General features: G+C 45.2%; 2 protein-coding genes and 1 long non-coding RNA gene across 5 annotated transcripts; all 3 read left to right on the forward strand.

Moving 5' to 3' along the window:
- The first annotated feature begins 54845 nt into the window (after positions 1-54845).
- CNKSR3 (CNKSR family member 3) lies at positions 54846-245654 on the forward strand. Of its 2 annotated transcripts, none has more exons than XM_069769415.1 (13): positions 54846-55259; positions 124820-124983; positions 167665-167867; positions 180227-180314; positions 192086-192127; positions 201547-201666; positions 208455-208514; positions 215563-215631; positions 222365-222511; positions 224195-224319; positions 226907-227103; positions 239059-239148; positions 244999-245654. In XM_069769415.1, exons 1-13 carry the CDS (start codon positions 55094-55096, stop codon positions 245292-245294), a joined length of 1767 nt encoding a protein of 588 aa, XP_069625516.1. In that variant the 5' UTR covers positions 54846-55093; the 3' UTR covers positions 245295-245654. The 2 variants fall into 2 exon arrangements, with proteins under 2 accessions (XP_069625516.1, XP_069625517.1); XM_069769416.1 differs by having other exon boundaries at positions 54948-55259; positions 239059-239146; positions 244996-245132.
- Positions 145192-147100, forward strand: LOC138681675 (uncharacterized). Its single transcript, XR_011321961.1, has 2 exons — positions 145192-146036; positions 146126-147100. It is a non-coding gene; the product is annotated as an uncharacterized lncRNA (long non-coding RNA).
- Positions 245655-455857: 210203 nt separating the features above from the next.
- On the forward strand, positions 455858-946955 carry IPCEF1 (interaction protein for cytohesin exchange factors 1). Of its 2 annotated transcripts, XM_069769417.1 has the most exons (11): positions 455858-455959; positions 517305-517336; positions 566095-566131; positions 566602-566771; positions 660064-660137; positions 700478-700549; positions 709455-709516; positions 734740-734792; positions 745130-745442; positions 820543-820724; positions 946497-946955. In XM_069769417.1, exons 2-11 carry the CDS (start codon positions 517310-517312, stop codon positions 946668-946670), a joined length of 1164 nt encoding a protein of 387 aa, XP_069625518.1. In that variant the 5' UTR covers positions 455858-455959; positions 517305-517309; the 3' UTR covers positions 946671-946955. The 2 variants fall into 2 exon arrangements, with proteins under 2 accessions (XP_069625518.1, XP_069625519.1); XM_069769418.1 differs by lacking the exon at positions 517305-517336 and having other exon boundaries at positions 455912-455959; positions 946497-946799.
- Positions 946956-963984: the final 17029 nt, after the last annotated feature.

Consider the following 963984-nt stretch of genomic DNA (forward strand, 5'->3'; position numbering starts at 1 on the left):
CGATTTCTGAGGCTGGTGACTCAGATAAACTTATTCTCAGAAGCAGAGGTGACTCTTGGTCTTCCTTTCCTGGGGCGGTCCTCATGTGAGCCAGTTTCTTTGTAGCGCTTGATGGTTTTTGCAACTGCACTTGGGGACACTTTCAAAGTTTTCCCAATTTTGCGGACTGACTAGTGATGGCTACTTGTTTTTCTTTACTTAGCTGCTTTATTCTTGCCATAATACAAATTCTAACAGTCTATTCAGTAGGACTATCAGCTGTGTATCCACCAGACTTCTGGTCAACACAACTGATGGTCCCAACCCCATTTATAAGACAAGAAATCCCACTTATTAAACCTGACAGGGCACAACTGTGAAGTGAAAACCATTCCCGATTGTTCTAAGACCATTCCCGGTGACTACCTCTTGAACTCATCAAGAGAATGCAAAGAGTGTGCAAAGCAGTCATCAAAGCAAAAGGTAGCTACTTTGAAGAACCTAGAATATAAGACATGATTTCAGTTGTTTCACACTTTTTTGTTAAGTATATAATTCCACATGTGTTAATTCATAGTTTTGATGCCTTTAGTGTGAATTTACAATTTTCATAGTCATGAAAATACAGAAAAATCTTTAAATGAGAAGGTGTGTCCAAACGTTTGGTCTGTACTGTATACGCGTGTCTGCATGTGCGTGTCTGTGTTTACGTGTGTGTATCTGTGTGTCTAAGTATTTGAGTGCCTTCATGTGCATGTCTGTGTGTGTACGTGTCTCCCTGGGTATGATTGTATGTGTCTATGTGTGCATTTCTGTGTATATGTGTCTTCACATGTGTGTGCGTGCTTCCCTGCATGTGTGAGCGTGTCCGCATTTCTGTGTGTGTTGGTCTGAGTGTGAATTTCTGTGTGCGTTTGTGCACCACTGTCTGTGCGCTTGTCTGGTTGTTTACGTGTGCATTTCTGTGTGCTTATCTGCATGTGTCAGTACATGACTGCATGTGCATTACTGTGTGTGTGCTTGCCTGTGTGTGTATGTGTGCATGTCCCCATTTCTCAATGTTTGCATGTCGACGGGTGTGTGTTTCTGTGTCTGCATGCACGTGTGTATGCGTGCTTCTACATGCCTGTGTGTATGTGTGTGCCTTTGAGCTCTTCCCAAGATTTATTATAATTGGGGAGAGATGGTGAAAAATGTTAGGAGACAGTATGGGGGAGAATGTGTGAAGAAACACAGGTAAACGAAGGGAGGGGGGCAATGGGTGCGGGAACAGAATGGTGAAGGGAGATGTATGAGGAGACAGTATGAAAAGTGGGAGGGATGTGTGAGGAGACTGTTGAGGGCAATGATGTGAGGAGACAGTATGGGAGGATAAAAGTGTGAGGGGACACAGAACTGAAATTAGCTAGTGTGGAGGGAGGTCTATAGATGCGGCAGTATGGGGGACAGTGTGAGGACACTGCAAGGAGGGAGCAGTATGCTGAGGAGATCTACTGTGATGAAGGGGCACAGTTTAGAAACTGGGAAGTATAGGGGGGAAACTGTGTGAGAGGACAGTCTGAAGAGGAGACCAGTATTCAAAAGAGGACAGTGGGGATGACATGTACCCTAAGAGGGGTAGAGAGTGGATCATATTTTGTGCAGAGAGCATTGTGAGATGTAATAGTTTATACAAGGGGCTCAGCGTAGGACAGATGTTTTTATTCAGGAGCATTACAACGACACTATTAATTTTAAAGGCATTGTGTTGGAATGTGCTGCAGAAGACTGGAGAAGATGGGAGTCTGCAGAGAAGAGCTGTGGGTTTGGAAAGTCATCATGGCGTCTGGACAAGATGCAGATGAAAATAAAATAACTCTAATCAGAGAAAATGTCAAAGTTAAGACACAGTGGGGGGAAAACAGTATTTAGTCAGAAAATCAGACAAGGTGATTTTCTGGATTTGTTTTTTCAATTTTGACTCTCATAGTTGTGGTCTACCTATGATGTCAATTACAGGCCTTGCTCATATTTTTGAGTGGGAGAACTTGCACAATTGGTGGCTGACTAAATACTTTTTTTCCCCACTGTACCTGGATGTAAACATTTATTTGTGATACTGCCTGCATCTCATTATTACTGTGGTTCCTGTATGGTCCGTAGTCTGATGATAATGACGACAACTCCCAGTATCTCCATTGTTAGGGCAAAGACACTCATCACTTGCTGTCATGAATCGCAGGGGGGATATTTTTGTATATCCCACTGCTGCCACCAATATGACATGAACCGGGGGTATTTGGTTGCCCGGGTTCTTTCTTCAGGGATTTTTATCCCACTTCCCAGTTCCGGCTTGGAACTTGCAGCTCTCTGGCACGTCACCCCCTTACCCTCAGGTCAGTCAGGGAACTGCACCTAGGATATTTAGTCACCAAAAAGCCTGCCCGGTCATGTGCTTGCTATTGGGCACGCTGCAGTGATGGGGATATAACTATTCCCAGCAGCAGATGGGCAATACACTTATAAACCCCTTTCCGTCACTGCCAGCTTTACCCAACAAGCTCAGTATGCTCCGCTGCCACCACTATGATTAATAGCGGGTCAGGAGCAAACCCAATCAGTAGCAATGGCTTAGGTCGGAGGACTTAGGGTATGTTTAGAGCAAGGAAAATGACACTAAGTAAATATTATAGGAGACTCTCCTTCAGGCCCTGGGATCCATATTCATGTAAAAAAAAAAAATGAATAAAAATAGGGATATACTTACCCTCCGATAGCCCCCGGCTCTCAGCGGTGCAAGCGGCGGCCTCCGTTCCCAAGGATGCATTGCTTGAAGGCCGGAAACGACATCGCAGTCATGTGACCGAACACGCCATATAAGACGACTGGGCGTATGAGATGACCCCCGTCTTATATGGCGAGTATATCCCAAACTCCAGTTGGGGGGTCGTCTCATATGCCCAGTCGTCTTATACACCAGAAAATACGGTTCCTAAAAAGAGAAAAATCAGACAAACTGAACATTTTGCAGTGGTCTCTTAATTTTTGCCAGAGCTGTATATAGTATGATGGTCCCCACTGCCCCTACATATAGTATGAAGGTCCCCACTGCCCCCTATATATATATATATATATATTATGATTGTCCCACTGTCCCATATATAATATGGTGGTCCCCACTGCCCCTATATATAGAATGAAGGTTCCCACTCCGCCATCTCCTGGTGACACGTCTACTATCAGGCCGGTTTCAGATGTCAGTGTCTCCGGTACGTGTAGTGACCATTTTCTCACGTACCGGAGACACTGACACACATAGACCCATTCAAATGAATGGGTCTATGCACATGTCAGCGTGTTTTGTCGGACCGTGTGTCCATGTACAAAGCACGCAGACATGTCCTTTTTACACGGACACACAGGCCGCCAAACGTGCCACTCATGTGCACACGGAGAACAGTGTACACTGTCCTCCGTGTGCACGGCAGGCCGCGGGGGAAGCAGCGCTACTGTAAGCCGCTTGTGAGGATTCACTAGGGGAAGATGGAAAGTGGACCCACTGGACCGTGATGACGATGCCCTCATGGATGAGCTGACCAGGTGGACCTCCCCCTATACAGGGAGAGTTAGGGGCAGGCCCGCGAGGGACTATCACCACGGAAGCTGGGAAGCAAGATGGAACAGACAAAAGGAAAAACGTGGGACCGGAGGAAACACAAGAGGTACCAGACTGAAGGGAGCGGGAAAGACACAGGACTGCAATGATACCGAAATGAAGAGATTGGGAAAGAAGACACACAGAAACGCAGGAACTAGGAATGGCGAAAGAATAACCGAGACAAAGGACTGCTATGGATCAGGACTGCGGTGATACAGGGCTGGCAAGACAGGGACAGCAGGAGGACTGCGGAGATGCAGGTCAGGCGAGACAGGAAACAGCAGGAATACTGGAGTGCGGGGACCAGGGCAGCAGAGACACAGGGACAGGGACTGGAAGAGGCAAAGGGAGAACCAGAATCTGAGGGCACACAGCACAGACGAGAGGCCAAGAGCGCTAGCAGAACACAAGCGATCTTCAGGCACAGAGAGGCGGACGGAAGCAGCTTACATACCAATGCAGCACAGCACTTCCGGGTGAAGATCCTCCAAGACGATAGAGAGGACGGAAGGAGCGCCAGCAGGAAGGTTAGAAGTGCGAGTGCGCAGTGCTCAATCTGGCATGCGCGCGCGCCCGACGAGCATCAGAGGCCGGGAGCGAGCGCAGAGAGGAAGACACCGCAGGAGAGGAGGCGTGCCAGGACGCCGAAGACAGGTGAGTATGAGTGGGCGGAGGAGGCGGCAATGGCGTAACAGTACCCCCGTCCTTACATCCCCCCTTACCCTTAAGGCTGGAGAGAAACCTAGCTAAAATACGAGGAGCCTGAATGTTTTCCCGAGGCTCCCAGGACCTATCCTCAGGCCCGAAACCCTTCCAGTCCACCAAAAACAAAGTTCTACCCCTACGCTTTTTCATGGCCAAAATATCCTTTATCTCAAAGATATTATCCGCAGAAACAGGCGACAGTGAAGACAAGGTCGAGGCATGAAACTGATTAAAAACTACAGGTTTAAGGAGAGAAGCATGAAAATAATTGGGAATATGAAGAGAGGCAGGTAGCTTAAGTTTGTAAGAAACATTGTTAAAACATGCCAAGACCTCGAAAGGGCCAATGAAGCGAGGACCCAGTTTGTGCGAAGGGATTTTAAGGCAAATAAATTAAGACGAAAGCCAGACCTTATCTCCAGGATGGAATACAGGAGAATCGAGATGCCTTTTATCCGCATGTCTCCTCATCCTAAGCTGAGCAAGTTCGAGAGCAGACTTGGTCTCCTGCCAGACCCTGGAGAATTCCCTAGACAGAAGATCTGCTGCTGGCACAGAAGAGACAGGAGGAACTGGTAGAGGAAAACCAGGATGTTGACCATAAATGACAAAAAATGGAGACTTGGTAGAGGCTTCACTGGTATGATTATTATAAGAAAATTCGGCCCATGGTAGTAAGTCGGACCAATCATTTTGATGAGCGTTGGAGAAATGCTGGAGATAAGTCACCAGAATTTGGTTAGTATGCTCCACTTGGCCGTTGGATGATAGGCCGAAGAAAAGTCAAGCGAGATGTTCATCGACTTACAGAGAGACCTCCAGAATCGAGCGGTGAATTGGACTCCTCGATCAGAAACGATATGCTGTGGTAGACCATGAATGCGAAAAATATGTTGAACAAATATCTTCGCCAACACAGGAGCAAACCTGAGAGAGGAATGAAATGAGCGATTTTAGAGAAACGGTCCACTACCACGAGGATGATGGTGCAACCAGAAGAACGAGGCAGATCAGTAATAAAATCTAATGCAATATGTTGCCACGGAGCAGTAGGCACAGGAAGAGGATGCAGAAGACCTGATGGCAACTGTCTTGGAACCTTGTTCTTAGCACAGGATGGACAAGACTCGACAAAACCTCGGACATCCTTCAAAAGACATGACCACCAGTAGTAGCGGGATATGAGGTTGAAGGTTTTCTTCAAACCGACATGGCCCGCCAGCTTGGAGGCATGTTCCCAAAGTAAAACACGTCTCCTGTCCTTCTCAGAAACAAAGGTCTTACCCAGAGGTAAAGAGGTCAGGGAGACTGGAGCTACCGTGATAACTCTGGTTGGATCAATGATGTTCGTGGTCTCCTCCTCAGCGTCCACCGGTGACAAAGATCTGGACAAGGCGTCAGCCTTGAAGTTTTTTCACCAGGCATAAAGCGTTCAATGCAGGGGCGGACACAGACAGCTTGGGGCCCCTGTGCAGGAAATGTGTTTGGGCCCCCCTTCTTTAAAGACGACAAAGCTACATTATATATATATATATATATATATATATATATATATATATATATACACTGTAGAATATGCCCATCTATATATATAATTGCCTAAGGGTTTTTCCGTCTGTCTGTCTGTCTGTCTGTCCTGGAAATCCCGCGTCTCTGATTGGTCGAGGCCGCCAGGCCTCGACCAATCAGAGACCGGCACAGCATCGATGTAGAAATCCCGCGTCTCTGATTGGTCGAGACCGGCACAGCATCGACGTAGAAATCCCGCGTCTCTGATTGGTCGAGACCGGCACAGCATCGACGTAGAAATCCCGCGTCTCTGATTGGTCGAGGCCGCCAGGCCTCGACCAATCAGCAACGGCCACAGCGACGATGATGTCATAAAGGACGTAGACATCTCACATTTCTGATTCACCGACGGGCACAGTATCGACGTAGATGTCATAATGGTTGCCATGACGACGATGATGTCATAAAGGTTGCCTCGACCAATCAGCGACGGGCACAGTCTGCCGCGAATTCTGGAATCATCATTGTCCATATACTACGGGACATGCATATTCTAGAATACCCGATGCGTTAGAATCGGGCCACAATCTAGTGTATAATAAACACCTGTGTCTACTGCATATGTGACATAGTATACATTAATGTATAAATGTATGGTTCCACGGTCAGGAATCGGCAGCGCTTTGGACGCAGCACATGTCCGCTCGGTCCAAAGCGCTGCCGGCTTTTGTACGAGTGATGCTTCCGCATGTGTTCATTGAACACATACGGAATCACCGCATCCTATACATTGGACTGTGATATTTATCTTGTGGAGACTGAGCGTCTCTGCAAGATAAATAGACATGCTACGGTCTAGAAAGATGTGCCGCATGTCCGTCTCTGCAGGGAAGCTGCGGGTGCCGCTGCATACATAGTGGACATTGGATTCCTTGAAATCTCATGCACTATGCTGTAACATCAGGAGCTGCGGACTGGATGCTGCGGATGTACACAGCGTCCAATCCGCAGAGTTTACTGACAGTGGAAACATACCCTTATATGTGTGTTTAATGCAACAGATACAGTATATGTGAAAAAGTCTTCAGTGGGGGATGGGCTCAGGGGGTCAGTCCCAGCCTTGATCTGATACTGCAGTGATGACTGGAGTCCCATCAGAGAATAGACCCAGTGATTTAGTGACTGTGTTCCTGAGCTCTCTGGTCCCTGCTGTGTGTGGATGAAAATCCTGCACTGACCAGAGAACACAAAGCTCCGGGGGTCACAGTCAGTAAATCACTGCTCTAGTCTCTGACTGCAGCCCCTGTCTCCTCTCTTTACTCTGCAAACAACCCGTCACATTCAGACCGTTCTTTACCTCCTGTTCAGGGGGTGATTGAGGTCCTGCACAGCTGCAGCTTCCTTCCAGGCATGAGTGTGCAGACGCCGTTCTGCACAGGCTGGAAGTGTGTGCAGGGAAAAGGTGCCAGACAGGACGAGCCGGGAGGAGGAGCAGCCGTGAAGAAGATCTCTGCGCACGGATCCTATCCTGAAGCTGCACGCCGACAGCTTCCTGTCTCGCACAGCCGCAGCTGTGAGAGAGGAAGCAGGAAGCATCCATTCCCTGCAGATCCGTTGCCATTTTCTCTTGCAGGCAGCGGAGCTGCGGGGATTGCTCCATGCCTGCCGCACATGAGGGCAATCTGGCCAGGGGGCCCCCGGAGCCTCGGGGCCGGATAGACTGGCCAGATTGCCCTCTATATTAGCTGCCCTCGGGGGTGAACCTAGCCTCTCTGCTGCCTGAGGCGAACGGAAAAATGGCGCCCCCCCCACCCCCACAGTCCCTGCCTCACGGCCTGTGCACACACATCCCTCCACCGTACCCGGTAATCGCCGCTCGCAGTAGCATACCAGCAGAGGTGTATCTAGGGTTTCTGGCACCAGGGACAAGAATTCATTTCCTCCGCCAAGGACATATGCGATTTGCACACTCAGTCATGTACCCACGAGCTTCTCTCCCTAATGCTCTCAATGTTCAGTGAAAAACTGAGAGAAGCAGAAGAGAAGCTCGATGTCACAGGACCATAAGTATGAAAGTCGCATATGAGTGAAGTGTCCATGTGACGACTACTGGAACCTGCAGAGCTGAATCCTGAGATCGCAGCTTCTGAATTATCACAACCAATGCACTGCACACTACTAGGATTCTCCCTTGCCTGTGGACGGTCATGTCAGCACAAGCATTTTCACTGACGGAGGCTACACATGTCTAGTCAGCACATGACCGCACGTATGTAAATCGCCAGCACGACAGAATCCTGACAGCGTGCAGTGCGCACTGTGAGAAGTCAGAAGTCTGCAGTCACAAAGAATGACTGCAGACTCATTACAAACCTGGACAACCCCTTTAAAGCTCCTAACATAAATAAAAACATGAGAGTTAGTCAGTATCACAAATAACATTTACATCCATGTACCTTATAGATGATGTCGTCTCTGGAGCCGTTCTTCTTTTCTTCATCTTGTCCAGACCCCATGATGAGTTTTCTCAGCCACAGCCGTCTCTGCAGACTTCCATCTTTTCCGCTCTTTTGCAGAAAGTCTCCACAAGATGCCCTTAAAGATACAAGTGTCATTATAATGCTCCGGAATAAAAAATTGCCCCTCACTATATTGTCTGCACAAAATATGACCCCCACACTGTCCCTCTTATGGTACATGCTCTTCACACTGACCTCTCCTTTCTATACCGGCCCCCTCTTCACACTGTCTACTCACACTGTGTGCCCCCTATAGGGCCCAGTATTTATACTCCATATTTATACTCCATCCTCCCACCCTGTGTGCATGGCTCCCCCATCCTTCTCCCCTGCGTTCACGGCTCCTGTAATTCCTTCTCCCCTGCGTTCACGGCTCCCCCATCCTTCTCCCCTGCGTGCTGGGCTCCCCCATCCTTCTCCCCTGCGTTCACGGCTCCGCCATCCTTCTCCCCTGCGTTCACGGCTCCCCCATCCTTCTCCCCTGCGTTCACGGCTCCCCCATCCTTCTCCCCTGCGTTCACGGCTCCCCATCCTTCTCCCCTGCGTTCACGGCTCCCCCATCCTTCTCCCCTGCGTGCTGGGCTCCCCCATCCTTCTCCCCTGCGTTCACGGCTCCCCCATCCTTCTCTCCTGCGTTCACGGCTCCCCATCCTTCTCCCCTGCGTGCTGGGCTCCCCCATCCTTCTCCCCTGCGTTCACGGCTCCCCCATCCTTCTCCCCTGCGTTCACGGCTCCCCCATTCTTCTTCCCTGCATTCACGGCTCCCCCATTCTTCTTCCCTGTGTTCACGGCTCCCCCATTCTTCTCCCCTGTGTTCACGGCTCCCCCATTCTTCTCCCCTGCGTTCACGGCTCCCCCATTCTTCTTCCCTGTGTTCACGGCTCCCCCATCCTTCTCCCCTGCATGCATGGCTCCCCTATCCTCCCACCCTGCGTGCATGGCTCCCCATTCTTTTTCCTTGTGTGCATGGCTCCCCATCCTTTTTCCCTGTCATACTTACCTCTCACCGCGCAGCACAGAATAGAACTTCCTTCCTGGCATCTCTTCTTCAGCGTCTTCGTCCTGTCTTCAGCGGTCACATGATAGCGCTAATTAAGGTCATGAATATGCGCATATTCCGGGCACTTGACCCCGGAGTTTTATAAAAAAAAAAAAAAACTAGCAGCGCAAATCCAGTTCTGCCGCCCTCTCTTCTGCCGCTAGTAGCGTCCCTGGCCGCCCTGCAGGGGCCCCCCAGAGCCTCCGGGCCCCGATGCAGCTGCACCGGTTGAACCGGCGGTATGTCCGCCCATGGTTCAATGTCAAATTGGGTGAAGAATAAAGCCCACCTGGCTTGTCGAGGGTTTAGTCGGTGCGCAGAACAAATGTACGCCAAATTCTTATGGTCCGTATAGATCACAAAGGGATGAAGAGCTCCCTCCAGTAGATACCTCCATTCCTCCAGTGCCAATTTGATGGCTAAAAGTTCTTTATCGCCAATGGAATCATTTCTTTCTGAAGACGAGAAGATCCTGGAGAAGAAGCCACAAGGCGACCAGAAGAGGACCTCAGAGAGCACAGCTCCAGCTCCGATAGCAGAGGCATCAACCTCTAGGAAGAAGGGTTTATTTGCTTCATGGCGATGGAGTACAGAAGCTGAGGCGAAAGCCTCCTTGAGAGACAGGAAAGCCTCTTCGGCCTCTGCTGGCCAAAGATGAGGGTTGGCACCTTTTCTTGTCAGAGAGGAGATGGGAACCGACAAGGAGGAAAAGTGAGGAATAAACTGCCGATAATAATTTGCGAATCCTAGAAAACGCTAGATTGCCTTCACTCCGAGTGGACGAGGCCAATTGAGTACGGCAGAAACTTTACCCGGATCCATACGCAGACCAGAATCGGAGATGATGAAACACAAGAACGGCAGTGACGACTGTTCAAAGGCACATTTTTCAAGTTTTGCATAAAGCCTATTCTCAAACGAAGAAGAACTTGACGGACATCTCTTTGATGAGAAAGTAGATCCGGTGAAAACACAAGGATATCGTCCAAATATACCACAACACAGATGTAAAGTAGGTCCCGAAAAACGTCATTCACCAACTCTTGAAAGACTGCAGGAGCGTTACATAAGCCAAAGGGCATCACCAAATACTCATAATGACCATCACGGGTGTTAAACGCAGTCTTCCATTCGTCTCCTGAGCGAATACGGATCAAATTATAAGCTCCTCTGAGATCCAGTTTAGTGAAGATGTGTGCTCCTCGTAACCCATCGCAGAGTTCCGGGATGAGAGGAAGTGGATACTTATTTTTAGTCGTGATATTATTGAAGCCACGATAATCTATGCAGGGTCGAAGGGAGCCATCCTTCTTCTTAACCAAAAAAAAAACAGCCCCTGCAGGTGAAGAAGATTTCCAGATAAAGCCTCTGGCCAAGTTCTCTTGGACATATTCAGACATGGCTTGAGTCTCGGAGGGAGACAGAGGATATATACGACCTCTGGGAGGAGTAGAATCGGGAAAAAGATCAATCGGACAATCGTAAGGACGATGCGGTGGTAAAACCTCTGCTTCTTTCTTGTTGAAGACGTCCAAAAATGAAGAATAAACCGAGGGCAAATTCTCTAGTCCAGGAACAGATGGAGAGGAACAAGTAGGCTTGACGGAAAGTCTATTCAGACAAGACTGTCCCCAGATTAAAACGTCTCCAGTTCGCCAATTTAGGGTAGGTTCATGATTAGAGTTGAGCGACTTTTACTTTTTTAGGATCGAGTCGGGTTTCGCGAAACCCGACTTTCTCAAAAGTCGGGTCGGGTGAAATCGGCCGATTATTGCGAAAAGTCGGGGGCCGACCAAAACGCGAAACCCAATGCAAGTCAATGCGGAATCAAAGTCGGCAGTGAGTGGAGGACAGGAAAACGCCTACAGTGCCCATTTTAATGCCAAAAACCTCAATTCTTATTTCTTAAGCTTGTCAATCTTAATTTACTTTATAATAATAATTAGGCATTGAAAACAGGGGCTCATTTGGCTAAAGTTGTGGGAGAGTAGGGCTGGCTCAAGATTTTCGTGGGCCCAGGAAACGCGGAATACGTCACGGCGGTGGAACAGGGAGAGGTAAGTATTTCAATTTTGCAAGTGCTGTGATCCTGAGCAAGCAGGGGGGCCCACTAGTTAGCACTGGCACAGGCGGTGGAGCAGGGAGAGGTAAGTATTTAAATTTTGCAAGTGCTGTGATCCTGAGCAAGCAGGGGGGGCCCACTAGTTGGCACTGGCACAGGGCCCCTCATAGTACGGCGGTGTGTTTGACGGCGGGCGGCGCCTCCCACTGCCAGAGACACTTTTGCGTATTATGAGGGGCCCTGTGCCAGTGCCAACGAGTATGCCCCTCCACCTGATGAAGGAACCTGCACTTTCATCTGCACCTTCCTCTTTGTCCCCATATAATGTGGTATAGTATGCGGGAAAAGGAACCTGACTTTCATCAGGGTCTGATTCTGGCTGTGTAGAGTGCAAGGGGAATGTAGTGGTCTGGATCAATGTACCAGCAGACTCATCTAGCAGTGGCTGGCCAATTGGCAGGATGAGGAGGAAACACAGATATAGGTCCAAATAAGAAAGTAGGCTAAATGCAGTTCAAAATTGCTAACAGGACTAAACTGGCGGCATTGCTTTGTTCAGCGGAGGACAACTGTAATGATGGGCAGACACAGTTAGTAGGCCCAAAAAAGAAAGTAGGCTAAATGCAGTTCAAAATTGGTAACAGGACTAAACAGGCAGTATTGCTTTGTTCAGTGGAGGACAACTGTAATGAGGGGCAGACACAGTTAGTAGGCCCAAATAAGAAAGTAGGCTAAATGCAGTTCAAAATTGGTAACAGGACTAAACTGGCGGCATTGCTTTGTTCAGCGGAGGACAACTGTAAGGAGTGGCTGACACTGTTATTAGGCCTAGAAAAAAAGTAGGCTAAATGCAGTTCAAAATTGCTAACAGGAGTACACAGGCGGCATAGCTTTTTTCAGAGGAGGACAACTGTTATGAGAGGCTCACACAGTAACTAGGCCCAAGTAAGTAAGTAGGCTAAATGCAGTTTAAAATTGGTAAGAGGAGTACACAGGCGGCATAGCTTTGTTCAGTGGAGGAGGACAACTGTTATGAGAGGCTCACACAGTTACTAGGCCCAAGTAAGTAATTACGCTAAATGCAGTTCAAAATTGGTAAGAAGAGTACACAGGTGGCATAACTTTTTTCAGCGGAGGAGGACAACTGTTATGAGAGGCTCACACAGACTTAGTAAGCCTAAAATAAAAAAGTAGGCTAAATGCAGTTCAAAATTGGTAACAGGAGTACACAGGCAGCATTGCTTTGTTCAGTGGAGGACAACTGTAATAAGTGGCTCAGACAGCCTTAGTAGGCCTAAAATAAAAAAAGAAGGCTAAATGCAGTTCAAAATAGGTAAGAGGAGTACACAGGCGGCATTGTGGCTGACACACTTAGTAGGCCAAAATAATAAAGTGGGCTAAATGTCAGCCCAAAAAATGTTCATAAATAAACTGGTGGCATAGCTAGGTACAGGGGTGGGCTCCTCTGCTGAGTAGTAGACAGTGGTAGTTGGCGCAAAGTATTAACTGCTCTAAATGGAGGCCAGTGCCCCTATATATTTTTACTATCATCTATCATTTCAACAAATTTGTATTGGCAGTGCCAGTGAAGGATTTAACAGCACAGACTACACAGTGAGGGAGCAGGGAGAGGTAAGTTTTGCAAGTGGTAGAGCACTGTTCGAGCTGGGGGGGAACACTCTCTCGTGGGCGGCGGTACTGGCACAGGGCCCCTCATATTACGACGGTGTGTCTGTCGTTGGTTGTGCACCACCACCAACAGAGACACTTCATTGTACTATGAGGGACCCTGTGCCACTGCCGTCGTCCAAGAGTGGACACACCCACCTGTCCCGGCAAACGGCACTCGCACAGGTGCTTGCGCCAAGTGGTGACCTTGGCCCTGTGGGGGGAGTCAGCCCATTTAGGGAGGTATAAAAATGGCCTATGGTGGACATTCAGCAGCTGCAAATGGAGGAATTGGAGCAGTCAGTAAGTAGAGGCCAAAAGCAAGACATATTGAAGGCAATCTATGTGTCAGCAGGGGAAGGTGAGGCAAAATAATTTGAAATCCATGATTGGTTCATTTTAATGAAGGTTAGATCATCAACATTTCGGGTAGCCAGACGTGTCCTTTTTTCGGTCAGTATTGAACCAGCAGCACTGAAGACTCTTTCTGATAGCACACTAGCAGCTGGGCAAGCGAGCTCCTGTAATGCATATTCTGCCAATTCAGGCCAGGTGTCTATTTTAGATGCCCAGTAATCAAAGGGGAATGACCTGTGAGGGAGAACATCGATAAGGGAGGAAAAATAGTTTGTAACCATACTGGACAAATGCTGTCTCCTGTCACTTTGAATTGATGCAGCAGTACCTATTGTGTCTGCGGTCATTGCAAAATCACTCCACAACCTGGTCATAAAACCCCTCTGTCCAACGCCACTTCGGATTTGTGCACCTCTAACACCTCTGCCATGTTGACCCCTACAGCTCGTGTGAGAACCATCACCGCCTCTGTGTGCTGGGAATGCCTGAACCAAACGGTCTACAAGAGTTGCTTGTTTGGTAGCCAATATTTGCTCAAGGTTCTCATGTGGCATGATATTTTGTAATTTTCCTTTGTATCGTGGATCCAGAAGGCAGGCCAACCAGTAATCGTCATCAGTCATCATTTTGATAATGCGGGGGTCCCATTTTAGGATATGCAAGGCATACTCTGCCATGTGGGCCAATGTTCCAGGTGTCAATTCACTGCTTGTGCTGGGTTGAGGAGCACTTTCTTGCAAATCAACATCACTTGTGGCCCGCAAAAACCCTGTACCTGACCTTGCAACGCCACCAGTTTCTATTGTCCCCTGAGAAGCATCCTCCCATAAATATTCATCTCCATCATCCTCCTCCTCTTCATCTGCCACCTAGTCCAGGAGAGTTCCCTGACCAGACAATGGCTGACTGTCATCAAGGCTTCCCTCCTCCTCGGCTGCAGACGCCTGCTCCTTTATGTGCATCAAACTTTGCATCGGCAGACGCATTAGTGGGATACTCATGCTTATGATGGCGTCGTCTGCACTTACCAGCCGTGTGCATTCCTCAAAACACTGATGGACTTGACAGAGGTCTTGGAGCTTCGACCACTGCACACCAGAAAACTCCATGTCTGCCATCTAACTGCCTGCCCGTGTATGTGTATCCTCCCACAAATAAATGACAGCACGCCTCTGTTCAGACAGCCTCTGAAGCATGTGCAGTGTGGAGTTCCACCTTGTTGCAACGTCGATTATTGGGCGGTGCTGGGGAAGATTCAGCGATCGCTGATGGTTCTGCATACGGCTGGAGTGTATGGGCGACCGGCGGATGTGCGAGCAAAGTCTTCGCACCTTCAGGAGCAGGGCTGGTAACTCCGGATAATTTTTCAGGAAGCACTGCACCACCAGGTTCAAGGTGTGAGTCAGGCAAGGTATGTGTTTCAGTTCTGAAAGGGATATGGCAGCCATAAAATTCCTTCCGTTATCACTGACTACCTTGCCTGCCTCAAGATGTACACTGCCCAGCCATGACTGAGTTTCTTGCTGCAAGTACTCGGCCAGTACTTCCGCAGTGTGTCTGTTGTCGCCCAAACACTTCATTTGTAGCACAGCCTGCTGACGCTTACCACTAGCTGTTCCATAATGGGACACCTCGTGTGCAATACTGGCAGCTGCGGATGGAGTGGTCGTGCGACTGCGCTCTGTGGATGTGCTTTCACTTCTGGAGGAGGAGGAGGAGGGGTGGCGAACGCCTACAGCCAACTGTTTCCTAGACCGTGGGCTAGGCAGAACAGTCCTACTATGGCTGTCCCCTGTGGACCCTGCATCCACCACAATCACCCAGTGCGCCGTGATGGACACGTAACGTCCCTGGCCATGCCTACTGGTCCATGCATCTGTTGTGAGGTGCACCTTTCTACTGACTGATTGCCTCAGTGCATAGACAATGCGGTCTTTGACATGCTGGTGGAGGGCTGGGATAGCTTTTCTCGCAAAGAAGTGTCAACTGGGTAGGTCATAGCGTGGTACTGCGTAGGCCATCAGGGCTTTGAAAGCTTCACTTTCAACCAACCAGTAGAGCATCATCTCTAACGAGATTAGTCTAGCAATGTGGGCGTTCAAACCCTGTGTACGCGGATGACAGGATGAGTACTTTCTTTTCCTAACGAGAGTCTCTTGTAGGGTGAGCTGGACTGGAGAGCTGCATGTGGTGGAACTAGCGGGGGTGGTGGTGGACATGGCAGATTGAGAGAGGGTTGGTGATGGTATTCTTGATGTTGGCCTACCTACAGTGTTTCCTACCAAGAACCTTGTGGTTCCCTGACTGCTTTGGCCTTGCGACGATACCTCCACATTTGCTGCTGGTGGTGTCCTAACTGGTGGACTTACTGTGAGGGAAGCAATGTAGCGTTGCTGACTACCTTCATTCTTAGCAGGTGCACCAACGGTACTGGATGTTTGGTAGTTAGTCCAGGCAAGTGCATGCTGGTTAAATGTCTATGCATGCACGTTGTATTTAAATTTAGGAGATTCTTCCCTCTGCTAAAGGTCTTTGAGCACTTCTTACAGATAACTTTGCAGTGATCATTCGGATCTTGGTTAAAAAATTCCCACACTGCACACTTCCTACTATGGATTACCATTTCAGGCATTGCATGCTGTGCTACTTTCACCGGATGGCCACGCTGTCCTAAAACTGTTTTTGGTTTTGACAAACATTTATGGCCAGATACGGGCCCGCCAGATGAAAGCTGTTGCGATGTAGATGGCTTCTGCGGATCACCCTCCTCCGCTTCTGAGCTACTGGCAGCGGCATCCTCTTCCCCCAATGGCTGCCAATCTGGGTCAACAACTGGGTCATCTATCACCTCCTTTTCAATGTCATGTGCACTTTCCTCTGTGTCACCGTGTAAGGTGCTATAGCGTTTGTGACGGGGCATCATAGTCTCATCAGGGTCAGATTCTGGCTCAGTACACTGCGAGGGCAATGTAGTGATCTGAGTCAATGGAACAGCATAATAATCTAGTTGTGGCTGTGCATCTGTGCACTCCATGTCCGATTCATCTTGTAATGGGCTTTTAACAATTTCCCTCTCTAACCCAGGCACGGTATGTGTAAAGAGCTACATGGAGTAAACTGTAGTTTCGCCTGCCGCATTCTTCACTTTTGGTTTGGGTGAAGGACACAAGGAAGCGACTTGTTCCTGACCGGGAGCATCCACTGACGACTCGCTGCTTTTAGATTTCGAACCTTCTGAAGAGGAGGCGAAAGAGCTAGAGGCTGAGTCAGCAAGGAAAGCCAAAACTTTTTCCTGCTGCTCCGGCTTTAAAACCTGTTTTCCTACTCCCAGATAAGGGAGTCTCTGAGGCCTTGTGTAGCCAGACGATGAAGCTGGCTCAACACCTCGAGCCTTTGGTGCTATTTTGCTTTTCCCACTACCACCAGATGCTCCACCACCACCACCACCATCAGTACCAGCTGGCAACGTCCGCCCACGGCCTCTTCCACCAGACTTCCTCATTTTTGGAAAAATCTAACCAAAATAACAACGGTTACATGGTACTGTGAAACAAGGTAGAAGGTGTATATAAACTTGTGGAGAATTTAAATCTCCCTTTTTTGGGGGGGAGACTGCAACAAAACTCAGGCGTAGTGTATTACACTACACAATGTATGTGGCAGAACGTGGCTGGAAGATGTACGACAAGCTAACACAACTGTGACGTAGATCCACTTAGTGCCAATTTAAATCTCCCTTTTTTCGGGGGGAGACTGCAACAAAACTCAGGCCCAGTGTATTACACTACACAATGTAAGTGGCAGAACGTGGCTGGAAGATGTACGACAAACTAACAGAACTGTGACGTAGATCCACTTAGTGCCAATTTAAATCTCCCTTTTTGGGGGGGGGGAGACTGCAACAAAACTCAGGCCCAGTGTATTACACTACACAATGTAAGTGGCAGAACGTGGCTGGAAGATATACGACAAACTAAAAGAACTGACGTAGATCCACTTAGTGCCAATTTAAATCTCCCTTTTTGGGGGGGAGACTGCAACAAAACTCAGGCCCAGTGTATTACACTGCACAATGTAAGTGGCAGAACGTGGCTGGAAGATGTACGACAAACTAACAGAACTGTGACGTAGATCCACTTAGTGCCAATTTAAATCTCCCTTTTTTTGGGGGGGGGGAGATTGCAACAAAACTCAGGCTCAGTGTATTACACTACACAATGTAAGTGGCAGAATGTGGCTGGAAGATATATAAAAAAATACAAGGGCTGTAGTACAATTTCAATCTCCCTACAATGATCTCAGGACAAGTATGGCAGCAATAAAAAGAACTGCTGCACACAAAAGAGCGGACAAATAAACAAGAGAACTGTGCAGAAAGGAGCAAAAGGATTTTTGCTTTAAAAAAAGCAGTTGGTTTGCACAGCGGCATACAAACAGCAATGCAGCTATCAGGGAGCCTTATAGGGCAGCCTAATAAGCTACAGCGCTGATGCACAAAAAAAAAACCTCCACTGTGCCTGCAAACAAAAGGAGGTGTCGGACAGTGGAAATCGCTACAGCACAAGCAGTTTCGGGGTTAATCTTCCCTCCCTAACTATATCCCTTCTTCTGATGAAGCTGCAGCAACCTTTCCCTATGCTAAGATTGGCAAAAGTAAGATGGCGGTCGGCGTGCACGCCCCTTTATAGCCCCTGTGACGCCACAGAAAGCAAGCCAATCACTGTAATGCCCTTCTCTAAGATGATGGGGACTGAGACCTATGTCATCACGCTGCCCACACTCTGCGTCCGCCTTCATTGGATGAGAAATGGCGCTGAAAGAGTCATACGAAACGCGACTTTGGCGCGAAGATCGCCGACCTCATGGCCGATCCCACACTAGGGTCGGGTTTCACGGAACCTGACTTTGCCAAAAGTCTGCGATTTTTGAAATTGTCCGATCCGTTTCGCTTAACCCTAATAATCACATGACAAGCACAGATTTCTATTCCTTGAATATTTCCATTCTGAGGGTATTCTGGATACACCTTGCTGCCAACACTATGTCACGGATCCCAGCAATGTGTCAGGGATCCCGGGTGTCGACCTGCTCGCCACATTCTGCTCCAGATTCAGCGAGAGTAGGGAGAGCTGCTGCCGAGATAGGGTCAGAATCGTGGTTTTAGAGTTAGTGTAGGTCTGCAACTCTTAAATCCACATCTCCTGAGAAACCAACAGTCCTTTTTAGGGCTAATTCGTGGGTCCCGATATTGCAGCGCTAGGCAGGCAGGGTACAGCATATCCACATCAGTGCAAGGCCTACAGGCACTGTATGTGCGTCCATTGCTCCCACTGCATTGCTCCCAAAACTCCATAACTGTCTGCTGCTGCAGCTTCTTTACTATATACCTAGTTGTTGTTTTTTTTCCAAAAAATTCACCCCCCCCCCAAAAAAAAAAAAAAATATATATATATACAGTGTGTTCTATCAGACTGAGGCCTGTTTAAAAATCATAGTTTGTCAGGCATACGTAGCATAGTTGCGTGTGCTAGCCTTTTTTTGGGGTGTTTTAAATTCACCAAAAAGGCCTCATATGTCTGCTCCAAGTTTTTGCATTTTAGGACATTTTGCCACTGTTTTTGCTGTCTGTTCCTCTAATTGTATACAGCACTATTTGGCATTTCTAAAAAATACAGGCCACATATTTGCCAGTGTGGTATTTCTGTGTCACCCCTCATATGTCTGTGTGCTCCAAGTTTGGTCATTGTAGGCCGGAGTACCACTTTTCTTGCTGTCTGTTACTGTAATTATATACAGCACTATTTAGCATAAAAAATATAAAAAGGCAACATATTTGCCAGTGTGGTATTTCCGTGACAGCCCTCATATATCTGCGTGCTCCAAGTTTGGTCATTGTAGACCGGTGGACCACTTTATTTGCTGTCTGCTACTGTAATTATATACAGCACTATTTAGCATAAATAAAATATAAAAAGGCCACATATTTGCCAGTGTGGTATTTCCGTGACAGCGCTCATATATCTGCATGTTCGAAGTTTGGGCATTGTAGGCCTGTGTACCACTTTGTTTTGCTCTCTGTGGCTGTAATTATATACAGCACTATTTAGCACAAAAAATATATAAAAAGGCCACATACAGTGGGGCAAAAAAGTATTTAGTCAGTCAGCAATAGTGCCAGTTCCACCACTTAAAAAGATGAGAGGCGTCTGTAATTTACATCATAGGTAGACCTCAACTATGGGAGACAAACTGAGAAAAAAAAATCCAGAAAATCACATTGTCTGTTTTTTTAACATTTTATTTTCATATTATGGTGGAAAATAAGTATTTGGTCAGAAACAAACAATCAAGATTTCTGGCTCTCACAGACCTGTAACTTCTTCTTTAAGAGTCTCCTCTTTCCTCCACTCATTACCTGTAGTAATGGCACCTGTTTAAACTTGTTATCAGTATAAAAAGACACATGTGCACACCCTCAAACAGTCTGACTCCAAACTCCACTATGGTGAAGACCAAAGAGCTGTCAAAGGACACCAGAAACAAAATTGTAGCCCTGCACCAGGCTGGGAAGACTGAATCTGCAATAGCCAACCAGCTTGGAGTGAAGAAATCAACAGTGGGAGCAATAATTAGAAAATGGAAGACATACAAGACCACTGATAATCTCCCTCGATCTGGGGCTCCACGCAAAATCCCACCCCGTGGGGTCAGAATGATCACAAGAACGGTGAGCAAAAATCCCAGAACCACGCGGGGGGACCTAGTGAATGAACTGCAGAGAGCTGGGACCAATGTAACAAGGCCTACCATAAGTAACACACTACGCCACCATGGACTCAGATCCTGCAGTGCCAGACGTGTCCCACTGCTTAAGCCAGTACATGTCCGGGCCCGTCTGAAGTTTGCTAGAGAGCATTTGGATGATCCAGAGGAGTTTTGGGAGAATGTCCTATGGTCTGATGAAACCAAACTGGAACTGTTTGGTAGAAACACAACTTGTCGTGTTTGGAGGAAAAAGAATACTGAGTTGCATCCATCAAACACCATACCTACTGTAAAGCATGGTGGTGGAAACATCATGCTTTGGGGCTGTTTCTCTGCAAAGGGGCCAGGACGACTGATCCGGGTACATGAAAGAATGAATGGGGCCATGTATCGTGAGATTTTGAGTGCAAACCTCCTTCCATCAGCAAGGGCATTGAAGATGAAACGTGGCTGGGTCTTTCAACATGACAATGATCCAAAGCACACCGCCAGGGCAACGAAGGAGTGGCTTCGTAAGAAGCATTTCAAGGTCCTGGAGTGGCCTAGCCAGTCTCCAGATCTCAACCCTATAGAAAACCTTTGGAGGGAGTTGAAAGTCCGTGTTGCCAAGCGAAAAGCCAAAAACATCACTGCTCTAGAGGAGATCTGCATGGAGGAATGGGCCAACATACCAACAACAGTGTGTGGCAACCTTGTGAAGACTTACAGAAAACGTTTGACCTCTGTCATTGCCAACAAAGGATATATTACAAAGTATTGAGATGAAATTTTGTTTCTGACCAAATACTTATTTTCCACCATAATATGCAAATAAAATGTTAAAAAAACAGACAATGTGATTTTCTGGATTTATTTTTCTCAGTTTGTCTCCCATAGTTGAGGTCTACCTATGATGTAAATTACAGACGCCTCTCATCTTTTTAAGTGGTGGAACTTGCACTATTGCTGACTGACTAAATACTTTTTTGCCCCACTGTATTTACCAGTATGATATTTCCGTGACAGCCCTCATATATCTGCATGCTTCAAGTTTGGTCATTGTAGACCGGATGACCACTTTTTTGCTGTCTGTTACTGTAATTATATACAGCACTATTTAGCATAAAAAATATTAAAAGGCCTCATATTTGCCAGTGTGGTATTTCCATGACAGCCCTCATATATCTGCGTGCTCCAGGTTTGGGCATTGTAGGCCGGTGGACCACTTTTCTTGCTGTCTGTTACTATACTTATATACAGCACTATTTTGCATAAATTAACTTCACAAAAAAGCCCTCAAAAATTTAATACAGTCTGTTATGTCAGGCTGAGGCCTGCCTGGTGTTTGGGTTTGAAAAATTGTAGATTTGCAGGCATACTGATCAGATATTATTTTGCTACTAATAAATATAGTTGTGTTGAGCATTTGAAATAGTGCAGTAGTTCATTTAAAATGGGCAAGGCAAGGGACGGGAAAGTGGGCGTGATGATGGTGTATGCAGAGGACAAGGCCGTGGCCAAGGTAAAAGTGGGCAACAACAAAGACCCGCATCTTCTCGCTCGACCATACTGTCCCATTTTCTAGTGGACCGCAGCACACCACTATTGAAGCCAGAGCAGTGTGAAACGGTTGTTGGTTGGATAGCGGATAATGCTTCCAGTCACTTAGCCACCACCACCACTACCATGTCTTCCACACGGTCAAGTCTGAGTAACCGTGAATATGGCCCAGATATTCCTCACCCTGATCCTCCTTCCTCTGACCATGCCGAGTGCCCTGAGACAACTGATCCCACACTTGAACACTCTGAAGAGCTGTTCAGTTTTTCATTTCAAGATTCAGAACTCTCGGACGGTCAACTTGAAATGGGTACAGATGAGATCTCATGTAGAGATGCCCAAAGCTTTGACCAGCCCCAGTCACACGAAGGCGATAGTGGGAAAGTGTCAGAAGAGGTGGACAATGATGAGACACAATTGCCAGAAAGTAAGGAGGAGGAGCAGGGGGCGGATGTGGAAGACAAGGTGGTGGATGACTGTGTGACTGAACCAAGCTGGACATGCAGAGCGAGGGCAGCATGGGGAAGGAGGCATATCACTCCAACAGGCAGGAAGAAGCAATGTGGTGGCCACAGACAGAAGGCGTGTATCCGTTCCCCGTAACACCAACATGAGGGAAGTTGCCATTCCAACTGTTAGTTCTTGCCGAGTCTGGTTATTTTTTTTGCCGATAACCCCAAACAGGCCATTTGCAGCACCTACCATGCCCGCATCAGCAGGGGTAGCAAAACTACAAGTCTGACCAGCACCAGCATGATCAGGCTCATGGCAGTAAAGCATCTGACTTTGTGGGCCGAACCCAAGGATTCAGAACCCCTGTCTGCAGGTCACACCACTGCTTCTTCTATTTTGCATAGAAGCCAATCCCCAGTATACCGTGCATGTGAAGATGCCTCTAGCCCTGCTCTTTTTTTGTGGCCCACAGTCAAGTAGCACCATCATCAAGCCCGTCCACGTCCTTGTACCAGCACAGCCTTCAGTTGTCTATAACCCAGTCTTTGGAACGCAAGCATAAATACCCAGCCAACGCCCCAAAGGCCACAGTCCTAAATTCTAATATTTCTCTTCTTCTTACGCTAGAAATGCTGCCTTTTAGGCTCGTTGAGACTGAAGCTTTCTGCAACCTGATGGCGGTGGCCATCCCAAGGTACTTAGTCCCCAGTCGCCACTATTCCACTATTTCTCCAGGTGTGCCGTACCAGCATTACACCAGCATGTGTCCCACAACATTACCCGTGAACTCAACAATGCTGTTACAGGGAAAGTCCACCTAACCACGGACACATGGACAAGTGCTTTTGGACAGGGATGTTATATCTCACTGACGGCACCCTGGGTTAACATAGTGGAAGCCGGGACACAGTTGGATCTTGGGATGGAACACATCCTCCCCAGGCCAAGGATTTCTGACCCTACGTCAATCAGGGTTGCCCCCACAGTCTACAGCTCCTGCACCTCCTCCTCCTCATTCATCCTCCATCTGAAATCAACACATCAGTCAGAAACTGGAAGCACTGCAGCAGTGCCTCAGCCAAGCGGCAACAGGCTGTGCTGAAGCTAAACTGCACAGGTGACAAACCGCACAATGCAGAAGAGTTGTGGACAGCGCTGAAAGAGCAGTCAGATGTTTGGATGACACCGCTGAACCTACAGCCAAGCATGGTCGTGTGTGTGACAATGTCCATAACCTGCTGGCGGCTCTGAGGCAAGGTGAGCTCACACAGGTACCTTACTTGGCCCATGTGCTTAACCTCGTGGTTCAACGTTTTCTGAAAAGCTACCTGGAGCTGCCGGATGTGCTAGTGAAAGTATGCCGTCAGTCTGCCCATTTTAAAAAGTCAGCTACAGCTTAAGCCCCCCTTGCTGTGCTTCAGCAGCGTTTGCAGCTTCCAGCTCACCGGCTGGTATGTGATGTCCCCACGCGCTGGAACTCTACGCTTCATATGTTGGAAAGGATTTGTAAGCAGAAGAGGGCATTTGTTAACTACCAACATCAACAAGGCTATCGATATTCAGTTCAGACTCCACACATAAGACTTCAGGAGTGGACATGGATGTCCGACATATGTACCATCCTCCAAAACTTTGAGGACTGCACCAAGATGGTGAGCGGCGATGACGCCATAAGTAGCGTCACCATCCCTCTTCTCAGCATTCTGAAAAACTCTCTGCTCACAATTAAAGAGGATGCATTGCAGGCAGAGCACGAGGACATGGAGCAAGGAACCATACAGGGGGATTACACTCAGCCCAGCCTCATGTCTTCTCAATGTAGATTGGTAGGCAATGAGGAGGAGGAGGAAGAACAATAGCTACTTTCATGCGCTATAGACGGCACTACAATCACAGCTGTCATACCGTCTGTTCAGTGGGGATGGCCTGACGACAGGGAAGAGTAGGATAAGGAGGAGGAGGAGGACAGCATGGTCAGTCGTCCTGTTGGTGAGCACACAGAAATATTGCCTGTTAGTAGTCTGGCACGCATGGCTGACTTTATGTTGCGCTGCGTTTAACGTGACCCTCACATTATAAAAATTTTGGGTGACACTCATTACTGGTTGGTGACACTTCTAGACCCACGCTACAAGGAGCTTTCAATCTCTTCTACCAGAGGCAGAGAGGTGTACTAAAATGTTGCAGTACCAGAGGGTCCTTGTAGTGGAATTACTTAGAAAATTCCCATGTGAGAACACTGGCAGCAGACGTCAGAGTTTGTTGTAGAATCAAGGAGTCCAAGCGAGAGAGACAGAAGTACAATCCAGCTCAGGCAAGGGAACAATGGCAAGGTTCTGGGACAGTTCTCTCAGACCCTCCCATCGTGGTGGCACAGAGGCAAGGGGTGCTGTTGCAAGAAGTGGAATGTTTGGGAAGATGGTGAGGGAGTACCTTGCAGATCGTACAAATGTCCTCCGTGATTCCTCTGTGCCTTTTAATTATTGGGTATCCAAGCTGGACATGTGGCATGAACTGGCTCTCTACGCCTTGGAGGTCCTGGCCTGCCCTGCTGCAAGCGTTCTGTCGGAGCAGGTTTTTAGTGCCGCTCGTGCAATTATAACAGATAAGCGCATCCGCCTGTCAACTGAAAATGCTGATAGGCTGACTCTTATAAAAATGAACAAGGGCTGGATTGGGAAAGACTTCTGTACACCACCAAGTGAAAACAGCAAAACTTTACCTCAAATACATTCTCTCTTTTGGGGAGGTGTATTCTCATGCACCTCTTCACAACCACACATGGGTATACGCTTCCAGATTTGGTCTGTTTGTTGTTATCCTCCTCCTTATCCTCATCATCCAGAACCACTAAATGACCAGGGTGAACGTGCTCTGTACTGTTGTAGGCCGGTGCTTTTTGGGGAAGGGGGCTGTGATGGCACTATTTTATTTAGTAAAAAAAAGGACCCCACATTAGGGAATTGGGCATTACATTACATTGGGCCTACTTCTTAACTTTGTCTCCTGCAATGTCTCTTCTTTGCATGCCACTAGATCACCAGGGTAAATGTGCTCTGCAATGTTATAGGCCGGTGCATTTTGGGGAAGGGGGCTGTGATGGCACTATTTTATTTAGTAAAAAAATGACCCCACATTGGGGAATTGGGCATTACATTACATTGGCCTACTTCTTAGCTCTGTCTCCTGCAATGTGTCCTTTTACTGCCACTAGATCACCAGGGTAAACGTGCTCTGTACGATGCATTTTGGGCAAGGGGGCTGTGATGGCACTATTTTATTTAGTAAAGAAAGGACCCCATATTGCGGAATTGTGCATGACATTACATTGGGCCTACTTCTTAACTCTGTCTCCTGCAATGTCTCTTCTTTAGCTGCCACTAGATCACCAGGGTGAACGTGCTCTGTACGGTGAATTTTGGGCAAGGGGGCTGTGATTGCACTATTTTATTTGGTAAAGAAAGGACCCCACATTGGGGAATTAGGCATTACATTACATTGGGTCTACTTCTTAACTCTCATATAGTTAGTAAATAACTTGGCACTCAACTTAGTGGATCGTGATAATAAAGAAAAATAATTTTATTACTTGAATAGCAGCCCAGCATAAACGTTTCAGTCAAACATTTAGACCTTTTTCAGTAAACCGACTGCTGGTATAATGGAGAGTATAGGGCACTGATATATGTAGATAGGGTCCTATGGTGGAGTTTTTGCAGGACCTCTAAGATTGAAGCAATTATCCAAGTAAATAGAACGTGTGCGTATTTCCGTTCCAAATAGGCTTGAAAGATAATAAGCTAGTATAAATAACTTAAGAGGTACTGGAATACTGCCAAGAAGCACGGGATATGGAGAAATGTCCAACTGAATGGCCTGGAGTTATATAATCCTGGCCAAAAGGGTGGTACATATAGGCACAGAGTACCGGAGACGCGGTGAAAATCTAATGCACAGGGCTTTGTAAGAAGGCTTCAAAAGGCAAGTCTCATAGGGAAGGTGCGCTGAGGATCTGTTCTGGTATAAGATAGGTAGGAGGTGAACATCAACGCGGTGTCCGCTGCCGGCGGTGTCCTACCTATCTTATACCGGAACAGATCCTCAGCGCACCTTCCCTATGAGACTTGCCTTTTGAAGCCTTCTTGCACGATCCACTAAGTTGAGTGCCAAGTTATTTACTAACTATATGATTGCTGGTGTGGGAAACCTTTCTTGAGCACCGACACAGCTGTGCCACGATATACTTCACTACTTCTTAACTCTGTCTCCTTCAATGTGTCCTTTAACTGCCACTAGATCACCAGGGTGAACGTGCTCTGTACGGTGCATTTTGGGCAAGGGGGCTGTGATGGCACTATTTTATTTAGTAAAGAAAGGACCTCACATTGGGGAATTGGGCATTACATTACATTGGGCCTACTTCTTAAAGGGAACCTGCCACCCCCCTCAGGCATTTGTAACTAAAAGAGCCAGCTTGTGCAGCACTAATGCTGCATTCTGACAAGGTGGCTATTTTAGTTATGATGCCTGCACACGCTGAAATAAACGTTTAGAAAATGTGCCCCCTCTTACCCTGAAATGTTCCCAGGCGCGTCTTTCCCTCCTAATCAGATGCAGCACAGCCGTCACTCCGGGCCTGTGTGCGCCGCCTCCTCTTGCTTCATTAGTGTTCCCGGCACCTGCGTCCTTCGTACTTACAGCGCAGGTGCCAGGGACGATAATGAAGCAAGAGGAGGCGGCGCCCGGCGCGCACAGGTCCGGAGTGACAGCTGTGCTGCGTCTGATTAGGAGGGAAAGACCCACCTCCGTGAACATTTTAGGATAAGAGGGGGCACATTTCATAAACGTTTATTTCAGCATGTGCAGGCATCATAACTAAAAGAGCCACCTTGTCAGAATGCAGCATTAGTGCTGTACAAGGTGGCTCTTTCAGTTACAAACGCCTGAGGGGGGTGACAGGTTCCCTTTAACTCTGTCTGTTGCAATGTATCCTTTAACTGCCACTAGCTCACCAGGGTGAATGTGGTCTGTACGGTGCATTTTGGGCAAGGGGGCTGTGATGGCACTATTTTATTTAGTAAAGAAAGGACCCCATATTGGGGAATTGTTTTTCAGCTCATGCCCTCCATTACAAGTCTCACAGACCCACACCCCTACATTGGGCCTACTTCTTAACTCTGTTTCCTGCAACGTCTCTTCCTTATCTCCGACGACATGACCTGGGTGAACGTATTCTGTACTTTTATAAGCACCAGAATTTTGAGCAAGGGGAGCTGTGATGGCAATAGTATGTTTTTTAAAAAGGCACCCCCTATTGGTGAAACCACATCCTTGTTGGCAAAGACTTCATAACATTTGTGTACATTAAAGAGCTCACTTGAAAAGCTCCTTTTTTGTTGCCTGGTTGCTCACATTGGACACAATACACGTCATATAAATTTGATAAAGCAATGCTGTTAGTTTGGCTCAGTAGTTCATTACAAATATTTCTTTGTCGACTATATGAGTTTCTCTCCTTGAGAGCCATAACTTTGGCCGCCTCAAATGTACAAATGGAGAATATACAAATGGCGATTTGGAATCCAGATTAAAATACTGTATACTGAGGGGCGTGGCCAGCAGCCAAAGGAGCAGGACGTGCCTTTCTGAGCTCCCTGGGCTGCGGTGGCAATCCGCCGGTTTATTGGCACTTTAGAGGCCCATCCAAACTGCAAAAAGCAGCAGTTCATAGCCCCTGGGCCACAGAAGCAAAACTGGGCTGCGGCGGTGAGAGAGGAAGGGACGCCTCCCCGCCTTGTGGGAGCTGCCCGGACTGTGCTTCCCTGAGAGATCCACCCCGGCCGACTGCATCGGAGGGACCCCCGCCACCGAGGCCTGGTCAGTGCCGGAGACCGCCGCTCTGTGAGTCGCGGCGGCGCCACGAGACTGTGCCCTGCTTGGCCTCCTCCCGCTCCCTGGAGGCGATGTTGCTGACCCCCGGCTCGCGCTGCTGGAACACAGGTGACGCATACCTCCGGTTCCAGATCCCTTGCTGGACTGAGCCGCTCGCTCCCCCACGTGCTCTCCTCTGTGGTGTGGGCCCTGCGGTGATCGCTGCTGCCGCTGGGAGGCAGGTGGCCCACGCTGGAGGCCGGATCCCCAGGAGGCACACAGCCATCAGTTACGGATCTGCAGACACAGCACACCGGATCCCTGGGGCTGCTACGCTGAACAACTCTGCCAAGGAAGACCCAGCACCCCCCGGTGGATGGCAGACCTATCAGCACCTGATAGTAAAGGTGAGAGACAGTGGCTATACCTCTCCCCCCTGCTTGAGCTACCTGTGAGGGGAGTGGGATCTGGAGGCAAAAGAGCTGTCATCCCCCAAGTCTAGGGGCACACAGCTCGTGAGAACCAGGAATCTATGCAGTGCTCTGGCTCCCACTGTAAGCACCCCACGCCACCAATCTCACGACCTATTAACCCTTTACCATTGGCTCTAATGCAACACCTGCCTACAAAATACTCTGTAATTGTTGCAATGCCCTAACCTCCCCCTCATACAATTGCTAGGGGATTAAGCGCAGTATGCCATGTCCTAGACCTCACTCTCTTTAATACAGAATATTCATCACGGGGATCTACCTCCATCTAAATTCTAAACGCCCTCATGCCTAAAGCGCGTAGAGCCAATTCAAAACAACCTAGTAACAGGTTTGCCGCATTAACAGACTTGGACGCTGACATGTTTTGTGGACCATTTTCCCAGTCGGAGTCCTCCAACTCCTCCATGCCTGACGGAGCAGACTCTGAGATGATTCCGGCCTCCACTACTAAAACCCCAAACACCCCTACTCCGGACCAAACGGCTCTACTGTCGCAATTCCAATCTATCTTGCATTCTGAATTGCTCAAGATGTCGGACAAGTTGACTAAGGACTTAACAAAAGAGATCAGGGAACTTGGTTCCCGCACCTCCGACCTTGAAGATAAAATGGACTCGACCCTTGTAAATATTGCAACCCATGAAAAGGATATCGAAATGTTGCAGGATGAGATCCTCACCCTAAACAGCAAGCTAGAAGACTCTGAAAACCGTGACCGAAGGAGCAATATTAGGATTAGTGGAATACCAGAAACGGTCACCGACCTCCAGTCCACAGCGACAGCTCTGTTTCAAGAACTACTACCGGGGATCTCCATCGAGCGCTTAGAAATGGACCGCATCCACAGAGCCTTGAGTAGACGCAAGGTAGATGGTCTGCCGCGAGACATCATCCTTAAAATGCACTTTTACAAAACTAAAGAGCAGCTCCTACAAGCGGCAAGAAAATCTTCGCCGCTATCATTCCAAGGTCACCCATACGAGCTGTTCTGAGACCTGGCCCCAACCACTATCGCCAAGCGATGAGCTATGAAACCATATCTGGAGATTCTACGTTCTAATAACATTAAATACCGCTGGGGATTCCCCTTTAAAATGATATTCTCCCACCTTGATATGACCCACACGGTTCTCTCACCTGAAGGAGCGAGCCGTTGCTTGACCAAACTACAACTCATGGACCCCTCTTCACCTCCCCCGCTTGCCTCCTCACAGCCTCGGCAAAAGAGTCGCCGATCTCAACCACGAGCTCCACCTGATCCCCCGTGATGAACATTGCAACCGCTGGCTCCGTACTGGGCCTTTGATATCTTACAGGCAACTCTGCCTGATACTCCTACAGTTCCAGAATGACATGGTTATATATGCTTTTCAGTTTATTTTCGCAGACGTTCTTGAACTGCACAACTCTAACACTCCCTCACCGGACACCACTGCGCCTTTTACGTCTAGTGAAACCCTGGACTGGAGTGATCCTGCCTTCTGACTTGATCTTCACTGCAAACATGTGAATATGTTCAACCCATAAGCCAATATAGTGTGTGTTTGTTGTTGTGTTTTTTTTTTCTTTTTCTCTCTTTTTCGCCTATTGATTGTTAAACCCTAGCGACAGGTTACATACATTCTATTATATCACAATGTTTCAAACGCAACACATAGTTATATAACGGCTTCAGTTAGTTATACTAGTGGGCGCAGTTGTTATCCTGTGTAACCCGTCTTATGCCCTCTAGTTACCAGCCGCTACAATAGGTTGATAAGATACAACTTCGTTGAACATCCCACCGAAAGTTGAGTCAGACCCCCCAGTTCGACCCTATCACATACTTGACTACATTCCCGTATTCCGTTATGACCATATAAAGTTTTTTTTTTCCTGCACTACCCCTAGCAGACCTTAATGACCCCACAGTGTCCTCACACGCTGTCGCTCAGCACATAGTGCTTAGGCAACACTACAGTCACCCCTCCCCCCTCAATAAGCTTTCTCACCCTACTCAAACTATAAACACCTTTCAATCTACCCTATTTCCCAACCCAATCACTCACCCGGGCCCACACTACTTGCTCAGTTCATTCTGTAATACCTCCGGTAATCCAACTGATAAATCACATTCAGTGAGACCCACAAGCAAATTACACAACCTTCTAATATGCCACTCAAAATCATATCGCACAATGTGAAGGGACTTAACTCCCCACATAAGCGCACCAAAGCCTTCCGCTACTATAGATCCCAACAGGCAGATGTGGTATGCCTTCAAGAAACGCACTTCTCAACTAATTCTTGCCCTAGATTTTTGTCCGCTTCTTACCCACTTTTCTATACAGCAAATGCCCTAAACAAAACTAAAGGTGTAGCTATCTGTTTCAAAAAATCTGTCCGGTTTGTTTTTAAGTCCTTAGTGGCTGATAAAGAGGGTCGATATATCATGGTGACGGGCACAATAACCGACGAACTGGTGACCTTTGTTTCCTACTACGCCCCTAATACCCACCAAGCCGCCTTCTTTTCTCAGCTACTAGAATTGATTTCAGAGCACGCCCAAGGCGCCACAATCTTATGCGGAGATTCCAATTGTGTACTTAAAGCTAGCCTAGACAAATCCCTAAGCCCACACTCATCTATTCCTCCACCACCATACCCGTCTGCGGACTCAACCGCCCTCAACAAACTCCTTTCCCAGTACCATTGGATAGACCTATGGAGAGAACTTCACCCCACAGAAAAAGACTTCACCTTTTTCTCTGCAAGCCACTTAGTTTACACCAGAATTGATCACATTCTGGTTCATCCTTCCTTTATCCCAAATGTATCAAATATCACAATCCAATCTACTCCCTGGTCGGATCATTCCCCAAATCTAATAACATGCTCAACACTCCACCTGCGGCCCCGCTCATTCAACTGGACCCTTAATGATTCACTGCTCTCCTACCCTGAAATCGCCCAAAAACTGAAAAATCATACCAACGAATATTTTTCTTTGAATGAACAATCAGCCTATTTGCCGATTTCCTTGTGGGAGGCACACAAAGCAGTGCTTAGAGGTCTCTGCATCCAGGAAGCCTCTCGCAGGAAAAAAGATAGAAATGCAAAAATAATCGATTTGGAGAGCAGGGTGTCAGTTTTAGAGTCTCAGATGAAAACCACACCTTCACCCACCACGTATCGAGACCTCCTCTACACTCGGACAGAATTAGACCTACACCTCTCCGAGAACGCCGACCGTGCTATACGTTGGTCACAGCAACGCTTCTACACCCTTAATAACAAAAATAACTCTAGCCTCGCTCGCCGCCTAAAATGCAATCCTCTACCTAGACCCCCCATCTGTTTGCGCACCTCCACAGGTGTTACAACTAACCCGCAGCAAATTATTCATGTTTTCCAACAAAAACTAAAACTGTTGTATAACGCCCCATCTACCACAAATATAGATGCCGTGGAGAACTTTTTAGACTCTGTCCCCCTTCCAGCCCTTAGCTCAGATATGGTCGAACTTCTTGACCAAGTCATAACCCCTAACGAAATAGAAACAGCCATTAAAAATTTGAAGATTAACAAAAAACCAGGCCCCGACGGGTTTACAGCCCTTTACTAAAAAAAAATGGGCCCCGGCACTGACTCCAGACCTCACTAATTACTTCAATTCCCTGAGAGATGGTAATAAACCAGGCACAGCCTCATTAATGGCTGCAATATCTATGATCCCTAAGCCCAATTCAGACTAATCGCTTTGGTCCAATTATAGACCAATATCTCTAGTTAATCTAGACCTAAAAATTCTGGCTAAAATCCTACCTCAAAGGTTGAATTTGGGCTTAGGTGCATTAATACACAAAGATCAAGTTGGCTTTGTTCCGCGCCGACAGGCCTCAGACAACATGCGAAGGGTATCTCACTTGCTACACCTCTGTAAGTGCCGCAGCATATCAAGCATGTTACTGTCATTAGACATCAAAAAAGCCTTTGACTCTGTGTCATGGCCTTACTTGTTTGCGGTGCTGCAGAGATGGAAGTTCTCCTTCCGCCTACGTGCGTTACAGCGGCTTCTCCTCTACACTCCTCTACACTCTTCCCAATAAGCAGAGGTACCCGGCAGGGTTGTCCCCTCTCGCCCCTATTGTTGCTCCTAGCGTTCGAACCACTGGCTATCCAGCTGCGCCTCAACTCCCAAATACAAGGCGTAGAGGTGGCAACAATTCCACACAAGCTATTTATGTTTGCAGACGATATTTTACTCCTTTTATCGTCCCCTCAGACGTCCTTACCGGCCCTTCTCCAAACCTTACAAGATTTCGAATCTATATCTGGTCTGCAAATAAACGCTGCCAAATCTTACGCAATGAACGTATCCCTCCCGCAATCAACTATAACACAGCTCCAAAAAGATTTTCCGTACCAGTGGGTTACTAAGCATTTGGATTATTTAGGAGTAAAACTGACGGCTAATCTAGACTCCCTCTACACAGCCAATTATCCGCCTATGCTTCGTAAACTTCGCCTTTTGCTCCAATCTTGGGAGAAGTTACACCTCTCATGGCTAGGCCGAGTGCGTGCCTTGAAAATGTCGATTCTCCCCAAGCTACTTTACCTTTTCCACGTCCTGCCAATCCCTATCCCCTCGCACTTCCTTAAAATGGCCTAAAGATCAATAGACACTTTCGTTTGGAGAGGAGGTCTCCCCAGAGTAAATAAAACCACCCTCTACCGCCATCACTTGAAAGGGGGCTTGGGAGTTCCCAACCTTTCTAAGTATTACCGCGCCGCCCAGCTGGGCCAACTGACCCTATACCACGCCTACACTGAACCTCCATTATGGTTATCCTTAGAGGCATCCTTGCTACAACCCGACACCATAGATACAATTCTATGGATTCTCCCAACCCAACGCAAACATATCTCGAACCCTATTATACGACACTCTCTAGCAATCTGGTACTCACATAAATATTCCTCAAAGCTAATTTCACCCTTTTTGCCCCTCGCACCACTATGGAACAACATCCTATTCTCCCCAGGCATGGGACCCCTTAAATACTTCCAAAAGTGGGTTGAAGCGGGGATAACTAGAGTTCATCATCTCTTCAATGTGGACGGGATTATCCCGTTCCCGGCCCTTCAAGAAAAACATGGTTTCTCCCCTGGAGAGATATTTAGATACTTACAACGAAAAAACTTTGTCAGCTCTTTGTTAAAAAACTCAACCCCTCCATACTCCTTTACCTCATTCGAACAAAGGTGTCGTCAAAGCCCCCACGCCTCGGGAACTATATCCCTCCTTTACTCACTATTAAACTCACCCTCACATAGAAACTGCTTGAAATACACCTCTCGCTGGGAGTCCGATATTGGCTCCACCCTGTCCGACTCGGAGTGGTCCCAAATTTGGTCCTCCTCCACTGGAGGAATACTAAACACCCTCATGTTGGAAACCAACTATAAAGTGCTGACCCGTTGGTATCTGACCCCAGCTAGAGTGGCCAAGGCAGTTGCCAACTACTCCCCAAATTGTTTTAGAGGTTGCAACTCTATTGGAGACATGTTCCATATCTGGTGGCTATGCCCAACTGTCAGGAGACTATGGATCAGAATCTACCACTTGGTGTTTTCTGTCACAAACATAAATCTCAGAAAAAATCCTTGGGAAGCCCTACTCAATAAACGAATCCCCAACATTTCAAAACACACTCATGCTCTAATATCATTTATATTTTTAGCAACCAAGCAAACGATAGCTCTGGCCTGGAAAAAATCAACCATAGACTTTTCCGTAGTTAAATCATGCCTCTCCTGGTATATGGTTAATGAAAAGCTGTCTGCTATTCTAATGGACAAAGTGGGCAAGTTCGAGAAAGTATGGCTCCCCTGGGCGGAATATACTAGCCACATTCCCTTTGCCGTACTTGCATTTTATTTAACTAACGCTGAACCTTCGGACTCAGAATGACTTTCCGCAATTATTGCGTATATAGTGATTTTACCCCCGGGCCCCCCTTTTCCCCCTTCCTCCCCCAACCCCCCCCCCCCTACTTTTCTCTTTTCCCCCCTGCCTTCCTTACTCCCTCCTCCCCTTACCCCCCATTGTTGATAGTATATAGGAACGCATATTACTCATTTACAAGCATTTGTGCATATGTTATGTTCACAGCTTTGTAATGTTACTTACTAATGCACCATATGTAAATCATAAAATTTCAATAAAAATTTATTGTTGAAAAAATACTGTATACCGAATGCATTCAGACAGTCACATAGCTGCATTTCTTGTAAAACATTTACAGATGTGACAGACAATGCTCATAGTGACACAATCTTGAGAAATGTTTGTTTATTCACATCACAAACAGTTCTAAGCCTCTATATGTGTGCTGTTTTTCATTGTAAAACATTAAGGTTTACTGAAACTCTGCTTGTGGTGGTTTGATCTAATCCTGGTGGTTTGATGTTTAAAAGCCTCTTGTGGATGATGTAAGTATACTGTATGTAGTTAATCTTTGTATATACGTAATCACCATATTTTTTTTAATCCTTATATGTACTTATTAACCTTTGTATGTTAACATATACAAAGGTGTACGCACTCACACTATTCAATCATACTACTCCTTGAATTTTGTAGTTTGCAATAAAATTGCGTTGTATTGCAAGTATTAGCCTTATTTAAGGCCGTATCTGAAACTTAGTGTTAAAAACATTGCAAATAAAATTGCCAAATTCTCCTGTAAATAATTCGGCAAAGAGGGAACCATCATACCTTTCAAAAATAAGAGTGGATTTTCATGGGCTCATCTAGTATATGGGTTCCAAGGTGTAATGGGGTGCATATGACTATGCAGCAGGGCTGGCCTTGCTGCCATTGTGTAAAACAAAGGAGTACAGAGTACAAAATGCATATTGTGAAGTGGATTTTCATGGGCCCATCCAGTATGTGGGTTCCAAGGCCTAATGTGGTGAATGTGACTGACTATGCTGCAGGGCTGGCCTTGCTGCCAATGTGTAAAACACAGGAGTACGAGAGTACAAAATGCATATTATGAAGTGAATTTTCAAGGGCCCATCCAGTACGTGGGTTCCAAGGCGTAATGGGGTGCATATGATTGACTATGCTGCAGGGCTGGCCTTGCTGCCAATGTGTAAAACAAAGGAGTACAAAATGCATATTGTGAAGTGGATTTTGAGGGGCCCATCCAGTATGTGGGTTCAAAGGCATATTGGGGTGCATTTGAACTGGTAGCAGGGCAGGCCTTGAATTCAATGCAACACTTTTTCAGGAGTCCCTCCTGGACATCTTGTGAAAAGGGTTTTGTGGTGCGTCGTAATTCTTGGAAGCCCATCCACTCACAGCATAGGCTACAACAGCTTAGGAGATCCACTGTTTAATAATGGCCCTTTAAGAAGATTAATGCCCCCTGATGCACCAGTAAAAATAGGCTCTGTGACTTTAAGAGTCCCTCCTTCATAAATGAAACAAGATGGGTCTGCTTATGGGTCACACACCACATGGCCAGCTAGGGTTGTTAAATGTTAGAATGACATTTCCCAGTGAATGCATTTGTAGTGGTTGAAAGCAATGTTAAAGTTGAAAAACGCTACAAACACGCAACGTCTGAACTAGGCCTAAGTGGGAGAGGAAATTTTCGGTCTGGGGTTAAATATTTGGCCTTACAGGCAAGTCATTAACTTGCAAAGGATGTACCTTGACATATTTGACCAAACCGCTGCACGGCCAGCTCTACACTCACCTACTGTATCCTCACCCATCCCTTGTAGATTGTGAGCCCTCGCGGGCAGGGTCCTCTCTCCTCCTGTACCAGTTGTGACTTGTATTTTTCAAGATTATTGTACTTGTTTTATTATGTATACCCCTCCTCACATGTAAAGCGCCATGGAATAAATGGCGCTATAATAATAAATAATAATAATAATAATATTTCCCAGCAAAATCCGTTTTGGTTTCGATTTTGTGTGTTTTTTGTGACACCAGGAAAAATGGCATGAATCTCGGAAAAAAAGTTTACAGCCGTGAACTAGGAGTCAGGAATGCTTCCAGGGGCGATCCCCATGATGTCCCTGTATCATTTGAGCAGTGTTCCTATCATTTTCAAACGTTTTTAGACCTTAGGACCTCCGGGGGGGATCGCAGTAAAAATACTCGGGTCTTCCACAGAATTAAATTGGGCTCCCGAGTATTCCAATCTGCTCGACCCGAGCAACAAACACCCAAGCATTTTAGTGCTCGCTCATCACTAGTTAGGAACCAAGTTATCTGTATTGTTGCGCTCTGTAGAGGTATTGTCGATGGCATCAAGTAGACTTCCCTTAGGACCACAAACACATTATAAATAACATTCCTTATGGAGAATTAACTAGAACTAAACAAAATTGTTCCATAGAACAAACATTTAACATAGAATCAGATAAAACTTGCTCTAGACTGAAAATAGAGGTTATCCCACATGGTCACTGAACAAAGCCAAAAAACTTATTTCTGATATGGATAGAAGGGATTTATTGACTGATAAAAAAAAGAAAATTAACACAAAATAATAATAATATTACATTACCGAGCTGGATCCTTTTGCATGGTGTACTTTATTCTGTGTTTATATTTACTTCAACATGACTTGGACACAACTTCAATCACGTCTTTTTTTTTTTTGGCTATGACACATAATTGTCTTTTTTTGTGAGATCTTTTTCAATTCAGTATGGCTGTTTACAGTTGCACTATGCACTTTATGATTTATCTATACATAAATTGATATGAATTAGTGTCACTTCATGTGCACATATATGTACAGGTCCTTCTCAAAAAATTAGCATATAGTGTTAAATTTCATTATTTACCATAATGTAATGATTACAATTAAACTTTCATATATTATAGATTCATTATCCACCAACTGAAATTTGTCAGGTCTTTTATTGTTTTAATACTGATGATTTTGGCATACAACTCCTGATAACCCAAAAAACCTGTCTCAATAAATTAGCATATCAAGAAAAGGTTCTCTAAACGACCTATTACCCTAATCTTCTGAATCAACTAATTAACTCTAAACACATGCAAAAGATACCTGAGGCTTTTATAAACTCCCTGCCTGGTTCATTACTCAAAACCCCCATCATGGGTAAGACTAGCGACCTGACAGATGTCAAGAAGGCCATCATTGACACCCTCAAGCAAGAGGGTAAGACCCAGAAAGAAATTTCTCAACAAATAGGCTGTTCCCAGAGTGCTGTATCAAGGCACCTCAATGGTAAGTCTGTTGGAAGGAAACAATGTGGCAGAAAACGCTGTACAACGAGAAGAGGAGACCGGACCCTGAGGAAGATTGTGGAGAAGGACCGATTCCAGACCTTGGGGAACCTGAGGAAGCAGTGGACTGAGTCTGGTGTGGAAACATCCAGAGCCACCGTGCACAGGCGTGTGCAGGAAATGGGCTACAGGTGCCGCATTCCCCAGGTAAAGCCACTTTTGAGCTACAGAGAAGCAGCACTGGACTGTTGCTAAGTGGTCCCAAGTACTTTTTTTCTGATGAAAGCAAATTTTGCATGTCATTCGGAAATCAAGGTGCCAGAGTCTGGAGGAAGACTGGGGAGAAGGAAATGCCAAAATGCCTGAAGTCCAGTGTCAAGTACCCACAGTCAGTGATGGTGTGGGGTGCCATGTCAGCTGCTGGTGTTGGTCCACTGTGTTTCATCAAGGGCAGGGTCAATGCAGCTAGCTATCAGGAGATTTTGGAGCACTTCATGCTTCCATCGGCTGAAATGCTTTATGGAGATGAAGATTTCATTTTTCAGCACGACCTGGCACCTGCTCACAGTGCCAAAACCACTGGTAAATGGTTTACTGACCATGGTATTACTGTGCTCAATTGGCCTGCCAACTCTCCTGACCTGAACCCCATAGAGAATCTGTGGGATATTGTGAAGAGAAAGTTGAGAGACGCAAGACCCAACACTCTGGATGAGCTTAAGGCCGCTATTGAAGCATCCTGGGCCTCCATAACATCTCAGCAGTGTCACAGGCTGATTGCCTCCATGCCACGCCGCATTGAAGCAGTCATTTCTGCCAAAGGATTCCCGACCAAGTATTGAGTGCATAACTGAACATTATTATTTGATGGTTTTTTTGTTTGTCATTAAAAAACACTTTTATTTGATTGGATGGGTGAAATATGCTAATTTATTGAGACAGGTTTTTTGGGTTATCAGGAGTTGTATGCCAAAATCATCAGTATTGAAACAATAAAAGACCTGACAAATTTCAGTTGGTGGATAATGAATCTATAATATATGAAAGTTTAATTGTAATCATTACATTATGGTAAATAATGAAATTTAACACTATATGCTAATTTTTTGAGAAGGACCTGTATATATAGAATTTTTCTCTGAGAGTCACTTTTCCTCCATGTTTTCACTATAAGGCCAGTCTCACACGTCCAGATAATTCCGGTACCGGAAAAATCGGTACCGGAATTATCAGTGTCCGTATGCCGGTGCGTTTCTGTGGCACATCAGTGTGGCACACGTGCGGCACACGTGAGCCGCCTGTGTGCCCACTGGGTACCACACGCACCGTGCCGGAGACAGCGTTAAAGTTTAGCGCTGTCCCCTGCATCTGGTGCTGAAGCCCCATTCATATCTTCCCTGCAGCAGCGTTTGCTGTAGAGAAGAGATGAATAATTGTGTGTAAAATAAAGATCCAGGTCCAGGTCTGCAAAACAAAAAGTGGAATAACACGCGATCAAAAATACAGATATAAATAACCATGGTACCGCTGAAAACAATCTTGTCCCGCAAAAAACAAGCCGCTATACAGCATCCTCAGCAAAAAAAAAAGTTATAGTCCTCAGAATAAAGCGATGCAAAAATAATTATTTTTTATATAAAATAGTTTTTATCGTATAAAAGTGCCAAAACATAAAAAAATGATATAAATGAGGTATCGCTGTAATCGTACTGACCCGAAGAATAAAACGGCTTTATCAATTTTATGAAACGCGGATCGGTATCAATTCCCTCCCCCCCCCCCAAAAAAAAAAAAAAAATTCTTGAATAGCTGGTTTTTGGTAATTCTGCCTCACTAAAATCGGAATAAAAAGCGATCAAAAAATTTCACATGCCCAAAAATGGTACCAATAAAAATGTCAACTCGTCCCGCAAAAAACAAGACCTCACATGACTCTGTGGACCAAAGTACGGAAAAGATCAACTAGAGTTCTTAGATGTTAAAATAGATATTAAAGATGAGAAAATATTTACGAGTGTTCACAGAAAATTAACAGCTACTAATAATATTTTGCATTTTCAAAGTGCTCATCCCATACACACCAAACAGAGCATCCCTTATAGCCAGATGGTAAGTCTCAGAAAAATTAACAACAATGAGGTCAGCTACAAAAAACAAATCACGGAACTAAAAACACGGTTTATTGATCGGGGATACTCTCAATATTTACTGCAATAAGCAGAATTACGAGCGGATAATTGTCCCAAATTAATCTCCTGGAAAAGGGGAAAAAAGGTAAAAACAAAAAGTTAAAAATTGGGGTTAATAGCTCGAATATTAATCACAGATTCACTTTTGCCTTTAAACACAGCACAATGGATCGTGAAATCCATGCGGCTATACGAAAAAACTGGCATGTCTTACAAAGGGATGCGGACTTATGCAGTTTAGCTGCTCAAGCTCCGCAATTCGCCTATAAAAGATCAAAAAACATAGGCGATCTGTTGGTCAGAAATCGTCTACAGCCGGCAGAAAATAATTGGATTAAAAAAAACTATTCCACAGGGAAATTACAAATGCGGCAATTGCAGTTTCTGCTACCTACATATAACGGATAATCCTCTTAAAATTGGCACTATAGAGCACCACGTAAATGATTTTATGACGTGCAAAAGTAGATTCATAGTTTATGTAATATTTTGTCCATGCAATCGTTTTTATATTGGTAAAACAATAAGACCATTGATGGTCAGATTTCGTGAACACTACAATTCAGTGTAATCAGGCAAGGGGTGCGTGCGGTTTGTCAAACATATGCAGGAGAAGCACAGTAGCGATCCCAACCTGTTACGATTTGCAGGCTTAGAAATGGTTAATTTTCCACCATATGGTGGTAATCACACTAAACTACTTCTACAACGTGAAGCCAAGTGGATTTTAAAAACCTGTGCCCAAGGTCCGATAGGCTTGAATGATAAGCTGGATATGGCAGTGCTTATCTAGTTCGCTTGTATTTTGCAGCTAATTGATTAGATAGAAACTGTTTGTTTCTATGGTGATTTTAACCCTTTATAAGGAAATGACATCACTATAGTTGTTCACATGGACCCGTGGAAGCACTAGTGCGCGAAACGGCCATCGTCCAGTCTCTTCACGCTCCCTCACTTACTCCTGTCAAAGCCGAAGAATGTCATTTTTCATTTAAGTGTTAAATAAAGGACACGTTTCTGGCTGAAGAAATCGGGTGAGTGCCACATTTCTTTTCTTCGTTTTGTGTGCTATATGGATTGTAGATTTCCTATGTGGAGCACCACCCTTTTCAGCAGTGAGCCCAGAGTGTCTGATCCGTAGAAGATCGAATTGCTATAGACAGGGGAATTTAACAGCATTCAGTGCCGGTAATACCCTCTGTTCTTTGGAATATGGAAAAAATATAGCTCTCAAAATGTGGAGACGCAAAAACTATTTTTTGCAATAAAAACCGTCTTTTAGTGTGTGACAGCTGCCAATCATAAAAATCCGCTAGAAAACCCGCTATAAAAGTAAATCAAACCCCCCTCATCACCCCCTTAGTTAGGGAAAAATAATAAAATACATTTTTTTTAATATATTTCCATTTTCCCATTAGGGTTAGGGTTGGGGCTAAAGTTAGGGTTGGGGCTAGGGCTACAGTTAGGGTTGGGGCTAAAGTTAGGGTTAGGGTTGGGGCTAAATTTAGGGTTAGCGTTGGGGCTAAAGTTAGGGTTTGGATTACATTACGGTTGGGATTAGGGTTAGGGGTGTGTCAGAGTTAGGGGTGTGGTTAGGGTTATGGTTGGGATTTGTGTTAGGGGTGTGTTGGATTTAGGGGTGTGGTTAGGGTTAGGGGTGTGTTGGAGTTAGGGGTGTGTTGGAGTTAGGGGCAAGTTCGGGTTAGGGGTGTGGTTAGGGTTATAGTTAGAGTTGGGATCAGGGTTAGGGGTGTGTTTGGGTAAGGGGTGTATTTAGGTTAGGGTTTCAGTTAAAATTGGGGGTTTCCACTGTTTAGGCACATCAAAGGCTCTCCAAATGCGACATGGCATCCGATCTCAATTCCAGACAATTCTGCGTTGAAAAAGTACAACAGTGCGCCTTCCCTTCCGAGCTCTCCCAATGCGCCTAAACAGGGGTTTACCCCAACATATGGGGTATCAGTGTACTCAGGACAAATTGGACAACAACTTATGGAGTCCAATTTCTCTTGTTACCCTGGGAAAATAAAAATTTGAGGGACTAAAAAACCCTTTTGTGGAAAAAAAATATTTTTTTCACAGCTCTGCGTTATAAACTGTAGTGAAACACTTAGGGGTTCAAAGTTCTCACAACACATCTAGATAAGTTCCTTGGGGGTCTAGTTTCCAATATGGGGTCTCTTGTGGGGGTTTCTACTATTTAGGTATATCAGGGGCTCTGCAAATGCAATGTGAGGCCTGCAGACCATTCCGTCTAAGTCTGCATTCCAAGCGGCGCTCCTTCCCTTCCAAGCTTTGCCATGCACCCAAACGGTTGTACCCCCCACATATGGGGTGTCAGCGTACTCAGGACAAATTGGACAACAACTTTTGGGGTCCAATTTCTCCTGTTACTTGGGAAAATACAAAACTGGGGGCTAAAAATAATTTTGTGAAAAAAAAAGAAATTTCATTTTCACGGCTCTGCGTTATAAACTGTAGTGAAACACTTGGGGGTTCAAAGCACTCACAACACAACTAGATAAGTTCCTTAGGGGGTTTACTTTCCAAAATGGTGTCACTTGGGGGTTTCAATGTTTAGGCACATCCGGGGCTTTCCAAACGCAACATGGCATCCCATCTCAATTTCAGTCAATTTTGCATTGAAAAGTCAAACGGCGCTCCTTCCCTTCCGAGCTCTGCCATGCGCCCAAACAGTAGTTTACCCCCACATATGGGGTATCGGCGTACTCAGGACAAATTGTACAACAACTTTTGGGGTCCATTTTCTCCTGTTACCCTTGGTAGAATAAAACAAATTGGAGCTGAAGTAAATTTTTTGTGAAAAAAAGTTAAATGTTCATTTTTTTTTCAACATTCCAAAAATTCCTGTGAAACACCCGAAGGGTTAATAAACTTGTTGAATGTTATTTTGAGCACCTTGAGTGGTGCAGTTTTTAGAATGGTGTTACACTTGGTTATTTTTTATAATAAAGAACCCTAAAAATGACTTCAAATGTGATGTGGTCCCTAAAAAAAAATGGTTTTGTAAAAGCGAGAAATTGCTGGTCAAATTTTAACCCTTATAACTCCCTAAGAAAAAAAAAATTTGGTTCCAAAATTGTGCTGATGTAAAGTAGACATGTGGGAAATGTTACTTATTAAGTATTTTCTGTGACATATCTCAGTGATTTAAGGGCATAAAAATTCAAAGTTGGAAAATTGCAAAATTTTGTAAATTTCCACCAAATTTCCATTTTTTTCACAAATAAACGCAGGTAATATCAAAGAAATTTTTACCACTATCATGAAGTACAATATGTCGTGGGAAAACATTGTCAGAATCATCAGGATCTGGCTGGTGAGAGATCTGCCAGCAGCCATACAGTGTTGGGTGGAGCAAGAGGACCCAGGCACTCTAGACCAGGTGATTGGACTAATCGAGCAGTACACAGCCACTCTGGACTTTATATGGGACTCTGCCCCATTGCGGCTGTCATGCCGGACCCTGCAAGCCCAGGAGTCGGGGAAAGGGTCGCATTCCCTTGCTAGGGACAATCAGACCCGAGTCCATACTGAGGGGGTACCCCGGAGTGAGAGTAGCAAGTGACCAGTTTTCCCCCCAAACGATCTCAAAGACAAAAGGTGCCTCCACTATCAGGTGCTGGTAATGCCAAGTGCCAGGACACGTGGCTGCCAACTGCCCCCCCGGCAGCTGAACCAATGGACTGCGGGTTTGTTTGCATGGTCTCTATTTACACCCAGTCAGTCTGCACAGCATCTACAGGCACTGCATGCGGTGAACCCCAATTGTGCCAGGTACTCATCAATGGGTACCAGATGGAAGCTCTCTTGGACTCAGGGAACTTAGTGACTCTGGTCCATGGGTCACTTGTCACCGAGGACACCGGGGACAACACCAATAGTTGCAAAATGAGGGTAGTGTGTATACATGGGGAACTCTGAGAGTACCCGAATGCTGAGCTTACTTTTTGCACACCGTGTGGAGAAATAAAATATGTGGTGAGAGTGGTGAAGATCCTTCCATATTGGACTGTGTTGGCAAGAGACATGCCCCTATTCTGGTTCCTATGGGAAACCAAGGTTAACCCTCCAAGGGTAAATGTTATTCCGGGTGCAGAACCCGAAGATCCCAAATCAGGGATACCTGCTGTATGGGTTGCCAACCAAGGGACAGAGTGTAACCCCGATAGGTTTCCCCTAGAGGTATTGGCAGGGTAGGTTGAGGAGACCCCACCTATCCTCGAGCTGGTAGTGTCCCCTGGTAAGTTCTAGACGGCTCAGCTCCAGGATCCCACTCTGGCCCGGGCACGAGAAAGGGTGTTAAAAGTAAATGGAGTGGCTCAGCAACCAGGTGCCTAGGCAGTTTTTCCTGCATGGCTATCCACCAGGATTTGTTATACAAGGTGGATAAAATCTGATATGAAGTGGTGGAACAACTGTCTCATGCCCAAATGCTGGGAGGGCACTTTGGGGCCAAAAAAGACGAAGGAGCACATACTGCAGCTGTTCTTTTGGCCCTGAAATTTTTCTGAGGTCCAGAGGTATTGTTAGTTCTGTCTTGAGTGCCAACTTACCATACCCACTGTGAATATCCGGAGTCCTTTGGTGCCTCTACCCATTATAGAGGTACCATTTGAGTGGATAGCAATGGATCTGGTGGGGCCTATAGTGAAGTCTGCCCGCGGCCATCAACATATTATGGTCGTAGTGGACTACACCACGTGGTACCGACAAAAACGGAGTACAAGTCCATACTAAAATAACAATTTTATTGAATACAAATAGATAAAAATCCAATATCAATTATATTTAGACAAATGAGTATACAAAAAGTAGCAAGCAAAAGAAACAGTGAAGGTAGCACAGATGGAAAACCAGCGCGGAGAAAAACTGATGCCACATGTATTGATAAAGTGCCTAGTGCAACACATAAAGCCAGGTGACTACCTCTTGAAGCTCATCAAGAGAATGCCAAGACTGTGCAAAGCAGTCATCAAAGCAAAAGGTGGCTACTTTGAAGAACCTAGAATATAAGACATAATTTCAGTTGTTTCACGCTTTTTTTGTTAAGTATATAATTCCACATGTGTTAATTCATAGTTTTGATGCCTTCAGTGTAAATGTACAATTTTCATAGTCATGAAAATACAGAAAAATCTTTAAATGAGAAGGTGTGTCAAAACTTTTGGTCTGAACTGTACATTTACAAAATCTTGATATTCTTCTGGTAGTTTTAAATCAACTGTGCCTACTGACCCGACTGAAGCTAGTTCTCCTGATGGTATATGCTTATTTGGAAATTGTAATTCCCTCGTCTCCCAATTGATATTAGGATTTTGCAGTTGTAGCGACGGTAATCCTAGGATTATGGGGAAGTGAGGGGAAGAAATTAACAAAACCGATAGTCTTTCTGAATGAGCCACCCCCATACGGAGTTTCAATGGTGTTGTTTCAAGATCTACCAGCTCTGATACCGACGAGCACCCATCCACGGTCTCCTTTAACACCAGTGAAATTCTCTTCTGCGAATGTATACCGTGTTTTCTAGCGAATGTAATGTCCATGAAATTGCCGCTGGCTCCAGAGTCAACCATAGCGGAACTAGTAATCAAACAGGATTGAACCCATATCTTGATGGGGATATAACAGTGTGAATCCTTCCTCGACCTGCCCGAGGCCGAAGTAGTAGAACTTACTGAAAACACAACTGCATTCACAGGTGACGAAGCTTCTGAAGCACAGTCGGAGAAGTTGTGATTTCCGTCGGACATTTCTTTCCTGCAGGAAAATAAATAAGAAGTTACTGAAGGTACATCTGAAAAGTCACATTCGATTACCGCAGCCGTGGTCTTGCGATTTTTTTTTTTTCTGGGACAAGCCGATATATAGTGTCCCAATTTTCCATGGTAGAAGCATAAATTTTCTCTGAAACGATCTTTTTTGCGTGCCTCGAGGGATCTTCTCCGAATTGCATCAAACTGCATAGGTTCTATCTCTGCCTGGGGCAAAGCCTTGTTCTGAGCTTCCCTGGAGGGAGACGGAAAGGATATAGGGTTTTTATGGTTGGCATCTGCCCACCTCTCTTGCCAGCATTCTGTGAGAGGAATGTTTATCCGAATACAATGATTTATGAAGTCTGCCAGGTTAGTAGTTGATTTGCCTCAAGCCAGTTCAACCTTAATTGTAGCAGATAAACCCCTCCTGAACATTGTGTTTTTTGCCGAGTTGCACCAAATAGTATCCAGCACCCACCTCCGAAATTCCATTGCATATTCTACAACAGGACGTTTTCCTTGACGGAGCGTCAGTAATGCGGATTCTGCCGTAACGTTTCAGTTGGGATCATCGAACATATGTGACACATTGCGGCAACAAAGTCATTTAGAGAATTTAAAGATGCATCATTGGTTTCAATCAAAGGGTTTGCCCAGGCTAGAGCTTTGTTTGTTAACAGCATTATCATGGTTAACACTTTGTCCGTTCAGTTGGAAACTGGGCCGCACGTGCTGTAAAGTATAGCTGGCACTGAATTAAGAACCCACAGAATTTTTCTCTTTCACCACTAAACCTGAATGGCGAGAGCTTGGGAAAGGCCGGACCCTGAGCTGGTGTTGAAGCTGGGGCCGTAATCGGAACTGGAACTGGGGCTGAAGCTGTGGCTGTAGTCTCTACATTTGAGAGGCGTGTAGCTATGGCCTGAATGGATGTATCAGCCACATTCGCATTATGGTTAGTTTGAGTCTCCAATGCCCCCAACTTTGTTTTTATCGCCTGAAGCTCCCCGTGAAGTCCTGTGATGTATGAGCATAGCTTTTTCATATGCACCGACATAGAATCTGACCCATTGATCTCCATTTTTGAGGCTTGCATATCCTGTCATAAGATTATTCTGATATTCTATGGAGACCGGTGATGTGGATTAGAGTGAAGACAAAAACACGGTATATCAAGACTCAATAGAGTATATTGCAGGAAATCAGGCTTCAGTTAACAGGTGGAAAGCAAACAGAGGCTCTAAGAATCAAGCAGCAGACAAATGCAGACTCAGAAATATAAGGGTATTGTCAGTACAGACCGATGATGAGAGTTCAAGCCCGGGAATGCAAGATCCAGAGGTCCGGAGCCTGGACTGGGCTCCTAACGGAGAGCAGGCCGCAGCGGAGGTGGGTGCAGAGCAGATCCGGAGAAGTAGAGTATTTCAGATGGGAGGCAGACCGGTAGCAAACGGGGTATCCCGATGAACAGAAGAGACAGGCAAGGTACAAGTCCTTCTAGCTTGGCAGCAGGTGAAGTACGAGATACACAAGCAAGGTATAATGTGCAGTGTCCCTTCATATATGCAGCAGACAGGAAACAAGGAATATCAGACAGGAAACAAGATGGCCCCCATGAAGCCACTAACTCCATCTTAGATAAGCGCAAGACCAGGCAAAACAGGTACACAATTCAGATCCTTACACCAGGTGAGGGCGTTCCTCGGCATCAATGGGTACTACCGCCGGTTTATACCCAATTTTGCTGGGAGATTGGCACCTCTAACCGACCTGCTAAAAGGTAAGAAGTCGGTAATGGTTCGGTGGAATCCTCAAGAGGAGGAAGCATTCCACTCCCGGAAGTCAGGGGAGGTATGTGATGCCCTGTGACACGGCCCCTGTATGGTGACAAGTGTTCAACCCCATAAGTTTGAACAGGGGGAGTATGTGAGGCTGTGAGGGGAGATACGTATCTCCCAGGATGTGCACAGAAGTGTATTGAGGCCGCTGGAGTGCATTTCAGTCACAAGTATAGCTGTGATTGCAGTGCAAAATAAAAGTAAGTTTGGTCTTGGACAAGCTATTTGTCAAAGGCAGATTTAAGAAAACCCGGAATGGGCTTTTATTTTTGGAGCGAACTACAGGAAGGTAGTGCGGCAGTTCGCTCCCTCCAGGACGGGTCTTACAAGTGACCCATGGCCACAGATTCCAGTTAAAAACCCTGAAGTAAAGAGTCTGGGTGTGTCAGTGTTTGTTTGCAAGCGCAGAGCAGGGGTCCCTGCAACAGCCGGCTTGTGTGAGGCAACACAGAGCCAAGAGCAGTGAATGACTGGCACCCCTCAGTGTGACACAGTGGTGCAGTCACCCTCGGCAATGGGTCTCGGATATGGACTGTTGTGACACCCGGCTGCGATCAGGAGGATACTGTGTGCCATTTATTTTGTGAGGTTTGGACATTAAATATGTTTGCTTTGTACTTTTCCTAGGTCACATCCGCATGCGTCGTGTTTTCCTATCTTTAATGTTGTGGATGCAGGTGCATGCATTTGTATGCTTTTGGCCGCGTTTGACTACGCATGCATTGTTTCGGCTTGTGCGGCTGGACGCGGATAACACAACATGTTTCAATTTTGGTAGCGGCAATTTGCCTCCGCCAAACGCATGCAGACGCTTGCGGAAGGAATGCGTTGAAACAATGCATTACAGTCTATGGGAAAGCAGGGGTAAGCAAGTACATGCGTTCGCTAGCATTTTCATACGCATGTGTTTTTCCAGAGTAAACTTGTCTAGACACTGATTAGCCACCCCCCACAAGTGTGGGCACTGGCAGTACACTATTCTACAGACCCCTGGAAACAGACAGACTTTGAAGCAGGCACTTGGAAGCAGACTGGAACCTCTCCAGAAGAATCACAGCTTTGGCTAATGTGAGTATAAAAGTGAATTATTATTATTATTATTATTATTATTTATTGTTATAGCGCCATTTATTCCATGGCGCTTTACATGTGAGGAGGGGTATACATAATAAAAACAAGTACAATAATCTTAAACAATACAAGTCATAACTGGTACAGGAGGAATGAGGACCCTGCCCGCGAAGGCTCACAATCTACAAGGGATGGGTGAGAATACAGTAGGTGAGGGATGTCTGTCTGTCCTTCTTTCTATCTTTAGTATGTACTCATTTCTTGCAGCATTCATAATGTCTTCTTCCTCGTCTTCTGAGGAGCGCCCTGGCCCTGAACGTGCTGGACGGGAAAGTGAAGTGAGTACATTCCCTACTGATTGGTAAGTATTCTCTGTCACATATACACATGTGGTCATTTTTTTTTATTATCAGACCAGTTCTTCCACTGCAGTGGAGGCAGACCAGGAGCAGCCAGCACACGTTCGGGTGGCAAGATGGCGTGTAAGTATACTTGACGGATTTCTTTTTTCATGACTATACTATTCTTGCCTGCTTTTTATTTCTTCACTTTGCTTCTATCTTCCCTTTTTTGTCTTGACTACTATTTTTTTTCTTGACTTTAACTTATTCTTTCCTGTTTTCTGTATCTCTTGTTTTCTTTCTTTTTCTTATCTTTATAACATTAATGTCTTTCTTTCTTTTCTAGGTTCCATAATGGGATGAAGACCTCCTTGACAATGACCTCATTTCCATGGTCCAAGAGCGAGTCCCGTTGTGGGACACCCGGATTCAGCAGCACTCAGACAACGTGGTCATCTGGCAGCTGTGGAAAGAGGTGGCCCGAGCGATGATGGATGGCTAGGACAAAGCCACGCCACGGGTTAACAAGGAATTTTGTAAGTATTTAAATGTTGTGTGATGCGCCGTTCACCTTGGCCGGGATCACACAACTGTGTGTGATGCGATAAACTCCTCCGAGTTTCTCGCATCACACTCAGTTGTGTGATCCCGACTGAAAGTGGATTGACTAAAATTTTTTTATTTTTTTCACAGTGAACAAAGTCAGAACCCGTTGGTGTTCGATGAAGGATCGCTTCAACAAGGACCTTCATCGGGAGAGCCAGGTTCCCAGTGGTGCTGCAGCAAGGATCAGAAAGTACAAATATCATCGCATGCTGGCATTTTTGAGACCAGTCCTTGCCCAGAGAACGTAAGTATTTTTGTGTTGTATTGTATTGTGTTGTATTCCCTAAACTGTTTTTTTCTAGTCCACAGGAGATGGTGCTTTTACTAATGTAAATTTTTGGTACTGTTTTTCTTTTATTTTCACAGAACCTAGAGCAGCACCCTCGAACCTGGATCTGGAGCGGTCCTTCATCGAACAGCCACAGACCCATCCCAGCCATCCACTAGCAAAGCAGCAAGTGGGCCTGCATCACAGACTGGAGACCAGGAAGCTGGTCCATCAGGTGTCCCCCTGTGCCTCTTTTTTTGGGTTCTTCCCGCCAGCGGCAGAAGGCCTCGGACAGGTCACTCATGCCCGAGTTTCTTCACTTGAGCTCGGTCTTCCAGAATGGCTTAAAGGCGCTGGGAGATAGACTGGAAAGTGGTCTGACTCATATTAACACACTTTTCCACGATGATAACCAGCGCCTTAACCGTCTGAAAGCCGACCTCCAGAGACCAGCACATCATTTCTTTAATTAAATTGAACACCTTAATCCTGATCTCGAGCTCAATGTCATGCAGGCCTGCAATGCTGCTTACATGAAGGCTATTGAGCAGACTCGGTACTTGCAGCAGTCAGTGGGGGTATTTCCACCTCTGCCATCATTGACACGCTTGACCTCAATACCGAGTTCTGCTGCATACCACTGCACGGCCATCACCATTCCAAGCCCTGCTGGACACCACTACAGTGCCCCCGCTATGCCGAGTGCTGCTGTACAGTCCACCGCCACCACCATACCGAGTGCTGATCCAAGGTCCAAGCGGACCTTGCTAGGCCGTCCACCAGCACCATGCCACAGCAGCAGCACCATCAACCGTATCCTGCCAGGCCGTCCACCCACACCAAACCACAGCAGCAGCAACCGGATACTGCCAGGCTGTCCATCCGCACCATGCCACAGCAGCACCAACCGGATCATGCCAGGCCATCCACCCGCACAATCCCGCCTGAAGACACAACGCCTACACTCTCCAGAAGACAGCAGTGCAAAACACTGGGGAGGAAGAAAAAAATAGCGGACTCTCGCACTCCCTCTCTCTCACCTCAAAATGTGTCTGTGATGTCCGGTTTGTCTCTCCCTTCCAGTGTGTCTGTCCCATCCCATGCCTTCAATACCATCTTTGACCTCTCTGACCCCACTACTTTAGCCGCCCCTTCCCCTGCAACCTCTTCATCGTCTTTACCCAGTTAAACGTCTCAACTCAACACACCCCAGTTCCGTCACTTTTTCCCAAGTCGCTGTAGTTAATGTAAATTTTTTTTTTGTAAATTTGTATTTTTTGCCCCCTTCTACTGTTTGGTTCTTTGTGTTCCGCCGCCGGCAACACACACCGTGCACCAACTAAACACATTGTGCTGTACACTTTGTGTTTTTGCCACCTCATATCTCCAGGACTGACACAACTTGAACACTGCACTGCAGCTTTGTTGCTTGTGTCTGTCATGGAGCTATGAGTTGTCAAAAACAAATATGACTTTCATTTTCTCCAGCATCTCTTCAGTCTGTGTAATCTATTGGACACAGAATGAAGAGACGATGGTGGTAATACAAAGCATATCTATACTCACCTGGCCAGGTGTCAGAAACAGTGAATTCAGGATGAACAAAACCCAGCATCCTGAATTAACTATTTCTGATAGCTGGCCTGGAGATTATAGATATGCCTTGTATTACCTCCATCGTCTCTTCATTCTGCGTCCAATAGATACTGCAGACTTAAGAGACGCTGGATCGAATCAGAAGTCGCCTACCATAGCACTGACATCATAAGTGGATTTGAGTTGATTAAAGACAGAGGGCACTCGGTACAGGTTTCAAAACAGGTTTTTTAGTTACACAAAACATTACAGAAACATTTTAACATTACAGGTACATAGACAATATTTTATTAAACCATTCCATCTTGCCATCCTACACGTCCGATATCAGAAACCAAGTAGGCAGCAAATTGGTCCCTCATTTGGGCAACTTCTCCTGTTGACCGCAGAGGGTGATGATTGTAATCTGGCAAGGGGTTTGAAACTGGTTCATCAAGTTTAATGTTGGGTCGCTCTTTAGCCATTATGTAGTTATGCAGACCCACAGAGGCTTTGACCACCTCATCGACTGTCTCCATTTTAAGATTAATGGCTGTTCTAAGAATGCGCCATTTTGAGACAAGAATCCCAAAGGTACACTCAACAGTTCTTCGTACCCTGCTCAGTCTGTAGTTACATTTTTTTATGGTGTGGTTCAAGTCCCGACTGGAGTATGGTTTCAGTAGGTTTTCACACATCTGAAAGGCCTCATCCCCAACCACAACAAATAGCATTGGTGGGCCTTCAGTGTTGGGAAGAGGTCATGGCAGGGGGAAATTAAAATGTTTTCCATGCAAGCGTTGGCCCATGACAGAGTTTTTAAAAGTCTGGGAGTCATTGCGACGGCCAAAAGCTCCAATGTCCACGGCGACAAAGCGACAGTCAGCATCTGCAATTGCCATGAGCACTACAGAAAAATATGTTTTGTAGTTGAAGTACTCAGATCCAGTTCTGGCGGGTTTGGTAATCCGAATGTGTTTTCCATCCACTGCTCCCAAATAGTTGGGGAAACTACAGTCTTGCCAGAATTTTTCAGAACTTTCCTGCCACATTTCTGCGCTGGGTAGGGGGATAAATTCTTCCCGGAGAACATTCCACAAAGCACGGTAGGTGTCCGCAGCTATTCCAGACAAGGTGGAAATTCATAGCCGATACTGAAAATGGAGCACTGATAAGCTCTCTCCGGTAGCCAGGAATCTGCCAAAAAAAAAAAAAAAAAAAAAAATTAGGAACAATAATATTTATGATAGGGTTTTGCTAAACACATAAAGGAAAAAACAAATAATACATGGCAGAACAATAATAATTATGACAGGCGTTTGTTTTGAAATATTACGTACCTTAAAGGGAATCTGTCACCCCAAAAATGGCCTATAAACTAAGGCCACCGGCATCAAGGGCTTATCTACAGCATTCTGAAAAAAATGCAGACGCCGTGATCTTCTCTGTCTTTCTTTGTGGCTCACAAGCAAACACAAAGGCAAGAAACAGCTTTAGGCCAGTTTCACACGTCAGTGGCTCCGGTACGTGAGGTGACAGTTTCCTCACGTACCGGAGCCACTGACACACGTAGACACATAAAAATCAATGCATCTTTTCAGATGTCATTGATTTTTTTGCGGACCGTGTCTCCGTGTGCCAAACACGGAGACATGTCAGTGTTCGTGGGAGCGCACGGATTACACGGACCCATTAAAGTCAATGGGTCCGTGTAAAACACGTACCGCACACGGACATTGTCCGTGTGCAGTCCGTGTGCCGTGCAGGAGACAGCGCTACATTAAGCGCTGTTCCCCCCACTGGTGCTGAAGCCGCGATTCATATGTTCCCTGCAGCAGCTTCTCCTGTATGCGGTCACGTGGGGCCGCCGATTACAATCATGAATATGCGGCTCCGCCTCCCAAAGGGGCGGAGCCGCATATTCAGTACTGTAGTCGGCGGCCCCACGTGACCGCATACAGGAGGCGATGCGGCCAGAAGAGGACGCTGCGGCGAGGGATCCGGAAGCTAGGTGAGTATGTTAATCACAGCGGGGGGGTGGGGGGGGGTTGGGGGGCGCACAGGGGGTTGGAGGGGGGGGGGGACCTGGATCTGCATTTTACACACTAATATTCATATGTTCCCTGCAGCAAACACTGCTGCAGGGAACATATGAATGGGGCTTCAGCACGATGCTGGGGACAGCGCTAAATTTTTAGCGGTGTCTCCGGCACGCTCCGTGTGGTACCCAGTGGGCACACGGGCGGCACACGTGTGCCACACTGATGTACCACAGAAACGTAGGGCACATGGACACGGATAATTCCGGTACCGATTTTTTCCGGTACCGGAATTATCTGGACGTGTGGGACTGCCCTTAGATCCAAATCCAGGTTGAAATAAAAGCTCTCCTTGCGAAGATACATCGTAAAGCAGGATACAGGAGCAAAATCTGAATATTTCAGCTGTACAAAGTGTCTATATAAAGAATTCCCATGAGACATGCCCATTGGTATTACATTGGTTGTTATCTAGATTTTTCTCCTGGTACATTTTTCACCTTTACAACTCATGTGCATAAAAAGCGCATATGCATGCAAAACACATGCAAACTTTTTTTTTTTTACAGCATGCGTAAGCTGAAGCGGATAAAAAACGCTGCGTTTGCATGCGTTTTTCTGTGCATTTGAGGTTGCTGACGATACGCTGCGGACACAACCGCAAATGTGAAACCAGCCTAAGATGCCATACGTTGGTGTTGATATATGATCTTAGTTTCTGGTATAAAGATACTTTTATTGTGAGACTCTACAATGAATATGGCCTCCGCTGTTTTCTTTTTTTTGCAAAGCGGAGACCCAAAAGTGTTTAGGGTAGTTGCAAGAAACAGAGCATAGTCTGGGGAGCACAACTGCTATGGCGCAATGCCAGGAGAGGAGGAGGGTCACAATCCTGAATCCTGCCTGCTATATTTCAGGTCCAATATTCATGGGTTTGGGCATTGCCAGCTGGCACAGGATGTCAGAGAGGTCCTGGCTGGCCATATTTTTTATTTTGACTAGTAATGGTTTTTGAAGAGACACCAGGCAAAGCATGGCGTGTGTCTGCAGCCTGGTGACACCACAGAACTGTTTTCTTGGTTCGTGTGCACCTTCAGCTCTGTGCAGTACTGTATCCTCCTCGTCTGCCAGGCCATTGTGCACAGTGACCGAACAATGGCAGACATGGCATCGCACAGGGGCTGAGGTACGAGCTATGAGCTCTCAGTTCAGTGTTTGCAGTGTGGGAGGGCCGGCGTGTGAAAGAAAGGACAATGAGCCTCCGGAGGGAGGGGCCGGTGACAAAGGGGCGACCAGAGGCCCGGGCACGGGAAGTTTGGGAAGGTTCGCCTAATATGGGGAGGAGGCACAGCAGGATGGAGGAGGACGGGCTGGGGATGGAGGAGGACGGGCTGGGAGGGGAGTGAGCGGGGAGCCTAGCACTGAGCGCTGCCTCCTCTGCGCAGTCACAGTATACAGGGGCCGTGTGACCAGCTGGAGCCATGTCTGTCACCGCCGACGTCCGGCTATGAGCTGAGGCCCGGGGGAATGAGCGATGGGAACGTGAGGCACGACGTGGATGTGCTACACCGGAGGAGCGCTGCCGTCACCGGTCATCTGGGGGAGACACCATTACTGGCGCTGGAGGCTCGCGGCCACATCATGGAACCTGTCACCAAGTGGACGCCGGGGCAAGTGGTGGACTGGATGAGAGGTCGGTATTGTGTGGGGGTAGTGAGGAGATGTAATGGTGAGGGCAGTAGTAGTGAGGAGGTGTAATGGTGGGGGCAGTAGTAGTGAGGAGATGTAATGGTGGGGGCAGTAGTAGTGAGGAGGTGTAATGGTGGGGGCAGTAGTAGTGAGGAGGTGTAATGGTGGGGGCAGTAGTAGTGAGGAGGTGTAATGGTGGGGGCAGTAGTAGTGAGGAGATGTAATGGTGGGGGCAGTAGTAGTGAGGAGGTGTAATGGTGGGGGCAGTAGTAGTGAGGAGGTGTAATGGTGGGGGCAGTAGTAGTGAGGAGGTGTAATGGTGGGGGCAGTAGTAGTGAGGAGGTGTAATGGTGGGGGCAGTAGTAGTGAGGAGGTGTAATGGTGGGGGCAGTAGTAGTGAGGAGGTGTAATGGTGGGGGCAGTAGTAGTGAGGAGGTGTAATGGTGAGGGCAGTAGTAGTGAGGAGGTGGAATGGTGGGGGCAGTAGTAGTGAGGAGGTGTAATGGTGGGGGCAGTAGTAGTGAGGAGGTGTAATGGTGAGGGCAGTAGTAGTGAGGAGGTGTAATGGTGAGGGCAGTAGTAGTGAGGAGGTGTAATGGTGAGGACAGTAGTAGTGAGGAGGTGTAATGGTGGGGGCAGTAGTAGTGAGGAGGTGTAATGGTGAGGGCAGTAGTAGTGAGGAGGTGTAATGGTGAGGGCAGTAGTAGTGAGGAGGTGGAATGGTGGGGGCAGTAGTAGTGAGGAGGTGGAATGGTGGGGGCAGTAGTAGTGAGGAGGTGGAATGGTGGGGGCAGTAGTAGTGAGGAGGTGGAATGGTGGGGGCAGTAGTAGTGAGGAGGTGGAATGGTGGGGGCAGTAGTAGTGAGGAGGTGGAATGGTGGGGGCAGTAGTAGTGAGGAGGTGGAATGGTGGGGGCAGTAGTAGTGAGGAGGTGGAATGGTGAGGGCAGTAGTAGTGAGGAGGTGGAATGGTGGGGGCAGTAGTAGTGAGGAGGTGGAATGGTGGGGGCAGTAGTAGTGAGGAGGTGTAATGGTGAGGGCAGTAGTAGTGAGGAGGTGGAATGGTGGGGGCAGTAGTAGTGAGGAGGTGGAATGGTGGGGGCAGTAGTAGTGAGGAGGTGGAATGGTGGGGGCAGTAGTAGTGAGGAGGTGTTAGGCCATGTTCACACCATCCTTTTTTTAATGCGGAACCGCCGCGATTTTCCCGCTGCGGGTCCGCAGCTGTTTTCCATGCAGGGTACATTACAATGTACCCTATGGAAAACAGGAACTGCTGTGCCCACATTGCGGAAAATCCCGAAAAAAGCCGCGCTGAATAGCTGCGGTAAAAAAGAAGTACCATGTCACTTCTTTTTGCGGAACTGCAGCGGTTCTGCACCCATTGACCTCCATTGTGAGGTCAAACCCGCAGTAAAACCCGCAGACGAAAAAAATATCTGCGGGTTTTCTGCGGTTTGTGGTGCAGAACCGCTGCAGTGTGGCTGCCCCCCCGTGCTCCAATCCCACCCCCCCCATGCTCCGATGCCACCCCCCGTGCTCCGACGCCCCCCCGTGCCCTAATCTCCCCCCCTTATACTTACCGGGCCTCCCAGTGTCCGTCCGGCCGTCTTCTCCCTGGGCGCCGCCATCTTCCAAAATGGCGGGCGCATTCGCAGTGCGCCCGCCGAATCTGCCGTCTGGCAGATTCGTTCCAGGCACATTTTGATCACTGTGATAACCTCACAGTGATCAAAATAAAAAAAAAAGGTAAATGCCCCCCCCCCCCTTTATCACGCCCCATTGCTCCTGCAACCCTCAACCTACTGTCTCCTTCCCCATAATCCTGTAGAATGTAAGCCCGCAAGGGAAGGGTCCTCGCCCCTCTGTATCAGTCCGTCATTGTTAGTTTGTTTACTGTATGTGATATTTGTAACTTGTATGTAACCCCTTCTCATGTACAGCACCATGGAATCAATGGTGCTATATAAGTAAATAATAATAATAATAATAGTAACAATAATAAAATAAAAATAATTTTTCCCCCCCCCACTACAGTTAGAACTAGGGGTAGGGTTAGGGGTAGTGTTAGGGGTAGGGTATTTTCAGCCATTTTAACCCTAAAAAAACTTCCTAGAAAACACACAGAAACTGCACTAAAAACCGCATCAAAAAACGCACCAAAAAGCACCAAAAAACGCATCTGCGTTTTCTGCCAAGAGCTGCGGTTTTTAGTGCAGAAAAAACAGCAGGGAAATCAGGAACGTGTGAACATGGCCTAAGGGTATGTGTACACGTTGCGGATTTGGCCCTGTGGATTTGCAGCTGTTTTCCATGCATTGTACAGTACCATGTAAACCTATGGAAAACCAAATCCGCAGTGCACATGCTGCGGAATATTTTGCGGTTTATTTTATGCAGCATGTCAATTCTTTGTGCGGATTCCGCAGCATTTTACACATGTTCCTTAATTGGAATCCAAAGGTGTAAAAACGTAGGTGAAATCCGCAGGTAAAACGCAGGGCTTTTTACCTGCTGATTTTCAGAATCCGTGTGGAAAAATCCGCAATGGAATCTGCAACGTGTGCACATACCCTAATGGTGAGGGCAGTAATTGGCACAGTGATAGTGAGGGTTGGTAGTAATGACTGGCAGCGGTGCAGAGGGCTGTGATGCTAATGGGCAGTAGTGTGATGTGCAGTAATGTGGGGGACAGTGAGAAGGGGCAATGATAATAGGGGCAGTAGTTGCGGCCTCCTAGAATGGCTGAGCTTCCTGCTATTTGTCTGGAGCAGTCACTTGTTCCCAGCTCCTTGTATCTGCCCCCACTAATCTTCTTCATGTCTCAGTGAACTCTTTTAACTTCCTTCCCACTGTTACTCCCTCCTCCAGAGACCTAACTTGCCCCCTATTAAAGTCATCTCAATCCTCCTTCCCAAAAATGAGACTGGAACATGAGAAAGAGCCCAGGCCGGGTGACCTATTGACAGAGGATTAGCTATTCCCCAGCCCAGTGACCAGTTGTAAGCAGGTCCGGGCCCGGCATGCAACAGGTTATGGCCCAACTGGAGTAAAATCTGGAACAGATGTGACGATAGCTGCTCACTTCCCGGACTGGAATATTAGAAATATGCTGACAAATCTGGACTTATCGTCTAATATCTTGCCTGGGAGATATTGTGGCATGCCAACTCCTCCTATGCCAGCTGCTAAGATGTCCCTGTGTGACATGTACCAGCTTGCAGTTTGTTTCTCAGTGATAGTGTTGTTTCTTTGCTTGTTTCGTGTATTGGGTGGGTCCGATGAATTCAATGGGAATAATGGCAGCCAGGGTACCACGATCAAAACAGCCTGCTGCTATTGTGTGAAACTTTGGATAGTTATTGGCCTTGTAAAATCTTGCATTATGGTTGATCGTGTAACAGTGATACTCTTTTAGCAATCTATGAGGCTGTGAGTGATGATTTACGAGGCACGGCCAGTAGACGTAGATTTGGAGTTGGTTACCTGTATGGTGAGGTCGGCCGCTGTCAAAGGTTCACTACCATGTTCCCACATTATAATGCAACGGACTAGTTTATTAGATGCTGCGTGGCTGTGGAACGGAAGACACTATGGTTTGTGTGAAGAGCAGCATATAAACGTGTGACATGTGATGTTGGTATGGCGGTATGTATACAGAATACAACAATGCCATGTGCGGAGTGTGATAAGGCCCTTACCGCTGGGGTCATGAGTCCCTTCTGCTTCCATTTCCTATGTGCCATTCTGTCCAGTGAAGAAAAAATAAGCAAATGTCTGATGGACTGTTACCGTGGACAGACATGGCGCTGTCTATAGCCGGCCAAGCATGTATTTAGTAATAGACCGTCAAATTTCTTCTTCTCAATCAATAACTGTATTGCCATTTTAGTCAATTGCATTCAAGTCTAATAAAGGCTATAAAATACCCGACATATCATCATCATTTCAGATTGTATTCTGTTATATACCTGTCCTACTGCACCATGCAAAAGAGAAAACATGAGCAGCTTCCACTTTTCTAAACTAAATATAGTGGGATTTGTATTATTACAGATTTTCTGTTTTTGTGCATCTAAAACAATCGCTAATACAGTAGCTTGATTTGTGGCATCGTCTTCATGTTCCTGTTGTAAGACGTCTGTTATTCTAGCTTTGTGCCATTCTCATGGGTATCATGATCTCTTCACAGGGACAAGGCAGTGAACACTTGGGAAATAACACATTACCGTATATACTCGAGTATAAGTCGAGACCCCTAACTTTGCCACAAAAAACTGGTAAAACTTAATGACTCGAGTATAAGCTTAGGGTGGAAAATGCAGCAGCTACCAGTAAATTTAAAAAAAAAAAAATAGGTACCAATAAAAATAAATTAATCGAGATATCAGTAGGTTAAGTGTTTTTGAATATCAATATTGAATCAGGAGCCCCATATAATGCTGCATACAGTTCATGATGGGCCCCCTAAGATGCTCCATACAAAATATGCCCCATATAATGCTCCATAAAGTTTATGATGGGCCCCATAAGATGCTCCATATTAAAATATGCCCCATATAATGCTGCGCAAAGGTTTACAAGGGCCCCATAAGATGCTCCATAGAGACATTTGCCCCATACAAACCTGCATAAAGGTTGATTATGGCCCATAAGATTCTCCATAGAGATATTTGCCCCATATAGTGCTGCACAAACATTGATTATGGCCCCATAAAATGCTCCATAGAGACATTTGCCCCATATTGTGCTGCACAAATGCTGATTATGGCCCCATAAGATGCTCCATAGAGATATTTGCCCCATATGCTGTTGCTGCGATTAAAAAAAAAAAAAATTACATACTCGCCTCTCGTCGCTCAGGCTCCCAGCACTTGCAATATTAACCTGCCGTTGTTCCACCGCTGGGCGCCGCTGTGTCTTCCGCGTCCCCTGCACTGACGTTCAGGCAGAGGGCGCGCGCTAACCACGTCATCACGCCCTCTGACCTGAGTGTCACAGCAGAGGATGCGGAAGATGGAGCCCGGCGGTGGAACGAGGACAGGTGAATATTGCGCAGTGCTGCTCACCCTCCCCATTATACTCACCTGATCCCGACGCGGTCCCTGGCAGCTTCCCTGATGGTCTTCCCCGGGCGCTGACAGCTTCTTCAAGCGTTGAGCGGTCACCGGTACCGCTCATTGCTGTAATGAATATGCGACTCCACCCCTATGGTAGTGGAGTCGCGTCCATATTCATTACTGTAATGAGCGGTACCATGTGACCGCTCAACGCTGGAACAAGCTGTCAGCGCCCGGAGATGCAGGGACCACGCCAGGAGCAGGTATGTCACAGCCGCCGCTCTCCCTCCCCCGCCGACCCCCCTGTGACAATGACTCGAGTATAAGCCGAGAGGGGCATTTTTTAGCCTAAAAAAATGGACTGAAAATCTCGCCTTATACTCGAGTATATACGGTATATTGTATTGCAATATGATGTTGTAAAATATTATTTGCCTAAATATTTTTGATACCTATTTTGTATGTAAAATAGAGTAGGTGGCTTTTCATCATTTCAGTGGACCTGTGTAATATTAATCTGGTTGGATAATTAAGACATCTTTGAATGATATATGTGAAGCATAATTTGATTCTGGTGTGTTATGTTACATTGTGCAATTCTTTATAGTGACAGGTACATCCCCCTTGGCTGAGATGTGTCATGGTGAAGGTAGCCGGAGTACGTAGGACTTTTCAAGTCTGGACTGGCAGAATAAAACAGAGTCTAAAAGAGTTCAGGCAGCTACAGTATGTTCACACTAGTTAGTCCTCAGATGACTAGATTACAGACTAATCCTCTGCAGACTGTTTATTCTCCCACTTATTGGCCTGACATGACAGCTGTCAGTGCACAGTGGCATTTATGTGGGCAGCTGTACTTAGGCTACGTTCATATTTGCGTTGTGCGGGGCTGCATCGGCGACGCAACACACAACGCAAACAAGAACGCATGCAGAATGCATAGTTTTGCGACGCATGCGTCCTTTTTTTGCTGGATTTTGGACGCAAAAAAAATGCATCTTGCTGCGTCCTCTGCGCCCTAACGCTTGCGGCAAAAAAGACGCATGCATCGCAAAACGCATGCAAATGCATGTCCATGCGCCCCCATGTTAAATATAGGGGCGCATGGCACATGCGTCGCCGCGGCTGCGCTCGACGCAGCCCGGCAGAACGCAAATGTGAACGTAGCCTAAGGCTATATTCACACTTTGCGGATTTTGCTGCGGATCCGCAGCGGATTTGACCGCTGCGGATCTGCAGCAGTTTCCCATGAGTTTACAGTCCAATGTAAACCTATGGGAAACAAAAAACGCAGTGCACATGCTGCGGAAAAAACCGAGCGGAAACGCTGCGGATTACATTCCGCAGCATGTCACTTCTTTTCTGCGGATTTTCACCTGCTCCAATAGAAAACTGCAGATGAAAATCCGCAGAAGAAAACGCAGTAAAAACCGTGATAAATCCGCAGTAAAAACCGCGACGGGTTTTCACTGCGGATTTTGGAATTCTGCTGCGGAAAAATCCGCAGTGGAATCTGCAAAGTGTAAACATAGCCTCAGAGCACAGAAGCTTAGGGTTCAAACTAATGCATGCACATGAGTATAGATAGTCTGCTAAAAACAAGGCGTGCTACTTTTTGTCTGACAAGGCCCAAAGCACAAAGGCTTCTTCAACATCTGATTTTACAAGAAGGAAGGCACAGGATTGTTCTTGGGATACACAGAATTGCATACTCTTTGTTGCTAGCCATACTACTTGTGTGCGGATTACAAATGTTCAAAGCAAGAATACAGGGAGCATGGAAAGCCTCCGGGGCGTATTGCAGACCCATAGTGCACTCTGACTGCTATACGGGTGTGTACATGGGTAATTGCTGTGTGTCTGAGGCCTGAGACATAGATAACATTTTTCTGAAATCTCGGCACATCGAGTAACCATTTTTATTCTTAATCACTTTTTCTTATATATTTGTTTATACATTCTGTTGATTTGAAGAGTTTCTAATTTTAGCAAAAAAAAGTGTTTTTTTTTTCTGTGTTCTCGCTGCTTTTTTGGCTGTATTTTTCAGGTGGCTTACATGGGTAGAAAACTAAAAATAAGCCAATAATAGCCCCCCAAAAGGACCTTTATTGGACAGTGTGACTACACAAAAAACGAGAAACGTGAACGAATCAAGTTAAAGCACTACTCCAGCGTTATTTTTTTTTTATTATTTTTTTTTGTCCACATAGACATATGAGGGCTTGTATTTTTACAGGACTAGTTATATTTTTGAGTGACACCACTCTTTTTACCAGATAATTTACTGAAAAACAGGAAAAAAATTCAAAGTGAAGAGAAACTGTAACCCCCCCGCCCATAATTCTGATATTATTTTTTGGGAATGGTTTTTACAGTGTTATCGCTGTAATTGTATTGATGAGGAGAATCATATTGCGAGGTAATTTTTACCACAAAATGTACACCGTAAAAACAATTCCCCCCAAAAAAATTGAATTGTGTTTTCTTTCCACAATTTCACCAAACTTGGAATTTTTGTTTTCCATTTTCAAGTGCACTATATGGTTTAATCAATGGTGTCATTCAAAAGTACAACTTATCCTGCAAAAAGTAAGCCCTATTGGCCATATTGATGGAAAAGTAAGAGTTATGGCTCTGGGAAGGAGGGGAGCAAAAAACGGAAATGCAGAAACAGAAAATAGTCGCAGCGTGAAGGGGTGAAAGTGGTGGTGCCTGAAATGCAGACATATTGCATCATCACACAGAAACATGGATGCATTTCTTCAAGAATTGTAGACCTTTAGGGTATGTGCACACGTCCGGATTTTTAGCGTTTTTTTTGCGGAATTTCGCTATAAAAACGTTATAATTCCGCATCAAAAACGCTAAAAATATGCATCCTATCATTTAGAATGCATTCCGGATTTTTTGTTCAGATGGATGCGTTTTTTACCGCAAAAAAACGCATTCCGCAAAAAAAATGGACATGCTCATTCTTTTTGTGGATTTTTTGCGGATTTCTAAGCCAAAATGACTTTCAGGAAAAAAAAAAACCGCAAAAAATCCGCGCCAAAAACCGCGATAAATCCGCGCGGAAAAAGACGCGATTTTCTGCCAGAATTCTCCGGATTATATCAGGAAAAAAACCTGACGTGTGCACGTACCCTTAAGGCTATGTGTACACGTTGCGGATTCTCTGCGGATCCGCAGCGTTTTTTGCGGTGCAGAAACGCTGCAGATCCGCAATTGATTTACAGTACAATGTAAATCAATGACAAAAAAAAAATGCTGCAGTTTAAAAGAAGTAGCATGTCACTTCTTTTTTTGTGAATCCGCAGCGTTTTTGTACCCATTCCATTATAGAAATCCGCAGGGGTAAAAACCGCAGCAAATCCGCAAGAAAACCGCAGCAAAAACGCACAAAATACGCAACAAATTCGCAGGAGCGTTTTCTGCCAGGAGAGACAGAATCCGCACCAGAAATTCCTAAGCCTAATCCGCAACGTGTGCACATAGCCTAAAGAAGTGTCGATCGACTATATACTAGTCGATCGGCATTTGTGTACTGGCTTCTTTACATGGACACACATGTTGTTAGCAGCCCATGTCCTTTTTACATTGGGCGATGTGCTGATGAAAATGATTTTTGTTCCAACCAATATAGATCACATCAATCCACAAATTAGTGTTTTGCTTGTCTATTTAGTGATTGCCGTCATATTTACATCTCTGAATGCGTGTCTGTGCTGGCAGTAATTTTAAATGTAGATGCTAGTCTGTATGTTATACACTATATACACACACAATTCATGCCACACACACACTGTATTATAACCGCACACTGTATGTTACACGCGCAAACAAAGTTTACAGCAAGGACCTCACAACACTTGGCCACGTGTGGCCTGCCCTGCTCTTATTTGTTGCCTGCGTGGTACTGACCAGAAAAAACTGATGGCAATCCTGTGCAATCAGCTATTTGTGTGTCACTGCCTGAAGAACGCCACTCCTAAGCTGCTCAGAAGCCAATGAGCATTTTCCTTCACTGCGGAGTGCTCATTGGTTATTACAAGCTCCTATGAGTGGCTTACATTGTATGACAGGAGTCTGCATTAACCAATGAGCACTCTCCCTGTTAGTAACACAAATAGCTGATTGGTTACTGAAATGCTTCTATCACAGTCACATCCCTGCGTGTGTTGTGAGGATTCTCCGGCAGTCAGACCAGGTGGTCATGTGACCACAAGTAGGTAATATGTATACTCCCCACCACATACCGTTTAGACTTGCACGGCTTTGCTCAATTTCAGTTGTATTGAGCGAGACTGCACACTTCTAGTTGGAATGTGGCCGGATGTATGCATATTGCGCATACTTGTGGTCACATGACCGCCTGGTCTTACTGCCCGCATAGGTCATCGTGATATGAGGATTCACATGTCTGCGGTCACATAGTGACTTTTGTGAAAAACCTGGATAACCCCTTTAAAGTAGAAACAATATCCCTATGACTAAGGGTACCGTCACACTGACCAACTTCACAACGATGTCGCTAGCGATCCGTGACGTTGCAGCGTCCTGGATAGCGATATCGTTGTGTTTGACACGCAGCAGCGATCTGGATCCTGCTGTGACATCGTTGGTCGGAGCAGAAATTCCAGAACTTTATTTCGTCACTGTACCTCCCGCAGACATCGCTGAATAGGCGTGTGTGACGCCGATTCAGCGATGTCTTCACTGGTAACCATACTGGCATTAGTGGATCTATTTGGAGCCTTTGCCACAGATACATCATTTGACTGTAAAAAATGCACTGCCTCACTTTTTTAATGGACAGAAACCAATTACGGTATACGTCACATGTGAACAGAGCCCAAATATGCCTTTTTAACAAAGGTATTGGCTTTCGACATGCTATCCTTATCCATTAACATCAACTCACTCTATTTTTGTACCATTCACAGCTGACCACAACTTTAGAAACAGAAAGGTTATTGTTCTCTTTTCAGCCAGAAGACTTGCTAAATGTCATCCAAGGAATACTATCACTAAGATTTTTCTAAATCTCTTTTATGTTGCATGAAATGTAAATTTCTCTGACTGTTAAAAATGCAAACAAAAGCATACATTTGTTTAAGCAGGTTTTCCAGGACTTTTATTATTTTTGTGTATGGGGCTAAGGCTAGGTTCACATTGCGTTAGTGGGTATCCGCTAACGGAATCCGTTACATAGCGCCACTAACGCAATGTAATGAATCCGTTAGTGCACTCATTGACCGCAATGTATGTAACGCATCCCTAACGCATGCCATTTTTGGCATGCATTAGCGATGTGTCGTTATTTTGTGACGGACCTCGAACGCTGTCTGCAGCGTTTTTAGGTACCTTTTCGCTAGCGCAGATCGGGCATCTGCACTAGCATGATCGCTAAACGTGATCCCCTTTTAGACATTGCGTTAACGCAGTCTGTTAGCGTATGCGCTAAACGGACGGACTGCACTAATGCAATGTGAACCTAGCCTACTGTCCAGATGACTGATAAAGGTCTTGTATTGACCGAAATGTCTCTTCTTTTGGTCTTGCCATTATTAATAAATTTTCCTGCAGAATGCCACAAAACGAGTGCCAAGTGTTTGTTGCAGTGTAACTGACGGATTGGGTATCCTACTTGTGCACCACTCTCTCCAGAAGTTCCTTGTGTTTTTTTCACAGATCATGGGTTGCAGTTCCTGCTTGGACATAGTTCCACAGATGTCTTCATGGCCCCAAAGGTGGTTCAGGTGTACTGCTATTTTGGGAGGTAGAGAGCTCTACAAATCGCATCCTCGATCTATTCCACCAAAATCTGTGCTCCAAAAGCCAGATAGTGCTCATTCCCTGCCAAGCCCTGCAGTGTGGCTAAGGCTACGTTCACACTAGCGTTGTGCGCCGCTGCGTCGGCACAACGCACGCAAAAACGCAGCAAAACGCACGCAAAAACGCTGCGTTTTGCGACGCATGCGTTGGTTTTTGCCAAAATTTGGACGCAAGAAAAATGCAACTTGTTGCGTTTTCTTGGTCCGACGCTAGCGGCAAAAAAGACGCATGCGTCGCACAACGCAACAAAAAAAAACGCATGCGTCCCCCATGTTAAATATAGGGGCGCATGACGCATGCGTCGCCCGACGCAAACTAGCATGACGCTAGTGTGAACGTTACCTAATCCGCAGTTTCCAACCACGTATGAGTTATCACTGCATTCAGGAGAACGTGCATAAAAATGATGTGATTTATTTTTACCCTTAACCCTCATGTAAGCGAAACATTTGCAGCAAACTTAAAATTTTAGTGGTACAAATGTAATTTTTTCTTTTCACGGCCCAATGTTATAATATTCTGTGAAGCTCTTTTGGGTTCAAATTGAACTCACTATAATTCTAAATGAACTCCTTGGTTGGTATAGTTTCCAAAATGAGGTCACTTATGTTTTTTGCTGTTCTGACACCTCAGGGGTCCGCCTAATGCGACATGGCAATCTATCTCAGCCAATGCAGAATTATTAAGCCGTGAGTATTTTGCCCATATCGTCATTTTATGCAGGTTTTCCAACTCTGCGCTGTATAAACCTGAATGCATATTGGATGAGGCAGATCAGGTGATGTATAATGAGGGAGGATGTGGCCTAAGGATATCGACAGCCTTTATCACGGTGTGCAGAATTATTAGGCAGATTGTTTTCCAAAAGCAAAATGGGCTAAAAGAGAAATATAACTGTGGCCAAAGCTGCAACAGACATGTCTCATATTTGCATCAAAATGTTTTACCACTACCATATGTAACTAATTGACCTTTTTAGAGTCAAAGTGAACTTTCTGTTATTTTTCCAACACATGTAAAGATTTGGTACCAACTAGATCTTTGGAGACATTTATATGTTGCTTGGCCTGACTTCAAGGTTCCAAAAATAAGACTTTAGCTAAGGCTCTTGGAATTTGTGAAGCTTATCTTTGCAGGCAGTCTACTCTATATATTTACTACATTGTGAATAGTGTCAGTAACCTTTTCTTTAACCTTTCTGCTCTCTGCTTACAGAATACACATGTAAATGATATGTATTCCTTAGCTAGCATAGTTATGTTAATCATGCTGACAACAAGTTCAGATCAGAGTTGACCATCCAGTCTTGTAAACAGAGTAATTAGCATATGTTAAATTCTCCCTTCTCATGCCAATAGGTTCACATTACACTGCACACTTTCGGCCTTGTCATGCTTTCTGCAGTGAAGGCTCCATGTGCATCTTTTAGGATTGAAAAAACTTTTTTCTTGGCAACGTTTGATACATTTTGTTTTAGACAATAGGATTCAATAGGAATGAGATATAGTACAATTTGATTTATTGACACTGGTGCTGTTTTAAGAGCTTGTTAACGATCTTCACTGATTCATTATTATTGCTTTAGACATCCTGACAGAAACCAAAAGAAAATAGCAGTCTGTTGGATGCTGTTTGTGTGCATCTCTAGTCGGGTCCGGCACCACATTAGTCAGAGCATATAAGTAAACCAGGATAATACACAATTTTTCTTTAAATAAATATATACTAACTCAGAAATAGCATATACAATAGGAGATTTTGAGTTTTTTTTGTATATAAAAATATATTTTATTAAATATAAAACATCAGACAAAACAAAGACATTATTATTTAAAAAATATTTAGAACAATTTTTCATTTGTATGGAAAGTTGTGTGATCCCAATAGGTAAAAGCGCAACGTGATCGCTAATCAGGGCTGATAGTATAGCAGCTTTCAAAAGGTTACCGCCAAATAGGCATGTGTATAAGCATGAGGCCAAAACCACTCTTACTTCATGCATGTGCTGAAGGTTAAAGACGTTTTTTTTCCTCTCTCAAGGATAGTATATCAAAGATACATATCACACATAAAATGCATTGAAGCGCTACACTAAAAAGTATTATAGTAAACGGTTAATTACCAATTATCATACGATTCAGTCCTGAAGGCGATCACTCTCCCCGACGCGCGTTTCGTGAGACTGATTCTCGCTTCCTCAAGGGGGCGTGGTCTTAAGCATTCAGACGTCGGTATTAAATTAGTCAGAGCATGCTGTATTTTTACCAAAGCCGCAAACTTCCAAAACACAAGACCTACAAACACTCTACATGTGAACTATTCAATAATATGCTAAGAACTTTAAAGGGAACCTGTCACCCCCCTCAGGCGTTTGTAACTAAAAGAGCCACCTTGTGCAGCACAAATGCTGCATTCTGACAAGGTGGCTCTTTTAGTTATGCTCCCTGCACCCGCTGAAATAAACGTTTGTAAAATGTGCCCTGTTATGTTTGCTAATGACAGGTGTTATGAAGGCAATCCAGAAACACAGTGTGCTTAGCGATCAGAGCGCACACAGTGATCTGACAAATACCCAAAAATACAAGAACGAGCTCTGAGACGTGGAAACTCTGTAGACTGCACACCTGATCCTATCCTAAACACAACTAAAAGCGGCTGTGGATTGCGCCTAACAACTACCTAGGCAACTCGGCACAGCCTAAGAAACTAGCTAGCCTGAAGATAGAAAAATAGGCCTGACTTGCCCCAGAGAAATTCCCCAAAGGAAAAGGCAGCCCCCCACATATAATGACTGTGAGTAAGATGAAAAGACAAAACGTAGGGATGAAATAGATTCAGCAAAGTGGGGCCCGATATTCTAGGACAGAGCGAGGACAGTAAAGCGAACTTTGCAGTCTACAAAAAACCCTAAAGCAAAACCACGCAAAGGGGGCAAAAAAAACCAACCGTGCCGAACTAACGGCACGGCGGTACACCCTTTGCGTCTCAGAGCTTCCAGCAAAACAAAAGACAAGCTGGACAGAAAAAAAGCAACAAAAAAGCAAAAGGCACTTAGCTATACAGAGCAGCAGGTCACAGGAACAATCAGGAGAAGCTCAGATCCAACACTGAAACATTGACAAGGAGCAAGGATAGCAGCATCAGGCGGAGTTAAGTAATGAAGCAGTTAACGAGCTCACCAGAACACCTGAGGGAGGAAGCTCAGAAGCTGCAGTACCACTTGTGACCACAGGAGTGAATTCAGCCACAGAATTCACAACAGTACCCCCCCCTTGAGGAGGGGTCACCGAACCCTCACCAGAGCCCCCAGGCCGACCAGGATGAGCCGCATGAAAGGCACGAACAAGATCGGAAGCATGAACATCAGAGGCAAAAACCCAGGAATTATCTTCCTGAGCATAACCCTTCCATTTAACCAGATACTGGAGTTTCCGTCTAGAAACACGAGAATCCAAAATCTTCTCCACAATATACTCCAATTCCCCCTCCATCAAAACCGGGGCAGGAGGCTCAACAGATGGAACCATAGGTGCCACGTATCTCCGCAACAACGACCTATGGAATACATTATGTATGGAAAAGGAGTCTGGGAGGGTCAAACGAAAAGACACAGGATTGAGAACCTCAGAAATCCTATACGGACCAATAAAACGAGGTTTAAATTTAGGAGAGGAAACCTTCATAGGAATATGACGAGAAGATAACCAAACCAGATCCCCAACACGAAGTCGGGGACCCACACGGCGTCTGCGATTAGCGAAAAGTTGAGCTTTCTCCTGGGACAAGATCAAATTGTCCACTACCTGAGTCCAGATCTGCTGCAACCTATCCACCACAGAATCCACACCAGGACAGTCCGAAGACTCAACCTGTCCTGAAGAGAAACGAGGATGGAACCCAGAATTGCAAAAAAATGGAGAAACCAAGGTAGCCGAGCTGGCCCGATTATTAAGGGCGAACTCAGCCAACGGCAAAAAGGACACCCAATCATCCTGGTCTGCAGAAACAAAACATCTCAGATATGTTTCCAAGGTCTGATTGGTTCGTTCGGTCTGGCCATTAGTCTGAGGATGGAAAGCCGAGGAAAAGGATAGGTCAATGCCCATCCTACCACAAAAGGCTTGCCAAAACCTTGAAACAAACTGGGAACCTCTGTCAGAAACAATATTTTCAGGAATGCCATGCAACCGAACCACATGCTGAAAGAACAAAGGTACCAAATCAGAGGAGGAAGGCAATTTAGCCAAGGGCACCAGATGGACCATTTTAGAAAAGCGATCACAGACCACCCAAATGACTGACATCTTTTGAGAAACGGGAAGGTCAGAAATGAAATCCATCGAAATATGTGTCCAAGGCCTCTTTGGGACCGGCAAGGGCAAAAGCAACCCACTGGCACGAGAACAGCAGGGCTTAGCCATAGCACAAATCCCACAGGACTGCACAAAAGTACGTACATCCCGTGACAGAGATGGCCACCAGAAGGATCTAGCCACTAACTCTCTGGTACCAAAGATTCCAGGATGACCAGCCAACACCGAACAATGAAGTTCAGAGATAAGTTTATTAGCCCACCTATCAGGGACGAACAGTTTCTCTGCTGGACAACGATCAGGTTTATTCGCCTGAAATTTTTGCAGCACCCGCCGCAAATCAGGGGAGATGGCAGACACAATGACTCCTTCCTTGAGGATACCCGCTGGCTCAGATAAACCCGGAGAGTCGGGCACAAAACTCCTAGACAGAGCATCCGCCTTCACATTTTTAGAGCCCGGAAGGTACGAAATCACAAAGTCGAAGCGGGCAAAAAATAACGACCAACGGGCCTGTCTAGGATTCAAGCGCTTGGCAGACTCGAGATAAGTCAAGTTCTTATGATCAGTCAATACCACCACGCGATGCTTAGCTCCTTCAAGCCAATGACGCCACTCCTCGAATGCCCACTTCATGGCCAGCAACTCTCGATTGCCCACATCATAATTACGCTCAGCGGGCGAAAACTTCCTGGAAAAGAAAGCACATGGTTTCATCACTGAGCAATCAGAACCTCTCTGTGACAAAACCGCCCCTGCTCCAATCTCAGAAGCATCAACCTCGACCTGGAACGGAAGAGAAACATCTGGCTGACACAACACAGGGGCAGAACAAAAACGACGCTTCAACTCCTGAAAAGCTTCCACAGCAGCAGAAGACCAATTAACCAAAGATTCTCACCAGATTATACGCACCACGAAGATCTAGCTTAGTGAACCAACTAGCCCCCTTAATCCGAGCAAACAAGTCAGATAACAATGGCAAGGGATACTGAAATTTAACAGTGATCTTATTAAGAAGCCGGTAATCAATACACTGTCTCAGCGAACCATCCTTCTTGGCTACAAAGAAGAACCCTGCTCCCAGTGGTGATGACGATGGGCGAATATGTCCCTTCTCCAGGGATTCCTTCACATAACTGCGCATAGCGGCGTGTTCGGGCACGGATAAATTAAATAATCGACCTTTAGGGAATTTACTACCAGGAATCAAATTGATAGCACAATCACAATCCCTATGCGGAGGTAGAGCATCGGACTTGGGCTCTTCAAATACATCCTGATAATCAGACAAGAACTCTGGGACCTCAGAAGGGGTGGATGACGAAATCGACAAAAATGGAACATCACCATGTACCCCCTGACAACCCCAGCTGGATACCGACATGGAATTCCAATCCAATACTGGATTATGGGTTTGTAGCCATGGCAACCCCAACACGACCACATCATGTAGATTATGCAACACCAGAAAGCGAATAACTTCCTGATGTGCAGGAGCCATGCACATAGTCAGCTGGGCCCAGTATTGAGGTTTATTATTGGCCAAAGGTGTAGCATCAATTCCTCTCAATGGAATAGGACACCGCAAAGGCTCCAAGAAAAACCCACAACGTTTAGCATAATCCAAATCCATCAGATTCAGGGCAGCGCCCGAATCCACAAACGCCATGACAGAAAACGACGACAAAGAGCATATCAAGGTAATGGACAGAAGGAATTTGGACTGTACAGTACCAATGACGGCAGACCTAGCGGACCGCTTAGTGCGCTTAGGACAATCAGAAATAGCATGAGTGGAATCACCACAGTAGAAACACAGACCATTCAGACGTCTGTATTCCTGCCGTTCAACTCTAGTCATAGTCCTATCGCACTGCATAGGCTCAGGTTTAACCTCAGGCAGTACCGCCAAATGGTGCACAGATTTACGCTCGCGCAAGCGTCGACCGATCTGAATGGCCAAAGACAAAGACTCATTCAAACCAGCAGGCATAGGAAATCCCACCATGACATCCTTAAGAGCCTCAGAGAGACCCTTTCTGAACAAAGCTGCCAGCGCAGATTCATTCCACTGAGTGAGTACTGACCATTTCCTAAATTTCTGACAATATACTTCTATATCATCCTGACCCTGGCACAAAGCCAGCAAATTTTTCTCAGCCTGATCCACTGAATTAGGCTCATCGTACAGCAATCCGAGCGCCAGGAAAAACGCATCGACACTACTCAATGCAGGGTCTCCTGGCGCAAGAGAAAATGCCCAGTCTTGAGGGTCGCCGCGCAAAAAAGAAATAATAATCAAAACCTGTTGAATAGGATTACCAGAAGAATGAGGTTTCAAGGCCAGAAATAGCTTACAATTATTTTTGAAACTTAGAAACTTAGTTCTATCTCCAAAAAACAAATCAGGAATAGGAATTCTTGGTTCTAACATAGATTTCTGATCAATAGTATCTTGAATTTTTTGTACATTTATAACGAGATTATCCATTGAAGAGCACAGACCCTGAAAATCCATGTCCACACCTGTGTCCAGAATCACCCAAATGTCTAGGGGAAAAAAAAAAAGTGAACACGGAGCAGAAAAAAATAAAATAAATAATGATGTCAGAACTTTTTCTTTCCCTCTATTGAGAATCATTAGTTCGGCTCCTTGTACTGTTATGTTTGCTAATGACAGGTGTTATGAAGGCAATCCAGAAACACAGTGTGCTTAGCGATCAGAGCGCACACAGTGATCTGACAAATACCCAAAAATACAAGAACGAGCTCTGAGACGTGGAAACTCTGTAGACTGCACACCTGATCCTATCCTAAACACAACTAAAAGCGGCTGTGGATTGCGCCTAACAACTACCTAGGCAACTCGGCACAGCCTAAGAAACTAGCCTGAAGATAGAAAAATAGGCCTGACTTGCCCCAGAGAAATTCCCCAAAGGAAAAGGCAGCCCCCCACATATAATGACTGTGAGTAAGATGAAAAGACAAAACGTAGGGATGAAATAGATTCAGCAAAGTGGGGCCCGATATTCTAGGACAGAGCGAGGACAGTAAAGCGAACTTTGCAGTCTACAAAAAACCCTAAAGCAAAACCACGCAAAGGGGGCAAAAAAAAACCCCACCGTGCCGAACTAACGGCACGGCGGTACACCCTTTGCGTCTCAGAGCTTCCAGCAAAACAAAAGACAAACTGGACAGAAAAAAAGCAACAAAAAAGCAAAAGGCACTTAGCTATACAGAGCAGCAGGTCACAGGAACAATCAGGAGAAGCTCAGATCCAACACTGAAACATTGACAAGGAGCAAGGATAGCAGCATCAGGCGGAGTCAAGTAATGAAGCAGTTAACGAGCTCACCAGAACACCTGAGGGAGGAAGCTCAGAAGCTGCAGTACCACTTGTGACCACAGGAGTGAATTCAGCCACAGAATTCACAACAGTGCCCCCTCATACCCTGAAATCGCCAGGGAGGTAGGTCTTTCCTTCCTAATTAGATGCAGAACAGCCATCACTCCAGGCCTGTGCACGCCGGGCGCCGCCTCCTCTTCCTGCATTATCGTCCCCGGCGCCTGCGCATTGTTTTTTTTTCGGGCATGCGTAGTTGCTCTGCCCTTTGTACTTAGGCTGGTTTCACATTTGCGTTTAAAAACGCAGCGTTTTAAACGCAAATGCGTTTGGTGAAAAAACGTGTTTAGACGCATGCGTTTTTGCATGTGTTAAAGCAAATGCGGCGTTTTGACCCGTTTTTATGCGTTTTTTTTCCTGCGTTTGCGTTTTTGAAACGCATGATGAGAAGTGTGTGACAGCTGCCAATCATCAAAATCAACTAGAAAACCCACTATAAATAGAAATAGCTAGGGTTAGGATCCCTAGTAACCCTAGGGATCCTAACCCTAACCCTAGGGATCCTAACCCCAAACCTAACCCTAACCCTAGGGATCCTAACCCTAACCCCAAACCTAACCCTAGGGATCCTAACCCTAACCCCAAACCTAACCCTAGGGATCCTAACCCTAACCGTTAGGGTTAGGATCCCTAGTAACCCTACGGATCCTAACCCTAACCCTAGGAATCCTAACCCCAAACCTAACCCTAACCCTAGGGATCCTAACCCCAAACCTAACCCTAGGGATCCTAACCCTAGGGATCCTAACCCTAACCCTAGGGATCCTAACCCTAACCCTAGGGATCCTAACCCTAGGGATCCTAACCCTAACCCTAGGGATCCTAACCCTAACCCTAGGGATCCTAACCCTAACCCTAGGGATCCTAACCCTAGGGATCCTAACCCTAGGGATCCTAACCCTAGGGATCCTAACCCTAACCCTAGGGATCCTAACCCTAGGGATCCTAACCCTAGGGATCGTAACCCTAGGGATCCTAACCCTAGGGATCCTAACCCTAGGGATCCTAACCCTAACCCTAGGGATCCTAACCCTAACCCTAGGGATCCTAACCCCAAACCTAACCCTAACCCTAGGGATCCTAACACTAACCCTCACCCTAACCCCAAACCTAACCCTAACCCTAGGGATCCTAACCCTAACCCTTAGGGTTAGGGTTAGGATCCCTAGTAACCCTAGGGATCCTAACCGTTAGGGTTAGGATCCCTTAGGGTTAGGATCCCTTAGGGTTAGGGTTAGGATCCCTTAGGGTTGGGGGGTGGCTTATCAGTGTGTATTCTTGTGTTTTTCTATTAAAACGCATGCAAACGCATGTGCTTAAAAACGCATGCGTTTACATAAACATCAATACGTTTTTTTGCCGCGAAAAAACGCATGCTTTTTTGCTCGGCAAAAAAACGGCGCTAGAAATTACTGCATGTTGCATTTCTGCAACAAAACGCATGCATAGAAACGACGCATGCGTCGTCAAAATGCGGCAAAATGCCCGCAAAAAAGCATGCGTTTTTAATGTTAACCCCTTAGTGACAGAGCCAATTTGGTACTTAATGACCGAGCCAATTTTTGCAATTCTGACCACTGTCACTTTATGAGGTTATATCTCTGGAACGCTTCAACGGATCCCGCTGATTCTGAGATTGTTTTTTCGTGACATATTGCACTTCATGTTAGTGGTAACATTTCTTCGATATTACTTGCGATTATTTATGAAAAAAACGGAAATATGGCGAAAATTTTTAAAATTTTGCAATTTTCAAACTTTGTATTTTTATGCCCTTAAATCAGAGAGATATGTCACGAAAAATAGTTAATAAATAACATTTCCCACATGTCTACTTTACATCAGCACAATTTTGGAAACAAAATTTTTTTTTGTTAGGGAGTTATAAGGGTTAAAAGTTGACCAGCAATTTCTCATTTTTACAACACCATTTTTTTTTAGGGACCACATCACATTTGAAGTCATTTTGAGGGGTCTATATGATAGAAAATAATGAAGTGTGACACCATTCTAAAAACTACACCCCTCAAGGTTCTCAAAACCACATTCAAGAAGTTTATTAACCCTTTACGTGCTTCACAGGAACTGAAACAATGTGGAAGGAAAAAATGAACATTTAACTTTTTTTTGCAAACATCTTAATTCAGAACCATTTTTTTTATTTTCACAAGTGTAAAAACAGAAATGTAACCATAAATTTTGTTATGCAATTTCTCCTGAATACGCCAATACCCCATATGTGGGGGTAAACCACTGTTAGGGCGCACCGCAGAACTTAGAAGTGAAGGAGCGCCGTTTGACTTTTTCAATGCAGAATTGGCTGGAATTGAGATCGGACGCCATGTCACGTTTAGAGAGCCCCTGATGTGCCTAAACAGTGGAAACCCCCCACAAGTGACACCATTTTGGAAACTAGACCCCTTAAGGAACTTATCTAGATGTGTGGCGAGCACTTTGAACCCCCAAGTGCTTCACAGAAGTTTATAACGTAGAGCCGTGAAAATAAAAAAATCGCTTTTGTTTACACAAAAATGATCTTTTTGCCCACAAATTCTTATTTTCACAAGGGTAACAGGAGAAATTAGACCACAAAAGTTGTTGTGCGATTTCTCCTGAATACGTCGATACCCCATATGTGAGGGTAAACCACTGTTTGGGCGCACCGCAGAGCTTGGAAGTGAAGGAGCGCCGTTTTACTTTTTCAATGTAGAATTGGCTGGAATTGAGATTGGACGCCATGTCGCGTTTGGAGAGCCCCTGATGTGCCTAAACAGTGGAAACCCCCCACAAGTGACACCATTTTGGAAACTAGACCCCTTAAGGAACTTATCTAGATGTGTGGCGAGCACTTTGAACCCCCATGTGCTTCACAGAAGTTTATAACGTAGAGCCGTGAAAAAAAAAAAATCGCATTTTTTCTACAAAAATGATCTTTTTGCCCACAAATTTTTATTTTCACAAGGGTAACAGGAGAAATTAGACCACAAAAGTTGTTGTGCAATTTCTCCTGAGTACGCTGCTACCCAATATGTGGGGGTAAACCACTGTTAGGGCGCACCGCAGAGCTTGGAAGAGAAGGAGTGCCGTTTTACTTTTTCAATGTAGAATTGGCTGGAATTGAGATCGGACGCCATGTCGCGTTTGGAGAGCCCCTGATGTGCCTAAACAGTAGAAATCCCCCACAAGTGACCCCATTTTGGAAACTAGACCCCCCAAGGAACTTATCTAGATGTGTGGTGAGAACTTTGAATGCCCAAGTGCTTCACAGAAGTTTAGAATGCAGAGTCGTGAAAATAAAAAATATTTTTTTTTTTCACAAAAAAGATTTTGTAGCCCCCAAGTTTTTATTTTCACAAGGGTAACAAGAGAAATTGGACCCCAGAAGTTGTTGTCCAATTTATCCCGAGTACGCTGATGCCCCATATGTGGGGGTAACCCACTGTTTGGGCGCACGGCAGAGCTCAGAAGGGAGGGAGCACCATTTGACTTTTTGAGCGCAAAATTGGCTGTCGTGTTTGGAGACCCCCTGATGTACCTAAACAGTGGAAACCCCCCAATTCTAGCTCCAACCCCTAACCCTAATCCCAACCTGATCCATAATCCTAATCACTAACCCTAACCATAATCACAACCCTTACCCCAAAACAACCCTAATGTCAACCCTAACCATAACCCTAATCAAAACCCTAAATCCAACACACCCCTAATCCTAATCTCAACCCTAACCTCAAACCTAACCCTAATCCCAATACACCCCTAATCACAACCCTAACCTTAACCCTAATCCCAAACCTAACCCTAATCCCAAGCGTAACCCTAATGCCAACCCTAACCCTAATACCAACCCTAATCCAAACCCTAAACCTAATCCCAGCTCTAACCCTAACTTTAGCCCCAACCCTAGCCCTAACTTTAGCCCCAACCCTAACCCTAGCCCTAAGGCTACTTTCACACTTGCGTTGTTTGGCATTCCGTCGCAATCCGTCGTTTTGGACAAGAAACGGATCCTGCAAATGTGCCCGCAGGATGCGTTTTTTGCCCATAGTATTGCCGACGGATCGTGACGGATGGCCACACGTCGCGTCCGTCGTGCACTGGATCAGTTGTGTTTTGGCGGAGCGTCGGCACAAAAAAAGTTCAATGAAACGTTTTTTTGTACGTCGCATCCGCCATTTCTGACCGCGCATGCGTGGCCGTAACTCCGCCCCCTCCTCCCCAGGACATAGATTGGGCAGCGGATGCGTTGAAAAACTACAGCTGCTGCCCACGTTGTGCACAATTTTCACAACGTGCGTCGGTATGTCGGGCCGACGCATTGCGACGGCCCCGTACCGACGTAAGTGTGAAAGAAGCCTAACCCTAAATTTAGCCCCAACCCTAACCCTAAATTTAGCCCTAACCCTAAATTTAGCCCTAACCCTACCCCTAACCTAACCCTACCCCTAACCCTAACCTAACCCTACCCCTAACCTAACCCTAGCCGTAACCCTAACCCTACCCCTAACCTAACCCTAGCCGTAACCCTACCCCTAACCTAACCCTAGCCCTACCCCTACCCCTACCCTAACCCTACCCCTAACCCTAACCCTAGCCCTAACCCTACCCCTAACCCTACCCCTAACCCTAACCCTACCCTACCCCTACCCCTAACCCTACCCCTAACCCTACCCCTAACCCTAACCCTACCCCTAACCCTAATTTTAGCCCTAACCGCTGTTCTCCTGCCGGCCGGCAGATGGAGACAGATGGCGGGCGCACTGGGCATGCGTCCGCCATGTTCTTCTGCCGGCGGCCAGGAGGAGCAGCAAGAGGATCCAGGGACCTAGGTGAGTATGCTAGGGTCCCCGAATCCCCCTATTTCTCTGTCCTCTGATGTGCGATCACATCAGAGGACAGAGAATTACACTTTACTTTTTTTTTTTTTTTTTGCGGTCGCCGGTAAACAGTTAATTACCGGCGATCGCAAAACAGGGGTCGCTAAAACCGACCCCCGATCATGCTCTTTGGGGTCTCGGCTACCCCAGGCAGCCGAGACCCCAAAGATTCTCCCGGTGCCGGCCGGCGGGCGCACTGCGCATGCGCCCGCCATTTTGAAGATGGCGGCGCCCACCGGGAGACACGAGGAGCATCGGGGGAGCTAGGTGAGTATTGGGGGGCCACCTGGGACCCCTTTTCTCTGTCCTCCGATGTGCGATCACATCGGAGGACAGAGAAATTAAAAAGAGATCGCTTTTTTTTTTTTTTTTTTTGCGATCGCCGGTAAACGGTTAATTACCGGCGATCGCAAATGCGGGGAGGGTTAAAAACCCCCCGAATCATGTTCTCTGGGGTCTCGGCTACCCTCGGCAGCCGAGACCCCGGAGAAAATCGGCCTGTGGGGGCGCTATACACTTTTTCCACAGCGCCGTTAATTAACGGCGCTGTGGTTTAAGTACCCTTAGCGGCCGCCGTTAAAAGGCGTATCGGCGGTCGCTAAGGGGTTAAGTATAGGGAAAAAAATACATGTGTTTTTTTGTGCAAAAACGCAAAAAAAAAACGCAAATGTGAAACCAGCCTTACAGCGCAGGCGCTGGGGATGATAATGCTGGAAGAGGAGGCGGCCCCCGGCGCGCACAGGCCCGGATCGACGGATGTGCTGCATCTGATTAGGGGGGAAAGACCCGCCTCCCTGGCGATTTCAGGGTATGAGGGGGCACATTTTATAAACGTTTATTTCAGCGTGTACAGGCATTATAACTAAAAGAGCCACCTTGTCAGAATGCAGCATTTGTACTGCACAAGGTGGCTCTTTTAGTTACGAACGCCTGAGGGGGGTGACAGGTTCCCTTTAAAGTAATATTTTAAAAAATGATACAAAATGTCAACAAAAATGAAGCGATAAACCCTGAAAAAATGCTTTGAATACACCTTTTCCAGTGATGCTACCACAGTGTATTGGTTGTGTTTGTATTCCATGGGACTTACCGCTATTCAAATGGCCATTACATAGCTTTGGGCCTAATTGAAAACTGTATGTTCTGCTTTTACATATGTTGTGCAGTTGTCTTCAGACAAGTTTCTCACAGGGGCAATAAATGTGCAGGCCATGACCCCTTGTTTTTTTATCTCCATCACATACCATACTCTGAGACTCCTAAGTGCTGCCGCATTTTCAATAAATCTTGAGTCTGTGTTATGCTGGGCAGGCCAGTCACCAGTTGTACATGTGTGCTGTAAGTATGAGTTCACATGCTGTGAAAAAAAATCAGATGTTTTCTATTACAGCATAAGTGTGGTAATTAACAGTAATCAGACAAAGTACATTGAATTTTTAATACTCCTGTGAAAAGGCGCTGAATTTCATGACATGGCTGCATTGCAGCTGCTTGCAACCACTAAGTGAAACTTTAAAGGGAACCTGTCACCCGTTTTTTAAGTATGAGATAAAAATACTGTTAAATAGGGCCTGAGCTGTGCGTTACTATAGTGTATTTTGTGTCCCCTGATTCCCCACCTATGCTGCCGAAATACCTTACCAAAGTCGCCGTTTTCACCTGTTAATCAGGCTGGTCTGGTCATATGGGCGTGGTTACAGCGCTGTTTCTTCCCCCAGATCTTGCATATCTCTCCGTTGGTGGCGTAGTGGTTTGCGCATGCCCAACTGCTGCAGCTGAATCCACTGCGCAGGTGAAGAAAAAACGCGCGGTCGGCGCTATTTCCCTGGTGATCGGTGGGGGCGGCCATCTTCCTGAGGCCGCCGCAATCTCCATCTGCCCACGCGCGGCATCCCGCAGCCATTTTCCTGAAGCCCTGGGCAGCAGATGACTCCATTTGCGCACACGCGGCCTCAGAAAGATGGCCACCCCCACCGATCACCAGGGAAATAGCTGAACTATATGACTGAAAATAAAAAACAATAAGTTAAAATCAACACACATAACAAAGACATAGTTAAAATTCGCGCTAGCCAATTTAGATAAAGGACTTGAAGCTTAATGCCTCGTTGAGGCCCTTAGGGGCAACAGTATCGAGGCAGGCCATCCATTTTGTTTCCCTTTTCAAGAGTTCCTTTTTATAATTCCCTCCTCAAATACCTAATTGGACCCTATCAATGCCCCTAACCTTAAACGCTTTAGGGTTGCTGTTGTGGTGGGTACGGAAATGTTTAGGTATGGTTTTGAGGATAGAAAGGTCGTGGGCCGTTGCCGCATTTCTTATATCCCTGTAGGGAGATTATACAGGCACATGGAGGCCACACACACTACTGAGCATCATTTCCTTGTCTTGGGGCATTTCCACTGAAGTTGGATCAGCCTGTAACTTCATTTTCCACTTTGATTTTGAGCATCATTCCAGCTCCAGACCTCCGTGGGATATTAGTTGTGATTTACGTTGATAATTTTTAGGTTTTATTGTTCTCAACACATTCCACTATGTAACGAATAAAGATTTACAACTGGAATATTTCATTCAGTGATATCTAGGATGTGGGATTTTAGTGTTCCCTTTATATTTTTGAGCAGTGTATACAGCTTGCTTCACAAGAAACCAAAGGAGCAGAATATTGGGGGAGCTCTATAGCCACACCCAGCCAGATGAAAGGGATCCTAATCCTCCATAAAAGGAAAAAAAAATACATTAAAATAATATTTAAATTAAAGGGCCACTGTCACCCCCCTGCAGCCGTTATAAACTAAGAGCCACCTTGTGCAGCAGTAATGCTGCATTCTAACAAGGTGGCTCTTTTAGTTTTGTGTTCATGTATTACTAAAATAAAGCGCTTTGAAACTTTGCAAAATACCTATCTTTGTCCACGGAGGCGGGTCCTCAATCCCCAGCTTGAACGGTACTCTGCCGTCACTCACATCTTCAGGGGCTTTCGGCGCCGCCCCCTCCGCGCTGTGTTCTCTTCAAATCCGGCGCCTGCGCTGTGTAAATCTTTGTGGGGCAGGCGCAGTAGGCTCTGGCGGGCTGACATCCCAGCCAGGCTTGGAGACTGCGCCTGTGCGGGCAGTGTGGCCGCCCACCTCGGTAATCCCTGCCCCGCACTGTTATGCATTATGCACAGTGCGGGGCTAGGATTCCTGGGCATGCGCACTGCGTGTGTCAGACTGTCACCCACGTCCCCGCCTTACAGCCTCTGGCTATTCAGCTGATCATTCCGGCGATTGCTATGAGGAGGAGGCACGATTTATATATACTGTATATACTTGAGTATAAGCCGAGATTTTCAGGGGTGGAGCCGCATATTCATTACTGTAATGAGCGGTAACGGTGACCGCTCAGTACAGCAAGAAGCTGCCAGAAGCTGCGCGATATTCAGCTGCTCCTCGTTCCGGCAGTGACGCTCAGGTCAGAGGGCGCGATGACGTAGTTCGTGCGCACCCCCTGTCTGAATGTCAGTGCTGAAGACGCTGAAGATGGAGCGGCGCCGGTATGAAGTCAGGTGATTATTGAAAGTGCCGGGGGCCTGAGCGACGTTGAGGTGAGTATGTGATTTTTTTTTTTTTTTTTTTTTTTTATCGCAGCAGCAAATGGGGCAAGTGTTTGTATGGAGCATCTTATGGGGCCATAACATTTATGCAGCTTTATATGGGGCAAGTGTCTGTATGGGGCCATAATCAACGTATGTGCAGCAATGTATGGGGCAAGTGTCTGTATGGGGCCATAATCAATGTTTGTGCAGCACTATATGGGGCATGTGTCTGTATGGGGCCATAATCAACGTTTGTGCAGCACTATATGGGGCAACTGTCTATATGGGGCCATAACGTTTGTGCAGCACTATATCGGGCAAGTGTCTGTATGGAGTATCTTATCGGGCCATAATGTTTGTGCAGCACTATATGGGGCAAATATCTTTATGGAGCATCTTATGGGGCCATAATTAACGTTTGTGGAGCATTATATGGGGCAAGTGTCTGTATGGAGCATCTTATGAGGCAATAATCAAGGTTTGTGCAGCACTATATGGGGCAAATATCTTTATGGAGCATCTTATGGGGCTATAATCAACATTAGTGCAGCATTCTATTGGGCAAATGTGTCTATGGAGCATCTTATGGGGCCATTATTAACCTTTATGCAGGATTATATGGGGCATATTTTAATATGGAGCATCTTACGGGGCCCATCATAAACCTTATGGAGCATTATATGTGGCTCCTGATTCAATATGGATATTCAAAAACACTTAACCTGCTGATGTCTCAATTAATTTTACTTTTATTGGTATCTATTTTTACTCTTGACATTTACTGGTAGCTGCTGCATTTCCCACCCTAGGCTTATACTCGAGTCATTAAGTTTTTCCTGTTTTTTTGTGGCAAAATTAGTGGGGTCGGCTTATACTCGAGTATATACGGTAGTTTCAATAAATACATTTACCAGAAGGCATTTCTATATTGTTGAGAACCTAATTACGTAATAGGTGCGGAAATGCTGCAGAAAATCGGCAACATCAAGAACTCATCAAATGCTCATAGTTGTCTTACATTGCCTGCTCAAATTTAACCGTGTCCCGGTAAACCCCTTTAACTGTATTAATCATTTTTCATAAATATCTGTTCTACCTATGCAAAATCAATGAAACTGTGAGAAGACTTTTCATATTGTAACTGCAATCGATGTATAAGCATCCATAAATCAGCAGAAATGACTGGATATATTCCACCTTATAAATCTAGATGATTCACCTTTCATTTATTGATGTGTAAAATCTAGTAATAGGAGAATACATGAACAGTACTATTGTTAGCTAATTATCTGAAGTGAATTATACAGACTTGTGTGAACTAGTTAGAGAGCTGCAGAGTCGCTGCTGGTTGTCTGTCACATAAAAACAAATTACTTTTAGGCTATGTGCACACGTCAGGATTTCTTGCAGAAGTTTCCTGAATAAAACCGGACATTTTCTGCAAGAAATCCGCATGCGTTTTTGGCGCGTTTTTCTCGTTTTTTTGTGTTTTTTTTTTTTGCTGATTTTCTGGAGGTTCCAATGCAATAATATAGTGGGAAATCCGCAAAAAATCTGCAAAATTAATGAACATGCTCCGTGTTTTTACCGCAATGCGTTTTTTCACGGAAAAAAACGCAACATATGCACAGGAATTGCGGAATGCATTCTAAATGATGGGAGGCATATGAATTCATTTTTTATGCATTTTTATCGCGTTTTTATAGCGAAAAATGTGGAAAAAAAGCGAAAAATCCGGAACGTGTGCACAGAGCCTTAATTAATTTGAATAAATGCAAAGTTAAGAACATCTGTTAAAGTTATCATCTATAGTCTGTTCTCAGTCCTGGAAATCTCCCATGTGACCAACTTCCTCTTTGTACAGTTTGCCTGATGGTGCTAGTACTACAGATAAAAGCCTGCTTAGGCTACGTTCACACTAGCGTTGCGCCGCCCTGCGTCGGCGACGCAACGCGCGACGCACGGAAAAACGCGCGCAAACGCGCGCGTTTTGCGACGCGTGCGTCGTTTTTTGACGAAATCGGACGCAAGAAAAATGCAACTTGTAGCGTTTTCTTGCGTCCGACGCTAGCGTCTAAAACGACGCACGTGTCGGAAAACGCGTGCAAAAAGACGCACGCGTCCCCTATGTTAAACATAGGGGCGCGTCGCCGCTGCGTCGCCGACGCAACAGCGACGCGACGCTAATGTGAACGTAGCCTATGTTAGACGCCCAAGCAAATCGTAAAAAAGGTCCCCAAACATTTCTTCTTTCGGATCCATATTCACGTTCAGGAGCCATACTCAACTATGAAACGATGGTGTATTAGATATGGAGAAACAAGAAATTATGAATTTTTTAATATATATCCCAATGTAAAATTTGACTATTATAATGGTTAAAATGCCAATTGTCAAAGCAATACAGTGGGGAAGAAAAGTATTTGATAAACTGATTTTGTAAGTTTTCCCATCTTCAAAGAATGGAGAAGTCTGTAATTTTTATCGTAGGTACACTTCACCTGTCAGAGACAGAATCTAAAAATAAAAAGCAGAAAATCACCTTGTATGATTTTTACATAATTTGCATTTTATTGTATGAAATGAGTATTTGATGACCTACCAACCAGCAAGAATTCTGGCTCTCACTGACCTGTTTTTCATCAAGAAACCCTCCTACTCTGCACTCATTTACCTGTATTAATTGTACCTGTTTGAACTTGTTACCTGTATAGAAAAAATACCTGTCCACACATTCAATCACACTCCAACTTCTTCACTGTGGCAAAGACCAAACAGCTCTCTAAGGACACCAGAGGAAATAGACCTGCACAAGGCAGGGATGGGCTCCAGGACAATAGGCAAGCAGCTTGGTGAGAGGGCAACTGTTGGCACAATTATTAGAAATTAGAAGAAATACAAAATGACTGTCAGTCTTCGGTCTGGGGCTCAATGCAAGATTCAGACAAAGGTCAGAAATCCGCCCTGAGCTCCACGAGAGAACCTGATCAATGACCTGAAGAGATCTGGGACCACAATCTCAAACATTACTGTTATTAACACACTACGCCATCATAGATTAAAATACTGCACGGCACGCAAGATCCCCGTGCTCACACCAGCACAAGTGCAGACCCCTTTGAAGTTCACCAGTGACTATCTGGATCAGAGGTGTCAAACTGCATTCCTCAAGGGCTGCAAACATGTCATGTTTTCAGGATTTTCTTGTACTGCACAGGTGATAATTTAATCACCTACACACATAATGATTACAGCACCTTGTGCAAAGCTAAGGAAATCTTGAAAACACGCATGGTTTGCGGCCCTCGAGGAATGCAGTTTGACACCCCTGATCTGGATAATCCAAAGGACGCATGGGGGTAGCTCATGTGGTCAGATGAGACCAAAATATAACCTTTTAGGATCAACTCCTCTTGCTGTGTTTGGAGGAAGAAGAATGAGTACAACCCCAAGAACATCATCCCAACTTTGGGAGAGGTATTTTTTGGTAAAGTGTGTAGGACGACTGCACCATATTGAAGGGTGGATGCATGGGATCATATATTGCAAGATTTTGTCCAACAACCTCCTTCCCTCAGTAAGGCCGGTTTCATGCGTCAGTGGCTCTGGTACGTGAGGTGACAGTTTCCTCACGTACCGGAGCCACTGACACACGTAGACACATTGAAATCCATGCATCTGTGGAGATGTCATTGATTTTTTGCGGACCGTGTCTCTGTGTGCCAAACACGGAGACATGTCAGTGTTCGTGGGAGCACACGGATTACACGGATCCATTAAAGTCAATGGGACCGTGTAAAACACGTACCGCACATGGACGTTGTCCGTGTGCAGTCCGTGTGCCGTGCAGGAGACAGCGCTACAGTAAGCACTGTCCCCCCCCCATGTGGTGCTGAAGCCGCCATTCATATCTTCTCTGCAGCAGCGTTTGCTGTAGAGAAGATATGAATATTACTTTTTTTTCGTGTTTAAAATAAAGATCCATGTCCCCACCCCCTGTGCGCCCACCCGCTGTTATTAAAATACTCACCCGGCTCCCTCGCTGGAGCTGCTTCCTGTCCTGGCTGCACCTTGTACTGTATGAGCGGTCACGTGGGGCCGCCGATTACAGTAATGAATATGCGGCTCCACCTCGCATATTCATTACTGTAAATGAGCGGCCCCACGTGACCGCTCATACAGTAGAAGGTGCGGCCAGGACAGGAAGCAGCGCCAGCTAAATTTTAGCTCTGTCTCCTGCACGGTGCGTGTGGTACCCAGTCGGCACACGTGTGCCACAGAAACGCACGGGCACACGGACACGGATAATTCAGGTACCGGAAAAAATCTGGACGTGTGAGACTGGCCTAAGAGCATTGAAGATGGCTCATGGCTAGGTCTTCCAACATAACAATGACCCGAAACACACAGCCAGGGCAACTAAGGAGTGAAGGAGTGGCTCTGTAAGAATCATATCAATGTCCTGGAGTGGCCTAGACAGTCTCCAGATATGAACCCAATACAAACTATTTGGAGGGACTTGAAACTCAGTGTTGCCCAGAGACAGCCCCGAAACCTGAAAGATCTGGAGAAGATGGGGGAGTGTGCCAAAATCCCTGCTTGGTCAAGAAATACAGGAAACGTTTGACCTCTATAATTGCAAAGGCTCTTGTACCAAATATTAAGATCTGTTTTTCTATATGAAATACTTATTTCATGCAAAGAAAAGGCAATTAATTTAAAACTCATACAATGTGCTTTTCTGGTTTTATTTTTAGATTCTGCCTCTCACAGTTGAATTTTACCTACGATAGAAATTGCAGACCTCCATTATTTATTGGTGGAAAACTATCAAAATCGGCAGTGTATCTAATACTTTTTTCCCTACTGTATATATTTCCTACTTTTGCAGAATCCCCCAGTCCTTTGAGAGGGTGAGTATAGACCCTGCAGATTAGTCAGTGCAACAGATGGCAAATTAGTAACAGCTGATTTACAGTCTTACCCAGTTGTTAAAACTAGGATGTGTGAACTCGGCTAACTCTTAATCCTGGAACAATTCCGCTGGAAAACCATCACTTGTGAGAATGTATCCCTTCACATGCCAAAAGATTTACAGCAGATTTCAGGTCACACTTTTTTTTTTTTTTTTTTTTTCCCTGACATCTTTGTTGGATAGAAGGCATTAGCACAGTGCCATGTTAAAGGACGTTGTCATCCAACATTGCTCAAAGTAACTAGACGTTTGGATGCTGTACAAATTCCATTGTTCCATGGGCCAACTCCAAAAGTTCCTGTGTCCTGGGAAGAGCGCTCTGTTTTGTGATGCTGAGACTTTGGGTATGTTCACACTATGCGATTTTAACTGCGGAACCGCCGCGATTTTGCCGCTGCGGGTCCGCAGCTGTTTTCCATGCAGGGTACAGTACAATGTTACCCTATGGAAAACAAAAACCGCTGTGCCCACATTGCGGAAAATCCCGAAAAAAACCGCGCTGAATTGCTGCGGAAAAAAAGGACCATGTCACTTCTTTGTGCAGAATCGCAGCGATTCTGCACCCATAGAAATGCATTGATCCGCTTACTTCCCGCATTGGGCTGTGCACACCATGTGGGAAATAAGCGGATAATGTGCGGGGTGGAGGAGAGGAGACTCTCTTCCAGGCCCCAGGAACCATATTTGAGAAAAAAAAATAATTAAAATAAAAAAATCATGATATACTCACCTCTGAAGTCTCAGCGCTGCACGCGACCGTCCGGTCTCAGGTTTGCTATGCGACCAGGACCTGCGGTGACGTTTTCTAATGCAGCTGAAAGTTTGCAATAAAAACCGCCCATTGTGTACTTAGTCGTAATGTAATTATACTCCTGATGCTAGCTTCCATGGTGTAATGTTCTTTATTATGTACTCTAGCTGGTATAATGTTTTCACTGATAGAATCGGTGCTAAAATTATGTGGATATATAAATGTCTATTAGAGGAATCAGTAATTTGTGTTAGTTATTACAAAATCATTTAGTTTTCGGAGTGATGGCAGATGCCACGTTACATAGTAATTTGGATACTAACGATTGACAATGAAATGTAATTCTATGATAAATCTCCTCTAAGAGGATCTCTGACAAGGATGAGGGCCAAGATGTTGCTGAGAAATGTCAGAGTTCGTTTTGATGGCTTTAGGGAAACCATTTTATCTCTTTTACAAATGTTAGATCTGTTCTAAGAAATCAGTGTCTATTCATTCACCAATGTGGTAACTTCCACTCAATTCATGTATTACGGTAATTAAATGATAAAAATGGAAAAACCAGAGGTGGAAGTGAAAGATTGCTTCTAGCAAAATGTGGATCTGATATTACTATTGTATTTTCTGTGCTTATTCGGTAAAGTATTTTATCCTTGCATTCATATTTGTACAGTAGTGATAAAAAATTACATTCTGACTGGTATAAGTGGCATTTGAGAGAGAAAAATGGTAAAGAGAGAACAGTAGGCATTAGTCATGAGATTATGATTGAGTGTGAAAATCGAGGATGCTGTATTTTTAGATAAATACTCCTTATAAATACATCTTATTTAACAAAGCACAATTTTTCTTTGTCATATTCATATTAATTTTGGGGTCAAAATTGGCGTAAAAGCTTTGAAAAGTCGCAGAAATGTTGCTACTTTTGTCGTTTTGACACCACTGTGGACCGAAATGGGCAGAACTGGGGAGGAGTCATGGTTACGCCTCCCATCGAATTAATCAAATCTGCCAGCGTTTTCTACATCAGAAATGCTAGTCTAGTCTCTGACTGGGTCCGCATTTCTGGCGCTGGGCAAGGAGTCGCACGCCACTTACTAGAGTGTGCCTTTCAATGAATTGTGCATTCCATCAAGACTGGCATAGCTCAAGCTTGATGAATCTGATGCTATATCTTCATTTGAAATCGGGGTCATAAAGAGTTTTTCTAGGGCTTCATTGAAGTGTTTGGTCCTGATTCATCAAGACCAGCATTCACGCCAGTCTTGATGAGGGGGGTATGGTGGCGTCAGAGATGTTCTTTAATGAATCGGCTGCCTTTGTGCGTCTCACCATGAATCTTACTCCAATCTGAGACTGGAGTAAGATTTGTGGCGTAAGGTACAACACAACTCTTCAGTGATGAATGGGCATCACTATGCTCTGTCCTGCTCTAGCACATCCCACTTTGGCAGAGTGGACATAAACTGGCGCAAAAACTTGAAAAGTCACAATTTTTGACGAACCTTGTGTTGTACAAACATTTTATGACTTCTCTGTTATCATCTGCCCTTAGTACAATATTTACCAATGGATTGGTTTTTAGTAAATTCTCAGAACAGAATCTCAGAATTTGGTAGTCAGGGGTGTTTTTTTGTTGTTTTACACCTGTGCATATATTTGATTACCGTATATAGTCTGAGTATAAGCCGACCCGAATTTAAGCAGAGACGCCTAATTTTACCACAAAAAACTGGGAAAACGTATTGACTTGAGTATGAGCCTGGTATGCATGCCTCCCTCATCGCTTTCCTGGTATTTCTCTTCATCCCTATCCTCATCCTCATCCTATCCTCATCCCTATCCTGATATACATTCCCCTTCGTCCCTTTACTAGTATGCATGGTCTCCTCATCCCTATCCTGGCATACATGGCGCCCTCATGCTTATCCTGGTATGCATGGCCTCCCCATCAGAACAACATTTAAAAAAATAAACCGTTCTATTTACCTTCCCTACTTACTCTCCCTTGCAGCATGGTGTCCTGAGGCCAGCAACTGATTTATGCTTGTAACACTAGCGTTTTGCTGAACTGCGAAGGGCTGCGGGCTTCCTCCGTGAAGCCCCGCCCATGGCCGCACCTCCGCCGCTCAGCTCCACCTACGTCCGCATGCGGCCTGCGTACCTATCTTTAACATTACATAGAAAAAGTATTAGAGCAGCACAAAAAACACAAAAGCGAAAATAGAAAAATAGAGCCGGGTGCAGAGCCCCCTAGGCATAGAGCAAACCTCAAATGTAGGAATCCAAAAAACGGAGGCAGCACACCATTAGTAGTGGAAAAAGCAAGAGCTACTTTTATTAGCCCAATAAAAGTAGCTCTTGCTTTTTCCACTACTAATGGTGTGCTGCCTCCGTTTTTTGGATTCCTATCTTTAACATTAGGTAAGCAGGTCGTGCGGATGTATGCGGATGCCTCCGCATGCATCGTTTTGACGATGCAGAGAAAAAAAAATTACAACCAGCTGCGTTCGACGCGGGTCGCCGCATCGTCAAACCAACGCATGCGGAGGCATCTGCATACATCTGCACCTCCTGCGTACCTAATGTTAAAGATAGGTACACAGGCTGCATGCGGACGTAGGTGGAGCTGAGCGGCGGAGGTGCGACCATGGGCGGAGCTTCACGGAGGAAGTCTGCAGCCCCCGGCAGCTCAGCAAAACGCTAGTGTTGAAAACTAGCCTAAGCAGAGCATGACCATGTCATGCGCTGCTTACAAGCAGAGGACAGAATGATCACTTCTCTCCACGCTGGGACTATGTGCATGGAGAGCAGTGAATATTCATTGGTCTTTAATAGCAGGCACAGTAACCTCAGCCGCTGGCTTCCTGCAGCGGCCGGTCGATCATATGTGCCCACTACTAAAGGGAATGAATATTTACTGCTGTTCAAGCCCATGGGCGTGGAGTGCAGTGAATATTCAATCCCTTAAGTGGCAGGCACACTTCACACAGCTGCAGGAAGCCGGCTGCTGCGGCTAACAGCATGTCCACTATTAAAGGGAACCTGTCTGCAAGATTGTGCACAGTAACCTACACACAGTGTCAGGTTGGCGCCATTATACTGATTAAAATGATACCCTGGCTGATGAAATCCATCTTGTGACTGTTTAATCTTTATTTTCAGTTTTGAGTTAGGCTAGGGTCACATTGCGTTAGTGCAACCCGTTTAGCGCTAGCGCTAGCGGGTTGCGCTAACGCAATGTTTTTAATGTGGCCGCGTCCCGGGGTCGCGGTAACGTCCCCGCTCTCGCAGATCAGGGAACGGACCGCGGGCGCGCCTTGGACGCTGCGAGCAGCGTCCGCGGCGCACCAGGAAACACCGGCGCGTCGCTAGCGCGTGCCGAACATGGCACGCGCTAGTGCTACGCGTTCCCATTGCCGTGAATGGGCGCGCTAACGGACGCGTTGCACGGCGTTAATTTCGCCGTGCAACGCTGTCCGTTAGCGCTTTCCCATTAATGCAATGGGAACCCAGCCTTAATTATATGCTCTCGCTTCGGGGCGGCCTGGAGGGAACAGGTTTCCTTTAAAGAGAAATTAATATTCACTGCTCTCCAGTCCCATATTCATTCCCTTTAGTAGCCGGCACACGTGATCGTTCGGCTGCTTGCAGCGAGCCATTGGCTGAGGTTACTGTGCCCGCAATTAACGAGAGAGGAATATTCACTGCTCTCCATTCTAAAGAGCAGAGAATATTCATTTCTCTTTAGCAGCAGGCACAGGTGTTAGCCGCAGCAGTTGGCTCCTGCTTCCTGTGACCCGCTGCTCCGCCGCTGCCGCTCCCCCTGTCTTGTAGTCCAAAAAATACTTTGTGGGACACTTACTCTAGTATATGCCAAGTAAGGCTTTTTCAGCATAAAAAATGTGCTCGAAAACTTGGCTTAAACATGAGTAAATGTATATTTTGTTGTTGATGTATAATAATAATAATAATCTTTATTTTTATATAGCGCTAACATATTACGCAGCGCTTTACAGTTTGCACACATTATCATCGCTGTCCCTGATGGGGCTCACAATCTAAGTTCCCTATCAGTATGTCTTTGGAATGTGGGAGGAAACCGGAGTGCCCGGAGGAAACCCACGCAAACACGGAGAGAACATACAAACTCTTTGCAGATGTTGTCCAAGGTGGGATTAGAACCCAGGACCCCAGCGCTGTGTATTTATCATTTTATTATGGTTTTACAAAATATATATAGAGTATAAAGTTTACTAAAAGTACATATCTATTTGCCTGAATTGCACATTAGAATAATTCTTAAAATTGCCTTGTGCTTTTGGAATGTATTATGTGTGGTAAAAAGTCAATTAGAAATGTTGCTAAAAATGTGATGCAGTTAGGCAGAACTATAAAGGGACCACTGCTGTGACTATGTCTATTTGTAATGCTTTAAGTTTAAGGCAATAGCTCACACAGGTTAAAAAAGTACATTTTATTCACTGTGTAAAAATAGCTTGGCATGCCAATAAGTAACTGCAGAAATTCCATGGCCGTCCCAACCATTTTATCCAGTGTGATTCATGCCTCGTGCTTCTAGTTACACCAAAAGGGTGAGGGGTGTCACGTTTACGAACAAGCAGGGCATTGTGAGAAAACATTGCTTGAAAACAATGTTTGGTGCGATTCTGAAAGCAGCTGCCTAGACTTGTCCAGCAGTGCAGGTGTTCCTTTCTGCACAGTGGTTATCACATGGATTTGTAAAATAGGGATGTTTTTACCAGGGTTGTGTTAGAACAAGAAGAGCCAGGTGTCAGCTGATCACCACTTCTGTATGACATTACATAGGCTGTTTACTACTCCACCTACCAACATTATGTACAGCGCAGGAAAAGATTCTTTTCATTTCTTGCTTAGTTTTATTCTTAATCCTTTAGTGACGAATCTAAGCTACCGTAATTTTATTGACCTTAATGAAAAAGCCATATTTTAGAAATCTGATCAGTGTCACTTTACGTGGTAATAACTCTGGAACGCTTCAACGGATCCCACTGATTCTGAGATTGTTTTTTTCATGACATATTGTACTTCATGATAGTGGTAATATTTGTTCCATATGACTTGCATTTATTTGTGAAAATAGTGCTATTTTTGAAAATTTTGAAAAAAATATTGACATTTTCAAACTTTCAACTCTTTATATCCTTAAACCAGTTAGTCATGCTGTTCAAAATAACTAATAAATTACATTTCGCATATGCCTACATTACATCTGCATCATTTTCCAAACGTTATTTTATTTTGGTAAGAGTGATAAAAAGTTTAGCAGCTATTTCTCATTTTATCAACAAATGTACAAAACCTGTTTATTTAGCGACCTATTCAGATTTCATTTTACCTTAAAGGGCAGGTACTGCGTTTGTAGATCATTAATAAATCGGTGTAATGTGGCATAACATGCTGCTATAACCAAGTTTTAAATGCATGTGAAACAAATTTCGTGTGTCATATGAGTTTAAAGAAGGCACTGGGGGCTGACATCTTGGTTTCACAGCAGTAGCAGGGCACTATCAGTGTCAGATTATGGCACCCCATGGACATAGGGTCAGAGCTGGTCTATTATCTCCTATCTGTAACATTGCAGCAGCATTAGCAGTGAGCTGGGCACGCCTCTGTGGGCTGCACAACTCACTGCTGTAGGTGTGACTGGCCACCATTTTATTATAGCCCTGTGCTATCTGCCGAGCTCCACTTACTCTCTATCACAGGACAGAAGCGCTCACTGGAGCCGGAGGATGGAGAGTGGAGAGTGCGGGTGATTTACCCCGTGCCAGAGACGTAGCTAGGGTTTTGGTCCAGGGGGGGCCAAGCTTCTGAGTGGGCCCCTAACCAGGTAACCTTGATTACAACTCGATGACGCCCCCCTAATAGTGGAGGAGAACCTCAGCAGATGACCGCGCTGTTACTGAAAATAATCTCTATATAACGACCAACATGGATATTACCGCCATATGGTCAGTGGTAGATACCAGCCCTACAGAACATGTAATGATCACTGCACAGTTACAGATAATGACTTACCATTGACGTTCTTTATAATGGAATCGTCCCTTTTCCCGTCTTTTCCATCTGGCCCAGACCGACATGACAACTTCCAGCTACAACTCGTCTGCAGAGAAAACAACAAAGACACATTTCACTTCTCACATTCCAGCCATCACCAACTATTCCCAACCTGCACAAACTCCTCATCCTGCTGATACCCCAATACTGAGCCCCTGCTGCCTTATGTGTCCCTATTACTACACCTGATACCCCAATACTGAGCCCCTGGTGCCGTATGTGTCCCTATTACTTCACCTGATATCCCAATACTGAGCCCCTGCTGCCGTATGTGTCCCTATTACTATACCTGATACCCCAATACTGAGCTGCTGCTGACGTATGCGACACTATTACTGCACCTGATACCCCAATACTGAACTCCTGCTGCCGTATGTGTCCTTATTATTGCCCCTGATATCCCAATACTCAGCCGCTGCTGCCATATGTGTCCCTATTACGGCACCTGATATCCCAATACTGAGCCCCTGCTGCCGTATGTGTCCCTGTTACTGCCCCTGACACCCCAATACTGAGCCGCTGCTGCCGTATGTGTCCTTATTATTGCCCCTGATATCCCAATACTCAGCCGCTGCTGCCATATGTGTCCCTATTACGGCACCTGATATCCCAATACTGAGCCCCTGCTGCCGTATGTGTCCCTATTACTGCCCCTGATACCCCAATACTGAGCCGCTGCTGCCGTATGTGTCCCTATTATTGCCCCTGATATCCCAATACTCAGCCGCTGCTGCCATATGTGTCCCTATTGCGGCACCTGATATCCCAATACTGAGCCCCTGCTGCCGTATGTGTCCCTATTACTACACCTGATATCCCAATAATGAGCCGTTGCTGCCGTATGTGACACTATTACTACACCTACTGTGTGGTTCTCTGTACCCTCTAAATTCTAAAACACCTCTCTATAATATAGTAATGCCGGGTGCAAGTGCCCTAGAAAACCGAGCCCACATTTTGCCTCCTAGAAAGTAATAATGCCCTCTGTGTGCCCCTTTGATAGTCACAGTAACCGGAGTTCCCCTATTACAATAAGTGCCCACTTTACATTTAATAATGTCCCGAGTCTCCCCCCGTACAGCTCCCCTATACACAGTATAATGCCCCCTAACTGCATAGTACCACCCACACAGTATACTGACCCCTTAGTAGCCTTCAAACTGTTTGATGGCTCCAACACTGTAATCCCCACACTGTATGATGGCCCCATAGATAACCGCCATATAGTATAATGTGCCAGATAGTCCTCAATATAGCACAAGGCAGCACCCCCATAGGCAGACCCTGTAGTATAAGGCAGCACCCCCATAGGCAGATCTTGCAGAATAAGGCAGCACTCCCCCCTATAGGCAGATTCTGTGTATAAGGCAGTACTCCCCCCATAGGCAGATCCTGTAGAATAAGGCAGCACTCCCCCCCCCCTCCCCCAAATAGGCAAATCCTGTATATAAGGCAGCACTCCCCCCGATAGGCAGATCCTCTGTAAGAGGCAGCACTCCCCCCATAGGCAGACCCTGTAGTATACGGCAAAACAGGAGAGAAGAAGCATGCACACAACAGGGATCACATACCCTTCCCCCATATATCTCTTCTGTGATCTCCCATAGGCCAGCACACTGCTCTCCTGAAATACTCTGTGCTGCAGTCACCCTGTTCCTTCCCCCATATATCTCCCTCTGTGACCATGGAGGTGACTGTCTCCCCCCATGGGTGCTGTCTCTCTCCCCATGTGTGCTCTCCATCCCACTGTGCCTGTTCGCTCTCTCCCCCTGCATGTCTCTCTTCCCATGGGTCTCTCTTGCTCCTATGAACTTCTCTCCCCCTGCATGTCTCTATCTCCATTGGTCGCTCTCCCTCCTCTTCCCCCTGCATGTCTCACTCCCCATGGGTCGCTCTCCCCCTGCATGTCTCACTCCCCATGGGTTGCTCCCCATGGATCGCTCTCCCTCCTCTCCCCCTGCATGTCTCACTCCCCATGGGTCGCTCTCCCCCTGCATGTCTCACTCCCCATGGGTCGCTCTCCTTCCTCTCCCCCTGCATGTCTCACTCCCCATGGGTCGCTCTCCCTCCTCTCACCCCTGCATGTCTCAGTCCCCATAGGTCACTCTCCTCCTGCATGTCTCACTCCCCCTGCGTCTCCCCCCTCCCATAGGTCGCTCTCCCTCCTCTCCCCCTGCATGTCTCACTCCCCATGGGTCGCTCTCCCCCTGCATGTCTCACTCCCCATGGGTCGCTCTCCCCCTGCATGTCTCACTCCCCATGGGTCGCTCTCCCCCTGCAAGTCTCACTCCCCATGGGTCGCTCTCCCCCTGCATGTCTCACTCCCCATGGGTCGCTCTCCCCCTGCATGTCTCACTCCCCATGGGTCGCTCTCCCCCTGCATGTCTCACGTCCCATGGGTCGCTCTCCCCCTGCATGTCTCACTCCCCATGGGTCGCTCTCCACCCTGCATGTCTCACTCCCTATGGGTCGCTCTCCTTCCTCTTCCCCCTGCATGTCTCTCCCCATGGATCGCTCTCCCTCCTCTTCCCTCTGCATGTCTCACTCCCCATGGGTCGCTCTCCCTCCTCTTCCCCCTGCATGTCTCTCCCCATGGATCGCTCTCCCTCCTCTTCCCCCTGCATGTCTCACTCCCCATGGGTTGCTCTCCCTCCTCTCCCCCTGCATGTCTCACTCCCCATGGGTCGCTCTCCCTCCTATGCACTCTCTCCCCCTGCACGTCTTTTCCCATTGCACACGCAGCTCAGTGCTTGCGATAACATGAGCTGCGGGGGTCATGCTGTCACGTCAGCGTGACCTCCACAGCTGTGACTGTCACCTGCGGTAACGCTACCGCCGGTATTGTCGGTCACAGCGCTGCGAGATCATGCTGGCAATGTAAAAAAGCAGGCGCGGACCGATGAGACTACTGCTCCTATTGGGCTATGTCTGATGGGAGAGTAGTATCATCTGCCGCTACGTGTGCTCACAGTTTTTTTTAAAAAAAGTTACATTACATACACATTCACATAAAAATGAAAAAAAAAAAATTATACTCACGGCGGCGCAGTGATCCACTGCAGGGGGCGATCTCATCCTGTCAGTATATCGCCGTCTGTCTTTGAGAGCAGTCATATCACTGATGTGACTGCTCTTAAAGTGATCAGGATCGTCGTGGGACATTATGGATTATCTTCTCGGCGGGCAGGTGAGGAATATTTGTGGTTTATTTTTTTTTTTGTTGCAGGAGACGAGGGATTCGGGGATTATGCGTTCAGTAAGTATAGTTTAATTAAGATTAAGAAATAACTTTATTCTGGCTGTGTCTTTATTTACAATACAACTATAGGATTAGTAATGGATAGGTGTCTTATATACGCCTCTCCATTACTAAGCTGTGGGTTTGATGTCACCTGACAATAGAATGGTGACATCAACCCCACAAATATGAAACCAACTTGCCACCGCTACAGGGCAAGTGGGAAGAGCCAGGCAAAGTGCCAGAAAAGACGCATCTAATAGATGTGCCATTTCTGGGGCTGCTGAGAGCTGATGGTTTTTAGCCTGGGGGTGCAATATCCATGGCCCCTTCCTAGGCTATTAATATCCCGCAGCTGTTTGCATAACCTTTGCTGGTTATTATAGAGGGACCCCATTTAATTTTTTTTTGTTTGGGGTCCCCCATTTTAATAGCCAGTAAAGGCTAAGTATATTCAGTTGTGTGCGTGTGTGTCAGCGTGTGAGCGTCAGCGTGCGCACACTCCCCCCCCCCCCCCATAGACCAGCACATTGATCTCCTGAAATACTCTGCTCCCTCCACCGTATATCTCTCTGTGACCCCCCCATAGACCAGCACACTGCCATATGGATCACGCATAATGCTGCCATATCTATTTATCACATAATACTCCCATAAAGACCACACATTATACCGCCATATATATTTATTACATAATACTGTCATATAGATCACACATGATGCCACCATATATATTTTTTTACATAGTACTGTCATATAGACTACACTTGATGCGGACAAGTATTATGTGTGATCTGTATTATGGCATTATGTGTGATCTATATGACGGTATTATATGTGATCTGTATGGTGGTATTATGTTTGATCAGTATGGTGGAATAATGTAAAAAATATATGACTATTATATGATAACTATATTGTGAGATTATGTGTGATCTATGTGGCATTATTATGTGACCATTATATGGTGGTTTTATGTGTGATCTACATGGTGTTGTGTATGATCTATATAACTGTATTATGTGTGGTCTATATGGCGGTATTATGAGAACACTATGGCGGTATGTGTGATCTATATGATGGTATTATATGAGAACTATATGGCGCCATTATGTGTGATCTATATGGTGGTATTATGTGAGAACTGTATGTTTATAGCCTAGGAAGGGGTTAATACCCATGGATCTTCCCAGGCTATGAATATCAGCCCGCAGCTGTATATTTAGCCTTTTCTGACATGCTACTTCTTTTAAACATTGGATTTTCCGCAAAGTGTGCACAGCATTTTTTTTTTCTCATTGATTTACATTGTACTGTAAATCAATTGCGGATCTGCAGCGTTTCTGCACCTCAAAAAATACTGCGGATCCGCAGAGAATCCGCAACGTGTGCACATACCCTTAGGGGCCTATATATTAGAAATTCATCAAAAGTGATACCATTTTAAAAACTGCACCCCTCAAATACTTCAAAGTTGTTGTCAGGAAAATTTTTTAACCCTTCGCGTACTGCACAAGAATTAATACAAAGTGGAATGAAAAAAAAACATTTTACCTCTAAAATGCTGCTTTAGCCCCAGTTTTTTACTTTTGCAACAGGTAACACCAAAAAGTGGACCACACAGTTTGTCAACCACTTTCTCTTCAGCACGGCGATACCCCACATGTAGTAAAAAATGTTCTGTTTGGAAAAACTGCAGGGTTCGGAACGGAAGGAGCAATATTTTAATTTTTGGAACACAAATTGGCTGAAATGCGTACGAAATGTCACATTTGCAGGGCCCCTAAGGTGCGTAAACAGCAGAATCCCCCCACAACTGACCCCGTTTTGGACTACAACCCTCAAGAATTTAATTCAGGGGTATAGTGAGCATTTTGAACCCACAGGTACTGCACAGAATTCCCTGTTGCTGCTGGCTCGCATGTGGATCTCAGCGAGCACACCATTTTTTTCAGGAAGAGGACCGGAGGGGGGATGGTGGAGGGTGGGCTTGGTGACATATTTTCTCTCTCCTCTGGCATGTTATGTCAGAGAAGAGAGAAATTATTTTAATAGTTGGCACACTTTTTTATGTTATCGACGTTATTCATTGAATAGCGATGATCACATGATCGGGGACTGGAAAATCATGTTCTGATCGTGTTCTCTAGGGTTTCAGCTACCCCTTGCATAAACAATATGCAACATCATTTGTAACTTATTAACACGAGAACACTGGCTAAAAATCCTTGATAAATTCCATGCATGAAAGCCTGTTATGTCCAAGTGAGACAGGTTCACTCATCAAGCAATGTGCCTTTTCCTATTACTTGATCAGCTGAGCCGTTTGATGGAGTATTTATGACAAGACCATATAATGTGCCCCCACCTGGGAGTCAGAACACTGTGTAGATAATAAATATATTTTCCATAATTATATTGTAACGTGACCACGCTGACGCCTCCTCCCTCCCTGGGAAATGAGGGAGGCAGCAGCATACTTACCCGTGGCAGTACTGCCACCTTCAGTCTCCTGCTCCTCACTCTACCTGCAGTGCGTTAATAGCAGAAGGTGCCCGGAGGGAGACTTTTGTCAGCGGGTCACGTAAGACTGTTAGTCGTGAGTGATCACGCTTGTACACTTCTCAACTTCCCTATGGGTGTTTCGTTTTGGTCAGTAACAGTAAGCATCTAGTTTTTCCTACTTATGATGCAGCCTTTTTATTGTATAGGTCATAGTGGAATGAAAGTACAAACCACAGAGCTAAAGGACCTGAACTGTCCAAGTGAATGATTGAAATTACTGCTGCCGAATATGTTAATTCTGTGTCCTGTATCTTCACAACTGAGTGGGAGAAAAACAAAGAACTTTTTGTATTTAGATTCCTGCAATTATGTGCAGGAATATGGGTCATTCCATGTCAAGTGGACCAGTGGTCCCCACTCGACCTTCTCCGATTTTGCTGTAAATTTATAAGGATGTACATGTATGTTTGAAAAGAGGTTCTGTAAATTTTTAGGGCCAGATCTCAAATACATTGGGCACTGTTGACCTTTCACTGGAGGTTCCACCAAGCCTGCGGCTTCAGCTAAAGGCCCCTTCACATTAAGCGACGCTGCAGCGATACCGACAACGATCCGGATCGCTGCAGCGTCGCTGTTTGGTCACTGGAGAGCTGTCACACAGACCGCTCTCCAGCGACCAACGATGCCGGTAACCAGGGTAAACATCGGGTAACTAAGCGCAGGGCCGCGCTTAGTAACCCGATGTTTACCCTGGTTACCATCCTAAAAGTAAAAAAACAAACACTACATACTTACCTAACGCTGTCTGTCCTCCAGCGCTGTGCTCTGCACTCCTCCTGTACTGTCTGTGTGAGCACAGCGGCCGGAAAGCAGAGCGGTGACGTCACCGCTCTGCTTTCCGGCTGACCGACGCTCACAGCCAGTGCAGGAGGAGAGCAGAGCACAGCGCTGGAGGACAGACAGCGATAGGTAAGTATGTAGTGTTTGTTTTTTTACTTTTAGGATGGCAACCAGGGTAAACATCGGGTTACTAAGCGCGGCCCTGCGCTTAGTTACCCGATGTTTACCCTGGTTACCAGTGAAGACATCGCTGGATCGGTGTCACACACGCCGATCCAGCGATGTCAGCAGGGAGTCCAGCGACGAAATAAAGTTCTGGACTTTGTTCAGCGACCAACGATCTCCCAGCAGGGGCCTGATCATTGGTCGCTGTCACACATAACGATTTCATTAACGATATCGTTGCTACGTCACAAAATGCAACGATATCGTTAACAATATCGTTGTGTGTGAAGGTACCTTAAGAGGATTTTGCAAACATTGGCACATAGCCATTAGAGTTCTATACTGGCTATGATGCTGAAATTTGGCATACTAGCTCAAGTTTTGCTGCTAAACACGATAAAATTATTACCGGCTATGACAAAACAATTTTTCGGCCGCAATTTTGTGTCAAAGTAGCTTGAAAAACGCGTTGCATAAAATTTATGCCAAACTTTGCCCATATATAACTCAAGACCAAAAAACAATAGTAACTGGTGCTTTGCCCTGTACACCAAACATCTACATGACTTTGCATTGCTGCAATATCACGGTCAAAGCATATGTATTTGTGGAAATATTCACACCCACATATGATGAAAAACTTAAAAAAACGAATTTTACCTATTTTTAGGTCAAATTTCTCAAAAAGGGTACCCCTAAAATATATTAATTCTGATATCATTTGAAAGAGCACATTTTTCTCTACAAGGATCATTGTTTTTTTTTTTTTTTTTGGAGTCTCTCAGTTTAAGAAATGAAAAATGCCACTGAACATGGTGTAATTTATTAATACGCAATGAATGGTAACTGCACTATTCAAACCCTTGCGTTGGTCCATGGTGGTTATACCACAACCAATTCCCTAAGAATTGGTATTATAATCCTATTAAGAATTGTAATAATGCTGTCTTTTGAGAATTGGCAGCCCCATCGCCTAGGAGCCATGGCCGATAGCCGTGCAAGGTGAGCCTCGGGCGGTCTCTTTATCGCAGGTTCCCAAGCCTGAGGGTGGGTGTCTTTGCCTAGGATCCCAAGCCTAATATTGGGTATCTTTTGTTGGTTCCCAAGCCATAATGTTCAGTCTAAGTGGTCTGGAATTGTTGCTGAATTTGCAACATAATCGGTTCAGAGAAGCTGTATTGTCGGCCCATTGCTGTTGCAGCTGGTGCTGGAATCATTGCAGTGATTGACTGCTCGGGAATCCAGCATGTATCATTTCTCACAGGCCAGTGAAAGAAGCTAGCTGGTCCATGAGGATGCATAAAATTTATTAATGCATCATGCTCGTCGACTGAAATTTCAGAAATATTTCCAATCCACCAGTTCCTATCGTAAATGCAAGCAATGTATTGCCCTGGCTGGAGGTTTGCAATTGACACAAAAGGCTTTTCTGATCTGACAGATCTATCTACATGGGCAATGAAAGATGATGGGTCATTTGACACCCTTGAAAAGAACATCCTAAATAGGCACTGTAAGTGGTTTATACCTTGTGGGAATAAAAGGACTAGAAATAGGAAAAACCCAATGTGGCTAAACAAAGAAGTAAGACAGGCAATTAACAGTAAAAAGAAAGCATTTGCACTACTAAAGCAGGATGGCACCATTGAAGCTCTAAAAAACTATAGGGAGAAAAATACTTTATCTAAAAAACTAATTAAAGCTGCCAAAAAGGAAACAGAAGCACATTGCTAAGGAGAGTAAAACTAATCCCAAACTGTTCTTCAACTATATCAATAGTAAAAGAATAAAAACTGAAAATGTAGGCCCCTTAAAAAATAGTGAGGAAAGTATGGTTGTAGATGACGAGGAAAAAGCTAACATATTAAACACCTTCTTCTCCACGGTATTCACGGTGGAAAATGAAAAGCTAGGTGAAATCCCAAGAAACAATGAAAACCCTATATTAAGGGTCACCAATCTAACCCAAGAAGAGGTGCGGAACCGGCTAAATAAGATTAAAATAGATAAATCTCCGGGTCCGGATGGCATACACCCACGAGTACTAAGAGAACTAAGTAATGTAATAGATAAACCATTATTTCTTATTTTTAGGGACTCTATAGCGACGGGGTCTGTTCCGCAGGGCTGGCGCATAGCAAATGTGGTGCCAATATTCAAAAAGGGCTCTAAAAATGAACCTGGAAATTATAGGCCAGCAAGTCTAACCTCTATTGTTGGTAAAATATTTGAAGGGTTTCTGAAGGATGTTATTCTGGATTATCTCAATGAGAATAACTGTTTAACTCCATATCAGCATGGGTTTATGAGAAATCGCTTCTGTCAAACCAATCTAATCAGTTTTTATGAAGAGGTAAGCTATAGGCTGGACCAGGGTGAGTCATTGGACGTGGTATATCTCGATTTTTCCAAAGCGTTTGATACTGTGCCGCACAAGAGGTTGGTACACAAAATGAGAATACTTGGTCTGGGGGAAAATGTGTGTAAATGGGTTAGTAACTGGCTTAGTGATAGAAAGCAGAGGGTGGTTATAAATGGTATTGTCTCTAACTGGGTCGCTGTGACCAGTGGGGTACCGCAGGGTCGGTATTGGGACCTGTTCTCTTCAACATATTCATTAATGATCTGGTAGAAGGTTTACACAGTAAAATATTGATATTTGCAGATGATACAAAACTATGTAAAGCAGTTAATACAAGAGAAGATAGTATTCTGCTACAGATAGATCTGGATAAGTTGGAAACTTGGGCTGAAAGGTGGCAGATGAGGTTTAACAATGATAAATGTAAGGTTATACACATGGGAAGAAGGAATCAATATCACCATTACACACTGAACGGGAAACCACTGGGTAAATCTGACAGGGAGAAGGACTTGGGGTTCCTAGTTAATGATAAACTTACCTGGAGCAGCCAGTGCCAGGCAGCAGCTGCTAAGTGAAACAGGATCATGGGGTGCATTAAGAGAAGTCTGGATACACATGAGAGCATTATACTGCCTCTGTACAAATGCCTAGTTAGACCGCACATGGAGTACTGTGTCCAGTTTTGGGCACCGGTGCTCAGGAAGGATATAATGGAACTAGAGAGAGTACAAAGGAGGGCAACAAAATTAATAAAGGGGATGGGAGAACTACAATACCCAGATAGATTAGCGAAATTAGGATTATTTAGTCTAGAAAAAAGACGACTGAGGGGCGATCTAATAGCCATGTATAAGTATATAAGGGGACAATACAAATATCTCGCTGAGGATCTGTTTATACCAAGGAAGGTGACGGGCACAAGGGGGCATTTTTTGCGTCTGGAGGAGAGAAGGTTTTTCCACCAACATAGAAGAGGATTCTTTACTGTTACGGCGGTGAGAATCTGGAATTGCTTGCCTGAGGAGGTGGTGATGGTGAACTCAGTCGAGGGGTTCAAGAGAGGCCTGGATGTCTTCCTGGAGCAGAACAATATTGTATCATACAATTATTAGGTTCTGTAGAAGGACGTAGATCTGGGGATTTATTATGATGGAACATAGGCTGAACTGGATGGACAAATGTCTTTTTTCAGCCTTACTAACTATGTTACTATGTTACTATTGGCCATGGCTCCTAGGCGATGGGGCTGCCAATTCTCGAAAGACAGCGTTATTACAATTCTTAATAGGATTATAATACCAATTCTTAGGGAATTGGTTGTGGTATAACCACCATGGACCTACGCAAGGGTTTGAATAGTGCAGTTACCATTCATTGCGTATTAATAAATTACACCATGTTCAGTGGCATCTTTCATTTCTTAAACTGAGAGACTCCCACCCCCCCCCCCCCCCCCCAAAAAAAAAAAAGATCCTTGTAGAGAAAAATGTGCTCTTTCTAATGATATCAGAATTAATATATTTTAGGGGTACCCTTTTTGAGAAATTTGACCTAAAAATAGGTAAAATTCGTTTTTTTAAGTTTTTCATCATATGTGGGTGTGAATATTTCCACAAATACATATGCTTTGACCGTGATATTGCAGCAATGCAAAGTCATGTAGATGTTTGGTGTACAGGGCAAAGCACCAGTTACTATTGGTTTTTGGTCTTGAGTTATATATGGGCAAAGTTTATGCAACGCGTTTTACAAGCTACTTTGACACAAAATTGTGGCCGAAATATTGTTTTGTCATAGCCGGTAATAATTTTATCGTGTTTAGCAGCAAAACTTGAGCTAGTATGCCAAATTTCAGCATCATAGCCAGTATAGAACTCCAATGGCTATGTGCCAAAGTTTGCAAAATCCTCTTAACTGAAGCCGCAGGCTTTGTGGAACCTCCAGTGAAAGGTCAATGGTGCCCAATGTATTTGAGATCTGGCCCCAAACATACATGTACATCCTTATAAATTTTCAGCAAAATCGGAGAAGGTCGAGTGGGGACGATTTTTAAAACTGGTCCACTTGATGTGGAATGACCCATATATCATTTACAAAGTTATAATTTGCTGAAAGTCCTCTTTAAGTCACTATGTATTCTAAAAGTGTCTAGAAATTTAGGACTACAAGACCTTGGTTGTTAGGGGGTTAAGTAGAGGATGGCAAAGGTATACAGACAATGAAGATTTTATTGTGAATTTGAGTTTTCCTACTTTTTGATAACACTTTGTTGTACTAGTCCACGGAAGAACAGGGTGATTGCACTGACAGTCAATCATTTATTCAGAAATAAAAATCAGTTGTCTTCTTGTCGCTTGTGTGGCCATATGGCTTCAAAGCCTGACGGACATCTTCATGCTTCTTTCTCTTTGTGCTGGACTTCCACTCCACTGACTGCAAAATTTGTGAAGGAAACAGAGTTGTTGGACACGTTTCAACACGTTCCTGGGAAGTTCTAAGAAAAGAGTTACTCAGAAAAACATAAGGGTAATACAGTTAGGTCCATATATATTTGGACAGAGACAACATTTTTATAATTTTGGTTATAGACATTACCACAATGAATTTTAAACAAAACAATTCAGATGCAGTTGAAGTTCAGCCTTTTGTCTCTGTCCAAATATATACTGACCTAACTGTATGTCATGTTTTATGCTGGTGAAGAATGTTCTTTTAAAATGCAAATAATCAGCATTTTATAGTATACGTAATATCTTGTGACCACAAGTTTCTGTTTGTATAAGTAAAATGTGTCAAAACGTTAAATGAATACCGTATATAATATCTCATGTTGTACAAGTAAATTGGTTAAAATGTAACCAGCTCCAGCATAAATGATCCCACTCTGCCAGGGTGGTGGGGCTTGAATGTTGCATGGTGAGGCCAGTCTAGAAAATTCTTTAAAATTTACGCCACTTTTATGGTATAATTTACATCAGAGTTGTACTCCAGTCAGTAACATTTCTGGTGGAGGTGCACGGCATTTCTAGATGGACCTGTATTAAAATTCATTAAGAGGCATGTGTCCTGTCAAAGATTTAGGCGCATCTTTGACAGACTGAGGTAGCGGTCCTGCTGCTGGGTTGTTGCCCTCCTACGGCCCCCTCCACATCTCATGATGTACTGGCCTGTCTCCTGGTAGCGTATCCAGCCTTGACACTACGGTGGCAGACACAACAAACCTTCTTGCCACAGCTCGCATAGATGTGCCATCCTGGATGAGCTGCACTACCTGAGCCACTTGTGTGGGTTGTAGAGTCCGTCTCATGCTATATTATATATATACATGCATGGTGGCGCAGTGGATATCACAGCAGCCTTGCAGCGCTGGAGTCCTGGGTTCAAACACCACTAAGGACAACATCTGCAAAGAGCTTGTATGTTCTCTACATGTTTGTGGTGGTTTCCTCCAGGCACTCCGGTTTCCTCCCACATTCCAAAGACATACTGATAGGGAATTTAGATGATAGCGATGATAATGTGTGCAACCTGTAAAGCGCTGCGGAATATGTTATCGCTGTATAAAAATAAAGATTATTATATATATATGTGTGTGTGTATATGTGTGTATGTATGTATGTGTATATATACATATATATATATATTCTATAATATAACGATAGGAGTGTCACTCTGTCCGAAGCCTTTATAGAGTGCGCAAGCGCGACGCTCCTAGCGTTAGATTATAGACATTGTCCATATTCAAGAAAAAATGGCGCAGGAAAACGCAGACTGCGCTGGCGCTGAAATCTGTGTCACAATCCTGCCCATATCACTTAGTTTCCACCCCCACAGCGTCCCCACGTCCCCTGATTCCGGCGCATGAATGTCCCCCTGCTCCCGGAATCGGCGTCTGCGCTTTCCGGTGCCATTTTCTTGAATACATACTACAGTGTGTCTTCAAGAAAATGGCACCGGAAAGCGCGGACTGCGCAGGCACCGATTCAGGGAGCAGGGGGACATTTATGGGCTGGAATCAGAGGCCGTGGGGACTCAGTGGACACGATCCCGCCCTCATGACGTTACTTACATTTATCTGAAGAGACACTGCTGCGCGGACTGTGCAGGCACCGATTACTGCGTCACAATCCCGCCCTCTCATGATGTCGTGGCATTTCTGCCCACATTAATGATTTTGTTACAGATATCAGGAGCATGTGTAAGAATATCTACACTATACAATACATCAGCAAAGCTACCAAGTAACTTTCTAAAGAATATATAACACACATCTGTGGAGCAAGGCAGCCACTTTTGATTCAATACCAACACAGTGTCTGTTGCCATCACTGCTTAAAACGGGGGTGCAGGATGGGAGCAGCACATGACAGGATGGGGACCATATACCAATATAAATGCTTGCCACCTGGGCATAGAACGGGTTCAATAGCTAAAAAAAAAAAAAAAAAAAAAAAATATATATATATATATATATATATATATATATATATATAAAAAGCCGGCTGTGTTTGTAAAATCACTGTAGGAGCCGACAGGATAGAAGAGATAGATTGCATACATCCTTTTCTAACCTGTCACGGTGGTTGGTGCTCATAGCAAGTGAGCATTTCTGCTACATACAGGCAAACTGATCATCACCTGTATGTAGCAGAGCCGATCGGACAACTGCGGCTTCTAGTCTCCCATGGAGACTATTGAAGCATGCGAAAAGTTAAAAAAAAAAAAGTTCAAATATACACATATTTGGCATTGCTGCTTTCAAAATCGCCCAATTTATCACTAAAAAAAATTTAACTCTACCGTCAAACGACATAACGAGAAAAAAACTAGTCAAAACGCCAGAATTACGCTTTTTTGACACCACAAAATTGCAAAATTGAATGCAATAAAGGGTGAGCAAAAGATTGCATCTGCACCAAAATGGTATCATTAAAAACGTCAGCTTGGTACACAAAAAATAAACCCTCACCCAACCAGAGATCACGAAAAGTGGAGTCCTTACATGGCCATTTTGACCCAAAAAAATAGTTATGGTTCTGGCAAGAAGGAGAGCAAGAACGGAAAATGGCTCTGGGGTAAAAGGGTTAAAATATAAAAAGGGAAAAATAAAAAGTCTTACTGAATCATGGCCTTATGTTTGCTATTGTCGCAATTCTACTGACCTGAAGAATCATGTTGCCAGGTTATTTTTACTGCATCGTGAAACTTGCATTTTTCCCACATTTCACCTCACCTGGAATTTTTTTTTTCAGTATATTATATAGTAAAGTGTATCATGTCATACCAAATGACAACTTCTGCAAAAAAGTCCTCATACTGCAAAGGAAAAATAACAGTATGGTTCTTGGAATAAAGTGAGGAAAAATGTGAAAACACAAAAAATCCTGGTCTTAAAGATTTGAGCTCATATATATTAAAAATTCTACATTTTTTATCATTTTGACTTGGTTTGAGATCCCTAATCTAATAAAGGTGTGTGTGTGTGAGAGTGTGTGTCCGGGATTGGCATCTGTGCCATCGCAGCTACAGCCACAAAATTTTGCACAGTCACACGTCTGGATACCAAGAGCGTCATAGGCTATTTTGTGAGGTGAAATTTCAACCCCGCACTTTCCAATTCACCAAACAATTTTGCCCCTATCTAGAGAATGGGGAAACGGTGAAAGGAAAAGTGTTGGAGGCAAATTGACTGCTGCCAGATGTGAACAAAGGGGACTTAAAGAATGAGAGTGATGGCGCCAAAGAGTATATACCGTACAGTTGCTAAGGTGGGACCCCGATATGGGATACTCGCCACACACGGGGATATGAACACACACACAAAATGCGCCACACACCAACACGTGCTTGAACACATATACCACCCTCAGCACATATTTCACCACACATACACCAACCTTGCCACATAAAAGTCGAAACACAAGTTGCCACTCAAAACTCGCCATGCACAAAATTCGTCACATGCAAAACTAGGCCCACGCAAAACTCGTCACACATGCAAAACTCCCCTCATGAAAAACTTGACTCAAGCAAAACTTGCACACGCAGAAAAATTGCCACATGCACAAAAGTTGCAACACATGCAAAAGTTGCCTCACACAAAACTTGCACATAATCAAAACACACCACACATAAAATTCGCCACGCACAAAACTCGCCATGTGCAAAACTTGCTGCACACAACTTGCTACACTAACCTGTCACATGCAACTCAACACAAAAAGTTGCTACACGCATGTCGCCACACAAGTTGCTACATGCATGTCGCCACATGCAACTCAACACACACAACTTGATACATGAAACTCGCCCTAAAACACACACAAGTCTGGTATTATCCTTCAAAAATAAATAAAAATCTGATTAATAAGCAGACAAACTACAAGAGCAAATGTACGATATAGGAAATACGGCAGCTGTCTGTCACGTGACCTGTCTATTATGTGTATGTGTGAGCTAATATATACTGCCAGGGGGAGGGCTTCCTGTTGGCTGGACATTTATCAGGCTGCCAATAGCAACCAATCACAGCTCCGCTTCTATCTTCCTACAGTTAATTAATCTGAGCTCTGATTGGTTAATATAGGCAACAAAGGAATTCTCAGTATTACAAAGCTTGTGTGAGGTAATAGCATGTCAGTTAGGGTGTGTTGATGGAAAGGCTGATGTCAGTCACATTACCTCTTTGTGAGAGGATATAGAAACTGCCAGTTACAGACTATTTTTACCACAATAATGCCTCATAAGAAACGGAATTCCACGGCACGAATGTCAGCTGATGCGAAAAGAAAAGCTGGCCTTATTGGCCAATGAAAAATGTTAAGACCGAGAAACAAGGCTGACAAACATGAGAACAGCAACTGTTCCTCAAGAGCCAATGAACTTTCTGAGCAGAGGGAAGCGAGGCTTGCAGACAAGAGAACAAGAGCTGCTTCCTCAAGGGCCAATGAACTTTCTGAGCAGAGGGAAGCGAGGCTTACAGACAAGAGAACAAGAGCTGCTTCCTCAAGAGCCAATGAACTTTCTGAGCAGAGGGAAGCGAGGCTTGCAGACATGAAAACGAGCTGTTTCCTCAAGAGCCAATGAACTTAGTTTTTGACTTTTAATAATTACATTTCTATCTATTCGTTTTGTGGTTTTAGTGTGCAGAATAAATTTTTGCTCACACATTCTATTTTGCGAACAGCAGTTATTAACCTGGGCAAAGCCGGGTAGTACAGCTAGTTTTTTATATTTTTCTCCTGTTTTCTGATAATGACCTACAGATAATATAACTGTCTGCATGATAAATGGCAAACAATTTTTAGGTAATCATAAAAGATTCAATTGATGTCAATTGTTCAGTCTCAAATTAAAAAAACAAAACTATTTTTTAACTTTTTGTGACATGCATTTTTTAAACATTTTTTTTGCAATTTTTTTATTATCACAATCTTTATTAAAAAAACAAATCAAATTTACTAATCTTGCAGTTTTCACACGATGTTGGGTCAGGTATGACATTGCTTTTTGTCATTGGTGTTTCCTGTGTAATTGTGTATAGAGATAGTACCTGTCATTGTATTTCTTATTCTGCTGATAAGAAGCCTTAAGGTACCTTCACACATAACGATATCGTTAATGATATCGTTGCTTTTTGTGACGTAGCAACGATATCGTTAAGGAAATCGTTCTGTGTGACAGCGACCAACGATCAGGCCCCTGCTGGGAGATCGTTGGTCGCTGAGGAAAGTCCAGAACTTTATTTCATCGCTGGACTCCCTGCAGACATCGCTGGATCGGCGTGTGTGACACCGATTCAGCGATGTCTTCACTGGTAACCAGGGTAAACATCGGGTTACTAAGCGCAGGGCCGTGCTTAGTAACCCGATGTTTACCCTGGTTACCAGCGCAAAAGTAAAAAAAAACAAACAGTACATACTTACCTACCGCTGTCTGTCCCCGGCGCTGTGCTTCTCTGCACTCCTCCTGCACTGGCTGTGAGCGTCGGTCAGCCGGAAAGCAGAGCGGTGACGTCACCGCTCTGCTTTCCGGCCGCTGTGCTCAGTCAGTGCAGGAGGAGTACAGAGAAGCAGAGCGCCGGGGACAGACAGCGTTAGGTAAGTATGTAGTGGTTTTTTTTTTTTTTTACTTTTACGCTGGTAACCAGGGTAAACATCGAGTTACTAAGCGCGGCCTTGCGCTTAGTAACCCGATGTTTACCCTGGTTACCCGGGGACCTCGGGATCGTTGGTCGCTGGAGAGCTGTCTGTGTGACAGCTCTCCAGCGACCAAACAGCGACGCTGCAGCGATCGACATCGTTGTCGGTATCGCTGCAGCGTCACTGAGTGTGAAGGTACCTTTAGGCTAGGTTCACATTGCGTTAGTGCAACCCGTTTTTAGCGGATACCCTAACGGATTGCGCTAACGCAATGTTCAAAAAGGGATTGCGTTTGGCAATCCCGCTAGCGCAGATGCCCGATCTGCGCTAGCGAAGAACGGACCCTGAACGCTGCAAGCAGCGTTCGAGGTCCGTCCGAAAATAACGGCACATCTCTGATGCATGCCAAAATGGCATACGTTAGCGATGCGTTAGCGATCCGTTAGCACATTGCGGTCAATGGGTGCGCTAACGGATCCGTTACATAGCGTTAATTGCGCCAATTTCGCCATGTAACGGATTCCGTTAGCGGACACTCACTAACGCAATGTGAACCCAGCATTATTGAAAACTTAATGAAAGGACAGGAGGTATGATTCTAATTAAAGGGAATCTGTCAGCAGTTTTTTTTTTTCTATGTAATCTGAAGACAGCGGGAGATAGAGGTTGAAACCCAGATTGCAACGATGTGTCACTTTTTTTGGGCCGTGTGCTGTTATTTGCAATGAAGCTTTTATCATCAGGACATTATCACTGGAAGGATTTGTGCTGCATGAGCAGATGTCTGACTCTTCTCCCTCCTCTCATAAACAGCTCACTGTCCATATACAATGTACATAGCAGTCTGTGGTGTGGGCTGGGGCAGCTTCCTCAGCTCTGCTACATTCTGTATCTAAAATCCCGTGTGTCTCAATTGCTGCACTCAGTAAACTAAGTGACACAGCGTTAGAATGAGGGTCTCTTCCTACTGCTGCTTTCATATTCCATAGCCCTTGTGGCCACTGTAAAAATTGCAAGTTTATTATTTTTTTTTTTAAAAAATACGTGTAATACAGTAAGCCTGATTAAAACAATAGGTATTTTTTTGTTTATACCTTCCATTTATATTACATAGTGGCTCAGTGGTCAACATTCTTGAGTTTACTCCGGGTTCTCCGATTTCCCCCCACACCCGAAGGACACAATGTTAGGGAATGTAGATCGCAAGGCCCATTGAGGAAAATGGCGATAACGTCTAAGGCTCAGTGTAAATTAATCTCGCTTCGTAATGGAGTAAAGTAAATGAAAGTCATAATAACACAACTGGAGCATTGACTAATATGTTACAGTAAGTGGAGTGTCTCATCTAAGTTGTACTTCTCCATGTTCTTTAGATGTGAATACATCTTCACGTTTCAGTAAAATGCCAACTGTTTCAATAGACCCCAATCACCCAGTGTATTAGAAATGGGTGTCCTTTTGGCGCACCCTGAGCCAGTATGTGTTTGAATAATATTTTACTTTACTGTGTAAAAAACGCATTGTAGCCTACACTTTGCTATACAGAGGAACCTTCCCCTCCCCCAAATCTAGCATGTAGCGTGCTATACAGCGGCATTTATCACAGGCGTTCTTGAAGGTGTACAGCAGGGAACGCTCCATAGACCATAGAAGTTACTTCTCCCTGTGTCAATAGACAGCACAACTACTTCTAATTGGTTGTGTAAAGGTACCGTCACACTTAGCGACGCTGCAGAGATACCGACAACGATCCGGATCGCTGCAGCGTCGCTGTTTGGTCGCTGGAGAGCTGTCACACAGACAGCTCTCCAGCGACCAACGATCCCGAGGTCCCCGGTAACCAGGGTAAACATCGGGTAACTAAGCGCAGGGCCGCGCTTAGTAACCCGATGTTTACCCTGGTTACCAGCGTAAAAAAACAAACAGTACATACTTACATTCAGCTGTCTGTCCCTTGCCGTCTGGTTCCTGCACTGACTGCTGGCCGTAAAGTGAAAGTGAAAGCACAGCACAGCGGTGAGTCACACAGCGGTGACTCACCGCTGTGGCTGTGCTCTGCTTTCACTTTACGGCCAGCAGTCAGTGCAGGAACCAGACGGCAAGGGACAGACAGCTGAATGTAAGTATGTACTGTTTGTTTTTTTACGCTGGTAACCAGGGTAAACATCGGGTTACTAAGCGCGGCCCTGCGCTTAGTTACCCGATGTTTACCCTGGTTACCAGTGAAGACATCGCTGAATCGGTGTCACACACGCCGATTCAGCGATGTCTACGGGGAGTCCAGCGACGAAATAAAGTTCTGGACTTTCTTCCCCGACCAGCGATCTCCCAGCAGGGGCCTGATCGCTGCTGCCTGTCACACTGGACGATATCGCTAGCGAGGACGCTGCAACGTCACGGATCGCTAGCGATATCGTCTAGTGTGACAGTACCTTTAGTAAGGGAAGCCTACAATAAAGTGTGGTTCTGGTGGGAGTTTAGGGAAAAATGTGTTTTGTTAAGCATGGTTAATGAATTAGAGACTGTGTATCCAGCTGGTCTTGAAACTCAACTCTCCAGGATCATTTTCCTGTGTGCTAAGAGCAACCTAGAGACTCAGCTGAACAAGCATCCATCCCTAAATACTGGAACTATAATCGCTCTGCGTTGGGAATCCAAAGGTGGCCGACATTCCTCAAGCCTAATGAGATTATTCAGTACTGTGAGCAAATGTGTGTTCTCCCTGTGTTTTTCTGGGTTTTCTCCAGGTACTCTGGTGTCCTCCCATCTTCCCTTTCTGAATGAGTACTGTGCAGTCAGCATGAGCACACGTGGACTGATGTGTTTCTGTATCACGCTTTTACAGCACTGAAGAGTATGCTGATGCTATCAGAACAGCAAGAAATAATCCATGGGCAGATACTAAAACTTTTGCACAGTACTGTTCAAAAGTCTTAGGCAGGTGTTGAAAAAATGCTGCAATGAAAGAATGCTTTAACAAATAGAAATGTTAATAGTTAATCAATTAAGAAAATGCAAAGTGAATGAATGAAAGAGAAATTGAAATCATATCAATAATCCTAAACAGACTCCATGATGTTTAGATAAAGCCTCTGTGAGGGCCATATCAACAGTTCCACGACTCCTTGTTATTCTTTATGCTGAAGATGGTTCTGAAAGGAAATCTGTCAGCAGATTTTTACTACCTCCTCTGAGATCAGCATAATGTAGGAAAAGAGAAGCTGTTTACTGTGTAAAGGTACCTTCACACTAAACGATATCGCTAGCGATCCGTGACGTTGCAGCTTCCTCGCTAGCGATCTCGTTCAGTTTGACACGCAGCAGCAATCAGAATCCTGCTGTGATGTCGTTGGTCGGGGCTAGAAGGCCAGAACTTTATTTGGTCGCTGGCTCTCCCGCTGACATCGCTGAATCGGCGTGTGTGACACCGATTCAGCGATGTCTTAGCTGGTAACCAGGGTAAACATCGGGTTACTAAGCGCAGGGCCGCGCTTAGTAACCCGATGTTTACCCTGGTTACCAGCGTAAACGTAAAAAAAACAAACGCTTCATACTTACCTTCGCTGTCTGTCCCCGGCGCTGTGCTTTCCTGCACTCACTGTGAGCATAGCGGCCGGAAAGCAGAGCGGTGACGTCACCGCTCTGCTTTCCGGCCGCTGTGCTCACAGCCAGTACAGGAAAGCAGAGCGCCGGGGACAGACAGCGGAAGGTAAGTATGAAGCGTTTGTGTTTTTTTACTTTTAGGATGGTAACCAGGGTAAACATCGGGATACTAAGCGCGGCCCTGCGCTTAGTAACCCGATGTTTACCCTGGTTACCGGCATCGTTGGTCGCTGGAGAGCTGTCTGTGTGACAGCTCTCCAGCGACCAAACAGCGACGCTGCAGCGATCCGGATCGTTGTCGGTATCGCTGCAGCGTCGTTTAGTGTGAAGGTACCTTAAAACTATTCTGACACAATCTAGTCTTTTAGATAAAGAATGAAGCAGAGCTGAGAAAGCTAACCCCGCCCACAGCAGGCTCTCTGTGTACAAAGTCCATACACAACCAAAAACACATGGGCTACTTGCACAGTGAACAAGTCTGTTGAAACCTGTTCACACCACCAAAGAACTTGAAGACACAAAAGCGCACAGAGAGGTAAAAAAATACTCTGTTGTAAAAAAGTCACAGCAAATAAGCAAGTGCTAGTCAAAAAATGAAAAAATACAGGGTATTTAGTTAATACGTTTTTTTGCACAAAAAGTATGTTAAGCTGCTCCACCAATCGCCAAGGTATACCCATAATAGAGCAGTCCTATCTAATGTATATAATCCCTATCTGATGTATTTAAAAACCTGATCATCTGTATAGTACCTTGTTATGAGCAGGGTTCAGAGAGAAAATATCCATGTAGAACATGCAGGATGGAACAGCTACAATGCAAATGACCCACAGAGGAGTGGTGGACTCCCCAGTCTTGTAGAAACAAGAGAACAATTATAGAACCAAAAACACATGGGCTACTTGCACAGTGAACAAGTCTGTAGAAACCTGTTCACACCACCAAAGAACTTGAAGACACAAAAGCGCACAGAGAGGTAAAAAAATACTCTTGTAAAAAAGTCACAGCAAATAAGCAAGTGCTAGTCAAAAAATGAAAAAATACAGGGTATTTAGTTAATACGTTTTTTTGCAAAAAAAGTCCATACACAGTGAGTAGTCCAGCAATGCTAATGTCTTAGGCCGGCGTCACACTAGCGAGTTCTACGGAGGTATGAGAGGTGCAGAAAATACGGATTGCACATGACACAATGATTCTCTGTGGCCCAGCTCCTATCTGCCGTTTTTTACTGATCCGTATTATACGCATGCTGCGTTTGTCAGCGTCTTGCGCAAAAAAATCACCAATGAAAGTCTATGGGGGCGAGAAAAATACGGATTACACACGGACCAACAGTGTGACTTGCGAGAAATACGCAGCGTTGTTCTTTAGAAAAGCCGGTAATTCAGTGCAGTGTACAGTAAAATCACACTGACAGGTTAGAATAGAATAGCTAAAATAAATGTCTACACATAGTATAGGGGTGTGTGTATGTATATGTACTGTATGTGTGTGTGTGTGTGTGTATATATATATATATATATATATATATATATATATATATATATATATATATATATATATATATATATATATATATATATAATATAATATATATATATAATATAATATAATATATATATATATATATATATATATATATATATATATATATATATATATATATATAATATATATATATAATATATATTTATTTAATATTTCATACAGCGCTAGATAGCAGAAAGGCGGTAATTCAATTGCCTGCTTTGCCTATCTTCTTCTCAAACCTGACATGATATGAGACATGGTTTACATACAGTAAACCATCTCATATCCCTTTCTTTTGTCTTGGTGTAAAAAATGGGGGCTCTAGCTATTAAATTAAAGGGTTAAATCGTGGAAAACATTGGTGTGGGCTCCCGCGCAATTTTCTCCGCCAGAGTGGGAAAGTGACTGAGGGCAGATATTAATAGCCTGGAGAGGGTTATTGCCCCCCCCCCCCCTCCCCGCTTAAAACATCTGCCCCCAACCACCCCAGAAAAGGCACATCTGGAAGATGCGCCTATTCTGGCACTTAGCCTCTCTCTTCCCATTCCCGTGTAGTGGTGGGATATGGGGTAATGAAGGGTTAATGTCACCTTGCTATTGTAAGATGACATTAAGCCAGATTAATAATGGAAAGGCATCAATTATGACACCTATCTATTAATCCAATAGTACGAAATGATTAATAAAACACACACACATTATTACAAAGTATTTTTATTGAAATAAAGACACAGGGTGTTCTAATATTTTATTATACTCTTAATCCACCTGAAGACCCTTGTCACCTGGAACAAAGTTAAAAAACAGCAATATTCCATACCTTCCGTCGTTCAGTCTTGTCCCACGCTGTAAATCCATCTGAAGGGGTTAAATCATTTTACACCCAGGAGCTCTGCTAATGCAGCTGTACTGGTAAAAACCCGGGGAATTAATGGAATGCAGGGGAATGACCTGTAGTTACCTCGAGTCGCTGTGATGCGCCCTCTGCTGGATGTCCTCATATGAACTCGAGCCTGGGAAAATATTCTGAAAAGTTCCCAGGCTTGAGTTCATAGGAGTTAATATTGCGGAATAGCAATTCTCATATCTGCGCCGGAAAAGCTCAGGCGACGCATCCGTCATAACACTGGATGCGTTGCCTCCGTTTTAAAACTATTTTCTCGACATCTGTCGGCACGTCTTCCCGATGCATTAGGACGGGACACTGCTGACAGAAGTGTGAAAGAGGCCTTAGAGATCAATCCTTCACAGTTTGTAAACAGCATGCACTTTGACAAGTGACACATCCTTGAATTCTGTGTTTCAGCCTCTATCGCTTGATATCTTCAGATTACAGAGCAAAAGCCTGCTGACAGATTCATTTTAAAGGGAACCTGTCACCAGGGCACCACCTATCATTGCTGATTCTATAATAAGTATATCTGCCCCCAACCTAACTTGTAAGAGAAGAAAAATAACTTATTTTACTCACCTGCAGGGCGGTCCGGGGGGTGTCACTCTTCTTGGTCTGGCGCCTCCCATCTTCTTGCGATGCTATCCTCCTGCTTGCTTCATGTGGATGACGCGTCTGTGCATCATCCACACAAGCTCTCCGGCATCACGCTTCGGCGCAGGCGTACTTTTTTGTCCTGTTGAGGGCAGAGCAAATTACTGCAATGTGCAGGCGCCGGGCCTCTATGACCTAGCCCAGCACCTGCACCTTTCAGTACTTTGCTCTGCCCTCAACAGTTTATTCTGCTGTAGTACATTGACCTCAAACATAAAGCCAATGTGATTAAAAATGATATTCCTTGTAAAGAAGAACAAGAAGTCCTAAAAGTGATGATATTTCACATGTTAAGCGCCATGTAATACATGGTGCTATAATAATAATATTGCCCCAACAGAGACCTGAGCTCCATATCATTGGGTTTGTGTGGGATTACATAAAGAGACAGAAGGATTTGTGCAATCCTACATCCACAGAAGATCTGTGGTTAGTTCTCCAAGATGTTTTAGAACAACCTACCTATTTTTTTCAAAAGCTGAATACAGCTGTACCTAGAAGAACTGATATTTTTTTTAAAGGCAAAGTTGATCACACCAAATATTGATTTTATTTAGATTTCTCTTTTGTTTATTCATTTTGCAGTTTGATAATTAATGAAAATAAATAACACTATTATTTTTAAAGCATTCTTGCTTTGCAGTATGTTTTCCACACCCACTTAAAACTTTTTCACTCTGTGTATATACACTGTGTGCAGAATTATTAGGCAAGATGTATTTGGATCACATGATACCTTTTATACATGTTGTCCTACTCCAAGCTGTTCAGGCTTGAGAGCCAACTACCAATTAAGTAAATCAGGTGATGTGCATCTCTGTAATGAGGAGGGGTGTTGTCTATTGACATCAAATCCCTATATAAGGTGTTCTTAATTATTAGGCAACTTCCTTTCCTTTGGCAAAATGGGTCAGAAGAGAGATTTGAAGGGCTCTGAAAAGTCCAAAATTGTGAGATGTCTTGCAGAGGGATGCAACAGTCTTGCAATTGCCAAACTTTTGAAGCGTGATCACCAAACAATCAAGTGTTTCATGGCAAATAGCCAACAGGGTCGCAAGAAGCGTGTTGGGCAAAAAAGGCGCAAAATAACTGCCCATGAATTGAGGAAAATCAAGCGTGAAGCTGCCAAGATGCCATTTGCCACCAGTTTTGCCATATTTCAGAGCTGCAACGTTACTGGAGTAACAAAAAGCACAAGGTGTGCGATACTCAGAGACATGGCCAAGGTAAGAAAGGCTGAAAAACGACCACCTTTGAACAAGAAACATAAGATAAAACGTCAAGACTGGGCCAAGAAATATCTTAAGACTGACTTTTCAAAGGTTTTATGAACTGATGAAATGAGTGACTCTTGATGGGCCAGAGGCTGGATCACTAATTGGCAGAGAGCTCCACTCCGACTCAGACGCCAGCAAGGTGGAGGTGGGGTACTGGTATGGGCTGGTATCATCAAAGATGAACATGTGGGACCTTTTCGGGTTGAGGATGGAGTGAAGCTCAACTCCCAGACCTACTGCCAGTTTCTGGAAGACAACTTCTTCAAACAGTGGTACAGGAAGAAGTCGGTATCGTTCAAGAAAAACATGATTTTCATGCAGGACAATGCTCCATCACATGCCTCCAACTACTCCACAGCATGGCCGGCCAGGAAAGGTCTCAAAGAAGAAAAAATGACATGGCCACCTTGTTCACCTGATCTGAACCCCATAGAGAACCTGTGGTCCCTCATAAAATGTGAGATCTACAGGGAGGGAAAACAGTACCCCTCTCGGAACAGTGTCTGGGAGGCTGTGGTGGCTGCTGCACGCAATGTTGATCGTAAACAGATCAAGCAACTGACAGAATCTATGGATGGAAGGCTGTTGAGTGTCATCATAAAGAAAGGTGGCTATATTGGTCACTAATTTTTTTGGATTTTGTTTTTGCATATCAGAAATGTTTATTTCTAAATTTTTTGCAGTTATATTGGTTTACTTGGTGAAAATAAACAAGTGAGATGGGAATATATTTGGTTTTTATTAAGATGCCTGCTAATTCTGCACAGTAATAGTTACCTGCACAAACAGATATCCTCCTAAGGCCGGTTTCACACGTCAGTGGCTCCGGTACGTGAGGAAACTGACACCTCACGTACCGGAGCCACTGACACACGTAGACACATTAAAATCAATTAGGGGGGTGGGGACCTGGATCTTGATTTTACACACAATTATTCATATCTTCTCTACAGCAAACGCTGCTGCAGGGAAGATATGAATGGGGCTTCAGCACCAGATGCAGGGGACAGCGCTAAACTTAAGCGCTGTCTCTGGCACGGTGCATGTGGTACCCAGTGGGCACACGGGCGGCACACGTGTGCCACACTGATGTGCCACAGAAACGCACCGGCACATGGACACGGATAATTTCGGTACCGATTTTTCCGGTACCGGAATTATCTGGACGTGTGAGACTGCCCTAAGATAGCCAAATCTAAAAAAACCCACTCCAACTTCCAAAAAATATTAAGCTTTGATAGTTGAGTCTTTTGGGTTGATTGAGAACATAGCTGTTGATCAATAATAAAAATAATCCTCTAAAATACAACTTGCCTAATATTTCTGCACACAGTGTATTCACTGTAAGTATCAAAGCTTAATATTTTTGGAAGTTGGAGTGTTTTTTTTCTTTCTTAGATTTGGCTATCTTAGGAGGTTATCTGTTTGTGCAGGTAATTATTAAGAATTATTAGGCAACTTAATAAAAACCAAATATATTCCCATCTCACTTGTTTATTTTCACCAGGAAAACCAATATCACTGCACAAAATTTAGAAATAAACATTTCTGACATGCAAAAACAAAACCCCCCAATTAGTGACCAATATAGCCACCTTTCTTTATGATGACACTCAACAGCCTTCCATCCATAGATTCTGTCAGTTGCTTGATCTGTTTACGACCAACATTGTGTGCAGCAGCCACCACAGCCTCTCAGACACTGGTCCGAGAGGTGTACTGTTTTCCCTCCCTGTAGATCTCACATTTTATGAGGGACCACAGGTTCTCTATGGGGTTCAGATCAGGTGAACAAGGGGGCCATGTCATTATTTTTTCTTCCTTCAGACCTTTACTGGCCAGCCACGCTGTGGAGTAGTTAGAGGCATGTGATGGAGCATTGTCCTGCATGAAAATCATGTTTTTCTTGAACGATACCGACTTCTTCCTGTACCACTGCTTGAAGAAGTTGTCTTCCAGAATCTGGCAGTAGGTCTGGGAGTTGAGCTTCACTCCATCCTCAACCCGAAAAGGTCCCACAAGTTCATCTTTGATGATACCAGCCCATACCAGTACCCCACCTCCACCTTGCTGGCGTCTGAGTCGGAGTGGAGCTCTCTGCCCTTTACTGATCCAGCCTCTGGCCCATCCATCTGGCCCATCAATAGTCACTCTCATTTCATCAGTCCATAAAACCTTTGAAAAGTCAGTCTTAAGATATTTCTTGGCCCAGTCTTGACGTTTTATCTTATGTTTCTTGTTCAAAGGTGGTCGTTTTTCAGCCTTCCTTACCTTGGCCATGTCCCTGAGTATCGCACACCTTGTGCTTTTTGTTACTCCAGTAACGTTGCAGCTCTGAAATATGGCAAAACTGGTGGCAAATGGCATCTTGGCAGCTTCACGCTTGATTTTTCTCAATTCATGGGCAGTTATTTTGTGCCTTTTTTGCCCAACACGCTTCTTGCGACCTTGTTGGCTATTTGCCATGAAACGCTTGATTGTTCGGTGATCACGCTTCAAAAGTTTGGCAATTGCAAGACTGCTGCATCCCTCTGCAAGACATCTCACAATTTTGGACTTACCAGAGCCCGTCAAATCTCTCTTCTGACCCATTTTGCCAAAGGAAAGGAAGTTGCCTAAATAATTAAGCACACCTTATATAGGGTTTTGATGTCATTAGACAACACCCCTCCTCATTACAGAGATGCACATCACCTGATTTACTTAATTGGTAGTTGGCTCTCAAGCCTGAACAGCTTGGAGTAGGACAACATGTATAAAAAGTATCATGTGTTCAAAATACAACTTGCCTAATAATTCTGCATACAGTGTATATACTGTATAACTAGTGATATGTGGCAACTTGGAATTGTGTTTCCCTATCGTTATCTATATATGTATATATACATACTGACCAGTTGTGATGCTGATTAACAGATCAGTCAAATTGAACAGTAACTTTCTATACTATCAAGACGCACCAGACCATAAGATGCACCCCAAATTTTGGGTAGGAAAACAAAATAAAAAATAAAATAAAATGGTGGTGCGTCTTATAGTCTGATTTTACAGTAGCTTACCTGGGAGGGGCATCGGTGGTGGAGTCGTGTCACAGAAGGCAGGGCTCCTGCTGAAGGATGCCCATGGTGGCAGGAGTGCGACGTTCCAGATCTCAATCTGCACATGCAGAGCCTCAAGTGATCATTTTCCTGAAGCCCACCACAGGGAAATCAATGGGAAGGGGACTTCGCTCACTGCTCCTGCAGCAGCGATCCTGCATGACAACAGCCGCCCTTCCTCCCCCCCGGTATGCTACCTTCGGATTATAAAACACATCTCTATTTTTCTCCAAAATTTTGGAGAAGAATAGTGCGTCTTTTAATCCGAAAATAGGGTAATTGAATATTATCCTTGTTGCACAATATCTTACTAAACTAGTGGCATCATAAGCCATCTGAACTTTAGCTACTGAAACTGGATTAGCTCTTTTGCTTACTGACGGTAATAGTTTTAACATTTAAGTCACTTAGCTAAATGTTCAGTGTGTTAATAATGGCATTGTCGGTTCTTATGTATTGTTTCTTTATTTTAATGGATTGTATTTAGTTCAAGAACACCCTATGAATGCATAAACACTTTCCATGCCTGTTTAGATGGCCACATTGACTTATTGACCTGGTGGCAGATTAAGTAAGAATAGGGTAAAGTTGTATAAAGGGAATCTGTCAGTAGGATCACCCCTCCTAAGTTGTCTTATGGGCACGTAGGTCATTGGAAGCTGAAAAAAAATATTTTGATATCTGTGATCCCGTATCTTATTTCCAGAGAAACCCCCATGTTTTAATATATGTAAATGAGCTGTTAAGATCTACGGGCGGAAACAGATCTACCGTACTTGAGAATCTGCCTCCAGAGTTTATTTTAAATGAAAAAGCGCATTACCAATGTGAGACAAATAATAACTAACAGCTATAATCGTACTCTACAGAACTTATCTTTGTCTTATTACATACACGTAGTGTTGACATCTCTGCTTCTGTGTTATGCCTGATTTCTTCTTACATTTCTACAGCCTCCATTTCTACCAGGCAGCCAGCCAGGAATGGGGGTACAGCAGAACAATGCAAAAACATCTGCGGTGATCCTCTTATAAGGCTGTTAGATTTGAATTATTGTCTTCCACACTTCATCACACTGGCTGTGTGAGATGAAAACTGAAGAAGACTTAGTTAAAGCAGGGACACAGCTCTGGAGCTGAGATGACAGCAAATGAGGAGCGATGCAACTTCAAATGTATTTGTAATGAGACAAGGCTCGGCTCTGCTGTACTGTATTAGTTCTAATCATACACGGCTCTACGGTGAGATCAGGAGAGCAGACTGACAGTCTTTACATGTCTCACACTGATAGGCTATGTGCACATGTTCAGGATTTCTTGCAGGAATTTCCTGAGCAAAACAGGAAATTTTTTGCAAGAAATCTGCATGCGTTTTTTTGCGCGTTTTTACCGCGTTTTTTCCGCGTTTTGGTGCGGTTTTGTTGCAGATTTTCCAGAAGTTTCCCAATGCAATAATATAGTGGGAAATCCGAAAAAAATCCACAAAATTAATGAACATGCTGCGTTTTTTACCGCAATGCGTTTTTTTCACGGGAAAAAACGCATCATGTGCACAACAATTGCGGAATGCATTCTAAATGATGGGATGCATAATGTATGTGTTTTTTTCACGTTTTTATAGCGAAAAAAAGCAAAAAAGCGTAAAAAATCTGCAAGGTGTGCACACAGCCTAAAAGTAAGCTCTGAAGACAGATTCTCGGGGCGATCTGTCCAGTCCATAGCTCTGAACACTTCATTTTAGAAAAACGTAGATTTCTTTTGAATAAGACTTTGGATTGCAAATATCAAGGTATCATTTTATTCAACTTCCTATGACCCGCATGCCCATATAGACAGCTTAGGAGGGTTGATCCTACTGTCAGATACCCTTTAAGCTGTATTCACATTCTTCAGTCAAGAATTAGCCTCCTTGTGCCTTCAAGAAAAGCCTGAATAAATTGAAATGAAAAACAAAAACAAATTGTTAATTTGTCTCTCCGTTAGTTACAATGGGATTAGATACTTGGAACAGAAAAACATTACCTGCAATAAGAGATGTCCACATAATGACTGACTCAAAACGTTTCTCAGATATAGAGGAACAACTGTTCCTAAAGAGAAGTTTTATTTTCCCATAGAAAGAACCCTTCTAGGTCTGCTGACTTGTGTTTTAAGTAATGCTTGCATTCCTTAGGAGGCATTTTCTGTTATTCTTCCCGGGAATGTATGAATAATTGAAAATTTGGCTTCACCATTCCTCCTGTTAATAGGATGTGTTTTACTAAACGTAAAAGCCAGTTTTATGATTAAACTGCTTTGGTTATAAATTTTTACATTTTGTTTTGTTACACTTTGTGTAAATGATACAATTTTTGTTTTTAGGACTAGATGACTCTTTGCAGCTGTATGTGTCCAGTGTAGAGAAGGAGAAGATTGATGGTGAGCAGCTTCTAAAGATATCTCATCAGGATCTGGAAGAACTTGGAGTGACACGAATTGGTCATCAGGAACTTGTTCTTGAGGCTGTTGATCTTCTCTGTGCCTTGGTGAGTAATTAAATGCTCAAATGACCTCTACATGACCGCATTTGATTTAATTGTTTTCGCGTTTTAATTGATTTATTTTTTTCACATGGGTCTTAGATGAGGGAGCATGGTGGAGTGCATGGTCCCCACTTCATTAAGAGGAACATGCCTCTTAATGAATCAGTCACTTCTGCGTGGTGGTATGCGCCTCAGTACTTACTCTAGTCACGACTGGAATAAGATTTGTGTTGCTCATCATGAATTTGACAAGTGGAGGTCTCTGTGCCCACTTTCTCCCCCAACTCTATTCACTTTGTCAGAGCTGTGCGAAAATAGCATGAAAACGCCAAAAGATACACAATCTTTGGGCAACCTCATGTTTGCAACAAAATTGTGACTTATCAAAGGTTTTTACATCAGTGGTAGTGTACATGCCCAACTACAGCTTCATTCCCTCTCTATTGGGCTGCTGGAAAAAATTCAGATAGCAGCCCCATAGGGAGTGAATGGAGTGATGGCCAGGCATGTGCACTCCATTCTAACTGGAATATTAGTGCCCCTTTCTGTCTGTCCGTTACTTCAAGATAGCTATTCCTGTGGATATTATTATTATTTGTTATAGCGCCATTTATTCCATGGCGCTTTACATGCGAGGAGGGGTATACATAGTGAAAACAAGTACAATAATCTTAAACAATACAAGTCCTAACTGGTACAGGAGGAGTGAGGACCCTGCCCGCGAAGGCCACAATCTACAAGGGATGGGTGAGAATACAGTAGGCGAGGATAGAGCTGGTCATGCAGCGGTTTGGTCGATCGGTGGTTACTGCAAGTTGTAGGCTTGTCGGAAGAGGTGGGTCTTCAGGTTCTTTTTGAAGGTTTCGATGGTAGGCGAGAGTCTGATATGTTGTGGTAGAGAGTTCCAGAGTAGAGGGGATACGCGAGAGAAATCTTGTATACGATTGTGGGAAGAGGAGATAAGAGGGGAGTAGAGAAGGAGATCTTGTGAGGATCGGAGGTTGCGTGCAGGAGAGTACCGGGAGAAGAGGTCACAGATGTATGGAGGAGACAGGTTGTGGATGGCTTTGTATGTCATGGTTAGGGTTTTGTACTGGAGTCTCTGGGCAATGGGGAGCCAGTGAAGGGAATGACAGAGGGGAGAGGCCGGGGAATAGCGGGGGGACAGGTGGATTAGTCGGGCAGCAGAGTTTAGAATAGATTGGAGGGGTGCGAGAGTGTTAGAGGGGAGGCCACAGAGCAGGAGGTTGCAGTAGTCAAGGCGAGAGATGATGAGGGCATGGACTAGGGTTTTTGCAGATTCATGGTTGAGGAATGAACGGATTCGTGAAATATTTTTGAGTTGAAGTCGGCAGGAAGTGGAAAGGGCTTGGATATGTGGTTTGAAGGAGAGATCAGCATCAAGGATTACCCCGAGGCAGCGAGCTTGTGGGACTGGGGAGAGTGGGCAGCCATTTACTGTAATGGATAAGTTCGTTGGGGGGGTCGCGTGAGATGGGGGAAAGATGATGCATTCTGTTTTGTCCATGTTAAGCTTCAGAAATCTAGCGGAGAAGAAGGATGAAATAGTGGACAGACATTGAGGGATTCTGGTTAGTAGGGAGGTGATATCTGGCCCAGAGATGTAGATCTGTGTGTCATCAGCATAGAGGTGATACTGAAAGCCATGAGATACATGATAACTTGTCTTTACTGAATTATCCTTTTAACTGTTACAAATAATCTAAAAGTAACATTATTTCTAAATCTCTTTTATGAAGTTTTTCCACTGTGAAAGGGGTTTTCCAACATCTACAAACAACATTGGGATAAATTGATGATTAGTTGGGGCCCACACTGATCCTGAGAATCAGTTCTGTAGTTGTTAACATGATCACTGCTGTAATAGAGAAATAAAGTAGTGGTCATGCATGTGCACTACCTCACCATGCGCACCAAAGGTACTAATTTTCACACTTTTTCATTCATAATTTTCTGGCTAAGTCTAGTTCTATATCCTCTATAATCAACATGTTTTCTCTTTATATTGTAATCTACGATTTCAAGTTAAAATCATAAACTGTAAAATTGCTGTGAGTTTATGATGCAGATTCAGCAATTAACCCCTTTACGACCAGTGACTGACATAGCACGTCATGAGGGATGTCAGTTCTCGAACCATGATGTGCTATGCCCTGTCATGATTTTGAACTTTCACTGAGTGTACTCACAATGACAAGTCTGTGCTGACAGCTGTCACTGACAGCTGAACTGCACATGAAGAATAGAGATGGGTGAACCCGAACAGTACTGCGTCTGTACCGAACACCTACTGTTCAGGCACGGACACCGAACATGGACTTCACCAGGACCAGGTTCGGCTGCCCAAACACCATCCGCTCCTGCGCTGTAGATAAATAAAAAGACCTGGTGTGGGTCCCCCTGTATTTTTGTTAACTAGTCAGGCAAAACTCACAGCTGGGGGCTGCAACCCTCAGCTGTAAGCTGCAGCAAGGTTGGTTATCAAGAAAAGAGGGGTCCTCACGCGGTTTGTTCTTTAAATTATAGTGGGGTTTGAAGTGTAACTGTTTGAGGTTGTGGACAGGTGTCTTTTATACTGATAACAAGTTCAAACCGGTGCCAATACTAAAGGTGATGAGTGGAGGACAGAGGAGACTCTTAAAGAAGAAGTTACAGGTATGTGAGAGTCAGAAATCTTGCATGTTTTTAGGTGAGCAAATGCTTATTGTCCACCATAATTTGCTAAGTAAATGTTGCCAAATCAGACAAGGTGATTTTCTGGATTTGTTTTCTGAATTTTGACTCTCATAGTTGTGGTCTACCTATGCTGTCAATTACAGGTCTCTCTCATCTTTTTAAGTAGGAGAACTTGTACATAACAGGAGGCGCTGGGGCATATAAATCACAAGAGACACAAGTGCACATATATCACAGGAGTGGCAGCTGCTGCTGTGGTTGTTGTCGGTGGGACTGGAGTGCAGAGCACGCTGACTCCATCCACAAAGTACGTCCTGATGCTGGCACTGGTCAACGTTCGTCAGTTCGTAATCCATCATTGCACGCCCCACAGCGTTCATTAGTGAGCGCTGCATTTGTGTGCTGGAAATATTAGGAGTAATTAAGGGGCCTGCGTTTAGCTGGCTGGCGGTCTTGGCACTGCGATCACTGGCCTAAGCACTGTGATCACAGGGAATCTGCCCAGGGGCTATAGAAAAGGACATTGTGGAACATTGTGGGCCGCTGGTCCCTGACCCCTGCTGTAGACCTAAAAGAGATTCCATACATTTTCTTATGATGACTTTACAAGTCTAAGCCTATGTGTCATTATGACACTGACTTAATCCATGGACTTGTGTTCTGATGTAATCATGAAATGAATCACAGTGCCAGACATTTACAATGATCTCTCAGTATGTGATAGGAAAGAATGTCCATCAATTCCATTATCATTGCAAAAACACATTCCCGTCTTCTTGTCACACTCCCTTTTTAATGTCTGCTCAGTTTTCCTTAAAATGGAAACAACTTTTATCTTGTAGTATATGAAACCTCATTTTTATTTAGTCAAAAGTAATGTTCTGCTTGTGAAACCATTCTGCTCCCCCCAGTTACAAGTTAGGCAGTGTTCACATTTTGTTTTCTTCAACGTGATCCATATGTGGCAATATCTGGGAAAGCTGTTGAACATGTTCCCCATTAATAGACATGCAATCTTACACCTGTGAGATGAGCAGATTTGCACAATGTGATATTGTAACCTACACTAGAGTAAAGGCACATCCTAAAGCTTTCAATTCTTCTTTGGTCCATTGTGCCCTGCGTTTTACCAGAAAATGAAACCGGTTCAGTGGCGCATCCTTAGGCTGTAGTATGGCTTATACCGTCTTTTACTCATTTCGCTTATCAAGCAGCTGTTTTCATCCCAACCGTGCTGACTACCATTGTACATGTTGCAGAACACCTTGGATAAAAAAATAACATTTTATTCTATGTTGCTCCTCCGTGATGCTGTACCATATCGCTCATATAACAAGATATTTATTTTATTTATGTTGCTTTAATGGTTCCGGTCTATTTTGCAGTGCTGTACATCGTACGTTAATCACTATCCTCATTAGGGCTCACAATGTAGGATAAATTGCCTGTATCTGGAAGCCAAATAACTTACTAGTATATTTTGTCTAAAGTGTTTGAGAAAACCAAGGAAAATCCAAGCAGTGACGGGGAGAATACACAAAGTTCATGCAGGCGTAGCCCGTGGTCAGTTTTGAGGACTCCAATGCTTCAAGGCAACCAAGACCACAATGTTGCCCATCAGGTTCAACCTTTCCTAACCAGCTATGCTTTAGATTATATATAACCCACATTGCCACTTGTTGTGAGGAAATTACCCTGTCCTTTCCACAGTCTGACTGCTCTAACTGTAAAGAACCCTTTCCTATTGAATTGCTAGAATCGCTTTGTCTCCACCCGTATTGAGTGCCCCCTGTTCCTTTGGAAGGAGTAAGTCATGCGCCAGTCCTTTTATATTGACCACGCATGTATTTAAACGTATAAATGAGAGCCCCTCTGAGGCATCTTTTTTTCTAAAAAGCCCAACTTTTCTAACAACTTTTTTTAACAGCACGGTGGCTCAGTGGGTAGCACTGCAGCCTTGCAAACCTGGGATACTGGGTTCAAATCCCACCAAGGACAACATCTGCAAGAAGTTTGTATGCTCTACCCATGTTTGCATAGGATTCCCCCTATACTCCAAAGACGTTGTTCCTGCCTTCGGACTAATTCTAACGTCTCTATCTTTTTAAAAATAAGGAGCCCAAAACTGGATCCCTTACACTAGATGTGGCCTTATAAGTGATTTTGAGGGGTAATAATATATTTGGATCACAGGATGTTATTTATTTTTTACTTTCTAAAATCTTGTTTGCTTTTACGGCTGCTGCTTTGCATTGAGTACTGCTGCTCAGGTTACTTGTAACCCGAATACCCAAGTCGTTCTCCTGTTCTGTAGACCCAAATATAGTTCCATTGAATGTATATGAAGCAATAGGAATACTCTGTCCGAGGTGCATTACTCTACCAACTCTACTCTCCACAATAACCCCTTTACCACCTTGAGTTTTTGTGTTTTTGTTTTTTTGCTCCCCTTCTTCCCAGAGCTATAACTTTATATTTCTGTCAACATGGCCATGTGAGGGCTTCCACAATTCCACAATTGTGTTTTTGTTTTTGTTTTTTTACCATGTTCATTAAAAGGCTAAAGTTGACCTGCCATTATGATTCTTCAGGTCATTATGAGTTCACAGACACCAAACAATGTATAGGTTCTTTTTATTTAAGTGGTAAAAAAAAATCCAAATCCAAAGTTTGTATTTATTTTTTTACAATTTCCGAGACCCATAGCGTCTTCATTTTTCAGGATCTGGGACCGTGTGAAGGCTTATTTTTTGCACGCTGAGCAATTTTTTTTTTTTACTGAACACATTGTGGGATGGATACAATGTTTTGACCGCCTGTTATTTCATTTTATTGCAATGTTGCAGCGACCAAAAAATTCTAAATTCTGTAAAAAAAAAAAAAAAAAAAATTTCTTCTCATTATGCCGTTTACTGATTGGAATTATTCTTTTTATATATTGACAAGAAAAATAAATTGTCGCTTTTGAACATGGCAACGCTCCCGCTCTAGTACACGGAATACAACCCGTACCATTTTGTTAGAGCAATTTTTTTAACACAATATTAACCCCATAACGACTGCCGATACGACTTTTAACGGTGGCAGTTAAGGGGCGTTATTGCTCCTGCACCTCAGGCTCCTTCTTTTTACACAGCCTCCTCCTGCACCTTACGCTCCTCCTTTATACACAGCATTTTTCTGCAGCACAGCCTTTCTCCATTGTAGTCGCCTCCTCTGGCAGCACCTCATACTCCTCTTCCATACAATTGGAAACACTTGATGCCGAGAGAAATTGCACTAATTGCAATAAAGCGTATCGTATACAAAGCCTACTTCTTCTGCAGCACCACACTTTTCTCCTTTAGACCTCATTCACACGTTATTTGGTCAGTATTTTTACCTCTGTTTTAGTCCAAGTTTTAGCTTACAAATACTATCAGAGGAAAACATGTCACCACTTCTGTATTTTTCTCCCACTTGTGGTTTTGGCTTATAAATACTGAGGTAAAAATCTGACCAAACACTGAACGTGTGAATGTGGCCTTATGCACAGCCTCCACCTGCAGCACCTCACTGTTCTCTATGGACAGCCTCGTACTGCAGCAGCAACTCACTTCCCTCATTTTCCCGTCACGCCTCTCATTTTCATTTTCACCCTCACATTTCTCATTTTCACCCTCACTCCTTTCATTTTCCCATCACTCTTCTCATTTTCCCCTCACACCTCTCATTTTCTCACTCACATCTCTCATTTTCCCCCCTCACTCCAATATTTTCCCCTCAGTCCTTCCATTTTCCACCTCACACCTCTCATTTTCCCCTCACTTCTCTCAGCGGTGGACTGAAGAAGCCAGGGTTTCTGGTGACACGCGTTGGGCATTCTAGTGCCCTTGCCTCCCCCATTTTTCTTATATCTTGTTGCACCAATGTTCCATACAGCCATCCTTCCGTGGAAGCTCTATCCACAGGCTCAGGTTGTATAGGTCTTTTCTGCCTCCTCATACAAGGGGATTATTTTACTATTATGGCGGCAAAAGCCTGCACTCATCTTTAAATGAAATCCTGTCCACCTTATATACTTCAATAGCGGGCCATGTTTATATTTACCTCCTCTTAGGCATTGCTCTATGTGGGTTCTATGAGCAGTAGGCTTAGGCTATATTTTGACTTCTTTTACACCTCTATATTGGGAAATTGGAATACATCTCTTGTTGGCAATAACATCTAATGTCTCCTCATTGGAAACCTGCATCTATTACCGTATGTAACTGTAGGGTAAACTACTTCTCATTTCTCATACTTACTCACCTGCTGTTTGTTCATAGAGCAGTGCCTGGTATATATTTATAGCCACACTATTTAGATAGGAGGCTTTTATCGTATCTTTATATGCCTTTTCATGATTATTGGGCAAAGGCATCAACATAGAGTTTACAGGAGAAAAAAGAGGCATTCAAAGTAAAGAACACGGTCCCTACAGTCAAACATGGCAGAGGTTCCCTGATGTTTTGGGGTTGTTTTGCTGCCTCTGGGACTGGACTGCTTGACCGTGTGCATGGCATTATGAAGTCTGAAGACTACCAACAAATTTTGCAGCATAATGTAGGGCCCAGTGTGAGAAAGCTGGGTCTCCCTCAGAGGTCATGGGTCTTCTAGCAGGACAATGACCCAAAACACACTTCAAAGAGCACTAGAAAATGGTTTGAGAGAGAGCACTGGAGACTTCTAAGGTGGCCAGCAATGAGTCCAGACCTGAATCTCATAGAACACCTGTGGAGAGATCTAAAAATGGCAGTTTGGAGAAGGCACCCTTCAAATATCAGGGACCTGGAGCAGTTTGCCAAAGAAGAATGGTCTAAAATTCCAGTAGAGCATTGTAAGAAACTCATTGATGGTTACCGGAAGCGGTTGGTCGCAGTTATTTTGGCTAAAGGTTGTGCAACCAAGTATTAGGCTGAGGGTGCCAATACAATTAACACATCTGGAATTATACACTTAACAAAAAAGTGTGAAACAACTGATGTTTATTAATTATTTCTTATATTCTAGGTTCTTCAAAGTAGCCACCTTTTGCTTTGATGACTTCTTTGCACATTCTTGGCATTCTCTAGATGAGCTTCAAGAGGTAGTCACCGGAAATGATTTTCACTTCACAGGTGTGACCTGTCAGGTTTAATAAATGGGATTTCTTGCCTTATAAATGGTGTTGGGACCATTAGTGGTGTTGTGCAGAAGTCTGGTGGATAAACAGCTGACAGTCCTACTGAATAGACTGAATTTGTATTATGGCAAGAAAAAAAGCAGCTAAGTAAAGAAAAACGAGTTGCCATCATTACTTTAAGGATTGAAGGCCAGTCAGTCTGAAAAATTGGGAAAACTTTGAAAGTATCCCCAATGGTAAAAACCATCAAGCGCTACAAAGAAACTGGCTGACATGAGGACCGCCCCAGGAAAGGAAGAGCACATTATATTCTGGGGAGGGGTGTCACGGTGAGCCTAGGTAGGCAAAGCTAATAGCCCCTGCGATATCCCTCAGACTAGGGAAACCCTGTCTGTCCCTCTCCCAGTGATTACATTGATGGTGTGCTTGTCTGGGCCGCCAGGCCTGACCCTAACTCCTGTTTCAGTACTAATCTGAAACCTCCACCCTCCACCCAGTGATAATACCTTACACCAACCCCTACAGAAAGCACAAACAGGGAAAACCAAAAACGCACCACGCCGCAAACACACTCAGGAAACCACTATAATGTGCATAGGGCAAAACAAAACACAAATAGGAAGGAGAAATATGACAAAGGATCATACACCACCAGATATGATATTTCCACTCCAAGACCACCACTCCGAACCGAGATCACCAGGTACAAGACACAAGCTGTAATTGGCGACGCCCAAAGTTCAGAAGAACTATTTAAAGGCCGTGGGCATGACCCAGCCTCCAATCCGAGTACTAGCTAGATTAACCCCGGACAACCTAGATAAAATCTAGCCGGCGCCACTGAGCGCATAGTGGACGAATGAAGAATTACTGCTGTCTGTCGGACGCCCTGGTGTGAATAGCGTCTGACATGACAGTACCCCGCCTTCTACGAGCGACCCCCAGGGCCCTCACGACTGATAGGACCCGGCTTGTCCGGATGGCGGCGGTGAAACATACTGACCAGCCGGTCCGCATGAATGCCCGAGGCTGGTACCCAAGACCTCTCCTCAGGCCCATAACCCCGCCAGTGTACCAGGTATTGTAAAGTGCGGCGCACTATTCGAGAGTCAACCACCTTGGAAACTTCAAACTCTAAATTGCCATCCACCAAAACTGGAGATGGCATCGGCATCCACGGAACCCACCACCTTTTGTAATAAAGAACTGTGGAACACATTGTGAATCTTATATACCGTAGGGAGCTCCAAACGGTAGGCTACCGGGTTAATGATGGCAGTGACCTTAAACGGACCAATAAACCTTGGACCCAATTTAAGGGATGGTATTTTGAGTCTTATGTTTTTTGTGGACAACCACACCCAGTCACCCACACCCAGGTCCGCACCTGGCACACGTCTACTGTCAGCCACACGTTTGTACCTTGCCCCCACGCTCAACAGGCGCTGTTTCACTCTCCTCCAGATTGATGACAGTTGTGCTCCTAACAGGTCCTCCTCCGGGATACCGGAAGAGCCCCCCTGACTCAAAGTACAAAATTGAGGATGGTGCCCGTAAACACACAAAAACGGAGACTCCCCAGAAGATTCCTGGCGGTGATTATTTATGGCAAACTCAGCCAAAGGAAGGAACGTCGACCACTCCTCCTGGTTGTCAGAAACAAAGCAGCGTAAGTACTGCTCCAAATTTTGGTTCATCCGCTCGGTCTGACCATTTGACTGAGGATGAAACGCTGAAGAATGTGACAACTTGATCCCCAGCCGTGAGCAAAATGCTTTCCAAAACTTTGCCACAAACTGAGAACCCCTATCAGACATGAAGTCAGACAGGACCCCATGAAGTCTGGCCACCTCCTGCACAAATACCTGAGCCAGAGTCTTAGCGTTAGGCAACGAAGGTAAGGACACAAAGTGCGACATCTTTGAGAACCGATCAACAATCACCAAGATGACCGTGTTCTCAGCTGAGGAGAGCAAGTCTGTGATATAATCCATGGAGATCTCCGTCCATGGCCTACTGGGTACCTCGAGAGGAAGTAGTGTGCCAACAGGACGGGAGCAAGGCGTCTTAGCCCTAGCGCACGTGGTGCATGCTGACACGTACGAGACCACGTCCTGTCAGATTTTGGGCCACTAAAACCGACGTGACACCAACTCCAAAGTACCCCTAACCCCTGGTGGCCAGCCAGGACAGCATCATGATGCTCCGCCAATACCTTTAGGCGAAGATGGAGCGGTACAAACGATTTGTTAATGGGAAGCTCAGGTGGTACCTCCTCCTGAGCCTCGGCAATCTCCGCCTCAACCTCGGTTGTGAGAGCCGAGACCACTACACCCTTTTGGAGGATGGGTACGGGTTCTTCCCGAGGTTCTCCCCCCGGAAAACACCTGGACAAAGCATCCGCTTTAGTGTTCTTAGACCCAGGTCGGTAAGTAACAAAAAAGTTGAACCGCGAGAAAAACAATGCCCAGCGAGCCTGCCTGGAGGACAGATGCTTAGCAGACTCCAAATGAAGCAAATTCTTATGGTCGGTAATAACAGTAACTTGGTGAACCGACCCCTCCAAAAAGTGTCGCCATTGCTCAAAGGCCAACTTGATAGCCAACAACTCCCTGTTGCCGACATCGTAGTTACGTTCGGCGGGCGACAGTTTCTTGGAGAAATAAGCGCAAGGACGCAACTCGCTCAAGGATGAGCCTTGTGACAGCACCGCCCCCACACCAACCTCAGACGCATCGACTTCCACGGTAAATGGTTTCGATACGTCCGGCTGCACCAGAATGGGGGCCGAAGCAAAACTGTTCTTAAGAAATTCAAATGCGCGCACTGCAGCCTCAGGCCAGGCGGAGAAATTGGTGCCCTTTTTCGTCATGTCAGTAAGCGGTTTAGCAATGGTAGAAAAATCCTTGATAAACTTCCTATAGTAGTTAGAAAACCCAAGGAACCGCTGAAGCGCTTTTAGGTTATCAGGCTGTTCCCAACGCAGCACCGCTTGCACCTTAGCTGCGTCCATTTTAAACCCAGAAGCGGACACAATATAACCCAAGAAAGGCAACTCCTGAACCGAAAATACACATTTCTCAAGTTTTGCATAAAGCTTATTCTCTCTGAGAAGCTGTAACACCTGCCTGACATGCTCTAAATGAGTATCACGGTCGCAAGAATATATGAGAATATCATCAAGGTACACAATAACGAATTTCCCCAAAATATGCGAGAACACATCATTTATGAAATGTTGAAATACTGCAGGCGCGTTTGTCAACCCAAATGGCATCACCAAATTTTCAAAATGACCCTCTGGAGTATTAAAAGCCGTCTTCCACTCATCACCTTGACGGACTCTTATGAGGTTGTACGCCCCCCTGAGGTCAAGCTTGGTAAACCACTTAGCACCTGCCACCTGGTTGAACAAATCAGGTATCAGTGGCATAGGGTATGGATCACGAACCGTAATCTGGTTTAACTCCCTGAATTCCAGACACGGGCGTAGTCCGCCATCTTTCTTAAGTAGTAACTGGCTTAGTGATAGAAAGCAGAGGGTGGTTATAAATGGTATAGTCTCTAACTGGGTCGCTGTGACCAGTGGGGTACCGCAGGGTCGGTATTGGGACCTGTTCTCTTCAACATATTCATTAATGATCTGGTAGAAGGTTTACACAGTAAAATATCGATATTTGCAGATGATACAAAACTATGTAAAGCAGATAATACAAGAGAAAATAGTATTCTGCTACAGATGGATCTGGATAAGTTGGAAACTTTTGCTGAAAGGTGGCAGATGAGGTTTAACAATGATAAATGTAAGGTTATACACACTGAACGGGAAACCACTGGGTAAATCTGACAGGGAGAAGGACTTGGGGATCCTAGTTAATGATAAACTTACCTGGAGCAGCCAGTGCCAGGCAGCAGCTGCCAAGGCAAACCGGATCATGGGGTGCATTAAAAGAGGTCTGGATACACATGATGAGAGCATTATACTGCCTCTGTACAAATCCCTAGTTAGACCGCACATGGAGTACTGTGTCCAGTTTTGGGCACCGGTGCTCAGGAAGGATATAATGGAACTAGAGAGAGTACAAAGGAGGGCAACAAAATTAATAAAGGGGATGGGAGAACTACAATACCCAGATAGATTAGCGAAATTAGGATTATTTAGTCTAGAAAAAAGACGACTGAGGGGCGATCTAATAACCATGTATAAGTATATAAGGGGACAATACAAATATCTCGCTGAGGATCTGTTTATACCAAGGAAGGTGACGGGCACAAGGGGGCATTCTTCGCGTCTGGAGGAGAGAAGGTTTTTCCACCAACATAGAAGAGGATTCTTTACTGTTAGGGCAGTGAGAATCTGGAATTGCTTGCCTGAGGAGGTGGTGATGGCGAACTCAGTCGAGGGGTTCAAGAGAGGCCTGGATGTCTTCCTGGAGCAGAACAATATTGTATCATACAATTATTAGGTTCTGTAGAAGGACGTAGGTCTGGGGATTTATTATGATGGAATATAGGCTGAAATGGATGGACAAATGTCTTTTTTCGGCCTTACTAACTATGGGCCTGATGTGCCCTTTGCTCAAACTTTTAGCAATGTAGTCCTTTAATGCTTGCATCTCAGGACCAGAGATGTTAAACATCCTTGCTTTCGGCAATTTGGCCCCTGGTTTAAACCTGATAGTACAGTCATAGGGGCGATGAGGTGGCAATTCAGAGCAACCCTTCTCTGAAAACACATCTGCGAAATCCAGCAGTGACTCAGGAATGCTAGGAGTCACAGCGGACACGCACGTGGCCAGGCAATTCTCCTGGCAGAACTCGCTCCACTGAATTATGTCCTGAGTTTTCCAATCAATCACCGGGTTGTGCATAGATAACCATGGAAAACCCAAAACCTTTTGTGCAGGAAGATTCCTGAGTACCCTACATGTAACCTGCTCGAAATGTAGAACCCCAATGTGGAGTTTCACCTCAGCCACAAACTCAGTAATCTCCCCCTGTGGGAGAGGAGCAGCATTGATGGTAACCACCCGGATAGGATGAGGCAGTTTTTTGACCCTGAAACCGGCCGTGCGCGGAAACTCCTCATTAATGAGATTAGTGGCAGAACCACTATCCACAAAAACAGTGATTGGCAGCTCTCTGCCAGCGACCATAACTTTGGCAGGGAGCATGCATTGAGAAACCACCATGGAGGATATGCATAAGCTCAGATTGGCCTCCTCCACACCCTCTGAGCTTAGTAGTTTTCCGCTGTTGCGCTTTTCTTAGATAGCAGAGGACAAGTATTTACATAATGACCAGTTTTATCACAGCAAAAACAGGCTCTTTGCTTCCTGAGCAGAGAGGCTTGATGTTTAACATGTGACACCCCTGCGATTTGCATAGGCTCCGTGGGTTCACATGCAGCAACCTCATGTGTACCTACGCCCTCCCCCATAGGCGGCGTCTCTTGCTCCCCCTGACGCAAACGGCGATCAATGCGGACATCAAGACTCATAGCGGACTCTAGAGAAGCAGGAGTCTCGTACATCAGAAGGGCTTTTTTAACCCTTCCTGAAACCCCATGAATAAACTGACTCCGCAGCGCGGGATCATTCCATTGTGTGTCAACCGTCCAGCGGCGAAATTCAGAAAAGTAATCCTCCGCCATACGCTCCCCCTGGCGGATAGCGTGAATTTTAGATTCTGCTAGAGTCATTCTGTCAGGATCATCATAAATGAGTCCAAGAGCAAAAAAAACAAAACTCTCCACTGAGTTAAATGCAGCTGAACCAGATAGTAACGAAAACGCCCATGCTTGGGGGTCCCCGTTGAGTAATGACAACACCAGGCCCACACGCTGAGCCTCATTACCTGAGGAGATCGGGCGCATACGAAAATAAAGTTCGCAAGCTTCACGAAAAGTAACAAATTTACTGCGTTCCCCAGCAAACCTTTCAGATAAAGGAAACTTAGGCTCAGCAACTCTACCTGCAGATTTAGCTTGCACATTAGCTACTACTAGACCCTGTTGTTTAACTGTCCCCTTCAACTCAGTGACCTGTAGGGACAGCGCCTCCAACTGGCGGGTTATCGAAGTCATGGGATCCATGGAATACAAAAATATGGGCCGATTATAATGTCACGGGGAGCCTAGGTAGGCAAAGCTAATAACCCGGGCCCCTGCGATATCCCTCAGACTAGGGAAACCCTGTCTGTCCCTCTCCCAGAGATTACACTGATGGTGTGCTTGTCTGGGCCGCCAGGCCTGACCCTAACTCCTGTTTCAGTACTAATCTGAAACCTCCACCCTCCACCCAGTGATAATACCTCACACCAACCCCTACAGAAAGCACAGACAGGGAAAACCAAAAACGCACCACGCCGCAAACGCACTCAGGAAACCACTATAATGTGCATAGGGCAAAACAAAACACAAATAGGAAGGAGAAATATGACAAAGGATCATACACCACCAGATATGATATTTCCACTCCAAGACCACCACTCCGAACCGAGATCACCAGGTACAAGACACAAGCTGTAATTGGCGACACCCAAAGTTCAGAAGAACTATTTAAAGGCCGTGGGCGTGACCCAGCCTCCAATCCGAGTACCAGCTAGATTAACCCCGGACAACCTAGATAAAATCTAGCCGGCGCCACTGAGCGCATAGTGGACGAATGAAGAATTACCGCTCTGTCGGACGCCCTAGTGTGAATAGCGTCCGACATGACAAGGGGCTGTATTATACTATATGAAGTTGGCTTTATTATACCCTATGAGGTGGCTACATTATATTCTATTGGAAGGCTGCATTATACCTTATGAGGAGGTTTCATTATACTCTTGAGGCTGGCATTATAATATATGGAGTGGCTACATTATATTCTTTGAGGGGGCTACATTATACTATATGAGGGGGCTACTTTATATACTAGGAGAGGGCTGCATTGTACCCTATGAACGGGCTACTTTATATTCTATGAGGGAGCTACTTTATATTCTATGAAGGGGGCTGCCCAAACACCTGCTACATGATTTAAACGTGTACTACCTTATAGTATACCCTGATATTGGCGCGTTTTACCGCATTGGTGGTCTTGTATTTATTTCTATGTAGCTACATAGTAAGCCCCAAGAATGATTTTCTCTGGTGGGTCCAAGGTGCTCCAGTCCAAATTTGGGCGCAGAGCACGGTCTAAGTGGCTTGTGTCTGTGCAGCACCGACAGTTATAATAATAATCTTTATTTAGTGCTAACATATTCCGCAGCGCTTTACAGGTTGCACACATTATCGTCGCTGTCCCCGTTGGGGCTCACAATCTAAATTCCCTATCAGTATGTCTTTGGAATGTGGGAGGAAACCGAAGTACCCGGAGGAAACTCGTGCAAACGCAGAGAGAACATACAAACGCTTTGCAGATTTTGTCCTTAGTGGGGCTTGAACCCAGGACTCCAGCACAAGGCTGCTGTGCTATCCACTGCGCCACCGTTGCAATGGATTAAAGCAATGATTAAGCTGCTGAAATTGAAAGTTCCATAGTTGGACAAAGTAAAAAAAAAACTACAATCTAAAAAAATATTTAAGAGTACACCTTTGGTTCGCCGCGTCTGGGACGACCTGCCCCATAAAAATGTACTACCAGTTAACCCCTTCAGTAAACACCGTAAAAAAAATAATGAAAAAGCATCTTTTTTGCCCAGTTATTTTATCATATTGCCGAACAAAAAGTGGAATAAAACCTGATAAAAAGACAAATGTAAATAAAAATGGGATCACTGAAAACATAATCTTGTCCCGTAAAAAAGTCCATCATCTGCTTCTCTGCACTGTGTGAGCGCCGGCTGGCCGTAAAGCACAGCGGTGATGTCACCGCTGTGCTTTATGGCTGGCCGGCGCTGACAGTGCAGAGAAGCAGAGCGCCGGGGGACAGACACCGGCATGTAAGTATGTAGTGTTTTTTTTTTTTTTACGTTTACGCTGGTAACCAGGGTAAACATCGGGTTACGAAGCGCGGCCCTGCGCTTAGTAACCCGATGTTTACCCTGGTTACCAGTGAAGACATCGCTGAATCGGCGTCACACACGCCGATTCAGCGATGTCTGCGGGAGATCCAGCGACGAAATAAAGTTCTGGCCTTTCTGCTCCGACCAACGATGTCACAGCAGGATCCAGATCGCTGCTGCGTTTCCAGGACGCTGCAACGTCACGGATCGCTAGCTATATTGTTGTGAAGTTGGTCAGTGTGAAGGTACCTTTAGAGTTAGAGCTCTCAAAAATTAAGCAATACAAAAAGTTTTTTATATAAAATAGTTTTTACTGTGTGAATGCAGCAAAACATGAAGAAATTCTATAAATGTGGTATCGCTGTAATCACTCACCCGAAGAATAAAGCTGCAATATCAATTTTACCACACGCGTAACAGCATAACCCTCCCCCCCCCCCCAAGAAAAAAACAATTCCTGAATTGCTAGTTTCTGTTCATTCTGCCTCACAAAAATCAGAATAGAAAGCGATCAAAAAATGTTGAGACCGAAAGCAATACCAATAAAACTCCTCCCGACATGACTGTCGGCAGAAATGTGGAAAAAATTATAGCTCTCAAAATATGGCAATGCAAAAGCTAGTTTTGCAATAAAAAGCATATTTTAGTGTGTTACAACAGCCAAACATAAAAACCCAATATAAACCTGGTAACGCTGAAATCGCACCTTACCGAATAATAAAGTCACTTATACTGCACGAGGAATGGCGTAAAAAATAAATAACACCAATTCTTCACCGGCTATTAATTTGTTCATTCTGCCTCCCATAGATCAAAGTAAAGCTTAGTTCACATTTATCCTGCGCTCTGTGCTGAACGCTTACACTGGGTAGAGATGTAGATTTCTGAAATACGTGATTCAGATGGAACCCCCGGTGGAAGATTACCGTATATACTCGAGTATAAGCCGACCCGAGTATAAGCCGACCCCCCTAATTTTGCCACAAAAAACTGGGAAAACTTATTGACTCGAGTATAAGCCTAGGGTGGAAATGCAGCATTTACCGGTGAATTTCAAAAATAAAAATAGATCATTATTTCCCCATAGCTGTGCCATATAGTGCTCTGCACCGTTCATATTTCCCCATAGGTGTGAACCATATAGTGCTCTGCACCGTTCATTGTGCCCCCTAGCTGTGCCATATACGGTGCTCTGCACCGTTCACTGTGCCCCATAGCTGTGCCATATACGGTGCTCTGCACCGTTCACTGTGCCCCATACATAGCTGTGCTGTGCCATATACGGTGCTCTGCACCGTTCACTGTGCCCCATAGCTGTGCTGTGCCATATACGGTGCTCTGCACCGTTCACTGTGCCCCATAGCTGTGCTGTGCCATATACGGTGCTCTGCACCGTTCACTGTGCCCCATAGCTGTGCTGTGCCATATACGGTGCTCTGCACCGTTCACTGTGCCCCATAGCTGTGCTGTGCCATATACGGTGCTCTGCACCGTTCACTGTGCCCCATACATAGCTGTGCTGTGCCATATACGGTGCTCTGCACCGTTCACTGTGCCCCATAGCTGTGCTGTGCCATATACGGTGCTCTGCACCGTTCACTGTGCCCCATAGCTGTGCTGTGCCATATACGGTGCTCTGCACCGTTCACTGTGCCCCATAGCTGTGCTGTGCCATATACGGTGCTCTGCACCGTTCACTGTGCCCCATAGATGTGCTGTGCCATATACGGTGCTCTGCACCGTTCACTGTGCCCCATAGCTGTGCTGTGCCATATACGGTGCTCTACACCCTTCATTGTGCCCCATAGATGTTCCACATAAATTTGTGCCGCCGCTGCCGCAATAAAGAAAAAAAACCACATACTCACCTCCCTTGATTGCAGCTCCCGGCGTCTCGTTCCGGCGCCTCCATCTTCCCGGCGTCTCTGCTCTGACTGATCAGGCAGAGGGCGCCGCGCACACTATATGCGTCATCGCGCCCTCTGCCTGAACAGTCAGAGAGCAGAGACGCCGGGAAGATGGAGGCGCCGGCCGGGAAGATGGATCGGCGCCCGGCGGCTGGAACGAGGACAGGTGAATATGCTATACTCACCTAGTCCTGGCGATCCTCGCGCTGTCCCCTCCTGTCTTCGGTGCCGCAGCTTCTTTCTCTATCAGCGGTCACCGGCACCGCTGATTAGAGAAATGAATAAGCGGCTCCGCCCCTATGGGAGGTGGAGCCGCTTATTCATTTCTGTAATGAGCGGTCCCACGTGACCGCTGAAGAGAGGAAGAAACTGCAGCGCCGAAGCCCGTGGGACGGCAGGGACAGCGCGAGGATCGCTGGGACTAGGTAAGTATGCCTCAGCGCCCTCTCCCCCTCACCCGCCGACCCCACCGCTACCGTGACTCGAGTATAAGCCGAGGGGGGCACTTTCAGCCCAAAAATTTGGGCTGAAAATCTCGGCTTATACTCGAGTATATACGGTAACTAAAATGAGGCAGATGGAGGCACTCTGGACGCTATCTAACGTGTGATCTAGCGGTGTCCGTCTTTTTAGCCGTTCATAAAAGCCTTGTCCGCCACTGTTTTGTGCACTTCTGAAAAGAAGGAAACAGCTGAACAGAGGCTAGAAGGAGTCCAGAGCAACTCTGTTAACTCATTATAGTAAATGGATCTCAGGGTTTCATCTCGATCACGTCATTCGGAGATTTAGATGGAAACCCCAAAGTAAGTGCACAATGTAGTGCGCCGGATAAATGTGATCCCAAACATTGTGTAAAATATTCCCAATAAAAGCTTCAACTCAATCCATAAAAATAGCAAGTCTCCACTCAGGTCCGTCATAAGTCAATGGAAATATAGGGGTAGTACAAAGGCTCTGGAAAAGTGAAATGGCTCCTCATCCGCTAAAATAAATTTTAGCAAATTCTGCACTCCCAAATCCAAATAGACTGAATGATCCACCGTGTGTAACTGCATCAGAATATAGATAGCCGAATTGTAAAATGTATCAATGCAACAAAAAAAATAAATATAAAAAATACAATAAATAAATATACAGTGGGTGCAAAAAGTATTCAGTCCCCTTTAAATTTTTCACTCTTTGTTTCATTGCAGCCATTTGGTAAATTCAAAAAAGTTAATTTTTTCTCATTAATGTACGCTATGCACCCCAATTTGACTGAGAAAATGTAGGAATTTTTGCTAATTTATTAAAAAAGAAAAACTGAAATATCACATTGAAAATAAAACCATAAAGAATACACATATTTGGTATCGCTGCTCTATCCGAATATAAAATAAATGTATCCAATCTGTAAACAGCGCAACAAGAAAAAAATCGAAATGCTTTTTTTTTTTTTGGCGCCACAGCATTGCGATGAAATGTAATAAGAGGCGATCAAACCATCGTATGTGCTCCAAAATGGTGCAAGCTGAGGGTGCAAAAAATGAGTTTTCACCCAGCCCCAGATCCCGAAAATTGAAAATACTAGGGGTCCTGGAAAATGATGACTAACACAAACTTTTTTTTCATACAAATTTCAGATTTTTTTCACCATTTAAATATAAAATGACCTAGACATGTTTTGTCCCTGTGTGCGCGTGCCGACCTGGGGTATCGTACTGCCAGGTCAGTTTTACCATGCAGTGAACGTGGTAAATAAAAATCCCAGAAAACAATTGTGGAATTGAGCTTTTTTGATTAAGCCTGTACTGTTGTGAAGCTGGAATTTATTCTTCCAGAGTTTTTATATAAAGGTAAAACGTCTAACCGTTGCTTTGGAGAGGATAGGGGGGTAATGTATTACTAGAATGGAGTGTTGTTCTAGTGATTTTAAAGATGCAAGTTATGTAATATGCCATTTTTATAGACTGTTATTAAATGAAATAGACGATATATAAAACAAGTATAGACTTTGATTATGAGAGTTAATGGAGACAATTTTTCCGCACCGACCCTGGTGATTTTCTCAGATACATACCGGATGCATGGGATCAGCTTTGTACAGGGAACATTCAGTCATTACTATATACAAACCCTTTGTTAAACTAAACAGAAAGCTTCCCATATTTTCCACTTCTCGGGAAATCCTCTGCTTGTGGTGTTCACAGATTTACAGCCTCAAAGTCTATGGTGACATGACACATTACATGAAACAGAATGTCAACCGAGATGGGATTGGTCAGGCATTGTGCCAGCCTAATTCTGGAATGTATTTTGAGTTCTCGTGTCGGCATTGTGCGGAGTCGTTTCGGATGTTCTCATAGTCCTCACACTGTCGGAGCAGCATTGCTAAGTGGATAATGGAAACAGGGCCGTTCACTACATGCTAACTTGTCACGTGGGTATGCTTTCTAGAAGAAATCCTTATTTAGCTGCCTGACATACACCATTGTGTAATGTTTGTCCATTATTCAAGGTTGCAGCTCTTCCACTGAGATGATGACAGTCACTTAGGCTAAGTTCACATTAGCGTTTCTGTGCACACAGCATATCATCTGCATGGGCAAACGCATGCCAAAACACATGCAAATGCATGTTTACACAGCGTTTTTTTATCCTCATGATCATACGCATGACGGCGTTTTTGCATGGGTTTGCATTGTTTATGCGCTTGCGTAAAGTATTTCCCAATGGGAATTTCTATATATATAGAGACACTGAACAGTTGAAATCCTCTTCTTTTCATGCCGTATCCTGCTTCAAGATGGATCTTACGTGGAGAGCTTCAATCTGAATCTGGATTTATCATTGAAATTTTGCTTCTGCTGTGGCTTGTGAGGAAGAAAGGAGAAGAGAAAGACTGAGAAGACGTCGTCGTCACTATTGGCAACACCCCATTCTTGAAGTCTGAGAGAGCCATGGAGCCTACCACTCATTGTTCACCGAGCTTCGTGAAAACCCACAAAAGTTTTTCAAGTACACAAGAATGTCTGAACAGAGCTTCCAAGAATTGCTGCTATGTGTTAGAGCAGGGGTGTCAAACTGCATTCCTCGAGGGCCGCACACCATGCGTGTTTTCAAGATTTCCTTAGCTTTGCACAAGGTGCTGCAATCATTATGTGTGTAGGTGATTAAATTATCACCTGTGCAGTACAAGGAAATCCTGAAAACATGACCTGTTTGCAGCCCTCTAAGAATGCAGTTTGACACCCCTGTGTTAGAGGATCCATCACCAGGCGAGACACACAGCTACGCAGAGCAATTCCTGCTGAGGAACGTCTGTTGGTGACCCTAAGGTACGTCATTTTGAAAAAGAAACCTGTCATGAATATTCTTGTTATAAAAGCCATGTACTGATTTTGTTTTTCCATTTTCTTTTCCACAGATTTCTGACTACCGGAGAGACCTTAAGATCTCTACATTTTCAATTTCGGATTTTACTGTCCACCTTTCTGGGATTGTTGGAGACACCTGCCGTGCATTGTGTGACATCCTGCGTGCAGAATTCCTCCCCCAACCCACAACTGAACTCTGGCTGAAAAATTCAATGAAATTTGTAATTTTCCAAACTGTGTGGGGGCTGTGGACGGCAAACACATTTGGATTCTTAAACCTGCTGGAAGTGGATCCAAGTACTTTAATTATAAAAAAAATACTTTTCCATTGTTCTGATGGCAATTGCGGATGCTGAATGTTGATTTGTCGCCGTTGACGTTGTCTCATTAGGATGAAGAAATGACTCAGACTTTCAAAAACTCTGACATGGGACAATGTTTGTATGGTAATAATTTTAATTTTTCACCTCCACAACCTCTTCCGAACACTGAAGGACTGCCAATGCAATTTGTTGTTATTGTTGGGGATGAGGAGTTTCATATGTGTGCCAACCTCATAAAACTATACTCGAGTCAGGACTTGATTCACACAAAAAGGATTTTCAACTACAGACTGACAAGGGCATGAAGAACTGTGGAGTGTGTATTTGGTTTGCTGGCAGCTAAATGGCGCATTTTGGGAACATCAATCTTAAAATAGAGACAATTGATGAGGTTGTGAAAGCGTGTGTTGTACTGCATAATTACATCCTGTCAAAAGAGCAACCCAACATTGAACTTGAGGAACCTGTTAATACCACATTGCTAGATTACCATGCTCACCCTCTGAGGACTACAGTGGAAGTTGCCCAAATGAGGATAAAATGGTTGCCTACTTTGTCTCTGATATTGGACGTGTGGCATGGCAAGATGAAATAGTTTAAGCTGTATTAGTCAAATGTACCTGTAATTTTATGTACCTGTACTTTTTCCTGATTGTAATATTAACACCTTGACTGTAACTTTAATAAACACCTTAAATGTAACACCCGTTAATACTTCACTCAACAATACTCAACAATACACACATCTATATACATAATTGTCTAAGGGTCACTTCTGTCTGTCTGTCTGTCCTTCTGTCACGGTTATTAATTCGCTGATTGGTCGCAGCAGCCATGACAGGCAGCTGCAGAGACCAATCAGCGACGGCCACAGTCCGATTAGTCCCTCCCCTACTCCCCTGCACTCACTGCCCGGCGCCCGCTCCATAATCCCCTCCGCTCAACGCTCACACAGGGTTAATGGCAGTGGTAACGGCCCGCGGTGTAACGCACTCCGTTACCGCTGCTATTAACCCTGTGTGTCCCCAACTATTTACTATTGATGCTGCCTATGCAGCATCAATAGTAAAAATATGTCATGTTAAAAATAATAATAATAAAAAAAAAATCCTGCTATACTCACCATCCGCCGCCTTTCCCGCTAGTCGCCACGCTCCCGAGACCGCTCCATTGCAAGCGGCAGCTTCCGGTCCCGTCCCAGGGCTGGTGTGCAACAAGGACCTGCCGTGATGTCACGATCATGTGACATCGACGTCATCATAGGTCCTACTCACACCAGCCCTGGGACCACTGGAAGCTGCCGCTTGCAATGGAGCGGTCCCGGGAGCGTGGCGAGGAGTGGCAAAGGCGGCGGATGGTGAGTATAGCAGGACTTCCAACGGGCCTTCGAAAGGTGAGTATATGTTTATTTTTTTTTTTAAAGTCTCTATACTACGTGGCTCTGTGCTGGGCAATATACTACGTGCCTGGGCAATATACTACGTGGCTCTTCTATATACTATGTGGCTGGGCAATATACTACGTCACTGGGCAATATACTGTACTACGTGGCTCTGCTATATACTACGTGGCTGGGCAATATACTACGTCACTGGGCAATATACTACATGGCTGGGCAATATACTATGTGACTGGGCAACATACTACGTGACTGGGCAACATACTCCGTGACTGGGCAATATACTACGTGACTGGGCAATATACTACGTGACTGGGCAATATACTATGTGACTGCAACATACTATGTGGCTGGGCAATATACCACGTTACTGGGCAATATACCACGTGGCTGGGCAATATACTACGTGGCTGGGCAATATACTACGTGTATGTGCTGTATACTACGTGACTGGGCAATATACTACGTGACTGGGCAATATACTACGTCGCTGGGCAATATACTACGTGGACATGCATATTCTAGAATACCCGAGCGTTAGAATCGGGCCACCATCTAGTGTTTAAATAAAGAGAGAAAGACTTCACTCAAATATACACATATATTTAAATAAAGAGCTAAAGAAAACACAGTGAGACAGTTATTGTGAATCAAAATAATTTGTACTAACAAAAATAAAAACAATTTTAAATAAAAAAAAAAATAAAAAAAATGAAAATGTGATTTACTTTCGGGGTCTGCGGGAGGGAGTTACATGGTGGACCTGAGGGATGTCGGGCTGAGATGATAGGTTGGGGAAGTAGTGGAAGTGGCAGTCAATTGGAGGATTGGGTCAGAAACATTGGCAGAGGACACATTGGGGGAAGAGGACACATTAGGACTGAAAAACAAGTTGGAAGGGATTGACACATTAAATGGGAAAGAACCAAGGGATTGTGTGGACAGACCTGAAAAAAGACACATTCGGAGGTGAGGGTGGAGGGGGGTTGGTTAATGTCTCTTAGCAGCTTTTCATTTCCTGGACTTTGTTTTGCTGGCTCCTCTGCCTTTTGGTTCCTGTTGCTGCATGGTTGAAGTGGGAGGCTGGGCTGCTGCACTCGGCTGCATGGTGTAGCTGGGTCCTGTTGGAACAGTCCTAATGTCCAGCGGTGGTTGTGGTGGTAGTGGATAGTGCCACTGATGCTGTCCTGCAGCTTGTTGCCCTGTAGGCAGAGGCGTAGCTAGGGTTTTGGTTTGGGGGGGGCAAAGCTTCTGAGTGGGTCCCTAACCAGGTAACCTTGATTACAACTCGGTGACGCATCCTAATAGTGGAGGAGAACCTGAGCAGATGACAGCGATGTTGCTGAAAATAATCTCTATACAAAGACCAACATGGATATTACTGCCATATGCCATACCAGTCCCACAGAACATAAGACATTACAGCACAGTTACAGATAATGACTTACTGCTGACGTTCTTTCTGATGGAATCATTCATTTTTCCCATCTCTTCCATCTGGCCCAGACCGACATGACTACTTCTTCCAGCCACGACTCAGCTGCAGAGGTTACAACAAAGACACATTTAACTTCTCATATTTCAGCACCATCACTATCTATTCCCAACCTGCACAAACTACCCCAATTCTGAGCCGCTGCTGCCGTATGTGCCCCTATTATTGCACCTACTGTGCCTTCTAAATTCTAAAGCAACACTCTAGAACAGTGTTTCTCAACTCCAGTCCTCAAGACCCACCAACAGGTCATATTTTCAGGATATTCTTTCTACTGCATAGGTGATGGAATTAATGCTTGAGCATGTGATGAAATTATCACCTGCACAATACTAAGGAAATCCTGAAAACATGACCTGTTGGTGGGTCTTGAGGACTGGAGTTGAGAAACACTGCTCTAGAGTATAGTAATGCCGGGTGCAAGTGTCCTGAGTCTCACCTGTACAGTTCCCCTATACACAGTAAGATGCTCTTATACACCGTATAATGCCCCCCTCACTGTATAGTACCACCCACATGCTCCAACAATTAAGATGACCCCCTCATTGTAATCTCCACACTGTATGATGGCCCCCTAGATAGCCTCAATATAGTATAATGCACAAGATACTGCAGGGTGGATTTGATTTAAATCTAACTGATTTAAATCACGATTTAAATCACTAGTCAGTAAGGCTTGATTTAAATCAGTGATTTAAATCAAAGTTTCTACCTAAACTAGTTCTTGCTACTTTAACATGCAAGTAGATGAAGATTTTTAAAATCACTTTTTATATTACTTTTTTTCTCCCCAGTTTAATGGGTTAATCATTCATATTTGGACACCACTGTTCTGTTGTACTTAGGAAGGAGAAAAATAATCCTGACCTTAATAACAATTTAAATAGATTTATTCAACTGAAACAATAACAACAAACAGCATAAGTTATTTGCTTAAACAAACATCCATGTTTGTTAACTAATTCGGCTAAACAAAATATATATATATTATAAGAAACTTAGACTGTCAGCCCAGCCGACACATGAAAAACTTAAATACTACTGTCCCTGCTGTCCTCTGTAGCTCACTTGTCGTCATCTTCATCATCATCATCATCTTCTTTGTTCCTATTCATAATCTGGAAAAGAAAAACAAGCTTTCCTGCTTTATTGGGTCCCAACCGATTTCTCAATTTAGAATGAATGACTCCAAAGGAAGAGAATATTCTTTCAACGCCTGCAGAAGAAGCTACTGCTGTTGAAAGTGAAATCATTACTTGAACAGTCTCTAAATCCAAGCGCTTAAGTGACTTCCACCAGTTTACTGGTGTGACTTACCTTAAAATATCTGCAGCAAACATATATTTCTTGAATGGTTCCCCCTTAGCTCTGAAGTTTATTACAGTTGGCATTAAAGATGGATGATTGCTGGATACCCATGTCATAGCTAACTCCTCTTCCTCAGCACTTAGGTTTTGACCCTGATATTGGATATTGACAATATTTGCCAAAAAATGAGCTGGAGTCAGTGCTTGTCCCATTCGTTTGTTTACTGCTTGTAATTTAATTCTGTCCATGTGTAGTTCTGTTTTTAAGTGTTCACTCAGTTCCTTCCAAATTTCAACAGCATCCGCAATAAAACAGCTATTTTTCTGTATTTTGTTTAAAGCTTGAGAGATGGGTTTCAGGAAGCTCAGCAAATGTTCAACATTTCTCTTAAGCCCAATGTTGAGAATTTTGGCCGTGACAGTGCCATCTATTTTATCTCGATTTTCTTCACAAAGTGTCATCAGAATAGGCCAGTTTTTGATATACTGCTCAAAACAGTCCACCACAGAGTTCTTGTAGGAGCGTTGGCTTGGTTCCACCCATCCTTTTCAGAGCTGCTGCAGCAAAATGATTATTACGGAAGTATTTAGCAATTTCAACAACATTAGCCTTTATTTCTGGAACACTTAAGTCTTTGGCTAAGAGGTGCAGCAAATGAGCACTGCAACCATGTTATTAGCAGCTTTGTATTTCCTCCCTGCTCTTCTAAATCTCTTCTCATCTTGGATACGTTTGCAGCATTGTCAGTGACCAAACTGCGTACTAGACATTTTAATTTTTGTTCACACGTCGTTATAGCTTTTACTGCCACTTCTTGTAAGTATTCTGCTGTGTATCCTGACGTATCAGTTGTTTGTGCAAGGAAGACTTTACCATCTTCTGTTGTTATACAAGCACATACAATATGATCATTGTGGACATTACTCCACCCATTAATACTTAGGTTAACAATTTTACCCTCCAGAGCTGTTGCACATTGCTCCATTTCTCTGTCATACACTTGATCCAGCAGTTCCCCTGCAACATCAGCTCTGCTGGGTGGACTGTATCCTGGTCTCAGTGACTGAACCATATTAATGAAATGTGGGTTCTCAGTCAGATGGAAAGAAGAGTCCGTTGCATAAATAAACTGGGCAATTTTTTCATCAATCATCTCTTTTTCTAATCTGCTAGTTCTTATCACAAACCTATCTATGGTGGTTCCAGGAGGTAAAGGTTTTTTCTTCCTTTTGGGTGATGGTGATATGTGGCTGTGGGTGTCTGATGATGATGCTGCTGCTAATGAAGCACTATCCTGGATGGATAACTCTGAAACTGTAGAACAGGATGATGGTGATCTTGGAGGTGGATAGTTTCCAGAATCCATGAATTCCCCTAAACAAAAAAAGTCAATGCTGTTATTTTATTGTTTATACAATTTTTGCTTATTGTACACAACACATCACTGCCCCTGCCCCAAAAGGAATATTTGTTTTTCTTCATAACTGTACCAAATGACAGTAACATGCAGTAATAATAAGAAATATAATTTTTCTCACACATGATAGTTCAGTCTTTAGAAATGGGATTCAATAAAAATGTTTACCAACCTGAAGATCCTGCCTGTTCAGAAGTGTTTCTTTGGTCATCTTCATCACCGCACTTCTCATGATGTTGCCTCATTCGCACCACCAGGCCTTGCATCTCTTTGTTGCATCGTTTGCATTTTGCACGCATACCTGCCTTACCGATAGGCGAAGGAGCTTCATTAAAATATTTCCAAACTGGGTCTCTTTTACGGCCTGCTGCCATTATAAGGAAAGAATGTAATAAATCTCAGATCGTACACACAAACAGATGCAGACTTGTCTGTCTGTGGCTATGCTGCAGTATTGCGCTCAAAGTTTCACTTTCATTTTCTTGTCTGCTTGCCCTTCCTCCTCCTCACACTTAGATTCACATTCTTCTTGTGTTGTGCAGATCTATTCCACTCCAAACAATCAGAAACATATTGTCTAACTTCTTGGACTTGGCACTGAAGGGGTTGATTCTGTATTCATAGGTTTGTAGAACAATAGGATTAAGGTCTTTTTCTCAACTCTGTTCATGTTGTAACATTTTAGCCGTGAAGAAGAGGCTGGGACCTCTGCGGAGTCAAATTCAGTTTTGAGAACTGCGTAAGTAAAGCGAGCGTCTGTGATAATATAGGAGAGAAACTGCCCACTAATCCTACAGAAACCTCTGGAAGAGCATGGCATTGTGAATGTTACACATATACAGCCTTTATTCTACTGAGTTAAACAACTCGGCTTTATCTCATGATGGAAGAACCTTTCGATGGTAAAATATTTTCCTCAAAAAGCAGTTTATTGAAAAAAATCCGATTTAAATAAAAAAAATCCGATTTTTTTTTTTTTTTTTTTTTTAATTTAACCCTTATCCGGCTGAATAGGTACAATTGTAACTATTCCGTTTTAAAATTGCAATAACTTTTTTTTGAAAAGACGTAGAGGGCTGAAATTTCGTGACATCTCTACATTTTTGGTCCAGAATATATTGGCCAAATTTCAATAAAATATCTCCACCCGCTTCCGAGATAAGGGGTCGAGATCTTTTTGCATCCATAACAAGCTGCATAGGTACAAATGTACCTCATATATTTTGAATGAAGATAATGCAAGGGAAAAAGCATAAATTTTTTTTTAATGATAATGCTATTTAACTATTATAAACAAGTAAAAAACTGTTCATTTACATTATAAAAGAAAATGTAAGAAACTTTTTTTTATTGATTTTCTTTGCAAGTAATGCATGTTGGCTTTGCTACAGAGTGTTCATCGCAAATGGGTTTCACACAAACCACACAAGACTTTCTAGTCTTGCGTTGTTTTCGCCTCAGGTCTCTGCAGACATAGCAACTACCAACAACAGGGGAGGGTCCACGACTACCATGAGGTATTTTGGGGCCAGCTGCTGGCTGCGATGCTACCACAATGCATCGTCCAAGCACCATTTCTACTGCACCTCGAAGAAAATGGTTTCTCATTATCATTTTGTTTGTACTACGATCTTCAATTGCAATCATACACAGCTGATTTGCGAGATCTTTCAGGAACTTTCTTCGTTGATCCTTTGCCCTGAAGCTTGGATTGTGTTCTCTGTAGATGATGTAGGATGCTAACCCACTGACATCAATCATATTGTAGAAAAATGCCAAAGTCCAACGTGATGTTCGTCGTTTCACAGTGTACTCTCCCAACATTTTATCCATAACATCAACGCCACCTTTTGTTATGTTGTAGTATTTTATTATCTCTGGCTTGGCTGCTAGTGTCTCTTCAACTTCTCCCGTCATGTGCATAGATGATAGAAGCACGACTGATTTGTTCTTCTTTGGTACATATGAACAGACTGTTGCATCATGATTGTAGGCAAAATTTGTCGAGTATACAGGCCTTTCTTTGGCAGGCTGCATGTTGTTAGGTAGGAACCTTTTGTTTTTTCTCACTGTACCAACTAGTGTCATGTTCCAGGAGTTCAATACCTTAGCTAGTTCCATGGTTGTAAAGAAGTTATCGGTGGTGACATTTCTTCCAGAGCCTTTATACGAGCTCACTAGGTCCAATACTGTTCGTTCTCCAATGTTTACTTGTCGAGGACCATCAGTTGGTTTCCCAGTGTAGAGCTGACCTTGTAAAGGGTAGGCATTTGATGAGTCACAAGCCCAGAAAATCTTTATGCCATATTTAGCTGGTTTTGAAGGTATATACTGGGTAAATTTAGTATGACCTCTAAATGGAAATAATTGCTCGTCGACGGTGATACAATGATATGGCTTGTAGGCTCTCTCCAGATTACTGTTCAGCATTGTCCAGATGTCCCGTATTGGTGCAGCTTTATCTGTTTGCACACGTTCTGCACGTGTATTTTCGTTGTCAAACCTGATAAATCTGAGTATCATCTTGAAGCGGTCACGAGACATGGCTGCACGTATAAGAGGCAGAGCAGCAACATTCCACATTTCCTCCAGATTCTCTTTGTTGGCTCTGTGCACACCAGCAGCAATCAGTATGCCCAAAAATGCATGAAGTTCAGTTTCAGTAAATTGCTTGAATGTTTTTTGTGGTGGCCGTTTGGAAGAATCAGGAAAACGTTGTACCAGTTCGTTGTTGTAAGCATCACAAACTCTCTTGGCCTTTCGATTCGTTTCCCGTAATATGATGTCACACATCTCGGGAGTCATGATGGACTTGAATAGCTCTTTTGCTGTATATAGGTTGCTGATTGCTGCAGGGCCACCTCTTTGTCGTAGGACATTACGAGATTTTGTTTGTGCATTTGGCAGTGGATTACTGCACCATTGAGTTTCATCCTTAGCAGTCCAAATGTCGCCTGCACTTTGAGGCACAGAATCATCCTCAACACTTTCGTCTGATTCGTATTCATTTTCATGCTCTATGACCATTTCTTGTTCAATGTCTGAATCTTCTTCAGTAACATCCACTTGTGGTACATAGTTTTCATCATCAGATGGAACATATGGTTCATCCTCATGCTCAGAATCAGATTCTTCTAGCATTCGCATTATTTCGTCAGACGTAAATCTGTAAATATGAAAAAATGTAAAATAAATAATTTTCCGAAATACTACATTATTGGCTTTTCACAAAATTATACTAACCTGCAAACACGTTTTCTTGGATTATGGCGGAAACTAGATCCAGCATTACTATCACTCATGATGACTTGCTAGATGAATTTTGGCTTCGTATTTTGTGCTGAATATAAATAAAACATCGTAAAACAATATGTAGATACTAATTATTATCCATTTTTCGTATAAAAATTATACCTATAGTGATAAGTTTCATACAAAATATATGTAAGCCAAGTCCAGGCTGAAAGACAATTTGACTGTTCTGTCCCCACATAATGAGAATAAAGGTATAACTGGCTGTTAGATGCTGTGAGACTTTCCTACCTTCGTTTCCAAGAAATTGAAGACTTCACAAGCCTAGAAATGTGTGCTCACAGCAATGAGATGAACAGCAAAATGGCTAATGAGAGGAGGGAGGCAGGAAGACAAGTAGAAGCCACTCCCAGTTTGAATTAACTTAATTGACAGCAACATAAGTGACCAGTAACAACACTGAACAATAGATATCAGCATAACATTTGTAGCTGAATGAACTTTAGTTTCTGAAACCAAGTAAAGTCTTCCCACAGTGGAGGTATATGTGAAGGTACAATTGTACCTATGCAGCCTGTTAAGGTTGTAAAATTATGCAGCCTGACAAGGGTTAAAAAAAAAAAAACATTGATTTTTATCCACCCTGCAAGATAGTCCTCCATATAGTATAATAAACTCCCCATAGGCCTCCATGTAGTATAATGCAGCAGATAGTCCTCAATATAGTATAATGCACTCCCCATATGCCTACTCTATATTGTATTATGCACCCCCATAGGCAGACTCCATATGCAGATTCTATAGCACAAGGCAGCCCCATAGGCAGACTCTATAGCACAAAGCAGCCCCCATAGGCAGACTCTATAGCACAAGGCAACCCTCTAGAATACAGTAATGCCGGGTGCAAGTGCCCTAGAAAACAGTGCCCATATTTTGCCCCTAGAAAGTAATAATGCCCTCTGTGTGTCCCTTTGATAGTCACAGTAACCTGAGTTCCCCTATAACAGTAAAGTGCCCACTTTAAATTTAATAATGTTCCGAGTCTATTTAGCACAAGGCAGCCCCCATAGACAGACTCTGTAGCATAAGGAACCCCCCCTTAAGCAGACTCTGTAGCATAAGGAACCCCGCAAAGGCAGACTCTGTAGTATAAGGCAGCCCCCATAGGCAGACTCTATAGCGCAAGGCAGCCCCCATAGGCAGACTCTAGTGCAAGGCAGCCCCAATAGGCAGACTCTATAGCACAAGGCAGCACCCTTAGGCAGACTCTGTAGTATAAGGTAGCCCACATAGGCTGATTGTAGTATAAGGAAGCCCCAATAAGACTAGCATAAGGCAGCTCCCATAAACAGACTATAGTATAAGGCACCCCCCATAGGCAGACTCTAGTATAAGGAAGCCCCCCATATGCAGTCTCTAGTATAAGGCAGCCCCATAGGCAGACTCTAGTATAAGGAAGCCCCCCGTAGGCAAACTCTAGTATAAGGCAGCCCCCCATAGGCAGACTCCGTAGTATAAGGTAGACCTCCCCATAGAAATATACATAATCCTCCACGAGGTATATCGAGAGGACAAGAAGTGAACTGAACGATATTTAGAGATTAAAAAAATATTAACTGTTTATTAATACAATTGTTAAAAACAGGGGGTGGGGGGATGGGGAATATATGAGACAAAATAGGGACCTCCAAATGGTAGCGGGAGAGATGAGCCAACAATCATCTAATAACAATATACAGTATAATGAGGTAGATTATTTGTTACATGAGTGGAGTCCTCTCCAAAACAGAGCATATAAAATCTAAAACGTGCACAAGTGTGGCTGCCAATTATTGTGGCTGTTTAGAAAAGATGCAGGCAAAAAATGCTTTTTTACTCATTCCTTACTTAAAGTTAATCTCTGTTGCCAAAAAATGATCATAAATATGAAGGGTGCGTACACAGAGGAAATTTCCTAAATGTCCCAAATAACTGGTGCTATATACTTGTAGCTACTCAGAAGCTGGTAATAATTCCCGCCCCCGGAAGAAGCATTTTTGCGAAACGGCGCTCGTCGGGCGTCGGGAGAGCACAGCCACACGTCCCCTCGCTGTTACATGATCCCAGGGCACTGGCCTCTAACTCCTCTACAGAACCATCCAGGTAATACAACTTTTATTACATTCCCTCTGTGCTTATCTCTACTATAGCCTGCACATGAAGATCCTTATTACCAGCTTCTGAGTAGCTACAAGTATATAGCACCAGTTATTTGGGACATTTAGGAAATTTCCTCTGTGTACGCACCCTTCATATTTATGATCATTTTTTGGCAACAGAGATTAACTTTAAGTAAGGAATGAGTAAAAAAGCATTTTTTGCCTGCATCTTTTCTAAACAGCCACAATAATTGGCAGCCACACTTGTGCACGTTTTAGATTTTATATGCTCTGTTTTGGAGAGGACTCCACTCATGTAACAAAAAATCTACCTGATTATACTGTATATTGTTATTAGATGATTGTTGGCTCATCTCTCCCGCTACCATTTGGAGGTCCCTATTTTGTCTCATATATTCCCCATCCCCCCGCCCCCTGTTTTTAACAATTGTATTAATAAACAGTTAATATTTTTTAATCTCTAAATATCGTTCAGTTCACTTCTTGTCCTCTCGATATACCTCGTGGAGGATTATGTATATTTCTATGTATCGTGTGGAGTGACCCTTTGAACCACAAAAAACTAACTAGGACTTTAGATAATGGAGACCTCCCCATAGGCAGACTCTGTAATATGGCAGCCCAACATAGGCAGACTCTGTATTAAGGCAGCCCCCCCCCATAGACAGACTCTAGTATAAGGCAACCCCCCATAGGCAGACTGTAGTATAAGCAGCCCTCATAGGCAGACTCTGTAGTATAAAGAAGCCTCCTATAGGCAGACTCTGTAGTATAAGGCAGCACCCATAGGCAGACTCTGTAGTATAAGGAAGCCCCCCATAGGCAGACTCTAGTATAAGGCAGCACCCATAGGCCGACTCTGTAGTGTAAGGCAGCCCCCCATAGACACTCTGTAGTATAAGGCAGACCTCACCATAGGCAGACTCTAATAATGCATCCCCCCATAGGCAGACTCTGTAGTATAAGGCAAGCCCCCATAGGCAGACTCTGTAGTATAAGGCAGCTGCCATAAAAATAAATACTCACCTCTCTTGTTCCTGGCTGCTCTGCTGCTCCGAGTGCTCACACCTCCCGACAGCGTGACGTCATCGCTCCCACTGTCAGTGTCAGTGACTTCAGACGTTGGCAGGGGGTTGATGGGAGAGGAGGGAGCGTAACGCTCCTTCTCTCATCAATGCGGTCAGCTGTATCGGCATCTAGCCGTTACAGCTGATCCTGCGATGACAGACGGGGGCCCACTGCTGGCAGCGGGCCCCCCGCCTTCTCAGGGGCCCCATAGTGGCCAGGTGGCAGAGCAGGGAAATCGATTCTCCCTGCTCTGCCGCAGAATGTAACTATCAGCTCGCAGTGCAAACTCCGATACAGTTACAGTAGCATAGCTCCGGGTGGGCCCCATCAGAGCGTCGGGCCCGGGGGCCATGGCCCCCCGATAGCTACGCTACTGCCTGTAGGAAATGAAGTTTGTGCCTGTTGCTGATATTGGGACCACTGCATGGCCTTGGTATAAGCAGCCTGACAGGCCTTCATCACATAGAGCAGGAGATCAGGACTAAGGTTTTCCGTCATGCCCCGTTCTATAGCGGAAAAATAATGTTGCGCCGATCTATTAAGGTCAACTTCTAAGCGGTCAACCCACCATCCAGTCTTTCTACAACCACCTTCATCCCAGCCGGGAAGACCAAGCTTAAGTGAATAAACTTGGGCATGACTGACCTTTCCCAGGCCCTTTGCAGCTGTCGAGCAGACCCAAATAAAGTAGTGGCAGAGGGCTGGGAGAGGGGAAAACAAGATGGACCGGCTTCCTGTTCCCTAGCCTGTGAAGCCTGCCTGGTTGCTCCATCTCTGGTGGATGATTGGGACTGGGCCTATTTGTTGGCTGGTCGATGAGGGGCTGCTCCAACAGAGGACCATCCAGGTTGCGAGGTGCTGCATCAGGTTCTGTGGAAAATAAATGAAAAACATTAGTAAAAAAATTTAAAGTTAAAATAATAGTAAAACAACACAAAAGATACGTTCGCTGAGCAAGTGCAGGCTTCAGAAAAGAAAGCCGATTATGGTACTTATATTTTCTGACTTTTGTAGCTGCACCACCTCGAACCCGAATCTCCTGTCTCATGTCCTTATTGAAGCGATCCTTCATAGAATGCAAACAAACTTTTAATCTCTTCACTGTGAAGGGGGAAGAAAAATGTTTAATTAACAACAACATTTACAGCAAAATTGACGCGTAAGACCACATTGCAATACTTACGAAAATCCTTTCTGACTTGTGGCCTTGCATGGTCCCAATCATCCAACAGCAATCTGGCCACTTCTTCCCAGAGTCGTCGGATCAAGGCTGAGTCGGAATGATTTCAATCACAAGGGTCACACAACGTTGCTCGCTCTTGCACAGCTTGAATAAGTACATCATTATCGATATCACGCTGTCCTTTCTCACATTGTGGAACCTATATATGAAATGCAAAAAAAGAATTTGTAAGTAAAACGGAAAACAAATTCAATTACAACTCTGATAAAGGCTACTTACACCCCGTCTTTCCTCCTAAGCAACTTGAGGCCGACGACCCTGGGAAGAATCATTTCCTCTCGACTGCTCCTGCTGTTCCACACTGGAAGGTACCTGTAAAGAAAATACAGGATTTACCACGTGTATAATATTGACAGTCAATACATACCAATCAGTAAATCAAATGTGATTACATAATCAGTGTCATGTCCACTTTCGGAAGCTTCAGTGGAGGACATGTTGGAAGAGCAGGAAGCAGTCAAGTGAAACACTAGAGAACACATAAGAAAAATTTAACTTAAGAGCCAAACACCATGTAGCTCAAAAAAAAAAAAAAAGTAGACTCCAATACTTATATTACAGGCAGTAGTCCAACAGCACAGCAGTCGGGTAGCACCAGGAAGACTACAGGACCAGGAAGGCGGCAGCACCAGGACCAGAGCAGCAAACAGTCTACAAGGAACAGAAAAAAATCAGTACAGAGTACAGACTGCAAAGACTAACAGACATTTTCAAAGATTGTGTAATTCCAAAGTCTTGTAGTCTTGAGAGTAATGGACTACCTGTCTCCAGACCCCCATTTATACATCTGGGATTTTGCAGGTGGTAACATCATTTCCTGGACATGATTAGTGTGAAGTACGCATGCGTATCGAACACATGCGTATGCATGTCCTTGAGTAGACAGTAATTTTTTTTTTACGCAATCATCCACCTGCGGACGATTGCGCAATATTTGACACCTCAAGAAATGCAACCTGTTGCGTTCGCTGGACACCGCCGCACACAGCGAAACGACGCATGCGTACGCATCCATATGCGAACGCATGCGTACGCATCCATATGCGAACGCATGCAAACGCATGTCCCTGCATACACCATGTTAAAGATCTGTACGCATGTCACATGCTGATGTATGCGGATCATATTCTGCACACAGAAACGCTAATGTGAACCCGGCCTTACTATAACTGTATTGAGCCATCCAGCACTTGTAGATAGGCCTGGCTACTGAATTCTTCTGGTTACAGTACATTGTAGTTAGTGAGGGGGTCCGCTCATACAATGTGAGCTTTGTTACTCCTGTATCAGGGAGAATGCTCAAGCCTGTGTGAGCAGAGGACTATTCATACATTGTATTAGAAACTGATTAGAGATGACATTGCACAAAAAACCCTATATGTTAATGGTAAAGTTAGAATAAATGGGAATTAAAGGGGTTATACACCTGTATTCTTATTTTTATTAACTTGCATGTCTATATTTGGGGCTAAAATGCTAAAATAATTTTTGCAGTTCAGTGTCATGGCAAATGTAGCACTTTGAGTTTCACAGGCTCTTTGCTGTCCTGTACATTCAAGTTTTCATGTGGTCTGTGGTCCTAAGTCAGCTAAAAGAAACTCCAAAAAAGACAGATGGGAATTAAAAACTGCTATTGGTCCATCAGAACAGACTCGCTGACGACTCTCATTTAACCCATTCTGCAACCAGGTAACACAGATGCTATAGAATGCAAAATATTGAGTCAAATGGCTCTGTACCTCTCAAGCCCTACATCCACATTAAACTAATGCTGGCTGAATCCGCCAATATCAATGGAAATATTGATCTGGCATGTCTGATTTCAGACTGCCCACATATTGTCTCCCTGAGATAAGCCTGAATTAAAAGAGGAGTGGCACAACGCAGGATCAAGAATTTACTAAAAGGCTATGTCAGGACACCTATAGTCAACCATACACTTTAGATGGTTCAGCTAAACAATGTCATTTGGCTGGCGCTCTTCAATTTCGCACTGACTATCGTATTGTCACCATTAGATAAGCCACTGACAATTGCTACCTCATAGAGAAGGCAGGAGCACTTTTGTTCCTTTTAGACATCTACAGTGGGGAAAATGTTATTTTTGCTAATGACAGGTGTTATGAAGGCAATCCAGAAACACAGTGTGCTTAGCGATCAGAGCGCACACAGTGATCTGACAAATACCCAAAAATACAAGAACGAGCTCTGAGACGTGGAAACTCTGTAGACTGCACACCTGATCCTATCCTAAACACAACTAAAAGCGGCTGTGGATTGCGCCTAACAACTACCTAGGCAACTCGGCACAGCCTAAGAAACTAGCTAGCCTGAAGATAGAAAAATAGGCCTGACTTGCCCCAGAGAAATTCCCCAAAGGAAAAGGCAGCCCCCCACATATAATGACTGTGAGTAAGATGAAAAGACAAAACGTAGGGATGAAATAGATTCAGCAAAGTGGGGCCCGATATTCTAGGACAGAGCGAGGACAGTAAAGCGAACTTTGCAGTCTACAAAAAACCCTAAAGCAAAACCACGCAAAGGGGGCAAAAAAAAACCCACCGTGCCGAACTAACGGCACGGCGGTACACCCTTTGCGTCTCAGAGCTTCCAGCAAAACAAAAGACAAGCTGGACAGAAAAAAAAGCAACAAAAAAGCAAAAAGCACTTAGCTATACAGAGCAGCAGGTCACAGGAACAATCAGGAGAAGCTCAGATCCAACACTGAAACATTGACAAGGAGCAAGGATAGCAGCATCAGGCGGAGTTAAGTAATGAAGCAGTTAACGAGCTCACCAGAACACCTGAGGGAGGAAGCTCAGAAGCTGCAGTACCACTTGTGACCACAGGAGTGAATTCAGCCACAGAATTCACAACAGGAAAATAAGTATTTGATAAACTGCGAATTTTGCAACTTTTCGCACCTACAAAGAATGGAGAAGTCTGTAATTTTCATTGTAGGTACACTTCAGCTGCAAGAAAATCTAAAAATAAAAACCACAACATCACATTGTATGATTTTTAAATAATTAATTTGCATTTTATTGCATGAAATAAGTATTTAATCACCAACCAGCAAGAATTCTGGCTCACAGACCTGTTAGTTTTTCTTTAAGAAGCCCACCTACTTTGCACACTTTATCTGTATTATTTTCACCTGTTTGAACTCGTTACCTGTATAAAAGACACCTGTCCAGACACTCAATCAATCAACCTGTCCACCATGGCCAAGGCCAAAGAGCTGTCTGAGGACACTAGGGACAAAATTATAGACCTGCACAAGGTTGGGATGGGCTACAGGACAAAAGGCAAGCAGCTTTATGAGAAGGCAACAACAACTGTTGGCACAATTATTACAAAATGGAAGAAACACAATATAACTGTCAATCATCCTATATCTGGGGCTCGCCTAATGTGGTGAGGATGATTCAGAGAGCGGTCAGGAATTAACCCAGAACTATAAGGAAGGACCTGGTCAATGAAGAGAGCTGTAACCACAGTCTCAAACATTACCGTTAGTAACACACTACACCGTCATGAATTAAAATCCTGCAGGGCATGCAAGGTACCCCTGCTCATGCCAGCACATGTCTAGGCCAGTTTGCAGTTCGCCAATGACCATTTGGGTGATCCAGAAGAGTCATGGGAGAAGCTCATGTGGTCAGATGAGACCAAAATATAACTTTTTGGTATCGACTCTACTCGCCATGTATGGAGGAAGAAGGATGAGTACAACCCAAAGAACATCATTGCAACCATGAACCATGATGTGGGAAATATCATAGTTTGGGGGTGCTTTTCTGCAAAGGAGGCAGGATGACTGCACCGTATTGAAGGGAGAATGGATGGGGTCATATATTGCAAGATTTTTGCCAGCAACCTCCTTCCTTCAGAAAGAGCATTGAAGATGGGTTGTGGCTGGGTCTTCCTGCAGGACAATGACCCGAAAAACACAGCCAGTGCATAAGGAGGAGTGGCTTCATAAGAAGCATTTCAAAGTCTCAGAATGGCCTAGCCAGTCTCCAGACCTAAACCAATAGAAAATCTTTGGAAGGAGCTGAAACTCAGTGTTGCCCAGCAACAGCCCTGAAACGTGAAAGATCTGAATAAGATCTGTATGGAGGAGTGGGCCAAAATCCCTGCTGCAGTGTGTGCCAACTTAGTCAAGAAATATAGGAAACATCTGACCAATGTAGTTGCAAACAAATGTTTCTCTACCAAATATTAAGTTCTGTTTTTTATTGTATCAAATACTTATTTCATGCAATAACATTCTAATTAGCTTTGTAAAAGTCATGCAGTGTGAATTTCTGGATTGTTTTTTGTAATGTGATTTTCTGGATTCTTTTTGTAAGATTCTGTCTCTCACAGTTGAAGTGTAACGCAATAAACATTACAGACCTCTTCATTCTTCATAGGTGGGAAAACTTTCAAAATCGGCAGTGTATCAAATACTTATTGTCCCCGCTTGTATGTATAAATTAGCAGTGTTATTAGTGTTACTAGTTGGGTGGTGAGTCCGTGCACACTTTGACATTGTCAATCATTGTCAGACCTTGTAAAGACACTCTCTGCTGACAGTAGGAGTTGTCACACCCTGTTCTCTGTTTATTAATATATATATTCTGGGATATTAACAGAGGAATGGACAACACAGAATTTAAAAAAAATAAGAATACTGAGAATCCTCATAAATCATAGTGGAGTAGACATCATTATTGTTCATATCTATATATAATTGTCTATGGGGTACTTCCGTCTGTCTTTCTGTCGGCAATTCCGTCATGTAAATCCCGCATCGCTGATTGGTCTCGCCAGCTGCCTGTCATGACTGCCGCGACCAATCAGCGACGGGCACAGTCCGATTAGTCCCTCCCTACTCCCCTGCAGTCAGTGCCCGGTGCCCGCATACTCCCCTCCAGTCACCGCTCACACAGGGCTAATGCCAGCAGTAACAGACCGCGTTATGCTGCAGGTAACGCACTCCATAACCGCTGCTATTAACTCTGTGTGACCAAGTTTTTACTATTGATGCTGCCTAAGCAGCATCAATAGTAAAAAGATCTAATGTTAAAAATAATTTAAAAAAAATAAATAAAAAAACCTTCTATTCTCACCTTCCTTAGTCTGACGATGCGCTCGCGCCTGCCGCCAGCTTCCGTTCCCAGAGATGCATTGCATCTAAGTCATCTGGGTAAGTTCGCAATGCATCCCGGGAACAAAAGATGGCTGCAGCCGCGCACTTCGCCAGAGCTTCGCCAGAGCTTTGCTGGATCCCACCGGCAGGTGAGTATATAACTATTTTTTATTTTAATTATTTTTTTAACAGGGATATGGTGCCCACACTGCTATATACTACGTGGGCTGTGTTAGATACCGCATGGCTGCTATATACTACCTGGCCAGTGTTAGATACTATGTGGGCTGTGTTCTATACTCTGTGGGCTGCGTTATATACTACATGGCTGCTATATACTACGTGGCTGTGTTATATACTACGTGGCTGTGCTATATACGTGGGCTGTGTTCTATACTGTGTGCTATATACTACGTGGCCACTGTTAGATACTACATGGGCTGTGTTATATACTGTGTGGGCTGTGTTATATACTACGTGGGCAGTGTTAGTTACTGCGTGGCCTATATTCACGCATCGGGTATTCTACAGTATGTATGTATATAGCAGCCACATGGTATATACCACAGGCCACATAGTACTCCTATATACTACGTGGCCTGTGCTATATACTATGTGGCTGCTATATACATATATACGTACATATTCTAGAATACCCGATGTGTTAGATTCGGACCATCATCTCGTATGATAATAAGGCTCATATATCACAGGCTTCATTGGTGATAAGTATGCGCCGTACATATACTACAGTGCGGAAGCTGCGCTCCCATTAACCGCAGTATATGTATGGTGCAGCCTCACACTGAGCGCCGCATCGATCGGGTGCCGGTATCAGCTCTATGTGAGAGCTGACACCCTACTACAACGCTCACGATTGGTGCTACAGCGATCGTGAGCATTTAACCCTGCTGATGCCCGCTGTCAATAGTGACAGCGACATAGAGGAGCATCGCGCAGGGAGAGTGGTTTCCCTGCACACTTCCATCAGGACAATGGAAGCTTGGGCGATCAACGTGTGCCTGCTACTAAAGGAAATGAATATTCACTGCTCCGCACGTCCATAGTCCCCTCCTGCTTCCGATTTCATGTTGGCCACTATGACTAAGGGTATGTTCACACGTTCAGGATTTCCATCCTTTTTTTTTCCTGACTGTTTTTTAAAAAACTGCAGCTCTTGGCAGAAAACGCAGGTCCTTTTTTTGGTCCTTTTTTGGTCCGTTTTTGATGCGTTTTTTGATGCGTTTTTTGATGCGTTTTTTTTATGCAGTTTTCTAGCCAGAGTCTGTGTGTTTTCTAGGAATTTTTTTAGGGTTAAAATGGCTGAAAATACCCTAACCCTACCCCTAACCCTAACCCTACCCCTACCCCTACCCCTACCCCTAACCCTAACCCTACCCCTAACCCTAACCCTACCCCTAACCCTACCCCTAACCCTACCCCTACCCCTATTCTAACCTTAGTGAAAAAAAAAAAATTCTTTATTTTTTTTATTGTCCCTACCTATGGGGGTGACAAAGGGGGGGGGGTGTCATTTACTATTTTTTTATTTTGATCACTGAGATAGGTTATATCTCAGTGATCAAAATGCACTTTGGAACGAATCTGCCGGCCGGCAGATTCGGCGGGCGCACTGCGCATGCGCCCGCCATTTTGCAAGATGGCGGCGCCCAGGGAGAAGACGGCCGGACGGACACCGGGACGCCGGGTGAGTATAAGGGGGGGAGATTAGGGCACGGGGGGGCATCAGAGCACTGGGGGGGGGCATCGGAGCACTGGGGGGGGGCATCGGAGCACGGGGGGGCGGGATCGGAACACGGGGGGGGCAGCCACACTCCGCCCACGCACTTCCGCCCGCTCCCCGCACTTCCTGCTGCAGCGGTTCTGCACATCAAATCGCAGTAAAACCCGCAGATATATTTTTGATCTGCGGGTTTTACTGCGGTTTGGACCTCACAATGGAGGTCTATGGGTGCAGAACCGCTGCGGCTCCGGAAAAAGAATTGACATGCTCCTTCTTTTTTCCGGGAGCTATTCAGCGCGTCTTTTTTTTTACAATTTCCGGACCATGTGCACAGTGTGTCCTGTTTTCCATAGGGTACAGTGTACTGTACCCTGCATGGAAAACAGCTGCGGAACCGCAGCGGCAAAACCGCCGCGGTTCCGCGGTAAAAAACGCACTGTGTGAACATGGCCTTAGACTATGTTCACACGTTGCATTTTTGCTATTTTTTTTTAATGCAAATTAAAAACTGTGTTTTACAGTACCAGTGAAAGCTGAGATTTCAGAAATCTCATGCAAACACATTGTTTTTTTCTCTCTCTCTGAATTGGAAAACTGCTGATTTTTCTCATTTTTACTGCCAAGAGAGCAAGTTTTACCCACAGCAAAAACACATGTGAAAATAGCCTAATGGGAAGATTTACTTGGTGTGCCCAAGTTACAATTAAGTGAGGCTCCATCCTTTTGATGTGAGTTGTAGAAGTGCCTTCATATAGCTGTCGTTACTACAGTATTATAAAGCATCTTCAAACAGTACATTTGATTACAATAGATTTATTTTAAGATGTTTAATGATTTGCCGCTAAACCCCCCACAAATAGTGTACACACATTTTTCATGGCTGTATATAAAGATATTTTCTCCTGTAAAACTCATGTTTTTGTTTCTTCTTCTTAGTATTATAATATTTATTTTTTTCATATCTATTAATAATAAAACCGTTATTCTGACAATTCCTGGAATAACGTAAAATATTCATTTAATCAAATTTTTATGTATTTTCAGAATTATGGTTTGGAAACTGACAACATGAAAAACTTGGTGCTAAAACTCAGATCAGCTTCCAACAACCTTCAAAATTATATTGACAACCGGAGGAAAAGTGCATCTTATGATGGGTCTACTTCTTATAAACCTCCCAATGAGTTCCTTACATCAGTGGTTGACCTGATAGGCTCAGCCAAAGCCCTGTTAGCCTGGCTGGACAGGTAAGCCTTATCATGCAAGTCATTACTTTCACTTTTGTGCCTGTTGTCTGATTCCATTCTAATCTTTCTAGCAGAATAAAAATCTGTAAGACTGATTTATGATATGAATTGTTCTGCCATGATTGAAAATGTTACCGTTAGGGTATATTTCCACGTTTAGGAAACGCTGCGTGTTTGACGCTGCGTAGAGCCGCAGCGTCCAGATGTTACAGCATAGTGGAGGGGATTTCATGAAATGCAGGCAGCAGACCCGCGAAAACGGACATGCGGCGAGTCATTTCAGAACGCAGCATGTCTGCTTACAATGTGGCGACGCTCCGTTGCCGCGCCGTAAATTTACCATAGACTATCATTAGATGCGATAAAACCGCATCTAATGATTAGTCACATGTGTAGAAACTTCGTAAACGCAGCTTACTACGCATGTCTGCTGGCTCACCTGTCCCGCCCCTGGAAGTCCCTCGTCCACTGCAGTTCTTGTGATATCTTATCGCGAGAACTGCCGTGCACGTGACCGGGAGTTATCTCCGGTCACTAGTCTGGATCTCACAAACAGCTGATTGTGAGAACGCTGCAGTGTAGGTGATCGCTGGAGAGTTATCTCCGGCGATCATCTACCGGCTCTGCTATATCTGGATGTCAGGCATTCAGATGTAGCAAAGCTAGACTCGTCTAGACTGTGTGCACATACAACTCACAACATACAACATACACCATGCAACATACGACATGCAACATACGACATGTGACATGCAATATGTGACATGCAACATACAATATGTGACATGCAACATACAATATGTGACATGCAACATACAACATGCGACGTGCAACATACAACATGTGACATGTGACATGCGACATGCAACATGTGACGTGCAACATGCAACACACAACATGTGACGTGCAACATACGACATGCAACATGTCACATGCAACATGTTGCATACATCGTGCGACATGCAACATGCTGCATGCAACATATGACATGCAACATACTGTACAGAACATGCAACATTCATAACATACATACAGTACATACAATACATAAATATAGACATACAGTACATTAAACATAGAGTACATACTCACCATCACCTTGTCACCTTGATCCCCGAAGCCATTGTCACCTGTAACAAGCAATAAAATAATAAACAAACAATATACTCCCTGATCCGCATATATCCAATTAAAACAAGTGTCCGACGACGATCTCCCGTGGAGAGCAGCCACATCAGCTGATGTGACCACTCTCCAGGGGCTCCAGGAGTACAATGATGGAATCCTTCCGCAATGTATTCCCCACAATGTATTCCTCTGGCCCTGTGAGAAAATAGTCCCTAGTCGCACTTGAGTCACTGCTGTGTGGGAAAATTCCCACACAGCTTTGCCATAAAGTGAGACTGTGAACTAAGGTAACCTCAGTGATACACTGTAGGAGCCATAGTCTCCTGTCAGTGTGTCACTGGAGGGCCTATAGAGTGGTGACATCACCCGATGTCACTGTTCTATAGGGGAGATCGTCGTGGCACATCCGTTATTAATTGGACTGCGGCGGAAGTAAGTATACGGTTGGTTTATTATTTTTACTTTTTTTGCAGGTGCTCAAGTATGGTAAGTATGGTGAAATTAAGAATAATAAAATACTTTTTTCTGGCTGTGTCTTTATTTTTTTTTACACTTTCACTACAATAGGATTAGTAATGGATAGGCGTCTTATTGACGCCTCTCCATTATTAACCGGGCTTAATGTCACCTTATATTAGCAAGGTGACATTAACCCCTTATTACCCCATATCCCACTGCTACAGGGGAGTGGGCAGAGAGGGGCTAAGTGCCGGAATTGGCGCATCTGACAGATGTGCCATTTTTGGGGCAGCTGCGGGCTGGTATTTGTAGCTGGCTTTCCCTCTCTGGCACAGAAAATTGCGCGGGAGCCCACACCATTTTTTTTTTTTTCAATTTTTTTTTTTTTTTAAATTAAACATATTGCGTTTAAGGCCAGTGTCAATACCGGCACTGCCGCGGGCACTCTGGGCCAGAGCGTTCAGCTGCATAGAAATACATGCAGCCGCACGCTCCGCTCCCGATGCCCGTGGCAGTGCCTGGTATTGAAGCGAGAGACTTTTGTGAGTTTCTCGCGAGTGTGACCCCGGCCTAACGCAGATTTCGTGTTGTGTGTCTTTAAGGCCGGGATCACACATGCGAGAAACTCTGACGAGTCTCGCATCTTAATACCCGACACTGGCGCCGGCACTCGGGAGTGGAGCGTGCTGCTGCATAGAAATGCATGCAGCTGCACGCTCCGCTCCCGAATGCCAGCGGCAGTGCTGGGTATTAAGATGCGAGACTCGTCCGAGTTTCTCGCTTGTGTGATCCATCTATCGTATCCATCTATCGTATCTATCAATCATCTGTTTATCTATTATCTATTGTATCTATCTATTTATCTATTATCTATCCATTATCTATCAATATATCTATCGATATATCTATATATAGATAGATATATAGATACCATAGATATATTGATAGATAGATATGATAAATGGATACAATAGATGGATACAATAGATAGATATGGTAGATACTAGGTGTTTCCAGCCAGCTAACGCTCCGCACGATAATTGCTATCTAATTAACGGTGTTGGTGATTAAACTAAAGTAAATAATGACAACATTCAATAGCAATTACGCAGGTGGTAAATTAACGTGCGGTAATGTGTGAGGACGGAGCCTCGTGTGGTAATGTGGGGGGACGGAGCCTCATGTGGTAAAGTGTGGGGATGGAACCTCGTGTGTTAATGTGTGGGGACGGAGCCTCGTGTGGTAATGTGGAAGGGCGGGATTATGTGTGATGTGGGGGGCGGGATTATGTGTGGTGATGTGTTGGGGGGCGGGATTATGGGTGGTGATGTGGTGGGGGGCGGGATTGTGTGGTGATTTGGTGGGGGGCAGGATTGTGTGGGGATGTGGTGGGGGGCGGGGTTATGTATGATGTGGTGGGATTATATATGTATATGGGTGGGATTATGTGTGGTAATGTGGGGGCGGGATTATGTGTGGTGATGTGGTGGGGGGCGGGATTATGTGGTAATGGGGTGGGATTATGTGTGGTAATGGGATGGGGGTGGTATTATGTGTGGTAATTGGGTGGGGAGGGTATTGTGTGGTAATGGGGTGGGGGGCGGTATTATATGTGGTAATGGGGTGGGGGGCGGGATTATGTGTGGTAATGGGGTGGGGGTGGGATTATGTGTGGTGATGTGGGGGGCAAGATTATGTGTGGTAATGTGGTGGGCGGGCGGGATTGTGTGTGGTGATGTGCGGATTGTGTGTGGTAATAAGGTGGGGGGCGGGATTGTGTGTGATAATTTGGTGGGGGCGGGATTGTGTGGTCATGTGGTGGGGGTGGGATTGTGTGTGGTAATGGGGTGGGGGTGGAGATACTGTGCAGGGGCGGTATTAGCGAGTAATCACGATGCCTCTTATATATATAGATCTATCGTATCCATCTATCTTATCTATTTATCTATTATCTATCTATCAATATATCTATCTATCGATATATCTAAATATAAATATATATACAGATATATATATCTATATATATCTATATAGATATATATAGATCTATATACATCTATATATATATATATATACAGTGGGGCAAAAAAGTATTTAGTCAGTCAGCAATAATGCAAGTTCCACCACTTAAAAAGATGAGAGGCGTCTGTAATTTACATCATAGGTAGACCTCAACTATGGGAGACAAACTGAGAAAAAAAAATCCAGAAAATCACATTGTCTGTTTTTTTAACATTTTATTTGCATATTATGGTGGAAAATAAGTATTTGGTCAGAAACAAAATTTCATCTCAATACTTTGTAATATATCCTTTGTTGGCAATGACAGAGGTCAAACGTTTTCTGTAAGTCTTCACAAGGTTGCCACACACTGTTGTTGGTATGTTGGCCCATTCCTCCATGCAGATCTCCTCTAGAGCAGTGATGTTTTTGGCTTTTTGCTTGGCAACACGGACTTTCAACTCCCTCCAAAGGTTTTCTATAGGGTTGAGATCTGGAGACTGGCTAGGCCACTCCAGGACCTTGAAATGCTTCTTACGAAGCCACTCCTTCGTTGCCCTGGCGGTGTGCTTTGGATCATTGTCATGTTGAAAGACCCAGCCACGTTTCATCTTCAATGCCCTTGCTGATGGAAGGAGGTTTGCACTCAAAATCTCACGATACATGGCCCCATTCATTCTTTCATGTACCCGGATCAGTCGTCCTGGCCCCTTTGCAGAGAAACAGCCCCAAAGCATGATGTTTCCACCACCATGTTTTACAGTAGGTATGGTGTTTGATGGATGCAACTCAGTATTCTTTTTCCTCCAAACACGACAAGTTGTGTTTCTACCAAACAGTTCCAGTTTGGTTTCATCAGACCATAGGACATTCTCCCAAAACTCCTCTGGATCATCCAAATGCTCTCTAGCAAACTTCAGACGGGCCCGGACATGTACTGGCTTAAGCAGTGGGACACGTCTGGCACTGCAGGATCTGAGTCCATGGTGGCCTAGTGTGTTACTTATGGTAGGCCTTGTTACATTGGTCCCAGCTCTCTGCAGTTCATTCACTAGGTCCCCCCGCGTGGTTCTGGGATTTTTGCTCACCGTTCTTGTGATCATTCTGACCCCACGGGGTGGGATTTTGCGTGGAGCCCCAGATCGAGGGAGATTATCAGTGGTCTTGTATGTCTTCCATTTTCTAATTATTGCTCCCACTGTTGATTTCTTCACTCCAAGCTGGTTGGCTATTGCAGATTCAGTCTTCCCAGCCTGGTGCAGGGCTACAATTTTGTTTCTGGTGTCCTTTGACAGCTCTTTGGTCTTCACCATAGTGGAGTTTGGAGTCAGACTGTTTGAGGGTGTGCACAGGTGTCTTTTTATACTGATAACAAGTTTAAACAGGTGCCATTACTACAGGTAATGAGTGGAGGAAAGAGGAGACTCTTAAAGAAGAAGTTACAGGTCTGTGAGAGCCAGAAATCTTGATTGTTTGTTTCTGACCAAATACTTATTTTCCACCATAATATGCAAATAAAATGTTAAAAAAACAGACAATGTGATTTTCTGGATTTTTTTTCTCAGTTTGTCTCCCATAGTTGAGGTCTACCTATGATGTAAATTACAGACGCCTCTCATCTTTTTAAGTGATGGAACTTGCACTATTGCTGACTGACTAAATACTTTTTTGCCCCACTGTATATAGATAGATATAGATGTATTTATAGATAAGGAAAAAGAGAATTAGAGCAGCACAAAGAAAAAGTCCGGGTGCAGATTTCCCCAGGCAAGTACCAAACCTCAATTATAAGGCTGGGTTCACATTGCGCTAGTGGGTGTCCGCTGACGAAATCCGTTACATGGCGCAATTAATGCTATGTAACGGATCCGTTAGCGCACCCATTGACCGCAATGTATCTAACACATCGCTAACGTATGCCATTTTTGGCATGCGTTAGCGATGTTCTGTTACTTTCTGACAGACCTCGAACGCTGCTTGCAGGTCCGTTTCTCGCTAGCGCAGATCGGGCATCTGCGCTAGCGGGATCGCTAAACGCAATCCCTTTTTATACATTGCGTTAGCGCATTCCAATAGCGTATGCCCTAAACGGATTGCACTAACGCAATGTGAACCTAGCCTAAAAAAGAAAAGATGGAGTCAGCACACCGTTTGTAGTGAAAAAGAGCTTATTTAATCAGCCCAGAAAGCGACGTTTCGGTCCCAACAGGCTTGAGAAAGGTTCCTGTTGGGACCGAAACGTCGCTTTCTGGGCTGATTAAATAAGCTCTTTTTCACTACAAACGGTGTGCTGACTCCATCTTTTCTTTTTTATATTTATAGATAGATATATCGGTAGATAATGGATATATTGATAGATAGATACCATAGATAAATACGATAGATCCATAGATAGATATGATAGATAGACAGATATGACAGATAGGTATCGTATCTATCTATCTATCTATCTATCTATCTATCTATCTATCTATCTATCTAGCGGTGTGTGTATATTCTTCAATGTAGTATGTAAATGAAGAGGTTGGACAAGAAATTACATCACAATTCTTTTTTTTTTTGTATATCTTTACTGAGCTTAAAAAACACACACAAATCCGCATGAAAAAAAAAAACGTGCAGATTTGGTGCAGATTTTTCCTGCATCAAATCCTGATCAAATCCTGATGCAATCCTGAACGTGGAAACATACCCTTAAGGTACCGTCACATTTAGCGACGCTGCAGCGATCTAGACAACAATCCCGATCGCTGCAGCGTCGCTGTTTGGTCGCTGGAGAGCTGTCACACAGCTCTCCAGCGACCAACGATTCCGAAGTCCCCGGGTAATCAGGGTAAACATCGGGTTACTAAGCGCAGGGCCGCGCTTAGTAACCCGATGTTTACCCTGGTTACCAGCATAAACGTAAAAAAAAAAAAAACACTACATACTTACATTCCAGTGTCTGTCCCCCGGCGCTCTGCTTCTCTGCACTGACTGAGCGCCGGCCAGAAAGCACAGCGGTGACGTCACCACTGTAATCTGTTTTACGGCTGGCCGGTGCTCACCGTGCAGGGAAGCAGAACGCCTGGGGACAGACACCGGAATGTAAGTATGTAGTGTGTTTTTTTTTTTTTTACGTTTACGCTGGTAACCAGGGTAAACATCGGGTTACTAAGCGCGGCCCTGCGCTTAGTAACCCGATGTTTACCCTGGTTACCAGTGAAGACATCGCTGAATCGGCGTCACACACGCCGATTCAGCGATGTCTGCGGGAGATCCAGTGACGAAATAAAGTTCTGGACTTTCTGCTCCGACCAACGATGTCACAGCAGGATCCAGATCGCTGCTGCGTGTCAAACACAACGATATCGCTATCCAGGATGCTGCAACGTCACGGATCGCTAGCGATATCGTTGTTTAGTTGGTCAGTGTGAAGGTACCTTTACTCTGATACTTGTCTCTACAAAGCATAATAATCAGAACCAAAGAGTGAACCTCAGTAGAAAACTACCAAGAGTTGTGTGTCAGCATTCATACTTAATGCTGTCTCTATGCATACATTAATCAATAGGTTATGTCCCATTTTAACCCTTATAAATAGCCGTTCAGCTCTGATTTATTTCTGAGTAATTCTAAGGCTATGTTCACATGTTGCTTTTTTTGCCTTTTTTTTCTGCAACGAAAACCTGATCTGTTGGCATTAAAAGCTGCAAACAAAACATAGGTTTTGCTGTTTTTTTGGCTTCTTTTCTTGCTGCTTTTTTGCTGCATTTATAGGTATACCAAAGTTCAGCTTTTCTTCCACCTTGCATGCATGAACAATACACCATAAAACATTTTTTGAAAAAAAAAAAGATAATTTGATTAACTTATTTAGGGGAAAAGTTTGTTGTCTGAAGAAATAGTTACTATTCTGAACAAAAAATGTGTATGTATGTATGAAGTTCAGCTTTAAGCTAATTTTGTATGAGTTCATGAAAAAGCACATACCGTATATACTCGAGTATAAGCCGAGATTTTCAGCCCAAATTTTTGGGCTGAAAGTGCCCCCCTCGGCTTATACTCGAGTCACGGTAGCGGTGGGGTCGGCGGGTGAGGGGGTGAGGGCGCTGAGGTATACTTACCTAGTCCCAGCGATCCTCGCGCTGTCCCTGCCGTCCCACGGGCTTCGGCGCTGCAGTTTCTTCCTCTCTTCAGCGGTCACGTGGGACCGCTCATTACAGAAATGAATAAGCGGCTCCACCTCCCATAGGGGCGGAGCCGCTTATTCATTTCTCTAATCAGCGGTGCCGGTGACCGCTGATAGAGAAAGAAGCTGCGGCACCGAAGACAGGAGGGGACAGCGCGAGGATCGCCAGGACTAGGTGAGTATGTTATATTCACCTGTCCTCGTTCCAGCCGCCGGGCGCCGATCCATCTTCCCGGCCGGCGCCTCCATCTTCCCGGCGTCTCTGCTCTCTGACTGATCAGGCAGAGGGCGCGATGACGCATACAGTGTGCGCGGCGCCCTCTGCCTGATCAGTCAGAGCAGAGACGCCGGGAAGATGGAGGCGCCGGAACGAGACGCCGGGAGCTGCAATCAAGGGAGGTGAGTATGTGTTTTTTTTTCTTTATTGCGGCAGCGGCGGCACAAATTTATGTGGAACATCTATGGGGCACAGTGAACGGTGCAGAGCACCGTATATGGCACAGCACAGCTATGGGGCACAGTGAACGGTGCAGGGCACCGTATATGGCACAGCACAGCTATGGGGCACAGTGAACGGTGCAGAGCACCGTATATGGCACATCTATGGGGCACAGTGAACGGTGCAGAGCACCGTATATGGCACAGCACAGCTATGGGGCACAGTGAACGGTGCAGAGCACCGTATATGGCACAGCACAGCTATGGGGCACAATGAACGGTGCAGGGCACCGTATATGGCACAGCACAGCTATGGGGCACAGTGAACGGTGCAGGGCACCGTATATGGCACAGCACAGCTATGGGGCACAGTGAACGGTGCAGAGCACCGTATATGGCACATCTATGGGGCACAGTGAACGGTGCAGAGCACCGTATATGGCACAGCACAGCTATGTATGGGGCACAATGAACGGTGCAGAGCACCGTATATGGCACAGCACAGCTATGGGGCACAATGAACGGTGCAGGGCACCGTATATGGCACAGCACAGCTATGGGGCACAGTGAACGGTGCAGAGCACCGTATATGGCACATCTATGGGGCACAGTGAACGGTGCAGAGCACCGTATATGGCACAGCACAGCTATGTATGGGGCACAATGAACGGTGCAGAGCACCGTATATGGCACAGCACAGCTATGGGGCACAATGAACGGTGCAGGGCACCGTATATGGCACAGCACAGCTATGGGGCACAGTGAACGGTGCAGAGCACCGTATATGGCACAGCACAGCTATGGGGCACAGTGAACGGTGCAGAGCACCGTATATGGCACAGCACAGCTATGGGGCACAATGAACGGTGCAGAGCACCGTATATGGCACAGCACAGCTATGGGGCACAATGAACGGTGCAGGGCACCGTATATGGCACAGCACAGCTATGTATGGGGCACAGTGAACGGTGCAGAGCACCGTATATGGCACATCTATGGGGCACAGTGAACGGTGCAGAGCACCGTATATGGCACAGCACAGCTATGGGGCACAGTGAACGGTGCAGAGCACCGTATATGGCACAGCACAGCTATGGGGCACAGTGAACGGTGCAGAGCACCGTATATGGCACAGCTAGGGGGCACAATGAACGGTGCAGAGCACTATATGGTTCACACCTATGGGGAAATATGAACGGTGCAGAGCACTATATGGCACAGCTATGGGGAAATATGAACGGTGCAGAGCACTATATGGCACAGCTATGGGGAAATAATGATCTATTTTTATTTTTGAAATTCACCGGTAAATGCTGCATTTCCACCCTAGGCTTATACTCGAGTCAATAAGTTTTCCCAGTTTTTTGTGGCAAAATTAGGGGGGTCGGCTTATACTCGGGTCGGCTTATACTCGAGTATATACGGTAATTGCAAATGTTAAAACAGATGGGAAACTTGATATGGTAGGTCATCATTTACCGTACTTATTGGTAGGGCATTTAGTCAGTAGAACTTTGTTTACTTTCAGAAATTGGTAGGGCATTGAGTTGGTAGGGCATTGTTCACTTTCACATATTGATAGGGAACTTAGTTGGTAGGACACTACAGTTACACATTGATAGGGATTCACTTGGTAGGGCTTTGTTTACTCTCTGGTAGGGCATTGAGCTCGTCAGGCTTGGTTTACTTTCAGACATATCACTAATTTAATTCAACTTTACTAATACTAACATCCCTGCTCATTTGAGGCTACCAAGATATTATGGTTGAAACTTGGGAAAATCAGAAAATTAAATGCATTTCACATCCTGCTGCACTGAGTTGTTTTCACCAAAAACACTGCAAAAACTGAGCAGTTTTTTGCTGCTTTTTTTTGCATTTACTCATTACTTTCTGTGGGTGAAAAAATGTTGAAACAAGTGACACACCTAACAATATTTCTGAAATGATCAACAAAAATCTTAATACCCTTAGCCTGCATCGTTAGTTTTCTGAGTCATAAGGGTTTTTGCAAAACTCATGAAAATATAGCTAAGAGCAGGGACTGGGAATGAAAGAAACAGTATGTTTCCATCTCCAGTGGTCTTTGCCAGTCTCAGGCTACTTCCTGCAATGATCAGGAGATGTTGTGGCAGATGTTGGCATGTGACCACAAAGGCCAGTGACTGGTTGTAGTGATTTCATGAATAATGTACAGCACCTGATTGCTGATAAAGTAGGCAGAAATCGTGGAAGGATTGAAGAGATGAGGATAGGTATTTTTTGCTTACTGATGATTGTCCTGATAGTTACCTTCAGATCCTGAGAAATGTCATAGTAAGCCACGATTGTACTCCTTGGTAGTTTGATATGTTGTACTGTTTAAAGAGCAACTAATACTTTATCATTCTCTCATTCACTTTTAAATGCAAGCAGATCCGTGGGTGTATAGATCCTGAGCCCCCCACTGATTGCTCAGAACTTACCCCTGAGCCTCGAGAGGTGTGTACCGCCGTCAACAGTAGTGTACCACTCATGCCTGAGCATGCACGCGGAGCTGAGTACGATTTCTAGAGAACGTATATTTTATTTTTATTGAATCCATACCCAACTGTGTCCGTGCTTAGGCATGAGCTGTCACCTGACCTGCTCACCTCGTGGGACTTTATGATCGGTGTGATATTATGCTATCTTGCCCTGTCTCCCACTGATCCTCTTGCAATTAAAAGGGCACTGAAATATAAACATGATATAATTTTAATTACTCTTTAGGTTATGTGCCCATGTTGCAAAAATGCTTCGGAAATGTCCGCAGCATTTCCGCAACTCCCTGCCACGGGTAAAACGCACGCGGAATTTGCATGCGTTTTCCCGCAAAACACAAGCGTTTTTAGCTTGCAGACTGCTTGTGCTTTACAAGCGATTTGAAGCATCGCTTGGAAAAGTGATTGACAGGTTGGTCACACAAGCATAGTGCTTGACAAGTGTGACCAACGTTTTACTATTGATGCTGCCTATGCAGCATCAATAGTAAAAGATAAAATGTTAAAAATAATAATAAAAAAAATAGGGTATTCTCACCTTCCGACGGCCCTCGATCTCCTCATCGGCGTTTCCGGTACGTTCCGTTCCCAGGGATGCTTTGCACGAAGGATCTTTGTGACGTCACGGTCGCATGACCGCGACGTCATCCCAGGTGATTCGCGCAATGCATGCCTGGGAATGGAAGTCGCTGCGTGCACCGCTTAGAGGTGGGAGGACTCCGGGGCCATCAGATGGTAAGTATGTCCCTATTTTTTATTTTAATTCTTTTTTTTGCAGAAATATGGTTCCCAAGGGCCTGGAGGAGAGTCTCCTCTCCTCCAGACCCTGGTACGGTCAGCACATGAAGCGTTCACTTTACGCATGGTGGGCATAGCCACATGCGTAAAGTGAGCGTTTCAATGCAATTCTATGGCTGCGGAATTGCCATGATTCCGCAGAAATAATGAACATGCTGCACATTTTACCGCTATGCGATTTCACAGCGGGAAAATCCGCAGCATGGGTACAGCAACTGCAGAATCCCATAGGATTGCATGGGAATGCGGTTTTTATGCTTTTCTGCTGAGGCAAAAAACGCGGCAGAAACACGTAAAAAACGCAACGTGGGCACAGCCTTAAATAGGCCATCATTAGTGTTCCTTGTCTTGAAATACCTTTTGTTCTGTATTTCTTGTGTTTCTGATTTTTTACAGATCAGTATCTGTCTGGTCTTTATAGTTGTATACTCCTTGCAAGAATTTCCTATTCTAAGCCCAATGAATTCTCATTTTGTAAACCGCTATGATTATGTTCTTTCCCATAAGAAATGACAAAAGTAGAAGAACTCCACACGTACTCTTCCCATGTCATTGAGTAGAAACCTAATTTATACTTCCTGTGGTATTTTGATAAAAGACAGACTGCTATCAAGTGAAGGAATGTAGGAATTGGCTGTCCTCAGAACATTTATTTCTGTGCTTTCTAGATGGCTCCTAGAGCTTATGTGAGAGAGGAAACGGTTTTGTTGCTTAACAGTGAAAGATGTTCCCTGGCCCGCAGACCCATATTTACAATGTATGTCTAGCTTGCCAGTAATGTTCTCTTCAAAGAGTCTTTAGCAGTCTTTGTTCAGACTGGATTTCTTTCTGTTTGGTTACAGGACACCATTTACTGGGATCACTGACTTCTCTTCAACAAAGAACAAAATCATTCAGCTTTGTCTGGACTTGACAACCACCGTTCAACAGGTCATTATGATGTAGAAACAGTTTGGAATCATCTCATGACATCTATGAAATCACACTTACACCCTCAGTATCAAAGTTAGGCTACGGATATCGTGAAGCATGATGTCAGTAGCACTTAATGCGCAGCACCTATAGGGGTATGTGCAGAAGATCAGTTAACGATGCGGGATGGATGCTGCGTACTTGTGCAGTGTCCAACCTGCAGTGTCCATCTGTTAAAGCATAGTGTATGGGAGTTCAAGAAATACCATCTCCCCTATGCATCCAGAGACGCCCGCGGCTCACATGCAGAGACGGACATGCGCTGCGTCTCACCAGACCACAGCATGTCAATTTCTCTTTCAGAGACTCGAGTCTCCGCAAGAGAAATTTCACCCATAGAATGTATTGGTCTCAGTGAATCTGCACTGTTCAGTGAACACATGCGGATTCACCTGCGTTCAATAGACGGCAGCACTTTGGACGTGGGCAAACATGCGCTGCTTCCAAAGCGCTGCCAGTTCTGGATTGTCTGCACATACCCATGATTAAAGGGACTCTGTCACCTGAATTTGGAGGGAACAATTTTCAGCCATAGGGGCGGGGTTTTCGGGTGTTTGATTCACCCTTTCATTACCTGCTGGCTGCATGCTGGCTGCAATATTGGATTGAAGTTTATTCTCTGTCCTCCATAGTGCACGCCTGCGCAAGGCAAGATTGCCTTGTGCAGGCATGTACTACGGAGGACAGAGAATGAACTTCAATCCAATATTGCAGCCAGCGGGTAAGGAAAGGGTGAATCAAACACCCGAAAACCCCGCCCCTATGGCTGAAAATTGTTCCCTCCAAATTCAGGTGACAGAGTCCCTTTAAGGAATCATGTAGGAAACCCATATGGAGTCGGTTTGTGTAGATCTTGGTACATTAATCCAGATTTGTTTACTGGGTACTGGATCAATGAAACAAATACTGACAAACTTTTCATTTCAGAATTAATTACCACCCGTTTACTCTATCTGTATTTTGTGTGTTCAGTATATAGTACAACTGATGGCAAAATAACTGTAAGATGGAGATCGATCACCTCTTTTGTTGGTGCAGCTTCCTCACAATCTGACCGGCACATCAGCCTACTCCATTAGAAAAGCAGCTTTCCCATGTGATGATGTTTTATATTCGAGGCAGCTGACAGATCTGATCATGTGACCTTACAGCTGGAGCTGCAGATTTCTAAAGTTCAAGTTCCCAGAAACATGACAGAGACGTCATACAGTTACAGTGGCATGTAAAAGTTTGGGCACCCCTTGTCAAAATTACTGTTTTTTTTGAAGAGTTAAGCAAGCTGAAGATGAAATGATCTTTAAAAGACCTAAAGTTAAAGATGACACATTTCATTTGAATTTTAGGCAAAAAAAATAATATACATTATCATCTTTTACATTTTAAAAGTTACAAAAAAGAAAATGGGCTGATGCAAAAGTTTGGGCACCCTGGGAGATGTGTGCTCAGATAATTTGAACCAAGGTTTCAAACCTTAAGTAGCCTTTTAGGGTCATGGGTTGGTCACTATCATCGTTCGGAAACGCCTGGTAATTCAAATTTCCCAGCTTTATAAAATCCAGTCTCCTTTAGCCTTTTGCCAAAAATGAGCATGGGTTCTTCTAAGCAGCTGTTTAGCACTCTGAAAATGGTGGATTCCCACAAAGCAGGAGAAGGCTATAAGAAGATTGCAAAGTGTTTTCAAGTTGCCCTTTCCTCAGTTCGAAATCTAATTAAAGGGAACCTGTCACCCCGAAAATCGCGGGTGAGGTAAGCCCACCGGCATCAGGGGCTTATCTACAGCATTCTGTAATGCTGTGGATAAGCCCCGATGTTACCTGAAAGAGGAGAAAAAGACGTTATATTATACTCACCCAGGGGCGGTCCCGCTGCTGGGGCGGTCCCGCTGCTGGTCCGGTCAAACGGGTGTCTCTGGTCCGCTCCGGCGCCTCCCATCTTCATTACAAGACGTCCTCTTCTGATCTTCAGCCACGGCTCCGGCGCAGGCGTACTTTGCTCTGCCCTGTTGATGGCAGAGGATAGTACTGCAGTGCGCAGGCGCCGGAAAGGTCAGAGAGGGCCGACGCCTGCGCACTACAGTACTTTACTCTGCCCTCAACAGGGCAGAGCAAAGTACGCCTGCGCCGGAGCCGTGGCTGAAGATCAGAAGAGGACGTCTTGTAATGAAGATGGGAGGCGCCGGAGTGGACCAGAGACACCCGCTTGACCGGACCAGCAGCGGGACCGCCCCTGGGTGAGTATAATATAACGTCTTTTTCTCCTCTTTCAGGTAACATCTGGGGCTTAAATACAGCATTACAGAATGCTGTAGATAAGCCCCTGATGCCGGTGGGCTTACCTCACCCGCGATTTTCGGGGTGACAGGTTCCCTTTAAGAAATGGCAGTTAACAGGAACAGTGGAGGTTAAGGTAAGGCCTTGACACCCAAGCTAAATTTCAGTGAGAGCTGCTTATAGGATTGCTAGAAAGGCAAATCAGAATCTCCTCTTGACTGTAAAAGACCTTCAGAAAGATTTAGCAGACTCGAGTTGTGGTACCCCTGCACAAATATGGCCTTCATGGAAGAGTCATCAGAAGAAAACTTCTCCCACATCCTCACTGTAAACTTCAGCCTCAGAAGTATGCTAAAGAACATATAAACAACCCTGATGCATTTTGGAAACAAGTCCTGTGGACCAGTGAGATTCAGATTGAACTATTTGGCCACAATGATCAAAGGTATGTGTGGAGACAAAAAGGGCTCAGGATTTCAGGAAAAGAACATCTTGCCAATCATTAAAGGGACTCTGTCACCTGAATTTGGCGGGACTGGTTTTGGGTCATATGGGCGGAGTTTTCGGGTGTTTGATTCACCCTTTCCTTACCTGCTGGCTGCATGCTGGCTGCAATATTGGAATGAAGTTCATTCTCTGTCCTCCATAGTACACGCCTGCACAAAGCAAGATTGCTTTGCGCAGGCGTTTACTATGGAGGACAGAAAATGAACTTCAATCCAATATTGCAGCCAGCATGCAGCCAGCAGGTAAGGAAAGGGTGAATCAAACACCCGAAAACTCCGCCCATATGACCCAAAACCAGTCCCGCCAAATTCAGGTGACAGGTTCCCTTTAAGCATGGGGGTCAGTCAATCATGTTTTGGGGTTGTTATGCAGCCAAGGGCACGGGGAACATTTCACAAATAGAGGGAAAGCTGTATTTTAATATTTCACATAAATATTGTATTTTATGAGACTTCATAGCATCATATTTTATGTTGGTATTCATCTTTACAGACTTGCCAGAGGAAAAGACAAACTTACACGAAAATATATGGCTGAATGAAAATAGAAGAACGCGAGAAACTGTCTTCAAACTAAAACGTGTCTATACAAATGTACAGAGCATGGGAAACAAACATAGGAAACATCTTGGAGCTGCTAACACAGGAAGAGAGATATGATGTAAAAGGCATATCTTGGTGGGATACTATACTTGGTGGGATAATACACATGATTATAATACAAACCTAGAGGCTACAATTTATTTATTAGAAACAGGATTAAGTAGAGGGGAGGAGGTATTGCATTGTATATTAGGAAAACATATCTCCACAGAGATCCTTTCTTCCAAGACTGGTTGCTCTGTAGAAACTGGGTTAGAATACATGGAGAGAAGACCAGAAAGTACACCATTGTAGGTGTTCACTATAGGTCACCTGAACAAACTGAAGATATGGATGAAATCTTTAGAAAAGAAGTCTCTGTTCTCAAAAAAGGCCGGCCTATTGATCATGGGAGCTTTCAACTATCCATATGTTGGTTGGGAATCTCTCTCAGGAAAAAGTAATGGGCCAAGAAAATTCTTATCTTCTCTTGTTGACAACTATATTTTTCAAAAGGTAGAAGAGAGAGCAAAAGGATCTGCAATCTTGGACCTAATTCTTACCAATAGGGAGGAAATGGTTGAGGAAGTAAAAGTGGCTGGGAATTTAGGAGGCTGCGATCATGTGATCATCACATTTTGGATTACAAGAGGAGAAAGACCAGCAAGGACTCAGACTTTAAAGGGAACCTGTCACCCCTAAACTCGAAGATGAGCTAAGCCCACCGTCATCAGGGGCTTATCCATAGCATTCTGTAATGCCATAGCATGGCATAGCATTCTGTAATGTCATCAGGGGCTTATCCATAGCATTCTGTAATGCTGTAAATAAGCCCCCCAATGTATCCTGAAAGATGAGAAAAAGAGGTTAGGTTATACTCAGACAAGAAGAGGACATCATCCTATGAAGATAGGAGGCCCCGGACCGCGATGCCCATCGGACCGGACCGCCCCCACAGGTGAGTATAATCTAACCTCTTTTTCTCATCTTTCAGGATGCATCGGGGGCTTATTTACAGCATTACAGAATGCTGTAGATAAGCCCTTGATTCTGGTGGGTTTAGCTCATCTTCGATTTTGTGGGGTGACCGGTTCCCTTTAAGGTTGGACTTCAAAAAGGCAAGTTTTAATGGACTCCGAAAGAGGGCAGGAAAAGTCCAATGCTTAGATGTTCTAAAGGACAGAAATGTTCAAGAAGGATGGGAGATTTTGCTAAATGAAATTCTCATTGCACAATTGGTAACAATCTCAAAAAGAAGGAAGAATTGGAAGCATTTAAAGAGACCAGGATGGATGAACACAGAACTTAATCACTTGTTAAAAAGGAAAAAAAATAAATGATATTACATGGAAAAAGGAGGGCATATCTAAAGAAGAATATAATGCTGTTTGCACGGTATGCAGGGCAAGCATTAGAAGAGCTAAAACCAACAATGAAGTGAGGCTTGCAAGGGAGGGCAAAAGCAGTAAAAAGGATTTTGGGGATATGTCAAAAGAAAAGTCAAAGATGGTATTGGATTTTTGCAAGATGTAAAGGGTAAAGTGGTCCAACATAATGTTGAAGGCCAAACTTTTAAATTCCTATTTTGCATCTTTGTTCTCTAAGAAAGCAATTGTAACATCAATTGATCTTCACTGTGCCATTAAAGGAATAAAAAATCCACGCTATCTATAAACAGATTGATGCTGGGGGAAAACTTGGCTAATTTAAATTAATTTAAATCTCCTGGTCCAGGTGAATTACATCCTAGGGTTATGAAAAAAAATGAATCACTAGCCAGAATCTTTCAAAAATCCTCTAGAACAGGAGACATCCCAGAAGATTGGAGAAGGTCAAATGTTGTCCCTATCTTCAAAAACGGTATGAAAATCGAGGCAGGAATTTGCAGGCCAGTGAGCCTTACTTCTACTCCAGGAAAGATCTTTGAACAAATTATTAAACCACATGTTTGTAAGTACTTGGATAAGAATACAGTAATTAACCAGATCCAGCATGGCTTTGTAGCAAATAAGTCATGCTAGACTAATCTAATTTCCCTCTGTGATGGATCAGGGAAATTCGGTAGATGTAGTATGTCTCGACTTCAGCAAAGCATTTGATAAAGTATCTCATACTAGCCTTATTGAAAAAATGACTAAGTATGGGATTGACAAGGCTATGGTTAGGTTAATTCATAACTGGCTCAGTGATCGTACTCAAAGAGTTGTAATAAATGGTTACACATCTAATTGGAAGAGTGTTTCAAATGAGATACCACAACGCTCTGTCTTGTCTCCAGTGTTGTTCAACATTTTCATAACTGATCTAGATAAGGGAAATGAAGGTAAACTAATCAAATTTGCAGACGATGCAAAGCTAGGAAGGATAGCTAACACTAGAGCAGAAGGAGAGGATTCAGAAGAATGTAGATAAGCTTGAACAATGGGCAGCGACTAATAGAATGGTATTTAACGTGGAGAAATAGAAGATTCTACATCTTGGCACGAAAAATGAAAATTACTTCTACTGGATGGGAGGAATAAAACTAAGCAACAGCATGTGTGAAAAAGATATAATCTATACTAATGTACACTAATAGATGACATGCTGCACATGAGTCAAAAGTATGATGAAATATAAGCCAGCTCACCCGTGATGCATAAATAAAGCTTCAGGAGCACAGACCCGCTGTGTCCGGGCGTATAAAGTCCCCCCAAAAAAGAAGAGAATGTCCAGCTTCACCAAATCCGTAAAAAAGAGTTTTCTTTATTCACAAACTTTAAGCATAGAGGATACAGGCTTCAGCACGAACCATATGGGTAAGAATCTCAACGCATTTCGGGAGACTAAGCTTCCTTAATCATGTCATCATTAAGGGAGCTTAGTCTCCAGAAATGCGTATTGCCCAGCCACGTAGTGTATTGCACAGCGACGGAGTATGCAGCACAGAGGCACGTAGTATATTGCCCAGCCACGTAGTATATTGCCCAGCCACGTAGTATATTGCCCAGTCACGTAGTATATTGCCCAGTCATGTAGTATATTGCCCAGCCACGTAGTGTATTGCCCAGCCACGTAGTGTATTGCCCAGCCACGTAGTGTATTGCCCAGCCACGTAGTGTATTGCCCAGCCACGTAGTATATTGCACAGCGACGGAGTATACAGCACAGAGGCACGTAGTATATTGCCCATTCACGTAGTATATTGCCCAGTCATGTAGTATATTGCCCAGCCACGTAGTATATTGCCCAGTCACGTAGTATATTGCCCAGTCACGTAGTATATTGCCCAGCCACGTAGTATATTGCCCAGTCACGTAGTATATTGCCCAGCCACGTAGTATATTGCCCAGTCACGTAGTATATTGCACAGTGACGGAGTAAACAGCACAGAGCCACGTAGTATAGAGACTTAAAATAAAAAATAAACATATACTCACCTTCCGAAAGCCCGTTAAAGTCCAGCTATACTCACCATTCGCCGCCTTTCCCGCTCCTCGGAACGCTCCGGTGACCGCTCCATTGCAAGCGGCAGCTTCCGGTCCCAGGGCTGGTATGAACGCAGGACCTGTGATGACATCGCGGTCACATGACCGTGATATCATGGCAGGTCCTTGTTGCATACAATCCTTGCCACCGGAACCTGCCGCTTGCATGGAGCGGTCACCGGAGCGTCCCGAGGAGCGGGAAAAGCGGCGGATGGTGAGTATAGCAGGTTTTTTGTTTTTTTTAAATTATTTTTAACATGACATATTTTTACTATTGATGCTGCATAGGCAGCACCGCGTTACACCGCGGCCCGTTACCGCTGCCATTAACCCTGTGTGAGTGGTGACTGGAGGGGATTCTGGAGTGGGCGCCGGGCACTGACTGCAGGGGAGTAGGAGAGGGATTAATCGGACTGCCCGTTGCTGACTGGTCGCGGCAGCTATGACAGGCAGCTGCCGAGACCAATCAGCAACGCGGGATTTCCGGGACAGAAAGACGGAAGTACCCCTTAGACAATTATATATATATATATATATAAATATATATATATATATATATATATATATATATATATATATATATATATATATATATATATATAGTAAGGATTTCACTCACTCAGCTGCGACGGCTGACACTCAGGATACGTGTTCCTTTAAAGTTCACTGGGTTTATTGCTTCATAAACCATGTGGCAAATAACAGAAAGCAAAATGGGCCTTTGGTTCAGGCAAAGAAAAGCAAGTGTCCAGTTCATCCGGCTCAGTCCTGAAGCCGTAACACACTCAGGAGGGTTTCACCTCCACACATATCTGCTGTGTAAAGGATTAGCCAGTCTTATAAAGAGCTAACCCCACCCAGTAACCCATCACATGATTAGCCATGTGGTCTGACATTACCACAGGTCCTGAAACACATATACAAGATTATGTGCAAGAAAGGAATACTCCGGGCTACATTACAGCAACCAGGCACTTATGTGGCACATACCTCCCATCGACTACAAACCCTTTAGCCATGCTAATATATATATATATATATATATATATATATATATATATATATATATATATATATATATATATATATATACACACACACACACACACACACACACACACACACACACACACACACACACACACACACACACACACACACACACACACACACGTGTATAAGCCGAGGCACCTAATTTTGCCACGGAAAACGGGGTAAGCTTATTGGCTCGAGTATAAGCCATGTTTGCATTGTCCCCTCATCCCTGTCCTGCTATGCGTGGCTCACCCCATCGCTGTCCTGATATGTATTGCTCCCCCCCTTCGCTGTCCTGGTATGTGGCTCCTCCGTCCTGTCCTGGTATGTGTGGCTCCCCCTATTGTATGCATGGCTCCCCTGGTCCCGTGTGGCTCACGCCCAGTCCCATCGTTGTATGCATGGCTCACTTCCCCCTGTCCTACTCACCCCCCTCGCGCCGTCACTGCATCTCCGTTGTCCCAGCGCGGCAGCTCTCCTGTGCTGAGCGGTCATGTGGTACTGCTCATTAAGGTAATGAATATGCACTCCATGCCTATGGGAGTGGAGACACGTGCATATTCATTACCTTAATGAGCAGTACTACGTGACCGCTCAGCACAGGAAGAGGCATCGGGACGGAGATGCAGCGACCGCACCAGGAGAGTGAGTATGATGTCTTCTGTTACCAGCTCCTGCCGCTGCTCCGCCGCTCTCCCTCCCCCGCCGGCTTTCTGGACAATAACTCGCATATAAGCAAGGGGGCGTTTTCAGCACACAAAAAAGTGCTGAAAATCTCGGCTTATGCACGTGCATATACACACAAACACACACACACACACACACACACACATACACACATATATATATAGATATAAATATCTTTTTTTTTTTTTTCAACTTGCTTAACTGTTCACAATAACAGTATTTTTAATCAAGGGTGCCCAAACTTCTTTTACATGCCAATTTAGGTCTAGAAATATTTGGACATTAGCCAATTCTTCGTGATTTAAGCTCTTCATGTCACTATTTTTGATTTAAAATGAAACAGCTGAGATGCAGTTGAAGTGTAGGCTTTCAGGTTTAATTAAATGGGTTGGACCAAAAAATTCTGCAACACGTTTATTAATTGCAACCATTTTTCTACAAATCCTCCTCATTTCAGGGGCTAAAAAGTAATTGGACCAATTAACTTTACCATAAATAAAATGTTAATTTTTAATACATTGTAGAGAATCCTTTGCAAGCAGTGGCTGAATTTTGGAAGCCAAGGATGTCACCAAACACTGTGTTTCTTCCATTGTGATGCTCTAACAGGCCTTTATTGCAGCTCACTTTAGTTATTGATTGTTTGTGGATTTTTCTGCCTTCAATTTTGTCTTAAGCATGTGAAATGCATGCTCGATGGGGGTTGAGATTGGTGATTGACTTGGCCATTGCAGATTTTTTACTTCTTTGCCTTAAATAAAATCCTGTGTTGGTTTTGCAGTATGCTTTTAGGTTATTGTTATTCTGTCCTGTGAATCTGTCCAATCAACCTAGCTGCATTTGGTTAATCTGAGAAGAAAGTATAGCCCTGCACACTTTAGAATTCATTTGGCTGGTCCTGTCTTCAGTCACATCATCAATAAACACTAGTGATCCAGTATCATTACATGCCCATGCTTTCACACTGCCTCCACCATGTTTTACACATGATGTGGTGTTCTTTAGATCATGAGCGGTTCCAAGTTTTCTCTATACTTTTTCATTTCATCATTCTTGTACAGGTTGATCTTTGTTTCATCTGTCCAAAAAATGCTTTTCCATTACTGGGCTGGCTGTTTTAAATGTTTTTTTGGCAAAGTCTAATCTGGCCTTTTTATTTTTAAGGTGTATTAATGGGTTACATCTTGTGGTAACCCCTCTGCATTTGCTCTCATGAAGTCATCTGTTTATGGTAGACTTAAATACTGGGACACCTACTTCCTGGACCGTGTTCTTCACTTGGTTGGATGTTGTGAAGGTGTTTTTCTTAACCGTGAAAAGGATTTTGTGATAATCTACCCCTGTTGTCTTCTGTGGACATTCAGGCCATTTTGAGTTCCCAAGCTCACCAATGTGCTCATATATTTGTAGAATAACGTTTGATTTGGCCACTCATAACACTTTTATCTCTGATGGATTTCTTCTTTTTTCAGCCTAATGATGGTCTGTTTCTCTTCAATTGAGAGCTCCTTTGACTGAATGTTGTGGGTTCACAGCAACAACTTCCAAATGCAATTGCCACACCTGGAATCATCTCCAGATCTTTTACCTGCTTAATTGATGACGGCTTAACAGGGAAAAGCCCATTAAAGAGATTTTGAAATAATTGTCCAAGTACGTTTGGTCTCTTTAAAAAAAAAAAAAAAAAAAAAAAAGGCGTCTGCATATTAAATAGCTGTAATTCCTAAACCCCTCAAATTAAAGCAGAGAGTCTGCACTTTAAGTCCATATATAACTGTATCTTGAATATGTTTTGGCAAACACCTAAATTGCCAAAACTAGTGTCACTGTCTAAATATTTTTGGACCTAAGTGTATATGTTGATATTTTTACCTTCTTGGCTGTACAGACAAAGATACAATGTATTTAAACAAACGGATAGCAGGGAGGGATAGGGTCAGCCACGGACAACGATCGTTTCGTGCTCTACGGCACTTCAACGGGTCCTAATGCTGAGTGGAACAGGAAGGAGTTTTATAGACCCATCTGGATCCCAGACTCCTCCCCCTGGACTCCAAACATAAACAGTGTTACATTTAAAACAAAATGGTATTAAAAACAACAATAATAAAATAGCACATGCTGAGAACTACAAATAAACCGAATACAGCTTTTAGAAACCAAGATTGAGACACTTTTATAAGAAAACCGACATGTCGACTTTGTCATTTAAACCAGATGGTCCTGCTGCGTCTGCGCGCAGGATCCATCTGGCTTCTCTGCGCAGCAGGAGGCGGCGCAAATCCCCTCCTCCCTCAGGCAACGAGACCCGCTCCAAACCCGCAAATCTTAGTACTTGGGCATCTCCTGCATGGCAAGTGTGTAGATGGTCTATTAACCTTGGAGCTCCTTTCCCTGTTCTAATGGAGTCTCAATCTTGGTTTCTAAAAGCTGTATTCGGTTTATTTGTAGTTCTCAGCATGTGTTATTTTATTATTGTTGTTTTTAATACCATTTTGTTTTAAATGTAACACTGTTTATGTTTGGAGTCCAGGGGGAGGAGTCTGGGATCCAGATGGGTCTATAAAACTCCTTCCTGTTCCACTCAGCATTAGGACCCGTTGAAGTGCCGTAGAGCACGAAACGATCGTTGTCCGTGGCTGACCCTATCCCTCCCTGCTATCCGTTTGTTTATATGTCCTAATAAAGTGATATTCACCGCAACAGGGTAAGTGCGCGCCTACTTTTTCTTTTTTGCCATTTGGATTCTGCACACATTTTTCCTGGCAGCAGCACCCCGTTGATTCAGGTGTAAAGGATTCATACAGCCAGTATCACTTTCTGTGGTGCTAGACCGATATTATAATACGGTCACTGAGTTGGACCTTTGAGCAGTGCGGATGTATGTTTTCTCTACTATTGAAAGATACAATGTATTTTTATACAGAAGAAACAGGAGCTAGCGCCGGTTTCATGATGCCCGAAAATAAAAGAACAGTCCAGTGTCAAACAACCTTAAATATTCTTCCAGTTCCACTTCTGATGAGTGGTTTTATTGTACATATAATTAATACTCATTAAAATATTTATCAGAAATGATGTGACATATTAACCTAACGTAGGGCAAAATAATGTAAATTATTATAAGCCTATTAGTTTCTGCGCTTTTATTTCTAATGGGCTTTGTTTTCTTGTCGTTGCAGGAATCCACAGTTGCTGAAATGGAAGATTCAGTTCTAAACGTTGTAAGCTTATATTATATATCTTATAAAAAAATAGAAGATGGATAGGTAGGAAGATATCTACATGGGTGGATAGTTATATGTTACCAGTATGTACAGAAGAATGAATTAAATGTGCTGTCCAGTACTTTGATATTAATGGCATATTTTCAGTATAAGATTATTGGGGGCCAGCTTTCCCACCGATCAGCTGTTAACAGCTCCAGCAGCTACACTGCACCGAGCAGCTCCATACACTGCTTAGTGGCCAAAGCTGAGAACTGTAGCTCCTCTTGAAGGAACAGGTTATCAATAGCAAAGTAGTGGCTTGCTTATTTACTGATAGGATATATTCTAGATTCCTGTACGCTGATACTCTTGTCAGTGATCAGAAATGTCAGTCATGTTTCCCCTGGATCAAACTATTTGGGAACATCTCTCTGCTGCATCTCTTGTGTGTACAATAAAGCATCGCTCTGCACTTTTCTGACAGATTGTCTTCCAGCGTAACCATTGTTTAGAAAATGAATTCCTAAAAATGCCCAAATCTGCTTTGCCCCATTAAACAAGACATTCAGTGAGATTTATTCATTCTGCAAAGGTTCGATCAGTGGACGTGATTCCTATGTACTCTATTTATAGACTTAATTTGACTGCGGAAACAGGACAAGGTGATCTTCTCATCTTTGCTGACATGCAGTCATCATTTCCATCTCGCTTGGCTGTAGATAGCCTTGTGATGGATGGGAAGTTCACCAGTGAAGTCCAATTAGCAAAATGATTCATGACTGAAAAGCCAGTATACAGAGAAAAAGTTTTGTCTTTAAAGTTTCTCTGGATTTTGTAATTGATTGTGATATTAGTTTCATATAATTTTTTTCTTTCATATCTGCTGTGTAAAGAAACATCATAAATACATATTGGCAAATTCAGATTTGGTTTTTCTCACACTACTCCAAAAAATGAGAGCTTGTTAGAGTAAATTGTACCAGTGTTGAAATGTGTGAGTCTCTTAACCCCTTCACGACATCCTCCGTACATGTACATGCAAGTCAGAAGCAGGTGTGTGGAGCTGGCTAATGGGGTGAATCGGCAGGAAATGGCTGTGTTACTACCATGACCTACCTCCAACAATTGCAGGTGGCGTGAAGCGCTGGCAGGGATTGATAACCTATTAAATGTTAGTGTGAAACTCTGACAGCGGCATTAACAGCGCACAGGCATGGGGGGCGTGTCATTTGAAGCACCCATCGGTGCGCCTGTCACCTGATCGCGGGTCGCTGATGAGTTGCAGTGACAGCCGGGGGTATGTTGAGGACCTCCGTGCTTGTCATTATGGAGCTCCATTGAAACCCTCCCTGTTGCCGGGCTTTAACCCCTTTCTGACATTAGACGTACTATCCCGTCGAGGTGGGGTGGGTCCCTATGACCACCGACGGGAAAGTACGTCATATGCGATTGGCAGCTCTCACGGGGGGAGCGCCGCTGATCGCAGCCGGGTGTCAGCTGCCTATCGCAGCTGACATCCGGCACTATGTGCCAGGAGCGGTCACGGACCGCCCCCGGCACACCGCGATCAAACATGATCGCGATGTGCCGGCGGTACAGGGAAGCATCGCGCAGGGAGGGGGCTCCCTACCTCCCTCCCTGTAGCAGGCCCGAATCCAAGATGGCCGCGGCATCCGGGTCCTGCAGGGAGGGAGGTGGCTTCACAGAGCCTGCTCAGAGCAGGAACTGTGAAGCCTGCAGTGCTCTGAGACAGATTGGTGATCTGACAGTTTGCACAGCACTCTGTCAGATCACCGATCTGTGATGTCCCCCCCCCGGGACAAAGTAAAAAAAAAATTTTTCCAAATGTGTAAAAAAAAAAAATACAAAAAAATATTCCTAAAGTATAATAAAAAAAAATATTATTCCCATCAATACATTTCTTTATCTAAATAAAAAAAAAAACAATAAAAGTACACATATTTAGTATCGCCGCGTCCATAACGACCCCACCTATAAAACTGGCCCACTAGTTAACCCCTTCAGTAAACACCGTAAGAAAAAAAAAAAACGAGGCAAAAAACAACACTTTATTATCATACCGCCGAACAAAAAGTGGAATAACACGCGATCAAAAAGACAGATCTAAATAACCATGGTACCGCTGACAACGTCATCTTGTCCCGCAAAAAACGAGCCGCCATACAGCATCATCAGCAAAAAAATTAAAAAAGTTATAGTCCTGAGAATAAAGCGATGCAAAAATAATTATTTTTTCTATAAAATAGTTTTTATCGTATAAAAGCGCCAAAACATAAAAAAATGATATAAATGAGGCGTCGCTGTAATCGTACTGACCCGAAGAATAAAACTGCTTTATCAATTTTACCAAACGCGGAACGGTATAAACGCCTCCCCCAAAAGAAATTCATGAATAGCTGGTTTTTGGTCATTCTGCCTCACAAAAATCGGAATAAAAAGCGATCAAAAAATGTCACGTGCCCGAAAATGTTACCAATAAAAACGTCAACTCGTCCCGCAAAAAACAAGACCTCACATGACTCTGTGGACCAAAACATGGAAAAATTATAGCTCTCAAAATGTGGTAACGCAAAAAATATTTTTTGCAATAAAAAGCGTCTTTCAGTGTGTGACGGCTGCCAATCATAAAAATCCGCTAAAAAAAACGCTATAAAAGTAAATCAAACCCCCTTCATCACCCCCTTAGTTAGGGAAAAATTTAAAAAATGTATTTATTTCCATCTTCCCATTAGGGTTAGGGCTAGGGTTAGGGCTAGGGTTGGGGCTAGGGTTAGGGTTGGGGCTACAGTTAGGGTTGGGGCTAAAGTTAGGGTTAGGGTTGGGGCTAAAGTTACGGTTAGGGTTTAGATTACATTTACAGTTGGGAATAGGGTTGGGATTAGGGTTAGGGGTGTGTCAGGGTTAGAGGTGTGGTTAGGGTTACGGTTGGGATTAGGGTAAGGGGTGTGTTTGGATTAGGGTTTCAGTTATAATTGGGGGGTTTCCACTGTTTAGGCACATCAGGGGCTCTCCAAACGCGACATGGCGTCCGATCTCAATTCCAGCCAATTCTGCGTTGAAAAAGTAAAACAGTGCTCCTTCCCTTCCGAGCTCTCCCGTGTGCCCAAACAGGGGTGTACCCCAACATATGGGGTATCAGCATACTCAGGACAAATAGGACAACAAATTTTTGGGTCCAGTTTCTCCTGTTACCCTTGGGAAAATACAAAACTGGGGGCTAAAAATAATTTTTTTGTGGGAAAAAAAAAGATTTTTTATTTTTACGGCTCTGCGTTATAAACTGTAGTGAAACACTTGGGGGTTCAAAATTCTCACAACACATCTAGATAAGTTCCTTAGGGGGTCTACTTTCCAAAATGGTGTCACTTGTCACTTGTTTCTACTGTTTAGGTACACTAGGGGCTCTGCAAACGCAATGTGACACCTGCAGACCATTCCATCTAAGTCTGCATTCCAAATGGCGCTCCTTCCCTTCCGAGCCCTCCCATGCGCCCAAACAGTGGTTCTCCCCCACATATGGGGTATCAGCGTACTCAGGACAAATTGGACAACAAATTTCGGGGTCCAATTTCTCCTGTTACCCTCGGGGAAATACAAAACTGGGGGCTAAAAAATAATTTTTGTGGGAAAAAATTTTTGTTTTATTTTCACGGCTCTGCATTATAAACTTCTGTGAAGCCCTTGGTGGGCCAACGCACTCAAAACACATCTAGATAAGTTCCTTAGGGGGTCTACTTTCCAAAATGGTGTCACTTGTTGGGGGTTTCAATGTTTAGGCACATCAGTGGCTCTCCAAACGCAACATGGCGTCCCATCTCAATTCCTGTCAATTTTGCATTGAAAAGTCAAACGGCGCTCCTTCCCTTCCGAGCTCTCCCATGCGCCCAAACAGTGGTTTACCCCCACATGTGGGGTATCGGCGTACTCGGGACAAATTGTACAACAACTTTTGGGGTCTAATTTCTTCTCTTACCCTTGGTAAAATAAAAAATTGGGGGCAAAAAGATAATTTTTGTGAAAAAATATGATTTTTTTATTTTTACGGTTCTGCATTATAAACTTCTGTGAAGCACTTGGTGGGTCAAAGTGCTCACCACACCTCTAGATAAGTTCCTTAGGGGGTCTGCTTTCCAAAATGGTGTCACTTGTGGGGGGTTTCAATGTTTAGGCACATCAGGGGCTCTCCAAACGCAACATGGTGTCCCATCTCGATTCCAGTCAATTTTGCATTGAAAAGTCAAATGGCGCTCCTTCGCTTCCGAGCTCTGTCATGCACCCAAACAGTGGTTTACCCCCACATATGGGGTATCAGTGTACTCAGGACAAATTGTACAACAACTTTTGGGGTCCATTTTCTCCTGTTACCCTTGGTAAAAATAAAACAAATTGGAGCTGAAGTAAATTTTTTGTGAAAAAAGTTAAATGTTCATTTTTATTTAAACATTCCAAAAATTCCTGTGAAGCACCAGAAGGGTTAATAAACTTCTTGAATATGGTTTTGAGCACCTTGAGGGGTGCAGTTTTTAGAATGGTGTCACACTTGGGTATTTTCTATCATATAGACCCCTCAAAATGACTTCAAATGAGATGTGGTCCCTAAAAAAATGAGAAATTGCTGGTCAACTTTTAACTCTTATAACTCCCTAACAAAAAAAATTTTGGTTCCAAAATTGTGCTGATGTAAAGTAGACATGTGAGAAATTATACTTATTAAGTATTTTGTGTGACATATCTCTGTGATTTAATTGCATAAAAAAATCAAAGTTGGAAAATTGTGAAATTTTCATAATTTTCGCCTAATTTCCGTTTTTTCACAAATAAACGCAGGTACTATCAAAGAATTTTTACCACTATCATGAAGTACAATATGTCACGAGAAAACAATGTCAGAATCACTGGGATCCGTTGAAGCGTTCCAGAGTTATAACCTCATAAAGGGACAGTGGTCAGAATTGTAAAAATTGGCCCGGTCATTAACATGCAAACCACCCTTGGGGGTAAAGGGGTTAAAGGAGACCGTGATTTTTACTATATGCAGTAATGCTGTGGTATTGCTGTATTTAGCAAAAGAGATCAGACGTTCACAGCTTCAAGTCCCCTATGGGGGCTAATAAGATTAGTGACAAGTAAAAAAAAAAAAAAAAAAGTTTAGAAAATATTTAAAAAATAAAAAACAAATAAGTTCAAATCACCCCTCCTTTTACCCATTAGAAAGAGAATATAAAAATACAAGCATGTGGTATCATTGCATTCAGAGGAGTCCCAGCTTTCAAAATATAAAAATAATTAAAAAATTCAAAACCGCCAAAAATTAAGTTTGTTTGATCACCGCAATACCACAAAAACAAGCAATCAAATCTTCATCTCCACCCCAAAATGGTATGAATAAAAACGTTGTCCTACCCTGCAAAAAATAAGCTGTCACACAGCTCCATCAATCGAAAAATTAAAACGTTAGGCTGGCTTCATACTTGCGTACGGGAGGGCTGCGGATGGCAATGTACTTCCTCACTTCTTCCTCCATGAAACCACGCCTACGCTATGCCTACTTCTCCTTGCTTCCTGCCTTGCCCTGCGTACCGATCTTTATCATTGGGTACGCAGGCCATGCGAATGTATGCGGATTCCTCCGCATGCGTCATTTTGACGCTGTACCAAATGCAACATGTTGCATTTTGTTGCGGTCGGCACAGCGTCAAAACAGCGCATGCTGGAGGAAGTAGGCAACCATCCACAGTCCTCCCGAAAGCAAGTATGAAGCCAGCCTTACGAGTCATCACAACGTTCTAATATGTTTTTTTCTATCTCCTGATTTTTTTTGTTATGTATCACCGTAATCAGACTGATGAGCGGAATCATATTGTGATGTCATTCTGACCACACAGTGTACAACATAAAATCAGTTCCTAAAGAGCAATGTCAGAATTGCGGGGTATTTTTTACAATTTCTCCTCATTTGCAATTTTTTTCCAGTTTTTCAGTACACTATTTGGTAAAATGCATGGTGTCATTCAAGAGTACAACTTGCTCTACAAAAAAATAAGCCCTCATACATCTATGTGGAAAGAAAAATAAAAAGTTTGTGTTTCTTGTGTTTTCAAGGAAAAGATGTCTGAGGACGGCTTTTTCCCAAATGCAAATTTAGAGGAAGTCAGGAAAGAGTGCAAGAATGAGCTGTATTTCATGTGTTCTGCAAGTTGTAGGCTTAAAGGAACCTGTCAGCAGGTTTTTATACCCCAAATTCGATTAAATCCATTGGCAAATGTTTTATGCAAATGAGCTGGAAGTGCAGGTGATGTGACCGTGTCCTTGCAGAACTCCGATCCCTCTTCCTCTTTCCCTGCCCACCACCAGCATCCTGGTGACAGGACACTCGTCTCTGACCGGCTCCCCAACCTGAGATCTCATGTTATAATTGCCACACAAATCTCCTTTGTACATGCGTCTCATCTGCATACAAATATTCCAATGGCTTTCTATAAAATGGAGACTCATGAATAAAAGTTATTTCCATAACATTACAACGTTCTAAATAAATGACGTTAGTTTGCGATCTACGTTCTCTTGAATAAATGTTTATAAGTTGTTGACCATGCTTCTTCTGGAAGCCATGCTTTTTATCAACTTCTGACAAGTAGTGTATTACAGTTCAGAGCTGCATTCATGACTAGTAATGCAAAAAATGCACAGAGTGATCAACTGTAAAATAGTGCTCGAGGAAGGATGTGATACAGAAAACTTTAATCTTTTCTGTAGCTGTTCTCCCTGACTACAAAGTTAGACCATCCTGTAACTTTCAGCCTATTTCCAGTAAGTAGAGGGCCCTAAAATGCAGTCTGTGCTCTGTGAACAAAAATGAATAGGCACAATTTTGCTGGATTAAAATTTTGATAAAACAATATGCTGCAAGATTTTTTTTTTACATGGTAAATTGTATTGTGTACAGACTGCCATGCTATGCCGTACATCAGGGGTGTCAAACTGCTTTCCTCGAGGGCCGCAAACCATGCGTGTTTTCAAGATTTCCTTGGCTTTGCACAAGGTGCTGTAATCATTATGTGTGTAGGTGATTAAATTATCACCTGTGCAGTACAAGGAAATCCTGAAAACATGACCTGTTTGCAGCCCTTGAGGATTGCAGTTTGACACCCCTGCCGTACATACCGGTACTTCTTCACTGAGCCACACTCGTACACTGGATTTAGTTATCCTTAGTGTCCTGATTCCAGTACTTCAGCTTAAATCCTACAAACTTGACCTAGATCGCAGTCAGGACATTCAGCAACAATGACAATACTAATATAAAAATAGCCAGCGTAAAAAACCGCAAAGTGACGGAATCAGCCAAAAACACATGAAACGGAGGTGTGAAACAGTAATCCGGCGTCCGGATCAGATTTCACAGCATTTTCCATGCAAATCATGGAGATACTCTCTCTCTGTCTCTCCCTCTCCCCCTCCCTCTCCCCCAGGAATCAGGAAGTCACACAAAAAAAAATCCATGCGCGTCAAAGACAACCGGATCAAGCTAAAAAACGGATCCGGTGCATCAGTTTTTCGCAATTTACGTCGGAGCCGTTTTTTTAAACATTAGCCGGATTTAGCCTGAAACAAAAAGTCTGATGTGTGAAAGTAGCCTAAGGCTAGGTTCAGATTGCGTTAGAGCAATCCGTTTAGCGCCTAGCGCTAGCGGATTGCGCTAACGCAATGTTTTATAAGGGGTCGCGTTAAACGTCCCCGCTCTCGCAGATCTCCGATCTACGAGAGCGGGGAACGGACCTCGGGCGCGCCTCGGACGCTGCAAGCAGCGTCCGCGGCGCGCCACAAAACTCCGGTACATCGCTAGTGATGCGCGTCCCCATTGCTGTTAATGGGTGCACTAACGGACGCGTTATATACAGTAATTAGATGCTTAACTCACCCCTTAATGACCAAAGGTATTTTAGGTTTTGCATTTTCATTTTTTGCTCCCCTTCTTCCCAGAGCCATAACTTTTTTATTTTTTGGTGAAAATGGCCTGAGGGCTTGTTTTTTTAGAGGGACGAGTTGTACTTTTGAACGACATCATTGGTTTTACCATGTTGTGTACTCGAAAAAGGGATACAAAATTCCAAGTGCAGTGAAATTGCAAAAAAAAAAAGTGCAATCCCACACTTGCTTTTTGTTTGGCCTTTTTACTAGTTTCACTAAATGCTAAAACTGACCTGCCATTATGATTCTCCAGGTCATTATGAGTTCATAGACTCCAAACATGTCTAGGTTCTTTTTTATCTAAGTGGTGAAAAAAAATTTCAAACCTTGTTAAAAAAAAAAAAAAATTGTGCCTTTTTCCGATACTCGTAGCGTCTCCATTTTTCATGTTCTCGGGTTGAGTGAGGGCTTATTTTTTGCACACCGAGCTGTCGTTTTTAATGATACAATTTTGGTGCAGATACAATTTTGGTGCAGATACAATCTTTTAACGACCTGTTATTGCATTTTAATGCAATGCCACGGCGATCAAAAAATTCTGGTGTTTTGACTTTTTTTTTCTTACTACGCCATTTAACGATCAGGTTAATCCTTTTTTATTGATAGATCGGGCAATTCTGAACGCGGCGATACCAAACGTGTATGTTTGATTTGTTTTTTAATTTGTTTAATTTTGAATGGGGGGAAAGGGAGGTGATTTGAACGTCATGTCAACCCATCAGTGACCCGCGATCACGTCAACCGGGTCACCGATGTGCAGATTTCCGGCACAATTGCATGTTAAATGCCGCTGTCAGCGTTTGATAGCGGCATTTACAGGTTAATATCCACGGGTGGATCGTGATACCACCCGTGGCTGTTCCAGGCAAATGTCAGCTGTTCAAAACAGCTGACATGTATGGGAAAGATGTGGGCCCACCGCCGGAGCCCACATCAAAAGGAAGGAGTCCGAGATCAACGTAAATGTACTCCCGATGTTGGAAAGGGGTTAATGTCAGCTCCACACTAAGCCTCTGTAATTAGTCCTGCTAAATCACCATCTCCTGGCCACAGCCCCAAGATTTCCAAAGCTGTTCTCCTATTCATTGCTCAGTTAAGTGTTGTGCTTGTTCAAGCTCCCCTTAAATTCAATGTGTGCGGTATTTATAGTGCTAGCAGTATAGACTCCAGAACAAGCACTGATATAGTAGAATGTGTATCTCAGCACAAAAACAATGCTGCAGAGCCAAAACTGTCACTCAAGGAGGAGTTCCCCTCCCCAGCAACAAGGAAGTGAAAAACTGTTCAGCAGTGAAATGCTAAAGACACAAGTTAATATTAACCCTTTACTGCTTTTTTTTACATGGACCATTGATCCCAAAACAATGTTCTGGATAAACTGATACTGAGAAGCAGATAATGACATACTAGAAATCTGAAATAATTTACCTTTTTTCTTGTAGTCTAAAGTTCTGAATGGAATATGTGACAAAACATACAAATTTACCACAGACCCCTTAACAAGTCAAAGTGCCTGCCTGGAGGAAGTCATCCTAACTAATATAAGACCCGGGGAAGGGTTGGTAAGTAGATAGAATTGCTTTTCTGCAATCTAATTACAATATTTTAGAAAATGACTAAATGTTATACTCACTGTATTGCCACACAGATGAGACTGTTTGTGCCTGGTAAGAGAGGTGAAAGGACCTCTTGGTGCTGGTATCTCTGACAGAACTTGAGACATGTGGGCATTTATCTGAATGGGTGAGCCTGCATGTGCCCTGTATATGGACTGTTTTTGTTCCTTTATGCTGAAGAAAGGCTGTTTGTTTTCCATTCTGCACTTCAATAAATCTCCCTGTGTGACCCAGAAACTACTGTATGTGTCCGTGTGAATGCTACCAATTGTCTAAAAACGAGTAAATCCCTATAACAGATATTAAAATTGTAACTAAAATTCTTCCTTTAAGATTGAGTTGAGTACTGTCATCATTAATACATCCTGACCAAACTGGATTCATTCCAGGTAAAGCGACAGACATTAACATTCAGTGGCTATTCTTAAATACAGTATATCAACTGCACGCAGTGATACCTCTCCTGGTTTTGTTAGGTCTTTTGATGTATGTAAAGCCTTTAACTCTGTCGAATGGCAGTATTCACATTCACTACTACTGCGCCTCAAGTTTGATCCCAATTATGGTACGTGGGTTAAGCTACTATGTGATTTTCCTAGTGTAAGAATACAAAGTAACTTCTATATGTTGCAACCTTTTTCCCTTGCAAAGAGGGAATAGACCGGGTTCCCCCTGTCCCAATGCTTTTCACTGCGACTGTTAATCTATTGGCTATTTGCGGGTGTAGTGTGGCTAATGGTCGCATAGTCGATAGGGGGTATGTGTCGCAGAGATGGCTTGTCTCTGTGATGTAACCCAGAGTATTTTTCTCTAGTGCATGAAAGCACTAAGAGGTTCATTTGTTGCACCTGGGTCCGGGTTGCGGGTAGCTACGAGAGATGGGCGGGTCTGGCTACCCACATACCTCACCTCTGGGTGTGGTTACAGCCTGTTTAATGGAGGCTGTAGTTTCACATGGTCTGTGACAGGAGGCATTGAGGCTTCAGTGTGTGTTTTGCTGAGACACTGACCTGAACAGACGGACCCTCTGTGCTATATGAACTGTTTGTTTTTCTGTTTGTTTCCCTTTTTGTGCCGCAGAAGGCCATCTTTTGTTTGCTGAAACTTAAGCAGGTTTATGGAGCAAATAAGCCTGGCCGACATTTTTATGAAAACCTCTTCCTGTACTTACCTCAACCCACAGCCAAGTGAGTAAAACCTTACAGCAGGCTCGAATGTAATCCAAGGGTCTTAACCAGAAAAAGTATTTTTATACCTTAGTGTATGTAGTGGACATCAGCTCTTCCCTTATTTCTCTCCTGAGGTTGGTGGATGACTTTGGGTCATATTCTGGTTTTGAAGGTTAATTGTCAGAAAACAAATGGTTCTTTTCTCTCTGTCGCCTTCATATAGTCTTACCCAGATTCTAAATGTTTGTGTACTAGTTGCTAATAATTTTAAAGATAATCTGTCACTTTTTTGTTCTTTTTTGAGTTAATAATATGGACATACATCTTAAAGGGAACCTGTCACCTGAATTTGGCGGGACTGGTTTTGGGTCATATGGGCGGAGTTTTCGGGTGTTTGATTCACCCTTTCCTTACCCGCTGGCTGCATGCTGACTGCAATATTGGATTGAAGTTCATTCTCTGTCCTCCATAGTACACGCCTGCACAAGGCAAGATTGCTTTGCGCAGGCGTGTACTATGGAGGACAGAGAATGAACTTCAATCCAATATTGCAGCCAGCATGCAGCCAGCGGGTAAGGAAAGGGTGAATCAAACACCCGAAAACTCCGCCCATATGACCCAAAACCAGTCCCGCCAAATTCAGGTGACAGAGTCCCTTTAAATTGATGGTGCCTTGTTTAGTAAAAATCATCTTTTATAGCTTCGATCTTACAGGCTGTGGGGCATAGGCTGTCCGGAAGGTAAGATTGCCTCCAGTCTTCATTATACAAGATTTTTCTTCAAGTTCCCCTTTGACTTTGTGTGCACGGGAGGATAACCCGCGCCTGCCCATTTTGCCTGCCGTCGCTCCTCTGCTTTGTTCCGCTCTTCTGTGGGCACTGTCTTCAATTTTGATGTGATCAGACACTGAAGAGATCCTGTAATAGTAAAGATAGGTAGGCAACTTAAATCCAAACAACATCTCCCTCTATCCTTTATAGGGTGCATAAATCTCTTTGAAATTATATTTTATACATCTTTTTATATTTGCCCAAATTCTTGTATTTATTTAATTCCTCCCCTGTTATGATTGCTAGAAGAACAAGCTTGGTACGGACCTTCTACTGCCAAGGGCGTCCCTTAGAATCAGCATATTTAATTTGTAAGCACCTAGACATCATAAAGGCTTGGTGGCTCTTATCCATTTACTTCCAGGACACTCAGTTAGTGTACGTTGGTGGATAATAATTGACATGAGCAATGCCGCTACTGCACTAGCATGAGTTGAGTTGATGGATTTTTATAAGTGGTTAATCAATCTACTCTATAGATATAATGCAGGCCTCATCAGCTCCAGTACTTTAGACAGTAGCTAGAGTGTTGGCAATAGTACAGTATATATTGAGGGGACTAGCTAAACCACTAGTGTCACCTAGGGTGCTTCTCTGATTTAATCCTCACCTTCCATATTCATATCCTCTGGACAAGGTACTGTCAAATTCGCCTTTCATATTTACTCAGGTCAGAATTGCTTACCTCTCAGGATTTCCAAGTCAGATATGGGGCTTCTTATATTGCCAAGTTCCTATACATACAACTCCATGACACAGTGTGCTCACAGTTTGAAGCAGCGCCTGTGTCCCTGGGCTTTTCAAAATTGGAGGGGCTCTTTGGAACCTGAGTTTTACCTAAACTCCTCACACAACTTCACACTCTTGTCCAGTCATTTATTGTCAAGTCTTTTGATAAGGCTTATGTAAAATTGGTGGTGGGATATACCAGAATTGACGGTGGATGAATGGGGAGAGATGGAAGATACATTTTATTCCTCAGTGGTGAGTGCTAGGGAGAGCATGCAGACAGAATTTTTAAATAGACACACCAATCGAGAACTTATGAAGACACTGGACAAGAGTGTGAACTTGTGTGAGGAGTTTGTCTTTTATATTTACATTTCTGATCCAGTGTCTTCATAAGTTCTCGATTGGTGTGCCTATATTTGTTCATGAAGGGATCTTATTGGATATGAGGGTGTGCTGTTTTGCAGAATTTTTAAATAGAGTTTATTATACTTTAGAAAGGTTGAGGAGGTTTGGGACGGCTTTGGATTATTTGTGTTTTCATTGTGAAGTGGAGATGGACTATAGAGTCTGCACATACTTTAAAGAAAAGTCTGCACTTAATTTGATCTTGTCTGAACATTCTTCCATTCTGGTATAAGCGACTTCTGTTTCTTCATGAACACTTTGAATTCCCGATGGCAATAATGGTGAATCTTTTAGAGACTGAGTGCCCAAACTTCAATCTAAAATCCACCTAATTATCACAAAGTGCCAAAACGGCAATTTAACCGGAATACAGGTATTAGATTAGAAAAACAACTTGTATACTAGCGAGCTTTATAGTCTATAGCATAGAGCTTGTAAGCACTGTACTCCAAGCCTAAGATATTAGCCACCTATTATTGAAGTGGAGGTCTGTTCTTGAGAATGTAGAGGATTTATAATCAAAAGTAGAATTGCATAGTTGTTTGTTTTACAACCTGTTTGCTATTGTAAAGGTACCTTCACACATAACGATTTCGTTAACGATATCGTTGCAACGTCACCCTTTTTGTGACGTAGCAACGATCCCGCTAACGATCTCCTTATGTGTGACAGCGACCAACGATCAGGCCCCTGCTGGGAGATCGTTGGTCGTTGGGGAATGATCAGGACCTTTTTTTTGGTCGCTGATCACCCGCTGTCATCGCTGGATCGGCGTGTGTGACGGCGATCCAGCGATGTGTTCACTTGTAACCAGGGTAAATATCGGGTTACTAAGCGCAGGGCCACGCTTAGTAATCCAATATTTACCCTGGTTACCATTGTAAAAGTTAATAAAAAAAAAAACAAAAAAAAACACTACATACTCACATTCTGATGTCTGTCACGTCCCCCGGCGTCCACAGGGTTAAAACTGCTTTCGGCAGGAGCGCTGCTAATGCTGGCGCTGACAGTCAGTGCGGGAAGCTGACGACGGGGGACGTGACAGACATCAGAATGTGAGTATGTAGTGTTTTTTTTTTTACTTTTACAATGGTAACCAGGATAAATATCGGGTTACTAAGCGCGGCCCTGCACTTAGTAACCCGATGTTTACCCTGGTTACCCGGGGACTTCGGCATCGTTGAAGACAGTTTCAACGATGCCGAAGTCGTTCCCCTGATCGATGGTGGCTGGAGAGAGCTGTCTGTGTGACAGCTCCCCAGCGACCACACAACGACTTACCAACGATCACGGCCAGGTCGTATCGCTGGTCGTGATCGTTGGTAAGTCGTTTAGTGTAACGTTACCGTAACTCTTTAAGCCAAGGATGTCAAACTCAAATACACAGAAGGCCAAAGTTAAAAGCTTGGACAAAGTCACTGGCCAAGCATGATATTTAAAAAAAAAAAAATTCCTCAATTGAGTAAGTTTTTCCTTTTCAAATAAAACGATTAACGTTTGGAATTATAGTGGAATAATGTTATGTAAGAACAGTAAAAAAGCATATGGCCCAGTTTAAATATGTAATGACAAAGGATAAAAACCTTGAATAAAACAGATAAAGTATGATGCAAACAAAAGTGCTCCAAAACAAAGGATGATACCCTCACAGTGAATTTTTACACATGCACAGTATGATGACCCTACTGTACCCCCCCTCCCTCAATTCACCTGAATGGTGACCCAATCACAGTGTGTTTCTCCAACTATAATCCCCACATAACTCTCCAAACAGTATAATGGGCACAAAAAGTCCTCCATACAGTACAATGGTGCCACATAGTATTCCATACAGTGTAATGGGCCCCACATAGTCCTGAATTAAGTGTAATGGGCAACATATTCTGTATTGAGCACTAACTGGGCCCTGCATTGCCTTCCATACAGTATAATGGCCCTACATAGTGCTCCATATAGTATAATATGCCCCACACAGTGCTCCATACAGTATAATAGCCCAACAGGGTGCTCCATACTGTATAAGGGCCCCAAGTAGCGCTTCATACTGAATAATGGCCCTATATATTGCTCCGTACTGTATAATGGCCTCACATAGTTCTCCATACCGTATTATGGCCTCACAAAAAAAAAAAAAACTCTCACCTACGCCCGATTCAGCACTGATCTGGTCTCTTCATATATCACAGTCCTACCTGTGGGCACACGCACCAGCTACGCAGCAGTATTGCCGCCGCCATTCTGCTCAGCCCGCGAGCCATCCCCCTCATCACTAGCGCCGCCACCCTCACCCTCCTCAGCACGCGCACAGACTGATGGGAGGGTGCATGGCCGGATGGGAGAGAGTACGTGTGCCGTCCCATCAGGCTGTGCAGAGAAGAGTGGCCCAGGTGCTAGTGATGAGGGAGATGGCAAACGGACGAAGGAGAGTGATAACAGCGCTAGAGCTGAGGAGATGGCATGCGTGTCCACCGGGAGGGCTCTGCGTGCTCCCTCTGGCCCGTGTGCCATAGGATCGCCACCACTGCCCTATGGTATTGTCCTCTACATTGTGTCGGCTAGGTGTTATACATGAGCTTATTGTATTATTATAATTATAATGGCATGAAAATTTACGGAAATCCCCTGTATGCTCCATTAGCTGCAATTATATGAAATCTTCTACATGCATAGGAGATGTGCTTATACGATCGATAAGTGGTTAGCATAGCAGACACTGCCTACTAGGATACCCAGCGGCACTTGCTATATATTTAGTTCTATCATATGTCTGCCTAAGCTGTTGGTTAATGATATTTTGAAGAGGGATGATGGGTTTGGGGAGCGAAATGATTGGGTGTTGTGTATGAGGTTGTATGTATTAAATGTATGGATATGATTCTTTAGTTGTTAATGTTTCTTATGCAAGACATAATATTGATCTAGTCAGATATTGAACTGGCTTCAGTGGACATTGATGTTACTTATTGATTCTAATGGTTGCTAAAGTTAATATTTTCATAGTGTTAAAAAATTGAAAATAAAGCCTTTAAAAAAAAACAGTTACGGTACTCAAGGTTGTTTTTAAATAAAATATTATATATACAAAGTATTACTTACATTCTTTTAAAATGAAGCCCAGATGCTGAATCTTTGCAGCCCAGAATCCTTTATTCAAATGTTTCCATGACCATAGTCATGAGTCCCTGTTCTCAGAAGAATCCAATTTAGGCTTTGTGCACATGTACAGGATTTTTCGCAATAAAAACGCATGAAAAAACGCATACATATGCATCCTATCATTTAGAATGCATTCCGCAATTTTTGTGCACATGATGCGTTTTTTTCCATGGAAAAACACATCGCGGTAAAAAAAAAAGCAGCATGTTCATTAATTTTGCAGATTTTTCACGTTTTTCCCGCTATTTAATGCATTAGGAAAGCTCCGGAAAAAAAACGTGCAAAAAAGCGTGAAAAAAAAAACGCATGCGGATTTCTGGCAGAAATGTCCGGTTTTTGTCAGGAAATTTCTGCAAGAAATCCTGAATGTGTGGACATACCCTTAATCTTTACATATGTTCACAAGAATACATGTGACCATTTGCCATTTTCCTCTCCCTAGGGAATGTATATCAAGTCCACATATGACGGGCTCCATGTCATTACAGGAACTACAGAAAACGTAAGTGAAATCAGTCTCCCAATTTAGTCCCCCATGGCTTTGTTGCTCTGAGATTTATTACAAATGATTTGCAGTTAGTTAGCATTATATTAAAGGGAACCTCTGCAGGTTAACAGCGTCCTCAACCTGCCCGTCGCCGGAACTTAGAGCCCCACTGCCTGGAGGAAGATAACTTTATTCCCTCTGGCAGCATTCGGCGTTCAGTCATAGGGGCGGTTGATAGCGTTTTTCACGTGACAAGTTCCCTTTAAGTATAGATAACTTTGGCAAATGTTGAATGATAGGAGCCGAATAAAAAACATTACACAATATGTATGATGCATTGTAAATCCGTAACATGTGGGGTTATGAGCATTTTTCAAGCTGTTTCAAACATTTGTAATTGATCTTGGATCCTCACTCAACATTTCTTGGCATTGTATAAGACCAAAAAAGCAGACCGCATCCTATAACAATGTAGACTGAAAATGTACTTGCAGTGCAACGACAAGGGATAAAAATGGAAAACTGCGTATGGGCCTAAAATATAAAATGTATGATTAACTTGCTGAGCACAACAGTTTTTTTGCATATATTACCCTGCTAGAAATCTACATGCTGATTAACTGCAGTGTAATTCTAAAATGTTGGGTAGTGTTCACACACTGTTAGGGTATATGTCCACCTTCAGGATGGCCGGTGGTTTGGTCGGAGCGGCAAACCCGCTCTGCGCTAAGCTCCGCCCCCTTCTGTGACGCGATGATACCGGATGTGTTCATAGCACACATCCGGGATTATCGCACCACACCATAGGGCCCTGTGTTATACCTTGCGGCGACGCAGAGTCGCCGCAAGGTATACGGACATGCTGCGATCTTAAAAGACGCGCCGCATGTCCGGAGTCGCAGGGCCGCCGGGTGCGTATTACCACGCATAGTGGAGACGGGATTTAATTAAATCCCCTCCACTATGCTGTAACATCTGGACGCTGCATGTTTGACGCTGCGTCTCTATGCAGCGTCAAACACGCAGCGTTTCCTGAACGTGGACACATACCCTTACTTTGCTGCTTTTTTTGCAGTAATTTTCCAAATTTGATTGCAGAATTGTGCATGCTCATATATCGCATATACAGCACACAGTGGGTATTCCCCCCACAGTCGTGATAGTAAGTTTGCGATTTGCATACTCCCAGCCACATTCATTCAATTCGCTTGCATTGAGCGAGACTGCTCCCATCGGACTGTGGCCTGGTACAGTGGGGCAAAAAAGTATTTAGTCAGTCAGCAATAGTGCAAGTTCCACCACTTAAAAAGATGAGAGGCGTCTGTAATTTACATCATAGGTAGACCTCAACTATGAGAGACAAACTGAGAAAAAAAAATCCAGAAAATCACATTGTCTGTTTTTTTAACATTTTATTTGCATATTATGGTGGAAAATAAGTATTTGGTCAGAAACAAAATTTCATCTCAATACTTTGTAATATATCCTTTGTTGGCAATGACAGAGGTCAAACGTTTTCTGTAAGTCTTCACAAGGTTGCCACACACTGTTATTGGTATGTTGGCCCATTCCTCCATGCAGATCTCCTCTAAAGCAGTGATGTTTTTGGCTTTTCGCTTGGCAACACGGACTTTCAACTCCCTCCAAAGGTTTTCTATAGGGTTGAGATCTGGAGACTGTCTAGGCCACTCCAGGACCTTGAAATGCTTCTTACGAAGCCACTCCTTCGTTGCCCTGGCGGTGTGCTTTGGATCATTGTCATGTTGAAAGACCCAGCCACGTTTCATCTTCAATGCCCTTGCTGATGGAAGGAGGTTTGCACTCAAAATCTCACGATACATGGCCCCATTCATTCTTTCATGTACCCGGATCAGTCGTCCTGGCCCCTTTGCAGAGAAACAGCCCCAAAGCATGATGTTTCCACCACCATGCTTTACAGTAGGTATGGTGTTTGATGGATGCAACTCAGTATTCTTTTTCCTCCAAACACGACAAGTTGTGTTTCTACCAAACAGTTCCAGTTTGGTTTCATCAGACCATAGGACATTCTCCCAAAACTCCTCTGGATCATCCAAATGCTCTCTAGCAAACTTCAGACGGGCCCGGACATATACTGGCTTAAGCAGTGGGACACGTCTGGCACTGCAGGATCTGAGTCCATGGTGGCGTAGTGTGTTGCTTATGGTAGGCCTTGTTACATTGGTCCCAGCTCTCTGCAGTTCATTCACTAGGTCCCCCCGCGTGGTTCTGGGATTTTTGCTCACCGTTCTTGTGATCATTCTGACCCCACGGGGTGGGATTTTGTGTGGAGCCCCAGATCGAAGGAGATTATCAGTGGTCTTGTATGTCTTCCATTTTCTAATTATTGCTCCCACTGTTGATTTCTTCACTCCAAGCTGGTTGGCTATTGCAGATTCAGTCTTCCCAGCCTGGTGCAGGGCTACAATTTTGTTTCTGGTGTCCTTTGACAGCTCTTTGGTCTTCACCATAGTGGAGTTTGGAGTCAGACTGTTTGAGGGTGTGCACAGGTGTCTTTTTATACTGATAACAAGTTTAAACAGGTGCCTTTACTACAGGTAATGAGTGGAGGAAAGAGGAGACTCTTAAAGAAGAAGTTACAGGTCTGTGAGAGCCAGAAATCTTGATTGTTTGTTTCTGACCAAATACTTATTTTCCACCATAATATGCAAATAAAATGTTAAAAAAACAGACAATGTGATTTTCTGGATTTTTTTTTCTCAGTTTGTCTCCCATAGTTGAGGTCTACCTATGATGTAAATTACAGACGCCTCTCATCTTTTTAAGTGGTGGAACTTGCACTATTGCTGACTGACTAAATACTTTTTTGCCCCACTGTATATGCATGTTGCATATTTACGGTCGCATTACCACCATCGCCGGATCAGTGAATCTTCACAACGTGCAGTGCGTGCAATGTGAGGATGCATGAGTCTGCAGTCACACAGAATGATAGCAGACTGAATGACAGACAAGGGTTGAAGCTCTGTAGTTAATGGTGAATTATATGTACAATGCACCCTAGCAATCAGTGGCCCCATTCTAACTTTACGTGGTCTACTACGTCATGACTTATTTGCTGTGGTTCCTAAGTGTTTCCACTGCACAACTCCTAGTTGATGGTGGAACATTTAACAAGAAGAAATTTCACAATCTGACGTGTTACTATGGTGGTATATTATTACAGTATCACTCTGGGATCAGGGAGCTCTTCCTTTCACGTCCAGGCCCTCGCCTTTCCTTGGCAAGAGGCTGGATGTTATACATTGTGCTTATGACACTGAATGAAAAACCTGATTTCAGTGACTGAGAGGTGCATCTTAGTACTTTCATAAATAAAGAATTACATCTATACAAGTGGAGGAATAGAACTAAGCAGCTTCACGTGAGAAAAAGTTGGGTATAGTAATAGATCAAAGTCTGCATATGAGTCAACAGTGTGATTCAGCATTAAAAAAGGCAATCACAGTTCCAGGTGTGTATTAAGAGAAGCAGAGTCTAGAAAACGTGAAGTAATTATCGCCCCTGTACTCCTCCTTAGTAAAGCTGGTCAACTGGAATAATGTGTCCAGTTCTGGGCACCACATTTAAAAAAAAAAAAAAAATACATTAGAAAATTGGAGTAAGTTCAGAGAAGAGCTTCCAGAATGGTAAGCGGACTGCAAAGTATGTCCTACGAGGAACGGTTAAAGGATCTGGGAATGTTTAGCTTGCAAAAAAAAAAAAAAAGGCTAAGAGGAGACTTAATAGCTATGTACAAATATCTAAAGGGATGTCCCAGTGTAGAGGGATCATCATTTATTCTCATTTGCACATGGAAACACGAACAATGGAATAAAACTAATAAAAGAACCTGAAGACCCACCTCTTCAGACAAGCCTACAACCTGCAGCTACCACCGATCGACCAAACCGCTGCATGACCATCTCTACCCTCACCTACTGTATTCTCACCCATCCCTTGTAGATTGTGAGCCCTCGCGGGCAGGGTCCTCATTCCTCCTGTACCAGTTATGACTTGTATTGTTTAAGATTATTGTACTTGTTTTCATTATGTATACCCCTCCTCACATGTAAAGCGCCATGGAATAAATGGCGCTATAACAATAAATAATAATAATAATAATAACTGAAAGGGAGAAGATACAGATTAAATATTAGAAAAAACTTCTTGACAGTGAGGGTGATCAATGAGTGGAACAGGCTGCCACGAGAGGTAGTGAGTTCTCCTTCAATGGAAGTTTTCAAACACACTATGAACAATACCCACTGATACATGTTCAATACCAATAAAGGTTCAATGCCTTTATAACAAGGACATGATCAAATTGATCACGGACACTCCAAAATAGCTCCTACACAGACTCACGGAGTAGTGTCCAAATTTTTGAATAATAAGAATAAATTTTATTAATGAATAATATCAAGACCATCAATAATGAAAACAAATGAAACAAAAGTCACATTAATTTCTTTAAAAACAGCTCATCATAGACAAGGCACAAAGGAAGGCCTTTGTGTAATACACCACAAGGATACCTGGTCACTGAGAATCTATATAGGCTGACTAGCAGGCAGGAAGGGCTTTGTCTAATGTCACAAAGTGCATAGTGCATAAGGCAAGGTGCAAATGTTAGGTTAGATGGAGAGTCTGACACACCAAGAAATATATACCAGGGCAGAAGGCAAAATTGGGAAAGGTATGTGCTATTCCAAAAAAGCCCACTTGTCAATTACATTGCCCAGGAACTAATAGATAACAAGTACCATCCTGCTTACCCATGTGGCCTGTCAGTGTGTCCTAGCAGTCCTGACGCGCGTTTCGCGTGGACTTCCTCGGGGGATTGTGGCTGTGTGTGTCTCAAATCACTCGACCCTTATAAATGTGTTCCCCAGGTGTCCGGTATAAGCGGCGCCATTAGTGGCGCATGCGCACTGGATCCCGGGCCAAGTGTGGACGACACTCCCCCAGCCTCTCATGTGACACGGCAGATCAGAGGGAAATCCCTCATGTGGTCAAAAACCTGCCGCGTCACGAACGGAAGCCGGAGACATGCGTCCTGGACCCGGACACAGCGGGCATGCGTGCACGCCCGAAGATGCCATAATGGAAAAGGGAAGGTAGAAAGGGAAACAGGTATAGTACATAGAAGAAGAAGAAAAGTGTGTTCCAGTATTGCAAGTGCAGAGAAATACATTTATAAATACAGCGCCAGGTAATTGTACTTTACAGATATCCAGTTTAACCAGTCCATCTTTTTTATCAAAAAAACAAAACAAACAAAAGTAAAAAATAAGTATAATAAGCACAAAAATATATCCAGACATATACATCTGTGTAGCTACTGGTGATGTAAATTGACAGGCTCCCAGGTCGCATTCAGGGGTGATTAGTTCTGGCATCTGATTGGAAAACGCGCTTCTTAATGGCAGAACCATTGATTCGACTTTTCAAGGACCAGAGAGTGAGAAACTTGATGGCATAAATTGATAAGACATATACTGAAAAAATATAAAAACACACACAAATTAAAATCCAAAAAGGGATATCACCAAGAGCTTATAAAAACGAGGAGAAGCTTTAGCTGCTCATTCAGACCCATAGGGGTGATGGTATCTAGAGTGGTTATCCACCGACATTCTATCTGTGCCAGTGTACGATTCCAATCGCCACCCCTAATGCCACATCTAACTTGGTCAATACCATGTATCTTCAAATCCTTTGGGTTTCAATGGAAGTCTTCAAACAGAGGCTGGACAGACACATGTCTGAGATGGTTTACTGAATCCTGCATTATTATATAATTATTTAATAATTATTATTTAATTATTATTATATATATATATATTATAATATAATATATTATTTCATTATTATTATTTTATAATTATTATATAGTTATTATCCTGCATTATTATTATATTGATCAGGGGGTTGGACACGATGACCCTGGAGTTACCTTCTAACTGAACATTCTATGATGTTATGATCCTATTCTATGAAATATTACCAATTTACTACCAACCTGTCAAGGAACCCATCCAAACATCATTGTAATGGGAAACTATCATATGAATATTTATTTACAGTGTCATACAATTGTATGTGTTTGATATAACAACAGCTATAGAGTTTAGTAGTTATATAAAAATAACCTCAAACACTGTAGGAAACGTAAAGTATGCAAAACAAGAATTTGTCAAATGTATCCATTCATGTACAGTTCTTCATTTATCTGCTGGGCCAAGTCAAGTTTATGATTCATTATTTCCTATGGAACATTCCTCTGCTGACAAGTTTTCCACCTTAGTCGCCATTGCCCATGTCTGCAGCTTACCAAGACGACCAGCAGCAATTAAAAGCACAGTTGTGTGTGAAGAAAGAGAGCTTGTGTTCCTCTTTTCTTGCAGATTCAAAGTCTCCTGAAGGTGTTTTTGGTAAATCCCATTTTTAATTAGGCGGCTGAATAAAAGGCTTAATTAATTTACTTCCAACAGAGCACATGCGTTTTTATCCGATTATTAGATTCTTTTTTTTCTAGCATCTTACTGCGTGGCTTAATGAGGAGACTGGTACCATTTTGTTATGCACTTGTTGCTATGGAATTTCGTGTACCATTTTGAAGAATGTTTTACTTTTTCGGTTTCAATGACCAGCAGAACATTCACTACTAAGGCTATTCAGAGACAAATTAGAAGTAAACATTTGCCGTAGAGTCTTAGAGCTCTAAATAAATGAGAATGATGGTTCCCTTTATCCTTCAGGCTATTCTCTGGTGTTACCTGGATTGAAAAAGTCAGACAAATTGTTGTATGATTTACCCACAAAATGGAACACTCAAAAATGGCAAACATAATGGAAAGATACAAAACTTTTGTTATGACATTGTATGATAAGACATGGCATCATCCAGGCTTGCTCCATAGAAACAGTTCCACAGATCTTCTCTCAAACTGTTTTAATTACGTGTAACAAAACAATCTCCACTGAAAACAGGTCTGGGCATCTTGGTTGATTTTGTTTTTCCTTTTTTCCATCTCCCCAGTCACCAGCCGATTTCTCCCGAAAGATTCATGCAGGTGATGAAGTGATACAAGTTAGCCACCAGACTGTGGTAAGCTGTGTTGTATTATTGTAGCATTTTTTGCAGAGTTATATGGAACCTATCATTTCAGAAAACGCTATTTACCTGCAGAGGTAGGGTCAATCAGATGTGAGTGATAACTTTATTTGCTCTGCACTCCTGGCGGCTCCTGGGAGGAAATGACTTTATTTTCTCCCAGGACCAAACTTTCATTAAGCTGGCCAGAACGCATTGTAATGCTATTTACCTAATACTAACCCTATATCTGCAGGCAAATAGTGTTTTTTGAGGTGACAGGTACCCTTTAAAATGTATGTGCTGTTTCAGCAGGGTGTCTGTTTGTACCTCTGGTTTGCTCTCTAAGGCTACTTTCACACATCAGGTTTTCGCCGTCAGGCTCAATCCGGCTAAATTTAAACAAAAAAACTGATTCGGCGAATGTTGCAGCCGGATCTGTTTTTTTCCCATAGAATTGTATTTAGTGCCGGATTGCGCCAGATGACATTGCGTTTCGTCTGGTTTTCGCCAGATCCGGCAAATCTGACGTTTCCGGTTTCTGGAAAAAACATCCATAGCAACGTTTTTTTGTCTCCGGCGAAAAAGCCGGAAGCGCCGGTTCCGGCACTTCTGGCTGTTTGCTAGAATGGGAGCCTGAAGGTGCCGGATACGGAAAATGCCGGATTCTTAAAACTGAGCATGCTCTAAATTTTTTTTTTATCAAATTATCTAGATATGCTAGTCGGATCCGTCGAATCAGTTTTTCACAATCTGCGTCGGATCCATTTTTTCCAACATTCGCCGGATTGTGCCTGATGCAAAAAACCTGATGTGTGAAAGTAGCCTAAGCCAACCCTCCTCTACATATAACTTTATGAGCAGCAATTGGCATCTCATCTCTGTGAGCTGAAAATCTGTATTAACAGAAGACAAATTTTACCAACTGACCTGTGAATGGTTGATGACATAGAGAAAGGCATTTTTCACTTGTACTATTCATGTATGTCAAAAATCAAATGACTTAAATACTCAACAGGGTTAGCTCAAGAAAAATCATGTAAATACCCAAATAATCTTTATTATTAAAACCAAGGCACACAATGCCACCAACAGTGACCAAACTAAAACAACAAAACACAGTGTCCAACCCAATAAAAACTATGGGATTCTACTAGAAATCCCTAACTAGGACCCTAGATACACCCTACCTGCCAGCGTATTGGCGCCCCTGCTCCACGATGGCTGACCCTGGGGGCCCTATTACAACCTGCAGCCGCTAATGAACCCTTCTACCCGCAGGCTACAGGACCTCTATTGCTAGACAGGCAAGTACTGTCCTAAGGGGAAGACTAGAACCCAAAAAGCATAAAAACAATATGAACACAAGCAGGGCAAGACAGGTGTAATATATAGCAGATATGAGCAGATGCTGGTAACCACTCTGGTGGCTGGTGTTAGATATCCACCTCCACCATATCCCAGATTTATGTATAGCTAGAGAGGTTTCCTTAGACCTTAACCCCTTTCTGCCATTAGACGTACTATTCCGTCCATGTGGGGTGGGCTTTACTTCCCAAGGACGGAATAGTACGTCATAGGCGATCGGCCGCGCTCACGGGGGGAGCGCGGCCGGGTGTCAGCTGCTTATCGCAGCTGACATCCGGCACTATGTGCCAGGAGCGGTCACGGACCGCCCCCGGCACATTAACCCCTGGCACACCGCGATCAAACATGATCGCGGTGTGCCGGCGGTGCAGGGAAGCATCGCGCAGGGAGGGGGCTCCCTGCGGGCTTCCCTGAGACCCCCGCAGCAACGCGATGTGATCGCGTTGCTCCGGGGGTCTCCCACCTCCTTCCTGCAGCAAGTCCCGGATCCAAAATGGCCGCGGATCCGGGTCCTGCAGGGAGGGAGGTGGCTTACCAAGTGCCTGCTCAGAGCAGGCACTTGGTAACGCTGCACTGCTCTCAGACAGATCGGTGATCTGCCAGAGTGCTGTGCAAACTGGCAGATCACCGATCTGTATTGTCCCCCCCTGGGACAAAGTAAAAAAGTAAAAAAAAAAAATTTACAAATGTGTAAAAAAAAAAATATATATATTATTCCCATAAATACATTTCTTTATCTAAATAATAAAAAAAAAAACAATAAAAGTACACATATTTAGTATCGCCGCGTCCGTAACGACCCGACCTATAAAACTGTCCCACTAGTTAACCCCTTCAGTAAACACCGTAAGAAAAAAAAAAAAAAAGAGACAAAAAACAACGCTTTATTATCATACCGCCGAACAAAAAGTGGAATAACACGCGATCAAAAAGACGGATATAAATATCCATGGTACCGCTAAAAGCGTCATCTTGTCCCGCAAAAAACGAGCCGCCATACAGCATCATCAGCGAAAAAATAAAAAAGTTATAGTCCTGAGAATAAAGCGATGCAAAAATAATTATTTTTTCTATAAAATAGTTTTTATCGTATAAAAGCGCCAAAACATAAAAAAATGATATAAATGAGGTATTGCTGTAATCGTACTGACCCGAAGAATAAAACTGCTTTATCAATTTTACCAAACGCGGAACGGTATAAACGCCTTCCCCAAAAGAAATTAATGAATACCTGGCTTTTGGTAATTCTGCCTCACAAAAATCGGAATAAAAAGCGATAAAAAAATGTCACGTGCCCGAAAATGTTACCAATAAAAACGTCAACTCGTCCCGCAAAAAACAAGACCTCAGATGACTTTGTGGACCAAAATATGGAAAAATTATAGCTCTCAAAATGTGGTAACGCAAAAAATATTTTTTGCAATAAAAAGCGTCTTTCAGTGTGTGACGGCTGCCAATCATAAAAATCTGCTAAAAAACCCGCTATAAAAGTAAATCAAACCCCCCTTCATCACCCCTTTAGTTAGAGAAAAATAAAAAAATTAAAAAAATGTATTTATTTCCATTTTCCCATTAGAGTTAGGGCTAGGGTTAGGGTTAGGGCTAGGGTTAGGGTTAGGGCTAGGGTTAGGGCTAGGGTTAGGGCTAGGGTTAGGGTTATGGTTAGGGCCAGGGTTAGGGCTACAGTTAGGGTTAAGGCTACAGTTAGGGTTGGGGCTAAAGTTAGGGGTAGGGTTTGGATTACATTTGCGGTTGGGATTAGGGTTAGGGGTGTGTCTGGGTTAGAGGTGTGGTTAGGGTTACCGTTGGGATTAGGGTTAGGGGTGTGTTTGGATTAGGGTTTCAGTTATAATTGGGAGGTTTCCACTGTTTAGACACATCAGGGGCTCTCCAAACGCGACATGGCGTCCGATCTCAATTCCAGCCAATTCTGCGTTGAAAAAGTAAAACAGTGCTCCTTCCCTTCCGAGCTCTCCCGTGTGTCCAAACAGGAGTTTACCCCAACATATGGGGTATCAGCGTACTCAGGACAAATTGGACAACAACTTTTGGGGACCAATTTCTCCTGTTACCCTTGGGAAAATACAAAACTGGAGGCTAAAAAATAATTTTTGTGGGAAAAAAAAAGATTTTTTATTTTCACGGCTCTGCGTTAGAAACTGTAGTGAAACACTTGGGAGCTCAAAGTTCTCACAACACATCTAGATAAGTTCCTTGGGGGGTCTAGTTTCCAATATGGGGTCACTTGTGGGGGGTTTCTACTGTTTAGGTACATTAGGGGCTCTGCAAACGCAATGTGACGCCTGCAGACCATTCCATCTAAGTCTGTATTCCAAATGGCGCTCCTTCCCTTCCGAGCCCTCCCATGCGCCCAAACGGTGGTTTCCCCCCCACATATGGGGTATTAGCGCACTCAGGACAAATTGCACAACAACTTTTGGGGTCCAATTTCTCCTGTTACCCTCGGGAAAATACAAAACTGGGGACTAAAAAATAATTTTTGTGGGAAAAAATTTTTGTTTTATTTTTACGGCTCTGCATTATAAACTTCTGTGAAGCTCTTGGTGGGTCTAAGTGCTCACCACACATCTAGATAAGTTCCTTAGGGGGTCTACTTTCCAAAATGGTGTCACTTGTGGGGGGTTTCAATGTTTAGGCACATCAGTGGCTCTCCAAACGCAACATGGCGTCTCATCTCAAATCCTGTGAATTTTGCATTGAAAAGTCAAACGGCGCTCCTTCCCTTCCGAGCTCTCCCATGCGCCCAAACAGTGGTTTACCCCCACAAATGGGGTATCAGCGTACTCAGGACAAATTGTACAACAACTTTTTGGTTCCAATTTCTTCTCTTACCATTGGGAAAATAAAAAATTGGGGGCGAAAAGATAATTTTTGTGAAAAAAAAATGATTTTTTATGTTTACGATTCTGCATTATAAACTTCTGTGAAGCACTTGGTGGGTCAAAGTGCTCACCACACCTCTAGATAAGTTCCTTAGGGGGTCTACTTTCCAAAATGGTGTCACTTCTGGGGGGATTCAATGTTTAGGCACATCAGTGGCTCTCCAAACGCAACATGGCGTCCCATCTCAATTCCAGTCAATTTTGCATTGAGAAGTCAAATGGCGCTCCTTCGCTTCCAAGCTCTGTCATGCGCCCAAACAGTGGTTTACCTCCACTTATGGGGTATCGGCGTACTCAGGACAAATTGTACAACAAGGTTTGGGGTCCATTTTCTCCTGTAACCCTTGGTAAAATAAAACAAATTGGAGCTGAAGTAAATTTTTTGTGAAAAAAAGTTAAATGTTAATTTTTATTTAAACATTCTAAAAATTCCTGTGAAACACCTGAAGGGTTAATAAACTTCTTGAATGTGGTTTTGAGAACCTTGAGGGGTGCAGTTTTTAGAATGGTGTCACACTTGGGTATTTTCTATCATATAGACCCCTCAAAATGACTTCAAATGAGATGTGGTCCCTAAAATAAAATGGTGTTGTAAAAACGAGAAATTGCTGGTCAACTTTTAACCCTTATAACTCCCTAACAAATAAAAATTTTGGTTCCAAAATTGTGCTGATGTAAAGTAGACATGTGGGAAATGTTACTTATTAAGTATTTTGTGTGACATATCTCTGTGATTTAATTGCATAAAAATTCAAAGTTGGAAAATTGCGACATTTTCAAAATTTTCGCCATATTTTCGTTTTTTTCACAAATAAACGCAGGTAATATCAAAGAAATTTTACCACTATCATGAAGTACAATATGTCAGGATCACCGGGATCCGTTGAAGCGTTCCAGAGTTATAACCTCATAAAGGGACAGTGGTCAGAATTGTAAAAATTGGCCCGGTCCATAACGTGCAAACCACCCTTGGGGGTAAAGGGGTTAATGATCAGAGGTCTGTTTTCTAGTGGAATCCCATAGTTTTTATTGGGTTGGACACTGTGTTTTGTTGTTTTAGTTTGGTCACTGTTGGTGGCATTGTGTGCCTTGGTTTTAATAATAAAGATTATTTGGGTATTTACATGATTTTACTATTCATGTATGGAAAAATAATTAAAACAGTTAATCTTTTGCAGAAAGTATGGATGGTTACACTTATTACACACCTAGAAATATTGCCACCATCCTGTTGACATGTGGTATGAAACCATACACCCTTTAGGGCCAGTAGTAACATAGAAAAACAAATAGAATACATAAGAGTAGATTTAATGCAGATGACAGCTGGAGGTTGAAATTAGTGTTAAAAACACAGGAGTGTAGGAGAAATGGAAGAAAATAGTTGCACAGAACTCTGTAGAGGAATATGAATGGTGTTTCTCCATCATCATGGTGCCAAGGGCTTCCCAGACTGGCAATGACATTGCATCTGTATCCAAATGCCACTGCTCTTCCTAAACCAAGGCTGTGTGCACACGTTGCTGATTTTTTTGCGTTTTTTTAGCGTTTTTCGCATCCCATCATTTAGAATGAATTCCGCATGTTTTGTGTACATGATGCGGGTTTTTTTCTGTGAAAAAAACGCATCGCGGTAAAAAACGCAGCGCGTTCATTAATTTTGCGGGTTTTTTGCGGATTTCCCACTATAAAATGCATTGGGAAATGTCCAGAAAAAAACGCACCAAAAACGCGCAAAAAACACATGCAGATTTCTTGCAGAAAATTTCAGGTTTTTCTCAGGAATTTTTTGCAAGAAATCCTGAACGTGTGTACATGGCCTAATAGGTAGGCAGACACAATATGGCTGTCATTCTGGCACCAGGCTGGGCACTGGCCTATCCATGCAAGTTTTTTGGTAAGGCGCCCAACCTTCAGCCTGAAGCTCCATAAGATATCATCCGATCATGCCCAACAGCTTCCCACAATAAGCGACTAACTGGAAAATCTGGCTAAACCTACTGTGACCCCTCAAGGTTCTTTTCTTGGTAACTTAAAATATACCAAAGGGCCTTATTCTCGCCACTAAAAGGAGCTAACATCTGGTTCTCTGACCAAGATAAATCTGTCCGGCTCCTACTGAACTGATGACGTAGAATTAGAGAGTTGGAACTGGCTAACCGATGATCCAGGAAGATTGTCAATTTTATGGCATATGGCTAATGGAAAAGCACCATTTAACTTAACTTAGGAAGTTGCATTGTCGTAGTGAGAGGGCAGTGAAGAATTTTACACTCATTAGCAGAAGAATTTGTTTATTAATATCACATTTATTTAAACAACGTATTTCTTTATTTCTTATTCTCTTTCAAAGGAAAAAATGTGATACTCATTAGGAAATTTGAACATTTTCTTTTCTTTGTTTGGTTAAATTCAAAACTGTATTCTATATCACATTAAGCTTGTAGTAAAACATGTTTCATTTTGTTCTTTTCAAGGTTGGATGGCAGCTAAGAAATCTAGTAGCAAGACTGAGGGAGAATTCTGGTGAAGTTACTTTGCTATTGAAAAAGAGACCAACAGGAACTTTCAATTTCACTCCTGCCCCTTTGAAAAACCTGAGATGGAGACCACCTCTTGTGCAGGTGCGCAGTATAAACTAATTACTACTTGTAGAGTGTGTGCAAATCGATTCACGGGACCCAGTCTATTGATCACATCTGTAATCTGTACCACTTACAAGCGAACCAAAAAACGGACCTCAGATGTCATGTAAAAGGTGGTTCTCAAGGCTCCTACATTATGGACATGGTCAATACACTGGTCCCTGCAAATCAATTTCCACTGACTCTAATTGATCTTTTTATAAAATAACTTATTTGGTGTTTCAAATAGTTAAAGCAAACCTGCAAGCAGGATTTTGCTAAGTAAACTGCATGCATTGTCATGTTGGCAGTGTTAAACTGATTAAAATGTTACCTGGGGTGAAGAAATCCATCTTGTGGTTCTCTTGTAATCAGTGTTAGAACTTTTCAGATAATGAGATACCCGTGCTCTGGGGTGGGACTGTAGGCAGAGTCGTATCTTCCTGTGCTAAGCCAGAGAAACCAAGGAAATCCCTGTCCACAGGTCCTCTCCGAAGCACGAGAATGTTTATCATAGAGACTGTTTGTGCTTCTGGGCTGCCTGTGGGCAGGTCTTTCCTTGGTTTCTCTGGCTTAGAGCAGGAAGATAAGACTGCCTACAGTTCCACCCCAGAGTATGAGTATCTCACTAACTGATTACACAAGAACCACAAGACAGATTTCTTCACCCAGGTATCATATTAATCAGTTTAACATTGCCAACCTGACATTGTCTGTAGTTTACTTAGCAGAATCCTGCTGCCTGGGTTACTTTAAGTAAATCAGGTTTTGTGACGTTAGAAAAAAGCATCCATTTTAGAAATAAAGGAAAATGGATTATCTAACAGCAAGTAACTGGACTAGAGGTGGTCAATAAACACTCACTGATGCCGATAACGGCTGGATTGGCTGACCACCTTTGGCACAGCTCACGCAGCATATGAACCACACATATTAACTTATGTGCGGAGAAAAGTTTCTAGTGTCGTCGTGAAATATATCCAGAGGACTTCATTTAGGAGTCCACTAACAGGGTGAAATGAGTTTAGTTTTACAGCTGCTTTTTCATATGCAAAAGACCACTTTGCAGTGCAGGTTGGGAGTGCATAAGTCTGCAGAGGGCTCTCACATTGTGTGCACAGAACCTAATGCGTATGGGGGTGTCCCAACAACAGATGCCAGGTGAAAGAAGGAGCGTGCATGTTTGATTTGAACCTACTTATTTATTTCCACATGCACATTCAGCAAGATTCAGAATGCATGTGTTTGGAGGGGGTCTGGAGGAATAGCTGCTGGCTGAACAACTGTCTAAGGTGTATGACTAGCTGCAATACAAGATATGACAGTACCAAGGTTTAATCTCTTTAATAATTTAGATACTGTATAATATTAGCACCTTTGACAAGATTTTATTTCACTAGACCTGCACAATTTTAATAACAATAAAATAAAAGGCAATCATAATAATAAAGAAATTACTATACACTTTGACAAATTGTTGCACAATGGAGTCCAGTGGAAACGAGTTAACCATTGCATTGAGCTTGATGTCACAAGTATTGGCCACTGGAATATTTGCATCTCATAATCGTACGATCAAACAAAAGCTTAAGATCTTCATTGCAGTTCTCTTTCATACACTACCTGTCATCTCTAACACACTTATTGAGAATTCCGGTATGTATTTCTGTCTTGTACTTGTAGACAAGCCCACCACCCACTACAACACAGTCTCCAGAAAGCACATTGGATAACTCATTGAAGAAAGAGAAGCCAGCAATTCTTGATCTTTACATTCCTCCACCACCAAGAGTTCCTTACTCCCCAAGGTAAGTATACAGTAATAATTCATAAGGTTAATATGACTTTTACATGTACACTGTATTGGATGGTATTTAAATTTGTGTTTTTATGCCTTTTAAACCTGGGACCTGGTGATTTTACATTGTATTTCTGCTGTCAACATGATTATTGTCAAATCGGCATTCATTACTATTTTTTTTAGATCCCAAGGATGACAGACTTGCTGTATTACTGATGTAGTTAGTGTTGACCTAAATTCCCTTCAACAAAACAAATATTAAATTATGTTGCGTTTGATGGAAAATAGCATGATTTGTTTTTTCATTGTTTTATGACCCAAGTTTTCACATGAAACTGTAGAAATACTCTTTAAGACTCAGAAAACATGAAGTAACGTTTTTTCAGGGGTCTTATTCCACAGCGCCATGTTTTGCCGGTGCTGTGGAATAAACCCTGCACAAGTGATCTGCAGTGTGAACCAGGTGTCCAGTTGTTTAAAGGGACACTGTCACCTGAATTTGGAGGGAACAATTTTCAGCCATGGAGGCGGGGTTTTGGGGTGTTTGATTCACCCTTTCCTTACCCGCTGGCTGCATGCTGGCTGCAATATTGGATTGAAGTTCATTCTCTGTCCTCCATAGGACACGCCTGTGCAAGGCAAGATTGCCATTAGGGAGGACAGAGAATGAACTTCAATCCAATATTGCAGCCAGCGGGTAAGGAAAGGGTGAATCAAACACCCAAAAACCCCGCCTCCATGGCTGAAGATTGTTCCCTCCAAATTCAGGTGACAGTGTCCCTTTAATGACCGCTCCAAATCTAAATCTGTGGTTGGAAGAATTTATCCGAGGCTTACAAAGGCAGGGGAAATTGGCTTCATACAGTCATGGCCAAAAGTATTAACACCCCTGTAATTCTGTCAGATAATACTCAGTTTCTTCCTGAAAATGATTGCAAACACAAATTCTTTGGTATTATTATCTTCATTTAATTTGTCTTAAATGAAAAAACACAAAAAAGAATTGTCCTAAAGCCAACTTGGATATAATTCCACACCAAATATAAAAAGGGGGTGGACAAAAGTATTGGCACCGTTCGAAAAATCATGTGATGCTTCTCTTATTTGTGTAATTAACAGCACCTGTAACTTACCTGTGGCACCTAACAGGTGTTGGTAATAACTAAATCACACTTGCGGCCAGTTGACATGGATTAAAGTTGACTCAACCTCTGTCCTATGTCCTTGTGTGTACCACTTTGAGCATGGAGAAAAGAAAGAAGACCAAAGAACTGTCTGAGGACTTGAGAAACCAAATTGTGAGGAAGCATGAGCAATCTCAAGGCTACAAGTCCATCTCCAAAGACCTGAATGTTCCTGTGTCTACCGTGCGCTGTGCTATCAAGAAGTTTAAAGCCCATGGCACTGTGGCTAACCTCCCTAGATGTGGATGGAAAAGAAAAATTGACAAGAGATTTCACCGCAAGATTGTGCGGATGTTGGATAAAGAACCTCGATTAACATCCAAACAAGTTCAAGCTGTCCTGCAGTCCGAGGGTACAACAGTGTCAACCCGTACTATCCGTTGGCATCTGAATGAAAAGGGACTGCATGGTAGGAGACCCAGGAAGACTCCACTTCTTACCCCGAGACATAAAAAAGCCAGGCTGGAGTTTTCCAAAACTTACCTGGAAAAAAGCCTAAAACATTTTGGAAGAATGTTCTCTGGTCAGATGAGACAAAAGTAGAGCTTTTTGGGCAAAGGCATCAACATAGAGTTTACAGGAGAAAAAAAGAGGCATTCAATGAAAAGAACATGGTCCCTACAGTCAAACATGGCGGAGGTTCACTGATGTTTTGGGGTTGCTTTGCTGCCTCTGGCACTGGACTGCTTGACCGTGTGCATGGCGTTATCAAGTCTGAAGACTACCAACAAATTTTGCAGCATAATGTAGGGCCCAGTGTGAGAAAGCTGGGTCTCCCTCAGAGGTCATGGGTCTTCCAGCAGGACAATGACCCAAAACACACTTCAAAAAGCACTAGAAAATGGTTTGAGAGAAAGCACTGGAGACTTCTAAGGTGGCCAGCAATGAGTCCAGACCTGAATTCCATAGAACACCTGTGGAGAGATCTAAAAATGGCAGTTTGGAGAAGGCACCCTTCAAATATCAGGGACCTGGAGCAGTTTGCCAAAGAAGAACGGTCTAAAATTCCAGCAGAGCATTGTAAGAAACTCATTGATGGTTACCAGAGGCGGTTGGACGCTGTTATTTTGGCTAAAGGTTGTGCAACCAAGTATTAGGCTGAGGGTGCCAATACTTTTGTCTGGCCCATTTTTGGAGTTGTGTGAAATGATCAATGTTTTGTTTTTTGCTTCATTCTCTTTTGTGTTTTTTCATTTAAGACAAATTAAATGAAGATAATAATACCAAAGAATTTGTGATTGCAATCATTTTCAGGAAGAAACTGAGTATTATCTAACAGAATTGCAGGGGTGTCAATACTTTTGGCCATGACTGTACAATAAACGGTGTATACGTTATACTCTTAATACAAATAGATTAAGCAATATCATTTGTGTCTTATATAATAAATCATGTTTTCTTCTGTTTTAGAGATGAGAAAATGAGTTTTAGTTACAGTGGTTACAGAGATTCACATCCACGATCAAAAGGTTCTGAATCTCCAAACTCTTTCCTTGATCAGGAAAGCCGAAGGAGGTTTACTATTGCAGACTCAGATCAGCTGCCCACATATCCTATTGAAGTGCACGTCCAACCTGCTAAACTAAGAGACAAAACTCCGATGTATGGTGAGCTTGAATTGTACAATGCTCATTAATTCTACTGCTCTTTTCTATTACGTGGGAATATTAAGGGCTCATACTCATCTGCATTTAAAACCGACAAGTGCAATCCGATAAAAAAAAAAAAAAAAAAAAGCACAGCACACAGACGATGCTTGTACAATGCAATTTTTACTCAAGACAGCTGGGCAATGATGTCTGGGAAGAGGGTAATAAACATGGAGCTTCTCAGGCTATTAATATCAGCTCACAGCTGTCTACTTAGCCTTTACTGGTTAATAACAAGGAGTAACCCCCTCAAAAAAATGATGTGGGGGGCCCCCCTATTATTAACCCCTTGATGACCTGAGCTTTTTTTGGTTTTTCGTTTTTCGCTCCCCTCCTTCCCACATCCATAACTTTTTTTTATTTTTCCATCAATATGGCCACGTTTGGGCTTATTTTTTGTGGTTCAAATTGTACTTTTGAACGACAACATTAGTTTTACCATTTCGTGTACTACAAAACGGGAATAAAATTCCAAGTGCTGTGAAATTGCAAAAAAAGTGCAATCCAACATTAGTTTTTTGTTTGGCTTTTTTGTTAGGTTCACTAAATGTTTTATTAAACCTACAACATAATGCACATCTCAGATAATTATAATAAACATAATTTTATTAATCATAAAAGTATAAAATAACATATGTAGAAGGGAAAACAAAAACAGGTGGAAAAAAGTACGGGGTATCACAATATGTGTTACCACAAAAAACCTAATGTGCAAAATTTGTCATTTTATATAAATCAATAGTAGCATAGTAATATTAATTACATATAATAAAGATAAGATTTATAAAAGTCAAAGTGTCGAAGTGCAAAAAAAAAGGTGCATAATAAGTTATATAGCAGCACAATATGGTTGTTTATGTCCAATGCATCTAGAGCCCGTAAGACAGAAAGGAAAACAAACTACATAATGTAGTGGGATACTTAACAGTATGAGTGGTCCTGTGGTAGCCCGCACCTGCCCGACGCTCGTTTCGCCTGAGCTTTGACGAGGGGTTCCTAAATGCTAAAACTGACCTGCCATTAGGATTCTCCAGGTCATTACGAGTTGATAATCTCTAGGTTCTTTTTTATCTAAGTGGTGAAAAAATTTTTGCTTGTGTAGGTTTGATTTTTTTTTTTTTAATGTTTTATTTTGAATGGAGCGAAAGGGGGGGTGATTTAAACTTTTATATATTTTTTTTTTTTTATATATTATTAAAAACATTTTTTTTAATTTTTGACATGCTTCAATATCCTCCATGGGAAGCTAGAAGCTGCCATAACTCGATTGCCTCTGCTACATAGAGGCGATGCTCAGATCACCTCTATGTAGTAGAATTACAGCATTGCTGTGAGCACTGCCCACAGGGTGGCGCTCATAGCAATCCAGCATCAACAACCATAGAGGTCTGCAGGAGACCTCTGGTTGTTGTTCCGACGCACCGATGACCCCCGATCATGTGATGGGGGTCTCCGGTGGGCACATTTCCGGCCGCATGGCCGGAAGTGCTTGTTAAATGCCGCTGTCAGTTTGACAGCAGCATTAAACTAGTAAATAGGCGCGAGCGGAAACAGGCACATGTTGTTCAAAACATGTCCCGGCTTTGATGCGGGCTCACTGCCGGAGCCCGCATGAAAGCGGGGGGTTCTGTCATTGGACATACTATTCCGTCCGATGGCAGAAAGGGGTTAATAACCAGCAAAGGCTATGCAGACAGCTGTAGACTGATTTTAAAACCCTGGCAAGGGGCCATGTATATTGGCCCCATCCCAGACGAAGGACATATGCCCTCAGCCACCCCAGAAATCGCACATCCATTAAATGCGCCAATTCTTAGCGCATAGCCTCCGCTCTTCCCACTTGCCCTGGTGCGGTGGCAAATGTTGTAATAGTATTGGGGTTGATGTTAGATTTGTAATGTCAGCTGACATCAATCATAGGGGTTAGTAACGGAGAGGCATCTATAAGACACCCCTATTATCATCCCCATAGTGAAATGTAATAAAGACAAACACAAAGTTAAGTCCTGTATTTGAAATTAAAACTCCCCGACCTTCTTTTACCCATTTATTTACATATAAATAAACCATGGTCCCTCTCTAGGCTATTAATATCTGCCCTCAGTCACTGGCTTTCCCACTCTGGCGGAGAAAAATGCGTGGGAGCCCACGCCAGTTTTTTTTAACCCTTTATTTTAACACCTAGAGCTCCAAAATTTTACACACGCACACTACTAACATTATCAGTGAGGAATATGAAAAAATATAAGGAATATGACATGGTTTACTGTATGTAAACCATGTCTCATATCCTGTCGGGTTTAATAAGGAGATAGCAAAAGCCGGCAATTGAACTGCCGGCTTTTCTGCTATCTAGCTCTGTATGAAGTATAAATTAATATATATGTGTCTCACTGATATATATATATATATATATATATATATATATATATATATATATATATATATATATATATATATATATATATATATATATATATATATATATATATATACAGTGGGGCAAAAAAGTATTTAGTCAGTCAGCAATAGTGCAAGTTCCACCACTTAAAAAGATGAGAGGCATCTGTAATTTACATCATAGGTAGACCTCAACTATGGGAGACAAACTGAGAAAAAAAATCCAGAAAATCACATTGTCTGTTTTTTTATCATTTTATTTGCATATTATGGTGGAAAATAAGTATTTGGTCAGAAACAAAATTTCATCTCAATACTTTGTAATATATCCTTTGTTGGCAATGACAGAGGTCAAACGTTTTCTGTAAGTCTTCACAAGGTTGCCACACACTGTTGTTGGTATGTTGGCCCATTCCTCCATGCAGATCTCCTCTAGAGCAGTGATGTTTTTGGCTTTTCGCTTGGCAACACGGACTTTCAACTCCCTCCAAAGGTTTTCTATAGGGTTGAGATCTGGAGACTGGCTAGGCCACTCCAGGACCTTGAAATGCTTCTTTCGAAGCCACTCCTTCGTTGCCCTGGCGGTGTGCTTTGAATCATTGTCATGTTGAAAGACCCAGCCACGTTACATCTTCAATGCCCTTGCTGATGGAAGGAGGTTTGCACTCAAAATCTCACGATACATGGCCCCATTCATTCTTTCATGTACCCGGATCAGTCGTCCTGGCCCCTTTGCAGAGAAACAGCCCCAAAGCATGATGTTTCCACCACCATGCTTTACAGTAGGTATGGTGTTTGATGGATGCAACTCAGTATTCTTTTTCCTCCAAACACGACAAGTTGTGTTTCTACCAAACAGTTCCAGTTTGGTTTCATCAGACCATAGGACATTCTCCCAAAACTCCTCTGGATCATCCAAATGCTCTCTAGCAAACTTCAGACGGGCCCGGACATGTACTGGCTTAAGCAGTGGAACACGTCTGGCACTGCAGGATCTGAGTCCATGGTGGCGTAGTGTGTTACTTATGGTAGGCCTTGTTACATTGGTCCCAGCTCTCTGCAGTTCATTCACTAGGTCCCCACGCGTGGTTCTGGGATTTTTGCTTACCATTCTTGTGATCATTCTGACCCCACGGGGTGGGATTTTGCGTGGAGCCCCAGATCGAGGGAGATTATCAGTGGTCTTGTATGTCTTCCATTTTCTAATTATTGCTCCCACTGTTGATTTCTTCACTCCAAGCTGGTTGGCTATTGCAGATTCAGTCTTCCCAGCCTGGTGCAGGGCTACAATTTTGTTTCTGGTGTCCTTTGACAGCTCTTTGGTCTTCACCATAGTGGAGTTTGGAGTCAGACTGTTTGAGGGTGTGCACAGGTGTCTTTTTATACTGATAACAAGTTTAAACAGGTGCCATTACTACAGGTAATGAGTGGAGGAAAGAGGAGACTCTTAAAGAAGAAGTTACAGGTCTGTGAGAGCCAGAAATCTTGATTGTTTGTTTCTGACCAAATACTTATTTTCCACCATAATATGCAAATAAAATGATAAAAAAACAGACAATGTGATTTTCTGGATTTTTTTTTCTCAGTTTGTCTCCCATAGTTGAGGTCTACCTATGATGTAAATTACAGACGCCTCTCATCTTTTTAAGTGGTGGAACTTGCACTATTGCTGACTGACTAAATACTTTTTTGCCCCACTGACAAAAAAGTGTGAAACAGCTAAAATTATGTCTTATATTCTAGGTTCTTCAAAGTAGCCACCTTTTGCTTTGATGACTGCTTTGTACACTCTTGGCATTCTCTTGATGAGCTTCAAGAGGTAGTCACCGGTAATGGTCTCCCAACAATTTTGAAGGAGTTCCCAGAGATGCTTAGCACTCACCCCAAACCATCTCGATTGGGTTCAGGTCTGATGACTGTCGAGGCCAGGTCATCTGGCGTAGCACCCCATCACTCTCCTTCTTGGTCAAATAGTCCTTACACAGCCTGGAGGTGTGTTTGGGGTCATTGTCCTGTTGAAAAATAAATGATGGTCCAACCAAACACAAACCGGATGGAATAGCATGCCGCTGCAAGATGCTGTGGTAGCCATGCTTGTTCAGTATGCCTTCAATTTTGAATAAATCCCCAACAGTGTCACCAGCAAAGCACCCCCACCATCACACCTCCTCCTCCATGCTTCACGGTGGGAACCAGGCATGTAGAGTCCATCCGTTCACCTTTTCTGCGTCACACAAAGACACGGTGATTGGAAACAAAGATCTCAAATTTTGACTCATCAGACCAAAGCACAGATTTCCACTGGTCTAATGTCCATTCCTTGTGTTCTGTAGCCCAAATAAGTCTCTTCTGCTTGTTGACTGTCCTTAGCAGTGGTTTCCTAGCAGCTATTTACACTGCATTAGTATTTCATTTTTAACCTTATATTTATTTTAATTATGCCTGGCATACTGTACATAAAGCTTCTAAATATCCATACTGGTAAGGAGCATTTTAACCAGCCATAGAATCAGAATATTGGTATAACTGGTAACCCTTTAGCCACTGTCCAGATTCCTAGGCTGCTGTAGCACTGCAGCTCCTGCAATCAAGCAAGAGCAGGTTGGGTCCATAGCTCGATCCCTAAAAGACCCAGAGGGTGAACAGTGTAAACAGCACCACAAAGCAAATAAACAGGAATAAACAATATGAGTGAGGGGAACACGATACCAAAAGGTGTATACACAAACTGCAAAATAACAAAGCTTGTGCACGCCGCTGCAGACTCCACAACAGGAAGCCTGCGGGTGCAGATCTTTCCGGCTTGGAAAGTTACGGGGTCATTTAAAAAGGTCTGGGAGACAGGGCTTTTGCAGTGTTCAGGGATCCTGATGGACATGCTCATTGAACATGATCAAATGCTCCTAATAAAAATAAAAGAGGATATTAAAATTAATGAAGGCAAATTGGAGGCGTTTGATAAAGAAACGTTGGTTAACCCTTTTCTTACAAAATTAAAGAAGACGCTTGATGAATTTGAGAAAAATATAATCAGTGGAAAGAGGAATAAATTCTACAGGGATAAAATGGACTTTGGTAAAGATCAAGTGTTCAAATGGGTACATCATGGTAACAGACGATATACTGCCAGAACCCAAGTAGGCCCGAGTGGCAATGGATCTGTACAGTTGCCAAGAGGTGAACTTTCCTCCAGTGATTTTTTGTCTTCGGACATGAGCGACCTGGAGGGAGCCGTAGGAGGAGGAGGGGGAGACGTAAGTCACGGACCCACACGACAAAAAGGCAAGAATCGTCACAATTGGTCTCCGATACACAAGAGAGAGACAAGATTCAATCGGAGGCGATAGCCGTGGAGAGTATATCAACACACTCCAAGATTGAAGAATTACAAATTATTAATCTCTCCGCTCATGTTTTGTCAGACTTAGAAAGATCTGTTCTGACGAAGGGACTTTCGTTCTCACCTACGAACCACTTAGATAAATTTACGTTGGTCAAAGACCTGTACCTGTTTTGCCGGAAGATGACGTTTAAAATTTTGTACCACAAACCCTCTCTGGTGGACTCACTTCCTGAGGATGAGAGACAAACATTCAGGGATCTCCTGGAACTGCTACAGGTAAGTGATAGTACACCAGACCGGACTAGGTTCACTAGAAGGTCTCCATCACAGGCGACACCATCATTCTCATTCTGTCCAGCTGTACAGATTTTTTTCGAGAGTGTCTGCAGAGACATCAAAGCTTTAAAACTGGACAACCTAAAACATAACAATTTGAGTATTGGAGAAAGGAGAGCCTTGAAGGAGCTGAGTAATAACACAGAATTCCTAGTCCGTGAGGCAGACAAAGGAGGGAATGTTGTTCTTTGGCCTCATGAAATGTATTTGACTGAAGTGCTGCGACAATTGAACAATACGAACAACTATCATGCTCTTCCCTCGGACCCTACTTGGGTATTTAAGGGTAAACTGGATCATCTTATAAGAGAGGCTACGAGAGAGGGGATTCTGAATAAGAGGGAAGCGGAGTTTCTGGTTACTCACCATCCGGTGGTTCCCACGTTCTATATATTGCCGAAAGTCCACAAGTCACTTGACAGGCCTCCGGGGAGGCCGATAGTGTCCGGTATTGGTGGCATTATGGAAAGACCATGTATTTATTTAGACCATTTTTTGCAACCCCTGGCCCTTTCCTTGGACTCCTACATAAGGGACTCAGCACATCTAATGATGCATCTTGAAGACTTGACGGTACGGGAGGGTACCCTGCTGGTTGGTTTGGATGTTGAATCCTTGTACACAAGCATAGCCCACGACCTTGGCATTCGAGCGGTCTCCTTCCACCTGAACAAACAACATGGGAATGGTGAGCATGATCTTTTCCTACTGGAATTGTTGCATTTTGTCTTGGATAAAAATTATTTTGTCTTCGATAGAAAGTACTATAGACAAATCTCCGGGACTGCGATGGGGGCGCGGTGTGCGCCCTCATACGCAAACCTCGTTTTGGGAGGAGACCGTGGTGTATAAACATGTAATGTTTTCAAGTAATGTTGCCACTTGGCGACGATATATAGATGACGTGGTGTTCTTGTGGACGGGGTCACAATCTGCTTGTGAGGAATTTATTGAGGACTTGAACTCTAACATGCTCAACATTAAACTGACCTCTGTTATCTCCTCACAAACCATAGACTTCTTGGACATCAAGCTCACAATAGAAGAAAATCGTGTCTCTTCCAGCTTATATCGGAAATTGACTGCTACAAATAACCTTCTTCATTATTCCAGTTTTCATCCGGTGCATCTGAAGAAAGGTATACCTAAAGGTCAGTTTTTGAGACTTCGCAGGAATTGTAGTTCCACTGATGACTTTTTAAGACTGGCGGGAGATCTTACTACACGTTTCACCAGTAGGCAATACCCGCGGAAAATCGTTTCTCGGGGGTTTCAGGCTGCGAAGCAAAAGGATAGATCTAGCCTTTTTTGTCGACAGGAGCGTGAATCAACTCAACCGCTTTGTTTGATTACGACCTATAATAATCAGTGGTCTGAGATTTACAGAGTTTTGAATAAGAACTGGAACATTCTTCTCAGTGAACCCAAATTGGCACTACACATTACACCATCTCCTAAAGTGGTAGCAAGAAGGGCCACTAATTTGAAAGATCAATTGTGTCATAGTCACTATCAACGCCCCAAAAATAAACTAAGGACAGGTCAGAAAATTAGGGGCACTTTTCCCTGTGGGGGGTGCAATGTGTGCCAATTTATGACTGCACGAGAGGAAATTTTGATTGATATATTACCATTTCCGCTTAAATGCAATTGTTATTTCAACTGCAGGTCGACAAATCTTGTGTACGTGCTAATATGTGATTGCCCTAAACTATATGTGGGCCAGACATCCCAACAACTGAGGAGGAGATGTCAGCAGCACATTTCGAATATCAACATGGCTGGACGGGACCTCTCAAGGGGGAAGAAATTGACATCAGTGGCGAGACATTTTCTGGAAGCGCATAGTGGTAACCCTGGAGGCCTGAAAGTGATGGGACTTGAGAACGTGAATGCCACCATCAGAAGAGGCAATCTGACTAATCAACTGTTACGTTGTGAATCCAAATGGATCTACAGATTGAAAAGTCTCGCACCGAGGGGACTGAATGAAGAACTGTTATTTACGGGGTTTTATAAACAACTTTGAGAGGCATTTGTTTTCTTGTGTACTCCTTTCCATTTAGCCTCGTTATTTCTGGATCTTTCAGTGGTGCGGCCAAATAAGTGTCAAGTTATATTGGTCTTTGGTTGTCTTCTGGGGTACGGGATTTATATGTATTTTATATATAATTAAAAACAACTAAAACTTTACAAGATAAATGGTATAGATCTTATGCCGGTCTGTATTTACCCTTTAGGGCTCCTCCATTTATGCTTCTGTTTACACCTTGCGGTAGTCAGGGTTTGTGGCATGATAGGCTCTATTGAGACAAGTGGATACAAAACAATGGGTCTTTGAATATCACCCTATGTATAATTTTTGGGCTATGGGTTGTATACTAAATAGAGGGGTTTTAGTGGCTATGATTTAATGTTTGACCCACTTTTTCCATCAGTATTGTGTATGTGGGTCTATACCTGCCTCTGTTTGGGGACTTAGGAGTCCACTGGGAGGAGCCTATGATAAGGGGTTGTCCTGGTGTTTCGAGCGATGAGTACTTAGGTAGTACCTTTGAGGTTGGGCCAATTGTGGGCGGTGCGCATGCGCGATGGGGCCCCGTCGTAGCGGCGCACCGTCCCGGTGTTTGTCCCTTCTTCAATATACCAGAGAGTGGGGCGCGCGTGCGTTGGATGTGCGGCGATGGTTTGGAGTTTGCGCACAAAAGGTTTGTTTGGTGCGGTACCATGGAAACTATTCCCCCGCCTTGCGGGGATATGGTCACTTCCGGACTTACGTCAGGATATAGTGGATACGGGGGCCCTTGATTGGGAATATTTTGAGATCATTTACCTCCAGTGATGCGGGGGATTGGGCAGACTCTGCTAGTTACGGTGGATGATTGTTCTCATCACGCCTTTGTATGTGCGCGATGTATGGTGGAGTCATGTTGTCTAGGTGACCACCGTGCATGCGCAGTTAGGACTTCCGGGACGCCGGCATTCGGGGATCGTGCTGGAGTGACTGGCTCCTTGCGGATACCCTACACAGCTGTATGTGATCGTTAAGTAAGTGATGACTATATAATTCAGTGTTTGTTAGCCACAGTATCCTTGTTACCCCTGATGAAGTCACTATTGTGACGACACGCGTCGGGTTTTGACCACATGGGAACCGGCTGCCTCCTCGCAAAATGTTCTCCGGAGCGGTATGATTGTACCTTGATCATGTAATATGAGCCTGTCCAGTTGGGGTGTATTATGATTGTAATTATTGTGGGTTCTTTATAGGATTATATATACCTCCCTTTGGGCTCGACAATAGCTTTGTTTGTTCCTGCAGTACCCCCTTAATAATATCTTTCTCTTTGGATTGGGGATCTTTGCTCATGCATCTGCAGGTATATTAGAGCAAGTTATTGTTTGATAATATTTGTTGCCAGATTAATAATAGGAAAGGTTCAGCTCTAATGAGGAGTGAGGTGGGGCTTGGGAACTCTGTGTGGTTTCTTTTGGGTTAACTTGTATTATTTTCGTTTGTGTTGTTTTTTAAGTGTTTTTAAATTTGTATATGTGGCTTGAAATATGTTATTAATAAACTTTGTGATATTTTTGTGATCCCTGCGTTATTGCATGTTCCTTTGCTCTTTTTGTTCTATGCTCCACAACAAAGATAGTACAGCAACTGAGCTCCAAACACCAAACTTGGCTGACACCAGGGAGCTGCTACTGCGAGGTTGGTCTCCTGAAAGGATTTGTTTAACCAACAGTCAGCTGAAGCACCAGGTGACCTTATAAAGGATGGTGGGAGTGGTCATAAACATCAGCTGACCCAGCAGCAATGCATTGCGCAGGCGCCGGGCCTCTCTGACCTTTCCGGCGCCTGCGCACTGCAGTACTTTGCTCTGCCCTCAACAGGGCAAACAAAGTACGCCTGCGCCGGAGCCGTGGCTGAAGATCAGAAGAGGACGTCTTGTAATGAAGATGGGAGGCGCCGGAGCGGACCAGAGACACCCATCCGACCGGACCAGCAGCGGGACCGCCCCTGGGTGAGTATAATATAACGTTTTTTTCTCCCCTTTCAGGTAACATCGGGGGCTTATCTACGGCATTACAGAATGCTGCAGATAAGCGCCTGATGCCGGTGGGCTTACCTCACCCGCGATTTTCGGGGTGACAGGTTCCCTTTAAATATGAGGGAAATCAGATCTGCCACAGATCCAAACATGGATCGTGACAACTTAACTGCTTTTTTCTTGCCGTAATACAAATTCTAACAGTCTATTCAGTAGGACTGTCAGCTGTGTATCCACCAGACTTCTGCACAACAAAACTGATGGTCCCAACACCATTTATAAGGCAAGAAATCCCACTTATTAAACCTGACAGGGCACACCTGTGGAGTGAAAACCATTCCCGTGACTACCTCTTGAAGCTCATCAAGAGAATGCCAAGAGTGTGCAAAGCAGTCAAAGCAAAAGGTGGCTACTTTGAAGAACCTAGAATATAAGACATATTTTCAGTTGTTTCACGCTTTTTTGTTAAGTCTATAATTCCACATGTGTTAATTCATAGTTTGATGCCTTTAGTGTGAATGTACAATTTTCATAGTCATGAAAATACAGAAAAATCTTTACATGAGAAAGTGTGTCTAAACTTTTGGTCTGTACTGTATATCAGTGGTCTTTTTTTTTGTCCTGAACCCAAAATAACATTACAAAATAAGTTAAGTATGTGTTTAAACTAAATATTGCTGCAGGCATAAGAACGGGGTATGCAGAATATTATTGCTTGTATGAAAATTGTCTCTCTAGCCAGATCTCGCCTACATTTAAGGTACCTTCACACTGAACGATATTGCTAGCGATCCGTGACGTTGCAGCGTCCTGGCTAGCGATATCGTTCAGTGTGACAGCGACCAATGATCAGGCCCCTGCTGGGAGATCGTTGGTCGCTGCAGAAAGTCCAGGACTTTATATCGTCGCTGGATCTCCCGCTGACATCGCTGAATCGGTGTGTGTGACGCCGATTCAGCGATGTCTTCACTGGTAACCAGGGTAAACATCGGGTTACTAAGCGCAGGGCCGCGCTTAGTAACCCGATGTTTACCCTGGTTACCATCGTAAAAGTAAAAAAAACAAACACTACATACTTACATTCCGTGTCTGTCCCCCGGCGCTCTGCTTCCTGCACTGGCTGTGAGCGCCAGTCAGCTGGAAATCAGAGCGGTGATGTCACCGCTGTGCTTTCCGGCCGCTGTGCTCACAGTCAGTGCGGGAAGCAGAGCGCCGGGGACAGACAGCTGAAGGTAAGTATGTAGTGTTTTTTTTTTTTACTTTTACGATGGTAACCAGGGTAAACATCGGGTTACTAAGCGCGTCCCTGCGCTTAGTAACCCGATGTTTACCCTGGTTACCGGCATCGTTGGTCGCTGGAGAGCTGTCTGTGTGACAGCTCTCCAGCGACCAAACAGCGACGCTGCAGCGATCAACATCGTTGTCGGTATCGCTGCAGCGTCGCTGAGTGTGAAGGTACCTTTAGAGGTGGTTTCACTGCTTCAGAGTTTCAGAAGTTTTAGGCCACATTCACACGGTCAGTATTTGGTCAGTATTTTACATCCGTATCTGTAAGCCAAAATCAGGAGAGTATCAATGAGCGGAAAAGTATAATAGAAACACGTCACCACTTGTGTATTATCACCCACTCCTGGTTGTGGCTTACACATACCGATGTAAGATACTGACCAAATACTGAACATGTGAACATGTCCTTAAACTACAGAAATGTAGTTGTCTATTTTAGTGTGTTGATATATTCTGTTTCTTTAATTAGTTATTTTCTATCCATGTGATTAGGTAAGCCTCGCCCTCTTTCTATGCCTGCAGAAGCAAGCTGGATTGTGTCTACAGAATCATACTCAAGACATAGACTGACAGGAAAAAAAGGTGAAATAATGAATATCTGCTTTACAACAGAAAATAATTAATGTTAATAGTTCATGCATTAATATTTTATATATAATACAGTATTGTATTCTACTTTTCAGATGCACCCTTGCTGTACAGCATTTTTTCCCACCTCCCTAGAACTTTTGCACAGTGATATATATATATATATATATATATATATATATATATATATATACATATATATATATATATATATATATATATATATACATATATATATATATATATATATATATATATATATATATATATATATATATACATATATACATATATATATATACACAGTATATTTAACACCTTACAATTGTGAGATGCAGGTATGCTAGCTAGTAACAAACACTTGTGATATCAAGCTCAAATATATATAAACTTCCTTCTCACCCCCAATGGGGGTGGTCTTTGTTGTCCTTTCTCATTCTCGGGTCCTCTACCAGAGGCTTGAGGGTTCTGAGCAGGATCCTACTTGTTTCAAGCATTTCTGGACAGGGAGCTCAGATGTTGCTTTTGGGATCTGTTGTAGCTATTTTCCCAACTTAGGGGTCACTGCTCCCAGTGATCCATCCTATCACCACTGGAATCGCTGTTGCCTTCACCTTCCACATCTTCTCCTGTTCTCCTTTGAGGCCCTGGTATTTCTCCAGCTTCTCATATTCCTTCTTTCTGATGTTGCTGTCGCTTGGCACTGCCACATCTATTATTATTGCGGTCTTTAAAAGAGCTTGAATAGCACATTTTGAATCCCCAGTCTGCTGTAAAATATTTGCCCGCGAGAGACACCTTGCCGATGCAGTGTAACTACTTTGTGTCTTGTTATTGTGCTCAGTATTGCCATGGAGGTATCCACATGATTGTGATGGCCTGAAGAATTATTCAAACAGGTTCATTAGTGTGAAATGTAACCAGCATGAAACAGCCTGACATATGCTCGCCTCCCCAGTCACCACTGCAGTGTTCAGAACGCTGCTTAGTGTAAAGCTTTATCCACATGTCCATAGTGCAGAGATGCTTGAATGAGGCTTTACTGCTGCGTGTGGAAGGCCGCACCAGCGCTGCAGTGGCGACTTCATCCAGCGGTTAGGAAACCTCACTGGACAAAATCACCACAGCAGTGCTGATGCCCGGAGGACCTGTGTTCACCTCTCCTTACTGTGTTTTGAGTACATCTGCTGCAATGGCATGACGGTTCTAATCAAATAACAGTAATTGTCAGCTGAGCTGTGTATCTAATCCAGTCACGTGGGATGTAGTCCACTAGGCCATGTACCTAATTCTATCATGTGATAGAATATCATGTGAAATACAGTCCGCTGATACATGTAGTTAACCTGTCGTATGATTAAGTTCACTGAGTTGTGTGATTCAATCTGTTGAGCTGTATATGTAATCATGTATGATAGAGACTGCAGAGCCTGTATCAAATCTTATCAAGTGATATACAGTCTGCAAAGCCCTGTCTGTAATCCTATCATGAGTGATATATAAGCCTATCATATGTGATACAATGAGCAGTGCAGCTCAAACTAACAGACTTGGCGCTGCCAGCTGTGATCGCTAAGACCCCCTTCACGCATCTATTTTTATGTGTTCGTATGCGGTCCCTTTTTTAAGTACCGCAAATGTGGAAACACGCACACCCATTAGATTCAGTAGTGGTGCGCACATGTCAGGTTTTTCACACTGACAATTTGTCCGTGTAAAAAACCCTCAAGACATGTCAGTTTTTTTATCAGCATCACGTGCCACTCAAGTGCACACTGATGACATCTGTATGTCATCAGCGTGACACATTCGGGCACTTGGGGAAAAGGCGGCACAGTTTGCGCTGTTCTCAGTCCCCAGGTGCTGTAGACAGCTCTGATCATTGTCACCTTGTCGGCGACAATGATGGGAGTTGTATTCAGTACCCGCTGTTCACCTTGTGTGTAAAGTGAAGAATTTAATTAAAAAGCTGGTGTGGGGTAGTGCATAATTTTGATAACCAGCAGAGGAAAAGCTGACCTCTGGGGGCTGATATTAATAATCTGGGGTTAGTAATGAGGGAGTCTAATAGAATCCTCTCCATTAATAACTTCTGGGCTGGATGTCAGTAGCCATAAAACATCAACCCAACCCTATTACCCCACTTGCCTCCGCACCAGGGCAAGTGGGTAGAGCAAGGCTAAGCGCCATATTTGGCTTCTCTTTTTGATACTCCATTTCTGGGGCCGCTGAGGGCTAATGTTATCCATAGTGCTTTCCCTGCCTACTAACATCAGCCTACAGCTGTCTGTTTAGCCTTTGCTTGTTAGAATTTATAGGGGGATCCTACATTATTTTTTTCTGAGGTACCCCTTTAAAGGGCCACTGTCACCCCCCTCGAGCCGTTATAAACTAAAAGAGCCACCTTGTGCAGCAGTAATGCCGCATTCTAACAAGGTGGCTCTTTTAGTTTTGTGTTCATGTATTACTAAAATAAAGCGCTTTGAAACTTTTAAAAAATACCTATCTTTGTCTACGGAGGCGGGTCTGAAGCCTCCTCTGTGAAGCGCCCAACTGCCGTCACTCATCTCTTCTGGGGCGATGGTCGCCGCCCCCTGCGCGCTGTTCTTAAATCCGGCGCCTGCGCTGTGCGTGCCTGCCTGGGGCAGGCACATTGAGAATTGGCAGTCATAGGTCAGATGCTGGGTTCCTGACTGCGCCTGTGCGGGCAGTGCGGCCACCCTGTTACTGAATCCCCGCACTGTGTTATGCATTATGCACAGTGCGGGGCTGGGATTCCTGGGCAGATTCCTGCACAGACCGACGCTGGAAGGCGGGGAACCTGGGGGAGCGTCTGACAAGCGCAGTGTTATTTACATGAACACAAAACTAAAAGAGCCACCATTACTGCTGCACAAGGTGGCTCTTTTAGTTTATAACGGCTGGAGGGGGTGACAGTGGCCCTTTAAGCTAAGAAAAAGCAACCACAGCCAATATAGAAAAGTCAAAGAAGATCTCCCAAACAGGAATAAGATTAAAATGCCTTTATTATATATACTTGGCAAATATTAAAATAGAAAATACAGATAAAATAAATACACGTGCGCACAGTGGGAAAATATTTTTTGTATAATAAAACCAATATCAACAATGGTACAGGCTGACCCTTTAAAAAAATATATTATATTTAAATAACAGGTTCAAACATCACCCCAAGATGACATATATTGTTAACTGGATTTGCATGTAGCCAAAAAAATCGGATAAAAAAAAAAATTATAGCAAATAACAACTTATATGTGCAATATAGCAACTATCCCCTGACGAAGGATAGTAATCCGAAACGCGCGTCGGGGTGCGTTTCTTTGGGATTCGGCAGACCCCACTTTCACAGGTATATTGGAGATTCAATACATCCCCCTGTATTGTACCATATTGGCTGGATTAGTATCCGGTCCTCTGGTCTCTTGGATCTAGAGTGTATTTGGACCGGAGAGTGGCTATACCGATCTATATCTGGCTCCATGTAGTGGCAGATTAGAACCACTATTCATATACATTATTGGAGCCATATGGTGGCAATTTAGCTGCTTTATATCCGGCTCTTATGGTGATAGATTGGAATAATTATTATTGGCACATAAATGTGTATTGTGTAACTTCCCAAATTATTAGTAACTTCCTTATAGGCCTTTTTGCATACTGTGGTTCAGTTTATACTCCACCTATAGCAGTTAAACCTGCATGTTTTTTGCACTTTGCGGTTTTTATAGTTCCCATATTTTTACAATTTTTGCACATAGCGCTTTCTGGCACAATTCAGTATACTTCATGGTTATACTCAACCTTTCCCCTTTTTTTGCACTTTATATTGCACATATAAGTTGTTATTTGCTATAATTTTGCACATATTGCATTAAGGAGTGTGTATTTGGAGTATATGCCGATTTTTTTGGCTACATGCAAATCCAGTTAACAATATATGTCATCTTGGGGTGATGTTTGAACCTGTTATTTAAATATAATATATTTTTTTAAAGGGTCAGCCTGTACCATTGTTGATATTGATTTTATTATACAAAAAATATTTTCCCATTGTGCGCACATGTGTCTTTATTTTATCTGTATTTTCTATTTTAATATTTGCCAAGTATATATAATAAAGGCATTTTAATCTTATTCCTGTTTGGGAGATCTTCTTTGACTTTTCTATATTGGCTGTGGTTGCTTTTTCTTAGTACGGTGGTGGTTTCCACATTTCTCTCCACAGGACACTAGTCACTGGCATTTGAATTAAGATTTTATTATTTTTATTGATTTTATTATTTGGCATATAGCAATTAGTGTACCTGTGGTTGTTACTTAATCTTTAAGCTAACTAGTAAAGGGTAAGCAAACAGCTGTGGGTGGTTATTAAAAGCCTGGGAACATTCATGGATAATTGCCCCTTTCTTAGATAACTAATATCTGCCTCCAGCGGTTGGCTTTCCCTCTGCTGGTTATCAAAATTATGCCGAGGCCCACATAATTTTTGTCTTTTTTTTTCTTTTTAAATAAATAAAATGACCGAAAAAAAAGGAACACACAAACCACTGATTATATTGCACACTGACTTGTTTCTATCTATCTATCTATCTATCTATCTATCTATCTATCTATCTATCTATCTATCTATCTATCTATCTATCATGTCTCTCATCACTAACTCTATCTTTGAACATATTTAATACATAACACTCTTTAATTTCTTTTCTGCATTTCATTCCATACTTGTCACACTGACTGCACACTGATATACGGACAACATACGGATGTAACACGGATGTCACACAGATGTCACATACATACACACGGATGGATCACGGATCACATTAGAACTGGTTTTTACAGTACCAAAATCACCAGGGTGTGTGAAGGGGGCTTAACACAGTGTACAACTCAGTATCACATTGCAGCCACCAACAAAAGGATCCCAAACTTCCTTCTTCCTTATCTTTTTCCAAACTCCCAGAATGTGCAGGGAGGAGGGACATCACACATATGTGAGCAGATCCTGCCCACATTCACTGCAGCCGTAATTTGAGCTTGCTGTACCCAATATTTTTATGGCAAATTTCAGTAGCTGTTCATGTTTAAAATATCAAAACTTTTAAAATATTTTTTCATGTTTTATACTATCAAAAAGGGTAAAACAAATTTTTTTTAAATTAATGGTTTACATTTTGTTCAATTGTTGTAAAAAACAATCACACATTTCCTTTAGAGAGAACCTACCTGTTAAAGTAAATGTATGGCCATAATGGCCCTGCTATATTGATTTAATAGTTACCTGTAGTGAAAAAATACGTAGCCTAGTTGTTGTTTAATTCACCTTAGAAGTTTTTGTGCAATATCCTCTTTGTATGTTGGGGCAGGACTGTGGGGCGTTACTATGTGTAGGGTCTTCGGCTCTGTCGTGGCCCTTCCACATTTGTTCGAGCCTCCGCTTTTAAATTTCACGCCAGCACCGCCCTTGACGTGGACAGCGCTTGCACACATCTCGGCTTGTCATTGAGCTGAGATCCCAATCCGCGCAAGTACAGCCATTTTGCTGGAGACCACCGGAGATTAATCTGGGCATGCAGCGCCTCTACCATTTTGCCGCAGAACGCTGGTACATGAATGTCCCCTCAAAATTTAAAAAAGACTGAGCCGAAGACCTAGCCTACAGTCCCGCCGCTGTGCACCTTTAACAGGTTAAATCGCAATGACAGGTTCTCTTTAAGGACATTTCTTGATTGGTCACTAAGGACTTAATATGCTTGATGTTTTTTCATATATATTTACCTATGTGTTAAAGGTACTTGCATTATCTCTCTTTTTAAGGTGATGAAGCACTATCCAGATATTTCAGTAATGAAAGGATAGCACCAATCACAGAAGAAAATGTATCATCTAGAAATTTTTTTACAAGATCAACTGATAGGCATTTAATCAGAGGAACAGACTATATAAGGGGCAGTCGTGGTCTTCTAAATATGGACTTACACAATAGTGCAACAATGCCATACCAGGAGGAAAGTTCCAAGAAACCAACTACCACTAACTCTTCAAAAAATACCACAACGGAGCCCTCGCTGTTGGTCAGTTGGTTTACCAAGCTAAAACTCTTGAGTCGCTGAGTTTCAATAGACATTTACCTTACAGTGCCTTTGCCCTTATAATGGCAGTATTATGCGAAGCTAGTTCCACAGAAATGAGTGGGATTCGCCTTCCAAAGCTTTCTGACTTTTGCAGACTGGTATCAGGATATGCCAGTTCCACAAATAATTTATCAAGCAATAAAAATAATTACTTTGATATCATGTTTATTCTACCTAGAAAATTATTTTTGCCTTTTTGGATGTTCTTTTTTGTACTTTTTATCACACGACTGTTAAAGAAATGCAATATGTGCATGTAAGTTTTACTCACATTTTTGCGCAACTTTTTAAGAACTGTAAAAGGATGAAGTAATTTATTAAAATAGCAGTTAATTTTTCCTTTTGCTGTTTACCAAAGGATCATTTATTTACTACAAATTTTAGGACATATTTTTTACATTCTGTATGAAATGTGTGAAATGTATGCTTTTCTAAAATATCTAAGCAATTTGAAAGCAAAAGACATGTCACATTTACTCTTGTCTTATATGTAAAAGTACAGGTTGGATTTCTGTACATATCTTCAAGGCACTTAACTGATACCAAGAGCATGAAAGTGCAGAGTTTTATTTATTGTCACTTTAATGACATAAAGGGGTTCACCAAGAATGTGATAAAATGATCCTCATCGCGTAATTTAAATGGCAGCCTGTCCTTGTCACTTTTTAAGATGGACTGCAGACTGAAGAAACCATGCTCCCGAGACCTGTGTCTCAATAACAGAGCCAATGAAAGGGATGTGACATTGGAGGAAATAATTCTCTGCTGACTGGGAACAAATCTTTTTTCTCTCTAGCTTCATCTTTGTCAGTGTTCAGTCAGCCAAGGAAAAGGTATGTCTGCTTTCGATACATCTATTTTATCTGTTGAGAAACAAGTCTGGTGAGCTGTGTTTTTGCAGATTGCAACTAGTACTAGGATGGGCTGCAGTTTGAATTATGTGATCGGGTAATTTTATCAGATTCTTGGAGAATTCCTTTAAGCTCTCCTGACATGTGTTTGTTTTAGTAAATAAATGTGTTCCCCATAAAATAACAAACCTGGAGCATCTTTTGTTAGAACTCTGCAGTGCACTATTCCTCTGTTAATCCTCCTAGAATTTTATGAATAATTTTACTACAGAGTGTTCCTATATAAGACTAAATCACAGAAAAAAAGACTACTTCTAAACTCACATTTTTTATTAGAAATTGTTAAATAGGTTGTCCATGAAAACATTCGGCATTGAATGATATACAGCAAGTAGAAATACATATTTTTTTTACAGCATCAAAATACAGTGGGATTAGATGGCCACTTATGGCCCGCCCCAATATCCTCTATAAAGTCCCTCAAAGAAAAATGCCTGCCTGACCACGTAGGTTGGCACCCTCTTAAAATGATTAGTGCCCCTGCTTAATGTCAGCTCACCCTTATTTGTACCCTAGTAGACCCTAATCTATAAGGAAAAAAGTGACAGTGGAAGGACCAAAATATTGCTGCCTCATAGGTAGATCTAATAATGAAGACTGGCCAATTGCCCTGGTGGCAGACACAGCCTAAGTATTACATAGTTAGTAAGGCCGAAAAAAGACATTTGTCCATCCAGTTCAGCCTATATTCCATCATAATAAATCCCCAGATCTACGTTCTTCTACAGAACCTAATTGTATGATACAATATTGTTCTGCTCCAGGAAGACATCCAGGCCTCTCTTGAACCCCTCGACTGAGTTCGCCATCACCACCTCCTCAGGCAAGCAATTCCAGATTCTCACTGCCCTAACAGTAAAGAATCCTCTTCTATGTTGGTGGAAAAACCTTCTCTCCTCCAGACGCAAAGAATGCCCCCTTGTGCCCGTCACCTTCCTTGGTATAAACAGATCCTCAGCGAGATATTTGTATTGTCCCCTTATATACTTATACATGGTTATTAGATCGCCCCTCAGTCGTCTTTTTTCTAGACTAAATAATCCTAATTTCGCTAATCTATCTGGGTATTGTAGTTCTCCCATCCCCTTTATTAATTTTGTTGCCCTCCTTTGTACTCTCTCTAGTTCCATTATATTACTATGTGGTATATAACCAATAATAAATTGTGGGCAGTCTACTAAATCCAAGAATTCGATAAATACACATCTCATGTATGTAGCTACGTATCCACAAGTATAACCCACACCAAAGTGACTTGTGCATGTTTTGTAAAGCCTAGTACTGATGTGAGGTAGCATAAAGCAGTATCAAACTATAGATAGTTCCAGCCATAAGGTATACCTTCTTGTATTTTGTTACAGATTATTATCATTCAATGCTGAATGTTTGTATGGACATCCTTTTTTTAAAAATTTTTTTGTAATTTCTAATAAAAATGTTGATTTTAGAAGTTTTTCTGTGGTAGTCATTTCCCCTAGAGAAGTCCTTTTCAAAACTTCTGTAAAACTCCTTCAAATAATAGCACTACGTACAATTTTAAGAACTGATTTTATTAAGGAGTACGACTATTTACTAAACCAGACATGTCTGGAGAGGATACAGATCCTCTTTAAAGTGTTTTTTTTTTTATATTTAATACATCGATATTTCTCGAAATAGGCCAATGTCCAGTTATTGGGATCTGAATGCTGTGACATTGACCTCTACAATGAAATCACATCCTACAAAAAATTGCAGAGCCCCCTTGGTTTCGGTCATCTTCAACCCTTTCCCACAAAGAACCTTGTATTCAGGTCCTGGAAAGAGGTCCTCAGGTGTGCAGGGGGCTCTTGAGCTGTGCTCCCTTCACTACAGAAGATACCGGCTATATTATTTAGCCAGCATATGTTTTTAACAGCCGTTTTTGTTAACAAGTTTTGACAGTGCTGGTAACCATTTAAATGTCACTGTCAGTCCTGACAGCAGCATTTAAAGGGAATGCGTCGGTGCACCTTTGCACTAGTTCCCATTTGTCTCCTCACAGAGGAGTAATGGATTACTTCGACAGCCGGGTGTTTGCTGAAGACCCTCTTTACTGTCATCTTAGTCATCCTGTGAAGCTCAACCGTAAGGTGGGCTCCATAGGAGACTGAGATTTTCGCAATATCCTGTAATACCATGGTAGGGCAATAAATCTTATCGCAGGTTCAAGTCGCCTAAGGGGACTAAACAGTAATATAAATAATAATGAAAAAAGTTTTTAACAATCTATATAAAAAATGGGAGGCAGCTTTTATTTTGGTCAAAACAGGTTAGAGGCACTAGTGGTGACCACAGGCCTGAAAACAAAAAAAATATGCTCTGAGCAAAGGAAAGCCGCCTTATCAAGTGTCGTAAGAACATTTAACTTTGAATGGATTGTACAGGAGTTTTGAATGAGGCCTGTCACATGAGCAAACTGTGTACATGTACTGAAATTGTTAGACCCCATTCATAATTTCTGGGCTATTGTAAGTTCTTATTCTAAAGGCGCCTTTTAAATAAGCTAGAAGGGAAAAAAAGTAGAAACTTAAATGTCCGATCATATCATCTGCACACTTGAATCACAGCTGCTGTGTCGTAGACTCACTTACTTGCCAGGCAGTAGTGATGAGCGAGTATACTCGTTGCTCAGGTTTTCCCGAGCACGCTCGGGTGACCTCCGGGTATTTGTTAGGGTTCGGAGATTTAGTTTTCATAACCTCAGCTGAATGATTTACAGCTACTAGCCAGCCTGAGTACATGTGGGGGTTGCCTGGTTGCTAGGGAATCCCCACATGTAATCAAGCTGTCTAACAGTCGCAAATCTCTGAGCAAAGTAAATAAGGCAGCACACTGCAGCGCTAGAACATACAAACTTGAAAAACGAAATTTGAACTGCATTGCTGCACTAGAAATATGAAAAATGAGAGCTTTTAGCGCATAAAAATGGCCAATTTTAAGTGTACTTGGTAGCCCCGTTACAGCATCTCTCTTATACCAGGTCCTAAACTTGCCTTACCTCGCTGAGAATAAACGTCTCCATCTGAATGGGTACATGTGAAAACCTCTTACTAGACTAAAACTCTCTCTCTCTGTGGAGGGGTATTGGACCTGCTGTAATTAAAACACCTGAAGCTAGGAGGCGGAGTGCACGATCAGAAGGCTAAAGAATACATTTCAAAAACCTGACCGGCACATCCAAACATAGACTCAGTGTGAACAGGTGCTGAACCCAGAGTCGCCAACTCATATATAGTTAAGTAAATAAGGCAGCACACTGCAGCGCTAGAACATACAAACTTGAAAAACGAAATTTGAACTGCATTACTGCACTAGAAATATGAAAAATGAGAGCTTTTAGCGCATAAAAATGGCCAATTTTATGTGTACCTGGTAGCCCCGTTACGGCATCTCTCTTATACCAGGTCCTAAACTTGCCTTACCTCGCTGAGAATAAACGTCTCCATCTGAATGGGTACATGTGAAAACCTCTTACTAGACTAAAACTCTCTCTCTCTGTGGAGGGGTATTGGACCTGCTGTAATTAAAACACTTGAAGCTAGGAGGCGGAGTGCACGATCAGAAGGCTAAAGAATACATTTCAAAAACCTGACCGGCACATCCAAACATAGACTCAGTGTGAACAGGTGCTGAACCTAGAGTCGCCAACTCGTATATAGTTAAGTAAATAAGGCAGCACACTGCAGCGCTAGAACATACAAACTTGAAAAACGAAATTTGAACTGCCATAAAATTGGCCATTTTTATGCGCTAAAAGCTCTCATTTTTCATATTTCTAGTGCAGTAATGCAGTTCAAATTTCGTTTTTCAAGTTTGTATGTTCTAGCGCTGCAGTGTGCTGCCTTATTTACTTAACTATATACGAGTTGGCGACTCTAGGTTCAGCACCTGTTCACACTGAGTCTATGTTTGGATGTGCCGGTCAGGTTTTTGAAATGCAAATCTCTGAGCAGTCATAAATACTTGGAGACCACCCGAGCATGCTTGGGAAACCCCGATCAACGAGTACACTCGCTCATCACTACAAGGCAGATGTTTAAAGATGTAAAGTAAACCAAGAGGATATGACCTACTTCTGCTTGCCTGTTTAGTTCAAAGAAATGCTCCAACCTATGCAAGATGCCATCATCTAGAAATCATACAAAAGAATAGTAAAGTTTTCACACCCTCATATACTGACTATTAATGAAGACCAGTTTAGAGCGCCTTCACCCATCATAATTTGGCATGTTAGCCATATGCGTGCTGAGACATACAGTACATAGATATCTGCACACATATGAGTCTGAATGAGCTGTTAGCAGTGATAAAGCAAATCTCTCCTATAACAGAATGTACATAATATTTTAGAAGTTCTATGTTGTATGTATTATAGTTTAGTATAGCTATTCATATGTACATGGTATGCTATATACACTTAATCTTGGCTACAAGAGCTTGCCTTTAGCACTGAGCACTATTCATCCAGGGAGTAAAACAGATTTATTCTATAATCACTGACATGTCAGTCAGGTTTTGAAAGCCATGTGTTGCACTAGCAGGGATATTTGTAATGTGTAAAGAGAAAAAAACTTTTTCTTGTTATGTTTGCTTGCCGTAAACTATAGGAATATATTGATAGGGCTTCAACTGTTGGCGCCACACCGATCAGCTGTTTGAAAGGGCTGTAACCTCTTAATGCTACACAGAGCAATGTAACATACAATGTAATATACCGTACATTGCTCTGTCTAGCTGCAAGACTTGTGCTTAGCAGTGGCTGTGCTCTGATTTGCATTACTGTCCTAAAACTTCAATACCCAGTGCAGCCGCTATTGGGTGGATGGTGTGCAATGAGATGGAGCAGTGTGATCATTGACGAGGCCTCAGTGTTCGCACAAATGCTGTAGGTTTTTCAAACAGCTTTATGGTGGACGTGTAAGGGTATGACAATCTCTGATTTGATATTGATGGCCTAACCCAAGAAAAGGCCATCAATAATGTGATTCAGGAAAGTCGTTTTAACTATGAAAATACTTCCTTGTGTCAGTCTTCCATCAAGATTCACTCTTAAAGAGGACATTTTACCAAATTGTTTAAATGAACACATAATGGAATAGTAGCTGCAGAGTGGAATAAAAAAAGTTTTTTTTTTTGTTTTTTTAAATTTCATCCCACTGTTGCGAATATATTGCTTATTAGATATTTGGTACATAATGAGTTAATTTTAGCCAAGTCCAAGTGGGTGTTATTAGATAGTTTTCACTTCTGCCTCCTGTATGACGCTGATCAATAAGCCGGTAGCAATATAAAAGTGCAGAAGGACCTGGGATGATGTCAACAGGATCACATAAAATCATAGAATGTTAGAATTGGAAGAGCCCTCAAGCGTCATCCAACCCCCTGCTCAATGCAGGATTCACTAAACCATCTCAGACAGATGTCTCTGTTTGAAGACTTCCATTGAAGGAGAACTCGCCACCTATCATTGCAGTCTGTTACACTCATTGATCACCCTCACTGTCAAAAAGTTTTTTCTAATATCTAATCTGCATCTTCATTCCATTACTTCTCTTGGTTCCATGTGCAAATTAGAAAAATGATCCCTCTACACTGTGACATCCCTTCATATATTTGTAGACAGCTATTAAGTCTTTTTTGCACGCCAAACATTCCCAGATTCTTTAAAGTAGCACAGTTTACAGTCTGCTCACCATCCTGGTAGCGCTTCTCTGAACTTGCTCCATTTTTTCAATGTTGTTTTTTAAATGTGGTGCCCAGAACTGGACACAGTATGGAATACAGTGTGGCCTGACCAAGGAGGAATAGAGGGGGATAGTTTTTTCATGCGACGTCTTTTTCACATGTGCTGTTGCTTAGTTCCATTCTTCCTATTCTATAGATGAAATTTTCATTTTTCTTGCCCCAGATGAAGAATCTTGCATTTATCCCTGTTAAATACCATTCTATTAGTCACTGCCCATTGTTCATGCTTGTTTAGATACTTCTGAATCCTGTCTTCTCTAGTGTTAGGGTACCGTCACACAGTGGCACTTTGATCGCTAGGACGGCACGATCTGTGACGTTCCAGCGATATCCTTACGATCTCGCTGTGTCTGACGCGCTACTGCGATCAGGGACCCCGCTGAGAATCGTATGTCGTAGCAGATCGTTTGAAACTTTCTTTCGTCGCTGGATCTCCCGCTGACATCGCTGGATCGGCGTGTGTGACGCCGATTCAGCGATGTCTTCACTGGTAACCAGGGTAAACATCGGGTTACTAAGCGCAGGGCCGCGCTTAGTAACCCGATGTTTACCCTGGTTACCAGCGTAAACGTAAAAAAACAAGCACTACATACTTACATTCTGCTGTCTGTCCCGGCGCTCTGCTTCTCTGCACTCCTCCTGTATCCTGTGTCAGCGCCGGCCAGCCGGAAAGCATAGCGGTGACGTCACCGCTCTGCTTTCCGGCTGGCCGCTCACTATCAGTGCAGGAAAGCACAGCGCCGGAGGACAGACACCAGGAATGTAAGTATGTAGTGTTTGTTTTTTTTATGTTTACGCTGGTAACCAGGGTAAACATCGGGTTACTAAGCGCGGCCCTGCGCTTAGTAACCCGATGTTTACCCTGGTTACCTGGGGACTTCGGGATCGTTGGTCGCTGGAGAGCTGTCTGTGTGACAGCTCTCCAGCGACCAAACAGCGACGCTGCAGTGATCGATATCGTTGTCGTATCGCTGCAGCGTCGTTTCAGTGTGACGGTACCCTTAGCTATCCCTCCCAGCTTTGCATTGTCTGCAAATTTGATTAGTTTACCTTCAGTTCCCTTATCTAGATTATTTTTAAAAATGTTGAACACTGGAGCCAGACCAGAGCCTTGTGGTACCCCACTTGAAATAATTTTACAATTGTATGTGCAAGCATTTATTACCATTGCTTGAGTACGATCACTAAGCCAGATATGAATCCACCTAACCGTAGCCTTTTCAATCCCATAATTTTTTCAATAAGGATAGTATTACACACTTTATCAAATGCTCTGCTGAAGCTGAGATATACAGTTGTGGCCAAAAGTATTGACACCCCTGCAATTCTGTCAGATAATACTCAGTTTCTTCCTGAAAATGATTGCAAACACAAATTCTTTATTATCTTCATTTAATCTGTCTTAAATGAAAAAACACAAAAAGAATTGTCCTAAAGCCAAATTGGATATAATTCCACACCAAACATAAAAAAGGGGTGGACAAAAGTATTGGCACTGTTCGACAAATCATGTGATGCTTCTCTAATTTGTGTAATTAACAGCACCTGTAACTTACCTGTGGCACCTAACAGGTGTTGGCAATAACTAAATCACACTTGCAGCCAGTTGACATGGATTAAAGTTGACATAACCTCTGTCCTGTGTCCTTGTGTGTACCACATTGAGCATGGAGAAAAGAAAGAAGACCAAAGAACTGTCTGAGGACTTGAGAAACCAAATTGTGAGGAAGCATGAGCAATCTCAAGGCTACAAGTCCATCTTCAAATACCTGAATGTTCCTGTGTCTCCTGTGCGCAGTGTCATCAAGAAGTTTAAAGCCCATGGCACTGTGGCTAACCTCCCTATATGTGGACGGAAAATAAAAATTGACAAGAGATTTCAACGCAAGATTGTGCGGATGTTGGGTAAAGAACCTCGACTAACATCCAAACAAGTTCAAGCTGCCCTGCAGTCCGAGGGTACAACAGTGTCAACCCGTACTATCCGTTGGCGTCTGATTGAAAAGGGACTCTATGGTAGGAGACCCAGGAAGATCCCACTTCTTACCCCGAGACATAAAAAAAGCCAGACTGGAGTTTGCCAAAGCTTACCGGAAAAAGCCTAAAATGTTTTGGAAGAATGTTCTCTGGTCAGATGAGACAAAAGTAGAGCTTTTTGGGCAAAGGCATCAACATAGAGTTTACAGGAGAAAAAAAGAGGCATTCAAAGAAAAAAACACGGTCCCTACAGTCAAACATGGCGGAGGTTGATGTTTTGGGGTTGCTTTGCTGCCTCTGGGACTGAACTGCTTGACCGTGTGCATGGCATTATGAAGTCTGAAGACTACCAACAAATTTTGCAGCATAATGTAGGGCCCAGTGTGAGAAAGCTGGGTCTCCCTCAGAGGTCATGGGTCTTCCAGCAGGACAATGACCCAAAACACACTTCAAAAAGCACTAGAAAATGGTTTGCGAGAGAGCACTGGAGATTTCTAAGGTGGCCAGCAATAAGTCCAGACCTGAATCCCATAGAACACTTGTGGAGAGTTCTAAAAATGGCAGTTTGGAGAAGGCACCCTTCAAATATCAGGGACCTGGAGCAGTTTGCCAAAGAAGAATGGTCTAAAATTCCAGCAGAGCATTGTAAGAAACTCATTGATGGTTACCGGAAGTGGTTGGTCGCAGTTATTTTGGCTAAAAGTTGTGCAACCAAGTATTAGGCTGAGGGTGCCAATACTTTTGTCTGGCCCATTTTTGGAGTTTTGTGTGAAACGATCAATGTTTTGCTTTTTGCTTCATTCTCTTTTGTGTTTTTTCATTTAAGACAAATTAAATGAAGATAATACCAAAGAATTTGTGATTGCAATCATTTTCAGGAAGAAATATCTGACAGAATTGCAGGGGTGTCAATACTTTTGACCACAACTTTACTATATCTGCCGCATTTTGCTGATCCACCCAGTCAGTGATTCCACCATCGAATGAAATTTGATTAGTCTGGAATGAGTTATTTGCTACAAACCCATGTTGGCTCCGGTTAATTACTGTATTCTTCTTCAAGTGCTTACATACATGCTGTTTAATAATTTCTTCAAATATCTTTCCTGGTATAGAAGTAAGGCTCACTGACCTGTAATTTCCTGGTTCTGTCTTCTTTAGTTTTTTTGATCATATGGACATCATTTGCCCTTCTCCAATCTTCTGGGACTTTTTCAAAGATTCTGGCTAGTGGTTCTGCAATTTCGTCTGCTATTTCAGTACCCTAGGATGTAATTAATTTGGACCACGAGATCTAAATTAATTCAAATTAGCTAAGTTTTCTCTCACCATCTCTCTGTTTATGGATAGAGTGGATTATTTTATTCCTTTGATGGTACCGTGAAAATCAGTTGATGTTGCATTTGGTTTCTTAAAGAACACAGATGCAAACTAGGAATTTAAAAGTTCTGCCTTCTCATCATCATTTTTGACCACTTCACCCTTTTCATCCTGTAAAAATCCTATAGCATCTTTTACTTTTCATTGCTTTTGACATACCCCCCAAATCCTTTTTGGCTGCTGTTTGTCTCCCTTGCAAGCCTTACTTCATTACTGGCATTAGCTTGTGTAACTCTTGCCCTGCATTCCCTGCAGACAGCATTATCTTCTTTCGATATGCCCCCTCTTTCCATTTGATACACATTCCGCAGTGAGCACAGTGTGCAGCCTAAATAAACGCTGAAGATATATTACATAATGCTGAATTGTGGACCCTTATACACTTTTTTGCTGTGTAATATATCATCAGTGGTCATTTTGGCTGCACACTCCAGCTGGCAGGACTCAGGTCATATGACCCCCATTACATCATCACTGGTCCTTCAACACTTCAATGTTACTGCCAGCTTATCATTGGTCAGTGTCATGCAGGAGGCAAAAGTACACACCCTCAGAGAAAATTGTCTAACACCTATTTGGTCTTAACTAAAGTTAACTTTAACTGCAAATTCTTGATTGCTAATATCTCCACAATGGAGAGGCGAAATTAAAAAAAACACTTTTTTTTAATTCCGCTCTACATCTACTCAGCCACTATTACATCGTTTGTTCAATTCAACGTGACAAATTTGGTAAATACAAACAGTATTGTGTAAATGTTTATGTCCTGAGACCTTGGAAACGCTCCCTCCTTTGTGTTGAGGCAACAGTCACCTGAGCATCCTATGTGTCTGCAAGATTACTGTACCAGTTCCAAAGTTATATACGTATATTATCCAGTTACATACCTTGATGACAGATCAGTGCTATTTGTGGACAGATCTATATGCCCCATTTACAGAGTCGTCTGCTTATGGACTCATTTTACAAAACCACCCATATCACTTGGTTACAATATGACGTAATGTGATACTCTGTTCAGACACACTCTGTATTTGCCTATTTGCTGGCAGTTTAGGCTAAGTTCACATTAGCATTCGGAGGGCTGCGTACTTCCTCCATTAAGTTCCGCCTGCTTCCACATACTTCTGCATGTGTCCTGCGTACCTATCTTTAACACTGGTAGGGTATGCAGGACATGCGGATGTATGTGGATGCATCATTTTGACGCGCCTGCCGTCCGTACAAAACGCAACTTGTTGCGTTTCAGCGCGGTCGGTGGGCACGTCAAAACAATGCATCCGCGTACATCTGCATGTCCTGTGTGCCCAATGTTAAAGATAGGTACCCATGACTCATGCAGAAGTATGCAGAACATAACTGAGGAAGTACGCAGCCCTTCCCAAAGCCCCCAAACGCTAATGTGAACTTGGCCTAAGAGAGTATATAAGGTTTGGATAATATTGAGACAATATGCTCAGGACTATGCCAAAACTTTTAAAATGATACTATTGCTCAGAGATCTGTGCCTGAACAAACATTAAAAGACTTTTATGGCCAGCACTAATATTTGTCAGGTATTGTGCCACGATAACTCCTAACACTGAACTGAATGATGTTCACACTGTTAGGACTCCACTCTGCTTGCTGATTTGATCAGTCGTCACATACTTCAAGAGTAGTTGGCACATGACTACAAGAAGACCGTGAACTCAGAAGCAGGGAGAGAAGGTAGTCAGCTTGCAATCACAAATGAGTGTTCGTGCACGAACCGGCAAGAAACGTTCAATGCTAAGGCCGAGGTCACACGAGCGATGATTCTCAACTGCGAGAGAATCAGCTTCAATATGGTAATGACACTGCTCAAACTCTGTCACAGTTTGATCACAGTGTCATCTTACTGTGATCTGATTCTCTTCGAAAATCGGAACGTTTTGATGCGGTGAAAACGGAGAACATAATTTCTCCATCTTCTTCATTGTTTGAGTCTGCGGATGTTGGTCTGCACTCGGATGACATCTGCATGCAGTCCGATGTTTCACATGCACCCATAGACTTGAATGGGTGCTCCAGATTCAAATTCAGGATTCTAATTTGAATTTTTTGCTTATACTGAATCGGAATGAGGAAAAATAGTATATCTCTACTACTCCAGAGTATAACATTGTACAGGAAAAATTCCTCCAGCGATGGAAAGTAGGTATACAACTTAATGTTTATTAGTTTCTTTTTTAAAAATTATAAAGACTACAAACTACAGATCATCCAGGAAAACTGAATGGGTTTACCATTGCTAAATACATATATGCCAAGGTTACATGTAGACTGGTAGCCAATCCCACTGGCTTGTTGATTGCCACATATACTGTTAACATCAGGTGTAAGTTAAAAACTGATAAGACATGAAACCATGAAGCAGATTATGTCCTATAAAATGAGGTCCTGTCTTGTGTTGAGACCTGACAGGGTTCTTGTTTGCAATTTGAAAATCTAGTTTGATTCTCTATGCAGAATCTTCCTTCTAAGATCTCCCCTGTAACCAGTCTATATACTTTTTCAATGCCCGCAAGTTTTAATGTTGAAACTTATCCTTTAAGAATGTGGGAAAAGTGCTTGGAAACCCCTGAAGTGTTTATGGCTGCTGGATTAGCCGTATCGGCGATGTCTCCTTCTTTTTTTTTTTTTTTACAAATGTGGCTATTCGCAATGCATCTCTTGTGACCATGTCCAGAATTGAACCAATTTTTCCCTCATAAAACATCACAGTTTTCCAATAAAAACAGTTTATTAATTGTAATACACCTGGAGTTACAGTATGTCGCATAGAGTGCACTGCTTACAAAGTCCAATATTGGCCCCATGAAAAACTCATAAGGAGACACATCTCTGATGTGGATAATCCACAAGCCCTAAACTCTTCAGTGGTTTCCAAGCACTTTTCCCGCATACATGATTAAGGCTTATCGCCAAACGCGCTTTTTTGTCTGGATGAAGGCACAAAAGAGCAAGGTACCTGTTCACACAGGTAATATACAGATGATCAGGTTTTTAAATACATCAGATAGGGATTGCATACATCAGTTAGGACTGCTCTGATATGGGTATACCGTGGCGTTTGGTGGAGCAGCTTAGATTTTTTGCAAAAAATATCAACCAAATACCCTGTTTTTTACATCTTTTTGGTTCTACTATGCTCTTTTGTGTCTTCCAGTTTCTTGGTGGTGTGTGAGCATGTTCCTACAGACTTTTTCACTGTGCAAGTAGCCCATGTGTTCCTGTTTCCATTTTTTTCTGGATGATCCTGATCTGTGGTTTTCCATCTTTACCATTTTTAAAAAGCTATGAATAAATATCAAGTTTTATACCTACTTTCCATTGCTGGAAGATTCAGCTTTTTCCTGCACATCGTTTCCAGCCCTGACCTGGGCGTCTCTGCACAGTGGTTCCATACTGTTGATTCAAATCCAGCCAAATTTAGAAAGCCGACTCTCCTTTCCCCTCCCCTCGTTTCAATAGTATAACATTGGGCCGAGTGCTATCTGATAAAACATCCGCTGTGTTATATGCTCATGTGAGCGAACCCTTATACGCTGTTCAGATCTTGCCTGGTACAGTGCCTGCTGAAAATTAGCCCTAGCCCGAAAAAACTATTTAAGGTGTTTAAGTAGTTATGTCATTTTATTAACAATTCCTTGAAGGTACAATCAACAAATACATTTACTCTTATCAAGTACACATTAGCCTTTTCTTCTATGATGTACACATATACATTTTTGAGTGTTCATACTATTTATTTGCATTTAAAATAACCTTAGTTTCATCTACTGTACCTTTACAATGCCTTGCTATGGTTTTATGTCAAAGGAGTGTTCTCAGCACGAGTTTATTTGACCAATTGATAACAGACCTGCGCAAAACTAAAGGTACCGTCACACTAAGCGACGCTGCAGCGATACCGACAACGATGTCGATCGCTGCAGCGTCACTGTTTGGTCGCTGGAGAGCTGTCACACAGACAGCTCTCCAGCGACCAACGATCCCGAAGTCCCCTGGTAACCAGGGTAAACATCGGGTTACTAAGCGCAGGGCCGCGCTTAGTAACCCGATGTTTACCCTGGTTACCAAGCGTAAACGTAAAAAAAAAAAACACTACATACTTACATTCCGTGTCTGTCCTCCGGCGCTGTGCTTTCCTCTACACTGTGAGCTCCGGCCAGCCGGAAAGCAGAGTGGTGACGTCACCGCTGTGCTTTCCGGCTGGCCAGCGCTCACAGCCAGTGCAGAGAAGCACAGCGCCGGGGGACAGACACGGAATGTAAGTATGTAGTGTTTGTTTTTTTTTACGTTTACGCTGGTAACCAGGATAAACATCGGGTTACTAAGCGCAGCCCTGCGCTTAGTAACCCGATGTTTACCCTGGTTACCAGTGAAGACATCGCTGAATCGGCGTCACACACGCCGATTCAGCGATGTCTGCGGGAGATCCAGCGACGAAATAAAGTTCTGGACTTTCTGCACCGACCAACGATGGCACAGCAGGATCCTGATCGCTGCTGCCTGTCAAACTGAACGATATCGCTAGCGAGGAAGCTGCAACGTCACGGATCGCTAGCGACATCGTTCAGTGACGGTACCTTATGGGACCCCATACACAATAGATAGCTGTTGGCTGAATGTGGATCGTTTAGCCGGCAACTGTCCATCCCAACACTGCCAAGCGCTTTTCTGGTTTCTTTCAGAGAGCCACTGCCAGACTCCTCTGGTGGAGGCTTATCTTGCCAATACCAAAGGTCCGAAATTGGAGATGCCAGATCATTATATCCTCTGAGACCTTCTGTTGGGGTAGTATCAAGAACATCCCATACAAATCAAACTGTTAGCTGAGCACCCCTAAGGTTCGGCCTAATTAAGTCTAATGTGTTTAGTGGCCTTTAAGAAGTGGCCACGTATGTTATGTGTTTTATGCCTATTATAGGAACTTCCAACTGCATTTGGTTCCTCCATTTTATTAGTGATAGACTGCTCATATCTCCTGTGGTTTAAGCTGATTGCACATAGCTGTAAGATGGCCACAATTTAGCATAATGACCATAAGACCCAACCTCTACTTAACCACATGGGGTCCAGGTTGCTGCAATATAGAAGCTAAAATGTGGCCATACTATAGATGCTCCTTATGAAAAGTTAAAATTACTGTATGGGAAATTTTCCAATTTCATTATAGAAACACAAAATCTAGTTTTGGGAATGTCAGTATATGTCCGCCCTTGTGTTTCATTACATTTTTGCTGCACGTGTTTTCATTGGTAGGTATTTTTGGGAAGGGCAAAATAAGATAATGTCTATTTTTATTCAATTCAATCAGATTAGACATATATTTATAAGATTTCCTGTTTTATGTTTATGATTTCTTTGCAATGCTATTATATTCAATTCTTAATACATATTTCTTGCCTGTATTACATACCAGAACTGCCTTTAATAAAACCTGATATTTCAAGTTTTAAATAATTGTTTTAGAAATGCAAAATATAAAGATTAAATGGATTTTTACAGAAGACTTGTGTGCCTTGTTCCATTTTTATTATTATTATTATTTATTTATATAGCACCATTAAATCCATGGTGCTGTACATGAGAAGGGGTTACATCAAAATACAAATATCACTTACAGTAAACAAAACTAACAATGACAGACTGGTACAGAGGGAAGGGGACCCTGCCCTTGCGGGCTTAGATTCTACAGGATTATAGGGAAGAAGACAGTAGGTCAAGGGTTGCAGTAGCTCCAATGGTGTTGAGGTGGCCGTGTGGTCTTTACAAGGCTGTAAGCTTCCTTGAAGAGGTGGGTTTTCAGGTTTCTTTTGAAAGATCCAAAAGTAGTGGATAACCGGATGTGTTGGGGCTCTGAATTCCAGAGGATGAGTGATATTCGGGAGAAGTCTTGGAGGAGATTGAGTGAGGAGCGAATAAGCGTGGAGGAGAGGAGGAGGTCTTGGGAGGCCCGGAGATTACGTGAGGGAAGATATTGAGAGATTAGTGTGGAAATATACGGAGGAGAAAGGTTATGGATGGCTTTGTAGGTCAGTGTTTGTAATTTAAACTGGATACACTGGGAAATTGGGAGCCAGTGAAGGGATTTGCAAAGAGGTGAAGCAGGAGTGTAGCGAGGAGAGAGATTAATTAGTCGGGCAGCAGAGTTAAGGACGGACTGGAAGGGTACGAGAGTGTTAGAATGTAGGCCACAGAGGAGTATGTTGCAGTAGTCGAGGTGGGAGATGATTAGGGCATGCACGAGCATTTTGGTAGAGTGTGGGTTGAGGAAAGGACGGATTCTGGAAATATTTTTGAGCTGGTGGTGAGAGCTTGGATGTGCGGTTTGAAGGACAGGGCAGAGTCAAGGGTTACTCCGAGGCAGCGGATTTTGGGGACAGGGGAAAGTGTGATTTCATTTATTTTGATTGATAGATCAGGTAGGGAAGATATGCGTGATGGAGGAAATAGGAGTTCAGATTTGTCCACATTAGGCTTGAGGAAGCAAGAGGAGAAGGAGGATATGGCTGATAGACACTCTGGGATTCTGGAGAGCAGAGAGGTGACATCTGGGCCTGAGAGGTAGATCTGAGTGTCATCGGCATATAGATGGTACTGGAAGCCATAGGACCTTATGAGTTGTCCCAGGCCGAGTATATAGATTGAGAAGAGTAAGGGTCCTAGGACAGAGCCCTGGGAGACTCCCAACAGAGAGGGGGCGAGATGAAGAGGTAGTATAGGAGTAGGAAACGCTAAATGTGCGGTTGGCAAGGTATGGGGAGATCCAAGATAGGGCAAGGTCTTTGACCCCAAAGGAAGAGATGATCTATAGTAGGAGGCAGTGGTAAACTGTGTTGAAGGCAGAGGACAGGTCTAGGAGGAGGAGTATAGAGAATTGTCTGTTAACTTTGGCTGTAAGTAGTTAGTAATTTTGGTCAGGGCAGTCTCAGTGGAATGGTGGGGACGGAAGCCAGATTGTAGGTTGTCGAAGAGAGAGTTAGATGCAAAGTGAGAGTAAAGGTCAGCATGGACTTGTGCTGCTCAAGGAGTTTGGAAGCAAATGGGAGCAAAGATATTGGGCGATAGCTGGACATACCGCTCGGGTCACGGGATGGCTTTTTGAGGATAGGTGTGATTGTGGCAGAGGGGAAGGTACCAGAAGTTAGTGAAAGGTTGAAGAGATGGGTTAGGGATGGGATTAGTGTGGTGAGGTTGGGGAGGAGATGGGATGGGGTCAAGTGCACAAGAGGTGAGGTGTGATTTGGAGAGAAGATGATCAAGCTCCCCTTCAGAGATTTTGGAGAGTGAAGTTATGGGGTTTGGGCATTGGTCTCTCATACAAAGGGGTTGTGGTGGTGGGACAACAAAGACTTGCCTTGTTTGATCTATCTTATTTTTGAAGTGCGTGGCAAAGTCCTCGGCAACGATTACGGAACTCGGAGGGGGCAGTGGTGGGTGGAGGAGAGGGGTTAAAAGTGTTGAACAACTGGGGTTGTGGGATAAGGAAGATACGAGGGTTGTGAAGTAGGCCTGTTTAGCAGAGAGGAGAGCTGATTTGAATGCCAGTGTTGCTTGTTTGAGTGCAGTGAAATCATCTTGTGAATGCGTTTTCTTCCAATGCCGTTCTGCAATTCTGGATACTTGCCGAAGCTTTTTAGTGATGTTATTGTGCCAGGGTTGTCTATTGGTTCGTCGCACTCTGCTATGCATGAAAGGGGCGACCGTGTCAATAGCTGATGCAAGAGTGGCATTGTAGAAAGCAGTGGCAGTGTCGTGGAGTGAGGATATAGAGGACAGTGGTAGGCAGTGGCGTAAGAAGGGTGGTGCGGGGGGGGGCGGTCCGCCCCGGGCGGCACAATGCGGGGGGCGGCCGGCGCTGCAGGAGAAGAAGAAAAAAGAAAAAAAAAGACGCCCCTTTAAATCTTCGGGCGGCGCCGTCCGCCGCCACGACCAGGGCCAGCTCCCCCCACCCCCGGGCCCCGCCCCCGCCCCCTGCTCTAATACTTACCTCTCCTGGGTCCTGCGGCTTCAGCGTCCTCTGACTCTGCGACGTCTCAGAGCAGAGGGCGCCATGACGTCACTACTGTGCGCGCCGCTCTGCCTCTCTGTCCTGAGCGTCGCAGAGCCGGAGAGACGCTGACTGGCTGCACCGGACCAGCGCTAGGAACGGGAGAGGTGAGGATTTTACTTCTTTTTTTTTTTTCTTACTGTCTGGGGGCAATGCTGGACACACTGGGGCAATACTGGAGACCATGGGGCAGATTGCTGGACACACTGGGGCAATACTGGAGACCATGGGGCAGAATGCTGGACACACTGGGGCAATACTGGAGACCATGGGGCAGATTGCTGGACACACTGGGGCAATACGGGAGACCATGGGGCAGATTGCTGGACACACTGGGGCAATACAGGAGACTATGGGGCAGATTGCTGGACACACTGGGGCAATACTGGAGACCATGGGGCAGATTGCTGGACACACTGGGCAATACTGGAGACCATGGGGCAGAATGCTGGACACACTGGGGCAATACAGGAGACCATGGGGCAGAATGCTGGACACACTGGGGCAATACAGGAGACCATGGGGCAGATTGCTGGACACACTGGGGCAATACAGGAGACTATGGGGCAGATTGCTGGACACACTGGGGCAATACAGGAGACCATGTGGCAGAATGCTGGACACACTGGGGCAATACAGGAGACCATGGGGCAGATTGCTGGACACACTGGGGCAATACAGGAGACTATGGGGCAGATTGCTGGACACTGGGGCAATACAGGAGACCATGTGGCAGAATGCTGGACACACTGGGGCAATACAGGAGACCATGGGGCAGATTGCTGGACACACTGGGGCAATACTGGAGACCATGGGGCAGAATGCTGGACACACTGGGGCAATACTGGAGACCATGGGTCAGAATGCTGGACACACTGGGGCAATACAGGAGACTATGGGGCAGATTGCTGGACACACTGAATACTGGAGACCATGGGGCAGATTTCAGGACACATTGAGGCAATGCTGCAGACCCTGGGGCAGACTTCTGGACATACTGGGGCAATACTGGAGACCATGGGGCAGATTGCTGGACACACTGGGGCAATACTGGAGACCATGGGGCAGAATGCTGGACACACTGGGGCAATACTGGAGACCATGGGGCAGAATGCTGGACACACTGGGGCAATACAGGAGACTATGGGGCAGATTGCTGGACACACTGAATACTGGAGACCATGGGGCAGATTGCTGGACACACTGGGGCAATACTGGAGACCATGGGGCAGAATGCTGGACACACTGGGGCAATACTGGAGACCATGGGGCAGAATGCTGAACACACTGGGGCAATACAGGAGACTATGGGGCAGATTGCTGGACACACTGAATACTGGAGACCATGGGGCAGATTTCAGGACACATTGAGGCAATGCTGGAGACCCTGGGGCAGACTTCTGGACATACTGGGGCAATACTGGAGACCATGGGGCAGATTGCTGGACACACTGGGGCAATACTGGAGACCATGGGGCAGAATGCTGGACACACTGGGGCAATACTGGAGACCATAGGGCAGAATGCTGGACACACTGGGGCAATACAGGAGACTATGGGGCAGATTGCTGGACACACTGAATACTGGAGACCATGGGGCAGATTGCTGGACACACTGGGGCAATACTGGAGACCATGGGGCAGAATGCTGGACACACTGGGGCAATACTGGAGACCATGGGGCAGAATGCTGAACACACTGGGGCAATACAGGAGACTATGGGGCAGATTGCTGGACACACTGAATACTGGAGACCATGGGGCAGATTTCAGGACACATTGAGGCAATGCTGGAGACCCTGGGGCAGACTTCTGGACATACTGGGGCAATACTGGAGACCATGGGGCAGATTGCTGGACACACTGGGGCAATACTGGAGACCATGGGGCAGAATGCTGGACACACTGGGGCAATACTGGAGACCATAGGGCAGAATGCTGGACACACTGGGGCAATACAGGAGACTATGGGGCAGATTGCTGGACACACTGAATACTGGAGACCATGGGGCAGATTGCTGGACACACTGGGGCAATACTGGAGACCATGGGGCAGAATGCTGGACACACTGGGGCAATACTGGAGACCATGGGGCAGAATGCTGAACACACTGGGGCAATACAGGAGACTATGGGGCAGATTGCTGGACACACTGAATACTGGAGACCATGGGGCAGATTTCAGGACACATTGAGGCAATGCTGGAGACCCTGGGGCAGACTTCTGGACATACTGGGGCAATACTGGAGACCATGGGGCAGATTGCTGGACACACCGGGGCAATACTGGAGACCATGGGGCAGATTGCTGGACACACCGGGGCAATACTGGAGACCATGGGGCAGAATGATGGACACACTGGGGCAATACTGGAGACCCTGGGGCAGATTTCTGGACACATTGAGGCAATGCTGGAGACCCTGGGGCAGACTTCTGGACACACTGGGGCAATGCTGGACACTGGGGCAGATTGCTGGACACACTGGGGGTAATATGCTGGACACACTGGGGCAATGCTGGACACTGGGGGTAATATGCTGGACACACTGGGGCAGACTGCTGGACACACTGGGGAAAGGCTGGACACTGGGGCAGATTGCTGGACACACTGGGGGCAGTGCTGGACATACTGGGGCAGATTGCTGGACACACTGGGGGTAATATGCTGGACACACTGGGGCAGATTGCTGGACAACATAGGGGTAATATGCTGGACACACTGGGGGCAGGACTTGAGGCAGGATTGGATCATGGGGCAGGACGGATACGATGGAGGCTGGTGGGGCAGGATGGGGAGATCATATGGGGTAGAATGGATACTCATGAGGGCAGGATGCGAGAACATATGGCTGGAGCCAGGAATGAGATAAACGGGGCCAGGGTGGGGAATAGTGTTACCATAGGGGATAATTAAGGGATATTATTACTGCAGTGATGTATTTATTTTATTTTTTGAGTATACTGTTTTAAATGGGGGGGCGGTCCTGTTACTGTGCAGAGTGACACTATATCACCTTTTTTTCTTCATGTGATGTAATGTAGAAGTTGTGAAAAATTAAGTAATGTGTTCTGCAAGCGGAGCTCGAGATAACTGTGTTATTTCCTGCAGAAACGAGTCCTGGCTGGAAGGAATGATGGCGGTCTGTGCTGGATGAAAGATGAAGGACTTCACCTAGAGACGTCACTGGTGAGTCAGTGTTACCTATACACTGACACTATACACTGTATACTATATAGAGGTCCTGTGTATAATGTCACCAGTGATCTCTGTATTACCTCTACACAGACACTGCATACTAAGTACAGATCTCCTGTGAATACTGGCACTTATGGTGATAGTATTGTGGGGGGTTTTTTATTACTGATCAGTATTGTAGTATTCAGTCACTATGTGGTGGTAATATGTGGTCTGGAAATGGTGTTGTGGTATTTGTCCCTTGTATTGTAGTATTATTCGGTCACTATGTGGCCTGGTCATGGTGTGGTGGTATTAAGTCACAGGTGTGGCATGTGGGGGTGACACCATTAGGCCCAGTTTAAGTTCTAGTTCTACAAAACAGGAAAACCATTTTTGGTAACCTTTGTGTGTATTGAGCGGGGGGGGGGAGGACGCCAAACTCGGGAACAGCCCCGGGCGGCAAAAGCTCTAGCTACGCCTCTGGTGGTAGGATAGAGTCAGAGAGTGTGTTGGTGTCTAGGTGTGTGAGGATCCGGCGTGGGTGCGCATGGTGCTGGACATGGGTGACAGGTGAGGAGGACAAGGGATGAGAAAGTGAGTAGATGGTGGTCCCATAGAGGGAGAGGGGAGGTTGTGAAGTTGGATAGGGAGCATAAACGGGTGAAGACCAGGTCTAATGTGTGTCCGTCTGTGTGGGTGGCTGAGGAGGACCACTGAGTAAGTCCAAAGGATGAAGTAAGGGACAGGAGTTTGGAGGCTGCTGACTGGTGGGTGTCAATGGGGATGTTGAAGTCACCCATGATGATGGTGGGAATGTCAGCAGACAGAAAGTGAAGGAGCCAGGTGGAGAATTGGTCAATAAAGGCAGTGGTCGGGCCTGGAGGTCGGTATATGATGGCCATTTGTAGGTTGTAGGGGGAGTAGATGCGAACAGAGTGGACTTCAAAAGAGGGGAGGATAAGGGAGGGTAGAGGTGGGATTGGGTTAAAGGTACAGTTGGAAGAAAGGAGAAGGCCCACCTCCACCGTGTTTGTTGCCAGGGCGAGGAGTGTTGGTGAAGTGGAGGCCACCGTAACATAGTGCAGCAGGGGAGGCTGCGTCAGAGGGTGTCAGCCATGTTTCGGTGATGTCCAGAAAGAAAAGATTACGAGAGGTAAAGAGGTCGTGAATCACATGGAGTTTATTGCAGATGGAGCGGGCATTCCATAGTGATCTAGAGACAGGGTGCAGGGAGCTGGGCGTCATGGACACAAATTTGAGGTGGGCAAGATTTCAGGTGTTGGGTTGGGAGCGATAGGAGGGGGTAGTAATAGGAGGTATGAGCTGTGGGGGCCCAGGGTTGGGAGATATGTCTCCAGCAGTGAGGAGAAGCAGAGAGATCTGATCACTTGTTATTTTTCCTGATTGTAATTTAGAATGAAATGTGTGCTTACTAGTGATGAGCGAATATACTCGTTACTCGAGATTTCTCGAGCACGCTCGGGTGTCCTCCGAGTATTTTTTAGTGCTCGGAGATTTAGGTTTTTATTGCAACAGCTGAATGATTTATATCTGTTAGCCAGCTTGATTACATGTGAGGATTCCCTAGCAACCAGGCAACCCCCACATGTACTTATGCTGACTAACAGATGTAAATCATTCAGCTGCGGCAATAAAAACTAAATCTCCGAGCACTAAAAAATACTTGGAGGACACCTGACATTGCTCGAGAAATCTCGAGTAACGAGTATATTCGCTCATCACTAGCGCTTACCAATTTGTATATTGTCAATAACAAATTTATTTTATAATGTAGGAACATTTATTTTTTAGTTTATAATCAAAATATAAAGGCCATATTCCCACATATCCTAAATGTTTTTTTTCTTCCTGCATTTATCAATGCCCACTTTGCGTTTAGAGATGTTATTGAACTGTGCATTTTTGCTTTGTTAGGATTCTATGGCGATCCTTAATGCAGTGGCATTTTTAAGTGTAGAATCTTAGCTTTTCTGCATTACAAATTAATTTCAAAAAACGCAGCTTCAATTCTGCACCAAAACCACATGCAAAACTGAAAATCATAATGCACAAAAAAACACAATAATCAGAGAAGGTTGCTAGTGCATATTTTGGTGTGAACATGTACAGAAAAAAATGCATTTACGCTATGTGGGAACATGTCCTTCCAGTTTACAGATCTACTATATAATTGTCTAATGGTCACTTCCGTCTGTCTGTCTTTCTGTCACCGTTATTCATTCACTGATTGGTCTCGCCAGCTGCCTGTCATGGCTGCCGCGACCAATCAGCGACGGGCACAGTCCGGAAGAAAATGGACGCTCCTTACTCCCCGCAGTCAGTGCCTGTCGCCCGCATACTCCCCTCCGGTCACCGCTAACAGGGTTAATGCCGGCGGCAACGGACCGCGTTATGCTGCGGGTAACGCACTCCGTTACCGCCGCTATTAACCCTGTGTGTCCCCAACTTTTTACTATTGATGCTGCCTATACGGCATCAATAGTAAAAAATGTAATGTTAAAAATAATTAAAAAAAAAAACCTGCTATACTCACCCTCCGTAGTCGCTCGCGCCGGCCGCCTTCTTCCGTTGCAGGTTCCGGTGGCAAAGATGGTATGGCAGAAGGACCTGCCATGACATCACGGTCATGTGACCGCGACGTCATCACAGGCCCTGCGCTAGACAGACCTGCCATGACGTCACGGTCATGTGACCGCGACGTCATCACAGGTCCTGCGCTCATACCAACCTTGGGACCGGAAGCTGCCGTGGACTACAAGGGGCCCTCGGAAAGGTGAGTATATGTTTATTTTTTAACCTGTGACAAACCTGGCTGGGCAATATACTACGTGACTGGCCAATATACTACGTGGCTTTGTGCTGTATACTACTTCGCTGTGCAATATACTACGTGGCTCTGTGCTGTATACTACGTCACTGGGCAATATACTACGTGACTGGCCAATATACTACGTGGCTCTGTGCTGTATACTACGTCACTGAGCAATATACTACGTAACTGGGCAATATACTACGTGACTGGCCAATATACTACGTGGCTGGGCAATATACTACGTGGCTCAGTGCTGTATACTACGTCACTGGGCAATATACTACGTGGCTGCGCTATATACATCACTAGGCATTATAGTACATAACTGGGCAATATACTACGTGGCTGGGCAATATACTACGTGACTGGGCAATATACTACGTGGCTGGGCTCAAGAAAGGCGCTGATGTGACGAATTGGTCCTCCACGGCTGTTTCTGCCTTTCAGGAGCTTAAACGCCGATTTACTTCTGCCCCTGTGTTACGTCAGCCGGATGTTTCTCTTCCATTTCAGGTTGAGGTTGACGCGTCTGAGATTGGGGCAGGGGCCATTTTGTCTGAGGAATTCTGATGGTTCCTTGATGAAACCGTGTGCCTTCTTTTCTCGGAAGTTTTCGCCTGCGGAACGCAATTATGATGTCGGCAATCGGGAGTTGTTGGCTATGAAGTGGGCATTTGAGGAGTGGCGACATTGGCTTGAGGGGGCCAAGCACCGTATTGTGGTCCTGACCGATCATAAGAAACTGATTTACCTAGAGTCTGCCAAACGGCTGAATCCTAGACAGGCTCGATGGTCCCTGTTTTTCTCCCGTTTTGATTTTGTGGTCTCATACATTCCTGGTACTAAGAATGTTAAGGCGGATGCCCTCTCTAGGAGTTTTTTTCCTGATTCCCCTGGGGTTCTTGAGCCGGTCGGCATTTTGAAGGAAGGGGTTATTCTTTCTGCCATCTCCCCTGATTTACGACGGGTTCTTCAGGAATTTCAGGCTAATAAACTTGACCGCTGTCCAGTGGGGAAACTGTTTGTTCCTGATAGATGGACTAGTAAAGTTATTTCTGAGGTTCATTGTTCTGTGTTGGCTGGCCATCCTGGGATTTTTGGTACCAGAGATTTGGTTGGTAGGTCCTTTTGGTGGCCTTCTTTTGTGCAGTCCTGTGGAATTTGTGCGCGGGCTAAGCCTTGCTGTTCCCGCGCTAGTGGGTTGCTTCTGCCTTTGCCGGTCCCTGAGAGACCTTGGACGCATATTTCTATGGATTTTATTTCAGAGCTTCCGGTTTCCCAGAGGATGTCTGTTATCTGGGTGGTTTGTGACCGGTTTTCTAAGATGGTTCATTTGGTACCTTTGCCTAAATTGCCTTCCTCTTCTGATTTGGTTCCGTTGTTTTTTCAGCATGTGGTTCGTTTGCATGGCATTCCGGAGAATATTGTGTCTGATAGAGGTTCCCAGTTTGTTTCTAGGTTTTGGCGGGCCTTTTGTGCTAAGCTGGGCATTGATTTGTCTTTTTCTTCCGCATTTCATCCTCAGACAAATGGCCAAACTGAGCGAACTAATCAGACTTTGGAAACCTATTTGAGATGCTTTGTGTCTGCTGATCAGGATGATTGGGTAGCTTTCTTGCCATTGGCCGAGTTTGCCCTTAATAATCGGGCTAGTTCTGCTACCTTGGTTTCGCCTTTTTTTGTAATTTTGGTTTTCATCCTCATTTTTCTTCAGGGCAGGTTGAGCCTTCTGATTGTCCTGGTGTGGATTCGGTGGTTGACAGGCTGCAGCAGATTTGGGCTCATGTGGTGGACAATTTGGTGTTGTCTCAGGAGGAGGCTCAGCGTTTTGCTAACCGTCGTCGGTGTGTTGGTTCCCGGTTTCGGGTTGGGGATTTGGTCTGGTTGTCTTCCCGTCATGTACCTATGAAGGTTTCTTCCCCTAAGTTCAAGCCTCGGTTTATTGGTCCTTATAAGATTTCTGAGATTATCAATCCAGTGTCTTTTCGTTTGGCCCTTCCAGCCTCTTTTTCCATCCATAATGTTTTCCATAGATCTTTGTTGCGGAAGTATGTGGTGCCCGTTGTTCCCTCTGTTGATCCTCCGGCTCCGGTGTTGATTGATGGAGAGTTGGAGTATGTGGTTGAGAAGATTTGGGATTCTCGTTTTTCGAGGCGGAAGCTTCAGTATCTGGTCAAGTGGAAGGGTTATGGCCAGGAGGATAATTCTTGGGTTGTTGCCTCCGATGTTCATGCTGACGATTTGGTTCGTTCCTTTCATTTGGCTCGTCCTGATCGGCCTGGGGGCTCTGGTGAGGGTTCGGTGACCCCTTTTCAAGGGGGGGGTACTGTTGTGAATTCTGCTCTTGGGCTCCCTCCGGTGGTTATGAGTGGTAGTGCGGCTGTCTGTGGATCGCTGCACTCATCAGGTGTGTTCAATTTGGACTCAGCTCTTTAGTCCTGCTTGATCCTTTAGTCAGTGCCAGTTGTCCATTGTTTTTGGAGGATTCACTTCCCTTCTGGTCTCTCCTGTTTGCTGTGCTTTTCTACAAAGATAAGTCCTGGCTTTGTTTTTGCTGTCCACCTGCTGTGGACCTTATAGTTCTGTGCATTTTCATGTTTTGTCTTGTCCAGCTTTGTCTGTGAAGGATTTGTTGCAGCCAAACTGTGTCTCTGGAGATGCAGATATACCCTCCATGTCTTTAGTCAGATGTGGTGATTTGTATTTTCTGTGGTGGATATTTTCTAGCGTTTTTATACTGACCGCATAGTACTCTGTTCTATTCTTTCTTTTTAGCTAGTATGGCCTCCTATGCTAAATTCTGATTTCATGTCTGCATATGTTATTTCCCTCTCCTCTCACAGTCTATATTTGTGGGGGGCTATCTATCCTTTGGGGATTTTCTCTGAGGCAAGATAGGTTTCCTGTTTCTGTCTTTAGGGGAAGTTAGTCCTTAGGCTGTGTCGAGGGGTCTAGGGAGTGTTAGGTACCCCCCACGGCTACTTCTAGTTGCGCTGCTAGGTTCAGGGTTTGCGGTCAGTACAAGGACCACCTTCTCCAGAGTCCGTCTCATGCTGCTCCTAGGCCACCAGATCATAACAGGCAATATACTACGCGGCTGGGCAATATACTACGCGGCTGGGCAATATACTACGCGGCTGGGCAATATACTACGCGGCTGGGCAATATACTACGCGGCTGGGCAATATACTACGCGGCTGGGCAATATACTACGCGGCTGGGCAATATACTACGCGGCTGGGCAATATACTACGCGGCTGGGCAATATACTACGCGGCTGGGCAATATACTACGCGGCTGGGCAATATACTACGCGGCTGGGCAATATACTACGCGGCTGGGCAATATACTACGCGGCTGGGCAATATACTACGCGGCTGGGCAATATACTATGCGGCTGGGCAATATACTATGCGGCTGGGCACTATACTATGCGGCTGGGCAATATACTACGCGGCTGGGCAATATACTACGCAATATACTACGCGACTGGGCAATATACTACGCGACTGGGCAATATACTACGTGACTGGGCAATATACTACGTGGCTGGGCAATATACTACGTGGCTGGGCAATATACTACGTGGACATGCATATTCTAGAATACCCGATGCGTTAGAATCGGTCCACCATCTAGTATGTAATAATTAGCAGTAGACTAGCTAATAAAAAGTATGGCAATTATGTTCCGTCACAGTGTTGCCTGTTCACATCCTAATGAAGGTGTCACTTTCTAGTGGGATGTAAAAAGCCATCAGCTGGTTTCCCATATTAGCGATTCTACCACAAGTGCAGACGCAATAATGGTGCATCATATTAGGGGAAACCTGTTATTAGATTCATGCTGCCCAACCCACGAGCAGCATGAATCACAGCCTGGCTGAGAGATTGAAGCCAGGCACAGTGCCTTGAAAAATTATTGATACACCGTGAACTTTTCCACATTTTGACGTTACCCTCGCAAACCTGAATGTATTTTATGCAATACACTGACACAAAGTAGCAAGTAATTGTGAAGTGTAATGGAAGTGATACATGGTTTTCTAAATATTTTTTTTTTAAAAATCTAAAAATGGTGCATTTGCATGCAGATCCCCCCCAGTCAATACTTTGTAGGGCCTCCTTTCGCTGCAATAACTGCTGCAAGTCTTTGGGGCATTGTCTCCACCCGGTTTGCACATCTGGAGGCTGAAATTTTTGTTCATTCATCTTTGCAAACTACTGTAAGCAGGTATTTTCAAATCAGTGGGATTTAGGTCTGAACTGTGACTGGGTCATTCACACATATGAATATGCTTTGATCTAAACCATTGCATTGTAGCTCTGGCAGTATGTTTAGGGTCATGTTGCTGGAAGATAAACCTATGCCCCAGTCTTAAAGGGAACCTGTCACCTGAATTTGGCGGGACTGGTTTTGGGTCATATGGGCGGAGTTTTCGGGTGTTTGATTTACCCTTTCCTTACCCGCTGGCTGCATGCTGGCTGCAATATTGGATTGAAGTTCATTCTCTGTCCTCCATAGTACACGCCTGCACAAGGCAAGATTGCTTTGCGCAGGCGTGTACTATGGAGGACAGAGAATGAACTTCAATCCAATATTGCAGCCATCGGGTAAGGAAAGGGTGAATCAAACACCTGAAAACTCCGCCAATATGACCCAAAACCAGTCCCGCCAAATTCAGGTGACAGAGTCCCTTTAAGTCTTTTGCAGCCTCTAAGTAACCGCAACAGGTTATCCTTGAAGAGTCCCATCCATCTGTTCCAGCAACTCTGACCAGCTTCCCTGTCCCAACATGATACTGCCACCACCATGTTTCATGGGGATGGTGTTTTCAGGATGATGTGCAGTTAGTTTTCTGCCACACATAGCATTTTGCATTTAGCCCAAAAACTTCTACTTTGGTCTCATCTGACCAGAGTACCTTCTTCCACATGCTAGCTGTGTCCCCTGCATTGTTTTTGTAAATTGCAAATGGGACTTGTTATCGCTTGCTTTAAAAAATGGCTTTCTTCTTGCCACCCTTCCATAAAGGCCAGATTTGTAGAGGGATATGATTAAGGCCTCATTCCCATTTACATATAAATAATTTGTCCTATTATCATCCAGTAGAGTGGGATGTCATACCAATGGTCCATATGGCATGTTTATTTTCTCACACCCATCCAATTTTGATGAGATATCGCAGCATGCTGCAATTTTTTTTCTCCTGCTGAATATAGCTGAGAAAAAAATACGAAGATCTGCACCACTTCTATGAATAACATTGGTGCGAGTGTAATGTGAATTTTTTTTTCTCTCATTGCACTCGCCGAGTTTACATGAAAGTAGGTATGAGGCCTAATAGTAATAGCTGTCCTGTGGACAGATCCTCCCACTTTAACTGTGGATCTCTGCAGCTCCTCCAGAGTGACCAGGGGCCTCTTGGCTGCTTCTCTAAATAGTTCTTTCCTTTTTTTGGTATGTCAGTTTAGGTAGAAGCCATGTCTTGGTAGCTTTGCAGTTGTGCCATAACTCCTTCCATTTTTGGATTATGGATCGAGCAGTGCTCCATGAGATATTCAGAGCTTGGGCTTTTTTTATAACCTAACCCTGCTTTATTCTTCACAACTTTATCCCTGACCTGCCTGTTGAGTGCCTTAGTTTTCATAATGCTGTGTGATCCATAATGTTTGCAACCAAACTTGAGGCCTTCAGAAAGCAGCTGTAGTTATACTGAGATTAAATTACACATAGGTGGACTCAATTTCCTAATTATGTGACTTCTGAAGGCAATTGGTCACTCAGAATTTTATTTATTGATATCAGACAACAGAAAACCAGGTATTATTTCTTTTACATTTCACAATGGTCGCGGCCGCACAAGAGGTTGGTACACAAAATGAGAATGCTTGGTCTGGGGGAAAATGTGTGTAAATGGGTAACTGGCTTAGTGATAGAAAGCAGAGGGTGGTTATAAATGGTATAGTCTCTAACTGGGTCGTTGTGACCAGTGGTGTACCGCAGGGGTCGGTATTGGGACCTGTTCTCTTCAACATATTCACTAATGATCTGGTGGAAGGTTTACACAGTAAAATATCGATATTTGCAGATGATACAAAACTATGTAAAGCAGTTAATACAAGAGAAGATAGTATTCTGCTACAGATGGATCTGGATAATTTGGAAACTTGGGCTGAAAGGTGGCAGATGAGGTTTAACAATGATAAATGTAAGGTTATACACATGGGAAGAAGGAATCAATATCACCATTACACACTGAACGGGAAACCACTGGGTAAATCTGACAGGGAGAAGGACTTGGGGATCCAAGTTAATGATAAACTTACCTGGAGCAGCCAGTGCCAGGCAGCAGGTGCCAAGGCAAACAGGATCATGGGGTGCATTAACCCCTTAGTGACAGAGCCAATTTGCTACTTAATGACCGAGCCAATTTTTACAATTCTGACCACTGTCACTTTATGAGGTTATAACTCTGGAACGCTTCAACGGATCCCGCTGATTCTGAGATTGTTTTTTCGTGACATATTGTACTTCAGGTTAGTGGTAACATTTCTTCAATATTACTTGCGATTATTTATGAAAAAAATGGAAATATGGCGAAAATTTTTAAAATTTTGCAATTTTCAAACTTTGTATTTTTATGCCCTTAAATCAGAGAGATATGTCACGAAAAATAGTTAATAAATAACATTTCCCACATGTCTACTTTACATCAGCACAATTTTGGAAACAAAAGTTTTTTTGTTAGGGAGTTATAAGGCTTAAAAGTTGACCAGCAATTTCTCATTTTTACAACACCTTTTTTTTAGGGACCACATCACATTTGAAGTCATTTTGAGGGGTCTATATGATAGAAAATACCCAAGTGTGACACCATTCTAAAAACTGCACCCCTCAAGGTTCTCAAAACCACATTCAAGAAGTTTATTAACCCTTTACGTGCTTCACAGGAACTGAAACAATGTGGAAGGAAAAAATGAACATTTAACTTTTTTTTGCAAACATCTTAATTCAGAACCATTTTTTTTATTTTCACATGTGTAAAAACAGAAATGTAAACATAAATTTTGTTATGCAATTTCTCCTGAATACGCCAATACCCCATATGTGGGGGTAAACCACTGTTTGGGCGCACCGCAGAACTTGGAAGTGAAGGAGCGCCGTTTGACTTTTTCAATGCAGAATTGGCTGGAATTGAGATCGGACGCCATGTCACGTTTAGAGAGCCCCTGATGTGCCTAAACAGTGGAAACCCCCCCACAAGTGACACCATTTTGGAAACTAGACCCCTTAAGGAACTTATCTAGATGTGTGGTGAGCACTTTGAACCCCCATGTGCTTTTTGCCCCCAAATTTTTATTTTCTCAAGGGTAACAGGAGAAATTAGACCACAAAAGTTGTTGTGCGATTTCTCCTGAGTACGTTGATACCCCATATGTGAGGGTAAATCACTGTTTGGGCGCACCGCAGAGCTTGGAAGAGAATGAGTGCCGTTTTACTTTTTCAATGTAGAATTGTCTGGAATTGAGATCGGACGCCATGTCGTGTTTGGAGAGCCCTTGATGTGCCTAAACAGTAGAAATCCCCCACAAGTGACCCCATTTTGGAAACTAGACCCCCCATGGAACTTACCTAGATGTGTGGTGAGAACTTTGAATGCCCAAGTCGTGAAAATAAAAAATATTTTTTTTTCCACAAAAAAGATTTTTTAGCCCCCAAGTTTTTATTTTCACAAGGGTAACAAGAGAAATTGGACCCCAAAAGTTGTTGTCCAATTTGTCCTGAGTATGCTGGTACCCCATATGTGGGGGTAAACCACTGTTTGGGCGCACGGCAGAGCTCGGAAGGAAAGAGCGCCGTTTTGGAATGCAGACTTTGATAGAATGGTCTGCGGGCGTTATGTTGCGTTTGCAGAGCCCTTGATGTACCTAACCAGTAGAAACCCTCCACAAGTGACCCCATTTTGGAAACTAGACCCCCCAAGGAACGTATCTAGATGTGTGGTGAGAACTTTGAATGCCCAAGTGCTTCACAGAAGTTTAGAATGCAGAGTCGTGAAAATAAAAAATATTTTTTTTTCCACAAAAAAGATATTGTAGCCCCCAAGTTTTTATTTTCACAAGGGTAACAGGAGAAATTGGACCCCAGAAGTTGTTGTCCAATTTATCCCGAGTGCGCTGATGCCCCATATGTGGGGATAACCCACTGTTTGGGCGCACTACAGAGCTCAGAAGGGAGGGAGCACCATTTGACTTTTTGAGCGCAAAATTGGCTGTCGTGTTTGGAGACCCCCTGTTGTACCTAAACAGTGGAAACCCCCCAATTCTAGCTCCAACCCTAACCCCAACACACCCCTAACCCTAATCCCAACCTGATCCATAATCCTAATCACTAACCCTAATGATAATCACAACCCTTACCCCAAAACAACCCTAATGTCAACCCTAACCATAACCCAAATCAAAACTCTAAATCCAACACATCCCTAATCCTAATCTCAACCCTAACCTCAAACCTAACCCTAATCCCAATACACCCCTAATCACAACCCTAACCTTAACCCTAATCCCAAACCTAACCCTAATCCCAAGCGTAACCCTAATGCCAACCCTAATCCAAACCCTAACCCTAATCTCAACTCTAACCCTAACTTTAGCCCCAACCCTAGCCCTAACTTTAGCCCCAACCCTAACCCTAAGGCTACTTTCACACTTGCGTCGTTTGGCATCCGTCGCAATCCGTCGTTTTGGACAAGAAACGGATCCTGCAAAAGTGCCCGCAGGATGCGTTTTTTGCCCATAGAATTGTATTGCCGACGGATCGTGGCCACACGTCGCGTCCGTCGTGCACTGGATCAGTTGTGTTTTGGCGGACTGTCTGCACAAAAAACGTTCAATGTAACGTTTTTTTGTACGTCGCATCCGCCATTTCTGACCACGCATGCGTGGCCGTAACTCCGCCCCCTCCAACCCAGGACATAGATTGGGCAGCGGATGCGTTGAAAAACCACATCCGCTGCCCACGTTGTGCACAATTTTCACAACGTGCGTCGGTATGTCGGGCCGACACATTGCGACGGCCCTGTACCAACGTAAGTGTGAAAGAAGCCTAACCCTAAATTTAGCACCAACCCTAACCCTAAATTTAGCCCCAACCCTAACCCTAAATTTAGCCCTAACCCTAAATTTATCCCCAACCGTAACTCTAAATTTAACCCTAGCCCTAACCCTAACCCTAATTTTAGCCCCAACTGCTGTTCTCCTGCCGGCTGGAGACAGATGGCGGGCGCATTGCGCATGCGTCCACCATTTTCTTTTCCCCGGTGGCCAGGAGGAGCAGCAGGAGGATCCAAGGACACTGGTGAGTATGATAGGGTCCCTGAATCCCCCTATTTCTCTGTCCTCTGATGTGCGATCACATCAGAGGACAGAGAATTACACTTTGCTTTTTTTTTTTTTTTGCGGTCGCCGGTAAACAGTTAATTACCGGCGATCGCAAAACAGGGGTCGGTTAAACCGACCCCGATCATGCTCTTTTGGGTCTCGGCTACCCCCGGCAGCCGAGACCCCAAAGATTCTCCCGGGGCTGGCCGGCAGGCGCACTGCGCATGCGCCCGCCATTTTGAAGATGGCGGCGCCCATCGGGAGCCACGAGGAGCACCGGGGGAGATAGATAAGTATTGGGGGGCTACCTGGGACCCCTTTTGTCTGTCCTCTGATGTGCGATCACATCGGAGGACAGAGAAATTAAAAAGAAATCACTTTTTTTTTTTTGCGATCGCCGGTAAATGGTTAATTACCAGCGATCGCAAAAGCGGGATCGGTAAATAAAACCCCGAATCATGTTCTCTGGGGTCTCGGCTACCCCCGGCAGCCGAGACCCCGGAGAAAATCCGACTCTGGGGGGCGCTATTTACTTTTTCCACAGCGCCGTTAATTAACGGCGCTGTGGTTTAAGTACCCTTAGCAGCCGCCGTTAAAAGGCGTATCGGCGGTCGCTAAGGTGTTAAAAGAGGTCTGGATACACTAGTTAGACCGCATATGGAGTACTGTGTCCAGTTTTGGGCACCGGTGCTCAGGAAGGATATAATGGAACTAGAGAGAGTACAAAGGAGGGCAACAAAATTAATAAAGGGGATGGGAGAACTACAATACCCAGATAGATTAGCGAAATTAGGATTATTTAGTCTAGAAAAAAGACGACTGAGGGGCGATCTAATAACCATGTATAAGTATATAAGGGGACAATACAAATATCTCGCTGAGGATCTGTTTATACCAAGGAAGGTGACGGGCACAAGGGGGCATTCTTTGCGTCTGGAGGAGAGAAGGTTTTTCCACCAACATAGAAGAGGATTCTTTACTGTTACGGCAGTGAGAATCTGGAATTGCTTGCCTGAGGAGGTGGTGATGGCGAACTCAGTCGAGGGGTTCAAGAGAGGCCTGGATGTCTTCCTGGAGCAGAACAATATTGTATCATACAATTATTAGGTTCTGTAGAAGGACGTAGATCTGGGGATTTATTATGATGGAATATAGGCTGAACTGGATGGACAAATGTCTTTTTTCGGCCTTACTAACTATGTTACTATGTTATGTTACAAATAATTGCTACTTAGTGTTTGTACAATATAGCACAATATATCCCAATAAAATACGCATTTACGTTTGTGGTTGTAACCTGACAATTGTGGAAAAGTTCACGTTGTATGAATACTTTTTCAAGGCACTGTATGTCCCGCCAGCTTTTTATCCTGACTGCAATCATCCAGCTAGGCTCTGACTCATGCAGTCCATAGTTTGGGCACCATAAATCTAACGACAGGTTCCCAGGACTTTCTTTCTGTTTAGCTATCACCACCCCAGACACAATTGTGGGATGAGAGGCTGTATGAATTGCAGTCGTGTCTGGGTATGGCCTCAAGGTCTGCCAAAGGCATGACCCAATAGTATTCCTATGACTTTTACATAATGCTCTGTTTTCCAAAACATTATGTTCGCTATAGGATCTAAAGAAAAATGTTAAGTAAAGTTCAACAATTTTTTTTTTTTTTTAAAAAGCAATCCCCCAAAACATGAAAAAAAATCATAGATTTGGTAACATTGTAATCCTACTCATAGAATTGAAGTTAACATACTATACAGACAATAAAAAAATATTTAGAATTGAGAGTAGGGTTGAGCGACTTTTACTTTTATTGGATCGGGTCGGGTTTCACGAAACCCGACTTTCTCAAAAGTCGGGTCGAGTGAAATCGGCTGATCCTATAGAAAAGTCGGGGTCGGCCGAAACACGAAACCCAATGCAATGCATTGGGTTTCTAATGGTTCCCAGGGTCTGAAGGAGAGGAAACTCTCCTTCAGGCCCTCGGATCCATATTTAAGTGTAAAATAAAGAATTTAAATAAAAAATATCGCTATACTCACCCTCTGACGCGCCCTGGTACTAACCGGCAGTCTTCCTTCCTTAGAATCAGCGTGTGAAAGACCTTAAATGACGTCGCGGCTTATTGGTCGCGCGACCGCCCATGTGACCGCTCACGCGACCAATCACAAGCCACGACGTCACCGAAGGTCCTTCAAGCGCTGATTCTTAGGAAGGAAGGCTGCCAGAAAGAAGCAGGGCGCGTCCGAGGGTGAGTATATTCCTATTAGTTATATACTCACCCTCGGAAGCGCCCTGCTTCTTTCCGGCAGCCTTCCTTCCTAAGAATCAGCGCTTGAAGGACCTTCGGTGACGTCGAGGTTTGTGATTGGTCGCGTGAGCGGTCACATGGGCGGTCGCGCGACCAATCACAAGCCGCGACGTCATCTAAGGTCTTTCACGCGCTGATTCTAAGGAAAGAAGGCTGCCGGTTAGTACCAGGGTGCGTCAGAGGGTAAGTATAGCAATATTTTTTATTTTAATTCTTTATTTTACACTTAAATATGGATTCCGATACCGATTTCCGATATTGCAAACATATCGGAACTCGGTATCGGAATTCCGATACCAGATTCAGAAGATCGCCGACCTCATGGCCGACCCCACACAGGGGTCGGGTTGGGTTTCACGAAACCCGACTTTGCCAAAAGTCGGCGACTTCTGAAAATGGCCGACCCGTTTCGCTCAACCCTAATTGAGAGTCCTCAGTGGTTGATACCTTTTAATGGCTAACTGAAAAGATGGTAACAAATTGCAAGCTTTCGAGACTACACAGGTCTCTTCATCAGGCAAAGACTAAAAGAAATTCTGAAGAATCACATATTTATGCACAACATAGCACAGAAAAAAAAAGGAAAAACCATGGATAAGACAGGTGACAAGAAGCAGAATTACCATGAGTGATAAACAGTTATGTCCATAAATATTGGGCCAGTTCTTAGATAAGGATTGTTTTATTGTCCTCTGATTAGGGTCTCTGTTGTGATGACCCCTCATAGTCTGAGGGGCAAGTTCCTTAGTTGATGTAAAAAGACATAAATCCGTGTGACACATTCATTCCTGCATTAAGACTGTCAAAGGTCGTCATCAGTTTATATTCCCAGACTCTTCTGTCTCTCTGAGATTTGAAGCTACCTTTTAACACAAGTAATTTCATGTCCATAATGTTATGATTTGGGAGACAAAAAAGTATTGCTACAGGTAGATCCATTCTTTTTTCTCTTATTGTGTGGTGGTGAGAATTCATTCTTGTTCTAAGCTTTTGCCCTGTCTCCCCCACATACAGACCCCCAGTTGGACATTTAGTACAAATAATTAGGTACACCACATTAGAAGTGACGCATCTGAAAGTACGCGGTATCTCACCGCCACACAATAAGAGACCTGTGTAGTCTCGAAAGCTTGCAATTTGTTACCATCTTTTCAGTTAGCCATTAAAAGGTATCAACCACTGAGGACTCTCAATTCTAAATATTTTTCTATCTACTGTGTTATGATCCGGTGACTTTGGAGCTGCATGAGAACTTTCACTGGAGATTGTGGCCACTGTACTGACCGCAATCCTGAACTTAACACTGCAACTAGAAGTAGCCGTGGAGTGTACCTAACACACCTAGACACCTCGTCACAGCCGGAGGACTAATTACCCCTAAAGATGGAAAGAGGAATACTATCTTGCCTCAGAGAAAATCCCCAAAGGATAGACAGCCCCCCACAAATATTGGCGGTGAATCGGAGAGGAAAAAACATACACAGGCAGAAAACAGAATTTAGCACAGGAGGCCACACTAGCTAAATAGGACAGAATAGGACAGAGTTCTGTGCGGTCAGTAAAAAACCCTTCAAAAACATCCACAACAGAAATATCAAAAACTTCCTACATCTAACTAATAGATGTAGGAGCGTAAATCTGCAACTCCAGTGAATCCTACAATCAGAGCAGGAATAAAACTGAAACCAGCACACAGCAGTGTGCCACAGATACAAAGAACCAAACACTAATCTTTGCTGAATTTGGCAGCAGGCAGGAGAAGCCAGAAAGTGATCCAACACTTCACACGGAACATTGACAACTGGCAAGGGCTAAAGGATCCTGCACACCTAAATATCCCAGTCCGAATTGTAATTATCAGATACACCTGGCCAGGACTGTGACTCAGAGACAACTGCATTCCCACCTTCAACCACCAGAGGGAACCCAAGAGCAGAATTCACAACACTACTGGCTAACACGGTACCAAGATATATTATTATTATTATTATTTATTTATATAGCACCATTGATTCCATGGTGCTGTACATGAGAAGGGGTTACATACAAGTTACAAATATCACATACAGTAAACAAACTAACAATGACGGACTGATACAGAGGGGCGAGGACCCTGCCCTTGCGGGCTTACATTCTACAGGTATATATATATCTTTCTTGTATACAGACAATGGCATGAAAAATAAAGGAAAAACAAATGAGATATTAAACTACTTATTAAGGGGGTTGTGGTTGCGCTCTTTGAAGGTGGATTGGAATGGTAGTGTTCTGAGCAGGGCAGTGTGAAGGCATACTCATCTTGGTAGATGGACTCCTTTTCAGTCCACTGATCGGGTTTAGTAAATGGATTGCTTGTATGTTGGGATGAGACTTCACTGCCTATTTTACAGAACAAACTAATAGCTGGATGATTTCTTAAAATCTTGTTTTATTGTATATGCAATGGACACAAATCGGTTTTCTGCTCCAGGCTGGAACCTTTGTCAGGTAAAAATATAATGCATGTGTTGAGTGAGGGTTAAATTGCCATTTTGGCAGTAAATTTCATAGTTCAAAACTTTGCAATAGTTACATGGTGTTGCTGACTTGCTCAAGGTATGTTGTAATAAAGTTAAGATTCGGTGTTAAAAATTTTATACAGCATATGAAATAAGTATTGAACACGTCACCAATTTTGTAAGTAAATATATTTCTAGATTTCTATGGTGCTTTTGACATGAAATTATCACCAGATGTCGGTAACAACCTATCCAATCTACACAGGCAAATAAATCAAACCAAACCACAGATGTTTATAAATTAAGTTATGTGAAATAATGACAAATGACACAAGAAAAAGCATTGAACTCGCTTACTGAAATGTATTTAATACTTCGTACAAAAGCCTTTGTTGGTGATGACCGCTTCAAGATGCCTCCTGTATGGGGAAACTAATCACATGCATTACTCAAATGCAGGGGTGGATTAAGGGTAGCCAGGGCCCTGGGCTGTTCAGACACTGTGGGCCCCCCCCCCGGTCATGTGACGGGGGTCATGTGACGGGGGTCATGATATACCCGAACCAGATTATTCCAGAAAAATGGCCGGGCCCTACTCTACTGTAACCTATTAAATATTTGTTAGAATCTGCAATACAATTTAGGTATATTTTGACCAATAATATCACATACAAGGAACAAATACCACCGCACCATGACCAGACCACAAATTACAACCACAGTGATCGAATAATATCACATACAAGGAACAAATACCACCGCGCCATGACCAGACCACAAATTACAACCACAGTGATCGAATAATATCACATACAAGGAACAAATACCACCGCACCATGTCAAGACCACATATTACCACCACTTGGTGACCAAATATCACATACAAGGGACAAATACCACAACACCATTTCCAGACCACATATTACCACCACATAGTGACTGAATACTACAATACTGATCAGTAAAAAACAAAAACACAATACTATCACTTAGTATGCAGTGTCTGTGTAGAGGTAATACAGAGATCACTGGTGGTATTATACACAGGAGCTCTATATAGTATACAGTGTATAGTGTCAGTGTATAGGTAACACTGACTCACCAGTGACGTCTCTAGGTGAAGTCCTTCATCTTTCAGCCAGCACAGACCGCCATCATTTCTTCCAGCCAGGACTCGTTTCTGCAGGAAATAGCACAGTTATCTCGAGCTCCGCTTGCAGAACACATTACTTAATTTTTCACAACTTCTACATTACACCACATGAAGAAAAAAAGGCGATATAGTGTCACTCTGCACAGTAACAGGACCGACCCCCATTTAAAACAGTATACTCAAAAAATAAAATAAATACATCACTGCAGTAATAATATCCCTTAATTAGCCCCTATGGTAATAATATTCCACATCCTGGCCCCGTGTGTCTCATTCCTGGCTCCAGCCATATGTTCTCGCATCCTGCCCTCATGAGTATCCATTCTACCCCATATGATCTCCACATCCTGCCCCATATGTCTCCATCATATCCATCCTGCCCCATGATCCAATCCTGCCCCATGTCTTTAATTCTGCCCCGTGTCTCCAATCATGCCCCGTGTCTACATTCTGCCCAAGCCTCCAGTCCTGCCCCCATTGTGTCCAGCAATCTGCCCCAGTATGTTCTGCATATTGCCCCAGTGTCCAGCAATCTGCCCCAGTGTCTCCAGCATATTGCCCCCAGTGTGTCCAGCATTGCCCCCAGACAGTGTGTCCAGCAATCTGCCCCAGTGTGTCCAGCAATCTGCCCCAGTGTGTCCAGCATATTACCCCCAGTGTGTCCAGCATATTTCCCCCAGACAGTGTGTCCAGCAATCTGCCCCAGTGCGTCCAGCATTGCCCCCAGACAGTGTGTCTAGAATATTACCACCAGTGTGTCCAGCAATCTGCCCCAGTATGTCCAGCATTTCCCCCAGTATGTCCAGCATTTCCCCCAGTGTCTCCAGCATTGCCCCAGTGTCCTCCAGCAATCTGCCCCAGTGTCCTCCAGCAATCTGCCCCAGTGTCCTCCAGCATTGCCCGTGTCCTCCAGCATTGCCCCAGTGTCCTCCAGCAATCTGCCCCAGTGTCCTCCAGCATTGCCCCAGTGTCCTCCAGCATTGCCCGTGTCCTCCAGCATTGCCCCAGTGTCCTCCAGCAATCTGCCCCAGTGTCCTCCAGCAATCTGCCACAGTGTCCTCCAGCAATCTGCCCCAGTGTCCTCCAGCAATCTGCCCCAGTGTCCTCCAGCCATCTGCCCCAGTGTCCTCCAGCCATCTGCCCCAGTGTCCTCCAGCATTGCCCTCAGTGTGTCCACCGTTATAAAAAAAACAAAAAAACAAAGTCTCCTCACCTGTCCTCGCTCCAGCGACGAGCTCCCTCCAACAGAGCACACTCGCCGGCGACTGACAATGACGTCAGACGCCGGCGACGTGTGCGCCTGCGGCCGACAACAGCCGCCAGCCTCCAATTGGCTGGCGGCTGTTGTTAACTATTGACGTGCGGGCGCGTGCCCGCACATCAATAGGAAACCGCCGCAGCGCCGGAAGGGGTCCGGTGAGCAGATGAGAAGGGGCCCGATGCGGGCCCCCTCTCTCTGCCCACCGGTTACGGCAGGGGCACATAAATGCCGGCGGCGGCATTCACAGATGATCATCAGAGGGTCAATCTGTGCGGTAGCCCAGGGCCCCCCAGACCACTGGGCCCTGGGCTACCGCCCATATTGACCCTCTGATAATCCGCCCCTGCTCAAATGGGACTTTGGCCCATTCTTCCACAAACACTTTAAATCTTGAAGATTCCTTGGGCTTCTTCTATGAATTCTAAGCTTTATTTTTTTCCATAAATTTTCTATTGGATTCAGGTCAGATGCTTGGCTGGGTCATGGTGTATATTATGGTGTACAAATAGTCAAATTTTGTTGTCATCTGACCAGACTATATTCTCCAAGTGTTTCCCAGGCTTGTCTAAATGTTGTTGAGCAAACTTTAAACACGCTTGAACTTACTATTTGTTCAGCAATGGCGTCTTGCATAGGGAGCTTGCATACAGGCCATGGAGGTTGAGTACATTACTTATAATTTTCTTTGAAACAATTGTTCCTGCTGATTCCAGGTCTTTCTGTAGCTCTACACAGGTGGCCCTAGGCTCTTGGACAACTCTGCTGATAATTCTTTTCACTCCTCTTTCTGAAATCTGGTCATAGCCAGTTTATGGTGAAATTGTTATTTCCACTTCTGGATTATGAACCCAATTGTGCTCACTGGAACCTTTAGAAGTTTAGAAAGTCTTCTGCAGCTAATGCCATCAGTATGTTTTGCAAAAATAAAGTTGCAAAGGTCTTTAGACAGCTCACTGATTTTACCCATCATGAGATGTTTGGTGATGAGACACCTTTTTATAGGCTATCAGTTGAACCAACTGATATTATTTTTCCCTAAGTGGCAGAATTACTATCTAATTACTGATATACAGTATTTCAGCTGGTGTCATGACTTTCCTTGACTTTTTGCACCTCCCTTCATGTGTTCAATACTTTTCTCATTATTAAACATGATGTAATTTATGTACATCTAGGGGTTGATTTGTTTGAGTGTATGGATTAGACGGATTGTTAACCCCTTTCTGACATTAGACATACTATCCCGTCGAGGTGGGGTGGACCCCTATGACCACCGACGAGATAGTACGTCATACGCAATCGGCCGCGCTCACGGGGGAAGCACGGCCGATCGCGGCCGGGTGTCACGGACCGCTCCCGACACATTAACCCTCGGCACGCTGCGATCAAACATGATCGCAATGTGCCGGCGGTACAGGGAAGCATCGCATAGGGAGGGGGCTTCCCTGAACCCCCCACAGCAACGCGATGTGATCGTGTTGCCTCGAGGGTCTCCCTACCTCCCTCCCTGTAGCAGGCCTGGATCCAAGATGGCCGCGGCATCCGGGTCCTGCAGGGAGGGAGGTGGCTTCACAGAGCCTGCTCAGAGCAGGCACTGTGAAGCCTGCAGTGCTCTGAGACAGATCGGTGATCTGACAGAGTGCTGTGCAAACTGTCAGATCACCAATCTTTGATGTCCCCCCCGGGACAAAGTAAAAAAGTAAAAAAAAACATTTTCCAAATGTGTAAAAAAAAAATAAAATAAAAAATTCCTAAATAATGAAAAAAAATATATATATTATTCCCATAAATACATTTCTTTATCTAAACATAAAAAAATGATATAAATGAGATATCGCTGTAATCGTACTGACCCGAAGAATGAAACTGCTTTATCAATTTTACCAAACGCGGAACGGTATAAACGCCTCCTCCAAAAGAAATTCATGAATAGCTGGTTTTTGGTCATTCTACCTCCAGGGCCGCCATCAGGGCATTACAGCCGTGACTGGCGTATGGGGCCCGGTGAGCAGAGGGGGCCCCTCTTACCTGCTCACCGGGCCCCTACCGGCAGCCGCAGGCTGAACCGGGCCCTTAGTGGCGGCCGGCGCTACAGCTGTACGCTATTGACGTGCGGGCCCGCACGTCAATAGTTAGCAGCCGCCAGACGCAGCGTGCAGGTCGCCGGCGTCTGACGTCATTGTCAGTCGCCGGCGAGTGCACGGTGCAGCTGCGTGGAGAGAGGAGCGCGGCAGGTAAGTAGGACTTTTTTTTTTTTTTGAGAGCGGCGGGGGGGGGGGTTAGTAAAGCTGGACACAGGGTGGGGGTCGGGGGGCAGTAAAGCTGGACACTGGGTGGGGGCCCGGGGGCAGTAAAGCTGGACAGAGGGTGGGGGCCCGGGGGCAGTAAAGCTGGACACAGGGTGGGGGTCGGGGGGCAGTAAAGCTGGACACTGGGTGGGGGCCCGGGGGCAGTAAAGCTGGACAGAGGGTGGGGGCCCGGGGGCAGTAAAGCTGGACACAGGGTGGGGGCCGGGGGGCAGTAAAGCTGGACACAGGGTGGGGGCCGGGGGGCAATAAAGCTGGACACAGGGTGGGGGCCCGGGGGCAGTAAAGCTGGACACAGGGTGGGGGCCGGGGGGGCAGTAAAGCTGGACACAGGGTGGGGGCCGGGGGGGCAGTAAAGCTGGACACAGGGTGGGGGCCGGGGGGGCAGTAAAGCTGGACACAGGGTGGGGGCCGGGGGGCAGTAAAGCTGGACACAGGGTGGGGGCCGGGGGGCAGTAAAGCTGGACACAGGGGGGCAGAGTGCTGGGCAGAGTGCTGGACAGAGATGGGGCAGAGTGCTGGACAGAGATGGGGCAGAGTGCTGAACAGAGATGGGGCAGAGTGCTGAACAGAGATGGGGCAGAGTGCTGGACAGAGATGGGGCAGAGTGCTGGACAGAGATTTGACAGAGTGCTGAACAGAGATGGGGCAGAGTGCTGGACAGAGATGGGGCAGAGTGCTGGACAGAGATGGGGCAGAGTGCTGGACAGAGATGGGGCAGAGTGCTGGACACTGATGGGGCAGAGTGCTGGACACTGATGGGGCAGAGTGCTGGACACTGATGGGGCAGAGTGCTGGACAGAGATGGGGCAGAGTGCTGGACAGAGATGGGGCAGAGTGCTGGACAGAGATGGGGCAGAGTGCTGGACAGAGATGGGGCAGAGTGCTGGACAGAGATGGGGCAGAGTGCTGGACAGAGATGGGGCAGAGTGCTGGACAGAGATGGGGCAGAGTGCTGGACAGAGATGGGGCAGAGTGCTGGACAGAGATGGGGCAGAGTGCTGGACAGAGATGGGGCAGAGTGCTGGACACTGATGGGGCAGAGTGCTGGACACTGATGGGGCAGAGTGCTGGACACTGATGGGGCAGAGTGCTGGACAGAGATGGGGCAGAGTGCTGGACAGAGATGGGGCAGAGTGCTGGACAGAGATGGGGCAGAGTGCTGGACAGAGATGGGGCAGAGTGCTGGACAGAGATGGGGCAGAGTGCTGGACAGAGATGGGGCAGAGTGCTGGACAGAGATGGGGCAGAGTGCTGGACAGAGATGGGGCAGAGTGCTGGACAGAGATGGGGCAGAGTGCTGGACAGAGATGGGGCAGAGTGCTGGACAGAGATGGGGCAGAGTGCTGGACAGAGATGGGGCAGAGTGCTGGACAGAGATGGGGCAGAGTGCTGGACAGAGATGGGGCAGAGTGCTGGACAGAGATGGGGCAGAGTGCTGGGCAGAGATGGGGCAGAGTGCTGGGCAGAGATGGGGCAGAGTGCTGGGCAGAGATGGGGCAGAGTGCTGGGCAGAGTGCTGGACAGAGATGGGGCAGAGTGCTGGACAGAGATGGGGCAGAGTGCTGGACAGAGATGGGGCAGAGTGCTGGACAGAGATGGGGCAGAGTGCTGGACAGAGATGGGGCAGAGTGCTGGACAGAGATGGGGCAGAGTGCTGGACAGAGATGGGGCAGAGTGCTGGACACTGATGGGGCAGAGTGCTGGACAGAGATGGGGCAGAGTGCTGGACAGAGATGGGGCAGAGTGCTGGACAGAGATGGGGCAGAGTGCTGGACAGAGATGGGGCAGAGTGCTGGACAGAGATGGGGCAGAGTGCTGGACAGAGATGGGGCAGAGTGCTGGACACTGATGGGGCAGAGTGCTGGACACTGATGGGGCAGAGTGCTGGACAGAGATGGGGCAGAGTGCTGGACAGAGATGGGGCAGAGTGCTGGACAGAGATGGGGCAGAGTGCTGGACAGAGATGGGGCAGAGTGCTGGACAGAGATGGGGCAGAGTGCTGGACAGAGATGGGGCAGAGTGCTGGACAGAGATGGGGCAGAGTGCTGGACAGAGATGGGGCAGAGTGCTGGACAGAGATGGGGCAGAGTGCTGGACAGAGATGGGGCAGAGTGCTGGACAGAGATGGGGCAGAGTGCTGGACAGAGATGAGGCAGGATTGGAAACAGATGGGGCAGAGTGCTGGACACAGATGGGGCAGGATTGCACACAGACTGGGCAGAGTGCTGGACACAGATGGGGCAGGATTGGACACAGACGGGGCAGAGTGCTGGACACAGATGGGGCAGGATTGGAAACAGATGGGGCAGAATGGAGACAGATGGGCCAGGATGGATACGATGGAGACAGATGGGGCAGGATGGGGAGATCATATGGGGCAGAATGGATACCCATGAGGGCAGGATGGAAGAACATATGGCTGGAGCCTGGAATGAGACACACGGGGGCTAGGATGGCGAATATTACCATAGGGGCTAATTAAGGGATATTATTATTGCAGTGATGTATTTATTTTATTTTTTGAGTATACTGTTTTAAATGGGGGGAGGTCCTGTTACTGTGTAGAGTGATACTATGTTGCCTTCTTCATGTGGTGTAATGTAGAAGTTGGGAAAATTAAGTAATGTGTTCTATAAGCGGAACTCGAGATAACTGTTTTATTTCCTGCAGAGACGAGTCCTGGCTGGATGAAGTGATGGCGGTCTGTGCTGGATGAAAGATGAAGGACTTCACCTAGAGACGTCACTGGTGAGTCAGTGTTACCTATACACTGACACTATACACTGTATACTATATACAGAGGTCCTGTGTACAATGTCACCAGTGATCACTGTATTACCTATACATTATATACAGAGCTCTTGTGTATAATGTCACCGGTGATCACTGTATTACCTGTACACAGACACTGCTTACTAATTACAGATTTCCTGAGTATAATGGCACTGATGGTGATAGTATTGTGGGTTTTTTTTTATTACTGATCAGTATTGTAGTATTCAGTCATTTGTGGTTATATGCGGTCTGGTCATGGTGTAGCGGTATTTGTTCCTTGTATTTTATATTATTCGATCACTGTGGTGGTAATATGGCATCTGGTCATAGTGCGGTGGTATTTGTTCCTTGTATGTAGTATTATAGGTCATTTTAAAAATTGAAAAATAAATAAAAATATACCTAAATTGTATTGCATATTTTAACAAATATTTAGTAGGTTACAGTAGAGTAGGGCCCGGCCAAAAGTGTCTACCGTGTTATGGTGGCGGCTTAAAAAATCTTTTGGCCAAAACAAAAGCTGCCGGCTATATGTGTGATCTGGTGATGGGAACTGTCAATGTGTGATAGGTGAGAAGTGGAGATTTTCCAAGAGAGAGCGGTGGGACTGTGGACAGTTAGTGGGGTGGAGCCTGGAGGCGGGGCTGGGGTGGAGCCTGGGTGGAGTTTCAAGGAGGCCCCGAAAATTTTGCCAGTATGGGGCCCCAAAATTTCTAGTGGCAGCCCTGTCTACCTCACAAAAATCGGAATAAAAAGCGATCAAAAAATGTCACGTGCCCGAAAATGTTACCTATAAAAACATCAACTCATCCCACAAAAAACAAGACTTCACATGACTCTGTGGACCAAAATATGGAAAAATTATAGCTCTCAAAATGTGGTAACGCAAAAACTATTTTTTGCAATAAAAAGCGTCTTTCAGTGTGTGACGGCTGCCAATCATAAAAACCGCTATAAAAGGAAATCAAACCCCCCTTCATCACCCAATTAGGGAAAAATTAAAAAAATGTATTTATTTCCATTTTCGGGTTGGGGCTAGGGTTAAAGCTACAGTTAGGGTTGGGGCTAAAGTTACGGTTGGGGCTAAAGTTACGGTTAGGGTTTAGATTACATTTACAGTTGGGAATAGGGTTGGGATTAGGGTTAGGGGTGTGTCGGGGTTAGAGGTGTGGTTAGGGTTACTGTTGGGATTAGGGTTAGGGATGTGTTTGGATTAGGGTTTCAGTTATAATTGGGGGGGTTTCCACTGTTTAGGCACATCAGGGGCTCTCCAAACGCGACATGGCGTCCAATCTCAATTCCAGCCAATTCTGCGTTGAAAAAGTAAAACAGTGCTCCTTCCCTTCCGAGCTCTCTCGTGTGCCCAAACAGGGGTTTACTCCAACATATGGGGTATCAGCGTACTCAGGACAAATTGGACAACTTTTGGGGTCCATTTTCTCCTGTTACCCTTGGGAAAATACAAAACTGGGGGCTAAAAAATAATTTTTGTGGGAAAAAAAAGATTTTTTATTTTCACGGCTCTGTGTTATAAACTGTAGTGAAACACTTGGGGGTTCCAAGTTCTCACAACACATCTAGATGAGTTCCTTAGGGGGTCTAGTTTCCAAAATGGTGTCACTTGTGGGAGGTTTCTACTGTTTAGGTACATTAGGGGCTCTGCTAACGCAATGTGACACCTGCAGACCATTCCATCTAAGTCTGCATTCCAAATGGCGCTCCTTCCCTTCCAAGCCCTCCCATGCGCCCAAACAGTGGTTCCCCCCCACACACTCAGGACAAATTGAACAACCAATTTGGGGGTCCAATTTCTTCTGTTACCCTCGGGAAAATACAAAACTGGGAGCTAAAAAATAATTTTTGTGGGAAAAATTTTTTGTTTTACTTTTACGGCTCTGCATTATAAACTTCTGTGAAGCCCTTGGTGGGTCAAAGCGCTCACCACACATCTAGATAAGTTCCTTAGGGGGTCTAGTTTCCAAAATTGTGTCACTTGTGGGGGGTTTCTACTGTCTAGGTACATTAGGGGCTCTGCAAACGCAATGTGACACCTGCAGACCATTCCATCTAAGTCTGCATTCCAAATGGTGCTCCTTCCCTTCCAAGCCCTCCCATGCCCCCAAACAGTGGTTCCCCCCACATATGGTATATCCTCACACTCAGGACAAATTGGACAACAAATTTTGGGGTCCAATTTCTCCTGTTACCCTCGGGAAAATACAAAACTGGGCTAAAAAAATAATTTTTGTGGGAAAAAATTTTTGTTTTATTTTTATGGCTCTGCATTATAAACTTCTGTGAAGCTATTGGTGGGTCAAAGCGCTCACCACACATCTAGATAAGTTCCTTAGGGGGTCTAGTTTCCAAAATGGTGTCACTTGTGGGGGGTTTCAATGTTTAGGCACATCAGTGGCTCTCCAAACACAACATGGCGTCCCATCTCAATTCCTGTCAATTTTGCATTGAAAAGTCAAATGGCGCTACTTCCCTTCCGAGCTCTCCCATGCGCCCAAACAGTGGTTTACCCCCACATATGGGGTATCAGCGTACTCAGGACAAATTGTACAACTTTTGGGGTCCAATTTCTTCTCTTACCCCTGGGAAAATAAAAAATTGGGGGTGAAAAGATAATTTTTGTGAAAAAATATTATTTTTTATTTTTACGGTTCAGCATTATAAACTTTTGTGAAGCAATTGGTGGGTCAAAGTGCTCACCACACCTCTAGATAAGTTCCTTAGGGGGTCTACTTACCAAAATGGTGTCACTTGTGGGGGGTTTCAATGTTTAGGCACATCAGGGGCTCTCCAAACGCAACATGGTGTCCCATCTCGATTCCAGTCAATTTTGCATTGAAAAATCAAATGGCGCTCCTTCGCTTCCGAGCTCTGTCATGCGCCCAAGCAGTGGTTTACCCCCACATATGGGGTATCAGTGTACTCAGGACAAATTGTAAAACAACTTTTGGGGTCCATTTTCTCCTGTTACCCTTGGTAAAATAAAACAAATTGGAGCTGAAGTAAATTTTTTGTGAAAAAAAGTTAAATGTTCATTTTTATTTAAACATTCCAAAAATTCCTGTGAAGCACCAGAAGGGTTAATAAACTTCTTGAATATGGTTTTGTGCAGTTTTTAGAATGGTGTCACACTTGGGTATTTTCTGTCATATAGACCCCTCAAAATGACTTCAAATGAGATGTGGTCCCTAAAAAAAATGGTGTTGTAAAAATGAGAAATTGCTGGTCAACTTTTAACCCTTATAACTCCCTAACAAAAAAAAATTTTGGTTCCAAAATTGTGCTGATGTAAAGTAGACATGTGGGAAATGTTACTTATTAAGTATTTTGTGTGACATATCTCTGTGATTTAATTGCATAAAAATTCAAAGTTTGAAAATTGCGAAATTTTCATAATTTTCGCCAAATTTCCGTTTTTTTCATAAATAAACGCAGGTACTTTCAAAGAATTTTTACCACTATCATGAAGTGCAATATGTCACGAGAAAACAATGTCAGAATCACTGGGATCTGTTGAAGCGTTCCAGAGTTATAACCTCATAAAGGGACAGTGGTCAGAATTGTAAAAATTGGCCCGGTCATTATAACGTGCAAATCACCCTTGGGGATAAAGGGGTTAATGACATCTGGTGAGAATTTCATGTCAATAGCACCTTTATAAATATATTTACTTCGAAAATTGTTGAAATACTTTTGTTCAATACCAGGATGGGGGTGGGGTGCATATACCATGATGAGGGTGCATATACCAGGATGCGGAGAGCATATACCATGATAGGAAGCATATTGCTTTATATATGGTATCTGGTACCAATGCTCCTGTTTGTGGCTGCTCTCTGTTGCACCTGCCTGCTCTCTGCTCGTTGCCTGCTCTCTGCATGAGTTTTTTTTTTCTAAACTAAAACTTCAGTATTCATATTAAATTGCAGTGTTGCCAATTAGCAATAAATAAATGGGTTTTGGTTTGCAGTGTGGGTATTTGGTCTCTACAAGGTTCACCATCACTGGGCCTAGGCCATCTTTATGTAGAGCAATAATCTTTTTTTTCAGATCCTCAGAGAGTTCTTTGCCATAAGGTGCCATGTTGAACTTCCAGTTACCAGTATGAGAGTGTGAGGGCCATGATACCAAATTTAACACACCTGTCCCCATTCACACGAGATCTTGTAACACTAATGAGTCACATGACACGGGAGGGAAAATGGCTAATTGGACAAAATTTGTCCATTTTCACTTAGTGGTGTACTCACTTTCGTTCACAGCAGTTTAGAGATTAATGGATATGTGTTGTTATTTAGAGGACACACCAAATTTACACTGTTATACAAGCTGGACACTGATTACATTGTATCATATCTTCAGTGTTGTCCCATGAAAAGATATAATAAATTATGTACAAGAATGTGAGGGGTGTACTCACTTTTGTAATATATATACATTATATATATATATATATATATATATATATACATATATATATATATATATATATATATATATATATATATATATATATATATATATATATATATATATATATACAGTCATGGCCAAAAGTATTGACACCCCTGCAATTCTGTCAGATAATCAGATAATACTCAGTTTCTTCCTGAAAATGATTGCAAACACAAATTATTTGGTATTATTATCTTCATTTAGTTTGTCTTAAATGAAAAAACACAAAAAAGAATTGTCCTAAAGCCAAATTGGATATAATTCCACACCAAACATAAAAAAGGGGGTGGACAAAAGTATTGGCACTGTTCGAAAAATCATGTGATGCTTCTCTAATTTGTGTAATTAACAGCACCTGTAACTTACCTGTGGCACCTAACAGGTGTTGGCAATAACTAAATCACACTTGCAGCCAGTTGACATGGATTAAAGTTGACTCAACCTCTGTCCTGTGTGCTTGTGTGTACCACATTGAGCATGGAGAAAAGAAAGAAGACCAATGAACTGTCTGAGGACTTGAGAAACCAAATTGTGAGGAAGCATGAGCAATCTCAAGGCTACAAGTCCTTCTTCAAAGACCTGAATGTTCCTGTGTCTACCGTGCGCAGAGTCATCAAGAAGTTTAAAGCCCATGGTACTGTGGCTAACCTCCCTAGATATGGACGGAAAAGAAAAATTGACAAGAGATTTCAACGCAAGATTGTGCAGATGTGGGATAAAGAACCTCGACTAACATCCAAACAAGTTCAAGCTGCCCTGCAGTCCGAGGGTACAACAGTGTGAACCCGTACTATCCATCGGCGTCTGAATGAAAAGGGACTGTATGGTAGGAGACACAGGAAGACCCCACCACTTACCCCGAGACATAAAAAAGCCAGGCTGGAGTTTGCCAAAACTTACCTGAAAAAGCCTAAAACGTTTAGGACGAATGATCTCTGGTCAGATGAGACAAAAGTAGAGCTTTTTGGCCAAAGGCATCAACATAGACTTTACAGGAGAAAAAAAGAGGCATTCAAAGAAAAGAACACGGTCCCTACTGTCAAACATGGCGGAGATTCCCTGATATTTTGAGGTTGCTTTGCTGCTTCTGGCACTGGACTGCTTGACCGTGTGCATGACATTATGAAGTCTGAAGACTACCAACAAATTTTGCAGCATAATGTAGGGCCCAGTGTGAGAAAGATGGGTCTCCCTCAGAGGTCATGGGTCTTCCAGCAGGACAATGACCCAAAACACACTTCAAAAAGCACTAGAAAATGGTTTGAGAGAAAGCACTGGATACTTCTAAGGTGGCCAGCAATTGAGTCCAGACCTGAATCCCATAGAACACATGTGGAGAGATCTAAAAATGGCAGTTTGGAGTAGGCACCCTCCAAATATCAGGGACCTGGAGCAGTTTGCCAAAGAAGAATGGTCTAAAATTCCAGCAGAGCATTGTAAGAAAATCATTGATGGTTGGTCGCAGTTATTTTGGCTAAAGGTTGTGCAACCAAGTATTAGGCTGAGGGTGCCAATACTTTTGTCTGGCCCATTTTTGGAGTTTTGTGTGAAATGATCAATATTTTGCTTTTTGCTTCATTCTCTTTTGTGTTTTTTCATTTAAGACAAATTAAATGAAGATAATAATACCAAATAATTAATTATTTGTGTTTGCTATCATTTTCAGGAAGAAAATGAGTATTATCTGACAGAATTGCAGGGGTGTCAATACTTTTGGCCATGACTGTATATATATATATATATATATATATATATATATATATATATATATATATATATATATATATATATATATAATGTATATATACACACACACACACACAGTGAAGGAAATAATTATTTGATCCCTTGCTGATTTTATAAGTTTGCCATGTGACAAATACATGGACATTATTTTATGGGTACCGTATATACTCGAGTATAAGCCAACCCGAGTATAAGCCGACCCCCTAATTTTGCCACAAAAAACTGGGAAAACCTATTGACTCGAGGATAAGCCTAGGGTGGAAATGCAGCAGCTACCGGTGAATTTCAAAAATAAAAATAGATAATTATTTCCCCATAGCTGTGCCATATAGTGCTCTGCGCCGTTCATATCTCCCCATAGCTGTGCCCCATATAGTGCTCTGCACTGTTCATATTCCCCATTGGCTGTGCCATATAGTGCTCTGCAGCGTTCATATCTCCCCATAGCTGTGCCCCATACAGTGCTCTGCAGCGTTCATATCTCCCCATAGCTGTGCCCCATACAGTGCTCTGCAGCGTTCATATCTCCCCATAGCTGTGCCCCATACAGTGCTCTGCAGCGTTCATATCTCCCCATAGCTGTGCCCCATACAGTGCTCTGCAGCGCTCATACAGTATCTCCCCATAGCTGTGCCCCATACAGTGCTCTGCAGCGTTCATATATCCCCATAGATGCTCCACATAAATCTGTGCCATGGCCGCTGCTGCTGCAATAAAAAAAAAAAAAAGCCATACTCACCTCTCTTGCTTGCAGCTCCCCAGCGTCCGGTCCCGGCGTCTCTGCACTGACTGATCAGGCAGAGGGCGCCGCGCACACGATATGCGTCATCGCGCCCTCTGACCTGAACAGTCAGAGCGCAGATAGAGGCCGGGAAGATGGAACGACGCCCGGCGGCTGGAAAGCGGACAGGTGAATATGACATACTTACCTAGTCCCAGCGATCCTGGCGCTCCCTCTGCCTGTCACACGGTCTTCGGTGCCGCAGCTTCTTTCTCAATCAGCGGTCACCGTTACCGCTGATTAGAGAAATGAATAGGCGGCTCCACCCCTATGGGAGGTGGAGCCGCCTATTCATTTCTCTAATGAGCGGTCCCACGTGACCGCTGAAGAGGGGAAGAAGCTGCAGCACAGAAGACCGTGGGACGGCAGGGACAGCGCGAGGATCGCTGGGACTAGGTAAGTATACCTCAGCGCCCTCACCCCCTCACCCACCGACCCCACCGCTACCGTGACTCGAGTATAAGCCGAGAGGGGCACTTTCAGCCCAAAAATTTGGGCTGAAAATCTCGGCTTATACTCGAGTATATACGGTAGTTTAATTTTAACATTGAGAGATAGAATATCGAAAATAAAATCCAAAAAATCACATTATATAAGTTATATAAATTTATTTGCATTTGTAGTGACAAATAAGTATTTGATCCCTCTGGCAAAGAAGACTTAATACTTGGTGACCAAACCCTTGTTGGCAAGCACAGCAGTCAGACGTTTTTTGTAGTTGACTATGATGTTTGCGCACATGTCATGTGGAGTTGTGGTCCACTTCTTTTTGCAGATCATCTCTAAATCATTAACATTTCATGGCAACTTGGAGCTTCAACTCCCTCCATAAGTTTTCTATGGGATTAAGGTCTGGAGACTGGCTAGATCACTCCATGACCTTAACGTGACTCTTTTTGAGCCACTCCTTTGTTGCCTTGGATGTATGTTTTGTGTCATTGTCTTGCTGAAAGATCCAGCAATGACCCATTTTTTACATCCTGGCGAAGGGAAGGAGGTTGTCACTCAAGATTTTATGGTACATGGTGTTAGGGGTCGAGTTACTGCCTCTGCACAGGGGGAATCTCGGGCCATCTCCGCTGTGGTCTCCCATTCTTCTCCTGCCGCAGTGGAGCCTGCTCAGCAGAGACGTCAATCCCAGCGTCTCGCTCAGTCTGACTCTGTGCTAAGAGTTACTGCTGCATTTCCTGCTTCTGCCATTGAAGTCAGTGCTGGGCAGCGGCGAGCAGACACTTCTGGGACTAAGTCCTGCTTTTCACGTTCTGAGCATGCCCAGAGTAAGATCTCTCAGTGGAGATCGAGGGTCACATGATCAGATACTGCAGCTAAGGTTATTGGTCCTTCTTGGAAGGTCCTTGTAGGTGCTAGGAATAAGTCCTGCTTTGCACTCTGAGCATGCCCAGGGCAAGATCTCTCAGTGAAGATCTAGGGTCACATGCTCAGGTACTGCAGCAACTCCATTGGTCCTTCTTTGAAGGTCCTGAATGTGCTGCAACTATTTAAGGCTCGCATGGCCGCAAGGCTAGTATTGTCTTTTGTTATGTGCTTTGCGCCAGTGTGGTCACGTGAGAGTGTGTTCAGGGACCCGGCTGAAATAAGCCCCTAGAATGCTGGCACCTCCGGCGAGGAGTTTGTGTACATGCGTGACCACTGACTGCTCTCTGTTTGGGCAGTTAGCCTGTGCCTCTGTGGAGTCTAACTGGGCACAGTGCTTTTCTTTCACGGCTACTCGGTGAATTAACTGTGTTAGTCCATACCGCCATATAGTACCACCGTTTGCTAGCAGCAGGTACTCCAGGCTGCGAACGCACCAATATCAATAAAAACTTCTCTATTTACTCGGTGCGTTCCGCTTGCCCCAACAGAATACTAGCGCCAGGGTCTGGCTAGTAAATGGCAGACATTCAGCAATTTTTGCGGTATATTCAGCAGCTGGAGGGTAGGTTGGCGGCTCTCGAGAGCTCAACCTCAGCTGTGGATGTTACCGCAGTTGCTGTACAGGCTGCTAGCATGGCTGCAACAACTTTGTCCACTGCCACCCCTGTTCTGACATTATATCGCCTCCCGCTGCCAGAAAAATTTTCTGGAGATAGCATATCTTGTAGGGGATTCATGAGTCAGTGTTCTATTCACCTCGAGCTCCTGGCTGCACGTTTTCCTACAGAGCAGGCTAAGGTGGGATTTATTGTGTCTCTCTTGTCGGACAGGGCGTTGGAATGGGCTACGCCGCTGTGGGAGCATGGTGATCATGTGGTGCAGAGTGCTCCGCTGTTCCTGAGCACTCTAAAAAAAGTATTTTTAGGACCTCAAGTCACCCATGACACAGCGCTCCAAATGCTGGCACTAACTCAGGGTGAGTCCTTGGTCAGCCATTTTTCCGTCCGCTTTCGTACTTTAGCTTCTGAGCTGGAGTGGTCGGATAAAGCCCTTATCCCCATATTTTGGAGGGGCCTGGCTGATCACGTTAAGGACGCTCTGGCCACTAGGGAGATTCCTGCCACACTGGAGGAGTTAATAACTGTCTCTACTCGAATTGACCTCCGTTTTAACGAGCAGAGGTTAGAGCGAGCCCAGTGTAGGCAGAGGTTTCGGCTGGCTCCCACCTTCGCCAAAACTCTGGAATCTCCGGTCCAGGTTCCTGAGCCACATGAGGCCATGGAAGTGTCACGAGCGGGATCTAAGTCCTGGACCGTTTGTGCACTCAAGGTCTGTCATGTTTGCCAGCAGTCAGGACATCTTGCCACCAGATGTCCCCAGCGGTCGAGGAAATGTCAGCGTCTAGTGGTAGTAGGTGGAGGTACACTAGACACGGCGACGTTTGCCTCCAAATTGTCCTTTAAGGAAACAATTATTATAGGCTCATCCTCCCACTCGGTAGAGCTCTGCGTGGATTCTGGGGTGGAGGGCAATTTTATGTCTTCTGCCTTCGCCCAACGGCACGCAATACCCCTGGTTATGCTAGCTCAACCAGTAACAGTTCGAGTGGTGAATGGGTCGACACTGCCCTCACAGATAACACACCAGACCATCCCTTTTACTCTGTCCATGTCGCCATCTCATCAGGAGATTATATCTCTGCTCGTCATTCCTGAAGGAATTGATGAGGTCCTGTTGGGGATACCTTGGCTACGGTACCACTCTCCTCATATCGAGTGGTCCTCAGGCAGAATTCTGGGATGGGGTGAATCTTGTGGGGGTAGGTGTCAGAGGGAGTGCGTTCAGGTTGCTACTACAGAGGTACACGCAGATCTATCCTCTCTCCCCAAGCAATATTGGTCTTATGCAGACATGTTCTCCAAAAAGGCGGCGGAGACCGTTCCGCTCCATCGCCCCTATGACTGTACTATTGATCTCTTGCCTGGTGCTGAGCCTCCCCGGGGTTGAGTTTATCTGTTATCTCTCCCGGAGATGGAGGCAATGTCTCAGTACATTCAAGAGAATCTGGCAAGAGGGTTCATCAGGAAGTCAGTGTCACCTGCTGGGGCTGGGTTCTTCTTCGTGCAGAAGAAGAATGGAGAACTGCGTCCATTCATAGACTACAGGGGTCTTAACGCCATCACCGTTAAGAATAAGTATCCTTTGCCCTTGATATCTGAGCTCTTCGATCAGCTTCAGGGAGCAAGGGTATTTACTAAACTAGATCTGCCGGGTGCTTACAACCTGATTCGCATCCGTTAGGGAGACGAATGGAAGATGGCTTTTAACACCAGGGATGGGCACCATGAATATCTGGTAATGCCCTTCGGGCTCTGTAATGCCCCAGCCGTTTTCCAAGACTTTGTGAACGACATCTTCCGGGATATGCTTTCCACCTCGGTCGCAGTCTATCTGGATGATATTCTCATCTACTCTCCAGATATTGACTCCCACCAGAGAGATGTTTGCAAAGTCTTCGACCTCCAACGGGCAAACTCCCTCTATGCCAAGTTAGAAAAGTGTATGTTTGAGCAGGAGTCCTTACCTTTCCTCGGCTATATCATCTCCGCCCAGGGATTGGCTATGGATCCTGCCAAACTACAGGCTGTGATGGACTGGCAGGAACCCCATTCTCTTAAAGCGGTGCAGCGCTTTATGGGGTTCATAAATTATTATCGCCAGTTCATTCCGCACTTCTTAACTTTGGTAGCTCCCTTGGTTGCTCTCATGAAGAAGGGGGCAAATCCCAAATTGTGGTCTGAGGAGGTCTCCAAGGCCTTTGTCTCCATAAAGTCACACTTCGCTAGCGCTCCCATCCTACATCGCCCCGATGTAGATAAGCCATTTATCATGGAGGTGGATGCCTCATCTGTTGGTGCTGGAGCAGTCCTCTTCCAAAAAAGGATGCTCAAGGTCGGAAGCATCCCTGCTTCTTCTTTTCTAAGACCTACTCACCAGCAGAGAGGAATTATTCCATCGGGGACAGGGAGTTGCTAGCCAAGAAGTTGGCTTTCTCGGAGTGGAGACATCTCTTGGAGGGAGCTCGTTTTCCCTTCCAAGTCTTCACAGATCATAAAAATTAGGTGTACCTGCAGACAGCCCAGCGGTTAATTTCTCGCCAGGCTAGATGGTGCTTGTTCTTCTCCCGGTGTCATTTCACCCTCCATTTTCTTTCTGGGGAGAAGAACATTCGTGCCGATGCTCTCTCTCGCTCCGTTGTGTCATCTGTGGAGGAGGAAGAGGAGCCTCGGCTTATTGTCCCCACCAAGACCCTGAGATCTGTGGCCCCGGTTTTGCTAGAGTCTGTGCCTCTGGGCAAGACTTTTGTACCACCCAGTTTGCGACCGGAGGTTCTCTCTTGGGCACACTCGTCCAGGGTGGGTGGACATTTTGGTTCCAAAAGGACATCTGAGTTACTGGCGACGACATACTGGTGGCCGCATATGGCTCGTGATGTCGCAGACTATGTTCGGACGTGTGTCTCTTGCGCCAAGAACAAGTCCCCTCGGCAACGGCCAGCTGGTTTGCTTTACCCTCTGCCGGTGGCGGACAGGCCCTGGGAGATGGTCGAGATGGACTTTGTGGTGGGCTTACCCAAGTCTCGTAGTTGCACCATTATCTGGGTGATCACTGACCATTTTTCCAAAATGGTTCATTTGGTGCCTCTTCCACGGCTACCTTCTGCACGGGCTCTGGCAGCCTTGTTCATTTTGCTTACACGGTATGCCGGACAACATTGTTAGTGATCGGGGTCCCCAGTTTGCGTCTCGATTCTGGAGGGAGCTTTGTCGTCTACTCAGTATTGAGATAAATCTCTCTTCGGCTTATCATCCCGAGACGAATGGGTTGGCTGAGAGAGCCAATCATACTCTGATCATTTTGTTTCTGCCAGGCAGGATGACTGGGCATCCTTGTTACCGTGGGCAGAGTTTGCCCTTAACAATGTTGTAGCCGACTCCACCAGTCAGACTCCATTCCTCCTTAGTTACGGCCAGCATCCGCGGGTTCCTGTGCCTATGCCCGTGTCCTCTGCTGACTCCAGGGTGGCAGACTGGGCAGTGGAGGCACGAGACATTTGGGACAGCACTCGTGATGCCATCCGGGTCTCCAAGGAGAGAATGAGGTCCTCCGCCGATGCACATCGGCGCCCTGCCCCGACCTTTGCTCCTGGCGACTTAGTGTGGCTCTCCGCTCGTAACATCAGGCTGCGTGTTGAGTCCACTAAGTTTGCTCCTCACTACTTGGGTCCCTTCAAGGTCCTCGAACAGGTTAATCCTGTGGTCTATCGCCTAGCCCTTCCTCCACGCCTAGGTATCACCGACACCTTTCATGTGTCCCTCCTTAAGCCCGTATACATGTCCCGGTTTTCTGAGTCATCTGCTGGGACATCGGGTTCGTCTATGGACAATTACGAGGTGAACGCTATTTTGGGGTGCAAGGTGGTTCGTGGCAAAAAATTTTATTTGGTGGAATGGAGGGGTTACGGTCCTGAGGATAGATCCTGGGAGCCTGCTGAGCACATTCGGGCTCTGCAGCTCATTGCTGCCTTCGAATGTAGCGAGGCCCATGGAGGGGGGTAATGTTAAGGGGTCGAGTTCCTGCCTCTGCACAGGGGGAATCTCGAGCCATCTCCGCTGCAGTCTCCCATTCTTCTCCTGCCGCAGTGGAGCCTGCTCAGCAGAGACGTCGAGCCCAGGGTCTCGCTCAGTCTGACTCTGTGCTAAGAGTTGCTGCTGCATTTCCTGCTTCTGCCATTGAAGTCAGTGCTGGGCAGCGGCGAGCAGACGCTTCTGGGACCAAGTCCTGCTTTTCACGTTCTGAGCATGCCCAGAGTAAGATCTCTCAGTGGAGATCGAGGGTCACATGATCAGATACTGCAGCTAAGGTTATTGGTCCTTCTTGGAAGGTCTTTGTAGGTGCTAGGACTAAGTCCTGCTTTGCACTCTGAGCATGCCCAGAGTAAGATCTCTCAGTGGAGATCTAGGGTCACATGCTCAGGTACTGCAGCAACTCCATTGGTCCTTCTTTGAAGGACCTGAACATGCTGCAACTATTTAAGGCTCGCATGGCCGCACGGCCATGCGCTAGTATTGTCTTTTGTTATGTGCTTTGCGCCAGTGTGGTCACGTGAGAGTGTGTTCAGGGTCCCTGCTGAAATAAGCCAGTAGAATGCTGGCACCTCCGGCAAGGAGTTTGTTTTTGAATGTATTCAGGGACCTGGCTGAAATAAGCCCCTAGAATGCTGGCTCCTCCGGCGAGGAGATTTGTGTACATGCGAGACACTGATTGCTCTCTGTTTGGGCAGTTAGCCTGTGCCTCTGTGGAGTCTAACTGGGCACAGTGCTTTTCTTTCACGACTACTCGGTGAATTAACTGAGTTAGTCCATACCGCCATATAGTACCGCCGTTTGCTAGCAGCAGGTACTCCTGCACGGTGGACCCTGGGCTGTGAACGCACCAATATCAATAAAAACTTCTCTATTTACTCGGTGCGTTCCGCTAGCCCTAACACATGGCTCCATCCATTCTCCCATTGATGCAGTGAAGTAGTCCTGTGCCCTTAGCAAAGAAACATCCCCAAAACATAATGTTTCCACCTCGATGCTTGACAGTGGGGACCGGTGTTCTTTGGGTCATAGGCAGCATTTCTCTTCCACCAAACATGGTGAGTAGGGTTGAGCGACTTTGACTTTTTTAGGGTCGAGTCAGGTTTCGCGAAACCCGACTATCTCAAAAGTCGAGTCGAGTGGAATCGGCCGATTATCGCAAAAAGTCGGGGATCGACCGAAACACGAAACCCAATGCAAAGTCAGTGGGATTTTTTTTTCTCTCTCTCTCTATCTATCTCTATCTCTCCTCCGTCCCTGCACAGAAATGCTGGTGTTACACATTGCAAATCGCTACAGCGCGCAAGTGAGAAGATGGCTATAGGCGTGCACTCCCCTAAGACCTATGTCATCACGCTGCCCACGCTCCTTCATTGGCTGAAAAAATGGCGCCAAACGCGTCATACGAAACACGACTTTGGCGCCAAGATCGCCGACTGCATGGCCGATCCCACACTAGGATCGGGTCGGGTTTCATGAATGCTCCTCTTATCATGAAAAGATTCCTTTCTAGCCTTAAAAAAAGGGGGACTAAGGAGGGGGGTACTGTCACGTCCGCACATACTTACCGGCCTTCTCCCATCCCTCGGCGCACTCACGATCCTGTCCCTCGCCGCTCTGCCTCTTCTTTCGCTGGCTCTCGGCGTCCGGTGTCCTCCGTCGCTGAGCCCTCTGGGAGGTCGCGACCCGATGGCTCCGCCCCAACATGGCGGTGCCCATCGGGTATTTCTTCCCGGCGTCTTTCCAGGTAAGACGCCTTTGCTTTGTAGGTGCTCTGTCTTCTGTCAGCGTTCCTATGCCCTAGGCTCCCTAGTCTTAGTATCTCTTCCCTGCTTGGTTCTTTCTGTGTCTCTGCTCAGTGTTCCTGCCGTGTCCTGCTTAGTTCCGTGTTCCTGCCGTGTCCTGCCAAGTCGTGTGTTCCTGCCGTGTCCTGCCTAGTTCCGTGTTCCTGCCGTGTCTTGCCAAGTCCTGTGTTCCTGCCGTGTCCTGCCAAGTCCTGTGTTCCTGCCGTGTCCTGCCTAGTACTGAGCTCCTGCCATGTCCTGCTTCGTCTCGTGTTCCTGCAGTGTCCTGCCCAGTCCTGTGTTCCTGCAGTGTCCTGCCCAGTTCCGTGTCCCTGCCGTGTCCTGCCAAGTTCCGTGTTCCTGCCGTGTCCTGCCAAGTCCTGTGTTCCTGCCGTGTCCTGCCTAGTCCTGAGCTCCTGCCGTGTCCTGCTTTGTCTCGTGTTCCTGTCGTATTCAGCTAAGTCCTGTTTTCCTATTGTTCCCCGCCATTTCTATAGCTCTGTGGTCTTTCTTTCTCTCGGGTCGTCCCTTTGGCTCTAGCTGTTGTGTCTCCATTCCCCCGAGGTCCTGCTCCTAACACTCCCTGTATAGGGGGTGGTTCTAGCTGGTCCGCTCGACCCCGGGGGCTCTAGAGTCACGACCAGGCTCATATCCTCAGTTATATGTCTTCGATAGACGATTGGCTGCTTTCTATTCAAACAGCCGCTTCTACCTCTGCTTCTGCTTCCCACCCTCCACCCCGCTTGGCTAAACCACCTCGGTACAATGGGGATCCTAAATTGTGCCGAGGTTTTTTAAACCAATGCCGTCTTCACTTTGAGCTTCAGCCCCAGCATTACCCAACTGATCGGGCCAAGATAGCTTTTTTGATTTCCCATCTGGAGGGTGATGCCTTGGCATGGGTAAATCCTCTCTGGGAGCGAGACGATCCTCTAGTCTCCCGGTTATCCGAATTTCTGGAGACTTTTCGTCTTGTTTTTGACGAACCTGGTCGTCTGGCTTCTACGACTGAGGCTCTATTGTCTCTCCATCAGGGATCTTTATCCGTGGGCCAATACGCTATTCAGTTCCGCACCCTCTCCTCCGACTTAGGCTGGAACAATGAGGCGTTAGTGGGTGCTTTCTGGCGGGGCCTCTCTGGGCGCATAAAAGACGAGTTGGCTGGTCAGGACACCCCTACGGTTTTGGAGGATTTAATTTCCTTAGCTACCCATATTGACCTTCGGTTCCAAGAACGCGCCCGGGAGCGGAGATCTCTTCGTCCTTCCCCTGCCACCCGTAAGCCACTCAGCCCGCAGCCTAGAACTTCCTCTCTGGCGTCCGCACCTGAGCCTATGCAAGTGGACCATCTAAAAATGTCCGAACAGCGACGTAAAGAGAGGTGTACTCAAGGTTTATGTTTCTACTGCGGGAGTGCTTCTCATCTATTGTGGTCTTGCCCTGAACGTCCGGAAAACTTCTCCGCCTAGGTCAGGTAAGAGAGGCCTCCCTAGGTGTGTGTGATTCTTCTCAACCCCTCACTTTGTCTGTCCTTTTGCATATTTCTGGCAAGGGCATTTCTTTGGATGCCTATGTGGATTCTCGCGCAGCAGGAAATTTTATCAGGTTGGAAGAAGTTTTGAAATTTTCCGTTCCAGTCAAAACCTTAGAGACTCCTGTAATTCTTGCATCTGTGGATGGTAAACCTTTACAGGAGACCATTACTCAAGTAACACTTAAGGTGGAACTTCAAGTTGGGGCTCTGCATAGGGAGAAAATTGCATTTTATGTTTTAGCTGGTCTGTCTCATCCTATGCTTTTAGGTCTCCCTTGGTTACGGAGTCACGAGCCCACTTTAGATTGGCGCAATGGCAATATCTTGCGCTGGGGAGAGCTTTGTCGGGAACGTTGTCTGCTGCCGGTGCGTCCTGTGGGTTCTTCTTCTTCTTTTCCTGCCTTACCCTGTGTCTACAGTTCTTTCTCTGATGTCTTCAACAAGAAGGAGGCTGAGGGTCTACCTCCCCACCGTCCCTATGATTGTCCCATAGATCTCGTGCCTGGAACTACCCCGCCTAGGGGAAGAATCTACCCTCTCTCTCCTGCTGAGACACAAGCTATGTCTGAGTATATTCAAGAAAATCTTGCTAAGGGATTCATTCGCAAGTCTTCTTCTCCTGCCGGAGCAGGCTTCTTTTTCGTGAAGAAGAAAGATGGCTCACTTCGTCCCTGCATTGATTATCGAGGCCTAAACAACATCACGGTGAAGAACAAATATCCTCTGCCACTCATTCCGGAACTCTTCGATCATCTCAGAGGAGCACAAATTTTTACCAAATTGGATTTGCGTGGCGCGTACAATCTGGTTCGAATTCGTGCAGGCGATGAGTGGAAGACCGCCTTCAATACTCGTGACGGTCACTATGAGTATTTGGTTATGCCGTTTGGTCTCTGCAACGCTCCAGCGGTTTTCCAGGAATTTGTGAACGATGTATTTCGGGATCTTCTCTACTCATCTGTCGTAGTCTATCTTGACGACATTCTCATCTTTTCTCCGGATCTTTCCACTCATAGACGAGATGTCCGCCGTGTTCTGCAACGGCTAAGGGAGAATCATCTGTTCGCTAAGATTGAGCAATGCGTCTTCGAGCAATCCTCACTGCCCTTCCTTGGATATATTGTCTCAAAGTCTGGCCTGGAGATGGACCCAGAGAAGGTTTCTGCTGTCCTGGATTGGCCTCGTCCTCTTGGAACAAAAGCAATCCAACGTTTTCTTGGCTTTGCCAACTACTATAGACAATTTATTCCTCATTTCTCTTCAATTACCAAGCCTATCTCTGCCCTAGTTCACAAAGGAGTCAACTCCAGTCTTTGGACCCCTGAGGCTGAAGAGGCTTTTCAGTCCCTTAAACAAATATTCGCTACAGCCCCTGTGCTTCACCGTCCTGATGCAAATAGACCGTTTGTCCTTGAAGTCGAAGCATCTTCTGTCGGAGCCGGAGCTGTACTTTTGCAAAGATCTTCTTCCGGACATTTGGTGACCTGTGGTTTTTTCTCTAAAGCCTTTTCTGCTCCAGAGCGGAACTACTCCATTGGAGATAAGAAACTATTGGCTATCAAGTTAGCCTAAAGGTACTGTCACACTAAGCGACGCTGCAGCGATACCGACAACGATCCGGATCGCTGCAGCGTCGCTGTGTGGTCGCTGGAGAGCTGTCACACAGACAGCTCTCCAGCGACCAACGATCCCGAGGTCCCCGGTAACCAGGGTAAACATCGGGTTACTAAGCGCAGGGCCGCGCTTAGTAACCTGATGTTTACCCTGGTTACCATCCTAAAAGTAAAAAAACAAACGCTACATACTTACCTACCGCTGTCTGTCCTCGGCGCTCTGCTTCTCTGGTCTGGCTGTGAGCGCCGGGCACCCGGAAAGCAGAGCGGTGGCGTCACCGCTCTGCTTTCCGGCCGCTGTGCTCACAGCCAGACCAGAGAAGCAGAGCGCCGAGGACAGACAGCGGTAGGTAAGTATGTAGCGGTTGTTTTTTTTACGCCGATTCAGCGATGTCTGCGGGGAGTCCAGCGACGAAACAAAGTTCTGGACTTTCTTCCCCGACCAGCGACAGCACAGCAGGGGCCTGATCGCTGCTGCCTGTCACACTGGACGATATCGCTAGCCAGGACGCTGCAACGTCCCGGATCGCTAGCGATATCGTCTAGTGTGACGGTACCTTTAGAGGAGTGGCGTTATCTCCTTGAGGGGTCTCTTCATCCATTCACCATTTACACAGACCACAAGAATTTGGCCTATGTTCAGTCTGCTCAAAGACTAAATCCACGACAAGCCAGATGGTCTTTATTCTTTGGACGATTTGAATTCGAACTTCATTTCCGACCCGGAAATAAGAACGTCAGAGCGGATGCTCTTTCAAGATCCTTTCAGCCTCAGGACATAGAGGACTCTCCGGCTCACATCATTGATCCAGCGAAGATCGTCACTCTTGCTCCTCTAAGAGTGATTTCAGCTCCTCCTGGCAAGACTCTTGTGTCTAATCAAGACAAGGAGAGAGTTTTACGTTGGGGTCACTCCTCCAAGATTGCGGGACATGTAGGAGTCAAGAAGACACTTTCCCTTATCTCTCGGCACTACTGGTGGCCATCTCTCCGACAAGACGTCACCGAATTCATTGCTTCTTGTTCTTCTTGTGCCAAAAATAAAGTTCCTAGGCAGCTTCCTTCCGGTCTCCTGCATCCTCTGCCTGTGCCTTCCGTCCCTTGGAGCCATATCGCTATGGACTTCATCACTGATCTACCTTGTTCCTCGGATTGCTCTGTCATCCTAGTTGTTGTGGATCGGTTCTCTAAGATGGCTCACTTCATCGCGTTGCCTAGTCTGCCTTCCGCTCCTGAGTTGGCAAAAATCTTTTTACACCAAGTCTTCCGTCTTCATGGTTTTCCACATCATATTGTCTCAGACCGTGGAGTACAATTTACCTCACGTTTTTGGAGAGCTCTCTGCAGTCTATTGAAGATTAACCTGGACTTCTCTTCCCCTTATCACCCTCAATCCAACGGTCAAGTGGAGCGAGTTAATCAGGTTCTGTCCAGCGTGTCCACATGGACATTCCTTTTCTGAATCCTGCTCATACAGGTATTGTACATATGACCAGGTTTTAAATACATCAGATAGGGATTACATACATTAGTTAGGACTGCTCTGATATGGGTATACCTTGACGTTTGGTAGAGCGGCTTAATATACATTTATTGCAAAAAACGTATCAACCAAATACCCTGTTTTTTCCATCTTTTTACTAGCACTTGCTGTCCACTGTGATTTTTTTGCAACAGTGTGTTTTTGGTTTTACTGTGCTTTTTTGTGTTTTCAAGTCTCTTGGTGGTGTGAACATGTCTCTATGGGCTTGTTCACTGTGCGCGCAGCTCATGTGTTCTGGTTTCATCTGACTACATACCTGTGACATTTTTCCAATGCACACCAAGATGACTGGGTCTCCCTTCTCCCCTGGGCTGAGTTCTCATATAACAATCTTCCCAGTGAGTCTTCCTCCAAATCTCCTTTTTTTGTGGTCTATGGTCAACATCCGAGCATTCCCCTTCCTGTTTCTCTCTCCTCGGGGGTACCGGCAGCGGATTTCTTGTCCCGGGAATTCTCTAAGATTTGGAATGAGACCAGAGAGGCTCTTGAGAGAGCTAGCCATAATATGAAAAGGTTTGCTGATAAGAAGCGTTTGGATGCTCCTCCATATTCTCCGGGTGATAGAGTTTGGCTCTCCTCTCGCTATATCAAGCTTAAAATTCCCTCTTACAAACTGGGTCCTCGCTATATTGGTCCTTTTCCTATCTTAGGTCGCATTAATGATGTTTCCTACAAATTGAAGCTACCTGCCTCTTTACGCATTCCCAATGCTTTCCATGTATCTCTTCTCAAGCCCGCAGTGTTTAATCATTTTCACTCCGCTACCTCTCTCTCTCCTCAGCTCTGTACTTCTGATGGAATCTTTAATGTTAAAGATATTCTTGCCAAAAAGGTAGTTAGGGGTAAAACCTATTTTTTGATTGATTGGGAGGGTGTTGTGAATTCTGTGGCAGAGCTCCCTCCTGTGGTCACAAGTGGTACTTCGGCTGATTCTCTCTATGAGCTTCCGTTGGTGGAGGAAAGTGGTACTGCGGCTTCTGAGTTTCCTTCCTCAGGTGATGTGGTGAAGTCGTTAGGTGCTGCTCTATTTAACTCCACCTAGTGCTTTGATCCTGGCCTCCAGTCAATGTTCTAGTATTGGACTAGCTTCCTCCTGGATCGTTCCTGTGGCCTGCTGCTCTGCATAGCTAAGTTGCTCTTGTGTTATTTTTGTTTGCTGTTTTTTCTGTCCAGCTTGTTTATTTGGTTTTTCTTGCTTGCTGGAAGCTCTGGGACGCAGAGGGTGTACCTCCGTGCCGTTAGTCGGTACGGAGGGTCTTTTTGCCCCCTTTGCGTGGTTGTTTGTAGGGTTTTGTGTTGACCGCAAAGTTACCTTTCCTATCCTCGCTCTGTTCAGAAAGTCGGGCCTCACTTTGCTAAATCTATTTCATCTCTACGTTTGTCTTTTCATCTTAACTCACAGTCATTATATGTGGGGGGCTGCCTTTTCCTTTGGGGTATTTCTCTGAGGCAAGGTAGGCTTATTTTCTATCTTCAGGCTAGCTAGTTTCTCAGGCTGTGCCGAGTTGCATAGGGAGCATTAGGCGCAATCCACGGCTGCCTCTAGTGTGGTTGGAGAGGATTAGGGATTGCGGTCAGCAGAGTTCCCACGTCTCAGAGCTCGTTCTATGTTTTTGGGTTATTGTCAGGTCACTGTATGTGCTCTGACTTCTATGTCCATTGTGGTACTGAATTACCAAATCATAACAGGAGGGATTTGGTCCTGAGGAGAGGTCCTGGGAGCCCCGAGAGAACATCAATGCTCCTCTTATCATGAAAAGATTCCTTTCTAGCCTTAAAAAAAGGGGGACTAAGGAGGGGGGTGCTGTCACGTCCGCACATACTTACCGGCCTTCTCCCATCCCTCGGCGCACTCACGATCCTGTCCCTCGCCACTCTGCCTCTTCTTTCGCAGGCTCTAGGCGTCCGGTGTCTTTGCGCATGCGCGGTCGTGTCTCCTCCGTCGATGAGCCCTCTGGGAGGTCGCGACCCGATGGCTCCGCCCCAACATGGGGGCACCCATCGGGTATTTCTTCCCGGCGTCTTTCCAGGTAAGATGCCTTTGCTTTGTAGGTGCTCTGTCTTCTGTCACCGTTCCTATGCCCTTAGGCTCCCTAGTCTTAGTATCTCTTCCCTGCTTGGTTCTTTCTGTGTCTCTGCTCAGTGTTCCTGCCGTGTCCTGCTTAGTTCCGTGTTCCTGCCGTGTCCTGCCAAGTCCTGTGTTCCTGCCGTGTCCTGCCTAGTTCCGTATTCCTGCCGTGTCCTGCCTAGTTCCGTGTTCCTGCCGTGTCCTGCCAAGTCCTGTGTTCCTGCCGTGTCCTGCCAAGTTCCGTGTTCCTGCCGTGTCCTGCCAAGTTCCGTGTTCCTGCCGTGTCCTGCCAAGTTCCGTGTTCCTGCCGTGTCCTCCCAAGTCCTGTGTTCCTGCCGTGTCCTGCCCAGTTCCGTGTTCCTGCCATGTCCTGCCAAGTTCCGTGTTCCTGCCGTGTCCTGCCAAGTCCTGTGTTCCTGCCGTGTCCTGCCTAGTCCTGAGTTCCTGCTGTGTCCTGCTTCGTCTCGTGTTCCTGTCGTATTCAGCTAAGTCCTGTTTTCCTATTGTTCCCCACCATTCCTATAGCTATGTGGTCTCTTTCTTTCTCTCGGGTCGTCCCTTTGGCTCTAGCTGTTTCATGTGACCACAGCACCTTCTCTCAATCACAGAATCATCGAGGTGTTCTGAACTTTGCCAATTCAGATGGGCCTGCATATGTGTCTTTTTGAGCAAGAGTATCTTGCGGGCACTGCAGGACGTTAAAGCTTTATGGCGTAATGTATTACCAATGGTTTTCTTGGTGACTGTGGTCCCAGCTGCCTTGAGATCATTAACAACTTCCCCCCTGTGTAGTTTTAGGTTGATTTCTCACCTTCCTCATGATCAAGGATACCCCAGGAGGTGAGATTTTGCATGGTGCCCTAATCGATGTCATTTTGTATTTCTTACATTTTCTTACTATTACAGCAACAGTTGTCTCCTCACCCAGCGTCTTACGTATGGTTTTGTAGCCCATTCCAGCTTTGTGCAGGTGTATGATCTTGTCGCTGACATCCTTAGGCTGGTTTCACATTGGCGTTTTTTGGGGTGCGTTTTTGCTGTAAAAAACGCAAAAAAACGCATGGTGAAAAAACGCATGTAAACGCTGCGTTTTTTTGACGCATGCGTTTTTGCATGTGGTAAAAAAAGCGGCGTTTTGACGCGTTTACATGCGTTTTTACATGCGTTTGCGTTTTTTAAATACATGCTGAGAAATGTGTGACAGCTGCCAATCATCAAAAAAAAATAAAAAACCCACTATAAACAGAAACAGTTAGGGTTAGGGGTAGGGATCATAACCCTAACCCTAAAGGGATCCTACCCCTAACCCTACCCCTAACCCTAAGGGATCCTAACCCTAACCCTACCCCTAACCCTAAGGGATCCTAACCCTAACCCTACCCCTAACCCTACCCCTAAGGGATCCTAACCCTACCCCTAACCCTAACCCTACCCCTAACCCTAAGGGATCCTAACCCTAACCCTACCCCTAACCCTACCCCTAACCGTAAAGGGATTAGGGTTAGGGTTAGGATCCCTTAGGGTTAGGGTTAGGGGTAGGGTTTAGGGGTAGGGTTAGGTTCCCTTTATCACCTTTATGTTGGGGGGTGGCATATCAGTGTGTTTTCTGGTTTTTTAATAAAAAAACGCATGCGTCCCCATTGACTCCAATGTATTTTTTGACCCCAAAAAAACGCATGAAAACGCATGCGTTTTTTTTTGGTCCAAAAAACGCTTCTAAAAATACTACAAGTAGCATTTCAGAAAATGAACGCATGCAGTAAAAAAACGCATGCGTCAAAAAACGCGACCAAACGCGTACACAAAAAAACGCATGCGTTTTCAATGTTAAAGATAGGAAAAAAAACGCATGCGTTTTTTTAAAAAAAAACGCTGCAGACAAAAACGCAAGTGTGAAACCACCCTTAGAAAGCTATTTGGTCTTGCCCATGTTGTAGAGGTTATGGTCTGACTGATGAATTGAGTCTGTGGACAGGAGTCTTTGATAAAGACGACTATGTAAGATAGCTGTATTTAATGCAGGTATGAGTTGATTAGGAGCGTCTGTTATGTAGGAACCAGAATACGTATTTCTCACTGCAAAATGCAAATACATGTATATTTAATGACCAGGCCGAACATTCTCTGCTATCCACCCCCACACAGTGTCCCCAGCCGAAGGAATTATGACACGCACCAGTCTCTGGGATAACAGTTGCTTTTACTTCAGCAGGAATGGGAATTATAACTTGGAACAAATAAGCAACAGTCTCTCATGGATAGTCCATGGCAATTACAGTTCACACTTAGATACTGAGATGTGATTGGGGTCTGGAGCTTTAAGAGCATTTGACAGTTTCTTTTGACAGCTTACAGAAGGAGGTAGACGCAACAATTGGAGGTTACAGACTTGTACTCCGAGTTAACTCCACAGTGTGTCGCGGCACATGCACAAGTACTTATAGGTGAATGTAAAAACTGAGGTGATTCCAGTCAGAAAGACTTTAGAATGATGTCTGTACAGCTTAGAGAGGGAACCCCGGCTCTTAGGCCAGCAGGAGATCTCGTAGTGAAAACAGCCTCCACTTGTGTTCTGCTCTCCCTGAGGGCATCCCTCAGACTAAAGAACTTTCTAGACTTGCCTGGAAAAAAGCTCCTCCTATTGACCATGTGACTAGGAGCTGGCCAATAGGACAACGAATTCACATCTCAGATCCTTACAAATCAATAATTATAAGTCATTGTACACTTTCACCATTAGATGACACCAGAACACAGCAAATGAGAAATCCATTGCATCTAAAATGGAGGTGAATAGAAATGGAGAATTACAGCTCACAAATGCAGGGAATAAAGTAGAGGGGCAGTTAGAGAGTGAGCTGTAGTGTACAGAAGCTACTCACAGTCCAGGATTACTTAAAGGGAAGGACACACTCTCAACTGGATCACTACATATACAGTACAGACCAAACGTTTGGACACACCTCATTTAAAGATTTTTCTGTATTTTCATGACTATGAAAATTGTAAATTCACACTGAAGGCATCAAAACTATGAATTAACACATGTGGAATTATATACTTAACAAAAAAGTGTGAAACAACTGAAAATATGTCTTATATTGTAGGTTCTTCAAAGTAGCCACTTTTTGCTTTGATGACTGCTTTGCACACTCTTGGCATTCTCTTGAAGAGCTTCAAGAGGTAGTCACCGTGAATGGTCTTCCAACAATCTTGAAGGAGTTCCCAGAGATGCTTAGCACTAGTTGGCCCTTTTGCCTTCACTCTGCGGTCGAGCTCACACCAAACCATCTCGATCGGGTTCAGGTCTGGTGACTGTGGAGGCCAGGTCATCTGGCGTAGCACCCCATCACTCTCTTTCTTGGTCAAATAGCCCTTACACAGCCTGGAGGTGTGTTTGGGGTCATTGTCCTGTTGAAAAATAAATGATGGTCCAACTAAACGCAAACTGGTTGGAATAGCATGCCGCTGCAAGATGCTGTGGTAGCCATGCTTGTTCAGTATGCCTTCAGTTTTGAATAAATCCCCAACAGTGTCACCAGCAAAGCACCACCACACCATCACACCTCCTCCTCCATGCTTCACGGTGGGAACCAGGCATGTAGAGTCCATCCGTTCACCTTTTCTGCGTTGCACAAAGACACGGTGGTTGGAACCAAAGATCTCAAATTTGGACTCATCAGACCAAAGCACAGATTTCCACTGGTCTAATGTCCATTCCTTGTGTTCTTTAGCCCTAACAAGTCTCTTATGCTTGTTGCCTGTCCTTAGCAGTGGTTTCCTAGCAGCTATTTTACCATGAAGGCCTGCTGCACAAAGTCTCCTCTTAACAGTTGTTGTAGAGATGTGTCTGCTGCTAGAACTCTGTGTGGCATTGACCTGGTCTCTAATCTCAGCTGCTGTTAACCTGCGATTTCTGAGGCTGGTGACTCGGAAAAGCTTATCCTCAGAAGCAGAGGTGACTCTTGGTCTTCCTTTCCGTTGGCAGTCCTAATGTGAGCTAGTTTTTTTGTACCGCTTGATGGTCCCAACACCATTTATAAGGCAAAAAATCCCACTTATTAAACCTGACAGGGCACACCTGTGAAGTGAAAACCATTTCCGGTGACTACCTCTTGAAGCTCATCAAGAGAATGCCAAGAGTGTGCAAAGCAGTCATCAAAGCAAAAGGTGGCTACTTTGAAGAACCTAGAAAATAAGACATAATTTCAGTTGTTTCACACTTTTTTGTTAAGTATATAATTCCACATGTGTTAATTCATAGTTTTGATGCTTTCAGTGTGAATGTAAAACCCTAAAAGCATTTTTTATTCATAAATATTTAAAAAGACCAAATGATCAACACTAGGGTTGAGCGAAACGGATTGGACAAATTCAAAAATCGCCGACTTTCGGCAAAGTCGGGTTTCATGAAACCCGACCCGATCCTAGTGTGGGATCTGCCATCAGGTTGCCGATCTGCGCGCAAAAGTCGCGTTTCATATGACGCTTTCAGCGCCATTTTTCAGCCAATGAAGGAGGATGCAGAGTGTGGGCAGCGTGATGACATAGGTCACGTCCCCCACCATCTTAGAGAAGGGCATGACAGTGATTAGCTTGCTTTCTGCGGCGTCACAGGGGCTATAAAGGGGCGTGCACGCTGACCGCCATCTTACTTCTGCCGATCTTAGCATAGAGAGAGGTTGCTGCAGCTTCATCAGAAGAAGGGATATAGTTAGGGAGGGAAGATTAACCCCCAAACTGCTTGTGCTGTAGCGATTTCCACTGTCCAACACCACCATTTTTTTTGCAGGGACAGTGGAGGCTATATTTTTGTGCATCAGCTCTGTAGCTTATTAGGCTGCCTTATAAGGCTCCCTGATAGCTGCATTGCTGTTTGCACGCTGCTGTGCAAACCAACTGCTTTTTTAAAAGCAAAAATCCTGTTGCTCCTTTCTGCACAGTTATCTTGTTTATTTGTCCACACTTTTGTGTGTAGCAGTCCTTTTTATTGCTGCCATACTTGTCCTGAGATCATTGTAGGGAGATTGAAATTGTACTACAGTACTTGTATTTTTTATATATCTTCCAGCCACTTTCTGCCACTTACATTGTGTTGTTTAATACACTGGGCCTGAGGTTTGGTTCAGTCTCCCCCCCAAAAAAGTGAGATTCAAATTCTCACAAAGTGGATATACTTCAGTCCTGTTAGTTTGTCGTATGTCAGCCAGCCACTTTCTGCCACTTAGATTGTGTTGTTTTATGCACAGGGCCTGAGTTTTGGTTCAGTCTCCCCCCCAAAAAAAAGTGAGATTCAAATTCTCACAAAGTGGATATACTTCAGTTGTTTTAGTTTGTCGTATATCAGCCAGCCACTTTCTGCCACTTACATTGTGTTGTTTTATGCACAGGGCCTGAGTTTTGGTTCAGTCTCCCAAAAAAAGGGAGATTTAAATTCTCAACAAGTTTATATACACCTTCTACCTTGTTTTACAGTACCATATAACGGTTGTTATTTTGGTTAGATTTTCCAAAAAATGAGGAAGTCTGGTGGAAGAGCCCATGGGCGGTGGTTGCCAGCTGGTACTGATGGTGGTGGTGCTGCATCTAGTGGTAGTGGCAAAAGCACAATAGCACAATAGAGGTGCACAAATCCAAAGTGGCGTTGTACTGAGACGTTTTATGACCAGGTTGTGGAGTGATTTCGCAATGACCGCTGACATGACCGGTACTGCTGCATCGATTCAAAGTGACAGGAGACTGCATTTGTCCAGTATGGTTACAAACTACTTTTCCTCCCTTATCAATGTTCTCCCTCACACGTCATTCCCCTTTGATTACTGGGCATCTAAAATAGACACCTGGCCTGAATTGGCAGGAAATGCATTACAGGAGATCGCTTGCCCTGCTGCTAGTGTGCTATCAGAAAGAGTATTCAGTGCTGCTGGTTCAATACTGACCGAAAAAAGGACACGTCTGGCTACCCAGAATGTTGATGATCTAACCTTCATTAAAATGAACCAATCATGGATTTCAAATTATTTTGCCCCACCTTCTCCTGCTGACACGTAGCTTGCCTGAAAAATGTCTTGCTTTTGGCCTCCTCTTACTGACTTCTCCAATTCCTCCATTTGCAGCTGCTGAATGTCCACCATAAGCCATTTCTATACCTCTCTAAATGGGTTGACTCCCCCCACAGGGCCGTGGTCACCACCTGGCGCAAGCACCCGTGCGAGTGCCGTTTGCCTGGACAGGTGGGTGGGCCCATTCTTGGGTGATGGCACTAGCACAGGGTCCCTCATAGTACAATGAAGTATCTCTGATGATGGTGGTGCACAACCAACGTCAGACACACCATCATATCATGAGGGGGCCTGTGCCAGTACCGCCGCCCACGAGAGAGTGTTCCCCCCCTCGAACAGTGCTCTACCACTTGCAATACTTACCTCTCCCTGCTCCACCACTGTGTAGTCTGTGCTGTTTAATCCTTCAATGGCACTGCCAATACAAATTTGTTGAAATGATAGATGATAGTTAAAATATACAGGGGCCCTGGCCTCCATTTAGACCAGTTAATACTTTGCACCTACTACCACTGTCTGCTACTCAGCAGAGGAGCCCACCCCTGTAACTAGCTATGCCACCTTTTTATTTATGAACAATTTTTTGGCAGACATTTAACCCACTTTATTATTTGGGCCTACTAACTGTGTCAGCCACTTATTACAGTTGTCCTCCACTGAACACAGGAATGCCGCCTGTTTAGTCCTGTTACCAATTTTGAACTGCATGTAGCCTACTTTATTATTTGGGCCTATATCTGTGTTTCCTCCTCATCCTGCCCATTGCCCAGCCACTGCTAGATGAGTCTGCTGGTACATTGACCCAGACCACTACATTCCCCTTGCACTCTACACAGCCAGAATCTGACCCTGCTGAAAGTCAGGTTCCCCTTCCCGCATACTGTACCACCTTACACGGGGAAAAGAGGAAGGTGCAGATGAAAGTGCAAGTTCCATCATCAGGTGGGGGCATACTCGTTGGCGACGTCACTGGCACAGGGCCCCTCATAGTACGCAAAGGTGTCTCTGCCAGTGGGAGGCGCCACCCGCCGTCAAACACACCGCCGTACTATGAGGGGCCCTGTGCCAGTGCCAACGAGTGGGCCCCCCCTGCTTGCTCAGAATCACAGCACTTGCAAAGTTGAAATACTTACCTCTCCCTGCTCCACCGCCGTGACGTATTCCACGTTTCCTGGGCCCACGAAAATCTTGAGCCAGCCCTACCCACCCACAACTTTAGCCAAATGACTCCCAGTTTTCAATGCCTAACTACTATTATAAACTAAATTAAGATTGACAAGCTTAAGTAATAAGAATTTATATTTTTGGCATTAAAATGGGCACTGTAGGTGTTTTCCTGTCCTCCACTCACTGACGACTTTGATTCCCCTTTGACTTGCATTGGGTTTCGTGTTTCAGTCGACCCCCGACTTTTCGGAATAATCTGCCGATTTCACCCGACCCGACTTTTGACAAAGTCGCGAAACCCGACTCGATCCAAAAAAGGTAAAAGTCCTCAACACTAGACAAATACATAAATTACCATCACCAAACTGAAATTGCGTATTGGTACAAGGGTACTAATCTGGAAAGTGCCAGATTAAAGATAATGGTACACAAACCTAATGTGGCCCTAATAAAATCCTCCACACGCTGTACCTTCCTGACAGTGGAGGTTGGCACCCTAAGTTTGACACGGTGCCCCCACTCCACGACGGCTGTCCCTTCTATCCCTGAAGGCCCTGTCAGCTACCCAACCCAAAACCCACCACCATGCACACAAATAGCTAATTCCTTTGGCTATAAAAATGTATAAAATAGCCTCTCCTAAGATAGAAGTAAAAATAAACCCTCTAGTATTTACTAGAGTTTATTGGGAGTTGCCAAACAGTGTCCATTCAAAGGACTACAAATTGCCCTCATATTAAATGCTCATGCTGTAACTGTCATTAGCATGACTAAAAAACAAAACAAAACAAAAAAAAAACGGCAAATCCAAAATGACTATTTATATACTAGATGGTGGCCCGATTCTAACGCATCTGGTATTCTAGAATATGCATGTCCAGGTAGTATATTGCCCAGCCACGTAGTATATTGTCCAGCCACATAGTATATTGCCCAGCCACGCAGTATATTGCCCAGTTATGTAGTATATTGCCCAGTTACGTAGTATATTGCCCAGCCAGGTAGTATATTGCCCAGCCACGTAGTATATTGCTAAGAGACGTAGTATATTGCCCAGCCACGTAGTATATTGCCCAGCCATGTAGTATATTGCCCAGTCACGTAGTATATTGCCCAGCCACGTAGTATATTGCACAGTCACGTAGTATATTGTCCAGCCACGTAGTATATTGCCCAGTGACGTAGTATATTGCCCAGATACTTAGTATATTGCCCAGCCACGTAGTATATGGCCCAGTGACGTAGTATATTGCCCAGTGACGTAGTATACAGCACAGAGCCACGTAGTATATTGGCCAGTCACGTAGTATATTGCCCAGTGACGTAGTATACAGCACAGAGCCACGTAATATATTGCACAGCGAAGTAGTATACAGCACAGAGCCACGTAGTATATTGCCAAGCTACGTAGTATATTGCCCAGCCAGGTTTGTCACAGGTTAAAAAATAAACATATACTCACCTTTCCGAGGGCCCCTTGTAGTCCACGGCAGCTTCCGGTCTTAGGGTTGGTATGAGCGCAGGACCTGTGATGACGTCGCGGTCACATGACCATGACGTCATGGCAGGTCTTTCTAGCGCAGGGCCTGTGATGACGTTGCGGTCACATGACCGTGACGTCTTGGCAGGTCCTTCTCGCGCAGGCGCGCAGTGCCTGTGGTGACATCGTGGTCACATGACCGCATGACCGTGACGTCATGGCAGGTCCTTTTCCCATACCATCTTTGCCACCGGAACCTGCAACGGAAGATGACAGCCGGCAAGAGCGACTACGGAGGGTGAGTATAGCCGGTTTCTTTATTATTATTTTTAACATTACATTTTTTACTATTGATGCCGCATAGGCAGTGTCAATAGTAAAAAGTTGGGGACACACAGGGTTAAAGCGGCGGTAACGGAGTGTGCGTTACCCGCGGCATAACACTGTCCGTTACCGCCAGCATTAACCCTGTGTTAGCGGTGACCGGAGGGGAGTATGCGGGCAACAGACACTGACTGCGGGGAGTAAGGAGCGGCCATTTTCTTCCGGACTGTGCCCGTCGCTGATTGGTCACGGCAGCCATGACAGGCAGCTGGCGAGACCAATCAGCGAATGAATAACCGTGACAGAAGGACAGACAGACAGACGGAAATGACTCTTAGACAATTATATATATAGACTGTCCTCTAATTTCAAATTAACACCCAGATCTACTCTTTAGTAATTTGTGAGCCAAAGGAATAGAAATAGTTTCATAGCAAGCTCTGGTACAATCCAATAGATATATGCATTCACCAAATTCTCCTAGTACCGCTGTGCCACATATAGTATCAAATCTATTGCCATAAATGTTTGTGGCCAGCAAGCTATAGAAACTAAACCAAGTTACTTATCTGAGTAACGTAGATTGTTTCATAGTCCACGTTCCTACGCATTTCACCCCTTCCTGATATAGGGGCTCATCATGGGACCATCAATAGAGGCAAAGCCATAGTGGCCTAAAGTGCATGCACCAGACAAGGTAGATCTAACCATAGTTTCAGAGATCATGTGAAAATCCTCTCTTAAAATTATGGCTGCAGGTCACCTTTGTTGGGCATGTTCTTGACAAAAGGATGGCTACACCAGCCTTTTTCCTATCTTGTGTGGCAGAGAAAATAGTGGGGAAAAGACTGCGAGCATAGTTAAAAGAACCTAATTTATTAAAGTGAGTTTCCTGAAGGAACACTACATTTGCTTTTAAGGCTCTAATTTCATTAAGGTTAAATGTTGCTTAACATTTGAGTTAAGCCCTTTGATGTTGAGTGAGATGCATTTAATCATGGTGGATATAAAAGGAGTAAGTATGCCAATGTAGACTCACCAAGGCTGGAGAGAGGAGGTAATGTCTTGAGATGCATTAGGTCGCCTTTAGGATCAAAAGGTCTGAAAATATCAAGAGGGAAGATAAAAACACGTAGGAAGGGGAAATATACCTTGTCAAGTCACTATGAGCTTTCAAGGATGCTGATCGCCCCTCCACCCTAGCTGTCAAGCGGGGTTCATGCCAAACCACCGCACTACCGACCACATCTACACCCTGCACAGCCTCATTCAGAGCCACTTCCACAACACAAAGCACAGGAAGATGTACGCTTGTTTTGTTGATTTTAGAAAGGCTTTTGACTCAGTGTAGCACCCGGGCCTATTACTGAAACTGCTGGAGAGCGGAATAGGAGGAAAGACCTATGATGTCATCAAAAACTCCTACACCGAGAATCGCTGCAGCATGAGCGTGAACAGTAGAAGAACGGCTGATTTCCAGCAGAGCACTGGAGTCAGAAAGGGCTGCACCCTAAGCCCAACGCTCTTCAATATCTACATCAATGAGTTGGCCACTGCTCTGGAATCTTTCACGGCACCAGGTCTCACACTCCATGACGAGCAGGTGAAATTCCTGCTGTATGCAGATGACCTACAGCTGTTGTCACCAACTGAGAAAGGTCTCCAAAAAAACCTGAAAATCTTGGAGAAATTCAGCTCCACATGGGTACTACTGATCAATGCAACGAAAACCAACATCATGGTGAACCAGAAGAGAAAGCCTAGACCGAACCAGCACCTAAACAACTACACTCTTACAGAAACGGACAAATATACCTACCTGGGCCTGGAAATTCACCAGTCTGGGAGCTTCAAACAAGCCATAGAGACCCTGAAGGAGAAGGCTTGCAAAACCTTCTACGCCATCAGAAGGAAACTCTACCATCTGAAGCCACCAGTGAGGGTCTAGCTAAAAAGCTTTGTTGCCATAATCACTCCAATCCTCCTGTACAGCAGTGAAGTCTGGGGCCCTCACACATACCCAGACTGGTCAAAGTGGGATTCCAGTCCAACAGAAATTCCACCTGGAATTCTGTAAACACCTTCTCCAGGTCCATCAGAGTACCACCAACAGTGCCTGTCGGGCTGAGCTGGGCAGATTCCCACTGCACCTAGCAGTCCTGAGGAGGGCGTTGTCCTTCCAGGTTCACCTACAGAGTAGCAACCCAAGCTCCCATCACCATAAAGCCATGCCACATACAGGTGGCCCCCACAAACTAGGACCCCCAAAACAACTCACCCAAACCCAACCTGACCGAACCGACCAAACAAAACAACCAGACAAAAGCCACAATCAGGAATATGGTAGAGGAGGGGGGAGGAGAGGTACGTCAGTGTCTGGAGGAATGAGATCAGCAGCTCACAGAGTCTACAGCGAGACTACAGACTGGCTCCATATCTGGAGAAACTCTCGGACCCCAGAGACCGACAGATCCTGAGCCAGTATAGATTCAGTGCCCACAATCTGGTCATCGAGGTCGGCTGGCACAGACAGAGCTACAAGCCCAGGGAAGACAGACTGTGCCTACACTGTGACCTGGAGGCCCTGGAGGCCCTGGAGGATGAGACCCACTTCCTGCTACACTGCCCAAAATACTCAGCAGTGAGGGACATTCACTTCAGGAGACTCTCCAATCTCTTCCTGGATTTCAGCTCCATGAAGGAGGAAGAGAAAACATATATCCTGCTGGGGGAAGAAGAGACTGCAGTGGAGATAGCTGCGCAGTATATGAGCACGTGCCATAGACTGCGAGAGACAGCCATGATATTCCATGGACTTCCTTAGCCCCCACCCTGTACCCCATCCATCGTTCCCACAGTCCCCACCCATTATCCCCATAGTCCCAACTTCCTAATGCACACGTGCTTTGGCAAAACTAATGTTTACTTGGTCCTGCCAATAAAGCTTCTTTGAATTGAATGGGAATACTCATCAATAGATGATGTGACGCTCCTGTAGAGTGGAGAGAAGGGAGTGATTATGTCGCCTTTTTTGCAATGCTATCCACGATAGATCTGGGAATATCTGGAAAGTGAATCCTTTATAGTCCAGGTTTTGCACTGAACGTGCCTTGGAGACAATAATTTCTTTAATAGCAAAGTCGTGAACACAGCATAATAATGTCACGTGGTAACGCTGAAGATCCCTTTGACCTTAGAGCACGGTGAGCTCTATCTAGCTTACTTTTGTTGGTGTTTTGAAGGTTTAGGATTCTATTGAAGATGAATTTCAAAATTTTTGGGGGGTCCTCATTTCCCCCTTGTTCGGGAAGGCCCCTTAATCAGATATTATTATGTCATCCTCTATTATCGAGGTCCACTAAATGCCAATTAGCAGCCCTAAGAGCATCTGCCCGGGTGGACATGGATTTCTAGAGCTGAGTCAAATATTTACGTGTGTCGTTGTGGGCTCCTTCTAATGACTCTACACGTTCTGCAATAAATTTACCGTATATACTTGAGTATAAGCCGACCCGAGTATAAGCCGACCCCCCTAATTTTGCCACAAAAAAACTGGGAAAACTTATTGACTCGAGTATAAGCCTAGGGTGGAAAATGCAGCAGCTACCGGTGAATTTCAAAAATAAAAATAGATGCTCCATACCGTTCATTATGGCCCCATAGATGCTCCATATAAAACTGTGCCACATATAATGCTCCATACATTTCATTATTGCCCCATAGATGCTCCACATAAAGCTGTGCCATATATAATGCTCTGCACCGTTCATTATGGCCCCATAGATGCTCCACATAAAGCTGTGCCATATATAATGCTCTGCACCATTGATTATGGCCCCATAGATGCTCCAAAGAAAGCTGTGCCATATAGAATGCTCTGCACCATTGATTATGGCCCCATAGATGCTCCATAGAAAGCTGTGCCATATATAATGCTCTGCACCATTGATTATGGCCCCATAGGCGCTCCATATAAAGCTGTGCCATATAGAATGCTCTGCACCGTTCATTATGGCCCCATAGATGCTCCATGTAAAGCTGTGCCATATAGAATGCTCTGCACCGTTGATTATGGCCCCATAGATGCTCCATAGAAAGCTGTGCCACATATAATGCTCTGCACCGTTCATTATGGCCCCATAGATGCTCCATAGAAAGCTGTGCCATATATAATGCTTTACACCGTTGATTATGGCCCCATAGAAGCTCCATAGAAAGCTGTGCCATATAGAATGCTCTGCACCGTTGATTATGGCCCCATAGATGCTCCATAGAAAGCTGTGCGATATATAATGCTCTGCACCATTGATTATGGCCCCATAGATGCTCCATGTAAAGCTTTGCCATATAGAATGCTCTGCACCATTGATTATGGCCCCATAGATGCTCCATAGAAAGCTGTGCCACATATAATGCTCTGCACCGTTCATTATGGCCCCATAGATGCTCCATAGAAGGCTGTGCCATATATAATGCTTTACATCGTTGATTATGGCCCCATAGATGCTCCATAGAAAGCTGTGCCATATAGAATGCTCTGCACCGTTGATTATGGCCCCATAGATGCTCCATAGAAAGCTGTGCCATATATAATGCTCTGCACCATTGATTATGGCCCCATAGATGCTCCATAGAAAGCTGTGCCATATAGAATGCTCTGCACCGTTGATTATGGCCCCATAGATGCTCCATAGAAAGCTGTGCCATATATAATGCTCTGCACCATTGATTATGGCCCCATAGATGCTCCATAGAAAGCTGTGCCATATAGAATGCTCTGCACCGTTGATTATGGCCCCATAGATGCTCCATAGAAAGCTGTGCCACATATAATGCTCTGCACCGTTCATTATGGCCCCATAGATGCTCCATAGAAAGCTGTGCCATATATAATGCTTTACATCGTTGATTATGGCCCCATAGATGCTCCATAGAAAGCTGTGCCATATAGAATGCTCTGCACCGTTGATTATGGCCCCATAGATGCTCCATAGAAAGCTGTGCCATATAGAATGCTCTGCACCATTCATTATGGCCCCATAGAAAGCTGTGCAATATAGAATGCTGCTGCTGCTGCAAAAAAAATGACATACTCACCTCTCTTGCTGCCCGAAGCTCCTCAGCGTCCCGTCTCGGCGTCTCTCTGCACTGACTGTTCAGGCAGAGGGCGGCGCGCACACTAGTACATCATCGCGCCCTCTGACCTGAACAGTCACTGCAAGAGGACGCGGAAGACGGAGCGGCGCCCGGCGTGTGGAACGGGGACAGGTAAATATGACATACTTACCTGCTCCCGGTGTCCCTGGCTCCTTCTCCTGGACAGATGGTCTCCGGGTACCGCAGCCTCTTCCTCTGTCAGCGGTCACCGTTAACACTCATTAGAGAAATGAATATGCGGCTCCACCCCTATGGGAGTGGAGTCCATATTCATAACTTTAATGAGCGGTACCATGTGACCGCTGAACAGAGGAAGAGCTGCGGCACCCAAAGACACTGGGACAGGCAGGGGGAGCGCCAGGAGCGCCGGGAATAGGTGAGTATATGACAGTCCTCTCTCCCCCTCACCCGCCGACCGTGACTCGAGTATAAGCCAAGAGGGGCACTTTCAGCCCAAAAGTTTGGGTTGAAAATCTCAGCTTATACTCGAGTATATACGGTAATATCCTGACGCAACACAGCGATATCAGATCTGCATGTAGATTTCACTTCTGAGATGAAGGCCCAAAAGTCCTCCTTAATGGGAATTTGTTGTAAGTAGGCATGTTTTTCCTCAGGAATAGAGGAACTTAAAGAAGAATTGGTAATGGAAGAAGCCTCTATGAGGCCAAAGAGGGATGGGGGTAGCCCCTAGGTCTCCTGGAGAGTCAGTTCAGTTTGCACAGATAAGAGTGTCTTTGTTTACTACCTTTGATGGGGTCTTTGTGGTTTAGTATGTAGAAAACCCGCGGAGACACCATCGCGTGTTTCTCAACGCAAGCAATAAATAGCCAGGTCTTTCACCAGGAAGGAACAACTACGGGAAGGGCAGCATCCAAAAAGGAAAACCACCTATGCCAAAACATGGTATCCATCCACAGACAGCTGTTTCGGGGTATTTGCCCCTCATCAGTGTGGAGTAAGAAACTGGCTATTAGGAGCAGTGCCTAGTAAAAGGACTTTTTTGGAAGTGCATTTGAACAGCAAGGTGGATTGCTGTTAAGGGAACTAGAGAAAAAAAAATCTATAAATCTTCAGCATAGCGAGTGTGAGCGAGCTGAGTGTGAGCTGAGCGTAAGTGTGAACGGCGGTAAGTGTGACTTGTGATTCAGTGACTTTGGATTTAGTGAGTTTCCAAGGGAGGAATTACTGAATTGCTGCCTGTTTTTTATTAATACTTTGTATTTATTTTTTATTTTTTTTATTTAACTTTTCTGTCTGGTGCAATCCCCATCAGGAAATGTGCTCCACTCTTGTTAATGCCATCCTGTGCGCATCTTGCCACATGTATGCAGTCCTTGAACAGCCTGTCGAGGGTGCATACTGCTGTGCGAGATGTGAGCACGTTGTGTGTTTGGAAACCCGGATTCTGAATCTAAATGTGCAGCTGGCAACACTGAGATCCATAGACAATATGGAGAGGAGTCTTCTGCTCACGGAGCAGACGCTCAATGGGATAGAGGAGGTGGGGGATGGTAGGATGGAGCTGCAGGACAGTGAAGTAGCAAGCTGGGTGACAGAAGGCCGGGTAGAGGGAAGAGTGCCAGGGAGGCTAGTCCTGATATGGCACACCCCAATAAGTTTGCTAAGCTGGCATATGAGGGGGGTACCAGTACAGGGGTAGCACTGCTGCAGCCAGGCATGATCTCTGAAAGCCGGAGGAGTGACTGCTCCAGTAAGGAGGGAAATAGGAGAGCAGGTAAGGCCAGACAGGTGCTGGTAGACTCAATTATTAGGGGAACAGCTAGGGCAATCTGTCACAAAGACAGGGATCGTCGAACGGTGTGCTGCCTACCTGGCGCTCGAGTCCGACACATCGCTGATCGGGTGGACAGATTACTGGGAGGGGCTGGTGAGGACCCAGCGGTCATGGTGCACATTGGCACAAATGACAAAGTCAGAGGTAGGTGGAAGGTCCTTAAAGATGATTTCAGGGAATTAGGCTGCAAGCTGAAAGCAAGGACCTCCAACGTGGTATTTTCTGAAATACTGCCTATACCACGTGTCACGCCAGAGAGGCAACGGGAGATTAGGGAGGTTAATAAGTGGCTCAAGAATTGGTGTAGGAAGGAGGGGTTTGGGTTCTTGCAGAACTGGGCTGACTTCTCAGTTGGCTACAGGCTCTACGCTAGGGACGGGCTGCATCTCAATGGGGAAGGTGCAGCTGTGCTGGGGGAGAAAATGGCTAGTAGGTTGAAGGAGTGTTTAAACTAGGAATTGGGGGGAGGGTATTCATTTTTTAGGAGGGGAAGATAGTGCAGATAGAGACCTGGGCACAAATAAGGAAGTTGGGGGTGGCGGTGGCATGGGGGGTGGGGTTAGAACAGTTAATAATTTAAAAAATAGAGGTACAGAGAGGAACATCAAGTGCATGTATACCAATGCCAGAAGCCTCACCAACAAAATGGACGAATTAGAACTAATGTTGTTGGAGCATAATTATGACATGGTGGGGATATCTGAAACATGGCTGGATGAGAGCCATGACTGGGCTGTTAACTTGCAGGGCTATAGCCTGTTCAGAAATGACGGTACAGATAAGCAAGGGGGTGGGGTGTGTCTATATGTAAAATCGTCCTAAACCCCTTCCCGACCTGTGACACAGCGTATGCGTCATGAAAGTCGGTGCCAATCCGACCTGTGACGCATATGCTGTGTCACAGAATGATCGCGTCCCTGCAGATCCGGTGAAAGGGTTAACCCCCATTTCACCCGATCTGCAGGGACAGGGGGAGTGGTAGTTTAGCCAATCAGTGGCTACGATCGCTCTGATTGGCTGTTGAAAGTGAAACTGCCAATCAGAGCGATTTGTAATATTTCACCTATTATAACTGGTGAAATATTACAATCCAGCCATGGCCGATGCTGCAATATCATCGGCCATGGCTGGAAACATTGATGTGCCCCCACCCCACCCCACCGATCGTCCCCCCAGCCCTCCGATCTGTCCTTTACACTGCTCCGGCTCCCCTCCGCCCTGTGCTTCACTCCCCCCGTGCTCTTGTCCGCTCACCCCCGTGCTCCAATCACCCCCCTGTGCTCCAACCACCCCCCCATGCACTCCGATCCACCCCCCTGCAGTCCGATCCACCCCCCCTGCAGTCCGATCCACCCCCCGATGCTCCAATGCATCCCCCCCGTACTCCGATCCACCCCCCGTGCTCCCCCCCACCCCATCATACTTACCGAGCCTCCCGTGGTCCGTGGTCTTCTTTCCTGGGCGCCGCCATCTTCCAAAATGGTGGGCGCATGCGCAGTGCGCCCGCCGAATCTGCCAGCCGGCAGATTCGTTTCAAGTGCATTTTGATCACTGCGATAAAACCTATCACAGTGATCAAAATAAAAAAAATACTGAATGACCCCCCCCCCCCTTTGTCACCCCCATAGGTAGGGACAATTATAAAATAAAGATTTTTTTCTTCTTCCACTAAGGTTGGGGTAAGAATTAGGGTTAGGGTTAGGGGTAGGGTTAGGGTTTCGGTATGTGCACACGTATTCTGGTCCTCTGCGGATTTTTCTCCTGCGGATTTGATAAATCCGCAGTGCTAAACCACTGCGGATTTATGGCAGATTTACCGCGGTTTTTCTGCGCATTTCACTGCGGTTTTACAGCTGCGATTTTCTATTGTAGCAGTTGTAAAACCGCTGTGGAATCCGCAGAAAGAAGCGACATGCTGCGGAATGTAAACCGCTGCGTTTCCGTGCAGTTTTTCTGCAGCATGTGTACAGCGATTTTTGTTTTCCATAGGTTTACATTGAACTGTAAACTCATGGGAAACTGCTGCGGATCCGCAGCGTTTTCCGCAGCGTGTGCACATACCTTTAGAATTAGGCCATGTGCACACGGTGCGGATTTGGCTGCGGATCTGCAGCAGTGTTCCATCAGGTTTACAGTACCAAGTATACTTATGGAAAACCAAATCCGCTGTGCCCATGGTGCGGAAAATACCACGCGGAAACGCTGCGTTGTATTTTCCGCAGCATGTCAATTCTTTGTGCGGATTCCGCGGCGTTTTACACCTGTTCCTCAATAGGAATCCGCAGGTGAAATCCGCACAAAAACACTGGAAATCCGTGGTAAATCCGTAGGTAAAACGCAGTGCCTTTTACCCGCGGATTTTTCAAAAATGATGCTGAAAAATCTCACACGAATCCGCAATGTGGGCACATAGCCTTAGGGTTGGGTTGGAATTAGGGTTGTGGTTAGGGTTAGGGGTGTGTTGGGGTTAGGGGTGTGTTGCGGTTAGGGTTGTGATTAGGGTTATGGCTACAGTTGGGATAAGGGTTAGGGGTGTGTTGGGGTTAGTGTTGGAGGTAGAATTGAGGGGTTTCCACTGTTTAGGCACATCAGGAGTCTCCAAACACAACATGGCGCCACCATTGATTCCAGCCAATCTTGTATTCAAAAAGTCAAATGGTGCTCCCTCACTTCCGAGCCCCGACGTGTGCCCAAACAGTGGTTGTGAAAATAAAAAAATGCTTGCTAAAACATCATTTTTGAGGAAAGAAAAATGATTTTTTATTTTCACGGCTCTGCGTTGTAAACGTCTGTGAAGCACTTGGGGGTTCAAAGTGCTCACCACATATCTAGATAAGTTCATTGGGGGGTCTAGTTTCTAAAATGGGTCACTTGTGGGGAGTTTCTACTGTTTAGGCACACCAGGGGCTCTGCAAACGCAACGTGACGCCCGCAGACCATTCCATCAAAGTCTGCATTTCAAAAGTCACTACTTCACTTCTGAGCCCCGACGTGTGCCCAAACAGTGGTTTACCCCCACACATGGGGTATCAGCGTACTCAGGAGAAACTGGACAACAACTTTTGGGGTCCAATTTCTCCTGTAACCCTTGGGAAAATAAAAAATTCTGGGCTAAATAATTATTTTTGAGGAAAGAAAACGTATTTATTATTTTCACGGCTCTGCGTTATAAACTTCTGTGAAGCACTTGGGGGTTCAAAGTGCTCACCACACATCTAGATAAGTTCCTTTCGGGGTCTAGTTTCCAAAATGGGGTCACTTGTGGGGGGTTTCCACTGTTTAGCCACATCAGGGGCTCTGCAAACGCAACGTGACGCCCGCAGAGCATTCCATCAAAGTCTGCATTTCAAAACATCACTACTTCAATTCCGAGCCCCGGCATGTGCCCAAACAGTAGTTTACCCCCACATATGGGGTATCACCGTACTCAGGAGAAACTGGACAACAAATATTGGGATCAAATTTCTCCTGTTACCCTTGGGAAAATTAAAAAATTCTGGGCTAAATAATTATTTTTGAGGAAAGAAAACATATTTATTATTTTCACGGCTCTGCGTTACAAACTTCTGTGAAGCACTTGGGGGTTCAAAGTGCTCACCACACATCTAGATAAGTTCCTTTCGGGGTCTAGTTTCCAAAATGGGGTCACTTGTGGGGGGTTTCTACTGTTTAGCCACATCAAGGGCTCTGCAAATGCAACGTGACGCCCGCAGAGCATTCCATTAAAGTCTGCATTTCAAAACGTCACTACTTCACTTCCGAGCCCCGGCATGTGCCCAAACATTAGTTTACCCCCCACATATGGGGTATCACCGTACTCAGGAGAAACTGGACAACAACTTTTGGGGTCAAATTTCTCCTGTTACCCTTGGGAAAATTAAAAATTGCAGGCTAAAAGATCATTTTTGAGAAAATAATTTTTTATTTTATTTTCATGGCTCTGCGTTATAAACTTCTGTGAAGCACTTGGGGGTTCAAAGTCCTCACCACACATCTAGATTAGTTTCTTTGGGGGTCTAGTTTCCAAAATGAGGTCATTTGTGGGGGATCTCCAATGTTTAGGCACACAGGGGCTCTCCAAACGCGACATGGTGTCCGCTAACAATTGGAGCTAATTTTCCATTCAAAAAGTCAAATGGCGCACCTTCCCTTCCGAGCCCTGCCGTATGCCCAAACAGTGGTTTACCCCCACATATAAAGTATCGGCGTACTCGGGAGAAATTGCCCAACAAACTTAAGGATCCATTTTATCCTATTGCCCATGTGAAAATGAAAAAATTGAGGCAAAAAGAAATTTTTTGTGAAAAAAAAAGTACTTTTTCATTTTTACAGATCAATTTGTGAAGCACCTGAGGGTTTAAAGTGCTGACTAGGCATCTAGATAAGTTCCTTGGGGGGTCTAGTTTCCAAAATGGGGTCACTTGTGGGGGAGCTCCAATGTTTAGGCACACAGGGGCTCTCCAAACGCGACATGGTGTCCGCTAACGATGGAGATAATTTTTCATTCAAAAAGTCAAATGGCGCTCCTTCCCTTCCGAGCATTACCATGTGCCCAAACAGTGGGTTACCCCCACATGTGAGGTATCAGTGTACTCAGGAGAAATTGCCCAACAAATTTTAGGATCCATTTTATCCTGTTGCCCATGTGAAAATGAAAAAAATGAGGCTAAAAGAATTTTTTTGTGAAAAAAAAGTACTTTTTCATTTTTACGGATCAATTTGTGAACCACCTGGGGGTTCAAAGTGCTCACTATGCATCTAGATAAGTTCCTTGGGGTGTCTAGTTTCCAAAATGGGGTCACTTGTGGGGGAGCTCCAATTTTTAGGCACACAGGGGCTCTCCAAACGTGACATGGTGTCCGCTAAAGAGTGGAGCCAATTTTTCATTCAAAAAGTCAAATGGCGCTCCTTCCCTTCCAAGCCCTGCCGTGCGCCCAAAAAGTGGTTTACCCCTACATATGAGGTATCATCGTACTCAGGACAAATTGGACAACAACTTTCGTGGTTCAGTTTCTCCTTTTACCATTGTGAAATCAAAAAAATTGTTGCTAAAAGATAATTTTTGTGACTAAAAAGTTAAATGTTCATTTTTTCCTTCCATGTTGCTTCTGCTGCTGTGAAGCACCTGAAGGGTTAATAAACTTCTTGAATGTGGTTTTGAGCACCTTGAGGGGTGCAGTTTTTAGAATGTGTCACTTTTGGGTATTTTCAGCCATATAGACCCCGTAAACTGACTTCAAATGCGAGGTGGTCCCTAAAAAAAATGGTTTTGTAAATTTCGTTGTAAAAATGAGAAATCGCTGGTCAAATTTTAACCCTTATAACTTCCTAGCAAAAAAAAATTTTGTTTCCAAAATTGTGCTGATGTAAAGTATACATGTGGGAAATGTTATTTATTAACTATTTTGTGTCACATAACTCTCTGGTTTAACAGAATAAAAATTCAAATTGTGAAATTTGCGAAATTTTCAAAATTTTCGCCAAATTTCCGTTTTTATCACAAATAAACGCATAATTTATTTACCTAAATTTACCACTAACATGAAGCCCAATATGTCACGAAAAAACAGTCTCAGAACCGCTAGGATCCGTTGAAGCGTTCCTGAGTTATTACCTCATAAAGGGACACTGGTCAGAATTGCAAAAAACGGCAAGGTCTTTAAGGTCAAAATAGGCTGGGTCATGAAGGGGTTAAAACCCATCCTGCGTGATAATATAGGTGAATTTAATGAAAATGTAGAATCCCTGTGGGTGGAGATAAGGGGAGGGGGAAAAAATAAATTACTGATAGGTGTTTGTTATAAATCTCCAAAAATAATGGAAGCAATGGAGAATATCCTCGTAAAGCAAATAGATGAAGCTGCGACTCAAGGAGAAGTCATTATTATGGGGGACTTCAACTACCCTGAAATAGATTGGTGAACAGAAACCTGCAGTTCCAGCAAAGGTAATCGGTTTTTGACAACTATGAGAGACAATTACCTTTCACAACTGGTTCAGGACCCAACAAGAAGGGGGGCACTGCTAGACCTAATATTAACCAACAGGCCAGGCCGCATAGCAAATATAAGGGTTGGGGGTCACTTGGGAAATAGTGATCACAAAATAATAAGTTTTCATGAATCCTTTAAAAAGATGTGTAACAGAGGGGTTACAAGGACACTAAACTTCAGGAGGGCAAATTCCCAATGGATGAGAGAGGATCTTGGTGCAATTAACTAGGACGATATCCTGAGACACAAAAATACACAAAGAAAATGGGAGACATTTATTAGCATCCTGGATAGGACCTGTGCACAGTATATACCGTATGGGAATAAACATATTAGAAATAGGAGGAAACCAATATGGCTAAATAGAGCTGTAAGGGGCGCAATAAGTGACAAAAAGAAAGCATTTAGAGAATTAAAGGAAGTAGGTAGTGAGGAGGCATTAAATAAATACAAAAAATGAAATAAATTCTGTAAAAAGCAAATCAAGGCAGCAAAGATTGAGACAGAGAGACTCATTGCCAGAGAGAGTAAAAATAATCCCCAAATATTCTTTACCTACATAAATAGTAAGAAACTAAAAAATGATAGTGTTGGCCCCCTTAAAAATAGTCTGGGTGAAATGGTGGATGAGGATGAGGGAAAAGCCAATATGCTAAATGACTTTTTTTCATCAGTATTTACACAAGAAAAGTCCATGGCAGACAATATGATCAGTATACGCGGGGCTCTGCGCCTTCTGCCATATACGCGGGGCTCTGCGCCTTCTGCCATATACGCGGGGCTCTGCACCTTCTGCCGTATACACTGGGCTGGCTCTGCACCTTCTGCCGTATACACTGGGCTCTGCACCTTCTGCCGTATTCAGTTCCCAATTAAATGTCACCTGCTTAACCCAGCAGGAAGTGCGGTGGCGTCTAAACATCACTAAAATTGACAAATCTCCGGGCCCGGATGGGATACACCCCCGAGTACTGCACCGGGAAGGAACAACCACGGGAAGGGCAGCATCCAAAAAGGAAAACCACCTATGCCAAAACATGGTATCCATCCACAGACAGCTGTTTCGGGGTATTTGCCCCTCATCAGTGTGGAGTAGGAAACTGGCTATTAGGAGCAGTGCCTAGTAAAAGGACTATAAACATAAGGATGAATGACCTCGGGGAGATCAAAACATCCAACACCACGAAGACACCATCACGTGTTTCTCAACGCAGTGATCCAGAACACTGCTCCCATCCCTTATGGGAAATATGCAAATGCATGTTTCTCAACACAAGCAATAAATAGCCAGGTCTTTCACCTCAGGCTGTACGGCCCTCACCCGTCCTTCTGCCTCAGACTGCTGTCCGGCACCAACTGTCTAAATCTTCCTAACTGCCTAGCAACTAACTTCTCCTCCCAACCAGAGAGAGCAGCTCCCCTGAAGTCGGGTGTAGAGCTCCCCCCTCTGGCCTGGAGTCAGAACAGTGTTGTATGTGCTAATTACCTGTTAAGAAGAATCTTCCATCACTTGTAAGTGTGACATTACTCTCACCATGAGGAAAGCAATGCCACTATGACAACCTGGGCCCGGAGGCATCACACAAACCTCCTTCCATCAGCAAGGGCATTGAAGCTGAAGCATGGATGGGTCTTTCAGCATGATAATAGAAAACTTTTAGAGGGAGTTGAAAGTCCATGCTGCCCAGTGACAGGCCCAAAACATCACTTCTCTTGAGGAGATCTGCATGGAGGAATGGGTCAACAGACCACCAACAGTGTGTGCCAACCTTGGGAAGACTTACAGAAAACCTTTGACCTTTGTCATTGCCAACAAAGGATATACCAAAATATTGACATGAACTTTTGTCAATGACCAAATAATTATTTTCCTCCATATTTTGCAAAATAAATCTTGCCAAACCAGACAAGGTGATTTTCTGGATTTGTTTTCTCATTTTGACTCTCATAGTTGTGGTCTACATATGATGTCAATTACAGGCCTCTCTCATCTTTTTAAGTGGGAGAACTTGTACAATTGGTGGCTGACTAAATACTTTTCCCCCCACTGTAGGTGAAGACCATTAAAGTGTTGTCACAGTTTGTGTAAATATAATCACTTATACTTGGAAATAAGGATGTGGTTACACGAATAGGTCACTTGATGTCAGCAGAGAGCTATAGAAGAGCCCTTTATATTACTGACAAGTTCTTAGGGCTTTTTAACAATATAAGTAATATGCACTGCTCAAAAATAAAGGGAACACTAAAATTCCACATCCTAGATATCACTGAATGAAATATTCCAGTTGTAAATCTTTATTCATTACATAGTGGAATGTGTTGAGCAGTGGCGTAACTAGAAACTTATGGGCCCCGATGCAAACTTTCAAATGGGGCCCCCCAACCATGCAAAAATATTTTCCACCCAAATTCAGATTTTCCCTATTCATTTCGCACACTATAGCTTTATTGCAAAGTTGTATAGGGTGACCTCAGTGGCGTAATTATCCGGTGCCCCATCCTGGTATATATCTGTCCCCCGTACTGCCATTGTAATGTAATTTATAAAAGAAAATAAATCATTATAATCATCAGGGGCATACATAGAAGTCATGTGGATCCATATAGGAAGTATAATGCACCCCCATAGTACTCCTTATAATATAATGCACCCCCATAGTCCTCTATATAATATACTGCACAGTTCATAGTCATCCATATAGTATAATACACGCTCCATAGTCATCCATATAGTATAATACACTCTCCATAGTCACGCATATAGTATAATACACTCCCCATAGTCCTCCATATAGTACAATAGTATAATACACTCCCTATAGTCCTCCATATAGTATTATACACTCCTCAGTCCTCCATATAGTATAATACACTCCTCATAGTCCTCCATATATTAAAATACACTCCTCATAGTGCTCCATATAGTGTAATACACTGCTCAGTCCTCCATATAGTATACTACACTCCTCAGTCCTCCATATAGTATAATACACTGCTCATAGTGCTCCATATAGTATAATGCACCCCTCATAGTCCTCAACATAGTATAATACACTCCACAGTCCTCCATATAGTATTATACACTCCACAAAGTCCTCCATATATTAAAATACACTGCTCAGTCCTCCATATAGTATAATACACTCCTCATAGTGCTCCATATAGTATAATGCACCGCCATGGTCATCCATGTCGTACAATTCACTTCTGATAGTATAATGCACCCTATAGTTCTTCATATAGTATAATGTATTCCCCATAGTCCTCGATACAGTATAACGCAGCTCACATATAGTATAATGCAGCCACCCCAGAGAGTATAATGCAGCCACCCCACAAAAGTATAATGCAGCCCCACCATACAATATAATGTAACCCCCATAGAATATAATGCAGCCCCCCTCATAGTATAATGCAGCCCCTCCATACAGGTGCAGTGAGAAAGACACAGGCAAATGGTGACTATGGGGCAGGAGAGAAGGACACAAGGGGGCTAGGGGAGACAGGCACAATGGTGACACAGGGGGGCCAGGGAGCAAGGAAGACAGGCACAAGGGTACACATGCGGGCTAGGAGGCAGGGGAGAAGGGCACAAGGGGACTAGTGGGCAAGGGAGACTGACACAAGGGGACACACGGGGACAAGGGACACAAGCACAAGGAGACAAAGGAGACAGGCACAAGGGGACACACAGGGACTAGTGGGCAAGGGAGACTGACACAAGGCTACACACGGGAACAAGGGACACAAGCACAAGGGGACTCATGGGGACCAGGAAGAAGAGGAGAAGGGCACAAGGGGACACACGGGGACTAGGGGGCAAGGGAGACAGGCACAAGAGGACACAAGGGGTCTCCAAGGGCAGAGTAGATAGGGACGCAAGTAGACGGAGTTGCAAGGGGACAGGGGAAGACGGGGAGACTTGGGAGCAGGGAAGAAGGGGGCACCGGGATTACGAGGACAGGGTAGATGGGGAACACATGGGGAGAAAGGAGACAGGGGACACTTGAGAGCAGGGCAGACGGGTCACATGGGGACAAGGGGCTGGGAATGCATGGGGGGAGCAGGAGGACTCAGGGCATGGGAGATGGGGAGCATTGGGGGATGAGGGGAGGAGTGACAAGGCGCATACAGGGGCCTGGAGGAGCACAATGACCTGAACCTGGGGACCTATGAGGACATGGGGCACGGGAGAGCAGGGAGGAAACGGGGCTGGTGTCACAGGGGGCTGGGGACGCTGGGGGCCAAAGACGGCGACACACGGGCAGCAGACACACCTCACTGCCGCTGGTCACATACACCTCCATGTTCATCCCTGGAGCCTCTACATGGCTGAGCGGCTGCGGCATGCCCCTCCTAGGCAGATCGGTCCATGTGCCCCCCGCCAGATCCAGAGCCGAATGTTCATCAGACCCAGCAGCCACCACAGGCTCTGCCAATATGGCGGCCGCCATCACCTGTGCAGATGCTGCACTGCCTGGGTCCTGCAGAGAGCGGGTGCGCGATGAAGTGATGTCATCACGCACCCGCAGTGTCAGAGGCAGAGGGGAATGATGGGAGAGGGATCGTCAGCGGACGCTCTCTCCTCCATCATTGCTTTGAATTGTACTGGCATCATAGATGCCAGTATAGTTCAATGCGGTGGCGGGGGTAGTCGGATGCCTTTGACCTGCCAGGCCCCTGACCTGCCAGGCCCAGTCGCAGCGGCAACCACTGCGACCGTGGTAGTTATGCCCCTGCCTCACGCACACACACACACACTACAGATCACAAACACACTACAGATCACACACATACACACTACAGATCACACACACACACTACAGATCACACACGCACGATACCAGCTCATACACACATCTCACACTCTCCTCTCTGGTACAGGGGAGGCTGATATAAATGTGCAGCTCCTCAGCTTCTCCTGACTACAACAGCTCTGTCCTGTCCCGCACCTCCCCCCCTGCTCTTGCCTTCTGTCCCGGGGCTGCAGAGCAGGAGAAGCTGTCTCACCATGCTGACTGGAGCTGCTTCCTATCTCTCACATGCCCTGGCTGCCCCCTCCCCCTAGATACACCTCTGACTGTTGCCGTGAAGGAGAAATCTGCACTGCAACATGGTGTCGGGTGCCTCAGACCTTTCGGGCCCCTGACCCGCCAGGCCCGGTTACAGTGGCGACTAGGGTTGAGCGAAATGGATCCGGCAAAGTCAGGTTTCGTGAAACCCGAACCGATCCTAGTGTGGGATCAGCCATGATGTTGGCGATCAGCGTGCCAAAGTCGTGTTTCGTATGATGCTTTCAGCGCCATTTCTCATCCAATGAAGGAGAACGCAGAGTGTGGGCAGCGTGATGACATAGGTCTCGGTCCCCACCATCTTAGAGAAGGGCATTACAGTGATTGGCTTGCTGTCGCCAGCGTCACAGGGGCTACAAAAAAGCGTGCACGCCGACCGCCATCTTACTTCTGCCGATCTTAGCATAGCGAGAGGTTGCTGCAGCTGCATCAGAAGAAGGGATATAGTTAGGGAGGGAAGATTATCCCTGAAACTGCTTGTGCTGTAGCGATTTCCACTGTCCAACACCACCTTTTCTTTGCAGGGACATTGGAGTTTATTTTTTTGTGCATCAGCGCGGTAGCTTATTAGGCTGCCCTATAAGGCTCCCTGCATTGCTGTTTGTACGCCGCTGTGCAAACCAACTGCTTTTTTAAAAGCAAAAATCCTGTTGCTCCTTTCTGCACAGTTCTCTTGTTTGTCCACACTTTTTATTGCTGCCATACTTGTCCTGAGATCATTGTAGAGAGATTGAAATTGTACTACAGTCCTTGTATTTTTTTTATATATCTTCCAGCCATGTTCTGCCACTTACATTGTGTAGTGTAATACACTGGGCCTGAGTTTTGTTGTAGTCTTCCCCCAAAAAAAGGTAGATTGAAATTGGCACTAAGTGGATCTACGTCACAGTTCTGTTAGTTTGTCGTACATCTTCCAGCCACGTTCTGCCACTTACATTGTGTAGTGTAATACACTGGGCCTGAGTTTTGTTGCAGTCTCCCCCAAATAAATGGGAGATTTAAATTGGCACTAAGTGGAACTACGTCACAGTTCTGTTAGTTTGTCGTACATCTTCCAGCCACGTTCTGCCACTTACATTGTGTAGTGTAATACACTGGGCCTGAGTTTTTTTGCAGTCTCCCCCCCAAGAAAGGGAGATTTAAATTGGCACTAAGTGGATCTACGTCACAGTTCTGTTAGTTTGTCGTACATGTTCCAGCCACATTCTGCCACTTACATTGTGTAGTGTAATATACTACGCCTGAGTTTTGTTGCAGTCTCCCCTCCCCCCAAAAAAGGGAGATTAAAATTCTACACAAGTTTATATACACCTTCTACCTTTTTTCACAGTACCATACAATGGTTGTTATTTTGGTTAGATTTTTCCAAAAATGAGGAAGTCTGGTGGAATAGGCCGTGGGCGGGTGTTGCCAGCTCATACTGATGGTGGCATTGGTGGTGGTGGAGCATCTAATGATAGTGGGAAAATCAAAATAGCACCAAAGCTCGAAGGCTCCCTTATCTGGGAGTAGGAAAACAGGTTTTAAAGCCGGAGCAGCAGGAAAAAGTTTTGGCTTTCCTTGCTGACTCAGCCTCTAGCTCTTTTACCTCCTCTTCAGAAGGTTCGAAATCTAAAAGCAGCGAGTCGTCAGTGGATGCTCCTGGTCAGGAACAAGTGGCTTCCTTGTGTCCTTCACCCAAACCAAAAGTGAAGGATGCGGCACGCAAAACTACAGTTTACTCCATGGAGCTCTTTACACATACCGTGCCTGGGTTAGAGAGGGAAATTGTTAAAAGCCCATTACAAGATGAATCGGACATGGAGGGCGCAGATGCACAGCCACAGCTAGATTATTATGCTGTTCCATTGACTCAGATCACTACATTGCCCTCGCAGTGTACTGGGCCAGAATCTGACCCTGATGAGACTATGGTGCCCCGTCACAAAGGCTATAGCACCTTATATGGTGACACAGAGGAAGGTGCACATGAAATTGAAGAGGAGGTGATAGATGACCCAGTTGTTGACCCAGATCGGCAGCCATTGGGGGAGAGGATGCCGCTGCCAGTAGCTCAGAAGCGGGGGAGGATGATCCGCAGCAGCCATCTACATCGCAACAGCTTTCATCTGGCAGGCCCATATCTGGCCAAAAATGTTTGTCAAATCCAAAAACAGTTTTAGGCCATGTGCACACGTTCAGGATTTTTTGCGTTTTTTTCGCGTTTTTTCACTATAAAAACGCGAAAAAAACGCTTACATATGCCTCCTATTAATTACAGTGTATTCCGCATTTCTAGTGCAAATGTTGCTTTTTTTTCCGCGAAAAAATCGAATTGCGGAAAAAAAAGCAACATGTTCATTAAAAATGCGGAATTGCGGGGATTCCGCACACCTAGGAGTGCATTGATCTGCTTACTTTCCGCATGGGGCTGTGCACACCATGCGGGAAGTAAGCAGATTATGTGCGGTTGGTACCCAGGGTGGAAGAGAGGAGACTCTCCTCCACGGACTGGGCACCATATAATTAGTAAAAAAAAGCCCATTACAAGATGAATCGGACATGGAGGGCGCAGATGCACAGCCACAGCTAGATTATTATGCTGTTCCATTGACCCAGATCACTACATTGCCCTCGCAGTGTACTGAGCCAGAATCTGACCCTGATGAGACTATGGTGCCCCGTCACAAAGGCTATAGCACCTTACACGGTGACACAGAGGAAGGTGCACATGAAATTGAAGAGGAGGTGATAGATGACCCAGTTGTTGACCCAGATCGGCAGCCATTGGGGGAGAGGGTGCCGCTGCCAGTAGCTCAGAAGCGGAGAAGGATGATCCGCAGCAGCCATCTACATCGCAACAGCTTTCATCTGGCAGGCCCATATCTGGCCAAAAATGTTTGTCAAATCCAAAAACAGTTTTAGGCCATGTGCACACGTTCAGGATTTTTCACGTTTTTTTCGCTATAAAAACGTGATAAAAACGCGAAAAAAACGCTTACATATGCCTCCTATTAATTACAGTGTATTCCGCATTTCTAGTGCAAATGTTGCTTTTTTTTCCGCGAAAAAAATCGAATTGCGGAAAAAAAAGCAACATGTTCATTAAAATTGCGGGGATTCCGCACACCTAGGAGTGCATTGATCTGCTTACTTTCCGCATGGGGCTGTGCACACCATGCGGGAAGTAAGCAGATTATGTGCGGTTGGTACCCAGGGTGGAGGAGAGGACACTCTCCTCCACGGACTGGGCACCCTATAATTAGTAAAAAAAAAATGAATTAAAATAAAAAATAGTGATATACTCACCCTCTGATGGCCCCGGTGTCTTCCCACCTCTCTGCGCTGCATGCTGCCGCTTCTGTTCCTATAGATGGTGTGTGAAGGACCTACGATGACGTCGCGGTCCTGTGATTGGTCGCGCGACCGCTCACGTGACCGCTCACGTGACCGCGACGTCATCGAACGTCCTGCGCGCACCATCTATCTATAGGAATGGACGCCGCTGAGGAGATCGGCCGTCTGCAGGGTAAGTATAACCATTTTTTTTATTTTTTTTATTATTTTTAAACATTCTATTTTTTACTATAGATGCGGCATCTATAGTAAAAAGTTGGTCACACTTGTCAAACACTATGTTTGACAAGTGTGACCAACCTGTCAGTCAGTTTTCCAAGCGATGCTACAGATCGCTTGGAAATCTTTAGCATTCTGCAAGCTAATTACGCTTGCAAAATGCTAAGAAAAACGCAAAAAAAAAACGCAAAAAAAAAATGCGGATTTCTTGCAGAAAATTTCCGGTTTTCTTCAGGAAATTTCTGCAAGAAATCCGGACGTGTGCACATACCCTTAGGACACCGTGGCCATCCGGTGAAAGTAGCACAGCGTGCAATGCCTAAAAAGGTAATCCATAGTAGGAAGAGTGCAGTGTGGGCATTTTTTAATAAAGATCCGAATAATCAGTGCAAAGTTATCTGTAAGAAGTGCTCAAAAACCTTTAGCAGTGGGAAGAATCTTCTAAGTTTAAATACAACGTGCATGCGTAGACATTTAACCAGCATGCACTTGCAAGCCTGGACTAACTACCAAATGTCCATTACCGTTGGTGCACCTGCTCAGAATGAAGGTAGTCAGCAACGCTACATTGCTTCCCTCACAGTAAGTCCACCGGTTAGGACACCACCAGCAGCAAATGTGGAACCGGTTAGGACACCACCAGCAGCAAATGTGGAGGTATTTGCAAGGCCAAAGCAGTCAGGGAACCACAAGGTTCTTGGTAGGAAACACTATAGGTAGGCCAACATCAAGAATACCATCACCAACCCTCTCTCAATCTGCCATGTCCACTACCACCCCCGCTAGTTCCACCTTATGCTGCTCTCCAGTCCAGCTCACCCTACAAGAGACTCTCGTTAGGAAAAGAAAGTACTCATCCTGTCATCCGCGTACACAGGGTTTGAATGCCCACATTGCTAGACTAATCTCTTTAGAGATGATGCCCTACCGGTTGGTTGAAAGCTAAGCTTTCAAAGCCCTGATGGCCTATGCAGTACCACGCTATGACCTACCCAGTCGACACTTCTTTGCGAGAAAAGCCATCCCAGCCCTCCACCAGCATGTCAAAGACCGCATTGTCCATGCACTGAGGCAATCAGTCAGTAGAAAGGTGCACCTCACAACAGATGCATGGACCAGTAGGCATGGCCAGGGACGTTACGTGTCCATCACGGCGCACTGGGTTAATGTGGTGGATGCAGGGTCCACAGGGGACAGCCATAGTGGGACAGTTCTGCCTAGCCCACGGTCTAGGAAACAGTTGGCTGTAGGCGTTCGCCACCCCTCCTCCTCCTCCTCCAGAAGTGAAAGCTGGTCCACAGAGCGCAGTCGCACCATCACTCCATCCGCAGCTGCAAGTGTTGCACACGAGGTGTCCCATTATGGAACAGCTAGTGGTAAGCGTCAGCAGGCTGTGCTACAAATGAAGTGTTTGGGCGACAACAGACACACCGCGGAAGTACTGGCCGAGTATTTGCAGCAAGAAACTCAGTCATGGCTGGGCAGTGTACATCTTGAGGCAGGCAAGGTAGTCAGTGATAACGGATGGAATTTTATGGAACTGAAACACATTCCTTGCCTGGCTCACACCTTGAACCTGGTGGTGCAGTGCTTCCTGAAAAATTATCCGGAGTTACCAGCCCTGCTCGTGAAGGTGCGAAGACTTTGCTCGCACACCTGCCGGTTGCTTGTAAACTCTAGCCGTATGCTGAACCATCAGCGATCGCTGAATCTTCCCCAGCACCGCCTAATAATCGACATTGCACCAAGGTGGAACACCACACTACATATGCTTCAGAGGCTGTGCGAACAGAGGCGTGCTGTCATTTATTTGTGGGAGGATACACATACACGGGCAGGCAGTTGGATGGCAGACATGGAGTTGTCTGGTGTGCAGTGGTCGAAGCTCCAAGACCTCTGTCAAGTCCTTCAATGTTTTGAGGAATGCACACGGCTGGTAAGTGCAGACGACGCCATCATAAGCATGAGCATCCCACTAATGCGTCTGCTGATGCAAAGTTTGACGCACATTAAGGAGCAGGCGTCTGCAGCGGAGGAGGAGGGAAGCCTTGATGACAGTCAGCCATTGTCTGGTCAGGGAACTCTCCTGGACGAGGTGGCAGACAAAGAGGAGGAGGAGGAGGATGATGGGGATGAATATTTATGGGAGGAGGATGCTTCTCAGGGGGCAATAGAAACTGGTGGCGTTGCAAGGTCAGGTACAGGGTTTTTGCGGGACACAAGTGATGTTGATTTGCAAGAAAGTGCTCCTCAACCCAGCACAAGCAGTGAATTAACACCTCGAACATTGGCCCACATAGCTGAGTATGCCTTACGTATCCTAAAAAGGGACCCCGCATTATCAAAATGATGACCGATGATGATTACTGGTTGGCCTGCCTCCTGGATCCACGATATAAAGGAAAATTAAAAAATATCATGCCACATGAGAACCTTGAGCAAATATTGGCTACCAAACAAGCAACTCTTGTAGACCGTTTGGTTCAGGCATTCCCAGCACACAGCGGCGGTGATGGTTCTCACATGAGCTGTAGAAGGCAACATGGCAGAGGTGTAAGAGGTGCACAAATCCGAAGTGGCGTTGGACAGAGGGGTTTTGTGACCAGGTTGTGTAGTGATTTCCCAATGACCGCAGACACGACAGGTACTGCAGCATCAATTCAAAGTGACAGGAGACAGCATTTGTCCAGTATGGTTATGAACTATTTTCTCTCCCTTATCGATGTTCTCCCTCACAGGTCATTCCCCTTTGATTATTGGGCATCTAAAATAGACACCTGGCCTGAATTGGCAGAATATGCATTACAGGAGCTCGCTTGCCCCGCTTCTAGTGTGCTATCGGAAAGTCTTCAGTGCTGCTGGTTCAATACTGACTGACAAAAGGACACGTTTGGCTACCCAGAATGTTGATGATCTAACCTTCATTAAAATGAACCAATCATGGATTTCAAATTATTTTGCCCCACCTTCCCCTGCTGACAGGTAGCTTGCCTGAAAAATGTCTTGCTTTTGGCGTCCTCTTACTGACTGCTCCAATTCCGCCATTTGCAGCTGCTGAATGTCCACCATAAGCCATTTTTATACCTCCCTAAATGGGCTGACTCCCCCCACAGGGCCGTGGTCACCACTTGGCGCAAGCACCCGTGCGAGTGTTATTTGCCTGGACAGGTGGGTGTGCCCACTCTTGGGCGACGGCACTGTCACAGGGTCCCTCATAGTACAATGAAGTGTCTCTGATGGTGGTGGTGCACAGCCAATGTAATGACCAGAGGTCCGAATAAGATCCAGTGAGTCACAAACCAAGACCAAGGCAGAAATCTCCAACGGTATTTACTCAAAGGCAAATTAATCAAGGTAATATGGAGAATATTAAGGCAGATGCACCCCAAAGATACACTAATTCAGCAGCAGCTGAAATCACTGTGCCACTCAAAGGTCTCCTGAGAACTGTGTACTACAACAGACTAGTAAGAAATTTACCTAACAGGCAACTAAAAACAGGAACAAGTGTAAATTGAATGTAGTCTTATTAAGGGAGCCCCTGGAATGGCACATTGAGTATAACTTACACAACTCTAATATAAGATACACCTCTAAAGTAACAATTTAACACTCTGAGCAGAGATACCCGGGTATCTATAACTATGGTACCGTATCCTGAGATGGATTTCCTCTCAGGCAGGAATCCGCAGAGGCTGTAGCCAGTTCATATCTTCAGCGCCAATAAGTTACAGCAAGCTCCTCTTGTCTTGTCGGCCGATGCCGAGCCCAAACACCGGGGACTTAGTGGTCTCACGATGTAGTCTCTGCTTCTGTAGCTCCTAGGAATGGTTCCACGACAATCCGTCCGTCTCTGTATCAGCAGTCTGTCCAGACTTGTTCCTCCACTCAATGCACAGGGAATCCACAGACTTCCAAATTCGTACTGGGTTCTTAGCAAAGTCTCCGTCTTTTCTTAGATAAAGGGTTAGCTCCTCTCCAGGAAACGTTAGCAACACAAGTCTCTCACAGAGTTAAACAAAAGGTTAGCTCTTCTCCAGGGGAACGTTGGCAACAAAAAGTCTCTCAAAAGCTTCTTTTCCTCCAAAAACACTTGCAGTAAATCCACACAGTCTCTTTTTAAGATCTCACAGCAGCTTCTCCTTTTCTTCCCGCCTTTTCTCTCTCAGCTCTCACTTCCTACTTTCACTTTACACTCGAGACACTAGACCCCACCCCGCAGCACACATTGTCTCTGGGAGGTCTGTCCTCTGCTGCAACAGGCAAAAACCACAGGGTCCTAGTGCCCTCTCAGTGGGACTACAGTTCACCCTCTTACATGCCACCCCACTAGAGGTTGGCGTCCTCGACATACCTTCCCACTCAAATTCATCTTGAGCATATCGCTGAGGCGGTATTCCTGCCGTAGATCGTGTAGTTCTCCTGAGTCCTACATCAACAGGTGCGACCTTAGAGGGAGCTAGAGTCTCTTCCGTGGTCGTGTTAGTGGGCGTAAGTGGAGTTGTCTCCTCCTGCGGCTCGATGTCCTGTGATACAGCGTCAGGACCAAGCAGTTGACCTGATGCACTCTCCTCAACAACATCCTCCATATCCCCAACATTCTCATCACCCGAGGCCAGATCGGTCACAGGGGGCAAATAAGCAGGCGCAGGAGTAAGCACACCATCAAACTCAAGATCATTCAGAGCTTCCGCCCCTTGGAACATGGCCTCTGGCTCTAGGGGGGTAGGCGCCGAATCTTCAAACCAGCACCGTTGTAACATGTTACGATGCAAATTACGGGTTGGCCCCCCTGTCCCCACCGGTTCGACCTCGTACACTGGAATCTCAGGGTTCACCTGTTTTTTTATCAGATACGGTATCGCCTCCCATCGGTCACTCAGCTTTCCTGACCGTCGTTTTGTCCTCACCAACACTCTGTCCCCCAGAGAGAACAGCTCTGTTTGTACAGGTCGCGTGTCCTTATGGACCACCTGTCGAAGGCGGTCGCCCACCACCTGATGCACCACCCTCAACCGCCGCCGATGCTCTCGTACCCACTCGGATGCAGTCCGAAGGGGGGCGGAGGAGGGATCTGGCATGTTCAAATCCTCAATGTCTCGGCCAGGTCTACCAAACATCAACATGTGTGGTGAGTAACCAGTAGTACTGTGCACCCTGTTATTGTAAGCCCACATCAATTCGGGGAGATACTCAGGCCAGCATGTCTGTTGCTGACTCTCTAAGGACCTCAACATTTGCAACAGGGTCCGATTAAAACGCTCACACGCCCCGTTACCCTGAGGGTGGTAAGGCGTTGTTCTCGACTGCTCGATACCATAGAGCTGGTGCAACTCTTTCATCAGCGTCCCCTGAAAGCAGGCCCCTTGATCTGAATGTATTCTCTGCGGACACCCGAACACTTGGAAGAAATGTCGGCACACTGCCTCAGCCGCCGACTTGGCCGTCTGATCTCTTGTCGGCACCGCTACAGCATACTTGGTAAAGTGATCTGTCATCACCAGGCAATAGGAGTACCCTGACGTAGAGTACCCTATCAACACGTAGTCAATCATGAGTAGCTCCAGTGGAGCTGAAGTCTTAATAGACTGTGTGGGAGCCCGCTGCTCAGGGCTTTTGTAGAGCCCACAAATTCGGCACTGCCGACACGCGTCGGCCACCATCCCTCCCAACTCAGGGCAGTAGAGGACTCGCTGCAACCAATGAAGTGTCTTTTCACTTCCAAAATGGGCCCCCTTCTCATGCGCCTCACGAGCGACCACTGGCCCCATCCCCACAGGAATTATCAGTTGGTACCGATGCTGCAGCTCCGATGGCAGGTACACCTTACGATACAAAAGACCTTGCTCCACACACAATTTATCCCATTGTCGAAGGAGTTTCATTCCTTCCATGGACAACTGAGCCTTGTCCTCTGCACTGGGCCAGGCCTTGTTTTGTACCCAACGGCGCACAAGTGCAATGTCCGGACACTCATCCTGGACTCTTGTCCAATCTGAGGGTGTTTTACCCAGTACACCCCACCCCACTTGTACACCCCACTTGAGTGTACCACACTTTGGAAGATAGGTATCTGCCCCAAAGCTGGAGTTTCAGTATCCTCAAGTTGTTCGTCAACATCTTCCTCGGATGACCCAAGGGGCACCCTTGACAATGCATCTGCATTGCCGTTCTCTCGACCAGAGCGAAATTTAATGCTGTAATTGAACTTGGCCAGTCTGGTGACCCACCGCTGCTCCAACGCCCCCAGTTTTGCATTCTCTAAGTGAGCTAGCGGGTTGTTATCTGTCATGACTAGCACCTCAGCCCCTGTTAGATACTCGGCGAAGCGTTCTGTCATTGCCCACACCAGGGCCAGCAATTCCAGCCGGAATGAGCTGTAGTTAGCCGGATTTCGCTCGGAGTCTCTTAAAGATCTGCTGCCATAAGAAATCACTCGTTCTCGGCCGTCCTGCACCTGTGCTAGTACTGCCCCCAACCCATGAAGACTACCATCGGTATACAACAAAAAAGGGGTGTCAAACCGGGCGTAGGCCAGCAATGGGGCACTCGTTAGGGCGGTTTTCACTCCATCAAATGCCTTTTTCTGTAGGGGCCCCCATGGAATGGGGCGATTTCGAGGACCCAGCGCTGTCCCTCTCAAAAGTTCATTCAAGGGACTCACCACTTGTGAGAATTTAGGCACAAACCGCCGATAGTATCCTGCTAGGCCCAGGAAGGCCCGCACTTCTCGCAGGTGACAAGGAGGTGGCCACTCTTGTACCGCCTTAATCTTACTGTCTAAAGTTAGTACCCCGTCCGGGGTCACCAGATGCCCCAAATATTCAATCTGGTTTCGTAACAGTTGACATTTTTTTGGCTTTATTTTCAGGCCGTAGCTCTTGAGCCGCCGGAGAACTTGACGCAGCTTCTCCAGATGATCTTCAAATGAGGTTCCGAACACCACAATGTCGTCTAGATATATCAGGACTGATTCAAAATTTAGATCGCCCAAGCAATGTTCCATCAGGCGTTGGAAGGTTCCTGGGGCGGTAGCGAGGCCAAAGGGCATCCGGTTGAACTCAAAGAGCCCCATTGGCAAGACAAACGCCGTCTTGGCCCGATCTTTTTCAGCCATTGGGACCTGCCAGTACCCGCTTGCCAAATCCAACGTTGAGAAATACTTGGCCCGACCCAGGGCCGACAGGGATTCTTCAATACGGGGTAAAGGATATGCGTCCCGTACGGTGTGGGCATTCAATTTCCGATAGTCCACACAAAATCGGAGTGTCCCATCCTTCTTGCGGACCAAGACTACAGGGGCCGCCCAGGGACTCCGGCTCTCTCGGATCACTTGGTTGTCCAGCATACTGGCCACCATGCTCTTCACCTCTTGATAGAGCGCCGGAGGAATTTGACGATATCTTTCTCTAATGGGTGGAGTATCCCCCGTTGGAATCTCATGCTCAATCGTCTGGGTACACCCGAAGTCCTCTCCATGTCGGGAAAAGGTCTCTTGATGTTCCCACAAAACTCTCTCCAACTGCTCCAACTGCACGGGGGTCAGCTTCTCCCGATCCACTCCCATCTGCTCCATGATCACATGAACATTCCATTCCTCCGTAGGAGGTTCAGTCCGGCCTACCTCGACCGCGAATGTCCAGGATGACTGTTGGTCTGGTCGCAATTCGAACCCTGCATTTTCCGGCACCTTCTCTGCCGGCACGAACAGTTCAGCCAGTATGGTCCCAGCGGGAATTGCAACAGCTTCATCTAAAACATTGATGCATCGGACCGGCACTCGTCCATTCTTCACAATCGCCAAAGACCGGGCCACATGTACCTTGGCAAATGAGGAAACCTCTCGGGCGGGCTCAAGTAGCACTTCAAGCCCATTCAATCTCTGTGCAGCTCCCACAGGCAGCATTAAGAGTTCCTCTTGTCTGGGTCCCAGCAGGATCGGGGCCCTCGAAGTCACTCGGACCCGGCCCACCCGGCCACCTGGGACCGCACTTTTCAGCAAGTCGCAACTCAGCACTAGACGGTGTAGAATTCTCTGTGTGGGTCGGTGTCTTGTCGCACGGGCCCAGTATCGGGGTCCTTCACTGGCATACATCTGGTGATTCAAATCTCGCAGCACGTTCATTCCGAGCGTCACTTCCATCCCTCTTCTAGGGGGGTGATCCACCAGTACTACCCCTTTCTGCCCCAGCTCTTGACCAAACATTTTTAGTTGCATCCACACGATCCCTTTGACTGACAATTGACCATTATTTGCGGCGGTCAGTTGTATCACTCGGCCATCCTCTGGAATCACTAGTCGACTGAAGTATCTCTCATATACTTCTAGAGGCATTATAGTACATTCGGATCCCGTGTCAACCAAGCACCTCATCTTCCGCCCTTCAAACTCTGCTTCTATCACTGGACTACATGCAAACAAATCTTGTTCATTCCGTCGAGGGCTTTGTGTGGGTGGGGCCGCTGCTGCTTGCCCTCTCATGGCAGCGGCCGGAAGTTTAAAGCCGGCGACGGGGTTTCTGGGGCTGTAAGCGCCCGGCAGTAACGCGAGATGTGTCCCTGGCAGCCACACTTCCAGCAGGTGATTGTTCCTCGTGGGCGAGGGCTTGACTCATTCTGATAGGACGACCTGGCCATTTGCGGGGTCACCGTTCCAGGGGGTGGGGCAGGAGGTTCCCGTGAGGGGGTAGAGGCGGGATCAACTGTCAGTTGAGACAATTTCAGCTTCAACTCCTTCACCTCAGCACGCAAAGCTTGTACCACGCTTACAAGCCCCTCTCCCCCCGACCCTGATGACACACCTTCCTCCAGCTGGGCACTGTTCACTGACCCCTCGGGAACATAGGCTGATTTCTCTTCCCTTTCCACTGCAGCTCGGTAAATCTGCCAGAAAGATAACTCTGGTGCAACCCGGGCCATTTCCAACAGCTTGTCCCGGAGAAGTCTATGGGCTAAACCGGTGATGAATTGGTCCCGGAGCAAGCGGTCTACCTCCCGGAACGCCCCCATGGCCCCCGGGTCTAGTCGCTGCATCTCATTCAACATCTCTTGTAAAATATTAGAGTACTGCATCAGGGACTCACACTCTCTCTGGGGACGATTAAAGAATAGGGACCGAAGCTGGGCCACACGCGCTCGGCCCCCCAAACTCCCCTCTAACAGTTCCAAAATCTTTTCTAATGTATCCCTCTCTGATTCTGGGCGCACCATCACCATACGCCTAATATCACCCTCCAGTGCATTTAATGCCAGCTCAGCGCGTAACGCGGGGGTCAAATTACACATGCGCAGAATACTCCGGATTCTCTCAGCCCAATCTTGCAACGCCATATTGCGCCCATCGTATTTCGGCATGTGCTGAAGTAAAGCTCCTACAGGGACATACCCTCCCGGAGTCGCAGCGGCTGCCAGGGGAACCCCAACCCCCGAGGAGGATGCGGATACAGCGGGGTCATTTCCACCCTCGCCCTCATCCATGACAAACACTGGATCCTGCCGACTACGCCAAAAATGTAATGACCAGAGGTTCGAATAAGATCCAGTGAGTCACAAACCAAGACCAAGGCAGAAATCTCCAACGGTATTTACTCAAAGGCAAATTAATCAAGGTAATATGGAGAATATTAAGGCAGATGCACCCCAAAGATACACTAATTCAGCAGCAGCTGAAATCACTGTGCCACTCAAAGGTCTCCTGAGAACTGTGTACTACAACAGACTAGTAAGAAATTTACCTAACAGGCAACTAAAAACAGGAACAAGTGTAAATTGAATGTAGTGTTATTAAGGGAGCCCCTGGAATGGCACATTGAGTATAACTTACACAACTCTAATATAAGATACACCTCTAAAGTAACAATTTAACACTCTGAGCAGAGATACCCGGGTATCTATAACTATGGTACCGTATCCGGAGATGGATTTCCTCTCAGGCAGGAATCCGCAGAGGCTGTAGCCAGTTCATATCTTCAGCGCCAATAAGTTACAGCAAGCTCCTCTTGTCTTGTCGGCCGATGCCGAGCCCAAACACCGGGGACTTAGTTAGTGGTCTCACGATGTAGTCTCTGCTTCTGTAGCTCCTAGGAATGGTTCCACGACAATCCGTTCGTCTCTGTATCAGCAGTCTGTCCAGACTTGTTCCTCCACTCAATGCACAGGGAATCCACAGACTTCCAAATTCGTACTGGGTTCTTAGCAAAGTCTCCGTCTTTTCTTAGATAAAGGGTTAGCTCCTCTCCAGGAAACGTTAGCAACACAAGTCTCTCACAGAGTTAAACAAAAGGTTAGCTCTTCTCCAGGGGAACGTTAGCAACAAAAAGTCTCTCAAAAGCTTCTTTTCCTCCAAAAACACTTGCAGTAAATCCACACAGTCTCTTTTTAAGATCTCACAGCAGCTTCTCCTTTTCTTCCCGCCTTTTCTCTCTCAGCTCTCACTTCCTACTTTCACTTTACACTCGAGACACTAGACCCCACCCCGCAGCACACATTGTCTCTGGGAGGTCTGTCCTCTGCTGCAACAGGCAAAAACCACAGGGTCCCCTAGTGCCCTCTCAGTGGGACTACAGTTCACCCTCTTACAGCCAACATCAGATACACCGTCGTAATATGAGGGGCCCTGTGCCAGTACCGCCGCCCACGAGAGAGTGTTCCCCCCCTAGCTCGAACAGTGCTCTACCACTTGCAAAACTTACCTCTCCCTGTTCCACCACTGTGTAGTCTGTGCTGTTAAATCCTTCAATGGCACTGCCAATACAAATTTGTTGAAATGATAGATGATAGTAAAAATATACAGGGGCCCTGGCCTCCATTTAGACCAGTTAATACTTTGCGCCAACTACCACTGTCTGCTACTCAGTAGAGGAGCCCACCCTTGTACCTAGCTATGCCACCAGTTTATTTATGAACATTTTTTTGGCTGACATTTAGCCCACTTTATTATTTTGGCCTACTAACTGTGTCAGTCACTTATTACAGTTGTCCTCCACTGAACAAAGCAATGCCACCTGTGTACTCTTGTTACCAGGGGCGGATTATCAGAGGGTCTGTGGGGGCCCTGGGCTACCGCACAGATTGACCCTCCACTAATTGTCTGAATGCCCGCCGGCATTTGTGTGCCCCCGGACCCGGTGGGCAGAGAGAGGGGGCCCGCATTGGTTGGGAGGTGCGTGTATCAGCCGGTCAGCTGAGAGCTCCGAGTCCCTGCACCAGGCCTGCACAGCAGCACACCACATAATGGCTGCTCTGTGCACAGGACCTGTGATGAGGTCACAGGATGGGAGGAGTCAGGGGTCACATGATCGGGAGGAGGACCTCCGTGTACAGGACTTTGCTGGTTGCCATGGCGCCGGAGGAGGGTAAGGCAGCGTATGTGTGAGGTCAGGAGGTGTTTACAGGGTGGATGTAGCAGAGCCGTGTGTGTACGAGGTGTATGGATCAGAGCAGCGTGTGAAAGGTCTATGGAGCGGAGTCGTGTGTGTACGATGTGTACGGAGCCGTGTGCATGAGGTGTACGGAGCGCAGCCGCGTGTGTACGAGGTGTACGGAGCAGAGCAGCGTGTGTATGAGGTGTACGGAGCGGAGTCGTGTGTACAAGGTGTACGGGGCACAGCCGCGTGTGTTAGAGGTGTATGGAGCACAGCCGCGTGTGTACGAGGTGTACGGAGCGCAGCCGCGTGTGTACGAGGTGTACGGAGCGGAGTCGTGTGTAAGAGGTGTACGGAGCCATGTGTACAAGGTGTACGGAGCACAGCCGCATGTGTACAAGGTGTACGGAGCGGAGTCGTGTGTAAGAGGTGTACGGAGCCATGTGTACAAGGTGTACGGAGCACAGCCGCATGTGTACAAGGTGTATGGAGCGGAGTCGTGTGTAAGAGGTGTACGGAGCACAGCCGCGTGTGTACGAGGTGTACGGAGCGGAGTCGTGTGTAAGAGGTGTACGGAGCCATGTGTACGAGGTGTACGGAGCACAGCCGCGTGTGTACGAGGTGTACAGCGCGGAGCCGTGTGTACGGAGCACAGCCGCGTGTGTATGAGGTGTACGGAGTAGGGCCGTGTGTGTACGAGATGTATGGAGAGGAGCCGTATGTGTACGAGTTGTACGCAGCGGAGCTGTGTGTGTGCAAGGTATGCGGAGCAGTGTGTGCAATGTGTATGGAGTGGAGCGGTGTGTGTATGAGGTGTACGGAGTAGTGCCGTGTGTACGAGATGTATGGAGCGGAGCCGTGTGTGTATGAGGTGTATGGAGCGGAGCCGTGTATGAGGCGTATGGAGCGGAGCTGAATGTGTACGGAGCGGAGCCGTGTGTGTATGAGATGTATGGAGTGGAGCCGTGTGTACGGAGTGGAGCTGTGTATGCAAAGTTTACGGACAGCAGCCGCGTGTGTAGGAGTAGCTATGTGTGGCCATTATCATGTGCGGCCAATATACTGTATAGAGCATCATGTGTGGCCATTATACAGTATGGAGCATCATGTGCGGTCATTTTACAGTATTGAGCATCATGTGCAGTCATTATACAGTATGGAGAATCATGTGTGGCCATTATACAGTATGGAGCATCATGTGCGGTCATTATACAGTATGGAGCATCATGTGCGGTCATTATACACTATGGAGCATCATGTGTGGTCATTATACAGTATGGAGCATCATGTGCTGTCATTATACAGTATGGAGCATCATGTGCAGTCATTATACAGTATGGAGCATCATGTGCTGTCATACAGTATGGAGCATCATGTGCAGTCATTATACAGTATGGAGCATCATGTGCGGCTATTATACAGTATGGAACATCATGTGTGGCCATTATGGAGCATCATGTGCGGTCATTATACAATATGGAGCATCATGTGTGGTCATTATACAGTATAGAGCATCATGTGCGGTCATTATACAGTATGGATCATCATGTGTGGCCATTATACAGTATGGAGCATCATGTGTGGCCATTATACAGTATTGAGCATCATGTGCGGTCATTATACAGTGTGGAGCATCATGTGCAGTCACTATACAGTATGGAGCATCATGTGTGGCCATTATACAGTATTGAGCATCATGTGGGGTCATTATACAGTATTGAGCATCATGTGGGGCCATTATACAGTATTGAGCATCATGTGGGGTCATTATACAGTATTGAGCATCATGTGGGGCCATTATACAGTATTGAGCATCATGTGGGGTCATCATACAGTATTGAGCATCATGTGGGGCCATTATACAGTATTGAGCATCATGTGGGGTCATTATACAGTATTGAGCATCATGTGTGGCCATTATACAGTATTGAGCATCACGTGGGGTCATTATACAGTATTGAGCATCATGTGGGGTCATTATACAGTATTGAGCATCATGTGGGGCCATTATACAGTATTGAGCATCACGTGGGGTCATTATACAGTATTGAGCATCATGTGGGGCCATTATACAGTATGGAGCATCATGTGTGGCCATTATACAGTATGGAGCATCATGTGGGGTCATTATACAGTATTGAGCATCATGTGGGGTCATTATACAGTATTGAACATCATGTGTGGGCATTATACAGTATGGAGCATCATGTGTGGCCATTATACAGTATGGAGCATCATGTGTGGCCATTATACAGTATTGAGCATCATGTGTGGCCATTATACAGTATGGAGCATCATGTGGGGCCATTATACAGTATGGAGCATCATGTGTGGCCATTATACAGTATGGAGCATCATGTGTGGTCATTATACAGTATTGAGCATCATGTGGGGTCATTATACAGTATTGAACATCATGTGTGGCCATTATACAGTATTGAGCATCATGTGGTCATGTGGGGTCATTATAAGGTATGGAGCACTGTGTGGCCATTATACAGTATCGAGCACTGTGTGGCCATATTTTTTTTTTATAATTATTCTTTATGAACAGTGTGATCAGCAGTGCTAAATGGGTGTGGTTGAGACATGGATATGGGTGTGACTAGTGAATGGGTGTGGTCAGAGGCGTGGCCTAAAATTCGCTGCGGCGCGCAACGCGCGCCGCAAACTTTGTCCCTCTTTCCCAACTTCAAAAGTTGGTAGGTATGGTAATATGTGGTCTGGAAATGGTGCGGTGGTATTTGTCCCTTGTATGTGCTATTATTTGATCACTGTGGTTGTAATTTGTGGTCTGGTCATGGTGCGGTGGTATTTGTTCCTTGTATGTGATATTATTGGTCAAGATATACCTAAATTGTATTGCAGATTTTAACAAATATTTCCTAGGTTACAGTAGAGTAGGGCCCCGCCCTTTTTCTGGAATAATCTGGTTCGGGTATATCATGACCCCCGTCACGTGACCCCCCGTCACATGACCCCCGTCACATGACCCCCCGTCACATGACCCCCCGTCACATGACCCCCGTCACATGACCGGGGGGGTCCACAGTGTGTGAACAGCCCGGGGCCCTGGCTACCCTTAATCCACCCCTGCTTGTTACCAATTGTGAACTGCATTTAGCCTACTTTTTTATTTTAGGCCTACTAAGTCTGTCTGAGCCACTTATTACAGTTGTGCTCCATTGAACAAAGCAATGCTGCCTGTGTACCCCTGTTACCAATTTTGAACTGCATTTAGCCTACTTTTTTATCTTAGACCTACTCAGTCTGTCTGAGCCACTTATTACAGTTGTCCTCCACTGAACAAAGCAATGCCGCCTGTGTACTCCTGTTACCAATTTTGAACTGCATTTAGCCTACTTTTTTATTTTAGGCCTACTCAGTCTGTGTGAGCCACTTATTACAGTTGTCCTCCATTGAACAAAGCAATGCCGCCTGTGTACACCTGTTACCAATTGTGAACTGTATTTAGCCTTCTTTTTTATTTTAGGCCTACTAAGTCTGTCTGAGCCACTTATTACAGTTGTCCTCCACTGAACAAAGCAATGCCGCCTGTGTACTCATGTTACCAATTGTGAACTGCATTTAGCCTACTTTTTTATTTTAGGCCTACTAAGTCTTTCTGAGCCGCTTATTACAGTTGTCCTCCACTGAACAATGCAATGTCACCTGTGTACTCCTGTTACCAATTTTGAACTGCATTTAGCCTACTTTTTTATTTTAGGCCTACTAAGTCTGTGTGAGCCTCTCATAACAGTTGTCCTCCTCCTCCATGTGACCGTGGCTGTTCAAAGCTTTGGGCATCTCTATAAGCAATCTCATCTGGCACCACTTCAAGTTGGCCGGCCGAGAGTCCAGAATATTTAAAGGGAAAACTGAACAGCTTTTCAGAGTGTCCAAGTGTGGGATCAGTTGTCTCAGGCCACTTGGCATGGTGGGAGGAAGGAGGATTAGGGTGAGGAATATTCGGTCCACACTCATGGCTACTCAGACTTGACCGTGTGGATGACATGGTGGTGGTGGTGCTGGCTAAGTGACTAGAAGCATTATCCACTATCCAACCAACAGCCATTTCACACTGCTCTGGCTTCAATAGTGGTGTGCTGTGGTCCCCTAGAAACTGGGAGAGAAAGATCGAGTGAGAAGATGTGGGTCTTTGTTGTGGCCCACTTTCAGCTTGGCCACAGCCTCGTCATCTGCATGCACCATCAGCATCACGTCCACTTCCCCAGCCCTTGCACTTTGCCTTGCCCCTTTTAAAGGGAACCTGTCACCTGAATTTAGCGGGACCATTTTTTGGTCATATGGGTGGAGGTTTCAGGTGTTTGATTCACCCTTTCCCAATCTTGCCTTGCGCAGGCGTGTACTACGGAGGACAGAGAATGAACTTCAATCCAATATTGCGGCCAGCATGCCGCCACCGGGTAAGGAAAGGGTGAATCAAACACCTGAAAACTCCGCCCATATGACCGAAAACCGGTCCCGCCAAATTCAGGTGACAGGTTCCCTTTAAATGGACTGCTGAACTATTTCAAAAGCTCAAAACAATTGTATTTATTTGGAGAAAAATTATATGTGATCAGTATGCCTGCAAAGCTACGATTTTTCCACCAAAGATACACCAGGCCTCAGCCTCAGAAAACAGACAGTATAATTTTTTTTTCTGTTTGTGAAATTTTGAAAAAAATAAAAAATGTGTAGAAAAAGGCTAACAGACAGAACTATGCTACGTATGCCTGCGAAGCTATGATTTTTTCACCACAGATACACGAGGCCTCAGCCTGACATAACAGACTATGTAAATAATTTTTTAGCTTTTTTTGAATTTTTGAAAAAAAAGTGTAGGATAAAGGCTAGCATACAGAACTATGCTACATATGCCTGGAGAGCTACAATTTTTTCACTACAGATACAGATATACCAGGACTCAGCCTGACATAACAGACTGTATAATTTTTTTTAGTTTTTTGTGAATTTTTTTTAAAAAATGATGGGAACAAGGCTAGCAGATAGAACAATGCAACTTATGCCTGTGAAGCTACGATTTTTCCACCACAGATACACCAGGCCTCAGCCTGACATAACAGACTGTATAAATATTTTTTTGTTTTTTTTGTGAATTTTGGAAAAAAAAAAAGAGTGGAACAAGGCTAGCAGACGGAACTATGCAACTTATGCCTGCGAAGCTATGACTTTTCCACCACAGATACACCAGCCGTCAAGCCTGAGATAACAGACTGATCTAGTAGGATTAAAAAAAAAAAAAAGAGTATGATAACACTAGCAGACAGAACTATGCTACGTATGCCTGCAAATCTACGATTTTTCCACCACATATATAGCAGGCCTCAGCCTGATATAACTGACTGTATACTTTTTTTTGGGTTTTGGGGAATTCTTGAAGAAAAAAAACGAGTGGAACAAGGCTAGCAGATGGAACTATGCAACTTATGCCTGCAAAGCTACGATTTTTCCACCACAGATACACCAGCCGTCAGCCTGAGACAACAGACTGATCTAAATGTGGCCTTGATTTTTTGAGGCACAAATTGTGTCAACAAGATTGCTATGACACACACACAAAAAAAATTCTTAGATTTGCATGCTCTTCTATTACAATGACCTGGCTGTAGTCTGCAGCGTGACCAAGCAAATAAATGTAGAAATAAGGGAGCTATGGATTGCTTTACAATAAAGGCAGCAGGTATAAGGTGAAAAAATTGCCACAGATAACTGCAGCTAGGTATATATTAAATAAGCAGCAGCAGACAGTAATGGAGCTTTTGGAGGTATGCAGTGAGAGCTATGTACTCACATACAGTGCCTGCAGGCCTTGCACTGATGTGGATATGTGCACAGGCAGCGGGAAAGGTCAGAGAGGCCCGGCGCCTGCGCACTGCAGTACTTTGCTCTGCCCTCAACAGGGCAGACAAAGTACGCCTGTGCAGGAGCCGCGCAGGAAAAAAAGAAGAGGATATCATCGTATGAAGATGGGAGGCGCTGGACCCAGACCGTGATGCCCATCGGACTGGACCGCAGCGGGACCGCCCCTGAGTGAGTATAATATAACTTGTTTTTCTTATCTTTCAGGATACATTGGGGGTTTATCTACAACATTACAGAATGCTGTAGATAAGCCCCTGCTGTTAACGGTGGCCTTAAGGTACCGTCATATTTAGCGACTTCAGAGCGATAACGATAGCGATCCGTGACGTTGCAGCGTCCTGGATAGCGATATCGTTGTGTTTGACACACAGCAGCGATCAGGATCCTGCTGTGACATCGCTGGTAGTTGCTGAAAGTCCAGAACTTTATTTCGTCGCTGGATCACCCGCTGACATCGCTGAATACTGAATCGGGTTACCAAGCGCAGGGCCGCGCTTAGTAACCCGATGTTTACCCTGGTTACCATTGTAAAAGTAAAAAAAAAAACACTACATACTTACATTCCTGTCACGTCCCTCGTTATCCGGGGACTTCGGCATCGTTGGTCGCTGGAGAGCTGTCTGTGTGACAGCTCTCCAGCGACTAAACAGCGACGCTGCAGCGATCGGCATCGTTGTCTATATCGCTGCAGCGTCGCTAAATGTGACGGTACCTTTAGCTTATAGGCCAAAAATGGGGTGACAGATTCCCTTTAATGTCCTGCCAGTTTTTTTTCTAGGTCTATGTGTGTGGAGGAAAACAAGCCTCTAGATTGCTAGTTCCTGTGAGAGCTGCCATGTGTGTTATCCCAGAGGACCTGGGCAGGACGGGGTATGAACTGTATATTTTAATTTCAGCCTCACAGGCTGTTTTTCTGTTACCATTTTGTTTTTTAGTTTATGAGGCAATAAACCACCAAGAGACTTTAACCACCCATGTACCTGAATCTACCTTGAGGAGCAGCTAAGGCTGGGTTCACATTAACATTTCAGTCCACAGCGTGGTGCTGTGGACTTCATTCCTTAAGCTCTGCCTACATGCGTAATAAGCGGATGCATCTGCGTGCGTCATTTTTTTAAGTGCCCTCCGAACGCAACATGTTGCAATTTCTTGCGTACGGCGGGCACGTCAAAACAACGCTCGCAGATCCATCCGCATACATTGCATGTCCCTGCGCCCACAATGTTAAAGATAGGTACGCAGGATGTATGCGGAAGTAGGCTGAGCTTAAGACGTCCGCAGCACCACGCTGCGGACTAAAACGCTAATGTGAACCTAGCCTAAGGCTGTCAACCGTCACACGTGGTGGAGAATGTGGGCAATGGTCCAGGAACATGTGTAGCACCGGTGGATAAACCATATGTCCTGTGTGAAGGCGGCTACAGGGATGGAACAGGACAAAATGGAGGAGCTACTCAAGCATCTGATCCTGAGCGAGCAGCAACAGCACCAGGTACAGCAGACTAATAAGCTCCTCATACAGCAGCTGCAACAACAGTAAAGACAGATGGAACTCCTGATGTCCACAGCAGAGATACCGCTCCTCCCCCACATCTAGGTGATGACCCGTGCATCCGAAAAGCGGTAAGATGAGCCATGCAAAAGATGACCCCAGGAGATGATATAGAGGCGTTTTTGACTGTTTTTGAATGGGTGGCAGAGTGGGAGAGGATGCCTCAGAAGCAGGGAGCCGAGGTGTTGGCCCCTATCTGACAGGTGAACCCCAGAAAGCTTATTTTGACTTGACCTTGCAGGATGCCCAGGAATATGCCAAGTTGAAAACCGAGATATTGACACGCTCAGTGGTCACTATGTCTGTCAGAGCCCAAAGGGTTCATCACTGGGCGTATCGTGGTGACAAACCTCCCTGCTCACAAATGTTTGACTTGTTGCGTTTGGTCTAGAAATGGTTGTAGCCGAAGTCCTCGACTCCAGCCCAGATGGTCGAGTGGGTTGTCATAGACAGATTTGTTCACTAGCTTTCCAGGTCAGTGCAGACTTGGGTTGCTGTTATGGACCTGGTGGTTAGGAGCACCCGGAATGACCTGATGGTTAAACTAACACAGGACAAGCTCTGGGAAGTGGGAGCTCTGCTGACCGCAACCCCTAATCCTATCACACACACTAGAAATAGCCGTGGAGCGTACCTAACTCGGCCTAGACGCCTCTTCACAGCCTAAGAGCTAACTAGCCATAGAGATAGAAAATAAAGCCTACCTTGCCTCAGAGAAATTCCCCAAAGAAAAAGGCAGCCCCCCACAAATATTGACTGTGAGTTAAGATGAAAGTCACAAACACAGGAATGAAACAAGTTTCAGCAAAGGGAGGCCAGGCTTACTAAACAGACAGAGGATAGAAAAGGTAACTTTGCGGTCAGCACAAAAAACTACAAAAAGACCACGCAGAGTGTGCAAAAAGACCCCCGCACCGACTCACGGTGCGGAGGTGCCACTCCGCATCCCAGAGCTTCCAGCTAGCAAGGCAAAATCATGATAGCAAGCTGGACAAGAAAACAAAGAACAATAAATAAACTAGCAGGGACTTAGCTTCTGCTGGAGTAGACAGGTCACCAGAAAGATCCAAGAACGAACTGAACCAGTACTAGAACATTGACAGCTGGCATGGAGTTAAAAAGAGCAGCCAGCCAAAGAATAAACTAGGTCACCTGTGGAAGGAACCTTCAGTCCAGTGAATTGCCATGGACCTAATAGGGCCTTTAGTTAAGTCTACATCAAAGCACCGATATATCCTAGTGGTAACAGACTATGAGACCAAGTACCCTGAAGCAGTACCCCTAAGGAACTCTTCAGGTAAGAGTATTGTCCGGGAGTTGCCCATATTTTTGCTAAGACAGGCCTGCCAAAGGAGATTTTGACAGACCAAGGAACCCCCTTCATGAACAAGGTAATGAAAGAACTATGTAGGGTCCTCCAGTTTGCCCTGCTGAGAACCTCAGTGTACCATCCACAGACCGACAGCCTAGTAGAACGCTTCAATAAAATATTGAAAGCCATGCTCAAAAAGGTCATTGAAAAGGATGGTCAAGACTGGGACTACCGGCTTCCATTTTTGCTCTTTTTCATCAGGGAAGTGCACCAGGCCTCTACTGGCTTCTCGAAGTTCGAGCTCCTGTATGGTCAACATTCGTGAGGGCTCCTGGACATCGCCAAGGAAACATGGGAAGCTGAGGCCACACCACACAGGAGCATCATAGAGCATGCTGAATGGCAAAAGTGATGCCTATCGTGAAGGAGCATATTCTCCAGGCACAGGAGGCACAGGCGAGAGTGTATAACTGATCAGTGAGGCTGAGGCAGTTCCAGCCCGGGGACCATGTGCTAGTGCTGATCCCTATGGTGGAGAGCAAGTTCTTAGCCAAGTGCGAAGGCCCATAAAAGGTGGCGGAAAAACTGAGCAAAGTTAATTACAAAGTACACCAGCCAGAGTGAAGGAAACCACACTACTTCTATCACATGAACTTGCTCAAACCCTGGCGAGAAGGAAAATCGATAGACACCCCTTGCCTGAGAGCCAGTCCCAAAGTCACCGTGGATGATTTCACCATTGCAGAGACCCTGAAGCCAGCCCAGAGTTGCTGGGGAAAACACAGGAGGTCAAACATGACGAGTTGACGGAACCACATGTAAGGGTGAACCTCAACCCCTATAGAATACCGGAAGCCCGAAGAGAGGTGATATCCAATGAGTTGAAGAGGATGTTAGACCTCGGGGTGATAGAGGAGTGGATGGTCAAGTCCCATCGTCCTCATACCAAAGCCTGAAGGCGAGTGGCGGTTTTGCAATGACTACCGCAAGCTGAATGAAGTCTCTAGTTTTGATACTTACTCGATACCTCGTATGGACGAACTCATTGAGAGACTTGAACCCATGAGATACATTACAATCCTGGACCTGATGAAGGGTTATTGGTAGATCCCCATGTCCCAGAGTGCCAAGGAGAAGACAGCCTTCTAAACGTCTGATGGGAGTTTTCAACACACCAGGATGTGTGCAGGGCGCCCCGGCTACCTTCCAGAGGGTGATGGATCGGATCCTGGCTCCGCATAAGAAGTATGCCGCAGTCTACGTTGATGACATAGTGGCCTTTAGCCCTTACTGAGCTGGTCATCTAGCAAAGGCACAGTTGGTTCTGGATGCTTTAAGAAGTGCGGGGTTCACAATAAATCTGAAGAAGTGTGCCATAGGGAAGAACAGACCAAGTACCTGGGTTATGTTGTTGGAGGGGGCGAAATTAAACAGCAGATTAATAAGATCGAGGTGATTCAGAAGTAGCCGCAACCACTTACCAAGAAGAAAATGAGGGCGTTTCTTGGAATTGTGGGCTATTACCGGCAGTTCATCCCAAGTTTTGCTTTGATCGGCGCACCATTGGTGGGTATTCTTAAAGGTACCAAGTCATCCATAGTTAAATGGACTAATGACACAGAGATGGCGTTCCAGGAGCTAAAGCAGGTGCTGTGTAAACATCCGCTTCTGGGTGCACCAGACTTCAGGAAGGAGTTTGTGATCCAGACAGATGCCTCAGAAGTTGGGTTGGGAGCCGTGCTGTCTTAGGAGATAAATGGGGAAGAGCATCCCATCTTGTATCTGAGCCAGAAGCTCTCGTCATGCGAGAATAATTACGTCATTGTGGAGAAGGAGTGTCTGGCCATAAAATGGGCAGTGGCTACATTGAGATATTATTTACTAGGCCAGAAGTTCAAACTCATGTCCGATCATGCCCTTCTGAGATGGTTAAGGGAGAAACAGGGTAAGAATGCCCAGTTGACGAGATGGTTCTTAGGCCTCCAGAAATTCAGGTTCCTTGTGGAACACAAGCCCGGGTAGCTACACGTGAATGCAGATGCCTTCTCCCGAATTCCCTGTTTGGTGTCCGAAGGTGCCAAAGCCCCCGGCTTTTTGCAGAGAGGGAATATGTGACAGGGTCACTGGGGTTGTACATGAGGAGAGATATGTGTCACGAAGATTGCTTTCCTGTGTGATGTGAAAACCATAAGTGTTTTCTCCAGCATGATATATGCTGAGAGCAATCCAGTTGCTGGATGTCAGGCAGTGACCGGTGTCACAGGTAGGAGTTGCTGTGTCTTCTCCCCAGGATGCGCACAGAGGCGGATTGAGGTCATGGGGGTGCATTGCAGTCACAGGTGTAGCTGTGATTGCAATTGTGATTCAGTGACCGATGTCACAAATATGGGTCACTGTGCGTTCTTCCCCAGGATGCGCACAGAGTTGTATGGAGGCCATGAGACTGCATTGCAGTCACAGTTGTAGCTGCGATTGCAATGCAGAATAAAAATAAGTGTTAGTCTTGGGCATGCTAGTGTCCAGGGCAGAGTTGGGAAAACCTGCTCTGGGGTTTTTGTGTTTGAAACAGACTGCAGTATGGTAGTCGTGCAGTCTATTTCATTCCAGACCCGTGTTTCCCATGTGGCTGAAGGCCACAAATCCCAGTTAAAATCCCTGCAGTAAAAGGTTTATGTGTGTCAGGGTCAGAGTCAGTATCAGCCTGGTGTATGCCAGAGGGCAGAGCAGTCGGCTCTGCAGAGCTCCTGTGTGAGGCAACACAGGCAAGCAGAGCCAAGCAGCCAGGGGAGCTGAGACATGCCTGACATCCACATCATGCACAGCGGTGCAGTTGCCCACTGTAACTGGTTAGAGGAGGACTGGTGTGTTTATTGACTGTAAACTGAAGGATATCATATACTGTATAAAGCTGTGAGTAAAGAGACATTATGTTAGGACTGGCGGAACGCACCAAGTTTAAGATGGAATAGTATTAGGTGCGTTTGCAGTCCGAGGTCCACCGTGCAGGTGAAAACCCTGCTGCTACTAGAGACAGACGATATGGGGGTACAATGTGAATACACACATGGGTTAACTTCACCCTGTGTGAAGGATGTGAACCCTGTTGCGTCACAGGGCCGCTGTACCGCACCAAGAGCGCAAGCAAGGAGTCTCAGAACTCAATCCCAAGACTCAGGATTTGAGTTCATAAAGACCTCATGCGCTCAACACCGCTACTGGGGTGTCAGAGAGACAGAAATAATAATATTTAAGAAGCACGAGAGTGCGTGTGGTGCCGCACTGACGGACGCCACTAACCACCCAGGCTTGAGTCAGGAAAGCGCAGAGAAAGCGCACGACGCCGCACTGGCGGTCACAGCAATTAGACGCTGTAATGTGTGTAACGTGCTGATGGCTTGGACGGGCGCTAGATAGCTTCCATCATTCGTGAACAGTCAACAACACTAGGAATCGGAATGATTTAGGAGCTTTCATCCATCGACATACATCCATCTACACACACACATTATCAAGTCAATACTAGTGCATGGCCGTGCGGCCATGCAAACCTTAAATAGTTGCAGTACGTTTAGGACCTTCAAAGAAGGACCAATGGAGTTGCTGCAGTACCTGAGCATGTGACCCCAGATCTCCACTGAGAGATCTTGCCCTGGGCATGCTCAGAGTGCAAAACAGGACTTAGTCCTAGCACCTACAAGGACCTTCCAAGAAGGACCAATGACCTAGCTGCAGTATCTGATCATGTGACCCTCGATCTCCACTGAGAGATCTTACTCTGGGCATGCTCAGAACGTGAAAAGCAGGACTTAGTCCCAGAAGCGTCTGCTCGCCGCTGCCCAGCATTGACTTCAATGGCAGAAGCAGGAAATGCAGCAGTAACTCTTAGCACAGAGTCAGACTGAGCGAGACGCTGGGATCGACGTCTCCGCTGAGCAGGTTCCACTGCAGCAGGAGAAGAATGGGAGACCGCAGCGGAGATGGCCCGAGATTCCCCCTGTGCAGAGGCAGGAACTCGACCCCTAACACATTAACACTGTGGTGCAGTCACCCACAGTAGTAAGTCCGAGGTGGACTGGTGTGTTTAGTGACTGTAATCCAGAGGATATGTGCCCAGCTGCGATCCGGAGGATATCATGTGCTGTGCTTTGCTGAGTTGAACATTAAAGAGACTTTGATTTGGAACTCAGTTGGGTCCCTGCCTCCTCACTGCATAAGTGTGCTATGGCTGCACTACATATAGCAGGAGAATGCGGAACAGTGTGAATTGAGGCCTACCCCAACGTGTGCTCCATATCTGTAAGCAAGCAGGCATTGCTAGAGTTCAAGTCTGCTGGAAAAATGGAGGAGATTTTGAAGCAGGTGATCATCTTCCAGCCGCAGCAGCAAGAGGCACTGCAGTTCCAGCGGTAGCAGCAAGAGGCGCTGCAGTTCCAGCAGTAACAGGAGCTATGGGACCAGCAGCAGCAAGAGGCACTGCAGCAGTGGCAACCGGAGCTTCAGCGGTGGAAAAAGGAGACCCCTAAGGTAAGAGGCGATCAGAGGGTGTGCCAGTGGTGGTTCCACCAGGTCTCAGGCGAATTACTTATTGCAGTTGGTGGAGGAATGGCTCCAGCTTGAGACTTTAACCCCTGGTCCAGATGGTAGAGAGGGTGGTGGTCGACCGGCTGTTGAGTGCTCTGCCTGCCACCATGCAGCATTGGGTGGGGCAAGGGGACCTGGGCATTCTGGTCCAGCTGATAAGATGGATTGAGCAGTATACAGCAAATCAGGACTTTGTGTCGAAGCATGGGAAAAGTCCATAATCCACTCGTGCGGCAAACCAAGACCAAGCACGTGATGTGGGGGTAACCCGAAGTGAGGGTGACAAAACTACCTTTTCCCCCAAGGTGGCTCTATGGTCTAATCGTGCTGCTGTTGTTAAGTGTTGGTGGTGTCAAGGGCCCAGACATGTGGCTGTCAACTGCTCCCTGAAATCTGAGCCCATGGACTGCAGGTATGCTCGTCGGTTGACTAGGTATGCCCAGCCAGTCTGTACCGCCACTACGGGCACTGCTGACAGCGATGCCCATCTGTGCCAGGTACTCATTAACGGGTGCCAAACAGAGGCTCTCCTGGACTCGGGGACTTTGGTCCATGGGTCCCTTGTTACCAGGGACAATCCCAAAGGACGGAAAGTGGAAGTGATGGGTATCCATGGGGAAATTTGGGAGTATCCAACTACGAAGGTTAATTTTTCCACACCATGTGGGGACTTTAAACATGTGGTGGGAGTGGTGAAGACCCTTCCATACAGGACTGTGTTGGGCAGAGACTTGCCTCTGTTCTGGTCTCTGTGGGAGACCTGGGTCAACCCTCCCCAGGTAAATGTTGTATTGGGCATAGAACCCGAGGATCCCAAGTCAGGGATACATAGAGGTCACCAACCTAGGGACAGAGTGTAACCCTGATAGGTTCCCCTTAGAGGTATTGGCAGGAGAGGCTGAGGATGTTGTACCATGCACAGAACCCAAAGATCCCAAGGCAGGGATACCTGCCATAGGGGTCGCCAACCTAGGGACATAGTGTAACCCCAATAGGTTCCCCCTAGAGGTTGCGGCACGAGAGGTCGAAGAGACCCTACTGAACCCCAAGCTGGAAATGTCCCCTGGTAAGTTTGGACAGCTTAGTTCCAGACTCCCACGCAGAGACGCAGGTATAAGAAACGTCCAAATAAAAAGAGAGCCCGGAAGAACCGGGACTGTGTGGTCACGGAGGTGACTAGGGTTGTACCCACGAGTAACCCTCTGGCATTGCCAAGGATGTGGCCAGGGGTCAGAGTAAAATGGGTAGAATCCTCACTAGCCAGCAGCATCATGTTCGGGTGTGATGTAAATGGATGTATGCCCGGAGACCGCGGCGTTTCAGCATGACATAGTCACCCAGGCTTGGGTAGGGGTCCAGAGGAAACGGTACCAAGGGCAAAGGCAAGTACTTAGGTGACAGGATGAGCTGTGGGGTTAGTGAACCAAAAATAAACAAGGGCGAGACTATCCAAATCTGGCCCAAATCTACTGTTAATCAGGAATGTGGGCGTGTCGTCTGCAACAGACAATGGCTTGGTGGCTCGTCCCATAATGAAGTATGTAGGAGAAACACAAAGGGGAGGGATGCTTGCATCTACCAATGGTTCCGGTCCCTACTATGGTCTCAGTACAGTGTCGGCTGGGAATGTCACAGGGTCATGCGGATGCCCTGTCACGCACCCATGTGGTGGTCAAGGACGATGCCGTTTGTGGTGGCCCCATGTTAGTGGCCACATTTGTTTTGATTTCCCCTCCTCCCAGTTTTCATCAAGATCCCACGGGGGTTAATAACAGTGGAGTCCGGATGTGGCTGCAGGACTGCCTGTTCCTGAACTTCAAACCTCGGACTAGCCCCATGTTTCTAAAAGCAGCCCACCACTGCTAAAAGGGCCTGTGATCTGCTGAAAGGAGGGAAGGGGAGGCTGTCCTCAGAAGGACCAGGGTCACGTGGACCCCTATACAGGAGAAGAATTGTCGGGTCTGAGTGAGGCCCACTTCAAGGATTGTGGCCACCCATGTTAAATGGATAACCGGCCGTTAAAGAACTGAGTGTGTTTTGCTATAGCCAGGGATGGCCATGTTTAAGGAGATGGGGAGTGTAAGGAGGTGGCCGGTCCCCTCAGTAGTGCCCTCTCCTCCTCTCTTGTGACTCCCTGTGCACTTCTTATGTACATATGTTATGTACCTGTAATGTTATATATGTGTTTCATGCTCTGTAGTGTACTGTAATACAATGTGGATGTTTCCCCTTTAATGGTTGTCTAGTTAGGGACAGAAGTAGTTAAACAAGGGGGCTGTAACATGATATAAGAAGTAAAATGACAAAAATACATCACTGGATTCCTGATCTCTCCCTGACGCTTGCTACAGCCGTACCCACAACGGTTACAGAAGCAGGAAATCACAAAAGTCCACATGCTGGAATCTGGGCGCTTGTAACCCCTTCAGTGCGGGCCCCCCCCCCCCAAAGTCTTGGAGACCCATGGCGCAGTCCTTTAGTACTTATTTCATAGTCCTCCAGAGTCCAGGGCAACAGTTCCCTCCTTTCCGGAGGCCTGGCAGTGCCCTGTGTATAATGTCCCTGTGACTTCTGTCCCTAACTAGACAGGCATTAAAGGGGAAACATCCACATTGTATTACAGTACACTACAGAGCATAAAACACATATATAATACTAGCTATTGAACCCGTTCTACGCCCGGGTGGCGAGCATCTATATTGGTATATGGTCTCCATCCTGGTATGTGCTGCTCCATCCTGCGTCCCCATCCTGTCATGAGCTGCTCCATCCTGCGTCCCCATCCTGACATGTGCTGCACCCATCTTGCGCCCCCATTCTGTCATGTGCTGCACCCATCCTGCGCCCCCATTGTGACATGTGCTGCTCCCATCCTGCGCCCCCATTGTGACATGTGCTGCTCCCATCCTGCGCCTCCATTCTGACATGTTCTGCACCCATCCTGCGCCTCCATTCTGTCATTTGCTGCTCCCATCCTGTCATGTGCTGCTCCCATCCTGGGCCCCCGTTCTTTCATGTGCTGCTCCCATCCTGTGCCCCCGTTCTTTCATGTGCTGCTCCCATCCTGCGCCCCCGTTCTGTCATGTGCTGCTGCCATCCTGCGCCCGTTCTGTCATGTGCTGCTGCCATCCTGCGCCTGTTCTGTCATGTGCTGCTGCCATCCTGCGCCCGTTCTGTCATGTGCTGCTGCCATCCTGCCCCAGTTCTGTCATGTGCTGCTGCCATCCTGCGCCCGTTTTGTCATGTGCTGCTGCCATCCTGCGCCCATTCTGTCATGTGCTGCTGCCATCCTGCGCCCGTTCTGTCATGTGCTGCTGCCATCCTGCACCCCCGTTCTGTCATGTGCTGCTGCCATCCTGCGCCTGTTCTGTCATGTGCTGCTGCCATCCTGCGCCCGTTCTGTCATGTGCTGCTGCCATCCTGCCCCCGTTCTGTCATGTGCTGCTGCCATCCTGCGCCCGTTTTGTCATGTGCTGCTGCCATCCTGCGCCCATTCTGTCATGTGCTGCTGCCATCCTGCGCCCGTTCTGTCATGTGCTGCTGCCATCCTGCGCCCGTTCTGTCATGTGCTGCTGCCATCCTGCGCCCGTTCTGTCATGTACTGCTCCCATCCTGTGCCCCCGTTCTTTCATGTGCTGCTCCCATCCTGCGCCCCCGTTCTGTCATATGCTGCTGCCATCCTGCGCCCGTTCTGTCATGTGCTGCTGCCATCCTGCGCCCGTTCTGTCATGTGCTGCTGCCATCCTGCGCCCGTTCTGTCATGTGCTGCTGCCATCCTGCGCCCGTTCTGTCATGTGCTGCTGCCATCCTGCGCCCGTTCTGTCATGTGCTGCTGCCATCCTGCACCCCCGTTCTGTCATGTGCTGCTGCCATCCTGCGCCTGTTCTGTCATGTGCTGCTGCCATCCTGCGCCCGTTCTGTCATGTGCTGCTGCCATCCTGCCCCCGTTCTGTCATGTGCTGCTCCCATCCTGTGCCATGTGCCACCATTGTATTATATGCCCCCCATAAGATGCTCCATTGTACATGCCCCGTATGCTGCTGCCATATAAAAAAAAAAATACCATACTCACCTATCGTCGCTGGGCGCCGAGTGCTGGGGGCCTGAGCAGGCGGTGACACCGGCGCGCTGTGGGGGTCAGGTGCCGGTATCGCCGCTAGCTCAGGCCCCCGACACTTGCTATACTCACCTGTCTGTCCCGTTCCAGCGCTGCGCGCCGCCATCTTCCGGCTCCTCTAGCTGTGACTGTTCAGTCAGAGGGCGGCGCCGGCTCGCATTAAGCGCGTCATCGCGCCCTCTGAACTGTGAAAGTCACAGCAGAGGACCCGAGAGATGGAGCCGCACGCAGCGCTGGAACGGAGGACAGGTGAATATAGCCGATACTCACCCTTCTGGCGCGTCCACGGTCCCTGACTCTCCAGTGGAGATCGCGGTGTGCGTTCAGTGTTTACGCATACCGCGATCTCCTGGGAGCGTCACTCTGTGAGGGCCAGACTGCGTCGGCGCTTGCGCAGTCTATAAAGGCTTCGGACAGAGTGACGCTCCCAGCGTTATATTATAGATTACAGGTACACAACATATGTATATAAGAAGTGCACAGGGAGTCACAAGAGAGGAGAGGGCAGAACTGAGGGAACCGGCCACCTACTTACATGTGTGTAGATATATCTGTAGCATGGCACTGGGCAGTAGCTGTGGGTGAGGCGCTCTTGTCATGCCCCAGCACTCTACAGGAAAAATGGGTCCTGGCTGGGTGCTGGTGTTGGTGCTGTGCTCTTTGGAAGACACAGGCAAACCTATGCTTGTTGAGGTCCCAGTGAGGGAACAGAATTGGGATCACCTGCTCATTTTTGTTTGTACTGTGGTCATTCTGGTCACGTTATTACACAGTGTAGTGCTTCCAATATACAGAGGGGGAAATAAGTATTTGATCCTTTACTGATTTTGTAAGTTTGCCCACCGACAAATACATGAATAGTCTTTAATTTTAAGGGTAGGTTAATTTTAACATTGAGAGAATATCAAACATAAAATCAAGAAAATCACATTATATAAATTATATAAATGTATTTGCATTTTGCAGTGAGAAATAGATATTTGATCCCCTACCAACCATTAAGAGTTCTGGCTCCTACAGAACAGCTAGACGGTCCTAATCAACTCGTTACCTGCATTAAAGACAGCTGTCTTACATAGTCAACTTTATAAAAGACTCCTGTCCACAGTCTCAATTAATGTCAGACTCTAATCTCTATAACATGGACAAGACCAAAGAGCTTTATAAGGATGTCAGGGACATGATCATAGACCTGCACAAAGCTTGAATGGGCTACAAAACCATAAGTAAGACGCTGGGTGAGAAGGAGACAACTGTTGGTGCAATAGTAAGAAAATGGAAGAAATACAAAATGACTGTCAATCGACATCGATCTGGGGCGCCATACAAAATCTCACCTCGTGGGCTATCCTTGATCGTGAGGAAGGTGAGAGATCAGCCTAAAATTACACGGGGGGAACTTGTTAATGATCTGAAGGCAGCTAGGACCACAGTCATCAAGAAAACCATTGGTAACACATTGCGCCATAAAGGTTTAAAATCTTGCAGTGCCCACAAGGTCCCCCTGCTCAAATAGGCTCATTTGCAGGCCCATCTGAAGTTTGCCATTGAACACCTGGATGATTCTGTGAGTGATTGGAGAAGGTGCTGTGGTCAGATGAGACAAAAATTGAGCTCTTTGGCATTAACGCAACTTGTCATGTTTGGAGGAAGAGAAATGCTGCCCACGACCCAAAGAACACCGTCCCCACTGTCAAGCATGGAGGCGGAAACATTATGTCTTGGGGGTGTTTCTCTGCTAAGGGCACATGACTACTTCACCGCATGAATGGGAGAACGTATGGAGCCATATGCTGTAAAATCCAGAGTGACAACCTCTTTCCCTCCGCCAGGACATTAAAGATGGGTCGTGGCTGGGTCTTCCAGCAAGACAATGACCAAAAATATACTGCCAAGGCAACAAAGGAGTGTCTCAAAAAGAAGCAGATTAAGGTCATGGAGTGGCATAGCCAGTCTCCAGACCTTAATCCCATAGTATACTTATGGAGGGAGTTGAAACTCTGAGTTGCCAAGCGACAGCCTCAAAATCTTAATGATTTAGAGATTATCTGCAAAGAGGAGTGGACCAAAATTCCTCCTGACTAGTGTTGAGCGATACGTTCCGATATTGGGAAATATCGGATTGGATCTGACTGATACCCAAAAAATATCGGGTATCGCCGATACCGATACAGGAAACCAATGCAAGTCAATGAGACACAAATATCGGAATGAAAATAAGCCCTTTCTTCCCTTTGCACATCCATTTCCGGAGGGGGGAAGAGTGTGGACGGTGAGTGGGCGGAGACTGCGTGTATGTGTGTGCGGACAGGGTCTGTGTGGGACCATGGGGGGTCTGTGCGGCCTGAGGGGGGTCTGTACGGGCCTCTCGGGGGTCTGTGTGGGCTGCCTGGGGACTGTGCAGGCCTGCCGGGGGTCTGTACGGGCCTCTCGGGGGTCTGTGCGGGCTGCCGGGGGTCTGTGCGGGCCTGCCGGGGGTCTGTGCAGGCTGCCGGGTGTCTGTGCGGGCCTCTCGGGGGTCTGTGCGGGTTGCTAGGGAGCTGTGCGGGCCTGCCGGGGGTCTGTACATGTCTCTCGGGGGTCTTTGTGTCTGTGTGCAGGCATCGTCCGATGGGACTACAAGTCCCATCAGGCTATGCCTGCTACAATGACAGTGATTGACACATTAGCCAATGATGGGAAAGTAGTTGTCCCATCATCTGGCTAATGTGCTGAATGTAAAAAAAAACACAAACATACATACTACATACATACAACATACATACAACATACTATATAATTCATACATACATACATACATACAACATACTACATACATACTACATACATACATACATACAACATACATACTACATACATGCATACAACATACATACAACGTACTACATACATACTACATACATACAACATACATACAACATACTACATACATAATACATACATGCATACAACATACATACAACATACCACATTCATACAACATACATACTACATACATACAACATACATACAACATACATGCTTCATATATACATACAACATACTACATACATACTACATACATACAACATACTACATACATACATACATACAACATACCACATACATACAACATACATACAACATACTACCTACATATTGTACATACAACATACCACATACATACAACATACATACTACATACATACTACATACATACATACAACATACTACATACATACAACATACATACTACATAAATACATACTACATACATACTACATACAATACATTCATACATTACCTACAATACCTACATATAGACATACAGTACATATAACATAGATTACATACTCACCATCACTTGTCACTTTGTTCCCCGAAGCCATTGTCATCTGTAAAAAATATTAAAATAATAAACAAACAATATACTCCCTGGTCTTCAGAAATCCACGAGTGTCCCACGACGATCTCCCGTGGAGAACGGCAGCATCAGCTGATGCGACCTCTCTCTAGTGGCTCCAGGAATACAATGACGGGAGGAAGGTATCCTTCCGCACAGTATTTCTCTGCCACTGTAATAAAATAGTGTTATGCTCCCTCCTGCCTCGCCGCATGTGCCTCATACTTACCACGCTGCGGCGTCCTGGCATGTCCCTGCTCACTTCTGGTCTTCTGCTCTTCCTGCGCGCTCGGCTCCTGCTCCTCCTCGGGTGCGTGTGCCCTCTGGGTTCCACGGCGCACGCGCACACATCTCTCATTGATCCTGGCTATGCCTTCTGCGCCGCTCTGTGCACTCTGACCCGAAAGGTATGCCTTCGCTCTCTTTATCAGGTCGCCTTTTCCCCTCGGTGGTGCCTGATTGTCATTTGTGATCTGCAAGGGTATCTGGCTCAATGTCTCTCCTGCGTTCCCTCCTGCCTTCTTGTTCGCCGCTTACTTCCCGTTGCTTTATCCTTTAGCTAATCCTGGTCTTCTTCTTTGCTCCCTCCTAGTGCTTGCCCTCCGGTGTTCTCCATCCTGTCCGTGTTCCAGTGTCCTTGCCTGCCTGTCTGCCTCCGTCCTCCACCTAGTCCGTGTTCCAGTCTCCAGCCTGTCTGCCTGTGTCCTCCCTCCGGTCCCTGCTCCCGCGTCTTGCCTTCCTGCTCGTCCTCTCCGTCCAGTCCGTATTCCCACGCTCTCCCTGTTTCTGTCTCCTCATTAGTCCTTACTGATCCCTACTAGTTGCCTTCTTGTCCGTCCTTCCTTACCAGCTGCTGTGGCGATAGTCTCCCTTGGGTCTGCCCCTAATGCTCCCTGTATAGGGGGTGGTGCACTTGGTCAGCTCACCCGTAAGAGGTTCTTTGTCACGGTCCAGTGGGTCCACCCTATAGTCTCCACTAGGGTTGAGCGAAACGGGTCGGCCATTTTCAGAAGTCGCCGACTTTTGGCAAAGTTGGGTTTCATGAAACCCGACCCGACCCCTGTGTGGGGTCGGCCATGAAATCGGCGATCTTCTGAATCTGGTATCAGAATTCCGATCCCGAGTTCCGATATGTTTGCAATATCGTAAATCGGTATCGGAATCCATATTTAAGTGTAAAATAAAGAATTAAAATAAAAACTATCGCTATACTCACCCTCTGACGCTCCCTGGTACTAACCGGGAACCTTCCTTCCTTCGAATCAGCGCTTGCAGGACTTTGCGGTGACCTAATAGGAATATACTCACTCTCGGACGCGCCCTGCTTCTTTCCGGCAGCCTTCCTTCCTAAGAATCAGCGCTTGCAGGACCTTGCGGTGACGTCGCGGCTTGTGATTGGTCGCGCGAGCGGTCACATGGGCGGTCGCGCGACCAATCACAAGCCGCGACGTCACCGCAAGGTCCTGCAAGCGCTGATTCGGAGGAAGGAAGGTTCCCGGTTAGTACCAGGGCGCGTCCGAGGGTGAGTATAGCGATATTTTTTATTTTAATTCTTTATTTTACACTTAAATATGGATCGCAGGGCCTGAAGGAGCGTTTCCTCTCCTTCAGACCCTGGGAACCATTGGAAACCCAATGCACTGCATTGGGTTTCGAGTTTCGGCCAACCCCGTCCCCGACTTTTTTATAGGATCGGCCAATTTTACTCGACCCGACTTTTGAAAAAGTCGGGTTTCGTGAAACCCGACCCGATCCTATAAAAGTAAAAGTCGCTTAACCCTACTCTCCACAGTTAATCCTCTTGAGTCTCAAGCTATGACTGAGTATGTCCAGGAGAATCTAGCCAGAGGTTTTATCCGGAAGTCATCTTCACCCGCTGGCGCGGGTTTCTTTTTTGTCAAGAAGAAGGATGGGTCTCTTCGTCCCTGCATCGATTACCGGGGCCTCAATAATATCATAATTAAGAACAAGTACCCACTTCCTCTTATTCCGAAATATTCGACTGACTACGAGGAGCACGCATTTTTACTAAACTAGATCTCCGTGGGGCCTACAATTTAGTCCGTATTCGATCTGAAGACGAATGGAAGACTGCCTTTAACACCAGGGATGGGCACTATGAGTATTTAGTCATGCCCTTTGGTTTATGCAATGCTCCTGCTGTATTCCAGGAATTCGTGAATGAAATTTTTCGAGATCTTCTGTACACCTATGTGGTGGTTTACTTGGATGATATCCTTATTTTCTCTCCGGATCTGGTCACCCACAGAAAGCATGTTCGTCTTGTTCTACTGCGCCTGAGAGAGAATTACCTTTATACCAAGCTTGAAAAATGCACTTTTGAACAGCAGTCTCTTCCCTTCTTGGGTTATATTATCTCTGACTCAGGTCTACGCATGAATCCGGAGAAGGTGTCTGCCGTGCTCACGTGGCCACGTCCTAATGGTGTGAAAGCTATCCAGCAATTCCTTGGTTTCGCAAATTACTATCGGCAGTTTATCCCTCATTTCTCCTCTTTGTCCGGACCTATCACCGCTCTGATACGTGAGGGGTCCAAACCTCACATCTGGTCGTCTGAAGCCTTAGATGCTTTCTCCTCTCTGAAACAAGCCTTCGCCTCTGCTCCAGTACTACATCGTCTGGAGGTGAATAAACCTTTTGTTCTGGAGGTTGATGCGTCTGCTGCTGGTGCTGGTGCTGGAGCTGTACTTTCTCAAACGTTATCTCCTGGGAAGCTGGTGCCCTGCAGTTTCTTCTCCAAGACATTCTCTTCCTCTGAACGGAAGTACTCCATCGGCAACAGGGAGTTCTTAGCCATCAAGCTGGCATTTGAGGAGTGGAGATACCTTTTGGAGGGAGCTGTTCACCCATTTAAAGTCTTCACGGATCACAAGAACCTGGCATATGTATCTGTTCTTAATCAAGCTGGATGGTCTTTTTTTTGCCTGTTTTTATTTTGAGTAGCTTTTTTGTCCGGGTAATAAAAATCTCAGGGCTGACACTTTGTCCAGGTCCTTCTTATCTTCTGACCCAGAGGAGGAGCCCTCACATATCGTGGATCCGTCTAAGGTCATCATGGTGGCACCTGTTAGTTTGTCTTCTCTACCTCCTGGTAAAACTTTCGTTCCTGTGTGCAACAGAAGACAAGTCCTTCGCTGGGGACATACTTCCAAATTGGCAGGTCATGTCAGCTTCAAGAAAACACTCTAGTTTGTGTCCCGCTTTTATTGGTGGCCGAATCTTCTTCAGGAAATCCGAAGCTTTATTGCCTCCTGTCCGTCTTGTGCCAAGAACAAGACTCCTAGGCATTTAACTTCCGGTTTGCTTCATCCGCTCCCTATTCCATTTGCTCCTTGGCAGCACATTGCAATGGACTTTATCACCGATCTGCCTCAATCTTCCAGTTGCACTGTCATTCTGGTTGTTGTAGATAGGTTCTCCAAGATGGCTCACTTTATATTTCTTCCGGGTTTACCTTCAGCACCTGAGTTGGCGAGAGCTTTTATCCATCATATTTTTCGCATTCACGGTCTTCCTCAACATATTGTTTCGGATAGAGGGGTGCAGTTCACCTCTCGCTTTTGGAAGTCTCTCTTCAAGTTTATGGACATCACGCTTGATTTCTCATCTGCCTACCACCCACAAATCAATGGTCAAGTGGAACGCACCAATCAAACTTTGGTGAGTTATCTTCGTCACTTCTCTAACTCTCATCAGAACAACTGGGTAGATTTGCTTCCGTGGGCCAACTTTGCTTATAACAATCATACCAGCGAATCTACTTCCAAGTCTCCTTTCTTCATCGTCTACGGGCAACATCCTGGTGTACCACTTCCGATTCCTCCTGTCTCAGGTGTCCAGCGGCCAATCTTCTGTCCGGGGAGTTCTCTAGGATTTGGCAGGAGACCAGGACCGCTCTTGAACTGGCCTGCGCCAAAATGAAGAGACATGCGGACAAGAGGCTCTTGGACTTTCCTCTTTTCAGCCCGGTGATAAGGTGTGGTTATCTTCCAAGTTTATCCGCTTAAAAGTGCCTTTGCACAACCTGGGTCCTCGCTATATTGGGCCCTTCGAGGTCTTGTCCCGTATCAATAATGTCTCTTATAAATTTAAACTTCCTGCTTCACTCCACATCCCCAATTCTTTAAATGTTTCCCTCCTGAAGCCTGTGGTCCTCAATCGGTTCCATTCCACTTTCAATCGTTCTCAGCCTAATTTTTGTAGTGATATCTTTGAAGTTAAAGACATTCTTGCTATGAAAAAGATTAGAGGGAGGACCTTTTTCCTGGTTGATTTGTGGGGTTTTGGTCCCGAGGAGAGACCTTGGGAGCCTCGGGAGAACATCCAGGCTCCTCGAATCCTGGCAAAATTTCTTTCGGGTCTTAGGAGGGGAATAAGGGGGGTACTGTTATGCTCCTGCCTGCCTCGCCACATGTGTCTCATACTTACTATGCTGCGGCGTCCCGGCGCATCCCTGCTCACTTCCGGTCTTCTGCTCTTTCTGCGCGCTTGGCTCCTGCTCCTCCTCGGGTGCGCGCACGCTCTGGGTTCCACGGCACGCCCACACATATCTCTCATTGATCCTGTCTGTGCCTTCTGCGCCGCTCTGTGTATTCTGACCCGGAAGGTATGCCTTCGCTCTCTTTATCAGGCCACCTCTAACCCTCGGCGGTGCCTGATTGTCATGATCTACAAGTGTATCTGGCTCCACGTCTCTCCTGCGTTCCCTCCTGCCTTCTTGTTCGCCACTCACTTCCCGTTGCTGTATTCTTTAGCTAATCCTGGTCTTCTTCTTTGCTTCCTCCTAGTGCTTGCCCTCCGGTGTCCTCCATCCTGTCCTTTTTCCAGTGTCCTTGCCTGCCTGCCTCCGTCCTCCACCTAGTCCATGTTCCAGTCTCCAGCTTGTCTGCCCGTGTCCTCCCTCCGGTCCCTGCTCCTGCATCTTGCCTTCCTGCTCGTCCTCCGTCCAGTCCGTATTCCCATGCTCTCCCTGTTTCTATCTCATTAGTCCTTACTGATCCCTATTAGTTGCCTTCTTGTCCGTCCTTCCTTACCAGCTGCCATGGTGATAGTCTCCCTCGGGTCTGCCTCTAACGCTCCCTGTATAGGGGGTGGTGTACTTGGCCAGCTCGCCCGTAGGAGGTTCATTGTCATGGTCCAGTGGGTCCACCCTATAGTCTCCACAGTTAATCCTCACAAATAGTTCCTAGTCTCACTTTTGGCATTGCTGTGTGAGAAATTTCCCACGCAGCAAATGCCATAAAGTGAGACTCTGAACTATAGTAACCTCTCAGTGAGGCACTGCAGGAGCCATTGTCTCCTGTCAGTGTGTCACTGAAGGTCCTATAGAGCAGTGACATCACTCGATGTCACTGTTCTATAGGGGAGATCGTTGTGGGACACTCGTTATTAATTGGACTACGGTGAACAGGTAGCATACACTTTATTATTTTATGTTTTTTGCAGGCGCAAAAAGAATATTAAAATACTTTTTTCTGGCTGTCTTTATTTTTGTACCAGTCCGCAGCCGCCCCAGAAATGGCGCATCTCTAAGATGCGCCAATTCCGGCACTTAGCCCCTCTCTTCCCACTCCCGTGTAGCAGTGGGATATGGGGTGATAAGGGGTTAATGTCACCTTGCTAATGTAAGGTGACATGAAGCCGAGTTAATAATGGAGAGGCATCAATAAGACGCCTATCCATTATTAATCCTAGTGTAGTGAAAGAGTTAAAAAAGAAAATAAAGACAAAGCCAGAAAAAAGTAATTTAATATTCTTCATTTAACCATACTTACCATACTTCAGCACCTGCAAAAAACTTAAAATAATAAACCGTATACTACCTGTCCGCCGTAGTTCAATTAATAACTACTGTCCCACGAAGATCTCCACTATAGAACAGTGACATCGGGTGATGTCACTGCTCTATCTATAGACAATGGCTCCTGCAGTACATCACTGAGAGGTTACCTTAGTTCAGAGTCTCACTTTATGGCATTTGCTACGTGGGAAATTTCTCACACAGCAATGCCAAAAGTGAGACTAGGGCCTATATTTTTTACAGCGGAAGGATACCTTGCTCCCATCATTGTATTCCTGGAGCCCCTAGAGAGCGGTCGCATCAGCTGATGCTGCCGTTCTCCACGGGAGATCGTCGTGGGACACTCGTGGATTTCTGCGGATCAGGGAGTATATTGTTTGTTTGTTATTTTAATATTTTTTAAAGATGACACTGGCTTCGGGGAACAAAGTGACAAGTGATGGTGAGTATGTAATCTATGTTATATGTACTGTATGTCTATATGTAGGTATTGTATGTAATGTATGAATGTATTGTATGTAGTATGTATGTGGTATAAATGTAGTATGTTGTATGTATGTAGGATGTATGTAGTATGTATGTAGTATGTGTTAGGCCCGGCGGAACGCACCGAGTAAATAGTGAGATGATATTTGGTGCGTTCGCAGCCAGGGGTCAACCGTGCAGGAGAGAACCTGCTGCTGGCAAATGGCGGCACTATATGGCGGTGGAAGCGAACTCTGTTACGTCACAGGATCGCGGTGCCACACAAAGAGCGCAAGCAAGGAGTCACAGAACTCAATCCCAAGACTCGGGAATAGAGTTCATCTAGACCACTTGCATTCAACACTGCTACTGGGTGTCAGACTATAACTAATAATAGTAAAATTAAACAAAAGAGTGCGAGCAGTGCCGCACTGGCGGACGCCACCAACCACCCAGACTTGGGTTAGAGAAGCACTCTAATAGCGCACGGCGCCGCACTGGCGGTCACAGCAATAGACACTGTATGGTATGTTTAATGTTGATAGCTTAGTCGGGTGCTAGACAGCAGACATCCACCTTATGCGAGCAGTCATACACAAGGGAGGGGATGTTTAAAGAACGACTTGCACTCAACACACAAACGTGACCGTGCGGTCATGCAAACCTTTTATAGCTGCAGCAAATACAGGACCTTCTCAGAAGGACCAATGCAAGGCTGCCACAGAAGTTGAGCACCTTCAGGACCTTCCTAGAGCAGTGGTCCCCAACTCCAGGCCTCGAGGGCCGCCAACAGGGCACGTTTTCAGGATTTCCTTAGTATTGCACAGGGATTCCAACCCCTGTGCAATGCTAAGGAAATCCTGAAAACCTGCCCTGTTGGCGGCCCTCGAGGCTTGGAGTTGGGGACCACTGTCCTAGAGGATCAATGGGATTTGCTGCAGTATCTGAGCATGTGACCCTTGATCTCCAATGAGAGATCTTACCCTGGGCATGCTCAGAAGAGGAAAAGTAGGACCTAGCCCCAAAAACGTCTGCTCGCCGCTGCTCAGTACTGGCTACAATGGCAGAAACTGGAAAGGCAGTCCCATTGAACGATGCCTACACACACACACATACAACCCCCGAGAGGCCCGCACAGACCCCCAGCAGTCCACACAGACCCCCGGAGGCCCGCACAGACCCCCGGCAGGCCCATACAGACTTATGGCAGGCCTGCACAGACCCCCGGCAGGCCCGTACAGACCCCCGGCAGGCCCGCACAGACCCCCACGGTCACGCACAGATCCCGTCCGCACACACAGACATGCAGTCTCCACCCACGCACCGCCCACACTGCATTATAATGCATCATTGCACTATGGGAACTTCCGATTCCGGTATTCCATATTGTAAAATTATCAGAACTCAGTATCGGAACTCCGATACAGCAAATATTGGCCGATACCCGATATGTGCCGCATCGGAAAGCTCAACACTACTCCTGACATGTGCACAAACCTTATCATCAACTACAAAAAACGGCGGACTGCTGTACTTGCCAACAAGGGTTTTGCCACCAAGTATTAAGTCTTGTTTGGCAGAGGGATCAAATACTTATTTGTCACTGCAACATGCAAATACATTTATATAATTTATACAATATGATTTTCTAGATTTTATTTTTGATATTCTGTCTCTCAATGTTAAAATTAACCTACCCTTAAAATTGAAGACTGTTAATGTCTTTGTCCGTGGGCAAACTTACAAAAATCAGCAAGGGATCAAATACTTATTTCACTCACTGTACCTATGATTTATACCTAGGTGGAGTTTCATTTCAGGCTGCACTTTTAGTTTATTACATAAACGATTAAAAGTTAACTATTAATGTAACTCCAACATTTGCTATATCTGATCTAACACAGTGAGGTTTTTATATTTGGCAAGTGGGCAACATAGTCCCACTATTTTTGCTTTTTCTAATAGAAATAAATAATTGACATCAGCTGTCCAGTTGCCATTTGTAGACACAATAAATGTTTTTTTGTGGAATAGTGTGGGTTTTGTAGTATTCTTGGAAATAAATAAATGGTGCCAACCATCTCGTTGCCATTTCTAGACCCCCAAAATAATTTTTCTGGACTGGTGTGTGTTTTTAGTAGTCTAGGAAATAAATAATTGGCATCATATGTCTCATTGCCATTTAAATGCAATGGACAAGTGCAAGACATGTCAGATTATGAAACTTGGTTGCCAACTGCAGCGTCTTATTGCAGTGTGCAAACGGACAAGGACAGCAGGGTTGAGGGGTCAGTGGAAGATGATGAAAGGGATGTTGAGGTCCTAGACTCCACACAGAGCGGATGCCATCCTAGTGGCATGCACAATTTGGAGGAAGAGAAGGTGGCTATGCTGCCAAATCGGCATAGAAAAGAGGGACAAGGGTGAAAAGGTACCTGAAGTCAGCACAACAAAGACCGCTCAAAAGAGCTCCCTGGTGTGGCATTTCTTCAGGGTATGTGCTGCCGACAAGTGACAGGTGGTTTGCACTCTGTGCCATCAGACCCTGAAGCAAGGCATAAATGTTCTGTACCTGAACACGATCTGTATAACGAGGCATCTGAATTCCAAGCACACCTTTTAGAAAGCATAATAGATCTGAGCCTCCTCCTACTCCCCCTTCTGCTGCAGTCTCAGCCTCTTCCTCCTGCTCACAATCAATGTGAAAGTGACAGCGTTTTCACCACCACCAGTATCACCCAACATCTCCACACTATCCCATGGAAGTGTTTAGCTTAACATCCCCCAAATACTTGATAGAAAGAGAAGATACCCCCTAGCCATCCATGAGCCATGGTACTGAATGACAACATTTCTAAGTTACTAGCCTTTGAAATGTTATCATTCCCGCTGGTGGAGATGGACGTTGGCTGTCCTGCAGTACATTGTTCCCAGCCGCCACTACTTTTCCAGGTGGGCCATAACTGCTCTGCACAAACATGTTGGAGACCAAATCAGTAGTACACTGCGCAATGCCATCAGTGGCAAGGTCAACATAGCCACCCATACATGGACCAGTAAGCACGACAAGGAAAGTTACATCCCTAAATGCCCACTGGGTAAATGAAGTGTCAGCTAGAACAGAGGTGGAAGGTTTTCTAGCTCTTGTCCTACCACCACCTATGATTGCTAGATGTTTGTCAATGGGCGTAGGAAAGCCTGGCACCAGGACGCTAGTATTAGTATTGGTGTACTTTGTTAATCAGCTCCATGTAAATCTGGAGTTAAAGGGAACTTGGGTGCTGCCAAAGAATGCAGTGCAGCAAAATGTCCATGGAAAAAAAATGGGCTGCACTCATCGTTCCTGATGCAATCCTTTATTCACAGCGTTTAAAACATAGCGGTGGGAGAATTGTGCGGGGACAACTATTGGACTACAGCCATTTTACACTGCGTGCTCTTCAGCGTGTCCCAGGTAAGTGGGTCCACTTACCTTAGACCTGTAGAAGCGCACACAGCTTTGAATCTTTATTTATTCTGTTATATAGCATAATTAATTTGACAGTGCTCTACAGACTTTATCTGTACTGTCTCCATTGGGATCACAATCTAATTTCCCTATCAGTTTGGCTTTCGAGAGTGAGTGGAAACCGAATTACCAGGAGGAAACCAATGCACACATGGGGAGAAGAAATGGAGCACCCGCTAGGGCTGTGGTGTACTCGGGCCAGGTCCGACGGTTGTCACGGTCCGTGTCCCTGGGAGTCCAATGAAAATTATGAAATAAAGGGGAAATAAAGTCTATAGGGAGTTAGTTCGTGATGCCACCTGTGGTGTTTGGCAATGGATGGCCAACGCTGCTTAAGGGGGCCACTGGGGCCTATGGTGATGCAGCTGGGATGGTTCTGCTCCCCACAGGTGGAGCAGGGTCCCAGAGATACCGGTATAGTTGGTAAGGGATCATAGACAATGGAGTGCAGGACTGAGAGTGCAGGAAATGACTGGAGGACACAAGGATTACAGTTTACTTTACCTTTACTTGTTAGTTGCAGGTGCTATCGGGGCACAGGTAACCGGTGATCATGGGGTTCAGGCAGCCTGGAAGCAACGTAGGATCCACCTAGCCAGGTGGGTTTGGAGGCCTTCCTTCTGCATTATTCTCTAAGGTCCTTGCTGCTTTAAGCTCTGCTCAAGTTCCTCTCTTGAGTATTGCTTCTAATCTGTATGGCAGACAGCATGGGCCTATCATGGGCACTGCCTTTTCACTGGCTCTTGTTCTGCTGTGGTGCCTCCGGGTGTTCAGTGTCGCCAGGGAGCTTGCAGTTCCCTGTCCTCCAGATTTGGCTGTTGGGGCGTACAGCACCCACACAGCAGAGGACTCTGGCGTCCTCTTTGTCAGCGCTCTTTACTGGGGTGAGCTCCACTCCTCAGTTTCTCCTTGATTTGCCTCCTCTCCTATCACTCTCATTCTACTCTCACTCACTCTGCCTCCAGGCAAGAACTTATAGGAAAGCGCCCCTGAAACCGGGTTTTAGAGCTCCCCCTTCTGGTCTGGAGTAGGAAAGGTGTTGGATGCTGGCATTACCTGGTAAGGGGTCCCTTTCTTGCTTCCAGGAATGACATCATCCCCTGTGAGGGAGGCAATGCCACTGTGGCAACCGGACTCCTGGGATGCCACATTCCCTTAGTGCAATTCAGTTCTCCCGGACTGAGAAAACATAAAGCATTAATAAATGAACAATTATAACTAGTGTTCAGCATTCCGATACTGCAAATATCGGGTATCGGCCGATATTCGCTGTATCGGAATTCCGAAACCGAGTTCCGATACTTTTGCGATATCGGATACTGGAATCGAAAGTTCCCATAGTGCAATGATGCACTATAATGGAGTGTGGGCGGTGTGTGGGCAGAGACTGCGTGTGTGTGTGTGGGCGGGGTCTGTGTGTGACGGTGGGGGGTCTGTGTGTGCCTGACGGGGGTCTTAGCAGGCCTGCCGGGGCTCTGTGCGGGCTGCTGGGGGTCTGTGCGTGCCTGCCGGGGCTCTGTGCGGCCTGCCGGGGCTCTGTGCGAGGCTCTGTGTGGGCTGCCGGGCTCTGTGCGGGCTCTGTGCGGGCTGCTGGGGCTCTGTGCGGGCTTGCCGGGGCTCTGTGCGGGCTGCCCGGGCTCTGTGCTTGCCTGCCGGGGCTCTGTGGCTGCTGGGACTCTGTGTGTGCCTGCTGGGGCTCTGTGCAGGCAGCCAGGGCTCTGTGCGGGTGGCCAGGGCTCTGTGCGTGCCTGCTGGGGGCTCTGTGTCAGCTGCCGGGGCTCTGTGCGGGCTGCTGGGGCTCTGTGCATGACTGCCGGGGCTCTGTGCTGGCTGCCTGGGCTCTGTGCGGGCTGCCCGGGCTCTGTGCTTGCCTGCCGGGGCTCTGTGGCTGCTGGGACTCTGTGTGTGCCTGCTGGGGCTCTGTGCGGGCGGCCGGGGCTCTGTGCGGGCCAGCCGGGGCTTTGTGCAGGCTGACGGGGCTCTGTGTGGGCCTGCCGGGGGTTTGTGCGGACCTGCCGGGGCTCTGTGTGTGCCTGCTGGGGCTCTGTGCGGCCTGCCGGGGCTCTGTGCGGGCTTCCGGGGCTCTGTACGGGCTGCTGGGGCTGTGTGCAGGCCTGCCAGGGCTTTGTGCGGGCTGCCGGGGCTCTGTGTGTGCCTGCCGGGGCTCTGTGAGGGCTGCCGGGGCTCAGTGCGGGCTGCCGGGGCTCTGTGTGTGCCTGCCGGGGCTCTGTGAGTGCCTGCCGGGGCTCTGTGCGTGCCTGCCGGGGCTCTGTGCGTGCCTGCTGAGGCTCTGTGCTGGCTGCCGGGGCTCTGTGCTGGCTGCCGGGGCTCTGTGCGGGCTGCCGGGGCTCTGTGCGGGCTGCCGGGGGTCTGTGCTTGTGTGCAGGCATCGTCCGATGGGACTACAAGTCCCATCGGACAATGCTTGCTACAGTGACAGTGATTGAGACATTAGCCAATGATGGGACAGTAGTAGTCCCATCATTCGGCTAATGTGTTGAATGTAAAAAAAAAAATACTACATACATACTACATGCATACATACTACATACATACTACATACATACATACAACATACTACATACATACTACATACATCATACATACTACATACATATTACATACATACGACTTACATACTACATACATACTACATACATACTGCATGCATACTACATACATACTACATACATACATACAACATACTACATACATACAACATACTACATACATACTACATACATACTACATACACTCTCCCCAGTCCCACAAGCTCACTGCCTCGGGGTAATCCTTGATGCTGATCTCTCCTTCAAGCCACATATCCAAGCCCTTTCCACTTCCTGCCGACTTCAACTCAAAAATATTTCACGAATCCGTTCATTCCTCAACCAAGAATCTGCAAAAACCCTAGTCCATGCCCTCATCATCTCTTGCCTTGACTACTGCAACCTCCTGCTCTGTGGCCTCCCCTCTAACACTCTCGCACCCCTCCAATCTATTCTAAACTCTACTGCCCGACTAATCCACCTGTCGCCCCGCTATTCCCCAGCTTCTCCCCTCTGTCATTCCCTTCACTGGCTCCCCATTGCCCCAGTACAAAATCCTAACCATGATGTACAAAGCCATCCACAACTTGTCTCCTCCATACATCTGTGACCTCGTCTCCGGATACTTACCTACACGCAACCTCCGATCCTCACAAGACTTCCTTCTCTACTCCCTTCTTATCTCCTCTTCCCACAATCATATACAAGATTTCTCTCGCGTATCACTCCTACTCTGGAACCCTCTACCCCAACATATCAGACTCTCACCTACCATCGAAACCTTCAAAAAGAACCTGAAGACCTACCTCTTCCGGCAAGTAAATAAAGGGGAAATATAGTCTATAGGGAGTTAGTTCGTGACGACACATGTGGTGTTCAGCAATGGATGGCCGACGCTGCTTAAGGAGGCCGCTGGGGCCAATGGTGATGCAGCTGGGATGGTTCTACTCCCCACAGGTGGAGCAGAGCCCCAGAGATACTGGCATAGTTGGTAAGGGATCATAGATGATGGGGTGCAGGACTGAGAGTGCGGGAAATTACTGGAGGACACAAGGATTGCAGTTTCTTTTATCTTTACTTGTTAGTTGCAGGTGCACTCCGGGGCATAGGTAACAGATGATGATGGGGTCTGGGCAGCCTGAAGCAACTTAGAATCCACCTAGCCAGGTGGGTTTGGAGGCCTTCCTTCTGCGCTATTCTCTTAGATCCTTGCTGCTTTAAGCTCTGCTCAAGTTCCTCTCTTGAGTGTTGCTTCTAACATGTATGGCAGACAGCACGAGCCTATGACAGGCACTGCCTTTTCACTGGCAGCCCCAGCTCTTAGAGTGTTAAGGTGCCTTCAAGTATTCAGTGTGGCCAGGAGCTTGCAGTTTCCAGCCATCCAGATTCGGCTGTCGGGGCGTAAAGCACCCATACAGCCAAGGACTCTGGTGTCCTCTTTGTCAGAGCTCTCTTCTGGGGTGAGCTTGGTTACAGCTCCACTCCCCAGGTTCTCCTTGACTTGCCTCCTCTCCTCTTACTCTCAGACTACTCTCACTCACTCCGCCTCGAGGCCAGAACTTATAGGGAAGCTCCCCTGAAACCGGGTCTGGAGTATGAAAGGTGTTGGATGCTGAAATTACCTGGTAAGGGGTCCCCTCCTTGCTTTGAGGCATGACATTGAGTCGCCCACTAGGGCAGTGGGGATACTCGGTACCGGGTCCGGTTGCAATTAAAGGGGTGGTCACGTTGTCAGCAACCCGGTCCGTGGCCCTGGGCACTCAGGTAAAAGGGACAGGTCTTTTAAGGGAGTTGTAATAAAGTTTGTGATCATGACACCACCTGTGGTTCTTGGTTGAGGGAACCCACACTGCCTAAAGGCGTCCTCTTTGGCGATGTTACTGCAGCAAAGATGGTGACGCTTCGAACAGGTGAAGCGAAGTCCCCAGGGCTCCCGGTGTGTTTGGCAGGTATGGTGAATGCCGGCAAATAAATGGAGGACACAAGGTTGCAATCTTTACCTGGTTTACTGATGCTGTAGTCAGCCTCAGTCCAGGGTATCAGCAACAGGTGTCCATGGGGTCCAGGCAGCCTGAAGTCAAGAGGAAATCCCTTTGCCAGGTCAGTTTGGGAACCTTCCACTTTGCGCTAATTGCTAGTCCCTTGCTGCCTGTAGTGTCCTGACAAGGTCCTCGGTTACTCTCTGTTCTGGGTCACTGTATGGTAGACAACTTGAGCCATTCCCTTTGGGTCTCTGTACATGGTGACTCCGGGCTCTAATTGTTGCTGTACCTCAGGTATTATGCGGGCAAGTCACTTTTAGCTTCCTGCCCTCCGGTTCTGCTGTGGGACTTGCAGTTCCATACTGCCTTGGGCTCCCGATGCCAGGTTTCTGCGCTCAGCTAAGAGGGGCCCAATTGCAGCCCTCCTCTAGCTCTTAGGTCCTTCTGTGCTCCTCCACTGTCTGCTACCAACTGTCTAACTCCTCCTCCAGACCAGGATGTATATAGGGAAGATCCCCTTAAACCGGGTTTAGAGCTCCCCTTCTGGCCTGGAGTCAGAAAGTGTTGCATGTAAGATTACCTGCCAAAGGGATCCCTCCTGTCTCCAGGTATGGCATTACCCTCCCCAAGAGGAAGGGGGCAACACAGTGGTACCCAAACTCCTGGTGTGCCACATCCCCCCCCCCACATTAAATCCAGTACTCTCCGACTGGGGAAAGAAAAAAGAAAAAAAACAGGTTGAAAAACCTGCAAAACATTTTGAAAAGGCATTTAACAGGTTTAAACTTTTTCTTCCCTTACGGGAGGCACTTTCTTTAAACGTTGCAAAACAGATTTTATATAAGTACGATTGGTCTTATACCAGGTTGTCCTTGTTCCTAAATAGCATAAACCCCCAACATAGCACTTGGGCGGGCTACAAGGCGTATATCCAGACCCGGTGTTCAGCCACGCCAAACGGTTTTGCTTCAGGTCTGTGAACAAACAAGGCCCTACCCACGCTGGCAATATGGGTAGAACCAAAGGTGCACCTTGTAGTTGTCAAATATTTACAGTGACAGTGTTTTGGTAATTCAACGTCCATTACCCTGTTGTCCACATAAAATTGTCATAATCAAAGGCAAACATTTTTAAATCAGGTAACAATTATTGGCATCTTACAATTTTAGCCCTGTAACGGGCTGGTATTTGACCTCTGGTACTATGGGTAGACTTATGCAGTACAGAGATTGATAGTGAACTGATAGGATTCACTATTCTTGCTACCACTGGTGTTGTGCACTTTTTTATGGCTACACTTCTAGTGATTCTATGTAGCACAGGTATTCTGGATCTTCTGGGACTACTTCTGCTCACTGTGGGCATGACAGATTCACTGATAGCAGGGGGTGGATTCTATGGTTCCACTGCTGGTGTGACGTCTGTTGTTTGAGCCCGCTGGTGTAGAGTCTCTTCTGTGTCAGGACGGTTTTGAGTCACATCTGCTTCTGATATTTCTAACTAGGGAAAAGTCAAAACAGGCACCACTATGGCTTGATGTACTTGAGTCCACGACTGAAGATAAACAATTTGCCCATTTCCTTCCACAGCTGTTGAGTCTCTAGTGGGACATCTGGACCAGGGTGTGAATCTGCTTGTGTTAGCAGCCCTGATAAAGATCTGTATAGATCGAAACGCGTTGCTCGTTTCTCGCTGTGCTCTGGAGAGCTTTACAGCCTGCGCTTTTTAACTTATGGATTAATAAAGTACCTATTTTATTGAAGCATTTCTGGAGCTGGAACCAAGTCCTTTTTTCCTCTTTCCTGTTGTTACTACGTGGATCAGCGTGGAGGTTCCGTGCACCTGCGGCTGCCTGGTGAGCTGGCTGTTATCGCTTTTCTTTTGTTTAGCAGCTCTTTTACCAGATGGACTGCTGGGTCACTATCCTGCATCTCTGCCCATCCATGGTGGGGCAATGGGTTTAGCGTGGCTTCTCGCTTGTTATTGCGCTTGTTCCTCACATGATGAGAATATCAAGTCGCCCAGGGGCAAGGGAAAGCTAGTAACTCAATTTCTTCTGGATGTTTTTTCTTTTTGAATCCAACAGTTTTTTTAATTTACTGGGGGCCACCAAATTTTTCAAAGTTTTCCCCCTTCTATATGTAATCCCTGGTTTATCAGGGAGATGTTTTCCCAAGACAGGGTCATAAGTCATAAGAACTGTGCTTTCTAAATATTGGTATATCTTGAAGTGTGACCCTGTCTTGGGAAAACATCTCCCTGATAAACCAGGGATTACATATAGAAGGGGGAAAACTTTGAAAAATTTGGTGGCCCCCAGTAAATTAAAAAAAACTGTTGGATTCAAAAAGAAAAAACATTTATAAAAATAAGGATCAAACTTTATGTGGAGTTCTTCAAGGCACCGGAGTTTTTAAATGTAACTCCAAAAAATGTTGTACCTGTGGGATCCTAGATCATGGGGCTAAAACTGTCAAATGCAATAATACTGGTGATGTCTTTGAAATCTCACAAAGACTCACCTGTAGTAGTGATCATTTTGTATATGTCATCACATGCAGTTGTGGTTTGCAATATGTGGGACGCACTGTACAGACACTGCGGTCCCGCATTAATGGCCACAGAAATAGAGCAAAAACGGCTTTTTAAAACATAGTCTCTAAGGCCATGTTCACACAATCCTTTTTTTAATGCGGAACCGCCGCGATTTTGCCGCTGCGGGTCCGCAGCTGTTTTCCATGCAGGGTACATTACAATGTACCCTATGGAAAACAGGAACTGCTGTGCCCACATTGCGGAAAATCGCGAAAAAAGCCGCGCTGAATAGCTGCGGTAAAAAAGAAGTACCATGTCACTTCTTTTTGCGGAACTGCAGCGGTTCTGCACCCATTGACCTCCATTGTGAGGTCAAACCCGCAGTAAAACCCGCAGACGAAAAAAATATCTGCGGGTTTTCTGCGGTTTGTGGTGCAGAACCGCTGCAGCAGGAAGTGTGTGGGCGGAGTGTGGCTGCCCCCCCGTGCCCCAATCCCACCCCCCCATGCTCCGATGCCACCCCCCCGTGCCCTAATCTCCCCCCCTTATACTTACCGGGCCTCCCAGTGTCCGTCCGGCCGTCTTCTCCCTGGACGCTGCCATCTTCCAAAAAGGCGGGCGCATGCGAAGTGCGCCCGCCGAATCTGCCGGCCGGCAGATTCGTTCCAGGCACATTTTGATCACTGTGATATCCTCACAGTGATCAAAATAAAAAAAAGGTAAATGCCCCCCCCTCTTTATCACCCCCATAGGTAGTAACAATAATAAAATAAAGAATTTTTTTTTCCCCACTACAGTTAGGGGTAGGGGTAGGGTTAGGGTTAGGGGTAGGGTTAGGGTTAGGGGTAGGGTTAGGGTATTTTCAGCCATTTTAACCCTAAAAAAACTTCCTAGAAAACACACAGAAACTGCACTAAAAACCGCATCAAATAACGCATCAAAAAACGCATCAAAAAACGCACCAAAAAGCACCAAAAAACGCACCTGCGTTTTCTGCCAAGAGCTGCGGTTTTTAGTGCAGAAAAAACAGCAGGGAAATCAGGAACGTGTGAACATGGCCTAAAGGCATCTGCTACTTAAACATAATAAAATTTTTAACATAAAAGTAACTCCAGTGGAGCAGATACCCTCTGGATTTGCAAACAGGAATTCTCTTTTAAACAGGAAAGAAACGTTTTGGATATATCGTTTGGGAACATTATTTCCAAATGGATTGAATGATATCATAGAGAGAGTTTAAAGCATTTTTTTTTCTCTTGTTTTCTTTTGTTTTGTTTTTTTAATATATTTTTTTAATATTATTTTTTTTGTTTGTTTTTTTTTCTCTCTCTTTCTTGCATCAATGTTAACAAGGCTGTATCAATCAGTGGGTGTTTTCCTGAACTTGGTCCACACCCCAAATCAAGTTTCTGAGGCTGGGATAAAAAGGTTTGATACTATATATAAATGTAATTGAATTTTATACTAGTAGGATTTGTACTGTGTTTTTATGATACCTGAAGAAGGATATATACAGTATCCCAAACACGTTGTATCTCTTCTATTTTAAGTTATGAAATAAAAAAATATGAAATATCATCTTTGAATGTGAGTCCTGGGAAGCGCTGCCATTCATGGGCTGGATGTGCTTTTCTTGAATGAATTCATAGTTGGACATCCGGGCCATCCATCGCTGCTCCAATGCACCCAGTTTTGCAGTTTCCAGGTGGCTCAGTGGATTATTGTCTGTGAAAACAGTGAATTTTGCTGGGGCCAGGTAGTGTTTGAACCGTTCTGTTGCTGCCCAGACTATGGCAAGGAACTCCAGCTTGAAGGAATTGTAGTTTCTGGGGTTCCTTTCAGTGGGATGAAGCTTCCTGCTGGCATAGGCAATTACTCTTTCTTTGCCTTTCTGCACCTGGGACAACACTGCTCCCAATCCCACAAACGGTTGGTCATAGTTAGGGTAGGCCAGTACCTCATCTCCTGTGAGAGCCAACTTCAACTGAGTGAAGGATCCTTCCAGCCTGTCATTCCACTCAAACGGAGGGCCCTTGCTCTTGGTCTTCTTGGATTGGCCCACTAGCAGGTCTTGCAGGGGTGCAGCTATCTTAGTGAAGTCCTTAATGAACCTTTGGTAGTAGCCTACCAACCCAAGGAACTACCAGACTTCATGGATGTTGGTTCCCGAGAGGAAGGCAGCAACACTGTGGTACCCAAACTCCTGGGGTGCCACAACATCACCCCCTGTGAGGGAGGCAATGCCACTGTGGCAACCAGACTCCTGGGGTGCCACAGACACACACTCCTTGCAGGTGTGGTCCTTGGTTGGATTTGAACCATAGGACCCCAGCGCTGCCAAGTAATTTTTTTAAGGGTAGGAGAATTTGTGTGGTTATCCTCAAAAAGTTTATTTCTCTAAGTACACCATCTATTTTTGGTCTGTATATGGTTGTTCAAATCTTTAATTCTGTGATGGGCAAACTCCAACTCCCGATGGGGAGGAGGATGAATAATTCCTTTATTTTCTGTCTGCTTAAAATGTTTGAGGGGATGTGTAGTCTTAAGGACACTATTGAGATTGATTTAGAAGGTGATCAGGAGTTTGAAGTAGAGCGAGTTTTGTGTTCCAGATGTGTCACATGCCAGCTGCAGTACTCGATCAAGTGGAAGGGTTAGTGCCTGGAGGAAAAGTCCTTGATTAACGTGGAAGATCTGTATGTGGATCGTCTGATAAAAGTGTTCTGGCAGCAATGTTGGCGATTGGGCATCTCGGCAGGTCCAGCAGCCCCTCGGAGGGCCTGAATTAACCATTTGTCTGCCATAAGCATAACAAACTCTTCTCTATTTTATTGATGCTGTTCACTCAACAGTGTGTAATTGTCATGCCTCAGGATTAGATGTGGTGGTCCAGTGCTCTTCTATCCGAGTCTCTGCTGAACCACAGCAGGCTCTGTCACTATCTGGCTGCTGATTTACCTTTTAGAGTTTTAGGGTATGTGTCCACGTTCAGGATTGCATCAGGATTTGGTCAGGATTTTATGTCAGTATTTGTAAGCCAAAACCAGGAGTGGAACAATCAGAGGAAAAGTATAATAGAAACACATGCACCACTTCTGCATTTATCACCCACTCCTGGTTTTGGCTTACAAATACTGACATAAAATCCTGACTAGGGTTGAGCGACCTTTACTTTTATAGGATCGGGTCGGGTTTCACGAAACCCGACTTTTTCAAAAGTCGGGTCGAGTGAAATCGGCCGATCCTATAAAAAAGTCGGGGTCGGCCGAAACTCGAAACCCAATGCAGTGCATTGGGTTTCCAATGGTTCCCAGGGTCTGAAGGAGCGGAAACTCTCCTTCAGGCCTTGGGATCCATATTTAAGTGTAAAATAAAGAATTAAAATAAAAAATATCGCCATACTTACCCTCTGACGCGCCCTGGTACTAACCGGGAACCTTCCTTCCTTAGAATCAGCCTTCCAGGACCTTGCGGTGACGTCGCGGCTTGTGATTGGTCGCGCGGCCGCCCATGTGACCGCTCGCGCGACCAATCACAAGCCGCGACGTCACCGAAGGTCCTGGAAGGGCTGATTCTTAGGAAGGAAGGCTGCCGGAAAGAAGCAGGGCGCGTCCGAGGGTGAGTATATACCTAATAGGAATATACTCACCCTCGGACGCGCCCTGCTTCTTTCCGGCAGCCTTCCATCCTAAGAATCAGCCCTTCCAGGACCTTCGGTGACGTCGCGGTGTCGTCGCGGCTTGTGATTGGTCGCGCGAGCGGTCACATGGGTGGCCGCGCGACCAATCACAAGCCGCGACGTCACCGCGACGTCACCGCAAGGTCCTGGAAGGCTGATTCTAAGGAAGGAAGGTTCCCGGTTAGTACCAGGGCGCGTCAGAGGGTAAGTATGGCGATATTTTTTATTTTAATTCTTTATTTTACACTTAAATCTGAATTCAGATACCAATTCCCGATATCTTAAACATATCGGGAATCGGTATCGGAATTCTGATTCCAGATTCAGAAGATCGCCGACTTCATGGCCGACCCCACACAGGGGTCGGGTCGGGTTTCATGAAACCCGACTTTGCCAAAAGTCGGCGACTTCTGAAAATTGCCAACCCGTTTTGCTCAACCCTAATCCTGACCAAATCCTGATGCAATCCTGAACGTGGACACATACCCTTACATTCCTTTCAGACAGCAGGTGTTTTTCATTTGTTATCTACTCCTCCCCATTGATGGTCTCCTCTGCTGGTGCTAGTCTTTAGTGGATTCTGCTCGGAGTTCTGTTCCTACTTCTGGGTATCTAGGCCAGTCAGATAAGTTTACTACTGGGGTTTCTTTCTTATGCTGCATTCTTCCTCGGTTCTTTAGGAGGTATGAGATACACTCAGCAACCTTTCAGGGAGTCAGGTCTGAGTGGTCATCTATAGTTTTACCTGCAGGAGTTCTCCAGGTTGCGCTGAAGCCGCTAGTCCTTCTCGCTGTTCCATCGCCTTCTGTCCTTGTTGCTCACTCTGACCTGCTAATTAGAGAATCCACCGCATCAGGTGAGAACATAATATATTGATTACATGAATTTGAATAGCTGTCAAATAAGTTTGCATTTCTTCTGTGACAGTTGTTCAATTAATGAGAACCTAAATTTCGGGGGACTGTAATAAATATGTATTGTTTATGATGGTACAGTAGCTATTTCAACTGTTCATATCTTGTAATATGCCCATTTACATGAATCAAATTAAATGTATCTTTTACATTCTAAAATAAAATCAATATAGCAACAAAATGAAGTTGTTTTTGACAACCACAAACAATGTTGATCTGTTAAATAAAAAGAAGGAAGTGAAGCTGTGAAATATATGGTGAAAAGGGCCAACAGGAAATGTTAGTACCATTAACTTCAGTAAATGTCATAACAGAAAAAACAATGTAATGTTAAAGCATACTACAGATATTGAAAATTCAGTTTATTTTCTGAGTTGCTCATCCTGAAACATAATTGTAGTGAAACCTTTACTCATACAGGTGGCCCACTTATCATTGCAGGCTTAGCGGTAAACATATCATTAGAAAGATCTGTGTAGTGTCCATTCATATATTTGTACACTGTTATTAGAGCACCCCTAAGCTGTCTTGTTTTAACTGAATATCAAGTTTAATTACATGCCTTGGTAATGCAATCTAACCATTCCTTTAATTACCTTTGGTGTCCTGCTCTTCACCTGCTCTTGTTTTGTTATGACATTATTGCTGGTGCCCCAAATTGTAGTGTACCAAGTATGCTTTGAATAGTGATTTGTAGGAAAAACTATGTTCTATTTTTTTTTTATTTGTCCCATGGATTTGAATTTGGCAGCAGGAGCCTGGGACTGGTCACTAAAGTTGAGTTTACTGTTCACTACTATCCCCAAGTGTTGTCCAAGGACAGTTTTCCCTGTTTTACTATTTAAATGGGAGCCTGTACGTTGATTTACTGTTACCAAACCGCCAGCAGTATGAATCAGAACCTGGCTTCACAATTGCAGCCAGGTATGTCTACGTCCCGATATTTATCGAACATACCCGAACTCCATTTAATTCAATGAGAGGCAAAACCAAACACATAGACAACACCTTCAGGGGGCTAAAAAGCTGTTAAAACAGCTCAAATTGGGGGCACACACCGGGAAAAGTGGCATTGATGCATGGGACAGTGCCTGAGATAGGGCTTGAACCAGCAGTTCTAGCTGAAACATTGATCAATAACAGGTGAATGCGTGATAGGTGTAGGCCTGGTGCTCTTAGAGGCCTGCCAAATTCAGGCAACACACATGAAGGAGACCCAACTTGGAATCCAAACATTTCCAAAAATTAGGGGCAGATACCGGGAAAAATGGCATCAATTGACCACAGTAGAAATTTGACTGGGCCAGCATTTACAACTTTTAATTTAAGTTCAAATTAGGAGGTGGGTGAGAGATCAGTGTAAGCCTGCTTTGCTGGCAGCTCAGATACCTCATGCAACAGCTGAAACTGTTTTTTTGCTCAGCTAAACTCAGGTGGCACAAATAACAGCTTGGTAGACCACTAATGTTAGAAAATTTTAAGGATAGTAACACAGGTAGTTGACAGAAATTCACCCACAGTAGAAATTTTAAAATGGCACAGCAGCAGTCAGACATGGCCCATGCATGAGGTATCAGGGTCCGGGCTAGAATCTATAACTTTGAATTTAAGTTTAAATTAGGATGAGGTGGGTGAGGGACTGGAGTAAGCCTGCTTTTCTGGGTGCCCTGATACCTCATGCAACAGCTCAAATAACTTTTCTGCTCAGCCACACTAATGTATCACAAATATCAGCTTTGTAGACTGCTATTGTTAGAAACATTTAAGGATAGTAACACAGGTTGTTGAGTGAATGTATGTGCAGGTTTGCTGGTCTGGGAATCCAACTGCTACAGGCAGCACACATAAAGGAGACCCAACTTGGAGTGCAAACATTTCCAATAATTAGGGACAGACACCACTAAAGTGGCATCTATTTCAACAGAGTAAATATAGTATAACTAGATGGTGGCCCGATTCTAACGCATCGGGTATTCTAGAATATGCATGTCCACGTAGTATATTGCCCAGTCACGTGGTATATTGCCCAGTCACGTGGTATTTTTCCCAGTCAAGTAGTATAATGCTCCATGCAGTTATGGCCCCATAGATGCTCCATATAATGCTCCATGCAGTTATGGCCCCATAGATGCTCCATATAATGCTCCATGCAGTTATGGCCCCATAGATGCTCCATGGAGTTATGGCCCCATAGATGCCCCATATAATGCTCCATGCAGTTATGGCCCCATAGATGTCCCATATAATGCTCCATGCAGTTCATTATGGCCCCATAGATGCCCCATATGATGCTCCATGCAGTTATGGCCCCATAGATATCCCATATAATGCTCCATTCAGTTCATTATGGCCCCATAGATGCCCCATATAATGCTCCATGCAGTTATGGCCCCATAGATGCCCCATATAATGCTCCATGCAGTTATGGCCCCATAGATGCCCCATATAATGCTCCATGCAGTTATGGCCCTATATACACTCCATACAGCATTGTGCCACATGTAAGGCTGCTGCTGCAATAAAAAAAAAAATCACATACTCACCTCTCGTCGCTGCTCCTCAGGGTCCCGTCTCTCCACACTGACTGTTCAGGCAGAGGGCGGCGCGCACACTAATACATCATCGCGCCCTCTGACCTGCACAGTCACTGCAAGAGAACGGGAAGACGGAGCGGTGTCCGGCGGATAGAACGCGGACAGGTGAATATTAAATACTCACCTGCTCCTGACGCTGTCCCTGCCTGTTCCATGGTACCGCAGCTTCTTCGCGCCTGCGTAAGAAGGACCTGCCATGATGTAACGGTCACATGACCTTGATGTCATGGCAGGTCTTTCTCCCACAGGCGCGCAGGGCCTGTGATGACGTCGCGGTCACATGATCGTGACGTCATGGAAGGTCCTTGTCGCATACCATCCTTAGCCCCGGAACGTCGCGAAGAGCGGTAAAAGCGTCGGAGGGTGAGTATATGATGATTTTTATTTTTTTTATTATTTTTAACATTAGATCTTTTTACTATTGATGCTGCATAGGCAGCATCAATAGTAAAAACTTGGTCACACTGGGTTAATAGCGGCAGTAACAGAGTTACCCGCGGCATAACGCGGTCTGTTACCACCGGCATTAACTCTATGTGAGCGGTGACTGGAGGGGAGTATGCGGGCGCCGGGCAGTGACTGTGGGGAGGAAGGAGTGGCCATTTTCTTCCAGACTGTTCCCGTCGCTGATTGGTCGTGGCTGTTTTGCCATGACCAATCAGCGACTTGGATTCCATGACAGACAGAGGCCGCGACCAATGAATATCCGCGACAGACAGAAGGACAGACGGAAGTGACCCTTAGACAATTATATAGTAGATAGGGCTCTGACACCCCTTCCCCTACAGGCAATCAACCAAATGGAGACACAATTTGGAGTCTCCGCATTTGACAAAATTGTTTGTAACATCAGCAGCAGTGTAAGCATCAGGCACAGAAGCAACAACAAAGAGTCACAGGCTGCAATAATGCAAGATCAATGCAGCACACAAAAAAAACTACACTATTGCCTAGTCTGCCCAGTCTACGACTGGGGTACAAAAGTCATTGGAGATCTTTGACTTGTTCATCTTGATAAGAGTTAGGTGGTCTACACTTTTAGGGGACATCCGGATGCGCTTATCTGTCAGGACACCACCAGCAGCGCTGAATAGATGTTCTGAGAGAACGCTGGATGCCGGGCATGACAAAACCTCCAAGGTGTGACAGGTGAGCTCAGGCCACTCTTCCATTTTTGAAGACCAAAATACAAAAGGGTCCAAGTCACCCCCCTGATGGGCTTGATATTGAGCTCGAGATATGCCTGCACCATCCTCTCTATTCGTTCACAACGTGTCAGACTTGTACTCTGTTCATCTAAGGCATGGGCTGGACTAAAAAATGTGTGAAACAACTCACTGCTGCTGCTGTTAATGTTTTTGCATTGACAACTCAATTTTCCCAGTGTGGAAGCCTATAACTGCGATGCACACTGTGTTCCTCACTGCTGTCTTGGCGAAAAACACTGTTAAGCTTGTCTACAAGCATGTTTCGAAAATCCAGCATGCAAGCATCCCTTTCCAGGCGAGAAGCATCTAGCAAAATTTACTCTTGTACTGTGGATCTAACAGAGTGGCAACCCAGTAGTCAGCATTATTTCTAATCCTAACAAAACAGACATCATGTGGCAGATGTGCAGCAAGAAAGTGCTCATGTGTCGGGTGCTTCTATGAGGTCTAAGTCCATGGTGTGTTGGTGGCTGGGTAACACTCAAGCTTGCTTCCTCCATCTCCTCCCACCAACCATGGACAACAGATAGGTGAACATTATCATCTTCAGCTCCTGACTGTTGCATGCCTATCACCTCTTCAGCCTCGTCCTCCTCAATTTGTTCCTTGGCTCCTGCACCTTCAGTAACAGTTTGTCTGGTACCTTGAGACCACCTTGATCACTGTAATCCACCCTACCATGGCATCCGACTGTGCGACAGTTCGGAACTTAGAGATATTGGTATCCCTTCCGCATCCTCCTCTGCTTCCACCTCTTCCTCTGGGACCACCTCCTCCTGCAGACAATTCAAGTGTGCTCCAGCATGTAGATGACTGGAGTAGTGATGCGGACGACAGCATTGTCTGTGCTAACCATCTTAGTAGCCATTTTGAAATTGTGCAGAAGGGTGGTGCAGAGGTTCTTTATCTGTGCACACTCCGCAAGCATGATTTGCACCATATCCGTACTGCGTTGACCCAGGCTATGAAAAAAGACAAACTGCACCTGGGCTTATTGTTGCTGCAACATGTGCAGAGTGGAATTCAAACCTTGTCAGCACATTGCATATAAAACAATTAACCGGTAAGCCGAAAGACCTCTTTAGTGATGCAAGTTGATTACCCGCATGGTGCAAATGGCCGAACTGAGCATACAGCTTTCTTCAGCAGCACATCCAGGCTGGTATTGTGGCGGAGAAATTGCTGTATCACCAGGTTGAGCCATGGAAAGCACGTGTGTGAAGTTGCCCATAGGCCCGCCATCAGGTTTGCACCATTATCGCACACGACCTTCCCTGGTTCCAGGTTCAGTGGAGACAGCCATTTCTCAAACTCGACCTGGATAGCTGTCAACAACGCTTGAGCTGTGTGACTGCGCTTTCCAAGACATATTATTTTAAACACAACCTGATTACGGTGAGCCCTGCCTGCACAGTATGGAGGAGTGGGCATTCTTAATGCACTCTGGAAATGCATGTCTCATTGAAAGGAGACAATATTAGTACAAACAATTTAAATTAGGACATATGCCCTCCTGCCTGCACCACTATATAAGCACAAATGATTTAGATTAGGAAATGTGGCCTCCTGCCTGCATCACAGTATTAGCTTTTGTGAATTCCGCTCTTGGGCTCCCTCCGGTGGTTGTAAGTGGCACTTTTGTGAGTTCTGTTCTTGGGCTCCCTCTCGTGGTTTCTAGTGGTATGGCTGCTCCTTGGAGTTAGCTGTCATCAGCTGCCTCCACTTATCGTCTCTTCTGCTCGGCTATTTAGGTCTGGCTCTTTCTTCAGCCAGTGCCACTTGTAAATGGTTCCTGGTTGGATTCACATCTCTTTGGAGTTCCCTGTTATCCTGACCAGTTCAGCTAAGCTAAGTTTTTGCTTGCTCTTTTCTGTCCATAGATTGTGGACTTATCCATTCTGTGCTTTCTATGTTTGTCCAGCTTATCAGTGTGAATTAATTCTGTCTTGCTGGAAGCTCTGGGAGGCAGATTTGCCCTCCACACCTTTGGTGTGGAGATTTTTTGTAAACTCTGCGTGAATTTTTGTAGTGTTTTATACTGACCGCACAGTATTCCATCCTGTCCTATCTATTTAGCTAGACTGGCCTCCTGTGCTCATCATGGTTTCATTCTGTGTATGTCTTTTCCCTCTCCACTCACAGTCATTATTTGTGGGGGGCTAATCTATCCTTTGGGGATTTTCTCTGAGGCAAGATAGTTTTCCTGCTTCTTTCTTTAGGGGTAGTTAGCTCTTAGGCTGTGACGAGATGCCTAGGGAGAGTTAGGAGCATTCCACGGCTACTTCTAGTGTTGTGTTGAGCTTAGGGACTGCGGTCAGTACAGTTACCACTTCCTTCAGAGCTCGTTCCATGTTGCTCCTAGACCACCGTATCATAACAGTACAAGTGGCCAAAAATGAATTAAATGCATCTCAAAAGAAGGAAAAGAAAGTTCTGAACCATTTTTTTTTCTGTGCTCTGGTTTGTCGTTTTTTTCCTCTTGATATCTGGGTGGTTCAGGATATATGCTTTGGCATGGATGTTCAGGGTTTGTTTTCTCATGTGGATCAACTTGCTGCAAGAGTACAGAGTATCCAGGACTATGTTGTCCAGACTCCGGCTTTAGAGCCCAGAATTCCTACTCCTGATTTGTTTTTTGGGGACAGATCCAAGTTTTTGAACTTTAAAAATAACTGCAAATTGTTTTTTGCTTTGAAACCCCGTTCTTCTGGTGATCCCATTCAGCAAGTAAAAATCCTCATATCCTTGCTGCGTGGTGACCCTCAAGACTGGGCTTTTTCTCTTGAAACAGGGGATTCGGCATTATTGAATGTAGATGCATTTTTTCAAGCGCTCGGATTATTGTATGACGAACCTAATTCTGTGGATGATGCAGAAAAAACCCTGTTGGTCTTGTGTCAAGGTCAGGAAGCGGCAGAGTTATACTGCGAGAAATTTAGAAAATGGTCTGTGCTCACTAAATGGAATGAAGAGGCTCTGGCTGCTATTTTCAGAAAAGGTCTTTCTGAAACCCTTAAAGATGTTATGGTGGGCTTTCCTACGCCTGCCGGTTTGAGCGAATCTATGTCTCTAGCCATTCAGATTGATCGGCGTCTGCGCGAGCGCAAAGCTGTGTACCATATGGCAGTGTCCTCTGAGCAAAGTCCTGAACCTATGCAATGTGATAGGATTTTGACTAGAATAGAAAGGTAGGAATTCAGACGTCAGAATAGACAGCCTATTCTGACGTCTGAATTCCTACCGTGATTCGGCTCATGTTATCTCTGATTGCCCTAAGCGTACTAAGAGAGTCGGTAGGTCTGTTACCATTAGTACTATACAGCCTAAATTTCTCTTATCTGTGACCCTGATTTGCTCATTGTCGTCCTTTTCTGTCATGGCATTTGTGGATTCAGGCGCTGCCCTGAACTTAATGGACTTAGAATTCGCCAGGCGCTGTGGTTTTTCCTTGCAGCCTTTGCAGAGCCCTATTCCTTTGAGGGGCATTGATGCTACACCCTTGGCCAAGGATAAACCTCAGTACTCGACACAGATGACTATGTACATGGCTCCTGCACATCAGGAAGATTGCCGTTTTCTGGTGTTGCATAACCTGCATGATGTTGTTGTACTGGGATTTCCATGGTTACAGGAACATAATCCGGTGCTGGATTGGAAAACTATGTCGGTGACTAGTTGGGGTTGTCGAGGAGTACATAGTGACGTTCCTTTGATGTCAATTTCCTCTTCCCCCTCTTCTGATTTCCCTGAGTTTTTGTCGGATTTCCAGGATGTATTTGATGAGCCCAAGTCCAGTTCCCTTCCTCCACATAGGGACTGTGATTGTGCTATTAACTTGATTCCTGGTTGTAAGTTCCCTAAGGGCCGACTTTTCAATCTGTCTGTGCCAGAGCATGCCGCCATGCAGAGCTATGTTAAGGAATCTTTGGAGAAAGGGCATATTCGGCCCTCTTCATCACCATTGGGAGCGGGTTTCTTTTTTGTTGCTAAGAAGGATGGCTCCTTGAGACCCTGTATTGATTATCGTCTTCTTAATAAGATCACGGTCAAATTCCAATACCCCTTGCCTTTGCTTACTGATTTGTTTGCTCAGATTAAGGGGGCTAGTTGGTTTACTAAGATTGACATCCGAGGGGCATATAATCTTGTTCGTATTAAACAGGGTGACGAATGGAAAACTGCATTTAATACGCCCGAAGGCCATTTTGAATACCTTGTGATGCCATTTGGGCTCTCTAATGCTCCATCTGTGTTCCAGTCTTTCGTGCATGATATTTTCCGCAATTATCTTGATAAATTCATGGTTGTATATTTGGATGATATTTTGATTTTTTCCGATGATTGGGAGTCTCATGTGAAGCAGGTCAGGATGGTGTTCCAGATCCTTCGTGATAATGCTTTATTTGTGAAGGGGTCTAAGTGCCTATTAGGAGTTCAGAAGGTCTCTTTTTTGGGTTTTATTTTTTCTCCCTCGTCTATAGAAATGGATCCTGTTAAGGTCCAAGCTATTCATGACTGGATCCAACCCACATCTGTGAAGGGTCTTCAAAAATTTTTGGGCTTTGCTAATTTCTATCGCCGTTTCATTGCCAACTTTTCCAGTGTGGTTAAGCCCCTTACTGATTTGACAAAGAAAGGCGCTGAAGTGACGATTTGGTCCTCTGAGGCTGTTGAGGCCTTTCAGGAGCTTAAACACCGATTTACTTCTGCCCCTATGTTGCGTCAACCGGATGTTTCTCTTCCTTTTCAGGTTGAGGTCGACGCTTCTGAGATTGGGGCAGGGGCCGTTTTGTCTCAGAGGGAGTCTGATGGTTCTTTGATGAAACCGTGTGCTTTTTTTTCCAGAAAGTTTTCACCTGCGGAACGCAATTATGATGATGTCGGCAATCGGGAGTTGTTGGCTATGAAGTGGGCGTTTGAGGAGTGGCGACATTGGCTTGAGGGAGCTAAACACCGTGTTGTGGTCCTGACCGATCATAAGAATCTGATTTACCTCGAGTCGGCCAAGCGGCTGAATCCTAGACAGGCTCGATGGTCCCTGTTTTTCTCCCGCTTTGATTTTGTGGTCTCGTATCTTCCGGGATCTAAGAATGTTAAGGCTGATGCCCTCTCTAGGAGTTTTTCACCTGATTCTCCTGGAGTCCTTGAGCCGGTTGGCATTCTTAAGGAGGGGGTGATTCTTTCTGCTATCTCCCCTGATTTGAGGCGGGTGCTTCAGGAATTTCAGGCTGATAGGTCTGACCGCTATCCAGTGGGGAAGCTGTTTGTTCCTGATAGATGGACAAGTAAGGTAATTTCTGAGGTTCATTGTTCAGTGTTGGCTGGTCATCCTGGGATTTTTGGTACCAGAGATTTGGTTGCTAGGTCCTTTTGGTGGCCTTCCTTGTCGCGCGATGTGCGTGCTTTTGTGCAGTCCTGTGGGATTTGCGCCCGGGCCAATCCTTGCTGTTCCCGCACTAGTGGGTTGCTTTTGCCTTTGCCGGTCCCTGAGAGGCCCTGGACGCATATTTCCATGGATTTTATTTCGGATCTTCCTGTTTCCCGGGAGATGTCTGTTATCTGGGTTGTTTGTGACCGGTTCTCTAAAATGGTCCATCTGGTACCTTTGCCTAAGTTGCCTTCCTCCTCAGATCTGGTTCCATTATTTTTTCAGCATGTGGTTCGTTTGCATGGCATTCCGGAGAATATTGTGTCTGACAGAGGTTCTCAGTTTGTCTCTAGATTTTGGCGGCCCTTTTGTGCTAGGATGGGCATTGATTTGTCTTTTTCTTCGGCATTTCATCCTCAGACTAATGGCCAAACTGAGCGAACTAATCAGACCTTGGAGACCTATTTGAGATGCTTTTTGTCTGCTGATCAGGATGATTGGGTGTCTTTCTTGCCGTTGGCCGAGTTTGCCCTTAATAATCGGGCTAGTTCGGCTACTTTGGTTTCACCTTTCTTTTGTAATTTTGGTTTTCATCCTCGTTTTTCTTCTGGGCAGGTTGAGCCTTCTGATTGTCCTGATGTTGATTCTGTGGTGGACAGGCTGCAGCAGATTTGGACTCATGTGGTGGACAATTTGACGTTGTCTCAGGAAAGGGCTCAACGTTTTGCTAACCGCCGTCGGTGTGCTGGTCCCCGGCTTCGTGTGGGGGATTTGGTTTGGTTGTCTTCTCGTCATGTTCCTATGAAGGTTTCTTCTCCTAAGTTTAAGCCTCGGTTTTTTGGTCCTTATAAAATTTCTGAAATTATTAATCCGGTGTCTTTTCGTTTGGCTCTTCCTGCCTCTTTTGCCATTCATAATGTTTTCCATAGATCTTTGTTGCGGAGATATGTAGTGCCCGTTGTTCCCTCGGTTGACCCTCCTGCCCCGGTGGTGATTGATGGGGAGTTGGAGTATGTGGTTGAGAAGATTTTGGATTCTCGTTTTTCGAGGCGGAAGCTTCAGTATCTGGTCAAATGGAAGGGTTATGGCCAGGAGGATAATTCTTGGGTTGTTGCCTCCGATGTTCATGCTGACGATTTGATTCGTGCCTTTCATTTGGCTCGTCCTGATCAGCCTGGGGGCTCTGGTGAGGGTTCGGTGACCCCTCCTCAAGGGGGGGGTACTGTTGTGAATTCTGCTCTTGGGCTCCCTCCGGTGGTTATGAGTGGTAGTGCTGCGGTAGTTGGATCGCAGCATTTATCAGGTGTATCCATTTTTTGCAATCTGGGCTGGGCTATTTAAGTCCTGCTTTATCTTTTAGTCAGTGCCAGTTGTCCATTGTTTTTGGAGGATTCACATCCATACCTGGTCTCTCCTGGTCTGCTGTTCATTTCTTCAAAGATAAGTTCTGGCCTTGTTTTTGCTGTCCACCTGCTGTGGACTAGAGTTGAGCGACCTTGACCTTTTTAGAGTCGAGCCGGGTTTTGCGAAACCCGACTATGTCCAAAGTCGGGTCGAGTGAAATCGGCCGATTATGACGTAAAGTCGGGATCGACCGAAACACGAAACCCAATGCAAGTCAATGGGGCAGCATAGTCGGCAGTGAGTGGGGGCCAGGAAAACACCTAGAGTGCCCATTTTAATGTCAAAACCATCCATTCTTCTTAATGAAGCTTGTCAAGCGTAATTTACCTTAAAATAATTGGAAGGCATTTGAAATTGGGGGTCATTTGGCTAAAGTTGTGGGGGGTAGGGCTGGTTCAAGTAATTAGTGGGCCCAGTAAATCTGGACCACGTCACGGCAGTGGAGCAGGGAGAGGTAAGTATTTCAACTTTGCAAGTGCTGTGATCCTGAGCAAGCAGGGGGGGCCCACTCGTTGGCATTGGCACTGGCACAGGGCCCCTCAAAGTACAGCGGTGTGTTTGCACGGCGGGGGCGCCTCCCACCGGCAGCAACACTTTTGCGTACTATGAGAGGCCCTGTGCCAGTGACGTCGCCAACTAGTATTCCTCCCCCCACCTGATGAAGGAACCTGCACTTTCATCTGCACCTTCCTCTTTGTCCCCGTGTAAGGTGGTATGGTATGCGGGAAGAGCAACCTGACTTTCAGCAGGGTCACAATGTTGTTGTGTAGCGTGCACGGGGAATGTTGCGTTATGGGTCAATGTACCAGCAGACTCATCTATCACTGGCTGGGCAATGGGCACGATGAAGTGGAAACACAGATATAGGCCCAAAGAAGAAAGTGGGCTAAATGCAGTTCAACATTGGTAACACAGGAATAACCAGGGGGCATTGCAGTGGAGGACAACTGGAATGAGAGGCTGACACAGAGAGTAGGGCCAAATCAGTAAGTAGTCGAAATGCAGTTCAAAATTGGCAACCGTAGTAAACAGGCGGCACAGCTTTGTTCAGTGGAGGAGAACAGCAAGGAGTGGCAGACACCGATAGTAGGCCCCAACCCAACTAGTAGGCCAAATGCAGTCTAACATTAACAACTACTTAACGAGAGGCTGAAAATGGAATTTCAGGACAGGAAACCAGGAGAACAGCAAGGAGTGGCAGACACCGATAGTAGGCCCCAAACCAACTAGTACGCCAAATGCAGTTGTTCCATTTAACCACAATTTAATGAGAGCCTGAAGATAGAAGCTCAGGAAAGGCAACCTGGGGAACACCTTGGAGTGTAACACACCATCTCTCTCCACCCCATACCCATTTTGTAGGCCTAATGCTGTGTACTTTTCTACAACTACTAAACGAGAGTCGGAAGACCGAAGCAATGGCAAGGAAACCTGGGGAACACCTTGGAGTGTAACACACCATCTCTCTCCACCCCATACCCAATTTGTAGGCCTAATGCAGCCTACTTTCCGACACCTACTAAACGAGAGCATGAAGATCGAAGCTCAGGAAAGGCAACCTGGGGAACACCTTGGAGTGTAACACACCATCTCTCTCCACCCCATACCCATTTTTTAGGCCTAATGCAGTGTACTTTTCTACAACTACTAAACGAGAGTCGGAAGACCGAAGCAATGGCAAGGAAACCTGGGGAACACCTTGGAGTGTAACACACCATCTCTCTCCACCCCATACCCAATTTGTAGGCCTAATGCAGCCTACTTTCCGACACCTACTAAACGAGAGCATGAAGATCGAAGCTCAGGAAAGGCAACCTGGTGAAAACCTTGGAGTGTAACACAACCTGTCTCTACACCCCATACACAATTAGTAGGCCTAATGCAGCGTAGTTTCCAACAGCTACTAAACGAGAGCCGGAAGATCGAAGCTCAGGAAAGGCAACCTGGGGAACACCTTGGAGTGTAACACAACCTCTCTCTACACCACGGAAGGGCTGATTCTTAGGAAGGAAGGCTGTTGTAAATAAGCATTGCGCGTCCGAGGGTGATTATATTCTTATTCGGTATCTACTCACCCTCGGACGCGCCATGCTTCTTGATTTGTAATTAATGTTTATTTGCAATGTGCTTTTGACTTACTCAATTATTTTTTTAATTATTGATTTTATTAAATTAATAGTTTAACATCTTATTGGAAATAATTTAAAGGAGACGCGACAGGACAACACTCGGTGGATGCCATATCTGTGTTAACAACTCCAAAAAACTTTCAGTTAACTTCTTGCAGGAGAAAGAAATTGTAGCTGTTGGACCTTTGTAGTACAGTTCCAGATATTTGTTGTGTGTTTGTTTTGATTGTTAAAATGTCTGCATTTGAGATCTCAACACGATCTTATTTTTTATAATCAAATTAATTTTTTAAATATTTTATTAGGTTGGTTCAAGGGGTACACGGGCCGCAGTAGACAGGTCAGTGGAGGCCTAGTGGAAGGAGGGACCGCAGATGCGCCACTGTTTCACCCATACACAATTAGTAGGCCTAATGCAGCGTAGTTTCCAACAGCTACTAAACGAGAGCCGGAAGATCGAAGCTCAGGAAAGGCAACCTGGGGAACACCTTGGAGTGTAACAACAACCTCTCTCTACACCACGGAAGGGCTGATTCTTAGGAAGGAAGGCTGTTGTAAATAAGCATTGCGCGTCCGAGGGTGATTATATTCTTATTCGGTATCTACTCACCCTCGGACGCGCCATGCTTCTTGATTTGTAATTAATGTTTATTTGCAATGTGCTTTTGACTTACTCAATTATTTTTTTAATTATTGATTTTATTAAATTAATAGTTTAACATCTTATTGGAAATAATTTAAAGGAGACGCGACAGGACAACACTCGGTGGATGCCATATCTGTGTTAACAACTCCAAAAAACTTTCAGTTAACTTCTTGCAGGAGAAAGAAATTGTAGCTGTTGGACCTTTGTAGTACAGTTCCAGATATTTGTTGTGTGTTTGTTTTGATTGTTAAAATGTCTGCATTTGAGATCTCAACACGATCTTATTTTTTATAATCAAATTAATTTTTTAAATATTTTATTAGGTTGGTTCAAGGGGTACACGGGCCGCAGTAGACAGGTCAGTGGAGGCCTAGTGGAAGGAGGGACCACAGACAGGCATCGAAGGCCTAAAATAATAACACATGGCTGTAGGCAATTTTAAATTGGTTCCAGGGGTACACGGGCAGCAGTGGTGTGGTCAGTGGAGGCCTAGTGGAAGGAGTGACCGCAGACAGGCATCGAAGGCCTAAAATAATAACACATGGCTGTAGGCAATTTTAAATTGGTTCCAGGGTTACACGGGCAGCAGTGGTGTGGTCAGTGGAGGCCTAGTGGAAGGAGTGACCGCAGACAGGCATCGAAGGCCTAAAATAATCACACATGGCTGTAGGCAATTTTAAATTGGTTCCAGGGGTACACGGGCAGCAGTGGTGTGGTCAGTGGAGGCCTAGTGGAAGGAGTGACCACAGACAGGCATCGAAGGCCTAAAATATTAACACATGGCTGTAGGCAATTTTAAATTGGTTCCAGGGGTACTTGGGCAGCAGTGCCCTGGTCAGTGTAGTAGTAGTTGAAAGAATGGACCGCAGACAGGCATCGAAGGCCTAAAATAAAAAAATTGGGCTGGCTGTAGGCAATTTTAAATTGGTTCCAGGGGTACACGGGCAGCAGTGGTGTGGTCAGTGGAGGCCTAGTGGAAGGAGTGACCGCAGACAGGCATCGAAGGCCTAAAATAATAACACATGGCTGTAGGCAATTTTAAATTGGTTCCAGGGTTACACGGGCAGCAGTGGTGTGGTCAGTGGAGGCCTAGTGGAAGGAGTGACCGCAGACAGGCATCGAAGGCCTAAAATAATCACACATGGCTGTAGGCAATTTTAAATTGGTTCCAGGGGTACACGGGCAGCAGTGGTGTGGTCAGTGGAGGCCTAGTGGAAGGAGTGACCACAGACAGGCATCGAAGGCCTAAAATATTAACACATGGCTGTAGTCAATTTTAAATTGGTTCCAGGGGTACTTGGGCAGCAGTGCCCTGGTCAGTGTAGTAGTAGTTGAAAGAATGGACCGCAGACAGGCATCGAAGGCCTAAAATAAAAAAATTGGGCTGGCTGTAGGCAATTTTAAATTGGTTCCAGGGGTACATGGGCAGCAGTGTATGGTCAGTGGAAGTCTAGTGGAAGGAGTGACGGCAGACAGTCTTCGAAGGCCTAACATAACAAAATTGGGCTGACTGTAGGCACTTTTAAATTGGTTCCAGGGTAACACGGCCAGCAGTGGCCTGGTCAGTGTAGTAGTTGTAGAAAGAAGGGACCGCAGACAGGCTTCGAAGGCCTAACATAACAAAAATGTCAAAACAATGGTATTGTCAGTGCCAGGCATTGAAGGATGTCAGCGCCTAGACTACACATTGGTGAAGCTGTGAGAGATAATTTTGCTAGTGGTAGAGCACTGTTTGAGCTGGGGGGGGGAACTGGCTTGTGGCCGGCGGTACAGGCACAGGGCCCCTCATATTACAACGGTGTGTCTGACGTTGGGTGCGCACCACCACCGCCAGAGACACTTTATTGTACTATGAGGGACCCAGTGGCAGTGCCGTCGACCAAAAGCGGCCACACCCACCTCTTCAGACAAACAGCACTCTCAAGGGTCCAAGCGCAAAGTGGCGATAGCACGGCCCCGTGTGGGGAGTTTGGCCATTTCGTGAGGTGGAAACATGTCGTATGCTGGACAATCAGGTGAAGAAAATTACGAGATTGGAAAAGTCATTCAGAATAGTCCACAGGCAAGACCTTTTCATAGGAAAGCTAGGTGTCAGCCGGGCAGGGTGGGGCAAAAGATTTTGAAATCCAGTTGTGGTTCATTTTAATGAAGGTTAGATCATCTACATTTTGGGTAGCCAGACGAGTCCTTTTTTCTGTTAGTATTGAACCTGCAGCACTGAATACTCTTTCTGATAGGACACTAGCTGCCGGGCAAGCAAGCTCCTGCAATGCATATTCTGCCAATTCTGGCCAGGTGTCTAATTTGGATGCCCAGTAATCAAATGGGAATGACGGTTGAGGGAGAACGTCGATAAGGGATGAAAAATAGTTTGTAACCATACTGGACAAATGTTGTCTCCTGTCACTTTGAATTGATGCTGCAGTACCTGTCCTGTCTGCGGTCATAGAAAAATCACTCCACAACCTGGTCAGAAAACCCCTCTGGCCAACGCCACTTCTGATTTCTGCCCCTCTAACACCTCTGGTCTGCTGGCCCCTGGAGCTCGTGTGAGAACGATCACGGGCGCTGTGTGCAGGGAATGCCAGAAGCAAACGGTCAACAAGAGTTGATTGTTTTGTTGCTAATATTAGTTCCAAGTTCTCATGTGGCATAATATTTTGCAATTTGCCTTTATAGCGAGGATCAAGGAGGCAGGCCAACCAGTAATCGTCATCGTTCATCATTTTTGTAATGCGTGTGTCCCTTTTGAGGATACGCAAGGCATAATCCGCCATGTGGGCCAAAGTTCCCGTTGTCAAATCTGCGGTTGTGCTTGGTTGAGGGGCAGTTGCAGGCAAATCTACGTCACTTGTGTCCCTCAAAAAACCAGAACCCGGCCTTGCCACGCCACCAATTTCCCGTGCCCCCGGGAAAGCTTCCTCATTAAAAATATACTCATCCCCATCATCCTCCTCATCCTCCACCTCCTCTTCGCCCGGTACCTCGTCATGTACACTGCCCTGACCAGACAATCGCTGACTGTCATCAAGGCTTTCCTCTTCCTCTGGTGCAGACGCCTGATCCTTTATGTGCGTCAAACTTTGCATCAGCAGACGCATTAGGGGGATGCTCATGCTTATTATGGCGTTGTCTGCACTAACCAGCCGTGTGCATTCCTCAAAACACTGAAGGACTTGACACATGTCTTGAATCTTCGACCACTGCACACCTGACAACTCCATGTCTGCCATCCTACTGCCTGCCCGTGTATGTGTATCCTCCCACAAAAACATAACAGCCCGCCTCTGTTCGCACAGTCTCTGAAGCATGTGCAGTGTTGAGTTCCACCTTGTTGCAACGTCTATGATTAGGCGATGCTGGGGAAGGTTCAAAGAACGCTGATAGGTCTGCATACGGCTGGAGTGTACAGGCGAACGGCGGATATGTGCGCAAAGTCCACGCACTTTGAGGAGCAGGTCGGATAACCCCGGATAACTTTTCAGGAAGCACTGCACCACCAGGTTTAAGGTGTGAGCCAGGCAAGGAATGTGTTTCAGTTGGGAAAGGGAGATGGCAGCCATGAAATTCCTTCCGTTATCACTCACTACCTTGCCTGCCTCAAGATCTACAGTGCCCAGCCACGACTGCGTTTCTTGCTGCAAGAACTCGGACAGAACTTCCGCGGTGTGTCTATTGTCGCCCAAACACTTCATAGCCAATACAGCCTGCTGACGTATGCCAGTAGCTGCCCCATAATGGGAGACCTGGTGTGCAACAGTGGCAGGTGCGGATGGAGTGTTTGTGCGACTGCGGTCTGTGGACGAGCTCTTGCTTCTGCAGGAGGACGAGGAGGAGGAGGAGGAGGAGGGGGTGCGAACGGCTACAGACAACTGTTTACTAGACCGTGGGCTAGGCAGAACTGTCCCAAACTTGCTGTCCCCTGTGGACCCTGAATCCACCACATTTACCCAGTGTGCCGTGATGGACACGTAACGTCCCTGGCCATGCCTACTGGTCCATGCATCTGTTGTCAGGTGCACCTTTGTGCTCACAGATTGCCTGAGTGCATGGACGATGCGCTCTTTAACATGCTGGTGGAGGGCTGGGATGGCTTTTCTGGAAAAAAAGTGTCGACTGGGTAGCTCGTAGCGTGGTACAGCGTAGTCCATCAGGTCTTTGAAAGCTTCGCTTTCAACTAACCGGTAGGGCATCATCTCTAACGAGATTAGTCTAGCTATGTGGGCGTTCAAACCCTGTATACGCGGATGCGAGGCTAAGTACTTCCTTTTTCTAACCATAGTCTCATGTAGGGTGAGCTGGACTGGAGAGATGGAGATCGTGGAACTAGCGGGGGTGCCGGTGGACATGGCAGACTGAGAGACGGTGGGAGATGGTATTGTTGCCGCCGGTGCCCTAGATGCAGTGTTTCCTACTACGAAACTGGTGATTCCCTGACCCTGACTGCTTTGGCCTGGCAAAGATACCTGCACAGATACAGCAGGTGGTGCGCTAAATGGTGGTCCTACACTGCCGGAAGGGATGTTGCGTTGATGACTAGCTTCATTGGCCGAGGGTGCAACAACCTTAAGGGACGTTTGGTAGTTAGTCCAAGCTTTCAAATGCATGGTGGTTAAATGTCTATGCATGCAACTAGTATTGAGACTTTTCAGATTCTGACCTCTGCTTAAGGAAGTAGAACATTTTTGACAGATGACTTTGCGCTGATCAATTGGATGTTGTTTAAAAAAATGCCAGACTGCACTCTTTCTAGCATCGGATACCTTTTCAGGCATTGCAGACTGAGCTTTAACCGGATGGCCACGCTGTCCTCCACCAGGTTTTGGCTTTGCCACGCGTTTTGGGCAAGATACGGGCCCGGCAGATGGAACCTGTGGCGATGTTGATGCCTGCTGCGGCCCCTCCTCCTCCTCTGCTTCAGAACTGCTGCCGCCTGCACCCTGTTCCCCCAATGGCTGCCAATCGGGGTCAAGAACTGGGTCATCTAATAACTCTTCTTGTACCTCCTGCGCAACTTCGTCTGTGTCACCGTGTCGTTCGGTGGTATAGCGTTCGTGATGGGGCAACATAGTCTCATCAGGGTCTGATTCTTGATCAGCACCCTGCGAGGGCAATGTTGTGGTCTGAGTCAAAGGACCAGCATAGTAGTCTGGCTGTGGCTGTGCGTCAGTGCACTCCATGTCAGATTCAATTTGTAATGGGCATGGACTGTTAACTGCTTCACTTTCTAAGACAGGGACGGTATGTGTAAAGAGCTCCATGGAGTAACCCGTTGTGTCGCCTGCTGCATTCTTCTCTGTTGTTGTTTTTGCTGAAGAGGACAAGGAAGTGACTTGTCCCTGACCGTGAACATCCACTAACGACGCGCTGCTTTTACTTTTACCAGTTTCACGAGAGGAGGCAAAAGAGCTAGAGGCTGAGTCAGCAAGATAAGCCAAAACTTGCTCTTGCTGCTCCGGCTTTAAAAGCGGTTTTCCTAATCCCAGAAAAGGGAGCGTTCGAGGCCTTGTGTAGCCGGACGACGAACCTGGCTCCACAGCTCCAGACTTAGGTGCAATATTTTTTTCCCCACGACCACCTGATGCTCCACCACTACCACTACCCTCATTACCAGCTGACAATGAACGCCCCCGGCCACGACCTCTTCCACTAGACTTCCTCATTGTTTTAAAAACGTAACCAAACTAACGTTATTTGTTGCAGTCACACAACTTACACGGTGAGCTATAACTTCAGTATGATTTAGCTACCCCTTTACAGGTTGGTGAGACCACAGCGAAAATCAGGCCCAATGTTACACACTCTTTTTTTGGTGGCTGCAAATTAGAGAGATGCCCCACACGCAGGACTGTCACTGAAGCACAAATGTTAATATTAATGTCACACTATTATTTTTTTTTTATTTTTATTTTTTTCAGGAACACTTTAGAAACCCCCCCCCAAAAAAAAAATTGATTTTTGCAGGGAGAATTTAGAAAACAAATGTAACAAACTATATGCTTTCTATGGGCCACTGAGTGAGAGATGACGCACACAGGAATCAGGAGTGGCACACAAGCCCAGAGGCCAATATTTTTCTACCAATGATTGATGGAGTTATTTTCTCTGGTAGATTTTGGAACCCAAATCAAGGAAAAAAAATATAGGCTTTCTATGGACCACAATTGGAGAGAGAGAGAGAGAGAGAGAGAGAGATGGCACACCCAGGAGTCAAGACTGGCACACAAGCAGAAAGGCCAATATTAATCTCCCACTGTTTTTTTTGGTTGTTTTTTTTTTTTTTTTCAGGGAGACTTTAGAAAAAAAAATAATAAAAAAAATATGATTTTATCAGGAAGAATTTAGAAACCAAATAAAATAAAATGATTTTTTCAGGGAGAATTTATAAAACAAATAAAACCAAAAATAGGCGTTCTATGGCCCACTGACTGAGAGATGACGCACACAGGAATCAGGAGTGGCACACAAGCCCAGAGGCCAATATTTTTCTACCAATGATTGATGGAGTTATTTTCTCTGGTAGATTTTGGAACCCAAATCAAGGAAAAAAAATATAGGCTTTCTATGGACCACAATTGGAGAGAGAGAGAGAGAGAGAGAGAGAGAGAGAGAGAGAGAGAGAGAGATGGCACACCCAGGAGTCAAGACTGGCACACAAGCAGAAAGGCCAATATTAATCTCCCACTGTTTTTTTTGGTTGTTTTTTTTTTTTTTTTTTCAGGGAGACTTTAGAAAAAAAAATAATAAAAAAAATATGATTTTATCAGGAAGAATTTAGAAACCAAATAAAATAAAATGATTTTTTCAGGGAGAATTTAGAAAACAAATAAAACCAAAAATAGGCGTTCTATGGCCCACTGACTAAGAGAGAGAGAGAGAGAGATGGAACGCTTAGTACTGGCACACAAGCCCAAAGGGCAATATTAATCTCCCTTTTTTTTTCCAGGGAGAATTTCTAAAACCCCCCCCCAAAAAAAAATAGGCTTTCTATGGCCCACTATTTGTGAGAGAGATGGGACGCTCAGGACTGGCACAGATGGCACGCTCAGGACTGGCACAGAAGCCCAGAGGCCAATATTAATCTCCCTTTTTTTCTGGGAGAATTTATAAAACCAAAAAAATATTTAAATAGGCTTTCTATGGCCCACTATTTGTGAGAGAGATGGCACGCTCAGGACTGGCACAGATGGCACGCTCACAACTGGCACACAAGGCCAGAGGCCAATATTAATCTCCCTTTTTTCAGGGAAAATTTATAAAACCAAAAAAAAAATTAAATAGGCTTTCTATGGCCCACTATTTGTGAGAGAGATGGCACGCTCAGGACTGGCACAGATGGCACGCTCACAACTGGCACACAAGCCCAGAGGCCAATATTAATCTCCCTTTTTTCAGGGAAAATTTATAAAACCAAAAAAAAAATTAAATAGGCTTTCTATGGCCCACTATTTGTGAGAGAGATGGGACGCTCAGGACTGGCACAGATGGCACGCTCAGGACTGGCACAGAAGCCCAGAGGCCAATATTAATCTCCCTTTTTTTCTGGGAGAATTTATAAAACCAAAAAAATATTTAAATAGGCTTTCTATGGCCCACTATTTGTGAGAGAGATGGCACGCTCAGGACTGGCACAGATGGCACGCTCACAACTGGCACACAAGCCCAGAGGCCAATATTAATCTCCCTTTTTTCAGGGAAAATTTATAAAACCAAAAAAAAAATTAAATAGGCTTTCTATGGCCCACTATTTGTGAGAGAGATGGCACGCTCAGGACTGGCACAGATGGCACGCTCACAACTGGCACACAAGCCCAGAGGCCAATATTAATCTCCCTTTTTTCAGGGAAAATTTATAAAACCAAAAAAAAAATTAAATAGGCTTTCTATGGCCCACTATTTGTGAGAGAGATGGGACGCTCAGGACTGGCACAGATGGCACGCTCAGGACTGGCACAGAAGCCCAGAGGCCAATATTAATCTCCCTTTTTTTCTGGGAGAATTTATAAAACCAAAAAAATATTTAAATAGGCTTTCTATGGCCCACTATTTGTGAGAGAGATGGCACGCTCAGGACTGGCACAGATGGCACGCTCACAACTGGCACACAAGCCCAGAGGCCAATATTAATCTCCCTTTTTTCAGGGAAAATTTATAAAACCAAAAAAAAAATTAAATAGGCTTTCTATGGCCCACTATTTGTGAGAGAGATGGGACGCTCAGGACTGGCACAGATGGCACGCTCAGGACTGGCACAGAAGCCCAGAGGCCAATATTAATCTCCCTTTTTTTCTGGGAGAATTTATAAAACCAAAAAAATATTTAAATAGGCTTTCTATGGCCCACTATTTGTGAGAGAGATGGCACGCTCAGGACTGGCACAGATGGCACGCTCACAACTGGCACACAAGCCCAGAGGCCAATATTAATCTCCCTTTTTTCAGGGAAAATTTATAAAACCAAAAAAAAAATTAAATAGGCTTTCTATGGCCCACTATTTGTGAGAGAGATGGCACGCTCAGGACTGGCACAGATGGCACGCTCACAACTGGCACACAAGCCCAGAGGCCAATATTAATCTCCCTTTTTTTCAGGGAGAATTTATAAAACCAAAAAAAAAATTAAATAGGCTTTCTATGGCCCACTATTTGTGAGAGAGATGGCACGCTCAGGGCTGGCACAGATGGCACGCTCAGGACTGGCACACAAGCCCAGAGGCCAATATTAATCTCCCTTTTTTTCAGGGAGAATTTATAAAACCCAAAAAAAAATAAAATAGGCTTTCTATGGCCCACTATTTGTGAGAGAGATGGCACACTCAGGACTGGCACACAAGCCCAAAGGCCAATATTAATCTCCCACTGTATTTTTATCAGGGAGAATTTATACACCCCACAAAAAAAAATACAGAAAAATGAAAAGGCTTTCTATGGCCCACTATGTGAGAGAGATGGCACACACAGGGATGGCACTCTAGCAGAAATGCCAAATTGCCAATCTTAATCTCCCACCAAAAAAAAAAAAAAAAAAAAAAAACAGGGAATGTCCTACAATTACTATCTCCCTGCCTGCAGTAATCTCAGCCAGGTATGGCAGGCAGCTACTATCTCCCTGCCTGCAGTAATCTCAGCCAGGTATGGCAGGCAGCAATAAGGAGTGGACTGATGCACAAATGAAATAAAAAGTGTGGACAAACAAAAAAGATAGCTGTGCAGAAAGGAAGGAACAAGAGGATTTGTGCTTTGAAAAAAGCAGTTGGTTTGCACAGCGGCGTACACACAGCAATGCAGCTATCAGGGAGCCTTCTAGGGCAGCCCAATGAGCTACAGCGCTGAGGGGAAAAAAAAAAAAAAAAAACTTCCACTGTCCCTGCACACCGAGGGTGGTGTTGGACAGTGCAAATCGCTGCAGCACAAGCGGTTTTGTGGTTAATGGACCCTGCCTAACGCTATCCCTGCTTCTGACAAAGCGGCAGCAACCTCTCCCTAAGCTCAGATCAGCAGCAGTAAGATGGCGGTCGGCGGGAACGCCTCTTTATAGCCCCTGTGACGTTGCAGACAGCAAGCCAATCACTGCAATGCCCTTCTCTAAGATGGTGGGGACCAGGACCTATGTCATCACGCTGCCCACACTCTGCGTTTACCTTCATTGGCTGAGAAATGGCGCTTTTCGCGTCATTGAAACGCGACTTTGGCGCGAAAGTCGCGTACCGCATGGCCGACCCCGCACAGGGGTCGGATCGGGTTTCATGAAACCCCGACTTAGCCAAAAGTCGGCGACTTTTGAAAATGTTCGACCCGTTTCGCTCAACCCTACTGTGGACCATATAGTTCTGTGCATTTTCATGTTTTGTTTTGTCCAGCTTTGTCTGTGAAGGATTTTTTGCAGCCAAGCTGTGTCTCTGGAGATGCAGATATACCCTCCATGTCTTTAGTCAGATGTGGTAATTTGTATTTTCTGTGGTGATTTGTATTTTCTGTGGTGGATATTTTCTAGTGTTTTAATACTGACCGCATAGTACTCTGTTCTATTCTTTCTTTTTAGCTAGTATGGCCTCCTATGCTAAATTCTGATTTCATGTCTGCGTATGTTATTTCCCTCTCCTCTCACAGTCAATATTTGTGGGGGGCTATCTATCCTTTGGGGATTTTCTCTGAGGCAAGATAGGTTTCCTGTTTCTGTCATTAGGGGAAGTTAGTTCTTAGGCTGTGTTGAGGGGTCTAGGGAGTGTTAGGTACCCCCCACGGCTACTTCTAGTTGCGCTGCTAGGTTCAGGGTTTGTGGTCAGTACAGGGACTACCTTCTTCAGAGTCCGTTTCATGCTGCTCCTAGGCCACTAGATCATAACACTACTCATTCCACTGGTTCAAGAGCATGTCGCATCATGGGACTCTGTGATCGTAATCATTTCGACTCAGTATTGATTCGACGACTCTGGGAAGAAGTGGCCAGATCGCTGTTGGATGATTGAGACCATGCAAGGCCACAAGTCAGAAAGGATTTTCATAAGTATTGCAATGTGGTCTTTGCTGTAAATGTTGGTGTTTTTTTTTCACAATTAATTTTTTTTCTTCCCCCTTCACAATGAAGAGAGAAAAAGTTTATTGGCGTTCAATGAAGGATTGCTTCAATAAGGATATCAAACAGGAGATTCGGATTAAAAGTGGTGCTGCTCCAAAGCTCTCGAAATATACATACAACCATATGCTTTCTTTTCTGAGGCCTGCCATTGCTCAGCGAACGTGAGTATCTTTTCTGTTGTCTTATATAAACTGTAAAAAAAATTTAGTAATGTTTTTCTTTTATTTTCCACACAGAACCTGGATCTTCTTTGTTGGAGCGGCCCCTCATCGACCAGCCAGCGAACTGTCCCAATCATCCCCCAGCGATATAGCAACCAGGCAGGCTTCACAGGCTGTGGAACAGGCAGCCGATCCATCAGGTATTCCTCTCTCCCAGCCCTCTGCCACTGCTTTTGGTGGGACTTTTCGTCAGCAACAGAGGGCCTGGGAGAGGTCAGTCATGCCCGAGTATATTCACTTAAGCTCCAGGATGGGATGAAGGTGATTGGAGATAGACTGGACAGTGGGTTCACTCAGGTGAACACTTTTCCAGGATGTCCACAGTCGCCTTGACCGCCTGGAAGCTAAGGACCAATAAACCGAGGCTTGAACTTAGGGGAAGAAACCTTCATAGGAACATAACGGGAAGACAACCAGACCAAATCCCCAACCCGAAGCCGGGAACCAACACACCGACGACGGTTAGCAAAACGCTGAGCCTCCTCCTGAGACAATACCAAATTGTCCACCACATGAGTCCAAATCTGCTGCAGCCTGTCAACCACCGAATCCACACCAGGACAATCAGAAGGCTCAACCTGCCCTGAAGAAAAACGAGGATGAAAACCAAAATTACAAAAAAAAGGTGAAACCAAGGTAGCAGAACTAGCCCGATTATTAAGGGCACACTCGACCAATAGTAAGAAAGCCACCCAATCATCCTGATCAGCAGACACAAAGCATCTCAAATAGGTTTCCAAAGTCTGATTAGTTCGCTCGGTTTGGCCATTTGTCTGAGGATGAAATGCGGAAGAAAAAGACAAATCAATGCCCAGCTTAGCACAAAAGGCCCGCCAAAACCTAGAAACAAACAAACTGGGAACCTCTATCAGACACAATATTCTCCGGAATGCCATGCAAACGAACCACATGCTGAAAAAACAACGAAACCAAATCAGAAGAGGAAGGCAATTTAGGCAAAGGTACCAAATGAACCATCTTAGAAAACCGGTCACAAACCACCCAGATAACAGACATCCTCTGGGAAACCGGAAGCTCTGAAATAAAATCCATAGAAACATGCGTCCAAGGTCTCTCAGGGACCGGCAAAGGCAGAAGCAAGGCTTAGCCCGCGCACAAATCCCACAGGACTTCACAAAAGAACGCACATTCCGCAACAAAGAAGGCCACTAAAAGGACCTACCAACCAAATCTCTGGTACCAAAAATCCCAGGATGGCCAGCCAACACAGAACAATGAACCTCAGAAATCACTCCACTAGTCCATCTATCAGGAACAAACAGTTTCCCCACTGGACAGCGGTCAGGTTTATCAGCCTGAAATTCCTGAAGAACCCGTCGCAAATCAGGGGAGATGGCAGAAAGAACAACCCCTTCCTTCAAAATGCTGACCTGCTCAAGAACCCCAGGGGAATCAGGAAAAAAACTCCTAGAGAGGGCATTCGCCTTAACATTCTTAGTACCAGGAATGTATGAGACCACAAAATCAAAACGGGAGAAAAACAGGGACCATCGAGCCTGTCTAGGATTCAGCCGTTTGGCAGACTCGAGGTAAATCAGATTCTTATGATCGGTCAGGACCACAATACGGTGCTTGGCCCCCTCAAGCCAATGACGCCACTCCTCAAATGCCCACTTCATAGCCAACAACTCCCGATTGCCGACATCATAATTGCGTTCCGCAGGCGAAAACTTCCGAGAAAAGAAGGCACACGATTTCATCAAGGAACTATCAGAATTCCTCTGAGACAAAACGGCCCCTGCCCCAATCTCAGACGCGTCAACCTCAACCTGAAATGGAAGAGAAACATCCGGCTGACGTAACACAGGGGCAGAAGTAAATCGGCGTTTAAGCTCCTGAAAGGCAGAAACAGCCGCAGAGGACCAATTCGTCACATCAGCGCCTTTCTTCGTCAAATCGGTCAGAGGTTTAACCACACTGGAGAAGTTGGCAATGAAACGACGATAAAAATTAGCAAAGCCCAAGAATTTTTGAAGGCTCTTCACAGATGTGGGCTGAATCCAATCATGAATGGCCTGAACCTTAACCGTATCCATTTCTATAGATGAGGGAGAAAAAATGAAGCTCAAAAAAGAAACCTTCTGCACTCCAAAGAGGCACTTCGACACCTTCACAAATAAAGCATTATCACGGAGGATCTGAAATACCATCCTGACCTGTTTCACATGAGACTCCCAATCATCGGAAAAAATCAAAATATCATCCAAATATGCAACCATGAATTTATCAAGATAACTCCGAAAGATATCATGCATGAAGGACTGGAACACAGATGGGGCATTAGAGAGTCTGAATGGCATCACTAGGTATTCAAAATGGCCTTCAGGCGTATTAAATGCAGTTTTCCATTCGTCACCCTGTTTAATACGAATAAGATTATATGCCTCTCGAAGGTCAATCTTAGTAAACCAGCTAGCCCCCTTAATCCTAGCAAACAAATCAGTAAGCAAAGGCAAAGGGTATTGAAATTTGACCGTGATCTTATTCAAGAGGCGATAATCAATACACGGTCTCAAGGAGCCATCCTTCTTGGCAACAAAAAAAAAACCTGCTCCCAATGGTGAAGAAGATGGCCAAATATGCCCCTTCTCCAAAGACTCCTTAATATAGCTCCGCATGGCGGCATGTTCTGGCACAGACAGGTTGAAAAGTCGACCCTTAGGGAACTTACAACCTGGAATCAAGTCAATAGCACAATCATAGTCCCTATGTGGTGGAAGGGAACTAGATTTAGGCTCATCGAATACATCCTGGAAATCTGACAAAAACTCAGGAATTTCAGAAGAGGGAAAAGAGGAAATTGACATCAAAGGAACGTGATCATGAATCCCCTGACAACCCCAACTAGTCACAGACATGGATTTCCAATCTAACACCGGATTATGTAGCTGTAACCATGGAAAACCCAGCACAATATCATCACGCAAATTATGCAACACCAGAAAACGACAATCTTCCTGATGGGCTGGTGCCATGCGCATGGTCAGCTGTGTCCAAAACTGAGGTTTATTTTTAGCCAACGGTGTAGCATCAATCCCCCTTAAAGGAATAGGGTTCTGCAAAGGCTGCAAGGGGAAACCACAACGTCTGGCAAATTCTAAGTCCATTAAATTCAGAGCGGCGCCTGAATCCACAAATGCCATGACAGAAAATGACGATAATGAGCAGATCAAGGTCACAGATAACAGAAATTTTGGTTGTACAGTACTGATGGTAACAGAACTAGCAATTCTCTTGCTACGCTTAGGGCAATCAGAAATAACATGAGCAGAATCGCCGCAGTAAAAACACAACCTATTCTGACGCCTAAATCCTTGTCGTTCAGCTCTTGACAAAATCCTATCACACTGCATAGGCTCAGGGCTCCTCTCGGAGGACAACGTCACAGTGTGCACAACTCTGCGCTCGCGCAAGTGCCGATCAATCTGAATGGCCAGAGACATAGAATTACTCAGACCAGCAGGCGTGGGGAACCCCACCATAACATCTTTAACGGATTCAGAAAGACCCTTTCTGAAAATTGCCGCCAAGGCATCCTCATTCCATTTAGTCAGTACAGACCATTTTCTAAATTTCTGGCAATACGATTCTGCCGCTTCTTGACCCTGACACAGGGCCAACAAGATCTTCTCAGATTGATCCACAGAATTAGGCTCATCATACAATAACCCCAATGCTTGAAAGAAAGAATCAACATTAAGCAAAGCAGGATTGCCAGATTCCAGGGAAAATGCCAAATCCTGTGGGTCACCACGCAGCAAGGATATGATGATTTTAACCTGCTGAATGGGATCACCAGAAGAACGGGGTCTCAATGCAAAAAACAGTTTACAATTATTTTTGAAACTCAAAAATTTGGATCTGTCACTAAAAAACAAATCAGTAGTGGGAATCTTAGGTTCTATGGCAGGAGTCTGAATAATAAAATCTGAAATACCCTGTACCCTAGCAGCAAGCTGATCCACCCGAGAAACTAACTCCTGAACATTCATGTTATTACTAGGTTCCGTAGCCACCCAGAGATTAAGAGGGAAGAGAACACAAAATAGACTGGAGAAAAAAAAATGGCTCAAGAGCTTCCTTCCCTTCTTCTGAGATGCATTTAACTCATTGTTGGCCAGTTGTACTGTTATGATCTGGTGGTCTAGGAGCAGCATGAGACGGACTCTGGAGAAGGTGGTCCCTGTACTGACTGCAAACCCTGAACCTAGCAGCTCAACTAGAAATAGCCATGGGGGGTACCTAACACTCCCTTGACCCCTCGACACAGCCTAAGATCTAACTTCCCCTAAAGACAGAAACAGGAAACCTATCTTGCCTCAGAGAAAATCCCCAAAGGATAGATAGCCCCCCACAAATATTGACTGTGAGAGGAGAGGGAAATAACATACGCAGGCATGAAATCAGAATTTAGCATAGGAGGCCATACTAGCTAAAAAGAAAGAATAGAACAGAGTACTATGCGGTCAGTATTAAAACACTAGAAAATATCCACCACAGAAAATACAAATCACCACATCTGACTAAAGACATGGAGGGTATATCTGCATCTCCAGAGACACAGCTTGGCTGCAAAAAATCCTTCACAGACAAAGCTGGACAAAACAAAACATGAAAATGCACAGAACTATATGGTCCACAGCAGGTGGACAGCAAAAACAAGGCCAGAACTTATCTTTGAAGAAATGAACAGCAGACCAGGAGAGACCAGGTATGGATGTGAATCCTCCAAAAACAATGGACAACTGGCACTGACTAAAGGATAAAGCAGGACTTAAATAGCCCAGCCCAGATTGCAAAAAATGGATACACCTGATAAATGCTGCGATCCAACTACCGCAGCACTACCACTCATAACCACCGGAGGGAGCCCAAGAGCAGAATTCACAACAGAGTAGGTCATTGTCAATGACATGTTGACCTTCCTCACGTTGCCGAACCTATAGATCAAATAAAACAAGAAAAAAAATTAATAAGTCATACAGTTTTAAATACACAAAACTGAAAAAAAATCCAATTACATGTCTGATAATGAAAAGAATACACCCCATCTTTCCTCCTCAGGAATTTGAACCTGGTGACCCTGGGAAGATTAATGTCCACTTGACTTCTCCTGCTCTTCCACACTGGAAGGTTTCTGTAAAGAAAATACATGATTTACCACATGTGTAGTATTGCAGTCAATACATACCAATCAGTATATCAAATGTGATTACATAATCAGTGTCATGTCCACCCTGGGAAGCAGTCGGTTCTTCACTGGAGGACATGATTGAAGAGCAGGCAGCAGTCAAGTGAAACACACAGAAAAAAACAGATAAGAAAAATTGAACTTGTTTAAAGAGCCAACACAATGTAGCCAAAGCCCCCCCCAAAAAACAAAAAATTTTTTTAAGGCCAATACTTACATTACAGGCAGTAGTCCAACAGCACACCAGGCAGCACAGCACTGGAACAGCAGCACAACATGGGGACAGCAGCACCACACTGGAAAAGCAGCACTACATGGGGAAAGCAGCACCGCACAATCTACAAGGGTAAAAAAGGAAAACATAAGACACAAAGTAACAAAGGGTGTGATACTGGGCAGAGTGTGAGACTGGGCAGAGCAACATAGTAATTGAAAAGTACACATAGTCATACTTACACAGAGCCACAGGAGCAATCCACGACAGGTAATCCTGGACAGGAAGGAACAATCCAGGCAAGGAGTCCAGGACAGGAAAACCACACTGTCTAGAAGGAACAGAAAACAAAACGTAAGAACAGAGTACAGAATGCACTGAGAGACAGACATACATTTTCAAAGCTTCTATACTTACATCCAGAGTCTTGTGTTCGCATCCAGAGTCTTGAGACTAATGGACTTCCTGTCTCCAGACCCCCTTTTATACAGCAGGCAGGGCTGGCTCCAGGTTTTTGAGGGCCCAGGGTTAAAGAGTCTCAGTGGCCCCCCCTTTAACACATACCATGATTCATGATGCACCAGAGGCGTAGCTAGAGCTTTTGCCGCCCGGGGCTGTTCCCGAGTTTAGCGCCCCCACCCCCCCTCCCCCGGCTCAATACACACAAAGGTTACCAAAAATGGTTTTCCTGTTTTGTAGAACTTAAACTGGGCCTAATGGTGTCACCCCCACATGCCAAACCTGTGACTTAATACCACCACACCATGACCAGGCCACATAGTGACCGAATAATACTACATACAAGGGACAAATACCACAACACCATTTCCAGATCACATATTACCACCACATAGTGACTGAATACTACAATACTGATCAGTAATAAAAAAAAAAAAACACAATACTATCACCATAAGTGCCAGTATTCACAGGAGATCTGTACTTAGTATGCAGTGTCTGTGTAGAGGTAATACAGAGATCACTGGTGACATTATACACAGGACCTCTATATAGTATACAGTGTATAGTGTCAGTGTATAGGTAACACTGACTCACCAGTGACGTCTCTAGGTGAAGTCCTTCATCTTTCATCCAGCACAGACCGCCATCATTCCTTCCAGCCAGGACTCGTTTCTGCAGGAAATAACACAGTTATCTCGAGCTCCGCTTGCAGAACACATTACTTAATTTTTCACAACTTCTACATTACATCACATGAAGAAAAAAAGGTGATATAGTATCACTCTGCAAAGTAACAGGACCGCCCCCCCATTTAAAACAGTATACTCAAAAAATAAAATAAATACATCATTGCAGTAATAATATCCCTTAATTAGCCCCTATGGTAACACTATTCCCCACCCTGGCCCCGTTTATCTCATTCCTGGCTCCAGCCATATGTTCTCGCATCCTGCCCTCATGAGTATCCATTCTACCCCATATGATCTCCCCATCCTGCCCCACCAGCCTCCATCGTATCCGTCCTGCCCCATGATCCAATCCTGCCCCGTGTCTCCAATCATGCCCCATATCTACATTCTGCCCATGCCTCAAGTCCTGCCCCCAGTGTGTCCAGCAATCTGCCCCAGTGTGTCCAGCATATTACCCCCATGCTGTCCAGCAATCTGCCCCAGTGTGTCCAGCATATTACCCCCAGTGTGTCCAGCAATCTGCCCCAGTATGTCCAGCACTGCCCCCAATGTGTCCAGCATATTACCCCCAGTGTGTCCAGCAATCTGCCCCAGTGTCCAGCATTGCCTCAATGTGTCCAGTAATCTGCCCCAGGGTCTCCAGTATTGCCCCAGTGTGTCCAGCAGTCTGCCCCAGTGTATCCAGCATATTACCCCCAGTGTGTCCAGCATTGCCCCAGTGTGTCCAGCATATTACCCCCAGTGTGTCCAGCAATCTGCCCCAGTGTCCAGCATTGCCCCAGTGTGTCCAGAAGTCTGCCCCAGGGTCTCCAGCATTGCCTGAATGTGTCCAGAAATCTGCCCCAGGGTCTCCAGTATTGCCCCAGTGTGTCCAGCAGTCTGCCCCAGTGTGTCCAGCATATTACCCCCAGTGTGTCCAGCATATTACCCCCAGTGTCCAGCAATCTGCCCCAGTGTGTCCAGCATATTACCCCCATGCTGTCCAGCAATCTGCCCCAGTGTGTCCAGCATATTACCCCCAGTGTGTCCAGCAATCTGCCCCAGTATGTCCAGCACTGCCCCCAGTGTGTCCAGCAGTCTGCCCCAGTGTGTCCAGCATATTACCCCCAGTGTGTCCAGCATATTACCCCCAGTGTGTCCAGCAATCTGCCCCAGTGTCCAGCATTGCCTCAATGTGTCCAGAAATCTGCTCCAGGGTCTCCAGTATTGCCCCAGTGTGTCCAGCAGTCTGCCCCAGTGTGTCCAGCATATTACCCCCAGTGTGTCCAGCATTGCCCCAGTGTGTCCAGCATATTACCCCCAGTGTGTCCAGCAATCTGCCCCAGTGTCCAGCATTGCCCCAGTGTGTCCAGAAGTCTGCCCCAGGGTCTCCAGCATTGCCTCAATGTGTCCAGAAATCTGCCCCAGGGTCTCCAGTATTGCCCCAGTGTGTCCAGCAGTCTGCCCCAGTGTGTCCAGCATATTACCCCCAGTGTGTCCAGCATATTACCCCCAGTGTCCAGCATTGCCCCAGTGTGTCCAGCATATTACCCCCAGTGTGTCCAGCAATCTGCCCCAGTGTCCAGCATTGCCCCAGTGTGTCCAGAAGTCTGCCCCAGGGTCTCCAGCATTGCCTCAATGTGTCCAGAAATCTGCCCCAGGGTCTCCAGTATTTCCCCAGTGTGTCCAGCAATCTGCCCCATGGTCTCCTGTATTGCCCCAGTGTGTCCAGCATTCTGCCCCATGGTCTCCAGTATTGCCCCAGTGTGTCCAGCATTCTGCCCCATGGTCTCCAGTATTAACATAGTAACATAGTAACATAGTTAGTAAGGCCGAAAAAAGACATTTGTCCATTCAGTTCAGCCTATATTCCATCATAATAAATCCCCAGATCTACGTATTGCCCCAGTGTGTCCAGCATTCTGCCCCATGGTCTCCAGTATTGCCCCAGTGTGTCCAGCATTCTGCCCCATGGTCTCCAGTATTGCCCCAGTGTGTCCAGCAATCTGCCCCATGGTCTCCAGTATTGCCCCAGTGTGTCCAGCATTCTGCCCCATGGTCTCCAGTATTGCCCCAGTGTGTCCAGCAATCTGCCCCATGGTCTCCAGTATTGCCCCAGTGTGTCCAGCAATCTGCCCCATGGTCTCCAGTATTGCCCCAGTGTGTCCAGCATTCTGCCCCATGGTCTCCAGTATTGCCCGTGTGTCCAGCAATCTCCCCATGGTCTCCAGTTTTGCCCCAGTGTGTCCAGTATTGCCCCAGTGTATCCAGCATTCTGCCCCATGGTCTCCAGTATTGCCCCAGTGTGTCCAGCAATCTGCCCCATGGTCTCCAGTATTGCCCCAGTGTGTCCAGCAATCTGCCCCATGGTCTCCAGTATTGCCCCAGTATGTCCAGAAGTCTGCCCCAGGGTCTCCAGCATTGCCTCAATGTGTCCTGAAATCTGCCCCATGGTCTCCAGTATTCAGTGTGTCCAGCATTCTGCCCCATAGTCTCCTGTATTGCCCCAGTGTGTCCAGCATTCTGCCCCATGGTCTCCAGTATTGCCCCAGTGTGTCCAGCAATCTGCCCCATAGTCTCCTGTATTGCCCCAGTGTGTCCAGCATTCTGCCCCATGGTCTCCAGTATTGCCCCAGTGTGTCCAGCATTGCCCCCAGACAGTCAGACATAAAGAAAAAAAAAAAAAAGTAAAATCCTCACCTCTCCCGTTCCTAGCGCAGGTCCGGTGCAGCCAGTCAGCGTCTCTCCGGCTCTGCGACGCTCAGGACAGAGAGGCAGAGCGGCGCCCACAGTAGTGACGTCATCGCGCCCTCTGCTCTGAGACGTCGCAGAGTCAGAGGACGCTGAAGCCGCAGGAACCAGGAGAGGTGAGTATTAGAGCGGGGGGCGGGGTCCGGGGGAGGGGGGAGCTGGCCCTGGTCGTGGCGGCGCCGCCCGAAGATTTAAAGGGGCGTCTTTTTTTTTTTTTTTTTTCTTCTCCTGCAGCGCCGGCCGCCCCTCGCATTGTGCCGCCCGGGGCGGACCGACCCCCCGCACACTCCTTCCTACGCCACTGTGATGCACAGATACAGCAGAGAAATATAGGTATAGTACAATGTCAGATTTCACTTCTTACATGAGTGATAGCTCATACAGTACATCAGGATGTGGAGGGGGCTGTAGGAGGGCAACAACCCAGCAGCAGGACCCCTACCTTAGCCTTTGTGCAAGGAGGAACAGGAGGAGCACTGCCAGAGCCCTCCAGCAGGCCACAAATGTGCACGTGTCTGCAAAAACGGTTAGAAACTGACTCCATGAGGATGGTCTGAGTGCCCGACATCCACAGATGGGGGTTGTGCTCACAGCCCAACACCATGCAGGATGCTTAGCATTTGCCACAGAACACCAGGATTGGTAAATTCGCCACTGGCACCCTGAGCACATGTGACAGACATGACAGAGTCTGGAGAAGCCGTGGAGAGCAATCTGCTGCCTGCAACATCCTTTAGCATGACTGGTTTGGCAGTTGGTCAGTAATGGTGTGGGGTGGCATTTCTTTGGAGGGCCACACAACCCTCCATATGCTCGCCAGAGGAAGCCTGACTGCCATTGCAGCGCCCCAGAGACCTGGTCATTGCAGTAATGTCGCTCTGCCACTAACGGGAGTGATGCTACGTCTGATGGCACTAAAGGAGTTCATCTGACCAGGTATCACCAGCACACATTACACTTCACACTCCGGCCACTAGGGGGAGCAAAAGGTTTTATTAATTAGACCACTCCTCACACTGGTAAAACTAGTGGTTGCATAGGAAGTTAGATCAGAAGCTGACTGGGTTTTGTCCAGGCAACATCCCGTGGCAAGGGGTGTTGCGGGGAAGATTCAGGAGGGTCCCTGTCAGGCGTGGGAACCTGGCAGGTACCTAGTGACAAGAATAGAATGTTACGGAACCGCACCTGCACTACCTTGCGGCGGTATCCTAAGAAAGGACACGAAGCGAAGGATATTGTGGACAGTGAGGAACGAGATCAAGCACAAAGGAGAGCCAGTAGGAGTCATGCCCGGAACTACTGAGGCGCGTAGCCGGTGCCCGGAACACCGAGGAAGTAACTGACTTTAGGCCTTACTTCAAATACCGCAGGACAGTTAATTATAGGTTGGCTGTCTACCTCACATCACCTAAGCAGACATAGGGGTAACGCGTGGAGAGGGGCGTCTCTAGGGTCCCGGAAGAGCTCCGAGCCTACCCGTCAAACGGGTGCATCCTAGCCATAACATACCTGGGGGACGAAGAATAGAATGAACTAGAAAGAACTGGAACAAATGAGAATAGAAGTTGTAAGGACTATCCCGAATGCTCAGCAGGGGAGCACTAAAACACACAGGCGCTAATGGTAGGCAACGATTTCCACCTGCAAAGGGAACTCTGGATGTGCCTTCGGACCGGCCGGTCTCAGACAGCCCTGTTAACTGTGCTCTGGATTGAGGATCCTGAAGTCATCAGTAAAGAGGTAAAGAGACTGCAACCCTGTGTCCTCGTTATTGTCTGCACCTCACACCATCACCATCCACCTTACTGGGAAGCCCTGGGGACATACTTCACCTGTGGGAAGGTTTACCATCACATCACCCCAGTGGGCCCCAAGCAGCGTCGGTCACCCTGACCGAATACCACAGGTGGCGTCACAAAACCTTGACAGACTCGTATCACCTTTCATTGGACGCCCCTTAGCAGGGTAACGGACCGGGTCCAGCCACCGTGACATCCCCAGATCTGAGCCAGGAGAGGACCGGTACCGAGTGACCCGCGGCCCTGCATCTGGGGGCGCTCCACCATTAGGTGCCGAGATGAGATCCTCAGACCCCTTGTGAGACCATATGCTGGTGCGGTTGGCCCTGGATTTCTCCTAATGCAGGGCAATGCCAGACCCCATGTGGCTCGAGTGTGCCAGCAGTTCCTGCAAGATGAAGGCACTGAAGCTATGGACTGGCCTGCCCGTTCCCCAGGCCTGAATCCGATTGAACACATCTGGGACATCATGTCTCGCACCATCCACCAACGTCACGTTGCACCACAGACTGTCCAGGATTTGGCGGATGCTTTAGTCCAGGTCTGGGAGGAGATCCCTCCACCGCCTCATCAGGAGCATGCCCAGGCATTGTAGGGAGATCGTACAGGCACGTGGAGGCCACACACACTACTAAGCATAATTTCCTTGTCTTTAGGCATTTCCACTGAAGTTGGATCAGCCTGTAACTTTAATTTTCCACTTTGATTTTGAGCATCAATCCAACTCCAGACCACCATGGGATTTTAGTTGTGATTTACGTTGATCATTTTTAGGTTTTATTGTTCTCAACACATTCCACTATGTAATGAATAACGATTTACAACTGGAATATTTCATTCAGTGATATCTAGAATGTTGGATTTTAGTGTTCCCTTTATTTTTTTGAGCAGTGTATATGTACACAAAACGCATGCGGATCGGTATACAGGTATACGCTGCGCATACATATGCTAATGTGAAACCGGCCTTACAGTGGAAATCTATAATTGGAAGATTGCTACATGTTCTGTGTTTTGCAGACACTCCTGGTTTTGGCATACAAATACTGATAAAATACTTATCGAAAATACTGTGTGAATAAAGCCTTAAAGATGATTTAAGTTAGTCTCTTTGATATTTTGGGTCTACACCATGGTGAATCTGTTAGTGAACTACTGCTAGTTTTTTTATTATACTTTTTGAGGTGCATTCTCTGTGTGAATACTGCCGCATGAAGATTTTCTGTTTGCACTGGTGTGCCAAACGGCCAATCCCTGATTGTAGGCTCGCTTTTTCATTTGGTATTACCGCACCTGTGTGCGTGCCACCATGATAGTGCATTTGAGTGGAGGGCTAGACAGGTAAGCATCTTTGCCTGGTTTTTGGTGTTTTCTCTAGAATAGTGGATTTGTTTCCTCTTTTTTTCTCCTTTTGTGGTTTTTGCTGTTAGAATAGGACTGGCAAGTGTGAGGACCTTGACGTGGGTTGCCAGCTTATGTATTGTGGCCATAATATTAACTAGTACCTTACATATTTTGATATGTTCTTGTGCACTTTACTCATTTTTACTTTTTGATGTGCAATTGGGCCCAGATGGCTTTGTAAGTTGTGGCCTCTGTTCGCACAGGATGCAGTACAGTAAGCATTCGCCAGCCTGCCACAGGGAGATTATTAATAGGCTGTGATCCAGATGCTTTGCATTCTCTGCGTGAACACTGTCACATGCAGATTATCTGTTTGCACTGGTGTGCCAAACGGCCAATCCCTGATTGTAGGCTGGCTGTTTCATTTGGTATTACCGCATCTGTGTAGTCGCCATCTTTACTTGGGTGCGTGGCACCATGGTAGTGCATTTGATTTGAGGCATTTTTGCCTTGTTTTGGTGTTTTCTCTAGTATTTTTTATTTGTAATGTCCAGGTTCTACAACTAGTTATAGCATAATGATACCGTACTAGTTTTATTGTAAGGTTATTTTATCACACTTACAGTATTGGACTATAGAATCTTCTTCTAACTTGGCCACTAAACAATGTAAGGAGATGCAGAGTTACACACCATAAATTGCTTATCTCCACCTGTTTCTGGAGCAAAAAATGATTTCATTCGTGGGGTTACTGGATGTTGGCCACCCACTGATGTCATGTTGATGATCTATTCCGTGGGTGGCTCTTCAATATGTTAGTCACAGAGAGTCCTTTAACCCCTTAGTGACAGAGCCAATTTGGTACTTAATGACCAGGCCAATTTTTGCAATTCTGACCACTGTCACTTTATGAGGTTATAACTCTGGAATGCTTCAACGGATCCCGCTGATTCTGAGATTGTTTTTTCGTGACATATTGTACTTCATGTTAGTGGTAACATTTCTTCGATATTACTTGCGATTATTTATGAAAAAAACAGAAATATGGCGAAAATTTTAAAAATTTTGCAATTTTCAAACTTTGTATTTTTATGCCCTTAAATCAGAGAGATATGTCACGAAAAATAGTTAATAAATAACATTTCCCACATGTCTACTTTACATCAGCACAATTTTGGAAACAAAATTTTTTTTTGTTAGGGAGTTATAAGGGTTAAAAGTTGACCAGCAATTTCTCATTTTTACAACACCATTTTTTTTTAGGGACCACATCACATTTGAAGTCATTTTGAGGGGTCTATATGATAGAAAATAATGAAGTGTGACACCATTCTAAAAACTACACCCCTCAAGGTTCTCAAAACCACATTCAAGAAGTTTATTAACCCTTTACGTGCTTCACAGGAACTGAAAAAATGTGGAAGGAAAAAATGAACATTTAACTTTTTTTTGCAAACATCTTAATTCAGAACCATTTTTTTTATTTTCACAAGTGTAAAAACAGAAATGTAACCATAAATTTTGTTATGCAATTTCTCCTGAATACGCCAATACCCTATATGTGGGGGTAAACCACTGTTAGGGCGCACCGCAGAACTTAGAAGTGAAGGAGCGCCGTTTGACTTTTTCAATGCAGAATTGGCTGGAATTGAGATCGGACGCCATGTCACGTTTAGAGAGCCCCTGATGTGCCTAAACAGTGGAAACTCCCCACAAGTGACACCATTTTGGAAACTAGACCCCTTAAGGAACTTATCTAGATGTGTGGTGAGCACTTTGAACCCCCAAGTGCTTCACAGAAGTTTATAACGTAGAGCCGTGAAAATAAAAAATCGCTTTTGTTTACACAAAAATGATCTTTTCGCCCACAAATTCTTATTTTCACAAGGGTAACAGGAGAAATTAGACCACAAAAGTTGTTGTGCGATTTCTCCTGAATACGTCGATACCCCATATGTGAGGGTAAACCACTGTTTGGGCGCACCGCAAAGCTTGGAAGTGAAGGAGCGCCGTTTTACTTTTTCAATGTTGAATTGGCTGGAATTGAGATTGGACGCCATGTCGCGTTTGGAGAGCCCCTGATGTGCCTAAACAGTGGAAACCCCCCACAAGTGACACCATTTTGGAAACTAGACCCCTTAAGGAACTTATCTAGATGTGTGGCGAGCACTTTGAACCCCCATGTGCTTCACAGAAGTTTATAACGTAGAGCCGTGAAAAAAAAAAAATCGCATTTTTTCTACAAAAATGATCTTTTTGCCCACAAATTTTTATTTTCACAAGAGTAACAGGAGAAATTAGACCACAAAAGTTGTTGTGCAATTTCTCCTGAGTACGCTGATACCCAATATGTGGGGGTAAACAACTGTTAGGGCGCACCGCAGAGCTTGGAAGAGAAGGAGTGCCGTTTTACTTTTTCAATGTAGAATTGGCTGGAATTGAGATTGGACGCCATGTCGCGTTTGGAGAGCCCCTGATGTGCCTAAACAGTAGAAATCCCCCACAAGTGACCCCATTTTGGAAACTAGACCCCCCATGGAACTTATCTAGATGTGTGGTGAGAACCTTGAATGCCCAAGTGCTTCACAGAAGTTTATAATGCAGAGCCGTGAAAATAAAAAATATTTTTTTTTTCCACAAAAAAGATTTTTTAGCCCCCAAGTTTTTATTTTCACAAGGGTAACAAGAGAAATTGGACCCCAACAGTTGTTGTCCAATTTGTCCTGAGTATGCTGGTACCCCATATGTGGGGGTAAACCACTGTTTGGGCGCACGGCAGAGCTCGGAAGGAAGGAGCGCCGTTTTGGAATGCAGACTTTGATTGAATGGTCTGCGGGTATTATGTTGCGTTTGCAGAGCCCCTGATGTACCTAACCAGTAGAAACCCTCCACAAGTGACCCCATTTTGGAAACTAGACCCCCCAAGGAACTTATCTAGATGTGTGGTGAGAACTTTGAATGCCCAAGTGCTTCACAGAAGTTTAGAATGCAGATTCCTGAAAATAAAAAATATTTTTTTTTTCCACAAAAAAGATAATGTAGCCCCCAAGTTTTTATTTTCACAAGGGTAACAGGAGAAATTGGACTGCAATAGTTGTTGTCCAATTTATCCCGAGTACGCTGATGCACCAAATGTGGGGGTAAACCACTGTTTGGGCGCACGGCAGAGCTCGGAAGGGAAAGAGCGCCTTTTTGGAATGCAGACTTTGATAGAATGGTCTGTGGGCATTATGTTGCGATTGCAGAGCCCCTGATGTACCTAAACTGTAGTAACCCCCCACAAGTGACCCCATTTTGGAAACTAGACCCCCCCAAGGAACTTATCTAGATGTGTGGTGAGAACTTTGAATGCCCAAGTGCTTCACAGAAGTTTAGAATGCAGAGTCGTGAAAATAAATTTTTTTTTTTCCACAAAAAAGAAGATATTGTAGCCCCCAAGTTTTTATTTTCACAAGGGTAACAGGAGAAATTGGACTGCAATAGTTGTTGTCCAATTTATCCCGAGTACGCTGATGCGCCATATGTGGGGGTAAACCACTGTTTGGGCGCACGGCAGAGCTCAGAAGGGAAGGAGCGCCTTTTTGGAATGCAGACTTTGATAGAATGGTCTGTGGGCATTATGTTGCGATTGCAGAGCCCCTGATGTACCTAAACTGTAGTAACCCCCCACAAGTGACCCCATTTTGGAAACTAGACCCCCCAAGGAACTTATCTAGATGTGTGGTGAGAACTTTGAATGCCCAAGTGCTTCACAGAAGTTTAGAATGCAGAGTCGTGAAAATAAAAAATATATTTTTTTTTACAAAAAAGATTTTGTAGCCCCCAAGTTTTTATTTTCACAAGGGTAACAAGAGAAATTGGACCCCAGAAGTTGTTGTCCAATTTATCCCGAGTACGCTGATGCCCCATATGTGGGGGTAACCCACTGTTTGGGCGCACGGCAGAGCTCAGAAGGGAGGGAGCACCATTTGACTTTTTGAGCGCAAAATTGGCTGTCGTGTTTGGAGACCCGCTGATGTACCTAAACAGTGGAAACCCCCCAATTCTAGCTCCAACCCTAACCCCAACACACCCCTAACCCTAATCCCAACCTGATCCATAATCCTAATCACTAACCCTAACCATAATCACAACCCTTACCCCAAAACAACCCTAATGTCAACCCTAACCATAACCCTAATCAAAACCCTAAATCCAACACACCCCTAATCCTAATCTCAACCCTAACCTCAAACCTAACCCTAATCCCAATACACCCCTAATCACAACCCTAACCTTAACCCTAATCCCAAACCTAACCCTAATCCCAAGCGTAACCCTAATGCCAACCCTAACCCTAATACCAACCCTAATCCAAACCCTAACCCTAATCCCAGCTCTAACCCTAACTTTAGCCCCAACCCTAGCCCTAACTTTAGCCCCAACCCTAACCCTAGCCCTAAGGCTACTTTCACACTTGCGTCATTTGGCATTCCGTCGCAATCCGTCGTTTTGGACAAGAAACGGATCCTGCAAATGTGCCCGCAGGATGCGTTTTTTGCCCATAGACTTGTATTGCCGACGGATCGTGACGGATGGCCACATGTCGCGTCCGTCGTGCACTGGATCAGTTGTGTTTTGGCGGAGCGTCGGCACAAAAAAACGTTCAATGAAACTTTTTTTGTACGTCGCATCCGCCATTTCTGACCGCGCATGCGTGGCCGTAACTCCGCCCCCTCCTCCCCAGGACATAAATTGGGCAGCGGATGCGTTGAAAAACTACAGCTGCTGCCCACGTTGTGCACAATTTTCACAACGTGCGTCGGTATGTCGGGCCGACGCATTGCGACGGCCCCGTACCGACGTAAGTGTGAAAGAAGCCTAACCCTAAGTTTAGCCCCAACCCTAACCCTAAATTTAGCCCCAACCCTAACCCTAAATTTAGCCCCAACCCTACTCCTAACCCTAGCCCTAACCCTACCCCTAACTCTACCCCTAACCCTAACCCTACCCCTAACCTTACCCCTAACCCTACCCCTAACCCTACCCCTAACCCTACCCCTAACCCTACCCCTAACCCTACCCCTAACCCTACCCCTAACCCTAATTTTAGCCCCAACTGCTGTTCTCCTGCCGGCCGGCAGATGGAGACAGATGGCGGGCGCACTGGGCATGCGTCCGCCATGTTCTTCTGCCGGCGGCCAGGAGGAGCAGCAAGAGGATCCAGGGACCTAGGTGAGTATGCTAGGGTCCCCGAATCCCCCTATTTCTCTGTCCTCTGATGTGCGATCACATCAGAGGACAGAGAATTACACTTTACTTTTTTTTTTTTTTTGCGGTCGCCGGTAAACAGTTAATTGCCGGCGATCGCAAAACAGGGGTCGGTAATACCGACCCCGATCATGCTCTTTGGGGTCTCGGCTACCCCCGGCAGCCGAGACCCCAAAGATTCTCCCGGTGCCGGCCGGCGGGCGCACTACGCATGCGCCCGCCATTTTGAAGATGGCGGCGCCCACCGGGAGACACGAGGAGCATCGGGGGAGCTAGGTGAGTATTGGGGGGCCACCTGGGACCCCTTTTCTCTGTCCTCCGATGTGCGATCACATCGGAGGGCAGAGAAATTAAAAAGAGATCGCTTTTTTTTTTTGCGATCGCCGGTAAACGGTTAATTACCGGCGATCGCAAATGCGGGGTGGGTTAAAAACCCCCCGAATCATGTTCTCTGGGGTCTCGGCTACCCTCGGCAGCCGAGACCCCGGAGAAAATCGGCCTCTGGGGGGCGCTATGGACTTTTTCCACAGCGCCGTTAATTAACGGCGCTGTGGTTTAAGTACCCTTAGCGGCCGCCGTTAAAAGGCGTATCGGCGGTCGCTAAGGGGTTAAGCCATTCTTCCATGGGTAGCACTAGCAATTACCTGCCATTTATTTGTTTCAGCTGCTTGGTTTCTTTCATTTTACATTGCAAAAATATAGTCATGGTCAGCTAGTCAGGAAATCTAATGTAGCCTGGAACATTTTCCTTCTCATCAGTGGTCTGACTGCTGTTCTACACTGTGTGCAGAATTATTAGGCAAGTTGTATTTTGATCACATGATACTTTTTATACATGTTGTCCTACTCCAAGCTGTTCAGGCTTAAGAGCCAACTACTAATTTAGTAAATCAGGTGATGTGCATCTCTGTAATGAGGAAGGGTGTTGTCTAATTACATGAAAACACTATATAAGGTGTGCTTAATTATTAGGCAACTTCCTTTCCTTTGGCAAAATGGGTCAGAAGAGAGATTTTACGGGCTCTGAAAAGTCCAAAATTGTGAGATGTCTTGCAGAGGGATGCAGCAGTCTTGAAATTGCCAAACTTTTGAAGCGTGATCATCGAACAATCAAGTGTTTCATGGCAAATAGCCAACAGGGTCGCAAGAAGCGTGTTGGGCAAAAAAGGCGCAAAATAACTGCCCATGAATTGAGGAAAATCAAGCGTGAAGCTGCCAAGATGCCATTTGCCACCAGTTTTGCCATATTTCAGAGCTGCAACGTTACTGGAGTAACAAAAAGCAGAAGGTGTGCGATACTTCCATGGCCAAGGAAGGCTGAAAAATGACCGCCTTTGAACAAACATAAGATAAAGCATCAAGACTGGGCCAAGAAATATCTTAAGACTGACTTTTCAAAGGTTTTATGGACTGATGAAATGAGAGTGACTCTTGATGGGCCAGATGGATGGGCTAGAGGCTGGATCAGTAAAGGGCAGAGAGCTCCACTCCGACTCAGACGCCAGCAAGGTGGAGGTGGGGTACTGGTATGGGCTGGTATCATCAAAGATGAACTTGTGGGACCTTTTCAAGTTGAGGATGGAGTGAAGCTCAACTCTCAGACCTACTGCCAGTTTGTGGAAGACAACTTCTTCCAGCAGTGGTACAGGAAGAAGTCGGTATTCTTCAAGAAAAACATGATTTTCATACACGACAATGCTCCATCACATGCCTCCAACTACTCCACAGCGTGGCTGGTCAATAAAGGTCTCAAAGAAGAAAAAATAATGACATGGCCCCCTTGTTCCCCTGATCTGAACCCCATAGAGAACCTGTGGTCCCTCATAAAATGTGAGATCAACAGGGAGGAAAAACAATACACCTCTTGGAACAGTGTCTGGGAGGCTGTGGTGGCTGCTGCACGCAATGTTGATCGTAAACAGATCAAGCAACTGACAGAATCTATGGATGGAAGGCTGTTGAGTGTCATCATAAAGAAAGGTGGGTTTTGTTTTTGCATGTCCGAAATGTTTATTTCTCTAGTAACCCCCCACGACAGCACATCTGGAGGATGTTACCCCTTTCCTAATAGGGACAGGAAATGACCAAGAGATTAAATAACTCCTCCCTCATCCTCCCCCTCAGTGTTCTTTCCTGTCCCTACTAGGGATGAAGAGGTCATCCCAGGTGTACAGTGCCGGCAGCGGTCGCCGGGGGGATATGAATATTATTGCCGGGCAGCTGGGATCGGACTTACATCTATTCCCCGTCGCTGCTCCCGTCTCCTCCGACTCGTGACTCTTGGCCACCATACCGCACCTTCGGGCAAGGTCTGGGGCATTCTTTGGCTGGAGGCCTCTCTGAGCTCTCCAGCCCTTCTCCTCCTCTGTATGCGTGCGTGGGGACTTCCGGTCTGAAGCCGGCGGCAGGATATGACGTCAGACGCCGGCCGGCTTCAGGGAATTGGAAGGTCCTTTGCGTTCCAGGCCGGAACGCAAGGTGAACGGCGTGGGGTACGTCAGCGGTCTCCCTCCCAGGTACTTCCGGACATCGGAGGAGGAGGTCCTCTATCCATGAGGACAGGTTCTGCGGTCCGGTCGCCTATATTTAGGCCCCGGAGAGGAAGACATCGCAGGTAGGACCACTGTGTGGTGAAGACCATGGAGATGTCCGCTTCCTCGTGCTCTGCATCTGCAGATCACAGCACCATCCCGGCCCCAGTGAGTAGTCTGGCCCAGGGTGTCCACTCCCTGATGTGGGTTAAAATCTTATGATTCCTTCTCCCTTCTTTTTAGGGGGACAAGGAACCCACATCAGGAGGCAAAACTAAAACTACCCGCAAATGCGCAGTTTGTATGAAGAAGCTGTCCTGTTCATACAAGAAACCTTTGTGCAAAGAATGCACAGAAAAAATTATCAGAGAAGAGCAGCCATCTCTGATGGAAGAGATCAAAGGCTTAATCCAACATGAAATTAAATCATCTCTGGCCACCCTTTCCCAGCCTACACCATCTTCTAGTGCCCCTCCTCAGGCTAAGAAAAGGAAACTTAATCCACAGGAAGAGGGGCAGGAGGACTCTCAAGGGGACACGTCGGACGAACCTCCAGAGGAAGGTGAATTATGCCTTGACTCCGAAACCTTCCAGCAAGAGAGAGATATTACTTCTCTTCAGCTGACATAGAAGAACTCCTCACAGCAGTAAGGAAGACTATGGAAATCGAGGAAGAAAAGACGGCTCAGTCAGTACAGGAAGAGATGTTCGGGGGGCTTCGTTCTAAGAAAAAGCAGGTGTTTCCCATTCACCAGAATATCCATGATTTAGTTCTGGAAGAGTGGGAATCCCCAGAAAATAGGCTGACTACTCCAGCGGAAATTAAGGACAGATTTCCAGTAGATGACGAGACAGCTTCATGCTGGTCGCAAGTTCCAAAAGTGGACGTCCAGATTGCTAGGGTAGCTAAAAAGACCACGCTACCATTCGAGAATGCCTCCCAATTGAGAGATCCTCTGGAACGTAAGATGGACAGACTACTAAGGAAATCGTGGGAAACATCAACGTCCTTATTGAACATTAATTCTGTATCCACTTGTGTGGCCAGATCGATGCATCGCTGGCTGGGGCAACTAGAGGAGCACTTGTCCTCAGGTACTCCTAGAGAGGATATTCTAGCCTCCTTGCCTATCTTCCAGAAAGCAACAGGCTTTTTAGCGGATGCCTCCACAGAATCCGTGAGGGTGACGGCGAGATCATCTGCACTGTCAAACTCAGGAAGGCGTGCACTCTGGCTAAGATCCTGGTCTGGTGATATGACTTCTAAGATGAGGCTGTGTTCTATTCCTTTCAAAGGGAAATATATGTTTGGACCAGCCTTGGATGATCTTCTGGAGAAGGCCTCAGACAAGAAGAAGACTTTACCAGAACCTAGAAATCCTAGGAAAAGACCCTTCCACACTCAGCAGGAACATACTCCTCAATACAGAGGGAAGGGCAAGACGGGGTGTTGGAGTTATCCAAAAGGAGGGAAAGACAGAAATCTTTTTCTTTCCCATCCCCAAAATCAAATAAAGCAATGACGCTATCACGGTGGGGGGTCGAATCTCAAACTTCCTCCCATACTGGCAAGAGATCTGCGTAGATCAGTGGACCTTAAGATTGGTCAGAGAGGGGATGAAGATAGAGTTTATGTCATATCCCCAAAAAAGATTAAAGACAACAACGTTGTCCACACCAAAGCTACAATCCACGCTGATAGCGGGAATACAGGATCTCTTAGTCAACAATGTGATCTCCATAGTCCCGGAAAACGAGAGGAACAGAGGTCATTATTCCAACCTATTCCTGATAAGAAAACCAAATGGAACCCATCGGATGATAATCAATCGGAAACCCCTGAATCAATATCTAACCTACAGAAGATTCAGGATGGAATCCGTCAGATCAACAGTACCCCTAATAGGACAAGACTTCGTCATGGCGACTATAGATTTGCAGGATGCTTATTACCACGTCCCAATCCACCCAACTTATCGGAAATTCCTAAGATTTGCGGTCACCAGAGGAAAAGACATAGATCACTTTCAGTTCAATGGCCTCCCATTTGGTCTGTCTTCGGCCTCAAGAATCTTTACAAAGATCATGTCCGAAGTAATGGCATAAATCAGAGGGCGGCAGATATGCATAATCCTGTACCTCGACGACCTCTTGGTAGTGGCCCCCGCGGTCCCGATTCTGCAGGAGCATCTTCAGACGACAGTCCAGATCTTGTCGTCTCTAGGCTGGGTAGTAAACCCCAAAAAATCAGATATGGTTCCGTCAACAGCAAAGATCTTCTTAGGAGTCCTGTTAGACTCTCACAACCAAACATCTTTCTTACCCGAACAAAAACGGACCCTGCTTACATCAAAAATAAGAGTGTTGAGAGACAAGAAGATAGTATCTCTAAGATGGGCCATGTCGGTTCTGGGGACCATGACATCATGCTTCCAGATGGTGGCATGGGCACAAGCCCACACCAGAATACTCCAGACTCATATTCTGTCAAACTGGGACGGATCCCCAGATTCTCTAGACAAGAAGATCCGAATACCACCGCACGTAAGGTCCTCATTGACATGGTAGCTACAAAAAGAGAACTTAGTAAGAGGAGTTCCCTGGTTGCAGGAGCCAGCGGTGACTATAACAGTAGATGCCAGCGGAAAAGGTTGGGGAGCTACGGTAGACCAGCACATATTCCAGGGTTACTGGTCAACCGAAATAAGCCAGCAATCCTCGAACTTCAAAGAACTAAAGGCGGTAGAAGAAGTTCTCAAGGCAGCAGTAACTCTTGTTCAGAATTCCCATATAAAAATATACTCGGACAACATGACAACAGTTGCCCACCTTCGCCATCAGGGAAGTACAAGACACGAGGATCTAAAAACAATATCAGCGAGAATATTTTCGTGGGCCGAGGATCATGTTCTCTCTCTATCCGCCCTACATATAAAAAGGAGAAATAAATATACAGGCCGACTTCCTGAGCAGGACAAAAATCCATCTAGGAGAATGGAGCCTAGACCCGGAAGTCTTTCAGATACTGGTCAGAAGATGGGGACTGCCAGAAGTGGACTTGTTCGCAAACAGTCAAAACACAAAGGTGGACCAGTTTTTCTCACTAGATCCAATCAATCCGGGGCTAGCTGTGGACGCATTGGCCCAACATGGACATTTACACTGGCGTATGCTTTTCCTCCATTACCAGTCCTACCAAGAGTTCTACAGAAGATAAGGGCAGAGAAACTCAAAGTAATCTTAGTGGCTCCATTTTGGCCCAAAAGAAGCTGGTTCGGGACCCTCATCAGCCTAAGAATAGATGGACCAATAGCACTTCCGGTCAAGAACCTTCTCTACCAAGAGCCAATACTCCATCCAGATCCCGAGAGGTTACACCTGAATGCCTGGCTTCTGAATTCTCAATTCTGAGGACCAGAGGGCTATCAAAGAAAGTCATTAAGACACTACAAAAAAGCCGTAAAACAGTAACCAATTCTATCTACCAAAATATCTGGAAGACCTTTATCACATGGTGTGCTCCTGAACGGCCTAACCCAGACAGACCGAACCTAGTCAGGATCCTGGATTTTTTGCAGGATGGGCTGGAAAAAGGTTTCAGACCCAGCACCCTCAAGGCACAGGTGGCAGCCCTAAGCTCTTATTTTGACCAATCTTTAGCTGACCATAAATGGGTAAGAAGATTTATGACGGTGGCATCCCGCATATCTCCAAGACCCATAAATATAGTTCCATCCTGGGACCTGAATAAAGTCCTGAAGGGACTTACCCTTCCACCGTTTGAGCCCTTGTCATCCATAAGTATGGATAAACTCGCCTGGAAGACCACCTTCCTGGTAGCTATAACAACAGCCAGAAGAGTTGACAAGCCCTGTCAATCAATGAGCCCTACATGAAAATTCTACAGGACAGGCTTATCCTGCGATTGGATCCATCCTTTCTCCCAAAGGTCGTCTCTGATTTCCACAAGTCGCAGGAGATAATTCTTCCGTCTTTCTATCAGGAACCAAAGAATGAGGAAGAGGAACAATTCCATACTCTTGATGTTCGGAGAATGGTACTTTATTATCTTCAAGCATCAGAGAAGATTAGAAAGGATCAGAATCTGTTTATTCATCTTCTCGGCTAGAATAAGGGGAAAAGACTTCCAAATCTACAATTGCGAATTGGATCAAAAGAGCAATCCGGGAGGCTTATCAGATTCAAGGCCTTCCACTACCAAGAAAATTCACAGCTCATTCTACTAGAGCAACAGCTGTCTCCTGGGCTGAAAAAGCCAGTGCTTCCATTGAGCAAATATGCAGAGCTGCTACGTGGTCCTCGGTCCATACGTTCTCCAAACATTACAGGCTAGACCTGATGTCAAAAGAAGACTTAGCCTTCGGAGAAAATGTCCTTAGAGCTATAGTCCCTCCCTAAATGTTACTCTTGGGTACTGCTCCAGGTGTGCTGTCGTGGGGGGTTACTAGAGAAAATAGAATTATTCTTACCGTTAATTCGGTTTCTAGTAACCCACCACGACAGCAGGAGTAATCCCTCCCTTTGCTTGATATGCGTTCTGGAAAGAATAAATATAATTTGAAGCATTCCTTCTCCTGTGGTCCTTTATAATAACACTGAGGGGGAGGATGAGGGAGGGGTTATTTAACCTCTTGGTCATTTCCTGTCCCTATTAGGAAAGGGGTAACATCCTCCAGTGCTGTCGTGGTGAGTTACTAGAAACCGAATTAACGGTAAGAATAATTCTATTTTCTAAATTTTGTGCAGTTATATTGGTTTACCTGGTGAAAATGAAACAAGTGAGATGGGAATATACCGTATATACTCGAGTATAAGCCAAGATTTTCAGCCCAAATTTTTGGGCTGAAAGTGCCCCTCTCGGCTTATACTCGAGTCAAGGTGGGTGGCAGGGTCGGCGTGTGAGGGCGCTGAGGCATACTTACCTGCTTCCAGCGATCCTGACGCTCCCCCTGCCGTCCCACGGTCTTCGGTGCTGCAGTTCTTCCCCTGTTCAGCGGTCACGTGGGACCGCTGATTAGAGAAATGAATTCATTTCTCTAATCAGCGGTAACGGTGACCGCTGAACAGGGGAACAGGCTGCAGCACCGAAGACAGCTGTCTGGGAGAAGGAGCCGGACGCCAGGACCAGGTAAGTATGTCATACTTACCTGTCCCCGTTCCAGCCGCCGGGCGCCGCTCCATCTTCCCGGCGTCGCTCCGCTCTGACTGTTCAGGTCAGAGGGCGCGATGACGCATATAGTGTGCGCGGCGCCCTCTGCCTGATCAGTCAGTGCGGAGAGACGCCGGGACCGGACGCTGTAAGCTGCAAGCAAGAGAGGTGAGTATGTGTTTTTTTTTTATTGCAGCAGCAGCAATGGCAGAGATTTATGTGGAGCATCTATGGGGCAATAATGAACGGTGCAGAGCACTATATGGGGCACAGCTATGGGGAGATATGAACGGAGCAGAGCACTATATGGCACAGCTATGGGGCAATATGAACGGTGCAGAGCACTATATGGCACAGCTATGGGGAAATATGAACGGTGCAGAGCACTATGTGGCAGAGCTATGGGGAAATATGAACGGTGCAGAGCACTATATGGGGCACAGCTATGAGGAAATATGAACGGTGCAGAGGACCATATGGCACAGCTGTGGGGAAATATGAACGGTGCAGAGCACTATATGGCACAGCTATGGGGAAATATGAATGGTGCAGAGCACTATATGGGGCACAGCTATGGGGAAATATGAACGGTGCAGAGCACTATATGGCACAGCTATGGGGAAATATGAACGGTGCAGAGCACTATATGGCACAGCTATGAGGAAATATGAACGGTGCAGAGCACTATATGGCACAGCTATGGGGCAATAATGAACGGTGCAGAGCACTATATGGCACAGCTATGGGGCAATATGAACGGTGCAGAGCACTATATGGCAGCTATGGGAAAATATGAACGGTGCAGAGCACTATATGGCAGAGCTATGGGGAAATAATGAACGGTGCAGAGCACTATATGGCAGCTATGGGGAAATATGAACGGTGCAGAGCACTGTATGGCACAGCTATGGGGAAATATGAACGGTGCAGAGCACTATATGGCACAGCTATGGGGAAATAATGAACGGTGCAGAGCACTATATGGCACAGCTATGGGGAAATATGAATGGTGAAGAGGACTATATGGCACAGCTATGGGGAAATATGAACGGTACAGAGCACTATATGGGGCACAGCTATGAGGAAATATGAACGGTGCAGAGGACTATATGGCACAGCTATGAGGAAATATGAACGGTGCAGAGCACTATATGGCACAGCTATGGGGAAATACGAACGGTGCAGAGCACTATATGGGGCACAGCTATGGGGAAATATGAACGGTGCAGAGCACTATATGGCACAGCTATGGGGAAATATGAACGGTGCAGAGCACTATATGTGTTATGATAAGGTAATTCAGTACCACAATGGACATAGAAGTCAGAGCACATACAGTGACCTGACTATAACCCAAAAACATAGAACGAGCTCTGAGACGTGGGAACTCTGCTGACCGCGATCCCTAATCCTCTCCAACCACACTAGAGGCAGCCGTGGATTGCGCCTAATGCTCCCTATGCAACTCGGCACAGCCTGAGAAACTAGCTAGCCTGAAGATAGAAAATAAGCCTACCTTGCCTCAGAGAAATACCCCAAAGGAAAAGGCAGCCCCCACATATAATGACTGTGAGTAAGATGAAAAGACAAACGTAGAGATGAAATAGATTTAGAAAAGTGAGGCACGACTTTCTGAACAGAGCGAGGATAGGAAAGGTAACTTTGCGGTCAACACAAAACCCTACAAACAACCACGCAGAGGGGGTAAAAAGACCCTTCGTACCGAACTAACGGCACGGAGGTACACCCTCTGCGTCCCAGAGCTTCCAGCAAGCAAGAAAAAACAAATAAGCAAGCTGGACAGAAAAAAACAGCAAACAAAATAGCAAAAGCGGAACTTAGCTATGCAGAGCAGCAGGCCACAGGAACGATCCAGGAGGAAACAGGTCCAATACTAGAACATTGACTGGAGGCCAGGATCAAAGCACTAGGTGGAGTTAAATAGAGCAGCACCTAACGACTTCACCACATCACCTGAGGAAGGAAACTCAGAAGCCGCAGTACCACTCTCCTCCACCAACGGAAGCTCACAGAGAGAATCAGCCGAAGTACCACTTGTGACCACAGGAGGGAGCTCTGCCACAGAATTCACAACAGTACTCCCCCCTTGAGGAGGGGTCAACGAACCCTCACCAGAGCCCCCAGGACGACCAGGATGAGCCATATGAAAGGCACAAACAAGATCGGGAGCATGGACATCAGAGGCAAAGACCCAGGAATTATCTTCCTGAGCATAACCCTTCCACTTAACCAGATACTGGAGTTTCCGTCTTGAAACACGAGAATCCAAAATCTTCTCCACAATATACTCCAACTCCCCCTCCACCAAAACCGGGGCAGGAGGATCAACAGATGGAACCATAGGTGCCACGTATCTCCGCAACAATGACCTATGGAATACGTTATGAATGGAAAAAGAATCTGGAAGGGTCAGACGAAAAGACACAGGATTAAGAACCTCAGAAATCCTATACGGACCAATGAAACGAGGTTTAAACTTAGGAGAGGAAACCTTCATAGGAATATGACGAGAAGATAACCAAACCAAATCCCCAACACGAAGTCGGGGACCCACACAGCGTCTGCGATTATCGAAACGTTGAGCCTTCTCCTGGGACAAGGTCAAATTGTCCACTACATGAGTCCAAATCTGCTGCAACCTGTCCACAACAGTATCCACACCAGGACAGTCCAAAGACTCAACCTGCCCTGAAGAGAAACGAGGATGGAACCCAGAGTTGCAGAAAAACGGCGAAACCAAGGTAGCCGAGCTGGCCCGATTATTAAGGGCGAACTCAGCCAAAGGCAAAAAGGACACCCAATCATCCTGATCAGCAGAAACAAAGCATCTCAGATATGTTTCCAAGGTCTCATTGGTTCGTTCGGTCTGGCCATTAGTCTGAGGATGGAAAGCCAAGGAAAAAGACAAGTCTATGCCCATCCTAGCACAAAAGGCTCGCCAAAACCTCGAAACAAACTGGGAACCTCTGTCAGGAACGATATTCTCTGGAATGCCATGTAAACGAACCACATGCTGGAAGAACAATGGCACCAAATCAGAGGAGGAAGGTAATTTAGACAAGGGTACCAAATGGACCATCTTAGAGAAGCGATCACACACCACCCAAATGACTGACATTTTTTGAGAGACGGGAAGATCTGAAATAAAATCCATAGAGATATGTGTCCAAGGCCTCTTCGGGACCGGCAAGGGCAAAAGCAACCCACTGGCACGAGAACAGCAGGGCTTAGCCCGAGCACAAATCCCACAGGACTGCACAAAAGAACGCACATCCCGCGACAGAGATGGCCACCAAAAGGATCTAGCCACTAACTCTCTGGTACCAAAGATTCCAGGATGACCAGCCAACACCGAACAATGAACCTCAGAGATAACTTTATTCGTCCACCTATCAGGGACAAACAGTTTCTTCGCTGGGCAATGATCAGGTTTATTAGCCTGAAATTTTTGCAGCACCCGCCGCAAATCAGGGGAGATGGCAGACACAATTACTCCCTCTTTGAGAATACCCGCCGGCTCAGATAAACCCGGAGAGTCGGGCACAAAACTCCTAGACAGAGCATCCGCCTTCACATTTTTAGAGCCCGGAAGGTACGAAATCACAAAGTCAAAACGGGCAAAAAACAGCGACCAACGAGCCTGTCTAGGATTCAACCGCTTGGCAGACTCGAGATAAGTCAAGTTCTTATGATCAGTCAAGACCACCACGCGATGCTTAGCTCCCTCAAGCCAATGACACCACTCCTCGAATGCCCACTTCATGGCCAGCAACTCTCGATTGCCAACATCATAATTTCGCTCAGCAGGCGAAAACTTCCTGGAAAAGAAGGCGCATGGTTTCATCACCGAGCAATCAGAACTTCTCTGCGACAAAACCGCCCCTGCTCCAATCTCAGAAGCATCAACCTCGACCTGGAACGGAAGCGAAACATCTGGCTGACACAACACAGGGGCAGAAGAAAAACGACGCTTCAACTCCTGAAAAGCCTCCACAGCAGCAGAAGACCAATTGACCACATCAGCACCCCTCTTGGTCAAATCGGTCAATGGTTTAGCAATACTAGAAAAATTGCAGATGAAGCGACGATAAAAATTAGCAAAGCCCAGGAACTTTTGCAGACTTTTCAGAGATGTCGGCTGAGTCCAATCATGGATGGCTTGGACCTTAACAGGGTCCATCTCGATAGTAGAAGGGGAAAAGATGAACCCCAAAAATGAAACCTTCTGAACACCAAAGAGACACTTTGATCCCTTCACAAACAAAGAATTAGCACGCAGGACCTGAAACACCGTTCTGACCTGCTTCACATGAGACTCCCAATCATCCGAGAAGATCAAAATGTCATCCAAGTACACAATCAGGAATTTATCCAGGTACTCTCGGAAGATGTCATGCATAAAGGACTGAAACACTGATGGAGCATTGGCAAGTCCGAATGGCATTACTAGGTACTCAAAATGGCCCTCGGGCGTATTAAATGCAGTTTTCCATTCATCGCCTCGCTTAATACGCACAAGATTATACGCACCACGAAGATCTATCTTGGTGAACCAACTAGCCCCCTTAATCCGAGCAAACAAATCAGATAACAACGGCAAGGGGTACTGAAATTTAACCGTGATCTTATTTAGAAGGCGGTAATCTATACAAGGTCTCAGCGAACCATCCTTCTTGGCCACAAAAAAGAACCCTGCTCCTAATGGCGACGATGACGGGCGAATATGCCCCTTCTCCAAGGACTCCTTCACGTAACTCCGCATAGCGGCGTGCTCAGGCACAGATAAATTAAACAGTCGACCCTTTGGGAATTTACTACCAGGAATCAAATCGATAGCACAATCACAATCCCTATGCGGAGGTAGGGTATCGGACTTGGGCTCATCAAACACATCCCGGTAATCAGACAAGAACTCTGGAACCTCAGAAGGGGTGGATGACGAAATAGACAGAAATGGGACATCACCATGTACCCCCTGACAACCCCAGCTGGACACAGACATGGATTTCCAATCTAATACTGGATTATGGACTTGTAGCCATGGCAACCCCAACACTACCACATCATGCAGATTATGCAACACCAGAAAGCGAATAACCTCCTGATGTGCAGGAGCCATGCACATGGTCAGCTGGGTCCAGTACTGAGGCTTATTCTTGGCCAAAGGCGTAGCATCAATTCCTCTCAATGGAATAGGACACTGCAAGGGCTCCAAGAAAAACCCACAACGCCTGGCATACTCCAAGTCCATCAAATTCAGGGCAGCGCCTGAATCCACAAACGCCATGACAGAATAAGATGACAAAGAGCAGATCAAGGTAACGGACAAAAGAAATTTTGACTGTACCGTACCAATGGTGGCAGACCTAGCAAACCGCTTAGTGCGCTTAGGACAATCAGAGATAGCATGAGTGGAATCACCACAGTAGAAACACAGCCCATTCAGACGTCTGTGTTCTTGCCGTTCAACTCTGGTCAAAGTCCTATCGCACTGCATAGGCTCAGGTTGATGCTCAGATAATACCGCCAAATGGTGCACAGATTTACGCTCACGCAAGCGTCGACCGATCTGAATGGCCAAAGACATAGACTCATTCAGACCAGCAGGCATAGGAAATCCCATCATGACATCTTTAAGGGCTTCAGAGAGACCCTTTCTGAAAATAGCTGCGAGCGCACCTTCATTCCATTCAGTGAGTACAGACCACTTTCTAAATTTCTGACAATATACCTCTATCTCATCCTGACCCTGACACAGAGCCAGCAAATTTTTCTCTGCCTGATCCACTGAATTAGGTTCATCGTACAGCAATCCGAGCGCCAGGAAAAACGCATCGATATTACTTAATGCAGGATCTCCTGACGCAAGAGAAAATGCCCAGTCCTGAGGGTCGCCACGTAAAAAATAAATAATGATCCTAACTTGTTGAACTGGGTCACCAGAGGAGCGAGGTTTCAAAGCCAGAAATAGTTTACAATTATTTTTGAAACTCAGAAATTTAGTTCTATCTCCAAAAAACAAATCAGGAATAGGAATTCTTGGTTCTAACATAGAATTCTGAACCACAAAGTCTTGAATATTTTGTACTCTTGCCGTGAGCTGATCCACACATGAAGACAGATCTTTAATGTCCATCGCTACACCTGTGTCCTGAACCACCCAAATGTCTAGGGGAAAAAAAAGGCAAAACACAGTGCAGAGAAAAAAAAATGGTCTCAGAACTTCTTTTTTCCCTCTATTGAGAATCATTAACACTTTCGGCCTCCAGTACTGTTATGATAAGGTAATTCAGTACCACAATGGACATAGAAGTCAGAGCACATACAGTGACCTGACTATAACCCAAAAACATAGAACGAGCTCTGAGACGTGGGAACTCTGCTGACCGCAATCCCTAATCCTCTCCAACCACACTAGAGGCAGCCGTGGATTGCGCCTAACGCTCCCTATGCAACTCGGCACAGCCTGAGAAACTAGCTAGCCTGAAGATAGAAAATAAGCCTACCTTGCCTCAGAGAAATACCCCAAAGGAAAAGGCAGCCCCCACATATAATGACTGTGAGTAAGATGAAAAGACAAACGTAGAGATGAAATAGATTTAGCAAAGTGAGGCCCGACTTTCTGAACAGAGCGAGGATAGGAAAGGTAACTTTGCGGTCAACACAAAACCCTACAAACAACCATGCAAAGGGGGTAAAAAGACACTTCGTACCGAACTAACGGCACGGAGGTACACCCTCTGCGTCCCAGAGCTTCCAGCAAGCAAGAAAAAACAAATAAGCAAGCTGGACAGAAAAAAACAGCAAACAAAATAGCAAAAGCGGAACTTAGCTATGCAGAGCAGCAGGCCACAGGAACGATCCAGGAGGAAACAGGTCCAATACTAGAACATTGACTGGAGGCCAGGATCAAAGCACTAGGTGGAGTTAAATAGAGCAGCACCTAACAACTTCACCACATCACCTGAGGAAGGAAACTCAGAAGCCGCAGTACCACTCTCCTCCACCAACGGAAGCTCACAGAGAGAATCAGCCGAAGTACCACTTGTGACCACAGGAGGGAGCTCTGCCACAGAATTCACAACATATATGGCACAGCTATGAGGAAATATGAACGGTGCAGAGCACTATATGGCACAGCTATGGAGCAATAATGAATGGTGCAGAGCACTATATGGCACAGCTATGGGGCAATATGAACGGTGCAGAGCACTATATGGCAGCTATGGGGAAATATAAACGGTGCAGAGCACTATATGGCAGAGCTATGGGGAAATAATGAACGGTGCAGAGCACTATATGGCACAGCTATGGGGAAATATGAACGGTGCAGAGCACTATATGGCAGAGCTATGGGGAAATATGAACGGTGCAGAGCACTGTATGGCACAGCTATGGGGAAATATGAACGGTGCAGAGCACTATATGGCACAGCTATGGGGAAATAATGAATGGTGCAGAGCACTATATGGCAGAGCTATGGGGAAATAATGAACGGTGCAGAGCACTATATGGCACAGCTATGGGGAAATATGAACGGTGCAGAGGACTATATGGCACAGCAATGGGGAAATATGAACGGTGCAGAGCACTATATGGCACAGCTATGGGGAAATATGAACGGTGCTGAGCCCTATATGGGGCACAGCTGTGGGGAAATATGAACGGTGCAGAGCACTATATGGCACAGCTATGGGGAAATATGAACGGTGCAGAGCACTATATGGCACAGCTATGAGGAAATATGAACGGTGCAGAGCACTATATGGCACAGCTATGGGGCAATAATGAACGGTGCAGAGCACTATATGGCACAGCTATGGGGCAATATGAACGGTGCAGAGCACTATATGGCAGCTATGGGGAAATATGAACGGTGCAGAGCACTATATGGCAGAGCTATGGGGAAATAATGAACGGTGCAGAGCACTATATGGCAGCTATGGGGAAATATGAACGGTGCAGAGCACTGTATGGCACAGCTATGGGGAAATATGAACGGTGCAGAGCACTATATGGCACAGCTGTGGGGAAATAATGAACGGTGCAGAGCACTATATGGCACAGCTATGGGGAAATATGAACGGTGCAGAGCACTATATGGCACAGCTATGGGGAAATATGAACGGTGCAGAGCACTATATGGCACAGCTATGGGGAAATAATGAACGGTGCAGAGCACTATATGGCACAGCTATGGGGAAATAATGATCTATTTTTATTTTTGAAATTCATCGGTAAATGCTGCATTTCCACCCTAGGCTTATACTCGAGTCAATAAGTTTTCCCAGTTTTTTGTGGCAAAATTAGGGGGGTCGGCTTATAATCGGGTCGGCTTATACTCGAGTATATACGGTATTTGGTTTTTATTAAGTTGCCTAATAATTCTGCACAGTAATAGTTACCTGCACAAACACATATCCTCCTAAGATAACCAAATCTAAAAAAAAAAACACTCCAACTTCCAAAAATATTAAGCTTTGATATTTGAGTCTTTTGGGTTGATTGAGGACATAGTTGTTGATCAATAATAAAAATAATCCTCTAAAATACAACTTGCCTAATAATTCTACACACAGTGTATCATTCATACTTTACACTACAACCTTATATGCTCAGCTTTTTTAGACAAAAGCTACGAGTTTCATCTTCAGCAGCCCTCTGATCTATTATATTTCCTTTCTCTCATGGACAGTAAGGTCAATCATTCTAGAGGAAGAAATATGTGGCATATTACCATGATAAATATAATTATGCATCTTCTTTTTAAAGGGAATCTGTCACTTTTTTTTCCCTTTATCATTTGAAAGTAGCGTGATGTTGAGGCAGAGACCCTGATTCCAGTGATATGTCACTTACTGGGCTGCTTTCTGTAGTTTTGATAAAAATGTTTTATCTGCTGAGTTATGTATAACTCTGCCCACAACACTTGACAACTAACTGTGCATGCTGTGCATAGGCAGAAAGCTGTTAATTAGTGGTGAAACAGTATTATACAGAGCTTGTGAATATGATGGACTTCATGGCAGCAGGTTCTAGTGATAATCTCCTGCTTAAAAATCAGAGATTTTATTTATACGGCAAGCAGCCCTATAAGTAACACATTACTGGAATCAGTATTTCTGTCTTTATTGTATGCTGCTCTCAGATGAGGTAGCATAAAAGCCCAGTGACAAAATCACTTTAACAGTCTTGAGGCTAAGCATAGACTGTTTCAGTTCCCCTCTTTTTACATTAGGAAACATTTAGGTTCAGACTCTGTGACAATGATTTTTAGAAAGTGACGTATTGGATAAATCTACATAACGTGCACATGCTGCTTTCCTCTTAAGCAATCTTGGTAATGTAACCAGCTTGTGAAAGGTTTCCTGTCACTGAGATGTTTGCAGTGGATTGTACAACTTGATTCTTGCTGGTGCGTACAGCTTCAGGGTATGTAATTTATTCTGTTTTGTTACTTATGGTCTTTTAAGTGAAAACATGATATTTAAATTACAGGCTTTGTTATTTGTCTTTTTACGATCATCTCAAATTGGCTGTTAAATGCTGCACACACATTTTCTGAACAGGAGGAACAACTCACATTTATTATCTAGCTCAAAAATTGAACATTTCCATTCTGCTAAAATGTCAAGTTACAGGGTCCTTCCGTTATCTTATCTTATGTTTGTTTGAGCTTGAAGAAAATGTATCCAACAGGAAATAGCTGCGCTTTATAATGTAAAATATGAGCTATACCGTACTTACATTTAATGTTTTCCAACATACTTGGAATAATTTAAAGGGAACCTGTCACCAGGTTTTCCTTGTATAAACTATATCCACTGCCTTTAAGTCATCTTTCCTTGCACTCCAGCACCCTGTTTATGAGAGCCCAGCTCCTTCAAGCAACATTTATAATCCTCCCATACGATACAAAATAAGCCGATGAGTATCGCTGTTCTGTGCTCGGTTCCTCCCACAATCGCCGACCTTACTGCCTTTGTTGACAATCGCTGACATCTCTTACGTCATCCAAAATCTGTTGTGCCTGCACAGCTCCTGTTCTCTACTGTGCAAGCGCGAGGGTTGAACAGACTGTGGATTACATAGAGGTTGGTCCACACACCGACTTACACTCAACTAAATACTTCAGTCCATGAGCCAATGTATAAGGCCTCTTTTCCACTTGCGAGAAAAACGGACGACTGCAATCCGATAAAAAATTATTCAATAGGTGACATTCCATTTGCGATTTTTTTATCAGCTGAAATTGGACTGAGAAAAAAATTGCAGCATGCTGCGATTTGCTGCGAGTCTCGGACGAGACTCGCCAATGCAAGTCAATGGGTGCAAGAAAAAAACGCACGGCAAACGGACCATCCGCATTCCATCCGTTTTTTACGGATACCTTACCATTCTGTGGCATAGAACACTGTAAATAGTCCTGTAAATGACTGTATAAAAATAATTGCAGAGAAAAAAAACGGATTGCATACGGATGTCATATGGATGTAAAACGGATGGTGTGATTAAAAAAATCCAATTGAACTCGCATGACAAACGCATACTTTTTCATCCCTTTTTTTCGGTCCAGATTACGGACCGCTTTTTTTCTCTCAAGTGGAAAAGAGGCCTAAAGCAAAGATATTCATGTATAACTCTCACTCCTAAACAGGGGACCCCAGAGTCCAGTTCTTAAAAATTACCAATTAGCAGTCTGGACCCTTTTTATTTAATAAGAGAGTGGGCAGCCTCAAATTGATGATTTTTCTATATATGATCTATTAATATATGTATTAAGAAATAACTTTAAACCTCCTGTCACAGGGTTACTGCAACAGAGAGGAGCCAGAAGACCACAGTGTCTGATTGCTCCTACTCCTGCGCTGAAAAGAAGCTCTTCACCTTCTTTTTAAGTGGTGTTAATTTCTTTTGGCCGAACAGGGGTTAATCGGCCATTTTGGAGGCTCTGGGAGTATGAACTTCCAGCTGAGCTTGGTTAGCCAGTCCCATCCCCTTTATAATCTGGGTCCTGATTTAAACCCATGTCAGAGCTAGCTTTTGCTGCATAGCTTGGAGGAGAGGTGTTTATATGAGAAGGAGTCTTGGAGGAGTTATCTGTGACTGTTGCATGGTTTGTAAGTGTGATAATTTCCTTCCCTCCTCTTACTTTGTTTATTCACCTGTCCTTCACTCCCCGAAACATTCCTCAGTTATATGAGAGTGAATATTTGAATGCTTGCTATTTTCAGTTACCTTTGCCCGTGTTGTCTTGTTGTTAGTAGGGTTGATGTATTGCGGTGCACAGTAGTGCACCTCTTCCTTGGGTGTGGGAAGTGAACAGACTGAGGGCTGAATCAGGAGATAAGGCAAGGGTGGAGGCCCCGGCATCTTCATCTTCAGAAGTATCCTGGGGAATAAGGCGAGCTAGGGTGCCACTTAATGGTAGGGACTGGGAAGCTGCCCCTGGTCCCAGGTCACCCAACAGCTGGGTCGTGACACCCCTTCTTTTAGCAAAGGTCAGGAACGATCTTCTGGGTTATAGGATCCTAACATACAGAGGGAAAACCAACAACTCTGCAACCCCTCTGACAGTGAGAGAGCAAGATTTTGCACTAACACAGCTCTGCCACATACTTTACTTAGCTGTTACCAAATAATAAGTGATCCAATGATATTACCATACAATAACAGACTGGTAAAGTATATGGCAGCGATAAGATAATGAAAATCATGAGGTCTCATGAAATCTCACTGTGAGAGGGGCCACAAAGTTGTAGGTTCCCACTCTGCATGCCAGGGACCCACAACTCAGAAGTTCGGATCTGGCTTTTAGTAAAAAGTGGGACATTAGGGTTATGTCTGAACACTTTTGTTAAAAAGGTTGTACTAACTTTGTGCTAAGATAGCTGACTGCAGCATTCGGCTGGTTTTTGGCACTCCCGTTCAGAATTAATGGGGCAGTGGTGTGCATAATTGACCACCAATCAATTCACAGGGGGCTCTTTTGAACCTTGGTTCTCGGGATCAGTGGGGGTCCCTATGACCAGACCCCAAGTGATCAGGAAGTTATCCCCTACCCTATGGACAACGGGTAACTTACATACTTAAAACAACCCATTTAATAGGCGATATTTAAAAAAAAAAAATCACCAACCTGGGGCTGCTCACTGTTATTAAATGAAAATGTCAGCCCTTTTATTGATGACAGGTACTCTTTAAAATTGGTGGAGGTTCCAGCAGTTTGACTCCCATCAATTAAAAATATTTGTCCAACCCAAACTATAGAGACTTAAAAATTATACTGAGAATAGGTGATAAATCGTTATGGTTGGCCAATCTCTTAAATACCTCTCTGTCAATTTCATATCTATCTCATTACTAATATTTAAACATTTTCATGTCATTTTAATTGTAGTCAAATAGCCATCTTTAGTCATATTAAGAAATAGGAGGTGGCACCCTTATAGAGACGAGCCTGCAACATGCCACAGTAATTATACTTCATCTATTGCTATAAAAACATTCTAAGAAACATTTTCAGTGTGCAAAAATCATTGCTTCATTCAAGAAACCATATAGCCTATAATATACCATAAACACTATTATTATAAAACTTTTCTCCACATGCTATTATGTCTACTATGCCACCCACACTAGACTAAATGTGGCCTGTGACTACATATTCCAATAAGATGACACTCGTACGCCCACAAGATACTTTTTGCTAGAACTGTGTGCAGTGCACAGACCCTGCGTTGTGGATAGTCTGATTTTACTCATTGCAGTTATCACCTATTTTAAACAATTATTCTCTTTTTAAATGCACAATTGGTGGAAAAAGGTTGAATTTGATGGACTTAGGTATTTCTTCAATTTATGTAGCTAATAGGTATGAATGAACCCAAACACAGTTTGGGGTTCGTACCAGACACCTATTATCCAGTACACAACCCTGAACACTGACTTAACAGGATATCCGGTTTACTGTTCGGGTTCAGATGCCGAATAAAGTTTGCTGAAAGGCTGTAGTGCCTGAACCTATATAAATGCCAGATCACAAGTGCTGCAGCCATTCTACTCAGATTAGTTTAGGGACAGGACACAGTTGGAGTGAGGGACAGAATTACACTGCACACTCTGCAAAAAAGCCGCTGCGTGTATTCTGCACATGCCTCAGTGGGAGTACTGTGCCAAAATGCCACTGTCTACTCTGCACCCCTGCCTGCAGGAGTACTGTGCCAAAAAGGTGCTGTCTGAGCTCTGCACGTTTCTCAGTGGGAGCACTGTGTCAAAAAGCTGCTGTGTGTACTCGGCACCCCCACCTGTGGGAGTACCATGCTAAAAAGCTGCTGTGTGTACTCTGCACCCCCACCTGTGGGAGTACCATGCTAAAAAGCTGCTGTGTGTACTCTGCACCCCCACCTGTGGGAGTACCATGCTAAAAAGCTGCTGTGTGTACTCTGCACCCCCACCTGTGGGAGTACTGTGCCTATTTAAATGTAATGTCCAGCTCAAAGAAAGAGAAATCACACCATCACCTGCACATAATGTAGAAACTTGAAACTAAATAGGTAAAAATTAACTGGAGTGTAAGTTGGTATGCATGCAAAATAGGAGCATGTTCACACTGGACACAAAACACACAGCCAAACAGCATGGTAAGGTTTTAATACTGAAGGTTAAGACCATCCTGAATTTGGGTACACTTTGAAGTTAGTGGGATGGTTCCTACACTTTTTTTTGATCAAAACAAAAATAGTGTTTACTAAGTACTCAATGTTATTTATATGCACTATTGCTTTTACTTATAGCAGGGTATATGTTTTTTTTTATTTTGTGGCCAGTGTGAACATGCTTCTATTTTGCATACATACCAACTTACATTCCACGTCATTTGTTTCGGTTTACTTTAAGGCTAAGTTCACGCTGCGTTAGTGCAGTCCGTTCAACACATCCGTTAAACAGACAGAACTAGCGCAAATGCCGACGTCTGTGTGTACTGTGCAACCCTGCTTCAGGGAGTACTGCAACAAAAAACCTCTCTGTGTACTCTGCAACCCTGCTTGTGGGAGAACTGTGCCTTTAAACCTCTGTGTACTCTGCAGCTGTGTCTGTATGAGAAGTGTGCCTAAAATAATAATTATCCTTTGTTGCTGTATCTGTGCAAGTTGTGGGCCTAAAAAATAGTTACAATCTGCAATTTTGTTTGTGGGAATGCTGTGCCAAAAAACCTGTGTGTGTACTCTGCACATGTCTTTGTTACCCTGCAAAAGTCTATGTGGATACTCTGCAATACACCTTTTTTTCTTTTTTTGTGGTTTTATTTTAATTTGGGGAGGCCCCAAAACTTTATGAATGGAAAATAGAACAAACTGTGATGGAGTCTAACATTGGATGGGTGCGGCTGGTATAATTCTATATTCATCAAAAGGTACAGACAAGTTCTGTGAGATTCACGCCTGGTTGATTTTAAAGGGAACCTGTCACCTGAATTTGGCGGGACTGGTTTTGGGTCATGTGGGCGGAGTTTTTGGGTGTTTGATTTACCCTTTCCTTACCCGCTGGCTGCATGCTGGCCGCAATATTAGATTGAAGTTCATTCTCTGTCATCCGTAGTACATGCCTGCGCAAGGCAATCCATTGCCATTAAAGGTTCCCTTTAATGAATGTGAGTTTGCCCATGCTGTCTGTGGACAGGTGCATGCTCCTATCTGTGATCACATCTCCTGCCATGCTAAACACATTCCCACAGTACACTTTCCACAGGGCAGACCAGTACCTACAAGGTGTAAAGGGCAAGCTCAGGCCATGTGAACAATTTGGAGACCCAGAAGTTAAATGGGCTACCTACAACCAGTATGTGGAGACATGTGGACGCATACTATTCCACCAATTTGTTGAAACTGTTATGCTCATGGATTTGATCCCTTTAGTTTGTATTTTGTTTGTGGCTTCTTTTTCTACCAAGCCATAGAAGACACACCTTTTTATATGAGTGTTTGGGTTCTGTTTTCTAGCTGCAATCTGTGCAGCTAACACAGATGATTTCATATGTCCACCCATCACCTTTTGGGTGCAGCTTTACATTCTGTCCCTCAGGGGGTGTTTCCTGCTGGTGATAGATTACTTTAGGTGGTCTTAGGGCAGTCCCACACGTTCAGATAATTCCGGTACCGTGTGCCGCCCGTGTGCCCACTGGGTACCACACGCACCGTGCCGGAGACAGCACTAAAGTTTAGCGCTGTCCCCGGCATCGTGCTGAAGCCCCATTCATATCTTCCCTGCAGCAGCATTTGCTGTAGAGAAGATATGAATATTAGTGTGTAAAATGCAGATCCAGGTCCCCCCCTCCCACCCCCTGTGCGCCCCCCCGCTGTGATTAAAATACTCACCTAGCTTCTGGATCCCTCGCCGCAGCGTCCTGTTTTGGCCACATCTTCACCTGTACGCGGTCACGTGGGGCCGCTCATTTACAGTACTGAATATGCGGCTCCACCCCTTTGGGTGGATCTGCATTTTACACACTAATATTCATATCTTCTCTACAGCAAACGCTGCTGAAGAGAAGATATGAATCGCGGCTTCAGCACCAGTGGGGGGGACAGCGCTTAATGTAGCGCTGTCTCCTGCACGGCACATGGACTGCACACGGACAACGTCCGTGTGCGGTACGTGTTTTACTTTAATGGGTCCGTGTAATACGTGCGCTCCCACGAACACTGACATGTCTTCGTGTTTGGCACATGGAGACACGGTCCGCAAAAAATCAATGACATCTGAAAAGATGCATTGATTTTTATGTGTCTACGTGTGTCAGTGGCTTCGGTACGTGAGGAAACTGTCACCTCACGTACCGGAGCCACTGACGTGTGAAACCGGCCTTACATTGTTTTTATGTTTGGAGACAGTCTGAGCTGTGAGCTAAAGATTTTCACCTTGTTGGTTTTTTTGCTATACTTTGCACCTTTCTTCTGTTTAACTTTAGTAAGTTGGCTGTATTTTTATTAAGAGTAATGGCTTTTTCTTGTTTGGTATTTAGTCTTATACTTTACTCTGAGATCTTAACTTCTCCTCTTGCAGTTAATTTACACTCTGCTCTCCTTCTTTAGAAGGAATGTGCAGCAACTCGACGGCCGTTTAAGAAGTTTAGGTCCGAGTTGCCATCTAATAGTTCTTTAGCTAGACAAAAGAAATTGCACAATTGCAATGCACTAAGCACTTTACTATATTAAGGATGTGGCACTATCTGGCTGACACTCCGTTATCTACCTGACTTTCTTGCTGAATATGTATTCTTATTGTTGTTCTACTATATGTATTTTATCGCAAATATCTATGTAATAAATTTATACCTTTTTACTATTTTTTGGATTTGAGCTCCATATTTTCTTTTGTTTAAAATATTCACATTCTGAGTGTCCTTTTGTTGGTGTTCTGCCTGCTGCTTCCCCACATGATGCGGAGCATGTGTGGCAGTTTTGTATCAGTTCCTGTTCTGGTCTGTATTTATCTAGTTCTTTAGTTAGGGCTATCTCTGTACCCATCAGAGACTGCGGTGTCAGGATATCTAGTCTGTACATACACCAGCAGGCTCAGTTGGTTTTTTCTAGTGTCTAACCTATTAATCCCAAGTGAATTGCTAAACTGGCTTAAGCTAAATGCTGCCTCCTGCTAATAAAGACTATATCAGATAGTGCTGGATGTTGCAATGTGCTGAGATAGGGGTCTAGGACCTCATCATCTCCCATTGCTCCACTCTAGTATGTCCTGGACTCTGCTGCTCTACTAATCCACTTCTATCCTCACTGTTCCTCCACTTAACCTAACTGAAAATTCCTTAATTGTCTCCCAGTTCCCTAAAGTATCCATTTGCACCTACTAACCCTGACTTTTAAAGATGTCGATAATCAGTGTCCCCATATATCTCTAAACTAATCTTCCTTCTCTTCCTGCTTTGACAGCACCTGCCCCATCATTGCCTGAAGCGTAAGCGAATATTCAAGAAAGTATAGAAATTGTATAGTAATGCTGATGATGGCATCATCAGCGTTGGCCATGTTTGTGGAGTACTCGAAGCAGCGCAACACGCACACATGTCCCACATGTAGTTTCACGCGTTGGTCTTGAAGTAGTGTTGTTCCGGAGAGCTACTCATACGTGCTTTCTGCAGCTGAAACTCCATTGATGTGTGCTGCTCGCACAGTCTCTCCAGCATATGCAAGGTGGAATTCCACCTTGTGGGTGTGTAAGGGGTGTATCAGGACTGTTTTGCACCCCTTCCCTTTTACTAGTTAATGTAATGTAAGTATTGTCATTTTTCTGTATGCTGCTAGGTGTAATGTGATGTATATATATTTGTATGTTATTTGGCTAGGGAAAGCGTAGTTAAGTAACAGGTCCACTAGAAGGAGCACCTTATAGTTTAACAGCTACTACCCTGTTAATAGTTCATTTAGGAGGGGTCATTGTGGGATAACAGGTAAAGCATTTCCTGATTTTGGGAGAGAGGCGCCAGGTAGCTAAACAGCTCAGGAGGACTGAGCGTTTAGAAAGTCCCAATGGGCTTAATGCCCGGGACCGCACAGTGACCACATAACATTACCAAGGGAGAATCCCAGTCATCCAGGGCAAATTGGCCAGATCAGCAGCAGAACAGCAGCAGTGACAGCGTTAGTAAGAAATGGAGCTGCAGGAGAAGTCACAGCAGTAATGAAGGGCAGGTTGCTCACCATGTGGCAGATTATCGCATGGGCTGATGCCCTCAGATCTGGGGTGAAAAGGCTGAGGGATCTTCAAAGATCAGAGAGTCTGAACAGGGAGGAAACTGAAGAACCGGATGAGGCAGTCCGTTCCAGGCACATGCTGTGTGAGAAGTACAGGGAAAGAGAAAGAAATGTGCATTGTGGAATCTGTTGTTGAAGCTGTAATGAATATGGATGTGCTGTGAAATCAAGAGAGTAAAGTTTGAAGTTTGAATCAGACTTTGTCTTTGTGTGCAACAATGGCAGCAGTGGATCTTCAGCCAGCCCCATGGGACCCTGACGATGCAGAAGGTGAAGCGGAAGGTATGCTGCAGAGGGGACACTATTTTCATGTGAAGGGAGAGCAGGACGTGATAAAGTACAGAAACTCAGCCATGACTATTACCCTGACCCTCCCTCACACTTGGCATAGTCGGCAGGATCCCGCAACCGTACCGCGTGGGAATGCCGTAGAAGTTGATGTGACCAGAAAGAGTAAAGATGAAGATATTGCTGATGTTACTGAAAAACCGGATGTGACTGATATACTGGACTTGTCTAGAACCTCGAATGTGACTGCCAGTATGGTGGCCAAGATGGCGGCTCTAAAGATGGCGGAGTTTGGCGCCAACAAGGAGAACAAAAACTGACTTCACCCTTCGTGGGCATGACCCCACAGGTATGTAGAGAAAATCTGTCCCACCACATCCCTCACTGCACCCATGGATGGTGCGCCACTAGAGGAGAAGGCTTTTCCCTTATACACAAGCTACTAGCAAATGGGGGAGTGGCCGGAATTGACCCCACTCGGGAACGAGTGGGGCCCACAAGAAAACCCCGAGTGCTGTTGCGAGGTGCCATTACAAGACACGACACCGGCAGCGATGCACCACTCCTGCGCTCATCACTGCAGGGGGCGTTGGCCACATAGAGTGGAAGTGGTGGCAGGAGGAAGAGATGGCCTGACCCAAGCAACAGAGACGATGCTGCTGAAATGTTCCCAGTATCTGCGGAGGAGAGTCCCCAGCGGCTGCCGGGGCCGGAACACCGTCCACGGGAACCATCGCCGGAAGTGAAGGCCAAGCCGGAGCCATGGGTCATGGAGCCGGAAATTCAACGATGACCGGAGCAGGAATATCACCAGCGGGAACTGAAGCATCAGGAAGCATAACCCCTTCGCTCAGAGCCAGTTCTCCACCATCAGCGGGGACCGGAACCAGTGACAGCCCCGGATGAGCCTGAACCGGAAGTGATGGTCCAGCCGGGACATCGTTATCAGGAGACGTAGTGCGCAGCAGCTTCCGCGGAGGGATCCACCAATCGTGGGATGGGCACGGCCGGACCACGTAGGACAACAGTGGTGAGTGCACCTCGGCCTTTGACCCCAGAGGGTTGGTCCCTACCGTGGCCTTCTACCCCATCAGGCGGGTCTGTCCCTTGACATCCTATCTCAGGGAGTGAGTCTCTTGATCCCTCTTGCGGCCATCAGGAGCGGGAGACTAGACTCACATCCGGCACAGGCTCAGCGCTGGGCACTTCCCATTTCCACAAGACAGTGGAGGGCCCATTCCCATCCCCCGGTCAGGCCTCCTGGATTACAGGTGTTATTGAGCAAAAGAAACAGCAAGAGAAGGAAATCTGGGCCCAGATGCATCAACAAGGTGAAGGCGCTATGGCCTGGCACCGTACTAACGGGTAGTTCGTCTACACCAACATTGACCAAGAATACGGCTTCATACGAGAGGCAGGAACTAGTGATAAGGTTTATGTCAATGCCGCCTCCATCAAGTTTGGGTGACCCCTAGCAGAAGGGGACCGGGTCTCCTACTTCAAAGAGGACTGCCCCAGGAGCTATTTTACTGTGACCATGACACTGTGTACGGAGGATGATGACTCAGAACTGTGTGCGGGCCTGAGGTATGAACAATCTGTACCCCATGCTTCATCTACCGCTACCTCCAGGACAGCCTCTGCTGCATCCTGGCAGCCTACGGACTCTGCGACTGCAGCGTCCTCTACAACTCGTACACAAGCATAGAATAGTTGTGACAGAGCTGCACGGGACACGTGCCGTTACACTAAGACTGTGCTGGATGAAAGGACGTTGTGCTCGTTGCACTGTACTATGTTTCGGGACTGTTCCGCATCCCTATGGGCAGATGGAGCCCTGAAGCACGGGTCTGATGTGGCCGGATGGCCTGAAGTGAACGTTGATTTCTTCTTTGTTTGTTGCGCCTGTTGCGCCCCTTCTGCTGGAAAGCAGAAATATGCCCCTGGGACTGTGACATGGATTGTGTGCAATTGCAGCAAAAGACTGTTCCTAGGACAGGCAATGCATCTAACATTCAAGGGCAGTACTCAGATTTAAAGGGAGGGGGACCCCTCACTTAGGTACAAGAAACTGTTGGCCTTTCAGAAAAGGTCAAATGCTTGTAAATACGTTGATTTTCATACTCTGGTGACATCTGGAGGACTGTTTGCCAGGCTCTCGATTTAAAGGAAGTTTATATTCTCTTCAAATGGACTTGGCTCACATTGAGCTTCTATGGACTACCTCATTTAACTGTTTACCTCCTTGCATGGAGTATTATTTGTACATATTAAAGAACTATATGGTGAGGAATGACCATAATTAAAGGAAGGGGAAATGTAAGGGGTGTACCAGGACTGTCTTGTACCTCTTCCCTTTTACTAGTTAATGTAATGTAAGTATTGTCATTTTCCTGTATTCTGCTAGGTGTAATGTGATGTGTATATATATTTGTATGTTATTTGGCTAGGGAAAGTGTAGGTAACTAACAGGTCCACTAGAGGAAGCACCTTATAGTTTAGCAGCCAGTACCCTGTTATTAGTTAATTTAGGAGAGCCCACTGTGGGATAAGAGGTAAAGCATTTCCTGATTTTGGGAGAGAGGAGCCAGGGAGCTCAACATCTCAGGAGGACCTGAGTGCTTAGACAGTCCTGATGGGCTTAATGCTTGGGACCGCACAGAGACCACGTAATGTTGCCAAGGGAGAAGCCCAGCCAACCAGAGCCAGTTGGCTAGATCAGAAGCAGAACAGCAGCAGTGACAGCGTTAGTAAGAATTGGAGCTGCAGGAGAAGTCACAGCAGTAACGAAGGGCAGATCATTGCATGGGCTGATGCCCCCAGATCCCTTGCAAAATGGCTGAGGGAACCCCCAAGCACAGAGAGTCTGAACAGGGAGGACGCTGAGGAACCGTATGATATGCTCTGTCTCGGGCATGTGCTGTGGGAAAAGGAGAGAAGTACAGGGAAAAAGAAAGAAATGTGCATTGTGGAATCTGATGTTGAAGCTGTAACGAATATGGATGTGCTGCGAAATCAAGAAAGTAAAGTTTTGCATTTGAAGTTTGAAACAGACTCTGTGTCTTTGTGTGCAACAATGGCAGCAGTGGATCTTCAGCCAGCCCAATTGGACCCTGACGGTACAGAAGGTGAAGCAGCAGGTATGCTATAGGGGGACACTATTTTCATGTGACGGGAGACCGGGGCGTGTTAAAGTATAGAAACTCAGCCATGACTACGGCCCTGGCCCTCCCTCCCTCGCATATGGGGCAGGGAGCAGGAATCAGAAATGATGCTGAAATGCAGAAAGGTGAGCAGCAGCAGGGTGAGAACGCCAAAAGGGTGCACAGTCGACCCCACATTCTGACCAGATTTGAGATAGTGGAGGAAGCAGAGTAGGATGAGGAGGCAACATGGACAGAGAAAAGCCTATGGGCCGCCCGCAGTGCGCAGTAGCAGCCAACTTAATGGCTAGTGGCTGGCATCTGCGCTATTGCATTCATTTGCTGTGCAGCTGGGACAGCATTACCACCACCTCTTCCTCGGTACTGTCCACATCACTGGGATGGCCTTGACTCCATGTGGGGTCTAGGACCTCATTATCTCTATTGCATCATCACACCTCTCCAAGCTGTCTGTATCTTTGCTGCTTTACTAATACACTATAATACACTTTTTACTAATACACTTCACTAATACACTCCTGTCCTCGCTACTCCACTCCTCCTTTCTGCAAATCTCTTCATTGTCTCCCAATTCCACAATGTATCCACTTCAAGCTACTGACACTGACCTACAAAGTTGTCGATAACCTGTCTCCCCCATATATCTGTGAACTAATTTCCTGATATCTCCCATCACTTAATCTCTGGTCCTCTTAAGACCTCCTTCTCTCCTCCGCAATCGTACTTTTCTTATTCAATCCATCCTGTAGAATTCTGTGACCTAACACATCCTATTATCCTCTATATTTGGAACATGCAAGTGAAACTTGAAAACCCATGTATTCAGAATAGCTTACAGTGGGTATGGAAAGTATTCTGACCCCTTTCAATTTTCCACTCCTTGTTTCATTGCAGCCATTTGGTAAATTCAAAAAAGTTCAATTTTTTTTCACATTAATGTATACTCTGCACCCCATCTTCACTAAAAAGAAACAAAAGAAACAGAAATGTAGACATTTTTGCAAATTTAATAAAAAAGAAAAACTGAAATATCACATGGTCATAAGTGTTATGATCAGGCGGCCTTGGAACAACATGAAAAAACCTTCGCTGGAGTAGTGGTAACTATACAGACCGCTAGCCCTGAACTTATCACAGACACTAGATGTAGCCATGGGGTATACCTATCCAGACCTAGACACCTCGACACAGCCGGAGGACTAATTATCCCTAAAGATGGAAAATAGGAAAACTGACTTGCCTCAGAGTAGACCCCCAAAGTATAGGCAGCTCCCCACAAATAATGATGGTGAGTAGGAGAGGAAAAGACACACGCAGGCGGAAAACAGATTTAGCAAAGGAGGCCACTTCTACCTAGACAGGGAAGTATAGTACAGGATACTGAGCGGTCAGCACAAAATCTACAAAATATCCACAGCAGAAAAATACAAAAACTCCACCACCTAACTAAAGGTGTGGAGAGTATATCTGCAACTCCAGCGAATCCAACCAGACTGACAAAACAACAGGACAGTCGAAGCTGGAACAAAATAGAAACTAAGAACAGCACGAAAAAATAGACACACAGCCTGTGAGCCTAAGAAAAAGAATAAGACACTTATCTTTAGCTGAAATGGCAGCAGGCAGGAGAGGCCAGGCAGAGAACCATTACTGGCAATAGAACATTGACAACTGGCAGGGACTAATGAGTCCTGCAAAGCTAAATACCCCAGTCAGCTTTGCAATTAGCAGATACACCTGTCCAATCCTGCAGTCCAGGCCCAACTGCATTACTATCTACAACCACCGGAGGGAGCCCAAAAGCCGAATTCACAACACATAAGTATTCAGACCCTTTGCTCAGACACTCATATTTAAGTCACATGCTGTCAATTTCCTTGTGATCCTCCTTGAGATGCTTCTACTCCTTCATTTGAGTCCAGTTGTGTTTAATTAAACTGAAAGGACTTGATTTGGAAAGGCACACACCTGTCTATATCTGACCTCACAGCTCACGGTGGATGTGAAACCAAATGAGAATCATGAGGTCAAAGGAACTGGCCAAGGAGCTCAGAGACAGAATTGTGGCAAGGCACAGATCTGGCCAAGGTTACAACAGAATTTCTGCAGTAGTCAAGGTTCCTAAGAACACAGTGACCTCCATAATCCTTAAATGGAAGAAGTTTGGGACTACTAGAAGTCTTCCTAGACCTGGACGTCCAGCCAAACTGAGCAATCGTTGGAGAAGAGCCTTGGGGAGAGAGGTAAAGGAGAACCCCAAGATCACTGTGGCTGTGCTCCAAAGATGCAGTAGGGAGATGGGAGAAAGTTCCACAAAGTCAACTATCACTGCAGCCCTCCACCAGTCAGGCCTTTATGGCAAAGCGGCCTGACGGAAGCCTCTACTCAGTGGAAGACATATGAAAGTCCGCAGAGAGCTTGATAAAAAACACATGAAGGACTCCCAGACTATGAGAAATAAGATTCTCTGGTCTGATGAGATGAAGATAGACATTTTGGTGATAATTCTAAGCGGTATGTGTGGAGAAAACCAGGCACTGCTCATCACCTGCCCAATACAATCCCAACAGTGAAACATGGTGGTGGCAGCATCAAGCTATGGGGGTGATTTTCAGCTGCAGGGACAGGATGACTGATTGTCATTGAAGGAGACATGAATGCAGCCCAGTACAGAGATATCCTGGATGAAAACCTCTTCCAGAGTGCTCTGGACCTCAGACTTGGCCAAAGGTTCACCTTCCAACAAGACAATGACCCTAAGCACACAGCTAAAATGACTGGCCTAGTCAGAGCCTTGACCTAAACCCAATTGAATATCTCTGGAGGACCTGAAAATGGCTGTCCACAAATTTTCACTATCCAACCTGATGGAACTGGAGAGGATCTGCAAGGAAGAATGGCAGAGGATCCCCAAATCCAGGTGTGAAAAACTTGTTGCATCATTCCCAAGAAGACTCATAGCTGTACTAGCTTAAAAGGGTGCTTCTACTCAATAATGAGCAAAGGGTCTGAATACTTATAACCATGTAATATTTCAGTTGTTCTTTTTTAAAACATTTGCAAAAATTACTACATTTCTGTTATTTTTTTTTAAGATGGGGTGCAGAGTGTACATTAATGGGGAAAAAATGAACTTTTTTGAATTTTACAAATGGCTGCAATGAAACTGTAGCAAGGTGGCACGGGGTGATAGTCATGGGCGAGTCCACTAGGTTAGTCAGTGAGCACCCCGGCCCCTTGCACATGAAAAGGCAGATAAAGTCCCAGACCTGTGGCACAGTTTGTTACCTCTGACACACGATTGCTCTCCACACTGGAACGGCATCCTCTGGATGCACCATATGTCACACTTCGGTACCAACAGTGGCAATCTTTTAATAACGATGAGATAAAAGAGATAATACTTCCTGCGCTTACCCTATCCAGATATTCAGGATCGTTGGCTTCCATCCGGTTCCTGGGAGAACACAGTCCTTTGGGGGTACTTACACAGTTCCAGTGTCTGTTCCCGCTGCCCGGCAGTCCTTGGCAGCACTTTCTCCTCCAGGGGATATACTATGCTCCCAACAAACTAGCATGTCCTGCCTCAGGCAAGACTGCCTTGGCTCTGCTTCAGAAGCAGGAAATTACTGCTTTTTCAGCCTGTTGGGCCAACCCCCTTTCTCTACTTAACCATTTCTGTCCCTAATCTTAACACATGCAATAGACAATATACACAGTACACACATACACAGCACATTACATTAATAAAACAGTAATACATAACATTAGCGACATTAGCATTCAGGTAATCCCTCAGGATACCGCACAGGGCACACATGCCCGGCATATATGAGAGAGGAGACAAATTAGGGTCTCCACCACCTCCTTATACCACTCTCTCCTAAAATATTGTTGTCCCCCACCATAATACCATAATTGCTCCTGAAACAGTAAAATAACATAGTCCATTAAAATGAACGCAATCTCTGTCTGCTGCCGATGGATCGAACGGGTGCAACTAAAACTTGGGGGAGGGGAAAAACTAAATTTTTCCACTGTGACCACATTGGCCACCACTGGCACCTAGCCCTTGGTGCGATATAGGGCCCTCTGCCCTTTTTAGAGATGCAGAACAGTCTCTGTGACTTAGCAGGTGCAACTGGCACAACCTTTTCAAGGGGCAGCATCAATCAATGAGTGGCCGTTGGTTGGCATAGTAGGCCGCATGCGGACCCTGCACCACGATTTATATATGGGATGAGGATCTACTGCAGGAGAAGTCTCTACTATTTCTTCTGCTCTGCACCCCTCCAGCGCAGCGGTGGCGCCATGTGTTATGACCTGGTGGTAAGGACAATAATGGACCTGGTGGTTAAGAGCACACGGAATGACCTGATAGTTACTAATAATATAGGACGAGCTCTGAGACGTGGGAACTCTGCTGACCGCAATCCCTAATCCTATCACACACACTAGATATAGCCGTGGATTGCTCCTAACGCTCCCTATGCAACTCGACACAGCCTAAGAAACTAGCTAGCCCTAGAGATAGAAAAATAAAGCCTACCTTGCCTCAGAGAAATTCCCCAAAGGAAAAGGCAGCCCCCCACATATAATGACTGTGAGTAAAGATGAAAATTACAAACACAGAGATGAAATAGATTTAGCAAAGTGAGGCCCGACTTACTGAACAGACAGAGGATAGGAAAGGTAACTTTGCGGTCAGCACAAAAAACTACAAAAAAACACGCAGAGGGCGCAAAAAGACCCTCCGCACCGACTCACGGTGCGGAGGCGCTCCCTCTGCGTCCCAGAGCTTCCAGCAAGCAAGACAAAAATCAAAATAGCAAGCTGGACAGAAAAATAGCAAACCAGAGAAAAACAAGCAGGGACTTAGCTTCTGCTGGGAAGACAGGTCACAAGGACGATCCAGGAGAGAACTAGACCAATACTGGAACATTGACAGGTGGCATGGAGCAATGATCTAAGTGGAGTTAAATAGAGCAGCCAGCTAACGAATTAACCTCGTCACCTGTGGAAGGAAGCTCAGAAGCCGCAGCTCCACTCACAACCACCAGAGGAAGCCCATGGACAGAACCAGCCGAACTACCATTCATGACCACAGGAGGGAGCTTGACAACAGAATTCACAACAGTACCCCCCCTTGAGGAGGGGTCACCGAACCCTCACCAGAGCCCCCAGGCCGACCAGGACGAGCCAAATGAAAGGCACGAACCAGATCGGCAGCATGAACATCGGAGGCAAAGACCCAGGAATTATCTTCCTGACCATAACCCTTCCACTTGACCAGGTACTGGAGTTTCCGTCTCGAAATATGAGAATCCAAAATCTTCTCCACCACATACTCCAATTCCCCCTCAACCAACACCGGGGCAGGAGGATCAAAGGATGGAACCACAGGCGCCACGTATCTCCGCAACAATGACCTATGGAATACATTATGGATGGCAAAAGAAGCTGGAAGGGTCAAACAAAACGACACAGGATTGAGAACCTCAGAAATCTTATACGGACCAATGAAACGAGGCTTAAATTTAGGAGAGGAAACCTTCATAGGAACATAACGAGACGACAACCAAACCAAATCCCCAACACAAAGTCGGGGACCCACACAGCGCCGGCGGTTAGCGAAATGTTGAGCCTTCTCCTGGGACAATGTCAAATTGTCCACCACATGAGTCCAAATCTGCTGCAACCTATCCACCACAGTATCTACACCAGGACAGTCCGAAGACTCAACCTGCCCTGAAGAAAAACGAGGATGGAACCCAGAATTGCAGAAAAACGGCGAAACCAAAGTAGCCGAGCTGGCCCGATTATTAAGGGCGAACTCAGCCAAAGGCAAAAATGACACCCAATCATCCTGATCAGCAGAAACAAAGCATCTCAGATATGTTTCCAAAGTCTGATTAGTTCGTTCGGTTTGGCCATTTGTCTGAGGATGGAAAGACGAGGAAAAAGACAAATCAATGCCCATCCTAGCACAAAAGGCTCGCCAAAACCTCGAAACAAACTGGGAACCTCTGTCCGAAACGATGTTCTCCGGAATGCCATCTGAACGAACCACAGGCTGGAAAAACAATGGCACCAAATCAGAGGAGGAAGGCAATTTAGACAAGGGTACCAAATGGACCATCTTAGAGAAGCGATCACAAACCACCCAAATGACCGACAATTTTTGAGAGACAGGGAGATCCGAAATAAAATCCATAGAGATATGCGTCCAGGGCCTCTTCGGGACCGGCAAGGGAAAAGCAACCCACTGGCACGAGAACAGCAGGGCTTAGCCCGAGCACAAGTCCCACAGGACTGCACAAAAGAACGCACATCCCGCGACAAAGACGGCCACCAAAAGGATCTAGCCACCAAATCTCTGGTACCAAAGATTCCAGGATGACCAGCCAACACCGAACAATGAACCTCAGAGATAACTCTACTAGTCCATTTATCAGGGACAAACAGTTTCTCCGCTTGGCAACGGTCAGGTCTATCAGCCTGAAATTTTTGCAGCACCAGCCGCAAATCAGGGGAGATGGCAGACAAAATTACCCCCTCTTTGAGAATACCCGCCGGCTCAGGAACACCCGGAGAGTCGGGCACAAAACTCCTTGACAGGGCATCAGCCTTCACATTCTTAGAGCCTGGAAGGTACGAAACCACAAAATCAAAACGGGAGAAAAATAGCGACCAACGAGCCTGTCTAGGATTCAACCGTTTGGCAGACTCGAGATAATTCAAATTCTTGTGATCCGTCAAGAACACCACACGATGCTTGGCTCCTTCAAGCCAATGACGCCACTCCTCGAATGCCCACTTCATGGCCAACAACTCTCGATTGCCAACATCATAATTGCGCTCAGCAGGCGAAAACTTTCTAGAAAAGAAGGCACATGGTTTCATCACCGAGCCATCAGAACTTCTTTGCGACAAAACAGCCCCTGCTCCAATCTCAGAAGCATCAACCTCGACCTGAAACGGAAGCGAAACATCTGGCTGGCACAACACAGGGGCAGAAGAAAAACGACGCTTCAACTCCTGAAAAGCTTCCACAGCCGCAGAAGACCAATTGACCACATCAGCACCCTTCTTGGTCAAATCAGTCAACGGTTTAGCAACACTAGAAAAATTACTGATGAAGCGACGATAAAAATTTGCAAAGCCCAGGAACTTTTGCAGACTCTTCACAGATGTCGGCTGAGTCCAATCATAAATGGCCTGGACTTTAACAGGGTCCATCTCGATGGTAGAAGGGGAAAAAATGAAACCCAAAAATGAAACCTTCTGAACTCCAAAGAGACACTTTGACCCCTTCACAACCAAAGAATTCGCACGAAGGACCTGGAACACCATTCTGACCTGCTTCACGTGAAACTCCCAATCATCCGAGAAGACCAAAATATCATCAAATATACAATCAGGAATTTATCCAGGTACTCTCGGAAGATGTCATGCATAAAGGACTGAAATACTGATGGAGCATTGGAAAGCCCGAATGGCATAACCAGGTACTCAAAATGGCCCTCGGGCGTATTAAATGCTGTTTTCCATTCATCGCCCTGTTTAATACGCACAAGATTATACGCACCACGAAGATCTATCTTGGTGAACCAACTAGCCCCCTTAATCCGAGCAAATAAATCCGACAGCAGCGGAAAAGGGTACTGAAATTTGACTGTGATCTTATTAAGAAGGCGGTAATCAATACAAGGTCTCAAAGAACCATCCTTCTTGGCCACAAAAAAGAACCCTGCTCCCAGTGGTGACGACGACGGGCGAATATGACCCTTCTCCAAGGATTCCTTTACATAACTCCGCATAGCGGCGTGCTCTGGCACAGATAAATTGAACAGTCGGCCCTTAGGAAACTTACTACCAGGAATCAAATTGATAGCACAATCGCAATCCCTATGAGGAGGTAGGGCACTGGATTTGGGCTCATCAAATACATCCCGGTAATCCGACAAAAACTCCGGGACTTCAGAAGGGGTGGATGACGAAATAGACAAAAATGGAACATCACCATGTACCCCCTGACAACCCCAGCTGGACACAGACATAGATTTCCAATCCAATACTGGATTATGGACCTGTAGCCATAGCAACCCCAAAACGACCACATCATGCAGATTATGCAACACCAAAAAGCGAATATCCTCCTGATGTGCAGGAGCCATGCACATGGTCAATTGGTTCCAGTACTGAGGCTTATTCTTGGCCAAAGGCATAGCATCAATTCCTCTCAATGGAATAGGATACTGCAAGGGCTCCAAGAAAAAACCACAGCGCCTAGCAAACTCCAAGTCCAACAAATTCAGGGCAGCGCCTGAATCCACAAATGCCATAACAGAATAGGATGACAAAGAGCAAATCAGAGTAACGGACAAAAGAAATTTTGACTGTACCGTACCAATGGTAGCAGACCTAGCGAAACGCTTAGTGCGCTTAGGACAATCGGAGATAGCATGAGTGGAATCACCACAGTAAAAACACAGCCCATTCCGACGTCTGTGTTCTTGCCGTTCAGCTCTGGTCAAAGTCCTATCACATTGCATAGGCTCAGGTCTATGCTCAGATAATACCGCCAAATGGTGCACAGCTTTACGCTCACGCAAGCGTCGATCGATCTGAATGGCCAAAGACATAGACTCATTCAGACCAGCAGGCATGGGAAATCCCACCATGACATCCTTAAGGGCTTCAGAGAGACCCTTTCTGAAAATTGCTGCCAGGGCACATTAATTCCACTGAGTGAGTACAGACCACTTCCTAAACTTCTGACAATATATTTCTACCTCATCCTGACCCTGACACAGAGCCAGCAAGATTTTCTCTGCCTGATCCACTGAATTAGGTTCATCATAAAGCAATCCAGAAAAAACGCATCAACATCACGCAATGCCGGATCTCCTGGCGCAAGGGAAAATGCCCAGTCTTGAGGGTCGCCATGTAACAAAGAAATAATGATTTTCACTTGTTGAACAGGGTCACCTGAGGAGCGTGGTTTCAAAGCAAGAAACAATTTACAATTATTTTTGAAATTCAGAAACTTAGATCGATCCCCAAAAAACAAATCAGGAATTGGAATCCTAGGCTCTAACATCGGATTCTGAACCACAAAATCTTGAATGTTTTGTACCCTTGCAGTGAGATTATCCATACAAGAGGACAGACCTTGAATGTCCATATCTACACCTGTATCCTGAACCACCCAGAGGTAAAGGGGAAAAGAGAGACAAAACACACTGCAAAGAAAAAAAAATGGTCTCAGAACTTCTCTTATCCCTCTATTGAGATGCATTAATACTTTTGGCCACCTGTACTGTTATGACCTGGTGGTAAGGACAATAATGCACCTGGTGGTTAAGAGCACACGGAATGACCTGATAGTTACTAATAATATAGGACGAGCTCTGAGACGTGGGAACTCTGCTGACTGCAATCCCTAATCCTATCACACACACTAGAAATAGCCGTGGATTGCTCCTAACACTCCCTATGCAACTCGACACAGCCTAAGAAACTAGCTAGCCCTAGAGATAGAAAAATAAAGCCTACCTTGCCTCAGAGAAATTCCCCAAAGGAAAAGGCAGCCCCCCACATATAATGACTGTGAGTAAAGATGAAAATTACAAACACAGAGATGAAATAGATTTAGCAAAGTGAGGCCCGACTTACTGAACAGACAGAGGATAGGAAAGGTAACTTTGCGGTCAGCACAAAAAACTACAAAAAAAACACGCAGAGGGCGCAAAAAGACCCTCCGCACCGACTCACGGTGCGGAGGCGCTCCCTCTGCGTCCCAGAGCTTCCAGCAAGCAAGACAAAAATCAAAATAGCAAGCTGGACAGAAAAATAGCAAACCAGAGAAAAACAAGCAGGAACTTAGCTTCTGCTGGGAAGACAGGTCACAAGGACGATCCAGGAGAGAACTAGACCAATACTGGAACATTGACAGGTGGCATGGAGCAATGATCTAAGTGGAGTTAAATAGAGCAGCCAGCTAACGAATTAACCTCGTCACCTGTGGAAGGAAACTCAGAAGCCGCAGCTCCACTCACAACCACCAGAGGAAGCCCATGGACAGAACCAGCCGAAGTACCATTCATGACCACAGGAGGGAGCTTGACAACAGAATTCACAACAGCCATGGCTCCCAGAGCTACCGGCTCTGGTGAATTATCTGCGGCTGCCACTCTCTTTCCTGGCACCGCTTCATCCTGCCTAGCTGCAGGAACTGCGGCCATTGCAGTCAGCTGCTCATAACAATGAGCCTCCTGTGGTAGTCTTCCCTCCTGATTGGAGGCTATCCTCACTATGTCCCTCGGGGTCCTTGCTCCTTGATGAAGGTGAGACTGTCCTTTAACTGAAGAGGGCCGTTAGAAGTAATGGACCCGGCATTAATAGACTTTATCCCCAGTACCGGTCTCCAGGATAAAGCCATAACCACTCCTGGGGTCGACGTGTGAGATCCTACTGCTGGTCATCCGTCCAGCCATAGCTCTCCCACCGGGGCACTGCAGTTGTCTGACAATGCTGCTCTCTCGCTGCTTCTTTAATCACACTTTGGATCCACAGAGCCTCTCCAGCAGTGGGCTCCAAGGGCTCCTCCAAGTATGCGTCGCTGGTGCCAGACAGAACAGTAGTGGGCTGAGAGGATGCAGGTGTCACCAACACTGGGGGTGACGGTGGAATCGGGAGATGGGATGTGACCGGGAAGGATGACGGGGCCACAAGAGGCAAAGGAGCAGGGGTTGAGGTGACAGGTCAGTTGGCAGGAACTCCCTACTCACCGCCTCTGCGTCCGGAAACAACACTCTTGAGTGGCTGCGGGAGTCGGTGATCACAGTCATGACAACCCCCCTCAGTGCTGACTCCAGCATCTACCGGGCCCCCTCTGATCCAGTTTGGGTGTTGCCTGTCCTGCGAGCTCCTCATTCTCCACTAGCTGCTGCTGGCTTGGCTGCTGGAAAGGGTGCCACCCCTCTAGCTCTTCCATCCACCAGGCCTGCCTCCACCCAGGCCACAGATTGCCTCCAGTCCTGGCGGCTGATGCCGTCGTTGAATGATATGCTGCTCCTCTGCATAATATCCAACAATGGCACCTCTTCTTCTGACATGCTGTCTTGCTTGGTCGGGCTCCTCCAGTTCGTGGGCAGAACCTCTTCCAGCTGTTTCACCCATTTCCTTACACCCTGTTGCATGGGCAGCTGCCTTTCCTTTGCCCGCACCCATTTTGGGTGGGCCATGCTTACAGTGGGATGTGGCATCCTTCCTTCTGGCGCCAAGTTTCCTCCATGACACCCACGAAAGGCGGCACCATCCTCAGCTTTCATGCCAACGGCCACCATCTTCTCGGCAGCGGTCGGCGCCATCTTTAAATCATCAACAGCTGCCATCTTTGACTCTTTCACGGTGGTCAACAATCCACAAATCCCGGGGATCCTCTCTGTCAATCTTGCCAATCCCCTTTCTTTACTTAACCATTTCTATCCCTAACCTTAACACACGCAGTAGACAATATATACAGTACACACAGACACAGCACATTACATTAATAAAACAGTAATACATAACATTAGCATACAGGTAAACCCTCAGGATGCCGAAAGGGGCACACATGCCCGGCATATAGGAGAGAGGAGACAAATGAGGGTCTGCGCCACCTCCTTACAAAAGAGTGAAAAATGTAAAGGAGTATGAATACTTTCTGTACCCACTGTACATTACAAAAAGGTGGAAAGCCATTTTAATGGCTGCAGCCTGCCAGTGTACCTGCATCTTTCTCCTGTCCAAGATAATTGCTGAAGTCAGTATCTAGTAATGATAACAGCCCATAGTCTGAAACGTTTACTGGTAATGATATGGCGCGGGTGTGTGCACACAATAAATATTTGCTATAGACATTTCTGCACCAAAACCGTATCTCTTGGCAGGAAAGTCGCTTTGATATTGCTGCGTATTTTATGAGATTTTTTCCCATTCTTTAGAATGTGTGAAAAATGTTGCAAAAGTGCTGAAAGAATTAACGTTGCAGACAGGAAACTGCTTCAAGTCTGCAAGGAAAAAAAAGGCTGCTTTTCCATGAGATTTCAGACATCTTGTTCACTCTTCAGGCTCATTCCCACTTGTGATAAAATCGGACGAATGCAATCCAATTAAAAATCAGATTGCATTCGGAAGAATGTTATTCTATCATTGTGTGTTCATGCAGCACCCCAGAGTCCTGGTTGTTGCAGTAATGTTGTTCTTCCACCCGGGAGGGTGATGTTACGTCTGAAGGCAATAAAGGAGATCACCTTGCCAGGTATCACAAACCACACAACACACTTCACACTCCAGGCCACCAGGGGGAGCCATGCTTCTACCTAGGGCACTCCTCACAGTTAGGTAAAACTGGGAGTCTGGACAGAAAGTTAGGCAAATGCAGACTGAAGCTGAAGCTGGCTGGAGTGAGAGGGAGCCAGATGCAGACTGAGGTCTGTGGAGGACGAGGGTCCACGGAGCTGCGCCTGCCCCACGTGCGGCAGCATCCAAAGAAGAGACATTAGGAGGGAATTGTCTTGTAGTGAGTGAGAAATGAAGTCATAGCAAAGGAGAGGAATATCAGAGGGAGACCAGCCAGGAGCAGGCTGCTTTCTTCTGAAGCGCAGAAGCCGGTAGCCAGAACACCGAGGTAGTAAGGATCTCTAACTAATCTCTATGCTTTACTTCAGAGACTGGCAGGAGTAATGGAGTAATGTGTACAGTTTTGGGCACTGGTGCTCAGGAAGGATATAATGGAACTAGAGTGAGTACAGAGGAGGGTAACAAAATTAATAAAGGGGATGGGGAAACTACAATACCCAGAGAGATTATCAAAATTATAATTATTTAGTCTTGAAAAAAGATGACTAAAGGGCAATCTGATAACCAAAGAAAGATTGGATTGGCACATACCATCCCGTGCAACAAAATCCTTTATTGTGGCATCATCATACCAACAGCAGGCAGATAAAACAGTGGAGCAAATACAGACGACGATCGTTTCACGTTTCCATTGCGCTTCAACAGGTCTCAAGGGGGCATTCTCTGTGTCTGGAGGAGAGAAGGTTTTTCCACCAATATAGAAAAGGATTCTTTACTGTTAGGGCAATGAGAATCTGGAATTCCTTGCCTGAGGAGGTGGTGATGGCAAACTCAATCGAAGGGTTCAAAAGAGGCCTGGATGTCTTCCTGGAATGTAACAATATTGTATCTTACAGTTACGGTATTAGGTTCTTTAGAAGGACATAGATCTGAGGATTTATTCTGATGGAATATAGACTGAACTGGATAGACAAATGTCTTTTTGTTGGCCTTGCAAACTATGTTACTATGTTACCATTCTGACATCAGCATGAGCACAGTGGGAAATTTTCCCACGGCACTCACGCTGACCTCAGAAAGGTGAAGTGAGTTAATTGGCTGTGAACTCACAGGACCTGTCTGAGCACACCACGACCTGGAGAACTTTCTCACTCTAGCAGTGCCCTCAGACAGGGAATAGGAGTTCACATGGAGACACAGAGCACACGGTTCTCAGTGTCTTTGTTGGATGACAGCCTGTTTGGTCGCATCATGCCACCATGCAGCCTGCCATCTAGATGTAGCAGAGCTGGACCCGTCATGGGATGAATGGATTAGCAGTATCTATGTGGATAGGTGAGGAATAATGTTTTTTTATTTTAACTCTTTTGTAGATGACAAGGGCATTGAGGGAATGGGCGAGGTCATAAGTATGATTCAATTAAGATTTATTAAAGGAGTCTGTGTCATTATTTCACTTAAAGGACTTTATTCTGGGTGTGTGTGTTTTCATGCAATGTGACTATGGGGGTGGTAATGGGGGTGTCTTATTGACGCCTCTCCATTACTAACCTCGGGGCTTGATGTCACCGGTCAATACAAAGGTGTCATCAACCACTCCAACTATCACCCCACTTGCCACCACTGCAGGGAAAGTGGGAAGAGCGAGGCTACATGCCAGAATTGGTGCATCTTAGAGATGTGTGTTTTCTGAAGTGGCTGAAAGCTGATGTTTTAAGCCTTGGGGCCATAGCCCCTTCCTAGTCTATTAATATCAGCCCGCAGCTGTCCGCATAGATTTTGCTGGTTATTAATTATAGGGGAAACCCATGTCATTTTTTTGAGGGGTCCCCCATTTTAATAGCCAGTAAAGGCTAATTTTAGGTCTGTGATCTTATGGTAATAGCCTGGGAAGCTCCATGGGTATTTCCCACTTTCCAGGCTATAAAGATCTGCCCCCAGACACTGGCTTTCTGTCTGCTGGTTAGCTACATTACGCGGGAGCCCACACCATTTTTTTCAGAAAAATTATCTTTTATGAATTAAATACATGTAAAGTAAGCTCCAAACACACTGTACTAATTGTATATGTCACTGACATCTATATGCATACCTATGTGTATTTACTGTATGTAATCCATCTATTCTATTCTGTCGGCTCATGCTGTGATTTTATACTACGTGGCTCCTGAATTGCCGGCTTTTATTCTATCCACAGTATCTATTTAATAAATATATACAGTGCAGACTAAAAGTTTGGACACACCTTCTCATTTAAAGGTTTTTCTGTATTTTCATGACTATGAAAATTGTGCATTCACACTGAAGGCATCAAAACTATCAATTAACACATGTGGAATTATATACTTAACAAAAAATTGTGAAACAACTGAAAATATGTTTTATATTCTACGTTCTTCAAAGTAGCCACCTTTTGCTTTGAAGACTGCTTTGCACACTCTTGGCATTCTCTTGATGAGCTTCAAGAGGTAGTCACTGGGAATGGTCTTCCAACAATCTTGAAGGAGTTCCCAGAGATGCTTAGCACTTGTTGGCCCTTTCGCCTTCACTCTGCTGTCCAGCTCACCCCAAACCATCTCGATTAGGTTCAGGTCTGGTGACTGTGGAGGCCAGGTCATCTGGCGTAGCACCCCATCACTCTCCTTCTTGGTCAAATAGCCCTTACACGGCCTGGAGGTGTGTTTGAGGTCATTGTCCCATTGAAAAATAAATAATGGTCCAACGGGGCAGCACGGTGGCGCAGTGGATCGCACAGCAGCCATGCAGCGCTGGAGTCCTGGGTTCAAACCCCACCAAGGGCAACATCTGCAAAGAGTTTGTATGTTCTCTCCGTGTTTGTGTGGGTTTTCTCCGGGTACTCTGGTTTCCTCCCACATTCCAAAGACATACTGATAGGGAACTTAGATTGTGAGCCCCAACGGGGACAGCGATGATAATGTGTGCAACCTGTAAAGCACTGCGGAATATGTTAGTGCTATAAAAAAAATAAAAGATTATCGTGAGGATTGACTGTGGAGACTATAGGGTGGACCCACTGGACTGTGACAACGAACCTCCTACGGGCGAGCTGACCAAATGCACCACCCCCTATACAGGGAGCTTTAGGGGCAGACCCGAGGGAGACTATCGCCACGGCAGCTGGTAAGGAAGGACGGACAAGAAAGAAACTAATAGGGATCAGTAAGGACAAATGAGGAGACAGAAACAGGGAGAGCGTGGGAATACGGAGAGGACGAACAGGAAGGCTAGATGCGGGAGCAGGGACCGGAGAGAGGACACGTGCAGACAGGCTGGAACACGGACTAGGTGGAGGACGGAGGCAGGCAGGCAAGGATACTGGAACATGGACAGGATAGAGGACACTGGAGGGCAAGCACTAGGAGGGAGCAAAGAAGAAGACCAGGATTAGCTAAAGGATACTGCAACGGGAAGTGAGTGGTGAACAAGAATGCAGGAGGGAATGCAGGAAAGACGTGGAGCCAGATACACTTGTAGATTACAAATGACAATCAGGCACCTCCAAGAGGAAGAGGCGGCCTGATAAAGAGCGAAGGCATACCTTCTGGGTCAGAGTGCACAGAGTGGCGCAGAAGGCACAGCCAGGATCAATGAGAGATGTGAGCGCGTGCGCCGTGAAACCCAGAGCGCGCGCGCACCAGAGGAGGAGCAGGAGCCGAGCACGCAGGAAGAGCAGAAGACCGGAAGCGAGCAGGGACGCGCCGGGACGCCACAGCGTGGTAAGTATGAGACACATGCAGCGAGGCAGGCGGGAGCATAACAATTATTAAGATTCTTATTAACTAAACCAAACCGGATGGAATAGCATACCGCTGCAAGATGCTGTGGTAGCCATGCTGGTTCAGTATGCCTTCAATTTTTAATAAATCCCCAACAATGTCACCAGCAAAGCAACTCCACACATCACACCTCCTCCTCCATGCTTCACGGTGGGAACCAGGTATGTAGATTCCATCCGTTCACCTTTTCTGCGTCGCACAAAGACACGGTGGTTGGAACCAAAGATCTCAAATTTGGACTCATCAGACCAAAACACAGATTTCCACTGGTCTAATGTCCATTCCTTGTGTTCTTTAGCCCAAACAAGTCTCTTCTGCTTGTTGCCTGTCCTTAGCAGTGCTTTCCTAGCAGCTATTTTACCATGAAGGCATGCTGCACAAAGTCTCCTCTTAACAGTTGTAGAGATGTGTCTGCTGCTAGAACTCTGTGTGGCATTGACCTGGTCTCTAATCTGAGCTGCTGTTAAACTGCAATTTCTGAGGCTGGTGACTCGGATAAACTTATCCTCAGAAGCAGAGGTCTTGGTCTTCCTTTTCTGGGGCGGTCCTCACGTGAGCCAGTTTTTGTAGCGCTTGATGGTTTTTGCCACTGCACTTGGGGACACTTTCAAAGTTTTCCCAATTTTTCAGAGCTACTGACCTTCATTTCTTAAAGTAATGATGGCCACTCGTTTTTCTTTACTTAGAATTTGTATTATGGCAAGAAAAAAGCAGCTAACAGTCTATTCAGTTGGACTGTCAGCTGTGTGTCCACCAGACTTCTACACAACACAACTGATGGTCCCAACACCATTTATAAGGCAAGAAATCCCACTTATTAAACCTGACAGGGCACACCTGTGAAGTGAAAACCATTCCCGGTGACTACCTCTTGAACTCATCAAGAGAATGCAAAGAGTGTGCAAAGCAGTTATCAAAGCAAAAGGTGGCTACTTTGAAGAACCTAGAATATAAGACATAATTTCAGTTGTTTCACACTTTTTTGTTAAGTATATAATTCCACATGTGTTAATTCATAGTTTTGATGCCTTCAGTGTGAATGTACAATTTTCATAGTCATGAAAATACGGAAAAATCTTTAAATGAGAAGGTGTGTCCAAACTTTTGGTCTGTACTGTATATAAGTGATTTGTGCACCCGCGCTATACACCATAATACATTGAACAACCAGTACTAATGTTAGTTACCTGTTGAGTAGAAAAAGTGCCCGAGCAGCTATATACCGAAGTAAATCGGATCAAGGATAATGTAGGGTAGAACTATAATAAGGAGATAAAGGGGTATTTAATATGCCTGTATTTGTTAGGGGTCGAGTTCCCGCCTCTGTACAGGGGGAATCTCGGGCCGTCTCTGCTGTGGTCTCCCATTGTTCTCCTGCCGCAGTGGAGTCTGCTCAGCAGAGACATCAGTCCCAGCATCTTGCTCAGTCCCACTCTGTACAAAGAGTTACTGCTGCTTTTCCTGCTTCTGCCATTGAAGTCAGTGTTGGGCAGCGGCGAGCAGATGCTTTTGGGACTAAGTCCTGCTTTTGTCTTCCTGAGCATGCCCAGGGCAAGATCTCCGGTTGGAGATCGAGGGTCACATGCTCAGGTACTGCAGCACATCCCATTGGTCCTCCAGGAAGGTCCTGAAAGTGCAAAACTTCGGTAGCAGCTTCCCATTGGTCCTTTATTGGAAGGTCCTGAACGTGCTGCAACTATATAAGCTGCGCATGACCGCACGGCCATGCGCTAGTATTGACTTGATATAATGTGTGTGTGTAGATGGATGTATTTTGATGGATGAAAGCTCCTAAATCATTCCCATTCCTAGTGTTGTTCGCGAATGATGGTAGCTATCTAGCGCCCGACTAGCCATCAACACGAAACACACATTACAGCGTCTAGTTGCTGTGACCACCAATGTGGCGCCGTGCGCTTTCTTAGCGCTTTCCTGACCCAAGTCTGGGTGGTTAGTGGCGCCTCCCAGTGCGGCACCACACGCACTCACGTGCATATTTAATACTTTTATTTCTGTCACTCTGACACCCCAGTAGCGGTGTCGAGCGCATGAGGTTTTTATGAACTCTATTCCTGTGTCTTGGGATTGAGTTCTGAGACTCCTTGCTTGCACTCTTGGTGCGGTACCGCGGCCCTGTGACGCAACAGGATTCGCTTCCTTCACACAGGGTGAAGTAACCCGTGTGTGTATTCACATTGTACCGCCATATAGTGCCGCCATTTGCTAGCAGCAGGTTCTCCTGCATGGTGGACTCCGGGCTGCGAATGCACCAATAACAATAAAAACATCTATATTTACTCGGTGCGTTCCGCTAGCCCTATCAGAATACTAGCGCCAGGGTCTGGCTAGTAAATTGAGGACATTCAGCAATCTTTGCGGTATATCCAGCAGCTGGAAGGTAGGTTGGCGGCTCTCGAGAGCTCAATCTCAGCTGTGGATGTTCCTTCAGTTGCTGTACAGACTGCTAACGTGGCTGCAGCAACCTTGTCCACTGCCACCCGTGTTCCGACATTATCTCGCCTCTCGCTGCCAGAAAAATTTTCTGGAGATGGCAAATCTTGTAGGGGATTCGTGAGTCAGTGCCCTATTCACCTCGAGCTCCTGGCTGCACGTTTTCCCACAGAGTGGGGTAAGGTGGGATTTATTGTGTCTCTCTTGTCGGACAGGGCGTTGGAGTGGGCTACGCCGCTGTGGGAGCGTGGCGATCATGTGGTGCAGAGTGCTCCGCTGTTCCTAAGCACTCTGAAGCAGGTCTTTTTAGGACCTCAAGTCACCCATGACACGGCGCTCCAACTGCTGGCATTAACTCAGGGTGAGTCCTTGGTCAGCCATTTTTACGTCCGCTTTCGCACTTTAGCTTCAGAGCTGGAGTGGCCAGATAAAGCCCTTATCCCCATATTTTGGAGGGGCCTGGCTGATCACGTTAAGGACGCTCTGGCCACTATGGAGATTCCTGCCACACTGGAGGAATTAATAACTGTCTCTACTCGAATTGACCTCCATTTTAACGAGCGGAGGTTAGAGCAAGCCCAGTGTAGGCAGAGGTTTCGGCTGGCTCCCACCTTCGTCAAACCTCTGGAATCTCCAGTCCAGGTTCCTGAGTCACATGAGGCCATGGAAGTGTTACAAGCAGGATCTAAGTCCCGGACCGCTTGTGCACTCAAGGTCTGTCATGCTTGCCAGCAGTCAGGACATCTTGCCACCAGATGTCCCCAGCGGTCGAGGAAACGTCAGTGTCTAGTGGTAGTAGGTGGAGGTACACTAGACACGGCGACATTTGCCTCCAAATTGTCCTTTAAGGGGACAATTATTATAGGCTCATCCTCCCACTCGGTGGAGCTCTGCGTGGATTCTGGGGCGGAGGGCAATTTTTTGTCTTCTGCCTTCGCCCAGCATCACGCAATACGCCTGGTTATGCTAACTCAACCAGTAACGGTACGAGTGGTGAATGGGTCGACACTGCCCTCACAGATAACACACCAGACCATCCCTTTTACTCTGTTCATGTCGCCATCCCATCAGGAGATTATATCTCTGCTCGTCATTCCTGATGGAATTGACGAGGTCCTGTTGGGGATACCTTGGCTACGGTACCACTCTCCTCACATCGAGTGGTCCTCAGGCAGGATTCTGGGATGGGTTGAATCTTGTGGGGGTAGGTGTCAGAGGGAGTGTGTTCAGGTTGCTACTACAGAGGTACCCGCAGATCTATCCTCTCTCCCCAAGCAATATTGGTCTTACGCAGACGTGTTTTCCAAAAAGGCAGCAGAGACCCTTCCGCCCCATCGCCCCTATGACTGTCCTATTGATCTCTTGCCTGGTGTTGAGCCTCCCCGGGGTCGAGTCTATCCGTTATCTCTCCCGGAGACGAAGGCAATGACTCAGTACATTCAAGAGAATCTGGCAAGAGGGTTCATCAGGAAGTCAGTGTCACCTGCTGGGGCAGGGTTCTTTTTCGTGCAGAAGACTACAGGGGTCTTAACGCCATCACCGTTAAGAATAAGTATCCTTTGCCCTTGATATCTGAGCTCTTCGATAGGCTTCGGGGAGCAAGGGTGTTTACTAAACTAGATCTGCGGGGTGCTTACAACCTGATTCGCATCCGTGAGGGGGATGAATGGAAAACGGCGTTTAACACCAGGGATGGGCACTATGAGTATCTGGTGATGCCCTTCAGGCTCTGTAATGTCCCAGCCATTTTCCAAGACTTTGTCAACGACATCTTCCGGGATATGCTTTCCACCTCAGTCGTAGTCTATCTGGATGATATTCTCATCTTTTCTCCAGATATTGACTCCCACCGGAGAGATGTTGGCAGAGTCTTCGACCTCCTACGGGCAAACTCTCTTTATGCAAAGTTGGAGAAGTGTATGTTTGAGCAGGAGTCTTTACCTTTCCTGGGCTATATCATCTCTGCCCAGGGATTGGCTATGGATCCTGCCAAACTACAGGCTGTGATGGACTGGCAAGAGCCCCATTCTCTTAAGGTGGTGCAGCGCTTTATGGGGTTCATTAATTATTACCGCCAGTTCATTCCCCACTTCTCAACTTTGGTAGCTCCCTTGGTGGCCCTCACCAAGAAGGGAGAAAATCCCAAGTTGTGGTCTGAAGAGGTCTCCAGGGCCTTTTCTTCTATTAAGTCTCATTTTGCTAGTGCTCCCATTCTACACCGTCCCAATGTGGATAAGCCGTTTATAATGGAGGTGGATGCCTCTTCCGTTGGTACTTTCTTCAGGGGCACCACGTGACTGCTGATCACGTGACCCGAATAGCAGGAAGGTCCTGCTGAACATTGCGCAAGGATCCCTGACCGCGTGAGCACCCGTCACCAGCCGGGACAGCACTCGCAGAAGCCACACAGGAACTGACAAGCGAACATGAGTGGCAGATAATTAACTTTGTTTTCCTACCACCGCTTGGGATCTACGGACTCTTCTAACCCGTGCAGTACTTGTACTACAGGTACAAAGTAATCATTTTGTCACATACTTATACAGGTCTCAGAAATTCTAATTAGCACATCATAAGGTCCTTTCAGGCTCACACAAGATTGTATTTGTTTTTATACAAGACATTTTAGCTATTTAACTTATAGATACACTAACAAGCACTTTTTCTGAAAAAAGGTGGTGCTGCATATATCTAGACGCAACATAATATATTAATACAGGCATATTAAATACCCCTTTATCTCCTTATATATATTATTATATATTCGACCTTACATTATCCTTGATCTGATTTACTTCGGTATAAAGCTCCTCGGGCACTATTTCTACTCAACAGGTAACTAACATTAGTACCGGTTATTCAATGTATTATGGTGTATAGCGCGGGTGCACAAATCTCTTGTTCATTATAGTCTTTCACTCCCTATGTGATATAGGGCTTCACCTGCATCTGACCCTGAGCACTACGCAATAACGCCGCTACCCTACAGTCCCCTTTCTGATATATATATATATATATATGTATGTAATGTTTTGAAGAATATTTCCTTTGAAAATGATGTGTAAATGACAGAGAATTTCTCTATGTAAAAGCTCATGTTAAAATCGCATTGCAGTCGGAGAGCAATCACCCTGCATTCGGATGTAAATCGGATGCTAGGTGTGAAAAATCGGATTTTGGCAAGACACTTGCATTACACTTGTCCGACTCTCCTGCATCAAAATCGGAATGATTTTAAAATCACTATTGTGACTCCAGCCTTCTCGTACTATCATAGTAACAGTTTTGGGATAATGGAGCTCTTTATTACATACTAGATTGTGGCCCGATTCTAACTCATCGGGTATTCTAGAATATGCATGTCCCCGTAGTATATGGACAATGATGATTCCAGAATTCGCGGCAGACTGTGCCCGTCGCTGATTGGTCGAGGCAACCTTTATGACATCATTGTCGCCATGGCAACCATTATGACACCTACGTCGATACTGTGCCCGTCGCTGAATCAGAAACGTGGGATTTCTACGTCCTTTATGACATCATGGTCGCTGTGCCGCCAGGCCTCGACCAATCAGAGACGCGGGATGTCTACGTCCTTTATGACATCATCGTCGCTGTGCCCGCGGGATTTCCAGGACAGACAGACAGACAGACAGATGGAAAAACCCTTAGGCAATTATATATATATATATATATATAGACTAGATGGTGGCCCGATTCTAACGTATTGGGTATTCTAGAATATGTATAGTAGTATGTAGCACAGCCCACGCAGTATATAACAAAGGCCACGTAGCATATAACACAGCCCACGTAGTATATAACAGCCCACGTAGTATATAGCACAGCCACATAGTATATTGCCCAGCCCACGTAGTAATAGCACAGCCATGTAGTGTATAGCACAGCCCACGTAGTATAACACAACCACATAGTATATAGCACAGCCCACATAGTATATAGCACAGCCACGTAGTATATAACACAGCCCACTTAGTATATAGCACAGACCACGTAGTATATAGCACAGAGATGTAGTATATAACACAGCCCACGCAGTACATAACACTGCCCATGCAGTATATAACACAGCCAATGTAGTATCTAACACAGGCCACGTAGTATATAGAAATGTCGGCACCATATCCCTGTTAGTAAAATAATTAAAATAAAAAATAGTTATATACTCACCTTCCGACGGCCCCCGGATCCAGCCCAGACGTTTAGCGATGCTCCTCGGGACGCTCCGGTCCCAAGAATGCCTTGCGGCAATAATACATGATGAAGTAGCAGTCTCGCGAGACCACTACGTCATCATTTCACGAGACCGCGGGTCGTTACCGCAATGCATTCTTGGGACCGGAGCGTCGCGAGGAGCGGGAAAGGCGTCGGAAGGTGAGAATATAATGATTTTTTATTTTTTTATTATTTTTAACATTAGATCTTTTTACTATTGATGCTGCATAGGCAGCATCAATAGTAAAAAGTTGGTCACACAGGGTTAGTAGCAGCATTAACCAACTGCTAAACTGCTATAGGGGCACTGACTGGAGGGGAGTAGGGAGGGGGCACTGACTGGAGGGGAGTAGGGAAGGGCGAATTCGTGGCCGGACTGTGCCCGTCGCTGACCAATCAACGACGCGGGATTTCCGTGACAGACAAACAGACAGGAGTACCCCTTAGACGATTACATAGATAGATATGGCCATCAGCCCAGTTGAAAGAAATTAACATTTTCCTGAAGGGAAATTTGTACTCGACATTATATTATTTCAGTTTTGTCTGTTAATGATAAAGTGCAATTTAATGGAATTTTTATTTAAAAAATATGACATAAACCCAAATCAGCCATAACTCATAAGTGCACGAAAATATTTAACATTCACCACTCATCGGGGAAGCCTGTGTGCCCTCAAATGCTGGGGCAGAGCTTCTGTTCCAGTCTGGCCCTGCCTATGACTGAACCATAAGGAGCCTCAATAGGTAGGGTTTGAGGGCAACAAGAAGAGCAAGCAAATAATACAGGTGCTTCTTACAAAATTAGAATATGATCAAAAAGTTAATTTATTTAGTTCTTCATTACAAAAAGTGAAACTCATATATTATATAGAGTCATTACAAACAGAGTGATCTAGTTCAAGTGTTTATTTCTGTTAATGTTGCTGATTATGGCTTACAGACAACAAAACCCCAAAAGTCATTATCTCAGTAGATTAGAATAATTAATAAAAAACACCTGCAAAGGCTTGCTAAGCCTATAAAAAGGTCCATTAGTCTGTTATAGTAGACTCACATACCCCATTTCTTAATACCGTGTATTGCCCTCTAACATCAATGACAGCTTGAAGTTTTTTTGTGGTAGTTGTGGATGAGGTTCTTTATGTTCTCAGATGGTAAAGCTGCCCACTCTTCTTGGTAAAAAGCCTCCAGTTCCTGTAAATTCTGAGGCTGTCTAGCATGAACGGCACACTTGAGATCTCCCCAAAGTGGCTAAATGATATTAAGGTGAGGAGACTTGGATGGCCACTCCAGAACCTTCACTTTGTTATGCTATAGCCAATGGCAGGTCGACTTGGCATTGTGTTTTGGATCGTTGTCATGTTGGAGCACCAAAGAACATCCTAGGCGCAGCTTACGGGCTGATGAGTGCAAATTTGCTTCCAGTATTTGCTGATAACGTGCTGCATTCATCTTTCTTTCAACATTGACCAAGTTTCCTGTGCCTTTGTAACTCACACATCCCCAAAATATCAGCAATCCCCTTCCCTGCTTTAAGTAGGAATGGTGTTCCTTTCATCATAGGCCTTGTTAACCTCTCTCCAAATGTAATGTTTATGGTTGTGGCCAAAATGTTAAACTTTGGTTTCATAACTCCAAATTGTTCCATAAATTTTGAGGCTTGTCTCTGTGCTGTTTTGCGTATTGTAGGCGAGATACTTTGTGTCATTTGCACAGTAATGGCTTTCTTCTTGCGGCTCAACCCTGCAGTGCCTTCTTATTGTGCATCTTGAAACAGCCACATCGCTAGTTTTCAGAGTCCTGTATTTCAGCTGATGTTGTTTATGGGTTTTTGTTTGCATTCTGAACAATTTTCCTGGCAGTTGTGGATGACATTTTTGTTGATCTACCTGACCGTGGTTTTGCTTTTACAGAGCCCCTGATTTTCCATTTGTTAATCACAGTACAGTTTGAACGCTGCTGACTGGCATTTTCAATTGTTTGGATATCTTTTTGTATCTGTTTCCTGTTTTATACAGTTCAACTATCTTTTCCCATAGATCTGTTGACAATTCTTTTCATCATGACTCGAAATCCAAAAATGCCAGTGGCTGGATGAAAGATGCAAGAGTCTGTCTAGATCCCAGAAACTCACTCAGCTTTTATGCACACACTGATTACAAGTAAACAGGTCACAGATAAGGAGGTTGCCTTTAGTAGCCATTCAAACCCATTTGTTTCAACTTCTGTGAATGTTATCAGGCCAAAATCACCAGTGTATGTGAACTTTTGATCAGGGTCATTTGGATGTTTTTGGTTGTCTTTATGATTTAAATAGAGAAAACAGTAGTTTGACAATAAATGGCTTCACCCAACCACTAAGCATGAGTGGAGAAAAAGCTTTGGTGTTATCATTCATATTCTCTGAAAAAAGGCCAAAAATGCAAAGATTCTGCTGGGGTATGTAAACTTTAGAGCACAACTGTATGTTCTGTCTAATTCCCAATATTGCTGGACTTTATTTGATAAGATACTGATCAGTGTATTCAGCACCTAATCAGCTTTGGGGGGGCCATCTCAGTCTCCTGACCTCAATAACATTTAGCCACTTTGGGGAGATCACAAGCGTGCCATTCATGCTAGACAGCCCCAGAATTTAAAGGAACTGGAGGCTTTTGCCAAGAAGAGTGGGCAGCTTTACTATCTGAGAACATAAAGAACCTCATGCACAACTACCACAAAAACTTCAAGCTGTCATTGATGTTAGAGGGGGCAATACACGGTATTAAGAAATGGGGTATGTGAACTTTTGATCATGGTGATTTGGATGTTTTGGGTTGTCATTATGATTTAAAAAGAAAAAACAGTATTTTGACAATAAATGGCTTCACCCAAACACTAACCATGAGTGGAGAAAAAGTTGTGTTGTTATTATTCATATTCTCTGAAAAAAAGGCCAAGAAAACAAAAATTCTTCCTGGGTAAGTAAATTTTTGAGCACAGCTGTATGCTATCTTGTGAAAAGGCTGTGGTAACATGAAAAAGGTTCATATTATCATACCATTGGAGCCATTTCAAGACAGCAGCAGTATCATTATCATAGATTGCATTCTTGCATGTCTTTAGCACCACATTTCCTCACTCAATCACAGATTCTAAAGCATAAAGATGCAAGAGTAATCAATGCTACTGTGTGTGATAAGGTAGGATGTATTATTATTAGTATATGCTACATTAAAAAATTTTACATTAAATAGAAGAAAACACCATTTCTAAATGTCAGTTGATTTTGGTAATTGCATCTGGTCTTACAATGATGCACCTTACACAGCCCAATTGTACAGTGTTCATTTTAGGACATTATCAGATATTAAAGTCAAACATCATATTAATAATAATGTCATAATGAGGCTAAATACCCTGTCTGACATCTGACTGACGTGTGACTATGACCTGTGACTTTGACATTTGACTCATGCCTGTCTTTGCTGCTAGAGATGGACCATGTCTAGCAGACAGTGGACTAGTGACAACCCCTAGTGGCCTGGAGTTTGCAGTAAATTATTAGGTGGATACATAGAAAAATGTACAATAAATAAATCTGATAATTCTTATGTGTGAAAAATGTCAGATATCAGAGTCAAACATCATTTGAATTTGGCATGGAGGAGGTCTGTCTGAAAATCCCAATGAGTTTCAGACACGTTTGCACTGGAAATCACATAAATGAATAGAATGCCCATGTTTCTACAATTGAGTGGATAGCTCAATGGTAAGTGTACTGGCTTCTAGACATATATTTTTGTGTTCAAGTCCCAGTAGCCAACAGTGGACTTTTTTCTAATTAATCAGATATTAATATAAGATGTCAGATGTCAAAGACAGTTCTCCAATAGGGTATTTCGCCTCAAGCTGACATTATTCTGATATTTGACTGTGATATCTGATCATGTCCTAAAAATGACACTGTAGAATTGCTTGTTAGGCTGACAATGCTTGTATTAGAACATATTGCTTGCAGCAGCTGCTGGTATACTGAAAAATTATGGATTCAGAAGAGTTTTGCTTGTATTTGTAACCAAATTTTGTGTATTGTATTTTGTGATGCTTTTCTAAAGTATATTTTTAATGTGTAAAGTACCTTTTGGTAGTTCATTACTGGCGCTTTAAGCTAAATTAATAGTCATTGTCAATTTGATTATAATTAACATTTCTTATTTCAAATGATTTAATTTCAAGTTTTTCATGATGAGCAATCATGTTAGAATAATGTGGAATTTTTTAAAATGGGATCTCAGTACATTTTATTCTAACCAGCAAAAACAAAAAAATAATGACATGGAATGTTATTTAGTTCTTTTCAAATTGTGACAGGAGAACTTTTCATGCATTTTAAGTCTTTTCAAGTTATTACTTTTAGAATGACAATTTAATAATAATAGTGTGAGATGGAGTGGGAGGACAGTAAAAGATTTTACATAAGAATGTTGATAATAGTAGACAGTATTAACTCTGTCATTCTTACTTTACCTGTGGCATTTCTGATGTATTTACTTTATTTATATTTATTAATATTTATGATATTATAAATCATTTACAACAGATATCTGAAATATTTCTTTCCTTCAAATGCAATGCTTTAAATTATTGTAAAGGTACTTGTGCCAAAATTCTGGAATGAAACACATAAATAGTCACAATATGTTTGCACAACTGTGAAGTTGCACAAAAATATTTTGCGACATTTGTTGTTTGCACACCAATCTCAGTTCTCTATATCAATATGGGTGTAGCATGCTATGCTGATTTAGTGGTGGAACTCACTCCAGAAATTTACTTTTGTACATGACAGTAGGACATTTGCATGTCAGTAAACACAATGACAGTATTAATGGATTGACACCTGAGTCTTTATGTAAAAAATGGTTTAACAGCATTGCAAATGATTCTAAATAATGACAATCCTTTTTTATATAATCTTATGACCAGAGCAACCATCAAGAATTTCAGGGCTCCATACAGTCAAAAGTTCAGTGTTCCTGCCTCTCCTAGTAAATTTTGAGACAGTAACAAACTAGATAGCAGGTTGGAGAGGACTGTGCAAGCAGACACAGACTCTGGCTGAGAGTGTTCAGTAGTTAGATTCTAAGAGAGGAGTTAACTCCCAACATACCAGACAGCTCTCTTGAATCCATTAATTTCTATACAGCAGTTAGCTGTTCAGCTCCCTTCACCTACTTTTCAGTTCATGACAAGCTGCTGTTTTAAATCCAGCATAACAGAAAATAAGTAACCTTCCTTATCGACACTAAGTCACAATACCAAAGTGTTACAGGATGCAGAAGACCCCGATGGTAAAGATGGGGGCAGCACAGATGCAAAATACTGATGAAACAAACACTCACAAACCATAGAAGAGGTGGTTGCATAGTATTACAAATGCACACTGATGAGGCTTGCATAGAGCACCAGCCACACAGGTTCGTGTGATGCACAGTGTCTGGCTTATAGCCTATCAATGATACTCCTGATCTAATATGAGTATTATTATTATTATTATTATTAATAATATAAATAAATAAATAATAATAATAATATTAATACTCATATTAGATCAGGAGTTCACTGCATCTTGTAGTGCTTTGGTTTTGGGATTTTGCGTAGGTAAGGAAGGCTTCTTTTTTTTCTATGATGTTGTAGTGTCCCACTACCTCCTCTTATCTGTTGCAAAATATAGTTGTTGGGTGGTTACCAAAAACCTATGTCCTGATATGTGGTTTATTTGATAATTGTACTATACTGCCATCTACTGTCCAAAGTGTAGAGGTGCAAGAGTTTGGTCACATGACACTTTCTCAGCCCAAATTCCAGTGTAAGCCTCTAGAAGTTGCTGAGGGAGGATTTGGGGAGGAGTTTCTCTCCTTCCTGTAAGGAGTGAAGGAAAAAAAACAGCGTGAGTGACATGAGGAGAGGTTTACTTCCTAGGCTGCTCTGCTTGCAGCCTAGGTCCCACTTCCCTTAAACTTCAATTGGCCAGGAATCTGTGAATCTTTATTTTTTCATTAAAAAAAATTACTTTAGACTCAAACTTTTTTATTTTCTCAAGGCTATCAGGAGAAAATGGACTACAAAATTTGTTGTGCCATTTCTCCAGAGTATGCCGATACCCCGTATGTGGGGAAGAGCCAATGTTTGGGCGCATAGCAGGGCTCAGAAGGGACAGACCACAGTTTTATTTTTTGAAGTAAAAATTGGCTGGACTCAAAGGCGGTCGCTATGTCACATTTGGAGACCCCCTGATGTACCTAAACAATGGAAACCCCCCAGTTCTAACTCCGACCGTAACACAGCCCTTCTCCTTACCTTAATCCCAAGTCTAACCCTAACCACAACCCCAACTCCAACACCATCCTAACCCCAACACCCCAACTGTAACCCCAACACAACCGTAACCCCAACAGAACAATAACCTCAACACATCCCTAACCCCAACATCACAATCATAACCCCAACACCACAACCATAACCCCAACTGTAACCCCAACACAACCCTAACCCTAACACAACCCTAGCCCCAACCCTAACTCTAACCCCAACCCTAGCCCCAAACCTAACTCTTACCCCAGCCCTATCCCTAGCCCCAACCTTAACCTTAACTGCAAATAATAGAAAAAATACTTTTATTTTATTATTTTTACCTAAGAAGGTGATGAAAGGAGGTTTGATTTACTATTTTTTTTCTTTTGATCACTTTGATAGGGTTTCCGATGTTACAAAGCGGTGCTGAGGAATAAGTACCCTTAACTGACACTGTTAAAAGCGTGTCAGTGGTCACTAAAGGGTTAATTAAACCAGTATTACCAAGAATACCACCTCATAAGTGATTGCTACTACTATCATACCATTCCCACATAAAATTACCACAAAATGACTAAATAATAACACCATGCGATTAAGATCAAAAAGTACTGTATTGAAGGAAACCTGACTGCTGACACTGCCCAAGAAAAAAGCAAAATAAGCAAATACCTTGCAGTAAATGAATAGCAATAATGCATGACAATAATATAGCATAATATCATCAAAACAGAAAACATATTGAAAATCATAACTATATCTTAAGGTCCTATGCCTCAATTAACAGGACCTTACATGGTAACCATAAGGACGCTCCTATACTGATGTGAATACAAAAAACTTGGAGTGTGTAGTCCAGATTATAGTTCAAAAAATGATTTTATTAAACATTCAAAGACATACTGTATATACAAATAAAAATACATGTATCAGTTTAAAGTCATTTAAAGCAAAAGATTGGGTAGAAAAGCGTATGTGTCACATATAGGCAGAGGGAGCTTCTGGACAGGAAGTGATATGTGCTCATGTCTCTGACATCTTGTGTACCGGAGCATCGCTGACAGCACCTGATCATGACGCGTGTGGGTCAATTATACCATCAGGGAGTTCACCATGATCTGCATTGTCATGGGGCGGCTGGATGTGATGTAATTTAAAATGCGACACATGCACCACTCGAAAGATACTGTGGTGGGGATTATATAACGGGTAGCTGGGATGCACATCTATCTATGGCCCCCTGAGGAAGCCAATGCGAAACGCGTGTTAGGGCTGCTGGCATGGGGAATAATGGTTAAGAGTCTATAGTAGATGTATTTATGGATGCAATAGTTATGTTAACTATGACACATTTTATAGGTGTATATACACACGTGGTCAACATTGTTGGCGCCCCTAGTTTAATGACAGAAAAACCCACAATGGTCACAGAAATAACTTGAATCTGACAAAAGTAATAAAAAAAGATCTATGAAAATGAACAAATGAAAGTCCGACATTGCTTTTCAACCATGCTTCCACATAATTTTATTAAAAATAAAACTCATGAAATAGGCTTGGACAGAAACGATGGTACGCCTGAAAATAATGTGACAAAAGGGACATGTTAAATCAAGGTGTGTCCACTAACTAGCATCACAGGTGTCTACAATCTTGGAATCAATGAGTGGGCCTGTATATAGGGCTACAGATAATCACTGTGCTGTTTGGTGACATGGTGTGTATCACCCTCAACATGGACCAGAGGAAGCAAAGGAAAGAATTGTCTCAGGAGATTAGAAAGAAAATTATAGACAAGCATGCTAAAGTTGAACGTTATAAGACGATCTCCAAGCAGCTTGATGTTCCTGTGATTACAGTTGCATTGCACATATTATTCAGAAATGTAAGATCCATGGGACTGTAGCCAACCTCCCTGGATATGGCCACAGGAGGAAAATTGATGTCACGACTCCCGGTTATTACCTCTGCGGGGAGAGCTGCACACAGCAGCAAGTGAGCTGAGCAAAGCGCCTGGTTACTAACAGGACCTGAACCATGTGACAGTGGGATGTGATCTGGGGCGGAGCCAGACACTGGGGTGCAGAGGAGATGATACACACAGGAGAGTAGTCAAACAAGCTAAGATCAGAACCAGGAGATCACGAGGTACCAAAGGGGTGAGACAGGGGATGGTCAGAAAGGAAGCCAGAGGTCAGAAATCCAAAAGAACTACAAAGCAGAGTAACACACAGAGAGCAAGGAAACCAATTGCAAATCAGGCACACCCTCCAGGGGTCAGGCACACAGATTAGAACGAAAGTATAGCTGACTGGGGATCCTAGTCTGGAGTGAGTAGAAATACCCCTCCCAGATACAAAAGGAGGCCAGCAAAATTAACCCTGAGTAAACAGGACATTAACCATGTCTTAACTATGACAGTAACCCCCTTTTAATGGGGGGCCACTGGACCCCTAAGCTTCTCAGGGTATCTGGCATGAAAAGCCCGCACCAGTCGATCAGTGTGCACAGAACTGGCCAGAACCCATGACTGATCCTCAATGGAATATCCCTTCCAGTGGATTAGGTACTGAAGCCCTCGGTGCACCCACTGTACTCCAGCTGATGCTCTATCCACACTGGCGGAACATTTATCTCCACAAGATAAATAGACATGCTGCAGTCTATAAAGACACGCCACATGTGCGTATACGCAGATCTGCCACCTGCGTCTTTGTACGCATAGTGGATATGGGATTTCATAAAATCCCTTCCACTATGCTGTAACATCTGGACGCTGTGGATTGGATGCTGCGGCTGTGCGCAGCGTCCAATCAGCAGCAAATACGCCACGTGGAAACATACTCTTAGAATCTGGTGCAGCCAGCGTTTTTTGTTCACAATGGGAGCACCATGAAAAATATGTCATCACATCTATTCACTAAGCACACAACATGGATTTAACCTCTTAATGACCACTGAAAATGTAGGCCCCTTAAAAAATAGTGAGGAAAGAATGGTTGTAGATGGCGAGGAAAAAGCTAACATATTAAACACCTTCTTCTCCACGGTATTCACGGTGGAAAATGAAATGCCAGGTGAAATCCCAAGAAACAATGAAAACCCTATATTAAGGGTCACAAATCTAACCCAAGAAGAGGTGCGAAACCGGCTAAATAAGATTAAAATAGATAAATCTCCGGGTCCGGATGGCATACACCCACGAGTGCTAAGAGAACTAAGTAATGTAATAGATAAACCATTATTTCTTATTTTTAGGGACTTTATAGCGACGAGGTCTGTTCCGCAGGACTGGCGCATAGCAAATGTGGTGCCAATATTCAAAAAGGGCTCTAAAAGTGAACCTGGAAATTATAGGCCAGTAAGTCTAACCTCTGTTGGTAAAATATTTGAAGGGTTTCTGAAGGATGTTATTCTGGATTATCTCAATGAGAATAACTGTTTAACTCCATATCAGCATGGGTTTATGAGAAATCGCTCCTGTCAAACCAATCTAATCAGTTTTTATGAAGAGGTAAGCTATAGGCTGGACCACGGTGAGTCATTGGACGTGGTATATCTCGATTTTTCCAAAGCGTTTGATACCGTGCCGCACAAGAGGTTGGTACACAAAATGAGAATGCTTGGTCTGGGGGAAAATGTGTGTAAATGGGTTAGTAACTGGCTTAGTGATAGAAAGCAGAGGGTGGTTATAAATGGTATAGTCTCTAACTGGGTCGCTGTGACCAGTGGGGTCGGTATTGGGACCTGTTCTCTTCAACATATTCATTAATGATCTGGTAGAAGGTTTACACAGTAAAATATCGATATTTGCAGATGATACAAAACTATGTAAAGCAGTTAATACAAGAGAAGATAGTATTCTGCTACAGATGGATCTGGATAAGTTGGAAACTTGGGCTGAAAGGTGGCAGATGAGGTTTAACAATGATAAATGTAAGGTTATACACATGGGAAGAAGGAATCAATATCACCATTACACAATAAAAGGGAAACCACTGGGAAAATCTGACAGGGAGAAGGACTTGGGGATCCTAGTTAATGATAAACTTACCTGGAGCAGCTAGTGCCAGGCAGCAGCTGCCAAGGCAAACAGGATCATGGGGTGCATTAAGAGAGGTCTGGATACACATGATGAGAGCATTATACTGCCTCTGTACAAATCCCTAGTTAGACTGCACATGGAGTACTGTGTCCAGTTTTGGGCACCGGTGCTCAGGAAGGATATAATGGAACTAGAGAGAGTACAAAGGAGGGCAACAAAATTAATAAAGGGGATGGGAGAACTACAATACCCAGATAGATTCACGAAATTAGGATTATTTAGTCTAGAAAAAAGACGACTGAGGGGCGATCTAATAACCATGTATAAGTATATAAGGGGACAATACAAATATCTCGCTGAGGATCTGTTTATACCAAGGAAGGTGACGGGCACAAGGGGGCATTCTTTGCGTCTGGAGGAGAGAAGGTTTTTCCACCAACATAGAAGAGGATTCTTTACTGTTAGGGCGGTGAGAATCTGGAATTGCTTGCCTGAGGAGGTGGTGATGGTAAACTCAGTCGAGGGGTTCAAGAGAGGCCTGGATGTCTTCCTGGAGCAGAACAATATTGTATCATACAATTATTAGGTTCTGTAGAAGGACGTAGATCTGGGGATTTATTATGATGAAATATAGGATGAACTGGATGGACAAATGTCTTTTTTCGGCCTTACTAACTATGTTACTATGTTACTATGTATGATATACATTAAATTGTTTTAAGCAAATAAAATCAGAATTGGGAATAAGGTCATAGTCCCCTCTCTCCCCCCCATGTATTGGAAAGTCTCTGGGGTTTCAGCTACCGGGCTAGCTTAAACTCAGGCGAACATGATCAGCACCTGTTATTCCAGTCCTCGATCACGTGATTGCCGTATTCAATGAATAACGGTGATCACGTAAAAACAAAAGTGTGCCATTTATCAAAAACATTTCTCTTTCTTCTGACATGATATACATGTCAGAGGAGAGAGAAGTGAGGTCCCCAAGCCCCCGTTACTTCCACCTTCACTCGATCCCTCCAGCTTTATCCGTTCTATGAGACGTCTTCCTGAAAAAAAAAATGCGCATTGCAACCGCCAAGATCTGCCGATCGGCACCTAGGAACAGCAGGGATTTTTACTATTGGTTCATTTTGATCACTTTGATAGACCCTCTCGCAGTAATCAAAGGTCTGTAATTAGTATGTCATTCCCACCTGTGCCATCCCCTTAGTCATGTTATATGTTTTTTATTTTATAATTTTTATTTATTTAATTCTTTGCATTAAGGGTAATGGTTAGGGTAGTGTTAGGGTAGGGCTAGTGTTAAGGGTTTATTGTTGGGCTAGAGTTAAGTTTAGCATTGAGGTTAGGGTTTTTTAAAATGTAAAAAATTATCAAGATTTGACGACTAGTGTTGAGCCCAAGTGCTCGCTACTCATGTTTACATCGGGGTTGCTTGAGCACCCATAATACTTGGTGCATACTGGAGCACTGCAATTCAAACAGTCAAACGGTTCTTCCCTTCCTAACGTTGCCGTGTGCCCAAACTGTGATTTTTCCCCATATATGGGGTATCGGCGTACTCAGGAGTAATTGCACAACAAATTTTAGGGTTTATTTTCTCCTGTTATCCTTCTGCAAGTAAAAATTTTAGGCAGAAAGCAAAATATTTTGTGAAAAAAAGGAAAATGTTAATTTTTTTCTTCCACACTCCAATAATTCCTATGAAGCACCTGAAGGGATAATAAACTTCTTGAATATAGTTTTGAGTATGGTATCACTTTTGAATATTTTCAGTCGTATAGGCTCCTCAAAGTCACTTCAAATGTGATATGGTCCCTAAAAAGTTTTTGTGAATTTTGCTGGAAAATTGAGAAATTGCTGATAAACTTTGAACCCTTCTAACTTCCGAACAAAAAAGGATGTTTTTTATGCTGATGTAAAGTAGACATGTGGTAAACATTATCGATTAATTATTTTGTGTGGTATAGCTATACGATTTAAGGGCATAAAAATTTAAAGTTTGAAAATGGCAAAATTTTCAATTTTTTTTGTCAAATTTTTGATATTTTCAAAAATATATGCAAATCATATCAACCAAAATTTACCAGTGTCATGAAGTACAATATGTTACAGTAAAACAAATACAGAATCACTGGGAACCTTGGAAGTGTTCCAGAGTTATTACCACATAAAGTGACATTGGTCAGATTTAAAAAAAATTGTCCTGGTCTTTAAGGTGAAAATGAGCTCCGTCACTAAGGTGTTAATGTTGCAAGAAACTAAAATATTCTATGGCAAGATCAAGACCACGTGTACCACTGTGCCAACTTGTAAACAATGGTCATGTGCAGTTACCTCCAACGCCCTAATAGACATCTTTAGATTTTTATGTGTTTCTTCCATATATTCAGTGAGGATGAACTCAGATCCTCCTTCAAATCTCAAAACGCATCAAAAACTTTTGAGTTTTTTCTTCAAAAGCTCAGCAAAAAGACTATGTGTGCACACAGCCTCATTTTCAGTGCCAAAACTAAAGTCTGATAGCACCTGGTACAAAATTTGAACCTGGACCCCTCTGTATGTTGCTCAGATGTATAGGACCTTGTAATGATCTAAATCCTATAAATCCACCCCCCTTTTTCATGATGTAGTAATGTCCCCTATCTTGGTATATATGCATCACACCCTGATATATATATGTCCCCATCCTGGGTCCCTTGCTTATATATATGTCCCCCATCCTGGTATATATGCCCCCATTCCTAGTATATATGTCTCTTTATTAGTATATGTCCCCTATCCTGAGCCCATCCTGTTGTGTATATATATACAGTGGGGCAAAAAAGTATTTAGTCAGTCAGCAATAGTGCAAGTTCCACCACTTATAAAGATGAGAGGCGTCTGTGATTTACATCATAGGTAGACCTCAACTATGGGAGACAAACTGAGAAAAAAAATCCAGAAAATCACATTGTCTGTTTTTTTAACATTTTATTTGCATATTATGGTGGAAAATAAGTATTTGGTCAGAAACAAAATTTCATCTCAATACTTTGTCATTGCCAACAAAGGATATATTACAGAGGTCAAACGTTTTCTGTAAGTCTTCACAAGGTTGCCACACACTGTTGTTGGTATGTTGGCCCATTCCTCCATGCAGATCTCCTCTAGAGCAGTGATGTTTTTGGCTTTTCGCTTGGCAACACGGACTTTCAACTCCCTCCAAAGGTTTTCTATAGGGTTGAGATCTGGAGACTGGCTAGGCCACTCCAGGACCTTGAAATGCTTCTTTCGAAGCCACTCCTTCGTTGCCCTGGTGGTGTGCTTTGGATCATTGTCATGTTGAAAGACCCAGCCACGTTTCATCTTCAATGCCCTTGCTGATGGAAGGAGGTTTGCACTCAAAATCTCACGATACATGGCCCCATTCATTCTTTCATGTACCGGGATCAGTCGTCCTGGCCCCTTTGCAGAGAAACAGCCCCAAAGCATGATGTTTCCACCACCATGCTTTACAGTAGGTATGGTGTTTGATGGATGCAACTCAGTATTCTTTTTCCTCCAAACACGACAAGTTGGGTTTCTACCAAACAGTTCCAGTTTGGTTTCATCAGACCATAGGACATTCTCCCAAAACTCCTCTGGATCATCCAAATGCTCTCTAGCAAACTTCAGACGGGCCCGGACATGTACTGGCTTAAGCAGTGGGACACGTCTGGCACTGCAGGATCTGAGTCCATGTATACAGTATATATACAGTGGGGCAAAAAAGTATTTAGTCAGTCAGCAATAGTGCAAGTTCCACCACTTAAAAAGATGAGAGGCGTCTGTAATTTACATCATAGGTAGACCTCAACTATGGGAGACAAACTGAGAAAAAAAATCCAGAAAATCACATTGTCTGTTTTTTTATCATTTTTTTTTGCATATTATGGTGGAAAACAAGTATTTGGTCAGAAACAAACAATCAAGATTTCTGGCTCTCACAGACCTGTAACTTCTTCTTTAAGAGTCTCCTCTTTCCTCCACTCATTACCTGTAGTAATGGCACCTGTTTAAACTTGTTATCAGTATAAAAAGACACCTGTGCACACCCTCAAACAGTCTGACTCCAAACTCCACTATGGTGAAGACCAAAGAGCTGTCAAAGGACACCAGAAACAAAATTGTAGCCCTGCACCAGGCTGGGAAGACTGAATCTGCAATAGCCAACCAGCTTGGAGTGAAGAAATCAACAGTGGGAGCAATAATTAGAAAATGGAAGACATACAAGACCACTGATAATCTCCCTCGATCTGGGGCTCCATGCAAAATCCCACCCCGTGGGGTCAGAATGATCACAAGAACGGTGAGCAAAAATCCCAGAACCACGCGGGGGGACCTAGTGAATGAACTGCAGAGAGCTGGGACCAATGTAACAAGGCCTACCATAAGTAACACACTACGCCACCTGTTGTGAATTCTGTGGCTGAGTTCACTTCTGTGGTCACAAGTGGTATTGCAGTCTCTGGGCTTCCTCCCTCAGGTGTTTTGGTGAGCTCGTTGGCTGCCTTGCTATTTAGCTCCACCTGAGTCTGTCTTCCTTGCTCCTTGTCAATGTTCCAGTGTTGGATCTGAGCTACTGCATCTTTCCTTGGGCCTGCTGCTCTGCTAGATAAGTGCTTCTAGTTTGTTTTCTGTTTTTTCTGTCCAGCTTGTTATTATCTTTTGCTGGAAGCTCTGAGAAGCAAAGGGGTGCACCGCCGTGCTGTTAGTTCGGCACGGTGGGTCTTTTTGCCCCTTTGCGTGGTTTTCGTTTTAGGGTTTTTTGTAGACTGCATAGTTCTCTTTGCTATCCTCGCTCTGTCTAGAATATCGGGCCTCACTTTGCTGAATCTATTTCATTCCTACGTTTGTCTTTTCATCTTGCTAACAGTCATTATATGTGGGGGCTGCCTATTCCTTTGGGGTATTTCTCTGAGGTAAGTCAGGCTTGTATTTCTATCTTCAGGCTAGTCAGCTCCTCAGGCAGTGCCGAGTTGCATAGGTAGTTGATAGGCGCAATCCACTGCTGCTTCCAGTTGTGTGAGGATAGATCAGGTACTGCAGTCTACAGAGATTCCACGTCTCAGAGTTCGTCCTATTGTTTTGGGTTATTGCCAGATCTCTGTATGTGCGCTGATTACTGCACGCTGTGTTGCCTGATTGCCAGCCATAACAGTACAAGGAGCCATTCAATGATTTCCAATAGAGGGAAAAAAGAAATCCTGACATCATTTTTTTTTTCTTAGCTCTGTCTTCAGTCTTTTTTTTCCCCTAGACATTAGAGTGCTTCAGGACACAGCTGTGGACATGGATATTCAGGCTCTGTGCTCCTCAATGGATAATCTCGTTGTAAATGTACAAAAGATTCAAGATACTATTGATCAGAAATCGATGCTAGAACCAAGAATTCCGATTCCTGATTTGTTTTTTGGTGACAGAACTAAGTTCCTGAGCTTCAGAAATAATTGTAAGCTATTTTTGGCCTTGAAACCTCATTCTTCTGGTAATCCTATTCAACAGGTTTTGATTATTATTTCTTTTTTGCGTGGCGACCCACAGGACTGGGCGTTTTCTCTTGCACCAGGAGATTCTGCATTGAGTAATGTTGATGCATTTTTCCAGGCGCTGGGATTGCTTTACGATGAGCCTAATTCAGTGGATCAAGCTGAGAAAAATCTGCTGGCTTTATGCCAGGGTCAGGATGATGTAGAAGTATATTGTCAGAAATTTAGAAAATGGTCAGTACTCACTCTGTGGAATGAATCTGCACTAGCGGCTTTGTTCAGAAAGGGTCTCTCTGAAGCTCTTAAGGATGTAATGGTGGGATTTCCTATGCCTGCTGGTTTGAATGAGTCTATGTCCTTGGCCATTCAGATCGGTCGTCGCTTGCGCGAGCGTAAATCTGTGCACCATCTGGCGGTATTGTCTGAGAGTAAGCCTGAGCCTATGCAGTGCGACAGGACTATGACTAAAGTAGAACGGCACGAACACAGACGTCTGAACAGACTGTGTTTCTATTGTGGTGATTCTACTCATGCTATTTCTAATTGTCCTAAACGCACTAGGCGGTTCGATAGCTCTGCCGTTATTGGTACTGTACAGTCCAAATTCCTTTTGTCCATTACCTTAATGTGCTCTTTGTCATCATATTCTGTCATGGCGTTTGTGGATTCAGGCGCTGCCCTGAATCTGATGGATTTGGATTATGCTAAACGTTGTGGATTTTTCTTGGAGCCTTTGCGGTGTCCTATTCCGTTGAGAGGAATTGATGCTACACCTCTGGCCAAGAATAAGCCTCAGTACTGGGCCCAGCTGACCATGTGCATGGCTCCTGCACATCAGGAAGTTATTCGCTTTTTGGTACTGCATAATTTGCATGATGTGGTCGTGTTGGGGTTGCCATGGCTACAAACCCATAATCCAGTATTGGATTGGAACTCTATGTCGGTAACCAGCTGGGGTTGTCAGGGAGTACATGGTGATGTTCCATTTTTGTCTATTTCGTCATCCATTCCTTCTGACATCCCAGAGTTCTTGTCGGACTTTCAGGATGTATTTGAAGAGTCCAAGTCTGATGCCCTTCCTCCGCATAGGAATTGTGATTGTGCTATCGATTTGATTCCTGGTAGTAAATTCCCTAAGGGTCGTTTATTTAATTTGTCCGTACCTGAACACACCGCTATGCGCAGTTATGTGAAGGAGTCCCTGGAGAAGGGACATATTCGCCCATCGTCGTCACCATTGGGAGCAGGGTTCTTTTTTGTAGCCAAGAAGGATGGTTCGCTAAGACCGTGTATTGATTACCGCCTTCTTAATAAGATCACTGTTAAGTTTCAGTATCCCTTGCCATTGATTTCTGACTTGTTTGCTCGGATTAAGGGGGCTAGTTGGTTTACTAAGATTGATCTTCGTGGTGCGTATAATCTGGTGAGAATCAGGCAGGGAGATGAATGGAAAACGGCATTTAATACGCCCGAGGGTCATTTTGAGTATCTGGTGATGCCGTTCGGACTTGCCAATGCTCCATCTGTTTTTCAGTCTTTTATGCATGACATTTTCCGTGAGTATCTGGATAAATTCTTGATTGTTTACTTGGATGACATTTTGATCTTCTCAGATGATTGGGAGTCTCATGTGAAGCAAGTCAGAATGGTTTTCCAGGTACTGCGTGCTAATTCCTTGTTCGTGAAGGGATCAAAGTGTCTCTTCGGTGTGCAGAAAGTTTCATTTTTGGGGTTCATCTTTTCCCCTTCTACTATCGAGATGGATCCGGTTAAGGTTCAGGCCATCCAGGATTGGACTCAGCCGACATCTCTAAAAAGTTTGCAGAAATTCCTGGGCTTTGCTAATTTTTATCGTCGCTTCATCTGTAATTTTTCTAGCATTGCCAGACCATTGACCGATTTGACCAAGAAGGGTGCTGATTTGGTTAATTGGTCTTCTGCTGCCGTGGAAGCTTTTCAGGAGTTGAAGCGTCGTTTTTGCTGTGCCCCTGTGTTGTGTCAACCTGATGTTTCTCTTCCGTTCCAGGTCGAGGTTGATGCTTCTGAGATTGGTGCAGGGGTGGTTTTGTCACAGAGAGGTTCTGGTTGCTCAGTGTTCAAACCATGTGCTTTCTTTTCCAGGAAATTTTCTGCTGCTGAGCGTAATTATGATGTGGGCAACCGAGAGTTGCTGGCCATGAAGTGGGCATTCGAGGAGTGGCGTCATTGGCTTGAGGGTGCTAAGCATCGCGTGGTGGTTTTGACTGATCATAAGAACCTTACTTATCTTGAGTCTGCCAAGCGCTTGAATCCTAGACAGGCCCGTTGGTCGTTATTTTTTGCTCGTTTTGATTTTGTGATTTCATACCTTCCGGGCTCTAAAAATGTGAAGGCGGATGCTCTGTCTAGGAGTTTTGTGCCCGACTCTCCGGGGTTATCTGAGCCGGCGAGTATCCTCAAGGAAGGAGTCATTGTGTCTGCCATCTCCCCTGATTTGCGGAGAGTGTTGCAGAAATTTCAGGCTAATAAACCTGATCGTTGTCCGGCCGAGAAACTGTTCGTCCCTGATAGGTGGACTAGTAAAGTTATCTCTGAACTTCATTGTTCGGTGCTGGCCGGTCATCCAGGAATCTTTGGTACCAGGGAGTTGGTTGCTAGATCCTTCTGGTGGCCATCTCTGTCACGGGATGTGCGTGCTTTTGTGCAGTCCTGTGGAATTTGTGCTAGGGCTAAGCCCTGCTGTTCACGTGCCAGTGGGTTGCTTTTGCCCTTGCCGGTCCCGAAGAGGCCTTGGACACATATTTCGATGGATTTCATTTCTGACCTTCCCGTTTCTCAAAAGATGTCTGTCATTTGGGTGGTCTGTGATCGCTTTTCTAAAATGGTCCATCTGGTGCCCTTGGTTAAATTGCCTTCCTCCTCTGATTTGGTGCCTTTGTTCTTCCAGCATGTGGTTCGTTTACATGGCATTCCTGAGAATATTGTTTCTGACAGAGGTTCCCAGTTTGTCTCGAGGTTCTGGCGAGCCTTTTGTGGTAGGATGGGCATTGACCTATCTTTTTCCTCGGCCTTCCATCCTCAGACTAATGGCCAGACCGAACGAACCAATCAGACCTTGGAAACATATCTGAGATGTTTTGTTTCCGCTGACCAGGATGATTGGGTGTCATTTTTGCCGTTGGCTGAGTTCGCCCTTAATAATCGGGCCAGCTCGGCTACCTTGGTCTCTCCATTTTTCTGCAATTCTGGGTTCCATCCTCGTTTCTCTTCAGGACAGGTTGAGTCTTCGGACTGTCCTGGTGTGGATTATGTGGTGGACAGGTTGCAGCAGATCTGGACTCAGGTAGTGGACAATTTGACCTTGTCCCAGGAGAAGGCTCAGCTTTTCGCTAATCGCAGACGCCGTGTGGGACCCCGACTTCGTGTTGGGGATCTGGTTTGGTTATCTTCTCGTCATATACCTATGAAGGTTTCCTCTCCTAAATTTAAACCTCGTTTTATTGGTCCGTATAGGATTTCTGAGATTCTCAATCCGGTGTCTTTTCGTCTGACCCTCCCAGACTCCTTTTCCATACATAATGTATTCCATAGGTCGTTGTTGAGGAGATACGTGGCACCTATGGTTCCATCTGTGGAGCCTCCTGCCCCTGTTTTGGTGGAGGGGGAATTGGAGTATATTGTGGAGAAGATTTTGGATTCTCGTGTCTCTAGACGGAAACTCCAGTATCTGGTCAAATGGAAGGGTTATGCTCAGGAAGATAATTCCTGGGTTTTTGCCTCTGATGTCCATGCCCCAGATCTTGTTCGTGCCTTTCATGTGGCTCATCCTGGTCGGCCTGGGGGTTCTGGTGAGGGTTCGGTGACCCCTCCTCAAGGGGGGGGTACTGTTGTGAATTCTGTGGCTGAGTTCACTTCTGTGGTCACAAGTGGTATTGCAGTCTCTGGGCTTCCTCCCTCAGGTGTTTTGGTGAGCTCGTTGGCTGCCTTGCTATTTAGCTCCACCTGAGTCTGTCTTCCTTGCTCCTTGTCAATGTTCCAGTGTTGGATCTGAGCTACTGCATCTTTCCTTGGGCCTGCTGCTCTGCTAGATAAGTGCTTCTAGTTTGTTTTCTGTTTTTTCTGTCCAGCTTGTTATTATCTTTTGCTGGAAGCTCTGAGAAGCAAAGGGGTGCACCGCCGTGCTGTTAGTTCGGCACGGTGGGTCTTTTTGCCCCTTTGCGTGGTTTTCGTTTTAGGGTTTTTTGTAGACTGCATAGTTCTCTTTGCTATCCTCGCTCTGTCTAGAATATCGGGCCTCACTTTGCTGAATCTATTTCATTCCTACGTTTGTCTTTTCATCTTGCTAACAGTCATTATATGTGGGGGCTGCCTATTCCTTTGGGGTATTTCTCTGAGGTAAGTCAGGCTTGTATTTCTATCTTCAGGCTAGTCAGCTCCTCAGGCAGTGCCGAGTTGCATAGGTAGTTGATAGGCGCAATCCACTGCTGCTTCCAGTTGTGTGAGGATAGATCAGGTACTGCAGTCTACAGAGATTCCACGTCTCAGAGTTCGTCCTATTGTTTTGGGTTATTGCCAGATCTCTGTATGTGCGCTGATTACTGCACGCTGTGTTGCCTGATTGCCAGCCATAACAGCCACCATGGACTCAGATCCTGCAGTGCCAGACGTGTCCCACTGCTTAAGCCAGTACATGTCCGGGCCCGTCTGAAGTTTGCTAGAGAGCATTTGGATGATCCAGAGGAGTTTTGGGAGAATGTCCTATGGTCTGATGAAACCAAACTGGAACTGTTTGGTAGAAACCCAACTTGTCGTGTTTGGAGGAAAAAGAATACTGAGTTGCATCCATCAAACACCATACCTACTGTAAAGCATGGTGGTGGAAACATCATGCTTTGGGGCTGTTTCTCTGCAAAGGGGCCAGGACGACTGATCCGGGTACATGAAAGAATGAATGGGGCCATGGATCATGAGATTTTGAGTGCAAACCTCCTTCCATCAGCAAGGGCATTGAAGATGAAACGTGGATGGGTCTTTCAACATGACAATGATCCAAAGCACACCGCCAGGGCAACGAAGGAGTGGCTTCATAAGAAGCATTTCAAGGTCCTGGAGTGGCCTAGCCAGTCTCCAGATCTCAACCCTATAGAAAACCTTTGGAGGGAGTTGAAAGTCCGTGTTGCCAAGCGAAAAGCCAAAAACATCACTGCTCTAGAGGAGATCTGCATGGAGGAATGGGCCAACATACCAACAACAGTGTGTGGCAACCTTGTGAAGACTTACAGAAAACGTTTGACCTCTGTCATTGCCAACAAAGGATATATTACAAAGTATTGAGATGAAATTTTGTTTCTGACCAAATACTTATTTTCCACCATAATATGCAAATAAAATGTTAAAAAAACAGACACTGTGATTTTCTGGATTTTTTTTTCTCAGTTTGTCTCCCATAGTTGAGGTCTACCTATGATGTAAATTACAGACGCCTCTCATCTTTTTAAGTGGTGGAACTTGCACTATTGCTGACTGACTAAATACTTTTTTGCCCCACTGTATATATATATATATATACATACAGTGCCTACAAGTAGTATTCAACCCCCTGCAGATTTAGCAGGTTTACACATTTGGAATTAACTTGGCATTGTGACATTTGGACTGTAGATCAGCCTGGAAGTGTGAAATGCACTGCAGCAAAAAAGAATGTTATTTCTTTTTTTTGTTTTGTTTTTTAAATTGTGAAAAGTCTTTTCAGAGGGTCATTTATTATTCAACCCCTCAACCCACCAGAATTCTGTTTGGTTCCCCTAAAGTATTAAGAAGTAGTTCAGGCACAAAGAACAATGAGCTTCACATGTTTGGATTAATTATCTCTTTTTCCAGCCTTTTCTGACTATTTAAGACCCTCCCCAAACTTGTGAACAGCACTCATACATGGTCAACATGGGAAAGACAAAGGAGCATTCCAAGGCCATCAGAGACAAGATCGTGGAGGGTCACAAGGCTGGCAAGGGGTACAAAACCCTTTCCAAGGAGTTGGGCCTACCTGTCTCCACTGTTGGGAGCATCATCCGGAAGTGGAAGGCTTATGGAACTACTGTTAGCCTTCCACGGCCTGGACAGCCTTTGAAAGTTTCCTCCCGTGCCGAGGCCAGGCTTGTCCGAAGAGTCAAGGCTAACCCAAGGACAACAAGGAAGGAGCTCCGGGAAGATCTCATGGCAGTGGGGTCATTGGTTTCAGTCAATACCATAAGTAACGTACTCCACCGCAATGGTCTCCGTTCCAGACGAGCCCGTAAGGTACCTTTACTTTCAAAGCGTCATGTCAAGGCTCGTCTACAGTTTGCTCATGATCACTTGGAGGACTCTGAGACTGACTGGTTCAAGGTTCTCTGGTCTGATGAGACCAAGATCGAGATCTTTGGTGCCAACCACACACGTGACGTTTGGAGACTGGATGGCACTGCATACGACCCCAAGAATACCATCCCTACAGTCAAGCATGGTGGTGGCAGCATCATGCTGTGGGGCTGTTTCTCAGCCAAGGGGCCTGGCCATCTGGTTCGCATCCATGGGAAGATGGATAACATGGCCTACCTGGAGATTTTGGCCAAGAACCTCCGCTCCTCCATCAAGGATCTTAAGATGGGTCATCATTTCATCTTCCAACAAGACAACTACCCAAACCACACAGCCAAGAAAACCAAGGCCTGGTTCAAGAGGCAAAAAATCAAGGTGTTGCAGTGGCCTAGTCAGTCTCCTGGCCTTAACCCAATTGAAAACTTGTGGAAGGAGCTCAAGATTAAAGTCCATATGAGACACCCAAAGAACCTAGATAACTTGGAGAAGATCTGCATGGAGGAGTGGGCCAAGATAACTCCAGAGACCTGTGCCGGCCTGATCAGGTCTTATAAAAGACGATTATTAGCTGTAATTGCAAACAAAGGTTATTCCACAAAATATTAAACCTAGGGGTTGAATAATAATTGACCCACACTTTTATGTTTAAAATTTATAAAAATTTAACTGAGCAACAAAACTTTTTGGTTTGTAAGATTTATGCATCTGTTAATAAATCCTGCTCGTTTGAAGTTTGAAGGCTCTAACTTATTTGCATCTTATTAAACCTGCTAAATCTGCAGGGGGTTGAATACTACTTGTAGCACTGTATATATATATGCCCCAATCGCTGGTTGATCTCATCTTCTTGGCATATATGACCTCCATCCTGGTTTTTATGTCTCACATCCTGGACTATATGTCTCCTCTCCTGGGCCCATCTTGGTATATATGTCCCCCATCCTGGTATATATGTCTCCCATCCTGGGTCACTGCCTGGTATATATATGACCCCCCTCCTGGATCCATCCTGGTATATACGTCTCCCATCATGGTATATATGTCTCCCATTCATGAAAAATATGTCCCCCATCCTTGTATATACAGGTGCTTCTTACAAAATTAGAATATGATCAAAAAGTTAATTATTTAGTTATTCAATGCAAAAAGTGAAACTCATTATATAGAGTCATTACAAACAGACGTATCCAGGACATGGGCTACAAGTGTCACATTTCTTGTGTCAAGCCATTCATGACCAATAGACAAAGCCAGAAGCGTCTTACCTGGGCCAAGGAGAAAAAGAACTGAACTGCTGCTCACTGGTCCAAGGTGTTGTTTTCAGATGAAAGTACATTTTGCATTTCATGTGGAACTCAAGGCCCCAGAGTCTGGAGGATGAGTGGAGAGGCCGCAATCAAAGCTGTTTGAGGTTTACATAATCAGGGATGGTTTGGAGAGCCAAGTCATCTGCTGGTGTAGGTCCACTGTGTTTTATCAAGACCAAAGTCAGCGCAGCTGTTTACCAGGAAATTTTAGAGCACTTCATGCTTCCCTCTGCCGACAAGCTTTTTGGATATGGAAATTTCAAACTCCAGCAGGACTTGGCACCTGCCCACACTGAGAAAATTGCCAATATCTGGTGTAAAAAACCCAGTATCGCTGTGCTTGATTGTCCAGCAAAGTCACCTGACCTTAATCGCATATTGAATCTATGGGGTATTGTCAAGAGGAAGATGAGAGACACCAGACCGAACAATGCAGATGAGCTGAAGGCTGCTATCAAAGCAACCTGGGCTTTCATAGCACCTCAGCAGTGCCACAGGCTGATCGCCTCCATGCCATGCCACATTGATGCAAAAGGAGCTTCGACCAAGTATTGAGTGCATTTACTGAACATACATTTCAGTAGAATATGCAAGAAGCAAAAGAGAGCACTCACCATCCGGAGAAAACTTCAGTCTTCTGGCAATAAAACATAGCAAGGTCTTACAGGAGAATGAAAGGTGTCAGGAGACGACGGCCGTTTCGCGCTGCCGCGCTTCTACGGGTCTTCAGGGTTTTTTGTGGGACAAGATGATGTTTTCAGCAATACCATAGTTATTTATATCCGTCTTTTTGATCGCGACTTTTTGTTCGGCAGTATGATAATGAAGCATTTTTTTTTTGTTTTTTTTACGGTGTTCACTGAAGGGGTTAACTAGTGGGACAGTTTTATAGGTGGGGTCGTTACGGACGCGTCGATACTAAATATGTGTACTTTTATTGTTTGTATTTATTGGAACAATATGTATTTTTTTAATTATTTATTTAGGGATTTTTTTTTTTTTTTTTACACATGTAATTTTTTTTATTTTTAATTTTTAACTTTGCCCCAGGGGTGGACATCACAGTAAAGTGACAGATCGCTGATCTGACACTTTGTTGTGCACTGTGTCAGATCAGCGATCTGACATGCACAGCAGTGAGGCTTACCAGCGCTTGCTCTGAGCAGGCGCCGGTAAGCCACCTCCCTGCAGGACCTGGATGCAGCCCCGTGGCCATTTTGGATCCGGGCCTGCTGCAGGGAGGAAGGTAGGAGACCATCGGAGCAACGCGATCACATTACGTTGCTCCGTGGGTCTCAGGGAAGTCCGCAGGGAGCCACGTCCCTGCGCGATGCTTCCCTATACCGCCGGAACACTGCAATCATGTTTGATCGCAGTGTGCCGGGGGTTAATGTGCCGGTGGCGGTCATTGACCGCTCCTGGCACATAGTGCCGGATGTCAGCTGCGATAGTCAGCTGACACCCGGTCGCGATCGGCCTCGCTCGCCCCGTGAGCGCGGCTGATCGCGCTGGACGTACTATTCCGTTCTTGGGAAGTAAGGCCCACCCCACATGGACGGAATAGTACGTCCAATGGCAGAAAGGGGTTAACATTAACAGAAATAAACACTTGAAATAGCTTACTCTGTTTGTAATGACTCTGTATAATATATGTTTCACTTTTTGCATTGAAGAACTGAAATAAATTAATTTTTGGATATTCTAATTTTGTAAGAAGCACCTGTATGTCCACTATCCTGGGCCCCTTTCTGGTATACATGTTCCCCTTTCTGCTTAAAAACAACAAACAAAAAAGAAAAAAATTGTCTCACGTCCGCCACTCCCTCTACGTGCAGTGTCCTCTTTGTTCTGCTCTTCAGGGCCCATGCTGAATGGAGGCCCATCGACTATAGTGCCTGCTTCAGCTGGATGTGCTGCGAGAATGCACAGCCAGCTGAAGTGTATTGCTGTGTGGGGATTCTACGGCTCCCTGTGCTACAATACATGCCGCCAGTCAATCAGAGGCCAGAAGCTGACATTGGCCGGCCTGCTATGGTGACCCATGATGTGACCCATGATGTCCCTGCCATGAGATGCCAATAACAAAATAGAAAAAAAACATCACCTCACCGGAACTCCAAGGAAAACTTCTGGTCGGTTTCTGGGCAATGAGAGTCATGGATGGAAGAAGAAGAAAAAAAAATTCAGCATCCTCAGAAAAATATCGAAAAAAGTATATATTAAAACATCACATACACTGTATTTGTTATGTTAAAACCAGTGATAAAAATAAAACCACCTGAAAGGCGACAAAAGACACAAGGTCAGGGCTAAGAGTTATTAGCTCGAAATGCGTAGACCTGATGTATTTTGTCTCCTTTCATATGGTTTTATTTTTATCCCTTGTTTTAGCGTATCAAATGAATGTGATGTTTTAATATATACTATTTTTTATTTTTTTTTCAGTTGCTAGATTTTATTTCCTCTTCCTTTCATGAGATGCCAATACCTTGCATGCTGACATCGGCTGCCGGACTCTGATTGGCTGGTGCAATGTAATGCAGTGCAGGGATGCCCAAGGTCCCTGTGCTGCAATACATTTCAGCTGAATGTGCATCCTTGCATGTAAATTCAGCTGAAGCAGGCACGAGTCCATTCGCGTTCACACCCTCTGCGACCGCGATTGCTAAGCCCCTGCTCATACTGATTAGTGAATCTGTCACCAGTTTGTGCTATCCCATCTGAGAGCAGAACGATGGGACCTATTTTCTATTTATGTTTCACTTACTGGGTTACTTGTTGTAGTTTTGATCAAATCAGTTTTTTATCTGCTGCAGATCTTCCAGTTCTCTGAATACTGAGTTGTTTTACAGTGCCCACGACACTGATTGACAGCTATCGGTGTACTCTGAGGGTGTCATTATACAAAACTCATGAATATAGAGGACTACCTGGCAGCAGGTTTACTAGTCCTCTAGTGATAATCTCCTCCTGATAATCATGGGATTTAAGGTCTCTGCTCTCAGATTAGGTGGTAAAACCTGGTGACAGATTTCCTTTAAAGTCTGTTTTAATATAAAAATAATACTTATTGTGTTCTAGTAGTGTATGGTGGCCATTTTGGAAGTATATGTATGTAGAACCAAAATATTTTAAAAATCATAAATGCAGTTTAAATAGCTGCTATTCATTTTGTTTTATTGCAGGTGTAATGATGGCTTCAGCGGGGACTGACGAGGTGAGCGAGACAATGCTGTATATTTACATACATGCTTGCAATTAGTTATATAGCATTCTCTTCCAAACTTCTCTGTTCAGAGCATAGTGAACAAAAAATGGCAATTTCTAGCTGAAGGATAATTATCATTGCCACGCAAAGGTACTTTAGTGGGTGTAATTCTTTGTTTTGTTTTTATAATACAGTTAATGGGGACCTGTCCACAGCCCTTGCCCACCTAAACTGCAACCATCTCTCTCCTCCACCCTATTTCTATATTTTACCAAGCTTTCTTATTCCTTTAAGATTACTCTTTAATTACTCTTTAATTGTAAAATCAAGTTTTAATTCTTACTTTCATTATGAAAATTGGTGAGAACTAGGTTGACAGAGCATTCATTCCCCAGGACTAATCCTCCCTTCATCCTGTAAGTAAGCCAGCCCCAACAAGATTGATTGACATGAACTTAAAACAGAACGTCATCGTTGTAATTTTTTTTGTAAATTTCACGCATGAGCAATGTTTTGCCTCCCTGGGAATGAGCAATGAAGCTGGGTGGGCAGAATACTGCACACATGCACAAGATTTCCAAAAAGCCTCCGGTGATATCGCTCTTACATATCTTAGCAATCACACCCCACAAGATTGGAGGACGGATTAGTCAAGCCCAACCAGACTAGTCCTAACAGTTTTGTATATCAGTCTATTTGGATCAGGTAGAATGACAGGTTACCTCTATCTTCATTATTAGAAATGTTTTACAGAGACATTTACATATTGTATTAAGTTAAAGGAAAACTAAATAAATGTAGAGTGAGCCTTTAGCTGCTTAAAAAAGAGCAGATCTTGTCATTTCCACATTGATGAAAATGATTAGAACTTTTACATGTGAAATAAATAGTGCAATTTTTCTGCACTTTCTATTAATTCAAATCCCCTGGATAATTTCAAAGCTGTGGGAAACAAAGCATTAAACTGGAATTATGTATGGCATAAACCGGGCATAATGCTTAGTCTACTTTCAGACATCTCTTTTTACTTTTACATTCATGTAAAACAGTCCATTTTTCTCTTCTTTTATACACAAGATATGGACTTACATTCCAATGGCCGATGTAGTAAGCAAAGGTTAGATATAAAATTACATTTTATTAATCATAATTAAAAATACGTATAGGTTAAAAGACAGAGTGCTCAGAAGGGGGGAAAAACATCATCCTGCCACCAGTTTTTTATATATACATTTGATATTTAGTTGTCTGGGATATTTTCAGGTTTTTTTTGCAAACTTACTAGTGAGACATATGGTAGGCATATTGGAACATATTCAATATTTATTAATTATTATTTATCAATTTGATTGGCCATCTGATTTCACTGTATATTTGCAACTTTTTCAGATCCCTAATATTGTCTCATTTGGTCCCTTATATGAACACTTATTGCTAGGATTATATTTTATAGTTGAAGCACTTATATACCATATAATTTTTGTATGCCTTCATGATGTTATATCTAACCTTTGCTAACTTCATAAGTCCGTATCATGTGTATAATCTTACATGGAATACTAGGCATCATTTTCTTGGGCATACTTTGATAAATTACGGTAATTCCGTTTTTCTCTTCTGTCATCTGTATTGCCTCCATTTAGCATCTATGTGCATTCATTTTTCTCATCTGTTTTTAAAAACCAAAGGATGTAAACTGCCTGAAATTTTAATTTTCCGTTAACACTAGTGATGAGCGAGTGTGCTTCAGATGCTCATTACTTGGCGAGTATTTTTAAATGCTCGAGCAAGCTCAAGTCCCCGTCCTGCCTGTTTAGTGCTTGTTAGATAGCCAATAAACATGTGGGGATTGCCTGGCAGTCACTGTAATGCCGTAGCCATCTTGTTTGTGGCGTTACTGTGATTGGCTAGCTGTATTTTGTCCGTCATCCGGTCTCAATAAGACCCATGACACCATGTTCGGAACACTGTACCCAAGAAAAAGGTATAGTATGGAGAGGTACTGCTGAGATAGGAACAGAGCATTAGCTGCGTATAGACAGGGATTAGACAGCATTAATAAATCTTTCACCTGCAACAAAAGCCCTTATTAAGGCTAATTATAATCAATATTCATACTGCTGTGAGCAGCACATACGGAGAGATTGTACTGAAGGGATAATGTAGGACAGGATAGAGTTAATTGCACTTCCTTTCTGCCGGAACACATACCAAAAGCCCTTCCCAGGGCTACTAATATTCCTTTTTGCTCTTAATCATGCAAATTGTTCTGAGCAGAGAAATATTATTCACCATTCATACTGCGCCAGCGTCATGGGTTTAGCCAGAATACCACAGCATGTGATTTATCCTACTCCTACACTGATTAGAAGCACTTCATTCTCTTAATAAATGGTGTAAACTTCTTTTTGCAGTGCAGGGGTTAATCTGCTCAGTTGAGAACGTTTAGTCTCAGGCCACCGCGAGTGTGAGAAAGTTCTCCTGCTCGCGGTGCCGCGAGTTCATGGCCAATGAACTCACTTCATCTTTCTGACTTCAGCGCAGGTGCCATGGGAAGATTTCACCTGACAATACAAAGGTGACATCAACCCCACAAATATGAACCCCACTTGCCACCGCTACAGGGCAAGTGGGAAGAGCAGGGCAAAATGCCAGAATTGGTGCACTTAATAGGTGTGCCTTTTCTGGGCACCTGCAAGCTGCTATTTTTAGCCTGAGGGGGGCCAGTATCCATGGCCTCTTCCTAGGCTATTAATATTAGCCCACAGCTATCTGCATAGCCTTTGCTGGTTATTAATTATAGGGGGGGCCATAAATCATTTTTTGGGGGGTCACCCATTTTAATAGCGAGTAAAGGCTAATTATACAGCTGTGGGCTGATACTAACAGCCTGGGAAGCTCCATGAATATTAGCCCCTTCCCAGGCTATAAACATCTGCCCCCAGCCGTCGGCTTTCTTTCTGCTGGTTACGAAAATTGTGCGGTAGCCCATGCCATTTTTTTTTACAAAAATTAATCTTTTATTAAATACATGTACATCAATTTGCACACACACTGCACTAATTTTATTTGTCACTGACATCTATATATCCATCTATTCTATATTTGAATTTACTGTATGTAATCCATGTCTTCTATCCTGTTGGCTCCTGCTGTGATTTTACACTACGCGGCCGGCTATTTATCTATGTAATATAAATGCATATATATATATATATATATATATATATATATATGTGTGTGTCACTGACATCTATAAATATACAGTATATGTATATAAAATTACAAAAAACAAAAACAAAAAAACCCAGTGCTTTCAGGCCTCAAATAATGCAAAGAAAACAAGTTCATAATCATTTAGAAACAACAATACTAATGTTTTAACTCAGGAAGAGTTCAGAAATCAATATTTTGTGGAATGACTATGATTTTTAATCCAAGCTTTCATGCGTCTTGGCATGCTTTCCACCTGTCTTTTCACACTGCTCCTGGCGCAAAAATTTAAACAGTTCTTTGTTTGATGGCTTGTGACTATCCATCATCCTCTTGATTATGATTACATTCCTGAGGTTTTCAATGGGGTTCAGGTCTGGAGATTGGGCTGCCCATGACAGGGTTTTGATGTGGTGGTCTCTTAATTTTTGCCAGAGCTTTATACATATATATACAGTATATATATATATATATATAATAATAATCTTTATTTTTATATAGCGCTAACATATTACGCAGCGCTTTACAGACATTATCATCACTGTCCCCAATGGGGCTCACAATCTAAATTCCCTATCAGTATGTCTTTGGAATGTGGGAGGAAACCGGAGTGCCCGGAGGAAACCCACGCAAACACGGAGAGAACATACAAACTCTTTGCAGATGTTGTCCTAGGTGGATTTGAACCCAGGACTCCAGCGCTGCAAGGCTGCAGTGCTAACCACTAAGCCACCGTGCTGCCCAGTATATGTGTGTGTCACTGACATCTATAAATATATATGTATTCCATGTGTATATATCTATTCTATCTATTCTATTCTAACCTATTACTTTGTGATTTTACTGATCATGGCACATGAATTGCTGGCTTTTATTCTATCATTTACTGAATGTTACCGACTTTTCAGATTTTAAGAAAATGCTCGTGTTACCGATCACAAATCCAATTGTACCATATTCATGCTGAATTTATGTTTGGCTATCGTTTTCTGAACATATTCGCACATCTGTACCAAGAACTTCCTCCCCATCGTCCTTATGACTGCTCCGTAAATCTTGTCCCTGTGGCCAAGCTGCCAAAGAGCAGACATATAATACCTCTGGTCTGGTGAGGCAGGCCATGAAGGACCATATTGCGAAAAGTTTGGCAAAGGATCATATCAGACCATCCTCATCCCCCATTGCTGTGGGGTTTTTCTTTGTAAAGAAGAAAGACGGGGTTTATGCCCCTGCCTTGATTTCATGAACTGAATCAGATCACGGTCTGTGTTCCGTATCTGCTCCCTCTCATCACGGGCCTTTAAAGGGAACCTGTCACCTGAATTTGGCGGGACTGGTTTTGGGTCATATGGGCGGAGTTTTGGGGTGTTTGATTCACCCTTTCCTTACCCGCTGGCTGCATGCTGGCTGCAATATTGGATTGAAGTTCATTCTCTGTCCTCTGTAGTACATGCCTGCACAAGGCAAGATTGCTTTGCGCAGGCGTGTACTATGGAGGACAAAGAATGAACTTCAATCCAATATTGCAGCCAGCATGCAGCCAGCGGGTAAGGAAAGGGTGAATCAAACACCCCAAAACTCCGCCCATATGACCCAAAACCAGTCCCGCCAAATTCAGGTGACAGAGTCCCTTTAATCAGATTGTAGGAGCAAAATGTTTTTTTAAACTGGATCTCGGGAGTGTATAATCTCATTCGTATTAAAGAGGGGGATGAGTGGAAAACAGCTTTTTATACATCTGAGTGACACTATGAGAACCTTGTGATGCAGGTTGAGTTGATGAATGCTTCCGCCGTCTTTCAGTACTTTGTAAATTACATCTTTAGTCACTAGGTAGGTAGGTTTGTGGTAATCTATCTTGATAACATACTCATTTATTCACATGACCTTGAGTCACATCTGGAACATGTCAGGCAGGTCTTACAGATACTAGGAGACAATAATTTATTTGTCAAACAGAGAAATTAATGCTCTCGGTGGAGGAGATCCCTTTTCTAGGATATGTTTTATCGTCCACTGCTTTTCGCATGGATCTGACGAAAATCCGGGTTGTACTGGATTGATATAGTCCTGAGATTTTTAAAGGGTTACAAAGGTGAACGTAGTTGGGTTTCACCAACTACTACCCTAAGTGCATCAAAAACTATTCGATAGTGGCCAAACGTCTGACAGATATGATCAAGGAAGGGACAGACTTTTCCAAGTGGTCTAGTGTGGCCAGGAAAGCATTCAGTACCTTGAAGGAGTGTTTTGCATTTGCTCTGATTTTCATGCAGCCTGGCGTCACTCAGCCTTTTATTATAGAAGTTGACACGTCTGAAGAGGCAGCTTTAATGTGGCAGGATGTATTTCCTGGTAAATGGCGTCCATGTGCATACTTTTCTAAAAAAAACAAACAAACTGTCAACTGAGGAAAGTATGACCTTGGCAACAGGGAACTCTTGGCTATCAAGCTATCAAGCCACTTGAAGAGTGGCGTCATTTTCTGGAGCGGGAAGTTCATTCGATTAGGGTAATCACGGTTCATAAAAATCTTGTATATATCTAGAGTCTGCGAAAAGACAGGTGAGATGGGCATTGTTCTTCACCAGTTTAACTTTTTTGTTACATATAGCTCAGGGAACAAGAACATTAAAGGTACCGTCACACTAAGCGACGCTGCAGCGATAACGACAACGATCCGGATCGCTGCAGCGTCGCTGTTTGGTCGCTGGAGAGCTATCACACAGACAGCTCTCCAGCGACCAACGATCCCGAGGTCCCCGGTAACCAGGGTAAACATCGGGTTACTAAGCGCAGGGCCGCGCTTAGTAACCCGATGTTTACCCTGATTACCATCCTAAAAAGTAAAAAAACAAACTCTACATACTTACCTACCGCTGTCTGTCCTCGGCGCTCTGCTTCTCTGGTCTGGCTGTGTTTTTTTTACTTTAACGATGGTAACCAGGGTAAACATCGGGTTACTAAGCGCGGCCCTGCGCTTAGTTACCCGATGTTTACCCTGGTTACCAGCGAAGACATCGCTGAATCGGTGTCACACACGCCGATTCAGCGATGTCTACGGGTAGTCCAGAGACCAAATAAAGTTCTGGACTTTCTTCCCCGACCAGCGACAGCACAGCAGGGGCCTGATCGCTGCTGCCTGTCACACTGGACGATATCGCTAGCGAGGACGCTGCAACGTCACGGATCACTAGCGATATCGTCTAGTGTGACGGTACCTTAAGGCAGAGATGCCTTATCTCGTTGTTTTTCTGGGGGTGGAGAACGACCTTCCCTTCCAGGTGAGAGGCTAATCCCCCCACCTTTCATTGAAACATCCCAATTAAACCACCTGGTGCTCCTCATGCTGTGCTCTTTTATGTTTATTGTCTTACGAGATTAGTGTGAGGTCTGTGGACAAAAAATATCCAAGACCATCTTCATGTGCATAAGATATCTGGTTGCTGGGTTCCCCAGCTGGTCACACCTTTCTCAGGCTCTATTGACGATGTGCCATGGAAACCAGGAGGACTTTTTTAACAGACTGATCACACAGGATGAAAGCTTGGTCCAACACTATGATCCTGAGACTAAAGTTTAGTCGATGCAATGGAAGCATCATGAATCATCGCCTCCAATGAAGGCACATGACCAACCCTCGGCAGGTAAGGTCATACTAACAGTATTTTGGGACCAGCACGGAGTAGTATTAATGGATTTCCTAGCAAAAGGGTACCATGATCATTGGGACATACTATGCTTCACTGCTGTGGAAATTGAGGGAGGCCATCAAAACCAAGAGACATGGCATGCTCACCAAAGGTTTCTGCCTTCTGCAAGACAATGCACCATTCTACCACATCACCCTTATTCTCCCAACCTCACACCATCGGACTTCCACCTCTTTCCAACAATGAAGTTATTTTTGAAGGGCAAGCATTTTCCAGATGATGAGATTCTGATTTCTGAAGTCACAGGTTGGCTTTTGGAGCAACATGTTGACTTCTACAAGTGAGGTGTTTACAGTTGCTTAAAGAGATGGGAGAAGTGTGTGTCTAATGGTAAGTCCCCGTTTTTCGGGGCATACAGGTTTCTTCCTCAGTTTACCTAATTTAATAGGCATTGTTCTTGTGGAATACCTAAAGAGGAACTATTTTTCATCAATTATGTCTGTGTGACAAGGGGCTATTGATAATTTGAGGGAGATGGGGTCCAAACTTAAAAAGTGTGGCTGATCGGAAACATTTGGTCGGTCCAGAACTGTGTGTTGGTCACTTTGTGTGGTTGTCCTCAAGGAACATTTAGTTGAAGGTTCCCTCTTGGAAACTTGGTCTCAGGTTCATCGGTTCTTATAAGATTATCGTCATCATCAATCCCGTAGCATTCTGGCTTGCTTTGACACCCACTTTTAGAATTCATAATGTGCTTCATCGATCTCTACTCAAAAAAACTTGTGTTTGTCATTTGTACCTTCACCGCTACCACCATCTCCAGTCATGGAGCAAAAATAATTGATTCTCAGTTAGTCAGTCGCTTCAGTATCTGGTACATAGGAAGGGATACAGTCTTAAAGAGAGGATGTGGGTATCAGCATCTGAAATCCATGAGGCCAGGCTGATCCAGTATTTTCACGTGGCACACCCAGTTCTGAGGTTCCAGAGGTCCCTCCTAGAAGAGGTGATATTGTCACAGGTTTACCAAGACACAGAGGAGCCAGAAGACCGCAGCGTCTGATTTCTCCTTTTTCTCCACTGATTAGAAGCACTTCACCTTCTTATTAAACTGTGTAAATTTAGTTTGGCACAGCAGGGGTTAATTTGCTCTGTTGAGAGCTCCTGGAGCGTTGAGGCTCTCAACTGGGCACTGTTAGTCACTTCCATTTCCTATAACCTGGGTCCTAGGTAGTACTCAATGTCAGAGATAGCTTTTATTGCATGGCTGGAGATTGTTAGTGGTTATTATTGGAGAAAGGAGTTTGGTGGATTTATTTGTGACTATTCATAGGGAATTATCACACACTCATGCTCCATTATCCGATACAATTCACTGTTACATGTGTGTGTATATTTGTATGTTTGTAATTTTTGTTACCCCTATTCATACTACCTTGTTAGTTTTGTTGGTGTACTACAGTATACTACTACTCCCCTCTTCTCTGGGTAGAGAAGGGTACAGACTGAGGGCAGATTCAGGAGCTAAGGCAAGGTACTTTGCCCTGGCATCTTCCCCACCAGAAGTAATCCGGGGAGCAGGGGGGTTAGGGTGCCCCCTAGCATTACAGACAGGGAAAAAAAACCTGATTCCAGAGCACCCAACCACAGAGTCATGACAGCCAGTTGTGTGTCAAAAGCTAAGAGCCTGACTTGGTTGGTTATCAATAGCATTGCTATAGTGCTCCTGCAATGTAAAGAGTCCATCTGAGTTGGGCAATTTTTTCAGCAGGGATATATCATACGTAATTTAAAATGAGCAAGGCACATGGTAAGAGACAGTGAAGTGGAAGTGATGCTGATGAGGAGCGCAGAAGCCGAAGGCAAGGTGAAATTGTGCCTACTGTGGGAGCACAACAAACACACACATCATGTCGACCTAGCTTCCTGTCTCACTTTGTTGCGGGCCACGGAACACCGCTCTTGAATCCAGACCAGTCTGAAAAGGTTTTGGATGGATAGCAGATAACGCTTCCAGCCACTTTGCTAGCACCACCCTGTCTACCACATGGTCCAGTCTCCGTAGCCGTGATTCTGGACCACATAATCGTCACCTTGGTCCTCCTTCTTGCCACCATGCTGAGTGCCCAGAGGCAAGTGATCCCATACTTGGACACTACAAAGAGCTGTTCATTAGAGTTGAGCAAATTTGTTCAGAATTGGTTGCCGAATCTGAATTTGCCATACTGGTACCCTATTCTTGTCTATTTTATGTTTGATCGGTTCCAAACATATTCGGAAATTACTACTCCCATTGACTCCAATGACATTCTGTGAATATTGTAAAAACAATATTTGCAGCCGATCGTAATCGGAACCGAATTTTGAAAAATTTGCTCAACTCTACTGATTAATTTTCCATTTATAGATTCTGGCTTCACGCAATGCCTTTTTCAAGTGGAACATGAGGAGATTGCATGTATTGATGCCCAAATTTTGAGCAGCCATGGTCACAAAAAGGCAATGAAGGTGAGACACAATTGCCAAGAAGTGATGTTGTTAAGTAAGCAAGTTAGGAGGAGGACCAGGGTGCGGAAGTGGAAAACTAGGTGGTGAACGATGAAATCACTGGCACAACCTGGGATGGTGAGATGCAGAGCAAGGACAGCAGCAAAGAGGTGGAGGTATCCACAGGCAAGAATAGGCAGTGGGGTGGCCAGAGATACAAGGTGGTCAACTGTTCCCCAGAGCGCCAACACAAGTGAAGTTGCAAAACCAAAGGTTAGGTGTTCTCAAGACAGGTGTTCCCAAGACTGGCACTTTTTTAAAGACAGTCCAGCTAATACCAAAAAAAGTCCATTTGTAACATCTGCCATCCAGCATCATTAGGGGCATCACATCTACCAGCCTTGCCATCACCAACATGCTCAGACATATGTTGGGCCAAACGCCAGGGTCCAGAAACAGTGGCTGTGGGTGACAACACCGTTTCCTCATCTGTTCTACGTGCACTCCAAACCCAGTCCATGATGCAGCCGAAGATGCCTCTCATCCTGTACTTCTCATTGCATGCTTGCAATCACCGTCAGCAACCACATCCAAGTCCTTGTCCCAGCGCAGCGTTCAAATGTCCCTACCACAGTCCTTGGATCGCAAGCGCAAATTCTCAGACACCCACCCACAGGCAACATAATACTAAACGGCTACATTTCCAGACTATTTGTCCCAGAAATGTTGCCATTTAGGCTTGTGAATATGGAAGCTTTTCACAACTTCATGACGGTGGCTGTCCCTTGGTACATGATCACTAACCGCTACTATTTTTCCCGATGTGCCGTCCCCGTCTTACACCACCACGTGTCCCATAACATCAACTGTGCCCTGACCAATGCTTACTGGGAAGGTCACTTAACCACAGACACATGGACAAGTGGATGCTATATTTTCCTGATGGCACACTGGGTGAACATTGTGGAAGCCGGGACCCAGATGGAGCCTGGGACGGAACACCTGCTACCAATACTGAGGATTGCAAGACTTGGTTCAATCAGAGTTTCTCCCACCTTTTACAGCAGTTCCTGTACCTCCTGCTCACCATCCATCTCTGAAAAGTCAACATCAATTGCGAGCTGGAAGCACTGCAGCACTGCCGTTGCCATGTGACAAGCTGTGCTGAATAGTGATGAGCAAGCGTGCTCACCACTACTCATTACTCGCCTGAGTATCACTATGCTCCGTGTTCTCGGCAAGCACCGAGCATTTCTGGGATTATTCGGAGGTAACTGGTGTCTCCACCCAGCATTTTTGGAGGACTTTAGAGACCTAATCACGCTGCAGGGATTGTCTGCCAGACCATTAAACGCCGCAATCATCTTTGCTGTGGTCGTGCAGTGATTGGCTTGGCCGCACAGCATCATCCTGAGTATAAGAGACAGTAGCGTAGCTACCGGGGGGGAAGAGGGGGCCATCGCCCCAGGCCCCGCGCTCTGAGGGGGCCCACCGGGAGCTACACTACTGTAACTGCATCGGCGCATGCAGCTCACCGATGCAGTTACATTCTGTGGCAGAGCAGGGAGAATCGATCTCCCTGCTCTGCCGCTATGGGGCCCCTGAGCAGGTGGGGGACCCGGTGCCAGCAGTGGGCCCCCCGCCCGTCATTGCATGGTGAGCTATATCGGCATCTAGCCGATACAGTTCACCGCAGTGATGAGGGAAAGAGCACTGTGCTGCGCTCCTCCCATCATCCCCCACACCGTCTGACAGCGGGCGCGATGGCGTCATCGCCCAGCGCCCGCTGTCAGATGAGCAGGAGCAGGAGCAGGAAGCACCGCTGGAACAAGGAGTTGGAGAGGTGAGTATTTATTTGATGTGTTTTTATTGGGGCTGCATTATTCCACAGTATCTGCCTATAGGCGGGGGGGGGGGGGGGTGCTGCCTTATATACAGGATCTGCCTATAGGGGGGAGTGCTGCCTTATATACAGGATCTGCCTATAGGGGAGTGCTGCCTTATATACAGGATCTGCCTATAGGGGGGAGTGCTGCCTTATATACAGGATCTGCCTATGGGGGAGTGCTGCCTTATATAGGATCTGCCTATTGGGGGGGGAGTGCTGCCTTATATACAGGATCTGCCTATAGGGGGAGTGCTGCCTTATATACAGGATCTACCTATAAGGGGGAGTGCTGCCTTATTCTACAGTATCTGCCTATAGGGGGAGTGCTGCCTTATATACAGGATCTGCCTATAGGGGGGAGTGCTGCCTTATATACAGGATCTGCCTATAGGGGGGAGTGCTGCCTTATATACAGGATCTGCCTATAGGGGGGAGTGCTGCCTTATATACAGGATCTGCCTATAGGGGGGAGTGCTGCCTTATATACAGGATCTGCCTATGGGGGGAGTGCTGCCTTATATACAGGATCTGCCTATAGGGGGAGTGCTGCCTTATTCTACAGTATCTGCCTATGGGGGGAGTGCTGCCTTATATACAGGATCTGCCTATAGGGGGGAGTGCTGCCTTATATACAGGATCTGCCTATAGGGGGGAGTGCTGCCTTATATACAGGATCTGCCTATGGGGGGAGTGCTGCCTTATATACAGGATCTGCCTATAGGGGGAGTGCTGCCTTATTCTACAGTATCTGCCTATGGAGGGAGTGCTGCCTTATATGCAGGATCTGCCTGTAGGGGGAGTGCTGCCTTATATTTAGGATCTGCCTATAGGGGGAGTGCTGCCTTATATACAAGATCTGCCTATAGGGGGGGGAGTGCTGCCTTATGTAAAGGATCTGCCTATAGGAGGGAGTGCTGCCTTATATACAGGATTTGCCTTTGGGGGGGGTGCTGCCTTATATACAGGATCTGCCTATAGGGGGGGAGTGCTGCCTTATATACAGGATCTGCCTATGGGGGGAGTGCTGCCTTATATACAGGATCTGCCTATAGGGGGAGTGCTGCCTTATTCTACAGTATCTGCCTATGGAGGGAGTGCTGCCTTATATGCAGGATCTGCCTGTAGGGGGAGTGCTGCCTTATATTTAGGATCTGCCTATAGGGGGAGTGCTGCCTTATATACAAGATCTGCCTATAGGGGGGGAGTGCTGCCTTATGTAAAGGATCGGCCTATGGGGGGGAGTGCTGCCTTATATACAGGATCTGCCTAAGGGGGGAGTGCTGCCTTATATACAGGATCTGCCTGTAGGGGGGAGTGCTGCCTTATATACAGGATCTGCCTATAGGGGGTGTGCTGCCTTATATACAGGATCTGCCTATAGGGGGAGTGTTGCCTTATTCTACAGTATCTGCCTGTAGGGGGGAGTGCTGCCTTATATACAGGATCTGCCTATGGGGGAGAGTGCTGCCTTACATACAGGATCTGCCTATAGGGGGAGTGCTGCCTTATATACAGGATTTGCGTATGGGGGAGTGCTGCCTTATATACAGGATCTGCCTATGGGGGGAGTGCCGCATTATATACAGGATCTGCCTATAGGGGGGAGTGCTGCCTTATATACAGAATCTGCCTATTGGGGGAGTGCTGCCTTATATACAGGATCTGCCTATGGGGGGAGTGCCGCATTATATACAGGATCTGCCTATAGGGGGGAGTGCTGCCTTATATACAGAATCTGCCTATAGGGGGCGTGCTGCCTTATATACAGGATCTGCCTATAGGGGAGTGCTGCCTTATATACAGAATCTGCCTATTGGGGGAGTGCTGCCTTATATACAGAATTTGCCTATTGGGGGAGTGCTGCCTTATATACAGGATCTGCCTATGGGGGGAGTGCCGCATTATATACAGGATCTGCCTATAGGGGGGAGTGCTGCCTTATATACAGAATCTGCCTATTGGGGGAGTGCTGCCTTATATACAGGATCTGCCTATGGGGGGAGTGCCGCATTATATACAGGATCTGCCTATAGGGGGGAGTGCTGCCTTATATACAGAATCTGCCTATAGGGGGCGTGCTGCCTTATATACAGGATCTGCCTATAGGGGAGTGCTGCCTTATTTACAGGGTCTGCCTCTAGGGGGGAGTGCTGCCTTATATACAGGATCTACCTATAGGGGGAGTGCTTCCTTATATACAGGATCTACCTATAAGGGGGAGTGCTGCCTTATTCTACAGTATCTGCCTATAGGGGGAATGCTGCCTTATATACAGGATCTGCCTATTGGGGGGGAGTGCTGCCTTATATACAGGATCTGCCTATAGGGGGGAGTGCTGCCTTATATACAGGATCTACCTATAAGGGGGAGTGCTGCCTTATTCTACAGTATCTGCCTATAGGGGGAGTGCTGCCTTATATACAGGATCTGCCTATAGGGGGGAGTGCTGCCTTATATACAGGATCTGCCTATAGGGGGGAGTGCTGCCTTATATACAGGATCTGCCTATAGGGGGGAGTGCTGCCTTATATACAGGATCTGCCTATGGGGGGAGTGCTGCCTTATATACAGGATCTGCCTATAGGGGGAGTGCTGCCTTATTCTACAGTATCTGCCTATGGAGGGAGTGCTGCCTTATATGCAGGATCTGCCTGTAGGGGGAGTGCTGCCTTATATTTAGGATCTGCCTACAGGGGGAGTGCTGCCTTATATACAAGATCTGCCTATAGGGGGGGAGTGCTGCCTTATGTAAAGGATCTGCCTATAGGAGGGAGTGCTGCCTTATATACAGGATTTGCCTATGGGGGGGTGCTGCCTTATTCTACAGTATCTGCCTATGGGGGGGAGTGCTGCCTTATATACAGGATCTGCCTAAGGGGGGAGTGCTGCCTTATATACAGGATCTGCCTGTAGGGGGGAGTGCTGCCTTATATACAGGATCTGCCTATAGGGGGTGTGCTGCCTTATATATAGGATCTGCCTATAGGGGGAGTGTTGCCTTATTCTACAGTATCTGCCTGTAGGGGGGAGTGCTGCCTTATATACAGGATCTGCCTATAGGAGAGAGTCCTGCCTTACATACAGGATCTGTCCAAAGGGGGAGTGCTGCCTTATATACAGGATCTGCCTATGGGGGGAGTGCCGCATTATATACAGGATCTGCCTATAGGGGGGAGTGCTGCCTTATATACAGAATCTGCCTATTGGGGGAGTGCTGCCTTATATACAGGATCTGCCTATGGGGGGAGTGCCGCATTATATACAGGATCTGCCTATAGGGGGGAGTGCTGCCTTATATACAGAATCTGCCTATAGGGGGCATGCTGCCTTATATACAGGATCTGCCTATAGGGGAGTGCTGCCTTATATACAGGATCTGCCTCTAGGGGGGAGTGCTGCCTTATATACAGGATCTACCTATAGGGGGAGTGCTTCCTTATATACAGGATCTGCCTATAGCGGGAGTGCTTCCTTATATACAGGATCTGCCTATGGGGGGGGGGGAGTGCTGCCTTATTCTACAGTATCTGCCTATAGGGGGGGGTGCTGCCTTATATACAGGATCTGCATATAGGGGGGATTGCTGCTTTATTCTACAGTATCTGCCTATGGGGGGTGTGCTGCGTTGTATACAGGATCTGCCTATAGGGGGGAGTGCCGCATTATATACAGGATCTGCCTATAGGGGGGAGTGCTGCCTTATATACAGAATCTGCCTATTGGGGGAGTGCTGCCTTATATACAGGATCTGCCTATGGGGGGAGTGCCGCATTATATACAGGATCTGCCTATAGGGGGGAGTGCTGCCTTATATACAGAATCTGCCTATAGGGGGCATGCTGCCTTATATACAGGATCTGCCTATAGGGGAGTGCTGCCTTATATACAGGATCTGCCTCTAGGGGGGAGTGCTGCCTTATATACAGGATATACCTATAGGGGGAGTGCTGCCTTATATACAGGATCTGCCTATGGGGGGAGTGCTGCCTTATATACAGGATCTGCCTATAGGGGGGGAGTGCTGCCTTATGTAAAGGATCTGCCTATAGGAGGGAGTGCTGCCTTATATACAGGATTTGCCTATGGGGGGGTGCTGCCTTATTCTACAGTATCTGCCTATGGAGGGAGTGCTGCCTTATATGCAGGATCTGCCTGTAGGGGGAGTGCTGCCTTATATTTAGGATCTGCCTACAGGGGGAGTGCTGCCTTATATACAAGATCTGCCTATAGGGGGGGAGTGCTGCCTTATGTAAAGGATCTGCCTATAGGAGGGAGTGCTGCCTTATATACAGGATTTGCCTATGGGGGGGTGCTGCCTTATTCTACAGTATCTGCCTATGGGGGGGGAGTGCTGCCTTATATACAGGATCTGCCTAAGGGGGGAGTGCTGCCTTATATACAGGATCTGCCTGTAGGGGGGAGTGCTGCCTTATATACAGGATCTGCCTATAGGGGGTGTGCTGCCTTATATATAGGATCTGCCTATAGGGGGAGTGTTGCCTTATTCTACAGTATCTGCCTGTAGGGGGGAGTGCTGCCTTATATACAGGATCTGCCTATAGGAGAGAGTCCTGCCTTACATACAGGATCTGTCCAAAGGGGGAGTGCTGCCTTATATACAGGATCTGCCTATGGGGGGAGTGCCGCATTATATACAGGATCTGCCTATAGGGGGGAGTGCTGCCTTATATACAGAATCTGCCTATTGGGGGAGTGCTGCCTTATATACAGGATCTGCCTATGGGGGGAGTGCCGCATTATATACAGGATCTGCCTATAGGGGGGAGTGCTGCCTTATATACAGAATCTGCCTATAGGGGGCATGCTGCCTTATATACAGGATCTGCCTATAGGGGAGTGCTGCCTTATATACAGGATCTGCCTCTAGGGGGGAGTGCTGCCTTATATACAGGATCTACCTATAGGGGGAGTGCTTCCTTATATACAGGATCTGCCTATAGCGGGAGTGCTTCCTTATATACAGGATCTGCCTATGGGGGGGGGGGGGGAGTGCTGCCTTATTCTACAGTATCTGCCTATAGGGGGGGGGTGCTGCCTTATATACAGGATCTGCATATAGGGGGGATTGCTGCTTTATTCTACAGTATCTGCCTATGGGGGGTGTGCTGCGTTGTATACAGGATCTGCCTATAGGGGGGAGTGCCGCATTATATACAGGATCTGCCTATAGGGGGGAGTGCTGCCTTATATACAGAATCTGCCTATTGGGGGAGTGCTGCCTTATATACAGGATCTGCCTATGGGGGGAGTGCCGCATTATATACAGGATCTGCCTATAGGGGGGAGTGCTGCCTTATATACAGAATCTGCCTATAGGGGGCATGCTGCCTTATATACAGGATCTGCCTATAGGGGAGTGCTGCCTTATATACAGGATCTGCCTCTAGGGGGGAGTGCTGCCTTATATACAGGATATACCTATAGGGGGAGTGCTTCCTTATATACAGGATCTGCCTATAGCGGGAGTGCTTCCTTATATACAGGATCTGCCTATGGGGGGGGGGGGGGAGTGCTGCCTTTTTCTACAGTATCTGCCTATAGGGGGGGGTGCAGCCTTATATACAGGATCTGCATATAGGGGGGATTGCTGCTTTATTCTACAGTATCTGCCTATGGGGTGTGTGCTGCGTTATGTACAGGATCTGCCTATAGGGGGGAGTGCTGCCTTATTCTACAGGATCTGCCTATGGGGGGAGTGCTGCCTTATATACAGGATCTGCCTATGGGGGGGAGTGCTGCCTTATATACAGGATTTGCCTATAGGGGGTAGTGCTGCCTTATATACAGGATCTGCCTATAGGGGGGAGTGCTTCCTTAAATACAGGATCTGCTATAGGGGGGATTGCTGCCTTATTCTACAGTATCTGCCTATGGGGGTGTGTGCTGCGTTATATACAGGATCTGCCTATAGGGGGGAGTGCTGCCTTATTCTACAGGATCTGCCTATGGGGGTGTGTGCTGCCTTATTCTACGGGATCTGCCTTTGGGGGTTGTTGCCTAATTCTACAGGATCTGCCTATGGGGGGGGGGGGTGCTGCCTTATTCTACAGGATCTGACTATGGGGGGTGCTGCCTTATTCCACAGGGTCTGCCTATGGGGCGTGCTGCTTTAAACTACAGGGTCTGCCTATAGGGGTGCTACCTTTTGCTATATTGAGGACTATCTGGCACATTATACTATATGGAGGTTATCTATGGGGCCATCATACAGTGTGGGGATTAGTGTTGGAGCCATCAAACAGTTTGAAGGCTACTAAGGGGTCAGTATACTGTGCGGGTGGTACTATACAGTTAGGGGGCATTATACTGTGTATAGGTGAGCTGTACAGGGGGGAGACTTGGGACATTATTAAATGTAAAGTGGGCACTTTTTGTAATAGGGGAACTCAGGTTACTGTGACTATCAAAGGGGCACACAGAGGGCATTATTACTTTCTAGGAGGCAAAATGTGGGCTCTGTTTTCTAGGGCATTTGCATCCGGCATTACTATATTATAGAGGGGAACTTTAGAATTTAGAGGGTACGGAGAACCACAGAGTAGGTGCAGTAATAGGGTCACATATGGTAGCAGGGGCTCAGTATTGGGATATCAGGTGCAGTAATAGGGACACATACGGCAGCAGCGGCTCAGTATCGTGGTATCAGGTGCAGTAATGGGATCACATACGGCAGCAGTGGCTCAGTGTCGGGGTATCAGGTGCAGTAATAGGGACACATATGGCAGCAGCGGCTCAGTATTGGGGTATCAGGTGCAGTAATAGGGACACATGGCAGCAGCGGCTCAGTGTCGGGGTATCAGGTGCAGTAATAGGGACACATACGGCAGCAGGGGCTTAGTGTTGGGGTTTTAGCAGGATGAAGGGTTTGTGCAGGTTGGGAATTGATGGTGATGGCTGGAATATGAGAAGTGAAATGTGTCTTTGTTGTATTCTCTGCAGACGAGTTATAGCTGGAAGAAGTTGTCATGTCAGTCTGGGCCAGATGGAAAAAACGGGAAAAGTGACAATTCCATCATAAAGAACGTCATTATCTAGAACTGTGCTATGATCTCTTATATGTTGTGTAGGGCTAGTATCTACCACTGACCATATGGCAGTAATATCCATGTTGGTCTTTATATAGAGATTATCTTCAGTAACAGCGCTGTCATCTGCTGAGTTTCTCTTCCACTATTAGGGGGCGTTATCGAGTTGTAATCAAGGTTTTCCTGGTTAGGGGCCCACTCAGATCCTTCGCCCCCCCCTGGACCAAAACCCTAGCTACACCTCAGATAAGAGACCTGGCGCCACCCTGCTGGACTCATTCTGCTCCGGATTCAGTGACAGTAAGGAGAGCTTCTGTCAGAATTATGGGTTTTATAGTTAGTGTAGGTCTGCAACTCTTAAATCCACAACTCCTGAAAAACCAACGGTCCTTTTTAGGGCTAATTCGTGGGTCCCGATATTGCAGCGCTAGGCAGGCAGAGCACAGCATATCCACATCAGTGCAAGGCCTGCAGGCGCTGTATGTGCGTACATAGCATCTCTCCCAATGCTCCATAACTTTCTGCTGCTGCAGCCTCTTTACTATATGACTAGTTACATTTTTTTTCCCAAAAATTCACCCCCCCAAAAAAAAATATACAGTGTGTTCTGTCAGACTGAGGCCTGTTTAAAAATCATGGCTATTTATTGCTTGCGTTGAGAAACACGTGATGGTGTCTCCGCGGCTTTTCTACATGCATTTGCATATTTCCCATAAGGGATGGGGGCAGTGTTCTGGATCGCTGCGTTGAGAAACACGTGATGGTGTCTCTGCGGTGTTGGATCTTTTGATCTCCCCGAGGTCATTCATCCTTATGCTTATAGTCCTTTTACTAGGCACTACTTCTAATAGCCAGTTTCCTATTCCACACTGAGGGGCAAGTACCCCGAAACAGCTGTCTGTGGATGGATACCATGTTTTGGCATAGGTGGTTTTCCTTTTTGGATGCTGCCCTTCCCGTGGTTGTTCCTTCCCGGTGAAAGACCTGGCTATTTATTGCTTGCGTTGAGAAACACGTGATGGTGTCTCCTCGGCTTTTCTACATGCATTTGCATATTTCCCATAAGAAATGGGGGCAGTGTTCTGGATCACTGCGTTGAGAAACACGTGATGGTGTCTCCGCGGTGTTGGATGTTTTGATCTCCCCGAGGTCATTCATCCTTATGTTTATAGTCCTTTTACTAGGCACTGCTCCTAATAGCCAGTTTCCTACTCCACACTGATGAGGAGCAAATACCCCGAAACAGCTGTCTGTGGATGGATACCATGTTTTGGCATAGGTGGTTTTCTTTTTGGATGCTGCCCTTCCCTTCGTTGTTCCTTCCCGGTGAAAGACCTAGCTATCTATTGCTTGCGTTGAGAAACACGTGATGGTGTCTCCGAGGCTTTTCTACATGCATAAAAATCATAGTTTGTCAGGCATACATAGCAAAGTTGTGTGTGCTAGCCTTGCGCCACTTTTTTTTTTTTGGTGTTTTAAATTCACCAAAAAAGGCCTCATATATCTGCGTGCTCCAAGTTTTGGCATTTTAGGCCGTTTTGCCACTTTTTTTGCTGTCTGTTACTCTAATTATATGCAGCACTATTTAGCATAAAAAAATATAAAAATGCCACCTATTTGCCAGTGTGGTATTTCCGTGACAGCCTTCATATATCTGCCTGCTCCAAGCTTGGGCATTGTAGGACAATGGACCACTTTTTTTGCTGTCTGTTACTCTACTTATATACAGCATTATTTTGCATAAATTCACTTCACAAAAAAACGCCCAAAAATTGAATACAGTCTGTTTTGTCAGGCTGAGGCCTGCCTAGTGTTTGGGTTTGAAAAATCGTAGATTTGCAGGCATACTGATCAGATATTATTTCACTACTAATAAATATATTTGTTTTGAGCATTTGAAATCATGCAGTAGTCCATTTAAAAAAGGGCAAGGCAAGGGGCAGGGGACGGGGAAGTGGATGTGATGATGACGGTGCATGCAGAGGATGAGGCCGTGGCCTAGGTGAAAGCGGGCAACAACAAAGACCGACATCTTCTCGCTCGACCTTCCTGTCTCAGTTTCTAGGGGACCGTAGCACACCACTATTGAAGCCAGAGCAGTGTGAAAAGGTTGTTGGTTGGATAGCGGATAATGCTTCCAGTCACTTAGCCACCACCACCACCATGTCTTCCCTCAGACAACTGATCCCACACTTGGACGCTCTGAAGAGCTGTTCAGTTTTCCATTTCAAGATTCCGAACTCTCAGCCAGTTAACTTGAAGTGGGGACAGATGGGTTCGCATGTAGAGATGCCTAAAGCTTTGACCAGCCTCGGTCACATGAAGGCCATGGTGGGAAAGTGTCAGAAGAGGTGAACCATGATGAGGCACAATTGACAGAAAGTCAGGAGGAGGAGCAGGGTGTGGATGTGGAAGATGAGGTGATGGATGACTGTGTGACTGGCCCAACCTTGCAGGAGGACATGAAGAGCGAGGGCATCAGCACACACGGGGAAGGAGGCATATCACCCCAACAGGCAGGAAGAAGCAGTGTGGTGGCCACAGACAGAAGGCGTGCATTCATTCCCGGTAACACCAACATAAGGGAAATTGCCATTCCAACTGTTAGATCTTCCCGAGTCTGGTTGTTTTTAAAAACTCTGCCGATAACCCCAAACAGACCATTTGCAGCACCTGCCATGCCTGCATCAGCAAGGGTAGCAAAACAACCAGCCAGACCACCATCAGCATGATAAGGCACATGGCAGCAAACACCTGACTTTGTAGGCTGAATCCCAGGCTCCAGGACCACTGCCTGCAAGGTCACACCACTGCTTCTTCCACTGTTATGCGTAGAAGCCAATCCCCAGTCCACCATGCATGTGAAGATGCCTCTAGCCCTGCACCTGTTGTGGCCCACAGTCAAGCAGCACCATCATCAAACCCGTCCACATGCTTGTCCCAGCACAACCTTCAGTTGTCAATAACCCAGTCTTTGGAATGCAAGCGGAAATACCCAGCCAACTCCCCACAGGCCACAGTCCTCAATTCTAATATTTCTCTTCTGCTTGCTCTAGAAATGCTGCCTTTTAGGATTGTTGAGATGGAAGCTTTCCTCAACCTGATGGCGGCGGCCATCCCAAGGTACTCGGTCCCCAGTTGCCACTATTTCTCCCGGTGTGCCGTACTGGGATTACACCAGCGTGTGTCCCACAACATTACCCGTGCCCTCAACAATGCTGTTACAGGGAAAGCCCACCTAACCACGGACACATGGACAAGTGCTTGTGGCAGGGATGGTACATCTCACTGACGGCACACTGGGTTAACATAGTGGAAGCTGGGACTCAGTCGGACCATTGGATGGAACACATCCTCCCCACGCTGAGGATTGCTGGCCCTACGTCAATCAGGGTTGCCTCCACAGTCTACAGCTCCTGCACCACCTTCTCCTTCTCATCATCATCCTCCATCTCTGAAATCAACACATCAGTCAGAAGCTGGAAGCACTGCAACACTGTCTCAGCCAAGAGGCAACAGGCTGTGCTGAAGCTAATCTGCATAGGTGACAAACCGCACAATGCAGAAGAGTTGTGGACAGCGCTGAAAGTGCAGTCAGATGTTTGGATGACACTGCTGAACCTACAGTCAGGCATGGTCATGTGTGACAATGGCCGTAACCTGGTGGCAGCTCTGAGGCAAGGTGGGCTCACACATGTACTTTGCTTGGCCCATGTGCTTAACCTCATGGTTCAATGTTTTCTGAAAAGCTACCTGGAGCTGCCAGATCTGCTAGTGAAAGTACGCCGTCTGTCTGGCCATTTTAGAAAGTCAGCTACAGCTTCAGCCGCCCTTGCCGTGCTTCAGCAGAGTTTGCAGCTTCCAGCTCACCGGCTTGTTTGTGATATCCCCACGTGCTGGAACTCTACGCTGCATATGTTGGAAAGGATTTGTGAGCAGAACAGGGCAGTTGTTGACTATCAACATCAACAAGGCCGTCAATATTCATTTTAAATTCCACACATAAGACCACAGGAGTTGACATGGATGTCCGACATATGTACCATCCTCCAAGACTTTGAGGACTGCACCAAGATGGTGAGAGGCGATGACACCATAATTAGCGTCACCATCCCGCTTATGACCCCTCGTCTGATGACTCCATGATATCTCAGTTTTATACAACCTTGAAAGCTGGCCACTTGAAGGTCTGGGTGAAACTAGAGTTACTACATAGTGTAAATCACTATATAAGACCAGAGAAACATGACTAAGACAGATGCAAAAACTGGGGTACCTGTACATGTACAGTTTGCTGATACCTGCATAATGGGGGATGCCCATGCAGTGTAGGCAATCTTCCAGGGGTTCTCTGTCTTGGTCTTGCTTATCTGATATTCCAGACGAATGATGTTTAAAAGCATCTTGTGGATGATGTAAGTATAATGTACAGTTAGGTCCATATATATTTGGACAGAGACAATATTTTTCTAATTTTGGTTATAGACATTACCACAATGAATTTTAAACAAAACAATTCAGATGCAGTTGAAGTTCAGACTTTCAGCTTTCATTTGAGGTTATTCACATTAAAATTGGATGAAGGGTTTAGGAGTTTCAGCTCCTTAACATGTGCCACCCTGTTTTTAAAGGGAACAAAAGTAATTGGACAGATTCAATAATTTTAAATAAAATGTTAATTTTTAGTACTTGGTTGAAAATCCTTTGTTGGCAATGGCTGCCTGAAGTCTTGAACTCATGGACATCACAAGACGCTGTGTTTCCTCCTTTTTGATGCTCTGCCAGGCCTACACTGCAATGGTTTTCAGTTGCTGTTTATTTGTGGGCCTTTCTGTCTGAAGTTTAGTCTTTAACAAGTGAAATGCATGCTCAATTGGGTTGAGATCAGGTGACTGACTTGGCCATTCAAGAATATTCCACTTCTTTGCTTTAATAAACTCCTGGGTTGCTTTGGCTTTATGTTTTGGGTCATTGTCCATCTGTAGTATGAAATGACGACCAATCAGTTTGGCTGCATTTGGCTGGATCTGAGCACACAGTATGTCTCTGAATACCTCAGAATTCATTCGGCTGCTTCTGTCCTGTGTCACATCATCAATAAACACTAGTGACCCAGTGCCACTGGCAGCCATGCATGCCCAAGCAATCACACTGCCTCCGCCGTGTTTTACAGATGATGCGGTATGCTTTGGATCATGAGCTGTACCACGCCTTTGCCATACTTTTCTCTTTCCATCATTCTGGTAGAGTTTGATCTTGGTTTCATCTGTCCAAAGAATATTCTTCCAGAACTGTGCTGGATTTTTTAGATGTTTTTTAACAAAGTCCAGTCTAGCCTTTTTATTCTTGATGTTTATGAGTGGCTTGCACCGTGCAGTGAACACTCTGTATTTACTTTCATGCAGTCTTCTCTTTATGGTAGATTTGGATATTGATACGCCGACCTCCTGGAGAATGTTGTTCACTTGGTTGGCTGTTGTGAAGGGGTGTCTCTTCACCATGGAGATTATTCTGCGATCATCCACCACTGATGTCTTCCGTGGGCGCCCAGGTCTTTTTGCATTGATTAGTTCACCAGTGCTTTCTTTCTTTCTCAGGATGTACCGAATTGTAGATTTTGCCACTCCTAATATTGTAACAGTTGCTCGGATGGGTTATTTTTCTGTTTTCGCAGCTTAAGGATGGCTTGTTTCACCTACATGGAGAGCTCCTTTGACCGCATGTTTACCTCACAGCAAAACCTTCCAAATGCAAGCACCACACCTCAAATCAACTCCAGCCCTTTTATCTGCTTAATTGAGAATGACATAATGAAGGGATTCCCCACACCTGTCCATGAAATAGCCTTGGCGTCAATTGTCCAATTACTTTTGGTCCCTTTAAAAACAGGGTGGAAAATGTTAAGGAGCTGAAACTCCTAAACCTTTCATCCAATTTTAATGTGCATACCCTCAAATGAAAGCTGAAAGTCTGACCTTCAACTGCATCTGAACTGTTTAGTTTAAAATTCATTGCGGTAATGTCTATAACCAAAATTAGAAAAATGTTGTCTCTGTCCAAATATATATGGACCTAACTGTATGTAGTTAATCTTCACATATACGTAATCAATATATGTATTTAATCCGTACATGTACTTATTAACCTTTGTATGTTAACATATACAAAAGTGTACGTACTCACTGTTAGGAGTCGAGTTTCCTCTGCTGCACAGGGGGAATCTCGATACGTGTCTGCTGCGGTCTCCCATTCTGCTTCGGCCGCAGTGGGCTCTGCTCAGCGGAGGCGTCGCTCCCAGCGTCTTGCTGGGACTGATTCTGTGCAGGGGGTTACTGCTGCCTTTTCTGGCTCTCCTGTTGTACCCTGCACTGATCTGCGGCGAGCGGGCTTCTCTGGGACTAAGTCCTTATTTGCACACACTGAGCATGCCCAGGGCAAGATCTCCTGTTGGAGATTGAGGGTCACATGCTCAGGCACTGCAGCACATCCCATTGGTCCTCTTGGCAGGTCCTGAAAGGGCAAAACTTCTGTAGCTGCTTCCTGTGCTGCAACTATATAAACTGTGCATGACCGCACGGCCATGCGCTAGTATTGTCTTGTTATAATGTGTGTGTGTAGATGGATGTATGTCGATGGATGAAAGCTCCTAAGTATCCCTCCCTAGTGTTGTTGACTGCTTGCAGATGATGGTAGCTATCTAGCGCCCGACTAGCCATCTGCACGTAACACACATCACAGCGTCCAGTTGCTGTGTCTGCCAGTACGGCGCCGTGCGCTTCCTCTGCGCTTTCCTTACCCAAGCCTGGGTGGTTAGTGGCGTCCATCAGTGCGGCACCGCATGCACTCTCGTGCCTCTATACACTATTTAATAGTTTCCTTACACACCCAGTTGCGGTGTTGTGCCAGCAAGTGGTCTAATCGGACTTCAATCCTGAGTTGGGGTTGTGTTCGCTGACTTCTTGCTCGCGCTCTATGTGCGGTACCGCGGTCCTGTGATGCAACAGGATCGCTTCCTTCGCGCAGGGTGAAGTTAACCCGTGCGTGTATACTTATAGTACCGCCATATAGTCCGTCTTACTAGCAGCAGGGTTTATACCTGCACGGTGGACCTCGGACTGCGAACGCACCTAGTTTCATATCATCTATACTTGGTGCGTTCCGCCAGTCCCTAACATAATACTAGCGCCAAGGTCTGGCTAGTAAATGGCGGACATTCAGCAATCTTTGCGGTATATCCAGCAGCTGGAGGGTAGGTTGATGGCTCTCGAGAGCTCAACCTCAGCTGTGGATGTTACCGCAGTTGCTGTACAAGCTGCTAGCGTGGCTGCAGCAACCTTGTCCACTGCCACCCCTGTTCCGACATTATCTCGCCTCCCGTTGCCAGAAAAATTTTCTGGAGATTGCAAAACTTGTAGGGGATTCGTGAGTCAGTGCTCTATCCACCTCGAGCTCCTGGCTGCACGTTTTCCTACAGAGCGGGCTAAGGTGGGATTTATTGTCTCTCTCTTGTCGGACAGGGCGTTGGAGTGGGCTACGCCGCTGTGGGAGCGTGGTGATCATGTGGTGCAGAGTGCTCCGTTGTTTCTGAGCACTCTGAAAAAGGTCTTTTTAGGACCTCAAGTCACCCATGACACAGTGCTCCAACTACTGGCATTAACTCAGGGTGAGTCCTTGGTCAGCCATTTTTCTGTCCGCTTCCGTACTTTAGCTTCTGAGCTGGAGTGGTCGGATAAAGCCCTTATCCCCATATTTTGGAGGGGCCTGGCTGATCACGTTAAGGACGCTCTGGCCACTAGGGAGATTCCTGCCACACTGGAGGAGTTAATAACTGTCTCTACTCGTATTGACCTCCGTTTTAACGAGCGGAGGTTAGAGCGAGCCCAGTGTAGGCAGAGGTTTCGGCTGGCTCCCACCTTCGCCAAACCTTTGGAATCTCCAATCCAGGCATCTGAGTCACATGAGGCCTTAGAGGTGACACGAGCGGGATCCAAATCTCAGTCCGCCCGTGCACATAGGGTCCGTCATGTTTGCCAGCAGTCAGGACATCTTGCCTCCAAGGGTCCTCAGCGGTCGGGGAAATGTCAGCGTCTAGTGGCAGTTGGAGGAGGTACACTAGACACGGCGACGTTTGCCTCAAAGTTGTCCTTCAAGGGGACAATTACCATAGGCCCATCCACTCTTATGGTCGAGCTATGCGTGGATTCTGGGGCAGAGGGTAATTTTATGTCTTCCTCTTTTGCCCAGCGTCACGCAATACCCTTGGTGATGCTCGCCAAGCCTGTAACCGTTCGAGTGGTAAATGGGTCAACACTACCCTCACAGATTACCCACCAAACCATTCCTTTCACGCTTTCTGTGTCTCCATCACATCAGGAGATAATCTCCCTATTAGTCATTCCTGAGGGAATTGATGAGGTCCTGTTGGGGATACCATGGCTTCGCTACCATTCTCCTCATATTGAGTGGTCCTCTGGGAGAATTTTGGGATGGAGTAAATCCTGCGAGGGTAGATGTCAGAGGGAGTGCGTTCAGGTTGCTACTACACAGGTACCCGCAGATCTTTTTCCTCTCTTCCCAAGCACTATTGGCCCTATACAGACGTGTTCTCCAAAAGAGCTGCGGAGACCCTTCCGCCTCACCGCCCCTATGACTGTCCTATTGACCTCTTGCCTGGTGCTGAGCCTCCCCAGGGTCGAGTCTATCTGTTATCTCTCCCGGAGATGGAGGCAATGTCTCAGTACATCCAAGAGAATCTGGCAAGACGATTCATTAGGAAGTCAGTGTCACCGGCAGGGGCGGGGTTCTTCTTCGTACAGAAGAAGACTGGAGACTTACGTCCATGTATAGACTACAGGGGTCTTAACGCCATCACCGTTAAGAACAAGTACCCATTACCCCTGATATCTGAGCTGTTTGATAGGCTACGGGGAGCGAGGATATTTACTAAGTTAGATCTCACCCATCCCTTGTAGATTGTGAGCCTTCGCGGGCAGGGTCCTCATTCCTCCTGTACCAGTTATGACTTGTATTGTTTAAGATTATTGTACTTGTTTTTATTATGTATACCCCTCCTCACATGTAAAGCGCCATGGAATAAATGGCGCTATAACAATAAATAATAATAATAATAATAATAATCTGCGGGGTGCTTACAACCTGATTCGCATCCGTGAGGGGGATGAATGGAAGACGGCTTTTAACACCAGGGATGGGCACTATGAATATCTGGTGATGCCCTTCGGGCTCTGTAATGCCCCAGCCATTTTCCAAGACTTTGTGAACGACATCTTCCGGGATATGCTCACCACCTCGGTCGTAGTCTATCTGGATGATATTCTCATCTTCTCTCCAGATATTGACTCCCATCGGAGAGATGTTCGCAAAGTCTTCGACCTCTTACGGGCAAACTCCCTCTACGCCAAGTTGGAGAATTGTGTGTTTGAGCAGGAGTCCTTGCCTGTCCTTGGTTATATCATCTCTGCCCAGGGTTTGGCTATGGATCCTGCCAAGCTACAGGCTGTAATGGACTGGCAGGAACCCCATTCTCTTAAAGCGGTGCAGCGCTTTATGGGGTTCATTAATTACTATCGCCAGTTCATTCCACACTTCTCAACTTTGGTAGCTCCCTTGGTTGCCCTCACCAAGAAGGGAGCAAATCCCAAGTTGTGGTCAGAGGAGGTCTCCAAAGCCTTTCTCTCGATCAAGTCACACTTCGCTAGCGCTCCCATCCTACATCACCCCGATGTTGATAAACCATTTATCTTGGAGGTGGATGCCTCATCCGTTGGTGCTGGAGCAGTCCTTTTCCAAAAGGATGCTCAAGGTCGGAAGCATCCTTGCTTCTTCTTCTCCAAGACCTTCACACCAGCGGAGAGGAATTATTCCATCAGGGACAGGGAGTTGCTAGCCATGAAGTTGGCTTTTTCAGAGTGGAGACATCTCTTGGAGGGAGCTCGCTTTCCCTTCCAAGTCTTCACTGACCACAAGAACTTGGTATATCTACAAACGGCCCAGCGGCTGAATTCTCGCCAGGTTAGATGGTCCCTGTTCTTCTCCCGGTTCCATTTTACTCTCCATTTCCTCTCCAGGGAGAAGAACGTTCGTGCTGACGCTCTCTCCCGCTCCGTAGTGTCATTGGAGGAGGAGGAGCCTCGGCTTATTGTCCCTTCTGAGAGCCTGAGAACTGTAGCTCCGGTTTCGCTAGAGTCTGTGCCCCCGGCAAGACTTTCGTACCAGCTAACTTGCGACCGGAGGTTCTCTCTTGGGCTCACTCCTCCAGAGTGGATGGGCATTTTGGGACCAAGAGGACATCTGAGCTTCTGGCGAGAACATACTGGTGGCCGCATATGGCCCGAGATGTCAGGGACTATATTCAGGCGTGCGTTTCTTGCGCCCAGAATCGGTCTCCTCGGCAACGGCCTGCTGGGTTGCTTTACCCTCTACCGGTGGCAGACAGGCCCTGGGAGATGGTCGGGATGGACTTTGTGGTGGGCTTACCCAAGTCGCGTGGCTGCTCCATTATTTGGGTTGTCACCGACCATTTCTCTAAGATGGTGCATTTGGTGCTGCTTCCTCGGTTACCCTCAGCACGGGCCTTGGCGGTGTTGTTCATTATGCACGTTTTCCGATTGCATGGTATGCCTGATAAGATTGTCAGCGATTGGGGTCCCCAGTTTGCGTCTCGGTTTTGGAGAGAGCTCTGCCGTTTACTCAGCATAGAGTTAAACCTCTCCTCTGCATACCATCCCGAGACAAATGGGTTGGTGGAGAGAACCAACCAGACTCTGGTGACATATTTGCAACATTTCGTCTCTGCTAGGCAGGATGACTGGGCATCTTTGCTACCTTGGGCGGAATTTGCCTTGAACAACGCCGTAGCCGATTCCACTGGTCAAACTCCCTTTCTCCCTAATTACGGCCAGCATCCGCGTGTCCCTGTGCCCATGCCCGTGTCATCCACAGATTCTAGGGTGGCAGACTGGGCGGTGGAGGCACGTGACATCTGGGGCCGCACACAGGATGCCATCCGGGCCTCCAAGGAGAGAATGAGGGTTTCGGCTGATACACACCGGCGCCCCGCTCCGGTCTTTGCTCCTGGCGACTTAGTGTGGCTCTCCGCCCGTAACATCAGGCTGCGAGTTGAGTCCACTAAGTTTGCTCCTCGCTACATTGGCCCGTTTAAGGTTCTGGAACAGGTCAACCCTGTGGTCTACCGTTTGGCTATTCCTCCACGCCTTGGTATCACCGATACTTTTCACGTTTCCCTCTTAAAGCCCGTTCATTTGTCCCGGTTTTCTGAGTCATCTGCTGGGACATCGGGTTCATTCATGGATGAGTTTGAGGTGAATGCTATTGTGGGGTGCAAGATGGTACGTGGCAAGAAATTTTATCTGGTGGACTGGAAGGGTCACGGCCCAGAGGATAGAACCTGGGAGCCTGTGGAGCACATTCAGGCTCCGCTGCTTATTGCAGCTTTTGAGCGTAGTGAGGCTCAAGGAGGGGGGGGCCCTAGGAGGGGGGGGTAATGTTAGGAGTCGAGTTTCCTCTGCTGCACAGGGGGAATCTCGATCCGTGTCTGCTGCGGTCTCCCATTCTGCTTCGGCCGCAGTGGGCTCTGCTCAGCGGAGGCGTCGCTCCCAGCTTCTTGCTGGGACTGATTCTGTGCAGGGGGTTACTGCTGCCTTTTCTGGCTCTACTGTTGTACCCTGCACTGATCTGCGGCGAGCGGGCTTCTCTGGGACTAAGTCCTTATTTGCACACACTGAGCATGCCCAGGGCAAGATCTCCCGTTGGAGATCGAGGGTCACATGCTCAGGCACTGCAGCACATCCCATTGGTCCTCTTGGCAGGTCCTGAAAGGGCAAAACTTCTGTAGCTGCTTCCTGTGCTGCAACTATACAAACTGCGCATGACCGCACGGCCATGCGCTAGTATTGTCTTGTTATAATGTGTGTGTGTAGATGGATGTATGTCGATGGATGGAAGCTCCTAAGTATCCCTCCCTAGTGTTGTTGACTGCTCGCGGATGATGGTAGCTATCTAGCGCCCGACTAGCCATCTGCACGTAACACACATCACAGCGTCCAGTTGCTGTGTCTGCCAGTACGGCGCCGTGCGCTTCCTCTGCGCTTTCCTTACCCAAGCCTGGGTGGTTAGTGGCGTCCGTTAGTGCGGCACCGCATGCACTCTCGTGCCTCTATACACTATTTAATAGTTTCCTCACACACCCAGTTGCGGTGTTGTGCCAGCAAGTGGTCTAATCGGACTTCAATCCTGAGTTGGGGTTGTGTTCGCTGACTTCTTGCTCGCGCTCTATGTGCGGTACCGCGGTCCTGTGATGCAACAGGATCGCTTCCTTCACGCAGGGTACCGTGTATACTTATAGTACCGCCATATAGTCCGTCTTACTAGCAGCAGGGTTTATACCTGCACGGTGGACCTCGGACTGCGAACGCACCTAGTTTCATATCATCTATACTTGGTGCGTTCCGCCAGTCCCTAACACTCACACTATTTAATCATACTATTCCTTGAATTTTGTAGCTTGAAATAAAATTACATTGTATTGCAAGTAGGGTTGAGCGAAACGGGTCGGCCAGATTTAGAAGTCACTGACTTTTGGCAAAGTCGGGTTTCATGAAACCCGACCCGACCCCTGTGTGGGGTCGGCCATGAGGTCGGCGATCTTCTGAACTGGAATCGGAATTCCGATACCGATTCCCGATATGTTTAAGATATCGGGAATCGGTATCGGAATTCATATTTAAGTGTAAAATAAAGAATAGAAATAAAAAATATTGCTATACTCACCCTCGGACGCGCCCTCGGACGCTTCCTTCCTAACAATTAGCGCCTAAAGGACCTTCGATGACGTCGCGGCTTGTAATTGGTCGCGTGACCGCCCATGTGACTGCTCACGCGACCAATCACAATATACTCACCCTCGGACGCGCCCTGGATCTAACCCGCAGCCTTCCTTCCTAAGAATCAGCGCCTAAAGGACCTTAGAGGACGTCGCGGCTTGTGATTGGTCGCGTGACGCCCATGTGACCGCTCACGTGACCAATCACAATCTGCGACGTCATCGAAGGCCCTTCAGGCGCTGATTCTTAGGAAGGAAGGCTGCCGGTGAGAACCAGGGCGCGTCCGAGGGTGAGAATAGCAATATTTTTTATTTTGATTCTTTATTTTACACTTAAATATGGATCCCAGGGCCTGAAGGAGAGTTTCCTCTCCTTCAGACCCTGGGAACCATTAGAAACCCAATGCACTGCATTGGGTTTCGTGTTTCGGCCGACCCCGACTTTTCTATAGGATCGGCCGATTTCACTCGACCCGACTTTTGAAAAAGTCGGATTTCTTGAAACCCGACCCGATCCTATAAAAAGAAAAGTCGCTCAACCCTAATTGCAAGTATTAGACTTATTTAAAGCCATATCTGAACCTTAGTGTTAAAAACATGGCAAATAAAATTGCCAAATTCTCCTGTAAATAATTCTGCAAAGAGGGAACCATCATACCAGTGAAAAATACGAGTGGATTTTCATGGACCCATCCAGTATGTGGGTTCCAAGGCGTAATGGGGTGCATATGACTATGCAGCAGGGCTGGATTACAAAATGCATATTGTGAAGTGGATTTTCATGGGCCCATCCAGTATGTGGGTTTCAAGGCGTAATGGGGTGTGGAGCGCCCCCAGACGCAGGGTCGTGGGTTACTCATACCGGTCCTCTCTGTCTCAGTTCTGGGGTTGTCACGGTGGCTGGACCCGGTCCGTTACCCTGCTAAGGAGCGTCCAATAAAGGGTGATACGAGTCTGTCAAGGTTTAGTGATGCCACCTGTGGTATTTGGTCAGGGTGACCGACGCTGCTTGGGGTCCACTGGGGTGATGTGATGGCAGCTAGATGGTATAACTTCCCACAGGTGAAGTATGTCCCCAGGGCTTCCCTGTAAGGTGGATGGTGATGGTGTGAGGTGCAGACAATAACGAGGACACAGGGTTGCAGTCTCTTTACCTCTTTACTGAAGACTTCAGGATCCTCAATCCAGAGCACAGTTAACAGGGCTGTCTGAGACCGGCCGGTCCGAAGGCACATCCAGAGTTCCCTTTACAGGTGGAAATCATTGCCTACCACTAGCGCCTGTGTGTTGTAGTGCTTCCCTGCTGAGCATTCGGGATAGTCCTCACAACTTCTATTCTTGTTCATTGTAATTCGTTCCAGTTGTTTCTAGTTCTTTCTATTCTCCGCCCCCCAGGTATGTTATGGCTAGGATGCACCCGTTTGACGGGTAGGCTCGGAGCTCTTCCGGGACCCTGGAGATGCCCCGCTCCACAAGTTGCCCCCTATGTCTGCTTAGGTGATGTATGGTAGACAGCCAACCTATAATTAACTGTCCTGCGGAGTTTTGAAGTAAGGCATAGAGTCAGTTACTTCCTCGGTGTTCCGGCCACCGGCTACGTGCCTCAGTAGGATGTTGCTGTTCTCCGGGCACGACTCCTACTGGCTCTCTTTTGTGCTTGATCTCATTTCTCACTGTTCCACAATATCCTTTGCTTCATGTCTCTTTCTTAGGATACCGTCGCGGGTAGTGCAGGCGCGGTTCCGTAACGTTCTGTTCTTGTCGCTAGGTACCTGCCAGGTACCCACGCCTGACAGGGACCCCCCTGAATCTTCCCCCTGCAACACCCCCTGCCACGGGATGTTGTCTGAACAAAATCCAGTCAGCTTCTGACTAACTTCCTATCCAACCCCTAGTTTTACCAGTGTGAGGAGTGGCCCAATAAATAAAGCCTTTTGCTCCCCCTAGTGGCCGGAGTGTGAAGTGTAATGTGTGCTGGTGATACCTGGTCAGGAGAACTCCTTTAGTGCCATCAGACGTACCATCACTCCCCTTAGTGGCAGAGCGACATTACTGCAACATCCAGATCTCTGGGGCGCTGCAGGGTGCATGTGACTGACTATGCAGCAGGGCTCGCTTTGCTGCCAATGTGTAAAACAAAGGAGTACGGAGTACAAAATGCATATTGTGAAGTGGATTTTCAGGGGTCCATCCAGTATGTGGGTTCAAAGGCTTATTGGGGTGCAAATGAATTGGTAGCAGGGCAGGCCTTGAACTCAATGCAACACTTTTTCAGGAGTCCCCCCTGGTCATCTTATGAAAGGAGTATTGTGGTGCGTCATAATTCTTGGCAGCCCATCCACTCAGCATAGGTTACAACAGCTTAGGAGACCCACTGTTTAATAATGGACCTTTAAGAAGATTAATGCCGCCTGATGCACCAGTAAAAATAGGCTCTGTGACTTTAAGAGTTCCTCCTTCATAATTGAAACAAGATGGGTCTGCTTATGTGTCACTCACCACATGGCCAGCTAGGGTTGTTAAATATTACAATGACATTTTCCAGTGAATGCATTTGTAGTGTTTGAATGCAATGTTAAATTTGAAAAACGCTTCAAAAACACTGCGTCTGAACTAAGCCTAAGTGGAGGAGAAAATTTTCGGTCTGGGGTTAAATATTTGGCCTTACAGGCAAGTAATTAATCTGCAAAAGTTGTACCTTGACATATTTCCCAGCAAAATCAGTTTTGGTTTCGTTTTAGTGTGTTTTTGTTGCATCGGGAAAAATGGCATGAATCTCGGAAAAAAATGTTTACAGCTGTGAACTTGAGTCAGGAATGCTTCCAGGGGCGATCCTTATGATGTCCCTGTGCCTTTTGAGCAGAGTTTCCATCATTTTTAGATGTTTTTAGACCTTAAAAGGACCCCCGGGGGATCGCGGTAAAAATACTTAGGTCTCCCATAGACTTACATTGGGCTTGTTGTTCTGGCCGAGTACCCGAGTATTCCAATCTGCTTGACCCGAGCAATGAGCACCCGAGCATTTTAGTGCTCGCTCATCACTAGCTGGTCCGAATAACTAAAGCAATTGTTACCATCCACCTCTCGTGTCTCCCCTTTTCCCCATAGTTTGTAAGCTCGCGAGCAGGGCCCTCACTCCTCCTGGTATCTGTTTTGAACTGTATTTCTGTTATGCTGTAATGTCTATTGTCTGTACAAGTCCCCTCTATAATTTGTAAAGCGCTGCGGAATATGTTGGCGCTATATAAATAAAAATTATTATTATTATTATCACTAGTGCTTAAAGGGACACTGTCACCTGGATTTGGAGGGAACAATCTTCAGCCATAGAGGCGGGGTTTTGGGGTTTTTGATTCACCCTTTCCTTACCCGCTGGCTGCATGCTGGCTGCAATATTGGATTGAAGTTCATTTTCTGTCCTCCATAGTACACACCTGCGCAAGGCAAGATTGCCTTGTGCAGGCATGTACTACGGAGGACAGAGAATGAACTTCAATCCAATATTGCAGCCAGCATGCAGCCAGCGGGTAAGGAAAGGGTGAATCAAAAACCCCAAAACCCCGCCTCCATGGCTGAAGATTGTTCCCTCCAAATCCAGGTGACAGTGTCCCTTTAAGCTATTCTGCCTAATAGACCTTTCAACAACTCTGCTGTGGTGTGTGGTTTGTCAGACAGTCTGACAGACAGACTGATTGTTTTGACTGTGGCTTTCCTCTGAATATACAAAAGGCCTGGTCGTGTGTGACAATGGCCGTAACATGGTGGCGGCTTTGAAGCTTTACCAACCTTGCACATGTACCATGCCTGGCCCACATGCTCAACGTAGTGGTTCCGCAGTTTCTCAAAACTTATCTAGATATGCCTGAGCGACTTGTGAAAGTATGCCACGTATGTGCCCATTTCCACAAGTCAGCTAAAGCTGATGCTACCATAGCAGTACTGTAGCAGCATTGCAACTTCCAGATCACTGACTGGTGTGCTATGTCACCTTGCGTTGAAACTCTACGTTAGATATGTTAGCATGGTTTTGTGAGCAGCAGAGGCCAGTAGCAGAATACCAGCTGCAACATGCCCATTGGTATTCCGATCAGCCTCCACACAAGAGCTCATGAATGGGCACAAATGTCTTACATCTGTGCGATCTCCAAAACTTTGAGGACTCGACCAAGATGGTGAGCGGTGATGATACAATAATCAACATAATCGTCCCGCTTCTCTCTTTCCACTGAAACGTTCACTGCTCACAATTAAAGAGGAGGCTTTACTGGGGGAAAAAGTTGAGATGGAGCAAGAAACTATATAGGGTTATGTTACACAGCACTGCCTTATTTCATCTTCTCAATGCGGATTGGGTGGTAATGAGGAGAAGGAGGAGCAGGAGATGGTTGCCTGTTGCAGTACTAGAAGGCCCCAGTTGAACAATTAATACAAAAATTCCCATCTGACATAATGCTGGCAGCAGAGGTCACAGTTCCTTGGATAACCAAGGAGTAGAGAGGAGGCAAACAAACACCAGATGCAGCAGAGGCAGGGGAACACTATCAAAGATCTGGGACAGTTTTCTCAAACCCTCCCATCACACAGGCCCTGATGCGCGGGGTACTGTGACAAGGAGGGAAAAGTTTTGGAAGATACTTAAGGAGTACCTTTTAGACAGTACCAGCGTCCTCTGTTATTCCTCTATGCCTTACAACTATTGGGTATCCAAGCTAGACACATGGCATGAGCTGTCTTGGAGGTCCTGGCCTGGTCTGCCGCGGGTGTTTTGTCAGAGTGTATTTTTAGTGCCACTGGGGGCATTATAACCGATAGTCACATCCACCTTTCAACTGAAAATGCTGATTCTTATCAAAATGAACAAGGGCTGGATTGGCCCAGACTTGTCAACACCACTGAATGACAGCAGCAGAACATAAACTCAAATTCAGTGTTTTTTTTTTTTTTTTTTGGGGGGGGGGGGGGGGGGGGGGGGAGTCTGGCCTATTCCCATGCTCCCCTTTCCACCTAAACATGGGTATACGCTTCAGGATGTAATTTTTTTGATGCCATCCTCCTTCACCACCACGATATCAACAGCGTGATCATAATACCCTTGCTATAAATTTTTTAAGGATGCTTATGATGCCTGCATTAAGAATTTTGAGAGGTCTATCTCAAACATTTTTTGATATATATGTATACCCCCCCAGGAGTAAATGTTTTTCAGCCCATGCACTTAGGGCATGCTCATTACCAGTCTAGGATACCCAGTCCTTTATATTGGAAAACATGGTGTTAGGGCTAGCGGAACGCACCGAGTAAAAATAGATGTTTATTATATATGGTGCGTTCGCAGCCCGGGGTCCACCGTGCAGGGGAACCTGCTGCTAGTGAATTGTGGCACTGTTTGGCGGTATAGACTAGCTCTGTTACCTCACAGAGCAGCCGTGAGAGGAAAGCACTGCGCCCTGTTAGCCTCACAGGAGCACAAGCTTACTGCCAAACTGATAGCAGTCAGTGGTTATGCACACAGGCAATCTCCTCCACGGAGGTGCCGGTATTCTAGGGGCTTATTTCAGCCGGGTCCCTGAATACATTCACACAATCTCCTCACCGGAGGTGCCGGTATTCTAGGGGCTTATTTCAGCCGGATCCCTGAACACATTCATGCATAACCATAGTGGCGCAAAGCACATATTTGGATTGATACTAGTGCATGGCCGTGCGGCCATGCGAGCCTTATATAGCTGCAGCAAGTACAAGACCTTCCTAGAGGGACCAATGAGAGGCTGCCACAAAGCCAGAGCACCTACAGGGCCTTCCTGAAAGGACCAATGGACTTAGCTGCAGTATCTGACCATGTGACCCTCGATCTCCACTGAGAGATCTTACTCTGGGCATGCTCAGAGCAAGAAAAGCAGGACTTAGTCCTAGAAGCGTCTGCTCGCCGCTGCCCAGCACTGGCTTCAATGGCAGAAGCAGGAAAAGCAGCAGTAACTCTTTGTACAGAGTGGGACTGAGCAAGACGCTGGGACTGACGTCTCCGCTGAGCAGGCTCCACTGCGGCAGGAGAAGAATGGGAGACCGCAGCAGAAATGGCCCGAGATTCCCCCTGTGCAGAGGCGGGAACTCTACCCCTAACACATGGGTATTACTTACCTAGTAATGTGTTTTTTCGTGACCCATGATGGCACCGTGAGAGTGGGATTCGCCCTTCAAGGACTGGAAACCTTCAAGATTAAAAGGGCGGCTCCTCTCTCCGCATCAGTTGTTTTCCAGAGCATGAGAGGAATTAGTGTACACTTCAATTTAACTTATACGACTATATATTTAACTTATGCTATCCCTGCCCAAGGGAGTGTCTATTGACTAAGGTTCACAGAACAAAATAAGTGTTTAAGTAGGGAGGGATTATAAGGGTGCCATCATGGGTCACAAAAAAACACATTAGAAGGTACAGTAAGTAATACTCATGTTTTTCCAGTCACCCATGACTGCACCACGAAAGAATTTCAGAAATATATATTCTTAGGGAGGGATTACCACTTGCAGAACCCGTCTCTCGAACGTGAGGTCAGAGGAGGCAGACAGGTCTAACCTATAGTGCTTATAGAAGGTAGGAGGTGAAGACCATGTGGCCGCCTCACATATCTAGTCGATGGAGGCATCTGCTCTTTCCGCCCAGGTCGCCGTCATAGCTCTCGTGGAACGGGCCTTCAGACCTTGAGGAATAGCCCTGCCTGCACTAACATACACTAGTTTTATGGCTGGCCTCTGTCACCCACTTAGCTATAGTCTGTTTGGATCATTTAAGACCCTTCCTCGACCCCTGGAAGGAAACAAATAGCGCTCTCTGTTTCCACCAAGGTCCCGTCATCTCTAAATAACGTAAAATACACCTCCTAACATCTAGAAAATGCAGTTTTTCCTCTTTCTGATTGGTTGGGTTAGGGCAAAAAGATGGTAGGACTATTTCCTGGGCTCTATTGAATTTCGTCACCACTTTAGGAAGGTAAACAGGATCTAATTTCAACACTACCCTGTCCTCCATGACCTGAGTGTAGGGAGGGTCAGCTGATAAAGCCTGTAAATCACGTATTCTTTGGGCTGAAGTATGTGCTACTAATAAAGCTGTTTATAATGAAACTACTTTCTCAGAGGCTAAGTCTAACGGCTTGAAGGGACTCTCTGTCAATTGTGACAATACCAGATTCAGATCCCATGGAGGAGGCCCAGGACATGGAATTGAGTTGGATCTAGTACATGCTCTAATGAACCTGGTCACCCACCTATTATTCGCCAGGTCGCAGTTATATAAGGCACTCAGTGCTGAAACCTAAATATTAAGGTTACTAACTGCTAGGCCGAGTTCTAGACCTTTCTGAAGGAATTCTAATATGGACACTAAGGGGATCTCGCCTTCCAGAACTGGCTCCGAAAAGGATAAGAATTTCATCCATATATTTTAGTAGTAACCAGCTTTCTGCTACTAAGCAGGGTGGAAACCAAACCTGCCGAGAACCCCTTCCCCTCTAATAGTGACCTCTCAAATTCCAGGCTGTTCAATGCAGCCCGGACATCTAAGGATGGAGAAAGGGTCCCTGGGACAGGAGATTCTGGTCTTCTGGAAGGACCCACAGATCCGTAACATTGCCCTCAGCCAGTAGAACCAAGGCCCCTTTGGCCAGAACGGAGCTATTAGGATCACCGTGGCTCCGTCTTCCTTGATTTTTCTTAACACTAATGGTATGAGGCATACTGGAGGAAATGCATATATGAGCCCCAGTGACCATTCTATTCTGAAATCATTTACTGCCCACGGACCGTCCGCTGGGTTCAGGGAATAAAATTTCTCATCCTTCCTGTTGTGGTTTGAGGCAAAGATGTCTATCCAAGGACGACCACACGTGGCTACTATTTGCTTTAAAACTGACTGTTTTAGGGACCATTCCCCTTGTCTTAAGTGGTTGCGACTCAGAAAATCTGCTCTTGTATTGTTTGTTCCTCGGATATGCAGAGCTAATAATGAGAGGAAAAACCTTTCCGCTAAAAGAAAGATCCTTCTTGCTACTGACATTAAAGGACAAGAGTGAGTACCCCCTGGTGGTTTATGTAGGCTACTGTAGTCCAATTATCCGATAGTACCCTCATGTGGTGACCTTGTAAATGAGGTAAGAGTCCCTTCAACGCCACTTCGACTGCCAGGAGCTCCTATTAGTTTGAAGAAAGATCCTTTTTTCCTGCCCCCAGGCTCCCTGAAGCCATAATGTGTCTAGGTGGGCTCCCCACCCCCAGGGACTGGCGTCTGTTGTAACCACCTTGGATGCTCTGGTCACCCACGGCACTCCTCTGGGAGCTGAATTGATGTTGAACCACCATCTGAGCAACTGGATAACTGTATCTGAGAGAGTCAACATCCCTGCTAGACGACCCTGCAGAATTAGCTCGCTCTCCAGCACACACCACTGAAGCTCTCTTGTGTGAAACTGGGCCCACTTCATTGCTGGTATGCATGCCATCAGAGATCCCAACAGCGACATTGCTTTGCTGAGGGTCATCCTATAGTGACTATCTGTTAAGAGTCTGGCGCCGTATAACACGGATGACCATCGTAATGCTTGCACTGACCAGTGGATCTGCTGACCTGAGCATGATGGCTTCACATTTTTATTCAGCGCTCAGGTCAGGAGATCCGTGTGTTAGGCCAGTCCGTCACGTCCAGATAATTCCGGTACCGGAAAAATCGGTACCGGAGTTATCCGTGTCCGTGAGCTTGTAAGAGGGTGAACTGTAGTCCCACTGAGAGGGCACTAGGACCCTGTGGTTTTTGCCTGTTGCAGCAGAAGACAGACAGTGCAAAATTCCCAGAGACAATGTGTGCTGGGGGGTGGGGTCCAGTGTCTCGTGTGTGAAGTGAAAGTAGGAAGTGAGAGCTGAGAGAGAAAAGGCGGGAAGCAAAGGAGAAGCTGCTGTGAGATCTTAAAAAAAGAGACTGTGTGTGGATTTACTGCAAGTGTTTTTGGAGGAAAAGAAGCTTTTGAGAGACTTTTTGTTGCTAACGTTCCCCTGGAGAAGAGCTAACCTTTTGTTTAACTCTGTGAGAGACTTGTGTTGCTAACGTTTCCTGGAGAAGAGCTAACCCTTTATCTAAGAAAAGACTGAGACTTTACTAAGAACCCAGTACGAATTTGGAAGTCTGTGGATTCCCTGTGCATTGAGTGGAGAAACAAGTCTGGACAGACGGCTGATACAGAGACGGACGGATTGTCGTGGAAGCATTCCTAGGAGCTACAGAAGCAGAGACAACATCGTGAGACCACTAACTAAGTCCCCGGCGTTTGGGCTCGGCATCGGCCGCCAAGACAAGAGGAGCTTGCTGTAACTTATTGGCACTGAAGATATGGACTGGCTACAGCCTGTGCGGATTCCTGCCTGAGAGGAAATCTATCTCAGGATACGGTACCATAGTTATAGATACCCGGGTATCTCTGCTCAGAGTGTTAAGTTGTTACTTTAGAGGTGTATCTTATATTAGAGTTGTGTAAGTTATACTCAATGTGCCATTCCAGGGGCTCCCTTAATAACACTACATTCAATTTACACTTGTTCCTGTTTTTAGTTGCCTGTTAGGTAAATTTCTTACTAGTCTGTTGTAGTATACAGTTCTCAGGAGACCTTGGAGTGGCACAGTGATTTCAGCTGCTGCTGAGCTAGTGTATCTTTGGGGTGCATCTGCCTTAATATTCTCCATATTACCTTGATTATTTTGCCTTTGAGTAAATACCGTTGGAGATTTCTGCCTTGGTCTTGGTTTGTGACTCACTGGATCATATTCGGACCTCTGGTCATTACATTTTTGGCGTAGTCGGCAGGATCCAGTGTTTGTCATGGACGAGGGCGAGGGTGGAAATGACCCCGCTGTATCCGCATCCTCCTTGGGGGTTGGGGTTCCCCTGGCAGCCGTGGCGACCCCGGGAGGATATGTGCCTGTAGGAGCTTTACTTCAGCACATGCCGAAATACGATGGGCGCAATATGGCGTTGCAAGATTGGGCTGAGAGAATCCGGAGTATTCTGCGCATGTATAATTTGACCCCCGCGTTACGCGCTGAGCTGGCATTTAATGCACTGGAGGGTGATATTAGGCGTATGGTGATGGTGCGCCCAGAATCAGAGAGGGATACATTAGAAAAGATTTTGGAACTGTTAGAGGGGAGTTTGGGGGGCCGAGCGCGTGTGGCCCAGCTTCGGTCCCTATTCTTTAATCGTCCCCAGAGAGAGTGTGAGTCCCTGATGCAGTACTCTAATATTTTACAAGAGATGTTGAATGAGATGCAGCGACTAGACCCGGGGGCCATGGGGGCGTTCCGGGAGGTAGACCGCTTGCTCCGGGACCAATTCATCACCGGTTTAGCCAATAGACTTCTCCGGGACAAACTGTTGGAAATGGCCCGAGTTGCACCAGAGTTATCTTTCTGGCAGATTTACCGAGCTGCAGTGGAAAGGGAAGAGAAATCAGCCTATGTTCCCGAGGGGTCAGTGAACAGTGCCCAGCTGGAGGAAGGTTGGTAAGCGTGGTACAAGCTTTGCATGCTGAGGTGAAGGAGTTGAAGCTGAAATTGTCTCAACTGACAGTTGATCCCGCCTCTACCCCCTCACGGGAACCTCCTGCCCCACCCCCTGGAACGGTGACCCCGCAAATGGCCAGGTCGTCCTATCAGAATGAGTCAAGCCCTCGCCCACGAGGAACAATCACCTGCTGGAAGTGTGGCCGCCAGGGACACATCTTGCGTTTCTGCCGGGCGCTTACAGCCCCAGAAACCACGTCGCCGGCTTTAAACTTCTGGCCGCTGCCATGAGAGGGCAAGCAGCAGCGGCCCCACCCACACAAAGCCCTCGACGGAATGAACAAGATTTGTTTGCATGTAGTCCAGTGATAGAAGCAGAGTTTGAAGGGCGGAACATGAGGTGCTTGGTTGACACGGGATCCGAATGTACTATAATGCCTCTAGAAGTATATGAGAGATACTTCAGTCGACTAGTGATTCCAGAGGATGGCCGAGTGATACGACTGACCGCCGCAAATAATGGTCAATTGTCAGTCAAAGGGATCGTGTGGATGCAACTAAAAATGTTTGGTCAAGAGCTGGGGCAGAAAGGGGTAGTACTGGTGGATCACCCCCCTAGAAGAGGGATGGAAGTGACGCTCGGAATGAACGTGCTGCAAGATTTGAATCACCAGATGTATGCCAGTGAAGGACCCCGATACTGGGCCCGTGCGGCAAGACACCGACCCACACAGAGAATTCTACACCGTCTAGTGCTGAGTTGCGACTTGCTGAAAAGTGCGGTCCCAGGTGGCCGGGTGGGCCGGGTCCGAATGACTTCGAGGGCCCCGATTCTGCTGGGACCCAGACAAGAGGAACTCTTAATGCTGCCTGTGGGAGCTGCACAGAGATTGAATGGGCTTGAAGTGCTACTTGAGGCCACCCGAGAGGGTTCCTCATTTGCCAAGGTACATGTGGCCCGGTCTTTGGCGATTGTGAAGAATGGACGAGTGCCGGTCCGATGCATCAATGTTTTAGATGAAGCTGTTGCAATTCCCGCTGGGACCATACTGGCTGAACTGTTCGTGCCGGCAGAGAAGGTGCCGGAAAATGCAGGGTTCGAATTGCGACCAGACCAACAGTCATCCTGGACATTCGCGGTCGAGGTAGGCCGGACTGAACCTCCTACGGAGGAATGGAATGTTCATGTGATCATGGAGCAGATGGGAGTGGATCGGGAGAAGCTGACCCCCGAGCAGTTGGAGAGAGTTTTGTGGGAACATCAAGAGACCTTTTCCCGACATGGAGAGGACTTCGGGTGTACCCAGACGATTGAGCATGAGATTCCAACGGGGGATACTCCACCCATTAGAGAAAGATATCGTCAAATTCCTCCGGCGCTCTATCAAGAGGTGAAGAGCATGGTGGCCAGTATGCTGGACAACCAAGTGATCCGAGAGAGCCGGAGTCCCTGGGCGGCCCCTGTAGTCTTGGTCCGCAAGAAGGATGGGACACTCCGATTTTGTGTGGACTATCGGAAATTGAATGCCCACACCGTACGGGACGCATATCCTTTACCCCGTATTGAAGAATCCCTGTCGGCCCTGGGTCGGGCCAAGTATTTCTCAACGTTGGATTTGGCAAGCGGGTACTGGCAGGTCCCAATGGCTGAAAAAGATCGGGCCAAGACGGCGTTTGTCTTGCCAATGGGGCTCTTTGAGTTCAACCGGATGCCCTTTGGCCTCGCTACCGCCCCGGGAACCTTCCAACGCCTGATGGAACATTGCTTGGGCGATCTAAATTTTGAATCAGTCCTGATATATCTAGACGACATTGTGGTGTTCGGAACCTCATTTGAAGATCATCTGGAGAAGCTGCGTCAAGTTCTCCGGCGGCTCAAGAGCTACGGCCTGAAAATAAAGCCAAAAAAATGTCAACTGTTACGAAACCAGATTGAATATTTGGGGCATCTGGTGACCCCGGATGGGGTACTACCTTTAGCCAGTAAGATTAAGGCGGTACAAGAGTGGCCACCTCCTTGTGACCTGCGAGAAGTGCGGGCCTTCCTGGGCCTAGCAGGATACTATCGGCGGTTTGTGCCTAAATTCTCACAAGTGGTGAGTCCCTTGAATGAACTTTTGAGAGGGACAGCGCTGGGTCCTCGAAATCGCCCCATTCCATGGGGGCCCCTACAGAAAAAGGCATTTGATGGAGTGAAAACCGCCCTAACGAGTGCCCCATTGCTGGCCTACGCCCGGTTTGACACCCCTTTTTTGTTGTATACCGATGGTAGTCTTCATGGGTTGGGGGCAGTACTAGCACAGGTGCAGGATGGCCGGGAACGAGTGATTTCTCATGGCAGCAGATCTTTAAGAGACTCCGAGCGAAATCCGGCTAACTACAGCTCATTCCGGCTGGAATTGCTGGCCCTGGTGTGGGCAATGACAGAACGCTTCGCCGAGTATCTAACAGGAGCTGAGGTGCTAGTCATGACAGATAACAACCCGCTAGCTCACTTAGAGAATGCAAAACTGGGGGCGTTGGAGCAGCGGTGGGTCGCCAGACTGGCCAAGTTCAATTACCGCATTAAATTTCGCTCTGGTCGAGAGAACGGCAATGCAGATGCATTGTCAAGAGTGCCCCTTGGGTCATCCGGGGAAGATGTTGACGAACAACTTGAGGATACTGAAACTCCAGCTTTGGGGCAAATACCTATCTTCCAAAGTGTGGTACACTTAAGTGGGGTGGCCACCGGGATGCCCTGTGTCCTGGGTAAAACACCCTCAGATTGGACAAGAGTCCAGGATGAGTGTCCGGACGTTGCACTTGTGCGCCGTTGGGTACAAAACAAGGCCTGGCCCAGTGCAGAGGACAAGGCTCAGTTGTCCATGGAAGGAATGAAACTCCTTCGACAATGGGATAAATTGTGTGTGGAACAAGGTCTTTTGTATCGTAAGGCGTACCTGCCATCGGAGCTGCAGCATCGGTACCAACTGATAATTCCTGTGGGGATGGGGCCAGTGGTCGCTCGTGAGGCGCATGAGAAGGGGGCCCATTTTGGAAGTGAAAAGACACTTCAGTGGTTGCAGCGAGTCCTCTACTGCCCTGAGTTGGGAGGGATGGTGGCCGACGCGTGTCGGCAGTGCCGAATTTGTGGGCTCAACAAAAGCCCTGAGCAGCGGGCTCCCACACAGTCTATTAAGACTTCAGCTCCACTGGAACTACTCATGATTGACTACGTGTTGATAGGGTACTCTACGTCAGGGTACTCCTATTGCCTGGTGATGACAGATCACTTTACCAAGTATGCTGTAGCGGTGCCGACAAGAGATCAGACGGCCAAGTCGGCGGCTGAGGCAGTGTGCCGACATTTCTTCCAAGTGTTCGGGTGTCCGCAGAGAATACATTCAGATCAAGGGGCCTGCTTTCAGGGGACGCTGATGAAAGAGTTGCACCAGCTTTATGGTATCGAGCAGTCGAGAACAACGCCTTACCACCCTCAGGGTAACGGGGTGTGTGAACGTTTTAATCGGACCCTGTTGCAAATGTTGAGGTCCTTAGAGAGTCAGCAACAGACATGCTGGCCTGAGTATCTCCCCGAATTGATGTGGGCTTACAATAACAGGGTGCACAGTACTACTGGTTACTCACCACACATGTTGATGTTTGGTAGACCTGGCCGAGACATTGAGGATTTGAACATGCCAGATCCCTCCTCCGCCCCCCTTCGGACTGCATCCGAGTGGGTACGAGAGCATTGGCGGCGGTTGAGGGTGGTGCATCAGGTGGTGGGCGACCGCCTTCGCCAGGTGGTCCATAAGGACATGCGACCTGTACAAACAGAGCTGTTCTCTCTGGGGGACAGAGTGTTGGTGAGGACAAAACGACGGTCAGGAAAGCTGAGTGACCGATGGGAGGCGATACCGTATCTGATAAAAAAACAGGTGAACCCTGAGATTCCAGTGTACGAGGTCGAACCGGTGGGGACAGGGGGGCCAACCCGTAATTTGCATCGTAACATGTTACAGCGGTGCTGGTTTGAAGATTCGGCGCCTACCCCCCTAGAGCCAGAGGCCATGTTTCAAGGGGCGGAAGCTCTGAATGATCTTGAGTTTGATGGTGTGCTTACTCCTGCGCCTGCTTATTTGCCCCCTGTGACCGATCTGGCCTCGGGTGATGAGAATGTTGGGGATATGGAGGATGTTGTTGAGCAGAGTGCATCAGGTCAACTGCTTGGTCCTGACGCTGTATCACAGGACATCGAGCCGCAAGAGGAGACAACTCCACTTACGCCCACTAACACGACCACGGAAGAGACTCTAGCTCCCTCTAAGGTCGCACCTGTTGATGTAGGACTCAGGAGAACTACACGATCTACGGCAGGAATACCGCCTCAGCGATATGCTCAAGATGAATTTGAGTGGGGAGGTATGTTGAGGACGCCAACCTCTAGTGGGGTGGCATGTAAGAGGGTGAACTGTAGTCCCACTGAGAGGGCACTAGGACACTGTGGTTTTTGCCTGTTGCAGCAGAAGACAGACAGTGCAAAACTCCCAGAGACAATATGTGCTGGGGGGTGGGGTCCAGTGTCTCGTGTGTGAAGTGAAAGTAGGAAGTGAGAGCTGAGAGAGAAAAGGCGGGAAGCAAAGGAGAAGCTGCTGTGAGATCTTAAAAAAAGAGACTGTGTGTGGATTTACTGCAAGTGTTTTTGGAGGAAAAGAAGCTTTTGAGAGACTTTTTGTTGCTAACGTTCCCCTGGAGAAGAGCTAACCTTTTGTTTAACTCTGTGAGAGACTTGTGTTGCTAACGTTTCCTGGAGAAGAGCTAACCCTTTATCTAAGAAAAGACTGAGACTTTACTAAGAACCCAGTACGAATTTGGAAGTCTGTGGATTCCCTGTGCATTGAGTGGAGAAACAAGTCTGGACAGACGGCTGATACAGAGACGGACGGATTGTCGTGGAAGCATTCCTAGGAGCTACAGAAGCAGAGACAACATCGTGAGACCACTAACTAAGTCCCCGGCGTTTGGGCTCGGCATCGGCCGCCAAGACAAGAGGAGCTTGCTGTAACTTATTGGCACTGAAGATATGGACTGGCTACAGCCTGTGCGGATTCCTGCCTGAGAGGAAATCTATCTCAGGATACGGTACCATAGTTATAGATACCCGGGTATCTCTGCTCAGAGTGTTAAGTTGTTACTTTAGAGGTGTATCTTATATTAGAGTTGTGTAAGTTATACTCAATGTGCCATTCCAGGGGCTCCCTTAATAACACTACATTCAATTTACACTTGTTCCTGTTTTTAGTTGCCTGTTAGGTAAATTTCTTACTAGTCTGTTGTAGTATACAGTTCTCAGGAGACCTTGGAGTGGCACAGTGATTTCAGCTGCTGCTGAGCTAGTGTATCTTTGGGGTGCATATGCCTTAATATTCTCCATATTACCTTGATTATTTTGCCTTTGAGTAAATACCGTTGGAGATTTCTGCCTTGGTCTTGGTTTGTGACTCACTGGATCATATTCGGACCTCTGGTCATTACAAGCTGACGTAGGCCATCCGTGTGGCACACGTGCAGCACACGTGTGCTGCCCGTGTGCCGACTGGGTACCACACGGAGCGTGCAGGAGACAGCGCTTGAGATAAGCGCTGTCCCCTGCATCTGTTGCTGAAGCCACCTTTCATATCTTCTCTCCAGCAGCGTTCGCTGGAGAGAAGATATGAAAAATCCTTTTTTTTTTTCGTGTTTAAAATAAAGATCCATGTCCCCACCCCCCTCTCACCCTCTGTGCGCCCACCCGCTGTTAATAAAATACTCACCCGGCTCCCAGGCAGCGTCCTCTCCGCGCCGCACCTTCTCCTGTATGAGCGGTCACGTGGTGCCGCCCATTACAGTCATGAATATGTGGCTCCACCCCTATGGGAGGTGGAGCCGCATATTTATCACTGTAATAGGCGGCACCTCGTGACCGCTCATACAGGAGAAGCTGCGGCGAGGAGAAGCAGCGAGGGAGCCGGGTAAGTGTTTTATTAACAGCGGGGGGAGGGGGGGGGGGAGGGATGCACAGGGGGTGGGAGGGGGTTGGGGACAGGCATCTTTTTTTTAAACACCAAGAAAAAAGCGAACGCTGCTGGAGAGAAGAAAAGAATGGCGGCTTCAGCACCACGTGGGGGGGACAGCGCTTACTGTAGCGCTGTCTCCTGCACGGCACACGGACTGCACACGGACAGCGTCCATGTGCGGTACGTGTTTTACACGGACCCATTGACTTTAATGGGTCCGTGTTATCCGTGCGCTCCCACGAACACTGACATGTCTCCGTGTTTTGCACACGGACACACGGTGCGTGAAAACACGCTGACATGTGCAGAGACACATTGATTTCAATGTGTCTACGTGAGTCAGTGTCTCCGGTACGTGAGGAAACTGTCACCTCACGTACCGGAGCCACTGACGTGTGAAACCGGCCTAATAAGGCTTTCTGACTATGCCCCAACAGGTGGTCATCCATGTCGTTAATTTTTTTTTTTTTTTTGCTTTATGACTCTAACCCTGAAATTACTACTGCAAAGGCTCTCCTACTAATAAGCAAGAAGTCATTTTCACTTCCCTAAAAGAAAAGTGTATACTATCCAAAATTAACTTGACACTCCAAATTGTGTGTCAGGAACATAGCGGCTGCTAAGCTAAGCACTTAATTCATTTAACCCCTGCATGCTTAAGTTCTCCAGGGCACAATCATGTCCTATCATAAACGCAATTACCCCTTTCATTGTACGTGGGATTATATAATCTGGTTCACTGAATAAACTGGTCATGTTTTCCTATGTAGAAGTAAACATAAATTGTCTGTTTCACTGCAAATCAAGTTTTTATGAAAAGGTCAGCACTCAAAATGCTTGATTCATGAAGAACCAGAAATGATCTGCAAGTAAAGCATTTCAGTGTAGCTTCCCCGTTTGCCTGTGGAAGTGTGTACAGCATATACTGTCCTTCTCATAGACCCTCCTTTTCTTTTACTCCAGCCTCTTCCATAACAAGCACAATAAGAAATTTCCTTTCTAACTTGCTTTCCGCTGTCCATTTCCTGCAGGTTTCCTTGCGACTGAAGCAAAAGAGGAAATCTAGAGGTAAGGCTCAAGCTGTGATATTTTCTTATATGCATAGATTTGTAATTGACCATTGCCATTTAGGTAGTGTGTGATTCTGCATTGGAGTTTAGCACAGATCTGTATAAAAAAGAAAACTAATTGCTGGTTTCATGTGTGTAGCCCTGTACTGTTAGCATTGCCCATGTATACTGAGTGCATGATTTTTGTGTTGTGTTTGTACAACTAACTCCATAAAGATATAATAAGTCACTCACGACCTATTAACATAGAGCAACGTTCACATACATAAACAGCTTGTGGGTTACACAGTCATATCAACACTAACATTATATTTATACTTATAGTACTAAGTTGTTTAATTACAAACAGGCTTGATTATGTCATACCATTTTAATTACGAATATTGTTAATGAGCTCATATTTGACATGGATTTTTTTGTACACCTTTGCATTCCTAATATATATTTTTTTCTATGTTTGTTGAACAGTCAGTATATTCAAAATGAGTCGAAGAAGAATCTCATGCAAAGAGTTAGGAGATGCTGATTGTCAGGGATGGTTGTATAAAAAAAAAGAAAAATCATTTCTCGGCAACAAGTGGAAAAAGATTTGGGCAGTTTTAAAGGGGTCATGTTTGTACTGGTATACTGGACACATGGTAAGTGAACAATTATTATTCTAGTTTTTATGATTGAGGTTTATTAACAAATTGATATATTAATTTAACCCCTTAATGACCACCAATACATCTTTTTACTGACCTGCGGTATAAGGCCGGTGTCACACTACCGTGTTTTATGGACGTAAGAGAGGTGCAGAAAATACGGATTGCATACAGTACAATGCTTCTCTAAGCCCCTGCTCATATCAGCCGTATTTTACTGATCCGTATTATACGGTCTTCTACGGCCGTAGAAAATCGCAGCATGCTGCGTTTGTCACCGTATTGCACAAAAAATACACCAATGAAAGTCTATGGGGGCGAGAAAAATACGGAATACACATGGACCAGCAGTGTGACTTGCAAGAAATACACAGCGGTGTTAGAGAGAAAAGCCGGCAATTCAGAGCGGTGTACAGTAAAATCACACTGACAGCTTACAATAGAATAGGTAGAATAAATGTGTACACATAGTATAGGGGTATATATATATATATATATATATATATATATGTCATTGAGACACATATATGTATATATATTATTATTTCATACAGCGCTAGATAGCTTTAAAGCCGGTAATTCAATTGCCGGCTTTTGCCATCTCCTTCCCAAACCCGACATGATATGAGACATGGTTTACATACAGTTAACCATCTCATATCCCCATTGTTTTTGCATATTCCACACTACTAATGTTAGTAGTGTGTATGTGCAAAATTTGGGATCTCTAGCTATTAAATGGCGGAAAAAATTGGCGTGGGCTCCCGCACAATTTTCTCCGCCAGTGTAGTAAAGCCAGTGACTGAGGGCAGATACTAATAGCCTGGAGAGGGTCCATGGTTATTGGCCCCCCCTGGCTAAAAACATCTGCCCCAGCCACTGCAGAAAAGGCACATCTGGAAGATGCGCCTATTCTGGCACTTGGCCACTCTCTTCCCATTCCCGTGTAGCGGTGGGATATGGGGTAATGAAGGGTTAATGTCACCTTGCTACTGTAAGGTGACATTAAGCCAGATTAATAATGGAGAGGCATCAATTATGACACCTATCCATTATTAATCCAATTGTATGAAATGGTTAAATAAACACACACACATTATTAAAAAGTACCGTATATACTCGAGTATAAGCCGAGATTTTCAGCCCAAATTTTTGGGCTGAAAGTGCCCCTCTCTGCCTATACTCGAGTCACGGTAGCGGTGGGGTCGGCAGGTGAGGGGGTGAGGGCGCTGAGGTATACTTACCTAGTCCCAGCGATCCTCGCGCTGTCCCTGCCTTCCTCCCCGTCTTCTGTGCTGCAGCTTCTTCCCCTCTTCAGCGGTCACGTGGGACCGCTCATTACAGAAATGAATAGGCGGCTCCACCTCCCATAGGGGTGGAGCCACCTATTCATTTCTCTAATCAGCGGTGCCGGTGACCGCTGACAGGAAGACGCTGCAGCACAGAAGACGGGGAGGAAGGCAGGGATAGCGCGAGGATCGCTGGGACTAGGTGAGTATGTTATATTTACCTGTCCACGTTCCAGCCGCCGGGCGTCGCTCCATCTTCCCGGCGCCTCCATCTTCCCGGCGTCTGCGCTCTGACTGTTCAGGCAGAGGGCGCGATGACGCATATAGTGTGCGCGGCGCCCTCTGCCTGATCAGTCAGAGCAGAGATGCCGGGAAGATGGAGGCGCCGGGACCGGACGCTGGGAGCTGCAATCAAGAGAGATGAGTATGTGGTTTTTTTTTTTTTTTAATTGCAGCAGCGGCCATGGCACAGATATATGTGCAGCATCTATGGGGCAGTATGAACGGCACACAGCACTATATGGGGCATCTGTGCAGCATCTATGGGGCAGTATGAACGGCACACAGCACTATATGGGGCATCTGTGCAGCATCTATGGGGCAGTATGAACGGCACACAGCACTATATGGGGCATCTGTGCAGCATCTATGGGGCAGTATGAACGGCACACAGCACTATATGGGGCATCTGTGCAGCATCTATGGGGCAGTATGAACGGCACACAGCACTATATGGGGCATCTGTGCAGCATCTATGGGGCAGTATGAACGGCACACAGCACTATATGGGGCATCTGTGCAGCATCTATGGGGCAATATGAACGGCACACAGCACTATATGGGGCATCTGTGCAGCATCTATGGGGCAATATGAACGGTGCAGAGCACTATATGGCACAGCTATGGGGAAATAATGATCTATTTTTATTTTTGAAATTCACCGGTAAATGCTGCATTTCCACCCTAGGCTTATACTCGAGTCAATAAGTTTTCCCAGTTTTTTGTGGCAAAATTAGGGGGGTCGGCTTATACTCGGGTCGGCTTATACTCGAGTATATATGGTATTTTAATGAAATAAAAACACAGGTTGTTTTAACCCCTTCATGACCCAGCCTATTTTGACCTTAATGACCTGGCCGTTTTTTGCAATTCTGACCAGTGTCCCTTTATGAGGTAATAACTCAGGAACGCTTCAACGGATCCTAGCGGTTCTGAGATTGTTTTTTCATGACATATTGGGCTTCATGGTAGTGGTAAATTTAGGTCAATAAATTCTGCGTTTATTTGTGATAAAAACGGAAATTTGGTGAAAATTTTGAAAATTTTGCAATTTTCACATTTTGAATTTTTATTCTGTTAAACCAGAGAATTATGTGACACAAAATAGTTAATAAATAACATTTTCCACATGTATACTTTACATCAGCACAATTTTGGAAACAAAGTTTTTTTTTGCTAGGAAGTTATAAGGGTTAAAATTTGACCAGCGATTTCTCATTTTTACAACGAAATTTACAAAACCATTTTTTTAGGGACCACCTCACATTTGAAGTCAGTTTGAGGGGTCTATATGGCTGAAAATACCCCAAAGTGACACCATTCTAAAAAATGCACCCCTCAAGGTGTTCAAAACCACATTCAAGAAGTTTATTAACCCTTCAGGTGCTTCACAGCAGCAGAAGAAACATGGAAGGAAAAAAATGAACATTTAACTTTTTAGTCACAAAAACGATCTTTCAGCAACAATTTTTTATTTTCCCAATAGTAAAAGGAGAAACTGAACCACAAAAGTTGTTGTCCAATTTGTCCTGAGTACGCTGATACCTCATATGTGGGGGTAAACCACTGTTTGGGAACATGGTAAGGCTCGGAAGGGAAGGAGCGCCATTTGACTTTTTGAATGAAAAATTATCTCCATCGTTAGCGGACACCATGTCGCGTTTGGAGAGCCCGTGTATGCCTAAACATTGGAGCTCCCCCACAAGTGACCCCATTTTGGAAACTGGACTCCCCAAGGAACTTATCAAGATGCCTAGTGAGCACTTTAAACCCTCAGGTGCTTCACAAATTGATCCGTAAAAATGAAAAAGTACTTTTTTTTTTCACAAAAAGTTTCTTTTCGCCTCAATTTTTTCATTTTCACATGGGCAATAGGATAAAATGGATCCTAAAATTTGTTGGGCAATTTCTCCCGAGTACGCTGGCACCTCATATGTGGGGGTAAACCACTGTTTGGGCGCACGGCAGGGCTCGGAAGGGAAGGTATGCCATTTGGCTTTTGAAATGGAAAATTAGCTCCAATCATTAGCTGACACCATGTCACGTTTGGAGAGCCCCTGTGTGCCTAAACATTGGAGGTCCCCCACAAATGACCCCATTTTGGAAACCCCCAAAGGAACTAATCTAGATGTGTGGTGAGCACTTTGAACCCCCAACTGATTCACAGAAGTTTATAACGCAGAGCCATGAAAATAAAAAAAAAAATTCTTTTCTCAAAAATGATATTTTAGCCCGCAATTTTTTATTTTCCCAAGGGTAACAGGAGAAACTTGACCCCAAAAGTTGTTGTCCAGTTTCTTCTGAGTACGCTTATACCCCATATGTGGGAGTAAACCACTGTTTGGGCACATGCCGGCGCTCGGAAGTGAAGTAGTGACGTTTTGAAATGCAGACTTTGATGAAATGCTCTGCGGGCATCACATTGCGTTTGCAGAGCCCCTGATGTGGCTAAACAGTAGAAACCCCCCACAAGTGACCCCATTTTGGAAACTAGACCCTGAAAGGAACTTATCTAGATGTGTGGTGAGCACTTTGAACCCCCAAGTGCTTCACAGAAGTTTATAATGCAGAGTCGTGAAAATAATAAATACGTTTTCTTTCCTCAAAAATAATTTTTAGCCCATAATTTTTATTTTCCCAAGGGTTACAGGAGAAATTGGACCCCAAAAGTTGTTGTACAGCTTCTCCTGAGTATGCTGATACCCCATGTGTGGGGGTAAACCACTGTTTGGGCACACGTCGGGGCTCAGAAGGGAAGTAGTGACTTTTGAAATGCAGACTTTGATGGAATGGTCTGCGGGCGTCACATTGCGTTTGCAGAACCCTTGGTGTGCCTAAACAGTAGAAACCCCCCACAAGTGACCCCATTTTGGAAACTAGACCCCCCAAGGAACTTATCTAGATAGTGGTGAGCACTTTGAACCCCCAAGTGCTTCACAGAAGTTTACAACGCAGAGCCGTGAAAATAAAAAAATCATTTTTCTTTCCTCAAAAATGATGTTTTAGCAATTTTTTTATTTTCAGAAGGGTAACAGGCGAAATTGGACCCCAGTAATTGTTGTTCAGTTTGTCCTGAGTATGCTGGTACCCCATATGTGGGAGTAAACCACTGTTTGGGCACACATCGGGGCTCGGAAGTGAGGGAGCACCATTTGACTTTTTGAATACAAGATTGGCTGGAATCAATGGTGGCGCCATGTTGCGTTTCGAGACCCCTGATGTGCCTAAACAGTGGAAAACCCTCAATTCTACCTCTAACACTAACCCCAACACACCCCTAACCCTAATCCCAACTGTAGCCATAATCCTAATCACAAACCTTATTCCAACCCTAACCCTAAGGCTATGTGCCCACGTTGCGGATTCGTGTGAGATTTTTCAGCACCATTTTTTAAAAATCCGCGGGTAAAAGGCACTGCGTTTTACCTGCGGATTTACCGCGGATTTCCAGTGTTTTTTGTGCGGATTTCACCTGCGGATTCCTATTGAGGAACAGGTGTAAAACGCTGCAGAATCTGAACAAAGAATTGACATGCTGCGGAAAATACAACGCAGCGTTTCCGCGCGGTATTTTCCGCACCATGGGCACAGCGGATTTGGTTTTCCATAGGTTTACATGGTACTGTAAACCTGATGGAACACTGCTGCGAATCCGCAGCGGCCAATCCGCAGCAGTTTCCCATGAGTTTACAGTTCAATGTAAACCTATGGGAAACAAAAATTGCTGTACACATGCTGCAGAAAAACTGCACGGAAACGCAGCGGTTTACATTCCGCAGCATGTCACTTCTTTCTGCGGGGTCGGATTGGCACCGACTTTCATGATGCCTACGTGGCGTCATGGGTCGGGAAGGGGTTAATATTTTATTGTTCTCTCAATCCACCTGAAGACCCTCACTCTGTAACAAATAAAAAATAATAAACCAACAAAATACATACCTTCCGTTGATCTGTAACGTCCCACGATGTAAATCCATCTGAAGGGGTTAAAATATTTTACAGGCAGGAGCACTGCTATAATGCAGCTGTGCTCCTGCCTGCAAAACCCCGGGGAATGAAGGTAATGTAGGTCAATGACCTGTAGTTACCTTCAGTCGCGGTGATGCGCCCTCTGCTGGTTGTCCTCATATGAACTTGAGCCTGGGAGCTTTCCAGGAAAGTTCCCACGCTCAAGGGACATCCAGCAGAAGGCGCATCACCGCGAATGAAGGTAACTATAGGTCATTGACCTACATTACATTCATTCCCCTGGGTTTTGCAGGCAGGAGCACAGCTGCATTATAGCAGAGCTCCTGCCTGTAAAATATTTTAACCCCTTCAGATGGATTTACATCGTGGGACGTTACAGATCAATGGAAGGTATGTATATTGTTGGTTTATTATTTTTTATTTGTTACAGAGCGAGTGTCTTCAGGTGGATTGAGAGAACAATATAATATTAAAACAACCTGTGTTTTTATTTCATTAAAATACTTTTTAATAATGTGTGTGTGTTTATTTAACCACTTCATACAATTGGATTAATAATGGATTAGTGTCATAATTGACGCCTCTCCATTATTAATCTGGCTTAATGTCACCTTACAATAGCAAGGTGACATTAACCCTTCATTACCCCATATCCCACCCCTACACGGGAATGGGAAGAGAGTGGCCAAGTGCCAGAATAGGCGCATCTTCCAAATGTGCCTTTTCTGGGGTGGCTGGGGGCAGATGTTTTTAGCCAGGGGGGGGGGGCAATAACCGTGGACCCTCTCTAGGCTATTAATATGTGCTCTCAGTTACTGGCTTTACTACTCTGGCAGAGAAAATTGCAAGGGAGCCCATGCCAATTTTTTCCGCCATTTAACGCTTTAATTCAATAGCTAGCGAGAACAAATTTTGCACATACACACTACTAACATTAGTAGTGTGGAATATGCAAAAAAAATGGGGATATGAGATGGTTTACTGTATGTAAACCATGTCTCATATCATGTCGGGTTTAGGAAGGAGATAGCAAAAGCCGGCAATTGAATTACCGGCTTTAAAGCTATCTCGCGCTGGATGAAATATTAATATATATGCATATATGTGTCTACTAAGATATATATTATATATATATATATATATATATATATATATATAGACAGTATATACGTTTTTATGATTTTTTGAGCCCATGGATCCATTGTATAGCCGTATGTCGGTTTTGCAAGCCTGCGAGAAAAACACGCAGTACGGATGCCATTCGGATTACATACGGAGGATGCCATGCGCAAAATACGCTGACACACTCTGCCTACGGAGGAGATACGGACCACTATTTTGGGGACTTTTCTGCGTATTACGGCTGTAATTTACAGACCGTATTTTTATACGCTGAGTGTGATGCCAGCCTAAGAGACTAGCATCTCCATACAGGTGACAATCCAGCAGCTGCTGGCTGGACACTATAGCTGACAACTTGCTGTATCAGCCACGATCAGTGTTGGCACCGTCCATATCTGTTTAACCCCTTAGATGCTGCAGTCAATAGTGACTACTTCATATAAATGGTTAACAGAGTCTGGGAGCTCCCTCCTTAACCCCATCGGCACCCTAAGATCATGATTGTGTGGTCCTGATGTTTGCCTTGGCAATTTACAGCCAAATACCGGCCCTAGAGTCTCCCGGCTATAGTGACCTGTTCAGAAAGTCAGCGACATTTAAATGGTAAAAATACATTTTTTTCATTCCTGTCATGCCACTTTGTATTCATTCATTAACATCACCCGAAGGGTTATGAAACTACCTGACAGCAGATTTCAATATGTAGGGGGTACTGTTTTTAAAATGGTATCACTTTTGGAGGTTTTCCTATATCCACGACCCCAAAAGTTATTTAAAAAAAATAATGTTTTGTAAACTTCCTTGAAAAAATAAAAAAATACTGTTACATTTTTAAACCTCCTAAAAGGCTAACAAAATAAAACAACATTTTACAAATGGTGCTGATGTAAGCCGACATGTGGGAAATGTTGTTCATTAATGTTTTTCTATTATATGACTATCTGGATTAGGCCGGGGTCACACCTGCAAGTTCAATGCGAGAAACTTGCGCAACAAGTCCCGGCACTGCCACCGGCACTCGGGACAGGAGCGTTCAGCTGCATAAAAATACATTCAGCTGAAAACTACTGTCCCGATTGCCAATGGCAGTGCCGGGTATTGATGTGCGAGTTTCTCGCATTGAACTCACAAGTGTGACCCTGGCTTTAAAGGGATAATCATTCAAAGTTTGAAAATTGAAATTTATTTATTTTTTACACTTTTGTAAAAATTCTTGAAATATTTTTTTTATAAACACGAAACATATAGACAAAAATTTACCATTAACAAAGTATATGTCATGAAAAACAGTCTCAAAATCATTGGGATCTGTTGAAGCATTCCAGAGTTTTTACCACATAAAGGGACACTGGTCAGATTTAAAAAATTTGGCCCGGTCACTAAGGGAATAAATCAAATAAATAAAAGAGGACATTTATCTAAATGTGCTCAGTTGTTTTTTTTTTTGCTTTTTTACACTCGTTGCATTTATTCAAAAGCGATTTTTATGATTGTTACTAACATTTAGAATACACGACCATGTAGTCTAAAGTGTATAGAATATACAGTTGTGTTAAAAAGTGTTTGCCCCCTTCCTGATTTTCTATTCTTTTGCATGTTTGTCCACCTAATTGTTTCAAATCACCAAATTTAAATATTAGACAAAGATAAGTCAAGTAAATACAAAATTTGTCATGGGTTTACCATGACAGAGAGGAGTCAGACCACCGCAGTGTCTGATTTCTTCCACTCCTGCACTGATTAGACGCACTTCACCTTCATATTAAACAGTGTAAATTTCTTTTAGTAGTGCAAGGGTTAATCTACTCAGTTGAGAGCTCCAAGAGCTGTAAGGCTCTCAGTTGCACACTGTTAGCCACTTCCATCCCCCCATATAAACTGGGTCCTTGCTGGCGCTCATTGTCAGAGTCGCTAATGCTGCATGGCTGGAGGTTATTGTTGGTTATTATTGGAGAAGGTGATTGGTGGATTTATCTGTAACTGTTGCTAGGTTTTGAGTGTGTGATAATTTCCTTTCTTATCCTACTTTGGTTTAACCCCATCCTCCACTCCCCGTTACATTCCTCTGTTATATGTGTGAGTATGTTTGTATTTTTCGTTACCCCTTCTCGTGCTACTACTCCCCTTCTTCCCTGGATCCTGCTGAATAACCCAAGAGCACTTCAGCTTGAGGTCACAAACAGATGGCCGGACATTCTTCTTTAGGACATTTTGGTACATATCAGGATTAGTGTTGAGCGATACCGTTCGATACTTGAAAGTATCGGTATCGGATAGTATCGGCCGATACCCGAAAAGTATCGGATATCGCCAATACCGATACCCGATACCAATACAAGTCAATGGAACACCAAGTATCGGAAGGTATCCTGATGATTCCCAGGGTCTAAAGGAGAGGAAACTCTCCTTCAGGCCCTGGGATCCATATTAATGTGTAAAATAAAGAATTAAAAAAAAAATATTGATATACTTACCTCTCCGGAGGCCCCTGGACATCACTGCTTTTAACCGGCAGCCTTCTTTGCTTAAAATGAGCGCGTTTAGGGCCTTCCATGACGTCACGGCTTCTGATTGGTCGCGTGCCGCTCATGAGACTGCCACGCGACCAATCACAAGCCGTGACGTCATTCTCAGGTCCTAAATTCCTAGAATGAGGAGTTTAGGGCCTGAGAATGACGTCGCGGCTTGTGATTGGTCGCGTGGCGGTCACATGAGCGGCACGCGACCAATCAGAAGCCGTGACGTCATGGAAGGCCCTAAACGCGCTCATTTTAAGCAAAGAAGGCTGCCGGTTACCAGCGGTGATGTCCAGGGGCCTCCGGAGAGGTGAGTATATCAATATTTTTTATTTTAATTCTTTATTTTACACATTAATATGGATCCGATTCCGATTCCCCATACCACAAAAGTATCGGAACTCGGTATCGGAATTCCGATACCGCAAGTATCGGCCGATACCCGATACTTGCGGTATCGGAATGCTCAACACTAATCAGGATTCATGGTTCCATTTACCATAGCAAGTCTTCCAGCTGATGACAGCGCGCAAGTCGACGGCGTATGACGTCATTGTCATTCGCCGACGACTCTGATATGCCTGGGATGGACGTCGGCACTGGACAGTGGCCAGGTAAGAAAGATGTTTTTTTTTATTTTTACTGAATGCGGGCAAGCCCGGGGCATGATGAGGGCAGGATGGGACACACGGGGCAGGAATGGAAACCCAGGGGGAATGAATGAAAACAACACTGGGGGCAGGAATGAAAACTACACAGGGGGCAGGAAAGCAAACTACACAGGGGGCAGAATGGGAGACACAGGGGGCAGAATTGGAGACACAGGGGGCAGAAATGGAGACAGGGGGCAGAATGGAGACACAGGGCAGGATTGAAGACACAGGGCAGGATTGAAGACAGGGCAGGATTTGAGACACGGGGCACATGATTGGATACAAGGGCAGAATGAAACATATGGGGCAGGATGCGAGATATGGTGGCAGAAGGAAAGATATGGGGGCAGGATGGGAGACATGGTGGCAGGATGAAAGATATGGGGGCAGGATTGGAGACATGGTGGCAGGATGAAAGATATGGGGGCATGATTGGAGACACAGGGGGCATGATTGGAGACACGGGGCATGATTAGAGACACAGGGGCATGATTGGAGACACAGGAGGCATGATTGGAGACACAGGGCATGATTGGAGACACGGGGCATGATTGGAGACACAGGGGGCATGATTGGATATACAGGGGCAGAATGAAACATATAGGGCAGGATGGGAGATATGGTGGTAGGATGAAAGATATGGGGGCAGGATGGGAGACATGGTGGCAGGATGAAAGATATGGGGGTAGGATTGGAGACATGGTGGCAGGATGAAAGATATAGGGGCATGATTGGAGACACAGGGGGCATGATTGGAGAAACAGAGGCAGAATAAAACATATGGGGCAGGATGGGAGATACGTTGGCAGGATGAAACATATGGGGCAGGATGGGAGATATGGTGGCAGGATGGGAGACATGGTGGCAGGATGGGAGATATGGGGGCAGGATGAAAGATATGGTGGTAGGATTAAAGATATGGGGGCAGGATGGGAGACATGGTGGCTGGATCAAAGATATGGGGCAGGATGGGAGACATGGTGGCAGGATGAAAGATATGGGGGCAGGATTGGAGACATGGGGGCAGGATGAAAGATATAGGGGCATGATTGGAGACACAGGGGGCATGATTGGAGAAACAGAGGCAGAATAAAACATATGGGGGCAGGATGGGAGATACGTTGGCAGGATGAAACATATGGGGCAGGATGGGAGATATGGTGGCAGGATGGGAGACATGGTGGCAGGATGAAAGATATGGGGGCAGGATGAAAGATATTGTGGTAGGATGAAAGATATGGGGGCAGGATTGAAGACACAGGGGGCAGAATTGGAGACATTGTGCGGGATGGAGACAGATGGTGCGGGTTCATGGGGCAGGATCATGGGACAGATGGGGCAGGATAATGGGACAGATGGGGCAGTGTTATGACCTGGTGGTTAGGAGCACCCGACCTGATAGTTAAACTCATACAGGACGAGCTCTGGGATGCGGGAGCTCTGCTGACCACAAGCCCTAATCCTATCACACACACTAAAAATAGCCGTGGAGCGCTCCTGACGCTCCCTAGGCGCCTCGTCACAGCCTCAGAGCTAGCTAGCCCTAGAGATAGAAAATAAAGCCTACCTTGCCTCAGAGAAATTCCCCAAAGGAATAGGCAGCCCCCCACATATAATGACTGTGAGAAAAGATGAAAGTCACAAACGCAGAAATGAAATAGGTTTCATCAAAGAGAGGCCAGACTTACTAAATAGACAGAGGATAGGAAAGGAATCTTTGCGGTCAGCACAAAAACCTACAAAAGACCACGCAGAGTGTGCAAAAAAGACCTCCGCACCGACTCACGGTGCGGGGGGGGGCCACTCTGCATCCCAGAGCTTCCAGCTAGCAAGACAAAATCAGGATAACCAGCTGGACAAAGAAACAATGAGCAAAAATAACAATAAGGAACTTAGCTTCTGCAGGAGAAGACAGGTCACCAGGCAGATCCAGGAGCGAGCTGAACCAATGCTAAAACATTGACAGCTGGCATGGAGTAACGATCTGAGTGGAGTTAAATAGAGAAGCCAACCAAAGGATAAACCACGTCACCTGTGTAAGGAACCTCAGAAGCAGCAGCTTCACTCATAGCCACCAGAGGGAGCCCATAGACAGAACTCGCCAAAGTACCATTCACGACCACAGGAGGGAGTTCGACAACAGCATTCACAACAGTACCCCCCCCTTGAGGAGGGGTCTCCGAACCCTCACCAGAGCCCCCAGGCCGATCAGGATGAGCCAAATGAAAGGCACGAACAAGATCGGCAGCATGAACATCAGAGGAAAAAACCCAGGAATTATCTTCTTGACCATAACCCTTCCACTTGACCAGGTACTGGAGTTTCCGTCTTGAAACACGAGAATCCTAAATCTTCTCCACCACATACTCCAACTCCCCCTCAACCAACACCGGGGCAGGAGGATCAACGGAGGGAACCATAGGCGCCACGTATCTCCGCAACAACGACCTATGGAACACATTATGGATGGCAAAAGAGGCTGGAAGGTCCAAACGAAATGACACAGGATTAAGAACCTCAGAAATCTTATATGGTCCAATGAAACGAGGCTTAAACTTAGGAGAGGAAACCTTCATAGGAACGTGACGAGATGACAACCAAACCAAATCCCCAACACGAAGTCGGGGACCAACACAACGCCGGCGGTTAGCGAAACGTTGAGCCTTCTCCTGGGACAATGTCAAATTGTCCACCACATGAGTCCAAATCTGCTGCAACCTGTCCACCACCGCATCCACACCAGGACAGTCCGAAGGCTCAACCTGCCCTGAAGAGAAATGAGGATGGAAACCAGAATTGCAGAAAAAAGGAGAAACTAAAGTAGCCGAGCTGGCCCGATTATTAAGGGCGAACTCAGCCAAAGGCAAGAAGGACATCCAATCATCCTGATCAGCAGAAACAAAGCATCTCAGATATGTCTCCAAAGTCTGATTAGTTCGTTTGGTTTCGCCATTAGTCTGAGGATGGAAAGCCGAAGAAAAAGACAAATCAATGCCCATCTTAGCGCAAAAGGACCGCCAAAACCTCGAAACAAACTGGGAACCTCTGTCCGAGACGATGTTCTCCGGAATGCCATGCAAACGAACCACATGCTGGAAAAACAATGGCACCAAATCAGAGGATCAGTTTAGATAAGGGTACCAAATGGACCATCTTAGAGAAGCGATCACAAACCACCCAAATGACCGACATCTTTTGAGAAACAGGGAGATCAGAAATAAAATCCATGGAAATATGTGTCCAAGGCCTCTTCGGGACTGGCAAGGGCAAAAGCAAACCACTGGCACGAGAACAGCAGGGCTTAGCCCGAGCACAAATCCCACAGGACTGCACAAAAGAACGCACATCCCGTGACAAAGAAGGCCACCAAAAAGATCTAGCCACCAAATCTCTGGTACCAAAGATTCCAGGATGACCAGCCAATACTGAACAATGAATCTCCGAGATAACTCTACCAGTCCATCTATCAGGGACAAACAGTTTCTCCGTAGGACAACGGTCAGGTCTATCAGCCTGAAACTTTTGCAGCACACGCCGCAAATCAGGGGAAATGGCAGACAAAATTACCCCTTCTTTAAGAATACCCGCCGGCTCCGGAACACCCGGAGAGTCAGGCACAAAACTGCTTGACAGGGCATCAGCCTTCACATTCTTAGATCCCGGAAGGTATGAAACCACAAAATCAAAACGGGAGAAAAAGAGCGACCATCGAGCCTCTCTAGGATTCAACCGTTTGGCAGACTCGAGATAAATCAAATTCTTGTGATCCGTCAAGACCACCACGCGATGTTTAGCTCCTTCAAGCCAATGTCGCCACTCCTCGAATGCCCACTTCATGGCCAACAACTCCCAATTGCCCACATCATAATTGCGTTCAGCAGGCGAGAATTTTCTAGAAAAGAAGGCACAGGGTTTCATCACCGAGCCATTAGAACAGGGGTCCCCAACTCCAGGCCTCGAGGGCCGCCAACAGTGCAGGTTTTCAGGATTTCTTTAGTATTGCATCAGTGGTAATGTGATCATCTGCACAGGTGATGATTCCAACCCCTGTGCAATACTAAGGAAATCCTGAAAACCTGCACTGTTGGCGGCCCTCGAGGCCTGGAGTTGGGGACCCCTGCATTAGAACTTCTTTGCGACAAAACAGCCCCTGCTCCAATTTCAGAAGCATCAACCTCCACCTGAAAAGGGAGCAAAACATCTGGCTGGCACAACACAGGGGCAGAAGCAAAACGATGCTTCAACTCCTGAAAAGCCGCTACAGCCGCAGAGGACCAATTGACCACATCAGTACCTTTCTTGGTCAAATCAGTCAACGGTTTAGCAATACTGGAAAAGTTAGCGATGAAGCGACGATAAAAATAAGCAAAGCCCAGGAACTTCTGCAAGCTCTTCACAGATGTTGGCTGAGTCCAATCGTAAATGGCCTGAACTTTAACAGGGTCCATCTCGATAGTAGAAGGGGAAAAAATGAAACCCAAAAATGAAACCTTCTGAACTCCAAAGAGACACTTTGACCCCTTCACAAACAAGGAATTTGCATGAAGGACCTGGAACACCATTCTGACCTGCTTCACATGAGACTCCCAATCATCCGAAAAGACCAAAATGTCATCCAAATATACAATCATAAATCTATCCAGGTACTCTCGGAAGATGTCATGCATAAAGGACTGAAACACAGATGGAGCATTAGAAAGCCCGAATGGCATAACCAGGTACTCAAAATGGCCCTTGGGCGTATTAAATGCTGTTTTCCATTCATCACCCTGTTTAATTCGCACAAGATTATACGCCCCTCGAAGATCTATCTTGGTGAACCAACTAGCCCCCTTAATCCGAGCAAATAAATCAGACATCAGCGGCAAAGGATACTGAAATTTGACTGTGATCTTATTAAGAAGGCGGTAATCAATACAAGGTCTCAAAGAACCATCCTTCTTGGCCACAAAAAAGAACCCTGCTCCCAATGGTGACGACGACGGACGAATATGACCCTTCTCCAAGGATTCCTATACATAACTCCGCATAGCGGCGTGCTCTGGCACAGATAAATTGAACAGTCGGCCCTTAGGAAACTTACTACCAGGAATCAAATTGATAGCACAATCGCAATCCCTATGAGGAGGTAGGGCACTGGATTTGGGCTCATCAAATACATCCCGGTAATCTGATAAAAACTCAGGGACTTCAGAAGGAGTGGAAGGCGAAATTGACAGCAATGGAACATCACCATGTACCCCTTGACAACCCCAGCTGGACACAGACATAGATTTCAAATCCAATACTGGATTATGGACCTGTAGCCATGGCAACCCCAAAACGACCACATCATGCAGATTATGCAACACCAAAAAGCGAATATCCTCCTGATGTGCAGGAGCCATGCACATGGTCAATTGAGTCCAGTACTGAGGCTTATTCTTGGCCAAAGGCGTAGCATCAATTCCTCTCAATGGAATAGGATACTGCAAGGGTTCCAAAAAAAACCCACAGCGCCTGGCAAACTCCAAGTCCATCAAATTCAGGGCAGCGCCTGAATCCACAAATGCCATTACAGAATAGGACGACAGAGAGCAAATCAGAGTAACGGACAAAAGAAATTTAGACTGTACCGTACCAATGGTGGCAGACCTAGCGAACCGCTTAGTGCGCTTAGGACAATCGGAGATAGCATGAGTGGATTCACCACAATAAAAACACAGCCCATTCCGACGTCTGTGTTCTTGCCGTTCAGCTCTAGTCAAAGTCCTATCACATTGCATAGGCTCAGGCCTATGCTCAGAGAATACCGCCAGATGGTGCACAGCTTTGCGCTCATGCATGCGCCGATCGATCTGAATGGCCAAGGACATAGACTCATTCAGACCAGCAGACGTGGGAAATCCCACCATGACATCCTTAAGGGCTTCAGAAAGACCCTTTCTGAAAATTGCCGCCAGGGCATATTCATTCCACTGAGTAAGCGCAGACCACTTTCTAAAGTTCTGACAGTACACCTCCGCTTCATCTTGACCCTGACACAAAGCCAGCAAGATTTTCTCTGCCTGATCCACTGAATTAGGTTCATCATAAAGCAATCCAAGCGCCAGAAAAAACGCATCTACATCTCGCAATGCAGGATCTCCTGGCGCAAGGGAAAATGCCCAGTCTTGAGGGTCACCACGCAACAAAGAAATAATGATTTTTACTTGTTGAACGGGGTCACCAGAGGAGCGGGGTTTCAAAGCTAGAAACAGTTTACAATTATTTTTAAAATTCAAGAATCTAGATCTATCCCCAGAAAATAAATCAGGAATAAGAATTCTAGGCTCTAACATAGAATTCTGAACCACAAAATCTTGAATGTTTTGTACCCTTGCAGTGAGATGATCCACACAAGAGGATAGACCCTGAATGTCCATCTCTACACCTGTGTCCTGAACCACCCAAAAGTCTAGGGGAAAAGAAAGACAAAACACAGTGCAAAGAAAAAAAAAATGGTCTCAGAAGTCCTCTTATCCCTCTATTGAGATGCATTAATACTTTGGACCAGCTGTACTGTTATATTGCGATAAATGAGGTGCTCACTGTAATTAGAGGTGCTCAGGAGAAAATCAATATATATAGATGAAAAAACTCCGGCACACTGTGAAGTCCAAATGAGATTATGGTTTATTTTCCAGCAAATTTCAGCAATATATGCTATAACATAAGATTTCCAAAAAAAGGACGTTTTCTGTACACTTTAACGGACATACACTTTCTTTCTCAACGTTTCGGCTAAGGAAGCCTTTCTCAAGAGATTAAATGTCCTTCTGAAAAATACATAAGAATAACATAAGTCACTAATATAAAAATAAAATAAAGGAAAGAGCTGGAGAACATTACATCATGTCTCCCCTGAATAAAGCTTAAATGTCAGAAGACCCAGAAAAAAAATTAAACCATAGAGGCTCCTCTAAATCGAGTGCAAAATAATCCATCCATGGAAAAAGACGGAATATTCAGGTAAGTCACCATATACATGAAAAATTGTATACCATGATATATAATCAGATTGAGTACCCTATATAAGATAATTATTACAGACCGCCATATATATTACACCAGAAAGTGTAAATAAATCAGCGCTGGAAATCTACCACCTCCACGTGTGTATATATGCGAGAGGAAACATACTTGCGGGAACAGGGAGCCGGGCAAGGAAATCTACTATAAGGGAAAATAAAGCAGAATAAGACGAAAGGAGGGCACTGTCTAATATAAAGGCTGGAAGTGCATCTGTATAAATACCTTATTCCACGTCACAGATAAGCGTCGCATAAAGTGCAGAGGGCCAGGGAGCTGTGACCGCCGTCCAGGAAGCATGTGTGCATATGAGCTGGCGTGCGGCCGGTATTTACCTTGTCCGGTGCGATCACTTCCGGGTTGAAGTGTGAGTGAGCCAAAAGAAACCGAAAGTGAAACGAGGTGAGCCGGAAAAAGCCGAAGAAGGTGCGCATGCGCAGTGTGATCCCAGCAGGAACATTATACGCCGCTCGGGTGCTGTAAAGAAAAAAGAAGAAATAATAAATACTGAATAAATAGGCGCGGAATTAGATCTAAATATAAGTGAGGAAAGATATGATGGGTTTGTATAATAAAGGTACTCCTCTGGAACATTATGTTGTATCTGGTATCGCATTATACATATACAACAGAGGATATGTTATCATATAGGAACGGAAACCATTTCAAAAGGTGAAACAACAGTTAAAGCAAAAGAATAACACAATAAGAGACATGAGACACGAGACTTAACATTCTTAATACGAAATTTCATATTCCCTGTTCAAACCAAATGGAAATAAAGTCTGTAGCGTGTAAATCCAAAAGGATTCACGCTCTTTTAGCTTTTTAATTCTGTCACCCCCCCTCCTAGCTACCGGTACATGATCAATTACTTGGTATCTTAATTGTGCTACAGTATGATTATGCTGCGCAAAATGGGCTGGAATAGGCAATAGGGTCCTCCCGCATCGGATGGTGGATTTGTGTTTTGAAATGCGGTCTCGGACATGCTGGGTAGTTTCCCCAACATATCCGAGACCGCAAGGACACTTGATTAAATACACCACAAATGATGAGTTACAGGTGAAATGTCCTCTAATGGGAAACCGTCTACCAGAGCGAGGATGTGTGAAGGAATCGCCCTTCGTTATGATGGAGCATTGGTGGCACCCTAAACATGGAAAAGTGCCATTACGAATGCATTCTCCAACATTGGGACATCCTCAAAAATGCATATCCACAGGTGAAAGAATTTAACACACAACCCATTATTTGCAGTAAACGCTGTTCTAACATTAGAGATTATCTTATCAGGGCGGATGTGGGGCCCAGTACTAAGGGACCGATACAGAGAGTTATATCCTCACCACGTAATGGCACTTTTCCATGTTTAGGGTGCCACCAATGCTCCAACATAACGAAGGGCGATTCCTTCACACATCCTTGCTATGGTAGACGGTTTCCCATTAGAGGACATTTCACCTGTAACTCATCATTTGTGGTGTATTTAATCAAGTGTCCTTGCGGTCTCGGATATGTTGGGGAAACTACCCAGCATGTCCGAGACCGCATTTCAAAACACAAATCCACCATTTGATGCGGGAGGACCCTATTGCCTATTTCAGCCCATTTTGCGCAGCATAATCATACTGTAGCACAATTAAGATACCAAGTAATTGATCATGTACCGGTAGCTAGGAGGGGGGGTGACAGAATTAAAAAGCTAAAAGAGCGTGAATCCTTTTGGATTTACACGCTACAGACTTTATTTCCATTTGGTTTGAACAGGGAATATGAAATTTCGTATTAAGAATGTTAAGTCTCGTGTCTCATGTCTCTTATTGTGTTATTCTTTTGCTTTAACTGTTGTTTCACCTTTTGAAATGGTTTCCGTTCCTATATGAGAACATATCCTCTGTTGTATATGTATAATGCGATACCAGATACAACATAATGTTCCAGAGGAGTACCTTTATTATACAAACCCATCATATCTTTCCTCACTTATATTTAGATCTAATTCAGCGCCAATTTATTCAGTATTTATTATTTCTTTTTTTTTCTTTACAGCACCCGAGCGGCGTATAATGTTCCTGCTGGGATCACACTGCGCATGCGCACCTTCTTCGGCTTTTTCCGGCTCACCTCGTTTCACTTTCGGTTTCTTTTGGCTCACTCACACTTCAACCCGGAAGTGATCGCACCGGACAAGGTAAATACCGGCCGCACGCCAGCTCATATGCACACATGCTTCCTGGACGGCGGTCACAGCTCCCTGGCCCTCTGCACTTTATGCGACGCTTATCTGTGACGTGGAATAAGGTATTTATACAGATGCACTTCCAGCCTTTATATTAGACAGTGCCCTCCTTTCGTCTTATTCTGCTTTATTTTCCCTTATAGTAGATTTCCTTGCCCGGCTCCCTGTACCCGCAAGTATGTTTCCTCTCACATATATAAACACGTGGTGGTGGTAGATTTCCAGCGCTGATTTATTTACACTTTCTGGTGTAATATATATGGCGGTCTGTAATAATTATCTTATATAGGGTACTCAATCTGATTATATATCATGGTATACAATTTTTCATGTATATGGTGACTTACCTGAATATTCCGTCTTTTTCCATGGATGGATTATTTTGCACTCGATTTAGAGGAGCCTCTATGGTTTAATTTTTTTTCTGGGTCTTCTGACATTTAAGCTTTACTCAGGGGAAACATGATGTAATGTTCTCCAGCTCTTTCCTTTATTTTATTTTTATATTAGTGACTTATGTTATTCTTATGTATTTTTCAGAAGGACATTTAATCTCTTGAGAAAGGCTTCCTTAGCCGAAACGTTGAGAAAGAAAGTGTATGTCCGTTAAAGTGTACAGAAAACGTCCTTTTTTTGGAAATCTTATGTTATAGCATATATTGCTGAAATTTGCTGGAAAATAAACCATAATCTCATTTGGACTTCACAGTGTGCCGGAGTTTTTTCATCTATATATATTGATTTTCTCCTGAGCACCTCTAATTACAGTGAGCACCTCATTTATCGCAATATAACAGTACAGCTGGCCCAAAGTATTAATGCATCTCAATAGAGGGATAAGAGGACTTCTGAGACCATTTTTTTTTCTTTGCACTGTGTTTTGTCTTTCTTTTCCCCTAGACCTTTGGGTGGTTCAGGACACAGGTGTAGAGATGGACTTTCAGGGTCTATCCTCTTGTGTGGATCATCTCACTGCAAGGGTACAAAACATTCAAGATTTTGTGGTTCAGAATTCTGTACTGTTATGACCTGGTGGTTAGGAGCACCCGACCTGATATTTAAACTCATACAGGACGAGCTCTGGGATGTGGGAGCTCTGCTGACCGCAAGCCCTAATCCTATCACACACACTAAAAATAGCCGTGGAGCGCTCTTGACGCTCCCTAGGCGCCTCGCCACAGCCTCAGAGCTAGGTAGCCCTAGAGATAGAAAATAAAGCCTACCTTGCTTTAGAGAAATTCCCCAAAGGAATAGGCAGCCCCCCACATATAATGACTGTGAGAAAAGATGAAAGTCACAAACACAGAAATGAAATAGGTTTCAGCAAAGAGAGGCCAGACTTACTAAATAGACAGAGGATAGGAAAGGAATCTTTGCGGTCAGCACAAAAACCTACAAAAGACCACGCAGAGTGTGCAAAAAAGACCTCCGCACCGACTCACGGTGCGGGGGGGGGGGGGCACTCTGCATCCCAGAGCTTCCAGCTAGCAAGACAAAATCAGGATAACCAGCTGGACAAAGAAACAATGAGCAAAAATAACAATAAGGAACTTAGCTTCTGCAGGAGAAGACAGGTCACCAGGCAGATCCAGGAGCGAACTGAACCAATGCTAAAACATTGACAGCTGGAATGGAGTAACGATCTGAGTGGAGTTAAATAGAGAAGCCAACCAAAGGATAAACCACGTCACCTGTGTAAGGAACCTCAGAAGCAGCAGCTTCACTCATAGCCACCAGAGGGAGCCCATAGACAGAACTCGCCGAAGTACCATTCACGACCACAGGAGGGAGTTCGACAACAGAATTCACAACAGGGCAGGATCATGGAACAGATGGGGAAGGATGGGGAGACCATATGGGGCAGAATGGATACTCATGAGGGCCACATGGGAGAACATATGGCTGGAGCCAGGAATGAGACACACGATGGCCAGGATGGGGGATATTACCATAGGGGCTAATTAAGGGATATTATTACTGCAGTGATGTATTTATTTTATTTTTTGAAGATATTGTTTTAAATGGGGAGGCAGTCCTGTTACTGTGCAGATTGACACTATGTTGCCTTTTTTCTTCGTTTGGTGTAGTGTACAAGTTGGGGGAAACAAAAGTAATGTGTTCTGCAAGCGGTGCTCTAGATAATTTATTTCCTGCAGAGATGTGTCCTGGCTGGAAGAAGTAACATCGATGTGTCGCTGTGCTGGATGAAGATGAAAGACTTCACCTAGAGGCATCACTGGTGAGTCAGTGTGTTACCTATACACTGACACTATACACTGTATTATATATACAGCGGTCCTGTGTATAATGTCACCAGTGATCACGGTATTACCTTTACACTGACACTGCATACTAAGTACAGATCTCCCGTGTATAATGGCACATATGGTGATATTAGTATTGTGTGTTTTTTTATTACTGATCAGTTTTGTAATATTCAGTCACAAAGTGGTGGTAATATGTTGTCCGGCCATGGTGTGGTTGTATTTGTTCTTTGTATGTGGTATTATTGGTCACCATGTGGTGGTAATATGTGATCTGGTCATGGTGTGGCGGTATTTGTTCTTTGTATGTGGCATTATAGGTCACTATGTGGTGGTAATATGGTGTCTGTTCATGGTACAGTGGTATTTGTCCCTTGTGTGCGATATTATTGGTGATTTTAAAGATTTAAAAATACACCTAAATTGCATTGCATATTTTAACAAATGTTTAATAGGTTAGAGTAGAGTATGACCCGGCCAAAAGACTGTACCGTGTCATGGTGGCGGCTTAAAAAATCTTTTGGCCAAAACCAAGGCTACTGGTTATATGTGTGATGTGTGATCTGGTGATGGGAACTGTTAATGTGTGATTGGTGAGAAGTGGAGTTTTTCCAAGAGAGCGGTGGGGCTGTGGACAGTTCGAGGGGTGGAGGTAGGGCTTTGGTGGAGCCTGGGCATAGTCTCAAGGGGGTCCCGAAAATTTTACCAGCATGGGGCCCCGAAATTCCTAGTGGCAACACTGTGTGGGAAGCCTCACATGTATCGCTGCAGAGCTTCCCCTGACGAAGCTGCGCTCTGCAGCGATACGCGTGGGGTTCCCACATCACTCTGGTCTTGGGACTACTGTTCTCTTGACTTTTAGACCCTTGACACCCTGCAGTGGACTGCCTTATATGGTGATATGATCGCTATCTCAGCCTTGTTTGTTTAACCCCTTGGTACATGCTTTCCTCCTCTCTGCTCTATATGGCAACTCCCTCTCTAACTTCATGCCTTAAGGGAGATTATTTTCTTCTTACTTCAATGGGATATCCATGTCAGTTTCCCCACAGCATTATATAGGCTTATTATGGCATTTCAGAAGGGTTTTTTCCCCATTATTTGGTTTTCTGGGGACGCCCAGAACAGGGTTTTTTCAATTTCATGTGGAACTATTGCATGTATATGGGGTGTCTTTTTTTTAGGTATGTTTCTGTCATTTGAATATGATATTGTATACACAATAGTGTTTTGTGACTACAAGTGATGTGTTTTGTCTTTTAAATGTTTTTGTCTACCAATAAAATTTGCATATATTTTTCTCAATATCTTGGGTGTGTGCCTAATAAATATGCATGGTTCTTTCCTTTTTTTGATGCACTGCTTTATCCTGTGCATTGTGCAGCACATAATACAGTGGGGCAAAAAAGTATTTAGTCAGTCAGCAATAGTGCAAGTTCCACCACTTAAAAAGATGAGATGCGTCTGTAATTTACATCATAGGTAGACCTCAACTATGGGAGACAAACTGAGAAAAAAAAATCCAGAAAATCACATTGTCTGTTTTTATAACATTTTATTTGCATATTATGGTGGAAAATAAGTATTTGGTCAGAAACAAAATTTCATCTCAATACTTTGTAATATATCCTTTGTTGGCAATGACAGAGGTCAAACGTTTTCTGTAAGTCTTCACAAGGTTGCCACACACTGTTGTTGGTATGTTGGCCCATTCCTCCATGCAGATCTCCTCTAGAGCAGTGATGTTTTTGGCTTTTCGCTTGGCAACACGGACTTTCAACTCCCTCCAAAGGTTTTCTATAGGGTTGAGATCTGGAGACTGGCTAGGCCACTCCAGGACCTTGAAATGCTTCTTACGAAGCCACTCCTTCGTTGCCCTGGCGGTGTGCTTTGGATCATTGTCATGTTGAAAGACCCAGCCACGTTTCATCTTCAATGCCCTTGCTGATGGAAGGAGGTTTGCACTCAAAATCTGACGATACATGGCCCCATTCATTCTTTCATGCACCCGAATCAGTCGTCCTGGCCCCTTTGCAGAGAAACAGCCCCAAAGCATCATGTTTCCACCACCATGCTTTACAGTAGGTATGGTGTTTGATGGATGCAACTCAGTATTCTTTTTCCTCCAAACACGACAAGTTGTGTTTCTACCAAACAGTTCCAGTTTGGTTTCATCAGACCATAGGACATTCTCCCAAAACTCCTCTGGATCATCCAAATGCTCTCTAGCAAACTTCAGACGGGCCCGGACATGTACTGGCTTAAGCAGTGGGACACGTCTGGCACTGCAGGATCTGAGTCCATGGTGGTGTAGTGTGTTACTTATGGTAGGCCTTGTTACATTGGTCCCAGCTCTCTGCAGTTCATTCACTAGGTCCCCCCGCGTGGTTCTGGGATTTTTGCTCACCGTTCTTGTGATCATTCTGACTCCACGGGGTGGGATTTTGCGTGGAGCCCCAGATCGAGGGAGATTATCAGTGGTCTTGTATGTTTTCCATTTTCTAATTATTGCTCCCACTGTTGATTTCTTCACTCCAAGCTGGTTGGCTATTGCAGATTCAGTCTTCCCAGCCTGGTGCAGGGCTACAATTTTGTTTCTGGTGTCCTTTGACAGCTCTTTGGTCTTCACCATAGTGGAGTTTGGAGTCAGACTGTTTGAGGGTGTGCACAGGTGTCTTTTTATACTGATAACAAGTTTAAACAGGTGCCATTACTACAGGTAATGAGTGGAGGAAAGAGGAGACTCTTAAAGAAGAAGTTACAGGTCTGTGAGAGCCAGAAATCTTGATTGTTTGTTTCTGACCAAATACTTATTTTCCACCATAATATGCAAAAAAAATGATAAAAAAAACAGACAATGTGATTTTCTGGATTTTTTTTTCTCAGTTTGTCTCCCATAGTTGAGGTCTACCTATGATGTAAATTACAGACGCCTCTCATCTTTTTAAGTGGTGGAACTTGCACTATTGCTGACTGACTAAATACTTTTTTGCCCCACTGTATATATATATATATATATATATATATATATATATATATATATAGTATATACTCGAGTATAGCCCAAGATTTTCAGCCCAGAAAAATGGGCTGAAAGTGCCCCTCTTGGCTTATACTCGAGTCATGGAAGGCGGGGGGGGGGGGTGGGGTTTGGCGGGTGAGGGGGAGCGACGCCTGTTACATACTCACCTGCTCCTTGTGCGGTCCCCGCATGTCCCACAGTCTTCGGGCGCGGCAGCTTCTTCCCCTGTTCAGCGGTCACTGGTACTGCTCATTAAAATTATGAATATGGACTCCACTCCCATAGGGGTGGAGCTGCATATTCATTACTGTAATGAGCGGTACGACGTGACCGCTCACTACAGGAAGAAGCTGCCGATCCTGGAGACGTGGGACATGCAGGGACCACGTCAGGAGCACCGGGAGCAGGCGAGTATGTCATATTCGTCATATTCACCTTTCCGTGTTCCACCACTGCCTCGTCTTCCACGTCCTCTGCAGTGACTGTTCAGGTCAGAGGGTGCGATGACGTATTAGTGTGCGCGCCGCCCTCTGCCTGAACAGTCAGTGCGGAGAGAAGGGAAGCTGAGGAGCAGCGGGCAGCTACGAGAGGTGAGTATGTCATTTTTTTTTTTTTTTAGTTCAGCAGCAGCATTACATGTGGCACAATGCTATATGGAGCGTCTATGGGGCCATAAAGAACTGCATGGAGCATCTATGGGGCCATAACTGCATGGAGCATTATATGGGTATCTATGGGGCCATAAAGAACTGCACGGAGCATTATATGGGGCATCTATCAGGCCATAATGAACTGCATGGAGCATTATATGGAGCATTACATGGGGCCATAAAGAACAGCATGGAGCATTATATGGGAGCATCTATGGGGCATATTTGTATATGGAGCATCTTATGGGGCCATAATGAACTGTATGGAGCATTATATGGGGCTCCTGATTCAATATGGATATTCAAAAATGCTTAACCTACTGATGTCTCAATTAATTTTACTTTTATTGGTATCTATATTTTTATTTTTGACATTTACCAGTAGCTGCTGCATTTTCCACCCTAGGCTTATACTCGAGTCAATACGTTTTCCCAGTTTTTTGTTGCAAAATTAGGGGGGACGGCTTATACTCGGGTCGGCTTATACGGTATATATATATATATATATATACTCCATCTATTTTTCGCCCGTTAGTGGTGCTTTCTGCTTCTCTTTATCTACTGCAACATGTAGGAAAGGCTAAGAGCAACATGACAGGATAAGGGAAAGGGAACCAAACACTAGGGAAGGGGGGAGACCCCTAGACAAACCTAACATCACCCTGTCTGCCCTATCATCCCTAAAGAGGTTCCGCACCTATCACTGAGCAAGATCCCTGCCTGACCCTTGCGATAAGCCCTGCACCGGAAGGACACGGTGTGCGCTAGTCAATTCCCCACTACTGCTCAAAACAGATGGGATACAACAAACAAAGGGGAACACTTAGCTTGAGTACACTTAGAGAGAAACACGGACGTTCTCCAAACACCAGAGAGAAACATAGCTGACTGCTATAGCTCCAAGCCGCAACACGGAACTGAAAATATCAACTGCACCTTCCAGCAGCAAGCTGAGAGTTATATACACCCCAGTTCAGGTGTGTCAACTAGAGCCATGGGAGGTTGCCACTGGGTCCTAAAGTTAGAAGGCCCGAGAAGAAGTCTGCAAATCAAATTTTTGAGACCTTCTGCAGTCAGTTACAGAGTGACGGTCTGCAGCCTCTAATATACTGTACCTGTGACAATTCTCCCAAAAGTCTTGGGGATCTTCAAGATGTTTTCTGGCAAAACTGACATGAGCCTTTATGTTATTGCTCAGCAGTGGTTTTGGCTTTGAACTCTGCCATGCATACCATTTTTGCCCAGTGTCTTTGTTATGGTGGAGTCAAGAATATTACTGACCTTAACTGAGGCAAGCGAGACCTGCAGTTCTCTGGATGTTGTTGTGGGGTCCTTTGTGACCTCTTGGATGAGTCATTGCTGCGCTCTTGGGGTAACTTTGGTCGTCTGGCCTTACCTGGGAAGATTTAACACTGTTCCGTGTTTTTGCCTTTTGTGGATAATGGCTCTCACTGTGGTTTGCTGGAGTTTCAAAGCATAAGAAATTGCTTTTTAACCTTTTCCAGACTGATAGCTGTCAATTACTTTGTTTCACATTTGTTCCAGAATTTCTTTGTATTGCACGCATGATGTCTAACTTTTGGGGACCTTTTGATCTACTTCACTTTGTCACACAGGTCCTATTTACATGACTTCTTGATTGAGAACAGGTGTGGCAGTAATCGGGCCTGGGTATGGCTAGGGAATTTGAACTCTGTTTCCCAAAGATGTGATAAAACAGGGTTAATATATGTTTTAGGGCAGTCCCACATGTCCAGATAATTCTGGTACCGGAAAAATCGGTACCGGAATTATCCGTGTCCGTGTGCCGGTGCGTTTCTGTGGCACATCAGTGTGGCACACGTGCGGCACACGTGTGCCGCCCGTGTGTCCACTGGATACCACACGCACCGTGCCGGAGACAGCGCTAAAGTTTAGCGCTGTCCCCGGCATCGTGCTGAAGCCCCATTCATATCTTCCCTGAGGCAGCCTTTGCTGCAGGGAAGATATGAATATTAGTGTGTAAAATGCAGATCCAGGTCCACCCGCTCCCATCCAGGTCCCGTCCCCTCCCACCCCCTGTGCGCCCCCCCCCCCCCCCCTGTGATTAAAATACTCACCTAGCTTCCGGATCCCTCGCCGCAGCATCCTCTCCTGGCCGCATCGTCTCCTGTATGCGGTCACGTGGGGCCGCTCATTTACAGTACTGAATATACGGCTCCACCCCTTTGGGAGGCGCACAGGGGGTGGGAGGGGACGGGACCTGGATCTGCATTTTACACACTAATATTCATATCTTCTCTACAGCAAACGCTGCTGGAGAGAAGATATGAATCACGGCTTCAGCACCAGTGGGGGGGACAGCGCTTAATGTAGCACTGCCTCCTGCACGGCACACGAACTGCACACGGGCAACGTCCGTGTGCGGTACGTGTTTTACACGGACCCATTGACTTTAATGGGTCCGTGTAATCCGTGCGCTCCCACGAACACTGACATGTCTCTGTGTTTGGCACACGGAGACACGGTCCGCAAAAAAATCAATGACATCTGAAAAGATGCATTGATTTTTATGTGTCTACGTGTGTCAGTGGCTCCGGTACGTGAGGAAACTGACACCTCACGTACCGGAGCCACTGACGTGTGAAACCGGCCTTAAGGGGGGGTTCATATGAATCTGTGGATAAAAAATAAAACGTTATAGCTATCAGAATGTGGTATTGATAAAAATTGTTAAATAAATTTAGTTTTATTATGCAAAAATAGCAAAACCAAAAATCAAAAACCTAGTATTGGTGACTGACCCAAAGAACAAAGCTGTGCTATCACTTTTACCACATAGGAAATGGCATAAAAAATAAAACTAATTAATGAGTTGTTGATTTTTGTTCACTCTGCTCTCAAAAATGTTATGCAATACAAAATGATAAACACTAACCACTTCAACTCATCTCTTAAAAAAAACAAATGTTATAATCTTCAGAATATGATGATGCAAAATCAAATATATTATTGTAAAAAGTGTTTTTAATGTACAAAAATAGAAAAATGTAAAAATACTGTATTAGGCTTTATTCACATGTCAGTGTTTAACACCCTAGCGAACAGAGATATTTTTGGTTGTGCATTATCATTTTTTCTCCCCTTCTTCCCAGAGCCATAATTTTTTTTTTATTTTTTGCCAAAATTGCCATGTGAAGGCTTGTTTTTTGCAGGATAAGTTGTAGTTTTGAATGACACCATTGGTTTTACCATGTCATGTACTCCAAAACGGGAAAAAAAATCCATGTGCTGCGAAATTGCAAAAAAAGTGCAATCCCACAGTTTTGACCCCAGACGAAGCATTTTGGTGCGAAATGCGCGTCGGGTGTGGTGGGTCCCAATGAGCGCTCCATTTGGTAACTATATACAGTGGGGCAAAAAAGTATTTAGTCAGTCAGCAATAGTGCAAGTTCCACCACTTAAAAAGATGAGAGGCGTCTGTAATTTACATCATAGGTAGACCTCAACTATGGGAGACAAACTGAGAAAAAAAAAATCCAGAAAATCACATTGTCTGTTTTTTTAACATTTTTTTTTTGCATATTATGGTGGAAAATAAGTATTTGGTCAGAAACAAGCAATCAAGATTTCTGGCTCTCACAGACCTGTAACTTCTTCTTTAAGAGTCTCCTCTTTCCTCCACTCATTACCTGTAGTAATGGCACCTGTTTAAACTTGTTATCAGTATAAAAAGACACCTGTGCACATCCTCAAACAGTCTGACTCCAAACTCCACTATGGTGAAGACCAAAGAGCTGTCAAAGGACACCAGAAACAAACTTGTAGCCCTGCACCAGGCTGGGAAGACTGAATCTGCAATAGCCAACCAGCTTGGAGTGAAGAAATCAACAGTGGGAGAAATAATTAGAAAATGGAAGACATACAAGACCACTAATAATCTCCCTCGATCTGGGGCTCCACGCAAAATCCCACCCCGTGAGGTCAGAATGATCACAAAAACGGTGAGCAAAAATCCCAGAACCACGCGGGGGGACCTAGTGAATGAACTGCAGAGAGCTGGGACCAATGTAACTAGGCCTACCATAAGTAACACACTATGCCACCATGGACTCAGATCCTGCAGTGCCAGACGTGTCCCACTGCTTAAGCCAGTACATGTCCGGGCCCGTCTGAAGTTTGCTAGAGAGCATTTGGATGATCCAGAGGAGTTTTGGGAGAATGTCCTATGGTCTGATGAAACCAAACTGGAACTGTTTGGTAGAAACACAACTTGTCGTGTTTGGAGGAAAAAGAATACTGAGTTGCATCCATCAAACACCATACCTACTTTAAAGCATGGTGGTGGAAACATCATGCTTTGGGGCTGTTTCTCTGCAAAGGGGCCAGGACGACTGATCCGGGTACATGAAAGAATGAATAGGGCCATGTATCGTGAGATTTTGAGTGCAAACCTCCTTCCATCAGCAAGGGCATTGAAGATGAAACGCGGCTGGGTCTTTCAACATGACAATGATCCAAAGCACACCGCCAGGGCAACGAAGGAGTGGCTTCGTAAGAAGCATTTCAAGGTCCTGGAGTGGCCTAGCCAGTCTCCAGATCTCAACCCTATAGAAAACCTTTGGAGGGAGTTGAAAGTCCGTGTTGCCAAGCGAAAAGCCAAAAACATCACTGCTCTAGAGGAGATCTGCATGGAGGAATGGGCCAACATACCAACAACAATGTGTGGCAACCTTGTGAAGACTTACAGAAAACGTTTGACCTCTGTCATTGCCAACAAAGGATATATTACAAAGTATTGAGATGAAATTTTGTTTCTGACCAAATACTTATTTTCCACCATAATATGCAAATAAAATGTTAAAAAAACAGACAATGTGATTTTCTGGATTTTTTTTTCTCAGTTTGTCTCCCATAGTTGAGGCCTACCTATGATGTAAATTACAGACGCCTCTCATCTTTTTAAGTGGTGGAACTTGCACTATTGCTGACTGACTAAATACTTTTTTGCCCCACTGTATTTACTTCTACTGTTGTATTTTCATTGTTTATTCTGCTATTATTGTTTGCATATTTGTGCATGTCTATTTGCACGTCTATTTGCACATTGGCACATGCCTGACAATATTGTACTTATGGTGCTGTTATTGCTACATATGGAATTTTGCTCTGGGTTGCCCACCTTTTGTCCTGTGCCTTAGGTGTTCACCCGCCATCATTAATTTTTAACATAGTATTGTTATCAATAAAAGTTACTTTTTAACTTTTTGGCCTTTGTGTGAAGGTAGTTCTTTCGGTGTGTTTTTTTTAATTTTTTGCCAAAATTGCCATGTGAAGGCTTGTTTTTTGCAGGATAAGTTGTAGTTTTGAATGACATCATTGGTTTTACCATTTCATGTACTCCAAAACGGGAAGAAAAATCCATGTGCTGTGAAATTGCAAAAAAAGTGCAATCCCACAGTTGTTTATTTTTCATTTTGTTGTCATGTTATGCTAAAACTGACCTGCCATTATGATTCTCCCAGTGATTACGAGTTCATAGACACTAAAGATGTATAGGTACTTTTTTATTTAAGTGGTGAAAAAAAATTCCAAATTTTGTTAAAAAAAAAAAATTACGCTATTTTCCGATACCCGTGACGTCTCCATTTTTCGTGATCTTTGGTTGGATGAGGGTTAATTTTTTTGCGTGCCGAGCTGACGTTTTTAATGATACCATTTTGGTGCAGATGCAATATTTGAATGCAATGTCACAGCGACCAAAAAACATAATTCTGGCATTTTGACTTTTTTTCTCGCTACGCTGTTAAGCAATCAGGTTATTCCTTTTTATTTTCTTTAGAACGGATGATTCCGAACACGGCGATACCAAATATGTGTATGTTTGATTTTATTTTATTTTGATTGGGGCAAAAGGATTGTGATTTTAACTTTTATATTTAAAAAAAACAAGCATTTTTTTTATTTTTGGCATGCTTCAATAGTCTCCATGGGAGACTAGAAGTGGCCACAACCCGATTGGCTCTGCTACATAGAGGTGATGATCAGTTTGCCTCTATATAGCAGATTTACTCACTTGCTATGAGCACCGACCACTGGGTGGTACAGATGCCATACGGATGACACACGGATAATTTTTGGAGAAAAAAAAAATCGCATCCTCGTATTGAGTACGGATCACTGTTCAGGAACTTTTCTGCGTATCTCGGCCGTAAAAAATGGACCGTATTTTTATACGTTAGGTGTGACCCCGGCCTCAGGATAAAAGTTAGGGTTAAAAACCGCATAAATGAAACAACAGTAAATTGTATATAGATCAGGAAGTTTTCAACTAAGACAAATATTATTAAAATCAATGCTTTAATAGGACTAATATAAAATCATACACATGAAATTTAAAAAAGTGTCTCAAACCAAAACAGACGGAGGACAGAATATCCGGCAAGTAAGTAACAGTTAAGTGTAAATTCTCTTATAAATGCAGTGACGTATATAAATCAACCAATGCACATATACAAAATGGTATATTTGAATATGCAAGGTACTAAACATAAATAATAATCATGAATGCAGAAATTCAATAAAGTTACCGCTAGAGCAGCCAAATATCAATCAACAAATAAAAAAAATATTTTTGCTGGAAATACAGACAAATTGTCTGATTAAGAAAATAGTATTATAGATGTTGGGAGTGAATGAATAAATGGTTGCTTGAGCTTAATTGGATCAAGGTATTCAACCAAGTATAGACAATGAAAGCAGGCATGGAAAATTACTGTTGAACATGTATAGGTACAACCATGGCCGCATTTGCAACTAGGCACTTGAGGGCACGTGCCTAGGGCGCTAGGATGGGGGGGGGGCGGCACCTCAGCAAGTTTTCTTTTTTTTTTAAAGTCCGGGGTTAATCGTCTACCTATCCACCCACTCACCTCCCCACCTCCTTGAAGAGATCATACTGACCCTCCTCCAGCGGTGCTTGCAACTCCGATTGCCTCGGCACCGACAGCTCTTCCTGTTCTCAGCGGTCACGTGGTACCGCTCATTAAGGTGATGAATATGGACGTGACTCCATTCCCATAGGCGTGGAGCGCATATTCATGACCTTAATGAGCAGTGCCACGTGACCGCTCACACAGGAAGAAGCTGCTGCATTGGGACAGAGATGCGGGGACAATCAGCGCGGTGTGAGGAGGGTGAGTATGATGGGGAGGATGGGGGAGCCCAGCCATGGATGCAAGATGGGACAGGGGAGCCATGCATACAAGATGGGAGGGCGGGAGCCATGTATACAAGGATAGGACGGGGAGTCATGCATACAAGGATGGGAGGGGGGGAGCCGAGCCATGCATACAAGGATGGGAGGGGGGAGCCGAGCCATGCATATAAGATGGGACAGGGGAGCCATGCATACAAGGATGGGAGGGGGAGCCGAGCCATGCATACAAGATGGGACAGGGGAGCCATGCATACAAGGATGAGAAGGGGGAGCTGAGCCATGCATACAAGGATGGGAGGGGGAGCTGAGCCACCCATACAAGGATGGGAGGGGGGGAGCCGAGCCATGCATACAAGGATGGGAGGGGGAGCCATGTATACAAGGATGGGAGGGTGGGGAGCCGAGCCATGCATACAAGGATGGGAGGGTGGGGAGCCGAGCCAAGAATACAAGGATGGGAGGGGGGAGCGAAGCCATGCATACAAGATGGGACAGGGGAGCCATGCATACAAGGATGGGAGGGGGGGAGTGCCCAGCCATGCATACAAGGATGGAAGGGGGGAGCCGAGCCATGCATACAAGGATGGGAGGGGGGGAGTGCCCAGCCATGCATACAAGGATGGAAGGGGGGAGCCGAGCCATGCATACAAGATGAGACAGGGAGCCATGCATACAAGGATGGGAGGGGGGAGCCGAGCCATGCATACAAGGATGGGAGGGGGAGCCATGCTTACAAGGATGGGAGGGGGGAGCCGAGCCATGCATACAAGCTGGGACAGGGGAGAAATGCATACAAAGATGGGAGGGAGGAGCTGAGCCATGTATACAAGATGGGACAGGGGAGCCATGCATACAAGGATGGGATGGAGGAGTGCCCAGCCATGCATACAAGGATAGGAAGGGGGAGCCGAGCCATGTATACAAGATGGGACAGGGGAGCCATGCATACAAGGATGGGAGGGGGGGGGGAGTTGAGGCATGCATAAAAGGTGGGAGGGGGAAGTTGAGCCATGCATACAAGATGGGACAGGGGAGCCATGCATACAAGATGGGACAGGGGAGCCATGCATACAAAAATGGGAGGGTGGGGAGCCGAGCCAAGAATACAAGGATGGGAGGGGGGAGCGAAGCCATGCATACAAGATGGGACAGGGGAGCCATGCATACAAGGATGGGAGGGGGGAGTGCCCAGCCATGCATACAAGGATGGAAGGGGGGAGCCGAGCCATGCATACAAGATGGGACAGGGAGCCATGCATACAAGGATGGGAGGGGGGAGCCGAGCCATGCATACAAAAATGGGAGGGTGGGGAGCCGAGCCAAGAATACAAGGATGGGAGGGGGGAGCGAAGCCATGCATACAAGATGGGACAGGGGAGCCATGCATACAAGGATGGGAGGGGGGAGTGCCCAGCCATGCATACAAGGATGGAAGGGGGGAGCCGAGCCATGCATACAAGATGGGACAGGGAGCCATGCATACAAGGATGGGAGGGGGGAGCCGAGCCATGCATACAAGGATGGGAGGGGGAGCCATGCTTACAAGGATGGGAGGGGGGGAGCCGAGCCATGCATACAAGCTGGGACAGGGGAGAAATGCATACAAAGATGGGAGGGAGGAGCTGAGCCATGTATACAAGATGGGACAGGGGAGCCATGCATACAAGGATGGGATAGAGGAGTGCCCAGCCATGCATACAAGGATGGGAGGGGGGAGCCGAGCCATGTATACAAGATGGGACTGGGGAGCCATGCATACAAGGATGGGATGGGGGGGGGGGGAGTTGAGCCATGCATAAAAGGTGGGAGGGGGAAGTTGAGCCATGCATACAAGATGGGACAGGGGAACCATGCATACAAGATGGGACAGGGGAGCCATGCATACAAGATGGGACAGGGGAACCATGCAGACAAGGATGGGAGGGGAAGCTGAGCCATGCATACAAGATGGGACCGGGGGAGCCATGCATTCAAGATGAGACCAGGGGAGCCATGCGCACAACAGGGGGAGCCACACAGAGCAGGACAGAATGGGGGGAACCACACATACCGGGATAGGAATGAGGGGACAATACATACCCAGCTTATACTCGCGTCAATAAGCTTACCTAGTTTTCCGTGGCAAAATTAGGTGCCTCAGCTTATACTCGGATCAGCTTATACTCGAGTATACGGTATGTGATATATATACACATGTATGTGTGTGGCTATATATATGTATATATATACACGGTATATATATATATATATATATATATGTATATATATATATATATATATATATGTATATAGCTTTGTCACCATAAAAGAAGGGGGCGAAGACAAATTTCTTGCACAGGGGCCCCAAGCTGTCAGTGTGCACCCCTGCCCAGGGGTCAATTGTGCTTGCATCTTACAGAAGTGAGTACAATTGAGGCTCTGACTGCCGGGTGCAGTCAACGTGAGCATCGTGATCAGAGATCAGATCATGTGATCATGCTGCTGACGTCGCTCACTCGCGCTGCAGAGGCAAACTCTGGTGGTAAGTGGTCCAGTGGAGCTGAAGACACCGAAGATTAAGTGTACATGGAAACAGTATGGGGGAATGAGGACATGTATGAGGAAACAATATGGGGGACTGGGGGCATATATGAGGAAACAGTATGGGGGGATGGGTGCAGACAGTATGGGGAGCGAATGGGGAAATGTATGTGGACACAGTATGAGTAGCAATGTAAAAAATGTATGTGGATTGAGTACGGAGAGTGAGGGTGATGGGATGTGTGCAGTCACAGAATGAGGAGTCAGGTGAGCAGGCAGTATAGAAAGTAAGGGTGTAAATATATGAGGAGACAGTATGGTGAACAGGGAGATGTGAGAGGAGACAGTATAAGGAGGGAGGGGAATAGTGTGAGGAGACATTATGGGGGAGAAAAGTGAGTGGGCACAAAATAGAAACTGAGTAGTGGGCGCATAGCATGGAGGGACAGTATAAGCGCACAGCCAGGAGGGGACAGTATACCAAGGAAGGAGAGTGTGATGAGAGTACAGTATAAATACTGGGCCTTATAGGGGGGGACACAGTATGAGAGGACAGTGTTAAGAGGCTACCGGTATGGAAAGGAGAGGTCAGTGTGAAGAGCATGTACCGTAAGAGGGACAGTGTGGGGGTCATATTTTGTGCAGACAATATAGTGAGGGGCAATTTTTTATTCAGGAGCATTATAATGACACTTATATCTTTAAGGGCATCATGTGGAGATTTTCTGCAAAAGAGCGGAGAAGATGGAAGTCTGCAGAGACGAGCTGTGAATGAGAAAACTCATCATGGGGTCTGGACAAGATGAAGAAAAGGAGAACGACTCCAGAGACAACTTCATCTATAAGGTACCAGGTGTCACGCTCACGCCCTGACTGGTGGGTGTGAGCCAGGGGGTTGCGTACCCACTTTGCCACAAACCAGACTACCCTGGAAGGGGTGTGACTAGGACAGCTGCCTTGGTTTTCACTGGAGCCTCTGATGGTGAGGTCAGGCTTGTGCGGCAGGCAGCTGCCAGGTGCTACTCCAGGGCGGTGTCTGACTGTGGCTGCTGATACCACTTGGAAGACAGGAACACTAGGACAGGTGCGGGCGACAGGCAGGACTGGCAGATTAGCACTGCTGAAACTTGGACAAGTAGGCTGGCAGGCACAGCAGAGACACTGGGCTGCCAGACATGGCAGAAACACAGGGCTGGCAGGCACGACAGAGACACAGGGCAAAAGTGGTGTATAAATTAGATAGAATCCTGTACACACAGCGGGTGCAGGTACTGGTTCTGATAGGAAGGAATGGTGTATGGAGGAACAGGTAGGATCCTATACACACAGCGGGTGCAGGTACTGGTTCTGATAGGAGGGAATGGTGTATGGAGGAACAGGTAGAGACCTGTTCACACAGGAGGAGAACCACAAGGCTGCGGAGAAGAGCTGTAGAGCAGCAAGAGGTTCTGCAGCAGCAAAGCAGAGCTGAAAGAGAACAGAACTGCTGGTAAAGCCTCAAGAGAGCGGAGCCCAGGCAAAATGAGAGGAGGCAAGGCAACTGAGTTTAGACATTGCACAGGCCCAGTCCACAGGTTGGAGCTGCCCTAAATACTGGAGACCACTTGGTAATTGGTCAGGAACACCAGTTATAAGAACCAGAGAGTTCTGGTGCCGCCCCCCTATGCACACAGCCAGGAAGCAAGCAGAGGCACAGAACATGAAGCCGGCAACAGACAGAACACAACATGACATGGAGCACTGAGTAAGATGGTGTGTGAGGGATGGGAGGCCATGTAGTGATGCCAGCAGAGTTGTTACACAGGATATAACTGTTATTTGTAATACTAATTCTCATGTTTTTATGCTAGGAGCATTAAAAGGAATGTCCAGGTTTGTAATGAGTCTGCAGTCATTCTTTTTGACTGCAGACTTCTGAATTCTCACAGTGCGCACTGCACGCTTTCAGGATTCTCCCATGCTGGCGATTTACATACATGCAGTCATGCGCTGACTAGACATGTGTGGCCTCACTGAATGAAAATGAACTGAGTGAGGCCAGGCACGTCTAGTCGGAATGTGGTCAGAGGTATACAAATCACATGCTTTTGGTGACATGACTTCCACCGGCAAGGGAGAATCCTAAAAGTGTGCAGTGCATTAGTTGTGCAAATTCAGAAGCCTGCAATGCCAGGATTCAGTTCTGCAGGTTCCAGTAGTCATCACATGGACACTTCACTCACATGCGACTTTCATACTTATGGTCCTGTGACAACGAGCTTCTCTTCCTGCCTCTCTCAGTTTTTTACCGAACATTGAGAGCAGTAGGGAGAGGAGCTCATGGGTACATGACTAAGTGTGCAAACCGCATATGTCCCTGGGGAGGGGGGGGGGGGATATGCGCCAAAATGAAATCTTGCCCTGGGTGCCAGAAAACCTAGATACACCCCTGCCAGTATGCTACTGCAATGGTGGAGGGATGTCTGTGCACAGTGCAGCACAGAAAGTGAGGCAAGGACTGAGGGCGTGCACAGGGAGAGAAAATGGAGACCCGGAGACTGTTCATCCCAGTCTACGCTGTAGCTTGGAGCCCTCATTATCATAGGAATATGTCAGTTAATAAATTGTTTTTCATAATGTTTTATAGTGTAGTTTTAGGTCAGAGAAGGATGGTTAGGGATGAGCTAACAAGGTGCAGGAACAGGTAGTGATGGCTACTTGCGGACATGTGCGGCACTTGCGGTTTTGCCACTTGCGGCGAGACAAAAAACACTGCTAGCAGCGTTTTTTTTTACATTGCTGCAAGCAGCACATGTCCGCAAGTTCCATAGGGAATGAATGAGGCCGAACACAGTGTTGCCGTAAGTGATCCATTACATGGCAGATGCAGAAAAACTGACAGATCTGCTGCAAAAGGCTACTTTCACATCAGCAATTTTTGCCAAAGTCACTGCCAATAGTGTCATACTCACCAATGGGGGAGGGAGCACTAAAAGTGCCAAGGGGCAGCTGTTGTGAATTCCGCTCTTGGGCTCCCTCCGGTGGTTGTAAGTGGCACTTTTGTGAGTTCTGCTCTTGGGCTCCCTCCGGTGGTTTTAAGTGGAATGGCTGCTCCTTGGATTTAGTAGTCTGCAGCTGCTTCCACTAATTGTCTTTCTGCTCGGCTTTTATTCCTGGCTCTTCCCTTCAGCCAGTGCCACTTGTCAATGTTTCCTGGCTGGATTCACATCTCTGCTTGGATTTCCCTGGTTTCCTGACCAGTTCAGCAAAGATAAGTCCTGGCTTGCTCATTTCAGTCCACATGTTGTGGACTTATTGTTCTGTGCATTCTATATTTTGTCCAGCTTGTCAGTATGGATTTTTCTGTTAGCTGGAAGCTCTGGGAAGCAGATTTACCCTCCACACCTTTAGTCAGGTGTGGAGATTTTTGTAAACTCTGTGTGGATTTTTTTGTAGTTTTTATACTGACCGCACAGTATCCTTTCCTGTCCTATCTATCTAGCTAGTATGGCCTCCTATGCTAAAATCTGATTTCATTTCTGCGTGTTATTTTCCCCTCCTCTCACCGTCAATATTAGTGGGGGGCTGTCTTTCATTTGGGGATTTTCTCTGAGGCAAGATAGGTTTCCTGTTTCCATCTTTAGGGGAAGTTAGATCTTAGGCTGTGCCGAGGGGTCTAGGGAGCGTCAGGTACCCCCCACGGCTATTTCTAGTTGCGCTGCTAGGTTCAGGGTTTGCGGTCAGTATAGATACCACCTCCTTCAGAGCTTGTCCCATGTTGTTCCTAAACCACCAGATCATAACAGTACAAGTGGCCAAAAATGAATTAAACGCATCTCAAAAGAAGGAAAAGAAAGTTCTGAACCATTTTTTTTCTCTGCTCTGTTTTGTCTCTTTTTTCCTCTTGATTTCTGGGTGGTTCAGGATATATGCTCTGGCATGGATGTTCAGGGTTTGTTTTCTCGTGTGGATCAACTTGCTGCAAGAGTACAGAGTATCCAAGATTATGTTGTCCAGACTCCGGCTTTAGAGCCTAGAATTCCTACTCCTGATTTGTTTTTTGGGGACAGATCCAAGTTTTTGAACTATAAAAATAACTGCAAATTGTTTGAAACCCCGTTCTTCTGGTGATCCCATTCAGCAAGTAAAAATCATCATATCCTTGCTGCGTGGTGACCCTCAAGACTGGGCTTTTTCTCTTGAAACAGGGGATCCGGCATTATTGAATGTAGACGCATTTTTTCAAGCGCTCGGATTATTGTATGACTAACCTAATTCTGTGGATCATGCAGAAAAAACCCTGTTGGCCCTGTGTCAAGGTCAGGAAGCGGCAGAATTATACTGCCAGAAATTTAGAAAATGGTCTGTGCTTACTAAATGGAATGAGGAAGCTCTGGCTGCAATTTTCAGAAAAGGTCTTTCTGAAGCCCTTAAAGATGTTATGGTGGGCTTCCCTACGCCTGCCGGTTTGAGCGAATCTATGTCTCTAGCCATTCAGATTGATCGGCGTCTGCGCGAGCGCAAAGCTGTGCACCATATGGCAGTGTCCTCTGAGCAGAGTCCTGAACCTATGCAATGTGATAGGATTTTGAGTAGAACAGAACGGCAGGAATTCAGACGTCAGAATAGGCTGTGTTTTTACTGTGGTGATTCTGCTCATGTTATCTCTGATTGCCCTAAGCGTACTAAGAGAGTCGCTAGGTCTGCTACCATTAGTACTATACAGCCTAAATTTCTCTTATCTGTGACCCTGATTTGCTCATTGTCGTCCTTTTCTGTCATGGCATTTGTGGATTCAGGCGCTGCCCTGAACTTAATGGACTTAGAATTCGCCAGGCGCTGTGGTTTTTCCTTGCAGCCTTTGCAGAGCCCTATTCCTTTGAGGGGTATTGATGCTACACCATTGGCCAAGGATAAACCTCAGTACTGGACGCAGATGACTATGTACATGGCTCCAGCACATCAGGAAGATTGCCGTTTTCTGGTGTTGCATAACCTGCATGATGTTGTTGTACTGGGTTTTCCATGGTTACAGGAACATAATCCGGTGCTGGATTGGAAAACTATGTCTGTGACTAGTTGGGGTTGTCAAGGGGTACATAGTGACGTTCCTTTGATGTCAATTTCCTCTTCCCCCTCTTCTGAGGTCCCTGAGTTTTTGTCGGATTTCCAGGATGTATTTGATGAGCCCAAGTCCAGTTCCCTTCCACCGCACAGGGACTGTGATTGTGCTATTAACTTGATTCCTGGTTGCAAGTTCCCTAAGGGCCGACTTTTCAATCTGTCTGTGCCAGAGTATGCCACCATGCGGAGTTATGTTAAGGAGTCTTTGGAGAAGGGGCATATTCGGCCCTCTTCGTCACCATTGGGAGCGGGTTTCTTTTTTGTTGCTAAGAAGGATGGCTCCTTGAGACCCTGTATAAATTATCGTCTTCTTAATAAGATCACGGTCAAATTCCAATACCCCTTGCCTTTGCTTTCTGATTTGTTTGCTCGGATTAAGGGGGCTAGTTGGTTTACTAAGATTGACCTTCGAGGGGCATATATATTGTTCGTATTAAACTGGGTGATGAATGGAAAACTGCATTTAATACGTCCGAAGGCCATTTTGAATACCTTGTGATGCCATTCGGGCTCTCTAATGCTCCATCTGTGTTCCAATCTTTCATGCATGATATTTTCCGCAATTATCTTGATAAATTCATGGTTGTATATTTGGATGATATTTTGATTTTTTCCGAGGATTGGGAGTCTCATGTGAAGCAGGTCAGGATGGTATTCCAGATCCTTCGTGATAATGCTTTATTTGTGAAGGGGTCTAAGTGCCTATTCGGAGTTCAGAAGGTCTCTTTTTTGGGTTTTATTTTTTCTCCCTCATCTATGGAAATGGATCCTGTGAAGGTCCAAGCCATTCATGACTGAATTCAACCCACATCTGTGAAGAGCCTTCAGAAATTTTTGGGCTTTGCTAATTTCTATCGCCGTTTCATTGCCAACTTTTCCAGTGTGGTTAAGCCCCTTACTGATTTGACGAAAAAAGGCGCTGATGTGACGAATTGGTCCTCTGCGGCTGTTGAGGCCTTTTGGGAGCTTAAACGCCGATTTACTTCTGCCCCTGTGTTGCGTCAGCTGGATGTTTCTCTTCCTTTTCAGGTTGACGTTGACGCTTCTGAGATTGAGCCAGGGGCCGTTTTGTCTCAGAGGAATTCTGATGGTTCTTTGATGAAACCGTGTGCTTTTTTTTTTTTTTAGGTTTTCGCCTGTGGAGCGCAATTATGACGTCGGCGATCGTGAGTTGTTGGCTATGAAGTGGGCATTTGAGGAGTGGCGACATTGGCTTGAGGGAGCCAAACACCGCATCGTGGTCTTGACTGATCATAAGAATCTGATTTACCTCGAGTCGGCCAAGCGGCTGAACCCTAGACAGGCTCGATGGTCCCTGTTTTTCTCCCGTTTTGATTTTGTGGTCTCGTATCTTCCGGGTTCTAAGAATGTAAAGGCTGATGCCCTCTCTATGAGTTTTTTGCCTGATTCTCCTGGAGTCCTTGAGCCGGTTGGCATTCTTAAGGAATGGGTGATTCTTTCTGCCATCTCCCCTGATTTGCGGCGGGTGCGTCAGGAATTTCAGGCTAATAAACCTGATCGCTGTCCTGTGGGGAAGCTGTTTGTTCCTGATAGATGGACAAGTAGGGTAATTTCTGAGGTTCATTGTTCAGTGTTGGCTGGCCATCCTGGGATTTTTGGTACCAGAGATTTGGTTGCTAGGTCCTTTTGGTGGCCTTCCTTGTCGCGGGATGTGCGTGCATTTGTGCAGTCCTGTGGGACTTGCGCCCGGGCCAAGCCTTGCTGTTCCCGCACTAGTGGGTTGCTTTTGCCTTTGCCGATCCCTGAGAGGCCCTGGACGCATATTTCCATGGATTTTATTTCGGATCTTCCCATTTCCCAGAAGATGTCTGTTATCTGGGTGGTTTGTGACCGGTTCTCTAAAATGGTCCATTTGGTACCTTTGCCTAAGTTGCCTTCCTCCTCTGATTTGGTTCCATTGTTTTTTCAGCATGTGGTTCGTTTGCATGGCATTCCTGAGAATATTGTGTCTGACAGAGGTTCTCAGTTTGTTTCTAGGTTTTGGCGGGCCTTTTGTGCTAGGATGGGCATTGATTTGTCTTTTTCTTCTGCGTTTCATCCTCAGACTAATGGCCAAACTGAGCGAACTAATCAGACCTTGGAAACCTATTTGAGATGCTTTGTGTCTGCTGATCAGGATGATTGGGTGTCTTTCTTGCCGTTGGCCGAGTTTGCCCTTAATAATAGGGCTAGTTCGGCTACTTTGGTTTCACCTTTCTTTTGTAATTTTGGTTTTCATCCTCGTTTTTCTTCGGGGCAGGTTGAGCCTTCTGATTGTCCTGGTGTGGATTCTGTGGTGGACAGGCTGCAGCAGATTTGGACTCATGTGGTGGACAATTTGACTTTGTCTCAGGAAAAGGCTCAACGTTTTGCTAACCGCCGTCGGTGTGTTGGTCCCCGGCTTCGTGTGGGGGATTTGGTTTGGTTGTCTTGTCGTTATGTTCCTATGAAGGTTTCTTCCCCTAAGTTTAAGCCTCGGTTTATTGGTCCTTATAAGATTTCTGAAATTTTCAATCCGGTGTCTTTTCGTTTGGCTGTTCCAGCCTCTTTTGCCATTCATAATGTTTTCCATAGATCTTTGTTGCGGAGATATGTGGTGCCCGTTGTTCCCTCGGTTGATCCTCCTGCCCCGGTGTTGGTTGAGGGAGAGTTGGAATATGAGGTTGACAAAATTTTGGATTCTTGTTTTTCGAGGCGGAGGCTTCAGTATCTTGTCAAGTGGAATTGTTATGGCCAGGAGGATAATTCTTGGGTTGTTGCCTCCGATGTCCATGCCGCCGATTTGGTTCTTGCTTTTCATTTGGCTCGTCCTGATCGGCCTGGGGGCTCTGGTGAGGGTTCGGTGACCCCTCCTCAAGGGGGGGGTACTGTTGTGAATTCCGCTCTTGGGCTCCCTCCGGTGGTTGTAAGTGGCACTTTTGCGAGTTCTGCTCTTGGGCTCCCTCCGGTGGTTTTAAGTGGAATGGCTGCTCCTTGGATTTAGTAGTCTGCAGCTGCTTCCACTAATTGTCTTTCTGCTCGGCTTTTATTCCTGGCTCTTCCCTTCAGCCAGTGCCACTTGTCAATGTTTCCTGGCTGGATTCACATCTCTGCTTGGATTTCCCTGGTTTCCTGACCAGTTCAGCAAAGATAAGTCCTGGCTTGCTCATTTCAGTCCACATGTTGTGGACTTATTGTTCTGTGCATTCTATATTTTGTCCAGCTTGTCAGTATGGATTTTTTCTGTTAGCTGGAAGCTCTGGGAAGCAGATTTACCCTCCACACCTTTAGTCAGGTGTGGAGATTTTTGTAAACTCTGTGTGGATTTTTTTTATAGTTTTTATACTGACCGCACAGTATCCTTTCCTGTCCTATCTAGCTAGTATGGCCTCCTATGCTAAAATCTGATTTAATTTCTGCGTATGTTATTTTCCCCTCCTCTCACCTTCAATATTTGTGGGGGGCTGTCTTTCCTTTGGGGATTTTCTCTGAGGCAAGATAGGTTTCCTGTTTCCATCTTTAGGGGAAGTTAGATCTTAGGCTGTGCCGAGGGGTCTAGGGAGCGTCAGGTACCCCCCACGGCTATTTCTAGTTGCGCTGCTAGGTTCAGGGTTTGTGGTCAGTATAGATACCGCCTCCTTCAGAGCTTGTCCCATGTTGTTCCTAAACCACCAGATCATAACAGGCAGCATAAACTCTAAATACAGCCCAGCCTGTGGGCAGGGCTTTATGTGGTGCTCTCCTTACATATTCATCTGTATGGGCTTATGAAAGGTAACAGAGGGAAGAATACAAAGCATTTAAGGAAACCAGGATGGATGAACACAGAACTTGATGATCACATGCTAAAAAGAAAGAAAGAAATGTTTATCAAATGGAAAGAGGGAGGTATATCTAAGGAAGAATATAATGAGAACCTGCAGGGCACGAATCAGATTAACTAAAGCTGACAACGAATTAAGGCTTGCAAGAGACGTCAAAAGCAATCAAAAAGGATATGGGGGATATGTAAAAGTAAAAGAAAAGTCAAAGATGCTAAAGGATCTAAAGGATTTTTACAGGATAAAAATGATTAACCACACATGGGTACACATGGGTATATGCTTCCAGATTTGGTCTGTTTGTTGTTATCGTCCTCTTTATCCTCATCCTCATCATCCACAACCAGTAGAACACCAGGGTGAACAGATTCCGTGATGCCAAAGTCACAATTTTTTTGTGCAAGGGTGTTTTTATGATGCCAGTTACTAATTGGAAACCAAAACAAATGTTACTCCCACAGGGGGAAATGTCTTAAAAAAGAGATGTACGTCTGTTATTCCCATTTATTCTTATATTTTCCATTTTCCCTATTTGTGGATAGTCCTCTAATGAGGTATTGTATACCTCTACAATAGAAAATTATTCAAAGACGTTTATATTATATTTTTATTTATAGCCCTGTCTCTGAGCTGTTGCCAGGGACAAACATATCTCGTTGGACACATTCTGGCTTCAAATCTATGAACCTGTGTTCGCCCCTCCCTTTTGTTATTTATTTTCATCGGTGTATTCACATTTTTTATTTATTCGTTTGATTTCATCATGATTTATCTTTGTCTCCTCATTCTCCACCACTAGATTACCAGGCTTAACGTCTTCTGTGCCACTACAGGCAGTCCAAGTTTTGGGAAAGGGTGTCTATGATGCCAATAGTATACTTTTCAAAAATGTATCCCCCTGGGGGAAATGTTTGTCAGCCAAGGCACTATGTGTATGGGCATAACAAGTATAGGAGACACACTCCTTTACATTGGGCCTAGTTTTAATGAGGCATTCAGCAATGTCTCCTCATTCTCCACCACTGGATCACCAGGCGTAACTTCTTTTGTGCTGCTACAGGCAGTCCATTTTTTGGCAAGGGTGTCTATGATGCCCATAGTATATTTTTTAAAAATGCATCCCCCTTGGTGGAAATGTTTGTCAGCTCATACACTGCGTGTATGGGCATTACAAGTCTTGGAGACACACTCCTTTACATTTGGCCTATTTTTTCATGAGGCCTTCAGCAATGTCTCCTCATTCTCCACCACTAGATCACCATGCTTAACGTGTTCTGTTATGCTACAGTCAGTACAATTTTTGCCAAGCCTGTCTATGATGTCCATAAAAGATTTTTTAAAAAGGTACCCCCCATGGTGAAATGTTTCTCAGCCCATGCACTTCGTGTATGGTCGTTACAAGCCTAGTAGACCCACTCATCATTGGGCCTAGTTTTTAATGAAGCCTTCCTCCACCTCTCATCATTTCCACCACAAAATCACCAGGGTTCACATGTTCTGTACTTCTACAGACAGTCAATTTTTTGGCAAGGGTGTCTGATCCCCATTAAATATTTTTTTACAAATGTATCCCCCATGGGAAAATGTTTGTCAGGCCGTACACTTAGTGTATGGGCATTACAAGTCTAGGAGACACGCTCCTTAACATTGGGCCTAGTTTTTAATAATGACTTCTTCCACATATCATCATTCTCTGCCACTAGAACACCATAGTGAACGTGTTCTGTGCTGCTACAGCCATTCTATTTTTGGCCAAGGGCGTCTATGATCCCCATAAATAATTGTTTAAAAATGTAACAACAATGGGGAAATGTTTGTCAGCCCATACACTTAGTGTATGGGCATTACAAGTCTAGGAGACACACTTCTTTGTAAAGGGACAGTTTTTTTTATGAGGCCCTCCCCCATGTTTCTTCCAAAGGGGATTGGAGTGCGTACAAATTTGGCTCATGGTGGAACTTGAATTCAATGCATAAGGAAACAGTATTGCAGGACCAACTGAAGAATGTGAAGTGGCTTTTTCTGCGGCCATCCAGTACCTGGGTTCAAAGGCTTATTGGGGTGCATATCACTTGATAGCAGGGCAGGCCTTGCAGGTAATACATAAGAAAACAGTATTGCAGGACCAACTGAAGAATGTGAAGTGGCTTTTCCTGCGGCCATCCAGTACCTGGGTTCAAAAGCTTATTGGGGTGCATATCACTTGATAGCAGGGCAGGCCTTGCAGGTAATACATAAGAAAACAGTATGACAGGACCAACTGAAGAATGTGAAGTGGCTTTTCCTGTGGCCATCCAGTACCTGGGTTCAAAGGCTTATTGGGGTGCATATAACTTAATAGCAGGGCAGGCCTTGCATTCAATGCAACATTTTTTCAGGAAGCCCTCCTGTACCTCTCGTGAAAGGGATATTGGGGTACATTGTAATTGTTGGCAGCCCAGCCACTCACTGTATAGGCAATAACAGCATAGGAAACCCACTGTTTAATAATGGCTCTTTAAGAATATTAATGCCGCCTGATGCCCCTCTAAAAATAGGCTTTGAGACTTTAAGACTGAGTCACTCTTTCATAAATTATTTTGCCTTATATACAAGTCATTACCCGGGAAAGGATGTACCTTAACATATTTCCCAGCAAAATCCATTTTTGTTTCGTTTTTGTATGTTTTTTGGTGCACCTGTAAAAATGGCGAGAAATTCTGACAACATTGCTTACAGCTGTGACCTTGGAGTCAGAAATGCTTCCAGAGGCGATCCTTATGATGTTCCCATGTCACTTGAGCAGTGTTTCTATCATTTTCAGATGTTTTTAGACCTTAAAAGGACCCTCTGGGGGGGATCGCGGTAAAAATACTAGGGTTTCCCATAGACTTACATTGGGCTCTTTGCTCGGGTCAAGTACCCGAGTATTCCAATTTGCTCGACCCAAGCAACAAGCACCCGAGCATTTTAGTGCTCGCTCATCACTAGTGGCGATATCAAATATGTGTTTTGTTTTTTTTTTTGTTTTTTTTTTGAATGGGGCAAAAGGGGGTGATTTGAACTTTTATATATATTTTTATTTTTTTTAATATTTTTTAAAACTTTTTTTTCACTTTTCAAATTTTTAGTCTCCATGGAAGACTGATCGCTTGTGCCACACAGCTTTAGCCCTGCTTTGTCTAGCAGAAATTCTCTTCTGCTATGACAGCCGGCCACTGGGCGGCACTCATAGCATTCTGGCAATGACAACCTGCAGACCCCAGTTGTCATGCCAACCCATCGGCACCCAGCAATCATCTGACAGGGGCGTTGATGGGCGTAGTTTGTGATGTGTTTTCGGTGCGTGCATGTTAAATGTTGCTGTCAGAGATTGACAGCGGCATTTAACATGTTAAGAGCCTTGGATGGATCACGATTGCACGCGAGGCTGTTAGGGGCACATGTTAGCTGACGTAATCAGCTGACAAGTGCAAGAAAAGATGTGGGCTTAGTGCCGGAGCCCACATCAAGGGGGAGACCCGACATACGCCATACATGTACGGCGCATGTCAGGAAGGGGTTAAATTAATTTACAAAGATAGAGTGGTATCTATGGAAACAAGGAAATATCTTAGCAAAAAGTTTGTGATGTTATTTATCTAATTGAAAAAGCCATTGATCAAGGATAACAATGTATCTATTGATAAGTAACAGTGCACCTCTGTAGTTATACACATTCAGTTCTGAATAAAAGTGTTTTCTTTGTACTAGGGGACTACTATTACATAATTGTCATAAATGGTGGTTTCTGGACACTAAATGTAATTATTGACAGAAGGGACCTAAATAAACATGTAAAATAATTTTAAAGTATTATTACATTTATTTGGAGTCACATAAACTATATAAAACTGAAATTGCCCAGAGATGCAAACAATGGGCTCTATTCATCATCTGCAATTAATTGAAGTTACCGGTACTTTTTGCCTTGTTATATTTGCTGACGTTTTTCGCAACAAATTTTTCAAAATGCTATTTTAAAAGTCACAAATATGATAACACGTAAAAGCTTATCCAAAACCCCTTCTCTGTGGAGGGGGTGGGGGATTGAAGTAAGATGCACCCAAAAATTGGTAAGTCACATTTCATGAATTTGATTAAAACATCAAGATAAGCAAAGTTGTCGAGGAAAAATAAAAAAAAGGCTTAAACTCTCCCCCCCCAAAAAAAAAAAACTGGTGCAAATCATATAGTAAGGTGCAAATGCAAAATCTACTAAATTAAATCACTCCAGAAACTTGGAGCAATGATCAATCGGGGCCGATATTTGCAAAATGTATTATTATTTATTATGGCAGGTGCTTTGCCATCAATGGGCTGTTATATAATATATACTTTTGTCCTTTTATTGTACACATTTTAGAGAAAATAATACTCTAATTACATAAATGTAGTATTCTCCTTTTTTTTCTAACTTTGCATAGTGTCCCTGATTCAAAGTATTTTGTGTGCAACACAACACAGCTGCTTGCTAGCATCACTTAGTTATGCCTCACATATTGTTATTGATCCAAGATGGAAACACCCCTTAGTTTTAGTGCACTCGGACTTACATATTCTTTTAATTTGAAGTGCATTGCAGAACATTTCTGGAATGTTGGGGAAATTCTGTATTAATTTTCTGTGACATCTTGTTAGATTAATTTTGTGTTTGATCTCAATTTATTAATCTCTGATTTAAACTTCTATCAGATAGAAAATATCTTCATTTACTTTATTACTGCCAGAAAGGAATTGTCACGGGGTTACCGCGATAGTGTGGAGCCAGAAGACCGCAGCGTCTGATTGGTCCTACTCCAGCACTGAGAAGAAGCACTTCTCCTTCATTCATTAAATGTTTATTCCTTTTGGCAGAACAGGGATTAATTGACCATGTTGGAAATCCCTGTGCTCACAGTTAGCCACTCCTTTCCCCTTTGTAATCTGGGCTCCATTACTAATCCTTGTCAGATATAGCATTTGTTGCTTGGTTTTATATGTGTGGTAATTCCTTATCCTTCTCTATTTTGGTTTATTCCCCTACCTCCACGCCCCGATGCATTCCTCTGTTATATGCGAGTGAATATTTTGTATGCCTGGAGTTTTCTGTTAACCCTTGATTGTGTTGCCTTGTTTGTCGGGTTGGGGTACTATGGTGTACAATAGCTCCCCTCTTGCCTGGGTGGGGGAAGAGAACAGACAAAGGGCTAACTCAGGACATAAGGCAAGGGTGGAGGCCCCATCATTTTCACCTTCAGAAGTATCCCGGGGAGTAGGACGAGCTAAGGCACTCACTAGTGTTAGGGACAGGGAAGGACCTCCAGGACAGCTGTGCCGTGACAGGAATATAATTAACAGCAGAGAACATTTCTTCAGCCACACACAACTTTAAGATAAATTCACATTTCAGGCATATTTGAAAATTGCATTTATTTTACTCACCTACATAGTGCCATTGACTCCACAGCGCTTTATCGACACTGTCCCCATGGGTTCTCACAATCTAAATTCCCTATCAGTATGCGTTTGGACTGTGGGAGGAAGCAGGAGAACCCAGAGGAAACCCACACAAACCCACGGAGAGAACATACAAACCCCTTGCAGATGTCCATGGTGGGATTTGAACCCAGAACCCCAGTGCTGCATAACAACAGTGCTAACCACTGAGCCACCATTATAAATACAGTTCTGAATTATATCAATTAAAGGGAATATGTCAATAAGTTTTTTGTTGTGTAATCTGAGGACAGCATGAAGTAAGTTAAAACACTTAATTCATCAATGTGTCACTTATCAAGCTGTGTACTGTTTACTTGCAATGAAGGTGTTATAAACTAGGACATTATCATTGCTTGTGCTTGCTAACCCGACTCTGCCCCCTTCTGTGATAAATAGCTCACTGTCAAAAGACCGCTTCCGGCCGCACGGCCGGAAATGAGCGCATCGCCGACCCCGTCACATGATCGGGGGTCAGCGATGCATCTGCATAATAACCATAGAGGTCCTTGAGACCTCTATGGTTACTGATGCTGGTTTGCTGCTAGCGCCACCCTGTGGGCGGCACTCATAGCAAGCCTGCATTTCAGCTACATAGCAGCGATCTGATGATCGCTGCTTTGTAGCGGAGCCGATCGAGTGGTGCCAGCTTCTAGCCTCCCATGGAGGCTATTCAAACATGGCAAAAGTAAAAAAAAATTTTTTAAAAATATGAAAAAAATATATAAAATTTTTAATCACCCTCCTTTCGCCCCATCCAAAATAAAACAATAGAAAAAAAAAAAAAAAATCAAACCTACACATATTTGGTATCGCCGCGTTCAGAATCGCCCAATCTATCAATAAAAAAAGCATTAACCTGATTGCTAAATGGTGTAGTGAGAAAAAAATTTGAAACGCCAGAATTACGTTTTTTTGGTCGCCGCGACATTGCATTAAAATGCAATAACGGGCGATCAAAAGAACATATCTGCACAAAAGTGGTATAATTAAAAACATCATCTCAGCACGCAAAAAATTAAGCCCTCACTCGACCCCAGATCATGAAAAATGGAGATGCTACGGGTATCGGAAAATGGTGCTTTTTTTTTTTTTAGCCAAGTTTTTTTTTCACCGCTTAGATAAAAAGTACCCTAGACATTTTTGGGCTCTATGAACTTGTAATTACCTGGAGAATCATAATATCAGGTCAGTTTTAGCATTTAGTGTAGCTAGCAAAAAAGCCAAGCAAAAAACAAGTGTGGGATTGCACTTTGTTTTGCAATTTCACCGCACTTGGAATTTTTTTCCTGTTTTCTAGTACAAGACATGGTAAAACCAATGGTGTCGTTCAAATGTACAACTCGTCCCGCAAAAAATAAGCCCTCACATGACCATATTGATGGAAAGATAAAAAAGTTATGGCTCTGGGAAGGAGGGGAGCGAAAAACGAAAACACAAAAACGAAAAAGGGTCGCGGCGGGAAAGGGTTAAAGGGCTTGGGGCATTTGAACACTGGTAGTAGATAAAAATCATGTGGCATTTCCTGATGAAGGAGTTCTTTGAAACTCAGAAACGCGTTGAATAAAGACCACTTTTAATAATACTTTTGGACTACATGATTTAGCAGCGCAGAATTTGACCAAGCTCTCCTCCATTGTATTCTCAATAGTCTCCATGGGAGACTAGTAGCTGCAGTATTTTGATTGCCTCTGCTACACACAGTCAATGATCAGATGATATATATATAATAAACTTCGGCACTCCAAGTTGCAAGTAAATGAAAGTTTATGTATAAACTTGTATCACAGACATTCAAATTAAGCCATTTCAGAAGAATGGGAGACTGCAGCGGAGATGGTTCGAGATTCCCCCTGTACAGAGGCGGGAACTTGACCCTTAACATTACCCCCCCCTCCTAGGGCCCCCCTCCTTGGACCTCGCTACTCTCGAAGGCACCAATGAGCTGCGGAGCCTGAATGTGCTCAGCAGGCTCCCAGGTCCTGTCCTCAGGACTATAACCCTTCCAGTCCACCAAATAAAATTTTTGGCCACGTACCACCTTGCACCCCAAAATAGCGTTCACTTCGTAATTGTCCGAAGACGAACTCGATGTCCCGGCAGATGACTCGGAAAACTGGGATATGTATACGGGCTTCAAGAGGGATACATGAAAGGTGTCGGTGATACCCAGGCGTGGCGGAAGGGCCACACGGTAGACCACAGGGTTAACCTGTTCGAGGACCTTGAAGGGGCCCAAGTAGCAAGGTGCAAACTTAGTGGACTCAACTCGCAGCCTGATGTTGTGGGCGGAGAGCCACACTAAGTCGCCAGGAGCAAAGGTCGGAGCGGGGCACCAATGTGCATCAGCGGAGGACCTCATTCTCTCCTTGGAGGCCTGAATGGCATCCTGAGTGTGGTCCCAAATGTCCCATGCCTCCACAGCCCTGTCTGCCACCCTGGACTCGGCGGAAGACACGGGCATAGGCACAGGAACCCGCGGAGTTAAAGAGGAATTGGGTCTGTCCAGTGGAGTAAGCTACAGCGTTGTTCAGTGCAAACTCCGCACAGGATAGCAAGGATGCCCAGTCATTCTGCCTGGCTGAAACAAAATGTCGCAGATATGTGACCAAGGTCTGGTTGGCCCTCTCTACCAACCCATTCATCTTGGGATGATATGCAGAAGAGAGTTTCAACTCAATGCTGAGAAGACGACAAAGCTCTCTCCAGAACTGAGACGCAAAACGGGGGACCCCAGTCCCTGACAATTTTGTCCGGCATACCGTGTAGGCTGAAGATGTGTTTTATTAACAACGCTGCCAAGGCCTGTGCAGAAGGTAGCCATGGAAGCGGCACCAAGTGCATCATTTTAGAAAAATGGTGATAACCCAAATGATGGTGCAGCCACGAGACTTGGGTAAGCCCACCACAAAGTCCATCCTAACCATCTCCCAGGGCCTGTCTGCCACCGGCAAGGGATAAAGTAACCCAGCTGGCCGTTGTCAAGGAGACTTATTTTTGGCGCAGGAGACATGCCCGAATATAATCTCCGATGTCACGGACCCTATGCGGCCACTAGTACGTCATCGCCAGCAGCTCGGATGTCCTCTTTGTCCCAAAATGTCCACCCACCCTGGATGAATGAGCCCAAGAGAGAACCTCCGGTCGCAAACTAGTAGGTACAAAAGTCTTGCCCAGAGGCACTGACTCTAGGGAAACCGGAGCTACAGTTCTCAGGCTCTCAGAAGGGACAATAAGCCGAGGCTCCCCTTCCTCCTCCTCAGAAGACACAACGGAGCGAGAGAGAGCGCCAGCACGAATGTTCTTCTCCCCAGAGAGATAATGGAGGGTGAAGTGGAATTGGGAGAAGAACAAGGACCATCTGGCCTGACGAGAATTTAGCCGCTGGGCTGTTTGTAAGTACACCAAATTTTTTTGGTCAGTGAAGACTTGGAAGGGAAAGCGAGCCCCCTCCAAAAGATGTCTCCACTCCAAGAAGGCCAGCTTCATTGCTAGCAACTCCCTGTCCTTGATGGAATAATTCCTCTACGCTGGTGTGAAGGTCTTGGAGAAGAAGAAGCAAGGATGCTTCTGACCTTGAGCATCCTTTTGGAAGAGGACTGCTCCTGCGCCAACGGAAGAGACATCCACCTCCAATATAAACGGCTTATCAACATCGGGACAATGTAAGATGGGAGCACTAGCAAAATGAGACTTAAAGGGAACCTGTCACCTGAATTTGGCGGGACTGGTTTTGGGTCATATGGGCGGAGTTTTCGGGTGTTTGATTCACCCTTTCCTTACCTGCTGGCTGCATGCTGGCTGCAATATTGGATTGAAGTTCATTCTCTGTCCTCCATAGTACACGCCTGCGCAAAGCAATCTTGCCTTGCGCAGGCGTGTACTACGGAGGACAGAGAATGAACTTCAATCCAATATTGCAGCCAGCATGCAGCCAGCAGGTAAGGAAAGGGTGAATCAAACACCCGAAAACTCCGCCCATATGACCCAAAACCAGTCCCGCCAAATTCAGGTGACAGAGTCCCTTTAATAGAAGTGAAAGCCTTGGAGACCTCTTCAGACCACAATTTGGGATTTGCTCCCTTCTTGGTGAGGGCTACCAATGGAGCTACCAAAGTTGAGAAGTGGGGGATGAACTGGAGATAGTAATTAATGAACCCCATAAAGTGCTGCACCGCTTTAAGAAAATGGGGTTCTTGCCAGTCCATGAAAGCCTGTAGTTTGGCAGGATCCATAGCCAATCCCTGGGCAGAGATGATATAGCCCAGGAAAGGTAAAGACTCCTGCTCATACACATTTCTCCAACTTTGCATAGAGGGAATTTGCCCGTAAGAGGTCGAAGACTCTGCAAACATCTCTCCGGTGGGAGTCAATATCTGGAGAGAAGATATCAAGAATATCATCCAGATAGACTACAACTGAGGTGGAGAGCATATCCTGGAAGATATTGTTAACAAAGTCTTGGAAAACGGCTGGGGCATTACAGAGCCTGAAGGGCATCACCAGATATTCATAGTGCCCATCCCTGGTATTAAAAGCCTTCTTCCATTCGTCCCCCTCATGGATGCGAATCAGACTATAAACACCCTGCAGATCTAATTTGGTAAATACCCTTGCTCCCCGTAGTCTATCAAAGAGCTCAGAAATCAGAGGCAACGTGTACTTATTCTTAACAGTGATGGCGTTAAGGCCCCTGTAATCTATGCATGAACGTAATTCTCCAATCTTCTTCTGCACGAAGAAGAACCACGCCCCTGCAGGTGACACTGACTTCCTAATGAACCCTCTTGCCAAATTCTCCTGGATGTATTGGGACATAGCCTCCATTTCTGGGAGATAGAGGGGATAGACCCGTCCCCGAGGAGGTTCTGCTCCAGGCATGAGATCAATAGGACAGTCATAGGGGCAGTGAGGTGGAAGAGTCTCCGCAGCCTTTTTGGAGAACACGTCTGCATAGGACCAATAGCACTTGGGAAGGGAAGTAAGATCCATAGCTAGTACCTCTGTAGTGGTAACCTGAACGCACAACCCCACACATCTGCCCTTACATGATTCACTCCAACCCAATATCCTCCCAGAGGTCTACTCAATATGTGGGGAGTGGAAAAGGAGCCAGGGTATTCCCAGCAGAATCTCGTCTATTCCCTCGGGAATGACAAGAAGGGATATAATCTCCTGATGGGAAGGGGACATGGATAATGTGAAAGGGATAGTCTGATGTGTGATTTGTGAGGGCAGTGTCTACCCATTCACTACTCGAACAGTCACCATTTTGGCGAGCATCACCAGAGGTATTGCATGGCGATGAGCAAAGGCAGAGGACATGAAATTCCCCTCTGCTCCTGAGTCCACCCAAAGCTCGACTGTTAGAGTGGATGAGCCTAAAGTGATTGTCCCTTTAAAGGATAGCTTGGAGGAAAATGCCGCTGTGTCTAGTGAACCTCCTCCAATGGTTACTAGATGCAATCGTTTCCCGACCACTGTGGACATTTATTAGCACAATGTCCTAACTGTTGCCAAATATTACAAACCATGGGTACTCGAGCAGCCCGGGACTTAGGTCCCGCTTGAGAAACCTACATGGCCTCATGGGAGTCAGACGCCTGAACCGAAGATTCTAGAGGTCTGGCGAAGGTGGGAGCCAGCCGGAACCTCTGCCTACACTGGGTCCGCTCTAACCTCCGCTTGTTAAAACGGAGGTTGATGCGGGTAGATATTGTAATGAGCTCCTCCAGTGTGGCGGGAATCTCCCTGGTGGTCAATGCGTCCTTCACATGGTCTGCCAGTCCTTTCCAGAACACCGGAATAAGGACTTTATCTGGCCACTCCAGCTCAGAGACCAGAGTCCGGAACTGTACGACGAACTGGCTGACCATGGACGAACCCTGTGTTATTGCCAACAGTTGGAGCGCCATATCGTGGGTGACATGAGGTCTAAAAAGACCTGTTTCAGAGAGTCCAGGAAGAGAGGAGCACTCTGCACCACACGATCTTTGCACTCCCACAGCGGCGTTGCACACTCCAATGCCCTGCCCGACAAAAGGGATAAGATAAAACCCACTTTTGCCCATTCCGTAGGAAAGCGTGCAGCCAGAAGCTCTACATGTATGGAGCAATAACTCACGAATCCCCGATATTGCTTACTGCCACCAGCAAACTTGTCTGGAAGCGGGAGACGGGATAAAGTCGGAGCAGGGGTGGCAGAGGACACACTGTCTGCAGCCACACTAGCAGCCTGAACAGCGACTGCGGTAACATCCACAGCTGAGGTTATGCATTCTAGAGCTGCCAACCTACCCTCCAGCTGCTGGATGCACCACTGTAGATGCTGTTCGTCTGCCATTTACTAGCCAGACCCTGGCGCTAGTATTCTGTTAGGGCTAGCGGAACGCACCGAGTAAATAGATGAAGTTATTGGTGCATTCGCAGCCCGGGGTCCACCGTGCAGGATGAACCTGCTGCTAGCAAATGGCACTATATGGCTGACAAAAGAAAGCAATGTACCCTGTTAGACTCACAGGAGTACACAGCTAACTGCTGAGCTGGTAGCAGTCAGTGGTCTTGCACACAAGCTCCTCACCGGTGGTGCCAGTATACTAGGGGCTAATTCCAGCCGGGGCCCTAAATACATACACACAAGACCACACTGGCGCAAAGCACATAACATAGATTGATACTAGCGCATGGCCGTGCGGTCAGGCGAACCTTTTATAGCTGCAGCAACTTCAGGACCTTCCCAGAAGGACCAATGGGAGGCTGTCACAGAATTTGAGCAACTGCAGGACCTTCCTAGGGGACCAATGGGAGTTGCTGCAGTACCTGAGCATGTGACCCTTGATCTCCAGTGAGAGATCTTACCCTACCCTGGGCATGCTCAAAAGGGGAAAAGTAGTCTCAAAGACGTCTGCCCGCCGCTGACCAGTACTGGCTACAATGGCAGAAGCTGGAAAGGCAGCAGTAACCCTTTGCACAGCATCAGACTGGCGAGACGCTGGGACCAATGCCTCCGCTGAGCAGGCTCCACTGCGGCAGGAGAAGAATGAGAGACGGCAGCGGAGATGGCTTGAGATTCCCCCTTTGCAGAGGCAGGAACTCGACCCCTAACCGGAATGTATGTGTGATATTTGGAAATACATCTTCATAAAAAATACTGCAACTTAGTTTGCAAGATAATACTGCTAACAGGTATACAAACACCTGCTATAGACCTCCAAATTAAAACTATTTTATAATGTATTTAGACATATGAGAATCACATAACAGTTCTACTTATAATGCTCATATGAAAGAACCAGCCATGGAAGTTCACATGGGGTAGAAATAGCTACATAAATACATCTAATATATAATTGCCTAGAATACTACTTCCTGCAATTTGTGCCAACTTCCTGTCCGGAGCTAATGTCCGGAGATAATGTCCGGAGCTAATGTCCGGAGATAAGTGACGTCAACAGTGTCCAGTGTCTGATTGGTTGCCGCCTGCTGCGAGCGACCAATCAGAAACGTGCCGTACTGTGACACACTCCGCCCGCCATTTTGGTGTGATTTTTGAATTTTTACCTCACAGCAAGTTTCTACTGCGTGGAGGCGGGCCCAGTGACGTTGCTCTTCAAGCTCCTGCCGAATTTCGTCAAAAAAATGATAATACCATTTACCAAAACTATATATATTTAGTTGTGAAGTGGTTCAGTGACATTTTCACACCAATTTTGAACTTTTGTTTGGTGTTTTCTCCATATACTGCCTATTATTCACTGACTGTTATACTGAGAGACTGCCGTTTATTAACCTCTTCTTTGCCACATTGGGTATATTGCTCTATTATTTGCCACATAAGGACATTGTCCATTATTGCCCAGTAATTTCTCTGCAATATAAACTGCCTATTTATTAATATCTGCATTCCTGCAAAGAACTATTGCCTATTATTAACTGGGTATTTTCCTACTACCTGACACTGCCTCTTATTAACCTGTTGTTTGCCACCACCACGCTTAAAGCTGTTTAGCTTAGCCAACATGAGCTCTAATAGTAAGGATACTAATGACACAGAACCCAAAGCTGCTGATGGCGCACGTAAGATCAGGTCTGATATAAAGTATGGTAATGATGCAGAGCGAAAAGCCGTCGATGCCGCACGTAAGCGCAAACAGCGTGTTAACAAGAGTACAGAGGATAGATGCAAGCGCCTGGATACTGTTAAGTATACTAATGACACAGAGTCCAAAGCTGCTGATGGCGCACGTAAGATCAGGTCTGATATAAAGTATGGTAATGATGCAGAGCGAAAAGCCGCCGATGCCGCACGTAAGCGCAAAGTTGTCGTCTGATGTCTTTCATCCCTCCCCTCATAAGCATGTTCATGGATCCTGTGTAACTGTACCTTAAATAACAAGAATTGTCAAGAGCTGGTGAGTGCAGCCATTTTTTGTTCTTTCTTACTATTATTTATTAATTGTCTTATTCTTACATTTGAATAAATAAAGTATATATGGATTCTAGACTCCCGATTCTTTAGAATCGGGCTGCCATCTAGTATTTTATAAGTACAAACGTTGCCTAATACAGTCCTCATGTAAATCTTGCACCGATGGTGTTGTTCCAGATACAGCAGAGTCACAGACGGGAAAAGAACCAATTTCACACAGTCCACTTTCTGTAACTATTTTACTTAGAGATTAAATTATTCCTACTCCGTTGTGATAACCACACCAAGAGAACACATCAAACAAATATTTCACCAGAAAGCTAATTCCTCTGTGCTGAACAGGTCGGCACCCAAGTGATCTGTTTCTGTTATATTCTATATGTAAATTTACCTTATTACACCCTGAGAGAAGCTGGTTTAATTAAAAGTGCAAAGCACGGGCTTGCCTGCGGTTCAGCACAATGATTCACAATCCTAAGAATATATAATTCTTTACCTAATTCCCAATCAAATATTCCCCACCTGTTCCGGTGTAATCTCAAGAAAACTATAGGAAAAGTCCATCCTTGACTATATTAAGAATATTCCAAAATTAACCATATTTACATACAGAAAAGGTGCCATGGACAAAGTCTGTTGGAGCTGAACCACTGCTCCGTTTTATATAATTCCACAGAGACTCCTTTTCCAGCAGACAAATGGGAAGCACAAGTCTTTTCAGGGGTTTGCTGCGCGCTGTGTCAGCACCAAAGAGTAGCACAGAATATTCAGTCACTGAACTGCAAAAGAACGTGGTCCATAAAGTCAATATACCTAACTAACTAACTATGGGCCTTGTAACTCTTGGAGCCAAAAATATATTGTGATGCATGTGGATCGTCCCATCAGGGCAGTGGGCTACTCGGAACCAGGTCCTTTGGTTCACAGGGGGATGTCAAAGTGGCTGACCCAGTCCGTGGCCCTCGGGACATCCGTTGTAAAAGGGGGAAAGGTCTTTCAAGGGGAAATGTTCATGACGCCATCTGTGTTATTCGGTCAGGGTGACCGACGCTCCTTTAAGGGGTCCGCTGGGGTGATGTTATGGCAGCTAGATGGTATACCTTCCCACAGGTGAAGTATGTCCCCAGGGCTTCCTAGTGTGCAGATGGTGAATGGTGTGAGGTGCAGTGAAGAACGAGGACACAAGGTTGCAGTCTCTTTACCTTTTTACTGTAGACTTCAGCATCCACAGTCCAGAGCACAGATCACAGGGCAGGCAGAGTCTGGCCGGTTTGGAGGCAAATCCAGAGTCCCCTTATCCAGGTGGAAATCAGTAGCCTTCCTCTAGCTCCTGGGTGTTGTAGTACCTTATTGCTGAGCCTCTCATAAGGTTCTCAAAACTGTTGTAGATGTTCTAGATGTTATGTCTCTCTCTGTCCCCCAGATGGATAGGACAAACCCGTATGACTGGTGGCTTGAGGCTTTTTACAGGGACTCTAGCACGCCCCGGCCTCCGAGAGTTACCACCAAGCCTCCTGGGTATAGGGCGGATCAGTAACTTACAATTAGCTGTCCTGCCAGTCTCTGGAGCAAGGCATAAAGGACTGTTGCTCCCTCGGTGTTCTGGCTACCGGATCCTGCGCCTCAGGAGGCAGCCTGTGCAGGGCAGAACTTCTTCTGGTTTCCACTTCTTTTGCTATGACTTCTTCTCACTCTCTACAACACAGTTTTCTGTTCGTGTCCTTTCTTAGGAACTGCCACATGTGGGGCAGGCGCAGCTCCGTGACTTTCTGTCTAGGTCTGTGACAGGATCCCACCCCTGTCAGGGACCAACTACCTGAGCCAAAGCTCAGCCAGCATCTGCCTAACCTCCTATCCAGGCCACCAGTTTTACCTAAGTGTGAAGATTGCCCTAATAAATAGAAGCATAGCTCCCCCTGGTGGACTGGAGTATGAATTGTGTTGTATGTTTGTGGTACCTGGTAAAGAGATTTCCTTTATTGCCTCCAAATGTAACATCACTCCCCCCTAGAGGAGAATGATATTACTGCAACGACCAGGACCCTGGGGCGCTGCACATGCTCATTTACTTACTGCGGCATCGCAGTGGGCTTTAGAGTCCTTTCGCCAGCTCTGCTTCGAACAAAATAATCAGCACACGCAGGCGGAGCGCCTCCAGCCAGTGACCAATACCAAAGATGCCTGTGGTGGGACTCATGGGGCATAGCACTTCTCTCCAGGTCCCAGTCCCTTCTGTTCATTAACAGCTTGTACAACAGGAATTCCCTTGCTTCAGGACAGGTTCGGATCCCAGACCAGCTCAGCTCCAATCTGCCGCTGCTTCTAACTCAGAGGTGTGCTGTCATGAGAGGATATAATTGGATCTTTCTCCAGCACAGCCTCACTCACCCCTCATTCCTGCATATGCAGAACAAGACGGCTGCGCTTCCTTGTTTTGTGTTCCATTTGATATAACCCTCCTAAAATATCTTATATGCATAACACAGTCTCTTAACCATGTTCATCAACAGCGACATTTTGTGGCCAGTTAACAAAATTAACTATAAAGAAACAAATATATTTACAGCAAGTACAGGAATTATTCAGGAGTGTGTACAAGTATTCTCAATTATACCGCTTTGGTGGGCCGACACACATCTCACACTCGCACAACAGTGACTGCGGAATATCTCCCATAAAAGTAAGCCAACTATTCAATTAAGATATAAACATATGTAGTTTGAAGGCTGATCACCTCAAACAGGGCACTGCACTTCTTGGTGCCCCCCACCAAGCACCTATGGGCTGTGAACACTTAGTAACATGCCGATGAGCTGCTCTTCCTAATTCAATGTTCAGTGAAAAGTGAGGCCACACATGTCTAGTCGGCATGTGACCCGATGTATGCAAATCGCCGGCATGAGAGAATCCTGACACTGACAGCGTGCAGTGCCCACTGTGAGAATTCAGAAGTCTGCAGTCACATAGAATGACTGCGGACTCATCACAAACTTGGACAATCCCTTAAATATTCTTAACATAAATAAAAATGTGAGAATTAGTCAGTATCGCAAAAAACATTTACATCCAGGTACCTTATAGATGACTTTGTCTCTAGAGTTATTCTCTTTCTTATCTTCTTCATCTTGACCCTACTACATGAGTTTTCACATCCACTGCCATCTCTGTGGACTTCCATCTTCTGCGGTCATCTACAGCACATTCCCACACGACACCCTTAAAGATAGCAGTGTAATTATAATGCTCCCAAACAAAAATATCTTCCCTATGCTGAGCCCCTGAATAAATGATAGCCCCTCATAATAATCCCTACACAAAATATGACCCACACATTGTCCCTCTTATGGTACATGCTCTCCACACTGCCCCCTCTTTTCCATACAGGGCCACTTCTTCACACTGTTCTCTCACACTAAGTACCACCTATAGGGCCCAGTCTCTAAACTGTGCCACCTCATTACACTCCCCCTCCCTTACACTGTTCCCCCATGCTACAGTCCCCACGCTACTCAGTCTCTATTCTGTGTCCACTCACACTTTTTTCCCCCATACTGTCTCCTTGCACTATTCTCATCAATAGTCTCCTCACACGTTTCCCCCTCCCTCCTCATACATTTACCCTCTCACTTTCCATACTGCCTCCATCTCTGCACAAGTTATGTGTCACTGCAAAAGTCTATAATGGGAGGAGGAGCAGCGCAACTGGGTCAGGAGTTTGAGGGGATTGATAATGCAGGGACAAGATACTTCCTGTTTCTAAATAGAGCAGAGAAAAGAGAAGCAATTGTAAGTATGAGGGGCATTCATTAAAGATTTCCTCTGACCCACATCCTGTGGACTGAGAGCAATGAAACTTGGCTGAGTTATTTGTCCTTCTCTACATAGGTGCCACATAGGAACACACACTTCTCCCATCTCTTTAAGCAACTGTAAACACCTCACTTGTAGAAGTCGACAGGTTGCTCCAAAAGCCACGTTGTGACTTTGGAAATCAGGGTCTCATCATTTGTAAAATGCTTGCCCTTCAATAATAACTTACCGTATATACTCGAGTATAAGCCGACCCGAGTATAAGCCGACCCCCTCATTTTGCCACCAAAAACTGGGAAAACTTAATGACTCGAGTATAAGCCTAGGGTGGGGAATGCAGCAGCTACCGGTAAATGTCAAAAGTAAAAATAGATACCAATAAAAGTAAAATTAATTGAAACATCAGTAGGTTAAGTGTTTTTGAATATCCATATTAAATCAGGAGCCCCATATAATGCTCCATAAAGTTTATGATGGCCCCATAAGATGCTCCATATTAAAATATGCCCCATATAATCCTGCATAAAGCTTAATAATGGCCCCATAAGATGCTCCATAGACACATTGTCCCAATATAATGCTGCACAAATGTTGATTATGGCCCCAAAAAGATGCTCCATAAAGATATTTGCCCCATATAGTACTGCACAAACCTTGATTATGGCCCCATAGGATGCTTTATACAGACACTTGCCCCATATAATGCTCCGTAAACGTTAATTATGGCCCCATAAGATGCTTCATAAAGATATTTTCCCCATATAGTGCTGCACAAACATTATGGCCCCATAAGATACTCCATACAGACATTTGCCTCACACAATGCTGCGCAAACGTTGATAATGGCCCCATAAGATGCTCCATGCAGACACTTGCTCCATAGAGTGCTGCACAAACGTTATGGCCCCATGCAGACACTTGCCCCATATAGTGCTGCACAAACGTTATGACCCCATACAGACACTTTCCCTATATAGTACTGCACAAACGTTATGGCCCCATACAGACACTTGCCCCATATAATGCTGCACAAATGTTATGGCCCCATAAGATGCTCCATACAGACACTTGCCCCATTGTCTGTTGCTGCGATAAAAAAAAAAATCACATACTCACCTCGCCGTCGCTCAGGCCCCCGGCACTTTCAATATTCACCTAACTTCGTTCCGGCGCCGCTCCATCTTCAGCGTCTTCTGCACTGACGTTCAGGCAGAGGGCGCGCACTACCACGTCACTGCACCCTCTGACCTGAGCGTCACTGCAGAAGACTCTAAAGATGGAGTGGTGCTGGAACGAGGAGCAGGAGAATATCGCGCAGCGCTCCCCTCCCTGTTATACTCACCCGCTCCTGGTGCAGTGCAGTCCCTGCTTCCCAGGGGCCGCAGCTTCTTCCTGTACTGAGCGGTCACCTCCCTATGGGAGGTGGAGCCGCATATTCATTACTGTAATGAGCGGTACTATGTGACCGCTCAGTACAGGAAGAAGCTGCCAGCATCGGGAAGCCAGGGACCTGCCCCTGCAGGACCGTGCCAGGAGCAGGTGAGTATTATTAGACAGCCCTCGCTCCCCCTTCCCTGATGACCCCCGGGTGTGACTCGAGTATAAGCCGAGAGGGGGACTTTCAGCCCCCAAAAATAGGCTGAAAATCTCGGCTTATACTCGAGTATATACGGTAATTGTTGGAAAGAGGTAGAAGTCCGATGGTGCGAGGTTGGATGATTAAGGGGGATGTGGAAGAATTTTAAAGCCACAGGAGCATACTTCCATTTAAGCTTCATGTGAGTTGTGAACTGGTGCGCTGTCTTGCAGAAGGTGGACATCTTTGGTGAGCATGCCATGTCTCTTGGTTTTGATGGTCTCCCACAATTTCCATAGCTGTTAAGCACAGTATGTCCCAGTGTTCAAGGTACCCTTTGGTAGGAAATCCATCAGTACTACTCTGCTGGTCCCAAAATACTGTGAGCATGACCTTGCCTGCCAAGGGTTGGGCACGTGCCTTCTTTGGAGATGGTGAGTCATGATGGTTCCAATTTCATTGATTGGACTTTAGTCTCAGGATCATAGTGATGGACTAAGTTTTCATCCTGTGTGATCAGTCTGTTGAAAAAGTCCTCCTGGTTTCCATGGAACATCGAAAGGAATTAGCCAATACCTTATACATGTGAAGATGGTCTTGGATGATTTTTTCCATGAACCCCACACTAATCTTGACATTTTGGGCTAGGTGGTGAATAGTTATGCAGTGATTTTTCCAAAATGGTGACCTCCACTTACTCGATGGTTTGTTTACCAATAGCAGAGTGGGGTCGCCCTGGAATTGGAGCACACAGTGCTGTATAATATGATGATTGCAATATATTTAGAAGATAAATACTTTAATTAGAGCAGTGCTTATTTAGGACACAAAGTGGCTCAATTTCATATTAACGACCATGTTTTTGTAATAAGATATCCAACTAGCTTATATAAATATGATGGTCAGGAATCATATACTTTTTTTTAGTAGAAAGATCTCTTTGTAGTCTCAAGAGCCTTCAGTCTCTTGAAAATCATATTAAAAAGTTATCTAGCATTTTGCAGTGAGCTTAGCAGTACCACTTACTGTATCTGGTACTACTAGTAGTGGGTGTGTAAGCAGGTTGCGGGATGCAGTGACGGACAGAAGGCAGAGCAAGTGTTAACCAAATGTAACAGTTTAATAGAACAGGATATTCACTCCTCGCAGGGAAGTAAACTGTTAAAGAATGGTTAATAAGAATAATGAAAGTAAAACAATAACAGTCCAGTTAAGGAACTTATTGTGTCCTTTATGCTTCTCAGCAGGTGACCCTGCAAAGGTTGTAACATCGAGAGTGTCCGCGGAGATGTCCTCAGATGGGGTCCTTTAAACCAGGGGTCCCCAACTCCAGGCCTCGAGGGCCGCCAACAGTGCAGGTTTTCAGGATTTCTTTAGTATTGCATCGGTGGTAATGTGATCATCTGCACAGGTGATGATTCCAACCCCTGTGCAATACTAAGGAAATCCTGAAAACCTGCACTGTTGGCGGCCCTTGAGGCCTGGAGTTGGGGACCACTGCTTTAAACGATGGTCCGTCTTCTGGCGGCAGCGGTCAGTCTCCGGTACCTTCCGCTGAGCCCCTAGTCCATAAACACGTTTTGCCGACTCAAACAAGGCCGCAGCACTTCCAGTGTCAAACGGGAACGGGCGCAAAGTCACTGGCAGGGAAGGCCACACGATGCTGTCCGGTGCTCTGCTCTCTCTCCTCTGCTTGGGCGCGATACTCTCAGTCACTGAGCACACGGTACCTCTCTCCTCAGCAGCCCCGCTGGAGATGATGGGGACCAACCAAAGCAGCCTGTCACCGCACCGTTACTCAGGGGATGGAGCACGCTGCTCACCCGGCCGCGTGCTGCTGCTAGCTCACTCCAAACTGCCGGCTACTCCTCGCTCTTTTGCGTTTACCTTGCCTCTCCTACCCAGCTCATGAGGTTGATCTGGCCCTCATTCTTTCTCCCAGGCAATAAGGGAGGCAGCCTCAAAAGTTCCGGACCCGGCTCGGTACAGTTACCCGCAGCCCGATCTTCCTCCTTACAGGTGTACCATATACAGTGGGGGAAATAAGTATTTGATCCATTGCTAATTTTGTAAGTTTGACCACTGACAAAGACATTAACAGTCTATAATTTTAAGGGTAGGTTAATTTTAATATTGAAAGATAGAGTATCAAAAATAAAATCCAGAAAATCACATTGTATAAGTTATACAAATTTATTTGCATTTTGCAGTGAGAAATAAGTTTTTGATCCCCTACCAACCATTAAGAGTTCTGGCTGCTACAGACCAAACCATCTCCTAATCAACTCATTACCTGCATTAATGACAGCTGTCTTACATATTTACCTTTATAAAAGACTCCTGTCCACAGACTCAATTAATCAGACTCTAACCTCTGTAACATGGGCAAGACCAAAGAGCTACATGGGGGAACTTGTTAATGATCTCAAGGCAGCTGGGACCACAGTCACCAAGAAAACCATTGGTAACACATTACACCATAAAGGTTTAACCCCTTCACGCCGCAGCCGTTTTTGCGTTTTCATTTTTCGCTCCCCTTTTTCCCAGAGCCATAACTTTTTTATTTTTCCATCAATATGGCCATGTGAGAGCTTATTTTTTGCGGGACAAGTTGTACCTTTCAAAGACACCATTGGTTTTACCATGTCTTGTACTAGAAAATGGGAAAAAATGGCAAATGTGGTGAAATTGCAAAAAAAGTGCTATCCCACACTTGGCTTTTTTGCTAGGTTCACTAAATGCTATAACTGACCTGATAATGTGATTCTCTAGGTCATTATGAGTTCATAGACACCTAACATGTCTAGGTTATTTTTTATGTAAATAGTGAAAAAAAATACTTTGCTAAAAAAAAATTAAAAAAATATTGTGCCATTTTCAGATACCCGTAGTGTCTCCATTTTTTGTGATCTGGGGTCGGGTGAAGGCATATTTTTTGCGTGCCGAGTTGACATTTTAATGATACCACTTTTGTGCAGATAAGTTCTTTTGATCGCCCGTTATTGCATTTTAAGGCAATGTCGCGGCGACCAAAAAATGTAATTCTGGCGTTTCGAATTATTTTCTCGCTACACTGTTTAGCGATCAGGTTAATGCTTTCTTTTTATTGATAGATCAGGCGATTCTGAAGACGGCGATACCAAATATGTGTATTATCAAAAGAAGAAAAGAGACATACACAGAACCAGGGATCACCAAAAAGAATTATTATTATAATAAACTGGTAAATTTTATTATGGTCAAACAAGACACACCAAACAATTAAAAACATTTAAAAACCAAAGTGGTACATACCCCAAATGGGGAATGCCCCCCCAAGACCAAAAGAAGGCTTATTCCAAAAGATGTATACATATATAGTAAGACATGTACATTCAAATAACAATAAATAGTTTATATGAACATATTAAATATGCAGCTGCTCTGAAAATGGAACTGCATTGACTGCTCTATAGGCATATTGTCACTGTGGCCATTATAATAAAAATGGGGCCCACATCAAAGGGGGGGACACGACATGCGCCGTACTAGTACGGGGCATGACGTGAAGGGGTTAAAATCCTGCAGTGCCCGAAAGGTCCCCCTTCTCAAGAAGGCACATGTGCATGCCCATCTGAAGTTTGCCAATGAACACCTGGATAATTCCGTGAGTGATTGGGAGAAGGTGCTGTGGTCAGATGAGACAAAAATTGATCTCTTTGGCATTAACTCAACTCGCTGTGTTTGGAGGACGAGTAATGTTGCCTATGACCCAAAGAACACCATCCTCACTGTCAAGGAAACATATTTAGGGGGTGTTTCTCTGCTAAGGGCACAAGACTTCTTTACCGCATCAATGGGAGAAGGGATGGAACCATGTACCGGAAAATCCTGAGTGACAACCTCCTTCCCTCCACCAGGACATTAAAAATGAGTCGTGGCTGGGTCTTACAGCAAGACAATGACCCAAAACATACAGCCAAGGCAACAAAGGAGTGGCTCAAGAAGAATTACATTAAGGTCATGGAGTGGCCTAGCCAGTCTCCAGACTGTTATAATCTGGTGGTTTAGAAACACAATGGACCTGGTGGTTAAGAGCACACAAAGTGACCTGATAGTTACTAATAATAAAGGACGAGCTCTGAGACGTGGGAACTCTGCTGACCGCAATCCCTAATCCTATCACACCACACTAGAGGTAGCCGTGGAGCGCTCCTGACCAGACCTAGGCGCCTCGGCACAGCCTGAGAAACTAGCTAGCCCTGAAGATAGAAAAATAAGCCTACCTTGCCTCAGAGAAATTCCCCAAAGGAAAAGGCAGCCCCCCACATATAATGACTGTGAGTAAAGATGAAAATACAAACACAGAGATGAAATAGATTTTAGCAAAGTGAGGCCCGCCTTACTGAATAGACCGAGGATAGGAGAGATAGCTTTGCGGTCAGCACAAAAACCTACAAACAACCACGCAGAGGGCGCAAAAATACCCTCCGCACCGACTAACAGTACGGAGGTGCTTCCTCTGCGTCCCAGAGCTTCCAGCAAGCAAGACAAACCAAAATAGCAAGCTGGACAGAAAAAATAGCAAACCAAGAAACACAAGCAGAACTTAGCTTATGCAGTGAAGACAGGCCACAAGAACGATCCAGGAGAGAGCAAGACCAATACTGGAACATTGACTGGAGGCAAGGAACAAAGAACTAGGTGGAGTTAAATAGAGCAGCACCTAACGACTTAACCTCGTCACCTGAGGAAGGAAACTCAGAAGCCGCAGCCCCACTCACATCCACCAGAGGAAGCTCATAGACAGAACCAGCCGAAGTACCACTCATGACCACAGGAGGGAGCTTGACCACAGAATTCACAACACCAGACCTTAATCCCATAGTATACTTATGGAGGGAGTTGAAGCTCAGAGTTGCCAAGCGACAGCCTCAAAATCTTAATGATTTAGAGATTATCTGCAAAGAGGAGTGGACCAAAATTCCTTCTGACATATGCGCAAACCTCATCAACTACAAAAAACATCTGACTGCTGTGCTTGCCAACAAGGGTTTTGCCACCAAGCAATAAGTCTTGTTTGCCAGAGGGATCAAATACTTTTTTCTCACTGTAAAATGCTATTAAATTTATATAATTTATACAATGTGATTTTCTGGATTTTATTTTTGATATGATATCTCTCAATGTTGTTAAAATTAACCTACCCTTAAAACTATAGACTGTTCATCTGTTTGTCAGTGGGCAAACTTACAAAATCAGCAAGGGATCAAGTATGTGTTTCCCCAACTGTATAACCTCACCTGTTTATTTATATACAGTTCTTGATGTGCAGGCTACGTAAAGTGAATCTTCAAAATGTATGAAAATGTGAGGCTTTATACAAAACAAACAAAAAAAATGTACACAGAAAAAAATCTCTGTGGTGTCTGTGTGTTCAGTGTATAGAGGTCATAAAATTGTCTTCAGTAAAACACTTACCGTAAGTCTGTATGGAAAAAGTGATTTTGTTGCCAAGTAACTGACATTAAGGATTATATTATGGTGAGGGTAAAGTTACAAACCTGGCATTAGGGACTACAGTGATTGCACATATCAGATTTTCTTTTCCTGTGCATTTTTTAATGTTTTTCATAGAAAGACCTTTCCCAGGAAGCAGCCTCGATCAGCTTAGTAGCAAGAGTAGAATGTACAGGGGTAACAACATTTGTCTTTTTCACTGGAACATTGTTGCTATCCGAGGCTAGCGGGCAACCACAAAGCACTGGTCTAAGAGTGGCAGGGTTCATCCTTAAGTTTAAGTCGCATGTAGCATTTGGTCCTTGAAGCGTGTTTTGGAGATGTGACTACTTACAACTCATTTCATAAAATTTTACAGGTGCTTTCGACAGTACCATTATAAAATAACTAGCTATTGAACCCGTTCTACGCCCGGGTGGCGAGCATTTATATTGGTATATGGTCTCCATCATGTGCTGCTGCCATCCTGCGCCCGTTCTGTCATGCGCTGCTGCCATCCTGCGCCCGTTCTGTCATGCGCTGCTGCCATCCTGCGCCCGTTCTGTCATGCGCTGCTGCCATCCTGCGCCCGTTCTGTCATGCGCTGCTGCCATCCTGCGCCCGTTCTGTCATGCGCTGCTGCCATCCTGCGCCCGTTCTGTCATGCGCTGCTGCCATCCTGCGCCCGTTCTGTCATGCGCTGCTGCCATCCTGCGCCCGTTCTGTCATGCGCTGCTGCCATCCTGCGCCCGTTCTGTCATGCGCTGCTGCCATCCTGCGCCCGTTCTGTCATGCGCTGCTGCCATCCTGCGCCCGTTCTGTCATGCGCTGCTGCCATCCTGCGCCCGTTCTGTCATGCGCTGCTGCCATCCTGCGCCCGTTCTGTCATGTGTTGCTGCCATCCTGCGCCCGTTCTGTCATGAGCTGCTGCCATCCTGCGCCCGTTCTGTCATGCGCTGCTGCCATCCTGCGCCCGTTCTGTCATGCGCTGCTGCCATCCTGCGCCCGTTCTGTCATGTGCTGCTGCCATCCTGCGCCCGTTCTGTCATGTGCTGCTCCCATCCTGCGCCACTATTGTATTATATGCCCCCCATAAGACGCTCCAGTGTGTATGCCCCCGTATGCTGCTGCCATATAAAAAAAAAAAAATACCATACTCACCTATCGTACGGCTCCACTGCAGGTGTGTCTTCAAGAAAATGGCGCCGGAAAGCGCGGACTGCGCAGGCGCCGATTCCGGCACCAGGAATCGGCGCCTGCGCAGTCCGCGCTCTCCGGCGCCATTTTCTTGAAGACACACCTGCAGTGGAGCCGGAGTGTGTCTTCAAGAAAATGGCGCCGGAAAGCGCGGACTGCGCAGGCGCCGATTCCGGCAGCAGGAATCGGCGCCTGCGCAGTCCGCGCTTTCCGGCGCCATTTTCTTGAACACACACTCCGGCTCCTCTGCCTGTGACTGGACTCTGTCACAGCAGAGGAGCCGGGAGACGGAGACGCACGCAGCGCTGGAACGGAGGACAGGTGAATATACTTACCCTCCCTCCTGGCGCGTCCACGGTCCCTGACTCTCCGGTGGAGATCGCGGTATGCGTTCAGTGCTTACGCATACCGCGATCTCCTGGGAGCGTCACTCTGAGGGGGCCAGACTGCGCCGGCGCTTGCGCCTGCGCAGTCTATAAAGGCTTCGGACAGAGTGACGCTCCCAGCGTTATATTATAGATGACAAGTTTACAAATGGTTTACTATGTGCAAAGTCATACTGCCATTAACAATAAATAATTTTCACTTAATTTCTATAATGAAAATATGTTGTAAATAGAATCCATTTCTCTACCACTCCCCCTCCATCCCCCCAATCACAATCACTTATCCCTTAAGGCAGGGATGAGGAACCTGAAGCATGTCGGCAGATGCCCTGTTTAGCAGATTCCAGGGGACAGCAGTATTTGGGTCGGCTGCAGGGGTGGATTAAGGGTAGCCAGGGCCCTGGGCTGTTCAAACACTGTGGGCCCCCCCCGGTCATGTGACGGGGGTCATGTGACGGGGGTCATGTGACGGGGGTCATGTGACGGGGGTCATGTGACGGGGGTCATGTGACGGGGGTCATGTGACGGGGGTCATGAGACGGGGGTCATGATATACCCGAACCAGATTATTCCAGAAAAAGAGCCGGGCCCTACTCTACTGTAACCTATTAAATATTTGTTAAAATCTGCAATACAATTTAGGTATATCTTGACCAATAATATCACATACAAGGAACAAATACCACCGCACCATGACCAGACTACAAATTACAACCACAGTGATCGAATAATATCACATACAAGGAACAAATACCACCGCACCATGTCAAGACCACATATTACCACTTGGTGACCAAATAGCACATACAAGGGACAAATACCACAACACCATTTCCAGACCACATATTACCACCACATAGTGACTGAATACTACAATACTGATCAGTAATAAAAAAAAAAAAAACACAATACTATCACCATAAGTGCCAGTATTCACAGGAGATCTGTACTTAGTATGCAGTGTCTCTGTAGAGGTAATACAGTGATCACTGGTGACATTGTACACAGGAGCTCTGTATATAATGTATAGGTAATACAGTGATCACTGGTGACATTATACACAGGAGCTCTGTATATAATGTATAGGTAATACAGTGATCACTGGTGACATTGTACACAGGACCTCTGTATATAGTATACAGTGTATAGTGTCAGTGTATAAGTAACACTGACTCACCAGTGACGTCTCTAGGTGAAGTCCTTCATCTTTCATCCAGCACAGACCGCCTGCAGGTCTGCCAGGACTCATTTCTGCAGGAAATAACACAGTTATCTCGAGCTCCGCTTGCAGAACACATTACTTAATTTTTCACAACTTCTAAATTACACCACATGAAGAAAAAAAGGCGATATAGTGTCACACTGCACAGTAACAGGACCGCCCCTGTCATGATCCCAATGGCAGGGGATCACAAAAATGACAAGCACAGATACAAACAAGCTCTAGGGCGATGGAACCTGAGCTGACCGTGACCCTGAACCTAACACACAAATAAAAGTAGCCGGGGAACGTGCCTACGATGATCCTAGACGTCTCGCTCCAGCCGAAGATCTAACTTCCCCTATCAGAAGAAACACAGACCTCTCTTGCCTCCAGAGAAATACCCCACAGCAAATAGCAGCCCCCCACATATAATGACGGTGAAATGAGAGGAAAGCACATACGTAGTATGAAAACAGTGTCAGCAAAATGAGGCCCGCTAAAGCTAGATAGCAGAGGATACAAAAGTGAACTGCGCGGTCAGCGAAAAACCCTTCAAAAAACCATCCTGAAATTACTTGAACTCATGTGCCAACTCATGGTACATGAAAAGCAATTTCAGCCCACTAGAGCAACCAGCAGCAGAAAATCACATATCTGCAGGCTGGACTAAAAACCAAATTAAGCAAAACACAAAACAGGAAAATCCAAACTTAGCTTGTCCAGAAGGTTCTAGGAGCAGGGAGCAGAGGTAACAAGACACACTGGATACATTGATAACCGGCGAGGAAATGCCAGCAAAGCCAGGTTAAATAGGAAACTCCCATATGCTGATGGAACAGGTGGAACCCAGAAACCCAGGAAAGACAAGTCACCCAGTACCATCAGTAACCACCAGAGGGAGCCCAAAAACAGAACTCACAACAGTACCCCCCCCTTGAGGAGGGGTCACCGAACCCTCACGAGAACCACCAGGGCGACCAGGATGAGCCCTATGAAAAGCGCGAACCAAATCATCAGCATGAACATCCGAGGCAACCACCCAAGAATTATCCTCCTGACCATAACCCTTCCACTTGACCAAATACTGGAGTTTCCGTCTGGAAACACGAGAATCCAAGATCTTCTCCACAACATACTCCAATTCTCCCTCCACCAGCACTGGAGCAGGAGGCTCAAGCGAAGGAACAACAGGTACCTCATACTTCCGCAACAACGACCGATGGAACACATTATGAATAGCAAACGATGCCGGGAGATCCAAACGAAACGACACAGGGTTAAGAATTTCCAAGATCCTATAGGGACCGATGAACCGAGGCTTGAACTTAGGAGAAGAGACCTTCATAGGAACAAAACGAGAAGACAACCACACCAAGTCACCAACAAGAAGTCGAGGACCCACGCGGCGACGGCGATTATCAAACTGCTGAGCCTTCTCCTGGGACAACTTCAAATTGTCCACCACATGACTCCAAATCCGATGCAACCTATCCACCACCATGTCCACTCCAGGACAATCAGAAGGTTCCACCTGACCAGAGGAAAAACGAGGATGAAACCCCGAATTACAAAAGAAAGGAGAAACCAAGGTAGCAGAACTAGCCCGATTATTAAGGGCAAACTCGGCCAGCGGCAAAAAGGTAACCCAGTCATCCTGATCAGCAGAAACAAAACACCTTAAATAAGTTTCCAAGGTCTGATTAGTTCGTTCAGTCTGGCCATTCGTCTGAGGATGGAATGCAGACGAAAAGGACAAATCAATGCCCATCTTAGCACAGAACGTCCGCCAAAATCTAGACACAAACTGGGATCCCCTGTCAGAAACGATGTTCTCAGGAATCCCATGCAAACGAACCACATTCTGAAAAAACAGAGGGACCAACTCAGAGGAGGAAGGCAACTTAGGCAAGGGTACCAGATGAACCATTTTAGAAAAGCGATCACACACAACCCAGATGACGGACATTTTTTGAGAGACAGGGAGATCCGAAATAAAATCCATGGAAATGTGCGTCCAAGGCCTCTTCGGGATAGGCAAAGGTGACAACAATCCACTGGCCCGAGAACAGCAAGGCTTAGCCCGAGCGCAAACCTCACAAGACTGCACAAAAGAACGCACATCCCTCGACAAGGAAGGCCACCAAAAAGACCTGGCCACCAAGTCTCTAGTACCAAATATTCCAGGATGACCTGCCAACGCAGAAGAATGGACCTCGGAGATGACTCTACTGGTCCAATTATCCGGAACAAACAGTCTCTCAGGCAGACAACGATCAGGTTTACCCGCCTGAAACTCCTGCAAAGCACGTCGCAAGTCTGGGGAGACAGCAGACAAAATCACCCCATCCCTAAGGATACCAGAGGGCTCAGAATTTCCAAGGGAGTCAGGCACAAAACTCCTAGAAAGAGCATCCGCCTTCACATTCTTTGAACCTGGCAGGTATGAAACCACAAAATTGAAATGAGAGAAAAACAGTGACCAACGAGCCTGTCTAGGATTCAGACGCCTGGCAGACTCAAGGTAAATCAAATTTTTGTGATCAGTCAAGACCACCACACGATGTCTAGCACCCTCTAGCCAATGACGCCACTCCTCAAATGCCCACTTCATGGCCAAAAGTTCCCGATTACCAACATCATAATTCCGCTCAGCCGGCGAAAACTTTCTAGAAAAAAACGCGCATGGCTTCATCACTGAGCCATCGGAGCTTCTCTGTGACAAAACCGCCCCCGCTCCAATCTCGGAAGCATCAACCTCAACCTGAAAAGGGAGCGAAACATCTGGCTGACGCAACACAGGAGCAGAAGAAAACCGGCGCTTAAGTTCCTGAAAGGCCTCCACAGCCGCAGGAGACCAATTAGCAACATCAGCACCCTTCTTAGTCAAATCCGTCAAAGGCTTAACAACACTAGAAAAATTAGTTATAAAACGACGATAGAAATTAGCAAAGCCCAAGAACTTCTGTAGACTCTTAAGAGATGTAGGCTGCGTCCAGTCACAAATAGCCTGAACCTTGACGGGATCCATCTCAATAGTAGAAGGGGAAAAAATATACCCCAAGAAAGAAATCTTCTGGACTCCAAAGAGACACTTTGAGCCTTTTACAAACAAGGAATTGGCCCGCAGGACCTGAAACACCTTCCTGACCTGCTGAACATGAGACTCCCAGTCATCAGAAAAAACCAAAATATCATCCAAATACACAATCATAAATTTATCCAGATATTCACGGAAAATATCGTGCATAAAGGACTGGAAGACTGAAGGAGCATTAGAAAGTCCAAAAGGCATTACCAAATACTCAAAATGGCCCTCAGGCGTATTAAATGCGGTTTTCCACTCATCACCTTGCTTTATTCGTATAAGATTATACGCACCCCGAAGATCAATCTTAGTGAACCATTTAGCCCCCTTAATGCGAGCAAACAAATCAGTTAACAATGGCAAAGGATACTGATATTTTACGGTAATCTTATTCAAAAGACGATAATCTATACAAGGCCTCAAGGAACCATCTTTTTTGGCCACGAAAAAAAAACCTGCTCCCAAAGGGGACAAAGATGGATGGATATGTCCCTTTTCCAAGGACTCCTTAACATAATCCCGCATAGCAGTATGCTCTGGCACTGACAGATTGAACAAACGACCTTTAGGAAATTTACTGCCTGGAATTAAATTTATAGCACAATCGCAATCCCTGTGAGGAGGAAGCGAACTGAGCTTAGGCTCCTCAAAAACATCCCGATAATCAGACAAAAACACAGGAATCTCAGAAGGAGTAGATGAAGCGATAGAAATCGGAGGTGCATCATCATGAACCCCCTGACAACCCCAGCTTAACACAGACATTGATTTCCAGTCAAGGACTGGATTATGAGTTTGTAACCATGGCAGACCAAGTACTAGAACATCATGCAAATTATACAGTACCAGGAAGCGAATCACCTCCTGATGAACGGGAGTCATACGCATGGTCACTTGTGTCCAGTACTGAGGTTTATTCATAGCCAAAGGTGTAGAGTCAATTCCCTTCAAAGGAATAGGGACTTCCAGAGGCTCCAGACTAAACCCACAGCGATTGGCAAATGACCAATCCATAAGACTCAGGGCAGCGCCTGAATCCACATAGGCATCGACGGAAATGGATGATAATGAACAAATCAGAGTCACAGACAGAATGAACTTAGACTGTAAAGTACTAATGGCAACAGACTTATCAACCTTTTTTGTGCGTTTAGAGCATGCTGATATAACATGAGCTGAATCACCACAATAAAAGCACAACCCTTTTTTCCGCCTATACTTTTGCCGTTCACTTCTGGACTGAATTCTATCACATTGCATTATCTCAGGTGACGGTTCAGACGACACCGCCAAATGATGCACAGGTTTGCGCTCCCGTAAACGCCGATCAATCTGAACAGCCATAGTCATAGACTCATTCAGACCAGCAGGCGCAGGGAACCCCACCATAACATCTTTAATGGCCTCAGAAAGGCCATCTCTAAACTTTGCAGCCAGAGCGCACTCATTCCACTGAGTAAGCACCGACGACTTCCGAAATTTTTGACAATAAATTTCTGCTTCATCTTGCCCCTGAGAGAGGACCAACAAAGCTTTTTCAGCCTGAATCTCTTGGTTAGGTTCCTCATAGAGCAAACCCAATGCCAGAAAAATGCATCCGCATTAAGCAACGCAGGGTCCCCTGGTGCCAATGCAAATGCCCAATCCTGAGGGTCACCCCGCAGGAAAGATATAATTATCTTGACTTGCTGAGCAGGGTCTCCAGAGGAGCGAGATTTCAAAGAAAGAAACAACTTGCAATTGTTCCTAAAATTCAGAAAACGAGATCTATCTCCAGAAAAAAACTCTGGGACAGGAATTCTAGGTTCAGACATAGGAGCATGTACAACAAAATCCTGTATATTTTGAACCTTAGCGGCAAGATTATTCAGGCTGGAAGCCAAACTCTGGACGTCCATGATAAACAGCTGAGATCAGAGCCATTCAAAGATTAAGAGGAGGAGGAAGTAGCCAGGCTGCAATAAAGCTAGGCAGCAAACTCTGAGGGAAAGGGGAAAGAAAAAAAAAAAAAAACTTCCTCAGACTACTTATCCTCCTACTTCAGCCAATACAATTAACACTTTGTGGGCCGGTTATACTGTCATGATCCCAATGGCAGGGGATCACAAAAATGACAAGCACAGATACAAACAAGCTCTAGGGCGATGGAACCTGAGCTGACTGCGACCCTGAACCTAACACACAAATAAAAGTAGCCGGGGAACGTGCCTACGATGATCCTAGACGTCTCGCTCCAGCCGAAGATCTAACTTCCCCTATCAGAAGAAACACAGACCTCTCTTGCCTCCAGAGAAATACCCCACAGCAAATAGCAGCCCCCCACATATAATGACGGTGAAATGAGAGGAAAGCACATACGTAGTATGAAAACAGTGTCAGCAAAATGAGGCCCGCTAAAGCTAGATAGCAGAGGATACAAAAGTGAACTGCGCGGTCAGCGAAAAACCCTTCAAAAAACCATCCTGAAATTACTTGAACTCATGTGCCAACTCATGGTACATGAAAAGCAATTTCAGCCCACTAGAGCAACCAGCAGCAGAAAATCACATATCTGCAGGCTGGACTAAAAACCAAATTAAGCAAAACACAAAACAGGAAAATCCAAACTTAGCTTGTCCAGAAGGTTCTAGGAGCAGGGAGCAGAGGTAACAAGACACACTGGATACATTGATAACCGGCGAGGAAATGCCAGCAAAGCCAGGTTAAATAGGAAACTCCCATATGCTGATGGAACAGGTGGAACCCAGAAACCCAGGAAAGACAAGTCACCCAGTACCATCAGTAACCACCAGAGGGAGCCCAAAAACAGAACTCACAACACGCCCCCCCATTTAAAACAGTATACTCAAAAAATAAAATAAATACATCACTGCAGTAATAATATCCCTTAATTAGCCCCTATGGTAATAATATTCCCCATCCTGGCCCCGTGTGTCTCATTCCTGGCTCCAGCCATATGTTCTCCCATCCTGCACTCATGAGTATCCATTCTACACCATATGATCTCCCCCCATCTGTCTCCATCGTATCCATCCTGCCCCATGATCCAATCCTGCCCCATGTCTTTCATTCTACCCCGTGTCTCCATTCTGCCCATGCCTCCAGTCCTGCCCCCAGTGTGTCCAGAATATTACCCCCAGACAGTGTGTCCAGCAATCTGCCCCAGTGTGTCCAGCATATTACCCCAGTGTGTCCAGCAATCTGCCCCAGTGTCTCCAGCATTGCCCCAGTGTCTCCAGCAATCTGCCCCAGTGTCTCCAGCAATCTGCCCCAGTGTCTCCAGCAATCTGCCCCAGTGTCTCCAGCAATCTGCCCCAGTGTCTCCAGCATTGCCCTCAGTGTGTCCTCCAGCAATCTGCCCCAGTGTCTCCAGCATTGCCCCACTGTCTCTAGCAATTCCCCACTGTCTCCAGCATTGCCCCACTGTCTCCAGCAATCTGCCCCACTCTCTCCAGCAATCTGCCCCACTGTCTTCAGCATTGCCCCCAGTGTGTCCTCCAGCAATCTGCCCCACTGTCTCCAGCATTGCCCCACTGTCTCCAGCAATCTGCCCCACTGTCTCCAGCAATCTGCCCCACTGTCTCCAGCAATCTGCCCCACTGTCTCCAGCAATCTGCCCCACTGTCTACAGCAATCTGCCCCACTGTCTACAGCATTGCCCCCAGTGTCTCCAGCATTGCCCCACTGTCTCTAGCATTGCCCCACTGTCTCTAGCATTGCCCCACTGTCTCTAACATTGCCCCACTGTCTCCAGCAATCTGCCCCAATGTCTCCAGCAATCTGCCCCACTGTCTCCAGCAATCTGCCCCACTGTCTTCAGCATTGCCTCCAGTGTGTCCTCCAGCAATCTGCCCCACTGTCTCCAGCATTGCCCCACTGTCTCCAGAAATCTGCCCCACTGTCTACAGCAATCTGTCCCACTGTCTACAGCAATCTGCCCCACTGTCTACAGCAATCTGCCCCACTGTATCCAGCAATCTGCCCCACTGTATCCAGCAATCTGCCCCACTGTATCCAGCAATCTGCTCCACTGTCTCCAGAAATCTGCCCCACTGTCTCCAGAAATCTGCCCCACTGTCTCCAGCATTGCCCCACTGTCTCCAGCATTGCCCCACTGTCTCCAGCATTGCCCCACTATCTCCAGCAATCTGCCCCACTGTCTCCAGCAATCTGCCCCACTGTCTCCAGCAATCTGCCCCACTGTCTTCAGCATTGCCCCCAGTGTGTCCTCCAGCAATCTGCCCCACTGTCTCCAGCATTGCCCCACTGTCTCCAGCAATCTGCCCCACTGTCTCCAGCAATCTGCCCCACTGTCTCCAGCATTGCCCCCAGTGTGTCCTCCAATCTGCCCCAGTGTGTCCTCCAGCAATCTGCCCACTGTCTCCAGCATTGCCCCACTGTCTCCAGCATTGCCCCACTGTATCCAGCATTACCCCACTGTCTCCAGCAATCTGCCCCACTGTCCCCAGCAATCTGCCCCACTTTCTCCAGCAATCTGCCCCACTGTCTCCAGCAATCTGCCCCACTGTCTCCAGCAATCTGCCCCACTGTCTCCAGCATTGCCCCCAGTGTGTCCTCCAGCAATCTGCCCCAGTGTCTCCAGCATTGCCCCAGTGTGTCCTCCAGCATTGCCCCACTGTCTCCAGCATTGCCCCACTGTCTCCAGCATTGCCCCACTGTCTCCAGCAATCTGCCCCACTGTCCCCAGCAATCTGCCCCACTGTCTCCAGCAATCTGCCCCACTGTCTCCAGCAATCTGCCCCACTGTCTCCAGCAATCTGCCCCACTGTCTCCAGCATTGCCCCCAGTGTGTCCTCCAGCAATCTGCCCCAGTGTCTCCAGCATTGCCCCAGTGTGTCCTCCAGCATTGCCCCACTGTCTCCAGCATTGCCCCACTGTCTCCAGCATTGCCCCAGTGTCTCCAGCAATCTGCCCCAGTGTCTCCAGCATTGCCCCCAGTGTGTCCTCCAGCAATCTGCCCCACTGTCTCCAGCATTGCCCCACTGTCTCCAGCATTGCCCCACTGTTTCCAGCATTGCCCCACTGTCTCCAGCATTGCCCCACTGTCTCCAGCAATCTGCCCCACTGTCTCCAGCAATCTGCCCCACTGTCTCCAGCATTGCCCCACTTTCTCCAGCATTGCCTCACTGTCTCCAGCAATCTGCCCCACTGTCTCCAGCAATCTGCCCCACTGTCTCCAACAATCTGCCCCACTGTCTCCAGCAATCTGCCCCAGTGTCTCCAGCATTGCCCCCAGTGTGTACTCCTGCAATCTGCCCCAGTGTCTCCAGCATTGCCCCAGTGTGTCCTCCAGCATTGCCCCCCCAGTGTGTCCACCGTTAACAGATAAAAAAAAAACAAAAAAAAAAAAAACAGTCTCCTCACCTGTCCGCGCTCCAGGCAATAAACCAACAATATTTCATACCTTCCGTCGATATGTCCCACGATGTAAATCCATCTGAAGGGGTTAAATTATTTTACAGGCATGAGCTCTGCTATAATGCAGCTGTGCTCGTGCCTGTAAAACACCAGCGAATGAATGGAAAGTAGGTCAATGACCTGTAGTTACCTTCATTCGCGGTGATGCACCCTCTGCAGGATGTCTTCATATGACCTCGAGGCTGGGAAAATATTCAGAAAAGTTCCCACGCTCGAGGTCATATGACCTCGTCTGCCCGTTACTCTGTGGATGGTAAGCTGAGGAAAAAGACAAAGATATCCCCAACCTTTTGCAAAAAGCCCGCCAAAACTTAGCCACAAATTGTGCCCCTCTATCCGATACAATGTCCTTAGGAACCCCATGCAACCGTACAATTTGTGCAAGGAAATGCTTAGCGAGAGTCTCTGCTGAAGGTAGGCTTGCCATAGGTACAAAATGCGCTAATTTAGTAAACCTGTCTATGACTACCCAGATTACCGTGTTACCCCGGGACGCAGGAAGGTTGGTAATGAAGTCCATGGAAAAGTGAGTCCATGGTCTTCCTGGAATTGATAAAGGCATCAATTCCCCGGCTGGCCGGCAATGAGAGCTCTTAAAACGGGCGCATACCCCACACGCAGCGACATACTTCTTAATATCCGAAGCCATTAAACGCCACCAAAAGACTCTAGCTACCGACTCTCGTGTGGCAGAAATGCCTGGGTGAGCACTCAGTTTCGAATCATGGAACTCTTGCAGGAGCTTAGAACATAAATGGTGAGGAACAAACAATTTGTTTTCAGGTTTGGACCTTGGAGCTAAAGATTGAGCCCCCACAATCTCCTGCTCCAATTCCGATGACACTTCGGCTATAACGATATTGGGTTGAAGAATGGGGGACGGCGGATCAGGGGCGGAGAGCGGCTCAAAACTACGTGATAAAGCATCAGCTTTCACGTTTTTAGACCCTGGACGAAAAGTTATTGAGAATTGGAATCAGGGGTAAAAAAAGTGACCAACGGGCCTGCCTGGGAGTCAGTCTTTTAGCAGATTTGATATACTCTAGGTTTTTGTGGTCGGTGATGACCGTGATGGGGTGAGCCGCCCCCTCCAAAAAATGCCTCCATTCCTCGAACACCAACTTAATTGCTAAGAGTTCTCTATTACCAACGTCATAATTCCTCTCAGCCTGAGAAATTTTTTTCGAGAAATAGGCACAAGGTTTGAGATTAGTCAGAGAAGCAGGTCCCTGTGACAACACTGCCCCCACCCCAACCTCCAAAGCATCAACTTCGACTACAAACGGCTTGGATGAGTCAGGTTGCACCAGAACAGGAGCAGATGTGAAACAGTTTTTCAAAGTTAGAAAAGATTGTTTAGCTGACGGGGACCAATTCCTGACATCTGCCCCTTTACATGTGAGATCAGTGAGGGGTTTTACAATCTGAGAAAAACCTTTGATAAACCTGCGATAGTAATTCGCGAATCCCAAAAAGCGCTGGAGTCCCCTAAGGTCCCGAGGCTGGACCCACTCCATAATAGCTTGCACCTTCTTGGGATCCATACGAAACCCCTGTGGAGAGATTATGAGACCCAAAAATGATAGCTCCTGAACAAAAAAAGAACATTTCTCTAGTTTAACAAATAATTGATTTTCCCTGAGTCTTTGAAACACTGTTTTAACATGTGATAAATGAGAATGTTTGTCAGAGGAATATATCAGGATATCATCCAAGTAGATCACAACAAAGCGACCAATGAGGTCTGAAAAAACTACATTAATGAAATTTTGAAACACAGCTGGGGCATTGGTGAGACCAAACGGCATCACCAGATTTTCGAACAACCCCTCTGATGTAAGAAATGCAGTTTTCCACTCATCACCTTCCCGTACTCTTATCAGATTACAAGCTCCTCTGAGGTCCAATTTCGAAAACCACTCGGCCCCAGAGAGCTGATTACAGAGATCAGGAATCAGAGGCAGGGGGTATGTGTTCCTGACTGTGATTTTATTAAGTTCTCGAAAGTCGAGGCAGGGATGTAGGCCGCCATCCTTCTTTTTAACAAAGAAAAACCCTGCAGCTACTGGGGACACAGAAGGTCTTATATGTCCTTTACGAAGACTTTCAGCAATGTATTGCTTCATAGCCAGACGCTCCGGGACTGACAAATTAAATAGACGGGCTTTGGGCAATTTGGCACCGGGAACCAGATCAACTGCACAATCGTATGGGCGGTGTGGTGGCAGAACCTCAGCCTTCTTTTCGGAGAACACATCCTCAAAGTCCTTCAGGTACTCTGGAATACCCTCCAGACTGACGGATGACACAGATACAGAAGCAAGACATCTCTTAGAACAATTGGGACCCCATTTAACAATGTCCCGAGATTCCCAGTTTATAACAGGATTATGCAATTGCAACCAGGGAAGTCCCAACACCAGTCCCGCAGGCAGATTGTCCATAACGAAACATGAAATACGTTCCTGGTGTAAGGCACTCACTTTAAAGGGAACCTGTCACCTGAATTTGGCGGGACTGGTTTTGGGTCATATGGGCGGAGTTTTTGGGTGTTTGATTCACCCTTTCTTTACCCGCTGGCTGCATGCTGACTGCAATATTGGATTGAAGTTCATTCTCTGTCCTCCATAGTACACGCCTGCACAAGGCAAGATTGCTTTGCGCAGGCATGTACTACGGAGGACAGAGAATGAACTTCAATCCAATATTGCAGCCAGCATGCAGCCAGCGGGTAAGGAAAGGGTGAATCAAACACCCGAAAACTCCGCCCATATGACCCAAAACCAGTCCCGCCAAATTCAGGTGACAGAGTCCCTTTAAGGAGAAACTCTTCTGAAACAATTTTGATGACATTCTTAGCCAGTGGTGTTTTGTCAATGGCAACAACATGAATAGGAGTCTCCAGCCTGACTGTCCCTAACTTACACCTGGATACCAAGTCAGAGTTAATAAAGTTCATGGATGACCCACAATCCACGAAGGCAGAAGTGGAGCCACTCCCACAACAAAGTTCCACTTCCAACAAAATTTTTGAAAATGCAAAAAAAGGTACCTGAGAGTCGGGGTGACTACCACGACAATCACCCAGACTCAGATGTTTGTAGGTTGGTGGACAGGAGGAGCAGTTTTTTTTCCAGTGTCCGGGTTCTCCATAATAGAAACAAAGTTGTTTCTCTCGGCGGCATCTTCTCTCCTTCTCTTTAAGCTCAGGAGCAGTCCCAATCTCTTTGCTACCAGCAAACAGGGAAGTTTCACACTGCATGACACCCCTGGCACGTAACCTGCGGTCCATTCATACGGCCTGGGTTATGGTGTCCTCCAAAGTGTCAGCTGGAGGATGAAGGGCCAAAGCGTCCTGGAGGCGTTCAGACAGACCTCTACGGAATAGTCCTCAAAGGGCGGCATCATCCCAGGACACCTCTGCAGCCCACTGTCGGAACTCCGAACAAAACCACTCAGCTGAATGTTTGCCCTGCCGAACACTCATTACCATGTCCTCAGCCATACGGACCCTGTCAGGCTCATCATAGATGCGGCCCAGGGCACCAAAAAAGGCATCAACAGTCATCCTCTCAGGAGCAGAAGGAGATAGGGGAAAGGCCCAGGCTTGTGGAGCCCCGCGAAGTAAAGGTACCTTCACACTAAACAACTTCACAACGATATCGCTAGCGATCCGTGACGTTTCAGCGTCCTGGCTAGCGATATCGTTGTGTTTGACACGCAGCAGCGATCAGGATCCTGCTGTGATGTCGTTGGTCACTGCAGAAAGTCCAGAACTTTATTTCGTTGCTGGACTCCCTGCAGACATCGCTGAATCGGCGTGTGTGACGCCGATTCAGCGATGTCTTCACTGGTAACCAAGGTAAACATCGGGTTACTAAGCGCAGGGCCGCGCTTAGTAACCCGATGTTTACCCTGGTTACCAGCGTAAAAGTAAAAAAAAACAAACACTACATACTTACCTTCCGCTGTCTGTCCCCGGCGCTCTGCTTCTCTGCACTCCTCCTGCATCCTGTGTCAGCGCCGGTCAGCCGGAAAGCAGAGCGGTGACATCACCGCTCTGCTTTCCGGCCGCTGTTCTCACAGTCAGTGCAGGAAAGCAGAGCGCCGAGGACAGACAGCTGAAGGTAAGTATGTAGTGTTTGTTTTTTTTACTTTTACGATGGTAACCAGGGTAAACATTGAATTACTAAGCGCGGCCCTGCGCTTAGTAACCCGATGTTTTCCCTGGTTACCGGCATTGTTGGTCGCTGGAGAGCTGTCTGTGTGACAGCTCTCCAGCGACCAAACAGCGACGCTGCAGCGATCGACATCGTTGTCGGTATCACTGCAGCGTCGCTGAGTGTGAAGGTACCTTAAGGAAATAATGACCCCCCACCCTCTGGAACTCGTCCCCAGAAGAACGAGGCCTCAGGGAAAAAAAAAGTTTACACCCCTCCCTGAAGGCTCTGAACTCCTTTTTATCCCCTGAGAAGGGGTCGGGCAGTTTAACTGGAGATTCAGGAGATACCAACGACACATCTCTACTACCAGTACCCAAAGACCCCACAGCGACAGCTCCCCGTATGGTATCTACCAGCTGCTGCTGAGTCTCAGCCATTGTGGACTGCTCCACATTCAATTTCTGGAACATTTGCGTCAGGTGTTTCACCTGAACCGCTAATGCCTGCATAGGATCCATGCAGATAACACTCCTAACCTCTCCCTAAAAAGAGAGAGACAGAAAAGAGAAGAGGAAAGAAAAAAAACAAAACAAACAAAAAAAAAAACTGTGACGGTCGTTTATATTGTCAGGATCCTGTCAGCACTGGTGACTCACCCACACTGCTGGAGAGCCCAGAGTCAGATACTACAAGGAAAACTCAGACAGACGGGACCTGCACAGCGTGCTGAGTATGGTAGAGAACTGAAGGACCTACGATCATGTGACCACAGGGGGCGGGGCTTAGCGTCCTGCTGCTGGGAATGAGTGCAGGATTTTACTGGGAAACTGAAATAGAGGAGAGGGGAACTCAGGTCGGACAGGTGGGGGGTCATACACGGAGAGGGCGGCGCAGTACAGAAGGGGCGAGCAGAGAATAGTCAGAACGTAGCCAGAGATCAGAAAACCAGAACGGGCAATAGACGGTACAGAAACAGCAGGCAGGAATCACAACAGGGACAGGACCAGATCAGAAACCAAACAGACAGACTAGTATTTGCACAAAGCAGAGGCACACCAGAGTCAGACACACTTAGCCAAGGGTAAGAGTATAAACGACAAGGATTGACCTCACAGTGAGGCTATAAAAAGCCTCCCAGGATCCAGAAAGAGGCCATTCCAGTTAACCCTGCAACTACCTGACCCGAGAGCACAGTAAACCATGACAGCTATATGCCCCATGTGCTGTGCAATATACTACGTGGCCTGTGCTACATACTACGTGGCTGTGAAATATACTACGTGGGCTGTTATATACTACGTGGCTGTGCTATATACTGCGTGGATGTGTTATTTACTAAGTGGGCTGTTATATACTATGTGGCTGTGCTATATACTACGTGGCCGGCCACGAACAATCAGCAACAGGCGCAGTCCGGCCACGAATTGGCACAGGTTTTGAACCATGCTTCGCTAATTGGTCACGGCCAGCCGAATCCTGTGTATTCAATGTATTATTTTAAAATCTTCATAAATAAACTACATACATATTCTAGAATACCCGATGCGTTAGAATCTGGCTACCATCTAGTTCGATTTATAACGTTCAGTGGCACGAAGCAGAGCTCAACAACATGACTCCTACTATACAAATGAATGATCCCACTTATTGTCACTACCTTGGAGACTGGCACCTCCTGGCCCATAAGCACTTCTCTCCTGCAGATAACATGAACAGACATTCCTGCAGATCGTGGTATACAGTATATACGATGTGATGATTGCATGGGCTCTCGTTGAGCTCCACCACAATGAAATGTGGGTGAAAGCTCTATATGAGAGCAGACACCCTGCAGCACTGCCCAAAATCAATGAACGCACTGATCGCGAGCGTTTAACCCCTCTGATGCCGCTGTCAATAGTGATAACGACATCGCGGGGCATCTCAGAGGGAGGATGCTCCCAAAAGAAATTCAGCAAACTCTACTTTCCCAAATCTAAATGTACCCTTCCCTTCTGAGCCTTACAGTGAGTTTAAACCACATTTAGCATCCACATGTCTAGCATTTCTGTAGAGATGACTGCCCGCTTAATTTACGAGTAGGTGTTTCCAGAAACATAAGCTGGGCACCACAACGTACTGATGGCTACAACATATTGGACATTACAACGTACTTGTGACTACAACTTTCGGGGCATTAACACGTACTGGTCTTTATAATGTATGGGCAATGCAATGGCAATTTGCAATTTTCACTCGGCAACATCCACTACTGCTTATTTCTGGAAAACACCCATGGGGTCAAAATTGTCATTACACTTCTAGATAAACTCCCAAAGGGGTATAATTTCCAAAATGGGGTCACTTGAGGAGAATTCTGCTCTTCTAGCACTTAGGAACTCTGTATATGAAGTCCCCAAACTTTTCTAGTAAAAGCTGTGCTCAAGGAGGGAAATAGTTCTCCGTCTCTCCTGAGTCTTACGATGTAGGTAAGCAGTACTGTACAACCAGATATTGGGTATTTCTACCTTCCGCAAAAATTGTGGGACAAATTTTTGGGCCATTATTACTCATTTCCTGTGTGAAAATGTAAAATCTGTGGCTAAAACAAAATTTTGGAGGTAAAAATGTAATTACTTTTTTCTTCACTGCCCTGGTATAAAATTCTGTGACACCTGTTTTGTTAATATGATCACTGCACCCCTAGATGAATTTATTGAGTGTAGTTTGTAAAATGAGGTAATTAATTGGGGGGTTCTACTGCTCTGGCACCTCAGGGGCTCTACGAATGTGATACGGCACCAGCGTCGGACTGGAGCACCTTGGGCCCAGTATATAGCTACATAGAAATACATTCAAGACCGTCAATTGTGCGGTAAATCACGCTAATATCAGGGCATAATGTAAGGTAGTACACATCTTAATTATGTAGCAGGGGTTGGGGTAGCCCCCTCATAAAATGTAAAGTAGCCCCCCTCATAGAATATAATGTAGCCTCCCACAGGATATAATGCAGATCCCTCATAAAATATAATGTAGCCTCCCTCATGGAATACAATGCAGCCCCCCTCATAGGATATAATACAGCACCCCACAAAAAATAATGCAACCCCCTCATAAGGTATAATGCAGCCCCCCATAGAATATAATGTTGCTCCCTCATATGGCATAATGCAACCCCTCCACAGAATATAATGTAGCCCCTCAGAGTATAATGCAACCCCCATAGAATATACTGTAGCCCTTTAATAGGGCATAATGCATCTCCCCTCATATAGTATGATGTAGCCACCTGAGAGAATAATGCAGCCCCACATATAATATAATGCAGCCCCTCCACAGAATATAATGCAGCCCCCTCAGACTATAATGCCAACCCCTCATAAGGCAGCTCCCCATAGAATATACTGTAGCCCCTCATAGGGCATAATGCAGCTCCCCTCATATAGTATGATGTAGCCCCCTCAGAGAATAATGCAGCCCCCACAGAATTATAATGTAGCCCCCTCATAGGGTATAATGCAGCCCCCTGAAAGGGTATAATGCAGCCCCCTCCACCATCATCATTGTTCTCCCCCTCCACCATTGTACTCATTACCACCTCCATCATTGCCTCCTCCCCCCACCATTGTCCTTTCCACCACTACCATCTTTGTCCTTTACACCACAACCATCATTGCTTTCTTCCCCACCATCATCATTGCCTCCCCCACCACCATCATCATCATTGTCCCCACAACCATCATCATTGCCCCCACCACCATCATCATCATCATTGCCTCCAGCACATCATCATTGCTCCTACCACCATCATCATCATTTCCTCCAGCACCATCATCATTGCCCCCACCACCATCATCATTGCCTCCAGCACCATCATCATTGCCTCCAGCATCATCATCATCATCATTGCTTGAGGCTCCATCATCATTGCCCCACCACCATCATCATTGCTCCCACCATCATCATCATTGCCTCCAGCACACCATCATTGCTCCCACCACCATCATCATCATTGCCTCCAGCACCATCATCATTGCCCCCACCACCATCATCATTGCCTCCAGCACCATCATCATTGCCTCCAGCAGCATCATCATCATCATTGCCTCCAGCACCATCATCATTGCCCCCACCACCATCATCATCATTGCCTCCAGCACATCATCACTGCCCCACCACCATCATCATTGCCTCCAACACCATCATCATTGCCTCCAGCAACATCATCATTGCCCCCAACACCATCATCACTTCCCCCACCACATCATCATTGCCTCCAGCACCATCATCATTGCCTCCAGCACCATCATCATTGCTTACAGCACCATCATCATTGCCTCCAGCACCATCATCATTACCTCCCCCCACACACAGCTGCACACACGGAGGCAGGGACACACACGCAGGCCGGCAGAGACGCACACACAGACACACACACAGCCGCACACACGCAGGCACACACACAGACACACACAGCCGCACACACGCAGGCACACTCGCGCACACACACACACAGCACCCACTCACCTCTCCGCACGTTCCCAGCAGCCACAGCACATCCTGGCAACTTTCTGTCTGAAACAGCCGCACTGAATGATGACGTCATCCAGCCGCGCTGATTCAGACAGGAAGTGCAGGGCAGGAAGGAGGACGGCGTGGATCCCTGCAGCTCCGCTCTGGTCCCAAGCTGCAGGGATCGCAATCAAGGATCGCCGCCCTATAGGTGCCCACCTCTGGGGCCCCCCATTCAGCAGCAGAGGAGGGCAGGGTTAGCCTCAGCCTGCAGCTAACGCTGCCCGCCATTAAAGTGGAATGGTATTCACGCCTTTCCACGCCCATGGGGGCGTGGGGAAGCATGAATATTCATTTCTCTTTAGCAGCGGGGACAGGCTCCTGTCCATCTGCTGCTCTCTGGCACCAGAAGGGCCCCCCTTGTCTCAGAGGCACCATAGCAGCTGGGTGTGCCGCTATTAGCAACACTTCACATAGCAGCTGGGTGTGCCACTATTAGCGACACTCCACTGGCTGGGGGGCCCCTGGAGCAATGGGGGCCCTAGGCAGCTGCTGGCCAATATGCCAGCAGGTGTCAGTGCCTGGGCCCACCGGAGAATCCTCTGGTTCTCCGGTCAGCCAGTCCGACCCTGTATGGCACCATCAAACCAGTCCAGCAAAATCTGAACTCCAATATAGTGCTTATTCCCTTGTGATCTTTGCACTGTGCCTGAAAAGTAGTTTTTGACTACATATGAGGTATTGCTGTACCCAGGAGTAATTGCACAATAATATTTGGGATCCATTTTCTCCTGTTACCCTTGTCATAATAAAAAAAATGGGGCTAAAATAATATTTTTGTGGGAAAATGTGATATTTTAATTTTCATGGATATAAACATTGTAAACTGTGAAGCACCTGGGGGTTCAAGATGTTCACCACAAATCTAGATAAATTCCTTGAGGGGTCTAGTTTTCAAAATGGCATCACGTGATGGGGGTTTCCACTCTTTAGGCACATCAGGGGCTCCTCAAATGGGACATTGTGTCTGCTAATGATTCTTACAAATTTTGCATTCAAAAAGTCAAATTGCTCTCCTTCCCTTCTAAACCCTGCCATGCACCCAAAAAGTAGTTTTCCTCCACAAATTGAGTATCTGCATACACAGTAGAAATTGCACAACAAATTGTATGAAAGAACATTTTTGTGGGAAAAATGTTATCTTTTTTTTTTTATGGCTCAATGTTATAAATTTCTGTGAAGCACCTTGGGGATCAAGGTGCTCACCACACATCTATATAAGCTCCCTGAGGGGTCTTTTTCCCAAAATGATGTAATTTGTGAGTGGTTTCCACTGTTTAGGCACATCATGGGCTCTCCAAACATGACATTGTGTCCGCTAATTATTCCAGCAAATTTTGCATTAAAAAATCAAATAGCGCTCCTTTCTTTCCGAGCTGTGCATTGATCACAGTGATTTTTCCCTACACATGGGGTATTGGCATGCTCAGGAGAAATTGCACAACAAATTTTGGTGAACACTTTTTCCTGGTAACCTTCCAAAAAATAAAATGGGTCTAAAGTTAAATTTTTGTGAAAAAAGTTCAATGTAATTTTTTTTCCTTCTACATTACATTAATCCCTTTGAAGCACCCGAAGGGTTAATAAACTTCTAGAATGTTATTTTGAACACCTTGTGGGGTGTAGTTTTTACAATGTTGTCACTTTTGGCAATTTGCTGTCATATAGGCCACTCAAACTCTCTTAAAATGTAATGTGGTCCCTAAAAAAAAAATTTGTAAATTTTGTTTGAAAATTGAGAAATTGCTGCTCAACTTTTAACCCTTAGGCTGCCGTCACACTAGCAGTATTTGGTCAGTATTTTACATCAGTATTTGTAAGCCAAAACCAGGAGTGGAACAAATAGAGGAAAAGTATAATAGAAACAAATGCACCAATTCTGCATTTTATCACACACTCCTGGTTTTGGCTTACAAATACTGATGTAAAATACTGACCAAAAACTGCTAGTGTGACGGCAGCCTTAGGGTATGTTCACACGTTCCTGATTTCCATCCTTTTTTTTTCAGGACTGTTTTTTAAAAAACTGCAGCTCTTGGCAGAAAACGCAGGTCCTTTTTTTGGTCCTTTTTTTGTCCTTTTTTGATGCGTTTTTTGATCCTTTTTTTGATCCTTTTTTTGATCCTTTTTTTTATGCAGTTACCCCTAACCCTAACCCTACCCCTACCCCTAACCCTACCCCTAACCCTACCCCTAACCCTACCCCTAACCCTACCCCTAACCCTAACCCTACCCCTAACCCTACCCCTAACCCTACCCCTAACCCTATTCTAACCTTAGTGGAAAAAAAAAAAAATTCTTAATTTTTTTTATTGTCCCTACCTATGGGGGTGACAAAGGGGGGGGGGGTGTCATTTACTATTTTTTTTTATTTTGATCACTGAGATAGGTTATATCTCAGTGATCAAAATGCACTTTGGAACGAATCTGCCGGACGGCAGATTCGGCGGGCGCACTGCGCATGCGCCCGCCATTTTGCAAGATGGCGGCGCCCAGGGAGAAGACGGCCGGACGGACACCGGGACGCCGGGTAAGTATAAGGGGGGGGGAGATTAGGGCACGGGGGGGCATCGGAGCACCGGGGGGGGCATCGGAGCACGGGGCGGTGGGATTGGAGCACGGGGGGCGGGATCGGAGCACGGGGGGGCAGCCACACTCCGCCCACGCACTTCCGCCCGCTTCCCCGCACTTCCTGCTGCAGCGGTTCGGCACCACAAACCGCAGTAAAACCCGCAGATATTTTTTTCATCTGCGGGTTTTACTGCGGGTTTGACCTCACAATGGAGGTCAATGGGTGCAGAACCGCTGCGGCTCCGAAAAAAGAAGTGACATGGTACTTCTTTTTTCCCGCAGCTATTCAGCGCGGTTTTTTTTTTTCCCGCATTGTGGGCACAGCAGTTCCTGTTTTCCATAGGGTACAATGTAATGTACCCTGCATGGAAAACAGCTGCGGACCCGCAGCGGGAAAATCGCGGCAATTCCGCATGAAACAAAGGATCGTGTGAACATGGCCTTACAATTTCCTGACAAAAAAAGTTATGTTTCAAAATTGTGCTGAAGTAAAATATACATATGGGAAATGTTTTGTATTAACTATTTTGTGTGACATAACTCTCCGATCTAAGGGCATACAAATGAAAATTTGAAAATTGCAAAATTTTCCAAATTTTTTACAAATTTCTGATATTTTTACAAATAAATGCAAGTCATATCAGACAAATTTTGACACTATGATAAAGTACAATATGTCAAGAGAAAACTCAGTATCACTGGAATCTGTTGAAGCATTTCAGAGTTATTACCACATAAACTGACACTGGTCAGAATTGTAAAATTTGGCCAAGTCAGGAAGGTGAAAACAAGCTTCATGGTGAAGGGGTTAAATACAATATTTGGTTGTCCTCTCAAAAAAGTTTCACTCTATTTTACCTATTGATTCCACTTATATATGTCCATATTCCAAATTGGGCTAGCAAGCTCCTTTCACTTTTGCAAATAAAAACATTAGCCAATTAATCTTATTTTATTTTTTCAGTGTAGAAGGAAAACAGAGTAACTGATAAAACCATGTAAACACAAGCAATACATTCAAGGTCTTTACTATGTAAAGGTACCGTCACATTAAGCGACGCTGCAGCGATATAGACAATGATGCCGATCGCTGCAGCGTCGCTGTTTAGTCGTTGTGTAGTCGCTGGAGAGCTGTCACACAGATAGCTCTCCAGCGACCAACGATGCCGAAGTCCCCGGGTAACCAGGGTAAACATTGGGTTACTAAGCGCAGGGCCGCGCTTAGTAACCCGATGTTTACCCTGGTTACCATTGTAAATGTAAAAAAAAAAAAACACTACATACTTACATTCCGGTGTCTGTCGCGTCCCCCGGCATCATCTTCCCTGCACTGTGTAAGCTCCATCCGTAAAGCAGAGTGGTGACGTCACCGCTGTGCTCTGCTTTACGGCCGTCCGGCACTGACACAGTGCAGGGAAGCTGACGCCGGAGGACGCGATAGACACCGGAATGTGAGTATGTAGTGTTTTTTGTTTTTTACATTTACAATGGTAACCAGGGTAAATATCGGGTTACTAAGCGCGGCCCTGCGCTTAGTAACCCGATGTTTACCCTAGTTACAAGTGAACACATCGCTGGATCGGCGTCACACTCGCCGATTCAGCGATGTCAGCGGGTGATCCAGCGACGAAATAAAGTTCCAGACTTTCAGCTCCGACCAGTGATGTCACAGCAGGATCCTGATCGCTGCTGCGTGTCAAACACAACGATATCGCTATCCAGGACGCTGCAACGTCACGGATCGCTATCGTTATCGTTCTAAAGTTGCTCAGTGTGAAGGTACCTTTAGACAAGGCTGTCTCACAAAGCAACATTGGGAGCGTGCAAGTTCAGACCAACCAATGTGTGTGTTGCTGCTTGGCTGAACTATGAGTCAAAGAGGAGCAGCCAGACACCAGGAAATTGTGACCCTAGGGAGTGGTGCATCCCTAAGATAAATGTTGAGATAATCCCTTTAAACTAAAAAAAGTTTTTGCCTTGTTTCTTTGCGTTTATATGTCAGTACAACTAAATTACGTAATCTACACATCTACTTTGCAGCTTTATAAATATGGGATGAGAATGCTTAAATAAATTAGCTGTTTTTATAGATTAATTTTAGTATTGTTCAATCATATTTTAACAAATGAAATAATTACAGAAATATATGTACACTTTGTGAATAATAAAAATAACATTAACAAAATACCAGCAATAATAACATCTAAAGTTCTCCATTTCAGGCTGAAAAAGCTGAAGGTTTCATCAATCTTCCCGAGTTCATTGTGAATCCTGCCATTGAAAGCAAAAAAAAATAGTGAGTTGGCAAACATTATATATTGAATTTATGTGTTTTTGTACTTAGATACAATATTATCGTGATGGATAAAATGTCAAACTGACTCTGTAATTGGGGCTCAGCTGTCAGTCAGGGTCAGGGATGCGGTTACAGCTGCCTTTCTGTATACTCGGAGCGGTGACTGAATCCATGCCAGTGCCGCCCGAATACTGTCAGGGGAAAAAAAGTTCACTTTCTTCTCACAGCGTTCAAGTAAGCGCGTGCGCCGAGCAGGTAACAAACGCTATTAACCCGCAGATTAACCCTATAACTGCAGGTTAATAGCATTTTTTGTGGTGACAAGTTCCCCTTAAATAGATCAATTCTGCCCACAGCTTTGTAGAAAGAAGATTGAACATGGCCCAGGCCACTTTCCCTTGTTTTATTAGCTTGTTTGTCACTATGTTTATTAACCCCTTTCCCACCTGAAATGTATACATATATCCCTGTGACCTGGGAAGCATGAATACGTCCCTGAGATTTTGCACGCTCAGAGGCTGTGCTCACGTCATCACTGCCTGGTGTCAGCTGATTCTGACAACTGACACCCAGCACTCAGTGCCAGGAGCAGTTCTGCTCTGTTCACGGCACTTTAACCCCCTAAATGCTCCAATTGAACTCTATCGAAACATTTTAGGAGCAGGCAGAGGGAAGACAGCCTGTCTGCCCTTGGATCGTAGACCCCGCAATATCATCGCAGGGTCCCAGTCATTGCTATGGTGACCTGATGTCGTCATCACTAGGGTTGAGCGACTTTTAGTTTTTTAGGATCGAGTCGGGTTTCGCGAAACCCGACTATCTCAAAAGTCGAGTCGAGTGAAATCGGCCGATTATCACGAAAAGTCGGGGATCGACCGAAACACGAAACCCAATAAAGTCAATGAGGAAGCATAGTCGGCAGTGAGTGGAGGCCAGGAAAACACCTACAGTGCCCATTTTAATGGCAAAAACATCCATTCTTGTTACCGAAGCTTGTCAATCTTAATTTACCATATAATAAGGCCGGCGTCACACACAGCGTAAAACAATACGGTCCGTATATTACGGCCGTAATACGCTGAAAAGTCCCGAAAAAAGTGGTCCGTAGCTCCTCCGTAGGCAGGGTGTGTCAGCGTTTTTTGCGCATGGCATCCTCCGTATGTAATCCGTATGGCATCCGTACTGCGTGGTTTTCTCGCAGGCTAGCAAAACCAACATACCGCTATAGAAGTGATCCATGTGTCCCAAAAAGAAAAGAAAATATATATATACTGTCTATATATATATATATATATATATATATATATATATATATATATATATATATATATATATATATATATATATATATATGTGTCAGTAGACACATATATTAGAGAGAAAAGCCGGTAATTCAGTGCGGTGTACAGTAAAATCACACTGACAGCTTACAGTAGAATAGGTAGAATAAATGTGTACACATAGAATAGGTATATATATATATGTCAGTGAGACACATATATGTATATATATTAATATTTATTCCAGCGCTAGACAGCTTGAAAGCCGGTAATTCAATTACCGGCTTTTTCCTTCTCCTTCCTAAAACCCGACATGATTTGAGACATGGTTTACATACAGTAAACCATGTCTTCTCTCCATTTTTTTTGCAGATTCCACACTACTAATGTCAGTAGTGTGTATCTGCAAAATTTGGCCGTTCTAGCTCTTAAAATAAAGGGTTAAATGGCGGAAAAAATTGGCGTGGGCTCCCGCGCAATTTTCTCCGCCAGAGTAGTAAAGCCAGTGACTGAGGGCAGATATTAATAGCCTGGAGAGGGTCCACGGTTATTGGCCCCCCCCTGGCTAAAAATATCTGCCCCCAGCCACCCCAGAAAAGGCACATCTGGAAGATGCGCCTATTCTGGCACTTGGCCACTCTCTTCCCATTCCCGTGTAGCGGTGGGATATGGGGTAATGAAGGGTTAATGCCACCTTGCTATTGTAAGGTGACATTAAGCCTAATTAATAATGGAGAGGCGTCAATTATGACACCTATCCATTATTAATCCAATACTAGTAAAGGGTTAAATAAAACACAAACACATTTTTTAAAATTATTTTAATGAAATAAAAACAATGGTTGTTGCAGTATTTTATTCAACTTATTTATTCTTTCTGTGTTCACTGTGATTGATAGGCTGCTGTGCACACACACAGCAGCCCTGCCCCGCCTCAGGCTCAAGTTAATTGTGCACCTGTGTCTCAGCCTGTCTCACCCTTCATCTTTGGTGCGCGTTTGGCAGTGTGGAAGCCAGATCTGAAATGTCCGCACTGGACCTGATCGGCCTTTACCTGCGCTTGCCTTTCCTGGCACCAAGGGAGTGATTCTGAAAATGCTCCAGGTACAGTTCGCATTTAATGTGGTCCTTTTTTTTTTTTTTTATACATTCAGGAAGCCATAATGGCACAACGTAAATAAAATACGAAGATTAGGACTGCCCCATTATGAGATTGCCGTGAAGTGGCGGGGTAGCTCAAAGAATTGATCAATTGTTTGCTAAATGTCTCATATTTGAAATACAGTTAGAATTTATGTGCAATTGCACTTCAGTTATTGCGTTCTGACCATAAGCAGTGCTGGCTTCTTCCTTTTTTTTTTGCTTTGCATTGGTATGTGGCTGACCACCACTGTTGCCGTGCACGCTGGGTTATGTGCGCCATTCTTTCTGTGTTCACTGTGATTGATAGGCTGCTGTGCACACACACAGCAGCCCTGCCCCGCCTCAGGCTCAAGTTAATTGTGCACCTGTGTCTCAGCCTGTCTCACCCTTCATCTTTGGTGCGCGTTTGGCAGTGTGGAAGCCAGATCTGAAATGTCCGCACTGGACCTGATCGGCCTTTACCTGCGCTTGCCTTTCCTGGCACCAAGGGAGTGATTCTGAAAATGCTCCAGGTACAGTTCGCATTTAATGTGGTCCTTTTTTTTTTTTTTATACATTCAGGAAGCCATAATGGCACAACGTAAATAAAATACGAAGATTAGGACTGCCCCATTATGAGATTGCCGTGAAGTGGCGGGGTAGCTCAAAGAATTGATCAATTGTTTGCTAAATGTCTCATATTTGAAATACAGTTAGAATTTATGTGCAATTGCACTTCAGTTATTGCGTTCTGACCATAAGCAGTGCTGGCTTCTTCCTTTTTTTTTCACTCCAAAATAATACATAGATGTTAATGTCTTGCAAAAAAAAAAAAAACAAAAAAAAGGGTGGCATACTTAGGTACAGGGGTGGGCTCCTCTGCTGACTTTCAGACATTGGTATTTGGTGCAAAGTATTTACTGGTGTAAATGTAGGACAGGGCCACTGAATATTTTAAGTAGCATCATACATGTCAACAAATTGGTATTGTCAGTCCCAGGCATTGAAGGATTTCACCGCATAGACTAAACAGCGGAGGAGCAGTGACAGATAATTTTGCAAGTGGTAGAGCACAGTTTGAGCTGGGGGTGGAGGGCACTCTCTCGTGCCCAGCGGTACTGGCCCAATGGCCCCTCATGTTACAATGGTGTGTCTGACGTTGGGTGCGCGCCACCACCGCCAGAGACACTTCATTGTACTATGAAGGACCCGGTGCCAGTGCCGTCGACCAAAAGTGGGCACACCCACCTCTTCAGACAAACGGCACTCTCACGGGTGCTTGCGCCAAGTGGCGAGACCACGGCCCCATGGAGGGAGTCAGCCCATTTAGGGAGGTGTAAACATGTCGTATGCTGGACATACAGCAGCTGCAAATGGAGAAATTGGAACACTCAGTAAGACCAGTCCAAAAGCAAGATCTTTTTAAAGGAAAGCTAGTTGTGAGCCGGGAAAGGTGGGGTAAAATAATTAGAAATCAATGAGTGGTTCATTTTAATGAAGGTTAGATCATCAACATTTTGGGTAGCCAGACGAGTCCTTTTTTTGGTCAGTATTGAACCAGCAGCACTGAATACTCTTTCTGATAGCACACTAGCTGCTGGGCAAGCGAGCTCCTGCAATGCATATATGGACAATTCAGGCAAGGTGTCTATTTTGGATGCCCAGTAATCAAATGGGAATGACGGGTGAGGGAGAACATTGATAGGGGAGGAAAAATAGTTAGTAACCATACTGGACAAATGTCTCCTGTCACTTTGAATTGATGCTGCAGTACCTGTCCTGTCTGCGGTCATTGCGAAATTACTCCACAACCTGGTCAGAAAACCCCTCTGTCCAACGCCACTTCTGATTTGTGCACCTCTAACACCTCTGCCCTGTTGCCCCCTGCAGCTCGTGTGAGAACCATCTCCGGCGCTGTGTGCTGAGAATGCCTGAATCAAACGGTCAACCAGAGTTGCTTGTTTGGTTGCCAATATTTGTTCAAGGTTCTCATGTGGCATGATGTTTTGCAGTTTCCCCTTATAGCGTGGATCCAGGAGGCATGCCAACCAGTAATCATCATCGGTCATCATTTTTAGAATGCGGGGGTCCCATTTTAGGATACGCAAGGCATAATTCGCCATGTGGGCCAATGTTCCAGTTGTCAATTCACTGCTTGTGCTGGGTTGAAGAGCACTTTCGGGCAAATCAACGTCACTTGCCTCCCTCAAAAACCCTGAACCTGGCCTTGCAATGCCACCAGTTTCTATTGCCCCCTGAGAAGCTTCCTCATCGAAAAAATACTCGTCCCCAACATCTTCCTCGTCCTCCTCCTCTTCGCCCGCCACCTCGTCCAGTAGACTTCCCTGACCAGACAATGGCTGACTGTCATCATGGCTTCCCTGTTGTGAATTCTGCTTTTCAGCTCCCTCTGGTGGCAGTAGATGATAATGTAGTTGTTCCTGGGCTGCAGTCTTGGACAGGTGTAGCTGCTATTTGCAGTTCTGACTGGGGTATTTAGGCTTGCAGGACTCATTAGTCCTTGCCAGTTGTCAATGTTTTTTGGGATATGATGGATCTCTGTCTGGCTTCTCCTACTTGGCTGCCATTTCAGCAAAGATAAGTGTCTGTTTCTTTTTCTGTGGCACACAGGCTGTGTGCTTGTTTTTGATTGTATTCCTGCTCTGACTGTAGGATTTGCTGGAGTTGCAGATATACGCTCCTACGTCTTTAGTTAGATGGAGGAAGTTTTTGTATATTCTGCTGTGGATATTTTTGAAGGGTTTTAATACTGACCGCACAGAACTCTGTCTTATCCTGTCCTATTTTAACTAGAGTGGCCTCCTGTGCTAAATCCTGTTTTTCTGCCTGTGTATGTTTTTTCCTCTGTGACTCACCGCCAATATTTGTGGGGGGCTGTCTATCCTTTGGGGTTCTGCTCTGAGGCAAGATAGTATTCCTATTTCCATCTTTAGGGGTATTTTGTCCTCTGGCTGTGACGAGGTGTCTAGGTTAGGTACACTCCACGGCTACTTCTAGTTGCGGTGTTAAGTTCAGGATTTGCGGTCAGTATAGTGACCACCTCCTCCAGTGAAAGTTTTCATGCTGTTCCAAGGTCACCGGATCATAACAGTACAACTGGCCCATAATGAGTTAAATGCCTCTCAGAAGAAGAGAAGAAAGGCGTTTTTCTTCAGTCTGCTTTCTGTTCTCTTCCCTCTTAATCTCTGGGTGGCTGAGGAGCTTTGTGCTAGCATGAATGTTCAGGAAATAGCTTCTCGTGTAGATCAGCTTGCTGCTAGGGTACAGGGTATTTCAGATTATATTGTTCAGACTCCTGCTTTAGAACTGAAGATTCCTACTCCTGATTTGTTTTCTGGTGACAGGTCCAAATTTTTGAGTTTTAAAAACAACTGTAAACTGTTTTTTGCTCTGAGACCTCGATCCTCCGGTGATTACATTCAGCAGGTAAAAATCGTAATCTCCCTGCTGCGTGGCGACCCGCAGGATTGGGCGTTTTCCCTGGAATCTGGGAATCAGGCTTTGCTTAATATAGACTCCATTTTTCAGGCTTTGGGATTATTATATCATGAACCTAATTTTGTGGATCAAGCTGAGAAGACCTTGTTGGCCCTGTCTCAGGGTCAAGAGGCGGCAGAATTATATTGTCAGAATTTCAGAAAATGGTCTGTGTTGACTAAATGGAATAATGATGCTTTGGCGGCAATTTTCAGAAGGGGTCTTTCTGAATCCGTTAAAGATGTCATGGTGGTTTCCCACGCCTTCTGGTTTGAGTGATTCTATGTCTCTGGCCATTCAGATTGACCGGCGCTTGCGGGAGCGCAGAACTGTGCGCGCTGTGGCGTTGTCCTCAGAGCAGATTCCTGAGCCAATGCAGTGTGATAGGATTCTGCCTAGAACAGAACGACAAGGATTCAGACGTCAAAATGGGTTGTGTTATTATTGTGGAGATGCTTCTCATGTCATTTCAGTCTGTCCTAAGCGGACAAAGAGGATCGCTAGTTCATTTACCATCAGTACTGTACAACCTAAATTTCTGTTATCTGTGTCCTTGATCTGCTCATTGTCATCATTTTCTGTCATGGCGTTTGTGGATTCAGGCGCCGCCTTGAACTTAATGGACTTTGGGTTTGCCAGGTGTTGTGGTTTTCCCTTGCAGCCTTTGCAGAACCCTATTCCTTTAAGGGGTATTGATGCTACACCCTTGGCTAAAAATAAGCCCCAGTTTTGGACACAGGTGACCATGCGCATGGCGCCAGCCCATCAGTAAGATTGTCGATATCTGGTGTTGCATAATTTGCATGATGCTATCGTGCTGGGTTTTCCGTGGTTGCAGGTATATAATCCTGTGTTGGATTGGAAGTCCATGTCTGTGACTAGTTGGGGTTATTAGGGGGTTCATAATGATGTTCCTTTGATGTCAATCTCCTCTTCTTCTTCTTCTGAAATTCCAGAGTTTTTGTCTGATTTGCAGGATGTATTCGATGAGCCCAAGTCCAGTTTCCTTCCACCGCACAGGGACTGCGATTGTGCTATTGACTTGATTCCAGGCTGTAAGTTTCCTAAGGGTCGACTACTCAACCTGTCTGCCTGAACATACCGCCATGCGGAGCTATGTTAAGGAGTCTTTGGAGAAAGGACATATTCGGCCATCTTCTTCACCGTTGGGAGCGGGGTTCTTTTTTGTTGCTAAAAAAGATGGTTCCTTGAGACACTGTATTGATTATCGCCTCTTGAATAAAATCACGGTCAAGTTTCAATATCCTTTGCATTTGCTTACCGATTTGTTTGCTAGGATTAAGGGAGCTAGTTGGTTTACTAAGATTGACCTTCGGGGGGCATATAATCTTGTTCGTATTAAGCAGGGTGATGAATGGAAAACTGCGTTTAGCACGCCCGAAGGCCATTTTGAATTCCTTGTGATGCCATTCGGGCTCACTAATGCTCCATCTGTTTTTCAGTCCTTCATGCATGATATCTTCCGGACTTATATTGATAAATTCTTGATTGTATATTTGGACAATATTTTGATTTTTTCCGATGATTGGGAGTCTCATGTGGAGCAGGCTAGGATGGTATTTCAGATCCTTCGTGACAATGCCCTGTTTGTGAAAGGGTCTAAGTGTCTCTTTGGGGTGCAGAAGGTCTCTTTTTTGGGCTTTATTTTTTCTCCCTCATCTATAGAGATGGATCCAGTTAAGGTCCAGGCTATTCATGATTGGATTCAGCCCACATCTGTGAAGAGCCTTCAGAAATTTTTGGGTTTTGCAAATTTTTATCGCCGTTTCATTGCAAATTTTTCCAGCGTGGTTAAACCCTTGACCGATTTGACAAAGAAAGGCGCAGATGTGGCGAATTGGTCCTCTGCGGCTGTCTCTGCCTTTCAGGAGCTTAAACGTCGATTTACTTCTGCTGCGGTGTTGCACCAACCGGATGTTTCTCTTCCGTTTCAGTTTGAGGTTGACGCTTCTGAGATTGGGGCAGGGGCCGTTTTGTCTCAGAGGGATCCTGTTGGTTTCTTAATGAAACCGTGTGCCTTCTTTTCTCGTAAGTTTTCGCCTGCTGAACGCAATTATGATGTCGGCAATCGGGAGTTGTTGGCTATGAAGTGGGCGTTTGAGAAGTGGCGACATTGGCTTGAGGGAGCTAAGCACCGTGTTGTGGTCTTGACTGATTATAAGAATTTGATTTACCTCGAGTCTGCTAAATGGCTGAATCCTAGACAGGCTCGATGGTCCTTGTTTTTTTCCCGTTTTGATTTTGTGGTTTTGTACCTTCCGGGTTCTAAGAACATTAACCCCTTTCTGACCTCGGACGGGATAGTACGTCCGAGGTCAGAAGCCCTGCTTTGATGCAGGGCTCCGCGGTGAGCCCACACCAAAGCCGGGACATGTCAGCTGTTTTAAACAGCTGACATGTGCCCGTAATAGGCACGGGCAGAATCGCGATCTTCCCGCGCCTATTAACTAGTTAAATGCCGCTGTCAAACGCAGACAGCGGCATTTAACTACCGCTTCCGGCAGGGCGGCCGGAAATGACGTCATCGCCGACCCCCGTCACATGATCAGGGGTCGGCGATGCGTAAGGATGGTAACCATAGAGGTCCTAGAGACCTCTATGGTTACTGATCACCAGTGGCTGTGAGCGCCATCCTGTGGTCGGCGCTCACAGCACGACTGCAATTCCGCTGCATAGCAGCGATCTGATGATCGCTGCTATGTGGCAGAGCCGATCGTGCGGTGCCTGCTTCTAGCCTCCCATGGAGGCTATTGAAGCATGGAAAAAGTAAAAAAAAAAAAGTAAAAAAATGTGAAAAAAATAAAAAAAATATAAAAGTTTAAATCACCCCCCTTTCGCCCCAATCAAAATAAATCAATAAAAAAAAAATCAAATCTACACATATTTGGTATCGCCACGCTCAGAATCGCCCGATCTATCAATTAAAAAAAGCATTAACCTGATCGCTAAACGGCGTAGCGAGAAAAAGATTCAAAACGCCAGAATTACGTTTTTTGGGTCGCCGTGACATTGCATTAAAATGCAATAACGGGCGATCAAAAGAATGTATCTGCACCAAAATGCTATCATTAAAATCATCATCTCGGCACGCAAAAAATAAGCCCTCAACCGACCCCAGATCACAAAAAATGGAGATGCTACGAGTATCGGAAAATGGCGCAATGTTTTTTCTTTTAGCAAAGTTTGGAATTTTTTTTCACCACTAAGGTAAAAAATTACCTAGTCATGTTTGGTGTCTATGAACTCGTACTGACCTGGAGAATCATAATGACTGGTCAGTTTTAGTATTTAGTAAACCTAGCAAAAAATCCAAACAAAAAACAAGTGTGGGATTGCACTTTTTTTGCAATTTCACCGCACTTGGAATTTTTTCCCCGTCTTCTAGTACACGACATGCTAAAAGTAATGATGTCGTTCAAAAGTACAACTCGTCCCGCAAAAAATAAGCCCTCACTTGGCCAAATTGACGGAAAAATAAAAAAGTTATTGCTCTGGGAAGTAGGGGAGTGAAAAACGAACACGGAAAAACAAAAAATCCCAAGCTCATGAAGGGGATAAGGCTGATGCCCTCTTTAGGAGTTTTTTGCCTGATTCTCCTGAGGTCTTGGAACCGGTCAGTATTTTGAAAGAAGGGGTGGTCTTTTCTGCCATTTCCCCTGATTTACGACGGGTTCTTCAGGAATTTCAAGCTGATAAACCTGACCGCTGTCCTGTGGGGAAATTGTTTGTTCCTGACAGATGGACTAGTAAAGTTATTTCTGAGGTTCACTGTTCCGTGTTGGCTGGTCATCCTGGCATTTTTGGTACCAGAGACTTGGTTGGTAGGTCCTTTTGGTGGCCTTCTATGTCACGTGATGTTCGTTCTTTTGTGCAGTCCTGTGGGACTTGTGCGTGGGTTGCTTTTGCCGTTGCCAGTCCCTGAGAGGCCCTGGACGCATATTTTTATGGATTTTATTTCCGATCTTCCGGTTTCCCAGAGGATGTCGGTTATCAGGGTTGTTTGTGACCAGTTCTCTAAGATGGTTCATTTGGTGCCTTTGCCTAAATTGCCTTCCTCTTCGGATTTGGTTCCGTTGTTGTTTTTTCAGCATGTAGTCTGTTTGCATGGTATTCCGGAGAATATTGTGTCCGACAGAGGTTCCCAGTTTGTTTCTAGGTTTTGGCGGGCCTTTTGTGCTAGGCTGGGCATTGATTTGTCTTTTTCTTCTGCATTCCATCCTCAGACTAATGGTCAGACCGAGCGAACTAATCAGACTTTGGAGATGTATTTGAGATGCTTTGTGTCTGCTGATCAGGATGATTGGGTGGCTTTCTTGCCATTGGCCGAGTTTGCCCTTAATAATCGGGCTAGTTCGGCTACTTTGGTTTCGCCTTTCTTTTGTAATTTTGGTTTTCATCCTCGTTTTTCTTCTGGGCAGGTTGAGCCTTCTGACTGTCCTGGTGTGGTTTCTGTGGTGGACAGGTTGCAGCACATCTGGGCTCATGTGGTGGACAATTTGGTGTTGTCTCAAGAGGAGGCTCAACGTTTTGCTAATCGTCCTCGGTGTGTTGGTTCCCGACTTCGGGTTGGGGATCTGGTCTGGTTGTCTTCCCGTCATGTTCCTATGAAGGTTTCTTCTCCTAAATTTAAGCCTCAGTTTATTGGTCCTTATAGGATTTCTGAGATTATTAATCCGGTGTCTTTTCGTCTGGCGCTTCCGGCCTCTTTTGCAATCCATAATGTCTTCCATAGATCTTTGTTGCGGAAATATGTGGAGCCCGTTGTTCCCTCTATTGATCCTCCGGCCCCTGTGTTGGTTGATGGGGAGTTGGAATATGTTGTTGAGAAGATTTTGGATTCCCGTTTTTCGAGGCGGAAGCTTTAGTACCTTGTCAAATGGAAGGGTTATGGCCAGGAGGATAATTCTTGGGTTTTTGCCTCTGATGTCCATGCTGCTGATTTGGTTCGTGCCTTTCATCTGGCTCATCCTGATCGGCCTGGGGGCTCTGGTGAGGGTTCGGTGACCCCTCCTCAAGGGGGGGGTACTGTTGTGAATTCTGCTTTTGAGCTCCCTCTGGTGGCAGTAGATGATAATGCAGTTGTTCCTGGGCTGCAGTCTTGGACAGGTGTATCTGCTAATTGCAGTTCTGACTGGGGTATTTAGGCTTGCAGGACTCATTAGTCCTTGCCAGTTGTCAATGTTTTTTGGGATATGATCGCTCTCCGTCTGGCTTCTCCTACTTGGCTGCCATTTCAGCAAAGATAAGTGTCTGTTTCTTTTTCTGTGGCACACAGGCTGTGTGCTTGTTTTTGATTGTATTCCTGCTCTGAATGTAGGATTCGCTGGAGTTGCAGATATACGCTCCTACGTCTTTAGTTAGATGGAGGAAGTTTTTGTATATTCAGCTGTGGATATTTTTGAAGGGTTTTAATACTGACCGCACAGAACTCTGTCCTATCCTGTCCTATTTTAGCTAGAGTGGCCTCCTGTGCTAAATCCTGTTTTTCTGCCTGTGTATGTTTTTCCTCTCCGACTCACCGCCAATATTTGTGGGGGGCTGTCTATCCTTTGGGGCTCTGCTCTGAGGCAAGATAGTATTCCTATTTCCATCTTTAGGGGTATTTAGTCCTCTGGCTGTGATGAGTTGTCTAGGATTAGTTAGGTACACTCCACGGCTACTTCTAGTTGCGGTGTTAAGTTCAGGATTTGCGGTCAGTATAGTGACCACCTACTACAGTGAAAGTTTTCATGCTGTTCCAAGGTCACCGGATCATAACACTTCCCTCGTCCTCGGCTGCAGATGCCTGCTCCTTTATGTGCATCAAACTTTGCATCAGCAGACGCTGATAATAGCTCATGCTTATTATGGCGTTGTCTGCACTAACCAGCCATGTGCATTCCTCAAAACACTGAAGGACTTGACAGAGGTCTTGTAGCTTCGACCACTGCACACCTGACAACTCCATGTCTGTCATCCAACTGCCTGCCCGTGTATGTGTATCCTCCCACAAATACATAACAGCACGCCTCTGTTCGCACAGTCTCTGAAGTATGTGCATTGTGGAGTTCCACCTTGTTGCAACGTCGATGATTAGGCGATGCTGGGGAAGGTTCAAAGATCACTGATGGTTCTGCATACGGCTGGAGTGTACGGGCAAACGACGGATGTGCGAGCAAAGTCTGCGCACCTTCAGGAGCAGGTCGGGTAACTCCGGATAACTTTTCAGGAAGCACTGCACCACCAGGTTTAAGGTGTGAGCCAGGCAAGGAATGTGTTTCAGTTGGGAAAGGGCTATAGCAGCCATAAAATTCCTTCCGTTATCACTCACTACCTTGCCTGCCTCAAGATGTACAGTGCCCAGCCATGACTGAGTTTATTGCTGCAAGAACTCGGACAGAACTTCAGCGGTGTGTCTGTTGTCGCCCAAACACTTCATTGCCAATACAGCCTGCTGACGCTTGCCACTAGCTGGTCCATAATGGGACACCTTGTGTGCAACAGTGGCAGCTGTGGATTGAGAGGTCGTGCGACTGCGGTCTGTGGACGAGCTCTCGCTTCTGCTGGAGGACAAGGAGGAGGATGAGGGGGGGGGCGAACGCCTACAGCAAACTGTTTCCTAGACCGTGGGCTATTCAGAACTGTCCCAATATTGCTGTCCCCTGTGGACCCTGCATCCACCACATTAAACCAGTGTGCCGTGATGGACACATAATGCCCCTGGCCATGCCTACTGGTCCATGCATCTGTTGTCAGGTGCACCTTTCTACTCACAGATTGCCTGAGTGCATGGACAATGCAGTCTTTTACATACTGGTGGAGGGCTGGGATGGCTTTTCTCGAAAAGAAGTGTCAACTGGGTAGCTCGTAGCGTGGTACAGCGTAGTCCATCAGGGCTTTGAAAGCTTTGCTTTCAACTAACTGGTAGGGCATCATCTCTAACAAGATTAGTCTGGCAATGTGGGCGTTGAAACCCTGTGTACGCGGATGAGAAGATGAGTACTTCCTTTTCCCAACGAGAGTCTCTTGTAGGGTGAGCTGGACTGGAGTGCTGCATATGGTGGAACTAGCGGGGGTGATGGTGAACATGGCAGACTGAGAGAGGGTTGGTGATGGTATTCTTGCTGTTGGCCTACATACAGTGTTTCCTACCAAGAACCTGGTGATTCCCTGACTGCTTTGGCCTTGCGACAAAACCTCCACATTTGCTGCAGGTGGTGTGGTAAACGGTGGGCTTACAGTGAGGGAAGGGATGTTGCATTGCTGACTAGCTTCATTGTGAGAGGGTGCTACAATGTTAAGGGACATTTGGTAGTTAGTCCAGGCTTGCAAGTGCATGGTGGTTAAATGTCTACGCATGCAACTTGTATTTAGATTTTTTACATTCTGACCTCTGCTGAAGGTCCTTGAGCATTTATTACAGATGACTTTGCACTGATCATTTGGATCTTGGTTAAAAAAATGCCAGACTGCACTCTTCCTGCTATCGGATACCTTTTCAGGCATTGCACATTGAGCTACTTTAACCGGATGGCCGCGCTGTCCTACAACTGGTTTTGGTTTTGCCACACGTTTTTGGCCAGATACGGGCCTGCCAGATGAAACCTGTTGCGATGTTGATGCCTGCTGCGGCTCCTCCTCTGCTTCAGAGCTACTGCTGGCTGCACACTGTTCCCCCAATGGCTGCCAATCGGGGTCAACAACTGGGTCATCTATGACCTCCTCTTCTATGTCCTGTGCACCTTCCTCTGTGTCACCGTGTAAGCCGGTGCTATAGCGTTCGTGACGGGGCTCCATAGTCTCATCTGGTTCAGATTCTGGCTCAGTACACTGCGAGGGCAATGTTGTGATCTGAGTCAAAGGAACAGCATAATAATCTGGCTGTGGCTGTGCATCTGTGCACTCCATGTCCGATTCATCTTGTAATGGGCATGGCCTGTTAACAATTTCCCTTTCTAACCCAGGAACAGTATGTGTAAAGAGCTCCATGGAGTAACCCGTTGCGTCGCCTGACGCATCCTTCTCTGTTGTTCTGGGTGAAGAACGCAAGGAAGCGACTTGTCCCTGACCGGGAACATCCACTGACGATGCGCTGCTTTTACATTTTGCACTTTCCGAAGAGGAGGCAAAAGAGCTAGAGGCAGAGGCAGCAAAGAAAGCCAAAACTTGTTCCTGCTGCTCCGGCTTTAAAAGTGGTTTTCCTACTCCCAGAAAACGGAGTGTTCGAGGCCTTGTGTAGCCAGACGATGACAGTGGCTGAACAACTCGAGACTTAGGTGCTATATTGCTTTTCCCACGACCACCTGATGCTCCACCATCACTACCATCATTACCAGCTGGCAATGAATGCCCACGGCCACGACCTCTTCCACCAGACTTCCTCATTCTTGGAAATATGTAACCAAACTAACAAACGGTATTTGGTACTGTAAAACCAGTTACAAAGTGGACGCAAAATTGTTGTGAATTTAAATCTCCCTTTATAGGTGTGTGAGACTGCAGGGAAAATCAGGCCCACTGTATTACAGTACATAGTTTCAGTGGCAGACAGTGGCTGACAGATATGCCACTAACAGGACTGACGCAGATGCACACACTGGAAATAAAAATCTCCCCTTCTTTTTGTTTTTATATGGAAGACTAGTGAATAAATCTGTCCCACTGTTTTACAGTATTATTTCTGTGGCAGAAAATGACAGAGAGATACCACAGACTGGACTGGCAGAGATGCACAGATTTGCCAATATTAATCTCCCCTTCTTTTTGTTTTTATATGGAAGACTAATGAATAAATCTGGCCCACTGTTTTACAGTATTGTTTCTGTGGCAGAAAATGACAGACAGATACCACAGACTGGACTGGCACAGATGAACAGATTTACCAATATTAATCTCCCCTTCTTTTTTTTTTTAAGGGATACTAATGAATAAATCTGGCCCACTGTTTTACAGTATTGTTTCTGTGGCAGAAAATGACTGGCAGATAGATACCACAGATTGGACTGGCACAGATGCACTGATTGGCAATATAAATCTCCCTTTTTAGGTGTGGGACAGTGCAGAAAAATACAGGCCCACTGTTTCACACTACAGTTTCAGGGGCAGAAAGTGGCTTGAAGATAGAGATATATATATATATATATATATATATATATATATATATATATATATATATATATATATATATTCAAAAAAGGGACTGTATTACAATTACTATCTCCCTACAGTAGTCTCAGAAAAGTATGGCAGACAGCAATAAAAAGGACTGCTGCACACAAAAGTGTGGACAAACAAACAAGATAGCTGTGCAGAAAGGAAGGCGCAACAGGATTTGTGCTTTGAAAAAAGCAGTTTGCACAGCGGTGTACAAACAGCAATGCAGCTATCAGGGAGCCTTATAAGGCAGCCTAATAAGCTACAGAGCTGATGCATAGAAATCTAGCCTCCACTGTCCCTGCAAGGAAAAGGTGGTGTTGGACAGTGGAAATCGCTACAGCACAAGTGGTTTGGGGGCTTATATTCCCTGCCTAACGCTATCCCTGCTTCTGACGAAGCGGCAGCAACCTCTCCCTATGCTCAGATCAGCAGCAGTAAGATGGCGGTTAGCATGCACGCCCCTTTATAGCCCCTGTGATGCCACAGAAAGCAAGCCAATCACTGCCATGCCCTTCTCTAAGATGGTGGGGACCGAGAACTATGTCATCACGCTGCCCACACTCTGCGTCCTCCTTCATTGGCTGAGAAATGGCGCTGAGTGCGTCATATGAAATGCGACTTTGGCGCAAAGGTCGCGTACCGCATGGGCGATCCCACGCTGGGATCGGATCGTGTTTCATGAAACCCGACTTTGCCAAAAGTCGGCGACTTATGAAAATGACCGATCCGTTTCACTCAACCCTGGTCATGACCTGGGTCACCAGAGCTAGGAAAAAGTTGCTTGACCCAAGACCTCCTTCTCTCCTCCACACTTATTCGCTCCTCACCCAACCGCCTCCAAGACTTCTCCCGAATATCCCCCATCCTCTGGAATTCTCTGTCCCAACACGTCCAACTATCAACCACATTCGGATCCTTCAGGTCGAACCTGAAAACCCATCTCTTCAGGAAAGCCTACAGCCTGCACTGACCCTGCTGTCTCCTCATCACTACCGGAGATACTGCCTCACCAACAACGGAGCTCCTGCAACCCTCAACCTACTGTCTCCTTCCCCATAATCCTGTAGAATGTAAGCTCACAAGGGAAGGGTCCTCGCCCCTCTGTATCAGTCTGTCATTGTTAGTTTGTTTACTGTAAGTGATATCTGTAACTTGTATGTAACCCATTCTCATGTACAGCACCATGGAATCAAAAGTTCTATATAAAGATATAATAATAATAATAATAATAATCATGCTCAGAGCATTATCAGCAACTTTGTCTATCAGTGGAGCCCTAACAGTTTGCATAGCATAGGGATGCTCCTGCATCCCCATGCTAAAGTGATCAGCCTGCAAAAAAAATGAATATCCCATAGTGGAACAAAAGTAAAAAAGTTTATAAAAAAAAGTAAAAAAAAATTGAAAAACTACGAGGGGCGATCCAAAAGTAATGATAATCAATACTAAACACAATGAATATAGTCAAAAAATAAATTTATTTTTCTACATAGTCTCCTAACAAGTCTATACATTTAGTCCATCTCTTTTCTAAACTTAGAATTCCCTTCGAAAAAAATTCTTGATCTTGACCCTCAAAAAAATCCCCAACAGTGGTTATCACGTCGCTATTGTCATCACATTTCTTGCCCCGGAGGTGTTCCTTGAGCCGAGGAAATAGAAAGAAGTCACTGGGGGCTAGATCTGGTGAATAGGTGGGGTGTTCCACCAGTTCAAAGCCAGCTTCTTGAATGGTAGCCATGGCAACAGCAGCTTTGTGAGCCGGCGCGTTATCTTGGTGAAACAACACTCCAGCCTGTAGTTTGCCACGCCTTTTCTCCTTGATAGCCTCCCGCAATCTTCTTATTTGTTCTGCGTAGTAGGAGCCCGTAATAGTGGCTCCCTTCTCCAAATAGTCCACCATAATAATTCCTTCAGCGTCCCAAAAAACGGACGCCATAACCTTCCCTGCTGAGCTTGACACTTTGAATTTCTTCGGCGTCGGTTCGTAGGCTCGTTTCCATGTCATCGATTGTTGTTTATTTTCGGGATCAAAGTGGTGGATCCAGGTCTCGTCCATGGTCAAAAAACGTGACAAAAAATGTTCCTTGTCTGCTTGGAACTTTTCGAGATTTGCTATTGAAATGTCAACTTGTTTCTTCTTTTGTTCGTCGGTTAACATTTTTGGCACCCAACGCGCGGAGACCTTTCTCATATGCAATTCTTTTGCAAGGATTCTTTGAATACTGCCATATGAGATCCCTGTGACCTCAGCTACATGCCTGATAGTCACTCTTCTATCTGCCAATACAACTTCTTCAACTTTTTTCACGTTTTCTTCATTGAGGGACGTGGATGGGCATCCTTCACGATGTTCATTTTCCGTCGATGTTCTTCCCAGCTTAAATTCCTTGGCCCAGCGTGCAACTGTGGAATATGGAGGAGAAGAGTCCCCCAATGTTTCCACCAAGTCGCTGTGTATGTCTTTAGTAGTCATTTTTTTCAAGCAGAAGTATTTGATGACAGCTCTGAGCTCGTTTTTTTCCATTTTGATGTTCACTCCTCGGCAGTTCATATTCAAATGAATGTAGCTCCCGGGAATCGTGGTCTATTTAAGTAATTTTTTTTTCCTGGACTAGTGGGTACCTAGGAGAGAAGAAAACATTTTATTTTAATTTCTGTGTGCAATAGAAATAACCGATTATCATTACTTTTGGATCGCCCCTCGTATTTTTATGTTTTTATTTTATTTTTATAAAAAAAAAAACTATTGCCGCACCTGGAATGACCCGACCTATAAAACTGTCCCACTAGTTAACCCCTGTAGTGAACACCGTAAAAAAATTAAAAAACAAGGCAAAGAACAATGTTTTATCATTAAAAAACAAAAAGTGGAGTAAAACGTGATCAAAGACAAATCTAAATAAACATGGTACCGTTGAAAACGTCATCTTGTCCCGCAAAAAAAACAAGCCATCATACAGCTCCATCAGAGGAAAGAAAAAAAATTATAGCTCTCAAAATAAAGCGATGCAAAAATTATTAGTTTTTTTATAAAATAGTTTTTACTGTGTAAAATCGCTAAAACATAAAAAAAATATAAATGGGGTATCACTGGGGTATCACTGTAATTGTACTGACCCGAAGAATCAAGCTGCCTTATCAATTTTACCACTCATGGAACAACATAAACCCCCCCAAAAAAATTCCTTGAATTGCTGGTTTTTGTTCATTCTGCCTCCCAAAAATCAGAATAGAAAGCAATCAAAAAATGTAATATGGGTGAAAATGGTTCTAATAAAAACGTTAACTCGTCCCGCAAAAAACAATCTGGAAAAATTATAGCTCTCAAAATATGAGATGCACAAACTAGTTTGTGCACTAAAAAGCATCTTTTAGTGTGTAACAGAAGTCAAACATAAAAATGCGATATAAATCTGGTATCACTGTAATTGCACCGACCCAAAGAATAAAGTCATCTAATCACTTAAACTGCACATGGAACGGCATAAGAAATAAATATAACCAATTCTTCACATGATGTTTTCTTCATTCTGCTTCCCAAAGACCGCATTAAGGCTTGGTGCACATTTATTCTGCGCTGAGCGCTTGCATCAGGGTTTCAGTGTAAATCTCTGAAATACGTGATTACGATGGAACCTCCTGTCAGAAGATGGAAGCACTGTACATGCCATATGACCTGCGATCCGGCGGTGTCTGTCTTTTTAGGATTGCATAAAAGTGCCCTCGGTCACAGTTTTGTGCACTTCTGAAAAGGACAACACCGAACAGAGGCCAAACGAAGTCCAGAGTAGCTCTGCTGCCTCATTATTGTGAATGGATCCCTCGGGGGTTTCATCTGAATCACGTCACTTGGAGATTTAGATGGAAACCCCAGAGTAAGTGGTCAGCGCAGAGCCCCGAATAAATGTGATCCCAAATGTTATGTAAAATGTTCCCAATAAAAACTTCAATTCAGTCCACAAAAAGAGCATTGCAAGTTTCCACTCAGGTACGCCATTTGTTAATGGTGTAGTGGTTGTACTCACTCAGGTGCGACAGGAGGAAAACAGGAGGCACATTCCATTAAAAGTTCATGTGGGTTTATTTGCGCTATAAACCCAAAAGCACCAACAAAAAGTAAACAGCATTTAGAGCAGGCAAAAACAAAGCAAGCCACACACACAGGAGTCCTTTTCGCTCCCAACACACAGACCATGTGCCAAACAAAAGCCTCCATTACATAAGCTGAAACCACACCCAGAGGTGAGGTATGTGGGTAGCCAGAGCTGCCCATCTCTTATAGCTACCCGCAACCCGGACCCACGTGCACCAAACAACATCTTAGTGCTTATGTGCACTAAAGAAAATACTCCGGGTTACATCACAGAGAGCAGCCATCTCTGTGACACATACCTCCCTTTGATTACATGGCCATTAGCCGCCTTACGATGGAAATATAGTGGGATTCCGCATTATTGGTAATAGAAAGGCTCTGGAAAAGAGAAATAGCTCCTCACTCATCAAAAGAAATTCAGCAAATTCTGTGCTCCCAAATGCAAATGCCCCCTCCCTTCTGAGCCCCACAATGTACCTAAACCACATATAGTGTCCACATTTGGCATTTCTGAAGCAATATGAGCCTAACTTACGGGTGCATATCTCCAGAAGCATGAGCTGAGCATAATATACTGGTGACTGCAACATATTGGTCACTACAATTTACTGTCCACTACAGTGTACTGGTCACTACAACAGCAGTTTGCAATTTTCACTACGCAACATTCATAGCTACTTTCTGGAAAACACCCATGGAATCAAAATCGTCACTACCTCTGTAGATAAATTCCCAAAGGGGTATAATTTCTAAAATGGGGCCACTTGAGAAGGGATTCTGCTCTTCTTCTGCTCAGTATATGGAGTCTGCAAACTGTTCTAGGAAAATCTGCGCTCCAGGAGGCAAATAGCGCTTTGATCCTCGGGAGTCTCTCCGTATAGCTAACTGTACAGCCACATATTATTATCATTATTATTTATTATTTATTATAGCGCCATTTACTCCATGGCGCTTTACATGTGAGGAGGGGTATACATAATAAAAACAAGTACAGTAATCTTAAACAATACAAGTCATGACTGGTATATGAGGAGAGAGGACCCTGCCCGCAAGGGCTCACAATCTACAAGGGACAGGTGAGAATACAGTAGACGAGGGTAAAGCTATTGCCACATTCAATAGAAATTGTGCGACAAATTATGGTGCCATTTTTACCCACTTTTGTATGAAAATGTAAAATCTGTGGCTAGAACAAAATTTTGGTAGTAAAAAGGTAGTTCTTTTTTCTTCACTGACCAATGATATAAAATTCAGTGACGCACCCATGGTGTCAATATGATCACTGAAACCTTCAATGAATTCATTGAGAGGTTTAGATTGTAAAATGGGGTCACTTATGGGGGGGTCCTGCAGTTCTGGCAACTCAGGGGCTATCCCAGTTGGTCTTGGCACCAACAAACCATAGCAGTAAAATCTTCCTTTCTGAGCTTTGCATTATTGCCTGAAAAATATTTCCTGATAACATGTAGGGTATTGGCGCACTCAGGAAATAATGGGCGTCAGTTTGTTGTTAAAAAAAATTCCTACTAGCCCTTAGAAAAATTAAAAACTTGGGGCTGAAACAACATTTTGGTGCTAAAAATGTAATTTATGCTTTCTTCACTGCTCAATGGTATATAGTTCTGTGAGGCACATGTGTCAATATGATCACTGCATCCTAGATGAATTCAATGGGAGGTGTTGTTTGTAAAATTACTTCACAAACTGGGGGCTTCTGTAGTTCTGGCACCTCAGGGGCTCACACAATATGACATGGCATCATCAAACCATTCCAGCAAAATCTGAACTCCAATATGGTGCCGTGGCATACTCAGGAGACATTGCACAACAAATATTGTGGTGCAATTTCTCTTAAGGTACCTTCACACTGAGCAACTTTACAACGAGAACGACAACGATCCGTGACGTTGCAGCGTCCTGGATAGCGATCTCGTTGTGTTTGACACGCAGCAGCGATCAGGATCCCGCTGTGACATCGCTGGTCAGAGCTAGAAGTCTGGAACTTTATTTGGTCATCAGGTCAGCGTGATTCGTCATGTTTGACAGCAAAAGCAATGATACCTGCAATGTTTTTTCATGGAGCGAACAACGAGCGAGAACGATAAGTACGTCACTGGATCACTCCTGCATCGTTCTGCTGTTGCCGTGTTTGACGTCTCCTAGCGACCTAAACAGCGACGCTGCAGCGATCGGCTCGTTGTCTATATCGCTGCAGCGTCGCTTAGGGTAACGGTACCTTTACCCTTGTGAAAATAAAAAAATTGGGGCTCAAATAACATTTTTGTGGGGAAATGTGATTTTTTTTTTTTCGTTTTCACTGCTCAACGTTATAAACTTCTGTGAAACGCTTGGGGGTTCCAGGTGCTCATTACACAACAAAGTACATTCCTTGAGAGGTCTAGTTTCCAAAATGGGGTCATTTATGGGGGGTTTCCACATTCAAAAAGTTAAATGACGCTCCTTTCTTTCAGAGCCCTGCCATGCTCCCAAACAGTAGTTATCTCCCTCATATCAGGTATCAGAGAACTCAGGACAAATTGAACTACAAAATGTATGGTGTAATTTCTTCTGTTGCCCTTATGAAAAGGCAAAATTTGGGGCTAAAATACGTTTTTGTAGGGAAATGTGATTATTTTTTTTTTATTATTTTCACGGTTAAACATTGCAAACTTCTGTGAAGCACCTGAGGGTTCAATATGCCCACCACACATCTAGATCAGTTCGCTGAGGGGTCTAGTTTCCAAAATGGTGCCAATTTTGGGAGATTTTCATTGTTTAAGCAAATCAGGGGCTCTCCAAACGTGACATGGTGTATGCTAGTTGTTGCAGCAAATTTTGCATTCAAAAAGTCAAATGGCGCGCCTTTCATTACGAGCTCTGCGCCCAAACAGTGGTCCCAACAACAAAATTTGAGGTTTCTGTTATCCTTATGAAAATTTAAAAAAATGGGTGTAAAGTAAATTAAGGCTTTTTTTTCTCTATATTCCAAAAATTAATGTAAAGTACTTGAAGGGCTAATAAACATCTTGAATGTGGTTTTGAGCACCTTGAGGGTGAAGTTTTTAGAATGGTGTCACTTTGAGGTATTTTCTATCAGAAAATATCTCAAAGCCACTTTAAATATGAGGTGGTCCCACTGGTCCCTCAATAAATAGTTTTGTAAATTTATTTGGTAAAAGGAGAAATGTCTGGATGAGTTTTAACCCTTTCTGACAAAGTCACTGGTAAAGTGCTGGAGGGGAGATATGTTTCACTGCACTTAATGGCTCAGTGATATAAAACCCAGAGTTTTTCCTCTAGCACACTAAGTGCAGTGAGGGGTTAATTGCTAATTTGCATAATGACTGAGTTGTATGTGGACATCCATTGAGCGGGTGGGAGGATCTCCACCTTATTATCTCCACTCTGGGGTATGGACTGGGGCTTCAGTAGCTGGCCTCCAGAGGCAGTAGGGGTTCAGTGTTTGGAGAGGAAGTGTTTGTGTTGGAACCAACCTGCACCATGTGTGTTCTGCGAACGGTGAGCAGGAGGAATCCCACTCTCAGAAGGGCTGTGCTTTGTGCTACCATTTTGTTTTGTTTTCCTGTTTTGCCCAGAGGGCCGTGTTTGTTTCAGTACACCTTGGTTTATGCTGCCTATAGTAAACCGAAGGAAGTTCTTAAAGAGATAGTGTTCCCATATCTACCTCCATGTACCGCTGAGGGGCTGATCTACCACAGGTGATGTTAGAAGTGCAGGCAGCATTCCCAGTGAACATGTGCGATGGCCACAAGCCAGGGTATATCATCAGGCAAAATGGCAGACCTGCTCAAACATCTGGTACAAGCACAGCAACAACAGCATCAGCAGCAATTACAGTAGCAACAGAGGTCGCAACAGGAAACAAATAAGCTGCTTATACAGCAGATGTAGCGACAGCACCAGCAGCAGATTGACTTGCTCACAGAAGCAGTTCGAGGAATGTCCGCAGCCCCTCTCCCAATTCCAGATGATGGCACGTATGTCCGGAAGGCGGTAAGACGAACGATGAAAAAAATAATGCCGGGTGATGATATGGAAGCATTTTTTACTGTGTTTGAACAAGTAGCAGAGCGTGAAAAACTACCACCAGAGCAATGGGTGGAGATGCTGGCCCCCTATCTAAGTGACGAGCCCCAAAATGCTTATTATGATTTGGACTTACAGGATGCACAAATTAAAAAATGAGTGTGCCAAATTAAAAACTTAAATTTTGACATCTGCAGGAGTGACTATTTCGGTCAGACCACAAAGGGTTCACCACTGGGCGTATTATGGGGACAAACCACCTTGATCCCAAATGTTTAATCTACTGCATCTTATGCAAAGATGGATGCAACCAGAATCCTCTATTCCATCCCAGATGGTCAAGCAGGTTGTCATGGACAGATTAATTTACTCCTTTCATAGGCCGCTGCAGACCTGGGCTGCTCAGGGAGATCCCCAGAATGTGGATGAACTGTTGAGCATGGTGTAACTGTACCATATGGTCGAGAGGTCCCTAAGAAAGCCAGGGTGGTGCATCCCCATCCTGGGATACCCAGCAGGAGCACGATTCCTAAAAAAGGGGTAGTAGAGCCACCACTGGAGGAGTCCAAGATTCCAAGGGGTTGCTGAGGGACTGTCAAGGGCCATTGGTAAAGACTTGCACTGCTGGAGGTGTCGCAGTCTGGGACATATAGCCACACGATGTCCTTCGTCCTCTGAGGAAATGGACTGCAGCCTAGGGAGGCGCTGCTCGCACTATACCTATCCCACCTGCAGTGTGAATTATAAGCCCAGTGAGGGGCCAGAGGCATGTCCTGTGACAATAAATTGGATTGTCATGATATGGATGGGACAACACTTACTTAGCTTATGCTCCCATGCCGCCAGGCCATGACGATGTGGGGTGTGCATCCCAGGTAGTAATAGAATGTAGACCCACTGGACTACGGGGGGAAAACCCGGGCCTACCAAGACTAGGGAAGGGCAGCGATTGGGGTCTGTAGCAGCTGAGCATGTTGACAAGGTGGTGACATGCAGGACTAGATGACACCGCACAACTTCAGGTAAGAAGAAACAAAGTTTAATACATAAAGTCATCATACAGAACACAAGACATAACAATGTAGGCTCCCGATTCCGCACATCAAGAAAGTGTGCACATCACAGGTCAGCAGATGTCAGACGATGGCAAGAGGTCATCACGGGTTGAGGCAGTCCAGGGTAATCTGGCATTGGGCATATCAGGAAAACCTCTCTCTCTCTCAGGCCTCAGGCATAGCACAGGCACAGCAGGAAAACATCAGACACTGGCCTCAGACAGACGACATCATGAGGATGGACCCCAGGGCACAGGTAGGACATCGGGACACAGGCAGAACATGAACAGCACAGGTCCACGAACACCGACAAGGAAGCTCAAGACGTCGGCTGGTCAGATCCAGGAAACACAGGCATAGCTGTCACCATGGAAACAAGACTGGAGACTCCCCAGGAACACTGAGAAGAAGCCCGTCCAAGAACACAAATAGACTGGAGACTCCCCAGGAACACGAGTGGGACCGACTCTGAAACACCGGCTGGACCACCAGGACTATGGACTGGATATCTGGACACAGGCTGGATATCTAGGACAAGGGCAGGACATCTCGACTCAAGATGAAAGACATGGCTCCATGCCGGACATCATGGACGACTCCAGGCACCAGATGAAGGTCATCAGACTCCAGGCACCAGGCAGCGGTTGTCTGACTCCAGGCAACGGACATCAGGCTCCAGGCACCAGGTAGTGGTCATCAGACTCCAGGCACCAGACAGTGGTCGTCAGACTCCAGGCACCAGTTGTCGGGCTCCAGGCAGCGGTTGTCAGGCTCCAGGCACTAGGCAGCGGTTATTGGGGACCAGGCAGGGGTCGTCTGGCTCCAGGCACCAGGCAGCGGACGTTCGGCTCCAGGCACCAGACAGTGGTCGCCAGACTCCGGACATAGGACATGACTTAGAGGAACTCAAGAGGTATGGTGCAAGCACTGCAGCATCGGACCGGAGCTGGACTGAGCTAGCACCGCATAGTTGACTGAGCACGGCATAGTAGACGCTCCGCAGGAACACCGGACTCCATCTTCAGAAGATGAACACAGGTTTATTTTGAAGACTCAGGTAACAGGACACTCACAGTCACTGGGAACATGGTTCAAGACACAGAAGGACTTCAAGAATATCGCACAGCAGTAATCCACATTCAAGGCAAGGACTTTGGTACCAACATATAGGCAGTCGGGTCCAGGGACAAAGAAATCAGCTTTTCTAGAACTGATAGCAGGCAGAACAGGCAGACCAGGAGCAACATGGAGGACCAAACACACATGGATAGGTTAAGAAACCTAATGAGAAGCTCTGGCAATGCCCAACAGGAAAGAGGAACTTTAAATAGGAGCTGCCCCTCAGCAATAGGCTGGGGACAGAAATTCAAGCGCATACATGTCAGGAGGAAGACGGGGTCGCTGGTACCTGTACTGAGCCAGGTCCAGAACTGTTGAGGCTGCCTCCCTTGTTGCCTGGGGGAAGGAATGAGGAGCTGGACCGACCTCATGACACGGATAGGAGGGGCAGCTTAAAAGCAAAGCACGCGCAGGCACGGGAAGTTTGGCGTGAACCAGCAGCAGCGCACAGCCAGGAGAGCAGCGTGCTCCATCCTCTGAGCACCGGAGCCACGACGGGTTGTGTTTGGTCCCTGCCGCCCCCAGCGGGATCGCTGCAGACAGAAGTGCCGTGCTCTCTGTAGCTGCCAGATACAGAAGTGCCATGTGCTCACTGTCTGTGATTACCTCGCACATGCAGAGGAGAGAAAGCTATGTAAAAACATTTAGTTATATATGCTGCGCCGCCCGCCTTCTCTCGCCTCAACGCGTTTCGCCCCTCTGGCTCATCAGGAGGCCCGATTCTCAAGCATGTGTCTCGATATGAAGTGATGCATGATTGGGATGCATGCTGCGCCGCCCGCGAGAGAAGGTGGGCGGCGCAGCATACATCCCAATGATGAGTATCACTGCTACTGTATAGTCTCATGTGACAAGTTATGACACCCTGCACCACAAGAAACGATTGTTGTGAAATCCCTGTAATATTAATGAGGGATTAAGGTGCTAGGGATGATCAGGTGATTTGATGGTTCAGAGACATTTATATTGACCTCACGAGCCAGGAGTATGCATAACCTGCACATAGTGCCGACCATTGCCGGAACACATGTTCTCTATTGTTTTTAATAGGTTTTGGGGATAAGGATTTCCTTAGGAATAGGATCGATCTCTGTATAGACATCAGGGGACCCCTTAGAACCGCATCCTGGATAGAAGGGTTAACATTCACTGCAGGGTGCATCTAGGGATCCTAGGGTAAGCCATCGTTGAGCGGGGGCGCCACAATGCTCCCCCTAGGGTGCCAACCCCCGCAGCTAGGCAGGTATCAGTATAGACAAATTAATAGGATTCAGCAAAATCCTCCCCCAACCAAGGTTTTTTCACCGATTTTTTCACTATTGTTTGCACTTTTTGTTGTTTTCATGGTGATTTAGAGTGTCAGTAGCCACGGGACGGTGGCATTTTAAGAGTAATAATAAAAATCGTGTTTTATGGGGTCTGTCTGCGCCACTCAATACAGCTGATATTTTTAATCTGAAACTGCATTTGGGCTACTAGTTTGGTTGGGGCATACTAAAGGTGTCTGGCGCTCCTAGGTGTTCTCCTGGTTTAATTTCCTGAGCTTCTATCTTCAGGCTTTCATTAAGTAGTTTTAATATTAAACTGCATTTGGCCTACTAGTTTTGTTGGGGCCTACAAACGGTGTCTGCCGCTCCAAGGTGTTCTCCTGGTTTACTTGCCTTAGCTTCAATCTTCAGACTTTCGGCCTATATTTTTAATATTAAACTGCATTTGGCCTACTAGTTTGGTTGGGGCCTACTAACGGTGTCTGCCGCTCCAAGGTGTTCTCCTGGTTTACTTGCCTTAGTTTCAATCTTCAGGCTTTCGGCCTATATTTTTAATATTAAACTGCATTTGGCCTACTAGTTTGGTGTCTGCCGCTCCTAGGTGTTCTCCTGGTTTCCTTTCCTGAGCTTCTATCTTCAGGCTTTCATTAAGTAGTTTTAATATTTAACTGCATTTGGCCTACTAGTTTGGTTGGGGCCTACTAACGGTATCTGCCATTCCAAGGTGTTCTCCTGGTTTACTTGCCTTAGCTTCAATCTTCAGGCTTTCGGCCTATATTTTTAATATTAAACTGCATTTGACCTACTAGTTTGGTTGGGGCCTACTAACGGTGTCTGCCGCTCCTAGGTGTTCTCCTGGTTTACTTGCCTTATCTTCAATCTTCAGGCTTTTGGCCTATATTTTTATTTTTAAACTGCATTTGGCCTACTAGTTTGGTTGGGGCCTACTAACGGTGTCTGCCGCTCCAAGGTGTTCTCCTGGTTTCCTTTCCTGAGCTTCTATCTTCAGGCTTTCATTAAGTAGTTTTAATATTAAACTGCATTTGGCCTACTAGTTTGGTTGGGGCCTACTAATGGTGTCTGCCGCTCCTAGGTGTTCTCCTGGTTTCCTTTCCTGAGCTTCTATCTTCAGGCTTTCATTAAGTAGTTTTAATATTAAACTGCATTTGGCCTACTAGTTTGGTTGGGGCCTACTAACGGTGTCTGCCGCTCCAAGGTGTTCTCCTGGTTTACTTGCCTTAGCTTCAATCTTCAGGCTTTCGGCCTATATTTTTAATATTAAACTGCATTTGGCCTACTAGCTTGGTTGGGGCCTACTAACGGTGTCTGCCGCTCCTAGGTGTTCTCCAGGTTTAATTTCCTGAGCTTCTATCTTCAGGCTTTCATTAAGTAGTTTTAATATTAAACTGAATTTGGCCTACTAGTTTGTTTGGGGCCTACAAATGGTGTCTGCCGCTCCAAGGTGTTCTCCTGGTTTACTTGCCTTAGCTTCAATCTTCAGGCTTTCGGCCTATATTTTTAATATTAAACTGCATTTGGCCTACTAGCTTGGTTGGGGCCTACTAACGGTGTCTGCCGCTCCTAGGTGTTCTCCAGGTTTAATTTCCTGAGCTTCTATCTTCAGGCTTTCATTAAGTAGTTTTAATATTAAACTGAATTTGGCCTACTAGTTTGGTTGGGGCCTACTAACGGTGTCTGCCGCTCCTAGGTGTTCTCCTGGTTTCCTTTCCTGAGCTTCTATCTTCAGGCTTTCATTAAGTAGTTTTAATACTAAACTGCATTTGGCCTACTAGTTTGGTTGGGGCCTACTAACGGTGTCTGCCACTCCTAGGTGTTCTCCTGGTTCCCTTTCCTGAGCTTCTATCTTCAGGCTTTCATTAAGTAGTTTTAATATTTAACTGCATTTGGCCTACTAGTTTGGTTGGGGCCTACTAACGGTGTCTGCCGCTCCTAGGTGTTCTCCTGGTTTCCTTTCCTGAGCTTCTATCTTCAGGCTTTCATTAAATATTTTTAATATTAAACTGCATTTGGCCTACTAGTTTGGTTGGGCTTACTAACGGTGTCTTCCGCTCCTTGCTGTTCTCCTCCACTGAACAAAGCAGTGCCGCCTGTTTACTACTGTTACCAATTTTGAACTGCATTTAGCCTACTTACTGATTTGGGCCTACTCTGTTGTGAGTTCCGTTCTGGAGCTCCCTCTTGTGGTTGCTGATGGTATGTTTGCGAGTTCTGCCCTTGGGCTCCCTCTGGTGGTTTCGAGTGGAGCTGCTGCTCCGTTAGGTAGCTGTGGCAGCTGCCTTCACTAATCGCCTTGCCTGGGTTTGTTATTTAAACCTGCTCTGGGCTTTAGTCCATGCCTGCTGTCAATGTTCTTGGTTGGATTTGATTCTTCCCTTGGATTTCTCATATGGCCAGTCCTTGTCTGCAAAAGATAAGTTTTGCTAGTTTTGTTTGTCCATTTGTTTGGACTCTATTGCTTTGCATTTTTGTCTCTTATGTCCAGCTTGTCACTATGTCTTATTCAGGCTAGCTGGAAGTTCTGGGAATGCAGATTTGCCCCTCCACACCGTGAGTCGGTGTGGAGTTCATTTTTGTAAACTCTGCATGGATTTTGTAGTTTTTAATACTGACCGCACAGTATCCTTTGCTCTCTGTCTATCTAGTTTAGTTTTGGCCTCCCTTTGCTGAAATCTAATTTCATTTCTGTTTTCGTCATTTCCCTCTCCTTTCACAGTCAATATTTGTGGGGGGCTGTCTTTCCTTTTGGGGGTTTCTCTGAGGCAAGATAGCTTTCTATCTCCTTCTTTAGGGGTAGTTATATCTGAGGCTGTGACGAGGTGTCTAGGGAGTGTCAGGAACATCCCACGGCTATTTCTAGTTGTGTTGTTAGGATTAGGGACTGCGGTCAGTAGAGATACCACGTTCTCAGAGCTCGTTCCATGTTGCGTTTTAGCCACCAGGTCATTTCAGTGTGGCCTCTTAACCACCAGGTCATAACAGTACAGCAGGCCAAGAATGAATTGAATGCATCTCAAAAGAAGGAAAAAAGAAGAGTTCTGAACCATTTTTTTTCTGTGCTCTGTTCTGTCTTCTTTTTCCTCTTGATATCTGGGTGGTGCTGGATATATGCTCTGGTATGGAGGTTCAGGGTTTGTTTTCTCGTGTGGATCAACTTGCTGCAAGAGTCCAGAGTATCCAAGATTATATTGTTCAGACTCCGGCTCTAGAGCCAAGAATTCCTACTCCTGATTTGTTTTTTGGGGACAGATCCAAGTTTTTGAACTTTAAAAATAGCTGCAAATTGTTTTTTGCTTTGAAACCCCGTTCTTCTGGTGATCCCATTCAGCAAGTGAAAATTATCATATCCTTACTGCGTGGTGATCCTCAAGACTGGGCATTTGCTCTTGAAACAGGGAATCCGGCATTATTGAATGTAGATGCATTCTTTCAGGCGCTCGGATTGTTGTATGACGAACCTAACTCTATAGAGCATGCTGAGAAAACACTGTTGGCCCTGTGTCAGGGTCAGGAAGCGGCAGAGTTATATTGCCAGAAATTTAGAAAATGGTCTGTGCTCACTAAATGGAATGAAGAGGCGCTGGCTGATATTTTCAGAAAAGGTCTTTCTGAAACCCTTAAAGATGTTATGGTGGGTTTTCCTACGCCTACCGGTTTGAGCGAATCTATGTCTCTAGCCATTCAGATTGATCGGCGCTTGCGTGAGCGCAAGGCGGTGCACCATATGGCAGTGTCCTCTGAGCGAAGTCCTGAGCCTATGCAATGTGATAGGATTTTGACTAGAGCAGAAAGGCAGAAATTCAGACGTCAGAATGGCCTGTGTTTTTACTGTGGTGATTCGGCTCATGCTGTTTCTGATTGCCCTAAGCGTACTAGGAGGGTCCCTAGGTCTGTTACCATTAGTACTGTGCAGCCTAAATTTCTCTTGTCTGTTACCCTGATTTGCTCATTGTCGTCCTTTTCTGTTATGGCATTTGTGGATTCTGGCGCTGCCCTGAACTTAATGGACTTAGAATTTGCCAAGCGCTGTGGTTTTTCCTTGGAACCTTTGCAGAGTCCTATTCCCTTAAGGGGGATTGATGCTATGCCATTGGCCAAGAATAAACCTCAGTACTGGACACAGTTAACCATGTGCATGGCTCCAGCACATCAGGAAAATATTCGTTTTTTGGTGTTGCATAATTTGCATGATGTTGTTGTGCTGGGTTTTCCATGGTTACAGGAACATAATCCAGTGCTGGATTGGAGATCTGTGTCTGTGACTGGTTGGGGTTGTCAGGGGATACATAGTGATATTCCTTTGATGTCCATTTCCTCGTCCCCTTCTTCTGAAGTTCCTGAGTTTTTGTCGGATTTCCAGGATGTATTTGATGAGCCCAAGTCCAGTTCCCTGCCTCCTCATAGGGACTGCGATTGTGCCATTAATTTGATTCCTGGCTGTAAGTTCCCTAAGGGCCGACTTTTCAATCTGTCTGTGCCAGAGCATGCCGCTATGCGGAGTTATGTAAAGGAGTCCTTGGAGAAAGGGCATATTCGCCCGTCTTCGTCACCGTTGGGAGCGGGATTTTTTTTTGTTGCCAAGAAGGATGGCTCCTTGAGACCCTGTATAGATTATCGCCTTCTCAATAAGATCACTGTCAAATTCCAGTATCCGTTACCTTTGCTTTCTGATTTGTTTGCTCGGATTAAGGGTGCTAGTTGGTTTACTAAAATTGACCTCCGAGGGGCGTATAATCTTGTGCGTATTAAACAAGGTGATGAATGGAAAACAGCATTTAATACGCCTGAAGGCCATTTTGAATATCTTGTAATGCCATTCGGGCTCTCTAATGCTCCATCGGTATTTCAGTCCTTTATGCATGATATCTTCCGGAATTATCTGGATAAATTTATGATTGTGTATTTGGATGATATTTTGGTTTTCTCCGATGATTTGGAGTCTCATGTGAAGCAGGTTAAGATGGTGTTTCAGGTCCTTCGTACTAATGCGTTGTTTGTGAAGGGGTCTAAGTGCCTCTTTGGAGTTCAGAGGGTTTCTTTTTTGGGTTTCATTTTTTCTCCCTCGGCTATTGAAATGGACCCTGTTAAAGTCCAGGCCATTCATGATTGGACTCAACCTACATCTGTAAAGAGCCTTCAGAAATTTTTGGGCTTTGCCAATTTTTATCGTCGCTTTATTGCTAATTTTTCTAGTGTGATGAAGCCTCTGACCGATTTGATGAGGAAGGGCGCTGATGTGGTGAATTGGTCCTCTGCGGCTGTTGAGGCCTTTCAGGAGCTTAAACGTCGTTTTACTTCCGCCCCTGTGTTGCGTCAGCCAGATGTTTCTCTCCCTTTTCAGGTTGAGGTCGATGCTTCTGAGATTGGGGCAGGGGCCGTTTTGTCTCAGAGAAATTCTAATGGCTCTTTGATGAAACCTTGTGTCTTCTTCTCCAGAAAATTTTCGTCTTCTGAGCGTAATTATGATGTCGGCAATCGGGAGTTGTTGGCTATGAAGTGGGCATTTGAGGAGTGGCGACATTGGCTTGAGGGAGCCAAGTATCGCGTGGTGGTCTTGACTGATCACAAGAATCTGATTTACCTCGAGTCTGCTAAGCGGTTGAATCCTAGACAGGCTCGGTGGTCTTTGTTTTTCTCACGTTTTGATTTTGTGGTCTCATATATTCCTGGATATAAGAATGTGAAGGCTGATGCCCTTTCTAGGAGTTTTTTGCCTGATTCTCCGGGAGTTCTTGAGCCGGCTGGGATCCACAAGGAGGGGGTGATTCTTTCTGCCATCTCCCCTGATTTACGGCGGGTACTTCAGGAGTTTCAGGCTGATAAACCTGACCGCTGTCCTGTGGGGAAATTGTTTGTTCCTGATAGATGGACTAGTAGGGTAATTTCTGAGGTTCATTGTTCGGTGTTGGCTGGTCACCCTGGGATTTTCGGTACCAGAGATTTGGTGGCTAGGTCCTTTTGGTGGCCTTCCTTGTCGCGGGATGTGCGTTCGTTTGTGCAGTCCTGTGGGACCTGTGCTCGGGCTAAGCCTTGCTGTTCCCGTGCCAGCGGGTTGCTTTTGCCTTTGCCTATTCCTGAGAGGCCCTGGACGCATATTTCCATGGATTTTATTTCTGATCTTCCTGTTTCTCAGAAGATGTCTGTCATCTGGGTGGTATGTGACCGGTTTTCTAAGATGGTCCATTTGGTGCTGTTGCCTAAGTTGCCTTCCTCTTCTGATTTGGTTCCATTATTTTTTAAGCATGTGGTTCGTTTGCATGGTATTCCGGAGAATATTGTGTCTGACAGAGGTTCCCAGTTCGTTTCTAGGTTTTGGCGGTCCTTTTGTGCTAGAATGGGCATTGATTTGTCTTTTTCCTCTGCATTCCATCCTCAGACAAAGGGCCAAACGGAGCGAACCAATCAGACCTTGGAAACCTATTTGAGATGCTTTGTGTCTGCTGATCAGGATGATTGGGTGACCTTTTTGCCGTTGGCCGAGTTTGCCCTTAATAATTGGGCTAGTTCGGCTACCTTGGTTTCGCCTTTTTTTTGTAACTTTGGTTTTCATCCTTGTTTTTCTTCAGGGCAGCTTGAGCCTTCTGACTGTCCTGGTGTGGATTCCGTGGTGGACAGGTTGCAGCAAATTTGGACTCATGTGGTGGACAATTTGACGTTGTCTCAGGAGAAGGCTCAGCGTTTTGCTAACCGTCGTCGGTGTGTTGGTCCCCGGCTTCGTGTTGGGGATTTGGTCTGGTTGTCTTCTCGTCATGTTCCTATGAAGGTTTCTTCCCCTAAGTTCAAGCCTCGCTTTATTGGGCCTTATAAGATTTCTGAAATTATCAATCCAGTGTCTTTTCGTTTGGCCCTTCCAGCTTCCTTTTCCATTCATAATGTGTTCCATAGATCCTTGTTGCGGAAATATGTGGTACCTATGGTTCCCTCCGTTGATCCTCCTGCTCCGGTGTTGGTTGAGGGGGAATTGGAATATGTGGTAGAGAAGATTTTGGATTCTCGTTTTTCGAGGAGGAAGCTTCAGTATCTGGTCAAGTGGAAGGGTTATGGCCAGGAGGATAATTCTTGGGTTGTTGCCTCCGATGTTCATGTTCCCGATTTGGTTCATGCTTTCCATTTGGCTCGTCCTGATCGGCCTGGGAGCTCTGGTGAGGGTTCGGTGACCCCTCCTCAAGGGGGGGGTACTGTTGTGAGTTCCGTTCTGGAGCTCCCTCTTGTGGTTGCTGATGGTATGTTTGCGAGTTCTGCCCTTGGGCTCCCTCTGGTGGTTTCGAGTGGAGCTGCTGCTCCGTTAGGTAGCTGTGGCAGCTGCCTTCACTAATCGCCTTGCCTGGGTTTGTTATTTAAACCTGCTCTGGGCCTTAGTCCATGCCTGCTGTCAATGTTCTTAGTTGGATTTGATTCTTCCCTTGGATTTCTCATATGGCCAGTCCTTGTCTGCAAAAGATAAGTTTTGCTAGTTTTGTTTGTCCATTTGTTTGGACTCTATTGCTTTGCATTTTTGTCTCTTTTGTCCAGCTTGTCACTATGTCTTATTCAGGCTAGCTGAAAGCTCTGGGAAAGCAGATTTGCCCCTCCACACCGTGAGTCGGTGTGGAGTTCATTTTTGTAAACTCTGCATGGATTTTGTAGTTTTTAATACTGACCGCACAGTATCCTTTGCTCTCTGTCTATCTAGTTTAGTTTTGGCCTCCCTTTGCTGAAATCTAATTTCATTTCTGTGTTCGTCATTTCCCTCTCCTTTCACAGTCAATATTTGTGGGGGGCTGTCTTTCCTTTTGGGGGTTTCTCTGAGGCAAGATAGCTTTCTATCTCCTTCTTTTGGAGTGGTTATATCTGAGGCTGTGAAGAGGTGTCTAGGGAGTGTCAGGAACATCCCACGGCTATTTCTAGTTGTGTTGTTAGGATTAGGGACTGCGGTGAGTAGAGATACAACCTTCTCAGAGCTCGTTCCATGTTGCGTTTTAGCCACCAGGTCATTTCAGTGTGGCCTCTTAACCACCAGGTCATAACACTACTCAGTGTGTCAGCCTCTCATTACAGTTGTCCTCCACTGAACAAAGCAATGCCGCCTGGTTAGCCCTGTTACCAATTTTGAACTGCATTTAGCCCACTTTATTATTTGGGCCTATACCTGTGTTTCCTCCTCATCCTGCCCATTGCCCAGCCAGTGCTAGATGAGTCTGCTGGTACATTGACCCAGACCACTACATTCATCTTGCACGCTACACAGCCAGAATCTGACCCTGCTGAAAGTCAGGTTCCCCTTCCCGCATACTATACCACCTTACACGGGGACAAAGAGGAAGGTGCAGATGAAAGTGCAGGTTCCTTGATCAGGTGTGGGGTGGCATACTCGTTGGCAATGTCACTGGCACAGGGCCCCTCATAGTATGCAAAAGTGTCACTGACGGTGGGAGGAGCCCCCGCCGTGCAAACACACCGCCGTACTTTGAGGGGCCCTGTGCCAGTGCCAATCCGAACGAGTGGTCCCCCCCTGCTTGCTCAGGATCACAGCACTTGCAAAGTTGAAATACTTACCTCTCCCTGCTCCACTGCCGTGACGTAGTCCACGTTTCCTGGGCCCACTAAAAACTTGAACCAGCTATACCCCCCACAACTTTAGCCAAATGACCCCCAATTTCCAATGCCTAACTATTATTATAAGGTAAATTAAGATTGACAAGCTTCAGTAACAAGAATGGATGTTTTTTCCATTAAAATGGGCACTGTAGGTGTTTTCCTGGCCTCCACTCACTGCCGACTATGCTTCCCCATTGACTTGCGTTGGGTTTCGTGTTTCGATCGATCCCCGACTTTTCGCGATAATCGGCCGATTTCACTCGACCCGACTTTTGAGAAAGTCGGGTTCCGCGAAACCCGACTCGATCCTAAAAAAGTAAAAGTCGCTCAACCCTATTTGCCAGTAATACACCTTTATATTTATTGCATTTTTTAAAACAATTGAAATAGATATATTTTTCTGATGTAAGCAAATGTAGATTATACAAACAAAACCCTGAATGTTTTAATATGCTTGCCTTTAAATTCAGTTTATATATTATGTATATAGCACTTTGTAGATAGTGATTTTAGTTCTGTTACCGTATCTGTGTAGTAAGTATGATTCTGTTATTGTATTTCTGTAGTAGGCTTTTTTCTGTTAAGGTATCTATGAAGTAAGCTTGATTCTGTATCTGTTTCTTTGGTTTAACCTCTTACTGATGCAGGATGTAATGGCACATTATACATTAGTATATGTAGCGAGCTCAAAAACCTAGCCTTTATCATAGATGACTCAAATTGCTGCCATTTAGAAGCTACTGTTAATCTCAGATTAGGCTGGTCCATATTAAACCCCTCCCCATAACACCCTTTAGGGTGCCAATGGGTTGACATGGCAGCCAGAGGCCTGCTGTAGGCCCCTATAGTTGCCCTCTTGGTTCTTTTATGAAGTCTGTGCAATACACTAGCATTTCAATAAATGGTATATGCAATGATATGATTACAGGTTCAAGTCCCCTAACCAAGCTACAAAATACAATTAAAAAAAGCTTTTAAAAAAAATCAATTCACACACTTTCCCCCCTATAATTTATATATATAAAAAAAAGCTTAACCCCTTTACCCCCAAGGGTGGTTTGCACGTTAATGACCGGGCCAATTTTTACAATTCTGACCACTGTCCCTTTATGAGGTTATAACTCTGGAACACTTCAACGGATCCCAGTGATTCTGACATGTTTTTCTCGTGACATATTGTACTTCATGATAGTGGTAAACATTCTTTGATAGTACCTGTGTTTATTTGTGCAAAAAACGGAAATTTGGCAAAAATTATGAAAATTTCGCAATTTTACCAACTTTGAATTTTTATGCAATTAAATCACAGAGATATGTCACACAAAATACTTAATAAGTAACATTTCTCACATATGATTCCCATAGTCCTATTTCAGACAGGCTGAAGTCACTTCAAACATCAATAACTCACATATTCCTTTGTGAAAAGATATATCCCAAAGGAAAAACGATAATTAAAAGCTTAACAATAAAGTGCACCAAGTGGGGACAAAAGACAGGGGGAGTATTTACCACCAGACAAAACCTGGGGAGACGAACCTACTCCATGCCACCATGGGTTAAATATAAACAATATTCTGTGCCTTTCTGCGCTGCCTGGTTTACATATATTTGTATCACCACTAATTATATCACATGTGACACTCTGGGTTTAAATTTCATTATATTTAACCCGTGGTTGCATGGAGTAGGTTCGTCTCCCCAGGTTTTGTCTGGTGGTAAATACCCTGTCTTTTTGTCCCCACTTGGTGTACTTTATTGTTAAGCTTTTAATTATTGTTAATAAACATAATCATTTTTAATAATACCTTCTTCTCTTCACTTCGTTTTTCCTTTGGGATATATCTTTTCACAAAGGAATATGTGAGTTTTTAACATTTCTCACATGTCTACTTTACATCACCACAATTTTGGAACCAAAATTTTTTGTTAGGGATTAAAAGTTGACCAGCAATTTCTCATTTTTACAACACCATTTTTTTTAGGGACCACATCTCATTTGAAGTCATTTTGAGGGGTCTATATGATAGAAAATACCCAAGTGTGACACCATTCTAAAAACTGCACCCCTCAAGGTGCTCAAAACCATATTCAAGATGTTTATTAACCCTTCTGGTGCTTCACTGGAATTTTTGGAATGTTTAAATAAAAATGAACATTTTACTTTTTTTCACAAAAAATTTACTTCAGCTCCAATTTGTTTTATTTTACCAAGGTTAACAGGAGAAAATGGACACCAAAAGTTGTTGTACAATTTGTCCTGAGTACGCTGATACCCCATATGTGGGGGTAAACCACTGTTTGGGCGCATGGGAGGGCTCGGAAGGGAAGGAGCTCCATTTGGAATGCAGACTTAGATGGAATGGTCTGCAGGTGTCACATTGCGTTTGCAGAGCCCATAATGTACCTAAACAGTAGAAACCCCCCACAAGTGACACCATTTTGGAAACTAGACCCCCTAAGGAACTCATCTAGATGTGTTGTGAGAGCTTTGCACCCCCAAGTGTTTCACTACAGTTTGTAACGCAGAGCCGTGAAAAAAAAACTTTCCCCCCAAAATTATTTTTTAGCCCCCAGTTTTGTATTTTCCTGAGGGTAAGAGAAGAAATTCGACCCAAAAAGTTGTTGTCCTATTTGTCCTGAGTACGCTGATACCCCATATGTTGGGGTAAACCCCTGTTTGGGTACACGGGAGAGCTCGGAAGGGAAGGAGCACTGTTTTACTTTTTCAACGCAGAATTGGCTGGAATTGAGATCGGACGCCATGTCGCGTTTGGAGAGCCCCTGATGTGCCTAAACAGTGGAAACCCCCCAATTATAACTGAAACCCTAATCCAAACGCACCCCTAACCCTAATCCCAACAGTAACCCTAACCACACCTCTAACCCTGACACACCCCTAACCCTAATCCCAACTCTATTCCCAACTGTAAATGTAATCTAATCCCTAACCATAACTTTAGCCCCAACCCTAACCCTAACTTTAGCCCCAACCCTAACCCTAACCCTAGCCCTAACCCTAACCCTAAGCCTAGCCCTAACCCTAGCCCTAACCCTAACCCTAGCCCTAACCCTATCCCTAACCCTAGCCGTAACCCTAGCCCTAACCCTAACCATAGCCCTAACACTAGCCCTAACCCTAGCCCTAACCCTAGCCCTAACCCTAACCCTAGCCCTAACCCTAGCCCTAATGGGAAAATAGAAATAAATAAATTTTTTTAATTTTTCCCTAACTAAGGGGGTGATGAAGGGGGCTTTGATTTACTTTTATAGCGGGTTTTTTAGCAGATTTTTATGATTGGCAGCCATCACACACTGAAAGACGCTTTTTATTGCAAAAAATATTTTTTGCGTTACCACATTTTGAGAGCTATAATTTTTCCATATTTTGGTCCACAGAGTCATGTGAGGTCTTGTTTTTTGCGGGACAAGTTGACGTTTTTATTGGTAACATTTTTGGGCACGTGATATTTTTTGATCGCTTTTTATTCCGATTTTTGTGAGGCAGAATGACCAAAAACCAACTATTCATGAATTTCTTTTGGGGGAGGCGTTTATACCGTTCCACGTTTGGTAAAATTGATAAAGCAGTTTTATTCTTTGGGTCAGTACGATTACTGCGACACCTCATTTATATCATTTTTTTATGTTTTGGTGCTTTTATACGATAAAAACTATTTTATAGAAAAAATAATTATTTTTGCATCGTTTTATTCTCAGGACTATAACTTTTTTATTTTTTTGCTGATGATGCTGTATGGCAGCTCATTTTTGGGGACAAGATGACGTTTTTAGCGGTATCTTGGTTATTTATATGTGTCTTTTTGATCGCGTGTTATTCCACTTTTTGTTCGGCGGTATGATAATAAAGAGTTGTTTTTTGCCTCGTTTTTTTTTTTTCCTTACGGTGTTTACTGAAGGGGTTAACTAGTGGGCAAGTTTTATAGGTGGGGTCGTTACGGACGCGGCGATACTAAATATGTGGACTTTTATTGTTTTTTTTTATTTAGATAAAGAAATGTATTTTTGGGAATATTTTTTTTTTATTATTATTATTTAGGAATATTTTTTTTTTTTTTTTACACATTTGGAAACATTTTTTTTAACTTTTTTACTTTGTCCCAGGGGGGGACATCACAGATCGCTGACCTGACAGTTTGCACAGCACTCTGTCAGATCACCGATCTGACTTAGAGCAGTGCAGGCTTCACAGTGCCTGCTCTGAGCAGGCTCTGTGAAGCCACCTCCCTCCCTGCAGGAGCAGGGAGGGAGGTAGGAAGACCCTTGCAGCAAGGCGATCACATCGCGTTGCTGCGGGGGGCTCAGGGAAGCCCGCAGGGAGCCCCCTCCCTGCGCGATGCTTCCCTGTACCGCCAGCACATCGCGATCATGTTTGATCGCTGTGTGCCAGGGGTTAATGTGCCGGGGGCGGTCCGTGTCCGCTCCTGGCACATAGTGCCGGATGTCAGCTGCGATAGGCCACGATCGGCGGCGCTTCCCCTGTGAGCGCTGCCGATCGCATATGACATACTATCCTGTCGGTGGTCATAGGGGCCCACCCCACCTCGACGGGATAGTACATCTAATGTCAGAAAGGGGTTAAAATCAGAGTTGTTTAAAGTTGTATCGGTAGGGATTTATGCTCTCAGGTAGGCAGTAGGTAGCGTTCACATAGGCAATGAAGTTTGGGCGAAACAAAATGGTTATCGTCCAAAGAAACTACTGATACTTGCAGTTTGGTGCACACAGCCGCCTGTGCAGACTCTTCTCAGAGAAAGATTCTGGATTGCCTTGCTCTCCAACTCTAATAAAATTCCACTCTGGTCAGCCCACCCCCCAACTCACTCTACCCCTATGTTGCCTAAAATGAACACCTAGCAGGGTCATATGCAGAGCCAGCAGGGTGCAGATATTCAGAGCCTGTACTGCTACGATTTAACTCTAGCCTACCTGACTTTGCTACATAGCATGTATTTGTCATTAAATAAAAAGTTTTAAAACAAAAAGATAAACTCACATAATTATATAGAATTGTGTAAGTTTTGTCTGTGATTGACCAATTCATTTGTTACACTTACATTTACTTTGTTTGCTTCTTTTAAAGTGCTATAAAGATCAGTCATTCAAAGACAAAGAGCTTTTATTTTGCTGCTGAAAATAGAGAGGAGATGAATAAGTAAGTATCAAAATGAACTGTATCTGAACAATTATGTATCCTTTACCCTAATTTTAATTCCAAGTCAGAAAACCCAGTTCTGCGTGTGCTGCCCTACCTCTAGGCACCAGCTGCAGCATTAATTGGACATCATTCACTGACTGCCTAACATTTCGGCCTAGTTGGATTTCTGTATGTTGGAGATATGCAGCTGTATATTATCAACCAAATCCTTGGCATGGATGAGGGTCACTAGGTTTACATTGTCTTCCTCTTTGTCACATTATGCTTTTTGGGGGTATCCTAAATAAAAATTATTAAAGTAGGGGGCTTAATAAATATTGGTTAAATATCTTTACGTATCACTGCAGATCTTCATCTTGTTTGTACCACAGGAATGAGTACATTTCTTGAGCCATTTCTTTCTTTTAGATTCATTTTTGGCAAATTGTCCGATCCTGAATGTCAGTGTCACGATTCCTTCGCTCAGTGCATGATTGCTATGCTGTTCAGTGGAAACTGTCTTGCTGAGCTGCCTGTGTCTTGATTGACAGCTTAGCTGTCCAATACTGTGGCGGGCTTGCTGGCCTGTCAGTTTCTTGATTGACAGCTCTGCTGTCCATTCTGTGACTGGGACGTGCGGGACATTCTGCAGGTGTTCAGTGTTTTGAATAGCAACTTAACTGAGCTGTGTGCCCCTGATCCCTGCCAGACATAGTTTGTGCTTCTAGGTGAGTGTTAGGCTGGGTTCACATAGCGTTGGTGCAATCCGTTCAACGCATGCAAGATTGCCTTTCGCAGGCAGGTACTACGGAGGACAGAGAATGAACTTCAATCCAATATTGCAGCCAGCATGCATCCAGCGGTTAAGGAAAGGGTGAATCAAACACCCGAAAACTCCGCCCATATGACCCAAAACCAGTCCCGCCAAATTCAGGTGACAGGTTCCCTTTAAGCCAAAAAAGTGCAATCAGAGCCATTGTAGTAAATCTATTCAATATATGACTCATATACAAATATCATAAAGTGCACAGTGATAGCTTTTAAAATTTACCAAATAATCAATCAAATCAACTCAGGTGTCCCAAATTTGTGAAACATACCATATCGCACACTTAGGCCGCCGTCACACATGCGAGTTTTACGGACGTAAGAGCGCAGAATCTACGTCCGTAAAACTCGCAAAAAATACGGCACAATTATTCTCTATGCCCCTGCTCCTATTTGCCGTATTTTACTGATCAGTATTATACGGCTTTCTACGGCCGTACAAAATCGCAGCATGCTGCGTTTGTCACCGTACTGCGCAAGAAATATGCCAATGAAAGTCTATGGAAGCGTGAAAAATACGGATTACACACGGACAAGCAGTGTGACTTGCGAGAAATACGCAGCGCTGTTAGAGAGAAAAGCCGGTAATTCAGTGCGGTGTACAGTAAAATCACACTGACAGCTTACAGAAGAATAGGTAGAATAAATGTGTACACATAGAATAGGTATATATATATATATATATATGTCAGTGAGACACATATATGTATATATATTAATATTTATTCCAGCGCTAGACAGCTTGAAAGCCGGTAATTCAATTACCGGCTTTTTCCTTCTCCTTCCTAAAACCCGACATGATTTGAGACATGATTTACATACAGTAAACCATGTCTTCTCTCCATTTTTTTTGCAGATTCCACACTACTAATGTCAGTAGTGTGTATCTGCAAAATTTGGCCGTTCTAGCTCTTAAAATAAAGGGTTAAATGGCGGAAAAAATTGGCGTGGGCTCCCGCGCAATTTTCTCCGCCAGAGTAGTAAAGCCAGTGACTGAGGGCAGATATTAATAGCCTGGAGAGGGTCCACGGTTATTGGCCCCCCCCTGGCTAAAAATATCTGCCCCCAGCCACCCCAGAAAAGGCACATCTGGAAGATGCGCCTATTCTGGCACTTGGCCACTCTCTTCCCATTCCCGTGTAGCGGTGGGATATGGGGTAATGAAGGGTTAATGCCACCTTGCTATTGTAAGGTGACATTAAGCCTAATTAATAATGGAGAGGCGTCAATTATGACACCTATCCATTATTAATCCAATACTAGTAAAGGGTTAAATAAAACACAAACACATTTTTTTAAATTATTTTAATGAAATAAAAACAATGGTTGTTGCAGTATTTTATTCAACGCCCAATCCAGTCACTGAAGACCCTCGTTCTGTGAGTAAAAAAACATAATAAACCAACAATATACTTACCCTCCGCAGATCTGTAACGTCCAACGATGTAAATCCTTCTGAAGGGGTTAAAACATTTTGCAGCAAGGAGCTGTGCTAATGCAGGCTGCTCCTCGCTGCAAAACCCCAGGGAATGAGGCTAAAAATAGATCAATGATCTATATTTAGCTTCATTTGCGGTGAGGCGCCCTCTGCTGGATGTTTATAGATCGTGGGAAATTGCCTAGAAAGCCTGGGAGCTTTCTAGGTAATTTCCCACGATCTATGAACAGCCAGCAGAGGGCGCCTCACCGCAAATGAAGCTAAATATAGATCATTGATCTATTTTTAGCCTCATTCCCTGGGGTTTTGCAGCGAGGAGCAGCCTGCATTAGCACAGCTCCTTGCTGCAAAATGTTTTAACCCCTTCAGAAAGATTTACATCGTTGGACGTTACAGATCTGCGGAGGGTAAGTATATTGTTGGTTTATTATGTTTTTTTACTCACAGAACGAGGGTCTTCAGTGACTGGATTGGGCGTTGAATAAAATACTGCAACAACCATTGTTTTTATTTCATTAAAATAATTTTAAAAAATGTGTTTGTGTTTTATTTAACCCTTTACTAGTATTGGATTAATAATGGATAGGTGTCATAATTGACGCCTCTCCATTATTAATTAGGCTTAATGTCACCTTACAATAGCAAGGTGGCATTAACCCTTCATTACCCCATATCCCACCGCTACACGGGAATGGGAAGAGAGTGGCCAAGTGCCAGAATAGGCGCATCTTCCAGATGTGCCTTTTCTGGGGTGGCTGGGGGCAGATATTTTTAGCCAGGGGGGGGCCAATAACCGTGGACCCTCTCCAGGCTATTAATATCTGCCCTCAGTCACTGGCTTTACTACTCTGGCGGAGAAAATTGCGCGGGAGCCCACGCCAATTTTTTCCGCCATTTAACCCTTTATTTTAAGAGCTAGAACGGCCAAATTTTGCAGATACACACTACTGACATTAGTAGTGTGGAATCTGCAAAAAAAATGGAGAGAAGACATGGTTTACTGTATGTAAACCATGTCTCAAATCATGTCGGGTTTTAGGAAGGAGAAGGAAAAAGCCGGTAATTGAATTACCGGCTTTCAAGCTGTCTAGCGCTGGAATAAATATTAATATATATACATATATGTGTCTCACTGACATATATATATATATATACCTATTCTATGTGTACACATTTATTCTACCTATTCTACTGTAAGCTGTCAGTGTGATTTTACTGTACACCGCACTGAATTACCGGCTTTTCTCTCTAATATATGTGTCTACTGACATATATATATATATATATATATATATATATATAGACAGTATATATATATTTTCTTTTCTTTTTGGGACACATGGATCACTTCTATAGCGGTATGTTGGTTTTGCTAGCCTGCGAGAAAACCACGCAGTACGGATGCCATACGGATTACATACGGAGGATGCCATGCGCAAAAAACGCTGACACACCCTGCCTACGGAGGAGCTACGGACCACTTTTTTCGGGACTTTTCAGCGTATTACGGCCGTAATATACGGACCGTATTGTTTTACGCTGTGTGTGACGCCGGCCTTACAAATGTAGTCTCACATGTGTTTAAGTCTCCAGCGTCCTCCTAACACCAGTGCGCATGTCTATGACATCTGCACAAGGCCCAATGAATTATGGTCCGCATTTGCGCACTAATGTGTTGAAGGCATCAGCGCCATATTGGAAAAGGTGCATACCCAATTATACTCTAACATGTTGTTCCAGCCTTCAGCATCTTCTTAATACAAGTGCGCATGTCTGTGACATCTATGCAAAGACCAAAAGGATTATGGTCCGCATCTGCGCACTAGTGCGCTGAAGACGGCGGCGCCATATTGGAAAAGGTACATAAACCATAGAGGACCAATATCACAGAAAAGGGAAGTAGATATATCGCCATTAGTCTGCGGAACTTGTAACAATTCTTTTATTGTAATTCCCAAAATATAACTCATCATAGTTCAAGTCTGCGCAACTCTCCTGGCAAAGATAGCGTTATATATGATATAGTCTCCAAAATAGAGAACCACACTCATATGTTTAAAAAAAAAAAACCAAAAAAACAAAAACAAACTCATAATGGGCACAAATGGTTGGAGCATAAGCTCAATATAGTGTGAACAGTCCCTGACTCCCCACAATTAAGCAAGGAGTCATGAACCGGGGCAGGAAAATAGGGACACAAAAGGGGGTGGGAAATCCCCCATGTATCACTAATCACCCGCACTAACACTAAGCAACCAAGTGTATTACGCCACAGTTTTAAAGAAATAAAAAGAAAGAAGAAAACAATGAGTGCTGTCTCATAATTCATTTAATACACCTATTCAAAATTTACAGTGTCATTGTAAAGTTAATTGATATAATAATTTGCAAGTAATGCCAGTTTCACAGAATGGGACATCTGAAAAAAAAAGAGAAAAATTAAAATCTCTAAAAATTCTATACAATACACAGTATTTTATAGCAGTAGATGTATGGTAGAAAGAACCACTCTATTTTTTATAAGATTGTAAGATTGGATTCAACTTAAAGTCTACATTAAGACCATATGGTTTCAACGTATTTAATTTCATAATCTATTCCAATTCTCTTTTTTTAAGCAATCATACACGATCCCCCCCTCTCCTCTGGACAGGTATCATGTCTATGATTCGGAAGCATAATTGCTTCTCTGTATGTGATTTTTCGACAAAATGCTTGGATACAGGTAAATCCATACGTTTTTTCCTTATGGTATGTCGGTGTTGATTAATCCGTGTTTTGAAATCACAAGTTGTTTCACCGACATACCATACTATATTGAGCTTATGCTCCAACCATTTGTGCCCACTATGTTTTTTTTTTTTTTTAAACATATGAGTGTGGTTCTCTATTTTGGGGACTATATCATATATAACGCTATCTTTGCCAGGATAGTTGCGCAGACTTGAACTATGATGAGTTATATTTTGGGAATTACAATAAAAGAATTGTTACAAGTTGCGCAGACTAATGGCGATATATCTACTTCCCTTTTCTGTGATATTTCTGAAGGCTGGAACAACATGTTAAAGTATAATTGGGTATGCACCTTTTCCAATATGGCGCTGATGCCTTCAACACATTAGTGCGCAAATGCGGACCATAATTCATTGGGCCTTGTGCAGATGTCATAGACATGCGCACTGGTGTTAGGAGGACGCTGGAGACTTAAACACATGTGAGACTACATTTGTAAGTGTGCGATATGGTTTGTTTCACAGATTTGGGACACCTGAGTTGATTTGATCGATTATTTGGTAAATTTTAAAAGCTATCACTGTGCACTTTATGATATTTGTATATGAGTCATATATTGAATAGATTTACTACAATGGCACTGATTGCACTTTTTTGGCTTAATGATCATTACTGTTCTGATGTTTGAAATAGCTAAAAACTGTTAATGATCTTTTATTGAAAAACATGTGTGTTTACTATATATACTCACTTCATTTGTATGTTCACTGCTTGAGAAAGGATACCATATCCGAAACGTTGCCACGCCGTTCAGGCATTAAAGCCCATTTTTCTTAAATTTTTGTGCTGTTTTCCTTTTTTTATCTCTCTCTCTCTCTCTCTCTATATATATATATGCAAAAAACAAGAGAAACAGCCGGACAGCACTACAACCAAAGCATGTGGTGGAAACCGCTCACCTGTATGTGACGGGCCACTATGTCCGGTCCTGGGTGCGAAGCTCCACTGAAAACAATCCACATGTAGATGCCAAAGGACAAAAGAAGTAATGGAGCGCACTCGCTGAAGGTCCGGTGCAGGTAACTTTATTCACCAAAGTAAAAATCATCTTCACGACCGGGGGTGCTGAACAAAGAAAAGCGGCGAGGCTAGACGAGGTCTGACCCGTCGAAGCGCCAGCCAGGCGCGCTACGGCCGTCGTCTAGCCTCGCCGCTTTTCTTTGTTCAGCACCCCCAGTCGTGAAGATGATTTTTACTTTGTGTGAATAAAGTTACCTGCACCGGACCGTCAGCGAGTGCGCTCCATTACTTCTTTTGTCCTTTGGCATATATATATATATATATATATATATACTGCTCAAAAAAATAAAGGGAACACTTATACAACAGGATATGACTCCAAGTAAATCAAACTTCTGTGAAATCTAACTGTCCACTTAGGAAGCAACACTGTTTGACAATCAATTTCACATGCTGTTGTGCAAATGGAATAGACAACAGATGGAAATTATTGGCAATTATCAAGACACATTAAATAAAGGAGTGGTTCTGCAGGTGGGGACCTGTTGTGAATTCTGCTCTTGGGTTCCCTCCGGTGGTTGAAGGTGGGAATGCAGTTGTCTCTGAGTCACAGTCCTGGCCAGGTGTATTTGATAATTACAATTAGGACTGGGATATTTAGGTGTGCAGGATCCTTTAGCCCTTGCCAGTTGTCAATGTTACTTGTGAAGTGATGGATCACTTTCTGGCTTCTCCTGCCTGCTGCCAAATTCAGCAAAGATAAGTGTTTGGTTCTTTCTATTTGTTGCAGACTGCTGTGTGCTTGTTTCAGTTTTATTCCTGCTCTGATTGTAGGATTCACTGGAGTTGCAGATTTACGCTCCTACATCTATTAGTTAGATGTAGGAAGGTTTTGTAATTTCTGTTGTGGATGTTTTTGAAGGGTTTTATACTGACCGCACAGAACTCTGTCCTATCCTGTCCTATTTAGCTAGTGTGGCCTCCTGTGCTAAATTCTGTTTTCTGCCTGTGTATGTTTTTTCCTCTCCGACTCACCGCCAATATTTGTGGGGGGCTGTCTATCCTTTGGGAATTTTCTCTGAGGCAAGATTGTATTCCTCTTTCCATCTTTAGGGGTAATTAGTCCTCTGGCTGTGACGAGGTGTCTAGGTGTGTTAGGTACACTCCACGGCTACTTCTATTTGTGGTGTTAAGTTCAGGATTGCAGTCAGTACAGTGGCCACCATCTCCAGTGAAAGTTCTCATGCAGCTTCAAAGTCACCGGATCATAACAGGGACCACAGACCACATATCAGTACCAATGCTTTCTGGCTGATGTTTTGGTCAGTTTTAAATGTTGGTTGTGCTTTCACACTCGTGGTAGCATAAGACGGACTCTACAACCCACTCAAGTGGCTCAGGTAGTGCAACTCATCCAGGATGGCACATCAATGCGAGCTGTGGCAAGAAGGTTTGCTGTGTCTGTTAGTGTAGTGCCCAGAGGCTGGAGGTGCTACCAGGAGACAGGCCAGTATACCAGGAGATGTGGAGGGGGCCGTAGGAGGGCAACAACCCAGCATCAGGACGGCTACCTCAGCCTTTGTGCAAGGAGGAACAGGAGGAGCTCTACCAGAGCTCTGTAAAATGACCTCCAGCAGGCCACAAATGTGCATGTGTCTGCACAAACGGTTAGAAGCCGACTCCATGAGAATGGTCTGAGTGCCCGACGTCCACAGATGGGGGTTGTGCTCACAGCCCAACACCATGCAGGATGATTGGCATTTGCCACAGAACACCAGGATTGGCAAATTCACCACTGGCGCTCTGTGCTCTTCACAGATGAAAGCAGGTTCACATTGAGCGACGCAGATAAGGTGAAAGGATGGACTCTACATGCCTGATTCCCACCGTGAAGCATGGAGAAGGCGGTGTGATGGTGTGGAGGTGCTTTGCTGGTGACACTGTTGGGGATTTATTCAAAATTGAAGGCATACTGAACCAGCATGGCTACCACAGCATCTTGCAGCGGCATGCTATTCCATCCGGTTTGCTTTTAGTTGGACCATCATTTATTTTTCAACAGGACAATGACCCCAAACACACCTCCAGGCTGTGTAAGGGCTATTTGACCAAGAAGGAGAGTGATGGGGTGCTACGCCAGATGACCTGTCCTCCACAGTCACCCGACCTGAACCCTATCGAGATGGTTTGGGGTGAGCTGGACCGCAGATTGAAGGCAAAAGGGCCAAAAAGTGCTAAGCATCTCTGGGAACTCCTTCAAGATTGTTGGAAGACCATTCCCGATGACTACCTCTTGAAGCTCATCAAGAGAATGCCACGAGTGTGCAAAGCAGTCATGAAAGCAAAAGGTGGCTACTTTGAAGAACCTAGAATATAAGACATAATTTCAGTTGCATCACACTTTTTTGCCAAGTATATAATTCCACATGTGTTAATTCATAGTTGTGATGCCTTCAGTGTGAATGTACAATTTTCACAGTCATGAAAATAGAGAAAAATCTTTAAGTGAGAAGGTGTGTTCAAACTTTTGGTCTGTACTGTATATATATATATATATATATATATATATATATATGGCTTGGAAAGGATACTATATAATGGCCATTTGAACTCTGGCTGGGGAAGCTTTGCACGATTTTGAGGTAGTATTTGAAGCTGTTGCTATTTTTCTATTACATATATGTATATATATATATATATATACATATATATATATATATATATATATATATATATACATATATGTAATAGAAAAACTATTTATATATATAGTCACAAAGCCTCTGCATAAATACAATGTTTCATAGCAGATAACGATATATATGCTATAATGTTGTGCTTTTTAAGTTAGTAAAACATGCATACAACTGCCAAATATTTATTTTTATATTTTTATTTCAGATGGCTGAATAAACTAGGCCTTGCCATAATTACCCATCCAATAAAAGATAAAAAAGAAGAAGGTAATGCTCAAATAATGTATGTTGGTTAAATCTAAGATAATTTGTTTTGTTTTATTGCTACATTGGGATTGATCTAGATCACCATATTTAGATTAAAACAATGATTAGAGGTTTATGAAGTCTTAAAGTCAGAATATGACAGAGTTAAGTTGACAGAGTTGAATGCAATATATAAATAAAGAGATTATTGTTATAATGCAATCGTAACAATTTTCTCATGAGGCAGCATAGAACAAAATAGTGCTACATTTGATACATCATAGGTACACCCTAATTTTCACATACTAGAACAAAATAGTGCTTGACATAATAATCACACTGTTGTCATATATGTATGTCCAGGTGCTTCTCACAAAATTAGAATATCATCAAAAAGTTAATTTATTTCAGTTCTTCAATACAAAAAGTGACAATTATATATTATATAGATTCATTACAAGCATAGTGATCTATTTCAAGTTCTTATTTCTGTTAATGTTGATGATTATGGCTCACAGCCAATGAAAACCCAAAAGTCATTATCTCAGTAAATTAGAGTAATTAACAAAAAACACCTGCAATGGCTTCCTAAGCATTTAAAAAGGTCCCTTAGTCAGTTTCAGTAGGCTACACAATCATGGCAAAGACTGCTGACTTCACAGATGTCCTGAAGGCAGTCATTGACACACTCCACAAGGAGGGTAAGCCACAAAAGGTGTGTTATGATCCGGTGACCTTGGAGCCGCATGAAACTTTCTCTGGAGAAGGTGGTAACTGTACTGACCGCAAATCCTGATCTTAACACCGCAACTAGAAGTAGCCTTGGGGTGTGCCTAACAAACCGTAGACATCTCGACACAGCCGGAGGACTAAATACCCCTATAGATGGAAATAGGAATTCTACCTTGCCTCAGAGCAGAACCCCAAAAGATAGGCAGCCCCCCACGAATATTGACTGTGAGTAGGAGAGGAAAGACACACGCAGGCAGAAAACAGGATTTAGCAAAAGAGGCCACTCCTAGCTAAATAGGAAAGGATAGGACAGAATACTAAGCGGTCAGTATTAAAACCCTTCCAAAAATATCCACAGCAGATAATACAAAAAATTCCACCATCTAACTAAAGACGTGGAACGTATATCTGCAACTCCTGAGAATCCAACTAGACTGAGAAAATACTGACACAATCTAAGCTGGACAAGAAAAAACAAATGAGTAGCACAGAATTATCAAGCACATAGCATGTGTGCCACAGAAACAAAACCAGACACTTATCTTTGCTGATTTGGCAGCAAGGCAGGAGGAACCAGAAAGAGGTCCAACACCTCCCACAACCATGGACAACTGGCAAGGACTAATGAATCCTGCACACCTAAATACCCCAGTCAGAACTGCAATCAGAAGATACACCTGACCAGGACTGCAACCCAGGGACAACTGCATTACCACCTACAACCACCGGAGGGAGCCCAAAAGCAGAATTCACAACAGTACCCCCCCTTGAGGAGGGGTCACCGAAACCTCACCAGAGCCCCCAGGCCGATCAGGATAAGCCCAATGAAAGGTACGAACCAAATCAGCGGCATGGACATCAGAGGCAGAAACCCAAGAATTATCCTCCTGGCCATGACCCTTCCATTTGACAAGGTACTGAAGCTTTCGCCTCGAAAATCGAGAATCCAAAATCTTCTCAACAACATATTCCAACTCCCCATCGAGCAACACAGGGGCCGGAGGATCAACAGAGGGAACAACGGGCACCACATATTTCCACAATAAAGATCTATGGAAGACATTATGGATAGCAAAAGAGTCCGGAAGCGCCAATTGAAAAGACACCGGATTAATAATCCCAGAAATCCTATGAGGACCAATAAACCAAGGCTTAAACTTAGGAGAAGAAACCTTCATAGGAACATGACGGGAAGACAACCAGACCAGATCCCCAACCCGAAGCCGGGAACCAACACACCGACGACGGTTAGAAAAACGTTGAGCCTCCTCCTGAGACAACACCAAGTTGTCCACCACATGAGCCCAAATCTGCTGCAACCTGTCAACCACAGAATCCACACCAGGACAGTCAGAAGGCTCAACCTGCCCAGAAGAAAAACAAGGATGAAAACCAAAATTACAAAAGATAGGCGAAACCAAAGTAGCCGAACTAGCCCGATTATTAAGGGCAAACTCGGCCAATGGCAAGAAGGCCACCCAATCATCCTGACCAGCAGACACAAAGCATCTCAAATAAGTCTCCAAAGTCTGATTAGTTCGCTCGGTCTGACCATTTGTCTGAGGATGAAATGCAGAAGAAAAAGACAAATCAATGCCCAGCCTAGCACAAAAGGCCCGCCAAAACTTAGAAACAAACTGGGAACCTCTGTCAGACACAATATTCTCCGGAGTACCATGCAAACAAACCACATGCTGAAAAAACAATGGAACCAAATCTGAAGAGGAAGGCAATTTAGGCAAAGGCACCAAATGAACAATCTTAGAGAATAACCCAGATAACCGACATCCTCTGGGAAACCGGAAGATCAGAAATAAAATCCATAGAAATATGCGTCCAGGGCCTCTCAGGGTCCGGCAATGGCAAAAGCAACCCACTAGCACGGGAACAACAAGGCTTGGCCCGCGCACAAGTCCCACAGGACTGCACAAAAGAACGCACATCACGTGACAAAGAAGGCCACCAAAAGGACCTACCAACCAAGTCTCTGGTACCAAAAATACCGGGATGACCAGCCAACACAGAACAGTGAACCTCAGAAATCACTCTACTAGTCCATCTGTCAGGAACAAACAGTTTCCCCACTGGACAGCGGTCAGGTCTGTCAGCCTGAAATTCCTGAAGAACCCGTTGTAAATCAGAGGAAATGGCAAAAAGGACCACCCCTTCTTTCAGAATGCCGACCGGTTCAAGGACCTCAGGAGAATCAGGCAAAAAACTCCTAGAGTGGGCATCAGCCTTAATATTCTTAGAACCCAGAAGATACGAGACCACGAAATCAAAATGGGAAAAAAACAAGGACCATCGAGCCTGTCTAGGATTCAGCCGTTTGGCAGACTCGAGGTAAATCAGATTCTTATGATCGGTCAAGACCACAATACGGTGCTTAGCTCCCTCAAGCCAATGTCACCACTCCTCAAACGTCCACTTCATAGCCAACAACTCCTGATTGCCGACATCATAATTGCGTTCAGCAGGCGAAAACTTACGGGAAAAGAAGGCACACGGTTTCATCAAGGAACCAACAGGATCCCTCTGAGACAAAACGGCCCCTGCCCCAATCTCAGAAGCATCAATCTCAACCTGAAACGGAAGAGAAACATCCGGTTGGCGCAACACCGGAGCAGAAGTAAATCGGCGTTTAAGCTCCTGAAAGGCAGAGACAGCCGCAGAGGACCAATTTGCCACATCAGTGCCTTTCTTCGTCAAATCGGTCAAGGGTTTAACCACGCTGGAAAAGTTAGCAATGAAACGGCGATAAAAATTTGCAAAACCCAAAAATTTCTGAAGGCTCTTCACGGATGTGGGCTGAATCCAATCATGAATGGCCTGAACCTTAACTGGATCCATCTCCATAGATGAGGGAGAAAAAACGAAGCCCAAAAAAGAAACCTTCTGCACCCCAAAGAGACACTTGGACCCCTTCACAAACAAAGCATTGTCACGAAGGATCTGAAATCCTGACCTGTTCCACATGAGACTCCCAATCATCGGAAAAAATCAAAATATCGTCCAAATATACAATCAAGAATTTATCAATGTAAGTCCGGAAGATATCATGCATGAAGGACTGAAAAACGGATGGAGCATTAGTAAGCCTGAATGGCATCACAAGGTATTCAAAATGGCCTTCGGGCGTATTAAACACAGTTTTCCATTCATCACCCTGCTTAATACGAACAAGATTATATGCCCCCCGAAGGTCAATCTTCGTAAACCAACTAGCCCCCTTAATCCTAACAAACAAATCGGAAAGCAAAGGTAAAGGGTATTGATACTTGACCGTGATCTTATTCAAGAGGCGATAATCAATACAGGGTCTCAAGGAGCCATCCTTAGCAACAACAAAAAATCCCGCTCCCAATGGTGAAGAAGATGGCCGAATATGCCCTTTCTCCAAAGACTCCTTAACATAACTCCGCATAGCGGTATGTTCAGGCACAGACAGGTTGAAAAGTCGACCCTTAGGAAACTTGCAGCCTGGAATCAAATCAATCGCACAATCACAGTCCCTGTGCGGTGGAAGGGAACTGGACTTGGGCTCATCGAATACATCCTGAAAATCAGACAAAAACTCTGGAATTTCAGAAGAGGAAGAAGAGGAGATTGACGTCAAAGGAACATCATTATGAACCTCCTGAATACCCCAACTAGTCACAGACATAGACTTCCAATCCAACACAGGATTATGTACCTGCAACCACGGAAAACCCAGCACGATAGCATCATGCAAATTATGCAACACCAGAAATCGACAATCTTCCTGATGGCATGGCGTCATGCACATGGTCACCTGTGTCCAAAACTGGGGCTTATTTTTAGCCAAAGGTGTAGCATCAATGCCCCTTAAAGGAATAGGGTTCTGCAAAGGTGCAAAGGAAAACCACAACGCCTGGCAAACTCAAAGTCCATTAAGTTCAAGGCGGCGCCTGAATCCACAAACGCCATGACAGAAAATGATGACAATGAGCAGATCAAGGACACAGATAACAGAAATTTAGGTTGTACAGTACTGATGGTAAATGAACTAGCGATCCTCTTTGTCCGCTTAGGGCAGACTGAAATGACATGAGAAGCGTCGCAACAATAATAACACAACCTATTCTGACGTCTGAATCCTTGTCGTTCCATTCTAGACAGAGTCCTATCACACTGCATTGGCTCAGGAATCTGCTCTGAGGACAACGCCACAGCGTGCACAGTTCTGCGCTCCCGCAAGCGCCGGTCAATCTGAATCGCCAGAGACATAGAATCACTCAGACCGAAAGGCGTGGGAATCCCCACCATAACATCTTTAACGGATTCAGAAAGACCCTTTCTGAAAATTGCCGCCAAAGCATCATCATTCCATTTAGTCAACACAGACCATTTTCTAAATTTCTGACAATACAATTCTGCCGCCTCTTGACCGTGAGACAGGGCCAACAAGGTCTTCGCCGCTTGATCCACAGAATTCGGTTCATCATATAATAATCCAAAAGCCTGAAAAAAGGAGTCTACATTAAGCAAAGCCGGATTCCCAGATTCCAGGGAAAATGCCCAATCCTGTGGATCGCCACGCAGCAGGGAGATGACGATTTTAACCTGCTGAATGGAATCACCAGAGGATCGAGGTCTCAGAGCAAAAAACAGTTTACAGTTGTTTTTAAAACTCAAAAATTTGGACCTGTCACCAAAAAACAAATCAGGAGTAGGAATCTTCGGCTCTAAAACAGGAATCTGAACAATATAATCAGAAGTACCCTGTACCCTAGCAGCAAGCTGGTCTACACGAGAAGCTAATTCCTGAACCTCCATGCTAGCACAAGACTCCTCAGCCACCCAGAGAAAAAGAGGGAAGAGAAGACAAAGCAGACTGCAGAAAAAAATGGCTCAACACCTTTCTTCCCTTCTTCTGAGATGCATTTACCGTATATACTCGAGTATAAGCCGACCCGAGTATAAGCCGACCCCCCTAATTTTGCCACAAAAAACTGGGAAAACTTATTGACTCGAGTATAAGCCTAGGGTAGAAAATGCAGCAGCTACCGGTGAATTTCAAAAATAAAAATAGATGCTCCATACCGTTCATTATTGCCCCATAGATGCTCCATATACAACTGTGCTATATAGAATGCTCTGCACCGTTCATTATGGCCCCATAGATGCTCCTTATAAAGCTGTGCCATATAGAATGCTCTGCACCGTTGATTATGGCCCCATAGATGCTCTTTATAAGGCTGTGCCATATAGAATGCTCTGCACCGTTGATTATGGCCCCATAGATGCTCCTTATAAAGCTGTGCCCTATATGCTCTGCACCTTTGATTATGGCCCCATAAATGCTCCTTATAATGCTGTGCCATATATGCTCTGCACCTTTGATTATGGCCCCATAGATGCTCCTTATAATGCTGTGCCATATATGCTCTGCACCTTTGATTATGGCCCCATAGATGCCCCTTATAATGCTGTGCCATATATGCTCTGCACCTTTGATTATGGCCCCATAAATGCTCCTTATAATGCTGTGCCATATAGAATGCTCTGCACCTTTGATTATGGCCCCATAGATGCCCCTTATAATGCTGTGCCATATATGCTCTGCACCTTTGATTATGGCCCCATAGGTGCTCCTTATAATGCTGTGCCATATATGCTCTGCACCTTTGATTATGGCCCCATAGATGCTCCTTACAATGCTGTGCCATATATACTCTGCACCTTTGATTATGGCCCCATAGGTGCTCCTTATAATGCTGTGCCATATAGAATGCAGCTGCAATAAAAAAAAAAATCACATACTCACCTCTCTTCTCAGGACGCCAGCGCTTTCAATAATTACCTGCTCCTCGTGCGGCTCCGTCTCCAGCACTGACGCTCAGCAGAGGGCGCGCACTGACTACGTCACAGCGCCCTCTAACCTGAGCGTCACTGCTAGAGGACGCTGCAGACGGAGCCGCACCGGAGCGAGGAGCAGGTAATTATAGCGCTGCGCTCCCCTTACCTGCTGCGGCACGGTCCCTGCAGTCCCTGGCTTCTCCGGCGCTGCAGCTTCTTCCTGTAATTGAGCGGTCACATGGCACCGATCATTTACAGCAATGAATATGCGGCTCCTCCCCTATGGGGGTGGAGCCGCCTATTCATTTCTGTAATGAGCGGTGCCATGTGACCGCTCAGTACAGGAAGAATCTGCAGCGCCGGAGAAGCCAGGGACTGCAGGGACCGCGCCGCAGCAGGTAAGTATGACTACACAGCCCCCGCTCCCCCTGCCCTGCCGACACCCGGGTATATGACTCGAGTATAAGCCGAGAGGGGGACTTTCAGCCCAAAAAAATGGGCTGAAAATCTCGGCTTAAACTCGAGTATATACGGTAACTCATTATTGGCCAGTTGTACTGTTATGATCCGGTGACCTTGGAGCCGCATGAAACTTTCTCTGGAGTAGGTGGTAACTGTACTGACCGCAAATCCTGATCTAACACCGCAACTAGAAGTAGCCGTGGGGTGTGCCTAACAAACCCTAGACACCTCGACACAGCCGGAGGACTAAATACACCTATAGATGGAAATAGGAATTCTACCTTGCCTCAGAGCAGAACCCCAAAGGATAGGCAGCCCCCCACGAATATACGACCACATCATGCAGATTATGCAACACCAAAAAGCGAATATCCTCCTGATGTGCAGGAGCCATGCACATGGTCAATTGAGTCCAGTACTGAGGCTTATTCTTGGCCAAAGGCGTAGCATCAATTCCTCTCAATGGAATAGGATACTGCAAGGCCTCCAAGAAAAAACCACAGCGCCTGGCAAACTCCAAGTCCATCAAATTCAGGGCAGCGCCTGAATCCACAAATGCCATAACAGAATAGGATGACAAAGAGCAAATCAGAGTAACGGACAAAAGAAATTTAGACTGTACCGTACTAATAGTGGCAGACCTATCGAACCGCTTAGTGCGCTTAGGACAATAGGAGATAGCATAAGTGGAATCACCACAGTAAAAACACAGCCCATTCCGACGTCTGTGTTCTTGCCATTCAGCTCTGGTCAAAGTCCTATCACATTGCATAGGCTCAGGCCTATGCTCAGAGAATACCGCCAAATGGTGCACAGCTTTGCGCTCACGCAAGCGCCGATCGATCTGAATGGCCAAGGACATAGACTCATTCAGACCAGCAGGTGTGGGAAATCCCACCATGACATCCTTAAGGGCTTCAGAAAGACCCTTTCTGAAAATTGCCACCAGGGCACACTCATTCCACTGAGTAAGCACAGACCACTTTCTAAACTTCTGACAATATACCTCCGCTTCATCCTGACCCTGACACAAAGCCAGCAAGATTTTCTCTGCCTGATTCACTGAATTTGGTTCATCATAAAGCAATCCAAGCGCCAGAAAAAACGCATCTACATCACGCAATGCAGGATCTCCTGGCGCAAGGGAAAATGCCCAGTCTTGAGGGTCGCCACGCAACAAAGAAATAATGATTTTTACTTGTTGAACGGGGTCACCAGAGGAGCGGGGTTTCAAAGCAAGAAACAGTTTACAATTATTTTTTAAATTTAGGAACTTAGATCTATTCCCAGAAAACAAATCAGGAATTGGAATTCTAGGCTCTAACATCGGATTCTGAACCACAAAATCTTGAATGTTTTGTACCCTTGCAGTGAGATGATCCACACAAGAGGACAGACCTTGAATGTCCATAGCTACACCTGTGTCCTGAACCACCCAGAGGTTTAGGGGAGAAGAAAGACAAAACACACTGCAGAGAAAAAAAAATGGTCTCAGAACTTCTCTTATCCCTCTATTGAGATGCATTAACACTTTGGGCCAGCTGTACTGTTATGGACCTGGTGGTTAGGAGCACCCAAAATAACCTGATGGTTAAACTAACAAAGGACAAGCTCTGAGAAGTGGGAGCTCTGCTGACCGCAACCCCTAATCCTATCACACACACTAGAAATAGCCGTGGAGCGTACCTAACTCTGCCTAGACGCCTCTTCACAGCCTAAGAGCTAACTAGCCCTAGAGATAGAAAATAAAGCCTACCTTGCCTCAGAGAAATTCCCCAAAGAAAAAGGCAGCCCCCCCACATATATTGACTGTGAGTTAAGATGAAAGTCACAAACACAGAAATGAAACAGGTTTCAGCAAAGGAGGCCAGACTTACTAAACAGACTGAGGATAGGAAAGGTTTCTTTGCGGTCAGCACAAAAAACTACAAAAAGACCACGCAGAGTGTGCAAAAAGACCTCCGCACCGACTCACGGTGCGGAGGTGCCACTCTGCATCCCAGAGCATCCAGCTAGCAAGGCAAAATCATGATAGCAAGCTGGACAAGAAAACAATGAACAAATAATTAACTAGCAGGGACTTAGCTTCTGCTGGAGTAGACAGGTCACCAGAAAGATCCAAGAGCGAACTGAACCAATGCAGGAACATTGACAGCTGGCATGGAGTAACGATCTGAGTGGAGTTAAATAGAGCAGCCAACCAAAGGATAAACCACGTCACCTGTGTAAGGAACCTCAGAAGCAGCAGCTTCACTCGCAGCCACCAGAGGGAGTCCATGGACAGAACTCGCCGAAGTACCATTCACGACCACAGGAGGGAGTTTGACAACAGAATTCACAACAGGGGTGGGATTATGTGTGGTGATGTGTTGGGGGTGGGATTATGTGTGATGATTTATTTATGGGTGGTGATGGGGTGGGGGGGATTATGGGTGGTGATGGGGTGGGATTATGTGTGGTAATGGGGTGGGGGGTGAGATTATGTGTGGTGATGTGGTGGGGGGCGGGATTTTGGGTTGTGATGTGGTGGTGTGTGGGATTATGGGTGGTGATGGGATGGGGGAGGGATTGTGTGGTGATGTGTTGGGGGGCAGGATTATTTGGTGATGTGGTGGGGGTGGAGCTACTGTGCAGGGGGAGGGATTAGTAAGTGTAATGTGGTGGGGGGCGGGATTATGTATGGTAATGGGGTGGGGGCAGGATTATGTGTGGTAATGGGTTGGGGGGTGGGATTATGTGTGGTAATGTGGTGGGGGCGGGATTATGGGTGGTAATGTGGTGGGGGCAGGATTATGGGTGGTAATGGGGTGGGGGGTGGGATTATTGGTGGTAATGGGGTGGGGGGATGAGATTATGGATGGTGATGGGGTTGGGGGGTGGGAATATGGTTGGTGATGGGGTTGGGGGGTGGGATTATGGGTGGTGATGGGGTTGGGGGGTGGGATTATGAGTCATGATGGGGTGAGGGGCAGAATTATGGGTGGTGATGGGGTAATGGGGCGGGATTATGGTTGGTGATGGGGTAATGGGGCCGTGATAATGGGTGGTGATGGGGTGGGGGGTGGGATGTTGTGGATTCTGTTTTTGGGCTCCCTCTGGTGGTTACAGATGGTACTGGGTGACTTGTGTTCTCTGCGGTCTCTGGTGTCCACCTGTTCTATCAGGATATGGGAGTTTCCTATTTAACCTGGCTTTCTTGTCATTTCCTCGCCGGCGATCAAGGTAATCAGTGTGTCTTGTTACCTCTGCTTTCCGCTTCTGTAATCTTCAGGACAAGCTAAGTTTTTGATTTTCCTGTTCTACGTTTTGCTTTATTTTTGTTTTAGTCCAGCTTGCAGTTATGTGATTCCTTTTTGCTGGTTGCTCTAGTGGGCTGATATTACTCCTCATGTTCCATGAGTTGGCACATGAGTTCAAGTAATTTCAGGATGGTTTTTTGTAGGGTTTTTCGCTGACCGCGCAGTTCACTTTTGTATCCTCTGCTATCTAGTTTTAGCGGGCCTCATTTTGCTGAATCTGTTTTCATTACTACCGTATATACTCGAGTATAAGCCGAGATTTTCAGCCCAAAATTTTGGGCTGAAAGTGCCCCTCTCGGCTTATACTCGAGTCAAGGTGGGTGGCAGGGTCGGCGGGTGAGGGGGAGAGGGCGCTGAGGCATACTTACCTAGTCCCAGCGATCCTCGCGCTGTCCCTGCCGTCCCACGGTCTTCTGTGCTGCAGCTTCTTCCCCTCTTCAGCAGTCACGTGGGACCGCTCATTACAGAAATGAATAAGCGGCTCCACCTCCCATAGGGGTGGAGCCGCCTATTCATTCCTCTAATCAGCGGTGCCGGTGACCGCTGATAGAGAAAGAAGCTGCGGCACCGAAGACCAGGCAGAGGGACAGCGCGAGGATCGCCAGGACTAGGTAAGTATAGCATATTCACCTGTCCTCGTTCCAGCCGCCGAGCGTCGCTCCATCTTCCCGGCATCTGCGCTCTGACTGTTCAGGTCAGAGGGCGCGATGACGCATATAGTGTGCGCGGCGCCCTCTGCCTGATCAGTCAGAGCAGAGACGCCGGGAAGATGGAGGCGCCGGAACGAGACGCCGGGAGCTGCAATCAAGGGAGGTGAGTATGTGTTTTTTTTTTTTTATTGCAGCAGCAGCAGCGGCGGCGGCAGAGATTTATGTGGAGCATCTATGGGGCACAGTGAACGGTGCAGAGCACCGTATATGGCACAGCTATGGGGCACAGTGAACGGTGCAGAGCACCGTATATGGCACAGCTATGGGGCACAGTGAACGGTGCAGAGCACCGTATATGGCACATCTATGGGGCACAGTGAACGGTGCAGAGCACCGTATATGGCACATCTATGGGGCACAGTGAACGGTGCAGAGCACCGTATATGGCACATCTATGGGGCACAGTGAACGGTGCAGAGCACCGTATATGGCACATCTATGGGGCACAGTGAACGGTGCAGAGCACCGTATATGGCACATCTATGGGGCACAGTGAACGGTGCAGAGCACCATATATGGCACATCTATGGGGCACAGTGAACGGTGCAGAGCACCGTATATGGCACATCTATTGGGCACAGTGAACGGTGCAGAGCACCGTATATGGCACATCTATGGGGCACAATGAACGGTGCAGAGCACCGTATATGGCACATCTATGGGGCACAGTGAACGGTGCAGAGCACCGTATATGGCACATCTATGGGGCACAGTGAACGGTGCAGAGCACCGTATATGGCACATCTATGGGGCACAATGAACGGTGCAGAGCACCGTATATGGCACAGCTATGGGGAAATATGAACGGTGCAGAGCACTGTATGGCACAGCTATGGGGAAATAATGATCTATTTTTATTTTTGAAATTCACCGGTAAATGCTGCATTTCCACCCTAGGCTTATACTCGAGTCAATAAGTTTTCCCAGTTTTTTGTGGCAAAATTAGGGGGGTCGGCTTATACTCGGGTCGGCTTATACTCGAGTATATACGGTACGTATGTGCTTTCCTCTCATTTCACCGTCATTACATGTGGGGGGCTGCTATTTCTGTGGGGTGTTTCTCTGGAGGCAAGAGAGGTCTTTGTTTCTTCTAATAGGGGAAGCTAGTCCTTCGGCTGGCGCGAGACGTCTAGAATCATCGTAGGCACGTTCCCCGGCTACTGCTAGTTGTGTGAATTAGGTTTAGGATCGCGGTCAGCTCAGTTTCCATCACCCTAGAGCTTGTTCTGTTTTTTGTGCTTGTCTTTTTGTGATTCCCTGCCATTGGGATCATGACAGTATCGCCGGCCAGAAAAGTGGTAATCGTATTGGCTGAAGTAGGAGGAAAAGTAGTCTGAGGAAGTTTTTTTTTTTTTTTTTTCCTTTCCTCAGAGTTTGCTGCCTAGCCTTAATTGCAGCCTGGCTGCGTCTTACCTCCTCTTAATCCTTGAATGGCTCTGACCTCAGCTGTTTATCATGGACGTCCAGAGTTTGGCTTCCAGCCTGAATAATCTTGCTGCTAAGGTTCAAAATATACAAGATTTTGTTGTACATGCTCCTATGTCTGAACCTAGAATTCCTATCCCAGAGTTTTTTTCTGGAGATAGATCTAGTTTTCTGAATTTTAGGAACAATTGCAAGTTGTTTCTTTCTTTGAAATCTCGCTCCTTTGGAGACCCTGCTCAGCAAGTCAAGATTGTAATATCTTTCCTGCGGGGTGACCCTCAGAATTGGGCATTTGCATTGGCACCAGGGGATCCTGCGTTGCTCAATGTGGATGCGTTTTTTCTGGCATTGGGTTTGCTCTATGAGGAACCTAACCTAGAGATTCAGGCTGAAAAAGCTTTATTGGCTCTCTCTCAGGGGCAAGATGAAGCAGAAATATATTGTCAGAAATTTCGGAAATGGTCGGTGCTTACTCAGTGGAATGAGTGCGCTCTGGCTGCAAAATTCAGAGATGGCCTTTCTGAGGCCATTAAAGATGTTATGGTGGGGTTCCCTGCGCCTACAGGTCTGAATGAGTCTATGACTATGGCTATTCAGATTGATCGGCGTTTACGGGAGCGCAAACCTGTGCACCATTTGGCGGTGTCTTCTGAACAGGCACCTGAGACAATGCAATGTGATAGAATTCAGTCCAGAAGTGAACGGCAAAACTATAGGCGGAAAAATGGGTTGTGTTTTTATTGTGGTGATTCAGCTCATGTTATATCAGCATGCTCTAAACGCACAAAAAAGGTTGATAAGTCTGTTGCCATTAGTACTTTACAGTCTAAGTTCATTCTGTCTGTGACTCTGATTTGTTCATTATCAGCCATTTCCGTCGATGCCTATGTGGATTCAGGCGCTGCCCTGAGTCTTATGGATTGGTCATTTGCCAACCGCTGTGGGTTTAGTCTGGAGCCTCTGGAAGTCCCTATTCCTTTGAAAGGAATTGACTCTACACCTTTGGCTATGAATAAACCTCAGTACTGGACACACGTGACCATGCGTATGACTCCCGTTCATCAGGAGGTGATTCGTTTCCTGGTACTGTATAATTTCCATTATGTCTTAGTGCTTGGTCTGCCATGGTTACAAACTCATAACCCAGTCTTGGACTGGAAAACGATGTCTGTGTTAAGCTGGGGATGTCAGGGGGTTCATGATGATGCACCTCCGATTTCTATTGCTTCATCTACTCCTTCTGAGGTTCCTGTATTTTTGTCTGATTATCGGGATGTTTTTGAGGAGCCTAAGCTCAATTCGCTTCCTCCTCACAGGGATTGCGATTGTGCTATAGATTTGATTCCTGGCAGTAAATTTCCTAAAGGTCGTTTGTTCAATCTGTCAGTGCCAGAGCATACTGCTATGCGGGATTATGTTAAGGAGTCCTTGGAAAAGGGACATATCCGTCCATCTTCGTCTCCTTTGGGAGCAGGTTTTTTTTTCGTGGCCAAAAAAGATGGTTCCTTGAGGCCTTGTATAGATTACCGTCTTTTGAATAAGATTACGGTCAAATATCAGTATCCTTTGCCATTGTTGACTGATTTGTTCGCTCGCATTAAGGGGGCTAAATGGTTCACTAAGATTGATCTTCGGGGTGCGTATAATCTTGTGCGGATTAAGCAGGGTGATGAGTGGAAAACCGCATTTAATACGCCTGAGGGCCATTTTGAGTATTTGGTGATGCCTTTTGGACTTTCTAATGCTCCTTCTGTCTTCCAGTCCTTTATGCACGATATTTTCCGTGAATATCTGGATAAATTTATGATTGTGTATTTGGATGATGTTTTGTTTTTTTCTGATGACTGGGAGTCCCATGTTCAGCAGGTCAGGAAGGTGTTTCAGGTCCTGAGGGCCAATTCTTTGTTTGTAAAAGGTTCAAAGTGTCTCTTTGGAGTCCAGAAGATTTCTTTTTTGGGGTATATTTTTTCCCCTTCTACTATTGAGATGGATCCCGTCAAGGTTCAAGCTATTTGTGACTGGACGCAGCCTACATCTCTTAAGAGTCTACAGAAGTTCTTGGGCTTTGCTAATTTTTATCGTCGTTTCATAACTAATTTTTCTAGTGTTGTTAAGCCTTTGACGGATCTGACTAAGAAGGGTGCTGATGTTGCTGATTGGTCTCCTGCGGCTGTGGAGGCCTTTCAGGAACTTAAGCGCCGGTTTGCTTCTGCTCCTGTGTTGTGTCAGCCAGATGTTTCGCTTCCTTTTCAGGTTGAGGTTGATGCTTCTGAGATTGGAGCGGGGGCGGTTTTGTCACAGAGAAGCTCCGATTGCTCGGTGATGAAGCCATGTGCGTTCTTTTCTAGAAAGTTTTCGCCCACTGAGCGGAATTATGATGTTGGTAATCGGGAGCTTTTGGCCATGAAGTGGGCATTTGAGGAGTGGCGTCATTGGCTTGAGGGTGCTAGACATCGTGTGGTGGTCTTGACTGATCACAAAAATCTGATTTACCTTGAGTCTGCCAAGCGTCTGAATCCTAGACAGGCTCGTTGGTCACTGTTTTTCTCCCGTTTCGATTTTGTGGTTTCATACCTGCCAGGTTCATAGAATGTGAAGGCGGATGCTCTTTCTAGGAGTTTTGTGCCTGATTCCCCTGGAAATTCTGAGCCCACTGGTATCCTTAGGGATGGGGTGATTTTGTCGGCTGTCTTCCCAGACTTGCGACGTGCTTTGCAGGAGTTTCAGGCGGATAAACCTGATCGTTGTCCGCCTGAAAGACTGTTTGTTCTGGATAATTGGACCAGTAGAGTCATCTCCGAGGTCCATTCTTCTGCGTTGGCAGGTCATCCTGGAATATTTGGTACTAGAGACTTGGTGGCCAGGTCTTTTTGGTGGCCTTCCTTGTCAAGGGATGTGCGTTCTTTTGTGCAGTCTTGTGAAGTTTGCGCTCGGGCTAAGCCTTGCTGTTCTCGGGCCAGTGGATTGTTGTCACCTTTGCCTATCCCGAAGAGGCCTTGGACGCACATTTCCATGGACTTTATTTCGGATCTCCCTGTCTCTCAAAAAATGTCCGTCATCTGGGTTGTGTGTGACCGCTTTTCTAAGATGGTTCATCTGGTACCCTTGCCTAAGTTACCTTCCTCCTCTGAGTTGGTCCCTCTGTTTTTTCAGAACGTGGTTCGTTTGCATGGGATTCCGGAGAACATTGTTTCTGACAGGGGATCCCAGTTTGTGTCTAGATTTTGGCGGACGTTCTGTGCTAAGATGGGCATTGATTTGTCCTTTTCGTCTGCATTCCATCCTCAGACGAATGGCCAGACGGAACGAACTAATCAGACCTTGGAAACTTATTTGAGGTGTTTTGTTTCTGCTGATCAAGATGACTGGGTTACCTTTTTGCCGCTTGCCGAATTTGCCCTTAATAATCGGGCTAGTTCTGCTACCTTGGTTTCTCCTTTCTTTTGTAATTCGGGGTTTCATCCTCGTTTTTCCTCTGGTCAGGTGGAGCCTTCTGATTGTCCTGGAGTGGACATGGTGGTGGAGAGGTTGCATCAGATTTGGAGTCATGTGGTGGACAATTTGAAGTTGTCCCAGGAGAGGGCTCAGCAGTTTGCTAATCGCCGTCGCCGCATGGGTCCTCGACTTCGTGTTGGGGACTTGGTGTGGTTGTCTTCTCGTTTTGTTCCTATGAAGGTCTCTTCTCCTAAGTTCAAGCCTCGGTTCATCGGTCCCTATAGGATCTTGGAAATTCTTAACCCTGTGTCATTTCGTTTGGATCTCCTGGCATCGTTTGCTATTCATAATGTGTTCCATCGGTCGTTGTTGCGGAAGTATGAGGTACCTGTTGTTCCTTCGCTTGAGCCTCCTGCTCCGGTGCTGGTGGAGGGAGAATTGGAGTATGTTGTGGAGAAGATCTTGGATTCTCGTGTTTCCAGACGGAAACTTCAGTATTTGGTCAAGTGGAAGGGTTATGGTCAGGAGGATAATTCTTGGGTGGTTGCCTCTGATGTTCATGCTGCTGATTTGGTCCGTGCATTTCATAGGGCTCATCCTGGTCGCCCTGGTGGTTCTCGTGAGGGTTCGGTGACCCCTCCTCAAGGGGGGGTACTGTTGTGGATTCTGTTTTTGGGCTCCCTCTGGTGGTTACAGATGGTACTGGGTGACTTGTGTTCTCTGCGGTCTCTGGTGTCCACCTGTTCTATCAGGATATGGGAGTTTCCTATTTAACCTGGCTTTCTTGTCATTTCCTCGCCGGCGATCAATGTAATCAGTGTGTCTTGTTACCTCTGCTTTCCGCTTCTGTAATCTTCAGGACAAGCTAAGTTTTTGATTTTCCTGTTCTACGTTTTGCTTTATTTTTGTTTTAGTCCAGCTTGCAGTTATGTGATTCCTTTTTGCTGGTTGCTCTAGTGGGCTGATATTACTCCTCATGTTCCATGAGTTGGCACATGAGTTCAAGTAATTTCAGGATGGTTTTTTGTAGGGTTTTTCGCTGACCGCGCAGTTCACTTTTGTATCCTCTGCTATCTAGTTTTAGCGGGCCTCATTTTGCTGAATCTGTTTTCATTACTACGTATGTGCTTTCCTCTCATTTCACCGTCATTACATGTGGGGGGCTGCTATTTCTGTGGGGTGTTTCTCTGGAGGCAAGAGAGGTCTTTGTTTCTTCTAATAGGGGAAGCTAGTCCTTCGGCTGGCGCGAGACGTCTAGAATCATCGTAGGCACGTTCCCCGGCTACTGCTAGTTGTGTGAATTAGGTACAGGATCGCGGTCAGCTCAGTTTCCATCACCCTAGAGCTTGTTCTGTTTTTTGTGCTTGTCTTTTTGTGATTCCCTGCCATTGGGATCATGACAGTGGGATTAAGGGTCGTGATGGGGTGGGGGGCTGAATTATGAGTGGTGATGTGGTGGGGGGTGGTATTATTGGTGGTAATGGGGTGGGGGGGTGAGATTATGGGTGGTGATGGGGTTGGGGGGTGGGATTATGGGTGGTTATGGGGTTGGGGGGTGGGATTATGGGTGGTGATGGGGTTGGGGGGTGGGATTATGGGTCATGATGGGGTGGGGGGCAGGATTATGGGTGATGATGGGGTAATGGGGCGGGATTATGGTTGGTGATGGGGTAATGGGGCCGTGATAATGGGTGGTGATAGGGTGGGGGGCTGGATTATGGGTGGTGATGGGGTGGGGGGGTGGTATTGTTTGTGGTAATGGGGTGGGATTATGTGTGGTGATGGGGTGGGGGGCGGGATTATGGGTGGTGATCTGGTGGGGGGCGGGATTATGGGTGGTGATGTTTTTATGGGTGGTGATGAGGTGGGGGGCAGGATTATGAGTGGTGATGGGGTGGGGGGCTGGATTATGGGTGGTGATGTGGTGGGGGGTGGGATTATGGATGGTGATGGGGTGGTGGGCGGGATTGTGTGTGGTAATGGGGTGGGATTATGTGTGGTAATGGGGTTGGGGGCGGGATAATGTGTGGTGATGTGGTGGGGGGTGGGATTTTATGTGGTAATGGGGTGGGGGGCGGGATTATGTGTGGTGATGTGTTGGGGGGTGGAATTATGTGTGGTGATGTGTTGGGGGGTGGGATTATGTGTGGTGATGTGGTTGGTGCGGGATTATGTGTGGTGATGTGCTGGGGGCGGGATAATGTGTGGTAATGGGGTGGGGGGTGGGATTATGTGTGGTGATGTGTTGGGGGCGGGATTATGTGTGGTGATGTGTTGGGGGGCGGGATTATGTGTGGTGATGTGTTGGGGTGGGATTATGTGTGGTGATGTGGCGGAGGGCGGGATTACGTGTTGTAATGGGGTAGGGGGCGGAATTATGTGTGGTGATGTGTTGGGGGCAGGATTATGTGTGGTGATGTGGTGGGGGGCGGGATTATGTGTGGTGATGTGTTGGGTGCGGGATTATGTGTGGTGATGTAGTGGGGGGCGGGATTGTGTGTGGTGATGTGGTGGGAGGTGGAGCTACTGTGCAGGGGGGTGGGATTAGTGAGTAATCATGATGCCTCTCATATATATAGATATAAGCAAAGAGCACTTTTGCACTGATGCACTTGGTGCCATTTAGAGCGAATACTAATAGTTAATAATGCACTTTAATAATATAAAATGCACTTTTTATAATGTACATTATGATTGGCTGTAATTGAGGATAGTTAAGACACTAATAAATATGCACTATGTGGATACACCCACTGCTTGAGAAAGGCTCATTCAGAGCTGAAACGTTGCCCAGACATGTGGGTCGATTAAAATCCTGCACATTTTTACCAAGATGATGGAGTGCTGCCTTCTTTTTTGAATTCATGTGAAGTGTGGAAAATCGTTGGACAGATTGCCTGGGGGCCTTGCACCCGAAGATAAGTAGAGCATCGTGCTGTTCCATTTTTTGTTACTGTATACAGATGAATATATGGCACCCTGCAAAGTCCGGCTTCACAAATGTCTGTGAACTTTGATGGTGTGAAAGCCAGCTTTTCAGATATTTTTGCACACACATACACATGTAATTAGTGTAAGGCCTATTGTAAAGTCTGGTGGGTAGTAGCGACGCTGCAGCGATATAGACAACGATGCCGATCGATGCAGCGTCGCTGTTTAGGTCGCTAGGAGACGTCAAACACCGGCAACAGTAGAACGATGCAGGAGCGATCCAGTGACGTACTTATCGTTCTCGCTGGTTGTTCGCTCCATGAAGAATCATTGCAGGCATCGTTGCTTTTGCTGTCAAACATGACGAATCACGCCGACCTGACGACCAAATAAAGTTCCGGACTTTCAGCAACGACCAGCGATGTCACAGCAGGATCCTGATCGCTGCTGCATGTCAAACACAACGAGATCGCTATCCAGGACGCTGCAACGTCATGGATCGCTGTCGTTCTCATTGGTAAGTTGCTTAATGTGACGGTACCTTTAAGCTACAAGAGTATCTATACCTTAAGAGAGTGAGACAAAAAGCACAATACCACTTGACTTGGTACACACTGATGTATGTGGACCCATGAAAGTGACCATATCAGAAGGTAATAGATATATGGTGACCCTCATAGATGACTCCTCAAGATACACAGTCACGTTCTTGTTAAAGAACAAAAGTGAAGTTTTTGAAAAATTAGAAGACTATGTGACAAAGTCAAATACGTTTCAGAGGAAGCCTATCATCATCAGAAGTGATAATGGAGGTGAAGTTACAGGACCACAATTAGAAAACTACTTTAGACAGAATGGAATAGAGCATTAAAAGACTGTTCTATACACAACTGAACAGAACGGGGTAGCAGAAAGGAAAAACAGAACTCTGACTGAAATGATAAGATGTATGCTAACAAACTCCAAACTACCAGAGAAATACTGGGGTGAAGCAGCAATGACAGCTACTTATCTGAATAACTGATGAGAAAGAAGTGGAAATCGATGAAAATAAAAAGCTGAAAGTCAAGAGATACAGCTCCATACAAACACAGAACCAAGACGCTCAATAAGAGGAAAAAAAGGAAAGACCTCCTCAACGTCTTACATACAAGGCAAGTACAAATACAATTTATGAACCTGCATCTTGGGAGGACATATCTCAACTTTCAGAAATAGAGCCAAGAAATGGATAAAGGCTGCAGAATCAGAAATAAAATCCATGTGGAGCGCCCACCAGGGCCTAGGAGATACTCGGAACTGGGCCAGTTCTTAAAGGAATGTGTCACGGCGGCAGTGACTTAAGGTACCTTCACACATAATGATATTGTTAACGATATTGTTGCTTTTTGTGACGTAGCAACGATATCGTTAATAAAATCGTTATGTGTGACAGCGACCAACGATCAGGCCCCTGCTGGGAGATCGTTGGTCGCTGAAGAAAGTCCAGAACTTTATTTCGTCGCTGGATCTCCCATGGACATCGCTGAATCGGCGTGTGTGACACCGATCCAGCGATGTCTTCACTGGTAACCAGGGTAAACATCGGGTAACTAAGCGCAGGGCCGCGCTTAGTAACCCGATGTTTACCCTGGTTACCATCCTAAAAGTAAAAAAAAACAAACAGTACATACTTACCTACCGCTGTCTGTCCCCGGCGCTGTGCTCTGCACTCCTCCTGTACTGGCTGTGAGCGTCGGTCAGCCGAAAAGCAGATCGGTGACGTCACCACTCTGCTTTCCGGCCGCTGTGCTCACACAGACAGTACAGGAGGAGTGCAGAGCACAGCGCTGGAGGACAGACAGCGGTAGGTAAGTATGTACTGTTTGTTTTTTTTACTTTTAGGATGGTAACCAGGGTAAACATCGGGTTACTAAGCGCGGCCCTGCGCTTAGTTACCCGATGTTTACCCTGGTTACCGGCATCGTTGGTCGCTGGAGAGCGGTCTGTGTGACAGCTCTCCAGCGACCAAACAGCGACGCTGCAGCGATCCGGATCGTTGTCGGTATCGCTGCAGCGTCGCTTAATGTGAAGGGGCCTTTAGTCCGTGGCCCTGAGCGTCCAATAAAAGGAGATTGGTATATGGATGTAAAGTCTATGGTAGTAGTATTCATGACGCCACCTGTGGTATTCGGTCAGGGATGACCAACGCTGCTTAAAGGGGTCCACTGGGAATGATAGTACAGCAGCAGAGATGGTATGGCTTCCTACAGGTGAAGCTGAATCCCCAGGCCTCCTGATGTAGTGGGCAAAGATGGTGTAGTGCCAGAAAGAATTAGAAGACACAAGGTTGCAGTCTCTTTACCTTTTACGGGTATGAAGGAGCCACAGTCCGGGGTATGGATCACAGGTGATGGTGCGGTCCGGCCAGCCTGGAAGCAATTCAGGGATCCCCCCTAACCATGTGGGGTTGGAAACCTTCCTTTTTGCGCTGTGTAGTAGTCCCCTGCTGCCTAAGGCTTCACACAAGATCCTCACTTCCTCTCTGTCCCTTTTGGTAGAACATTACCCACATGGCAGGCAACTCGAGCCTTTGTACAGGTGTCTCTAGTTATGACTCTGGTCTCTATGTGCTGCTGTGCCTTCGGGTGTTAATGGTTGACAGGCAACTTGCAGTCTCCTGTCCGACGATTTCTGCTGTGGGGCATACAGTTACCCCCACAACCTCAGTCTTCCAGACACCGGTTTCTTGCGCTTCAGCATGGAGGAAGTTCAGTTGCAGCTCCCCTCCAGCTCTTTCCCCTCCTCTGCTTCTCCTTCCCTATCAGTCTCCTACAGACTGCTCTGTCTCTCCTTTCTCTTCCAGGAGCTGCAGAACCACCTGACTGCATGGCCCCAGCTTTCCACTCCTCACTCTCCTCTCACAATCTGACTATCTCCTCCAGCCAGAATATATATAGGGGAGTCACCCTCAAACCAGGTCTAGAGCTCCCCTTTCTTGTCTGGAGTCAGAACAGTGTTGCATGTACTTATTACCTGTCAAAGGGATCCTTCCTCGCTTCCAGGCATCACCCTCTCCGTGAGGAAGGCAATACCACTCTAACAACTGGTTACCTGGGGTGTTACACATGCATGATTCAAAGACATGGACACTGACAGAACTACCAAAAGAAAAAAAGCTATAGGATGTAAATTGGTTTTTAAAGTAAAATACCAAGCAGACGGCACAGCTGATTGATACCAAGCAAGACTTGTAGCTAAAGGCTATTCTCAGAACTATGGAGAAGACTATAATGAGACATTTGCACCAGTTGTCAAACACACCACAATCAGAACTTTGTTTGCGGTTGCAGCAACAAAGGAAATGCAGTTGAAACATCTGGATGTAAAGGCAGCATTTCTGAATGGAGACTTAACAGAAGACATTTACATGGAACAACCCCCAGGATGCAAGAATAAAAGGAAACCAAACATGGTTGGTAATATACAGAAAAGTATATATGGTTAAAAAGAAGCTGCTAAAGCATGGAATGATAAAATCACAGAAGTACTCATAAATTAACATTTTCAAAGAAGCAACGCGGATCTGTCACAATCCATTTTTGGATTTGTGGTAGATCTGGTTTCTTTAACTTAAAACTTTTTTCCTTTCAGGCCATCGGGAGTTAATGTTAATTTCTCCTCGCTGGCCTGCTGGTGTAATTGCATTGCTGCTGGGTCAGCTGACATGGGCGTTGGCCACTCCCACCATCCTTTAAAAGGTCACCTGATGCATCAGCTGACTGTCGGTGTTAGATAAATCTGCAGTGACCAAGCTGGAGTAAAGGAGCTCTTTGGGTGCAGTGGTGCTTCAGCTGAATAATTTTGTCTGGTGTGCAGTGTTTTGCAGCAAAAAGCTAAGTGTTGTATTATTGTTACCTCATCCATTTGGTGTCTGTCCCTTCCCTGTTTTTCTTACCTGCAGTAGGTGTGGCTGGTGCCCGTCACCCGCTAGTGCACTAGCTAGGGCAGTTATAGGTGACATTTAGGGATGAGGTATCCTGACGTCGGCAGGGGGAAGGACCTGCATAGGGTTTTAGGTGAGATCAGGGATAGGCTCAGGTCTGAGCTCAGGAGGTGACCATCCATGATTCCCTAATGTCCCTTCCTGTCCCCTATTCCATCGGCATTGTGTTGTGCCATTTGGTGACCGACCAACCATTGGGTCGTCCAGAAGCACATGAAGTCGTGTCACACTGGGTCAGTCACTCTGTGACAGGATCCTTGTCTATATACAAAGAGATTGAAAGCCAGATGAATCTATGTGCTGATATATGTGGATGATATTTTAGTTTGTTTTGAAAAAGAAAAGGATGAAGCAGAGATAGTGAAAACTTTAGATCAACACTTCGAGATCACAGATCTGGGAAATGTGAAACAGTACCAAGGAATACAGATAGAAAGAGAAGAAGACGGGAGTTTCCTTCTTAATCAAAATCACATGATTCAATACATAATCGAAACATTTGGATTGAAAGATGCAAAACCAGTAAAGTCTCCGATGGAAACCAACTATCTAAAGGAAATAAATAGTGAACAGAATCTGTTACCGAATAATGAACAATACAGAAAGGCAACAGGAAAATTATTATATCTTGCGACTGTTACAAGGCCAGACATTGCAGCAGCAGTGGGAATTTTGAGCAGGAAGGTGCCAAAGCCAAACAAAATGGACTGGAATGCAGTGAAGAGAGTAATCCATTATTTGAAAAGGACTAGCAGTGTTAAACTGAAACTAGATGCAAGTGAGAAATGCATTTTAACCGGATACTTTGATGCAGACTGGGCTGGAGATCCAATTGACAGGAACTTTACCAGTGGCTATCTTTTCTTGCTCTTAGGCGGACCAACTAGTTGGACTAGTAAGAAACAATCTATAGTAACACTGTCGTCGACAGAAGCAGAATATGTTGCCGCAGCACATGCCAGTCAAGAAGTTCTATGGTTTAAACAAGTGTTAACAGACTTAGGACAACAACGATTCAGACCAACAAAGATGTATGAGGACAATCAAGGATGTCTAGTTCTTGCTCAGATGGAAAGAGTTAATCCAAGAACTAAACATATTGATGTGAAGTTTCACTTCTTGAGAGATCACCAGCAACAAGGAATCCTAAATTTAAAGTACTACCCAACTGGAGATATGACAGAGGATATTTTCACAATGGCATTGAATGCTTTAAGACATCAGAGACTGATGAAGAAATTAGGCTTAACTGAATAAGTCCTTACAGTTGAGAAAGGGTGTTGGCAGATATGTAACAGATTCAGACTTATTTGTGTGCAGGAGGAGTTTATACATTTCTGACAGTAGATGGCAATGTTGTTACTGTTATATGCTTAGTTGAATGTAATGCATATACTTGTTGTACTTTGGTTTCACTTTCTTTCTTGTAAAAGGTCATTCAGACTTCCTGTTATGCTGTATTAGGAAGCTGATGTATGTACCTCATGTTCTGCATAGATAAAAGTTGAATTACCCCATATAATCTACTCTCACAAGTTTCTTCTGTGACCAAACTATGCAACAGACTTAACACATCAAGACCGGTGTGAACAATGTCTTGATGAGGAGATTGGCTGAAGCCAGAATACTGGTGTAAAAGCTTTGATGAATTGGGTCCTTAGTGTCAACCACATGAGGCAAAGTGACACCTAATTTCACGCAGCAAATATTACATGCATCCCCAATGAATGAGGAGACTGTGCACTTCCTCTTTAAGTTAGTTAAGGAATCAGAGCCTGGCCCCCCAAAACATACAGATTAGCGTAAATGCACATTACCTTACATGCCTCTTTATAGTTTGCAAATCAATAAGTAATGTCTGACCCCTTTATAGAAAGCTTGCCAAAATGTCGGTCTCATTTCTGAGGTATGATATTAAAGCATTCACTAAAATCAATTTCGAACTTTTTTTCTTTTCTTAACTGCCCTCTTGCTGCCTTGTTACACTAAAATCTAAATACAGTAAAGTTCCACTGCCAGGTACATAGGTTGTGGCTTTTAACCAAAAGCTTATAATTCTTCTAAAAATAACCTTAAAGTGACCCTTCACTCTGGAAGTAAAAACTATTACATTTCTACACTGCCACCTCTGCTATTATCAGCCTTCCTTTTCCCCTGCGTACAAGATAGCCACCCCAGTGGCATGGGAAGTTGAGTGGTAAGCCTAAAGTAAAATTACTCTAACACTGTCTGAAAAAGTGGATTACAAAAAAACAATTGTCAGCGTTTGGCTTCAGATATAACATATTTTCAGCCTTCCAAAATTCTCTCACATTTTCTTGCCAAATTTAACATAGTCCTGTCATACTGCATTACTTAATAAGTCCAGGACGGAAACATTTCTACCTAGTAGCAGTACTTGAAATTCAGTGAACTAACAGACTCTCTCTTTTGCCTCTCTTGTAGATTGCTGGAGTGAAAGTGAACATGATGATCATGACGTAGGAGCACCTCCCTTAGTATGTATGGCACTGAAAAATGTTATGATTTATTCTGCTAAACTAATTGACCTGTCATCCTGTTATTGCAGAATTTTCATGTCCTACAAGAACTTTCTTGAAGTTTTGAAGCAGGTCATCAAATATTTGTAATTAAGTATGCAAAAATGTAAGGGTTGTCTGAGTGTAGGTATTTGATACATAAATATGAAATATCTACAGGATAGTGAATCAATGGTAGATTAGTGGGGATCGGATTCGAGTTGCCCACACCAAACGGCTGTTTTATGCTCCAACAATGGCTGAATGTAAACACTCCGAATGGAGCTGCAGAGATCAGCTCTTTTCAAAGTGTAGCAGCCTCTGCTGGCCACTGCAGTACAGCTTCTTCAAAAAAGCTCCCACAGCTTCAGCAATAGCCATTAAAGGCAAACATTGACCACTACAGTTTAAACCGAGCTGTGGAGCAATGCTTCTTTCAAAGTGTTTTTTTCGGCAGTGCAAAAAACATCTGATCAGTGGGGGTGGCAGGTATTGGAACCTGACCGATGTGCTATTGATAAAATAATCCTGTAGGTAATTACATACCTACAGTATGCCCGAACATACGTTTTAAGTTCTTGTGAAAAGAGTTTTGCAGTTCATTGTGATCAATTTTTTCCAATGTTTCTCTAAATTTCTTTCACATTTAACTCTTAAGGCTATGTGCACACGTTGCGGATTTTGCTGCGGATCCGCACGGATTTGATGCTGAGAATCTGCAGCGTTGTACAGTACTATGTAAATGTATGGAAAACAAAATCCACAATGCACATGCTGCGGAAAATACCGCGTGGAAACGCAGTGGTGTTTTTTCCGCAGCATGTCAATTCTTTGCGCAGACTCCGCAGTGGTTTACACCTGCTCCTCAATAGGAATCCGCAGGTGTAAAACCGCAGGTGGAATCCGCACAAAACAGTGGTAAATCCGCAGCAAATCCGCAGGTAACTGCAGTGTGGTTTACCTGTGGATTTTGCAAAAACAGTGGGGAAAAATCCACACACCAATCCGCAACATGCGCACATAGCCTTAGAGGACTGCAGGAAAGGCGAGAAGTGAGTATAGTTTTTTTCTTACTAAAAGTTTTTATTTAGAAAAAAATTGTTGCAAATCAAAAGTAGTCCCCAGAAAACTTCCCCACACATAAGTACATTAGTATTCTTATGCATATTAATTATTACTGTTTATATAAATCAGTTTGTATAAAACAGAGTATGATCTTTATACTAAAGACAACATAATAAGTATTTCGATTAACAATATAATACCGATTTTCCAAAGCACCCCATATATAGTATTATGTCCACTGCAGACCCCCATAAATAGTATCATGTTCAAAACAGCCCACATGTATACTATGATGGCCCCACAGCACTCAATACAAAAGTATGGCCCACAAACACCCCAAGCAGGATAATATTCCTCACAGCCCCCTATCCAGTATGGTCATCACAGCTCCCAATATAATTACCTCCACAGACCCATACACAGTATAGTTACCACAGTTCCTCACATACTTTGCTATCCTCCTTCACAGTCCCTCATTTCATGGCCCAAACACACCTCCTCTTATTTCATGGTACCTGTATAACCCCTCATCTCATGCCCCCAGCACAGCCCCTCATTTTATGCCCCTTCACAGTCCCTCAGTATATTTCCTTCATGTGCACAGCCCCACATTTTATCCCCCTTCTTTCCAGCCACTCATTTCCCCCTCTGCACAGCCCCTCAGCTTATTCCCTCATCTGCAAAGCCCATTAGTTTATTCCCACATCTGCACAGCCCTTCTGTTTACTCACCCCCACCTGTACAGCCACTCATGTTATTCCCCCTCCTCTGCATGTTTTACCCTCATCAGCACAGACCTCAGTTTATTAACCCCATCTCCACCTCCCCTGCCCTCATTTTTCCCCCATCAGTGCAGCCCCTCCCCTCATTTTATCCCCCCATCTGCACAGACCCTCATTATATGCCCAGTAAGATAAGAATTAAATTAAAAAAAGCTCATACTCACATAATCCAGGCTCCTTGTCCTCCGTCTCCTCTTCTGTGAAGTGCAGCAGTGAACACTGGATGGTGCAATGACATCACTCCATAGTGCCACCCCATGTCCCCTGCTTGCACCTTCTCCAACAAGGCACAGGCCAGAAGTGGCTTTTGTCTTGCTGGAGTTACTGGCGGAGCAGGGAAGATGACAACTCCTCTGCTCCTGTCCCGGGTGGCATCCACAGCAATTGTATTAGCTTCTGACAGACGCCAATACAATTGAGTATGGGGAGGGAGCAACAGCCGGGTCACAGGACAATGAAAGGGATAAACAGTGTCAGTGACATCACTTACCTTGCTGCCTGGGCCCTGGCCTTCACTGTGCTGAGTGTCTGCGACCACAGGATGACATCGGGTGACCGCAGACATTCAGCTTTTTTTTTTTTTTAAGTGCACCACCCTCAGATAGACAGGAGGTAGCACTCTAGGGAGGTGCCTACCCTACCGAGCCCTTGTCTCAGCCCTGTTTAACATTAATCTCTACTCATTACTCAATTATTTCATGTTTGAGTGCAGTCTGTGGAAAAAACTGACATCAAATTGTCGACACTCAGACCAATGTTAATCAATTGGGCTGTTCAGATGACAGTTTTTTTATGTGGACTGAATGTTCGTGTGAAAAAAAAATCACAGTATGCACCATTCTATTTAGTATTTCAGATATGATTCACCTATTCAAGTCTATTGAAGTTTAGGGGTGCAAAAAAAATCTGATTTTGACAGATACATTGCAGTACTTTACACAGGAATCTGTATGTTATTCATTGTATAAGAATGAATACCATATGGATGTCAAAACAGAAGTAAAGTTTGCATATGGATAACAAGACATATGAAAAGTGTTGTAATTTTGAAATGCAGTTTCAGAATGATACACTTCTAAACCCCATAAATATTAATTTCATAAAATAAAGAGGAGTTTCATCCATATAAAGTAGTACATTTTGAGGAGAACTCAGTAGAGATGCTTAATCTGAACAACACTAACTTTAATTCAGTTATTCCTTGAAAATATGTGATTAACTTAAAGAAATCTAATTTTTTATCCTCTTAGTATAGTGCAGTTGTGGTGCCCCTGGGGTCCAGTTGCCACAGGGACACTGCACCTCACCCAGAGGTGTTGTGTCCCACTCTCAGGTAAGGAGGGAGTACTACCCAGGATTCTAACACTCACATCCAGCACACACACACCAGTTTAGTCAGGGCACCTGGGCGTTCCCTTAGGGAGGAAGGCCTCATCCCAGACTGGATAAGAATGGGTGTTTGGAGTGGATGGGGTAGGTACAGTGGGGACGAGCTAATTAGGAGGGAAAGTGAGAGACGGAGGGAGGAAGTGGAGCTGAGCAGACGTGCAGGTCTGCAGTCCTGACGGACAGAACAGAAGAAGTGGAAATTGAGGCAGAAAGAAGCTCCCAGAAGAACAGAAGGGGTCCTAGGGGCACGAGAAGTGCAGAAGCCACCCGTGGGGCCCGCATCCAGATGTGGAAGGACCAAGTTGCAGCAAGGGGACCGGCCTTAACTTAGTGAGAAACTTCAAGTCTAGCTAAGAAACTAGAGGCTATGACTTCTACAAGAGTCACAGCCACATCTGTTGTGAATTCGGCTTTTGGGCTCCCTCCGGTGGTTGTAGAGGGTAATGCAGTTGTGACTGGACTGCAGGATTGGACAGGTGTATCTACTAATTGCAAGGCTGACTGGGGTATATAGCCTTGCTGGACTCTTTAGTCCCTGCCAGTTGTCCATTGTTTTTGAAGGATTCACTTCCCTGCTGGTCTCACCAGTTTGCTGTGCTTTTCTACAAAGATAAGTCCTGGCTTTGTTTTTGCTGTCCACCTACTGTGGGCCTTAAAGTTTTGTGCATATTCATGTTTTTGTCTTGTTCAGCTTTGTCTGTGAAGGATTTTTTGCAGCTAAGCTGTGTCTCTGGAGATGCAGATTTACCCCCATGTCTTTAGTCAGATGTGGTGATTCGTATTTTCTGTGGTGGATATTTTCTAGTGTTTTTATACTGACCGCATAGTACTCTGCTCTATTCTTTCTGTTTAGCTAGTATGGCCTCCTATGCTAAAATCTGATTACATTTCTGCGTATGTTATTTCCCTCTCCTCTCACCGTCAATATTTGTGGGGGGCTATCTATCCTTTGAGGATTTTCTCTGAGGCAAGATAGGTTTCCTGTTTCTGTCTTTAGGGGAAGTTAGATCTTAGGCTGTGCCGAGGGCTCTAGGGAGTGTCAGGTACCCCCAATGGCTACTTTTAGTTGCGCTGTTAGGTTCAGGGTTTGCGGTCAGTACAGGGACCACCTTCTCCAGAGTCCGTCTCATGCTGCTCCTAGGCTACCAGATCATAACAGTACAATTGGCCAACAATGAGTTAATTGCATCTCAGAAGAAGGGAGAGAAGCTTTTGAGCCATTTTTTTTCCTTAGCCTGTTCCTCCCTCTTTACCTCTGGGTGGCTTCGGAACCTAGTAATAACATGAGTGTTCAGGAGTTAGTTTCTCGTGTGGATCAGCTTGCTGCTAGGGTACAGGGTATTTCAGAATATATTGTTCAGACTCCTGCCTTAGAACCTAAGATTCCTACTCCTGATATGTTCTTTGGTGACAGATCCAAATTTTTGAGTTTCAAAAATAACTGTAAACTGTTTTTTGCATTAAGACCCCGGTCTTCTGGTGATCCTATTCAGCAGGTTAAAATCATCATATCTCTGCTGCGTGGTGACCCATAGGATTGGGCATTTTCCCTGGAAACTGGCAATCCTGCTTTGCTTAATGTTGATTCGTTCTTTCAGGCATTGGGGTTGTTGTATGATGAGCCTAATTCTGTGGATCAGGCTGAGAAAATCTTGTTGGCCCTGTGTCAGGGTCAAGAAGCGTCAGAATCATATTGCCAGAAATTTAGAAAATGGTCTGTACTGACTAAATGGAATGAGGATGCCTTGGCGGCAATTTTCAGAAAGGGTCTTTCTGAAACCGTTAAAGATGTTATGGTGGGGTTCCCCACGCCTACTGGTCTGAGTGATTCTATGTCTCTGGCCATTCAGATTGATCGGCGCTTGCGCGAGCGCAGAGCTGTGCATACTGTGGCGTTGTCCTCCGAGCGGAGCCCTGAGCCTATGCAGTGTGATAGGACTTTGTCTAGAGCTGAACGTCAAACATTCAGGCGTCAGAATAGGTTGTGTTTTTACTGCGGCTCATGTTATTTCTGATTGCCCTAAGCGTATAAAGAGAATTGCTAGTTCTGTTACCATCAGTACTATACAACCTAAATTTCTGTTATCTGTGACCTTGATCTGCTCATTGTCATCATTTTCTGTCATGGCATTTGTGGATTCAGGCGCCGCTCTGAACTTAATGGACTTAGAATTTGCCAGACGTTGTGGTTTTCCCTTGCAGCCTTTGCAGAACCCTATTCCTTTGAGGGGCATTGATGCTACACCGTTGGCTAAAAATAAGCCCCAGTTTTGGACACAGGTGATCATGCGCATGGCGCCAGCCCATCAGGAAGATTGTCGTTTTCTGGTGTTGCATAATTTGCATGATGATATTGTGCTGGGTTTTCCATGGTTGCAGCTACATAATCCGTTGTTAGATTGGAAATCCATGTCTGTGACTAGTTGGGGTTGTCAGGGGGTTCATGATCAGGTTCCTTTAATGTCAATTTCCTCTTCCCCCTCTTCTGAAATTCCTGAGTTTTTGTCAGACTTCCAGGATGTATTCGATGAACCCAAATCTAGTTCCCTTCCACCGCATAGGGACTGTGATTGTGCTATTGACTTGATTCCAGGTTGTAAATTCCCTAAGGGCCGACTTTTCAACCTGTCTGTGCCTGAACATGCCGCCATGCAGAGCTATATTAAGGAGTCTTTGGAGAAAGGGCATATTCTGCCATCTTCTTCACCGTTGGGAGCGGGGTTCTTTTTTGTTGCCAAGAAGGATGGCTCCTTGAGACCCAGTATTGATTATCGCCTCTTGAATAAGATCACGGTCAAATTTCAATATCCTTTGCCTTTGCTTACTGATTTGTTTGCTAGGATTAAGGGGGCTAGCTGGTTTACTAAGATTGACCTTCGAGGGGCATATAATCTTATTCGTATTAAGCAGGGTGACGAATGGAAAACTGCATTTAATACTTCCGAAGGCCATTTTGAATACCTTGTGATGCCATTTGGACTCTCTAATGCCCCATCTGTGTTCCAGTCCTTCATGCATGATATCTTTCATAGTTATCTTGATAAATTCATGGTTGTATATTTGGATGATATTTTGATTTTTTCCAATGATTGGGAGTCTCATATGAAACAGGTCAGGATGGTATTTCAGATCCTCCGTAATAATGCTTTATTTGTGAAGGGGTCAAAGTGTCTCTTTGGAGTGCAGAAGGTTTATTTTTTGGGTTTCATTTTTTCCCCCTCATCTATAGAAATGGATCCGGTTAAGGTTCAGGCCATTCATGATTGGATTCAGCCCACATCTGTGAAGAGCCTTCAGAAATTCTTGGGCTTTGCTAATTTTTATCGTCGTTTCATTGCCAACTTCTCCAGTGTGGTTAAACCTCTGACCGATTTGACCAAGAAAGGCGCTGATGTGACGAATTGGTCCTCCGCGGCTGTCTCTGCCTTTCAGGAGCTTAAACGCCGATTTACTTCTGCCCCTGTGTTGCGTCAGCCAGATATTTCTCTTCCATTTCAGGTTGAGGTTGACGCGTTTGAGATTGGGGCAGGGGCCATTTTGTCTCAGAGGAATTCTGATGGTTCCTTGATGAAACCATGTGCCTTCTTTTCTCTGAAGTTTTCGCCTGCGGAATGCAATTATGATGTCGGCAATCGGGAGTTGTTGGCTATGAAGTGGGCATTTGAGGAGTGGCGACATTGGCTTGAGGGGGCCAAGCACCGTATTGTGGTCCTGACCGATCATAAGAATCTGATTTACCTCGAGTCTGCCAAACGGCTGAATCCTAGACAGGCTCGATGGTCCCTGTTTTTCTCCCGTTTTGATTTTGTGGTCTCGTACATTCCTGGTACTAAGAATGTTAAGGCGGATGCCCTCTCTAGGAGTTTTTTTCCTGATTCCCCTGGGTTTCTTGAGCCGGTCGGCATTTTGAAGGAAGGGGTGATTCTTTCTGCCATCTCCCCTGATTTGCGACGGGTTCTTCAGGAATTTCAGGCTGATAAACCTGACCGCTGTCCTGTGGGGAAACTATTTGTTCCTGATGGATGGACTAGTAAAGTGATTTCTGAGGTTCATTGTTCTGTGTTGGCTGGCCATCCTGGGATTTTTGGTACCAGAGATTTGGTTGGTAGGTCCTTTTGGTGGCCTTCTTTGTCGCGGGATGTGCATTCTTTTGTGCAGTCCTGTGGGATTTGTGCGCGGGCTAAGCCTTGCTGTTCCCGTGCTAGTGGATTGCTTTTGCCATTACCAGTCCCCGAGAGGCCCTGGACACATATTTCTATGGATTTTATTTCCGATCTTCCGGTTTCCCAAAGAATGTCGGTTATCTGGGTTGTCTGTGACTGATTTTCTAAGATGGTTCATTTGGTGCCTTTGCCTAAATTGCCTTCTTCTGATTTGGTTCCGTTGTTTTTTCAGCATGTGGTACGTTTGCATGGTATTCCGGAGAATATTGTGTCCGACAGAGGTTCCCAGTTTGTCTCTAGGTTTTGGCGGGCCTTTTGTGCCAAGCTGGGCATTGATTTGTCTTTTTCTTCTGCATTTCATCCTCAGACAAATGGCCAGACTGAGCGAACTAATCAGACCTTGGAGACCTATTTGAGATGCTTTGTGTCTGCTGATCAGGATGATTGGGTGGCTTTTTTGCCATTGGCCGAGTTTGCCCTTAATAATCGGGCTAGTTCGCCTACTTTGGTTTCGCCTTTTTTTTGTAATTTTGGTTTTCATCCTCGTTTTTCTTCTGTGCAGGTTGAGCCTTCTGACCTTCCTGGTGTGGATTCTGTGGTCGACAGGTTGCAGCAGATTTGGGCTCATGTGGTGGACAATTTGGTGTTGTCTCAGGAGGAGGCTCAATGTTTTGCTAACCGTCGTCGGTGTGTTGGTTCCCGGCTTCGGGTTGGGGATCTGGTTTGGTTATCTTCCCGTCATGTTCCTATGAAGGTTTCTTCCCCTAAGTTTAAGCCTCGATTTATTGGTCCTTATAGGATTTCTGAGATTATTAATCCGGTGTCCTTTCGCCTGGCGCTTCCGGCCTCTTTTGCTATTCATAATGTCTTCCATAGATCTTTGTTGCGGAAATATGTGGAGCCCGTTGTTCCCTCTGTTGATCCTCCGGCCCCTGTGTTGGTCGATGGGGAGTTGGAATATGTGGTTGAGAAGATTTTGGATTCTCGTTTTTCGAGGCGGAAGCTTCAGTACCTAGTCAAATGGAAGGGTTATGGCCAGGAGGATAATTCTTGGGTTTCTGCCTCTGATGTCCATGGCGCTGATTTGGTTCGTACCTTTCATTGGGCTCATCCTGATCAGCCTGGGGGCTCTGGTGAGGGTTCGGTGACCCCTCCTCAAGGGGGGGGGGTACTGTTGTGAATTCGGCTTTTGGGCTCCCTCCGGTGGTTGTAGAGGGTAATGCAGTTGTGACTGGACTGCAGGATTGGACAGGTGTATCTACTAATTGCAAGGCTGACTGGGGTATGTAGCCTTGCTGGACTCTTTAGTCCCTGCCAGTTGTCCATTGTTTTTGAAGGATTCACTTCCCTGCTGGTCTCACCAGTTTGCTGTGCTTTTCTACAAAGATAAGTCCTGGCTTTGTTTTTGCTGTCCACCTGCTGTGGACCTTAAAGTTTTGTGCATATTCATGTTTTTGTCTTGTTCAGCTTTGTCTGTGAAGGATTTTTTGCAGCTAAGCTGTGTCTCTGGAGATGCAGATTTACCCCCCATGTCTTTAGTCAGATGTGGTGATTCGTATTTTCTGTGGTGGATATTTTCTAGTGTTTTTATACTGACCGCATAGTACTCTGTTCTATTCTTTCTGTTTAGCTAGTATGGCCTCCTATGCTAAAATCTGATTTCATTTCTGCGTATGTTATTTCCCTCTCCTTTCACCGTCAATATTTGTGGGGGGCTATCTATCCTTTGGGGATTTTCTCTGAGGCAAGATAGGTTTCCTGTTTCTGTCTTTAGGGGAAGTTAGATCTTAAGCTGTGCCGAGGGGTCTAGGGAGTGTCAGGTACCCCCCACGGCTACTTTTAGTTGCACTGTTAGGTTCAGGGTTTGCGGTCAGTACAGGGACCACCTTCTCCAGAGTCTGTCTCATGCTGCTCCTAGGCCACCAGATCATAACACACATCCACCCATACTTTGCAAAAAAGGCAGCCGTAGAGAATCCAGGGGACTGAGAGAACATCGCCCAACCAGGTTTGTGGCTACTGGCTTGGGAAACTGTGGGTAAGGTGCTGGGCAGGAGAGCAGGAAAGCCAGCGTAGAGACATGGCTAAAGGTAGGCATATGAAAGGAGTTCTGGAAGGGTGCATCCCAAACTACCTGGGAGTTTGCGGGGCCACAGAGGACATAGCACACTCAGCTGGGTGCCATAAAGAACTGTATGCAAAAGTCTGGAAACTGCACCTTGCTGCATCCTTTGCATTTTTCCAATCGCACCTGCCCGACATAGCCACCACCACCATCTTATATCCTCTACACTACATCTGCCCTGGGGTTAGCTCTACTCGTGGAGAGCTGCACCAACTCTGCTGCATCACCATCTGCCCCAGAGGATCTGAAGTGCTGCATCGGCCACCACCTCATTGCCGAACACCACGGGTGGTGTCACGAACATTTCCCCTTCTCCCCATATAATTTATTCCTATTTTCCATTTACACAAAAATAACGCTTTATTATTGGACTACCCGATACCGAGTAACCCCTCTGCCCCATGAGGCGCTCCAACTTGGCGTCACAAACTTTATTCCCATTTACCACAAAAACAACGCTTTATTATTGGACGCCCAGGGCCACGGACTGGGTCACTGCTACCGTGTCGGACTCGGTACCGAGTAACCCGCTCATAGTCATCATAATATATAGCACTGTGTACTTAAAATTGCTCCCTTTACCATGCCACTCAGTTGATTGTTCTGTTTTTTTCTGCTCTATGTAGAAACAGTAAATCTCTTGTCCTTGCATCACATGATGCTTGCAATAGATGTTTATTTACATATGTATTATACATTAGGTCTATTTAGTTTCTAAATAACGATTAAACTTGCACTAATTTCATTGCTATATTTAATTACCAGTACTTTAATTTTGCTTTTTGCCTGCAGACAAAACACAATTCACCATCAATTTCTTCAGAGCTTGCATTACCATTATATGGGAGTTGCCTAGTCCACAATTCTGGATCATCACTGTGCCTTATGGATTATCGAGAAAAAGTCTCACTTCATCATATGACAAACAGTTCATCAGCTCCAGAACTTGAGAAATTGTTTGTAGAAAAGAATTTACATCTAAAGAAAGATAGCGACATTTTAGGCGCTGACTTTAAGACACATTCTGTTTTCAAAGACAAGGAACCATCATCAAACATAGCATTATCTCCCTTAATTACAGAAGGACTACACATGAAAGTTAAAGGTAAGCACTACAGATGAGCAAACTTGTTAGGAAAATGTTCTCCAATCTCAAAGAGGTGGTATTTGGCAGTGTACGGAGCAGTGTTGGAGCCCCTCAGGATACAGTGCTGTACAGGGTATGTGCACACGTCAGGATTATTTCCTGACAAAATCCTGAGAATTCTGCCAGAAATCCGTGTCCGGATTTCTCGCGGAATTTGCGCGTTTTTTGTGCAGATTTTGCACGGTTTTTTTGCGGAATTTTTGCGGATTTTTTTTTTTCCAGAATGTCCTTTTTGATAGGAAATCCGCAAAAAATCCGCAAAAAGAATGAGCATGTCCGTTTTTTTTGCGGAATGCGTTTTTTTTGCGGAAAAAAACGCTAACATATGCACAAAAAATGCGGAATGCATTCTAAAAGATAGGATGCATAATGTTAGCGTTTTTTTTACCAGATTTATAGCGTTTTTATAGCGAAATTCCGCAAAAAAAAAAGCTAAAAATCCTGACATGTGCACATACCCTCAATCATATTTTTGTCACCTCCAAAAATTCTCAGATGACTCAGTGATTGTAGAGGGCATTGTGGGGGATCGGGGGGAGGAGGAATATAGAAGGGTGGTTTCTGAGTTTGTGGATTGGTGCCGCACTAACCGTCTAGAACTAAATGTAAAGAAAACCAAGGAGTTGCTGGTGAGTTACAGAAGGAAAAAGGAGGATTACTTACCGATCAATATTGTTGGCCAGGAGGTTGAGATTGTTGAGAGCTACAAATATTTGGAGGTTTACCTTGACCGTAAACTAGATTGGAGGTGTCATACAGAAAAGGTTTACAAGAAGGGAATGAGCAGACTGTACTTACTTCGGAAGCTCAGGTCGTTCAATGTGTGCAGTAAAATGCTGGAAATATTGTACCAGTCTGTTGTGGCAAATGCCATTTTTTTGCTATCATATTCTGGGGCAGTAGTGTGCGAGTATCTGAGGCTAATAAGCTCAACAAACTTATCAAGAAGGCAAGCGCGGCTGTTGGCCTCCATCTGGACTTTTTTGAGGAGGTATTGGAGGATAGGATTCAGAAGAAGTGTAGGGCTATAATGATCAATAATACATACCCACTATGCCAGCTGTTCTTGAAGCACAAGAGCACATTCAGCAGCCGTCTAATTCTAATAAGGTGTAAGAAGGAGAAATTCAGGAAATCGTTTGTACCTACTGCTATGGGGATGTATAACAGTAACTTATATACCAGAACTACCCACATTTATTTGTTATGTAATGTTGGTACACTTGTGCAAGATTTGTGTCCCAATATTTTATGTATTGCTGCTTGTATTGCTGCTGTAATACCGTAATTTCCCCCGGGGATCAATAAAGTGTATTGTATCGTAATTTTGGCACGAACATTTAACGTTCAGATTCATGTTTGGATTCCAGAGCATTTTCCCTCAAAGTCATCAAAATTCAGGCACAGTTTGCTAAATGATCGTATTTCCACTAATGCTTTTGTTAGGACTTTGGCTAGGATGGTGGTGTTGTATGATGAGAGGGGAGGGGGGGCGATGTGTCTGATGAGGGGAGGGAGTTGGGAGAAGTCAGAGGAGCAGCGGACTGTTACACTTTTTTCTTTTTAATTAAGTTAATGTCTGGAGATTCCAGCAGTCAGTCAGGGTGCAGAAACTATCCACAAAGTACAGACAAAAGGGCTTCTGTCATTGGCTGCCGAAGTCACATGTCCCTCTCCATATGAAAAGCGGACATGTTGTTTTGGTGACGCCATTTTGTCAGTGTAACAGCAGAGAGAGGTTGCTCCTGCAAGTAGTCAGATCTGCTGTTTAATGTCAGTTAGTTCAGCTAGATAGAATCCTGTGTGAAATCGACTTTCCAGAATCTAACTAGTTTGTGTTAATAATGTTGTTCATGCAGGAGTCCACATTTCCTAATCAAAATCGTTTGTGCTAATATTGTGGTGCTGGCAGGAGATTACATTTCCTAATGTAAATCCTTTCTGCTAATAGTGTGGTTCAGACACACTTTCTCCGCAAATAAATAGTGATAGGGTTGTGAAACAGCTGGTTAAAAGAAGGGTACATACAACATGAGTGGGAAAAAGCAAGGTCGTGGTGGAAGGGGGAATAGGCTTGGTGTTCAAGGTGTACATGGGTTGAGCGGTAAAGTTATTGAAAGCTTTACTGAACAAACATTGTATCATCCTATCCAAAGAAAAGTGATAACATCTGTTACTAGACCGGCTACTCGACTCCCTTTCTTTGGCAGCTGCACAGCGGTACACGTAGTAGATAAGGGCCAGAAAGAGCATGTGCTCCAGTGGATGGCAAGCGCTATATCAAGTGACCTCTCCTCTTCTTTCTCCACCTTAACATCACACACAGTACAATCCTCATAGGTGGCACTCAAATCACCCTTGTTTCCCCCCACATCATATCTCTCCAACCGCCCAACTGACTGTGGAGAACCACAGTTGAACAAGTCCGCAGAGCTGTTCACACATTCTATTCCATGGGCATCAGAGGTCTGTTCAATAGATTCTCAAAATCAAGAAATGGAAAGCATCTGCACCGATACCCAAATTATTTTTTTCACTGGATCCGGGGCTGGACGAAGTAGGGTCTGAGCAGAATCCAATCCCTCATCTCCAGATGTTAACCCCCGGGGTGGAGGTGATGAATTGGGTCATCCTTTGTGGTTTCAAAAAAGGCCCAGCCTAGGCAACCCTTGCCACCCCTGTGAACTACAGACCTGCGTCCGCTGCTGGCCATAGCCAGAGTTGTAGCTGAAGATGCAGTTCTTGTTGTAGTCACTAGTTGCATCACTGCATGTCTGTGCATCGATTCACAACGTAACTTCGTCCTGCTCCACTTCCTCTGCTGCAATACTCAGCTGCATGCGCCTGGGTTCACACCAAGTGGGATCTACAACCTTATTGTCATCCTCTATGTTCCCCCACACATTGCCCAGAGAGTCACCCTCCTCCTCTCCCTGCCCTGCCTGCACAGTGTATTCAGCATGTTCCTAAGGTACCTGAGTCTCATCAGGTTATCTGCTAACTTTGGAAAAAACTACCAATTGCATACCACTTACAGTCTGTGTGAGTGACTGTTCATCAGCTGTTATAGAAGTGGAGATGACTGATGTTTTTGTTTCACTGAGCACACCACATCTTTCTCAATCAAACATAATATATGCACTTACACCTCACTCACAGTCTGGCAGTTTGTCATGTTTACCCTAATCCACCCTCTCTCAGCACAGCAGCCAGCCCTGAGTCCCGCAGTTGTGGTCATGTAAAAGAATGTTTCCTACTACACATGCTAAGAGCTTGAACTCCACCATCTCCAATCTGTTGGACACAGAAATGCTGCCTTTCTGCCTGGTGGATACAGACAATTTCTGAAAGCTGATGACCATCACAGTCCCCCAGTACCAGTTGCCCAGTCGCCATTACTTCTCTAAGAAAGCTGTGCCTGCGATACAACAGAATGTTGCAGATGACATCACCCGTTCCCTAAAGAAATCTATGTCTGCTGGAGTGCATTTCACCACTGACACCTAGACAAACAAACATGGCCAGGGGCGTTACATCTGACTGACTGGGCACTTGGTGACTCTGGTGGCTGCTTGCAAGGGGCTGCTGCACAAGTCTTGGAATCCCCAAGGCTTGCCGGACAAACCTCTGCATCTAACATGTTCTTCAGTGCTTTTGCCTCACCCTCCTCTAGAGTCTCCACCTGCGCCATCAACCTTCCTTAATGAGACACATGTTCCAATGGTGCAGAAAGAATCTCCCCACCTCCATACGGCGTAGCCAGGGCTCAATGCAATCGGGCAGTGTTTAAATTATTTTGCCTCGGAGATCACAGTCACACAGCTCAGTTGTGGACAGCTCGTTTTAGCAATGGCTGTCACCACTGAATCTAAAGTCAGAGAACGCTGTGTGCAATAACTTTGTGAACCTGGTGGCGACACTAGGCCAGGTCAACATCACACATGTGCCTTGCATAGCTTACAAAGCAGGGTTGCTGTGTGCTCACTTCCATTTTTCGCACCTCGCAGGTGGGGACTTGCATTGCTACAGAGGCCTTTCGGCCTACCAGTTAATCGTTTGATATGCAATGTGCCAACACAGTGGAATTCCACTCAATTTGCAGCGACTGTCTGTCAGCAGCGATGAGCCCTGGTGCACTACGTCCTTTTGCATAGCCTGGGCCAACGCAATACAAATGTGGTGCAATCAAATTAGTTCCATGAAGTTTGAGGATTGTTGGCTTACTTTGTCTGACCAGAGTTCTTGGAATACATCCTGGAAGACCATGGCTCCCCATCCCTTTCTGCTGGTGTCTACTTTTATGGTGAATGTGGGGTTCTGCTTCCAGGGGACACCTTTGTCTAAGTTCTTTGGGCTGAGCCAACAGACTAATGAGGCTCTTACCCAAAGTGGTATTGGGATCTTTCTGTATAAGAACTCTGGGGATCTATCCCAATTTGCAAGAATATGAGTCTGTAGTATTCTGGTATGTGCCTGGGCCCACGCTACCATCTGGATGTCATGGATCCAGAGAACTGACATGGCACACCTTATTGGCACTACCTTCTTGCTTAGCAGTATGTTTATCCTTGATCTTAACAAGATTTGTTTTTGTTTGGACAAAACAAATGTTTGTCTGTGAGAGTCTAGCAAAACCCTCAGGAATGTTTTTATTGCTGAGGGAACCATATCCGATTTTTTTTGTGGTTCACTATCCAACTCGATGACAGGATCTATTGTTATCTGCAGGTGTTCTTGGAGTATCGGTACTGAAGGAGCCACCAGCAGATAGTCATTGAGGTATGGAACTATGCATGTATCTTGATCTCTGATGTTGCCATGACTTCGGACATGATCTTTGTGAAGATCTGTGGTGCAGATGATATACTGAAAGGGAGGACATTGAACTGATAATGTGCTGTCTGTTTTCCCTGGACGACCGCAGACTTTAAAAACTTTCAATAAGTTGGATGAATAGGAATGTGGTAGCATGCATCCTGTAGATCGATCATCGCCATGATGAAATCTTGACCTATCAGAGGTACCGTTGACCTCATGGATTCCATCTTGAACTTCCTGTATACTATGTACATACTATGTATGTACTGGTTTAGGGGTTTCAAGCTGATTATGACCCAATGTGATCGGTTTGGTTTCCTTATTAGGAAGAGATTGAAATTATATCCTCTGTTTCTTTCCCTTTCTTGGACTAGGGAGACTACCTTTGAGGATAATAGGCTTCTTACTTACTTCTTACCAAGGTGGATTGTAGCTCTGGAAATGAGAGTTGTGTTGTTTTTACACTTTGTGGGGGATAGGAGGAGAATTCTATCTTTATTCCTTCCCTGACCGATGTTAGGGTCCAAGGGTCTGAGCAGACCTTGTGCTACTGAAGAAGGAACCCTGAGATGTGACCCCTACTATGTTGGCATCATGTTTTATTCTACCACTAAGTGTGGGGAAGAAAAAGATTTCTGCCTTTTCGACCTTTCAGGTAGCTCCATCGACCCAACTTGCCTTTCTCTCTGTACTGAGGAGTTGGCTCCTGAGGAGGGCAAAAGGATCTTTTCCTAGCACTTCTAGGTTCAGGGTGGATCTACATTTTATCCGAAGTCTTTTCTAAGACTTCAAGGGCTAGACCAAACATATATTTCCCTTTAAAGGGATAGATTATAACTCCATCTTCGAAGTTACATCCGCACTCAAGGATCTTAGCTAGAGTGCTCGTCTTACCTAATTTGACAAGCTGCCACTCTTACAGATTCTGCAGAGGTGTCTGCCAGGAACCTTATTGCCTTCTGGAGGAGAGGTAAAGAAGCCAGAATGTCCTCCCTAGGAGTACCCGTAGAAAGCTGTTCTTCCAGCTGTCCAGGCCAATTTTACATGGACTGAGACACACAGGTAGAGACGGCATTGGCATTTAGTAAAGTCACCGAGGTATCTCAGAATTTTCTTAACAGACCATCCATCTTGCGTTCCAGAGGGAGCTTCAGCTGTGAGGAGTCCCCAAATAGAAGTGTAGTCTTTCGGCTACCCGTGCAATCTGGATGTCAACTTTTGGGATTTCTGACCAGCATGCATCCGTCTCTTTGTCTATGGGGAATCAGTTCCTCAGCTCAGCGAGAGTGGTCAGCCTATTTTCTGAGTATTCCCACTCCTCTAGTACCAGGTCCCGAATGTTCTATGGATAGGAAATACTTTTTTCTTCCTTGATCGGTGTCTGCTGAACATTCCTTCCTGTACTGTCTGGAAAGTCCTCTCCTTCTCTACTTCCATAGTTCTCCTTACTGCCATAAGGAGTTCTTTTATATTTTCTGAGGAGAAGTAGTATGTCTCCTGTTGGGAGGTTTGTGGGTCCAGAACTAGTTCGCCTTCCTCCAAAAGTTCTTCTGGTATGGACATTTCATCCTGAGAGTCACTGTCCCCTTCCTCTTCCAGGCTAAGCTTATGCTGGGGGAGGGAGTAGGCTGGGAAAAAGCATCCAGGGAGTTTTTTATCTCCTGGCAGACTAAAGGTACCGTCACATTAAGCGACGCTGCAGCGATATAGACAACGATGTCGATCACTGCAGCGTCGCTGTTTGGTTGCTGGAGAGCTGTCACACAGACAGCTCTCCAGCGACCAACGATGCCGAGGTCCCCGGGTAACAAGGGTAAACATCGGGTTACTAAGCGCAGGGCCGCGCTTAATAACCAGATGTTTACCCTGGTTACCATTGTGAATGTAAAAAAAAAAACACTACATACTTACATTCCGGTGTCTGGTCACGTCCCTCACCTTCAGCATCCCGCACTGACTGTGAGTGGCGAGCCGGCCGGCCGTAAAGCAGAGCGGTGACGTCACCGCTGTGCTCTGCTTTACGGCCGGCCGGCACTCACAGTCAGTGCGGGAAGAAGAAGGCAAGGGACGTGACCAGACACCGAAATGTAAGTATGTAGTGGTTTTTTTTTACATTTACAATGGTAACCAGGGTAAACATCGGGTTACTAAGCGCGGCCCTGCACTTAGTAACCCGATGTTTACCCTGGTTACCAGTGAAGACATCGCTGAATCGGCATCACACACGCCGATTCAGCAATGTCAGTGGGTGATCCAGCGACGAAATAAAGTCCTGGACTTTCCCCAGCGACCAACGATCTCCCAGCAGGGGCCTGATCGTTGGTCGCTGTCACGCATAACGATTTTGTTAATGATATCGTTGCTACATCACAAAAAGCAACGATATCGTTAACGATATCGTTATGTGTGACGGTACCTTAAGCCCTTAATCTTAAGGTTGTTCCTCCCTGATGATTGTCTCAGTGCACTCTTTACATAAGGTTTTTTTTATGTGAAGAATCCAGTTTCTTTGGACAGACTGCACATTTTTTCGTGAAGTGTTGAATTTGATCCCTGGTGCGGTTTCCTTGTCCCCCTGAAAGAATGGGGAGAAGGAAAAGTAATATACTATGCCTCCACTCAGGGAATTGACACCCGGTGCAAGCATATTTACTGCAGCCAGAAAAGTGCTGTGATCTGCAGAAGCAGAGCGGGAAGAGCCTGGCACCTCCATGATAACACACACAGCGTTGGTCCTACCTTGAAGTGTCTTTATTATCCAGGGCTCTTACATGGGCGACCGGATCCAGCACCTGCCCTGTCATTACAGGACCTCCTCGCCCTGATGTCCAGGTGTGGGGGCTGGGTCCAACACCTATTTGCACCAAAACGCTATCCCCATAGACTGTTATGTGATGTGTTCCAGTGTGGAACACAAGGACCTTCCGTGTCATCATGCTGAGAACGATGTCTGACGTCACTTCTGGCTGCCAGCATCTCCAACCCGGAAGTTTGAGCATGCTCCAGCATGATGTGTCATGCTTCTCTGGCAACCGAGGGGAGGAGGAAGGGGCTGGAGAGCTCAGTGAGGCCTCCAACCAAAAGAACCCCTAAGACCTTGCCTGAAAGTGTGGACTGAAAGAGATTCCCGAGTCCTTCCTGCAGACAGGAGCAGCATTCGGGGAGGAGGGGTAAGCCTGCCCAATCCCTTGCTGCCCGGCTATTTTATATTTTTCCCCGGGTGTCTGCCTCCGGCACAGCACACCATCGGATGACTCTTCGTCCCTAATATGGACAGGAAAAAACACTGAGGGGACGATGTGGGAGGGGGATACTTAACCTCTTTGATATTTCCTGTCCCTATTAGGAAATGGGTAATCTTCTTTGGTGTGCTGTCATGGGGGGGAGGGGGGTTATTTGAGAAACACTAGCAGCAGCAGAGTAAGCAGCAGAAACAGTTTTTGTGTGATTTCACACATTTTTTAGACCAACCCCTGCATTAGCATAGCAGAGTACAAGTCTGACACATTGTGAACTACTAGAGAGGATGGTGCAGAAGTATCTGAGGCTCAATATCAATGCCTTCAGGGGGGTGCGAGGGGGATTGGACCCTTTTGCATTTTGGTCTTCAAAAATGGAAGAATGGCCTGAGCTCACTTGTCACACCTTGTAGGTTTTGTAATGCCTGGCATGCTGGTGGTGTCCTGACGGATAAGCGCATCCGGCTGTCCCCTGAAAGTGTAGACCGCTTAACTTTCATCAAACAGAACAAACTGTGGATCTCAATAGACTTTTGCACCCCAATCGCAGACTGGGAAGACTAGGCAATGGTGTTATTTTTAGTATCATGCATTGATCTCACGTTATTGCAGTCTGGGACACCATTGTCATGGCTTCTGTGCCTGCTGTGGCTACTGCTGCTGTTACAAACAATTTTTTTTAAAAGTGGAGACTTGACTTTGTGCTGTCTGTAGTAGAAGGTGTGTCAGAGGCCTATTATACTGTTTCTACTCTGTGGAAATTGATGCCACTTTATTGGTAAGTGACAATAATTTTTTGAAATTTGGAGACTGCAAGTTGGGTCTCCATCTGGTGGGTTTCCTGTGTAAGTAGGGCTACCAGACAGGCAGGCTTGCATTTACTTTCATTCATCTACTTGTGTTACTTTCCTTACATTTTTCTACCAATAGTACTGTATGAAATTGATGTTTGTGCCCTCTGTGTGTGGCTGGGAAAAAATTGGAGGTGTTGCATGAGGTATCAGGGCTCTCAGCTAAGGAGGCTTATACCATTCTCTTAACCACCAGGTCCTCATTGAAAATTCAAATCAAAGCTGTAAATGCTGGCCCAGACCATGATACCTTATGCATGGCCTATGGCTGACTGCTGCTGAGCCATTTGCAAATTTCTACTGTGGGTCAATTGATGCCATTTTTCATAGTGTCTGCCACAAATTTTAGCTGTTTGGTAAGCTTTTTGCCACCCCTTAAGGTGTTGTGTATACGTTTGGTTTGGCCGAACATTGAATTTAATGGCAATTGTGTACGTTCTTTGAACAGTTCGGCAATCGTCTAAACGTTTGGCAAATCGAACCTTAAAAGTTTTACTCATCTCTAGTCAGCACATTGTATATCAATCGGTTAAGTGGTAGCCTGAAAGACCAAGTGATGCAAGTAGATGATCCACGGGGTGTGAACTGCGGAAGTGAGCACACAGCAACCGTGCTTTCTGCAGCAGTGCATCCAGGTAGGGTTGAGCGAAACGGATCGGACAAATTCAAAAATCACCGACTTTCGACAAAGTCGGATTTCATGAAACCCGACCCGATCCTAGTGTAGGATCGGCCATGAGGTCGGCGATCTTAGCGCCAAAGTCGCGTTTCGTATGACGCGTTCAGCGTCATTTCTTGGCCAATGAAGGAGGAAGCAGAGTGTGGGCAGAGTGATGACATAGGTCTCGGTCCCCACCATCTTAGAGAAGGGCATGACAGTGATTGGCTTGCTTTCTGCGGCGTCACAGGGGCTATAAAGGGGTGTGCACGCCGACCGCCATCTTACTTCTGCCGATCGTAGCACATGGAGAGGTTGCCGCAGCTTCATCAGAAGAAGAGATATATTCAGGGAGGGAAGATTAACCCCCGAAACTGCTTGTGCTGTAGTGATTTCCACTGTCCAACACCACCATTTTTTTGCAGGGACAGTGGAGGCTATATTTTTGTGCATCAGCTCTGTAGCTTATTAGGCTGCCTTATAAGGCTCCCTTATAGCTGCATTGCTGTTTGCATGCTGCTGTGCAAACCAACTGCTTTTGTAAAAGCAAAAATCCTGTTGCTCCTTTCTGCACAGTTATCTTGTTTATTTGTCCACACTTTTGTGTGCAGCAGTCCTTTTTATTGCTGCCATACTTTTCCTGAGATCATTGTAGGGAGATTGAAATTGTACTACAGTCCTTGTATTTTTTCATATATCTTCCAGCCACTTTCTGCCACTTAGATTGTGTTGTTTTATACACTCTGGGCTGAGTTTTGGGTCAGTCTCCCCCAAAAAAGGGGAGATTCAAATTCCAACAAAGTGGATCTACTGCAGTCTAGGGTTAAGCGAAACCCGAACCGATCCCACTGTGGGATTGGGTCGGCGGTCGGCGATCTTTACTCCAAAGTCGGGTTTCGTATATATATATATATATATATATATATATATATATATATATATATATATGTCATAAAGACACATATATATTTATATATTTATATTTACTTCAGCGCGATAATATTGAAAAGCCGGTAATTCAATTGCCGGCTTTTCATTTCTCCTGCCTAAACCCGACATGATATGAGACATGGTTTACATACAGTAAACCATGTCATATCCCCCTTTTTTTTGCATATTACACACTACTAATGTTAGTAGTGTGTATGTGCAAAATTTCGGCACTCTAGCTATTAAATTTAAGGGTTAAGTGGCGGAAAAAATTGGTGTGGGCTCCCACGCAATTTTCTCCGCCAGAGTAGTAAAGCCAGTGACTGAGGGCAGATATTAATAGCCTGGAGAGGGTCCATGGTTATTGGCCCCCCCTGGCTAAAAACATCTGCCCCCAGCCACCCCAGAAAAGGCACATCTGTAAGATGCGCCTATTCTGGCACTTGGCCACTCTCTTCCCATTCCCGTGTAGCGGTGGGATATGGGGTAATGAAGGGTTAATGTCACCTTGCTATTGTCCATCACGGCACACTGGGTAAATGTGGTGGATGCAGGGTCCACAGGGGACAGCCATAGTGGGACAGTTCTGCCTAGCCCACGGTCTAGGAAACAGTTGGCTGTAGGCGTTCGCAACCCCTCTTCCTCCTCCAGAAGCGAAAGCTCGTCCACAGAGCACAGTCGCATGACCACTCCATCCGCAGCTGCCAGTGTTGCACACGAGGTGTTCCATTATCAAACAGCTAGTGGTAAGTGTCAGCAGGCTGTGTTAGAAATGAAGTGTTTGGGCGACAACAGACACACCGCAGAAGTAGTGGCCTAGTACTTGCAGCAACAAACTCAGTCATGGCTGGGCAGTGTACTTCTTGAGGCAGACAAGGTAGTCAGTGATAATGGAAGGAATTTTATGGCTGCCATAGCCCTTTCAGAACTTAAACACATACCTTGCCTGGCTCACACCTTGAACCTAGTGGTGCAGTGCTTCCTCAAAAAATTATCCGGAGTTACCAGCCCTGCTCCTGAAGGTGCGAAGACTTTGCTCGCACATCCGCCGGTCGTCTGTACGCCACAGCCGTATGCTGAACCATCAGCGATCGCTGAATCTTCCCCAGCACTGCCTAATAATCGACATTGCAACAAGGTGGAACTCCACACTGCACATGGTTCAGAGGCTGTGCGAACAGAGGCATGCTGTGATTAATTTGTGGGAGGATAAACATACACGGGCAGGCAGTTGGATGGCAGACATGGAGTTGTCTGGTGTGCAGTGGTCGAAGCTCCAAGACCTCTGTCAAGTCCTTCAGTGTTTTGAGGAATGCACATGGCTGGTAACTGCAGACGACGCCATCATAAGCATGAGCATCCCACTAATGCGTCTGCTGTTGCAAAGTTTGACGCACATTAAGGAGCTGGCGTCTGCAGCCGAGGAGGAGGGAAGCCTTGATGACAGTCAGCCACTGTCTGCTCAGGGAAGTCTCCTGGACGAGGTGGCGGACGAAGAGGAGGAGGACGAGGAGGATGATGGGGATGAATATTTATGGGAGGAGGAAGCTTCTCAGGGGGCAATAGAAACTGGTGGCGTTGCAAGGTCAGGTACAGGGTTTTTGAGGGAGACAAGTGATGTTGATTTGCCAGAAAGTGCTCCTCAACCCAGCACCAGCAGTGAATTGACACCTGGAAAATTGGCCCACATGGCAGATTATGCCTTGCGTATCCTAAAAAGGGACCCCCGCATTATCAAAATGATGACCGATGACGATTACTGGTTGGCCTGCCTCCTGTATCCATGCTATAAAGGGAAATTGCAAAATATCATGCCACATGAGAACCTTGAGCAAATATTGGCTACCAAACAAGCAACTCTTGTAGACCGTTTGGTTCAGGCATTCCCAGCACACAGCGGCGGTGATGGTTCTCATACGAGCCGTAGGGGCAACTTGGCAACCTGTTAGAGGTGCACAAATCCGAAGTGGCATTGAACAGAGGGGTTTTATGACCAGGTTGTGGAATGATTTCGCAATGACCGCTGACACGACAGGTACTGCTGCATCGATTCAAAGTGACAGGAGACAGCATTTGCCCAGTATGGTTACGAACTACTTTTCCTTCCTTATCGATGTTCTCCCTCACAGGTCATTCCCCTTTGATTACTGGGCATCTAAAATAGACACCTGGCCTGAATTGGCAGAATATGCATTACAGGAGCTCGCTTGCCCTGTTTCTAGTGTGCTATCAGAAAGAGTATTCAGTGCTGCTGGTTCAATACTGACCGAAAAAAGGACACGTCTGGCTACCCAGAATGTTGATGATCTAACCTTCATTAAAATGAACCAATCATGGATTTCAAATTATTTTGCCCCACCTTCTCCTGCTGACACGTAGCTTGCCTGAAAAATGTCTTGCTTTTGGTCTCCTCTTACTGACTTCTCCAATTCCGCCATTTGCAGCTGCTGAATGTCCACCATAGGCTATTTTTATACCTCCCTAAATGGGCTGACTCCTCCCACAGGGCCGTGGTCACCACCTGGCGCAAGCACACGTGCCGTTTGCCTGCACAGGTGGGTGCGCCCACTCTTGGGCGACGACACTGGCACAGGGTCCCTCATAGTACAATGAAGTGTCTCTGACGGTGGTGGTGCACAACCAACGTCCGACACACCGTCGTAATATGAGGGGCCCTGTGCCAGTACCGCCGCCCACGAGAGAGTGTTCCCCCCCAGCTCGAACAGTGCTCTACCACTTGCAATACTTACCTCTCCCTGCTCCACCACTGTGTAGTCTGTGCTGTTAAATCCTTCAATGGCACTGCCAATACAAATTTGTTGAAATGATAGATGATAGTTTAAATATACAGGGGCCCTGGCCTCCATTTAGACCAGTTAATACTTTGTGTCTACTACCACTGTCTGCTACTCTGCAGAGGAGCCCACCCCAGTACCTAGCTATGCCGCCTGTTTAGTCCTGTTACCAATTTTGAACTGCTTTTAGCCTACTTTTGTATTTGGGCCTACTAACTGTGTCTGCGCCACTCATTACAGTTGTCCTCCACTGAACAAAGCAATGCCACCGGTTTAGTCCTGTTACCAATTTTGAACTGCATTTAGCCTACTTTTTTATTTTGGGCCTACTACCTGTGTCTGCTGTGATGAAAGGTAATTCAGTACCACAATGGACATAGAGGTCAGCGCACATACAGTGACCTGGCAATAACCCAAAAAACAAGAACGAGCTCTGAGACGTGGGAACTCTGTTGACCGCAATCCCTAATCCTCTCCAACCACACTAAAGGCAGCCGTGGATTGCGCCTAACGCTCCCTATGCAACTCGGCACGGCCTGAGAAACTAGCTAGCCTGAAGATAGAAAATAAGCCTACCTTGCCTCAGAGAAATACCCCAAAGGAAAAGGCAGCCCCCACATATAATGACTGTGAGTTAAGATGAAAAGACAAACGTAGAGATGAAATAGATTTAGCAAAGTGAGGCCCAACTTTCTGAACAGAGCGAGGATAGGAAAGGTAACTTTGCGGTCAACACAAAACCCTACAAAAACCACGCAAAGGGGGCAAAAAGACCCTCCGTACCGAACTAACGGCACGGAGGTACACCCTCTGCGTCCCAGAGCTTCCAGCAAGCAGAAAAAAACAAATTGACAAGCTGGACAGAAAAAAACAGCAAACAAATAGCATAGAGGAACTTAGCTATGCAGAGCAGCAGGCCACAGGAACGATCCAGGAGGAAACAGGTCCAATACTAGAACATTGACTGGAGGCCAGGATCAAAGCACTAGGTGGAGTTAAATAGAGCAGCACCTAACGACTTCACCACATCACCTGAGGAAGGAAACTCAGAAGCCGCAGTACCACTTTCCTCCACCAACGGAAGCTCACAGAGAGAACCAGCCGAAGTACCACTTGTGACCACAGGAGGGAGCTCTGCCACAGAATTCACAACAGTACCCCCCCTTGAGGAGGGGTCACCGAACCCTCTCCCAGGACGACCAGGATGAGCTATATGAAAGGCACGAACAAGATCGGGAGCATGGACATCAGAGGTAAAGACCCAGGAATTATCTTCCTGAGCATAACCCTTCCACTTAACCAGATACTGGAGTTTCCGCCTTGAAACACGAGAATCCAAAATCTTCTCCACAATATACTCCAACTCCCCCTCCACCAAAACTGGGGCAGGAGGATCAACAGATGGAACCATAGGTGTCACGTATCTCCGCAACAATGATCTATGGAATACGTTATGTATGGAAAAAGAATCTGGAAGGGTCAGACGAAAAGACACAGGATTAAGAACCTCAGAAATCCTATACGGACCAATAAAACGAGGTTTAAACTTAGGAGAGGAAACCTTCATAGGAATATGACGAGAAGATAACCAAACCAAGTCCCCAACCCGAAGTCGGGGACCCACACAGCGTCTGCGATTAGCGAAACGTTGAGCCTTCTCCTGGGACAAAGTCAAATTGTCCACTACATGAGTCCAAATCTGCTGCAACCTGTCCACCACAGTATCCACACCAGGACAGTCCGAAGACTCAACCTGCCCTGAAGAGAAACGAGGATGGAACCCAGAGTTGCAGAAAAACGGTGAAACCAAGGTAGCCGAGCTGGCCCGATTATTAAGGGCGAACTCAGCCAAAGGCAAAAAGGACACCCAGTCATCCTGATCGGCAGAAACAAAGCATCTCAGATATGTTTCCAAGGTCTGATTGGTTCGTTCGGTCTGGCCATTAGTCTGAGGATGGAAAGCCGAGGAAAAAGACAAGTCAATGCCCATCCTACCACAAAAGGCTCGCCAAAACCTCGAAACAAACTGGGAACCTCTGTCAGAAACGATATTCTCTGGAATGCCATGTAAACGAACCACATGCTGGAAAAACAATGGCACCAAATCAGAGGAGGAAGGCAATTTAGACAAGGGTACCAAATGGACCATCTTAGAGAAGCGATCACAGACCACCCAAATGACTGACATCTTTTGAGAGACGGGAAGATCTGAAATAAAATCCATAGAGATATGTGTCCAAGGCCTCTTCGGGACCGGCAAGGGCAAAAGCAACCCACTGGCACGAGAACAGCAGGGCTTAGCCCGAGCACAAATCCCACAGGACTGCACAAAAGTACTCACATCCCGCGACAGAGATGGCCACCAAAAGGATCTAGCCACCAAAGATACCAGGATGACCAGCCAACACCGAACAATGAACCTCAGAGATAACTTTATTCGTCCACCTATCAGGGACAAACAGTTTCTCCGCTGGGCAACGATCAGGTTTATTAGCCTGAAATTTTTGCAGCACCCGCCGCAAATCAGGGGAGATGGCAGACACAAATAATCCCTCTTTGAGGATACCCGCCGGCTCAGATACACCCGGAGAGTCGGGCACAAAACTCCTAGACAGAGCATCCACCTTCACATTTTTAGAGCCCGGAAGATATAAAATCACAAAGTCAAAACGGGCAAAAAACAACGACCAACGAGCTTGTCTAGGATTCAACCGCTTGGTGGACTCGAGATAAGTCAAGTTCTTATGATCAGTCAAGACCACCACGCGATGCTTATCTCCTTCAAGCCAATGACGCCACTCCTCGAATGCCCACTTCGTGGCCAGCAACTCTCGATTGCCCACATCATAATTTCGCTCAGCAGGCGAAAACTTCCTGGAAAAGAAGGCGCATGGTTTCATCACCGAGCAATCAGAACTTCTCTGCGACAAAACAGCCCCTGCTCCAATCTCAGAAGCATCAACCTCAACCTGGAACGGAAGCGAAACATCTGGTTGACACAACACAGGGGCAGAAGAAAAACGACGCTTCAACTCTTGAAAAGCTTCCACCGCAGCAGAAGACCAATTGACCAAATCAGCACCTTTCTTGGTCAAATCGGTCAATGGTTTAGCAATACAAGAAAAATTGCAGATGAAGCGACGATAAAAATTAGCAAAGCCCAGGAACTTTTGCAGACTTTTCAGAGATGTCGGCTGAGTCCAATTATGGATGGCTTGGACCTTAACAGGGTCCATCTCGATAGTAGAAGGGGAAAAGATGAACCCCAAAAATGAAACCTTCTGAACACCAAAGAGACACTTTGATCCCTTCACAAACAAAGAATTAGCACGCAGGACCTGAAACACCGTTCTGACCTGCTTCACATGATACTCCCAATCATCCGAGAAGATCAAAATGTCATCTAAGTACACAATCAGGAATTTATCCAGGTACTCTCGGAAGATGTCATGCATAAAGAACTGAAACACTGATGGAGCATTGGCAAGTCCGAGTGGCATTACTAGATACTCAAAATGGCCCTCGGGCGTATTAAATGCAGTTTTCCACTCATCGCCTCGCTTAATACGCACAAGATTATACGCACCACGAAGATCTATCTTGGTGAACCAACTAGCCCCCTTAATCCGAGCAAACAAATCAGATAACAATGGCAAGGGATATTGAAATTTAACCGTGATCTTATTTAGAAGGCGGTAATCTATACAAGGTCTCAGTGAACCATCCGTCTTGGCTACAAAAAAGAACCCTGCTCCTAATGGCGACGATGACGGGTGAATATGCCCCTTCTCCAAAGACTCCTTCACATAACTCCGCATAGCGGCGTGCTCAGGCACAGATAAATTAAACAGTCGACCTTTTGGGAATTTACTACCAGGAATCAAATCGATAGCACAATCAAAATCCCTATGCGGAGGTAGGATATCGGACTTGGGCTCATCAAATAAATCCCGGTAATCAGACAAGAACTCAGGAACCTCAGAAGGGGTGGATGACGAAATAGTCAGAAATGGGACATCACCATGTACCCCCTGACAACCCCAGCTGGACACAGACATGGATTTCCAATCTAATACTGGATTATGGACTTGTAGCCATGGCAACCCCAACACGACCACATCAAGCAGATTATGCAACACCAGAAAGCGAATAACCTCCTGATGTGCAGGAGCCATGCACATGGTCAGCTGGGTCCAGTACTGAGGCTTATTCTTGGCCAAAGGCGTAGCATCAATTCCTCTCAATGGAATAGGACACTGCAAGGGCTCCAAGAAAAACCCACAACGCCTAGCATACTCCAAGTCCATCAAATTCAGAGCAGCGCCTGAGTCCACAAATGCCATGACAGAATACGATGACAAAGAGCAGACCAAGGTAACAGACAGAAGAAATTTTGACTGTACCGTACCAATGGTGGCAGACCTAGCGAACCGCTTAGTGCGCTTAGGACAATCAGAGATAGCATGAGTGGAATCACCACAGTAGAAACACAGCCCATTCAGACGTCTGTGTTCTTGCCGTTCAACTCTGGTCAAAGTCCTATCGCACTGCATAGGCTCAGGTTTAAGCTCAGGTAATACCGCCAAATGGTGCACAGATTTACGCTCGCGCAAGCGTCAACCGATCTGAATGGCCAAAGACATAGACTCATTCAGACCAGCAGGCATAGGAAATCCCACCATGACATCCTTAAGGGCTTCAGAGAGACCTTTTCTGAAAATAGCTGCGAGCGCACCTTCATTCCACTGAGTGAGTACGGACCACTTTCTAAATTTCTGACAATATACCTCTATTTCATCCTGACCCTGACACAGAGCCAGCAAATTCTTCTCTGCCTGATCCACAGAATTAGGCTCATCGTACAGCAATCCGAGCGCCAGGAAAAATGCATCGATATTACTTAATGCAGGATCTCCTGACGCAAGAGAAAATGCCCAGTCCTGAGGGTCGCCACGCAAAAAAGAAATAACGATCCTAACTTGTTGAACTGGGTCACCAGAGGAGCGAGGTTTCAAAGCCAGAAATAGTTTACAATTATTTTTGAAACTCAGAAATTTAGTTCTATCTCCAAAAAACAAATCAGGAATAGGAATTCTCGGTTCTAACATAGAATTCTGAACCACAAAGTCTTGAATACTTTGTACTCTTGTCGTGAGCTGATCCACACATGAAGACAGACCTTTAATGTCCATTGCTACACCTGTGTCCTGAACCACCCAAATGTCTAGGGGGAAAAAAAGGCAAAACACAGTGCAAAGAAAAAAAAATGGTCTCAGAACTTCTTTTTTCCCTCTATTGGGAATCATTAGTACTTTGGGCCTCCAGTACTGTTATGAAAGGTAATTCAGTACCACAATGGACATACAGGTAAGCGCACATACAGTGACCTGGCAATAACCCAAAAAACAAGAACGAGCTCTGAGACGTGGGAACTCTGTTGACCGCAATCCCTAATCCTCTCCAACCACACTAAAGGCAGCCGTGGATTGCGCCTAACGCTCCCTATGCAACTCGGCACGGCCTGAGAAACTAGCTAGCATGAAGATAGAAAAAAAGCCTACCTTGCCTCAGAGAAATACCCCAAAGGAAAAGGCAGCCCCCACATATAATGACTGTGAGTTAAGATGAAAAGACAAACGTAGAGATGAAATAGATTTAGCAAAGTGAGGCCCAACTTTCTGAACAGAGCGAGGATAGGAAAGGTAACTTTGCGGTCAACACAAAACCCTACAAAAACCACGCAAAGGGGGCAAAAAGACCCTCCGTACCGAACTAACGGCATGAAGGTACACCCTCTGCGTCCCAGAGCTTCCAGCAAGCAGAAAAAAACAAATTGACAAGCTGGACAGAAAAAAACAGCAAACAAATAGCAAAGAGGAACTTAACTATGCAGAGCAGCAGGCCACAGGAACTATCCAGGAGGAAACAGGTCCAATACTAGAACATTGACTGGAGGCCAGGATCAAAGCACTAGGTGGAGTTAAATAGAGCAGCACCTAATGACTTCACCACATCACCTGAGGAAGGAAACTCAGAAGCCGCAGTACCACTTTCCTCCACCAACGGAAGCTCACAGAGAGAACCAGCCGAAGTACCACTCGTGACCACAGGAGGGAGCTCTGCCACAGAATTCACAACAGTCTGCGCCACTCATTACAATTGTCCTCCACTTAACAAAGCTATGCAGCCTGTTTAGTCCTGTTACCAATTTTGAACTGCATTTAGCCTACTTTTTTATTTTGGGCCTACTAACTGTGTCTATGCCACTCATTACAGTTGTCCTCCACTGAACAAAGCAATGCCGCCTGTTTAGTCCTGTTACCAATTTTGAACTGCTTTTAGCCTACTTTTTTATTTTGGGCCTACTAACTGAGTCTGCGCCACTCGTTACAATTGTCCTCCACTGAACAAAGTAATGCCACCTGTTTAGTCCTGTTACCAATTTTGAACTGCTTTTAGCCTACTTTTTTATTTTGGGCCTATAACTGTGTTTCCTCTTCATCCTGCCCATTGCCCAGCCACTGCTAGATGAGTCTGCTGGTACATTGACCCAGACCACTACATTCCCCTTGCACTCTACACAGCCAGAATCTGACCCTGCTGAAAGTCTGGTTCCCCTTCCCGCATACTATACCACCTTACACGGGGACAAAGAGGAAGGTGCAGATGAAAGTGCAGGTTCCTTCATGGGGGGGGCATACTCGTTGGCACTGGCACAGGGCCCCGCCGTCAAACACATCGCCATACTATGAGGGGCCCTGTGCCAGTGCCATGTGCCAACGAGTGGGCCCCCCTGCTTGCTCAGGATCACAGCACTTGCAAAGTTGAAATACCTCTCCCTGCTCCACCGCCATGACGTATTCCGCGTTTCCTGGGCCCACGAAAATCTTGAGCCAGCCCTACCCCCCCACAACTTTAGCCAAATGACCCCCTGTTTTCAATGCCTAACTATTATTATAAAGTAAATTAAGATTGACAAGCTTAAGAAATAAGAATTGATGTTTTTGGCACTAAAATGGGCACTGTAGGTGTTTTCCTGTCCTCCACTTACTGCCGACTTTAATTCCTCATTGACTTGCATTGGGTTTCATGTTTCGGTCGGCCACCGACTTTTCGAAATAATCGGCTGATTTCACCCGACCCAACTTTTGACAAAGTCGAGTTTCGCGAAACCCGACTCGATCCTTAAAAAGTAAAAGTCGCTCAACTCTACATCCAGGCCAGGATAGTGGCAGAGAAATTGCTGTACCACCAGGTTGAGGATGTGAGCCATGTAAGGCACATGTGTGAGATTGCCTGAGTGTAGGGCCAACACTAGATTAGCACCGTTATTGCACACTGCCTTTCCTGACTCCAGTTTGAGCGGAGACAGCCATTGCTCAAACTTGGCCTGGATAGCTGTCCGCAACTCTTGAACTGTGTTTCTGTGATCTCCAAGGCATATTAATTTAAACACTGCCTGTTTGCTGTTAGCCCTGATTGTGCAGTACTGATGTGGGGGATTCTCTTTGCACCGTTGGAACGCGTGTCTGATTATTGGAAAGAATGAGGGTGCAGGTGGCAGCCCTAAAGTAGGCGGAGGAGGCAGAAGCAGTGGAGGAAGTGTAAGATACAGAGGTTTGTCCCGCAAATCTTGGGAATTCCAAGACTTGGTGTCTAGTGACACCTTGATGTCTAGTGGTTTAGTTCACCATCACTTGGTGTGTTATGGTTTAATTCTCTAACCCCAGGTGTGTAGAGGTTTAGTTCCCCATTCCCAAGTGCCCTGCAAGTCTTGGGGATCCCAAGATTTGTGGAGCAGACCCTTCCCTGCCTGCCCCCACAGCCATCAGAGACACCCAGTGCCCAGTCACTAAGATGCAATGATCTAGCCATGTTTTCTTGTTCATTTGTCAATGGTGAAATGCCATGAACGTGTGATGTTGTCTGTGACATGCTGGTTTGGTGCAGGCACATCTTTCTTAGAGAAGTAATGGCGACTGGGCAACTGGTACTGGGGGACTATGACGACATCAGCTTATGGAAAGCATCTGTATACACCAAGCAGAGGCAGCATTTCGGTAATCAACATATTGGAGATGGCGAAGTTCAAGCCCTTTGCTATGGCATGTGTTGGAGGAAACAATCTTTTACGTGACCACAACTGCAGGACTGAGGGCTGGCTGCTGTGCTGAGAGAGGGTGGAGTAGAGTGCACACAACAAACTGATACGCTGTGAGTGAGGTGCAGGCGGACATGTTATGATAGATTAAGAAAGATGTGATGTGTTCAATGTCTGAGATCAATCAAAAGCAGCAGACATGTCAATTTCTGTAACCGATGATGGGCAATAAACTCAACCTGACTCTTGCACATGGTGGTTGACGAGGCCAGCTAGGCCGCATATTAGCACAGTGAAATTCCCAGACTAACGCATGTTAATCCCGTATATGCCGGTTCATGCATGTAGTAGTCAAACTATTGGAATTTTTGCCTCTACTGAAAATTTTCTTAAAATGTTTGCAGATAACGTGAGTTGGGTCATCCTTTTTGATTTAAAAAAAGGCCCAGGCTTTGCAACCCTTACCGCCCATGTGACCTGCAGACCCATGACTGCTGCTGGTTACAGCCAGAGTTGTGGCTGAGCATGCAGGGCTTGTTGTGGTTGCATCACTGCAAGTCTGTGTGGGAATCCGCAATGTAACCTCCTCGTCTTCCTCCTCCTTCACCTCCTCTGCTGAAATACTCAGCTGAGTTTCCAATGTGAACTAGGTGTGCGCAGCTGAGATGAATATTGGGCTGATTTTATTTTGGTGAGTGAAAGGGATCTCATAGTGACCACATATGAATCTGCTAATTATCTACTGGTTTATTAATGGTTTTTATGTGACTAAAGGTTGCTAGGACCAAAAGAAATGTAATTTGCGTGAGCTCTGCGGGCAATGAAAAGTGGGTCCCTGAGCAGTATATGGGTCCTTGAATGAGCTTAGCGAACAGAGTATCGTTCCTTGGAGATGAGCCCAGTGAACAAAGAAAGGATGAACCCAGCAGACTCTACTCCTTTATCATAGCTGAATTTCCCTTTGAGCTAGGTGCAAATGGCTGAGGATAGGGTTGAGCGACCTTGACCTTTTTAGAGTCGAGTCGGGTTTCGCGAAACCCGACTATCTCAAAAGTCGAGTCGAGTGGAATCGGCCGATTATCGCGAAAAGTCGGGGATCGACTGAAACACGAAACCCAATGCAAGTCAATGGGGGAGCATAGTCAGCAGTGAGTAGAGGCTAGGAAAACATGTACAGAGCCCATTTTAATGGCAAAAACATCCATTCTTGTTACTGAAGCTTGTCAATCTTAATTTAGCTTATAATAATTGTAAGGCATTTGAAATTGGGGGTCATTTGGCTAAAGTTGTGGGGGGTAGGGCTGGTTCAAGTAATTAGTGGGCCCAGTAAATCTGGACCACGTCACGGCAGTGGAGCAGGGAGAGGTAAGTATTTCAACTTTGCAAGTGCTGTGATCCTGAGCAAGCAGGGGGGTCCACTCGTTGGCATTGGCACTGGCACAGGGCCCCTCAAAGTACAGCGGTGTGTTTGCACGGCGGGGGCGCCTCCCACCGGCAGCAACACTTTTGCGTACTATGAGGGGCCCTGTGCCAGTGACGTCGCCAGCAACGAGTATTCCTCCCCCCACCTGATGAAGGAACCTGCACCTTCATCTGCACCTTCCTCTTTGTCCCCGTGCAAGGTGGTATGGTATGCGGGAAGGGGGACCTGACTTTCAGCAGGGTCACAATCTTGCAGTGTAGCGTGCACGGGGAATGTTGCATTATGGGTCAATGTACCAGCAGACTCATCTATCACTGGCTGGGCAATGGGCAGGATGAGGGGGAAACAGATATGGGCCCAAAGAATAAAGTGGGCTAAATGCAGTTCAAAATTGGTAACAGGACTAACCAGGGGGCATTGTTTTGTTCACTGGAAGACAACTGGAATGAGAGGCTGACACAGAGAGTAGGCCCAAATCAGTAAGTATTCTAAATGCAGTTCAAAATTGGCAACAGTAGTAAACCGGCGGCACAGCTTTGTTCACTGTAGGAGAACAGCAAGGAGCGGCAGACACAGATAGAAGGCCCTAACCCAACTAGTAGGCCTAATGCAGTGTTGTTTTCAACAACTACTAAACGAGAGCCAGAAGATCGAAGCAATGGAGAGGAAACCTGGGGAACACCTTGGAGTGGAAGACACCGTCTCTACACCCCAGACCCAACTTGTAGGCCGAATGCAGTGTTGTTTTCAACAACTACTAAACAAGAGCTTTAAGATTGAAGCAATGGAGAGGCAACCTGGGGAACACCTTGGAGCGGAAGACACCGTCTCTACACCCCAGACCCAACTTGTAGGCCGAATGCAGTGTTGTTTTCAACAACTACTAAACGAGAGCTTTAAGATTGAAGCAATGGAGAGGAAACCTGGAGAACACCTTGGAGCAGAAGACACCGTCTCTACAACCCAGACCCAACTTGTAGGCCGAATGCAGTGTTGTTTTCAACAACTACTAAACAAGAGCTTTAAGATTGAAGCAATGGAGAGGCAACCTGGGGAACACCTTGGAGCGGAAGACACCGTCTCTACACCCCAGACCCAACTTGTAGGCCGAATGCAGTGTTGTTTTCAACAACTACTAAACAAGAGCTTTAAGATTGAAGCAATGGAGAGGAAACCTGGAGAACACCTTGGAGCGGAAGACACCGTCTCTACAACCCAGACCCAACTTGTAGGCCGAATGCAGTGTTGTTTTCAACAACTACTTAAGAAGAGCCAGAAGATCGAAGCAATGGAGAGGCAACCTGGGGAACACCTTGGAGTGGAACACACCGTCTCTACACCCCATACCCAACTTGTAGGCCGAATGCAGTGTTGTTTTCAACAACTACTAAACGAGAGCTTTAAGATTGAAGCAATGGAGAGGCAACCTGGGGAACACCTTGGAGTGGAACACACCGTCTCTACACCCCAGACCCAACTTGTAGGCCGAATGCAGTGTTGTTTTCAACAACTACTAAACGAGAGCCAGAAGATTGAAGCAATGGAGAGGCAACCTGGAGAACACATTGGAGCGGAAGACACCGTCTCTACACCCCAGACCCAACTTGTAGGCCGAATGCAGTGTTGTTTTCAACAACTACTAAACAAGAGCTTTAAGATTGAAGCAATGGAGAGGCAACCTGGGGAACACCTTGGAGCGGAAGACACCGTCTCTACACCCCAGACCCAACTTGTAGGCCGAATGCAGTATTGTTTTCAACAACTACTAAACGAGAGCGAGAAGCTCTAAGCTATGGAGAGGAAACCTGGGGAACACCTTGGAGCGGCAGACACCGTTAGTAGGCCCTACCAAAGTAGTAGTAGTAGCCCCAATGCAGTTTTCAAATTCCTATATGCTGAAAACCAGACTATTGACGTTCAGCTTTTTTAAAAGGAGGACAGCTGTATTGAGTGGCGCAGACAGACACAGGTAGTAGGCCTTAAACACAACATTTGGCTCAATGCAGTTTAAAAAAGGTTACAGGGGTACACAGGCAGCATTGGTCTGTTCAGTGAAGGACAATTTCAATTATGGACCACAGACAGAGTTTGTATGCCTCCTATTAAAAAAAGGATGCTCTATGCAATTTAAAATAGGTTCCAGGGGTACACGGGCAGCAGTGGACAGGTCACTGGAGGACTAGTGGAAGGAGGGACCGCAGACAGGCGTAGTAGGCCTAACATAACAAAATTTGGCTGTAGGCACTTTTAAATTGGTTCAAGGGGTACACGGGCAGCAGTAGACAGGACACTGGAGGACTAGTGGAAGGAAGGACCGCAGACAGGCGTAGTAGGCCTAACATAACAAAATTTGGCTGTAGGCACTTTTAAATTGGTTCCAGGGGTACACGGGCAGCAGTGGTCTGGTCAGTGGAGGACTAGTGGAAGGAGGGACCGCAGACAGGCGTAGTAGGCCTAACATAACAAAATTTGGCTGTAGGCACTTTTAAATTGGTTCCAGGGGTACACGGGCAGCAGTGGTCTGGTCAGTGGAGGACAAGTGGAAGGAGGGACCGCAGACAGGCGTAGTAGGCCTAACATAACAAAATTTGGCTGTAGGCACTTTAAAATTGGTTCCAGGGGTACACGGGCAGCAGTGGTCTGGTCAGTGGAGGACTAGTGGAAGGAGGGACCGCAGACAGGCGTAGTAGGCCTAACATAACAAAATTTGGCTGTAGGCACTTTTAAATTGGTTCCAGGGGTACACGGACAGCAGTAGACAGGACACTGGAGGACTAGTGGAAGGAGGGACCGCAGACAGGCGTAGTAGGCCTAACATAAAAGAATTTGGCTGTAGGCACTTTTACATTGGTTCCAGGGGTACACGGGCAGCAGTGGACAGGTCACTGGAGGACTAGTGGAAGGAGGGACCGCAGACAGGCGTAGTAGGCCTAACATAACAAAATTTGGCTGTAGGCACTTTAAAATTGGTTCCAGGGGTACACGGGCAGCAGTGGTCTGGTCAGTGGAGGACTAGTGGAAGGAGGGACCGCATTCAGGCATAGTAGGCCTAACATAACAAAATTTGGCTGTAGGCACTTGCAATTCTCTTGCAGGGGTACGCAGGCAGCATTGGTGTTGTCAGCGGAGGCCGATTGTAATGAGTGTCTGCCAGTTAGTACTCCAAAAAAATAAATAGATGTTAATGTCTCGCATTACAACAAAACCAAAACACAAAAAGGTGGAATACTTAGGTACAGGGGTGGGCTCCTCTACTGAGTTTTAGACCTAGTAATTTGGCGCTAATTATTTACTGGTGTAAATATAGGACACTGCCCCTGACTATGTTAAGTACCATCATACATGTCAACACAATGGTATTGTCAGTGCCAGGCATTGAATGATGTCAGCGCATAGACTAAACATTGGTGGAACTGTGAGAGATAATTGTGCAAGTGGTAGAGCAATGTTTGAGCAGGGGGGGGAACTTTCTTGTGGCCGGCGGTAAAGGCCCAGGGCCCCTCATGTTACAACAGTGTGTCTGACGTTGGGTGCGCACCACCACCGCCAGAGACACTTTATTGTACTATGAGGGACCCAGTGGCCGTGCCGTCGACCAAAAGCGGGCACACCCACCTCTTCAGACAAACGGCACTCTCACGGGTGCTTGCGCCAAGTGGCGAGACCACGGCCCCGTGGGGGGAGTTTGGCCATTTAGGGAGGTGTAAACATGTCGTATGCTGGACAATCAGCTGCTGCAAATTACGCGATTGGAAAAGTCAGTCAGAGTAGTCCACAAGCAAGACCTTTTCATAGGAAAGCTAGGTGTCAGCCGGGCAAGGTGGCGCAAAAGAATTCGAAATCCAGTTGTGGTTCATTTTAATGAAGGTTAGATCATCCACATTTTGGGTAGCCAGACGAGTCCTTTTTTCGGTTAATATTGAACCTGCAGCACTGAATACTCTTTCTGATAGGACACTAGCTGCCGGGCAAGCAAGCTCCTGCAATGCATATTCTGCCAATTCTGGCCAGGTGTCTAATTTGGATGCCCAGTAATCAAATGGGAATGACGGTTGAGGGAGAACATCGATAAGGGATGAAAAATAGTTAGTAACCATACTGGACAAATGTTGTCTCCTGTCACTTTGAATTGATTCTGCAGTACCTGTCCTGTCTGAGGTCATAGCAAAATCACTCCACAACCTGGTCAGAAAACCCCTCTGTCCAACGCCACTTCTGATTTCTGCACCTCTAACACCTCTGGTCTGCTGCCCCCTGCAGCTCATGTGAGAACGATCACGGGCGCTGTGTGCTGGGAATGCCTGAAGCAAACGGTCAACAAGAGTTGATTGTTTGGTTGATAATATTAGTTCCAAGTTCTCATGTGGCATAATATTTTGCAATTTGCCTTTATAGCGAGGATCAAGGAGGCAGGCCAACCAGTAATCGTCATCGTTCATCATTTTAGTAATGCGTGTGTCCCTTTTGAGGATACGTAAGGCATAATCCGCCATGTGGGCCAAAGTTCCAGTTGTCAAATCAGCGGTTGTGCTGGGTTGAGGGGCTGTTTCAGGCAAATCTACGTCACTTGTGTCCCTCAAAAAACCAGAACCCGGCCTTGCCACGCCACCAATTTCCAGTGGCCCCGGAAAAGCTTCCTCATTAAAAAAATACTCATCCCCATCATCCTCCTCGTCCTCCTCCTCCTGTTCGCCTGCTACCTCGTCCTGTACACTGCCCTGACCAGACAGTGGCTGACTGTCATCAAGGCTTTCCTCTTCCTCTGCTGCAGACGCCTGCTCCTTTATGTGCGTCAAACTTTGCATCAGCAGACGCATTAGGGGGATGCTCATGCTTATTATGGCGTTGTCTGCACTAACCAGCCGTGTGCATTCCTCAAAACACTGAATGACTTGACACATGTCTTGTATCTTCAACCACTGCACACCTGACAACTCCATGTCTGCCATCCTACTGCCTGCCCGTGTATGTGTATCCTCTGTTATGGACCTGGTGGTTAGGAGCACCCGGCACGACCTGATAGTTAAACTCACACAGGACAAGCTCTGGGATGTGGGAGCTCTGCTGACCACAAGCCCTAATCCTATCACAACAACTAGAAATAGCCGTGGAGCGTTCCTGACACTCCCTAGACTCCTCTTCACAGCCTAAGAGCTAGCTAGCCCTAGAGATAGAAAATATAGCCTACCTTGCCTCAGAGAAATTCCCCAAAGGAAAAGGCAGCCCCCCACATATATTGACTGTGAGTAAAGATGAAAGTCACAAACGCAGAAATGAAACAAGTTTCAGCAAAAGGACGCCAGACTTACTAAACAGACAGAGGATAGGAAAGGTATCTTTGCGGTCAGCACAAAAACTACAAAAGACCACGCAGAGTGTGCAAAAAGACCTCCGCACCGACTCACGGTGCGGAGGTGCCACTCTGCATCCCAGAGCTTCCAGCTAGCAAGACAAAATCATGATAACCAGCTGGACAAAGAAACAATGAACAAATAATAACTATCAGGAACTTAGCTTCTGCTGGAGAAGACAGGTCATCAGAAAGATCCAAGAGCGAACTGAACCAATGCAGGAACATTGACAGCTGGCATGGAGTAACGATCTGAGTGGAGTTAAATAGAGCAGCCAACCAAAGGATAAACCACATCACCTGTGTAAGGAACCTCAGAAGCAGCAGCTTCACTCACAGCCACCAGAGGGAGTCCATGGACAGAACTCGCCGAAGTACCATTCACGACCACAGGAGGGAGTTCGACAACAGAATTCACAACAGGACCCCCCCTTGAGGAGGGGTCACCGAACCCTCACCAGAGCCCCCAGGCCGATCAGGATGAGCCAAATGAAAGGCAAGAACTAGATCGGCAGCATGAACATCAGAGGCAAAAACCCAGGAATTATCTTCCTGACCATAACCCTTCCACTTGACCAGGTACTGGAGTTTCCGTCTGGAAACACGAGAATCCAAAATCTTCTCCACCACATACTCCAACTCCCCCTCGACCAACACCAGGGCAGGAGGATCAACGGAGGGAACCATAGGCGCCACGTATCTCCGCAACAACGACCTATGGAACACATTATGGATGGCAAAAGAAGCTGGAAGGTCCAAACGAAATGACACAGGATTAAGAACTTCAGAAATCTTATATGGCCCAATGAAACGAGGCTTAAACTTAGGAGAGGAAACCTTCATAGGAACATGACGAGATGACAACCAAACCAAATCCCCAACACGAAGTCGGGGACCAACACAGCGCCGGCGGTTAGCAAAACGTTGAGCCTTCTCCTGGGACAATGTCAAATTGTCCACCACATGAGTCCAAATCTGCTGCAACCTGTCCACCACCGTATCCACACCAGGACAGTCCGAAGGCTCAACCTGCCCTGAAGAGAAACGAGGATGGAAACCAGAATTACAGAAAAAAGGAGAAACTAAAGTAGTCGAGCTGGCCCGATTATTAAGGGCGAACTCAGCCAAAGGCAAGAAGGACACCCAATCATCCTGATCAGCAGAAACAAAGTATCTCAGACATGTTTCCAAAGTCTGATTAGTTCGTTCAGTTTGGCCATTAGTCTGAGGATGGAAAGCCGAAGAAAAAGACAAATCAATGCCCATCTTAGCACAAAAGGACCGCCAAAACCTCGAAACAAACTGGGAAACTCTGTCCGAGACGATGTTCTAAGGAATGCCATGCAAACAAACCACATGCTGGAAAAACAATGGCACCAAATCAGAGGAGGAAGGCAATTTAGACAAGGGTACCAAATGGACCATCTTAGAGAAGCGATCACAAACCACCCAAATGACCGACATCCTTTGAGAAACAGGGAGATCAGAAATAAAATCCATGGAAATATGCGTCCAGGGCCTCTTCGGGACCGGCAAGGGCAAAAGCAACCCACTGGCACGAGAACAGCAGGGCTTAGCCCGAGCACAAGTCCCACAGGACTGCACAAAAGAACGCACATCCCATGACAAAAAAGGCCACCAAAAGGATCTAGCCACCAAATCTCTGGTACCAAAGATTCCAGGATGACCAGCCAACACCGAACAATGAACCTCAGAGATAACTCTACTAGTCCATCTATCAGGGACAAACAGTTTCTCCGTAGGACAACGGTCAGGTCTATCAGCCTGAAACTTCTGCAGCACGCGCCGCAAATCAGGGGAGATGGCAGACAAAATTACCCCCTCTTTAAGAATACCCGCCGGCTCTGGAACACCCGGAGAATCAGGCACAAAACTCCTTGACAGGGCATCAGCCTTCACATTCTTAGATCCCGGAAGGTATGAAACCACAAAATCAAAACGGGAGAAAAAGAGCTACCATCGAGCCTGTCTAGGATTCAACCGTTTGGCAGACTCGAGATAAGTCAAATTCTTGTGATCCGTCAAGACCACCACGCGATGTTTAGCTCCTTCAAGCCAATGTCGCCACTCCTCGAATGCCCACTTCATGGCCAACAACTCTCGATTGCCAACATCATAATTGCGCTCAGCAGGCGAGAATTTTCTAGAAAAGAAGGCACATGGTTTCATCACCGAGCCATCAGAACTTCTTTGCGACAAAAGAGCCCCTGCTCCAATCTCAGAAGCATCAACCTCGACCTGAAACGGGAGCAAAACATCTGGCTGGCACAACATAGGGGCAGAAGAAAAACAACACTTCAACTCCTGAAAAGCCTCTACAGCCACAGGGGACCAATTGACCACATCAGCACCTTTCTTGGTCAAATCAGTCAACGGTTTAGCAATACTAGAAAAATTAGCGATGAAGCGACGGTAAAAATTAGCAAAGCCCAGAAACTTCTGCAGGCTCTTCACAGATGTCGGCTGAGTCCAATCATAAATGGCCTGAACTTTAACAGGGTCCATCTCGATAGTAGAAGGGGAAAAAATGAAACCCCAAAATGAAACCTTCTGAACTCCAAAGAGATACTTTGACCCCTTCACAAACAAGGAATTCGCACGAAGGACCTAGAACACCATTCTGACCTGCTTCACATGAGACTCCCAATCATCCGAAAAGACCAAAATGTCATCCAAATATACAATCATGAATCTATCCAGGTACTCTCGGAAGATGTCATGAATAAAGGACTGAAACACAGATGGAGCATTAGAAAGCCCGAATGGCATAACCAGGTACTCAAAATGGCCCTCGGGCGTATTAAATGCTGTTTCATCACCCTGTTTAATTCGCACAAGATTATACGCCCCTCGAAGATCTATCTTCGTGAACCAACTAGCCCCCTTAATCCGAGCAAACAAATCAGACAGCAGTGGCAAAGGATACTGAAATTTGACTGTGATCTTATTAAGAAGGCGGTAATCAATAAAAGGTCTCAAAGAGCCATCCTTCTTGGCCACAAAAAAGAACCCTGCTCCCAATGGTGACGACGGGCGAATATGACCCTTCTCCAAGGATTCCTTTACATAACTCTGCATAGCGGCGTGCTCTGGCACAGATAAATTAAACAGACGGCCCTTAGGAAACTTACTACCAGGAATCAAATTAATAGCACAATCGCAATCCCTATGAGGAGGTAGGGCACCGGATTTGGGCTCTTCAAATACATCCCGGTAATCTGATAAAAACTCAGGGACTTCAGAAGGAGTGGAAGGCGAAATTGACAACAATGGAACATCACCGTGTACCCCCTGACAACCCCAGCCGGACACAGACATAGATTTCCAATCCAACACTGGATTATGGACCTGTAGCCATGGCAACCCCAAAACGACCACATCATGCAGATTATGCAACACCAAAAAGCGAATATCCTCCTGATGTGCAGGAGCCATGCACATGGTCAATTGAGTCCAGTACTGAGGCTTATTCTTGGCCAAAGGCGTAGCATCAATTCCTCTCAATGGAATAGGATACTGCAAGGGCTCCAAGAAAAAACCACAGCACCTGGCAAACTCCAAGTCAATCAAATTCAGGGCAGCACCTGAATCCACAAATGCCATAACAGAATAGGACGACAGAGAGCAAATCAGAGTAACGGACAAAAGAAATTTAGACTGTACCGTACCAATGGTGTCAGACCTAGCGAACCGCTTAGTGCGCTTAGGACAATCGGAGATAGCATGAGTGGATTCACCACAGTAAAAACACAGCCCATTCCGACGTCTGTGTTCTTGCCGTTCAGCTCTGGTCAAAGTCCTATCACACTGCATAGGCTCAGGCCTATGCTCAGAGAATACCGCCAGATGGTGCACAGCTTTGCGCTCACGCAAGCGCCGATCGATCTGAATGGCCAAGAACATAGACTCATTCAGACCAGCAGGCGTGGGAAATCCCACCATGACATCCTTAAGGGCTTCAGAAAGACCCTTTCTGAAAATTGCCGCCAGGGCATACTCATTCCACTGAGTAAGAACAGACCACTTTCTAAACTTCTGACAGTACACCTCCGCTTCATCCTGACCCTGACACAAAGCCAGCAAGATTTTCTCGCCTGATCCACTGAATTTGGTTCATCATAAAGCAATCCAAGCACCAGAAAAAATGCATCAACATCACGCAATGCAGGATCTCCTGGCGCAAGGGAAAATGCCCAGTCTTGAGGGTCACCATGCAACAAAGAAATAATGATTTTTACTTGTTGATCGGGGTCACCAGAGGAGCAGGGTTTCAAAGCTAGAAACAGTTTACAATTATTTTTGAAATTCAAGAACTTAGATCTATCCCCAAAAAATAAATCAGGAATAGGAATTCTAGGCTCTAACATAGGATTCTGAACCACAAAATCTTGAATGTTTTGTACCCTTGCAGTGAGATGATCCACACAAGAGGACAGACCTTGAATGTCCATATCTACACCTGTGTCCTGAACCACCCAAAGGTTTAGGGGAAAAGAAAGACAAAACACAGTGCAAAGAAAAAAAAAATGGTCTCAGAACTTCTCTTATCCCTCTATTGAGATGCATTAATACTTTGGGCCAGCTGTACTGTTATGGACCTGGTGGTTAGGAGCACCCGGCACGACCTGATAGTTAAACTCACACAGGACAAGCTCTGGGATGTGGGAGCTCTGCTGACCACAAGCCCTAATCCTATCACAACAACTAGAAATAGCCGTGGAGCGTTCCTGACACTCCCTAGACTCCTCTTCACAGCCTAAGAGCTAGCTAGCCCTAGAGATAGAAAATATAGCCTACCTTGCCTCAGAGAAATTCCCCAAAGGAAAAGGCAGCCCCCCACATATATTGACTGTGAGTAAAGATGAAAGTCACAAACGCAGAAATGAAACAAGTTTCAGCAAAAGGGACACCAGACTTACTAAACAGACAGAGGATAAGAAAGGTATCTTTGCGGTCAGCACAAAAACTACAAAAGACCACGCAGAGTGTGCAAAAAGACCTCCGCACCGACTCACGGTGCGGAGGTGCCACTCTGCATCCCAGAGCTTCCAGCTAGCAAGACAAAATCATGATAACCAGCTGGACAAGGAAACAATGAACAAATAATAACTATCAGGAACTTAGCTTCTGCTGGAGAAGACAGGTCACCAGAAAGATCCAAGAGCGAACTGAACCAATGCAGGAACATTGACAGCTGGCATGGAGTAACGATCTGAGTGGAGTTAAATAGAGCAGCCAACCAAAGGATAAACCACGTCACCTGTGTAAGGAACCTCAGAAGCAGCAGCTTCACTCACAGCCACCAGAGGGAGTCCATGGACAGAACTCGCCGAAGTACCATTCACGACCACAGGAGGGAGTTCAACAACAGAATTCACAACAATCCTCCCACAAATACATAACAGCACGCCTCTGTTCGCACAGTCTCTGAAGCATGTGCAGTGTTGAGTTCCACCTTGTTGCAACGTCTGTGATTAGGCGATGCTGGGGAAGGTTCAAAGACCGCTGATAGGTCTGCATACGGCTGGAGTGTACGGTGTTGTGAATTCTGTGGCAGAGCTCCTTCCTGTGGTCACAAGTGGTACTTCGGCTGATTCTCTCTATGAGCTTCCGTTGGTGGAGGAGAGTGGTACTGCGGCTTCTGAGTTTCCTTCCTCAGGTGATGTGGTGAAGTCGTTAGGTGCTGCTCTATTTAACTCCACCTAGTGCTTTGATCCTGGCCTCCAGTCAATGTTCTAGTATTGGACTTGCTTCCTCCTGGATCGTTCCTGTGGCCTGCTGCTCTGCATAGCTAAGTTGCTCTTGTGTTATTTTTGTTTGCTGTTTTTTCTGTCCAGCTTGTTTATTTGGTTTTTCTTGCTTGCTGGAAGCTCTGGGACGCAGAGGGTGTACCTCCGTGCCGTTAGTCGGTACGGAGGGTCTTTTTGCCCCCTTTGCGTGGTTGTTTGTAGGGTTTTGTGTTGACAGCAAAGTTACCTTTCCTATCCTCGCTCTGTTCAGAAAGTCGGGCCTCACTTTGCTAAATCTATTTCATCTCTACGTTTGTCTTTTCATCTTAACTCACAGTCATTGTATGTGGGGGCTGCCTTTTCCTTTGGGGTATTTCTCTGAGGCAAGGTAGGCTTTTTTTTTGTCTTCAGGCTGGCTAGTTTCTCGGGCTGTGCCGGGTTGCATGGGGAGCGTTGGGCGCAATCCACGGCTGCCTCTAGTGTGGTTGGAGAGGATTAGGGATTGCGGTCAGCAGAGTTCCCACGTCTCAGAGCTCGTTCTATGTTTTTGGGTTATTGTCAGATCACTGTATGTGCTCTGACTTCTATGTCCATTGTGGTACTGAATTACCAGCCATAACAGTACTGGAGGCCAAAAGTACTAATGATTCCCAATAGAGGGAAAAAAGAAGTTCTGAGACCATTTTTTTTTCTCTGCACTGTGTTTTTCCTTTTTTTTCCCCTACACATTTGGGTGGTTCAGGACACAGGTGTAGCGATGGACATTAAAGGTCTGTCTTCATGTGTGGATCAGCTCACGGCAAGAGTACAAAATATTCAAGACTTTGTGGTTCAGAATTCTATGTTAGAACCAAGAATTCCTATTCCTGATTTTGTTTTTTGGAGATAGAAATAAATTTCTGAGTTTCAAAAATAATTGTAAACTATTTCTGGCTTTGAAACCTCGCTCCTCTGGTGACCCAGTTCAACAAGTTAGGATCATTATTTATTTTTTACGTGGCGACCCTCAGGACTGGGCATTTTCTCTTGCGCCAGGAGATCCTGCATTAAGTAATATTGATGCGTTTTTCCTGGCGCTCGGATTGCTGTACGATGAACCTAATTCAGTGGATCAGGCAGAGAAAAATTTGCTGGCTCTGTGTCAGGGTCAGGATGAGATAGAGGTATATTGTCAGAAATTTAGAAAGTGGTCTGTACTCACTCAATGGAATGAAGGTGCGCTCGCAGCTATTTTCAGAAAGGGTCTCTCTGAAGCCCTTAAGGATGTCATGGTGGGATTTCCTATGCCTGCTGGTCTGAATGAGTCTATGTCTTTGGCCATTCAGATCGGTCGACGCTTGCGTGAGCGTAAATCTGTGTACCATTTGGCGGTATTATCTGAGCATAAACCTGAGCCTATGCAGTGCGATAGGACTTTGACCAGAGTTGAACGGCAAGAACACAGACATCAGAATGGGCTGTGTTTCTACTGTGGTGATTCCACTCATGCTATCTCTGATTGTCCTAAGCGCACTAAGCGGTTCGCTAGGTCTGCCACCATTGGTACGGTACAGTCAAAATTTCTTTTGTCCGTTACCTTGATCTGCTCTTTGTCATCTTATTCTGTCATGGCATTTGTGGATTCAGTCGCTGCCCTGAATTTGATGGACTTGGAGTATGCTAGGCGTTGTGGGTTTTTCTTGGAGCCCTTGCAGTGTCCTATTCCATTGAGAGGAATTGATGCTACGCCTTTGGCCAAGAATAAGCCTCAATACTGAACCCAGCTGACCATGTGCATGGCTCCTGCACATCAGGAGTTTATTCGCTTTCTGGTGTTGCATAATCTGCATGATGTGGTCGTGTTGGGGTTGCCATGGCTACAAGTCCATAATCCAGTATTAGATTGGAAATCCTTGTCTGTGTCCAGCTCGGGTTGTCAGGGGGTACATGGTGATGTCCCATTTCTGTCTATTTCGTCATCCACCCCTTCTGAGGTTCCAGAGTTCTTGTCTGATTACCGGGATGTATTTGATGAGCCCAACTCCGATACCCTACCTCCGCATAGGGATTGTGATTGTGCTATCGATTTGATTCCTGGTAGTAAATTCCCAAAAGGTCGACTGTTTAATTTATCTGTGCCTGAGCACGCCGCTATACGGAGTTACGTGAAGGAGTCCTTGGAGAAGGGGCATATTTGCCCGTCATCGTCGCCATTAGGAGCAGGGTTCTTTTTTGTGGCCAAGAAGGATGGTTCGCTGAGACCTTGTATAGATTACAGCCTTCTAAATAAGATCACGGTTAAATTTCAGTACCCCTTGCCGCTGTTATCTGATTTGTTTGCTCGGATTAAGGGGGCTAGTTGGTTCACCAAGATAGATCTTCGTGGTGCGTATAATCTTGTGCGTATTAAGCGAGGCGATGAATGGAAAACTGCATTTAATACGCCCGAGGGCCATTTTGAGTATCTAGTAATGCCATTCGGACTTGCCAATGCTCCATCAGTGTTTCAGTCCTTTATGCATGACATCTTCCGAGAGTACCTGGATAAATTCCTGATTGTATACTTGGATGATATTTTGATCTTCTCGGATGATTGGGAGTCTCATGTGAAGCAGGTCAGAACGGTGTTTCAGGTCCTGCGTGCTAATTCTTTGTTTGTGAAGGGATCTAAGTGTCTCTTTGGTGTTCAGAAGGTTTCATTTTTGGGGTTCATTTTTTCCCCTTCTACTATCGAGATGGACCCTGTTAAGGTCCAAGCCATCCATGATTGGACTCAGCCGACATCTCTGAAATGTCTGCAAAAGTTCCTGGGCTTTGCTAATTTTTATCGTCGCTTCATCTGAAATTTTTCTAGTATTGCTAAACCATTGACCGATTTGACCAAGAAGGGTGCTGATGTGGTCAATTGGTCTTCTGCTGCTGTGGAAGCTTTTCAAGAGTTGAAGCGTCGGTTTTCTTCTGCCCCTGTGTTGTGTCAACCAGATGTTTCGCTTCCATTCCAGGTCGAGGTTGATGCTTCTGAGATTGGAGCAGGGGCTGTTTTGTCGCAGAGAAGTTCTGATTGCTCGGTGATGAAACCATGCGCCTTCTTTTCCAGGAAGTTTTCGCCTGCTGAGCGAAATTATGATGTTGGCAATCGAGAGTTGCTGGCCATGAAGTGGGCATTCGAGGAGTGGCGTCATTGGCTTGAAGGAGCTAAGCATCGTGTGGTGGTCTTGACTGATCATAAGAACTTGACTTATCTCGAGTCTGCCAAGCGGTTGAATCCTAGACAGGCTCGTTGGTCGCTGTTTTTTGCCCGTTTTGACTTTGTGGTTTCGTACCTTCCGGACTCTAAAAATGTGAAGGCGGATGCCCTGTCTAGGAGTTTTGTGCCCGACTCTCCGGGTTTATCTGAGCCGGCGGGTATTCTCAAAGAGGGAGTAATTGTGTCTGCCATCTCCCCTGATTTGCGGCGGGTGCTGCAAAAATTTCAGGCTAATAAACCTGATCGTTGCCCAGCAGAGAAACTGTTTGTCCCTGATAGGTGGACGATTAAAGTTATCTCTGAGGTTCATTGTTCGGTGTTGTCTGGTCATCCTGGAATCTTTGGTACCAGAGAGTTAGTGGCTAGATCCTTTTGGTGGCCATCTCTGTCGTGGGATGTGCGTTCTTTTGTGCTGCCCTGTGGGATTTGTGCTCGGGCTAAGCCCTGCTGTTCTCGTGCCAGTGGGTTGCTTTTGCCCTTGCCGGTCCCGAAGAGGCCTTGGACACATATCTCTATGGATTTTATTTCAGATCTTCCCATCACTCAAAAAATGTCAGTCATTTGGGTGGTTTGTGATCGCTTCTCTAAGATGGTCCATTTGGTACCCCTGTCCAAATTACCTTCCTCCTCTGATTTGGTGCCATTGTTCTTCCAGCATGTGGTTCGTTTACATGGCATTCCAGAGAATATCGTTTCTGACAGAGGTTCCCAGTTTGTTTCGAGGTTTTGGTGAGCCTTTTGTGCAAGGATGGGCATTGACTTGTCTTTTTCCTCGGCTTTCCATCCTCAGACTAATGGCCAGACTGAACGAACCAATCAGACCTTGGAAACATATCTGAGATGCTTTGTTTCTGCTGATCAGGATGACTGGGTGTCCTTTTTGCCTTTGGCTGAGTTCGCCCTTAATAATCGGGCCAGCTCGGCTACCTTGGTTTCGCCGTTTTTCTGCAACTCTGGGTTCCATCCTCGTTTCTCTTCAGGGCAGGTTGAGTCTTCGGACTGTCCTGGTGTGGATACGGTGGTGGACAGGTTGCAGCAGATTTGGACTCATGTAGTGGACAATTTGACCTTGTCCCAGGAGAAGGCTCAACGTTTCGCTAATCGCAGACGCTGTGTGGGTCCCCGACTTCGTGTTGGGGATTTGGTTTGGTTGTCTTCTCGTCATATTCCTATGAAGGTTTCCTCTCCTAAGTTGAAGCCTCGTTTCATTGGTCCGTATAGGATTTCTGAGGTTCTTAATCCTGTGTCTTTTTGTTTGACCCTTCCAGATTCTTTTTCCATCCATAACGTATTCCATAGGTCATTGTTGTGGAGGTACGTGGCACTTATGGTTCCATCTGTTGATCCTCCTGCCCCGGTTTTGGTGGAGGGGGAGTTGGAGTATATTGTGGAGAAGATTTTGGATTCTCGTGTTTCAAGACGGAAACTCCAGTATCTGGTTAAGTGGAAGGGTTATGCTCAGGAAGATAATTCCTGGGTCTTTGCCTCTGATGTCCATGCTCCCGATCTTGTTCGTGCCTTTCATATGGCTCATCCTGGTCGTCCTGGGGGCTCTGGTGAGGGTTCGGTGACCCCTCCTCAAGGGGGGGGTACTGTTTTGAATTCTGTGGCAGAGCTCCCTCCTGTGGTCACAAGTGGTACTTCGGCTGATTCTCTCTATGAGCTTCCGTTGGTGGAAGAGAGTGGTACTGCGGCTTCTGAGTTTCCTTCCTCAGGTGATGTGGTGAAGTCGTTAGGTGCTGCTCTATTTAACTCCACCTAGTGCTTTGATCCTGGCCTCCAGTCAATGTTCTAGTATTGGACTTGCTTCCTCCTGGATCGTTCCTGTGGCCTGCTGCTCTGCATAGCTAAGTTGCTCTTGTGTTATTTTTGTTTGCTGTTTTTTCTGTCCAGCTTGTTTATTTGGTTTTTCTTGCTTGCTGGAAGCTCTGGGACGCAGAGGGTGTACCTCCGTGCCGTTAGTCGGTATGGAGGGTCTTTTTGCCCCCTTTGCGTGGTTGTTTGTAGGATTTTGTGTTGACCGCAAAGTTACCTTTCCTATCCTCACTCTGTTCAGAAAGTCGGGCCTCACTTTGCTAAATCTATTTCATCTCTACGTTTGTCTTTTCATCTTAACTCATAGTCATTGTATGTGGGGGGCTGCCTTTTCCTTTGGGGTATTTCTCTGAGGCAAGGTAGGCTTTTTTTCTGTCTTCAGGCTGGCTAGTTTCTCGGGCTGTGCCGGGTTGCATGGGGAGCGTTGGGCGCAATCCACGGCTGCCTCTAGTGTGGTTGGAGAGGATTAGGGATTGCGGTCAGCAGAGTTCCCACGTCTCAGAGCTCGTTCTATGTTTTTGGGTTATTGTCAGATCACTGTATGTGCTCTGACTTCTATGTCCATTGTGGTACTGAATTACCAGCCATAACAGTACGGGCGAACGGCGGATATGCGAGCAAAGTCCGCGCACTTTGAGGAGCAGGTCGGATAACCCCGGATAACTTTTCAGGAAGCACTGCACCACCAGGTTTAAGGTGTGAGCCAGGCAAGGAATGTGTTTCAGTTGGGAAAGGGAGATGGCAGCCATGAAATTCCTTCCGTTATCACTCACTACCTTGCCTGTTGTGAATTCTGTGGTCGAGCTCCCTCCTGTGGTCACAAGTGGTACTTCGGCTGATTCTGTCTATGGGCTTCCGTTGGTGGATGTGAGTGGTACTGCGGCTTCTGAGTTTCCTTCCTCAGGTGATGAGGTTAAGTCGTTAGGTGCTGCTCTATTTAACTCCACCTAGTGCTTTGATCCTGGCCTCCAGTCAATGTTCTAGTAATGGTCTTGCTTCCTCCTGGATCGTTCCTGTGGCCTGTCTGCCCAGCATAAGCTAAGTTCGGCTTGTCTTACTTTTGTTTGCTTTATTTTCTGTCCAGCTTGCTTTATTGGTTTTTCTTGCTTGCTGGAAGCTCTGAGACGCAGAGGGAGCACCTCCGTACCGTTAGTCGGTGCGGAGAGTCTTTTTGCCCCTCTGCGTGGTTGTTTGTAGGTTTTTGTGTTGACCGCAAAGCTATCTTTCCTATCCTCGGTCTATTCAGTAAGTCGGGCCTCACTTTGCTAAATCTATTTCATCTCTGTGTTTGTATTTTCATCTTACTCACAGTCATTATATGTGGGGGGCTGCCTTTTCCTTTGGGGAATTTCTCTGAGGCAAGTTAGGCTTATTTTTCTATCTTCAGGACTAGCTAGTTTCTCAGGCTGTGCCGAGTTGCATAGGGAGCGTTAGGCGCAATCCACGGCTACCTCTAGTGTGGTGTGATAGGATTAGGGATTGCGGTCAGCAGAGTTCCCACGTCTCAGAGCTCGTCCTATGTTTTTTGGTTATTGTCAGGTCACTTTGTGTGCTCGGAACTTCAAGGTCCATTGTGGTTCTGAATTACCTATTCATAACACTTGCCTGCCTCAAGATCTACAGTGCCCAGCCACGACTGCGTTTCTTTCTGCAAGAACTCGGACAGAACTTCCGCGGTGTGTCTGTTGTCGCCCAAACACTTCATAGCCAATACAGCCTGCTGACGCTTGCCAGTAGCTGCCCCATAATGGGACAACTGGTGTGCAACAGTGGCAGCTGCGGATGGAGTGGTTGGGCGACTGCGGTCTGTGGACGAGCTCTTGCTTCTGCAGGAGGACGAGGAGGAGGGGGTGCGAACGGCTACAGCCAACTGTTTCCTAGACCATGGGCTAGGCAGAACTGTCCCAAAATTGCTGTCCCCTGTGGACCCTGCATCCACCACATTCACCCAGTGTGCCGTGATGGACACGTAACGTCCCTGGCCATGCCTACTGGTCCATGCATCTGTTGTCAGGTGCACCTTTGTACTCACAGATTGCCTGAGTGCATGGACGATGCGCTCTTTAACATGCTGGTGGAGGGCTGGGATGGCTTTTCTCGAAAAGAAGTGTCGACTGGGTAGCTCGTAGCGTGGTACAGCGTAGTCCATCAGGGCTTTGAAAGCTTCGCTTTCAAGTAACCGGTAGGGCATCATCTCTAACGAGATTAGTCTAGCTATGTGGGCGTTCAAACCCTGTGTACGCGGATGCGAGGCTAAGTACTTCCTTTTTCTAACCAGAGTCTCATGTAGGGTGAGCTGGACTGGAGAGCTGGAGATCGTGGAACTAGCGAGGGTGCCGGTGGACATGGCAGACTGAGAGACGGTTGGAGACGGTATTGTTGCCGCCGGTGCCCTAGATGCAGTGTTTCCTACTACGAAAATGGTGATTCCCTGACCCTGACTGCTTTGGCCTGGCAAAGAAACCGGCACAGATACTGCAGGTGGTGCGGAAAATGGTGGCCTTACACTGACGGAAGGGATGTAGCGTTGCTGACTAGCTTCATTGGCCGAGGGTGCTACAACCTTAAGGGACGTTTGGTAGTTAGTCCAGGCTTGCAAATGCATGGTGGTTAAATGTCTATGCATGCAACTTGTATTTAGACTTTTCAGATTCTGACCTCTGCTTAAGGTAGTTGAACATTTTTGACAGATGACTTTGCGCTGATCAATTGGATGTTGTTTAAAAAAATGCCAGACTGCACTCTTTCTAGCATCGGATCCCTTTTCAGGCATTGCAGATTGAACTTTAACCGGATGGCCAAGCTGTTCTCCAACAGGTTTTGGCTTTGCCACGCGTTTTGGGCCATCTACGGGCCCGGCAGATGGAACCTGTTGCGATGTTGATGCCTGCTGCGGCCCCTCCTACTCTGCTTCAGAACTACTGCCGCCTGCACCCTGTTCCCCCAATGGCTGTTCCCGATCGGGGACAACAAATGGGTCATCTATAACCTCCTTTTCTAGCTCGTGTGCAACTTCGTCTGTGTCACCATGTAAGTCGGTGGTATAGCGTTCGTGACGGGGCAACATAGTCTCATCAGGGTCTGATTCTGGATCAGTACCCTGCGAGGGCAATGTTGTGGTCTGAGTCAAAGGACCAGCATAGTAGTCTGGCTGTGGCTGTGCATCAGTGCACTCCATGTCAGATTCAACTTGTAATGGGCATGGCCTGTTAACTGTTTCACTTTCTAAGCCAGGGACGGTATGTGTAAAGAGCTCCATGGAGTAACCCGTTGTGTCGCCTGCTGCATCCTTCTCTGTTGCTGTTTTTGCTGAAGAGGACAAGGAAGCGACTTGTCCCTGACCGAGAACATCCACTAACGACGCACTGCTTTTACATTTACCAGTTTCAGAAGAGGAGGCAAAAGAGCTAGAGGCTGAGTCAGCAAGGTAAGCCAAAACTTGCTCTTGATGCTCCGGCTTTAAAAGCGGTTTTCCTACTCCCAGAAAAGGGAGCGTTCGAGGCCTTGTGTAGCCAGACGACGAACCTGGCCCCACAGCTCGAGACTTAGGTGCTATATTGTTTTTCCCACGACCACCCGATGCTCCACTACCACTACCATCATTACCAGCTGGCAATGAACGCCCACGGCCACGACCTCTTCCACCAGACTTCCTCATTGTTTTAAAAACGTCACCAAACTAACGGTATTTGTTACTGTCAAACAACTTACAAGGTGAACTCTAACTTCTGTATGATTTAGATATCCCTTTATAGGTGGGTGAGACCGCAAGGAAAATCAGGCACGATGTTACATACTCTGTTTTCTGTGGAACCAAATGAGAGAGATGCCACACACGCAGGACTGTCACTCAAGCACAAAGGCCAATATTAATCTCCCACTGTTTTTTTTTTTCCAGGGAGAATTTAAATACCAAATTAAAAAAAAAAAAACACTAGGCTTTCTATGGCCCACTATTTAAGAGAGATGGCACACTCAGGACTGGCAGACAAGCAGAAAGGCCAATATTAATCTTCCACTGTTTTTTTTTTTCCAGGGAGAATTTAGATACCAAATTTAAAAAAAAAACACTAGGCTTTCTATGGCCCACTATTTAAGAGAGATGGCACACTCAGGATTGGCACACAAGCAGAAAGGCAAATATTAATCTCCCACGGTTTTTTTTTTTTTCAGGGAGAATTTAGATACCAAATTTAAAAAAAAAACACTAGGCTTTCTATGGCCCACTATTTAAGAGAGATGGCACACTCAGGACTGGCAGACAAGCAGAAAGGCCAATATTAATCTCCCACTGTTTTTTTTTTTCAGGGAGGATTTAGATACCAAATTAAAAAAAAATCACTAGGCTTTCTATGGCCCACTATTTAAGAGAGATGGCACACTCAGGACTGGCAGACAAGCAGAAAGGCCAATATTAATCTCCAACTGTTTTTTTTTTTCAGGGAGAATTTAGATACCAAATTTAAAAAACAACACTAGGCTTTCTATGGCCCACTATTTAAGAGAGATGGCACACTCAGGACTGGCGCACAAGCAGAAAGGCAAATATTAATCTCCCACGGTTTTTTTTTTTTCAGGGAGAATTTAGATACCAAATTTAAAAAAAAAACACTAGGCTTTCTATGGCCCACTATTTAAGAGAGATGGCACACTCAGGACTGGCAGACAAGCAGAAAGGCCAATATTAATCTCCCACTGTTTTTTTTTTTCAGGGAGGATTTAGATACCAAATTAAAAAAAAAACACTAGGCTTTCTATGGCCCACTATTTAAGAGAGATGGCACACTCAGGACTGGCAGACAAGCAGAAAGGCCAATATTAATCTCCCACTGTTTTTTTTTTTCAGGGAGAATTTAGATACCAAATTTAAAAAAAAAACACTAGGCTTTCTATGGCTCACTATTTAAGAGAGATGGCACACTCAGGACTGGCAGACAAGCAGAAAGGCCAATATTAATCTCCCACTGTTTTTTTTTTTTTCAGGGAGAATTTAGATACCAAATTTTTTTTAAAAACCACTAGGCTTTCTATGGCCCACTATTTAAGAGAGATGGCACACTCAGGAGTGGCAGACAAGCAGAAAGGCCAATATTAATCTCCCACTGTTTTTTTTCTTTTTCAGGGATAATTTAGATACCAAATTAAAAAAAAACACTAGGCTTTCAATGGCCCACTATTTAAGAGAGATGGCACACTCAGGACTGGCAGACAAGCAGAAAGGCCAATATTAATCTCCCACTGTTTTTTTTTTTCAGGGAGAATTTAGATACCAAATTTAAAAAAAAACACTAGGCTTTCTATGGCCCACTATTTAAGAGAGATGGCACACTCAGGACTGGCAGAGAAGCAGAAAGGCCAATATTAATCTCCCACTGTTTTTTTTTTCAGGGAGAATTTAGATACCAAATTAAAAAAAAAAACACTAGGCTTTCTATGGCCCACTATTTAAGAGAGATGGCACACTTAGGACTGGCAGACAAGCAGAAAGGCCAATATTAATCTCCCACTGTTTTTTTTTCAAGGAAAATTTAGATACCAAATTTTAAAAAAAAACACTAGGCTTTCTATGGCCCACTATTTAAGAGAGATGGCACACACAGGACTGGCACTCTAGCAGAAATGCCAATCTTAATCTCCCACAACTTATTTTTTTAGGGAGAATTAAAAAAAAAAAAAAAAAAAAAGGGACTGTCCTACAATTACTATCTCCCTGCAGTAATCTCAGCCAGGTATGGCAGGCAGCAATAAGAAGGAGTGGACTGCTGCACAAATTAAATCAAAAGTGTGGACAAACAAAAAACATAGCTGTGCAGAAAGGAAGGAACAACAGGATTTGTGCTTTGAAAAAAGCAGTTGGTTTGCACAGCGGTGTACACACAGCAATGCAGCTATCAGGGAGCCTTCTAGAGCAGCCCAATGAGCTACAGCGCTGAGGAAAAAAAAATGTAGCTTCCACTGTCCCTGCAAACAAAAGGTGGTGTTGGACAGTGGAAATCGCTACAGCACAAGCGGTTTGGGGGTTAATGTACCCTGCCTAACGCTATCCCTGCTTCTGACGAAGCGGCAGCAACCTCTCCCTATGCTCAGATCAGCAGCAGTAAGATGGCGGTCGGCGGGAACGCCTCTTTATAGCCCCTGTGACGCCGCAGACAGCAAGCCTATCACTGCAATGCCCTTCTCTAAGATGGTGGGGACCAGGACCTATGCCATCACGCTGCCCACACTCTGCGTCCACCTTCATTGGCTGAGAAATGGCACTTTTAGCGTCATTGAAACGCGACTTTGGCGCGAAAGTCGCGTACCGCATGGCCGACCCCACACAGGGGTCGGGTCGGGTTTCGTGAAACCCGACTGTGCCAAAAGTCAGCGACTTTTGAAAATGAACGATCCGTTTCGCTCAACCCTAGCTGAGGAATCCCAGGGTGCTCTCAATGAACAGTTCGATACGTCACTGGGGATGAACCCAATGAACTCTACTACTTCATCACACCCAGATTTTCCCCTTGAGCCAGGCATTTGTGTTGGGGAAATGGTGTGCTGGCTGTACTACTTCGTCAGACCGAGACTTTGGAATTCTTTAAGGCCGGTTTCACACGTCAGTGGCTCCGGTACATGAGGTGACAGTTTCCTCACGTACCGGAGACACTGACACACGTAGACACATAAAAATCAATGCATCTGTTCAGATGTCATTGATTTTTTGCGGACTGTGTCTCCGTGTGCCAAACACTGAGACATGTCAGTGTTCGTGGAAGCGCACGGATTACACGGACCCATTAAAGTCAATGGGTCCGTGTAAAACACGTACCGCACACAGACATTGTCCGTGTGCAGTCCGTGTGCCGTGCAGGAGACAGCGCTACATTAAGCGCTGTCCCCCCCACTGGTGCTGAAGCTGCGATTCATATGTTCCCTGCAGCAGCATTTGCTGCAGGGAAGATATGAATAATAGTGTTTAAAATAAAGATCTATCTGCCCCCCGCCCTCCCACCCCCTGTACGCCCCCCCCGCTGTTGTGAAAATACTCACCAAGCTCCCTCGTTGGCTGTCGCTGCTTCCTCTCCTGGCCGCTGCTTCTCCAGCATGCGGTCACGTGGGGCCGCCGATTACAGTAATGAATATGCAGCTCCACCTCCCATAAGGTCGGAGCCGCATATTCATTACTGTAATCGGCGGCCCCACGTGATCGCATACAGGAGAAGCAGCGGCCAGGAGAGGAAGCAGCGACAGCCAACGAGGGAGCTTGGTGAGTATTTTCAGAACAGCGGGGGGCGCACAGGGGGTGGGAGGGCGGTGGGCAGATAGATCTTTATTTTAAACACTATTATTCATATCTTCCCTGCAGCAAATGCTGCTGCAGGGAACATATGAATGGGGCTTCAGCACGATGCCGGGGACAGCGCTAAACTTTAGCGCTGTCTCCGGCACGGTGCGTGTGGTACCCAGTGGGCACATGGGCGGCACACGTGTGCCGCACGTGTGCCACACTGATGTACCACAGAAACACACCGGCACACGGACATGGATAATTCCGGTACCAATTTTTCCGGTACCGGAATTATCTGGACGTGTGAGAATGGCCTAAGTGAGGGGCTGTTGAGGGGACTGGGTGTTGGCCCTACTCCTTGTCAGACTCGGATTTCCCCTTAAGCTAAAGGTACCTTCACACTCAGCGACGCTGCAGCGATACCGACAACGATGTCGATCGCTGCAGCGTCGCTGTTTGGTCGCTGGAGAGCTGTCACACAGACAGCTCTCCAGCGACCAACGATCCCGAGGTCCCCGGGTAACCAGGGTAAACATCGGGTTACTAAGCGCAGGGCCGCGCTTAGTAACCCGATGTTTACCCTGGTTACCAGCGTAAAAGTAAAAAAAAACAAACACTACATACTTACCTACCGCTCTCTGTCCCCAGTGCTCAGCTTCTCTGCACTCCTCCTGCACTGACTGTGAGCACAGCGGCCGGAAAGCAGAGCAGTGACGTCACCGCTCTGCTTTCCGGCTGACCGACGCTCACAGCCATTGCAGGAGGAGTGCAGAGAAGCAGAGCGCCGGGGACAGACAGCGGTAGGTAAGTATGTAGTGTTTGTTTGTTTTACTTTTACGCTGGTAACCAGGGTAAACATCGGGTTACTAAGCGCGGCCCTGCGCTTAGTAACCCGATGTTTACCCTGGTTACCAGTGAAGACATCGCTGGATCGGTGTCACACACGCCGATCCAGCGATGTCTGCAGGGAGTCCAGCGACAAAATAAAGTTCTGGACTTTCCTCAGCGACCAACGATCTCCCAGCAGGGGCCTGATCGTTGGTCGCTGTCACACAGAACGATTTCCTTAACGATATCATTGCTACGTCACAAAAAGCAACGATATCGTTAACGATATCGTTATGTGTGAAGGTACCTTAATAGTATGTTACTGAGGACAATGGTATGCTAGCTCTACATTGGGAATGGAGCTCATAATGACCCCATTGCTAAACAACCGGATTCTGGTAATGTTACTAATGATTTTGTTAATGATTTAATGAATGAAGGTATTAATGAATTTGAGGAATGAAGGTTGCTGGGTCCAATTTTGATTCTTTTTAGTCAAGGGGAATAATTAAAGAAAATAATCATATACCTTATAAATAAGTGCAATTTGCTAGGCATCTTTATTAAAGGGAATCTGTCACCCCAAAAATTGTATATGAGCTAATGCCACCGACATCAGGGGCTTATCTACAGCATTCTGTAATGCTGTAGATAAGCCCCCGATGTAACCTGAAAGGTAAGAAAGACAGGTTATATTATACTCACCCAGGGGCAGTCCTGCTGCGGTCTTGTCCGATGGGTGTCACAGTCTGGGTCCAGTGCCTCCCATCTTCATACGATGACATCCTCTTCTTGTCTTCCTGCCGCGGCGCCAGCACAGGCGTACTTTGTCTGCCCTATTGAGAATTTAATTTAGATACCAAATTTAAAAAACAACACTAGGCTTTCTATGGCCCACTATTTAAGAGAGATGGCACACTCAGGACTGGCGCACAAGCAGAAAGGCCAATATTAATCTCCCACTGTTTTTTTTTTTTCAGGGAGAATTTAGATACCAAATTTAAAAAAAAAACACTAGGCTTTCTATGGCTCACTATTTAAGAGAGATGGCACACTCAGGACTGGCAGACAAGCAGAAAGGCCAATATTAATCTCCCACTGTTTTTTTTTTTTTTCAGGGAGAATTTAGATACCAAATTTTTTTAAAAAACCACTAGGCTTTCTATGGCCCACTATTTAAGAGAGATGGCACACTCAGGAGTGGCAGACAAGCAGAAAGGCCAATATTAATCTCCCACTGTTTTTTTTCTTTTTCAGGGATAATTTAGATACCAAATTTAAAAAAAACACTAGGCTTTCAATGGCCCACTATTTAAGAGAGATGGCACACTCAGGACTGGCAGACAAGCAGAAAGGCCAATATTAATCTCCCACTGTTTTTTTTTTCAGGGAGAATTTAGATACCAAATTTTTTAAAAAAACACTAGGCTTTCTATGGCCCACTATTTAAGAGAGATGGCACACTCAGGACTGGCAGACAAGCAGAAAGGCCAATATTAATCTCCCACTGTTTTTTTTTTTTCAGGGAGAATGTAGATACCAAAATTAAAAAAAAAACACTAGGCTTTCTATGGCCCACTATTTAAGAGAGATGGCACACTCAGGACTGGCAGACAAGCAGAAAGGCCAATATTAATCTCCCACTGTTTTTTTTTCAAGGAAAATTTAGATACCAAATTTAAAAAAAAAAACACTAGGCTTTCTATGGCCCACTATTTAAGAGAGATGGCACACACAGGACTGGCACTCTAGCAGAAATGCCAATCTTAATCTCCCACAACTTATTTTTTTAGGGAGAATTAAAAAAAAAAAAAAAAAAAAAAGGGACTGTCCTACAATTACTATCTCCCTGCAGTAATCTCAGCCAGGTATGGCAGGCAGCAATAAGAAGGAGTGGACTGCTGCACAAATTAAATCAAAAGTGTGGACAAACAAAAAACATAGCTGTGCAGAAAGGAAGGAACAACAGGATTTGTGCTTTGAAAAAAGCAGTTGGTTTGCACAGCGGTGTACACACAGCAATGCAGCTATCAGGGAGCCTTCTAGAGCAGCCCAATGAGCTACAGCGCTGAGGAAAAAAAAAATGTAGCTTCCACTGTCCCTGCAAACAAAAGGTGGTGTTGGACAGTGGAAATCGCTACAGCACAAGCGGTTTGGGGGTTAATGTACCCTGCCTAACGCTATCCCTGCTTCTGACGAAGCGGCAGCAACCTCTCCCTATGCTCAGATCAGCAGCAGTAAGATGGCGGTCGGCGGGAACGCCTCTTTATAGCCCCTGTGACGCCGCAGACAGCAAGCCTATCACTGCAATGCCCTTCTCTAAGATGGTGGGGACCAGGACCTATGCCATCACGCTGCCCACACTCTGCGTCCACCTTCATTGGCTGAGAAATGGCACTTTTAGCGTCATTGAAACGCGACTTTGGCGCGAAAGTCGCGTACCGCATGGCCGACCCCACACAGGGGTCGGGTTTCGTGAAACCCGACTGTGCCAAAAGTCGGCGACTTTTGAAAATGAACGATCCGTTTCGCTCAACCCTAGCTGAGGAATCCCAGGGTGCTCTCAATGAACAGTTCGATACGTCACTGGGGATGAACCCAATGAACTCTACTACTTCATCACACCCAGATTTTCCCCTTGAGCCAGGCATTTGTGTTGGGGAAATGGTGTGCTGGCTGTACTACTTCGTCAGACCGAGACTTTGGAATTCTTTAAGGCCGGTTTCACACGTCAGTGGCTCCGGTACATGAGGTGACAGTTTCCTCACGTACCGGAGACACTGACACACGTAGACACATAAAAATCAATGCATCTGTTCAGATGTCATTGATTTTTTGCGGACTGTGTCTCCGTGTGCCAAACACTGAGACATGTCAGTGTTCGTGGAAGCGCACGGATTACACTGACCCATTAAAGTCAATGGGTCCGTGTAAAACACGTACCGCACACAGACATTGTCCGTGTGCAGTCCGTGTGCCGTGCAGGAGACAGCGCTACATTAAGCGCTGTCCCCCCCACTGGTGCTGAAGCTGCGATTCATATGTTCCCTGCAGCAGCATTTGCTGCAGGGAAGATATGAATAATAGTGTTTAAAATAAAGATCTATCTGCCCCCCGCCCTCCCACCCCCTGTACGCCCCCCCGCTGTTGTGAAAATACTCACCAAGCTCCCTCGTTGGCTGTCGCTGCTTCCTCTCCTGGCCGCTGCTTCTCCAGCATGCGGTCACGTGGGGCCGCCGATTACAGTAATGAATATGCAGCTCCACCTCCCATAAGGTCGGAGCCGCATATTCATTACTGTAATCGGCGGCCCCACGTGATCGCATACAGGAGAAGCAGCGGCCAGGAGAGGAAGCAGCGACAGCCAACGAGGGAGCTTGGTGAGTATTTTCAGAACAGCGGGGGGCGCACAGGGGGTGGGAGGGCGGTGGGCAGATAGATCTTTATTTTAAACACTATTATTCATATCTTCCCTGCAGCAAATGCTGCTGCAGGGAACATATGAATGGGGCTTCAGCACGATGCCGGGGACAGCGCTAAACTTTAGCGCTGTCTCCGGCACGGTGCGTGTGGTACCCAGTGGGCACATGGGCGGCACACGTGTGCCGCACGTGTGCCACACTGATGTACCACAGAAACACACCGTCACACGGACATGGATAATTCCGGTACCAATTTTTCCGGTACTGGAATTATCTGGACGTGTGAGAATGGCCTAAGTGAGGGGCTGTTGAGGGGACTGGGTGTTGGCCCTACTCCTTGTCAGACTCGGATTTCCCCTTAAGCTAAAGGTACCTTCACACTCAGCGACGCTGCAGCGATACCGACAACGATGTCGATCGCTGCAGCGTCGCTGTTTGGTCGCTGGAGAGCTGTCACACAGACAGCTCTCCAGCGACCAACGATCCCGAGGTCCCCGGGTAACCAGGGTAAACATCGGGTTACTAAGCGCAGGGCCACGCTTAGTAACCCGATGTTTACCCTGGTTACCAGCGTAAAAGTAAAAAAAACAAACACTACATACTTACCTACTGTCCCCAGCGCTCAGCTTCTCTGCACTCCTCCTGCACTGACTGTGAGCACAGCGGCCGGAAAGCAGAGCAGTGACGTCACCGCTCTGCTTTCCGGCTGACCGACGCTCACAGCCATTGCAGGAGGAGTGCAGAGAAGCAGAGCGCCGGGGACAGACAGCGGTAGGTAAGTATGTAGTGTTTGTTTGTTTTACTTTTACGCTGGTAACCAGGGTAAACATCGGGTTACTAAGCGCGGCCCTGCGCTTAGTAACCCGATGTTTACCCTGGTTACCAGTGAAGACATCGCTGGATCGGTGTCACACACGCCGATCCAGCGATGTCTGCAGGGAGTCCAGCGACAAAATAAAGTTCTGGACTTTCCTCAGCGACCAACGATCTCCCAGCAGGGGCCTGATCGTTGGTCGCTGTCACACAGAACGATTTCCTTAACGATATCGTTGCTACGTCACAAAAAGCAACGATATCGTTAACGATATCGTTATGTGTGAAGGTACCTTAATAGTATGTTACTGAGGACAATGGTATGCTAGCTCTACATTGGGAATGGAGCTCATAATGACCCCATTGCTAAACAACCGGATTCTGGTAATGTTACTAATGATTTTGTTAATGATTTAATGAATGAAGGTATTAATGAATTTGAGGAATGAAGGTTGCTGGGTCCAATTTTGATTCTTTTTAGTCAAGGGGAATAATTAAAGAAAATAATCATATACCTTATAAATAAGTGCAATTTGCTAGGCATCTTTATTAAAGGGAATCTGTCACCCCAAAAATTGTATATGAGCTAATGCCACCGACATCAGGGGCTTATCGGACCCTGACCGCAGCGGGACTGCCCCTGGGTGAGTATAATATAACCTGCTTTTCTTATCTTTCAGGTGACATCGGGGGCTTATCTACAGCATTACAGAATGCTGTAGATAAGCCCCTGATGCCTGTGGCCTTAGCTTATAGGCAAATTTGGGGGTGACCGATTCCCTTTAACAATGCTGGACTAGTCCGGAACTAAACACCTCACGATCTATGGACTTTTTACATGGAGAGCCTGGTGTGGGCGGTGTTAGCTTTTTCAGTTCTGCTTTATTCTAACTCTAAAAGATCTACGGTAATTATAACAGAACTGCTGCACCATTTAATTTAAGTGATACCTCATTGGATTCAGCTTTTCTTTGCCTATATTATCGTACTGTAAATGCAGCTGTCAATCACTGTTGATCGCCCATGGCTGCTCCGTCACATGATTGCTGGAGAACTCTGCTGTTGTCATTGCCGAACTGCTATGAGCGATGGTAAGCGCTCAAAGCAGATGCGCATTTTTGTTACATATAGCACCATATTGAAGTTAAAAAAAAAAATTTAAAATATAAAAAAAATCTAAAATTTCAAGTCAACCGCATTTTGCCCCATTCAAAATAAAACTATTTAAAAAAAAATTAAAAACGCACATATTTGGAATCGCCACTTTCAGAAACACCCGATCTATCATGATATAAAAAGAATTAATCCGATCAGTAAACGGCATAAAGAGAAAAAAAAAATCAAAACACCAGAATCACGTCTTTTTGCTCGCTGCAACATAGCAATAAAATGCAATAACGAGCGATCAAAACATTATATCTCTCCCACAATGGCATCGATATAAATCTCAGCTCAGCGTGCCAAAAAAAGGCCCTCACCCAGACCTAGATCCCAAAAAATTGAGACGCTATAGGTCTCAGAAAATGGCAACTATTTTTCTTTTTTTTACAAAATTTGAATTTTTCTTTTACAACTGAAATAAAAAAGAACCTATACATGTTTAGCATCTACAAACTTGTAATGACCTGGGTAATCATAATGCCAGATCAGTATTAGCATTTAGTGAGCATGGTAAAAAAAACAAACCAAACATTGTGGAATTCCACTTTTTTTGCAATTTCACTGCATTTAGAATTTTTTTCCAGTCTTCCAGTACATGATATGTTAAAACCAATGGTGTCGTTCAAAAGTACAACTCGTACCACATAAAACAAGCCCTCACATGGCCATATTGACAAAAAAATAAAAAAAAAGTGGGAAGAAGTAGAGCAAAAAACTGAAACTCAAAAATGGAGATACCCCCTGGTCTTTAAGGGGTTAAGTGGGAGTAAGGATCCATCCCATATCCATCAGTCATGTTCTTTGGAAAGCAGATCAAGCTGTCCACAAACTTTAAGAGTACTTTCTTCCTATACATGGGATTCGCTGGTTGTGATGAATTTTCAATAATCGAAGTAGGTTTTTTGATGTTTTTTTAAACAAACTTTTGCCACCTGTGCATTAACCCCTTTCTGCCAGCTGACGGGATAGTACGTCAGCTGACAGTATCCCCCGCTTTGAGGTGGGCTCCGGCGTTGAGCCCACCTCAAAGCCGTGATATGTCAGGGGTTTTCAACAGCTGACATGTAAGCGCAATGGGCGCGAGTGGAATTGCGATCTGCCCGCGCCAATTAACTAGTTAAATGCCGCTGTGAAACTCTGACAGCGGCATTTAACAAGCGCTCCCGGCTGCGTGGCCGGAGGTGCTTGCACCGCTGACCCCAACACATGATCGGGGGTCATCGGTGCCTTGAGACCTTTATGGTTGTTGATGGCAGATTGCTATGAGCACCACCCTATGGTCGGCGCTCATAGCAAGCCTGCATTTCTGCTGCATAGAGTTGATCTGTGCATCACTTCTATGTAGCAGAGGCGATTGAGTAGTGCATGCTTCTAGCCTCCCATGGAGGCTATTGAAGCATACCAAAAAAATTTTAAAAAAGTGTTTCAAAATAAAAAAAATAAAAGTTCAAATCACCTCCCTTTCGCCCCGATCAAAATAAAACAATAAAAAAATCAAACCTACACATATTTGGTATCACCGAGTTCAGAATCTCCCGATCTCTCATTAAAAAAAAGGATTAACCTGATCGCTAAACGGTGTAGCGATAAAAAAATAAAAACACCAAAATTAAGTTTTTTTGGTCGCCGCGACATTGAATTAAAATGCAATAACAGGCGATCAAAAGAATGTATCTGCACAAATGTGGTATTACTAAAAACGTCAGCTCGGCATGCATAAAATAAGCCCTCACCCAACCCCAGATCACGAAAAATGGAGACGCTACTGGTATCGGAAAATTGCACAATCTTTTTTTTTAGATTTTGTAATTTATTTTTACCACTTAGATGTAAGAGAACTTAGACATGTTTGGTGTCTATGAACTCATAATGACCTAGAGAATCATAATGGCAGGTCAGTTTTAGTATTTAGTGAACCTAGCAAAAAAATCCAAACAAAAAACATGTGGGATTGCACTTTTTTTTGCAATTTCATCGCACTTGGAACTTTTTTCCCATTTTCTGTTACATGACATGGTAAAACCAATGTTATTGTTTAAAAGTACATTTCCCGCAAAAAATAAGCCATCACATGGCCATATTGATAGAAAAATAAAAAAGTTATGGCTCTGGAAAGAAGTGGAGCAAAAAACGAAAAAACGAAAAAAGCTTCGGGGTTAAGGGGTTAATATTTGGAATGTGTTCCCAATATTCTGAATATTTAATATTCTAATTGCTGATGAGGAAATGCTTCCTAATTTCAACAGGAATAATCAGCCTTTATTATCTGTTTTTTTTCTCACTCATCTGTAATGAATTTCTGCACAATATCAAAATGCAAATAGTCTCTTGAGAAAAAGAGGACTACAGCTCAATAGTGCCACCTATTGGAAGCAGCAATCTTACAAGTCACTATCAACCCTTTAACAAGACTTGCAATATGACTAAGGCCGGCGTCACACTAGCGAGTTTTATGGACGTATGAGCGCATAAAATACGTCCGTAAAACACGCATTACACACGGCCCAATTATTCTCTATGCCCCTGCTCCTATCTTTTACATAGTTACATAGTTACATAGTTATTAAGGTTGAAGGAAGACTATAAGTCCATCTAGTTCAACCCATAGCCTAGCCTAACATGCCCTAACATGTTGATCCAGAGGAAGGCAAAAAAAACCCATGTGGCAAAGAGTAAGCTCCACATTGGGGAAAAAAATTCCTTCCCGACTCCACATACCGCAATCAGACTAGTTCTCTGGATCAACGCCCTATCAAGGAATCTAGTATATATACCCTGTAACATTATACTTTTCCAGAAAGGTATCCAGTCCCCTCTTAAATTTAAGTAATGAATCACTCATTACAACATCATACGGCAGAGAGTTCCATAGTCTCACTGCTCTTACAGTAAAGAATCCACATCTGTTATTATGCTTAAACCTTTTGTCCTCCAGACGTAGAGGATGCCCCCTTGTCCCCGTTTCAGGTCTATGATTAAAAAGATCATCAGAAAGGTCTTTGTACTGTCCCCTCATATATTTATACATTAAAATAAGATCACCCCTTAGTCTTCGTTTTTCCAAACTAAATAGCCCAAGTGTAATAACCTATCTTGGTATTGCAGACCCCCCAGTCCTCTAATAACCTTGGTCGCTCTTCTCTGTACCCGCTCTAGTTCAGCTATGTCTTTCTTATACACCGGAGACCAGAACTGTGCACAGTATTCTAAGTGTGGTCGAACTAGTGACTTTTATAGGGGTAAAATTATGTTCTCCTCATGAGCATCTATGCGTCTTTTAATGCATTCCATTATTTTATTTGCCTTTGTAGCAGCTGCCTGACGCTGGCCACTGAATATGAGTTTGTCATCCACCCATACACCCAGGTCTTTTTCATTGACGGTTTTGCCCAGAGTTTTAGAATTAAGCACATAATTATACATCTTATTACTTCTACCCAAGTGCATGACCTTACATATATCCCCATTAAAGCTCATTTGCCATTTATCAGCCTAAGCTTCTAGTTGACATAAATCATCCTGTAATATAAAATTGTCCTCCTCTGTATTGATTACCCTGCAGAGTTTAGTGTCATCTGCAAATATTGAAATTCTACTCTGAATGCCCCCTACAAGGTCATTAATAAATATGTTAAAAAGAAGAGGGCCCAATACTGACCCCAGTGGTACTCCACTGCTAACCGCGACCCAGTCCGAGTGTGCTCCATTAATACCCACCCTTTGTTTCCTATCCCTGAGCCAGCTCTCAACCCACTTGCACATGTTTTCCCCTATCCCCATTATTCTCATTTTATGTATCAACCTATGTATCAAGTCCATATACACTACATCCTCTGGGTTCCCTTGGTCCAATCCGGAACTTACCTCTTCATAGAAAAATGCTTGTGCACGCCCTCATCATCTCCCGCCTTGACTACTGCAACATCCTTTTCTGTGGCCTCCCTGCTAACACCCTTGCACCTCTCCAGTCCATCCTTAACTCTGCTGCCCGACGAATCCATCTCTCTCCTCGCTACTCCTCCGCTTCCCTCCTCTGCAAATCTCTTCACTGGCTCCTATTCCCTCAGCGTATCCAGTTCAAATTACTAATACTGACCTACAAAGCCATCCACAACCTGTCTCCTCCATATATCTCTGAACTAATCTCCCGATATCTTCCCTCACGTCATCTCCGGTCCTCCCAAGACCTCCTTCTCTCCTCCACACTTATTCGCTCCTCATCCAATCGCCTCCAAGACTTCTCCCGAATATCCCCCATCCTCTGGAACTCTCTGCCCCAACACGTCCGACTATCAACCACAGTCGGATCCTTCAGACGGAACCTGAAAACTCATCTCTTCAGGAAAGCCTACAGCCTGCACTGACACCGCTGCCGCCTCATCACTATCGAAGCTACCGCCTCACCAACACCAGACCTACCGCCTCACCAACACCGGAGCTCCTGCAACCCTCGACCTACTGTCTCCTTCCCCATAATCCTGTAAAATGTAAGCCCGCAAGGGCAGGGTCCTCGCCCCTCTGTATCAGTCCGTCATTGTTAGTTTGTTTACTGTATGTGATATTTGTAACTTGTATGTAACCCCTTCTCATGTACAGCACCATGGAATCAATGGTGCTATATAAATAATAATAATAATAATAATAATAATAGAAACTGATCAAATTAGTCTGACATGAACGGTCCCTAGTAAACCCGTGCTGATATTGGGTCATGAGGTTATTCCTCTTCAGATACTTCAGTATAGCATCCCTTAGAATGCCCTCCAGGATTTTACCCACAGTAGAGGTTAAGCTTACTGGCCTATAATTTCCGAGTTCAGTTTCTGTCCCCTTTTTGAATATTGGCCCCACATTTGCTATACGCCAGTCCTGTGGTACAGACCCTGTTATTATGGAGTCTTTAAAGATTAAAAATAATGGTCTATCAATGACTGTACTTAATTCCTGCAGTACTCGGGGGTGTATCCCATCCGGGCCCGGAGATTTGTCAATTTTAGTGATTTTTAGACGCCACCACACTTCCTGCTGGGTTAAGCAGGTGACATTTAATTGGGAATTTTTATCACTAGTCATTTTGTCTGCCATGTGATTTTCTTGTGTAAATACTGATGAAAAAAAGTCATTTAGCATATTGGCTTTTTCCTCATCCTCATCCACCATTTCACCCAGACTATTTTTAAGGGGGCCAACACTATCATTTTTTAGTTTCTTACTATTTATGTAGCTAAAGAATATTTTGGGATTATTTTTACTCTCTCTGGCAATGAGTCTCTCTATCTCAATCTTAGCTGCCTTGATTTGCTTTTTACAGAATTTATTTAATTTTTTTGTATTTATTTAATGCCTCCTCACTACCTACTTCCTTTAATTCTCTAAATGCTTTCTTTTTGTCACTTATTGCACCCCTTACAGCTCTATTTAGCCATATTGGTTTCCTCCTATTTCTAGTATGTTTATTCCCATACGGTATATACTGTGCACAGGTCCTATCCAGGATGCTAATAAATGTCTCCCATCTTCTTTGTGTATTTTTGTGTCTCAGGATATCGTCCCAGTTAATTGCACCAAGATCCTCTCTCATCCGTTGGAAATTTGCCCTCCTGAAGTTTAGTGTCCTTGTAACCCCTCTATTACACATCTTTTTAAAGGACACATGAAAACTTATTATTTTGTGATCGCTATTTCCCAAGTGACCCCCAATCCTTACATTTGCTATGCGGTCTGGCATGTTGGTTAATATTAGGTCTAGCAGTGCCCCCCTTCTTGTTGGGTCCTGAACCAGTTGTGAAAAGTAATTGTCTCTCATAGTTGTCAAAAACCTTTGCTGGAACTGCAGGTTTCTGTTCCCCAATCTATTTCAGGGTAGTTGAAGTCCCCCATAATAATGACTTCTCCTTGAGTCGCAGCTTCATCTATTTGCTTTACAAGGATATTCTCCATTGCTTCCATTATTTTTGGAGATTTATAACAAACCCCTATCAGTAATTTTTTATTTTTCCCCCTCCCCTTATCTCCACCCACAGAGATTCTACATTTTCATTAAATTCACCTATATTATCACGCCGGATGGGTTTTAAGGACGATTTTACATATAGACACACCCCTCCCCCTTGCTTATCTGTACAATCATTTCTGAACAGGCTATAGCCCTGCAAATTAACAGCCCAGTCATGGCTCTCATCCAGCCACGTTTCAGATATCCCCACCATGTCATAATTATGCTCCAACAACATTAGTTCTAATTCGTCCATTTTGTTGGCGAGGCTTCTGGCATTAGTATACATGCACTTGATGTTCCTCTCTGTACCTCTATTCTTTCTTAAATTATTAACTGTTCTAACCCCCCCCCCCCCCCCGTATTTTACTGATCCGTATTATACAGCTTTCTACGGCCGTAGAAAATCGCAGCATGCTGCGTTTGTCACCATATTGCGCAAAAAAATCGCCAATGAAAATCTATGGAAGCCAGAAAAATACGGATTACACACGGACCAGTAGTGTGACTTGCGAGAAATACGCAGTGGTGTTAGAGAGAAAAGCCGGTAATTCAGTGCGGTGTACAGTAAAATCACACTCACATCTTACAGTAGAATAGGTAGAATAAATGTGTACACATAGAATAGGTATATATATATATATATATATATATATGTCAGTGAGACACATATATGTATATATATTATTATTTCATACAGCGCGAGATAGCTTTAAAGCCGGTAATTCAATTGCCGGCTTTTGCTATCATCTTCCTAAACCCGACATGATATGAGACATGGTTTACATACAGTAAACCAGCTCATATCCCCATTTTTTTTTTGAATATTTCACACTACTAATGTTAGTAGTGTGTATATGCAAAATTTGGCCGTTCTAGCTATTAAATTAAAGGGTTAAATGGCGGAAAAAAATAAAGGGATAAACGTCTCCATCTGAATATCCCACCGCTACACGGGAATGGGAAGAGAGTGGCCAAGTGCCAGAATAGGCGCATCTTCCAGATGTGCCTTTACTGGGGTGGCTGGGGGCAGATGTTTTTAGCCAGGGGGGTGGCAATAACCATGGACCCTCTCCAGGCTATTAATATCTGCTCTCAGTCACTGGCTTTACTACTCTGGCGGAGAAAATTGCGCGGGAGCCAATGCCAATTTTTTCCGCCATTTAACCCTTTAATTTAATAGCTAGAACGGCCAAATTTTGCATATACACACTACTAACATTGTGTGGAATATTAAAAAAAAAAATGGGGATATGAGATGGTTTACTGTATGTAAACCATGTCTCATATCATGTCGGGTTTAGGAAGGAGATAGCAAAAGCCGACAATTGAATTACCGGCTTTAAAGCTATCTAGCGCTGTAGTAATATTAATATATATACATATATGTGTCTACTGACATATATATATATATATATACATATATATATATATACAGTATATATGTTTTTATGTTTTTTTACACATGGAACCCTTGTATAGCCGTATGTCGGTTTTGCAAGCCTGCGAGAAAAACACGCAGTACGGATGCCATACGGATTACATACGGAGGATGCCATGCACAAAATACGCTGACACACCCTGCCTACGGAGGAGCTACGGACCACTATTTTGGGGATTTTTCAGCGTATTACGGCCATAATATACAGACCGTATTGTCTTACGCCGAGTGTGACGCCGGCCTTAGTATAAAAGCTAAATCAGAATCTCAATCTGCAGTCACAGTGTATCGGGTTGTTTTAGATCTGACTTAGCTAGGTGAGAGGTTCTGGACTGAGGTCTATGGGATAACATTTCTCCTTGTGAAGAGTGATTTAGCTCTGGCATCATATTGCAAAGCTCATTAAAGGGTAAATAGGGACTTGTAGGATTACAGCTTCCAATAGGTGGCGCTATAGAGTTTTAGGCCTCTTCCTCTCTGAAGAGGCAATTTGCATATTAAATTACCAAAGGAGCGTTGCACGGCAACTAAGCCTCCTTACATTGACATGCCCGGGCCGCTATGCCACTCTCCACAATGGAGAAACGTTACCCTTTATACCTCTGCAGAATCTCATGGACTGAAAAACTACTAAGACCAGAGAACATTTTATCCTGGACAGTTTTCTGCAATTTTATTTCTTCTATATTCGCAGGTGCATATTCATCACACAGTTTGTGCCCAAAATCTGGCATATAAGTGAAATGTCACCAAATTTGTAGTTGCGAAAAAGAATTTCAACTTTTGCCTTTTTTTCATACCAGCTTTGTCATCTTTTTATAAAGTGGATAGATCTTACTGTAGCAGGAGTTTCATGTGCCCAATTGTGACGTGACAAATTCATATTATTTTACGTCACAATTGTGCCATAAATTAAGACAGAAATGTACTCTAGTTATCATGTCTAATGCATGGTAGCTGAGAGATGCATCAAATTTATTATAGGGCACAAACACCTTAATGAATTTGGCGTAACTTATAAAATTTCTTATAACTCTTAAGAATTTCTGAAACTTTGGAAAAAAAAGTCCTAATATCTCCAGCTGTTTGGCCATAGTGTCATCTTCATATTCACTAGGGCTTCTGAACCCGAAGCTTGGACACTTGATTATATTCTGACACAGAACCTGAATACATTAAATAACTTTATTTCATAGTTTTTGGCCCAGATTAATTCTCAGAAGAGAGGGAAGGACGGTGGAGAAAGAATTGTGAATTTATTCCAAAACATCTGTCTTAATTTTTGCATCAGTAATGAATGTTCCTTTTTTAAATGTTATAGAGGTGCACATCTGACACAACTGTTTATTATATGCAGGAGGAAGCTTTTTGGAATGGATAGCACAATTTCATCCCAATTTCTTCATCATAACACAAGAAATAACTAATAAAATATTCCCTTCTTGAAAAAAGCAGTATAATTTTCATACCAGGGTTGTTTACTGGGATTCGATTTTGCTAGGCAGCTAATGAGGGATGTGCAGCGCCCGAGGGTCCTGGTCGTTGTAGTAATGTCATTTTCCTCTAGGGGGAGTGATATTATGTTTGGAGGCAAAGAAGGACAACTGAATCCAGGTATCACAAACATGCAACACATTTCGCACTCCAGGCCACCAGTGGGAGCTCTGCTCCTATTTATTAGGGCACTCTTCATACTTAGGTAAAAACTGGTTGCCTGGGGAGGAAGCTAGTGAGTTGCTGGCTGAGCTTTGCTCAGTTAGTTGGTCCCTGACATGGGTGGGATCCTGTCAGAGATCGAGACAGAAGGACACGGAGCTGTGCCTGCCCTACGTGCGGCAGCTTCTAGAAAGAGACACTGAAGGAGGACTGTACTGTAGAGAGGGTGAAGAAGTCATAGCAAAGGAGTGGATATCAGAGGTGTTCTGCCCTACACAGGCTGCCTCCTTCTAAAGGCGCAGGATCCCAGTAGCCAGAACACCGAGGGAGCAACGATCCTTTATGCCTTGCTCCAGAGACCGGCAGGACAGCTAATTTCACGTTACCTGCCTGCCCTCTACCCAGGAGGCAAGGTGGCACCCCTTAGAGGCTGGGGCATGATAGAGTCCCTGTAAAACACCTCAAGCCACCGGTCATACGGGTTTGTCCTATCCATCTGAGGGACAGAGAGAGAAACATAACATCTACAACATCTGTGAGGACCTTATGAGAAGCTTAGCAGTTAGGTACTACAACACCACGGCTCTAGAGGAAGGCTACTGTTTTCTACCTGGACAAGGGGACTCTGGATTTGCCTCCAAATCGGCCGGACTCTGCCTGCCCTGTGGTCTGGTACCCTGGACTGTGGATGCTGAAGCCTTCAGTAAAAGGTAAAGAGACTGCAACCTTGTGTCCTCGTCCTTTACTGCACCTCACACCATCCACCATCTACACACTGGGAAGCCCTGGGGACATACTTCACCTGTGGGAAGGTATACCATCTAGCTACCATAACATCACCCCAGCGGACTCCCTTAAAGCAGCGTCGGTCAGCCTGACCGAATACCATAGGTGGCGTCACGAACACAAACTTTATCCCTTTAAAGACCTTTCCCTTTTTCACGGATGTCCCAGGGCCACGGACCGGGTCAGCCACCGTGACACCCCCTTGTCAACCGAAGGACCCGGTACCGAGTACCCCACGGCCCCATGGGGTGCTCCAGATGTGTGTCACCTACTGAAGACTTGGTTCAGGCAGAGAACAAGACAGTCTGAGTGAAAATGATGATGACTATGTTACTGACCATGACAACCAACAGTCACAGTGGGGTTACGACAATGAAACAAAGGAGCCCTATGTTGTACTGTTGGGCATGGCAAGCTGTATGTTGCAATACTTGTGGGAGGACAGGCGTAATAACAACAACTAAAATGATTACTTTACCTTTTAACCCTCACTATAAAAGCAAACTAAAGGAAAGTATTTCAGCTTCTGAGAGGGAGTCCAAATCTGTTTACTTTCAGGGTAAGCTATTTTACCTACTTTGCAAAGCTTTCATTGAGTAAACGCCTTCTACACAACTAGTCAGCAGGCGCCTCTGCTATCCATGCTGACACAACGTTCCTCCTCCTGTGCCAGTGTTAGGTTTCAACAAGTAACCAAGGTTGGAGCAGCAGTAACATCTACAGTATATTTGACATGATGCACCGGATGTTATTCCTGCTATCATGACAACCTGACACTCTTCAGTAAATCGACACACACCATCAGGACTGCCAGGTTGAGTCATATCTAAACTTTGTCCTATCTCTGTCAAATACACTAAACCCGATCCCTTGGATTTGTGGGTCAACAAATTGGACCAATGGCAGGAACTGACCTAGTTTGCTATGGGATTACTGTCCCGTTTAGCCTCCAGTGTCCTGTCAGAGAGGGCATTTGGAGTGGCTAGAGGATTTTTCACACCAAAGCAGACCAGTGGAAAAACATAACATTTGTGAAAATGAATCAGGCATTAAACTTGAAGACTTTCATGAACCAACAACTGATGCCAATAATCACATAGGCCAAACTATCTGTCTGCCTGCCAGTCTGTTGACTGTCCTATACACTGTTCTGCTGTTGCCAGAGTGGACTATACATTGCCGGGCGTCAACTTCCTTTCCATACACGCGGCCGCCACTGCCTGTGCACGGCAGTTACCGAGCTCTGGGGGAGTACGCTAGTCACCGGCCGGGACAGCGTCTCCTATACTACTTTTTGCTCTGCAACATATTGGATATTTTTGGAACAGAGATTCAGAGAAGGCTTCAAATACCAACCTTTCAGCACATGAGTGAAGGACCTTCCCGCATGTCAGCACTGGACACAGATTTCCTTTTCTTTGATATTAAGGTAAACACATTTTGTTAATCAAAGTCCTGTATGGGGAACCTTGTTTATGACATTTCTTAGTATTTTAACTATTTATGGCTTCATATAGGTGAACTTAGCGCAAATATAACATATAGTTTCCTTTCCATGAAGTCATCTATACTGTAGTACTGCTAGGACTGTCGTTACCGACCCTAAACTTGCAAGCTTTTCGTTACCTGCCCCTTGTTAACGCTGTCATGCTCCTGCAGCAGCAAACACGCCTCCACGCCAGCCACAAACCTCCTAGCTGCACATTGTATTTGATAATACTAAACTTTATTGGTGCTGCCATTACTGGTCCTAAACTGCCACACATCTGCTTTCCTATTGCATCTTAACTCTCTATTGTGGTGGTCCTGCTGCAGCAATGCTAATCACAGATCTTTTGGCTGCCCACTGTGTTTTATAATGCTAGACAGTACTACTGTTGCTGGGAAACATACTCTAATGTTTTTGCACCATTAAGAAACAGTTCCCAAATAGAGGTAATATTTGAGAAGGCTTGGTGAAAACAAGCCATGACTTTTTCAAATTAAAAACAGTTGAACTGTTTTGACACCAGAAACGAGGGGATCATTTTTAGACCTAGATAAAAAAAAACCTTGGTAACTGCCTAAACATTTTGTGATTAGCAAACCAGTTGTGGATCCCAAAAAAGGATTTTTTTTTATTAGTTCTAGCTGAGAGATCATTACTTCTTTGCATTCAAAACAGTACAATAGACCTGTTTTGTCTCTCTAATTATCAGGATAATTTTTTATGGCTCACGAAGATGCTATCGCATCTTTATTTAGCAAAGTGTAAAGCTCTTTATATTCCTCAAAGAGGAGAGATTGTTGCATCCATTAGAACCACGGGCACTGACAATGGGCACATTGTCTCCTGGTGACTGGAGGGAACAGAAATCTAAACCACTGGCCCTCTGACCCATTGAGGTCTATCTTTACAAATGGTCCCCTGATGATCTCTAGGGCAGGGGATGGAAATGCGGTGAGAAAAATGGATCTGACATCTAAGCGCTGACTAGCCGTGGTTCTTGAGGAAAGTATTGGTATGGGTACTTTGTCTGTGAAAGTGCACTTCGGAATACGTGCATGTATAGCTGCACCTTTGAAATTATATAGCAGAAGGCAGGACTGATTGCTGGTATGATATAATACATTGTGACATCTGTATCTACCCACCATCTTCACAGATTGGGTTACCTACATCCGAGATTCCCAGGAAAATTGTATATAACAAAGCAGATTATATATTTGTATATTTTATATTGCCTAGCATAGGGAACAATACGGTTTTCAGGGACTGTCGATGTTGAACAGGGCACCATGCTGACTATTTTTGGTGCCAACCTCTGTGGTCAGGTAGGCTTAACAGTTCTATAGGGCCAAATAGGGTCTTTAGCCTTAATGCATTCTTTCCTTGAAACACTTTAATGTCCTCCATTTTAAGAGTGTTGTATATATATTAGTATACTTTTAAGTGATTAACATTGGTGATGAGCGAGTATACTCGTTGCTCGGGTTTTCCCTAGCACGCTGGGGTGATCTCGGAGTATTTGTAAGTGCTCGGAGATTTAGTTTTCACTGCCTCAGCTGCATGATTTACAGCTTAAATATATCTCAAGGCACGGTGCACATAGCAATTGTACATGGGAGGAGAGAATATATATATATATCTATAACCACCAATGTGCACCAATGGAAGGTGTATCGGACAAATCGGGAAAACATAGAAAAAAGAAGAAAAAAACGAAACAAAGTCCAAAATGCAGTATAAATTATAATATTTATTAAAATATATATAATATAGTGTAACGGTGGGAAAAAATACCATAAAAAGCACAACACCAGGGACATGTAAATGGCAGCACTAAAAATAAGTTAAATATATAACCACAGTGTAAAAACAACATATATGTGCATACCTGTGTCAATAAGCCATAGAATATATAGCAAGCAGATTTACCAAATGAATATTATAAAGTGCATGTGCAAATTTAATTAATTGGTGGCAAAAAGGAGACTGAATAGAGATGCTGATTATAAATATTGGTGCAATCTATTGGTGCTAAATCCGGCCGGTATATAGTATAATAGTCATAGTGACCAGTGAGCTATAAAGCACCCAGCGGGCAAGCAAACAAAAAAAAAAAAAAAAATTGCCCCAAAAAAACAAAATCGGAGTAGAGATCAAAAAGAAGCCACCTGGTATTACCTGCTGAATGGGATGAACGTCCCTGGGATGTGTCAAAACGCGCGTCGGGGTTCGGCACATCCCAGGGACGTTCATCTCATTCAGCAGGTAATACCAGGTGGCTTCTTTTTGACCTCTACTCCGATTTTGTTTTTTTGGGGCAATTTTATTTTTTTGTTTGCTTGCCCGCTGGGTGCTTTATAGCTCACTGGTCACTATGACTATTATACTATATACCGGCCGGATTTAGCGCCAATAGATTGCACCAATATTTATTATCAGCATCTCTATTCGGTCTCCTTTTTGCCACCAATTAATTAAATTTGCACATGCACTTTATAATATTCATTTGGTAAATCTGCTTGCTATATATTCTATGGCTTATTGACACAGGTATGGACATATATGTTGTTTTTACACTGTGGTTATATATTTAACTTATTTTTAGTGCTGCCATTTACATGTCCCTGGTGTTGTGCTTTTTATGGTATTTTTTCCCACCGTTACACTATATTTTATATATTTTAATAAATATTATAATTTATACTGCATTTTGGACTTTGTTTCGTTTTTTTCTTCTTTTTTTCTATGATTTACAGCTTGAATACATGTGGGGATTCCCTAGCAACCAGGCAACCCCCACATGCTCTCAGGCTGGCTGGCAGCCATAAATCATGCATCTGCGTCAACAAAAACTAAATCTGAGTCGCCCGCCAGGGCCGTGGGATACCCAGCACCGGGTCTGGTGTTCACATGGGGATGTCATGGTGGTGACCCGGTCCGTGGCCTGGGCGCCCATGTAAAAGGGGAAAGTCTTTAAAGGAAATTTGGTGACTAAAGTTTATGTTCGTAACGCCACCTGTGGTATTCGGTCAGTGGGGACCGACACTGCTTTAAGGGGTCCTCTGGGGTGATGTTATGGCAGCTAGATGGTATAACTTCCCACAGGTGAAGTGTATCCCCAGGGCTCCCGGTGTGTAGAAGATGGTGAATGGAGCAGTAAAGAATGAAAACACAGGTTTGCAGTCTCATTACCTGGTTTACTGAAGACTTCAGGCAGCCACAGTCCAGGGTACCAGATCACAGGGTAGGCAGGGTCCGGCTGGTTTGGAAGCGAACCAGAGTCCCCTTTACCAGGTGGAGTTAAAAGCCTTCCTCTAGGGTGGTGGTGTTGTAGTCCCATACTGCCTACGGCTTCACATAAGGTCCTCACAGTTCTTCTCTCTGTCCCCCATGTAGGATAGGACATAAACCTGTATGACTGGTGACTTGAGCCTTTTTACAGGAACTCTAGCATGCCCTGGCATCTATATGTGTTACTGTGCCTCCTGGGTATTAAGGCGGACAGGTAACTTGCAGTTCAGCTGTCCTGCCAGTCTCTGCTGTAAGTCATATAGTCCCTTACAACCTCGGTGTTCTGGCTACCGGTTATCTGCGCCTCAGAGGGAGGCAGCCTGCTCTTAGCTGGTCTCCCCTGATGTTGCTCTCTTGTGCTTCACTCTCCTGCATGCTCACTGAACAATGTTCAGCTTTCTGTATGTCTCTTTCCAGGAGCTGTAGTGCTTTGGACTACATGGCCCCTTCAGACCTGCTGACCCTCTAGGTCTGTCTGCTCCCTTCTGTCTCTCTGACAATCTAATCTCTCTTTCCCTCCAAACCACAATATATACAGGGGAATCACCTAGAAAATAGGATCAAGAGCTCACCCTTGTTGCCTGGAGTGTGAACATGTTGTGTGTATGGTGGTTACCTGATAAGAGTTATCCTTCATCGCTTCCAAACGTAACATCACTCTCCCCATGAGAAAAGCAATGCTACTGTGATGACCAGGACCCTGGGATGCCACAAATCTCCGAGCAGTTACAAATACTCTGAGACCACCCGAGCGTGTTCTGGGAAAACCCAAGCAACGAGTACACTCGCTCATCACTAATTAACATTAAAAGGTTTTTTTTTACGAGTTTTTTTTTTCCGTTTGGTTCTCACTCTTGGAGGACCTCATATGATATTTTGACTTAATTGATTTTTCTTTAATTGTTGACCCCAACCATATGAAAATAGCACGGCTTCTTCTGTTTGCACCACCTGTCTAAATACAACAGTAAATGAATGTATCTGCCCCAAAAGGGATAATATATAGCATGTTTATACAATTTAAGTAGCCTAAAAAAGCCTTATTGTATAGTGTCTTGCTCAACATGCTATTGGTTACCTCTGATTACCATACATTTTTTCCTAGCCAGATAGGCTGGTCATTTGTACATTAAAAAGTCTATGTTTGCATTATAGAGCTCAAAAGGTGTTCATGTTACTCCAGGGGAACTCAGTGTTCTAGACATCTCTTCAAACAAATTAGATATTTTATAATAATGTGACTCTCGTATATTTATTCCCTGCAAATTAAATTTTTAGGGGCATAGCGTCAAAGCTGGCAAATTCAAATTTCCAAACAGCCACTCATCTTTATAGTATACCACACTGATTCCACTAGTGAGAATGTAACTTGCTCAGAGAGAGGAGCATGCAATCTCTTGTCCCACCCAAAGCCCCCTGCAAACAGTATAGGCTGTCGTCTCAAGCATCTACTAGGAAAACTCTAGAGCACTCCATATGTGTGAAAATAGCAAATATTAGAAACAAAAAAGCCACACATATTTTAAAGATAAATCCAAGAATAAAATTCAAATGTTATTATTACACAAGCACCATAGTATTAAAAAACAACTATTTCTGGTACATAAGCACATCCAGCACTGCTACTTAAATAAAGAAAGACTTGATATATAATGTACTTTATCCAAAAATGTCCACAATTTACAATATGCCCAACATTAATGGGCTGCACTTCTTTAGCCAATATATGAAGAACAAGATTTTTTCTTTATATGATAGTCAAGAACAAAAATAGAAGTGACTACAAAGTTGATTAAAACATGGTATTTATTTAATTATGAATAAAAACATAAAAAAATATATTTTTCAGGAATGGATACTGGAATGAGAAGGCATGAATACTAACAACAATTATGAGTAGCATCGAAGTATCCCAATAGTTTTCATTACAAAACATTTATGAATTTCAGACATATAGTCAAATAATTTACAAAAAAAATACCTAAAAAGTTATAATGTGCTAATGCATTCAAAAACCAATGTCAAAAAAGATCAGAATTATTTTGAATTAATCACAGAGGATTCCCTGTATCTCAATGAGAATAAGTCCTGTAATGTCACTGTGTGTCATTTTAGTGGTTGGCCACTAGATGGCTCTACCATACTAACATTTTAAAGTGGACATGCACTTAAAGGGACTCTGTCACCTGAATTTGGCGAGACTAGTTTTGGGTCATATGGGCGGAGTTTTCAGGTGTTTGATTCACCGTTTCCTTACCCGCTGGCTGCATGCTGGCTGCAATATTGGATTGAAGTTCATTCTCTGTCCTCCATAGTACACGCCTGCGCAAAACAATCTTGCCTTGTGCAGGCGTGTACTATGGAGGACAGAGAATGAACTTGAATCCAATATTGCAGCCAGCATGCAGCCAGCGGGTAAGGAAAGGGTGAATCAAACACCCGAAAACTCCGCCCATATGACCCAAAACCAGTCCCGCCAAATTCAGGTGACAGGTTCCCTTTAAGAATTTTAGTAGGGTAGAGCCATCTAGTGGCCAACCACTATAATGACACATTTAGTGACACTACAGGACTTATTCTCACTTTGTATTATTATTATTATTATTACTACTTTTTATATAGCACCATTAATTCCATGGTGCTTTGCATGAGAAAGGGATTACATACAGAGTTACTGATATTGTTTACAGTAAACAAATTTACAATGACAGACTGGTACAGAGGGGAGAGGACCCTGTCCTTGCGGACTTACATTTTACGGGATCCCTTCTATTTTTCTTGACTATCATATCAAGCAGAAATCTTGTTTTTCATTGAAATATGAACAATAATTAACAAACTGCAAAAAAATAGTGAACAGTCAAATGCATAAAATGTAACAGAAATATGCAGATTAGTGCACAATATCCTTGAAAATAATCAAGCATGTTTATCATACCCTCATGCCATACTGTACCTAAAACAAGGAGCAATGTTAGTTCAGCTGTAGCTGGTATGCAATCCAGTAAATAAAGGGATAATAGTGGATAGGATGGGTTCCCACACACAACACTACAAAATGCCCCTTTATTGTGCCTTTGATTGTATTGTGATGCTTGAAAGTTTGTGAACCCTTTAGAATTTCCCATATTTCTGCATAAATTAGATTTGAAACTGCATCAGATTTTCAGATAAGACCTAAAAGTAAGTAAAGAGAACAAACTAAACAAATGAGTAAAAAATATTAGACTTTTTCATTCCTTTTTTTGATGAAATTATCCAAAATCAAATATCTGTGAGTAGCAATAGTATTGAACCTTTGCACTGTGTATCTGATACGATTGCCTTGTGCAGAAATTACTGCATCCAAACGTTTTTAGTAATTGCTGATTTGTCCTGCACATCAGGTTGAAGGAATTTTAGCCCATTCTTCTCTTAAAATCCTCCATGTTTTGTTGATGGGTTTCCTCCCATGAACAACTCACTTCAGGTCCTTCCACCACATTTCTGTAGGGCTCAGGTCAGGACTTTAACACTTCAAAACTTTAACTTTATTTTTCAGATTCAGTTCATGTACAGATGTTCTCAATTTTTCTTTTAGAATTTGCTTATAAACTTCTTAAGTAATTGTTCCATTAATGATGACATGCTGTCCTGTCTCATATGCAACAAAAAAGGCCCAACCTATGATGCTACCATTATTGTGTATCACAGATGGAATTAAGTTTTTAGGCTTATTAATGCATTGTTTTTTTTTTCTCCAAACAACATTTCTCATTTAGACCAAAAATCTCTATTTTTAATCTCATCTGTCCACAAAACAATGTTCCTATAGCCTTCTGGTTTGTACAGGTTCTCATTAGCAAACTGCAGATAGACTGTAACACCATCTTTCTTCAGTGTCCTCCAGAAAGTAGATATGCAAATTGCCTCTTCTGAGAAAAAGAGGACTTAACTCTATAGCGCCACCTGTTGGAAGTAGCGATCCTACAAGTCACAATCAACCCTTTAACGAGTCGTGCAACATGACTTAGGATAAAAAGCCAAATCAGTATCTCAGTTCGCAGACACGGTGTTTCAGGCTAGAACATTAACATTAGCTAATGTGAGAAAGGCCTTTGTTTTCTTAGAGATTTACCTTGAGGTCCTCTACATAGTAACATAGTAACATAGTTAGTAAGGCCGAAAAAAGACATTTGTCCATCCAGTTCAGCCTATATTCCATCATAATAAATCCCCAGATTTGCGTTCTTCTACAGAACCTAATAATTGTATGATACAATATTGTTCTGCTCCAGGAAGACATCCAGGCCTCTCTTGAACCCCTCGACTGAGTTCGCCATCACCACCTCCTCAGGCAAGCAATTCCAGATTCTCACTGCCCTAACAGTAAAGAATCCTCTTCTATGTTGGTGGAAAAACCTTTTCTCCTCCAGACGCAAAGAATGCCCCCTTGTGCCCGTCACCTTCCTTGCTATAAACAAATCCTCAGCGAGATATTTGTATTGTCCCCTTATATACTTATACATGGTTATTAGATCACCCCTCAGTCGTCTTTTTTCTAGACTAAATAATCCTAATTTCGCTAATCTATCTAGGTATTGTAGTTCTCCCATCCCCTTTATTAATTTTGTTGCCCTCCTTTGTACTCTCTCTAGTTCCATTATATCCTTCCTGAGCACCAGTGCCCAAAACTGGACACAGTACTCCATGTGCGGTCTAACTAGGGATTTGTACAGAGGCAGTATAATGCTCTCATCATGTGTATCCAGACCTCTTTTAATGCACCCCATGATCCTGTTTGCCTTGGCAGCTGCTGCCTGGCATTGGCTGCTCCAGGTAAGTTTATCATTAACTAGGATCCCCAAGTCCTTCTCCCTGTCAGATTTACCCAGTGGTTTCCCGTTCAGTGTGTAATGGTGATATTGATTCCTTCTTCCCATGTGTATAACCTTACATTTATCATTGTTAAACCTCATCTGCCACCTTTCAGCCCAAGTTTCCAACCTATCCAGATCCATCTGTAGCAGAATACTATCTTCTCTTGTATTAACTGCTTTACATAGTTTTGTATCATCTGCAAATATCGATATTTTACTGTGTAAACCTTCTACCAGATCATTAATGAATATGTTGAAGAGAACAGGTCCCAATACCGACCCCTGCGGTACCCCACTGGTCACAGCGACCCAGTTAGAGACTATACCATTTATAACCACCCTCTGCTTTCTATCACTAAGCCAGTTACAAACCCATTTACACACATTTTCCCCCAGACCAAGCATTCTCATTTTGTATACCAACCTCTTGTGTGGCACGGTATCAAACGCTTTGGAAAAATCGAGATATACCACGTCCAATGACTCACCGTGGTCCAGCCTATAGCTTACCTCTTCATAAAAACTGATTAGATTGGTTTGACAGGAGCGATTTCTCATAAACCCATGCTGATATGGAGTTAAACAGTTATTCTCATTGAGATAATCCAGAATAACATCCCTCAGAAACCCTTCAAATATTTTACCAACAATAGAGGTTAGACTTACTGGCCTATAATTTCCAGGTTCACTTTTAGAGCCCTTTTTGAATATTGGCACCACATTTGCTATGCGCCAGTCCTGCGGAACAGACCCTGTCGCTATAGAGTCCCTAAAAATAAGAAATAATGGTTTATCTATTACATTGCTTAGTTCTCTTAGTACTCGTGGGTGTATGCCATCTGGACCCGGAGATTTATCTATTTTGATCTTATTTAGCCGGTTTCGCACCTCTTCTTGGGTTAGATTGGTGACCCTTAATATAGGGTTTTCATTGTTTCTTGGGATTTCACTTAGCATTTCATTTTCCACCGTGAATACCGTGGAGAAGAAGGTGTTTAATATGTTAGCTTTTTCCTCATCATCTACAACCATTCTTTCCTCACTATTTTTTAAGGGGCCTACATTTTCAGTTTTTATTCTTTTACTATTGATATAGTTGAAGAACAGTTTGGGATTAGTTTTACTCTCCTTAGCAATGTGCTTCTCTGTTTCCTTTTTGGCAGCTTTAATTAGTTTTTTAGATAAAGTATTTTTCTCCCTATAGTTTTTTAGAGCTTCAATGGTGCCATCCTGCTTTAGTAGCGCAAATGCTTTCTTTTTACTGTTAATTGCCTATGACCTTGTGGACTATCATACAATTTGCTCTTGGATAAATCTTTGTTGATTGACCACTCCTGTGGAGGGTAATACCTTGAGTGGGCGACCTAATGGAAATTCATAACCGCTTGTCATCCCATTGGTTGAAAATAGCAGACTTTCATTCCATCCTCAAATTATCTGCTAATACTAAAGGTTAACATATTTTTGATTTTCACAGACACATGATATTGGATGATTTTCTTCATCCTGATTTTTCTTCTTGCGGATATTTTTAACTAATTTGATTTTCATTAAAGGGAACCTGTCACCAGGTTTGGCCAAAAAGAGATATGGCCATCAGCTTTCAGGGCTGATATACAGCATTCTATAATGCTGTATATCTGCCCCCAATCCGACCTGCAAGCGAATAAAAATAACTTTTATAGTACTCACTTGCGGGGTGGTCTGGTCCAATGGGCATCGCTAGTCTTGGTCCGGCGCCTCCCTTCTTCTTGCGATGCCACCCTCCTGCTTGCATCGTGTGGATGACGCGGCTCCTGTGCAGGCGTACTTCTCTGCCCTATTGAGAGAAGAGCCAAGTACAACAGTGCGGAGGTGCCGGGAAAGGTCAAAGAGCCCCGGCACATGCGCACTGCAGTACTTTGCTCTGCCCTCAACAGGGCAGAGAAGTATGCCTGCGCAGGAGCACTGTGCCGAGGAGACTGTGTGGATGACGAAGGGACGCATTATCCACAAGTAGCAAGCAGGAGGACGGGGATCGTAAGAAGATGGGAGGCTCCAGACCATGACCAGCAACGCCCATCAGACTGCCCCGCAGGTGAGTATAATAAAAGTTGGGGTTGGGTTAGGGGCAGATATACAGCATTATAGAATGCTACATATCAGCCCTGAAAGGCGGTGGCCGTATCTGTTGTTGGCCAAACTTGGTGACAAGTTCACTTTAACCACTTTTTGGATGTGTGTGAAAATCTCATGTGGTTTTAGATCAAATTTATGCAGAATTATGGCAAATTCTGAAAGGGTTACAAACTTTTAGCATATACTGTAACTGGAAATGAGACATACCTGGGAGGAAGGCTGGGGAGATGTGAAGCCACACAACCTAGTCCAGATTGTACTCCTATGGATTAAAGGAGGACAGGTAAAGGACCTAATCTAAAAATGGGTAGAGAGCCAGATTTTAGAACATCGAAGAGGAATACCAAATTAACTTAAGTGGCAATGAGTAATTCAATGGGGAGAACCCTTTTGTGCCAGATATACTAATCATCTCTAATAGTTGACTATTAATACAGGCAAGAAAACACTGGTGAAGGCAAGATGGGGAGTGCCTTTAACTTACAGTATGTATTCCTGCCATTCATAGGTCCAAAAGGCAAGTCTTATGGTGCCATTATTGAGATGAAAATAGAGAAAGAGATGGCAGCAGGTATTAAGTGTGTGCCAAAAGTATACTCTTTTGGCTTAGGCTAGTAGCATGTGGCCTATAAACAAGCTAGATTTGTACACCTCCAACAAAAGGATGTCTTATACATTTTCTATACATATCAAGTGAACAGTTCAGTTAGAATTTTTGATTAACCATTATTTTGTAAAATTTCCTTTTAGCACCATTAGCATACTTCAGTAGAATGAAAATAATTTTCATTTTGTTATAAAAAGGTAAAATAGACAGGAGAAATAAGAGAAAACCCTTTTTTCACTTGGAAAGTAGTTCTAAAGCCCAGCTGTAGAAAACATGATTGCAATAAAGATTTTCTCAATTTTCAGAATTTGTGCTAATATAACAATAATGACAGGTTTATGCCTAAATGTTTCTATTTGCTTCTGTAAGCTCAAGATGATGATGAAATGGAGAAATTATACAAATCATTAGAAGAAGCCAGTTTATCACCAATTGGAGATCGCCGTCCCTCATCTAAAATTGAACTGAGAAAGTCTTTTATTAAACGTTGCAAAAATCCTTCAATCAATGAAAAACTGCACAAAATTAGAACTTTGAACAGTACTCTGAAGGTAAGATTGAATATTTTGTAATATTAGCTCACAAAAATTGTTATTTTCTTAAAAACACAAGGTTTCTGAGCTTAACCTCTTCACATCTGAGCCTGTTTTCACCTTCCTGACCAGACCAAATTTTTCCATTCTGTCACTTTATGTGGTAATAACTCTGCAATGCTTTAATGTATCCCAGTGTTTGAGACTAGTTTTTCATGAGACAATATGCAAATTGCCTCTTCAGAGAAAAAGAGGACTTAAACTCTATAGTGCCACCTGTTGGAAGTAGCGATCCTACAAGTCACAATAACCCCTTTAACGAGTCGTGCAATATGATTTGGGATAAAAGCCAAATCAGTATCTCAATTCGCAGACATGGTATCTCGGGCTGTTGGCCATCGCCAGTGCAAAGCATGAGAACTGATTTGGCTAGGTGAGAGGCTCTAGACTGGGGTCTAAGGGGCAATGTTTCTCCTTATGGAGAGTGACATACCAGCTCTGGCTTGTCAAGGTAAGGAGGCTTTTTCGCCATGCAATGCTCCTCTGGGAAATATAATATGCAAATTGCCTCTTCAGAGAAAAAGAGGGCTTAAACTCTATAGCGCCACCTGTTGGAAGTAGCGATCCTACAAGTCACTTCAACCCTTTAACGTGCTACTTAAAACAGGTGGCGCTATAGAGTTTAAGTCCTCTTTTTTTCTGAAGAGGCAATTTGTATATTATATTTCCCAGAGGAGTATTGCACGGCGAATAAGCCTCCTTACCTTGACAAGCCAGAGCTGGTATGTCACTCTCCATAAGGAGAAATGTTGCCCCTCATGAGACAATGTACTTTATGTTATTGGTAAATTTAGGCTAATATTTTTTTGACAATTGTAAAATATTGGAATTTTGCTAAAATGTTGAAAATTTAGCAATTTTCAAACTTTAAATCTTGATGTCCGTAACCCCTTTCTGACCTCGGACGGGATAGTACGTCCGATGTCAGAACCTCCGCTTTGATGCAGGGCTCCGGCGGTGAGCCCGCATCAAAGCCGGGATATGTCAGCTGTTTTGAACAGCTGACATGTGCCCGCAATAGCGGCAGGTGAAATCGCGATTTGCCTGCCGCTATTAACTAGTTAAATACCTCTGTCAAACGCTGACAGCAGCATTTAACCGACGCTTCCGGCCATCCGGCCGGAAATGAGCGCATCACTGACCCCCGTCACATGATCGGGGGTCAGCGATGCATCAGAATGGTAACCATAGAGGTCATTGAGACCTCTATGGCTACTGATCCCGGCTAGCTGTGAGCGCCACCCTGTGGTCAGCGCTCATAGCAAGCCTGTTATTAAGCTACATAGCAGTGATCTGATGATCGCTGCTATGTAGCAGAGCCGATCGAGTGGTGCCAGCTTCTAGCCTCCCATGGAGGCTATTGAAGCATGGCAAAAGTAAAAAAAAAAAGTTACAAAAAATGGGAAAAAAATAAAAACAATATAAAAGTTTAAATCACCCCCCTTTTGCCCCATTCAAAATAAATCAATAAAAGAAAATCAAACCTACACATATTTGGTATCGCCGTGTTCAGAATCGCCAGATCTTTCAATATAAAAAAGGATTAACCTGATCGCTAAACGGCGTAGCGAGAAAAAAATTAGAAATGCCAGAATTAAGTTTTTTTGGTCGCCGCGACATTGCATTAAAATGCAATAATGGGCGATCAAAAGAACATATCTCCACCAAAATGATATAATTTGAAATGCCATCTCGGCACGCAAAAAATAAGCCCTCAACAGACCCCAGATCATGAAAAATGGAGAAGCTACAGGTATCGGAAAATGGCGCAATTTTTTTAGCAAAGTTTGGAATTATTTTTCACCACTTAGATAAAAGAGAACCTAGACATTTTTGGTGTCTATGAAATCATAATGACCTGGAGAATCATAATGGCAGGCCAGTTTTGCATTTAGTGAACCTAGTAAAAAAGCCAAACAAGAAACAAATGTGGGATTGCACTTTTTTTGCAATTTCACCGCACTTGGATTTTTTTTCCTGTTTTCTAGTACATGACATGCTAAAACCAATGATGTCGTTCAAAAGTACAACTTGTTTTGCAAAAAATAATCCCTCACATGGCCATATTGACAGAAAAATAAAAAAGTTATGGCTTTGGGAAGGAGGGGAGCGAAAAACGAACCCGGAAAAACGGAAAATCCCAAGGTCATGAAGGCTTTAAACTAGATAGTCATCACAGAAAATAATTAATATCATTTACCACATGTCTAATTTATATCAGCATAATTTTAAAAACTTATCTTTTTTGTTAGGAAGTTAGTAGGTTTCAAAGTTGATTAGAAATTTCTTATTTTTTCCAACAAAATTTACAAAACACCATTTTTTTGGGACCCCATTATATTGAATTGACTTTGAAGGGCTTATTTAAATGAAAATACACAAACTTGACACCATTTAAAAACATGCACCCCGGAAAGTGCTCAAAAGCACATTCAATAAGTTTATTAACCCTTCATGTGATGTACTAGAATTAAAGCAATGTGGAAGGGAAAATGAAGATGTTATTTTTTCCCCCACAAGAATGTTACTTTAGCCCCAAATCTTGCATTTTCACAAGCAGTGATATTGAACCATAGAATTTGTTCAATTTCTCCTGAGTGCGATGATACCCCATATGTGATGGAAAATGACGGTTTGGAGGCACGGCAGGGCTCAGAAGGGAAGGATTACTGTTGTGAATTCTGCTTTTGGGCTCCCTCCGGTGGTTGTAGGTGGTAATGCAGTTGTCCCTGGGCTACAGTCCTGGTCAGGTGTATCTGCTGATTGCAATTCTGACTGGAGTATTTAGGTTTGCAGGATTCATTAGTCCTTGCCAGTTGTCAATGGTTTTTGGGAGGTGTTGGACCTCTGTCTGGTTTCTCCTGCTTAGCTGCCAATTCAGCAAAGATAAGTGTCTGTTTTTTTTTCTTTGGCACACATGCTGTGTGCTGGATTTTTGATTGTATTTCTGCTCTGTGTGTAGGATTCTCTGGAGTTGCAGATATACGTTCCACGTCTTTAGTTAGATGGAGGAATTTTTTGTATAATCTGCTGTGGATATTTTTGGAAGGGTTTTAATACTGACCGCACAGTATTCTGTCCTATCCTTTCCTATTTTAGCTAGAGTGGCCTCTTTTGCTAAATCCTGTTTTCTGCCTGTGTGTGTCTTTCCTCTCCTACTCACAGTCAATATTTGTGGGGGGCTGCCTATCCTTTGGGGTTCTGCTCTGAGGCAAGGTAGTATTCCTATTTCCATCTATAGGGGTATTTAGTCGTCCGGCTGTCACGAGGTGTCTAGGGTTTGTTAGGAACACCCCACGGCTACTTCTAGTTTCGATGTTAGATCAGGATTTGCGGTCAGTATAGTTACCACCTACTCCAGTGAAAGTTATTCATGCGGCTCCAAGGTCACCGGATCATAACAGTACAACTGGCCCATAATGAGTTAAATGCATCCCAGAAGAAGGGAAGAAAGGTGTTGAGCCATTTTTTTTCTGCAGTCTGCTTTGTCTTTTCTTCCCTCTTATTCTCTGGGTGGCTGAGGAGTCTTGTGCTAGCATGGATGTTCAGGAATTAGCTTCTTGTGTAGACCAGCTTGCTGCTAGGGTACAGGGTATTTCTGATTATATTGTTCAGACTCCTGTTTTAGAACTGAAGATTCCTACTCCTGATTTGTTTTTTGGTGACAGGTCCAAATTTTTGAGTTTTAAACTGTTTTTTTGCTCTGAGACCTCGATCCTCCGGTGATTCCATTCAGCAGATTAAAATCGTCATCTCCCTGCTGCGTGGCGATCCGCATGATTGGGCGTTTTCCCTGGAATCCGGCTTTGCTTAATGTAGACTCCTTTTTTCAGGCTTTAGGATTATTATATGATGAACCTAATTCTGTGGATCAAGCTGAGAAGACCTTGTTGGCCCTGTCTCAGGGTCAAGAGGCGGCAGAATTGCATTGTCAGAAATTCAGAAAATGGTCTGTGTTGACTAAATGGAATAATGATGCTTTGGCGGCAATTTTCAGAAAGCGTCTTTCTGAATCCGTTAAAGATGTTATGGTGGGGTTTCCCACACCCTCCGGTCTAAGTGATTCTATGTCTCTGGCCATTCAGATTGACCGGCGCTTGCGGGAGCGCAAAACTGTGCGCGCTGTGGCATTGTCCTCAGAGCAGATTACTGAGCCAATGCAGTGTGATAGGATTCTGTCTAAAACAGAACGACAAGGATTTAGACGTCAGAATAGGTTGTGTTATTATTGTGGCGACGCTTCTCATGTCATTTCAGTCTGCCCTAAGCGGACAAAGAGGATCGCTAGTTCATTTACCATCAGTACTGTACAACCTAAATTTCTGTTATCTGTGTCCTTGATCTGCTCATTGTCATCATTTTCTGTCATGGCGTTTGTGGATTCAGGCGCCGCCTTGAACATAATGGACTTTGGGTTTGCCAGGCGTTGTGGTTTTCCCTTGTAGCCTTTGCAGAACCCTGTTCCTTTGGGGGGCATTGATGCTGCACCCTTGGCTGAAAATAAGCCCCAGTTTTGGACACAGGTGACCATGCGCATGGCGCCATCCCATCAGGAAGATTGTCGATTTCTGGGGTTGCATAATTTGCATGATGCTATCGTGCTGGTTTTCCGTGGTTGCAGGTACATAATCCTGTGTTGGTTGGAAGTCCATGTCTGTGACTAATTGGGGTTGTCAGGGGGTTCATAATGATGTTCCTTTGATGTCAATCTCCTCTTCTTCCTCTTCTGAAATTCCAGAGTTTTTGTCTGATTTGCAGGATGTATTCGATGAGCCCAAGTCCAGTTTCCTTCCACCGCACAGGGACTGCGATTGTGCGATTGACTTGATTCCAGGCTGTAAGTTTCCTAAGGGTCGACTTTTCAACCTTTCTGTGCCTGAACATACCGCCATACGGAGCTATATTAAGGAGTCTTTGGAGAAAGGGCATATTCGGCCATCTTCTTCACCATTGGGAGCGGGATTCTTTTTTGTTGCTAAGAAGGATGGCTCCTTGAGACCCTGCATGGATTATCGCCTCTTGAATAAGATCGCGGTCAAGTTTCAATACCCTTTACCTTTGCTTACTGATTTGTTTGCTAGGATTAAGGGAGCTAGTTGGTTTACAAAGATTGACCTTCGGGGGGCATATAATCTTGTTCGTATTAAGCAGGGTGATGAATGGAAAACTGCATTTAATACGCCTGAAAGGCCATTTTGAATACCTTGTGATGCCATTCGGGCTCACTAATGCTCCATCTATTTTTCAGTCCTTCATGCATGATATCTTCCGGACTTATATTGATAAGTTCTTGATTGTATATTTGGACGATATTTAGATTTTTTCCGATGATTGGGAGGCTCATGTGGAACAGGTCAGGATGGTATTTCAGATCCTTCGTGACAATGCCCTGTTTGTGAAAGGGTCTAAGTGTCTCTTTGCGGTGCAGAAGGTTTCTTTTTTGGGCTTCATTTTTTCTCCCTCGTCTATAGAGATGGATCCGGTTAAGGTTCAGGCCATTCATGATTGGATTCAGCCCACATCCGTGAAGAGCCTTCAGAAATTTTTGGGTTTTGCAAATTTTTATCGCCGTTTCATTGCTAATTTTTCCAGCGTGGTTAAACCCTTGACCGATTTGACGAAGAAAGGCGCTGATGTGGCGAATTGGTCCTCTGCGGCTGTCTCTGCCTTTCAGGAGCTTAAACGTCGATTTACTTCTGCTCCGGTGTTGCGCCAACCGGATGTTTCTCTTCCATTTCAGGTTGAGGTTGACGCTTCTGAGATTGGGGCAGGGGCCGTTTTGTCTCAGAGGGATCCTGTTGGTTCCTTAATGAAACCGTGTGCCTTCTTTTCCCGTAAGTTTTCACCTGCTGAACGCAATTATGATGTCGGCAATCGTGAGTTGTTGGCTATGAAGTGGGCGTTTGAGGAGTGGCGACATTGGCTTGAGGGAGCTAAGCATCGTATTGTGGTCTTGACCGATCATAAGAATTTGATTTACCTCGAGTCTGCCAAATGGCTGAATCCTAGACAGGTTCGATGGTCCTTGTTTTTTTCCCGTTTTGATTTTGTGGTCTCGTATCTTCCGGGTTCTAAGAACATTAAGGCTGATGCTCTCTCTAGGAGTTTTTTGCCTGATTCTCCTGAGGTCTTGGAACCGGTCGGTATTCTGAAAGAAGGGGTGGTCCTTTCTGCCATTTCCCTGATTTACGACGGGTTCTTTAGGAATTTCAGGCTGACAGACCTGACCGCTGTCCTGTGGGGAAACTGTTTGTTCCTGACAGACGGACTAGTAGAGTGATTTCTGAGGTTCACTGTTCCATGTTGGCTGGTCATCCTGGGATTTTTGGTACCAGAGACTTGGTTGGTAGGTCCTTTTGGTGGCCTTCTTTGTCGCGTGATGTGCGTTCTTTTGTGCAGTCCTGTGGGACTTGTGCGCGGGCCAAGCCTTGTTGTTCCCGTGCTAGTGGGTTGCTTTTGCCATTGCCGATCCCTGAAAGGCCCTGGACGCATATTTCTATGGATTTTATTTCTGATCTTCCGGTTTCCCAGAGGATGTCGGTTATCTGGGTTGTTTGTGACCGGTTCTCTAAGATGGTTCATTTGGTGCCTTTGCCTAAATTGCCTTCCTCTTCGGATTTGGTTCCGTTGTTTTTTCAGCATGTGGTTCGTTTGCATGGTATTCCGGAGAATATTGTGTCCGACAGAGGTTCCCAGTTTGTTTCTAGGTTTTGGCGGGCCTTTTGTGCTAGGCTGGGCATTGATTTGTCTTTTTCTTCTGCTTTTCATCCTCAGACAAATGGTCAGACCGAGTCAGACTTTGGAGACTTATTTGAGATGCTTTGTGTCTGCTGATCAGGATGATTGGGTGGCTTTCTTGCCATTGGCCGAGTTTGCCCTTAATAATCGGGCTAGTTCGGCTACTTTAGTTTCGCCTTTCTTTTGTAATTTTGGTTTTCATCCTCGTTTTTCTTCTGGGCAGGTTGAGCCTTCTGACTGTCCTGGTGTGGATTCTGTGGTTGACAGGTTGCAGCAGATTTGGGCTCATGTGGTGGACAATTTGGTGTTGTCTCAGGAGGAGGCTCAACGTTTTGCTAACCGTCGTCGGTGTGTTGGTTCCCGGCTTTGGGTTGGGGATCTGGTCTGGTTGTCTTCCCGTCATGTTCCTATGAAGGTTTCTTCTCCTAAGTTTAAGCCTCGGTTTATTGGTCCTTACAGGATTTCTGAGATTATTAATCCAGTGTCTTTTCGACTGGCGCTTCCGGCCTCTTTTGCGATCCATAATGTCTTCCATAGATCTTTATTGCGGAAATATGTGGAGCCCGTTGTTCCCACTGTTGATCCTCCGGCCCCTGTGCTGGTTGATGGGGAGTTGGAATATGTTGTTGAGAAGATTTTGGATTCCCGTTTTTCGAGGCAGAAGCTTCAGTACCTTGTCAAATGGAAGGGTTATGGCCAGGAGGATAATTCTTGCCGCTGATTTGGTTCGTGCCTTTCATCTGGCTTGTCCTGATCGGCCTGGGGTCTCTGGTGAGGGTTCGGTGACCCCTCCTCAAGGGGGGGGTACTGTTGTGAATTCTGCTTTTGGGCTCCCTCCGGTGGTTGTAGGTGGTAATGCAGTTGTCCCTGGGCTGCAGTCCTGGTCAGGTGTATCTGCTGATTGCAATTCTGACTGGAGTATTTAGGTTTGCAGGATTCATTAGTCCTTGCCAGTTGTCAATGGTTTTTGGGAGGTGTTGGACCTTTGTCTGGTTTCTCCTGCTTAGCTGCCAATTCAGCAAAGATAAGTGTCTGGTTTTTTTTCTTTGGCACACATGCTGTGTGCTGGATTTTTTATTGTATTTCTGCTCTGTGTGTAGGATTCTCTGGAGTTGCAGATATACGTTCCACGTCTTTAGTTAGATGGAGGAATTTTTTGTATAATCTGCTGTGGATATTTTTGGAAGGGTTTTAATACTGACCGCACAGTATTCTGTCCTATCCTTTCCTATTTTAGCTAGAGTGGCCTCTTTTGCTAAATCCTGTTTTCTGCCTGTGTGTGTCTTTCCTCTCCTACTCACAGTCAATATTTGTGGGGGGCTGCCTATCCTTTGGGGTTCTGCTCTGAGGCAAGGTAGTATTCCTATTTCCATCTATAGGGGTATTTAGTCGTCCGGCTGTCACGAGGTGTCTAGGGTTTGTTAGGAACACCCCACGGCTACTTCTAGTTTCGGTGTTAGATCAGGATTTGCGGTCAGTACAGTTACCACCTACTCCAGTTAAAGTTATTCATGCGGCTCCAAGGTCACCGGATCATAACAGATTACCATTTGACTTTTGAAATGCAAAACTGGCTAGATTCTATAGCATATCAAATAAGATGACCTTTGGCACTCGATTGATCCACAAATAGATGCTCTTTGGAAGGGTAATTTTTTATTAGCATTCAGCCGACATTAAAGAACAACAGACTTCATCATATCCGACGTTTCGGCAAACTATGCCTTTTTCAAGGAAGTCTATGGTGATAAAGAAAATATTTCCCCTATATACATATGCATATAACATCATAGCAGAACATATGATGTGTGACTGAACAAATCCCTTCATATAAGGTAAACAAGTGCACAGAAATAATAATAACCCAAAAACCAATAACAGAATAATGGTATTTACAAAATTTCAAGAGAAAATAAACCTCTCCAACCAGTATATGTGATCCACTATATAGAAGGACCAGAAAAACGGAAAAGCGGAAGAGGAAAAAACTTTAAAAAAAAGAAATGAACTAGTAAGAAAGACAGATTGTGCATCCAATACAAATAGTAGGTCAAAATGCCTATATCAGGTTTCTGGCGTGCGTGGTGTGTCCTATGCCAGAGGCATATAAATAGAATAGCACTATAATCAAGGACCAAACAACATCCAGTAAGTCCTCCAAAACCATTATAATATAAACTGACACGAATAATTATAAAGAGTCCGGCAACTATTATTAACCCCAAACGGTGAACAGTATTTACTTGTGGTAATGGTATACCGGCGTGCGTCCAGAGGCCCGAGGCGGTGAAGTGTGCGGCGTTACAGTAAGTCGGGGATAAATGCCCTGCGATCTATGATATCATATCCGGTACTCGACTCGTGAGTTTTCCGGAGAAAGCCAAAGTGAAGAAAAGTACGCGCATGCGCAGTGAGTTACTGATGTCCCACAGTGAATGGTGAACAGCGTGTACTGTGTCTATGTTGCTGGCACCGAGAAGAGGCAGTACGTGCCAGAAGATCTGAAACAAGAGTAAGGAAGACTAAGTGTGAGGTCCTAAAAACCTAAAGTTTATAGAAGCAAGGGAGAGACAGGAAGAAAAAAAGAATAACACTACGACATTATTGAGCCAAAAATAAGAAATCACAATCAACATGAAAACCACATTCTGTGATATAATAACATATGAATATTTGAATAGAACCATAAATTTAGAAGAGGAAAGGGTATCCCTCAGTAAGAAAACGAATTTTCTATCCATTGTAGTGATCACTGTGGCATCTAGGAAGAAAAAGAGGGAATCAGAGAAATACAATTAATGTCACATCCGACACTGGAATGACGTATCTTGATATCAATTACATATTGCAATCCATAAACAGTAACCTATTATTAATGGAGAACCTCGTTCATACCACGTGGGAGGAGTGTTTGGAGCGTGAATATCCAAAATGCCTCTCCCTCTTTTAACTTCTGAATCCTATTACCACCACGTCTAAGGGGAGAGATACTCTCAAGTACCTGAAATCTCAGCTGGGATTCCGAGTGTCCGGCCGAACTAAAATGAAAAGGGACTGGTAACATCATGCGCTTGCACCGGATGGTCGACTTGTGTTGAGGTATGCGGTCTTGGATTTGCTGGGTAGTCTCACCAACATATCCGAGACCGCAGGGACATTTGATTAAATAAATGACATAGGTGGAGTCACATGTAAAAAAAACCTTTGATCTGAAAAAGTTTTCTAGACCTCGGGTGGGAAAAGGTGTCTCCCTTGGTGACATTAGAACATTGCGGACAATGCAAGCAGGGAAATGTACCTTGTTTCTGTGTGGCCAAAAAAAATTGTCGTTGTATCATTCTGGTGGAGCCCATGTCCGCTCTCACCAGTATATTTTTAATGTTCTGTGGTTTCTTGTAGCATATCAAGGGAGGGGCAGAAAACTCTGCAATAGAGGGATAAACCTTACCCAATAGCGACCAATGTTCTAACACACAATTTTTGAACAGATTAGTGTATGGATGATATATGGTTACAAAAGCAATTCTAGTTGACTTGTTGTCATGTTTCAAAACCGGTTGTTCGGCCTTCTCTAAAATTGCCGCTGGATAGCCCCGATCAGAGAATTTTTTATTCATTTCCACGATGCGTTGTGTTCTTAAATTAGGATTTGAGACTATACGCTTAACGCGTTGAATCTGTGATTTAGGTAATGATTGTTTAACATGGGATGGGTGACAACTAGAAAAATGCAATAAACTATTTCTATCCGTGGATTTGGTATAAAGGTCAATCTCCAGTGAACCATCTTCTTGTATCATTACCAAGGTGTCCAAAAAGTTCACGCTATGCTGATCTTTGGATAATGTGAATGTCAGGTTAGGTACCTGGGAATTCATATCCTGAAAAAACTGTAATAAAGACTTTTCGTCACCCTTCCATATTAAGAACACATCATCTATGAATCTCTTCCAGTATATTGAATACTGTTGAAAAAGACTATGTGTGTAAACAAAATGTTCCTCAAAAAAAGCCATGAAAATATTTGCGTAGGGAGGGGCTACGTTAGATCCCATAGCGGTCCCGATCTTCTGAATAAAAAATCGATCGGCAAAGAGAAAAAAGTTTTTAGTAAGAATCAAATTTAACAACATCAAACAGAATTCTTTCTGAATGGGTGTAAAGTCAGTATATGTGTCAAGAAACCAGCGGACCGCCTCAATGCCTCTAGAATGTTCTATACTCGTGTACAAGCTGTGGACGTCCATTGTAACAAGAAAACAATCCTTTGGTAAAATACCCACTGTGCCGAGACCCTCTGGAAAGTCTGAAGTGTCCTTAATGAAAGAGGTTATATGTACAAGCAGGGGAGTCAGAATCTTTTCAACTGTTCTGGCTAGTGGTGACAGTATGGAATTAGTGGACGCTACTATAGGTCATCCCGGAGGATGAGTGGGATGTTTGTGTATTTTAGGTAGCGCATAGAACACCGGAGTTACCGGGTGTGGGTTTATCAGGAACTCTTCCAATTTGGAGTCAATAACATTCTGATCTCTATAGGTCTTGACTATCTGTAAAATCTCACTAGATATTTTCCAAGTGGGATCCCTGTCCACGGGAAGGTATGTGTTCCTGTCATCAAGATGTTGAGAGACCATAGAGGTATAGAAGGAGCTGTCCATGATAACAATTGCTCCCCCCTTGTCTGCAGGCTTTATAGTAATGGACTTATTATTTCTAAAACTATCAAGGGCCCTCTTTTCAAGTGGGGTACAATTTCTTTTGATAGATAGCATACCCTGATCAATCTGTGTACATTTCCTCTGTATGTCCTGTGTGACTAATGAGATATAAGTCTCCACCGGGTGGTAAAACTTGGGGGGATTGTAGCTACTAGGCATGGACAAATTTAGTTTTTTAAGACAAAAAATACTCTCAGTAGAATCAGGAATTATCCCTGAACCGTTAGTGGTGGAGATGGTGGCAAAATGTGCCTTCAACCTTAAGTTTCTAAAAAATCTTTGGAGTTCCTGGTCTAATTGGAAACCATTAAAAGACAGAGTAGTGAGATTTTACAGATAGTCAAGACCTATAGAAATGAGAATGTTATTGACTCCAAATTGGAAGAGTTCCTGATAAACCCACACCCGGTAACTCCGGTGTTCTATGCGCTACCTAAAATACACAAACATCCCATTCGTCCTCCGGTACGACCTATAGTAGCGTCCACTAATTCCATACTGTCACCACTAGCCAGAACAGTTGAAAAGATTCTGACTACCCTGCTTGTAAATATAACCTCTTTCATTAATGCCCCATACAAGGGACACATATCATCACACCATGACCAGATGACATATTACCATCACATAGTGACAGAGTAATACCACATACAAGGAACAAATACCTCCATACCATGACCAAATCACATATTACATCACATAGTGACCAAATAATACCACATACAGGGAGAAATACCTCCACACAATAACCAGATCACATACTACCACCACATAGTGACCAAATACTACAATACTGATCATTAATTAAAAAAAACCCACAACACTAATGCCATTATACACAGAAGCTCTGTATATAATGTCAGTGTACAGGTAATACAGTGATCACCAGGGGCATTTTATACAGGAGCTCTGTATGTAGTGTACAGTGAACAGGTAATAGAGTGCATAGTGTCAGTGTACAGGTAACACACTGAGTCACCAGTGACATCTCTAGCTGAAGTCCTTCATCTTTGCTTTTCTTTTTCATGCAGCGAAGACTGCCATCATTTCTTCCAGCCAGGACTCGTTGCTGCATAAAATAACATATAGTTATAGAGCCCCTCTTCCAGAGCACATTCCCCACTTTTCTCCTTTCTTCTACACTACATGTCTGAATACACACGTGCTCCCACCAACTATAAATAGCCATTTTCCCCACTTAATAAATATATACATTAATTAGCCTCTGTTCTCTTTCCCCCAATTCATTACCAGTCACTGCATTCTCAACGCTTCCACTATATGCTATGGTGTTTCTTCTCCTTTTCTGCCAATTTGTCTCTTTCCATGCATTATGCAGCACCCTTGTTTTTCTCTCATTCAATTAATTATTGAGTATAGCATCCTAATGCTGGAGTCACACCAAAGCATAATACAGACAAGTGCTATGCGATAAAAAATCGCATAGCACTCGGACCAATGTTAATCTATGGTGCAGCTCCCATCATCCGATATTTTCTCGGACGTATTCAGTGTGCAAGTGAAATCACAGCATGCAGAAATTGTCAGCGTATTCTATTTGGGCGAGAAAAATACAGATTACACACGGAGCACATGTCTGACTTGCGAGAAATACGCACCGGTGTCCTTTAGAAAAGCCTGTAATTCAGTGCGGTTTACAGTAAAATCACACTTACAGGTTAGAATAGAATAGATAGAATAAATGTCTACACATAGAATAGGTATATATACAGTACAGACCAAAAGTTTGGACACACCTTCTCATTAAAGACTTTTCTGTATTTTCATGACTATGAAAATTGTACATTCACACTGAAGGCATCAAAACTATGAATTAACACATGTGGAATTATATACTTAACAAAAAAGTGTGAAAAAAACTGAAATTATGCCTTATATTCTAGGTTCTTGAAAGTAGCCACCTTTTGCATTGATGACTGCTTTGCACACTCTTGGCATTCTCTTGATGAGCTTCAAGAGGTAGTCACCCGGAATGGTCTTCCAACAATCTTGAAGGAGTTCCCAGAGATGCTTAGCGCTTGTCGGCCCTTTTGCCTTCACTCTGCATCCAGCTCACCCCAAACCATCTCGCTTGGGCTCAGATCTGGTGACTGTGGAGGCCAGGTCATCTGGCGTAGCACCTCATCACTCTCCTTCTTGGTCAAATAGCGCTTACACAGCCTGGAGGTGTATTTGGGGCCATTGTCCTGTTGAAAAATAAATAATGGTCCAACTAAATGCAAACCGGATGGAATAGCATGCTGCTGCAAGATGCTGTGATAGCTGGTTCAGTATGCCTTAACGTTTCAATAAATCCCCAACAGTGTCACCAGCAAAGCACCCCCACACCATCACACCTCCTCCTCCATGCTTCACGGTGGGAACCAGGCATGTAGAGTCCATCCATTCACCTTTTCTGCGTCCCACAAAGACACCGTGGTTGGAACGAAAGATCTCAAATTTGGACTCATCAGACCAAACACAGATTTCCACTGGTTTAATGCCCATTCCTTGTGTTTTTTAGCCCATACAAGTCTCTTCTGCTTGTTGCCTGTCCTTAGCAGTGGTTTCCTAGCAGCTATTTTACCATGGAGGTCTGCTGCACAAAGCCTCCTCTGAACAGTTGTTGTAGAGATGTGTCTGCTGCTAGAACTCTGTGTGGCATTGACCTGGTCTCTAATCTGAGCTGCTGTTAACCTGCAATTTCTGAGTCTGCTGACTTGGATAAACTTATCCTCAGAAGCAGAGGTGACTCTTGGTCTTCCCTTCCTGGGGCGGTCCTCATGTGAGCCAGTTTCTTTGTAGCGCTTGATGGTTTTTGCCACTGCACTTGGGGACACTTTCAAAGTTTTCACAATATTTCGGACTGACTGACCTTCATTTCTTAAAGTAATGATGGCCACTCATTTTTCTTTACTTAGCTGCTTTTTTTCTTGCCATAATACAAATTCTAACATTCTATTCAGTAGGACTATCAGCTGTGTATCCACCAGACTTCTGCACTACACAACTGATGGTCCCAACCCCATTTATAAGGCAAGAAATCCCACTTATTAAACCTGACAGGGCACACCTGTGAAGTGAAAACCATTCCCGGTGACTACCTCCCGAAGCTCATCAAGAGAATATCAAGAGTGTGCAAAGCAGTCATCAAAGCAAAAGGTGGCTACTTTGAAGAACCTAGAATATATGACATGATTTCAGTTGTTTCACACTTTTTTGTTAAGTATATAATTCCACATGTGTTAATTCATAGTTTTGATGCCTTCAGTGTGAATTTACAATTTTCTTAGTCATGAAAATACAGAAAAATCTTTAAATGAGGTGAATCCAAACTTTTGATCTGTAGTGTATACAGATGGACACAAGTACAATAGTAGGAGAGGAATCCTATGATATGCCTCACCTCCCTGACAGTAGAAGACTGCTTGTCTTTTAAGGCCAGTGCTGGAGCGATTTCTGAGGGGTCCATGGTATATCCTTCTCCGGACACAATTTTCCCTAGAAATCAGACTTGCCTTTTGATCAGTTTACACTTCTGTGGGGTCTACTTAACCCTGCTATGGAACCATGAAAAATATCACTGCTATATGACTCCATGGTTCTACAGCAGGGTTAACTCCGTGTTGTTGATATCGCTGAAGTACGGTGCTTATGTGTTCAACATTGTGATCCAAGTATCGCTGACAGATATCACCCCTCAAACCTTCTAAACATGTCTCCAGTCTCCTCTGGAATTCTGCTGGAGCTGAACTGAGCCCAAACTCTTTTAATCCCCATGGTGTGAAGAATGCTGTCAAGGGTCTACTGGACTCCTCAACAAACCCTTGGTGGTATGCCTTACCCTGATCGAGGACAGAGAACCAGGTACTTCATGAGAGGCTATCCAGCATATCTTGGATCTTTGGTATCGGGTGTCGATCAGGTACTCACTTTCGGTTTAGTTCCCGGTAATCACAGCAGAGTCTCAACATACCGTCCTTCTTCCTAACACAGACAATAGGACAGGAATAAGATGACTTCGACTTTTGAACCCAACCTCTGTTGATTAGCTCTTGTAAATACTCTTTCACTTCACGGTGTAATGGTTTTGGCACCGACATGTAAATTTTGGTTACTGGGGTCGTGTCTTTTAAATTAATTTTCAAATGCAACGATGGAATACAGCCTATTTCAGAGTCATCTTTAGAGAATGCATGACACTCTTCTCTCAGCATCTGTATTGCTACCACTAGATCTTCAGCACACAAGTGTTCCATGGGTACTGGGGGGTTCCAGGCTCCCGAGGTGGGTCATGCAATTTCCTCCCCTGGGCAACTCCTATTCCTTGGTAGGGGGACTGAATTCACGGTAAACCACTGGGCGGGTCTCACACTGGCTGGATATACTGCTTTGACAATTTCAATGTGACCTAACACAGTCTTTGGATCCAGTCTAATTTCATGTTTTGTGGTATTCATCACTGGCACTGTCATTCAGGCAAACCCACCAGTAGGAATTGTAAGCACAGTTTCACCTAGAACTAGGCCTTCTGGAAGTTCAGAGGAGTCTTTTGGCATGAACAGTCTCTTCTGGACTTTTTTTCCCAGTTCCACCCGGACTCCACACCTCACTCCCACCATTTGGTTTGCAACGATGATGGTTGGGCGCAGGACTACCTTGACTTCGTTCAGGTCCATTGTATTCTGTGCTTTCTTTACTCTATAAATCATGTTTTCTGCCACAACGTTGGGTATGGTGAACGATGTGCAATTGCATCCACCATCAGTGTCCCTGACTTTTGTTTCGAGATGACCTCTGTTGTGAATTCCGCTCTTGAGCTCCCTCCGGTGGTTGTAAGTGGCACTTTTGTGAGTTCTGCTCTTGGGCTCCCTCCGGTGGTTTTAAGTGGAATGGCTGCTCCTTGGATTTAGCAGTCTGCAGCTGCTTCCACTGATTGTCTTTCTGCTCGGCTATTTATGCTTGGCTCTTGCCTTCAGCCAGTGCCACTTGTCATACCACTACATACTTACATTCCGGTGTCTGTCGCGTCCCCCGGCGTCAGCTTCCCTGCACTGTGTCAGCGCTGGCCGGCCGTAAAGCAGAGCACAGCGGTGATGTCACCGCTCTGCTTTACGGTCAGCGCTTACACAGTGCAGGGAAGCTGAAGGCGAGGGACGTGACAGACACCGGAATGTAAGTTAGTAGTGTTTTTGTTTTTTTTACATTTACATTGGTAACCAGGGTAAACATCGGGTTACTAAGCGCGGCCCTGCGCTTAGTAACCCGATGTTTACCCTGGTTACCCGGGGACTTCGGCATCCTTGGTCGCTGGAGAGCTGTCTGTGTGACAGCTCTCCAGCGACTAAACAGCGACGCTGCAGCGATCGACATCGTTGTCTATATCGCTGCAGCGTTGCTTAATGTGACGGTACCTTTATGGTGAATTGTGGTGTTGGAGAGTACTATTTTCCTGATTTATCAAACACAAGCAGATTAAAGGTTCTGTCAGAGTCTGTCTCACATTCAGAGGGTTGGGTAGATTTCTGCAGGGCTGTTGTTAAGGCTTTGAATTGTTCTTTCAATTCCTGCAGTTCTGTCTGCGGAAGGAGATTCCCGCTCTTGTTAATTGGTGCCGCCCCTCCATCTTCCAACTTAAGAAGCCAGTTAGAAACTCTGTTAGATCCTGGAGGAGCATCCTAATGTTATCTTTAGCTTCTTTCTCCCCCTGCTCATCCATTGGTGTATTAATGGCAGCTACAAGCTGTCTGCAGTAGCGTGCTTTAGAGATCTGTTCTTCTGACATCTTTATATGTTCTGATACTGCTCTTAATTCTTCATGTTAGCTGAAGAAGCAGCTCACTGATCCTGTCCATTTGTATTTCCACACCCATTGCTGCTAGTGAGTTTTCTTTAGGGCTGGTCCCCTTTAACTGGTGTAGCAGAGTTGAGATGCTGTGCTGCTGTCTTTTCCAGTCACTTTGCCTCTTTTCCCTCTACATGCTAATTCCCACTCAGAATTCCCTGTACGGGCCACAAATGTTATGTGTAGGCCGCTAGGTTCAGATAGGGGTGGGCCAGGTCTCATGGGGAACCATTACTTAGGGCGACCATGTACTGCCGCTTTCTCAGGCACAAGATGGATCCACTTGCTCACACAGATACAATTGATAGAGTCCTCATAACAGATGAACAGTGTCGTTTAATGTCACAGCACATTCAGTACAATTCAAATATTTTAAGCACAGGCTGCATAAACAGTACAGTTGCATCTTAGAGGCACAGTGTTTAACAGTCTCTTTTGATAGCAGAGTTCAGCACAGATCAAGACTCTACAAAAGCACAGCAGTTCAAAGCATTCCTTCTAGCACAGTGTAGGGGAGGAGGGTTTGCTGAGGAAGATTATCCCTGTGACACAATTTCTTAAGAGCACTTATCTTGCTCTTGATAGACTTTCTCAACTAGCCATCCAGGGGTTAAGGCCCCGTCACACATAGTGAGATCGCCAGCGAGATCGCTGCTGAGTCACAAGTTTTGTGACGCAACAGCGATCTCAGTAGCGATCTCGCTATGTGTGACACGTACCAGCGATCAGGCCCCTGCTGTGAGATCGCTGGTCGTGTCGGAATGGCCTGGGCCATTTTTTGATCGTTGAGGTCCCGCTGACATCGCTGAATCGGCGTGTGTGACGCCGATTCAGCGATGTCTTCGCTGGTAACCAGGGTAAACATCGGGTAACAAAGCGCAGGGCCGCGCTTAGTAACCCGATGTTTACCCTGGTTACCATCGTTAAAGTAAAAAAAAAACGCTACATACTTACCTATCGCTGTCTGTCCTCGGCGCTCTGCTTCTCTGGTCTGGCTGTGAGCGCCGGGCAGCCGGAAAGCAGAGCGGTGACGTCACCGCTCTGCTTTCCGGGCGCTGTGCTCACAGCCAGACCAGAGAAGCAGAGCGCCGAGGACAGACAGCGATAGTTAAGTATGTAGCGTTTTTTTTTTTCTTTTACGCTGGTAACCATGGTAAACATCGGGTTACTAAGCGCGGCCCTGCGCTTAGTTACCCGATGTTTACCCTGGTTACCGGGGACCTCGGGATCGTTGGTCGCTGGAGAGCTGTCTGTGTGACAGCTCTCCAGCGATCAAACAGCGACGCTGCAGCGATCCGGATCGTTGTCGGTATCGCTGCAGCATCGCTATGTGTGACGGGGCCTTTAGCCCAGTTCCACTCTGTAATGGAATCCTGCTTCCCTATTGCTCATTTGCCTGAACATTTTTGAGACAGATCACAGACACACACCACTAATCCCTTTGGCTGCTGCCAGAACAGTCAACTAGTTTCCCACAATCCTCCTGGGGCTCTGCTATCAACTTCCTATCTCCTGTGACTGTGTTAACCCCTCTAGTTGCTGGATGCTTTTGAAGCAACAGCAGTTAACACTACTGCATGTCACATAAATACTTTTTCCCCACTGTATACTACACTCAGCATGAAGAACAGAAAGAGGAGAAGAGAACTGTCTGTGGACAGGAGAACCAAAATTGTTGAACAGTATCAATAATCTCAAGGTTACAAGTCCATCTCCAGAGATCTTTAAATTCCTTTGTCAACGTTATGCAATATAATCAAGAAGTTTACAACCCATGGCACTGTAGCTAATCTCCCTCGACGTGGACAGCAGAGAAAAATTGATGAAAGGTTGCAACGCAGCATAGTCTGGATGGTGGATAAGCATCCTCAATCAATTCCAAAGAAATTCAAGCTGTCACACAGGCTCAGGGTGCATCTGTGTCAGCAAGAGCTATCTGTTGACATTTGAATGCAATTAAATGCTAAGGCAGGAGACTCAGAAGGATCCCACTTTTGACACAGAGACATAGAAAAGCTAGACTGCAGTTTGGCAAAATGTACAAGAGGAAGCCAAAATCATTCTGGGAAAGCATCTTGTGGATAGATGAGACAAAAAATGCATATAATTGGTAAAGCACATCATCCTACTGTTTGCCGAAAACAGGATGAGGTCTAAAAAGAAAGGAATACAGTACCTACAGACAAATAAGGTGGAGGTTCAAACATGTTTTAAGGTTGTTTTGCTGCCTCTGGGTGCCCTGGCTGTGTGTAAGGCATCATGAAATCTGAAGATTAAGAAAAGTTTTTTGATCGCAATGTAGTGCTCATTGTCAGAAAGCTGGGTTTGTGTCATGGGTCATGGGTCTTCCAGGAGGATAATTACTAGTGATGAGCGAACGTGCTCGCCACTACTCGTTACTCACCCGAGTATCGTTTTGCTCGGTGTACTTGGCAAGCAGCGAGCATTTCCAGGATTATTCGGAGGTAACTGCAGTCTCCACCCAACAGTTTTGGCAGACTTTAGAAACCCAATCACGGTGCACGGATTGTCTGCCAGGCCATGAAACCCCACAGCCACCTTTGTTGTGGTCGTGCAGTGATTGGCTGGTCCACACAGCATCATCCCGAGCATAAGAGACCTGGTGCTACCCTGCTCGCAGCATTCTGTTCCTGTTTCAGAGAGTAGGGAGAGATGCTGCTGAGATAGGGTCAGAATCGTCCTTTTTAGGGATAATTTGTGGGTCCCGATATTGCAGCGCTAGGCAGGCAGGACATAGCATATCCACATCAGTGCAAGGCCTGCAGGCACTGTATGTGCGTCCATTGCTCCCACTGCATCCTTCCCAAAGCTCCATAACTGCCTTCTGCTGCTACAGCTTATTTACTGTCTATATACCAATTTTTTTTTTCCCCAAAAATCCCCCCCCCCAAAAAAAAAATATATATATAGTGTGTTCTGTCAGACTGAGGCCTGTTGAAAAGTGATAGTTTGTCAGGCATACATAGCATAATTGTGTGTGCTACCCTTGTGCCCCCCCCTTTTTTTGGGGTGTTTTAAATTCACCGAAAAAGGCCTCATATATCTCTGCATCTCTGTTTGGTCATTGGACGCCGGTGTACTTATTTTGTGGCTGTGTGATACTCAAATTCTATACAGCGCTATTTAACATCCCAAAAAATTGAAAGGCCACAGATTTGCCAGTGTGGAATTTCCATTACAGCCGTCATATATCTCTGTGCTCCCAGTTAGGTCATTGGAGGCCGATGTACTTTGTGACTGTGTGATACTCAAATTCTATACAGCGCTATTTAGCATCCCAAAAAATTGAAAGGCCACAGATTTGCCAGTGAGGTATTTCTGTTAAAGCCCTCATATATCTATGCTCCAAGTTTTGGCATTGGAGGCCGATGGACTTATTTTTTGGCTGTGTGAAACTCAAATTCTGTACAGCGCTATTTAGCATCCAAAAAAATTGAAAGGCCACAGATTTGCCAGTGTGGTATTTCCGTTACAGCCGTCATATATCTCTGTGCACTAAGTTTGGGCATTGGAGGCCGGTGTACTTACTTTGTGGCTGTGTGATACTCAAATTCAATACAGCGCTATTTAGCATCCCAAAAAATTGAAAGGCCACAGATTTGCCAGTGTGGTATTTCCTTTACAGCCGTCAACAGTCATATATCTCTGTGCTCTAAGTTTTGGCATTGGAGTCCGGTGTACTTATTTTGTGGCTGTGTGATACTCTAATTCTATACAGCGCTATTTAGCATAAATTAGCTTAAAAAAAAATTGAATACAGTCTGTTAGGTCAGGCTGAGGCCTGCCTGGTGTTTGGGTTTGAAAAATCGTAGATTTGCAGGCATACTGATCACATATTATTTCGCTAGTAATAAAGACATTTGTGTTGAGCATTTGAAATAGTGCAAAAGTCCATTTAAAATGGTTAAGGCAAGGGTCAAGGGACGGGGAAGAAGACATGGTGCTGATGGTGTATCCAGAGCACGAGGCCGTGGGCTAGGTGAAAGTGGGCAACAACAAAGACCCACATCTTCTCGCTCGACCTTCCTGTTCCAGTTTCTGGGGGACCACAGCACACCACTATTGAAGCCAGAGCAGTGTGAAACAGTTGTTGGTTGGATAGCGGATAATGCTTCTAGTCACTTAGCCACCACCACCACCTTGTCTTCCACACGGTCAAGTCCAAGTAGCTGTGAGTGTGGCCAGGATATTCCTCACCCAGATCCTCCTTCCTCCCACCATGCCGAGTGCCCTGAGACAACTGATCCCACACTTGAACACTCTGAAGAGCTGTTCAGTTTTCCATTTTAAGATTCAGAAATCTCTGCCGGTCAACTTGAAGTGGGGAAAGATGAGATCGCATGTAGAGCTGCCCAAAGCTTTGACCAGCCCCGGTCACACGAAGCCGATGGTGGGAAAGTGTCACGAGGTGGACGATGATGAGACACAATTACCAGAAAGTCAGGAAGAGTAGGAGGGTGCGGATGTGGAAGACGAGGTGGTGACATAGTGACTGACCCAACCTGGCAGGAGGACATGCATAGCGAGGACAGCAGCACAAATGGGGAAGGAGGCATATCCCACCAACAGGCAGGAAGAAGCAGTGTGGTGGCCACAGACAGAACGCGTGCATCCGTTCCCCGTAGCACCAACATGAGTGAAGTTGCCATTCCACCTGTGAGATCTTCCCGCGTCTGCATATTTTTCAAAGACTCTGCTGATAACCCCAAACAGGCCATTTGCAGCACCTGCCATGCCCGCATCAGCAGGGGTAGCAAAACACCCAGCCTGACCAACACCAGCATGATCAGGCACATGCAAGCAAAGCACTCGACTTTGTGGGCCGAACCCCAAGCTCCAGGACCACTGCCTGCTGGTCACACCACTGCTTCTTCCACTGTTTTGTGTAGAAGCCAATTCCCAGTACACCGTGCATGTGAAAATGCCTCTAGCCCTGTTGTGGCCCACAGTCAAGCAGCACCATCAGCAAGCGCAACCACGTCTGTTGTGAATTCTGCTCTTGGGTTCCCTCCAGTGGTTGTAGGTGGGAATGCAGTTGTCTCTGAGTCGCAGTCCTGGCCAGGTGTATCTGCTGATCACAATTCTGACTGGGATATTTAGGTGTGCAGGATTCATTAGCCCTTGCCAGTTGTCTATGTTCCTTGTGAAGTGTTGGTTCACTTTCTGGCTTCTCCTGCTTAGCTGCCAAATTCAGCAAAGATAAGTGTTTGGTTTTTTGTCTGCTGTGTGCTTGTTTTTGTTTGTATTCCTGCTCTGATTGTAGGATTCGCTGGAGTTGCAGATATACGCTCCTACATCTTTAGTTAGATGTAGGAAGTTTTTGTACATTCTGCTGTGGATATTTTTGAAGGGTTTTAATACTGACCGCACAGAACTCTGTCATATCCTGCCCTATTTAGCTAGAAGTGACCTCCTGTGCTAAATCCTGTTTTTCTGCCTGTGTATGTTTTTCCCTCTCCGACTCACCGCCAATATTTGTGGGGGGCTGTCTATCCTTTGGGGATCTGCACTGAGGCAAGATAGTATTCCTATTTCTATCTTTAGGGGTATTTAGTCCTCCGGCTGTGACGAGGTATCTAGGATTTTTAGGTACACTCCACGGCTACTTCTAGTTGCGGTGTTAAGTTCAGGATTGCGGTCAGTATAGTGACCACCTACTCCAGTGAAAGTTCTCATGCTGCTCCAAGGTCACCGGATCATAACACATGTCCTTGTCCCAGCACAGCGTTCAGTTGTCTATAACCCAGTCTTTGGAACGCAAGCAGAAATACCCAGCCAACGCCCCACAGGCCACAGTCATCAATTCTAATATTTCTCTTCTGCTTGCTCTAGAAATGCTGCCTTTTAGGCTTGTTGAGAGGGAAGCTTTGGGGCAGCATGGTGGCGCAGTGGATAGCACAGCAGCCCTGCAGCGCTGGAGTCCTGGGTTCAAGCCCAGCATCTGCAAAGAGTTTGTATGTTTTCTCCATGTTTGCGTGGGTTTCCTCCAGGTACTCCGGTTTCCTCCCACATTCCAAACACATACTGATAGAATAGAATTTAGATTGTGAGCCCCAACAGGGACAGCAATGATAATATGTGCAAAACTGTAAAGCGCTGCGGAATATGTTAGCACTATATAAAAATAAAGATTATTATTATTTATTATTATTATAAGCTTTCCACAACCTGATAGCAGCGGCCGTCCTAAGTTACTCGGTCCCCAGTCGCCACTATTTCTCCCGAAAATGACGTACCGGCATTACACCAGCATGTGTCCCACAACATTACCCGTGCCCTCAACAATGCTGTTACCAGGAAAGTCTACCTAACCATGGACACGTGGACAAGTGCTTGTGGGTAGGGACGGTACATCTCAATGATGGCACACTGGGTTAACATAGTGGAAGCCGGGACGCAGTCGGAACTTGGGATGGAACACATCCTCCCCACGCCGAGGATTGCTGGCCCTACGTCAATCAGGGTTGCCCCCACAGTCTACAGCTCCTGCACCTCCTCCTCTTCATCCTCCATGTCTTAAATCAACACATCAGTCAGAAGCTGGAAGCACTGCAGCACTGCCTCAGCCAACAGGCAACAGGCTGTGCTGAAGCTAATCTGCATAGTTGACAAACCGCACAATGCAGAAGAGTTGTGGACAGCACTGAAAGAGCAGTCAGATGTTTGGATGACACTGCTGAACCTACAGTTGGGCATGGTCTTGTGTGACAATGGCCGTAACCTGGTTGCGGCTCTGATGCAGGGAAAGCTCACACTTACCTTGCTGGGCCCATGTGCTTAACCTCGTGGTTCAACGTTTTCTGAAAAGCTACCCGGAGCTGCCGAATCTGCTAGTGAAAGTATGCCGTCTGTCTGCCCATTTCAGAAAGTCAGCTACAGCTTCAGCCGCCCTTGCCTTGCTTCAGCAGCGGTTTCAGCTTCCAGCTCACCGACTGTTGCGTGATGTCTCCACACGCTGGAACTCTACGCTGCATATGTTGGATAGAATTTGTGAGCAGAAGAGGGCCGTTGTTGACTACCAACATCAACAAGGCTATCGAATTTCAGGTCAGACTCCACACATAAGACCTCAGGAGTGAACATGGATGTCAGACATATGTAACATCCTCCCAAACTTTGAGGACTGCACCAAGATGGTGAGCGGCGATGATGCCATAATTAGGCTACGTTCACACTAGCGTTGCGCCGCCCTGCGTTGGCAACGCAACGCGCGACGGACGCAAAAACGCGCGCAAACGCACGCAAAAACGCGCGCGTTTTGCGACGCGTGCGTCGTTTTTTGACCAAAATCGGACGCACAGAAAATGCAACTTGTTGCATTTTCTTGCGTCCGACGCTAGCATCGAAAACGACGCAAGTGTCGAAAAACGCCACCCAAAAAACGCACGCGTCCCCTATGTTAAACATAGGGGCGCGTCGCCGCTGCGTCGCCGCTGCGTCGCCGGCGCAACAGCGACGCACATTGGCGGAACGCCAATGTGAACGTAGCCTTAGCATCACCATCCCGCTTCTCAGCATTCTGAAAAACTTTCTGCTCACAATCAAAGAGGATGCATTGCAGGCGGAGCACGAGGACATGGAGCAAGGAACCATACATGGTGACTACACTCAGCCCAGCCTCATGTCTTCTCAACGTGTACTGGTAGTCAATGAGGAGGAGGAAGAACAGGAGCTACTTTCATGCGCTATAGACGGTACTACAAACACATCTGTATTAGCTTCTGTTCAGCAGGGATGGCCTGAGGACAGGGAGGAGGAGGATGAGGAGGAGGAGGATAGCATGGTCAGTCGTCCTGTTGGTGAGGACATGGAAGTCTTGACTGTTAGCAGTCTGGCACGCATGACTGCCTTTTTTGTTGCGCTGCATTTCACGTGACCTTCGGATTATCAAAATTTTGGGTGAAACTCATTACTGGTTGGTGACACTTCTAGATCCACGCTACAAGGAGAACTTTCAATCTCTTCTGCCTGAGGAAGAGAGGTATACTAAAATGTTGCAGTACCACAAGGCCCTTGTAGCAGAATTACTTAGAAAATTCCCATGTGAGAACGCTGGCAGCAGACGTCAGTTTGTTGTACAACCAAGGACTCCAATCGAGAGAGACAGAAGTACAATCCAGCTCAGACAGGGGAACAATGGCCAAGTTCTGTGACAGTTTTCTTAGACCCTCCCATCGTGGTGGCAGAAAGGCAAGGGGTGCTGTCACAAGAAGTGCAATGTTTGGGAAGACCGTGATGGAGTACCTTGCAGATTGTACAAACGTCCTCCTTGATTCCTCTGTGCCTTTTAATTATTGGGTATCCAAGCTGGACACGTGGCATGAGCTGGCTTTCTACACCTTGGAGGTCCTGGCCTGCCCTGCTGCTAGCGTTCTGTCAGAGAGGGTTTTTATTGCCGCTGGTGGAATTCTAACAGATAAGCGCATCCGCCTGTCAACTGAAAATGCTGACAGGCTGACTCTAATCAAAATAAACAAGGCCTGGATTGGGAAAGACTTCTGTACACCACCAAGTGAAACCAGCGAAATATAACCTCAAATACAGTACATTCTCTCTTTTGGGGAGGTGTATTGTCATGCACCTCTTCACAACCACACATGGGTATACGCTTCCAGATTTGTTCTCTTTGTTTTCATCCTCTTCCTTATCCTCATCCAGAACCACTATATCACCAGGGTGAACGTGGTCTGTACTGTGCATTTTGGCCAAGGGTGCTGTGATGGCACTCATTTATTTTTTAAAAAAGGACAACACATTAGGGAATTGGGCATGGCATTACATTGGTCGACTTCTTAACTCGGTCTCCTGCAATCTAAAATGTACCTGCCACTAGATCACCAGGGTGAACGTACTCAGTACTGTTATAGGCCGTTGAAGTTTGGGCTAGGGGCATGCTCCCTCCTGTGGTTGCTAATGGTATGTTTGAGAGTTCAGCCCTTGGGCTCCCTCTGGTGGTTTCGAGTGGAACTGCTGCTCCGTTAGGTAGCTGTAGCAGCTGCCTTCACTAATTGCCTTGCCTGGGTTTGTTATTTAAACCTGCTCTGGGCTTCAGTCCATGCCTGCTGTCAATGTTCTTGGTTGGATTTGATTCTTCCCTTGGATTTCTCATATGGCCAGTCCTTGTCTGCAAAAGATAAGTTTTGCTAGTTTGTCCATTTGTTTGGACTCTATTGCTTTGCATTTTGTCTCTTTGTCCAGCTTGTCACTATGTCTTATTTAGGCTAGCTGGAAGCTCTGGGAAAGCAGATTTGCCCCTCCACACCGTGAGTCGGTGTAGAGTTCATTTTTGTAAACTCTGCGTGGATTTTGTAGTTTTGAATACTGACCGCACAGTATCCTTTGCTCTCTATCTAGTTTAGTATTGGCCTCCCCTTTGCTGAATTCTAATTTCATTTCTGTGTTCATCATTTCCCTCTCCTTTCACAGTCAATATTTGTGGGGGGCTGTCTTTCCTTTTGGGGGTTTCTCTGAGGCAAGATAGCTTTCTATTTCCTTCTTTAGGGGTAGTTATATCTTAGGCTGTGACGAGGTGTCTAGGGAGTGTCAAGAACATCCCATGGCTATTTCTAGTTGTGTTGTTAGGATTAGGGACTGCGGTCAGTAGAGATACCACCTTCTCAGAGCTCGTTCTATGTTGCGTTTTAGCCACCAGGTCATTTCAGTGTGGCCTCTTAACCACCAGGTCATAACAGTACAGCAGGCCAAGAATGAATTGAATGCATCTCAAAAGAAGGAAAAAAAAAGAGTTCTGAACCATTTTTTTTCTCTGTGCTCTGTTCTGTCTTTTTTTTCCTCTTGATATCTGGGTGGTGCTGGATATATGCTCTGGTATGGAGGTTCAGGGTTTGTTTTCTTGTGTGGATCAACTTGCTGCAAGAGTCCAGAGTATCCAAGATTATATTGTTCAGACTCCGGCTCTAGAGCCAAGAATTCCTACTCCTGATTTGTTTTTTGGGGACAGATCTAAGTTTTTGAACTTTAAAAATAGCTGCAAATTGTTTTTTGCTTTGAAACCCCGTTCTTCTGGTGATCCCATTCAGCAAGTGAAAATCATCATATCCTTACTGCGTGGTGATCCTCAAGACTGGGCATTTGCTCTTGAAACAGGGAATCTGGCATTATTGAATGCATTTTTTCAGGCGCTCGGATTGTTGTATGACGAACCTAACTCTGTAGAGCATGCTGAGAAAACACTGTTGGCCCTGTGTCAGGGTCAGGAAGCGGCAGAGTTATATTGCCAGAAATTTAGAAAATGGTCTGTGCTCACTAAATGGAATGAAGAGGCGCTGGCTGCTATTTTCAGAAAAGGTCTTTCTGAAACCCTTAAAGATGTTATGGTGGGCTTTCCTGCGCCTGCCGGTTTGAGTGAGTCTATGTCTCTAGCCATTCAGATTGATCGGCGCTTGCGTGAGCGCAAGGCGGTGCACCATATGGCAGTGTCCTCTGAGCGAAGTCCTGAGCCTATGCAATGTGATAGGATTTTGACTAGAGCAGAAAGGCAGAAATTCAGACGTCAGAATGGCCTGTGTTTTTACTGTGGTGATTCAGCTCATGCTATTTCTGATTGCCCTAAGCGTACTAGGAGGGTCCCTAGGTCTGTTACCATTAGTACTGTGCAGCCTAAATTTCTCTTGTCTGTTACCCTGATTTGCTCATTGTCGTCCTTTTCTGTTATGGCATTTGTGGATTCTGGCGCTGCCCTGAACTTAATGGACTTAGAGTTTGCCAGGCGCTGTGGTTTTTCCTTGGAACCTTTGCAGAGTCCTTTTCCCTTAAGGGGGATTGATGCTATGCCATTGGCCAAGAATAAACCTCAGTACTGGACACAGTTAACCATGTGCATGGCTCCAGCACATCAGGAAAATATTCGTTTTTTGGTGTTGCATAATTTGCATGATGTTGTTGTGCTGGGTTTTCCATGGTTACAGGAACATAATCCAGTGCTGGATTGGAGATCTATGTCTGTGACTGGTTGGGGTTGTCAGGGGATACATAGTGATATTCCTTTGATGTCCATTTCCTCGTCCCCTTCTTCTGAAGTTCCTGAGTTTTTGTCGGATTTCCAGGATGTATTTGATGAGCCCAAGTCCAGTTCCCTGCCTCCTCATAGGGACTGCGATTGTGCCATTAATTTGATTCCTGGCTGTAAGTTCCCTAAGGGCCGACTTTTCAATCTGTCTGTGCCAGAGCATGCCGCCATGCAGAGTTATCTAAAGGAGTCCTTGGAGAAAGGGCATATTCGCCCGTCTTCATCACCGTTGGGAGCGGGATTTTTTTTTGTTGCCAAGAAAGATGGCTCCTTGAGACCCTGTATAGATTATCGCCTTCTCAATAAGATCACTGCCAAATTCCAGTATCCGTTACCTTTGCTTTCTGATTTGTTTGCTCGGATTAAGGGTGCTAGTTGGTTTACTAAAATCGACCTCCGAGGGTCGTATAATCTTGTGCGTATTAAACAAGGTGATGAATGGTAAACAGCATTTAATACGCCTGAAGGCCATTTTGAATATCTTGTGATGCCATTCGGGCTCTCTAATGCTCCATCGGTATTTCAGTCCTTTATGCATGATATCTTCCGGAATTATCTGGATAAATTTATGATTGTGTATTTGGATGATATTTTGGTTTTCTCCGATGATTGGGAGTCTCATGTGAAGCAGGTTAGGATGGTGTTTCAGGTCCTTCGTACTAATGCGTTGTTTGTGAAGGGGTCTAAGTGCCTCTTTGGAGTTCAGAGGGTTTCTTTTTTGGGTTTCATTTTTTCTCCCTCGGCTATTGAAATGGACCCTGTTAAAGTCCAGGCCATTCATGATTGGACTCAACCTACATCTGTAAAGAGCCTACAGAAATTTTTGGGCTTTGCCAATTTTTATCATCGCTTTATTGCTAATTTTTCTAGTGTGGTGAAGCCTCTGACCGATTTGACGAGGAAGGGCGCTGATGTGGTGAATTGGTCCTCTGCGGCTGTTGAGGCCTTTCAGGAGCTTAAACGTCGTTTTACTTCTGCCCCTGTGTTGCGTCAGCCAGATGTTTCTCTCCCTTTTCAGGTTGAGGTTGATGCTTCTCAGATTGGGGCAGGGGCCGTTTTGTCTCAGAGAAATTCTGATGGCTCTTTGATGAAACCATGTGCCTTCTTCTCCAGAAAATTTTCGTCTTCTGAGCGTAATTATGATGTTGGCAATCGGGAGTTGTTGGCTATGAAGTGGGCATTTGAGGAGTGGCGACATTGGCTTGAGGGAGCCAAGCATCGCGTGGTGGTCTTGACTGATCACAAGAATCTGATTTACCTCGAGTCTGCTAAGCGGTTGAATCCTAGACAGGCTCGGTGGTCTTTGTTTTTCTCACGTTTTGATTTTGTGGTCTCGTATATTCCTGGATCTAAGAATGTGAAGGCTGATGCCCTTTCTAGGAGTTTTTTGCCTGATTCTCCAGGATTTCTTGAGCCGGCTGGGATCCTCAAGGAGGGGGTGATTCTTTCTGCCATCTCCCCTGATTTACGGCGGGTACTTCAGGAGTTTCAGGCTGATAAACCTGACTGCTTGTTCCTGATAGATGGACTAGTAGGGTAATTTCTGAGGTTCATTGTTCGGTGTTGGCTGGTCACCCTGGGATTTTCGGTACCAGAGATTTGGTGGCTAGGTCCTTTTGGTGGCCTTCCTTGTCGCGGGATGTGCGTTCGTTTGTGCAGTCCTGTGGGACCTGTGCTCGGGCTAAGCCTTGCTGTTCCCGTGCCAGCGGGTTGCTTTTGCCTTTGCCTATTCCTGAGAGGCCCTGGACGCATATTTCCATGGATTTTATTTCTGATCTTCCTGTTTCTCAGAAGATGTCTGTCATCTGGGTGGTATGTGACCGGTTTTCTAAGATGGTCCATTTGGTGCCGTTGCCTAAGTTGCCTTCCTCTTCTGATTTGGTTCCATTATTTTTTCAGCATGTGGTTCGTTTGCATGGTATTCCAGAGAATATTGTGTCTGACAGAGGTTCCCAGTTCATTTCTAGGTTTTGGTGGTCCTTTTGTGCTAGAATGGGCATTGATTTGTCTTTTTCTTCTGCATTCCATCCTCAGACAAATGGCCAAACGGAGCGAACCAATCAGACCTTGGAAACCTATTTGAGATGCTTCGTGTCTGCTGATCAGGATGATTGGGTGACCTTTTTGCCGTTGGCTGAGTTTGCCCTTAATAATCGGGCTAGTTCGGCTACCTTGGTTTCGCCTTTTTTTTGTAACTTTGGTTTTCATCCTCGTTTTTCTTCAGGGCAGCTTGAGCCTTCTGACTGTCCTGGTGTGGATTCCATGGTGGACAGGTTGCAGCAAATTTGGACTCATGTGGTGGACAATTTGACGTTGTCTCAGGAGAAGGCTCAGCGTTTTGCTAACCGTCGTCGGTGTGTTGGTCCCCGGCTTCGTGTTGGGGATTTGGTCTGGTTGTCTTCTCATCATGTTCCTATGAAGGTTTCTTCCCCTAAGTTCAAGCCTCACTTTATTGGGCCTTATAAGATTTCTGAAATTATCAATCCAGTGTCTTTTCGTTTGGCCCTTCCAGCTTCCTTTTCCATTCATAATGTGTTCCATAGATCCTTGTTGCGGAGATATGTGGTACCTATGGTTCCCTCCGTTGATCCTCCTGCTCCGGTGTTGGTTGAGGGGGAATTGGAATATGCGGTAGAGAAGATTTTGGATTCTCGTTTTTCGAGGCGGAAGCTTCAATATCTGGTCAAGTGGAAGGGTTATGGCCAGGAGGATAATTCTTGGGTTGTTGCCTCCGATGTTCATGCTCCCGATTTGGTTCATGCTTTCCATTTGGCTCGTCCTGATCGGCCTGGGAGCTCTGGTGAGGGTTCGGTGACCCCTCCTCAAGGGGGGGGGTACTGTTGTGAGTTCCGTTCTGGAGCTCCCTCCTGTGGTTGCTAATGGTATGTTTGCGAGTTCTGCCCTTGGGCTCCCTCTGGTGGTTTCGAGTGGAACTGCTGCTCCGTTAGGTAGCTGTAGCAGCTGCCTTCACTAATCGCCTAGCCTGGGTTTGTTATTTAAACCTGCTCTGGGCTTTAGTCCATGCCTGCTGTCAATGTTCTTGGTTGGATTAGATTCTTCCCTTGGATTTCTCATATGGCCAGTCCTTGTCTGCAAAAGATAAGTTTTGCTAGTTTGTTTGTCCATTTGTTTGGACTCTATTGCTTGGCATTTTGTCTCTAGTTTAGTATTGGCCTCCCCTTTGCTGAATTCTAATTTCATTTCTGTGTTCATCATTTCCCTCTCCTTTCACAGTCAATATTTGTAGGGGGCTGTCTTTCCTTTTGGGGGTTTCTCTGAGGCAAGATAGCTTTCTATTTCCTTCTTTAGGGGTATTTATATCTTAGGCTGTGACGAGGTGTCTAGGGAGTGTCAGGAACATCCCACGGCTATTTCTAGTTGTGTTGTTAGGATTAGGGACTGCGGTCAGTAGAGATACCACCTTCTCAGAGCTCGTTCCATGTTGCGTTTTAGCCACCAGGTCATTTCAGTGTGGCCTCTTAACCACCAGGTCATAACAGTACCCCCATTGGCGAATTGTTTGGCAGATCATGCACTGCATTAAAAGTCTCAGAGACCCACACCACTACATTGGCCCTAATTTTTAACTCTGTCTCCTGCAATGTCTCTTCGTTATCTACGAAGACCTGACCAGGATGCACGTGCTCAGTACTGTTATAGGCTGTTGATTTTTGGGCAAGTGGGCTGTGATGGCATTATATTGTTAAGTCCAAAAAGGACAACACATTGGGGAATTGGGCATAACATTTCTTTGGGCCTACTTCTTAACTCGGTCTCCAGCAATCTGTCCTGTATCTGCCAGTAGATAACCAGGGTGAACATGGCCGGTACGAGGCATTTAGGTCTAGGGGGCTGTGATGGCACTATTTTAATCAGTCCAAAAAGGACCTCACATTGGGGAATTGGGCATGGCATTCCATTGGGCCTACTTCTTAACGCTGTTTCCCGCAATGTTATAGGCCGGTGAAGTTTGGTCAAGGGGGGCTGTGATAGCACTAGTCTATTTTTACAAAAGGTACCCCATTGGAGAAACCACATCCTTGTTAGAAAACACTTCATAACATTTGTGTACCTTAAAGAGCTCACTTGAAAAGCTCCTTTTTGTGTTGCCTGGTTGCTAACATTGCAATAAAGAGAAGCAAGGCGCACAACCGTAAATCAAATAATAGGGAGGTGCCAAAGGGCCGGTAGTAATAGACCATGTAAACGAAAAAAAGAAAAAAGGACTACCGTAAAGCCCGCACACTACACCATATAGTATATGAACATATTTTATTAGGTACAAAACAGCAAAAAAACATATAAAACATAAGTAAAACCAGAAAACTGGCACCCCACTCATGGACCCCCTACAAGCATGACAACCATATCATACAAGAAACAATGGTCTGATAACAATAAATACAAAGTTATAAACATATGAATATGAATATATAGTAATATCGAAACCATATAGATTAATACCAATGCATCTGGAGTAGCAAATATATAAAACCCCCCTATATAGTGGCCATATAGCATACAAAACGCTCAGCCACGGCTAATAAAGTGGCTGAAGTGCTAAATACTAGGACCCATATAAACCTATAGCAAAGAGTGAATTGTACTCCAGACCCTCCAAAAAGGCAGGCCACCGTGGACCATGGAGGACAGATAGTCAGGTCAGCACAGGTAAAGAGACCTTAGAGCACAGCCCCAGTCATATGTGCACCAAAAATGGCGCAGGGCTAGGCGTCAAAGACACAATAAAAGATGACCCAAGCAGGCCAACAAAGAGGAGGGAAATACTAACCAGGAGGGGGTCCCGGATGGGAATGAGAGTGGGGTGCGACCCAACGCGTATTGCCGTAACCCGTACGGCTTCGTCAGGGGAAGATGTGTATGGGTAACCGCAGGGCATATAAATACCTGCAAGCTGATGAGCGTACCGAGTGTCGGTGTGGAGCGCAGGTGTCCAGGAGAGGCATGGCAGCCGAGACCGGAAATGAGCTGAGCAGGGCTGTCCAGGGCTGCGCAAACGCACAGAGATGCAGTGCGACAGCGCCTGCGTGAAGGAGTAGAGAGGCCAGAATGGCCCGAGTAGATTGCATAAAGCATCGCTGATTCGCGCAAGGGCACAGAGCCCAATAGTCACGGTGCCTGCGCAAAATATGTAAGGGTATAAGCCGACCACAAGATTAGTGTGGAGCCGCGCTGAGCCCGATAAAGTTGTCAGGCATTAGGCACAAGCAGAGTACTGCTGATAATAAGAACAATGGTGCAATAAGAACAAATAAAGAGCGCCAAAGTTATGGCCAGCAGGAGCCAGGAAGCACCAGTCCTAAATGGGCCAGAACCTAACACAGAACAACAAGCTCATAGGGAAAAAGGTCTAATATAATAGGCATCAGGCGAGAGGACCAGTCTGACATTGTCCAGAGAAAAATATATGAAGAGAAAAATGAAAAAAATATATATATAGAAAAAGATGCTAATAAAAAGATTTGAATATAAATATAAGAAAAAAATTGAAAAAATAAAAAATAAAAAAATAATAAAGTAAAAAAACAACAGGACAAGGCGCCACAACATATAAAACGACATAACCCTACAAAATATACAACAAAATGAAATGAAAATAAAAAAATAAAAAAATAAAAAATATATATAAAAGACAAATGAACCAAAATCCAAAAGTCAGACCACAAATCACCGGTCCATGAAATGAGAATACACAAAGTAGATATATTTGTGTATGTAGAAAAAGCACCACATATGCCAAGCACCAAAAAGAAACCCCATAGAGCAACCCCAGAAAAAATATAAAGAAGATACCCCAAAAAAAAAAAGGAGCAATACATACAGCCACAACCGGACTGAAGTCAGAGATGGACCCAAATGGCCAATAGAAGAAAAAACCGCCCAAGCTACGAGCGATAAGCAAAGGTCAGACCCAAAAAGGACCGGGAAGGCTCATATATAATAGGCCCAAAATGACCGGACATGAAGAATACTAGCCTACTAGCAGGCAAAGAGAAGGAGACTATTCAAGCAAGACAGCAGGATATAAAGCCCATTAATGAGCGGGATAATGCACAGAATGAATCAAACAGGACTACCGTCGGGGTCCGGATAGCACAGATCCAAGGGTATAGGAATAAATAAAATATGATACAGCCATAATATATGTAATATACTATAGATGGACAAAAGGACGGAGGAACCAATATAATCATAATGGCAAAATACACAACCAGTAAAACGACGGGATAGTGACCAATATGAATCAATAAAAATGTCCATTGCTCCATACGTCCAGAAGTCCAAAAATCCGGAGACCCATGATATGTAAATCATATGTAATAGTCCTAGTCCACTCCAGGGTATATCCCAAGAATGCTAAAGGCTTGTCCATTATCCAGCCTGATGGTATCGAAAGATAGCCACGTAATAATCATAGTCCACTCCAGGGTATATTCCGAGAATGCTTCAGACTTATCCAAAGTACAGCCCAGTGGTGTCTCAAGATAGTAATGCCAGCACCACTGGTTGCTAACATTTGACACAATACACTTCATATAAATTTGATAAAGCAGTGCTTTTACTTTGCCTTAGTAGTTCATTAAAAAAAATGCTTTGTCCATTATATTTTTTTCTCTCCTTGCGAGCCTTAACTTTGTCTGCCTCAAATGGCGATTTGTAAACAAGATTGAAATACTGTATACCGAATGCATGCAGACAATCACATAGCTGCATTTGTTGTTAAACATTTAGAGATGTGACAGACAATGGTCAAAGTGACACAATCTTGATAAATGTTTGTTTATTCATTTCACAAACAGTTCTAAGCCTCTATATGTTTGCTGTTTGTCATCGTAAAACATTAAGGTTTACTGAAACTATGCCGGTGGTGGTTTGATCTAAATCATTGGGGCTTTTATTTTCTAGGGGTTTATGGCCCCTCGTCTGATGACTCCATGATATCTCAGTTTCATCCAACCTTGAAAAGTGGCTACTTGAAGATGTGGGTGAAACTAGAGTTACTACATAGTGTTATTCACTATATAAAACCAGATAAACATGACTTAGACATATGCCAAAACTGGGGTACCTGTACAGTGTACTGATATCTGCATAATTGGGGACGCCCATGCAGTGTAGGTAATCTCCCAGAGAACCCCTGTCTTGGTGTTGCTTCTCTGATATTCCAGACGGATGATGTTTAAAAGCCTCTTGGTGATGATCTAACTATACTGTATGTAGTTAATCTTCATATATATGTAATCACTATATATATTTATTTAATCCTTATATGTACTTATTAACCTGTGTATGGTAACACATTATTCAATCATATTAATCATTGAATTTTGTAGTTTGCAATAAAATTGCCTTGTATTGCAAGTATTAGCCTGTTTTAAAGCCGTATCTGAACCTTAGTGTTACAAACATGTCAAATAAAATTGCCAAATTCTCCTGTAAATAATTGTGCAAAGAGGGGACCATCATACCATTAAAAGATACGAGTTAATTTTCCTGGGCCCATCCAGTATGTGGGTTCCAAGGCCTAATGGGGTGCATATGACTGATTATGCAGCAGGGCTGGCCTTGCCGCCAATGTGTAAAACCAAGGAGTATGGGAGTACAAAATGCATATTCTGAAGTGGATTTTCATGGGCATATCCTGTATGTGGGTTCCAAGGACTAATGGGGTGCATATGACTATGCAGCAGGGTTAGCCTTACTGCCAATGTATAAAACAAAGGTGTATGGAGCACAAAATGCACATTGTGAAGTGGATTTTCCTGGGCCCATCCAGTATGTGGGTTCCAAGGCCTAATGGGTTGCATATATACAAAGTTACATAGTTATTAAGGTCGAAGGAAGACTATAAGTCCATCTAGTTCAACCCATAGCCTAACCTAACATGCCCTAACATGTTGATCCAGATGACTATGCAGCAAGGCTCGCCTTTCTGCCAATGTATAAAACAAAGGAGTATGGAGCACACAATGCATGTTGTGAAGTGGATTTTCATGGGCACATCCATTATGTGGGTTCCAAGGCCTAATGAGGTGCATATAACTGACTATGAAGCAGGGCTCGCCTTCCTGCCATTGTATAAAACAAAGGAGTATGGAGCACACAATGCATATTGTGAAATGGATTTTCCTGGGCCCATACAGTATGTGGGTTCCAAGGCTTAGTGGGGTGCATATGACTGACTATGCAGCAGGGCTCGCCTTCCTGCCAACGTGTAAAACCAAGAAGTACGGGAGTACAAAATGCATATTGTGAAGTGGATTTTCATGGGCACATCCAGTATGTGGGTTCCAAGTCCTAATGGGGTGCATATGTCTGACTATGCAGCAGGGCTGGCTTTGCCGCCAATGTGTAAAACAAAGGAGTACGGAGTACAAAATGCATATTGTGAAGTGGATTTTCATGGGCCCATCCACTATGTGGGTTCAAATTCTTATTGGGGTGCATATGAATTGGTAGCAGGGCAGGCCTTGAATTCAATGCAACACTTTTTCAGGAGTCCCCCCTGGACCTCTTATGACAGGGGTATTGTGGTTCGTCGTAATTCTTGGCAGCCCATTCACTCACAGCATAGGCTACAACAGCTTAGGAGACCCAATCTACTATATAATTGTCTAAGGGTAACTTCCGTCTGCCTGTCTGTCTTTCTGTCTGTCTTTCTGTCTGTCTGTCACGGATATTCATTGGTCGCGGCCTCTGTCTGTCCTGGAAATCCAGATCAAAAGATAATTGTCAGGAGCACTACCAATACCAGGTATAGTCAAAATATGAATCAGGGTGCTACACAATGCATGGAACTGCAAATACTTAGCAAAGGAAGAAAGACACTGCATAAATGCGTGCACACAGATATAAAATCCAACTTTATTGTGTAGAAGCAAAGGACATACAAAATATAAAACCATTTAAAACCTGATCCATGAGGATCGAAAACGAACACACCATTCCCCTCATATCTATAATATAACGCTGGGAGCGTCCCTCTGTCCGAAGCCTTTATAGACTGCGCAAGCGCAAGCGCCGGCGCAGTCTGGCCCCCACAGAGTGACGCTCCCAGGAGATCGCGGTATGCGTAAACACTGAACGATCTCCACCGGAGAGTCAGGGACTGCCAGGAGGGTAAGTATATTCACCTGTCCCCCGTTCCAGCTCTGCGTGCAGCTCCGTCTCCCGGGTCCTCTACTGTGACGTTCCCAGTTCCGAGGGCGCGATGACGCGCTTAATGCGGTGGAATGGGACAGACAGGTGAGTATAGCAAGTGCTGGGGGCCTGAGCTAGCGGTGACTCCGGCACCTGACCCCCACAGCGCGCCGGTGTCCCCGCCTGCTCAGGCCCCCCAGCACTCGGCGCCCAGCAACGATAGGTGAGTGTGGTATTTTTTTTTTATACATATCCCGGATGGGGATGCAGGATGGAGCAGCACATGTCAGAATGGGGGTGCAGGATGGGAGCAGCACATGTCAGAATGGGGTGCAGGATGGGTGCAGCACATGACAGGATGGGGACGCAGGATGGAGTAGCACATACCAGGATGGAGACCATATACCAATATAGATGCTAGCCACCCGGGCGTAGAACGGGTTCAATAGCTAGTGATGTCTAACCAGAGAAAGGCAAAAAAATGGATACTAATGCAATGACAATTCTATATACCCATACAAGGAAATTCAATACAATACAAAGTATACACTTTAGCCTAAGGTAAAGTAACTGGTACCAACCATGTATATAAATATACCCACAAGGGGTGACAAAATAAGGGCGTCCCCAAAGTTGTTAAAGACCAACTGCACCAAACCCTGTGCTAAGCGGTAATGACTGGATGTATGCCTGAAATGAAAGCCCAATGTGCAGCAGCACAGGGGGTGTTTGCATGGGCCGGATGAAAGATGGTATCAAGCCAAATGCTGAATATACCCGCTGTGAAAACACAGCCTAATGGCAAACCTACTGCTAATGTGGCCAGGCTGTATATAAAGTACGCTCACAAGGAGTAGAGATCCAGGTAATTGGATAAGCATGGCCACCGGAAGGAAAACCACATGCTGGCTGGTCAGTGGGAGATGGAGGAGGCGGTGTGAGAGAATCCCACGCATATCACTGCGGTTAGGCAGCTTCGTCAGGGAGGAACCTGGAAATCCAAGTTGCTGATTGGTCACGGCAAAACAGCCACGACCAATCAGCGACGGGCACAGTCCGGAAGAAAATGGCCGCTCCTTACTACCCGCAGTCAGTGGCCGGCGCCCGCATACTGCCCTCCACTCACCGCTCACACAGGGTTAATGCCGGCGGTAACGGATCGCGTTATGCAGCGGGTAACGCACTCCGTTACCGCTGCTATTAACCCTGTGTGTCCCCAACCTTTTACTATTGATGCTGCCTATGCGGCATCAATAGTAAAAAATGTAATGTTAAAAATAATAAAAAAAAACAAAAACCCTGCTATACTTGGTGATGCATTGCGAAATTACCCAGAAGACTTAGCGGTCTCGCGAGACCGCTAAGTCATCTGGGTAATTTCGCAATGCATCCTGGGAACGGAAGATGGCGGCAGCCTATCGCCGGAGCTCCGCTGGATCCCAGGAGGTGAGTATATAACTATTTTTTATTTTAATTTTATTTTTAACAGGGATATGGTGCCCACACTTCTGTATACTACGTGGGCTGTGTTACATACCGCGTGGCTCTGTGCTGTATACTACATAGGCAGTGTTATATACTCTGTGGGCTGTGCTATATATTATGTGGCCACTGTTATATACTGCGTGGGCTGTGCTTTATACTATGTGACTGGGCAGTATACTGCGTGGCTGGGCAATATACTATGTAGCTGGGCAATATACTACGTGACTGTGCTGTATACTACATGGCAGGGCAATATACTACGTAGCTGGGCAATATACGTGGCTGGGCAATATACTACGTGGCTCTGTGCTGTATACTACTTGGCTCTGTGCTGAACATTACGTCGCTGGGAAATATACTATGTGACTGGGCAATATACTATGTGACTGGGCAATATACTACGTGACTGGGCAATATACTACGTGTCTGTGCTGTATACTACGTCGCTGTGCAATATACTACGTGACTGGGCAATATGCTACGCGACTGGGCAATATACTACGTGACTGGGCAATATACTACGTAGCTGGGCAATATACTATGTGTCTGTGCTGTATACTACATGGCTGGGCAATATACTACGTTGCTATGCAATATACTACGTGACTGGGCAATATACTACGTGACTGGGCAATATACTACGAGACTGGGCAATATACTACGTAGCTGGGCAATATACTACGTGACTGTGCTGTATACTACATGGCTGGGCAATATACTACGTAGCTGGGCAATATACTACGTGACTGGGCAATATACTACGCAGCTGGGCAATATACTACGTGGCTGGGCAATATACTACGTGACTGGGCAATATACTACGTGGTTGGGCAATATACTACGTCGCTGTGCAATATACTACGTGGCTGGCCAATGTACTACGTCACTGTGCAATATACTACGTCGCTGGGCAATATACTACTTGACTGGGCAATATACTACATGGGCTGTGCAATATACTACGTTGACATGCATATTCTAGAATACCCGATGCGTTAGAATCGGGCCACCATCTAGTGTTTCATAATGGCCCATTTAAGATGATTAATGCTGCCTGATGCACCAGTAAAAATAGGCTCTGTGACTTTGAGTTCCTCCTTCGTAAATGAAACAAGATGGGTCTGCTTATGTGTTACACACCACATGGCCAGCTAGGGGTGTTAAATGTTACAATTAGTGTTGAGCAATACCTTCCGATATCGGAAAGTATCGGTATCGGATTGGATCGGCCGATATTCAAAAAATATCGGATATCACTGATACCCGATACCAATGCAAGTCAATGGGACGAAAATATCGGAATTAAAATAAACCCTTTCTTTCCTTGTAGGTTCATTCTACATGAAGGAAAACAACTAAGAATAATGTAGGATGTATTGGGGGAGGTGACGGAGACATTAAAGGCTTAGAGGATTAGCCCAATCAAATAGAATAGCAGGAATTTTTTTTTTTTTTAAGACGTTCGGAGTTACAAAGATATTGACTATGTTAAGATTTTTTTTATTTTGTCAGATATTGATGTTTCACTATTTCCAAGCCCTTCACCTTTTTTTAACTTCTCACACACTTTCTTCTTCATCATCATCAGCATCTTTGACATCAACTTCTTCTTCACCTTATTCATCTTCTTCTTCATCTTCTATCTATTATTATTTTTTGTTACATTCTTCATATTTTTTTTATTCAACTATTATTCTTCTTCATATTCTACTTCTTCATCATATTCTTATTTGTGACAGGCATTCCTGTAGTTGTAATCTATAAAAGTTTGAAGATTACACCTTCCGTTCTGCCTGTCACAAAAGAGTTTGTCCACGTTCAGTTTGGCCTGCAGCATCAGGCTTTATCCAGGGGCACCACGAGGAGGAACGGACTCACTCCCATACACTGCTTAGTCTTCTTCTGCTTATAATTTAGATAATATCTTTTGCTCTGATATTTAGTGTTATGCTTAATGTTCTTCTGCTCTTTGTTCTGCAGCCTCTTGTTCTTCTGCTTCTCGGTCTTCCATGTCGTCGTCTCCAGGGTCGTCGTCTCCGGAGTCGTCGTCTCCGGAGTCGTCGTCATCGGGGTGGTCTTCAGGGTCATCGTCTCCAGGGTCGTCGCCATCTCAATGGTTGTCATCTCTGGTGTCGTCGTCATCTTAGGGGTGGTCTTCCGGTTCGTCGTCTTTAGGGTCTTGAACTTGGAAATGTAGCAGAAGGTACAAGAAGGCTGAGAAAATGCCGAGAACCAGCTGATGGAACTGGAACTCGGATGGCTACCCGGAGGTCCAAGAGCCAATGGAACTACCGAGGACCAGCTGACGTTACTGGAACCCGGTTACTAAGCAGGAGATACCCGTGCCAGAAAGCACAACCAAGGACCACCTGACGTTGGTGGAACTCGGATACCCAGAAGGAGGCACCTAAGCCAAAGGCTCTGCCTGGAACCAGCTGACGGTACTGGAACCAGGATGGGGAGCAGAAGGTACAAGAGCAAAAGATCCTGCCGAGAACCAGCTGATGGTACTGGAACCAGGATGGGGAGCAGAAGGTACAAGAGCACAAGACACTGCCGAGAACCAGCTGATGGTACTGGAACCCGGATGGGGAGCAGAAGGTACAAGAGCCAATGGAACTACCGAGGACCAGCTGACGATACTGGAACCTGGTTACTAAGCAGGAGGTACCCGTGCCTGAAAGCACTACCAAGGACCACCTGACGTTGGTGGGACTCGGATATCCAGAAGGAGGCACCTAACCCAAAGGCTCCCACCCGGAACCAGTTGACGGTACTGGAACCAGGATGGGGACCTATTCAAGATTGTCTTCCTAGAGCCCCAACTAGCGGTGTTGGAGCAAAGGGTCAGCAGGAGGAGCAGAGTGTAGGCCGAAGCCTGCACTGGAGGCAGTTTTAGGTCTGTTGTGTCTGCGTGGCTTTTGCAGGACACGATACCGGCTACACAGCAGGGGAACAGCTGGCGTTGCTGAACCCCACTGACACATTGGCGGGTGTTTTTCTCTGTGCAGCCAGCACTTCCGGGCACCAACTGGCGGTGTTAGAGCCCAGGGTCTGCAGGAGGAGCAGAGGAGCAGAGTGTAGGCCGAAGCCTGCACTGGCGGCAGCTTTATGTCTGTGTGGTGTTTGCAGGACACGTTGCCGGCTACACAGCAGGGGAACAGCTAGCGTTGCTGAACCCCACTGACACATTGGCGGGTGTTTTTCTCTGTGCAGCTAGCACTTCCGGGCACCAACTGGCGGTGTTAGAGCCCAGGGTCAGCAGGAGGAGCAGAGGAGCAGAGTGTAGGCAGAAGCCTGCACTGACGGCAGCTTTGTGTCTGCGTGGCGTTTGCAGTACACGTTGCCGGCTACACAGCAGGGGAACAGCTGACATTGCTGAACCCCACTGACACATTGTCGGGTGTTTTTCTCTGTGCTGCTAGCACTTCCGGGCACCAACTGGCGGTGTTAGAGCCCAGGGTCTGCAGGAGGAGCAGAGTGTAGGTCGAAGCCTAATTGAACCAATTTTAAAGGGAACCTTTAAACCCCCCTCAAGTGTTACAAACTAGAAGAGCTACCTTGTGCAGCAGTAATGCTGCACAAGTCAAAGGTTGCTCTTTTAATTTTGTTCCTTGCACACGCTGAATGAAACACGTATAACATTTATCCCCTTATACAGTCAAACTGTCTTGGAGGCGGGAGTTTCCTTCTTAATGAGACGCAGCTCAGCTGTCAAAAATACCACCTTGGTGCTGGGCGTGGCCTCCTGAGCGTCGCTTTTTGCTGTACAGGAGTCTGCGCTGTTGTGTTATCCCTTGGCCATGTGCTGTTAGCGCTGCCCGTCTTCTGACGTCATTTGATGTCGGCCGGTGCGGTTCACGATGCCATTGAATCCCAGCCCATGGCCTTGTGCAGTAAATATGTTCGCCTCTCACTCATGTCCTTACACCTGCTTCAGACTGGGCGGCGTCAGCTGATCCCTTATCGCATGCCACGGCCATGAAGCCGCACAGTCTGAAGAAGGCGGAAGGAGATGAGTGACAGTCGAAGATATGCACTGCTCATGCCCATCAATCACACCCTTGCAGTCAAAATAAATAAGACACCGAGGGGCGTTGTGTCGGGCAGGGCGGCTGCAGAGGCGCTGCCAGCCAACCAACGATGTCAGAAGACGGGCAGCACTACCAAGGGGATTGCTGTGTGTCATTACAAAGGAAAGTCACACCTCAGGGACGGTTTAATGGTCTCAGGGGACACATTGTATATGTGTTGAGTTCAACGTGTGCAAGGAGAATAACTTAATGAGCCACCTTGTGCAAATGCAGCATTACTGCTGTACAAGGTGGCTGTTATACATACAAACGCCGGGGGGGGGGGGGGACAGGTTCCTTTCAATTTCAGTTGTTGTGTCTGCGTGGCTTTTGCAGGACACAATGCCGACTACACAGCAGGGGAACAGCTGGCGTTGCTGAACCCCACTGACACATTGGCTGGTGTTTTTCTCTGTGCAGCTAGCACTTCTGGGCACCAACTGGCGGTGTTAGAGCCCAGGGTCTGCAGGAGGAGCAGAGGGAGCAGAGTGTAGGCCGAAGCCTGCACTGGAGGCAGCTTTTGGTCTGTTGTGTCTGCGTGGCGTTTGCAGGACACGATGCCGGCTACACAGCACACATGAGCGAGTGTTTTTTTCTGTGTAGCCAACACTTCCAGGTGACAACTGACAGTGTTGAAACCCAGGGAATCAAAGAGGAGCAGAGTGTAGGCCGAAGCCTGCACTGGAGGCAGGAAAATGTCTGTTATTGTGCCAGCATGGCTTGTGCTGGACACGTTGCCGGCTACACAGCAGGGGAACAGCTGGCGTTGCGGAACCCCACTGACACATGAGCAAGTGTTTTTTCTGTGTAGCCAATAATTCCAGGTGACAACTGACAGTGTTGAAACCCAGGGAATCAAAGAGGAGCAGAGTGTAGGCCGAAGCCTGCACTGGAGGCAGGAAAATGTCTGTTATTGTGCCAGCGTGGCTTGTGCTGGACACGTTGCCGGCTACACAGCAGGGGAACAGCTGGCGTTGCGGAACCCCACTGACACATGAGCGAGTGTTTTTTCTGTGTAGCCAACACTTCCAGGTGACAACTGACAGTGTTGAAACCAAGGGAATCAAAGAGGAGCAGAGTGTAGGCCGAAGCCTGCACTGGAGACAGGAAAATGTCTGTTATTGTGCCAGCGTGGCTTGTGCTGGACACGTTGCCAGCTACACAGCAGGGGAACAGCTGGCGTTGCGGAACCCCACTGACACATGAGCAAGTGTTTTTTCTGTGTAGCCAACACTTCCAGGTGACAACTGACAGTGTTGAAACCCAGGGAATCAAAGAGGAGCAGAGTGTAGGCCGAAGCCTGCACTGGAGGCAGGAAAATGTCTTTTATTGTGCCAGCGTGGCTTGTGCTGGACACGTTGCCAGCTATACAGCAGGGGAACAGCTGGCGTTGCTGAACCCCACTGACACATTGGCAGGTGTTTTTCTCTGTGCAGCTAGCACTTCTGGGCACCAACTGGTGGTGTTAGAGCCCAGGGTCTGCAGGAGGAGCAGAGTGTAGGCCGAAGCCTACTTTGAGAAAGTTGAAAGGTAACTCTTAACCCCCCCCCCAGGCGTTTGTTGCTGAAAGAACCAAATTGTGCATCACAAATGCTGCAAAAAGAAAAGGTGGCTCTTTTAATTATGCTCCTAGCAAACGTGGAACTAAACACTTATAAAATGTGTCCCCTGATACCGTGAAATCGGCCCAGAGGTGGGACTTTCCTTCGTGGTGGGGCGCAGCACCGATGTTATTCCTACCCCCCCTTGGCGGCGTGCGGGGCATCCTCAGCGTTGTTGGAATCTGTCACCGAGCCGGCGCTGTTATGCTCAACCTCGGTCATGCACAGTTAGCGCTGGCCGTCTTTTGACATCACTTGGTGTGTCAGGTGGGCTGTGCCTGTGCGGTCGCGCTGCCCGTGATCCCACCTGGCTGTGTAGTCTAATGTAATCCCACTGCGGGCCTGGGATCCATGGCCATGCGCAGTGCATATCCTCGCCTCACACTACCCTCCTTCCGGCTTCTTCAGATTGTGCGGCGTCACGGCAGTGGCATGCTATTAGGGATCAGCTGACGCCGCACATTCTGAAGAAGCCGGAAGGAGGGGAGTGTGAGGCGAGGATATGCACTGGGCATGGCCATGGATCCCAGGCCGCAGTGGGATTACATTAGACTACACAGCCAGGTGGGATCACAGGCAGCGCGACCGCACAGGCCCAGTCCACCTGGCACCCAATGATGTCACAAGACGGGCAGCACAAACAGCGCATGGCCAAGGTTGAACATTACAGCGCCGCCTCGGTGACAGATTCCAACAACGCTGAGGGAGTGGCGCACGCCGCCAAGGAGGGTAGGAATAACGTCGGTGCTGCGTCCTACCACGAAGGAAAGTCCCACCTCGGGGACGGTTTTACGGTATCAGTGGACACATTTTATAAGTGTTAAGTTCTGCATGTGCAAGGAGCTAAACTAAAAGAGCTACCTTTTCCTTGTTCAGCATTACTGCTGCACAAGGTGGCTCTTTCAGTAACAAATTCCTAGGGGGGGGGGAACAGGTTCCCTTTAATTTCAGTTGTGTCAGTGTGGTGGTCGCAGGACACGTTGCCGGCTACACAGCTGGGGAGCAGCTGGCTTTACTGAACCCCAATAACAGAGGAGCGACTGTTGACTGTGCAGACAGCACTTCCGGGCAGCAACTAGCGGTGTTGAAGCCCAGGGACAGCAGGAGGAGAAGGCTGGAGGTATTGCCGCAACACAGCAGGGGAGCAGCTAGCGTTGCTGAACCCCAATAACAGAGGAGTGACTGTTGACTGTGCAGACAGCACTTCCGGGCAGCAACTAGCGGTGTTGAAGCCCAGGGACAGCAGGAGGAGCAGGCTGGAGGTATTGCCGCAACACAGCAGGGGAGCAGCTGGCGTTACTGAACCCTAATAACAGAGGAGGGACTGTTGACTGTGCAGACAGCACTTCCGGGCAGCAACTAGCGGTGTTGAAGCCCAGGGACAGCAGGAGGAGCAGGCTGGAGGTATTGCCGCAACACAGCAGGGGAGCAGCTGGCGTTGCTGAACCCCAATAACAGAGGAGCGACTGTTGACTGTGCAGACAGCACTTCCAGGCAGCAACTAGCGGTGTTGAAACCCAGGGACAGCAGGAAGAGCAGGCTGGAGGTATTGCCGCAACACAGCAGGGGAGCAGCTGGCGTTGCTGAACCCCAATAACAGAGGAGTGACCGTTGACTGTTCAGACAGCACTTCCGGGCAGCAACTAGCGGTGTTGAAGCCCAGGGACAGCAGGAGGAGCAGAGGATTACAGTGTAGGCCGAAGCCTGATTGGAGCAAGTTGAAAGGGAACCTATAACCCCCCCCCCCAGGCGTTTGTAGCTGAAAGAGTCATCTTGTGCAGCACTGGATGCAAAAGGAAAAGGTGGCTCTCTTAATTATGCTCCTTGCAAAACCCAGAAATAAACACTTATAAAATGTGTCCCCTGATACCGTGAGACCGTCCCGGAGGTGGGACTTTCCTTCGTAATGGGACGCAGCACAGCCGTCATTCCTACCCCCATGGTTCCGTGCGCCACCTCCTCACCGTTGTTTGAATCTGTCCCGGAGCCTGCGCTGTTATGTTATCCCTTGGCCATGCACACTTAGCGCTGGCCATCTTTTGACATCATTTAGGTGTCAGGCTGGCAGCGCCTGTGCGGCCACACTGCCCGAGATCCCACCTCGCAGTGTCGTCTAATGTAATCCCACTGCGGGCCTGGGATCCATGGGCATGCGCAGTGCATATCCTTGCCTCTCACTCCCCTCCTTCTCTCTTCTTCAGACTGTGCGGCGTCACGGCCGTGGCATGCTATTAGGGATCAGCTGACGGCACACAGTCTGAAGAAGGCGGAGGGAGATGAGTGAGAGCCTGAGGTGAAGATATGCAATGCGCATGCCCATGGATCCCAGGCACGCAGTGTGATTAAATCAAAAGACACTGCGAGGCGGGATCTCGGCCAGCGTGGCCGCACAGGCGCAGCCAGCCTGACACCAAATGATGTCAGAAAACGGGCAGCGCTAAGCGTGCATGGCCAAGGGATAACACAACAGCGCTGGCTCCGGGACAGATTCAAACAATGGTGAGGAGGCAGCGCACGGCACCAAGGGGGTAGGAATGACGGCTGTGCTGCGTCCCATTATGAAGGAAAGTCCCACCTTTGGGATGGTTTTACGGTATCAGTGGACACATTTTATAAGTGTTAAGTTCTACGTGTGCAAGGAGCTAAAATAAAAGAGCTACCTTTTCCTTGTGCAGCATTACTGCTGCACAAGGTGGCTCTTTCAGTAACAAACGCCTGGGGGGGGGCAGGTTCCCTTAAATTTCAGTTGTGTCAGCGTGGCGGTTGCAGGACACATTGCCGGCTACACAGCTGGGGATCAGCTGACGTTACTGAAACCCAATAACACTGGGTCGTATGTTTTGACTGTTTAGACTGTTGTGAATTCTGTTGTCGAACATCCCTCCTGTGGTCGTGAATGGTACTTCGGCGAGTTCTGTCTATGGGCTCCCTCTGGTGGCTTTGAGTGAAGCTGCTGCTTCTGAGGTTCCTTACACAGGTGTCGTGGGTTATCCTTTGGTTGGCTGCTCTATTTAACTCCTCTCAGATCGTTACTCCATGCCAGCTGTCAATGTTTTTGCATTCGTTCAGTTCGCTCCTGGATCTCTCTGGTGACCTGCCTTCTCCTGCAGAAGCTAAGTTCCTTATAGTCTTATTTTGTTCTCTGTTTTCTTGTCCAGCTGGTTTTCATGATTTTGTCTTGCTAGCTGGAAGCTCTGGGATGCAGAGTGGCCCCTCCGCACCGTGAGTCGGTGCGGAGGTCTTTTTTGCACACTCTGCGTGGTCTTTTGTAGGTTTTTGTGCTGATCGCAAAGTTACCTTTCCTATCCTCTGTCTATTTAGTAAGTCTGGCCTCCCTTTGCTGAAACCTGTTTCATCTCTGCGTTTGTGACTTTCATCTTACTCACAGTCAATATATGTGGGGGGCTTCCTTTACCTTTGGGGAATTTCTCTGAGGCAAGGTAGGCTTTATTTTCTTTCTCTAGGGCTAGATAGTTCTTAGGCTGTGACGAGGCGCCTAGGTCTGGTCAGGAGCGCTCCACGGCTATTTCTAGCATGTGTGATAGGATTAGGGCTTGCGGTCAGCAGAGCTCCCACATCCCAGAGCTCGTCCTGTATGGGGTTTAATTATCAGGTCATTCCGGGTGCTCCTAACCACCAGGTCATAACAGTACAGCTGGCCCAAAGTATTAATGCATCTCAATAGAGGGATAAGAGAACTTCTGAGACCATTTTTTTTTCTTTGCACTGTGTTTTGTTTTTCTTTTCCCCTAGACCTTTGGGTGGTTCAGGACACAGGTGTAGGTGTTAGGGCTAGCGGAACGCACCAAATATTAAGACAGATAGAGTATGGTGCGTTCGCAGCCCGGGGTCCACCGTGCAGAGATGGAACCTGCTGCCAAGTAACGACGGACTATATGGCGGTACTCATAAGTATACACACGTGGGTTAAACTTCACCCAACGTGAAGGAAGCGATCCTGTTGCGTCACAGGACCGTGGTACCGCACATAGAGCGTGAGCAAGTAGTCAGCGAACTCAACCCCAACTAGGATTGAAGTCCGATTAGACCCTTGCTGGCATAACACCGCAACTGGGTGTGTAAGGAAACTAAATAACGATTTTAAGGCACAAGAGTGTATGCGGTGCCGCACTGACGAACGCCACTAACCACCCAGGCTTGGGTAAGGAAAGCACAGAGGAAGTGCACGGCGCCGTACTGGCGGTCACAGCAACTGGACGCTGTAATGTGTGATTCGTGCTGTAGGCTAAGTCGGGCGCTAGATAGCAGCCATACACCTTCCGTGAACAGACATTCAATAGGGTAGGGGTATCCATGGACGACTTGCACTCACAACATACACACATTAACAATTGTACACTAGCGCATGGCCGTGCGGTCATGCGCAGTTTATATAGTTGCAGCACAGGAAGTGGCCACAGAAACTTTGCCCTTCCAAGACCTGCCAAGAGGACCAATGGAATGTGCTGCAGAGCCTGAGCACATCACCCTCAATCTCCAACGGGAGATCTTGCCCTGGGCATGCTCAGTGTGTGCAGACAAGGACTTAGTCCCAGAGAAGTCTGCTCGCTGCTGACCAGCACTGACTTTAATGGCAGAAGCTGAAGAAGCAGCAGTAACTCTCTGTACAGCGTGAGACTGAGCAAGACGCTGGGACCGACGTCCCTGCTGAGCAGACTCCACTGCGGCTGGATAAGAATGGGAGACCGCAGCGGAGATGGCTCGAGATTCCCCCTGTGCAGAAGCGGGAACTCGAGACCTAACATTACCCCCCTTATTAGGGCCCCCCCTCCTTGGGCCTCGCTACGCTCGAAGGCAGCAATGAGCTGTGGGGCCCGAATGTTTTCAGCAGGCTCCCATGACCTGTCCTCTGGGCCATAGCCCTTCCAATCCACCAGATAGAACTTTTTGCCGCGTACCACCTTGCACCCCAAAGTAGCGTTCACCTCGTAATCGTCCGTAGACGAACCCGATGTCCCGGCAGATGACTCGGAAAACCGGGACATGTATACGGGTTTCAAGAGGGACACATGAAAGGTGTCGGTGATACCCAAGCGTGGAGGAAGAGCCAAACGGTAGACCACAGGATTAACCTGTTCGAGAACCTTGAAGGGACCCAAGTAGCGAGGAGCAAACTTAGTGGACTCAACTCGCAGCCTGATGTTACGGGCGGAGAGCCACACCAAGTCGCCAGGAGCAAAGGTCGGAGCGGGACGCCGATGAACATCGGCGGAGGACCTCATTCTCTCCTTGGAGGCCCGAATGGCATCCTGCGTGCGGTCCCAAATGTCCCGTGCCTCCACAGCCCAGTCTGCCACCCTGGAGTCAGCAGAAGACACAGGCATGGGCACAGGAACACGCGGATGCTGGCCGTAATTTAGGAGGAATGGAGTCTGACCGGTAGAGTCGGCTACGGCATTTTTAACTGCAAACTCTGCCCATGGTAGCAAGGATGCCCAGTCATCCTGCCTGGCAGAAACAAAATGTCGTAAATATGTGACCAAGGTCTGGTTGGCCCTCTCTACCAACCCATTCGTCTCGGGATGATATGCCGAAGAGAGATTCAACTCAATACTGAGTAGACGACAAAGCTCTCTCCAGAATCGAGACGCAAACTGGGGACCCCGGTCACTAACAATTTTGTCTGGCATACCGTGTAGGCGAAAGATATGCTTGACGAACAAGACAGCCAACGCCCGTGCAGAAGGTAGCCGTGGAAGAGGCACCAAGTGCACCATTTTGGAAAAATGGTCGGTGATCACCCAGATAATGGTGCAGTTACGAGACTTGGGTAAGCCCACCACAAAGTCCATCCCGACCATCTCCCAGGGCCTGTCCGCCACCGGCAGAGGATAAAGCAAACCAGCTGGCCGTTGCCGAGGAGTCTTGTTCTTGGCGCAAGAGACACACGCCCGAACATACTCTGCTGCGACATCACGAGCCATATGCGGCCACCAGTACGTCCTCGCCAGTAACTCAGATGTCCTTTTGGTACCAAAATGTCCACCCACCCTGGACGAGTGTGCCCAAGAGAGAACCTCCGGTTGCAAATTGGTTGGAACAAAAGTCTTGCCCGGGGGCACAGACTCTAGCGAACCCGGGGCCACAGTTCTCAAGCTCTCGGTGGGGACAATAAGCCGAGGCTCCTCCTCCGCAGATGACACAACGGAGCGAGAGAGAGCGTCGGCCCGAATGTTCTTCTCCCCAGAAAGAAAATGGAGGGTGAAATGAAACCGGGAGAAGAATAAGGACCATCTGGCCTGGCGAGAATTCAACCGCTGGGCTGTCTGCAGGTACACCAAATTTTTATGGTCTGTGAAGACTTGGAAGGGAAAACGTGCACCCTCCAAGAGATGTCTCCACTCCGAGAAAGCCAACTTCATGGCTAGCAACTCCCTGTCCCCGATGGAATAATTCCTCTCTGCTGGTGAGAAGGTCTTGGAGAAAAAGAAGCAAGGATGCTTCCGACCTTGAGCATCCTTTTGGAAGAGGACTGCTCCAGCACCAACAGAAGAGGCATCCATCTCCATGATAAATGGCTTATCAACATCGGGGCGATGTAGGATGGGAGCGCTAGTGAAGTGTGACTTTATAGAGTTAAAGGCCTTGGAGACCTCCTCAGACCACAATTTGGGATTCGCCCCCTTCTTGGTGAGGGCAACCAAGGGAGCTACCAAAGTTGAGAAGTGCGGAATGAACTGGCGATAATAATTAATGAACCCCATAAAGCGCTGCACCGCTTTAAGAGAATGGGGTTCCTGCCAGTCCATCACAGCCTGTAGTTTGGCAGGATCCATAGCCAATCCCTGGGCAGAGATTATGTAGCCTAGGAAAGGTAAGGACTCCTGCTCAAACATACACTTCTCCAACTTGGCATAGAGGGAGTTTGCCCGTAGGAGGTCGAAGACTTTGCAAACATCTCTCCGGTGGGAGTCAATATCTGGAGAGTAGATGAGAATATCATCCAGATAGACTACGACCGAGGTGGAAAGCATATCCCGGAAGATATCATTCACAAAGTCTTGGAAAACGGCTGGGGCATTACAGAGCCCGAAGGGCATCACCAGATATTCATAGTGCCCATCCCTGGTGTTAAAAGCCGTCTTCCATTCGTCCCCCTCACGGATGCGAATCAGGTTGTAAGCACCCCGCAGATCTAGTTTAGTAAATACGCTTGCTCCCCGAAGCCTATCGAAGAGCTCTGATATCAAGGGCAAAGGATACTTGTTCTTAACGGTGATGGCGTTAAGACCCCTGTAGTCTATGCATGGACGCAATTCTCCATTCTTCTTCTGCACGAAGAAGAACCCTGCCCCAGCAGGTGACACTGACTTCCTAATGAATCCTCTTGCCAGATTTTCCTGGATGTACTGTGACATTGCCTCCGTCTCCGGCAGAGATAGCGGATAGACTCGACCCCGGGGAGGCTCAGCACCAGGCATGAGATCAATAGGACAGTCATAGGGGCGATGGGGCGGAAGGATCTCCGCCGCCTTTTTGGAGAACACGTCTGCATAAGACCAATACTGCTTGGGGAGAGAGGAAAGATCTGCGGGTACCTCTGTAGTAGCAACCTGAACGCACTCCCTCTGACACCTACCCCCACAAGATTCGCCCCACCCCAGGATTCTGCCAGAGGACCACTCGATATGAGGAGAGTTGTACCGTAGCCAAGGTATTCCCAACAGGACCTCATCAATTCCCTCAGGAATGACGAGCAGAGATATAATCTCCTGATGAGATGGCGACATGGACAGAGTAAAAGGGATGGTCTGGTGTGTTATCTGTGAGGGCAGTGCCGACCCATTCATCACTCGTACTGTTACTGGTTGAGCTAGCATAACCAGGGGTATTGCGTGACGTTGGGTGAAGGCAGAAGACATAAAATTGCCCTCCGCCCCAGAATCCACGCAGAGCTCTACCGAGTGGGAGAATGAGCCTATAGTAATTGTCCCCTTAAAGGACAATTTAGAGGCAAACGTCGCCGTGTTTAGTGTACCTCCACCTACTACCACTAAACGCTGACGTTTCCTCGATCGCTGAGAACATCTGGTGGCTAGATGTCCTGACTGCTGGCAAACATGACAGACCTTGAGTGCACAAGCGGTCCGGGACTTAGATCCCGCTTGTGACACTTCCCTGGCCTCATGGGACTCAGGAACCAGGACCGGAGATTCCAGAGGTTTGGCGAAGGTAGGAGCCAGCCGAAACCTCTGCCTACACTGGGCTCGCTCTAACCTCCGCTCGTTACAACGGAGGTCAATTCGAGTGGAGACAGTTATTAACTCCTCCAGTGTGGCAGGAATCTCCCTAGTGGCCAGAGCGTCCTTAACGTGGTCAGCCAGGCCCCTCCAAAATATGGGGATAAGAGCTTTATCCGACCAATCCAGCTCAGAAGCTAAAGTGCGGAATTGGACGGCGAATTGACTGACCAAGGACTCACCCTGAGTTAATGCCAGCAGTTGGAGCGCCGTATCATGGGTGACTTGAGGTCCTAAAAAGACCTGTTTCAGAGTGCTCAGAAACAGCGGAGCACTCTGCACCACATGATCGCCACGCTCCCACAGCGGCGTAGCCCATTCCAACGCCCTGTCCGACAAAAGAGACACTATAAATCCCACCTTAGCCCGCTCTGTGGGAAAACGTGCAGCCAGGAGCTCGAGGTGAATAGAGCACTGACTCACAAATCCCCTACAAAACTTGCTATCACCAGAAAATTTTTCTGGCAGCGGGAGGCGAGAAAATGTCGGAGCAGGGGTGGCAATGGACAGGGTTGCTGCAGCCACGCTAGCAGCCTGTACAGCAACCGCGGTAACATCCACAGCTGAGGTTGCGCTCTCAAGAGCCGCCAACCTACCCTCCAGCTGCTGGATATACCGCAAGGATTGCTGTTTGTCCGTCATTACTAGCCAGACCCTGGTGCTAGTGTAATGTTAGGGCTAGCGGAACGCACCAAATATTAAGACAGATAGAGTATGGTGCGTTCGCAGCCCGGGGTCCACCGTGCAGAGATGGAACCTGCTGCCAAGTAACGACGGACTATATGGCGGTACTCATAAGTATACACACGTGGGTTAAACTTCACCCAATGTGAAGGAAGCGATCCTGTTGCGTCACAGGACCGCGGTACCGCACATAGAGCGCGAGCAAGTAGTCAGCGAACTCAACCCCAACTAGGATTGAAGTCCGATTATACCCTTGCTGGCATAACACCGCAACTGGGTGTGTAAGGAAACTAAATAATGATTTTAAGGCACAAGAGTGTATGCGGTGCCGCACTGACGAACGCCACTAACCACCCAGGCTTGGGTAAGGAAAGCACAGAGGAAGTGCACGGCGCCGTACTGGCGGTCACAGCAACTGGACGCTGTAATGTGTGATTCGTGCTGTAGGCTAAGTCGGGCGCTAGATAGCAGCCATACACCTTCTGCGAACAGACATTCAATAGGGTAGGGGTATCCAAGGACGACTTGCACTCACAACATACACACATTAACAATTGTACACTAGCGCATGGCCGTGTGGTCATGCGCAGTTTATATAGTTGCAGCACAGGAAGTGGCCACAGAAACTTTGCCCTTCCAAGACCTGCCAAGAGGACCAATGGAATGTGCTGCAGAGCCTGAGCACATCACCCTCGATCTCCAACGGGAGATCTTGCCCTGGGCATGCTCAGTGTGTGCAGACAAGGACTTAGTCCCAGAGAAGTCCGCTCGCTGCTGACCAGCACTGACTTTAATGGCAGAAGCTGAAGAAGCAGCAGTAACTCTCTGTATAGCGTGAGACTGAGCAAGACGCTGGGACCGACGTCCCTGCTGAGCAGACTCCACTGCGGCTGGATAAGAATGGGAGACCGCAGCGGAGATTGCTCGAGATTCCCCCTGTGCAGAAGCGGGAACTCGAGACCTAACAGTAGGTATGGACATTCAAGGTCTGTCCTTTTGTGTGGATCATCTCACTGCAAGGGTACAAAACATTCAAGATTTTGTGGTTCAGAATCCTATGTTAGAGCCTAGAGTTCCTATTCCTGACTTATTTTCTGGGGATAGATCTAGGTTCTTGAATTTCAAAAATAATTGTAAACTGTTTCTAGCTTTGAAACCCCGCTCCTCTGGTGACCCCATTCAACAGGTAAAAATCATTATTTCTTTGTTACGTGGTGACCCTCAAGACTGGGCATTTTCCCTTGCGCCAGGAGATCCGGCATTGCGTGATGTTGATGCGTTTTTTCTGGCGCTTGGATTGCTTTATGATGAACCAAATTCAGTGGATCAGGCAGAGAAAATCTTGCTGGCTTTGTGTCAGGGACAGGATGAAGCGGAGGTGTACTGTCAGAAGTTTAGAAAGTGGTCTGTGCTTACTCAGTTTAATGAATGTGCCCTGGCGGCAATTTTCAGAAAGGGTCTTTCTGAAGCCCTTAAGGATGTCATGGTGGGATTTCCCACGCCTGCTGGTCTGAATGAGTCTATGTCTTTGGCCATTCAGATCGATCGGCGCATGCGTGAGCGCAAAGCTGTGCACCATATGGCGGTATTCTCTGAGCATAAGCCTGAGCCTATGCAGTGTGATAGGACTTTGGCCAGAGCTGAACGGCAAGAACACAGACGTCGGAATGGGCTGTGTTTTTACTGTGGTGAATCCACTCATGCTATCTCCGATTGTCCTAAGCGCACTAAGCGGTTCGCTAGGTCTGCCACCATTGGTACGGTACAGTCTAAATTTCTTTTGTCCGTTACTCTGATTTGCTCTCTGTCGTCCTTTTCTGTAATGGCATTTGTGGATTCAGCCGCTGCCCTGAATTTGATGGACTTGGAGTTTGCCAGGCGCTGTGGTTTTTTCTTGGAGCCCTTGCAGTATCCTATTCCATTGAGAGGAATTGATGCTACGCCTTTGGCCAAGAATAAGCCTCAGTACTGGACCCAATTAACCATGTGCATCGCTCCTGCACATCAGGAGGATATTGGCTTTTTGGTGTTGCATAATCTGCATGATGTGGTCGTTTTGGGGTTGCCATGGCTACAGGTCCATAATCCAGTGTTGGATTGGAAATCTATGTCTGTGTCCAGCTGGGGATGTCAGGGGGTACATGGTGATGTTCCATTGCTGTTAATTTCGCCATCCACTCCTTCTGAAGTCCCTGAGTTTTTATCAGATTACCGGGATGTATTTGAAGAGCCCAAATCTGGTGCCCTACCTCCTCATAGAGATTGCGACTGTGCTATTAATTTGATTCCTGGTAGTAAGTTTCCTAAGGGCCGTCTGTTTAATTTATCTGTGCCAGAGCACGCCGCTATGCGGAGTTATATAAAGGAATCCTTGGAGAAGGGTCATATTCGTCCGTCGTCGTCACCATTGGGAGCAGGGTTCTTTTTTGTGGCCAAGAAGGATGGTTCTTTGAGACCTTTTATTGATTACCGCCTTCTTAATAAGATCACAGTCAAATTTCAGTATCCTTTGCCGCTGCTGTCTGATTTATTTGCTCGGATTAAGGGGGCTAGTTGGTTCACCAAGATAGATCTTCGTGGTGCGTATAATCTTGTGCGAATTAAACAGGGTGATGAATGGAAAACGGCATTTAATACGCCCGAGGGCCATTTTGAGTACCTGGTTATGCCATTCGGGCTTTCTAATGCTCCATCTGTGTTTCAGTCCTTTATGCATGACATCTTCTGAGAGTACCTGGATAGATTCATGATTGTATATTTGGATGACATTTTGGTCTTTTCGGATGATTGGGAGTCTCATGTGAAGCAGGTCAGAATGGTGTTCCAGGTCCTTCGTGCGAATTCCTTGTTTGTGAAGGGGTCAAAGTGTCTTTTTGGAGTTCAGAAGGTTTCATTTTTGGGTTTCATTTTTTCCCCTTCTACTATTGAGATGGACCCTGTTAAAGTTCAGGCCATTTACGATTGGACTCAGCCGACATCTGTGCTAATTTTTCTGCGGCTGTAGAGGCTTTTCAGGAGTTGAAGCGTCGTTTTGCTTCTGCCCCTGTGTTGTGCCAGCCAGATGTTTCGCTCCCTTTTCAGGTTGAGGTTGATGCTTCTGAAATTGGAGCAGGGGCTGTTTTGTCGCAAAGAAGTTCTGATGGCTCGGTGATGAAACCCTGTGCCTTCTTTCCTAGAAAATTCTCGCCTGCTGAGCGCAATTATGATGTGGGCAATCGGGAGTTGTTGGCCATGAAGTGGGCATTCGAGGAGTGGCGACATTGGCTTGAAGGAGCTAAACATCGTGTGGTGGTCTTGACGGATCACAAGAATTTGACTTATCTCGAGTCTGCCAAACGGTTGAATCCTAGACAGGCTCGATGGTCGCTCTTTTTCTCCCGTTTTGATTTTGTGGTTTCATACCTTCTGGGATCTAAGAATGTGAAGGCTGATGCCCTGTCAAGGAGTTTTGTGCCTGACTCTCCGGGTGTTCCAGAGCCGGCGGGTATTCTTAAAGAAGGGTTAATATTGTCTGCCATTTCCCCTGATTTGCGGCGTGTGCTGCAAAAGTTTCAGGCTGATAGACCTGACCGTTGTCCTACGGAGAAACTGTTTGTCCCTGATAGATGGACTAGTAGAGTTATCTCTGAGATTCATTGTTCAGTGTTGGCTGGTCATCCTGGAATCTTTGGTACCAGAGATTTGGTGGCTAGATCCTTTTGGTGGCCTTCTTTGTCACGGGATGTGCGTTCTTTTGTGCAGTCCTGTGGGACTTGTGCTCGGGCTAAACCCTGCTGTTCTCGTGCCAGTGGGTTGCTTTTGCCCTTGCCGATCCCGAAGAGGCCCTGGACGCATATTTCCATGGATTTTATTTCTGATCTCCCTGTTTCTCAAAAGATGTCGGTCATTTGGGTGGTTTGTGATCGCTTCTCTAAGATGGTCCATTTGGTACCCTTGTCTAAATTGCCTTCCTCCTCTGATTTGGTGCCATTGTTTTTCCAGCATGTGGTTCGTTTGCATGGCATTCCAGAGAACATCGTCTCGGACAGAGGTTCCCAGTTTGTTTCGAGGTTTTGGCGGTCCTTTTGCGCTAAGATGGGCATTGATTTGTCTTTTTCTTCGGCTTTCCATCCTCAGACTAATGGCCAAACCGAACGAACTAATCAGACTTTGGAGACATATCTGAGATGCTTTGTTTCTGCTGATCAGGATGATTGGGTGTCCTTCTTGCCTTTGGCTGAGTTCGCCCTTAATAATCGGGCCAGCTCGGCTACTTTAGTTTCTCCTTTTTTCTGTAATTCTGGTTTCCATCCTCGTTTCCCTTCAGGGCAGGTTGAGCCTTCGGACTGTCCTGGTGTGGATGCGGTGGTGGACAGGTTGCAGCAGATTTGGACTCATGTGGTGGACAATTTGACATTGTCCCAGGAGAAGGCTCAACGTTTCGCTAACCACCGGCGTTGTGTTGGTCCCCGACTTCGTGTTGGGGATTTGGTTTGGTTGTCATCTCGTCACGTTCCTATGAAGGTTTCCTCTCCTAAGTTTAAGCCTCGTTTCATTGGGCCATACAAGATTTCTGAAGTTCTTAATCCTGTGTCATTTCGTTTGGACCTTCCAGCTTCTTTTGCTATCCATAATGTGTTCCATAGGTCGTTGTTGCGGAGATACGTGGCGCCTATGGTGCCTCCTGCCCCGGTGTTGGTCGAGGGGGAGTTGGAGTATGTGGTGGAGAAGATTTTGGATTCTCGTGTTTCGAGACGGAAACTCCAGTACCTGGTCAAGTGGAAGGGTTATGGTCAGGAAGATAATTTCTGGGTTTTTGCCTCTGATGTTCATGCTGCCGATCTGGTTCGTGCCTTTCATTTGGCCCATCCTGATCGGCCTGGGGGCTCTGGTGAGGGTTCGGTGACCCCTCCTCAAGGGGTGGGGGTACTGTTGTGAATTCTGTTGTCGAACTCCCTCATGTGGTCGTGAATGGTACTTCGGCGAGTTCTGTCTATGGGCTCCCTCTAGTGGCTTTGAGTGAAGCTGCTGCTTCTGAGGTTCCTTACACAGGTGACGTGGGTTATCCTTTGGTTGGCTGCTCTATTTAACTCCTCTCAGATCGTTACTCCATGCCAGCTGTCAATGTTTTTGCATTCGTTCAGTTCGCTCCTGGATCTCTCTGTTGACCTGCCTTCTCCTGCAGAAGCTAAGTTCCTTATAGTCTTATTTTGTTCTCTGTTTTCTTGTCCAGCTGGTTTTCATGATTTTGTCTTGCAAGCTGGAAGCTCTGGGATGCAGAGTGGCCCCTCCGCACCGTGAGTCGGTGCGGAGGTCTTTTTTGCACACTCTGCGTGGTCTTTTGTAGGTTTTTGTGCTGATCGCAAAGTTACCTTTCCTATCCTCTGTCTATTTAGTAAGTCTGGCCTCCCTTTGCTGAAACCTGTTTCATCTCTGCGTTTGTGACTTTCATCTTACTCACAGTCAATATATGTGGGGGGCTTCCTTTACCTTTGGGGAATTTCTCTGAGGCAAGGTAGGCTTTATTTTCTTTCTCTAGGGCTAGATAGTTCTTAGGCTGTGAGGAGGTGCCTAGGTCTGGTCAGGAGCGCTCCACGGCTATTTCTAGCGTGTGTGATAGGATTAGGGCTTGCGGTCAGCAGAGCTCCCACATCCCAGAGCTCGTCCTGTATGAGGTTTAATTATCAGGTCATTCCGGGTGCTCCTAACCACCAGGTCATAACAGCAGACGGCACTTCTGAGCCTCAACTGGCGGTGTTGGAGCCCAGGAATTACAGTTCAGGTGGTAGAAAGATGAACACAACAGGAGACATGGATACTGTAGACACCCAATTATTTAATCAGGAAGAGGAGTGGCAAATTCCTGCGAGATCCAGGCCTGGTTCATTTTCAGAAAAGTAAGCCGGTCAACGTTATCGGAGGATAGTCGCATGCGACGGTCTGTTAGTACACCACCTCGGCACTAAAGACGCATTCCGATAAGACACTAGCCGCAGGGCAAGTCAGCACCTCCAATGCATACTGGCTTAGCTCTGGCCATGTATCCAGCTTAGAGACCCAAAACTTGAAAGGGGAAGAGCCGTCTGGGAGTACAGTAAGAGGGCAAGACATGTAGTCTGTCACCATCTGACGGAACCGTTGCCTCCTGCTGACTGGAGCTGCCGGTGATGGTGTAGACATTTGGGGCGGGCACACAAAACTGTGCCACAATTGGGCCATACTGGTCTTGCCTTGGGCAGAGGCACTGCTTCTGCTCCCTCTTTGTGCAGAGCCTCCTCCACTGCCTCGACCCACTGAGCTGCTTTGTAAAGCACTAGCAGCACTGCTCTCAGTTGGACTGGAGAAGATGATGGAATTCACCAGTGTGTCTTGGTACTCCCGCATTTTACGCTCCCGGGTCAACGGTGTGATGAGGTTTTGTACGTTGTCCCGGTAGCGAGGATCGAGGAGGGTGTACACCCAATAATCAGCCATGTTGAGAATGTGGTCGATGCGGCGGTCGTTTCTCAGGCACTGCAGCATGAAATCAACCATGTGCTGCTGACTGCCAACTGGCCAAGAAACGCTGTCCCATGCTTGAGACGTGATCTCTGCCCGCTCTTCATCACCCCACCCTCGCTGTACACACTGACTACTGGACAATTGTGCAACTCCCTCCTCTGGACGGATGTCTTCCTCCTCCATTGACTCCTCCTCATCCTCCTCACAAAGTGTCCCCTGCCTACGCCTTTGTGAGGAACCACGTGGCGCTGGCTGTCCAGAAGCTGATGGAAATGGCGAATCCTCATCCTCCACCTCTTCCACAACATCATCCCTTAGCGCTTGCAGTGTTTGTTGAAGCAGGCAGATAAGGGGGACAGTCATGCTGACTAGTGCATCATCTGCACTCTCCATCCGCGTGGAATAATCGAAGGGATGCAAAACCTGGCAGACGTCCTTCATAGTGGCCCACTCTGTGGTTGTGAAGTCTGAACGGCGCGGATTGCGACTTCTTTGCGCCTGATGCAGCTGGTACTCCATTACTGATTGCTGCTGCTCACACAACCGCTCCAACATATGTAATGTGGAATTCCACCTGGTAGGTAGGTCACATATGATGCGATGTTCCGGAAGGCGGAATCGGCGCTGCAGAGCTGCAATGCGCGATCTTGCCGTGCTGGAACGTCGCAAGTGAGCACACTCTAGGCGGACCTTGTGCAGCAGTGCATCAAGATCCGCATAGTCCCTCAGAAAACTCTGCACAACCAAATTGAGCACATGTGCCAGACATAGGATTTGAGTGAGGTATCCAAGGGCCAAAGCTGCCACCAGATTTCGGCCATTGTCACACACTACCATGCATGGCTGGAGATTCGCTGGCACAAACCACACATCGCTCTCCTGCTTGATGGCATTCCAGAGCTCCTGCGCTGTGTGGCTTCGATTCCCCAAAGAAACTAATTTCAAAATGGCCTGTTGACGTTTGGCCACGGCTGTGCTCATGTCGGTTGTAACAGGTAAACGTTCATGGGTCCATGTGGAGGTGGAATGTGACGTCTCCTGCAGCGATGATTCTGAGGAACTTGTGTATGAGGAGGAGTCAATGCATACAGACTGGATTCCTGCAATCCTTGGAGTGGGCAGGACACGTCCTGCGCCACTCGCACGATCTGTACCCAGCTCCACAACATTAACCCAATGGGCAGTGAGGGAAAGGTATCGCCCCTGTCCATGTTGACTGGTCCACGCATCGGTGGTGAGGTGGACCTTGCTACTGACGGCGTTCAGTCGCGTGTGTTTTATGTGCCCCTCCACATGCTTGTGGAGGGCAGGGACGGCTTTCCTGCTGAAATAAAAGCGGCTGGGAACATTGTACTGTGGGACTCCCAATGCCATCAAGTCACGGAAGCTGTCAGTCTCCACCAGCCTGAATGAGAGCATTTCCAGTGACAGAAGTTTGGCAATGCTTGCATTCAAAGCCTGTGCTCGTGGGTGGTTTGCCGAGAATGGCCGCCTTTTCTCCCATGCCTGTACAACCGATGGCTGTAGACTGGGCTGGGAGTGTGAGGATGACTGGGAATGTGGTGCTGTGGGTGGAATTACAGTGGGTCTCTGGATAACAGTGCCAGAGGTTCTTCCATGGCGATCCTGGGAGGAAGCCGAACCAGCTGTGTGTGAGCTGGAGGAAGAGGCAACACGAGCTGAAGAGGTGGTAGCTGCCGCTGTTGGTTGGCCTAGGTCTTCAGTGTGTTTTTGTAACTCCACCGCATGCCTGTTCCGCACATATTTCCACATATTTGTGGTATTGAGGTTGCTGAAACTTTTCCCTCTTTTGACTTTCTGATTACACAGCTTGCATTTGACAAAGCAAATGTCATCTGCAACTGTGTCAAAAAAGGACCAGGCACTGCAAGACTTGGGAGCGCCCTTTTTGGCTTTTGGAAGAGACATGCTCCTAACGGGGGCCGAAGTGGAGGCTACAGGCTCCGCAGTCTTCCCCCTCCCTCTCCCTCTTTGGCCCGTAAGGGGAATCTCTTCCTCAGAGCTGCTCCCACCACCTTCCTGTACCTCACGCCACGATGGGTCAAGGACCTCATCATCTACACTACCCTCTGCCACAAACTGCTCCTCCTGGGTAGTCTCGGCAGCACAGTACGCACCAGAAAGTGGCACCTGAGTCTCATCATCAGATGCGTACTGCGGTGTGGTGACCGGAGGCACTGGCCCACCCGCCTCTTCAGAGTCAGAGAGACAAAGCTGTTGGGCATCACTGCACACTGCCTCTTCTTCCGTTTCTCCAATGCTGCTTGGCTGGCCCCGTTTCCAAGCCAAGAGATTCAGAAGTAGAGACGGCTCCTGTCCTGGGCTCTCTGACTGCCTGGGCAATTTGGCAGGTGGTGAAGAGACAGATGGCTGCTCTCCAGTGCTCTGTGCCTGAGAGGATGTGGCACTAATTGAAGTTGATGCGTTAGCTGCCATCCATCCAACAATGGCTTCAATTTGATCTTCACGCAGCAGCCGTGTACGGCGCTCTCCTACAAAGCTGCGCATGAAGGACTGTTCCCTGCTGAAACTGGGTGATGATGAGTCACCGGTGCCCGCAGCAGGCACAGAATCACCACGTCCTCTCCCTGCTCCGCGCCCACGCCAACGTGCCTTACTCCCTGCCCTCTTCATCTTGGTTGACAGATAAAGATAAGCAGAAAAGTACTAAGGCCTTAGTGTGCTTATTCCTGAACAGCTCCTCCTAACAGGTATAAGAAACACTAATTTTCTAAAGTGTGGACTAGACTTTAATATGAGCTAATGTAGCCTACACAACTGTAAAGTGGTGTGTTTGGTGAACTTTATTTATTTATTTTTGGGGGGGGCAGATCTGACTACAGAGCGAGTTGCACTCACACGGAGATCGTGCAGACAGCCGCAAACGGCGCTGCAAGGCCCAAAAACCCTCCTCTATGTTATCCTATGTTGTGTTTTTCCACAATTTAGCTGGATACGGGTGGAAAGCCACTAATAGGAAATTTTTGAAAAAATGTGCAGCAGGCTGCACTATTAGCAAAAAAGGACAATGTATTTTACGGTATGAGTCAGTAACGCACCCTGAGCTGAATACAGCCGGCTGTGGCTGCACACAGACTACCGGTCGAGCTGCACTCACACGGAGACCGTGCAGACAGCTGTAAACGGCACTGCAAGGCCCAAAAACCATCCTCTATGTTATCCTATGTAGTGTTTTTCCTCTATTTAGCTGGATACAGGTGGAAAGCCACTAATAGGAAATATTTGAAAAAAATGTGCAGCAGGCTGCACTATTACCAAAAAAGGACAATGTATTTTACTGTATGAGTCAGTAACGCACCCTGAGCTGAATACAGCCGGCTGTGGCTGCACACAGACTACAGGGCAAGCTGCACTCACACGGAGACCGTGCAGACAGCCGTAAACGGCGCTGCAGGGCCCAAAAACCCTCCCCTTTGTTATCCTATGTAGTGTTTTTCCACAATTTAGCTGGATACGGGTGGAAAGCCACTAATAGGAAATTTTTTAAAAATGTGCAGCAGGCTGCACTATTAGCAAAAAAGGACAATAGATAGAACAGTATGAGGCAGTGTGAACCCCCCTGAGCTGAATACAACCGGCCCTGCCTGCACACAGACTACAGAGTGAGCTGCACACACACACACACACACAGACCTTGCAGAACGCTGTGAAAACAGCGCTGCAAGGCAAAAGCAAGGTGAACACACAGCGATTGCTAAATTAGCCTGGGAAAAGTGCAATGAAGCAAATCACTATCTCAACTGGCCCTCAGTCAGAACACAGCATCCTGTCCCTAACTGAATTCACAGCAGAGTGAGCCCAAAATGGCGGCAGCGTTTTTCATAGTGCATCATGACATCATTTCAGCAGCCAATCATAGCCTTGCCAGTAGTTACATGCCCACCATGCTGAACAGGATGTGCCCACACTTGCAATCATTCCTCATTGGCTGAAATCGTGCAGTTTGAATTCTGGGAACTTCCGATTCCGGTATCCGATATGCGATAAATATCGGAAATCGGTATCGGAATTCCGATACCGCAAATATCGGCCGATACCCGATACTTGCGGTATCGGAATGCTCAACACTAGTTACAATTACATTTCCCAGTGAATGCATTTTTAGTGGTTGAAAGCAATGTTAAAGTTGAAAAAAGCTTCAAAAATGCTGCGTCTGAACTAAGCCTAAATGGGAGAGGACATTTTCTGTCTGGGGTTAAATATTTAGCCTTACAGGCAAGTCATTAACCTGCAAAGGATGTACCTTGACATATTTCCAAGCAAAACCCATTTTGGTTTCGTTTTCATGTGTTTTTTTGTTGCACCAGGAAAAATGGCATGAATCTCGGAAAAAACTATTAAAGCTGTGAACTAGGAGTCAGGAATGCTTCCAGGGGCGATCCCCATGATGTCCCTGTGTCATTTGAGCAATGTTTCCATCATTTTCAGATATTTCTAGACCTTAAAAGGATCGCAGTATAAATACTTGGGTCTCCCATAGACTTGCATTGGGCTCGTTGTTCTGGCCGAGTACCCGAGTATTCCAATTTGCTCGACCCGAGCAACGAGCACCCGAGCATTTTAGTGCTCGCCCATCACTAATAATGACCCCAAACATACTTCAAAAAACATTCAGAAATGGATGGAAACAAAGCGCTGGAGAATTCTAAAATAGCCAGCAATGAGTCGGGATCTAAATCCCATTGAACATTTGTAGAGAGATGTTAAAATTGCTGTTGGAAGAAGGAACCCTTCAAATATGAGAGACTTAGAGCAGTTGGCAAAAGAAGAGTGGTCCAACATTCTAGTTGACAGGTTTAAGAAGCTTGTTAATGGTTATAGGAAGCGATTGCAGTTATTTATTCCAAAATGCATGCAACCAAATATTAAGCTGAGAGTACCAATAATTTTGGCCAGACCATTTTTAGGGTTTTATGAGAAGTTATGTCCAATTTGCCTTTTTATCTGTTTTTTGTGTTGTTTCAATACACACAAAAGAAATAAACATATGTATTACAAAACATTTGTAATTGCAATAATTTTCTGGGAGAAATACTTCATTTTTTGGAACTATTTCAAGGTTGCCAACATTTTCACTCATAAATGCAGGTGTAAAATTCTGTGCGTATAAATTAGGAAAGATATATATCTTGATACTGTGTTAGCCAGTGGATAGAAAAATATTTAGAACTGAGAGTTCTCAGTGGTTGATACCGTTTAATGGCTAACTGAAAAGATGGTAACAAATTGCAAGCTTTCAAGACTACTCCAGTCCTTTCATCAGGCATAGACTAATACAAATTCTGAAGATTCACATATTTATGCACAATACAGCCCAGAAATAATGCCATAGATAAGACAGGTGACGTGAAGCAGAACGACCATTATGTGAAAGTGAAAAACAGTTGTGTCCATAAATATTGGAACGGTTCATAGATAAGGGGTGTAAATGTTTTATTGTACTCTGATTGGGGTCTGGTTCAGTTGTGATGCCCCCACACGGTCTGAGGAGCAAATTCCTTAGTTGATGTAAAAAGACATAAATCCATGTGACACATTCATTCCTGCACTGAGTGTGTCAAACGTTGTCATCAGTTTATATTTCCATACTCTTCTGTCTCTCTGAGATTTGAAATTACCCTTTATTACAAGTAATCTCATGTCCATTATGCTGTGATCAGGGAAACAAAAATGTATTGCCACAGGTAGATCTATTCTTCTTTCTCTTATTGTGTGGCGATGACAGTTCATCCTTGTTCCCAGTTTTTGCCCTGTCTCCCCTACATACAGACCCCCAGTTTGAAATTTAGTACAAATAATTAGGTACACCACATTAGATGTGATGCAGCTGAAAGTACCTGGTATCTTGTAGTCCTGATGTGAATTGGGGACATTTTTTTCTTATCTACATTCCGAAAGGACTCTGGATTACAAACCCAATTCTTTACACTTACAATACCCATTATGCACAAAACCTTTGTCACAGGACTTCTGAGGGACTAAGAAACCATCTTTTGCATGTCTGCAACAGCATAAAGAGTAAAGTCCAAGGGCAATTTGAAACTGAGAAAACCACTTACAGAAGACATAGAGCGAAAATTACAACAATACTACAACAAACTACGGACCTTTCTGATTCATAACAAGGAAAAGAAACCAAAGGTTGAGCCTCAATTCAGGACTCTATACAAAAAGATACAAAACAAAGCCAAAACCTGACAACTTGGACAACCACTCCATTCCAGACACAAAAACATCTAACGGTGTCATTAATTTCTCACATTATAAACCCAACAAAGTGGAGCTGACCGTGCTTTCCAGAGAACTCTCATTTTGTCCTACTAAGGCCCTGAACAAAACTGAACTCTGCAGTGATATGGAACATTTTTTCAGGAGACTGTGCCTGAGGGAATATTTCAATGATACAGAAGATTCAGAAAACACTTGGACTGAAGGAAATGGGATCCTATCAATCAAGAAGAGGTCAGACTGGACACCTCCACCTGGACGCAACCCCAATTTGGATAAATATATAGACTCCTTCAGACATTTGATAAGATCCACAATCATGGATACTAACAGGAGACAAGCATCCAACATCAGTGCCCAGGAGAGAAAGGCCATACAGTCTTTGAAAACCAACAAAGAAATCATCATTAAACCTGCTGACAAGGGAGGTGCAATAGTCATGATGAACACATCAGACTATATGAACGAAGCAAACAGACAACTTATGGACACACGCTACTACAAAAAAACTGGAGTCCGATGCTACATAGGACTATTACAAGGAACTAAACAAGTTGGTACCTTGTCTGCCTGATGAATTCACAAGAGCCAATGACCTGATACCAGAAAGTCCAAGAATAGGGACATTCTACATGCATCCTAAAATCCACAAATCTGGAAATCCAGGAAAACCAATTATTTTATGTGTGGGCACCCTTACTGAGCAGGTATCTGGATAGGTAGAGGGTATTCTTAAACCACTGGTAAAGGATACACCCAGCTACTTTCAGAACACAGCTGACCTATTGAATAATCTAGCAACAATAGGTCCTCTATCAGAAGGAACCATCCTGGCCACCATGGATGTGGAATCTTTGTACTCTAGTATCCCACACCAGGATGGATTAAATGCCTGCAAATTCTTCCTGGAAAACACAGGGACTGATGCTGATTCTGTGATGAAACTTATAAAATTCATCATCACCCGCAATTACTTTGACAACAAGATATATCTACAGGAGACTGGCACAGGGAAGTAAAATGGCCCCACAGTATGGAAATCTTTTCATGGCCAAGCTTGAAAGCAACTTTTTGTCCTCATGTCCCATCAGGCCTCTGGCTTCGCCTACTATCGCTACATTGATGATATTTTCATCATCTGGACGGAGTCTGAGCCACAGCTAAAGACGTTCTATGAACAGTTTAATCAATTTCATCCCACCATTAACTTAACACTCAACTACTTCAGTACTGAAATTAACTTTTTGGACACCATCATTAAGCTTCAGAACAATGAAATAGAAACATCCCTGTATCAGAAGCCAATCGACCGCCCAACATACCTTAAATGGGACAGTTTCCATCCAAAACACATACAAAATAGAATTAGACTTACCGGTAATTCGGTTTCTAGGAACCTTCCACAACGGCATACGGAGATTGCCTCTTTGCCCTAATGGGGAACAGGAAATATGGAGAGGTTAAAAGGCCCTCCCACTTGCCAGTGACTTATAACTGAAAACAATAGCACCGGTTTACCTTGAATCCCAGGAGTATAGGGAGGGAATTAGCGCCGTCGTGGAAGGTTCCCGGAAACCGAATTACAGGTAAGTCTAATTCGATTTTCTCTATCACCTTCCATGATGGCATACGGAGGAATACCAACTAATTTGGCGCTAGGGAGGGACAACGGCCTGGAGAACTTTCCGGCCGAAGATAATCTTTGTTGGACAATATGTCCAATCTATAATGTTTAGAGAAAGTATGCAAAGAAGCCCACGTAGCTGCCCTGCAGATCTGTTCCGCGGAGGCGCCTGCTCTTTCTGCCCAGGAGACTGAAATGGATCTGGTCGAGTGGGCCTTAATCCCCACTGGGGGGTGTTTTGTTTTGAGCAAGATATGCTTCTGCTATAGCTTTCTTGATCCTCTCTGCAGGAGGAGTGCAGAGAAGCAGAGCGCCGGGGACAGACAGCGGTAGGTAAGTATGAAGTGTTTTTTTTTTTTTACTTTTACACTGGTAACCAGGGTAAACATTGGGTTACTAAGCGCGGCCCTGCGCTTAGTAACCCGATGTTTACCCTGGTTACCGGCATCGTTGGTCGCTGGAGAGCTGTCTGTGTGACAGCTCTCCAGCGACCAAACAGCGACGCTGCAGCGATCCGGATCGTTGTCGGTATCGCTGCAGCGTCGCTTAATGTGAAGGGGCCTTTAATCCAGCGATGACCTGTCAGATCCTGGTCAAAAATAGAACTGAGGGCAGAGACCTGGACTTTTAAAGTGCTAGGCCTGAGGCCTATTTCTAATTCTTTTGTAGAAAATCTAGAATTTGCGACAAATTCGGATTAAGGGGATCTGGTAGTTCAGGGAGACAAAAAGATGATTTTTTTCCCAAACGTTATTGCACATAGCATTGGTTACTGATTTTCTTGATTTTTGAAGTGTAGCAACCACTGAGTCTGATAACCCTTTAGCTCTCAGCACCTGGGCTTCAGTAACCATGCCGCCAGATTCCATTTGTGGGGATCCAGGTGATGAATGGGTCCCTGAGAGAGAAGGTCGTTTCCTACTGGTAACTGGACCGGGCCGTCTACCCATAGGTCGATAATCAGGTTGTACCAGCTCCTTTTTGGCCACAACGGGGCTACCAATATAGTTGGTGTTTGTTCGTCTCGGATAGTCTGCTTGGGTGTTTGAAGAGCCTTTCAGGTGAACTGCCATCAAAGACAGTAGGTATCTCTCTGCCCAGAAGCATATTCGGGTAGATATGTTCCTTAAGTTGTTGTTTTTTGTACTGCCCTGGTGAGCAACTGCAGTCATATGGTCCAAATATATTTGAACGTGATGTCTCCTGATAAGTTGACCCCCTGCTAGAAGGGACTCCTCTACAGCTTTTAGTTCTCTGTAGTTGGATGACTTCCTGCTCGTTGCCAGATCCCAGAGTCCTTGGGAGGGGGCATCTGTTATGATCTGGTGGCCTAGGAGCAGCATGAGACGGACTCTGGAGAAGGTGGTCCCTGTACTGACCGCAAACCCTGAACCTAGCAGCGCAACTAAAAGTAGCCGTGGGGGGTACCTGACACTCCCTAGACCCCTCGACACAGCCTAAGATCTAACTTCCCCTAAAGACAGAAACAGGAAACCTATCTTGCCTCAGAGAAAATCCCCAAAGGATAGATAGCCCCACAAATATTGACGGTGAGAGGAGAGGGAAATAACACACGCAGAAATGAAATCAGATTTTAGCATAGGAGGCCATACTAGCTAAAAAGAAAGAATAGAACAGAGTACTATGCGGTCAGTATAAAAACACTAGAAAATATCCACCACAGAAAATATGAATCACCACATCTGACTAAAGACATGCGGGTATATCTGCATCTCCAGAGACACAGCTTGGCTGCTAAAAATCCTTCACAGACCAAGCTGAACAAGACAAAAACATGAACATGCACAAAACTTTAAGATCCACAGCAGGTGGACAGCAAAAACAAAGCCAGGACTTATCTTTGTAGAAAAGCACAGCAAACTGGAGAGACCAGCAGGGAAGTGAATCCTTCAAAAACAATGGACAACTGGCAGGGACTAAAGAGTCCAGCAAGGCTATATACCCCAGTCAGTTTTGCAATTAGTAGGTACACCTGTCCAATCCTGCAGTCCAGTCACAACTGCATTACCCTCTACAACCACCGGAGGGAGCCCAAAAGCTGAATTCACAACAGGTATCGTTTATCATGGCTCCCCAGCCTCTCTTGCTGGCATCTGTTGTAATTGTATTCAACGGAACCTGAGTCCAAATGACCCCTTTTTGAAGATTTTTCAGGTTTATCCACCATGCTTTGGAGGCTTTGACTTGACCCAGCGTGTATAGTCTTTTGTTTAATGAGTTGGGATGGCCGTTCCAATTCTGCAGAATATGCGCCTGAAGGATTCTGGAGTGGGCCTAAGCCCAGGGTACTAATTTGATACAGGCTGTCATTGAATCTAGAAGTGACATGCCTTCCCTGAGCATAGGAGATCTTATGTCTCTGAATGTCTTGACCTTTGTTACCAAGGTTAGACGGTGGTCCTCTGGAAGAAAAGACATTTGCTTTGCAGAGTTTAGGAGGACTACCAGGAACTTCCTGGATTTGGAGAGCTGTAGCTGGGATTTCTTCAGATTTGGGACCCACCCTAGAGATGTTAGAGCATTGAGAGTCTTCGATACATGAGACTAGTATCACTTTGGTGGAGGCTACTATTAGCAGGTCGTCCAGATAAGGCACTATACAGATGCCTTGATTCCGGATAAAGGATACTACCTCTGCCATTATCTTGGAAAAAACTCTTGGTGCAGAGGATATTCCAAATGGAAGGACGTTGAATTGATAATGTTCTATCAGATGTTTCCCTTGTACCGCAAACTTGAGATATTTTCAGTGTTTTGGGTGAATCGGAATATAAAAGTATGCATCCTTTAGGTCGATAGTCGGCATGAAGGAGTGAGGACTAGGGTTGAGCGATCTTGACCTTTTTAGAGTCGTGCCGTGTTTCGCGAAACCCGACTATCTTAAAAGTCGAGTCGAGTGGAATCGGCCGGTTATCGCGAAAAGTCGGGGATCGACCGAAACACGAAACCCAATGCAAGTCAATGGGGGAGCATAGTCGGCAGTGAGTGGAGGCCAGGAAAACACCTACACTGCCCATTTTAATGGCAAAAACATCCATTCTTGTTACAGAAGCTTGTCAATCGTAATTTAGCTTATAATAATTGGAAGGCCTTTGAAATTGGGGGTCATTTGGCTAAAGTTGTGGGGGGTAGGGCTGGTTCAAGTAATTAGTGGGCCCAGTAAATCTGGACCACGTCACGGCAGTGGAGCAGGGAGAGGTAAGTATTTCAACTTTGCAAGTGCTGTGATCCTGAGCAAGCAGGGGGGGCCCACTCGTTGGCATTGGCACTGGCACAGGGCCCCTCAAAGTACAGCGGTGTGTTTGCACGGCGGGGGCACCTCCCACCGGCAGCAACACTTTTGCGTACTATGATGGGCCCTGTGCCAGTGACGTCGCCAGCAACGAGTATTCCTCCCCCCACCTGATGAAGGAACCTGCACCTTCATCTGCACCTTCCTCTTTGTCCCCGTGTAAGGTGGCATGGTATGCGGGAAGGGGGACCTGACTTTCAGCAGGGTCACAATCTTGCAGTGTAGCGTGCACGGGGAATGTTGCGTTATGGGTCAATGTACCAGCAGACTCATCTATCACTGGCTGGGCAATGGGCAGGATGAGTAGGAAACACAGATATAGGCCCAAAGAATAAAGTGGGCTAAATGCAGTTCAAAATTGGTAACAGGACTAACCAGGGGGCATTGTTTTGTTCAGTGGAGGACAACTGGAATGAGAGGCTTACACAGAGAGTAGGCCCAAATCTGTCAGTAGTCTAAATGCAGTTCAAAATTGGCAAGAGTAGTAAACAGGCGGCACAGCTTTGTTCACTGTAGGAGAACAGCAAGGAGCGGCAGACACAGATAGAAGGTCCCAACCCAACTAGCAGGCCCACTGCAGTTTTAAAATTCCGATAGGCTGAAAACCAGATAATTGTAGGTCATTTTTTGTAAAGAGGACAGCTGTATTGAGTGGCGCAGCCAGACACTACAAGTAGGCCTTAAACCACAAAGTTGGCTCGACGCTGGTTTAAAAAAGGTTACATGGGTACACGTTCTGCATTGTTGTGCTCAGTGGAGGACAATTGGAAGGAGCGACCGCAGAAAGACTTTGTAGGCGTAAAATTACAAAATAGGCTCTATGCAGCTTCGATTATGTGGCAACCTGGAGAACACCTTAGAGCGGCAGACACCGTCTCTACGACCCAGACCCAACTTGTAGGCCTAATGTAGTGTTGTTTCAACAACTACTTAAGACGAGCATGAAGATTGAAGCAATGGAGAGGAAACCTGGAGAACACCTTGGAGTGGAAGACACCGTCTCTACAACCCAGACCCAACTTGTAGGCCGAATGCAGTGTTGTTTTCAACAACTACTAAACAAGAGCTTTAAGATTAAAGCAATGGAGAGGAAACCTGGAGAACACCTGGGAGTGGAAGACACTGTCTCTACACCCCATACCCAATTTGTAGGCCTAATGCAGTGTAGTTTTCAACAACTACTAAACGAGAGTCGGAAGATCGAAGCAATGGAGAGGAAACCTGGGGAACACCTTGGAGTGGAACACACCGTCTCTACACCCCATACCCAATTTGTAGGCCTAATGCAGTGTAGTTTTCAACAACTACTAAACGAGAGTCGGAAGATCGAAGCAATGGAGAGGAAACCTGGGGAACACCTTGGAGTGAAACACACCGTCTCTACACCCCATACCCAATTTGTAGGCCTAATGCAGTGTAGTTTTCAACAACTACTAAATGAGAGTCGGAAGATCAAAGCAATGTGGATGAAACCTGGGGAACACCTTGGAGTGAAACACACCGTCTCTACACCCCATACCCAATTTGTAAGCCTAATGCAGTGTAGTTTTCAACAACTACTAAACGAGAGTCGGAAGATCAAAGCAATGTGGACGAAACCTGGGGAACACCTTGGAGTGTAACACACCGTCTCTCTACACCCCATACCCAATTTGTAGGCCTAATGCAGTGTAGTTTTCAACAACTACTAAACGAGAGTCGGAAGACCGAAGCAATGAAGAGGAAACCTGGGGAACACCTTGGAGTGTAACACACCGTCTCTCTACACCCCATACCCAATTTGTAGGCCTAATGCAGTGTAGTTTTCAACAACTACTAAACGAGAGTCGGAAGATCGAAGCAATGGAGAGGAAACCTGGGGAACACCTTGGAGTGGAACACACCATCTCTACACCCCATACCCAATTTATAGGCCTAATGCAGTGTAGTTTTCAACAACTACTAAACGAGAGTCGGAAGATCGAAGCAATGGAGAGGAAACCTGGGGAACACCTTGGAGTGGAACACACCGTCTCTACATCCCATACCCAATTTGTAGGCCTAATGCAGTGTAGTTTTCAACAACTACTAAACGAGAGTCGGAAGATCGAAGCAATGTGGACGAAACCTGGGGAACACCTTGGAGTGTAACACACCGTCTCTCTACACCCCATACCCAATTTGTAGGCCTAATGCAGTGTAGTTTTCAACAACTACTAAACGAGAGTCGGAAGATCGAAGCAATGTGGACGAAACCTGGGGAACACCTTGGAGTGTAACACACCGTCTCTCTACACCCCATGCCCAATTTGTAGGCCTAATGCAGTGTAGTTTTCAACAACTACTAAACGAGAGTCGGAAGATCGAAGCAATGTGGACGAAACCTGGGGAACACCTTGGAGTGTAACACACCGTCTCTCTACACCCCATACCCAATTTGTAGGCCTAATGCAGTGTAGTTTTCAACAACTACTAAACGAGAGTCGGAAGATCGAAGCAATGTGGACGAAACCTGGGGAACACCTTGGAGTAGAACACACCGTCTCTACTCCCCATACCCAATTTGTAGGCCTAATGCAGTGTAGTTTTCAACAACTACTAAACGAGAGTCGGAAGACCGAAGCAATGGAGAGGAAACCTGGGGAACACCTTGGAGTGTAACACACCGTCTCTCTACACCCCATACCCAATTTGTAGGCCTAATGCAGTGTAGTTTTCAACAACTACTAAACGAGAGTCGGAAGATCGAAGCAATGGAGAGGAAACCTGGGGAACACCTTGGAGTGGAACACACCGTCTCTACACCCCATACCCAATTTGTAGGCCTAATGCAGTGTAGTTTTCAACAACTACTAAACGAGAGTCGGAAGATCGAAGCAATGTGGACGAAACCTGGGGAACACCTTGGAGTGGAACACACCGTCTCTACTCCCCATACCCAATTTGCAGGCCTAATGCAGTGTAGTTTTCAACAACTACTAAACGAGAGTCGGAAGACCGAAGCAATGGAGAGGAAACCTGGGGAACACCTTGGAGTGTAACACACCGTCTCTCTACACCCCATACCCAATTTGTAGGCCTAATGCAGTGTAGTTTTCAACAACTACTAAACGAGAGTCGGAAGACCGAAGCAATGGAGAGGAAACCTGGGGAACACCTTGTAGTGTAACACACCGTCTCTCTACACCCCATACCCAATTTGTAGGCCTAATGCAGTGTAGTTTTCAACAACTACTAAACGAGAGTCGGAAGATCAAAACAATGGAGAGGAAACCTGGGGCACACCTTGGAGCGGCAGACACCGTTAGTAGGCCCTACCAAAGTAGTAGCCCCAATGCAGTTTTCAAATTCCTAGAGGTTGAAAACAAGACTATTGACGCTCTGCTTTTTTCAAAGGAGGACAGCTGTATTGAGTGGCGCAGACAGACACAGGTAGTAGGCCTTAAACCAAAAATGTGGCTCACTGCAGTTTAAAAAAGGTTACAGGGGTACACAGGCAGCATTGCTCTGGTCAGTGGAGGACAATTTCAATAGTGGACCGCAGACAGACTTTGTACGCCTACTATTAAAAAAAGGATGCTCTATGCAATTAAAAATAGGTTCCAGGGGTCCACGGGCAGCAGTGGTGTGGACAGTGGACGAGTATTGGAAGGAGGGACCACAGACAGGCGTAGTAGTCCTAACATAACAAAATTTGGTTGTAGGCACTATAAAATTGGTTCCAGGGGTACACGTGCAGCAGTGGTGTGGTCAGCGGAGGACAATTTTAATTAGGGACTGCAGACAGACTTTGTAGGCTGTCCCCTGTGGACCATGCATCCAACACATTAACCCAGTGCGCCATAATGGACATGTAACTTTTGTGGACATGCCTACTGGTCCATGCGTCTCTTGTCAGGTGCACCTTTCTACTGTTTGATTGCCTGAGTGCTATGACAATGCAGAATTTTTCATGCCGGTGGAGGGCTTTTCTCGCAAAAGAAATGTCGACTGGGTAGCTTGAACCGTGGTACAGCGTAGTTCATCTGGGCTTTCTAAATATAAAACAAAGAAAAAAAGGAGGCTCCATGCACTTTCAGCTGGGTTCCAGGGGTACACGGCCAGCATTGGTCTGGTCAGTGGAGAACTATTGGAAGGAGGGACCGCAGACAGGCTTCGAAGGCCTAACATAATAAAATTTGGCTGTAGGCACTTTAAAATTGGTTACAGGGGAACATGGGCAGCAGTAGACAGGTCAGTGGAGGCCTAGTGGAAGGAGGGACCGCAGACAGGCTTCGAAGGCCTAATATAATAAATTAGGGCTGTAGGCACTTTAAAATTGGTTCCAGGGGTACACGGGCAGCAGTAGACAGGTCAGTGGAGGCCTAGTGGAAGGAGGGACCGCAGACAGGCTTCGAAGGCCTAACATAATAAATTTGGGCTGTAAGCACTTTAACATTGGTTCCAGGGGAACACGGGCAGCAGTAGACAGGTCAGTGGAGGCCTAGTGGAAGGAGGGACCGCAGACAGGCTTCGAAGGCCTAACATAATAAATTAGGGCTGTAGGCACTTTAAAATTGGTTCCAGGGGAACACGGGCAGCAGTAGACAGGTCAGTGGAGGCCTAGTGGAAGGAGGGACCGCAGACAGGCTTCGAAGGCCTAACATAATAAAATTTGGCTGTAGGCACTTTAAAATTGGTTCCAGGGGAACACGGGCAGCAGTAGACAGGTCAGTGGAGGCCTAGTGGAAGGAGGGACCGCAGACAGGCTTCGAAGGCCTAACATAATAATTTAGGGCTGTAGGCACTTTAAAATTGGTTCCAGGGGAACACGGGCAGCAGTAGACAGGTCAGTGGAGGCCTAGTGGAAGGAGGGACCGCAGACAGGCTTCGAAGGCCTAACATAATAAATTAGGGCTGTAGGCACTTTAAAATTGGTTACAGGGGAACACGGGCAGCAGTAGACAGGTCAGTGGAGGCCTAGTGTAAGGAGGGACCGCAGACAGGCTTCGAAGGCCTAACATAATAAATTAGGGCTGTAGGCATTTTAACATTGGTTCCAGGGGTACACGGGCAGCAGTAGACAGGTCAGTGGAGGCCTAGTGGAAGGAGGGACCGCAGACAGGCTTCGAAGGCCTAACATAATAAATTAGGGCTGTAGGCACTTTAAAATTGGTTCCAGGGGTACACGGGCAGCAGTAGACAGGTCAGTGGAGGCCTAGTGGAAGGAGGGACCGCAGACAGGCTTCGAAGGCCTAACATAATAAATTTGGGCTGTAGGCACTTTAACATTGGTTCCAGGGGAACACGGGCAGCAGTAGACAGGTCAGTGGAGGCCTAATGGAAGGAGGGACCGCAGACAGGCTTCGAAGGCCTAACATAATAAATTTGGTCTGTAGGCACTTTAACATTGGTTCCAGGGGAACATGGGCAGCAGTAGACAGGTCAGTTGAGGCCTAGTGGAAGGAGGGACCGCAGACAGGCTTCGAAGGCCTAACATAATAAATTAGGGCTGTAGGCATTTTAACATTGGTTCCAGGGGTACACGTGCAGCAGTAGACAGGTCAGTGGAGGCCTAGTGGAAGGAGGGACCGCAGACAGGCTTCGAAGGCCTAACATAATAAATTAGGGCTGTAGGCATTTTAACATTGGTTCCAGGGGTACACGGGCAGCAGTAGACAGGTCAGTGGAGGCCTAGTGGAAGGAGGGACCGCAGACAGGCTTCGAAGGCCTAACATAATAAATTAGGGCTGTAGGCACTTTAAAATCGGTTCCAGGGGTACTGTTATGAATAGGTAATTCAGAACCACAATGGACCTAGTGGTTAAGAGCACACAAAGTGACCTGATAGTTACTAACATAGAGCGAGCTCTGAGACGTGGGAACTCTGCTGACCGCAATTCCTAATCCTATCATACCACACTAGAGGTAGCCGAGGATTGCGCCTAACGCTCCCTATGCAACTCGGCACAGCATGAGAAACTAGCTAGTCCTGAAGATAGAAAAATAAGCCTACCTTGCCTCAGAGAAATTCCCCAAAGGAAAAGGCAGCCCCCCACATATAATGACTGTGAGTTAAGATGAAAATACAAACACAGAGATGAAATAGATTTTAGCAAAGTGAGGCCCGGCTTACTGAACAGACCGAGGATAGGAAAGATAGCTTTGCGGTCAACACAAAACCCTACAAACAACCACGCAGAGGGGGCAAAAAGACCCTCCGCACCGACTAACGGTACGGAGGTGCTCCCTCTGCGTCCCAGAGCTTCCAGCAAGAAAAACCAATATAGCAAGCTGGACAGAAAAAATAGCAAACAAAAACAACACAAGCAAAACTTAGCTTATGCAGGATAGACAGGCCACAGGAATGATCCAGGAGGAAGCAAGACCAATACTAGAACATTGACTGGAGGCCAGGATCAAAGCACTAGGTGGAGTTAAATAGAGCAGCACCTAACGACTTAACCTCATCACCTGAGGAAGGAAACTCAGAAGCCGCAGTACCACTCACATCCACCAACGGAAGCCCATAGACAGAATCAGCCGAAGTACCACTTGTGACCACAGGAGGGAGCGCGACCACTGAATTCACAACAGTACCCCCCCCTTGAGGAGGGGGTCACTGAACCCTCACCAGAGCCCCCAGGCTGACCAGGATGAGCAGGATGAGCCATATGAAAGGCACGAACAAGATCGGCAGCATGGACATCAGAGGCAAAGACCCAGGAATTATCTTCCTGACCATAACCCTTCCACTTAACCAGATACTGGAGTTTCCATCTCGAAACACGAGAATCCAAAATCTTCTCCACTATATACTCCAACTCCCCCTCCACCAAAACCGGGGCAGGAGGATCAACAGATGGAACCATAGGTGCCACGTATCTCTGCAACAATGACCTATGGAATACGTTATGGATGGAAAAAGAATCTGGAAGGGTCAAACGAAAAGACACAGGATTAAGAACCTCAGAAATCCTATATGGACCAATGAAACGAGGCTTAAACTTAGGAGAGTAAACCGTCATAGGAATATAACGAGATGACAACCAAACCAAATCCCCAACACGAAGTCGGGGACCCACACAGCGTCTGCGATTAGCGAAACGTTGAGCCTTCTCCTGGGACAAGGTCAAATTGTCCACTACATGAGTCCAAATCTGCTGCAACCTGTCCACCACAGTATCCACACCAGGACAGTCCGAAGACTCAACTTGCCCTGAAGAGAAACGAGGATGGAACCCAGAATTGCAGAAAAACGGCGAAACCAAGGTAGCCGAGCTGGCCCTATTATTAAGGGCGAACTCAGCCAACGGCAAAAAGGACACCCAATCATCCTGATCAGCAGAAACAAAGCATCTCAGATATGTTTCCAAGGTCTGATTGGTTCGTTCAGTCTGGCCATTTGTCTGAGGATGGAAAGCCGAGGAAAAAGACAAATCAATGCCCATCCTAGCACAAAAGGCTCGCCAAAACCTCGAAACAAACTGGGAACCTCAGTCAGAAACGATGTTCTCTGGAATGCCGTGTAAACGAACCACATGCTGGAAGAACAATGGCACCAAATCAGAGGAGGAAGGTAATTTAGACAAGGGTACCAAATGGATCATCTTAGAGAAGCGATCACAAACCACCCAAATGACCGACATTTTTTGAGAGACGGGGAGATCCGAAATAAAATTCATAGAGATATGTGTCCAAGGCCTCTTCGGGACCGGCAAGGGCAAAAGCAACCCACTGGCACGAGAACAGCAGGGCTTAGCCCGAGCACAAATCCCACAGGACTGCACAAAAGAACGCACATCCCGCGACAGAGACGGCCACCAAAAGGATCTAGCCACTAAATCTCTGGTACCAAAGATTCCAGGATGACCAGCCAACACCGAACAATGAACCTCAGAGATAACTTTATTCGCCCACCTATCAGGGACAAACAGTTTCTCCGCTGGGCAACGATCAGGTTTATTAGCCTGAAATTTTTGCAGCACCCGCCGCAAATCAGGGGAGATGGCAGACACAATTACTCCCTCTTTGAGAATACCCGCCGGCTCAGACAAACCCGGAGAGTCGGGCACAAAACTCCTAGACAGGGCATCCGCCTTCACATTTTTAGAGCCCCGAAGGTACGAAACCACAAAGTCAAAACGGGAGAAAAACAGCGACCACCGAGCCTGTCTAGGATTCAACCGTTTGGCAGACTCGAGATAAGTCAAGTTCTTGTGATCAGTCAAGACCACTGTTATGCTGTGCTATCAGGCAACACAGTGTGCAGTAATCAGCGCACATACAGTGATATGGCAATAACCCAAAAACAATAGAACAAGCTCTGAGACGTGGAATCTCTGTAGACCGCAATACCTGAACCTATCCTCACACAACTAAAAGCAGCAGTGGATTGCGCCTAACACTACCTATGCAACTCGGCACTGCCTGAGGAGCTGACTAGCCTGAAGATAGAAATACAAGCCTGACTTGCCTCAGAGAAATACCCCAAAGGAATAGGCAGCCCCCCACATATAATGACTGTTAGCAAGATGAAAAGACAAAACGTAGGAATGAAATAGATTCAGCAAAGTGAGGCCCGATATTCTAGACAGAGCGAGGATAGCAAAGAGAACTATGCAGTCTACAAAAAACCCTAAAGCAGAACCACGCAAAGGGGGGCAAAAAGACCCACCGTGCCGAACTAACGGCACGGCGGTGCACCCTTTGCGTCTCAGAGCTTCCAGCAAAAGAGAATAGCACAGCTGGACAGAAAAAACGGAAACAAAAACAAAGTAACACTTATCTAGCAGAGCAGCAGGCCACAGGAAAGATGCAGTAGCTCAGATCCAACACTGGAACATTGACAAGGAGCAAGGATAGCAGCATCAGGCGGAGTTAAATAGCAAGGCAGCCAACGAGCTCACCAAAACACCTGAGGGAGGAAGCCCAGAGGCCGCAATACCACTTGTGACCACAGGAGTGAATTCAGCCACAGAATTCACAACAGACCACCACGCGATGCTTAGCTCCTTCAAGCCAATGACGCCACTCCTCGAATGCCCACTTCATGGCCAGCAACTCTCGATTGCCAACATCATAATTTCGCTCAGCAGGTGAAAACTTCCTGGAAAAGAAGGCGCATGGCTTCATCACCGAGCAATCAGAACTTCTTTGCGACAAAACAGCCCCCGCTCCAATTTCAGAAGCATCAACCTCGACCTGGAACGGAAGTGAAACATCTGGTTGACACAACACAGGGGCAGAAGAAAAACGACGCTTTAACTCTTGAAAAGCTTCCACAGCAGCAGAAGACCAATTGACCACATCAGCACCCTTCTTGGTCAAATCGGTCAATGGTTTAGCAATACTAGAAAAATTGCAGATGAAGCGACGATAAAAATTAGCAAAGCCCAGGAACTTTTGCAGACTCTTCAGAGATGTCGGCTGAGTCCAATCATAAATGGCCTGGACCTTAACAGGGTCCATCTCGATAGTAGAAGGGGAAAAAATGAACCCCAAAAATGAAACCTTCTGAACACCAAAGAGACACTTTGATCCCATCACAAACAAAGAATTAGCACGCAGGACCTGGAACACCATTCTGACCTGCTTCACATGAGACTCGCAATCATCCGAGAAGACCAAAATATCATCCAAGTATACAATCAGGAATTTATCCAGGTACTCTCGGAAGATGTCATGCATAAAGGACTGAAATACTGATGGAGCATTGGCAAGTCCGAATGGCATAACTAGGTACTCAAAATGGCCCTCGGGCGTATTAAATGCAGTTTTCCATTCATCGTCCCGTTTAATACGCACAAGATTATATGCACCACGAAGATCTATCTTGGTGAACCAACTAGCCCCCTTAATCCGAGCAAACAAATCAAATAGCAGCGGCAAGGGGCACTGAAATTTGACCGTGATTTTATTTAGAAGGCGGTAATCAATACAAGGTCTCAGCGAACCATCCTTCTTGGCCACAAAAAAGAACCCTGCTCCCAATGGCGATGACGACGGGCGAATATGACCCTTCTCCAAGGATTCTGTTACGTAACTCCGCATAGCGGCGTGCTCAGGTACAGATAAATTAAACAGTCGACCCTTAGGAAACTTACTACCAGGAATCAAATCGATAGCACAATCGCAATCCCTATGCGGAGGTAGGGCATTGGACTTGGGCTCATCGAATACATCCCGGTAATCAGACAAGAACTCTGGGACCTCAGAAGGGGTGGATGATGAGATAGACAGAAATGGAACATCACCATGTACCCCCTGACAACCCCAGCTGGACACAGACATTGATTTCCAATCTAATACTGGGTTATGGACTTGTAGCCATGGCAACCCCAACACGACCACATCATGCAGATTATGCAACACCAGAAAGCGAATATCCTCCCGGTGCGCAGGAGCCATGCACATGGTCAGCTGGGTCCAATACTGAGGCTTATTCTTGGCCAAAGGCGTAGCATCAATTCCTCTCAATGGAATAAGACACCGCAAGGGCTCCAAGACAAACCCACAGCGCCTAGCAAACTCCAAGTCCATCAAATTCAGGGCAGCGCCTGAATCCACAAATGCCATGACAGAATAGGACAACAACGAGCAGATCAAAGTAACGGACAAAAGAAATTTCGACTGTACCGTACCAATGGTGGCAGACTTAGCGAACCGCTTAGTGCGCTTAGGACAATCGGAGATAGCATGAGTGGAATCACCACAGTAGAAACACAGCCCATTCTGACGTCTGTTTTCTTGCCTTTCAGCTCTGGTCAAAGTCCTATCGCACTGCATAGGCTCAGGTTTATGCTCAGATAATACCGCCAAATGGTGCACAGATTTACGCTCACGCAAGCGTCGACCGATCTGAATGGCCAAAGACATAGACTCATTCAGACCAGTAGGCATAGGAAATCCCACCATGACATCCTTAAGGGCTTCAGAGAGACCCTTTCTGAAAATAGCTGCCAGCGCACATTCATTCCATTGAGTGAGCACGGACCACTTTCTAAACTTCTGACAATAAATCTCTATCTCATTCTGACCCTGACACAGAGCCAGCAAATTTTTCTCTGCCTGATCCACTGAATTAGGTTCATCGTACAGTAATCCGAGCGCCAGAAAAAACGCATCAATATTACATAATGCAGGATCTCCTGGCGCAAGGGAAAATGCCCAGTCTTGAGGGTCGCCACGTAATAAAGAAATAATGATCTTAACTTGTTGAACTGGGTCACCAGAGGAGCAGGTTTCAAAGCCAGAAACAGTTTGCAATTATTTTTGAAACTCTGAAATTTAGCTCTATCTCCAGAAAACAAATCAGGAATAGGAACTCTTGGTTCCAACATAGAATTCTGAGCAAAAATGTCTTGAATATTTTGTACTCTTGCAGTGAGATGATCCACACATGAAGACAGACCTTCAATGTCCATCACTACACCTGTGTCCTGAACCACCCAAATGTCTAGGGGAAAAAAAAGGCAAAACACAGTGCAAAGAAAAAAAAATGGTCTCAGAACTTCTTTTTTCCCTCTATTGAGAAGCATTAGTACTTTTGGCCTCCAGTACTGTTCTGAATAGGTAATTCAGAACCACAATGGACCTAGTGGTTAAGAGCACACAAAGTGACCTGATAGTTACTAACATAGAGCGAGCTCTGAGACGTGGGAACTCTGCTGACCGCAATTCCTAATCCTATCATACCACACTAGAGGTAGCCGTGGATTGCACCTAACGCTCCCTATGCAACTCGGCACAGCATGAGAAACTAGCTAGTCCTGAAGATAGAAAAGTAAGCCTACCTTGCCTCAGAGAAATTCCCCAAAGGAAAAGGCAGCCCCCCACATATAATGACTGTGAGTTAAGATGAAAATACAAACACAGAGATGAAATAGATTTTAGCAAAGTGAGGCCCGGCTTACTGAACAGACCGAGGATAGGAAAGATAGCTTTGCGGTCAACACAAAACCCTACAAACAACCACGCAGAGGGGGCAAAAAGACCCTCCGGACCGACTAACAGTATGGAGGTGCTCCCTCTGCGTCCCAGAGCTTCCAGCAAGCAAGAAAAACCAATATAGCAAGCTGGACAGAAAAAATAGCAAACAAAAACAACACAAGCAAAACTTAGCTTATGCAGGATAGACAGGCCACAGGAACGATCCAGGAGGAAGCAAGACCAATGCTAGAACATTGACTGGAGGCCAGGATCAAAGCACTAGGTGGAGTTAAATAGAGCAGCACCTAACGACTTAACCTCATCACCTGAGGAAGGAAACTCAGAAGCCGCAGTACCACTCACATCCACCAACGGAAGCCCATAGACAGAATCAGCCGAAGTATCACTTGTGACCACAGGAGTGAGCTCGACCACAGAATTCACAACAGAGTACACGGGCAGCAGTAGACAGATCAGTGGAGGCCTAGTGGAAGGAGGGACCGCAGACAGGCTTCGAAGGCCTAACATAATAAATTAGGGCTGTAGGCACTTTAAAATTGGTTCCAGGGGAACGCGGGCAGCAGTAGACAGGTCAGTGGAGGCCTAGTGGAAGGAGGGACTGCAGACAGGCTTCGAAGGCCTAACATAATAAATTTGGGCTGTAGGCACTTTAAAATTGGTTCCAGGGGAACACGGGCAGCAGTAGACAGGTCAGTGGAGGCCCAGTGGAAGGAGGGACCGCAGACAGGCTTCGAAGGCCTAACATAATAAAATTGGGCTGTAGGCACTTTTAATTCTCTTGCAGGGGTACACAGGCAGTGGGCACCATTGGTGTTGGGCACCGTTGGTGTTGTCAGCGGCGGCCGATTGTAATGAGTGTCTGCCAGTTAGTAGTCCCAAAAAATAAATACATGTTAATGTCTCGCATTACAACAAAATGAAAAACCAAAATGGTGCAATCATTAGGTACAGGGGTGGGCTCCTCTGCGTAGTTTCAGACCTAGTAATTTGGCACAAAGTATTTACTTGGGTAAATATAGGACACTGCCCCTGACTATGTTAAGTACCATCATACATGTCAACACAATGGTATTGTCAGTGGCAGGAATTTACAGATGTCAGCGCATAGACTAAACATAGGTGGAACTGTGAGAGATAATTGTGCAAGTGGTAGAGCAATGTTTGAGCTGGGGGAACTCTCTTGTGGCCGGCGGTACATGCCCAGGGCCCCTCATGTTACAACAGTGTGTCTGACGTTGGGTGCGCACCACCACCGCCAGAGACACTTTATTGTACTATGAGGGACCCAGTGGCAGTGCCGTGGACCAAAAGCGGGCACACCCACCTCTTCAGACAAACAGCACTCTCACGGGTGCTTGCGCCAAGTGGCGATACAACGGCCCCGTGTGGGGAGTTTGGCCATTTAGGGAGGTGTAAACATGACGTATGCTGGACAATCAGCTGCTGCAAATTACGAGATTGGTAAAGTCATTCAGAGTAGTCCACAGGCAATACCTTTTCATAGGAAAGCTAGGTGTCGGCCGGGCAAGGTGGGGCAAAAGAATTCGAAATCCAGTTGTGGTTCATTTTAATGAAGGTTAGATCATCAACATTTTGGGTGGCCAGACGAGTCCTTTTTTCGGTTAATATTGAACCTGCAGCACTGAATACTCTGTCTGATAGGACACTAGCTGCCGGGCAAGCAAGCTCATGCAATGCATATTCTGCCAATTCTGGCCAGGTGTCTAATTTGGATGCCCAGTAATCAAATGGGAATGACGGTTGAGGTAGAACATCGATAAGGGATGAAAAATAGTTAGTAACCATACTGGACAAATGTTGTCTCCTGTCACTTTGAATTGATGCAGCAGTACCTGTCCTGTCTGCGGTCATAGCAAAATCACTCCACAACCTGGTCAGAAAACCCCTCTGTCCAACGCCACTTTGGATTTCTGCACCTCTAACACTTCTGGTCTGCTGCCCCCTGCTGCTCGTGTGAGAACGATCACGGGCGCTGTGTGCTGGGAATGCCTGAAGCAAATGGTCAACAAGAGTTGATTGTTTGGTTGCTAATATTAGTTCCAAGTTGTCATGTGGCATAATATTTTGCAATTTGCCTTTATAGCGAGGATCAAGGAGGCAGGCCAACCAGTAATCGTCATCGTTCATCATTTTCGTAATGCGTGTGTCCCTTTTGAGGATACGTAAGGCATAATCCGCCATGTGTGCCAAAGTTCTAGTTGTCAAATCTGCGGTTGTGCTTGGTTGACGGGCAGTTTCAGGCAAATCTACGTCACTTGTGTCCCTCAGAAACCCAGAACCCGGCCTTGCCACGCCACCAATTTCCAGTGGCCCCGGAGAAGCGTCCTCATTAAAAAAATGCTCATCCCCATCATCCTCCTCGTCCTCCTCCTCCTGTTCGCCCGCTACCTCGTCCTGTACACTGCCCTGACCAGACAATGGCTGACTGTCGTCAAGGCTTTCCTCTTCCTAGGCTGCAGATGCCTGCGCGTCAAACTTTGCATCAGCAGACGCATTAGGGGGATGCTCATGCTTATTATGGCATTGTCTGCACTAACCAGCAGTGTGCATTCCTCAAAACACTGAAGGACTTGACACATGTCTTGTATCTTCGACCACTGCACACCTGACAACTCCATGTCTGCCATCCTACTGCCTGCCCGTGTATGTGTATCCTCCCACAAAAACATAACAGCCCGCCTCTGTTCGCACAGTCTCTGAAGCATGTGCAGTGTTGAGTTCCACCTTGTTGCAACGTCTATGATTAGGCGATGCTGGGGAAGGTTCAAAAACCGCTGATAGGTATGCATACGGCTGGAGTGTACGAGCGAACTGCAAATATGTGAGCAAAGTCCGCGCACTTTGAGGAGCAGGCCGGATAACCCCGGATAACTTTTCAGGAAGCACTGCACCACCAGGTTTAAGGTGTGAGCCAGGCAAGGAATGTGTTTCAGTTGGGAAAGGGAGATGGCAGCCATGAAATTCCTTCCGTTATCACTCACTACCTTGCCTGCCTCAAGATCTACTGTGCCCAGCCACGACTGCGTTTCTGTCTGCAAGAACTCGGACAGAACTTCCGCGGTGTGTCTGTTGTCGCCCAAACACTTCATAGCCAATACAGCCTGCTGACGCTTGCCAGTAGCTGCCCCATAATGGGACAACTGGTGTGCAACAGTGCCAGCTGCGGATGGAGTGGTTTGGCGACTGCGGTCTGTGGACGAGCTCTCGCTTCTGCAGAAGGACGAAGAGGAGGAGGAGGGGGTGCGAACACCTACAGCCAACTGTTTCCTAGACCGTGGGCTAGGCAGAACTGTCCCGAAATTGCTGTCCCCTGTGGACCCTGCATCCACCACATTCACCCAGTGTGCCATGATGGACACGTAACGTCCCTGGCCATGCCTACTGGTCCATGCATCTGTTGTCAGGTGCACCTTTGTACTCACAGATTGCCTGAGTGCATGGACGATGCGCTCTTTAACATGCTGGTGGAGGGCTGGGATGGCTTTTCTCGAAAAGAAGTGTCGACTGGGTAGCTCGTAGCGTGGTACAGCGTAGTCCATCAGGGCTTTGAAAGCTTCACTTTCAACTAACCGGTAGGGCATCATCTCTAACGAGATTAGTCTAGCTATGTGGGCGTTCAAACCCTGTGTACGCGGATGCGAGGATAAGTACTTCCTTTTTCTAACCAGAGTCTCATGTAGGGTGAGCTGGGCTGGAGAGCTGGGGATCGTGGAACTAGCGGTTGTGCCGGTGGACATGGCAGACTGAGAGACGGTTGGAGACGGTATTGTTTCCGCCTGTGCCCTAGATGCAGTGTTTCCTACTACGAAACTGGTGATTCCCTGACTGCTTTGGCCTGGCAAAGAAACCTGCACAGATACTGCAGGTGGTGCGGAAAATGGTGGCCTTACAGTGATGGCAGGGATGTAGCGTTGGTGACTAGCTTCATTGGCCGAGGGTGCTACAACCTTAAGGGACGTTTGGTAGTTAGTCCAGGCTAGCAAATGCATGGTGGTTAAATGTCTATGCATGCAACTTGTATTGAGACTTTTCAGATTCTGACCTCTGCTTAAGGTAGTTGAACATTTTTGACAGATGACTTTGTGCGGATCAATTGGATGTTGTTTAAAAAAATGCCAGACTGCACTCTTTCGAGCCTCGGATCCCTTTTCAGGCATTGCAGACTGAGCTTTAACCGGATGGCCACGCTGTCCTCCAACAGTTTTTGGCTTTGCCACGCGTTTTGTCCCATCTACGGGACCGGCAGATGGAACCTGTTGCGATGTTGATGCCTGCTGCGGCCCCTCCTCCTCCACTTCAGAACTACTGCCGCCTGCACCCTGTTCCCCCAATGGCTGCCAATCGGGGTTAACAACTGTATCATCTATAACCTCCTCTTCCAGCTCGTGCGCAACTTCGTCTGTGTCACCGTGTAAGTCGGTGGTAGAGCGTTTGTGACGGGGCAACATAGTCTCATCAGGGTCTGATTCTGGATCAGTACCCTGCGAGGGCAATGTTGTGGTCTGAGTCAAAGGACCAGCATAGTAGTCTGGCTGTGGCTGTGCATCAGTGCACTCCATGTCAGATTCAACTTGTAATGGGCATGGCCTGTTAACTGCTTCACTTTCTAAGCCAGGGACGGTATGTGTAAAGAGCTCCATGGAGTAACCCGTTGTGTCGCCTTCTGCATCCTTCTCTGTTGTTGTTTTTGCTGAAGAGGACAAGGAAGCGACTTGTCCCTGACCGTGAACATCCACTAACGACGCGCTGCTTTTACATTTACCAGTTTCAAAAGAGGAGGCAAAAGAGCTAGAGGCTGAGTCAGCAAGGTAAGCCAAAACTTGCTCTTGCTGCTCCGGCTTTAAAAGCGGTTTTCCTACTCCCAGAAAAGGGAGCGTTCGAGGCCTTCTGTAGCCAGACGACGAACCTGGCTCCACAGCTCCAGACTTAGGTGCAATATTTTTTTTCCCAAGACCACCTGATGCTCCACTACCACTACCATCATTACCAGCTGACAATGAACGCCCATGGCCACGACCTCTTCCACCAGACTTCCTCATTGTTTTAAAAACGTAACCAAAGTAACAGTATTTGTTGCTGTCAAACAACTTACACGGTGAGCTATAACTTCAGTATGATTTAGATATCCCTTTACAGGTGGGTGAGACCGCAAGGAAAATCAGGCACAATGTTACACACTCTGTTTTCGGTGGCACCAAATGAGAGAGATGCCACACACGCAAAACTGTCACTCAAGCAGAAATGTCAATATTGATCTCCTTTTTTTTTTTTTCAGGGAGACTTTAGAAACAAAATTTAAAAAAATGATTTTTTCAGGAAGAATTTAGAAACCAAATAAAAAAAAATGATTTTTTCAGGGAGAATTTAGAAACCCAATAAAAAAAAAAAGGCTTTCTGTGGCCCACTATTTGAGAGAGAGATGGCACACCCTGGAGTGAAGACTGGCTCACAAGCAGAAAGGGCAATATTAATCTCCCACGGATTTTTTTTTATTTTTTCAGGGAGAATTTAGAAACCAAATAAAAAAAAAAAAGGCTTTGTATGGCCCACTATTTGAGAGAGAGAGATGGCACACCCAGGAATCAAGACTGGCACACAAGCAGAAAGGGCAATATTAATCTCCCACTGATTTTTTTTTATTTTTTCAGGGAGACTTTAGAAACCAAATTAAAAAAAATGATTTTTTCAGGGAGAATTTAGAAACCAAATAAAAAAAAAAGGCTTTGTATGGCCCACTATTTGAGAGAGAGAGATGGCACACCCAGGAATCAAGACTGGCACACAAGCAGAAAAGGCAATATTAATCTCCCACTGATTTTTTTTTATTTTTTCAGGGAGACTTTAGAAACCAAATTAAAAAAAATGATTTTTTCAGGGAGAATTTAGAAACCCAATAAAAAAAAAAAAAGGCTTTCTGTGGCCCACTATTTGAGAGAGAGATGGCACACCCTGGAGTGAAGACTGGCACACAAGCAGAAAGGGCAATATTAATCTCCCACGGATTTTTTTTTATTTTTTCAGGGAGAATTTAGAAACCAAATAAAAAAAAAAAAGGCTTTGTATGGCTCACTATTTGAGAGAGAGAGATGGCACACCCAGGAATCAAGACTGGCACACAAGCAGAAAGGGCAATATTAATCTCCCACTGATTTTTTTTTATTTTTTCAGGGAGACTTTAGAAACCAAATAAAAAAAATGATTTTTTCAGGGAGAATTTAGAAACCAAATAAAAAAAAATAGGCTTTCTATGGCCCACTATTTGAGAGAGAGAGACTGCACACCCAGGAGTCAGGAGTGGCACACAAGCAGAAAGGGCAATATTAATCTCCCACTGATTTTTTTTTATTTTTTCAGGGAGAATTTAGAAACCCAATAAAAAAAAATAGGCTTTCTATGGCCCACTATTTGAGAGAGAGAGATGGCACACCCAGGAGTCAAGACTGGCGTACAAGCAGAAAGGGCAATATTAATCTCCCACTGATTTTTTTTAATTTTTTCAGGGAGACTTTAGAAACAAAATTAAAAAAAATGATTTTTTTCAGGAAGAATTTAGAAACCAAATAAAAAAAAAAAGATTTTTTCAGGGAGAATTTAGAAACCAAATAAAAAACAAAAAAATAGGCTTTCTATGGCCCACTATTTGAGAGAGAGAGATGGCACACCCTGGAGTCAAGACTGGCACACAAGCAGAAAGGGCAATATTAATCTCCCACTGATTTTTTTTTATTTTTTCAGGGAGAATTTAGAAACCCAATAAAAAAAAATAGGCTTTCTATGGCCCACTATTTGAGAGAGAGAGATGGCACACCCAGGAGTCAAGACTGGCACACAAGCAGAAAGGGCAATATTAATCTCCTACTGATTTTTTTTTAATTTTTTCAGGGAGACTTTAGAAACAAAATAAAAAAAAATGATTTTTTCAGGAAGAATTTAGAAACCAAATAAAAAAATGTTTTTTTCAGGAAGAACTTAGAAACCAAATTAAAAAAAATAGGCTTTCTATGGCCCACTATTTGAGAGAGAGAGATGGCACACCCAGGAGTCAAGACTGGCACACAAGCAGAAAGGGCAATATTAATCTCCCACTGATTTTTTTTAATTTTTCCAGGGAGACTTTAGAAACAAAATTAAAAAAAATGAATTTTTCAGGAAGAATTTAGAAACCAAATAAAAAAAAATATTTTTTCAGGGAGAATTTAGAAACCAAATTAAAAAAAATTGGCTTTGTATGGCCCACTATTTGAGAGAGAGAGATGGCACACCCAGGAGTCAGGAGTGGCACACAAGCAGAAAGGGCAATATTAATCTCCCACTGATTTTTTTTTATTTTTTCAGGGAGTATTTTGAAACCCAATAAAAAAAAATAGGCTTTCTATGGCCCACTATTTGAGAGAGAGAGATGGCACACCCAGGAGTCAGGAGTGGCACACAAGCAGAAAGGGCAATATTAATCTCCCACTGATTTTTTCATATTTTTTCAGGGAGACTTTAGAAACAAAATTTAAAAAAATGATTTTTTCAGGAAGAATTTAGAAACCAAATAAAAAAAAATGATTTTTTCAGGGAGAATTTTGAAACCAAATAAAAATAAAAAAAATAGGCTTTCTATGGCCCACTATTTGAGAGAGAGATGGCACACCCAGGAGTCTGGAGTGGCACACAAGCAGAAAGGGCAATATTAATCTCCCACTGATTTTTTTTTATTTTTTCAGGGAGACTTTAGAAACAAAATTAAAAAAAATGATTTTTTCAGGAAGAATTTAGAAACCAAATAAAAAAAAATGATTTTTTCAGGGAGAATTTAGAAACAAAATTAAAAAAAATAGGCTTTCTATGGCCCACTATTTGAGAGAGAGAGATGGCACACCCTGGAGTGAAGACTGGCACACAAGCAGAAAGGGCAATATTAATCTCCCACTGATTTTTTTTTATTTTTTCAGGGAGAATTTAGAAACCCAATAAAAAAAATAGGCTTTCTACGGCCCACTATTTGAGAGAGAGAGATAGCACACCCAGGAGTCAAGACTGGCACACAAGCAGAAAGGGCAATATTAATCTCCCACTGATTTTTTTTTATTTTTCCAGGGAGACTTTAGAAACAAAATTAAAAAAAATGATTTTTTCAGGAAGAATTTAGAAACCAAATAAAAAAAATGATTTTTTTAGGGAGAATTTAGAAACCAAATAAAAAACAAAAAAATAGGCTTTCTATGGCCCACTATTTGAGAGAGAGAGATGGCACAGCCAGGAGTCAAGACTGGCACACAAGCAGAAAGGGCAATATTAATCTCCCACTGATTTTTTTTTTAATTTTTTCAGGGAGTCTTTAGAAACCAAATAAAAAAAATGATTTTTTCAGGGAGAATTTAGAAACCAAATAAAAAAAAAATAGGCTTTCTATGGCCCACTATTTGAGAGAGAGAGACGGCACACCCAGGAGTCAGGAGTGGCACACAAGCAGAAAGGGCAATATTAATCTCCCACTGATTTGTTTTTATTTTTTCAGGGAGAATTTAGAAACCCAATAAAAAATATAGTCTTTCTATGGCCCACTATTTGAGAGAGAGAGATGGCACACCCAGGAGTCAAGACTGGCACACAAGCAGAAAGGGCAATATTAATCTCCCACTGATTTTTTTTTTTCAGGGAGTCTTTAGAAACCAAATTAAAAAAAATGATTTTTTTCAGGGAGAATTTAGAAACCAAATAAAAAAAAAATAGGCTTTCTATGGCCCACTATTTGAGAGAGAGAGACTGCACACCCAGGAGTCAGGAGTGGCACACAAGCAGAAAGGGCAATCTTAATCTCCCACTGATTTTTTTTTATTTTTTCAGGGAGAATTTAGAAACCCAATAAAAAAAAATAGGCTTTCTATGGCCCACTATTTGAGAGAGAGAGATGGCACACCCAGGAGTCAAGACTGGCACACAAGTAGAAAGGGCAATATTAATCTCCCACTGATTTTTTTAAATTTTTCCAGGGAGAATTTAGAAACAAAATAAAAAAAATGATTTTTTCAGGAAGAATTTAGAAACCAAATAAAAAAAATATATTTTTTCAGGGAGAATTTAGAAACCAAATAAAAAAAAATAGGCTTTCTATGGCCCACTATTTGAGAGAGAGAGATGGCACACCCAGGAGTCAGAAATGGCACACAAGCAGAAATGGCAATATTAATCTCCCACTGGTTTTTTTTTATTTTTTCAGGGAGTATTTAGAAACCCAATAAAAAAAAATAGGCTTTCTATGGCCCACTATTTGAGACAGAGAGATGGCACACCCAGGAGTCAGGAGTGGCACACAAGCAGAAAGGGCAATATTAATCTCCCACTGATTTTTTTTTATTTTTTCAGGGAGACTTTAGAAACAAAATTTAAAAAAATGATTTTTTCAGGAAGAATTTAGAAACCAAATTTAAAAAAAATGATTTTTTCAGGGAGAATTTAGAAACCAAATATAAAACAAAAAAATAGGCTTTCTATGGCCCACTATTTGAGAGAGAGAGATGGCACACCCTGGAGTCAAGACTGGCACACAAGCAGAAAGGGCAATATTAATCTCCCACTGATTTTTTTTTATTTTTTCAAGGAGAATTTAGAAACCCAATAAAAAAATAGGCTTTCTATGGCCCACTATTTGAGAGAGAGAGATGGCACACCCAGGAGTCAAGACTGGCACACAAGCAGAAAGGGCAATATTAATCTCCCACTGATTTTTTTTTTTTCAGGGAGTCTTTAGAAACCAAATTTAAAAAAAAGATTTTTTTCAGGGAGAATTTAGAAACCAAATAAAAAAAAAATAGGCTTTCTATGGCCCACTATTTGAGAGAGAGAGACTGCACACCCAGGAGTCAGGAGTGGCACACAAGCAGAAAGGGCAATCTTAATCTCCCACTGATTTTTTTTTATTTTTTCAGGGAGAATTTAGAAACCCAATAAAAAAAAATAGGCTTTCTATGGCCCACTATTTGAGAGAGAGATGGCACACCCAGGAGTCAAGACTGGCACACAAGTAGAAAGGGCAATATTAATCTCCCACTGATTTTTTTTAATTTTTCCAGGGAGAATTTAGAAACAAAATAAAAAAAATGATTTTTTCAGGAAGAATTTAGAAACCAAATTAAAAAAATATATTTTTTCAGGGAGAATTTAGAAACCAAATAAAAAAAAATAGGCTTTCTATGGCCCAATATTTGAGAGAGAGAGATGGCACACCCAGGAGTCAGAAGTGGCACACAAGCAGAAATGGCAATATTAATCTCCCACTGATTTTTTTTTATTTTTTCAGGGAGTATTTAGAAACCCAATAAAAAAAAATAGGCTTTCTATGGCCCACTATTTGAGAGAGAGAGATGGCACACCCGGGAGTCAGGAGTGGCACACAAGCAGAAAGGGCAATATTAATCTCCCACTGATTTTTTTTTATTTTTTCAGGGAGACTTTAGAAACAAAATTTAAAAAAATGATTTTTTTCAGGAAGAATTTAGAAACCAAATTAAAAAAATGATTTTTTCAGGGAGAATTTAGAAACCAAATTAAAAAAATAGGCTTTCTATGGCCCACTATTTGAGAGAGAGAGATGGCACACCCTGGAGTGAAGACTGGCACACAAGCAGAAAGGGCAATATTAATCTCCCACTGATTTTTTTTTTATTTTTTCAGGGAGACTTTAGAAACAAAATTTTAAAAAAATGATTTTTTCAGGAAGAATTTAGAAACCAAATAAAAAAAAATGATTTTTTCAGGGAGAATTTAGAAACCAAATAAAAAAATAAGCTTTCTATGGCCCACTATTTGAGAGAGAGAGATGGCAGACCCTGGAGTGAAGACTGGCACACAAGCAGAAAGGGCAATATTAATCTCCCACTGATTTTTTTTTTTTTTCAGGGAGAATTTAGAAACCCAATAAAAAAAATAGGCTTTCTATGGCCCACTATTTGAGAGAGAGAAATGGCACACCCAGGAGTCAAGACTGGCACACAAGCAGAAAGGGCAATATTAATCTCCCACTGATTTTTTTTTATTTTTTCAGGGAGACTTTAGAAACAAAATTTTAAAAAATGATTTTTTCAGGAAGAATTTAGAAACCAAATAAAAAACAAAAAAATAGGCTTTCAATGGCCCACTATTTGAGAGAGAAAGACTGCACACCCAGGAGTCAGGAGTGGCACACAAGCAGAAAGGGCAATCTTAATCTCCCACTGATTTTTTTTTATTTTTTCAGGGAGAATTTAGAAACCCAATAAAAAAAAATAGGCTTTCTATGGCCCACTATTTGAGAGAGAGAGATGGCACGCCCAGGAGTCAAGACTGGCACACAAGCAGAAAGGGCAATATTAATCTCCCACTGATTTTTTTTAATTTTTTCAGGGAGACTTTAGAAACAAAATAAAAAAAATGATTTTTTCAGGGAGAATTTAGAAACCAAATAAAAAAAAAAAAGGCTTTCTATGGCCCACTATTTGAGAGAGAGATGGCACACCCTGGAGTCAAAACTGGCACACAAGCAGAAAGGGGAATTTAGTCTGCCACTAATTTTTTTTTATTTTTTCAGGGAGAATTTAGAAACCCAATAAAAAAAAAATAGGCTTTCTATGGCCCACTATTTGAGAGAGAGAGATGGCACACCCAGGAGTCAAGACTGGCACACAAGCAGAAAGGGCAATATTAATCTCCCACTGATTTTTTTTCATTTTTTCAGGGAGACTTTAGAAACAAAATTAAAAAATATGATTTTTTCAGGAAGAATTTAGAAACCAAATAAAAAAAAAGATTTTTTTCAGGGAGAATTTAGAAACCAAATAAAAAACAAAAAATAGGCTTTCTATGGCCCACTATTTGAGAGAGAGAGATGGCACACCCAGGAGTCAAGACTGGCACACAAGCAGAAAGGGCAATATTAATCTCCTACTGATTTTTTTTTTATTTTTTCAGGGAGACTTTAGAAACAAAATAAAAAAAAATGATTTTTTCAGGAAGAATTTAGAAACCAAATAAAAAAAATGTTTTTTTCAGGAAGAACTTAGAAACCAAATAAAAAAAATAGGCTTTCTATGGCCCACTATTTGAGAGAGAGAGATGGCACACCCAGGAGTCAAGACTGGCACACAAGCAGAAAGGGCAATATTAATCTCCCACTGATTTTTTTTTATTTTTTCAGGGAGTATTTTGAAACCCAATAAAAAAAAATAGGCTTTCTATGGCCCACTATTTGAGAGAGAGAGATGGCACACCCAGGAGTCAGGAGTGGCACACAAGCAGAAAGGGCAATATTAATCTCCCACTGATTTTTTCTTATTTTTTCAGGGAGACTTTAGAAACAAAATTTAAAAAAATGATTTTTTCAGGAAGAATTTAGAAACCAAATAAAAAAAAATGATTTTTTCAGGGAGAATTTAGAAACCAAATAAAAATAAAAAAAATAGGCTTTCTATGGCCCACTATTTGAGAGAGAGATGGCACACCCAGGAGTCTGGAGTGGCACACAAGCAGAAAGGGCAATATTAATCTCCCACTGATTTTTTTTTTATTTTTTCAGGGAGACTTTAGAAACAAAATTAAAAAAAATGATTTTTTCAGGAAGAATTTAGAAACCAAATAAAAAAAAATGATTTTTTCAGGGAGAATTTAGAAACAAAATTAAAAAAAATAGGCTTTCTATGGCCCACTATTTGAGAGAGAGAGATGGCACACCCTGGAGTGAAGACTGGCACACAAGCAGAAAGGGCAATATTAATCTCCCACTGATTTTTTTTTATTTTTTCAGGGAGAATTTAGAAACCCAATACAAAAAATAGGCTTTCTATGGCCCACTATTTGAGAGAGAGAGATAGCACACCCAGGAGTCAAGACTGGCACACAAGCAGAAAGGGCAATATTAATCTCCCACTGATTTTTTTTTATTTTTCCAGGGAGACTTTAGAAACAAAATTAAAAAAAATGATTTTTTCAGGAAGAATTTAGAAACCAAATTAAAAAAATGATTTTTTTTAGGGAGAATTTAGAAACAAAATAAAAAACAAAAAAATAGGCTTTCTATGGCCCACTATTTGAGAGAGAGAGATGGCACAGCCAGGAGTCAAGACTGGCACACAAGCAGAAAGGGCAATATTAATCTCCCACTGATTTTTTTTAAATTTTTTCAGGGAGTCTTTAGAAACCAAATAAAAAAAATGATTTTTTCAGGGAGAATTTAGAAACCAAATAAAAAAAAAATAGGCTTTCTATGGCCCACTATTTGAGAGAGAGAGACGGCACACCCAGGAGTCAGGAGTGGCACACAAGCAGAAAGGGAAATATTAATCTCCCACTGATTTTTTTTAATTTTTTCAGGGTGACTTTAGAATCAAAATAAAAAAAACGATATTTTCAGGAAGAATTTAGAAACCAAATTTAAAAAAAAGATTTTTTCAGGGAGAATTTAGAAACCCAATAAAAAAAATAGGCTTTCTATGGCCCACTATTTGAGAGAGAGATGGCACACCCAGGAGTCAAGACTGGCACACAAGCAGAAAGGGCAATAATAATCTCCCACTGATTTTTTTTTATTTTTTCAGGGAGACTTTAGAAACAAAATTTAAAAAAATGATTTTTTCAGGAAGAATTTAGAAACCAAATAAAAAAAAATGATTTTTTTCAGGGAGAATTTAGAAACCAAATAAAAAACAAAAAAATAGGCTTTCTATGGCCCACTATTTGAGAGAGAGAGATGGCACACCCTGGAGTCAAGACTGGCACACAAGCAGAAAGGGCAATATTAATCTCCCACTGATTTTTTTTTATTTTTTCAGGGAGAATTTAGAAACCCAATTAAAAAAATAGTCTTTCTATGGCCCACTATTTGAGAGAGAGAGATGGCACACCCAGGAGTCAAGACTGGCAGACAAGCAGAAAGGGCAATATTAATCTCCCACTGATTTTTTTTTTTTCAGGGAGTCTTTAGAAACCAAATTAAAAAAAATGATTTTTTCAGGGAGAATTTAGAAACCAAATAAAAAAAAAATAGGCTTTCTATGGCCCACTATTTGAGAGAGAGAGACTGCACACCCAGGAGTCAGGAGTGGCACACAAGCAGAAAGGGCAATCTTAATCTCCCACTGATTTTTTTTGATTTTTTCAGGGAGAATTTAGAAACCCAATAAAAAAAATAGGCTTTCTATGGCCCACTATTTGAGAGAGAGAGATGTCACACCGAGGAGTCAAGACTGGCACACAAGTAGAAAGGGCAATATTAATCTCCCACTGATTTTTTTTAATTTTTCCAGGGAGAATTTAGAAACAAAATAAAAAAAATGATTTTTTCAGGAAGAATTTAGAAACCAAATAAAAAAAATATATTTTTTCAGGGAGAATTTAGAAACCAAATAAAAAAAAATAGGCTTTCTATGGCCCACTATTTGAGAGAGAGAGATGGCACACCCAGGAGTCAGAAATGGCACACAAGCAGAAATGGCAATATTAATCTCCCACTGATTTTTTTTAATTTTTTCAGGGAGTATTTAGAAACCCAATAAAAAAAATAGGCTTTCTATGGCCCACTATTTGAGACAGAGAGATGGCACACCCAGGAGTCAGGAGTGGCACACAAGCAGAAAGGGCAATATTAATCTCCCACTGATTTTTTTTTATTTTTTCAGGGAGACTTTAGAAACAAAATTTAAAAAAATGATTTTTTCAGGAAGAATTTAGAAACCAAATTTAAAAAAAATGATTTTTTTCAGGGAGAATTTAGAAACCAAATATAAAACAAAAAAATAGGCTTTCTATGGCCCACTATTTGAGAGAGAGAGATGGCACACCCTGGAGTCAAGACTGGCACACAAGCAGAAAGGGCAATATTAATCTCCCACTGATTTTTTTTTATTTTTTCAAGGAGAATTTAGAAACCCAATAAAAAAAATAGGCTTTCTATGGCCCACTATTTGAGAGAGAGAGATGGCACACCCAGGAGTCAAGACTGGCACACAAGCAGAAAGGGCAATATTAATCTCCCACTGATTTTTTTTTTTTCAGGGAGTCTTTAGAAACCAAATAAAAAAAAATGATTTTTTTCAGGAAGAATTTAGAAACCAAATAAAAAAAAAATAGGCTTTCTATGGCCCACTATTTGAGACAGAGAGACTGCACACCCAGAAGTCAGGAGTGGCACACAAGCAGAAAGGGCAATCTTAATCTCCCACTGATTTTTTTTGATTTTTTCAGGGAGAATTTAGAAACCCAATAAAAAAAAATAGGCTTTCTATGGCCCACTATTTGAGAGAGAGAGATGGCACACCCAGGAGTCAAGACTGGCACACAAGTAGAAAGGGCAATATTAATCTCCCACTGATTTTTTTTAATTTTTCCAGGGAGAATTTAGAAACAAAATAAAAAAAATGATTTTTTCAGGAAGAATTTAGAAACCAAATTAAAAAAATATATTTTTTCAGGGAGAATTTAGAAACCAAATAAAAAAAAAATAGGCTTTCTATGGCCCAATATTTGAGAGAGAGAGATGGCACACCCAGGAGTCAGAAGTGGCACACAAGCAGAAATGGCAATATTAATCTCCCACTGATTTTTTTTATTTTTTCAGGGAGTATTTAGAAACCCAATAAAAAAAAATAGGCTTTCTATGGCCCACTATTTGAGAGAGAGAGATGGCACACCCAGGAGTCAGGAGTGGCACACAAGCAGAAAGGGCAATATTAATCTCCCACTGATTTTTTTTTATTTTTTCAGGGAGACTTTAGAAACAAAATTTAAAAAAATGATTTTTTTCAGGAAGAATTTAGAAACCAAATAAAAAAAAATGATTTTTTCAGGGAGAATTTAGAAACCAAATTAAAAAAAATAGGCTTTCTATGGCCCACTATTTGAGAGAGAGAGATGGCACACCCTGGAGTGAAGACTGGCACACAAGCAGAAAGGGCAATATTAATCTCCCACTGATTTTTTTTTTTATTTTTTCAGGGAGACTTTAGAAACAAAATTTTAAAAAAATGATTTTTTCAGGAAGAATTTAGAAACCAAATAAAAAAAATGATTTTTTCAGGGAGAATTTAGAAACCAAATAAAAAAAATAAGCTTTCTATGGCCCACTATTTGAGAGAGAGAGATGGCACACCCTGGAGTGAAGACTGGCACACAAGCAGAAAGGGCAATATTAATCTCCCACTGATTTTTTTTTTTTTTCAGGGAGAATTTAGAAACCCAATAAAAAAAAATAGGCTTTCTATGGCCCACTATTTGAGAGAGAGAAATGGCACACCCAGGAGTCAAGACTGGCACACAAGCAGAAAGGGCAATATTAATCTCCCACTGATTTTTTTTTATTTTTTCAGGGACTCTTTAGAAACAAAATTTAAAAAAATGATTTTTTCAGGAAGAATTTAGAAACCAAATAAAAAACAAAAAAATAGGCTTTCAATGGCCCACTATTTGAGAGAGAGAGACTGCACACCCAGGAGTCAGGAGTGGCACACAAGCAGAAAGGGCAATCTTAATCTCCCACTGATTTTTTTTTATTTTTTCAGGGAGAATTTAGAAACCCAATAAAAAAAAATAGGCTTTCTATGGCCCACTATTTGAGAGAGAGAGATGGCACGCCCAGGAGTCAAGACTGGCACACAAACAGAAAGGGCAATATTAATCTCCCACTGATTTTTTTTAATTTTTTCAGGGAGACTTTAGAAACAAAATAAAAAAAATGATTTTTTCAGGAAGAATTTAGAAACCAAATAAAAAAAAATATTTTTTCAGAGAGAATTTAGAAACCAAATAAAAAAAAAATAGGCTTTCTATGGCCCACTATTTGAGAGAGAGAGATGGCACACCCAGGAGTCAGAAGTGGCACACAAGCAGAAATGGCAATATTAATCTCCCACTGATTTTTTTTTATTTTTTCAGGGAGACTTTAGAAACAAAATTTAAAAAAAATGATTTTTTCAGGAAGAATTTAGAAACCAAATAAAAAAAATGATTTTTTCAGGGAGAATTTAGAAACCAAATAATAAAAAAAAAGCTTTCTATGGCCCACTATTTGAGAGAGAGAGATGGCACACCCTGGAGTGAAGACTGGCACACAAGCAGAAAGGGCAATATTAATCTCCCACTGATTTTTTTTTATTTTTTCAGGGAGAATTTAGAAACCCAATAAAAAAAAATAGGCTTTCTATGGCCCACTATTTGAGAGAGAGAGATGGCACACCCAGGAGTCAAGACTGGCACACGAGCAGAAAGGGCAATATTAATCTCCCACTGAATTTTTTTTATTTTTTCAGGGAGACTTTAGAAACAAAATTAAAAAAAGGATTTTTTCAGGAAGAATTTAGAAACCAAATAAAAAAAAAAGATTTTTTCACGGAGAATTTAGAAACCAAATAAAAAACAAAAAAATAGGCTTTCTATGGCCCACTATTTGAGAGAGAGAGAGATGGCACACCCAGGAGTCAGGAGTGGCACACAAGCAGAAAGGGCAATATTAATCTCCCACTGATTTTTTTTATTTTTTCAGGGAGACTTTAGAAACAAAATAAAAAAAATGATTTTTTTCAGGAAGAATTTAGAAACCAAATAAAAAAAAATGATTTTTTCAGGGAGAATTTAGAAACCAAATAAAAAACAAAAAAATAGGCTTTCTATGGCCCACTATTTGAGAGAGAGAGATGGCACACCCTGGAGTCAAGACTGGCACACAAGCAGAAAGGGCAAAATTAATCTCCCACTGATTTTTTTTTTATTTTTTCAGGGAGAATTTAGAAACCCAATAAAAAAAAAATAGGCTTTCTATGGCCCACTATTTGAGAGAGAGAGATGGCACACCCAGGAGTCAAGACTGGCACACAAGCAGAAAGGGCAATATTAATCTCCCACTGATTTTTTTAATTTTTCCAGGTAGACTTTAGAAACAAAATTAAAAAAAAAGATTTTTTCAGGAAGAATTTAGAAACCAAATAAAAAAAAATATTTTTTCAGGGAGAATTTAGAAACCAAATAAAAAAAAAATAGGCTTTCTATGGCCCACTATTTGAGAGAGAGAGATGGCACACCCAGGAGTCAGGAGTGGCACACAAGCAGAAAGGGCAATATTAATCTCCCACTGATTTTTTTTTAATTTTTCAGGGAGAATTTAGAAACCCAATAAAAAAAAATAGGCTTTCTATGGCCCACTATTTGAGAGAGAGAGATGGCACACCCAGGAGTCAGGAGTGGCACACAAGCAGAAAGGGCAATATTAATCTCCCACTGATTTTTTTTTATTTTTTCAGGGAGAATTTAGAAACAAAATTAAAAAAAAATGATTTTTTTCAGGAAGAATTTAGAAACCAAATAAAAAAAATGATTTTTTCAGGGAGAATTTAGAAACCAAATAAAAAACAAAAAAATAGGCTTTCTATGGCCCACTATTTGAGAGAGAGAGATGGCACACCCAGGAGTCAGGTGTGGCACACAAGCAGAAAGGGCAATATTAATCTCCCACTGATTTTTTTTTAATTTTTTCAGGGAGACTTTAGAAACAAAATTTAAAAAAAATGATTTTTTCAGAAAGAATTTAGAAACCAAATAAAAAAATGATTTTTTCAGGGAGAATTTAGAAACCAAATAAAAAAAAAAGGCTTTCTATGGCCCACTATTTGAGAGAGAGAGATGGCACACCCTGGAGTCAAGATTGGCACACAAGCAGAAAGGGCAATATTAATCTCCCACTGATTTTTTTTTATTTTTTCAGGGAGAATTTAGAAACCCAATAAAAAAAATAGGCTTTCTATGGCCCACTATTTGAGAGAGAGAGATGGCACACCCAGGAGTCAAGACTGGCACACTAGCAGAAAAGGCAATATTAATCTCCCACTGATTTTTTTTTTTTTTTTTCCAGGGAGACTTTAGAAACAAAATTAAAAAAAATGATTTTTTCAGGAAGAATTTAGAAACCAAATAAAAAAAAATGACTTTTTCAGGGAGAATTTAGAAACCAAATAAAAAAAAAAATAGGCTTTCTATGGCCCACTATTTGAGAGAGAGAAATGGCACACCCAGGACTCAGGAGTGGCACACAAGCAGAAAGGGCAATATTAATCTCCCACTGATTTTTTTTATTTTTTCAGGGAGAATTTAGAAACCCAATAAAAAAAAAAGGCTTTCTATGGCCCACTATTTGAGAGAGAGAGATGGCACACCCAGGAGTCAGGAGTGGCACACAAGCAGAAAGGGCAATATTAATCTCCCACTGATTTTTTTTTTATTTTTTCAGGGAGAATTTAGAAACCCAATAAAAAAAAATAGGCTTTCTATGGCCCACTATTTGAGAGAGAGAGATGGCACACCCAGGAGTCAGGAGTGGCACACAAGCAGAAAGGACAATATTAATCTCCCACTGATTTTTTTTATTTTTTTCAGGGAGAATTTAGAAACCCAATAAAATAATAAAATAGGCTTTCTATGGCCCACTATTTAAGAGAGAGAGATGGCACACCCAGGAGTCAGGAGTGGCACACAAGCAGAAAGGGCAATATTAATCTCCCACTGATTTTTTTTTTTTTTCAGGGAGAATTTAGAAACCCAATAAAAAAAAAATAGGCTTTCTATGGCCCACTATTTGAGAGAGAGAGATGGCACACCCAGGAGTCAGGAGTGGCACACAAGCAGAAAGGGCAATATTAATCTCCCACTGATTTTTTTTTATTTTTTCAGGGAGAATTTAGAAACCAAGAAAAAAAAATTAATAGGCTTTCTATGGCCCACTATTTGAGAGAGAGATGGCACACTCAGGACTGGCACACAAGCCAAAAGGCCAATATTAATCTCCCACTGTTTTTTTTTTTCAGGGAGAATTTATAAACCCCACAAAAAAAACAGAAAAATAAAAAGGCTTTCTATGGCCCACTATGTGAGAGAGATGGCACACACAGGGATGGCACTCTAGCAGAAATGCCAATCTTAATCTCCCACAACTTATTTTTTTAGGGAGAAAAAAAAAAAACAGGGACTGTCCTACAATTACTATCTCCCTGCAGTAATCTCAGCCAGGTATGGCAGGTAGAATAAGGAGTGGACTGATGCACAAATTAAATAAAAAGTGTGGACAAACAAACAAGATAGCTGTGCAGAAAGGAAGGAAAAACTGTTTTTGTGCTTTGAAAAAAGCAGTTGGTTTGCACAGCGGCGTACACACAGCAATGCAGCTATCAGGGAGCCTTCTAGGGCAGCCCAATGAGCTACAGCGCTGAGGAAAAAAAATGTAGCTTCCACTGCCCTGCAAACAAAAGGTGGTGTTGGACAGTGGAAATCGCTGCAGCACAAGCGGTTTCGTGGTTAATGGACCCTGCCTAACGCTATCCCTGCTTCTGACGAAGCGGCAGCAACCTCTCCCTAGGCTCAGATCAGCAGCAGTAAGATGGCGGTCGGCGGGAACGCCTCTTTATAGCCCCTGTGACGCCGCAGACAGCAAGCCAATCACTGCAATGCCCTTCTCTAAGATGGTGGGGACCAGGACCTATGTCATCACGCTGCCCACACTCTGCGTCCACCTTCATTGGCTGAGAAATGGCGCTTTTCACGTCATTGAAACGCGACTTTGGCGCGAAAGTCGCGTACCGCATGGCCGACCCCACACAGGGATCGGGTTGGGTTTCATGAAACCCGACTTTGCCAAAAGTCGGCGACTTTTAAAAATGAACGATCCGTTTCGCTCAACCCTAGTGAGGACTTATCAAAGGAATGGCAGTTTTTACCAATTCCATTTTGAACCTTCGGTACTTCACATGCTGGTTGAGTCCTTTCAGATTTATGATGATATGAGGCTCGCCTGAAGGCTTGGTTACCAGAAATAGTCGGGAGCAATGTCCCAGACCTGTTTCTGATTCCGGAACTCAAGATATCACATTTGATTTTGTTAAATCTCTGAGACCTGCTAGCAATATTGTTTGGTCTCTTAGGGAAGGAAGGGAGATGACCTTTAGACCCCGTGGAGGGGAGGAAATGAACTCTATCAACAGGCCCTCTTTGATGACATTCAGGACCCAGGGGCAACTGGTGATATTTTGCCACTGACGGAAAAAATTTGAGAGTCTCCCCTCCCACCGGGTCGAAGTCACCACTTTTCCTGTTGGGACTGCTGTTGTTGGGGGATAAGGATATTTTTCCCTTTGCCCTTCGGATAGCTCCACCTCCCAGACTTGCCTTTTCCTCTTTGAGAGGTTTGGGGCTGTGAGGGACAAAAAAACCTTTTCTTAGGGTTTTTTTGTCCTGGAAGAGCTTTTTTCTTATCTGTTGCCTTTTCCAAGATCTCGTCTAGAGAAGGCCCAAAGACATAGTCACCTTTAAATGGTATAGCACATACAGTTAGGTCCATATATATTTGGACAGAGACAACATTTTTCTAATTTTGGTTATAGACATTACCACAATGAGTCTTAAACAAAACAATTCAGATGCAGTTGAAGTTCAGACTTTCAGCTTTCATTTGAGGGTATCCACATTAAAATTCGATGAAGGGTTTAGGAGTTTCAGCTCCTTAACATGTGCCACCCTGTTTTTAAAAGGGACCAAAAGTTATTGGACAGATTCAATAATTTTAAATAAAATGCTCATTTTTAGTACTTGGGTTGAAAACCCTTTGTTGGCAATGACTGCCTGAAGTGTTGAACTCATGGACATCACCAGATGCTGTGTTTCATCTTTTTTGAAGCTCTGCCAGGCCTTCACTGCGGTGGTTTTCAGTTGCTGTTTGTTCGTGGACCTTTCTGTCTGAAGTTTAGTCTTTAACAAGTGAAATGCATGCTCAATTGGGTTGAGATCAGGTGACTGACTTGGCCATTCAAGAATATTCCACTTCTTTGCTTTAATAAACTCTGGGTGCTTTGGCTTTATGTTTTGGGTCATTGTCCATCTGTAGTATGAAACGACGACCAATCAGTTTGGCTGCATTTGGCTGGATCTGAACACACAGTATGGCTCTGAATACCTCAGAATTCATTCGGCTGCTTCTGTCCTGTGTCACATCATCAATAAACACTAGTGACCCAGTGCCACTGGCAGCCATGCATGCCCAAGCCATCACACTGCCTCCGCCATGTTTTACAGATGATGTGCTATGCTTTGGATCATGAGCTGTACCACGCCTTCGCCATACTTTTCTCTTTCCATCATTCTAGTAGAGGTTGATGTTGGTTTCATCTGTCCAAAGAATGTTCTTCCAGAAATGTGCTGGCTTTTTAGATGTTTTTTTAGCAAAGTCCAGTCTAGCCTTCATATTGTTGATGCTTATGAGTTGCTTGCACCGTGCAGTGAACCCTCTGTATTTACATTTATGCAGTCTTCTCTTTATGGTAGATTTGGATATTGATACGCCGACCTCCTGGAGAGTGTTGTTCACTTGTCTGGCTGTTGTGAAGGGGTTTCTCTTCACCATGGAGATTATTCTGCGATCATCCACCACTGTTGTATTCTGTGGGCGCCCAGGTCTTTTTGCATTGATGAGTTCACCAGTGCTTTCTTTCTTTCTCAGGATGTACCAAACTGTAGATTTTGCCACTCCTAATATTGCAGCAATTTCTCGGATGGGTTTTTTTCTGTTTTCGCAGCTTAAGGATGGCTTGTTTCACCTGCATGGAGAGCTCCTTTGACCACATGTTTACTTCACAGCAAAACCTTCCAAATGCATGCATCACACCTCAAATCAACTCCAGGCCTTTTATCTGTTTATTTGAGAATGACATAACGAAGGGATTGCCCACACCTGTCCATGAAATAGCCTTGGAGTCAATTGTCCAATTACTTTTGGTCCCTTTAAATACAGGGTGGCACATGTTAAGGAGCTGAAACTCCTAAACCCTTCATCCAGTTTTAATGTGGATACCCTCAAATGAAAGCTGAAAGTCTGAACTTCAACTGCATCTGAATTGTTCTGTTTAAAATTTATTGTGGTAATGTCTATAACCAAAATTAGAAAAATATTGTCTCTGTCTAAATATATATGGACCTAACTGTAATTTGGCTTTGGAGGTGATATCCCCAGATGACATCTTGAGCCAAAGAGCTCTTCTAGCTGAATTAGTTTGTACTATAGATCTAGCGGCAACTCTGACGGTCTCCATGGAGGCATCTGCCAAAAAACCAGTAGCTCTAAGAAGGCTGGTTAGAGAGCCAAGCAGTTCATCCCTAGAAGTACTTTGAGATATATAGGACTCTAGCTCCCCTAACCAGCGGAAAAGGGCTCTAGCTACACAGGTCAAAGCGATATTGGCTTTTAAGGCTACCGTAGAAGTCTCCCAGGATTTTCCTGTCCATTGGATACTTCAGCTGTGAGGAATCTTCAAATGGAAGGACTGTTCTTTTTTCAACTCTTGTCACTTGTGAGTCGACCTTGGGAATGTCCCATTTGACCTAATCCCCTTCTAAGGAGAATCTGTGCTTCATCTCAGAGGGGATGCTGAGGCATTTTTCTGGCAGTTCCCACTCTTGATTAATCATGTCAGTTATATTAGAGTGTACCGGGAATCCTACACATTTCCCCTTGGTTATTCCACCAAACATCTGGTCCTGAATGGACTGTGGTTCTGACTCCTCCTCCAGCCCCATAGTGCTGCGTACGGCAGATACTAGATCCTCAATCCAATCCAAGGAAAAAAGATATTTCCTGGTTTCAGAGGTTATGGGAGACATGGGTTCCTCCTGTCTACCTGAGGATGAGGCATAGGAGAGGTCAGATTCTGACTCGGAATCCTCAACCTGAATCTTTATTTTCTTTGCTGGAGAAAGTGGTGGTGGGGGTGGAGGGGTAAATGCTGCAAGGGAAGACTGCACCTCTTGCTTAACTGGCAAGTGGATTTCTTCCAAGGGGGAAGGCTGCTCCTCTCTGACTATTTTGTCAGTACATGATTGGCAGAGGTTTTTTATCCCATAATGAGGGTAATTTAATATTGCAGATGGCACATTTTTTCTTTATAGAAGTTTTAGGGGTAGACTTGTCTCCCTGGAACGAGAGGGAGAGTAGTGTTAGATAAACGAAAAAAACCCCCTAGATTATCTATCTAAGGACCCCCGTCCCTGCAACACTTACTGTGGCAGGGGTATCGCTGGGCTCTGCAGGCGCAGGGCAGGTATTACCATCCATCAGGAAAGTCTTACCTGCGACGTTTTCAGGCAGGTTTTATACCGGACAATAGGTCCCTTCCCCCAGCGAAGGTTAGTTCCCTCCTCCACTCCTGGTCCTGGGGTAGAGGAATGGCATCCTGCACGAGGTGCCGCCGGCAGAGCGCTGCGTTCAGCAGCAGAAGAAACCAGAAGTGACACGCACGATCACTTCCTGGACGCCGGAACAGCGTGCAGAGGGAGATGAGATCGGAGAGCTCGGAGAGGACTCTGGTCGGGATCATTGGTCTGCTTTACCCTCGAAGGGGTGCGGGAAGGCCAGGAGGAGGTCCCGAGGACACCGCAGAGCATAGTAACATAGTAACATAGTAACATAGTTAGTAAGGCCGAAAAAAGACATTTGTCCATCCAGTTCAGCCTATATTCCATCATAATAAATACCCAGATCTACGTCCTTCTACAGAACCTAATAATTGTATGATACAATATTGTTCTGCTCCAGGAAGACATCCAGGCCTCTCTTGAACCCCTCGACTGAGTTCGCCATCACCACCTCCTCAGGCAAGCAATTCCAGATTCTCACTGCCCTAACAGTAAAGAATCCTCTTCTATGTTGGTGGAAAAACCTTCTCTCCTCCAGACGCAAAGAATGCCCCCTTGTGCCCGTCACCTTCCTTGGTATAAACAGATCCTCAGCGAGATATTTGTATTGTCCCCTTATATACTTATACATGGTTATTAGATCGCCCCTCAGTCGTCTTTTTTCTAGACTAAATAATCCTAATTTCGCTAATCTATCTGGGTATTGTAGTTCTCCCATCCCCTTTATTAATTTTGTTGCCCTCCTTTGTACTCTCTCTAGTTCCATTATATCCTTCCTGAGCACCGGTGCCCAAAACTGGACACAGTACTCCATGTGCGGTCTAACTAGGGATTTGTACAGAGGCAGTATAATGCTCTCATCATGTGTATCCAGACCTCTTTTAATGCACCCCATGATCCTGTTTGCCTTGGCAGCTGCTGCCTGGCACTGGCTGCTCCAGGTAAGTTTATCATTAACTAGGATCCCCAAGTCCTTCTCCCTGTCAGATTTACCCAGTGGTTTCCCGTTCAGTGTGTAATGGTGATATTGATTCCCTCTTCCCATGTGTATAACCTTACATTTATCATTGTTAAACCTCATCTGCCACCTTTCAGCCCAAGTTTCCAACTTATCCAGATCCATCTGTAGCAGAATACTATCTTCTCTTGTATTAACTGCTTTACATAGTTTTGTATCATCTGCAAATATCGATATTTTACTGTGTAAACCTTCTACCAGATCATTAATGAATATGTTGAAGAGAACAGGTCCCAATACTGACCCCTGCGGTACCCCACTGGTCACAGCGACCCAGTTAGAGACTATACCATTTATAACCACCCTCTGCTTTCTATCACTAAGCCAGTTACTAACCCATTTACACACATTTTCCCCCAGACCAAGCATTCTCATTTTGTGTACCAACCTCTTGTGCGGCACGGTATCAAACGCTTTGGAAAAATCGAGATATACCACGTCCAATGACTCACCGTGGTCCAGTCTATAGCTTACCTCTTCATAAAAACTGATTAGATTGGTTTGACAGGAGCGATTTCTCATAAACCCATGCTGATATGGAGTTAAACAGTTATTCTCATTGAGATAATCCAGAATAACATCCCTCAGAAACCCTTCAAATATTTTACCAACAATAGAGGTTAGACTTACTGGCCTATAATTTCCAGGTTCACTTTTAGAGCCCTTTTTGAATATTGGCACCACATTTGCTATGCGCCAGTCCTGCGGAACAGACCCTGTCGCTATAGAGTCACTAAAAATAAGAAATAATGGTTTATCTATTACATTACTTAGTTCTCTTAGTACTCGTGGGTGTATGCCATCCGGACCCGGAGATTTATCTATTTTAATCTTATTTAGCCGGTTTCGCACCTCTTCTTGGGTTAGATTGGTGACCCTTAATATAGGGTTTTCATTGTTTCTTGGGATTTCACCTAGCATTTCATTTTCCACCGTGAATACCGTGGAGAAGAAGGTGTTTAATATGTTAGCTTTTTCCTCGTCATCTACAACCATTCTTTCCTCACTATTTTTTAAGGGGCCTACATTTTCAGTTTTTATTCTTTTACTATTGATATAGTTGAAGAACAGTTTGGGATTAGTTTTACTCTCCTTAGCAATGTGCTTCTCTGTTTCCTTTTTGGCAGCTTTAATTAGTTTTTTAGATAAAGTATTTTTCTCCCTATAGTTTTTTAGAGCTTCAATGGTGCCATCCTGCTTTAGTAGTGCAAATGCTTTCTTTTTACTGTTAATTGCCTGTCTTACTTCTTTGTTTAGCCACATTGGGTTTTTCCTATTTCTAGTCCTTTTATTCCCACAAGGTTTAACCCGCTTACACTGCCTATTTAGGATGTTCTTAAACATTTCCCATTTATTATCTGTATTCTCATTTCTGAGGATATTGTCCCAGTCTACCAGATTAAGGGCATCTCTAAGCTGTTCAAACTTTGCCTTCCTAAAGTTCAATGTTTTTGTGACTCCCTGACAAGTCCCCCTAGTGAAAGACAGGTGAAACTGCACAATATTGTGGTCGCTATTTCCTAAATGCCCAACCACCTGCAGATTTGTTAGAGCGGCGCGACGGGAGCAGCAAGAACAGGGTGGTGAGAACCATGCTGCCCGCCTTTTAGCAGAGGCAAAGCCCAGTCAGGTCCTGTAGTCGCCGGCCACCACAGCACTCGGAACCTCTCTCTGTCCAATGGGGAACAGAAAAGACACTGGCAAGTGGGAGGTGGGAGGGCCTTTTAACCTCTCCGTATTTCCTGTTCCCCATTAGGGCAAAGAGGCAACCTCCGTATGCCGTCGTGGAAGGTGACTAGAAAAAATTCTATTGTCTACAGCCAAGCCATCAGATATAGGGTTGAGCAAAACGGATCGGACAAATTCAAAAATCGCCGACTTTTGGCAAAGTCGACTTTCATGAAACCCGACCCGATCCTAGTGTGGGATCGGCCATGAGGTCGACGATCTTCGCGCCAAATTCACGTTTCGTATGATGCGCCATTTTTCAGCCAATGAAGGAGGACACAGAGTGTGGGCAGCGTGATGACATAGGTCTCGGCCCCACCATCTTAGAGAAGGGCATGACAGTGATTGCCTTGCTTTCTGCGGCGTCACAGGGGCTATAAAGGGGCATGCACGCCGACCACCATCTTACTTCTGCCGATCGTAGCATAGGGAGAGGTTGCCGCAGCTTCATCAGAAGAAGGGATATAGTTAGGGAGGGAAGCCCCAAAACTGCTTGTGCTGTAGCGATTTCCACTGTCCAACACCACCATTTGTTTGCAGGGACAGTGGAGGCTATATTTTTGTGCATCAGCTCTGTAGCTTATAAGGATGCCTTATAAGGCTCCCTGATAGCTGCATTGCTGTTTGCGCACCGCTGTGCAAACCAACTGCTTTTTTAAAAGCAAAAATCCTGTTGCTCCTTTCTGCACAGTTATCTTGTTTATTAGTCCACACTTTTGTGTGCAGCAGTCCTTTTTATTGCTGCCATACTTTTCCTGAGATCATTGTAGGGAGATTGAAATTGTACTACAGTCCTTGTATTTTTTCATATATCTTCCAGCAACTTTCTGCCACTTACATTGTGTTGCTTTATACACTGGGCCTGAGTTTTGGAAAAAAGATATTTCCTGGTTTCAGAGGTTATGGGAAACATGGGTTCCTCCTGTCTACCTGAGGATGACGCCTCTCCATTATTAATCTGGCTTAATGTCACCTTACAATAGCAAGGTGACATAGACCCTTCATTACCCCATATCCCACCGCTACACGGGAATGGGAAGAGAGTGGCCAAGTGCCAGAATAGGCGCATCTTCCAGATGTGCCTTTTCTGGGGTGGCTGGGGGCAGATGTTTTTAGCCAGGGGGGGCCAATAACCATGGACCCTCTCCAGGCTATTAACCCCTTCCCAACCTTTGACGCCACATAGGCGTCATGAAAGTCGGTGTCAATCCGAACTGTGACGCCTATGTGGCGTCATGGAAAGATCGCGTCCCTGCAGATCGGGTGAAAGAGTTAACTCCCATTTCACCCGATCTGCAGGGACAGGGGGAGTGGTAGTTCAGCCCAGGGGGGGGTGGCTTCACCCCCCCCGTGGCTACGATCGCTCTGATTGGCTGTTGAAAGTGAAACTGCCAATCAGAGTGATTTGTAATATTTCACCTATTATAACTGGTGAAATATTACAATCCAGCCATGGCCGATGCTGCAATATCATCGGCCATGGCTGGAAACACTCATCTGCCCCCCCACCCCACCGATCGCCCCCCCAAGCCACCGATCTGTCCGGTACACTGCTCCGGCTCCCCTTCGTCATGTGCTCCGCTCCCCCCGTGCTCTTGTCCACTCCCTCCGTGCTCCAATCACCCCCCCGTGCTCCGATCCACCCCCCTGCACTCCGATCCACCCCCCCGTGCTCCGATCCACCCCCCGAGCTCCAATCCACCCGCCCATGCTCCGATCCACCCCCCCGTGCTCCCCCCCACCCCATCATACTTACCGATCCTCCCGGGGTCCGTCCGTCTTCTCCCTGGGCGCCGCCGTCTTCCAAAATTCCGCCGGCAGATTCGTTCCAAAGTGCATTTTGATCACTGAGATATAACCTATCACAGTGATAAAAATAAAAAAAATAGTAAATGACCCCCCTCCCCCTTTGTCACCCCCATAGGTAGGGACAATAATAAAATAAAGAATTTTTTTTTTTCCATTAAGGTTAGAATAGGGTTAGGGTATGTGCACACGTATTCTGGTCCTCTGCAGATTTTTCCGCTGTGCTAAACCGCTGCGGATTTATGGCGGATTTACCGCGGTTTTTCTGCGCATTTCACTGTGGTTTTACAGCTGCGGTTTTCTATTGGAGCAGTTGTAAAACCGCTGCGGAATCCGCAGAAAGAAGTGACATGCTGCGGAATGTAAACCGCTGCGTTTCCGTGCAGTTTTTCTGCAGCATGTGTACAGCGATTTTTGTTTCCCATAGGTTTACATTGAATTGTAAACTCATGGGAAACTGCTGCAGATCCGCAGCGTTTTCCGCAGCGTGTGCACATACCTTTAGAATTAGTCTATGTGCACACGGTGCGGATTTGGCTGCGGATCTGCAGCGGATTGGCCGCTGCAGATTTGCAGCAGTGTTCCATCAGGTTTACAGTACCATGTAAACCTATGGAAAACCAAATCCGCTGTGCCCATGGTGTGGAAAATACCGCGCGGAAAAGCTGCGTTGTATTTTCCGCAGCATGTCAATTCTTTGTGCGGATTCCGCAGCGTTTTACACCTGTTCCTCAATAGGAATCCACAGGTGAAATCCGCACAAAAAACACTGGAAATCCGCGGTAAATCCGCAGGTAAAACGCAGTGCCTTTTACCCGCGGATTTTTCAAAAATGGTGCTGAAAAATCTCACACGAATCCGCAACGTGGGCACATAGCCTTAGGGTAAGAGTTGGAATTCGGGTTGTGGTTAGGGTTGTGATTAGGTTGTGATTATGGCTACAGTTGGGATTAGGGTTAGGGAGGTGGGGGGTTAGTGTTGGAGGTAGAATTGAGGGGTTTCCACTGTTTAGGCACATCAGGGGTCTCCAAACGCAACATGACGCCACCATTGATTCCAGCCAATCTTGTATTCAAAAAGTCAAATGGTGCTCCCTCCCTTCCGAGCCCCGACATGTGCCCAAACAGTGGTTTACCCCCACATATGGGGTACCAGCATACTCAGGACAAACTGCACAACAATTACTGGGGTCCAATTTCTCCTGTTACCCTTGTGAAAATAAAAAAATGCTTGCTAAAACATCATTTTTGAGGAAAGAAAAATGATTTTTTATTTTCACGGCTCTGCGTTGTAAACGTCTGTGAAGCACTTGGGGGTTCAAAGTGCTAACCACATATCTAGATAAGTTCCGTGGGGGGCTAGTTTCTAAAATGGGGTCACTTGTGGGTGGTTTCTACTGTTTAGGCACACCAGGGGCTCTGCAAACGCAACGTGACACCCGCAGACCATTCCATCAAAGTCTGCATTTCAAAAGTCACTACTTCCCTTCTGAGCCCCGACGTGTGCCCAAACAGTGGTTTACCCCCACACATGGGGTATCAGCGTACTCAGGAGAAACTGGACAACAACTTTTGTGGTCCAATTTCTCCTGTAACCCTTGGGGAAAAAAATTCTGGGCTAAATTATTATTTTTGAGGAAAGAAAACGTATTTATTATTTTCACGGCTCTGCGTTATAAACTTCTGTGAAGCACTTGGGGGTTCAAAGTGCTCACCACACATCTAGATAAGTTCCTTTCGGGGTCTAGTTTCCAAAATGGGGTCACTTGTGGGGGGATTCTACTGTTTAGCCACATCAGGGGCTCTGCAAATGCAACGTGACGCCCGCAGAGCATTCCATCAAAGTCTGCATTTCAAAAGTCACAACTTCCCCTCTGAGCCCCGGCATGTTCCCAAACAGTGGTTTACCCCCACATATGGGGTATCAGCGTACTCAGGAGAAACTGGACAACAAATATTAGGGTCAAATTTCTCCTGTTACCCTTGGGAAAATTAAAAAATTCTGGGCTAAATAATTATTTTTGAGGAAAGAAAACGTATTTATTATTTTCACGGCTCTGCGTTATAAACTTCTGTGAAGCACTTGGGGGTTCAAAGTGCTCACCACACATCTAGATAAGTTCCTTTCGGGGTCTAGTTTCCAAAATGGGGTCACTTGTGGGGGGTTTCTACTGTTTAGCCACATCAGGGGCTCTGCAAACGCAACGTGACACCCGCAGAGCATTCCATCAAAGTCTGCATTTCAAAACGTCACTACTTCACTTCCGAGCCCCGGCATGTGTCCAAACAGTGATTTACCCCCACATATGGGGTATCAGCGTACTCCGGAGAAACTGGACAACAACTTTTGGGGTCAAATATCTCCTGTTACCCTTGGGAAAATAAAAAATTGCAGGCTAAAAGATCATTTTTGAGAAAATAAATTTTTTTTTTTATTTTCATGGCTCTGCGTTATAAACTTCTGTGAAGCACCTGGGGGTTTAAAGTGCTCAATATGCATCTAGATAAGTTCCTTGGGGGGTCTAGTTTCCAAAATGGGGTCACTTGTGGGGGAGCTCCAATGTTTAGGCACACAGGGGCTCTCCAAATTCGACATAGTGTACGCTAACAATTGGAGCTAATTTTCCATTCAAAAAGTCAAATGGCGCTCCTTCCCTTCCGAGCCCTGCCGTGTGCCCAAACAGTGGTTTACCTCCACATATGAGGTATCGGCGTACTCGGGAGAAATTGCGCAACAAATTTTAGGATCCATTTATCCTATTGCCCATGTAAAAATGAAAAAATTGAGGCTAAAAGAATTTTTTTGTGAAAAAAAAGTACTTTTTTATATTTACGGATCAATTTGTGAAGCACGTGGGGTTTCAAAGTGCTCACTATGCATCTAGATAAGTTCGTTGGGGCGTCTAGTTTCCAAAATGGGGTCACTTATGGGGGAGCTCCAATTTTTAGGCACACTGGGGCTCTCCAAATGTGACATGGTGTCCGCTAAAGAGTGGAGCCAATTTTTCATTCAAAAAGTCAAATGGCGCTCCTTCCCTTCCAAGCCCTGCCGTGCACCCAAACAGTGGTTTACCCCCACATATGAGGTATCAGCGTACTCAGGACAAATTGGACAACAACTTTCGTGGTTCAGTTTCTCCTTTTACCATTGGGAAAATAAAAAAATTGTTGCTAAAAGATCATTTTTGTGACTAAAAAGTTAAATGTTCATTTTTTCCTTCCATGTTGCTTCTGCTGCTGTGAAGCACCTGAAGGGTTAATAAACTTCTTGAATGTGGTTTTGTGCACCTTGAGGGGTGCAGTTTTTAGAATGGTGTCACTTTTGGGTATTTTCAGCCATATAGACCCCTCAAACTGACTTCAAACGTGAGGTGGTCCCTAAAAAAAATGGTTTTGTAAATTTCGTTGTAAAAATGAGAAATCGCTGGTCAAATTTTAACCCTTATAACTTCCTAGCAAAAAAAAAATGTTGTTTCCAAAATTGTGCTGATGTAAAGTATACATGTGGGAAATGTTATTTATTAACTATTTTGTGTCACATAACTCTCTGGTTTAACAGAATAAAAATTCAAAATTTTCGCCAAATTTCCGTTTTTATCACAAATAAACGCAGAATTTATTGACTTAAATTTACCACTAACATGAAGCCCAATTTGTCAAGAAAAAACAATTTCAGAACCGCTAGGATCCGTTGAAGCGTTCCTGAGTTATTACCTCATAAAGGGACACTGGTCAGAATTGCAAAAAACGGCCAGGTCATTAAGGTCAAAATAGGCTGGGTCATGAAGGGGTTAATTTCTGCCCTCAGTCACACTGGCTTTACTACTCTGGCGGAGCCCACGCCAATTTTTTCCGCCATTTAACCCTTAAATTTAATAGCTAGAGCGCACAAATTTTGCACATACACACTACTAACATTAGTAGTGTGGAATATGCAAAAAAATGGGGATATGAGATGGTTTACTGTATGTAAACCATGTCTCATATCATGTCGGGTTTAGGAAGGAGATAGCAAAAGCCGGCAATTGAATTACCGGCTTTAAAGCTATCTCGCGCCGTATGAAATATTAATATATATACATATATGTGTCTCAATGACATATATATATATATATATATATATATATATATACCTATTCTATGTGTACACATTTATTCTACCTATTCTATTGTAAGCTGTCAGTGTGATTTTACTGTACACCGCACTGAATTACCGGCTTTTCTCTGTAACACCGCTGCGTATTTCTCGCAAGTCACACTGCTGGTCCGTGTGTAATCCGTATTTTTCTCGCCCCCATAGACTTTCATTGGCGTATTATTTGTGCAATACAGTGACAAACGCAGCATGCTGCGATTTTGTACTGCCTTGGAAAGCTGCATAATACGGATGCGTTATATACGGCTGATAGGACCTGACCCATTGAGAATCATTGGGCCGTGTGTAATGCGTGTTTTACGGACGTATTTTATGCGCTCATACGTCCGTAAAACTCGCTAGTGTGACGCCGGCCTAACTAGTGAGTGGATTTGTTCCAAGAGGGAAGGCTGCTCTGCTCTGACTATTTTGTCCGTACATGATTGGCAGAGTTTTTTATCCCATAATGAGGGTAATTTAATATTTCAGATGGCACATTGCAGATGGATCGGCCATGAGGTTGGTGATCTTCGCACCAAAGTCGCGTTTCACATAACGCTTTCAGCGCCATTTTTTAGCCAATGAAGGAGGACGCAGAGTGTGGGCAGCATGATGACATAGATCTCGGTCCCCACCATCTTAGAGAAGGGCATGACAGTGATTGCCTTGCTTTCTGAGGCGTCACAGGGGCTATAAAGGGGCGTGCACGCCAACCACCATCTTACTTCTGCCGATCGTAGCATAGGGAGAGGTTGCCACAGCTTCATCAGAAGAAGGGATATAGTTAGGGAGGGAAGATTAAGCCCCGAAACACGTGATGGTGTCTCCGCAGCTCCTCTACATGCATTTGCATATTTGGGGGCAGTGTTCTGGATCACTGCGTTGAGAAACACGTTATGGTTTCTCCGCGGTGTTTGATGTTTTGGTCTCCACGAGGTCAATCATCCTGATAGCCAGTTTCCTACTCCACACTGATGAGGGGCAAAAACCCCGAAACAGCTGTCTGTGGATGGATACCATGCTTGGCATAGGTGGTTTTCCTTTATTGGATGTTTTCCTTTATTGGATGCTGCCCTTCCCTTGGTTGTTCCTTCCCGGGGAAAGGCCTGGCTATTCACTGCCTGCGTTGAGAAACACGTGATGGTGTCTCCGCAGCTCCTCTACATGCATTTGCATATTTGGGGGCAGTGTTCTGGATCACTGAGTTGAGAAACACGTGATGGTGTCTCCGCGGTGTTGGATGTTTTGGTCTCCACGAGGTCAATCATCCGTGCCTTTATAGACTTTCTACTAGGCACTGCTCCTGATAGCCAGTTTCCTACTCCACACTGATGAGGGGCAAAATCCCCGAAACAGCTGTCTGTGGATGGATGTTTTCCTTTATTGGATGCTGCCCTTCCCTTGGTTGTTCCTTCCCGGGGAAAGGCCTGGCTATTCACTGCCTGCGTTGAGAAACACGTGATGGTGTCTCCGCAGCTCCTCTACAAACCAGCCACTTTCTGCCACTTAGATAGCGTTGTTATCTACACTGGGCCTAAGTTGTGGTTCATAAACATAAGGATGAATGACCTCGGGGAGACCAAAACATCCAACACCGTGGAGACACCATCACGTGTTTCTCAACGCAGTGATCCAGAATACTGCGCCCATCCCTTATGGGAAATATGCAAATGCATGTAGAAAAGCCGTAGAGACACCATCACGTGTTTCTCAACGCAAGTAATAAATAGCCAGGTCTTTCTGGGAAGGAACAACCACGGGAAGGGCAGCATCCAAAAAAAAAACACCTATGCCAAAACATGATATCCATCCACAGGCAGCTGTTTCGGGGTATTTGCCCCTCATCAGTGTGGAGTAGGAAACTGGCTATTAGGAGCAGTGCCTAGTAAAAGGACTATAACCATAAGGATGAATGACCTCGGGGATATCAAAACATCCAACACCGCGGAGACACCATCACGTGTTTCTCAACGCAGTGATCCAGAACACTGCTCCCATCCCTTATGGGAAATATGCAAATGCATGTAGAAAAGCCATGGAGACACCATCACGTGTTTCTCAATGCAAGCAATAAATAGCCAGGTCTTTCACCGGGAAAGAACAAACACGGGAAGGGCAGCATCCAAAAAGGAATACCACCTATGCCAAAACATGGTATCCATCCACAGACAGCTGTTTGGCATAGGTGGTTTTCATTTTTGGATGCTGCCCTTCCCGTGGTGTCTCCGCGGCTTTTCTACATAAGTTGTGGTTCAGTCTCCCAAAAAAAAAAGGGAGATTCAAATTCTCACAAAGTGAATATACTTCTGTCTTGTTAGTTTGTCGTATATCAGCCAGCCACTTTCTGCCACTTAGATTGCGTTGTTATATACACTGGGCCTAAGTTGTGGTTCAGTCTCCCAAAAAAAAAGGGAGATTCAAATTCTCACAAAGTTGATATGCTTCTGTCCTGTTAGTTTGTCGTATATCAGCCAGCCACTTTCTGCCACTTAGATTGCGTTGTTATATATGCTGGGCCTAAGTTGTGGTTCAGTCTCCCACAAAAAAAGGGGAGATTCAAATTCTCACAAAGTGGATATACTTCTGTCCTGTTAGTTTGTCGTATATTAGCCAACCACTTTCTGCCACTTAGATAGCGCTGTTATATACACTGGGCCTAAGTTGTGGTTCAGTCTCCCCCCCCAGAAAAGGGAGATTCAAATGCTCACAAAGTGGATATACTTCTGTCCTGTTAGTTTGTCGTATATCAGCCACCCACTTTCTTCCACTTAGATAGCGCTGTTATAAACTTATGCCTAAGTTGTGGTTCAGTCTCCCCCAAAAAAAGGGAGATTCAAATTCAAACAAAGTGGATATACTTCTGTCCTGTTAGTTTGTCGTATATCAGCCAGCCACTTTCTGCCACTTAGATTGCGTTGTTATATACACTGGGCCTAAGTTGTGGTTCAGTCTCCCCCAAAAAAGAGGGAGATTCAAATTCTCACAAAGTGGATATACTTCTGTCCTGTTAGTTTGTCGTATATCAGCCAGCCACTTTCTGCCACTTAGATTGCGTTGTTATATACACTGGGCCTAGGTTGTGGTTCAGTCTCCCCAAAAAAAGAGGGAGATTCAAATTCTCACAAAGTGGATATATTTCTGTCCTGTTAGTTTGTCGTATGTCAGCCAGCCACATTCTGCCACTTACATTGTGTTGTTTTTTGCACAGAGCCTGATTTTTTGTTCAGTCTCCCAAAAAAAAGGGAGATTTAAAATCTCAACACGTTTATATACACCTTCTACCTTGTTTTACAGTACCATATAACGGTTGTCATTTTGGTTAGATTTTCCAAAAAATAAGGAAGTCAGGTGGAAGAGGCCTTGGGCGGTGGTTGCGAGCTGGTACTGATGGTGGTGGTGGTGCATCTGGTGGTAGTGGTAAAAGCACAATAGCACCTAAGGCTGGAGGTGTTGAGCCAGCGTCATCGTCTGGCTACACAAGGCCTCGAAGGCTCCCTTACCTGGGAGTAGGAAAACAGCTTTTAAAACCGGAGCAGCAGGAAAAAGTTTTGGCTTTCCTTGCTGACTCAGCCTCTAGCTCTTTCGCCTCCTCTTCAGAAAGTTCCAAATATAAAAGCAGCGAGTCGTCAGTGGATGCTCTCGGTAAGGAACAAGACGTGTTCTTGTGTACTTCACCCAAACCAAAAGTGAAGGATGCATCAGGTGACACTACAGGTTCCTCCATGGAGCTCTTTACACATACCGTGCCTGAGTTAGAAAGGGAAATTGTTAACTGCCCACTACAAGATGAATCGGACATGGAGTGCACTGATGCACAGCCACAGCTAGATTATAATGCTGTTCCATTGACTCAGATCACTACATTGCCCTTGCAGTGTACTGAGCCAGAATCTGACCCTGATGAGACTATGGTGCCCCGTCCCGAACGCTATAGCACCTTGCATGGTGACACAGAGGAAGGTGCACATGACATTGAAGAGGAGGTGATAGATGACCCAGTTGTTGACCCAGATTGGCAGCCATTGGGGGAAGAGGGTGCCGCTGCCAGTAGCTCTGAAGCGGAGGAGGATGATCCGCAGCAGCCATCTACATTGCAACAGCTGTCATCTGGCAGGCCCGTATCAGGCCAAAAACGTTTGTCAAAAACAAAAACAGTTTTAGGACAGTGTGTCCATCCGGTGAAAGTAGCACAGCGTGCAATGCCTGAAAAGGTATTCCATAGTAGGAAGAGTGCAGTGTGGCAATTTTTTAACCAAAATCCGAATGATCAGTCAAAAGTTATCTGTAAGAAATACTCAAAAACCTTTAGCAGAGGGAAGAATCTTCAAAATTTAAATACAACGTGCATGCTTAGACATTTAACCAGCATGCACTTGCAAGCCTGGACTAACTACCAAACATCTCGTACCGCTGGTGCACCTCCTCAGAATGAAGGTAGTCAGCAACGCTATATTGCTTTCCTCACTGTAAGCCCACCGGTTAGGACACCACCAGCAGCAAATGTGGAGGTATCGTCGCAAGGCCAAAGCAGTCAGGGAATCACAAGGTTCTTGGTAGGAAACACTGTATGTAGGCCAACATCGAGAATAACATCACCAACCCTCTTTCAATCCGCCATGTCCACCACCACCGCTAGTTCCAAAATATGCACCTCTCCAGTCCAGCTCACCCTACAAGAGACTCTCGTTAGGAAAAGAAAATACTCATCCTCTCATCCGTGTACACAGGGTTTGAATGCCCACATTGCTAGACTAATCTCGTTAGAGATGATGCCCTACTGGTTGGTTGAAAGCGAAACTTTCAAAGACCTGATGGCCTACGCAGTATCATGCTATGACCTACCCAGTTGACACTTCTTTGTGAGAAAAGCCATCCCAGCCCACCACCAGCATGTCAAAGACCGCATTGTCCATGCACTGAGGCAATTAGTCAGTAGAAAGGTGCACCTCACAACAGATGCATGGACCAGTAGGCATGGCCAGGGATGTTACATGTCCATCATGGCACACTGGGTTAATGTGGTGGATGCAGGGTCCACAGGGGACAGCCATAGTGGGACAGTTCTGCCTAGCCCACGGTCTAGAATACAGTTGGCTGTAGGCATTCACCACCCCTCCTCTTCCTCCTCCTCCAGAAGCGAAAGCTCATCCACAGAGCGCCCACTCTATCTGCAGCTGCCAGTGTTGCACACGAGGTGTCCCATTATCGAACAGCTAGTGGTAAGCGTCAGAAGGCTGTGTTAGAAATGAAGTGTTTGGGCGACAACAGACACACCGCGGAAGTACTGGCCGAGTACTTGCAGCAAGAAACTCAGTCATGGCTGGGCAGTGTACATCTTGAGGCAGGCAAGGTAGTCAGTGATAACGGAAGGAATTTTATGGCTGCCATAGCCCTTTCAGAACTTAAACACATACCTTGCCTGGCTCACACCTTGATCCTGGTGGTGCAGTGCTTCCTCAAAAATTATCTGGAGTTACCAGCCCTGCTCCTGAAGGTGTGAAGACTTTGCTCGCACATCCGCTGGTCGCCCGTACACTCCAGCCGTATGCTGAACCATCAGCGATCGCTGAATCTTCCCCAGCACTGCCTAATAATTGACATTGCAACAAGGTGGAACTCCACACTGCACATGGTTCAGAGGCTGTGCGAACAGAGGCCTGCTGTAATTAATTTGTGGGAGGATACACATACACGGGCAGGCAGTTGGATGGCAGACATGGAGTTGTCTGATGTGCAGTGGTCGAAGCTCCAGGACTTCTGTCAAGTCCTTCAGTGTTTTGAGGAATGCACACGGCTGGTAAGTGCAGACGACGCCATCATAAGCATGAGCATCCCACTAATGCGTCTGCTGATGCAAAGTTTGACGCACATTAAGGAGCTGGCGTCTGCAGCCGAGGAGGAGGGAAGCCTTGATGACAGTCAGCCATTGTCTGCTCAGGGAACTCTCCTGGACGAGGTGGCGGACGAAGGGGAGGAGGATGATGGGGATGAATATTTATGGGAGGATGATGCTTCTCAGAGGGCAATAGAAACTGGTGGCGTTGCAAGGTCAGGTACAGGGTTTTTGCGGGACACAAGTGATGTTGATTTGCAAGAAAGTGCTCCTCAACCCAGCACAAGCAGTGAATTGACACCTGGAACATTGGCCCACATTGCTGAGTATGCCTTGCGTATCCTAAAAAGGGACCCCCGCATTATCAAAATGATGAGCGATGACGATTACTCGTTGGCCTGCCTCCTGGATCCATGATATAATGGAAAATTACAAAATATCATGCCACATGAGAACCTTGAGCAAATATTGGCTACCAAACAAGCAACTCTTGTAGAGCGTTTGGTTCAGGCATTCCCAGCACACAGCAGCGGTGATGGTTCCCATACGAGCCATAGGGGGAAACATGGCAGAGGTGTTAGAGGTGCACAAATCTGAAGTGGCATTGAACAGAGGGGTTTTATGACCAGGTTGTGGAGTGATTTCGCAATGACCGCTGACACAACAGGTACTGCTGCATCGATTCAAAGTGACAGGAGACAGCATTTGTCCAGTATGGTTACGAACTACTTTTCCACCCTTATCGATGTTCTCTCTCACAGGGCATTCCCCTTTGATTACTGGGCATCTAACATAGACACCTGGCCTGAATTGGCAGAATATGCATTACAGGAGCTCGCTTGCCCTGCTACTAGTGTGCTATCAGAATGAGTCTTCAGTGCTGCTGGTTCAATACTGACCGAAAAAAGGACACGTCTGGCTACCCAGAATGTTGATGATCTAACCTTCATTAAAATGAACCAATCATGGATTTCAAATTATTTTGCCCCACCTTCTCCTGCTGACACGTAGCTTGCCTGAAAAATGTCTTGCTTTTGGCCTCCTCTTACTGACTTCTCCAATTCCACCAATGAAGTGTCTCTGACGGTGGTGGTGCACAACCAACGTCAGACACATCGTCGTAATATGAGGGGCCCTGTGCCAGTACCGCCACCCACGAGAGAGTGTTCCCCCCAGCTCGAACAGTGCTCTGCTACTTGCAATACTTACCTCTCCCTGCTCCACCACTGTGTAGTTTGTGCTGTTAAATCCTTCAATGGCTCTGCCAATTCTAATTTGTTGAAATGACAAATGATAGTTAAAATATACAGGGGCCCTGGCCTCCATTTAGACCAGTTAATACTTTGCGCCTACTACTCAGCAGAGGAGCCCACCCCAGTACCTAGCTATGCCACCTGTTTATTTATGAAGCATTTTTTGACAGACATTTACCCCACTTTTGGGCCTACCAACTGTGTCTGCCACTCATTACAGTTGTCCTCCACTGAACAAAGCTATGCCGCCTGTTTAGTCCTATTACCAATTTTGAACTGCATTTAGCCTACTTTTTTATTTTGGACCTACTAACTTTGTCTGCCCCACTCATTACAGTTGTTCTCCACTGAACAAAGCTATGCCGCCTGTTTAGTCCTATTACCAATTTTGAACTGCATTTAGCCTACTTTTATGTTTTGCCCTACTAACTGTGTCTGTGCCATTCATTACAGTTGTCCTTCAATGAACAAAGCTATGCCACCTGTTTAGTCCTGTTACCAATTTTGAACTGCATTTAGCCTACTTTTTTATTTTGGTCCTACTTACTGTGTCTGCGCCACTCATTACAGTTGTCTTCCACTGAACAAAGCTATGCTGCCTGTTTAGTCCTGTTACCAATTTTGAACTCCACAGCCTACTTTTGTATTTGGGCCTACTAACTGTGTCTGCGCCACTCATTACAGTTGTCCTCCACTGAACAAAGCTATGCCGCCTGTTTAGTCCTGATACCACTTTAGAACTGCATTTAGCCTACTTTTTTATTGTGGACCTACAAACTGTGTCTGCACCACTCATTACAGTTGTCCTCCACTGAACAAAGCTATGCCGCCTGTTTAGTCCTGTTACCAATTTAGAACTGCATTTAGCCTACTTTTGTATTTGGGCCTACTAACTGTGTCTGCGCCACTCATTACAGTTGTCCTCCACTGAACAAAGCTATGCCGCCTGTTTAGTCCTGTTACCACTTTAGAACTGCATTTAGCCTACTTTTTTGTTGTGGGCCTACAAACTGTGTCTGCGCCACTCATTACAGTTGTCCTCCACTGAACAAAGCAATGCCGCCTTTTTAGTCCTGTTATCAATTTTGAACTGCATTTAGCCTACTTTTCTATTTGGGCCTACTAACTGTGTCTGCGCCACTCATTACAGTTGTCCTCCACTGATCAAAGCTATGCCGCTTGTTTAGTTCTTTTACCAATTTTGAACTGCATTTAGCCTATTTTAATATTTGAGCCTATATCTGTGTTTCCTCCTCATCCTGCCCATTGCCCAGCCACTGCCCATTGCCCAGCCACTGCTAGATGAGTCTGCTGGTACATTGACCCAGACCACTACATTCCCCTTGCACTCTACACAGCCTGAATCTGAACCTGCTGAAAGTCAGGTTCCCCTTCCCGCATACTATACCACCTTACATGGGGACAAAAAGGAAGGTGCAGATGAAAGTGCAGGTTCCTTCATCAGGTGGGGGGGCATACTCGTTGGTGATGTCACTGGCACAGGGCCCCTCATAGTACTCAAAAGTGTCTCTGGCAGTGGGAGGCGCCACCCGCCGTCAAACACACCGCCGTACTATGAGAGGCCCTGTGCCAGTGCCAAGTGCCAACGAGTGGGCCCCCCCTGCTTGCTCAGGATCACAGCCCTTGCAAAGTTGAAATACTTACCTCTCCCTGCTCCACCGCGTGACATATTCTGCGTTTCCTGGGCCCATGAAAAAATGCGACAGGCGCATTCCGGCCGCAGGTTGGCACAGGATTTGAACCACGCTTCACTGATTGGTCTTGCACTGTGTTTAAATCCCGCGCCAATGTCGCTGATTGTTTGCGGCCAGCGAGGTGCGATCAATCAGCGGAGCGTGGTTCAAATCGCTGATTGGTCGCGCTCAGCCGTCCGCGACCAATCAGCAACGTGGGAGATGCTCCATTGTCAGTAATGCCTTGCGGCAATAACCCGTGATGATGTAGCAGTCTCGCGAGACCGCTACATGATCTGGGGTCATTGACACAATGCATTCTTGGGACCGGAGCGTCGCGAGGAGCGGGAAAGGCTGGCGCGGAAGCCGGAAGGTGAGAATATAATGCTTTTTTTTGTTTTATTATTTTTAATATTATGTATTTTTACTATTGATGCTGCAAAGGCAGCATCAATAGTAAAAAGTGAAGCAGTGTTTAAATCCTGCCCCAATATCGCTGATTGGTCGCAGCCGGGCGCGACCAATCAGCGACGCGGGATTTCCGTTACAGACGGAAGTTACAGACAAACAGACAAACAGACGGAAGTGGACCTTAGGCAATTATATATATAGATTCAAACATTGATTTCTCAGTAATGGAAAAATGGACTTCCCATTTAAAGGTATTGCTGGATTTGTCTTTGGAAGACCTACATGCACACATAAATAGTTTGGGAGTGAAATCCTGCTGACAGTTTCCATTTAAAAAGAAACAAATACTCTTCTGATTTTAGTAGATCCATAGTAGATTAGAATGCAGAATTTGGTTATATTAACATTAAGATTTATATTGATTTTTTTTAAATTTTTTAGTGCAAAGAACATGACTTGGCGATGATTAACCAACTCCTTGAAAGTGGTGAAATCACTAGAGCAAAATACAAAGAATGGAAAGATAGCAACATAATGTTGTTTCAAGACCTATACCCACCACCTTGTCTTCAAGTCTGTGCTAACAATGCAACTCAAGAAACTACATGGAGTTGAACATTACTCTCAAGGATTACCCCTGTTCTTACTAAAAAAAAGTTGTAGGAATTTACCCTCTTTTCAAAGATTTCTGAACATCCAAATGAATGAATGAAGGCAGCAAAGGGATGTTCATTCTCTGCATACCCTGTGTATGTAAATATTTCATGTTTTTACTGTCTGTTGCTTCACAGGCTAAAACCTCCAGTAAATAGTATCAAAAAAACACAACCAGATATGGCATTTTCTCATTTCATTTGAGTGTCATGTACATTTTCTGTACTACAATAAATGACTTACTGTAAATACTTCTGGGAAAAGTGAAAGTTTTATCTAAATGGAGAGCATGTTGAAATTCAAGAGTAAAAATGGTTTTCTGACACTTCATCTTAAGTCAAGACAAACAAAAGCAAATAATATTTGAGTGTCCCACACTTATTGTGATGTTTAGTGTATCATTATGCAGTCAGTCCCCCAACACTACCATTTACCGTACCTGCAACTATTGAGCATGGCAATGCATAAATTGTATATTTCAATGCTTCTTTTGTCAAATTTCATGAATAAAATATTATGTTCACAATTATAAAACTTTTAAAGCAAGAACTGTCACCATTGGCAACACAGTGTAAATAGTCCAAAGTGACACTTCATCTTAAGTTACAGGCTATATGAAAACCCAGAGCTGAATTTACAACTCTGCTGGTTGTCATTGGAAACAGTTAACATTCTCGTCACAAGAAACATGACAAACAATATAGGTACAGTGGGTACGGAAAGTATTCAGACCCCTTTAAATTTTTTACTCTTTGTTTCATTGCAGCCATTTGGAAAATTCAAAAGTTCATTCTTTTTTCTCATTAATGTACACTCTGCACCCCATCTTGACTGAAAAAAAATAGAAATGTAGAAATTTTTGCAAATTTATTAATAAAGAAAAACTGAAATATCATATGGTCATAAGTATTTAGACCTCTTGCTCAGACACTCATATTTAGGTCACATGCTGTCCATTTAATTGTGATCCTCCTTGAGAAGGCTCTACTCCTTCATTAGAGTCCAGTTGTGTTTAATTAAACTGATAGTACTTGATTTGGAAAGGCACACACCTGTCTATATAAGACCTCAAAGCTCACAATGTCAGACCAAAGAGAATCGTGAGGTCAAAGGAACTGGCCAAGGAGCTCAGAGACAGAATTGTGGCAAGGCACCGATCTGGTCAAGGTTACAAAATAATTTCTGCAGTACTCAAGGCTCCTTGTATCACAGTGGCCTCCATAATCCTTAAATGGAAGAATTTTGGGTTGATCAGAAGTCTTCCTAGGCCTGGCCATCTTGCCAAGCTGAGCAATCGTGGGAGAAGAGGCTTGGTGAGAGAGGTAAACAAGAACCTCAAGATAACTGTGGCTGAGCTCCAGAGATACAGTAGGGAGATGGGAGAAAGTTCCACAAAGTCAACTATCACTGCAGCCCTACACCAGACAGGCCTTTATGGCGGAGTGAACAGACGGAAGCCTCTCCTCAGTGCAAGACATATGAAAGCCTGCATAGAGTTTGCTAAATAAAACACATAAAGGACTCCCAGACTATGAGAAATAAGATTCTCTGTTCTGATGAGATGAAGATAGACCTTTTTAGTAATAATTCTAAGCAGTATGTGTGAAGAAAACCAGGCACTGCTCATCACCTGCCCAATACAATCCCAACAGTAAAACATGGTAAAAGAGAGAAGAAAAAAAAAGGGTGAAACCAGCTCAACTGCTAGGCATGTGCTGTGGGGAAGCTCGGATACCGTGCAGTCATCACGTAAATAGTAGAACAGAACAGGAGAAAAAATCCAGCTTCCACAAATAGTCAAATTTATTGAGAGTAAAATGCAAAGTCCAAAAACATGGTGAACAAGAGAGTGAGTAGCAGCAGGCTACGCGTTTCGAACAGTGTGTTCTTTTTCAAAGCTGGTGAAACATGGTGGTGGCAGCATCATGCTATGTGGGGCGGGGGGTTTCGGCTGCAGCGACAAGACGACTGGTTGCCAATGAAGAAAACACGAATGCGGCCAAGTACAGAGATATCCTGGATGAAAACCTTTTCCAGAGTGCTCTGGACCTCAGACTTGGCCGAAGGTTCACATTCCAACAAGACAATGACCCTAAGCACATAGCTAAAATAACAAAGGAGTGGCTTCGGAACAACTCTGTTGCCTTTCTTGACTATTCCAGTCAGAGCCCTGACATAAACCCAATTGAGCATCTCTGGAGAGACCTGAAAATGGCTGTCCACCAACCTTCACCATCCAACCTGATGGAACTGGAGATGATCTGCATGGAAGGATGGCAGAGGATCCCAAAATCCTGGTGTGAAAAACTTGTTGCATCATTCTCAAGCAGATTCATGGCTGTAGTAGCTCAAAAGGGTGCTTCAACTCAATACTGAGCAAAGGGTCTGAATACTTATGACCATGTGATATTTCAGTTTTTCTTTTTTAATAAATTTGCAAATATTTCTACATTTCTGGGGGTGGTTTCAGTCAAGATAGGGTGCAGAGTGTACATTAATGAGAAGAAATGAACTTTTTTGATTTTACCAAATGGCTGCAATGAAACAAAGAGTGAAAAATTTAAAGGGGTCTGAATACTTTCCATACCCACTGTAAGTGCTCATTATGTAGCGTGGCAGTGTTTTCTTGCAGATCAGGTAATGGCTCATTGCCAGGCTAAAGATGATACAGGTGCTTGTATGAACAACAAAGTATAGGCAGGCACCACCGCCAGGGATCACCTATAGCATGCTACAAAGAAACACAGTACCATAAACAAAAGAATAAAGTAGCATGCATAATGAAGGGATCACCACAAGAATTTAACAAAGTGTAACAATTTTATTAAACCACACTTGAGAACACTACAAAAAACCATTAAAAACAATTAAAATTGCAAAGCATAGCAAAGAGAAATAAAGACACAACCTATAATGTGGTCCAACCACAGTGCCACCCCACAGACTAACTAGGGAGTCCAGATATGAGAGGTTTTTTAGGGATGCAATAGTACCCCAAATGAGAGGCCCCCGTAGCTAAAGGTTGCCGGACAAATAGGGCATCCTATACTACCTGACAATATGTACCAGGCTTCCAAGGTATTGTTCCTGTGCAATGTATCAGGGCAAATAGAAGGTGGCAATGTTAGGGAGTGGCACCGGGCACAGATGCCCAACGCGTGTCGCCAGTAAACTGGCCTCTTCAGGGGAAATAGCAGTAGTGTCCATAGCAAATGGTTAAATACCTTAAAGATAATGAGCAGGGTAGAGTCAGCTGGAGACCAGGAATATCCGGTTGGGTCCGGGTAATCCACGTGTATGAGGGAGTCGGAAGTGTCCAGCAACGCCGGCGGCTGCACGGTGCGAGGATAGAGATGAGGCTCCCATTCCGGAGCGCCCGCCCGGGTGCAAGTGCGCCCGCGCCAAACCGGCGCTCGCGCAATGCAACCAAGACTGGCGCAGCACAGACAGGAAGCGCCCAAGCCAAAACCCAGCGCACCGGCGCCTGCGCAGTGTGGTGCATGAAGTTCAGGTCCCCTGTCCCAAGATGTTCGCCCAGGGCCCAGCGCGCACGCGCAAGCAAGCGCAATGGGCCGAGGACGGACACCGAGGAAACAGGGAATCCCGTTACAAGGCGGCACATAAAAGTTATATCAATGGACCAGGGGCGGGCAAGGGGAGGCAAGGAGACATAAGAAGGGAATAATATTCAAAGCGGCAGAGAAATATATCGTAATGGGCAGAATATGACCACCACCTTGGTATTAGCATGTTAAAGTAGAGCAGCAAGTGCCCAAGATATACCAGGGAGCAATGAATATATATAAGTATAAAAACTTGTTAACACAATTTGGATCCTGTGGAGACTGCATACGAAAAATATATATACAAGCTGGACACAATAACACATTGGATTGTAAAACATAATATGACACTTAAAGTTGGTATTGAATTCAAACAACTAGTTTTAGATGTTTAAAGAAAACCATGGTTTTCCACGGATAGAAACTAGTTCATCAGTATTTTATGACCAGAACAAAAGAATACTCCAAGACCTAAAGAGAAAAAAAGGGTCACATAGATAACATACGCACAGTATTCAAAATTGTTGTTATGCCATCAATACATCTTCTAAAGTTGTTTATAATAGCCAGTAAAAAGCAATTCCTCATTCAGTCCATGTGGAGTAAGAGTATTTAAATTGTGGATCCACTTTGACTCGCATCTTAGCAGTCTCCTGACCACATCGCCACCTCGGATATTTTGTGAGATTCCCTCCAGTCCCATGACCCTCAGTCCCCTTTTCCGTCCATCATGGCAGTCCAGAAAATGAGTGGCAACAGATGAAATTCCCCTGACCCTTTCACGATCCCTTAGTGCCGTAGCGATATTGGATAAGTGTTGCTGTGTTCTTCTTCGCAATTCCTGCGTGGTCTGTCCCACGTAGACCTTCGGGCAGTCACAGATTAGAGCATAGACAAGTAGGCGGGTTTTGCAGTTGAAGAAGGCTTTTTTTCGGTGTAATCTGGAAAGGAGAAATAGTGAGCGAAATAGTGAGCGAAAAACCGTCCTGGGCCACCATATACTGGCAAACATTACAACCGCCACATGGGAACGTTCCAAAAGTCCTCATTCCCCTATTCAATCTGAATGTAGGGCGTATAAAATGACTGTGGCAAAGCATATCCTCAAGCGTGATTTAATAAAATTGTTACACTTTGTTAAATTCTTGTGGTGATCCCTTCATTATGCATGCTACTCTTTTCTTTTGTTTATGGTACTATGATACAGGTGCTTCTCACAAAAATGTATCATCAGAAAGTTGATTTATTTCAGTTCTTCAATACAAAAAGTCAAACTCATATATTATATAGAGTCATTACAAACAGAGTGATCTATTTCAAGTGTTTATTTCTGTTTATGTTGATGATTATGGCTTACAGCCAATGAAAACCCAAAAGTCATTATCTCGGTAAATTAGAATAATTATAAAACCACCTGAAAGGCTTCCTAAGTGTTTAAAAAGGTCCCTTAGGGTGTGTGCACACGTTGTGTATTTACTGTGGATCCGCAGCATTTTTTTCCGCGCAGAAACGCTGCAGATCCGCAAAGTGATTTACAGTACAATGTAAATCAATAGGAAAAAAAATTGCTGTGCTAGCTAATGGTGCGGAAAATTCCTCAGAGAAAACGCAGCGGATTGAAAGAAGGAGCATGCCACTTCTTTTGTGCAGATCTGCAACGTTTCTGCACCCATTCCATTGTAGAAATCCGCAGGGGTAAAAAACGCATGAAATGTGCACTGAATCAGCAGTAAATCAGCAGGAAAATCGCACAAATTTACCAAGAAAACCGCAACAAATCTGCACCTGCGATTTCTGTGAGGAGATGTAGATTTTGTGCAGAAAATTCTGCACCGAAATCTGCAATGTGTGCACATACCCTTAGTCTGTTTCAGTAGACTCCACAATCATGAGGAAGAATGCTGACTTGACAGATGTCCAGAGGACAGTCGATCAGGCTAGGTTTACATCAGCGTTTCTGTGCTCAGCGTATCATCTGCATGTGCAAACGCATGCCAAAACCCATGCAAAAGCATGCTTACGCCTGCGCATCATCTTGCGCATGACGAAAACAAAAATGCTGTGTGTGCATGCTTTTAAATGCATTTTGGCATGCGTTTGCATTTTTTATGCGTATGGTGGAGGCGGTGACATAATTTTCTGGACATGTGCAGTATAAAGTACGCATGCATATCGTACGCATGCGTATGCATGTCCTTGCCTACCAATTCGTTCACATAGACAGTAATGCTTTTTTTATGCAATCATCTGCAATTACAATATTTGACACCTCAAAAAATGCAACATGTTGCATTGCCGTACACCGCCGCACACAGAGCGAAAGACGCATCCGCATGCAAAAGCATGTCTCTGCGTACACCATGTTAAAGATATGTACGCATGATGCATGCGGATGTATACGAATCATGCGCTGCACACAGAAATGCTAATGTGAACCCAGCCTGACACACTCTACAAGGAGGGTAAGCCACAAAAGGTCATTGCTAAAGAAGCAGGCTGTTCACAGAGTGCTGTATCCAAGCATATTAATGGAAAGTTGAGTGGAAGGAAAAAGTGTGTTAGAAAAAGGTGCACAATCAACCGGGATAACTGCAGGCTTGAAAGGATTGTTAAAAAATGGCCATTCAAAAATTTGGAGGAGATTCACAAGGAGTGCACTGCTGCTGGAGTTATTGCTTCAAGAGCCAACACACAGATGTATCCAGGACATGGGCTACAAGTGTCACATTTCTTGTGTCAAGCCACTCATGACCAATACACAATGCCAGAAACGTCTTACCTGGGCCAAGGAGAAAAAGAACTGGAATGTTGCTCAGTGGTCCAATGTGTTATTTGGAAATCAAGATCCCAGAGTCTGGAGGAAAAGTGGAGAGACACACAATCCAAGCTGCTTGAGGTCTAGTGTGAGGTTTCCACAACCAGTGAGGGTTTGGAGAGCCATATCATCTGCTAGTGTAGGTTCACTGTGTTTTATCAAGACCAAAGTCAACGCAGCTGTCTACCAGGAAATTTTAGAGCACTTTATACTTCCCTCTGTCGACAAGCTTATTGGAGATGGAAATTTCATTCTCCAGCAGGACTTGCCCCCTGTCCACCCTGCCAAAAGTACCAATAGCTGGTTTAAAAACAACAGTATCACTGTGCTTGATTGGCCAGCAAACTCGCCTCCTCTTAACCCCAAAGAGAATCTATAGGGTATTGTCAAGAGGAAGATGAGAGACACCAGGCCTAACAATGCAGACAAGCTGAAGTCTGCTATCAAAGCAACCTGGGCTTCCATAACACCTCAGCAGTGCCACAGGCTTATCGCCTCCATGCCACGCCGCATTGATGCAATAATTGATGCAAAAGGAGCCTCGACCAAGTATTGAGGGCATTTACTGAACATACAATTCAGTAGGCCAACATTTCGGATTTTAAAATAATTTTCCAAGCTGGTGTTATAAAGTATTCTAATTTATTGAGATAATGACTTTTGTGTTTCCATTGGCTGTAAGTCATAATCATCAACATTAACAGAAATAATCACTTGAAATAGATCACTCTGTTTATAATGACTGTATATAATATATGAGTTTCACTTTTTGTATTGAAGAACTGAAATTAATTTTTTGATGACATTCTAATTTTGTGACAAGCACCTGTACTTTCCAGAATGCAAGTCATCAAAGAAAGCTATGTGCAGACACTGAGCAAGCAGGGGATACTGTGAGGTGCCTGCTTTGAGATGATTAGTGTGAACATCCTCGTTAAGAAATGTTCAATTTACAAAATAAGCATTGTATGTTCACTCTGAATAACATTACTTGGTTACATAATTAAGGTACATTTGTACCTGCATGTATGTTTGTCAGTCATTTCTACAACACAGTAGTCACTAATATAATTAAAGGGAACCTGTCCCCAGAATTTGGCGGGACCAGTTTTCGGTCATATGGGCGGAGTTTTCAGATGTTTGATTAACCCTTTCCTTACCCACTGGCTGCATGCTGGCCGCAATATTGGATTGAAGTTCATTTTCTGTCCTCTGTAGTACACGCCTGTGCAAGGCAATCTTGTCTTGCGCACGTGCAGTATGCTTTGCCCAACTGCGGGGAAAGCCGAAAAGCATTAGTGCGCATGTGCCGGCACACTATGTCCCGGAACACAGCTAAATACTTCCGGGACATAGTGCGCAGGCGCACTAATGCTTTTCGGCTTTGCCCACGGTTGGGCAAAGCATACTGCGCGTGCGCAAGGCAAGATTGCCTTGCGCAGGCACGTACTACAGAGGACAGAGAATGAACTTCAATCCAATATTGCGGCCAGCATGCAGCCAGCGGGGAAGGAAAGGGTGAATCAAACACCCGAAAACTCCGCCCATATGACCGAAAACCAGTCCCGCCAATTTCCGCTGACAGGTTCCCTTTAATTCTCTGCATTCATTTTATTTATTTCCCTGCTGTTCAAGATTTCTAGCATTTTAATTATATAGACTAAGTAGCATTCATTGTATATAGATAAGTACGTGTATTGTTTTCCATTTAGTTTTTGGTAGCAACATAATGAATATCATAGGTTCAGAATATTTACAACTACAAAAGATCTGAAAATTATACAAATTTAAAGGGAATCTGTCATCTACCTCATGCTGCCCACACTACGGGCAACATTAATAAAATTTGAGCTATCTTGTAATGTTTTCATTTCCTGTTCTGTCCAGATGTCACCGTATCCCAGAATTCCAAGTGGAGGAATTTCACCGACCGCCATATTGGGACCCAAAAGTCATGGGTGTCTCAATATGGAAACTGCTGCTGGTACCATTCTATTACGCAATACCACCAGCAGAACACCGTCGCACCACATACACACTATATGCCATACGCACCACAAACTCACACGCTCACACACTCGCACACACTCGCACACACTCGCACACACTCACATACACATTCACGCAAGTAGTGTAGCAGAGCGTGGTTTCGTCAAAGTCAATCTGACAGGTGCCCCGCCCCCTATCAAAGTGTATCAAAGTGTGTAACCCCGCCCCGCCTCCTGTCAGCCAGCTGTCCCTGAGTCTGGCTGACTTCCCCTTTTGATATAGTTTGATATTGTTTGATACAGTTTGATATTATCCTCACGTATTTGTTTTATATTAGATTTTCTTAATTTGTTTTATTTTATATCCTATTAGACTTGCATATTATATGTATGCTGCTGTAGCTGCTATGAGTATCAGTGCATTGTGTTTTATTCATGTTTTATAACACACCATGTCATTTTATATATTTTATATCCTAGTCGTGGTTTATAACACACCATGCTGTTTTATATAATTATATCCTAGGATTCGCATTTTTACACGTGGTTTATAACACCAGTCTCATTATATGGGCACATTATGTATGTGGCCAAAGACACGCTATTGTAAAAAGTTTAAAAGATATTTTACTGTGTGCAAGATAAATACATCTCAAAGACATTTCAAAAATATAAAAATTCTTACAGAATATAAAAAGTAAAAGCATTAAATAGTACAATGAACATACACCAGCACACTTCAAATAGTATCACAAGTACAATTAACATACATCATTACATAGCTTCTGATGTGTAGATACAGAGCGTGTCTCACTGCTGGAAAGTTTGCAGAAGCTGTGGTTCGGTGCTGCGCGATTAAGACAAACAACTCTGTAATATGTATTTTAGAAAGTGTTGACCCCTACACATTTAGAATCAGAGTGGCCAGGGTTGTGTTAGGTGTGATAACGTCCCACCCTGTACAGATAATGTCAATGGTGTAATTCTCAGTATTATGAAAAATGACTATTTTTTAGATTTTCATATGTAGTTGTTGGGCGATTACATAGGCTCTGTTCAGACTATTGTAATATCTGCCACTTAAAATAGAGCCAAATAGCTACTTTCAAATCCGAAAATACGCCACTGATGTGATTTAATATAGCACACCAAACAAATGTATAACTTTTAGCTCTGCCACAACCACATATATTATTCCAGCTTTCTTTAACTCTACATTATTTTATCACATATTAATTTCACAGCGGGCTGCTCTATCTATAATTCTGCTTAGTCGTGTATTTACCTGGCACTGTAATTCTCACTTTTACACACGATATGTGGATTACACAAATGTACAACTTTTTAGCGCTGCCATAACCACATATATTATACCAGCTATGAAAAATGACAGTCATTGTATGGGTTTAAAAGTGAGCAAAGGGTCTGAATACTTATGTCCATGTGATATTTCAGTTTTTCTTTTTAATAAATTTGCAAAAAATTCTACATTTCTGTTTTGTTCAGTCATGATTGAGTCAGCATTTTCCTGCTGACAGTCCATAATGCGCCGCTTGTGGCTATGTTATCTCATCTAAACAGAGTGCAGTGCTTAATAGTGTTAGGCTACTTTCACACTAGCATTAACTGCAATACGGTAAAATGCGTCGTTTTGCCGAAAAAATGCATCCAGCAAAATATTTTGCTGGATGCGTTTTTTCCCCATAGACTTGTATTGGCGACGCATTGCGACGGATTTGCATACGTCGGTATACGTCTTTCGACGGATGCGTAAAAATTACGTCATCTGGAAAAACGTAAATTGTAACGTTTTTTGGCTCCGACAAAAAAACGTGTCGCGGCGCATCCTGCGGCATGCGTCTTTGGCTACAATGAAAGTCTATGAGCGACGGATGCGTCGAGACACGTCGTACGATGCAATGCAGCGCTGCAATACGTTTTTTTTCTACTGAGCATGCTCAGAATCAGGATTTTGTAGTTAATTGGCCAGACATCCCCAAATCTATATAAACCTGGCCTGGGCCTTCAACCCCACATATGCCAGCAAGACACAGAGAAGATTTGAAGCCTGCAAGACTGCCAGCAAGACCCCAGCCTGATATCAAGACCCCAGCCGGACATCAAGACCCCAGCCTGGCAGCAAGACCCCAGCCTGGCAGCAAGACCCCAGCCTGCCATCAAGACCCCAGCCTGCCATCAAGACCCCAGCCTGGCAGCAAGGACCTTCCAGCCACACTCCAACAGTGTGAGTATTGCCATTTTTGGGTGCGTGTGTGTGTGTGTGTGTGTGTGCGCATTTGTGTGTGTGTGTGCATTTGTGTTGGTGTGTGCATTTGTGTATGATGTACTGACTACAGCAAGAGCTTAAAACCTGAAGACAACCTGAGGCCTGCCGTCGTCCTGCAACAGCCAGTGCCCTGCTACAGTCCAGATCCACCCTGAGGCCTGCCACTGTGAAGACATCCAGCTCCAGCCGGAGGACTGATGGCCGTGTGTGTGTATTTTTGTACTGCTGTGTGCTTTTGTATGTATGTGTTCACGTGCCTGCACCTTATTATGCCTTCGCCAATATTATGCCTGTTCATGTGTTATTATGCTTGTGTTATGACTCTGCTTGCAGGTATGTTTGTGTGCGTCTTGTTGGTTGCATGTGCATTTGTCAATGCCATATTGTTAATGTTGATTTTTTATGTATTTACTAAAGGTACCGTCACACTGAGCGACGCTGCAGCGATACCGACAACAATCCGGATCGCTGCAGCGTCGCTGTTTGGTCGCTGGAGAGCTGTCACACAGACAGCTCTCCAGCGACCAATGATGCCGGTAACCAGGGTAAACATCGGGTTACTAAGCGCAAGGCTGCGCTTAGTAACCCGATGTTTACCCTGGTTACCAGCGTAAAAGTAAAAAAAAAATACTTAACTTCCGCTGTCTGTCCCCTGCTGTGCTTCTCTGCATTGTGAGCGCCGGCCAGCTGTAAAGCAGAGCACAGCGGTGACGTCACCGCTCTGCTTTCCGGCCACTGTGCTTACACAGGGCAGAGAAGCAGAGCGCCGAGGGACAGACAGCGGAAGGTAAGTATGTTTTTTTTTTTTTTTACTTTTACGCTGGTAACCAGGGTAAACATCGGGTTACTAAGCGTGGCCCTGCGCTTAGTAACCCGATGTTTACCCTAGTTACCAGCGAATACATCGCTGAATCGGCGTCACACACGGCGATTCAGCGATGTCTGCAGGAAGTCCAGCGACGAAATAAAGTGCTGGACTTTCTGCAGCGACCAACGACATCACAGCAGGATTCTGATCTCTGCTGTGTGTCAAACTGAACAATATCGCTAGCCAGGACGCTGCAACGTCACGGATCGCTAGTGATATCGTTCAGTGTGACGGTACCTTTAGTATAGTGGTTTGTGCAGCATGTGTGATTTTTTTTTTTAATCGGATGTATTATTGCAAAGTCTAGTGGTCTGCAGCTTGTGGTTAGAATGTGTGAGTGCTTTTTTAAAAAAAAAAGTGTTGATTTTTTTAATTTACTGTTGAAACCATTCCCAGTTAATGTACTGTATTTAAAATAAAGAGCATTTCTGCTCCATTGCGATTTAAAAAAAAATAAATAAAAAAAAAAAAAATATTAATAAAATGTTTATTAAAAAATTGTCCGTAGTATAATTTCATAAAGGTAAATTTAAAACAGGTGTATGTACCAATGGTTACACATGCAATACAGAGTTGGTTGAGGGCTCATTTTTTACTAAAGGTTATCCTTTGAAAGGTTTTTTGGGGGAGGTTCTTTTTTTTTTAAAAAAATAACTTAAAAATATTTTTCAAGGTGTCTCACATTTAAAATTTTTTTTTTTTTGGGACATGGAAATAAATGGTATAACGTGCACCTGTTTTTGGGTTTTGGTGTTCACCTATTTCTCACATTTTAACAGGGTGTTTATTGTTAAACATTATCTAGTTCTGGGGTGGTCTAACTATAAATCCATTATACTTATTATATTACAGATACACTAGGGACCACAGCCACCGGCCGTAGCCACCAGGACCACAGCCTCACATTTTTTAAAGTAAGTTTTGAAGACCCCAAATCTGCTACTTCAATGTGTAGAGCAGATTGCAAGTGTCTTTTAACTTACAGACCCACCAGGACCACAGCCACCGGCCGTAGCCACCAGGACCACAGCCACCGGCCGTAGCCATCAGGACCACAGCCACCTGCCGTAGCCACCAGGACCACAGCCACCAGCCGTAGCCACCAGGACCACAGCCACCTGCCGTAGCCAACAGGACCACATCCTCAAATTTTTAAAAGTAAGTTTTGAAGACCCCAAATCTGCTACTTCAATGTGTAGAGCAGATTGCAAGTGTCTTTTAACTTACAGACCCACCAGGACCACAGCCACCGGCCGTAGCCACCAGGACCACAGCCACCGGCCATAGCCACCAGGACCACAGCCACCAGCCGTAGCCACCAGGACCACATCCTCAAATTTTTAAAAGTAAGTTTTGAAGACCCCAAATCTGCTACTTCAATGTGTAGAGCAGATTGCAAGTGTCTTTTAACTTACAGACCCACCAGGACCACAGCCACCGGCCGTAGCCACCAGGACCACAGCCACCGGCCGTAGCCACCAGGACCACAGCCACCAGCCGTAGCCAACAGGAACAAAATATCCTCTTCTGACAGCCCTCCTCCACAGCAACAGCGCGTATCGGTAAGTAAACAAATTTTTTTTTTTTTTAAATTTACATCATTTTTATTCACTACATGCATTTATTATGTTTAAACAGGAATCAGAATCCGATGAGGAGCGGTCAGAAGGGACCGAGACGGGTGGAGACATCCAAGTGGAGGAGGAACCAAGTGTAAGTAGTGGTGAAACACTTGCTTCACACATCACACTGCACCATACACAAAACATAATTTCATATATAACGTAACACAGAAAACATATACATACATTAAGGCCATGTTCACACGATCCTTTTTTTCATGCGGAATTGCCGCGATTTTCCCGCTGCGGGTCCGCAGCTGTTTTCCATGCAGTCTTCTCCCTGGGCTCCGCCATCTTGCAAAATGGCGGGCGCATGCACAGTGCGCCCGCCGAATCTGCCGGCCAGCAGATTCGTTCCAAAGTGCATTTTGATCACTGAGATATAATCTATCTCAGTGATCAAAATAAAAAAAAAATAGTAAATGACACCCCCCCCTTTGTCACCCCCATAGGTAGGGACAATAAAAAAATTAAGAATTTTTTTTTTTCCCACTAAGGTTAGAATAGGGTTAGGGTTAGGGGAAGGGTTAGGGGTAGGGTTAGGGTTAGGGGTAGGGTTAGGGGTAGGGTTAGGGTTAGGGGTAGGGTATTTTCAGCCATTTTAACCCTAAAAAACTTCCTAGAAAACACACAGACTCTGCATAGAAAACTGCATAAAAAAAGGATCAAAAAACGCATCAAAAAACGCATCAAAAAAGGACAAAAAAAGGACCAAAAAAAGGACCTGCGTTTTCTGCCAAGAGCTGCAGTTTTTTAAAAAACAGTCCTGAAAAAAAAAGGATGGAAATCAGGAACGTGTGAACATACCCAATTTTTTTTATCCTTTATTTCAGTCTCCCGCTGCTGCTGCTGCTGAACTTCCAGCACAGCATGAAGGTTCTCCCAGGCGCTGCCAGAGTCAGCAGAATCGACGCCGCAGTCGGCCATCAGTGAGTTGGTTTTTTGGGGGGCTTCGATTGGTAATTTTTTTGTTTCAGTCTACTAATTTTTATTTTTTAATTTTTTTTTCTCACTGGCTTCACAGTGTGCTCCCGCAGAAGATTCTGATATCGAAATCGAAGCACTAATCGAGGAGGTTCGCGAGCGGGATCCGCTGTGGAACATGGCTGACTGCAGGCATGCTGATACCAGTGTCACCCGTCGGCTCTGGTTGGAAGTATGCCATAACATCTTTCGAAGGTGGGAGGACCTTCTTCCACAGCAGCAGAGCAAACTATGTAAGTATTCACTTTTCAGTGATGTTTAGCGCTGAATGTAATGTCTTGCATTTACCTTATTTTTTTTTTCTTCATTCCTGTCTTCACAGGTGGCAAGGTTAGGAAGCGGTGGCGGTCACTGAGGGATCGCTTTAAGAGGGAATTTAACGAGGAGATGCAGGCCCCGAGTGGCTCAGCAGGAAGGAAGAAGAGGAGGTACAGATACGCCCCTGCCCTCTCCTTCCTAAGGCAAACCATGCTGAGTAGAGTGTAAGTATTCAACATCCCAGTAAGAACCTGTCTAATCACAAAACTTTTGTTTCAGTCCGGGCTTTTTCATATCAATATAATAATTTTTTGTTTCTTTCACAGCACCTTCTCCAGCCCCCGTGCGCCTGCATCTTCTTTTGCGCCCTCTGGAGCGATCCCTCCTGAGTCCGCCACCGGGGACCACGTCGGTAGGCCCCACACCTCTGACCCCTCCACTTCATCCACCTCAGGCACTGGAGCGCAGCCTTCGTTACTCGCATCTGATGCTCAACAAATAGCGTTCCCTTTACCCCACCCCTCTGACCCTGCCACCTCTACACCACCGTTAGGTTCGTGGCGGCAGCGTCAGAGGGGTCAGGAAAGGAGCTATGCTCCTGAGTTCTTACATCTAAATGCATCCTTCCAAAGTTCTTTTAAAATTTTGGGAGAACAAGTGACTGCTGGTTTCAACATGGTGCAATCACGCATCAGTGAAACCCACCAGGAAACCAGCAGTCGCTTGGATAGGCTGCATTTAGATGTAAGTCAAGCTCCGGCAAATCTTTTTTTTCAATCCATGCTTAGGAGCATTGAGAAGCTTTCTTTTGACCAGCAGATGCGGGTAATGAATAGCTGCCATAATGCTCTGCTCAAGGTCCTCCACGAACCCCAATCTACCCCCACACCTCCCCACACATCCCAGTCACCATTTCAACACCATACCCCCCAATATCAACGTCAGTCCCAATACCAAACCAGGCCCCCCAACCCAAATGTATTCCCCAGTGTTTTCTTCTTCCTTGCCCAGCTTTCCTTCCCCATTCAGTTATACAAATACCCCAACACAACCCCCCTCTGGTCAGCCTCCTGCTTTTCACCCCCCTTCCACTGCAGACCAAACAAGTAGGGTTTCCCCAATCCCACCTACCGACGTGGTCCAACATTCCAGCCCCTCCTCCCATAGTTACTCCACCCGACACTACCAAGACCTGTAAACTTTTGTTTTGGAAATTTATAAACATGTTATAACAAAATTATATTTTGAAAAGAAAAAAAAAGTTTTTTGAAAATGACAAAAAAAAAAGGTTTTAAATAAAAATCTTTCTGATTTAAAATCTACTCTGTGTGTGTGTGTGGATTCATTAAGGTTATATGGTAACTATTAAAGGTTAAATAACAATAAACACCAGACGTTTGAAAGGTATAACAATGGTTTTATTACCAAACAAACCACACTTTGGGAATTTTTTGTTTTGTTTTTGCCAGAAACACAATTTTTACATAAACAACTAAAGCCATGAAAATAATGTCACACAATGATGTCTTGCCATGGAATCCGCCCAACAGGTGTAAAAAAATAATCCGCAAACTGGTCCCTCATCCTAGTAACAGAACCTGTGGAGCGAACAGAGGCACTGCGGTAATCCCACAAGGTTGTCTCCAATTTTTCGTCATCCAAGGTAATGGGCTCCTTTGAAATGACAAAATTATGGAGCACCACACATGCCTTGACAACATCGTCTACAGTTTTGGTTTCCAGTTTTATTGCCGTCAGCAGAACTCTCCACTTTGCCGTCAATATACCGAAAGAGCACTCTACTACTCTTCTTGCTCTGGTAAGACGGTAATTAAATACCCGCTTGGTACGGTTTAAATCACGGCTGCTGTATGGTTTCAGTAGGTGCGGCGACAGTTGAAACGCTTCATCACCTACACAAACATATTGCATGGCTGGTTTACTTGTTCCTGGGAGCGGTCTGGCTGGCGGGAAATCGTATGTTTCTCAATACAGGCAACGACCCATTGGAGAGTTTTTAAAAACTTGTGAATCGTTGGACCGGCCATACGCTCCTATGTCCACAGCAAGGAATCGGCAGTTGGCGTCTGCAATAGCCATGAGTACAATGGAGAAATATTTTTTATAATTATAGTACTCGGATCCTGTTCCTGCCGGTTTAGCAATCCTTATGTGTTTGCCGTCCACGGCACCAACACAATTTGGGAAATTGCAAATTCTCTCAAATTGTTCAGCACTTCTCAACCAGATTTCCATTGATGGTTGTGGGATATACTCCGGCTGTAAAGTGTCCCAAATCGCCCGACATGTGTCCTTCACTATTCCGCCAATAGTGGAAATCCCCAGCCTGAATTGGAAATGGAGTGAAGTCAGAGACTCAACCGTAGCTAGGAAGCTGCAGAAAAAAAAAATTTTTTTTAAAAATTGCACAGACCATCAACAAAAAAAACCAGTGGAATGGCCTCAAAAAACCCAAAAAATTACATGCTGCAGAAAATGCTGCGCAATGTGTCAGCGCAGTTTTGTCTGCAGCATGTAACAACATTCAATATGAGCAATCACATGAAAAAAAACAGTGGAATGGCCTCAAACAACCCAAAAAATTACATGCTGCAGAAAATGCTGCGCAATGTGTCAGCGCAGTTTTGTCTGCAGCATGTAATAACATTCAATATGAGCAATCACATGAAAAAAAACAGTGGAATGGCCTCAAACAACCCAAAAAATTACATGCTGCAGAAAATGCTGCACAATGTGTCAGCGCAGTTTTGTCTGCAGCATGTAATAACAATCAATATGAGCAATCACATAAAAAAAAACAGTGGAATGGCCTCAAACAACCCAAAAAATTACATGCTGCAGAAAATGGTGCGCAATGTGTCAGCGCAGT

This window comes from Ranitomeya imitator, chromosome 5 (assembly GCF_032444005.1).
Source record: "Ranitomeya imitator isolate aRanImi1 chromosome 5, aRanImi1.pri, whole genome shotgun sequence".
Classification (NCBI taxonomy): Eukaryota; Metazoa; Chordata; class Amphibia; order Anura; family Dendrobatidae; genus Ranitomeya; species Ranitomeya imitator.

Bases quoted from the DNA above. Each gene is read 5' to 3' on its own strand.
- CNKSR3 (XM_069769415.1), top strand. From the start codon at position 55,094: ATGAGCGATGGGAACGTGAGGCACGACGTGGATGTGCTACACCGGAGG. The intron at 180,315-192,085 runs GTCATTATGATG...TTGTCGTTGCAG, and splicing joins TGACAACCACCGTTCAACAG to GAATCCACAGTTGCTGAAAT. The intron at 239,149-244,998 runs GTGAAATAATGA...TCTCTTTTTAAG, and splicing joins TAGACTGACAGGAAAAAAAG to GTGATGAAGCACTATCCAGA.
- IPCEF1 (XM_069769417.1), top strand. From the start codon at position 517,310: ATGATGGCTTCAGCGGGGACTGACGAG. The intron at 709,517-734,739 runs GTAATGCTCAAA...CCTCTCTTGTAG, and splicing joins AAAAGATAAAAAAGAAGAAG to ATTGCTGGAGTGAAAGTGAA. The intron at 745,443-820,542 runs GTAAGCACTACA...TGCTTCTGTAAG, and splicing joins ACTACACATGAAAGTTAAAG to CTCAAGATGATGATGAAATG.